The sequence below is a fragment of the Pipistrellus hanaki genome (assembly GCF_964339955.1).
Source record: "Pipistrellus hanaki genome assembly, chromosome: 4".
In the NCBI taxonomy this organism is placed as follows: domain Eukaryota; kingdom Metazoa; phylum Chordata; class Mammalia; order Chiroptera; family Vespertilionidae; genus Pipistrellus; species Pipistrellus hanaki.
In genome coordinates, this window is record NC_140506.1 from 58,274,739 (window position 1) to 59,428,171 (window position 1,153,433).

At 40.8% G+C, this 1,153,433-nt stretch overlaps 8 protein-coding genes, 4 long non-coding RNA genes and 2 pseudogenes across 20 annotated transcripts in view; 8 read left to right on the forward strand and 6 right to left on the reverse strand.

Moving 5' to 3' along the window:
• The window catches only part of LOC311622107, a 69,561-nt gene extending 40,084 nt beyond the window's left edge, over positions 1-29,477 (reverse strand). The window contains exon 1 of the long non-coding RNA XR_014794952.1: positions 29,225-29,477. This is a non-coding gene — a long non-coding RNA (uncharacterized lncRNA). The remainder of the gene's footprint in view (positions 1-29,224) is intronic.
• Positions 29,478-90,895: 61,418 nt separating this feature from the next.
• On the forward strand, positions 90,896-92,717 carry LOC311622102. Its single transcript, XR_014794944.1, has 3 exons — positions 90,896-91,395; positions 91,862-91,928; positions 92,349-92,717. It is a non-coding gene; the product is annotated as an uncharacterized lncRNA (long non-coding RNA).
• Positions 92,718-93,864: 1,147 nt separating this feature from the next.
• Positions 93,865-288,079, reverse strand: EPB41L4A (erythrocyte membrane protein band 4.1 like 4A). Its single transcript, XM_084882830.1, has 23 exons — positions 287,963-288,079; positions 216,118-216,222; positions 191,239-191,290; positions 187,283-187,361; positions 177,431-177,528; positions 176,163-176,283; positions 173,075-173,162; positions 170,382-170,470; positions 169,715-169,778; positions 156,315-156,406; positions 154,850-154,927; positions 149,917-150,038; positions 130,781-130,871; positions 128,247-128,330; positions 127,153-127,263; positions 119,477-119,524; positions 117,944-118,021; positions 107,322-107,441; positions 98,876-98,923; positions 98,262-98,330; positions 96,912-97,022; positions 95,836-95,917; positions 93,865-94,469 (listed from the first exon to the last, which is right to left on the reverse strand). Exons 1-23 carry the CDS (start codon positions 288,059-288,061, stop codon positions 94,341-94,343), a joined length of 2,058 nt encoding a protein of 685 aa, XP_084738956.1. The 5' UTR covers positions 288,062-288,079; the 3' UTR covers positions 93,865-94,340.
• LOC311622101 (uncharacterized protein) lies at positions 287,997-426,345 on the forward strand. Its single transcript, XM_084882864.1, has 4 exons — positions 287,997-288,768; positions 326,584-326,687; positions 359,168-359,311; positions 426,083-426,345. The coding sequence occupies exons 1-2, from the start codon at positions 288,155-288,157 to the stop codon at positions 326,591-326,593; spliced, it is 624 nt and encodes a 207-aa protein (XP_084738990.1). The 5' UTR covers positions 287,997-288,154; the 3' UTR covers positions 326,594-326,687; positions 359,168-359,311; positions 426,083-426,345.
• Positions 426,346-431,126: 4,781 nt separating this feature from the next.
• Positions 431,127-523,570, forward strand: APC (APC regulator of WNT signaling pathway). Its single transcript, XM_084882812.1, is given in 18 exon segments — positions 431,127-431,402; positions 431,404-431,478; positions 431,481-431,504; positions 469,375-469,459; positions 471,537-471,738; positions 476,161-476,269; positions 478,629-478,742; positions 485,968-486,051; positions 492,425-492,529; positions 497,076-497,174; positions 500,005-500,383; positions 502,123-502,218; positions 503,490-503,543; positions 507,087-507,226; positions 507,775-507,852; positions 508,131-508,247; positions 514,276-514,490; positions 516,157-523,570. Coding segments are annotated over 18 exon segments (8,613 nt in total). The 5' UTR covers positions 431,127-431,336; the 3' UTR covers positions 522,728-523,570.
• A 5,691-nt stretch (positions 523,571-529,261) lies between these two features.
• Positions 529,262-534,831, forward strand: SRP19 (signal recognition particle 19). The gene is made up of 5 exons (XM_084882844.1): positions 529,262-529,408; positions 530,272-530,347; positions 532,038-532,109; positions 532,200-532,311; positions 534,299-534,831. Exons 1-5 carry the CDS (start codon positions 529,368-529,370, stop codon positions 534,430-534,432), a joined length of 435 nt encoding a protein of 144 aa, XP_084738970.1. The 5' UTR covers positions 529,262-529,367; the 3' UTR covers positions 534,433-534,831.
• Positions 534,832-535,568: 737 nt separating this feature from the next.
• LOC311622106 lies at positions 535,569-538,510 on the reverse strand. The gene is made up of 2 exons (XR_014794951.1): positions 535,639-538,510; positions 535,569-535,598 (listed from the first exon to the last, which is right to left on the reverse strand). It is a non-coding gene; the product is annotated as an uncharacterized lncRNA (long non-coding RNA).
• Positions 538,511-538,869: 359 nt separating this feature from the next.
• LOC311622105 lies at positions 538,870-543,858 on the forward strand. Its single transcript, XR_014794950.1, has 2 exons — positions 538,870-540,325; positions 540,529-543,858. It is a non-coding gene; the product is annotated as an uncharacterized lncRNA (long non-coding RNA).
• On the reverse strand, positions 542,769-573,048 carry REEP5 (receptor accessory protein 5). 2 transcript variants are annotated; one of them, XR_014794943.1, is made up of 6 exons: positions 572,832-573,048; positions 572,007-572,100; positions 556,987-557,125; positions 548,224-548,392; positions 543,787-544,996; positions 542,769-543,738 (listed from the first exon to the last, which is right to left on the reverse strand). XR_014794943.1 is itself a non-coding variant. In XM_084882860.1 (5 exons), exons 1-5 carry the CDS (start codon positions 572,947-572,949, stop codon positions 544,947-544,949), a joined length of 570 nt encoding a protein of 189 aa, XP_084738986.1. In that variant the 5' UTR covers positions 572,950-573,048; the 3' UTR covers positions 542,769-544,946. The 2 variants fall into 2 exon arrangements, 1 of the variants encoding a protein (XP_084738986.1); XM_084882860.1 differs by having other exon boundaries at positions 542,769-544,996.
• Positions 573,049-607,100: 34,052 nt separating this feature from the next.
• Positions 607,101-645,891, forward strand: DCP2 (decapping mRNA 2). 2 transcript variants are annotated; one of them, XR_014794940.1, is made up of 12 exons: positions 607,101-607,474; positions 614,313-614,464; positions 619,616-619,743; positions 620,138-620,236; positions 625,861-626,013; positions 626,119-626,231; positions 626,356-626,463; positions 629,381-629,516; positions 636,831-636,941; positions 637,592-637,643; positions 639,574-645,394; positions 645,430-645,891. XR_014794940.1 is itself a non-coding variant. In XM_084882840.1 (11 exons), exons 1-11 carry the CDS (start codon positions 607,422-607,424, stop codon positions 639,735-639,737), a joined length of 1,269 nt encoding a protein of 422 aa, XP_084738966.1. In that variant the 5' UTR covers positions 607,101-607,421; the 3' UTR covers positions 639,738-645,891. The 2 variants fall into 2 exon arrangements, 1 of the variants encoding a protein (XP_084738966.1); XM_084882840.1 differs by having other exon boundaries at positions 639,574-645,891.
• Positions 645,892-650,685: 4,794 nt separating this feature from the next.
• On the reverse strand, positions 650,686-877,857 carry MCC (MCC regulator of WNT signaling pathway). 3 transcript variants are annotated; one of them, XM_084882827.1, is made up of 17 exons: positions 877,223-877,857; positions 738,925-739,038; positions 725,274-725,416; positions 715,375-715,517; positions 701,524-701,687; positions 699,086-699,292; positions 685,377-685,523; positions 684,308-684,397; positions 683,073-683,221; positions 678,466-678,606; positions 676,238-676,341; positions 673,440-673,623; positions 667,632-667,866; positions 665,557-665,763; positions 662,473-662,573; positions 655,167-655,289; positions 650,686-653,802 (listed from the first exon to the last, which is right to left on the reverse strand). In XM_084882827.1, the coding sequence occupies exons 1-17, from the start codon at positions 877,277-877,279 to the stop codon at positions 653,622-653,624; spliced, it is 2,490 nt and encodes an 829-aa protein (XP_084738953.1). In that variant the 5' UTR covers positions 877,280-877,857; the 3' UTR covers positions 650,686-653,621. The 3 variants fall into 3 exon arrangements, with proteins under 3 accessions (XP_084738953.1, XP_084738955.1, XP_084738954.1); XM_084882829.1 differs by lacking the exon at positions 877,223-877,857 and adding an exon at positions 876,504-876,627; XM_084882828.1 differs by lacking the exon at positions 877,223-877,857 and adding an exon at positions 762,418-762,558.
• Positions 784,402-784,835, forward strand: LOC311621791 (ubiquitin-conjugating enzyme E2 variant 2-like; annotated as a pseudogene). The gene has a single exon. The product of its transcript is annotated as a ubiquitin-conjugating enzyme E2 variant 2-like (transcript).
• A 32,747-nt stretch (positions 877,858-910,604) lies between the features above and the next one.
• Positions 910,605-1,005,350, reverse strand: LOC311621028 (annotated as a pseudogene). The gene is made up of 7 exons: positions 1,005,215-1,005,350; positions 1,000,149-1,000,246; positions 992,340-992,950; positions 938,153-938,400; positions 916,284-916,501; positions 913,459-913,544; positions 910,605-911,785 (listed from the first exon to the last, which is right to left on the reverse strand). The product of its transcript is annotated as an uncharacterized misc_RNA (transcript).
• A 16-nt stretch (positions 1,005,351-1,005,366) lies between these two features.
• YTHDC2 (YTH N6-methyladenosine RNA binding protein C2) lies at positions 1,005,367-1,075,259 on the forward strand. 3 transcript variants are annotated; one of them, XM_084881058.1, is made up of 29 exons: positions 1,005,367-1,005,779; positions 1,006,965-1,007,055; positions 1,010,477-1,010,673; positions 1,012,341-1,012,540; positions 1,017,579-1,017,745; positions 1,019,588-1,019,690; positions 1,020,536-1,020,692; positions 1,023,992-1,024,099; positions 1,027,126-1,027,274; positions 1,030,818-1,030,953; positions 1,034,628-1,034,754; positions 1,035,199-1,035,264; positions 1,037,416-1,037,594; positions 1,037,838-1,037,934; positions 1,038,015-1,038,102; positions 1,038,189-1,038,269; positions 1,040,373-1,040,455; positions 1,043,010-1,043,115; positions 1,044,803-1,044,922; positions 1,045,222-1,045,494; positions 1,050,496-1,050,622; positions 1,051,743-1,051,948; positions 1,052,547-1,052,742; positions 1,056,938-1,057,047; positions 1,058,317-1,058,609; positions 1,068,505-1,068,676; positions 1,071,096-1,071,299; positions 1,072,059-1,072,241; positions 1,073,468-1,075,259. In XM_084881058.1, the coding sequence occupies exons 1-29, from the start codon at positions 1,005,524-1,005,526 to the stop codon at positions 1,073,546-1,073,548; spliced, it is 4,356 nt and encodes a 1,451-aa protein (XP_084737184.1). In that variant the 5' UTR covers positions 1,005,367-1,005,523; the 3' UTR covers positions 1,073,549-1,075,259. The 3 variants fall into 3 exon arrangements, with proteins under 3 accessions (XP_084737184.1, XP_084737182.1, XP_084737183.1); XM_084881056.1 differs by having other exon boundaries at positions 1,005,397-1,005,779; positions 1,056,941-1,057,047; XM_084881057.1 differs by lacking the exon at positions 1,071,096-1,071,299 and having other exon boundaries at positions 1,005,397-1,005,779.
• The last annotated feature ends 78,174 nt before the right edge of the window (positions 1,075,260-1,153,433 follow it).

Here is a 1,153,433-nt window from a genome sequence, read left to right on the forward strand (position 1 = left end):
TCAATATGCTAAGTGTCTGTTCAACCAATCAAAGTGTAATATGCTAATGATATGCTAAGGATGCTCAACTACTCACTATGACGTGCACTGACCACCAGGGGACAGACGCTTTGACCAACAGGTTAGTTTGCTGCTGGGGTCCAGCCTATCAAGACTGAGCAAGACAAGCCAGATACACCCTGGAGCCTTCCATTGGTCCCTCCTGAGCTGGCCAACCCCCAGCATCCCTCCCTAGCCCCTATTGTGCACCAATGGTGTCCCTCAGCTGGACCGCACCCTCTTGCAATCCCAGACCCTTTGGGGGATGTCAGAGAGTCAGTTTCACCCCTATCCCACAAGCCAGGCCAAGGGACCCCACTGGTACACAAATTCATGCACCAAACCTCTAGTATGTAATATAAATGCCTACAGATTGTCAAGGCAATTACTGACCATTATTCAAGATTGTTATGATCACAGAAGTCGATGATTATTGAAATCCCTTTCTAGATCTGTATTACCAAAACCTGTACCTTAGTTTTACAGTTAATAGTTTTCTACAAAAAGGATATTAAAAGTGATATATAACTACAGTATATGTAGCTGGACTTATATGTACCTACTGATTAATATGATTTCATGTAAAACATTCTTATATACGCCACTCAGGCTCACCATGGTACGTACCTGGAGAACCTGCTTCAATCCACCCTATTTGCTGACACCAGGGCAACGTTCCTAAATCCTACAGCTCACCATGTGTTATTTCTCACCTCAGAAATCTTCATGGGCCCTCCTGCCTGCAGAACTAAGTCTGAACTCCTCAGAGCCATCCTAGAGCAGGGGTGATATGAACCCACAGCTTTCCTCCAGGAAGATAAGCTCCCAGTTCTCCCTTAAAGAATCTGACCCAGTGTGGCTTCGTTTGGTGGAGGTCTCCTAATTTCCTTCCTCCACTCCCAAATGTATTCTATTACTCTCATTTTAGGTTTCATCATAATTTTTCTAATATCATTACCACAGTATTTTTTTATTTTTTATTTTTTTGCCCTGCCTTGCATTAGAGTTCACAAGTTTTTTTCCTCCAATAACCTGGAGATGGTGATACAGGTGGAAAGTACAAACTTTAGTTGTCCTACATGTATCTAATGTCAACACACCTATAAGCCAACGATTTGGTTGCACCTATGAAAGGTATTAAACTGTCAGAGTGTGGAATCTAAGAAAGTGATATTTTATGTTAAAAATATTAATATACAAGGAAGAATATGCTTGGTTTCTTAGAAGTACAGATAAAGAGCTATATTTACTCCATATACAGATAAAATGTGAGATTCCATGTCTAACTTTGTTTCACTTGAGGTTCCCTAGCAACATTTTTCTACAATAAAAAATAGAAACAAAGAACAAAAGTGTCAGGCTTGTCAAAAATGTGGCAAACTATTTTAAATTTTAGTCTTTGCTCTTTATTTAACTATAGTGTAAACTGGCTATTTTCTCAAAAAAAATTAAATGTGATATTGTATTTATAACTATTTCTACACAATAAAGACTCTTCCAATAACAAGGACAAAAAAGAACATGATATTGTTTAAAAACTCCTAACAGATGTCTGTGGACATCAAATCCACTTCTGAAAATGCCACAGTGAGGTGCACATTAACCATGTTTCCAGTTCCAGACAATTTCAAATGCAAGCTCTCAAATAACAAGATGCTGGAGAGAGAGGTCAAACTGACTACTCATTACTTATAAGATGTGACCAGATAATTTTTAATAGTTTTGGCCACTTAACAATAATAAAAATATAATCATAAATCTCAGAACAAATATATACTAGTACAGGATGAATACAAAATTTAGCCCTTGGCAAAAGGCCAATAAATATGTCAATCTAACTTAAAGTTTATCAGGAAATTAGCTCCTGCCCCTTTTTCTTTTGATAATTTACATACATCATTCTCTAAATCAAGATAAAATAAATGTTACATTTTTTTCCTAATGGAATCAATAGCCTACTCCTATATTGTGTTGAGAGCACTCAATGTGTCTTCAACTTAAAGAGAAGGAAAATATATATGTCATACCGGCATCGTAATATATATAAACAAGATCATAGATACGTAAAGGATGAAGTAGGATTGCTGGGTCTCCTCTCCCTCCCCCGGACACACAGTCCTTAGGAGCAGATTCCTAGGCTTATGTTTAGGGTTCTCATACAGACCAAGCTTTTGTTTTTGTTTCCTTGGGTCAAGTAAATATTCTTTAGTTTCAAAAGAAATTCAGAAACATCGAGGTCGTGATTTTTATTAGCTTCTAAAATTAGAGCCAGTATCTTCACCACATCTTCCATGGGCCTTTAATCAGTTTTTAATCACATTCACCCCATGTACCAGGCACTGTAATCAAAATTTCCCTCTAACTTATTGGACCTGAGAGGAGTATAATCTTTTGAAAATTCCAACACATACTTAGCCGAACAAAGAGATTTTCTTGGAGCCAACATTTATTTTAGCCCTCTTTTCTGATTAGAAAATGAAAATGAAAAATATTTAACCATTAGGTGTATCAGAGAAATCTACTGCAGTCTGAACCTCCCAGGGGAAGTGCTGTCAGCTGGGCAGGACCCACAGAAACTAATGGCAATGAGGCTCAGTGTAGCCACAATGGATGATAGATACTAATAACACTGAGTTGTACACGGTTCAACTGCTGCACCGTTTTTCTTCCCAGTTAACACTGAGAAAAGTTAGGAGTGTTTAAAGGAGGCGAGAGGAAGGTAACCAAAGCACACCGGAGGGAGTCAGAGGGTGGACATGAACTGTGGTGGAGCAAGGCAGTCACAATTTTGATGGGTCTACATCATCGTATGAGAGCATAATGAGAAATAAATTCAAACAGGAAAGAAAGGAGAGAGTCTTCACATATCTGAGAGTGCTTCGATGATAATAAAAATAACACGAACACAAATGCTTCCAACTTGATTCGTGTGAGGAATATGAGTGTCCTTTCGCCCACACCTTTTCTTTCCGAATTCTCACAGCAGCTCTATGAGGTAAGAACATTTATTTAGTTTCACACCCCCTAATACATTCGACTACAGGAATGGCATACCCTCTCTCTTGGTGGCTCTCTGCATAGAATTGGTATTCTCTATCTTTATTCTTTTTGTTGTTGTTTTTTCCCCTTTGGTTTGTTTGTTTTGTGTTCTCTATCTTTAAATATGCAAGCAGAGCAATGGATTCAAACATCTACAGCTTGAATAAGGTCTGCTATGATTTTATTGATCTGACAAAATTAAGAATTGTTGATTTCCTATGGGATTCTGACCCTATTGCTAAGTGCTTGTGTCATGTACCTTATTGCAGAAGCTGCTTCTTTACTTATGTGACTTGTGATGATGTGATTAGCAAAAGACACTCTTTCTTAATATTAAATTTAATAGAACTTAAAGGAAACTCCGAGGGCTTCTCTCCTAATATGACTATTCTATAGTGTTATGTGATGAACCTTTAATTTTAATTTAATGAAATCCACATAAATTAGCTGCAATTTGACTGCAAAATTCTTCATCCTATTTGTGAAATGTAAGCCTTCAAATATCAATTAGTGGTTCAGAAATGCATGATAACAGTTTCTAAGAGAGTTAGATATAAAAAAAAATATATATTGTACCTCTTTTGTTAGTTTATCATCTAGGACAAGTTTAGTCTCAAGTAAAGCAGAAACCACGAATATTATTATTGTGGCCTGGGTCTGGCCACATGAGACAATCTGACCTAAGAAAGAGCACACTGAGTCAGCACTGTGGTTTAGAACAAAGAGTAATGAATCCATTTGGAGCTCATGTCCATGGAGCCGGGCCCCCCGTGGACCAACCAGCTAATGGAGTTGAGTCATCAGTATCTAGGGGCTAAGCATTTCCCAATAAGGAGCTTTTAGAATACACATTCCCACACCACACCCTGGATTTAATAAAGCTACATCTCTTGGAATGGGGCCCATGGATCTGCACTTTCCAAAAGCTTCCCAGGTAATTGGATAATCAGTGATTTTTTTCTCAATTGGAGAGCAGAAATTCCATTAGGATATAGCCATATAACCTGAAGATTCAAAAACTTCGGGTGAAGGGGAATTCCTCTCTCTTTTTTCAAATCTTTCATTTTCTATGTTCTCTTTTTCTGAAATTCCTATTAAGTGTTTATTTAACATTATGGATTAAAATTCTCGTTTATTTTTTCCATTACTTTATCTTTTTTTCTCCAGTTCTTAAAATATTTTATTGTCCAGAATACTAATTCAGCCATCCATGTCCCTTCTGTTTTCATTCCTTGCATTTGATTTTTTTGTTACTTTGCTAATAAGTCTTTTAATTTCTAGAATCAATTTGTATTCTCAAATTACTCATCTTCATAGGAGTCTCTCTTTCCTCTTTATCCCCTCCACTGTCTTTGTTTTTCTTTTAATGAATAGCTTGGCTCTCTCTAAAGATATTTTAAGTGTTTTTTATTAAGCTTTCATCCATCTCTTGAATTATTTTCTTTATAAACTTGTATCAATGATTCCATTAGTTCATCTGGTTCCTTCTGTTGGTTTTCATCAACTGTCTGGTGACATGTAATTGTCCTTTCACAGTTGCCCTGGGCAACATGTCCTGATGTCCCACAAGGCCTCAGCTTTCTTAAAAAAGGCTGCTTTTAGTTTTAACATAAATGGTATAGGTGAGTCAACAGGACAACACCACTTATGGCTCCCTGGGCATGGACTGGCAGACAGGATAGGTACCCATTGCCCCTACCTCTTGCCAACTTGAGAAAATGAGTACTTGGTAGAGGAGCACTTCAGAGCTTGCACCTCTGTGGCAGAGCAGACTGTCCCCCCCATGCCTGTATGGGTCTCACTCAAGTCCCCACATGATCTGCTCTTCTTCTCAGTCAGACCTCTAAAGGACTAATTCTGGCAATACTTTTCAGGCTGATCCTGACACTGAACCCCACTTGTGCCTGTCATGTCATACAGTGGGGAGGAGAAAGGACTGAACCAGTCTTTTGCTCAGATATCAGCTCCTGTTGAGTTATTCTGATGGCTAGTTCTCCAACTCCCTCTCCTCTAGTGTAGGTCACTCTCAGCTGGGAGGTTTTACAGATTGCATTCTAATTTGCAAAAAATTCTCATAATGTTCTGCCTGCCAATGACATTCTTCCTCCTTTTACAACATTGCTCTGAAATATATATATATATTAGAGGCCAGGGGCATGAGATTCATGCACTGTGTGTGTGTGTGTGGAGGTGTGGGGGGTAGGGGTGGTCCCTCAGCCCAGCCTGTGACTTCTTGTAGTCCTGCAGTCCGGGATCCCTCTCGCAGTCCAGGGCTCTCACAGTCCAGGACCCCTTACTTCTTACCACTTGCCTGCAGGGGAGGTGGGAGAGACTCCCACCACCGCCGCTGTGTTCATGCGTTCACCAGCAATGACTCTGGTTTCTGGCTGAGTGACACTCCCTTATAGGAGCGCACTGACCACCAGGGGGCAGCTCCTGCATTGAGCATCTGCTCCCTGGTGGTCAGTGTGTGTCAGGGCAACCGGTTGTTCTGCCATTTGGTTGATTTGCATATTAGAGTTTTATTTTATAGGATACAGGATGGGGCAAAAGTAGATTTATAGTTGTGAATACACAATTTATTCTATTATTTATTAATTACTAGAAGCCGATGCATGAAGATTCATGCAAGAGTGGGCCTTCCTTTCCCTGGCTGTCAGCACCACCTTTCCGCTCCAGCCCTCGAGCCACCTTCTTGCCTTCCCACACTTACTAGAGGCCCTGAGCGGCTGGGGCAGCGTGAAATGCCTGCGTCATCAAAGTGTCCTGCCCCAACCCCGACCACCTAGTGCCTGCATATGCAAATTAACCTGCCATCTTTGTTGGGTTAATTTGCATACTCCTGATTGGCTGGTGGGCATCATGAAAGTACGGTCAATTAGCATGTTACTCTCTTATTAGGTAGACTGCATTATTTTCCATATGAACAACTGTAAACTACTTTTGCCCCACCTAATTTTCCCAATATATAGATAGATATAGATAAATAGATGAGATATAGATATAGATATAGATATAAATATAGATATAGATATAGATATAGATATAGATATAGATAAAAGTATAATACACTAATTAGACTGGATTTCCTTCCAGACTAAGCTGGGGCTGCAGCCAGAGGATCAAGGCAGCTTCTGCGATTGTGAGGAAGGAAGCAAGGCAGCCATCGTGGCTGCCAAGGCCTACTCTTGCACGAATTTCATGCACTGGAGGGGGGTTCCAGTTTTCTGCCCTCTCACAGTCCAGGAGCTCTCAGAGGCAGGAGGCAACCCAGCAATCAGGGGAAGGCGACATTCCCATCACACCTCTGCTGCTGCCACTGCTGGCAGTGCAAGCCTCAACCGGCCCTGGGCGGCTGGGCAGCTGCCATCCGAGGCTTGCCTGCACCTCGGGCCCACCCTGGGCAGCTGAGAAGCTAACATCCAAGACTTGCCTGTGCCTTGGGCTGGCCCTGGGCAGCCGGGAGGCTGAGGGACTGGGGACTCTGGAGGTAGGCCTGTGGCAAGGCCGGGCCTGCCTGGGGGTGGGCCTGGCCTTTCCACACACCTGCCACCCCAGCGGGGCTGAGGGGACTGGCACCACCATCTTTGGGACAATGTGAGGGTCAATTAGCATATTTCCTTTTTATTAGATAGGATATATATATTTTTTCAATCACATGAGGGATTCAGGAGAAGGGGAAATTTAGATTTGTATTCAGTCCAATCTCGACCTGCAATAACTTCTCTTAGATTCCTGCCATATTAAACCACTGACACATTCAACCACAAGAAAGTACAAACACAAATATTAAACCACATCCCTCCTAAAATACATAAAAGACCATTAACAAACCACAAAATTCAAAGGCTAAAGATGTCTGTTTCTTAATGAAAGCATAAATAGATGACTTGTATTTATAGCCATTCTATTTTTTTATTTTCATTCTTTTTAAAGCAGTTCTGTATGGCAAGGTATTTTCTTTGGTGAAGAGGAAGATTGATTACCAGGGTTGGTAAAACATACCATTCGACTACATAAAACAGTTTCTAACATTTTCAAAAATGTTAGTCTCGGAGAAACCTAAAGTGCATCTATCATCATGGCCTATTGTGTCACATAAGAATATAACAGGAATGATGCCTCAAAGATATTATGAAATCTATGTTAACCCTCAGTCTCTTAGAATGCTATAGATATAACTTCTGCAGTTACTAGATATACAAGGAAACTGTTTCTTACCAAACCCAAGAACCACTGGCAGAGGATCATAACCTCCTGTTAATCCACATACCTGCTTTTCCCTTGGAGACTGCATTCTGAAATCACATGATTTGCTATTTGTAAATGTCACTCAGGCAGTTACTATTTGTCATCAGCCCAAAATGAGGAATCAGCATCACTCATAAGTTATACCAAATTCTATGTATTCACTGCAACATTACTCATAAGTGTACTTTTCATCCAGTTGTGATACAGACTCAAAGCTTAGGCCTTAGAATCTCCTTATCCTATATCAAATTCACATTTGGAAAGTAAATAGGGCACAAACATGACCTATGTATGACAAGAACTTTTCTGCCATGCACTCATCCATTCAAATCGATCTTAAGGTGAAAAGAGTATCTATAGTAAGTGATAAGTTGTCCAAATTGCACAGAGCAACAAACAAAATAAACCAGTGGGCCAAAAGACTATGAAGTAAGTTGAAAGCATTTCTAAACACCAGGAAATGGGCATAGAGCTATATTGGTAGTGCCAAAAAATGTGATTCTTTTCCCTGTGAATTTATAGGCAATCGTAAATTATCCACGTCATAAGTTCCCCACCCCAAACTATGAATTAATAGCAAGCCACCCGCTACTAAAGTAGGAAAGAAAGAATCTGAAGAAAGCTAATGCTCATGCTAGTGGCAGTTCCTATAGTATATGTGCAATGCAGGTCAAACCAGCCTTGGGTTCCAGAGAGCCAGGGATCTAGTAGCATGAAAACGATACGTACATCACATGCAAAGACAATCGACTTCATTTTGATGGCTTAAGTTTAAAATATTTTTCTGGTGAAGACTGTGTGTGCCATGCCATGCTGAGTTTGGAAAAAGAAACAATTATGTTAAAACTTTTTATTTGTGTATGAAATGTATTGGACAAATAAATCTAAACATGTGTGAAGAGTTTCAGGCAGGAAAGTCTGAGGAATAAAGGATCTGTGCTATATTAGCTTGCTATGCTGCCTTCCTTCTGCATCTGTCCGTGTCCAAATTTCCTCTTATAAGGACACAGGCATCGGATTAGGGCCCACCCTAATGGGCTTAACTTAATAACCTCTATGAAGATGCTATCTCCAAATATGGTCACATTCTGAGGGACTGGTAGTTAGGACTTCACCATATGAATTTTTGAAGGGACCCAATTCATCACATAGCACATCTATATATGTGTTTTTTTTTAAGAGCCACAGTGAATAGAGAGGAAAGTCATATCACTTAATTCCAAATAAGTTCACCAGAGACCATACAATTGAATTAAATGCTAAGCTCAAGCAAGAGCCCACAGTAGATGAAGGAAGGAACTCAAGATATTCTTTTTTTGTTTTGTTTTGTTTTGTTTAAGAACATACTTTATTGTTTATTTATCCCCCCCCCCCCCCGCTTTGGAGTTTGTTTTTGTTTTTTGTTTTTTTGGGGTTTTTTTGTTTTGTTTTTTTATCACCAAGTATAAATTCTCAGAAAGTCTTTTTCTTAAAAACTTCTCTTCCTGGATGAACTTTTTATGGGATGGATAAATATCCTTACAGATTTATGCTATTCTAAATAAACATTTCTGTACTCTTAAAAATAAAAAACAACTGTGGTACATTTACACAATGGAATACTACTCTGCTGTAAAAAAGTAGGAATTTTTTTTTTTTAACATTGCCCCCCCTCTCCCATACATACCCTCCCTCCCCAGAGTTTTTTGTTCATTGGTTGTATTTATATGCCTGTATACAAGTCCTTCAGTTGACTAGAAGAGAAGCAATCACAACTGAAAGGAGACCCATTGGTCTTTACTAATTCATACTAACAATAATATCCAAAGGCATAGGTCCATCAACAAATTAGAAAAACACTTTAATTGCAAGTGCACATATAATCTAGGATTATTTAAGATGAGGTCAAAGTTAATAATGTATGAGGCTCCTTTACTGGAAAACATGATTATTTGTGGTGTTATTATAATATGTGATATCAATAATATTGGCTATCCTAGCCCCTCCCCCCCCCTTTTTTTTTCATTTTTCTGGTATCTCTATAGAGGTTGATGTTCATTATTCATTAGGAATATGAGTAACATGAAATTTCCAGGCTTTTTTTACCCTTATTAAAAAGTCAGACAGATCTGACAAGATATGAGTGAGAACTGGCCTATCATTTCATGCTAACATCTTTCATTTCTAATCTTTCACCCAGAAACACTCATGCATCCTATCTAATAAAAAAGTAATATGCAAATTGACCGTCACTCTAAGACACAAGATGGCTGCCCCCATGTGGACACAAGATGGCTACCACAAGATGGCCTGCAGGGGAGGGCAGTTGTGGGCAGATAGTAGTGACCAGGCCAGCAGAGGAGGGCAGCTGGGGGTGACCAGGCCAGCAAAGGAGGGCAGTTGGGGCAGACAAGGCCAGCAAGGGAAGGCAGTTGGGGTGGGACCCAGACCTATAGGGGAGGACAGTTGGGGGGACCAGGCCTGCAGGGGAGGGCAGTTGGAAGGGATGAGGCCTGCAGGGGAGGGTAGTTATGGGTGATCAGACCAACATGGAGGGCAGTTAGGGGCAATTGGGCTGGTCAGGGAGCAGTTAGGTGTCAATCAGGCTGGCTGGGGAATTGTTAGGGGGTGATTAGGCTGGCAGGAAGAAGCGGTTAGGGGCAATCAGGCAGAGGCAGGTGAGCAGTTTAGAACCAGCAGTCCTGGATTGTAAGAGGGATGTCCAACTGCCTGTTTAGGCCTGACCCCACTGGGATTGGGCCTAAACAAGTGGTTGGACATCCCTCAAGGGGTCCCATATTGGAAAGGATGCAGGCTGGGCTGAGGGACAACCCCCTTCCCCTGTGTACAAATTTCGTGCACCAGGCTTCTAGTTCAAAATAAAAATCTAAAGCAAATTCATTTCAATAGGGCTTTTTACTTTAACTTAATAGTCTCCCCTCTGGAACTCATGAGGTGTTTGAAAATGCCACTAAACAGTCTAGGTTGAAAGAAGTCAAAATCATTGATGTTTCTTGGAAAATACATATCTCTCCCTTCTGACTTTCAATCACAGGTTCAAAACCCTATGTGGTGATGCTAGGTTGCGAATGATTTATCTTGGGATGTGACCTGTTTTAGCTCTTATGCCGGTTACTCACTGAACACATCTCTTTTATTAATCCTTGTACCTATTGCTATCAATCAACACTGGGGCTAAAAAGCTTTCCCAACTGTCAGAAATAAACATAGTGTTTTTCTGTAGGTTCAGAGGAAGGAAAAAAAGAGATGAGGGCATTGGATATTTGGCTTAGAAAACTAAGTATTTTTTAAATTTGTCTTTTAAAATTTGGAGCCTATTTTAACTTTCATTGTCCCTATTCAGATTCTAGGAAACATAAATTGTCTATCCAAGCCTTTTCAGTTTTCTGGAATCCATATAAAGGTTGATTTTCATTATTAGGACAAGATTGTTGGTGTTTGTTTTTGTTGTTTCTTGTGTGTTTGCTTGTTTGTTTGAAGGAATTTCACTTACAATTCATTGTGTGTGTTTTTCCTTCTGAAAAGCCCTCTGCCTCTGCATATCATAGTTTATAACTAGAATTACTTTGAATCTTCTCTTTAACTGGGAAGAGATGTGGACTTGGCCCCTTCAAAATAGAGACAAAACACAAACTTGCTAATGAAACCCTCCTTTTGGTACATATCCTAGAAAAATCTTCACCCATGTACTCAGAGAGATAAAAATACTTATGAGAAATTGTTTGAAGTAACAATACTAGTAAATAGGGAACCTATGTCTGTTGATGAAGGAGTAGTGAGTGAATAAACAATGGGAAATCAGATCAATAGACTACTATACAGCAGTTACAAACTGTTAAAAGGATGAGGCATTTACCAGTTCTCTGTGTTTGTTTTGCTTTGTTTTTGGTTATCCAGCCTGAAGAACCACTTCTTATTTGAAGGGTATTCTCCTTTCACGAAATAGGAATACTTCCCCATCCCCTTATGTGCTCCCTGGCTGGGCCCAGAAAAAATATTATTTATGCTAAAGCCTTTGGGTAGTTATTGAAAGAGATACCAGGATTTAGAACATTTAAAAGCAAGTATTAGAATAGTGCCTAATGTATAATAAGTGCTCAGTAAATGTTAGCTATTCTTATTACCATCTAAACAGAAATTTACAACATTAACTGGGATAACTTTCCACTAGGGAATGTGACATTCAAACTTTTTTTTTTTTACTAATACACTGTGGCTATGAGCTAACACTAATTTCTAGGCACCCAGAATATCACTGTAGTCTGCTGATCAGAATGAGGGTACAGGGGATTCAGGTTAAAAGTAGAATGTTGACAGCCTCTTAAATGGGTCTTACAGTAGCCTGGATCAATTATGTGGTTATTTGAAATTATAAATTTAAGAGCTGAGGAACTGATATCCTTAATCAATCATAGAGCCCATCATAGTAACTTCCTAATTCACAGAGCAAAAATATAGGGGTAAGGAACAAATGCATTATTCGGTAACACTTCTCCCTACCATAATATTCAACCAAAATCCATACTGCAATTCTGAGGACTGGCCAACATGGTAGGTAACATTAGTGAAATTTTGAAATATATGAGTGGTGACTTCTATTCTAATTGTCATTTATTTTCCCAGCTTGGTTGGTCAAAGAAAGAGACGAATGGCTGCAGGAGAGTCACAGATGGTGAACATAATCCGTGAAGTAAAGATGTTCTCAAAAGCAGTCAATTATTTAGAAGTGGATTTAAGAATAGAGTTTGAGCAGTTCTGAAAATTCAAGTAAATTGAAAAGAAGATTGCTATACTTATTTCAGTCCAATTGCAAAGCTGCTCTATGGCTAAGCTGGGTCTTGGAAGCCACTGCCATCAAACTGTGACTACCCTGGTCCATCTGTCAAATCCATCCCTCTCAAGAGATGGAGGCATTGCATATCCCTGGACTAGTGCCACTGCACATTGAGTTTATTTAAAGCTCCGTTGTTCTAAGTCCAGGATCACAAAGAAACTCTAATTCCCAAGTTGTTTAACTTTGTGGGGGAAACGGACTGATGATACAAATTTTATTCCTGAAGTCATTGTTTTTTCCACAGTTTCTAACCAAGATGAAGCTTCTCAGAGACATTTGTCTACAAAGAACTGTGTTGACCATGCTCTCACATGTACTCTCAGATACTCCCAGGCCACAAAGTAGTTATATTTTCCTTTGTGAATAAGAGCATTATCATTCTTGTGTCTACCTCAGTCATGCAAGTATTTTGGTAAGCATGAGTCAGATTCTCGGGGCCTAGTCACTCCTGGGAAATACAAGCCATCTTCAAAAGATGACCAAATTTAGCTGGCTTCTCTTCTAGATGACACTGCATACAAGAGGACATGTCTACTTGGAACATCTTTTAATTTGTTTCATTTTCTTTCTTTCTCTCTAGCTTCTGGTAACATTCATTCTTATACCTGAACTCCCATTTTTATTCCTTCATCCCTAGTGCATGGTAATTCACTTTCCAGCTACTCTTCCATCCCAAGATTCCCTTCCTCCTCTCCCCAGGTTTTCACTAAAGGTTCCAGAACGCTTTTCTGGAAACCTACTGTTTCCAGAGACCAGGGTCCTATGTTAAACCTAAGCCAGGGCTCAATTTTCCTTTCTCTATCCAATTTTGTCTATAAACAATTGAACCTTGATGTCCACATAACTAGAAAACTGGCTTCTTTATGAATTCGTGGGATTAATTTTTTCCCCAGAGATACATATATTTATTGGTGGCTTACCTAAGCACTCCCTGTATTTGCTGTTGCCCAAACCTGCTGCCAAAGCCAATACCCTTTATTTCCTAAGTTTTACTTAAATATACAAATATGGATTAAATAAAGCAGTGTTTTCTGCTGACCTGTCAAAAAGTCAGTCCCACAAAATGATTAAACTTTTCTCAAGTCCCCTTTCAAACAAATACTGGGCTGCCCAGAGATTTATCTTGGCAAAACTTGTACACAGAAAACTTAGGATATGCTGGGTAAAAACCCCATCATTAATCCTCAAAGTTGTGACTAAGTTTACTTGGCATTCACCTTTGGCCTTTGGCCAGACATGTAGAAACTTTCTTGGTGACAAATTAGAACTAAGGAGAGTTGAATATTTAGGAGAGAAAGAGAAAAATAGATGGTGGGAAGGATAGGGAAAGTGAAATAGAAAAACATAAATAAGAAATATGTCCCTTTGGTCTTATGCATCAGCATCAAATCCTAAATATGGGTTAAAATTTGTTTTCAATTGTGTTATTTTATAATTGGTTTGATGAGAGTGAATTCCCAAAGTGGTCTTGTTATGCCCCAAGATTTAACAAATCTCTTTTTTTATGAAAAAGCATAGAACTTTTAAAAATTGTTTTAAAAATCATTAATTCTCCATTTCATATTAGCTGAATCCTAATTGAGTAAATGCCTCAACTAAAATAAAAAGATGTGTTAGAGTTCCCATACAGGTTCATATTTTTAATCTATTTAAAAACCAAGTAATTATATCATCTAAGAGTAGGTTTAGATTTATTGCATTTTGGAAAGTCACTTTTCTCAAAGCTACATGGATCTTATGCTACAGCAGTTAGTAGACAATTACATTTATTTTTATATGGTTTGGTCTGCTTGGAAGATGTCCCATTATAAAAATAGGCTTCCATTAAGTAATCACTTTTGTAGGGTATACCTTATAACATAATAGTAGATACATATGAACTTGTCCTTATACACCTGAAATAAAATTAATAAACATATAGGAAGTTTCACTTTTCAGGCCTCCTTAACAGGAAAATTTAGTTTTAGATCAATAAACTAGAAATTTAAAAGATACATACAACACACAACACAACACACAACACACACACACACACGAAAACAATAATGATGATGTAATGTACACCTTTAGAAGCCACTTAGCTCATTTTACAAATTAGAAAAATGAGGTTAAAAAAGTTATAAATTATATTTACACACCAATAATGAACCATCAGAATGGGAAACTAAGAAAACAATCCCATTTACAACTGTATCAAAGAAATACTCAGCCATGAAAAAGAATGAAATATTAACATTTGTGACAGTATGGATGGGCCTAGAGGTTATTATGCTGAATGAAATAAGTTAGTCAGAGAAAGACTAATACCATATGATTTCACTTATATGTGGACTCTAAAGAAAAATATAAATGAACAACAACAACAAAACAGAAGCTGACTGATAGATACAGAGAACAGAAAGATGGTTGCCAGAGGGGAGGGGAATTGGGGAACTGGGTGAAAAGGTGAAAGGATTGAGAAGTACAGATTGGTAGTTACAAAATAGTTAGGGAAGTAAAGTACAGCATAGGAAAGATAGCCAATAATCTATACTAATAAAAGGGTAATATGCTAATTAGACCGGGTCAACTGGACATCTTCCAGACTGCCAACTTCCTTCCAGACAAAGCCACAGTGGTGGAGGCAGAGGCAGTTAGGGGCGATCAGGCTGGCAGGGGAGGGTAATTAGCGGGCGACCAGGTAGGCGGGAGGCAGTTAGGGGGCAATCAGGTCAGCAAGCAAAGGCAGTTAGTGGCGATGAGGCAAGTAGGTAGAGTGGTTAGGGGTGATCAGGCAAGTCAGCAGGGGATCAGTTAGAGGACAACCAGGCAGGCAGGGGGACAGTTAGAGTGCGGCCAGGCCAGTAGGGGAGCAGTTAGGGGAGGACCAAGCCAGCAGGGGGGCAGTTAGGGGATGGCCAGGCTGGCAGGGGGGCCATTAGGGGGCAACCAGGCCAGCAGGGGGGCAATTAGGGGGTGACCAGGCCAGCAGAGGGGAAGCTAGAGGGTGACCAGGCCAACAAGTTAGGGGGTGATCAGGCTGGCAAGCAGAGGCAGTTAGGAGCCATCAGGCAGGCAGATAGAGTGGTTAGGGGTGATCAGGCAGGCAAGCAGGTGAGCAGTTAGAAGCCAGTGGTCTCCAACATAACCTGAAAACCTACTGTATTGAGTGTAAAATAACTGAAAAAAATATTATTTTTTTAATTTAAAAAAGAGTTATAAATTAGAATACATCTGATTATAAAATAGTAAAAATCTTTTTGTCCACTTCTTTTAAAAATTACTCTCAAAAAAACATAGACAACAAAAAACAAATAAAAACTTTAACTTCAGTGCCACTAGGAGATCTTTTTTTTTTTTTTAAAGATCTCTTTTCTTTTTTTTTAAATATATATTTTATTGATTTTTTAGAGAGAGGAAGGGAGAAAGATAGAGAGCTAGAAACGTCAATGAGAGAGAAATATCGACCAGCTGCCTCTTGCACACCCCCTACCGGGGATGTGCCCGCAACCAATGTACATGCCCTTGACCAGAATCGAACCTGGGACCTTTCAGTCCGCAGACCGATGCTCTACCACTGAGCCAAACCGGTTTTGGCTAGGAGATCTTTATAACCCTGAACCAAAAATATAAAAGCAGAGACTAGATAGAAAAATGATAAATGACTTAATAGACAGCAGAAAAAATAAATCTATAACAGCATGACACAAATGAGAAGCAAGCCATTCGGATCCTCAGAAACCTGGAAAGTCTCTGGAAAGGGAGGCCGCAGCCATTATGGAAGCCAACTGAAATCCTGTATGTGGAGTGGTGAGAACTTCAGGTCTCCACCTCTGTTATCAAGTAACATGCACTGGGTGAGAAATCCTCTCCTTTCTGCTACACAGAAGATGTACTAAGTCTGAGCTGCTAGGAGAAGCCCAAAGAGAAAGCCTTTTCAAATTTTAGAGGGATGCAGCACCAAGATTAAAAGGGTGATTTAGTTCTGACTATATCAATAAATTGGATCTAGCAATGCTCAAATAAGAAATACCCTGGGTTTTTCATGAGCCAATCAGTTCCCTTTCTTGCTTAAACTAGTTTGGTTTGGGTTTGTTTGTTTTTTATCATTTGGACTAAAAAACCTTGATTAATACAATGATGCATTTGTATGTAAGCATATTCAAGATTAAACTTTATGATATAATATAGTGTCCTTTCTTAGATCAAGTAGGCTAACCTCCCCCTCCCAGCTCACACATCAAACTAGTCTTCCAGCACAAATATACATCACTTTAATAATACAGCCTAAAAGTTCTTTTGAATCTATTTCCCCAACACCAAGCATACTTAAGAGTGTAAATGCTCAATAAATGTTTATTGAAGGATTTGAAAAATGACAGGCTGAATAAATGAATGAATAATGCAGATCCTTGACCTTGTCTAACATCAATCCATGCAATAGAGATTCTCTGTATAAGATAATCATTAATCCTAATTTAATGATTTCCAGGAATCTTGGAAACTCCCAGTGTTCTTCAGAGGAAAGAAAAATATTCAATTAGCTTTATCTAATGCAAATAGACTGTACCTACAATATTCATATTGCTTATTAGACATTGGAATAAAAGCAAGTTAAATTGGTGTGGTTCTCTATCACCTTGGAACTCATCAGCTAATATGGACAATGTACAGGGAGAACTTCAAAGGATATGAATATATAACGATATGTACATAGGTAAGCATAATTGCTTTTTTAAAAATTCCTCACTACACTGAATCCCTTCACAATCCTTAGAATTCTCCTCTAAATATACACCAGTTTTCTGTTAATAATAATTGAAGCCACTTGTTAAGCAATTAGCCTGTACCATGAATTGTGTGCTAATATAATATATATATATATTATAGTAATATATATAGTAATATATATATTACTATAATTTGAACTCTGTATCTCCTATTAGTTACAATAGAAGATAATTTATATGAGAGTTTAAATACTATAAGCATTTAAATAATAACTAACTCATTCTTTAAAAAGGGATTTTCATGATCACCCAGTTTTAGTACCACTTACATTAATAACGAAAGATCACTTTGCTACAATATGCTGTGCTAAGAGATGGTGTGACCTCCGAGGCTGCGAGCGACAGGCAGGTGTTGACAGAATGGACAAAGAATGGTTGGAAAGTGATCCTGACGAGACTCTCTGGTGCTATAAAAATTTCATAAATCTCACAAAACAAAATTTATTCACTGGTGAGCACAAGTTATTTCAGGTGTATAGGTTAGGAGAAGCCTTGAAAATGAAAGATGGCGTAAGCAGAGGCCTCCCCCTGACCCTCCTGCCTGAATTCTTCCAAAGGCCTATTGTGTCTTCCTCTCCTGTGGCTGCTATAGGAGCAGCAAATCCTAATGATTAGAGAGCTTCCCAAACCTCTTCCTGCAAGTTAGGAGCAAAGTTCATGTTCTTAAAATAAATTTTGTGCTTCAACAATTACTACATGCTTTTATTTGTACCATTTTCTAGGAAATGAGTATAGTTTATAAATTCTGATTTTGCAGCAAAAATTTGGTAGGCAAAATATATATGTTTACATCATTAAATACATCTAAGTATTTAATCTAAGTTATGTGGTATGTGTTTTCTTTGAGGTAAACAAATATTTTCATTCAATGCAAAAATTCACAGATATGCAATAAATGCTTTACGTGATTTACATGACATTTAAGTTTTAAAAAAAAAGATTTTATAAGACATTTATGCACTTTAAATTTACTTATTTTCTTACCATATTTGACATCTCATAGTATACAGCAAAAGTGTCAGGCTAAAATATCTTTTATAAGTCACAGTCCTCTTTTGAAGTTAAGGTATCTAAAGTATGAAACATTACTCTGGAATGGGTCAGGCTCTGACAGTAAACAATCTTTTACAGCAGGCATAAATAACCAAACTCTATAGTTGGGGAAACGGGGGCTCAGAAAGTTTAAATAACTTGCCCAAGTCAAGCAGTCAGCTGTGTCAAGATTCAAATCTTTGTCTCTTTCACCCTGACGGGTTTGGCTCTGTGAATAGAGTGTTGGCCTGTGGACTGAAGGGTCCTGGGTTTGATTCCAGTCAAAGGCATGTACCTTGGTTGTGGGCACATCACCAGTAGAGGATGTGCAGGAGGCAGCTGATTGATGTTTCTCTCTCATCAATGTTTCTGATTCTCTATCCCTCTCCCTTCCTCTCTGTAAAAAAAAAAAAAAAAAAAAAAAAAAAAAAAAAAAAAAAAAAAAATCAATAAAATATATTTAAAAAAATAAAATCTTTGTCTGTCTGATTTCAAAGAGCAATGTGATATATTATTCAGAGTAATAACCAAAGGAAATGCAATATGATTGGTCTGGCATAGCCCATATGGATACAATGTACAGTAGGGTCCTCGGGTTACATCGGAAATCCGTTTGATTTTCACGGTAAATCGGAACCCCACCTACATAAGCACCTAACATCACTTACATGGAGCACATAAACAGTAGTAATAAAGTGAAACAATGAAAAAAAAATGAAAAGAATAACAATTCCTGATCTTTACTTTTGATGAATAAATAATAAACATAAAGTACATACGTACATATGTCGAAATGATGAAACTTCTTTATAATAAATAAATGGGAGATGGCGATGTAACCACAAAATGATGTACACTGAGTCCGACATAACCCAAGGACTGTATGTATTATACTAGACTAGAGGCCCAGTGCACAAATTCATGCACCTTGAAAGGAACTATGGTCCACAAGACTGCAGTGGGCACAGGGGCAGGTCTCGGCCCATCCTCCATGCCTCCCCATCTCCTCTCTGCCAACATCCCTGCTCCTGCCACCACTGCTCCCACACGGATGGTGTCAGCCCTGCTGGCACCCACTGGTGGCATGGAGCGATTGGGGCCAGTGCCAGCAGTGGATGCAAGCAGGGCCAGCGCCTTCAGGGAGTGTGAGCAGGGGGTGCTGCCCCGATCGCCTCTCAGGAGCAGGGGGAGGTGGAGACACCCTCAGGGCCAGCAGCCACCCCTGGCACCCATTGTCAGTGCTGGGTGATCAGGACTGGCACCGGGCATTGACAGCGGGTGGGAGTGGGGCCAGCACCGGCACTGGGTGTGAGCGGTGGCTCTGGCACCAACAGCAGGTGCAAGCAAGGCTGTCGCCAGCAGTGAGTGCAAGAGGCAGTTGCCAGCCCCAATTGCCCCTCAGGATCAGGGGGAGGGGGAGAAGCCCTGAGCTATAAAAGCACAAGGCCAGAGATGGGCAAGGGAATGCTTATAATTATAACCATAAAAATAGGCTTGGTGATGTGGCAATAGAGAATACCAAGGTTGAAACAACAAATGCTGGTTGGTAGGATCAAGGGAGGGGAGATATTAAACTTTGTCATTTTAGTCAAAGCCACTTTTTCAACCTCTCTTTCTAAATTTTAATTCTGTTATTAATTCTATTACTTCTTTTTGTGTGTCAAATGAAAGTAACGATAAATATGGCGTTAAGTCACTCATTTCTTCACCTATTCAAAAAAAAAATATTTATCAATGGATACTAAAGATGCCGTGGGATTAAAAGGCAAATAAGATTGGTCTCTGACCTCAAGAATTTCACAGCCTTGCAAAGGAAACAGACAGGTCAATAAGGAGTCATAGAGCAAGGTATAGGGACCATGAGAAACTACTCCAGCAGCACAGAAGAGAGACTTCTGAGATAACTGGAGGTGACATTAGGAGGGGCTTCTGAGCAGGGTTTTGAAAACCAAATAGAAAATAGAAAAGAGCCTTCCATGACTCATTCAAATTATAAATCTAGAGGGTGGCAGCATACCCCTAAAGATCACCTGCTAAATTATATCATTTCACTAAGTGTTCAGCTGAACCAGACATTCATTTTACACAGCTCTGTTTTCTCCATCTTGTTCATGATGTCATCTTGAGCAGCTACTTCAAATGCCTGGAATCAAAATGCTCTATTAGGTTCCTCTGACCTCCCCATGTAGGATAACTAGCTGAGGAAGAAGTTAGTTTGCATTTGTTCCTAGAAAATTCAATCAGACCCTCATAATCTGTCACTGACTTTTTTCCTAAATGCTAACAATCCACTTGTTTAATAGTCTGTTTAAGGTTTTGCCATTAATTTACTACATCATACTCATCCATCTGTTACTTGTCTGTTTATAGAGGATGAAATCAGGTTGGGAATCAATACCTCCTTTGGAAAATGTTTTAAGGAGATGATAGTGTTTGAGAACCACTTTTATGCTAAGAAAACTGAGGAGAGAAAGGACTGCCTACGACAAAGGTTGAAGATAGATAAGGCAAGATAAATGGAAGAAAAAGAAAACTTTGGCCTGAAGAAATGGAGTGTTATTTAAGAAGTTTGCATTCAATTCATGAAGGGGAGGAATCCAGGTCAGCCTGGGTAAAGTCCTAGAAGTCAAAGATTATGTCTTGGTTCCGACATCTGGTGAAGGGCTCTCTTAGAGCTTGAGATAAAAAGCAGACTTAACTGGAGAAAAACTTGGAAACCACTGTTAAATGAAACAAAGGAAATTATTTTCTATGACATCAGCTGGACTCTGCCAAATCCCAATTTGCCAATGTTTACAATTAAGAACTTGAATACACAAAAGTCTTGATTCCACAGCACTTCAGTAAGGCTGCCAAGAATCTGGAATAACTCCTTCAAGGAAAAGGGGAAAAAATCAAATGGACGACAGAAAGAATCATAGCTCAACCCACATAACAGAGGGTTAAAGAAATTGTATCAAGTGGGTCAGCGTAGGCCTATTTGATAATCAAGCCACTAATTGCTTTTTCTTCCCTTAATTGTAAATGTTTAATCCCATGTGTTGTTTTATTTGATTGCCTTAGTGCCTACATTATTTTTTCAATCTTAAAATCAAAATACCACTTAATGCCACTTTACCAAAGCTAAAAATACTGCATGGTCAAGGATGAGGGATGGTCAAGAAAGAGAGTTCCTTTGATCGTTTTTGAGTTAAATATCAGTTTTCAAAAGAAGTTATGTTTAAACGGAGTATCTGATGAGCAGAAAATCCAATATTCTTTGTTCAGTTTTGCAGGGGAAATAGGAAATAAAACCTAGAAATCCTGAAATTGCCCAAATTAAAACAATCTGATTAAATTTCTTCTCAACTTAACATTAGGAACAATCTATTATTATTCCAAGACTAGCCAGCCCTGAAAAACAAATGTGTTTTCTTTAGAAAAGTCAGCTAAGGCAAGTAGCACAATATGCCAATTGTTGCAGTTTAGAAATATCATTAAAATACTCTTTCCAGTTCAGCAACAACAAAAAAAAATTTTTTTAACCAGTATTAATTTCAAAATAGCAACTCAACGATAAAATTATATAGTGGATACTTCATGGTGGGTATTGTCCTCTCTATTGTTATATATGCTCTCAACAGTCAACCATATTAAAAAAGCAAGGAATTTTGAAAACTAAGCTACATGAATAGTTCAGATTGAAATTAAATATATACAACGTTAATCTGACATATTTAATAGTGAATAATTATTATTATGCTACACAGAAATTACATATAATGGACAATTTATTTATCGAAACTAGTATTTTAAACACTTTTTTTCTCTTAATTTCTCAGTGCCTACTGTCACTGTTTCTTGCTGGTGTTCATCGTTTTATGGTAGACTTTCATTCTTATCATTGTATACAGACAAGTTAAAACAAGATTTTAGACTTGTCACTTCAAATTCAGGCTCAAGTCTCTAGTCTGAGAAACTGTGGGCCCTCCAGTGCGTAGCCCACCCATTGTTACCACAGGCCTTCAAATGCCAGACTACTCTTACCTCAGGACTCTTAGACGTATGACACCTGAAGAACCAAGGGAATGAAAATGTAGGTTACAAGTCTGTGGAGGAACTAGTGCGGTGGCAAGTGCGTGCTGGGAGCAGTGCACAGTGACAGGTGGGAGAGCAGGTCAGTCCACCCGGCTTGATGAAAAGGGGAGAGCAAGGCTCCAGAGAGGGAGCAGACATGGGTGTAAAGGCTGCACCCTGATACCTTCAGAGGAAACAGTGACCTGTCCTGTTGTCATTTGGCTCTACTTTCTCCCTGACATTCAGCCCCAATATCACCAGATGCCTTCAAAAGAAGGGATAGTTTATCTCCACATTATTTCACCTTTTTTTTTTTTTTTTTAATCTTGAGCACTGCCTAGCACCAGGATTTAACATAATGCCCCACATGCTGTAGGAACTCAATGAATAGTTACTGAATACAATAATTTTACTCACTTGGAAAGAAACTGCTCAGCATTAGGTGTACATTGCTCACTATAATCAGGCCACTGACTGGTTGACCAATTAGCCATAGAGAACTAAGTTGTTGTTCCAGAAGCAGTCCAGGCATCAGGGGCAGAGCAGGAGGAACATGTGCCCAAGCCCAGTCCCGGATTGTTCATCCGGTGTTCTAGGTACAAAACAGGTAGAAATCAATTTACTGTCTTAAATCTACATTTTGTCTTAAGTAACTGTGAATTTGATCCTAATAGCAGATGCCTGCTAGACATTAAGGCAGACAGTTACTATACTACCTTGGTTTTCTCATATTTAAGAAGATGAACCAAAGGACTTATATGCATGCATATGGGCAAAACAATGGACACTGACAGGGGTGAGTGGGGGAGGGGGGAGTGAGAGCATGTGGGTTGGGGTGGCCAGGGAGTGGTCAATGAGGGGAAAAGGAGACTTTAAACAATAAGGATCTTAAATTAAAAAAGAAGAAGGGCCTTATTCATTTCACTAAATTTTTTAAGTGGGTCCGCCCTACAAAGAATCATGCTAGTCATGTGAATGGAGAGGAAAGATGACAGTGTTGCACCCCCTATTTGCTTCAGGAGCTGAGACCATCCTAAACAGGTAGGTGTCTTTCCTCCTCTAAATGGGCACAAGAAGGGTATTTAGGAACATCTCTTAATAAAAATGTTAACCACATAGTTCTTCACTTCCACTTTCTTTTCTTTAAATCTCTTTGGGTTTAGCAAGGACACCAGTGAAATGCTTTACATTCCCTAGAGTTAGAAAGCTTTTTTATTTCTAATCTAAACCCTGCCTGCTATAGCTTTAATCCCTTTCCTCTTATTCTATTCTTAAGGAAGACAGAGAAAAACCATTCATCTTCCTCTATATAATAGACCTTCATGTATTAAAGATTTCAGTCTTTATTTCTCCAGGTTACATTATGCCAATTCCTTTCATTTCACTCATATATCTTATTTTCTCAAGCTTTTAAGTTAATTTCATTTTACTCCTCTTGGACTCTAAGGATAATGAAATAGTCAAGCAGCCCCTTTCAGATTCTAATTGGGTAATAAACCTTCAGGGAAGGAAGTATTTTTAAATCTCAAATCAGAATTTCACATGATCTAGGATATAAATATTTTTGGAGAACAGGAGGAAGTTGGAAAGCACATGCAACATTGGCACAGAAAGCATGGGAAGAAGTGGGAAAGTACCATTTGGGTGCTATTATTTTATAAAAGAAAACTAAGTCATGTGTCACAGCAAATAAGGAAAAGATGCAAGATTAAAGTCACAATTAAAACAACCAGCTGCTGATTCCTGGTTTTCTACCAAATTGCTGTCAAGTGACAAAGATCTCTGATCATAGTAATCTAGACTGAACTTTTTAAAAAATCACATTATCACAGCTTAATTGGGCAGTGGGAATTCACAATATACTGTTTTCATATTAGTTTTTCTGGAAAGTCTTCTAGTTTTCTTCTCTTTCCTTTCCAATTACATTCTGCAAAAGAGCTCCTCTGCACTGATATATTCAGGAAAACATCTGAACTTGTTAATTTACTAGAGCTCTTACGATACCATGTATATGAAATATTAATTAGCATGTATATGAAATATTAATTGCCTAAATTCCATATCTGATGAATACATAAATAAAGTGTGGCATAATCATTCGATGGAATATTATTCAGCTACATAAATGAGTGAAGTACTGATACATGCTACATACCACAGATGAACTTTGAAAATATTAACTGAAAGAAGACAGACACAGAAATCCACATGTTATATGATTTCATTTATATGAAATGTCCAGCATAGGCATTTCCATAGAGAGAGAAGACAGATTTGTGGTTGCCAGAGGCTTTGGTGAACAGGGATAAGGAGTAGCTGCTTATTGGGGACAGCATCTCGTTTGAGATGACAAAACAGTACTGGAACTAGAGAACCGTGATAGTTGCAAAACACTATGAATGTACTTAATGCCCCCAAATTACATATTTTAAAATGGTTAATATGGTAAGTTTTATGTTATGTGTATTTTACTACAATAAAGAAAATATTACTGTATTTTCGGAGACTGTATGTATTAACACAAAACAAGGCAGAGCTAGAGGTAGGATACAAGAGGCCACTCCAGCAAGTTGGTAATCAGCCATTTGAATATTTATTGAGAGCTTGCTGTGAGCAGCATACTGGCCTGGGTTCTGAGACACAGCAGCCAATAGAGGCAAATGTGGCCTCTACCCTGGTACAGCAATTGCCTGCAGCATCCCTTCTTCCATTTCTTCTCTTCTACCAGATACACTTATTTTTAGAGGTAAAATAAGAGAAACAAATAATGACTGGACTCTATTGATCCACCAAATATACCTATATATTTGAAAACAAAACAACTAAAAATGAAGCAAACAGCTGCTTAAACACATTAAAGTTCATCTTTGGTCCTAAATAAAGTTAACCTCAGGTTCTAAATAAGGACCTTACAGGATGCATGAAAACAAGAAGGGATAGTATATAGTGTATCTGCACGTGATATTACAGACAGGGATCCTCTCTATCTTACATACCCTTTATCATAAAGACTAAAACACACACGATAGTTTGGATTACTGTTCAATAATCACTCACTCTCTCTTCCCTTCCCCACCCCTCCCTGAGTAAGGTGTATTCCCCTGCCACACGGATTCAGGGCTTGGCCAATGGAACCTTAGAGGATAATGGAGGTGGAGGTCTTAAATGAGTCTGAAAGCACTTGTGCTTCTGTTCTCTGCCATAGGAATATGCTCTGAGCAGACACTGGTCTGAGGACAGTGGAAAGCACATAAAGCAGATATAACCTCAACTAGCAACCTGTAGAAGAGATTCCCAAATGTTCTAGACTGGATGAAACTGTCAAATATAGAGCATGGGACATGAGAAACATGTCATGCTGTAAAACAATTAAGTTTTTTTTTTAGAATATTTTAGTGTAACATTATTATGGTAACGGTGATAATACAACACATACATTGAAATAAATTCACTCAGAATTGTCCCACAATGAGACAATACTTAAACAGTTAAAAACAGCTAACTATCAATAATAAAGTAGCTATTTCTCTCCATGTTTTCTTATTCAGTTATACATTTAGTATTAAAAATTATCAACTGTGTAAAATGAAAATTTAAAGTTTGTAATCTAACTTTTATCTATTAGTATAACTGGTAAAATTGGCAAGGATCTTAAGATTTCTTAACTGGGATGGTAAGGAATATAGAAACTATAACATTTGCTGCATATATGCTGATATAATGAGGTTCCAATAAACATCTTGATGAAAGCAAATTAATCACTAATTTACACTTTCTTTTTGCAAATTAGCAAGATTGGGTTTAAATGAAATGAAAAATGTACTTAAGTATGCTATCAAAGCAGGATCTCTGGTGGCATGGTTTCAGACATTTCTGTTACTAATTTCCATGTTTTCAGGGCCCAGGAAGGGCTCATAAAACAATGTCACCTTTTTTGTTTTTGTTGTTGTTAATCTTCATTTGAGGATATTTTTCCCATTTATTTTTAGAAAGAGTGGAAGGGACGGAGAGAGACAGAGAAACATCAATGTGAGATGCATCAATTGGTTGCCTCCTGCATGCGCCCTGACTGGGGCAGGGGATTGAGCCTGCAACTGAGCTACATGCCCTTGACTGGAATTGAACCCAGGACCCTTCGGTCCATGGACCAATGCTCTAACCCCCGAACCAAACTAGTTAGGGCCAATGTCACCTTTTTTTGTAAAATTTTCCTATGAAATATTCAAGTTTATAGGGAAACATTTGGAACATTCGAAAAACCTTATGTTTTTCTAGAAAGAAAATTGGAAACAATACATACATAAAATATAGTGACTATTAAGATATTTATGAGCCGAAACTGATTTGGCTCAGTGGATAGGATTCACCATAAAGTCCTTTAAACAGATAGCAAAAATGCATTTGCTAAAATTTAATTTTTTATGAAATCTGGTTTTAAAATATTTGATTCTTGGTTTTTTAAATTTTCAATAAAGTAAAAATTTATAGTTATTTCATTAACATAATAGCACATATAATACAATAGCTAGCATAATGCCAAATGTTGAAACTCTATAAGTATCAAAGTAAGAAGCAGGATGAGAAGATGCCTAGTAGTACCAGTGTAGCTCACCTTGCTCTGGAAGGATCAAAACAGAGCACCTCATATTTTAGAAGTATCAAAAAAAGAAGGCAATGTTATTCCTGTTTATAGACATATGACTATCTCTATTGAAAATCAAAGGTAAACAATTGAGAAAGTACTAGAAGAAAACAAAGTATTCAGCTGGATGCAAAATAAATATACAAAAATCAATATCTTTCTATGTTACTATAAAAGTAGAAAAATATATCGATAATTGGAACAAAAAGTACAAAACACCCTGGGGAAATTTTAACCAGAAGAATATAGTTGCTATAAGAAAGAATATAAAACTTTACTGAAAGACATAAAAGAAGACTTGAAAAACTAGTTTCATTTCATTTTTGGATGGGAAGACTCGATAGTATAAAAGTATGTTTTTCATTAAATTAATCTATAAATTCAATGTCATAAAAATCAATATCCCTGCCTTACTTTGAAAGTTGGGTCCTTAATTGGAGCAAGGGAAAGTGAAAGGCCTCTTAAATATTCAAATATATTAAGGCTACAATAATGAAATATTCAGGATCAGCACAGAAATAGTCAGAATTAATGCAACTAAATTGACCCAAATGTATAGAAATGAATGTGCCATTTGGTAGATGATATTCCAAACCAGTGGAGGGAAAAATGAACTACTGCAATGAACAAGCCTTTTTGAAAAAAAGATAAATATTTGGAAAAATAATTAAACTAAATCCATGCTTTAGATCTTATTACAAAATAAATTCCATAAGAATTAAAAAGTTATATACAAAGGCAAAAAATAATTTTATAAAGAAATTAAAGAAACAATGGTAAACATTTTTATATACTTAAAATGCAGGAGGAATTTCTAACTAAGCATGATATGAAACCTAGAAGCAATAAAATAAATTATGGATAGATAGGTTCCCATAAAAATGTAAAAGTTCTGCAAGGCAAAAGATAGAATAAAGAAAACAGAAGCAATCAGGGAAAAGTATGGACAATACACAGAAAAGACAAAAATCTAGTATGTCTAATAAGTATTAACATATATATATATTAAAATCAGTATTTTAAAAATCAAATAACCCAATACGGGGGGAAATGTACATATATTGGCAACCCATAGAAAAAATACTATGTGGCAATCAACTTATGAAAAGAAGCTAAACCAAAAAATTATAAATTTAAATTAAAACAGGATTACCAAAGATTAATGATGGATGCTAGCCAGTATTGAAAATTATCTAGAGAGATGTAGCTTAATAAAAACTTTATTTGGCCAAGCAACTAATAGCATATTGATTGACAAAATATTTATTAGAAATCCACTAAAAATTTAAAAGGTCAGAACCTCTGACCGAGCAATATCACAAGTACTAATTTAGAGAATAGAATCAGAAGAGGTGTAGGGGGATGAGAATGAGGGAGACAGGGAAGAGGAATAAGAAGAGGAGTAGGAAGGGGAGGAAAAAGATAAAGAGGGGGAAGAGGAAGAAGGGAAGGAATGGGAGAAAGCCTAAGAAGGAAGGGAGTGGGAGGAGAATTCCACAAAAATTTTTAAATAAACTTGAAGAATATACACAAACTGTTAGTTATTTCTGGAGGGTAGTGAGATAATAGGGGAATGTCGCCTTACTGTAAATATTTGTACAGCGTATAATTTTTAATAACAAGAATATATTACTTTTGACATAATCAAATATTTTAAAGTAAAATGAAAATGCAAGCAAGCTTAGAAAGAGAGCACTTCTTCTTAGTTGATTTCTTTGCCACCTTTTCTCTGCTGAGTGAATATCTAGAGCCCGTACAGGAAAAACTTCTGATTTCCATCCTAATAGTTGTGACCATTTCATCCCCTCTGTTCCTGCACTGCAAACAGAGGAGTAAGAAATGGTCTCCATCAAAGCTTCACCCCTTAACACCCAACACTGACACTATCTCCCCAAAGAGCTCAGATTGTTGATTTTAAGAGCCATTAGGCAAGAAATGTTGGAAAGCTAGCACTGAGTTATATAAATAATGATCAGAAAGGAATGCAAATGATTGTGCTTTGCCAAGTCAGCAATCTAAGAATCCTGTTGGGGAAGGAACAGAAAGTTGTTTATATCAAGATTGTTTTTGATGTTTCCAATAAATCTGAAAATCAAAGAACTTGCTTGGACAGGCCTGCTCCTTATTAATACTTTGGAAACGTCTTATCAGCAAAAGGCCTCCTAGGAGTTGTTATCCTTGCTCTGCAGAGTGAAGAGGAGGGTTTTCACTTTTGAATGAAAATTTTTGCTCTTTCCTAGCATTGGTTCAGTAGCATAAAAATTCAGTTTAGTGTTGACTTCTATATAATAAACAATATATACCTGTTCATTTGTATGCTTCTACATATTTATATATTCACAGATAAAAATGAAAGAAACCTGAAAAATATATGTTAGTAACTAATTCTCCCAATCAATATATAAGTTATTGAAAAACAATTATGTCAAGGTTCCCTGCAGAATTATTTTCTCCCCACTGATAAGCATAGAGATGACTCCAGAAACTGAAATCCAATACCAAACTAGCTTCAGTGACTTGGAAATCGTTTAGGAATGTGTGTGTTGGATGGACATTGCATACCTTGGGTGTCCCTGAGTGTCCTCCATGAAGAAAGGCAACAGCTTGCTTCATTACTCCCTTTTCATCTTCTGGATGACATCTCTCATAGACAACTGTAATTCACAGTCACTTCAAGTCAAACCTCATTTATGCATTTAGAAGAAAGTAGTCTTTGTCTTTTGTAGTCTGCTTCAAGATTGATCTTTAAGTGAAGTATGGGATCATTTAGACAGGTCAAAAATGCAAAATGAGGGGTCGTCTCTGAGTAAAACTCCACCACAGCTGACCTGGGAAAGAAAGAAATATTGGTACCAGGTGTTCAAGGGTTAACATTAGAGGCAGATCATGGCTGAGTATCATCAGAGAATGTACAAACGAGAAAGGATGTTAATTCAAAAGATGTCTTGAATTCATTCAATTTAGGACAAAAACATACCGTGGTGGACATTATCAGTGCTAATATTCAGGTCTTCCTCCTGCACACAGAAGACTGCGCCTCCAGGCACACTTGTGATTGGGCTGGGCCTAATGCTAATTCCAGTCAGTTTTATGAGTGGAAGTGCTGAATGCCTGTTCCCGGCAAAAATATTTAATTGCTGGCATGAGACCCTACAGAACTCTCCACTTGCTGTTTTGATCATACAAACACATTATAAAATGGCAGTGTCATGAGATGATGGTGGTGTTGTTTTTTTTGTTTGTTTGTTTTGATTAAACCTCACCCATGGATATATTTTTCCATTAATTTTTTTTAGAGAGTGAAAGTAAGGGAGAGAGAGGGAGGAGGAGAGAGAGAGAAAGAGAAATATCAGTGTGAGAGAAACACATCGATTGGTTACCGCCTACATGCTCCCTGACTGGGGCCGGGGATTGAACTTGCAACCCAGGCACATGCCCTTAACGAGGAAAGGAACAGTCAATCCTGTTCCTGCATGGCCCAACACTCTAACCACTGAGTGCACTAACCAGGGCTGGTGGTTCATTATTCATTCTTGGTCTCTGAATGACTGTGAAGGGCAGAGATCTCATTGGTGTAGTCTTGTGTTAAGCCAATAAGATTTGAGTGATCTGTTATAATTACAAAATCCAATCTGTTCTCACTAACACATATGCTTGATCATGATATAGATAAAAGATCTTTTTAGTGCCACCATTATGGACAGCAAAGATGAGTTGGGGCTTAGTATTATAATTTCAAATATAGAATAAAGTTTATGACATAGTTAGCTATGCACATAAATAAGCATAGAAATAAATAGGTGGATAAAAATAATTTTATAGATAATTTACATAAACTAATAATTAGGTTTTTCAATTTGCCTTTCATTTTCAAATACCTGTAACTTTATTTACTTCTCTAGCCTTGGCCAACTAATTAGTTATATTTAAATGAACTCTGATTAAAAACTAGAATGTATAGTTTAAAAGATTTACAATATATATGTATACTATTGTAACTGGGATAATCACCTTTTTACTCATATATCTTGGAAATTTGGGGTTAATGTGTAGATAGAGCTTTTAACCCCCTCTGATAAAAATAGAATAAAACTGAGTTTGTTCTAAAGCAAGCATGTCAAACTCAAAGACTAACACGGGCCAAATAAACAAGGTTTAAGTTTATGTGGGCTGCAAAGAAACAAAAGCTTCAATTTTCATAGAAACGTAGGTTTATTTCAATGGAGACATGCTGAATACAGAGGGCTGAAATAAATGAGTAATCATTAACATAAAATAGAACATTTTAATAAAAATTAATATTTTTTCTTGAACATTAACTTAACAGACACTGAAAATCTACACAAATTAACAAGTGTAATGAAAATAAACCTGTTTTTCTTGTTCTCTGAGAGCAAAATATTTCCTGATGCACACACCAAACAAGTCAGTCCAAGACTAATGTGACGTGGCAATTGGCTGCTAAAATATTCACTGCTAGTATTAGTGGAGAAAAATGGTGCACCTGTGCATAAGGCAAGTAAGGGAAATGAATGCAACACTATTATAGTAATCAGTCATTAGCAAACGTTGTAGTTTGTTATTAATAATTATGTATAACAGGATATTGTAAAAAGTAAGTTACAAAATTTTTGTTAAAACGTTTCTTACATTCTGTTATATTGTCTGGGTCACAAAAATATTTGTTGTGGGCCACATGTGGCCCATGGGCCGAGAGTTTGACATGTTTGTTCTAAATGAAACAAGATCTCAAGTGCATCTTTCCTGTTGCCTAGAAATCTCAGCTTAGATGTCTAAGCTAAAAACACTGGGTGCAAAGAGAATAACTATCTAGCCGGGCCATTGTGGCTCAGTGGTTGAGCGTCAACCCAATAACCAGGAGGTCACTGTTTGATTCCGGTCAGGGCACCTGTCTGGGTTATGGGCTCGATCTCCAATATGGGGCATGACGGAGGCAGCTAATCAATGATTCTCTCTCATCTTTGAGTTTCTATCTTTCTCCTCTCCCTTCCTTTCTGAAATTAACTTTTAGAAAGAGAGCAAGAACTATCTAAATTAAGCTGTCACATCACTTACACTGAACTCACCATCACACTGGCTCTATTCCCACCTATCGCCCACTGATGCCCCACCTTCCTTCCATTGACAATGAAAGAGGGTGAGAACAATGGGAGAGGGCACTAGCCAGATCAAGAGGTTCCAAGGGCTCCCCACAGGTCTGCAGCAGATAATGGGGAAAGGAAATCTTAGGAAAACCTGATTATTTTCCCTGGAACTAGGGCTCACAGAGCTTGGTTTACAACTCTCTCCTGATACCAATTGGCCCTGACTAAGGGTGAGAGAGCCCCTGGTGGAAGCGGGCACATAACCAATGGCAGGCAAAGAGCCCTGCCTGCAGGGAGCCAGCTCCACCAGGGCCTGGACCTGAGGGGAAACCTGAAAGCATCAGCAGGGAAAACCACCTGCATCAGAGAGCTGCTGGTGGGAAGTTCTCTTCGGTGAAGCTTCTTCCTCTCAGCAGAGTGGCCTGTGAGAGGAAGAGCACTTGGGTAGCTGCCATGTAGGAACAGCAACACCAGCTTGGTCGGATTAGACTTATTCCTCCTCCTGCTTCACCATCCTGGGCTACCTGGCACTTTAGGAAGACGAAGAGAAGCTTAGTGCAAAAATTTCCCCCTGCTTCAGTGTATCTTCTAGTGAAGAATAGTTCGCATAGGCAGTCTCGGAGCTAAAGAAAATGTGGCCTTGATTTAATGTCCACTCTTCTTTCCACGACAGGAGCAGATAGTTGCAACAGAATTACAGAACAGAGTAGATTTTACTCACTATCCACTGGAAGTCCCAAATTATGTGATTCATAGCAATAGTTACCGGGCTGTTTCAAAAATATTCATTTTCTCTGTTTAAAGCTGTCAGAATCAAACTGTTGGGTTGCAGCCTGATATAAAATTAACTTTCAAGCCTACCTCTACTGCCAAGAGTAAAAACTTAGAACCATAAAATTGGATGGTTTACTATGCTATAGTTAACTTTACAGTTAGCATTATTAGTTTTCTTCTAAGGAAGAGCACAGTATTAGATGTGGGACATATTGCTCAGTGCCATGCAGTCACAGAGAAACCTATTTGCAGACGTTACTGAAATTGTACCAGCTGGAAAGGAGGAACAAATAATTATATACACAGGTACACAGATTACACGAGTCAAAAAAAAAAAATGAAGCAGACAGGACAATGACCATCCGGGTTTTCTTAGGCAGCACAGAATGTGGTACTTGTACATCTTAGTTATGATGGTACTGAAACCTACAAAGACATCCTCAGTCATCACCTCGGCCCTTTATTTTAACTACAAGGAAAGGTTATGTTCTACTCTGTGTCAGTAAGAAATGGATTTTGTTTTCTATTTTCAAGGTTCTGTTTTAATTAAGAAATTCTACTCCATGGAATTCTTTAATCTTTAGAAATCAATTTTATAACCAAATCTGTGTTCCTTCTACCCTTTGGCTGAAGTTTTTAAGAAAATGTACTCTGTAGCCAACTTCTTTTATCCCTTTGCTATGTTAAGATATATAAGGGGTTGGCAAAAATAGGTTTATATCTCTCCATATGGAAAATAATACAATAATTAATAAATCATAATACAAGAATAAACTCTGTGTCTTGCATACTCACAACTATAAATCTATTTTTGTCACCCCATAGATACATACATACTTCTGCCATTATGGAATTGGTTTTCAAGGTAGGCAATGGGGAAAGTGAAGTATTATGAAAGGACCTTAAGGCAGCAAGAAACTTTTTTAAATATATTTTATTGATTTTTTACAGAGAGGAAGGGAGAGGGATAAGAGTTAGAAACATCGATGAGAGAGAAACATCGATCAGCTGCCTTGTGCACAATCCCTACTGGGTATGTGCCCGCAACCAAGGTACATGCCCTTGACCGGAATTGAACCTGCGACCCTGAAGTCTGTAGGTCGACGTTCTATCCACTGAGCCAAGCCAGCTAGGGCAAGAAACTTATTTCTTCAACACTCCTAACTTCCTGGAGTTTGCTTACGTATTATCCATTTCTTTCCTCCTCATGATGATTAATTGTTAAACCATTAAAATAAAGTAAAAATTCTGTGTTCTTTCTTTGTTTACAGAAAGCAAAGGAATACTGGAAGAACTGCATCTGAATCCTCAACCAGAATCATATCATTGAAAGAGAAAACACACACACACACACACACACACACACACACACACACAGAGGAAACATGTCACAGCACCACTGAACAAGGAAGGATTCCAGGGTTGGTTAAAAAAGGAGACCTTCAAGAGAGAACTCCAGAGCCCTAGGACCACACATGGGGCCAGATTGGAATGAACGAGGAGAACGTCACACCATAGCAATTAACTCATACACAATCTAAAAGGTGCTTGTTCCGCCTCCCCTTTTGCAGATAGTGTGGATGGATTTGCATTTAGGTAAAGCATCATGCCACAGTAAGCATACCCAACCCAGTAAGGTCATGTTATAGTACACAGTATGTTTCTAATTGATTTTCTCTTGAAGGACATATGGCCAGACTAATTCTCCTTCCCGGAGTTCAGCAGAGAATGTCCCATCATTTATTCTTCTCTGGTGCTGTGGGCCTATGAAGCCAGATCCAAAAGCTCCCTTACACTAAGGGGCTAAAGTGATTCTACATGACTTGGTGTTTCAAACAGTCTCAAATCTAAGGACAATGAATACCAGAATTAGAGAGTGGATGGGATAAATGACAGCTGCCTGAGATGTCACATAGAGAAGTTCCCTCCTAAAGGAAGCCTTTTTTTAAGAAGAAAATCTTACCATTTGGACATCATGGATGGACCTAGAGAATATGATGAAGTCAGACAAAGAAAGACAAACAGCACATGATTTCATTTATGTGTGGAATCTAAAGAACAAAATAAATGAATGAACAAACAAAACAGAAACAGACTCATGGATACAGAGAACAAACTGATGATTGCCAGAGGGGTGGGGGCTGGAGAGACTTAGGTGATAGAGCTGAAGGGATTAAAAAGTACAGATAGGTAGTTACAAAACAGTCATAGGGATGGAAAGTACAGCATAGGGAAAAGAGTCAATAATATTGTAATAACTATGTATGGTGCCAAGTGGATATTGGAAATATCAGGGGGAACACTTTGTAAAGTATGTGATTGTCTAACCACTATCTGTACACCTGAAACTAATACAGAATAATATTGAATGTAAACTATAATTGAAAAATAAAATTTTAAATAAAATAAAGGAAGCTTTAAAAAAAATAATAACTCTCCCGAAAGCAAGCTGTGAGTGGGGAAAGGGAAAAAAAGATTTGTGTACTTTGCCTATATGGAAAATCTTCTGAAAACTTCAACAAAATGGCCACATAATCCTCCATAAACACTGCCAATTTTTAAAGTAATGGTTGCTCCTTCCAACCCAATCTCAGAAGCAACAAAGAGTATAGTACTGCAAGGAATAATTCAGCAATCCATAAAAACAATTCTGCTTTATGAAAGTAGGTGATACTCATGTACCACAAGAAATAAGGAATCATTCTCTATTTCTGAAGCATTTATGGCTCATGGGTTAGTATTTATACTAACCTGGATTACTCCCCTGTTTAATTTTAAGTGACAGTGTTACCTAAATTTAGGCCTCTTTTATTCTTTGTTATTTTTTTCTTATGCACGTTCGCTCCTGGGACATTAATACTGCAGCACAGAAACACACATGCTGGTGATTATATTTTCCTTCCTATGTGTTTCTTCTTTGTTGTTCTTTGTTGTGGATTAATGCTTATGATCTTTGTCATGAAACACAAGTAAATCAGATTTTCTGTTCATGGAAACATAACAAGAATTTTGGAAATGTTGTCATCAATCCCACATGTTCTGTTTACTTAGATTCATAAAGCTGGAAGGGAATCTCAATAAATGGAACTTATATGGTCTGATATTATTTACTAATTTTCCAGAAGGGCAGCTTGCCTGAGCAAATGGGTAATTTCTCTTAGACCCCTAGAGTCTTAAGTGATAAGATTAAACCCACTTTTGTGTACGAGAATGCACTGTTTTCAGATAAAGGGAATTCTGATGTCACCTTTGTGAAGACACAAGGCAGATACCACAGAACGCCTTAAACAATTCCGGTATCAATAGAGATAGATGACACCAGGATTCCTAAAAGCCTAAAAACATCTACAAAGCTGTGAAAGTAGAACTTCATTGTTTCCTAAGTTACTAGTGATACAATATGCAACATGAAATATATAATATTCTGAGTGTCTGTTTTTTGCATGGTGGATCTACATGAGGTGAACCTGCTGGGAAGTTACTCTTCCAGCAGGGAATTCATTTATTTGGTCTCCCCAATAGTGCTTGCTTTAGGAAACTGAAAAGGCTGTCATTTGGGCCACTGGCTGCTGCTCAAGTGTCCATATTAAAACATCCCAAATAGGTGGTGGTTCTGATTGTTAAAAACCCTTCAGAAACTGGACTCTCATAACCTTCTCATTGTACTAAAATGCTTCTCTCATACGAATTTGCTCTTTAGATTACTACCAAACTTACTATAGTCAGAGTGGGCCTCCTCCTGGTGGCAGAGAGACTTGATTAATGATAATGAATTGACAATGCATGGCAGGAAGCAGGAGATGGCCGTAGAAAATAAAGAGAAATACTGGGGCATGGTACACAGCAGTGGCTCTAAGACAGTAGCCTGCAGCAGAATCACCTAGAGGGCTCCTTAAACAGATTGCTGGACCCACCTCTGGTATTTCTAAATCAGTAAAGTCTGTTGTAATTCAACGCCTAAAAGTCTGCACTTCTGAAAATTTCCCAATGAGGCTGACCATATTTTGAGAATGGCTAGCCATGGTATTTGCTCCTGCAAAGCCCTAGCTCCCCAAGACACAGGGATATCCTATTCATTGAGTGGCCAGATTATGATGATCTCTGAACACATAATAATCTGGCCACTCAGTATACATATTAGAGGCCTGGTGCGTGAATTCGTGCATGGGTGAGGTCTGGTCAACTTGGCCAAGGGGAGGGTACATGGGAGGTTGGCTGGCCTGCCTGCTGGTTGAACTCCTGGTTGAGGGGACAATATGCATATTAGCCTTTTATTATATAGAATATTATATAGGATATACACTGAATGTCCAGATTATTATGCATTCAGAGAGGATAATAATCTGGCCACTCAGTATATAATAAAAGCCTAATATGCAAATTGACCGGATGGCAGAATGACTGGTGGAGCAACCAGTCACTATGATGCACACTGACCACTAGGGGACAGAAGCTCAATGCAGGAGCTGCCCCCAGCTCCCAGGCCAGCCAAGGCAGGTGCCAATGGGGATGGGGGTGGGGTTGCCCAACCACCCCACCAGTCACCCCACAGATAGGCCCTGATCACTGGCCAGGCCTAGTGCCCTACCTGTGCATAAATATCATGCACCTGGCCTCTGGTTTAAAATATAAAAACAGAAAAAGCTTAGGAAAAATGTTTGCTTTCAGGTCTCTAAGAAACATTTTTTTACATGCCATAGGATTACCTGTAACCATTCATTTCCCTAATGATGAAGCTAATTGCTCTGATCCAAAAAGACCCCAAAAATGCCTAAACCAGTTTGGCTCAGTGGTAGAGCGTTGGTCTGTGGACTGAAAGGTCCCAGGTTTGATTCCGGTCAGGGGTATGTACGTTGGTTGCGAGCACATCCCCGGTAGGTGGTGTGCAAGAGGCAGCTTGTCGATGTTTCTCTCTCATTGACTTTTCTAGCTCTCTATCTCTCTCCCTTCCTCTCTGCAAAAAAAATCAATAAAATATATATTATTAAAAAAAAAAAAAAAAAAGACCCCAAAAGGTTACAGCCTAGACTGGAGGGCTATTTCCCTAGATATTTACATTTCAAAGAAGAAATAGCCCAGAACTTGGAGACATCTCTTGGTAGTACAAGCCAAGACACACACATATTCTGGCTCCTGGACAGGTTTTATTTATAAACTGAAGGGCTGGAGTAAGGATTCATGCCCATTATGTTTCCAAGGAGACCTTTACTGGAGGAGAGAAGGAAAGCTGCCTCCTTCCCCATTACAAGCAGAGAAAAGTCATTGTCCTGCCTCTCACCTATGGAGTGTCCAGCCACTCAAGTAGGACATCTGGCCTGACTTTCAGCACATCGCCCGAGAGGTGGATTCTGAAGCAATGAGTGACTATGTGCTTAAGAAATCCCTCTCTTATCTAAAATACTTTGGGTATGCTTTTGAGATAGAATTAATAAAAACTGATATTTAAAAACCCAACAGCCTCCAACATTAAATCAGCTCTACTGTGATTAAGATGTTTAGCATCTCCTGAAAAGAGTCAGAACTGCACCCAATTCATTCTGTAAAAGGAATACTACAAAATTTTATCCAAATGATTTCTACCTGGTGGCAAAAAAAAAAAGTATCCCCAAATGTTGCAGTTTATTGCCTTTTGAGCCATTAACCAGTTTCCGATCTAACTTAATCTCATTCTAACATCCTTTTATTAAACTTCCTATAAATGCTCAAGTTTCTCAAAATGCTCTTGGAATCAGCCTACCATCCTGCTGGTTCCTTCATTATTTGATGAGTTGAGTGAAAGTGTTGATAGGGATTTATATTTGTGCAAGTTCCACCTTTTGAAAATTGTATTTACAGAAGGGTCCAACAACCATCACTCCAACAGAGCCCATAGCAACTGGGTTAGCCCCTGCTCTGTGCTGCTGTTGAATCTCTACTACCTACTCATTGAAGCTCAATGTCTCCTCTTGACAAAAAAGGACTCAGCCTGCTAAGCAAGCAGCAGAGTCTGCCTTCTACCCTATTTCCCCGAAAAGAAGACAGTGTCTTATATTAATTTTTTCTCCCAAAGTTGTGCTAGGTCTTATTTCCAGGGGATGTCTTATCTTTCCATGCGCTAGGTCTTATTTTCGGAGGATGTCTTATTTTCAGGGAAACACGGTAATATCAATGTGCACTCCACCATGCTCAAAGTGGGTGGAAGCTTTAACCCTTATATCTGCTCTTTGGCAAAAAGACCTCCTAGAACTTCTAGGTAGCACAACCCCATGTGCCACTGGACAGTCACACAAAATTCCATCCAAATGTCACCTCTGGGGTTATACAATGTGGGTGGCTCAGGGTGGACCCCACTAGGTCTTATCCAGGGAAGACAGGAAGGATCGTTAAAACGTCTTTGTATTTTATCCATACTCTATAAGCTTGTGATTGTAGAACTACACACTCATCCAGATGAAAAAGAACCTACTCTATCTAGGTCCACATCTGGAATTATATGACTAGTGAAGAAAGAGATTGTGGTAGGCTGCTTAAATGTGTATAATGAGTCTCAGTCTTTTCCATTTGTCTGACTTTTATGCAGAAAGTCCTTCCCTTCTCTATGTAGGTAAATGTATTTATTCACTTCTTGATTCTCAAGCACAGAGGCCCACAAAGACAGGGCAGGCTCAGCTTCCTACTTATTCTTTGTCCAAGCACTTAAGCCTCAGAAGCAAATTCTGCTTCTTCAATCCAGCTGTATATATGGTTTGTAGCTTTTTTGTTTTGTTTTTGTTTTGTTTTGTTTTGTTTTATTTTATTTTGTTTGTGTGTGTTTTTGTAGTTTAACATTATCTGGTAGGAATGATTTGCTGAATTATTGTTGAGTGTGAAGCCATTGAGACCTAAATAATATCTCTCTCAAACACACACACACACACACACACACACACACACACACATCTGTAAACTTAAGATCTTTCTGGAACAAAGCAGAGAGTAGAAGAGAGAAACTGAATTCTTGAAGTCCAGTATTTAGTACTCTAGTCACCTGTTAACTTATGCCTTCATGATTCCACATATTATTCATCTGTGATCTCCCCTACCCTGTATTTTCCAGTTTTTCTTTCCTACTTTTATCATGAGCACTTAATAAGCATATCTAATATTCAAGAAATGCCATTAAGCCATTCTTAATATTAGGTCAATATTGTCAAGAAACTGAGACATATTGGTTAAGGGAGCTATTAGTTTGCAGGAAGTGGTTTGTGAATTAGTAGCAAGTAATTTGTATATTCGTGTCTCTGTGCAGCAAAAGTAAGATTTATTAGTGCAGAATATGTTTCTGATTATGTTTTAAACTTTCACTGACCACCAGCATCATATGAAGTACCAGAAGCAACAGCATTAGACCTCATTACAGCCCAGAGGGCATGCTGCCAAGAATGGCCATTTTCTTGCTTCTATCAAACATAATTCTATTTATTTGGCTTACCCTGTCAATTTAGGCTTTATTTGTCATCTCTTACTAATCATTAGTTTTATAAACCTACATCTATCACCTAAAAGTCTAGTCATATGAAGAAAAGAAAAATCTAATTTGTAGAAAATATCTGAGTCCAGATTGTGTTATAAATTCTGAGATTGATTTCTGTAATAATGTATCCGAAAAATTTGAGTAATAGTCTTTTTACAGGTTTTAATGTTGCAAATTCTAGCTGTTAAACTTTTAGATTTAATTCTTGATACATCCATGAATTCAAGGAGTTTGGAAATTATTCCTTAACCTGAATTCCTTATTAATGCATTATCATCCCTTGTAGTGTGATTGTGATTACTTGGATAAGGGCAAGGACAGGGTGAAGGTGATTCTCTCCTCTGAAAAAGAGGACCAGGGTGGAACGGTGTTTTACATTTCACGAGTGCTACCTACATGTTCGCTGACTGTGAAAGGAAGACATCCCTGCCAGGCGAGCCTCCAGCACCCAGCCTCAGAATGCCTCCCCTGTGTGCTGCTCCGGATCTCGCTTTCCCTGACCCCTGCTCCTGTCAGCTTCCTATCACCTTTGACTCAATGCAGACAGCGCACATGGAAAGCATCACTAGCATCAACCATGGGGAGAGAGGGAGAAGCAGCAATCCCTCATCTTTTTATTTAAACTGCATGAGAGCTCATAGGACAATCATATAGGAAGAAATCCTACAGCTCAAATGGACAGCTGCAGAAGTCCCTACACAAAGGCAATGGTGAAAATTGTGAACTATAATCCGCCCCTCCATACCCACTCCCAACCTACTGAGAGTCCAAACTCTCCCAGGTTTGAGGGTTGGATCAAAATTTCATGCTTGTCATTAGCTATTTCTAAATACCCCAGAGAAGTTACAGCCATTTGGATGGTGCTTCCTTAAGTGACTGAAATCTAGAAACAACTTCCTTCCCTCACCCCAGCCTGGGGGAGGCACACTAAAGCATCAGAAGAATGCATATTCTCGCAGAATTTCCATTCTCCCCGCCTTGCCTCATCTTTGTGGCAGTTTCATTGAAAAGCTTCTGGTGATGCCTGGCATACAGACCACATGCATTTACCCCATGAAACCCCACTAAAGTGACAAGGAAAGATTTTTTTTTTTTTAAATGTCTGTATTAGTTTCCTGAAGCTGTTATTTATTGTTATAAATGACCATAAACTTGATGACTTAAAATAAATTAACTCTCTCAAAATTCTAGAGTCTAGAAATTTGAAATCACTATCACTGGGCAGAAATCAAGATGTCAGCAGGGCCTCTGGAGACACTAAAAAAGGCGGCTCCTTGCCTTGTCCAGTGCCTGGTGATTGCTAGCATTCCTTGAGGGAAAGGTTCATATTTGCTTCTCCTCTCCCATCTGTAAGGAACCTCTCTCTGCCTCCCTCTTATGATTGCAACGGGGCACACCTGGGTATCCAGGTGACTCTTCTGTCTTGAGATCATTAGCCTAGTCACACCTGCGCAGTCTGTGCCGCTTAGGGCAGTGTTTCCCAACCTTCTCTCATGATGAGAATCACCTGGTGGAGTTGTTAAAACACAGATTCCCGAATCCCAACTAAGAAGTGCTAAACTAGAATTTTTGGGAACATATAGGTAAAATTGTATACTTAACTAGTGCTCTAACACAGATGTTATATACAGAGCACTAAGTTAGGTATGCAATTTTTTCTCAAAAATTCTAGTTTAGCACTTCTTAGTTGGGATTCGGGAATCTGTGTTTTAACAACTCCACCAGGTGATTCTCATCATGAGAGAAGGTTGGGAAACACTGGCTTAGGGAACACTCGATTAGGGCATGGACATCTGGGGGTGGGCCATTATTCCGTCTACCACATGCCTGTGAAGATCTGAGGAGAAGAATCAACAGCATCTAAGAAAGCGTAACTTTTTAGAAGATTAAAGTAGATAGAGAAGTGAGGACAGACCAGAAAAAGAGAATACCAACAAAAAGTGAACTGTGCATCTACCTAGTTTTCCCTCTCCCAACTGACAGGCAAACAGAGATGATTCTCTGGAGAAATAAAATCAGAAAAGCCTAACAGTCGTGGGCTTAAGTGAAATGGAAGAGAGGACGGTGACCAGCAATGCAATTAGGAGATGAGCTCAAAAGGACTTGCAAGTCCCTTCATCTGACCCAATCCCAAAATGCCATCACATGCCCCAAAGTCAGGGATTGAGGGATTCCTCTTGGCAAGAAAATGAACAATTTCAGAAAAATGCACCTACAAATAGTAAGATTTGAGGGCATCCCAGTGAAAAGAACTGCTCTTCCCCTTAGCCCTCTAGTAACAGTTCTCAAAGTTTTGGGTCTCAATACTTTCTTAAACTCATAAAAATTGTTGGAGACTCCAAAGATCTCTTGTTCATGCAAGCTGTAGTTATTAAATGTTATCATTTTAGAAACTTTTTTAAATGTTATTATTTTTTTTCAAAATAAGCCCATTTCATAACATAAATAAACGTACTTTTTAAATTTTATTTTTTAAATTAATTTCTTTATTGATTAAGGTATCACATATTTGTCCTCAACCCCCATTCCAATCCCCCACCCCACCCCACTCAGGCCCCCACTCCCCTATTGTCCTTGACCACTGGTTAGGCTCATATGTGCACATAAGTCCTTTGGTTGATCTCTCCCTTTTATCTCAACCCTCCCTTTGAGGTCCAACAGTCTGACCCATGGCTCCTTATCTCTGGGTCTGTTTTTGTTCATCAGTCTGTGTTGTTCACGATTTCCCCTAGATGAGTGAGATCATGTCCTACTGATAAATAACATACTTTTATAGAAAATATATTATCAAAAACAAAAAAGTTTTAGTAGAAGGGTGGTATATTTGGCAACCTCTTTAATGTCTGTCAAAATAAAATACATTTGGGCTCTCATATCTGCTTCTGCATTTCACCTGTTGCAACACATTGTTTTGGTTGAAGTATATGAAGAAAATGCAGCCTCACATTAATATATAATTGCAAAAAGAAAGATTGTTTTAATAGCCTTTTCAGATAATAGTAGTTAAAACTATACCACTGAAAGGGGGGATTCGGAAGATAGAAAATGGTAAAGGGGTTCACGTATATGGTGACAGAAAAAGATTTGACTTTGGGTGGTGAACAAACAATGTAATACACGGATGATATACTATAGAATTGTGCGCTTGAAACCAGTGAACTTTTTGAACTCTATCTTACAATTTTAATGTATCTTTCTTTTACCCATGTATGATTTTGTAGCATCGTGCAGTTTATCATTTGGGAAATCTTTGCTCACTGGTTTATACAAATTATTCAATTATTGAGGTTTCATTATACAATATCAAAAAAAATTACATTTGTTAACATTACCATTAACCTCATCAGAATATCCTATCTATAATAATAAAAGTGTAATATGCTAATTAGACTGATGTCCTTCCAGACGACCTTCTGGACAAAGCCACAGCGGCAGGAGGGAAAGCAGAGGTGACCATGGCAGATGGGGACCAAGCCCCTTGCACAAATTTTGTGCATCAGGCTAAGTATATTCTGGGAAACTGTCAAGTTCCCAGTGGCCAAAACAAGGTTTCCAAAGTTCTGATTTGTCTTGAAAGCTTGAATTTTATCATTGACACTAAATATTGACAGTTGTTTTTCTTAAAGTGACAGGTTCACTTTATTCATTTTTAAAACAATGTCAGTCAAATACCCAAGTTTAAATAATATAGTTGTCATTATTTCAAGTAAAAATGGTTTCTGTGAAAAAAATATGGTCAACTCTCAATTCAAACTAGTGTTTTCCTTAAGATAGTCATTGTATTACAGTATGCAGCAAAACTGCTGTAGGCAGTTTTCTCATCAAAATATTAAAAGATATGTACTCAATTTCTAAGTTTTACTGCTTCACCAAGGTCAACCTTCAGTGAAACCAACATATTTTTTGAAATATATTTTTATTGGTTTCAGAGAGGAAGTGAGAGGGAGGGAGAGATAGAAACATCCATGATGAGAGAAAATCACTGATCAGCTGCCTCCTGCATATCCCCTACTGAGGATCGAGTGTACAACCCAGGCATGTTCCCTTCACTGGAATTGAACCCAGGACCCTTCAGTCCACAGGCTGATACTCTAGCCACTGAGCCAAACCAGCTAGGATCCAACATATTTTTTACAACAGTGTGTAGTGCCCCTTCCTTTGTTCATGGCAAAGTCTTCAGCAGTTTAATCCATCAATATGTTATACGATCAGTCTAAATGTTAACAGTGAAAAGGCAAATAATATCTGGTATTAATACAAAAATAGTTCTAAGCTTGTGAAACCCTGCAAGATTCTCTGAGATCTCAAGTGTCCTGGAATAACACTTTGAGAAGCACTGCCCTATAATAAAATAAAAAACCCTGTCTTCATGGTCTGAAAATCCATTGTGCATTTAGTCCCTTAAAAAAATGAAGCTAATTAAGAATTACCTTTGCGTTGGGGGTTTCCAACATCACCCTCAGGTTTAATGATCCATTATAAGGACTCACAAGACTAGAAAAGGTGATGTACTCATGGGTATATTTTACTACAGTAAAAGGACACAGATTAACCAAGAGAAAAGGTACATGGAACGAAGTCCAAGAAAAAACAATGTATTTCCCCTCTATGTGTCCCCTTTCAGTACAGTCACAGAGAGATGCATTTAATTCTCCCGGCAATAACATATGACATAAATAAACTATTGCCAACACGGGAAGCTCTCCTGAGCCTTGGTGTCCAGGGTTGTTATTGGAGGTCAGTCAGGGAGACAAGCAGGACCTTTATGACTAACCTTGGCTACTCAGTTTTCAGCAACTCTCTCCAGAGCAAAACCAGGCTTTCATCATAAATTATACTGTCAGCATAAACTATGAGATCACACTGGTATAGTGTAGCCCAAAGCCTCAGGCATACAAAATCAACCTTATCAGGCAGAATATTCCAAGGGCTCAGAATTTATCTTCCAGGATCAGCCAAGGGCCAGTCCTAAAGAAGCCTTTCTATGAAATGTGCAGGATTTAGGAACCCAGGCCTGCCAAGTTAACTCTTTTATGCTAAACCTGCCTCCTACCTAAAATAAAAAGATAAAGAAAAACAGCTGTTCAAAACCATAGAGATAGAAACAAAGCAAAAGCAGAGAAAACTTCAAATAAATGATAAACAATATCTTCAGTGAGATAAGAATAGATACTGAATTCATAAAATACGAGGAATGATCCGAGGAAAAGAAACCATCATAAATCATCCAAAACAAAAAATCCATCAAATGGTTGAAAGTTAAAACAGAAAACATCACCAAGAAAATAAAACAAACAAACAAACAAAAAAAAAAAACTACAGAATCATAAATATGATAAAGAAAGTTAAAAAAAAAAAACCTCTAGATTTTATCTGGGATAACCAATGAATAACAGGAGTACTTAAAATGAGAGAACAGGGAGGTTGGTGGGGAGAAATAGTTCAGAAAACTAATACAAGATATTTTCCCTGAACTGAAAGAAAAAGTCTATTTTTGAAAGTCAACAAAGTGACTAGAGCAATAAAGAAATATGCATCATTACAAAATTTCAAAATGCCAAGGATAATGAGAAGATCCTAAAAGCTTCCAGAGAGAGAAAGTCTGCCAATACAAAAGAATGAGAGTGTGAGTGGCATCAGATTGCACATCAGCAACACTAAAAGCAAAAAGACAGAGGAGTAATGCTGCAAAACCTAAGGAAAAAATATTTTTTCTATTTAAAATTCTGTCCCAAACCAAAATACTTTTATCAAATGCAAAGATAAAATTGAGACAGTTTAGACACAAAAGGTTTTTTTTAAAACACAAATGTCCCACACACCCTTTTATGGGATATGCTTCAGCAAACAAGTCCGTCAAAAAAAAAGAAATTCATGCATTCCAGGCTCCAACAAAGTAGCTCCAACAAAGGAAGGTAAGAGTGTCAAAGAAAAGTCCAGAATGACCCCAAATATCACTGTTTCCATTACAACTAGATGGCCATACAACCACTGTTCGTTGCTGGGGAAAAAACAGTTTACGCAGATTGGTCACAAACCCTCCTTTAACTCTCAGTAATGTCCAGATTTGACAATAAATTAATGGCCACTTCAACTATAAGCCATTGTATCAGACAGCTTAACTAAATTATGCTATAGTAACAAGTGACCCTAACAACAACAACATGAATGGGATTCCCACTCACCTTCACCATGAGTGTCTCTTCTCTGCATCTTCATGATAGGATCAAGGCTGAAGGAGTAGCCTCCTTGCTGGGAAAGGAATGATGGAAGAACCATTATTATGGTCCTGAAGTCCCTTCTCAGACGTAACACACATCACTTCCATTCACATGGTATTGGCCAAATCTGACACCACTGAGTTTAGAATCAAAAATCTCCTATAGTGTGAGACCAGTAAAAAGAGAATCAGTTCGGGTTGGTGGAAATAATTGTTTTTGATTAGTAATTTATCTTACCACAGGTATTTACAATTATTTGGTTTAAAAACTCTACATGTTTCCTTTAATCAAAATAAAACTGACTTTAAACAAGCAATTCATGAAAAGCCCTGATTCTTGTCTAGAGAGCGGTCACTTAGCTAGCCGTACACTAAATCATGGCATAACCTCTCAATGTAGAGCGAATGTTGTTCCAGGGGAGTTAGAAGTAGCACCAGTGTTCTCAGAGAGAACAGTTCAGACCACTGGGAAAGACTCTACTCACTGGTTACTTTCCACCGCATAGGCATAAACTTCCATCACAGCCATGTGGTGATAAATTGTCCTAAGTTGGCTTATTTGTTTGCTCCTTCACTTAGCACAGATGAACACTGAAAACCCGAACTGTCTACAAGGAGCTCTAAATCTTGTTCAGGATACAGATCTGAAAATACTGGTAATACAATGGGATGTATACTATCATGTTTTTAACAAAGTACTTTGTGAGCACTTTGGGTTGACTTTGTTCACTCATCTGTATCTCCCTATCCCCCTTCCTGCTATGGCCTAGTTGACATATTTAGAAATATTTGTTGATTTTTAAATTATATGGCATTTTTATAAAGCAGTTAAATATCCAAATATTCTACAGTGACACACTTTTATTTAAGTCCCATGCTAAATAATCATCTCATTTTATCTGCCTAGACCATCTTTCTCTAGATTGACAGCTATTATCTGTAGCACAAAGGAGAAGACAAATAACACAGACACATTATTGTAGAAGATGTCATTTCCCAAAGAAAATCCAATTCCAATTAGACCCATTTACACAAGAATTCTGATTAAGGGAACCTAAAATTTCATAATTATAAAAACCCCAATTACCAGCTAACAAGTAAACATTTAGTGATAAGAAAATACATCAACAACATGGAGTGAAAATATAGAGCATCTTAAATCAAGGCAAAAGGTGGACCAGAAGTACCAGAGTAGAAGAAATCAGATTTACAGTGATGACATCTCCCTAAAGACCCTCCTTATTAGTCTGTGCACTAAGTCACTGAGTAATAATTGGGTTCTAGGTTAAATTAATCTAGGTTAAATATTCCTCTCTCTGCAATACAGCTCTTCCATCTTTCTCTTAACCTCTATTCAATGCTTGTGATTGACCAAGGCTGATATTTCTAGGAGTCAAGATAGATCTCAGGCACCATCTCCATAAACTGGGGGAGAAAGTGCTTCCTTCTTTTTCCCAAAGCTAACATCACTTCAGTGTAAAGAAAAGGGGTGGGGGGCTGTATGCAAAAATCTCCTGAGGGTTGTTCTTATTACCCACTGGGAATAGCTCTAAGTCCTTTTTATGCAGGATCTCATCTTATCTTCTCAAGCCACCCATGGGAACTTTTTCATCTACATTTAACAATGAAAAAATTGTGTCCCAGGTAGATTAACATTTTGCCCAAGGTCACATTACTAATAACTGGTGGAGCTAGGATTTGCACCAAGGCAGACCTGAGAGCCCATACCCTTCATCATGTACCATACTGCCTTAATGGCAGCAAATATGGAAGAGAATGTAGTGATGGAAATTGCAGCAGAGAAAATATCTTGAATATGTACCAATGCAACATTCAATCTACAGATAGATACCAAGGAACTAGTTAGAAACTCCTGTTCTGTTATGTGGAACATCCACCTTTCCTCTCAAACAATGCCAGCTAGAACAACAACTGATCAAATGGGTTGAACAGAGGAAGAAATTAATAAATTTTACTTGAGTCAATTAACTCAACAATCTCAACAAGAACCAATCTAAAATATCCTAAAAGCTAAAATGTTTTTGTAGCTAGTTCATAGAGCTAGTATAACAATCTGATTTATAGTCAACAATTTGTTATATGTTGGGGGGGGAGGGTGTATCATACATAGTCACTATATCTCATGCATAGTCACTATAAATTAATAATAGTATGAATTTTAGGCAAAAGCATTGTGGGAGATAACAGTGTTACCCCTTAACTGGTAAGTATTTATTTTTAATACATATCATTTCTGTTCAAGTTATAATTTGAGCAACACATGCTAGCAAATGTTAAAACAATAATTGTCTTATCTGATTAGTAATAATATTTTGGAGAATCAAATTTTTATTTTTATTTTTAATCTATTATCATTAAGAAGACATAACACAATTATAATATTTAAAATTCATTTTTAGCAAATATAATCAAGAGATTTGTATTTCAAATATTATATACAATCCAAATTACTAAACCCACTTGTATTTATTCTTAAAAAAAATTTTAAAAAAAAGAAAAAGAGGTCAATTTCTAATTTCACAGAACATTGTGTGTACTTTGAAAGTATTGATTTTGCCTCTGACAGAGTTATTTCATTCCATTAGAAAATTATGGCTTAGAGGTTATTAAAAACATAACAGAATATTACATGTGCATGATTGAATTTATTATTGAGCTTTCTCAATTGCATTCCCTCTAGATTTCCACTTTGCTTTATGTGGACTTCTAGACATGCCATTTTACAAAGTACAAATTTTGATAAGAAATGTCAAGAAGAATTTTCAGAATCATTATTCATTGGTATATTTCAAATTATCTTATTTGCATATTCTAGAAATTAAAATAAATACAACTGAGAATTTTTTCCTATGTTCATGAATCTATTCATGGAAGTATTCTAACTAGATAGTAGATGGCAAAATTCTTCAATGTTTACCTTGATTAGCAAGTATAAGTACCTCTAAGTTATTTTTATTTTCCAAATTAAATTAAAAATGGAAACTTTTCTTTTTAGATGTTGTATTATCCTATCCCAAACATATTACATGGCATTCTTTAGAACAGGCAAAATGGAATAGTGAAAGGAAGTCTTGGGAAACTCAATTATTCTTGGTCTGCTTAAATCTGGAAAAAGAAAACCAGGGAGAAGTTAAGAACATCATATGGGATAATTTATGTACACTTTTAAGCTATAGAGCACTATGAAAACTCAAAATCTTTTTTAATCTGAAATGTTGACATATTTTTCCTTTTTTCAGCATCAAAAAGACAAAGCATAACCCATTAGAATTTTAGATGTGAATAGAATCTAAATGTTTTAGTCCTTCAAAAAAAAAAAAAAAAGTGGTGTGTGTATATAGTATTGATGCCAGAAATGAAGTTTCTATTATTTTACTCACTTTTTACTTCATATACTCATTTTTATAATATTTCTATATTATATTTTTATATTGTTTTTATATTGGCTCTTTCTTAATACGCATATTTCTTTTTTCTCTCTCTCTTTTTTTTAAGATTCTTGTATGTTCCTTGACCTGGGATCGAACCCAAAGCATTGGTGTATTGGGACAATGCTCTAACCAACTGAGCTACCCAGTCATGGCCAATACACACATTTCTTCACTGACTATGTCAGCCACTTCCTTGCTGATTTGAACATTTTTATAAAAGTGTAACAAAAAAACACTTAAGGGTTTTTAATGGGGAAATGACATGCCCAATTTATGTTTTTAAAAGGATCGTCCACTGTATGAAGAATGGATCAGAAGTATGCACGAGCAGATGCCAGGAGACATGTAGTATGGAAATGACATAGCTAGGATTAAGCATGACAGAGCTGCTTCTACCTGGTCCTGCTACTGCAAGGTTGCACATCATAAAGAGGTTTCCTATCCTCCATTTATTTCCACCTTGGATTCAATTATTGGCTCAACTTCTCTAACTTTTTAAAAAATATATTTTGCTGAAACCGGTTTGGCTCAGTGGATAGAGCATCAGTCTGCGGACTGAAAGGTCTCAGGTTCGATTCCGGTCAAGGGCATGTACTTTGGTTGCGGGCACACCCCCAGTAGGAGGTGTGCAAGATGCAGCTGATTGATGTCTCTCTCTCATCAATGTTTCTAATTCTCTCTCCCTCTCTCTTCCTCTCTGTAAAAAATCAATAAAATATATTTTTTTAAAATAAAAATAAATAAAAAATATATTTTATTTCAGAGAGGAAGGGAGAGAGAAATAGAAACATCAATGATGAAAGAGAATCATTGATCCACTGCCTCCAGTAATCCCCTCCAAGTGGGCATCGAGCCTGAAACCCTGGCAGGTACCCTGACTGGGAATTGAACACTGACCTCCTGGTTCATAGCTTGATGATCAATCACTGAGCAATACCAGCTGAGCTCAACTTCTCTAACTTTCTTTGGGAAAGAAGTTGCATTATTAAGAACTATCCTCTGTTTAGAACATGTTGACTAGAACAAAGTCACCTTTGATTGCTAATATATTTGAGAAGAGACATACTAACAATTAAACACTAAACATTCATATGTCTTTTGTTTTTGTTTTTTTTAAGAAGAATGAAAAATGTGAAAATAAGAAAATAAACAACTTGATTTAAAAATGGGCCAAAAAACTTAACAGACACTTTATACCAAAGAAGATATACATATAAAAATATGCCCCATATTACAGATCAACAGGGAAATGCAAATTAAAATGAGACACTACTACACATCTAATAGAATGGCCAAAATCCAGAACATTGATAACACCAAATGCTGGTGAGGATGTGGTGCAACAGGAATGCTCATATGTTTCTAGTGAGAAGGTAAAACACCACTCTGGAAGACAGCCTGGCTATTTCTTATAAAACTAAACATACTTTTACCATATGATCCAGCAACCATACTCCTTAGTGTTTATCCAAAGGAGTTGAAAACTATGTCCACACAAAGGACTGCATGCAGATGTTTGTAGGAGCTTTATTCAGAATTGCCAAAACTTGGAAGGATCCAAGATGTCCTTGTGATATATTTAGACAATGGAATATTACTTAGTGCTGAGAGAGAAAGAGAGAAAAAAAGAGAGCATAAGCTACTGAGCCATAAAAAAGGACATGGAGAAAACTTAAATGTATATTATTAAATGAAATAAAACAATCTGAGAAGACTACATATTGTATGATATAAACTACATGACATTCTGGAAAAGGCAAAACTATGGAGACAATAAAAATATCAGTGATTAGAGAGAAATGGTGGTGTAGAGAACAGGCAAAAAACAGAGGACTTTTAGGGCAGTAAATATAACCCTGTATGATATTATAACAATAGATATATGTCATTATATATTTGTCCAAAGCCATGTAATGTACTATACCAATAATGAACCCTAAGGTAAACTATGAATTTGGGTGATTATGATGTGCCAATGCAGGTTCATCCTTAGTAAAAAAAAATATACCACTCTGGTGAATGATATTGCTAATGAGGAAGCTATGCATGTGTGGGCAGCAGGTACATAGGAAATCTCTGCATGTTTCTCTCAATTTTGTTGTAAACCTAAAACTACTCTTAAAAATAGAGTTTTTAATAAGAAGTAGTAATAATAAAAGGCTGTAATAATAAAAAGGCTGTAATAATTACTATTTTTTAATAAAAACTAGTAATAATAAAAGACTGTAAAAACTAATAATAATAAAAGGCTTAGAAACCTCTAAGCTTGTTGTCCCCTTGGGTTGCCTTAAGTGTTTTTGTACCCAAATATAAAGCAAACTATTGCGAACCCAGAAGATAGCAACCCTTCCTAACTTTTATCTTCAAAAACTTAAACTCATTAAAGGGAATACTGGGTCATTTCAGAAAAAGAGACCAGGCAGGTAGGGGCTTTGAGACTGGAGAGGAAGAAGTAAGAGTGCTTCTCTTGAAAAGCTGAGGATCCATAGCTAATGTCCACACAAAGGTACCCACACACCCTCTCCCCAAAAGATGACAAGTGCAAAACCGGTTTGGCTCAGTGGTAGAACGTCGGTCTGCGGACTGAAAGGTCCCAGGTTCGATTCTGGTCAGGGACATGTACGTTGGTTGCGGGCACATTCCCCAGTAGGAGGTGTGCAAGAGGCAGCTGGTCGATGTTTCTCTCTCATCGACGTTTCTAGCTCTCTATCTCTCTCCCTTCCTCTCTGTAAAAAAAATCAATAAAATATATTTTTTTAAATGCAAAAGATGACAAGCCCTCTGATGTGTCTTAAAGGTGATCTGTAGAAGAGTGATGGGCATAGAATACTAAGAATCATATCAAAGGACACCTTAGGGAAAGATCTCGTGTGCAGTCTTGGAACAGAAGTGACAATGCTGCTAAGTGGCTTAGGAAATGAACAGACAAAACTAAAGATTGATGAATGTACTGTTCTGACTGTGGAGGACTCTTAAAACCTTTGGGTGATCAGGGTGTTGGGGAAAGAGCCTTAGTAATGGATGAGATTGAATTTCTTGGCAGTCTACCAGGATAAGAGCTTGTAGAATAAATACTAAATTTTTATGGTAACAATAATTGGTAGAAAAATTTCCTATATTTATGCCTCCTTTTTCAGCCCAAGTTTAGATGACCAGACAGAACTCTTCCAGAAAACCACTAATCAATGTTATCAATTTAAGAAAGGTCTTCTATAAAACCACCAAGACATTTGATGCAGAGATCACAGTAGAAATATGTCTTGTGTATACTTTGAAGCGAATAAAGTATAATAAATTGCTCTCAGTTACACATAAAATCCAATCACTTTTTCTCACTCACCGTGGAACAAAATGAAAAAGGAATAAAATATAACAATGTCAGGCTTTAGCCAGTTTTTCTCAGTGGATAGAGCATCAACCTGCAATCTGAAAGGTCTCAGATTCGATTCCGGTCAAGGGTACTGCCCAGATTGTAGGCTCTATCCCCAATGGGGGACTTGCAGGAGACAGCCGATCCATGATTTTTTCTCATCATGGATATTTCTATCTCTCTTCCCTCTTCCTTCTCTGAAATCAATAAAAGTATATATATTTTTTAAAATGTCAGGCCTCCACTTCTAAAAGCATCTTGCAAATAGTACCTGGTAAAGATATAATGTACACTTACTAAACAAAGAGTCACCCTAATTGAATGCAGTTAACCCACAATGCAACTATGATTCAAGTATGTTTTTCTCCTTCTTTTGAATACAAAACTTAAGAAGTCTCCTGGGTCAATCTCATTGAAATATAACGTTAGAAGCAAATTAGTTTAAAGTGTTTTAAGAGTGTTCAAAGTGTTTTCTAGATTCACTTTTTTAAAAAACTATAAATATCTACTCTCTCTTATACTTCCTGGATCTCTCTTCCATTTTCTTGAATCTATTACTTCCTGTTTTTACTTAAAATTTTTTCACTTGAGTATAAACTTTAAGATGTAAACAGTAGCCGAAACCGGTTTGGCTCAGTGATAGAGCGTCGGCCTGTGGACTGAAAGGTCCCAGGTTCGATTCCGGTCAAGGGCATATACGTTGGGTTGTGGGCACATCCCCAGTAGGGGGTGTGTAAGAGGCAGCTGGTCTATGTTTCTCTCTAATCGACGTTTCTAGCTCTCTATCTCTCTCCCTTCCTCTCTGTAAAAAATCAATAAAATATATATATTTTTTAAAAAGATGTAAACAGTAAGCTTTGAAAAATATTTTTCTTTTTATACAATAAGGCAACTTCACTGCAGGTGCGCTGCCCAAACTCACCTCCTCCACCCCTAACCCCACTCCCACAGTGAAGAAATTCTCCCACAACTTTACCTTGAATTGCTCCTTCATTGAAAGAAGAGTACATGAGGATTTAACATATTTTAAGTCCCCTCAAAAAGGAATTAATTATATCTGTGATGAATTAATACATATACAGTATATACCATCTCTGGTTTCCACAGAACCACTAACCCAATCTCACAAATTCCAACGTCACAGAGCATTTCTCTTGACTTGATACCAACCACTTGTTAGAGGGGAAAATTGCAACACACAATTATAAGTTAGACTGATGGATAACCATGGACTGTCCCTGGAAAGAAAATAAAGAACATTCCTTACTCCATGAGGAAGACACAAATCCCCTAAGTTTTAGGATTGGATTTTTTTTTTTTTTTTTTTTTACAACTTTGAATACTAATTAGCTTCTGAAAGCCTAGTAAGGTAGACTCCTCGGCAGGATAATCGCAGTCACCAAAAGAAAGAGTGTAAAAAGCATTAATTGCTTAAAATGGTGCAGTTGTCCTCAGAAACTGCATGGATCACAAAGCAGTAGAGAATGTAGAACACAAGTTAAACTAGTAACCAAAAGACATGTCCTAGTACCACTGTAACTAAGACCCTAGGGTCTCTTCTGACTTCCAATCTGTAGAATGGGCATAATACCTCCAAATCTTTCTATCACACAGGCACATGACAAAATAGATATACAGACATATTCAAGGCCTTGTTCTTATTCGCATTGAAGGCTCAGGTCCACTCTTTAGTTCATTAGTAATAAATCGGTTTAGGTTGCAAACAGGCTATTTCTTTTTTTCTTTTTTCTTTTTTAATCCTTACCTGAGGATATTTTTTTCTATTGATTTTTAGAGAGACCGAGAAGGAGGGAGAGAGGGAGGGAGAAGAAAGAAAGGGAGGGATGAGAGAGTGAAAGAAAGAACTATCAATGTGAGAAACACATTGATTGGCTGCCTTCTGCACATATCCTGACCTGGGCTAGGTTGGGGCCTGCAACCCAGGTGCATGCCCTTGACCAGGAATTGAACCCAGATCCTTTGGTCCATGGGCCAAAGCTCCAATCACCAAGCCAAACCAATCAGGGCACAAAGAGGTTACATTTTGAGTTATTAAAGAAATCATACAAGGCATTCAAACCCTATCCTTGATTAAATGATATGTTTTTGTTAACTTCAGAGAGGAAGGGAGAGGGAGAGAGAGATAGAAACATCAATGATGATTGCTGCATCCTGCATGCCCCACACTTGAGAATCAAGCCCACAACTTGGACATGTGCCCTGACCAGGAATCGAACCATGACCTCTTGGTTCATAGGTCAACACTCAACCTCTGATCCACTCTGGCTGGGCTTCAATGACTTTTTTACACACATTTTACCAACTAGAATCATAAAATCACAAATTGCCTTTCATTTTCCACTGCAATTATATAAAAATCTACCCTGAAACCTTTCATTAGGATGTAATCATATTTCAAGAAGTATATATGTACAAGTATTTCCTAGCTCAGTCTCTAAGAGGGCCTCGAGTCGATAACACATCAGTAGCAATGAGCATATCTGGCACCCGTATCTTGATTTCTAAATACTATTCTTCACTCAAAGGAATGGGGTTCTTGGGATAAATAGTTGATTCAGAGACTGGAGTAGAAAAAATACAAGATAAACTTAGAAAATCTTGTTATTTCAGAAAGTAAGTAAAAAGTGCTCAAAAATATAATAAAAATTAGAACAGTTTGAGCATTAAAATAAGTAATGTAATTACCATGTTATAATCCATTGAATAAAATAAGAATAGCATTTCATGTTGAAATAAAGAAAAGGAGGGAGAGAAGGGAAGGGGGGAAAAAACTTTTTGACAATGGAATGCCAACTATTAACAGAGAAAAATGATGCTAGAAAAATCCCAAATCTTTTAAGCATAGTAATAATAATAATAGCAATAATTGATGGGTGCAAGAAAAGCCAGTTCTCTTCCTTTCTCCCTGGATTTAGAAGAGGAAGAATGCAATCCTGGGAGTAGTCGGAAGTCATATTGAAACACTGTGTGGTATCTCAACAGCCTTTTCAGCTCTCAACCTTGAGATAAGGATGAAAACAAAAAGACAGAATAGGAAAATGGACACATGATGCCTTTTTGAGTTGGTGAATCAAACCAACCTTAAGTCTGCCCTAACTTAGGACTTCCAGTCACATAAGTCATTGAATTGGCTGTATTTCTTACCTCAATCCTTCAAGCAAAGCAAAGTTTAAGTATGTCTTTTTACAAATTTCGTTTCTATGGCATAATTCAATAGATTCACTCTACGATCTAGTCAACATCACTACATAGACACTAGATTTTTCAAGCTTCAATCTCATTATTTGTTAGATGGTTTTGAACATACGAAACCACAAGTCCATGAAAATACAAAATGCAAATACTGAAATGGCCATAAATCTCTGAGATAAGATTACCTACTTAATGACAGCAAAAGTGACTGTGTCAAAATATGATTCTAAGTAGTGTCCCTAAATTCCAGTAACATAGACAAAGATCCCCTCCTTTTTCCCCAATGAAGATTCTCCTACAGAAATACACACCAAAAATATATATAAATGTGGATTTGAAGTTGAAAGGAGGTCATTCCAGAGGGGTGTTTGTGTGTGTGTGTGTGTGTGTGTGTGTGTGTATGTGTGTGTTGCTTTAGTGAGGAAGAGAATAGGAAGTTTATCAGTGGTATTCAGATATTGTCCAATAGTTAGAATCTGCTCTGAAATGGCCTCATAACTTCACCTCCTATGTTTTTCCTTCTTTTTATCTCTCATCTCTTATTCTTTTGTACTGTATTTTCCCCCTTTAATCTATGATGCTCTTTGAATTATTTCACAGTTTTCATAATTTTCTTTGAAGATTTTGGTCCTTGGAGCACATGGATTCTTTCAATGCCAATTAATAAATATGTCATCAGCACAAATTATCCTTCTTGGCTTAATAAAAAGACAACAGAATATGAGAATGATCTAACTGGGAATTCAGAATCATTGAAAAATGGAAGAACAAATAAATCATGAAAATTATTTATATATAAAGCCTAAAATCCTGACTCAGATAATCTGCTGCTAATAAATTAATTTATTGTATAAATTTAACCAGCAAGAGATATATCTCAAAAAAGAAAAGAAGGAAGGAAGGAAGGAAGGAAGGAAGGAAGGAAGGAAGGAAGGAAGGAAGGAAGGAAGGAAGGAAAGAAGGGAAGAAAGGAGGAAGGGAGGGAGGAAGGGAGGGAGGAGGATAGATGGCAGGTTAGCCTTTACATTTTAAAAACACATTTTTCTTTCAATACCAACAAAGAGAAAATTCTTACCCCATTCTTTTGATTAGCTTATTCTGTTAAAAAAAAAACAAAGTAGGCCATGTTTTGAACAACTTTAAGTGGAAAGTTTCTCTAGATAAAGAAATTAACCCCCAAAATAAGAATTTGCTGGCTTTTATATTGATTTTTGTCCTGTTTTTGCCTTTCTCCCTTAGTCTTTTATTTTTTTTACAGTTACATTAAATGTTATTACTTTCTTAGCACTCAGGATAGTTTCAATATTTTTCACCACAGATTTTTTTTTTCATTTTATTTTTTAATTAAATGTATTGGGGTAATGTGAGTTAATAAGTTATATGGGTTTCAAGCGTACAGTTCTATGATGTTGCATTGTGTGCCACTCTTTGTCTTTAAAAGCTCTTATTTCCAAACTCAGCTCAAAAGAAACTAAAGAACAATAAAAAAACTATCTCATTGTATATTTACTAAAATATGTTGAATTATGTTCAAGCAAAACACAACTTCACATTTTTAATACAAACTTTATGATTTCAAGAAGCATGGAAAATGTACATTTGATTTCATTAAACTCAATAAAAATATATGGAGATCCCAAAATACTTGAAGTAATCTGCTACATTGAATGCTAGTATATTTACCTTTATTAACAGATCTCTGAAATAAAAGAATTGATGATTAAACTAATCAACATAGCCTTTGATTTTCTCATCTATAAAACAAGGTAGCTAGGTTAAGATTGTTCCTTTGCTAAAAAAAGAAAAAGAAAGAAAGAAAGAAAGAAAGAAAGAAAGAAAGAAAGAAAGAAAGAAAGAAAGAAAGAAAAAAAGAAAAGAAAACCACACTTGACTAACATTACCTATCTTCTCATTTTTAGGTAAGCAATGATACTGCTACAGCCTGCAATGTGGATGGTAAACATCACACATATTTTATGAATTCTGAAAAATAAGGGTTTCAGTAGTGGCATAATTTTGAATCTTCCAAACACCTTCAAAAAAAAAAAAAATGAAAGAGGGGGAGGGAGTGGAAAAGGGAGAGAGAAAGGAAGGGTGAGGGGGCAGCTAAATAGCAAGACCCAAACGACTGACAATACTTACAGCAAAAGTAGATGACAAGATGTTCCCATAAAGCCCAAAGGGAAAGCATGTGAGGACGAGTCACCAACATCCACAAGAGACATGCATGTTACCAGCATCTGGGTGGGGAGGAGTAGGAGGTAGTAACAGAGTAGATGGGGAATCTGAGAATGGAAAAGTCCTCCAAAAAGCCAATTAACATTCATTGGAAAGCACTGCAACCCAATTTGAGCATGGAGGCCGAAACTGGCAAAGCTTTTAAATCTAAAACAAGTGGAGAGAAAGAAGTACCTGGTAAACTTTGAAGAGAGATCTTTTGAACTTTCAGAAGTGATCAGCTAGAGCTGTCTTCCAAAAAAGAGCCCCCCTGGTAAGAAAAGGCTGTGAGCAGATCAAATTGGACAGGACAGTGACAATATAGTATTATATTAATTTTAACATATAGGAATAAACAAACCCTGATGATCTAAAATACAACATGGAATTTCCTTTTCGCTGGCTCCTTGGGCCCCGCTTCTGTAAATTGGTGGTAATAGAATTTCACCTGCTTTATAAGTACTAGCACTTTTTGAGATGGATAAAATGTTATCTCTAACAGTGGTGTGCCACAGAAATAGAAAACAAACACATCAAATAAATAAATAAAAAACCTCTAATTTTTTCATTGTTGGGTGAAATGTGGTGGGGTTTTTTTGTGCCAAATATCAGCCCACAAAAACAACAGGATTGAGTCTGAAGTTCTTAAAGCAACAATTTTGATGTAACTGAATTACTATGGGTATTTTAGATATCTTTAGTGAACTTTCCTGCCAACTCTAAGGAATACCCAATGCTGTCGATGGCTAATAAATTTTAGCTTGATTTTTCTCCCATAAGTAATACCTCAGGAAATACAGTTCAAACGCTAGCAAAAAAATAAATTATAAATAATTATGTGTTTGTAAATTATATAAATCTCTGGCCTTGTTCATATCCCCTTTGTAAATTAATCAAACATTGAGGTGACTACCTAATGTAGCCTAAATACAATGCCACACTTTTCTCATTACCCTCACTAATTTCCTTTACTTACCTTTAGGAATATAAAATAAACAAGAAAAATAACCCAGAAAATAATCTCCAGTAATTTTGTTTTCCTGAGTAGAAAAGAAGCTGGATGGCATTAAATGTAACAAGACAAAAAGTGAAAACCTGTTAAGGATTTGGTGATTGTGTCTGATTTGGGCTACACTTTGGCTTAATTTGCTCATCCTGGCTTTAACACTGAAGAAAGCAAGCAGAAGAAAGATCAGATTCTTTCATTCTCTTTGGACCAGCTTTAGGCAAGCAATTTTAATATAGCCCCATTGGCAGAATAGAAATTATTTTCCTGGGCCTATGATTATGCAATCAAATTTGGAATAAATGCAAACTAACCATGTTAAAAAGGTATAGCTTCTATGAAATGAAAGTGTGCTTATTTTTTAACCACTGTTTGCAACCTAATGGAATTCACTGGAGCAAATGTTAAGCAGTAGGTTTGAAATAGCAGTTTATTTTCAGAAATGCATTTCATGCAAATTTTCAAAACTACATTTCAAATAAAGCACATCAGACTTATTAAATTATCTTCATGATAACTAGAACAAGGAAACCCTGGAAGTGAATTTCATTTCCTTCTACTTCTCTCCATCTCATAGTCTTTCCTTTCACTCTTACTGACAAGCTCTCAAAGCCCCACTGTTCCTTCTCCGTAGGGTGGTAATTGCCATATGAAGTAGGATTTCTGAATTAAATATAAGAGGCGTTACAAATGCCAGGGCCAAGCTTATAGTGTGGCAGTGGCCAGGATCTGCACTTTTATTTTTTACTAGAGGCCCGATGCATAAAATTTACGCATGTGGGGGAGGGGGTTCCCTCAGCCCAGCCTGCACCCTCTCCAATCCAGGGCCCTTGGGGGATGTCCAATCCCAGGGATCGGGCCTAAACCAGCAGTCGGACATCCCTCTCACAATCCTGGACCACTAGCTCCTAATTGCTCATCTGCCTGCCTGCCTGGTCACCCCTAACTGCCCTCCCTGCCAACCTGGTTGCTCCTAACTGACCCTCCACGCTGGCCTGGTTATCCCTCACTACCCCCCCTGACAGCCTGGTCACCCCCAACTGCTTCCCTTGCTGGCCTGGTCACCCCTAACTGTCGCTCATGCCAGCCTGCTTGCCCCCAACCAGCCTAGTCATCCCTCACTGCCCCCCGTGCCAGACTAATCGCCCCCAACAACTCCCTCTGCCAGCCTGGTCATCTCTTACTGCCCCCTCTGCCCTGCCAGCCTGGTTGCCCCAACTGCCCTCCTGCCGATTTCGTCTCCCCTCACTGCCCCCTCTGCGGGCCTGGTTGCCCACAAGTGGACCCCTCTGCCGACCTGGTCACCCCTCACAGCCCATCACCAGCCTGGTCGCCCCATGCAGCCTGCTTGTTCAGTCATTTGGTTGTCCCTTACTAACCCCCCTGCCGGCCTAACTGTAGGCAGCCATCTTGTGAGGGTGTGAAGTTTAATTTGCATATTACTTCTTTATTATATAGATTTAGAGGCCTGATGCATGAAAATTCATGCAAGAATGGGCCTTCCTTCCCCTGGCTGCTGGCACCGCCTTCACTCTGGCTGGAGCCACCTTTTCACTCCAGCCCGAAGCTGCCTTTCCACTTTTCCATGCTGCCCAGAGACCCCAAGCAGCTGGAGTACTGCAGAACACCTGTGTCCCGCCCCACCCACAACCCACATATGCAAATTAACCCACCATCTTTGTTGGGTTGATTTGCATACTCATTCCTGATTGGCTGGTGGGTGTCGCAAAGGTATGGTCAATTAGCACATTACGCTTTTATTAGGTAGATTAATTTTTTAAATATATCTTTATTGTTGGGAGTATTACAGATGTCCCCCATTTTTCCCCATTGCTCCCTCCATCCTGTTCCCCCCCACCACCCATTTTTTTTCCCCAGTGGCTTTTCTCTACCTCAGAGCCAGAAATTCTCATAGCTTCCACTCTTTGAGCAAGGAAGTAGAGACTCTTGCCTAATTATCAATATTATGTAAGAGAAATCGCATAGCAAGATTTAAGTGGAAGGGAAAAGAATAAACATTAATGGGAGACTGGGAAACCCAAGCTAACTAAAGTGGAAATTCATCTCCAGTACACTTGTATGGGTGAAATTAAGTAGATATAAGGAAAACTGGAACCTTGGTGAATAAGTAGCATGGTGAGTAATAGTTGCTCGCTTACTGGGAAAAATAAATCTCCCTACTGGAGGAGAAATCCAAAGCCTTGAGGCAAAGCAGATTCAGGAGATACAAGGAGAGCTAGGCACCAATCAGAGATAGGGCAGAGGAGTTTTGCCCTGGGCATCTTAAAGGCATCACGCAACCTCCAGGTTGAAGAAATGTATATATAATCAGCTTTGTACTCAAATATTTGGAGATCAGGGCATGGAAGTGAAGTGGAATTGTACAGTCAGCTGGCACCAATAGTCTGTAGCTTCAGAGAGAAAATAGGACTAGCGATTTAAGATTAAAGAATTATCCATAGTGAGTTGATGGTGGAGTGTGAAGAGGAGATATCATCAGCAATATATATTAATGCACTCCGAACCATTCTGGACATTGGCTACCAGCTACTCGATGCTACTTTGCGGCGGAGTGCGTTGAAATAACTCAATTCCCCGTAATCACTAATAAACTGCAATGTCCCCTGAGAGGGGACATCCGAGTGATATGCTAGAATTCCGATGTCCCCTGAGAGGGGACAGCGGAGTGCAAATGGTTAAAGGAAGAAGGACAGAGGACATTGCTATGAAGAACACAAGTAGGCACTGAGCTAGGAAAGGGGCAAGAGAAGGATTTGAGGATGAAAAATAGAAGCCAGAACAAACAGTGTAGATAATTAAAGGAAAGAAAGAATTTCAAGGGGGAAAAATGTGTAGGCAGCAGTATCAACAGCCAGAGAGAAATGAGTGGAATAGGACTATTAAATAATGCTAGGTAGAGCAACGTGGAAGCATTGATGAACATTCACTGTGTTTGGCTCGATCAATAGTAGGAGGGATAGACTATGTGTGAGAAGAAGATGAAGCACGAAACAAAAGTCACTCAGTGGCCATGAAAGGAAATAGAGAATCAAATGATAGGTCAAGGAAGGAGCAATGTCAAGTGAAGATTTTTCTTAAGAGAATACTCAAAAGAGAAACTAGATCTATCTCCTCCTCTAGCTCTGAAGATGGTGAAAATGAGCATATGTGGGCAAGAAGTGTTTTGACCAAAGATCCCTCCAGAAAAAGAACAGAGAAAATTAACTCCACCTCTAAGGTAACAGATGTTGGCTCCTCTTCTAGACAGATTTGTTCAGGAATGAAGGATGGTTCTCCAAATACTCCCCACTCCATTCCACCCCACCCCACTCCCATACTGGAGACACTGTTGGTTTCTAGCAGTTTCCCACCCACGGTTTCACCCTTTCCTGCACAAAGCCTGGTGGTAAGACCCAGTCCCCTTCCTGTTTTCAGCTGAACCATCTATTTGCCTATAAATCAGGGATTCTTAATTTCTGCACTAACATCACAAGGAACCCAGTAATTTTTGGTGGGGTGGAGGTGGGGGTGGGGGTTCCCCTGCATTATGGAATGATTGGCTCCCTGGCCTCTCCCCACTAGATGTCAGTATCATGCTCTCCTACAGTCCTAACAATAAAAAATATCTCCAGATATTGCCAAATGTTCTTACAAGGCAAATACCTTACCCCCACACCGAGCATCACCACCGTAGACACTTTTGGCCCCTGAGTCTCCCTAAAGGCCAATACAGACACCCTCTCCCACCCTGTTTCTCTCAGACTGCCTGTTTCTGAAACAAAGGAATGGCACTTTTCCCTTTTCAATAATATATCACTACAGGTAAAAACTGAAAAAGGCTTAATAAATATAATCCTGACAACATCTGTTTCAAGAATGCTAACATCGTGGCCATGCCCCCAGATTCCAGAGAAGCACGAAGGTATTGAGAGCTGAAATTCCCATGCCCCTTTTCTGGGCTTTTTTCTTAGTTAAACGTGGGATGTGGCTGCATCCAGTTATGGGGAGACTGGACCCCAGACCCATTGCTTGATTCATAGTCCTGCTGAATACAGACATAGATTGCACAGCCATTAGATCTGGTAGGTTGGCTTCTTTATTTCATTGTCAGGTTTTGGCTCCATGGTCATGCCTTTTTGCCAAAAATCAGTGAAGTTTATGTGCAGTTTGTTCTTATCCTGCAGGGCCCCTCACACCTAACCTTGAAATAGACAGATTTACCCAGATTTCATTTACTGACCTTGCACCATAGAGATTTATGGTTCTGAGCCTGAGACCTTAACCTTTTCCTGGCCCCTCCAGTGGGGAATAGCACCTCCCATTCCACCCTAAGGCTCCCTCCTTGTCTGCCAGGCTGCCTTACAGGAACCTGAACTCACTCCTTTAGTCCTAGAGGTATACAGCCCTCTTCCCAGTCCCATTCTTCCCTTATTTGCCTAGAATATATTTTTATTGGATTACTATAGGCTCAGTGCATGAAATTCACACATGGGGAGGAAGGATTCCCTAAGCCCAGCCTGCACCCTCTCTAATCCAGGGCCCTTGGGGGATGTCTGACTGCCGGTTTAGGCCTGATCCCGGGAATCAAGCCTAAACTGGCAGTTGGACATCTCTCTCACAATCCTGGACCTCTGGCTCCTAATCTCTCACCTACCTGCCTGCCTGGTCACCCATAACTGTCCCCCCCCCCCCAGCTGGCCTGATAGCCCCTCATTGCCTCTGCATGCCTGCCTGATCGTTCCTAACTGTCCCCCTCTGCCAGCCAGGTTGCCCCCAACTCTCCCCTCCCTGCTGGCCTGGTCACTCCTAACTGATCCCCCCACCAGCCTGGTCACCCCCAACTCCTCCCTCCCCGCCCTCAGCTGGCCTGATTAGCCCAAGCAGCCTGCTGTTCAGTCATTTGGTTGTCCCTCACTAACCCCCCTGCCAGCCTGGTTGCCCCACACAGCCTGCTCATTCAGTCTTTTTGTCATCCCTCACTAACCCCCCCTGGTAGTAGGCACACATCTTGTGAGGGTCTATTTGCATATGACCTCTTTATTATATAGGATTAAGATTAGTTTGAGATGTTAGACTTCAAAAAATTCTTCTCACAGTCCAAGCAGCACTGTGGGTCTTTAACTCATTTGAAGGCAAGAGATGACAAATATACCTGAGTCCAATAAATTATTAATAAACCAGAGGCCCAATGCACAAAATTCGTGCAGGGGTTCAACCCTCGCAGCCATGGCAGCTTGCCTCGGCTCTCGTCCAAAAGGTCATCTGGTTTAATTAGCATATTACACTTTTAATATTATAGACTAGAGGTCCATTGCATGAATATTTGTGCAATAGGCCTTCCTTCGCTGGCTGCCAGCACCAGTTTTCCTCTGGCACCTGGAACCCAGGCCTTTGCTCTGGCCACGACCTTCTGTCTTCACTCTGGCTGGAGCCTTCAGTGTTCACTCAGGCCAGAGCCTTCAGTCTTCTCTGCTCCAGCCAGAGTGCCACTCCTGTAGCTCCCTCTTGCCTTGCTCTCCCCCTCATAGCAATCATCCCACTCTGCCTGCCACGCCATGCCTGCATATACAAATTAATCTGCCATCTTTGTTGGGTTAATTTGCATGCTCACTCCAGATTGGCTGGTGGGTGCTGCAGATGTATGGTCAATTTGCATATTTCTCTTTTATTAGTGTAGATTCTGATGGATTACACTAACTTTGCCTACTTTTCAAAAGCCTCTCTGAGTCATTCTTTATGTCCTTTAACTCATCCCTCTGAAAAAGCAGTTCTTTATCAGGCTAAACCATTTACACAGGTGCAAAACTAACTGGTAATTTACTTGATTTAGAGATATATACATTCCTGATCTTCTGACCAGTAACGGCATTAAAAGCACTTGCTTCTACACTGACTTTTTCTTTTTGAAAATGTAAACGCGTATATCTTTGGAATCCTCTCTTTGAATGGCTTAATTGGTTGAAATATAAAGTGAAATTGATTGGCCCTACCAAAAGGAAATAAGTATGATATCAGTCTCTTCCTCATGTTTCTATCATCTTGAGGATGTTACTGTTTGTCAAAAGCAGTCTCTCCTTAGCAACACTCTCTAATTGCCTCTCACTCGGTTCAATCAACATGCCTGTAAATATTTTGTTTTCAGCCCTCTACCTTCACATAAGTACCCAGAAGGATAAATGCCTATTTTCCAACCACTTTCTGGCTAATTCGTTTAGTATATGCTCCAAAACATAAGCAGACACTCTCCAAATCCTACAATTTCTCCTCTCAAAGCATATAGCCTAACTGTTCTAGCATGTGCCTAACTTGCTTTAAAAAAAAAAAAAAAGAAAAGAAAAAGGAAAGAAAGAAAGAAAGAAAGAAAGAAAGAAAGAAAGAAAGAAAGAAAGAAGAAAAGAAGGCCCAAAAATGTCAATACAAGAGTCTAGGAAATCCATCATTTTACCAATGACTGAGAATGCACACATACAATGAGCCTAGCCCCTTCCTTGAGCAAAGACTTTTAAGAATTTGAAGAATGTACACACCAAACTGATGTACTCATGCCATGGGTAAAACTGACAAGAGAGAGGCTTTAGATTATTTTATTCCCTAACCTACAAGATAAATTATCATTCCCAACCATTATATTTGTTCCATTATTGAAAACTCAATAAATAACAGTATCTATAACTCTTGGTTCGTACCCAAACTTTTTATTTAACTGAACTAGGAAGGTTGATTAAAATTACATTTGGTGTTATAATTTAAGAACAAGTGAGATAACACCTCTAAGAATACATATACATCCACTTTTTTGAGTCATTTGGAAGGATTATAGAAATAAATGAAATTCATAATAAAAACAGTTCAAGTGAGAATGGAACTGTGGGTGTGTGGGGAGTAGAAGAGAGCAAGCGATAAATTGGGAAAGGAGAAGAGCATCTCTTTTTAGGCCCAGAAAATAACATAGGAAACTGGGGAACAGTGTAGGAAGGGTTTTCTCCTATTTCTTTCCTCCCACAGGAAATCACTAATACTTTCTGAGAAAAGGGATAAGCTGTCCAGTTTTTACCCATTAGTGAAATAGCAATTTCCAGACTTAAGCATATTAGTGAGCACTGCCCTTTATAACAGCTCCAGAAATTTCTGCTTAGAAAGAAAACACTCGACAATGATCCCCATTGTTTCTAAAGTAGACTCACCCTGTTTTAAATGCAACTCCAAAAATGGTACTTCTAAAGAACAGTGAGCAGATTAATATAGAGAATTCTGAGACCCTGCTAAAAACACTCCAGTGCAAAGGAATTTTTACCCAGAACCAACTGAAGCAAAATGGGCAGCATGCAGAAATGTATGCTTTTTCAAGAGCATTTTGAACTTGAATATGTAACATGCCAGCCTTTTTGAGAACCTTTGGTAGAACCCACTGAGTGTAGCTATTCTGTGCTCCCTTTTTCCCCTTTTCCCCTCTTCCGAATGTGACCACTAGAAACAGATTCAGCTCATAACAGATCTGTTCTGGCAACCTTAAATCCTGAGCTACAATTTAAAAGGCCATGGAGGAAGAGGCTGAGATATATCCCTTCCACCCTTTCTTCCCCCATTCAGGGCCTTACTCCTTGGGCTATCTCCAGAATTAGCCTGTAAACCCCATGATCAGAGCATACAGGCATAGGTTTGATGTGGTAAAACCCCAGACTGACTCCCAAGCCAATTTCCACCTCTTTAATTTAACTACTTCCCCAAAGTCATTTTCCCTAGGTCATGATGAACAAACATTGAGATCTCTAGTTCCATCACCACTTCTCATTTAAAGGAGGAAATGATGGAATTAAAAGTCAAAAGCTATTTGCAGAGTTTCTGATCTCATCTGTCCTGGAGTAGTATGTGATTCTTTATGTACAATAGTTCTGTTTTTCATAACAACGTCAAAGAAGCAGGTTCTAATCTGTTTGACTATTTTGGAATTACTATATAACCTTTTATCATTATTTAGGGATCTCTTCTTACATTTAAATATGCAAAAACACTAGAAAAATTACATTGTTGACTCCCATGAAATAGCATACATTCAATACAATATCATGCTGAAATTTAGGGATTTGTGTGTCAGTTTCTACCATATGTGTATGTGTTGTAGCCTTAATGAAAACACCCCTACATGATTAAAAAGAATATCTAATTTTTGTTACCATCTTGTATGCAAGGCTCTAGGATCTCTTTCCTGTTTCTGTTTTAGGATCTCTACTTCCCACACTTGCTAACTCAGTTTGCATCATTTTTCTTATGTGCGTGGGGTATGAGTCCTACCAGGTTAGCATTCTGACAGCTAGAAGACTAATCACTATGTAACACATCCATACTTTTCTTGCCTCATAATTAAGATCCGTATTTTTGAGATTCATGGAACCTCAAGACCCCTCAAATGCCAAGTAACATTAAATATCTCTGTGTTCTTCTTTCCCAATGTTATGGGCTGAATTGTGTGTGTCCCCCAAATTCATATATTTAAGTCCTAACCCCCCATACCTATATTTGTGACTATATTTGGAGATAGGATTCTTACAGAGGTCATTGGTTAAAATGAGATCATTAAGGTGAGCCCTAATTCATATGACTAATGTCCTTATTGGGAGAGGAAATTTGGACACTGACACATACAGAGGAAAGATGATGTGAAGACAAAGAGAGAGAGTCATCAACAGAGGCCTAGAACAGATCCTTTCCTCGTGGCCCTCAGAAGGAACCAATCCTGCAGACACCCTAATCTCGGACTTTTAGTCTCCAGGCCTGTAAGAAAATAAATTTATGTTGCTTAAGCCACTCAGACTGGGGTACCTTGTTATGGCAGCCCTTACAAACAAAAGCGCTTACCAGAGGAGGAGAGCGCAGGAAGTCTTAAGATGCCAAAAAGGACAGATTGTAAAACAGCAGGAAATGGGGAAGTTCATTAAGATGACAAGTGGGAGCCAACAGGTTACATAAGAGTACAACTGTTATGCACTCCCCATAAAGGAAAGGATTAATTTTAGCTCCTGCTGGACCGTGCAAAAAGTGTTGATTAAAAAAAATTACCTCTTCTACACCAGGTTTAAAAAAAAAAAAAAAAAAGACCACTGAGACATATGAAGATAGAAAATAGTAAAGAGAAACCTGCCATATTGAAAGTATATTAGTGTATTCAGTTAAAATAAGTAGTCCTAACATTTGAATATATAAGGTACAATACAAAGATGTAAGCCTTTCAAGCTACACCTTGGCAAATTCTAGGATTCCTTTATAATGCTGGGGGAAAAAGTCTCACTTACTGGCTTACTCACTAGAAAATGGTAGTAAAAACAGTCCTTAAGATAATTGTAGCACAGTGCAATTTAGGTTGATAAGAAATAGATAGTAATTAAATTTATAGTATCACTGATAATGGATTTTCCCAATATACTTCTTTAATACCTATAAATTTCCTTCTAATAAACACTGATATATAAGTGGCAAATTGAAACAAGTCATTAAGCAGTTGTGATCCACTAGTTACTCATTGTAAAACAGAAAAATATATGTTATAAAAACACAAATATCTGAAAAAACAAGATTGAACTTTTTTATGATAGAAGCCGTCAGAAATGGCACAATCAAAGAGCATACAGTATGTAAGTGACTATTTTTGCTCTGATCATCCTCATTGCATCATCCTGCTCACGAAGGGAGAGAAATGCACCATGCAATGTTTCACAACAAGAAAGCCTTTTTCTGTCTTTCATGTCATAGAGAAGATTGAACTCTCTTCACTGCACATTGTGCTTTTGTCTTAAATGTTAAGACAGAAAAACCCTCCCCTTGCTTTTTTATCCATGAGCCAGAATATTGAGTTGATTACCCTGCAAGCACACCCTTTGCCAAGGTTTACCATTATTTTTCATTAGTTTCAATTCTAGAGGGAAGGAGATAGAGCCTATATAGATGATGGATGGGGTTAAGGCCCAAGGACTAACACAGTTGTGTAAGTAGCTACTGCTGGGTGATCTATGGACACATTGGAGTAATACGTGCTAAAAGTGAGGAGGCAGCATGGAGCAGTTGGCATGACCACATGCAGCCTAAATTACATCATTCATTTAATAGGTCTAACATATGGCAGTTATTATTATTATCTCCACAACAAATGTAAGACTAACCAACATTCTGATCGAAAAGCAGCTTCCATTCTTAATTTTTTAATAAAAGGCCTCTGTCCAAGATGCTGCCAATTCCAACACAATAATCACATACTAGTATATTTCTAAATGTAATAATAATATGGACTTTGACAAGAAATTAACTGTTCCACAGGATAATATATAAAGCATTAAATTTTCTTGCTTTTGTCTTTTACAAATTTTTAAAGGAGCTGAATAGGGATCCATTTGGGTAATTAATGATTTTTAAGTAGCAACTGAATTCTGTAATATATATCAGCTCATAATTATTTTCAGAATAAAAGATACAAATGCTCTATTTTGAATTTGACCTTTGTTTAAAGCAGGTGAAACATTATCTTCAATTATGTCATTTTCCAATTAATCTCATTTTTTTTTGTGTTGCAAAACACATAGGGGAAAGCTCCAGTGATGTTTTGGAGACCTAATTTTGCCCTTGTTCTACACAGTTTTCAAAGAGTTACCTAATCAGGAAAAAAGAGAGAGAGTAAATGAGCAAGATACAACCACTTTTGCTGCATAATCTTTGGAAATTGTCTTTGTCATACTTACATGTAAAAAAAACCACTCCTCTACCAGCTCTTCTGGTGAGCTACCTTAAAATTCCAGGTCCCCTGAGAACACCCCAGAAGGAAAGGGCTAGGATTGATAGATAAATACAAAACAACTTTGCACCAAAATACAAACAGGGACCCAAAAGTGAGTTCATTCCTCATTGCCCACCTCTGAATTCTATGCTTCATCTATGTGCAATTCTCCCTCATCCCTATAATTTAATTCCATCCAGCTGACTTCTCCTTCCCATCCTACCTCCTTTTTACCAATTGTCTAAAGATTTATAATGCACCCTACAGAATATCATTCTTCTACCCAGAAATATCCAACATTTTAAACTTTTTTAAGGATGTTATTTCTCTACCCAATATCCATTTACCTTTTTCCAAATGGCATTACCCCCATTTTTCTCTGGGAAACCAACTTCTTCCCCATTCTGTCCAAGTGCTTAGAGTGGAGTTAACTCAACTCCTTTCTCCAGGAGTGTGCTAGAAGTAAAGGGCAATCCAACAAAGAATTACATTCTATCTATAAAACAATATAGTAACGTACACTCTTTGTGTTAATGATGAGTTTAGAATGGACATGTGAGCCCATCAGAGCCAATGAGATACAAGGAGCTATTCTGGAATGTATAAACCTTTGTGTTCTTTTTTTTTTTTTTTTTTTTTTTAATCTTTTGTCCTTTGTAGCAAGCCTTTAAGCTCCTCTGAGCCTTATTATTGTTCCAGTACCTAGTATCAGAGTGAGACAAGAGAGGTATCAGGGCCTCAAACAGAGTTTGACCTTGTGGTTCATCAAGGCAGCTGGGCACCAACAGCTTCACATAGATGCCTGTGTCCTAGCATGGTATATATGCACAAAACACTCTTATATCCTCTAGCCTGACATAGAAGGAAAGGCAAGAGAGCTATCTGACCCGGAAGGGGCCATGAAGACTGCTCAGTGTAAAGAACTGAGAGGATATTAGGACAGGTGTGAGAAGATTCAGTCTAGAGATGCCAGTATGAGAAGCTGTCTGCAGCTTCAAGGCCCTGGTGCACAGGAATATAGGCATCGCACAGCCATTCCTATCGCTGCATTCAGGCCCCAGGGCTTGGAGACCCCCTTTGAGGCTCAACTGGTTCCCCTTCTTCCTCCTCAACCCAAGAAATCTTGCTCTAATCGTGGGGGAAGCCCAGTTCTCTTCCTCCCGCTTCTAAATATTTTAGCCATTCCCAAAATACTCTTAGCTCCCGGAGGACTGCAGGTTTTGGAACACAACTCTGAAGAGGATCTTCCTACACTGTCACTTCCCTTCCCTGAGGTGCTGAGCTCAAACCTGACCATCTGCTCCAATGGAGACCGGAGAGAAGTGCCAAAATAAATATACTAATTAATCTCAAAGATATTATTCAATCATATTCTCCTCCTGAATTAAATATTTGCATCCCTGCAAAGAAAATGTACTCTATACTCAGGTATTACTCCTCATCCTTCCCTTCCACATTTTGCCATGAGGGCACTGAGGCCCAGAGAGCTGAAGTATTCACAGTTACTTCAAAAGGATAGAGCAGTAGTAAAGAACATAAACTGAATCAACTACCAGAGTTAAGTCCTGGCTCCACTACTGACTAGTTATGTGCCCTCAGCCAAGTTCCTTCCTCTCCATGGCCTCTACCCTGTTTCCCCGAAAATAAGACAGTGTCTTATATTAATTTTTGCTCCCAAAGATGCGCTAGATCTTATTTTCAGGGGATGTCTTATTTTTCCATGCGCTAGGTCTTATTTTCGGAGGATGTCTTATTTTTGGGGAAACACGGTATCTTTTCCTCTATAAAATGAGTAGCATTATAATAGTATCTGCCTCACAGAGGTGTTGTGATGAAATGTGAGAGTATTTAGAACCTCAAGCAGTAGCTAGCACACAGTGAATGTTCTATGTATTATTGGTTTTTATTTGTCCAAAAACATGAGCCAACTATTAGCAGAGCTGGTGCTCGCTCCTCTCATTGGGCCATCAACACATTGCCTGGACAATAGCAAACAGTCAATATACCAGAATGTTTATTGGATGAGTACAGATGTGTCCACAGGGCAGAAACTCACACGTGTAGGAAATTCAGTGACAATAATGGTGAATCAAGTAGGTCCTTGCTAAAATAATTATTTACTTAGGAAAATATTCAGAATAGATTTCTAAGTATTCCACAAATTTGGTACCAATGGTGTTAAATATATATACATATAACTTAAGTATAAAACAATGTAGAAATCTTAGGCATCAAAATATTAACACTATGGCTGGCCAGTGTTGCTCAGTGGTTGGACGTTGACTCATGAACCAGGAGATCATAGTTCGATTCCTGGTCAGGGAACATGCTCAGGTTAGGGCTTGATTCTCAGTAGGGGGCATGCAAAAGGCAGTTGATCAATGATTTTCTCTCATCATTGATGTTTCCATCTCTATCCCTCTCCCTTCCTCTCTGAAATCATAAATTTTCTAAATGTTAACATTATGATATATATAATTTGGAGTAGCTTTTGTTGTTTTCTTTTGGGCTTTTCTTCATTTTCAAGTGTTCTGCAGGGACATGCACTTTTTTTAATTAAACAAAAAAAACAATTTTACTTCAAAGTTGATGGACCTAATTTAAAGACAAGTTGAATACAAATGGAAGAATTATTGGTATTATCCTTTTTCAGTAATTCTTCATAATTCCCCAATTTTATAATGCAATTTTTATTGAATTCAATGTGAATAACTCAGGATTATAAAAGTAATTACATTTAGGTTCATTTATATTGACTAATTGTCCCACTTCGGCTCACATGACACCTGGTGGAAGTGGTGGCTGGGCCTAAATGGCCTATAAGTGCACAGGTGCTATCACCCATAGATGCCTCACCCATATTCCCCACTACATATGTTAACATTAGGCGAAGGTGGGTGAAGCATATATGGAACTTGCTATGCTCTCTTTGCAAATTTCCTATACGTATTAAATTAATCCAAAACACAAAGTGCATTTAAAAAGTTGACATATTTAAACAAAGTTGGCTTATGATATAAAATTCAGAGATTGAAACAATTAAAAAGCATCCACAGATATTCTTTTGAAGACAGCAAAGTTGGTGGCAGTGATTACCTATACGTTTGAGAAAAAAAAGAAAGAAAGAAAGAAAGAAAGAAAGAAAGAAAAAAAGAAAGAAAGAAAAAAAAACAATAATAACACTTATATTAATAACAGTACTTTAGAAGAAACTTGGATTACATTTTGTTTTTGTAAACGTGTCTAATGCCTTCAACCAGAACTTGGAGGTGAGGAATGTGAAATTGCTTTCATATTTGGTTACTTTTCCTCTCCTTTTTAATTACAGATTTAGAAGGTCGGTGAATCACTGCAAAAAAAAAAATATTATTCAGATTCAACAACCCTTTGATTTTCTTTGAGTACTTGCCATGTCACAGTAAAATTCCAAATGCTACAAAATTTGCTCTAATTTATTCAATGCTTTGAACAAATGTAAGATAAATTATCCCAATGGCTGTTTCTTCCTCTGTATTTATCAACAAAGGCATTCCTGCTGCTAAACCTGTGATTTAAAAGCTTAAAATGATTATGTGGAATTTCCCTAGCTACATTTTTTTAAGGGGGAGAGGGAATCTCCTTTCTGAGATACATTCCTATCTAATGGACATGATCTATTTTAATTTCCTTAGGTTATTTTCCTTAATATTATAAAATGGGATCTATTATCTCAAATGGCTCATGCTAAAAGTGATTTAGATTTATACAGACTTTGCACTTGTATGGTTAGAACTCTGCACATGTTTGGTGTAGGGGAAAGGGTTTGCAGTCAGATGACAGTCAGATAACAGGCAGAATATCATAGACATGGAATACAAGAGTGTCAGGTGCCATAGCCCTGGGACAGCTTTGCCGGCTGGCCAAACTTTTCTGACTGAGGCAGAATGGTCACTCTCTTTCTAAAGTCATCCAGTGCCAGAAGGAAAAGAGGCCATTGATCCTCCATTCCAAGGTTTTCTGCGATTTTCAACACACAATGCACAAACCTTCTTAAAATCACTCATGTAGAAAGCTCACCAGGGAGAGTGTGATCCTTGTATCATTCCCTCTGAGGAGAACACCCCACAGTTCTCATACCCAACTTTCCCTGATCCTAAAATCAGAACCTATTCTGGTGTTTAAAGTGGCATATTTACCAAGGAAAGTAATTAGAAGGTGGCTAGTGGGGCAAGACTGGGCGAGACAGGCAGGACAATACCCTGGAGCCAACCTCCCAGAGTCCCTCCCCAGCCGACCACACGTAGGGTGGCTCCTCAGTTCAAAGAGCATCTGCAGAGTGAGAGGGGTCCCTCTGGCAGGTGGGATCCCTTGGCCTGGCCTGCAGGGATCGGGCCAAAACTGGCTTTCTGACATCCCCCAAGGGGTCCCAGATTGCGAAAGGGTGGTTCTCGAGTGACACACCCTAGAATTGGGCTCCCTCCTCTCTGGTTCCAGGGTGCGTCACCCAAGAATTGCCGCTGTCAAGTCACCACAGCTCAGCAGCTCCTGCATTGAGCATTTGCCCCTGGTGGCCAGTGCACGTCATACCTACCAGCTGGTAGAACTGTGTTGCTTAGCCTTTTATATATATACTAGAGGCCTGGTGTACAACATTTGTGCACTGGGGGGGGAGGGGGGACTTCAGTCTGGCCTGCACCCTCTTGCAGTCTGGGATCCCTCGGGAGATGTCCTGCACTCACCAGCCATGAGCCTGGCTTCTGGCTGAGCAGTGCTCCCCTGTGGGAGGCACTGACCACCAGGGGGCAGCTCCTGCATTGATCATCTACCCCCTGGTGGTCAGTGTGCGTCATAGTGACTGCTTAATTGGTCATTCAATCAACTGGTCGTAATGGTCACTTTGGCTTTTATATATATATAGATGGATGTAATGAAAAGAAAGAGAAGCTATCAGACACTATGATCTTGAAAAACTAAGCATCACCTCTTCTCTAATAGCCTGCTTCACTTGCTAATCCACAGATGTCCTCCTACTTGCCTCCTGTTTCATTTAAAACATCTGAAGACACACACAACACACACCCACGGCCTTTTCTCATGCCTATTCCCAAATGCGAGTTCCAGTCATCCCATCTCAGACCGAATCATCTCTGAGATGTTCCCAAGTGTTCATTTCTACATGCCTGGTGTTACCTTCTAAAAGAGGCTTTTATTTCTGTTCCTGGCAGTTGTCTCCTTCTGTTTTCTATCATCTGTTTCTTTCTATAACCTCCTAACATTCCTTTCCTCACAGTAACCATGCATTTTAATCACTGAATTTTGTGAGGTAAAGTCTATGTGACCAGCCCTCATACCAACATCCTTACATTTTTTGTGTTAGGGCTGTTCTAGAGGAACAGGTGTAACACTTAGATTTTAGGCTAAGCATGCAAAGAAGCTGTGAACTAGGTTATTTTAGCAGAGGCACACCCGGGGTATCTGAGACTTCAGTGCAGTTCCAGGCTCTGTGTGCAATTTCTCTGCTCCCCACATTCACTTCTTCCCTAAATCTTTGGGAAGAGCTACCTCTGAACTATGCATAGGGCCTTTCACTCCAGGCTTTAAGATTCTTTAATTCAAAAAACTGCCATTGTCACTACTTAGCATCCTACAGGATTGAGGTCCACTGTCTCTTTCTTCTGTTTGTTGACAACCTTCTTTCCAGTTTACAGCTCTCACCATCTTCCAGCTTCCCATTTGCATGAACACTCTGCTCCACCTCTACCTCTAAAGTATAATTTAAGAATTTACTATACACAAGTTTTCTTATCTATTCTCCTGAAGTAACATCTGGTGTTTCAAATCTAGCTGTGATGCAAGATGACAATATGAACTTCATTTTGTTGTGGGTATGAATATGAATAAAAATGCTTATAAGCAAAACTCAAGAATAACCTATTCATAGAAAGTTAAAACCTTTATTATACTAAAGAACTCTTCATAATAACGTAGAAGTCATTCAAAAGTGATCTAAGAATTGGAATTTAGGAATTAATTATGTCGTGACATCTGGACTGCATAGATCAGTCAGCAAAACTAGAGAGAAATGTTGAAAGAGAAAATCATGACCACCAAAGTCTTTCCTCTGTTTATCATCTAAGAAACAGCTTCTCAGTCTTATAACGATATAGAATCATTAGTAACAAATGTGGTAAGTTTTGGTAACTCTCTGAGACAGGCCAGTAAGCCTGGACAAGTGGAATAGGGAAACTGAGACAGATAGTTAAACAGTGGTTGAGTGTTGACCAATGAACCAGGAGATCTCGGTTTGATTCCTGATCAGGGCACATGCCCGGGGTGCAGGCTCGGGGGCGTGCAGGAGGCAGCTAATCAATGATTCTCTCTCATCACTGATGTTTCTGTATCTTTCTCCCTTCCTCTCTGAAATCAATAAAAAATATATATTTAAAAAAGAAGAAGAGGAAATGTGCTGGTTTGCAAAAATAAGACTACTAGAACCCTAGAATAGAGTAAATTATGCTATTGCCACCCTCCAATTCATTACAGGTCCAGTTGCCCCTCATTGTCACTGGACTTGGAGTCCATGGTCCGGTAAGGCAGAAAACAAACTGCCCCCAGAAACGGAGTTCAGGGTTCTTTGCTTACTTCCCTTTCCCTAATCACCCTACATAACACGCTTATACGGAACACATAATATGGAGAGCCCTGGGAACATAAAAGAAATTAAACTGATAGACTTTTTTTTTAAGGAAAGGCACTTTATTATAGATACTTGACTTGCCATTGCCTGACCAACATACAAATACTCTCACTGCATTCTAGCAGGGTTTTTGGTGTTCTGGATACTGAGATTTTAGAGGCTTAAGTTGCGTTGGCTGAATTTATACCTAAGCTTTAAAGATGAAGTCTCTTGTGAGTTGAATCACAGGATTGTGGAGATAAAAGAAAACTTTGTGATCATTTAAATCTAACTTGGATGAAAATAGCAAAGACATTTCAAGTTTTAGGCTTTGGGGCCATGGGTGCTGCAAGTGCTGCTACAGCTGTTGCAGTTCAGTGTGTAATACAGAAGCTGTGGGTATAAACAGGCACTCCAACCACACTGCTGGATCTGGAGACCCTTTATTCAGTATCACTGCAGACTGAATGTCTCACAAAAGTTAAAACTAATAAATATACAAGCTAGCATAACTTATAACAAACTTATTGCTTAAGAGATAATCCAGAAATTAGGCATTCCAGCAGAGAATAGAACAGATTTAAATGTATGCTACCCACTCATTATGTCTACTGTATGACATTGTAATCAGTGTCTTATTTTTATTTTAACTGAAATGCACACCTTGCTGTATAATTTTAAATACCTAAGCTGGTTAAAGGACTGTTTTGATTGTTGCCAACTCTTCCCAGGGCAGGTCAGAGACTCTAACTGGAATTTACAGATAATCACATTACCTTTGATGTGTTATAAAAGACCTAAAATTCAAGGACAAACTAAGACTATTTTTGTTGCATATATGAGTAAGAAAAGGCAGAACTGTCTCATGAATTCCAAGAGGTTGGAGGAATTCTTTAATATTTAATTGATCATCCATTTTACCTCCTTAAATTTAGTTTGCCTGTGACTTTTTTAATCTGTAAAAATCACATGTAGACTGAATCAGCAGAACATGGGCAAGACTTAAAATACATGTGCTCAAAATGTCATATCTTACTAAAGCTTGTCTGTATAAAATTTATCGGAGAGGGACACAAAAGATAACCTTAATATCATATTTAGGTACAAAACATAATCAGTATGCCAATAGAAAGAAAACATCGAAGTTTAGTTAATTAAATCTTTTCTAGAAAAAAAATCTGGCTATAAATATTTATAAATACTAAATTTATATATAGACTCTGTGTGTGTGTTTGCGCATGCACATGTGCCAAATCTTGATTATGAAGAAAATGGAAATGATACTACAGGCCTACAGGGGGAGAAACTTGGGACCAAAGAGGCAGGGAGACCTGCCACTGGCACTGTCCTTTGGTGACAAAGCCGCATCTACAATCCCTCCTTCCATGGCTCTGGCATTCACTCATAGCTGAAGCCAGTCTATCTACCCATTGAGCTGGTCTGCACAGGATGTAAGTGGAAAGAAGTTTTATTCTCTCTGCCCTTTTAAGTAGCAACAATAGTCATACTTGAGTATTTTTTAGGTCTTTTATTATTATTATTACTTGAGCATTTTAAATTGCCTTTTGTGTAATGGTAAGATATGTACACATATAATACCTTAATAAAAATAAATAAATAAATGAATGAATAAATAAATAAATAAATAACTTGCCTTTTGTTTACTGTCAAAATTACAAAATATTATCCAATTTAAATTGGCTCTCCTGAACTATCTCCCTGATGTGCAGGCAGGGCTGTGGAGTTAGGTGCTTCTTCCATTCTTGTTCCACCTCTGCCCATGATCATACAGTGAATCAGCAGCAGAAGTAGGATTTTAATCTCTTCTCATTGGCCTCCAGCCATGGCCTGTTCATAGCCTCCTCCCTCAGCCCCTGGTTGCTGGCAGTGCACCCATGCAGGCAACCCTGCTGGGCAATGACCCTGTAAGATGGCCCACTTCTGGTCCAGGGGAGGGGAGATGCATGCTTCTGCTCTGTTCCTTCTATGTGGGTAGAGACTGTTACCACCATAGCCCTCTCTCTCCTTTGAGCTACCACCAGACAGGCATGGCTCCAGCCACAGTCTCTCTTAGTGGGTATCACCATCCTTGAGTCTCCCAAACACCAGGGCATACACATCAAGTTCTCCCAGCCATTCCCATGGGAGGGCGGGTATCTCATAGCACACCGATGACTGTCACTGTCTTTACCATCTCTTTAACTTCCAACCCCAGAGGCAAGCAATGATTGGTTGTCTAATCATTTCAAACGAACTACTTAGGTAATCTCTTTCAAATTTAGAAGTCCTTGGTACCTATTGTGTTTATCTTGGCACTGGGGCTTTGACCATATCTCTTAGACAATAGGAATAAAGGTCACATTTAGCCCATCCAGTGTGGCTTGGGGGTTGAGCATCAACCTATGAACCAGGTTCTCTCCCGAGTCAGGACACATGCCTGGGATGGGGGCTCCATCCTCAGCTGATCAATGATTCTCATCATTGATGTTTCTCTCTCTCCCTATCTCTCTTCCTCTCTGAAACCAATAAAAATATATCTTTGTAAAAAAGAATTACTTACAATACATAAATAAAAGTCACATTTCAAATCCTGGTACTGCCTCTGCTAAGTAAAAACACTGAAACCGAAAAAATAAAAGCCTAATAGGATTCTTGGGATAAATTAATATTGAGAGATTTTTCAAAAATATATTTTCTTAAGAATTCCTGATAGCTTTATAATGGATTAATACAATAACCATAAACTTTCAGAATCAGAAGGACTGTTAAATTCATTCGAGTATTTATCAGTTGAGAAGACGTTTCCAAGTTTTTAGCTGCCCATGCTTGAACAACCTAGCGATGGAAAAATCACCATCTCCTGAAACAGTTTGTTCCCATCTGGGATTGCTTCCACAATCAGGAAGTCATTATATGAAACTCAAAACTGTCTTTTTAAGGCTTTCACACCCCTGATCTTAATTTGATCCCTTGGGATCACACAGAACAAGTCTAATCCCTCTCTCACGTGAAAGACTTCCAAATATGTGAAGCCCACATCTTCTGATTCTGCCTTTTCTAATACCGATTCCTTCAGCTTCTATTGCTCTTGCTGTCATGCTTGTCTCCTTCCTGAAACAGTCCCCATGCTCTACTTGAGGTTGAGCACTGAGAATTAAGAGAGGGTGGTCCAATGGCCCAAGCAGTAAAGTGACACCTCCACACTTTTTGATTACCGTATTTTCCGGTGTATAAGACGACCCCCTAATTTTACAGTTAAAACATAGGTTTAGGCCTATATTCACTGTATAAGATTACCCCCTACTTCCGAGGCAACACCAGTTCTTTTTTTAATAGACCGCCTCTCTGACTCTGGCCAATCTGAGCAGGCTTTTTACTAGAACACAGTGTAGCTTCAGGTACAGAACATGTATAATTTACATGCATAAAAAGCCTGCTTGGATTGGCTGAGTTAGAGAGGCGGTCTATTATAAAAAGAACTGGTGTTGCCTCGGAAGTGGGGGGTAGTCTTATACAGCGAATATAGGCCTAAACCTATGTTTTAACTGTAAAATTAGGGGGTCGTCTTATACGCCAGAAAATATGGTAATGAAATCCTAGTTAACATTTACTCTGCTGATAGCCATGGTACACAGCTGATTTATACCTATATTCACTGCCAACAACATACTCTAAGTCTTTTCCAGATGTGCCACAGCTAAGATATGACTTCCCCTGTACATATGCTATTGATTTTAGGATGTAAGCAGTGGCCTTTATATATGTTCTTTTTTTAAAAACATCAAACTTCTGAGACCAAGTTTAACTAGCCTAAGACTTTAGAACTCTGATTGGACCATTTAATGTACTCTATTTAATGTCATATCGTCTCAAGTCTTATAAGAGTGTCTTCAACATCTTCATCCACATCACCAATAAAAAGGATCAAAGAAAAAAGAATGAAGACATTTCTAGAACATCTCTTCATTTGATATCAACCAATTAAATAGCATCCCCTTGGTAGCTATTCTAGTAGTTATCAATAGGCATAATGACACTTACATCTCAGTCAGCCAGAGGTGTAGTACGAGTCTTGGCCAGATGCTTTGTTCAAATTCAGATTTCAAGGTTCTCCACCCTTTCCAGCTCCAGAAGTCTGGACACCTTGTTAAAAAAAAAAAAATTAAAAAGCAACATTTGCTGTGATGGCTGTTAAACCCTGACTTCTCATGAATAAGTGATGTTACTCCTTAGGACTCACTAGTCATTGACTTGATAGTACTTTGCAGAACTGAGACCAAGTTCACAATTACAAACCAGAGTGTTTTGAAATTATTTCTCTCCTTTTTTGAAAGTTTAAAGGGTCGGAATTCTCAAACGTCTCCTGTCTTTTAGCCCTTCTTGGGCTCTTCATGTTTTCTCAGATCCTTGAGAGAGGCTCTGTGTGCTCAATTTCAAGTTCCCTCAGTTCTAGGGAATTAATGTATTCAGCTGAGAGACTTCAAATCTCTCATGGAGCTGCTGAGAATTCTCTCTGAGTAGTTAAAACAAATATAACACTAATACAACTAAAGTCACTCATTAGAAACCCAGGATTTGGGTTTCGTGCTGTTGAGCTGTTCTGTGCCGCCAGGAGCACTTGTCTCACTCAACGTCCTCCAACACCGTCTGCTCCTCCAAAGAAAGGCTCCAGCACCATGTGAACGAGATCAGTTGCTGATATGGAAACAGATGTTTCTAAAAGTACCAATGGAAATGTATGGACATGAAACACATGCCACATATATTTAAGTCATAAAAATAAAAAGTTATATTTTTTATCTAGCAACTAGTTATTTGCAATCAAGTCATACCTGACTTTAAAAAATTAAGACAGATTTAGCTGTCTAGTCCACAAAAGAAGTGTCTATTTATCATTCATCCCTTACAGCTATGTATATGTCCTGGTACGCTGGCTCCTTACTAAAGCACCCAGCATTATTTTCCTGATTGGTAGGGCATATAATTCTGGAGGCACAGATGTTTCATTCCTGTCTGACTGGAATATCTAAGATGTTGTTTTGGGTTATTCCCAGTAACATATTAAAACAGGTCTTTCCTAGGCAAGATTTCACACACACACACACACACACACACACACACACACACACACATCAAAGCCTCACCTCTGAAAAATTAATACAAAACCAGGTCTAAAAAAATACCAATGGAGATGGGGTGATTCTACTCATACATGGCTCTTCAAATGCTAATTTCATTCCAGTTTAAGTAACTGAATGCCCTTCCAGAAACTACAAGGGTTTTATGCTTAGCTTCCACTGCCATCTGGTGGTTGTACTAACATCAAACAAGGAATTTCTTGAATTAGCATTCATTTAGCAGTCTCTGCAGTATCATAATATTGACAAGTCAATACTTCATAAGATCTCTAAAATGGTGGTGCAGAAGAGATTTTATATAAAGTCTTTGTTAACCACGACAAACCACATATCATTCAAACACATCGCTTATATATGAACACATTAAGTATAATTATTAGTAAATCCATAATGAAAAATTTATAAGAAAAAAATTAAACCAAATCACACCCCAAAATAAGAACAAAATTAAAGAGATAAGGCCACTCTAAACATAAGCCTGCCTTGTTTTAGTAAAACAACAAACAACGTATAAATATCAGAAATACAAATTGAAAATTTAGGGGTCAAATCATATTATTACCAATGTGTTAGAAAAAATATTTTTCACAAAATTTCTTAAGTATTAATTTTTCTTGGTATGTTTTAGCAATTATGTTTCTCTTTTGAGAAATGCCTTTTTGTCTTTGGTTGTACTGGGTTATCAGTGTTCAAATGAATTAACATGAATATTTTATTATTAAGGATTATATTTGTTATAATTACATTTATTATATAATTTTGGACAATTGATACATGGAATTTCTCTGAATTAAAAACAGAAAAGGTGCCGAAACCAGTTTGGCTCAGTGGTAGAGCGTCGGTCTGTGGACTGAAGGGTACCGGGTTCGATTCCGGTCAGGGGCATGTACATTGGTTGCGGGCACATCCCCGGTAAGGGGTGTGCAATAGGCAGCTGGTCGATGTTTCTCTCTCATCGACGTTTCTAGCTCTCTATCTCTCTCCCTACCTCTCTGTAAAAAATCAATAAAATAAATTTTTTTAAAAAAAAACAAAACAAAAAAACAGAAAAGGTTAGCCCTGGCTGGTTTGTCTCAGTGGATAGTGTCAGCCTACCCGGGTTTGATCCCAGTCAAGGACATATGCCTGGATTGCGGACTCAATCTCCAGTAGGAGGCGTTCAGGAGGCAACAGATCAATGACCATCCCTCATCATTGATGTTTCTATCTCTCTCTCCCTCTCCTTTCCTCTCTGAAATCAATAAAAATAAAAATAAATTTAAAGACAGGAAAGTTTTAAGTTTTGGCAAATCAAGGCTATTAATTTTTTCCTTACTCCTTTCACTTTTTTGTTTTTTGAATAAATTTAGTTATTATTTTGAAAGGTAATACTTTCTTATAGTAAAAAGAAAAGTCTCTTTACTACCTCATCATTTATTATAACCAGTTTCTTGCCACTTTCCAGAAAGAGCCATTAAGTTTAGTAAGCTCTTTCCTCAATCAAAGAAATATTTTTACCGAGCCTTTCTATCATTTAATTTTGTTCCCATTTAATTCTTTAAACTACATAGTTCTTTACTTTATATCAAGTAAAACTCTTTTTCCAATATGGCATGTACTCTTGCCAGCAACATGTATGAGTTACGCCCTCCGATCTCTGATTTGGGAGGTTTGCTTTAAGACATATTAAGACTATACATATAGAGCTAGCCGGTTTGGTGGATAGAGTGTAGGCCTACGGACCAAAGGGTCCGGGTTGGATTTGATTCTGGTCAAGAGCACATACTTTGGTTGCAGGCTCCTCCCTGGCCCAGGCCCTGGTCAGGTTTCCAGCAGGAGGCAATCAATTGATGTGTCTCTTTCACATCGATGTTTCTATCTTTCCCTTTCTCTCCCACTCTCCCTAAAAATCATTGAGAAAATATACTCAGGTGAGGATTAACTAAAAAAAAAAAAAAAAAGACAACATATAATAAGAACCATTTATGAGATGTATTTTCCACTGCATTGCTAGCTGAATGCCTATGCCAGTGGTCAGCTAACCGCAGCTCACGAGCCTCATGTGGCTCTTTGGTCCCTTGAGTGTGACTCTTCCACAAAATACCACATGCAGGCGCACACATACAGTGCGATTGAAACTTCGTGGCCCATGCGCAGAAGTCAGTTTTTGGCCTGGGTGAGCCTATTTTGAAGAAGTGGCATTAGAACACTCAAGAGGCCAAAGAGCTACATGTGGCTCTTCTTATCAATTTCTTCCAAATGAACTTCAGAATAATTTTGTTAGGTTCCTAAAGAATTGGACTACGTCACTTTAAGAAAAGAACTTTTTGAGAATTACTCTAAGTCATAAATTATTTTGGGAAGAATCATTACCTTTATACAGAGATTGTTAGTAGAAAGAGCAGGATTAGTGATAAGCCCTGCCAAGTTCTTAAACTGGTGGTTTTTTAAGTAACAAAATGATGGAAAAACTCAAAGGCTGTTTTGTGCTTGCAGTGTGGCAGGAGAGATATGCAGAGAAATCCCATAATTCAGAATAATTAAGAATGCTGGATAAAATATTTTAAAATATCATTCTAAATGCATTACTGAATTGGTTGAAAAATTGGAGAAGACCTCAAAGGCCACAAATAAAAGATAGCATGAGTCCAAAGCAAGCTCTGACATTGGCGGGGACACCTTCCTATCCCTGCTGACTCAGCGCACAGGCTGCATGGGGCCCTGTAGGAGTTAGGAGATAAGACATGAGGCCTGAGCAAGGTAGAACTAATGACCTGGGTATAAAGTTATATATTTCCCCTGAAGGTCACATCCTCACAGAAGTGATTGCAGGTGAAGGGGGTAGCATCACCCTATAGAGAAAAACAGTGGAGATAATTAGCCTGCGTACTCTTATGAAGAAGGATAAAACAGGGGGAAAAGGTTTTCCTTGAAAATTACAAACGTAAGTCCCTCATGTAGGAAAGGTACGTCCTATCCTATGTGGAGTAGATAGGACGGCTGACAGTGTTCCCAGGGCAGTGGTACGCCAAGTGTCCGGGTATAATAAATTTACACCTTTGTAGGGGAGCAGACCCAAATGGTTACAACAATTTAATTTCCAAAGAGCATATGCTCACTTCGTTTGCTGGCCAGGCCTAGGGATCGCACCCATGCACAAATTTCTGTACCAGGTCTCTAGTCCTATATAATAAAGAGATGATAATCAAATTAAACCTCACACCCTCACAAGATGGCTGCCTATAACGAGGCCTGCAGGGGAGTTAGTGAGGGACAACCAAACAACTGAACAAGCAGGCTGCATGGGGCAACCAGGCCAGTGGAGGGGCCATGAGGGGTGACCAGGCCGGCAGAGGGGGCTGGGGGGACAGTTGGGGGCAATTAGGCTGGCAGGGGGGCCAGTGAGGGGCAACTAGGCTGGCGGGGGGGGGGGGGGGTAATGCAGTTGGGGGCAACCAGGCCAGCAGGGCTGGGCAGTTAGGGGCCATCTGGCTAGCATGCAGTCAGTGAGGGGTGATCAGGCCAGCAGGCAGGTGAGAGATTAGGAGCCAGCTGTTCAGGATTGTGAGAGGAATGGCCAACTGCCTGACTGCCAGTTTAGGGATTGGGCCTACACCGGCAGTCGAACATCTTCTGAGGGGTCCCGGATTGGAGAGGGTGTAGGCTGGGATGAGGGGACCTCCCTCTCTTCCCTGTGCACAAATTTCATGCACTATGCCTGTAAATATATGTATGTATGTGTATATATATATATATATATATATATATATATGAAATAAGAGAGGATAAATAACAAAGAGACAAAAGATATCACAAGTAACCTACATCTTTGAAAAAGAAACAAAGAGAAATCCTAGAAAAAGTAATTTCCAATAATGGACATTAAAAACTCAGTGTCAGGGTCTGGTTCAAGACGGCAACATAAGAAGTTCCTTCCATGACACCAAATCTGCAGCTACATATGAAACTATTCCCTCTGATACCTGAATGACCCTACACACTGGGCAAATAAGAAAAAAAAACACACATCAAAATAGGTAGGAGACAGAGAGAAACAATCCCATATAAGCCTCACTCCCCGTATAACAACATACAGCCAGAAGGGTTCTCACAATTACAAGCTTCTCCCTGAAAAATAAAAATTATAGACCTCAGAAGATTAAGAGAGTAAGTGGATGCTGCACGGACACATTCCCAGGAACAAAGTGGTATTACAATGAAAATACAGAAAAACTTCCTGAATAAATCAATGGAAAACTCTCAGGAGAGAACCCTGATATCCGAAGACTGAACGTGGAGACCACATAGAGACTGGTAGGAAGGAAGGAGGCACAAAAGGGCTGGCCTGGCACCCACAGACAGCAACTGAAGTCAGGTGTGGGGGATTGCCGCTAAGAACTCTGGGATCTAATCCCCAAGCTGGGCCCCCCAGCAGAGAGCATCAAAACGGAGGAGAGCCCTAACAGGTTTGGCTCAGTGGATAGAGTGTTGGCCTGCTGACTCAAGGGTCCCAGGTTTGATTCTGGTCAGGGGCATGTACCTTGGTTGCGGGCACATCCCCAGTAGGGGCCGTGTAGGAGGCAGCTGATAGATGTTTCTCTCTCATTAATTCTCTATCTCTCTCCCTTCCTCTCTGTAAAAAACAAACAAACAAAAAAAACACAATAAAATATATTTTTTAAAAAGAAAAACTAAGGACAGTACCCACATAGCATCTAACTGTGAGAAGCAGTGGGGTGCTGTCTGCTAGGGAGGAACAGCTGAAAATTCAGGCATCCTCTTAAAGGGCCAAGGGCCAACTGCACAGAATTTCCTGTGGAGCCATCTTGTGCTCTGGCAGAGGGAGGGTGGACTGGAGCTGTGAGAGCAGAACCCTCATTTCTTTAGAGGCAGAAAAGACATTTAATAAAAGTCAACATTCACCGATGATTTTAAAATTTTTCTTTTAAACTTAGCAAACCAGAAATATAAATAGAAGAAAACTTCCCTAACTCAATAAACAATAACAAAGGCGTAAAAAATGTCAGACACACATGCTGAAACTTTTAAGAGCATTCCTTTAAAATCAAGACACAGATGTCTATTACTATCACTATATTCAACATTGTTTTAGAGGTCCTATTCTGTACATTCTCACAGAAAGACACACATATAGGTGTAAGAATTGGAAAGGAATAAATAAAGCTTCTACGGATGATGCAGTTATTTAAGGTGAAAAAACCCTTAAAATCTACAAATTGTTTTAAGTTATAAAAAGTAATCACATTATTTAATATCAGCTGGATATTAAATTGGATCCCTAGCACCCACCATAAATAAAAGACAACCCCACATGAATTAAGTACTTAAAATGAAGTAAATATGCATTGCTTCTCTGCAAAATGTTACTTATGATCCTAATGAGACTATTGGAGTGGGACAAGGAGTTAGGTAAGAAAACACTCACTTCTCAATGTTGGGGAACCACTGGGGAACCATGAATCTCCACATCTTACAGAATGTATTAGTTTTCTCTCACCGCCATAACAAAATAACACAAACTGAGCTGCTTAAAACAATACCAGTTTAGCCCAGACTTTGTGGTTTAGTAGTTGAGCATCAACCTATGAACCAAGAGGTCACTGGTTCCATTCCTAGCAGGGCACGTGCCCAGACTGTGGGCTTGATCCCCAGTAGGGGTGTGCAAGAGGCAGCCAATCAATGCTTCTCTCTCATTGATGTGCCTGTCTCTCTATCCCTCTCTCTCTAAAATCAATAAAAACATATAAAAAGCAAACGAACAAAAAGCCCACACATTCATTATCTTGGTTCTCTAGGTCAGAAGTCTGCCATGAGTCTCACTGGGCTAAAATCCAAGTTCTTTTCTGGAGACTCTAGAGGAGAATCTACTTGTGTGCTCATTTAGGTTGTTGGCAGAATCCAGTTCCATGCATTTGTACAAATGAAAACCCTGTTTCCTTTCTGGCTGTCAAGGGCCATTCCCAGAAGAGGAGGATGTTGGTATTTTTTTGTTTCGAATTCTTCCTTCATCTTCAATGCTAGCAAGTAAGGTTATGTCCCTCTCCTGCTTTCTCTTCTGCCACATCTCTTAAGTCTTCTGCCTTCCCCTTCCATTTTTATCTCCTCATAACATGGTCCCTAATATTAATCACATCTGCAATTCACCTCTTAACCATGTAATGGAACATGTTCACAGATTCTGGGATTAGGGTGTGGACATCTTTGGGGAACCATTAATCTGCCTAACATATTGGGAAACTGAGGTTGTTCCATGTTTGCACTAATACTGTATGAAGCTTGGACATCCTTATATATTGCCCCCTCCCCAGCAAAGGTGGAAAGGAGACTAGGCAGAAAATATCCCATATCTTTTCCCCTTGTCTTTCTGCTTGCCTTTGCTGAATTATTGAGTTTTCCTTATCAGGATGGGTGAGGCTGAAGCAGACAGGAAGATGAAGAATTTAGAACTGGGTTCCTGACACCAACCCTAATCCAATAATTGGAACACGTGCTTCCCCCTGTTCTTGAATCACCAGAGTTTAGGGAGGATATATAAAGGGGAGAACAAAAAAGAGTAAGGTGGGAGCAAAGATGTCAAGCCATTAAAAACAAAACAAAACAAAACAAAAACAAAAAACACTAAAAAAAATACCCAGCATATTCACTCCTTCCTTAAGAACTCAAGAAGTTTCCATACCTGGGTGGTGGTAAACAAGAGGAAGAATCTAACTCATGAGAGTCATTTATTGGATGTCACTATGTACTTCACAGTGGTAGATGATTCCACAAACCTTTCTTAACTCTTTAAACTAACCTATGTGGTACGTGAGTATAGTTATTAGCCTGCAGATGAGGAACCGTGGGCTCAGAGAGGTGCTCATTTACCAAAGGGAACAAGCATCAGAGACGGATCTAATCCTAGGTCAGCTGATTGCTCCAGCTCAAGGACATGTCCCCTCCTTGTCTTCTCAAGCAAGAAGGCAACATTAAGGTTTGTTATAATCTCCACACTGTACCCTTAAGAATCTTTAAATGACCCTCTTGGAGGTGTTATCCTTCTTTCTCCCGAGTGATTTCCTAATGAAGGTCTTATCGAGTTATTTACCTTGTGATCATTATACGTTTACATCTTCTGTGAGCTGTCCCCAAGTTGATGTTGTTTCAGGCTAGCCATTGGGTGCTTACTACTAGACTATGGGACTGAATTTTCTTTCTTTAAACAACGAAAGGTGCTGGAATGTGATCTCTGAAAGCGTCTTTGCTGGGTCTTACAGGAGCAAGGACACCAGTTATTACCATGCAGCCTGTCCCACTGTAGTCTCTATCCCTTCAGTGAGTTATGGTTATCAGCAAAAAGCCAGTAAATGACCTTCACTTTGTGTTTGTGGTAATAATTGATCAATTCTAAAATTTCAGCATAAAATCCTAACTCTGTACCACAGATACAATGGTGCTTCTGCCTCTATCTTCTGCTGCATCTCAGGCCACTTGTACTCCTCTGGATGCTCCAGCCACACTGGCCAAGGCCTGCTTCTGAGCCCTTAAAATGTGACCAATGGAAATGAGATGTGCCAGGCCCTAGCCGCTTTGGCCCAGTGGATAGAGCATTGGCCTGTGGATTGAAGGGTCCGTCCCAGGTTTGATTCCACACATGCCTGAGTTGCAGGTTCAATCCCCAATAGGGGGCGTGCAGGAGACAACTGATCAATGATTCATCTCTCATCTTTGATGGTTCCATCTCTCTCTCCCTCTCCCTTCTTCTCTAAAATCAATAAAAATATATTTTTTTTAAAAAAAAAGAAAGAAATGAGATGTGCTGGGAATATAAACTACACACCAGCCTTCTACAACTTGGTAAAAATAAATGAATGAAAAATATATCACGAATTTTATAGTAACTACATGTTGAAATAGTATTTAGCCCGTGTTGAGTAACTATTGAAGTTAATGTTTCTTTTTACTTTTGTATGTAAAATTTCCACCATTTAAAATTACATTTGTGGCCAAAACCGGTTTGGCTCAGTGGATAGAGCATGGGCCTGTGGACTGAAAAGTCCCAGGTTCGATTCCGGTCGAGGGCATGTGCCTTGGTTGCGGGCACAGCCCCAGTAGGGAGTGTGCAAGAAGCAACTGATCAATGATTCTCATCAATGTTTCTATCACTCTTCCTCTCTGTAAAAAATCAAGAAAATATATATATTTTTTTAAAATTACATCTGTGGTTTGTAGGACAGCACTGCTCTATCACCTCGCCCTCCTTTGCGCGCACCACTGTCCAGGCTCCCACTACGGGGACAGGCAGCATCCACGTGTTACCTGTCCAGCGTCCTTCTCGCCCCACTAGCATGTAAGACACAAGCTGTTCCTGTCTCCTTCCACCGGATCCCCAGGCATTTAGGACACAGTCATACTGAAGCTCAGTAAGGACTTAGTAAACATGTACTTTTTATGAATGACCTTACTCTTCCTCAGCTGGACACGTGAGCTCTGTCTGTTCTCCCCAGAACACGAGGTCTCCAGTCCTCTGGGCCACACGCGCAGCTCCGCGCTGTCCCTGCGCGCCCGGCACTGGGAGGAGCGGTGCGCCCACCCTCCACGCCTCCTTCCCCGCGGAAAGCAGGGGGCAGGCACAGCAAAGGGGGCGCAGAAGGGCCCCTTCCGCCTTGGAGACCCGCCCCCTTGTCAATCACGGCGCACTTCTCCCTCCAGCCACACGGCGGCGTCTCGCGAGCGCTCGGTGGCCGATGGTACAGCCGCCCCCCCCCGCCCTGCGGACAGTGGATCCTCCCACAGCCCGTCCCCCCCCCCGCGCCCTGCGGACAGTGGATCCTCCCAGCGGTAGAAAAGCATTGTGGGAAGGCTGCGCGGCCTTTCTGGTCTCCGCGCTCCAGGTGGTGCTCGGGTGCGCGTGCGGCTCCTGCATGGCGGGGCGCGGCGTGTGCGGCCGCTTGGTCGCTGTCGGCCGGGGCGGCATCCGGGACCCTGAGCCCGCTGTCCCCGGCCGATCCCGCGCCCCGAATACGTGGACCGCAGCGCCTGGGTCTGAGTCCGGCCACGTTCCACGCGGGACCCCAGGAGGGCCCGGAGCCGACTTGGGTCTGCGTCCCCACGCGGGGAAATGGGGAGATGGGTTTGAGTGCATTTGAGCTTATTGATCATCGACTGTGTGCCGGGAGTTTTTAATATCAGCGAAGTTTTTTTTTTTTTGTGAAAGGGAATGGCCTCACGGAAGCTCACCCCTGCCGCGCGTGAAGTCCGCCAACATGCAAGTGCGGGTTAAGGTTCAGGTCTGACCGCCGCGTCCCGGGGCAGACCCCGCGGAAGTCGGATGAGAATCGCCGACTTGGCAGGTGAGTTTCCATGTTATTGTTAAAAAAAAAAAAAAGCCCGTTGAGTTGAAGTTCTAAGTGTTTAAAACTCTTAGAACACTTTGTATTTCAGGGCGTTTTGTTGTGTTTTTGTTTTTTTTTTCCAATACCCTGTTGTATTTTGAGTTAAGAGGATTTATAGCTGGATTATGAACAGTTCTTCCCAGCGGGTTCATTTAGGACCCAGCCGTCTTAATGTAGCAACTGTGATAATGTAGCCTTTGTGTTGCCCATTCACTTTTGGAAACTAGTGAATGTGGTGTCAAAAAAGGCGCAAACTACACACTTTGCAGCCCTTTTCCTGCCCTTGAACTTGATGTCTTTGGTGGAAGAGCTGTGTAAGTAACAGTTTATACTTTAATTTGTTTGCACGTTGTTTTGCCATCATGAAGTGTAGAGTTTCTCATAACCAGTTTTTGTTTTGTTTTTTTTACTACTTTTTGTTTAGGGGAAAGATGGACATTTGAAGCATAGACTGCTGCTACCTGAATACCCGGGAGCACAAGTGACCCAAGGTAAGGTGATGTAGAAGTTCTGTAATCTAGTATTAAGATGCTTTGCTTGTATATGGTAATTATTTGGATTTCAAGATTTGCTTGTTAATATCCACCTATTAAAATAACTCACCAGTGGAGTATTTTGCAGGCAATATAAATAGTTCTGATAAAAAGGTTAAAATATTTTTTAAAATAAAAGCAGTTCTTTGTAATGGGAATCTTAGCACCTTTCTATACTGGGGAGTTTTGTGGTTATTAGTATAAATTGGGTATTAATGGCTTATTAGTATTAGTACTGCACATCTGTAATTAACAAGGTGAAGTTAACGGTAAAATCTAACTCCAGAAACTCGGTACAGAACCAGGCATTGAGAGTTTGTTCAAGATCTATACATGTAAATAACTTGCTTGTAAAATTTGGTTTTGTTTTTCTTTTAGGATGCCCTTGGTGAAGAATTTGAAAACTTTATTTTCACAGGAGTTGCCCAGATCACTTAAAATTTTCAAGAGTGTTGAGGAAGACCAGAATTGTCTTTGGACAGTTCATAAATACTCATTTAACACAATGGGCCTGTGAATAAATATTTAAGAATGTTTCTTGGGCCGAAACCAGTTTGGCTTAGTGGATAGAGCATCGGCCTGCAGACTGGAAGGTCCCGGGTTCAATTCTGGTCAAGAGCGTGTACCTTGCTTGCTGGCACATCCCCGGTAAGGTAAGGGGTGTGCGGGAGGCAGCTGGTCGATGTTTCTCATCGACATTTCTAACTATCACTCTCCCTCTCTGTAAAAAAATCAATAAAATATATTTTAAAAATAAATATGCTTCTTGGAGGTTTTTGTACTATGACTGCCGGAAAGCAGCCTTCTCTCAGAGTTTTGGTGCTGTATAGGAAAGGCTTATGTTGGGCCTGAGGAAAAGTGCTTTCGTCCAGTGTCTCATGAACAAAACTAGACTAGTTGGTTTGTTTTGGGTATGGATATGCTTTTATGTTGTCACTGCATTAATTTACTATATTGTAAATGTCAAATGGGCATATCCTCTGCAGAAAAATATAAATGTGTTTGTGAATTGAGAAAAATTATCGAAGGCACTATACCAGGAGCTGGGAATACTATGAGCAAAATAGTCCCTTTAGAAGATTCCAAAAGAAGAAAGGAAATGTCACCAGAAATGTAGAACTTCCTTTGTGAGGCAAATCCCATGGAAAGTAGAATTGGACCACGTTGGGAAACCTAAGAAGGGAGTTGGGACTAAGGGTAGGTGGCAATTTTGCAAGGCCTTGAGCTTGAAAAAGTATGACCAGAAGTGTATTTGTGAGGGTTATTGCCCCTTTCCCTCTTTAGTTCCCTGATTTAGACAAGGAGTACATAATGAGGTATCTTAGATGTCCATTATGAGAGCTTGGACTATTATAAGTTGAGGTTGAATAGCTAAGCTGCCAGAACCGAATTTGCAAGGATACAAGTGGGCCAATTGGAGTCTACTTAAGTCTAGATCAGATGACCACCTTGGGTCAATGTGGCAAAAATAGTAAAGGGATAATTGGGCTACAGAGAGCAAAGGTGACAGGACTTGGTAATTGATTGCTAAGTGTGTAGATAAGTACAGTAATGAAGGTCCTAAATCTAACTGGGGGGCAGCATTTTAAACCAGTTGGTCTTTAGGAAGAACACTAGCTTGTTAGAGCTCCAGAAATAAGTCATGGGCATAAAACTACCTGGGGTAGGGTGTAAGAGGTAAGGTAAAATGGCTTGCATTAGTGTGTTTATTTTCATATAAAGTACATTGCTTGGGGGGAGGGGGCGTTCTGAAAGAGTCTTTGGGGAGAGTCAGCCAGGCAGAATGAAGGGACCATTTGAGGTTGAGGGTGGTCACGAATAGACCCACATATCTTTTTTTTTTTTTTTTTTCCCCTAAAATGGAGACAAGGACATTAGAAGTTAAAAGCAATGCTTTCAAACAAAACTTTGTATTTGTAAATAACCAGTGGAACTTAATGCCACAAAATACAGCATTACAAAGGACATTTATATGAGTAAAAATATCTACAGGGAAAGTGATGTGGCCTCAGGTATCTGCACAGGTGGAGGTCCACCTCGAGGGGGAGAGCTCTTCATCCCACTTACTATTGCACAGCTGGCCAGCTTCGGTCCAGGAGTCCAGAAACATCTGGTTTGGGTTGATATGGCATGAGTTTTTACAGGACTATCCTTCCAGTTACCACACACACACACACACAAAAGGCTCTTCAGCACAAATACACTGTAGTTAAGCCTTTTAAAAGGAGCAACAGACTCAAATTATTTTCTTCTGAAGAAACGTGGAGGTCCAAGATACTTGAATAATTACAATTCACAGTTTCAAAGTAAAGGCAGTACACACACCCTTCCCACCCCTCTGAATCTCCCATCCCAAGCCTTTCACTGGGATCAAGTCTCCATCTTGAGGCGTGAAGCTTGGATCGTTTTTATTGTTTTTGCTATGTGTTTTCCGGCCAGGTTGCTTGTAGATGTCTGAGATTTTTCTTCAATCAGGCTATCTTTAGACCCATTTCTCCTCTGGAAGAAAAATAGTAAGACTCAAGAAAATACAGTCAAGTTAATTAACTCATACATCAGAAATGTTTTCTTACATTTAAAACCTCTTCCACTCCCCAACAAGTGTTGATCCTAACAGTGCTTTCCAATAAACTTCCTCCAATTGAACCTCCATCTCAGAATCTGTTTCTAGGGAACCTAACCTAAATTAGCACAGGTCTCTTCTGTTCTTCAAGACATTGGCAAAAACGAATCTGAACAAACGAAGGGCAATGCATGATGAATCAGCTTAAGTCATGGTTCCTAGGCTGTAGGTGAACCCCAAGAAAATATATACAAAACGGTGTATGTGCTTGCATGCATTTTTATGGGGGAGAGAGAGACGGTAGTTACATTGGCTTCTCAAAGAGATTCACAATCCAAAAGACTGCAAACAATCGGCTGTCACTGATCCATCATAAACATCGACTTTGTTTTTAGAATGGTTGAACCAGATATAAATCCACACAATGATCTTATACAGCCTGCATTTTTTTCTATTTTATTAAAATATACACCATGGCCGAAACCGGTTTGGCTCAGTGGTAGAGCGTCGGTCTGCGGACTGAAAGATCCCAGGTTCAATTCTGGTCAGGGGCATGTACGTTTGTTGCGGGCACATCCCCGGTAGGGGGTGTGCAAGAGGCAGCTGGTCAATGTTTCTCTCTCCCTTCCTCTCTGTAAAAAATCAATAAAATATATTTAAAAAAATAAAAATAAAAATAAAATAAAATATACACCATGAAAGGTGGTATCAAACACTTTGCTGAAATGCTTGCTACAGTGCTCCCTTGACATATCTAATTCAGCTGAGTGTTACTAGTAAATTGATTTTGTTAAGGCAGCTAGATTCTGTACTATGTCCTTGAATTCCCCTTTAACCACATTTTTAAAACATTTCCAGAAAAGTAATTTTCTTTGATGGAGAAGACAGAAATAAAACAGGACCTGAATAATTTTCATCTGCCATTAGTTAATAATAGAACATCTGCCCCCTGCGAGTCTGCTACAGGTTTCTCTGGCTCAAAAATGAAGGCATTGATTTTTCATTCTGGCTCTAAACAATCTTAACAATCCTTGTTATCCTTGGCTTTGCCCCAAGCCTCAGGTCATTTTAGACCTTGCACTATCTCTAGCTCTTGCTCCTGAATAACTCTTCCCAGGTTGGGCCTAGTCTTGATCATTCACTCCCTCCCCTGCCTCTTTCCATGTTTGTACATGTTCTTTTAAAACACAGACTCTCAGAGTGAAGCTAAAGATTCACTTTCCCACCTTCCAACAGAAATTTCAGGAAAGGTGCTTCTCAAAACTGCCACCAGTAAAATACCTTAAAACTATTGTCACCAACCTGATGAACTGTGGAGCCAGCAGAGCCCTGTGCATCGGAAGAGCGGGTCACGGGAAGTGGAGGTACAAGATCCGTTTTTGAACTGCAGAGAGGGAGTTTTAGAATTAGAGTCTGACAATCACAATTCTAATTGAAAAAGGGCTACACCGTAGAACACATGTTTTATATATCTTTGTATTCCATCAGAGTGCTTCGCGTAGAGAGGTGTTGAATAAATGTCTCTAAATTAAGTTGGACAGGTTAAGTAATTTGCCCCAAATCAAAGCAAATAAATAGAAGAACCAATAATAAAACATAAGTCCCATTCCCATGTGCTGTTCTGACATGTTGTATAAACGGCTTTTTGATTTGTCTTTAAAGAAACATTTATTAACCATTTGTACTTTTTTAAATAAACATATGGTATTATTGACAGCCATTACCTACATTTTACAAACAAAACAAAAATGTAAGTAAAACCTGGCCTCTACCTCTATTGGGCTAGCCTATCTCCCAATTTATTAATGTTTATCAAAGTTTTGAGCCTTATATCAGAGTTTATCGGTTAACATTCCTACCCAGCAATACAAAATACATGAATTTCTATGATTATAGTACTTTTACAAATGGATATATAATGATTTTATTAGCATAATCATTCAAAATATAGCACCTATTGTGTTAAGCAAGATAATGGTCACTTTTTTCACAAGAAAAAAAAATAACACAAAGAAATAAACTGTAATATGCTATTTGCTGTAGTAAAAGAAAAGACAACTACCATCAGATCAAAAACAAAACACTTCTTATGCCAACTTCTCTCAAATATGGCTTCATCATTCACAACAGAGTAGCTTATGCATTTTTTTCTAAGTGGCATGAATCAGTACGGTCTAGATCTGCACTGTCCAATAGGGTAGGCACTAGCCAGCCACACGTAGCTATGTACATTAATAAAAATTAATGATTATTCAATGCTTAGTTTCTCGGCCACAGGAGCCACATTTCACATAGTGGACAGCCACAGATACAGAACATTTCTAGGATCAAAAGAAGCTCTGTTTGACTGTGCTGCTGTACTCGGCTTGTCTGCTTACTTCACTTCCGACAGGACGGACCGCTCTCCATCGGAACACTGAGACCGGCGGTACTGGCGGTAACTTCGCGGCGAATGAGAATGTCTGATGCGGATCGGGTCACCTTGAGTCCTGAACAAGAAATCCAAAAAACATGGCAATACACACACAAGTTAGAACAGGATAATTCCTTAATAATGACTGGAGAGCTTAAAAAAAAATCAACCCTTCTGGGTTGGAAAATCCTAAGTGTCTTAAATTTCACAAGTTAACAATAGAAAACTACTCCCTCAACTATACATGAAAATGAAACTCTTTATAGTATTTGTGTGTATATTATTTTTAACCACTAAATTCTAATGAAATTATTCCCTACAGTTGAATTCTCTCCAGTAGGTAGTGTGGAAGAAAAAAAAAATCTGCAATGCAGACAAAATGACATTCCTACCAGAAAAAGTTGGTCATTGTCTAGCTTCTTAATTAGTCTGTTGTTAAAATTCAAACTTTGGCCCAAAGACAATGGGGTTGAGGGATGGAGGTGGAAGGGTGTGCACCAACCTGCAATTTGACTGGAGTGGGGAGGATACATGTGTTACAAAAGGGAAATAAAGCAGTGAAGTAGGTGACTCTCTCAAACCATTACAGCAGGGCAGAGGACTGAGTACATAGGCCATCTGCCGCCGCATCCTACCCCGGTGCTGATGAGGGAGCCCCTGTGCTTTCACGAGGCACATTCAACCTGCTCGTTCTGCGACAGGGATTGGACTGGGCTTAAATGACAGGGCTTTGTGGTCCACATCGTTCTCTTGGTGTTAAATAACGAATAAAAAGAATCTCTGTTACCAATCAACGAATACCTCAATAAGTGAATATATTTTAAAACTAACACCAGTCATCAAAAGTCCCTTTGTACCTTCCGCACACAAATAGTCAGTTAATAGGGGATAATAGCCGAAACTGATTTGGCTCAGTGGATAGAGTGTCAGCCTGCGGACTGAAAGGTCCCGGTTTCGATTCCGGTCTGGGGCATGTACCTTGGTTGCGGGCACATCCCCAGTAGGGGGTGTGCAAAAGGCAGCTGCTGATCGATGATTCTCTCTCATCGATGTTTCTAACTCTCTATCCCTCTCTCTTCCTCTCTGTAAAAAAATCAATAAAAATATATTAATAAAAAAAATAGGGGATAATAGTGATTGTACAGAAGGGAAATGATTAGCTTTATTATTTATTACACCCTTTCTTCCTCTTTCCCTGTGGTTCTTAATTTTAGTTACAATGTAAAGACAAATTTAAGCACTGCACGGAGAGTAAGAATGTCACTTCGAAGTACTAATGAAACTTGTGTGAGAAGACTTCCAGAGACATACTCACTCCACTTTGGTGTACGGGATCTCTTTTAATTGTTCTTCTGACAATCCAGACGGGTCCACAAGTTCCTTCCTAGACGGCAGAGAGCAAGGAAATTCAAGTTGTGAGGACGGTGTAAATACCAACACCTTTCACAACGGTCCCAAAACACAGTGTTAGCAAACCGAATGGGAATATAAGGCAGGACCAATGATATAAAAACTACAGCGTGCTCAAGGAAAAATGGGAGGTAAACCTTTTCTATAGCTCTTCTACTACCTTCCGATTTATCTATAGCCGATGTAGCTGGCTCTCCAGCCACTCTTCATTTCCCTGCAAAATTCTGCCTCTCTCCCCTGTAGCAGGAGTCTTTTTTTTCCCTTCCGAACCTGTTTTCCTTGGTATTTATTTGGTCTGTCTGAGCACCAGTTACAGGCCAGCCTAAGGGGCCTCAGGAGAAGAGATGTCAGGCTGCCTGGGCAGGAAGGCACCACCTCTGTGAATTTCCTGTTCCACCTAATGACTGTAAGGAAGACTGTCTGACAGGCTTCAGCCCGAGGCTGTCTCTCAGTGTCGGCAGCTGCCTTAAAACTACTTGGGTTTTAATACAAGGAGCGGGGGAGGGAAACGGTACTCACTGAATATGCTTCCATAACTCTTCTTTTGCTTGGACATCAGGGCTTCTCCTATAAATGAGAAAACACCGCTCATCTCTGCAAACGTGCTTCCTCTAACAGCCCCACAGCTAACTTGAGCAGAGCTACAACATCCACAGCTTTCAGACGGGGAAGCTTTATGTGCCAGCTGAGACAAAAAGGGAAGACTGAGCAGGGAGAGCTAATGAAAGACGCCAGAGTCATGTATCTGCCAGCACCACTGAAGAAAAATCACACTGAAACCAGCTATAACCAGGGCTTCGTTTGATGACAGAGCTCGGAACTGCAAGGGCGAACGCACACACCCTCTGGTGGTGATGTTACAATGAAGAAGAATTTGAGGCTTCTATTTCTGTTCCTGTTCCCTCTAGCTGTTTCTTTCCTTTTTCTTTCTTTCTTTTTTAATACTCACTGAGGATTGATTCCAGAGAAACAGGGAGAGAGGCAGCCATGGAGGGAGGGAAACATCGACATGAGAGAAAAACATCCATTGGTCGCCTCCTACATGTGCCCCGACTGGGAAGTGAATCAGCCACCCAGGTTCATGCCCTGACAGGGAATCCAACCCAAGACCCTTCGGTACACAGAATGACACGCCAACCAACTGAACCACGCTGACCAGGGCCCCTCTAGCTATTTCTAAGTGAATGCAAGAGAAGAATGCCTGACTGTCGATATGAAAGAATCCCAAGATGATTTGTGATAACCCAGTAAAAACAGCAACCACAAGAGGAAAGGAAACGGCAGACTGTGTGCCACTGATGCATCTCTCATGTTCTACGAGATGATGAGTTTGTGGACCACACCGTGGGTCCATAAATGCTGTCGCCCTCCGCAGGCCTTTCCCCATTCCTATGGACAGACCCACAAATCTTCTGCAAGAATGACTTGAGCCGAAAGTAGTTACACCACTACCTTTAACTTCCCAGAATGCAAAATTCCAAGTCAGCATTTCGTGTTCACACTCCCAGAACAGCAAGGAATATTACAAATATATTATCCCTGCAACTGCTTCCATGGAATGTCTCCTTCCTCGTTGGGAAAATGATTACCTTTCATCAGTCCTTTCAAGAGAACGGAGATCTAATAATGGGTCCAAAGAAAGGACCCAAACCCTAACAATTAAAAGGCCTGGAGTTAAGCAAAGCCACTGATACACGCTGCCCTGTGGAATTTTATATTCATAATCTGTATCAGCATTTTGGAGCTCAATATCACTTTCAACATATAATATCATCATAGTTTTCATTTTTCTCAGTTAATAAGGGCACCACAAGGCATTCTGGTAAGGTTTTCTGAGCCCCCAGAATACAATAAGCTATTTTCTAGCAATTGAATTGACTAAGCCGTTTTTACCTTTGTAGAAAAAATAATAATAATTATCTGATTGTAAAGACCTTTCCGTTAACTCAAAAGGAGTTAAAACAAGTATGATTAGGGGGGAGGGGATGGCCTCAGACATTACAACATGATATTAATAGATGTTGTTATAAGAATAAGATTATATGCTTAAAAATACCTAAAGAAATGCTTCATTGGCAGGAATTCCTGTATGGAATCCACCTTTCCTACATGTGGCTGGCCCGATTCAATAGACAATATTTTAACCCACAAAGGATGCTGCAGGGAGGGGCACATGTTAAAAAGCACTAACAGTGGGTATTTCTGAGTGTTGGAATTGCAGGAATTTTATTTTCTTATTTATATTCATTTTCTCTGATTTTGTTTTTTTAGTCAAGAGAATTTCTTACCTTAATTATCAGAAGAGAAAAAAAGATTTTTTCATGTTTTTTAAAAACAAAAAAAAAACAACAAACAAACTACTATTGCTGCAATTTCCACGGAAAATGCCTTTCACTCCCATCTCCGAAGAATGAGCAGAAATGTTACTAGTATCTTAACCTGAATGAGAATTCAGTCTTTCTAGCCATGAACAATTGGTCATAAACGATTCAGGAATTTAGTCTATATGTTTAAGTTCTATAGCACAATAATAGTTATATGTTTAACTAAACTTAGTACTGAAATGCCTAGCAATTTCAAGGCAGGGAAAAGCTCCAAAGCTAAGAAAAGAAAATCTTCTAATTTCCTCTAATTTCTAGACCACCTGTGATTTAACAAATGTAAACATATGCTAATGAGGAATGCATTATTTTTATGCTTGCATCTGCACACATTAATCAACAATTTAGGATGAATTCATGATCAGCAGCTCAACAGCTTTTTGTGCATTTAGAAAGTTGGGAAATTTTAAGTCATTTTTCTTAATTGAAAGGCCCTTGATTATACAGATGTTTTGCTTGAACTCTGAAAATACAGTAAGTTCCTGAGGAAATAGAACCCTGAGGATACAGCATATATAAAAAATGTACATGCCATCTCACATTAAATTTTCTTCTAAAGTTTCATTCATCCACACATCAGAGCAATAGCCTAATTTAAGTTAATATTCATTTTTTCAGAGAAATTAGTTGAATGAGACATCATTCAGAAATATTTTCCTTCTTCTAAAACCTAAAATAATAATGCTTCATAATTTACAAAAGACTTAAACCATTGCCTATATAGCCTTCTTCTACATTCCCCAGATACTGAATTATATTATCTTGAGAATATTATAATATATAATAATCTATATTTTGTGTACTATAGTGCACTAAAAATAATAAACATTTGACTTTTTATTTTTGTGCTCTTACTACTGATCACTGCTCAAAAAGGAAGCTTAGAGAAGCAAATATGTTACTAAGAAAACTATAAGTTCACAAAACATTGTTATTTAAAGAATTTAAAGCACTTAATAAATATCTCAGTAAATCCTCATCATATCCCTGAATGGCCAGCATAGTTATGAGCAGATGTCTTAATCTTCCCCTCCTTTCCTCTCCCTGCTCAGAATGAAAGAATGATTGGGAAAGCCACAAAACCAAGCACCCGGCTACCGAAAAGTGCTCTGGAGCCACTCCCAGGGCCTTCACGCTAAATCTTCATCTAAGGCACCCGGCTTCTGTTTCGTGTTTAACTGGGACCATCACTTCACCCTGACAACCTCATCTTCCACATTATCCATTTTTCAATGGAAAACAGTAAGGCATTATTGCCACCAGAGGGAGCCTGAGGCTTCTCGCACACACCAGTTGAACCTAGAAGAACTGTTTTAGCTGGAATGCCTCTTCCAAATATCCCAATAAGAGAGGTTCACCCATGTTGAAAAGTGGTTTCACCCAGGTTTTCTAATAATAAGTAAACATGAATGTCACATCAATGCGGCTAAAAAATGTATTAGATGGAACTATGCTTCTCAATGTTTTACTAGATAAGATCCAACCATATTCAAGGGTAAATAGTTTTAGGAGAGAAAGGTTTTGTATTTTATACAGCTGTATGTCTCTGGTATTTAATAATGAATACAATCTTCAACCTTCTTGCTTTTCATTGGGGATTAAAAGAAACAGAATGAATAAGTCATATGTGAGTGATGTATCATAACATTCTAAACTCTCAATAAATTCCTCCATATAGGCAATTTATAGACACTACAGTAGGAATATAAGGAGAAAATAGTCCTCTCCTTACCCATGGGGGATATATCTCATGATCCCCAATGGATACCTAAAACTGTGGATAGTATGGAACCCTATAAATAATGTTTTTCCTGCACATACATATGTATGATAGTTTAATTTATAAATCAAGCACAGTAAGATATTAGCAATCTACACTAATAAAACAGATAATTGGTAAATGACAATTGTAAATGTACAATTCAATACCATTAAAACTATTAGATATTTAAAATTAAATTTAACAAAATAAGTGCAATAACTGTATTGAAAACTATGAAACATTGCTAAGAGAAGTTAAAGGCAAATAAGTGGATGGGTAAAACATTAATTTTCTCAAAGCTGATCTATAGATTCAACATAATCCTAATCTACACTCTATTGTCTTTTTCTGGGTGAAAACAAATAAGTTGATTAAAAATTTACACAGAATTGCAAAGGATCTAACATAGCTAAAAGAACCTTGAAAACAGGGACAAAGCTGGAGAATTTACACTACTTGATTCTAGTCTTATTGTAAAGCTAGTCTTATTGTGGTGGCTTAGGGATAGACAAATAGATCAATGAAACAAAATTGGCCCATATATAAACAGCCAAATTGATTTTCAACTAATGCCCTAAGGCATTTCAGTGAATGATACTGAAATAACCTGATAAACACCTTGGGAAAACTTCTAAATATCTACCTCTACCTCATACATACAGAAAATTTAATTCTAGATGAATCATATATCTAGATATAAGAACAAAATACATAAAGCTGCTAGGAAAAGATATGAAAATCGTGTAGTATGGGCAAATATTCCTTAAGATGCCAAAAGTCTTAAACTAGAAATTTTAAAAATGACATAGTGATCTTCATCAAAATTTAAAATTTATGCTCATCATTTAAAAAGGGATAAAATAAGGTGATGGTATTCAGAAGTGCATATTGTTAGTTGCAAATAGGCCTGGGATATAAGGTAAAGCATAGGAATACACTTAACAATATTATAATGACTATAGTATCAGGTGGGCACTTGAATTATCTGAGCAAACTTTGTAACTTATATGAATATCTATCTGCTGTGCTGGACACCTGAAACTAATGCAAAATTGTGTTGAATGGGAAAATAAGTAAATAAATAAGTAATCTGGAAAAAAATGAGTACAGTAAAAACAACAAAAAAAAGGTTAAGAACATGAAAAAGCAAATCACAGCCAGGAGAGAGTATTCAGAATAATACATATATCCACAATATAGAAAAAACCCTAAAAATAAATTATTAAAAAAAATTGAACACCATAATTAAAAATGGGCAAAAATGTATGGCCCTAGTCGGTTTTGCTCAGTGGTTAGAGAGTCAGCCCGTGGACTGAGGGGTCCAGATTCTATTCCGGTCAAGGGCACGTGTCCGGGTTGCAGGCTCAATCCCCAGTAAAAGGTGTACAGGAGGCAGACAGTCAATTATTCTCTTTCATTGATGTTTTTATCTCTCTCTCCCTCTCCCTTCCTCTCTGAAATCAATAAAAATATATTTTAAAAATTATGAATAACCAACAAGCACAGGAAAATGTGGTTGACATCATTAGGCAACAGAAAAATGCTAATTAAAACCACAATGTGCCAAAACGTTTGGCTCAGTGGATAGAGCGTCGGCCTGCAGACTGAAAGGTTCCGGGTTTGATTCCGGTCAAGGGCATGTATCTTGGTTGCAGGCATATCCCCAGTAGGGGATGTGCAAGAGGCAGCTGATTAATGATTCTCTCTCATCGATGTTTCTAATTCTCTATCCTTCTCTCTTTCTCTCTCTAGAAAATCAATAAAATATATTAAAAAAACAAACAAAAAATCCACAATGTGATCCCACTTCAAACCTACTAGACAAGCTACAATTAACAAGACAGAGCAAAACCAGCTATTGGCAAATAGCTCAGAACTGGAACACTCATACATTGCTAATGGGGGTATAAAATGATACAAACTTTCTGGAAATCATTTTGGTAGTCTCTTATAAAATTAAATATGCAAATATACTCTAACCCAGAAATTCCACTCCCAGATATTTACCCAAGCAGATATTTACCCAAGGTAAAATAAAACACACCCCACAGATACACTTGTAAGGAATGTCTATAGCAACTTTTAACACATTGTCCATAACAGTTTTTAACACAATAGCAAAAACTGGCAACGATCCAAATGTCTATCAAGAGGAGAATGGCTAAAGAAATCATGGTACATTCATATAATGGACTAGTACTTAAAATTTTTAAATAAGCACTGATAGACACAACATGCAAAAACACTGAGTGAAAAAAGGCAGATTTTAAAAGAGCATATGTTGTATAATTACATTTATATGAAGTTCAATAAGAGAGAAACAATGACTCTATGGTGATAGAAACCAGAATAGTTGCCTATGGAGCATGGGGACTGACTGGAAGGAACACGAGGGAACTTTTAAATTCTATATTTTGATTGGTAAGATGGATACACTATGTAAGTATTTGTCAAAATTCATTGAATTGTACACTTAAGATGAGAGCATTTCATTGTATGCAAATTTTACCTCAAATTACCCTCAGTTAAAAAAAAATGTGCATTCCTTACTCTGTAAAATAAATCTCAGGTCACTCCATTAAAATTATTAAATTACCAGGCCCATGTACAAATATTTGCCAATAATACTTCTGGATTAAAATAACTATAAGATTCAACAACAATGAAATGTTCTACTTATCAATTGTATTTATAAATAGATTATTTATTTAATATTGCCTTTAGTAATGGATTTTGACTTCCTAAAAATCTATCTATAGAATTTTTCCTAATTTTATTTTCCTTTTCCCTTTTTTTTTATTATGCAAGATTTACTATTTATATTTAATTGGATTGAGTCCTTTAGAAATGATTAGAAAACTAAACGTTGTTTTAAGATTTAATATAAAGTCACCAAGCTCTGTGTATTATAAGTCCCTCATAGAAAATCCTGCATGGACAGATTAAAAGCATGGTTACAAAAGATTTACCCAGGACTATGCTGAGTCTTGCTCTTGGGTTTCTGTGCTTTTTTGTTAAGCTATATTCAGTGATATATATATATATATATATATATATATATATATATATACTTTATTGATATTTTTTACAGAGAGTAAGGGAGAGGGATAGAGAGTTAGAGACATCGATGAGCCCTGACTGGTTTGTCTCAGTGGATAGAGAGTTGGCCTGCGGATTGAAGTTCAATTCTGATCAAGGGCAGGTAACTAGGTTGTGGGCACATCCCCAGAAGGGCGTGTGCAGGAGGCAGCTGATCGATGTTTCTCTCTCATTGATGTTTCTAGCTCTCTATTCCCCTCTCCCTTCCTCTTTGTAAAAAAATTAATAAAATATATATTTTTTTAAAAGAAAAGAAACATCAATCAGCTGTCTCCTGGATATCTCCTACTGGGGATGTCCCCGCAACCAAGGTACATGCACTTGACTGGAATCAAACCTGGGACCCTTTAATAGTAGTCCGCAGAACTGTTTAGTTCGCAGGCCGACGCTCTAGCCACTGAGCCAAACCGGTTAGGGCTTCAGTGAGGTCTTGATTCATCTACATCTCTTTTTAAATGAAATTGCAAAGAGATAGTATCCAGGACAAAGGAAGCTTTTTATTAGTTTCTGCTTTAAATTGAACATTTTAATTAGGTTTCTGAACAAAAACATTATGGCATAATGAAAAAATCTATAGGAGTGTACAGCAGGTCCTTGAATAACATCCTTTCCTTATAATGTTGATGAGGTGCTGTAGGAACTTAACTTTTTACATCAATTAGCCTGTGATAAAGCTGATTTTTGGTGAAAGTCACATTGATGATATTAAGTGAAGACCTACTATAACACTGCTTAGCATTCTTGCAAATTTCCTATTACAAAAGAAACACACATCACTCCTTCTGAGGTACGACAAATAAATAAATATATATTTTGGGTAAAAAGCAAGCATCTAAGACTGAGGAGCATCCCTTGGAGTCACCCTGCGGAGTCCTCCCCAGCCTCTGTTGACCTGAGCTGGAATCCTTCTGCCTGGCTCCCTCAGAGCTCCCACCCACCTACACAGTCTGTCTCCAAATCCACTCCCCAGCAGCCCTCCACCACCCTGTGATTCTATTGTACTTCCTCCTTCCTCTAGTGAGCAACACCACACACCAAGTCCTAGGTCACAAAGGGATATCAAAAGGTGTGCTTTGGGAAGTGGAGGGGTGCTGGAGAGTCTACATCTGGCCAATAAGCACCTTAATATCAAATATATAAACTTCACCAGCTCAAAAGAAAATTAATTTGGGGGTCTGGCAATCTCATCATAATGGGGTAATTGTGCTCACACATGGCATTGCCTAGCAACAGAAGGAGCAGGCAAATTCCAGCATTGGGGTGTAATGAATCACTCCCTGACTACTGCTCACAAATGGTAATTTGATGGGAAGATATTCATATCTCGTTCAACCTGGAACAAGACTTGAGAGAATTCTGCAGACTCCAACTGAGAGAAGCAGCAGGTATTTCACCAGCAGACAGGCTCCAGAACAAAGGAGACAGTTCCTGTTTATTCAGTTGAATATATGCTTTTGTTTAGAAACAAAAACACAACTTTGATGGCCTTGTTTTTTTTTAATGATACTTTGGATTGGCTTTGCTCCAACTTCCACAGCTTCAGATATAGTTAATGAATGTCACAAATACGAGGAGGTCAATATGAAATATAAACAATGGGATAATCAAGGTTGAACCAAATCACTTTAGAAGGCTTGAAAGAGACAGCCCACTCTGCCCTAGAAGCCACATGCTGCTTCAAGCTCAGCGCTATCTAATCAAGGCATAGAAAGAGTGCACGTACGAGCGAGATCTGTGTCTGGATCGCCTGTTGTTGGGGTCCGCCTGGTTTTTTTCCTTTTGTCTCCTTAATACAGCTTCCCACTGAGGCGCTGAATCAACCATATCGTTCTCCTGCCGTATTCTGAAAAGAAAAGACCATTCATCTAAAGTTAATGTCCACACATGTGGTGCTTTGTGTTTTGGTTCATCCTAAACTGACTCATAAGTGATATTTAGAAATGAGCAAGTTACTTAAAAGTGATTAAGAAAAATGAACTTATTTAAGAAGAAGCAATTGCATTATTATTAACTCCAAGTTAAGAATGTATTGAATGGATTAGAACATAAGTATATATGTATTTATGTATAAATATTATAATATATAATATGTATTTACTTGTATATCTGTATTTACTTATGAATATATTATAATATTTATACATAAATATGTAAGCATGTATTAATTATTTTCAGACTTCTACTTTTGGCTTAAAATTTTCTTAGAGAACGATATGTCAAGCAAAAAGATATTTAAGATTTTTTAAAAATTTACTTTGCAACTAATTCAATATTATATTAGTTTGGGGTGTAGAGCAGAGTGGTTAGACATTTATATAACTTATGAAGTGATCCTGCCATAAATCTAGTACCCATCTGACATATAACATATTCAAGTTCTGACTAAAGAGTGGTGTGTGCTATAGAGACAATTTTAAACATGAAAGAAAATCATTTTTTAAAATATGCTATCCAAAGCAGTAATAAACAATTTTATGTTAAAATGCTCTTTTTAAAAAAATCATACTAATTGTCAAGGTTTTCATAGTTAATAGTTTCCAGATATAATTCCCATTGTTTAAGACAGAAAACTGTAAGTGCAACGAAGTTAAATGTGGTGGCAGCATGCCTTCGCTGCTGGGCGGGCACAGAGCATTCAGGCTATGGCTGCTCACAGGCCCAAGAGGGGCGAGCACTCAAGTGACCAGGGGCCAAGCAGGATGTGTAAATGAGGGACCAGAAAATACAGAGCAAATCCGAAGCGGGAGGGAACTGGGGAGCACAGGCCCCCGCTATGTGAGATGATAGGACAATGATACCAGATTTTTTATTTTTAAAGAAAGGTAATCCACAAATCTGAATGTTTAAAGTGAACTCTTCCCAGTTTTAGGTAATGGCAAGCAATTCTGTATGTTCAGGTACCACATGGACCTAACAAAACCCATCCATGGATCACGCTGAAGAAGTTCTGGATGTTCACCATATCGCCTTTTTAGCAACAAGGTGAGGTGCTGTAGGAGAGAAGTTAAGTGAGTGCATAATTAAAGCAAGTGCTTAATTAATGTGCAAATACTGTCTGGGATGCACTGCAACGCTGTGAAGCCGTGAGTATTCCTTGCAAAAATTAAGCACCTGTTATTTGAATATTTAACTTTTAATTTATGTAAATCCTCAGGAAACTGTTCCGGTGTGTTCATTTCACGCACTGAGACTCCCAGGGTGTGGGAGAGAGGCACCAAATTGCAAGGAAAATCATCCCAGTACTGGGACTGGATGAGCATAAACGCTCCAGAGCCAAAATGAAGTGAACAGGTAAGTTTGGAGTCATCTCTCTCGCTAAACAGATGTCTTCTGGTTGCCCTGTGACAGCACTAAATATAGGCTGTGGTGTGGATACATGGATTTGCTTATAAATGCATATCAGTAGATGGATAGTAAATATTCATTTCACATATAACTTAGAGGCAATGTAAGGCAAATTCAAGTAAAAACAAAACGAACAACACAGTTCCTTCTGAGGAAGAAACTGTTTAAGTGTCTCTAGATTAAGGAGGAACTGTGTTAAGTGAAAAATTACCCGTAACACACTTCAAACCCTTGGACTGTATATATTTCCTTGCTAAAGCTTTCCATTCTAACAGGCTATTTGAAAATTAACAGGATACAGTCATGGTATGTTTCACAGATTCCCTCTCTCATGGCCTGAACAGAGGAAATTAAAATCCAACATATACTGCGATGGATCTCAACGTTACAGTATTTGAAGAAAAATAAGAGTAAGTAAACTGCTTGAGGACATAATTATTAACCATTGTTTGAAACACTCCAATTTGAAAATGCTATGTGCTTGTATATATGTGTGTGTGTGTGTGTATATACGCATACATACACGTATTTTTCACAGCCAGAACCTACATATCAAACCATTTATAGTTTTTGCGACCGTCTGATGGGGGAGCAGAGCTGGACTGAGGGATTCAAAGTTAGATGGAGACAGTCCATGGGGAAACAGCGGCTGGCAAAGACGTATCTCCTTTCCCCCAGGCACCCACACCTCACAGTGCCCAGGGAAAGACATCAAGCCCAGGTCTCATAAGCATAACCAATGGACAAAAAACTCTGGGAGGGAGGGCATGTATGGGAGTAGGGGTGGGGTGGGGATTGGTAAGGTATGTACACAGATAATACCTGAATTAAAAAATAAATAAATAAATAAATAAATAAAAATAAAAACCCCTTGTCTCCTAACTCCTAATCCTCAAGCTTTCATTCTGAACAATATGGCTGCATAGTCATGGGCAGGACTAAATTTCACAATGTCAGTGTTTGTTTTATTAGGAAATCAGCATCTTTATTTCTGAGAGGTTAAGCCTTATGAGCAAGGCTGAGGCCAGACTTGGGCAAACAGATTTTTCCCTGAGGCTAGACATTTAAAAGGAAGCACAATGAGTGTATGTTCTTTTCTTCCTTTCTTTCTTTCCTTTTATTTTCTTTCTTTCTTTCTTTCTTTCTTTCTTTCTTTCTTTCTTTCTTTCTTCCTTTTCTTTCCTTTTCTTTCTTTTCTCTCTCCTTCCTTCCTTCCTTCCTTTTCTTTCTTTTTTTCTTTCTTCCTTCCTCTTTTTCTTTTTCATTTATTTTTTTATTTTATTGTGCATTCTTTATTGTCTACCTTCATTCTAAGCCTTTACCTTGATGAAGAAAATGAAAGCTCCTGAAACATGAGCCCACAGAGTCCCTGAACCTTGCTACTAAGAAGAACTACAGCGGAAGAAATGTCATACTATGGCATGTACCTTTTACTCTTCTAAAAGTCTAACACAAGGGCAGTGAAACCCTGGCAATAAATATTCTTGTGACCCACATGTTTAAAAGACAGATGCCCTCTACTGGTGACACTGCTTCATAAATATTCGAACATGCTGCATTAAAAATGTAAGGCTCATTGAAGAGTCACAACAGAAGCACATTTTCCTGAGTAATGGTGGCGTGGCTGCCTTAGTCTGTAATGAAGTTTGAAATTACACCCTTACAAAAGGCTTCCAGTTAATGGTGCCTCATTACAAGAATGAAAGTGTCATTTCGCCCATCAATGAACTGTTCCAGAAAATACAGGTGCTGCATGGAAAGGAAAATCTTAGGACTAAAAGCAAGAATACTATACCATCCAGTCCTTAAGAGGCAGAAGTTAACTATCTTGTTTATGCATGAGTGAATAACTAAATATTTAAATGTAAAGGCAGTTCCTATAATGCACTTGTAAGTCTCATCCATCCTTAGGTGTGGGTTACACAAGTGTTGGTTTTGCTCCTTTTGTGTGTGTGTGTGTGTGTGTGTGTGTGTGTGTGTGTGTGTGTGTCAGAGAGAGAGAGAGAGAGAGAGAGAGAGAGAGGAAGAAGAGAAAAATATTGATGTGAGAGCAAAAAATGGATGGGCTACCTCCAGCACACCTCCCACCAGGGATTGAGCCCACAATCTGGGCATGGGCCCTGACCAGCAATCGAACTAGCAACCTTTTAGTGCCTGGGACAACCCCCAACCAACTGAGCCACACTAGTCAGGGCTTTCCTGCTATATTTTAATTATGATGTAGGGATTTACATTAAAAAAAAAAAGTACCTGCCCTAACCGGTTTGGCCCAGTGGATAGAGTGTTAGCCTGTGAACTGAAGGGTCCCAGGTTCGATTCCAGTCAAGGGCATGTATCTTGGTGGCAGGCACATCTCCAGAAGGGAGTGTGCAGGAGGCAGCTGATTGATGTTTCTCTCTCATCGATGTTTCTAACTCTCTATCCCTCTCCCTTCCTCTCTGTAAAAAATCAATAAAATATATTTTTTCAAAAAAGAAAAACAGTACCTTTTAAAAAGTCAAAATGTGCTCTTACATGGGTCAGGAATATACTAAGAGGAAGGGGTCAATGGAAGAAAAAAAAAAGTGGGGATACCTGTAATACTTTTAACAACAAAAATAAAATAAAAAATTAAATGTCAAGGGGGGGGGGAAAAGACCATTATAATTTTCACTGGGAAAATACTAAATTTCAAATGTTGCTCTTTCCTTCCTGTATCCTCAGATGCAATAACTCTAAATTTATCATATTATACCTCGTTTCTTATCTAAAACTATACAGAGTTAATAGTTGGGGTAGGGAGCCTTATGATGAGGCTTTTGTTTTTTTAATGTATACAGAAAAAGTTTGCTTCAAAATAGAACAAATTTCAATGACATTTCAGGACAGAAGAATTCTAATATTTTTCCCCCCACGTCTCACCAAATTTCAACACCCTGCTCTTCCAGAAATGCATGCAGTTTAGATTATAAGTGTATGTGACACTTAATTAAAGTCTGCAAAAGGTTTGAAGATGAAATGCCATATAATCGTTTGATAGCAAAAATGAAGATAATGACTATTCCTAGTGTCTTCTTTCCTGTCTGCCCAATTATAGCTCTGCCTCTTCTGCAGAATTCTTCACATTAAATGAATTCTTATACAAACTCTCATGGGCTTTACTTTGCTCTCCACCTTCACCCGGGTGGTTTTGTTCCTAATAGGACCATCTTTTACACCAGTTCTAATTCACTACTCATTCACTGAAATAAAGACCACATTTAATGCTGGAGCTGAGAAATCTCACAAAGCGAATGTATAATGAAGCTCCAAGAATATTTGAGCAATACACAGCGCTCTGCCTGGTCCCCGCTCTGTCATTATCTGGGCAAATTGCTTAACTTCTTTGGTCAGGTCTCAGTTTTTCATCTACCTAATTATTGCAAAGATCCTGTGTAGCTTTAAACTCTATTTTTCTCTATTTGTGTTTTACTTCAAACCAATCAGACACATTGAGACAAATCTCTACTCTTCATCTATGGCACAGCTTTCCAGACAATTGCTTCATATGACCACCCCATCGCTGATATTAAGTCTGCGGGTCCCAGCTGATGGTAGCCTTGTGTTTCTCAACAACTGCACTCATTTTCGAATCACCTGCTATAAACCAACATTCTTTTTCTTTTATTTTCAGTTTTTCTTCCCTAGGGAAATTTATGTTGGTTCCAGGCATCTGCCGACCTACTCCCTTAAGACCAGCAAGCAAAAAATTCATTTGCTTTGCCCAACTTTCCCCCATCGTCAATAAATTATTCTTATTTGCTCTTAAAGATGCTTCTGTCTCTTCCGCTTATTCCTTATGCTCTCCCTGCAAAATGGGATGCCTTTTGGTGCAATTTCTCTTTCAAGCTCTCCTCCTGCTTTCCTAATTTTTCAACCTGCTTTGCCCTCGCTGGGTAATCAGACGCCGTTCTTCAGCAGCTGCAGCTTTGCACCTCCAGTCATCGCTTGTCAACTTTGATTATGCTCTGGAAGCCCTAATTCATCCATATCAACTGTCTACATTTTAAAATGACTTATTAGAGAGGAAGTCAGAAACCCTTGCGGTCTGTAGCATGGCAAACACTGCTTCCATTGGCTCTGTATGAACGGCTCTCCCCGTGCCCACTCTTTCTACCTGGTCTGCAGCCTCTACCTAAATCAGAAACAGGGCAGGAGAGAAGGTTAGCAAAGACACAGTTACCTCTTTTCAGGCTATCTGGAAGAGATGCCCCACTGGTTTAAGCTTGTTATCATCCAAAACACATTTTTGTTTTGTTTTGTTTTTCCCTTCAGGCATAGAAACAATAAAGTTCTTTTTTTAACCCTCAACAAAATCCTACCAGCATTATGCCCTATGCAGATGCAATGTCCCTGTTAGTTGCAGTGCCACAGAAGACAATTTCTTCTTCTCCCCCCCCCCCTTTTTTTTTTAAGGAAAATAATACAAAAGACCTGGTGGAACATATTTAAAAGATTTAAAACCATCTTAATCCATTATTCAGATACAGATTCTAAAAGAGATCTAAAGGGCAGGAAGAAACTAACAACATTTGTGGCAGGAAAAACTCATGTTAGAAACACAAATTTTTTGTTAAAGGGAGCTGGGCCCTGGCTTATGGATACAAGAGGGACTTCAGACAGCAGGGAGCAGTGCTGACTGCTCTCACTCACCTACAGTGCCTGCCTGTGCAGGGCACTTCCTCCTCCTCAGAGCACACCTATTATCTCCGGATGTTTACAAACCTCTTGTGAGGTATCATTCCACTTTGCATATGAGATTCAGAGGGTAAGGTAACCAGCTCCTAGCCACCGAGTTCTTCAAAGCCGGGTCAGATTTACAGCACAGGCTCCCTGATTCTTTGTTCTGTGCTCTACTGCACCCGTGTGTACACACATGTGCCCACCCACAGCCTCACATACAAAACTAATGACTTTGTCATGCAAATATCCCAGGATAAAAATTAGGGAAAGGGCCAAATGGTCTCCTGTTACCAATTTACTCTAGTCCTGCTCTTACTCCAGACTTCTCATTTCTTTTCTTCTTCTATTTTAAAATCCCCACCCAAGGATATGTTTTTAATTGATTTTTTTTTTTTTTAAGAGAGAGAAAGGGAGAAAGAAACATCCATGTGAGAGAGAAACATCAGTGGGTTGCCTACAATAAGCACCCCAACCAGGGATTGAACCCACAATCTAGGTATGTGCCCTGACTGGGAATGGAACCCACCACCTTTCTGGTGTACAGGATGGTGCTCTAACCACCTGAACCACCCGGCCAGGCCATCTTTTACTGTCAGAATCTTCACCAAGCTCGGGAGTTACTTCCACTTGTATGCTTATGCAAAAAACACCAAGCCCCTGCCCCTCCACCCCCTCCAAATCTCCCACTTCAAAATCCTAAAAGCCTAGCCACACATCAAAGCTAATGAGTGGGTAATCCACAGATTCTCCCTGGTGGATGCTCCAAGGATGCTGATTCTCATCAATAGCACAGAGCATGTTTTGCAGACTGGTTTCTTTGAATGTGAAGGAGATCTTCTTAAACTCAAGGTGTCTTCAGGGAAGGCTGGTTTGTGAAAGGTTTCCCTCTAGTAAATGTACTTCCTGGGTTCTCCTTCAATATACAGCCTGGTCAAGTCCAGAGCACAACCCAGGCACTCCAACCTCTAGAGACCAGATGGCTGATCCTTCTGATCTTTGGTACAAGACTCAAAATTCTAACGAGCGCACATGAATACGACGGGGCTGAATTTTGAGACCTTGCTGCAGGAAGCAGAGCATCCGCATGTTCGAGGCAGCTTGCCCCACGCTAGGGTTACCGGAGTCCTTCGGTAAAAGCACAGAGGACTCTGTGGAGAGCCTGGCTGGGTCACACTGCTTCTGGGCTAAAGAAGGGCAGACGAAGTAGAAGAGATATATCCTCCCCCCAAAACAGAGTCTTCTGCACAAATAGGAAGTCAGGAGAGGACCCTCCGTCACAGATAGAAGGCCCATTAGGACCGTAGTTTAAATATTCAGACCTACGCATCCTGATGTGGAAGGAGTGGGTCCTGGCAAAATGTAAAAGGCTAATAACGGGACAGAGGGTGAGAGGGTGCACGGCATGATGTGTACGTGGCCCCCGGAGGCAGCCATGCTTGCAGCTTCTCCTGCACACCCGGGCACACCCGCCGTCCCCGGCTGCACGGGAATCTGCAGGAGTGGGGATTGCAACCTTGCCCACTTTTTTCCTGTGCCCCCTGAGATCCAGACACTAGACCTCATCTTTGACAGACACAGGCAACTTATGAAACCCCGGGGCAACATTTCGGCAGGTAAAATGAGTCTGAAAGCTTCCATGTCAGTGTGTTTTGAAAGCGATTTCTCATTAACAGCCTTACAAAGCACATGGGCATTTAAACACTCAGGACCACCTCCATTCTAAAATACACTATGTACACAAGACAAAGGATTCCAACCTAGAAAGCTGTGCAGGGGGCGGGGTGGAGTGAGGTGGGAGAGAAAGTCTTGAGGGAGCAAACACCTATAAGGAATACTGGAGACGTTTCAAGTAGATCAGTAAGGAGCTATTTAAGGATTTGCTGGCAACCCTTCAATAGTGTTTCATTTTGAACAGCAAATGTCACCATGAGTGCTTTTGGCCCCAAAAGACACTGTTTTTAAACAGGCCACCTTCTGAGAAGTTGAGACTATAGCATCTACGAGCACAATTTAATATATACCAAGCAAAAGAGAAATAAATTTAAGGCTTGATCAGTAAGTACAACTGTGTGTGTGTGTGTGGGGGGGGGGGGGAATATTTTGCTTTGTTTTGTGTTGTTTGTGAAGGCTGTAAATTTTAGAGCAGGAAGAGGGGACCTCAGGGAGAGCTGCCCTCCACACTTGGGCTTTTACAGAAGAAACTGGATCGTTTCCTTGAGAAGAGTGTTATAACACACTGAGATCTCACCTCTGTGTAGTGTGATTCCAGCCCCCAAGAAGGCTCCACAGAGAAAGCTCTAAGAAAATGGTCTGCGCTCACAATGCTGTCTGGGCTATTGTTGCATGGCTTTGTAGTCAGAGAGGAAGGCTGATTCAGTGTGTGCCAAGCATGAGTACTAAAGAAGACCTTGGAGATTATCTCATCCAACTTCCTCATTTTACAGAAGATAAAAAGACGACCCAGAAAAGCAAAAACAACCAGGCCAGAGTTCCACACCAGGTGAGAATGGGTGTCTAACAGCAGCACTACTGACATATTTTGGGGGCCAGATACTTCTTTGTTGTAGGGGGCAGTCTGCACATTGTAGGATATTTAGCAGTATCCTGGTCTATAGCAATCCCCTCGCCCAATTATGACAATCAAAAGTGTCTCAAAACACGGCCAAATATCCTCAGGGAGCAGAGGGGAGGGCAAAATTATCCCCAGTTGAGAACCACTGGGTTAGAAACTGGTACAGCAGCAACCAAATCCCTCTCACTCCCAAGCTGGCACTATGAGAACACTTGTTTTCAAATAATTATTTTGCTACCAGGGAGAACTGATTAATGCATTAAGCCATCACTAATGCTGATTACATGTCAAATGATGTTATTAAGAAGCTCTTAAAAAATGAGTTCTAAATGTATGAATGAACTGCATTTCCCCATCTAATTGTATGTGCCTGATATAAATAGAAACACATATTTGTATGGACATCTGCATGAGGCTGAAACTATGGAATCTGTACAACAATGAAGCCCTCATTTTTAGTTGGGCAAAATATAGTAACGTCATGTTATAAGATACCCAGGGACACCCAGCCGGTATGGCTCAGTGGTTGAGCATCAACCCATGAACCAAAAGGTTACCGGCTCGATTCCAGGTCAGGCCATATGCCCAGGTTGCAGGCTCATTTCTCAGGGTAGGGCGATCAATTATTCTGTCTCATTGATGTTTCTATCTCTTTCTCCCTCTCCCTTGCTCTCTAAAATCAATTTAAAAAAATTAAAATTAAAAATATATATATACAGTGGTGCCTCACACAACGAACTTAATTCGTTCCAGGAGCAAGCTTGTTATGTGAAAAGTTCGTTATGTGAAAATCATTTTCCCATAACAATACATGTTAAAAAAATAATTCGTTCTGTAGCATAAAATATGCTAAGATGACATAAAAAAATATGCTAAGATGACATATTTTTATTTATATACATCTAAAAACATAATTTTTTTTTTTAAAAAAACACATTTTTTTAATTTTAAGACAAAGTAGAGTCTACTGAATCTTGCACTTCTTCATCCATTTTCTGCTTTTTGGCCGATGGTTTCATGAAAAACCTGTCCAAAGTTCGCTGTGTGAGGCGTTCGTTATGCGAGGCACCACTGTGTGTGTGTGTATATATATATATATATATATATATATATATATATATATATATATATTTTTTTTTTTAATTTTTTTTTTAAATACTTCAGGAAGAAACCCCTCTATTCACAGTAAAATTTCTTACTACCCTTAGACAAATTCACTACATGTTGTACCTAAATATAGATCACCTTTGTTTTTACTTAACAAGAAGGAACCTCATTGTCAAATTGTTGTTTTTTTTAAAAATATATTTTATTGATTTTTCACAGAGAGGAAGAGAGAGGGATAGAGAGCTAGAAACATCGATGAGAGAGAATCATCGATCAGCTGCCTCCTGCACAACCCCCGGGATTGGGGATATGCCCGCAACCAAGGTACATGCCCTTGACCGGAATCGAACCCAGGACCCCTCAGTCCACAGGCCGACGCCCTATCCACTGAGCCAAACGGTTTTGGCCAAATTGTTTAATTATCTTATTATACTAGCAAAGGTAAGAAACTCAGTTCGAAGCGCTGAGGTTTCCTAAAAGACAGCTTCAAAATAGTGCCAGATGGCTTCTTCAACATGGAGGAGACAATCGGCTTAAAAATGCATAGGACACCCAGCTTTTACCACCAACCTCAGCCTCTGCTTTGGCAGTCCGAGATAGCTACAATATTCCAGCATTACCTGTTCCTCTTTTTCCGGTGTTCTCTGTTAGAATTCTCTGATTCACTACCACTGCTTGTGTTACAGCGCGAGCGGGACCTGAAGACAAAATAAGAGCAAATGACATTTAAGACAAATGGAAAATTTTTTTTTTTTTTTTCTTCATTTTGGCCTTTAATTCCTATAAATATAGACCAAATAATGCATTGAGATACAGTTGCATGGGCAAGAAGTTCAGAAACAAGTAAGGAAGACAGAAAAGGACATACATAGTGAATGAATCAATCTCTAGTATAAACTAATTAGGGGCCCATTGCAGGAAGATTCCTGCAATAGGGCTTCCTGCTGTGGTCTCTGCCACCCTGCCTATTTCCCTCCCTTCTCCCCTGCCCCGCCTCCTTCCCTTCCTTCTCCCCCGCCTGCCTGCTTCCCTCCATTCTCCACCACCCTGCTTGCTTGCTTCTCCTCAGTTTTGCTCCCTTCTGCAGTGCTTGGCTTTTTTATTTATTTATTTATTTATTTTTTTTAATATATTTTATTGATTTTTTTATTTTTGCCCCCCACCCTCCCTCCCACACATCCCCTCCCTCCCCAGAGTTTTGTGTCCATTGGTTATACTTATATGCATGTATAAAAGTCCTTCGGTTGATCTATTATCTCCCCCAGATCTTCCTCCCCTCCCCGCTGTAATTAATTCTGTAATAAAATTACTAACCCAAACATAAGTAGCACCCTCCCCCTGTCGGTGTCTCTATTCAGTCAGACATCTGAATGAGTCTAAAGAAGTGTGATTAGATTAAGGCCGATATCACTCTGCTCCCAGAAAAGACCAAAAAACCAAGCACTTGCAACAGAAATCTGACATAAAGCTATAAGCCCCTGTGCTAAACCAAACCTCCACCCTTCATTGAGAGAGGCAAAGTTTATTTCCTCTCCCCTTGAACTGGTGCTAGTCCTGGGGCTGATTTTACCAACAGAATGAGGAGGAAGGGAAACTCAGGCAGTTCCAGGATTAGCCCTTAACAGGCTGGTAGCTCCTGATTCCTCCCAGCCACCAGAGTTCCTGGAGAGAGGCCCCAGGCCTCCAGCCCTTCTGCCAGGCACCAGACAGAAATAACCCAACTTCAGCCACCATCCAACTACAGCTTTGTCTGAGACTAGCAAAGCTAACTAGAAAAACTTCCTGTTCACTCAACAGAATTATAAAAGAGGTATAGGTGATTGTTATTGCTTTAAATACACCAAGTTTTAGAATAGCTTTCATGTAGCAGCAGATAACTGAGACAGCTCCTCTGAGATACACAGCTCCTCTGAGGAGCAGAAACAAGAGGAATTGCTAAGGGTGCTACAGAATGGAAGACCGAGAACCAGCCAACACCCACTTAAAGTTAAAGAACACATTGACGGCACTCTTAAAGCAGCCACTAATAAAACAAACACGGAAGCCCCCCCCTCTGGCCTCAGTTCTGAGCTCTGCTAATCTGCTGATCTTTCCTCCTTCTCCCAGATCCTCCTTTCCATTTCATTTTTTGTTGATGTTGTTTGTTTGTTTACCTCCTCCTTTGCTTTAGATCTGAGTCTTCACCACTGTTATGGGCTTTCCTACGGAAAACAAATAAATGAAGACATTAAGGAAAATAGAAAATTATCAGTTGACTAAGGAAAGCACATCAAAATGAGTTTCACTTCGCTTAATGTATATGCTGCATATTCATTCATTATCAAACATTTGAATCACACACATATGTCCATCCCTACAATAGGTCCCAGAAACAGACTACCCATTGGCTTCAAGAAACCAGCAACCTAGTGGGGGCTGTAAATAGTCTGCAAATAAAAATGCACAACATGTCTGTTAAATTCCATTCATCCAGTGATGTAGTCAGTCTGAAGTGTCAAGGTCTGCAATCCACCAAGCCAAATCCTGCCATCATCCGACATCCGCTCTCTCCTGGATGCCCTTCCCAACACCCTGGCTTCCAAGTGCCCTTGACCTTTTCTCTAATAATCTCTTCACAATAACTCAGCACCCACATCCTGGTCACACTTGGACTTTATCCTCTGTAAGCACCTCTAATCACTGCTCTCAGACCACAATCCCCTCTGCACCACCCGCCCCCCTTACCACTTCTATTTACTTTCAAACAGCTTCGGTGAGGTATCCTGCTTAAAATGTGAGGACTCTGGAGCCAGACAACCTGAATATGAATCCCATCTCCTTCACTGATGAGTTTTGATTTAAATTATTTCTCTATTTAGTGCCTCCCTTTTAACAGAACCTCCCACAAAGGGTTGTTATTAAGATAAAATGAATTAATACATTTAAAGTGTATAGTAGGATCTAGCCCAATGTGTACACTCAATGATTGTTAGTTGTTATTACTGCTCATTCAGCTACTTCCATTCTTCCTTTCTTTGACCTCAATAGAATTATTTGCCTATTGACTGTGTGACTATCCATCAGCTCTTCACTCCTTCATTCTCTCTCTGACTCAGCTTAGATTTCTTTTCTTTTTTTAAATATATTTTATTGATTTTTTACAGAGGAAGGGAGAGAGATAGAGAGATAGAAACATCGATGAGAGAGAAACATCGACCAGCTGCCTCTTGCACACCCCCTACCAGGGATGTGCCCGCAACCAATGTACATGCCCTTGACCGGAATCGAACCTGGGACCTTTCATTTCGCAGACTGACGCTCTACCACTGAGCCAAACCCGTTTCGGCTCAGCTTAGATTTCTATCATTTCAATAATATGCATGCCAATACTGAAAACTTCCTGTCAGTCTTTTTGGCAAGACCCCAATCAACTATCCAGGTTCTCTGGACTACACCAAAACAGCTGGCTGACCAGTGCTGGAGAGAGTTACACAAAAGAGCCCATTAGTTACACTACAAGTCCATGTTCATGAACCTCAAGTGGATCCACAACATAGCCCAGCAATGGTGCTGCCATTCTGTGATCTAAGTGCTCTGTTTCTGCAAAGCATTCAAGAGCCATATCTGCCCTGACCACAGTACAAAAAATCCCACATTGAAAATAATCTTCCTTCAGCATTTTGAAGGTGATGCTTCATCCTCTTTTTTCTGATATTGCTGTTAAGCAGCCCAAGACCAGAATTCCTTTTTGTCACCATTTATTCATGGACTTTTCTTTTCTCTTCCATATTCCTCCCCTACTCCCAAATGTTAAAAAAAAAAATTCTCTCTAAATCTATTATGTTTTAAAGTTTTGTGATAATGGATCTTGGTATGGATCTAATTTTCCAATCTATTATATCAAATGCTCAGCAGGTCCTCCATAAAGTAAGATAATTCAGTTCTGAAATACTTTCTTGTACAACTTCTTTAATACTTCCCTCTTCTGAATTTCTTAAGGTTTTTTGCCCTAGAAATTTCATTAGTCAAATGTTTGATATCCAGGTTGGATAATTTTTTATCTTTATTTATATATCTGTGCTTTGTTTTCGCTCTACTCTGGTACTCTGGGGAAGATTTCCTTCACTTTATCTTCTAAACCTTCTATTGATTATTTTAGAAATTCTGTCACATTAAAGTCTAAGAACTCTTATTCACTCTTTCTTTTTGATATCAGTTTCATTTTCCAAAGGATAACAATTATACTTTCATAAAAAACTTTCTGTTTCTTGCCGGAACCGGTTTGGCTCAGTGGATAGAGCGTCGGCTTGGGGACTGAGGGGTCCCGGGTTCGATTCCGGTCAGGGGCATGTACCTTGGTTGCGGGCACGTCCCCAGTGGGGGGTGTGCAAGAGGCAGCTGATCGATGACTCTCTCTCATCGATGTTTCTAGCTCTGTATCTCTCTCCCTTCCTCTCTGTACAAAATCAATAAAATATATTAAAAAAAAACAAAAAACTTTCTGTTTCTTATATTATATTGACTCTATTTCCTATGGGTGCTCCTGCACTCCCCTCCCCTCCACCACACACACACACAAACACACACACACACACACACACACACACACACACACACACCCCTCTTAACTGTTTCTGTCTCTGTCTTTCCAAACAGAAATTATCCTCAAATGCTGGGTGATAATGACTCTCTCAAGCATTGTGTACTAAAGCTCTGGGTGGAGAACATGCTAACGGATGGGTTCACTGTCATGTGGAACAAAGTAATGTGGGTAATCTCAGCCATTTCCTTGCAAAATCCTTGGGAAGTTTCTATCTGCAGATCTTTTCTCTTGTATCTATCCTTTCTCATGCCTGGAAGACACAAGCCTGGCTTCTAGCATTCTGGGAATGAAGAGAGAAGGGAGCCATTTAGTAAGCAGACTTTCACTCTCTTGATTTTTTCCATGGCCACAAATTCACTGTGTCTTTTACCAACTTAATACTCCTCTTCAACTATGCCAAATAAATGTCAGAGTTTCTCACAGGTCTGTCATTGGCTTGGTCTCTGCATTCCATCTATACTATCTATCTAGACAGCCTCCTCTGTATTTCGTATTTCAATTATCATTTTTAAGAAATGTATATTTTAGTCAAGACATCTAACCCACATCCAACAGTCCATGTAAATCCTGCACTTGGACTTCTCAAAGGAACCACAAATTCCACATACCCAAACCCCCAAAATTGTCCCTTTCAGCATGCAGTGTCCTGGTGGTTCTTATTCCAATGCATCATGCTTTAATCCATGAAACTGCACAAGCCTGGTCTTCATTCTTGACATCTTTCACTCCTTCACCCTCATGCTGATCCTGCCAGCACTACTGATTCTACCTCTGGATGGGTTTCGAAACCACCAACTTTCTTGTCCACATCACCAGGCTGGCTCATGCTCCATTCTCTTTGGCCAGGATTCATATGATGGCCTGCTGCCTGGCCTCTCTGTTTCTACAGCTATTCCCTTCCACGTCTTTCCCACAGAGCAGTAAGGACCACCTTTACACAACACAGATATGATCTTGTTATCATCCTTTCTGAAAACTACTGGTCTAATGACCAAAATCCTCAACAAAGCTCAGGTGTCTCTCCAGGCTCATTTCTAGCACTTTTCTGTTCACGCTCAATGCATGAGCAACACTGGCCTTTATCCTTTTCATGAATGCCCCCCTCTCCATTCTATCCCAAGGCCTCAGCATATACTAGGCCCTCTTCCTCTTTGTTTGCTTTTATCTGATCCCAGCTCCAGCATCCAGCCTCAGGAACCCTTCCAAACTCTTAAACTCAACAACACAGCAAAACTTCCCCTAATAGTGCGGGTTATACGTGTGTTTGGATGACAAATGTTTATCAAGCAGTTATTCCTAGAACAGATGTACTTTTCTATATGCATTTTTCAATAAAAAAGTTTTTAAATTTCCCTAAGCATAACTCCCCCTTGAAGAACATATAATAGTCATAACTGCACACGTATTTGTAATTTGTATGTTTCTTCCCTAACAAATGATAAACTCCCAAAGGTCAGAGACTTTCTCTAATGCTGTTTAATACAGTGCCTGGCATAAAGTAGGTACTCTAAACATTTTTAATATAAAGGTGAATGGCTGTAAAAATAAATTGTACTGCCAGAAAGCACGCTGGTTTTCTTTTTCTAAAGTAGGAATGTTTAAACACACAGGCATTAGGGTCTCCATGAACCTTGACATATAAAGTTTGTATGTGTATTCAATAATACAGCCTTTTCCCCCTAGGGAATGAATCCAACATTGCATCAGATTCTCAGAGTTCTAGCACCCAAAAAGGCTGAAACCAATGTTCTAGACTCTGCCAGAATTTGACAGCTGTACTCATCTAATGACAAATGACTGGCAAAATGTGAAATTGTGACATCTTTTGCAAAACATGTTACCCTGGTGTCCATTACAAAAGAGAATTTCCTATTATTAAATTTAAGTCCTTGAGATTCTTCCATGCTGATGACAAATCTCAGTTTTAAATGTCAGAGTTAATCCATGTCTGTAGGGATTTGTGCCCAGGGGCAAGGTAAATATATGTGAAGATAAAACGAGACTAACAAGGACAGGGACATTTAAAGGGCATTTATAGTGAAAAAACAACAACGAAGAATGAGCTTTGGCTCAGTCATGCTGACACGAAGCAATGGCTGGTCTCCTCCAAACACAACATGCTGAATACAAGATCTTTTAGGTGACATAGAACCAGACAGAAGGCTTTATGGTGCTCAGACTGAATCCCAATGGTCTTTCCCACGGATGGAGCCTATGAAAGGGTAACCACACACCACAATTGCTTCTCTGTGTTTCATTGGAAGCCAACAGAAAATGTATCTCAGCACAGAGTCATTAATCTGGATTTGAGAATGTATATGCTCCAAACTATTTCAAGCATTTAGTTTGAAAAGAAATGTAAAGTTTGGTGCATTTTAGCAAAACTTGGTAAGTTCATTTTTGAACATATTAAAATCAAAATGGCCATTTGCTCAGCATGTGCAATTCTTTTAATGTAGGAAATGACCAAGTACACTAATAATTAGGAATGAAAAACCGTAAAAACTTACCTAATAATAATCAGATGATGCCAAATTCTTAATATATTTAGTGAAACCCACTATCCCCATCCCTCAGCCACATATATACATAAATGTATTTTAAAAGTATTTCCCAGGGGTGGTGTCATGTTTTTTAGTTGTCTGAATTGAACCAATCCTTGGTGGGGAAGTAGGGGAGAAAAATCTTTCCTCCTGCCTTACTGAAATGATGGTCCATTATCCTGGCCTTTTCCAGATGTACAGCCCTGGATCCAAATCCCAGATGTGTTACAAAGGACAGTTCCTGCCATCTCCCAGAGCCACTCTTCTTCTCTGTAGAAGTGAGATGATAATGCCGGGCCAGGGCCTGTCCACTGGTACTCAGCCCTATCCCAGCCCATCTATAATCTTCCCTGTAGTGCCAACACTAGACAGCTGACAACTGCATTTTCTTGGACTGTTTTGCCAGCAGGGTTCCACTTAGAGACACTCAGGTGAGATCTGAAGGCAGGGGGGAAGGGGAGGCAATTGTGCTTCTGGCAGTATTGTAGCACCCACCCATGCACTCCTGAGAAGTGGGGTTCCACAACATCAGCTATGGTGGTGGCACCTCCGAGTGGCAGCCAGCAATGCCAGCAGCCAGAACAGGCTCCTGGGAGCCTGGTCAAAGGCAGAAGCAGCTCTGCATCTCTGGGGAACAGCCCCTTGTCTCCTTTCATTCCTCCAGCCCAGGGAGAGGACAGCATTCAGACCTCAGAGCTGTGCCATGTCTCTGCCTTTTCGTTCCTTTAATCCTACTCATATTTGTGCACCAAAATTCCCTGCGTTAATCCCTCTCTGCTGAAAATGTCTCGTGACAGAATGATACAAATGCCCATTTCTGAACGGTTATTATAAAGGTAAAGTGAGCTAATATACAGCAAGCAAACTGCTCAGGACTTAGAACATGAAGAATGCCAATAGTATTCCATTATTCTATCTAATCACTGTTGGTCATGATATCTCTCCCCCTTTTCAGCCCTACTAGGTGAGGGTGACAGAGACCTTTCTCAGCTTAACCATCAAAAGATTTCAGTGAAGTTGGACCTGGTTGGAGAAAGCTGGGGAATACAGTCTGGAAAACCTGCAGAAGTTGAAGGAATGAGACAGGGATGGACCCACAGGTTAAGTATAAACAGGGTTGAGAAGACAGAAGGGCCTCTGCTTTCCAGACCCACCATGTATATAAAAGAAATGCTGATGGTTATCTGAGACCGTGACCTGAATGTCTCATAATTATAAAAGTCACTCATAAAATACCACTTACATAGGTACCCAGGGCAAAACACAGTCCCATCACATAGGAATGAAGTGGATTTCCCCAGGGAGTCATTTCTTAGGTCTTCCTCTCCTGGACCTGCCCCACTGCCCACCCTGCTTTGCAAAAAGAGTCCTAAACATCTAGATACAGACGTTTATAAAAAAATTAAATATCAAAACAACAAGGCGTACCATCTCACACCTGTCAGAATGGCCAACATCAACAAATCAATAAATGACAAGTGTTGGCGAGGTTGCGGAGAAAAAGGAACCCTTGTGCACTGCTGGTGGGAATGCAGACTGGTGCAACCACTGTGGAGAACAGTATGGAGCTTCCTCAAAAAACTGAAAATGGAACTCCCATTTGACCCAGTAATCCCACTCCTAGGAATATATCTCAAGAAGCTAGAAACACCAATCAGAAAGGATATATGCACCCCTATGTTCATAGCAGCACAATTTACAATTGCTAGGATTTGGAAACAGCCTAGGTGTCCATCAGCAGAGGATTGGATCAAAAAACTATGGTACAGCTACACAATGGAATATTATGCTGCCATAAAAAAGAAGGAATTCTCATTTGCAGCAACCTGGATGGAATTGGACAACATCATGCTGAGTGAAATAAGCCAGTCAATGAAAGAGAAACACCACATGACCTAACTCATTTATGGATAATAAAGAACATTATAAACTGATGAACCAAAAGATAGATATAGAGACAGTAAAGCAACAAGCAGACCATCAAATTACAGCGGGGAGGGTAGGGAGATCTGAGGAAGATAAGGGATCAACCGAAGGACTTGTATGCATGCATATAAGTACAACCAATGACACAAAACTCTGGGGAGGGAAGGCATGTATAGGAGGGGTGGGGCAATGGTATATGTACAGAGATAATAATTTAATAAAAAAATTTTTAAAAATAAAATAAAATAAAAATTAAATAGCACACACATTACGTGTAACCACCCAGTCTAACCAGCTGGGCAACACAATGCATTTTCTCTGCACTTTGAAAGGAGTTTTAATCACATTTATACAACATCAGCCTGAGAGCAGAGGACACAGCTTCATTTGAAATTAATCTATAACATAATGTAGTCTTCTCAGGTTGAAACATTTAATGTCTATGTACTAATGTATGTCATTGACATAACATGTTACATAATTTATTACACATTCTATATAATATGTATTATTAAAGTATATCATACATGTATTTTTCAACTTATCAGTCTTAAGTACAATTCAGAAAGCAAGTTCCTGTTAATATTTTTGAAATTATGCTCTGAAACTCTGGCTGTTTAAGAGAAATGCTCCAGGACCCCTGGCCTATTTTATTTATCTCAGAAAATTCAGGCTTTCTGCTATCCTGAGGAAACAAACAGTCTTGATATCATGAGAATAACCTGTGATATAAACGTGACTGGGACCAAAAGTTAAACCAGGGGCTGTGCTAGCCTACCTTCTCCTCGTTGGCTGGACAGAATCGTCGCTCCCACAGGAGGGGTTCCGGCGGCGTGCACAGGGAAACTTGGGGGACTTGGTGCGGTCATGGGGAGAGTTGTAGAGTCCGCTAGGGGGAGAGAGGAGTGGTCGGTAATCCCTGGAAGCCCTGGGGGAGCAAGCACCCTAACCCCAGACCCCAGTGGTCCTAGGGAGTGGTCATGACTGCACAGTTGGTACTTGCAAGGGAATACTAGACCATGAGCAAATGATCTTTTTGCTGACAAGATATACTGGCAGAAAAGAGGGGTAAAATCTGGTAAAACAAATCATAGAGGTCATTATTTTGCAGGAATGGATTTTTTCCTGGTGGCCTTCAACAGTGAGAAATGAACAGACACAAAGGACAGCAATACTTACAACAATGGATTGCATTTATGATGAGCCTACCACCTGCCAGGCGCTGACCGAGCTCAAAAGGTTGTACTCGTTATCTTAGGGAATAGTCATATTAACCCTAAGCACCAAAGTACAATTATTAGGCCCATTAAAAAAAATAATAATAATCAGAGAAATACAGAATATTTCCTCCATGTAGCTGGAAAGTACAGAACTAGGATTTGAACCCCTCGATGGTCACACCCAAACCCATCGTCACGATGAGTCCAGCAAGTATGTCGCTGCTTTGATAGTTATGAATCAAAGAAACTAAATATATATCTTTAGGAGGGAAGGTCTTCTAGACTCATTATTCATCAGCTACCGTTTTCAGCTCAAGTTTTTACAAGAACTGTGAAATTGGAGGAAGTATCATTAATATATTTCCTTTAGAGTTTTCCAAAATACATCATCTCACTCTAAACCGTCACGAAGACCTTCCAAGGAGTTTCTGAATAGACACTGGTTTCCTCTCTGTCTTTCCAGGAGCAAGTTCCAGGATGGGACACATCCTGTTGATCTCTACTTCAGCAGCTCACGCTGACGTGGGAATCTGACTGCCTGGTCCAGAGCTAGTCCTGACCGCCACAAAGCAGGTGGGTTCTAGTCTTTGACAGAGTCAACTGCTGACCCCTTCCCTATTGTCCTCCCTGAGAAAAACAAAGATCCCCTTACCTCTGGGGGCCATTTTCTTCCCACGGCGCATGAGGTTTGCTTCTTTGGATATCAGGACTATTTTCATTCTTTGCTTTCTTAAAGCTTTAATTTAAAAATAGAAGTGTGAAAAACAAAGTAACTAGAAAATAAAAGGAAGTTAACTCACACACTATTTCTTCAGTAAAATTATTTAACAAGCGTTTAAAAACGTGTGTTTATTCATACCCATGACTCATTCCAAAAAGAATAGGAAGTGGCTGCCTAAAAAAAAAATACATGTCTGCAGCAAGGACTTTTGCGTCTTTCCCCCTCTTTTTCTTTCTGGTTTTACTGCTCTAAGCGAATGGGAGCCCGGCCATCCATTGTTAAGAAACTCTCAAGAGAGTCCACCTGCAGGACAGGGAGCTGAGGCAGCCAGGCTGGTAGGGGACCCCAGGCTCTGGGTGTGGGTCTGAATCTGTGCAGGGCAGTCGGCTCTGAGCAGGTTCAGGCTGCCCCCACTGACCTTTCCCTGCCCTCCGCTTCCGCCTTCCTTGGCATCATCCTTCCAAATCAGAATGACTTTCAATGCTATTTCCTGACCGAGTGTCATCTTTCTGCCCTAAGAATGTAAATATATCTGAGTTGTTATTCTATCCCAACAAATTGTTTTAGAAACACGGGGGAAACACCAGGAAGGGACGTCTTAGAAGCCTTCGTCACCATTGGGGGGGGGGGGGGGAAGAGGAGTGGTGGGGGAGTGGGGGAGGCGAGAGTGCCTCCTCTCACTTCCCGGGAGTCTCAGCTTCCAAAAGAGAGAGTTTCTGAACTCATGCACTTTAACCTGGCTCTCTGAGGAATCCTCTACATACTGTCTTCAAATGTGGTCATCTCAGGGTTCTTTATAGCAGCCAAGAAAAAAGGAGAGGGAAAAAACCTGACAAGGTCATTTCAAAAAGTGAGAATAAACTTGCACCCTGGGATATTATAACCACGCAGGAATATAAATCTAAAAATATATTTGACGAAAGCACATCACTCATAGTATTAGTAGGTAGTAAGTAGGTTTTATATAGGAAGGATGTGTTCTTTTTGGAAAGGTTAAAAACCTTTGGAAGATCAAATTTTCAAAGTAAAAGCTTCCTTTTGAAATGAGGCAAAGTAATAAATATGCTAGATGTTTAAGACAGCAGTGGGATACACGCGTGTTTAATAAGTCAGGGGAAAGGGCGAGATGAGACGAGGGAGACTGAGAAAGGGAGCAGCGAGATGAAGGGGGAATTGGGAGAGGAGGCGGAAGTTAAAGAACAATGACATCCTGGGTGGTGAATTAACTACATTCACTCCCTAAACTATTTCTCCTCTAAAGCTTGAGTGGGAGAATTCTGGCAGTCCTTTAGGTATCTGTCCTTGGCAGGAATGCAATTACAAAGGGGATTGAACTGCTTCTATACATTCTAAAAAGCTTGGGATCTGAATTTCATGGAAGATTACTGATCTTCTGTTAGACTTCCCACCGCACACCCTGTACATACAGATTAAGCTGACTCTGTCCACAGCTGTGAGGCTGATTAAGGGAAGCACAGTAAGCTAAAGCGTCTGCAAGGGCAAAGAGCTTGTCATTCCAAAGCAAGAATCTGTAGGGAAAGTTTAGAAACTAAGCAAAGGAAATGAAATAAAAACTCGGGGGGAGTGGGGGGGTGGGGAGAAACCATTGCAACTCTGAGGAATCCTCATAACTTGGAATTATTTTGCTGGAAATTATAGACAAGCAGTCACAATACGACTGAATGAAGATCCCCTTATTCACTAACAAAGATGGAGCAGGTGACCTCAGAAGTCTTTCCAGGTCACGCGTTTCTGACAGCTTGGACCTCTCCGAGATGTGTGGGCAGCTGTCTCCAGAGAGAAAGCGAGGGGCTGAGCGCTGCTCAGTGTACGTCTGAAACTCTGTCCCCCGAACATCATTGGAGATGGGGAAAAAGGACACTGAAATGGCGTGTTAGAGAACAAGACTGATCGTTCAGGGAAACAGTCCATGTAAGATGGCGAAAGAAGGTTTTTCCACTGGGAAATGCTGCTGGGGAAATGGACGTGAGGACCATGACCACGCTTCATACATATGCAATCACTGCCTTCTGCAGCCCCTTGCCTCTAAACGCTCTAAGCCCGCTTCCCGGGGCCACAGCCCAGTGCACCGCCGTAATGAACACAGTACATTAAACATGAATATCATCCCCTTTATTTCACAGGTCCGTCCGAGTTAGTCCATCACATGGTGCCATTTAAAAGAAAAATCACATGGACTTTTCACTCTGCTGCCGACAACGCCGACCCCCGATTACCTCTGAGAGCGGCAGTGTGCTGTGACAGCAGGGTTTCCTTCAAACGAGGCAGGAGGGTCCTGAGGGGGCATAACTCACTGGCATTTTAAAATATGCTTTGGCCCCAGACTATTTTGATGGACAGGACTACTGAATTACCACAGTGAAGGGATTCGTCACCTTGCTCTCAGGAAAATTCATCTCTGTGACAATATACAGTGTTAACATTCCTTCGGGTAATGGACTGACCTTTTTATTGGCGAAGGCGCAATAATTTTAGTTGTTCCTTCATTTTCTCCATTCTCCGTGTTTGCAGTTACCCGGTTTATGCTGTTTGATCCTAGGAGCAAAGAAAGAGAAGACGTCAAGACGGGAGAGAGAAGGACAAAGTGATCAGGAAAACACAAAGAAGCAAAAGAGTTACTTTAAAATGCAATTTTAGGGCTGCCATGGCACATTGTGCTGATAAATTACAATTCCAAATAAATAATAAATCAACCAATAAATCTGAGGTGCTATTTTATGGATGAAAAAAAAATCAACCCTCAATCCTCAACATATCCATGTCCTATGGGGTCTAGACCCTGACACCTCTCCAAAATGGGACCTTTTGCCATTAAAGAGTTAACGCCCTGCATCCTTTTGACTGTTAAAAATAAGATTCTAAGATCCTTAGTGCTATACCTTGAAATATATAAAGTAAAAATTGATGAATACATTGTAAAGAAGTTACATTTGTTGGCATGCCATGATAGCTCCCAATCTAAAACACACAACACATTTTTAAACTGAAAATATGAAAATATCCCAACTCATTAAATAAATGGCAAAAATATAGTATTGATGTGATCTGTATCACTCACTCACATACACTCACACACAAAAATGTTTTCAAATATGTTTGTTCAAATATCCTAAAAGCCTAAAACTTAACTCTGTAAAAAGCTTCTACTCCACGAATTTGCATATATGCTAGGTGGGCCAGCAGAGGGAGCCTCCAGCAGATGTGATGGAAATCAGGATTCAAATGGAGCTAAGTGAAAGGGCTAAGCCCGTTAGGAAGTCTGGACCCCATTCTCAGGACAGAGGCTGATAAGCCTGCAGTGACACGCACCTCACTGGGTGGTGCAGGGGAAACCAGAGAAGGAATGCCGGAGTCCTTGCTCAGGAAACTCTGTGCCATACAGGTGTGTCCACCTCAGAGAGGCATCTTGTAGGGGGACAACCACAGTTGGATAATAAGGGTCAGCACCACTAGCCACAAGTGGTTCTCAAGTCATGAGATGAATCTGTAATGCTAATAAGGGCTAATATTTATTGAGCACGTACTACTTGCTATTCCAAGCACTTCATGTCTCTTTATTCATGTAATCCTCAAAATAATCAAGTAAGTAAATATTAATATTATCCCAAGGCCAAATAAGCTGTGGGCCTTTCCCAAGGTCCCACAGCTTATTTGGGGGTGGGGGTGGGGGAGTGGAGAAGGGCTCTTTGAAACCCAGCAGTGTGGCCCCTAAAACAGCTCCCCACCACACGGCCTTCCATGTATGCTCTGCACCCCACCCTCAGGTAGTTAAAACTTCCTTCTAAAAAAAGGGTCCACTAGGAGACAGACTCTCTAGAAAACAAGTGGAAAGAATGTCCAATGAAGAGAACATCCTATCACCAACGAAGAGGAGAGTTTTTTCCCTCCAGGGCAACTGAGACCGGAAGACCACACTGAGCATGCCCACCCCAGGTGGCAATTCCTTACCGAGCAGTTTGTAGGCACACGGGTGGACCACCCATCAGGAAAGGCAAACATAATGAATAACCCCAGCAAAACAGGCAACCAACAGTGGTTTCAAATAAAGAGGTCCAAAAACTACTATCCTAAGGAATTTGACATGAACTCAACACGTGATGTTGGTTCCTATTTTGTAAGCCTGAAACGGGAAGGTGAGCCTGAAGATTAGTCATAATTTTCACATGCACAGCATAAACGAGTTAAGCTATTGTTAGTAATACATCCTAAGTCATGGTTCTTTATATTGAGAACAGTGGACTACTAACAACAAATCTGTTTATTCATATTCCCCTACTCTACAAGTCTGTGAAATGGACAATCTTGGGTTTTAAAAGCCTTATGAGGAAAATAGACTTACAGAGGGAATGCTATTTTTAAGCAATAACTTACTGGGAGCACTTATGAAGTATCCATTCATATAACAGTCAGATGCAAAATAAAAATTATTCTTTTCTATTCAGCAGTATAGGTTTCTTAAAAATCCTTAATTAGGTGATGCTTACGTTACTAAAGATGCATTTAAAAGTAATAACTATACTCTTAACACTGTATTTTAATCATCTTCCTAATTAAGTTAAATTAGTGAGATTCCCCCCATACCACCATTTAAATAGAGAGCTAAGCAATTCAGTAAGGCTAGGCTGTGTCTTGGTTACTGGAATATGAAAGGGTGGGAAATATAGGTTATGCATTATTTCAGTTCACTGACATCCATTGCCAACTTTTTCTCCCCTCATCATACCACCTCCAGAACCATCCCTTCCATGTTAGCTCAGGTTCTTGGGCTACAGAGAAGATGTGATCTGACAAGCCCTAAACACTGAAGGGCTCATGTCTTCATGCATTATTGGCCACAGACTAGTTACATTTCAAAGAGGAAAAGGAGAAGCCATGTATTAACTAAAATGACTAATAACAATGGAATTTAAGCTATTCCAGGAGATATTTTGAGGCTGAGGCAATCTTTTTCCCTCCATTCCTTTTTCATTGTAAATTATAACTGACCACTGACAAGAATGTATCACACATATATGAACAGTTTAATAAGCTATTATAAAGTGAATGGCTGCTTAATCACTGCCCACCTCCAGAAATATAACAATGAGCAATTTTCCTACACTCACAAACCACTCCCTTTGGGGCAACTACTTCTTTTAGATAAAGTCAGAGTCAGTTTCTATCTAAAATACCTAGAAGCAGAAAGCATTGTTTTCATTTCATAAAATATGCATAACAGACACAATAAAATTATTACTTTTAAAATTTTAATAAAAGTTAATAAGGCTTCAATCTTTTCATTGAGGTACAATTCACATATAACATTATGTTAACAACATACGGTTTCCATATTTGTATACACTGTGAAATGATCACGTCTGGTTAACATCCGTCACCACACATAATGACAATTTTTCTTTCTTGTGATGAGAACTTTTAAAATCTACTCTCTTAACAACTTTAAAATATGCAATAAAGTATTGGTAACTATGGTCACCATGCTGTACATTACGTCCCCATGACTTACTTTTTTTTTTTTAATTGATTTTTTTTACAGAGAGGAAGAGAGAGGGATAGAGAGTTAGAAACATCGATGAGAGAGAAACATCGATCAGCTGCCTTCTGCACACCTCCTACTGGGGATGTCCCTGCAACCAAGGTACATGCCCTTGACCGAAATCGAACCTGGGACCTTTCAGACCGCAGGCCCACCCTCTATCCACTGAGCCAAACCAGTTAGGGCAGACTTATGTATTTTATAAGGCCTCAAAGTCACAATAAAACAAAGGACACGCCACTGTGCCCTCTCTCCCATGACTGACAGCACAGTAGTAAGTTTTCAATGAAGGTCCATTATTGTAAAGATTGGTTTTTTTTTGTTTCTGCTATTTTTTCCACTAGAAGGGGAAATTTCAGGATAAGTATGTTATGTTTAAAAAGTGTCAAAAGATGAAGAAAAAAACCCCAAACCTAAAGGTGGTAGCATGGGAAATGCAGGACAAGAAGACACGCAGGACAAGGGGACATGTGCCCATCCTGCAGGAGAGGCTACTTTCGGTGTGGCCTTGTGCTGCAGTGCACTGCTCTTGTGAATGATAGTCACAGATGGTCTATAACCAAGATCCGTTATCGACATACGATTATCAAAGCTCCTTAGAAAATCTGTGTTTTATTTTAGATAAAATGAAATAGCAACTGTAGCAAGGCCGTTTGGAATTAGTCAGGAGCGTACGATTCATTTTATATATCGTTCACATTAAAAACACAAAGGACTTCATTTCAAGAGGCTGCTCCTATTGGGAAGAATACGTTTATCAGGGGACTGTTATAGTTAATTAAGGAGGAAAATCTAGCTCAGGAACTGTGATCATTTTTGTGTCTGGACTGTTATCACCACAACTTCCTAGGGGCCCACACAATTCCCTACAGTTGTGAAGACACTGCAACGCCAGTGTCCAATGTTCCAGGGTCTCTTGTTTGTTCATTTTTTCACACCCTAAATGCAAATGCTTCCAACCCATGTGCATCGTACCACTACCAGGCTTTTGTGTGGTTTGGCCCAGCTCACATTTGACCTTGGCCTTCGGGTCAGGAAGAGGAGCTGACAGAAGCAGATCAACTCTCCCAGGGTCTATTATTATAGCTTGATCTGGGGGCAGTTCTCAAAAGTCATCTCTGTGATGTCAAGATTTGGTGATGAATATACATGGATTTTCAATTATAAAACCACTTTGCATTTATATAGTTATAAGTCTCACAAAATGTATAGCCCAGTTTGACACATGTCAACCTAAATTAAATCTTTGATGCTATCTAAATGCTGCCACTGATTTTAATTTACAAAGTGGATATGGAGGGAAAATATGTGACATTTAAATTAAATAAATTTATATTTGCAAGTAAGAATGCCTTATTTTGTTACATGGGGAAAAGGACAATTAGCCAATAAGAAAAGCAAGATTATAAATAATTTCATTTGCAGAACTCTACAATATGATACATTTGTAAATTTTATCTTACTTAATCACATATCTTCTCTTCTTTAAACTTAAAAAGAAAACAAACAAACAAACAAAAACCAAACCCTCTATTATCTGATGCTTGAAACAAGTAACAAACAGCCAGGACAATTACAGCGGTTCCCAATAAAACAGATGGTTATGTTTCAGTTAAGCCAATCTGATTTGATGTTATCTAACCCAGTACAACTTCTCAGAAAAAAATTTGATATTCATGAATTAAGAATGAGCTAATAAATGGAAATATATTTTAGCTCTATTTCTCACACCGACAGTACAAAGTCACTTTGCCTTGGTTTCAACTGACTTTAGACTGAGTTTTATAGAAAAAAAATGGCATATGGTATAGCAAATTTAAACTAATATTTTTCTAACACTACAAATTATGATCAAAAGGAAAATCTTCAAGAAAATCTTACATATATATATATATATATATATATATATATATATATATCCCTATCATCATGAACTTGGCAGAACACTTATTAATTTAGGTAAACCAAATTGAATTTCCAAATGCACAATTTGAAAAATAGAGGTGTTTCTGAATCCAACATCTTTCTTTAAAGTTCAAATGCCTGACATCGGCCCACTCATCTAAAAGAGAGCCAGATCCCCTGCTTCAATTTAGAGTTTCTGCATTCAACATCTCAAGGGTGGTATTTAAGCATGGTTACCTCTTTACCACAAGTACACAGACCTTTAAGACACTGGTTTAGCTACATGTCAAGTACAAGATCAAACAAGGCTTTCTGCTAAAAAGCTGGAGGGTGGATTATAAAGAATGGGTGTGGATGAGAAAGATGCTGGGGAAATCTGTCTATGCATGAACAACCCTTCCCTGGTTGGTCTGCTTCCAGTTTCTTCTTCCCTGACCCAGCACTCTCCTGGATCCCTCTGCTTTCCTTGTGACCAAAATGATCAACTCAGGAGTGTAAGCCAGGTGAAAATAAAGGCACTGGGTCCTCTGCCCCTCCACCTGTGCGGCAGAAGCGCACACTGAGGGACAGGGGGTCACAGACAGCCTTCCCTGGGGGGCCAGAATGCCAGGTTCAAAGACAAGAAAGGCACTTCTGAGGCTGGGAAGGCATCGGCTCACTCCTTTAAGGCCCTAAGAGTAGAATGAAAGGGTTCTACTATCTGAAAAACTTGTAGCCTGTGTCCACCTGTGAATGCTGGAGCGGATGCCAGATGTGATAACAGAAGAGGGACATGCATCTTTCCTTCCAGCCCTCTTAGGCCCGATGACAACACCCATTTGTGAGTGGTTGGCTGGGATCAGGAGGTGTGGCAAATCAGTTGGACACCAAGTTTTTCTTCCTGTGATATGAGGACTTGGCGTGAAGGGAGAGAGTTGAGTAAACACTCATACCCTATCCTGGTAGAATTCTTTGCTCTCCCCCAAACCCTCCATAAGATTGTCCCCATTTCAGACACCGATGGAAAGTCCACGGCGTTATCTATGCTTCTGGCCAACTGGCTTCTGGTCAACGTTATCTACCCTGTTTCCCCAAAAATAAGACAGTGTTTTATATTAATTTTTGCTCCCAAAGATGCGCTAGGTCTTATTTTCAGAGGATGTCTTATTTTTCCATGAAGAAGAATACGTACACATTTATTGTTAAATGAAAATAAAGGAAATTTATTACCTGTATACGGTACAGTAGTACGGAAGTTGTCAACACAAACCAGACAAACTGTGAATCCTACAGTATCAAGAATTTACTCTTTTTTCAATGACAATCATGTCATCATCTTCTGGAACATCATCATAACAATCCAATTCCTGAATTTTCTGGTGAATTTCTTGTGACTCCATTTCTTTCAGAATCAGTGGACCAAATCTCTCATGTTTAGCCTGTGGGGGCCTTATTTTCAGGGGATGCCTTATATTTCACTCAGAAGGAAACCTGTAAGTAGGTCTTATTTTCGGGGAAACACGGTATGCTTCTGGTCAATAAGTCAGAGGTTCCCCTGACCCCCTCCCCAAGTTTGATTAATGTGCTAGGGCAGCTCACAGTCCGCAGGAAGACAGTTTACTTCCTAGATGGCTGGTTTATTACAGGATGTCACTGAGGAACAGTTGGACGGAAGAGATGCAACAGGGCATGGTCAACAGGACAGGGCACAGCCTCAGCTCCGAGGGCACCACTCTTCCTGCATTGCCACGTGTTCACCACCCCCAGGGCCCTGTCCTTTCGGGTTTCATGGAGGCTTCAGTACAGAAGCTGATTAAATCCCCAGCCATTAGTACTTGGTTCAGCCTCCTGCCCCTCCCCCCTTCCCTGGAAATCACAGAAAGTCCTGCCTCCCTGATCACACAGTTAGTTCCCAGGCAGCCACTCCCATCCTGCAGGCTTTCCAAAAGTCAACTAACCACATAACCTCCTTTGTGGCTAAAAGGAATTTGTCATGAATTACAAAAGTCACTCCTTTCACCTTCACAGCTCTTATCAGGGAAATTCCAAGGGTTTTAGTAGCTTTGTGTCAGGTACCAGGATTAAGACCAAACACAGATTTCTTATTATAAATCACAATGTCACGGGTCTAAAGCAAAAGAGGCGTTCAATGAATTTTTGTTGAATGAGAAGGAAAGGGGAGAAAAAATGATACTCCTGGCAACTCACTAAACTATGATAGGCCTTTAGCATTGTTTGCTTTTCTAATTCCATTCTATGTATGGAATGCTACACACTCCTAAGAAGAGTGAGAACATTAACTTTTTAGAGAAAAATCTAACCAGAGTTGCCACAATTAATAAGTCTTTTTCAGGATGGAAATAAACATCCTCTTTAAGGCAGAAGAGAAGAGTGTTGATGAAGGAAAGCATCCTTGAACAAACATTCACCTGCCGTGCTGCACCTAAGGCTCCTTGCAATTAATACTGTTGCTTTTCCGTAAATGAGCAGAAAGGAACTGTCTGCTCAAGCATACCTGCAGAAACAAGCAGATCTAGCAGAGTAAACAAATCTCACAATAATGAGAAAACCAGAGGATGGGTATTTTCAAATAATTCTAGGCCTTTCACCTTTAAAAAAATATATATATATTTATTGATTTCAGAGAGGAAGGGAGGAGAGAGAGATAGAAACATCAATGATGAGAGAGAATCCTACTGGGGATCAAGCCCACAACCCAGGCATGTGTCCTTGAGAAAAATCGAACCTGGGACCCTTCAGTCCACAGGATGATGCTCTATCCACTGAGCCAAACCGGCTAGGGCAGCCTTTCACCTTTTTATCTTCCATTAGCTTTCCAAACATGTTTCTTCTGAAGACCTGGGTTTGAGCCCTGGCGCTGTTCTTACTAGCTGTGTAACCTTGAATAAGTATTTAATGTTTCCCAGCTTCAGTTTCCTTAGGAGTGAAATGAGAATACCATCCACCTTCCTCATGGGCTTCCCAAAAGGATTCCCTGTTTAGGTGCAAGGAAAGTAGTTTAACTTAGGGATTGCTCTTAAAGACACAGGAGGACCTCAGACTAGAAGTCATAGCTACCTGGGTCTTCTCCCCATTCTCCTCTCGTGCTGCATGGTCCTTTAGTGTTTGTCGCAGTTAGTCTATTCTTAGCAAACCAGCTTCTGATAATAGCATCCCTAAAAGGCACAGCTCTCTCCAACTAAGGGGCTCATCCTCTGGGCTCCAATTCCAGCTTCTCTGGGTGTTTTCCTCCCAGGATCAGCATAGTGCATTGTTCAAAGTGCCAACCCAAAGTACGTACTCCACAATGAAAGTAATTCCCTCCTCTCTCCCTTGTTTCACCGCCTCTCCCTACACCTACAAAGTGACCTGAACCCCAGGAACTAGAGTTTTCACATTGATACCAATAAGTAAGGAAGGCAGAACCACAGAAATTAATCCCAAATTTCTTAATGTCTGAAGGAAGTGCTGGCAGAGGAATTACCACCATGAAACCTGAATATGAAAACAAAGGTGTTGAATCCTCACATGCCATCTGCCTCAGAGATCTATCTCAAAAGAGAGACTGCAACAGGTGATGGGCAAACCCTCGAACCCCTGTCTATAAAGAAGAAAGAGGGGTGAGAAGGCAGGGAAATTTGCCTAAATGGTTAGAAAAAATCAAGGCAGCCAAGACCAGTTTGGCTCAATGGATAGAGTGTCGGACCGCGGACTGAAAGGTCCCGGGTTCGATTCTGGTCAAGGGCATGTACCTTGGTTGCAGGCATATCCCCAGTAGGGGGTGTGCAAGAGGCAGCTGATCGATGACTCTCTCTCATCGATGTTTCTGACTCTCTATCTCTCTCCCTTCCTCTCTGTACAAAATCAATAAAATATATTTATTAAAAAAAAAGAAAAGAAAAAATCAAGGCAGAACCTTGATTTTCTGGCAGAATTATGAAGGCAGGGTGGAGTCAATTCCGAAAGTTACTCAAATTTACCAGGATCTACGGTTATTGTGGCACAGAAGTCAAAGGCGAAGACACAGACACACAAAACCAACCTGAGAGCCCTCTTTTTATCCGTTTCCAGCAAGACAGCACTGATGACTGACTATGAATTTAACCAAAGAGGAAAAAACCCAGATGCACCTGGTTAATTTGGACTATAAGAACAATTTGAAAAGCTGCATTGATGCAAAGGTTGTCGCAGTTAATTTCATTCAATGTGCCAATAAGAGTGTCACTTGAACTTTGAGTTTTAAAGAACCTGCTTTACTTTTGTATGCAAAAAATATTGTATATTTCCAAGGACAAAAATGCATTTTGTAATCTGGGAAGATATTTTTTTTTACAAGTCTATAAGACTTCTGAAGTGATGATTTTTTTTAATAAAAAGCAAAATAATAAAAGCTTTCCAAAATTATGTCTACTCAAATCTTGTTTCCTTGCACCGTGCCACATGCAAAGACTTACATAATCTGCCCAGAAGCAATTTGAGACTCCTCAGCTGGAATCCTTACCGTCAGGGTGAAGAGAAAGCAGAATCACAGATTTATTTGCACCACATCTCAGTAGATTATACATCTATGCATATCCTCCCATTTCAGACTTTTGTCTTCTTATATAACGGGAGTGTATTATATGCTGCTACACTTTTTTTTTTTCCTTGCTTATACTCTATACTGAAAATCATTCCATACCACATGTACACATTTATCATGGTATTTCTTCTTGTTGACATTGTGCACTTTAATTGATCTGAGTTCAAATTCCAGCTCTGGGGCCCTGGACAAATGCCAGCCTCTGTCTTTTCACCTGTACATGGAAAGGCATGGCATCTTCTGCAGAAGTGAGTGAGATACTATCTGTGAAATGCCCAGCACAGTGCGAGGCACGCAGGGATGCTCAGTAACTGTTAGTTATCAGCATTCTTCCCACTGTGGAGCTCCTCGGGGACCTGGCCTTGCAGGGCACACATTGTGGGGTCGTAGAGTCAACTGACACAAATGCAAATGTTTGGGTAGTTTGCCATCTTTGTGGTGACAAACACAGCAACAGGTCTGTTCATGCTGGGGAAGTGAGGTTAGGATTTAACTTGTGAAATCCCTGACCTGGAGCCCTAGCTTCTGTTTACTCCTCCATTCAATAGCCCTGCTTCCCCTCTCCAAGCCCTTTCAGCCCCGCCCTGCCTTTGTCTGTGTTTCCATTGTCTGTTCACAGGAAAAATGCAGACCCAGCAGCTAATGACTTCCGATGGGGCAAACCACCTTACCTAGAAGAAGGAATGATTAACTTTGTGAGCTTTTACACTATCACGCAATCGCATCATTATTAGGAGCGCCCTGTGAGGAGTTCATTGTTTCCCTTCACAGCCACAGGCTAGCCCCATGGGACTAAAGAGAAGTGAGCAGGAGCATGGTGGAGTGAGGGGGTGGGTGGTGTGTGGAAATCAGAGAAAACGGTGGACTAAAGGCTATCCTGAGAAGCAGTCACCCTCTGGGCTGCTAAGATCACCTGCCAGCAGCTGCCCTTGGGGGCTCGGAGATCTGCCAGCAGAGCATAGATACAGAGGGTACTCTGACCTGCTCACTTTCCTCATATCTTGCTTATAACGAAACTTCTAAAATGAAGCAGAGGCACTCATTTTCCTTGTGGTGCCCCATTCTCTGTACTTGAATGACTCTCTCCACCCAGAGCTCTCTAAAGGTCCTATCGACGCCATATATCACATTATCCTTTGTATGTTGGGCTGATACTATATGGTAAATATAATTCCAAGACTGACAGGTGGCCTCAGAGACTGGCCTACACTGTGTAAAAGAAGGCTGGCTTCTTCTCAGTTGAGGAGAAGGAAATTAAAGGGTCCCAAGCCTCTGCATGTGGTAAGCACCATATTCTGCCCATTTCAGACACTATTCTCCTGACATCTACCGTGAGCAAGGCTCATATCCTCACTTGACAGATGTGAAAACGGAGGCTTAGGCTGGTTAGGTGACTTCATAATCCACAGTTAGGACACGGACTCTAGGCTGAGCAGGGATTTATCACATGTAGCTCACCAGAGCACACTGCATTGATCTGACATGCCAATCTCTTCCCACGTAGCTTGCCTTTTGTCTGCCTTAAAAACATGTTTAAAAATATATTTCCGAATGCCACAAGCCAAGGTGAGCTTCTGCTGACATCACCCATACCACAAGGTACCAATTTGAAGTGGTGCTCAATATGATTATTACTTTCTTGACATTATGATTTCTCGGCAGCCCAGAGCTTACACTAACTACATCAAGTAAAACTTCACCACATCAAAGCATTTCTGTCTCTCCTGCTTTTGGCTGTACCCCCGGTCATGCAGAGGGTCGGCTACCCACATGTGAGTCATTGCCCATAGGGTCCAGAGCTGTGTGGCACCATCATCCCCTGGCAGAGCATCATCCCCTGGCAGAGAACCCACAGCGACCCCCAGGCTCGTGGTACAGCATTCACACTGCAGAGGCGGTCCGCAACCCTCAGGAATGTTCCGCTTAGCATACAGAGACTTTCTTTAAAAGGAAATTAACTGCCCATACTTAAAATTCTGGTCAGTTTACATAAATACCCAAATCCTTGCTTCCCTTAAAACACTGGAGGACACCAGGTCCACGGCCTGCACAGAAACAGGGGTGTGGCCTGAGCAGAGCTGTCTGCTTGCAGACCAGCACCAACCATCCTCATCGGAGTCATTCTCGCGACCCCACAGACATGGTATTTCAGCACCTGCCTCATATTCCAAGTGAGAATGCCAAAATGTCTCCCGACTTCGCTTTTCTGAAGGCAACTATTCACCAGTGTGATGTTTTAAGAACGTAAAACGCTGCGTCACATAAGCATAGCATTGCTTATCCATGGCAAACAGCTTCACCCATCACTTTTCTTACACCTAATGATGAACTATAGCCAAATGGTATGTCCTTACTGCTCACTTATAGCAGAGACTCTCCTCTGATAAGAACCCACATGAGTTGCCCAGACCTTGTCAGAGAAAGGGCTGTACAAATATGCACTTTCTTTTCTGTCATCTCATCTCACCTTGGGCTTTCCCCCAAACTCCTAAAAAGCCATTTAGAGGTGGAGGAGTCTCTTCACTGAGGGTCACACTGAGCTGCGAGTACCTTCAGGGGCGTCTTTAGGAATCAACAACATGGCAGAATACATCAAGATCAAAATCAAGAACCACTGGACTGCTCCTTCTGACAGCTGCTTCCCCAACCAGCCCAGCCCAGGAACTGTTGGCAGAACTATTGGACTCCCACTCCTGTGAGAAGGCAATGACTGCTAAAGGGGTTGATGTCTCCGTGTGTGAATGGTACCGGCGTTTGTACAGATGTCTGTGCCCTATATCCTGGAACAAGGGAGAGAAAGAAACATGAACTGCTGCCTCCTGCATGCCCCCTACTAGGGATTGAGCCTGCACACCAGGCATGTTCCCTGACTGGAATGGAACTGGTGAACTTTTGGTGAATGGGACTATGCTCAACCAACTAAGCCACACTGGCCAGGGCTAATTTTACTGATTGTTTTGAGGGTGAGGGCTGGGAGAATCAATTTGCTGTTCCACTTATTTATACATACATGGGTTGCTTGTTGTATGTGCCCTGACTGGAGATTAAACTTGCAACCTTGGCGTATAGGGACGATGCTCTAACCAACTGAGCTACCAGGCCAAGGCTACTATATCCTCTTTTTTTTAAAAAAGAATTTATGTGTTGCTTTTTTTTTTTTTTTTTAAAGAAGCCATTTAGATTTGCAAGAATTCTCTGGCCGCCTGCCCTGGTGCTGAACTCCTAGGCTGGGTGCAGGGCTCCGGGTTCTGGAATGTACTTCCTCATCGTGGTGCCAAGGTCTAACCTTGGCGGATTCTAAACACAATAGCAGGGCATTCCTGATTGAGAGGTGAAACAAAGGGTTTTTTAATTTGCAGAGAACTGAGCGGGCAGGTTGAGGAGAGCAGTCATCAAGTCTGAGTTTCACTTCAGAAGAAAGAATGTCCTCTAGAGTTACAAGTCAAGCACTAGAAATTAACGATATAAACTAACAAAATGCAAAAGTCTCCTTTCTAGCACAACTGGCTTTTTATTATAAATAAATGTTAAATGAGAGGTGAGAATGTATGCCAATAACTCCTGAAGCTGTAGTTCTAAAATTTTATTTTAGAGAGAAAAACAGCAGAACGCAATCGATGCAAATTAACAGCTAGATTTATTACAGCTAAAAGAAATCTATCTTCTATTTAAACCATAACCCTTTGTTCACCAAATACAGTACAATCTAATAAAGAAACTTTTCTATGTCTTGAAATCTGCTCTCTACTTTTTTAATTGTCAAAACTATTATAAAAAGGAGAAAACTATTATTTATTTCCTGCTCAGCTACCCATGAATGAGTCCCAGGAATAGGGGCTGCTCTAAAGCTCACACAGTGTGAAAGGATGAATGGACAGGGAAGGAGGGGCTGCCTACGGGGTGGGGAAGGGAACAGAGGCCTTAGGGGAAGGGGACAGTGACCTAATGACCCGCAGGCCAATTCCTCACAGCATTTCACCCCCTCACTCCCGCTCCTTCCTTCCACAGGAAAGTCTTACAGGGGGACTGGGAGCAGGGTGTCTGTAGACAGGCTTAATCCTAAACATCATTCATTTGCTTTAGGTAATATTCCAATATAAATAGCTAATGATTGAATAATTAGACCTACAACTTTATAGGTTCTTCTGTTTTATTTTGTCTTAAGTCAAATTCCCTTTCCAATCTCACCTTCACTGAGACAATTGCTTTGCTACAACTGGTCTTTGGTCACACAACAGCTATTTCTGGTTAATAGGTGTGGACCCTGAGAAAGAAGATACCGACTAAGAAGGGCTTCAGGTGGTTAACGGGGCTCAGATTTTTATTTTTTTATTTTATTTTTATCTTTAAAAATATATTTTATTGATTTTTCACAGAGAGGAAGAGAGAGGGATAGAGAGTTAGAAACATCAATGAGAGAGAATCATCGATCAGCTGCCTCTTGCACACCCCCCCCCCCCCACTGGGGATGTGCCCGCAACCAAGGTACATGCCCTCGACCAGAATCGAACCCGGGACCTTTCAGTCCGCAGGCCAACGCTCCATCCACTGAGCCAAACCGGTCCTGGCGGAGCTGATTTTTAAAACAGAGCCCAGCAGCCTTTTCTACATGTGGGTCTCTCATGCGAACCGCACTTCAGGGAGAAGCCTGTGCTGAACTGCTATCTGTACTGTGTTTCTGCCATCTGAGTCAGCCCTTGTCAAGGAGTTCCTGGAATTGTGTTTCAACCATTAGGACTGAGGCTCCCCCACCTACTGACCCCCGCCCCGTCCAATAGAGCTGCACAGCTCCGTCCCTATCAGTACCGTCACTGATCCATCAGAGCGGCTCCATTCTGACCCATCAGGACATTTTTCGCGGATTTGGAGTCCTCATTTGCATGAGTACAAACCAGTCAGGGACCAGAGATTTCTCTGTATAAGTCAAGTTCCCTCCGGCTTGGAAAAGGCACTTTCCCTTTTCACTGAAGACTAGAGACTGCATTTCCCAGGCTGGAGCTGAAACACCTGACGAAGGTATCTTACTGGACCCGGGCAGAGCGGGGCAGACAGGGTGAGAGCCACCTCGGAGATGTGCTGTTTTACAGCCAAGCTGTTTCACAAGTGAGCTATAACACTACTGAGCTATTCCATAGCCATGCTGTATCATAATGGAGCTGTTTTCAGTTTCTTTCTCCACTGAACCCCAAATTGGGGATTCCTGTGAGCACTGAGTTGGCACCAACAACCACTGGTTGGCAAGCCTAAGCTGAGGAGGCTCACCAAAGAACCCTTTTCTTCTCTCCCCTTTCCCCCATTTTCCCCCCGCCTCCCCCCACGCCACAGTATCCCAGATTCACACACAGCTGCCCACCCTCATGGGGCCGGGTGGGCTGGGACAAGGAGCACAGTAGTGACTGACATAGTAGAAGACAAGAAGGCCCCCTTCAGATATTCTGCTCCAAGTTAGAACCCAACCATGACCTGAGGAGTAAGAGATGGCTGAGTTTGGGTCTCTGCCAGCAGGATTCAAATGAGGCTCAAAGCAGACTACATGTGAATTAGAGGAAAGAGAAAATGTGACATTTAAAGAGACAGAATTACAATCCATCCTTCACAACATCTTTCATATATACGTGACAGCAACCATAACACTGCATCACTGACATCTGCTAAGTGATCCATCCACACCCAGACAATCACACACTGTCAAGGGAAGGCTCTCTCTAGGTCCCCAAAACACATCACGGTTTTGCAGAACACAGGCCTGCAAAGTTAGGCTGGAAGTAATTCAATTCAAAGTGAAATATATGCACAGAAAAGTCTTAGTTTTTAAACACAGCATTATTTAATCCTCTTTTAAAGATGACAATACACCATTGTTTAAGGAGCCTGCTCCGCACCCTTGTGGCCTCTTCAGGGTGAACCAGGCCACAGCCACTGGGACCCCAGGGGCCGGTGGGGCTCCCCATGGGTTCCTGCAGGAGCCAGTCTGCAGGCTGGCCAAGAAAGAGTGCACTGCCTGCCGGCTTTCATGTGGTGCCACTGGCAGCCCAGAGGCCCATGCTGCACCCCAGCCCGTGGCATCTGGCTGTGCTCACCACATCTCCGCAGGGGGACTTGGCACCGTGACTTAGGCAGAGAGGGGTGCACAGGAGCCTGCAGTCCAGGTGCTACCCCAGGCCCAGAGGTCACCTGGGACCTGCCCTTCCATGCCAGACACTCGTGCTTTGATCGCCGGCCAGGCCTAGGGACTACACCTGTGCACAAATTTCATGCACCAGGCCTCTAATATATAATAAACTAGCATGGATGCTTAAAGGTATTACTATAAGAACATTCACTTTAGTTACATTTATAGTCTCCCAAATTTGAAATAGCCTCAATATCCAAGAACTAAAGATTGGCTGAATAAATTATGTCAAGTCCATTATACATCTATGCAGGAGAAATATACAGCTCTTAAAATGGGGCTGTAGAAGAACATTAAAAAACTTATTAGAACATATCCATTGTATACTAGATAAGAAAAGAAAGTTGTAAAATATTACTATATAATTTTTGCAGAAAAGATATACAAATGACTAGAGGCTATACAATATAGTGTTTGTACTAGGAGAATAGAATTGAATATAACATTTTTTTTTCTTTTATAGATGGGAAGGTTCCAAGTTTCCCAAATTTTCAAAAGCAAGAATGTATTTTTATAATAATAAAAGCATACATGTGTTCCGGTTTTAAAAGATCCACCTGAAGCTGAGAGGCTGTCCTAGAGGACCTGGGCCATGCGTTAGCCACATTCTTTTTTCTTCTTCTTCTTCTTCTTTTTTTTTTTTTTTTAAATATATTTTATTGATTTTTTACAGAGAGGGAGAGAGAGAGAAAGCGTTAGAAACATCAATCAGCTGCCTCCTGCACACTCCCCACTGGGGATGTGCCCGCAACCAAGGTACGTGTCCTTGACGGGAATCGAAGCCGGGACCTTTCAGTCCACAGGCTGACGCTCTATCCACTGAGCCAAACCGGTTTCAGCAGCCACATCCTTATTCCCTACAAAAGAGGGAGTGTGGTTAATAGGACACATGGAGGTGGGACTTGAGGTGGAAGGTAGATGTGAGGGCTCAATACAGTCCCAGGCTGCTCTGCGAAAATTGCATTTCACTGGATTTGCATAAGCCATGAGAAAACCCAAACCCCTTGTCCCTAAATTAATCAGCTTCTAGAATGTGGGCTTCCAAAAAGAGCAAGCAAGAAAGCAAGAAAGGAAAGTAGAAAGGAAAGGAGGGAGGGAGGGAAAAGGAAGGGAGGAAGGAAAGAAGGGTGGGTTACAATGGCAGATATTTCTACAAGAACATACGAGAAGAGAAGAAGCAACCTGCACAGGTTTATAAAAAAGCATGTGTGATGCTTCCTGCATCTTAACAGAAATGAAATGTTGATTTAAAAACCAGGAAATGGTTTTTTATATTCTCAGTCGGTCTCGGAATAATTTCATGAGGCATGGCATTTCGGAAATAGCACAAGATTTTAAAGTTTGCTTCTGATTATACCACACTGGACTTGATCTAAATGGGATTTAAGGCTGCTCGTAAACAAAAGTAAATACAAAAGATGAAGATAAAGACATTAAATATTAAGGTTATAATTTTTGTCCTAAGCTATGTACTTATTAAGTAATCTTGGCCAAATTACCTTTTTAAATTGCAGTTTGCTCATCACCCAAATGGGGATAATGATAATACTTATGTGGCAAAGTAATCTGTTGTAAAATTAAATCATGTCTAATTTTTGCCACTGTAGACCCATCAGAAAGAATTTCATTTCCTCCCAACCTAGGCCCAAGGAAGGGGCCTACAATCAGATTTAATTTGGCTTTAGAAACAAGGAGTCATGTGACATTCTCACAACCAACAGCAGTGGAGAAAATTCAAACACTTTCTTCATATCCCTGGCATGAGAGTTAAATGAAACAATGGAGATCATATGCTATATTAATTGCCATGCAATGTTCGGAGGTTAATTACTGTTAGTAAAAATTCCATTGACTTGCCCAACCAGTGTTCCTCAGGAGTTGAGCGTCAACCTATGAATGAGGAGGTCACTGTTCGATTCCCAAACAGGGCACATGTCTGGGTTGTGGGTTGCAGGCTCAATGCCCATTAGGGGGCATGTAGGAAGTAGCTAATCAATGATTCTCTCTTATCATTAACATTTCTATCTCTCTCTCTCTCCCTCTCCCTCTCCCTTCCTGTCTGAAATCAATAAAAACATTTAAAAAGATGCCATTCACTTCACACAATGCTATACAGCAAAATGATGCAGGAGACCTGGATTTTCATCCCAGCCCCACCCCACCTAGCAGCTGAGCCATGTCTCCCTGCTCTGCAAAATGGGCACATACTCTGGGTCTTGCCCTACCTCACAGGGTTATTGTGAGGCCCAAGTGAGAAAATATATGTGCAAAGTCTGAGGAGAGTGTCAGACAAAGGTGATCTATAAACAAGCCACAACCAAAGTCGGTAAAAGGCTATGAGCTCTGAACACCAAACATGGATTAAAACTGATTGATTAGGTGGTTTCATTAAAATAGTCTATATTAAAAGCAAATAATATGCCCTAACCGGTTTGGCTCAGTGGATAGAGCGTCGGCCTTCGGACTGAAAGGTCCCAGGTTTGATTCCGGTCAAGGGCATGTACCTGGGTTGCGGGTACATTCCCAATAGGGGGTGTGCAGGAGGCAGCTGATCAATGATTCTCTCTCATTGATGTTTCTAACTATCTATCCCTCTTCCTTCCTCTCTGTAAAAAATCAATAAAATATATATTTTAAAAAATAATAATATTAGTCATCCAAATGTCCATCAATAGTAAAATGGATAAACAAAATTGTCATAAAAAGAATAGTCACAGCACAAAAAAATGAATACATTTAGTATATACCAGACATAACATTTATAGAAAGAAGCAAGACAAAAAAAAAAGAGACCGTGAGTCATTCACCTAATGTTAAAAATAGACAAAATAAGTCAGTTTGCTCAGAGAAACCTACATAAGCAGTAAAATTCTAACAAACAGTAAGGAAATAATTATCACAAAGTCAGATTTTTTTTTTTTTACTCTTTGGGAAAGAAAGGGGATGGTAAAGATGTGAACAGACAAATAGGAGGGACTTCATGGCTTGAAGGCTATGTTAATTTTTTTTTGTGTATATGCATATATATGTATATTTTATACATTTTTCTATATGTACATTATTTTTCACAATAAAAAACAATAACAACAAATCTACCAAATTTTGTATAAATTGCATATGTATATAAAAAAGGTGTTTTTTTTCTAAAAGTTTGCCAATCTCAGAAAATTATTCAATTGAGACTTTAATCTCTTTGAAAAGAAAGTATAATTACATTAGGCAGGCTAAGGTGACTCAAGTTGACTACTTGTGTACTTTTTAATAATTTCTAACTTCTAAGATATTTTCAGGGTCAAATTAAAAATTCAGTATTAACAATAAAAGAACTATTGGGCTCTAGTCACCACCAGAGCATATCTTACACCATCAGCCTAAAAGGAAATGCATGTTTACATCAATGACTTACCAGCTGGCTGTGTCTGTGCTATTCTCTTAGGATAAGTCTTGCTTCGGCTTCTTGCCACATTCTGGTCTGGCCGGGGAAGTTGAATAGAAAGATCTCGACTCATTTGCAATGCTGTCCTGCCACTTGAAAATGCAATATTTTTGATTAATACAAGTAAAACCACACAGTCACAAAATTAAACAACAGCTCATTCAGAATATCTGCAAAGTATTTCCAGAATATCTGGAAAGAAAAAACACACACTCACAGGAGCTGTAAGCATACATGTGTTCCCAACTGAGTCACACTGCAATATTAACCAAGGAAGTAGTATTAAATTCCAATGGGAAACATGTAAGTTAGATGGAAGGAATATGTTTCTGGAGAAGAAACAGGAAATGGGGGGGGGGGTAATTAAAGGAGGACTAAGGTTTAGATTAAACAAAATGATGGGCTAGCAATAGAGAATTTTGATTGCCTTCCAACTGTACAACTAAAAGTTGGGCTGAATTACGTAAGGGCAATGACTCTATATGCATCAGCATCACCCCATGTTAGACTCACATGGCAAGTTGTACAGCACCCCGTCAGGACCACTGTGTGGTCTACTCTCCGCCCTGCCATGGCACAATCAACCTTTTATTATGCTCGCCTCGCCTGCACTAGATCAGGTGCCCAGGAAGATTTAAAACAGCCTGAAACCCCACGCACAGGGCTGCTTTCCTGGAGTTCTGTGAGGATTCAGGAGGTTGAGCTTTCTCTGGGGATCGACTAATCTCTGGGAAATGTGTAAATTCATTCGCTGGATTTCAGTGAACATTCATCCTACTAAGAATTCACCCCACGGCTGCTGAATTTGAGCCAATGAATGACCCTGGCTTTCATCTAAATATGTTAAGTGAAAATTTCACTTAGGTACAAGGAAAATATCATTAGGGACAAGGAAAAATGCATTTCTATTTATCTAGCTTAATTCATCTCAAGAAGGTCCAGAAAGCCTTTTAATGGCCCCAAATCCTACTTGTCCTACATTTACAGAACAAATATCTCCCAAATGAAACTTATAAAGCAAAATTTACCTCCTACATACTTCTGTGAAAGTTTTCCCTCCCCATTAACGCATCTACCTTTATTAGATTTTTTTTTTAATGCTTAAAACAACCATAACAAGAAGCTTATCATCAGGCTAATTGGGGACACAACTTGATAAGAGCTACCATGAATGAAGATGCCAGGGTCCAATACTTCATGAGTACTGGGGTAGAGAGGGAAGCAAATTGTGGCAGGTTAATAAAACTATGGTCCAGAACCACACACCGATCTGCCACCGGCAGTATAGGACCCAGGACTAGAACAAATTCCCTGACCTCCAGCTGGTCAGCATGGCACAGCCGGGCAGTGGGAGAACATTAAGCCATTGTTCTGCAATTGCAAGCATAGCTCTGTCTCAACTGTATGGTCTTAACAGGTTATTTTTTAAATCTCCCAGAGCCTTATTTTCAACATTGATAATATATGTCAAATTGTTCTTCCTATTTCCTAGCAGAAATATTATTGTGCAGAATTCTTACTATTTCCTTGTAGCAGACAGTATTTGATAAATGGTGGCAGAGATTTATTCCCATGATCACCTACTTCCTTCCTCCTCACACTCTGTCATGTACACTCCCATTCTATGCTGAGTGGCCCTGCAGCCCCTAAAGGGGCGGGGGGGGGGGGGGGGGGGGAGGGGTAGAGGAAAGAGAACAAGAACAGAGACACCTGGGTTCAAATCCTAGCTTTGCCACTTACTGGTAAAGGCCTTTAGGTTCAGTTAGTTTACTTTGGGGTTTGAGACTCAAATTTCTCATCTGTATAAATGAAGAGATACCTCCTTTGGCAGGCCACTGAGCCCGTCCCATATTTATTTTATGGGATTAAATAAAGTGACACCTGTGCAAGCACCCGACACAAAGAAGGCTCTCGTGAGTATTTTTTCTCTTTCAGGCTTTAAGAAATGTGCAGCCCTAGCCGGTGTGGCTCAGTTGGTTGAGCATCATCTCATGCAACAAAAGGTTGCCGATTAGAGTCCCAGTCAGGGTACATGCCCAGGTTGTGGGTTTAATCCCAGGTTGGGGTATGTGCTGGAGGCAACCAATTAATGTATCTCTCTTTCTCCTCCTTTCCTTCTCTCTTCCTCTTTCTTTAAAATCAATAAATAGCCAAAACCGGTTTGGCTCAGTGGATAGAGCGTCGGCCTGCGGACTGAAAGGTCCCGGGTTCGATTCCGGTCAAGGGCATGTACATTGCTTGCGGGCACATCCCTGGTAGGGGGTGTGCAGGAGGCAGCTGGTCGATGTTTCTCTCTCATCGACGTTTCTAGCTCTCTATCTCTCTCCCTTCCTCTCTGTAAAAAATCAATAAAATATATTTAAAAAAATAAATAAATAAAAAAAATAAAATCAATAAATACATACAAAAAAAAAAAAAAAGGAAAGAAAAGAAAAGAAAAGAAAAAAGAAACGAAGAAAGTTCATGAGATTTAAGTCCTACAAGAAGGTCATCTGGGTCCCCAGGGGTGTTTCTCAGGCCCAATTCTCATTCCTGGAATATACATAAATTCTACAGAACTTATTCATCAAAACAAGGAGCCAAAACCGGTTTGGCTCAGTGGTAGAGCGTCGGTCTGCGGACTGAAAGGTCTCAGGTTCGATTCTGGTCAGGGGCATGTACGTTGGTTGTGGGCACATCCCCCATAGGGGGTGTGCAAGAGGCAGCTGGTCGATGTTTCTTTCTCATCGACATTTCTAGCTCTCTATCTCTCTCCCTTCCTCTCTGTAAAAAACAAAACAAAAATAAACAAGGAGTCCCCTACTAACTTAACAACAGGTAAAGGCAAAGTTAATTTCTAAGGGGCCCAGAGAAAGAAATATAAGTGTATAACAAAATATTTTAATCAAAGATTCGATCAAGTTCTGTTTCAGATTATTGGTCTCTGATAATGAAACAAAAGAATCAGATTGTTTGATTTCAGCTCAGATTTCCCCACAAAATCTGGAATTTTGATTGACTGTCACACATCACTAAAAATGTGTAATATTTCCCCCTTGCTAAGTAATGACTCATTTTTCTAAAAAAAAAAAAAAAAAAAAAAAAGAAATCTCATTGACATTCAGCAACCACGAGATGCAGGAAAGGGATGAAGACTAGAACTCTGTCTTCTTACACCACATACACCTACAGACGTATCACTGTAAATGTCTACACATAATTATGCACATAAATGCAGACACACCTGCATTCACACCCTGCAGCACTTGCAATGCTTTTCTATCCCTCATGCCCTCAAAGCCTGCCGGATAAAGGAAGGGGCTGTGCTTCCAGAGCACTGCCTTCATTCCACGAGAACATCTCAAAAGAGAAGCAGGCATATGATGTTTGTTAAAGGCTGGGATTTTGCCTCCTTTGACAATTAACAATTCACATGCTGGTGACTACCCAGCAGTCTGAGACCCATCCCTGCCCATGACTAGCTCCGGGCAGTGGGATGAAACACATTTCTTCCAGGGATGGTGTAACATTAGTGCTTCCTACAGACAGAGATGGAGATTTGGGTTTCATTAAAACTGACAAGGCAGTTAAGACCAGCCACCAAATTAGAACAGATTTAGCAGAGCTTCCAATTCTGCAAAGGTTACCTTTAATTACTTTCTTGGAAGAAATGATATTTAATATGCAAAATCCAATAATAATAATTCCCAGTAGCCACAACATTTGCATTTCAATAAATTTGAGAAATCAGGTATTAGTAGTAAATTTGTGGAAACTAACTACAGCATATGTTAAGCAACATAATTGCAATTTTAATAATAGGAACACAGAGATAGAGTTACACATTTTCTCTATAACCCTTGACATGTTTTATGCTCTAAATGGAAAAACAGCCCAAATGGTGACTATTGGCTGTTCACCTCAACATAAGTAGGTACTCTTCCCTTAAATTCCTGATAATTGTATCACTGTCTAAGAAAGAACCTTGATAAGCAAAAGGTTCTATTTTTAGTTATCAGTGAATAGCAAGTACCAAGAACATTTATAACTTAATTACTTAGGTTTTATAGGTCGTCATCAACTGGGCCTGCATTAGAAGGCAGTTGGGGGGAGCCAGGCCAGAAAGGGAGGGCAGTTGGGGGGAAGGGGAACAGGCCTGCAGTAGAGGATAGTTGGGGGGTAACAGGCCTGCAGGGGAGGACAGTTGTGGAAGATCAGGCCACCAGGGAAGGCAGTTAGGGATAACTGGGATAGCAGAGGAGGGCAGTTGGGGGAGACCAGGCCAGCAGGGGAGGTCAGTTGCGGGGCACCAGGACAGCAGGGGAGGGCAGTTGAGAGGACCAGGACAGCAGGAGAGAGCAATTGGGGGGATCAGGTCTGCAGGGGAGAGCAGTTGTGGGGGTGGATCAGGCCTGCAGGGGAGAGCAGTTGTGGGGGTGGACCAGACCTGCAGGAAAGGGCAGTTAGGAGCAATCAGGCCTGCCGGGGAGCAGTTAGGTGTTGATCAGGCTGGCAAGGGAGTGGTTAGGGGGTGATCAGGCTGGCAGGCAGAAGCAGTTAGGGGGTAATCAGGCAGAGGCAGGTGAGCAGTTGGGAGCCAGCAGTCCTGGATTGTGAAAGGGCAGTCGGACATCCCTCAAAGGGTCCCAGATTGGAAAGTGTGTAGGCTGGACTGAGGAACACTCCCTCCCCCCACCCCCACTCCCCTGCCGTGCATGAATTTCATGCTCCGGGCCTCTAGTTAAATATAATTAAACCTGGAAAATAATTTTTGTCAAAAAAGTTTAATGAACTATTATGCTAATAAAATTCATTGGCACTGTACAAAATTTTTAAAAAATTTAATGTGCATGTATGTGAACAGCTGAATTAAATATTTATGTATTTACATACACACACCCCAAGAAAAAAAAATGACATTTACCTATACCGGTGCTTATAACTCATGGATCCAAACTTGCTGAGTTTTCTTGACAATGAATTTGATTCATTCTCCGGCATTCTAATGAATTTTTAAAATAAAATTAAATTAAGACTCAGAAATACTTTTGCAACAGTTGAGCAAAAGCTATGTAGAAAATATAATCATGCAGCACTTTAACAGCTAGTCAAAATATCTTATTTGTTCTACACATTTGCAAGAAATAATTATCAGTTATTACAAGCTAACTGTTGAAAAACAAACATACTCTAGGAATTTATATATTTATATAATGTTGAAATACTCATACTTTCGGAAGACATCATTGCCCTCAGACGCTTTAGTTGTGAATCAAATTACTTTTTCTGCTTAAATGATTTTGGGAACTTTGTCACTAGGTTGATTTACCCAAGCCAAGGTCCTCACAGCAGTTAATTAATCGTATCTGAGGAGTGGGTCAGTCTCCCTTGTACTATAGTCCAGCACTTCCCACTCCAGGGTACCTTCAACAGACACCTCCACGGGGAGCTGTTCGACCTAGCCCCCTGACCGAGAGGTAATGTCTCATGCTTTCTAGGAAACATCCCTGCCAGAATACAAGCTCAGTGAAGGACACTGGTCATCTTGTAAGAATACGCCTCCAATATCATGCTATTTGGGGAAATAGTTCCATGCAAATCAAATAGGAATAAGGGGAAGAATAAATCCAGTTTTAAATTTAAAAACAAATATAACTGAATGTATTACCTGATTAAATTTAGTGTTATCTTTACACCATAAAGATGTGAAATAACAGAAAGTATCCCAAAGTCCAACAGTCAATTCTCCATCCCTACTTAATCTTCCAGGAGCACAGGATGCAACAGAGTAGCCAGCTCCAGCCCTATTCAACATGACATTTTCCTCCCTCATCTTCCATTTCCTTACACACTTTCCAGGTTACTCCTTCTCATAACCCATGGCTGGCTCTTCCAGGTCTCTCAATGCTGGCAGGGTCCCACAGCCCAGTCCTTGGCTTCCTGCTTCTGTCTCTTCACTTTTCTCAGAGGTGACCTCATCCAGTCAGCTTTGCTTAAAATACTAAATCTTCATGGCCAACCTAGGTCTTTCCAGTAAGCTTTATACTTCCAACGTCTCCATTTAGATGACTAACAGGCATTTCAAATTTAGTATGTCCATAGCAGAACATTTACTTTCCATGAATACCAAAGCTGTACTTTTTACACAAACAAACAAAAATTGTCCTTGGCCTTTTCTTATAATGTGAGCAAAGAAGATAACTATGCGTGCATGTATGTGTGTATGCATGTCTGTGCATATATATATATATCTATTTCTATTAATGTGATCAAGAGAATTAGGTGACTGAATAAATTAAATTTCTACTTGTAGATAGAACAGAATTCTTGTTATAAAAACAAATGCAATTTTCATTAGAGCAATCAACAAAACTTCCACATTAACATACCTAAAAAATGTATGATGTTCTACACTACACTTCCAAAGATGCTTGCAAGCAGTTTTACTCCGAGCTTCAAAAAAGAATGAAGTTTCATTGCACTGAGAGAGAAACAAAGAGAGAGAACGTGAATCACTGACCATACATTCTTCAGGTGACAGCCACAGGTAACAAAAATTCAAGTCAACAGTCAAATTATTAACACATAAAACAAAGAATGATTATCTCTCTGTAACTATTTTTGGAGGGTTGCTTTAAATCTCAATTAATTAAAATTACAAAATATAAGTCCATGTAAACCTTAGTGCCATCACCTACTTCTACTAGTCTATCACCCATGACCATGGATAATCGGGGTGATGGCACTGAAGTACCATAAACTTGTCGACCCCAAATGGGCACCAAAAACAGGAAAAACACTGACCCTGGGCAAATCAACTCCCAATAAAAAAGATGCTCACAAGTCCATTCTTAACTGTATTTATTTTTTTAATGACTGAATAGGAAATCAAGCAAAATACAGCAACATAAGTAGCAAAATAATAAACCATAAACTCTGTGAAGTTATATAATTGCCAACTTAGTTTTAAATAAAAACCAAGCTCATGTCTCAAATGCAGAAATGCCCCTGGAATGAGGTTCTATGGATTCATAAACAAAATCCTCAATGTGGAGGAATAATTAAAATGGCCCCCACTACTTTTAATAAGGACAGAACATTCATATGCATAACATTTCTCCCAAGTCCATCTGGAATGAGGCTCAACTTAGAGTTTATTTGAAAAAGTGAAAGGGTGTGATTAAAAAACAAAAAAACAAAAAAACCCAGAGCTAATATTTGCATGTTACAGCAAGGCAACCTGGAACTCCAAATCCTCGTGAGATGGAGGGACAATTTAGGACAATTCCCAGGTTTCTGGCTTGGATGCTCTAAGTACTAAAATACAGCAAGTGGGGAAAATGGGAATCTGGGTGGTGAGGGAATGGACAAGAAGTTCAGGCTATTTTGATTTTGAGGTGCCCATGGAATTGAGAACTAAACATGCCTCGTGGGCCAGTCAACATGCAGGCGTAGAGCTGAGGAGTAAGGTCGCATCTGCTGACATAGATGATTGCACCAAAACGTTAAAAAAATAAAATAAAATAAAATAAAATAAAATAAAATAAAATAAAATAAAAAACCCTGCTCAGAACAATGGTACAGAGTGAATAAAGGTGGAGTCACAGCAGAGAAGAGAGAGATCAAAATGGAGACCAGGAGGCAATGGCCAGGGAGGCTGGGAACAGAGAGCAAGCCCATGACCCAGAAAGGTCAAACAAGGTTTCAGAGGAAGTCATTGCATTTCACAGTAAGAAATCTTCGGTGACATTCATGAAAGGGGTAGGGAGCACAAAATTAGAGACGAGGCAGAAAAGTCAATGAATTCAGAAAGTGTTTTTCTCAAAGGTAAAAGAAACTGAGGGGAGGGATGGGAAGCCAAGCATCCTGCTAGGAGAAGGGATGCTTAGAGGGACTTTTTTTATTTTATTTTATTTTTTATCCTTTTCCTTTTCTTTTTTTGAATATAAAATATAAATATTCATGGTACAAATGCCAAAGGTTCCCAAAGTAGATACACAATGATAACAAAATCTCTCTCCTACCACTGGCCCCAATTCCCCTCCCAAGAGGCAACGACTATTAAGAGTTTCTTATATAACAGGTGGGTGTTTTTGAGGTCACTAGATTATCCAAAAATACAATGTACAAGGCGTGTATTTTAAAAAATAAATTAGCATGTGATTGCACTGTTACCAGATTAAATGATTCAGATAAAGCGAGTACAGGACAAACGCGACCCTCCCCACCCCACCTCCTCAGAATCTGCACCCCCTTGTCCCAGGGCCTTTCAATAACTGGCAGGACTGACTGAGCACCACCAGCGACAAGAAGTGGTGGCGGGGGTGACTGCTGTGTGACACAGCACTGTACCCTGTCAGCAAGGGCAGCCACAAACGAGGAAGCCCTTACGTACCTGTATCAAATGTCCAAAAAGTTACTTAATTACATCTAATCCAAATTTTCAAAAGTGAAGGAGAAACCAAAGAGCATTCCATCTTAAAAACAAAGCAAATCTCCTCACATTTTTCATGGACTGATTTTCGCTTCATTCTTCACAGAAACGTTTGTATTCTCCTGCTTCTCAAATAGACACCTGGTCATAGGATAGCTAATTTTTAATGTGTTTTTAAAACTACCATTACTTCATGAAAGGATAAAAGGTATTAAAGATCCAGCCAGAATTGGATTTTCTCAAGTTTTCTTGGGTACAAATATGCAAAAGGAACAAAAGAGCCTCCCACAGGCCTCCTAATTGCTGCTGCCATGTACAAATGACAAGTATAAACTCATCCTCCACTTACATAGGGCTTTCACACAGCTGCCTGCTCTTTATCCCATTGTAATCCAAATACTACAAGGGTGGTAAATAACAAAAAAGAGAGCCAGGGGTTCTGAATAAATCCTGCGTATTTTTGCCACTTACAGCAACTGCTGGTATGAACCTAACTGATGGAACATTGCAAACACCCCTTTCTTCCTACTGCTCCCGCACCTACAAACCTTTCCCAGAGACAACTAGCACCTCCCCATTCATTCAAAAAGGTGATGAGCTGCTTAATTAGTTCATTCCAACCGGCCGCTAAAATACTTTATACCCAAGCTTGCAATGGTTGTTTTTGACAGAATTAGTCAAACACCTTCATAGCTTTTGTCACTTTACACCAGAAGCAAAACTACGGTCTGAATCTACTTTTCTTTTTATTGTATGAACTGCCCAAGCTTAAATCACCTGTGACTCAGATATCATGTAGGGCTTCACCGTGCTATGGATCTCTAGGTAAACTTGGCTCAAACCCCCAATTCTGTCATGTGTTAAGAATTCAGGACCTGTATTCTATCAATGAGCTCCAACCTAATTATCTCTGGTCTTCTCAGTCTCTTTTCTCATCTTTGCTGGCTATGTTTCTCTTTGCAATCTTGAAAAAAATAAATCTACTTTAGCCTGGCTTCTGCTAAGTGCATTGAGATTACTGATAGGTTTGTGGAGGGGCTCACACTGCAAGCTACACAGCCACCTGCACTCCCGGGGCTGGACCAAGCTCCGCGGCCTCTCCCTAGCCCAACCCTCCTTGCCATGCGCAGCCCACACTCCAGCCAGCTCTTCTGTTCTTAGGAAGCAGCACAACTGGACAGTCTGCCTCCCCCCGCCTTTTAGAATTATGGAGATAAACAATCCTCAATCCTCAATAATTCTCAAATTGCTATATATTTGCCCACCTCCAAGGTCACTAGAAGTAACCTCAGGTGCAGTGCATATGTCAGATACCTAGGAGTAAACTACATTAGTGCTGCTAACAACAGTAAGATGCAGTTGTTACATACATTCTATCAAGGCCCACAGCAAAGGGGCTGCATCAGTGAATCCTAGAATCAAGAGGCTAAGGAGAAGTGTGAGGATTACTAGGCTCAAGTATTGTGGGATTCTTTTTGCTGTTAATCTTCACCTGAAGATATTTTTTCCATTGATTTTTTTTAATTTAGAGAGAGTGCAAGGAGGGGGAAGGAAGGAAGGAGAGAGAGAGGAAGAGGGAAAGGGAGAGGGAGAGGGAGAGAGAGAGACAGGGAGAGAGAGAGAGAGAGAGAGAGAGAGAGAGAGAGAGAGAGAGAGAGAGAGAGAGAGAGGGAGAGAAAGAGAGAGAGAGAGAGAGAGAGAGAGAGAGAGAGAGAGAGAGAGAGAGAGATTACAAAATGAGAGAGAGATTACAAAACATCAATCGGTTGCCTTTCTCACATGCCCTGACCCGGTTGGAGATCAAGCCTACAACCCAGGTAGGTGCCCTTGACCAGGTATTGAACCCTCGACCCTTTGTTCTTCGGGCTGATGCTCTAACCATTAAACAAAACAGGCCACGGCAGATTCTTTCTTTTTTTATTTTTTTTAAATTTATTTTTATTAATTTCAGAGAGGAAGGGAGAGGAAGAGGCGGTATGGCCTTGATAGTATGTATGTAACAACTGCATCTTACTGTTATTAGCAGCACTAACGTAGTTTACTCCTCGGTATCTGACCTATGCATATCATTGATCATCAGCTGAGAATCATTGATCAGCTGAGAATCATTGATCAGCTGCCTCCTACACGCCCCCTACTGGGGTTCAAGCCCTTGACCAGAATCAAATCTAGCACCTTTCAGTCTGCAGGCTGATGATGCTCTATCTACTGAACCAAACCAACTAGGGCCAGATTCTTTTTTTTAAATATTCAAGATCCACAAGATTTATATGTACTTGACAATTGTTAATTTATTTTAGGGACTGGAGGGAAAAAACAAAACCATCAGAGGGCTGATGGCAAATGACTGAAATGACTACTAATAAAGCAAAGAAAAGCAAGGGTGGAAGTGAAATGATTATTTTATTCTTTAACTGAAAGGAGACACCAAAAAGTTACCACAAAATTTTAAGTGTTTTGAGAAATTTTATCTTTAAAAATGGTGAAGTTGAATAGCTGCATTAAAAAAATGAATTATTTGTGCATGAGAGAACACAATAGTTCCCACTGCTCTCTCTTCTAGGCATCCCAACCCAGAGCAAGAATTCAGAGTGAGCCCTGCAACAAAAATAAAAAGTACCAATCTTGTTATTATTTGGAATGAGATGTTAGAAGGGAATTTTAAAGCACTGAGTAAAATAATATCTTACTCAACTTTTTTCTTTACATTGTGCTCCCTAAAGAGTGTTTCTTACAACATTAGTACCTTGTAATATTGGCGGAAGGAAGGAAGGAAGGAAGGAAGGAAGGAAGGAAGGAAGGAAGGAAGGAAGGGAGGGAGGGAGGGAGGGAGAGAGGGAGGGAGGGAGGAAGGGAGGAAAGAAAGAAGGAAGGAGAACATTATGGTCAAGTAAGTTTGGAAAACAATGGGTTAAATATTCAGTTCATTTTTTTTTTAATTTATTGGGTGACACTGGTGAGTAACATTATATAAGTTTCAACTCTACAGTTTTATAATACATCATGTATCTGTATACTGCGTTATGTGCTCATCACCCAAAGTCTAGTCTTCCTCCATCATGATAAATTCAACCCCCTTTACCCTCTTTCTTTTCCCTCCACCTCCTTCCCCTTTGGTAACCACCATTCTGTTTCTGAGTCTATGAGTTTGTTTTGTTTGTTCACTTGTTGCTTTCTGTTTTATATCCCACATCTGAATGAAATCATATGGTTCTTGTCATTTTCCATCTGACTTATTTCACTTAACAGGATGCTCTCAAGATCCATCCATGTTATCACAAATGGCAGTATTTCACCCTATTCAGATCCTTAACATGCTAATGTATCCTATGAATCTCCAAGAGCAGGTAAGGTAGTTGGCATTTCCCTGATTTATATAAACAAAGAACTTTTTTTTAAGGAAGTGTTTTTTTTAGGTATTTTGGTTTAAAAAGTATTATGCCACACAAGCACCTTTACACACACACACACAGCAGTTGTTGTTTTTTTAATTCTTTCTGAAATGCATGCAATATGGTTTGAATTAAAAATAATTGTGCATTTCAGCAAAGCACTCAGAGAATAAAATTAATTTCCATTCCTGCATATATGTTATAATTTACAATAAAAGAACAAAAATGGCAAAAAATATTCCAGTACTCTTTTTTCAGCTGTTTGGGTTATATTCCAAAATATATACCTAAACGTGAAAAGCCTTTTTACTTCTTTTACATAGAAGTAAGTTTATTGCTTGATAAATAATTGTATATAACTCTAAGTTCATAAAAACATAAACTATAGAGTTGAAAAGGATATGTTAAATTGTGCTGCTTCTTTTTCTTTCTCCAAAATTAAAAATATATATATATGAGCCAAACCATTAGAAAATATTTATACCATGTTTCAGTAAACTTTGAAAACTATTATGTTGACCTCATTCTGCTTCCTATTTGAAAAAAATTCAGATACCAACTCAAAATTCCAGATGGTTTGCTTTTGTTATTATTGTTTTGACTTTATCTTTTCCTCATCTGCTCTTTTGAGAAACTTTAGCATTTACTAAAATGTCAACATTTTTCTCTTGCAGATTTAATTTTTAACGATAATTGTTTATTCCTAGACTTAAGTTTTTAAATAACAAATGTTACTTAAGCTTGTTGAAATGAGGCATATCTAGTAAGATCTACTGATATTCTAAAATAAATAAATAAATATAGCACAATTTAAAAATTCCTTCCAGGCCTGGCTGGTGTGCTCAGTAGTTGAGCATCAACCCATGCACCAAGAGGTCACCAGTTTGAGTCCCAGTCAGGGCACGTGGCTGGGTTTGGAGTTTGATTTCCAGCAGAGGGTATGCATGAAGCAACAAATCAATGTTGATGTTTCTATCTCTCATTAATGTTTCTACCTCTCCCTCTCCCTCCCTCTGTGTACAAGCACGTTCATATGAGCACATATGTATGTATGTATTTACATCCGTATGTATGTGTATATGCATACATACACTCCCTACCTTTGTCCACTGAAAGGACCAAGAAACAAAGTTGCCCCAGTAGCAAGGAACACATCTAACATCCAGATCTTGAGCTAAAAGGAACCAGGACTCTCTGGAGAAGTGATTAATCAGAAGGTGGATGTGAGGTATGTACAAGAGGCACCTGAAATACCATGTTGTTCCACAGTGAAAAAAGTGACCAAAAAAATGACAGGGGCAGGTCAAGAGAGCACAAAAGCCAGATTCAAAGGGCTTGCACTCACTCAATCATTGGGTACTGTAATACATTGTAAACCACCGGGGGAAAAAAAAAAAAAAAAAAAAAAAAAACCACCCAGAAATTAATAAGTCCACGCCAATAACTAATTGATAAGTAAATAAGGGTGACTCTTGTTTACAGTAGAATGCCAAGGGCTGACCTATAAGTATGGAGGGAGTGGGAGAGCGAGAAAAATCAGCATTTTGCAAGCATCACAATCAGCAATCTGATCAGGCAAGAAGCCTCCATGAATGCTAGAGCTGTAGGGACATTTTGAAGGGGAGCAGGGTATCTGCATTGAATTAAAGTATTTCCCCACAAATTACTTATTAAGTTGGAAAGGAGAAAACAAAACAGTAATTATACAGTTGAAAATCGGGTGGTCACATTTAACCAACAGAAGACAGATGGTCATCATGCACCTCTAGTTGTACCCTGAGAGGAACAAACCTCACCCGTGCAGCTTTCCAGCTGAGAACACAGGAACAGTCTAATAACAGGAAACAACAGGTGAATATGAAATGAGATAAAACAGTATTCTTCAAAAATGTCAGTGTCATAAAGAACAAAAATGTTCTAGATTTATCACTATGCTGAATACCTGCAATTAATACAAAATAATACTGAGTATAAGCTACAATTGAAATAAATTTTAATTAAATAAATACAGTAAGTGGGAGCAGTGTGGGAGAAGTGTTTCCTATTAAAGGAGGCTAATTAGGTTCTATCCTGGAAGGGGAAAACGCTATTAAGGACATTACTAGGTCATTGGAAAGGGAAAGTAGATGATAGGAGCATTATAGCAACATAATCTTTTTTAAGTTGATAAATGTACTGTGGTCATTTTAGTGACCATCTCTATTCCCTTTTTTAATGTTTTAAAATATATTTTTACTGATTTCAAAGAGGGGGAGAGGGAGAGAGAGAGAGAAACATCAATGATGAGAGAGAATCATTGATTGGCTACCTCCTACACATACCCTATTAGGGTTGGAGCCTGCAACCCGGGCATGTGCCCTGACTGGGAACCTAACCAAGACCTCCTGGTGCATAGGTTGATGCTCAACCATTAAGCCACACCAGCCGGGCTGATCCCTGTTTTTAGGAAATACATACATAAGTATTTAGAGACAAATAACATGTGAAACTTATTCTTGTTTGATTTCAGAGAGGAAGAGAGAGAGAGAAACACCAATGACGAGTGAGAATAATTGATCGGCTACCTCCTGCACACACTTTTTAAAGTGGGGGCCAGATCACGGTCCCTCAGAGAGCTGGAGGGCAGGACTATATGAACTACTAATTCCTACTGTAACACCTCGGCTGCGCTCACTGCCCAAAAAACCTGGCGGGCCGGATCAGACTCCTCTGCGGGCCGCATGTGGCCCGCGGGCCGCAGTTTGAAGACCCCTGCACGGGGAATTGAGCCCACAACCCAGGCAACCTGGGCATGTGCCCTGACTGGCATCAAACCCAGGGCCCTGCACTCTGAAGGCCGATGCTCTATCCACTGAGCCAAACCGGCTAAGGCTGAAACTTATTCTTAAATCATTCAGAAAAAGTGTATGTGTGTGTGTGTGTGTGTGTGTGTGTGTGTAGATCACACACACAAAAAAGTAAAATAAAATGCTAGCAATAAGTGAATGTAACAACAGGTGGCCATGTTTTTGTAATATTTTGCAGATTTTTGTAAATTTGGAATTGTTTTCAAATAAAAAAACCTTAAAAAAAATCTATAGTTTCACTTAAAACGTGGAAGGAACTCTAGTTTACATAAGTGAGGCGTCTTGGACTTGTTGACGCACAGTGACAGCTCCTGGCCATCCTCACTTCCCCTGCGCTCCTCTCAGAGAGGCCGAGAGCTCGGCCAAGCGGGTCTAATTACTCCCGGCCAGAGCTGCCAGGAACCTTTTGGTTCTACATCCTGTCACACTGGGTAAGTTTAGCTGAGGTTAGTTTCATGATGCATTATACATAAAAGTAACCTGAGTAGCATTTCTTTTTTCTTTTTTCTTTTTTTTCATTTATTCAACAAATATGTGTAGTACAAGCCAACTTCTGGGCCTACTGCTGGGGACTGCACTTTCTCCCTGTTGATGATCCAAAAGTATTTTTCACAAAAGCATTCAATCTGCTACTAATCAGAAACAACTTTACCTCCCAAAGACCTCCCAAATCTGCCCCCTTCTCTCCATCCTTGTGTTGACTTTCCTCTCATCATCTCCCCTTGATCAGTGGGCTTCTCTGCCTCTGTTCAATTCAGTCAAGAGCATGTACCTTGGTTCAGGCTCCATCCCTGGCCCTGGTTTGGACATGTGTGGGAGGCAACCAACCAAGGTGTCTCTTTCACATCGATGTTTCTTTCTCTCTGTCTCTCCCCCTCCCTTCCACTCTCTCTGAAAATCAATGGAGAAAATATCCTCGGTGAGAGTAAGGACTAACAACAACAACAAAAGTAGAACGAGACCGTGTCACGGGCACAGGGTGACACTAGGAACATCTTCTATCCGAAGGGCATTGCTGTCTTTTGGGAACTGGATCTATGAATTTGGCCCTAACAGAACTGAACATGCTGAGTTTAGTCTCTGGCGGAACCAGCCAACCAGAAAACCAGCAGAATAAGCATTTCAGCCATTTTTCAAGCTGACTATGATTACTGTTTCAGGTGATGGGTTTCAGGGGACTTTTCTATATAATCCATGATTACAGAGAGGCCTCCATAATAATCAACTTAATTCTACCATTATGCAAATCACTGCCTCACAGGGAGAGGAGCCCTGGTGGAGAAAGAAGACTCCACAAAGCAAGAATGCTCAGGAAACGAACTGCTTGGGTTAAATTACTGTGCTGTTTAAGTTTTTTCAGTTTCCTTTGATTCGAGCCTGAGTTATGCGACCTGCTTTGCCACCGTCCTAAAGATCACTGACACCAGGCTTCACAACCCAGGAGCGTGCAGCAGGGTCTCAGGTCGCACCCGTTTCTTCTCGCAGCTGCAGAAGGGACAGGCACTAAGTATGTAAAAAACCAGGTCAGCCCAGCTGGTGTGGCTCAGCGGTGGAGCATCGACCTAGAAACCTGGAGGTCATGGGTTCGATTTCTGGTTAGGGCACATGCCCAGGGTGCGAGCTCAATCCCCAGTAGGGGATGTGCAGGAGACAGCCAATCCATGATGTTCCTCGCCCATTGATGATTCTCTCTCTCTATTATTTTCCCTTCCTCTCTCTAAAAACCAATAAGACATTTTTTTTTTTTAAACCACAGGTTATTCCATGGAGACAGCCAGTAGAAAAATAACGTATCAACTTTGTTGTTATTCTCTGCTAATTATGAAGAAATCTAAGAAGTGGAATGTTTAAATTAGCTGTGACTTTACCAGTTAGTTATCCCAGGCAGTAGAAGAATTTTAAGGCTCTGTAATCTATCTATACAATAAAAGGGTAATATGCTAATTAGGGCAGAGTCTTCTGGATGACCTTCCAGAAAAAGCTGCAGGGGCTACGAAGGGCCCAGACTCAGGGGTCGGCAATGGCAGCAGCAGCAGAGTAATGGGGGTGGTGCCTTCACCTGATCCGCCAGGTCACCTCCCACAAAGGGAGGCCAGACTGTGGCTTAGGCCAGGAGCCAAGGCAGAGGCAATTAGGGGCAATCAGGCAGGCAAGCAGGTGAGCCGTTAGGAGCCAGCAGTCTAGATTGTGAGAGGGATGTCCGACTGCCAGTTTAGGCAGTTGGACATCCCCCAGGGGGACCCAGACTGGAGACGGTACAGGCTAGGCTGAGGGACCCTCATCCCCCATGCATAAATTTCACGCACTGAGCCTCTAGTCTAGGGGTGTCGAACTCAATCAGAGAAGGGGCCAAAATCTAAAATCCAGCCTAAATCGCAGGCCGAATGGTTTACTGAACAGTCATAAACTGACAATGTCATAAACTGACAGCGGAGTGCAGTGATGACAGCGCGGTGCGGGCCACATTGCAAGGCCTGGCGGGCTGGATTTGGCCCGCGGGCCTTGTGTTTGACACATGTGCTCTAGTCTATATATATATATATAAAAGGCTAAGTGATTGACCATATGTCCATCTGACTGTCTGACCAGCCTATACATTTGACACACACTGGCAATTTAAAAATAAATGTTGACTCACACATGCGTGATACATATAAAGCTCTGAAGTATTAACAGGATCTGCGAAAGGAGAGGTTGGTCTGATACCAAGAATTGATTTGTCCCCATCTGACACTGGCCTCCCATTTAAATTAATTTGAAGTCAGTTTCCTGTGATGCCAGCATTTGTTATGAATATTAATAAATCACAAGGATGAACTCTAAACAGAGTAGGAATATTCCTACCTAAATCCATTTTTGGACATGATCAGTTATAGATTGCTTTCTCTCAAGTTTGAAGAGTGTATGTTGTTAAAGTTGTAAATACTTCATCACAAGGGAAATTAGTCAAGCATGCTGAAAGTGTTTTTACTCTTAATGTCTTATACAGGGAGATATTAGAATAAGTAATTAATTTATCGGTCATTGTTTTTATCAATGTTGTTTTTATATTATGTCTTTGTTGTTGTTATAGCATGTTATTATTGTTTATTAATCAATTTATGTATTATTTTCATAAACATTTTACTACTTTTCTTTCATCTCTGACACTTCTATTATAGAGAAAGGGCAATTAGTGATATTAAAATATTTATTCTAATTAATTTCCTTTCAATGTGCATGAACCCATGCACTGGGCCAGTAGTAATAGCATAAAAGTATTTCAGCAAATGACCTCACTCACAAAAATAACTTAGATATAAAGAAAAAATGACTTTGAATAATAGTAATGCTTCCATGTAAAGTCATCATTTTATCATCATATTCCTATTAAAAATTTAAAACATTATTTTCAATGCCCTGACCAGATGTACACCTTGCATTGTCATGTGAAACCAGTGGCAAGATAGAAAAGTAGATAACTCTACTATCTAAATTAATTATTCTATTTTTTGGATGATTTTAATTCAATCTTATATATTAGCACATTTAAGACTGATATGTCTAATCAGGAGTTGAAAACTGGATTTTCTTCAAACTAGACTGTTAAAAGAACTACTCTGAGGTTTTTGGATTTTTTCTTTCTCCTTCCTCCCTCTCACTCCCTCCCTCCCTTCCTTCTCCTCACCCAATGATATTTTCCCATTGATTTTTAGAGAGAGAAGAAGGGAGAGGGAGAGACAGACAGAGAGAGAAACATCGATGTGAGAGAAGCATATCAATGGTTGCCTCCCACACATGCCCTGACCAGGGCTGAAAGCCTGCAACCGAGGTATGTGACCTTGGCCAGAATCGAACCTGGGACCTTCCAGTTCGCAGGCCAATCTCTATCCATTGAGCCAAACTGGCTAGGGCTGGACTATTATTTCTTTAAAAATCTGGGATTTACTCCTCATTACAAGTTAAAATTCATTTCAAAATTCAATTTTAATCTCATCAATAACGGCAGCATGTTACACAGTGAAAGGAAGGATCACTGTATTTTTCTAAGAAAGGAACTGATTAGTAATATCAGGTTTTTTAATTTGGTGGCACTTAATCTCAGTAGATCAGCTCATTGATTATTCAATGGATATTTACTGAGCACCTGCTACCTGTGAGGTATCACGTTCTAGCTGTAGTTACAGCCACACTTTTCCTGTGTCTCAACTTGCAAATGCATAAGCACAGATTTTATTAACCTCCTTTTTTACAACAAATATCTCAACAATTCCATGCCATTCACTTTGAACTTGGCGCTGCATAAAGTTAGTATTGAAGAGAGAGAAGGGTGGATTATGCGACATCATATTCTCACTCATTTATCCCATAGCAGTACTAGCACTTCAGGGAGCATTATTTTCACAGGTGGATTAAAAGCAAGTTTTAATATCCTTGCCTTCTTTTGCCCAGTTTTCTAAAAGCTACCTGTCCAGGCATGAAGGCACCCCCAGGTTCTGACAGATACTGTGTCCCTTACCCACACAATCCTTAGGACACAGCCACGCTGCGGGGGGAGGACCAGCACTTTTGCACCCTCGCCTTACATTCTCCTTTGAAAGCATTCAGAATTTCCCATCCGATTTATCTGCCACACCCAACTAAGGAAACAGCAGAAGTGTGATTCTGCACCCTTCTGATTACATGAATCTTCGCAGATAGCACCGAAGAGCAAATTACACTAATAAAGACAATCACCTGCTATTCTCTTTTCTGCTCTAGGAAGGTTCGTTTCCCTTTGCTAAAACCAAAGTGACATTTCTCCTTTACCAACTCATTCGCTTCTACCCTGCCCCTCCTCGAGCAGCTGTGCACTTAAGTCCAGTAACCAAGTTCCATGGTTTTGCTGCTGAAGAAAACACAGCAGTCGTACTTCACAATGTCTTTGCAGTTATCAATGAGGAGACGAAATCCACCTTCTCAGCTAAGCTACCGTGTTTCCCCGAAAATAAGACATCCTCCGAAATAAGACCTAGTGCATGGAAAGATAAGACATCCCCTGAAAATAAGACCTAGCGCAACTTTGGGAGAAAAAATTAATATAAGACACTGTCTTATTTTCAGGGAACTGTCTAATTTTGTGCCAAATACAAACTTACATCTTTTCCCAGTACTCGGAGTTCAAACTGCATCTCCTTGAAGTGAATCTTTGTAATTCGAGGCCTGAAAAGAAAAAAAAAAAGCAAAAGATGGTGGTGGAGGTGGTGCTATTTTTCAGAAGTAACCTTTCAGAAGTTCAGTGGGAAAAAGATTGGTTCATACTGCTTCCCTCATATACTACTACGATCATTGTAGAGTTCTCTGTATACCCTTCCGCTCTAGACCTCCCTAAACCAAACTCCATTCTCATTCTGTGCTTCTCCGGTACATGCACACAAGCTTGGATTCCCCGGCCCCAACAGTGCTGCCTTCCCAGACCCAGAGAATCCTTGGTCCCTATCACACCTTCCCACCTAGTTAGAACTCAGAGTAGTCCTGAGAACCCAGCCCAGCAGCGCACACTGGAACTCGTAGGGAATCCTATTACACACAGCTTCCACAGACAAGAGTCTAGAATCACAGAGAAAATTTCTCTGAAATTTACAGAGAAAATATTATACTGATATGCATGGGGAGGAGCTTTCTAGCCAATTTCACTCATATTTGTCAACTACTAGAAATGTAACTGTTTTCTTCTCCCAGCCCTTTCACTGCCACACAAGTCCCATAAACCCAAAACATACAGTGTATAACCTGAATACCAACTCCGCCACAGTTGATACTTACCAGAAATACTTCCCCACTTGCTTTTTATTCTTGTAGACAACAACACCAACTGGAGTTAATCCTAAGAAGTACTCAGATTTGTTTTCCCCCTGCAAAAACAAACATATGCCTATAACTATACATGTATTCATTTAAACGCACCCTATCAAACTGTAATTGGCCATTCAAACATAATTTGTCAGGTTGATATTGGATCTAGTTTTTGAAAGTCATCAGCTTAGAAAGCTAGCTAAGCTATGATGGTAGCTAACTTGCTGCTCATTGTTTTCAAAGTTTTAAAGACATTTTTTCTAGTGCATTCAGACTTGCAACTTCAGTTCATTAAAAGAACCTGGACTACTAATCAGGCTTCTGATTGACGCACCCCATTGTTTAACCCTGAACATTAACTAGAATCCCCCATGCAGCTTGAAATGCTGATGCCTAGGTTATTACCTAAACCAGTTAAATCAGAATCTGCAATGAAGGGGCCCAGGTATCAAAAACACAAAAATGTTCCAGGTGATCCTCCTGTGCAGCCAAGGACTAAGAACCACTGGCTTCTACCAATGGTCCCTTACCCGGGGCTCACTGATTTACTTTCTGATGTGAACAGTCATGAGACCTTGTTCCCCACCACCCTCTCCAGAAAGTTCAAAAAGTGACCTGCAGGCATACTGCTAGATTTTCTGAGGTCACTATCACGCTCCTTCCCACCAACACCTGTGACTTTAAGACTGCTCAAAATTTTAAAATACAGTCTCTTCTATAAAGACTAGAGACCCTTAATTTCTAGGCGATGACAAATCTCAATGAAGAAAATGGGATTCTGCCGAAACCGGTTTGGCTCAATGGATAGAGCGTCGGCTTGGAGACTGAAAAATCCCTGGTTCGATTCCGGTCAAGGGCATGTACCTTGGTTGCGGGCATATCCCCAGTAGGGGGTGTGCAAGAGGCAGCTGATCGATGACTCTTTCTCATCGATGTTTCTAACCCTCTATCTCTCTCCCTTCCTCTCTGTACAAAATTAATAAAAATATATTTTAAAAAAAGAAAAGAAAATGGGATTCTGAAATGAAAAAGTTGCAGAGTGGGTGCCAAAAACATACATAGAACTGTCTGTTTATGTTCATCTTATTTCTACTCTGAGGTCAAATAACAGATTGCAAAGTCATAGTCCAAGGAACATTAGTCAACTAATAAATTTTGAAAGAATACCAACTGTTGCCCACTTTCAGTTTTAAAAATTCAATCTTAAAGGAATGTATGGAAGAGTCTAAAGAATCCACTTTATTGACCATAAATTCCTACTGCCCACAAACATTGTGACTTAGGATAAGCATTACAAAAACACACAAGTGTTTTGCAAAAGATTCTCTTTTTACACTTTTCCTATGAAATACATTTTTAAAACTGAAAACCTAACAAGATTAGTGTAGAAGCGTTCATGAAGGACAATTGTATAGAGCATTTAATTATCTAATGAGATTGAAATTTAATATATCAGGGAACTACTACTTCCCCCCAGATGTAACCTTTATTAATGTAACCTTTATAGTAATGGTAATATATATTCAGGGACACATCTAACTCTTTACAAACTCTGAAAATCAAAAGACACATTACAAAATAAATGCATGACTAAGTTATTGCATCACAGTAAATTTTATCAGGGTTCCTTAAAAATTGAGTTCCCTAATCCAACTGACAAACACTCTGCCTTTTACAATCTTTAGCAATTCATTTCCTGTAAAGGTACATGGCTCATTTTCTCAAATAATCAAATTTGACTATTGCTAACTAAACTCATAAAATGAAAGTCAATCACATTTCAATCTCACTGGCCTAGAATAGCCAATTGATAACCTTAGAGAAGTGGTTCAAAGGTTAAGATCGGATCCAGAACATTCACCACAGATTCAGTATAATTGCTCAGTGGCTATATTCAACAAGTTTTCATCAGTTACTAAAGAAAATCTGCAAATGTATTTCTAATAATCCAGTGGCAAAAACTATAATAGATGCCTGACCAGGGTGGCTAAGTGGTAGAGCATCAACCTATGAACTAGATCACTGTTTGATTCCTGATCAGGGCACATGCCCGGGTTGTGAGCTCAATACCCAGCGGGGGATATGCAAAAGGCAACCAAGCAATGATTCTCTCTCATCACTGATGTTTCTTTCTCTCTCTCTCCCTCTTCCTTCTTCTCTGAAATCAATAAAAATACATTTTTAAAAAACTACAATAGGCAGTAACTATAATATTGACAGAACCCACAGATGCAAAAAAAACCCACAAATAGTTGTAGCTGTACTGTTGTCTAATGCCTACTTTAAGTAATTTTATTAATGTTTTTCAGCCGTTAAACCTATTTTTTGAAAAACCCTCCTGTTTTCTGCCTAATACAATCAACTACAGACCAATTTTAAATTGTTTTGACGTTTAGCTAAGCCCCTTGGAACTGTTTTCCAGATTGTGTTTTCAAGCCCAGTTAATTGTTTTCTACACATGGAAATATAATCACAGACTTCTATGCAAAACTCATTAGGATTTAATCCACACAAGAGATCATCTGTGTTTGAAAAGCACAGATGAAAAAGCATCATCTGCTTTCTACACAACAGGATTGCAACTTTCCTTCGGGAGTTTCGGTGGCACTTTAAGAAAAATGTCATCAGATTTAAATATTTTGTGTTAATTAAATGTTACTCACATAGACGGGATGGAGGTCAACGCCGTACATCTCCAGGGACTTTGCAGTCCTCAAGTAATTCAGCTCTGCTTCAGAAGGAGCCTGACCCCTGAACCCAGCACAAAAACAAAGAGTTACTCTATGACAGCCACAACACAGGGAATGAAACCATGTTCGCCAAGTTCCCCGGAAAAAGAAGTAACCCTTTGTGCTAGTGCAAACCCAAGTCTTTGTACTGCAAGAAGCCCCTTGCCTTCTGGATGACAAAAGTGCACGCCCCTGGAACAAGGTGACACTTGTGTCAAGTTGACTTCATTTACTGAGTCCATTTTTGTTCATTATAGCCAGTCCCAACGTCCTAGCATCTATGAAAAATTCTCCGTTTCTGAAACCCTGAGAGATTAGTAAGAACACAAGCACTCAAATTAAGAAAGAATACCCTGACAAAAAGTATAAAGTCTCCATGCACCAGCAGCTCTCCACCAGGAGCAGGAGTGGTAAGAGCAGTGGTGGGTAGCAAGAAGAGAATGGGCTCTCCACCACCCAACTGGGGTCTCAGCACCACCTCCTGAGCACAGCAGTTTGGTATTTAGAAATTGTAAAAAATACTAATCATTGTCTTAATTCAAAGGATAGAATCATTCCCCAAATCTTTATTGGTGATAATATACAGAAAATAGCATTCATTTTTAATGAGGGTGAGAATTGGCCAAGAATCTCCATGCATGCGTGGAAATGGTGTGTGTGTGTGTGTGTGTGTGTGTGTGTGTGTGTGTGTGTAAGAGAGAGATATTTTTTATGGCTAACAAAAGGAGCTGTAAATTTTTAAAAATTAAGAAATTCTTTTGATGCAGCTATGGTACCCTGGAAAACCCAGTCATAAACCATACTTTTCAAATCTATGAAGACCGCGACCACTCATCAAAAATCAGACACAACAAAGCTACCAAACTTTGATCAAGCTTTCTTCTCTTAGAAATAACAGTCACACTGTCAACATCATTGCATAAGATATGTAAGGCCCTTCACTCAAAGCTCCTTGATAATTTCAAAAAAATACCTGTACTTTGAAACGCCTCATAGAATTAGTATTCTCAGAACATGCCACACACCCTGCCCTTCACAATGTTGTTACAGGCACTGTTGTTACGAGCACCCACTTCAGCAAAACCGTAAAGTGAAGGACTCTATAATCAGCTGGAGAGCATTCTGGTGCATGCTAATACCAGACAGAGAGCCTGGTTTCCCTGATTGCAATTCAGCAATTGACTTCTCTGCTCCTCACTGAAAAAGATCCTTTAGGCAAACATTTTTTGTTGACCAGATTAATTCTGCATCCCCCCCCCCCTTCCCTATAATACATTTAAAAACAAGCAAATTCAAGAGGGAATGTTACATAAGAGGCAATAAAGCAAAGTTAATCAGTATAGAGGATTTAACCAAAATAACTATAATTAAATTATGACTTCAATGCTACAGGCCATTACTTGAAAATCCTACCAGGGACTCGGGTATATTCTCAGAGGTTCATGTAGTTTTAACATAATACCCTCCAAGGCTCCACACTGGTGTCATCATGATTTTCAGATTCATTGCTATAGACTGAATAGGACTTTGCTTATAACTGTGAAGAATTTACATACTTATGACTTAGCAGATCCAGAATACATTAAAGCTTTTGTGGTTATAAATTATATTTACAGTTTAAAAAAAATCTCCCAAGGTTCTGGTGACTGAAAAAGTAGAAGACTGTGAAATACAGTATATACAGCATGACTCCATTTATGTAAAATCGTACACAAACCTATACAGAATACATTTTCTCTATGGGAAATTATTCATAGAGAGAGGTCTAAAAGGCCATTAACAAAAAAAATATCTTGACTGTCCTTATACTTTATAAATTCTTTGAATTTCTATGAGCTTCTTAGTGTTATAAGCAGTTAAAACTTGAAAAAGAAAAAGAATACTAGAATGTTCCAGGCAAAAGTGAAGAACTTATCATTCTAGAAATTCATTGAGCCTGCCAATGGCAAAGAATGGTGGTTGATGTAATATAAAATGTTATTTTTCCTGATTTATTGAGATATAATTAACTGATATTGTGTATGTTTAAGGTGTACTGTGTGTTTGATACATTTTTTAAAAATGTATTTTTTATTGATTTCAAACAGGAAGGGAGAGGGAGAAAAATAGAAACATCAATGATGAGAGAATTATTTTTTTTTGTAATTTCTATTTTTTCTTTCTTTTAAAAAATTTTTTTTTTATTGATTATGGTCTCACATAAATGTCCTTATTCCCCCATTCCCATCCCAAACCCCTCCCTAGATATGCCTCCCCCATCTCCCCCCCCGCGCCCCCCCCCCCCCCCCCCCCCCCCGTTGTCAATGGCCACTGGCTAGGCCCATATGTATGCACACAAGTCCTTTGGTTGATCTTTTCCCCTTAACCCCATCCCCCCTTATTTTCCCTCTGAGGTTTGAGAGTCTGATCGCTGGTTCTCTTTCTCTGGGTCTGTTTGTGTTGTTCATTATTTCCTCTAGATGTGTGAGATCAGCATAACCATTATGGCTTGTTGCAGTTTAGGCTCTTACAAAGGATGAGAGAATTATTGATCACTGCCTCCTGCATGCCCCTACTGGGGATCAAGCCCTCAACTCGGGCATGTGCCCTGACCAGGAATCGAACAGTGACCTCCTGGTTCACAGGTTGATGCTAAACCACTGAGCAATGCTGGCCGAGTTATTTGGTACAGTTTTATATTTCAAAATGATGGCCACCATAGCTTAGCTAACATCTCCATCTTATCACCATTTCTTTTTTGTGGCGAGACCTACATTGAAGATCTACTCTCTTTGCTACTTTCAAGTATATGGATGGACCCCGAGGGCATTATGTTAAGTAAAATAAATCAGAGAAAAATAAGCATGGTATCTCTTGTATGCAAAATCCAAAAAAGCCAATCTCATAGAAACAGAGACTGGAACAGTGGCTCCCAGGCTGGTAATCAGGTTGGGGGACATGGGGAAGACACTGATCAAAGATGACTAATGTTTGAGAACCTAATGCACAGCTTGTTAATTATAGTTAATAACGTGATTCTTACATTAGAGTTTTATGAATTCTTTCTATGGCTTCTTCAAGTTCTTCCTTCTGATCAGGAACAAACCGGTATTCTGACACATATCCTGCAGTATGCTTATATGGGTCATAATCTCCAAGTTCAGCTAAAAAAGGAAAACAATTATATATTTTTTTTCATTTTAGGAAAATATTCTCCTCCAGGATACAGGAATACACATATGGCTGTCATGCTTAAACATGTTCTTCAAATGCCTTATTAATAATTCACATATATGTAAATAGTTTTAGTAAAAAATAACTCAGATGAGCATATATCTGAATGGTATTAAAAAAAATACCTTATCCTAAAAACATATGTCCTGGGTTTTTGCTTTCTGAAAGACTATAATTATTTTCATTCCAATTATTCTTATCATTTAAATGAAAAAAAGTTATAAACAATTTAGAGTACAGACATTGGAAATATTAGAAGTGAATAACAGCCACGACCCCAATATATCCTCTCAGACAATGACACCAAGAAATAGAGCGTGTGATTCAAAACGTATTTGCCACACATAATGGTCATGAAAATATAATACAATGCTGCACATAACCCCATTACAGTTTATACAAAGAAACAAAATGCAACCAGAAAGCTTAGTATATTATGCTTATAAAAAAATCCTCTTCCTTACATTAATAATGCGCCTTACAAACCCAACCAAGTTCCTCTATGCGACATTATTCCTAGGATACTTTTTCTAGGCTGTGTCTAATCTGCAAAGGCCATTCGAAGGCAGGGAACATGCTGTTCCGTCGCCCCCATCCTCAGCTTGTCTCAAAAATGACAATGCGATCTGGAAATGCCCCCAGGGGAGCAAATACCGAAGCCACGAGCTGAAGTGCAGTGAGCGCCCAGCGTGTGCCACCCTCTGAACTGGCCTGGCGCCTGACAGTGTAGGGTCTTCACGACAGCTGCCTGGAAGCAGCGTGGTCTCTGAGACACAACCGCTCCGGGGACAAGGAGCTCAGGTGGAACGGAGAGGAGAACAGATTTTCAGACCGTCCACTTCATCAAGAATCAATGCTGTGCCTGCGACCAAACCCGCACGGGACCCACCACTAGGAAATGTACAGCTGGCTTCATGTTGACGCTTCCGAAGGGACCTGATTAAAACCTGATTCTGACTAAATTCCATTTTTCCCCCCAGTAGAACATCTTGATAAGAAACATTTTAGCATATAAACAGAAAAATTCAAACATTGTCCTCAAAATCTCTGCAGCAAATGCACGTCAGTGGAACCTACACTGCACGGCATATGCTCCCAGCTGAGCAGCGGTGCTGGCCGGGCAGGGCAGCCGGCCCTGAAGGACATCTTGCTTCACCTGCAGGAAAAACTGGTATCTGAAAGAGAAGTGGAAAACGAGATTAATGGTATCGTCCACTACCCAGACCTGCAGCTTCAGAGCCTGACTAAGGAAAATAAAATGCTTCCTGGTTTTTGGTATGAAGGGGGCTGCTGAGTGAGCAGACTGTAAGCACCCTCTGTGGGGGCAATGCAGGGAAGAGACTAAAAGAGAAGGTGCTCCACATAAACTGGCTGGACTGCGTCCCATCCCAGCCCCACAGGTGGCTGCCTGACCTCTCTAACAGCCACCTCCTCACCTGGAAAACTCAGGGAGGGAAGGAGCTATACCTCACACGCTGATGTGGAGGTTCCAGGTAAGCTACTGTTACATTGTCATTACCGCCAAGGCCACTGCTATGATAACATGCTCCTAATGGGAGGAACAAATCGCAAGGACCCAGCCCTGATGACGTGTTATCTACAGAGAGTAAAATCATCCATGCAGGACAAAAGGTCACGATAGTGTCGTTCCATCAATCCTCCCGCTAATTAATGCCCTGCCCATTACCTGCAGTTTTGCTCCTTCCATTTGCCTAAAGAAAACCTGTTATCATAATAATGCCACCCATCTTTCTAAACACTGTAAATCTAGTAACTCATTCCAAGTGTTTTACATACAATAATGTATGTAAGACTTTAAAATCAAATCAGGACTATTATCACGTCCATTTTGCAGATGAAGAAACTAACAACACAAAGAGATGAAGTAACTTGTCCAAGGTCTCACAAGAGCTAAGGAGCAGAGCCAGACCTGGATTCCAGGGCACCTGACCCTAGATATCTCTTAATGAGGGTGCCAGGCAACTCTGGCTAGCTTCCCACCCTCCACCTACCCACCCTCCTTTCAGGCTTTCTGCCAGTGGGTTGAGAAAGGTTTATGAATCCATACAATGAGTCATCAACCCAAGCCCCAGCCACCATCTCTCTCCCTGTCTCTATCTCTATCAGATACACACACACACACACACACACACACACACACACATGAGGCTGTCCTTTGTGACTTATCTTTCTTTGCAACATGTCATAGGGAAAGGGCAGAAAAAAAAGCAAAGAATAAATTCTAAAAATCAGTTGTGATAAATTTCTCTTTTCCAAATGCTCACCACCAAAGCCCTTAGTGAGGATATCCAAATGTTAGCCGCTACTCGTATTATTTCTAGAAGACTGATATCCACTTGGTGCCCACAGGCTGAAGTGAAAACATGCTTCCCAGCCTGTGCTTTTCCACTGCCAATAAATGGCACCACAGTTCTCCAGACACCCAAGTAAGAGAAACCTAGGAACAATGTGTAAGCCCTGGCACCCACATTCCATCTCTAAACCTGCTGTTCTGGGAACGTGTATACTTCTCTCCATCTCCTACTCCAAGTCATTACCCACTGGATTTCTAAAACCTTCATGTTCTGCCATCATTCACACTAATCTCCCTTCCAAACCACCTTCCCATGAGGTAAATAGGATCAGGTCTCTCCCTTGTTTAAAAAAACAAACAAAAACAACCCTAAATTCTTCAGGATTAAGATCAAGATCCTCAAGATAGCTTGTTAAGACCTCTGCTTACTTCCTGAGCCAAATCTCTTGCCATTGACCACTGACTTCCCGTCACCACCACTCCCGGTCATTCACATTTTCCAGCTCCTCTTAGTTACTTTCCACTCCCTGAATGCTTGGCCACCAAATCCACTTTGTTGTAGTCCTCTGGGCTCCTCTTGAAGAGGAGTAAAGTGATATTAGCAGAAACTAAATGCAAAAGCTTATCACTAAAGAGACATTTCACTAGAATTACAGTGGTGCCTCACACAACGAACTTAATTCGTTCCAGGAGCAAGTTTGTTATGCGAAAAGTTCGTTATGTGAAACGCGTTTTCCCATAACAATACATGTTAAAAAAAAATAATTCGTTCTGTAGCATAAAATATGCTAAGATGACATAAAAAAAGATAAATTTTTTGTTATTATTTTTATTTTTGTTATTATTTTTATTTAGATACATCTAAAAACATAATTTTTTTTAAAAAAAAACACACATTTTTTTAATTTTAAGACAGACTAAGTAGAGTCTACCGAATCTTGCACATCTTCATCCATTTTCTGCTTTTTGGCCGATGGTTTCATGAAAAACCTGTCCAAAGTCGTTTGTTTAACGACTTGAGTTTAACTTAAAAGGACGACTGCCGTGATACGTGCGTGATTTAATTCGTAATGAAGAACGATTGCCGCGATACGTGCTTAAGTTAAGCGCAGTGACTAACGACTGCCTGCAGTGCCTGCGCGGAAGGATGCAATACATCGGCAGCGATCGTGGAAGCTCGGGCGAAGCAGTCGTGGAAGCTCGGGCAAAGCGGTCGTGGAAGCTCGGGCGACTTCGTTGTGTGAAACAAAGTTCGTTGTATGAATCATGAAATGAAGTTCGTTGTGTGCAGCGTTCTCTGTGCGAGGCGTTCTTTATGCGAGGCACCACTGTACTACTGCTTGCTAGAAGCTTGCATTTAGCTACACTCTCTTTCTCTATTGTTACCTTGGAATTTATTTTCCTGAAGTGTATTTTTTTTTTTTTTAGAAAATGGGTCACAGATGAATATTTGTCTTGCTGTATTAAGACATTTATAACATCTGACTGAATAGTCAAATCCTTTGCCAAATACAGAAACTGAGAGATCTGCTCCCATAAGAGTTTGCTTCAAAGAGAAAGGAAAAGAGAAACAGAGGGAGGTGAACAACAAAGGCGCAGCTGGAACAGAGAAAGACAAACAGATACAAAGGACAGGAACCATAACCCATTGTTAATTCTACTCCCACTCTGGAGGGCTCAGCACACAGTAGCTACTCAATAAAGAACTGCTGTCTTGATGGATGGCTATATGAATGAACAGATGGATGCATGGAAATGGAAAAAAAAAACACACAAAACTGAACATTCTTTGCTGCCTCTGAGAAATTCATGAAGAAAAAGAAAAAAAGGACATCTGTTCAAACTTCTCTAGATAACATGACTTTCAAAGACACTAGAAATCTTTAAGTTGTTGCATAAAAAATCCAATAAAATCAAGGAAGACAAGTAAACTATTTTTAATTAGAAACTTGATTAATCTTTAAGATAGCAAGCATTATGTTAGTTTTATATAAGACAAATTTACGACACAGTAAATTCTATTTTTATATGCCAAACAAACACTATATAGTGGTCCTATTTGTAATTAACTGTATACAAATCATTTTGTCCATTTTATGGACTTAGAGTACACCAAATATTTTACTTAAATTGCAGATTTAGAGTAGCTGGGCCTTTTCATCTGTCATTCTTTATTTTCTTTCTTTTTTTTTTAAATTGATGTTAGAGGAAAGGAGGAAGGGAGAAAGAGAGAAACATCAACTTGTTCTACTTATTTATGCATTCATTAGTTGATTTTTGTATGTTCCCTGACCAGGATCAAACCCACGACCTTGGCATATTGAAATGAAGTTCTAGTTCACTGAGCTACCCAGTCAGGGCTCTTAATCATTCTGATTAAGGCTATGAATGGTTACTTGAGTCATTTTTAATTTCCAGTTTTAGGGTGAATCTACATTCTAGTTTACCTAGGACAGTTCTATTATAGTTGTGCCTATTATACATGCCTAAGTATTAATCTCCTAGTCATTCTGCATGTCAGGGTTTGAACAATAAAGTATATTGTGACTCTAGTTGTATTTTACCCCTATTGGGGGGAAAAAAGATGCTGACTAAAAATGATCCACTTAATAAGGAAGCTTTCCAGAACACATTCAGATGCAAAGCAGAGCTACATAAAGCAACCACTGGCCATCTTTTTGTGTAAATTACCACACTGGTGTGCATGCACTATCTACCAAGCTAGACGTGGGCTCTGGGGAAGAAGTGCTCCACCTTCCCTTACTGCATCACTACAAGCAGTTCAGCACAAGAGAAGGGCTGAAATACTGGCCTCACAGTTTCCTGTGGATCTGCTGTTCAATAAAGACAGCTGAATTGATACCAACGATGTTCGAACCATGAACAATTTAGCACGTATCAGAGGCGAGAAGAATGGGCAAAGAAGGTTTGCTCAGAGAAAGGGCAGAGAGACCCTGTTCTTTCAGGAGCCCAGACAGAAGGTTCTCCTGAAAGACAGCCAGGAATGCTCACACCAAACAGCCCGAGGAGCACCTGACCTGAGGCCCTGGTGAGGAATCTGAAAGGCGTGGGGACAAGCAGAAGTCTGATTTTTGGGTACCAGCTAAACGTGACCTTGAAGGAGAGTCCTATCCACACAGAAGCAGGATTGGATTCTGCACCACAGAGAGGGAACACAGCCCGGGACAGCAACTGAATCACTTTGGATTAACTTCAATGCAAGGGACAGAGGGAAATGGTTCAATAATAGCATAATATTAAACACTGTGGAGGAAATAGGATGTATAGCTTAAGAAGAAAAATAGTAGAGGAAGCAACCACTAATTCTCAAGAGAAAGGGACAAAGAAGTTCTGGAGTAACACTTTAGTCTCGGAGGTTTAAAACTGATGGTAAAAATACTGGAAAAGTAGCAATAGTATCACCTTACATTTGTATAATCCACTAAAGTTCACAAATTTCTTTGGTATCCAACTGGAAATCAATCCTCCCTTCAACTCTGATGAACTAAGGACCACTATCTTCACGAGGAGACAGGGATTCTGGAAGTGGACATGTAACTGAAGGTCACTCAGCTACCAAAGAAGCTGAAACAAGCGAATCTCCACAACGTGAAGAATATGAACCACCAAAGTAGTAATGATAATTACCAAGCTTAATGTCAATCCCCAGAAAATACTAAAAAATATTATAAAACAGAAACCCGTTTTCAAAAGCTAAAAAGTGTTAATTATGAACCAGTCATTTGGAACTAACATTATTTTCTTTTTGTAGAAATAGTTGTTAGATCCTTAAAAGTTCAGGCAAATTTCAATGGCATCACAGATAGCATTGTCAGCAAAGCAATGCAGTCTGTCTGTCCTTTCTCCTCGGACTGATACCCTATCTCTCTTTGGTCCCTACTGAATCTCCTTGGTACTCAGTGCACTGGAACACGATGCTTCAAGCAATTACTGAATGAAGGTAAATGAGCGAGTGAATTCTGTCTTTTCATACAAATTCAGGAAATGTAGGCTAGAGGCAATAGTAGAATAATTCATAGTTAAATGAACAACTACATCCAGGAAGTTCTCTTTAGTGGATTGATTTTAACCTGAAAGACCTGTCTCAGGGCTCCAGTTGGTCTTTTCCTCCCTAGTTTTGTAATCAATAATTTGAAAATTATTATTATTGTTTTCATTTAAGCTAACTGTGCCATCTACTTAGATTTTTGCATTATAAGCACTTTGCATGTATTGTCATATATTCCTCCAATATCTTTTTGAAGATATAGTTTAATTCCATTTTACAGATGAAAATCCTATATAATAAAAGGCTAATATGCAAATAGACTGAATGGTAGAACAACCAAACAACTGGTCACTATGACGTGCGCTGAACACCAGGGGGCGTGCGTGGAAAATGGTGGCCATTGGCCATGGCAGGATGGTGGAGCAGATGAGTAGGGGTGCCAGACCAAGGTAGGGCGCTGGTTGCTGTCATCAGGGCAAGCCTCTGGTGGTTACTAAAAATTCTTTGCTCCTGCACTCCCCAGTCCCCCTCCACCCCCCTAGTGCTTGCACCTGCTGCTGGCACCAGCCCCTCTCGCACCCACTGCAGGCACCCAGTGCCAGCCCCAATCGCTTGGCACCATCAGCAAGTGCGGGCAGTGGCTACTGGCCCCAATCGCTACTCAGGGCTTCTCCAACTCCCCCTGCTCCTGAGGGGTGATCAGGGCCAGCAGCTGCCTCTCACACCCACTGCCAGTGACAGCCCTGTTCACACCCGTTGCTGGCACCAGAGCCGCAGCTCACACCCACTGCCAGTGCCAGTCCCACTAGCACCCGCAGCCAGCGCCCAGAACTGGTCCCGATTTTTTGGCACCGTCAGTGAGTCTGAGCGGCAGCTGCCAGCCCCAATCACCCCTGAAGCCTTCTCCACCTCCCCCTGCTCCTGAGGGGCAATCGGGGTAGCAGCTGCCACTTACACACACTGAAGGCTCCAGGCTCCAATCACTCCATGCCATCAGCAGGAGCGAGTGAGGCTGGCATTATCAACAGGAGCGAGTGTGGCTGGCATTGTCAGCACATGGGAGCAGCAGCAGTGGGAACAGGGCTGCCAGCAGACAGGGGACCAGGGGCTGCCATGGGAGGGGCCAGGTGGGGGTGTGGAGGATGGGCCGAGACTCACCCTGTGCCCACCATAGCCTCATGGCCCACAGTTCCTTTCAAGGTGCACAAATTCGTGCAGAGGGCCCCTAGTACAGATTATATTGTAGTAATAAAAAGGTTAGGTAAGCTTCTCAAGATTACACAACCAGTGAGTAGCAAAGCAAGGAAGCAGACCTCAGCCTTTCTAATTCCAACGCCCATCTCCTTAACCCATACTGCATTATGCTCACCAAATGTCCAGAGGGCTCAGAGCTATGAATGACATAGAATACACGGAAGGCTGTCATAATATTTTGAATTAGAATTGAAGATAAGTTTAACAGATATCATGAGGACACGAATTACTTTAAGGACTGACAGGAGGGGAGAGATTATACTATTCTGCATAGACCTAGGAAGGAAACCTAGTTCCAGGCACTTGTTACCGAGTTTCCCATTGCTTTGCAAAGAGTAAGGTTTCCTATCTTTAAAATATTTATAAAGAAGCAGGCTGGCATACCAGGGATGTTCTATAAAGGTGAAGGTTAGGATATATGACCTTGGAGCCCCCCAACTTTGTTTATATCAGCACACGTTTTTGAGCACATTAACAGGTACTCCCAGTTTATATGATTCTTTCCCTTACATTTCTCATGGTCTGGAACCTTACTTTCCTATGTATCCCACTCACCTTTAGCTTTTTGTTCTCTAAATACAACATCCTTCTGGAATACTACCTAGTATAAGCATATATGTACATAAGGAGATTCAATGCAGCACTATCTATAATCTTTAAAAAGGAAACAAGCTGGAGAGCGCACCACAAGGCACGGCCAAATAAATTGTGTAATACCATGCAGGAGTAAAACGAATGGATTCCATAGTGCAAGACATCTGAACAATAGGTAGGAAACAATGATTACCAAAAAATGTGGAAGAATTGGTATGCTTACCACAGTTTTATTTTTCATATAAAAAATTATAAACAACCTAAGAGCCAATACAGAGGAGGCCAGAATTTTTTCAAAAGAATTGAAGCAAGATAAAGGTTCAATTTGAAAAGGTGGCCTAAGTAGACTCATCTTTTAATAACATGTACTGGAGCCAAAACCAGTTTGGCTCAGTGGATAGAGCGTCAGCCTGTGGACTGAAAGGTCCCAGGTTCGATTCCAGTCAAGGGCATGTACCTTGGTTGCGGGCACATCCCCAGTAGGGGGTGTGCAAGAGGCAGCTGATCGATGATTCTCTCTCACTGATGTTTCTAACTCTCTATCCTTCTCTCTTCCTCTCTGTAAAAATCAATAAAATATATTAAAATAATTTTAAAAAATAACGTATACTGGAGAATTTTGTTTTTTTTGTTTCAGTTTTTTCTTTTGCCAAAATTATCTCATGCAATCCACTCCTTTTAAAAAGTCCATTTGGCCTACCAACTGAAATTAACATATTCATGCAAATCATTGACTTTATCTTCAGGACACACTGAGAATAAGTGCACAGTAATATCACACTAAATACACATTTAATTTACCTAAATTCAACTATATGTTTTTAGCATTAAAAAGAAATTATAAATTGTGGCATTAGATGTAAGCCAATTATATCATTTGGTTCTTAACTATATTATCTGGTCTAATACTTGAGGAAAAGCAGGTGGCACTGAATTATTTGTGGGTTTGTACATAACACAAATCTATGTATTCTGTTAATGAGCTGTTAGGAAATGTCTGGTCATCATTACTATCTGGTGAACAGATGGGACGTAATGCATTATAAGACACTGTTCTCCCTTCCCCTCCCCTGCCTTCTTAACATTAAATCACTTATCTTTTGGAACCTAACCCTCATGTAAGATGGAACTCCAATAAGCTGCAGAACTAGGAGAAAATGAAATAATAAATGCTAACATTTATCAGGCACTTACTATGAGGAAAACACAACAAACTACAGTTGACCCTAGAGCAGCATATGGATTTGTGGAGCTGATGCCCCATGCAGTTGAAAATTCATACATAAGTTTTGGCTCCCTCAAAACTTAATTATTAACAATCTACTGTTGATTAGAAGCCTTAAACAGTCAATACATATTCTATAACTTAAGTTATATCCAATAACTTAAACAGTCAAGACATATTCTGTAAGTTACATGTGTTATATTGTATTCTTACAATAAAGCAAGAGAAAAGAAAATATTACTAAGAAAATCATAAGGAAAAAAGAATACATTTACAGCATTTATTGAAAAAAAGTCTACATACAAGTGGACCCACTCAGTTCAAACCAATGTTGTTCACGGGTTAACTGTGTAAGAGTTTCACATACGCTATTTATTCTATTGAATGCTTACAAAAACATTATGAGACAGATACATCTCTAATTCTCCAGTCAAAGAAACTAAGGCACAGAGAGGTTACTGACAACCTCAAAATGAAGGACTTCTCTTATATTTTCATAAAACGCTGTTTCCTTACAAGTCCCTAATGAATTACAGACATAAATGTGCTTTTATATCACTTGGACTCAGTTTCCCCATGAGCCCACAACTCAGAAATCCTTCTGGGCTGTAAGACTATTCATAAAATTCTTGTTACTACAACCCCACTCTTCAGCATCTCCCAACACACTGGCCCTTCTCCCACAGAGGTGTGCTCACAGAAAGCTGAATGGACAGGCCTGCTTTCCACATGCTCACTCACAACGTGGTGATAGACAACGTGAACGCAGACATTAGCTCAGTACTAAAAAAGAGGCCTAATTACAGCACTTCAGAGTATAACAGAAAATACCCCATTAAATCACTCTTTTGTGTGCAGTTTAGAATCAACACAAAACAAAGCCTAAAGAAAAAGATGAAATGTGCAATTTAGTCACAGGTGGAATAGTGAAAATATCACAGGACTGCCTGCTCTTCATAAACCACTTTCAAACACTAGCATGAGCTATTTTAACAACAGAATCAACACCAATTGAAAATTCTGCCTTAACTGAAATAAAACATTTGATGACAAAGGTGAAGTAATACATTATAAAACACTAAAAACACCTTTTTCATTTCCTACAGAGATATAAGTGAAATCCCCAGACAGCTGACATTTAAGCTATAACCAATTAAAAAGAAATAACTGGCTCTTCAACTTTATATTTACATATACAAACTGAGCATCAAAATATTTCCCTTTACCCAGTTCAAACGGCTACTTTTATGACTTCAGAGGCTGACTGCGTCCTTCACAAGAATGATACAGAAATATCCCATCGCAGCAGATGCAAAATCTATCATTGTGTCACCCAGGTGCATACCATTGTTCATACACATCTATCATCAGACATGGATCTGCCTCACGCAATGCTGGTTTAAATTTAACTCTCGCGGGAGATGCATTACAGAACGCAGGTAGACATGCATCCAAATGGTTAGCTCCATTTTTTAAATAAAGCCTTTGTATATACATACATGTACTGTTCAAAAGCAAAGTCAAATACTGTACCTGGTTATTTCTTCTTTAAGCTTACATGGATCTTCAGCATAGAATTTAATACCAAAATACAAAGTATATGGAGGTCCAGCTAAAATAAATAGAAATTAATTAGATTTAACATTATAAATTAGGTAAAGTAGTAGTGTAATATTATACAACTATTAAGAATTATATTTCCAAAAATATTTATAAGCAATTTACTAAATAAGGGGTTAAAATCCAAAATATGAGAAACTCATACAATTCAATAGCAAAAAAACAAAACAAAACAAAAGCAATTAAAAAAAAAAAAAGGGCAAAGCACCTAAATAGACATACAAATGGCCAACAGATACATGAAAAGGTTCTTAACATCGTTACCCACCAGGGAAATGCAAATCAAAACCACAACGAGGCATCCCCTTACACCTATAAGAATAGCTATTATCAGCTGAAACTGGTTTGGCTCAATGGATAGAGCGTCGGCTTGGGGACTGTAGGGGTCCCGGGTTCGATTCCGGTCAAGGGCATGTACCTTGGTTGCGGGCATATCCCCAGTAGGGGGTGTGCAAGAGGCAGCTGATCGATGACTCTCATTGATGTTTCTAACTCTCTATCTCTCTCCCTTCCTATCTGTACAAAATCAATAAAATATATTTAAAAAAAAAAAAAGAATAGCTATTATCAAAAAGACAACTGTTGGTAGGAATGTAAAAAAACAAACAAAAAAACACACAACAAAAGTGTTGGTGAGAATGTAAATTGGTACTGCCATTATAAAAAATAGTATGGAAGTTCCTCAAGAAATTAAAAATAAAGCTACCATAACCCACTAAAATAACAAACAAAAAAACACACAACAAAAGTGTTGGTGAGAATGTAAATTGGTACTGCCATTATAAAAAATAGTATGGAAGTTCCTCAAGAAATTAAAAATAAAGCTACCATATCCCACTACTGGGCATTTATCCAAAAGAAATGAAAGACAGATCTTAAAGAGATAGTTACATTCCCATGTTCATTGCAACATTAGTCAGAATAGCTAAGATATGTAAGCAATCGGAGTGTCCATAAATGAAACAATAGATAAATAAAATGTGGTACACCCACACCCACACACAATGGAATATTATTCAGCCAAAGAAAAGAAGGAAAGACTCCAATTTGAGATAACATGAATGAAACTTGAGAATTATGTTTGGTGAAATAAGCCAGACACAACAAACAAATACTACCTGATTTCACTTATATGTGGAATCTAAAAGAGTCCCACACAATATAAAATAATATTGAATGTGAACTGTAACTGAAAATAAAATTTTAAAAAGTTAAAAAATATATAAAATAAAATAGTCATGCACATAGATGCAGAGGTAGAATGGTGGTTGCCAGAGCCTGGAGGAGGTGAATGAGCAGATGTTGGTCAAGAACATGAAGTTTCTTGAGATGATTGAGCTCTGGGAATCTAATGCACAACCTGGTGATATTAGTTATTGATAGTGTGTTGTATAATAGAAATATGCTAAGAGGATAAAACTTAAAATTTCTCACACACACACAGATAACTATAAAGAGGTAATGTATGTATGCATATATCTAAACCTAAACATCAAGTCATATACCTCAAATATACAATTTTTACATGTCACAGCTATCTCAATAAAGTTATTTAAAAGTTATACTCACCAAGAATTTCTAAAGACACAAGGAAATACAAAATGAATTAGGTACACAGAAGACAACCAAGACTACAGCCCCACTCCTCTCCCTCATCCTGGGTAGGCACTCCTTATGCTAGACCTTTAAAAACTCAATTCTAAAAGAAATTTGGTTGTAATGTTTCACCATTAGAGTTGATCCATATGTTTGATTTCTACGTTTAGTTAACCACTGTGCTTCTGACAAGCACACCCCTCTCCCTGAATATAGGTGTTGGGGAGGAACAGACTATTAAATATTAAATATTTAGAAGAGCCAGGAAGTCCACCCTCTGCTGATCCATCTTTGTCAATCAAGCCCTGAGTTACTGAGCAGATGGGTCGGCCTGTGCCTGCAGGCCACTGGGGCTGGTGTCTGGGGGCAGGAAGAGCACAGATGCTGCTGAGACTGTGCACAAAGGGAGAAGGTCTCGTCCCGAGTCCAGAGCTGCTTTTACCCTCTGGAACATGACAGATGACACCCTCCTGACCAACCAGCCACTTCACACGTGTTTGGTGATGAGCGATTTTGCAGAAGTTTGAAAACTACACAATTGGAAACGTTTGGTTTGGGCTAATTTTCTTAAAGGACTGATAGCCCCCTTACACATAAAAATGGTGTGTGTTATAAATATAAGGCATCATTCCCATTTGATTGCATTGGGTAAAGTACAAAAATGTTTCCTAAACATGTGATTCTCAACAGCCACCTGGTAATGCACACAAGGCAGCTGAAGCTCCAAGGAGGGAAGCAACTTGCCTAAGATCATAGGGATCACAAACTAAGAATCAAGTTTGCTCCTAGCGTTCAGTGCTTTCTGGCCACTATACCATACAGCCTCTCGGGAAAGAAATTATAATAACTATAGAATAAGCAAAATCTTTCATAAACATCACTGCTTTATAGATCAATCAAAGGCCATGGAAATGGACATTTCTGGAGCAAGGCTGTCTAAGACTGACTATAAGAAATAGGTGCTTATGAAGCAAATTCCCAAGTTACTATAATCTTGAATCCATGTCTTCCCACAATCTACTTTTAAGAAACCCTTATGCAAAGTAAGTCAATATTGTTTCACTTTAGCAAAAAATACAGAAGCCAGAAGCTGGGAATCCTCTAATCTACCCTTTGAAGACTAATTTCAAGACCTTTAATGGTAATAAAAAGTCCCCCAGCCCGGCGGGTGTGGCTTAGTAGTTGAGTGAACCAGGAGGTCACAGTTCAATTCTGGGTCAGGGCACATGCCTGGGTTGCAGGCTCGATCTCCAGTAGGGTGTGTGCAGGAGGCAGCCAATCGATGATTCTCTCTCATCATTAATGTTTCTCTTTTCCTCTCCCTTCCTCTCTCTGAAGTCAATAAAAACATACATATATTTTAAAAAGTCTCCCATTAACACAGAATTTAATAAATCAAGACTTACCCATGAGAATCCTGGTGACTAGCAAGTATTCTGTCATTTTTATAGCTATTTTTTCTGACTGATAGATATCATACATATTGAAGATGTGAGAGACACTCTCCTCCATTAATTATCAAACTATCTCATGAGATAAAAAATAAAGATTATGTATCCTTCAGTTAAATGATCTTTCTGCAATAGTAATATCAACGTTTTATTCTTTTTTAAATATATTTTTATCGATTTCAGAGAGGAAAGGAGAGGGGGAAAGAGAGAGAGAGTGAAATATCAATGATGAGTGAGAATCATTGATCAGCCTCCTGCACGCCCCCTACTGGGGATCAAGCCTGCAGCCTGGGCATGTGCCCTGAGGATGAATGGAACCTGGGACCCTTAGGTTGCAGGAGGACGCTCTAGCCACTGAACCAAACCGGCTAGGGTAAGGGCATTTCTTAATTACTGACTCAGCAAAGTGAATGGTATGACAAAGCCTACTCTAACTCAAGAAATACAAGTACTTTAATAGGTTAAATATTCACTTTTTTCCAAATCAGAGCCTCTCTGCCTTTTTTATTTTAAGGTGAAAATTTAAAGACAAGCAACTAGAAAATTAACTAAAGTCACTAGCAGGAATACACCAAGCAAATTCAATACTAAGATCCACTCAGTCTTTATCAACTGGAATTTCATCAGAGTTTGTGGAGACCCAGCAATAAACACACACCCATTTCCATATTCTGGCACCTGAGAACTCATACTCATCCCCACAGTACTGGAGCCTATTTCAGTCCCCAACTAACCACAGGCATGATATCATTCTCAAGGCATCCCTTAACAAGGGTAAAATTAAATACCTACTAAAAATATAAAAATAAATTAAATACCTACTGTTGATCAGTTCTTTGTGTTCAGCAAGGGTTTTTGCAGGATCCAGCCAATACTGTGTGAGGAATAAAAGGGATAATTATAAGAATTAGTTGCTTTTCATTAGCCTTTACTTCAAAAACATTCAAAAATGTTATTTTAAATGACATTTAAATACTAAGGAAAGCATTTAATTTATTATCTACACACACAAACATACATAAGAGCTTTCTGTGGCTACAAAATTAAAAGAAAACTATGTCAATGTCAGAGAGCAGCAGAGAGGAGGAACAGTACCTGCTGGGCTCTTAGTTGCATTCTAGCGCTGACTGCAATATCAAGTTGCCCGTGAATGCATCTTACTGCTTTGGGTGGCAAAACAATGGCCATGGAGAATGCCACCCGTCTCTTACCAAAGTCCCCATCACAGCTCCCCCTACAGTTAAGGATGTCTCCCCCTAAAACTTCCTCATCCTCTTCATTTCCAGTCCCGTCTCTTACAGGAGCTGCTGCTAGATGGAAGAAAGAAAGCTAGCAAGTAAAATCAAATCCTGCTGAGGTGACCAGGAGAGGTGGCTCAGTGCAGTGGCTGAAGGTCTGTGTCCCAGGATCGATCCAGGTGGATTCTGCCCTGACTCTCCCCTCGTCATCACCATGGCACTAGGAGCAAGGTACTGGACCGTCTCTGAACCTTCCTCATAGGCTTGCTGAGATGATTAAATAAGTTAATTCATGGACAGTCTTCAGAATAGTCCCTGTTTCATACTAAGTTTGCAACATATGCTAGTGATATGATGATGAATGAGGTCATTCTTAACCAGCCTATGGTACTTGCTTAATTAAATTAATTCAAATTAATCTTTAATGAGCAGACTCTTAGACAGTGATGGGAGAATTTTTGGCCTAGGCCTCCCCCTTGTAAAATAAAATCACTGGGAGAAAAAGGAACACGCCTCCAGCCCCATCTCTGCACCTGCAGGAAGAGCAAGCAGACGCACAGAGGAGGGGACATCTGGGTTCCCCTAGAAATACACACTGGAAGACTCTCCTCAGCTATTCCTGCCAAATATTGGAATCCAGAGGGCCTAGCTAACCAGTTTCCATTCTCTTACGTTTCTGAATGATTAAGGGTCAATTTTCACAGCAGGAGGGTAGGAGCTGGTCCGCCCTGAGCCACTGAGTTCACAGCACGCGTGTTCACCTGTTGAAAACATTCCCTTCCCACTCCCCCGACACTCCTGGGTCAGGAACCAAGGGTCCAAAGGGGATCCAAAAGAACCCTCCTGCCCAGGCCCCTCGTCTCTGCCCCTCTGCTTGCTCTGCTACAGAACAGTAACAGTAACTATAAACATGAATTATAACTTTATGTGCAATCCCCTTACCTTTTAGTCCTAATTTCATTTAATATGATAATAATTAATCATACTACTAGTAAATATGTGACATAATCATTTTAATATAACATTTTATTACAGGACTAAAATGTACTCATATATATATGTATAATCTTCACTATTTGCACTCACAGAGTAGTTTAAAATTTTCAACTTTTAAAAAAGTGAATACCTATACTTATAATGCAATGTTTAATATTCTGCTTCTTACCAGTTCTTGATTGTTGAAAGTCTAAAATCACTCACTTTTAAAATAAAATTTAAAAAGATATTTGAAGTAGAGGCTATAATTAATGAGTTGCTTTTGGAGCCCACAGTGACCAAAGATGTGGCTCTAGTGTTAAAATAATCATTCATATGAAAACACTGATTCGTACAAGTAGAGAAAATCAACCCAATGTTAAGCTGTGTGTTGGACACAGAGCAGACCTGTTCCCCTAAGTACATAAAGCTACAAACACTTCTCATGGAACGAAAACAATAGGCGGGTGGACTGTTTCTTGCCGCTGATGTTAAGTAAAAAGGTTTGACTACCCCTGGATTTTTCAAAGGAGATAAAAGCAATGAAAACACACACAACTAACCACTTTTAAACACTTGCCTTCAGTACCATGAGGAATAAATTTCTGTTGTTGAAAAAAATAATAAAATAAACACTTGCATTAGACTTCTATTGCTGCTGTAGCAAAGTATCAGAAACTTAGAAGCTTACAGCAATACCCATTCATGGTCTCCAAGTTCTGAGATAAGGTAGTTTCTCACAAGACCAAAATCAAGATGTCAGCTGGGGTGCCGGAGGGTTATCTGGTGAGGGGACCCTATCCATAGGAGCCCTTCAGGGAGGGGACTTGGAGTTGAGCCATTAGAGGCTCTCCATTCCCCCCCTAGTGTCAAGGAAGCATACTATTAAACCTCTCCTCACACTTACTAGTACACATGAGGACTCGGCGAGCGTTTGGGGCTAGAAAGAGGGAAGGGAAGGGGCCTCTGGTCCGATTACTCCATCTAATCTCACCTTGAAACTGGTAAGAACAGAAATTGGACAAAAGCTTCTCATCTCCCCTTCTAACATCATCATTCCAAGAAAACAAATTTTACAGATTCCTAAAACCAACTTTTTTTTTTTTGCCTCCAAAATGTTTTTCGGTCATTAAAAAGCCAGGTAACTAAAACAAAAAGAAAACTTAACTAATTGTAACAGGAAAGACTAAAAATGTTCATATTACTAATAAGCTATACACTTTAAAAATAAATCCCTTTCCTTGAGAGCAAACTGATTTGTGAAGTGAAATGTATAATGAAGGTTCTGAGAAAATTACAATTTTGAAGCAAAAAAAAAAAAAGGTCAAAACTCAGTAAAAGATGTTTGATCAGCTTCACTGCACATTAGCTATGCTGAGCATCAACCCCGCACTCATCCTGCACAAATCTCATTTGATCCCAATGAAAACCCAGGGTTATAGAGGTCGGACGATGATAAATGCTCCAGAACAGAACTAATAAACATAAGCCACCAGGTTTCATAAGCTAACGTCTTAACATGTAAAACCCACTTACGCTCAACCAAGAGGAAGAAAATGACCTTGAAACCAAAGCAGCCATACTATGACCACATTTGTCACTGCTCATTATCAACAAGCAATCAGACATAGCACATCTGGTCACCACGAAATACATCAGGCAGTTATTCTATAACCAATGAGAAAAAGGGGCATAAGAATTTTCCAATGAACAGAGTATCCCAATTTTAACAACTATATCCAGGGTATCCACCTATACATCCAGAAAGGATGTCAGCTCTGAAACTGTGCATCATTCATTCATTCAATTAACATTCCTGGAACACTATAGTTAGTGCTCTCTGTATGTGATGTCAGACTTTGTCCTGGGTGGTGTGGGAAAACAAAAATGATGAAGACCTAGGCCTAACATTGAGGCACCCAAACCTAGCAGGAGACAGGGACCCAGAATTACAATCCAATGCTGTAGTGAGATAATAACACATATAAAATGAGATAAAATTATGTACAAAGGAAATTACCTCTGCAGGGTGAGTGTAGGAAGTGTCACTGAAGAGGGAACCTTTGAACAGTGTGTTTATAAATAAATAAAAACTTGCCCAAAGTACAGAAATGGAGGAAAACAGAGCCTTAAATGTTTATACAAATTATGTCTACCAGCTCAACTGCTCTTAAAGCAAATGGGTTCGTTTCTAACTGACAACACAGAATGCAACACTGCAGGTCCTTAATAGTCAAGTGCTGTCCTGAAATCAGTGCTGCAAACAGCTAACAAATACTCAGCTAAGAAATCAGTGTTTGTGCAGGACTTCCAGAAAGAGAAATGGTCCATTGGGTCCTGTCTGTCCAGGGCAGTGGGAAAGGGAGGAGCAGAAAGCTGAGCACAATGCACTGTGCACTATGCTACAGAATGGCTTCTCTGAACTGCACTTTGGTATGAAGCCGTTGTACCCACAGAACCAGAACATGGTCCTATCCTCTTTAACAGGATACTGAGTTTGCTTTTCAGGGACAACAGACCAAAACCACAAGTTATGAAGCTGACACATGCTCAGAGGTGAACTGACCTCCAGCTGCATCCAGAACCAGGCTTGTGCCATCCCTGCTGCACAGAACCAAAGAACCAGGACATAATGGGAACTTGAGCACCAGAACCCTTTCAGAAGCAGAGGGTCCCTGGTCCAGGAAGATCCTGTGTTGATGCCCCTTACTACAAATGGCCAAGGTCCAAGGTCCTCCAATGAAAACTTGCCCCACCAGCACTGCTGCACACCCGTTCCCCTAACTCCTTACAAACTCTCCTGCAACTCTGGGTCAGGGAGTTCAGGTTTTTGTTTTTTCTTTTTTTCTTTTTCATTTCTCTAACCCTATCCCTAAAGGAGTTCAGGGTTTTAAGCAGTAGCTTTCCATTCTCCTGGATGGCACTATTCATCAATAAAATAACCAATCTTCCGCCATTGCAATTCTCAGTGTTTAGAGTTTGGCTCTGCTAGCTCTGGGTAGACAAATTCTTTCTGTTCGGTGACATGGTCTTGCCTACCAGGCAGTCAGAAGGAAAGAGAGCCCTATCTCTCCCAATCTCTTACAACATTCAATCTCTCAATCAATCACTCTTCTTCTTTCCTTTCCTCATTGCTCTCTCTCCAATCTCAAATTTATATGCAGCTAGATTGGATCCTGTTTTGTAGGAAGATAACATAACAATGAACAGACACAACCCTGATCTCTCATCTTGATTTCTAGTTGGTTTCCTAGCAAAGGAGAACGTTAACAGACCCCAATCCTGATACCCAATCACTGAGAGTCCAGACGACAGCCCTCCTGGCTCAGATGCCTTGCGAGGGTACAAGAGGCCACCTAGTAAGTGGTCTTAACTCTTCAGTCTTGTCAGTCTTAATGGCATTTATGTAATTTGGGGAGAATGACAGATGGGCACATGTTCCTTCTTTTTCTCTGACAGTCTTGGCTAAACACCCTGAGCTTGTTTCATTCACCTTGGCTAATAATGTCTCAATTTCATCAATATTCTAGGTAACAGGACAGAATTAGATCTTAAAATTCTAACAATGTCCAGTAAATCAATATCCTAACCTTCAAAAATTCACTATATCAAAACAACCCCTTGATCTAAGGGAGTATAAAAAGGGATGACCATCCATAAGGAACAATGGAGCCACAAAGATGATATTACTATTCATTCTAGGACTCAACAGATTTTGCACATATGTTCCAAGAAACCCCGGACTGTGGTGACAGCTATTAGTGCTTTCCCAGTGCTCCTGTAGACAGATCTCAGGCACTCTAAGAATCATTAACAGGATGTGGTTTTAATCTGCTCCTTGGTAGGAATCACAGAAGCTTTGGGATCTCAGGTAAAGTCACCATCACAGAGCCCTCACAGCAGGGGTGAAAACAAGGGCCTGTCATTGCACCATCGACAGTGAAGGGGGTGGGGATTGTAATTAGGCCTCCATTTCAGCAAAACTGGATTCCACTGAATCACTGTAGGCACATCTGGCTCCTAATGAAGTGTCACTGGCCCCACTTCTCACTCATGGACCCTGGCACCACTCTAAGAGTTACGGAGATAATAATAACAATAGCTAGTAGTTATTAAATACTCATTTTATTTACTCCTTTAACTCTCTTAACAAGTCTAATGACGTGGGAACTACTATAATTACCATTCTACAAAGGATGAAATGGAAACAGAGGTATTGAAAGAACCTGCAGAAAAATACAGAACAGCAGATCCAAGGATGAGACACCCGCGCCCCCCCCCCCCCCATGTTAATCTTGGGCCAAGCCACCCTCTAGAGTACTGACTGAATAGGAATGCATAACCTCAATGTCAAGGTTCTTACATACAACTACCAGCCCCTCTTTTCTCAGCTCACTCCTTTCTCATGTTCTGATTCCAACAGGACATGAAATTCCAGGGTCCTACTCTCTTTTCACAGTCCTCCTTCCTGCATCTTATTTCACACAGGTTCCCCATCTTCATGCAAGCCCTCACTTCCTATCTATTCCTTATAGTCATTCACTGGCAGATTACCTTGCACAATCTTCCCTCTACAACCACTAGGAAAAGCATATCAACTCTGCCCTCGCAGGCCAGCACCAGAGAGGCTGACAGAAGCTGGAGACTCCAACTGCACAGCCATAGATGGGTTCCATTTAAATTTGTTATCAATAATCTAAGGGGTCCCAGGACCCCACCACACTTTATTCTTGCACTTGCCTGGGTGACTCCTTACCGGCTCCCCACCCTTAGCTGATGATCCTGATAATGTCTTTGAGAAAACTGAAGCCATCAGAAGAGAACATGCATGCCTTCTCAGCAAATCTACCAACCTCTCTGTACCTGGGCTGAGGTCCTGTCTTCTCTATTTCTATGCACAAACTGACCACGCTCCACTTAAGCCCATCACTTATCTATTCAGAAATGGCTCTAGCAAATTCCCGCTCTCCTTCCAGCACCAAAGTTTTTCTTTTGTAGAATCACTCCTAGGAGAATACAAGACTTTTTCCCTTCCATATTAAAAAAAAATAAAATAAAAACACATTTTAACCCCTATATCTGCTTATTTCACTTCTATAATCTGGGGTACATAAAGCCATTGTTTTATACTTTGTCTCCTCTCCTCCCTCTTAAATACTTTAGAGCTATCTTGCAATGACCCCCACGGTGGCTAAATTTAATGACAGATTCAGAGTCTTCACCCACTTTCTTGAAATACATTTGTTACCATTTCTAGAACATCTAGCTTCTACTCACAACTCACTGGCCACACCTTCACAATCTCCTTTGCTGGCTGCTCATTATCTCCCAGGAAAGGCCAGATCACCCTAAACTCACACCTTACATCAAGGCTTGAAATACCACTTATACAACTCCCAAATGCACAGCCAGACCAGAAATGTCCCTGAATCCAACTGCCTACATGACAGCTCCATTTAAATGCCTATGAGAGCTCAATCTTTGTACATTCAAAAGGGAAATGAGGATTCTACTCCCTTCTAGAAAAACCTGTTCTCCGGCAGTCTTCCCCATCTCAGTAAATGGATAACACTCTTCCATTGGCGCCAGTCAAAACCTCTTTATCATCTATCTCTTCCATTCACCTGCAAGAGCTGCTGGCTCTGTGCTAGAAATAGAAACGGAATTCTTATCACTGTTAGGGTCTAAGAAGCAATCACCATTCACCTGGATTGCCTTTTTTCTTTTTTCTTTTTAAGTGAATCATAGTTTATTTTTCAGAAAGCACATCTGGCAGTTTGGGCCTACACTTTTGGCCCTCACAAGGCTGGGGACCAAGAATAGACTACTCTGAGCCACTGTCAGGCCATCCACTGACAAGCAGAACTTGGGGTGTTAACCGCACAAAAAGTAACAAAACTGAAGTGATGGCTTTCTCTCACAAACTTAGAAAGGCAGCGGTCCAAGCTATAAAAGTCCAGGAGCATCGCTCGCCTGGATGTCTTAAGCAATTCCTTTAATCCTGCTTCTACCTTAGTAATTAGAGGAATTCTTCAAAACGCAGGTCAAATCAGTTTACTCTTCTGTTCAACATCCTCCAGTGGTTTCCCTCCTCACTGAAGGTAAAATTCAAAGTCCTATGATGGTCTACAAGGCCTACATAATCTGGCCCCACTCCCTTCATTCTCCACTGTGTATTTTAGGAAGGAGACAGCAGAAAGGACACAGAAAAGAATGTTTGTGGAAGCCCTAGGCCCCTCAAGGAGAGGGTGGGGAGGGCCTAAAGGAAAGCAAAGAGAAACCGGTTACAAGGAGGAAGAAAGAGGACCTTAGTATGGAAAGGCAGATATTTAGCTGTGAGGTATAATGAAGTGGATGATCCAGATAAGATTGCAGGCAGACTTATAAAGTACAGATTGGCTTCTTCGCTGCCTATAATGAAAGAGATAAGCTTTAAAAAAGAAAAGAAGGAGGAGGAGGGAGAAGAAGTAGAGGAGGATCAGGAGGAGGAGGAGGAGGAGGAGAACTGCTAAATATAAATGCCAGGACTTACTGGGCTTGAAATAGAAGTTTCTCATCCCTAGACTTACCAGAAGACAAATGGTGCTACAATTAAGAAGTGACTTCTGGGCAAAGACTGAATAAAGGATGCTCAGGAAAACATGACTGTAAATGTAAAACTCTTTATTAAGTCCTCAAAAAAATCTACTATGATGCCTCAGACCCTTTCAAATGAACGAAAGGTCTTCTAAGGATCTGTAAGGCTATTGTTCCCCAATAGCCCTACAAGGAATCGAAGTTATTATGAATAAAAAGAGAGTTTTTCAGAAAGAAAACTCACAGGGTGATCTGATCATAAATTCCTAACTTTGCAGGCCATGGTGGTAGTCTTGCCCCAGACATATAACTTTTTTAGCAAAAGGTTTATTGTTGCCTTAAGCAAGCCCTATCCACTGTTCTAGGTCATCTACATTAAGGCATCTTTGAAATGCCAATGTAATCCTCTTTTTCAGACCCCAGTAGATGGAATCACCCTCAAGGGAGCACATAATCTTGACTTTATCTATACCTTGCTTTCTTCCTCCTTCATGTAATCTCCCTTAAATTACCTCCTTAATTTCAAATGCATAAAAGAAACTGCAAAACTATCATGCTAGGGAGCATCTGAGCTCTTGCTTCCCAGCAATTGTCATCAGTTTGGCTCAAATGAAATCTTATGGCACAGCCGGTGTGGCTCAGTGGTTGAGCACTAACCTATGAACCAGGAGGTGACAGTTCGATTCCCAGTCAGGGCACATGCCAGGTTTTCTTCTATCGCATGCTACACTACCTCTTAGTAGAGAACGATATTCTAAACAGCATCCAGTCACAGCAGAACAGTAAGAATTTCCTATTTCTATAATTCCTTATAAGCCTACACATTTCCAAACTAACTTCCTAACATTTTAGTAAAGCTTTTTCCTTTTTTAAATACCAGAGAGGTTTTTCTCACCACTCAATGGAAGCAGCCTTCTAGTCTGGCACTCGATCTTATATAATTTTCAAAGCACCGATCACTGTCTGATACCAGAACACATATTTAGTCTGTCTTTCCCTGGAATAGAAACTCCTTGAGACATGGACCTTGTCTCTTGTTGACCACACTACAGAGTTTTAAACAAGCAATGTGCAAGAGGGAAAAAGGAGAAACAATTGTAATAATCTCAGCAATAAAGATTTATTTAAAAAATAATAATAATAATGAAATGCCCCCAGTAAACATCCTTGATAAAACCTCCTTCAGTCTAAAACACTGATAAATATGTTACGTAGCAAGAAAAATTGAGCTTCCATATGTCATCAAAGGGCCTACTTTTGTTAACTCAAAGTTCACAGTTCAAAAGGTAAAGTAACTCCCACCGTCCACCCCTCCACATTACCCCTAAAAGCACCTGCCCAACTTTGAACAATTCCTGAAGCCCCTCTCTTACTGGGACAGGTCATAGAAGAGATAGATAAACTAGTCACCTTAGCTTTTAGTGCTTGCAACATATTGAAAATTTTATAAAATTCAAGACTACTGGCACAACCCAATCAAACTCTTTTTATATTCATGGAGAAAAATCCTCTTAAGATTCATTACAATGTTAAATAAAGGTCAACTCAGAGGTTTGTATCAAACCTCTAGATTAAAATAAAAAAGACTAGTTTCCTATGATAAGACAATGTCCAGAATCATTAACCCTAAAAACTGTTGTGGGGGTCAAACCCTGGGTTCAAAAATAAGACCACTGGAGGCTGATTAATTAATTAAAAAAAGCAGGCAAGGATTTATTGAACTGGCCAGGACAGCCGCGAGAGCACCACACGCAGAGGTCTCCACACGACTGCACCGTTTCAGGGGTAGGCAATTCCTTTTAAAGGTTTAAACTGCAAGAATTTTCCTTTTGTTCCTAAATCCTAAAGACTAAATTCTAAAGACTGGGGACAGCCCGCAGGGTTGGTTCCCAGTCACATCCTGCTGGACGTTGGAATGTGGCCCTATCTTGCGATAGCCGATAACACAGAAGCAGAGCTCAGCGGTTAGTCTCTAAAGGTTATCTACAGTTTCTATCCCCGAAGCTCCTGAGTCAGTGGGAACCATTCTCCTGTGGTCCTGGTCCCAAGCAAGGGAAAATTGCCTCAGCCTCCAGGTCTTCACCTGGAAGCTGAGGTAAGTACCCTGTGTTTTAATCAGATGCAGGGGCCAGACTTAGCAGGGTTAAAATTCAAACAGCAGTTTTTTACCAAAGTATGGTTGCCACTATATTTCAAAAACCACTGCTGTCTTAGCCATTCCATCCATTGTCTGAAATGCCATTCTTCATATCTCATTCTGATTTAATCAGGGAGGACAGTCTCATAAAATGTTCATAGTTAAGGGAACATTAACATTAAGCAATATTCCTGTCATACACTTACACAGCTAAGGTGTGGGTCACAGAAATTATTGACAAGAAGAATGCCTAGCATACCTAGCACATAATCTTGACTTTCCTATATCTTGCTTTCTTCCTCCTTCACGTAATCTTTCTTAAATCCCTCTGAAAGATAACAATTCCTGACCTTTACTTGTGGTAAATAAATAATAAAAAACATAAAGCACATATGTGCATACGTTGAAATGATAGAACTTTTTTTTAAATAAATAGATAAATGGGAGATGGCGACGTAACCACAAAACAACATTAAGTCAAGTCCGAAGTAACCTGAGGACTGCCTGTATATAAAAAAAGAATATCATACTTCTTTCTATAATCCCTTACAATCCCACACATTTCCATCCTAACTTGCTAATATCTCAGTAAAGCTTTTTTCTTTTTTAAATATAGGTCAAATCTCAAAACAAGTAAAAATAAAAATAAAGATAAATAAATAAATAAATAAATAAATAAATAAATAAATAAATCTGGTTTAGATGAACTGAAAAGGCCTTTCGTAAGAGAAATAAGGCAGTACCTTATTTTCCGGCGTATAAAACGACCCCCTAATTTTTACAGTTAAAACATAGGTTTAGGCCTATATTCGCTGTATAAGACTACCCCCCCACTTCCGAGGCAACACCAGTTCTTTTTTTAATAGACCGCCTCTCTGACTCTGGCCAATTTGAGCAGGCTTTTTACTAGAACACAGTGTCATCTAATACGCCGGAAAATACGGTAAACTAAAAGACCACCAGGGCAAGGACACAGCAGACAGACATGGAAAGGAGAAGGGAGGAGGTGCTCTTGTCACTGTCTCCAGCCTCACCTCCACCTGGCCTGGCCCACACTGCCTCGGTAGAGTTCTTTCCTTCACTAGTACTATGAGTCCCTTAGTGGGAGGTCACAGAAGGTGGTAATAGAGTGAAGAACCAGACACAATCCCTCCCCTCAAGGAATTCCAATCAAGTGGGGGATATTACTTAACAGGCAAATACAATGCAGAATTTGCAATATGTGATGGAAGAAAGCCTAGGGCCTTTCTGGGGACTGCGGGAAAACTTCAGGAAAGAGACAGACATCTCAACTGAGTGGTGAGAATAGGATTTAACCAGTTAAAAAAGAAGGGAAGATAACAAGAAGGGTGTCCAGGTAGGAGGAGCACATACGTCCCTCTGAGGCACTACACATAAGGAGTCAGATAGTTAGGGATAGCCATCATGTGCCTGGAGTGTGGGTTTGGGAGGAGCATAGTTGAGGGCTGAGAAGAGTTCCATTGCAAAAGCAGGAGTAACCAAGGCCACACATCCTGAAGGACCTTGGAGTCTACTTTAAGGAATTTGGATTTTCCCTTAGGGATCCATTAAAGATTTTTAAGCCACAGAGGAGTCATCAGAGAAATTGCCTTTCTTTATTTTTTTAGAAATTGCCTTTCCGAAAGAAAATTACAACTGCGGTGGGGAAAACATCAGGGGGAACAAGAGCAAAGACCAGTCAGAAAGCTATTACAGAAAGCCACGTTCATGTGCTGGCACCAAAACGAGAAGTCAGAGATGGAGACTGAGTCTAGAGAGGTTAGTGAGTTACCACGGTCCTGTTTACAACTGCTGTCCAGCTCGGTTACATACAGTGGCCCTTTCACCCTCAAAAGTATCCTGGGCTGGGTGGTGAATTATGCAGTCACTCCAGTTATTAAGAAGTAGTACTGACAGGACTCGGTGACTGGTTAGCTCTGAGGGGGAAGAGATGGCTGCGTTAGAAATGACACCCTAGTCTGAGCAAGTGGGATGACGGCGGCATTCTCTCAGGTATTCAAACCAATGTGCATGCCCCTCAGTGATATAGTTCCTTCATATGGACTCCAAGGTTCTTCATAGAGGTCCTTCATATGGACTATAAGGTCCTTCAAGCTGAGGCTCTGAGAAGTAAGGGGTACCCTTCAGGAAGTTCATGAAGGGTACGCAGGCCACAAATGGTCTTCAGGGACTTACCTCTCAGAGCCTCAGCTTCCATGCATAGTCTTCCCTAAAACTGACCTGAGAATAGCACTGAGTTAAGATGCCAGTTCTCCTTTCCACTGCAGACCCTGTCAACAATCCACCTTCCCCAATTTAAAGGAGAAAAGCACACCTCGCCCATTTTAATCTCTCTATGGCACATTCCAGGGAGCAGAAACATAGGAACCTTTTAAAACACCAATGTTAGCAAAGTTGCCTTTGATAAAGACACCATAAATCATGTCTTTTCCTACTTAAACGTATTTCTGATAAGGGGATAGATAGCAACATGGTGTTTTGGCCCATAGTTGGGTTGTTTTGAATTCAGATGTATTACACAGTAGGCAGCGGAGGGAGTGATGATTTTCATGTCACGATCTTGTAACTTCCATCTTCCCGCTACAATCAAAATATACGCAGCTCAGGAGGAAGAATCCCATAAGAATAAAACAAATCAAAGCCTCTCTCATCTAAGTGACAAAACAAAGCACTGTGCCTTCTCTGTCTAACCATCTCAGAAATACAATTCCAAAGTGAAATACTTTTTTGCTGAACACATGTTGACATTTTTATTTAAATTGACAAATGACAGAAAAGCAAGCTGGTTTGGCTGACTAGTTTAATGACTGATTTTGCCAAAGAGTTATATGTTGGACACATTCCATAAAGTGAATGAACTAATTCTGCAGCTCCAAAATCTGATGAATATAAAGTACATAATTAGATAAAAGCACTTTATCAAACATCTTGTATTGGCAAATGTACATTCAAGTTAACAATTTTTAATTTTCCAATCCTTTCCAATTAAATTGGATTAAATCACATGCCCTTAAGTGGAAGAGGAAAAAAAGCATAATTCTCTTTTGATCAATCTTGGTAAAGCATTTTTAAACATATTTCCCAGAAATTGTGAAACTGAATTGCCATCATGATTAACAAATCATTTGCAAGTCAGGCAAGTTTTGAGTTCATTGCTTTCAAGTAAGTAAATTGAAGGAGGGACTCAAGTGGGCTGAGAAATCACTTCTGTCAGGAGCATAATAAGGAAAGAGGTGAAGGGAGGGATCAGAAGGTAAAAGCTTCCAGTTATAAAATAAATAAGTCATGGGTTTGTAATGTATAGCATGGTGACTATAGCTAACAATGTTGTAGCACATATTTAAAAGTAGCTAAGAGCCGAAACCGGTTTGGCTCAGTGGTAGAGCGTCGGTCTGCAGACTGAAGGGTCCTGGGTTCAATTCCGGTCAAGGGCATGTACCTTGGTTGCGGGCACATCCCCAGTAGGGGGTGTGCAAGAGCAGCCGATGGATATTCTCTCTCATTGATGTTTCTAACTCTCTATCCCTCTCTCTTCCTCTCTGAAAATAATCAATAAAATATATTTTTAAAAATAATAATAAACTAAAAAATAAAAGTAGCTAAGAGAGTATACTTTAAAAGTTCTCATTACCAAAAAACATATATGTGGTGATGGATGCTAACTAAATTGATGTGGTGATCTTTTTACAGTGTATACAAATATGAAATCATTATGGTGTACATCTGAAAGTAACAAAAATGTTGAACTAGTCGGTCAATTGCACCTCAGTAAAATAAAATAAAGATTTAGAGGGAAGATGAGAGCTACATTTCATTTGAGTTACCTGATAGATTATTAAAGAATCCTTTTAGATGACAAATCAAAGTGAATTTTTGGTATATAACTCAGAAGGAGTTGAAGAAATTGCATGTTCTTCCTTTATCATACTCCTTCCTTTCCTATTTGCCTATTTAAGTAAATTAGGTTACCCATAAAAATATAGGAATAAAATTGTTGTTCAATAGTTTTTATTTAAATTCTGGAAAATCACTGCTCTCAAGGACATAAGAAAACGAGCAGGTCTCGAGGGGAAGATGATGATTTCTGTTTGAATACATTGTGTTTGAGTACCTGAGGGACATCCAAATACAGAATAAGAATGAACACTTACATCGCATGATCACACAATTAAAAGCACTAGTCTGCATGTTTTACATAGACTTATTTAACCCTCAGCTACCACTCTTGAGTTGGTACTTCTACTATCCCAACTTATAAATGGGGAAACCAAGGCACAGAGAAGTTAGAAGACTCTTCCATTGCCACACAGCTATCCCATATACTACAGAATATGTGAATCCAGATGCCTACACTCAGAGTCTGTATTCTTACAAAGTATAATCCTCTTGGGATGTCAAAAGATTTTCAAAGGTTCCCTTTGCCTGACAGTCCTCCCAGGCTGCTGCACTGTTTATGATGCTCTTCATAAAGTCCAAGGGCTGCTGAAGAAATCCTTTCTGCTTCTTGATCTTTGCCCTCTGTTCCCCTACCAAAGACATCTCAGGGGGAAAAAAAAAAAATTCAAATTACAACAACCCAGCATGACAAACTTCCTTTCTTCCCTTGCAAGAGGACTCACGTTATGATTCACACACATCTCATCAGCTACTATGGGTGTTTGCCAAAATACGAAATTACAGAAAGTAAAATCTCATGTCGCAAAATACAATGAATCAAGATGCAAAGAGCCGAAACCGGTTTGGCTCAGTGGTAGAGCGTCGGTCTGCGGACTGAAAGGTCCCAGGTTCGATTCCGGTCAAGGGCATGTATATTGGTTGCGGACACATCCCTGATAGGGGGTGTGCAAGAGGCAGCTGGTCGATGTTTCTCTCTCATCGACGTTTTTAGCTCTCTATCCCTCTCTCCTCCTCTCTGTAAAAAAATCAATAAAATATATTTAAAAAAAAAAAAAAAGATGCAAAGAACACCATTACTCATGACAAAGCCAGCCTGCTAGTGCTCCAGGGATGAGGCTCACTTTTGCTCAAGAGCATTTGGAGCAGAGAGGAAGATACAAATATATATACAGTTCAGCTTATATTTTTAAAGGAAATTATTTCAGAGACAAATAGTGCCAGGTGAGATAGTATTAAATGTGCAAGCCTGTACCCAATTGGAGCATAAGAGAATCAAGAATAAAATCCTATGAATATCAACATTTTATGAAACAGGCAGAGGAGGTCACCTCTGGAGGAGAAACCAAGATGGCGGAATAGATAAACACTGGAACTTGCTGCCTCACACAACATCTTCAAAACTACAACTAAAAGACAGAACGGACATCATCCAGAACCACAGGAAGACTGGCTGAGTGGAAATTCCACAACTAGAAGGAAAGAGAAAAGCACACTGAGAGGAGGTGCGGAAGGCAGACGTACAGAGGAGCGTGCATGCGGAGAGGACTGGCAACTGAGTATACAGCTGGCTTTTTCAATCCGCAGGGAGAGTTCCTGACTGCTCTGAACTCCAATTCCGGGCGAGACTCTGAGAACCCAGACTCATGCGGGGAGAAACTGGACTCTCTGGCATCAGGCGGAACTCGAGGGCAGCTTTCTCTCAGAGGTGCTTGCAGTGATTACCAAGGGACATTGAGACTGGGGGCCTCTTAGGGCAGGACTGATGGGAAGCCATTGATGTTTTATCCGCCCTGAGACTACCTCATCCAAGCTGTGTGCAGAGGCTTTTGCATATGAATGGCCTTATCTTCTTCTTCTTCTTCTTCTTCTTCTTCTTCTTCTTCTTCTTCTTCTTCTTCTTCTTCTTCTTCTTCTTCTTTTAGGTTCTTTATTTTTTATTTATTTCAAATTTAATAAAACTTTATTGCTCAGATTATTACAATTGTTTCTCCTTTTCCTCTCTCCTAGCTCCCTTCCACCCAGTTCCCACCCCACCCTCTGCCCTTACCTCCTCCAGCCCCCATTGTCCTCATCCATAGGTGTACGATTTTAATCCAGTCTCTTCTTGCACAGCCTGGTCTTCTGAAATCTAAACTTATCTAACAAGCTGCAGCTGAGTCGGAGAGACCTAGAACATCCAAAAGAAAGCCCAAGGCCCCATAACAACTTACATTGCTTCACAAATGTGCCTTATCTGGGCATCTCCAAAACCCAAACAAAGAAGAGGAATCTGCAGATCTCTCCATAGCTCCTGCTGGGTGGCCTCAGGCAGAAGCTAAATTAGCACCTCCTTGGAGATCCAAGAGCCAGTGTACACAGGGATCACAGTAGGGCCATCCAGATTACAACTCCTCAGATCCATAAGAGACACACTCAGAGGACAGACTCAGTGAGCACCAAAGCCCCATTGAAGCAAGTCTTGCCTCATGAGGGTGTCCCAAGCACAGAAGTGCTCCCATCATAGACACAGCTGATCCTCACAGCCAATTGGCCTGGAGGTCAATTCCTCCCAGTGATAACAACAACAATCAAGGCTTAACTACAACAAGACTGTGCACACAGCCCACAAAGGGGTATAGCAAGAGTATCCACCTCGGGTAACTGGGGAGGCTGAGCCACTGGGCCCTAGAAGACACCTAGCACACAAAGCCACTCTATCAACCCAGGGAAGCAGCCAAAATGTGGAGACAAAGAAACAGGTCACATATGAAAGAAATGGAGGAAAACAAACTACTGGATATAGAGTTCAAAGCCACAGTTATAAGGTTTTTCAAAAATTTTCTAGAAAAGGCCGATAAATTTAGTGAGACCCTTGAGGATATGAAAAAGGTCCAACTAGAAATTAAGCATACACTGACTGAAATAAAGAATAATATACAGAGATCCAAAAGCAGACTAGAGGATCATAAGAATTAAGTAAAAGATTTGAAGTACAAAGAAGCAAAAATCACCCAACCAGGAAAAAAAGAAAAAAAGAAAAAAGAATAAAAAAATATGAAGATAGTATAAAAGGCCTCTGGGACAACTTCAAGCGTACCAACATCCGAATTATGGGGGAACCAGAAGAGAGAGAGTAAGATACTGAAAACCTATTTGAAGAAATAATGACAGAAAACTTCCCCTACCCGGGGAAAGAAATAAACTGACAAGTCCAAGAAGTGCACAGAACCCCAAACAAAAGGAATCCAAAGAGGACCACACCAAGACACATCATAATTAAAATGCCAAGAGCAAAACACAAAGAGAGAATGTTAAAAGCAGCAAGAAAAAAACTGCTAATTACCTATAAGAGAGCACCCATACAATTGTCAGCTGGTTTCTCAACAGAAACTATGCAGGCCAGAGTGGCAAGAAATACTCAAAGTGATGAACAGCAAGAACCTACAACCAAGATTACTCTAACAGTTATCATTCAGAATTGAAGGTCAGATAAAGAGCTTCACAGATAAGAAAAAGCTAAAGGAGCTCATCACCACCAAACAAGTATTATATGAAATGCTGAAAGGTATTTTTAAGAAGAGGAAGAAGAAAAAGGTAAAGATAAAAGTTATGAACAACAAATACATATCTATCAACAAGTGAATCTAAAAATCATGTGAATAAAAAATCTGATGTACAGAATAAACTGGTGAATATAATAGAATCAGGAGCATAGAAAGGGAGTGGACTGACAATACTCTGGGGGGGAGGGGAGGGTTGCCGTAAGAGACTGGACAAAAATCATACAGCTATAGATGAGGACAATGGGGGGGGGGGGGAGTGGGTAAGGGCATGGGGTGGCATGGGAGCCAGGTGGAGGGAAGCTATTAGGGGGAAAAAAGAGCAAAAATTGTAATAATCTGAACAATAAAGATTTATTAAGGGGTCATAAAAAAAAAAAAGAAAAGAAACAGGCAGAGAAGTGATTATAAGGAAGATTGAATCAGAATAACCAGAAGAAAACTTGAAAAGAGGCAAATAAGGAGAATGTATTGTCATTAGAGCAGAATGAGAAGATTTCAAAGATTGAATTATTAGGGTCAATGTAACAGGAAAGGTAAGAGCTAAAAGTGTCACTAGGATTTAGCAACTAGAGGCCTGAGGGCAGTTTCAGTGGCATGATAGGCATCAAAGTTGAGCTGTGAGAAGTTCGGGAATGAATGGGGTTTGAGAAGTGGAGGCAATGAATTTAAAGGAGGCTTTCTCTTGTGACCAGAGTCATAGGGCCATAGACAGAGGAGGGCATGGGAGTCAGGGAAGGTGGTTTTAAATGGAAGAGATTTAGACATTCCTAAACCCTGATGGAAATAGAGAGACAGAGGGTTAGAGATAAGAAATAAGAGGTGAGCCCAGCCAGTGTGACTTGGCTGAGCATCATCCCATACACCAAGAGGTCATGGGTTGGACTGCCGATCAGGACACATGCCCAGGTTGTGGGCTCCATCTAGGTTGTGGGCAGGAGGCAGCCCATCGATGTTACCCTCTCATCGATGTTTCTATCTCTCCCTGTCCCTTCCTCTCTCTCTAAAATTAATAAAAACATTTAAAAAATATATTGCTATTCTGAAAGGATTGAGTCAGGCAGAAACCCAAATAGTGTTCTGATTGGGAGGCAAAGACAAGGGTTACTTATGAGAAAGTGAAGGGAAACAAGTACAATTATATCAATGAAGGAAGGTATTTTTCTCTAAGTAAAGCTAAGCTAACATAGTTACATGAACTCTAAAGAATGTTTTTAATTTTCAGCCCATTAGTCATAATATCTGCTTTCTTGTTGTTTTTATGAACAGGTGTTTGAGGTATAATGCTGCGTTAGGCCCAAAGGTTATTTTGTCCAGTTTTAACATTCCTGCGGTCTGAAGAGTAAGACATGCCAAGGTACTTCCTCTGGGATGGTAGTCCAACCCAACTAACTCCTTTGAAAGTGGCTGCATTTTCCCCCCCCACAGTCTTGGTGACAATCCTCGGGGAGAAAGGGGTGTGGGGATGCCGGAAGAGACTGGACAAAAATAAGAAGAGTTCATTAGAGGAAGGGCTACATGCTTGCTCGCTGGACTGATTGGTATCTACATGTGTCCCTCCCTGTTGATTGCTGAAGTCACAGGGCAGGAGGTGCAGCAGCCTGATTCTGAGAGCCAGGTTGCATTCCATTCTGTATTCTGAGAAAAGCCATAATTATGTAGAACTCCTGCCTCTGAAGGAGTAAACTGTAAAGGAGCCTCAATCGTTAACACTAAAACAAGACATGATTATAACTCCTCATTCTAAAAACTGAAGGAGTATAGGATATCACATTTATCCCTATTACTGCTTTCAATATCAACAAAACTCATCTTCTAAGATCTCCAAAGGTGTTAAAGAGTCTAGAGTTTGATTTTTCTCTCTTCTTTTTGGCAGACTGTTTTCTTTCCTCTACACCTTAAAAAAGAAAATATCACCAGCAATATCTTCTTCCATCCTAGTTTCAATAGGAAAAGCCTTCTACAATGTTTAACACCTTATAATCTATAAAAAACTTTTACAACTTCTCTATTTTGGACCTACAACAATCCTGAGAGCTGGGAGAAGGAAGGCACTATTATTCTCAAGACTCAGAAAAATTAAACTGACTTGACCGTTCATTAGGAAGAGGTACAGGACTCAGACCGAGCTTGTGACTTTGAAGGCAGTTATTTGTTCCACCACATCACACTCTACTTATAATAAACTTCCAAACACCCAAAAAGGCGGCTCACGTGCATTGCAGCCTCAAAGCATCTCAATTCACCCAGTTCTTAAAAGTGAAGAAGTAATTTCAATTCTCTGCCTATCATGAACAGATATTCTCTCTCTCTCTCTCTCTCTCTCTCTCTCTCTCTCTCTCTCTCTCTCTCTCTCATAATGAGGAAGCTAAATAATTTTGAAGCAGCAATTAATATTGCTCACAGACACCTGGAGATGTACACACAGGCCTAATCACAGAAATGCTGAGAATCTGCAGAGGGATATATGCCCTCATTATCCAGGGTGACGTGGTAAACCCAACAAGAAAGCCTTCATATGTCCGCTGAGCACACAATGGAAATGCTTTCCACTGTAACCATGCCAATTAGTTTCTTTTTGCTGCTGTAAGAAATTTATTATCTTACAATTCCAAAGGACAGAAGTCCAAGATGGTCTCACTTGGGGCAACACACTGTCCCGCATAAAATTCCTACGTTGAAACCCTAATCCCGATGTGATGGCATTTGGAAGTTGGTCCTTTAGGAGGTACTGAGGTCAGGAAAGTAGAGCCCATAAGAAAAGGCCAGAGAGCTAATTAGCTCTCCTTTTACCATGTCAAGTTACAAGAAGTCAGTTGTCTGCAGCCTGGAAGAGGACTCACACCAGAACCCAACCATGCTGGCCCCAAACTCAGACTTCCAGCCTCCAGACTTAATCCCAGAGAAAGGAGTGTTTCTTGTTTATGTCACCCAGTCTATGGCAAGTTGCTATAGCAGCCCAAACTGACTAAGAGCACTGGGCTACAATCAAAGTGTAGACAGGGCGTTGTTCCTGGGAAAATCCATTTCCTCGCCTTTTCCAGCTTCCTGACACCACCTGCATTCCCTGGACCAAGGCCCCTTCCAGCAAATGCATGACTCTGACCTCTGCTTTTGTTCTCCCATCTCCTCCTCTCTGACTCTCCTGCCTCCCTCTTTCATGTGTAAGAACATTTGGAATTATACTGATCTCAGAAAATTCCTAACTTAACAACACATGCAAAGCCCCTTTAAAGTGACATGTACACAGGTGCTAGGAATTAGGACACAAAGCATAGAGAGAGCTGGTACCCATTTAAAGTAAAGATATTCCAAGTATTCCTGGCCTGGTAGCTCCATTGGTTAGAGCCTCAACCCGATACACCAACGTTGCTGGTTCAATCTGGTCAGGGTACATACAAGAAGCAACCCATGAATGCATAAATAAGTGGAACAATAAATTGATGTTTCTCTCTCTCTTTCATCAGTAAATAAATAAATAAATTTTTAAACATGCAGCAAACTGAGCTGTTGGGCTCATACATGGTGAGAACAAAACGGAGTTTCTGCTGAGCTAGCGATTAAGCTAGTGTTAGCCAGTGACAGCCAGTCCTAGAATGAACTGGAGAGAACAAGCTACTCTGGAAGTCCTACTGCTCTGATTAATGGCCAGCACTTTACAAGAATTTTAAACATGACAACTAAGTGGCAGGACCATTAGGAAAATCTGGATCTCTCTGACTCCTTATGTGTGTTCTTAAAATCCCCATGACAGACTGCCTCACATCCACCTTAAATCGAGGCTGGAAATTTTCTCTATGTCAAACCAAGGCCCTGATATAACAGAGCCGCATCCCCCACTCAGACCAGCTGGATAAATAAAGAACCTGATGACAGAGGCCAGCACAGAACAGAAAGTAGGCTCAATGCCCAGGCTAAATGCTTTCACATTTGTCTATAGGAAAAGGAACTGCAAGTATGTGAACTTCATGGTGCATCTTGAAGAGATTGCTTTCTAAAAGAAAGCTCGGGTTAACACATGCAGCTCAGTGTTGATTCGGTCTCAATAAATGTGTCTTCGTGAAGAACTCCTTTTATTTTCTTGAGATCCTCTTACAGACCCTACCTGAGAAGTAAAGTTAAGACATGGTGCCCAGGATGTTCTAAATCAAGTCAACTGTACTCCTTAGGGAAAAGTTTGCCTTAACAAAGTTTATGTCTGTCTAGCTGTTTCTCTTTACACACAGGTAACACCTAAATCAATGTATCTGCTACATTATCTTCCCAGTTATCTATATTATAAAAGGCCAGTGGCCACAATGCCATAATGACCAAAGGACCCATCACCATGAATCATGGAGCACCTCTCAGTCCCTCCCCCGCAGCCCACAGGCTCCAATCGCAGCAAAGCTGGAGGCAAGCAGAAAGCTTGCCTGAGCTTTTTTCTTCAGAGAAATCCTTAAGTCTGACTCAGTCCCCGTGAGAAGTGAGTTGGGAATGGATTCGTATGTTCCCACCTGCACGTACTCAGCCCTCCAGAACTGTGTGCTCTTATTTTCACGCCTTCCCACAACTAAAAGGAACATCAGACAACCAGACAGTGAATGTGCAAAGACGATACATGTTTACAAATCACCTCTGTTGCATCTGAGTTCACCAGAAAAAAATTTCAAGAGGTAAAAAACCATTTTTTTCACGTGATTTACACTCCTGGTCAAAAAAATTACTTACAAGCGTTCCCTCTCTAATTGTGTAATTTATTTTCTCCTAAAACATGTAACACAAATACTATCACAAATGACAAACTTCAGGAGTAAAAGTAAGAAAAAAAAAAAAAAACCCACACTTTTTTTATCTTAATAAAAGCCCTGGAAAACTTTAACTAAACTATCAATACTAACTGCTCATTCATTTTGTAGACACAGGCCATTGTTTGAAATTCTCTAGCTTTTCACATTTTTTCACCTTTGGAAAGGGGAGGTCGGGGGGAGAAAAGGCAGATAAGGTCTATATAATTTTATCAAGACAGTCTTTCCAGGCAAGGTCTGACATACGAGATAAGATCAGAAAACTGTATTTTATTTTTCTGCTAGGAAAAATTTTATTTTAAAAATATGAATGTCATGCAAGATATCTTCTTCAGCCTTCAATCTAATCTTTCAGTATAGGTTTATAGTTCTGCTATAGGAACATACGGCCTGTATGTGACAGAATTCAGTGAACTCTGAATATGCTATTCCCTTTCTTTGAAGTGTGCATTCATGACTGCTTGCTTTTAGAAAGTCATTCCTTTCTGTGGAAAGCTAACCAACACACCCAATTTTTTATTCCTATTTTGTGAAATACCCCTATGAAACAGAACAAGTTATGGAATCAGCTCAAAAAAAAAAAATAATAATCACAACTTATCACCATCAATAACATTCCATTTGCCTGCCTCCTCTCACCCTAGCACATTCCTGGGACTTGGGAGGGAAACACCACCCAACAAGCATGTTCCTCACTGAATAGACCCCAGATGAGCAAGTGGAGGCTGCAAGAACTGAATGAAAAAGAGGAAAACTTCATTCGAACAGGAGGAAAGCAGCATGAAAAACAAAAGGTAGGTCAAATGGGGTATTTTTAAGGTGAGCATAAGCATTTTGCATTTGTTTCTATCTGAGGGTAATATCTTTCTTAGACTAAAACAAAAGTCACTAATAAATATCCTTTTGTATCTCTAAATCATGACCGCCAAAGTCTTTCCTCTGTTTAACAGCATCTGAGCCTTATACTACATGTAGAACCAATTCTAACCAATGTGATGAGTTTCTGTAACTCTCTGAGACAGGCCAGTAAGCCAGAACAAAGAATAGAGAAAGTGAGGCAGATAGTTAAACAGTGGTTGAGCTGAGCACTGACCCATGAACCAGGAGGTCACGATTCGATTCCATCAGGGCACATGCCTGGGTTGTGGGCTTAGTCCCTGTAGGGGGCAGGCAGGAGGCAGCCGATCAATGATTCTCTCTCATCATTAATGTTTTTCTCTCTCTCTTCCTCTCCCTTCCTCTCTGAAATATATATATGTGTGTGTGTGTGTGTGTGTGTGTGTGTGTGTGTGTGTGTGTATGTGTGTGTTTAAATATATATGTGGGGGGTTTTTTTTGGTTTTGTTTTTTTAAAGAAAGAAACAGCAGTTTGGAGCCACCTAGTAAATCCTATCTTTTCTAAACCAGGGATGCTTGAGAATAAATGGTTTGCACTTCTCTCCAACTAGAGGGTAAATAGTTTAAATCACCCTACTCAGGGAGACAGCAGAAATCCAGTTATCATCATTTGCCAACCACACCCAAAAAGAAGTTAAGACAATAAACCGCATTTTGGTACATCAGCATAAAGCCGATGAATATTCTATTGAGATCCTCCTCTAAAACTACCCCTAAATACCCAGCCTTTAAAACCTCTCAAAGCAAAGGTCCAGCATGCACTCTTTCTCCCAGAAGCACATTTCCTAAATGCTTAGGGACCTCACAGGCTTACAACCAGGGCAGCAGCAGGCAGTGGCAGTTCACCCCAGGCAAACCTCCTGAAAGTGCCCCCACAGCCCCCTTTTCTGTGACTTCTTACTGAGCCAAAGCAGCCCAGCCTAGGCTCATTTCCCCAGCCCTTCCTTGTGTGCCGGTCCCCAGCTTTAATACACATCTTCTAAAATTCACCTGGATTCATGCTGTGGAATTTCTCCTGCACAAAGTCCAGAACCCACACACTACCGGCCGGCCCTAGGCAGACTCATTCAGGACCAGGTCCCCTTTCTGGTAACATGACCATCATCCAACAGCCAGAAGACATTCTGAGTTAAACCCTTGTGAACAACTGGTATTAGACACCAAAAACTTGGTTCCTTTTATTACTCATAATCCATCAAGCTCATGAATGCATACCCTTACTTATTTTACAATTTCTCGTCCAACTCCTGAAACTTAGTCACCTTTTCACACTGTATATATTTCTTCTCTTTAACCATTCGCTTTCTCAAAAGGCAATAATATGTCACTTCAATAGACCAGCCAGTTGCCTCCTTAACAGCACAAATGAAAAGTACTCTTGATATGGTTGCAAAAGTGGAAAACAGGTAAGCATCTGTGAGGAGGAAGGCTATCATATGAGTTGTGAATCCTGCAACTCTACAGACTTCTTTTGGGAAATGCAGAGAAATTAGCAAGGAAAACATGGTTAAGGATTTCATTTATAAGTCATTTTCATTTACAAGGACCCTAACTACCTAAAACCACACAGGAAAGGCCAGAGATAGAGGGAAAGTTAAAACCAGAAACATTTAATACAAAGTCATTGTACTCACTGTCTGGTGGCTTCTGTCACAGTAACGCAGCCCAAAATAATCAATCTCCACGAGGTTTATGTGACGGAATACATGGTCAAGGACAACGGAACCTCTCGTTGACTTCTGCAAAAATAATTCACAGATTTATTTTTATATTTAACAAGGTGTTTTGTTATTCTCAGTGGGATACAGTTAGTCCTCATCTTTTATTAGCTTCACTCACAACAGGAACAATTTTATTAACCTACAGTTCCCACTATAAGTTTTGCCTCAGTTACAAAGAAAAAAAAGGGGGGGAAGGGGGATTTTAAGTAATGTGTATGACAGGAATTGCCTTGGAAAACAATCATAAAATTGTGGTGGGTATTAAATTAATATAAATGTACTTTCTTGTGGTATTGTGAATTATCTTCAGAACAAAATTCTTTTAATAATGAATCATTTATATAAAGAGCATCTAACAAATTCATTAAAAAAACACTTATTTTGGTTAAAATCCCACAACTCTTTCACTTTAAAAAGCAATTTTCACCTACAGTGTTACTCTCACAACCAATACAGAAGATATATACTAGTAAGATTTAAATAACAATAGCCAAAGCTTTTATTTTCAACCCTCAACTAATAATCCCATAGATTAAAGATGTCCAAGTTAATGTTCTGAAAGGCCCTAGTAAAAATATTTTACGGTATCTTCCTATCTAATAAAGAGGGAATATGCTAATTGACCCTCATGCTGTCTCAAAGATGGTGGCACCCACAGCCAATAAGGAATATGCTAATTAACTTCCTTGCCCTAAAAGATGGCAGCACCTACGGCCAATAAGGAGGGAATATGCTAAATGATTTCCATGCCCTCAAAAATGGCGGTGCCCAGGCCTCTCAGCCCCCAGCCACTCCATGTGCCTGCCTCTGGAGTCCCCCAGTTCCCTCAGCTCCCCAGTTACCCAGTGCCAACCTGAGGTGCAAGCAAGCCTTGATGGTGGCTGTCCAGCCTCCCAGGGCCACAGGAGCCTCCGATAACCAGGGCCGGCCAAGGCTTGCACAGAGGGATGATGGGATGTCACCTTCCCCAATTGCCAGGTGGCCACCCACCCCTGAGGGCTCCCGGACTGTGAGAGGGTGCAGACGGGGCTGAGGGACTCCTCCCCCTCCAGTACATAAATTTTCATGCACCGGGCCTCTATTTTGTATATAAGCAAAAACAAAGGGAACATTCCCTTTGGCTGCTTTGTAAACGCTGACACCTATCTAAAAATCTAATCTCTCTTCTCCCTTTCCTATTACATATGCAAATTCTTTAAATTAAGATTCTTATCATCTGATTTAACAGCAGACACCAACCTTTCAGACCTCACGGACCACCAGTGATCCATGGACCATCGGCTGGCAATTGCTGAGTAGATTAAATACCAATTATTCACAAATAAGAGATAAACATTTAATCAGCAAGCACTATCCATATACCACATTAATCTTGACAATAATCCATTTTGATGGTACACATACAGATATGGACGTTTCCTTTCTTTTGCCCAATCACTGGCAGATATAACAGGATAGTAAACAAACCAACAGAAAAGCCCCCAAGAAGTCACATATTATGTTAAAGAAGTAGGGCTTTGTCCAGTTGCATTTTCCCTCAGAGACTTCAGGTTGCATACTCACTCCCATAGGGTGAGTACTCAATATTGCAGATTTAGAAAATGAATGTCTAACATAAGGGAAATGTTTTGATTAAATGTATAAAAAAAAATAGGTAATAAACGCACACTGGGAGAAAATAATTCTTATTTCAAATCCCATAGATATTTTGTTTTCCTCTAACTTATGTTGGGTAAACTTAACAGGTCCCTTTTTAAAACCCATTAGATTTATAATAAAAAAGAACTTCTATGATGGATCTTTAGGTTGTTGGCATAATAACAGTGCTACATCTAATAAACATGTCTTTGTGCTCATGTGCCTATGCCTTCAGCTAGGGTAAAAATCTGGAAATTACTCATTTGAAGGATATGCATACTTAAAATTACAATGGGCACTGCCAAAAAGACCATTACAATTCATTCAATGAAAGTGTGTTTTCCCACACCCTTGCCAACATTTGCATTGAACAAAATTTTTCCAATTTGATTGAGCAATATGGGAGAGAGGGTAATTGCTCTATCATATATGTGCTTACTAATTAATTGCATTTCCTACCATTTAGGTTAGGCATTCTCTAACCCAAATTTAATGAGCAAATTCTATTAAGTATTTGTAATACAATCTTAATTAGTATATTTAGCTCTTGACTCTGTCTGGAAGTTATTTTTGTGCTTGTGATAAAGGCCTAAATTTGTCTCAAAATGGATAGACAACTGCACCATCTTTCACCCAGGAAGGCCATAATTTCTTTGGATTTGAAACAACTTTATCATCTATTAAATGAAACCTCATTCAATTCCATGAATTATTCCTAGACCAATCCTCTATGACCATAATGGGTTTAATTTAATTTGCTGATTCTTTTTCCAAAATTATCTTTGCCAATTCTTAGGCATTTTTTCTACTAAAGGAAGTTTAGAACCAGCTTGCCAATTTGATAAACAATTCTGTTGGAAATTTGATGAATAAAATTTAATTGACAGAATGGGGGGTGATATCTTGTTGGTTTTCTTTTATATCCTTCAAGGAAGGTTTATGCTTTTTTTTTCATGTAGGTCTTATGAAATTCTACTTGGATTATGTGGCAGGCAGAATTTATAAAGTGGCCCCTACCAATTCTTGAGCCAGTTTTCCAGCATTTTTGAAACAGTAAACATAAATAGCCAGGCAATCCTTCCTTGCCCTGTGAGAGCAGTGACCATGTAAGTTTGAGCCCAATAACCAAACCAGGGTCCCAAGTAAAAATCTTGAGTAAGAGTATAGGAAATTTAAAGGGTATACTATAAATATCATCATGAATACAGTTTATCATAGGGATGTGAGTGCATCCAGCAGAACTCTTGGTAGCAAACAATAAAAGTTGACTCTGAATTTACTGGAAAGACACTGGGCGCCTTGCACTTCTATAAGATCACCTGGATGGTTGCTTGGGTCTTCGCCTAATCCCAGTACATACACTGCCACTAAATTTGGAGCAATTTTTAATCTACCATTACTTCCTTCCATTGTTCTGCCCATGTTTTGGAGTATGGTTTTCACCTTCAGTTGTTTCACATTTGCTCTTTGCCTCAAAAAATGTTTTTAATAGTTTCTGGCCGACTGAAATCGGCCTTTCCTATTTTCCAGGGTCTGCTTTGTAAAATACACACATATCTTTCCTGTTACTTCAAAATATTTCTGGAAGGCTGGCATATGAGGCGAGTGTTCCATCTTGATCTAATCTCCTTGGGTTCTTTCTCCGATCAGGCACAGACAGGAAGACACAGAGTAACTAGAATAGATAGAGCCACTCCAACCTACTTCTCCTATCCCAGGTAGGTAAAGGAATGCTTCATAAACAAAAGGAGAGTGAATTATCCTTTAACATATAGCACTGAAATAGGGGCAGATTTAAAAATTATATATAAATATGTATATATATTTAAGTCTGTGCCATTTCACTGCTATAATTATATGTTATATTATATATAATTTACATATAAATAAATTTATAAATCAACTTATATAAATCAATTTATATGTGTGTGTATATACGTATATATGTATATATATACACACACATATAAATATATATATCAAGGTTGTCTTTATGAAAAATATTTTATGCTTCTACTTCCACAAAAAAAAAAAAAGTTAGCTTTTTCATGCAGTCTACTTGTAAAGTACAAAAAAGACATAATACTCTACTCATGAAGAACATACAGAAAAGCAAACTTAAAAAAACCAGTTTAGTAGTTTGGAAAGTATATAGAAATTGCAAAAATGTCATGCATTGGAGAAATCACCATTTTCCAAATTATCATTCCAAAAATACCAGAACATAGTCTGTCGATACTCTGCAAACAGTTTTGCATTTATATAGAATCTGGTGCTGAAAATTCTTTACAAATATCACCCTTCAGCATATTTGTTACCCTGTACAGAGAAACCACAAGGGAAGCATGTAGCATTATGCCATGACTCCAGAGCTGACCTATGAGGAAACAGGGTGTCTCATGATGCCCTGAACAGCTGTCTGTATTATAGGTGTGTCTAACACACCTGGAGCATAGCCAGGTGAACCTCAGAAATACTATGGTTCTGTCAATACTTCAAGCACACATGAATGTGACAAGCGCTTAATTCTCATCTGTCATCCTGTCACATGACAGAACTCAGAAAGCATGGATGCCAGCAGTAAATTAGCTACCAGATAGGGGCTACCCCGCACACCACCAGCTCACAGTTCCGCCAGTCCTGCACTAACGGACCCCTCCTGGAATTCTCTGTTTGAATTTCATTACAATGCTTTCTGCTGCTACACGTATGAACAATTTCATTCTTCATGTGGGTTCCTCATAGAAACTACCTCCGGGCTATCTTTGGCAGTTCGAGTTGAAATTCTTCATGTTAAAAAGAAGTGACACTTGAATAAAAAAATTAAGAACCAACAGGGAACTGGCATAAGTGCCAAAGAACACACTAGAAACATCCTGGGTAAGAAACAGGACAGTTTGGGGATTTATTACTAGAGAAAAGAACAAGTACCATCAAGGATATTATAAAAGAAAGAAGACTTCATTCATTCAAATATTTATTGATTGCCTATTAATGCCAGCAAATGATATACATATAAAAAAAAAAAAAGTATACTAATAAAAAGGCGAGAAGAGAGCAAGAAGCGGCCAGAAGGCAATACAGAGAGCTTCTATGGTGGAAGCATTGATTGGCCCATCAGAACCCTAAAGGAGCCCTGGGGCCAGAGTGACTAAAACTTCTAAGAAACTTCTAGAAAGTGAGACAGGGAAGGAGGTGGTTTTCAACAGCTTTGTGTGTGTGTGTGTGTGTGTGTGTGTGTGTGTATACATCTGACTAGCTAGCATGCATGTTTTACTTGCATAAAAATATTTTTAAAAAGCGAAAGTATGCCAAGTGGAAACTAGTCATTACCTTTTTTGGCTCATGGAGGTAGTTGTTTTGTGGATCAGGTTCGTGCCCTAAGAGGGTTGTTAAGTAAATGAAAGTTGCACAGAGACAAAATGGGATTACGGTGTTGAGCTGTCAATTTGTTGACTGTGTTTACATAGAAACAATTCACACCCCTCATTTCCCCCACAAAACGTTACTCTAAGATTTTTTAACCTGAATTCTTCCTGAGCCCTTTGGGCAGCAGACCTCACTAGGACACACAGACCGCCAAATTCCATGTGGAGCCTATGTGCCCCATCTCTCACACCTGAGGCCCAGGCTTCATTTCTAAGTCAGATGGTTCCCGTCCTTCGAGGATTAAGGAAATCTTGTCTCGTAACTTTACTTCTTTCAGTGCTTGGCAAAAGAAAGACATGAATATGATTGCATTTAGTGCTATTCCAGGTCTTTCTGTCCATTTCTAGGGGCAATTCTACCCAAATGAGGGCTTTCTAAGATGCTACAAGATAAAACACAACTGTAACCAGAGCACTTAGTAGCATGCCCCAGGATTTTCTGAAGGAAGAATTTTTAAACTGTATACAACACATAATGGACCTCCACTAACCAGATGTGAGAGTGGAGGGACAACACAAATATCAGGAAAGGAATTCAGGAGGCCACACTGGGCCTTGGGTTGTCTCTACTGTTCTCTTTACCTAGAGTATCTTCCCTCCTCTCTGTCACCATCAAAACCACACCAGCCCTTCAAGACCCAGTTCTGATGTCACCTTCTCCATAAAGCTGGCCCATTCCCCTAAACCTCACTATGACCTCTGCCTTCATTGAACCTACAAAGTGTTTCATTTTTGCTTATCTCCAAGACTTACACAAGTCTGTCTTTATTAAAGCCATTTTCTTTATTTGGTTAATTCTCACCCAAGGATCCCCCCCAGCCCCCCATTGGTTTATAGAGAGAATGGAAGACAGGGAGTGAGGGAAGAGAGAGAAACACTGATGTGAGAGAGACATCAATTGGGTGCCCTCTGCACGTGCCCTAACCAGGGCTAGGGAATCGAATCTTCAACCAAGGTACATGCCCTTGACCAAGAATCAAACCCTGGACCCTTTGATGCTCGGGCTGGTGCTCTATCCATTGAGCAACACCATCCAGGGCAAAGCTATTTTCTATTTCTCTTAACTTTTCAAATATTTAGACATTTTGAAAGCAAGAACTGAGCTACACACCACTTCCTTTTCAGCCAGTCAATAATTTACACACAGATTAATGTGAAGGGCCAACAAACAAGAAGAAAGATGCAATACTGGAAATATGGTGGCCTATGAATTAAACCACATGTGTCAAACACAAGGCCCGCGGGCCAAATCCAGCCCGCCAGGCCTTGCAATGTGGCCCGCACCGCGCTGTCATCACTGCACTCCGCTGTCAGTTTATGACATTGTCAGTTTATGACTGTTCAGTAAACCATTCGGCCCGCGATTTAGGCTGGATTTTAGATTTTGGCCCCTTCTCTGATTGAGTTCGACACCCCTAAATTAAACCTTCTTCCTGCCTCTTTATGAAGATGTCCATTTTTCTTGAGCAATCATACCTACAGAAGCAAAAAGAAAGCTGTGTACATTCAGTTATCTTGACCTCAGTATTTATCTGATTTAAAGCTACTTAAGTTTACTCTCAATTGTTTTCTTTCAGTATCATATAATTCCAACAAATTCAGACTCTAAAGGTAGTGTAAGAATAAGTAGCTTAGCTGAGACCGGTTTGGCTCAGTGGATAGAGCATCGGCCTGTGAACTGAAAGGTCCCGGGTTTGATTCCGGTCAAGGGCATGTACCTTGATTTCGGACACATCCCTGGTAGGGGGTGTGCAAGAGGCAGCTGATTGATGATTCTCTCTCATCGATGTTTCTGACTCTCTATCCCTCTCTCTTCTTCTCTGTGAAAAATCAATAAAATATGTTAAAAAAAAAAAAAAAGAATAAGTAGCTTATAGTTGAAACTTATAAGATATCAAAAAAATAAAGGGGTCCAAGATTAAATTTTTAAGTGTAAATCTTACAGAAATATGCAGTTTCCTTCATGTAACCAAATAAATCTGACAGGAATTTGGTTTTCTGTCATCAGGAAAATAAGGGAGATTAGATATGAAACATTTAAGGAGAAAATAAAAAGAAAGCAACTGACTTTTTATTTTATAACTCCATTCAGAAACACTTCACTTAAATGTTACGCTATATGAATTTACTTTTCAAATGAGAGCAAATAAATGCCTGTGACAGTGGGTTGTGAATTATGTGCCACTTAAATCTCAGCCAACAGAGATAGATTACTTTCATCACTGACATATTAGCAACATTCTGGAAAGAACAGGAATGCAAGAGGCTTATAATCTTAAAGACTCCCAAATAGGGCAAGCTTATTAGAAAATACCACCAGTGAGACTTTCAACCAGAACAAAGAATTCTTCTTCAAATGAATAATAACACCTTTGCTGATTAACGTGACACTACAAACCAGAAAGGCAGGTTTTTACCAGCTGCACAGAATAACTATTACATTTAGGACAAACCCTTCCCAAAGTTTACTTCCTCACCAAGGGGAAATGAACCCTTCAAAAAGTATTTACTGTTATGCCTTTCAACTCACCATATTTTTATTTACCAGTTTAACCTATTAGATTCCAAGTTCTCTGGGAAAATATAAATCATATGATTTATTTTATTTTTTATTTATTTATTTATTTATTTATTTATTTATTTATTTATTTATCTTTTTTTTAGCTCAGGCTCATCAGGATAAGGTAAAGCAGAAACGTGGAGACATTTCTCAGGCACCAATGGTAATTGCTTCTCAGGCCAAGTATTGATAACCACCATCTGATGGGTGTGTTTTTTTCTCCCCATTACAGTTTACATTCAATATTTCTCTGTATTAGTTTCAGATGTACAGCACAGTGGTGGTTAAACAAGCACGTACTTTACAGAGTGGTTTGCCCCCGATATTTCAAGTACACACATGGCCTCATACAAAGTTATTACAATATTACTGACTATATTCCCTATGCTGCAATTTACATCTCTGTGACTGTTCTGTGACTACCAATGTGTGCTCCTTAATCCCTTCACTTTTTTCACCCAGCCTCCAAACTCCTCTCCTCTGTCAACCGTCAGTCTGTTCTCTGTATGTGTCTGTTTCTATTTTGTTTGTTCCTTTATTTTGTTCTTTAGATCCCACAGATAAGTGAAATCACATGGTGTTGTCTTCCTATGTCTGACTTATTTCACTGAACACAGGTCCGTCTGTGCTGTCGCAAAAGGTAAGATTTCATTCTTTTTTTATAGCTGAGTAGTATTCCATTGTATATGTGTACCACACTTTTTTATCCACTCATCTATTGATGGGAACTTGAGTTGTTTCCATATCCTGGCTATCTATATATATAAAGAGGTAATATGCTAATTGGTTCAACAGGCTGCGCACACACACAGGAGCTGGTGGGCGGGGACAGGGGCAGGGACTTGCACCCCAAGGAAATGAGGCTGCCACTGGGGGTGCCCCCTTCCTCTCCCCCGCCCCCCACCAGCTGCGCCAGACCCACCACGCTGCCCAGCCGGGAGGTGGCATCAGGACGGGGGGGGGGGGGGGGCAGGGCATCAGCGGAGAGCTCTCAGCACTCCTGCACAGAGGTCTGAAGGCGCTGAGAGGAAGGGAGAGCAGGTGGGCATTTAGGGGGTTTACGCCAGGAGGAGAGAGAAGATAGGCAGTTAGGGGATCAGACAAAGAGGGGAGAGCAGTTAGGGGAATCAAGCTGGCAGGGGAGAGCAGTTAGGCAGTTAGGGGGATCAGGCCAGGAGGGGAGAGCAGTTAGAGGCATCAGGCAGGCAGTGGTTCTAGATTGTGAGAGGGATCCCAGATTGGAGAGAGTGCAGGCCAGGATGAAAAATCCTTCCCCCCCCCCCCGCCCCCCCCCCACACACAAATTTCATGCACCAGGCCTCTAGTTGTTAATAATGCTGCAATGAACATGGGGGTGTATATATTCTTTTACACCTGAATTAGTGTTTCAGGTTTCTTACATTATATTCCCAGAAGCAAAATCATTGGGTCATAAGAGTGTTCCATTTTAAATTGTTTGCGGTAACACCATACTGCTTTTCACAGTGGCTGTACTAACCTGTATTCCCATCAAGAGTACAAGGATTCCCTTTACTCCAAATCCTCACTTGTTGTCTGTTGATTTATTGATGATAGCCATTCTGATAGGTGTGAGGTGGTACCTCATTGTGCTTTTAATTAGCATTTCTCTGATGATTACTAATGTTGAGCAACTTTTCATATGTCAATTGGTCATGTGTATGTCCTCTTTGGAGAAGTGTCTATTCAAATCTGCCCACTTTTCAAATAGGTTGTTTGTTGTTCTGGTGTTACTGAGTTCTTCATAAATTTGGGGTATTGACCCTTTATCAGATGTATCATTGGTGAATACTTGTAGCATCTGATGGTTTTTTACTAAGAGTTACCTTCACTATTATTTTTTTTTAAGAGTTACCTTCACTATTAAGGGAAAAGGTTTTAAAGAAAGTCCTTAAGCCCTAGCTGGTTTGGCTCAGCGGATAGAGTGTGGGCCTGTGGACTGAAGGGTCCTGGGTTCGATTCCGGTCAAGGGCACATGCCCAGTTTGTGGGCTCGATCCCCAGAATGGGGCATGCAGGAGGCAGTCGTTCAATGATGCTCTCTCATCATTGATGGTTCACTCTCTATCTTCCTCACCCTTCCTTTCTGAAATCAATAAAAAAATACATATTTTTTAAAAAGCCTTCAGTCATAAAAAGAGTAAAATGTGTTTATTTTTCAAGGTGCTGCTTATATTTCTCATATACAAAAGTTTGTTCATACAAATTAACTTTTCTCCGACCTTATCTAATGTTTCCGCTATCTATTGCTAGGTAACAAATCACCTCAAAACTTAGGTGCTTAAAGCAACAACTAAAATTTGCTCCTGACTGCAGTTTGGGCAGGGCTTGGGAGAAATGACTCAGTATCTGCTCTATCTGATGCTGGTTAGAGAGATTCACAGGGGCTCGAGCACCCATGGTGGCTTCACTAACATACTGACATCTCACGTGAAGCGAGTGGACATTTTCATAACCACAACCTTTCTTTAAATTTTTAAAGTAAAAATAAAAGTGTTGATACATCCTGAAAAATGAAATATTGAGAATTTATTAATAATCCTGCTTTATTCAGGACATTTAAATGCTTATATCTTTAAAGCTCATGACCCTTATAGAGCAGAAGAACATGTGTTAAGGATTTGTGTTTTACAAACATAATTCCTCATTTGAGGTATAACTATTTGAACATTAACCTTAATGATAAAAAGACTTTATTTCAAAACTCTAAATTATTATGTTTAATAAATTCAGGGGAGAAACAACAAACATTCTATTTTATATGGAAGGTTTAAGGCAAAGTTTTAAAAATCCATTCATCTTCTACTCATAATTTTTTCAAGGTGTGGTACAGCACTAATGGCTGCACATGTTGTTACTCTCTTCCCATCAAGAGGTCTAATCCCCTTTCAGGGCACATGCCCAGGTTGTGGGTTGCAGACTTGTTGCCCAATGTAAGGCATGCAGGAGGCAGCCGATCAACGCTTCTCTCTCATCACTGATGTTTCTATCTCTCTCTCCCCCTTCCTTCCTCTCTGAAATTAATTTTATATATATATATATATATATATATATATATATATATATATATATATATTTAAAGTCATAGAAAAAATAAACCCTTATATGTAAGAGGTTTTAAATGAGGGAGACCAAGATTAATAACCAAACAAAATGTCTAAGAAAAAGACAAAAGAAAATAAGGACAGAAAGGCAACAGGGACTTTCAAGGAGATACTTACTATTAGAACACAAAAAAAGCTTTCCAAAACCAAATGGCATGATTTCTGAAATTAAAATCTCAATAGACAAAGTGGAAAGGGCATTGTCACTACTGAAAGCTACCTACTGAAAGTTCAAAGAAACATCACAGGGGCAAATATCAGAGACATAGAAGACAGGATGAGGAGACAGGAGATGCAGAAAACAGGCTTTCCTGAAAGAGAAACACTAATGAATGGAGAAAAAAATAATTAGAAGGGAAAGAGGAGACAAACAAAAGAAAACCTCCCTGAGCTGAAAGAAGGGATAATTCTCTGACTGAAAGGGCCCAAAGCAAGCTGAGGCAGCATTAGCTAAGCTAAAAAGGACACATGCCTGGGCTTGTAAAATATTTAAACTGGGATGGGAAATCATTGCAACCACATATCTTCCTATTGCATTAACATGACTTTATTATTCAACTGTCCGCATTAATCTGACTTTACTATTTCAGGAAGCTTTTATCCAGCAAGATGAAGTCACAGATAATTTTATTTTTGGTTTCAGGAACTTTCCAAAAACCCATTTATCTGAACAATGGACAGCTAGGCTAATCCTTATTAAATTCCCCTTACTCAGCCCATCAGTCTTAAATTATTTCATCAGAAACTTTCTCTAATTCCATGTCCTTACACTGAACAACCTGCCTCATACCAGACCCTAATAAACCTCATAAATTCCCCATCTCTGCCCTCCCTCCTCTGCAAAGCTCTGCCAATGTCATGGTCTTCTTTATGGCAGGGGGCAATAAATGTGACTTTGCTTCATCTACAGGTTATTATGCAGTCAGCAGTCAGAGTCTCTAAAGATTAAAAGGAAATCATATAGATATTCAAACAAATAGAACAGAGAGCCTATAGAGGAAAAAGAATCAGCTAAGCATCAGATTTCTCAACTGCAACACTGGAAAAGAGAACAAATGTTCAACAATGGCAACCAAGAGAAGAAGCCCAACCAAGATTCCTTACCGTGTCAGGGAAGACCAAAAAAACCCCAAACAACCTTTTACAACATTCAAGGACTAAGAAACTGTTCAACCAATAAACCCAATCTGAGGACATCTTGAAAGATGCACTCTAGACAGTAATCTGAAGATGTGGAAAACAAAAAAGAGAGGAAAAAGGGGCCCAAAGTAACAGGATGAAGATAATATGACTAGGAACTTCTAATTTACAACTTAAATATTTATTAACAGACACGTAACACAAATAAAAAGAAAACATAATAAACAAGAACAAGAAATTCTAACCTGTGTAGGTAAAACCTAAAATGGGGGAATATTTATTATTTAACTTTAATGTGTTAATTCAGAATTTTTTTAAAAATATATTTTATTGATTTTGTACAGAGAGGAAGGGAGAGAGATAGAGAGCTAGAAACATCGATGAGAGAGAGTCATCGATCAGCTGCCTCTTGCACACCCCCCACCGGGGATATGCCCGCAGCCAAGGTACATGCCCTTGACCGGAATCGAACCCAGGTCCCTTCAGTCCCCAAGCCGACGCTCTATCCATTGAGCCAAACCGGTCTCGGCTAATTCAGAATTTTTATTTATAGCTGCTCTGATGGGATCCAGTGGGAAAGTATCGTTTAACAGGACAGAAAAGGAAAGAACGCCCATGTTCATGAGATGGGTGGGGAACGGATGAGAAATCTGACCATGTAGCAAAAGAAGGGAAAAGAGTGAATGTTAACAAAAAAGTACAATAAATGATAAGTTTAAAAAAATAGATGTGTGAACGAAAATAGGGGTTCTGTAGAAAGTAACCTCCAGCGTAAAATGATCATAAATTCCTAACTGGACAGCTCAAGGTAGGTAGTCCATATAAATATAAATCTTTATATTTATAAATATAAATCTTTAGTAAAAGGTTTAATTTTTGCTGGAAGCAGCCATGTCCATTGTTTCTGTGCACTCAGGCAAACACAACTTTGAAATAAGCCTTAACCACTCTCAAGAGAGCACATGATCTTGTTAACTAGCCTGTAATCCAATCCTCACCTTGCTTTCTCCACGTAATCTTCCTTACACTCCCTCTTTAATTTCAAATGCATAAAAGAAGCTGGAAAACTGCTATTCTCCAGAGCATTTGAGATCTTGCTCCCCAGCATATGTCATCAGTTAGGCTTAACTAAACTCTTATAAAAATTCTCTACAGGTCTGGACATTCTTAGATCTACAGATGGAAAGAATAAAAACAAATACAGCATTTATGATGATAAATGTGAGTGGTAAAAGAGCTCAACAATCTTTCTGAAAAGTAATCAGAGAGTAGCTCTCACAGATACCCTTAGAACTTGCTATCGTACTTCAAGGAATCTATTTTATGGAAATAAAATCACCCACTATACAGCCAAGGGTGTTTATTGAAGCATTATTTGAGACTGGCAAAATAAAATCCCCCAGTTTACATGGCCATCAATAGAAGATTTCTTGAATAAATGACAGCCATCCTAACTTAGAACTGGATAAATGTGCATTGGGCTGAACTAATGCCCAAAAGCAGAATCGTGTTTTAAATGGGTGATGAGGAATTACAGCATGTTTCACTTTTGCAATTTCAATTTCAAATTTTATATTTCAAAAATATTCAAAGGGGGAGAGGGGTGGAAAGGAAGGAAGGAAAGAGAAAGTGGTGGGGAGGTCATTCCATGCCAGAAGGTCATCAGAGATTACTGTTCAGAGGCAGCTGAGGGTGAGTCAGGGACCTGGGCTTCATCCAGCTCTGCTCCTGACTCACTCTGCAAACTCAGGTGATCTGCCTACACACTCAAGGCCCCAGTTTTTTCATTTGTGAAATGGGATAACAACTAAATAAAGGTCCTCTCCAGCTCTGGCAATCAATGACTATGTAAAAACAAAACCATAGACTGAATCTTTTGGAAACCTTCTCTAACTGCTTTTCTCAGTGAAAATTAACTTACCCAGGAACTGGTTGAGTGCCCACAACCACTTCTTCCTCCCTCCCTTCCTTTCTTCCTTCCTTCCTTCCCTTCCTTCCCTTCCTCCCTCCTTTCCTGAAGGCATGCCCAATCCCACGCCCAAAAGGAAGTCCACCTGAAGGCCATCAATACACCTGCCAGACGTACACACAGCCACAGCACAAACACTGTTCACTGGAGCCCCTCTGTCAAACAAGGCTCTTCCAGTTTCATAGAAAAGGCAATAAACCCCACCCCAGGGTATTACCAGTTAAGCAGTAATTGAAAATAATTTTAAGCAGAAAATATTTCTTTGCATCTCAAATTTATGGGATGACATAAAAAGGGAGAACTACTATTAGAACACAAGTTACAAGCTCTCTGAGCTCATCATGCTTCTGAAGACAAGCTTGTTCCAGCGCCCTGCTATTTCATATTTCTATTCCTTACTTCAGCACTCCTACAGAGGATGTGATGTGTAGGTGTTTATGGCACAAAAGGTGATTGGTGTTCTCAACTCACTCACTCTCCTTTGCTAAGACTTCTACTTACTTTATTCCGTTCCCTTCTCCACTTTTAAGAATCAACCAAATGATTATTACACACCTACACCATGTCAGTTCTACATTCAGCCAAAAATCTTCAGAGGCAACAGAGCACCAACAGTCACTAAAAAAGCAATTACTTATTCATTCTACAAACATGCATGGAGCATGTACCATACACTATGCTAGAGACTTTCAATACTTCACTTAACCCTCATGACAATTGTGTCTGAAAAAGCAAGAGCAGCCTCAATTTTACAAATGGGGTAACTAACGATTGGGGAGGTCAGCTGAGTGACTTGTCCGAGTCATGGAACCGGGAAGTGTTGAAGCCCAGATGTGTGCCCTGGGCTCCCACACTCAACATCCTCCTGAACATGATGTTAAGATTCAGAAGAGCAGAGACTCCTGACTAGAATAATTAGAAAAGCCTTCCTTAAAGAAAAAGAAATTCATGCCCAGGCCAGTGTGGCTCTGTCTAGTACACCAATAGATCACAGGTGATTCCCAGGTTGTGAGCTCCATCCCCAATAGTGGGCATGCAGAAGGCAGTTGGTGGTGTTTCTCTCTCATCTATGTTTCTCTCTCTCCTTCTCCCTTCCTCTCTCTCTAAAGTCAATAAAAATATATTTTTTAAAAAGAAATTCAAGCCGAAACCGGTTTGGCTCAGTGGATAGAGCGTCAGTCTGCGGACTGAAAGGTCCCGGGTTCGATTCCAGTCAAGGGCATGTACCTGGGTTGCGGGCACATCCCCAGTAGAGGGTGTGCAAGAGGCAGCTGATCCATGATTCTCTCTCATCAATGTTTCTAACTCTCTATCCCTCTCTCTTCCTCTCTGTAAAATATCAATAAAATATAAATAAAATTTAAAAAAAGAAATTCAAGATATTAAGTAGTCAACACAGTTTTTATAAAGGAGTTCTCCATGTTTAAATTCAATTATTCTAAGAAATGAATATCTTCTAAAGCTACTTTTAAGGATATATCAAAATATGTACCTACTCAATAAGCTTTTTTTTTTTCTGTTGTAACAAAATTGCAGACTACAAACTTTAGTTACAGAATCTCCTTAAATATAGCAAACGATCAATGACTGCTCTTGAATCACAGAAAGACAAGAAAGGAAAAGATGGTAAGCAAGCACTGAATTCATAGTGGGTTTGGTTGTCAAGTCAATCCACTCTTTTTTTTTCTTCTTTCTTTTTCTTTTATGAGTTTATTTGAGCCAGGGAGCAAGATATCAAATGCTCCCCAGTCAATCTATTCTTCATGTGCACTGCAGTCCTACATATTTTCATTACATGCTGTCTCCATCAATTTATTTTGTTCTGGTTCATATCTTCATTTTATATCTCTCTAACATTTGGGCAAGTTATAGTCCTTTGAAAGATGGTGTAAAATATTGGGAGATGGAGAGAATCTATCAATCATAATAATCTTAGTTGAATATAACTTTCCCAAAGAAATAACCTTGTGAATACAGAGTTGTAGTCCTGAGCAGAAAAGGGTTGTATATCAGATAACATTAAAAAATAGTTATCTAGCCCTAACCGGTTTGGCTCAGTGGAGAGAATGTTGGTCTCGGGATTGAAGGGTCCCAGGTTTGATTCTGGTGAAGGGCATGTACAATACTTTGGTTGCAGGCCCATCCCCAGTAGGGGGTGTGCAGGAGGCAGCTGATCGATGTTTCTCTCATCGATGTTTCTAGCTCTCTATCCTTCTCCCTTCCTCTCTGAAATCAATAAGAAATTAAAATGTTATTCAGGTTAACATCTTATAAACAACAGTATTCCCTTTAAAAGTTGCAACAAAATCAAATTTTAATCATACAAATTACCATTGACTTATTTTTTTCTGAAAATTTTATATATATTCATTAATCCTCAAGTATAATAGTTAAGTACCAAATAAAACTTCTTAATTCCTTGGATTTTTTTTGTGTATGTGAAATAGTTAATATATTAGAAGAAGACACAAATGTACCATAATAATTTATTATTTAAAGTCTATACAAAGAATAATTTTTAGAATGTGAATCACCAACTCCTAAATTACAGGCTTTGAAAACACAACTTTCCTTGGCACTTATTAATAACAAATTTCACCCAGTTTCTTTAGTCCTTTAGGGAGTTTAACCAGAATGTACATTAAATGTTGACAAAGGGCAAGAAGTAAAGTCTTTGTTTCAAAGCAACTTGAACAGTATGCATTTAACCAGCTCCTGCCCTTGGAGAGCTGTGCAGTCTGCTACAGTCATCACTAGCCACATGTGGCTACTGAGTCCCTGAAATCTAGCTGGTCCAAAGTAAGATGTGCTGTAAATGTAAAATACACACAGCACGTTAAAAAACAGTAATTTTATACTGACTACCTGCTGAAATAATATTTTAGATATATTGGATTAAATAAAATGTTATCCAAAAAAATTTTTTTTTTTAATGTGGCTACTAGAAAATTAAAAATTAACCTATGTGGCTCAGTTGGTCAGAGCATCATCCCAATATGCCAAGGTTGTGGGTTCAATCCCTAGTCAGGGCACATACAAGAAGCAACCAATGAATGCATACATAAGTGGAATTGCAAATCGATGTTTCACACTCACTCTTGTTCTCTCTCTCTCTCAAAAAAAAAAAATCAATATTAAAAAAAAACGTTTAATTACCTATGTGGTTCACATTATGCTTCTTCTGGATAGCATTATATTAGTAAGCCTTTCTTGCTAAAGAACACACTGCTGATAGCTGGATGCATGGGCTGGAGAAAGGGTTCTGATAGCCCTGATTACTAATTCTTTTATGATCTAACCGCCATATCTAGTCCTGGCTCTGCTCTTAGCTAGCTGTGACCTCGAATTCCCACTTAACCCCTCTGGCCCTAAATCCTCAGCTGTAAACCTAGAGAACGTTTACTACCGAGGCATCATTTTAAACAGTGAAGACACTGAGACCACATTTCCTGCCTCTGGCTCACGGGTTCACTGCTCTTTTCCATGCCCAGCTGCACCACACCCCCTTCCTGAGTTTATCTTGTCAGTGTCCCCACAATACAACGCTAATCCGAGGGACTACGCTGAGAATCTCTTTACAGGAAAAGGAGTGTGGGTAAATCTGAGCAAACCCACCTCACTGTGGGGGAAACACATCAGCACCCCGCCCACTGCTCCGCTGAAGATAACAGGACTTCCCTGGGAGTTGCTTGCAGTATCAAAGGGAGAGAGTGCTGGGCATCATCACAGCCCAGACCAGGCTATGTGACCTGCGGCAGGTCTGCTGAATCCCATTCCAACTCCATTTCCTTATTTGCAAAATGCATTAATACCACCTGCCTAGCCCACAGCGCAGGCTGGCTTGGAAGATCAAATAAAACATACCTGGCAGCTCCCTTTAAATGCACAAAGCACCGCGAACATGGCTAGGGCGCATTCCTAACATAAAATGTTCGTCAGCTCACAATCACAGCATATTTTGCACTAACCAGGCTCTGCAGCACTGGAAGATAACAAAAGGGCACATTTTGACAGTTTGCTAAAAACATTTATATTTTAGGGGTGGAAATAGGAGTATTTGTAGACCTTACATATTTTAAGTTTATTAAAAAATAGCAAGATGCAGAATAATAAACTGTTTACATTCATTCTACATTTACTATGCACCAGGCACTGTTGTTCCACATTCTTAACATTATCGGGTTCAATCAGAACCACCTCTGTTACAGATGAGGAAACTGAGGCAGAAAGTGACTAGCCCAAGGCCTTACACATAAACCCAGCCTCATGGTTGCAACTGTGCTGTCCTGCCTCCAATGCACATAGTCTCTTTGGGTCTGTGCAAAGATATATGCTAACACATACATATTTTATACAAATTTGGAAGACAGTAAGCAGTGATTAACTTCAGAGAGAGCAGTTAGCAGGATGGGGTGTGGGCTCCCCAGGGTTTCAGTGGGCTGGCATATCCTGCTTCCCACTGGGGTGTCAAACCAAAGAAACACTGGGCATCTGGGGCCAGAGCATGCTAGGGCCCACTGATGGGACAGGACCCTCCTGCTGCACCCGGTGGAGTCTGATCAGAGCCACGCTGTCAGACTCCTCTGGCACTGGGCCAGCAAGTACAGAGAGTGGAGTTGGGAAGCAAGGAGTCTCTGCCCCAGGAGCACACCCAGCCGTCCCAAGTAACGTTGGCAATGGCAGCTGGGGAGCTACTAACTCGGGCAGGATATGCTAGGCACCCACTCCTGGCTGCACCATCAAAATACTGATCCCTCCGCCCCTCCTGTGCTGCTCAGGAGATTGCCCAGGGCAGCCAGGCATCAGAATCACAGTATTTTTATTAAGGAACAGGACTGCCACTAAGAAGGCTCCCCTCCTCCCCTTCTTCCCCCGCCTCCTCATCCTCGGCCTAAAACAGCTGAGCCAGAAATGGAAACTGAAGGAAGCTAAGGAATCTTGGTCAATGGGAGCGTGAAGGAAAGCAGAGGGCATAGTGACCTCCACCTCTGTTGTAGGTACAACATTAAGGAAGTCCTGCTTCCGAAGTTCCAATTCCAAAATTTTAAGAAGGGGAGAACAGTAAAAAACTGTCCCTTTTTTTTTTAATTTTTTTTTTTTTTTTTTTTAGTTCTCCATTCCAAACTCATCAACTTTTCTTTTCTACTCTTTCTCCACTCTTGCTGAAACACAGCCTTAGGCATGATACTTCTGTGGGTTGTTTTTTTTTTCTTTTTCTTTTTTTTTTTTTTTTTAAATAATTATCTGTCTTTGGGACCACTCAGGACCTTGACTCCTCTTTCTCTTGGTCACCGTCCACTTCAGAGTGTGGAAAAAAAAAAAATCTCCCATGAAATAAGTGCTTAGTAGTTTTCATTTGTAATAAAATTCTGTGCTGAGAGGCATGGCACTGATGCTCCCAGATGGTACCCAACCCTCCCTCAGGTCCCTCTTCCACTCCCCAGTGTAGGCACATCTGTCTTTTTCCATCCCAGTTTTGGTTTTTTCTTTTCCCTCTTCCTTTGTGCATTCTTTCCTTCCTAAGTCTTATATAGGATTGATAACCTCAAGTTATACTTTATGCCCCACTTACGGTAACCTCTGTTATTCTGAGCACAGTAAAAAATTAGGAGTTGAAAAGATACACAGATGTGGTAGAACTATGCCTTTTTATAAAACTCACCATGCTTTCCTAAAAGCATGTTGTTATTTCTGTAGTTTTGCTTTTGCTCTTTGCTTAGCTACTGACAGATAGTCAAAGGCTTTCTTCTTGTATAGTTTTAAACACAACACAACATAGACATCAAGAGGTTAGTGTCTCAGGTTCTTCAGAGGCTCAGATCACACAGCATGTGGTGCCAGGAGGACAGAGAGGTGGTGGTGTTGATATTTAATTTTTCTCTCAATTCTGTAGAGTCCCCATTGCCTGTACATGCTAAGAATACTGACATCACTAGGAGCCACTGTGCTGACCAAAAGCTTCACAAGTGTAGGGCTGTCTTATTCTCCAACAGGTTAAAATGGAAGCACCCCATCCATTTGATTGGAATGGAGCGTATGGGTTTGGGAACAAGCCTCTGGCTAAGGAACTGCATTCCTGAGCAGGTTTCATTTCTCAGGCAAGACCCCCTAATTCCTCCTGGCCCTGCCGGCCCTCCCCCCTAGAAAATGTATTGCGAAGAGGGGAGATGCCAAGAAGGGGAAATGGTAGGAATGTGCATGTCAATGCTGCTGACCCTACCAGCCAATTAGGAGAGGCACGGCTGGTCTCTGTAGGAAGCCACAACCAGCCTCCGATGGAGGGATAATGGTTGTGACACCAAGCCCCGGGAGATGGGGTGCTGATGAATATTAAACAAACACACACACAGAGAGACAAAGTAGAGACAATCCTGATGCCCTGTCTGCAGATCCTATTCTTGGAAATGGGGAGCTTGGCCACAAAAGAAGACTACATCTCCCCCAGATGGCTCAACTTCTGCTGGTCCTCCTTTCTCTCCCCACACTGTCCTCCACATACACATTTGTATGCTTGTATGAGACAGTCAGACATTTTCTCTTTCTCAATCTGACTGCTACCTACTGACAGCAGATCTGATGCCACTTTTTCCAGGACACATGTCACCTGCTCTCCTTTTGCATAAATGCTTCTTTGGCAACCTGGCTGTCTGCCAGGGCCTCTGATTAGCCAGGAGGGATATCACATTGAATTATTCTATGTTCACACTCGATGTTGTAACCATGAGTTTCCCCTGTAAATATACAGAAACAGCTTGCTCAGCACCCACTTCAAGTCACCTCAGAGAAAGCAATGCACAACTGAGTTTAAGAAAATGAAAACTAAAAGATGAGAGCTAGGGTGTTTAACAGACACCCACTGAGCAAAAAGTTAAACATCAGTCTTTGTTAGAGAAAATGATAGAAAAAAAACACACACAAAAAAAACCACATTTGTAACAAACAACTTTAGGAAACCTATTACCAAGAATGGGATCAATCTCACCCTGAAGATCATTTTAATTCCATTAAGTTAATGTAGCACAAGAATGAGCACTCTGTCAGAGCACAGAAGCTAGGCGGCCTTGCATTGATTGGGCACAAGGAGCCCAGAGCACGGGAGACCTCATTAGGACTTGGCCAAAGCTCTGCACAGCGTACATGAGGGCCGGAGAGAGAGCCTCAGCAATGAAAGGCAAAAATCCAAAGGCACCTCCTTTAGAGTCTGGACCTACCTAAGCTCCAAACATCTATTGTCTTTGAACGGGAAGAATTAATCTATTGTCTTTGAACAGAAACATAGATTTATAGGCTGAAAATATCACTTATTACTACCTTTTTTTTAAAAAATCTTGTATTATTTTTTGGTGGGTCAATACAATCAAAACAAGGTTTTGAAAATGAGGAATAATGATTAAATCACTCAAATAGGAGTGGGTGCTTCTATGTTCAACTCCACAATCCAGCCAGGACCACAAATTGGCATTTTCCAGGTGGTTCGTTTAACCCAGCTGGCCAGACATTGTGACAATTGGGACAAGATTTCTGAACACAAATCTGTCCATGGCTTTCCATTTCCATCACCTCTCCACCCATTCCAGCCATCTAGACTACTGCAACTGCCTCCTAATTGGACACAGTAATTAGGGTACTTTAAGATATAAACTTGACCTTGACACCTAGTTGTTTAAAGTTCTTCAATGGCATCCCTAGATCATACAGACAAAAAAAAAAAAAAAAAAACTTCCTTCACTTTGATCTCCAAGCCTGCCTGCCTTCCATAATCTTGCCCTGATCAGTCAGTCACACCTAGTGTTTCTCTCCCCTCACCCTAAAAGTGGAACCACATTGGACTTCTTTCCATTGATCCTTTATCTAGAAACAACACTCTCCCCACTCTTTCTTAACCTATCAGGAACCACCCTTCAGTGTCCTCAAAGTTGCATTTCCTATATTCCAGGGAAGGAGAGGCTCCCTGAAGGAAATGAATCCTATTGAATGAGGAGGATTTGGATGATGCAAAGAAAAGGGAAGGCCCTCCTGGGTAAGAGCAAAACATGAAGGAAGACACAGTAGGTGAATAGAGAGCAGACAAACACTGGCAGTTCAAAGAGCTAAGGAAAACCCGGGGACCACACATTTTAAGTTAATTTTAAGACTGAAAATGGATGGGAGTGGTGTAGTGGAAATCTTTGCATAATACTAGCAGAACGAGAATTTTGATTAGAATTTTCTCAACAACAGTAATGTAATAAGAAGATAAGTAACCAAAACACAAACCAAAGGGCATTTGTCAGTTATCTAGGGAAGTGAGATCATAGTGTCTGTCATAGTGTCTGTCATTTTACAAAATGCAAATCAAAAAGGGGTGTGACTCTCTCTACACTGTACATATTCCCATGTTTGTCAATAGAGCTGCTCACCAAATAGGACAGACTCCTTATCCCTGTTTGGTTACTAGTAAACGGGGCCTTGTGATTAGGGTTTACCACTGAGTTGGCCCAGAATTCAAGACCAGGACCTCTAGGCAGGGTGGGGGAGGCAACAGCACATAAAGGAAATGACTGAAAGGTCGACAGGTTGTGTCACTGAAGCACCTGAAGGCCTGAAAGTTAGAAAGGAAAAGATTTTAGTTGCCAGAATAATGAGCAGGTGGTAGCTTTCAGAGTTGACAAATAACCTAGAGGTGGTTGGGGTCAACTGCATCGCTTTCAACTTCTTCCTGATTAGGTCTACACACAATTTCTGATTTCTCTGGAGCAAAAGCATCTTTTCATTAGAGGCTTCGTTTTTAGGCTGTTCACGTACCTTGCTCCTCTCTTTCTGAGCAATGGAAGACAATAAATAGTACCTGTCTGTCGTTACTACATGGAGCCACTGAGAACGGAAACACGAAGCTAGCTCTCTTTGCCTGGAAGTAACATGCATTGTTAATATCCCTAAATATTTGTCTTTCAAATCTGTCATGAGCAGATTTTGTGATTCAAGAACATCTGATCATTAACACTGATAATGCATGTATACTGAGAATTTTCACTCATATATAAATGAAATTTTACCAACATTTCCTCTTTAATAACTTTCTAAGATATCTAGGTATAATTAAATCTCTCTTAAAAATCCTATAATCTGATCTTTACAGAGGCCAAACCCAACTGTCAGCGTTACCACAATTGGGGCTTAGTCTGTGTTCCTCTATTGTAACCTCCATCTGTACCACATTTTCTCAGTCAACTAATGTTTTCTGAGGGTCTTTCTATATGCCAGGCATTGTGTTAGGCATTGCTTTAATATAACAGCAATGCCACTAATAATGCTAAAATGTATTGAGCACTTACAATGTGCAGGTTGTTTTAAGTGCTTCCATGCAGTATCTCAGTTATCACCAGAGCCCTGCCCGTGGGGCTGGTGATACTATCTTCTTTCACGGATGAGGAAACACAGGCTCAGAGAAACAGTCATTTACCTACGGTCACAGCAATAAGTTGTGGTTCAGCATAACTCCTGAGTTCATATTCCCCACTACACTATATACTAAGATCTCAATATCAAGAAAAGATCCTTTGCCCTCAAGAATGTTAAAATATCTAAGAAGTGATAAAAGCATGTAAACAGATAGCCCTAGATGACCCACAGGGTAGAAGAAGTACCAGGAAGAAGGTGCTGTGAGAATTGGGAGGAAAAAGTGGACTCTCCTAATTGGAGCGATTGGGGCAGGCTTCCTTCTGTGGGCCATGCCTGGCCAGTGAAGGTCAGGAGCAGGCATTCCTGGAGGGCGGAATGGCAGGAGACAAGGCACAAGTGCAGGAAGGCATAGCGCTTACGAAACAAAAGAGGAGTCTGCTTGGCTGAGTGTGTCCTAAATCCATCACCTCATCTCCATCCCTTCAGACTCAGTACCTCATCCTTCCTCCCACCTACATGCTGCCTAGCACCCTCCACACAATCACCTGTCACCTTTTCTGAAACACTAGCAGACAGTGCTCCTCTCCCCAAAAGGCGGCCCATGCATAAAGTCAACATCCTTTGGCATGACGTTCAAAGCCGACTTTACCACACGGCTCATTGAACCTGTTCTACAGCCAGACCAAACCTCTGACTTTCCCCAATCAGATTGTCCTCTCTCACACCTCCAGACCCCACACACACTACCTCCTCGCTCTGGAAAGCCCTTCCTCCCTTGTCTGCTGGGGAGCCCTGCCCTTGGCAGTTGTCCCAGAGTCCCTGCCTGCCCTCTCCTCGGATCACTCCAGCCAGCCTGGCCTCTCTCAACAAACTCAACACAGGGCCATGCCAGGAGCACTGTACCTGTGTTCCCTCCACCTGGAAGGCTCTTCCATCATGAATCCCATGGTTTTTTCCCCACTTTCTTCCCATTCACAGGCTTCTTCTACCAGTCTACGTATGAAAGAACACACACATGCCCCAGCCTTCCTCATTCCCTTCACATGGATTTATTTTCTTTGTAGCATGCATCATAACTTCACACACACACACACACACACACACACACACACACACTTTTTATTGTGTATGGTAACGGCTTGCCTCACTCTCACAACAAACTACAGTGTGTGGGCCAAATCTGCCTGCCACCTGATCCTTGACTATAACACCATTGTCTCACACGGTGTCTATGGCAGAATCAGATAGCTGTGACAGAGGCCTTCTGACCCACAGAGCCTAAAATATTTCCCATCTGACCCTTTATAGAATAAGTTTACCTGCCCACTGCTCTGTAATGTCAAGCAACCTTCCCATCTTTCCTGTTGTGCTCAGTTTGCCTCCAGGCCTACCAGTGCAATACCCAAAATGCAGTGGGCTCTCAGACCATTGGCTACTTGCAAGAAAGTCAGAGGCAGGGGGAAGGTGTGAATGGAAAGGAGCAAATGGATGCAGGAGATGCTAGAGAGAAAAATCAACAAGCCTGGTGACTCGGGGAAAGTGCCAGTGAAGAGAGGAGGAATCACACAACAGAAGCATCACAAATGTGGCTTTGTTCCTTGGTCAAAGCCTGGGAGTCTCACCCTCAAGCCATAAATACAAATTCTGCATCAGGGCTAGCTATCTTCCCACCGATGGGTTTAAAAGAAATGTGTCAGGTGCCTGGACAAGGTCAGTCAATGCCTGACAGTACAGCCCACATTAATAAACTGGCTCATTATTATGGGACTAAAATAAATGTCAGATAGTCAAAGTTGTGGCAAGCACAGATAGCATGCTTAAATATGCCATGAACAGGGTAGCAAACATATTTCAACAAATTTATAAATTAAAAAATTTAAATGCATAGCACATTGAGCAGCAAATAGAAAAACTTATATCTGATGGAGAAGGTCCTATAATGATAGCAAATCTCACTCTCTGGGAGAAAACTAGGGTCCAGAATGGTTACACGCCATGCTAAGTGGCCCAGCTGGTTAAGAGGAAGAGGCTGGAACAGAACCCAGAGCTCTTGACGAGGGACCCAGGGCTCTTCCCACAGATGTGTGCTCACAGCAACATGGAAGTCAGAAGGGAGGTCCTACAGACTTCAAGCACTTGCAGAGAAGTGTTGGGGACAGAGCAGGGTTGCACAGGGCTAATGGAACAAAGCAATAAAACAAGGAACTACCCAATTAGGAACTCCAATCAGGATTTCTGGCCTTTATTTAACGTGACCTTTCTGTAGCATCGTGGTTCTCAAACTTTAGGGTGCATCACAACTGGTAATCTTATTAAACCAGATGACTGCCCCTGTCCTCCCGCCCTGAGTTACTGATTGTTGGTCGGGGGCAGGCCTAAGAATCTTCATTTTAACAAGTTCCCAGGTGATGTTGCTGCTGCTGGTCCGGAGATCCTATTTAGACAGCAAGCCCAAAACATTCACCCAGCCCTAATATCACCTTAAATATTGTGCATAGGTTAAGAACCCACTGACACATGCCCGAGGGCCTTCACACCTACTGCTCACTCTGTGGGGAATTTTCTTTCTCTCCATCACATAGCCGCATGGTGTGCGCCCTTACTTCATTCTGGTTTCTGATCCATGTTAGCTTCTCTGAAAGGCTTTCTCCAACCACTGGTCTGAAATAGCAATTCTACCCACACTCCTTTTACCCCCTTCATCCCACTTTATTTTTCTTCTTATATTCTGATGGGAATGTACATGGGAAATGTACATTTACTGTACATTTCCTTTTTTACTGTTTAAGTGGTCTCCTCCCATCAGAATATAAGCTTAATGATAATGGATTTTGTTTTAGTTCACTACTCTGTCCCTTTAGTCTGACACAGATTACTCAATAAATTTTAGTTGAATTTGTCAAATGAGTCCTTACCAAGTTCCCAAAAATCCCACATATAATTCATTGTGTTTAATTATAATACAACTAGAGGCCTAATGCATGAAATTCGTGAACTGGTAGGGTCCCTAGTGCCTGCCCTCCTTTCCCTCAGCTGGCTCCACCCCCTGGTTGAACTCCCGGACAACCTCCCCGGTAGAGGGAACAGTTTGAATACTACGCTTTTATTATATAGGATTAATCTTCCAACCTGAAACTAATACAAATGTTGTTTACCTCTCACACACCAGTTCTTAATGGAATAAGTTTACAGAAACATACGTGTGTGTGTGTGTGTGTGTGTGTGTGTGTACAAGCACAAACTCACAAATATAGCACTGATGGTCCAGAAAATTACTTTAATAGAAGAAGTTATCAAATGTAGCTTTAAAGTTTCTGATGCTTTAGCTGTCAACTGAAATATCAATACTAGGATTCCCTAATATCTATTTCATAACATCACAAATAAGAAAAGCAGGTAAAGCTTTTTAATATAAATATCTTTATTGATAGCTCACATCCAACAATATAAAAGAAGTAATCTTAAATGTTAAGAGATATATTAGTCATCTTTAACTACTAAATGCCTTGAAAAACAGGATACTATAAATATAGAGCCCTGTATCCAAAAATAAAAAAATACTGGAAAATATTTTTGTGCAGAAATCCAAAATTCTATGTATAAACTTAGCTTATGTGAAGATAATATGTAAGCAAATTAAAAATGGGGGAAGTCCTTTAAATATCTACAATTAAAATCAAACACAAACTATTTCATCTTATAGGATGAACCAAAATAATTCATGAAACTCTATGCAAAATTATCTGCAATTGGAAGCTGTTTAACTTTCAGAGAAGTACATTCTTGGGAGACACCTATAAATTGTTTTAAAATACCGTCTTCCCCCCTCCCCTTTTAAAACCAATAAACATAACCTTGGGCTAGGATTAAAAAATGATAAGAAGAAAAGAAGGAACCCTTTTCATTAAACACTACTTCATTAAAGACACTGAGCAACCAAGAAAAACACTGCTCACGTTGTACAATAAGACAACCATGCTTACAGGATACAGTACGTTTCCCAACTGGCTTACCAATTTCCTTTCCTTCCCTCTCTTTGTTCCTTCCCCCTATTCTTTCTCCTCTCTCTTTTTTTATTGAATTATAGACCTACAAAATACACTTATCTTATCACTGGCCTTTTCTGATAACCTTTAAAAGCATTTACTGCCATGTGTTTATAGCAACTGTGCCCCATGCAGTGGGGTGGGTTTCAGATGCCAGGTAGTCCTGAGTAGGTGGGCTGGCAGTGGATTTTATGGGGTTGCAATAGCACCAGGCACATTTTCCAGATCAGCCAGGCCAATTCCCCATGGAATTTAATCCAGTAACAAGTGAAAGGAACTAGAGCTGGGCTGCCTACTGTCCCTTGGTGAGCTGAGCTACAGCACAAACAGCTGGTGGGAGCCGCGGGCCCCATGGCCACCTGGGCTGAAGGAGTTAGGAGGCTACGTCCGAAGGGGTGGTCCTAATGAGAGAGCATACAAAGTAGGGAAACTGCAGTGCACGCAGACACTCAGGGATTTGTAGTGAGCTGCTACACTTCACACATATTCACTCCCGAGAGCACACTTCAGCAGTCTGTTCTGTCAACACAAACAAATCTCTCCTGACCCAGAAGAGGAAAATAACCTAGAAACTGCACAAGGCACTTTGGACAGAGCAGTTTCTTAGAGGATTTCTATAAAGTTTAAGTGACTTTAGATAAAAATGTCATATTCAGCATGTGGCCTGTAGGAATAGCTTCTGTTTTAAAGCAACTGACATTCGAAGCACAAATGTGAATCTTGGGATAGTAGGCAGTTGACTTTACAGACAAATAAACACGTTCCATAACAGGCTTTTACATGAAGGATTCTCAAGTGCTTTCAAGCACTAACTGATTCCATTCTCCCAAGAGTCCTAGAAAATAACTTGGTAAAATTACATTCTTAATTTCAAACACGTCCAGGCTGCCAACAAGAATTTCTCTTCTCCAATTTTTAAGAGTTAATCTAGTATAGAGGCCATAAAAAAAATACATTATTTTTAAAAAAAAAGAATTCAGACTCTGCCTGCCTGGACTGAATCTTAATTCTAATTCTTACTAGCCATTTGACATTGGAAAAGTCACCTGGCCAGTCTAGAAGACGGGAATTAGGAACAGCATCCACACTTTGTGATGAAACACTTAGCTATGTTGTCACTGCCATCGCCACCATCATCATCGTTTCAGGAAAGGCTGGGAGCTCAGGTTCTGGAGGCAGACCTGCTATGAACCCAGAACTGCTCTGAATTGAACCCTCACCAAATCATCTATAATCACATTTGTGAAATAAGTGGAAATGTGGATGTGAAAGGATATTTTATAATATTAAGGAACAACTATTAAACTTTTGGCACAAAATATGATTATGCTTTCTAATAATGAGCATTTATCTTCCAAAACTGTGTCCTCCAATACCAGAGCCACTAGCCACATATGGCTATTTAACTTTAAATTGCTTAAAATTAAATAAAAGTGAAATTTTAGTTCCTTGATCTCACTGGCCACATTCTAAGTGGCGAATAGCTACAGGTGGCTATGGTTACAGATATCGACTCTTTCTGTCAATGCAGAAAATTCTGTTGGACAGCACTAGGCTGGAGACTCACACCTAATGAAACATTTGCAGATGAAATGATATATGACGACTGGGATTTGCTTCCAAATAAAATAGGAAGGGGAGAAGTGAATGAAGGTATGAGTGAGGCAAAACTGGTTCATGGTTATTGCAGAAGGAATGGGGCATGAGGGTTCATTAAACTATTCTGTCTGGTCAGTTTTATGAGTTAACACAGCTAGGCTATAGTCTTCAGTTATTCCAGATGTTGTTGTGAAGGTGTTTTGTGATTTGATTAATGTCTATAATTAGTTTACTTTAAGGAAGATGACTTATCCTAAGCAATCCAAGGAGGTCTGATTGAATGAGTTGCAAGGCCATAGGAGTGGTACGGATGTCTTCTATATGAAGCAATTCTGCCTGTGGACAGCAGCTTAGCTCACATCCAGGAGGTCCAGCTGGCCCCTCCTGATGGCCCACCCTGTGGGTTTCGTATTGGCTTTGCCAGCTTCCGCATAACTTAATTCCTTGCAATATATATTTAATGACACTAATGTATCTTGAGCATTTCCAAATGTCATTAAATATGCTTTAAATATAATATTTAATAGCCATATTCTATTCATTATGCAAATGTACTACCTTGTTCTCATGAAAAATGTAATCCCCAGAAGCTTGTAAACTGTATCATGGCAGGTATCTCCCACACTACAAAAATGTACAAGACTATCAACACTTTATTATGTTTTTATCTTATAGTCATAATCTAAAATACCCCAAAATAAATTTTATTTAAAAAAAAAAACAAACCTTGCAAATCATCATTTCCCTGTTCCATGAGTCACATGAAGTTTAAAAGATGTTTTTTTTTTTTTGTTTTTTTTTACTGATTTTTAGAGAGAGAGGAAGGGAGAGGGAGAGAAACATTGATGTGAGAGTGAAACATCCACCAGCTGCCTCCTACGCACTCCTACCAGGGATTGAACCTGAAATCCTGGCACGTGCCCTGACTGAGAATCTAACCAGCAACTTTTCAGTGCATGGGATGATGCCCAACCAACTGAGCCACACTAGCCAGGGCTCAACTGCTGGAGGCTAAGTCCAGCCGGGCATAATAAATGTGAGAAGTTCATCAGAAGGCTGATGGGCATTTTCGGCAGGGCTGAAGATCTGCATTTTATTGCCTGCTGCCAGACAGCCGAAGGCTATTCCCCTAACCTGATAATCCTTTATTGTTTACCAAACCTTACCTTTGATATGTATCTCTGCTTTGCTAAAGGAAAAAAAACGTGGGAATAAAACGCCCTGGGTTCAGAGATTTGGAGAGTCTACTTCACTAGAAAGTGGAGCTTCCCCTGCTCCCCCATGCCTTCCAAATTTATATTTTATGTCTAGTTTATCTATTTACACACAGCCCTTCTCCAGATTCCTGAACCCTTAATGCAGAAAGACCCTAGCACTCAACATTAAGTTTTAGCCACAGAAACTCTAAGACATGGCCTGAGATATCTAAATGAAAAGCTACATGTATATAAATTTTTAAATCCCCAGTGGCCTTTACAGCTTTCTAAACATCAAGAAGGAGGATTTGAGGGTGAGTGCCTCTTGTTTGTCATTTTGACTGTTAAAGTCTGAATAGCTAACTGTTTATCTGACCCTAACCCCAGACCACAAAATTGGGCATACCAATAGTGTCCTGAGCCACAACATGGGTAGAACCACTAAGATCTACAAATAGTTTTATGGGGAAACACTAAGTAAATAGCAAAGCAACTGAAAGCTACAATTACCTAGTATCACCTGGCCACAAAAGGGGGCTGGCATAACCAGAAGATGGTTGGATACACACACACACACACACACACACACACACACACACACACCAGCATTTTCAAAATATAATCTATTTAAGAGAATCCATTAAGTCAAAACTGTGTTTATAATCATACTAGGACATTATTTGCCTTTTCACTGTTGACATTTACACTGATGGCGGATAAAGAGATGAGGAACATGCAAAAGAAATCGGTTGAATTTTTAAAAGCTGAAGGACATCCTGGCAATTCCCTAAATAATGTGCATAATTCACATCAGCTTATTAAAATGCAGAATTTAGGCAAGTAATAACATTTTAATAACAGATTTTTTAGTACCTACCAATCCATTTCCTACAGGCATGACTTTCCAAGCACCTTGGAGCCATTACATGGGTTCAGATAAGAACGTGTGGTTGCTGGGTTCATATAAAACATGCTCTTGGCCCTTCATGCAGCTTTTAATTATTCATTCTACAAGTGGTTTCTCTTCTTCCTCTCTTTTGCTGCCTGACCTTTGTGCATCATTTAGAACATAACTGAATACTTGTGTAAAGAGCAATGACAGAAAGCCTTAAGCTAGCAGAAATTTAGAGGAAAGATCATGTCTAAGAAGCTGAGCACCCAAAGCCCATTGTTTCAGTCTCAAATCAGAGGGGAGCACATAAAGGAGTAACCTCTTCCTCCCATTGCTCCAGTGCTCAGAAGAGAAAGCCATCCAGCCACAGGTGCCCTATCTCGAACCCTCCAACCTCCGGCTTGCTGCCAGAGGATCTTCCCCATGCCCAATCGTCACACTTCTAACACAAACCTGAAAGACTCCCCCCTACTTTCCACATCTGCACCAGTTAGCCTGGCATTTGAGGCCCTCTGTTTTGGGGCTCAGCTTGACCTTCCATGTTTATCTCCCAATGTGCCCGTATATCCATCAAACTGAATACACAACATAAGCCAACACATGTCACACTTCTTACCACTTTTACTCATGTCACTCCCTCCAATGGACTGTCCCATCTTCACTCTATCTCTGCCTGGTCAAATCCTTATCCCTCCCTTCAAAGTCCTCTTCAAGTTATCTATAAGGTTTCATGAAACCTTTGTCCATTTATCATATTGATTTAGAATTAAATGGTATACATATATCAATATTATTTTCCTATTCACTTACAACTGCTACAAAAGCCATGCCTTTCACATTTTGTTTCTCTTTGTATATCTCTAAGAACATGGTGCTCATCATTGCTAAATAAATTAACCATTTCGAGATATCAGTAATAATGTAACCAACTCCTAATTTATAAAAAATCTTTTTAAAAAAATATTAGTTAAAAACACAGTAGGTTTGAATGTATCTTGGCTCCAGACAGAAGCTAAAACATCTGGGAAGTCCCATGAGTCACTGCAGGGGAAGCAGGAAGTCAGCTAGAGGAGGCAGGCCTGGGAGGGGGGCCGAGTTCAAGGCAAATCTGCAGAGTGAGACAGTTTTGATGAGTGACGTGACAGTGATACTAATGAGGCACTCAGGTGTTTGTGGAGAGAGAAAATGTACCTCAACAGTGAGGCCCGAACATCTATTAGGGATTCCATCTGTCCATTCAGCAGCACATGTGCAAATGGAAAATGTGTTTCAAGGTATCCCCAAACAAGTTATTTATTCCCAGTACAGAATCACACTAGCACCTCACCCCATTCCATGATGCTTTGAAGCACAATATTCACATCAAATGCCAGGATTTACGGTGAGGATTTTTAAATGCAGGAGTTGCAAGACAAGGTCCAAATCCTCATGAATAGATGCACTTGAGTATAATGAGAACTGTGGGGAGACAGGAGGAGCATGCAGAGGATTCTGGGAATTAATGAGAGCAAAGAGGAGAACCAGAGAGAGAGAGATGTCATGGACCCAACAAAGTAGAAAGTTTCAGGAAAGCAGGAGTGGTAACAACACTGCAGAGCATTAATCTGGCACTTAGAGGTCATTAGTGATGAGAAGGGATAGTTTCATGAGATTGGCAGGTGTGGGAGTCAGAGTGAAAGAGGTGAAGTATTGAAGTCTGTCAAAACAGAAAAGGGGAATAAGGACATCATCCTATAGAAATGCACAATCAAGAAAACACGGTTTTTATTTACACACACACACACACACACACACACACACACACACACACACACATTGATGCTTGTCAATGCACTCCACCAAATGGAATAATCTATTTCTACAGGGGATGAAGTAATAAATTCCTATGTAGACTATTCTTTCAAGACATTCCAAAAATAAGGGAATGATAAAGGAAAAGGGTAACCTAGAAGCACAAGAGCATTGAGAGAGGTGGGAAATGTTTGTTTTGAAAAGTCAGGTTTATTGTAGTCAGGTGATTCATGAAGTTTGGCCTCCTCCATCTCACAGTGGGTCCAATAATCCATGGACCCACCCTATGGTTATTTTACAATCCTGAATGTATTATTAGTAAGCATACTCGACCCCTGATAGAATTACCACAATGGCTCTCTGGTGGAGTATAGGCTATTATGATAGGAATGACCAAGTGAAAGATCCTGAACATCCCCTTGCCAAAAGGATAATAAGCCAGAAGAAATACCACATCCATGGGAAAACTGGAGAGATTCATATACTTATGTCAAAAACTTGAAATTTTCAAGGGTTGCAATTCCTGTTACACTAGTGTTGAATTTACCTCTTTGGTCTGTGCAGAAGTAGATAGATCGTGGAGAATGGCTATGGACTATCATAAACCAATTGAGGCAGTAGCTCCAATGTGACTAATTTACCAAATGAATTACCTTTTCTGGAGCAAATCTAGCTAGCTCCTGACACCTGATATGAAGCTGCTAATCTGGAAAATGCTTTATCCATACACAAGAAAGACAAGAAGCCATTTACTTCAAGTCAAGGCTAAGAGTACACTTTCACATTCCTACCTATAGGGCTATAACAACTCTCCTTCTTTACCATAATTACAGAGATTTGCTTGTCTTCACTTCCTATAGATCAAACTGGTTCACACATGGATTACACCATACTGACTGGACCTGATGAACAGGAAGTAATAAATCCCTTAGATGTCCTAGTAATAAGCATACACGCTTAATGATGAAAAAAAAAGAAAATAACATAAAAATTCAAGGGCTACAATCTCAGTACAGTTTCTGGGATCCAGTCTGAAACATGTTGGAATGTCCACTTCAGAGTGAAATGCAAGATGCTGGACTCTGAATTGCTTATTACTGAAAAAGAGACACAGCACTTCATGTCACAGCTGTGTCTGCTGGGACATTTTCTCTTCCCAGAGTATTATTTCAGGAATGCTCTTTTTTTTTTTTTTTTGGAGGTGTTTGCATTTTTGTTTGTTTGTTTTTAAGTTTTGTTTTTTGTTAATCCTCACCCGAAGACCTTTTTTCCACTGATATTCAGAGAGAATGGAAGGGAAGGGGAGAGACAGAGAGAAACATCAATGTGAAAGAGATGCATCGATTGGTTGCCTCCCACCCCAGCCTCAAGCTACCATGCCCTTGACTGGAATCAAACCTGGGCCCCTTCAGTCTATAGGCTGACACTCTATCCACTGAGTCAAACCAGCTAGGGTGGGCCTCTATGCATTTTAAAGATAATACAGACCACAGTTCAACATGTTCTGACTTTTTTTTACTAGTTGTTATAGCCCTATAGGCAGGAATGTGAAAGTGTACTCTTAGACCACTGGTGTTGAGAAGAGTTCATAGCAAGAGATGGTTATGGAGTATGTCTGATCTGCAGCACAAACTGCTATGCTACTTGGGTCTTAGAACACAGTTGATCCAATTTGTAGAATCCACTAGAATCTAGAGGATCACAGCACAGACGTCTAGGGTTCTGAAACAAAGCCAAATCCCCTTTTGCAGATAACTGTGCTTTTAAGAATTGACTCCTGACTTGTAACTAGGCTTTGGCAGAGCCTGATTAAAGAATATCAAGTGACTGTGTGAACTGAGCTGCCCAAAATGACTTAAATGTTATCTGACCCTCCAAGCCAGAAGGTTGGGCCTAGATAGAAGCAATCAATCATCAAAAGGTAAAGGTATACAAGCACGGGCTAAAGCAGGTCAACAAGGCACAGAAATTACACAAGCAGAGAGGCTCAAACACCTGGAACACCTGCTCCTCACTTATCAAACCTATAGCTGCATGGAGAGTTCCTTGTGACCAGTTGAGTGAGAAGGAAACTTGGGCCTGGTTTAGAGATGGTTTTCATGATATCAGGCACACAGCAAACAGCCTTACACCTCCAAAAAAAAAAAAAAAAAAGAGCATTCCTGAAATAATACTCTGGGAAGAGAAAATGTCCCAGCAGACACAGCTGTGACCAGTACATCTTCTTGTTCACTTTATCTACATTGAGAAATGGCTAACCTTATGAATCTATAGTGAGTCATAGGCAAAGACTAATGGTTAACCTGGATGGTCAAGGACTTGGAGGGGGGAAAAAAAATAGTATTGGAAGAGAGAGCAAGGAGGTCTAGGGAAGAAGTATATAGATGGACCCTTGAGAAAGAGCAGTGTGTAAAACACACTTTGTCCCATTGAATGTACACCACAGGGCCTCTCAGTGATCAAGTGAACAAATTAAATGTCATCCTCTTTCTCCAGCCACCCCACAGCTTCCTCAATAGACCAAGTAGAAGTGGCCTCGGTGGCAGTAGAGAGGCTATGCATGGACTCAGCAAGGACTTCTCACACGACTAACACAGCTCCTCCCAACAATGAGCACCTACCCTGCCAACAGTGCCCTAAACAGCCATTCCCCTGAGGGATCGGATGGCCACTTGGTGACAGATGAATTACACTGGATCCTTTCCATCAAGGAGGAGACGTATGTATGTTATATACCCATACACACACACATACGTGTACACCCATGTAATTTATTTTTCTTTACTCCTTTTTCTATCTTTTTCAGTAAGAATTGATCATGGTGCTTAATTTTATCATTTAATTTCTAGGTTATAATATATTCCTATGGAATTGTGAATAAACTGGAAGAGATAATTCACCCAGAGACAGGTATTATAACTGTCACCCAGCAATGAAATTCTTAATCTGAGATACTGAAGTAAGTACATGGGTAATTAGGAGAACTAAAATCTCCTTGTAATCACATAGGAAAAAAAAGTCACCCATTAGAATAGCAAAAAATTTAAAAGACTGGTAATACTAAGTGTTGGTAAGTATATGGAGCAATTCTCATGTATTGCTAGTGGAATGTAAGTTGGTATATCCACTTTGGGAAAACCATTTCATAGTACCATTTAAAGCTAATCATACACCTACCCTATGACACTAATTTTACTTCTAGCTATATAGATATAAGAGAAATGAGTGCATATTTCCACCAAAAAAATGTATGAGCATGAGTGTTTAGAATAGCTTTATATATAAAAGCTAAATACTATCCATCAATAGCACAATAGATAAATTGTATTATAATCAAACAATGGAATACCACAAAGAAACGGGGGGGGGGGGGGGGGGGAAACTTCTGCCACAGGCAATAACATGAAAAATACCAAAGTAATGCTCAGTAAAAGAAGCCAGACACAAAAGAGTACACATTTTATTATTCCATTTATACAATGTCATAAACAGGCCAAATTAATGTACAGTCCTAAGAGTGGTTTATCTCTGAGCAGGTGAGTGGGGGGGAAAGGGGAATACTGTTTGAAAAGGGACACAAGGGAGTCTCTTTGGTACTGAAAATGTTCTGTATCTTGATCTGGATGGTATTTACACAATCATATCTATAAGTAAAAATTCATCCAGCTATGTATTTAAGATCTGTGTACTTTGCTAGATATTAGACCTCAAAATTGTTTTTAAAAGATTTATGTGTATACATGTATTACTTAAAGAAGCCAGAGAGTTTCCTTCCAGGTTCTCTAATGGGTCCAACAAAGACAGAGTGAACACCAGAGATGAGTAATTCATCACATTTTCAGTTGAGTACGTGCTTAGAGAAATTGCCATCTTGCTACACAGCCAGAGGCAGCCAATTATCTAAGACAGCTAATTTAAAAGCTTTCACTTCCTTATGCTCTCTAATCTTAATATGGTTGGAATAACTATTATTGATTGAATAACAATTATTGGATTTGAAACAACTCACTTGCTGCTTCTGTTTCAGGGGTAAGTAGGAAAAAATGTCTTTGAAAGCCTTAATAAGTTTATTTTAAATGTACATCATATATATCATACACCACTTTAAAGTTATCCTTACTATGATATAGCTACAATATTTTTGTAGCTTTTAAGTCTCTTATTAATCTTATTACTCAATTATTATCTTTACAGATATGAGAAGTAAACTTTCAGAACAGATTGGCCTTTTAATAAAAAATAATAACTGCCCTAGTGAAGATGATATATCATAGCAAGGATAACATCATGTTTCACATCCCAAAATATCTATTTGAACTCTATAATTACTTATTACATTTTAAAAACTTTTATCCAGACTACAGGTTCAATAGACATCCAATAAATTTGTAAAAGTAAGTATCAGAGAAAATAAGAAAATTATTCTAAAAATGTTTTAATATGTTGAAAAATTTTTCTTCTTTCTCGCTAAGCCAACCAATCAAGGAAAACTGTTTTAAAGTATTGGGCTTGTTGGCAATACCAAACCAAATGGGTTAGTCTACCATTAGACTAAGGATCCTATTTCAGAATTATAAAACAAACTGACCATTAATTTTAAAAGTCAACCAAAACTTGACCTCAATTTAACCATTAGTATCAATTCCACAAAGGTTAATGTTGACACATCTAAAAATGAAACCTTTAAGAACAACTGATAAGTCTTCAGCACTCAACTAATGTTCTCTAAAGTAAGCATTAACAATGGTCTTTGTCCCTCTCTTCAATACATTGTCATCCTCAAGGCAACTCATCATTTTTGAAACAATAAATACAGTATAAATGATATTAAGTCTGAGGGCTCACTCCAAATCTCAGCTAATGGCTTATTATATTTTCTAACGTAGATGACTTTATCTATATCTTGGATTATTCTTATAGTCTTAAAATTTAAACATTAAGTTTCCTGGCCAAAAGAAAATTACATAACACATTCAGCAATTTCTAGTAAAAGTGCATGTCAGTGTTTTCGCCTATTTCACTCAGATAGTCTCTTCACCTCTGACACCATTTATGCTGAATTTGCATGTAAATTTTTGGTAGTGTATTTGTCCTTTTTTTGTAAGTTGTCTCTAATTGTTTTTAGAAAATGAAAAGTGTGATCAATCAGGTCCCAGCAGAAAACAGAATGACTGAGGAGAATGTATTCAAGGAGCTGTCAGCCAAGGTGTGGGGAGAGGAACCAACCCAACACAGTGCAGTTCCTTGGCATTGGCAACCACGAGGAGCTACTCTCACCACGTTTGTAAGAGTGAGTGGAGGAAGGCACTGCTAGAACCCAGAGGGAAACAGTGAATGGGAAAGGGCCGCCTGACCAGAGGATGAATGAACAGGCATTCCTACCTCACTCCCTTCCCTCCTTCCTCGGCTACTTTGGCCTTTCCACTGGCCAAAACCAAAGAGACCAGAAGGCAAAGAAGTTGATGTCAATATAAGGGTCCATGTCCCAGGGCACAGAGCAGAAGGGATCAGGATGGAAAATGGATTTGTACAGGCAGATGACAGGTAGGCAGTTCTCAGGAAGAAAGGCAAGCCAAGCTCACATACTTCATGTAGCTACTTGCATTTTGCTATTTGTTCATGTGTTTTATTTTGTACTGTAAGCTCTTTGAAGGCAGGGATTTACAGAAACAATCTTAGGCCCCACACAAACCTCCCAGTAGGCACTTAAGGTATATTCCTGAACAAGGGACAAAACAGGCCATCTGTTTACAGGTCTGATGCAGGGAAAGCTCACACAGGCACACCTTTGCGCCTGACCCTAAAGAGCCCTCAGAAACAGACACCGATGAGGCTAATCTTTCCACATTAGAGAGAGGGCCAAAACAGACCAAGGTTCCAAGACTTCTATCAACAGCCAGACTGATCACTCAGCTCCGCCTGACACCCTCATGTCAATACAGGACAGAATTTGCTCATGATTCTAACAAGTAAGATCCTAACCACTGGATCATCTTGCCCAACACTTCATAAGCTCCAGTGCTGAACCCTCAATCTTGATAGATTGAGACCAAAATAAAACTTCATTTACATTTCACTCCATTTCTTAAAAAAAAAAAAAAAAAAATTCTGTTACTTAAGAGACTATAAAACCTCTTGTCTCTGAGACTTTAATGAAGCACTAGTGCTTCTATGTTTATATAAACACAGGATTTATCTTCCCTTATCAACCACCACTTGCATAAGTCTCCCTGGAAAAGGCCCTCAGACCTCAGCCCCACCCTGCCCTGCCCTCCCCTCCTGCCTCATGCTCCAGGCTTCTCTATGGAGCTACCATTCCACATTCCCCAGATGGCAGGGTTCCAGGAGCAGCTCCTTCCAGGACATGGAAATGCCTCCCTGTTTCCTCTGACCTTCTCCCAGAGGAGCACTGTACTGGCAACACAGTAAGCGCTAAACAAATTCGTGACCTAAATGTACTATGTGCAGATACCTTGCATTTAGTAAAAACACCAATTCTTCTTTTCAGAAATACAATGAGAATATAAAAGGTTGAAGTACCACAGGAATGACATTTACATTTCATTATGATTGTGCTGTCAATAAAGTCCCAAGTACCTGTTTAAAAAGAAAACCATGAACTTCCTACTCCATCAAACAAAAAACACCAAATACTATCCCCCAGAATTGAATCTTTGCAGCGGTATGGCAATGAACTTACCAGGAATACAAAGCAAATGACTTAATACTGTTATTTCTAAAATTAGGAGATGGTCAACAATTATACTTAACTTATCAAAAGAGCTCTGTACAGAAACTTCTTTGAGGGAAAAAGAGCTCATAAAACTATGGCATAGGCTGGCACTGTTTGGGGGCTCAGCCTATCTGGTTTTCCGTATGACTGAATAAAGTGATAATTCCTTTAAAAACGTATGGCATAAAATAATTTGAAAGCAGCAAAGAAATAATATTTTTGTAGTTTTTAAGTCTTTTATTAATCTTACTAGAGTCCTGGTGCACAAAATTCATGCACCGGATGGTGGTGGGGTGTCCCTAAGCCCAACCTGCACCCTCTCCAATCTGGGACCCCTTAAGGGGTGTCTGACTGCCGGCAGTCAGACATTCCTCTCACAATCCAGAACTACTTGCTCCCAACCCCTTGTCTGCCTGCCAGCCTGATCACCCCACCCCCTAACCACGCCCCTGACAACCTGATGGATGCCTAACTGCTCACCTATTGGCCCAATCGCTTCCAACTGCCCATCCCTGCCAGCCCAGTCACCCCCAACTGCCCTCATCTACAGGCCCAGTTACCCCCAACTACCCTATCCTGCTGGCCTTGTTGCCTCCAACTGCCCTCCCCTGCTGGCCTGGTCACCCCAACTGCCCTCCCCTGCAGGCCTTGTCCTGCCAACTGTCCTCCCCTGCAGGCCTGGTGGTCCCCAACTACCCTCCCCTGCTGGCCTGATTACCCACAACTACCCTCCCCTACCAGCCATCTTGTGGCGGCCATCTTTGACCACATGGGGCCAGCCATCTTGTGCGAGGGTGTGAGGGTCAATTTCCATTTACCTCTTTATTATATAGGATTACTCAATTATTATCTTTATATATATGAGAAGTATTTCAACAGATTGGCCTTTTAATGAAAAGTCTTCATACATATATCATCTCTTTGCCTCTTCCTGTAAAAGAGTCTGATTCCTCCTCACCTTGCGTCTTAAGAGCATGAATTGTCTCTTGCTTGAGGCCATTCCTTATAAAGTGTCGTTGATACCACTCCCTCCCACCTCCTATGATACCTGCTCCATCTGCTTTCCTCTCTCCTCCTCTATCACCTTCTTGTCCCCACTGGCTTGCTCTTTCTTTCCAGATAATATATATACACCTTAGTCACTCAACTATTAATAACTAACACAAACCTCCCTGGCCCCTACATAAGTCCCTACAGCTACCACTCCATTGTTTTTGTTCTCACTTGAGCCTGTGGTGTGCTAGCTTCCTGCATCTCTACTTCCTGTTCCCTCCCTTTCTTGAGCAGAGGCCTGATACCACCATTCAACTGCACCTGTCTCCCAAAGGACGCCCATTTCTTGCACATGCCAAACTCACTCAGCCTATGTCTTCCTGACCTGCTCTACCATGTTTGATACCACTGACCTCTCCTTCCCATGGCTACTATGAGGCTAGATTTTCTTTTCTGGTTGTTCTGGTCTCTCTGACCATTCTGCTTACTCAGCATTTCTCTGCCCATGCCTCAACGCTGCTGTCCCTAATGGTTCTATTTCATTACTGCCTCTGCCTTTCTCTCAGCCTTCTCACTCCTGTCTCCAATTCTCTTGCATTCCTCTGTTCCTTTGTCCCCATTCTCTCTCTCTCCCCGCCCTCCTTGGAGCAGACAGTGGGAGCAGACTACCACAGTCCTAGCTCTCATCTTTCACTGAAGGCTCCTGAGTCTCTTCTCCAGCTGCAGATGTCTGTTTTGAAGGCTGCTTGCCATCCAGTGTTTTAGACTCAACATGCCCCAACATACCCTGGTCACCATTAGTCTCTCAGGCCAGCAATCTGAAGAGTCATCCTAATCTCTTCCTCCATTTCCAACATCCAGTCATCACCCAATTGTTCAAGTCTTATCTCCTAAATATTTAAAAAATACATCCCTTCCCTTCCATACAGATTTCCAAGCACTAGTTCAAGATTTTATTATCTCTCCTAACAGAGCTTCCTGTTTCTAGTGCAAGCCTCCTTAATTTTCCTACCCTTCACAGCCCTGTAAAATCTACTGAAAATACAAATGTCTATCATCAGCCTAGTCAAAACCTTTAAAGAATCTTTCCATTAATTCAAAGTAGAACAAAAAAGTTCTCCCCTTCCAGGCCCCGTCAACTTCTGCAATAGAATGCCCCACCTATTCTCTATTGGTCTTCATTCTCTAATAATACAGAATTGATTAGTGTCACCTTCATGCATTTCCCCCATGCCATTTCCCCTCCCCATAGCTGGCCCCACTTCTGATCTGCCCCACACACACCAATCGAGGGCAGAGCCAGCTGGCCCACCACCCACAGCCCCTCCCCGTGGCTGGTCCCACCCCCAAATAGCCCCCCACCCCAATCGGGGGCAAGCCCACCGGCCAATCGCCTGCATCCCCTCCACCTCAAAAGACCTGGCCCAGATTGGGCCCCAATTAGGGCAGGCCAGCTGACCAACCTCCACTCCTGATCGGAGCTAGGCCAGCCAGACCCCTCCAGTGCATGAATTCATGCACTAGGCCTCTAGTAGCTACATAATCAGAACTAGGCACGGCATTTCTTTTCTTTTCTTTTTTTTTCTTTTAAGAGAGGAAAGGGGCCGAACCGGTTTGGCTCAATGGATAGAGCATCAGTCTGGGACTGAAAGGTCCCAGGTTCGATTCCGGCCAAGGGCATGTACATTGGTTGCGGGCACACCTCCATTAGGGGGTGTGCAAGAGGCAGCTGGTCGTTTCTAGCTCTCTATCTCTCTCCTTTCCTCTCTGTGGAAAAATCAATAAAAAATATTTAAAAGAGAGAGAGAGAGAGAGAGAGAGAGAGAGAGAGAGAGAGAGAGAGAGAGAGAAAAGGGAAGGAGAGAGAGAGATCAATCGGTTGTCTCCCACACATGCCAAGACCAGGGACTGAACCCAAAACTTAGGTATGTGCCCTGAGTAGGAACTGAAACCACCATCTTTTGGTGTATGGGATGATGCTCCAACCAAGCCACATAAAGCCAAGGCTAGACATGATATTTCTTTCTTTTTTCTTTCTTTTTTTTTTAAATATATTTTATTGATATTTTACAGAGAGGAAGGGAGAGAGATAGAGAGCTAGAAATGTTAATGAGAGAGAAACATTGACCAGCTGCCTCTTGCACACCCCCTACCGGGGATGTGCCCGCAACCAATGTACATGCCCTTGACGGAAATCGAACCCGGGACCTTTCAGTCCGCAGACCGATGCTCTACCACTGAGCGAAACTGGTTTCGGCGACATGGTATTTCTTTAATGAATGAATAAATGTGTGTATTTAGGAGTTTATTTGTAATAGCCATAATTTGTGTGACTTTATTTTCACAAGCTGAATTTTTATTAAATGATAACTTATGACAAAATGATCCTAGTTTAATGTCAAGAAATATGGCTCATGAAATGATGGCCACAAAAAGCTAAATTCATTCATTCATATGTGTTTCACTGCTTGAGAGGCAATGCCTCATAGTACTCACTTGTATCTACATGGCACTGAATACACACCACTTACAAAGTTGGGGCTCAATTAACACTTATTCATAATGAGCACCGTGTGCTATGCTGGGTATTTTCCCCATTCACTTATTTAATATTTACAAAACCCTTATGAGCGTTGTTTTATCTCCATTCATATCTGAAGGAATATGGAGGAAGTACAAACCTGCCGCTGGAAGTTGCTAGGAGACGACAAAATGCTGTCAGGGAGGTGGGGCAGCTTATCATCCTGGGAGCTGCAGCCTTTCTGGTGGAACACGGTGACATGGGCATGGACCCAGAGGCCTACTGTAGCCTGAAGCAAAAGCCACTGACTCCTGGGAAAGGCCTCCCAGCTCTGCATTAGTCTCTGATGAGCACCCAAGGGTGCCACTCTGCAGGGCACTGACCTGCTTCTGCTGCTTCCCAGCTCTGGGCTCCAGGTCTGCAGAGCTGTGCTCCCCTGCAGCGCTCCTGTGCTCCCGCTCTTACTCATTTCTGTGTCTATACGCAACCTGCAACTTTTCCCTCTTTCAGGAATCACTGCAGTTTTCATCCGTCCATGGCTTTCTATATCTTTCTTGAATATTAAGGATATTTTTTTCTTTAAAAAATATTTTTTGTCATTTTCACAGCATTTTTCAGCATATGAATAGCAATAGATGTGCTCATTTCCCATAGTCACAAAATGTTCTAATAAAATCAGACATTATGATTGATAGCTAAATATATTTGATTAAGATAAAATAAAAATATTTATGAATTTCTAGATAAAGGTTGATTTTTTTTTCAAGCTACAAATCATCAACTTAAAAAATCAAGTTTTGCTAAAAAAATAAAATGAAAATCGGTTTTACTCCAAAAGTTTATAAGTTCATTGTTATAGAACACAGATTTTTTTTTTCTGCCAGAAATAATTTTATTCATTCATTTAACACCTATCATGAACTAAGAAATGTTTTAAGTGATGGACATACTGTAGGACATAAAACAGACAAGGTCCCTATCTATTACATTTCTGCAATTCAGGAAAACTGTATTATAAACAATGCATATTGCACGTGTATTTTCATATTAAGACTTACAGACACCCTGGCATTTTAAGCACTTTAAATGCCATTATTTTAAAATACAACAAAAGCCTTGTTAATTAACAAAGGTAATTTTCATTTGCGGCATGTGTGAGTGGTGTCCAAGCTATGTGGCTGGTTAAGATTGCACAGATTCCCCCATCTCTGCAAGAACAAACCCGGCAGGCCAAGTACCTGACACCTGCAGGGCGGCCTCAGGCTCTGGAACCGGTCCCGCTTCTCTCAGGCCTTAGACTGTAGCCTGAACCCAGTCACAGCCAGATGGTTTCCTCCTGAGCACGTCCTCGCTGCACCTGCACTTCCCTGCTAGAGCTACTCTGGGCCCAAGGACAGAGAGTGGGACTCGCTCAGAGAGAGGAGACTGCAGGTGGCTCTTTATTGTGCCTGCTTGCTAGTAAGTCACTGTAACCCTGCATTAAGACCAGACTGACCCAGCCGGCATGGCTCAGTGGTTGAGTGCTGACCTAGGAACCAAGAGGTCATGGTTCTCTCTCATCATCGATGTTTTTATCTCTCTCTCCCTCTCCCTTCCTCTCTGAAATAAATAAAACTGTAGTTTTTAAAAAAAGGTCAGAAATTGTTTTTACTGTCATCAGCTGGGAACAAGAGAGTGTAGGAAGGAATGTATAGCACCTACCTATCTATATCTATATTCTAGAGGCTACCAATACTGACCAAAAGAATCCAACAATGCTGGAAGATCAGACTGGTTTTAAATCTTGTAAAAGATTTAAATAAGCCAGTAAAAAAATTCATAACTATTGATCATGATAGTTATTGCAAGGAAATAAGCAGAGAGTCAAGGAAAGCCCTTTCAGGAGGGGATGTCTACATTGAGCGCGCACTAGTCATGTGAAAAGAAATTTTTGTAATGTTTTAATGGATACAAAATGCACCCAGGGCAGGCACACTAAGTGCAAAGGCCCTAAAGCAGGAAAGTGGAGGATACACTGGAGAAAGGAAAGCCCTTGAGTGGCTGAAGATGCCTCACGAAGAAGGTCAGAAACAGATGGAACTGGAAAGAATGGGAAAGAACCAGATCATATCTCAGGCATCTTAGAAGTCATGGTGGGCTATGGTAAAAAGTTTGGATTTATTCAAAGTGTAACGGAAGCTGCTAAAGAATTTTTAAGAAGCTGCCTGGCTCCAAATCCACATGTAATACAATTCACTCTAGTTACCATGCAGAGAAATGAACTGTAGTAATTTCTTTTCACATAGATGCAAAGTTTGCAGGAACTGGGTGCATTTTGTATCCATTAAAACATTACAAATAGCTAATTCATTCGTTGTTATATTCCATGTTCTGTTTTACAGCTTTCAGTGTATTAACTCATGACATCTCCATAAAAATCTCACCCCCTCTTTAAAGAAGGGAGAACTGAGATACAGAAAGTTAACTCATGTGCCTGGCTAGCAAGGGGCGGAAGCAGGATCAGAACCCTTGCAGTCTGCCCACCGTCCCCACACTTCCATATGCTCTCAGCCTCATGAGCTGTGTTGTTTCTGCAGACCAGCTTCAAAGTCATGTGTTTCAGGGATAAAATGAAACCCACTGCAGTCAACCACCACCGAAAGGTCCACGGCTCAATTTAAAGATAGTATCCAACTTTGATATTTTAACGGAGGGATGCTGATGGGAAGGGTTTATAGGGCTTCTGTTCTATAGGTGCCGGAATTACGTGAGTTTGCTTTCATCAAGCTTTGGATCGCTTCCATAAAACCAAATGTGAAGAGAAAATATTCATTTTTCAATGACTAAACGGTAAAGGAGAGCCACTCGTGCACACACTTGTCAGTTCTGCAAGAGCGCACCCCTGCAGGGGAGAAAGCACCTATCTTCTGTGAGAATGTCCCACAAAGAGAGTCATTAGTGTGGGAAGGAGTGCTCAATTTACAGAGAAATGGCATTCTTCAAATGTCAGAAGCATCCCCGTGGAATAAACAGGTCCCCAACAAGTCTATTAACTGGCGTTACAAACCATGGCCGCAGAGAACAGAGCTCAGCGATGCTGACAGTGATTGGGAGTGAAAACAAAAGGGCTGAGAAAGTTCTCATTATCCCACAGCTCCCTGGTTTAACCTTCTAAGAATGAACAGAAGTGTTTCCTGCATTGCAAATTCCAGAGCCATGGGACTCTCATCACCCTGAGCTCCAGACCAAAAATAAAAAGCGAAGAAATATCAGTATTCAGCGGGATGAGTGCTTTGACAGTTGAAGATGATGAAAGACGGTAAACTCTTTTAGGTAAAACTGTTTCATACTATAAAACATCACATTATCCAGTCACCTAGGTTACATAACAATAAGAGTTATAAACATCACTCAGAGACAGCAGTATTTTGCCTCCCGGGCCTTCCTGGTGCATCTCAAAACAGTTCCACCGAACTCACCCCAGTGGGAGAGACCTGGGTTGTGGCTCACCATGAATAGGAGCTTTCTCTAGAATCCCACCTGTTTATCTTTTCCTTTAAGAATGCACACAAGTTTTACATTCTATTCTACAAAAGATCTGTTTTGACTTTTAGGCCTTTTTGTTGTTGTTGTTGGCAAGGAAATCTGACACATGATTTTTGTATCTGGCACTCCAGGAAGATGGGCCACGTTTATCCTGTGGCTAGTCACATCTCGACCTCACTGAAGAATGGAAATATGCAAAACTCTGAGTCTGAGACCAAGACTTTTAAAAATGTAGGAATCCATAATGTGATATCCAGCATCCAGGTTCTCTATGTCTGCAGAGTACTGTCTCTCAACTCCAGCTGCGCATTAACACTTACCTGGGAAGCTTTTAAAAAATACCTGCCTAAGCTCCACTCCCGGCCAACTGAATCAAAATCCCAGGGTGGAGGAAGAGATTGCTGTGATATAGCTCCAATGTATGACTTTAATGGGCAGAGAGGGTTGAGAACCACTGCAGAGAGGATGCTAAAGAAATGTTAAGGCCCCAGAGTGATGGTGGAACATGGAAGCCGTCTCAAGTGACAACTCTCCCCTTCCCCTTGCTGGAGTAGTGTCAAAAACAAAAGTTTTAGATGAGATCCAGAGTCTCGTAATAGAGTACAAAAATGGCTAAATTTTTATCAAAAACCACCCATCATACCAAGAACCAGGAAGATCTCAAACTGAATGCAAAAATACAATCAACAGATTCCAACATCAAGATGACAGATGTTTTAGAATTGACAGAAACTTGAACACAGCCATGATAAAAAATTATTCAAGTTGCTATTAGAAATAAGCTAGATGAACTGGGGGAAATGCCGGCATGTTCCTCAGGCCCTTCAAGCAGGTTCATTGCTGGGACAGACAGGACTGTGCAGGTCTGGGCTGGTGCAGGTTGGGTAATCTGTTTGGTAGAAGGATCCCACGGGACACTCAGCTGTATGCTGGCCTGTGGTGTCCTGGTGCCTGTTCACTGTGATTTGCCTCTGGTTTGGTGGATTTCATTTGACTTTCTGAAAGACTGTGAACCCTGAGAATCCCTAGAGGGGAGCTACATTGTGGGGGCAGATTGACAATGGCTGTGTCTCCAAGGAGTTAGGTTAAAAAGAAGGGGCAAGATGACTGAGTCCAAAGGTTGGCTTTGACTAGACATGGAATGCATTAATCAAAGCAAAAACTGAGAGATTTCATCAAAATTAATCATTTCTGTCTGCAAAATGTTCTGTAAAAAGGATAAAAAGCACAACATATAAACTGAGAAAATATTTGCACACTACGTATTCAAACAAAGGACTAGTATGTAGGCTATATCAAGAATTCTCGTGGAAAAAAATTAACTGACAAAATCAAAATAGAGGCGTGGATACAGGGAACAGACTGACAGCTGGGGGAGGGGGAGACTGGATTGGATGAAAGAAGATCAAAGAGCATATACGTATGCGTAGCCCATAGACAACAGTGTGGTGATAGGCAGAGGGAAGGGGGGCAGGGACTGGGTGGAGGTGGGCAAAGGAGGGAATATCTGTAATAGTATCAACAATAAAAATAAAGTTAAAAAAATAAAACTCTCAGAACGCAACAGTAGAAAAACAATCCATTTAGAACATCAGCAGAGACACTTCATCAACGAGGCTACACAGATAGCAAATAAGTACATGAAAATATTCCACATAATTAGCCATTGGGGAAATGCAAATTAAAACTACAATGAGATATCACTACATGCCTGACAAAATAGCTATAATAAAAAGTAAAATAAATAAATAGTGGCTGAGGAGCTGCAAAGAAACTGAATCATTCATACATTGATGGTGGGACTATAACATGTTATAGCCACTTTGGAAAACAGTTTTTCAGCTTCTTAAAAAAAAAAAAAAAACTAAACATGAAACTGCTAATTGCACTCTTCAGTATTTATCCTAGGGAGATAAAAAAAAAAAAATTCATACATAAAACGTATGTGTGAGTATCTGTAGCAGCTTTATTCAGAAAGCCAAAAACTAGACAATCCAGATGTCCTTCAGCAGTTGAGCAAGTAACCATGCTGGATGCAGTTTGTCCACAGCACAGGATATCGCTCAGGAATAAATACTGACATATGCAAAACCTGGCTGAGTCTCCAGAGAATTATGCTAGTGAGAAAAGCCAATTCAAAAGATATGATTCCACGGATACAACATTCTTGAAATAAAACTACAGATTAGTGGATGCCAGTTTAAGCAGAGGTGAAGAGGCAGAGAAGTGGGCGCAGCTATAAAAGGGAGCTCTGAGGAATCCTTCAGGTGATGGAAATGCTCTGTATCTTGGCCCTCCAGGAAGTGCATCAAGGTCAATATCCTGTTGTGACGCTGTGTTAACGTTTTGCAAGAAGGTACCTTTGAGGAAAAACAGTTACAGGGGCATGGGATCTCTATTAATGCTTAAAACTACATGTGAATTTATCTCTAAATAAAAGTTTAATTAAACAAAAAAGGCTACTGGCTCACTGAACATGAACCCTGACCGAAGCACTAAGGAAACAGCAACTGCGTGGATGTGACCTTTACGTGTGCTCCGGATCTTTATTTACTGGCCATTTTTAGCTCTAGCATTTCATCCATGATTCATGAGTTCCGGCAACCTAACTAATTTTATTCAATGAAGAAGAGGCACTCTGCTGCCTTGCCAAGACCAATTATTTCCCTGGTGACACTCAGTAAAATATGAGCTATCACGCCTAGGACATGCCACAGCCTAGAGTGACCACTTTCTACGCTGTTATTTGCTTTGCTTTGTTATGGTCTGGCTCTTCAGAGAAAGATGCTAAGTGTTTAAATGTCCCTCTGCCTGGTACCACAACCATTCCAGTGCTGTCTTTCAGACTAATATTCTCATATGAACTGGGGGGGGATCACTATGAGCTCCTAACCCATTTTTCATATTACAACAAATCCAATTTTCAGATTTTGGGGAAAACAAAATGGAACATTACTCTACAGTGTATTAAGGACAAGAAAACATTTGATGTGACTCAATACACTCTTGGAAAATTCTGAATCTACAATTACCAAGTCCAAAAACAAAAGGAAAAAATTGTAATCTTCACTTTCTATCAACAAGTACAATCCTTAACATGTCCCCAGACATAAGAATCCCTGTAACTCATTATGAAATTCATTTCAATATGGAAAGATGCAAACTCATCTGAACTGAAAGCTCTCCAGAGGGGAAAATCTCATTCTGATATTTTACAACATTCGTTTGTCAAGCCACGTCACTTTCGGCATCACATCTTGGTAAAAATTATGTCGGTTTCCTCTCATGATTGTAGAAATTGATCTATACAAAACCATGGTCACTCCTAAGCATGCCGGGTTGTCTGGGTCAAAGAGCATACAGCATTTAACTTATGCAAATTGAACTAGATGAACTTGAGAAAAAGAGAGAGAGAGAGAGAGAGAGAGAGAGAGAGAGAGAGAGAGAGAGAGAGAGAGAGAGAGATATCTTCCACAGGACTTTCCCATTCCCTCAGTCTAGGGTCCTGGGTGCTTCTCTTAGGTGGGCTACCATACACTGAGCCTGAACCTCATATTTAAGTGTGTTCTTTTTGCACAACCCAAAGCCTCTCAACACAAGCCTCCTTTGTTGTCCAATGCTCAACTGAACATACAGTAACTGTTCCAAATCAAGAGGAAACGCGGGCTAGGTTTAACGGCTGGTAGAACAGCTCCATGGCGGAGCCTTCCTAAAGGGTTTGGGGGGAGGGGTTTTAAAGTCTAATTTTGGCCAATACTATATTTTTGCATCAGTGAATCAATGTGGAAACCATTCTACCATGATGTGCTCCCTGTAAATCCTATTTATTCTTCTGTGGATTGGGTGTGTGCAGGAATGTACAGGTGCACAGGAGTGTACAAGTGCGTGTGCATGAACTTCTGGGCTAGCACCGAATCAATGCTTCCTAATCGTCTCTGCTGACACTGTCTTGGAGGGACAGACAACAGGGGAAGCCAAAGCAGCCCACCGGTTTTCAGTGGGCTTTAAGTGAGGCACAGTGACATGCACATATCCCCTCACACACCTGGAATCTTACTCTTAAAATTAATAATGAGAAAAGTTTGAGCATTTCCTCGCATGAAATAAAGCTATTAAACAGCAGTGCCAAAATATTTTCTCTACATAGAATTCTTTCACTACGAAACAATCCTTATATTCCACAAGTGAAGTTTGAAAAAAGAATGAAGGTCTAAAGTCATCTTTTGTAAGGACAAGTTTTGATGAAATACAAGTGAGGAAGACAAAGGCCAGACTGGAGGCTGAAGAAATGCCAGGAAGAGGCGTGTGGCCGGAGCTGGGACCAGGACAACACACTCAACCATACCGAGAATCTGTCCATCACTGAGAATAAGAGAAACATGGAAATGTTCACATGTATAATCACTCCTTTTTCACCTATAATGAGAGGACGAGGCCTAAACAGCAGCAAACTTCACGGGAAGATCATCTACTCTTAGATGAACTACCCAGCCATTCTTAAAAACTATAGGCAGCATTTCCCATACTAACTTGAGAGAGGCAATGATCTCAGGCTCACCCAAAGGCACAATACATTCATTTAAGATGAGAGTCATCAAGATAACTACTTAATGGATCCGGTCCAAATCTAGAGCCAATCACTTTTTGCCAAAGTATGATTAGTCACTGTAATTCTATTAGACCTAAGAAAGGCAATTGGAGCTGCCTTTGGCTCAAAGCACTGACCTAGTTGAATTTAAGAAGAATCTATTAAGGAAAATAAAAGCCATACAATTTCTCTATTTTTATGAGCTTAAGTAGAGCACAAAATTTAGAGTCAAAATGGAATGTACTCTTCTGAGCAGAGTGATCACTGTGACCCAAAGGAGAATTACTATGTAATCAAAAGTGTCATCCCCACTAGAGAGCACAGCCTTAGTCTCAGAATACAGTGCAGGAGCCAGGCACCAGACAGGAGTAGCTAAGAGGGTCTCAACATGAATCTATGCTACAAAATCCTGAGCGGGAAAAACACACACAGATACACTAAGAAGTGACTGAAAACTAAGGACCAGTAAGAAAATTGTACAAAAGTATCTACTTATCTATATTTAAACATATATAACGCCTCCTCTCCCCTACTTATTCAATAAAATCATAATTCCATTAAAATAATGTTTCTCTTTTTTTTAAAATATATTTTATTATTTTTTTACAGAGAGGAAGGGAGAGGGATAGAAAGTCAGAAACATTGACCAACTGCCTCCTGCCTTCACCGGGGATGTGCCTGCAACCAAAGTACAATACATGCCCTTGACCGGAATCGAACCTGGGACCCTTCAGTCCGCAGGCCGATGCTCTAACCATTGAGATAAACTGGTTCTGGCTACAAAGATGATTTTGTTCTGAAATGAATTGTCAGTAAAATTTTCATTTAGAGCCTGAGAACCTTCAGCCATGGGCAAATTTCTGCAAGAGCCTAATACAAATGGCAAGTGGGAGTAGAAGGTATGTACTTTTTTCTGAAAGACAGTTTTGCCATCTGCATATTCAAACTAAGGAAGAACCATTAACCTATGTAAACACTGATTGAAATGCCTTTATTTATTTATTTATTTTAAGGCAAAAGAAAAGTCATAATGAGATTTTGCTGGGTCTGGAGACATTTCAGCATGGACAATAAGTAAACTTTTCTTTGGCCCTCAATATATGCTGGGGAAAATAATACAAAGAGCTGCCCCATCCATTTGCGAGGGCAGTATCTATGAAATTTCCTCTGTGGTCAGTCTTGATCATTGCATAACCCCTGACCCCTCAACCCATCGAGGCTTCCCACCTTTAGGAAATAGCACATATGATTCCTGAATAGGGTTTCAGCTTTATCTTTTATACAGAGCTGGGGAAGTCCTTATCAGCAGAGGCCACCCTTCTCTAAACCCTGCCAGGTTCTCCATACACAGTCTACAGCTTGAGTGTGTGACCTGTCCTGGCCAATGGGGCCTTCAGGAAAGAAAATCTGACAGGGATGTGGTGCTTTTGAGAGAAACACTCCTCTCTAATAAAAAGAGACATAACCAGCCCTATCTTGATTTGGCTTGGTGGATAGAGTGTTGATCTGTGGACTGAAAGGTCCTGGGTTCGATTCCAGTCAGGGGCATATGCCCAGGTTGCGGGCTCGATCCCCAGTGTTGGGGGGTGCAGAAGGCAGCCAATCAATGATTCTCTCTCATCCTTGATGTTTCAATCTCTCCCTCCCTCCCCTTTCCTCTCCGAAATAAATAAAAATACGTATATTTTTTAAAAAGAGACATAACCAGTATCAGTCAGGACCTCAGTAAGAAACATATAGTGAACTCAACTTGGTTAATTTGAGAAACGTCTAATAAAGGTATTATTAAGTCTGAGGATACAGAAAACCATGAGAGAGAGTGCAGAATCCCAGAATTGGTAACAAGCTTTTATCTACCCCCACAGTTTTGGCAACTATGACAAAAAAAAACAACAAGAAACTCACAGGAAAGGCAATCCAGAACCCTATGCTGCTGATCCCTGAAACAACCATGAACTGCCAACCTCCAGACTTGTTATTCTGGGAGAAAAATAAACCACATTACCTAAAGCCAAAAACAGCCAATTACAAATCCCACTGACCAGTCTCTGTCTTTTCATTCACTGAAAGTATCTCCTCATTGATATTAAAAGAATTAAATTATAGTCTAAGTGAGAGAGGGGTGGCAGCCTCAAATCCAGAAGATCTTGAGAGAGACTCCAATAGACTAAAGGACACAAAAAACAAATCTCAGAAGATGGAAACAGAAATGGGTAATATCCAACCTCACCAATGAAAATTGTAAGTGGTTTGTATTTCTCAAATCTTCAAGTATATATCACTCAGAGATGATGAGGTTCCAATCTCACAAGCTCCTGGTAAATGTTCAAATTGGTAGAATTTGTGAAAATAATATGGGCAAAATGTACTGATTTCTTTGCAACTAGGACCTTATTTCTATTTCCCTCTAAGCTTTACTGTCTGAAATATGTAAGTTGTGAGCTCATTGTTTATTAATTAATTGTTTAATATGGCTTATTAGCTCTATCAATTTCACATATTTTTAGGTAGCTTAATAAAAAAATTCCACCCTAGTGTTTCATATTTTTAAAAAGCATAATGGGCCCAGCCAGTGTGTCTCAGTGGTTGAGCACTGACCTATGAACCAAAAGGCCATAGTTCAACTCCAAGTCAGGGCACATGCCCAGTAGGGGGTCTCTGTCATCATTGATGTTTCTATCTCTCGCTCCCTCTTCCTTCCTCTCTGAAATCAATTTTTAAAAAAAAGTTTTTAAGCATAATGAAATGAAGCAATGTCTTGCACTCTCTCAGTCTGATGGTCATGTCTTTAATACCCACATCTGCTTGCACTAAGATCTGATAAAGGCTCTATCACCCACTAAGGAGCATCATATGTTAAATCCTAGAAATGTACAGTGAATAAACAGCCTCTGTAGTACTGGTCTCATAAACCCAGCCCATAAAATTGCTCAGATCTCACATAAAATGTCATTACAGCAAATTACTCCTTTCTGATCCTAAATTATTTCCAATGGGATATCAAACCTTCAGTAATAAATGTTATTAGCTTAAAAATTAATAACGTTGATTTTGATAGATTTTAAAAGGCTTCCACATCTACAGTAATTATTTTAAGGAAGACAGAGACTCTTGAGTTCATCTATATCCCCCAATATTGATTTAAAAGGATGCTCAGGGAATGGGGTTTTCTGGGTAATTGAATTTTCCAGGTTGTTTTAATCCAATAAATGATGATTACTTTTAACAATCTGTCAGGCTCTGATCTGCAAGAGATGTAAGAGATTGGACTGAGCACTAACTTCAAAATATACTGTAGAAATAAAGTTTTCAAATGAATCTGATATCAACTTTCTTTTTTATCCTATATTTAAGGATCATACATATACACACATCTCAAAGTTAAGGTTATAGTTTCCAGTTCTTTGATTGGATAGTAAAGAAAAATACTATAGATGTGAGAGCAGAAGACAGTAACTGGAGAGGCTCAATGGGAACAACAAGTGATTCTCCTTCAAAAGCAATTGAAGTTAAGGGAAAATCAACATACTGGAAAGTAGTCAATCAGTTCCCTTCTGCTACCTCACACGACATAGTTCACCATTGACAGAGCCTTCCAGTGGGTCCCTGCTTTAGCTGAAAAGACTATGAAAAGCCCTGGCTGGTGCAGCTTCAGTGTTGGATGTCATTCCATGCACCAAAGGGTTGTGAATTTTATTTCCAGTCGGGACACATGCCCTGGTCTCAGGTTCAGTCCCTGGTGGGTGGCATGAAGAAAGCAGTGATCAATGTTTCACTCTCCAGTCAATGTTTCTCTCTCTCCCCCTCTCCCTTTCTCTCTCTCTAAAAATCAATTTTAAAAATATTTTTTGCCCTACTTAACCGGTTTGGTTCAGTGGCTAGAGTGTCAGCCTGTGGACTCAAGGGTCCCAGGTTCAATTCCCATCAAGGGTATGTACCTTGGTTGCGGGCACATTCCCAGTAGGGGGTGTGCAGGAGGCAGCTGATCGATGTTTCTCGCTCACCAATGTTTCTAACTCTCTATCTCCTCCCTTCCTCTCTGTAAAATAATAATAATAATAATAATAATAATAATAATAAAAAAATAAAATAAAATATATATTTTTTAAATCTTTTTAAAAGAACTATGAAAAGACAAACATGTGGGAAAAAGTGCCAACTGCCACCTGGATATCTTTAGTGTGTGTGTCCACCAGGATAGCCCCCAAAATAATGGGCCTCACATTTGATACAAAAGCCAAGTGCTCAGAGGGGAGAGCTCCCTTCACACCAGGATAATGACGGCCTAAAAGCACCAAGATTCTGCCAAAATGTAGCCATCCAGACACCGGGAGGACAGAGGCCTTGGGAAGAAGACCTGAGGCTGTCCGCCTGCCTTTCAGCCCCATCAGCACGTGTCCTTAAGGGTCCTGCACGGCTCAGGGGAAAGCTCTGAATCTGAGACCCTCAATGGCCTGGCCACTCAGACTGCCTGATAGCTCTGCTCAGTCTCCCTTGGAGACTGTCACGGCTGCTAGCTGCTAACGGCTGCTCCAGCTTCCATCGGGGATTAAAGCAGCTGCATGGACCCCTGGTGCCTGACGCTGACACATCCAGCACAGGGGCCCTCCCTGAAACCATCCAGATGACTCTCCCAACAGGACACCCCAGCTTCCAGCAGGGCCCCAAAGCCTTCTTGCCATGTTCAGTATCTCAAAAGTAAAGAACTAACACTATACAGGGGTCCTCAAACTTTTTAAAGTGGGGGCCAGATCACGGTCCCTCAGAGAGCTGGAGGGCCGGACTATATGAACTACTAATTCCTACTGTAACACCTCGGCTGCGCTTACTGCCCAAAAAACCTGGTGGGCAGGATCAGACTCCCCTGGGGGCTGCATGTGGCCCGCAGGCCGTAGTTTGAAGACCCCTGCTATAAAACAAGTGTCAGACCGCCTGGAATAGACTATTCATAGAGTTACTTACCGAGTAGCAGTATTTTTTTTAATTATGTTAAATAATTTGCAAGTTTTCCTTTGAATTGCAAAATAATATTTATCACCAAGTCTTCCAAAGTGCAGATTTAGAAAGTTTCCACATTGTCAAATATGCATTATCTGTAAATGACACTGTATATGAAACGGCTGGAGTCCATCTTCCACAGGGCACCGTGGTTGGACCCAGGAAAAGAGAGCAGGCTGGTGAAATCCTGCTGGTGAGGGGCCTGAAGAGCCATGGCGACCAGCCCCTTTCAGCTCCCTGCTACTGCTCTCAGATGTAAACACACACTTAAGAGTAAATTATTGGTTTGTGGGCCGCTGAAGCAGTTGGTTCTTAAATTAATTTAATGAGCTGTGAACTTACCCTAAAGTAACTTCTTATCCCTGGAGAGAACTAAGACACAAATGTCTGAGGCTTAGCTGGAGGATCAGAGCACAGAGTGGAGGAAAAATAATTTAAAAGCAAAGCTCTAAGAGTTTCTAATATGAGAAACTGATTTTGGTCAAAATTTTTATTTCCCTGTATTAGGATGGTTTTGTATGGGCATTTTTAAAGCACTTTTAAAAACAAATGGACTTTGTAAAACTGAATAGGCACGTATATGTATTACCTGATTTGATGCTTTCAATAATGCTAGGATTAGTCGTAAGACTGTGTCAGTTGGCCTCATCTCTGCATCCAAGGCCCAGGGCCTAACACCTGGAAGGCTCTCAAAGTCTATTTGTTTAATGAGTGACTGTCTCAAATGCCCTTCCTGTCTGCTTTTTCCTTCACTCCACAGTTGAAGCCCAGCTCTCCTCACCTGACCATTAATGGCAGGTTCTAGGCTCCCCTTGCTCAACCTACAGTGCTAACTGCCAGTTACCTTAATAAAATACCACCAGGACTCTCCTCTGCTTAGACTCAACACACACCAGGTCATAACTCCTCTTCCTGGTTGTCAAGTCCTCCCCTTATGGGATGACACCAACCGGTACAATGTGATTTTCCCCTCCGCCTCCAGGTTCAGCCAGTTTCTTCCTGTCCCAGGATTTCCATTGGGCAACCTCCTCACTTTCTGGATATCTCAAAATCCACTAATTCTTTTTTTAAAATATATTTTTACTGATTTAAGAGGGGAAGAGAGATAGAAACATCAATGATAAGAGAGAATCATTGATTGGCTTCCCCCTGCACAGCCCACACTGAGGATCGAGCCCACAACATGGGCATGTGCCCTGACTGGGAATTGAACCGTGATCTCCTGGTTCATAGGTCAACACTCAACCACTCAACCACCATGGTCGGGCAAGTCCACTTCATCTTCAAAGTCAAATTCAAAAGGCTCTTCTCCATGAGACCCTCACCTCTCACACTTCAGTATCACACTTCCAGTCCTACTCTAAATTTAACTGTTCTATAATTTCATTTATGTTCACTTTGCATTCCCCATAACAAGCTGACTACAGTGGAGAAGAAAGAAAAGGCATTAACATTGACTGAACACCACTGGGTGTCAGGCATGACATGAGATGTAAACCATCTGAGTGAATAGTAAGCACTGTTAAAACATCCACTGGATTGACTGGCTTACATTTTCTTACTGCCAACCGTTTAATTACATATGGTCTTACCCCACGAAGTAGTTTTAAAGAAGAAAATAAAATAAAATAATTGGAGTAATTAAAAAATCAAAATGCTCCTGAATCTGAGAAAGAACAAATAGTTTCCTTCCCTACCAAATCAATTTATTCAAGTAGTTGAAAAGAGAAAATGTAATTGCTTTTTTTCTGGACGCTGTTTACTCTATGAGGGGGCACTGAACAAGCCACAGTAATCTGTGAAGCCTGAGGAATGAGAAGTTGATTGTGGCTCCAGACTAGATAAAGTCTTGAGGTTTGAGGACTAGCCCCTGTCACCACAGCCACTGTAGATACAACCCGTGAGACTTCCAGAGCTAGAAGGCAGCTCAGCTATTTATCCTAATGTTTAAATGCTTGTATCAAACACTTAACATGTTCACTACCCAGGTGTGAAAAATCCTTTCCTCAGTTAAGAACTCCAAGCTCCTTGGTAGAAGGAAACTATTTTTCAGTCAAGGTTGACTGGTTAATTTTGAAGAATTTGTTAATGTTGCTCCTGCATACACTGACACCACCAGAATCAAACAATAGCAAATATACATGAGGACTGCATGTTCTTTATTCTCACCCCAAAAGTTGTCATTTATGGGGAAGAGTAAAATCTATGAGTATAAAAAACACAGGTGTTTCTACATATTTGGGTTCTTACTGACTCTACTCCTTTTCTCAGCCTGCAATAGGAATCTAACAAAATCTAAAACAAGAAACAAGCAGTGTTAATGAATCTTCTTCCTTAGAGAAAAGATTAGCCAAATGAGAGCCTAACTCTTTGACAAATGTACCCAGTGAGACACAAAATACCCCAGTCAATTTAAGCCATTTCTGCTCATCACTTTTGGTTGAACATGCTTAGAAAACTAACAGCTTGGCATGTCTAATAAGCCATGGATTCCACTCAGAAAAGGAGAATTTATTAAACGTGGGAAGAAATGGTGCATTTTGCCGAAACCGGTTTGGCTCAGTGGTAGAGCGTCGGTCTTTGGACTGAAAGGTCCCAGGTTCGATTCCGGTCAGGGGCATGTACATTGGTTGCGGGCACATCCCCGGTGGGAGGGTGTGCAGGAGGCGGCTGGTCGATGTTTCTCTCTCATTGACGTTTCTGGCTCTCTATCTCTCTCCCTTCCTCTCTGTAAAAAATCAATAAAATATATATATTTTTTTTAAATGGTGCATTTTTTTTGTCACTTCGCCACCCTAACATCAAGCAGAAAACACAAGATTATCTACCCATTTGAGAACAAAGGTGATAACACACTGGTAAAACCAAAACAGAGGTGTGCCTGTCTTCTGCTTTGTGCTGAAAATCACAGCGGTCTTTGTTGGGAATATGGCTTTGGTCAATACAGCAGTGACAGCAGCAAGTGAAAAAGTGCAGGGAAGACCCAGCAAACTGTGAGTGATTTAACACAAAAATCACCACCCTCTCTCCCCCTGGGGGTAAAAAACATCCCCACCTCCCCGTGTTGTTTTCAACTTTTCAATGACCCTAGATGGGAAGCACTGCAAAACACAAATCCACTTACAATGAAACTTTTCAATAAAATAATGCCTTAAGTAAAGCAAGGCACCAGTATATCTTGTTAAATATACAGACCTGTTCTCAGTTGCCCCTATTTTAACATATTAAGAAAATGTTGTTTCGGGACAAAAATACTCATCTTTTATTGTAAAAACAGTATTTAAAAGGGAGATCATGGTTTCCTGGAGAGCAGTCAGTCATGTAGTATTTACTCTGAAACACAACTCACCACACAACTGATCCCAAATGTGAAAATGACATTTAAATGTTAGGTCACTTAGCTTTCTCCTACACACACACACATACTCACCACACACACATACACACACACACACACACACTCACCACACACACTCTCTCTCTCTCTCTCTCACACACACACACACACACACACACACACACACATTCACACTCACACTCACAGTGTAGCATTTTCAAGTAGAAGGAAAACTCAAGAATTTTTTAACCTGAAAACAAACAAGAAGCCCAAGTTTCTTCACATCACTCACAAAGGAAATGTGTGACCTGAGGAGCCTGATGGGCTGTCAGCCTGGGGTCTGGTTTCCTTTACAGCCGTGCTCTTTGGGAGTCCCCATCATGCCTGTGTCAATACTGATGTTTCCATGGCACCGTCACAGCCTGCTCTCCCGGGTGAGGCAATGGCTTCAAGGCAGTCTAAGGGAAAGTTCTTCAGGGTTTGTGGGACAAAGCAGCTAGGAGATAATGATTTATTAAAGATCTCTTGAGACTCAAAACAAGGCTCTTCTGATTCTTACAAAGACTACATCACAATAAACTCAGTGTCTTCATCACTAAAATTAACAGAAAATTTGCAAATCTTCATTTGTTTTACTCATAATTTACTCCTACACGGAATTTTAATGAGTAAATTCTCCCAGTTCCTCAAATCTAAGCTTCCTTTTAAAAAAAATATATCTTCATCAAGTGACCAAGATTATCTAGATTGAACTTAGCTTTTTATGCTTGAACAGGCAAGCTACAACCATACCACCAGAAATGAAAAGGGATTTATTCTCAGCTATGACCTCTAAATTTTTGAAGAGCTGTAAATAAAGGCTGACATAATTTTTTTTAAAAGCAGATTTCAGCAAGGTGATGTGGCATATATACCATTCATTGCACGGTATCTCTGGCCAGGACTACACATTAATATTCATGCAGCTCATCAACTGTATATCCGCAATAAGTGGGGATAAATAGAGTCTCTTAGTAGCCTTATGCCAGGTTATAACAGATTTTGTCCCAGTATTAGTTATCTATGGTTATGTGGCAGGTTATATCCAAACTTAGCAGCTTAAAGGAACAAACCAGGTCCTGTGCGTCTGGGATCCAGGAGCGGCTTAACTGGAGGATTCTGGTTCAGGTCTCTAAGGAGGTTTCACTTAAGCTATGCCCAGGTCATCTGGGGATGGTGAGGCTAGTTAAGAGTCTCTATTTACCCCCACGTATTGTGGATATACAGTTGATGAGCTGCATGAATACTAATATGCTTGTTTTAGGAAGTACCAACCCGAGTCCTGGCCAGAGATACTGTGTAATGAGTGGTATATATACCACATCACCTTGCTGGAATCTGAAAAATTCTGAATCTTAGAACACACCTGGCCCCAGGAGTTTCAGATAAGGGACTGAGAACCTGTGTTCGGTTTTCCTAAAACACGTTTCCTAATTAAGGATTTCTTTTCAGAATTTTTGTAGCTCTCAGGATTTCCACAATAAAACCAAATACTTGATATAAATTGTCTTGTATTGTACTCTGTTTTATAACTAACCTTTCCACTTAAAAATTAAACTTCTTACAAATAAGAAATTTCCCCTCTTTTTCATCACCCCCACAGGAACTTGGATATTCCCACAACACAACAAGCTCTGAATAAATTATTGTAGAATTGAGTTCACAAATCCATACCTCCAATTACAGATACATTGCCCTGGCCTAGAGCCCCATTAAACCCTCACACGCAAAACCTATTTATTATCAAATAATTGCCCTAGAACATGATGTAAACACAGAGTGCATCTGAAAGAAAAAGAAGCTGGCTCTCTGAGGAATTCTGGAAGTTTTGCACATCTTCCAGTGCCTGTGTAAACAGTAGCAGAAGCACGAAATAATCAGTATCAGAGGAAAAGATCTATTGGCCTCCTGATGACTGGCCCCGTCTGAATCCTTTCAAGGAAAGAGCAATTTTGCCTTTCTGCTTTCTTTTTTCGCACCCTCCCCAGAGCAATAAAAAGGGTCACTAATCAGTTTTTAATTTTCTTTCCTGGAGAGAGATTTAGGATGGAGTTGTAAGAATTCAGATATGGACTTTACAAAATAAAGACCATGGAAAAACCGAGTGATATAAGCTCTGAAGCTATATCAATACGCATTTTCAAAAAATTAAAATGCAATGCGATAAACATTGTTCTGAAAAGAAGTTCCACATAGGCCAACTCTTTTCTAAATTAGAGGAAAATAAGTAAATAAGTAAAAAGATTCCCTGACCCAAAAGGAACTCTCCTTCATATAATCTACCTAGAAAGAATTCTACAAATACAAATGCCAAGACTGCAGAAAATAATCAGATCGGGTCAGGTCATAGGCCTATAAAGACTTGATTTAAGAGGAGCAGTTGGGAGGGAACAGGAAGAGGTTGGGAGCCTGGGAGGAGATGGGATTAGCAGTAAACCTAAATGATTTTCAACAAATTCTGACCTCTCCCTCTCTAATCAGCTCTCAGCCTTCCTCCCTGGCATGCTGCAAAGAAACTGAAGGTGGGTAAGCACTGAGAAAATGATCGGGTGGGAAACCAAGAGCCAGGGTTCTATTCTAGAATCACGTGCTGGGCTCTGGCCCACCACTGCCTCTCACTGGGTCCCCGTTCCCTCATCAGGAGAATGGGAGAATTAGACGATTCCGATGCCAGGTCGAACTTTCTGTTACAAGTGAAATCCAATTGGTTGTAATTTATGTCTTCTCTTCCACCTTCTCCCCCTGTGTCTGATGCATTCTCAGGCAGCATCATGGGACTGAAATGACTAAAGGCCATGTGACCATGCATGGGTCTGGTGCAGAGAATCAGACAACTGAACTATCAGGCAAAAAAATGAGTGGCTGGCAAGAAAAAGCCATGGCAAGTAGACACTAGTTTGTGTGGAAGATTTTGTAATGCTATGGCACTAATGGGATTTTCTTCACAGAGGGGAAATGTACTGCCTGTAGCCTGAACATCGAGCGGCGTTTTCAGGTGTTTAAATGAATACCACAGACGTTTAGAATGTACAATGCAGACAAAGCTGTAAAGCTTCTATTATATCAGCTTCAGGACCACTAAGAATTGCTACAACTTCCCTCAGTCATAGGGAATGTTAGTCCAATCCCATAAAGCCGTCATTGTCACGTAGGCTTTGGAAATCCTGGAAGTTCATGGTTGAAAGGAAGTCACGAAGGGTGGGGGAGGGTGTATGTGCTTAGAACTAAATTATTTTCCTACAAGGAAAACACTCTATAGGGAAATCTCTAGCAATTTCTCAATGCTTCAAGGTAGCAGATTTCTAACATGCTACCTGGGTGGGGAATCTTTTTTCTGTCAAGAACCATTTGAATATTTATAACATCATTCTCAGGCCATACAAAATTTATCAACTTAAAAATTAGCCTGCTGTTTGGTCAAACATTTAATTAACTCACCCCTAGTGCTTTGGCAGAGCCAGACCAAGTGATTTTATGGGCCTTCTATGGTCCTTGGGCCAGATGTTCCCACCCCTGTGCTACACCTTCACCTATCCAAACTGTTATTCATAAAACATATACAAATATACTTTTTCTAGTCCTCCACCAAGAAATTTACTGAAAGAGTCTACAAGAACCAAAGGCAAATCATTTCCACAATGTAATTAGCAACACTCAAAGCTTATATAGAAAAGTTTTTTAAAATCCAAATATTCAAGGTTTCAAGCTACCAAAGCAATAACAGCAGCATATCTAAAATTCACTGAGCACCACCGTATGCCTGGCACTGGTTCTTAAGGATTGAGCAGTGGGTAAAACAGACAATGGTTGCTGGCAAGGACCATTTGGATATTTATAACATCATTCCCGGGCCATACAAAATTATCAACTTAAAAATTAGCCTGCTATCAATATATTTAAGTTTCTCAAAATACTAAATGTTAAACCTGTTTTAACTGGGAGCGCTTTCTCTGCTGAATCACACACACATACCCAGTACTAAGGAACTAGTAAACATAAACAAGAGGCATAAAGATAGGCATGGAGTAGAACTGAAAGACCAGAAATGAACTTTATTGTCAACTGGCTTTTAATAAGGGTATCAAGACAATACAATGGGGAGAAAATGGTCCTTTCAACAAATGAGCTGAGACAACTGGCTATCCACATGGAAAAGAATGTCAAATGGGCCATAGACCTAAATGTGAGAGCAAGCACCATAAAACTCTCAGAAAAAAAACAACACAGGAGTGCATGTCACTATGAATATCAAGCCACCATGCTCCATCATTTCTAACAGCCACTCATGCCCCTCAGAGAGCCAGCCTCTACCTGGGCAGGGGTGAGAGATCAGACACCCCAAAACTTGAATTTAGGACAAATTTATTAGCAAATAATAGACCATGCATAATAATAGCTACTTTTTATTGGGCACCTTTTATCCTATGTGCCTAAATTCTTTTATCAAATTCTTACGATCATCCTATGAGGCAGGTATCATGCTCCTCGATTAATAAGTGAAGAAAGGGGAGCTAGTTCCAAGAGGAGTCATTGGACTAATCACAATGACTGCATGGCAGATGATTTAAACGCAGGACCGGGGTAGCGGGACAGGAGAGACTGGACGTGATCACACAGCACCCCGGTTCGGAGGCTGGTTTAGGAGTGAAGTGTGAGGGCCTGGGCTGAAGTGGGAGCAGTGAGGATGATAGAGAAAAACCAGTTTTGACAAGTGACAATTAAGGCAGCAGAGGCTCCCACCTGCTTCTCAAACACAGCTCTAACTGGAGGGCAAGATGGGACCTGGATGGTTTAAACACTCATATGGTCTCAGTGGGCTGGCTCAGGAACCCACCTGACCCTCTCTCCTATCACACCATATGGAAAACTGTATGCTAAACAAGGCCCTTTCTCACCAACTCCTGGGAATTTTGTGCATGGCATTACGACTGTGCTTTCTCCTGTACACGTTGTTTCTCAACAATCTCCTTTTGCATGTGGTTTCCTCTTCGGTCTCGGTTCGCTGATTCCTGCCCTACCAACCGACCTTTTGGTTGTCTCCGTGGGGGCTAGCACTCAGCACCTCTCGGTTTTCCTCGCCTGCCACCATCTCTCTTGTTCTTCCTCCCTTTAGGCATGTCAACCTCCTTAAAAACAAACTGCTCATGCGTTTGCAAGCCCTGCCAGGCCCTTTCATGTCTTCAGTGATTATTAGAAATTCCTTGGCAAGAGTGCTCAGTTACAGAGAAATTGATTATTAACAATAGGCAGCATTAAAGAAGAGTGGCTGTTCCACTTTAAAAAACAAAACAAAACAGGAAATACACACATGGCTGAGAGGGCACAGAAATGCAATCCCCATTTTTGAAGATGATACAGACTCTCTGAACTGTAGTTACAGGCTTTTTGAGTCACAAGCTAAACTAGCGTCTCCTGATCTAAAAACACCTAGTCCCTTCCTACACAAGTAATCATAGATACCTAGTCAATCTTAATTTGGAGCATTAGAAGAAACCTGATGAGGCAGAAGCAAATAGCAGGTGTACTCATTACAACCCAAGGCAGGCTGACCCGGAGTCTTACTTAAGGGCTTTACTTGTGGCTAAAATATTGGAGACAAAGCTTGGCCAAAGCAATCAATCTCAGAGACGCTAGAGGGGCCATGGCAAATCTTATATCTGACCTGCCACGTTTATAGGAGGCCTGCAGAAAAATACACTGTGTATCAGAATGAAAAACTTATCATTTGTCATAAAAAACCAATATTTAATTTATTGACACTGGTGTGTTGTTTTTTTTGTTGTTGTTTTTTTATTAAGCCTTAGAGCAGTGTCAAAAGAGGTTTATGGAGCTTCAAGAATAAAATGGGTGATACAGCAAAATTAAAAATTACACCAAGGGTCCCTGGTTGTGTAAACCCACACTGCAAAACCAACAGACGCTTTCGCAGACGGTTCATAGAGTAGGAGACAAGGAAGAAAAGCAACTGAAGTATAAGAATCTGTTCTCCATTCTTGAAATAGGCCCTTCTTCCAAAAGACTCTCAAGTTGTAAGGGGCAAGTTATATTTTCCAAAAGGAGAGAAAAAGAAAGACTCGTAGCTACCTCCACAATACAAAAACGGTGTGCCTCGTGTTTTTTGAAACAGCTGCTCGTCAGCGTTTCCATGTGTTACATGCACCATCCATGGCACCATTTCATTTTCTACCCAATATCAATATAAAAACTAGAGTATCTTGGCATCAGATTTTTTTCACAGTGAGATTCACGTAGTTCTGGGATCTTTTCTAGTAAAAATGTAATGATCCTCATTATACAGAAGATTTTCAATATGGCCTTTTCCAACTGCTACACTCCAATCATTCCTCTGTTCAAATGATAGCTAAGAAGCTGCTATCACATGAGGCATGCACTCTGGTTGCTGCGGATCCCAGGTAGGGGCTCGCAGGCTGCTGGAGGAGACAGATGTGCACAGATATAATGCCTGCAGTGTGATAAGTGCTGTAACAGGATGTGCGTGAAGCACTGACAAGCGCTTAACTCTGCCTGGTCAGGTAGTGTTGAAGGCTTTCTAGCAGATGGGACACATGATTGAAGTGTCAAAAGGATGAGTTCAGAAGAGTGTGTGCTTAGGGAAAGGCAAAAGGGTACCCCACTCAGTGGGAACCCCATGCATAAAAGCATGGGAGAGTCTGATATGTTTGGGAGACCAGGCAGTGCCACATGTGAAGGTCATTTGGGTAGGCAAAGCTACATCAGGTAGGGTGCTAACATAAACCATGAAGTTTAAACTTTATCTGTAGAAGAAACGAGTCACTAAAAGAAGGAGGAGGAAGGGATGAAGAAAGCATCATTTTACAGTTGGAGAGACTGAGATTCGGAGAAGATAAATGTCTTTCTTAAAGTCCCACAGCTAGTAAGTAATTGGAGGGGTGAAAATTTAAACCCAGCTGGTCTGATTCCAGAGCCCATGCTTTTAATCACATCATATTGCTCCTAATATTAGATTAAGCAAATTAAAGACACTGACATATATTGTTTTCACTGACATATTATAAGGTACATGTCTACACTCCAGGCCAGCAGGGGCTCCCTGATCACCCCCCCTAGTCGCCCTGCAGAGGGAGGCAACCAGTGGCAGTGGTGGGGGCGGGGCTGGCGAGGAGGCGGTGGCAGGTTGGCCAAAGGCAGTGCCAATGGGGTACCCCAATTGCCCCACCAGTCACCCCACAGATCGGCCCTAATCACTGGCTAAGCCTAGGGACCCTACCCGTGCACAAATTTCATGCAGCAAGCCTCTAGTATCTCAATAAAGTCTTTAAAAAGTTAAAGGAAATTTCTATCTTGCTATTATATTGGTTTCATTTAGTCAAATAGTCTGAGATGAAAATGAGCATTTCAATAGTTGCTATATTACCACTCAGAGGACTAAAATTTTACTGAAATGAAAATACCAATCTAGGTCATATTTGCACCAGCAATTTTCAAAACTAAATTTATAATCAAACCTTGTGATTTCCCCTGCCCCTGAAAATCTTTGCTAATCAAATGGCAATCTATAAAGGTAGTCTGAGCCACAAAAAGTTTTGCTTCTAAAGAGAACAGGAAGCTCTCTACCTCCACCAGGACAATGAAGAACACAACAAAAGTTTCCCTAAACCACATGTGTCAAACACAAGGCCCGCGGGCCAAATCCAGCCCGCCAGGCCTTGCAATGTGGCCCGCACCGCACTGTCATCACTGCACTCCGCTGTCAGTTTATGACATTGTCAGTTTATGACTGTTCAGTAAACCATTCGGCCCGCGATTTAGGCTGGATTTTAGATTTTGGCCCCTTCTCTGATTGAGTTCGACACCCCTACCCTAAACAAACATTACTCTAAAAACCAAGAGACCAACCATAGCAGAAATTCCTAAGTTGAGTAAACAACAGAGATGGCAGCAGAGAACAAACAGCTAAAAGCTATTGTGGGGCTCAACGCACAACCATAACTTCCAGTTTATATAAACCTGGGTTTTAAATCTTGGATAGGACTCAAACTACAAGTTGCATGAAAAAGACTTCCTGTTTTCAAGGTGAGATTACCTCTAATGCAAGTTAAGAAGGCAGGTTTCTACATAACATTGGTCTAAATGCAAAGATATGTTTTATTTTTCTGATTTTAAAATTTTTCAATTACAGTTGACACAGAATATTTTATTAACCTCAGGGGTACAACATAGTGATTAGACATTTATATAACGAAGTAAGTGCCCCAATTAAGTCTAGTACCCATCTGACACCATATACTAGTACAATTATTATAGTAGTATTGACTGTATTCCCTATGCTGCACTTTACATCCCGTAACTGTTTTTTATAATTAGAAATTTGATTTGTTTAAAAATATTTTTTTTATTGGAAGAGAGGAAGGGAGAAATAGAAACATCAATGATGAGAATCATTGATTGGCTGCCTCCTGCATGCTCCTTACTGGGGATGGAGCCCACAACCTGGGCATGTCTTTGACCAGAATCAAACCATGACCTCCTGGTTATTAGGTCAACTCTCCACCACTGAGCCATGCAGAATGGGCTGATTATATTATATTTTGTTTTGTTTTGTTTTTTGTTAATCCTCATCTGAGGATATTTTTCTATTGATTTTTAGGGAGAGTAGAAGAAAGAGGGAAAGACAGAGAAAAACATCAATGTGAGAGAAACACATTGATTGGTTGCCTCCTCCATGAACTCCAACCATAGCCTGGGCCAGGGAGAAGCCTGCAACCAGGATACTTGCCCTTGACTGGAATCTAACCTGGGACACTTTGGTCCACAGACCAATGATCTATCCACTGAGCCACACTGCCTAGGGCAAGGGCTGATTATTTTTTAATTAAAAAAAAGAAAACACTTCCTACTTAAATTCTTAACATAAAGATATGTAACTACTGTCTTCAAACTGAATTGCTTTCCATGGGGACAAACAACAATTTTTTCCTAAAGTTGATGAAATCTTTGATCTAAATTGCAGAAAATCACTTCATAACCAACTTTGTAATTTGACACTTAGGTCCAAAGGGTGTTTTTCAAAATAGTACACAATGAAAAAAAAAAGCTTTATAAAGCTTCTCTCACACTCCTACTTAAATTAATCCTTTTTAACTCATAAGAAATTATCATAAGAGTAATACAAACAAATTCTTAAGTAACTATCAGGAATCAGTAAAACTCCTTCCATTAGGGATGAAGTTTGTGAATATAATTTTAATGCAAAATTAGCTATCTTATTTCATTTGAGATAGAATGGACAGAGGGTCATCTCAAATTAATTATTAGGAAACTAGAGGCCCGGTGCACTGGCCTGCGGGGATCAGCCGAAACTGGCTCTCCGACATTCCCCAAGGGGTCCTGGATTAAAAGAGGGTGCAGGCCAGGCCAAGGGACCCCACTAGTGCATGATCAGGACCACATAGGGACCGTGGGAGGGCTCCAGGGCATGTCCAGCCCATCTAGCCCAGGCCTGATCAGCCAGACCGCAGCAGCAAGCTAACCTACAGATCAGAATATCTGCCCCCTGGTGGTCAGTGCATGTCATAATGACCAGTCAAATGAATGGTCAAACACAGCATATTAGGCTTTTATTATATAGGATACTTTTGAAAAATAAAAAGATTTTTTCTATTAATTTTAGGGGGAAAATAGGCTAATTGACGTATGCTTCACTTTGACTTTAATTAGTGATAATCAAAATTATCGATTGTACTATAGTAGGAGGAGACCACTATAATAGCAACTATTATACTATTAACTTTAAAGCAATTGTTGACTATTTCACTTATGAACTAAAGAGTTTTAAAATGCCAGGTATGTACAGGATAATAATATACAAACTATACATATATCCATTCAATATTTGAATACCTTCTACATTCAGGAAGCTGGTCATTTTGCCCCTTTTTCTTGTAAAAGAATGACACCTAAGTAGATAGGTGCTTAAGACATGCATTTTATGATAGCATTAGTGGCCTGGTGCACGGAATTTGTGCAAATTAAAAGGGAATTAATTAGAGGAAATATTTTAATATTGTTATTTGCCCTTTCTCCATAATAGAAGTGTCATTGATAAAAGAAAATTAGCAAAATATATATGAAAATCTCCCTCTTGTCAGAATCTGGGGCATGCCATGGGACCCAGAGTCAAGTCCCCACCCACCAGTGTGCACCTCGAAATCATGCGAGACCCAGAACTGGCTGGCCCCACCCCTGTCCAGCCCCACAGGTCCCCCTGCCCCTGGCGTGAGGGCATGAGAGTACAAGGGTATGATGACCATTTGCATAGTAGCTCTTTATTATATAGGATGGTAGTTACAGATAACGTGGTTAACTTCAGCAGACATCTGTGTTACACATATGGCCATCAAAATAATTGTGGCATGCTTTTGTGACACCAAAAGAGGCCAAGCCTGTTGCAAAATGATTACTTTCAACAAAAACCTGCTTAAATTATTGTTTATTTAAATGGCATCTATCCAACATTACAGCATTATAAAGTTGCTATTGCATTTGAATCACTCACCAATCTTTAACCTATTTATAAAGCAAGGTAAACACCATTAGGTTATAAAAAGTAATTATGGACCAGTGTTTCTTTGAAAAAATTATTCTATTTGATCCCAAGTCTTGACTGTTCTCTTGACAGAATAATGTACATGCTCCACAGCTGACAGGGGTACGCACGCTTTCATGATTAAACAGAAAGCTCACGCTCCAGATGACTTTAGACTTTGCACTTCAGAAAGATTTCTTTGTTGTTTCAGCATCAGATCATTTGTTATCTTTTTCCAATTGTTTCTGTCCCCAAGCCAAAGAGAATCTATGTATTATTAAAAATACATAGACTTGTCATTTCTGACTATTCTATTTGTACAGTACACCAAAGAATGTCACATAATCTTACAACGCAAGTTCTTTTCCTGATTTCATTTGGGGAGAGGAGGCGTTTCAGAACATAAAGAAAAGTTGATAATATAAAATGAATATCTCCCCCTCCCCCAAAGTATTTTATTGACTTTTGCTAATTATAATTAACTGGGAACACCATATTCAAAACAATCTTCTAAAGGAAAGGGTTAACTTTATCTTGTGGCTTTCAGGGGTCATTTTTGCCCCTTTTTCTTGTAAAAGAGTGACACCTGGGAATTGAGAATTCTGTACACCAAGAATAGTCATATCACAGCTGAAGCTTCTAGCAAGGAGCAGTACTGGAAAGCACATAAAGCTATGTAAAAACCGAATCGCATAAGGAAATGCCCAGGACCAACGCCATGAGGATTCCCTGCTGAGATGACAAGACTAGGAAAGGACACTTGCCAGCCTGAATCCGATTTCTCAGACGCCCAGCTCTAAGGGAGCCGCTTCCCTCCACCAGACTGGCTGCTGAGTTATCTAAAATGCCTGCCACCTAAAAGTGAAGGAGAAAAGAAAACAAAACAACCCGCTCCCAATTCCCACCACCTCTTAGTAGTAACGTCCTCCTCCTCCCTCGTTGCTAGGGCAAAAGGAGGGAGCGCAGAAGCCTCCTCCGTCAGGTTGTCAATAAGAGCCCGGCAAAATGAAGGAAGTGGATCTCTGCCATCTCCCAGGCTTTTTGTTTGGGCTCCCTAGGTTAACAGTACTCACTGCACTTGAACGACCTACAAACAGAAGCCGTTATGACCGAGTCGCCCTGAGAAAATGTGGACTTATATGTGGGGAGCCAGCCAGCTGGCTTGCGGAAAGGGAAATGATTTTCTGTCCCAACGTAGCCATGCCCAACGACGCGGCCAGGCAACACAATCACAACCGCCCAAGAAAACGTGTTTCAGCGCATGAACTCTTTTTTACTTCCCCCAAGGATCCTATCAAGAAAAGGCAGAGGGAGATGGAGCCATAGGCAGTCCATACATTCAATGCTGCGACTCCCTGGGAGCTGCAGGGGAGGGGGGACCCCGGAGATGCTCTGGAGGAGGCCAGGGTTGAGAAGGTTCCTGGCCTCCGATGCAGGACCGTGGGTTGCAGCTGAGAGTTGGTGCGTGGGCTATCTTTTGAGACATCAAACTTACTTTCCTTTAGGAGGGGACTCTAAGTTCACCCACAACTGCCACGTCCGCCCTCTACCTGCGCGCAGGGGTGCGGGAGGGGGAAGGGGGGGCAGCTGGGGCTCCTTCCCACCGCGCGGAGACCCGGCACCCCTCCCAAAGCGGGGGACCCCCTACCTCCCCCCGACTGCCAAACCCCCGAACACGCGCCCTTCCTGTGCCTACCTTGATGCCCTGCTGCTGGGTGGTGAGGGTTAACTTGGACTCATCCAGGAGCAAAACTTCGCAGTAAAATTCCTCGGGCACCGCGCAGAAGCAGCCCATGTCGGCGGCGGCGGCGGTGTCCAGCCGGGCGAGAGAGCTGCGACCCAAGCGCGCAGCCGCCCCCTCCTCCCCTCAATCAAGCCCGAGGCGTTAATGCATTGTCCGCGCCGGGGCCAGGGCAGCAGGAACGGCTGTCGGCGAGGTCCGGGGCGGGGGGCTCAGAGGGCGGAAAAGCCCGGAGATCAGCGCCCGGGAGCAGCCGGGGCAGCGCCTGCGGACCTGGGTGCGGAGCGCGGCGGCGGCGCGCCCCGGCACATCCTGCGGCTGCGGCTCCTCCGAAGGCCGGGACGCCGCGCCCCCTCCCGCCGCAGTCCTGGGGAACGCAGAAGTCTCCCGGCAATTGGGGGGCCGGCGGTAAGGTACGGGAGGGACGAGAGCTCGAGGCCCTCCCCAGACTTGGATGCTCCTGGGAGCTCTAAAGACCCCTCCGCCCGCGCACCACCGGAGCGCGGCCGGGGCGCATCGACCTCCTTCTCCTCCCAGCCTGCGGAGCCCCCAGAGGGCGCGCCCTTCCAGCTCCGATCCCCACCCCGCAGGTCCCAGTCCGGTCCGGTCCGCCGACGGGGAGCGCTGGGCTGTTCCTTTGTGTCACGGGCACCCACGACGTCCCGGCAACAACACTGCAAGGATCATCCCTTCCCGGTCCGCGGGCACCCAGGAGCCAGGAGGCGGTCGGAACGGGCAGCGGGTTCCTACCGAGACCAGCGGTGAGTAGAGGTCAGCCCGTCGCGCAGGGTGGCTTCAGGGCGGGGAGCCCCGAGCTCATCGCGGAGGACCGTGTAGAAGGGCCAAGTTCAAGCTCTCCCTTCGAGAATCCCCGGATCCGCGGCGGGGGGCAGCTTCCCCGGGAGTTTCAGAGGAAGGACTTGCCTCAGGGCCCCGGGGCTGGGAATGCGGCGGGCGGGCGGGGGTGCGCCCTGGGGCGCCAGGCCCCGGCGGCTCCGGGGAAAGTTCTCACCGGCGCTCGAGGTGCGGCTGCCCCGGCGGGAGCAGCCGAGGGACGGCTGGGTCCGCCCCGGCGTCCGCAGAAGGACCTCTGGAAGAGCCAAGCGAGGGCCGATCCGCCGGCCGGGGGCGCCCCTTCTGGGCGGGGTCTCGGCGAGGGGCGGAGGGCGGAGCGGAGGTAGGCGAATGGCGAGGTGCCCACAGGTCCGCCAGGCGATCAGCGCCCGGCGCCGGAGCCACGAGGCCGCCCGGAGCCTCGGCCCCTCGCGCAGCGTCCGTTTCCCGGGGAGACGGGGAGGCGGGCTCCGGGGGGGGGGGGGGCGCATTCCTGCGCGGACCCTGGCTCTCCGCGCCCTGGCCCCACGCCCTCCGCGCGGACGGCGTGTCCGGAACTGGCGGGCACGACAGCGCTGAGGCTGCAGTGACCCCTGGTGGGTCCTCGGGTTCGTGCACGGACAGCCCGGCCGAGCAGCCTCCCAGCAGGTGCAATCCGTGCGCTCCCGCTGGGAACCCGCGTGGAGTTCATTAACGCGCGTCCTCGTGGTTCCTGGAGACGCGCGGGAGGACACGGAGCCGCTTTGAGGGCAGGCCTCCCAGAAAACTCTGTAATTTCGTATTAGGAAGTGCAAGAGCTTTGGCATCAGACATAGTTTTGAGTTCCAAGCTTAGGTAACCAAAGCTCAAAAAATAAAATTGCTTAAAATGCCTTAAAAATAGTACCTTACACATAAACTAATGACAATTTTAAAGCTGGCAACGGCAGCGCGGTAGAACGGAAATGAACAATTTGTGACTTGGGAGGGAGTTTCCTTCCATAGTGATCTGCCACAAAGATCCGTCTGTGGGAAGCCCTTTTCCCTGCTATAGTAGCTCCATCTAAACATGAAGAGCACAACCCCCCAGAGGGCGATGCAAATCTGCCATGTTTGGTATGAACTTTACGAAAAGCTGAGAATCAAACCGATTTGATCTCCCAGGCTTTCTGTGAAATGGAAGCAGGTTTTGAGTTTCTAAGCAAATTTCTCTGTTCAACTTCGGGTTGTATTGCCCAAGTTTTGCCTGACGTGAGCTAACACCTTATTTATTCTGGGTTTAGCATCTTTGCTTGTGGGGGCTTTTCTTTTCTGTAATATAATACTGGCACAAATTGCCAAAGGGATTGAAAATTTTCATAGCCGATTTTCATTCATTATTATAATATTCAGTAGAGCTTCCTTAGTTTGCAAAAGCAAAAGATAGGGCCAGGTGTAATCGTTTATTTCCCAGTTTTAGGTCTTGTTGCCACGTGTTTTATGTCCTCTGATTCTGGAGGGTTTTGTTTTACCTTTAATGGTGATGGAAAGGCTGGGGCTTGGGGGTGAGGCTGCAGTTCTGTTCCAGGCTTCTCACAATGAAGAGTACAACGCCATGAAGCCCTGTACAGATGACAAACTTTTCTTAGTGAGGCATTTTCTTTTCCATTTCTTTATCAGGGATAGAGAAAAGAAAAAGAAAAATCCATTTAACACAAAATTGGAGTTTCCTAGAGATAATGGGAAGATTCCATGGCTAAAATAATAACAATGTTAATGAGCCATTGATATATACAATAAATTGCATATATTTATAGTAAAATTTGACACATTTTGATCTATGTATACACTCATTAAACCATCACCAAAATTAAGCTGGTGAATATATCCTTCAACCATAAAATTTCCTTCTGTAACTTATGAAAACTTCCTCCTGCTCCTCGCCACACCTCACCTTCCAGATAACCCCCAATCTGCTTTTTGTCACTCGATTTTCTGTATTAACTAGAATGTTATCAAATGGAATCATGCTGTCAACTTTTTTTTTTTTTTGAGGGGGGGGGGGTCTGGTTTGTTTTGCTCAGCATAATTATTTTGAGATTTATCCATGTTGTGGATATCAATCGTTTATCCATTTGAATTGCTCAGTAGTATCTATCTATATAAAAGCCTACCTGGCCATCACAACTGAACAGGCTGCACGGGGTGACCCGGCTGGTAGGCGGGTTAGTGAAGGGCAACCAAATGACTGAGCAGCAGGCTGTGTGGGGCGACCAGGCTGGTGGGGTGGGGAGGGTGGTGGGGAGGCAGCTGGGGGCAACCAGGCTGATGGGGGGGAGCGGAGAGATAATTGGGGGTGACCAGGCCAGCAGGGGGGGGGGCAGTTAGGGGTGAACAGGAAGGCAGGCAGGCAGGCAGGTGAGCAATTAAGAGCCAGCAGTCCAGGATTGTGAGAGGGATGTCCAACTGCAGCCTAAACCAGCAGTCGGACATCCCCCAAGGGGTCCCTGATTGGAGAGGGTGCAGGCTGGGCTGAGGGGACCCCCCAGCCCCTTGCATGAATTTCATGCACCGAGCCTCTAGTTCATTTATATGTACCTACAACAATTGTTTACCCATTTATTTGTGTACTAGTAATTTCCAATTTTTCACTATTACAAATATTATAAGTATTACAAATCTTGCTCTGAGGATTGTACTAGTAAGCTCAGTTGCCATAACAAAACACCTTAGGCTAGATGGCTTTAACAACAGACACTTATTTTCTCACAATTTTGGATGCTGCAAGTCCAAGATCAGATGCCAGCATAGTCACTTTCTGGTGAAACCTCTCTTCCTGGCTTATAGGTGGATGCCAGCCCACTGTGTCTGCTTCTTTGTTGGGAAGTGTGGGGGGAAACACAAGTTCTGTGATTCTTATTCTTCTTCTTCACAGAGAGGAAGGGAGAGGGATAGAGAATTAGTAACATCGATGAGAGAGAAACATCAAACAGCTGCCTCCTGCATATCTCCTACTGGGAATGTACCCGCAACCCAGGTACATGTCCTTGACTGGAATCAAACCTGGGACCTTTCAGTCCGAAGGCCGACGCTCTATTCACTGAGCCAAGCCAGTTAGGCGGTGTTTCTTCTTATAAAGACACTAAACCTTTTGTATCAAGATCCCACCCTTATCACTTCATTTAATCTTAATTATTTCCTTATAGGCCCCATCTCCAAATACAGACACATTGGGGGCTAGAGATTCAAACTATAAATTTGGCGGGGACACAGCTCAGTCTATAACAAGGATCCATGTCTTTGTATAAACATTTTACTTCTTTTGAAATTAAAAAAAAAAAAGAGTGGAATAATTGGGTTAGAAGATATACAAATGGAAAATAAGCACAGGAGAAGATGCTCAACATCATTAGTGATTAGGGAAATTCGTATTAAAATCACCATAAGAGACACCTGCAGATCTAGTAGAATGGCCACCATACCAAGCTCCCGCACCTCCATACCAAGTGTTGGTGAGAATGAGGGAAAGTTTGTGTTTGCATACACTGCTGGTGGGAATGAAAATGGTACGACCACTTTGGATAACACTTTGACACTTTCTTTAAAAGTTGAACATATAAACATATATCTTCCACAGAGTTTTGGAGAAAGACTTTTTCTGACTATGCAGAGAAATAAATTGACAAGATATTCAAACACACCCCACTGCCCCTACCCCTAGAAAAATCATACAGTTTTCCAACATGTGCATAACATAATACAGTCTCTTTAAAGCCTGTGTCAAAACCTTTGATCTCTTTTCAGAGATTTTTTTTATAAAAATATTTTCTTTGGTTAAGATGACATTTTGTCATAATAAGCCTATGTAGATGAGTCAAATGACAAACAAACTGAGAGTAGATACAATTTTATGGAAATATGTAGACCATCTGTGAAGGACTATAGGAATTCTCAGCCTGGAAAAAAAGCAATTTGATTTCACATAAAACAGGCCCCCGTCCATTGCTGAAACATGCATTTCACATCGCCAGATACAGAATTCTGTGTAAAGCACTATATTCTGTTTAGGAAGATGTCTTTAAACAATCCATGTCTTCCGTCTTTTTTTTTTTTTTTTTTTTTTTTTTTACTTTTTGTATTTTCCAAACTTCAGAAAGTTAACTGTAATTTGAAACAGGAAAGAATGCCATGAAAACATTGACAATAAAATAAGTAAACAATTGAATTACTTAAACACCGAGGGCAATGCAGAAGAATCACTTGGAAGACTTGTTAAGACACAGATCACTAGCCCCAACCCCAGAGTTTTGACCTGGAATGGGGCCTGGGAATTTGCATTCCTAACAAGTCCCCAGATGATGCTTATGCTGCTGATTTGGGATCCACACTTTGAGAAGCATTGCTCTAGAGATTATATTTCAAAAATAATAATAAAGGTTGTCCCTAATTTTTACCTATGAATAATTTTTAAAGGGGGAGGTGCATTTTTTACTAGTAGCCTCCCCATTAAGCCACCTCATCCATCATTGTATCATTAATGCCTGTCTAGAAAGTGTATTGAAAACTCTGCCAAGCAGATTACATCAAAAAGAGTCGTTTTTAAAGGGAAATATTCTTGCATCAGAAAGAGTAGTTTTTAAAGGGAAATATTCCTAGTTTAGTTTCATCATACTCCTGCCTAGTCTCTTCAGACACCTCACTTGGTTTTCTTTCTAATATAGTATGTGCCCGGGCACATCCAGTTTTTAAGACCATCCTGCCTTCTGACTCACTTCATATATATGTCATTAACCAGCTCTCCTAAGTATTGAAGCCTCAGATCCCATTTATTGAAGTACCTCCAGGGTATTGCCCACATTTCAAAGGAAGTCGTCTCTCAGGCAGCAACATAAGCTGCTTCTTCATTCTTGTGATCTCTATGCAAATGTTGTTGGGAATTTACTGAGAATTCTTATTTGTATACCTTGTTGGTGAATGAATTGGTATAGATTGTATTTCGTGTACATGTCTTGGAACTATGACTTTGAAATGCTCTAGTATTCCCTTCTCTGGTCAAATGCAAGCTAGCAAAAATTAGTTCAGAGGAGCTAGTTGGTAAGTCTAGCAGTCCTTTGGGAGATATTTTTAAAATTTTAAAACAAATTAACATCTCCTGCCTATTGGATTGAGAGAGATTCCAAAGATTGGTGAGAGTGGGTGAAATGAGTATTTTGATACATTGTTGGTGGAACTGTAGATGGATTCAGGCTTTCTGGAGTGCAAACTGTCATGCATACGATAATTTAAGTATTGACCCTGGGAATTCAAAATCTAGGAATTTACCCTTATCAAATAATAGCCACAGATGTATGTGAAAAGATACTGTAGTATGTTTAGAATATTAAAACTTTTGAAACCATCCAAGTGCCCAGTTAGAGCGAGTTGTTGCATTAATTCTAGTCTGTGTATCTAGTGGAAGAGTCAGCAGCTGTTAAAAAAGATGAGGTGGATGTATATGCACAGCATGGGAAGTTATCCCAGGTAAGCAGTGAGATTTAAAAAAAAAAAAAAGAGCAGTTTACATAATCGTCCGAATAAAAAGGCCCATTTTAATTTGTTTTTAAAAGGAAGCTTGAACTTTTTACAACGAGCAAGAATGAATTAAAAATGAAAACAGATTTTCGTATTAAGCAAAAGAAGACTGTCACGTTTCTGCCTGATGAAATTGACCTCAGTTTAAAAATGGATTCCTTTTCTAGGCTCTAACCTGGCTTCTACCATATTTTACCTGGTTCCCCATCAAAGAATGAGGAAGTTAGCCTCGTTTATCCTGCAGTTATTTAGATTTTAAGTCAGACTAGCCCTGGGACCTGCAAGAAGTCCCGTCACCTCTCCGGGCCTTCCTTGCACGCTAGTCTGTTCAATCCGAGACGTGGGATGCGTATTGGAATGCCTCTGGATCTTCGTGGCCAGCATGCTGCTTTCTCATCCCTTTCTTCTGGAAACAATACATTGCTCTTCCTTTTGAAGTGACCTTCCAGGGAAAGAGCAACCCGGTGTAACATTTGGCAAAGAAACATCTGGAGTGCATGACCTCTTGACTCACACCCAGCCTGCTGATACTGACCTTAAGAAGTTGCCAGGAGAGAAACTGAAAACAGTCATGTTATGGGTGGTTGGTGGACAGGACTAGAATGGAGACATTTTACTGTATTCCTTTTTGTACAAATAGAATTTTACATACTGATATTCTGTACACCTCCCACCTGCTGCCCTATTTTCATCTCAGTATGTCCCAGCGACTGCTCAGGTGTCCACTTTGCTCTGCCTCTTCCAGAGAGAAACAAGCCCACAACCCAGGCTTGTGCCCTGATCAGGAACTGAACTGGTGACCTCTCAGTGCATGGAACCATGCTCAGTCAACTGAGCTACATCGGCCAGGGCAGTAGTGTATAAGTATGCTTAGTCTGGGTTGTAGATGGGAGGAGTATATAGCCAACTATAATCAAATTACTGTATGACATTGAATCTAAGATGCTACCAATTACATTAATAACTTATTGTATTTACCACTAAGAAAGTAATAAAACTGCTAATGAATTGAAGACACCATCAATTATAGGAGGTGCCCCAATTTCAGAAATATTTTCTTGAAAATTGAAGAAGTGTGGTGTTAATTAGGATCATGTTTATACTACTTTTTTCAGCTAAAATAATTGACTTAACATTACTAATGTCTCCATATTTATACCATGTTCACTGGCAAATATAAGTGAAGTTCACAGGTACAGAAGTCTTCATGTAACATGGATATAAGAAAGAATCCATGTTGTCCTAGCTGGTTTGGCTCAGTGGATAGAATGTCAACCTGAGTACTGAAGAGTCCCAGGTTCAATTCTGATCAAGGGCACATATCTTGGTTACAGGCTCCCGGCTTAGTGGGAGTTGGGGGGCGGGGGGGGGGGGGGAATGTGGGAGGAGGCAACCAATCAATGTGTCTCTCACACATCAGTGTGTCTCTCTGTCTCGCCCTCTCCCTCCCACTCTCTCTAAAAATCAATGGGAAAAATAGCCTCAGATAAGGATTTAAAAAAAGAAAAAAAAGAAAGAAAGAATTCATATATATAATTTTGTAAATCAAATATCAGATGCTTTCAAAAACCCAACTGAAACCAACCTTTAAAATAGACTTGATTGCCTTCTACCAATTTCAAGCAGCATGCAGAACTGATGCTGACTCTCTGTGCCCCTTCACCTCCGCCACTTCCCTGTATTGGTCTTGAACTTAGCCTGGCTTCCCTTGAAGCAATCAGATGCTGGAGTTGTTCCAGGACTCACATCTGCTGTCCACACCACACAGAGCAAGGGGAGCCAACGGGTCTAACTTTCTTGGTTGGGGGCTCAGGATTCCCTCTGATGGGCCAGCCTGAGTCCCGGCAGTTCAGTGGAGCCATTAGGAACACAGATTCCAGAGCCAAGCATGTGAGCTCAGAATCCAACCCGGCTCACGGTTTCCCAGCTTTGCACCTCAGAGCAGCATAGATGGGGTACTATCATAGCACCTTTTTCATGCTGCTGTTGTGAGGATTAAATGGATGAACGCAGTGCTTACAACAGTGCCTGGGGCTTCGAAAATGCTATGAAAACGTTGTTGTTAATGAGGATGGTGTGATTCATCCCTGAAGTAATCACTGAGGCTAGAGGGAGACTGTACTGAATGGCTTAGCCTAAAAAGGCACCTCCAGAGGTCCAGACAGAACTTGCTTCTTTGGAATCCCATGGCATCCCCATATAGGGGCGCTGGGAAGAAAGAACTAGGTAATTAAGGCATAGAAAGCAGGTAGGAGTAACCAGCAAATGTCCACTACACAAGTCATGGCTTAAATGCACAGGGTTGTTTGACAAATTATGTTCTAAAATGAAGACCATGTGTCCAAGGTAAATAATCATCCTAAGCCTTATATGGTTGTCAGACACGTATTTTTCATATTATCAAGTGTCCATGTTACATAAATTATACATTTTAAAATACTCCTGAGACTCTTCTTTCCTCACATAATTTCTACTCAGCCAGTGCTTGGTGACTGTCCACTGCATACCCAGCTCAGAGATGAACACAGCAGACCTGCTCTCTGCCCCCATGGAGTCTTATAGAATGGTAGTTCTTAGCAAGCGTTCATCTCCCTTTATCTAGATCACAGTTTATAAAATAAAGGCATAAATAGGACCCTAGAAGGTCACTATGTGATCTGGGGGTTGATTAGATTATTGTTTGTGCTGCAGTGTTGTGATGAGGAGTGTCTTTTATGTGTCTCTCTGCCCTATTAGATTATGAGCTGCTTGAAGGCAGAGGCAGGACCCTGTCCCGTTTTTTCTCTGTAGCACCTAAGACAATGCCTGGCAAATCACAGCTTTTAACTAATTAATTTAATCAAAACTTCAGAAAAGGAAGGTGCATGGCTGGAATGGGTAAGAATTAGAAAGAGGCAGTTCCTGAATATTATCCAAACAATACTTTTAAGTTTGCAACTAAGGATAACAAAGTTTATGCTCCCATTATCTACATATCAAAGCAAAATGTGGCATACAATCTACCTCTGAAACGAAACCCCAATTTTTAGCTGAGGGTTTTCCCCATATTTCTTGGTCAGTACGGATGGCTGTGTGGCTCAGACCTGGCTCATGAGATGTGTTAAGTATTAAATGGTACTTCCTGAGAGTCTTTTAAGCATCAAACAGACTGTCAAATTACATCGGGAAGGTTAGGGAGAGGTGGGGGAGATAAGAGATCAACCGAAAGACTTGTATGCATGCATATAAGCATAACCAATGGATGCAAAACACTGGGAGGTGATGGCATGTATGGGAGTGGGAGGGGGGTGCAATGATAAGATATGTACACATATAATACTTTAATTAAAAAATAGAAAGAAAAAAAAAAAGAAGGAAAGAGACATGCAACATCTCCATCCTCCCTCCTTGCACCTGGGATGTGGATGCCATGGCTGGAGCACAAACAGCCACCTAAAGACAGCAGCAGGGCAACTGTAACCACTGTGGCTAGAGGGAGACAGTACTGAATGCAGCCTGTATCCCGCAAGCTTGGCAGCACCACCAGGATGGGAGCCTGTCTCTGGGCTTCGTCATGTCCACCTGTCCAAACCCGTTGTTTGTGTTTGGGGTTTCTTTGGTTTTTGTTTATAGGCAATTAAATGTAATCTTGACTGAAACCCACACACATCTATATATGTAAGACAGCAAGTAACCAAATAAACAACCTACTTAAAAAAAAAATCTAGTTTTATTGATTTTATTAGAAAGAGAGTGGAAGGGAGAGGGAGAGAGAAACACTGATGTGACAGCCTACATTTTTTTAAGGACCACTTGTTTATGTTTTATATGCTACTCCTTAGAAATAAGTATGGTCTATTATTGAATGAAAATATTTAACTTGTCAGATTCTGGGTATCTTTAAAAGGAGTACATTTATTTTAAGATTGAATAGCAGCAATTTTGTATGATCCAATCTACCTTCTAGATTTGTATTTTATTTTTTTAATATGTTTTTATTGATTTTTAGAGAGGGAGGAAGGGAGATGGTTAGAGAGATAGAAACATCGATGAGAGAGAAATATCATCAATTGGCGACTTCCTGCACATCACCTACCAGGCTTGACTGGGACTCAAACTGGTGACCTCTTGGTTCATGGGTCATCACTCAACCATTGAGCCACACCAGCCTGGCTCGTTTTTTGTTTAACTTGTAACTTAGAGTTCTTAATTCAGAAAGAACTAGGAAGGAAGAAGGGATTTCTTGCCCTGCAGAAGTCCAATTGGCCACCTCCAATAGCAACCTGTCCTGTCCTTGCCCCTCCTTTGGCCTCTCTGGGCTTGGGAAACAGGAGCAGGAACAGAAAACAAAGGTGGCGTGAGGAGGATACAACAGGGTGACTTGTCTCTCAGAAGTTGTCATCATTAGGTTTTTAAAGCCCACAGCCCCTTTCTCCAGGCCCTGTTATACAAGTAACCCACTGCAGCTTGTAAACCCTGTGAGAACGGCAGGACCAGTCTTATCCTCCTGTGAGGCTGAGAAAACGGGGGCTCAGAGAGGTGACCAGGCTTTCCCAGAAAGTGATGTTTGGGGGGAGGGGCTTTGTTCCACTAGGGCCGTGGTTGGCAAACTGCATCTCACAAGCCACACGCGGCTCTTTGGCCCCTTGAGAGTGGCTCTTCCACAAAATTCCACGGCCTGGGTGAGCCTATTTTGAAGAAATGGCGTTACAATAAGTTTAAGTTTTAAAAATTTGGCTCTCAAAAGGAATTTCGATCGTTGTACCATTTGGCTCTGTTGACTAATGAGTTTGCTGACCACTGCACTAGGGCATGCTATGTACTAGTATATATAGCTTTCCACATACTCATGGATCTGACCCAATAGAGTAATTTTTCCTTTCTTAAGTAAAGGTGAGGTAAAACAAAGATATGCTAATCCTCTTCAGTCTGGTTTAACAAGGACTCCTACGGGACCATCTGAGGTTAGACAATCAATATTCATTCTGTTCTTCCTTTCTTCTCTTTCTTTTTCTTTTGGATTTCAGATTTTGCAAGCTGTCTTTGGAGGGAGAGCTGGGGAAAGGGGAGGATTAAGGCACACACAGGAGAGCCTCATTGATATTTCAGTCTCTCTCTCCCTACTGTACTCTTGAAAGACCACGGCCCCTGCTTGCTGGGCCAGGAGACCCCTGACTGATTGAACCTGCCAGCACACTTCAGCTGGCTCCCTAGCAAACATATGGTGTCAGGGTCAATATTTACCTTCATTTAATGCATGCAGTGCTTCATCTATTTATTTATTTATTCAGCAGGCAATTAGGCTCCACAGAGCAAAATCCCTTTGTTCTCCTTATGGATTACTGAATATCAGAGCTGTGGAAAACAAATTTCAGACAAAACCATCCAGCCTTTAGTTTACATACAGTTGTTGCTCCTCTGAGAGAAAAAAAAAGAATAGACACACAAATATATTTTGGGATTATAGTATTATGTGTAACACATAATATATATATTTGAAAATACATTATTAATAATATACATATTACTTGAGAAACATGTATTCTTTCTAATTTAGGCATACATCATGTCAATGTGTTGGTATTTTTGCTACTTTTGAGAGGCTTTTATGAACAGAAAGGATTTGGGGGGATTTTTTTTTTTAAACTATTAGTAATGTCTTGAAGTGAAAAAGTAAAATTCTAGGTCTTTCTTGAGACTTTAGTTCACTTACAAATCTTATTCTGTTCAGAAAACTAACAAATTTTAATAATCACTTTTTTTAACAATCACTTTTAAGAAATCTTTGATTACTGTGTTAAATTAATATACAAACTTAGTTAATTAGAAAATACCTTCACACATTTTAAATTGCATTTATAAAATTTGTTGCCATCTTAAGTATTTCAATTATCTAAAGAACAAGCAAAACCTTTTTAAGAACCCAACTTACTCTTATAAATAGATGTTAAGCTTATTTTGAACGTTTTAAGATTTCTAATCCTGTTTTTGAACTCAGTAAGATATTCTTAAATTTTCCAACTTATAGTCACAAGTTTAAATTCATTATTCCATTATACATTCATATTGGAAACAAGGCTACTTGGTTATCCAATAGGCTCTATTTTCTTAAGTATTATAAATATTGTATATGAAGTACCAAATATGCACAGGTCACTTAACAAAAAGTTATTTATTCCACCCTTATCTGTGTGGCTCAGTTAGTTGGAGCATCATTCTGCACACCAAAAGGTCAAAGGTTCAATTCCTGGTCAGGGTACATACCCAGGGCGTGGATTCAAATCCCAGTCGGGGTGCATTTGGGAGGCAACCGATCGATGTTTCTCTTTGTCTCTCTCTCTCTCTCCCTGCCTCCCTCTTTCTCTAAAATCAATTTTTTAAACAATTGAAAACATTCTTGATACCCTGTGTTTGCCTCTATACTTAATTCTAAGTCTTCCTGAGACTAAAAAGTACTTAAAAACTAAAGGAGATAATGTCATCCCAAATAATTTTGGGGTTACTGTCTCAACAAGCTAATATGTCTTTGAGATCACAGATATTAAATGAGATGTGAGGATTAGAAATATGCAGCTCCATCTTCCTCCCAGGCCCTGTGGTCAGGCCCAGCCCCTTCCTGCAGTCACTCTGTCAACTCCACTCTCCTGGCCACACAGGGTGGTGGATGGGCTCAAATCTTTTATCCCTCTTCGGCTGTCCCACCCTGCTACTTCAGAAAGTTCCTCCCCCTCCTTTAATTCATAAACTATCCAATTAATCACCAGGTTCTTCCTATTTCATCTACAGCCTCTGAAATGTCTCAGGTCTGCCCCACCTCTCTTTCCCCACAGCTGTTGCTGAATTCAGGCTTCATCATTCCTCTTGCTAAGATTGGTCAGTAGCCCCCACCAGTCTCGGTTATTCCAGGGCCTTCACCTTCAATCATAACAACTCCACCGTTGCCATCTGCTAACACCTGCATGCCAGGCAGCAAAGCAAGATGCTTCCCTCTGTTATCCCCTTGACTTTCACCAGATTTCTACCTAAGATGAATTATTAGCCTTGTTTTGAGATGAATAAATTGAAACACAAAAAGGTTAAATAACTTTTTCAAAATCACACAGCTAATGGGGAGATAAATCAGGACTTAAACCCAGTGCTTAGGAGTTCTCACAATAATGTTATCTCCCTTCTTCGCCTATAACATTCCCTACTATTTTTTAAAACTGTATTTATGGATCTCTTTCTCTGAGAAGACTGCCCCACTCCTGACCCTGGTCTGATTGAGGTATCTCTGCCTTGGTTTTCCATAGTATTTGCTACATTCCTTTATCAGAGCACTAAGCACACTTTACTATAAATGATGCACTTACATTTCTTTATCTTTCCAGCATAGAGGAAAATGTCTGACACACTGATAAATAAATGGGGCTGGGATGGGGATGGAAGGAAGCAAGCAAATATCTCCTCGTTGAGACTCAAGCACAGATTCAGAGACGAAAAGACTCCAACATTTACTATCCCAGTGACCTTGGGCAAGTCATTTAACCTCTCTGATTTATCTCAACGATTAAAGAATAACAATTCCTCTTGCTGGGCTGTTGTAAGAATAGAATTAAAAAGTGTGCCCATCAGCAGATGAGTGGATTAAAAAACTGTGGTACATCTACACAATGGAATACTATGCTGCGGTAAAAAAGGAGTTCTTACCATTTGCAACAGCATGGATGGAACCGGAGAGCATTATGCTAAGTGAAATAAGTCAGTCAGAGAAAGATAAATATCACGTGATCTTACTCATTTATGGAATATAATGAACAACACAAGCTGATGAACAAAAACAGATCCAGAGACAGAGAAACATCGATCAGACCGTCAAACCTCAGAAGGAAGGTGGGGGTAAGTGGGAGAGATCAACCAAAGGACTTGTATGTATGCATATAGGCCTAACCAATGGACACAGACAACAGGGTGTGAGGGCATGAATGGGAGGGATGGGGGGGGGGGGGCCTAATGGGGAGTTGAGGACACATATGTAATAACTTAAAGAAATTTTTAAAAAAAGAATAGAATTAAAATATACAAAAACTATTAGGCATACTGCTTGACACATGAACAATAAGTAATAGCTGCCATTATGATATTGCTATGATTATTGACCACAAAAGAAGGTGTTGTTTCTGAGTAGGTGATGTGAATGAGATATATAAAAATAGAGTGTTTTTACAGAGGGGAGGGGGGATTGGAGGTGAAAAAGGTGAAGGGATTAAGAAGTAAAGATTGGTAGTTACAAGTAGTCATGGGGATTTAAAGTACAGCATAGGGAATATAGTCAATAATATCGTAATGACTATGTATGGTGCCAAGTGGGCTCTGGAATTATCAGGGAGATCACTTTATAAATTATATAATTGTCTAATCACTATGCTGTGCCCCTGAAATGAATGCAAATAATATTGAATATAAACTGAAACAATAAAATTAAAAGGCAATGGTTTGTTTTTGTTTTTGTTTTTGTTTTGGGGGGGTGGGTAAGTAGAGTGTCTTGCAGGCAAGAGCCTGGCCTCTTTTGGGAACCAACAATAAATCAGTGATTTCAGAATTTCCTTCCTGTCTCCAGACTGCTTCCTTTCAATATAATCCAAGAATGCCATAAGTCTCCTCTTACCCATGGTTCATTTTCATTGAAACCCATAGACATTTACTGAGTCCCCACTGTGTGCCAAATACAGAGTCTTGTGGAAGATGCATTATGGAGGACAGGCTTCTGCCCTTTTGTTCTCCCAGGGAACAAACTAACACTCGCTCAGTGTGGACAGGAGTAAGGGCCATTGCTGGCCCCAGTGGAGCAACCAAAAGTGAAATCAGATGGGTAATTTACCAGCCCAGGGCAAGTTTGGGTTGTTGAAAGCCCAAAGCAGCTACAGTGTGAAATACTGAGATTGTGGACCAAGCTAGAGAGCTCTTAACACATAAACTTTCCGTGACTGGGTACCTTGGATTAATGTAACTAAATCAAAGCCCTCCGATAAACCTAGATTCTGCTGCTCCGTACAATGGCTTCTGTGTAGAGCAGGAATCAGACTATGACAGAATTTGAATCTCTGTTCCACTTTGCCCTTCATCAGAGTCTCATAGCTGAACATGGCACTTGGGACTTTCTTCTGCCGAGCCAGGTCAGTACATTTTATCTAGGTGATTGCCTGTATTGTATGATTTAACAGGCCCAGAAGACACAAATTCCGAAAGCTCTCCATCTCCCAGAAATTTCCCCAGCACTAATACACTCCTTTGGGTTAGCAGCTGACTCCAGGAAAATCCATGTGAAGTTGGCTTTCTTGTATATATTGGCATGATCTAGTTAATAATGAGATGAAAGTGCAGAATAAGCAAAACTGAATACCAACTGTGTGGCAGTCACAGGCTAGCGGCTGGGACACAGAATGAAGAGGATGCAGGCCCTGCCCTCCAATGGCTCAGAGCTTAGTGCCTGGAGACTGGATGCCTGCTGCACTGCCGGAGGGAGGGGGCTGCATAGGGCCTGGCATGGAGAATTCTAACCTACCAGGGTAGCATGAGGTCCCAGACCAAAAAGGCAAGAGGAAGACAAATATAATATAAACTAGGGGCCCAGTGCACGAATTCATGCACCTTGAAAGGAACTGTGGGCCACAAGGCTGTGGTGAGCACAGGGGCAGGGTCTAGGCCTATCTTCCATGCTCACCCAGCCCCTCCTAGCCACAGCCCCTGTTTCCCTATCTGCCCACAGCCCTGCTCCTGCGGCCACCGCTGCTCCCACACACTAACAGTGCTGGCCCCACTCACACCCTCTGACAGTGAGTGATTGGGACCATTGTTGGGCACTGGCAGGTGCAAGCAGTGGCTCTGGCGTTGGCTGCAGGTGTGAGCACTGGGCAGGACCATGGTGTGTGGGAGCAAAGAATTTTCGGTAACCACCAGAAGCTTGACCCGATGACAGTGACCAGCACCCAGCCTTGATCTGGCACCCCCACTCACCTGCTCCACGGTCCCACTGCAGTTGATGCCTGCTATGTTCCTGCTCTGCTGCCTGCTGCTGATGCCCGCCATATTTCATGCACGCCCCCTGGTGGTCAGTGCACGTCATAGTGACTGGTTCTGTTCTGCCATTTGGTCTATTTGCATATAAGGGTTTTATATAGAGAGATTTTAGCTGCTTTATAGTTGACCTAAGACAGCCTTGTTTCCTGGACTTCTCCAGTCCGCTCTCACCTCCGCCTCTGCCTCCTACAGCATCTGCAGTTGGCCATCCCAGTGTCGAGCATTCACTTAGGTGGCCTGTCCACTTCACATGCTGAGTGACTGGATGGTACCCACTCCTCTCAGGCCTGCTGCCCCAATGTCAGGCCCTCATTTTCTTCACAGCCAGGCCCCTCATCTCCCTGCCTCCAGCCCATGCAGACAGAGCCTCCTTCTGCAGCACAAAATCTGATCTTCATCACCTTCTAGGTATGTAGCTCCCCAGAACATACACAGCTCTGGTCCTGTACACTTGCCCAGACAAACCCCCATGCACTCCTGAGTTAAAGCCATAGCAGGGTTTATGTGCCTTTATTTTTAATAGAATCCACCAGATTTCTTTTCCCAAAGTTGTAGCAACTATTTCTGCCCATTCTCACTTGCCCTTTTTTAACTTTGCAACCCTGCTGTATGAAACATACCGTCTCATTTTTATTTGGGTTTGGTTTTTTTCTTTATTAGAGAGAAAGAGAAGGAGGGAGAAAATGGGGAGGGAAAAGGGGGAGAGAGGAAGACAGGGAAGGAGAGAAAGAGAGAAGGAAGAGAGAGAGAGGGCAGAGAGAAAGGGGGTCTCTCATGTTTAGATGGGTGTTTTTCCCTGACCTCTAGCCAAGCTGAGCATTTTTTAAGATATTTTTTGGTTATTAGGAGTTCCTCCTCTATAATTTGCCTGTTCGTAATCCTTGCTAAATTTTCAATGAGAGTGTTTTTTCTTTTCTTGTTAATTTATAAAAGCTCTTTGTGATACTAACATTTTGATTTTCTAATAGACATAATAGTTAAAACTTACTGAGTGCTTTTATCCACCAGACACCGTTTTCCCAGTCAATCTTAGGTCTTTTGATTTTGTTCACGCTCTATTTTCCTAAATATAAACGAGTAAGTGTACAATGAATAATGGGTAAATGAATGGGTGAGTGAATTGAATGAATCAAATGTGTACATTTTATCTGCTCCCAAAGGCTGGCTTTTGGGCAGGGGCTATTTCATCCCAGGAGTCCTCTATCTTCTCTGGTTCTCCTTCATCTCCTTTCCCTGCTCCTTCCAACCACCACTCTCTGCCTCTTGATGGGCCCGGTATAAACACATCAGAGACACTTAAATGCTTTCAGAAGGAAGAGAGTGCCTTTCTCTCCCTTAAGTGCTGGGCTGTGGAGAAGAACTCAGGAAACGCTCAGGCGAAGTGAGTGCAGGAAATGCTTCTTGTTTCATGAATTGTAAGGGGGGAGCAGTTACTACTTACCTGAAGTGATATGCCGAGCACATAGGGACATAAAAGACCTTGGCAATGAGGCAACTAACTTTTTAGTGTTATTTCTTTAATATACTGTATCCTTCTGGGAAGAGTTTAGAATCCTCTCTGGTTTACTTACGAAGCACCAACCAGGCTGCACGCAGAACTCGAGGGAGAATTTTGCATTGTTCCAATTTACACAAAAAGGAGCAGAATCGAAGGCAACTGGGCGAAGTAGATTGACAGATCCAGAGAGGTTTCATCCCCAGAGCATGGACTGGATGATTTTCTTTTAATTTTAGATGTGTTTTGCATTTGGATTTATACCCAGTGTAATTCAAGATTAAAATATTCCCTCAAGATCCCCACTTCTGCTGAGACTACAAAACAACCCCAACTGCTCCTTTCTTGCATTTTCCCCACCCTGGTTTTCCTTTAATAGTCCATTCTTTTAATGACTCATAAATTAAAGTCAGAGCATTTGGGACGCTTTGTGTGTTACGTGCAGATAAAATACTTAAGTGTTTCATTTGGAATCCAACATCGTTTCCTGAGGAAATTACTGAAATCACAGAATTGTTGAATAAGCTTATCAGGTGGCAGGCAAAAGTCAACTTTTTCTTTTTCTTTCTTTTTTTAAACAGAGAATCCAAAGCAGCTTTACCTTATGCAAATGGAAAGGCCTCAGTCTAGAAGTCACTTAGGTCAGGCCCAAATATCATTGCCGACCGATGTATGCAATCAGAAAACAATGATTTCAATAAAAAATGAGCAGGACCAGGTTCTGCAACCTTAATAACTCCAGAAGCCAAATCCCTGGAGATGAACTCATGACATCTGGGTTTCACCTGTCTCCTGGCTGGAAGCAGAGGTCCAGGCAAAATGATCAAAACACTGGTCCATAACATATTCTAGCCTGAGGGTGATCGTTGACATCAGACTCGGGTGAACCCTGAGAGGGATCAATGCATTCATTATTTAATGAATATTTACAGAGCACTTACTCTCATGTATCATTCTACCAGCAATACACTAGGTCCTCGTGGTGGGGGGACAATCTCTGTTCCCAATCTAGCAGGGGGAGTCAAGTCAGATGCCCTCAGAAGCCAGACAGGTAACATGCAGGCGGCAGGCCAGGTGGGAAGTGGGCATTGGAGTGGACGGAAGAGTGGAGGCTCCGTATAAGAGGCTGCCTGTCTTCTGCTCCATTGGTTACTTCCAGAAGGGAACGTGAGGGAACTCAGAATAGCCACATTTTCCCCAGCTTCCAAATCCCAATTTTATTGTGAAATGTCTGTCTTTTACAAATTGGCAACTAATTACAATTCTTTAATAATAATAATAATAAAAAATCATTGTGTCCATAAAGCAGAACATGACTGCAAGGCCAAATTTGACCCAAATTTGCCGGGGTGCAACCTCTGACATAGACCATCCATTAGAATTTAAAAACATGGGCAATGAATTTCACAAAATGTTGCCATTTCCTTATCCTCTCCCCTCAACTTTTAAAAAATTTCAGATAACACAACGGAATACTACACTGTTATAAAAACAAAAAAAAGAAGGAATTCTTACCATTTGCAGCAGCACGGATGGACCTGGAGAGCATTGTGCTAAGTGAAATAAGTCAGGCAGTGAAAGAAAAATACCACATGATCTCACTCATTTTTGAAAAATAAAGAACATTATAACCTGATGAACAAAAAGATAGATACAGAGGCAGTAAAGCATTGAACAGACTGTCAAATTACAGCGGAGAGGTTGGGGAGTGTTGGGGTTATGGGGAAAGATCAACCAAAGGACTTGTATGCATGTATATAAGCACAACCAATGGACACAAGACACTGGGAGGGCGGGGGGAGAGGGGGAGGATAGGTGACAGGGGTAGGGGAGGCTGAGGGAAAGTCAATGGGGGGAAAAAGGAGATATATGTACTACTATATGTAATACTTTAAACAATAAAATAAAAAATTTTTAAAATGACAGCAGCCAACACAACCAAAAAAAAAAAAAAATCAGCTGTATGGGACAGCTACGTTTAAAATAACTGACATAAAATAAGCTTCTTTAAATGGTTGGAATATGACAATGGAAATCTCTCCCTGCCCCATCCCCCCACCACCGCTTGGAGTATCTAAGATTTCCTATGCAATGACTGAAAATATAGGAAACTTTCTAATCAGGTGTCCTTGCCACCCACCTATCATTGGCACTCTGTTGTGGGGTTCCTCCCCCCAACTCCTCGGTTGTCTCAAGATCTACATGCTACCCCTTTGCATATTCTGAAACTCCTGGCCCTGTGAATCCTCACTCACTTTTACAAAGAAGGTAACCTTTCCATGTGTTTTGGGGATTGCCACCTTCTCTCACTCCACTCCCAGGAAGTCTCCTTGCTGGTTCCACCCCGCCAGAGTGTTGCACCGACCCCAGCAGCAGTGCCAGCCCTGCATCCTGCTGCTGTGCTCAAATTAGGAAAAGGAGCCTTGACTCGAGGCACCTCACCAACACGTGGAAGATTGTCAGAAGATTGTATGACTCCGTTATGATCTCCGTTATGGATGGGCTCCCTTAGAGTCCTGTCGTACACAACCTAACCAAGAAGGGATGGCCCAGTTCCCCTTGCCTGAGGGGCACGCTCTCCCCAATCCATCTTCAGATTCCTTCTCTTTTGGCGCTTTCTAAATTCATGGCCCTTGGTTTTCAACTTCCTGCTTTCGAAATTAATCAACCAGTCATAATAAAAGACCTGAACTAGGTGCTCCCCTACGCACCCCCCAGGTCTTGATCTGATAAAAGACTGACAGTCACTTGTGCTTTGGGAGAGGGGTGCTTTGAACAATCTGGAACGGAGAGGGATAAGCGATAGCATGTGGCAGCTTTCCAGGGATTCCAAAAAGGAGACTGAAAATTAACTTCCATAACTGCAACTAGTGTAATCTACCCAAAGATACCTTTTTTCATTTGCTTTGTTTTTGTATTGTATATACATTGTTTTCCGAAGTTTGGATTCTAGTGCTTTTAGGACTTTAACCACTCCTTTTAATTCTTATGTACTGTGTGACTTAAGAAATAGATTCTGCTCTTAAGACGAAGACTTAAATGAATTTGTTTCATTTTCATGTAATATAACTCCAGCATGAACAGTACAGAGCTAGGATGACAGATCCATGGTGTGGCGGACCTGGGCCTTCTCTATGATGTTGATCAACAAACCTAAAGCATCATTGTCCTCATCTGAGTGGTCCAAGACGACTGACCACCACCTTGTACAGGTTCCTGCAGACGAGAAAGGGGGACGTGAGGGAGAGGGTGTGCCCATTCTCCATCATGGCACAACCCAGCAGTTACATTTATTATTTCTGCTCATAATTCATTGGCCAGATCTGAATCACATGGTGTCTTGGTCTGCTCAAGCTGCTATAACAAAACCTGGTGGTGCCAATAACAGAAATTTAGTTCTCACATTTCCAGAGGTTGGGAAACCCAAGATCAAAATGCTGGTTGAGGTAGTTGTGATGAGAGCTCTCCTTGGCATGCGGGTGCTGCCTTCTCCCTATGTCCTCATATGGCAAGGAGAGAGAGAGAGATTTCTTCTTAGAAGGCTATAGTCCTATGGGATTGGAGCCAATCCTTATGAACTCATTTAACCTTAATTACTCCCTATAAACCCTATATCCAGAAGTAGTCACATAGGATGGAGGGGTTAGGTTTCAACATATGAGTTGGGGGGCATACAATTCAGTCCATGACACATGGTCTCATCCGGTTGCAAGGGAGCCTGGGAAGTGTAGTATATATTCTGAGCAGGATTCTATTACTAATATTGAAGGTCCACTAGTAACTCAAGTTTTACCTGCCCTGTTCTTCTAGGTATTTCCTTTGGCAACACTATTTTAGTGTCTTTGTTATTTTATTGGCAGTTTTTTAAAGCTCAGTAACAGTCATATCTATATTCAGAAATAAATTCATTATAAGGACCAACATAAATGCCACAAATGAATGTTGATTTAGCATCTCAGAGAGCAGAAGTGACCGGCAAGCTAATGCTAATTATAGAAAACCATTTTAATTTAATAAGGCTCTATAAAGCAAGGGAAGAGTGCCATCGTTTGTTTTTCTGCTAGTGACTGGCTCAGCTCTGCTCTGCAGCACTGTAACCTGACAGGAGCACGGCAGTGCTCAGACTCCTCAGTTGCCTCTGATAGCCGACCACATCCTGCAAAATCAAAATCGGATTTTAAAAATATGCAAACTAAGGTCAAACAGCCCCACATCTGAGACTTAATGGCTAATCTGTTCAGACAGCTGCTTCTTGGCCATTAAATTACAAGGTGACTGAGTTCATTAAGATTTTCACACACAACTAACTCCTCAAATTGTATGCCATACTTTTCTAAGACTTCCACGGGCAAAGCTAGTCAGATGAGCTGTGGTTAGAGCAGAAAGAGCCAATCTGTCGCCGTTTGTTTTCCAGTAGACAAAGAGACATTATTTTCAGGTTGATTAAAACTGGTCACCGAAGCCAAATTCCAGAATGAGATCATGAATATCAGTCACTGTGGGGTTTATTGTCAAAGGCAACTGGGGGAAAAGTCCAGTGTTTGGGGTTTTTTTTGTTTGTTTGTTTCATTTTGTTTTTTTGCTCAAAGACATATTGCCAACAATTCAATTTAGACATTAGAATTGTTACTTTATTCACATTATCCTGCACACAAATATGATGAAGTCAAATGCAGGACATACTAAGGGCAGCAACTGTATGCCAAGAAGAGAGCTCTCGCTAAAACCAAATCAACCAGCATCTTAATCTTGGACTTCCCAGCCTCTGGAAATGTGAGAAATAAATTTCTGTTATTTGCACCACCCAGTTTTGTTACAGCAGCTTGCACAGACTAAGACACCATATAATTAAGTTGTGGTCTTAAATACTAACCATATATTTAGAGATTATTTAATATACTAGTATACACATCATTGGGTCAGATCAGGCATTGTTTATTATTATTGCTATTCTCTTTTCTCTGACAATTGGAACTTATTTGTATTAAAAAACTACATTTCTAAGCAAGGTAATATGGAGCATGCTTCATTTTGCTCATACAATTTATATTATTTTCTTATTAAACTAGAGGCCTAGTGCACGAAATTCATACATGGGGGAGGGGGGGGTGTCCCTCAGCCCAGCCTACACTCTCTCGCAGTCCGGAGCCTTTGGGGGATGTCCGTATGCCAGTTTAGGCCCGCTCCCTACCTGGAAAGCTTTTAATCCCTCCTTCCCTGGTACTCCTACTCTACTGATCCTTCCCTTCTAAAATTTAACTTTTCCTAGACCTCTGCCCCAATTATATAAGCAACTCAGGATGGCTGGTACTTAGTACACACTTATCATAAACCAGTAGGGGGTGCGGACTGGGCCTAAGCCAGTAGACGGACATCCCTCTAGCAGTGTGGAACCCCTTGCTCCTTACCACCTGCCTGCTTGTGCTCCTTACTGCTCAGTTCGCTGCTCCTTAGTGCTGTGGAGGCGGGAGAGGCTCCCTCCACTGCCACTGTGTTCGCCAGCCATGAACCCGGCTTCTAGATGAGTGGTGCTTCCCCTGTGGGAGTGCACTGACCAGCAGGGGGCAGCTCCTGCATTGAACATCTGCCCCCTGGTGGTCAGTGCACATCATAACCACCAGTCATTCCACTGTTTGGTCGATTTGTATATTAGGCTTTTATTATATAGGGTATGAGATCATTTAAATGTGTTAACTTTACTACTCAAATTGTTTCTTTTATAGTATATGCTACTTTATTTCAACAGAACTGTCTAGCCAATGAATTAAAATTATTGTGATTTCTTAACACAACTCTGAGTATTGAACTGTAAGCATATTAGAATAAAATGGCAACAATAAGAAAATGGCTATACTAAATGGCATATTAGAATAAAATGGCAACAATAAGAAAATGGCTATACTAACAAGTGAGGTTTCCTTACTGCAAAATACTTTTAAAGACAATTTGTCCTTAATATAGTACATATAATATAAAAATAAGAAACCAATAAGCTAGTATTGTTTGAACAGTAAACGTAAGTCATTTAGCACAAAATAATTTGTTAAAACCAGAAGGTGAAGACTCACAGAATAAATTGTTAATTTGTGAGCTCTTGATGAAAAACATGTCATCAGCTTTAGAATAAATTGCCTTTTCTAACCAGAAAGGCCCTGAAATTCACAGAGCAAACAATTACTTTCAATTATAATTAATAAGAACTAATTACCCCTTAAATTCTAAATAAAATAATTATGAGACTTAAAGGAGTTTAACTGGTTCTTGGAATATAACCAAAGGAAGTAAGCTTTACAAAGTTCTAAATACATGCTTTGTTATTTATAACAGAAAGTGATTGTAACCTAAATATCTTTTTATAGAGGGTAGTTACAAAGTAATTTAAAACTGCACTCAAAAGAATATGAAATAACATGGAAAATAGTTGATAGTTAAGTATAAAAAGCAATTCCTTAGGTTTACCCACCCCCACCCAAAGGAATGAATTAATTTGGTGGTAAAATAATTTTGGTTGTCATTGACTGAAACTATGAAAAAGATCCACATTTGATGCTTCCACTTTATTGCTGTCTTTTTTTTTTTTTTTTTTTTTTTTTTTTTTTTTTTTTAATTCCAGAGATAGGAAGAGGGAGGGAGAGAGAAACATCCATGTGAGACAGAAACATCTATTGTTTGCCTCTCTTACACACCCTGATGAGGGATCAAACCCCCCATCTGGTTATATGCCCTGACCAATAATCAAACCTGTGACCCTTCAGGGCATGGATGACGCTGTAACCAGGCTGCAAGAGGGCCTGCAAGAGGGCACTCTGCAAAGAGGGAACCCAGGCTGCAAGAGGGCACTCTGCAAAGTTGCTGTCGTACAGGGTGTGGAACACAAATGCAAGTGTGCAGTAAACCAGATTCGGTCCAACAATGCCCCAGCAACAACATAACCCAAGCCGAACGTGGAATTGTGTGGCCTGGTGAGGAATCTGGCTCCTCCTCTCTGGTTCCAGGGTGCGTCACCCGAGAACCACAGCTGCTAAGTCTCCACAGCTCAGCAACTCCTGCATTGAGTGTCTGTTCCCTGGTGGTCAGTGCACATCATAGGTACCAGGTGGCCGGATGGTCACTTAGCCTTTTATATATATATATAGATTGTTTGACGTGGTGAAATCTGAAGAGCTGCATTTGAAAGAGGATGGATATTACCCAGCAAATCTGGACTTGGAGCTGGTTGAGGCATATAGAAGACACATGTTGTAACTCCCCTTGCAGTGTTTGCTTGTTGGTGTCCACTGTCGGTGAGGTCCACTCAGAAGCCCACTGAAGTCCTGGCCAAAAGTGCTGCCTCCCCCCAACAGCTGCAAATCAACAGCCGTGCTGCCCTCTTCTGAGTCCTTGTGTTCTGAAAACCTGCTGTGGTCTGTCCCTAACTGGGGAGAAGGTGCCTCCTCCTCACCTGGGAACAGAAGCAGCACTGTCTACATCCTCACGTCCCACAGTGTTACAGAGTTTCTTAACTTCAGGGTCCGCCTGCAGTCACTCTCTCCATAGACACCATCCCAAGTCTGTACAGCTGGCCAAGGAGACATCACTGAGACTCTACTATATTTCCCCACGTCTCCCTCCCTCTGGGACCTGGGCACCCTGCCTCTCTCCTTTTTTAACCAACAAAGCCAGGCAAAGCCTCTGGCAGGCCTGCCCTACCAGTTCAGCAAACAAGCCTGGTCCTGCCTGAATCCCGGTATGAGTCTTTGCAGAAAGGAGACTGACCTGAGCATTTGAATAGTCTACTTAAGAAAAGTATCTCAGATCTTGGAATGATTGAACAGAAAGCCAAAAATACTTGTCACTGGCTTTCCATTTGGTTTTAAGGCAATCCATTGGAATTGAGCAGAGACAGTAAGGGGAAATTTACTTATTAAAGAGTGAGGGGTATTGTGCATAACAGTAAAACAGAAATGATAACGATAGGGCAGCCAGTAGTTCCTTTTCTCTCTGTCCTCCTTCCCTCGACAGTAAGCTGAAGGTAGGGAAATGTTGATAAACACCTCATGTAGCAATATGTTTACGGATACGTCTCCTAGGACAAAGGAACCTAAAGAGAAATTAAACAAATGGACTACATCAAAATAAAAAGTTTCTTCACAGCAAAAGAAACCACCATCAAAATGAAAAGGAAACCCATTGTATGGGAGAACATATTTGCCAATGATATATCTAACCAGGTTAATATCTAAAATATATAAAGTACTCATACAACTCAACAAAAGGAGGACACAATCCAATTAAAAAATGGGAAGAAAACCTGAATAGACATTTCTCCAAAGAGGACATACAGACATATGAAAAAATGCTCAAAGTCACTAATCATCAGAGAAATGCAAATTAAAACCACAATGAGTTATCACCTCACACCTGTCAGAATGTTTATCATCAAAAAGTCAACAAACAAGTGCTGGCAAGGATGTGAGAAAAAAGAACACTAGTTCACTGCTGGTAGGAATGCAGATTGGTGCAGCCACTATAGAAAACAGTATGGAGTGTCCTCAGAAAATTAACTTCTGTTTGACCCAGCAATCCCACTTATGGAAATATATCCAAAAAATCCCAAAACACCAATCAGAAAGAATATATGCACCCCTATGTTCATAGCAGTGTCATTTACAATGACTAAGAGTTGGAAACAGCCCAAGTAGATGAATGGATAAAAAGGCTGTGGGACATTTACACTATGGAATATTATGCAGGTGTAAAAAAAAAAGGGGGGGGGGGATCTCTTCTTTTTTGGGACTGTATGGATGGACCTGGAAAATATTATGCTAAGTGGAATAAGCCAAATTGAGAAAGACAAATGTCACATGATCTCACTTATTTGTGGAAACTAAGGAACAAAATGAATTGACCACCAAAATAAGACCCAAAGCATGGAGGCATGGAATAGACTGGCACATCTCAATATGGGTTTGGGGGGATGAGAAGAGATAAACCGAAGAACGTATATATACTTTCTAGAGGCCCAGTGCATGGAAGAAATTTGTGCACTCGGCGGGGGTGGGGGTGGAGATGGAGGTGGGGGGACTCAGCCCGGCCTGCAACCTCTTATAGTCCAGGAACCTTTGGGGGATGTCTGACTGATGGCTTAGGCCTACTCCCTGTGGGGAGTAAGCCTAGGCCAGCAGTTGGGCATCCTTAGTACTGCCACGGAGGCACAAGAGGCTCCTGCTACCACTGCTGCACTTGCCAGCCATGAGGCCAGCTTCTGGCTGAGCGGTGCTCCCCCTGTGGGAGTACACGGACCACCAGGGGGCAGCTCCTGCATTGAGTGCCCCCTTGTGGTCAATGCATGTCATAGCGACCAGTAGTTCCACAGTTTGGTTGATTTGCATATTAACCTTTTATTATATAGGATATGCATAGTTCATGGACATGGGCAATAGGGTAGTGAAGACGTAGAGGGGTGGGTAGGGGCTTGGAGGAGGTGGGAGGGAAAGGGGAGGAGAAATGGGAGATATCTATAATACTATCAACAATCAAAATATACGTTTAAAAAAGAATGCAATGAATGAGGTGAATTACAATATATACCATTTAAATTTATGGGTGGTTTCAGAAATGAGTGAGAGACAGGCATACTATGACTTCTACTTTACAACCGGGGAGAGTAAAGTCCAGGGAGGTTAAGTGACTTGGCCATGGTCAAACAACTAAAAAGCAGCAGATCTGGGATTTGAACTCAGAGCCTGGCTCCAAAGTCTGGACTCAACTTCACCCACAGTTTCTCAGGGAAGTATATGGAAATACTTGGACTTCAAGCAGGTTCAGCCATAGCACATGTATTGGGAACCTCAGATCTTAAATTTTGAAACAACATAGTGTCCTATAATTTCTCACTGTTAAGTAGAGACCATTTTGAAGCTAGGAAACAAACTTAGATCTCTTGAAAACTGCAGGATTCTATGACTCTTAGAAACTAGCCACTACGTACAGGCTGAGTTAGTTTCTCCCTTCTCTGTGTTTCCAACACTATGAGCACACACACACACCCATTAGAGCTTTTATTGCAGTGTTGTAATTGTTTTTTATGTGTCTGTCTGCTGGCCTGTGAGCTCTTCAAAGAAAAAAAAAATGTCTTACTCATCTTCATTAATGCTATATAATATGGAACATTTAATGAGGGGTCAATTAATATCTAATCTATATACATTCATCTAATATATCAATTTAGCCATCTATATAGCTAGCCACAATGTAGGTGAACTTCTTTTGGGATTATTGTCATTAGCCATTACATATTTAGAACCCATTAGTATTTTTACTCTTATCAGTATTGAGACAAACATTGATATTTAATATAGACATACACAGAAATCTAAAAGCTAAGCAACAATAAATCCTATATAATAAAAAGCTAATATGCTAATTAGACCAGACAGCAGAACGACCTTCTGGAACAACCAGTGGGTGGGGGGCAGGCCCATAGGGCCGCGACGCAGCCAGGTCTGAGAGAGCCGAGGCAGCCGGGACTGTGAGGGCTGAGCCCCTTGCACGAATTTTGTGCATTGGACCGCTAGTAAAAAATAACAATAAACAAGAAAAAAAAATTGGTTTCCCTAAATAGAGCAATTGGGGCCAGCACCATCAGCAGGTGCAAGTAGCAACTGCTACCCCAATCACCTCTCAGGAGCAGGGGGAGGTGGAGAAGACCTCAGGGCAATTGGGGCCAGCAGCCACCACGCACACCTGCTGGAAGCACCAAGGAATCAAGACTGGTGCCAGGCACCAGCAATGGGTGCGAGTAGCAGCTCCAGTGCCAGCTGTAGGCGCAAGCAGGGTCAGTGTTAGTAGTGGATGCAAGTGGGGCCAGATCCGGCAGCAGGTGCAAGCAGCAACTGCTGGCCCCGATTGCCCCTCAGGAGCAGGGGGAGGTGGAGAAACCCTGAGGGGCAATCCCCTCAGGGTTTCTCCACCTCCCCCTGCTCCTGAGGGGCAATCGGGGCCAGCAGCTGCTGCTTGCACCCACTGACAACACTGAGTGATCAGGGTCAGTGCTGGGTGCCAGCAGCAGGTGTGAGCACTGGGTGGGACTAGGGTTCGCAGGAGCAAAGAATTTTCAGTAACCTCCAGAGGCTCATCCCAATGACAGTGACTGTCACCCTGCCTTGGTCTGGTGCCCCCACTCACCTGCTCCACCACCCCACTGTGGCCAGCACCTGCCCTGTTCTGTGAGTGCCCCCTGGTGGTCAGTGCACATCATAGTGACTGGGTCGTTTGGTTGTTCAGTTGTTTGGTTATTCCCCATTTGGTCTATTTGCATATTAGGGTTTTATATAGATAGATAGATAGTTGTAGATTTGTATGTATTTGATAGAGATACCCTTTAACCAATTTTCTCCCAATGGTAATATCATACAGAACTATATATAACATAATATCACAACCAGGACATTAATATTGATACAGTCAAGATACAAAACACTTCCATTATTTCTGTGAGCACAAGAATTCCTCAAGTTACCTTTTACAGATATACCTGTTTCCTCCTGATACCACTGCCTCCAAAATCTCTGGCAACCAATCATCTATAATCCACTTCTATCAATATGTCATGTCAATGGAATCATATAATATACAACAACTTGGGATTGGCTTTTTTCACTGAGCATAATTCTCTGGAGATTCATCCAAGTTCTTGTGGATAAATGGTTTCTTTCTTTCTTTTTTTTTAATTTTATTTTTTTATTGCTGAGTAGTATTCCTTGGTGGATTATCACAGTTTGTTTAACTAGTCACCTGTTGAAGGACACTTGGGTTGTATCCAGTTTGGGATTATTATGTATAAAGTTGCTATAAACATTCATGCACAAGTATTTTTTTTTTTTTTTTGGTGAAAGTTCATTTCATTTCTTTGGGATAAATATCCAGAAGTTTGACTACTTAGTTGTATGATTGCTGCACATTTAGTTTTTTTTGAGGAAGTGTCTAATTGTTTTTCAGAGTATCTGTACTTACCATTCTCATCAATAGTATATGAGTGATATTTTTCCTCATCCTCACCAGCATTTGGTGTTGTCACTATTATTCATGTTAGCCATTCTAGTAGGTAGGTAGTATTATCTCATTGTAGTTTTAACTTGAATTTCTTTAATGGCTAATGATGTTGTAAATTTTTTCATATGCTCTCTTGCCACTTGTGTATCATTTGATGGAAATTCTTTTCATGTCTTTGCTGATGTTCTAAATGGCCCATTTGCTTTTTCACTTTTGTGTTTGAGATTTCGTTCTGTGTTCTAAATACTAGTGCTTTGTTCCTGATAGTGATTTGGGGTCACTATCTAAAATAAATACTCCCTTTGAAGGATAGATAAGGTCACATGCAGGACATTTAATGTAACACTTAGAGCTTGGAGATGAAGAGAGCTGGTCTAGTACCACTTGACTTCCAGCCAGAAAAATGGTCACCACAGTGGTAGATCAATTAATGACAGTTCCATTCATCACAGGTTAGATGTTTTCATGACTCATTTCTGACATCCTTGCTGTAGGTAGGCAGCAGACAACAGTGTCAGGGTCTCCCAGGGGACCATTGGAGACCAGCATCTGTAGTGGCAGTGAGAGGGCCAGGACCTCAAGTTCACCAAAGGAGACAGCTCCCAGCTGGGGAAACCCTGACCATTCAGGTGGGGCTTTCAGAGCCTAACACCAAAAAGCCTGGTCATTAAATAACTAAGAAAGAATAGACATGATCCTTTGAAATAGAGGTGTCCTGGTTCAGGGTTTATTTTTGGTCTCCTACAACTGACCAATCGATTTCTCTACCTTTTTTTCTTTGTTTTTGTTTGTTTGTTTGTTTGTTTTGTTTTGTTTTGTTTTGTTTTTTACATCCAGTAGGCAGGATAGTCTGCTCCAAAACAAACCCAAAATAACTGAGTGATCTGACATATCAGATGATAAAAGAGATTCTGCTAACAAAACAAACCAAAAAGAGGCGTCGCTAGATTGGAGGCTGTTATCTCAATCTTGTTTCAATCAAAGTGTCCTTGATTTTGCTTTGAATTTTCAGTTTCTTTTATTGGAGTTTTTGAAAAAGGAAGAGGAAAAATAAAGAATAGGCTTGTGGGAGGTGTGTTGAGAAAGCTGCCAGTTCTCTGCATCCCGGAGACTCCAACAAGGTAGGGCCCTGAGGCCTAGAGCAAGAAAGGTAAGGAAGGACAATGAGGGTTTTCTAAGATCGCTCATTAATAGCTTGGCTAAAGGAGAGAAACCTCTAAATGTAACAAAGAACTGCCTCAGGAAGTATTAAAAATTCAATTAGGCACACATGCTCAAAAAATAAAGGCAATAATCTATTGTTCTTCACCCATTTTTTTTTTTTTTTTTTTTTTTTGGGCAGTGTAAGATGTGCAAATTAGAAGGTAGCAGAGGAAATTATCAAGATCCCTCTTTCAACACCAATCCTGTGCCAAAACATTGCTCTTGACTTATGCTTTTCTGGATATCTCAGGATTAAATTCAACTTAAAGCCCATTTTTTACTTTGTACCTGAAGGTATCATTCAAGTATTAGAACTTTAACTTACTGAAACATGTTAAGAGGGGAAAAATAAGAACAATGACAATTTTTACTGAAAATTACCAGTACTGATGATTTTAATGGTTAAATGGAAAAGATGGGAACAAGAAATCTGTCTGATTTAATAAATGTACTCTCTCTTCAGTAAAAGCAGAATGAAACACATTCAACCAGGAGAACAGCTGACAGGAGCTGACAGTACCTGAGTTACATTTACTGACCCAGAGGGCAGTGGCCACATTCATCCCAGCCAGAATTCTTAATATAATAGAAAGCAATTTATGGTTATCAATTAGAACTATTGGCCATTCAGGAGAAATTAAAATTGACCAGTAGATTCACAATAGCTACTGTGTTTAACTTTCAAAATATATCTATAAGGAGATCACTAATGTGTGCCATTAAAATGACAGACTAAGCTATATTCGATGTGATTTATTTTCCAGCCCCTTGCTTGATTGATTGCAGTCCGTACAGTCACATCATTTGTCATACATTTTAGCAAAAGTACTAATTTATTTTTTTGTCAAGAAAAAATTTAAGTGCACAATAGCCTGGAGCTGAAGAGGCTAATCAGTTTTACAGATCAAAGTGATACCTTGTAAAGCTAAATAGCATGTGCCTCCGCAGCCAAATTGTATCAGCTCCTGCAGTGCGAGAGAACATTGCTGGCCTGCATGGTACTTCATCTGAGCTCTAGGCAAATCACTTCAACTAGGATCTATGGTTTGTAATAACGAAGAGAAGTCAAGCATATACAAAATGGAATGTGTGTCTCAAGAACACGCCTCTGGCATTTAATCCACAAAATTATCCCATAGACACTTTCTTTGCTCCTCTCAGTAGATGCTTTTGGAACACATCAATATGATTTGTGGGTATTTGAATCCATTCAGGAAATGCCAGAAAATGCCTTGATTACTTATAGATATTTTCCTTGCCTCTGAAGTGAGGAAGATTACACTCACCAAAATGAAATAAGATTTGTCAGATAAATTAGACCCTTCTCTGCTGCTGTGTTCTGTGGCCCCAGAGCCATCTGCTCGGGCCCTAGTTTTGTGCCACACCACTCTAGTTTTGGCATCAACTTACTTGCAATTGTTTGCCTCTCCAGATCACTGCTCTGCAAAAACCAGTGGATGCCTGTAGCCTGCTTTTTAGGACCAGTGGTTATGTGGTATAGGAGTATCCTAGGATGTCTAAAGCTGTCAGATCAGGACTCAGAGCATGATTCTGTTTTCTAGGCCCTGGCTCCTGACCCTGGTTCAAGTAAGATTCCATTCCCAAAAAGAGAGTGTCCAAACAACTGGGTTGAATCAAGAAGCAAATCCCAGACCTCTGGCCCATCACCTCCAGAGGGACATCCATTGTTTGTGCAACCACAGATTCCTGTATATGACTTTCAGTTTGCACTTACTTTTGCCAGTTGTATTGATGCATAATTGACATAAAATGAACCTCACATATTGGAACTATAAAATTTGATAAATTTAGTCTGACATACCTACCTGTGAAACTGTTTCTATAATCAAGATCATAAGCACATCGCCGCATCCTCTAGCCCCACCTTTCTCCATAGGCAACCACTGATCTGCTTTCTGTCACTGTAGATTATTTTGCATTTTCTAGAATTCTATGCACATGGAATTTTACAGTCTATACGTTTTAATCTGGCCTCTTCATTCAGTATAATTACTTTGAGATTCATTCACATTGTAGTATATATCAATAATCCATTTCTTTTTATTCTTGAGTAGTATTCTATTGTATGGATGTACCACAATTTGTTTATGTAGTCACCTGCTGATAAACATTGGGATTGTCTCAGTTTGGAACTATATGGTGTGACTATTCATATACCACTCTTTTTTATGGATTTTGCTTTCATTTCTTTTGAGTAAATACCTAGGAGTGGGATGGCTGGATTATACGATGGTATATATTTTAAGATTTTAAGAAACTGCCACTATTTTCCAAGGTGGTTATACCATTTTACATTCCTACCTTTGAAGTATATGAGTTCCAATTCCTTCACATTTGGTAGGATCAATGAATCTGTTCCTATGGCTGCTGAAACAAATTACCATGAACTTGATGACTTAAAGCAACAGAATGTATTCTTTCACAATTCTAGAGGCTGGAAGTCCAAAGTCGGTATCACTGGGCTGAACTCAAGGTGTTAGTGAGGCCACACTCCTTCTGGAGGCTCTAAGGATTATCTGTTCCTTGCCTCTTCCAGCTTCTGGTAGTTGCAGGCATTCCTTGATTTGTGGCCTCGTCATTCCAATCTCTGCTTCTGTGGTTACATGGTCTCCTCTTCTGTCTGCGAAATCTCCCTCTGCCTCTCTCATAAAAACGCTTGTGATGGTAGCATTTAGGGTCCACCTGGATAATCTCCTTATCTCAAGATCCTTAACTCATCATCTCTTCAAAGATAACCACCACCACCCTTCCCACTTTCACACACACTTTTTTTTTTTTTTGGCCATGTAAGGTAACAGCCTCAGGTTCTGTGGATTAGTACGTGGAAATCTTCAGACAGTGGGCATTTCTAACAGGTTTGTAGTGGAATCACATTATGGTTTTAATTTGCATTTCCCTAATGGCTAGCGATGTTGAGCATCTTTTCATGGTTTATTTATACCTGTATATCTTCTTTGGTTCAAATCTTTGCCCATTTTTAAATTGGATTATTTGTGTGGTTGTGTATGGTTGTTGTTTTTTTTTTTGTTTGAGAGTTCTTTATATATTCTGCATGCATATTCTTTATCAGATATATAATCTGTAGCATTTCTTCCAGGTTGTGGCTTGTCTTTCGTTCTCTTAGCAGTGGCTTCATTAATAGTATTTTTTATTTGTATCATGAGCCACTCTTTTTAGAAATCTCCCTCTGCCTCTCTAATAAAAACTTTCTACACTGAGCCAGCTTAAGGGCATGAACTGTAAGTTACTTCCTCTATGTCTTCAGCACCCAGTACAATGCTTGATACATAGGAAATCTTTATTTAATATTTATTTTTCTTCTCCTCTCTTCACTACTCTTTCTTTTCATAAGGTCATGCTTAAAGAGCAAAATTTGTCATATTAACATAATTTCAGTGTAGAATACATAGTATGTAACTTATTTTATTTTTTATGGAGATACAATTCGCAAGGCATAAAACTTGCTCTTTTAAAGTGTACAGTTTAGTGATTGTTAGTGCAGTATAATATTGGATCATTGTCACCACTTTCTAATTCCAGAGCATTTCATCACCCCAAAAAGAACTCCATATCCATTAGAAGTCACACTCTGTTTCCTGTGGCTCCCCTTCCCCGTCCCTGACAACCACTAATCTACTTTCTTTCTCTACATGTAGCCTATTTCAGACATTTAATGTAAATGAAGTCCTGTGATCTGCCATCTGCAAGCTGAAGACCCAAGAACACCAGTGGTGTAGTTCAATCCAAGCACATAGGCCCGAGAACCAGGGGAATCAATGGTACAGTTCTCACTGGAAGGGCAGGAGAAGATCATTGTTTTAGTTCATGCAGTCAGGCAAGAAAGCAAAGTCTCCCTTCCTTCACCTTCCTGTTCTTTTCAGGCCCTCTGTGGATTAGATGAGGCCCACGTATATTGAGAAGGGCACTCTGCTTTACTCAGTCTACCAATTCAAATGCCATTCTCACCTGGGAACACATCCAGAAATAAATAGTTAGCCAAAGATCTAGGAAGCCCATGATGCAGTCAAGTTGATACATAAAATTAACCTTCATAAAGATCATCGATGTTGTATCATGAATTGATACATCATTCCTTGTTAAATAATACTTCATTATACAAAAATACCACACTTTGTTTATTCATTCCTCAGTTGATGGACATTTAGGTTGTTTCAACTTTTTATCTACTATTTATAATAATGCTACAAACATTTGCTTTAACATATGATTTTAATTCTCTGAGTATATACCTAGAAATTAAATGTTGAAGTCATATAGTAATACTGTGTTAAACATTTGAAGAACTTCATACTGTTTTTGAAAGCATCTGTACTATTTTATATTACCACCAACAATGCTTCAGGGTTCCAATTTCTCCACATTCTCTCCAACATTTACTATTACCTGTCTTTTTTATTATGGCCATCCTAATGGGCAGGAAATGGTTTTGATTTGCATTTCCCTAGTGACTAATCAATGAATAGCTGATTTAAAGTCTTTGTCTAGTGGTTTCAACATCTGGGTCTTCCCAAGGATAGTTCCAATTAATTGCCCCCCCCCACCACCACCACCATGTATATGCACCATACTTTCTCATTTCTTTGCACATCTTGTAATTTTTTGTTGCAAACTGGACATTTAAATATCAAATTTTGACAACTATGGAAATCAGATTTTCCCCTTTCCAGGGTTTGTTGATGTTCCTGTTTGTTATTATTTGTTTGTTTTAGCAACTTTTCTGAATAATATATTGTATGTTCTTTGTCATGTGTGTCTGCTGAAGTCTCTGCTCAATTAGCTTAGTGGTCAGGTAACAATTGGGCAAAGATCTCCTTAAATGCGTGGAAGCTGTAAGTCTCCCAGTCTTTGCCAAGGGGCTCTGTATGTGTGTTGAGTCATGCCTTCAACACTACATCAGAAAGTTTAAAACTCTGCCTTAGCCTTCACTTTCTACTTACACGGATCCTCAAGGTCATCCAGGTATGAGAGCTTAGGGCATTCCCAGGTCTTTGCTTACCATGTATGCAAAATGTCGTGGGCATATATAACCTATGCATGCATTTGATCATCTAGATTCCTAGGAATATGTCAGAGCTTTTCAAAGCCCTTTTGGACATCTTATTCTCCATCTTTTTCTTTTCAGCCTTTGGCTAGCCTACTGCTATCCCAACTTTCTCTATCACTTCTAGCAGCCACAAAGTTAAACAATTGACACTAATTGTTTTGACAAACACCCCTGAGGAAAAGGCTTTCCCCACTAGATTAGCTCCACTCTGAGTCATCCTATGTAATAAAAGCCTAATATGCTAAGTTTCTGACCATTGGTTCTACCATTTGACCAGTTGCTTTAATGTACACTGACTAAATAGGAGGGCAGATGCTCCAACCGGTAGATTAGCTTGTTGCTGGGGTTTGGCCAATCGAGACTGGGTGAGACAGGCCAGACCTGCCCTGGAGCCCTCCTGTAGTCCCTGCCCGACCTCAGTCGTGCACCTGTGGGGTACCTTGGCCTGGCCTGCACCCTCTCGCAATACAGGACCCCTTGGGGGATGTCAGAGAGCCAGTTTTAGCCTGATCCCCGCAGGCCAGGCCAATGGATGAATCCATGCATTGGGCCTCTACTATCAAATAAAGATAGCCTTGCAAATGTGGTCTTACAGGGAACCACCAGACAAGTCAAAGTGTGGTAATTCTCTGGAAATGAGGCTTGGAAGGAGGTTGCTCCATTCTGCAACCGACAGTGGCTGCTGTATTTCCCATTTTCAACATGATTACAAGTTGTCGGTTTTCAAGGTTACCATGGAGCTAGAGAGAGTACATGAGAATCTCCAAGTTAAAATGCTACAAATCTCACTCCTTTTTACTGAGATTTAGTCGTTGTTGTTGTGTTGTTTTTCAATTAACACTACCCAGATTACTGGAAGCATTTGGTTAATATCTAGAGTTCTGAAATAGTTAACTCTAATGATGTTTGCCAGTTTTATTACTTTTATGAGAATTTTTCTACTCTGCCATTTTCTCTCCACTATACTTTAAGGAGACACATTTTGCCTCTTAAATGGTGTGTTCATTACCATATTTTTGCATTGCTAACGTACTCATTCTTGAGACTCAGCTCAGGGGTCACTTCCTTGAGCAATGGAACACTTTCTAAAAATTAAATCTGACACAGAGCTAATTAAGTGAATCAAATGCTATCTCAGCTGCTCTTGTTCAATGAATGAGTGAGAATTGGATCCATGCCAGATCAGCAATCACTTTTCCCAGTTCCCCACTACTTCTCACAATAGCCCTTGAAGCACTGTCTCTGAGAGCCTGAGGCTCTACAGATCATAGCATGTAACACCAAACTAGAAGAATGCTTAGTGAAATTTTTAAAAAGCAGATTCAAGTAGTAGGCAGTCAATTGGGCTAGATAACATCTAGATCGCTTGTACCCAGAAATTATATGTTTTCTTGAATGAAAAGGCTGAAAAATTACTCTGATGGTTCACTAACAAGGCCATAATACTTTTAGAAAGTTATAGAAATGTATAAAATATCGATATATTTCCCCAAAATAATAGCCATTGCATATTAGAAATATGAATAAAATAAAATAAAAGCATCAGGTTGCTGGAGAGCAAAATAAAGGATTTGTGAACGGTGACATATCTTTGCAGCTATGAGTGTGCTGTAAGTTCCCCTTATGTCTTATCTAGAAGTGACTGCAGATCTATAACAGATGGGTATTTTCAATTATTTCTAAGAGGCCCAATAGTCTAAAAAAAAAAGCACTTAATATAACCATATGGGGTTTTGGTTGTTTATTTTTGTAAAACTGGCAATTTTTACCATTCTCTGATTCAAGGAGAGTATTCAACAACAACAAGAAATTGTTGCTCCCAGGTAACTGAAATATAAGACAAAATTTCTTCTTAAATCTCTCACGAGTACTTCTGGCCAAGCTCTTGAGTGCATCTTTTATGTCTACTTTGAAGCTCTCTCTTCCCACTTTCATGTTATCAAAATTGTCATTGAAATTTACTTTAGGAAAGAAAAGAAACTACAGTCATATTTTTTCCTGTCTGAACACAGACCAAGTGCCTGCAGGTCTTTACCAGGAGAAATGACGCTTTCTCAGTGAGCTCTCCTTCATCCTCACCTCACATGGCTGGCCCACCTCTACCAACTAAGCAGCATGCATGCCCTCCCCACTCAGCTGACCCTCTTCCTTTGCTTCATCTTTTCAGGTTTGGATTATATCTAGGACTTTTAAATGTCCTTCAAATCTTAGACTTGATCCACTGACAGTGGGGCATGTTCAATTCAAAATTCAATGCCCTCACCTCATTCCTTTGGGAGAAAAGACTCACTTTTTTCTTATCTTACTGTTGTTGATTTTGTTTTCAATCCATCTCTGTATTTTCCACTTTACCTCACAGAGCACCTTGAACATAAAAGGAATTCAATGAATGTCTACTGAATGGATGGATTCCTTCCATGAAGAAAGGAGCCAAGAGAATGACTAATGAAGGTAATTAGCCAGGTAATTAAAAAACATTTTTTCTAATATTTGGAAATTGCACCAAGAGTTTTTGTTAATTATACAGATAATTACTTTAATATACCACATTGCTCTCCTTCTAGTGTGGGACCCTTTTGTAAGGCTATATTTATATACACTTACAGCCTTACAAAAGTAGATAGCCCCAGTTGGATTTAAAATCTAAACAAAACTTTATTCATAGAAAAAATATAAATGAATATAAAAGATACTATTACCAGTATTATTTCTTGGACCAAGGAAAGGGAATTGATAGATCAGTGGGGTCAGTGGACTTACACTTTTTACTATACATGTTTCTACCTTGTTTTAATTTTTTTATGTGTGAGTATTGCTTTTCAATATTAATTTTCAAGATTACATAAACTAAACAGGAAATTAAGCATAGGCAGTGTCATCTTGAGCTGTTGAGCTTGCATCCTTCACTGATTCATAGTAGGGTATGTAAAATCAAATGCTCCAGGGCACAGGCAGGTCATGTAAGGAAGCAAATTGTACTGCAGATGGACTGTGACAAAAAAAAAGTGCAAGCCCAGCCAGTATGGCTCAGTGGTTGAGCATTGACCTATGAACCAGAGGTCATGGTTCAATTCCTAGTCAGAGCATATGCCCGGGTTGCAGGCTTGATCCCCAGTGTGGGTTGTACAGGAGGCAGCCAATTTGACCAATGATTCTCTCTCAGTATTGATGTTTCTATCTCTCTCTTCCTCTCCCTTCCTCTCTGAAATTATATATATATATATATATATATATATATATATATATATATATATTATATAATTTATAATATATAAATTATATATATATATTTTTAAAGTGCATGTCCTGTCTAAGTGGCCAGGTACTATCTCATTCTGGCCAAATGTGCAGGAATGTCCTGTCCTTTCAGATCACCCAATTGTAAAAGCAGTTAAAAGTCTGGAGATTGTGTAGTGAAATTTCTAGATTTTTAAAATGAAAGCAATTGATTTAAAGTCAAACATGTCTATGGCTCAAATCCAACCTGAGCATCACTAGTGTATAAACTCTGACTTAAGCAGCAATCTAGAGTACCTTGTTTCTTTTTTTTAATTTTTTTTAATATTTCAAGAAACCAGCTTACTTCTTGCCTGTTTTTCTCCTAGCCAAAATACCAGTCAATATTTCATAACCCACAAAGGGCCTCAGGTATACCCATGATGACTCAGCAGTAGGACCCAGAAACTGTCAAGCCTCTGCAAACTTGTAAACTGATTCCCAGTCAGCTCAGCCTTCGGGGCCAGGCACAGGGATGTTGGGCATAGTAGCAGTGTTTCTTGAGAAGGCTGTGGAGGCCAAGAATTGAATGCAGTTAACAGGAAATAGTCAATTGGTGTCAGAGAGCAATCTTCAAATCCCTAGAGTTGTAGCCAATTAGATTATAAAGTCTAAAATAGTTATGAAGGCCAAATGTAGGATATACCTAATGTGATGTTTGGATATGAGCAGGGGTCAAGTCAAGTAGAAAACATTTGTTTAATCCAACATAAGAAATATACATGGCATAATATATAAGAATATATACATAATATATAAAAACATTATATATTTTATGTTGATATACACATACATACAGATATATAGGTAAGGAGATAAATGGAGTCCCTCCCAACTTCAGGCCTAGCATTCAAGATTGAGCCATAAAGGAGTCAGAATCGCCCAATGGAGTCTTACTTTCCAGTTAAATCATTTGTAACTCTATTCAATAAACACCACAAAGACAGTGCAGTTACCTGGCAATTAAATTCTGTCAAAACCCTTGCTTGGCTAAGGTATCATGCCAAGTAGTATTTTCCCCTTCCACATGATATATCTGCCATGCCCCTTACCAGCATTCACCATTGAAAACTTAGCTGAAAAATAAGAAATAAATGAACATTATCCAAAAAAGTCCTCAAAGCATCCAAAATCACCCTCACAAAGCCAGGCCGTAGGAATCACAAGGCTGGTGACAGGGCACCTCTCCCTCCACACAGCACACGTTGCCCTACCTGGCACACAGCACCAAGCTGATGGGCTCTCTGGTTCTTCATTAAAGTGATTTGGAAGCAGCAAATAAACACAACACGGTCCCTTGTAGGCCCTTCATTAATTTATCAAATGATAAATGTGACTAGTGGAAGCAAAACTCAGCTAAAACTGTCAGTCAGCCGCCTGACAAGAACAGAGAAGACATACACCCTGAAGAGGTGACACAGATTTAAAATAACATCTCGGTTTGAAGACGCAAGGATAGGAATAAAGCTCTGGAGAGCATCAATCCGTATGCACAACAAAGCTCCCACTCATCCTGGTTGCCAGGGGCCACTCAGAGCCAGGATGCTGAGTTCCACTGCTCTCAAGTGGTTGGGTGAACTTAGACAAGTAGCTTAACTTAACTTGGGTTTCCTCATCTAAAAATAAGAAATCTATGTGCCTCAGAGGGTTGTGAGGAGTCAGAGTTAGCACTTGTAAAGTAAATCTTACAAGGGTTCCAGTTACATAAAAAATACTCTATAAGATTGACTATGGATAAGAATACCGTTATCATCATGAAAAAGAGTAGATTATGCTCAGTATCATCTAATAAGGCAGGAAGTAAATAACAAATGTAGGAAAGACCTTCTCCCAAAATTATTAAAACAAAGCATTTGGACTTGCAGAGTGCTAATTTGTTAGCTACAAAGAAAATTCATGTGAAATACTTCCCTGATGAGCACGTCAGCACAGCTCAACACAGTGTTCTGTGGAGCCAGAAGCAGATTGCCTTACTTGAGTCTCAGCTCTGTCAGCTACTAGTAAAACTGTGTATGGGTCCTCTCATCTGTAAAATTAACATAAAGTACAATTGGTATTAGAACTACATTAGGATTTTTGTGGGCCCTATATACATTTGCCTTCATGGGCCCCTTCTTCCATAAAATAATATTGAAAATTAACTACACTGGTATAAAGACAAATACAGTCCAGGCTGAATTCTTTATTATATAGTCATTGTTTTTATACTAATTTTTTCTCCCGACTTTAAAGAAATTAAAACTTGTTTTTTCCCAGGCACCATGCCTCCTGGATAAGTCAGCCCTGATTGTGATGAGTACTCCGTTAATTAGTGTTTGTAAGGCACCTGGAGCAGTGCCTGACACCACAGTAAGCACTATAGGGGCGTTTGTTAAATAAATAAAAGTGTCAGGTGTCAGACAAGCCAGATGTTACTTCCTTCCAAGCATGCTCCCTGCTTCCCCTGCCAGCTGATAAGCAGCTTCTGTTTTAAAGTATAGTTAAAAACTTTCCTCTCTCTAAGCTGTAGTTAGCAGTAGTAACTCTGAGCCTATAAAGGTCCAGAGGAATAAATTAAGAGCACAAATGGTGTTTAATTAAATTCCATCTTGTTAAAAAAATAAGCAGAGGGCTGAGCATTGTTTGCACCTCTTCCCAACTCAGCACAGCTTCAGAGGTGCTGATCAAGACGTGCTGGGGAGATTGTGGCATTCCAAGTGGGGATAATTTGCTTCCTGATTCCTGCTTTTATGAGCAGGAGCAATAGCCCATATCAGTATCCCCATATATCTCTGAACGCCTAATAATCTGGCCACTCAGTGTATATCATATATAATAATAGGCAAATATGCAAATTGTCCCCTCATCCAGTTCAACCAGTAAGCAAGCCGGCCAACTGCCCATGTCCCCTCCCCCTGGCCAAGCTAGCCAGAATCTACCCATGCACAAATTGATGCACCTGGCCTATAATATATATATATATATATATATATATATATATATATATATATATATATATATTAGATTAGATTATTATGCGTTCAGAGATCATAATAATCTGGCCACTCAGTGTAGATATCTGAAGATGCCAAACTTAAGAGAGAAAGTAAAAGGTGTTTTTCTTTCTCCCCTGCAGATTATAATACATTAAAAAAAAAAAAAAAGGTTTTAACATATGGTAGTCAGTCTTTTCAATAGTTACATTCACATTAAATGCAGATAACTTAATTTTCATTATGGTAATTTTTTCCTTCATATAGGGAGGCTAAAAGACAAATTCAGCGTCAGGTAAATGTGTAACTGCCTTTATCCCCCTCTCAAGGACTAACATGGGCTTAGAACATAGTCAACACTGTTCAACCTCATTTTTGGCCAATGAGTCAGATGGACTCCCACCCAGGAATAAACAAGATTGAAGCACCAGCCACTATTTAAACTTGGATTTAGATTACCCTAGCCATGCATACATCTTGATTTCCACTTCCTTGTCTTCCTCTCCTCTCCCCTGCTTCAAACCTGTGTCTCATTGCCTAGCTGTGGCCTTTATATTTGCTCTTCACCCGTGGATTTGCTATTCACCCTTACCCCCCACTGTGCTCAAGCATCAGGCCAGCCCACGCCTTGCACCGTCATTAGCTATCCCTCTCACCAGTGTTGGCTACTTGTGTGGGGCCCAGTGCAAAGTGCAAATGTGGAAAAAGCAGAAGAAAAAGTTTTCTTCCTTCTTTACTTTTTCAATTTATCTTTATTGTTGAAAGATTATGGATGTCCCTTTTGTTTGTGTTATATGTTCCCCCGCATCCCCGCATTAACCTCTTCCACCCTGTACTCACCCATCCCAGGCCTTCACCACTATATTGTCTCTGTCCATGGGTTATGCATATCTATATATATAAAAGCCTAAGCAACCATCTGGACCATCCGACTGGTAGCTATGATGCACACTGACCACCAGGAGGCAGATGCTCAATGCAGGAGCTGCCAACCTGCGATGACTTGGCAGCTGTGGTTCTCAGGTGATGCACCCGGAACCAGAGAGGAGGGAGCCTGATTCTGGGGTGCATCACCCGAGAACTGCTCTCTTGCAATCTGGGACCCCTTGGGGGATGTCAGAGAGCCGGTTTCGGCCTGATCCCCAAAGGCTAGGTCGAGGGACCCCACCAGTGCATGAATCTGTGCACCGGGCCTCTAGAATGCATATAAATTCCCTGGTTAATCACTCCCTTTCTCCTCCCACCCCCGCTTTCCCTCTGAAATTCGTCAGTCTGTTCCATGCTTCTTTGTCTCTGTTTCTATTTTGTTCATCAGTTTATTTTGTTCATTAGATTCCACATGTGAGTGAGTGAGATCATGTGATACTTATCTTTTTCTGACTTGCTTATTTTGTGGTATCTCTCTTGACTAGTCATGGTGTTTCACATTTGCTATTTGGTGTTGCTTGAGGATAATTGAGGGACCAGTGAGACTCAGTCTCACAACTCAACAGGAGACACGTGTGCAGTATGAGCATGCCTGGATCCAGCCCTTCCTTCCATACCCAGGCTCACCAGTGGCCCAGGGCACCAGTGGGTGCTGGAGGGCACAGGGGAGCTGGGGGCTGAGAAGCAGGAAGCAGGAGCTGGTGAAAAGCAAGACTGCTTCTGAGTTGAGGCCTCAAGTCCGTGGTTTATGCTCCACTGTCCCATCTGACTTCACTTATTAAACACAAACTCAAAAATAACATTATTAAACATTTCAAAATGTTAATCACAGAGCATTCCACTTCAAGCATGGGATTTTTCTGAGCTGAGGGCCCTTTGCCACTGCACTACATACATGCTCATGAAGCATGAGCCCTGCCTGCCACCATTGAGTTCTTACTCCATGCCCAGGACCTCATAGTCTGATCCCCACAGGCCTCTCAGCCAGTGCCCTGGTCTTCTGTGAGGGAATCTGGTCCAGACAAAAATGATGTCAACTCAAGACCCGAATTCCAAAATTCAGTCAAGTCATTCCTGTGCCTCTTGCTTTACTCTGTATGTCTGGCTTTCCTGGATCCACGTCCTCAGCATGAACGAGCACCTCCACAGAGGATGTGATGAGCTGCACTTTTCTCATGCTGGTTTCTGCTTCCCTTTCCAGAAGCATTACCAAGTGTCTGAGCTCCTAAGAGGAGTGTTGGACCAGATCCCAATACATGCATAAAACTAACAGGATACACTTCATCCAAGACCCTTTTCTTTTTGTCCCTCCTTACCTTTCTCAAGCTCCATCCTCTTACTCATATTTCAAGTGAGACTGTGTTGAATACAGGGAGTCACTGTTTATTATTAAAAGAGGCATTCTGACCCAGCCATGACAAGATAGACAATCAAACAAATCCCACTGTAACGCTCTCAAAATGATCAGATAGTGTGTATAGATTTTATAGGCACCAGCCATGTGCTTCTGGCTGCCAGCACCCAGATTAAATTTCTCTGCTACCAGTAAGTATCGGAGAGATCTTGTGCCAGTTCTCTGGAGAAATTAAAACAAGATGTACTCAGATATACCATATTTATTTCAGATGAATTGATAGTTGCTTTAGCTGGAGCATTTTTTAAAAAAATCTATTAGGCTCAAAAGAGTTGGAGTTTAAATATGAACAGTAAGGTTGTCCGTAGCTAATGCAGTCCCTGCCTTATCCTTTTATCAGTCATATCATATGATATTGTATCACTTGTCACTTCATACCATAGTTTTAAAATGAAAAAGACCTTAAAATCATCTCACCTACTCATTTCATTTTACAGATGAGGAAACAGACCCAGAGATTTAAGCCCAGGGTCACACACAGGGGACCAGGTCATTTTGAGAGCAGAATTGGAACTGACTTCTGACCTCCTGCCTGCCCTGTCCTTATTCTACAGCACAATGACGCAAAGAAATCTGAAAAAAAATACAGGAAATGTCATTTGGATGTTTATATAAAAAATTTAAAAAAAAAACAAAAAAACCTACAAACTAGAGAACTCATTTAAACGTGGCAACACAAAAAACATCATTGCTCTTATTTTATTAAATAGCACTTGCACATTTACATATATGCATACTTACAAATGAATCACTCTTAGCATTTGAGCTTATCTAAAATCTTGCTTGTTGGTTCCTTTTAAAATGTGATACTTTTATGGGGCCAGTGAAAGCCTGGTGTAACTTTTGATAACCATGTACTCAGTTTACTTTCTCTAAGTATGACTTTGGCAGAAATGACCAAAATAAGGTTGGGTTTAATTCACATCAACTCTGTTGTGTTAAACGTTAAAGAAGGGGTTAGGTAATGGCCATAGTGATGGGCGTTGCTGACTGAGACGTGGCCTGGGGTGCAGGCACAGTGGGCTGCCTCATCCTGGCCCAGTGGCTATGCCCAAGAGAAAGAGGTGACTCCTGTTCCAGGCCCACAATACCTGTTCTGGCTGAACCACCAAGGAGAAGGATGCCAATGGGATGCAGCCGTGATGAAGTCTGGAGAGGTCTGGAACGCCATCGCCCATGATGTTCAGCAGGAAGAAATTCCTCTGTGGCTTATAAGCCTCCCAGTTTCCAGCAGAGGAAGCTCTTCCTGCTCTGAGGAGCCTTTGTCAGCAGAGAGGCCCTGGAGGGGGGTATCCATGAGAGGACTGTTTGCAGGGAAAAAAAGAAAAGCAAGAAGCACAAAGAACACCCAGTTAGGGCAAAAGGTTCAGAGTACCCTGTGGTGTTTGGCCTCCTTTGTTTGCCTGAGGACATAGCGAATGCCCCCCTCATGTGAAGGCCTGCCTGCCTGCCTGACCTGTCATTGACACGGATGTCTTTTGGACCAGTGTGTATGGAAGATAGTACATGCCAGATGCCTGTCTATCTTACTATGTTTCCCATCACCCAGAAGCAGCTGGCCCAATAGAATGATAGGATGGCCCATTGAAAACTAAGTGGCAGTGCCCAAAAAGACAATATCCTGAAAGCATGGGGTTCTGCCTTACAGGAGACAGCATATGCTTACATCAGTAACCAATGTTTGGGGCTCTTTCCTCCATAGTCAGCATGCAGGGTCCAGGCATCAATGGGTGGATAAGGGAATGGCTCCTCTCACGATTACATCTACTAACCTTCTTGCAAATTGTTACATCCCACCCCTGCAACAGTGATCTATACTGGTTTTAAGGGAAGAATAATTCATTTTAGGTACATACCAATGTTTTCATTGAAACAGCCACCTGGTCATTTGGGGGCCCTCATGTTCCTTAACCAACAGGTAAAGAAGAAGTTTGCTCAACAGGCTGGGATGATTTATTCTGATCACCAAGAACCAATTGTATTGCTATTTAAAAAAATGAAGGTAGGCCGAAACCGGTTTGGCTCCATGGATGGAGTGTCAGTCTGTGGACTGAGGGGTCCCAGATTCGACTCCAGTCAGGGGCATGTAAATTAGTTGCGGGCATATCCCCAGTGGGGGGTGTGCAGGAGGCAGCTGGTCGATGTTTCTAGCTCTCTGTCCCTCTTCCTTCCTCTCTGTGGAAAATCAATAAAATATATATATTTTTTAAATGAAGGTAGGATCACAGAACTTGGGGGATTCTCTGGGGGCACTTCCATGGCCAATAGCAAAAGCTAATAGAAAACTTCAGCAACCTAAAAAAAATTCAGAACAGCTGAGGATTCAGACACTTCTGAATTCATTCTAACATTCATTCAGGAATGAATATTTGGGCTTCCTCACCACGTAAAGAACTAGCTCAGGCTCTGACTGAGAGCACAGAAAACTTGGAATAGGACAGTTACAGGATGTGTGCCTGGGTATGTGTGTTTAAAGCGGGGTAAAATTTTCTGAAAAGACTGGATGGTAAATATTTTAGGCTTTGCGGGCCATATGATCTTTGTTGCAAGTACTTACCTCTGCCATTGTAGCCTGAAAGCAGCCATAGATATTTTGTAAATGTTTTAATAAACTTTTATTTTAAAATTTGGATTTGACCCATGGGTTGGAGTTTGTTGACCCCTAGTTTACACTAATTTTGTATTTCTTCTTCTTGCCCTCACTATTTTACATAAGATGATGTAGTCTTTCAGTAATAGAAAGCTGTGATGGGATTTTGAACCCGAGAGCAACTAAGATAACTGGAAGCTGAATGATATGACTGTCTCCCGGAGGTACAGTGACTGCTGAGGGCTGCTGGGACGTTGAGATACAGTGCAATGAAGAATGTCTTTAATTGTGTAAAGGAAGTTGCACTTTGTCAGGCAGCAGCCTGAAGTTGTTTTCTGTGCATGGAAGTCCACAGGGAAGCAAGGTGACTGTGGATGCTGAGTAGCCAAATGAGTAAGACAGTTAAGTAATTGTTTCCCAGCATCAAACACACCCTTTCATACTGCTCTGTGATTCTGAGGCTGGGAAACTGCAACTGGATCCCTGAGAGGCTTTGCCAATAGCTGGCTCTAGAGGGAGACTTCAGGGCTGGAGGAAGAAGGGAGTGCTCCTCCCGGGTACCTTTTCTTCCCTTTGTCTTACTGTTCTTGTTGGCACCATCCTAGGAACGGATTTCACTCCAGCAGCAGCAGCAGGTTGTTCTGGTAGCAACATTTGATTCTGGTTTGCATTTTCCTAACACTCGCAAAAACAGCACCATGACTTCTGGGGACCCCATTACCAGCAATCAGTTACCCTCCTCAGAGGTCTGGTCTCCCCCCACAGGAGCTGCCTTCAAGCTCTGAGACAGCAGTACAGCTGAGCAGCGACTTTTCTCGGGGGTCTGAGTTTCAGCTTGGCAGGGCCTCTTTTCAAGCTCCAAACCTTTCCAATCTCCAACTCTTCCACCCACTCCCCAGTTCTAGGGTGGTAGCTGCTTCCTAGGATTGCTACTGTCTTAGTATTTCCCTTTTGAAAAGACATTTCATTTCTGCACTACAGAGACATGAAATAGGTAAATAACTGAACCAAGGCCACACATTGAGTATAAGACAGGGACAGGGCTTAAACCCAGGTCGTTCCAGTTGCAAAGCCCTTGCTCTTTTAGACACGACACAGTTGTTCAGGGTGAAGGCAGATCTAGTCCACTGCTCTCTGGCCTCCTCCAGCAAAAAGACTGGTGTTCAAGCCAGGTGAGCTATGTGAGTGTGTGGGCGAGCACAGCTGGCAGCTTGAAGAGAATATGTGACACTGGACCCAAGTTAGTTCTATTCCAAGCACTCAAGGAGCCTGCAGACATGATCAGTGATACTGCAGTAATCTCCAGAAAGCCATGGAGCGCTGCCAGAACACTGGAGACTGTTAAAGATGTTTCCCTTATCTAAAGTAGACATACAGTTATTTACATTGACATTAATCTCCAGCAGAAATCTAGGATGTCCTTGTAAAACTGTTTCCCAAGAACAAGCATATGAAATAATAACTAGAACTCATTTACTTACATCAAGTCCACTGTGATATGCTGAGGAGTGGATTCGGATCACAAGTTTGGTTGAAAATATGCTTGTTTGGCGATAAGGGCGAGGTTTGGGGCAGTGCTGCTGCCTGGGCCAGATCCAGCAGACAGATTTCAAAAGGAAGAGCTGACTCTTCATCATCACTGAAAACCTATGGTAGAAGGAGGCCCAAAGGATGAGGCCACCAACGTCATCCTGAGGAATGACGCTGAGGCAGACCTGGGGATCTAACTAGAGACTGAGATCAAGCTAGCAAGCCCCGCAGCCAAGCACTACTTCCTAAGGGAGGACCTCCAGGTTTCCAAGTGGCTTGTCTGCCCAACAATGGAGATGGAGATGGCGACTGTTGTGGTCATTTATTGGTTTTGTCTCCGGATTCATTCCTCCTCCTCTGGCAGCAGTTCCTTGATCTTTCTCTGCAGGAACAACCTTTGCTTCATTGGCTACATTCTATGAGGACATCAAGAAGTTCCATGCCACCTAGCATGGGGTCGGCATGGGACCCAAGCTGGGCCATTCTTGAATCTTGGTCAGAGTGTGCCAAAGGCTGAAAACAAAAGCAGCACCTTGAAAAAATACTGTCCTTTAGTTCCTGCTATTTAGTCCCCAAAGCTGCCTCTTACTCTGCTTTCTCCAGACCTGATTCTTCTCCTCTTCCTTCAATTTTCTGAACTGCCCAATTTCGCTCAAATAGATCCATTTTTGTCCAGGGATTTTGTTCATTCATTCGCTTACTTGCATCCAAGGAATCCTCCGTAATAACACAAGCTGTGTTAGTACAGGAAAATCTAAGGGTTTTCAAACTTTACAGGACTCTCATATATTGGAAAAAGTCTGTGTTCATGTTCTGTATTGTTTCTGATCACACATACCCCCAGGAGAGGTCCGGGGAAGCAGGCTGAAACTTCTGTGTGTTCAGGCATTTTCCTCATCACTACATTCAAAATTCCCAGCACAGTGCCTGGCAAAGTAGGTACTAAATAAATATCAACTGCAAGAGTAAATGGAAATAGAGAAAGAACGTTCCAACCATTAATTAAGTTATGGAACTGCTACATTGTTAGGTAGTGAGCTCCTTGTCACTGAAGAGGTTTAAATAGAGCCTACATCACTCAGGATGACAAAAAAAAAAAAAAAAGATTCATGCATTGAGTAGGTGGTTTCCAAAAAACATTCCAATTCTTGCTTTGTAATTTCATATTTATTTATATTTGCTCTTGGAAAATATTTTGTAAAGTGAGAATGGAAGACTGTATACATTAAGATAATATATAGAGCACAGACTAAACGGTTAGAGCAAAAGGTATATAATAATTTTTTAAGGTCAGGAGAACATTTCTGCACATGTCCATTTAAAAAGCCAGCAAAAGCTGTAGCAGGAGATGGAAACCATTGCTGGACTTGCTTGCAATGACCTACACTTGATCTATTTTTAGTCTCAAGGAACGTGAAATAAGAAAATGGATAGTTTGGTTGCCATGGTTATTTCCATCCACTGGCTTATCTCACCACCCATTTCCCATCATTACTAATAACCCAGTTTCCCAGAGCGGTATCTTAGGAGACTATAACCCAGGCTCTTTATAAAGTGGTTTCCCCTGGTGCCGCCCTCATCAGGCCACTTCCCACAGTTCCCCTCCGTTCTGCCCATTGTTATCATATGGCTCGGGGGTGAGAAATGCCCAGCTTAAGGCCACCACAACCTTTCAGTGCAGGTGAGTCTTGTGCGTGGTCACAACCAATTAGGGGTCTGAATGGCTCGTGTGTTCCTGAACCTTGAGAAATACATCTTTCCCTGTGCTGCCAGGGCGAAACGCAGCTGAGGTGGTAGTACTCTTTTCTATCATGTTGATTTCCCTTATTTTAGAAGTAGCACACATTGACAGGGGAGGCAGGTGGAATTTTAAAAAACACAGTCTGGAGAATATGCTTCCTTGTGAAACTGAGCTAGCCAGCTGTCGTATTGCTGTGGGTTTCTCTAGTAGCCAACAAGGACGGTATCTCGACTTTAGGCAGACGCCCAGGAGATGGAAGGAATCGCCTGGAGCTTCTGCAGAGACATTATTTGTGGGGAATGAGCCCCCTTGGTAAATCCTGGGCTGTATCACAGCAGATTGTGGAAGCTGGATTTTCTATAGACTCCCAATTTTTTAAAAAGGTTCTGCTGGTGTCACACATCTGAACACTAGGTGGCAACCTTGCCTTTTGTGTCACTAGTCAAAGCCATTTTATAAAATCATAATGAGGGAGATAAACCATCAAATCTAACTCTTTCTCTCGCAGTTTTGATATTGGCATCCTGATATAACAGCCAACGTCCATCCTGAAAGTCAGGCCTAAACCAGAGGAGCGTTAAATGTATGATTAGCCTTTTTTTTTTTTTTTTTTTTTTTTTTTTTGCAGTACAATATTCATTTGTATGCCTGCAGGCTCACAATTGTTACACTTCCCACGCCTCCCTGGGTGTGGACATTTGCGGATTAAATGCATGTTCCAGGAACAGGGATGCTCTGTGGTGAGGAAGGGACAAGGTCCTTGCTTTTGGAGAGCTTGTATTGAAGCGGAAGAGGCAGACACTAGTAAATAAAAATAATTTTAGATTGTAATTGCAATGAAAAAAAATGAGGACATAATGTACTAGAAACGGAGCGTGAGGGAAGGGGAGGTAGGTGGTCAGGAAAGACCTCTGAGGAGCTGGTATGTGGCCCGAAACCCAAATGAGGAGAAGGAGCCAGCAGGGCCCAGAGCGGGGAGGGGCGGGGCGGGGGAGTGGTTCAGGTGGACGACAGAGCACTTTGCGCAGTCGCCCCGGATGGGGACAAGCTATGGGTGTTCAAAAATAGAAAGAGGCTAGTGTGGCTGGAGCATGGGAGGGGAGGGAAGAGCAGGGCTACATGGGGCTGGAAAATCACCAGGGGTCAGACCGCATAAGGACAGTTGGCCAAGGAAGGGGACAGGCTGTTCTCCAAGCTCAGTAGAAAGCGCTGGGGGAAGAGTAAGAAGGGCAAAGGGACCAAGGAGGATGCATCACGCTCCTGACAGCACTCACAGCGGACTGACTAGAAAAATGGCAGATTTTGTAGGCACGGCTCCCACCTAGGGCCCCCCACCCCAGCACAGACCTCAGAGGCACAGCACGCCCCAGTGAAGCATCCTTTCGAGTACGGATCTCTGCAGCACCCATCCATTTTCCTCTGAGAACGTATTTTAACCCACAGACCTTCTTTATGCCAGAAAGAGAAACAAAAGAGGATTTTCCCCCGTTGATATGTACACATCAAGTCGAGTTTCTAGGACACCCGAGTTCTGCATGGCTCTCTTTGCCTGGCACCTAACCACAAAGCTTTGCGATAAATCGTGGTGGGAGCAAGTTGATAGGAGATGGCCTATTTAGTGCACTGATAGGCACTAAATGGGCCCATGCTCCAGACACACTAGCTTCTTTCTATTTTTTATTTTAGTCAGAAGACAAGCATTCTAAAACAGATGCTGCCTTGCTCAGCGAAGCCCAAGACTTTCCTTATGATACAGCCACATCCAGGCTTGTGTATGGGCTACTTTACCCGCTGAACTTCAAGGCATGGCACTGGGCAGAGACTTGGGAGGCTGTGAGTAGAATGGGGTGGGAGGAGGCTCTGCCCCAGCCATATAAAACCAAGTCAAGGTGCAGGACTGTGTTTTCCTGTCCACACGTGCAGACACACACAGCATTAAGCTGCCCTTTTATCAAGTTTCCCCACCTCCTGAGGTTGCTCTGGGTCAGAGTCATCAACAGAGAAGCTGGCCCATGTAAGTAACATAAATGAGGAGTCATATCTAGTGGGGACACGCCCCAACAAAAGGAAACAGCCATTCCCAGCTCCAGGCAACTGTAGTCATGCAAGAATGTGGGTCCTAATATCATCAGATTTTCTCATTTTTTCTAGAAAAACTAGAAATCCAGATTTTTAAAATATAATTAAAAATTCCTTGATGGCCAAATAAATCCTGTCTATGGGTCTTACATGGTCTTGTGGGTGACCCATTTGTAAACTCCACTTTAGTCATTTATTCACTTTCTGATATTTACTATGAAAATTTTTTGCATCGAAAAGTTGAAATAATTTTACAATGGACACTCTGCATACCTAGATTCTATTTGCTTTATCATATATCTAAACAGCTACTTATTTTAATCAAATTTTAACTGTATGGACATTTGAAGGGCAGGAAAGAGGAAAGGAGAAAGGGAGACCTGTAGAGGCGACTCTAGTCCAGCAATTTCAGCCTTTTTCATCTCATGGCACACAAACTAAAATTCTGAGGCACACAAAAAAAATGTTACATTTTTTGCCAATCTGAAAATAAAGTAATTTTGGTTACAGAAAATAATAATAATAGTAATTACCTACCTTTTTTGCTCCAAAGTGACTTTTTTAAAAAGCAGATACTGATACTTATATATAAGGATTTCTGGTACCAAGAATTATCAGATGCAACCTTATTATGTGATGTGACCAATAAGACACAACACAATTATATGACAGGGCATTCACACCTGACAGCTATCATTGTCTTGGCTGTTAGTCAGGTATTGTGTGTTTTAAAAATTCTTGTGGCACCAGTTGAAAATCACTGCTGTAGTCTAGTAACTCCTTTCTTAAAATTCAACTTTAGAGGAAGGGGAAAAGGTAAATTGCTAATTTACGGGTATAAATTTTTAGCTGTGCAAAATAACAAGTTCTAGAGATTTTTCTCTACAGCATTTTACCTATAGATAGCAATACGGTATCATACACTTAAAAATCTGTTAGGAGGGTAGATAGGTCTCATGAATGTGTTCTTACCATAATAAAAATGAGTATCAATAATAATACATGTTTTAAAGTTTTAACCTCTTTCAGCCGAAACCGGTTTGGCTCAATAGATAGACGTGGGCCTGCGGACTGAAAGGTCCCAGGTTCAATTCCGATGAAGGGCAAGTACCTTGGTTGCGGGCACATCCCCAGTAGAGGGTGTGCAAGAGGCAGCTGATCGATGATTCTCTCTCATCGATATTTCTAACTCTCTATCCCTCTCTCTTCCTCTCTGTAAAAAAAATCAATAAAATATATATTTTTAAAAAATTTTAACCTCTTTCATTTGCACAGTTTTCTATTTGGCCATGATTTAAAAATGGACCTTAGATTACCTTATACACCATAAACTCACACAATGTTATATGTCAATTATATCTCTATTTTTAAGCCTTAGGTCCAACTGATGACTCAGGGGTTGAACATCCATCTGTAAACCAGGTGGTCACGATTCAATTCCAGGTCAGGGCACACGGGGTTTTGGGCTCAATCCCTGGTAGGGGGCAAGAGGCAGTCGATCAATGATTTTGTCTCATCATTGATGTTTCTCTCTCTCTCTCTCTCTCTCTCTCTCTCTCTCTTCCCCCCCCCCCCCCGCCCTTCTCCCTTTGTCTATAAAATCAATAAAAATAAGTGGTTTTTTTTTAATTAACCTTAGGAGTTAGAGACTTCAACGTGCTGGTGAGCAGGTCAGCAATGGGCAGAGTCAACCTGCCTCTCACATGACATCCCAGGGAGTGAGCCCTTGGTGCTCAGAGTTTTGTGGAGGAGAGAGCATCCTTCTCCCATCTCCTTGGCCACAGTCAGAACCTCTGACAACTCAGAAGTGAGGCCTGGAAGTCTGGGCAGATCCACGGGCTGTGGATTACCTCTCTCTGCCCTTCATTTTGTCAGAAAGGGCCAGCTGCAGACCATGGGATCCCTGCCAGCAAGCGAGTGTGCAGTTAGAGAGGTTACGCGCTCAGAGTCCCCGTGAGCAGGGCCTCTTGGCACATGGGATGCTCATTTTGTGCAGGAGGTTAGAGCCGAAAGCCTGGGCTGTGAAAGCTGATTATTTTAATTAAGCCCCATGAGACCTGATGCAGAACACTTTTCGGAGGTTGAAAATAGCTTTCCTCGGGGTTCCCACATGTGCCCTGGGACCTGGGGAGGGTATTTAAATCCTGACAGCCGCTCTCGTGTTGGTTTGTTTGGGGAGATGGATCAGCAGCTTGCTCTTGTCCTCTGTGGCGACTGAGGAGCACCTAGGGACCGAAGGGGGAGAAAGCTTTTATACCGACTGCTGTTCCCCACTGCTTTCCACTGAGCTTAAAGGAAATTACATTCCCCATGCTGTAGCAGCGTATCATTAAGGGATGGTAATCGCCATGGTAACCAAGGATAGTCTGCTACAAGCAAATGGAAAAAGAAAGAAGAGCATAGGGCCAGGGCTTGCTACACTCACATTAGCTCAAAACGCTAGGCTTCTAAGTAATATAGAAAGGAATAGTTTTCTAAACGGACAGCTGGACCGAATTTTAGAACCGTTAGATTGTAGGAGTGAAAGAAGACTTACGGAACGACCAAGGGCTGTACAGAATACATTCAGGGTCAGCTGATCAAGTAAATAATCGGGCCGGGGATACCGGGGAGATGGGGTGGTGGGGGTTCTGCAGAACCAGATCCAGGCTCTGGGGGAAGTGGCAACAACTTCTGCAGCTGCAGCTAATTGTAGCCACGGGAGAGGCCAGCGTGTGTGTTAGATGGTGTCATTTCCAGAGAAAGCTGCGGATGCAGGTTTTTATGTGCAGTAACCCAGTGTTGACTACGAATTGAAACTCACTTCAGGCAGATCAGTAAGATGCATCTGTGAACCCCCCGTTTACGTTGATGCACCAACAATGGAGAGGGTGAAAGGATTGTGCTTTAAGAAATTTGGGGAATTACATCACTAGTGTGTAGAGCTACCTTTGTCTTCCCAGAAGGAAGTCTGTTCTTTTGAAGTTCTGCTGGTTTCCGGTTACTAGCATTTCATCTGAGAGGCTTATGCTTACACACGGTCCATAATTCTCTTTCATTTTGATATCTTTGACAGGTTTTTGTCATCGAAAGTATTCTACATTACAAAATAATTTTGAGGCTTTGCTCCTCTCCTCTACACTTCCGATGGTTTTAAATAGTGCGGGGGTTGTCTACTCTTAAAGACTTGGTTGACACACTTTTAACATTTCTAAATCCCATGGCCCTTACCAAGTGTGGCCCCCACTCTTTCCACTGACCAGTTCTGTGTTCTGGAGGAGAGTCCCTATCCTTCATGTTCTCCTCCCCAGCGTAGGTTCTCTGCTTCTTTGACAAGAAACACCTTTTATCTCCTCCCCACCTCCACCCCCACCCCCGTAATCCAGTGTCTCAATCCTGATGCCTGAAAACCCCATGTCTCCCTCAGAGTGCCTCCTAAGTGGCCAAGGTGCCTTCAAGAAACTAGAGCCCTGTGTGAGAGCCCAGGGTGGCCGAGGTGTGAATGTGGCTCAGATTCACTTAGGCTACCAGCTACCCCTTTCATCCTGCTTAGTTGCACTTTTAAAAATTATTTTTTCATTGATTTCAGAGAGGAAGGGAGGAGAAAGAAAGAGAAACATCAGTGATGAGAGATACTCACTGACTGGCTACCTCATGCACTCCCCCTACTGGGATCGACTCCATACCCACTTACTTTTTCTGACTGCAAATCAAACCGTAACCTCCTGCTTCATAGGTCGATGCTCAACCACTGAGCCACACTGGCTGGGCTCTTGTTACATTTAATCACTGGTCTGTAGCATTCACTAGAGCCTTGTGTATTAAGTGTGGCTCTTCTAGGCCAGCATGGAGATTTCTTTTCTTTCTCTCTTCCTTCGTCAATTCTTATTCTCTTCACTTTACCTTTCCTTTTTCTCTCTTTTTTAGTCCTTTCCTCCTGGTAATGGCAGAGGTGTGCATAGATTAGGTTGCAAGAGCAGGAGACATCTTGGTCTATCTTTGTTTAGCTCACATTCTGGATTCTAGCTTTTCACCAACATTATAATAAAACCAAGACCATTGTACAGTGTCTCCAAGCCAAATGGGCAATGAAACAGATAATTTAATCTTTTCCACATCCTTTACATAGATGAAATCACTATCAAAATGAACTCCAGCTGAGTGGAAGATCTTTGTACCAAATACTCCATTTCTTCACCAGGATGCCATCAAGCTAACCTTGGAGCCCAAGAGTTTTCCTGACCCAGTGGATATTTGTAGTGATATGGTCCAGAGAAGGGAAGTTCTAAGGCTTGGGCACATGCATGTTAAAATGGGCAGATGGACAATCCCATGCCCCAAAGGCAAGTGCTAGAAGTAGCCCTTCCCTAGAGATCTTACTGTCAAGAGGAAGAATGTGCATGGCCTTGTCGAGGCTGGTTCTTTCCAAGAATCAGACAAAACTGTGCCATCCATTTCCTGGGATTTTGGCACCCAACTCGCTATACCTTCTTCCTGAAGCCTATCATCCTAGATAAGTTTGGGGCAGTATTATAACCAAGGAATGAAAATTGCTGGTAATTCTCACAGTAATAAACACGAACAGGTGGTTGAGCAGCAGGCTCTTAAATACTATGCACAACAAGAGAGGAAAGAGAAAAGATAAAACATTTGCACTTGCAAAAATAGCCTGCCTTTAATAACAACTTCACACTGTAAATGCAAATGATATGTTCAACTCCGTGGGGCGATGGCATGATATTGCCATAGTTATTTGGTAGGACAATAAAACAATGTCAGCACGATCCCTGCTGGGCACTTGCATGCTACTTAACACTTTCAAAGGCTCTGACAGGCCACAATTCACTGTCAGGCTTTTCAGGGGCTTTCTCTGGCCCCTCTGTGCTTTGGAAGTATGTAAATAACTTCTCTACGCATATGGCTTACTGCAGTAGCTAGCTTGATTTATATTCTTAACTGGCAGTTTTTAAAGGTGCTATAACCATGTAGGAATTCAAATTTTGGACTAGTTAGCAGCCAAGAGATGAGTGGTCCTTCGCTTGAGACTCTACCATCTAGTTATGGAAAACAAATATTCATTTCTCTTTCTGGTTTTAACTTTTCTGTGCCAACATCCCCTGTTAAGGAAGTCCTGGAGAATATAACATCTTTAATCAGGTTTTAGAGATGTCAGCACCAACTTTGTCAATAACAACAACAACAAAAAGTATGGGCCTGGAACATTTTTATCTATGCCTCCTTCCCCACAAAATTTACTGGCCAAATTTGTGAAAGCAGTCAGTCCCATAAATGACCTATTGTACCTTTTTATTGGCTCAAGTCATGTATTTCCTTTGAGAATGATACTCCACACTCCCTTGCATTCTTTTTCATGGTTTATTACTATCTTCTTTCTCTAGCTCCTGACAAATATTCTTTGCTTAACCAAACTTTAGTCAGTCTCCTGAACCTCGCCCATCCGTGTACTTGGTCATGAAATCTAGTTTTAGAAAGAACCCTGCTAGGTCAGTTTAGCAAGCATCCTTCCTCCTCCATATCTGATCAGGTTCCTCACCCTCCACTGCCTTCCAGGTGATGTCTGTGGCAACAATCCCCCTCGCTTCTGACGTTTCCCCTTAGTAACTTGCCACACACTCATCCCACCACCCTGCTCCATGGCGATAAATTCCCACTTGTCCATGCTGCATTCTGAATTGAGCCCAATTCTACACTGAGGTACCTTTCCCTATGGCATTAGTCCTGAATATAATATTTTTAAAGCTTTACCTACTGTCCAGCTCTGGTTTTTCTTTGATAGTTAAACAATACAGTCATATATTTATTGCTCACTCCTAGGAAAATTGCTTTAATTAAAAACAGATACCTACAGACCTGGCCAGTGTGGCTTGGTTGGTTGGCATGTCATCCCATACACCAAAGGTTTTGGGTGTGATTCCCGGTTAGGGCACATACCCAGGTTTCAGGTTCGAACCCTGTCAGGGTGTGTGCAAGAGGCAACCGATCGATGTCTGTCTGTCTGTCTATCTCTCTCTGTGTCTCCCTCTCTCTAAATCAATTTTAAAAATCTTTAAAAACAAAACAAAAATAAATACCTATGGACAAGTTAGAAGAAATAAACTTTCAACCTTATGCTGAAAAGAGCATAAAAACATAAATATTTAAATTAATGCGCTACATACATACAAAGCATGTGCTAGGCATAGGACTACCATGATTCTTGCCTTTAAAGACCTCACAGCCTCTCTAGGCGGGGGGAAATGTAGATGTAGAATAACATATAATTGTACTTAGGAGAGAAAGGATGGTTAGATAGGTAGGTAGGGAGGGAAGGAAGGAACCCAGGGATTTGAGCCCAGTATGCAAAGCTCAGTAAGCACAGCCGAATGCACAAATGCATGCGTGAATAAGGGGATCTTGGGAAGGAGCACAGCCATTGATCTCAAAACTATGACAGTCCTGAGAAGCTGGCCTAAAGGGCGACATCTGACAGAGAGCAGTGGCCGGACTAGTGAGATGGGAAAGGTGAATGACAGGTCTTAGAACGCCAACTGCATTTCTCACTGGGAGGAAGCTTTTGTCCATGAGAAAAATTTCAGTAGAAAAAGATCAGAACTGGAATGGACATTAGAGAACATCTACTTCAATCCTGAGAGGTTACAAAGATGGACCCAAGCTCTAGATTCTGTGTCCAGAGGTGCCCTCCCACCCCACCCCCAGTCAGTGCTATCACAGCCAAGGCCTCAGGCCACCATGAGTAAGGAAAAGAAGAAACAGAGAGAAAAAGGAAGGGGTAAATAGGAAGAAAAGCAAGCGAGCAGGCAGGGTGGCCGGCCTGTGAACCCCGGCTTCAGCCTTGGCCCGCGTTTGGCTTATTCCTTAGCATCTTGCTGGAAGGGAAACTCTCTTGAGCCCAGTTCCCATCAGAGTAAAGGAGTGGCTTTTCACAGCCTGCTACACAGGAACAAGCCTGCCTTCAGTCGCTCGTGGGGAGGAAGGGCTTTTGTGGGATTTCAGCCGCGTTGTTGGTCCTTTCTTCCCCCACTTCACCAGGGCAATTGGTTGCAAGTTTCCAACCCAGCCCTTCAGACTCTTACGGGAAATTCCAAGAGACTAATTAGTCTAGCTGCGGAGTCTGTGGCAGCTCCGGTCTGAAGCTGTCCTTTGGATGCTAAAGGCACCCGCGGGGCGCCTGGGCCTCCCTCCTAGGCTTTCCCTGCAGGGACCCGGAGACCTGGGGGAGGGGCTTCCCCACAGGCAACAAGAAGGACCCTCGATGTGTTTGCCCCAGCCTCCTCCTACGCCAGGTGTCCTGAATTAAATATTCTTCCTATGGAAGAGGAGGTTTTAACCCATTGGTTCTTAAACAAATTTTAGGGTGTGTCACCATTAGTGTAGGGTTTGCTAAAATGCAGATTGCTGGGCCCACCCCCAGGTTCTGATTGGCAGGTTCAGGAGGAAGTCTGCATTTGCCTATCCAACCAGATCCCTGGTTGTGTGCACTGAAGCAGGAATTGGTTCTTGCTTTTGTTTTGTTTCTCCCTGAAAACAAGTTCTCTGCCTATACCTCCAAATTGCTAAGAATTCCTAAATCAGGAACCAGACCTCGTTTGTTTGTTTTCCTGCAAACAAGTTTTTCTCTGCCCTCTTATACCAGAAAACTGCCCTTTGCCCTTCTCCTTGGGAACGTATCCATTCCGTTGGTTAATTACCGCTCAATCTACTAATCACCACAGCAGTTTTCTTTCTGGCTTCACGAGACAATTCTCATTTTATTTCCTGCCTCTCTTATCTAGACCAGAATCTTATTTATAATCTCCAGGCCCAGATATGCGTGTAATAGAAACAATAGAACAATGCAGCCCAGAGAACAAAGACAGTGTTCTTTCCTAAGAAAAGGGAGCTGTAGTTGGAAGCTTATCCGAGCTTCCCATACGAAATGGAGCTGCTTGTACGTACGCGGAGTGATGGTACTTTTCCTGCTCGCATTCTAATAGGCTCTGCTCGTGAGGAAATGTTCTCCCCGGAGAGGGTTAGGAATTGGTGCCAGAATTAATTAAGGAATAAAGGTGAGTGAATCTTTTTCTCCATTGAATAGATTCTATGCCACGAGGCCTTGCTTGCTCTCTAGTCATACCAGACAAGATGTAGTGTGAGTTTCCCCCCTGGTGCCCTGAGCCTTCCTGCATAAAATGCCAGGGCAAGGCCTTTTCGCTGGTGGAAGGGGTGGGTAAATCCACAAACTCCACTCCTAATGACTTTTCACACATTGGAGTACTGAAGAGGCCAAGCAGCTCCCTGGGCAATATTCCCGAGCTCCTGAGAGGACACCATTAGAAGCCGTTTTTGGAGGTGGCCATCTGGAGCCCCCAGATGGATGGCCTGGGGTGGAGGCAGACAGGGACGGAGTCCACTCTGCATGTTACCGGACACCAAAAGCGACAGCTTATTTGCAGGTGGCGTGGAGCAACAGAGCAGATGCTAAACAGCGGTGAAATGTAGGCTGAACATGGATGAGAATATCTCCAAGAGAGAAATGACAGAGGGTTGTGGAGAATTGTGATGAATAGACATGAATATTTGGAGGGACCATTCAGCATGAGGGAAATGCTGCCAACTGAGAGTGAAAGTGACTTGTCGACTCTGTGCGACATGTTGAATAGACTTGTTAGGGTACTACCTAAACTCCACCATTCTGGGTACAACCCATTCTATGGGTTGGAATATTTCACCTAAACCTTGAGCATTCTCTAAGATTCCATGCTGTTCTGGACTGGCTCCCAGCCATGACATTTTGCGACAAATTGTACTGCCCCTCTTTTCCACAGTAAGGTATTTGAGGCTGGGCTTACACAAAAATGACCAAAATAAAATCACTAAATAAAATCACTAGTGAAAAGTATAACACTTCCCAACTCTGAAGTCAGTATTTACAGACTCCATCTTTTATTTGTGTCTTCATTTTTTTTTGCCCAGGAGTATCACCTCATACCTAACTCTGTTGTTTCTTTCTTACCATGTTCTTGTAGAAATCCAGACTTCAGCCTGGAAGGCAAGTCCAGGAGGGCAGGAACTCTGACTGCTTTGTTCACAACCATATACTCAATGCCTAGTGCCTGCCTGGCATAGTATGTGCTCAATAAACATTTGTTGAATGACTAAAGAAAGGGAGGAGGCGCTGGAAAAGAAAAAGTGGATCTGGCCTGCAGCTCCTTTCACTGGGGCCATCACTTTGGATGATGCACCTGAAAATCTAAAGGAATTGCTGAAATAAGTCACCTTCATACCTTTCCCACCTGTAAAATAGAGATGATTGTGCCTGTCTTGCAGTGGGTGTTGTACGGATTAAAGAAACACATGTAAGGTATTCAGCTCTGCATCTGATGCAAAGTAGGAGCTCAGTAAATTATAATTATTGCTATTGGTTTGTTTATTCACTATATTCAATCATCCTGCTGTTCTTTTAACTTTAGCCAAGGACATCCCTAGAAAACTAGGCCTAGGTTAATCCATATGGCTTGCAATTTCGTGTTTTTAAACTCAGCAATATACTTCATTGTTCATAGTTTTCTTTTCCCAATTGGAAAGATGCCCAAAAGCAAATAACCAGTCACATATAGATTAGACAGCAATTCCCAACCATTGCGAAAATACTCTGATAATGCATTTAGCATGCCATCGATTGAATGCTGGATTTTCCAAGCAGACTCTGGGCCTTCAGTATCAAGAAGATTATATTTGCCATCTACTCTCTCTGGCTGTACTGTAGTGAGGATTACTGAATTGATATGTACTAGTATTAAGTGCTTTGACCTGCAGGAAAGAAAAGGTGTCATAGAAACACAAAGAGTGGTAAATGCCAAAAAATTGCTTTGAGGCTTTACAAAGAAATCATAAGGAAATAGTAAATTATATTTTCCATCAATAATTCAGCTCCCTTATGGTTTTTCATGCAAGGATGAGCGCATATACAAATTTGAGAATGGTCCTAAAATTTATAAATTTGTTCCTATTTAAACTTTAAACATCTCAAAGCTAATTAGTGCTTAGATTTTGTTAAGTTCTAAGGAAAACACTTCATACATATGTTGGATCCCTCACAACACAAAGATTCATCAAATATTTTATGTGATTGCGTTTATGATCAAGGCAAAATGCCTTAATTAAATAATTAGCCTTGAGGAGAGAAATGAACACAGAAGTCCAACTATTGAATTTAACTCTTCCTCGCAATGACAACCAATCGTCATTCCGTCTGCAGTTGGATAGTATAGTTATACAGAGCATAGGAATTACACACGATCCTCTGAAATGCACAATGGCAGAAACAAAAACCTAGGGTAAAGTATGAACTTGAACATGACGTATCAGAATGATGATTAGACTAGGTGCAAAGAAACCTGGTTTTGATTCAGGCTGCCACTCACAGAGAACTGTGCGACTGAGAAGAAAGCACCGTCACCTTTCTGGGCCTCTGTTTCCTCCATTACAGATAAGGAAAGCTGGATTACATGATTTCCAAAGGCCCTTCCAGTGCTTACATTTTCCAAGCCTTTGTTGAAGAATTTCTCCCTTTCGGTTCTTATTTTGGAAGCCACTTGTCTGTCACATAGCATTGCTGCCAGCAGCTTACAAGGTAGGTCTGCCGGTGCAGGAGAGGCATCTGCCTGATCTAGTTTTATTTACTGCGGCAGCATTTCAGCACATCCTCTGTGCTTTCGGCAGGAAGCAGCCAGGCAGCAAAACTGCTCTCGCAGAAAACAAATCCAGCTGCAGGGCATCTTCGAAATGCTCCCTGTGTGTTTTTAGATTTAGCCTACTATTAAATTTTTAAAACGCAATTTAGAGCTACAGTGTACCATCTTCTGTTACAAAAATGAATCCACATTTCTGGGTTTGGGGTGCAGGGGAGGGTAGGAGGGAAGGAGAATGCTCAGAGAGAGAAGACATTTTAGAATGTGGAGCGTGATTTGCCTTCGATTCCTCCTGTCCAAGCACTCATCACCTGTGCCTCATTCAAGGGCTTGAGTCTCATTCTTCCCACAATTCAGCCGATTCCCAACTGCAGGTTACAAGAGAGGATTGGAGCTGGGCCAGCCTAACCTGCAAGCAGAAAGGGTGGCTTGGGTGAGAGGTGTGATCTGAAAAGCTGTGGGTTGGTATTGGCAGGAGGGTGGAAGTGGTGGACAGAAAGGATATCTGAGCAGGAGGGGCAGAGTACAAAGCCACGGAGGAAGGGAGAACCTGGTGTTTGGCTCATGCAATTAGTTTTCAGTGGCTTTGTGTTTAATGGAAGGAAAGCAAGAGATAAGATGGAGAAGTAGGTATCAAACTCGCATGAGGCCCACAACGAATATTTTTGTGACCCAGCCAATATAACGGTATGTAAGAAACGATTTAATAAAAATTTTGTAACAATTTTTACAATATCCTGTTATACATGCTTATAATAACGAACTACAAAGTTCAGTAATGACTGTTTACTATAATCCGGTTGCATTCATTTCCCTTAACCGCCTTACGCTCAGACACATTTCTCACCACTAATACACATTTCTCACTACTAATACTATATTTTAGCAGCCATTTGCCACGTCATTAGTCTTGGACTGACTTGCTTGGCGTGCACAAGAGGAAATATTTCACTTTCGGAGAACAAGAAAAATAGGTTTATTTGCATTAAGTTATTAATTTGTGCAGTTATTCAGTGTTTGGTAAGTTAATATTCAAGGGAAATATTAATTTTTATTAAAATGTTCTATTATTTTATATTAACAATTACTCATTTTAGCCCTTTGTGTTCAGCATGTCTCTATCAAAAGCTACGTTTCTATGAAAATTGAAGCTTTTTTTTTTTTTTTTTTTTTTTTTTGCGGCCCACATAAACTTAAACCTTGTTTATTTGGCCATGTTAGCCTTTGAGTTTGACATGCTTGCTGCAGAGTCTGGTTAGACTTGTCATGCTGTCCAGACCCCTGTTCCAGGACTGAAGGACTCACTCTATAGCTGCTACTCACCCAAGGTCACTCCTCTTCTCCAGGGGTTATCCACACCCATTGACTTGTCCATGGTAGAACATTGGGCAGGTATCAGAGCTCCCAAGAGCATTTCCTGCATGCTAATCTGCAACTCAGATTTTGCTTCTCAGATCTGCAACACTATGCTGGAAAGTACACCAGCATAGTACTTTGATGGTACACCATTGGCAATTGTGAGACATTGAGAAGTTGTCAACGAAGTTAACCCTGATTAGATTTGCAATTTTTTAAAACATATTTTTATTGATTTCAGAGAGGAAGAGAGAGGGAAAGAGAAATAGAAACATCAGTGATGAGAGAGAATCATTGATCAGCTGCCTCCTGCATGACCCCTATTTGGGATCGAGCCTGCAACCTGGACATGTACCCTCAACTGGGATTGAACCTGGGACCTTCAGTCCATAGGCGGATGCTCTATCCACTGAGGCAAACCAGCTAGGGCTAGATTTGTAATTTTAAAAGATTGTCCTTTGGCAGTATTTAGAGGGTGTATTGAAGTGGGCAAATCCAGAGGAATAGTGTCACATTGGAAATGACCTTGATGCAATGTAGCTTCCAAACCAGGAGAGCTATTCCAGGAGCAGGGCTCTCCCTCAGAGCAGACGAGCTCACAGTGCAAATTAAAATTAAAATGTTCAATCACCAGTCCAAAATACGTGGTGAGAACAAGGGGAAGGGATCGGGTGCAAGCAGGTGAAAGGACCATGCTAGCTGAGTGGTGTTCATATGTCCTCCTGACCCCATCTCCACCCACATCAGCCATTCCTTCCGATGGTGTGGTTATGATGATCTAATTTGACACTTGAGCAAGGGGCAACAGAAGGAAGGTATCTGAGACCAAAAATACACTTCTCTATCGAAGGGGCACAGGGTAAGTACACCTGGCCACAGCTGTAGTCTCCCAAATAACCCACTGTCCAGCGACAAGGTTTGTCTGCAATTGGCAGAGTACCTGTGGGGCCAGAAAGGAATCATAAGCATATTGGGTGTCACCGTGGGGTGACTGATTAGTGGAGACATATCGCCGTCAGCCAGTGAAAGCAATCGTCCCTCTCTACCTGTAAGCAACTCTTGTTGGCTATATCATATTTTCTATTCCTTCTCTGTATCCTCTGCATGTCTCCCAGATTGATAACTTACTATTTGTAACACATCTTGTGAATTCTACCTGTCTCACATATGCTGCTTGTTTAATCATTTCCTGTACTTAATACATGCTGTGAGTTTTGCTTATACATATCTCACAAGCTCTTCCTTTACTTCCTACCAGTGCTTCATACTTCCTAAGAATTACATCCATCCTTTTTGTATTGTCTTTTATAGCAGAATTGAATGTTCCCAAATACTAAAGCAAAAGCACATAACAAATAGAAACCATTTTGGAGGGTATTTTTGTGTAGTTTTGTTGTTGTTGTTGTTTTTAAGTGAAGGCTATAAGGAATGCGGTTTTGAATTAGGGAGGAGGCTGTAGAGATTCAAGAATGATGCCATGAGGTGAACGGAGCAGAAATGATTGATTACATGTAGTAGGTGAATATGATGGGCAATGTTGGTCGGCAGATCCAACATCCATTTTAGCCCCCTTCTCCCTCCCAGTGTAGAGGCTAGAAAATTTATATAAATACTCATTAGCAGCCTCTCTTGTTCCAGGGGGTTGGGGAGAGGATGGCCAAGGCCACAGTTCTAGCTATGCACCCAGTGATTTAAATATGAAAGTGCTTGGGGTAATTCTATGGCCAGTGTGGCTCAGTTAATTGTGCATTGTCCTGTGCACCAGTTTGATTCCTGGTCAGGGTACATACCCAGATTGCGGGTTCGATCCCTGGAGTGTGTATGGGAGGTAACCGATTGATGTTTCTCTTTCTCTCTTCCCCCTCTCCCTTCCTCTCTCTAAAATCAATTTTAAAAAATACTTAAAATAATAATAAAAAGAACAGATAAAGCCAGAGACATCCCTCCATCTTCTTCCTGCCTTAAACAAGGAAGTGACACTTAGAGCTGTGACAACCATTGTCACCTACCATCATGGGAGAAGCCACTATGCTAAGAATGGCAGAGTGGAAACTTCGGAAGAGCCTCAGGCTTGATGATGTGTTTGAGCTGCTGCTTCAGTTCTGGATTGCCAGCCTCCAGACCTATTATGGGAGAGAAATGAATCCTGTTGTGAAACCACCTGGAACTGGAATTTCTGCTGCTTACAGCCCAATTCATCCTAAATTCTCATCAAAAAGACAAGAGGAAGCCCGATAACATAATCCAACAGCCATCCCTTGAGGCAAAGGTCACTGTGAAATACGGCCTTTATTTTAGGTGACCATGTGCCCAACTAAAAATTGAAAAATCTCTTCCTAATATAAGAGGACAGCTGGCGGTATTTTCCATAGGAGGATCCAAGCTGCTGGTGCTCAGCAGTACAGATTCACGTTTCTTGTCCTCCCGGGCTCCCTAGCATCTCACAATTACAAACAAACTCAGACTGGTTAGACTAGAATCTTGAGATGGCAAATGTGGGGTGCTGGCACGGCCATGGCAAACTCAGCCCCAGGGCCCCTATGTGCCTAGCCAGCTCAGCCAGGATCAGTGACCCTGAGTGGGGGCAATCAAGGATTAGGAAAGACAGACAAGAGAAGGAAAGCTGGGACTCAGTGGGACACCGCTTCCCTGATAGGGACTCAGCAGTGCCAATGCCCACAAGCCTTGTCTTTATTTTATAGCCAGTTGCCCCAAGGCAAAGTACAATAAGTCACGTGGTCAAGATGTTTACAACGTTCTCATGAGTTTTGACCCTACTCCATTACATGCACCTGATCAAGCTTTGTTTACTAGCAGCCTGTATCACTTAGGCACGTGGGGCCACGTGTTCGGACCCCAGGTTCAAACTTAACAACTATAGCTGTTGGCTATAATTGTGCTGGGAGGCTCTGCCCTTCAAGCTGGGACTTGCATGAGGCCATGAGAGGACTGTGCCCTCTCATTAGTCCAAGGCTTGAACCTGTCCAAACACTGTAGCCGCACCCCACAGGTAGATCCCAGCCTCCACATTCTTAAGAGCTTCGTGGTTTATTCTAATGAGCAGCCAGGGTTGAGAAGCTTGCTTTTAATGAATATATCTATTTTAGGAAAACCTCTATTTTTATCCACTTCCTCCTTCTAAGATTTACATATTTTGAATTCAGTTATCTGGATCTGTGAACCAAGGTGGGGAATACCAGACATTAGATACTTAGAGACTTCTGTTTCCCCTACCCTATAGACTAATTGTGATGCAATAGATCTTGAATGCAAACTACAGACCCATGCTTTCTAGAGCATCAAGAGAGAGCCTGTTGAGTGACATATAGCCATTCTGCTTCATTTTTCTGTCAAGTGTCACCAGTACTCCTGCCTACATAGCAAGGAGACATAATCCTACTGCTCTCCTATCTGCAAATTTTTCTGCAGCCTAGAATCCTCTTTTTAACCTGAGCTTTTTTTTTTTTTTTTTCTTCCAGAGTAGAAAATGTTTCTACTCTTGCTTTTTATCAGAGGCCTTTTCTGCTGTCTCAGTTCAGCCTTATCTTTGTAGGGGTTATAATATATCTGGCCACAAAACTTGGCTATCTAAAATCCTGTATTTCCCATAACTGACTCCAATTTCTATTTTGAGTCCCTATTCTACCTGCTGGCAGAACTGGAAGCAAGTCAATTCCAGGTGAATGCAGTCCATTCAGGGTTTTTCTCCCTCCCCATTTGCCCCTGAGAGTTTGGAGGGGACTATTGGAACATCTGGACATGGAGAGGGCTCATATGGTCCTTGGTTGTCATCTGTCCATGCTGGCATCCTCTGCCATGCCTTGCTCCTAGAAGTCACCAATTGTCAGCATCTCTCCCCGCTGGCACCCACGGAGGCAGCTGAGTTCCCATCTGGCCTTTGATATAAGGACAGTGCTGACATCTGCTCTTGGGCCCTCTCTTCCCAATGCAAAGCATCCCCTAATCTGCCAGGACTCCTTGAGAGAGTCCTGAGCCTGTCTCACACAAGTGTGGATGCATTGCTGGACACTCCAGGCTGTGGGAGACTCAGGACCACTTACCTGCAATGCTGAGATTTCTTATTCCACCAGCCCTACTCCCCGCCCCCCTCCCCCCCCCCACACACACACACACTCACACTCCCTATCCCCTCACACACAAGAGCAAAGGGGGAGACAGTCTCAGACCTTGATCACTTTCCTGGGATTCCCTGGGAAGACAAAGCAGACCCTCTCAGCCCACAAGCCCCACATTCCCATCAACCCAGAAAGAGGCCAACTCAGGGCCACCCCTTAGAGACACACAGCAGCCTTTCCCCTCTTCTCCCTTATTCCCCATTCACAGAATCTTCACCGATCAGAGCATACAGGAAAAAATGCCGGCTCACTGGGTGGGTACAGAGCAGGGGCAAACAATAAGCTTTTAACATATAATCAATAACTTTAATTAAATTTTAATGCACAAAATGTATTTAAAATACATTAACATGTCAAAAATATTACTCTATTTTTTTCCAAATGGAAACTTTTTTATTTCAAGAAAAACGATCTTAAATAAAATAATACATGCAATTAACAATACCTCACAAAAAATATTTTAAATATAATATTACATTTGGTAAACACCAATTATTCAAGAAAAATGATCTTATATGATAATATTTTATGCAATAAACATTAATATTTCGAGGAAAAAAGGATTTTAAGTATAATAATAGTTCCAAAACTACTAATATAGTATGATATCACAAACATTATAGGAAATATTAAAAATATTATTCTATCACATCTCCTTGTCAGAACCTCAGAAATCTGCCTTCAATTCCCTCATTATCATCAAGAAAAAAAACATTAAAAATTGGACACAATTTGTTACTATAATAGCCAATATTTATTAAGGCTTTTTATATACCAACCACAGTTTTAAGTTCCTTACATTTATTACCTTGTTTAACCCTGGTGCGGTAGGCACCATTGATTACCCCATTTTATAAATGAGGAAATTGAGAGTTGTTGCTTGCACAGGTTCTGAATCTCTGTACTATCTTTTATGGACCCTGTGAATTACAGACCTGACCAGGTTTTTCTCTTGGTCATGGCTACTAGAAAGCTTAGCAATACAAAGTGTATACGTGTATCAGTATAAGTTTTGGAGTGTCCTTATTCCTGGCTGTTATATATCCCTACATTTGTATTCTTTATTATTTTTTTATTCCCTAATTAAATTCCCTTCCCATATTTTATATATCAGGTAAGTTGCCACATAGCCTGTCAGAAGAAGGCATTACATGCACCTCCTCAGATTCTCACGGCCTCATCTGTCTCCCAAAGCTGCTTGCTCTGCCTTGATCACCACTATGACATGGGCCCTGTACAGACTCCCCTGAGGCCTACCCCTCATGTCTCTCCTTCCTCCCAACATTTCTAAACGCAAATGAAGTGCCAGAGGGACCAAGAGATACAAGCAGGAATAGCAGTGCGTTGACTCTCTCTACGGTGCCTTTAACCAATGGACCATAGGAGATGGCAGGAAGACAGCCGATAAATATGCTCTCTGTGCCTTTGTTCAATGGGTCATTTCAAGGCACAGATTTTCTGAACAGATTCTCCAGAAAGTCACCAATTGGAGTATCAATGTGCTCAGTCAATCCCCGGTACATCTTCAAATCTTGTGAAGTAACAAGCTTGGTATTTGCTGAAATACTGTCCGTCAGTGGGTGGTTGTGAGGGTAACTTCCAGGAAAAGGTGGGTCACTTCAGCTGAAGGCAATTCTCCAGAGAAGAGGGCAGCTCTTAGAAGGGTGAGCCATTAGCAGCCAACACAGTGTCTGGGGAAATGGTGCTCTGACCAATCAAATATTCACCACAGGAGATAAAAAAAAACAAGTGTATTACTTGGAAATAGATAGAAATTTTAAATATCAAGGGTCAGGTAGGCATTTGAAAAATCTATAACTCAGAGAAGGGGGTCTGAACTGGATATATATATATATATATATATATATATATATATATATATATGGTAGTGGTCAGTATTTAGATGGTATTTTTTAAATCATGTGATATTTCTACTGATATGCTAGAAAAAGCTCTAGCATAGTGAAGTAAAAAAGAAGCTGCAGAATAGTGTTTATAATACAGTTTTTTGCACACAAAAAAGAGGAAAACAAAGAACACACACATACCACAGGAAACATTTGCATTTACAAAAGAAACACTGGAAGAATACACAAGGAACTAATAAAAGTGCTCATCTGAAAGGTAATGGGGTAGAGGTGGGTATGGAGAGGGATAGGCATGAGACTTCTTAAAGTATTTTTATATCATTTCCATTTTCTAAGTTACTGCCTGTTACAAAAATAAATCCTGTTTTAAATTTTCTTTTAAAGAAAGAAAGCCATGTAGAGAGCTGAAGTCTTCTAAGAAGAAAGAAAGAAGGAGAGAAGAGGCCCCAGACCCAAGGCCTAAAGAAGATGGACATTTAGAATTTTGGAGGAAAGACCAACAAGAAGAGAAGAAGCAGAAGGTAAGAGGTAAGCGGAGAAAATCAGGAATGAGTGGTGTTGGGATTCCTTTCACGGAAGCAGTGGTTTGTTGTGAGCTGTGGTGGAACCACTGGGGGCCTTATTTAGCCACAATGGGAGAATTTACACTGTGGGGGGAAGGGAATGGATACAATCAGGGCTTCTCCAGCTGGGAGCCACTTTGCCAGCACACTACTTAATGGAATCAGGAGAAGGAAAATTCTGAGAATGCCACCAAAAGACCATATGAAACAAGGACAGAAAAATATCTGTCATTCCTAGGGTTCTCAACACGGAGGTCGCTGATGAATCAACTAGAGCAGTTTCAGTGGAGAGGGGGGCATGGGAGCAAATGTAAAAGAAAAGGGTGAGTGAGAGGTGAGGAGGCGAGGGCACTAAGTAGAGACCACTCTTCCAATGAAGCATCCATCTTATATAGAAACTGCTGTTTGAAATTTTAACCCTGCTATTTTGGCTTCTGTAAATGCTTGCTTGCTTAAATAATAAGGAAAATAAGGCCATAAACCTTCCTCAGATGAAGTTATCAGTGCTGGCGCCAGGCCAAGCCTTTGGTTGAGGCCTCAAAGCCCCAGCACATAGGGCTCTTTAAGAACTTGCAAAGGGGGACCGGAAACACCCCATATTAGGGAGACAAAGAAGGTAAAAACATGTAAATAGGGAAAGTTCCTTCACGTTGGGCCTGAATTTGAAATACAGTTTTCTCTCGGCCCATGTGTAACAATAAAGTGTTACTCCATCTCTCTAAGCATTGCTTGGTTCTTCTCCGGTCTTCGGTAACACCAATACGTTTTGCTGTGAAGCAGAGACATAAAATCAAGGAGTTGCTGATTTGGGATCAAGGGAGAGGAATGTATGTTTTAAGACCAGTAATATTAAAGCCCATATATGTCTACTGATAAGATTGTCCAAACGAGAAAGAGTGAGAGAAAAAAATCTTGAAAAGAGAGGGACATGTCCAGAGCACACAGAGAGGGACTCTCATTTCTTCCATTAGAGGAAGAAGTTTATGAATCTCCATTTGTGATGGAAAGGTGCCCAGATTCACAAGGCCCTGCCATCTCCCTGCCAATGGAAGTTCATTGCCAACACCTTGACATTGATCTTAAGACAAAGTGCACACATGTACCTTTTCTGGAGACGTGTAACCAATTAATAAATACGTTTCTAGATATCCTCCATGTCTCAAAGGAAGCTGGAGTACACTCCTAAAAACCCAGGACTCCAGCCATGGAAAGAAGGGAACCTGCTGAAGTGTCTCAATATTCTAGGCAAATGCCCCAAAAAGGTTGTGGGTATTACGTGCCAGAATTTCACTGTCTGCCACTTCTAGACTATACTTGAGTTAAAGTGCTAATGTTTGATTAATGTGTTCTCGCTTTTAGTAGCTCAGCTAAAAGCACAGCTTCTAGTGAGCAGACAGTACATTAAATCAAAACATTAAAGAGACTAAAAGTGCTCCAGAGACTGCTTAGAATGAGAAGGAGAAGGATTAGAAGATGGAGGTGATGATTACCTTAATTGTTTTTGAAAAGGAAAGGACTGATCTTTCACTCAGAGGGAGGTGCTCCAGTCTTGGTAGCAGTTTTCCACCATCTTCTGGTTGTTTTGTAACTATGGAGGCCAGTGTCTTTGGTGAATCACAATTGAATAGGGTCCTTGCTATGCTAACTGGGTGTTCATAGAGTTACGTTAATGAAATGCAGAGGCCTTTGGACAAAATGCCTAGCACCCTACCTGTGATGAATAGCAATTATCCGTTTTATTATTCTCTTTAAAAATATTTTTTATTGTTGATAGTATTTTCTCTATTTTATTATTCTTATTAATATTATTTAATCATTCGTTTCTGAAAATTCTGCTGTTCCTATGTTATTACCTGAATGTTGTGATCACAAGTAAATCGTTCCATGAAGGAAAAATTCCTATTTGCAATTCTGCTGGATTTTAAAATTTCTATTTAAATGAAGATCTGTCTATGAACATTGTAGCCAGAACAAGGACTTTTGTAATTGTATCTGAGCAATTGGCAGCTTCTTGTAGTTCAGGTGGGGTTTAAGTGCATCTTCAGAGTTTCAAACTAATGTTTGGGACTCAGCGACCTTAGTCTTAATAGCAATATATTGCTAGAAAAGATTTACTTCACCTTGTTTGGGTTGGTTTCAGAGGACAAGCTCCTTAGAAGCAAAATCTGAGATGGGGATTGTTGTGTAAGCAATTTATTGACAGAATGAGAGTTTTTTTCTCAGGAAAAACCTATAAGAGAGTGAGGGAAGCTAAATAAGGAAGGGAAATAGGTAGAAAAGGATGCGGTTTCCCAAGGTGGCCTGCCTAAGCCTGACCTCAGGGGGCGCTCTAGAGCATGAGTTGTACGTACCACAGTTTGTTCTGCCTTGAGTCAAGGGGCTGAGCTGTTATACCACCCCTACCCTCAGCCATTGGCCACAGGCCACTCTCCTGGAGAGGGGATCATGACCTTCCTGTCTCCCGGGACTCTCACTGACTTCAGGGCAGGTGCCCAAAGAAAGGGGGAGCTGTGAGCTGCTATTAGCAGTCAACACCCGCAGTGAATGTGGGGGATTGGCAGGGACTGGGAGCCACCGCCTAGTAAAAGAGAGTGTGGGTGGGACAGTGATAGCACGGCCTCAAACAGCAAATGACTGTGGTGATTCCAATCCCGACCTTTATCCAGGAGCAGATTCAGCAAGGAGTGCGGGCTTCCTTCAGCCGCGCCATTTGGATCCCTGCTGGCAGTTCTTGAATGTTCAATGGTATATTTCCCTCAGGGATGAAAGCAGAACTTCCAAGTGTTACCGACTTACCTGAGAACTAGAATTAGAGATGTCCAGCCCACAGTTTACTGCTTCTGTTCCCTTATTTGATGGTTGTTAAATATTTTTTTAGGGCATTCCAAGTAGCACATAACATATCAAGGGCACCAATCTTATTCTAGAAATGCTTACATTTTACAACAATTGATGCCGTTAGGAATTGTCCATAAATATGAAATGAAAAGGATGACATCATTATTATGAGTCTAGCTGCCTTTTTGAGGTCAGTCTCACAGGGGCAAAGCTGTGGTTTGGATGAGTAATATGACAAAAGTCACAAGGCAGTTTGCTTGGCACATTATGTTATATTGTCAGGAGAAAAAATAAGTACATTGTGTGCTCTATGTGGTCTGTGACCAAAGGTTAATTCAGTCGCCCATTCTCGGAGGTGAGCCGATGAGCTTCAGATGAGCAAAGAAACAAATCAATATCTGCTTCCGAGGCATGTTAACCACAGTGCGACTCCTTGCAGATTTCAATGCTTTTGTTCTGTCTGCTACTGAAAATGCTTTTTCACGGCATGGATTTCATGACCCAAAAGCTGAGTAGAGTAGTGCCCTAAGGTCAAGTTCCTCTGTCAGGATCAATGCTCCCGGCCAGTAGGACTAGCGCACTGCGTGGAACCGCAGAACCTGAGTTGCAGAGCCTGGGCCACCTAAAGGGTTGCTGAGTGGTGGGATTTCCTGGAAGGACGCAGTACACCCATGAAGACAAAGAAACCTGGGGCAGAGTGCAGAGGTGAACTTGGGGTCCAGAAGAGAGATGGCTTTGTCCTATGACTACTAAAAATAATTATCTCCGCAAGACAGGAACAAGGTGGGCCCCAGAGAGAACAAATGTGAGAAATGTGAGTGGGTGCCTAAAGAAATGACCGCAGTCATCCCAGGAAAGCATTTGGGAGGCAAGAGCTGTATCACGTAGGTACCCGGAAACTCCCACCTCTGCAAAGGAGGAAATGAGGCTGACTAAGCTGGAAGGCATATTGGATTTCCCCCTCATCTTCCGAATGCCTGGCACTTAGTAAGAGCTTACTAAGACATGTTTAATGAATGATTGTTCTGTAGGCCAATTGGTTTTAACATTCACATTTAAACAAAAGGTATTAACTAGACACAGTGCTTGAAAGGATAGCTTTGTGAGAAATGCTAAGTTTATAAATCAACTCAAGAAGCCTTTAGGTTTCTCAATTCCCAACCCCTTTATAAGATTCCATGAGGAAATCTTGTTTCCTGGCTTCTTTACAGCCCCAAATTTCTTAGAACAGTTTTTTGTAGGTCATTGTAGCAGCTGTCGGAGTACCACATCTCTGAAAATAGCCATGTGGTAAATGCTGTGGCCCAGGAGTAAGCATCACAACCTCCTGAGGATCTTCTTAAAATACAGCTTTCTAAAATCACCCTAGATCAGGGGTCGGCAAACTCATTAGTCAACAGAGCCAAATATCAACAGTACAACGATTGAAATTTCTTTTGAGAGCCGAAAACCTGACTTCTGCGCATAGGCCATGAAGTTTCAGTGGCTCTGTATGTGTGCGTCCACACGTGATATTTTGTGGAAGAGCCACATTCAAGGGCCAAAGAGCTGCTTGTGGCTCATGGACCACAGTTTGCCGACCACTGCCCTAGATTATTAGTAATGAGGTCTGGGGTGGAACTTTAAAATCTCATTCATAATAAACACTCCAATAGTTCTGATGTGGACATGTATCAGTAGTGTATTGCCACAATAATAGTGTACCACAAACCATCCAAATCTCAGTGTCAGACAGCAATAAGCACTCACTCACTCACACATCAGCAGGTAAACTGAGTACAGCTTATCTAGGCTGGAGTAGGCTTCAACCTATTGGTCCAGATCTGCTCCGCATGCTTCTCATCCTCCCTGAACTAACATCTACCTAAGGCAGGTTCTTCTCATGGAGAAAAGTAAAAATGTGAGATGGCAAACCCTACCACCCAAGCAGATGCCACGCCTCTGCTCACACCTTGTCTGCTAATATCCCATTGGCCAAAGGGAGAAACATGAGAGAGACAAAAGTCAATGGAAGGGAAATATCCCATGTTCATGGAATCCTGATGAGGGAAGTAAATATTTGCCGATAATGTAATTCATCGCAAAGTAGTACAAAGACTTTGTACTTTGAAAAGCACTAGAGTCTCTTGAACCAATCTAGGGAAGGTGAATGTAAGGTCAATTTTTTATTTAATTAGCTACTCAACAAATATTTATGAGTGACTATCAAATGCCAGGCAGACAGGTAATGAGTCATTGTTTATCTGAAAAGAGTCCAGTCCAAAGGCAGATAAGCACATAGATAATCACAAGGCAATGTGCCGGTTACTATGTAACAGAAGCAACAGAGAGTTATCTTAAAAATCTAAAATTGACCTGAAAAGCAAAATGTAATGTTCTCTGTGAGCCAGCAATTATTTTTTTTTAATCCTTAAAATATGGGAGACATACAGAAACAGATTGTAAGATAACATCAGTTCCCAGATTGCTCTCTGGAGAAGACTGCTGCAAATGATGGGATGTTTCAGGCTCACAGGTTTAGACTTGAGCGCGAGAGGAGACTAGGGAGACCATCAGCATAGCAACTAGCAGAATTCTCAGAGATGATTGTCATTGGCCCAGACAGAGGCATACACCCACCCCTGAACCACTCCTGTGACACTAATTGGCCCAATATGGGTCATAGCCCACTTCCTGAATGGATAAGTTCAGGTGATCAGCCACATTAACAGAGTGGAAGGAGGTTTTTCCCAAAAGAAAATCACTGTGCTGGCAAAAAAAAAAAAAAAAAAAAAAATTATTTTTATACTGACATAGAATTACCTTCAAGATATATTGTTGGATAAAATAAGGAAATTGCCCTAACCAGTTTGGCTAAGTGGATAGAGCGTCGGCCTGAGCATCAGCCTGCGGACTGAAGGGTCCCAGGTTCCATCCTAGTCAAGGGCATATACCTTGTTTGCGGGCAGATCCCCAGTAGGGGGTGTGCAGGAGTCAGCTGATTGATGTTTCTCTCTCATCAATGTTTCTAACTCTCTCTCCTTCTCCCTTCCTCTCTGTAAAAAAATCAATAAAATATATTTTTTAAAAATTAAAAAATTGAAGAATATTTTATATGTGTATTTATGTGAGTAAATTTTATATTTCTCTATGTAGCTTTGTATATCTAAAAGCATGGAAATATGATACACAACAAAGTCCTGAAGATAGTCGGCAGTTAACTTGGGGAGGAGACTGGGATCTGACGAGATATAATAGAAAGGAACTTAGATTTTTAAATTTTATTTTATTTTTTAATATTTGAGGCTGGCTGACTCTCTCCTCTCACTAGAAATCCCAGGAGATCACAGATTTGGGTTGTCTTGCTCATTACTCTATCCCTAGAGCTTTAAAGAGTGGCTGGCACATTTTTAGGAGGTGTTTAGTAAATATTTATATAATGAACCGATGAAGAGCATACACAGAGGAATGAAGGTGTGAAAACTATGGGCCAATTAGGAATTTCAAATCTTTTGGCATGACCAGAGTTCTTGGTACAAAAGAAGTAGTGGCAGAAGCTGAAGCTGTAAGTAGGCAGGAGTCCATTCATGAGCAATGCCAGGGGACAGCATTACTTACTGGGTAACAGATGTTGGGCAGGTGAGAGTCAGGATAGGGTTTGCCTTTTAGAAAGGTTATGCCTCCATTTGAAGGATGGAATGGAGCAAAACAGGATGGAGAACTAATTGCCAGACAAAACAATTGGTTGTCAGAGGCCAGCTCAGAGAAATGAATCCTGAAATAAGGGCAGTAAGGATAAGGAGATAATGGATTTGAGAGCTATACAGGCCTTGTTGACCGATAGATTGGGGGGAGGAAGGGGAGGGAGGGTTTTAAAGTGACTCCCAGGTGTCTGGATGGTACCATGCACCTAGAGACAGGATCTGTGAAAAGGCCAGGCCAGTGTGACTAAGTGGTTAAGCATCGACCTATGAACCAGGAATGATTCAATTCCCAGCCAAGGCACATGCCAGTCAGCCTGTCTCTTTGTATTTCAATCCCTAATGGGGGGCATGCAGGAGGCAGCTGATCAATGATTCTCTCTCATCATTGATATTTCTGTCTCTCCCTCTCCTTTCCTCTCTGAAATCAATAAAGATATTTCTTTAAAAAATAAAATAAAATAAAATAGAGTGTTAAGAAGAAGAAGAAGAAGAAGAAGAAGAAGAAGAAGAAGAAGAAGAAGAAGAAGAAGAAGTAGTAGTAGTAGTAGTTGTGGCTGAAGGTTCTGAGTTCCGCTTCAGACATGTTGATTTCCAGCGTACTGAGGAGCATCGAGGTAAAGATGTCCAACAGAACACCTGGGGCCTGTACTGAGGTCTCCCTTTTCTTCTCTCGGAGAGAGTTTCAGTATTTCCTTAAACATTTGTAAAGGGAACCAATCCTCAGACAATGGTGTCTAAGTGCTTGTTCACTTAACAAAGGAGGGGCAGCCCCCCAGAAGTGGTTTTGTCCCAAGACCCAGGATTTTAACTCACTTCGCTCTCTCGATGTTACCCTTTTGTTTCATTAGCCAGAATAACATGAATTACGCCATTTGTCACAAGAAAAGAGATTGAAAAATGTACCCTTGGAGAGTTAAAAACAGAAGGTACACAGAGGTGTTTGTGGACATAGGTTAGTTTCCATTTACTGGAATTATCTGGCCAGGGTAACTGGGGGAGAGACCAGAGAACTCACAGTCCCCTCAACTGAGGTTCCCTTTTGGCCAGAACCTCAGCTCTTGGCTCTGATATCCAGAGCACCCCTTTCTTTCACTCGCTTGTACAACATTCTCTTTCATCTGTTTCAAGGCTCTGAGTTTGCAGTCCTGATAAATGGTGAGAATGGGGATGAATGGCCAGACACCTCGAGGGCAATGACATCCTGATCCCCAGGGAACCAAGTTCTGCACCTGGCATGGCAGTGCAGAGAGCAGAGGAGTACAAAAAAAAGAGCCTTTTACCCTGGATTCTCTTTCCTCACTCTGAAAAGGTGAAGCCTGGGATGAGAACTTTCCTCTCCCACAACAAAAGCTGAAAACTTAAACCCACCTTGTGCCTAACCACCAGCCTCTCTGGAAAACCTTTCCCTCTTTGTCTCTTTGTATTTCACAGCTATGGGGACTGGGTTGTTCAAAGGAATACCTGACCTTGTTTGTTAGATGAGACACAGAAAATGCTGACCATGACCTCCTTTATTTGCTCTGGCTGCTAACCTGGCAGAACTGTAGAGTATCAGATGCTTCAGCAGCTTTAGTCCGGCCGGGGGTGTAGAATAATGAGTGCATAGAGCTCCTTCTTATAGGCGCTGACTTCCCTCTGGAGGAAGGGTGGGAGGCCATTAGGTGGGAAGGACTAAGCACAAAAAGAAGCTAGATGTAGGCCTGCTGGGGACAAAGGCCAGTCTCAGCTAATGCTGTTGGACCTGCTGGGACTGTTTCCACTCAGGACGGGTTTTCTGCTTTGTTAGGTTGCCTGGGTCCTGCCACTGATTTTGTAGGAGGGAGACAGTAAGCCCATAAGGCCAGTGGCAGTATCACATGTATCTCCAGGTCGTAGCTCAGAACCTAGATATACAGAGGCAGAGATTAGGAGGAGGGTATCTTTTGCAAATGTAGAAGGTATATAGTTTTTACTCTCAATTTGCGGAAGAAAAACCTAGGTTTGGAGAGGTTAAAAGACTGGTTTAAAACACAAAGCTAGTCAATAGCAGTGTCTCCCTGCATCCTGTGGACGTGTGCTGCCTTGTGCGGGGTATGGCAGCCTGGAGCAGAGCTGCGATCTCAGCTACGGTGATGGAGACGCTGGGTATTCCATGCCTGAGGATGTTCGACAGTGTCATAGAGATCTCTCTCACTTGCCCCTCACCTGTGAGTTGAGCACCTGTGAACTGGCTCTGCAGCCTCCTGTGGCCTCTAGAGATATTCCCAGATGACATTGAGAAGAGAAGGTGTCAGTGCAGAAGAAGGCTCGGGAAGAGCGCTGTGGAGAGCGCAGGATTGAGATGGAAGAGAACAAGAAACTGAGCAATTACCCAAAAGTCCGCATTCCCCTGGAGAATCTACAGCAGTTTCCTGCCTTCAGTTCCTATACTTGATCCTCTGATTCTGCTTTGGGTCCCACCAGCACTGAGGGCCATGGGGCTTTCTCCATGTCTCCTCTTAGCAGAAGTCCAGGTTCCCAAGCAGACTTTCTGCTGACCCCTGTGCCACCCGCTGTGAGCCAGGTCAGTCCTTCATTCTGCATTGGGAGCATGGAGAAAGACTCTCCCTTCCCTCCGTTTGCCCAGAGGCTAGAGTTGGCAAAGCAAAAGCAGGTGTGTGGCCCAAAACTGATCCAAAGAAAGATGAGAACAGCTTAGTCCCTCCTGCCACTGTGGGCAGTGATGGGGAGAGTGATAACCGTGTTCCTGTGCCCACTTTCCAAAATTCCTTCAGCCACGCTATTGAAGCAGCCTTCATGAAACTGGACCCGCCCACTACTTCAGATGCCCTCTCTGAAGAGAAAGGAGGAAAGAAAATAAAAGAATAGAAACAGAAGCTCCTGTTCAGCACCCCAGTTGTCCACACCAAGTGATACTACTGGCCCAGGCTACCTTCTCCATCTGGTTTTCTTTTTTCCGTGCTTTTGTTTTGCTGCTGTAATTTTTAAGTATCTGGGTTTGAACAGATTAGTTCAAACTCAGATAATTAATTCAAGATTTTAAATACAGTGTATTTTCCAGCTTCCTGTCTTTACATCAAAATAAAGTATTGATACTCATAAGAGGGGGGGGAAAAAAAAGCAATATCTCAGGTGGGTACCTTTTCAGATAAGCAACTGAATACAATTCTGTCATATTTAATAAAAAAGGTCGTTTATTGGAAGGATGTTGGGATATGGAGATGTTGGGAATCTAGAAATCCAAATCAGAAAAGGGACTGGAGTAAGGCGCCAAGTACAGATTACATATAGGAAACTAGAAGGGAGAAAACTTAAAACAGTTTCAAACCAGATTTTGTGCTTTCTTGAATGGCAGATAAGTTTTCTGGGCTGTTTTTAACAGGATTGGGTGCTTCTTAACCCAAAATTATATCTTAACTAGAGGCCCAGCGCACAAAATCGTGCACGGGTAGAGTCCCTAAGCCTAGCCTGTGATCGAGGCCATCTTCTGCCACTTGCTGGTTTCCAGTCCTGCCCTGCCACCACCCACCCCAGTTCCAGCGGTTCCCTGTTTGCCATCCAGTGATCCGGAGCCTGCGGACCAGGAGGAGGGGCCAAGAGGTCTGCCGTCCGCTGCGGCCACCCACCCCAGTTCCTCATGGTTCCCCCATTGGCCATCCAGCGATCGGGGAGGCATTGTGGGCTGGGGGAGGAACCGAGAGGTGGTCAATGCACCTCATAGCAACTGTTTCATTGGTTGTTCTGGTTGTCATGCGGTTATGGTTGCTGGACTTTTATTATATAGGATTCCGTAGGCCTGGCAGATCTCTCTATGTATTCTGAAGTTTATCTCTAGAAGACCTTTGGAACATATGATTGAATGTCAGCCCCCATTGGTGTCCCCCATCCTGAGCAAACTCTCAGGGTTGGTCCCAAGAGCTTTGCTTTTCAATGCTTCTCACGTCTCTGTTTATGATAGTGGAAAAGTCATTGCTTCTTAAAGTGGATGCTTTTGATAAAGAGATTCATTCTTTCTTTTTTTCCACCTCTGAAATCAGGATGTATTTAAAAAGCAACCGTTTGTCCTAGTTTAATTGGTAGCACTTTTTTCTTCATTGGATATTTATTTTTAAAAAATGGTACTTACATTCAATGGCACTTTAAGTTCAATGAAATATGATATATTTATTTTCCTCCCATTTTTCACTGGCTAAATTTTATTCACACTCATTTAAAAGAACTGGCTGTTGGCATTGTATGTAGGTATTAGTGTTGAACTCTGGCAGAATGCTAACAACCATACAGAATCATGATGGAACTGGCCCCTCTCTGTCATCATTATTTTATAATTAGAAATACAGCTCTTCTGTTGAACAGAAGAGGTTTTGTAACCATGCAACCATCTCCCCAGTGGTAACATCCAGGGCCTGCCCCCAATGAAATGTTTCGTCTGTGTTTCAAAGCTTTTAAAGAGTATGTGAAAGAAACATTCATTCAGGATGAATTGCCTTGGCATATGCTTTTGGGCTGTTCTTATTTTATGCACACTTCCTTGGTCCATCATTAGATAATTTTATTTGCAAAAGCGAAATGCAGTAAAATTTCCCTCTACATCCTTTCTCCATTTCTCATCCTTATCCTCTAACAGGATTTCCTTGTCTTGTTATCACCATTCATCAGGAAGATGAATATGAAATGAAATCTACCCTTCAGCAATGTTAGCTGCCGAAGAAACAAAGGCATTAAGTAAGACTAAAGAACAGGAGATGAATAGTGGTGAAGGTTAAGCAACTGTGAATTTCCAGGAAATATTTATGAGCTGATTTAAATACTAATGAGATGGTAGTCAGCAGCAAGAAGACTAAAATACAGGAGCGCAAAGTCTCAGCTGGCCTGTGGGTTGTCTTCTATCTACACAAGCTGTAGAGAAGAGCAGCCACATTTTAAGCCTCCTGCTAAACAGACATTTTAAAATGCTAAGCGAGAAATTGACATTTTCCCTCTGATTTCGGCGTTTTATTTCTACCACAGAAATGGATTTTGCCAATCCATTTGAATCCCATGCTGAAAGAGGAATCTAAGGCCTCTTCAACCAAACCTTTCATCTAAGTGATTACCCTTTCAGGACTCTTTTAATTTCCCTTCCTGCTCCCTTTAAGAATCCACCAAATTGCCTCTCCTTGCAAGTTCCTATGCAGCAGCATGAATGGCGTCTCTAGAGAGTAGTACCAGGTCATTTATCTAAAAATGTCTCCTGTCCCAGCCTGACTACAGAAAATACTTCAGCAACCTATGGGTTAGAAAAGATAAAAACACTTGGAATTACCATAAAACAAATTTAACTTCCAAAGAGCTTTTTACATATATTGCCTTGAGCCTGACAATCTGCTGACTTGATCCAAAATAAACAACTGGCTTTGGCATGTCTAAATCATATTTCAGAGTTTCACACAAAGAATTCTGTTAGGGCTTATTCAGCAGGGATTTGGTGTGTGTGTAGGCGGGGAGGGGAGATATTGTTCCTAACCTGAAAATGCTAGGAGAAAAACAGGAGGAGCAACCCACAGAGTCTCTGGAAAACTGGGGAGCTGGATATCCCAAAAGTCAGAGAGCAGAGAGTTAGATCACATGACCAGAAGCCTTACACACATTATATTACCCCTACGACAAGGATAAGGAGAGTAAGACTCTCACCTCTGGTGCAAGATATAAACCAGCACTGAATAATCAAGATAAACACGATTTCATGCAATATTTTTAAAAATAAAAATCAATGCCAAAAGCTATAATGAACAAAAATCACACAATTTTAAATAAAAATAGGATCCAACAATGCCTTACCAAGCCACAGGGAAGCCTGAGGCAAAAGAAAAATGTGCGCCCCTATATACATATTTTTATGTTTTTTTAAATGTTTTTCCTCAGAAATAGATTTTTTAATATATTACTGATAAGTTTGTTTCCATTAATCCAGGAAGGTAAAATTATAAAAAATTCTATTTGAGGTATAAGTCAAATGTTTAAACTTAATATTATGTTGTAAATTATCATACATCTACTTTTTCCTTTTTTAAAAAAATATTTTTTTATCAATTTCAGAGAGGAAAGGAGAGTGAGAGAGACAGAAACATCAATGATGAGAGAGAATCATTGATCAGCTGCCTCCTGCATGCCCTATCCTTGGTGTCAAACCTGCAACCTGGGCATGTGCCCGGAAGAGGAATTGAACCGTGACCTCCTGGTTCCTAGGTCTACGCTCAACCCCTGAGCCACACAAGCTAGTCTGCTTTTTCCCTTTTTAATATTTTCTCACTACATGATCATTCTGGTCAGAACTCTGCTGCTATAGGATTGCACAGAGCTACCCCAGAAGACGTACATGTTAAAGACAGAATGAGAGGTTGAGAAACCAATGTGAAGGCAATGTTAAGACCTCTCACCAAGGTTGTTCTGTATGTTTGCCATCTGTATTTTACTTTATGCGCAACACTTATGGACCACTGTATTAGGAGCCTACAATCAACAGACAACCCATCGTTCATTACTTAACAATGAAGAAAATTCACTTCATAGAACAAGAAGTCTGAAGGAAAGCTGGCCTCAAAGTTGTTAACTCAACATTTCAATGACACCAACCAGGATCAGATTCTTTTCAAGGTGCAAACCCAGTGGGTGGCTTCCTCTTTGGCTGGCTCCTCTCACAGGGAGAAAGTGGCTGCCTCAGTTCCTGGAGTCCCATGCCAACCTGACAATGCCTCACAGATAAATTTTTCCATTTACTTATGTATCTTGTAACTGTATTTATCAGAATTTATGTTTTTTTTTTGTTTTTTTAAATATATTTTATTGATTTTTTACAGAGAGGAAAGGAGAGGGACAGAGAGTTAGAAACATCTATGAGAGAGAAACATCGATCAGCTGCCTCCTGCACACCCACCTCCACACACACTGGGGATGTGCCCCAAACCAAGGTAATGCCCTTGACTGGAATCAAACCTGGGACCTTTCAGTTCGAAGGCCAACACTCTATCCACTGAGCCAAACCGGTTTCGGCAGAACGTTTTTTAATGGTTAGATAATACATTATTATATGCACACATGATAATTTATTTGTCATTTCCCCCATATCCCCCAACATTTAGGTTGTTTATACTATAGCTGTTGTTGGAACAAGCAATGTTCGGTAAATAACTTGGCCTACTTTTGTCATAATATCAAAAAAACTAATTGCTAGGAAATTTAAAATTTGGTTGATAGAGTCAAATTGCCTCCAAAAGGGTTTTATCATGTTCTCTTTTCAAAAAGTATGCGAAAATATGCCGAAACCGGTTTGGCTCAGTGGTAGAGCGTCAGTCTGCGGACTGAAGGGTCCCAGGTTCGATTTCGGTCAAGGGCATGTACATTGGTTGGGGGCACATCCCCAGTAGGGGGTGTGCAAGAGGCAGCTGGTTGATGTTTCTCTCTCATCGACGTTTCTAGCTCTCTATCCCTCTCTCCTCTTCGCTGTAAAAAATCAATAAAATATATTTAAAAAAAAAAAAAGTATGCGAAAATACTCCTTTTCTCAATCTCTCACCAATATTGATTTTGAAACTTTTAAAACTTGCCCATAGGGGGGGAAAAGTATTCTTTTAATTAGCATTTACTTAATTATGAGGATGAGCATGTTTTTATATGTATATAGGAATTTGTACTTCTTTTCCTATGAACTAGTTTGGTTTTGTGGAGTCAAATGAAGCCATCTTTTCTATGATGATTCCAGGGTTCAGAGTTGTGTTTTGAAAGGCTCCTCACTTGTACATACACACACACCTTTAGTCTCTCAGAGGTCTATATTTAAATCTTTAAATGTTTAAATCCTTTTAGTCTCTCGTATATCTTTAAATGTTTAAATCTTTAATCCATCCAGACTTAAAAGATGGGAGAAGGTTGGTATATCCTGAGAGGTAACATTGTAACTTAATTTTTCCAACTGTTCCTGAACATCCTATAACTTCTTTTTTTATTTGATTTATAAAATTTATTATAAATTCCCATAGACAATAGGTTTTGTCCATTCTGTTTTATTCATCTGAATATTTCTTCTCACCTAATACTACATCATTGAAGTCACTATAGCTTCATAGTGGATTTTTCATCTGATAAGGCTGATTTATTCACTCCACCCTCCACATCCCCTCCTCCCACCCCCTGCCTCATAACCTATTTTTCTTTTTCCCCCAGTTATTTCGGCACATTAATTTTCCAGGTGACCATAGAGGTTAATTTGAGGGAAATGACATTTTTATAATACCAAGTCTTTCTGACTGAATCCAGTGTCGCATGAAATCACATGAAGTCACTGGATAATTACCTAGAGAATCCGAGTCTAGATCCTTGTGGACACTTCTGGCTGGATTAGTTGTGTGAGTCATCTGAATCGATGGCATAACCGTGCGGTTCTCCCCTTTATCGTGGACACATGAGAATTACATGGGTATCAGGAAAACCTGGCCCAGAGCAAAAACCAAATAGTCCTTCCATATTCTTCAGAAATGTTTTAATAGAAAAATTAATCATTCACATCCTGTCCACAGTGTGAGGGGAGCTCCAACCACAATCAATACCACTGCTCATGTGTGCTGGAGGCTGCGTATGTCTTGGGTGTAGAATTCCTGGCCCGTGGCCATAACCAATACAGGAATAAATGCCATTTAATTCCACCCAGCTGTTCCTGGAGCCTTCCATGGGTGGGTCTGTTGGCGAGTGGGGGGATAGGAGGAGGGGAGGGAGAGAGAGGGTGGTTCATTCGATTCATAAGAAAAAAATGTGCCCCTCCATTGCTTGGCACAGGGCCAGGTTTGCTAGGACTTTCCAAACACACTGCTGTGGGGAAGAGCCCTGAGGGCTGTTCCCGTCACAGACCTACCAGCCTGAAGTGTTCAGTGGGGGGCTCTGCCCATGTGCTGCACTGCTCTAAGCGTGTACTTCGTTTCACACCGAAAAACCAGTGCTTTGTGTTAGTGTAAGGTCTTCCTAACACATGAGGTCAAGAACACATCTGTACTTAAATAGATGGGGTGGTGAAAGTGACTAAAAGGAATCACACCTTACATGGTATTAATGGTGATGCTAATCTATGTAAATTAGTGTCATGGAAGAGAATGTAATGTTCTTAATCCAAAAATGTAAACCTTCTTTTGCTTGACAGTAGGTTGCCAAAATGATGCGTGGTAGATGCGTGGGTAGCTGCCAAAAAAAGCAATCTCAGGTCCTGCAAAGAGTAGTTACTTCCCACTTCCCATCATATAATTTCAGTGTTATAGTTCAAAATTGTCCTTCTTACCTTGAATAATCAAATACGTGCAAGGGCCCTTGTGTGGTGTTCTTTTGTTGTTCTGTTTTGCTTTGATGCTTCCCAAGATGATCTTAGAGGGTTTAGAAATTGTGCACCGTATTCAAGGTTATACAAAGAAAGCTTGGGACCGCTGCAAACCAAAGGCTTCCTGCATTTTTGCCTCAGGTGGACAAAAGCTATATGGGAATATTAATAGAAGGAAAGAGAAGGAATCCTTATTGAGAACCCACTTGATGCCAGGTGCATATTTGGTCATAGTTTATTCCCACCACACCCTGCTTTGAGAACTGTCTCCCTGTTTAAATTAGCTGTATGCATTTTAACCCATTTGTCAAACTCTTAACATGTTCTTATGACTGTTTCTACTGACAAACAAGGTCTCAGAGTGTCGAGGCAGGTGGTGGCTTCCAATTTCTAGTCTCCAGCCTTAAGGGTGTGGAAAGGCTGATGTGTTCCCTGTGATGGAGCTTCTGGTCCCTAGATCCCCTACAGGAGTGTGCTCTTAAACTCAGTATTGCCAGTGGCTGCAGTTGGTCCTTGCTCCTTTGTCCTTCCAATGGTTTTAGATTTATCTATTGGCCTGTATTAAATTCTGTCTACTTAAAATATCTATAGTTGTTCTCTTTCCTTCACGAAACCCTTAAAAGTTTAGTGAAGGACTTTTTAAAAGTTTCCTAAGGTCCTCTGAATATTTATATTTTATTTAAATTAAAAACAAAACTAAATTTATAGTGGTATATAAAGTACTGGCATAGGATATATATGCTGATTATGAACTACTCACAAGAAAGAAAGAAATTAATTTAGTATATTTAACTCATTTCCTTATAAGCTAGTTTGGATCTAGAATAATTAGAAGGCATACAAATAATAGCTTCCCTTTATTGCACATTTACAATCAGTACACCATGTAATCCTTATAGAAACTCCACTTTGCAGAGGAGAAATCCAAGGTTTAGAGAAGTTAAGAAACTTTTGTTTAACAGCATTGTAGTAGACAGAATATTGCTTCCCAAAGATGTCTGCGTCTTAATCCCCTGAACCGTGAATATGTTACCTTATATGCAAAAGAGGCTTTGTAGTATGATTCAGTTAAGGATATTGAAATGAGGGGATTATCCTGGATCACCCAGGTGGGTCTACAGCAGTGATTCCCAAAGTGGTCTATATCGACCCCCAGGGGTCTATGACAACCTGCAAGGGGTCTACGTCAGCGAAAAAAAAATTTGGGGGTCCATGAAATGAAAATGGGGGTCCACGATAGTGGATCTCAACATACACTGATAGTACCTATTTACTTACATCATATTATCTTATAATATAAAAACATATAAATTATTTATAAAAGTACCTATGAAGTAAAAAATTTATTATATATGTTTATAAAATTGTGTAAGTTGTAGGATAAAAACCTGCACATAATGATATACCAGTATCATCTTGTTACAAGTATACGCGCAGTAAACATTCTTGCCAATTTTTGTCTCAAAGCTTCGCGAACTTGCACCGACTTGTTCAATTTGTCACTCTATAAATATGAATGTGAGAAAAATACGTTCATTCGTTTCCTGAATCTTGAATAGGAAAGTGCTGAGAAAATATTTTAAAAAATATAAACTGGTAGTTTATCATACAAATTATAGTGAATCAGTGTTATTTTGTTTGAGAATGCCGGAGAAAAGTAGGTACATTATTTTTTATTAAATTTTAACACTAAACTTCACTACAGTTAGAAATTTACAAAAAAATCAATATCAGGTAAGTAGGGGGTCTACCCAAAACCGAAAAACATGGCAAGGGGTCTACGGCACAAACAAGTTTGGGAACCTCTGGTCTACAGTAATCACAGGAGTCTTGATAAGAGGGAGGCAGGAGGGCCAGAGGAGGAGATGGAGGTATGAAGACCAAATCAGAGGTCAGAGAGAGACAGAGAGGGATTTGAAGATGCCATGCTGCTGGCTTTAAGGATGGAGGATGGAGCCATGAACCAAGGAATGTAGGTGGCCTCTGAAGCTGAAAAAAACAAGAGAACAGATTCTTTCCTAGAGCCTCCGAAGGGAATACAGTTTTACGGAACTATTTTAGACTTTTGACCTTCAGAGATATAAAAGAATAAATTGTGTGGTTTTAAACCACTAAATTTGAGATAAGTTGTTACACAGCAGCAATAGGAAATGAATGCAAAGATTTATTTAATATTTATTGAGATCCTATCATGCAGTGCGGGGATGTACAGTCCTAACAAAACTATGCACTTTGCTGATATTCCAGCTTGCATTCTTGCCTTGAGTTAAGCAGAATCAGAACCCAACCCCAGGCTCATCCGTCTCGCTAGCCAATGCTCTTTGCACTACACTCTGCTTGCTACCCCCACCACGCCAAGCTCGGGGCAGATGCTCAGGCCTGTGCCCCTTTTTATTCTAATAAAATGACCTAATGCATCTTATTCCTAACTGGATGCTGATAAATTAACACAAGGCATCTTACCTCATTTGTTGGGACCTAGAACATTCTCTTCCTTCTGAGGGCCATTGTGGTTGTTTTCTGCAAAGAAAGTCCTTCACTCTAAAAATATTTCTAGACCTTTAGTTTTCTCAGGATTTTTCCTGCACATGGGGTGCTTGTTAAGACATCCAGCTACCAGAATTCTAATCCCATGAGTCTGGGCGGGGTCTAATGGGGGCACTTTCACACCCCAGCTGATTCTGAGACAGGCTCACTAGAGAGTTCAATTGAGAAATACTCTTTTATATAAAACTAGAGGCCTGGTGCATGAAATGCATGCACTCGGGGCAGGGGCGGGGGGTGAGGGGTGTCTCACAGTGTCAAGATCCCGCTGGCACCCGCGGGACCCCTGGCCTCCCTGCATGTAGCTGTGGGACCCACCTCCATGCCATGCAGGCAGCGTCCAGTCCCTGCCCACTCAGGCAGCCACCTGGCGATGGGTTGTTATGGCGTGAGGGCGTCACGACCACATAGGCTTTTATCATATAGGATCATAGATGAATCCTTGTTTCTGAGTCCTCAGAGACTGTACTTCCAACATTCCAATTGCCTTAGTTCTTCTAGCAGGGGTTAGTGCAGACGTTCTTTTCCTGACTACACATGTTTTGCGATGGCATTAGAAAATAACTGCATGCCACAATGACTAATAATAGGGATCGTGTTATTCTGTATCTTCTTTGTGGTACAGTAATGCTTCTAGAGTCATTTCTCATTTTAATATTATTGTAATATCAATAACATTTAATATTACTACTGATCCCATTACTTTTTTCAAGTCATGTTGAAATAGTCAACTCAGTTCAATGTCTTTAGGCATACTCTAGTAGGATTGGATTTTTTTAAAATGTAATTTAAATTCAGTTACAGATTGTTTAACTGAAATAGCCACTTACTGGTTTGTGGTTTAAGAAATTCCTTCTAAGTATCAGCTCAGAAGCCAACTTCACTCCACTAAAAACAACAGATTCTACAGTCTTCCTTTATATATTTACATTATTTCATTGAACCAGAGAATTGTATTGCTGCAAAGAGCACCCTAGAAATTATCGAACCCAGTCCCATCATTTTGCAAATGAGGTTTAAAAGAGGGAAGTGACTTGCCCAAAGTTATACAAGTAGTTAAAGGACTAGCTTTCCTGACTCCTGGTCTATTCAGATGCCAAGTCACCATAATTTTATTTATAAATACTCTCAAGGCACTTTCATTGCTTCTAAGATGAGTCCCTTTTTGTGGATAATCTAGAGAAGATAAATTTTAAATGTTTTGTTTTGCTAGTCTTCTCTTTAAGAAGAGACCTCATCTGTGTTGACCCCAACTTTTCCCCTTAGTTCTTCATTATTCAAAACATGACCACTAAGGAATTAGAAAAAAAAAAATGTTGTGGATTTCTACTTTGTGAGCCTCATCCTGATATCTCTCCTATTCAAACAACTTTTGGGGGATCTGAGTGAAACCTGCGGCATTGCTAACTTCACTGTGTTTTAATGCTCCATTGAGCACATCATATCCAGCTCTAACCCCACATCCTCTCTGCTCAGCCACTATAAAATAGCTTCATACATTTGACTCACGTCAAGGTCTTTGAACAGTTGTTAGGGCAGGAAACTTAACACCCCAGAATAGGGACAGCAGAGGTGGTGATAGAACAGCTGGGGACATTGTGCTATGGACACGAGCAGACATGGTATGGGTCCAACTCTCAAGTTACCGCCGCTCTGATTTGGATCCAGGAGCAAAGGCCTAGAACAGTGAACAAATTCACTGAGATTCAGGGAGAAACCCGGAGACACCCATCCCCCATCTAATGGGTATAAACAAATGGCTCCTGAGTTCTTCCTCTTTGCTAAATTCTAGCCTGATTATCCTGCCCCTGCCATTGAAGAACCACGAGTAGAGCAGTGCTGACAACCTGGATACCGGCTTTTATACGTCGACTGAATACCAAAAGGGTGGAGGGAGTTCTTTTCCTATCAGAAGAGAAAGGAGGAGGGACGTGAGGAGGGGCACAGGGCGCACAGCACGGCTCATACTGATCTGACTTCACCTTTGTCCTGACAAAGACACGTGCCTAAAACAGTCATACAGGACTTCTGGTTTCAGCTGCGACACGTAAAACAAACATACTCGGAGATTATCCTGACATGATGCAGAGCAGGAAATTGCAGTGGGGGATGGAGGTTGCTCATTGTGTCTCTTGGCAGCAGGGCTGACAACAGTCAGAGGTGGAGGTAATAATTTTGTGGGAGAGGCTTAAGATAAGTGTTGTGTGTTTTTACATGTCTTTTACAGACTCGCAGTTCAGGCACGTGAAAAATCGTGTTGGCCCTTACATTTATTGTTGCCTTGACTTCCAGCCCATCGGGGACAAAGTAGTCTTGTTTGGAAAAATTAGTTCAATGTCTTTTTCTCCCTCCAGAACACAGATTTCATTTGTAACAAGTCATTCATTCACTTATTTATTCTTTCAACAAATAATTATTTCCTATGTCCTGGCACTTGCTAGGTGCCCGGGATATGGTGGTGATTATAGCTGCTTTCATAAACTTAAGATCCTGTGGGGGAAGCATACTAACGAGTAAGTCATGACGATAAAGGGTGTTAAGTGCTACAATAAAGGGAGTAAAGGGATGGATGGTGAAACACCAATCTTGTCTGCTTATGTCCCAATAAAATAAGGGAGGGGATAAAAGATAGTCTACCTCTGAGGCTGGCATGAGGATCAGATAAGATGATGTTGCTAAATGCTTTAAGTTCAATGCCTCTGTAGTTATACTTCCTCTCAAATACCCTACTGGAATAATTAAATGCTACCGAGAAAGACTTAGGAGAATATCCCTCTTATTTTGAGAGACCAGGCTCTGGTTCCAAAGGATACAAGGGGCTGGCCAGACATCCTCCACCACACGCTAAGCAAAGAGTCTGCACCGGCCTTGGTGAATGAGATACTCCCTGAGAAAGCCCTGCTCCACTAGATATAGATGCTCCAGAGCAACCAGCCAAGGCAAGGCACCAGAAAGGCAATGTCCTTCAGGTCTCTGCTCACCGGGAACTCCCCGCCCCACCTCCACCATCCTGGCTTCTTGCCTTTCACTCAGCACTTCTCATGATTCTAATCTTAAATTTGCGTGGTCGTTTGGTATCTCCATCCCCTCGGATAGACAGTGTGCTACCGTAGGACAGAGCCCAGCACTGTCTTGCTCACCACTGTTTGCTACAGCCCCAGCCCAGGACGGGTGAAGGGTGCTGCACAGTTGGCCTTGCCCGAATGAAGGTCGGAATGTGTTACTTGGACTTGTGTTCCCTTTGGAAAGTCTCACTTGCTAGCTGAACAATAGCTTCCACTTGAGATTTCTCCATAATGAAACCCCTACAAGACTATTCCCAGGAGGGAGTGCAAGCAGGTGTGTGTGTTGAGGGGGGGGGGGGGGGGAGGATCATCAGAAGTGAACGCTCCAATGGGAAGGGTCAGGACAGTCACCCAGGGACCCATTCAAGTGCCGAGAGTGGGAAATTCTAGAAAGAGTCTCCCAGCCCACCTCTGGCTGGAAAACATTTCCAGAAATGAGGGAGACACATCCTTTTGAAAACAAGGCGTGCGATGATGCCCTGTAGTGTCTGGAGAGGCCGCTGGGCTCAGCACCTTTAGGTGAGGAGATCCCTTCTTGAGGGGCCTTGCCAGAGTCTCCAGTGAGTCCTTCAGAGAAACAGTAAATACAGACCCTTAGAATCTGGTGTCTGTGTTTTATGTCCTGGTTGTAAGCAGCCGTCTAATGGAAAGGGGGGAAATGGAAATAGGTTCTGAGTATGTGTGTTTTTCCCCTGGTGACTGCTGACTCTCACAGTGGCTGTAAATTCCAAAATCCAAACACAAGGAGCCCCTGTCAGGCAGCAGTGACCCAGCACTTTGGACTCCACTCAATGTCCACATGAAGAATATCCTGGGGAAAGAGCAGTTAAGGCAGAGTAGTGGTAAAAAGAACCATCATTCTCTCAATTTTCATCAAAATATAGCTCCCAAAGGTGAAAGCACAATAAGCTAATTAGACATTTTGACCTCCAAAAAGAAATCTGAAGATCAGTATTAACTATGCTACACAAACTCAGTACCACCAATGACACAGATATTCTGGGCTGCTGTACCACATCATTATTTTGGAATTTTGAGAGTTTCAATGTTTCCTATTATGGCATGAAGGGAGAATAGAGAAATAGAAACTCATGTGTACTTTTGTCGGTAAGAAACTGTATATTCTGTACATTGTAAAAATATAGTGTCAAAATCGCCTGCAGATAATCTAGAGAGTCTGATAAATAGCGAAGAACATTGGAGCCTTTGCTTCAGATCATCGTTCCAGAAAGAAGGAGCCGGCTGAAGGGAATTTGAGGTGAGCCAACTGGCTCCCAGATGTTTCTGCCAAGCTGGAGGAGCGGCAGCGGGGTCACTGACAAATGAGTTCTTCAGGAGACAGTTGCCCAATGAGAAACTGCTACTGAAGGGGAAATGATGGTGATTTAGAGGCACAGTGATTTAGGGAAAGGGGCACTGAACCAGGAGAAATAAAGTTAAAATTAGAACAGGTTGGGGAAAGTTTAAAGGCAAACTTCCTTTTCAAACTTCTAATGAGAAACTAAGATGACTATCGTGTCAGCAAGATTCACTCACTCAAGAATATAAGATTCTACTTCACCTTCCCCCTGAAAGAGGCAAGGCAGTCAGCCTCTGCCCAGCACACTTTAAGCAAGAGGCCAGGTCTGTGTTATACCATGTGAAGCCCCATGGCATTTTCCTTCACAGCACTACATAGGAGTTATCATTTGAAATTTGTACATGTGGTTGTTTGATGAAGGTCACTCTCCCGCATTAAGCTACTAGTTTCCCAAGACAAAATATTGTCTTTTTGTTTTTGCTAACCATTTCTTAGTCTAACACAAGGCCTGACACATAGGAGACACCCATTTATTAAGTAAATGAATGAATGTGTCTTAATTATCCTTCCCCCTTTTCTCTTCTTTTCTTCTTCCTTTCCTACTCAGTCTTTTATTAAAAAAAAAAAAAAGTTTTAAATCTTTATTGTTGAGAGTATTACAGATGTCCCTCTCCCCCCTCCCCTGTTGTCTTCCTCCTCCCAGTTCTTCTCCTAGTCAACCCCCCCTCCTTCACCTTCACCACCCCTATTGTCTGTGTCCATAGGTAAATCTTATTTTCATATGACTTTTTGGTTAATCTCTTCCCCCCTTCCCTTTGAGATTTGCCAATCTGTTCCATGTTTCCATGCCTCTGGTTCTATTTGATTTATCTGCTTATTTTGTTCATTAGATTCCTTGTATGTTTATTTTGATTTTTAGATTCCAATCAGTATTTTCTTATTCCCTTCTATTTTATTTCATTTTCAAATCAAAACCAAAATTCATCTCAACTCTTCTTCCACCCATTGTGTTCTTTGGGTCAACGGCTCTACATAAAGCCAGGGGTAACCTCCTTTACCTCCAAACTACTCATGTGTACAGTCCATAGAGGAATCTATGTACAGTCCCCTAAACCAGCAATCCCTGGGAGCAGTAGGATGTGCATTGGTTCAGAGCACAGACTGCAGCCAACTGTTTGGACTGAACTGTACTTGGGTGATTTCCTAAATGTGTGGTCCTACGGGAGTTGCTTAATCTTTCCAAGTTTTAGTTTCCTCAACTGTAAAATGAGGATAATCATGAAATCAATCACGTCAATGGGTTATATTAATAGTGATTAAATGACTGCAAGTAAGACACTTGAGACTATGTCTGATACCTAGAGAACACTTTGAAGAATCAGTTATTGTCTCAATGACCACAAAGCCTAAATGTGGACATTATTGCAATTGATTCACAATTTATACCCCAAAACTAGACACCCCTTTCCTCTGCTGCCTGTCACTTCCCCAGCTCTTAGGGCTGCAGGAATGTCTGCTCTGGATTAGGGGACTGGCTTGTGGCAGTGGTGGTGGTGGCGGGAGAGGGGGGAAAAAGGGGGTATAGTTGAAAGTGGAAACAACACAGTGAGAATCAGCGCTCAATAGCCAATTGTTAGTCCAGAGCAGAGATTTCTTTGTCTCTATTCTTCACTTTCAGGCCACATGGCCTGAGGCACTGCCCCGGGTCTCCGGGGAGGCAGTCTGTGCCTAGGAAACGCAGCATCCTTCCAAGAGCGCTCCTCTCTTCCAGCGGCCTTTCCAAAACACCAGCAGGAGTCATGTGGTTGGATTCCTGTGTCACTGGAAAAAGGAATGCTTTATAACTTTACTCCGAGCATCCAAATCCTTCTCTTCAAATCTGGGGCGAGGTGAGGTTTCTGTGACAAGGCAGCTCAGCCGGCAGAAATGGTTGGGGCCTTGGCAGGGAGAAGAGGTGAGAAGCAGCCCAGAGCAGCTGGGAGGCAGAGTCACTCACCAGCCACTGCTTAGAAGGGAGGCTTTTTGAGAGAAATAACGAAGGGAGAATGCACTGTCAACATTTCTGCATTTTGCTCTTCAGATAACCGAAGAAATCAGGATGACAGGCAGAGTCCCCGACTGGGTAAATGCAGCTCTTTGCAAACCAGATTAGAGGGTTAGGAGAGTGGGGGAAATATGGAGGAGCCATGCTAGACGCACTTCTATTCCTGGGGATGTGGGAAGAGGAAGGGGAGAGGCAGAGCTCCAGCACGTCTCCAAATGGACAGCCCCCGAGGCTTGAAACTGGACAGATGGATGGGACCAGCAGTGTACACAAATCCACTTCCCAGCTTTCTGGCCAAGGGTTGTGATTGTAGAGATGGAAACTGATTTGTCAGGGACCCCAGGGGGTGCTCAGCTCAGAAGGCAGGAAGCAGAAGTGGTGGGAAAGGGTGAATGAGGCAGATTGGTGGCCTGTGTGCAGAATTATACCGGGAATAGAAAGCAGCAATGGCTTTGCATTCTAGGCCAAGTTTGGGGGCTGCTGCCAGGGGGCTGTGCCAGAAAGCAGGGACAGAAGGGCAAGGGCTTCCCAAAGCTGTGTGTCTGGGCTCACGAACCCCAGAGCAGGGAGTCTTGAGGATTTTTCTTGTATTTGCTGGGTGCAATCAAGCTTACTAGTATGAGACACAAGTCTGAGCTGTTGGGTTCATTGTCTTGAGAAGTCTACGAATGAATTCTTGGACCAGGGAAACGTAAGGAAAGGGAAGTGAAGTTTATTACAGCAAAAGTAATGAAGCTCTCAGCATGCAAGAGGGGTCCTGAAAAGGTTGCCCCAGAAGCACATGAGTGTAGGGGTTTATATTTCCTGCTCTTGCCTTCTATTGGCTCTTTAAAAAAAAAAAACAAAAACAAAAAAAACAGTCAATCTCCTTTTGTCCTCTTATCCTTGGTTTTAGTTCCTGCTCTTGGGTTCAGGGACAAGGGCTGCTTTATGAGTGACTGGTACATTCTGCCTGTCTTGCTCACATCCTGACCATCTGGCTCATCTCTTCTTTATCTACCATCTTCCCTCCCAGCGTCCCTTACCCTAAACTGCCTGATCCCATTTAACTCCTCAGGCCTTACACAATTACAGAACATCCTTTTTCACAATTGAACACACGGCAGGAATTCTGTTTCCTTAAGGTTGACTCAAAATTTCCAGTTTGTGGGAAATGAAGAAAAGGGGAGAGCTTATCATCACTTTTCCACCAGGTTTCTGTCGTCTGCGTCTGATTTCAAAAACACTTACATAATTCTCACCTTTGAAATTAGCCTGATTTAAAAGCCCTTGCTGATGTTATTTTTTCAACTTTCCACTTAGATAAAACTTTTTCACCAGTGCTTGTCTAATGAAAGAGGCAGGAGATCTAATTGGGAACCTTTTCTTAATAGTTATCCCCGCTGAAACTGGTTTGGCTCAGTGGATGGACCATCGGCCTGCGGACTGAAGGGTCCCAGGTTCGATTCTGGTCAAGGGCATGTACCTTGGTTTCAGATACATCCTCGGGGGTGGGGGGGGGGGCGGTTTGCAGGAGGCTGCTGACCAATGTTTCTCTCTCATCGATGTTTCTAGTTCTCTATCCCTCTCCCTTCCTCTCTGTAAAAAATCAATAAAATATTTTAAAAATAGTTATTTCTCTTCAGAGGAAAGAGAAAACACTTGAAACACTGGAAATTTTAACATTGGATTTATGTTTCCAAAACTGCAAAATAATTAGGACTCCAGTACAAAAATTCTTGGGAGGGACCCTTACCCTTTATGTAAGTGGAAAAATAAATTGATTTCTAAAAGAGAAGCTTTGATTTCCATGGTATTCCTAGGTGCTACCAATATTACTTTAATACTGGTGTTAGTGCTCCAGCGCTACTCACTGTCGGTAGTCAATACTACTGCTGCTATCACTGTTAAAGTTATTTTTTTAATTGTTGTGCAAATACTCTAAAGCCCTGCTTACTTCAACAACCATGTGTAGGGCTTCTTTATTTTCCAGGCCAAAACCTCTCATTTTACTACTGCATTACATTGCCATAGCATTTTCCAGTCCACAATGCATTTATATTTTTAAAAAATATATTTTTATTGATTTCAGAGAGGAAGAGAAAGGGTAGAAAGAGAGCTAGAAACATCAATGATGAGATAGAATGATTGATTGGCTGCCTCCTTCATGTCCCCTACTGGGTTATCAAGCCGACAAACACACCAAGACAGGGCTTGATTCATAGTAGAAGCCCTGCAAATATATGTGCCCTTGACTGGAATGGAACCCAGGACCCTTCAGTCCTCAGGCTGATGCTCTATCCACTGCGCCAAACCAGTTAGGACCACAATGCTTTTAGATATATAATAGTATCTCACATCATTCCTCAGAATGATCTTCTGAGTCTGACAAAGCAAGTATTATGAATTTTGCTTTGTTTTTAACTTATGAATTTCTTGAAAAACACATTCTTTGTCTCCATTCTCATAATTTTGGTAACAAATTCAAGTAGAAGGGCATAAATTGAAAGTTAACCCTCTCTTAACCTATCCCCACCCCAGTCTCCTTCTAAGAAATGACTGTGGAGAATTTCTCTATGTTCTTTTAGAAATTTTATGCCCATACTAGTACACTTCAATGTGTGCTCTTAAAAAAGAAACTCACGTACAGGAGAAGGCTCTTTCCTGTTTTGTGTCTTGGTTTTTTTTTGTTGTTGTTTGTTTGTTTGTTTGTTTTTCTATTAACCATGTATCTTGGAGATCTTTAATAAGAATATATTTATTTCAGATTTTGCTCAACCTCATTCTTTAACAGTCTATATAACTGGTTCTCTAGTGATGGGATTTAGGTTATGTCCAGTTTTTTCTGTTACAATGCTACAATGAGCACTATTAGCAAAAAGTTATATCATGGGATGTGTACTTGATGCTTTTCATGTATATGAAGTCAGCTAATCCTCACAACTCTCCAATAACACAGAAAGTATCATTACTCCATTATAGAGATGAGAAGGTAGACAGAGAGATGTTAAGTAATTTGTCGAAAGTCACACAGCTGGTAAGTGGTGGAGCACAGACTTGAATATAGACAGTCTGGCCCCAGGACCCAACCTCTTACCCAGACACACTGCACTGTATTGCTGGGTTTTCCATTTGTGATGAGATCTGGGAAGCCAGGAAACACTTTATCACTGGGGAATCTGAGACCAGAAAGGTTCGTGCCCACTGCTGTCTAGCTGCCTAGCAGTGGAATGGGATTAGAAACCAGAGCTCTGAATTCCTAGACCCTTGCTTATTCCCTTCCTCTTGGTGCCTTCAGAATGTTGTCTCTTCAAATTCCCGAGAACTTCTGAACACTCTAGATGTAACCGGAGTGTCTGCATTGAGAGTGGTTTAGGAAAAGTGATTCGGAGACATGGGGCCATCATGAATGAGTTTGTTTCTCAGGGTCTAACCCTCGGATCCTGCACTAGCACCTACTGTAGTTGAAGCAAGTGTTACTACAGAATATCTTTCGTGTAAAAATGTACTTCCTGAGTTTCCAATGTAAAGATATATTATGCCACATTTTATTCAATGTTACCACTCGTTTTGGGCCATTACCGCAAAGAAAAATGTATTGAAGCATGGATGTTTAGACTAAACAATGTACGCCCAATTTAATCCTCCATGTCTACTCATCTACCACAGAGAAAGTGGCGTGGGACCATGTCTAGCCTGGCTGGGAGATTGCATAGCTGCACTCTGTATCTGAAACCATCTTCCCATGTGCTGGGCAGCACTTGAGAGTTGTGAGCAAAGCTATTTTCAAGCACCCCTTGAATTGAAATAGTTCAAGAATCTCCCTTAGAGCTGCATACCTCCCTGGCCCTGGCCCCACTTGATTATGAATGTTTTAGATTAAAAGGTTGGAAGGCTCCAGAGAACCATCTAGTCCAGCCTTCATAAACCCCTTGAGTGCTTTATTATCTGCCAATCATCTAGCCACTTATAAGTTCCTGAGACTGCCATGACCACCCTCTGAAAGCAGGTACTATGTCTTTACACTTTTAAAAAAATATATTTTATCGATTTTTACAGAGAGGAAGGGAGAGAGATAGAGAGCTAGAAACATTGATGAGAGAGAAACATCGACCAGCTGCCTCTTGCACACCCCCTACCAGGGATGTGCCCACAACCAATGTACATGCCCCTGACCGGAATCGAACCCGGGACCTTTCAGTCTGCAGACCAACGCTCTACCACTGAGCCAAACCAGTTTCGGCGTCTTTACACTTTTTACATTCCCTTCACCAAGACAGGGCTTGACCCATAGTGGAAGCTCTGCAAATATTTGTTGAATCCTTCCCTGTTTGTTTGTTGACCCAAAATTTCCCCCCTGTATTGTACCAGCTGTTGCTTAGGGAACCTGAGCTCTTCCAAGGTTGATGGAAAACCAGGTCCCTGCCTTTGCTGCCAGAAGAAAGACTTGAGACTGGTTCCTGTGCTACATACTTAGGTTTATAACTTTATCTTCATTCATTCATCAATTGTGCACCTACAAAAGAGGCTGAGTTACTACATGTGGATGACAGACAGCATGAACAGACATATACAGATATAATCACAAATCCAATGAGAGACTATACTAGGCACATATATGCCATGTATATTCTACTTTACTATGAGAGAGACTACCCAAAAGATGTAGTTGAGACCATTTCTTCTGTGAAGAAATGACATTAAAGCTGAAAGCGAAAGGACAGGCAGGATGCAGTAACAAGCAGAGTAGGGGGGAAGAGAAGGCCAACAGAGGGAACAGCCTGTACAAAGTCACCAATTCAAGAAAAAAGCTTGGAGTGGGAGATACGTCTGATGGCCCACATTATATCCCCTCAGCCCTCCTCTGTTTCAGCCTTAGCTGTGGTGGATGGTCCCTATGAGCTCAAACTCACCTCTAGCTGACAGCCACCCACCTCAAGCATCTGAGCATCTTGCTGCTTTCTCTGATAATGCCTCAGTGCAGTGTGTAAGTGCAGGGGTTTTAACACCACCCTGTCAGGCAACCCTCAACCATAGGGGACAGGAGCTGATTGATAAATGCCCCAGCCTCTCCTCTCTTAGGGTCATCTCTCTAAGAGGCAGTTTGTTTTCTTCTCAGGAGGTTGCAGCAAAATAGAGCCCCATTGCCCAGAACAGCGATCTCAAAAATGCACTCCTATTCTTTCTCCCCCTTCTTTTCTCACTCTTCTCATGCCTTCACTGCTTCTCAATCACCCCTCCCCTCTTACACCTATGTCATTTTTAAGGGAACTCAAATCTAGGATACATACATATTAGAAAAAAAGTCTGAAAGGAATGAGCAAGGAAAAAAGGAAAGCGAAATGAGGTTGGGATTGTAGGTTGGCGACAGACTACGCAGAGTTGTGAGCCAGAAAGAGAATGTCATTCTACATGCCTGTGGGTAGAGACTGAGTTACAGTAGATGAGCAATGCAGGAGGCTCTAACCGTAGTCCAGGCAACAAGATGGAGGCTTGCACTGTGGTGTTAGCAGCAGTGAGGAAAAGAGAGGGACAGGTTGAGATATTTTAAAAGTAGAATGGTCCACACTTGCTAATGGATTGAGTTAGAGAAAGGAAGGGATCAAAGATCCCTTGGCTTGAGCAAATGGGTGGATGGTAGTAATATTTAACTGAGAACAGATATACAGAGGAAGGAACAAAATTGGGCAGGAAAATCAAGAGTATAAATTTGTTCTTCTAATATCTGAGAAGTCTCTGTGACATCCAAGTACACTTAGATGTGAGTCAGGCGCTCAAAGCAGTGGCCAGACTATAGATCTGGGGGTCAAATGTGGTATTTAAACCAAGGGACTGGATGAATCCACATAAAGAGATCAAAGAGTGAGAGAAGAAAAGAGGGCGTGTGGTGGAACCCTGGGGAACTCTAACGTTTGGACAGTAGATAGGGAAAGAATAGGTAGCAAATGAAATTACAAGGAGCCACCAGAACTATGGGAGGCTTGTGGTACCACACAATCCAAGATGGGAGAGTGATTTGCTTCAGCAGCAGGGGCTGTGTCTTTTTTGTACAGGTATCCCAAATGCCCAGAATTGCAACTGGTACATAATATAATAAAACATCCCATAAATACTTGTTAAGTGATTAAAAGAATTAATGAATTGTTTGTTTCCTGCCTGTTGTCTCTCCTTGTTCTAATTTATGTTACATATCTGGTGCCATGGTAACCTTCCTATTATAACAGATAACTTACATCTTTCCTTCCTAAATCTACCAATGGCACATCATAAGATAACAAAATCCAGCCTCTTCAATTTAGAATTCCAGATGCTTGGCAATCTGGTCCCTACTCTGCATACACCCCAGTTCTACTTGCTGTTTTGTAAGTGTCTCCTATGCTTTGCAAATCCTGGATATTGATTCAAACCTGAATAGTCAACCTGGAGCGACGTCATTTTGTTTCCCTCTCTTGTATTCTCCTATCAACCTCCAACCCCTTCTCTAAGCAGAAGGTCAAATCCCATCTTCTCTATGAAAACATTTCCATATTTCCCCTCTGCCTGAGCATCATTAATCTCTCCCCTCCTCTACTTCTAATTATCTAATTATAATATGCATTGCTATTTGCTTTATATTAGCGGGGGTGTTACCCACTAGGTCATGAGCTCCTAGATGATAAGGCCCCCACAACACCTAGTGCATGCTTGGTAAATGTTCCAAATTGAGAACCTTTTCATGAGAAGCCCTAAGTTTCAGGTTGACTTCTATTCCAGGCTTAGCTGCTTATAACCTTGGGCAGGTCCCTTAACCTCTGTTGACCTCATCTCTAAAATAAGATTAATCATATTAGGGTTGCTGTGAAAATTAATTATTTATTATTTTGAAAGTGCCTTGAGATCTTAGAGATTGGCATTTCTATTTTTGTGGCATCTTTCTCGCTAGAGATTGCAACTCTTTTTAAAGAAACACGCAGAGGAGAGGCATAGACTATTCAAAGAACAGTTGCTTTCTTCAGAACCTGAAATAATTACATCTTCTATTTCAGACAAGGTCATTCTTTAGCCTTGTACTAAATGATGGAAGCTTTAAAAAAAAAAACCTGCCTTTCTTACCAGTGACTTTAAAGTGATTACAGTATTTATGCTGAATTATAAAAAGATGAGTAAGGATTCTATCATGCAGAGAATAGGTTTCCCTGAGGGGAGAAATAAATGCATAAAACATTTAAAACATACTAGATGTAAATGACCTTTACAGTAACAAGTCTCCTGGTCAAGCCTACGAGTAGAAACACTTCCTTGAGGGATTTGTTTATTTCAAGACACTCAAAACATAAGTCAAGTCAAGGGCAAAGGGAGGAAAGTCACTGATAGAATACCTCATGTTTCGTATACCTTCACTCAGTCTTCACTACGTTCCCATGAGATACTCAGGCAGGTCTTTCTCAGCCTGTTCTGTGGGTGAGGAAATTCCAAGCCAGTGCGATTGTGCAACTTGTCCAAGGCCACTCTATATACTTCATGGAGCCAGGACTCAACTACTTTGACTCAAGTCCAGGGCTCCTCCCACTCACCTCACTAGTGCTCTGAGCACTGTGCAAAGAACACCAAGGCTGCTTGAAGATAAGACAGGAGAGCAAGGAGGACGGGGACTTCAGAGAGCTTCCTAAGCTGCTTTGAGTCTTTCTTCTCAATAGGTCCCTTAGCTCCTCTGCACAAGGATCCCCTTTTCCCAGACGCTAGTGCTCCCTCAGTGTGTACTAGTAGGTGAGCTTTATTCTGCTGCCCCCTTCCCCTCAGTCAGGGCTTCCCTCCCATCCCAGGCTTCTATCAACTGGCTGCTGCATGGAAGTAACTAGAAAGCACTGAGCAGAAGAGTGTTAATGGTATCAGAACCCAACGCTTCCAGCACACAAGGGATAGCATCTATGGGATCTCAAGTTTGCATCCAGAGCTGCTTCCCTGTGGTTCTCTGAAGAGAGGAGTGGTACCCAGACATGAAGGGACACCCTTGAAGAATGTCCATAAAGCAAACAAATCTCCTAACTTTGCTTCCCCTCTGTCCAATCCCTCTCCTGAGAGCAGAAGTGAGTGAACTAAAGAAGGAGCTTAGCCTCTGAGTCTGGAGAGGTGCTTCCATCTTAAAGATGGAAAGGCAGTCAGTTCCTGTAGCTTGTTCTCTCTCTCTGCTGCACTCCCTCAGCACATTTACAGCTCTGGCAACATTCCTCACCTTGGACCTTGGGTTATAGTTATCTATAGACAAGTCTCATCTCCCCTATTGAATCATAAGCTTATTGAAAACGGAAAATATTTACTATTGTGGTAGCAATAGTGGGAAGCATTAATTATTGAATATTAAACTGGGTGGTAGGTAGGTCCTAAGCACTTCATGTATCGGGTGGAATGAATCTTTACAACAGCCTTAGGAAGCTGTGTCCTTGGCTTCTTTCAATGATGTTCCTAACTTGTGGCCCTGGTAATCTTTGGAAAACATCATCCAATTTCTTCAATTCAGACTTTGGGGGGCCCACCCATTGTCACCTGACCCAGCCTGGATACACTGACAAACCATATTCTAGGACAGCAGTTGCCAACCTTTCAGACCTCACAGACACTTGTGTTGGGGATACGGCCAAGAACAAAATAAACAACATTCCCTACACTCATGGAACTTACATTCAGGAGAAGGGAGATAGATTTTTTTTTTTTTTTAAGGTATAAAATGAAGAAACAAAACCTAAACCCTAGCCTTCTCCAAGGTCACTTCTATTCAAGCACCAAAAATCAGGGCTGGAGTCCTCTGTGTAAAGATCTATGGACTCTGGCCTGACATCCATCCCCACCCCCCTCTCTCCGCTTGCCAGGGGGGGAAAAGGACTTTGCTGACCCCAGTGCTACAACCTGACATAAATGATCAGTGTTCAGCAGTTTGCAGGGCAGATGGAAACAGTTTGACATTGCCCTGCTACTGGCCCTTCTCCAAGTGCAATTCCTTCCGGAGATAGCCACGTTTTTAAAGGTAACCACATGCACATCTGTAATGTAACCTGTGGTGCTTATTATGGTATTTAATGAATGGGGTGTAACAGACCAGGGTTTTATGGAGAGAGCTAATAAGCAGGCCTACTTATGTTTTCATCATAAGACTGCTTGCTCCACAGCCTGCTTTGCTGCCCTCTGTTCAGTCATCCCCACACTCAGAGAGCCACCCAGGAGGTGGAGGCAGGCTGTGTCCTTCACTAGGAGCCAAAGGTGACAGCAGGCTCTGCTCCTGAGATGCCACCTGGTTGGTCTGATGTTTAAACTGAGACTTACCACTCTTCATTTTTAAGAAGTTTTATTACCGTGATTTCTATTATTTATTTATTTTTATTTTTATTTTATTTTTATTTTTGAGAGGGGGAGAGAGAGAGAGAGAGAGAGAGAGAGAGAGAGAGAGAGTCTAATCTGGAGATTTTAATATCAAGAGAGAAGGAAAGCAGGCTACCGCAAAATGGGGCTGAGCAGGACAGGGAAAGGAACGGAGGGCAAGTTTTTTTCACCCACACAAGCGAAGTCTGAGCCCAGAAGCCTCCCTGCAGCCAGAAGGAAAGAACGGTCTCTTTCTCCTTCACATCCCCGGCTCCATTTACTTTTTAAAATTCTGCAGCTTGGTATGTTTACAGAAATTCACCTGGGCATACATAGTTAGACTTCTTTCTTCCGGAAAGGTTTTTATTTTACAGTTTCATGAAGTAGACCTATAATGTCTTAGTCTAAAGGAAATAACTGCTTGAATGTCTTTAGTTCTAATCTTTGTCCACATACACACATACTTTTCACACAAATCTTATCATTGGGCATGTATAACTTTGCATTCCACATTTCTATCTCATGTTTCACTGGAGGCATTTTTACAAGTGATCAACTATGGCTTGGGGCCCTATTCTCTAGTTCCTACATTTCAAAATAATAGATTTTGATTTTAAAGTGATTTTAAGGTATAAAAACCGAGTTGTAAGAGTTGCTTCAAATGGGACATCTGCTTTATTTAGTTTCTAGGTTAAGAAACTCTGGCCTCATGATGTCATAATCTCCTTACTCACCTTCTGCCTTTTGCTCCATGTCCTTCATGCAGTCGTTCTAAAAATCAAATGCCGATATAGACTTTATAGGGGAAAACTATTTCTGAAGAGATTTCAAACAGAGAAAATTGAGACTGTGACTCAGTGATACAGAAGAACAATCATTTCTAATCCGCTTGAACCACAGGGAGAGACAGAAGCGATGTTGGTGACTGGGAGAATTGACAATCAGAATTCAAGAGGATTTTTAGAAGCAGATGAGAAAATGAAGAGGTTCTTGGAGATAGCATCAAAGCCTCCTCTTGCCTACAACTTGTCAAAGTACCTCTGTTGATTAAGGGCCCGACAGATAATAATGTGAAGGGGAAGGACATACTGAACAAATTACTTCTTTACTCTTGCTTAGGAAATAAAAATGATAAATGATGCTCTAGGTCTCCTGTGGCTCCTGTATAATGGAAAGGATTAAAAAGCTAAATTTAATACATGCTCATGACAAAAGAATTAATAGAAAAGTTGTTGTTTATGTGGTGAATTTAAATTGTCTATTAAAAGAGAGAGAGAGAGAGAGAGAGAGAGAGAGAGAGAGAGAGAGACAGAGAGAGCGCCAAAACTGGTTTGGCTCAGTGGATAGAGCATTGGTCTGTGGATTGAAAGGTCCCAGGTTCGATTCCAGTCAAGGGCATGTACATTGGTTGCGGGCACATCCCCAGTGGTGGGGGGGTGGGGGAGGGGTGCAGGAGGCAGCTGGTCGATGTTTCTAGCTCTCACCGATGTTTCTAGCTCTCTATCCCTCTCCCTTCCTCTCTGTAAAAAGAAAAATCAATAAAATATACTTTAAAAGAAAAAGAGCAAAAGTAGTTTAAAAGCCAACCCCAAATATACCAAAAAGAACCAAACTGGAAAATTGAAAAACCTAATGCAATTGTAATGGTTACCTATTGTGGCTTAACAAATCACCCAAAAACTTAGTAGCTTCAAACAAACATTTATTTTCACAGTGTTGGGAGTCAAGAATCTAGGAGCAGCAGCTTAACTGAGTGGCTCTGGCTCAAGACTTTCCATTTCAAAACTTGACAGGGGCAGGAAGATCTTCTTTCAAATACAGCCATGTGGCTGTGGTCCGCAGGCTGTAGTCCCTCGGTAACTATTCACAGAATCATTGTGTGGATCTCTCCCTCGGCTGGTGAGTGTCCTCACCATAGGGTAGCTTGCTTACCTCAGAGTGAATAACAGAGAGAGAGAGAGAGAGAAAGAGAGAGAGAGAGAGAGAGAGAGAGAGAGAGAGAGAGAGAGAGAGAGAGAGAGAAAATGTCTTACATGACCTAGTCACATATCTTCACTTCTACCATATTCTACTGATTAGAAGACAGTCACCAAGTACAGCCCACACTCAAAGGGTGGGGAATTCGCCTGTGTTTTAGAGGAAGCAAGTCAACCAGATGTGTGGATACATTGAACCACAGTACATTAAGCTTTTAAAACAGTGGGGAGTGGGATATATGGAGGGATGGGGAGAGGCACCAGCTTTTAGAAAGAACAGAGAAGCTAGATACACAGCTCAGCTCCTAACCTCACTGCTACCCCCAGAAACTGCAGACGACAGTCAACAAAATCCCAAGAATTCTCGCCTTGGGATTCCCAGATTTGGAGAGAAAGATATGGAGTGAGTATGCGTATCTCTTTCATCTTCTGGCTGAGGAACAGTGGGAATGGATGGAGAGAAACGGAGCAAGGATGCTGACTCTTTGGGAAGCATACAGGGCTCCAGAATTCCAGGTTGAATTAGGGAAACAATCCAAAACCCAAATGTATCTGCCAGCACTGCTGGGGCTCCACCCACACTCCCTCAACACTCACAGTTACCATGTTTGCCTTCAGGCTTCCAAGAGCAAGCATCTAGAACTCTCTGAGGGTTTTGGTGTGTGTGTGTGTGTGTGTGTGTGTGTGTGTGTGTGTGCGCGCGCTACCAACAGAGCCACTTCGCTTCTCGTGAGGCAGGCAGAAATATGGGGAGTTAATGCCTTCTCCAAGCAAAGCTCAGCCACTGACTGACAACAGGTGGGATGAATACCCATTTCCTCCATCTCTGTTACGTGTTCTATACTGTCTCCTGGAGTTCCCTGGTGGGACTGAGTTCTGTTGTCCACACAAATACTTCGCAGCACACCCTACCCTGCTTCTTTCCCTTTCCTTCCCTTCCCTTCCTCACTTTTCACTCTTCTACCACTGCTTTCTGAGATTACTTTCCAAACAAAATACTTTCCCTCATTTCCTTGTCTCAGCTTCTGCTTCTGTGGAAACCCAACCAATTTATCACTGAAATGAATGAAATACACACCCACATGAGGAGTATGAATCCTGGCATAAAACAATTAACAAAATCCCAGAAGAGAGAGTAGAGCCCAGGTAGTATCAAAGATAACATACTCATCATAATAGTTTGATCCCATGTTTATAAAAGAACCCTCTCTTACTCTCTCCTTCCAGCCATGCAGCCAATCAGTCATCTACCCGCCTCTGTTCACCTATCTATAGACACGTATAGAAAGATGTCTAAAATCATTCCCTTCTAATGTTAAGTTTAATTGTCTCTAGATGGTATGACTTGAGGTGTTTTTAACATTTATGCTTGTCCTTTTCCACAGTGGATACATTCTTTATAGTAAGCATGTGCCATTTTAATAAAAGCAACAGTGACTTTTTTCTTTAAAAATCAAAGATGCCAGAAAGGGTCAATGGGGAACAAAGGGGATATCTGTAACACTTTCAACAACAAAGACAAATTTAAAAAGAAAGAGAGAGAAAAAGCAGAGATGAGAAACAAATATGCCAACAGGTAAATAAGGGTAGTTCATTCTAGAACGTGAATATAGATGTCTATAATTTTCTTTTATGACTTTTTGTGTTTTTGGTGAAAGTCTATTTTCTCTGCCTCATCCCTATCAAATTAGTAAGTAATGAGTTTTTAAACTGAAAATACACTATGTTGATGAAAGACAGCAAAATAGATTTACATATTATAAAGCAGGTAGGAGGATACTTTAAAGCAGTGAATTCGTAAATTGACAAAACCTTTCAGGAAGGTAAATTAACAAAATAAATCAGAGACCTTAAAGATATCTATGCTTTGATCCATTAATTCTGCTATATATTTAGCCTAAGGCAGTTTCCCAAAGCCTGATCTGAGCATCATAATCAACTGGGCCTCTCCAAAGATGTCTGAATCAATATCTCACTCAGACTGAGATCTGGGAATTCTGCTTTAATAAGTTCTCTTGATAATTCTTATATACATTAAAGCTTAAGTCCTACTGGCCAAAGCAAATGAGAGATTTATTCATTGATGCTTATTGAGTCCCTACTAAGAATCAGGCTGTATTCTTAGCCATAGTAACACAGAAAAAGTCCTTGTGTTCATGGAACATATTTTTTTTACTCAAAAATTGTATATAAATATATTCATTGCAGTATTATTTATGATAAAGAAAAACAGGAAGTAAAGGAAATATCCAATGATATTTTAAAGAATGGCAGGAGAAGCTGTTCACCAGGTGTTGTCAAATGAAAATGGTTATACACTGACAGATCTCAGAGGGGAGATGGGTGGGGGATGGAAAGAGATTAACCAAAGAACTTTTATACATATATGCATAACCTGTGGACACAGACAGGTATGGTAAAGGCCTAGGGTAAGGTGGGGGCTGAGTGGAGAGTGGTAAAGGGGAAAAAATGGTGAATATCTGTAATGCCCTCAACAATTAATAAGTAAAGAGATAAATAAATAAATAAATAAATAGTTCAATCCCCTCTTTAAAATATACATATGCACTGATAAAAAGATTAAAGGGAAATATACACATAAAAATGCTAATTTGGTTATCTCTGAAAAACATGATTATAGAATATTTTTTATTTCTTTATACTTTTTGTGTTTTCTAATTTCCTGTAATAAACATGAATTCCTGTTTAAAAGAAAATACAATGTTTTTAAAAGTATATTTAAACACCAGATAAAATTAGAAACTTCCAATGCGAGGTCTCTCTTTTAAAATGTTTCAAGTTAACAATATCAGTACACAGTTTTATAATATTTATGAACTAAACCTTAGAACTTTATAAAAATTAAATTTATTGGGGTTAATAAAATTATATAGGTTTCAGGTGTACAAGTCTATAATACATCATCTGTATATTGTATTTTGTGTTCACCACCCCATGCCAAATCTCTTTCCATCTCCACTTACTCCCTTTTACCCACTTCCACCTCTCCCCACCCTTCTTCCCTCTTACAATCACCATACTTTTATCTATGTCTGTGAGTTTTTTGTTTTTTTTCTTTGCTTAACCCCTTCACTGTTAGGAAATCTTACCTTTTGAGACAGCATGGATAAACTTCAGAACTTTTGATTCCATTTTGGGAGCTGTTCATTTTCTATTTTAGTCTTAAGGAGATGCGCTTTCAAGTTCTCTGTGAAAGGTGTTTGACCGGCAGGTGAACCATAGTGCTTTCCAACTCCAACAAGGGGAGAGGTCAGTATTCTTCACTTTCTCTTAAATTCTTCATCTTTATTAATTTTTCTTAATTTCAAATATAATACATAATTGTCATGTAAAAATATTACAGAGCTATAGAATTAGAAAACTTGATATATAATAATACCGGCTTTCCCCCATCACTAAGAAAACCACCAAAAATGGATTTGGTTATATTCTTTAGATTATTTTTCCATACGTTTTACTAATTTCCCATGACATTTTCCAGAGACCCACTTTATCTTTGTAATGGCTGTATATATTACATTGAATGGACATATGTTGATTTATTTAAAGAATTCCTCTCATGCAATCTTTTTACATTATATTTCATAACTAACTATTGTTGGCATGTAAGAAAGATATGTATTTGGCATGCTTATAGCTACACCTGGCTTCCTTACTTATATTTCTTATTGGGCCTTATTGTTTCTCCTTCGATTGTCTTAAATTTCCTATTTCTAGGAAGACAGTCTTTTTAATTAGAAATCATTTTTTCCTTCTCAATACTTCTTATCCTGTTTCTTCCTATTGTCTGATGCTTTGGTTAAGACTTCCAAAAGAGTGATCAATATCACCAAGCATGGTCATCTGTGTAATTTAGGTAAAAATTGATCTTTTGCATTCTGGTATTATTGAGAGAATTAAGTTATATAATTAACCTGTGTAAAATGTGACTCTTTTCAAGCACCACATTGCCTTCTCTTAACCTGACAACACACCTTGCAGAAAGAATGTTCAAGGTGGACATTTTCCACTGCAGACTGCAGACAGAATGTGGAGGTGATGGATGCAATTTTGTTGATGGTCCAAATTTGCAGTTTCCAGCTTCAGACATGGTCCTGTTCGATTCCCAGTTTCCTATTTCTGCCACCTTCTATCACAGGAAAAGAAAAAGAATTAGAAACCCTCAGGTACTGCTGTTTTCATACCTGCCCTCTTCACAGACAACTCTACTCCCAGCTGGATGCTGGTAACTTAGGAAGGTAGAGCTGCTGCATAAAGTCTTACTTGGATACCTCGTGTCTCTCCAGGTCTTGTTTGGAGGGAAACTTAACCTAAACACTTTGGTAGAATTACTAATATTATTAAGCTTACCTATAAAGTTGCTTTAAATTGAGTGAGGTAATGGTTAATTTAAAAAATTATTTCCAATGAACCTAAAAATCATGCTAGAAAACTGGAATTATTATGGCTTTGGAGGAGGGGAAGAGGAAGCAAAGATTGAGGTCAGCATAATTCTGTCAATAACCAAGTTGAAAAGTTAGAAAGTTATGCTGTTTTTACTTAGTCTCATCTTGTTCTCAGTAATTGCTTCCTTTCAACCATAAAGTTGTTTAGTGTAGGAGAGATATTCCAACACTTCTCTTTATATTCACTGCTGCAAGATCCCATTTTAGCATAATTACAGTCTTGGAGTTGCAGAGACAGGCTCGCTCTATCTAGCTATGCAGCTGGCTTTCTCAAATGACAATAGGATGCTCACCAGCTTAGCAACAGCCAAGGCTGTGAGCCAGGGAGAGGCCCTGATGCTGAAATTTTGCCCTTGCTTTGTCTGTATTTCCTTCATGAAAATGAGGAAATGGTTTAGAATTTTTAAAAGCACCAAGTTTTTATTATTATTATTATTATTATTATTATTATTATTATTATTCTCCTAAGACTTTTAAAAGGGACACACTGGGCTTCAAATGCAGATTTCAGAATCCCAAATCAGATAATTAATTTTTACATCTTGAACTGACACTACTGAGCAAAAACAACAACAAAAAGAAAAATGAATTTTGCAGTTTTTTTCTTCTCTTTATTCTTCTTCTATACCTTTTTCCTAACCTAAGTCTAAATTTGCCTGACTCCTTTACCTGCAGGGTGATTCCAGATTGAGCTTGACAACTTGCTACAGCTTTTTTTTTTTTTTTTTTTTTTTGATTTGAAATAATAACTGTTTGAGCTCAACCCTCATTTACCTACTCAGAGACTTTTACTTACATCTGCACCAATTCCCCTGCTTCTCAGTGTCTTCTATCCAGCCAACCAAATGTATTTCCTCCTACCTCCAAATCCTATATAATCTTCCTTCATACAAATTTTTGCATCAAACCCCCTTTCTGTTTATCACAACCTTAGTTTAGATCTTTATATCCCTTTTCTGAATTATTATAAAAGCCCCCTAAATGTTCCATCTACTTCTAGGATCTCTTTGCCCAAACTCTTTTTAAAGGTTTCTTATAACACCATTCAAAAAGAGATAGACAAAAAAGACTTCTGAACCATTCATTGTGTCAGGTGCCAAAACTGACACTTGGAATACATAAATGAAAGACACTTTCACGAATAGACTTTCTTCTCTGGACAAACTGATGTCTTTCCTGGCTCTAGGACAGGTTCCATGTATCAGTGGTTCTCAGATGGGATGGGAGTTATTTTGCCCTCCAGGGGACTTTTGAAATGTCTGGAGACATTTTTAATTGTCCCAACTTTGAGTGAAGGGGAGTTACTGTCATCTAGTGTGTAGAGGCCAGGGATTCTGCTAAACATTATACAATCTGCAGGACAGTTCCCCACAACAAAAATAGTACACTATAAAATGTCAATAGTGCCTAGGCTGAGAAACTCTGCACATGTTAATAGTTAATTTAGGAATTGCCCCTTCAGTTCAGTGCTTCCCATTTTCCCAAAGCCTGCTTCAACTCCACCTCTCCCAGTTCTCTCTCCAAACTTTTAACGCTCTTTTGGTCTGGCCACGCTCAGTGGGTATATAAGCATCATTTTCCTTTGGAGATAGTTCTCTGTGTCCCATGTGCCTTAGCTTGTCAGGATATTGCTGCAAGTCACTGGGCCCACGTTCTACTTTACTATCTATATCACCAAACACAGAGTCCTGAATATATTAGACAATTAGTAAGTAGTTGTAACTAAAAAGATAAACCCATCAGCCCAGAAATAGACAGTGGAAGTGGTCAGAGGAGAATCCGCTGTGGAGTAAAGATTAGGGCAGTTAATTTTCAACAATCTCATTAAGAGCAAAGCTAAGAGAAATGAGAATATGAAAAAAGGAACAAGGACCTCAAGATGTACTGCCTCATATAGGAAGGTTGTGCACTTAATCAGATTTTATTTTGGTAAAATATATGTAAGAAAACTTCTCATTTTAACTATTTTCAATGCATATTTCTGTGATACTAAATGCTTTCATATTGTTGCACAACTCTCACCACCAACAAACTCCAGAACTCTTTGCATTTTGTGAAACTCCATACTCATCTACACTAATAAAAGAGAAATATGCAGATTGACCATACCTCTGCAACACCCATCAGCCAATCAGGAGTGAGTATACAAATCAACCCAACAAAGCTGGTGGGTCAATTTGCATACACAAGCACAAAGCAGCTGGGCGGACTGGCTGCCTTCTGTGAGGGGGAGGGCGGGAAGTGGAGGGAACTACAGGAGCAGAGCTCCACCCGGAGCAAGGACTTGCAAGCTCCTGGGTGGCCAGGAGCAAAGCCATGGGAAGGAAGGCCTATTCTTACATGAATCTTCATGCAATGGTCCTCTAGTTAAACAATAACTCTCCATCCTCTGCTTTCCCCCCAAACTCTGACAGCCATAATTCTATTTTCTGTCTCTATAAATTTGACTGTCTGGGAACCTCATCATATCAGAAGAATCATATAATAATGTCTTTCATAACTGGCTTATTTCACTTAGCTTAATCAAAGTTCATCCATGTTGTAGCATGTGTCAGAATTCCCCTTTTTCCAATGTATCTATATACCACATGAGTTTTAGCATGGATTTTTTTCTATTTATGCAAATAAAGTTGTTGGAATTTTTATAGAGATTGCATTGAATCTTTTTAGATCACTTTCAGTAGTATGGACATCTCAATGATGTTACAAATTCTATTCCCTGAACACTAGATGTCTTTACATGTACTTATTATGTCATCTTTAATTTCTTTCAGCAACATTTTATAGTTTCACTGGACACGTCAAATAAATTCTTCTTTAAAAGGAGTTTTTTCAAACAAAATAATAACAGTATTAGAAATTTTTAACTAGAAATTATTCATCCCAAATCTTATTTCTCAACAAATCATTTGGTCTCATTTCCCCCATGTCTTCTTCTAGTCTTATCTACATATATTTATATAATTTCAGTCATTAGATGAATCAAATTATGAGCATTGATTTCTATACTTATTAGTAAACCCTACTCATTTTCCATATTGTCACACAATCACTTTAGCAGATTCTGAGGGTGCTATACCAATACTGGGCTCTACCTGGGATGGGGAAAAACAGCTGTGGCCTGGGCTTTCTCTAACTCCAACTCTAAAATGCATCATTTAACATTTGGAATCCATCCTGAAAGACAAGATTCCCAAAGCACCAAGAACATTTATTTGCTACACTTATCACCGTGGATGACTGAAATATTTATATCCATCTGTAACTTTCAGTTACTCAGTTTTCAATAGCTATGAAACTGAATAAAATGCAAATAGGTGTTTTTATATGTTAAGAGCCATTTTAGCAATGTTTTATCACCTTTCTTGAGATGAAAAACTAAGCTGATAGTGTTGAGTGTTGAGTTGAGAGTTATGAACAGGTTTGGGAAGACTTGCCATGCCAGTGTTTATAACCAGACTAGGTTGCATGCCTCTCCAGTGAGAGCAGTCTGTCTCCTAGAATTATGTCTCTCTTCAAGTCGTTAGAAGCAACCTGTACGTACTTGACTGCATCTGTGAAAGCCCATAGTTTCCCTTTCCTTTTGTAAGATTTATGCCATTTCTTGGATGACGCTAAGGACTGATAAAATGTAAACATGAGTCTTGGATTCTTTCTTTCTCCAGCTACCACTACCTTTTTTTTTTTCTTTCTTAATTTAGGGATCAGGTATTGCTAATCAGACTTACTAAAGATATTATGGGCAAAAAATTCTACCAAGTATTTTTTTCCTTCTCCTCATTTTTTTCCCCATCATCATCATCACCATTATAGTTTTTTACTCCTATTTTAAAACTATATAAATGTCTTAAACACATTTTTCTACTGCCACCACTTTCTTGGGGTTCGAGAATTAAAATATGCCACACTCACTATGTTCCTTTTAATTAACTTCTAATGTTTGTTTTCCTACTCAATTTAAAATGGAATCTTTTTTTATACTAGAATATATTTTGACAGTCTTGGATTAAAACTTTTTTAGGGTGGAGGTGGACGGGGGAGCTCAGTGAGGGGAAAGGAGACATATGTAATACTGTATGTAATACTTTAAACAATAAAAAATACGTTTTTTTAAAAAAAACATTTTTTTAACTCCCAGAGACGAGCCCTGGAAGGTCTGAGACCTTACTTAAGATGTTAAAATAACAAATACCTCACTGAACTTCAACTGGAGAACTAGTTAGTTTAACTTTTTAAGCTGGTTGTCCATGGTGGGCTGCTTCTATCTGTGGGGCACACTCACCTTCTGTAGCGTGCAGAAGGCACACATTTTAGCCAGTCACTTTCAACAGACACCAGGGAAGTAGACATCTCCATTAGGCAGTGTCAGAGAAGATAAATGTGTCTAAGTTACTTGCCAAAAATGCTTAGTGAGCATCAGAGAGATGGGTTCTGCCTTCCAAATTATTAACCAGACTATTCAGAAGTATTGAAACATTCATTTTTCATTGCAAATTATTAACCAGAAGCCAAAGACAGCTGTCTTCTTGTGACGCCCCATGGTAACGCCCACAGGAACTTTTCCCACCCATTAAAAAGGTATAAAAGAATGCTCATCACTACCTCCCGGCCATCTAGGACGTGACTGAGGATTTTATGCAGAGAAACCCATGGATCCTGGAAGGTCAGCTATCTTTAGATGAATTTGTTTCAGTAATATAAACTTGTCTGTTTTTCTTTGTGTAAAAATAATGAAATAAGTGATCACGGTATATATATAATATACCACTCAGCCTATATTATATATTATATAGGCTGAGTGGCCAGATTATTATGATCTCTGAATGCATAATAATCTGGCCACTCAGTGTTTGTGTTTGTGTGTGTGTGTGTGTTTGTGTGTGTGTATTAGTGGCCCGGTGCATGAATTCGTGCATGGGTGGGGTCTGGCAGCCTGGCTAGGGGGAGGCGACATAGGCAGTTCGCCAGCCTGCCTTCTGGTCGAACTCCTGGTCAAGGGGACAATTTGCATATTAGCTTTTTATTATATAGGATATACACTGAGTGGCCAGATTATTATGCGTTCAGATATCATTATAATCTGGCCACTCAGTGTATATCAATGTATCACAATCTGAATGATACATCTTTCTGAGAGGCAGGACCTGGTTTAAGTCATGATATATTGAAAATGCTGCATTTTTTTTTTTTTTTTTTTTAGTCTAGAAAAAGTCTAATGAAGAAGTCAACCATCTTTAAGGAACTGTATTTAAAAATGAGGGCCTAGGACTATCTGCATCAGAATTATCTGCTTAAAAAAAAAAATCCAATTTCAGCTCTACCCTTTTGGCTCAGTGGATAGAGAGTATCAGCCTGAGGACTAAAGGGTAACAAGTTTTGATTGCACTCAAGGGCACATGCCCAGATTATGGGCATGACCCCAATAGGGTGCATGCAGGAGACAGCCAATCAATGACTCTCTCTTATCATTGATGTTTCATTCTCTCTTTCCCTCTCCCTTCCACTCTGAAATCTGATTTTAAAAAAATAATCATAAACATGTTTTTAGCAAACACCCCAAGCGATTCTGATGTCAATGGCCCCAACATCTCTCATCTAAGAAGTACTGTCCTGGGGAGCCAGCAGGGCACCCCATAAAGCCCCCCTTGAGGAACTGATTTCTCTTTTTCCCTTTGGCAGAAGGAATTCAGCATTTATACTGATGAATTATCTCACTCTGCAGAACTACTCATAGAGAAGAATTAAGAGAAGTTATCGTGGCATCTGTCAACTTCATCTTTTCTCACTCTGGTATTTCTTCAATTTTTCTCCATAATGAACCTTGTGCTCCAGCTGTGGGCCTTAGACATTCTCATTTACTTTTATGTAGTTCACTCAGAGAGCTATCCACCATAACCACTATATTTAGGGAATAAATCAATTATCAAATGATTATTCCTTGATTAGTATCTAATAGTGAGTGACTAGAATTCTAGCTAGAATTTTTTCCTTTTGATTATTAGAACATTTGGAAGAGAAAGCATACAATAGAAGGTATAGGAAAATATAGGAGGTATAGGAGCATTCTCTGTTTGACACCATTTCTTAGGAAACTTGTATAAAGGGCCTCTAGTAGGGGTGTAAAATTCACATTCATAAATTATGAACACCTGAATAAAAAGAAAGACATACCATGTTCCTAGATAGGAAGATCGAACATCATAAAGATATTAAATCTTTCTAAGTTAATTTATAAGTTTGACACTGGAATTTTTTTAAATTGGATAACCTGATTCTAAATTTTATAGGTAAAAACAATAATGCAGGAAGTTCCAAGGAAATTCTGGAAAAGAAGGGAATAAATGGCTATTAATTCCACCAGATGTTTGATATTGTAAAGCCTCAACAATTTTTTTAATCTTCTCCTGAAAATGATATGTTTATTTATTTTTTAAAAAATATATTTTATTGATTTTTTACAGAGAGGAAGAGAGGGATAGAGAGCTAGAAACATCGATGAGAGAGAATCATCGATCAGCTGCCTCTTGCACACCCCCCACTGGAGATGTGCCCGGAACCAAGGTACATGCTCTTGACCGGAATCAAACCCGGGACCTTTCAGTCCCCAGGCTGACGCTCTATCCACTGAGCCAAACTGGTCTTGGCTATATGTTTATTTTTTTTTAAATATGTTTTTATTTATTTTAGAAACAGAGTAAGGGAGGAGAGAATAGAAACATTAATGAGAGAGAAACATCAGTAGGCTGCCTCCTGCACGAGCCTAGACTGGCAGTTGAACCTGCATCCTAGGCTTGTACGCTGACCAGGAATCAAACCTGCAACCTTTTAGAGTATGGGATGATGCTCCAACCAACTAAGCCACCCAGCCAAAGCCTCAATAATTTTTAAAAAGTATATTCTAGCACACACATAGACAGATTACCTGAGTAGAATATAAGCTCAGAAATGAGCTTACACACATACAAGAATTTAGTGTAAAACAAAGTTGTCATCTAGAATCAATGGGGGAAAGAAGAACTATTTTTTTTTTTTAACTGGTGATGGGGTAACAGCATGGCCATCTGGAAAAAATAGAAGTAGAACTGTGAGGAGTCTGGGATTTTATCCTCTTGCAAGCTAACAAGTTAGCCTGCTAGGATTTCATAAATGCTCTCAGAAGATTTGAAGATTCCTGGATCAGAGACAAAAGACTGTATTACTCATGCACAGCAGGAAACATGAGCTCCATAATTACATTGGTTCCCTTGCTCCCTAAGTGCCCCCGGGGTAATGCAAAGGTTGGTCCAGGTGGATGGTGCACACACAGCGGGTTGTGCACAGTTGAAGTATGATCTTAGGAAACCCTCCATCTTATAAGAAGACTGCTAGAAAACCTGGCACAGAAAGAAACATTATTTTTACTATACTGGACAGAAAACAAATCTGCCCTTTGACCCATTGTCTCCCATGGCTGACCACTATGCAAATTTCCTTGAAAAGATAGTTCAGAACAAAAGTCATCAGAAGATGCATAAAAAACATGAGTACTCCATGGAGAATTAACTGTCAACATACCTTTACCTTTATATCAGGATAAATTCCAAATGAATCAAAGAATTAAATCTTTATCAAAGAAAAGTAAGTAATAACAGAACCATAAGGAGAGATAAAAAAAAAAATCCTTAGAATGGCAAAGACTTTTTTATATCACAAAAAAATATCATGACATAATTTTTAAGTGCTTGCTAAAATCACCATAAACAAAGTCAAGGAACACACTTGGAAAAATAAAATTTGCAACCCATATCAGTAACAAAGACCAATTAACCTCATATAGCTAAGTGAAATACCAAATAAAATGCTAAGTGAAAAACCAAAGCCCAAAGAAAAAAAGTGGGGAAAGGAGATCCAGAAAAAATTCATAAAGTGACTCTTAAGTATATGAAATATTTTTCTTTTTACTCACGATAAAAGGGGGAATAAGTCAATTAAAAATTACAGTGACTATATTTCTCACCTATTAGATTGGGAAAACCACAAAAATGTTATAATATACTATGTTGGTGGTATGGAGAAATGGGCACTTTCACATGTTTCTAGGAAGAAGATAAATTGAGACAATCTCTATGAAGAGGAATTTGGCAATATTCTCAATATTACAAATGTACATATTCGTTGTCCTAACAATTCTGTTTCTAGGAACTTACAGATATAATTTTCTTATTATTTGTAACAGTTTTCAGAAAACACACAATAATATATAAACAATATTCATTGCAGCATTGTTAGAAATAGAAAACTATTAGAAATAACACATTTCACTCTGGGGAGGGGGGCTATAAATGGGAGGGGGGGAATGGTAAGATATGTACACAGATAATAATTTAATAAAATAAAAAAAATTAAAAAAAGAAATAACACATTTCTACCAACAGGGGATTTATTAAATTATGCTGCAATGATTTATTAAATAGATTATGACACAATACTCTACAACCATAAAAAAGGATTAGGATGCTCTATGTGCAGATATGGAAAAAATTTCTAATAAATAAAGTATTTTTAAAGTTGATACAGGAGAGTATGTGTTATCTGTTGCTTTCTGTTTTTAAAAAGGGAGCATAAATTTATGTTTGACTATTTTTATATAAAATGCCTCTGGAAAGATACATGAGAAACTAATAATAGTTAGTGCCTTTGGGAAGGGGGACTGGGTGTCTGGGAAATAATGTCTTTCCACTGTACAACTCCATCAGTCCGCAAATAATAGAACTCTCTAGCTAGTTTAAATAGAACCTGTAAGACAAACTCACTGGAAGGGCTAGAAAAGCAGACTCTAGAACAGGCCCCCAAAACAACTCCCAGAAAAACACCAAAAGTTCAAGAGAACTGCTGCCTCTTTAAATTGGGGTGCAGGGAGTAGAGGAAAGAAATTTGCTGACTTAACTTCTGATTCATCCAACCTAGTTTCATTTCAGTGATCAGAGGCAAGTCAGAGCCACAGATGTTGGCTGGAGGAAAACTTTACCTTAGCTCCAATCCAGGAATCAGCCGATACCATTCTCATGAGCACGATGGAGGACTTCCATGCCATTTCTCTCCCCACATAACTTATTTCCAAACTCATATTTTATGAAAATATATCTGATTGGTATACCTCATTCATATCTGGAACCCTAGTTTCCAGGATATATTTAAGTGTAGGTTTTGCTTTTCAGCCTGCACCATATAGGAAGTTGGAGCACATGCTAACAATCCCATCTATTGGATTTACTACTATGTTACTTTAAAATTTTTTGAACCATGAGAATTATTAACTATCGTTTTTAACAAATTAAGTTAAAAAATTAAAAGCTTGTTAATTCTGGCTTGTAAGGGCTTTATTCATAATCACAAAATAAAAACAATCCCAAAACATTTGTTTTAAAAAGAATGAAAACAACCCAGATGTCCCTATATTAGTCTGTTCCGACTGCTGTAACAAAAATACCACAGACCGAGTGGCTTAAACAACAGACATTTATATTGTCACAGTTCTGGTGGCTGGGAAGTTCAAGATTAAGGTGGCAACCAATTCAGTTTCTGGTGAGAACACTCTTCTTGACTTGAAGGTGGCCATCTTCTTTCTGTGTGCTCACATGGTCTGTCCTCAACGCGTGTGCTCAGAGAGTGAGCTCTGGTGTCTCTTCCTCTTTGTAACAAGGCACCAGCCCTATCAGGTAGGGCCCACCCTTATGATCTCATTTAACTTTACCTCCTAAAGGCCCTATCTCCAAATACAGTTAGGGTTGGGTTAGGGTTTCAATATAGGAAATTTAGGGGGCACACAATGTAGTCCATTGCAGTCCCTTAACTGCAGAATGAATAAACAGAGTCTGATACATCCATGCAACAAAATACTCAACAATAGAAAGGGGCAAATTATTGAAACATAAAAAAGTGAGTGAATCTCAAATGCATTCTGCTATGTGACTAAATCCAGATTGAAAAGTCATTATACCGTATGAACTCATTTATAGGATGTTCCAGAAAAGGCAAACGTATAGCTGCAGAAAACAGATCAGTGTTGCTAAGGAATAGAGAAGGGTTTGACACAAAGGGATGTGGAGGAATTTTTTGGTGTGATACAATTATTTCATATCTTCATTGTGGCAGTGGTTACATAACTGCATTTGTATATCAACACTTGCAAAACTGTATACTAATTTATGGTATCTAAATTAAAATTTTAAATAAAAGAACACCTATTCTATTCTATTCTATACTTTATCAGCTAGTTATAAGGTAATAATGTCTATTAATAGTTCTTCCCTACCAAGGGTTTCTTATTTTTACTTTTTTAATATATCAGAGCCTACCAGGAAAAGATAACTAAAGCAATGAATCTCAACAAAAGTTTTAGGGAAAGATTTTTTTTTTCTTAGAGTAAGGATGTCCTTTGTGTAAACCCATAAGCAGAAAGTCACTTACTGAGCCTCCAAACCACCAACTAATATCGTTGCTAGCCAGGGTAAAGGAGGAATCTTTGGAAACAGCCCTGTTCTTTCTTCCTTGCAGCCAGCTTTCTAAAAGAATGGACGAAGCCATCAAAGGGAATCGAGAACACAACCCAACCTGCATTGTCCTGTAGCGACACCTGCCCAGGGGAGGAAAGCTAGGGTTTCATAACCCTCCCCTCCCCTCTCTCTACTTTCCTGCCGTCTGCCCAGGGTCCACACAGCAGCCTAATATCATTTCTACCATGTTTTACCACCAACAAAAGAAAAACAAACTCATGAGCCACGCCCTTTGTTACAGCAACATCAGGGATTTCTTTAAGCCCCACCAAGCAGGAAGTTAACAGATGAAAGCCACAGTAGCGAATGGAACGTCCCATAGAGAAAACAAGTAGCGTGGCCTGGATAGGCTCTCCATATGATATGATTTGAAATCTGTTTAAAGTGTTTTTATGGAATCATCAGACTAGAAATCACCAGAGTGGAAAGGACAACCTGTCCGTGATGAGAACAAAAACTATTTTGCTTCAAAATAATATCAACCACCCCATTCCTCACCACTTAGATTCCTCTCATCAATCCCCCCGATAGCCAGCTTTGCACACTGTGGAAAGGTGGGCGCCACGTCTGTTATCCACACTTTTCCAAGCTGGAGATTTAGTCTGAAGAGTAGGCAGCGGTGGGCATGGGGATGCACGGGTGGCACTGCTCCTGGAGGAACTGTGAGCCTGCATTCTACCCTCAGGAGCTGAGCCTCCAGCTCTTCCTGTGGGTCTGAGCGTTGTGTACGTTGGGTGTGGCTGCCCTGGAAGAAAGCATGACCACTGTCAAGAATGTATCTGCAAGACTGCTGGGACTTGCCAAAACCGGTTTGGCTCAGTGGATAGAGCGTCAGTCTGTGGACTGAAAGATCCCAGGTTCACTTCTGGTCAAGGGTATGTAACTTGGTTGCGGGCACATCCCTAGTGGGGGATGTGCAAGAGGCAGCTGATCGATGATTCTCTCTCATCGATGTTTCTAACTCTCTATCCCTCTCTCTTCCTCTCTGTAAAAAAAAAAAAAAATAATAATAATAATAATTATTATATATATATATATATATATATATATATATATATATATATATATATATATATATAAAACTGTTGGGACTCGACTTAGCTGTACATGCTCGTTGCTTCATTTCTGCAGCCTCAGAGAGCAGCTCCGAACCGCCGTTGTCAGGCCTGGACTGCCCAAGGATACCCTCGGAAAATCGACTCCTTCCCACCCCTCTCAGCCAGTCACTCATCCCTATTTTTAGGATTCCCTAGCAACTGAAAAGTGTGTTATTCCATAACTAATACTTTGCATTCCTGAGTTCATTGCTACACATCATCCCTCTCCCTTCCTCAAAATGTATCTTATCTTCACGCAAATTCTCTCCCCCAAATGCATGTCACATTGTTACTGCCACTTCCCCAGGGACAGGAAAAGCACATTCATCAGAATCTGCCCTGGATAACTCCCGGATTCAGGAAATTCATCCTAGGTCCGCCCTAAACTCCTTCTAATGAAATTGAATCCTATTTCTATCTCCCCACCTTCACCAGAGATGAGGAATAGCAGATCAGCATTCTCTTTATGTGCTTTCATTTTACTTTATTAGAAACCAGACATGCACAATTGTTAAAAGCAATTATTTGCTTTTGAAAAGGCCGCAGGACAAGAGAGCTGCACCTGCCTCACCATGGCCCCAGGACAGGAGGAAGTGGAGGGAGAATTCCAGGCCTAAGGAATTCTGCCATTTTTGTTGTAAATCATAGACACATTTGTGCTACTGTTGTAAGATGTTACAAGATAATGGAGTGGGGGGAAATCTCTGTCTTTTTCAACTCAGCATAATTTTGAGTCATTCAGTCTTGGCAGGTCTAGTTTTCACCCATCATTCCCTCTTACTAACAGCTTGCTCCTATTCTCAGCTTGGTGAGAATGTTTGTGTGATATATTTTGGGAAAATCAACTAGAGCCCTTGAAGATACAAATGAAGAAACTAATTTTATAGTTATTTAAGATCATGCTAACCTTAAAAAACTAATCTTCCACCATAAAAAATAATTTTAAATGTATCATATTTATTATGAACCTTTTTTTTTTCTGATGAGGAAATGACAATATGTTTCTTTTTACCATTGGACTTGACAATAGCCAGTTCTTTTTTTTTTTTTTTTTTTTTAATATATTTTACTGATTTTTCACAGAGAGGAAGAGAGAGGGATCAAGAGTTTGAAACATCGATGAGAGAGAGACATCGATCAGCTGCCTCCTGCACATGCCCCACCGGGGATGTGCCCGCAACCACAGTACATGCCCTTGACCAGAATCAAACCCGGGACCCTTCAGTCCGCAGGCTAATGCTCCATCCACTGAGCCAAACCAGCCTCAGCAATAGCCAGTTTCAACCAACACCAGTGTACTTTCAAGTTGGACAATGTGGGTTTTAGATTACTGATACAGAACCTCTACTTCTGCTTTTCTGTGGGACCTGGTTCGCTCCACTGAAGAACTCATTGAAGACCTTCTTTGAGCCAGGCCCTTCATTTTCTTGCCAACTATCTGAAGCTCTGTCCAGTGCAAATCATTCTAGTACTTAATGGAATGACAAGATGGGAATGTGAGTAATTGGCATTAGCATGTTCTCTGTGGGACCATGACTTCTAAACTTTTTTATATAGATTAGAATATACTTTGGTTTGGCATTAACCTCAGCCAAATAAGCCAAGATAGAAAATTAATGGAGGTAGAAGAGGGCATAGAGGGGATAAATGGCGATGGAAATTAAATTAAATAATTAAATTAACAGCAACAAAGAAAATGAAAGATACTGTGGGATTCTGGGTAAGTCAGGGGCACTGATTGGTTCAAAAAGCCTCTTTTCCTGGACTATTACATGCCACTTAACAATCCAATGGAATGTTCACTATTATGACCATTATACCAAGATGAAGGTATGTGCAGATTTAACACTTCTACAATTTTACCATCAGAATCTGCCTTTTAGATACTATCATCTGCTCTCAGTGAATGGTTAAGGTCAGGATTAAATGTCTTCTAACAGCTTCATCCATATTAATATACTTTTCCCCCAAAGAATTATTTTAATTCTCAACCACACATACCAAGTGATGTACATAATTTGTATTGTTATCTAAAATAAGCCAAAAAGACCACTTTTGTATCAGCCAGCTGTATGTTGGAACAAAAGTATAATTTCGAAAAAATTATTTAGACTGCCTCAATTTTCAGATTCGCTTTGCTCTTCTGATGCTCTGGTAGTTGTAGCCAAATGCTGCTCTGGAAGATGCCATCCAGAGGGTCCTCTGGTTCCTCAGAGGTCTTTGGTCCCCTCATTCCTTGGGAAAGCTTTCAGCCGAGCAGCTAGAGGCCAAGCTGGGAGCTGCCCTCCTCTCTGCAAGCTTTTTAGTCCATCAGAGAACTAGCAACTCTCCTTGGTTTCAGAAAGCACAGAGAAACTCCATGCTTTCCAGGGCTGTTTTTCCTAACTTCTGGGCATCAGGACTTGCTAGTTCTAAGTAATGTAGCCCTCACCCCATTTTCCCTCCCCTGCTCCTGTCTGCCTCCCACCAGCAGGAGCAAATAGTTGGCGTCACATGTCTCCAGACCCAGCCAGGAACAAATTAAATCCTGGTACCCAAAGGGGCCATTTTGTTCTCTTACTAAGGGCAAGTCCAGCATTTTCTTTGTTTAACACCTGAAAGACCGGATTGTAATAGGGATGGTAATACAGCTAGAGATAGCACCTGGGAGTAGTTCCTTATGGGGCGATTGTGCCAAAAGGTTCTACTTCATTCTATGCAGCACCTATGAGCTAGTTTGTGAAAGAAGGTTTTGGCCCCAAGCACATTTCTTCAAAGTAAAGTAGGAAAGTTAGGTAAATATTATGCAAGTTACTTTGAAGCTAGTACTCTATATTCCCTTCGCTATCTGTTTAATAACTGTTTTAAAATATCATGTTTTGAAGGGAGCTTTGTTTTTCTCAGCTCTTCTCTCCTCCCCCCCACCCCCACCCCCCCCATCTGCCACATTTTGTAACAAAGCCATAATCTGGTGTTTATGAGATTAGTTGCTGTGGAAGTTCACCCAAGGCTCTGCTCGGTGCTTCCCGGAGATGGCCTGGGTCAGTAACCAGGCTTGAAGCAGAAGTACTAAACTATAGTAAGCAATTGAAAAAGTAGAGCATTTCATAAATAGAACCCATTTTAGAGTTAATATGCACTCATCTTTGTACTCGTATATTGCTTAGTTGCAGGTGCATTCTAAAAGCTTAGGCCAAAGCAAATTCTGTTTGAAAAGACCTATCGCCGAGGAAATGAAATTGCATGCAAACGAAGAGATGAGGCTATTGAATTTTAAAGTGACCTTCCTGGCATGTCCCAGCATAAAGTGTTTTTAGAAAAATAATTGACCTCCACAAGATTAGCGAGGGGTGTGTGTGTGTGTGTGTGTGTGTGTGTGTGTGTGTGTGTGTTGGGGGCGTGAGGAATTAGTGTGGGTGGAATGACAGAGCTCTGTAATATACTAGTAAGACACTTCTATCTTAAATAATAATTTTCTTAAAGCCTTTTATTCCTGCCACTAGAGTGAAAGGAAAGACGGCCTTTCTTTCTCAGCAGCTCCCGGCCTTCCCCCATTTACTCAACCACCCCCTCCCAGTTCCCACTTGTGTCCTGGGACGCTACACTGTCACTGCCCTCCTCGGCAGACCACGTACGCCCTGTTGGACTTTCCCACAGGTAAGGTGAGAAGGGACTTGGACCAGAGGAGACTTCTCATTGGCCATAATGTGAGCTTTGACTAATGGAAAAGGAGGACACTGGATGAAGGAGGAACGTCTCTGACAGCATGCTTGCTGGGGTGAATGCTTGCACAGCTTTCCCCCATCGTCCTGGTTATCTCCTTCCTGCTTGGCATCACCAGCTTTACTCAGTGCCGCATTCCTGTTCCTTGATTTTGCACGCTGCCTCTTAGCTGCTCTTTGCCACTTTGTCCTCTCACTGATCAAAGGGAAGGGGAAAGCAGCGTATTGTTTGAGAGATTTGGCCTGGATTATTTAGGAAATGCTTATATTTTCAAGTCCCTCTTCTTATCTCCCGGTTTTCCTCAGTGCGCTTCCTGAAGTAAGCTCCTGTCTTCCAACGTATTATTTACAGGCTGGCACTTAGCATACCATGGGTGCATAATAAATGTTATTATATTTGGTCACATAAAGGTAATTAACGGGGTGGATAATGTGCCCTGGCCTCTGAAGAAGCTGCGTCGCCATTGGGCCACTGTCAGCTGGGAGAAGCTGAAGAGGTCTCTGATGCTGAGGATGAAATGTGCCCACAGGCTCCAAGCGCGAAAGACAGAACCCATAGACACTGCCCATACTGTTTTACTGAGCTCACCTCTGAGTCATACTGCTGTCCACCGGGGTCATGATTTAAGGGAGAATATGATAGTGTAATGGATTTAAAACTCACCATCTAGCACTCCAGCAGGAAAAGAGATGTTTTAACTCGTTTCCCTGTAATGGAATTGAACTTGACTCTAAGCACCCATTTAAAAAATGTTTTTATTACTGACGTTAGAGACAGAGGAAGGGAGAGGGAGAGAAGCGTCTGTGTGAAAAGGTAACACACCCCATTACCTATCAAGCCCCAAACCTGAGCATGTGCTCAAACCAGCTATCAGTGCATGGGATGATGCTCAACCAGCTGAGCCACGCCCGCTGGGCTCAAACCCCATTTTTAATGATGGGGGAAACTCAGCCTTGTCATTTTTTTAAAAAAATATATTTTATTGATTTTGTACAGAGAGGAAGGGAGGAAGATAGAGAGTTAGAAACATCGATGAGAGAGAGTCATCGATCAGCTGCCTCCTGCACACCCCCCACTGGGGATATGCCCGCAACCAAGGTACATGCCCTTGACCGGAATCGAACCCAGGACCCTTCAGTCCCCAAGCCGACACTCTATCCATTGAGCCAAACCGGTCTCGGCCAGTCTTGTCATTTTTTCAAGGTAACTGTATCATGGCATTTTCAGAGTTAGTCTCTTGGAGTAAATATTCAGTCCAATTAAAGATTTAAACTCGACCCATTTAAAGCTCAAATTCAATATCAGAGCTGTTCTCCACTCTCAAGGGCTCTCCTCTTCTCTTCCCCTCAGGAGGTATGTGGGTGCAGGGGAAGAAGGAAGAATCTTCTTGAGCCCCACATGCCTCTGTCCCTGCTGTAGCTGAAGGTTTTGCAGCTGAATAATGTGTGTCTTTTTTAATATATATTAAAATATATATATATATATTTTTTTTTTTTTAAAGAAATAAAGGGAGAGAGAGAGAGAGTTAGAAACATCGATGAGAGGGAAACATCGATCAGATGCCTCCTGCACACCCCCTTCTGGGGATGTGCCCAAAACCAAGGTACATGCCCTTGACCGGAATCGAACCTGGGACCTTTCAGTCCGCAGGCCGACGCTCTATCGACTGAGCCAAACCGGTTTTGGCGTGTGTGTCTTAATATAATAAAGGCCCACCACTCCCACCCCCTTCAGCTCCTCCTAGCCCAAGTGAAGCTTGGACACACAACCGCATCTTGATCCGTTGGGCAGCACACCTTAGAGCCTGTGCTATCGGTCACCTTGGCCCAAGGCAAGACAACCACTGCTGGGGCCTATGGGAGAGCTCCCTGTTCAGGCACTGTCTCCAGCCTTCTCACCGCTTAACTCACCACACCTGTCATTTCTGCTCGGCGCTCAAAGGGCACTCTGCTCCAGGGTTTCCAAGCTTAGTTAGGGGTCTCTATGTATTTCAGTGGTGAAAAGCGAGAGGCGTCTGAAGCTGTCCTCGGGGTAAGGTAGAAGTTTACCAGGGAGCAGCATAAATATTCTCAGCTAAACTTTTATGCTGTCTTCATCTCCTTCTGAGTTCCTTTCCTTGGCTTTTACCTCTTTTCTATGCTTTGCAGATATTTTAGAAGATATATTACCACAATCCACTCTTTATTTCAAAAGCAAGTAGCTTTGTAAATACTCCAAGGAAAGGCAGCACATAAGTTTTAAGAGCAACCTTGCAAATAAAATGAAAAATCAAATGGTAATCAAGTATTATATTTTAAAATACGATTCTCATTCTTAGGAATAATAGCTGAAATCCGAATTCTGACACGATTCTTAGTGGAATCTAGTATTTTCTTAGTTAAGCTTGCAGATTACTTTGCAGCTTCCAGTTCTATCATTTTCTGCCAGCATCTGATGCCTCATGCAACTTCCTTCTTGCAGGCCTCAGCTTCTTTTCTGTGGGTAAAGGGATAGCAATAGATAATTCCAGCACCTCTAACACATCGGTTCCCTAGCAACTTCTCCAGGAGGTGCTCCTAAGAGTAAGAAGCTATGAGCTGGGAACTAGGCCAAGGTGCTCTTGGTGTGTCTGGGTGGGATCTTCCAGGGACACTGAGGCCTGGCAGACACCTTTTCCAATGCAGTGAATAAGCTGGCTATGCTGGAGGCATACAGGCTGTGGTCTGGAAGGCCCTCACGTGTCACTGAGAGCCATGTTCCCTGGGGATGGTGTCCTGGAACAGCCACTTTTACTCAACTTGGATTTCTCTGGGGACTTCTTTGGACTCCCCAAAGCTGGAGGCACAGAACACCTAGTGCTTCCTCCGCTGCCACCTCCACCCCCCTCAGTACTGGGGATGCTATACAGAGAAACAAGTTAAATGTCACACTTCCTACAGGGCACAGGTAGATGGAATGGGGTAAGAACCCAGTCAGAAGAGACTGGGGGACCCATGCCAGCTCAGCTTCACTAATAAAGAGGTGGTTTTTCTAAAGGGAAATGAGAAAGACTCTAGAAGGCAGTGAATGTAGGCACAAAAAAGTTTTTTTTGTCCCTTTTCAGGAACATGGAGAGAGGTCCTAAGTTGCCTCCTATAGAGACATAAGAAAAGAGGCACACACTCACTGCTTTGCATCTCAAAAGGATATCTGAAGGTCTCCAAGTGAGAAAGCAGGAATAAAGGCCAGGACAAATGAGAAATCAAAACATAGGCCTCTTGACCTGTTCTACTGGTGAGGGATATTGGTAAGACCAACTCTGCCTCATCAGGCAAGGACTAAAGACCCCAGGGACCCTGGTATCCAGAACTCAGGACTGTCCTTATTGCCCTAAAAACCAACAATGCTTCCCTCTCCTTCCAGAGCTGACTCTCCTGCCCTGAGTAAGCATTCCTGGAAGGTGACTCGACCCATTTACCAATTCCTGTTGCTCACTTCCCCTTTTGTATAATCCCCTGGACTTTGAGTCACAGAGTTGTTAGTGCTTTACATTTCTCCCTTTTCTACCCCCGTCCTTCTTGATAGGGACACTGGAAGAAGCACAATAAAATCCCCACATATATGTTCTTTAAAAAAAAAAAAAAAAGCCACTCTAAATAATTATGAGGTAGAAATCACAAATGTGTGGGTTCAGAATGAATAAAAATGTCAGCTACTCCAGTGTTATGCAAATAGATACTTCATGCAGAGATTCAAAAAGTACTGTAATGTCAAATAACAGAGCTGCTGATGTGCTCTGAAAAAGCTGAGTTAGATGACACAAGAAGTGTTCCTCATGTTGGCAAAGATTCTGACAAAGGTACATGTGAAGAACTTGATGAAACTATGTCATGATATGCGACAGAAAAAAAGCAACACTCTTAAATGTGTATATTATTTTAAATAATATGGGATTTTTATAATTACTAATTATAGCAAAGTTTTTAAAAAGAGACATTGACTGCCTTACTATATCTCTAGAAGTGTATATTATATTCAAGTTGGCTTAAAACAATTTAAAATGTTTTTATTATTTTATTTTTTGAATGAGGGGTCTCATTTAAAAATAATTTATATCCAGATTGCCTTATATTCAGACATATAAGGAATATAGTGAGTAGGGTAGCTAGTAATCAGCCAAACACTTACCACCTCGAGTTCAAGGTAGAGTAAGCCTCAGCCTGAGACTTCCTGTAAGCTTTCTGCTTCAGAAATTTATTAAACACTGGATGTCTGTGGTTCTCTGAGTTACACCTTTCCTCCCCAGAAAAGAGTAGTTCATAGCCCTGACATAGAAGGCCTTATTTTAAAATCCTAACATAACCCATATTTATACACATGATGAATTGATTTTCAAAACAGGTTAAAAGACAATTCAATAAAGAAAGAATAGTTTCTTCAATAAATGGTGCTGGAACAACTGGGATTTATATACAAAGAAGAAGAAAAGAAGAAGAAGAAGCTGCTCAAGCTCAACCTTTATCTTATACCATATGCAAAAATTAATACTAAAATAGATCATAGGCATAAATTTACAACCTATAATTATAAAACTTCTAAAAGAAATCATAGGAGGAAGTTTTTTGGTATTGTGTTAGGCAAGATTTTTTAGATACAGCAAAAAAATGATTCATTATAATTAAAACAACTGATAGTTGGGATTTCACCAAAATATTAAAACTTCTCTTCAAAAGACACTGCTAAAATAAAAATATAAGCTACAGACTGAGAAAAATATTTGTAAAGTACATATTCTTTAAAGATGTGTATCCACATATATAAAAAGCTTTCTAAACTCAATAACAATAAAATAAAAAACACACCTGTGAGGCCTAAATCTGGAACAATGAGAACACTAAAGGTTGACAAGATGTGGACTAACAGTAACTCTCATTCATTGCTGGTGAGAATGCAAAATGGTACCGCCACTTTGAAAGACAGTTTGGCACTTTCTTACAAAACTAAACAAACCCATTCAATTCAACAATCATTCAATTCAGCAATCATATTCTGTATTTACTCAAAGGAGTTGAAAACTTATGTCCACACAAAACCCTACACACAGATGCTTATAGCAGCTTTATTCATAATTTCCAAAACTTGGCAGCAACCAAGATGCACTTCAAGAGGTGAATGGATAAGTAAACTGTGTTATGTCCAGACAATGCAATACTATTTTAAAAAGAAATGAGCTATCAAGCCACGAAAAGACATGGAAATTAACTTAAATGCATATTACTAAGTGCAAGAAGTCATACTAAAAAGGCTACAAACATAATGATTCTAACTATATGATATTTTGGAAAACTACAAGACAGAACTTCAGTGGTTGCTGGTGTGGGAATTTAAATAGGCAGAAAACAGGATTTTTAGGGCAGTGAAAATACTCTGTATGATACCATAATGATGGATACATGTCATTAAGTATTTGTCCAAACCCATGGAATGTGTAATACCAAGAGTAAACCCTACAATAAACTATGGACTTTGGATGATTTTGATGTTGCCAATGTAGAGTTATACTTGGTAACAAATGTTATAAGTACCACTCTGGTGCGTGATATTGATAATAAGAGAGGGAAAGGTATATGGGAAATCCCTTGTACCTTCCTCTCAATTTTTTAAATTTTTTTATTTTGTCGTTGTTAATGCTCACCTGAGGATAGTTTTCTGAGAGGTAGAAAGAAAGACAGAGAGAAACACATTGATTGGTTGCCTCCTGTATGAGTCCTGACCAAGGCCTCAGCTGGGGAGGAGCCTGCAACCAAGGAAACGTGGACCCTTTGGTCCACAGACCGACACCCCATCCATCCATTGAGCCAATTGGTTAGGGTCCTTCCTTTCAATTCTGTTGAAAGAGAGAGAGGGAAGGAGGGAGGGAGGGAGGGAGGGAGAGAGAGAGAGAGAGAGAGAGAGAGAGAGAGAGAGAGAGAGAGAGAGGCTTTATATAAATAAACCAACCAATGATTTTTTTTCATAATCACTTTGAATTGATAACAATTCAAGTGTTCTTCAAACAGTGAGTAGGTAGCAAACTGTGGCACTGTATGCTGCAATAAATAGTAATGAGCTACAAGTACCTTGTTTCCCCGAAAATAAGACAGTGTCTTATATTAATTTTTGCTCCCAAAGATGCGCTAGGTCTTATTTTCAGGGGATGTCTTATCTTTCCATGAAGAAGAATACAGTACACATTTATTGTTAAATGAAAATTAAGGAAATTTATCACCTGTATTCGGTACGGTAGTACGGTAGTTGTCAACACAAACCAGACAAACTGTGAATCCTACAGTATCAAGAATTTACTCATTTATTCAATGGCAATCATGTCATCATCTTCTGGAACATCATCATAACAATCCAATTCCTGAATTTCCTGGTGAATTTCTTGTGATTCCATTTCTTTCAGAATCAGTGGACCAAATCTCTCATGTTTAGCCCAGGGGGGGCCTTATTTTCGGGGGATGCCTTATATTTCACTCAGAAGGAAACCTGTAAGTAGGTCTTATTTTCGGAGGATGTCTTATTTTCGGGGAAACACGGTACATGCAACAACATGGGGAATCTCTAACACACAATGCTAAGGGAAAGAACTTAGACTCAAAATCCTGTATACTGTGTTAGTCCTTTGATATGATGTTTTCAGGAAAAATAAAAGAGGAATAGGACTCTAATCAGTGGTTGCAGTGGCTCAAGACAGGGAGAGGGCTGATCACAAACAGGCTTGAGTGAATTTTGAGGGATGTGAAAATGTTCTAGATGGTGGTGGTTACATGACTATATGCATTTGCCAAATTCAAAAAACTGTACTCTAAAATGATAAATTTTACCTCATACGTTATACCTCAATTGTTTAAAATGTTAATGACAGCCGAAACCGGTTTGGCTCAGTGGATAGAGCTTCAGCCTGCGACTGAAATATCCCGGGTTCGATTCCAGTCAAGGGCATGTACCTGGGTCGCGGGCACATCCCCAGTAGAGGGTGTGCAAGAGGCAGCTGATCGATGATTCTCTCTCATCGATGTTTCTCTCTATCCCTCTCCTTTTTTCTCTGTAAAAAGTCAATAAAATATATTTTAAAAAAATAAAAATAAATAAAATGTTAATGACAGAACACAAAAACTTAAAAATACTCTGCATGGGTCATTGCTTATAAGTAGTGCTGGCTCTTAGCTATATTCCATGGGGTCACCAGCTAATCCCAGGCATGTTTGTGATTCCAGAAATCCTGAAGGGATGTGCAATGGTTTATCTCTTTTCTTATAAACAGCTGGTGGGGGATGAGGAAAAAGGCAGAACAAGGTACAAGGCAAGACAGGGAGAATTTTCTCTTACCTGTCCTTTCTTTCTCTTCTATTCTTCCTTGCTTTTCTGCTTTTTCCTTTGAGCTCTTGTTTTTCTTTTACTTCTTTTCCCTATTTGTTTATCAGTTTATGCCTAGCTGAAAGGAATCTGCGGGGTAAAAGCAAGTATTTGCTCTGATCAGTAATGGTTTAGTAAATGATTAGCAACCATCTCTCTGCAACACACACACATAATTGCCAAAACTTGGCAGCAACCAAGATGCACTTCAAGAGGTGTTTCTCTCTCATCTATGTTTTTTACTCTCTATCCCTCTCCCTTCCTCTCTGTAAAAAATACTAGTTTATTTTAAATCTTACTGATATAAAGAGTATGTCACATAGTTTATAAATAATGATAAAACATGCAATGTTCTTTTAGGTGAATTCCATGTAGCCATTTGATTCCCACAGAATGTTTCATTGATTTTTGCTGAACTTTTGTATCTGAGGCCAACTATCATTGTGACAAACAAGTGTAGTTTTGACAAGAATCTTGGCTGATATTTTCATTGATGTTAATGATCACGATGAAAGTGAAACAAGAAATAAATGTGATGGTACTTCACTCATTCATCAAAATTATGAGTGACTTGGATAAATCTTAATCTCATTTTTTGAATACTGGAGAAACATTTCCTTGATCTTTGTATTATTCACAGTGCCACAACTGCAGATATGACATTTAAAAATTTGATCTATAGTATTAACAGTTTTTCCATCACTGAACAATCAACAAAACCATCAATGAAGCACAGATTTGGAGCATTTGTTCATTTCTGTGGTATAAATACTCCTTGCTGTCCAATTTCAAACGACCAAAGTGAACACTGAACACAGAGTTAGGAAGAGATGTCCCCAGGACCCCATCATACAGTAAATATATCCCCCATACAGACACAATAGATAGAAACAACCTCAGGAACAAAGGTAATAGCAACATGTTGTAAAGTGATTAAAAAGCGATGGTTGTATTTATTACCTTTGTTTTGAAAATAATTTCTATAATTATTAGTGTATATCATTTCATTTTTAATAATGACCATGTTTGATAACCAGCTCACAAAACTTCTGAAATGTAACAGTTTGTTCTTTAGTGTATCTTTGAGCTGGCTTGTAGTCCATTATGGAGCCTGGTACAAATCTGTGGACCCCTCCCCCACTGCAAATTCTGGGGCAGCACTGGAAGCATGGGGGGACAGTGGGTGCAAACATATGTTGTTTCCCCGAGCCCCATTACTCTTGACATGCTGCCAGGGCTGCTTAAGCCTTATGGGACATTTCCCTGAACTATTCAGCCTGGATTTTAGGGCTGAATTATCAATGTCATCAGACTAAGCTCTATGTATTAGGAAATGGATGTGGATTTCTGTGGAATAAATGGTTTGGTTTTCTTCATTAAATTTCACTCATTAAAATATTCTGTTAGGTGTTTTGTTTTGTTTTGTTTTGTTTTAAGGAAGATGTATTGTTGATGAAAAAAAATTTGTTATTCTGAAGCTCTTTTTTATTGTTTAAAGCCAAATCTGGAAAGCTATTCATCCAAATGTTAATAATGCTCTTGGACAGTGAAATGTTTTTCCCCTTCTTTTTCTTGCGATTTTCTGTAGCTTCCAAATCATGCAATAAATATATAACTATGGTAATAGGGAAAAAATCGAGACAAACCTTTGGTTACTTGATATTTAAAATTGCACTGGTGCTGTCCTTTAAAGACTAGGAGAATAAATGGCATTTCGGTAAAAGAATGCCCAAGGAAACAGACATTAATTACTATGTTCGGTTTCATTTAAAAGCCAGATGTCCAGGAATTGGATATGGCCAATTATCAATTTCTACCCAGATGGAGTGTTTTCTTTTTTTCTGTCATTAGATGGAAAAGCACAGCATCTCTGGCTGCTTGCTTTATTACATTCAGCCACTTTGGTTGGAAAGCTTTCAAGAATAGGTCGAGCTTAGAAGAAGGGCAGTTTATTCTACCATAAATGAAAGGTTGAAGCTGGTACAAAAGAGAGAAGAATTAAGATGTATGATTGGTAAAGAAAGCTTTTCAAGCTTGCTCTTTGACCAATTCCAGCAGGGTTAGGCATGGAATTCATACCTTCTCATGTCTGCCTTCTTATGTCAGTCTATTGCAATAGAACAAATTACTCTGAGATTTAGCAGCTTTGATCAAGAAATAGCTATTATTGGACATCAGGGAGGTGAGCTTGGTTTACTGGCTGCCTGTGGCTGCCTGTGGCCCAGCGTCTCCCATGCATACCTGGAACAAATCCTACTTGTTTGTGTGTATTTGTAAATATGTTGTTGGATTTGATTTACTAATATTTTGCTAATGATATTTGCACCTAAGCTTAAGAAAGATATTGGCCTTTAGTTTTCTTTTTTATATGATATTTGTCCAGTTTTGGTAGCAGAGTAAATACTACCTTCTAAAATGAGTAGAGAAGTATTCCCTCTTCTGTTCTCTGGAAGAGATTGTATAAAATTGCTGCTAATCCTTCTCAAAATATTTGATAGAATTCTCCCGTGAAACCATCTGGAGATTTATGTTGTCGGAGAATTTTAAGGACAAGTTCAATTTCTCTAATGGCTATAGGACTATTCTATTTCATCGTGGTTGAGCTATGGTAGTGTAATTGGTCCATTTCTTCTAAGTTGTTGAATTTATGAGTATAAAGGTACCTTTGGTAATCCCTTATTCTTCTTCTAACGGCGGTGGGAACTGTAATACTATACTGTTTCGTTACTGACATGGGTGATTTGTGCCTTCTCTCTATTTTGCCAGTATTGTTAGAAGTCTATTAAACAGTTTTTGTTTCACTGTGTGTTTTTTTTTAATTTATCTTTATTGTTGAAAGTATTGTAGATATCTCCCTTTCCCCCATTCACCCCCTCCAACCCCTCACCCATCTCCTTCCAGGCCTTCACCATATTATTGTCTGTGTCCATGGGTTATGCATACATGCTTATTAGTTCTCTGGCCTTTCATTGTTTTTTTTTGTTTGTTTGTTTTGTTTTGTTTTTAGTTGTTTTCTTTTCCCATTTTATTGATTTCTGCTTTCATTATTTCCTTCTTTTTGCTTGCTTTGAATTTATTTTGCTCTTTTTTTTTTTTTCTTTCTAGTTTCTGGTGGTAAGAACTTAAGATTACTGCTTTTCAGCCTGTTCCCCACCTCCAGCCCCCCGCCCCAGCACTGCTCTGGTTGCACTTACACTGAGCTCGCTCTGAGCTCTGAGCTCCTGCTAAGGCAGTGCCTCCTTCTCCTCCCAGCAGCCATCATGATCATCTACGGGGTCCTCGTCAGCCATGATGAGATGTTCTCTGATATCTTCAAGATCCAGAAGATCGCAGACAGGCTGTGCCTGGAGGTAGAGAGGAAGATGGTCAGTAGGACAAAGGCCAACATTGATGACTGACTTATTGGTGAAAATGCCTCTGCTGAAGGCCTGGAAGGCAAAGGCACCAAGAGCACAGTAATCACTGTGTTGACATTGTCATGAATTATCATTTGCAGGAAACCAGCTTGACAAAAGAAGCCTATAAAGAAGTGCATCAAAGATTACATGAAATCAATCAAAGGGAAGCTTGAAGATCAGAGACCAGAGTTCCTTATTGATGAAAATATAAATACAGATGGCATGGCTGCTCTGCTGGACTGCCATGAGGATGGTGAAATCCTCTTTAAGGATGGTTTAGCAATGGAAAAATTTTAACAAATTTGGCAATTTGGATCTATCACCTATCATCATAACTGGCTGCTGTTTTTCATTCAAATGGGACTGATGTTATCTTGAGCTCTTCATTCATTTTTGACCTTGATTTATTTGTAGTAGAGTCATTATTTTTAAGAAAAATCAGGTCATGTAGATTGTCTAAAAATAAAATGCATTTAAACTAAAAAATAAATAAATAAATAAATAAAGATTAGATTACTAATTTGAGAACTTTTGTAATGTAATCTTTCCCTCTTTTCTAATGTAATTGGTTAGTGCATAAATTTCCCTCTTGGCACTACTTTAGCTGCAACCCACAAATTTTGATAGGTTGTTTTTGCATTTTCATTTGCTTTTGTGTATTTTTTTTTTTTAATTTCCTTTGAAGCATCTTCTTGACCAGGTAGTTTTTAAAAGGGTGTTGATTGACAGGTATTTATAGAGATTTTCCTGTTGCTTTTCTCTCATTGATTTCTAATTTAATTCCATAATGATCAGAGAACATATTCTGTATGATTTCAATTCTTTTAAATTAATTAACACTTGTTTTCTAGCCCCGCTTGTGGTTATTTATAGGTGCTTATGGGAGAAAAAAGTACATTCTGCTGCTATGAATGCAGTATTCTATATATGTCAATTAGAACCTGTTGGTTGATTGTGTTGTTCAGGTCTTTATCTTTGCTCATTTCCTGGTTATTAGTTCTAGCTGTTGCTGAGAAGGGGATGTTGAAGTTCTCAATTATAATTTTAGAGATCCATTTTTTATGAAAGATCAATTTTGGAGTCTCCGTTTAAGAGAAAAAAATATAAAATTTGAAAACACATTTAGTTTAAAAGTAAATATTTAAAATGAAAAAAATCACAACAAATTACACATTTTAAAATGCTGACACAAAATTCACAAACATCACAATATCCAAAACATAATATAATGTATTTATTATTTTAATGCCTGGCATACCTCTATAATAGTTTTCCCCTACATATTTTGTCCAGATGTTATTTAATTATCTTTTCATATGACAATAATTTTGTTTTATTATATTTGTATTGACTGAGTAGAAAGATAAGTTACTCTTTCTTAAGTGTGGTTGATCACAAATTTTTTATTACTGGTAGTTTTCTTTTAACCTTGACAACTTGTCATTAGTAATATCAATAACTTGTAATTTTTAAAGATTGTGATAATATTTGGGGAATCTTCTTCAGAAATTGGGTTTAATTTATTTATGAACCGTAAAATTTGGAAGAATTTTTTTACAGACTAGCTTCCAACTCTGTCCATATTTCTGATATTAGGAGCTTAGAATATGTCCATATTACAATACAATCTCTGGCCCTGTACCTTTGTATTATAGTGCTAGGCTATAGGAGTGAGTATTCCTGAAAGCTATTCCAGATTAGCAATAGATACTGCCCACAGAAGTGACTGTGAATCATATAAATATCCTCCCAGCAAATTCAAACTAGTTGTACCTAGAATTCAACTTTCCTTTATCTGGATTCACAAAATGACAGCCCCTGAAATACTACCTGACACCAGGAGAACTGTGACAGTGTGGAAGTCAGAGTAGAAAGAAACAACACCCTTAACCATTTGTGGCTGAAATAGATTATACTTGCAGTTTTTACAAAAACATGTGAACATATCGCTAAGGAACTTTTAGGAGCTTGGAAAGAGCCCATGCAAGTGAGGCCCTTGGAGCTTAACCTTCAAAAATCAAGCCCTTCTGCTGACATTTAATGGGATACAAAGAGAAGGGAAGTAAATGCTTGCTCCTAATTCACCATCTTGAAGCAGAAGTTTCTTAATGACTTAAAAAACAAACATTTATTATGAAAATTTCCAAGCATATACAAAGGTAACAAGAACAGTGTAATGGATATTGATGGTACACATCATCCAGCTTCTAAAATTATCAAACTTTGTTGATCTTGTTTGTTTGGATACTGCCAGTTCAAGACATTGTAAGTACCTATTTTAACTTGTCCAAGCTGAGCAAAATTGAGATATATGAAATCTCTCTCTCTCTCTCTCTCTCTCTCTCTCTCTCTCTCTCTCTCTCTCTCTCCTTTAGAATATTCCTCTTGGCTTTTGGGAAATAGTTCGGCTTCCTAGCTGTTTATCTACATCTCTAACTAGATACTCAGATTCATTTAGATTTAATTAACATTTATTGAGTGCTTGCTAGGTGGTATTCATTTTCACATACACTATTTCATTTAGTCTTCACAACAAGCCTGAGAGATAGATACCATCACCCCCATTTCTGAAGATGAGAAGAGAGATCCAGACACACAACTTGCCTAAGCCTGCACAGATAGAAAGCATAGCTAAAACCCAGGACTTCTAACTCAATTAAACACAATTAAAACTCAGCACTTTAAACACAATTCCAATGTTTTTAGTTTTATCTACAATACATCTGTGTGGTATTTCCCCAGTTCAGAAACCTTCAGTGGCTCACAGTCAATACACAACAAAATAAATAATAAAAGTCCTTACTTCACCATTTTTCTTTCTCTAAAATCCAGTCTTGGTCTCCTTTTGACTTTATCTTCCATTCACAAGATTGCATCTGACCCCTCTTCCTGTGTTTGGGAAATTGTTGCAGAACCTATATCACACCATGGAAATCAAAAGACCACACTCTCATTTTCATGGATTCCTTATCAACTAGGCCTGTGCACTCAAATTTGATACCACTAGTCCCATACATCTAGTGCCACATGTTGAATTATAATATTTTGGATATATTGATTTAAATAACATATAATAAACATTAACTTTACTTTTTTCTTTAATTTTCTTAATGTGGCTACAAGAACATTTAGGATCACATATGTGGCTTGCATTATATTTCTGTTGGACAGCATTGAGCTAGAGTGTTAACATATGACTGGATAGTTCCATCATTTGCCCCCAGGCTTGGGACCAAATGTTAGGGTGGTGAAGTCATAGTGAACCTCCTTCTTCCTACTGAGAGTAGTGACAGTGACAGTGACTGTACCTAGTTTCCAAGGGCAGCAGTGGCATCATCCAGTGCCTACATCAAGTGGTATTGGTGGTCCCAGTTTCGGTGTCTGTATCCAGCAGTGGCTGTAGTGGTGGCTTCTTGGGACCAGGTCCACACCTTATGTTGCGTGTTTCCATTGGAGATCCTGCAGGTATCCAGTATCCTCCTAATCCTCCCAATATCCTTGACCCACAGGTTGTGAACCGCTGCTGTAGAGCCTAAGGCCATCGGAAAACACAGATATTTACATTACGATTCATTACCAAATGAATTCAGTAGCAAAATTACAGTTATGAAGTAGCAATGAAAATAATTTTATGGTTAGGGGTCACCACAACATGAGAAGCTGTATTAAAGGGTCGCGGCATTAGGAAGGTTGAGAACCACTGTCCTAATAGATTCCTTCTTTGCTAAGATTCTTCATGAAGTCTCCCTCATGCACCCCAGTCCACAGTGATCCTTCCTGCTTTTGACATCAATAGTGAATCAAATCCAGACCACACACTTGGCACTTGGCCTGTGCTAGTTATCTTATTATAGGAAAGCGCCTTTCTTCACAACCAGACTGTAAAACTCTCCGTAGCAGGAACCCCACCCTTGGCAAAGTTGTTTCTCAGTAGCTGTCAGGCTGTCTTGGTCACAGCACCTCTGGAGGAGTACTTGCAGTTTTCTTTTTCTTTTTCTTTCTTTTTTTTACTTGTAGTTTTCACTGCAGATCTGCTGTAGGCAGAGCAGCTATCATTGTCCCTGTTCACACAGATGAGGAAACTTGGTCAGTGGGGTCTTATAAGAACCTGGTCTGAGGTCTATAGCTGGTTTGCTGCCAAATTGGGCAGTAGCTTTGATCTCATCACTGTCCACTCCCATCTCTTTCTTTTGTTTCAGGCCCTGCCACACACAGAAGATGGTGTGTTCTAGGACTGTATGTAACAAAGTGTCACACACTGGATGACTTAAAACAATAAACATTTTTTGTATCATAGTTCTGGAGTGAGTCTATAAGTCTGAAATCAAGGTATTGGCAGGGCCATGATCGCTCTGAAACCTATGGGAAAATCCTTGCTTGCCTCTTCCCAAGTTATGGTGGTTTGCTAGCAGTCTCTGGTATTCCTTGGCTTGTAGCTTTGTAACTCCATCTCTGCCTTTGTCATCACATGGCTTTCTCCCTGTGTGTGTCTTTCCTCATATGGCCACTTATATATACCAAAGGCTAATATGCTAAGTGCCCGGTCATTCGACACTTATAGCCTTTTATTGTCTATTCTTTCCCACTAGAATGTTAAGTCTCATGAGCTTATATTTCTTATTGCTATAAATCTAGAGCTTGCATCAATTATCTAGTATATAACGGAAACTCAAAGAATATTATTTGTTCCAGTTCTTTGCCTTCCTAGAGGTAATGCAAGGCAAAGAACTGGTCCATCTGTGAGACAAACGGGGAAGACTTCCTTTAAAAGGGTATGTTCTGAATTAAAACGGGGGAGAGCTACAAAACTGGAATTTAGGGGATTATTCGTTCATCTCCCTCTTCTTCACTAGAATGGGAGCTCCTCCATGCTGGAGCCACCTTTTATGAACCCTTCTACCATCAGCGCCTAGCAGGGGGCCTGGCACATAACAGTAGGCACTGGATAGATGTTTGCAGAAAAAACTGAGTGTGGGGTGCGCGGAAGGAAGGGGCTCTTTGGCGGCGGCGCGATTCAGGAAGGGAGCAGGTCTGGGCAATGGTGCACGAGACCTGAGGGTGAAGCGGGCCCGAAGGGCCAAAGCTCAGTGGCCACCGCGGCTGCGCACTACAGTCCTCTCGGAATGCGCAGGCGCACCGCGCTCGTCCCGCCCCCACCAAGATGGCGGAGGCCCAGTAGCGAGGGGGCGGAGTGCTGCCGCCGGAAACCCGGCCGCTGCTGCGGGGGAGCTGCGGGCGAAGGCCCGGGAACAGCGGGCCGAGGTGGGCGCGATGCTGTTCCCGGGAAGCGCGGTCGGGCACCGGTGAGGAAGGGGAACCACGAACTGTCTTCCCGGGCCCCCGCGTCCCCCTATGTACGCCTCCCGGGGCTCGGGTCCGGAGGCCGCTTTGCCCGCTTCGGGACCACTTTCCACTCTCGGGTTCTGGGGCTCCGGCGGCGGCGGCCGAGGCTGCGAACCGCAGGAGAGGAAGCTCCCGGCGGGTCCGTGCTTCCCCGGCCGCGGGGCGGACGTCTGGCAGGTGAGTGAGGCTGCAGGCGCCGCGGGGTCTCCCTCCCCGGCTCTGCCCCGCCGCGGCGCGGACCCCCCCACCGGCGAGCTCGGCCCGACTCTGCGGCTCCGCGGGCTCCAAACCCTGCCCCTCCCTGCCCCGCGCCCCTCTCCGGCTTCCCGTTGGCCCTGGCTCGGCGGCTCCTCCATCCTCACCCCGCGGGAGGGGGTCCCGGCGCCCTTCGCACCTCGCCGGGCTCCGGTGGGACCCTCTCCCCGACGAGCGGTCCCTCCCGCGTTAGGTGGATGGGTCGCCCGTCCCCACCCTCCCCCCCATCTTCCTCACTTCCACCCTCTGTTTCCTTTAAAAGTTTTTAACTGTCTGGAAAGATTGCCCGATAGCCTGGCATATAGAGTTACAAAAAAAAAAAAAAAAAAAAAAAAAAAGGCTTGCTTCTCCGGAGGCCAGTGAATTTTGTTCCTCTTGATGAGGAAATGAAGCCCCCAGGAGACTGGCATGACTGGAGAGCCTTTGACTCCGTGGCCCATTGAACTCTTGCAGAACAGAGGAATGGTGCCTGTGATGGCAAGTGATTATTCGTCTGAATTAATCTCTTTCTGGCTATCGTAAATCTTTAGCCCCTTCACTTTTGAGGTGGAGCGTAAACTGTCTAGATCTAGTGAAAGAATTGAGAAGTGCTCGTTTTGTGGTTTTTGTTTTTTTAAATGCCCTATGAATGTAAAAGAACATGCAATGGCACAAGAGAGGATAAGGGACTTACTCTTTTATTCATTGTGAGCTTAAGTTACTCACGGAAGAATCCATATTGTACAAGCCTTTTGTTCTATTTAGAAAGGGATAAAATGGAGAAAAGCTTTTTCAGCTTCTCAGATTTCTTGGATTCTCCATTGTGGCTATTACTGAACAACCCTTCTAATTCTTGAGATAGTCTATAAAATTTAGTCCGTGCCAGTATCCGTTCTCCCTCCTTTATTTTTTACTGGGGCAAAGGGGAGTCAATTACTGGTACGAGAAGCTCCTAAATAACCTGGTACGGTGCCGGAGTTAGTAAGTGCAAACTGCAGAATCCTGGTGGTGGTAGCGGAGCAAGTTGTCATGGCTGATCGCCCTGAATCTTTTCCTATGGTTGGACCATTTGTTGAGTCTCAAAATTGTAAACGCGGCACTATAATAAAAATGGTAGCTTGTGCTTTATGATTGCAAAGGGGACCCTTTTTGTTAACATGAAACTGAGCCATATCAGTTTGTTTAAGCTATGCCGGGTGCTTTCAGGTTACTGAGGTACAAACTATCCTTGCCCTTTTGGAATTTGACACCAGAAATCTTTAACATGTGAGTTTTTATAACTGGCTTGACATTATTTGTTTACTTTTCGTTCTGCCTCGCGACACATGGTGTTTTCTCCTTTGCTGTAGATTTTATGACCTCTTAATGAATTTCTCAAATTTAGAGTAGAATTTTTCAGTTGAAAAGAAAGGAGGTTGCCTAAGCCTGTTTGGCTCAGTGGTAGAGCGTCGGTCTGCGGACTGAAAGGTCCCAGGTTCGATTCCGGTCAAGGGCATGTACATTGGTTTTGGGCACATCCCCGGTAGGGGATGTGCAGGAGGCAGCTGGCGATGTTTCTCTCTCATCGACGTTTCTAGCTCTCTACTCTCTCCCCTCCTCTCTGTAAAAAATCAATAAAATATATATTTTTTTTAAAAAGGAGGTTATTTTATGTTTGACTGTATGGGTTATAGTTCATTCATTGGTTTGTTGCTAGACTTCACTTTTCCACAAGCAAGCATTGGATGTTGTTAGAGATGGTTGCCTCTCGATTCCGAAGAGAGAAGTGGACTGCTGAACCCCAATCCATGTCTCGCCGTTGCCTTTGGCAAAATAATTTGAAGCATTGTGTGGAAAGACATTATTAACCCACAAACAATCAAAATCTCTCACTCTTCCACTCTTATGGGACCTATTTTTTGTCTCTCACCCTCTGGTTATGAACCCCTCTGCCTCTCCGCTCATTGAACCAGGATCCCCTGGTGGTCAGTTTTTACTAAGTCCTTACTGATGAGGGGGTTGGAGGTGGGGTTACTTTCTGAAGGTTTACTTTTCCAGTCCTCAATCCTGAATAAGCCTTATTAGACATCCTGAAGAATGCAAGAGACAGTTATATAAGGACATTAGTTTTCAATTTGTGCTCTGCTCTCTGCTCTCTGATGGATAGTTAGTGTTGATTGTGTTCCTTTTTGTCTCATTTCATAAAGGTTTCTAAAGCAAATAACTTGATCTCTTCCTTTACTGAGAGAAATCTCAACCATCTGAGATATACTCCTTCTATTTGCCTTTCTTCCATTTTAGTCTCATTTCTTTACCCATATCTTTGAGGAAGAAATGTCCTTCCTTTTTTTTTCAAGAGCAACCTCTTCTAGATATGTCCATGATCATCCCTCCCCATCTTTCTTTCTCTGGGACTGTCCATTATCATTCCAGTCTCTTCCTCCCTAGCCTACATACATGCTTATAACTTTTTCAGGGCTGCCTAATGCAGTGCTGTGTGCTGCATGGTTCAAGGAAGCTAGTCTGAATCGTGAGCCTACATGCCACTGATTTTTCGTTCTTTAAAGATTCATTTTTTCATCCACTAACCTGATACACTAGAAAGATCATTGACTTTTGAGGCATGTAGATCTGGGTTTTGAAGGCTGTTAAAACCACTTAGTGGCTACATGGCTGGGCAAGTTACTACTCAGACTCTGTTCTTTATCTATAAAGTAGAATGTTATCCTTACCTCACAGGGTTGTAATTAAAGGAGTTTAACACATGTTAAATGTCCATCCAAGTGTTTGGTACATGATGGAGTTCTTAATAAATAAATACGTCAGTCTTTGCACTCTGACCGCCTTTATATTTCAGCACTGATACTGCTATTGAAAAGTCATTTATGACCTCCTAATTCCCAAATCTAATGGCCTTTGCTCAGTCAACCTTGGCTTCCTAGACCATTTCTGAAATATACCCTATAGCACATGTGTCAAACACAAGGCCCGCGGGCCAAATCCAGCCCGCCAGGCCTTGCAATGTGGCCCGCACCGCGCTGTCATCACTGCACTCCGCTGTCAGTTTATGACATTGTCAGTTTATGACTGTTCAGTAAACCATTCGGCCCGCAATTTAGGCTGGATTTTAGATTTTGGCCCCTTCTCTGATTGAGTTCGACACCCCTACCCTATAGGAATGAAATGATCTGATATCTTGGTTCTTCTGCATTGTAGTTCCTAATTATCCTACTTTTGAAAGTTTCTTCACCTTTTCTGAACTGTTTTGACTTTGCTCTTCCCCTTAAATATACCTCTTCCCTGCCCTACATCAGTTAGGATGCAAACTGGGTTTAAAAACAAAAGAAATGGCCGAAACCAGTTTGGCTCGGTGGATGGAGCATTGGCCTGCGGACTGGGGGGTCACAGGTTCGATTCCGGTCAAGGGCATGTGCCTTGGTTACGGGCACATCCCCAGTGGGGGTGTGCAAGAGGCAGCCGATTGATGATTCTCTCTCATTGATGTTTCTGACTCTCTATTCCTCTCTCTTTCTCTCTGTAAAAAATCAATAAAAATGTATTTTAAAAAAATAAATAAAAATTAAAAAATTAAAAAATAAAAACAAAAGAAATGTATTGGCTCACGTAATTGGGAAAAGTACAGATAAAATTGGCTTAAAGAATAGTTTGTTCATAGGCTTATGTCATCAGGGCTGAGATTCCATTTTTTGCTATTCTCTCAGTTTGGTCCACCTGTTTGGACTTCATGCTCAGACAGGCTTCCCTCCTAGGAAAAAGATGGCTATCAGCAATGTTTCTATTATTATAGCTTTCTTTATTTACTTCCAAAGGGAGAGAGAAGGCTTCTCTTCTACACTTTTCCGAGAATTTTTAACTTCTATTGAATAAACGAAGGAGATCATGCTGCCATGTCTGTCACAATATCTTTGTCAGGAGGAATGAAATTATTCTGATTGGCCTAACCAGTGGTTACATTCCATCTAAATGAGGGTAAGGTAGAATTAGAGACCCTTGAGGACAGTATTCTCAAGGGTCTCTATGCTTTTCACTAGGTTCTCTTGGTAATTTTATCTTTTTTTTTTCTTTTTTAATTGATTTTTAGAGAGAGGAGAGGGGGGAGGGAGAGAGAGATGTGAAAGAGAAGCATTGATTGGTATTCTCCCATAAGCACTATGAGCAGGGATCTAACCTGTGCCTTGACCAGGAATTGAATCTGCCACCTTTTTGTGTAGGGGACGATGATGCTCCAACCAACTGAGTCACACCGGCTAGGGCTGTATCATTTTTTTAATGCTATAAATTATCATTTTTGTGTGGCTGATTCTCAGTTCTGTAACTCTGCTTCCCACTTTAACTGCTTGGTATAGTAGATCTCTATCTTACATGTGCCATTGTAAGCTTAAGCCATACCAAATTGAATCAATTCGACTTTCACTCACCTACCCTCACCTAGGTGTGCATGTGTGTATCTGTGTTCCTCTTTCTCCTAATTTCTCTTTTCTAACCACCTTTTCTCTCAGCCACCCAGTCTTGAAACTTTAGTCATCTTGGTTGTTCTCCTACTTTCAATCAGTTGTCAGATCTTAAATACATTTTGTATTAGTTCGGCCCCAGGATTTAAACAGTAGCTCACATTAAAAAAAAAAAAAAAAAAGTCCAGGGTTGGAGGATTTCATGGTTAATCAATTGAACTGTACAATGTTATCAAGAATCCAGGTCCTTTCCATCTTTATCTTTAGTGTGCTGACTTTGTGCACAGGCTTGTCTTCTCATGCTCTTTCTGCTCCCTGTATCAGGTTTTCACACAGCCATCAAAAGCAGGAGGAGCCCTAATTGGTTTGGCTCAGTGGATAGTGTCGGCCTGCAGACTCAGGGGTCCCAGGTTTGATTCCAGTCTAGAGCATGTACCTTGGTTGCAGGCACATCCCCAGTAGGGGGTGTGCAGGAAGCAGCTGATAGATATTTCCCTCTCATCGATGTTTCTAGCTCTCTCCCTCTCCTTTCCTCTCTGTAAAAAATCAATAAAATATATTAAAAAAGCAGGAGGAAGTTTACCCTCCCATCTCTTGATTAGGCAAGTAAGCTGAAAATGATATATCTTTGGAGATCTAATTATTTTTAAAATTATATTATTTTAAATACTATTATATAATTAGAAATTATCTCTAAAAGTTAGCATATCATAAATTTTTATAATTTAAATATTAGGAAATAATTTGCCTAATAAATACCATATTGAGATAAAAATTAAAAAATTTAAAAGTACAGTTTGAAGTAATTACTTTCTATATTTAGGATACATTAAGTTTATAATTATTTGCTTCAGTTCTTGTAATATACCTACTATTAAATAGTCATTAAAAGAAAATTCAGGAAATGCAATGAAAAGTACACATCCATAAGCTCATCATGTAAAAAAAACCAGTATAGTTTTCCACTACTCCCTTCTTCCCACTTCCATTTTCTCTCTTTTTCTGTGCTTAGGCCTTTTTCTCCTCCCTTTTATATGTGTCTACTTTTTTTTTTTTTAACATTAGTTGTATACATTTCCTAGAATATTTTGTAAATCTTATTTTTATTGACTGTATAGTAATCCCATTGAAGGAATTATTTTTAACAAATCCTTGTAGTTGGTTATTTAGTTGTTTCCCATTTTTAAAATCATGTACGCAGTGAACATCTTAGCACATTTTAAATTCTTTTTCCTCTTTATTTTGACCTTTAAGATAGGTTCATTGACAATGGAATTACTGTATTATAGGATACAAACTTTTTAAAAATTGATTTCAGAGAGGGAGAGAGAGAGATCAAAACGTTAATGAATAGAAACATCAATGATGAGAGAGGATCATCGATCAGCCGCCTCCTGCATGCCCCCCACTGGGAGTTGAGCCTGCAACCAGGGCATGTGCCCTTGACTTGAATTGAACCTGGAACCCTTCAGTTCTCAGGCCATCGCTCTATCCACTGAGCCAAACTGGCCAGGGCAGTATACAAACATTTTTAAAGTTCATAAGGCATGTTGTCTGATTGCACAATGTTTTATAGGCCCAATATATGTTAATTGGTTTGAAATGAATCATAATGGAGCAAAAATTAGGACCTACACAATGGCTGCACTTGAGTGATAGACTAGGTCAGCCTTTTTATCATCTCTAAGGATTGCTTCAACATATATTGCAAATAATACATAAAACACATGAAGTCATTACCCGAGTCAAGAAATGGAACACCAACATTCACCATCCCAGTGCTGTTCTCCCTGTCTGATATTGGCTATATGTACAATACATTCTCTTTTCTTTTATCAGTCTCACCAGAGATTAGTAGTCTTTGAAAAGAACCAAATTTTGAATCTTAGTGATTCTTTTCATTGTATGCTTGTTTTCTGTTGTATTGATTCGTGCTCTTTATTTCTTTTACTTTTGGGGCTTACTCTTTTGTTCCTTTGTTAATTTCTTGTAGTTCACTACTGTTCAATATTTTCAACATTTAAATTTTTTTTAATTGAATGTTTTAGGGACATTAGTTCACATTGCTAAACATTTCCCTATTAAGCACTGTTTTAGCTAGTTATAATACTCAAACTTTTATATATCGTGTTTTTATAATTCATGTTATAAAATATTTTCTAATTCTAGTTTCTACTTTGACTTTTGTATTAGTTTGGAAATTTAAATTATATCTCTTAATTTCTAAACATGGAGATTTTCAAGTTATTTTTAAATTTGTTTTGATTTTTAATATTACAGTGTAATCAGAGAACACATTCTATTTTTCAAAGGTCTGTGATTTTAGACCTTTAAAATTTGAGATATGCACTATGTTTCAATGTATTGCCTTTTTTCTCTCTGCGTTTATTGAGTGCAATATTCTATATTCATTAGGTCATGTTTGTTAACCTTGTATTTAAAATATTGAGCATCATTAGTGATCTTTTCTTATATCAATCAGTTATAGAACAGGGTGTTTTAAATCTCCCATCATGATTGTAGATTTGATAATGGATTTTATTATTTTCCCTTGTAGTTCTCTCAACTTTTGCTTTAGATGTTTGAGAGTAAAGTAGTTATTAAAAATGTGTGGTGACTTACCAGTATGAAGTGTTCCTCTTTTATTCTGACAGTGCTTTTTCTATTAAGGGCTGCTTTGTTTGGGATTGATATAACAGTACCAGCTTTCTTTTTATGGTTTGCAATGTATATTTTTCTTCCATTCTTTTGCATCCAACCTTTCTGTATTCTTGTGTTTTAGTTGTGTCTCCTGTGTGACATGGCTGGATTAAAATCTCCCATCTTATTATGAACTTTATATCTGCCCTAATAATTGTTCCCTTTTCTCTCCTTTCTTGCCATTAGATAAGTTGACTATTTTATTGTTCAGATTTATCCCCATTATTATTTGGAAATTATGACCTCTTTTTCTCTTTTACTAGTTATCTGAGAAATTGCAATATGAGTCTTATAAAGTCTGATGTTAATCAATACTTTTATCCTCTTCCCAGATGATTCACTTTAATTTTAATTCTACTTACTCACAGTCCTACTTATATAATGTGCATTTTATTTTTATTATTTTTAAATATATTTTTATAGATTTCAGAGAAGAAGGGAGAGGGAGAGAGAGAAACATCAATGATGAAAGAAAATCATTGATCATCTGCCTCCTGCCACGCCCCCAACTGGGGATCAAGCCCACAAACCAAGCATATACTCCTTCTTGACTGGAAACAAACCCGGGACCCTCCAGTCCCACATGCCGATGCTCTAACCACTTAGCCAAACTGGCTAGGGCTCATTGTGCATTTAATAATTGTTTTATTTTCCCCTCGTTATTGTTACTGTTTTATGCTGTCAATATTTAGTTTAGGTTAATGCAGTGGTCGGCAAACTGTGGCTCTGTTGACTAATGAGTTTGTCGACCACTCGGTTAAAATATGTATTTATCATGTTTTTCTGTTTCCTATGATTTCCCACTTAGGATCATTTTATTTGATCTTGAAGAATTTGAAACATGCCCTTTAGAACTAAATTAGTCTGTTTACCTGAAAACATCTTTACCCCACTTTTGAAGGATATTTTTGCTAGGTATGGAATTCTAGGTTAGGAGTGACTTTAGTTCAGTACATTTTGTGTTGGTGATTACTTTATTTTAACACATTCCATTGCTTTTGAGACCTCAGGTCTTTGTGTCTCTTTTTCCTTTTAAAATTATTTATTATTTTTCTTTGGCTTCTTTTTAAAGATTTTTATATTTGATTTTCTGTTCTATTACTATGCTGTGGTTAGGCATTGGATTCTTTGGGCTTCATGAATGTGTGGATGGGTGTCTTTTGTGAGTCTTGGAAATTTCTTAGCCATTATTTTTTTCAAATATTTCTTTTATTCCATGTTCTTCTGATCTTTTTGGAACTCCAATTTAGTATGTTAGACTGTCTTATTCAAATTTTTACCCCATTTTTTGTTCTTCTTTTTTGTCCTTCTAGTTTTCATTCTGGATAGTTTGGTCTGACCTACCTTAAAATTTCAAAGTGTTTTCACCTAGTTCTACTAATCTGTTGTTAACCCATCCAATAAATTCTTAGGTTATTTTATCTTTTAGTACTATATGTTTATTTGTGTGTTTTTTCTTCATGTCACTTTTTATAGTTTTTAGTTCTAAGCACAAATAGTTAAACTAAGCTGTCTTTTATTCCATTGAATGTAGTGATAATTCCAATATTGTCAAGTCTCTTGGTATGATTCTGTTTTCTGTTGTAGAAGTAATTTAATATATAAGATGAAGTTACTTTTTCTCTAGAGAAGATTTTCATTTGCTATTGCCTGGGAATATAAGATCATCTTGATCCAACTTCAAATTTTTTACTTTTTTAGGCCACCTTCTGGTTCTTCTTACTCTTCTTAGGGTGCCTCTCTTTAGAGTCCCAGCCCAATGCCAAAGGTGTTTTTACTACAGTCCTTATCTTTGGTAGATCCTAAATTTCATCTTTTGTCTCCCAGTCCTGCAAGACAGGCAACAGATCACAAAATTCAGCTTCGTAAGTGCTGCTTCTTTGTTGGAAAACCCACAGAAGGTAAAATCTAAGCTCACCTTTTGGGTTTCAAGACTTGGTGGATTTAAGCTGGTAATTTATTCCTTACTCTTTGGTAGTTACTTGATGTTAAGAAGATTCTTTTAATATTTTGCCTATCTTTTAAAATTGACTTCAGAATGATTGTTCTGGATTTCCTAGTCTGCTATTTCTACAAGTTGAAGTCCAAATATATATATATTTTAACTAACTTGTTCAAAGAGGATTTTAACATTTCTACATTAATCATTCCTTTGTGTTTAAGCTCTTTTTTAGTACAAATGAGATTCCTGGGGAATATAAACATTAATCTGTTTCCTTTTAATACTTACGCATGTGTTATCACATAAATTCCTATTACTTTGCAAAGTCCCAAGGGGAGGGGACAGAGGATATTTTATTTGGCTAGCATAGACATAAATACTTGTAGTACAGGTAGTACATTGGTATAGGAATTGCCAGTGAACAAAGAGGATATAACGTGAACCTTTTTGAAGTGGAGATATGTGAAGAGGGAGGAGAATGCACTAGCCGAGGAGGGACTGAAATCGAATTTGTTCTTTAGTATGTTTGAGTGGAAGCAGGTTGATTTCCAATAATTAATGTGACTGCTGTCTATATGCTATGTGAATGTTGTGTTTTTTAAAGTTGTTTGTATATCTCAGGGACAGAATATCTTTAATCTCTTTACCCACGTGTATTTAAAATATGTGTATAATCCAGAGACAGAGAAGCATTGATCAGACACTCAAACTTCAGAGGGAAAGTAGGGGAGAGGAAGGGGAAGGGGAAGAGATCAACCAAAGGACTTGCATGTATGCATATAAGCCTAACCAATGGACACAGACACCAGGAGAGTGAGGACATGAGTGGAGGGAGGTAGAGGGAGGTCAATGAAGGGATAAGGACATATATGTAATACCTTAATCAATAAAGAAAAAGAAAAATGTATAATTTGCATTTGATTTCTGAGATTAATAGGAGGAAAAGACATAAATAAAGAAATCTTACCTTAGCTCAGTGATTGACAAACTCATTAGTCAGCAGAGCAGCAAACCACGGCTTGAGATCCGCATGTGGCTCTCTAGCTGCAGTTTGCTGACCACTGCCCTGGTTTGGCTCAGTGGATAGAATGTCAGCCTGCGATCTGAAAGGTCCCTAGGTTCAATTCCAGTCAAGGGCATTTGAGTTGTGAGCTTGATCCCCAGTGGGAGACTTGCAGGAGGCAGCCAATCCATGATTCTCTCTCATCATAGATGTTTCTGTCTCTCTCTCCCTTCCTCTCTGAAATCAATAAAAATATATTAATTTTTTTAAAAAGAAATCCTACTGGCACACTAAACTGGAGCAGTCTTTACATAAATTGACATTCTTCTATGGGTAGGGGGTGTAGAAAATTTAATATAACATACCCATTATATTTTTGTTTTAAAGACATTTGACTTTAGTTAATCATACCCATCACTTTGTGACTACATTTATGCATCAACAAAATGCAAAAGCAGTTCTCTTTTAAGAAAACGTAGAATTCTTATATATATCTACTTGGCTCTTTTTTCTCTCAACTAAAAGAAAATAGTAAGTTGAAAATTCTTGTTATTTATAGTTTCTTTACTTCCTTGCTTTGTTAGATTTAAGCAGTTCTTAATTTAGGTTTCCTCACTTACCTTCAGAAAATTGAAGGATGAAATGAATTGACAAAGAATTTTAAAACTGGAAGAGACCCTAGATATCGTTAGGTCTCTCATGTGCTCACCTTTCCTACTTATTTCCCATTTTAAACATGTGAAAACAGAGGCTAAAAAAGAAAATTAAACTGAAAATCCAGCTCTCTCCCTCTTCATAGTTTCCTGAAGTGCTTTTCAGTCATATGATACTAGGGCAAAGTTAGTAGATGATTTATCAGTAACTATTAATACCTGGTAAGTGTTAATGTGTCTTGATTATCCATATAGTCATTACAAATGCAATTACTTTTATACTTCTTAAATTCAATTTGTAAATTTAGTGTTTAACTCTTAAAGTTTGCTATCTATGACTAAATTCAGAGTTCAGTTGATATTGACATTCAACCTCAGCATATGTTCCTGAGTTCCACTGTTACGTTTCCTGAAGATTTTTCACTTCAGTAATATCCCCCATGAAACAGTTCTTGTGTTAGACTAAGTACTTCAGACAGTGGATGAATGATATTGTTCTTCCGTTAACATTTAGCATATTTAGTCCACCCGGTGGGTAGCTGGCTCCAGAGTGAACAGTACAGAAGACCAAGGTGGAAGCCACAATGTCTTTTTGACCTAGTCTCAGAAGTAACACACTTCTTCAATATCTTAATAGTTACACAGGTCAGCTCTAATCAGCATGGGAAATCATTATACAAATGCTGGAATAGCTAATAGATTTAAAGATCATTAAGAATTTCTTAGATATTGGTTGTGGTACCTCCGAACTACATTCTCCACCCTCCAATTTAAATAAGGATTGGATAAGTATTCTTATATTTGGTGTTTGGGGTGATTTCAAGGTGAATTTATGCAAAAGAAGCCCAAGGCCTTCAGAACGCTACACACCTTTTTGTTGTTTATGCACTACTCAGGAAAATGCTTGTTTGATTGCCAAACATTTTGCAGTGATTTATTTTTTATTATGTTTGATGTCTGATGAGAAGAAAACCCACATAAACTGGGAATGTATAAAGATACTAATGCTATCTTACTCTTAAAAATTGTAGGATACATTCTCTAGCTATAACACATTAGTGAGATCTTGGCTCCTTGTTTATAGATGTTGATACTTTAACCTAATTATTGGGGTCCAGTTGTCATTCAGAAATCTTAGTGGAAATGTGTATCTTTCATTTACAAAATAATGAGTTAAAGCTGTAATAAAAAATGTAAGGTGCTGGCATATTCTGCTGGAATAGTATGGAAGAATAAGGTTGCCACTATATGATAAAACTGAGAAAAATATTGCCTATATGATATGTTTGAGGATGATCTTTAGAGGAGTAAGAATGTGAAAGATTTAAATCTGGTAGGAAGGATGCAGAGATTTATAAATCAAATGTCTTAAATAACTCGCACATCCAAGTGAAATATCAGCTAGATAGTTGGATATTTAGAGATGGTCAGGATGGAGATAAAAATTTGAGATTTAGCATCATATAAATGATGTTTAAAGCCTTAGGACTAGGTGAGAAAACATTGAAGAGAGAAAGCAGTCCTAGCACAATCCCTGAGAAACTCCATCTTTTAGAAGACAAATGAAGAGGCAAAACCATTAAAGGGTATTGGAGGATAAAGTAATACCAGGAGAATATGTCATGGAGGCCAAGAGAATATCTGTTTCAGGTAAAAAAAAGTGATGCGCTTTTTTAATATTACTTAAAGTGTTTGTTATACTAAGTTGAAATGCAGTGGAATTTAACCACATAGTAATCATTGGTGATCTGGACAGTTGGATGTCAAGAAATTGTTTAGAATTAAGGTAGGTTAAAGAGTGAGTTAGAGGTGAGAAAATTGAGTCAGTAAGGGAAGGCTACTAGATCAAGAAATTTTGCTGTGAATAGAACAGAGAAATGAGGTCATATCTAGTATGTATGTGTGTGTGTGGGGAGTTTGTAAAGATGACTGACACTGGAGTATGTTTGTGTGTTTATAGAAATGATTCAGTAGAAAAGGAGAAAATGATTATACAGGAGAGAGAGGAGCTAATAAAAGGTGACTTCTTGAAAAGACAAGAGTAGTTGGAACCCATTGCTCAAGTGAGAAGCAAGGGTGTGTTTTTTGTTTGTTTTTCATTTTAATAGGAAGAAAACAGTATAGTCTTGGTGAGGAAATATGAGGGAATTTCTCTCTAATGGAATGCAGTAGACTTCAACTCAAGAGTGTTATAGGTAAGAACATAAATCTATTACAGCTTTGAAGAGAGAAAACCAATATGAAGAAGTTAACTTGGAGACTGGAAAAACAGACTTTCTAAGAAAAACAGTAGTGTCTTCAGGCAGTGTTAAATGTCCTTTTATGTTTATATTTGTGAATTTAAAGTGATACCATCCAGTCCTGTTATCTGATTTCCCCCCTTCCTAAATAATAAAATGTTCTGATGCAGGCATGCAAAGTGAAATAATAGTTCAGTTCAATCAGAATTGGAGTTTTAACAGCGAAATGTAATAGGAGAAAGGAATGAAAGGTTTGATTGATTGAACAGGAATGGTTAATGCTAGCCAAAGGAGGATAACAAAGATGATATTGAAAAATGATGAGAGCATGGAATTCAAGAACGCAGTGAGGTAAAGGAATATTGCATTTGGAGGTAGTTGGGTGAGCTAGAGGGATAAGAGGTATGCTTCCACGATTAGAACTATGGTAATTAAGATTTTTTATTATGATTTTGGAGTTGGGCCCAGCTAGCATGGGTCAGTGGTTAAACATCGACTTATGAACTAGATCACAGTGAACAGACATAAGAAAGAGGAAAAGGAGGGAGATGTAGGGGAGGAGAGTAGGAGTGAGAGCAGGAGCAAGGTTACACAGTCTTATAAACCAAGGTAAGGAAATTTATTCTAGTTCATTGGGAAGTAAGTGAATTGTTTGAAGCTTTTAAGGGTTTGTTTGGGTCTACTCATGATAATCTCCCTATTTTCAAGTCAGCTAATTTATAGCCTTAATTACATCTGCCAAATCTTTTTACTCTGAAATGTAGCATATTCACTAGAATAACACCAGGGCATATTTAACTTAATACAAATTGAATGTATTTAACATACAGGGGCAGTAAAACAGAATTATCTCAGAGTAGCCATTATTGAGTTATTCATAATTTCTGTGATTTCTTTTGGCTTTACTGATGTGCTCACTACCAGACATTACCTTGTATTTGCCATGGCTCCAGACTCTGTTTATCTTTCATTATTTAATTAAGTTAGCATAAAAATATCTCCTGCATTTAAAGAAATTTTGTTATAGTTATGTTTCAGAGAACTCTTTAGTTATTTCACTATAAAAATTTCTGTTAAGAAATATTTATTGTGGACTCCACATAGACATTTTGAAGGCTGTTTGAGTTTTTTGTTTTCACTTTTTCTAATGATTAATAATGCATTAATTCAATAAATATTAATTGAACATCTACTACAGAACCAGGTGCAGCAGTAATCTTCAGGATGATAGTAATGGAACAAGTAACTTTTTAATTTAAAAAAAAATTATCTTTATTGTTGAAACTATTACATATGTCCCCCTTTTTTTTCCCATTGACCCCTTCCATCCCACAGCCGCCCCTCCCAGCCCTTCAACACACTATTGTCTGTGTCCATGGGCTATGCTTCTGTGCATGTAAGTTCCCTGGTTAATCATTCCCCACCACCCTCACCTTCCTTCTGAAATACTTCCATGATTCCATGTCGCCATCCGTTATGCATGTCAGGTTCAGAAGTTTATGTGTTTTTTTAAAGGTGGGTTGTATGTTCATATTTATACATTTACTTTTGAACATTTACTAAAAATAGTCAAGATAATTATAATGAACCACAGATATTTTAAATCAGGGGCATGTTTGTCAATGCCCGTCTTACAATAGCCTTAAAATTCAATTTATTTCTGTCAAAATATTTTTAACCTTACTATATATGTAGTGTGTATGACATTTTTAAGCAGGGATGGCAGGAGCTTTATTCTGAGATATGTAGAAACCTAGTGGCACAAATTAATGCTTGAGTGATCTTTGTTGTGTTCAAATTTGGCCCACTATATTTTGATTGCATACATTTTTTTATTATATATTTTTTTAAAAGCTGACTATATTTTAAAAATGAAATTCAAATCAAAACTTTATGGAATCCCTGAGGAAACTGGTTTGAAAATCTTACTGAATTAACTCAGTTGGCAACATTGTAAAATGAAACATTTTTAGATTGGCTTGCTTTTAGATATGAATCATAGTGATTAATGAAGATGTAATGTTCATAGGTTTCTTTAAAATTTTATCATTTGAATCACTAAGTTCTATAATACATACAGTAAAAACCATAACGAATATTTTGGCTATAAACTGGTTTGCTAAATAATAGTTTGAATCATTGTCTGAGTCAAGAATTATTAAAGATGTTTCTTAGGGTACTGAGACCTTATTTTTAGGAGCTTCTACAAAGTATTCTTTGTTTTGAAGGGTCTTTTTCTCTCCAGAAAGGATAGGGTACATTTTTAGGCTTTATGAGGAATATCTGTTTGAATTTGTCACAAATAGTCAATGACTGTATAAATGGTTAAGTCATGTTCAGTGAATCATGCACTTTGAGTAAGAGGATTTTGAAAGCCTTTTGTAAAATTAAGTCATCCTGACAAATAGGATATTTAAGACAGAATGAAATTGATTCACATGTTTTCTTCATTATAACATGAGTGGAAAGTTTGTCTAAATATATTTATTTAAACTTTTAATATATAATTTTCCTAGTGTCCTAAGTAATATGTGGTCAGTTCATTTGTTAATGCAACAAATATTTAGAGAGTATTTGCTGTATATCAGGCATTATAATAGAGACCAAGAAAAAATATTCAAAACCATAAAGAAAAAGCAAAAATCACTCCATAATTTCAATTCCAAGGATAACTACTATGAACACCTTATATGTATATCTGAGCATTTTGCTGTTTGTCTATTACTTTTCTTACACTTTAAAAAAATTTAAATTCTTTATTGTTTAAAGTATTACATAAGTCTTCTTTTCCCTCCCATTGACCTCTGCCCAGCTGCTCCCACCCCCAGCACATGCCCTCACCCGCCTACTGTCAGTGTCCATTGGTTATGCTCGTATGCATGCATACAAGTTCTTTGGTTTTTCTCTTACCCTTCCCTTGCCTTCCCTTCGGTTGGACTGTCTGTTGGATGCTTCTATGACTGTGACTTTATTTTTGTTCATCAGTTTATGTTGTTCATTATATTCCACAAATAAGTGAGATCATGTGATATTTATCTTTCTCCTACTGGCTATTTCACTTAGTATAATCTCTTCAGTTCCATCCATGCTGTTGCAAATGGTAAGAGTTGCTTCTTTTTTTACAGTAGCGTAGTATTCCATTGTGTAGATGTAACACAGTTTTCTAATCCACTCATCTGCTGATGGGCACTTAGGCTGTTTCCAAATCTTAGCTATTGTAAATTTTGCTGCTATGAACATAGGAGTGCATATATCCTTTCTGATTGTTGTCTCTGGTTCCTTGGGATATATTCCTAGAAGTGGGATTATTGGGTCAAATGGGAGTTCCATTTTTAATTTTTTGAGGAAACTCCATACTGTCTTCCACAATGGCTGCACCAGTCTGCATTCCCACCAGCAGTGCACAAGGGTTCCTTTTTCTCACATCCTTAATAACACTTGTCATTTGTTGATTTGTTGATGATAGCCATGTGAGGTGTCAGATGTGAGGTGGTACATCATTTTTGTTTTGATTTGCACCTCTGGAATGATTAGTGATTTTGAGCATGTTTTCATATATGTCTTCAGCCTTCTGTATGTCCTCTCTTGAAAAGTATCTGTCTAGGTTCTTTGCCCATTTTTTGATTGGATTGTTAATCTTCCTTTTTTTTAAAGTTGTATGAGTTCCCTGAAAATTTTGGAAATTAAAACCTTATTAGAGATAATATTAACAAATATGTTCTCCCATGCAGTGGGCTTTCTTGTTGTTTTATTTGTGGTTTCTTTTGCTGTGCAGAAGCTGTTTATTTTTATGTAGTCCCATTTGTTTATTTTCTCCTTAATTTCCATTGTCCTAGTAGGAGCAGTATCTGTAAAGATATTGCTACTATATATGTCTGATATTTTGCTGCCTATGAATTCTTCTAAGATTTTATGGTTTCCCGTCTTATGATTAAGTCCTGTATACTTTTTGAATTTATTTTTGTGTATGGTATAAGTTGCTGGTCTAGTTTTATTTCTTTTGCATGTATCTGTCCAATTTTCCCAACACCATTTATTAAAGAGACTGTCTTAACTCCATTATATGTTCTTGCCTCCTTTGTCAAATATTAATTGAGCCTAATGGCTTGGGTCAGTGGTCAGCAAACTCATTAGTCAACAGTACAGCAAACCGGGGCTCTCAAGCTTCATGGGGCTCTGAGCTGCAGTTTGCCAACCACTGGCTTGGGTCAATTTCTGGGTTCTCTGTTCTGTTCCTTTGGTCTATGTGTCTGTTCTTGTGCCAGTACCAGACTGTTTTGAGAACAGTGGCTTTGTAATACAGCTTGAAATCTGCTATTGAGATCCCACCTACTTTGTTCTTCTTTTTCAGGATTGCTGCAGCTATTCAGGGTCTTTTTTAAAATTCCATATGAATTTTTGGAGAGCTTGTTCTAGGTCTGTGAAATATGCCGTTGGTATTTTAATGGGAATTGCATTGAATCTATAGATTGCTTTGGGTACTATGGACATTTTAGTGATACTGATTCTACCAAACCATGAACCTGGATAATTCTTTCATTTGTTTATTTCTCCTATCTCTTTTTTCAGTGTCCTGTAATTTTCTGAGTACAGATCTTTTACCTCCTTAGTTCAGTTTATTCCTAGGTATCTTAATTTTTTTGTTGCATTGGTAAATGGGATGTTTTTAAAGTTTCTCTTTCTATGAGTTCATTATTGGTGTATAAAGCAGCCATAGATTTCTGAGTGTTGATTTTTGTATCCTGCTACATTGCTGAATTCATTAAATCTAGTAGTTTTTTGATGGAGTCTTTAAGGTTTTCTCTGTACAATATCATATCATCTGTGAATAATGACAATTTCACTTCTTTTCCAATTTGGATGCCTTCTTTTCTAATTGATGCAATTTTTAATAAATTAAAATTGCTCCAAATATACGTTGTTGCCATAAGAAACATCCAAATCTGTAGAGAATTTTGTGAGTTTATTTGAACCAAACTGATGACAGTTGCTGATAAGCAAAATCTCAGTGGATTGAGAATGGCAGTTTGGCAGCTTATTTTATACACAAGAATGAAAGGAGATGTAAGGAGGGTTACATGAAATCCATTGGTGGTAGATTAAGGATGTGGATGAAAGCAAAGTGGGTGTGGGGGAGGGGAGGTCACTAGGATTGGATAAAAAGGCAAAATAGAGAAACACATACTTCTTTTACATTGATGGTTGCAGGATACTCAATAATTAACATTTATAGCACACAGAGGTGATATGCAGGGGGAGGAAGATAACAATGAGGGGTTCTATGGTCTCATGCTCTGATGGTTGTGACTTGAGGGGTCTAGACTCTGAATTTTCAAAGTTTGTTATCTTAGATGCAAAAAAACAAAATATAGGCTCACATAGGGAAAGCTTGACCTTTGTCAAGGAAGCCATAGGCCTAAGATAAGACTACCGGCCATCACCTGCTTCTAGTGAGGAATTTTTATGTTCAGACTATTCTGTGTGCTTACTTTTGGTCGCCGAGTTTATAAGGCTTACCATGCAGGCCTCCCCTGAGCTTGTGAGCCTTTTTTTCATCCACAGCTGTTTAATAGTTGCTTCTTTTCATGCTATTAATTTGAAAAATTAAGAAAAGATTATAGTAAATATTAAAAAAAGGTTTAGTTTCACTAAAAGACCCTGAAGTTAAGTTCCTTTTAAATTTAAAATAGATCATGAAAATTGGTTTGCTCCTATTTAAATCACATTTTAAATGTTTTAGTATTTGGATTTTTGTATTACTAACTCATAAAATTAGTAATGTAAGCTTTAGTTGGTTAGATTTAAATGAAATACAGAATTTGCATTGAGTGTTCATTTAAATCTCAGATTTCTAGTAGCCAACAGTACTTACAGTGTCAGTGGCTGCTCTAAATATTGCTTCATATATATTACTTTCCCTGTCCCATACTTCTCCTGTTTTTTGTAGAAGAAATTGAAGCACAGCCTTTAAATGACTAAAATCACAGAGCTAATAAGTGGCAGGAGCAAAGATTTAACCCAGCCAAAGCCGGTTTGGCTCAGTGGTAGAGCGTCGGTCTGAGGACTGAAAGGTCCCAGGTTCGATTCCGGTCAAGGGCATGTACATTGGTTGCGGGCACATCCCGGGTAGGGGGTGTGCAAGAGGCAGCTAGCTGATGTTTCTCTTTCATCGACATTTCTAGCTATCTCTCTCCCTTCCTCTCTGTTAAAAGTCAATAAAATATATTTTTTTTAAAAAAAGATTTAACCCAGTGACTCCATGATTTGGCCACGTTGTCATAGCTTTTCTGGTAACTGTATTTTTAATTCAAACATAGTTTGAGTGATTTACCTAACAAATCAGTGATTTGTAATGTGAAATTATTTATTATAATGTATTCTTTTTATCTGTGCTGCAAATATGTAAATCTTAGCGACTGAGATGTAATTTATTACCCACTTCCAGCATCTCATGCTAATCTTTCCACCATGTGGACCTACCCCACCCTATCTATTATGCATGACCGCTTCCTTAAGCTTCCGTGGGTTGCCTGGTGGAGGGGGAGGGGTAGTGAGGGCATACCCCCAAGCCTCAGAGCAGGTTAGGGCTCAGCTGCTTATGCAGCAGGGCGGGACCCTGTGCCCTGCTGCCCAGCGTGGAGTGCGGGCTGCGGGTTGGGAAGCAGAGCGCGATGCAGCTGTGTATTCCGCTGGATGCGGACCAGGGCGCTCCCCATTCCCGTCGGCGACCTACCGATTGGCTGGGCACAGGCACACGTGACCGACATGTGGCTATATTGGCGCATCCAGCCTTGGTGACACTGGAGACGGAATGGAGGTGCTGCTGGGCTCGGAGATGGGGTAGGTGCTTTAGCCACGATGCCCTGGCTTGCTGCAGAGGGAGGGGGAGACTTTTTTCTCGTACTATCTGGACCTGGTGGTTTTTTTCTTGGCACAGGGTCTCCTGCCACATGCCAAGCATGGATGCTGGGGCGTCTCCTCCCCTCCCCCCTTCCACTGCAGCACAGGAGATGGATTTCCTGTGCTTCTGATCCAGGGTTTTTGACAGAAGAGGAAGAAGGGGGGAGGGGTCAGAGTGTTAGGGGAGGCTGGTGAGAAAGAGCTATTTTTGAAGATAGAAGGAGGTTTTGTTTTTATAATGCCTGTTGACAGAGTAGAGTAGAATAACCTAAGGAAATGGGTAGAGGACAACAAAGAATGGGGCATATTCCTGATGAAGAGCAAAAGCTTTAACCCATTGAAAGGCTTCTTTCCTCTCTGGCTAAGGGGACATATGCAGTGGTAGCCAAAAAGGGGGATACAAAGCTGCTGCTAATGGCTGAGCTGAACTAGAGGAAAGGGCTGCTTTGGCAAAGAGGAGGAGGCAGGTATTGCTGAGCTTGAGGGTGGTTTTGGTTGATTGGTGAAATTTGGTCATCAGAAGTGCTTGCTTTTGTAAAACATCTAAGTGAACTAACTCCCTGTAAAGAGGGTGGCAGACAGATACCAGCGTCTTTGTTAGTTACACAGTGCAGTGGTAGTGGCTTTTGCAGATGACTGCAGCAATGCTTTCTCCCTCTTTCAGCGTGAAAGGACAACTGCAGAGGAATAAGAGCCGTGCAGCAGTGCTGGTGGTAGAAGTCCATTACAAGAAGCCATAGTTTCTAATTGTAACCTGAATAGGAGGGGGAAAAAATTGTGTGTGTGTTTTTTTAAGTACGAAAAATATGAGGCTATGAATATTTTAACAGTGGAATGTGTCAGACACTTTGATTCTTACACCTCAAAAGAGATGCTCAATTTTTTTTGCTCTAACATAAGTCTTATGGGAAATCTTTATGTATGAAGCAGTGGACCTTTTTTTTTTTATACTATAGCTTTGTCATTAAGTATATTATTCAAGAATAAATCGCTTTATTATGTCAATTTCTTTGTGAAAAATTATAGTGATACGTTTTTCATAGACTTAATATTTAAGATCTGTACTAAGTAATTTTATATTACTCTTTGGTTGCTTTTAGATATCATTGAATAAAGTCTACAGGCAAACATTTTAAATTATAGTACCATGGCTTTTCTAATAAATGGTATTTCTGTTTAGTGAGTACTCATAACATATGCTCTTGATATAATGTGCTTTCATTGCATTTAAAATTATTTCCCTTTACTTCAATGTCTAAAAACATATTTTGGACTGATAGGGTCTTTTTAAACTGGATTATCTTTATGTAGATTCATGATAGCCAGCCTGCCTCACCTCCCTATTTCCTCAACAAGGTGGCACTGCACTGGCTTTGTAAAGCCCTCCAGGAACAGTGACAGTATCTCTTAAATAGTGCTGACCTAATAGAAAGTCTTGAGAGAACCTATCATTTTGTTTCAGTAATTTTTTTCAAGATAATAAGGACTTGGTCTTGAATAAATAAGACCGTAAACTTTTCAATAATAAATTAAAATAACTTTATTCTTTTTAAAAATATATATTATGGCTTTAAGAATTATTTATTATAGATGTCAGGATTAATAGTACTTAAGATCTCTTTTTAAAATATGATGGAAACTAGCTAGAATTAAAGATGTCACATTAAATCCCAAATGAAATTTAATAGCTAGTACCAGTCAATTCTTTGAACCCTGATTAATATAGTCTTTGAGAGTTTATGATTCTTATTTTTACATAAATTATCTCACTTTACTATTTAAACAGACCAGTGTAGCATTTTTTTTATTTTAAATATTAGACTACTCCTAATAGGTATGTTGTGACTTTATCCAAGGTCATTTATTGTGTAGGAAGTAAGAAACAAATTTTCTACTTTAACTCTATTTTAAATAATGTCTTTACTACATAACATACAAAATAGTATGTAACAAATTATTTGGAAAGCAATATAAATCATTGATAAATCATCAAATGAAGAAGAAACATTAACTTGGTTATAGGTTTTTAACTACGATGTAAGAATGCTTAGTAAAATACCTGGTAGTTAAACAAATGGAGAGGCATTAGTTTTCGTAATGACATTCAAACATCCCCTTGTTAGAGCATCTTATTAATCTTGTGTATACTTATATATAAAACACTCGTTTGAGATTTTTAAAGAATTAAACAAGAAAGAACTGAAATAAGAAAAGTTGATTTTCCCCCTCCCCTTTTAGTATGAAGTTACTGCTTAATATTTAAGACTGAACTGTTGGCTTTATAGGTCTGAAATTATTCACTATTACTTGATATGGCTAGAAATGTGTGATTAAAAAAATCAAAAGTTACAGTCATAAGAATGCCTGTAAACTTAATCAGAACTATTTATTGATGCTTTTCATACATAAATTATTTTGTGGATTTTAAAAATGTTTTTATTGATTTCAGAGCAAAAAAGAGAGAGGGAGAGAGAGAGAAACATCAATGATGAGAATCATCAATCTGCTGCCTCCTGCCTGTCCCTCTGCTAGGGAACTAGCCCGAAACCCAAGCATGTGCTTTGATTTGGAATCCAACCAAGACCTCCTGGTTCATGGGGTTGATACTTAATCACTGAACCACACTGGGAGACTATTTTGTGGACTTTTACAAATTAATTTACCCCTTAAAAATTATTTTTCAGCTTGGCCAGTATTGTTCATTGGTTAGAGCATTGGCCCGGGGACCAAAGGGTCTTTTCAGTTCCCGGTCAAGGACACATACCTGGGTTGCAGGTTCAATCCCTAGCCCTGGTAAGGGTGAAGGTGGGAGGCAACCAATCGAAATGTCTCACATTGATGTTTCTCCCTCCCTCCCTCCCTCCCTCCCTCCCTCCCTCCCTCCCTTCCTCTCTTACACTTCCCTCTCACTCCCTTTCTCCTACTCTCTCTAAAATAAAATTTTAAAAATCAATGGAAAATATCCTCAGGTGATGATTAATTTTAAAAAATAAAGTTTCTATTGATTTTTTTAGAGAGGGCGGGGGAGAGAGAGACAGACAGAAACATCAATATGAGAGACAAAGATTAGTCAGCTGCTTCCCACAGGCACCCCAACAGAGGATTGAACCCACAACCTGGATATATGCCCTGACTGGGAATCAAACCAGTGACCTTTGGTACACAGGACTAAGCCACACTGGCCAGGGCTGGAAATTTTTTAAAAATATTATTTTATTGACTTTAATGATGAAGGGAGAGGGAGAGAGAGAGGAACGTCAATGAAGAGAGAAAATCCTTGATTGGCTGCCTCCTACATGCTTCCCCACTGGGATTGAACTCACAACTTGGGCATGCACCCTTGACTGGAATTGAACCTGGGATCCCTAAGGCCACAGGCCAACGCTCTATCCAATGTGCCAAATCAGCTAGGACTGTGAATTTTTATTTTATCATTTTTATTTATTTTTACTGTTACTGATTTCACATAGTTTAACCAATCTTTTTGTTAAATGTTCTCTTTAATTTTGACCTTCCACCTCCCCCCTCCCTTTTTTTTGTATTACAGTCTGAGTGAAACTTGACATAGTACAAAAGATGGCATGGCATAGGGCATTATGAACTAGGAAAGATGAATGATACTTGAGAAAAGACATTCACTACATATTTGAGTACCTACTAAATGCCTGAACTATGAAAGATTCTGGGGAGTCTTAGCTAACTTCTAAGAAATTTATAATAGAACTACATGAAGTGTTATTTACTAGCTAAATACTGATTACTTTGACTATTCCTAGGTTATTTAAAGGTTTATATCATCTAAAATACTTTCTAATTTAAAGAAATGTGGTGGTTTGCTCTTTGAAACAGATAATTCTGTAAAGTAAATTACTTTTGAAGTATATTAAGTGTCTTGAATGTAAAATGAGAACATTAGTTGAAGTACTTTCTAAGTCTTCTAGTTTTAATAGTCAATATCTGTGGTTCTTGATTTCTCTAGGATCAACTATTAGGTACACCAGCTCTTCTTTTGGTGCAGGAGTAATGTCAGCTATCTACCTACCTACCTACCTACCTACCTATCTATCTATCTATCTATCTATCTATCTATCTATCTATGCCTAATAGCAAAGTGTGCCATGGAGAGTTCAACTGACTGGGAATTTGATTGCTCGCTGTGACGTGTGCTGACCACCAGGGGGTGGCACAGAACGAAGGAAGGCCCCAGCCAGCAGCCAGGGAAGGGAGGCCCTAGCCGGCAGCCAGAAGGCCCTGATCCGCCCTGATCACTGGCCAGACCTAGGGACCCTACCCAGGCACCAGTTTTATGCAGTGGGCCTCTAGTAACTATAATAATTAAAGGATAATATGCTAATTAGATAAAATGCCCTTCCAGACAAAGCCACAGCGGGCAGCAGGTGGAAGCCACTGGCCAAGGCCCTTACACAAATATAATATACTAGAGGCCTGGTGCACAAAATTCATGGGTGGGTAGGGTCCTTTGGCATGGCCTGCGGGGATTGGGACAAAACCGCAGTCCTAACACCGCCTGCTGTTCCTGCCTGCCGCTCCGCTCATCCTGGCACTGCTGCGCTTGCTGCAGGCTCACGCCCAATCAGTCCTGATTGAGAGGCTCACACCACTGCAGCAGAGCTCGCCAGCCGTGAGCCCTGCGTCTGGCACCCGTCCCAAGACGAGTGTTGGGGGCTGAGACGCGATCGGCCCTCCCGGCGGGCAGTGGGACGCCCTTGCCAGCCTTGGATTTGGATCCGTCCTGCTGACGTTCACGTTAGTTGTCTGGAACCACCTGGCGGCTGCTTTTATGTCGTTTCTTCCTTGCAGAGCATCTAGGGAGGGGAAGCGGCTGCGGTGCCCAAGGCCAACTTCCAGGAGGCCGGCGGCACTGTCAGGATCGTGCTGCTGGTCCATCAGTGTCTAGCGGCTAGCCCATTCTTCAGAGATTGGACCTGCAGGACTACTCAGAGAGTGAATGGCTGCCACCAGGCTGGTAGGCCGCTGGGATGGATCGATCAGCTGAGCAGCGCTCCCGCTGTGGGAGTGCACTGACCATCAGGGGGAAGCTCCTAAGTTGAGCATCTGCCCCCTGTGGTCAGTGCATGTCATAGCAACCAGTCATTTGTTCACTTAGGCTTTTATATATAGAGAGAGATATTTTTTTTAATTGTTTTTTTTAGCCCAGGCTAATAGTTCAGTTGGTTGGAGTGTTGTCTGAAAATACCCAAGGTTTTGGGTTTAATCCCAGTCAGGGCACATATAAGAATCAACCAATGAATGTGTAAATAAGTGGAACAACAAACTGATCTCTCTCTCTTCTTCTCTCTCTCTCTCTTTCTCTCTCTCTCTCTCTCTCTCTCTCTCTCAACATTTTGATTGTTTTTTTTTGTAAATCAAATAATGACATAATCAGTCTGTATAAGGTAAGTATTCTCCCCTTTATTCCCAAACCCTCTCCTATTTCCTTAACAAGCACTCATTCAAATGTGCTCTTAAATATGCATTAATTCTTGTGAAATATTTAGTATCATTTTGTGTGGTTTTTTTTACGGTTAATGAGTTTTCTATTGTAAAATGTACATCATAAAATTTACCATCTTGACCATTAAAATACATATATACATATAAATATATCATGTCATTAATACATTCATACTGTTGTGAATGTACCACCATTCATCTCTAAAACTTTTTTGTCTTCCCAAACTGAAACTCTGTACCCATTAAACAATAACTTCTGATTTTTCCCTTCTTCTAGACCAGTGGTTCTCAACCTTTCTAATGCCTCTACCCTTTAATACAGTTCCTCATGTTGTGGTGACCCCAACCATAAAATTATTTTTGTTGCTACTTCATAACTGTAATTTGCTACTGTTATGAATCGTAATGAAAATGTCTGTATTTTCCAATGGTCATACGCGACCCTGCTAGTGGTTCTCAATGCGACCAGTTTGAGAACCACTGCTGTAGAGCCCAAGACCATCAGAATTCATGCTCTGTGCCAGGGGTCTGCAAACTGCCACTGTTTATGTAAACTAAGTTTTACTGGAGCAGGTGATGCCCATGTAACCTAATAATAGAATAATATGCAAATTAAGCATCACTCTGCTACACAAGCCATGCCCACCAGCTAATCGGAGTGGATATGCAAATTAACTCAACAAAGATGGCATTTAATTTACATACATGGAGGGAGGGAGGAGTGAAGACTGAAGACAGCACAGAAGGAAGTGGGAGGGAAAGTGGAAAGCAAGGCGGGCTACCGCTGCTGGAGGGAAGGCACTGGCAGTGTGTGCAAGGTGGGGCGGGGCAAGGTGCGCAGGGCCAGTGCTAGCTGCCATGGAGGCAGCAGCGGTGGGAGGCAGCGGGGGCAGCAGGTGAGGTGAGTCCTGTGGGTGGGGTGGGGCGCACAGCAGTGGTGCTTGCGGCCCCAGAGGCAGCGGCAGCGGCAGAGGCAGCGGCAGCGGCAGAGGCAGCGGCTGGCAGGCGCAGCATTGATGACCGCCCTGCCCCGCCCTGCCCGCCACAGCGGGAGAGGTGGGGGGGCTCAGAGAGGTGGTGGTGGCAGGAGGGAAGCCTGTCGGAAGTCTTGCAGGAATATTCCTGCAACAGGTGCCTAGTTTATTACACATTTGTGACTGCTTTTGTGTGACAGCCACAAAGTCAAGTAGTTGCGACAGAAACCATCTCGCCCACAAAGTCTTATCTATCATCTGAAGCTTATTTATTATCTTGCAGAAAATGTTTGCCAACCCTTGTTCAGGTAATTAGCCATCTTAGAGCTTACCGTCATTTGGGATGGGCTTGAATGGAATCCAGCCAATGTATATAGCCAGTTATAGACTGTAAGAAAAGGAAAAGGGGTTGGGGAGAATATAGTAGACAGGAGACTGAATGTCCCCACTATGGTACCTTAATAGAAAAGAGAATGAGAGGTAGAAGGGAAAATAATAAAAAATGCATACGATTCATTCTGCTTTGAATTAAAACAGGTTTTTTGTATATTGGTTTTTTTATCTGACAACCTTGATAAATTTTCATATTTCTTAAGAATTTTCTGTTTTGTTTTCTGCTTTCCAATCATTACTCTTTCCTTTTTAACCATTGACTGTGCTAATTAGGACTTACAAGATTGTGTTGAGTAAAAGTGGTGCAATAGTAGAGATCTTAATTGTTTTTGGTTTTTAAAAGAATGCCTCATACATTTCACTGTAAATAGTTATTTACTGTAGGTTTTTGGCAATTTCTCTTCTATTTCCACTTTATTAAGAGTTTTTATCTTGAACAGATGACTTTTATTAAATGTTTGGGTTTTTTTTTAATCTATAGATATTATCATAAAGGTTTTTCTCCTTTAATTAAAAAAAATTTTTTTTATTGATTTCAGAGAGAAAGGGAGAGGGAGAGAAGAGAGCTAGGGACTGATGGAAAAGAATCATTGATCAGCTGCCTCCTGCCTGCCCCACACTGGGGACCAAGCCCGCAACGTGGGCACGTACCCTCATCAGGAATCAAACATGGGACCTTACAGACCACAGGCAATGTTCTATCCACTGAGCCAAACCAGCTAGGGCTCTCCTATAATGTTTTAATGCAGTGCATGATACATATAAATGATCTATGTTAAACAATCCTTACATTCCTGGCTGAACTCAGGTTGGCCCTGCTATAGTTTCTTTACTGTATATTATTGTATTCTGTTTTGTGATATATTGTTTAAAATCTTTGTATCAGTATTCATGAATGATACTAGCCTACAATCATTCTTTTTCACACTACCTTTGATTTTATATTGCAATTATATTGGCATTATAAAATGCATTGGGAAGATATATATTTTTAAAAATATATTTTATTGACTTTTTCACAGAGAGGAAGGGAGAGGGATAGGTATAGTCAGAAACATTGATGAGAGAGAATCATCGACCAGCTGCCTCCTGCACACCCCCTACTGGGGATGTGCCCGCAACCAATGTACATGCCCTTGACCGGAATCGAACCTGGGACCTTTCAGTCCGCAGACCGACGCTCTATCCACTGAGCCAAACCGGTTTCGGCTGGGAAGATATTTTAAGTATTTCTATATTTGGAAAGTTTGAATAAAGTTGGTACAAATTGTTTATTAAATTTTGGTAGAAGGTGTCTACAACCATTTGTATCAGTGGAGTTTTGTTTGTATGTTTATTGGTGTTGGGAGGAGAGGAAAAATACTTCCACAATTTTTCAAAAGTTACAGAACTATTAAGGTTTTCTGTTTTTTCTTTAATCCTCCTCCACCTCCCACCTTAGAATTATGTTCATTTTATATGTTTGGGCTCTTCTCTCTAATTATAGGAAGAGTTTTCAACTTTTTGGTTGAATCTTCAACCTCTACAAAAGGGTATACAATAAAAAGGAAGGCTACTTCTCTGCAGATCTCAGATCTGTTTTCTAGAGACAATGTCTGTTGTTGTTTTTTATCCTAACATTTTAAATCTATACAATCCTTTTATTTTTACTAGAACAGGACAGACCATATGCAACATAGTGATCAGCACACTTCTTTTTTTATTTTACTTTTTTGTTGTTCTTTTACATTAATGTCTTCTTTTGAGTGCCAGTACAGTATTCCACTGCATGGTTGCTTCCTACTTATTTAAAAGTAGTTATGCTTTTACACCACATGTGTCAAACACAAGGCCCGCGGGCCAAATCCAGCCCGCCAGGCCTTGCAATGTGGCCCGCACCGCGCTGTCATCACTGCACTCCGCTGTCAGTTTATGACATTGTCAGTTTATGACTGTTCAGTAAACCATTCGGCCCGCGATTTAGGCTGGATTTTAGATTTTGGCCCCTTCTCTGATTGAGTTCAACACCCCTACAAACTTTCCCATTTATTCCCTAAGAACCCATTCTGTTACTCCATTCTAATAACAGCCATCACTTCAGAGAACTCCAATTGACCCTCAATATGCCTTATACTCATTAACAAATCAGTTATTGTTTCTTGCTCCATAACATCCTCCTTGGAAGAGGGTGTATTTAATTTAATTCAATTAATCTTTAATTTAAAAACAAAACTATTTCAATAATTTAGATGTCATCATAATGTTTTTAAATCTCTGGGCTTTTTTACAATTTATCCTAATCTGAGGAATAGATGCAGTTTTCTCCTCTTTCTCATGGTTGTCCCGTTTCCCACAGCCACTTATTTAAAGTCTATCTTTTCACATGTTGTGATGGCTTACCAAATTTACATATATTTACTTCTGGATTTTTAAAATTGTATTTAATGGTAAATCTATTCATATGCCAATATCAGAGCTTTTTTACAACTTTTTCTTTTTAAGTAACTGTGGATTTACAAAGAGTTGGAAAACAGTACAGAGTTCCTATATGCCCTTCACTCAGCTTCCCCTAATGTTAACATCTTACATAATCATAATATAATTATTAAGACTCAGAAGTTAACTTATTAGTAAAATATAATTAACTATATACTGCTTTACTTATAAAGATTTTGTATAGAATTTTTAAATGTGGTAGGTATATTCCTCCTGCTCTCCTATTTTTGCTTGTTAGGTGTGTTTTTTTTAAATATATATTTAGCGGCAGAAAACAAACAAATTTTATATCCTGTTTTCATTGGGACAATATAAAATTTATAAATTAACTTAGGGAGAAATGGCGCCTTACATTTCTGAACCTTCATAAACAAGAACAAAGTATGTCTCTCTTTTTGTTGAAGTCTACTTTAGTATCATTCAGAAGTGTTTTAAAGTTTTTCCTCATACATTTTGGACACTGTTCAATTTATGCCTAAGTATTTTATTACTTTTTAAATTGTAAATGGGATCTTTCCACCTATTCCATCTTCTATCTGATTTCTCTTTGTATATATAAAGGAAACATTTTTTATATTTTGTACTACAGCACATTACTAACTTATCTTATTATAGCAATATTTAGTTGGTTCTTTTGGATATTCCAGGTATATAATTATATCATCTACCAATAGTATTCCTTTCTAATTTTATTCTTTGTGTTGACTAGAAATAGTGTTTTATGATTGATTCTTTTGGTTTTTTCTCTTTCTGTTGGTATTTTTCTCTGAAAAGAACTATCTAAAAGTATTGACAAATACAACTTTTTCCCCCCTTCATTCATTGAGACAAAACAGTAAAAGCTTTCTTCTCCCTTACCCTACTCTTAGGTTAGCATCTTTATAGAAAAACAAATTGGAATATTTGTATATTGCCACCAAAGTGAAAGATTCAGATGTTTTCCCATTTTATAAGTTTTTTTTCCTAAATATTGAGTTACTTGCATTTAAACTGTATTTGGTATGAAATTCTTGTGATTGTATAAAAAGCATTCCAAAGTAAAGTTATGATTGATTTCTCAATTTTTGCATAAAGCAATTTTGAGTTAGGGAAGGATGGCTGCAATATCCTAAAAGAATATAAGGTACACTATTACTCCATGAAACATCTTATTTTTCAGATAAAATTATATGAAACATTTTCTTCCTACAACAGAAGGTACTTTAATGATTGTCTTCTGGAGAGGAAAACAAAGATGATAGAATGTTCTAATTGTCCATCTGAAGGGTTGAATGTTTTCTCCTCTTTTAAAGAGCAGTTTTAATAGTTTCTACTCCTCTGGCTCTTTCTGTGATTGTGTAAGGTAATATCCTCTGTATCTTAGCATACTTATATGTATCCATCTCTGTGTTACTTTTCTTCTTATTTTGTTTTTATTATTTTTGTGCAAAATCGCCTGTTAAAATTTTACTTGAAATAAAAAATTTTAGGGCTTACATTATTAAGTCCTGTCTGATTTCTACCTTTGTCACAGGCTTTTAATGTGCTACCTGTTTCCAGACCTGCTTATTAATGGTAAAATTTTCTCCTTCATTTTTGTGAAATCTCCTCTATCTTTTTCAATTACTTCTTTACCTCTGTCCATTGGTTGGCTGGACAGGGTCTTATAATAGATCAACATTAAGTCTTAATAAGAAAGTTATGTTACATGTCTGTTTTTATAATATAACTTGTATTTACCTAGCACTTTTACTCTTCATCCTGCTTTGTTACGTAATTCTAATATTATCCCTGTAAATTATATTAGAGCAGGTAGTAAATGTCCATTTTACAGTTGGTAAAATGAATTAAAATGAAGCGGCAAAGGTAAACCACAACTAAGCCTAAAATTAAGACTCAAGTTTCCAAATAAAAGTCTGGTGTGCATTCTTTTCAATCATAAAGACTTTTGTGGGTGATTTCCACCTTTCAGGACTTTCTTTCGTCCTCAGGTGACAATAGGTTGTACCAGGTTTATCAGAGATTCTAGCCTTTGGAGAACTGATTAGACCTACGTCCCTTGATTTCCCTTGATCGGGCCTTTTGGTTGGTGAACTCCAATATTGTCATGACTAGCCAGTGTTGTAACCTGTCTGCCTTAGTTTGTATAGTGCATTTTATTACAGAAACATTTTTTTATGTCACGATCTTTAAGTATTGCTTAAGTACAAATTTTGTAATACTTTTTAACTTTTAAAAAATTATGATTGCTCTTGCCGGGTGCTTCAGTGGTTTGGAGCATCATCCTGTATACCATGATCCCTGGTCAGAGAATTCTTCCCTTCTCTCCCCAACCCTCCCCTCCCCTTCTCTCCTCTCCTTCTCTCTCTCTCCTCTCTCCTTCCCTCCCTCCCTGACCTCCCCATCTCACTCTTCCTTTCTCTAAAAAAATCAAAATAAAATATATCCTTTGGTGAGGATTTTTTTTTAAAAAAATCTATGGTAAGCAGGTTTATTTTTTCCAAAGTGAGCTTGGGATTAAACTGAAAAGAGAATCTGGGTCTTCCTAACTTGGTTAGTCTTCATATAACTCTTTGTTTTCTAATATTCTTCATGATAAGAACCTCTTATTACCTGGCTATCTTCTATATATTTTCTTGTCTCTCTTCTTCTTATTACAGTCATATGATTAACTTCAGACTCTGTTTAATTTCTCTTTGACAAGCTATACTCCTAAAATTATTCATTTTTTTTAAGTGTCTTTTGGCCTCAGTCTGAGCTTAGTGGGTTCCAAGACCTGATATGCCATAGCTTGGCCTATTATATTCATCCTTTTGAGTAATTATAATAACTTGATACTAGTCATTCTTATTTATCAATCTTTTATTTTTAAAAAAAAGACTTGAAGTCTCAATCTAACGCTCTCCTTTGTGTCCACTTTGTTAAATGACTGCCGTTTAATGAGGCCTTCTTGAAACTTCAGACCTACTTCTCCATGCATGGTGTTTAAGACTAGCCTTAGTGATGGGATGCACTAGTTAATCTCATTAATCCATTCTGGCTCTAAAATTCTGTGGCTATCGGACAAAATTCAGAAATAAGTTAGTATTGCTAATATAAATAAATTTCTTATCAATAATTATATTTTCTAGGTGTTTTGCCTGTTACGCCAGGTATAATATCTTTAAAATCTTGAAAAAATTCTAACCTGATAAAAATCTCATCCACTCTGAAAAGTCAAATGTATTCAGACACTACACAAGTTCTCTTCTAATTTAGTCCTGTTTGTCTTCAACTAAGACTCCATCGTTTCATCCTCTTAGATGCTACTCTACTTGAACAATATTGTTTTGAGACCTAAACTAAAATATTAACAAAATTCTTCTTATTAAATGTCTCAAGAATTTTGTTTCTTTATCCCTTTCTTTATAAACAAGCAGCCACTATATTTTTAGTAGTGAATTTCAAAATCCTTTTTAACCTTATAGGTCCAAGGGTAGCCAAGGATGGCTGCAGCTTCATATGATCAGTTGTTAAAGCAAGTTGAGGCACTGAAGATGGAGAACTCAAATCTTCGACAAGAGCTAGAAGATAATTCCAATCATCTTACAAAACTGGAAACTGAGGCATCTAATATGAAGGTATTAAGATTGTGACTTTTAATTGTAGTTTATCCATTTTTATTTAGTATTCCCTCTTGTAAACTTGGGTTAGACACTTCACTTACTTAAAAGTATATTTTAAGTTAAGTTGTAATATGTAAACTCTTTTTCTTACAAATGTTAACATTTATACTTTGAAATAAAATGTATTGAATTTACCCAGTGAGTCATATAAAGAAATAAGTATAAAATCTCAGTAACTAGTTATTTTTTAAGTTATTTTTAAGCTTAAGCATCACTCTACTGAGGCTGGATGTTCTATGTAATTCATAGGAACTAGCTTTATTACTTGAGAATATATCTCAATTATTAAATACTAGAGGCCCGGTACATGAAACTCGTGCGCGCACGCGCACGCACCTCTTAGCCCAACCTGCACCCTCTCCAATCTGGGACCCCTTGAGAGATGCTTGACTGCTTGTTTAGGCCCGACTGGCAGTTGGACATCCCTCTCACAATCCAGGACTGCTGGCTCCCAATCGCTCACCTGACTGCCTGTCTGGTTGCCCCTAACTGCTTCTGCCTGCCAGCCTGATCACCCCCTAACCACTCCCCTGATTGACGCCTAACTGCTCCCCTGCCGGCCTGATTGCTCCTAACTGCCCTCCCCTGCCGACCTGGTCACCCCTAACTGTCTTACTATGCAGGCCTGGTTGCCCCCAACTGCCCTCCCCTGCTGGCCTGGTCATCACCAACTACGCTCCCCTGCAGGCCTGGTCCCCCCCAATTGCCCTCTCCTTCAGGCCTGGTCACCCCTAACTGCCCTCCCTTGCAGGCCTAGTTGCCCCCAACTGCCCTCCCCTGCCAGCCATCTTGTGGCCATTTTGTGTCCACATGGGAGCAGCCATCTTGTGTGTTAGAGTGGCGGCCAATTTGCATATTACTCTTTTATTAGATAGGATATAGGCCTAGTGCTCCAATTCCTGCACCAGTGGGGTCCCTCAGCCTAGCCTGCGGGATCGGGCAGAAACTGGCTCTCCGACATCCCCAAGGGATCCTGGATTGTGAGAGGTCTCAGGCCAGGCCAATGGACCCCACCACTGCACAATTGGGGCCGGGGAGAGACATGGGAGGGCTCCAGGGCATGTCTAGCCCATCTCAGTCCCGATTGCCCAGACAGCAGCAAACCAACCTACTAGTCGGAGCATCTGCCCCCTGGTGGTCAGGACATGTCATAGCGACTGGTCAACTGTCTGCCCCCCTGGTGGTCAGTGCTGGTTAGAGTGAGCAGTTGAGTGGCCTTAACATTCATTAATATATTACATTTTGGTTGTTGAACGGCCTCAACTGGGCATGTAGCATATTAGGCTTTTATTATATAGGATAGCTATTTTCCCCAACTCTCTCAATCTTGTTGCCACTTAAATACTGTGTTTATAGACTATCAAGAAAATCAGGTTGCCCATAGCCTTCCTCCCCATCGCTCTCAGATCTTGATGTTACTTAAATGCAGCATTGATAGATTATTAAGAAAATCACGGAGCCTTAATGGGAAGAGTCCTGAATGAAAGTCAGTACCTAGTCCTATTCCTGGTGTTGTCTCAAGTTAAATTGCATCACCTTTGTTCCTCTTCTGGAGTTAATTTTAAGTTGCCAAAGGAAAATACATACATTGCACTACCCTAGAGGAGTTCCATGGTACCTTCAAACTCTAGAATTGATTTGCCAAATAACATGGCAAGCTATGTAACCTCTAAGAAGAGATATAAAATACTCAGTCTGCAATGGGGAAAATATGTTCTAATTTCAAACCAATCAAGGTTAAGACTTACAACTGTTTTAATTTTTAATTAGTGAGGTAGATTTACTTCTCACTGAATTTAATAACTTTATAGAATTGGAATTCATCTATAAAACTGTTACCTCCTTCAAAAAATTTCCCTGCTTTATGTTCTTTCTGCGCCTCTGCTATTTTTAACATCTGGGTTCTTTACCCTATTCTCCTATCTGTTCACTACTCCTATTTCTGATTCATTGTCTATTCTCTTCTGAGTCCTTTTTCTGTACATTTTGAGGTCTTCCTTATTCTTCAAGCTTCTATATATTACTGAACTACTGTTGCTCTTTTATCCTTTATAGTCAATATTCTAACAGTTCAGTTCTTTTACTCATGTGTACTTTTCTATTTGTCTGTGTATAAATCTTTTCTGCTTTAATTGCCTATTTCTGTTCTAAAAACTTTCCCTAGCAACGATAAATCTCCAAGATATCTACCTCAAATCTTTTTGGAAATAAGGAAGACTATAAATAAACGTATGTTCTTACCACAAACTATGGGTGTCCTTAAAAACAGCCAAATTAGTTACCTAATAGGTTAAAAAAGAATAGTTTCATATTTTAACACTGACAGTACAATGTATCTACAATTGTTTTACATGGCATGACAAAAGTTTCAAAGATACAAAATTTAAAATTCCCAACAGGACTACTCTTTCATCTACTTTGGAGGTATATCTTGCAGAGAACTCCTGACTGGCCTATCTGAATGTCTCTTTTATAGTGGATAGCTCTGAGATGTCTTTGAAGTTTTTAACTACTTGAACAAATTCAAAATTCATTTTTAAGAGGCATTTTATCCTACCCTTAGATCCATTTCTACGCTGAAGTGGAATGTCAGAGTAAATGACAAATCAGACCCTTAAATTTCTACAATGGACTATCAGGTTGACAACTTATCCGGTGATATAATATACAACATGAATATTGGCATTTAAGATTTATCTGAATTCAACCATGAATTGATAATTACTCGACATGTGCATCTACAAGACATTCTTGCTAATCTATCCACATATGTCTTTAGGATTGGGCATATGGTATCATAGCAGTTAAAACCTTATAAGGAAATTATTTACGTTTCTCTTCCTTAAGAGACTTTAAGCTATTAAAGAGCAGAAACTGTGACCTGTTTATTTTGTTTTAGAATATTGATTTGTAAAAAGACACTTGGAAACAGTGCCACTCTACGCTGGATTAAAGTTTATCCAAAACAATGGTTATCTCGTGCCCCCCTCCCCCAACCCCAAATCACTTATTAGACTTTGGAATACCTTGTACAATTTTGAATCACGTTTATTAATCATTAAGCTATTTACCCCAAAGAAAGGCAAGGTGTGTCCCTCCAATGAGATCATTTAAGGATGCCTGCAATTTATGCAATAATACCATCTAGTGGCAAAAGAGAATACTTTTTGCTGTTCACATGGCATTGATACAAACTATAAAAATATTTTTGTATAGCACAGCAAAATAGGCATGTAACACTGAACACTGACTGTATATTTGAGAATATTTGAAATTTTTTTTAGGTATAGTGATGGCACTGTGGTTGTGTTTAGAAAGAATCCATGTTTAAATATACGTATTAAAATATTTACAGAAGAAATGATATGATGTCTGAGATTGTTACAAATTTGGGTGGAGGTGGGGAAATGGAGAAAGTAGGTATGGGAATAAATGAAACAAACCATGAGTTGATAATTGTTGAAGCAGGATGTGAAGATAAATGGAAGCTTATTATAATATTTTTTATAATTACGTATATATTTGACATTTCTATAATAAAAATATAATAAAGTATAATAGAGATTTTATTGGATTTAGTTGACCTGGAATCAGATAAATGCAGAAATTGTAATTAAACTTTAATGTCGTATATACTGTATTTTTTTTTTTTTACTCCAGGGCTAATTATGATCATGGTGATTTTCTTCCCCAGGGATACATGTTGATTCTGGGTACAAACTAGTATTTATTATTGCTACAGGCAGAATGATTTCAATGGAGGAAGAAAACTATTGGAGGTCTTGACAAACATGTAGGCAGATGTGAAGTATTGATATTTAGAGGAAATCCAAATGCATGGGTAGATTTCCCCATGGGATATTGGCTGAATTTTTTTGTAGTGAAGGATGCTGGGAATGGACTAGAATGACAGAATGTTAAGCAAAGTCTTGCTATAGAAGAGACAAATAACTTTTACAAGACAGATCTCCTCAAGATGTTTGCCATACTTTGAAGTTTACATAAGTAGGAGGTTAAATACTTAAGCTCGTAGCCTCCAAGGGACAAATCTTTAGGGCTAGGGAATCAGGTGCCACCTGAGAATCAGGCTAAACTGGAAAACAGCATATAAAGGTAAGTGACAGATATTGGAGTTGTGTAGGGTGGGAAACCAAAGACTGGGGAGAAACCTATAATATTTACAGTCTAAATTTGAAAAAGAGTCACATTCAAGGATCTTGACAAATCAAATCAAGAGAAAAATTTAGATGGGGAAGAAATAATGGCATCAAAAGTCAGGAGACAATAAGTATATAGCCACATATCTGCTAAATGTAAATTGTTGTACTAGAAGAATATACTTAAATGTGATATATAAAAGCTTGATTTTTTAGGGCATTAAATAAAACAGCCTATCATAATTGGTTAATTTGATGTTTTTTATAGTCACGTTGGTGCACGCCTAAGAGATACAGATTCTAAATACATAACTGTTGAACCAGCTTCATTGAGGCTTGGCCATTTTCTGATTACTTAAAAGAATTATTCTACTTACTCTCTTAACCTTTTACCTAGAACTAGGAGTCAGTAAATTTCTCTGAACATCAGCATTTGTGATAAAGATGCCCTCTACTCTTGCATAAATTTGCTGCTCACTAGCGTGGTCAACTCTTTGAGTCTCAGTTGACCTATCCAAAAATAAGAATAATCCACCTTGTATTATTTTAAAAGTTAGAGATAATTTATCCATATAGTAACTTTCAAGAGACTACTCATTCTTACTATTATTACAAAATATCACATTGTTGGAATATAATTTGTTGCTCTTAATTCATACTAGGTAATATATGTGGAGTGCTTTCTAGACTTATCTAAAATAATTTTTTATCTACCATACCTAAGTACCAAGATATTTAAAATAATTCTTCAAGAAGATTTTTTAGAATTTTGTCATATTCAGATATTGTGTTGTTGTTTTTTACAGGAAGTACTTAAACAACTACAAGGAAGTATTGAAGATGAAGCTATGACATCTTCTGGACAGATTGATTTATTAGAGCGCCTCAAAGGTACATTTTAAAAAAGTGTTTTAAAATAAATTTTTATGCTTTAGTTGTCAGCTTTAGATATGTATAGCCACATATAACTTCTGTTGATTTGGGTGTTGGTATCAGTATCCTTAGTATAGAAGTTATATATATATATATATATATATATATATATAGAGAGAGAGAGAGAGAGAGAGAGAGAGAGAGAGACAGACAGACAGACAGACAGACAGACAGACAGGAAGGGGGGTAATGTGCAGATTGGGATGCCATAACAGTCATGACCAGTCAGGAGGAGGCTGCATGCGTGCAGATGAGGAGACAGAGACAGCGACAGTGGGGTCTGCCCAAGTTGCCACAGCCGAGGACAAGCCAACCCCGGCCCACCGCAGTCGCTGCAGCCAAGCACAGGCCAGGTGGGAAGAGGGGAGAGGAGAGAGGACCCACCTTTTCTGACCGCTCATTGGCTAAGCTCCCGGTATGCCACTCGCATTGTTCTTGATAACTTGCCTAATAAGAATCCAAGAAGGTGATCTAGGGTTTTTTTACCTCACTCCTGGAGGAAAAAACGAAGGTCTGCTGCTGGAGGGTCTAAGAAATGTCATAGTCTGCCCTAGCTGGTTTGGCTCAGTGGATAGAGCCTTGGCCTGCTGACTGCAGGGTCCGGGTTCGATTCTGATCAAGAGCATGTCCCTAAGTTGCAGGCTCCTCCCAGGTTAGGGCTCATACAGGAAGCAACCAATCGAAGTGTCCCTCTCACATTGATGTTTTTCGGTCTTTCCCTCTCTCTTCCACGTTCTCTAAAAATTAATGGAAAAATATCCTCAGGTGAGGAAACAAAAAAAGAAAGAAAGAAATGTCATATCGTATGAAAGAGACATCTTGAAAATGCCTAAAGAAAGTTGTCATTTTTTCATGGTGAAGGGACTGGAGTCTGTGTTGATGAAAACACCTTGGCGGTTGAGGAGGTTGACAGTGGCAGCAGCAGTGGGGTGATGGGGGTGGTACCTTCCCCTGATCAGCCAGGTTGCCTCCTGCTAGCAGGCCAGACTGTGGCTAAGCCCCCCTCTCCCCGGGATTTCGTGCACCAGGCCTCTAGTTAGGATATAAGTGTTAAAGTAAAAATATGTAAAAAGTCTATTTTCGTGTTATTGTCTCAGTTAAACATTTTACTGGCTTTGAATAAACTATTTTAGATGCCTTCCTTGATCATTTCAATATATTTTTAAGGCTCATTGCTACTCTGCTGGTCATTAACTAGGCCTTTAGAAAACTGTGTACCACAGACTGGGCACATTGCCTCATTTGATGTAGTGTCCTTCTCTGTTCCATCTGGAATACAAATGCTTTATCCTCTGATGTATAAGTTGGTTATAAGCCATTTTTAGCAGAGTTTTAAAAAAATGTCTCATTTTGTTGCTTAAAATTCCAGTGTCAAATGGGGAAAATGCTTAATTAAAACTGAAGCTAGGCAAAGAAATTACCTTTTGTTCCCTAAATGTATTATTGTCTAGCATGAATCTAAGGAAGGATATTTTGTCTAATTTTCCTTTAACAGACTTCTTTTCCTCTGATTCAAGCTAACTTTGGAGAGAAAGTTTAGCCATTCTGTTTCTAAACAATTGTTTATTCAGTCATGTATATTTGTGGTTCCCTCTGTTAGGAATTTGTAAGCTTCTGAAGCAAGAAGTGTGTCCTTTTATTGACTCAATGCTTTAGTACATTGTCCTTTGCAGGCTCTCAGAGAGCCTGCCTAATAGAGGCTTAGCAATTTTCTAATCTTTAGTTTTCAGGATTCTTCTGCGTATTCTCTCTCCTACCTTTACATTTCTCTAGAATGAGGAGTCAGTGAATCTCTGAGCATCAGTATTTATGATAAGGATTTCTTCTCCCTGCATGAATTGACTGCTTAATAGTTACATTAATTTAGTTCTCCTATAGGCTTACTGTAATATATATGCATAAAGTATTTTATAATTATAAAGTGGTTAAAATTGAGAGCTAAATATGAACCTGCGATTTTACTTTTAAAACAATAATATTGAATTAAACTATTTAAAGCAATTATTATATTAAAACTTGTCTCTATTTTATTTAGAGCTTAACTTAGATAGCAGTAATTTCCCTGGAGTAAAACTACGGTCCAAAATGTCCCTCCGTTCTTATGGAAGCCGGGAAGGATCTGTATCCAGTCGTTCAGGGGAGTGCAGTCCTGTTCCTGTGGGTTCATTTCCAAGAAGAGGATTTGTAAATGGAAGCAGAGAAAATACTGGTTATTTAGAAGAACTTGAGAAAGAGAGGTAACCTTTTTTTTTTTTTTTTTTCATTAAATAGCAAACATTTGTATCCCTCAATTTTTGCTATTTTGCATTTTGTAATGCAAGATATGAATTGTGAAGCATGTATGATGGATGACCACTAACATTTAGAGAACATTTTGCATTTATTAACTCAAAGGTAGTATGTGGCTGATTGTCCCTATACGAAATCTAAAAGTTTAAAGGAGGCAATTTCTTGGGATTGTAAGATTTATATTTTGTCACATAAATACACACATTGGGTCCTACACAGGATGGCAATTTCTATGTTAAAATATGTAGCTGATTTTTTAAATTGCATTTCTGTTTATCTTCTGTACTAAAATAACTACTAGATCTACTATAAGGTGACTGCGTTATGGAAGACCTCTTAAAAGTTCCACAAGTAAAACATTTTAATTAATCAATTTCTGTGTCAAAAACATTGCTTGACATATGGAATGAGTTCTGGTCTCACAGCCATTGAATTTTTCCTGCAGTTAAAATCAACACATTACAAATATCAGAATATATAACGTTATCAAAAATTTTATCAAAAATATATGTCTCCTAAAAGGTAAATTCCTCAATGCATGAATGAAATTTTATTATCTTTATATTCCTAAAAATTCTAATAGACATTCAAGAAATGTTAACATTTATAAAAATGTTACAAATTAGCTCTGGAACCTTGGTCAAATCATTAAATTTTGATATTGTTTTCATCTGTAAAATTGGGATATGGTAATACCTTATAGAGTTGTCAAAATCAAATATTAACATATGAAATTATATATCTCACTGAGAAACAAATGACCTTTTATTACTTTCTCTGGTTTTAGGTTTGTCCATCTACAAAAATATGAATAGTCATCTGGACCAGTAGTGTTCACATGAGTCACATCTCTTAAGTTCACATGAGTCTGTTTTGTACCTTGAACCTGGACTGTTTCTGTCTGACAGTCAGAATGTGACAAAATATAAATCTTACAATCCCAAGAAATTGCCTCCTTTAAACTTTTAGATTTCGTATAGGGACAATCAGCCACATACTATCTTTGAGTTAATAAATGCAAAATGTTCTCTAAATGTTAGTGGTCATCCATCATACATGCTTCACAATTCATAGTGTAGGAAATACTATGCTAAAAAGGAAGAAGTTAAGTAGGATCCATGGTCTTTCATCTTTGTCCCCTTTGAGCTCTGTTAAGAGGCAAAGGACATGTGAGCATACTGACTTTCTTGGGAACTTTGCTTCATGTAGGTTAAGTCCTTATTTTATTAACAGACAGAGAGAGAGGAGAGGGTGTTGTGTGTGTAGTTCTGATAGATCTTGTATCCTCTTTGTTCTCACTGTGTTGGAGGGAAGAAAATTGAGACCTTGCTTATGTAACAGTATCTTTATTTTGCTCTCACACTTGATTGATAGTTTGGTAGGACTAGGTTCAAATTCATTTTCCTCTCATTATCAATGTTACTGATGAGAGATTTGATACCAGGCTGATTCTTATATCTTTGTAGGCAACCATTTTTCCTCTTTGTAGCTTTTACAATGCCTTGGTGTGTGTGTGTTTTCTTCATTCATCGTGCAGGATACTAGTGTGCCCTTTTGATCTGAAAATTTGTTTTCTACAGCTTTTGAAAATTCTGTATGTTTTTTCTTTGATTATGCTCTCCCCTATGCTTCTATTCTTTCTTTCTAGAGCTCCCTTAAGTCAGAGATTAATTCTCTCTGCCTCTTTTTTTCTCTTTTTCTGTGTTGCACAAGATAAGTGCTAGTAAGTAGTCAAGCTAGGATTCAAAACCAGGTCAATAGCTCTATAAGCCTTTTGATTCTCAGTTTTCCTGTCTATAGAAGGAGATTTAAAAATCTATAGATTTTTAAAATATATTTTTTATTGATTTTTTATAGAGAGGAAGGGGAGAGAGAGCCAGAAACGTTGATGAGAGAGAAACATCGACCAGCCGCACGTACATGCCCTTGACCGGAATCGAACCCGGGACCTTTCAGTCCGCAGGTTCTATCACTGAGCCAAACCGGTTTCGGCAAAATCTATAGATTTTTTTAAAAAGCCCTTAGCACTATATCTTATATAGAGAGCACTTAATAAATGTTAGCTATTGTCATGTTAGCCATTAATTTAACAAATACTTATTAAATACCTAATAACTTGTGTGCCATACTCTTCTAGGTGATTCTGAATTAGCTTGAGGACTAAGAAGACATGAGGCTTACATGAAGAGGCATTTTTAAAGAAAACTATTGACAATCCTATATAATAAAAACCTATTATGATAAGTGTCCATTCAACTGGTCAGCCATTCAACCAATCAAAGCATAATATGCTAAGGTCACTCAACTACTCACTGTGACATGCACTGACCACCAGGGGGCAGACAGTCAACCATCAACCAGTTGCTATAACATGCACTCACCACTAGGGGTAGACACTCCAACTGGTAGGTTAGTTTGCTGCTGGCGTCCTGCCGAACAAGACTGAGCAATTTGGGTCGAGATGCCCTGGAGCCCTCCCACAACCCCTCCCCGGCCCCAATTGTGCACTGGTGGAATCTCTCAGCCTGCCCTGCTCCCTCGTGCAATCTGGGACCCCTCAGGGTAAAGTGCCGGTTTTGGCCCGATCGCACAGGCCAGGCCAAGGGACCCCAGGGGTGCAAGAATTCATACACCAAGCCTCTAGTCACTATATAAACCATCAGTACACTAAACCCTAAAGACCTACCTGCTTCTGGGTCTAGACCTAGTTTAATTTCTGAGTTTTTAGCACTGCTATGAGTTACAAGGTCAACTACTATCATTTAACCACTTGTTATCATTTTAGTTCAAGACACGATAGCCTTGGCTTTTCCAAAGCATTTTTTTTTTTTTTTTTTTTTTTTTTTTTACAGATTGAGCTTAAACTTTATAGTAAAACTTGTCCTTATTCTCTAACCTCTCCCTTACTCTACCACCATCAGTAACATTTGACCTCTCACTTTACATACCCAGCTCTTATTTCATAAGCCCATTTATTAAAGGGTAATCAGAGTGTCACCACCTATCTATCTCTTCTGCCTACCTAAGTCCTGCTAGGTCCTACTGGTCCTCACCAAGGAAAGCTGAAAAATAGAATCATATCTTATCTTTATGCTAGTTTGGTGCTCAGCTTTTGAAAAGGGTTCAGGCTTTTTACAGTGCTTTCTCCTGCTTCTGTTGTTAGAAAGGGAAGGAAATATGGCTTCTAAGGTTGCTGCATCATAAGAAGGGCTTATTTTCCAATCATGGGTTCCCTCACTATTGAAGTTACCACATCAAAAGTGAAGGCTTGTTTATTTTAAAAATTGCTTCTCAAGTAAAGGGAAGAGAATTTTAGAAAGCATAGAACCTTCCACATATATACATACAGTTTTTTCCAAGAAATTATAATCAAATAGGATTTTAAAGTAATAATATCTGAGTGGGGAGCATTTCTCTGTGTATGAGCAAACTCCAGAAGCCATAATAGAAAATATCCACAAATCTGATTACAATAATATCATGCCCTGGCCAGTTTGATCATGATTACAGCATCAGCCCATGGACCAAAGGGTCATGGGTTCAATTCCTGGTCAAGGGCACATACCTTGGTTGCAGGTTCATCACCAGCCCTGGTCAGGATGTGTGCGGGAGGCAACTAATTGATGTGTCTCTCTCACATAGATGTTTCTTTTTCTCTCTCCCCTTTCCTCCTCCCCCCTTCCCCTCTTTCAAAAACTCAATGGGAAAAAAAATATCCTTAGGTGAGGGTTTAAAAAAAAAAAGAATATAAAAAAGTCTTACATGGCAAACATTGTAAACAACGTTTATGTGACAAACTGACAAATTATATTTACAATCCATATAACTGATGAAGTGTGGTTATTCTTAACTTAGAAGAGGTTCTGTAAGTAAGAAAAAGTCACAGACAAGAAAATACAAATGGCTACTAAAAAATGCTTACCCTCATTCATACTAAAAGAAGTCAAACTAAAACCATAGTAAGACCATTTTTGGAGGAAAAGCAACCTACATTTACAACAATAAAAAAGTTTAATAAAACATTTACATTGGTGAAGATGTAAATATAATGTTGATTAGCATCTTGTTTATACTATAAACCATCATATTATTAGACTGCATGAATGTGAAGACAATGCCTTTGGTGAAATGTAAATATTATAATGTTGATTAGCATCTTGTTTAGCTGAAAACAACCTTTTTAATATTCTACTTTTAATGATTATAACATTGTAAGTCACATCTTCAAAAATCAATGTTTTTCATTTATTCGTTATTAATACTTTAACTTGAAGAGAGAACTTTACAGTAATAGGTAATAAGAATTGCTATTATGTACTGTATATTAGCATTGTGTAACCTTAACCTTTTTTTAAAAAAAAAAAACACAGATCATTACTTCTTGCTGATATTGACAAAGAAGAAAAGGAAAAAGATTGGTATTACGCTCAACTTCAGAATCTCACTAAAAGAATAGATAGTCTTCCTTTAACTGAAAATGTAAGTAGCTTGGCAATATGATTTATTATAGATTTTACTAACTTGATTTTTATTTTATTTATTTAATATATTTTTATTGATTTCAGAGAGGAAGAGAGAGATAGAAACATCAATGATGAGAAGTAATCATTGATTTTCTGCCTCCTGCACACCCCCTACTGGGGACTGAATCCGCAGGCCGACTCTGTATACACTGAGCCAAACTGGCTAGGTTACTAACTTGATTTTTAAAAGTATTTAAATTATATATTAAAAGTGTGAGATAACTACGCTAACTTTAAACTTGAATATATAATAGTTAATGAATTTTTGTTTATAATGATGATAAAACTTCATTGTGCTCAAACAAATATTTATTTTTAAGCCCTGAGTTCCGAAAACCTATTGTTTGAATTCTAAAGGACTCAGAAATTAAGTAGGCAACTGTTGTTGTTTTTATTGTATATTGAGTTGCCAAACATACATTGTAGAAGTGTTTATCACCATCTGTCCATTTTTTTAACGATATTATAGGAATCATGCCAGATAGTTTTTGAAAAAAAATATCTCTGAAGATAATTTGAGTGCTATTTTAATTTATTATAAATGACAATAGCTTTTGACCTGGATCTTAAAACTTTTTGCATGTACTAAAATTTGTTTGTTTTGCAAACAAATATAACTGTGTAAAAAAATCAAAAAGAATTTAATCTTGTCAGCTTCTCCCTCCCTACTTAATTCATGGAGGTGGCACATATAAGCACATTTCTAAGATAAATTAATTTCAACCAAGATTGTAATTCAACTGTTGTTTATAAATATTTTTCTAACTTTTAAAATATTTTAAGAAGATATATTTAAAATATATTTTTCTCTCTTAGCTTAGATTTTTCATTTTTTAATAGTACTTTTGAGGAAACATAATAAACTAAAAGCAAAAATAGAAGAAAAACCTTTTTCTAAAACTTGTAGTTAGCCAGGCTGCCTGAATAGGCATTGTCTGGCAGGAGCTAGAACTAGAAGCTTAAGTGCTCAGTCTTTCAGGGTTTTCAGAGGGAGAGAGAAGATCCTCCTCCCTGACAATGTCCTTAACACCTTTCTGGGAAATAAGGAGACACAAATAGTGAAAGAACAGTTAATGTAGAGTTGTTAGCACTGTAATCTGAGTGTGTATAATGACATTCCGAACAAGGAAGGTTTGGTGGGATTTTTACTCTTACAAACAAAAATACCAAAGTGTAGTTTTGTTCGGCATTCACCTTGAAAATTAAAATATACAAATTTAGAGACCACTGCCTGTGTGTAGTCAGGTTTAGGAAAGGGGTGAGATATATGTGACAATTCAAGAGCAACTGGTTAATATCTGAAACAAAGATCAGTTGTAAAATAATTATTCCTTGATGAATTTATTTAATAATCACATTTACTTGATGGGTTATGTAAGGCATTACTATGGAATAATTGGCAATGTTAGCAATTTCAGTTGCTTGCATTTCATAATTATTTTTAATTTTACGAATTTTGCTTTTACTATTGGGAAGCCAAGTTAAGAACATTTTCATATGGAAATGTGTATCAAGATGTAGACATTGATTTTAAAATATCAGACCTAAAGCATATTATTGCAACATACTGTGTCATGTTCGTCTTTTTTTGTGTAGTGTAGTGGGCAGTGGAGGACGCATCAGTAGAGTTACAGCGGGCTAATTGGTAATTAGAAATGACATTCTTCCATATTGCAGCCCATGATTTAGGTATGCCTGTAGGAATACATTCTTTATAGGAACAGGAAAAGGGTCAGAGCTCCTCTAAGTTAACTGACAATACAATCTGGAATCTTTGGGCTTGTGTTGATTTTGTCCTCACGATTTATGACTATATTACATAAAGCTTTTTCTTGTCCCATTTTCTTCATTTTACAAATGGAATTCTGTTTAGTCTGCATGTATATGGTAATCCTCACCTTAAATTGAGGTACAAACTTGAGGATAATGAACCTCTTTTTTTATTTTTCTATATTGTCCACATTAATATACTAGTTTTTAATAATTAAAAGTAGTACCTCTTCAGTGAAGAAGAATCAGAAGGAAACTAAAGATAGGCTTACTGGACCAATTATATGTATGTTAAATATAATAGTACAATTTAATTAGACATTAGTGCTGATAGGGCAGTAAAAATGTTTCAATTCTGCATTTCATATTAGGGACCCAGACTGAGCCTAGGACCTATAATTTATATTTTAGGACTGCTTGGAGTGAAATACAATTTTCTCATGCACTGTAACATACATATTTATTTTCTTTGTTGGTTTATGTACTTTTTTTCTTAAACACACAAGCGTGAGATATTAACACTTTAATTTTATTTATGGCTTCAGTTTTCCTTACAAACTGATATGACCAGGAGGCAATTGGAATATGAAGCAAGGCAAATCAGAGTTGCAATGGAAGAACAACTAGGAACATGCCAAGATATGGAAAAACGAGCACAGGTAACCAATTTAATAAAGTAAAGCTGGCACAAGCTAAACTATTAATCTATCTTTGACATTATCCTATCTAATAATCTATCTAATAAAAGAGTAATATTCAAATTGACCATCACTCCAACACACAAGATGGCCACCCCCATGTGGACATAAGATGGCCTCCACAAGATGGCCGGCAGAGAAGGGTAGTTTGGGGTGTCCAGGCCTGAAGGGGAGGACAGTTTGGGGGGGACCCAGGCCTGCAAGAGAGGGCAGTTGGAGGGGACCAGGCCTGCAGGGGAGGGCAGTTGGAGGGGACCAGGCCTGCAGGGGAGGGCAATTAGGGGTGACCAGGCTGGCAGGAGAGGGCAGTTAGGAGTGACCAGACCAGCAGGGGGGTAGTTGGGTGGACCAGGCCTTCAGGGGAGGGCAGTTGCAGGCGACCAGGCCTGCAGGATAGGGCAGTTGGGGGTGGCCAGGCTGGCAGGGGAGAGCAGTTAGGGGTGACCAGGCCAGTAAGGGAGGGCAGTTAGGTGTGATCAGGCTGGTAGGGGAGCAGTTAGGTGTCGAACACGGGGTGCTTAGGAGATAATCATGCGGCAGGCAGAAGTGGTTAAGGGCAATTAGGCGGGCAGGTAAGCAGTTGGGAGCCAGCAGTCCTGGATTATGAAAGATGTCCAATGGGATCGGGCCTAAATGGGCAGTTGAACATCTCTTGAGGGGTCCCAGATTGGAGTTGGTGCAGGCTGGGCTGAGGGATACACACACACACACCATGCACGAATTTCATGCACTGGGCCTCTAGTTTCAAAATAAGAATAATATACCATGGCCACTAAACAACATAACCAGTGTTCACATAATTCTGCCTCCATTAGATTTCATTTTCCTGATACTTTTCTGCTTTACCTTAGAATTTTAAGTGGGAAAAGAGTTAGATGCTGTAGCTGATAGCCACCTCCGGTTATCCTTTGAAATTTTACTCACTGTAATCTGAGTGTGTGTAATGACATTCCAAATGCTGCTCTTTAAGTTATACACTAAAAAAAGAAAAAGGATACCCTCATTCGAAGAAGGAAAGAAACATATAAAGAGAACATTGGGAAATAGGAAATGAGTTGGATAGAAAACACTTCCCTATTTCAACCTTCAACTATGTCAGGAGAGAATATTAACTGACTTTGTTATTTGTTAAGCATTTCCATAAATTGAATTTGATATTAAGTTTTTAAGCCCTGAAGAGGCTTTGCTGGTTGCCTTATCTGTTTCAAAGCAAGCATGGAAAATTTAAATTCATATATACATATGAACAAATTTGGAGGAAAAAATTATTTTAAAGATTTTTTTTAGCAAATAAAAGGGAGAACTACATTCATATGTGTAATATAACTGCATTTTTATATTCTGAAAAGTTTATTTCATAGTTTTAAAATCACTAATATAGGACATTTTAATTCCCCAAAGTCTTCATCTTTTATGAGATAGCTTCATAAACATAATGTAACAGTATATGCTATTTGTGCTGGAGTATGGTTGTAGACTAAGGTGATACTTAAATACCAAACCATATATCTTTCATAGTCCAAGCCTGTTAGTTTTACAATGAGACTAGATGCTCAATACATACATATGTTATAATATGTATATATAAGGGGTCCCAGATTGGAGAGGGTGCAGGCCAGCCTGAGAGACACACACAATCCCCACCCCCCCATGCAAGAATTTCGTGTACTGGGCCTCTAGTTTGTATAATAAAAGTTACATTATAAATTTGGGTTGAAATGGTAAGTAATAGTACAATTAGCAACCTATTTAGAAGAAGAAAAATTCAGTTAGATCCTTATTTCATATCTGTCCAAGAAAAATTACAAATGGATTCAGTATCTAAATGTAAAAAATAAATCTAAGTGCCCTCCCCTGCAGACCTGTCACCCCCAGCTGCCCTCCCTTGCCAGGTTGGTCGCCCCTAACTGCCCTCCCTGTTGGCCTGGTTGCCCCTAACTGCCCTCCCCTGCCAGCCTGCACCCTCTCCAATCTGGGACCCCTCAGGGTATGTTCGACTGCCGGACATCCCTCTCACAATCTGGGACCACTGGCTCCTAACTGCTCACCTTCCTGCCTGGCTGATAGCACTTAACTGACCCTTACTGGCCTGGTCACTCCCAACTGCCCCCCTTCAGGCGTAATGGCCTCCAAGTGCCCCCCCACCCACGCGCACCAACCTGATCATCCCCCTCTCCCTCCTCCCCCCGCCAGCCTGGTCACCCCTCACTGCCCCTTGTGCTGGTCTGGTCGCCCCCAACTGTTCCCCCCTGCTGGCCTGGTCGCCCCACACAGCCTGCTGCTCAGTCATTTGGTCGCCCCTCACTAACCCCACTGCTGGCCTAGTCACCCACGCAGCCTGCTCGGTCATCTGTTTGGTTGTCTCCAATGTGATGGTCACTTAGCCTTTTATATATATAGATAATACATATTGATTATATGTTCACATATATCTGCACACAGATACATGCATATTTATTGTGATGACCCACGTCCCAAACCTTGGTTCAAGGTTTGGGCTCTGGAGCAGGGCTGCATGCAAATGACAGAGACAAGAAAAGAAATAATAATTTGGCCGAAACCAGTTTGGCTCAGTGGATAGAGCGTCAGTCTGCAGACTGAAGGGTCCCAGGTTCGATTCCGGTCAAGGGCATGTACATTGGTTGCAGGCATATCCCCAGCAGGGGGTGTGCAGGAGGGAGCTGGTCAATGTTTCTCTCTCATCGATATTTCTAGCTCTCTATCCCTCTTCCTTCCTCTCTGTGGAAAATCAATAAAATATATATTTTTTAAAATAATAATAATAATAGCCGGGACCGGTTTGGCTCAGTGGATAGAGTGTCGGCCTGCGGACTGAAAGGTCCCGGGTTCGATTCCGGGCAAGGGCATGTACCTTGGTTGCGGGCACATCCCCAGTAGGGGGTGTGCAAGAGGCAGCTGATCGATGATTCTCTCTCATTGATGTTTCTAATTCTCTATCCCTCTCTCTTCCTCTCTGTAAAAAATCAATAAAATATATTTAAAAAAAAAAAAATAATAATAATAATAATTTGGAAATTGGGGGGCCAGGCAGGAGCCCAATGCAAGAGAAAGAATTCCACTCATGCTCAGGCCTTTCCATACTTTTATTCAGTTTTGGATACACCTATATCCCTTAGGCAGGCAACTCCAATAACAGACAGTCTTATCAGTAAGGATTTATATGAGACTGTCTGGTCAGGAAATTGCTCCAGCTGCCATTATATCCACTAAACTAGGGTGTCGAACTCAATCAGAGAAGGGGCCAAAATCTAAAATCCAGCCTAAATCGTGGGCCGAATGGTTTACTGAACAGTCATAAACTGACAATGTCATAAACTGACAGCGGAGTGCAATGATGACAGTGCGGTGCGGGCCACATTGCAAGGCCTGGCTGGCTGGATTTGGCCCGCGGGCCTTGTGTTTGACACATTTGCACTAAACAATCAGCTCCTTGTTTACACTTTTCTGATAGTGAAAACAATGGGTAGCTTCCAACAATTTATGTTGTTGACTAAATTTCTCATCATTTATTGGGTATTGACTATTTCCCCATTGATAAGTAATGCCATCTCTGGCATATGCTAAGTTGATTTGTTTCTGGATATTTCTGGACTCTATTCCATTAGTCTATTTTACTTTCTCTATGACTGAACTGATACCACACTTGTTTTATTTTGCTATAGTTTATAAACCTTGGTAGCTAGGAGGGTGAATTCTTCTTATTTTTGTTTGCGAAAATGTGGTTATGCTGTCTGATTACTCTTTCATTTGAAATTTTGTATCATCTTATTTATCTAATTCAAAGAAAAACCTTTTGGACTGTTGATTAGAATTATATTGAATTTATAAATTAATTTGAGAGGAATTTATCTTTATAATATTGAGCTTGCTTCTTGGAAAGGATGGATTCCAGCCAGACCTCCTGGCTTCTAATGTTAAGCCTGTTTACCTACCAGCACTGTGATCTCTGCCTCAGTTTTCTCATCAGTAAAATACAGATAATGATAAACTGTAAAATGTAAGGATTAAGTGATTTAATACTGTCAAAGCACTTAGACGCTTACACATAATAAACACTCAGTAAATACTAGGTATTGGTCTTAATTTTACATCTCTCTATTCATTTATGACTTAAATTATGTCCTTCAATAGAGTTTTATAAGAACTTTAGTCTTCATAAAGTTACTATATATATATATCTTAAAGGTTTATTCCTAGATAGCTTATGGTTTCTAATACTATTGTGAATGATATTTTTTAAATTACATTACTAAATTGCTTTTAAGTAATAAGTATCCAGTAATTTTCCTGAACTCATATTATCTTATTATCTGAAGATTTTTTTAAATTTTCTATATAAATTGTCATAGTATTTGCAAATAATGACAGTTTTCTTCCACTTTTTCCTTTTCTTTTTCCTTTTCTTTGATATAAGAACTCAAATACATCTTTGAATAGGAAGCCGTGATACTGGTCTTCTTTGTCTAGTCTTGTATTAAAGGGGATTCTATAATTTTACCGTTAAGTATTTTGTTTACTAGTACACAAGGTTTCTGATAGATACTCTTTTATCAGGTTAATTTAGTCTCTGTTTCTAATTTGTTGAGGTTATCCTGAATCTATATTGAATTGTATTACTATCATAATTTTTTTAAACCTATTTTTCAGAGTCATACCAACTTCATACACCTGAACAATTAAGCATTTTTTGTTAAACATAATTTCATAAATATTCAAGATTGTCATATAAAAAAAGAAAAATAATACTGACTATTTTTACGTTGAAGAACAGAAACACAAAGGTTGTCATGTCAGAAATCACCTACCTCAGTGGACAATATTTGACTTAAGGACTTAGTGACATACTGGCAATACAGAAATGTAGTGTTATGAAGAGGAATGTTAGATATAATTTTCATTTTCATCCTCTAAATATTAAAAGTTTTAATTTAGGACTTTATTGATAGAGGGGAGCTAATTATATAGAGAAAGGAGAAACCAATAAAATATTACAAAGCTAGTAATTGTGGGTAGTTTGGTTGTTTCTGTAAAACCAGAGAATATTTAGAAGTGATCACTCATCTTTGCAATGTTTTTAGAAAACTACCCAAAGTACAGGCATTTTTCCTTCTTCATGTTTTCATTATGTAAATTAGACTTGGTAAGATTTGTTTATTAGAGAATATTATTTACCTTAAGTTCACTATTTTCAGAATCATGATAGAGAGAACCGGCATAATAGTTGTAGTGTTACAAAGGAAGGAAAAGTAGGATTTTTGTTGTTGAGCACTTTAAGCTTTTCTGTGATTATCATAACATTGGATAATAGCAGCAATGAGCATTTTTACTATGGTAATAAGAAAAGGAGTACATGGCTATTTAAGCAAAACTAGTATATGATCCTGGGTAAGTTTTGTTGATAGGTTTTATAACTATTCTAGAGACCTGGTGCATGAAATTTGTGCCCTTGGTGGGGGGCAGTCCCTCAGCCTGGTCTGCGCCCTCTCGCAGTCCGGGAGCTCTTGGGAGATGTTCAACTGATGGCTTAGCAGTGCCGTAGAGGTGGGAGAGGCTCCCGGCACCACCACTGCACTTGCCAGCTGTGAGCCTGTTTTCTGGACAAGTGGTGCTCCCTCTGTGGGAGCATACTGACCACCAGGGAGCAGCTCCTGCATTGAGCATCTGCCCCCTGGTGGTCAGTGCACATCATAGCAAGCAGTTGAGCAGTCTTAGCATATCATTAGCATATTACACTTTGATTGGTTGAACAGAAGACCAGACACTTAGCATATTATGCTTTTATTATATAGAATATGCTTAAAGCTATTTGTTTAAATACTTTTATTATTTATCTATTAGGTTATCCATGCTCAGAAATCTTTTATTGATGGGGCTTATAATTAAAAATATCTTTGAAAATAATTCCATCTAGCTTCTAACATTTTTTCTCCCATCAAAACAATTACTCTTATTAATATAGTTTTTCATAGCTCAATATTAGAATGTCAACTATAGAATTATTTCAGAAAATGACAACACTGGCAATACTTGTTTTTAAAACCTATATATTTGATCTGTCATAAAGCAATTTAAAAGCAATTTAAAAGCAATTTCAGTTTGCAAGAGTTTTTTTAAATGTAAATGATTTAGTTTTTCCCACTTCCACTAGTATTTTTTAAAATTAAAGCAAAACCTAGCTTTTTCCAAAAGAATTTTTTTTATTATTTTAATTCTGCGTTATTTGATCTGTAGTTACTGTTTTCTGTTCACTAGATGATTTCAGGATAGTGGGTAAGCAAAAGCTTGACCATCATTGTGATCTCAGTGTTGGGAATAAAAATAATGTTTAGCCGCAGTAGATATTTGGGAAAGCTAAGTCTGAAAGTACTACTGATTTATAATAGGACTAACTATGGGGAAGGTTAATCATACTATTTAAATACTGATGTTTATTTAATGTTTATCAATTATTGATTTGTTTTAATAAACATCAGCATTTAAATAGAATGATGCTCTTTCCCTTTACAGGCATACCATGTTTTATATAAATTTATTACATTATATTGACATCTGGATTAATATAATAATATAAAGCATTAAATTTATGTATAATTTTCTTTGTTGAAATATTTTTTGAGAATAGCTTTTACACCAAGTTTTCACATTATATGCATTATACAGTTTGACATATATTTGTACCATTTTGCTAAACAGAAATATAAATCTGTTGTATAAAGTCAGATGTATTGCCCTAGTCAGTTTGGCTCAGTGGATAGAGCAGTGGCCTGCAGACAGAAGGGTCCTGGGTTCGATTCCGGTCAAGGGCATGTACCTCTAGGTTGCAGGCTCAATCCCTGGCCCTGGTCAGGGCGTGTGTGGGAGACAACCCCCACATCAATTTTCCTCCCCACCCCCCACTTCCACTCTCTCTTTAAAAAAAAAAAAAAAGGAAAAATATCCTCAGGTGAGGATTAACAAAAACGTAATAATAATAATAAAGAAGTTAGATGTATTAAAAATCTGAACTGAACCTAAATGTCATCAGTGTGTGAATATAAATATCTAAATTCTACCCTAAGAATTGTCTAGCATAATCCTGAGATATTAAGTGGTAGCTTTAGTATGATTATTTACACTCATGTCTTTAATAAAACTAGATCTAATTTGATCACTTATTTTATTTTAGCGAAGAGTAACCAGAATTCAACAAATAGAGAAGGACATACTTCGTATACGACAGCTTTTACAGTCCCAAGCAACAGAAGCAGAGGTTAGTAAATTGTCTGTATTGTTTGCAGATTTAAATATAGGTAGTTATTCTAAGAAAAGAAAACATACAATTACTATGGCATCATTGAAATATCGATGTTCTAGAGAATTGATATACTTTTTAAGTTTTTTCATTAAATTAAATGATCAAAGTCTTAATTAATTTTATTTCCTTCTAACTTTTAGACAATTAAAAATTTATAGAGTCCTACAGTTAGGGCATAGTTCTTCACAAAACCGCCCCCAATTCAGAAGCCAAGGTACCCAGCTGGTTATAAATTTGGGACTTCCTACCACCCTTTAGGCTTGATAATTCATTAAAATGGCTCCAAACTGAAAGTACATTACAATTAATTTTATTATAAAGGATACAGTCAGGAACAGCCAAATGAAGAACTGCAAAGGGCAAGATCTGGAGAAGTGAAGGATGGAGGATGCAGAGCTTTCATGTTCCTCTCCTCATAAATCTGGACACATAACTCTTCCTGCACATTAGTATATTCATCAACCTGGAAGCTCCACTGAGCTGTGGTGTCCCAATTTTAATTGAGGTTTCATTATATAGGCATGCTTGATTAAATAAGTGGCTACATGATTGAACTCAGTTTCCAGCCCCTTTCTCTCCCTGGAGGTCAGTCTGGCCCAGAGTTTCAATGCTCTAGTAATGTGGTGGTTCTTTCTGGTAACCAGTACCCATCCTGAAGCTTTCTAGGTGCCCTCCTTGAGTCACTCTATTTGCACAATCAAGAATTTCCAAGTGTTTTTTAAGTTCTGTGCCAGAAACAAAGGACAGAGACAAAATATATTTTATATTATACCACACCAGTCTATAAATTTACCTCTAGTCAAACTGTCTATTAAATTTAAAAGTAGAATGTATTTTTTAGATAAGCAAAGTTTCAAAATATGTATTTTTATGTACCATTTTCTGGAAGCTAATAGAAGATACAGTTAAGTTAAATGAAGATGTAAAGCAAGAAAAATGTAAATTTGGGATCCAAGACATAGGGAATACAATACAAGAGAAAGAAATGAAAGACTCCCCAGAATGAAAATTAAGGGAAATTCTAAGACAACTGATAAGAGAAAATAACCAGTCCATATTAGAACAGATGAGAAGATTTCAGGAGAGATTAATCTAAGAAGACTAGATCAGTAGACTACTTAATGTTTTTAAATTTATTGAAAGGAAAGGAAATTGACACAGTAGGAGAGAAATTGATGATGCCATAAATACTTAACATCAGATACACAAAACAAAACCTTTAACGCAGTGAACAGCAAGAAATTGTAAAGGAAACAATCATAGTACAGCAACTGTCAGCCATGATTAGAACTTAATAGTCAAAATAATGTAAATGGTGAAAAATTGACCTAACTATAAAGCAGTATTGGAAGGATAGAGGAACAGGATAAGTATGGTGTTGAGGGTGCAATAATGAGAAATCAATAAGTGGTGCATTCAATTGAAAATTGCAGAACTAGCAAAACAAGCAGGTTACTTAGAGATAGGTAAATGCCCCCATCCCAAAGAAACCCTGGCCGAAACAGGTTTGGCTCAGTGGATAGAGCGTCAGCCTGTGGACTGAAGGGTCCCAGGTTCGATTCCGGTTGAGGGCATATACCTGGGTTGTGGGCACATCCCCAGTAGGGGGTGTGCAAGAGGCAGCTGATCGATGTTTCTAACTCTCTATCCTTCTCTTCCTCTCTGTAAGAAATCAATAATATATATATATATAATTTTTGTTTGTTTGTTTGTTTTTGTTTTTTTTTAAGAAGAAGAAGAAAAAAGAAACCCTGAGAGAGATGAAATGTTTGCCTTAGAAAATAGGAAATAGGTCAGGCAAATGTGAGAGACCTCTGTTTATTCTCGTGAGTCTTTAGAAGTAGTGATTATTTAAACTATTTAAATTTGTAACTATGATAAGAAAACATTTTTAAAAGAGCCAAAGCCATAATTTAGAAGATATTTATGCTCATCATTCTCTGCTCCTTACAACTCATTAATAAGGAAACAGCTGATGGACAAAAGATTTGAATAGACATTGCACCAGAAACACACACACACACACACACACACACACACACACACACACACGAAAATATGCTCAGCATCATTAGTCATTAGGAAAATACAAATCAACCACAATGAGATACCACTTCACATCCATTAGGATGCTTATAATCATAAAGGTAGTAATGAGCATTGTCAAGAATGTGAATAAATACTGTGTTGGTGAGATTGCAAAATGGTACAGCGACTTGGAAGATAGTTTGACCATTCCTCAAAATATTAAACATAGAGATACCATGTGACCCAGTAATTCCACTTCTACGTAGAGATGAAAACATATATCTACACAAAGACTTTAATTTCAATGTTTATGACAGTATTATTCATACTAGTCCAAAAGTAGAAACAATGCAAATGTGTATATACTGCCTGGTGAATGAATACAAATGATACAAATGTGGTATATCCTTATAATGGAATACTATTTGGCAATAAAAAGAGGCAAATTGATGGTACATTCTATGATAGCTACGTAAAGGAAGTCAGACACATAAGTCTACTTATGTGTAAGAAATGTCCAGAAAAGGCAAATTTATACAGAAAATAGTTGCCTGCAGCTTCGGGCAGTAATGAGGATTAACTGAAGATGAGCACAAAGGATCTTACTGGAATGATGAAAATGTTCTAAAAATGGATTATGGTGATGCTGGGTAAATTTAATAAAAATCATAGAATTATACACTCAAAATATGTGAATTTTGTGACATGTAAATACAACAAAAAATTTTTTAGTTCTAAGCTAGAAAACTTTTGGTAAGTTATCCAGCAACAATAGAAATGAGTTAGGATTATTCTTTCATAGGAATCAGAAGTAGCTTCTTTGCCTTCAGAGCTAGCACTAGTTTGGGACAGAGAGTGCAGGCAGGCCTGATACAAAAATCAATGAAAGAACAAAGGAAGTAAATAAGAAAGGAGGAAGAAAAATAAAGGTAGTAAGTGTTAAATGTTAATTTGGCCTCCAGAATCAGGCTGGGGTGTGATCCCAGCTCTGGCTCTATTATTTACTAGGTATCTGACCGAAGGTCAGATATTTATCTTCCCTGTGTATCAGTTTCTTCATTTGTAAAATGAGAGTAATAACTACCTACCTTATAGACTTGGTATGAGAATTAAATAAATTAATAGATAACAAATGTTAAATGCATAGTAAACATTAGATTTTTTTAAGTTTACCATATTCATCATCATCATCCTGCATGCCTGTGTTTCTCTAGAAACCCTTATTCTCCCTCTGTTGGAAATAACTATTTCAACCTCAATCTCCCGCCCTGTAATAATTCACCCCCTCCTTCACAGAGAAAACAGCAGCTTTCATAGGCATTGCCTCTCTTCCTATCAGGAAACATTCTGCCTTCCTTCTTTCTTCCTGCACTTTGGATTCTCAGCATCTGCCTTCTCAGAAACTTTTAACTCTTATCTCTTTTCTCATAAATATTTATCTTCTTTCTCTTCTATGGCACTTTTCCAATGACATTTAAACAGACTCAAATCTTATGTTTAAAAATATAAAATGAAACTTCCTCTATCCCACTACTCCCTGCAACTGTCTTCCTTCATCTGTCCCCTTTGCTCCCTCCTGTCCTTTCTCAATCCCTATTCCAAAGGTATTTCTAGACTCCAAGTCTACATTGCCTCCCCACCATTCACTCTAATGCAAGCCAATGTAATTTCTACTCCCATATTCACTAACATGGACCATCAGTGGCTTTTATATTGTGAATGAAATTGGCATTTTCAATCTTCATCTTGATACTTTTCACATTACTGAATATTTCCTGATGTTTGAAATATTCTTTTCTTGGCATCTATGACAATACTTTTTGTATTTTTTTCCCCCATCTCTTTGGCCTTTAAAGCTCATATTCCTTTATGTGGCATTAATTGTAGGCATTCCTTAAGGCTTATTTCCCTTTTCTGTGTGTTGTCTCTCCCTAAGACCATCTCTTTGGTGCTTAGGGCTTCAGTTACCAGCTATAAAATATTGGCTCTCAAATTCATTTTTCTAGCCCTGAGTTCCAGTCTCCTAAATATATGTGCCTACTCTGCATCTCCACTTAGGTGATGCAAATCTAAAACATAATAAATTATCTCTTCCTAAGTTCTTCTTGCCTCTTCATCTCCTTCAAAAAACCCTTATCCTCCTTAAGTTATTACCTATCTCTGTGATTGACATCATCATTATTCCATTGTGTGAGCTAAGGAACATAAGAGTAATTCTTGACACCAGATCTCTTCCTCTACTCACCGTATCCAATCTATCACCAAATCCTTCAGATTTACCTTTGTCTCCACTTCTTTTATCTCCATCACTGCATGCCTAGTGCAAAGTGCCATCATCTGACATTTACAGTAATATATTAGCCTCCAAACTGATCTCTGTTGCCTATTTTCTTAAACCATTTAAAAATTGACTTTAAAAATAAATTTACATGCAACTTTTCTCATTAATATGCTAGTATTAATTATTTGGGGCAAGAGTGCTATCTGAGAATCACACTAAAATTCAACAAAATCAGTAAGATTATTTTATTATCTTTATGTTCTATTCTTCACACCATGATTTCCTGATGTTTTAGAACAAGCCATGCTTCCTTCCACCTCAGCATGTTATCTTCTACTTACCTAAAAACTTTATCCTCTACCTCTATCATTTTCCCAAAAATTCCTATTCATTCTTTAGATCTCAGTTCAAACACTTCCTAAAAGAGCTCTTCCCCAAACTCCTAGACCATATAACTCTTTCTGTTATATCTACACTAATAAAAGAAAAAGATGTTAATTGGCTGTACCTTCGTGATAGCCACCAGCCAATCAGAAGTGAGCATGCAAATTAACCCAACAAAGCTTGTGGGTTAATTTGCATACACAGGCACCGAGTGGCCTGGGTGGGATGCTTGTGTCGTCACCATGGCAAAAATGCAGGCATTCTGCACCACCCCATTCGCTCTGGGCCTCGGGGCAGCATGGGAAGGTGGAAAGGCGGCTCTGTTCGGAACAAAGCGGCCGGCAGCCCGGGGAAGGAAGCCCATTCTTGCAGGAATCTTCGTGCATCGGGCCTGTAGTATTCTTACAATACCTTGTACCCTTCTTTCAGAGCATATGTCAAAATCTTAACTTCATTGGTATTTCTCTCATTACTTGGTAGTATTCCTGACTGGACTATAACTTCCAAGAGTGCATAGAACAATGTCTGCTTTTACTAGCACTGTATTCCTTATCACATAATGCAGGTAACTAACATAGCAGATGCTCAGTAATTGCTTATACATCAACATCTTCAATGGTGCTACTGTCAAATCGTTGTGGTTTTTATAGGTTTTGGTTCCTTTTGTTTCTAGATTGACTTTGTAAGTCTCTACTTTAGTTGAATTTTATGTGTGATTTTCAGGTGGCACTATTTTTTCTATTTCTGAATTATTGGGGTTATCTTACTTTTAGCCTACATGTAAATAAACTAACTAGTTTATTGATGGAATTAATTTTTGGTCACATTATAAATGGTATAGAAAAGCTTGATGTTTAAAGAGCTTCTAGTGAAGCCATTTTTGTGAGATAATTATCCACTATTTTGTTATATTTTTTAAAGTATAATTTTTATTTTAGAGTACCATTTTCCTAGAACAAACACATTTGTAATTGTTTCTATAAAAGATAATGGGAAACTTTCTTTGATTCTTCAGTGTTATTTTTATAATAAAAAGTGACTGTTTTATACTGAATATAATCTCTCTAAATGATTGCTTTTACTGGATATAATGTCATCTTCATTTCATATAACAGATGATGGTTACATTAGAAAAGGTTTTTAGTTTTACTTAGAATCTAAGAGCTATCTTTGTTTAATATGATTTTTATTAGCATATATATCTATATATTCTACGTACAAGTGTAGTTTCACGGAAGGTATTTATAGCTTAGATAATGTTTAAGTGTTATATTTGCAGCTCTGTTAAATGCCAGAATTATGTGACCTTGCAGAAAAGATCGTTATTTGTTCTAATTGGGTTATATTCCTATTAGTTATGTGAGCACAGCTGGTGGAGGATGGTGTTTCTGAGTGTCAGAAAATCCTTTGTCTCGTGCAGTTCTAATGCTCGAGGGACACAATTCACTTTCCTCTTACTGAAATAGTCCACTGCCAGCCATGCTGGCGGTTATGAAGTCTGAAGTGTAGTTTCATGTCTTTGTAAACCTGTATAATTTATGCATTCAGAGGTTTAAAATAAGAAAGAAAAAAGCTGTGAACTGAAAAAGCAGACACCATTTTTTTTATGTAATGATGTTAACTCCATATTAACAGAGGTCATCTCAGAGCAAGCATGAAGCTGGCCCACATGAAGCTGAGCGGCAGAATGAAGGTCAAGGAGTGGCAGAAATCAACATGGCAACTTCTGGTAGTGGTCAGGTATATAAATTATTATTTTTTTAAATAAGCTACTTAAGTATTTTTTAAATATGGTCCTCAGAATGATCTGTAAATCTTGTTTGTTTCCTTAGTCCTAAATATATATCTTTAGAAGAATTTGGTACCAAAATGCTATCATTTTTCTTTATACATCTAACAATAATGTTTTCAAATTTCTAAGACTGTTTCATAATGTAAATTGTGTGTTTCTATTTTAGTCTAAAATGATTGGTGTGGCTAGAGTTTTTTGAAAAATAAAAATACTAAGTTGCATTTTGGTTATATGTGTGATTTGACCTAGTTATTACTGCTTTCACTGAATAGATTTGCTCTTTCTTTGAGGTATTCATTGCAAAGACATTTTTATGTTTTTAAAAATGATCTTAAGGACTTGCTATAGTTCTTGTTTTCTCTTGTACTTCAAGATTACATAAGTCTAAAAATCCAAGTCTTTTCTTTGAAAAGATTATATTAGTGCTCATAAAACGTAAAGAGATATAGCCTAGTTGTGTTTTAACTATTGTTACATCATTTTTAGAAACATTTTAGAAGTCAGCTTCATTTTTTTGTTGTTGTTAATACAGAACTATTGTCTGTACTGTGCTGCCATTAGTTTTCTATTAATTTTATTGGATGCATTCTAATATGACAGAATTTTCCTTTGGGGTGTTCTGTATGTCCCATATTGTTTCAGTGAATATTTTTATGCTGTAAATGAATGGTTTTTTAAAAATTAGAATTTCACTGAGTTGGTTTTAAAGCAATTTTTCTACTGTTGATATAGAGTCTAGGTTACTTTTGATATTATTTATTTTTAAAAAGAGCATGCTTTTTAGTTCATTAAAATGTAAAGCTTAAAATCTCTCATACTTAAGTATTTAAATTTATTTTACTAAGTTAAAACAAAAAGATACTTCACTTGAGTATTACTAGTTAGCATTGCAACGGAGAAAACTCTGCAATGGATGAATGGTAAATTAGTGCAAAAGAAATTATATTTAAATAGCACATTTGAGTTACTTCTTTGTAATTTAGGGAATTACATGGGAAGCTTATGTGTTTCTACACATAAGTAGAAAGAAAGGAAAAATTCTCGTCAGAAAAAAAATTCTCTGCTTAGGATTAGACTTAACCATTAGTGCTTTGGATCATATTCCAGTTATTATATACTTCAAAGCTCTACCTATCCAATAATCAGGGTATCCATTAAAAAATAATAATTGACACCTTATCATACTTCTTTCATTACTTATTTCATTAGAATTAATCCTAAATAGATTACATTTGATGTAAAAAATGAAAACTGTTGCCCTGCCAGTGTGGCTTCAGTTGAGTGTCGACCCAGGAACCAGAAGGTCACCCACCAGTTCAATTCTCCTTTAGGGCATATGCCCGGTTGGGGGCATGCAGAAGGCAGCTGATCAATGACGTTTCTTTCTCATCAGTGTTTCTGTCTCTCTTTCCCTCTCTCTTCCTCTCTCTCTAAAAATCAAAGGAAAAATATCCTCAGGTGAGGATTTAAAAAGATTTTTAAAGCATGGGCAAAAGACATGAACAGAAATTAAAAGGAATTAGAAATGGCTTGTAAACATGTAGAAAGATTATTAATTTTATTAGTAATGTATAAAAAACTACAACCAAAGTTAGATATTTTTTGAGACCATTGTCTTGGCAAAAGTCAATAACACTTAGTGTTGCTAATGGTTAACTGGCATCCTCATATACTGCCTCTATTTGTGCAAAATGAATAACATTTCTGAAGAACAAATTTTTAATATGTATCTAAATTTATAATGTGCCAACTCTATAGCTCATAATTGCAGCATCTAATATTTTATACTAATGAGGTAATCAGTCAAGAGTATTCACACATGTTTGAAGAGATTCATCATAATATTTATAACAGCAAAAATAGAAATAATCTGAATTTACATTAATAAATAATTAGTTAAATTATCCATCAACTTTGGGTTAGTGGTCAAGTAGCTCTGAAGTAAATCCCACTCCCCTACCAACTAACTAAGAAACAAAACTTTCAACAAGTAAATTCAGAGTTTTGTGTTTCTTCAAAAAAAATTTTATAGATATATATATAGATAGATAGATAGATATAGATATATAAAAGCCTACACAACCAAACAACCAGTCACTATGACGAGCACTGATCACCAGGGGGCAGATTCTCAACGTAGAAGCTGCCCTCTAGTGGTCAGTACACTCCCACAGCGGGAGCACTGCTCAGCTGACCAACCCATCTTAGAGGCCCACCAGCCTGGCAGCAGCCACTCAATCTCCCAGTAGTCCTGCAGGTCCAATCTCCAGAGAATGGGCCAGACACCGACCTGCTGGCAGGATCCCAATAGCGCCACCAAGAAATTGGCCTTGAGAACATAGGCCACTTCCCCTCCCTCGATATTCCACAAGAAACAATATAAAAGCAGCTGCCATGTGGCTCCTGGCAGCTGGCGCAAATGACGGATCCAGATCCCAGGCCAGCAAGGGTGTCCCACCGCCCACCTGGAGGGCCACTTGTGTCCCAGTCCCGTCCCCCCCACAGCCCCTCTCAGGACCCCGAATTCATGCACCAGGCCTCTAGTATGGTAGTTATGAGAATTAAGTGCAGTATGACTTAACATAGTCCCTAGCATATAGCAGGTACTTATTAAAGGTAACATTCTTGTTGTTACTAATAATTAGTAATAGTTGTGTATTTTTTCATTGATTTGAGAAAGAGAGGAAAGGAGAGGGGGAGAGAGAGAAACATTGATTGGTTGCCTCCCATACGCACCCTGAAGGGGGGAGGTTTGAACCTGCAATCTGAGTATGTGCCCTGGCCAGGAATTGAACCACAATCCTTCAGTGCACAGATGATGCTTCCAACCAAGTGAGCCACACCAGCCAGGGCAGTTATTTTTAAAGAAATATATTTTGTGCCAGATACTGTATTAGACTCTGGAAATAGATAATTGAAAAAGACAGTCTCTAGCCTCATGAAACTTACATGGTACATCCGTGCAAATGTTAAAAATGACAAATTATATCTGTTTATATAGAGTCCTAACTTTTATTTTAGCCTTCAGCCTTGCCTTTTTTAGTATACTAGAAGCCTGATGCACGAAGATTTGTGCTAGAATGGGCTTTCCTTTCCCTGGTTGCCTGCACCGCCTTTCCACTCTGGCCCAGCCCCTTTCTGCTCAGGCCCAGGAGCCACCTCTTTCTGCTCCAGTCCCATGTTCCCACACTGCTGAGAGGCCCTGAGAGACCGTGAGTGGGGCAGAACACCTGTATTCTGCCCCCGTCACTTGGAGCCAGTGTATGCAAATTAACCACCATCTTTGTTGGGTTGATTTGCATATCACTCCTGATTGGCTGGTGGTGAGCAGAAGTATGGTCAGTTTATATGTTTGTCTATTATTAGGTAAGACTCTTCATATTATAATCAGAGTGATCCTTCCAAAACACAAATCTGATCATATCACTTATTTGTTTAAACAATTCAGTGGCTACCCACTCTCCATAGAATAGTATGTAAGTTCTTTATATTACCAACTCTTCCAGCAGTATTTCTGTTTACCCTGTTTCTCTCCACTCTCTCAGCTCAACTTTTCCAGTCCTTAAATATGTCCCAAGTCTTCCAAATAATGTTCTCTGTGCCTGGAACTCTCTTCTACTTCGTTCACTTGTATGTGTTTTACTCATCTTTTCCCTTAGTTTTAAATGGCACTTCTTTCAGGATATTTTCCTTGTTCCCACCTCTGTGAAATATATAAAGTTGTTCTCACAGCATTTAATACAATTTGTTGGTTTAATTGTCCACTTGCCTTTTAAAAGTCCTTCTCTAATAGAAGTTTTTAAACAGTCTTCTCTATACTCTGAGCTTCCAGAAAATTTGGACTATACTGAATTTACAGTCTGTTTTGTAGTAATTTGAAACCTTTCATCATTGGAGTTTTCTGTCAATCAATTTATGTTTAACTGAATGTGGTTGCATGTCTTTGGATCTGTAAAAAATATTACTCTTAGAATTTCTTCAGTGTTTGGTTTCTTCCGGAGTGTAGTTTAACTGTCTTTTGCAACAAATCTCCTTTTCTTCAGTTTTTCTCTAAAACTTACCTAATAAATTTATAGGTAAAAACATTCATTTTGAGCAATTATAATGTTCATGCTTGCTTGCTTTTTTTGTTGTTGTTGTTAATCCTCACCTGAGGACACTTTTCCATTGATTTTCAGAGAGAGTAGAAGGGAGGAAGAGAAACATAGAAACATCAATATGTTTATCAATTGGTTGCCTCCCACACATGCCCTGACCCAGGCTGGTGATTGAGCCTGTAACCAAAGTACAGGTACGTGCCCTTGACCAGAATCGAACCCGTGGACCCTTCAGTTCGAGGGCCAGTGCTCTATTTAGGGAGCCAAATTGCCTAGGGCAATGTTCATGCTTTTAATGCTATATTTAGTTGTCTGTCGTAAAGAGTATCTTAACATGAGTTTAGCTATATTTATATACAATCTAAATTACACCATCTATAATTTGCTTAATTTCTAGAGTTCAGCTACACGGATGGATCATGAAACAGCCAGTGTTTTGAGTTCTAGTAGCACACACTCTGCTCCTCGGAGGCTGACAAGTCATCTGGGAACCAAGGTAACAGAAGATTACAAACCTGGTCACTAATACTATGAACACTTCTCTAATATTTGTTAGATTAAGTCAGTAAAAACATTCTTTTTCCTCTTTTAAATAGAGGAGAATTTTGATGCCATCATCATAGTTTCTTAAAGAAATTACATATTTTTATACAAAGGAGCACAAATAAAGGAGGGCCCCCCCCAGCCTTATCCACTTCTCTGCCAGTATCCTGAGCTCTAGTATCACTGGCTTACTTGCTTTCCTGAGCTCTCCCTGTGACTTTATCCTCCACGCATTGCCTTCAGTGGCACGCATCTCCACTGTCTACCCCGTCTCACAGCAGCTCTCAAAGCTTTAGCCAGCCTTCAGAACTCCTCTCAAGCTTGCTTCTTTACAAACCATTTTTTGATTCCCATGGTCCTCTCAACTCCCCATGTAGTCTCTGCCTCGTTTGAGTCACTATAGTGCATGAAACTCTCTTGGAGAACAGAGGCTGTCTTTTATGTATTATGTACTGCATCTAGCACAGAGCATGCAAATAATGAGTGTTTAATAAATATTTATTTAAATAGATGGAACAGTTATTGAAATTGAATGTTATCCATTGCCGATAAGTCAGCTTTTATAGGGTCTCTCAGATGTTAGCAAATATCTTAGGACTTGGGAATAGCATGTTTGAAAAGAAAGTAATTATTACTGTTTTAAAGCCAGAGACTTTAATATTATATTAATAAAGGATGAAATTCTAATATTACTAAATAATTTATTTTTCATTAAATCTAAATTCCATTAATTGTTTTCATAGCATATTCTAGACACTCATTATTTTAATAATACAATGGTTCTTAGGAAAAGCATTACTGAAATAACTAATGTTGATTTAAGAAATGAATTTTGTAGTAGTTATATTGTTAATATAAGACCTAATTCTTTTAATAACTCAAAATAGCTACTACTTGGGACCTTTGTAATGCTAATAACTGTGGTAGGAGTTATATGTATGTTATCTCTAATTTTCTCAAACCCTGTGAGATATTCTTGTTTCTCTCTGTTAAATGAGAAAACATACAAAAGTAATTCAGACAGCTATTGTATAATTAAATTGGAATTCAACCCCAGATCTATCCAATATCAATACATAATTTTTACTATAAAGAAAATCTCTAATATTCAACATTACTGTTGCATGAAAACTGACAGCTATAATAACTTTTTCTTTTGAAGTAATTTATGCATAATACAAGAGCTTCCTACATTTTTGAATGCCAACTACTACCCTATATATGTATTAATTCATTTAATCTTCAAGAGAAAACCCTACTAGGTTAATTCCTTCATTTTGCAACTGAAAAAAAATGGGCTCAGAGAAATCAGATAACTTGTTAGTGTCACACAGCTTACTCATAAGTAGTGGAGCCAGAATTTGGAAGCCCATTTATCCATGATTATATACTGCCTTCCTAAAACTTCCATATTTAAGAGTAGTCTGTGTTTACACATTTAGAGTAGAGTTTCCTACCCTGAGCACTATTGACTGGATAATTATTTGTTGCATTGTAGCCTGCTTAGCAGCATTTCTGGTCTGTACCCACTAGACAACCATAGCACTTCCTCCTGTAGATGTGACAACCAAAAATTTCTCCAAGGCATTGCCAAAAGTTAAGAACCACTGATTTATAGACATGATACGTTCTGTGTATAATACCCTCTACTTTTCTCAACCTTTAAAATGAAGCTGATCATAGTACAAGATAATTGGCCAGTGTAACTCAATTGGTTGGAGCATTGCCCTTACATCAAAAGGAGACAGATTCAGTCCCGGGTTCGATTCCGGTCAAGGGCATGTACCTTGGTTGCGGGCACATCCCCAGTAGGGAGTGTGCAAGAGGCAGCTGATTGATGACTCTCTCTCGCATCGATGTTTCTAACTCTCTATCTCTCTCCCTTCCTCTCTGTACAAAATCAATAAAATATATATATATGAGACAGATTCAATTCCCAGTCAGTGCACATACCCAAGATGCAAGTTCCATTCCCGGGGGAGGGGAGGGGGGAGGTTGTACAGTAGGCAACCAATCAATGTTTCTTTCTCTTTCCCTTCTTTCTAAAATCAATGAAAAACATATCCTTGGGTGAGGATTTTTTTAAAAAGGTAACAGGATACTGTTTCCTTTTTCTAATTTGCTTCTAAGTAAATCCTTAGACTTTGTTGTCAGAGAGATGATGCTTAACAATTGCTTTTTTTAAAAATTGTATGAGAATCCTTGCTTCGTACTCTTTATGTGATCATAGCATTCTTCTTTTTATGACAAAGTAATTTTTATATGTGTAAGGGAGAAATTTTATAATTTTAACAGTACTATTATATATTTTAACAATACTATTATAATCCTATAAAGGTTAGTGATTGCTGAAAACTAGTACTTAGTAAATAATGATTGTTGAAAACTTTTATATTTATTAATTATAGTTTTAGATTAAAAGAAGTAAAACAACATTTTTAATACTCCAAAAATTTTAGATAGACCATCATCCTCACTCTGTGAAATTACTTGATTTTCATTCATCATAATGAATGAATTATCACGAGCTGATCCAAATAAACACAATTTAAGTATGTAAGAACCTACTTTCTCTTTCAGCACTGTATACTACCACTACTATTACTTACTCATATAAACAAATTGGTGATGATTATATAAATTTTGAAATAACATTCATTACTTCATCATGGAAAGAGGTTTTTTATAATGAATTACAATAAATATCCCATTCATCACTTCATAGGTGTTGGCTTTTGGATAATATAGTCATAATTTTGTTTCTAAACTCATTTGGCCCACAGGTGGAAATGGTGTATTCATTGTTGTCAATGCTTGGTACTCATGATAAGGATGATATGTCACGAACTTTGCTAGCTATGTCTAGCTCCCAAGACAGCTGTATATCCATGCGACAGTCTGGATGTCTTCCTCTCCTCATCCAGCTTTTACATGGCAATGACAAAGACTCTGTGTTGTTGGGAAATTCCCGGGGCAGTAAAGAGGCTCGGGCCAGGGCCAGTGCAGCACTTCACAACATCATTCACTCACAGCCTGATGACAAGAGAGGCAGGCGTGAAATCCGAGTCCTTCATCTTTTGGAACAGATACGCGCTTACTGTGAAACCTGTTGGGAGTGGCAGGAAGCCCACGAACAAGGCATGGACCAGGACAAAAATCCAAGTATGTACCTTATAGTGTACATCACAGTGCATGTTACAAAACAAATGAAAACGTTTTTAAAATGAAAACTTTTTTAGTTTGTATGCTGTCTTTATGAATAGGAAGGTGAAATGCATATTAGCCATCTATGCTACTGACATAGTTTAAAGCTTAAGTCTGTTTTAAGTCTAAAATTAAGAAAAATGTAGCAAAGGAAAATGTTATGTAGCAAAGAAAAGGAACAGGAAATCAAGAGAAACATACAGAGTCTTAGCATAATAGATCTAGAAAGAATCTGAGCAATTATATTGCACATCTCTTTTATTTTATAGATGTTCAGAAAAGAAACTTTACATAAGTTTTTTCAGCAATTAGTGACCAAGCCATTATCTTGTACATTTGCATTTCACTCTATACTCAGTAGATACAGAGCTGTTATATCTGTTGTTATTTGATCCTCACAATAACCTTGTGAAGTAGGAAGGAAAGGTATTATCTCCATTTTATAGATGAAGAAACTGAGACTCAGAAAAGCTAAAAGATTTGCCTCTGGCCTCACAGTTAGTAAGCGGAGCCAGATTTCCTGATTCTCAACTCAGTGTGCTTCCTACTGTACCATCCTGCTCCAGGCAATGGGTCCCTGTTGCTGGGGGTGATCAGCCACCCAGCTCTTTGCTCATGAGAGACCCCTGGCCACCAGCCCCTGTCCCTCAGACGCAGGGAACATGGGAGCTGGAACCCTTGGGCACATAACTCATTCCTATAGAAAGAACCAAAATTAGTAAGTATATTAGGTAAGATTTTTCCTTTCACCTGATAAGAAAATACGCACACATGCACACCACAAAGGACTGTTGTATTAACCTATTGATTTGAGAAGCAAGATCCAGGGAGTGATGGTAAAAATGTGACCTGTGAAGCTTTAGCAAATTTTATTTTTAGTTTAGGTAAATTTATTTAAAATATTAAAAATTTCAAGAATAAAAAACACACAGAAGAAACAGTCCTTTATAACCATTTGTCCTAGGCATGAGAACTAATAAGATACTTTACTGGGAGAACATTGACTTTCTAAATTGTTTTCTTTGCTCACAATTAATGACTAGCATTTTGACTCTTGAGAACCTCAAAAAAATTTAAATAGAATGAATTATTATTGCTTCTGAAAATAGACTTGCTTTTAAATTTTATTTTAGGTAACAAGTTTTGAAATCTTGTGTATAATATTAAATGTGGAGGTACATTTTCTTGGATGCCTTTTCTTTAAATTTTTATTATCTAGTATCTGTCAATATAGTAAGTAAACTTTCTCTACTAGATTTATACTAGATTTCTTTACTACATTTGTACACAATGGTGTGATTCTAACCCACACTCATGACAATAGTTTACTTAGAAATTACAAATAAAATTAAACAATTTTATACCAAAATGTTTTTATTCTTTCATATAATAAACATAATTTTAAATTATGTTATAGCAAAAACCTGAAAGAGCAGTTGAATAGTAAAAATTTTTCTAACAGACTTGGTCAAGGGCAGTTGAATAGTTAACATTTTTATGGAACCAAGAAAAGCCTTTTACTCATATTTTCTTTTCCATGTTTATAATATTTATTTTCTACTCAGCAAATGTTTGTTGAACCATTAAACTATGCATTAGGGATATGTTAGTGAGCCCTGTGTAATTTTCAAGTATAATAAGCATCATTTCTTTTGAGAAAACAAAGCATTATGGTTTATGTCAATTTTATTTTTTAGTGCCAGCTCCTGTTGAACATCAGATCTGTCCTGCTGTGTGTGTTCTAATGAAACTTTCGTTTGATGAAGAACATAGACATGCAATGAATGAACTTGGTAAGACAGAAATGTTTCTTAATGCCATAGAAAAATAAAGATTTCATCATTGTTGAAATTGAATATAAGGCCATAACTTATATTACCAGCTGCTTCCTCCTTGTAGCAAATGATAGTCTGATTTTCAGAGGAGAAAAGGTTCTAAATAATAGAAGCTGCTACCCCAAACTAGGATTTTCAAAATCTCAGTTATAGATTGCAAAAATTACTAAATAGGCCACTTCTTGCCCCTATTACCAAGGTAGACTCTATATGACAGCTGGCAGGGAGGGTCATTTGAATTATTTTGAAATGTGGAGCTCCTTCATTGTTCCTGAACTGAGTCACTTCTGATGGACACCAGAAGATACTCATCTACCTTTGTAGTTACCAGTCCTTAACTGGATTTTCACGATAAGCAGCATGGTATCTTTGAAACTGGTTATTATGGAAAAGCGTTATGCTTTAATTTAAATCAGAAACATTCTATTAATTTTGGAAGGATTACACATTTTTAGGTATGTGTTATCACACACACTAATCACACCTGCATTTGTGCACCCCATTTTTTCATGTAACGGTTTTTCTTTGATTTCTAGGTTCATTTTGCACAGGTGATATTTATAAATTGCATCTTGCTGAGCCATCTCATGTGAACTGGATCTCTCTAAGTGGTGCCACAAGCAAGACCGTATACTGGGTTCCCATCTTAGTGTAGCTGTGCCCTGGCTTTTTGTGCTGTTTATGTTACATTGCATTCCAGCCCCCCCTTTGTTTTCCTGTCACCCTCATCATTATCATTCATCATTTATCTTAAAAGTGACAAAGTCATGAGGCTTAAACAGAGAATCTGAACAGCCAAAATGAGTGTTGTCTCCTTCAGAGTCATTACCTCTGGAGGCTATGTACTTCTGACTTCGGGCCTATTCTCCAGCCATGCTTTTCTTCCCACAGGCCCTAGCAGTTGGCCCACCTGAATCTCTCCTTCCCCCACCACCTCCCTCAGCCTCTGTGGAACTGAGTATAATTTTAGGAGTTCTCCCACCTCAGTACAGTCTTGACATTTGTGAAAGTTTTATGTTTGAATGTGTTTGTTTTTTTTTAAATAATAGTAATAATGGGAAGGGGATAAAAATAATAAACAGAAAAATTAATCCAAGCTTAAGCTAATGCCAAGATTTTTCTATAAATGTCCCTGTGTTCCAATGGACTGTAGATTGGGACTGACACAGTAATCATCTGAATTTCAAAGTAAATCGTAGACTCAGTATTTGTTCCTCTTCCTTCTTCAGGTAGGAAGGCTACCCGGGGCATTTCATCACAGGAGCTAGGGCAGGGGCTTTCAGGTGAGGAGCAGGATGGGGCTTCTGGGGGTGTGACTGCTGGGACATAGCACAAAGGATTGCCTTCTCATTCCTAGCCTCTGAATTTGCACTGGAACAAAAGTAGGATGGATCAAGGTTTGTGGATTGTGGAGAAATAGAGTAAGAAAGCATCAAGTATCTGACTATGAAGGATAAGGAGGGGGGGAAAGTCCTCAATAGGTGAAGGGAAATTCCTAAACCCAATCATCTGGAACTGTCATTTTCCATACAAAAAGATTATGCAGCTATCAGGGTCATAGAAGTTTGCACCTATTAAGACTGCAAGTTTTAGACTCAACAGTAGTGATATATTTACTAATTTATTAATTCTTAGCTCTGACCGAGAAACTTTGTTAGGTAGTAAAAATAAAGATTAAGATGTAGTCCTGACTTTCAAGTAATAGTTTATTTGCATTAATGTGTTTCCAAAACCAGATCATAATGACCACTAGTTACTTGTCAAGCCATGTAGGTACTATGGCCCTGTAGTAACCTAGCTTAGTAAAACAATCTCCAAGGGGAACCTAGGAATCATATTTAATAAGTGACTTAGGTATTTCTTCTGATCAAGAAATTTTATGAAACACCAATCTATAGAACATTGATGCTTGGCTCCTAATACTTATTCTAGAATGAGGCATTTCATGCTAATGGTGACTGTCTAAACCGAATTTACACACACACATACACACACACACACACATTTTCTCCTTTCTCTCTCTTTAAAAATTGTATCATCCTTCTATTATCCTTTTTTGGATTAAAGATTCTGTTGAATGTCACTAGAAGCTGTTGGTCCTCTATTACCTATATAATGTTAAGAGATACCACATTGGGTACTATTTGGTTCATATGGGCCCTATTTTCTAACATAGGCACTAAGAAAAATATGGAAGGACATGCTCATTATCTTAGCATTTTTTTCTCAGGGAAACCTTTTTTTCTTCTTTCTAACAATCATGAATTTTCATATTTTTACTTTCCTGAAACATAAAGGGCTCTCTCTTTTATCTGATATCCTAAATTCTATGGAATGTTCTTTTCTCATTAGCCATATTCTTCATGGTTTTGTTCATATCCTTCCTTATTTTTATTTTATTCGGAATCAAATCCTAAGATTTTGTAGTTTTTCCATACAAGAGTACTCAGCTCTTTGCTCATTTAGTGCCTTCTTGGAATCTTTATCACAAATATCACTATACTGGGCAGGATTTAATATAGGCACAAAGCACGCTGTGTTTTGTTTTGGTATTGAGAATCTGCTTTATAATGCTCAACATTTTGGTGATTTCATCAATACACAGGGCCACTGTCTTCAGGTCAACAGTGACACCCCCAACCCTGACCCCTGCCCAAGGTCAATTTCCTGGGCCAGAACTTGCAGTTCTTTTCCTGGCTCCTCTCTTTTTTCCAAGCATCACATGTGGAATTCCTCAGAACTCTCTCCAAGGCTCTCTTCCTGTCTCCTTTCTCCCTAGACAGTGTCTTACACTTCAATTACAATGTTTTTAAATTTACATCTTAATCCGAGTTTTAAATAAATTATCAAATTGGTCATCAATGTCTGTAAAACCTTTACTTGGAAGGTTTTACAGACATTTCTTTCTCAACTGCCACAATTGAAATTTTTATTTCCTCCATCTCCAGATCTCTCTCTCTTCCAGGGTTTCTTTTCTCAGAAAATGGCATTCCAATCAACCCAGTTGCTCAAGCCAGAATCTTGAAAGATATCCATGATTCTGTCCTTCTCGGCTAGTAACTGAGTCTGTAATTCTGCTGCTTCAATATCTCAAATTATTGCTCTTCTTTCATCCCCAGTTCAAACCACCATCATCTCTTATATTCTGCAGTACTTTGTCTTGTCTCCCAACTTCCAGTCATAATCTGTTCTGCACCCTTCAGCCACCACTCTGTAGAGTACATATATTATTTTTTCTTCCCTTACCTGAAGTCCTTCGTGTGATACATAAAGTCTCACATGTTCTGGCCTCTACCCATTTGTAGCCTCATGTAACCTTGATGCTGTATATTTCAGGCCCAGGGATCCTTGCACATGCTATTTCAACTGTCTAAAATGCTTTGTTATTCCTACTCCACCTTTTTAGATACTCCATCATTTAAGTCTCAACTTAAACATTATTTCCTCAGCCCTTTTCTTAATCTCCTCAGTCTAAGTTAAGTCCAGCTGTTCTTTTGCCCTTAGTCCAGCACACCTTAATTAGTTGTTCAGTGTCTGTCTTTGCTGTAATCTATAAGTTCCATATAGACAGTGAACTATTTTGTTCACTCTTATATATACTTTTCCATTATTATGGGTAGTTGGAGGAAAATCTTCCTAAATATGATTTGGATTTTCCTTAACCTAATTCATTTTCACTTATTTATATTCAAACTTACCTGTTACTTCTGCTAATTATAAAAATTTGTGTGAATCTTCCTATACTTAAATCTCCTGGCCTGGAATTCTTGAATCAAGATACAACTTTGCCTGTTTTGTAAACTTGCAGATTCCTCTACATACTGACTCTTCCGGGTTATTTGCAAAATACTAAATGTACAGGTTCTCTCAGATTAATGAACTGACATTTTAGACTTACAGTATCTAAGAATTGTCTGTTTATATTCAGCCTTTCTTTTTGTTTAACCCACTTCTCTGTGACAAAACAATATTCTCATTTCCACAATAATTAATATTGTTGATGAATATTTGAATAGCCGCCATACATTTTTATTTTTGTTCACCCCCTCATTTTGCTTTGCCTTTTGTTTGTTTTGTTTTTACTACCCCTGCCTTTATGTCTTTTCCTTTGCTTTCTCATCATTTTTCTCCTTGCCCTCCTATTTGTTGACCACTGTGGGCATTGTTGAGCATACCCAGTGGTGGGAATCAAGGGGAAAGAAAATAACTAAATCCTAGTATAGTTGGTATTTGACACCTGTGAGTATCAAAGAAAAGTAAACTGTTTAAAAAACATAAAAAAGTAGTTTTATAGAACTTAGTATCAAATTGAACAAATAATTATTTTTCATTTAAAAAATAAGCTTTGCTTCATGCACAGTTTCATTGATAACTTTCAGTATTCCTAAGGATTAATTATTCAGCAAGTAAAAAGTATTAAAGTAATTCAGCAAGTGTATGCAACAATGAAGAGTGTAAAGTCCTAATAATAAAAACAAGTTACCTGTTTACATTCAGGAAGACCTAGTGTTAAAAAATAGCCTTCTCCATCTTTGACAAGATATAGGGTATGTGTGGTAAATAGAGTATAATGCTCATTTCACTTAGAAAGGCAAGAGCTGGAGGGTGGAGAAACTGGCAAAAAAATTGAATAGTTGTCAGTTGTACTTTATAAATGTATTACACAAAAGTCCTATAACATTTTTTGTAGCTTGTAATTCTAAAGACAAATTTAAACCATGTATTCTCATTCTTGAGATTTTTTTCCTAATATTTAAGTTATAAACTTGGTACCAGTTTGCTTTATTTTAGATTATTCTTTTTTTCCTCTTGCCCTTTTAAATTAGGGGGACTACAGGCCATTGCAGAATTATTGCAAGTGGACTGTGAAATGTATGGGCTTACTAATGACCACTACAGTATTACATTAAGACGATATGCTGGAATGGCTTTGACAAACTTGACTTTTGGAGATGTAGCCAACAAGGTATGTTTTAGAAGATCCATTTTTTAATTATCTCAGGTATGATGAGTTAGTTTACTTCAAACAAACTACTTTTCACTGGTTTTCTTTTTATCACTCTCCTCATTAAACACTGACTAATAAAAACCGGTACTTCACATCCCACTGTACATCCTTATTCATTTGGTTGTGTTATGATTAAACAAGAGCAAAAGATAGAACTCAATAGTGGATTTATTTAATCACAAAAAATCTGAAAATCCTCATGACCAGTGTGTTACACACATACTGGTTGTATCCAAATGAGAGGACTTTAAAAACCCTTTGCTTCTCATTTTTTATCATTTATTCACTTTATTTTTCTAATTTGCCAAGAGAAGAACAGATAACAAAGGATTAGGAGAGTATTTGTCTTTCATTTATGTAATCTGATTCTAAATCTTTTATGGATAAAATATTAGCTATAATTAAAGTAGAACTCTTACAACTGTATTTGAAATTTAGTAGTAAAAAATGAAGCACACCTTCAGATTGCCTTGTTACTGACTCTGTTCCATATCTGATTTTTGCAGGCTACCCTATGCTCTATGAAGGGCTGCATGAGAGCACTGGTGGCCCAACTAAAATCTGAAAGTGAGGACTTACAACAGGTACTACTTAGAATTTGAAGTGTTTTTCTAGGATATCAGCTGGTGAATATCCTTAGATTAATTTAAGCTGTGGCTCAGTTTTTAGTATTTCATGTTTAAATTACATTTATACTAACATCAGAATAAAGGAAAATAATTATAGGAATTCCTTTTGACACCATATTAGCATTTAAGAGGAATTCCTTAATGGATTTCTACTCTTCTAGCATTAAAAATAAAAAATGCAGATAGTATAAATCATTTTAATACAAGTATTCTAAACTCGATTCATTTTGCAGGTTATTGCAAGTGTTTTGAGGAATTTGTCTTGGAGAGCAGATGTAAATAGTAAAAAGACATTGCGTGAAGTTGGAAGCGTGAAAGCATTGATGGAATGTGCTTTGGAAGTTAAAAAGGTACTTTTGAAAACATTTAGTATTGTAATACGGATTTCATCCTTAGATATTTTTTGTCACCCTCTCCCACACTGAGATTCCCTAATTCTTGACCTGTTTATCTCACCAGTCCTTAATCTAGACTACTCCAAGCTCCTGAGGTATTGAGATGGAAAAGGTTTTACTGTAGCCTACTGTAAGTTAGACTTTCTCAGACTCACCACTATTGACATGTTGGCCCAGATAATTATTTGGGGGAACTGAACTGTGCTGTGTTAGGATGTTTAGCAATATTCCTAGCCTTTGCTCAGTAGATGTCAGTACACCCTCGCCTCAGTTAGACAGTCAAAAATGTCTTCAGATATTACCAAATGTCCCCCAGAAGGGAGGAAGGACAGAATTGCCCCCAAGTGAGAATCACTGGTATATGTGTTGTCTCTGTTCTCTTAAAACAGGGGTCTTCAAACTACAGCCCGCGGGCCACATGCGGCCCGCAGAGGAGTCTGATCCGGCCCGCCAGGTTTTTTGGGCAGTGAGCGCAGCCGAGGTGTTACAGTAGGAATTAGTAGTTCATATAGTCCGGCCCTCCAGCTCTCTGAGGGACCGTGATCTGGCCCCCACTTTAAAAAGTTTGAGGACCCCTGTCTTAAAATCTCAATCCCCCACCCAAGCTGGTTTGGCTCAGTGGGAGTGTCAGCCCAACGACTGAAGGGTCAAGTTCGATTCCGGTCAAGGGCATGTGTTCCCTGGCTCTGGTAGGAGTACATGCAGGAGGCAACCAGTCAATGTGTCTCTCTCACATCAGTGTTTCTCTCTGTCTCTCCCTCTCCCTTCCACTCTCTCTCAAAATCAATGGGAAAATATCCTCGGGTGAGGGTAAACAAAATAAAAAATCTCAGTCCCCCAAAGTTTTCAAATCTTCATCATCAGCTTAGCAATAAGTGATCAGACTCACTCAAGAGTGAGATATCCTCAAATATTAATTTGTTTGTAAAAGGAAATATGTCCAGGTGGGATATCTATTTCAGAAACTAAACTTTTATTATTATTATTATTATTATTATTATTATTATTAAACTTGAAATTTGAGAAGGACTAAGCAAGTTTTCTTAGCTAATCCAGGTTTCTTTTCACCCAACCAGTCCTCCTACAATCACAGCCTACATTTTCTTTCTTTAAAATTTTCTTTTTAGAAAAGGCAAAAAGTTTTGTTTTTTATTGTTTGTTTATTTATGTATTTTTGCTAAGTTATATTATTTTATACTTGGAAAACCAACTAAAAAATTATTAGAAAACACTGCTGAGTTGGCAGAACACTGGAACTGCCGAAACTGGTTTGGCTCAGTGGATAAAGCGTCGGCCTGCAGACTGAAAGGTCCCAGGTTCAGTTCCGGTCAAGGGCATATTGGTTGCGGGCACATCTGCAGTGTGGGGTGTGCAGGAGGCAGCTGATCGATGATTCTCTCTCATCGATGCTTCTAACTCTCTATTCCTCTCTCTCCCTCTCTGTAAAAAATCAATAAAATACATTTTTAATTAAAAAAAAAAATACTGGTACTAATGCTGCAGAAAAGAAGATCTTTGACCATTAAGCACTTGAAAAGATACTCAACATAATTAATCATTGGGGAGATTGTAAATTAAAACTACAGGGAGATACCATTACACATGGTATATTGGTTAAAATTTAAAGATTTAAAGACCAATGTTGTCAAGGATGTTGAACAGCTGGAATTCTCATGCAGTGCTGATGGGAATATATTATAAAATGATATAACCACTCTATGGAGAACATTTGTCAGTGTATTTAAAGGTTAAACATATAACTACCTTACAACACACTTTTTACTTTTAAACATATACCTACCTTACAACACACTTTTTACTCTTTAAATATTTACAAAAATTTACATTCACACAAAAATTTATACACAGATGTTCAGCAATATTATTTGTAGTAACCAAAAACTAGAACTAAATCTGATGTCTATTAACAGGTGCATTGATAAACAAGCTGTGAAATATCCAAAATGGAATACTATTCGGCTATAAAAAGAATAAACTGAAACATGCAGTAATCTATGATGACAGAAACAGACCAGTAGTTGCCTGAGGTTGGGGTGAATTATAAGAAATTACTAGGAATTAAAGTAAATGTTTATTATCTTGATTGGAGTGATAGATACATCAAAAATGATCAAGTTGCACACTTGAAATGTATGCAGTTTATTATTCTTCAGTTATCCTATATAATAAAGATGTGATATGCAAATTGACCCTTACGAGATGGCTGTCTACAACCAGGACAACAGGGGGTTAGTAAGGGATGACCAAACAACTGAACAAGCAGGCTGCTTGGGCGACCAGGCCAGCAGGGGGGGTTAGTGAGGGATAATCAAAAGACTGAACAGCAGGTTGTGTGGGGCAACCAGGCCGGCAGGGGGGTTAGTGAGAGACATCCAAACAACTGAACAAGCAGGCTGCATGGGGCAGCCAGGCCAGCAGGGAGCAGGGCGCAGTTGGGGGCGACCAAGCCAGCAGGGGTGCCAGTTGGAGGGGGACCAGGCCAGCAGAGAGGTGCAGTTAGGGGTGACCAGGCCAGTGGGGGGTAGTAAGAGTCAACCAGACCGGAAGGGGGGCAGTTAGGGGTGACCAGGCCAGCGGGGGTGGGGGGGGCAATAAGAGTCAACCAGGCCAGCAGGGGGGCAGTTAGGGACAACCAGGCCAGCGGGGGAGGGGGGCTTTAGTTAAGAGTGACCAGGTCGGCAGGAAGGGGGCAGTTGGGGGCAACCTGGCTAGCAGCGGGGGGCAGTTAGGGGAAGTCAGGCCAGCACACAGAGGCAGTGAAGGGTGATCAGGCTGGCAGCGGGGAGGGGCAGTTAGGGCTGTCCAGGCAGGTAGGCAGGCAGGTGAGCGATTAGGAGCAAGTGGTCTAGGATTGTGAGAGGGATGTCCGACTGCCGGTTTAGGCCTGATCCCCAGGATCTGACCTAAACCGGCAGTCAGACATCCCCCAAGGTGTCCCTGATTGGAGAGGGTGCAGGCTGGGCTGAGGGGACCTCCTCTTCATGCACAAATTTTTTATATCAGGCCTCTAGTACTTCAATAAAGTTAAACAAAAAATAGTACTATACACATTTTAAGATTCCTAATTTACCAACCCTGCATGTTTTCAGAAAGATTTAATGATTTATCTGTATTATGAGAACTTGTGTTGCTGCTAAATACTTTATGACTTTATAATCTCTCAAGGACCTTAGAAATCTACATACAAACTGACTGCAGTAATCCAAGCAAGCTAGATTTAAAGACACATCCTTCTGGGGAGCATAAAAGAAGACCATAATTAGTGGAAAGACAAACTCTGTTCTTACAAAGGAAGAGTAGTACTTTAAAGATCATTTCTCCCTAAATTCATATATAAATTTTAAATTCAAGTCCAATCTTGGAAAAACTGGCCTATCAGAAGTTTATAATACCCAATTCTGGTTTGAGCCTGCTTCTGGTTGGTAGCATTATAATTTATTTGTTCCCTCTTTTCTACATTCAGTCAAAATGAACATTTCTCAGGTCATCATCTTTTCCTCATTTTCATTTACTAATGACCAAGAAAATCAGAACTACCTTTCATATTTCCCTTATATTGCATCATTTTAACTCCATTTTGCTGGCTCTTACTCTTCTACACAATAGAACTTTTCCTCAACTTGCAATCTGTGCCCCAAGTGTTACTGTTCACTCAATGTTAAGTGTCTTACTCGCCTTTTATATCTTCTTGACTGGATAGAGAAGAAAGCCTTTTATGTTTCATCTATCTATAGAAAACCCTATATATTTTTTTCTCAAAAATTAAAAAAAATTATTCTAATTCCTGCAGTTTCCATTTTTCCTGTAACAGCCAAGACCCTGAAGTCACTTGCTCCATTTCTTACTGGTGTACCTTCTTCAGTCCCTCCTAATTCTTCTTCTAACAAAATCTAGATTTATACATTAACTTAGGTTTTTCCTACCTATACCTATATTTAATACTTTATTACACTTTTTTTTTAATTCCCTCCCTTTGTTTTTGCCACCTGTAATTTAGCCTCTAACCATTTGTTCTTATTTCCTCTAATTCTAATTGTAAAGCTTCTTTGAAACAAAATCCTCATCCCTCTACAAGTAGTCTGATAGAGAGCAACTTCTATTTTCCTATCTTCAATTATCCCCCTGGGCCAGTTGAAGTTTAAAAGCTCGCTCTAAACGCTTGCTGTTTTTTGTGTGTTTTTTTTCTGTTCTCAGGATACTTTGAATGTTCCCCCTTTATGTCAGTTATAAAATTGAGTTCTTATCTCACATCTTGATTGGTGAAAGCATTTCTTCCCTGCCTGCCTTCTCATAAGTAGTATCTAAAACGATTCCTTGCCTGGCTGGTGTGGTGTAGTGGTTGAGCATCGACCTATGAACCAGGAGGTCACAGTTCAATTCACAGTCAGGGTATATGCCCCATTTGCGGGCTTGATCCCCATTGTGGTACAAGCAAGAGGCAGCCAATCAGTGGTTCTCTTTCATCATTGATGTTTCTATCTCTTCCTCTTCCTTTCTGAAATCAATAAAAAAAAATTTTTTAATATATTTTATTGATTTTTTACAGAGAGGAAGGGAGAGAAATAGAGAGCTAGAAACGTCGATGAGAGAGAAACATCGACCAGTTGCCTCTTGAACATCCCCTACCAAGGATGTGCCCGCAACCAATGTACATGCTCTTGACCGCAATCGAACCTGGGACCTTTCAGTCCGCAGACCGACTCTCTACCGCTGAGCCAAACCGGTTCTGGCCAATAAAAATATTTTTAAAAAATAAAAATAAATAAAACTGTTCCAATAAAAATAATACAGTGGCAATTTCTTAGATTGGCCAAAAACGTTTGCTGTGACATTCAAGACCTTCATTTACCTCTCTAACCTTAATTCCCACTATTCCCCAGAATGGACTTTGATCTCCTCTCTGTCTTTTTCTGTTCTTCAGTTCTTTCTTGCAGATTCCCATTTCCAAGCCTTTCCTCATTCTATTTTCCCTGTCAGAAGAAATTGTCCCTGAGTGTACAGGTCTTCTACTAAGTTGCTCTCCTGCATGAAGTTTTTTATTTGATTAAATTTAGGTGGCAACTATCTTTCCTTTAGAGCACTTAGTTTCATCGAAGTAGGTTTGCATCTTTTTCCCCCCAAACTAAGTTGTTAGCACCTTCAGGCAGGTATCAGTTTGCTATGTTTGTATCTTCTAGAATACCTCTAACTGTGATAATTCAGTAGATTTCTAAGGCATATTTATTCCTTGATTTATTTGTAATAAGAGAAAGACTAGCATCAGGGTCATGGCAGGTTTTGACCAAATGTCCTTAATTATATATACAGAGTGTTTCTGTGGCAATTATAGTTTGAGAGTTTTCTATGATATTGTATACCAGGGAGTTTCTGTTTTGTAATTATAATACTTTGTTTCTTTGGGAATTTTAAGGATTGGAGTTTTCCCAGTGTGCTTTCTTTTTAATAATTTGTATTGTTATTTTTGAATCAACTACATATTTATACATGTGTATGTGTGTTTTATCCAACCAGAATGTTGTATATACTGCACTTCAACTTGCTTTTTTTTTTCATTTAATAATACTTCTTAGATACTTTCTATATCAATATATAGAAGGTTTTTTGTAATTTCTGTAGTTTCTCTTATCCTGATGTTATCTTTTCAGCATGCACATCAATTTTGTTGCTATTATAAGCTCTTTTAAGATATGTGTGTACTGTCCAAACACTTAAAATAAATTTCAGGAAGGTTATTAGTTTAATGCTGTGTTCTGCTTTTATTAATGGGATACCAGTGACTTAAGTTCCTTCCACTCGTTATTTTATGCAAGTTTTTCTAAATGGAAAATTCCTAATAATTTACTAGTGAGGGGTGAGTAGCAGAGAAGGAAAAAAAAATATTTACTCAAAAGAAGTAAACATAGAAGTTATGAGGGACAAATTCCAATTCTACTTAGATGACACATAATTTGTTTCTTAATAGGAATCAACCCTCAAAAGTGTATTGAGTGCCTTATGGAATTTGTCAGCACATTGCACTGAGAATAAAGCTGATATATGTGCTGTAGATGGTGCACTTGCATTTTTGGTTGGCACTCTCACTTACCGGAGCCAGACAAATACTTTAGCCATTATTGAAAGTGGAGGTGGGATATTACGGAATGTGTCCAGCTTGATAGCAACAAATGAGGATCACAGGTAAATACAGAGTTTCATATTACTTTTAATTAGTGTACAATTAAATTCGTGTAGAATTCAATCCCTCAAAAAGACCCATTTGTTTTGTGTGTTTATGCAAGTTCTAAGCCAAATTATATTTATTGTAGGGAAAAAGTAACTTTTAATTTCTAATTTACTCATTAGTAATACAAGTTTATAGTATCACAAAGATGTCTAGAAATGAACAAATGATAGCTAAGAGGTATAATGCATATAGAGAGGAAAAGGTTAAAATCACAAAAAACAAAACCTATAGATATGATCCAGATAATACATTTATTTACATTTTTTTAATTGGTGTCTTACATCAAAACCATATTATTTAGCCAACAGCCACTCATCCAGACTACTAGACCTGTGATACCTAAGAGTGCACCTCAGATACAGAGCACACATTTTCAGAACATGGGTTCTGTATTATGCCAACAAAAATATTTTTCACAGCATATTCATTTTATTCAACATGGTTCTTCTCTCGTTTTTAAACAGATCGTGTAGTACTTTTAGTAAAAAGACCATATGAATATACACGTCTTTTCTTCAATTTTTTTATGTGTAAATTACAAGGCTTATAGCCCTTTCTGCTATGCAAAGTAGTCTTTTTAAATTCAGTAAGCACTGCTGAAAGAAGAACATTTTAAAACTTTGTTATACACCCTTGCCAATCACTTTTAAAGTCCACTAAAGCTAAATATTTTGTCATTAACTTCAGCTTACACTGCATTAAGTACCCTTATAGAGTTGTGGTGAAAAAGTGACTTTTAATTTCTAATTTACTCATTAGTACTACAAGTTTATAGTATCATAAAGATGTCTAGAAATGAACCAAAGTTGATTCTCAACCCTTATATTTATAGTTAATCTTTAAATATTTTGAAAACCTTTCTTTTAATTTTAAAAATAATGTTTCCAGAAAACACTTGTAAGGCAGTATCACAGAATCTAGCCAGAGACAACAATTCCTCTAAAAGTCAGTTTCCTAATCAGGGTGCTTATAGCATGCATGCTCCTTGAATACATAAAGATCTATTGATTGATTAATTTACCACAAAGTCCCTTTCAGCAAGATACACTTATCGTCCTTAAATTGGGAAAATCTGTCACTATGTAAATAAGGTAAATGTACCTGTTCAAGAAAAAATTGAATGAGTTATCAGGTCATATAAGCTATGCAAGATAGATTAAAATGAACATTGAACTGCCCAGCAAGCATGGCTCAGTGGTTGAGCATCAACCTATGAACCAGGAGGTCACATATGGTCAGGGCACATACCCGGGTTGCAGGCTCGATCCCCAGGAGGGTGCAGGAGGCAGCCGACCCATAGTTCTCTCTTATCATGGATGTTTCTCTCTCTCCCTCTCCCTTCTTCTCTGGAATCAATAAAAATGTATTTTTTTTTTTTTTAATGAACATTGTACTTCTTTTAGTCTGACAAAGAAGTACTTTAAAATAATAAACCTCAAATGAACTAACACATAACATAACAAAAGGAGATGTGGAATGCTTGGAATTTATAGTATAAATTGGTACAATTTTATTTTGCCTGTTTTAGTAATTATATTTAGATTTAAATTTGTTTTTTATTTTTTTATTCATTGTTACTACAAACAGTTTCTGACCTTAATTTTGTGGTCTTTATTTCAGGCAAATCCTAAGAGAGAACAACTGTCTGCAAACCTTATTACAACACTTAAAATCTCACAGTTTGACAATAGTCAGTAATGCATGTGGAACCTTGTGGAATCTCTCAGCAAGAAATCCTAAAGACCAGGAGGCATTATGGGACATGGGGGCAGTCAGCATGCTCAAGAACCTCATTCATTCAAAGCACAAAATGATTGCTATGGGAAGTGCTGCAGCTTTAAGGAATCTCATGGCAAATAGACCTGCAAAGTATAAGGATGCCAATATTATGTCTCCTGGTTCAAGCTTGCCATCTCTTCATGTCAGGAAACAAAAAGCTCTGGAAGCAGAATTAGATGCTCAGCACTTATCAGAAACTTTTGACAATATTGACAATTTAAGTCCCAAGACATCTCATCGTGGTAAGCAAAGACACAAGCAAAGTCTCTATGGTGACTATGTTTTTGACACCAATAAACATGATGATAATAGGTCAGACAATTTTAATACTGGAAACATGACTGTCCTATCACCGTATTTAAATACAACAGTGTTGCCCAGCTCCTCTTCATCAAGGGGAAGTTTAGATAGTTCTCGTTCTGAAAAAGATAGAAGTTTGGAGAGAGAACGAGGAATTACCCTAGCTAACTACCACCCAGCAACAGAAAATCCAGGAACCTCTTCAAAACGAGGTTTGCAGATTTCCACCACTGCAGCCCAAATTGCTAAAGTCATGGAAGAGGTATCAGCAATTCACACTTCTCAGGAAGACAGAAGTTCTGGGTCTACCACCGAATTGCATTGTGGGACAGATGAGAGAAATGCACTAAGAAGAAGTTCTACTCACACACATTCAAATACTTACAACTTCACTAAGTCGGAAAATTCAAATAGGACATGTCCTATACCTTATGCCAAATTAGAATATAAGAGATCTTCAAATGATAGTTTAAATAGTGTCAGTAGTAGTGATGGTTATGGTAAAAGAGGGCAAATGAAACCTTCAATTGAATCCTATTCTGAAGATGATGAAAGTAAATGTTGCAGCTATGGTCAATATCCAGCTGACCTAGCCCATAAAATACATAGTGCAAATCATATGGATGATAATGATGGAGAACTAGATACACCAATAAATTATAGTCTTAAGTATTCAGATGAGCAGTTGAACTCTGGAAGGCAAAGTCCTTCACAAAATGAAAGATGGGCAAGACCCAAACATATAATAGAAGATGAAATGAAACACAGTGAACAAAGACAATCAAGGAGTCAAAGCACAACTTATCCCGTATATACTGAGAGCACTGATGATAAACACCTCAAGTTCCAACCACATTTTGGACAGCAAGAATGTGTTTCTCCATATAGGTCAAGAGGAGCTAGTGCTTCAGAAACAAATCGAGTAGGTTCTAATCATGGAATTAATCAAAATGTAAACCAGTCTTTGTGTCAGGAAGATGATTATGAAGATGATAAGCCAACCAACTATAGTGAACGTTACTCTGAGGAAGAGCAGCATGAAGAAGAAGAGAGACCAACAAATTACAGCATAAAATATAATGAAGAAAAACATCATGTGGAGCAGCCTATTGATTATAGTTTAAAATATTCCACAGACATTCCTCCCTCACAGAAACCATCGTTTTCATTCTCAAAGAGTTCATCTGGACAAAGCACTAAAACTGAACACATCTCTACAAGCAGTGAGAATACATCCACACCTTCATCTAATGCCAAGAGGCAGAATCCACTCCATCCAAGCTCAGCACAGAGCAGAAGTGGTCAGACTCAAAAAGCCACCTCTTGTAAAGTTCCCTCTATCAACCAAGAGACCATACAGACTTACTGTGTAGAAGATACCCCAATATGTTTTTCAAGGTGTAGTTCTTTGTCATCTTTGTCATCAGCTGAAGATGAAATGGGATGTGATCAGAGGACACAGGAAACGGATTCTGCTAATACACTACAGGTAGCAGAGATAAAAGAGAACAGTGGAACTAGAGCAACTGAAGTTTCTGTGAATGAAGTTCCAACAGTGTCACAGCACATTAGAACCAAATCCAACAGACTCCCGGCTTCTGGTTTATCTTCAGAATCGGCTAGGCACAAAGCTGTTGAACTTTCTTCAGGGGCCAAATCGCCATCAAAAAGTGGTGCCCAGACACCTAAAAGTCCACCAGAGCACTACGTTCAGGAGACTCCACTCATGTTTAGCAGATGTACGTCTGTCAGTTCACTAGATAGTTTTGAGAGTCGTTCAATTGCCAGTTCTGTTCAGAGTGAACCCTGCAGTGGAATGGTAAGCGGCATTATAAGCCCCAGTGACCTTCCAGATAGCCCTGGACAAACCATGCCACCAAGCAGAAGTAAGACGCCGCCTCCTCCTCCTCTTCCTCAAACAGTGCAAGCTAAACAAGAAGTCCCTAAAAATAAAGTGCCGAATGCTGAAAAGAGAGAGAGCGGACCTAAGCAAGCTGCTGTTAATGCTGCAGTCCAGAGGGTCCAGGTTCTTCCAGATGCTGATACTTTACTACATTTTGCCACAGAAAGTACTCCAGATGGATTTTCTTGTTCATCTAGCCTGAGTGCTCTGAGCCTTGATGAGCCATTTATACAGAAAGATGTGGAATTAAGAATAATGCCTCCAGTTCAGGAAAATGACAATGTGAATGAAACAGAATCTGAGCAGCCTGAAGACTTAAATGAAAACCCGGAAAAAGAGGCTGAAAAACCTGCTGATTCTGAAAAAGATATATTAGATGATTCAGATGATGATGATATTGAAATACTAGAAGAATGTATTATTTCTGCCATGCCAACAAAATCTTCACGCAAAGCCAAAAAGCCAGCCCAGGGTGCTTCAAAATTACCTCCTCCTGTTGCAAGAAAACCAAGTCAACTGCCTGTGTACAAACTTTTACCATCACAAAACAGGATGCAAGCACAAAAGCATGTTAGTTTTACACCAGGAGATGATATGCCACGGGTATATTGCGTAGAAGGGACGCCTATAAACTTTTCCACAGCTACGTCTCTAAGTGATCTAACAATAGAATCCCCTCCGAATGAGTTAACTGCTGTAGAAGGGGTTAGAGCAGGGGCACAAACAGGTGAATTTGAAAAACGAGATACCATTCCTACAGAAGGCAGAAGTATGGATGAGGCTCAAAGAGGAAAAACCTCAGCTGTGACTATACCTGAAGTGGATGACAGTAAAACAGAAGAAGGTGATATTCTTGCAGAATGCATTAATTCTGCCATGCCCAAAGGAAAAAGTCACAAGCCTTTCCGTGTGAAAAAGATAATGGACCAGGTCCAACAAGCATCTATGTCTTCATCTGGAAATAACAAGAATCAATTAGATGGTCAGAAGAAGAAACCTACTTCACCAGTAAAACCTATGCCACAGAATACTGAATATAGGGCACATGTAAAAAAAAATACAGATTCAAAAAATAATTTAAATGCTGAAAGAACTTTTTCAGACAACAAAGATTCAAAGAAACAGAACCTGAAAAATAATTCCAAGGACTTCAATGATAAGCTACCAAACAATGAAGATCGAGTCAGAGGAAGCTTTACTTTTGATTCACCTCATCATTACACACCTATTGAAGGAACTCCATACTGTTTTTCACGAAATGATTCTTTGAGTTCTCTAGATTTTGATGATGATGATGTTGACCTTTCCAGGGAAAAGGCTGAATTAAGGAAGGGAAAAGACAATAAGGAATCAGAAGCTAAAGTTAACAGTCAGACAGAACTAACCACAAGCCAACAATCGGGTAATAAGACACAAACTGTTACAAAGCATCCAATAAATCGAGGACAATCTAATAAACCCATGCTGCAGAAGCAGTCCACTTTTCCTCAGTCATCCAAAGACATACCAGACAGAGGGGCAGCGGCTGATGAAAAATTACAGAATTTTGCTATTGAAAATACTCCAGTTTGTTTTTCTCGAAATTCCTCTCTAAGTTCTCTTAGTGACATTGATCAAGAAAACAACAACAACAAAGAGAGTGAACCTATCAAAGAAACCGTGCCCCCTGCCTCCCAGGGAGAACCAAATAAACCTCAGGCATCGGGTTACGCTCCTAAATCATTTCATGTTGAAGATACCCCAGTTTGTTTCTCAAGAAACAGCTCTCTCAGTTCTCTCAGTATTGACTCTGAAGATGACCTATTGCAGGAATGTATAAGTTCTGCAATGCCAAAAAAGAAGAAGCCCTCAAGGCTCAAAGGTGATAATGAAAAGCATAGTCCCAGAAATATGGGTGGCATATTAGCAGAAGATTTGACACTTGATTTGAAAGATATACAGAGACCAGATTCAGAGCATGGTTTATCCCCTGACTCGGAAAATTTTGATTGGAAAGCCATTCAGGAAGGTGCAAATTCCATAGTAAGCAGTTTACATCAAGCTGCTGCTGCTGCATGTTTATCTAGACAAGCTTCATCTGATTCAGATTCCATTCTTTCACTGAAATCAGGAATCTCTCTGGGGTCACCATTTCATCTTACACCCGATCAAGAGGAAAAACCCTTTACAAGTAATAAAGGCCCACGAATTCTGAAACCTGGCGAGAAAAGTACATTGGAAACTAAAAAGGTAGAATCTGAAAATAAAGGCATCAAAGGAGGGAAAAAAGTTTATAAGAGTTTGATTACGGGAAAGGTTCGATCTAATTCAGAAATTTCAAGCCAATTGAAACAGCCCCTTCAAGCAAATATGCCTTCAATCTCTCGAGGTCGGACAATGATTCACATTCCGGGAGTTCGTAATAGCTCATCAAGTACAAGTCCAGTTTCTAAAAAAGGCCCACCCTTTAAGACTCCAGCCTCCAAGAGCCCTAGTGAAGGTCCGACAGCCACCACTTCTCCTAGAGGAACCAAGCCATCAGTGAAGTCAGAATTAAGCCCTATTACCAGGCAGACATCCCAGCTGGCCGGATCAAATAAAGGGCCTTCCAGATCAGGATCTAGAGATTCCACTCCTTCAAGACCTGCCCAGCAACCCTTAAGTAGACCTATGCAGTCTCCAGGGCGAAACTCAATTTCTCCTGGTAGAAATGGAATAAGTCCTCCTAACAAATTATCTCAACTGCCAAGGACATCATCCCCTAGTACTGCTTCAACTAAGTCCTCGGGTTCTGGGAAAATGTCATACACATCTCCAGGCAGACAGACGAGCCAGCAGAACCTCACAAAACAAACAGGTTTATCCAAGAATGGCAGTAGTATCCCAAGAAGTGAGTCTGCCTCCAAAGGACTGAATCAGATGAGTAATAGCAATGGATCTAATAAAAAAGTAGAACTTTCTAGAATGTCTTCAACTAAATCAAGTGGAAGTGAATCTGATAGGTCAGAGAGACCTGTATTAGTACGCCAGTCAACTTTCATCAAAGAAGCTCCAAGCCCAACCCTAAGGAGAAAATTGGAGGAATCTGCTTCATTTGAATCACTTTCTCCGTCTTCTAGACCAGATTCTCCCACAAGGTCCCAGGCACAGACTCCAGTTTTAAGTCCTTCCCTTCCTGACATGTCTCTTCATTCGTCTGTTCAGTCTGGTGGATGGCGAAAACTTCCCCCTAATCTCAGTCCCACTGTAGATTATAATGATGGAAGACCTGCGAAGCGCCATGATATAGCACGCTCCCATTCTGAAAGTCCTTCCAGACTTCCAATTAATAGGTCAGGAACCTGGAAACGCGAGCACAGCAAACATTCATCATCCCTTCCTCGAGTAAGCACTTGGAGAAGAACTGGCAGTTCATCTTCAATTCTTTCTGCTTCATCAGAATCCAGTGAAAAAGCAAAAAGCGAGGATGAAAAATATGTGAACTGTATTTCAGGAACCAAGCAAACTAAAGAAAACCAAGTATCTATAAAAGGAACATGGAGAAAAATAAAAGAAAGTGAAATTTCTCCCACAAATTGTACTCATATTGCTTCCACAGGTGCTGTAAATGGTGCTGAATCCAAGACTCTGATTTATCAAATGGCACCTGCTGTTTCTAAAACAGAGGATGTTTGGGTGAGAATCGAGGACTGTCCCATTAACAATCCTCGATCTGGAAGATCTCCCACAGGAAATACTCCCCCAGTGATTGACAGTGTTTCAGAAAAGGGAAATCCAAATGCTAAAGATTCTAAAGATAATCAGGGAAAACTGAATGTGGGTAATGGCAGTGGTCCCATACGCACCATGGGTCTGGAAAACTGCCTGAATTCCTTTATTCAGGTAAATGCCCCAGACCAAAAAGGAACTGAGGCAAAGCCGGGGCAAAGTAATCCTGTCCCTGCAGCAGAGACTAATGAAAGTTCCATAGCTGAGCGTACCCCATTTGGTTCTAGCAGCTCAAGCAAACACAGTTCACCTAGTGGGGCTGTAGCTGCCAGAGTGACTCCTTTTAATTACAACCCAAGCCCTAGGAAAAGCAGTGCAGATAGCACTTCAGCCCGGCCATCTCAGATCCCAACGCCAGTGAATAACTCAAAGAAACGAGATTCAAAAACTGACAGCACAGAATCCAGTGGAACTCAAAGTCCCAAGCGCCATTCTGGGTCTTACCTTGTGACGTCTGTTTAGAAGAGCTGAACTAATTAAGCTAAGAAAATTATGTGTTAATTACAATTGCTATGTAGAAAATTTGTTTCAAGTAAAACTTGAAAAGACTGACAAATTTTGTAAATAGGTTTGATTCTTGTTAGAAGGTTTTTGTTCTGGAAGCCATATTTGATAGTATACTTTGTCTTCACTGGTCATATTTTGGGAGGCACTCTTGATAGCTAAGAAGAAAATGGTAAAGCCAAGTATATTTGTACAGTATGTTTTACATGTATTTAAGTAGCATCCCCCCCATCATCGTTTAATTATTGCTTGTCTTAAAATAATGAACAGTACAGATAGAAGATATGATATATTGCTGTTACCAATCATTTCTAGATTATAAACTAACTAAACTTACATCAGGGATAAATTGGTATTTATGCAAAAAAAACCCACCACCACCTTCTGTTTTAGTCCTTGTGAGTCCATCTAACATCATAATCATGTGGCTGTGAAATTCACAGTAATATGGTTCCTGATTAGCAAGTTTACCCAGCCTGCTTTGCTTTACTGCATGAAAGAAACTGATGGTTCAATTAACAGTTCTGTGGTCACATGATGTGCATTAGCTAGCTACAGTGTAACAATTTACACTTTTTGTGCTTAAAAAAAAAAATCTGTGTTATTGTAAAACATTGGATGAAACTATTTTACCTGAACTAGATTTTATCTGAAAGTAGGTAGACTTTTTTTGCTATGCTGTAACTTGTTGTATATTCTGGTATTTGAGGTGAGATGGCTGCTCTTTTATTATGAGACATGAATTTGTCTCAACAGAACATTTCAGAATAAATTATTGCTGTATGTAAACTGTTACTGAAATTGGTATTTGTTTGAAGGGTCTTATTTCACATTTGTATTAATAATTGTCTAAAGGGCCTCTTTTTAAAGCTTATATAATTTTTTTCCTTCAAATTCTATGCATTAAGAGTAAAATTCCTCCTACTGTAATAAAAACTATTGAAGCTGACTGTTGGCATTTAACCATTCCATGCATTGGCACTTACCCATTCCTGAAATTTATTTTTCCTTTATGTGACTAGCACTTCCTAATGTTCCGTATTCATGGAGTTGATTTAAAACAAATTTATTTAATACCAACGTAAATTGCCTAGCACAGACTGGACATTGAACATAACAGGTCCACGTAGAGTATTCCTTTTTTCTTAATAGAATTCTATACTTGAAAACATGTTTATTCTTAGGTATAAGTAGTCTCTTCCAAGCCTGACTTGGAACATAACTGTCTTGTAACTTCATCTTCTCCCTGTTGCTGCTGGGTCTGGAATGAACTTTTTTTTTTTTTTTTAATATTTGTATTGATTTCATCAATGATGAGAAAGAATCATTGATCGGCTGCCTCCTGAACGGCCCCCATTGGGGATCAAGCCAGCAACCCCGGGCATGTGCCCTTGACTGGAATCGAACCTGGGGCTTTTCAGTCTGCAGGCTGATGCTCTATCCACTGAGCCAAACTGCTAGGGCTTATCACTCTGTGTTTTAAGGCAAAAATCCCAGCAACCAAAAATAATCAGCACTTTGCCATTCTCAGAAAATATAACACATGGAACATCAAAGGTAGATGTAATACCATTAGAATATTCAAAAGACTATTTAAAACCAGTGCCTGTTGAGGAAAACTTTGTTTTTGACAGGCAGAGTTGTGGGATAGGTGTCCTAGTGCCTCTTACTAACATGGCAGGGAGAATCCTCTTCATGAAGGAAGGTAAACTGATACATTTATTAATAAAGATCATTTATCTTCCCAGAGTTTGTCCTAAAAGATCAGAGGGTGAGGAGGATAAATAACATTTGTTGAATGAAATTTTATTTTTAAGGAGATTCGTGCATTCTGCATTTGGAGACAGAAAAAGATACTTACAGTGGGGCACTGGGAAAGGGGTGAGGAGGAGTCAGCACATCTATCTTGTGCCCTAGGAATCGCATCATGTAGTTAATTACCCCTTACCTGTGTCTATCACCTACCAGTAATGAGGCTGGTTTTCTAAAATAAAATGCCAGTAAATAGAGTGCTAAAATTAAGGCATTTTACTCCAAAGTCCATATGCTTTTCTCTGCACCACTTTACAAAGACCTTATTTTACCGATCTCTGGACTATATCTACATTTAAATTTTGTCAGATTTTAACTAAATGAAATAGTTGTGAATAACAATACTAATTTATTCTATTTGTATTTTTCTTAGTCTGCCTTACTCAATAGGGATATGTGCATATAGGTCATATTTCTTTCCTCTTCTTTTAGTCCTGATTTTTTATTTTTTCTGATTTATTGCATACCAGGTTTTATAAACCGCTTCGAGTGCTCTTGTGGAAAGAAATGGGATGTAAGCCAATTAAAGTTAAATTTCCCTTTCCAAGTAAGGAGGGGGAAAAATGGTCCTTTTCAAGTAAGGCAAAATATTATCAATGCTGGAAATGAAAAGACGGGTGCCTTCCACATGCCAGAAAACTCAGGAATTCCTATAGGCAACATCTACTGGGAGAAGGACCAGTCCATGTTATCCATTGTGGGGGGAAGTTGTTATCTGAGACCCTCCTGTTAGAGAATTAGTAAAGGGGCAAGTCCCAATTATACTTTTAGAAGTTCACGATGCTGTCCTAACACCAGATATTGCTTGTTACTTAAATGGCATACTGAGCTTAGTTTTAGGATAGTTAATAGTTGTGATGCCTGTTGAGAGAAATATCTAGCTTTGGACAGCAGCAAACCACAACAGCAATGGTTTTCAAGCCAGTGCATTTGAATCACCAGAAGTGCTTATTAAAACAACTGGGCCCATACCCCTATCATTTCTGATTCTGAGTGGGATCCAAGAATTTGCAATTCTCACAGTTCACAGGTGACGGTGCTGGTCTGGAACCACACTTAGAGAGCAACTGCCCTATTACCTTCGGTTCTAGTCATTCTCAACAACTGGACCCTGACAGTTATATCAACAAATAAGCTTTCCTCACCTTTAGGCATGAAAGACTTGAATACTGAGCTATGCAATTTGATATAGCTCATCTCCACTCCCAATAGTGGACACGTTTACCAGACATGAACAAGCAATTTTATAGAAGATGAGTCTGAGGGACCAGCTGCTGTTCCCTTTGAAGCAGTTATTGTGAAGGCAATTTCAGCAAGTATCTCATTTGTATTTGCAATAGTAGAGACTATAAAAAGGGATTATGAAATTATTTCAGGTATAAGGTAAATGAACCTAATTTGTTAATATACAGTGGGAGTGACTAACAATCCATTAACTGTATGGCAAATTAGATTGGTATTTGAGAGTAAACTTTTTTTTTTAAAGATATTTTTTGAGAGTAAACTTTACAAGTTATCTGGGCACTAAAAGGACAGTTAATAAGCGGGAAATAATGAAATAAAAGGTAAGCCATAAGGATCAAATAGTACCATAAGTATAGTAAAAAAAAAAAAAAAAAAAAGACAAATATAGATCATGTTACCACAAGATTAAGTGAAGGGATGAATCTGTTGCTGAGGGTAGAAGCCAGTTGCACTACATTTGAATTTATGTTATCACTGGGTTTCTTTGTATCTAAGGAAAAAAATACGAGTGCCAGAAATGCAAAACCCATTTATTGCCAAGAGCTGAAGAAAGAATTGAGTGGTCAAATCATTAAAATTACTGAACAGAAGTAATTTTTCACAAGTCGTGGTGGCTGAAGTAGAGTATATACATTAGTTTTAATTTTTAATAAGCATATTTTCCTCCTCTTCTGCTGACCTGAAAATACTGCTTTATAGTGTTGAAACCTATGGACTTTGCCTCCTGTAAACAGCAGGTCGTTTGCTTGCCATTCCCCTAACTCTGTTCTGTGGACTATAAAACTATTTTCTGGTTTTTAAAACAATATTCTGGTTTTTGTTAGGCCATCAATACTTCTTTCAACCTGTATGTTTTATGTGTATAATATTGTACTTGGTGCTAAATATACTTTCTTTCCTCTGATATTCAGGATAATTCTTTCTCTATATTTGTGACTATTCGTTCATTTTCTTGAAGTTATGTGATTGTTACTATTTTTAAATTAAAAATACTCATAATGTATACTAATGAAGATGACCATTGAATATAAAGCAACATTGGTGAAACATAACTATGAGAACAATGTCAAACATTACTTGCTCCACCTGCATCACCTTTGGAATCCAAACACTTAGCATCACTAATTGGTCACTGAACCACATACCCAGTCTTGCCCCTGTCATAGGGGAGACTCATCATCAAATGACCAGTTACCAAATGCTTGTATGACCTGGCTTAAAGAAAAGCCTGGGCCAATCGATTTCAAGTAAGAGTCACAAAGACATTTTCTGGTGGTGACTGAAAGCTGGAACTGAAAGATCTTACAGAGTTAAGGCCAAGAGTTATTGTGTATGATTGGCATCCTCAAGCTACAACTAAGGGAAAACCAGCCAGTGAAGAAAGAAGGGTCCAGATATGGGAGAGAGGCAGAGAGCAAGCTCCTGGTTTTATTCAGTCCCTGCCATTTATGAGACCTGGTTTTACCTGTCCTTGTGTTTGGGGGCACTTATGAACTTTTAAACCCTCTTTGCTCCTGAAGTAACTTTGAACTACCAGAAAACCGTATTTAGACACGTTTCAGTGAGTTAATTTCAAATATAAAACGTTCTCTTTCTGTGGGGAGAGAGGAATAGGTTGCCTACAAAAAAAGGGGGTTGGCACCAAATTTCTTCTCTGCCATATTAAATACCAAAAATGAAAAGCAGCAGTAAAACCATATATGCAGCATTTGGAAGGGAATAGAAATGTTAGCTAAGAATTCTGAAGCCAGCCAAACTAGCATTTAATATATCTGAAGTACTATCATTCAGAATTTTATCGTTATCAACAAGACCTTCCCTAGAAGACCAAATATGTTTGTTCATTTAGAGAATATTAAGTAGTCCACAGGGTTTGCATATGGGCCAAAAATTCATTCATAGAATGGGGCGGCTTTGGTCAAGATTCAGGTGCTGCCCCTCACCACCAGAGCCTTCTCAAACACTCTTGCCATAAGTAACATTACATGCGGCACTTGCTTCCTCACACTGCTCACTTCTGGAGCCTTGCTTGGGTGGCCGTGATTGGCAGAGGCTATGTCACATGCTGCATTCATAAAACATGAATTCCCCAAATCTATGAAGAGCATTTCCAAAGAACTGGACAATCAGAACCCGTGACCTATTTCTGCCTCAGTATCCCAAGAATTAAACAGAAAGGCTTTAAGTAAACCATCTGAGCAAAAAAAATTAAACTTGAATAAATGCATAAATAATTGTGGTTGATCTGATAATGAATCTCAATGTGAGTGCCCAAGTAACTCAAAATGAAAAGATGAAATTTGTAATAATTTTTATCTTAAATTCAAGTTACTCCAAACCAATCTGGGAAACAATATTTAGAAGGAAGAGAAGATGTAAAAGCATGCTAAATTTCTAATCTTACATAGGCAGTGTTCAGAGATACTATTTTACTTTAGAAAAATACAAAATCAGTATTTTCATTTAATAGTAACTCCAATGTTAGAAAGAAATAAAACTTCCCATCCAAATCACTAGCCCAAAAATAGCAACTAGGAAATCTTAACCAAGATATCAAAGGACAGGAGAAATGGCAGAGGACTGTATTTCACAAAGAAGCATGAAACGACAGAGTACTACCAAATAATGAGTGGATTGAACATGAAGAGTAAAAGAACCACTCTCAGCTTGAAGTCAAGTTTTTAGAAAACCTAAACAATCCAATTAAATACCATTAGCAAATGCAAAAAAAAAGTACAAAAAGTGTCCTAGCCAGTTTGGCTCAGTGAATAGAACATCAGCCCATGGACTGAAAGGTCCTGGGTTCGATTCCAGTAAAGGGCACATTACCTCACTTGCAGGCTCAATCCCTGGCCCTGGTCAGGGGACATGCAGGAGGCAGCCAATCAATGTGTCTCTCTCACATTGATGTTTCTCTCTGTCACTCCCCGTCCCTTCCACTCTGTCTAAAAATAAATGAAAAATTGTCCTCAGGTGAGGACAATTAAAAAAAAAAAAAAAAAAAGTACAGAACCAGTGGCTGTATTTGCAGATGGGGCCTCTAAAGAACTAATTTAAGGTAAAATAAGATCATAAGAATGAAGGTTTAACACATAGCAATGTGCATAGATCATGTATCATAGAAATGTACACTTGACACCTGTATGATCTTATTAACCAATGTCACCCCAATAATTAAATAAAAAATGAGGGCCTTATCTGATAGGATTCATCTATAGGTGAGCGCGTCTAGCACTCGGTGAGGAATCCCATGTTAGCGACGGCGCATGCGCCCAAAACGCCTCGCTTTGAGGACACTAGGGAAAGCATCGCAGGCGTTTGCGGACGCTCTCGCGAGAGGATAGGGCCCAACGCCACGTCAGGAGCCGGGACTCCGGCGCCGAGCGACAGGTGCCAGAACAAACGGACGGGGAAAGGCCGGGGACGCGAAGGCGTTCCGGAGGGCAGGACTTCCGCCGGAAATGGGGTTGTCTGGGAAATCAGAGCGGCGGCGTTCCGGCGGGTTTGCCGGCGGGTCTCACCCCAGTGGGCGCGGGCGGACATGGCCTGCGCCGCGGCGCGGTCCCCGGCCGACCAGGACAGGTGGGTCCTGAGGCGGGAGGGGCTCGCCGCGAGCCCGCGGAGGTAGCGCCGCTCCCCGGCCTCGAGGAGGCTCCGGGCTGCTCCCCGGCGTCCGCTCCTCCCGGAGGCCCCCGCACCGGGCTCTCCGCAGGGTCCCTGAAATGCCAACCTCCGGTAGCCCGGTAGTTACCTGGTTTGCCCGTGCGCCACCCAAAGCACATTGGGTGCTCCGTGCACATGACATCACCGAACAGAGTAACTACGTGAGAACTCTATTTTTTCCCTATTGCGGCGTCCACGAAGGCTCGTTTGAGTTTTTTAGGTTTATTAATACCTCTAATTCCATACTTTAAAAAAAATTATTTTATTGATTTTTTTTTAACAGAGGAAGGGAGGGGGATAGTTAGAAACATCAATGAGAAACATCGACCAGCTGCCTCCCGCACACACCCTCACTGGGACGTTCCCGCAACCAGGCTACATGCCCTTGACTGGAATCGAACCCTGGACTCTTCAGTCCCCAGGCTTATGCTCTGTCCACTGAGCAAAACCGGTCAGGGCCAACGCCGTACTTTCTATACACGAGAGTGGACCCTCCCCCCCCCACACACACAGGTCCTTGTGGCGGGGACCTGTATCTAAGTGAACAAACAGTCAAGACATTGTTGTTTTAAATATTCTGTAGCAAGTAGGGTTCTTTTCCACTTAAGGTAGTGAGTTAAAGTTTACTTTTTAAGTAAGTTAAGTGAAAGGGAGATAATATAAAGAAAAAAACATGCGACTCATAGTGTGGGTGTACTGGCAGTCACGATAATGAGGGGATGAAGGGGTGAGGTTTTGGGAACACTGCTCCCGTGATACCAGCTGTATTTTTTCTGTGGCAGGTTTGTTTGTATTTACCCTGCTTATTTAAATAACAAGAAGACCATCGCGGAGGGCAGGCGAATCCCCATCAGTAAGGTAAGCAGGCTGGTACCTTGGCCCTTCAGGGGAGAAGGGACTTTGTTGATACCTTTTATTTTCAAAATTGATGTCATTTTATTTTATTTTTTTTAAGAAGCACATTTTGTATTCTAACAACAGGGTCAAGGTAACTTGGTCTGAAGCCTTGACTTTGTTATTCTTGAGTTATTTTGTATCTCACTTTCTGCTTAAATGTGTAAAAGAAAGTCTGTTTTGCTGCCTCTGGATAAAAGAGAAGACACCAAAGCTTTCGTTCAGAATAATGCCTGACTCCCTGCAACAGGCCTCTGGTAGCAAGCTGTCAGATAATTTGGAGAATGATTAAGTTGTTTTGAACTTTATCGATATATATAGCAAGCATACGTACAAAAATCTTAAGTGTCTTAATTTTCACAAAATGAGTGCACATGGGTAATCACCCTAATTTAAAGAAAGAAAACATTACCAGCACCCAGGAAGATTCCTTTATATCCCCTCCCAGTCACTGTCCTCTCCATATATACTCACATACAAGGAGAACCACTGCTGACTTCCAGCACCATAGATTACTTTTGCTTGTTTATGAGTTTTATTTAAAATGCATTACACACTATGACTTTTACATCTGTTTTTCACCGAACTTTAAGCTTATGAGATTTATCCACATTTTTGAGTGAAGTTTAATTCTCATTGCTTTGTAATAGCGTTTCTCAACAGCAGCACCTTTGACATTTTGAGCCAGATAATCCTTTTTTTTTTTAATATATTTTATTGATTTTTTTATTTTTTTTTTTTACAGAGAGGAAGGGAGAGAGATACAGAGTAGAGAGTTAGAAACATCGATGAGAGTCATCGATCAGCTGCCTCGTGCACGCCCCCTACTGGGGATGTGCCTGCAACCAAGGTACATGCCCTTTACCCGAATCGAACCTGGGACCTTTCAGACTGCCGAGGCTCTATCCACTGAGCCAAACCGGTTTTGGCTTGAGCCAGATAATTACCCTGTGTGTTTTAGGTTGTTTAGCATCCCACTAGATGCCAGTGCCCTACGCCATCCTAGTTGTGACAATCAAAAATGTTTCCAAAGCATTGCCAAATGTTGAGTGGATGGGACAGGGGGCAAAATTACCTTAATGACAACCACTGCTATGTAGTATTGCATTGTATGACTATACCATCGATGGATAACTGGGTTGTTTGTAGTTTGGGGCTATTGTAAATAGAGCTGCTGTGAACATTCTTGAATTTGTCTTTAGTGAACATAGTTTCGCATTTTTAAAATATATACTTAAAAGTGCAATTGCATGTCCATAATGAATGCATACTTTTGGCTTTAATAGATAGAACCAAATAATTTTCTAAAGTGGTTGTATCTGTAATAATTATTTAACCAGTATTCACTGAGCACCTACTATGCTCCAAGTATCATGCCAGATGTTGGGGAATATACTGATGAACAAATTAGTCCTTCCACTTGTGAAGTGTATGTTCTCTTGGAGGGGAGATGAACAACACAAGGATTGATCAGTATCATTCCAGGGTTGTTTTTTTGTTTGTTTGTTTGTTTTACGTTGAAACAGCTGGATCTAGTAGAAATGGAAACCTTGGGTTTGATACATGTTTTGATCGAAGTATTTGAAATGATTTACACAGTATTGTAGTACCTACTTAAAGCTAAGCTGTTTAGTGTTTTTTTTTAATTGTTCAGGCTGTTGAAAATCCTACAGCTACAGAGATTCAAGATGTGTGCTCAGCAGTTGGACTTAATGCATTTCTTGAGGTATGATGTGATCCTTCCTTTACTATTTTCCATTCTCATTTCATTGATATAATAACATCTTAAACAAAGCCTGTTTTTCTTTTCTATTAGAAAAACAAAATGTACTCCCGAGAATGGAATCGTGATGCCCAGTACAGGGGCAGAGTCCGGATTCAACTCAAACAGGAAGATGGCAGCCTCTGTCTTACACAGTTCCCATCACGTAAGCTTTTTTAAATAAATGAGTAAAATTTGGGGATAGGTTACTCATTTCTCTACACTGCAAAGAAGTTTCTGATTTTTTGAAAGGTAAAAATAATGTGTGTTCTACAGACTAATTTAGAGAAAGGACTACCACTGATGCAGGGGTAAACAATGCTTCTAACTTTGGAGGCTGGGGTACATTTTTTTGTTTTGTTTTATTTTTTTTTTTATCTTTATTGTTGAGAGTATTACAGATGTCTCTCCCTTTTTACTCTCATTGCCCCCCTCCACCCAATTCCCACCCCACCTCAAGTCTTCCCCATCCTATTGTCTGTGTCCATGGGTTATGCATATCAGTATATAAAATCTGTTACCATCTGCACCCTCTCCTCCCCCCACTCTGAGATTCTTCAGTCTGTTGCATGCTTATTTTGTGGGTCAATTTATTTTTTTTATTACATTAAACATATGAGTGAGATCATGTGATACTTGTCTTTCTCTGAATGCTTATTTCACTTAACATAATACTCTCCAGGTCCATCCATGCTATCTCAAAGAGTAAGAGATCATATATATATAATTTGTTTTTGTTTTGTTTTCAGAGAGGAAGGGAGAAAGAGAGAGGGGGAGAGGGGGAGGGGGAGAGGGAGGGAGGGGGAGGGGGAGAGAGAGAGAGAGAGAGAGAGAGAGAGAGAGAGAGAGAGAGGGAGGGAGAGAGGTGAGGGGGAGAGGGAGGAAGAGGAAGGGGGGGGAGAGAGAGAGAGAGAGAGAAAAACAGAAACATCAATGATGAGAATCATTGGCACCTCCTGGCAACCCCAGCATGTGCTCTGACCATGATCTGGTTCACAGATCAGCACTCAACCACTGAGCCACACCACCCATGCAAGAATCCATCTTTTCTACAGCTGCATAGTATTCCATTGTGTAAATGTACCTACCACAGCTTTTTTTTGGGCACTCGGGCTGTTTACAAATCTTAGTTATTTTAAATAATGCTGCTATGAACATAGGGATGCATACATCCTTTCTGATTGGTGTTTTGGGGTTCTTGGAATATATTTCTAGAAGTGGGCCACGGGCATCAAATGGCAGTTCCACTTTTCATTTTTTAAGGGAACTCCATACTGTTTTCCTTAGTGGCTGCAATGGTTCTAAACTTCTTTAAGTTAAGGACCTATTTGATAATATGATGAAACTTATTAATGGTTTTCTCCAAAAATACTGTTTTGTGAACATTTTGTAAACCTCTGAAAGTCCATCATTGCTCCTAAGTTAAGAGTGTAAAATTATTAAATTGTCAGATGTTCATTGCCATTTTAGATCCTAGAGTTCTTGATGTTTGCTTATAATTTCATTAATCTAAAAAGCCACTTTTAGTGAAAAAAAGCAAGAGATAGTATTACCACTTAGGTAAATTTAAAAACAAAGTAAGAAAATACCTGGTCTTAAGATAGTAGTTAACCTAATGGCAAAAGCAAAGCAAGGGGTAGGGAGTAGGCACAGGAGGTTATGGTAAGAGAAGACTAGCATTATCCCTAGTGTTTTATTTTTATTTTTAATTTTTTAATTTATTTGGGTGAACACTGGTTAACAAAATTATACAGGTTGCAGGTGAACAATTCCACAGTATGTCATCTGTACACTATATTGTGTGTTTCCATGGCTTAAAAGTTATAATGATATGCTGTTTCCAATTTCTTATGTGTAGAAAAGTTCTCCTTGGATTTTCAAGTTAATTACTAGGACCAAGACCCAATTTTTTGTTTTACACTTAAATTTTGATTATATTATTTTAAACATTTCAGCATTGTTCTCAATACTTGCACCACCAAAGGCCCCACTCCTAGTCATTGCCTTTATAGTCATTTTTTGTTTGTTTGTTTAAATCCTTCTCATTTTCTTGATGTGGTGTGATGATTTCTTGAACTTTATGATATTCAAGTTAATGACCTTTTGCATCTTAGTTCATGGATTATATACTAACCTTAATTTCTGGTTCCTAGGTAAGTCAGTAATGTTGTATGCAGCAGAAATGATTCCTAAACTAAAAACAAGGACACAAAAAACAGGAGGTAGTGACCAAACTCTTCAGCAAGGAGAGGGAAGTAAAAAAGGGAAAGGAAAGAAGAAGAAGTGACCTGGCAAGACAATCAAGTCTGACATACTGCTGTAAGAGTCGTGGATGGAGCTTTCTGATTTGTATCTGGGAGGAGCTGAAGCTTTTTGTTTGTATCATTTAACTGAACTATGAACATTTGTGCCTCCCAGCTTTAGCATGAGAGTTGACAATGAAATAAATTTACATAAAAAGTTTGCATCTAGCTCTTATGCAGTATAAAAGAAAATTTTTTTGCCTTTCAATGCAGTTTTTGTGGAAGAAAGAAGCTTATTTTTAAAAGGACAATGGCCTCTGCCATAAGTTACTTGAAATCCTGTATCTGTGCTCTATGTAAAAATGTTCAGATAAATGAGTTTAATAAGATTTAAAACACATATCGTTCACCTTTTAAGCTAATGAAATAAAATTCAAAACTGACTATGTAGTTTTTGCTTATGAATTAATGCCAGTGGAAGAGATAATTTAAAAGAAAAAATGGGAAACCTGGCTGGCATGGCTCAGTGGTTGAATGTCAAACCATGAACCAGGAGGCCCCAGTTTGATTCCTGGTCAGGGCACATACCTGGATAGCAGGCTTGATTCCCCAGTATAGGCCATGGAAGAGGCAGGCAGTCAATGATTCTTTCTCATCGGTGATGTTTCACTCAACCTCTCCCTCTGTAAAAATCAATAAAAATAAAAGAATAAAATGGGTAGTGGGTGTTTAGCATGACCTTAAAAGCAGAAGAAAGTAGTAAATTCCTCTTGGAGGTCTGTGAACAGCCAGTCTATAGATTTTTTTTTTTTAATTTTTAATTGATTTTCTTTTTAGAGAGGAGGAAAGGAAAGAGAAATATTGATGTGACAGAAACATCAATCTGCCACCTTATGCACCCCGATTGGGGATCTAACCCACAGCCTAGTGTGTGCCTTGACCAGGAATCAATCACACAACCTTTTAGTGTATGGGATGACGCTCCAACCAACGGAGCCACCCAGTGAGGCTAGATCATCTTCTTTTAATTAGTTATTGTAATTGAATAGTTCAGTTACTGGTTTTTTGACATGGACAGTCCTGGAGTTTAAGCTTTAGATTTGCTTATTTTGTAAGCTTAAGGACATTGTTTTCATTGAATTCTAAAATTACTTAATGCTTTAGCACCTTGAGATACACATTTTTCAATAAATTAACCCTCTGCACTCCGCTGTCCCCTCTCAGGGGACATTGGAATTCTAGCATATCACTCGGATGTCCCCTCTCAGGGGACATTGCAGTTTATTAGTGATTACGGGGAATTGAGTTATTTCAACGCACGTTTCCGCAAAGTAGCGTCGAGTAGCTGGTAGCCAATGTCCAGAATGGTTCGGAGTGCAAAGGGTTAAATTGGATTGTTAATTCTACCTTTATTGCAAAGCACTGTTTGAATTTTTTGTAAAGTTGAAGAGAATCCCTATCTAGCCTTGTGTTTTTGCCACTGAGACTCTTGGGCGAACTGCCTTCTGTGACTCCCTATGCTTTTGGAAGTGCTGTTAGTCATGTGCTGCCTAATAGTGTTTTAGTCAGTGATGGGCCACATATACAACTGATCCCATAAGATTATAACGGAGCTGAAAATTCCTATCATTCCTATCCCCTAATGACGTAGTAGCTGTTGTAAATTTGGAGCACAACAGGCATTACTTGTGTTTATGTTGATGCTGATGTAAACAAATTTGTACTGCCAGTCACATAGAAATATTGCGCATACAATTATACACAGTACATAATCTCACCTAGCAATAGACAAACATGTAAATTGACCATACCCTTTGCCATGCCACCAGCCAATTAGGAGTGATATGCAAATTAACCCAACAAAGGTGGTGGTTGATTTGCATATACAGACACCAAGTGAAGGGTGGAAAGTTTACATCATTGCCTTGGCAATGACGCAGGCATTCTGCCCCACCCTCAGTCTCAGGGCCTCTGGGCAGCATGGGGGGCGGGGGGAGTTGAAGGCGGTGTCGGGAGTGGAGAGAGCGGAGGCTGCTCTCCGAGTGGAAGGAAGCAGCCTGCTGGGGCCTGAGCAGAAGGGCTGGGCCGGAGTGGAAAGGCAGTGCTGGCAGCCAGGGAAAGGAAAGCCCATTCTAGCATGAATCTTTGTGCATCAGGCTTCTAGTACTTGATGATAACAAATGACTGTTACTGGTTTATGTATTTACTATACTAAACTTTATTACTATTTTAGAATGTACATCTTGTGCTTACTGTGCTTATTGTGGCTCTTGATTACATCATTTGTTTTGTACTTAATTTTGTTCATCTCATGCTGTTTTATACATTTAGTGTAGCCTAAGGGCAAAGTGTTTATAAAATCTACAGTACTGTATAGTCCTGTCCTAGGCCTTCATATTCACTCACCACTTTCTGGATCACTAGAGCAAGTTACAGTTCTACAAAGCTCCAATCATGATAAGTGCCCTATACAGGTGTACCCTTTTTTAGCTTTTATACCATATTTTTACTTTGCCTTTTTCTATGTTTAGGTGTGCTCACTTAGATAAACAAATATTTAATCGTTGTGTTACACTCGCCTACAGTGTTCAGTACAATAACAAGTTTGTAGCCTGGGAACAATATACTATTGAGCCTAGGTATGTATTCTCATGGTTCAGACCTGTGGCACATGTCCATTTTCAGCTGCAAGGCAGGCTGGGAAAGTGGATATATGGTTTTTTTAGTCCTGATAGAGGCAGCCAACAAGAAAGTAGTGGAGAATGGATATTGGGGCAGTTAACAAAATATTTGTCACAGAAAGATGACTGGAGCCCTAGCCAGTTTGGCTCAATGGATAGAGCGTTATCTCATGGACTGAAACATTTTAGGTTTGATTCCTGTCAAGGGCACATGCCTGGGTTATGTCTCCATCCCCAATGGGGAGCGTACAGGAGGCAGCCAATCAAAGATTCTCATCATTGATGTTTCTATCCCTCTCCCTGTCTGAAATCAAAAATATATTTTAAAGAATATATTTTTTAAAGAAAAGGTGACTTTAAAATTATTTTGGCAATAAGTATTGTCAGAAAGATCTCAGAACTATTGCTGTAACATTGTATTGCTCTTCATATTGCAATGAATGCATAATTGAGCTTTTCTTTGCCAATCAAGTGAAAAACAGAATCTTCTCTAATGAGCAAGATTAAGCATTTATTCATATGTCGAAATACCACTTATATTTATTTCAATGAATAATGTTCATATCCTTTGCCTACTTTTAAAGGCTTGTTACCAATATTATATCTGTACATAATTTAAAGAGCCAGCTAGTTTTCATGGTTTTAATTTTAGATATTAACTTCCATCTTAGGAGGATTTAGATTTTCTTCCTTTATCCCACCACATGCGTGTCTGCTTCCTACCTTCCCCCCTATTATAATTTTAATCACTATTCACCGTTTACATTGTTACCATCTATTCCATTTGTAGCTGAGCCGTGTACTAAGGTACTCAAAAGAGTGGTAGGAGGTTCAGCAGCACTGGCCTCCCCTGGGAGCTTGTGAACATGTGGACTCTGGCCCAGCCCCGAATTCAAATCATTTTAACAAGATCCCCAAGTAGTTCTTGTACACACTTAAGATTTGTGTTCTTTTATGACTTATTTTTCAATTTACTATATAGGAATATGGAAATTTAGATAGAGCTAGTGCCTAGCTTTTATCACTATCCCCACACACACATACAATAAGCTACTGTATGTTTATATTTATGAATTTAGCGCACATTACGTTTAAGAAACACTATGCTATGGGTATTTTGTTTTCTGGGCTGCTTATTTTTGTTTATTTGCTTGACTTTCTGAATATCACTGACTCAACCACTAATTATCAGTGTCACGATGTCCTTTCAAAAAGTTTGTTCAAGCCGGGACCGGTTTGGCTCAATGGATAGAGCGTCGGCTTGGGGACTGAAGGGTCCCGGGTTCGATTCAGGTCAAGGGCATGTACCTTGGTTGCGGGCATATCCCCAGTAGGGGGTGTGCAAGAGGCAGCTGATCAATGACTCTCTCTCATCGATGTTTCTAACTATCTCTCTCCCTTCCTCTCTGTATAAAATCAATAAAAAATATATTTAAAAAAAAAAAAAGTTTGTTCAAAACAGCTAGTTTACTTATTTCAGAAAGTTTGTTCAAATCAGGTAGTTTATTATTTTCATATTTTTTTAAAATATATTTTATTGATTTTTTACAGAGAGGAAGGGGAGAGATAGAGAGCTAGAAACGTCAATGAGAGAAAAACATCGACCAGCTGCCTTTTGCACACCCCCTACCGGGGATGTGCCCGCAACCAACGTACATGCCCTTGGCCGGAATCGAACCCGGGACCTTCCAGTCCACAGGCCGACGCTCTACCGCTGAGCCAAACCGGCTTCGGCTTCATATTTTTTTTATCATTTTTTTAATATATTGATTTTTTTACAGAGAGGAAGGGAGAGGGATAAAGAGTTAGAAACATCATCGATGAGAAACATCGATCAGCTGCCTCCTGCACACCCCCTATTGGGGATGTGCCTGCAACCAAGGTACATGTCCTTGACTGGAATCAAACCTGGGACCGTTCAGTCCACAGGCTGATGCTCTATCCACTGAGCCAAACGGGTCAGGGCTATCATTTATTTTTAAAATATATTTTTATTAATTTCAGAGAAAGGAAGGGAGAGGGGGAGAGAGATTGAAACATCAATGATGAGAGAGAATCATTGATTGGCTACCTCCTGCATACCCCCCACTGGGAATTGAGCTCACAACCTGGGCATGTGCCCTTATTATTGAACCCGGAACCCTGCAGTCCACAGGCTGACACTCTATCCACTGAGCTAAACCTGCTATGGCTTAATTTCATCTTTGTAAAGAAATCTATCCTGGAGCCTTTTACATGGCTTTATTCTGCTGGTCACCCAAGACCTAGTGCACAGCTTCACTCTGGGTTCCCTTCCCCATCACTGGAGTGTGACTCCGTTGCTTTGCTGTTTGGGATAGCCTGTATTAGTGCGTCCTGTGTATTCCTCTTTCTTAGGTTCCTTGCATTGTGTAACTCATCTTAGATCTTCCTAGGGAAAAGGCATGGCTGAAAGTGTCATTCTACCCTCCCACTGTTGGGCTGGGTATAGAATTAGCTTTGGAAATCATCTTCAGAAGTTCAAAGGCATTATTTCATGGTCTTCTGACTTCTGTTATAGTTGAAGGGAAATCCAAGCCATTCTAGTTCATGGTTTCTTGTAACCACATTAACTTGTTAAACCTGCAACATCTTGGTGTTCGGAAATGGTGTGCTTCCTGTGGGTGGGTCTTTTTGCCCATTGTGCTGGGTACTAAATGGCCCTTTCAATCTGGAAACTTGTGTTCTCAAATTCTGGGGAAATTTATTGAAAATTTCATTGATTTTTTTCTTCCCTTTCTGATCTATGTTGGACTCCTCTGATTTGAATATTGGACATGATGGACCAGTCCTCATTTTCTTTTTCTTATTTCATTTATTTGCCTATATGTTCTATTTCCTAAAATTCCTCAGCTTTATCTTTCAACCCTTCTATTGAGTTTTTCCACTTTTCTTGTGTTTTTAACTTGCCTAATCTCTTGTCATCTGAATGTTTCCTTTTCCTTTTTCTTTCTTTTTTTATCATTCTGTTATTTCATGGATATAATTTCTTATTTCTCAGAGTGGAAGGTCAAAAAGCTGACTGAAAGTTGAGCACACAAGAAGAGCTGGCATACTGAGTTTCACTAAAGGGGTATCTGGCTGAGCTGTTTTTCTCTTAAGCTGATCTGCTTTCCCAGAGAGGAGTCTACTGAGTTCCTTCCTGGGAGCCTAGGGGAAGGTGGTGGGGTGGGGAAATGGGTCTCAGCTTTGTCACCCAATCCTGTTTTTAACTCAACTTCTGTTCCTCAGCTCTGCTGTATTCCAAAGATCCACTTATTGCAGGGGTCCTCAAACTTTTTAAACTGGGGGCCAGATCACGGTCCCTCAGAGAGCTGGAGGGCCGGACTATATGAACTACTAATTCCTACTGTAACACCTCGGCTGCGCTCACTGCCCAAAAAACCTGGCGGGCAGGATCAGACTCCCCCTGGGGGCTGCATGTGGCCCGCGGGGCCGTAGTTTGAAGACCCCTGAGTCTTATTGTGTGGAGAGGATAAACCTCTAGTCTTTTACTTGAATAGGGATGGGGTAGTTTTTCACTAACCCTCCTTAAATTTTATTTCCTTCCCAACATTAAGATTTCTCTTTACATTTATTTTTAAGTCGGGTGTGACTTCATAATGAAATGTCTATCTCCAGCGAGAGACCAGGTAGGGTAGGCAGCATAATGCCCCTCCCCACAAAGCCTGGGACTGTTACTTCACATAGCAAAGGAGACTTTGCAGGTGTAATTAAGGAGCTGGAGCTGGAGAGAGTACAGGTGTATTTCAGAAACATTGTGGGTTCAGTTCCAGACCTTCATAATAAAGCAGGTATCACAATAAAGCGAGTTGTAATCTTTATGCTGGTGGAGGGTCTTGCCTTCATTTTGTAAAAAACAGACCTGTGAAGCGCAGTAAAGCAGGGAATGCCCGTGTCCTGGACTGTCCAGGTGGGCCCAATGTAATCACAAGGGTCCCTATAAAAGGGAAGCAGAGGCCTAGGATACAAGCCGAGGAACGCGGGCAGTATTGAGGCTGAAAAAAGGCAAGAAAAGGGATTCTCCAGTGTCCAGAAGGGATGCAGTCCTGCCAAGCCATTTTGGATGTCTGACTTCAGAACAGTAAGCTAATGCATTCGTGTTATTTTAAGCCAATATATTTGTGGTAATATGTTACAGCAGTGTAGATATATGCTGGTTCAGGGAGGGCCTGGGTGGTGGCCTTGTAAACTCTAGAGACCTGAAGTTACCATAAAGGAATTTATGGCAAGTAGTCATGTCCTAGGTTAGATTCTTCCCTGGCAAAAGTCAGTCTTTACCCTAACTAAGCCTGCTTGTTGTCTATAATAATATATCATTGGAGTGTCAGGGTAACTTGTAACTTCCCTTTTTTCCAGACGCCTCTGGGCACAACCAATGCACCAGGGCACCTGGACAGAGACCACAAATTCCCTCATTGTTATGTTAATCAGACTGTTGACTATCCTGTACCTTTCTATATAAAAAGAAGCATGTGTCTATCATTTTACTTTTTATCCAATCCCAGAAGTTCGTCCCCCTCCCACCCTGCTTTGGTTTCTCTGGCTACATATTAGATTCACCTGAAGACTTATTGAAGCATACTGGCACCTGGGACTGTCAGTTTCTGGCAGTGGCTTCCCATGCCAGTATTATTATAAAACTCCTTGATTGTAATGTGCAGCCAGGTCTGAAAATCTCTGTAAAGCAAAGTGTAAAGATAGCATTTACCTAACATGTGGTTTTATCTTAAAATGTGGTTCATGAACCGTCATCACCTGGGAACTTGTTGGAAATTTAAACCGTTCAGCCCTGCCCCAGACCTACTGAGTTAGACAAGTTGGGGGTGCGGCCAGCTACCTGTATTTTAATAACCTGCCCCCTATAAGAAAATTTGGTGCACACTTAAGACTGAGAACCACTGTCAAACCAAAGAACCTCCTTATTGCTCTTAATTTCTGAAGTGTGTGTTATATAGAGATGTTATAAGAATATTGTGGTTAGGAGCCAGGAAAACTTTTAGTTAAGGTCATTCTCAAATATATTTACTTTCTTGCCATACTGTATAGAACTGTAATATTTGATGGCTAAGGATCTGAATTGTATGTTATTCTAAACACATACAGATTACCTGAAGACATATAGACATGTACAGGCAGATGTAGGAGACAAAGCTAACACACCCTCCAGCAGTAGATATTTTTAATAAAAGCCTTAAGTTCTAGGTACCGTGTTTCCCCAAAAATAAGATCTAGCGCATGGAAAGATAAGACATCCCCTGAAAATAAGACCTAGCGCAACTTTGGGAGAAAAAGTTAATATAAGACACTGTCTTATTTTTGGGGAAACAGGGTAGCAAAGTACAGAATAATTTGGAGGCACAAAGAAGTGTTTACTTCATCAAAATATGTACAATACACCAACATGTCTTATGAGATGTGTGTAATGCAATATGTAAGAAAGCAGTGGTTTAGATTTCTTTTAAATCTAATATGCATTACTGATAGAAACTTTTTTGGTTGGTATGTTTTCTTTAGGGAAAGTCTAACTGATGAGTAGTAGTCACCAGGACAAAGCATAGGCCAGATAAGGAATAGGATTAATAAACAGTGTTTAGGGTTCATTTATCCATATGCAGATTTTGCATAAATTAGTCTACTTTTTTTTTTAAAGCACTGCAAAATAAAATGAAATGAAACAGTTCAGTGAGACAATGGAATTTTATTTACATCCATATCCATTCCACAGATCACATCTTGAGGACAGGTGGTAATGTAGTGAAAGGCTATGCTCATTTTCTCCAGGCTGTGGGCAGAGACTCTCCAGAGTAGCAGTAATTGTTGATCTGAAACCTTTCAAGGAGAGAAAGAATTGCTGTAGGGATTCTATAACTTTATAATCCCCCAAATACCACTCATGTACAAATAAATGCGTGTCTTCTAGCTAGACACAGGTTCAGTTGGTTTTTCAAATACTCAGCATGGCAGTACATTACTTGGGAAATTAAAGCTGAAACAGAATTATTCAACTCAAAACATCTCCTGTCTTTCACTACGAAAAACAGTAACAATTTCTTCCATAATACACTGTGGGAGAAAGTTATCAAGACAAAAATCTGCATTCAGAATGTTTTTTCTTACAGTTTTTAAACTGGCATTAGCTTGTAAGTAGCTTTAAGCAAGAGTAACTTTTATGCCTTCCATCTTACCTGAAAATATATATACTAGCAATCTGCATGTTCTGTATGCTAGAGGTTGCTAATTTTCATTATTTTGCTATCAAGAAAGACATACTTTTTTTTCAATAGGGAAAGAGATTTAAATATTAAATCTAAGACTTGATTTTCTCCAAATAATGGTTGTTTGCTTTCTAAGTTGTTTAAGATAAATGTAAGATGTCTTATGATTTAATTTTCCCCAGAAAAAAATAAATGCCCTAATTCATAATATTTAGGTAATGGTCTCTTATTTTTGATATCTTTAATATTTTTTACATCATGAGACATCATTATGATCTTATCTAATAGTTACTGAAATGAGAACTATCTTTATTTGCCTTAAAAAGTATTTTACAGCTGGATAGTTAGCCGTGGTAATTTTGTTACACTCTTCAGTCAGTTCAGTCTGATTCAGAAAACCCCTGCGGTATGATTGGGGCAGAGCTCAGTTTCTCTAGCCCAGACAACTATCAGTCTCTGTAAGCTACTTGGCTGATCAAACTATGGAGACACTGATTTCACCTTTTTGTTCTATTCTTAAACTATGTAGTTATATGCAATGTATTAAAACAAAGCATAAAGATGAAGGCATTTAAACATACTACAAATGACTCTGACTTGCAAACTAGGGAGGCCTCATGTGTTTGACCTTAAAGGCCAGGGAAAGAAGGTAAGGCAGTTAGACTTAACCACTGCCATCTACAGATTATATCAAACTTCCTTTCATTTCCCAGAACTGCTCTTAGAGCCTGGTGCCATCATTAGCATATACTGCTAGCTAATGATATAAACAAGAACATACATGTAATCAGAGGCAGGCAAGGCTCCGGGGATCCTTCAAATGGTTTAAAAAAAAGACTCAGAAAATAACAAGGCTGTCCCAACATGTCAGCACTGAAGGATGAAAACAGGGATGATTTCCATTTTAGCATCTCAAAAACAGACAAATCTAGAGCTTATACGCAGATTATCAAAGGCCACAAGACAGTATTACTGGTTCTACAGGGAACTGGGAGCTGCAGGTCACAGGTGTGTGTACATTTATTTCCCCATTTAGCAGCACAGTGACTGCTTTACAAAGCTGTTCCAGTATTCTGCTGCTACGTTAGGAAAACACAGGCCAACCTCCATTCAACCTCATTTATCACTTAAGACCCTTCAGCAGATCACACCAGCACAACAGACCTCCAGCTTTCTGCAGGTGCTCATGAGCATCACGCATGTTACAATCAGCACATTTCCCTACATATACATATACACAACTACATTGAAAGCATTTAATACAAAATTGTACATTACATGAAGTAGAACCTTACAGAGTACAGAGAAAATGCATGCAGAGAGAGCCCATTGAAGTACAAAGCCCGTGGGATATGTCGTTTTTAAGTTTATATTTCCTGTAGGATGGTAACACATTCCCTATCCAGAGGCAAAACATAGTTTCCAAAGTTTTGGATACTGCCCATTGCATTACATTTAAATTAAAATGCTCCCTATGTATATAGACAGTAAAAGCAAAAAAATACTTACACACATTCCATTTTTTAACATATCAAAAATGTTTCCAAGGCAACATTAAAATGATTATACCACAGTCCCCAACACAACATCAAGCTCTAACAGGAAGTGCGGAGGGCAGGAAGGTTCCACCCGGCGGCTGGTTTAGGAGCCCTTCTTCTCATCACCCAGTAAATTCACCGCAGCTTTCTTGGCTGTTAGAAGGAAAGGACATTGTGTCAAAGCTCTTTGCAGTACAGGCTCTGCACGTAACGTAGCTACTGGGTAACAACTGGGAAGACTCAGTTCAGATGAGGACACACTGAGGTTTGTGGCAGGGCTATTAAGAAAGTTTCCAGGAAATGGACAAGAAACAATTTCACGGCACAAATCCTGAGCACTTGAGCAAAGTTCTTGAAGAGAATCTAGCCTGGCCCCCTGGTAGTGAAGTGTCACCTAAGCCCATTGTCCTGTAAGCATCACAAGCTGCAGAGATCCCCTGGGCATATGGCGTTCCTCTGTACAATCAAGAAATTCTCGTTGGTGTATGGGTGCTCACCTGTACAATGTCACTAACTATGTCTCAATGAGATGACAAATAGGTCATCCGCCTATTCTGTGGTGACAGAAATCAGAGAGAGTGATCATTCCCAGTACCCAGACATGACGCCTATTTATACACATTTATAGTCTCTCACGGTGCCACCATTTCTTCCTATGATGGGAAGAGTGTGCCACAAGTCTTTTGAGTTGGAAGCAACAAAGTATTCTGAATGTGGCTGGAGAAAAACAGACACAAATCTCAAGTGAGAGTAATACTGCCTGGCAATCATGATGTTGTTCCGGGCACTCCACTCTCCCAGTCTCAGAACAGCCAGCAAATCAGAGCCATGCTCACGGGTTAACATGCCATCCCCAGCTGCTTTCACAGTACACAACGGGAGAGGTGAGTAACCAGCAGCACAAACATGATGGCCGGCAAAAGTGAAAATATCTGGTCTTTCTCAGGAAAAGTTTGCCGAACCTGGCCCTAGACAACTACTTCATACTTCTATTTCCATTCCTTCCTTCCCTATTCTTTCACTGACCCTTCCTTCTTATTTCACTGAGAAATGTGAAGCCATCAAAAAATTAGTTCCATAAGCTCCCACCTCACCTATCAGCATTTCACCCATAAACCCCGATTTTCTCCTGTTATTATCAACTGTCCCTGCTCCTACGACCAAGCCCTCTGTTTGTACACGAGATCCTATGCCCTCTGGTCTAGTCAAGGACAGACCACCAGCAATTCACCCTCTCACTTTTGCCATCCTCTTGCTCTTTACGGGATCATGCCCATTAATTTTCAAGCATACTTTGTTACTTCCACCTTAGGAAATGGGGGGGAAATCCTCAGGACAGTTCCTTTTTCTAGTTATATCCCAATTCTTCTGTTCCTTTGCAGGCAATTTCTCAAAAACAGTTGTCTACATTCTGTCATGCTTTTCCTCCCATTTCTCTCAAAGCCATTCCAATCTGGATGTTGCTCCTACCACTACATAAATCTGTTTTGTCAAGATCACAGTGCCTTCCTCATTGCTAAATCAATGCTCGGTTTTCAGTCCTTGTCACTTGACCTGTCTGCAGCATGTGACACAATGGATCACTTCTCTGCTTTGAAACAGTTTCTTCACGTGACCCCAACAATATGTCTTGTGGTTTTCTTGCTACCTCAACTGGCCACTCCTTATCAGTCTTCTTGGCTGGTTGCCTCTCATCTTCTCAATCTCTAAACATTGTGGGCCTCAAAGCTCAATTCTTGGTCCTCTTTTTCTAACCACATTAACCCCCTTAGTGATCTCATTCAGTCTAATGCTTACTACGATGTCTATGTGCTGGTGACCCCAAATTCATATCCTCAGCCCAGACATGTCTCTTGATGTCTATATCCAACTTGCTATTTGACTACTCCATGTAGGTACTTAACAGACGTTTCAAAGTCACGTCCAGACTGGATTCCTTATTTCCCCCTCTCAACTTATTATACCTAGTCTTCCCCAGCTCAATGGCAATTATATCCTTCCACCATGTGTTCGGACTCCTTGACTCCTGTCTCATACCCCACAAAATCTGTAGTTCTACATTCGAAATCTATCAAGAATCCAATGACTTACCTCCTACTGCTGCCATTATGAACCAGGCCACCAGCATCATCTCCAGCCAGATTACTACCACAGTGACCTTTTAACTGGACCCTGATTTCTTCCCTGTCTCCCTTCAGTCTAATCTAACAACAGTGGCCAAACGACCCTGTTCAAGCACAGGACGGGTCATGTTGCTCTTCTGTTCAAAATCCCCATCTCACCCAGAAGAAAAGCCAAAGCCTGTACAATAGCCTACAAGGCATTATGTGATCTGTCCTCTGCCAGCCTTATTCCTTTATTTATTTTTTATTGATTTCAGAGAGGAAGGGAGAGAGAGAGGTAAAAACATCAATGATGAGAGAGAATCACTGATTGGCTGCCTCCTGCACACCCCCTACTTGGGGGGGGGGGGGGGGGGGAATCGAGCCCACAACCCCGGGGCATGTGCCCTTGGCCGGAATCGAACCTGGGACCCTTTAGTCTGCAGGCTGATGCTCTATCCACTGAGCCAATCAGATTAGGGTCAGCCTCACTCTTTAACCTCTCTGAACTGTCTCCTACTCTCCCTCTAGGTCATTCTCTTCTGGCTACACTGCTCCCACCTCCAGGCTTTTGCATGTGCTATTCCTTCTGTCTGTAGCATTCTTCTCCATGGTTCCTTCTTTTACTTACCACTTTGATTTCTGATTCAGTACAGCCTTATTGGAGAAGATTTCCTAAGTCACTCTCTTTAAAACTGCAACCTTCCCTTCAGCCCCTAGCACTCCCTGTCTTTTTATCTGCTACATTTTTCTTTTTATTGCCTAACTATACCATATAATTTAGTTTTTAATTTAATTTTCTCTCAGTAAGATTGTAAATCTTCACAAGTTCACTAGTTCATCCTCAGGGCTATGAACATGTTTGGCACATATTAAACACCTCAATAAATACCTACTGAATGAATGAATCAGAATTGAGAGAGGGCATTCTCTGGGACCTGTAGCAAAAGCAATTTGAACAGCATATGAAGCAGTTCCACCTAAAATGAATTAAAGATGTACTTGAATATAAATATATATGATTTTCTGAAATCTGTACCCACCACAGAAAGTCATTTGTCCTAATGTGCTGACTAAATGGTGTATTAAACGTGGCACGGAGGAAGAATCTTGGGAAAAGTAAAGGACAATAGGCAAAGTCTTGGTAGAGAAACCCCCAAGTGACCTTGGTATTTGGCTGGGGAAAGCTAACAGGACAAGAAGGCCAGGAAGACTATTGCTTGAGCCCAGTATACCACCTCCCCTCACATGCTGCACCACACTGTCCCCCAGCCTCACCTTCTTTCGCGAAGGCATCTGCCGTCTCTTTGGCTTTGTCCTTCAAGTCGTTCACCACATTGTCTACCTGGGACTCGTGCTTTAGGAAGATGGGACGGATGATGCGCTTGTAGAGCAGTTCCGCCCCATTGGAAGGGCTCGGGGCCATGCACCACAGCAGGAAGCCACACTGCACAGAATGAGGGAGAGTCAGCATGGGAACAGGAGGGGAGTGGGCACCCCACAACACACTGCCCTCTGCTACGCTGGGGATGGCACTGCCTCTGCTATTTTCTCCAATAGCATTTCCAGAGTTTTCTGCAAGCTACGGGTGGGCTTTTCTTAGACAGGAAAATGTGCCAGATAATGGGCTAGTGAGGAAAAGCTGAGACTGAAAAGAAAGGTCAAACACATCAAGTCCAGCAGCTTCCCTTCCTTCCTAACGTGGACCACTTTTTAGTTACAAAAGCTTTTATTATAACTCTTCAAAATCAATTTTAAAAACAGTACTTATCTGCATGTGGAAAGCCCTGTATGGCTAAGCCTAATACCTATGACGCTTGTTCTCAGTAGGCTTATGTTGGTAAGTTTGTCACATTTGTTAATCCTGATATAGGAAACATACCCTGGCCATTGTTGAAAACTTCCCAGAGTGGAATCTCAGTTTTTAGTAGATTCTAGCCTTCAAGTAATCTTTAAAGTCAAGTGTTTCTCTTCTTTTATCCTGAATGTAGATATTATTCCTAACTCTTTATGGCACACTTTGCCATTAAGATTTAGAAAAAGAAGAAACTGATAATATTTCTGCCCTAAAAACTTTAAAAAACATGAATTGTCAAACTAAATTTATATCTAAAATAATTTTACTGTTTATTCAAATGATAACTCAGCACTTCAAGTAGACCAAGCAGTTTATTCCTCTGTAAGATAATAAGCAAAAACGGGAATATCCACTGTGATATGCTCATTCCCTTAGAAAGTTTAATGAACTGCAAACATTCCGGGTTCTTTTCATCTAAGAGTCTAACACCCAGCCTAGGTGACTGTAAAATAACTAATTTCCTGAGATTCCACATCTGTATTTTTTACTTCTCCTTAATGTAACTACCCCTCAACTTCTTAGGTCACAAACTTAACTATTTAGCTTTAGTCCTTGTTATTCCAAACCAAAGAAGCTGCACTGCTTTTCGAAGATAATATTTTGAACTTAAAATGCACATATTTGTGCCCTAAAGCTTGCTTGTTCAGTACCATGTTGGCTCTAAGAATTTGTATTATATATTGAAGTTCTATTACCCTCAAAATAAATAAAATGTGGCTTCTCAACAGATTACTTTGTGGGGAAATGCACTCATGATTAGAACCTTTATAGACACAAAAGCAGGGGGGAAACTGTCAGATGTGTTACCAGATTGGATTATGAAAAAACAACTATAGTTATGTGCTTCTTACAAGAAACACACCTAATACCAAACCAATTTTAAAAACATAAAGGGCCCGGCTGGTGTGGCTCAGTAGTTGACCATCAACCCATGAACCAAGAGGTCACCAATTTGATTCCCAGGCAGGGCATATGCCTGGGTCGCTCCCCAGTAGGGGGCATGCAGGAGGCAGCTGATCTGATGATGTTTCTCATCAATGCTTCTATCTCTCTTCCTCCATTTCTCTCTAAAAATCAATTTAAAAAACTTTTTTTTTTTTAAAAAAAGAACACTTGCCGAAACCGGTTTGGCTCAGTGGTAGAGCGTCAGTCTGCAGACTGAAAGGTTCCAGGTTTGATTCCGGTCAATGGTATGTACATTGGTTGTGGGCATATCCCCAGTAGGGGATGTGCAAGAGGCAGCTGGTCGATGTTTCTCTCTCATCGACAGTTCTAGCTCTCTATCTCTCTCCCTTCCTCTGTAAAAAATCAATAAAAAATATATTTTAAAAAAAGAACACTTAAAGGGATCATCATCCCTTTATTTGTATTAAACAAACACCAACTCCCACAGAGCTTATATAGTAATAGTACATACTATACATTACTAAAGGCAAAATAAGCAAATAGTCCTAAAGGAAAACACTGACCAAGAAGATGCATCTGAACCGTACGTCTTTGACACATATGTGAACTATATACAGCTTTGTTATCTTAATAACTTTACCATTACACTAGAGGCCCGATGCCTGGAAGTCGGGCAAGAGCAGGCCTGCCTTCCCCCGGCTGCCAGCACCGGCCTCCCCCTGGCACCGGGGACCCAGGCTTCCCTTGCAGCCCCGGCTTCATCCAGGACGTCTGGTCTAATTAGCATGTTATGTTTTATCATTATAGATAATTCTTATTTGTATAGTTATATAATTTATAATTATATATAGCTACATATAACTTCATATATAATAGATCTGAAATATAAAATCCACAATCAGATTTTAACACTTCCATCAGTTATATTTCAAACATACTAGAAATCAGTAAGAATACAGAAGAACACAAAATTTAAAATCTTGATATATATATATGTGTGTGTGTGTGTGTGTGTGTGTGTGTGTGTGTGTGTGTGTGTGTATGTATCCAACAAACAGGGATTCTAAGAGAATTCTATATTCTCTATTATATAGAGAATAGAGAAAGGTCTGGCAAACCTTGTGCATGTCATTCCTTAAGTTTATTTTAACTCAATAAAATAGTTAATTGAAAAAAATGTTAAATCTACCTCATAAAGATTTTGTAGGAAATAAGAAAACTTGAGCACTTGGCACAGTAGGAACTTTGTGACTGTCCCAAGATCACTGTGTCTTCTACCAACATCTATGAAACAGTACAGCTAACTTATTAGCTTTAAGTAAGGTAGGATCAAGTCCCAGAACCAGCATTCACACTTTTTAAACAATAAAGTGATAACTCTCCTTTTCTACCTGAAATGAAATTCAAAGTAATTACACACATAATTACCCAAAAAAAATCAAGCTAGTAATCTTTCCTTATCTGAGGGGATATGTTCCAAACCCCTGTAGGTGCCCAAAACTGTGGACAATACAGAACCCTGCATACACCATGTTTTTCCTGTACAGACATACATATCTTTGATAAAGTTTAATTTATGAATTGGGCACAGTAAGAGATAAACAACAATAAATAGTAGTAAAATAAAACAATTACAACAATTTACTATAATAAAAATGATGTGAATGGCTCTGGGGCCATTATTAAGTAAAATAAAGGTTACTTGAACACAAGCCTTCCTGGGACAGTTGACCTGATAACTGAGCCGGCTACTAAGTGAGTAACAGGCGGGTGGCATATACAGTGTGAATCCTCTGCACAAAGGGATGATTCACATCTCAGGCAGGACACTGAAGGATGGTGGGAGATTTCATCACGCTACTCAGAACGGTGTGTAATTTAAAACTTATAAATTGCTTATTATAGAATTTTCCATTTAATATTTTTGGACCACAGCTGACTGCTGATAACTGAAGCTACAGATAAGGTGGGGGAAACTTAAAAGAAAAAGTACAGTGAAAGTAATTTATAATAAAATTATATATTTCAATATGTAAATCTTAAAGCCAAATTATACTAGGAAAAAAACATAAAATACTCGTAAGTACAATCTATGACTAAACAGCTGCAAACGAAATTTCTTCCATATATTCCCCAAGGTTGAGAATTTCTGGACCTGAGGGATGATACAACTGGCTTTCCACATCAAAGTACTCAACCAAAGCACAATTCACTGCCATCATCTCCAAGTTATGATTTTATAACAGTCCCCCACCCCCACTTCACTCTCCTTCCTGATGCATAACAGGCTTCAGAACCAGTTTACTGAGCACAGCACCAGGAACTGCGGAGCTCAGAGCTGGGAAAGCAAGCGGGGACGCATGGCAGTAGGAAGGGGAGAGCAAAGATCATCCTGGCCCTCTCAGAGCCTCACTGCACATGCATACACAACCACCCCAAACTCCAGTGAGACCGCACACACACACAGGCAGAGCAAGACTTCTGCTACAGGTGCACGCACTGAAGGCCCGTTTCTTGCAGTACGCCTCGGGTCCTCAGCAGATGCGGGCAGCTTCAGGTTTACCGTGTCTTCCCAGCACCAGCTCGCCCCGGGCTTCACCAGCTAGCCTAGTGAATTAGATGTTTTCTAAGCCACACATTGCATTAACCCAAAACAGAGAACTACTGTAAGTGACTGCCTTTTTCACTGGCTTTGCCTCTCTTGTCCTCTGCTTACAGCCTGGTTAATGACAGGCAGAGGGAGCCTGCACACCATCGCTCTAGTTAACATTCTCGGGGGGAAGACCTTTGCTTTTTAATATCCATTCATGTACTGCTGTCTATTGGTTGCTTATGTAGGTAATGCATACATATTCAAGACTCAATGCAATAATTTAAACAAAAGGACGTGAAGGAAAAGTTACATTCTTGACAGAACATCAGAACTGCATGTAGGCATTTTGAAGGGTATGCAGTTATCCAAGGGGATGTACTATGTACTACTGCACACAAAGGTTCCTAACTACAGATAGTCTGTCCCTGATTTATCAATCTGACTTAACAATTTTTCCACCTTATGATGGTGCAAAAAAACGACATTCATTCAGTAGAAACAAGGATAGGCTCAGCTATGTTTGGTAGGTTAGGTGTATTAAATGCATTTCAACTTAACATTTTCCACTTGCAGTGGGTTTATCAGGACGTGACCCCATCAAAAGTAGAGAGGCATCTGTATTTGGAGAGTGTTGTTTTTAGCATCTAACATCCTAGTATATTTGTTACTTATATAGGAGTGCTTTGCTATGTTTTGAAAACCGGTATGGAGTTTACATTGACATTTGTAAATTTTATTTTATTTATTTATTTATTTATTTATTTATTTATAATATATTTTATTGATTTTTTTACACAGAGGAAGGGAGAGATAGTTAGAAACATCCATGAGAGAGAAACATCGATCAGCTGCCTCCTGCATACCTCCTACTGGGGATGTGCCTGCAACCAAGGTATGTGCCCTTGACCGGAATTGGACCTGGGATCTTTAAATCCACAGGCCAGGCTGACTCTATCCACTGAGCCAAACTGGTTTCGGCGACATTAGTAAATTTTAATTCTTACCATTTAAAATTGCAAGAAATAGTATCCTGGCTGGTTTTCCTAAATAGACTATCTGATTTTCAGGAATGGGTTACTGATGTGGAGACAGGTGCCCGTATTATAACCCTGGGGATCAATGTGAAGTGGAAATAGCTCACTGGATTAAGAATCAGGAGAGTTGATATCTACTTTATGACTTTAGGAAAATTAACCTCTCTCAGTTAATTTTCTCTGTAGGATTCTAGCAAAGTCCCAAATTCATGTACTTGAGGAAGCTATATGAGATAATAGTAGCATCACCAAGTCCTATAGTTCATACTGTTGTTGAAAATCTCTGAAATATTATCCTTCTATGTAAATATCAACCCTTCAGCAGTCCAGAAAAGCTGCTTCATCCATCTTTTTTGGATGAATTAAGGCAAGACTACCAGACAGGGCCTGAGAAGTGTGTCTGTATGTCTGCCACCTCTCCAACAGCATTACTTTATGGGCTATTCTCCAGACTGTTAATTTAGTTCTTTTCTGCACCCTCTTGAGACAGAAACATAATTACTACTATCTACTTACATCCTTAGCATTTTCCAGTTCTCAAGTAAAATAACTTCCTTGTATTAAAAATAAAGTTAATTACTGTTCAATTCTCAAGGTGATGACATTCAGCCACCAGCTTTTATAACTCCCTTTTCTTAATCTGTGTAACTATGCCACAGCCCAGGATACCCTGAGCTACACAGCCTGCCCATTCCTTTAGTCAAGCTGTCCTGAGTGGTAGCTCCCGATACTCCCAAGCGCAAACACCAGCCCACTCTTCTTACCTGTGGTTCAGAGTCCGTGCTTTCTTAACAGAACTCTTGGCACTATTAACACTGACACACAGAATCCCTTCATTACAAATTACAATAGGACAGATCACTCTGTGATTCTAATGGTGTCACCATCTAATTTTTCCCTAGAAGAGTTTTAATTCCAAGGCAGGGAGGGATATGCTTAACATACACAGTTTAGGACTAGCCTGGTCAAAAGTGAGAGCTACCGTCAGAAAAATACATATTTTGGCACTGGCCTCCTGATATACTGCAATCACTTCATCAGGAATCTTACATCTCAGGAAGCTTTGCAAGGTGGTCACAGCAATAGTGATGTGCTGGGTGATATGGCTGGTCAGAGTGCAAAAACAAAAGCCCAAAGAGAACATGCCAAGGGGAACATGCTCCATCTTTTTTGCCTCCTACAAAGTTAAGACAAATGTTATGCTCTCTGTCAATGGGTGAAACAGTTCAGGTGACAGTCTGGATCAGACTTAAACTTGACTGAGTTTTTCAACCTTGTTTAAAAAATTAATCTCAAAAATGATTTTAATGACAGTAAAGATGAGGTGCAGATATTTATTTCAGCATTAATTGTAATGGTAAAGCAAACTTAAATGTCTTTCCATTGGGAACCAGGCAAATTATTGTCTATAATGGATAGTCAGCCATCCATTGAATATTGAATAACAAGAGAAAACTCAAGAGTATTGTATTTACTGAAAAAAGTGAGATGCAGAATTATATATCATATATGCCTCAGCAATATATATATGGTTATGACAATAACATGCAGTTTTGTTTGTATTTATGTCATAGACCAATATATTTGCACATTAAAATAAATAGGAAGACTACCCTAAGATGTTAATAGTGGTAGGTTTCCAATGCTTTTTGTGCCTCATCTAAAACATGCTCCCTCTACATGGCTGAAACCGGTTTGGCTCAGTGGTAGAGAGTTGGTCTGCGGACTGAAAGGTCCCAGGTTCAATTCCGGTCAAGGGCATGTACCTTGGTTGCAGGCACATCCCCAGTAGGGGTTGTGCAAGAGGCAGCTGGTCGATATTTCTCTGTCATCGATGTTTCTAGCTCTCTATCTCTCTCCCTTCCTCTCTGTAAAAAATCAATAAAATATATTTTAAAATAAATAAACAAATAAAATAAAACATGCTCCCTCTACACACACATACAACTGACTGTAAGCAGTGAGATGGCAGATACTTTTGTTTTATTCACCAAAGTTTCCCCCAAACCTAGAACAGATCCTGGCACATAGAGGTTCTAAATAAATATCTGCTGAATCAAGAAATGAACATATGCTCTTTTCAAATCAGGGGAAAAGGGATTTTACATTTACTTTTAAACCCTTCTGTACACTAGATGGCCCTAAATAGTATTTACAAAGTCATAATAAAGTGAGGGTGAATGTTTACCTACCCCAAATTATGAAACAAACGCCTGAGGAAGATGGGGACAAGGGAGGCTGCATGTGTGTGCGGGACAAGGGAGGAAAGGGAGCCAGATCCTTATCTTCCAGTGTGAATCAAGAGCTATGTGAAAAATAGAAAAGTTAAAAGGGGGCTAAACAAGAATATTATTTAGCCTGGCTGGTGACTTAGTGGTTGAGTATTGACCTATGAACCAGAAAGTAATGGTTCGATTCCCAGTGAGGCATAGGCCCGATTGCAGGCTCAGTTTCCAGTGGGGGACGTGCAGAAGGCAGCTGACCAATGATTCTCTCTCATTATCGATGTTTCTCTCTCTCTCTCTCTCTTTCTCTCTCTCTCTCTCTCTTTCTCTCTCTCTCTCTCTCCCCCCCCCCCTTCATCTCTGAAATCAATAAAAATATACATTTTTTAAAAAGATTATTTAGAGACAGAGTTAAATGGCAAGATAATCTGCCATAAATGAAGGGACAGGGTTGCTTGTGAAGAAGCAATACAGGGGGCAGAGGAGGCAGAACTGCTGTTCTTCAACTCTCTGACAGAACTATTTGGACCTCTAAACTGTGTGATGTGCAGCTTTTATTAAAACAGTGCTTATCGGTCTGAAGGGAAAGAAGAGAGCTTCTTCATACGGGCTGGCGCACGCCCTCTCGTGTGGGAAGCCTGGCTGAGAACCAGACTACTTACAACCTACCCAACTTACAGGGAGCGGGGCTTCCGCCATGGAAACACTTAAGGATCAATGGAAGATAGCTCGTCCCATTTAGGGAGAAAGAACCACTCTAGCTATTAAAACGCATGAGTTCTTTCTTTCTCATTCACCTCTGGTGCAAATCTGGAGTGGACACAGGTCCCATGGGAACAAGTTTCAACTTCCACTCCTTTCCCCACAGGCTGGGTATCCTCAGCCCAACACAGGTGCTGTCAGGGCTGACCCCAACTAGGGTACCCGCCAACATCCTTAAAATGATTTCCACTGAGAGCCCATTTCCCATCTTCTTTCTCCAAACCTACATAAAAAAAAAGTATTTCTTCTTCCACAAATAAAGACTCCTCCCTGGAATATGTTCACCACTGGGACTAATCTGTGGCCTGTGAAAATTTGCAATGCTTAAAATTAAACATAGACAACACTGCATGCAGATAGGATCTTGGTGAGCAACAGTGTTTGTGATCTGTCATAGTATTTCCATGTTTTACTATCACCTTCATCTTAAACACACAATTGCTATGGCTGTTTCCAAGACAGTATGCAAAAAATATTAGACGTGTTGAATCCTGTCTTTCTATTCATAGGCTCTGAGGCAGAGCCACAGATGTCTAACATTCAAGCATTTATTTGTTCCCATTCTTGTTTATAGGTCCTGAGATGGAGTTTCTTTTAGGGACAGGGGCAAATCAAGTACATATATGGAAGGAGACAGAGCAGTTTAGGGAACTACCCACGTACCTTTAGCATGTAGTAGAAGGGGAACCAGGACAGGAAGAGGTCAGAGAAGAATTCGGCGATGCTGAACACACCATACACTACCCAGTAGGTCAGCCACTGGGTATCATCTTCTTTGTTGGGACTCTCGATGGCTTTAATTCTGAAAGGCAATATAAAAATGAAGTATATCATGTAATAGGATCTCAATGAAACATTTTCAAACATACTTCCACAGACTGCCCTCTACCACCAACTGAGAAATACAGGCAAATGTATCCACTGTGTCACTAACAAGAGCACAACATAAAGGCAGGAAGTAATGTGGAGCTCAGGACAAGTCCTATTTGTTCTAGTGTTCTGGTCACCGAAGAAACCAGTGCCAGCTGAGCCCTGGTCTCTACCCAGGCCCCAGAAGACACTGCCCGTGACTGGGAACCCCAGTAATTCCCACTCCCAGGGGTTCCTGCCGCCAGAGATATATCAAAAATTCTCTCATAATGAGTTCTCGTGTACTTTTAATAACTGAGGTACATCGTGGGTGAATAGGAGTTTTCTGTGCTTTATTTGAGTGTCGTTTATTTATATCTAAAGGGTTTTTAAAGTCATTAGTGTGATAAAATTTTATTTCTTATACATATATCCTGGGCAGAGGGGATGCACAGTCATATTTCACTTAAGGCCTTAATTTTGGGAACTAAAGCAGTCATGAATAAGTAAACACATATCCACATATAAACTGCTAAACATTTCATGAAACTACCCAATAGTTTAAACTCTATTCTATCATTGTTTTTAAGAAATTAGTCAAGATACAGATTCAAAAACAGAAAAGCTACCCTAACGATTCAAGTACAGTGCTTTGAGAAATTAAAAAAAAAAAAAAAAAGTTAAAATAAATGGTTAATTCTTTTTTTTTATCAACAATATGAATTCAAAAGTTTCTACATTAATATACCTGAAACATTATGTGGAAACAGAAATAAACTCAAAATTGAACACACACATTGATCACAACTTTGTAGAAAACCAGGGCAATGAAATACTTATTAAGGTGAAGAGATTTTTCTACTACTGAAGCATTTAATTATTGCTTTAATTTGAAACACAATTTAAAAAAGTCTACATGTCATAACATCATAAACTAGTGAGAACAAGAAAGAACACTGAAGACAGACTCACCCATTCATTTTACAGTTTAGGAACCTGAGACTCAACAAGGTAGACAAGAGCTTAAAACCGGGGGTTCCTGAATGCTGTTTCCTTACATACTTTCTCGTCCAGGTGAGGTGACACAGATGATGCTTCAACAATACATTCTACTGCCTTGTACATATATTGAATCGTATTTCAACTTTTGTATCAGGAGGATGTATCAACTTAGATAACATAAGGAATTCAAGAAATTATAGGATGCACTCTATATACCCTTAAATCATTTCCAGTCCAGCCAAAATGGCAAAGCTAAAGAAGGGAGGTGCAAGGAGCCTTGTAATCATTTAACTCTCACAATAGCCCTATGGAATAGGTGTTATTTTCATTCTTGAGAGGAAGAAACAGGGACATGGCGGGATATGCAGAAGATGGTTGACAACAGTATAGGAGCAGCTCTCAGCTCTAAAAATTCACTGAGTAAAATCAGAAATCACAGGATGTGGAGTTGGAAGATATCTTAGAGATAAACTAGTTTACATTCTACATTTTATAGACAACAAATGGATTCAAGGAGAAAAGGGTGATATTAAGTGAATTTCAACTCAAACTATAAGATTACAGAGGCATGTGTTCATTCATTTTTTAAGGGCAACATGAACTGTTTAAATACATTTCTGGCATATTCATACACTAAAATATTTGAAGTCTTTAAAAAGGATATTGACAGGAAAAAATGTCTAAGATGTAGTGTTGTGTGTAAAAAGGAAATTACTGATTTTGTGTAAACAAAAAGTCTGTGTATGTTTACAGATTAAGAATGGTGTTCAAAATTGTTACAGCTATTTCTGAATATTAGAATTACAAAATTTTAGTGTGTGGTTTTTTTGTTTGTTTTTTACTGTCTTCGAAATGAGCATATACTATTTTTTATAACCAAAGGAAGGAAAAGATTTCTATTTGGGGGAAAAAGAGCACCAGACTTACTATACCTACTTCCTCCTATGCGATTAGAAAACAAACACTAAAGTGAACATCAGACACATTCCTTAATTTCTCTCTTGAGAAAACAGCTCACGTTTTCTTGTTTTGTTATGTTTTTTACAAATAAACTTCTATCACAATGATCAGACACAATCTGTTGTGTTTTAAGCATCCAAAGGTCTTTAATACACTCACACGTTCACATAAAGGCACACAGAGAGAGGAGCCATAAGCCCATCTCATGAAAATAATTCGTCCTAATTTTCTAGTTAAAGGAAACCATATATATATACAGTATATATATATATATATATATATATATATATATATATATATATATATATATATATATATATATATAATTAACTATACTGAACTACGAAATAGCCAGACTTTTTCCTCCATTTCTTCCCAATGCTCATCTGGCTTTATATCATTTCACCATCTTTAGCTTGCAGTTTTGTATTCTGGTTCTACCACTTACTAGGTATATGATATTGGGCAAGTTATTATGGGCTTCAGTTTCCTCATTTTTTCAACTAGGGATGAGAAACCTCTCTGTGTTGTTATGAAGACTAAAGTGGTTAATACATGTAAAGCACTTAGAAAAAAATGACTGGAACAGAGTAAGCATCACTAAGTATTACCTTAGTAATAATTACAATTCTATATAATAAAACCCTAATACGCAAATCAACTGAACAGAGGAATGACCAATAGAACAACCGGTCACTATGACACACACTAACCACCAGGGGGCAGATGCTCAATGGACGTGGTCAGTGCGCTCCCACAGGAGGGAGCGCTGCTCAGCCAGAAGCAGGGCAGATGGATGGCGAGCGCAGCGGCAGTGGTGAAAGCCTCTCTCGCCTCCACTGCAGGCAGGCAGTAGGGAGCGAGGGGTCCTGGACTGCAAGAGGGATGTCCGTGGTGGGGTCCCAGACTGCTAAAAGGTGCAGGCCGGGCTGAGAGACCCCTCCCACCACCACCGGTGCACAAATTTCATGCACGAGGCCTCTAGTATGGTAATAATTTATTATCATCAGGAAACCATAGACTAAAAAGAAATTAGAGTGGTAAGAACACTCCAGTCTTTCCAGCTAAGCAGAGCTGATAAAGGATTAATATCATTGTTAATAGGCTAAAAGGAGATTAGAGAATTACCTATGGATTTCACTTATGCCTCACTCTCCAAATCGCAAATGCTACAGAAAGTAAAGTTAGCTGAAATTCCAAAAATCCTACTAGCAGGTTAATGGGAACAAATTTGATACTTTTTTTCAGGTGGCTGGCCAAAATTCTTACATTGGTATTGAACTGGAACTAATATGTCCAATACCCACTGGCCAGCCTGCATCAGAACACTCAGCCATGTGACTGGTGCAGCTGCCTCCACCCTCACTGACCCAGCAATTGTTCACACCTTCGCTGATGCTTTCTAAAAGCAAGGGCAGGAGCCGAAACCGGTTTGGCTCAGTGGATAGAGTGTTGGCCTGCGGACTGAAGGGTCCCAGGTTCAATTCCGGTCAGGGGCATGTACCTTAGTTGCAGGCACATCCCCAGTAGGGGTGGTGCAGGAGGCAGCTGATTGATGATTCTCTCTCATCGATGTTTCTAACTCTCTATCCCTCTCTCTTCCTCTCTGTAAAAAATCAATAAAATATATATTTTTTTAAATAAATAAATAAATAATAAAAGCGAGGGCAGGAGCCAAGTGCGGCCAAAGGATAGCAGTAAACACGAAGTCCATGTTTATTAACATGTAATAATAGCATTCAGAAGTTTAAGCAATTAACAGATACAAAAACTTATATACTACCCAACTTTTAGCTAATATTTGTATTATAAATATTCTGTTATATCATTAAGAAACTAAAACTAGCAAGTAGAAAAGCAGATATGAGGGGAAAACCACATTTTCTATGTTTTTGAGATATTCCTGTTATAGTTTCAATTACTGATATTTTTTTCTTCCATTGATGACAACTTCAGTTAAGTTCTATCATCGGGATGGATGTTACATTTTCTTATTTCAATGAAGTTATAAATTAAACATTTTTAAAATATATATATTTTCATTGATTTTTTACAGAGAGAAGAGAAAGTTAGAAACATTGATGAGAGAGAAACATTGGTCAGCTGCTTTCTGCATACACCCTACTGGGGATGTGCCCGCAACCAAGGTACATGCCCTTGACCAGAATTGAACCTGGGACCCTTCAGTCCACAGGCCGACGCTCTATCCACTGAGCTAAACCGATTTGTGCATAAATTAAGCATTTTTGACACTATTTTAACTCTTTCAGACCCAAAGGTTATCTCTAGTTATTGGGTATTTCAATACTTTCATTAATGTCATTAAATTGAAAAATGTCAATTTCCGCCAAAACCGGTTTGGCTCAGCGGTAGAGCGTCGGTCTGGGGACTGAAAGGTCCCAGGTTCGATTCCGGTCAAGGGCATGTACGTTGGTTGCGGGCACATCCCCGGTAGGGGGTGTGCAAGAGGCAGCTGGTCAATGTTTCTCTCTCATCAACATTTCTAGCTCTCTATCTCTCTCCCTTCCTCTCTGTAAAAAACCAATAAAATATATTTTTAAAAAAAAGAAAAGAAAAATGTCAATTTCCTACATTAGAACGGTATACTGTATAACTATTAATATTTATGTAGTATACACACATACATATGCAGTGAAGGGTAAGTATAAGATGGATGGCAAATCTGGAAAGTTCACTGAGAAGTTTTACCAGTTTCATTCTATGTCCTGTATTACAAATTATATAATCCTATATAATAAAAATGTAGTATGCAAGTTGTCCCCTCGACCGGGAATTGTCAGGGAGTTCGACCAGGGGGTGGGGCCCCGGCCAGCAGCCGGCATCCATTAAGGATCCTTCCAGTGCACACGAGCACTGGGCCTCTAGTAAATAATAAAATAAATAATGCAGTTAGTAAAAGCCTTTACCAATTAAAAAAAAAAAAAGCTTTGAGATGTGCTGTTCATAAAGAAGAGAAAGGAAACTGTTTGTGGTTAAATACCAAATAGACCAAAGTTCAAGGTAGATCCTTTGATGCTTGAATATGAACTATGTTTATAATCCTTTTTAATACAGCAGACATGTAATTTGACCATCCATAGTGCCCACTATGTACGGGACTGTTTTGGGCTGTTTTTATCAAGAGAATTTGAAGTAGAAATGCCTCATAGCTTATAATGGTTTTCCTACTCCCGTTACCTCTGTTTAGGACTCTGCTATTGTGAATCTTATTTGACACATACAGTGCATCAAGCTGGAAGGAAAAGCATCACATATTTTAAAACAAACACTATGCCAATTAATTTTTTTTCTTCATGGAAAACAAGGTCAGAACCATGGAAGTTCAGTTACCTTGTTTTTCACTGTTGAGTGGGTATGTTGCAAAGCAAGAGAGAGGATCAACAAGCAAGAGAGACAAGTGAAAGAAAACAGAATATACAGTACAACCAAGTTGCTTGTGTACTGTTTTTATATCATGCTTAACCCACCTCATCCCAACACCCACTCCCCAAAAGACATGAGCTAGCTAGTGGCAAATGTGCTTCTGAAAAACATAGCAACTGTCTTCTACTCTTTAATATAGTGTTCTCCTATAGTATAAAATAACCAACTTAATGAAATTCATGATATGCAATAAGCTAAATTCACAGGCAAATACATTTTAAGATGAGTTTGTAAAACATCTCTAATGGAGAGTGAATTACTAAAAAAAAAAAAAAAAAAAAAAAAAAAGCATTCACTAGTCAAAAATTTTAGTTGAATTATTATGACATTATTTATCATCTATCAACCATTTTTTAAATTTTTTTCTTCATTTTTTTTTATTAAGGCATTATATGTGTACATATCTTTCCAATGCCCCCCCATTCCCATATATGCCCTCCTTCCCCAGAGTTCTTTGTCCATTGTTTATGTTTACATACATGCATACAAGTCCTTCCATTGATCTCTTATCTCCCCCATATCTCCCTACCCTCCCCGTTGTAATTTGACAGTCTTTTCGTTTCTTTACTGTCTCTGTATCTATCTTTTTGTTCATCAGTACACCATTTTGTTTTTAATACAAAATGGAAGATTCAGTCACAAATATAAACTGTGGGAATATTGACAGTGAGCAGCCTGGGGAGTCAGGCCTCTCTATTACCAACACTTGGTTTTGCCTCAATAGTCTTGTGACCAGAGTGAAATAACTTCAGTTTGTGATCCTCATTTCCAATCTGTTAAAGTTGGCTACAACACCCGCAGCTCGATCTCCAAGACTTCTCCAAGCTAACATTTTATAACTCAAAACTGAATGCCCTCAAAGGGATGGTTAAAAGGAATTAATGCCTGAAGCAATACAATAAAAGATGCAAATCCTACTGGCACAAAGGGAAGATAATAGCCCTGGTCCATTTGGTTCAGTGAATAGAGCATTGGCTTGAGGACTGAAGGGTCCCAGATTCGATACCAGTCAAGGGCACATACCTGGGTTGCAGGCTTGATTCCCAGTGGGGGGCATGCAGGAAGCAGCCAATCAATGATTCTCACCATTGATGTTTCTATCTCTCTCTCCCTCTCCCTTTCTCTCTGAAATCAATAAAAATATATTTTAAAAAATTGAAGACAATACATTGCCCAGCTGGTGTGGTTCACTGGTTGAGCATTGATCTATGAACCAAAAGGTCAAAGTTCAATTCCGGGTCAGGGCACATGACCAGGTTGTGGGTTCAATCCCCTTAGTGGGGGGCATGTAGGAAGCAGCCAATGGATGATTATCTCCCATCATTGATGTTTCTCTCCTTCTCCCTTCCTCTCTGAAATCAATAAAATATATCTATATCTATATCTATATGTAAAAAGGCAGCTACATAAATGCCATAACAACCTAACAACTGGTCCCTATGGATGCCTACTGTGCCCAGCGAACAGCCTGATCAGGGGATGGGGCTGGTAGCCAACCTCGCAGTCCCTCCCCAGCCAGCCTGGCCCTGATTGGGCCCCAATTTGGGCAGGCCAGCCAGCCAACCTCCCGCCATCTCCACCTCCCAACAGGCCCAGCCCCAACGATTGGGGCTGGGCCAGCTGGACCCTACCCATGCACGAATTCGTGCACTGGGCCTCTAGTATATATATAAAGAAGATATTATCTTTGTCAAGTGTGGTATCATAAAGCTTAACTTCAGTTCAAACACCCTACCTATTCAAAACAACCTAAACTGACCTTCCCCAGACAAAAGAGGGCCATATCAAGATGCAGAGAGCAGTCTAGAGTTACCTCTGTCAGGTAAGTGATCCTCACTAGATCACCTGGCCTGTCTCAGAAGCTGCAGGATATATATAGTGGCCGTGTGACTGAAAGGGACAGATGATAAGCTCTACTCCCAGGAATCAGAAGAGCGAGCAAGTGATAGAATGAAGTCAGGGCAGGTTTCTGTAGCCCCACTTATATATCAGGTGCTCTAAAAAAGTAAATTTCACTAGCAATTTTATATGAATGCTTGTTCCTCAAAATTAAATTGGTAATGTTACTGATAGACACTAAATGCCTCAAAATGAGACTCAAGTATGTATTGACACTTGTTTTAAATACTATATAAGGCCATTAAGTTGAAAACTGAGACCTAATACAAAGTCAGTCCTGAAAAAGAGAAGAACTTCAAGAAGAGGGGGGAAGGTGTTGAAGGCAACTCAGAAGAGCAAACACACCAAATCTCCAGGCTTTCATAAAGAGAGAAAGAGTTCCTTAAAGTGCAGAAGGAACATGCCAGAGCAGGAATGGGATCTCCCTCCACTCCTTGGAGCCCAGAAACTCTGTCATGAATAATTTAAATCATCTTATGTGCTCCTCAAAACTTTCTTTTCCCTATGATACAGGCAAAGAGGCATTTTTTTTTTTAACCAAATGCTGGCTAGAATTATCTAAAAAACTGGCACAGATTGTTTTAATAATATTATATTTTTCTATTTTCTCCACATTCTTCCATCTTAAAATAGTCAGCAATATTAGCAATAACACTAAGTGAAAACACAACCAGTAAAAAGCTGACAAAAGTAAAATGCTGAAATGTTTAAGACTTCAGTTTCGATCCAAGTGCACAGTTGGCCAGAATATCTGTGTTTCCTTCATATGACCCAAGAAAGCAGTGTGGGTAGACACTGCTCTGCTCTGACACAGTGCAGAGAGAAAAACTAGTGTAATAGGAACACAAGCAGCATAGTAAAAAATATATCTTCTTCTCCCCCCCCCCCGCCCAAAAAAAAAAGACAATATACCTGCTCCCAAGTTCTCATGGGTTAAAAGGGAAGAAACATAAGATAATTACAAGTTCTCAAAAGACACAAAACAAACACACCCTTGCTAGTGAGTCTATGAGGAGACTGCAAACCCACATCCTCCAGCACCATTAGGGAAGCCCAGCTCTGCTTCAAATGGCTTGCTTCTGTGAGACAGAAAGTGGTGCAGAACTGTCAGTCATATAGTCACATGGCAACCTGCTCAAACCTCCTCAGGGCAATGAACCTGTTTAGGAGTCTGCCATTGCAAGTCTTAAATAAGCATATTTCACCCATTTCTAACCTGGATTTCCTCACTTTATAATTAGCTAAGATGATGCTGTGGCTTTTACTTGTGGTTACTTGTTAGTACAACTCTTGCAGTTATTTTGTGAGTGTGTGTTGTTTTTGTTTTCCAGTCGTGCACCCCCCCCTTCCCTTTTTTACAATATCTAACCTCACATGGTCATCCCCAAACATCACTTCTTGAGATCTGTTGGCTCCTGACACAAAACTAAAGGCAAGACTGAATTCCCTCAGGAAATCAAAGTTAAAAACATGGACTTTGAAGCCAGACTTCCTGGGTTTAAATACCAGTTGTTAGGCCTTAACCAAATTACTTCTTTCTGTTTCCTCACCTGAAAAACGGGAATAATCATAGTACTTATATTGTAGGGCTGTCATGAGAATTAAATAAGCGATCTTTGTAAAGCACTTAAACAGGGATCCACAAGTGTCTAAGTAATTAAATGCTGCACTGGTGTTCAGGAACCATGCAAAGAGCTAATTGCTGTTACACTCTCTATATTAAAATGGGCTGGTTGAGGACACACAGAAGAGAAACTGACACATAACTGAAGTGGGCATGAGATAGCAAAAGCATGAGCAATCATTACATTATACACACACACCAACACTGCACTCTATACATACTTAATTTTTCAGCCTTGGCACTAAAATATGCCTCAATGTGCTTTCACATTTCTGTGTCATCACTGATGGCTCCAGAACAAACCTGGCCTCGGTGAGAACTTGAGAAACATACTCCACCTCTGTCCCCGGGTCATGTGAAAACTGAGTCAAACTACATGTTTGATCTCTAAGGCCAAACTCTAATAGACCAGGAAGGTGGCAGCCTGATCCTTAAGAAAAATATAAGCCGAAACAGGTTTGGCTCAGTAGATAGAGCGTCGGTCTGTGGACTGAAAGGTCCCAGGTTCGATTCCGGTCAAGGGCATGTACATTGGTTGCAGGCACATCCCCAGTGGGGCTTATGCAGGGGGCAGCTGGTTGATGCTTCTCTTTCATCGATGTTTCTAAAACTCTATCCCTTTCCCTTCCTCTCTGTTAAAAAAAAAAATCAATAAAATGTATTTTTTTTGTTAATAAAGAAAAAAGAAAAATATAAAATGAAAAGAGGAAAATATACTTTCATTGGAATTTTAAAAAGGTTGTTGAGTCGGGACAAAAAGAACACTACCCTCCTTTCCCTTCTCTAAGGAGCAAAAATAAAAATCCTATATAATAAAACCCTAATATGCAAATTGACCGACCAGCAGAACAACCAGTCACTATGGTGTGACACCAGGGTCTGCCTCTGAGAGGGAGGTGACCAGCGTCAGAGATTGGCGAGCACCTGCCCCGCCCCCCACCTCAGGTCCAGCAACCAGCAGTGGAATATACCCTAAGGGCACATCCCCCCCCCCCCCCCCCCCCGCCACGAATTTAGTTCACTGGGCCTCTAGTAGAAAATAAAGTCATTAGACTTTACCTCATCATTCCATTTGAACAAAAAAGCAGGGAGAAGACCAGCACCCACATTCAAGGGCCCCTGAGAGGTTACCTCAGGTCTCAGGTAACAGACTTTCTGTATGAAGGGGGAGCCCAGCACACACTCCTGAGAGGCCCCTCAGGAAGATTCTTGTTTGTGCAATGCCATTAAAAGCAGGGCTGCTTCAGAAACAAAAAGCCACATGTTATGATTCCCTTTATATGAAACTAGAGGCCTGGTGCATGAAATTCATGCACTTGGGGAAGTCCGTCAGCCTGGCCCGAGCCCTTTCACAGTCCAGGAGCCCTTGGGGGGCATCAGGCTGACACGGGCCTAAGCCATCTGTCAGACATCCTTAGTGCTGCTGTAGAGGCGGGAGAGGCTCCTGCCACTGCCGCTGCACTCACCAGCTGTGAGTCGGGCTCCCACCAGCTGTGGGAGCATCTGCCCCCTGGTGGTCAGTGTGTATCATAGTTACCAGTCATTCCGCCATTTGGTCAATTTTGCTTATTAGCCTTTTATTATATAGGATGTCCAGAATTAGACAAATCCAGAGACAGTTAGTAAAATGGTAGTTTCTGGGGACTAGGATGTAAGAGAAAAGGGGAGTGACTGCTGATGGGTGTAGGGTTTCCTTTTGGGGAAATGAAAATGTTTTGGAATCAGATAGTGGTGATGCTTTCAAAATTCTATGAATATACTAACAACTGAATTGTTCACTTTAAAAAGGCTTCATGTGAATTATAGCTCAGCAAAAGGAGCAGGTAAATCTATCTTAATAATGGAGGTTCCTCTTATTATTCTGTAGTCTGCCTTCTCTTATCAGGAATAGAGGAAAGTAAGGAGATTAAGGAAATTCTGTCAACAGCTCTTGATAACGAGGCGGCTAGAATTAAATTTCATGCTGTCTATCCATGAAACGCCTGGTGGCCAAAGAGTGGAAATGTAGAAGATTACAGGCTGAAGTTATGTCCACAGAGAGCGAGGGTCACCTGGAGGAACATGTCGTCCTCCAGGAGCACTGGCCTGCCTTCAGCTGTGTGCCTGCTCCAACATGCCAAGCCCTGACCTGGAGCCAGGTGCACCTGAGCCCACCCACATATTTCCCAAGGCAGTGAGTCATAAGAAAAGCAGGAAGCCAAATGAGCTTTTCCAAAAGCCATTTCTGCACCCTACAGCTAGGCCCAGTGCTGACCATTAGGCACAACCTGTGGACACCTCTGTGATGGCCCAATAAGAGGAAACAGCAGGAGCAAACGCTGACAGGTGACAAAACAAGGGCTAGACATAATTTGGCAAGATCGTCAATTCCTTCTAGAGGTCACAGCAGTCATTTCACGCCCTATTTAAAACCCACCAAGGCTGCCAGAAAACATGCAAACTCCCTAAACAACTTGCAATAAAACACACTTCCTGTAACAGCCTCTGGCCGGGCTAGTGGCACCTGCCCCTCTCGGTCCTTCCTCACTGCTCTTTCCTCTCTCAGCACCCGCTGCCCAGGCCTGGCTCTGCACTTGGCTGGCCCCTTCTCACTCCTCAGGTCTTAACTCAAATAGGATCTCAGACAAATACTGGAGTCCTTCCTTTTATTCTCTGCTGCGGCTCCCTGTTGATTTTCTTTGGGGAGCTGACCACACTCTCTCACTGCTTTACTTTTTACTGTGGTTTATCCTGGTAGTCTGTTCGTTCACAGAGGGTGGAGAGCATATCCACCTTAGTCCCTGGCCAATCTAACCTGCTGCCACAGTGCCTTGCTCGTGGCTGGCATTTGATTTTGGCTAAATAGATGAACTTGTATTTTTAAATGTAAATCTGGCTAGGGAGCCCAGGGAAAATGACAAGAACAGTTAAAGTGAAGGTGATCACAGACCACACTTGAACTAACACTGATTTAGATGCTATTAATACCACCATGTTCAAGGGCTTTCTTTCTGGCAATGATATAATCACATGGGCTAAGTAATGAACAGACTTGAGTAGATGAACAGAACACGGGTTGCCTGAATGCTTATTGACTGGGGGTGGGGTGGGGGGAGGCTGTATGTTTTATTCTGTGCACATAGTCCCAGGTCTCCTTGAAACTCCCTCACAAAGCAGAGACCAGGTAGACTTCTGGGCTATTCCCAGGGTCAGCAGGCCATTCCCTCCACTCCCGCCCCATTCACCCCATCTTCAATAGTATCAAGCACAGGTTACCGCTGTCACTTTTCAACAGGGATTCTCAACATTGACTGCACACTAGGATTCTTAAAAATTATAAAGGATTGAGGATTTTTAAAACCCCCAAACTGAGACCAGAATCTCTGCAGGTGGAAACCAGGCGCCAGTATTTTTTAAGGCTCCTCAGGTAATCCAATGGGCAGTCAGGGCTGAGAACCACTGTTTCAGGGAAAAGTCCAAGTGTCCAGAGGCCAACCTTGACTCAATTCCCATAGTCACAGAATCTTCTATTTATTTTGATGGTAAAAGAGTTGGGTCTTCCAAAAGGAAACATCCTATGAATAAACACTAATCCAAAAATATTCATTATTTCCTGAACTTTTGCTTAAACCATTAAATTCCCTTTACTCAACTTTTAATACCTTTCCAATTCTTATTACGATATACGGCACATTGTCATTTTTGCCTCAGAATATTCAAGTAGAAAACAAAATGTATATACTTGGTGAATGATTATAAAATATATATAAAACCCACTTACCTGATGTACACAGAAATATAACTGTCTCTACCATTTCATAGAATTCTTAGCAAAACACAAAAACTACTTTAAAAATGGCCCCGGTTAGAATTAATCCTCTCCAGGTCAGAGAAGCAGCATGTTCACATTCTGTCCGCATCTTCAGTCACATCCACTTCTACACACCCCCAGATCAACCTATCTATCCCACCTACGGAAGACTTTCATCTTTCTAAAGCCCACAGCAATGATCTCATCAGACCAACACAGGGGTTATGTTTCACATAAGATTATGTATCAAATGGCACTGATGTGGAGGGGAAGGGTTGGATTTTTTTCCCATTCTATTCAGTATTTATGAAAATCCAGATGCTTTGCTAATTCAAACAGTGAGGCAATACTAAGCTGCCACACCCAATTTGTTCTGAATGTGATAAAATCTAGAGCACAAACCTGAAAAATGCTTTAAAAGCTTAAAAAGAAAAAGAGCTCCTGCAAGTAGCCTATACAAACGGAAGAAAAGTAGAGGAGTCTAGTGTACAACTGCATGATTTTGACTGTTACCGCAGACACAGTGATATGCAAGCCATTCTGAATCAGGGCTGTCTACAAACTTGCTACATACACCATATGCCAGCAGATACAGTTAATGGAAAATTCTATTCTTGTACTCTTTCATTGATCTGGAAGCCAAACTAGTTTTTCTGCTTTGCCTTCAGAATCTTTTGGTATCCCATAAAACCTGGAGGTGCTATAGCGGGTAGTGCTGGAGGGGTGAAGCTCTTCTCCACCTGAAGACTGACGATCTCCAAATGCATAAGCAAGCAGTGTCCCATATGTAGCTAGACTCTCTGGAGTGCCAGGACATATACCGGATTAACATAGTAACTATTAGTTAGGTAATTTCAATGTAATATACCAGATTAACAAAGTAACTATCAGTTAGGTAATTTCAATGTAATTGTTCAAATCAAAACTTCTGAGACATATTTCCTCCCTTCCAATGATAGACACAGGTGTAATAATGTGTTATCTGTGCCTTAGCCTCCTAGCTTCCTTTATTTTTGTCCCTGTGGTGAGGAAAATTGTAAAAACCAATTCAATGAAAGTAAAACCCACTAGCTTTCATGGGAAGAGCTGCAGAGTAAAACAAAATTCATTTTGGTGAAGAACAATTACTTGTCAAATGCACAGAAAAATGAAATTGTACAATATTTCAAAATAAACACTGTAAAGTAAAAACAACCTCAACAAATAATAAATTCAGCCCCTCATCTGATAAGATTCATTTGTAATTTAGTTTTAACTGCATAAATTATTTATATAACCAATGAGTTATATTCGAGATACATTTCATAAGGTTTTTATATTAGAGTGTTTCCCAGTTGCTCAAAATAAGTGGCAAGCCTTTTTATTTTATTATTATTTTTTTAAAATTAAATATATCGGAGTAACATTGTTTCATAACATTATATAAGTTTCAGGTGTACAGTTATAGGATATATTATCTGCATACTACAGTGTGTGCTCGCCACCCAAAGTCTAGTCTCCTTCCCTCAACATATATTTGACCCCCCCCACCCCTTTATCTTCTTCATCCTCCTCCTCTCCCATTCCCCTGTGGTAACCACCACACTGTAGTCCATGATTATGAGTTTGTTTGTGCTTTCTATTTTATATCCCACATTAGGAATAAAATCATATGGTTCTTCTGGCAAGCCTTTTTAAAATCAAGACAAAATGCTCCCAGTATCTGAACTCACATTAACTCAGAATTAAGCAAGTCCTAATGGATGGGGTTTTATTGTCTATGTACATGAATATAAAGTGAAACACACATTAAAATGACTCTTAGGGAGAAGGAATCAGCCCTCCCACCAGGAAAGGCAAGAGGACTCTGTTGTAACACTTTCCATGTGTGCACCCATCACCAGGTACACATCCCGTCTGTATAATCTGATGAGATAAACGTTTCGGCTAGTCATCAAGAGATCAAGCATCCAGTTAAGGCTCTGAAATGTGTAACCTTAAGCAGTCAGTGGCTGCCCTGTGTGGTGCTCTGACTGCTCTCTCAGGGAAACTGGGGATCCAGTAACTAGGGCAGCCCTGGATGGGGGAAGGGGAGGAAGGATGGTTGCAGGGGAGAGGAGACAGGGGGTCACTTACGAGACGTAGGCTGGGTAGCCAAATCCTATCAGGTTGCAGAGGAGAGAGGCTCCATAACCGAACATCAGATACAAGGCCAACAGCCCGATGACACCTGCAGACGCGAGGAGAGGAGCGGGTTGAGCAGCAGAGCGGTACTCGGGCCCCACAGCGCCCCCCTCCGCTCTCCCCCTCCCCCCCAACGAAACGCCAGTCTGGGCCGCGCAGGACAAAAACAAACCAGGCGGAGACTGGGCCTGCGCCTTCGCGGGGCTCTGCCTTGGGTCTGGGGCTAACGGGAAACTCCCCACCACCACCACCACCCCAACCTTCGGGCCCATCTCCCGCCCTCCATCCTGCGGCCCCCGACCCCATCCCCCATCCCTTGCGGTCGCACCCCAGCCGGGCAGCCTCGCCCCACAGAGGGTAGGTACCGCCTTCGAGATGCGGAGCTCCTGGGAGGGTCTGGCCCCCGCCGCCCCGTGCCCGCTGCCGGGGGGGTGGGAAGGGGAGGAAGAGGGGGCCCCCATCCGCCACTCGACGCCACAGCGGAGCGCCGCCCGGGGACAGACACGTCAGCGCGGCCCTTCCCTGCGGCCCGCGCCCCGGGCGCCCCGCCACCTGGCCGCGGGCACAGGCCGGCGCCCTCCCTTTCCCCACCCTCCCCCGAAGCGGGGCCGCCCGGGGAGGAGGGATCTCGGACCCCTGGCCTTTCGGGCGGCCCCCGAAGAGGCGGTTCGCCCCCGATCGGTCACCGACATACCCTCCCCGAACCCCCCCTCCCCGGCCGCTTCCCCGGCAGCTGGTGCAGCAGCTGCTCCCGGCCCGACGACACCCCGCACCCACCGAGCGCGATGTAGCTCCGGTTCACGCCGGTCTTGGCCTCGAGCTTGGCCAGCAGGTCGGTCATGCAGTTCTTCTCGTGCAGGAACCGGTCGAACCTCTGTCTCATGGCCGCGGACATGGTGGGGACGGTGGTGCGGCCGCCGGGCTGCTCCTGGTGCGGTTACTGCGACGCGGGCGGCGGCGGCGGCGGCGGGCCGGGCGGAGGGCGTGGTGGGCGGGGCCCCGGGGCGGGCGCGTCTGCGCGGCCCCGCCCCCTGCGCCCCCAGCTCCGCCCACCACGCCCGCCGCCCGCCCCCGCTGGCTCCGCGGCACGCGCCACGCCCTGGGCGGCGGCGGCCACCGGCCCTGCCAGGGGCCCTCCCCGCGGACAGCCGGAGGCCTCGGGGGTGGTGAACAGGGCCATGTCTCCCGTGAGCTCCTCCGCGAACGGCCCTGGCGGGGACGGAGGGTGCAAAGAGGCGGGCGCCCTCACGCTCCCACCTGCAGGGCCGAGCGACTGTGTGGCGGACCTGCTCGCCCTGCAGAGACCTCTTACATCTGAACGTGGCCAGACTGAAAGAGCCCTGAGGGCACACCCGCCTTTCTCTTCGTGGCCGTAGCTTTTCTCAGTGTTTTTGAAAAGACCCTACGAGAACTGTAACACACCCTCCTCTGGGGACCCTTTTCCCCAGAAGGTACTGCACTCCTTAAACCTTCTCACGGTGGACCGGCATTTGCTTTGACGCCTGAAGTCGTGGGGAAACCTCCAGCCCCCTCGGCGGAGACGCTAGACGGGCACTTGCCTACGAGCAAACGTGCGAGAAGGAGGTAACTGCAGTCCTTTGGGCAGGGCCTTACTCTGCTTCCTTGAGAATGTCTTGCTCCAGCGCTCCACCTAACCCAGGCTCAGGTTATCTGTCGCCCATGTTATTTCAGGAGACTCCCTTGGAAAAGATTCTTTCCGACTCCTAGGATCTGCACCCTGCTGCTGGGTGTTCCTCTGCTGCCTTTCCTCATTACAGACCAGGGCGCTGGTGCTTCCGCTGAGCATCCTCTAGCTCCGCACACAAACTGGTGCCCAGCCCTCTCTGTTCGGCACCGCCCCGCGGCCCTTCCTAATGGACTGCGTCACCCACTCTACTGCCTTCCACTTCTGCTAAACAGCTTGCCCACGCCTAACTTGTTCTTTTGCTAACTCTCCTTCCTCTTTTCTTCCCCAGAGCTTCTTAGCTCAGGTCTCTCAGCACTCCCGACACCAGCCAGCCGAATGAGTGGACAAATTAAACCAAATTTTTTTTTTTACAAAATTTAATAGGATTATTGTGACAGCCTCCCTACTGAGCTGTCCCTTTCTGTCTTTTCACATAGGCAGTCCTCAATGTGGCAGCCAACAGGATCTTTTAAAAACGTGGGTCGAGTTGTGTTACCATTTGGGTCTAAAACCCTCCAGTGGCTTCCATCTGCCTAAAGAGTGGCCTCAAGGTCATGGGTGATGTGGTTCATTCCATGTCCTACTGCCTGCCTCCCTGCTGTGCCTCAAACAAGCTGAGCTCCTCCCCCTGCTCCCCCTGAGTCTCCTCCCCTTTCACTTTATTTCTAGCTCAGTGCTTCTCAACCAAGAGTGCTCTTGCACTCCACAAGACATCTGGCAATGTCTGGAGACATCTTTGCATGTCAGACAGATTGTCACGACTGGGGTAGTAGATGGTACCCACTACTAGCATCCAGTGGGTAGTGGACAGGGACGCTAAACAACACACAGAACAGTCCTCCCCTCCCCCCAAATCCCCCTCCAAAGAATTATTCATCCCCAAATGTCATAGTACTGAGGTGGGGAAACCTCTTATCTGAAAAGCTCCAGATAACCACTTAACTGTCTCCTCCCATTCTTCAGGTCTTTGTTCAAATGACACGTCTGTGAGGCCCTCTCTGATCCCAAATTACAAACACTCTTGGTTATTTTTTTCTTGACTGACGTTTGATATGTCCTACTTTTTTAATTGTTTTTCTTTCCCCGCTAGATTATGAGCTCCATGAAGGTAGGAATTGTTGCTTATTTTCTTTACTTCTAAATCTCAAACAACTAGAATAATGACCAGCACTTAATAGGTATTCATTTGTTTAATGAATGAGTATATAATATATATTGTACTACTCAGTATTTTAATTGTTACATGTACTAGTTCATTTAATCCTCACAACTACATGAAGCAGGTACTATCTGTTTTATCCTCATTTAAGGGGGGGAAATGAGGAAATGGGATCTCAGAATTAATAAATGTCAGAGCTAGATTTCAGACCTGGGTCTTTACCCCTCTATTATACTGCTGTTATGATTGAATCATGCTCCCCCCAACCCCCCCCCCCAAAAAAAAAGGTATGTTGGAGTCCTAACCTCAGTACTTCAGAATGGGACTATTTGGATATAGGGTTTTTAAGGTCCTTCGATAGGAAATCAAATCAAAATGAGGCAATTAGGGTGGGCTCTAATTCAAGGTGGGGGAAATTGACACGCATAGAGGGAAGATGTTCTGCAGGCACACAGGTAGAAGCCAGACATCTACAAGCCGAGGGGAGAGGCCTGGAACGGAGTCTTCCCTCACAGCTCCCGATGAAACCCACTCTGCTGACACCTTCATCTTGGACGTCTGGCCTCCCCAACTGAATTTCTGTTATTAGAGCTACCTACTATGTAGTACTTTGGTACAGCAACCCTAGAAAATAATTACAAAAGCCTACCAGAGTAACTGAACTTTGAACTTTTTTAAATATCGCCTTCTGTACATGCCCCAACTGGGCATTGGACCCAGGTATGTGCCCTGATAGGGAATCGAATTTGGAATTTTTTGGTGTATGGAATGACATTCCAACAAACTGAGCCACATTGGCCAAGGCTTTTTTTTTTCTTTTTTTTTTTCAATTACACTTTACATTCAATATTATTTTCAGGTGTAAAGGAGCAGTATCCTTTTAAGGTAGGTCTTCAAATCAGACTAAATTTTTATTTCATACAGTGTCAACATTTGTATTGTATTAACTATGCATGAAGAATTTGGAAATACACTATTCATTTGGATATCTATTTACAAATATTCTTCTCTTCTCAGTTTTCTCCTGAGATCCTAATTTTTTTCTTTCCTCCATCGTTTCCCCTAACACTGGCAGCACAGTAAGGTACGTGTATGAGGCACTGTGTTTGGAACCAGCCCGTATGACTGAAATCCCAGCTGCACCATGTAGCTCTGTGACTTTAGGCAAGTTACTTAAGCTCTGTGAGCCTCTGTTCCTCTTCGGTAAAACGGGGGTAATCACAGGGTTGTCGTAATGATTGAATTAGCTATTTTTTTTTTAAAGTTTTTGGAAGAATGCCTGCTTTAAAAATGTGTTTGTTAAATAACAAGAAAAACACACACAGTGAGATGCTAAAATTGCATAATTCTTGCCTTTAGGAACTTGCAATCAGGGTAGGGAGTGTAGGACTCTTTCTTCATGCAGTCAGTACAAAACTTAGACTCATTCATAGTTGAGAAAAGATGTGCAGAAGATAAGAACTCTTGACTTACGTGTCAGACTACTCACTCACTCTTATTTATGGAGTATATCCCATGTGCCAGACACGGCTAGACCTGGGAACCAGAGGGACCAGGTCTCTGTCTCGAAGGCCATGAGGAAGTCTACCCTGAAGCAGGTTGACTTTGGCAATTCCTGAGAAGGAAGTCAAACCTATGTGGGATGATGCAAATGCTATTACTATAGTACCTCTCATGGGCTAGAGGAGAGATTTCTGCCAGAGGCCCATGATCAGGTCTCGTTAGTTCTCCACAAGCTGTTTCTTCAGATTAACATAATTTCTCAACTACTTGAAGTCATTAACACACGTTTGTTCTAACTCTCACGTATGTTAGATAGAAGATCACTTCATTACCTTTCTCTCCCCACCACACCTCCCCCCACATTTGGCTGAGACGCTGGTTATTATTGAACTTGGCACTGAGGAGGAAGCCAACCTTCTCAATCAAGAGGCCCTCAGCCCCTGGGGACACAGCCCAGTTGACACTTGCCCCTCCCTCTGCTAGAGGAGGCTGATGGCAGCACAGCATCCAAGTGAAAAAGAGGAAAAACAGGTCATTGAAGGAAAATGCAGAGGCTGAGTATAATTTCAGAAAGAGTATTAAAAGAAAGAAAACGTGAAAATCACCCTGCGTCATTGAATTACATTTTGTTTTATTTGGCTTATTCTTAACTCAACTGAAAATATGGACAAAGCATTTTATTATATGTCTCTGTTTATCAAACAGGAAGTTGAATTTTAGAAAATTACTGTTATTTTATTTAGGAAATAAAATAACCTGGGGTTATCCTTTTGTTGAGCAAAGTATTTTATTCTGAAATTCAATATTATATGCCATTGTTAATGCACATAAACATAGAGATTTCCACCAGGTATAACATGCCCTTCATTTCTCTCTCTTCCTCTCTGTAAAAAAAACCAATAGAATATATATTAAAAAAACAAACAAACAAAAAACAAGACACTGTATGTCAGATGTTTGCCACAAGTCTCACTGGGATGAAATCAAGGTGATTTCAGCAGGACTGAAGGCTCAGATGAATATACATATATATTTTTTTTCTTGTTGCTATTCATTTTGGTTTGTTGGCAGAATTGAGGTCCTTGTGGTTGTGGAACTGAAGTCTCCATTTCCTTCCTCATCTTCAAAGTCAGCAGGAGCGGATTGAATCTTTCTCACACTTCGTATTTCTCTTCCTTTTTCTTGTGTTTCATCTCTCAGCCCCATCTGCCTTCCACTTCCATTTTTAAGGTCTCATGTGATTAGATTGAGCACACCAAGATTACCCAAGAAATGGATTAATCATGTCTGCAAAGTCACTTTTGCTATCTGAGGGGACACATTCATAAGTTCCAGATATTAGGGCAGGGCCATTTTTTTTTGGTGGGGGGGATCATTATTCTGCCCACCACACCAGTCTTATGTGGGGGATCCATAACCAGCCTCAAGGTCCCTGAGAGAATGACTATGTTGAGAGCGATCAGCTGGAGTAGTCCTTTCACTCACATTGAGGGCCCAGGACATGGCACCGGCCTACGGCACAGCCTAGGAGCAGATGCTCTGGCTCCATTGGCTGCTAGCTGTGTGATCTTAAGAGAGTTCTCAAACTCTAAAAGTCCTACTTTCCTTCGCCTATCAAATGAAAATAATGTTGGTTGAAAAGTCTACAGACTGAATGTGTCTTCTCCAAATTCATATGTTGAATCTAAACCCTACATGACATTCTTTGAAGATGGGTCTTTTGGGGGATAATTACCGGTAGGTCATAAGAATAGAGTCCTCATGAGTGGGATTAGAGCCCTTATAAAAATGCCCCAGAGAGCTCTCTTTCCATCATGAATGGCCCTCACCAGATACTGCATCTACCAGTACCTTTATCTTGGACTTCCCAGCCTCCAGAACTGCAAGAAATACATGTTTGTTGTTTTAGCCACACAAGTCTGTGATGTTTTTGCTATAGCAGCCCAAGTAGACTAACATACTGCCTCATAGGGTTGTTGGGAAAATGATATACTCCATCTTTGTAGAGTGCCTAGCCTCATGGAGTGCTGATGAAGTTTTAGCTCATCTGAAAGACATATATAAGTGAAATACACAATCAAAAAGTTCCTCCTTCTTGTTTGGCTCATTTGATTCCAGAATTTGGTATATATGAAAATAAAAATACTAAAAGAAATAATAGAACATTTTATCTGTAATTTGACTATGGGAAAGAGAAAGGAAAATGAAAATGTATACTGAGCACTTATTTTATGTTAAACAATTTGTTTGCATAAAGGATCTGAGAACATATTTTAATGGGGTGAGGGCACCACGTGCCTGAGGATTACCAATGCGACTAGTCAGTTCCTTTATTACAGTTGACAGCACTTGATGTCTTTCCCCAGGCACAAAGTAATAAAACAAATTTGTTCATTTCCTAATTTCGTCTAGGACCTTTTGCCTAATCTGCGGCCAAATAGATCCTCCAGGCCTGTACAAATGGGGACCAGGAACTGACCTAACAATACACGTTAGGTCAAGTTCAGCTCTTCTCTGACATTCAGCTGGTTGGCTTACGCAGCTCCTTATTGATTAGCAGTCTCCACGTGCTTTCCCTCTTTTCTTTGTGTCTGTCTTTCAGCCTTTTTCGGATGGATTTTGGCCCAAGGTCATCCAACTCTTGGAAGTTGATCATGCCATAACCACACTGGATGACTCAAGGACAAGCCTCTTTCTTTGCATACAGAAATGACTTGTTTTATTGTGAGTCTGCCAGGCAGGTTGGAGAGAATGACTTGATAATGTAGCCGTTTGCTTATTACCTAAGATGGACTCTAAAATTGATTCTGATTAGTTATTGGGGGGGTTAAAATAAGATTGGGGGGGGGGGAACAGGCTTGATTTTTTTCACACCTTTGTTTCTAATAACTGTTTATTTCTTGGCCACTATAACAAAACTCTCTGCTAAAAGTGAGAATTTGCTACTCTAAAAGAAATTCTTTTTTTTCTGTCTCCAAAAAGCAACTGTATGTGTATATCAACCTAAAAAACTTTTTTTAAAAAAAATGTATACTTTATTGATTTTTTTTTCCCAGAGAGAGGGGGAGAGAGAGAGAGAGAGAGAAGAGAGAGAGAGAGAGAGAGAGAGAGAGAGAGAGAGAGAGAGAGAGAGAGAGAAACATCATCGACCGCTGCCTCCCGCACATACCCCAATCAGAGAGCAAGGATCGAGCCCGCAGTCTAGGTATGTGCCCTGACACGGAATCAAACTGGTGACTTTTAGGTGCAAGGGGTGACACTCAACCAGGGCTCAACTTAGGAAGCTTTACAAAATTAACTGAAAGGCACAAGTGTTGATACTTTTGCTCATTCTTATATTATACAAACAGTATGAACTTAGAAGCACCAGTCATCATAACTGTAACTTCTAATTTTGTATAATAGAAAGTGAATTTATGTTTAACACATGCACCTAGTTAATACCACATGTATACTTGATATATTTATAACTACACACAGTGGCACATAAAATGGATTAAAAGAGGAATCTTTATTTCTAGATTCTTTGAGAATGTGATTACTTATAACTTGTGTCTTTAACATGTAAGAGGGCCTTAGATTGCTTGATAGCCAATGCCATGACTTGGATTAGATGCAAATATCCTAAATAAGCCACAAGGTGAAGCTTTAAGTTAGCTTTTAGTGTATAATTAAGTGGAGAATATGCCTATTATCTTGACAAATTAAAACTGAAAAATAACAGGTTTAATTTCAGAATAATACTTTTGAAGTAAATTATTTTTAATAATTACCTCAAATCACTTTACCCATTGTATTAATTCAAAGGAGAATAAAGAAAAAAATTATCTTGCACTGGTGACAGTATCACTAGCCTTCTGAAAATGAGAATAAAAACCTTTGACAAATTAAATGACTGGGAAGTAGAATAAATAAGGCCCAAGCTTTATGGATGTCACAGTAGATGGTCATGGCAACATTTGATATCTATAATTGAGAGTTCAAAAAAACAAACAAACAACCTTTAGTATCTTAATCCAATATTTATATTATTTTATCACTGGAAAGAAAACTGTTATCAATTTTTAAAAACTACTCAATTTGACTATCAGATGATATCATATGATATAATTTATTGTCTCTTTACCAGACACCCTTTACTCTGCTAGCAGAAAATTCTTTTCAACTCTATTAGCTTTCTTTTACTTTTCCCCAGATCTAATAGGAGTCATCATTTTGCTGCATTAGGCAATAAATTCATAAATACAAACAGTGGAAAAAAACTAAACATTGAGGAAAAATCCACTGTTTATCCCTCATCTCCAGTTTCCCAATACTTCCTCAGGGGATCGATTGTGACATGATCAGACCAATGAGGAGTGAGAGGGATAGCTAAGGCCAAACATCTGAAGATAATACTGTCTTCTTATTCTATAAGAAAACATTTAAATTTGTAAAAATAGACAACTTATTGTTTTACCTTAATGCAAAATATGTTAGCAGTTAGCAATTGTTTGTTATACTAGTCAACTGACACCTGTTAACAATTATTTCCTGGCATCCCATCCTCCCTGAATAATTCTGAGTAAAGGGAACCAGAATAGTAGAGTAGAGGTCATCCCAGAATAGCCCTGAGACTGCAGCTCTAGGCAGAACAACCCACAGGCAAAGCTATGAGGCCAGCAGTTTTCCTGTTTTACACACCCCTATACAAGTGGCTGTGATATGCTAAACATTAAAAGATGAACAAGATTCACTTCCTGCCCAAATAAATTTATAAATTTTAGCGTCCTTCTCCTGACTTCCCCCCCCCCCCACCTCCCACCTTTAAACATCCCATATATCCAGTATCCTGGTACTCCTGGTTCTCTGCTCTTTTAATTCTCTTCCTCTTACTAAAAAAAAATCTTCCTAATTAGCTACCAATACATGTTGTCAAGAAAGTGATCATTAAATCATACTAACATGTGAAAGACTGTAATGGCTTAATTCATAGTATTCTACTACCTTTCTGAGAGGTATTTGCATTTTAAGAAAAAGGAATCCCTTAATCTAAAGCAATGAAATTAATGGTAGAACTCTAGGCACTCGTGAAGCAATAGTGGAAACTTTCCCCCAAGTATATGTACAGTCCAAGGATTTGCTACACATGGATAAGGCTAAGCCTGACTTTGAATTCTGAATGCTTGGTTCAATTTTAGAGAATGAGCCCTAGTAAATCAAGTCGACCATGTTTGTGTGTGAGTGTGTCAGTATAATTAAACCAAAATCTTTCAGGTAGTAGGACACATTTCTCCTTTAGTCTGTAATTAAAGAAAAGTTTTCTTGGGTTTTAAAGTTTACTCTCTTACTCACTTATTAATTCAATACATGTGTTGAATTAATGCCAATCATACTGTTAATAAAAACTAAACATTTCTATTGGCATTAATAACACAAAACATGGATATATTTGCAGAAAACTATATAATTCAACTGAGGAACCTAACAGACTTGGGTCATATTCAGTATTATGGACATGTTAGTTCTCCCCAAATGTACCCATAAATTTAATACAATCCTGACATTTGGGATTTGATAAAATGATTCTGAATTTCACCAATAAGAATAAATATACAAAAATAAATAGTAACATTCCAAAAAAGAAAGTATGAGGAGAGCTTTCCTTACTAGGTATATAACTTCAGTAATTAAAACCATGGGTCCTGGTGCAAGAATGGACAATTCAGAGAAATAAAACAATATATGGACAGACACCGATATGTATGTGAGTAATGTGAAAAAATTGAAGGAAACTATAAAAACAAAAACAAAAAGCAAAATAAATAGGAATCTAAAAGGCAAAAAGCAAATCTGGAAAAAGATTACATATATATATATATATATATATATATATATATATATATATATATATACACACACACACACACACACACACACACACACACTAGAAGCCCAGTGCATAAAAATTCATGCACTAGAAGGGGGGTCTCTCAGCGCAACCTGCCCCCTCTCACAGTCCAGGAGCACTCAGGGATAGGAGGCAACCTGGTGATCAGGGGAAGGTGATGCCACATCACACCTCTGCTGCTGCCACTGCTGGCAGTGCAAGCCTTGGCCAGCCCTGGTTACCTGATTCTCAGGTTGCCCTGGGCAGCTGGGCAGCCACCATCCGAGGCTCGCCAGCCCTGGGAGCCTGGGGGGCTGAGGGGTCTGGGGACTCTGGAGGCAGGTGCCTTGTTGTGTGCCTGCCACCCCGGGGGGGCTGAGGGAACTGGACACCACCATCTTGTGGCTGTGGGCATCACCATCTTTGAGGGCAGGGCAGTCAATTAGCATATTCCCTTTTTATTGGCTGTGGGTGCTGCCATCTTTAAGGATGGGGCAGACAATTAGCATATTCCCTCATTATTGGCTTGGGCACCACCATCTTTGTGATGACATGAGGGTCAATTAGCATATTCCCTCTTTTTTTCCGATAGGATATATCTCAGACAGGGTTAATAACTTTATATAAATAGTTATTTTTCTTTTTTCTATTATTTTACTTTTTTCCAATTGTTAGGAACAGAAAGAATATTGAAAACTAATTCTAATTATAAGAAATATTAATCGCCAAAACCGGTTTGGCTCAGTGGTAGAGCATCAGTCTGTGGACTGAAAGGTCCCAGGTTCGATTCCGGTCAAGGGCATGTACATTGGTTGTGGGCACGTCCCCAGTAGGGGGTGTGCAAGAGGCAGCTGGTCGATGTTTCTCTCTCATCGACGTTTCTAGCTCTCTATCTCTCTCCCTTCCTCTCTGTAAAAAATCAATAAAATATATTTTTTAAAAGTTAAAAAAAAGAAATATTAATCATGCTCTGTTACCGTGATGGTTCTGTTCTGATTGGAGAAAGCACATTCTAACCTCTCTGGGAGCTGTATGCCCTGGGACATGGGAGCTAGCATTGGAATGCAGTCCATCCTCCTTTCCTGAGTACTGCCTGTCATTATGGAAAGATTTACAACCTTGTGGGCGAAACAATCTAGTCCAGGAGACACCTGCTCTTTACAACCCCAAACCTGTAATCTGGTTCTGGGGTGCCCGGAGGCACCCACCTTCTGTAACTCCTCCTCCCAGCCCACTTTCCCATACCTCTAATTCCTACTTTTCCACATAATCTTTGTCCTTCTATCCAGTATAAGCAGCTGGATTATGGTGGGGCAGAGCAGGTTTTTGTGGATGACCTGCTGTTCTCCCCCTTCTGCCAGCACTATTGGAATATATGATTCAACCCTATCTCTGCTTAATTGGCTGAAATAGTGACAGGCAACCTGTACCCCTTGGTTGTCCGGTACACAATTACAGCTGACATTTAATTTTATATTAGTTTCAGGTGTACCGAATGGTGGAAAATTTATATAGTTTACATGATCCTCTGATAAGTCTAGTATCCTTTTGGTGCCATACAAAGTTATTAGAATATTATTGTCTAAATCCCCTATGATATACTTTACATCCCTGTGACTATTCTGTAATTCCCAATTAGTACTTCTAAATGCCTTTATCTTTTTCACCCAGCCTCCTAACCTCTGGCAACCATCGTTTGTTCTCTGAATCTATGAGTCTGTTTCTGTTTTGTTTGTTCATTTATTTTGTTTTTTTAGATTTCACATATAAGTGAAATCATATGGTAGTTGTCTTTGTCTGAGCTATTTCAATTAACATAATATCTTCTAGATCCATCCATGCTGTGCAAATGGTAAGGTTTCATTATTTTTTATTATCAAGTAATATTCCATTGTGTATACTTACCACCACTTCTTTATCCATTCCTCTATCAATGGACACTTAAGTTGCTTCCATATGTAAGCTATTGTAAATATCTTTTTGAATTAGTATTTTGGATTGACTGGGATAAAGACTCAGAAATGGAATTGCTGAGTCATAAGTTAATTCTATTTAAAAAATTTTTGAGGAACGTCCATACTGTTTTCCATAGTAGCTACACCAATTTGCAATCCCACCAACAGTGTACAGAAGTTTCCTTTTCTCCTTGTCATCACCAATACTTATTGTACTATGTTGATTTATTGGTGATAACCATTCTGATGGGTGTGAGGTGATCTGGTGGTTTTAATTTGCATTTCTCTGATGATTGAGCATCTTTTCATATTTTATAGCACCTGTCCTCTTTGGAGAAATGTATATTCAGGTCCCCTACACATTTTTAAATTCATTTTTTTTTTATTTTCGGGTGTTAAGTTGTATGAATTCTTTACAAATTTTGGATATTAACCCCTTATCAGATGTGTCATTGGCAAATGTGTTCTTCCATTTAGTAGATTGTCTTTTTGTTTTGTTGATGGTTTCCTTTGTGATGCAAAACTGTTTAGTTTACTGTATGTAGTCTCATTTTTTTTTGATTGTTTTGTTTTGATTCCCTTGCGTAAGGAGCTATATCAGAAAAAATAAACCTAAGAAAATGTCAGAGAGTTTATTGCCTATGTTTTCTCCTAAGAGTTTTATGGTTTAGGATGTTCTTTTTGAGTATTTAATTTTGAGCTTATTCTTGTATATGGTGCAAAAAAAGTGGTCTAGTTTCATTTTTTTGCATGTATCTGTTCAGTTTTCCCAACTCCATTTATTAATAGACTGTCTTTACACATTGTATAGCTTTTCCCTCTTAGTCATAGATTAATTGAACATATAGGCCTCTGTTTATTTCGGGGCTCTCTGATCTGTTTTATGCCAGTACCAGGATAGTTTTGTTTGTTTGTTTGTTTGTTTGTTTGTTTGTTAATCCTCTCTGGAGGATATTGATTTTCAGATACAGTGAGAGTGGGGGAAAGGAGGAGGGGAGAGAGAGAGAGAGAGAGAAAGAGAGAGAGAGAGAGAGAGAGAGAGAGAGAGAGAGAGAGAGAGAGAGAGAGAGAGATGACATCCATTGGTTATCTCCTACATGAGCCCCGACAGGCTGGGGTGGAATCTGCAAACCAGGTACATTCCCCTGACTGGAATCTAATTCTCGACCCTTCAGTTCGAGGGCTGTTCTCTATGCACTGAGCAAAACCGGCTACGGCACTTTTTTATATTACATTTACTAGTATAAGCAGGATAAAATCTGGTTAAAAAAAATTATATCACTAAAAAACATGTGAGACAGCATTTGGCTTAGGTCTTACTGTCAAATGGTGGATTATTGCTCCTATGATTTTTTGTCCTTTCACAGTCTGCAAATTAAGGTTAATATACTATATCTTTGTAACTCACAATATGAACTATACTATCAATATAATTATTATATAATGTATATATAATGTATAACTATATACTTAAAGTGAATTGTGACTACATTTAGATGAGATTAAGCTTAACTTTTTGTGGTTTTATTGACTTAGATGGTTATTTCTGATTAATGTAGCAACATCAGGACAAACTGAAGCTGCTGCAAGAGGAAGAGATTAAAAACCACAATCATTTGTTGCCTTTTTTGTTATTATTGTAGATGGTGAGATTGATTTTCTTTTTGCATGCAGAGAAGCGAGCTATAAATGAACCTTCCAAGGTGAGCAGAGGGAGAGTGCCCTTCCACACCGCCTTCTGCATTCTCTGGCTTGCACTCGGTCATGCTGCCTGGCCTCAGGAGAAGGCCCTGGCATGTCCAATCAGTCTTGGCCAGATTGGGGCGTTTGCTTGCATACCTTCACAGCCCCTCCATGCTCTTTCTCCTCTGGGAATGTATACGTGTCCACTCTTACCCTCATTTTCCTTATGAAATCTGCTCTCAGAAATGTTGTCCTAAAGTGTCACTTTGGCCCAAGGTGCAGTTAGGGAACAGACGTAAGGCAAAGTGGGGACTGGAATGGCCAAGTCTGGGAGGTCTGTGGAACTTGACCTCAGATCAGCTGAAGGGGAAAGCTCCCCTATCTCTACATCGATGAATATACTCTCTCTGAAGTTATATCACCTAGGTTTTATCTCTAAACCCTATAGTTTAACTTACTTTAAAAAATATAGAAATCTTTTTTAAAAAAATACATTTTTTATTCATTTTTCACAGAGAGGAAGAGAGAGGGATAGAGAGTTAGAAACATCAAAGAGAGAGAAACATCGATCAGCTACCTCTTATACACCCCTAATTGGGGGTGTGCCCACAACCAAGGTACATGCCCTTGACTGGAATCGAACCTGGGACCTTTATTCACTGAACCAAACCAGTTTCGGCTAGACATCTTTTAAGTGTCTTCCAATTTTTCAAGTGCCCCTCTGTTCTCCTCTTGCCCTATCTTTTTCTTTACAATTTTTAATTTGACTTGTAGAGTTTCCCACATCTAGATTTTTATTTTTGTTTTTTTGGTTAATTCTCGACCAAGGATATTTTTCCCATTGATTTTTAGAGAGTCAAAGGGAGCGGGGAGAGACAGACATGATGTAAGAGAGACACATTGATTGGTTGCCTCCTGCATGTGCCCCAACCAGGGTCAGGGACTGAGCCTGCAACTGAGGTATGAGTATATGAATAAGAACACCTCTTGCAGCAATTTTTTTTTTGAACCTGGGAAAAAATGGAAGTAACTTAAATGTGCATCAACAGGAAAATGGGCTTACTGAAATGCAATTCTAGATAGTTAATAAATGACCTAGAGTTACCATATTAGTATGAGATAAATTAAAAACACGTATTGTAAAGAGGAGAAAAAGGACATCACAGAATGATAAGTAGAATATGATAACGTGTAAAATGTAAAACATGCATGTACAGCAATAGCACAGGTCATTTATAGATATATATTATGGTAAAAATAGGAAAAATACATGGAAATGATCTGCAACATTTATAGAGTGATTTTCCGAGAAAGATGCTTCCAATACTTTAGAAATAAAAGTGATGACTAATAGGGTTAGTACCATATCCTATCAATCTACTTTAGAATATAGGTAGGCTTACTTATGTGAAATTTATAAAGTCTAAGAAAAAAGTCTGTAGCTACTAGAATGGCACATGAAGGTGTCTGCTGTCAGTTTTCAGAATAGCTGCAGTTTTTATCATCAAAGCAATAATCTATATTCCCTGGGAAACCTGGCAAATGGGAACCACATGTTAGTTTTACCCGAGTTGTCCTTCACTTCATTTGTGGTTTATAAATAGTACACTCATGTTAAGTCAGGTTTGCATGGCTTTGGTCAAATTAATTAGTCAACAGTTGCACCTTTATTGAGTGTCATATCTGCAAGGCCCTGTAGAAAATTTAAAATAAATATAAAATATTTCCCCATACTCAGCCTTAAATTTAATTCTAGAGACAAGACAAACAGAGAATAATACAAAACCAAGTGTGGACTGACTTGTATGCCATGTGTTATAAATGTAGAAAAGCTGGAGATCAGGATGAGCTCTGATAGCAGTTGATAAAGCTGCTGTGAAGTGAAATCTGAGCTGGGTTTTCCTCTGGTGCAGAGATGGGATTTCAAAGCAAGACTTTTCTTAGTTTGTGCTCCTGTTCCAGATGTGAGGAAGCTTTGTTTCCATCAACCATTGGCGCTGGATTGAAAAGCAGCTCAGCTCATAAACACTGGTTTAGTAGGGAAGGTTGGGGTTCTATTAGTGTTCAGCTCTTTCCCTAACCCAGGTCTCTACTAGGTTGAAAACTGAAATGAGAGTAAGGATCAGGCCATCCCTCCTTCTGTGCCCCTCAAAGTTTGATATTACTTATGGCAAGTAGTAGAATCCCATTCAAACATGCAAAAGTAAAAATAAGAGCTTATTGAACACATACTGAGGTTTAGTGGATATGAATAGCCAGGATTCAAAGGGCCTGTGAATTAGGAAGTTAAGCTTGAAGTCTGTTCTCCAAATCTCTCCCATCTCTTGCTTCCCTTTCTGTCCGGAATTGTGTGGCTTCCTTTCTTCATGCCTCTTGAACTTATCTCAAAACAGCAGCCCTGTGCTATCAAAACTTGACATACACATTAAAAGAGTATAGGCTTAGAAATATTTTTAAATTATAAAATATAGTTATCTCTGGGTAGGTGGATGAGTAGATGAAACTGGAATTCTAGGGTAGAAAAGAAACTTTTACTTACCTTTGGGAACCCTTTTATTCCATTTGAATTCTCCAGGGATAGTCAATGTTGTTTTTAGACACAAAACTTTGAGGCAGTGTGTCTGGCAGTTGTAGATAAAATTAACAAAGATGAATATTAAAAACTTAGCAACAGCTAAGATGCAATAATTGGCTAATAACTGCTATGGCGGGTGGCAGTAGAAGTGAATGCAGGAGAGGGTGCTCATACATTACATTTGGAGCAGTCCATTGGGAAAACAATCTGGCAGTTAGTTTTAAAAGAAAAAATATGCATATGTTTGCCCCAGTAATCTCACCCCCAGGAGTCCTTAGAAATAAAGACACTAGTACATAAGAACAAGCATAAAAGACCTTTTTTGCAGCATTTTCTGTAGTGATAAAAAATTGGAACCAAAGTGTATGCCCACCAATAGAGAAATAATTGACTAAATGGCCATGTCATATATTATTAAGCAACATGGACTACTACATATTTTAAAAAATGAGTGAGCTCTCTATCAATTGACTTGGAGAGATTTCCAAGATGTATTTTTACAAAAAGAGGAAATGCAGAGAGTTTTATTTTGTAAAACAGGGAAGAGTTAATCCCCATGCATTATATGTTTACCTAATTAAGATAGCCGAGAGAAGGTTTACAGGGACACACAGAGGTTTTTAATTTGCTCAAAATAAAGGAAAGGGGGTTACTGGGGAGAAGAGAAGAGAGCGGAGGTCAGCGAGATGGAGACAGAAGAAGGACAATGGAAGCAAGCAATGAGAAGCCTAGCACCAGAGCAGAGTGGGCTGATGCTTTGCAAGTAAAACTTTACATTTCTGAAAACTAACATACAAACTAACATGTTTTTGTATAGCTTTAAAATATATATATATATTGTTGATTTTTTACAGAGAGGAAGGGAGAGAGATAGAGAGCTAGAAATGTCGATGAGAGAGAAACATCAACTAGCTGCCTCTTGCACACCCCCTACTGGGGATGTCTTGCACACCCCCTACTGGGGATGTGCCCGCAACCCAGGTACGTGCCCTGGACCGGAATCGAACCTGGGACCTTTCAGTCCGCAGACGGACGCTCTACCACTGAGCCAAACCGGTTTCGGCCGTTTTTGTATAGCTTTTATGGAGCTCTGGTGGCATGGGTGTTTTACCTAAATTAGAGAAGCATGCTATACATGCCAAGTTTAGCAATGCAGATTCTCTTCTGTAGAAAATTAAATAAATAAACAGACTTTAATGTAGACAATGAAACAAGGCCAAAACAGCAGTGTTTTTTTTTTTTGAAACCTGGCAGTCTGTGTGCTGGTTATTATTTGCCATTCTTTCCCAAATAAATAACTTCTAAAGCAATGGGACTCAAAAGCCAGAGTTAGATAATTTAAAAAAAAAAAAAAAAAAAAAAAAAGATTTTAGAGAGAGAGGAAGAGAGAAACATCGATTGGTTGCCTCCTGCACATGTCCCAGGGCTTGAACCTGCAAGCTGGGTATGTGTCCTGACGAGGAATTGAACCTGAGACCCTCAGTGCTTGGGGTGCTCCACTCAACTGAGCCACACCAGTTTGAGGTAGATAATCTTTAAGACTTATATAATTTTGGAAACTGCAAATTTATGGTTCACTTACCCAACTGTTATAAAAATAAAGCTATCTATGGCCAAATGTAAGGAAAGTAATAATTTATTTTTGCATATTAATAATATTATGGCTTGGGCTTCTTAAGCATAAAAATTGCAAACATCATGTATCCCCAGAGTAAGTCCTTCATTGATTTGCATGAATTTTTTATATTGAAAGTTGGGAAAATTCACTTTTAGAAGTCTTTTAGAAGTAAAAACAATTAACTTCATTTAAGTAGTAAAATAGAGGGCATTTAATCTTTGCATAAAAAAAGAGAAATCTCAAAAAAAAAAAAAAAGAGAGAGAGAAATCTCTCAAAACTGTCCATATGAGCAATGAAATTTAGTGTAGTAATGCTCTTCATGGACATTTGCATTATTTGAGGGAAAAAACTTTAGGACGAATGAATAATATTCTTAAATGGTATTTCCAACATTAATGAAAATCTGGATTTGGTCCGTAGCGGGAGCAGGCGAAACACTAGAACCAAGAGAAGTGGGCCCTCACCCAGCGCCACTTCTCAGAGCCCCCGCCAACAAAGGCCAGAAGCAGATTAGAACAATTACCAAAACCTCTTCAAACATAACCTGATCTTTTATTACTACTGTGTTTCCCCGAAAATAAGACATCCTCCAAAAATAAGACCTACTTACAGGTTTCCTTCTGAGTGAAATATAAGGCATCCCCCCCGAAAATAAGGCCCCCCTAGGCTAAACATGAAGAGATTTGGTCCACTGATTCTGAAAGAAATGGAGTCACAAGAAATTCACCAGGAAATTCAGGAATTGGATTGTTATGATGATGTTCCAGAAGATGATGACATGATTGCCATTGAATAAATGAGTAAATTCTTGATATTGTAGGATTCACAGTTTGTCTGGTTTGTGTTGACAACTACTGTACTACCGTACCGCATACAGGTAATAAATTTCCTTTATTTTCATTTAACAATAAATGTGTACTGTATTCTTCTTCATGGAAAAATAAGACATCCCCTGAAAATAAGACCTAGCACGTCTTTGGGAACAAAAATTAATATAAGACACTGTCTTATTTTTGGGGAAACAGGGTATGTCTCTGACTCAGACAGTGTAGCCCCTCACCAACAACCCCCTTTCCCATTCCACACCCCTCCCCCACATTCTGGTTCTGCTTAGGGGCCATCCAAACCTGGGGCTGGGACTTGGCCTCCTGGGTGCTCTTTGACTTTCCACTCACTCTCTCAAATGACTCTGACCTGGAACCCCCCTTCTCCTCTGCAGGGCCTTGCATCAGCCCTAATATGCTGATGGAAAGCTCCATGGCATGCAAATCTATAACCTTCAGGTTGCTTGGACAGTTGAATTGACATGAAACCTAAGTGAAGTGATTTTTGAAGGTTAAAGGTCCTCCTTGGAGGCAGAGCCAAGAAGATGGTCAGTCTGGCTGCTTAGTGTGTCTCCAGTCTATGGGAATTGGTGAGGCTGTGCCAAATTCTACATCTCAATTCTCTTCCAGGCTTTCCTCTATGTCTTGCTAACTCATTGTTTTTCTAGAGGTGTGACTAATGTTAGCCCACTGTCTGATTCAGCTCTTCCCACTTGGACTTATGAGACAGTTTTCTGCAGATATCATATTTCATTCATGATAAATTGATTTTGTTAGTGTAATTGGAGTGCTCTCAAGTTCTTCAGGTGTCAGAGGTCATTCTTGTTTAGGGCCAAAGTAGTGGGGCCTAAGCTCCCATCTCCAGCCCAAGGTCACCCTCTTGTTTTGGCTGCTGCTCCACTCCTGCCAATCATCTGTTACTCTCTTACATTTTTTTTTCATGTCACTCTTCTTTCCCAATAACCATACACTCAAGATGTAGATATAGACCACTTACTTGATTTCCCAAGTACAAGACCAGACTTAGTGTATTAGTCAGGATTCAGGATTGCAAGAGGCAGACAAGATGGTGTTAAAGAGTAACAACACCATCAGTAAAAGAGAAAGTTCTGGCTAAGATAATGAAAAACCCAAGAGCTATCCATGGTTTAATGCTCCGTGGGATTCCAGGGCTCAAACAGTACGATCAGAACTGTTGGTTTTTATTTTCATCTCTTATTCCGTTCCTCTTTTTGGCTTTGTTCTCAGGCAGGTTGTTGGAGTGACAAAGCACAGGATCTCCCGGCTATGTTCTTAGCACTAGCAGGCTAAGCAGAAAAAGGCAATTCTGTCCCAATAAGTCCAGCAAATATCCTAGCATTGGCTCTTTTGAGCCTGGCTCGGGTTCCTAGCTTATCCCTTAAATAATCATTGTGACAAATGTTCTAAGAGTTGGGGGATAGGGTGAAGGGGTTGGAGGCGAGGAATTAAACCCACCCAGATGCATGGATGAGAATGAGGAAGGAGTACTCCTGCAGGAAAATAGCTTCATGTTACCAGAGGAAAAATGGATGCTGAGAAGTAAAAGAGAGAGGAAGAGGGAGAGGGAGCATACCTTGGTTTAGGCTCCTCCCTGGCCCCGGCCCTGATCTGGGCTTGTGTAGGAGTCAACCAATCGATGTTTCTCTCACATCAATGTTTCTCTGTCTTTCCTTCTCTCATCCACTCTCTCTAAAAAATCAATAGAAAAATATCCGTGGGTGAGAGTTTAAAAAAAAAAAAAGGAATAAACTACTAATGCAACAACATGGAATACTCTATAAAAAGCATAATGCTAGCCCTGGCCAGTATTACTCAGTGGTTAGAGCATGGTCCCAAGCACCACAAAGAGTCAAAGAGTCCTGGGTTTGATTCCCAGTCATAGGCACGAACCTAAATTGCAGGTTTGATCCCAAACCCCAAATGTGGGAGGCAACCAATTGATGTCTGTCTCTCTCTCTCTCTCTCTCTCTCTCTCTCTCTCTCTCTCTCTCTCTCTCTCCTTCCCATCCATCTCCTTCCCTCCTCCCCTCCACTCTCTCTAAAAATAAAAATAAAAAAAAATAAAAAAAATCAGTGGGAAAATATTCTTGGGTTAGGATTAACAAAAAGACAAAAGAGAGAAAGGCCTGGCTGGTGTGGCTCAATGGTTGAGCATCAACCTATAAACCAGGAAATGATAGTACAATTCCTGTTCAGGACACATACCTGGGTTGTGGGCTTGATCCCCAGTAGAGAGCATGCAGGAGGCAGCCAATCAATGATTCTATTCTATCATTGATATTTCTATCTTTCCCTCTCCCTTCTTCTCTAAAATCAATAAAATATATTTCTAAATTTTTTTTTAAATTAAAGGAGAGGAAGTTCTTTCTTCCTGCTCTTTCTCCCATTAACATTATAATCCCCTTTCAGCTTCACTCAAAGGAAGATAAAATTTTGCACCATTTCACAGAGCTATTTACCTTCTAATTTTTTCAAACCCTCAGTTTGTAATTGTTTCAGGCTCTTTATTTTATTCTAGAGGCCTAGTGCATGGATTCATGCACCAGTGGGGTTCCTCGGCCTGGCTTGAGCACTCTTGCAATCCGGGACTCCTTGAGGGATATTGGACTGCCAGTTTTGGCCCAATCCCCACAGGCCAGGCTGAGGGACTCCACTGGTGCACAAATTCATGCACCGGGCCTCTATTATGCATATAAGATTTTGGTTAATCTCTTCCCACCCTCCCTCCTCCTCCCTTCCCTTAAGATTCATCAGTCTGTTCCATGTTTCCATGCCTGTGAGTAGAGCCTCTGGTGGTCAGTGCATGTCATAGCTACCGGTTAAATGGTTGTGGGCATATCCCCAGTGGGGGCTGTGCAGGAGGTAGCTGATTGATCTTTCTCTTTCATCGATGTTTCCAATTCTCCCTCTCCCTTCCTTTCTGTAAAAAAAAAAATCAATAAAATATATATTTTTAAAAAGATCCTGAAACAAGTTTCATTTTCCTGATTTGCCCCTCATAGAAATGATGGTTGTTTAAACTAGATTAGATCTTTTTTATTTGGGTCTGAGAGCTTCATTTGTTCCCTTTCAATTGCCTCCTCCCATTCTGGGCAAAACTCAATAAAGCATGGGAGTTAGACGAGACAGAAGAGCAGAAAGGGGAGGGCAAGCCTTAACCAGTTTGATTCAGTGGATAGAGCATCAGCCTGTGGACCAAAGGGTCCCAGGTTCAATTCTGGTCAAGGGTATGTACCTTAGTTGTGGACACATCCCCAGTGGGGAGTGTGTAGGAGGCAGCTGATGGATATTTCTCATCAATGTTTCTAACTCTCCATCCCTCTCCCCTTCTCTCTGTAAAAAATTAATAAAATACATTTAAAAGAAAGAAAGAAAGAAAGAAAAGGAAGAAAGGAAGGAAGAAAGGGGAGGGCAAAAGCCCTAGCTGGTTTGGCTCAGTGGATAGAATACTGGCCTGCAGACCAAAGGGTCCCGGGTCCGATACCAGTCAAGGGCACATTCCTCCGTTGCCTGGTTGGACTCCTGCAGTAGGCAACCAATCAATGTGTTTCCCTCACATCAGCATTTCTCTCTGTCTTTTCCTCTCTCTTACACTCTCTCTGTCAAATAACAGCAGGGAGGCTGGGGAGATCTGGGGGAGATAAGAGATCAACTGAAGGACTTGTATACATGCATATAAGTACAACCAATGGACACAAAACTCTGGGGAGGAAGGGTATGTACGGGGGGGGGAGCATTGGTATATGTACAAAAATAATAACTTAATAAAATATATAAAAAAAATAAAATAAAATAAAAATCAATGGGGAAAAAAAGAAAATGTCAATATTCTAGTGTTTCATCATCTTAGCTTATTAGGCTTTTATTATATAGGATGTTTATATTTAATATAGTTATATATTTTGTATATTTATAGTATTTTCTGAGGCCTGGTGCACAGATTTGTGTGCATTGAAAGGAAATTAATTAGAAGGTGGCCGGTGGGGAGGGACTGGACAAGAAGGGCTAGACATAACCCTGGAGCACTCCCCCTCCCCCTCCAGCAGGTGGGATCTTTCAGCCTGGCCTGTGGGGATCAGGCTGAAACTGGCTCTCCAACATCCCTGAGGGGTCCCAGATTGCAAGAGGGCGATTCTCGGGTGATGCACCCTGAAATTGGGCTCCCTCCTCCTTGGTTCCGGGTGCATCACCCAATAACTGCAGCTCCAAGTTACCACAGCTTGGCAACTACTGCGTTGAGCATCTGCCTTCTTGTGGTCATTACGCATCATAACTACTGGTCAGACAGTCAAACGGTCGGATTGTTGGACGGTCACTTAGGCTTTTATATATATAGATTTTTTTATATTACATAATATATTGAATATATTTGTAAAATATATTACATACATTTACATAACATATCTAATACACACACAGAGCAAGTGAGCTCTGCGTTAATTAGTATTCTTTGGTTAAAGTAACAAAAACTCATCTGAGCTAGAAGGAGTTCATCTTTTCCAATAAATTTCTAAGCAGAGATTCACTCTTTTATTAAGATTCACTCTTAATTCACACTTACTCATATTAAGACTTTTCACCTCATCACCTCCTCCTCAGTAACCTCAGCACATATTTGATGATAACATGCTCATTTGCCTATTTTTTAGTCAGCAAATGTGTATAGAGTAGCTACCATATGTCAAAGATACTTTAAGTACTGGGGATTCAGTGAATAACATAGAAGAGATTCCTGCTTTCTTGTAACTTTAGTATAGTGGGAACGAGGAAAAAAATGATAGAAAAAATTTCAAATTGAGGAAGCACAGTATGAAGGAAACAAAGGAATTGATAGCTAGTAACAGTAGAGACTCTTTAGATAGAATGGTCAGGGGAGGATTTCTGATGAGGTGATGTTTAAGCTGCACACAAAGGAAAAAACGAGGGAATTATGGGAGTTGGTGGGCAGTATTCCAGGATGAGGGAATGGTATGCAGAAAGGGCTTGGAGTATTGATGAATTGGACGAAGACTAGAGTGGCTAGAAGGAGAGATGAAGATGGGACACAGAATGAAGGTAGAGAGATAGGCAGGTGCCCCATCATATATTAGGCCATGGCAGGCAAATTGGATTTTACTCTAAGGGACATGAAAATTTTCAAGCAGGAGAGTAATGTGATCAAATTTATGTTTTATGACAATCACTTTTGATGCAATGTGGAGGATAGATAAAAATGTGGTTACGAGTGATAGACAGGAGACCAGTTAGTAGCTTATTGAGTAGTCCAAGGGAAAGATGAAGTGACTTGGTCTAAGATGGCTTGAGGCAAATTGAAGTAAAGAAGATATATGTTTTAGATCAAGCATGTCAAACTCAAAGGCTAATAAGGACCAAAGAAACAAGGTTTAAGTTTATGTAGGCCACAAAAAAAACAAAAGCTTCAGTTTTCATAGAAATATAGGTTTATTTTGATAGAGACATGTTGAATACAAAGGGCGGAAATAAATGAGTAATTATTAACATAAAATAATAGAACATTTTAATAAAAATTAATATTTTTTTTAACATTAACTTACCAGACACTGGAAAACTGCACAAATTAATAAGTGTAACTCAAATAAACCTATTTTTTCTTGTTCTCAGAAAGTGAAATATTTCCTGTTGCGCACACCAAACAAGTCAGACCAAGACTAATGACCTGGCAATCAGCTGCTAAAATATTCCTGCTAGTATCAGTGGAGAAAAATGGTGCGCCTTCGCATAAGGTGGGTAAGGGAAATAAAGGCAACATGATTATAGTAATCAGTTATTAGGAACGTTGTAGTTAGTTATTAATAATTATGTATAACTGGATGTTGTAAAAATTAAGTTACAAAATTTTATTAAAACGTTTCTTACATACTGTTACATTGGCTGGGCCAATATTTGTTGTGGGCCGCATGCAGCTCGCAGGCTGCGAGTTTGATATGCTTTTTTTTTTTTTTTTTTTTTAGATCTTACATGTTTTAAAGGTAGACTGGACAAGACTCACTGATGGATTGGACATGGTAATGTGTGAGAAAGACAGGAATCTTAGCTTTACTTAAGGTTCACTGGGTGGCTAGTGGACATATCAGTTGGAATGATTTGGGCCTGAGTAACAGAAATCTTTGGTTGAAACACAAAGAAACGAATGGGTTCCTGTAAGTTCAGAGGTAAGACAGGCTTCAGGGTTCACTTAGCACCAGTAGTTCTGGAGAAGTCTGGCTCCTGGTTAAACACCCAGGTGTGACTGTTGGGGCCTAACTGTAGGCAATTACAAAATTTACCTGGCATGCCTCTTGGGGATTAACTGCTTTTCCTTAGCTTAGCAGACTTGGTGCACAGCCAGTGCACTGCATTCTCTGAAGGGCTTTGCAGTCAAGGACTTGGGCCTCTCTGACTCATATGCTTCATATACTTGCATTCCTACCTCCAGGGCCTTTAATCCTAGGTCTCTTAATCAGAGACCTTTGGCTGAGGTCTTTAGGCTCCTCTGCTGATCCCTTATTACAGGGGGAGGAGTACTTTTCTGCTCCTAGCCTTTCCTCCTCGGCCCTCCCTCCCCGGGTCCATCAAAATGCTGGAGCCTTTGTTCTGTGAGATGACCTCCAGAGGCAGGTATATCTAATTCAACTGAAACCTTGACTGGTGACCTGTTCCACGGGGGAAATGGAGGGAGTGTGCTTTGTCTGGTTTTAACCTTTTGTTCATGCCACCTTAGTGATTATAATAAAAGCTTAAGGCTTTCTCATCTTTGGCTTGCCGATAATCTGCTATACTGACACCTGACGACTCTTTTTTTCTTTTTATTGAATGTCATTGGGTCAGTTTTACGGGCAGAAATAGACTATTGGGGACTACCGTGTTTCCCCGAAAATAGGACATCCTCCGAAAATAAGACCTACTTACAGGTTTCCTTCTGAGTGAAATATAAGGCATCCCCCCGAAAATAAGCCTTCCCCCCCTCCCCCCGGGCTAACCATGAGAGATTTGGTCCACTGATTCTGAAAGAAATGGAGTCACAAGAAATTCACCAGGAAATTCAGGAATTGGTTTGTTATGATGATGTTCCAGAAGATGATGACATGATTGTCATTGAATAAATGAGTAAATTCTTGATACTGTAGGATTCACAGTTTGTCTGGTTTGTGTTGACAACTACCATACTACCGTACCATATACAGGTAATAAATTTCCTTTATTTTCATTTAACAATAAATGTGTACCATATTCTTCTTCATGGAAAAATAAGACATCCCCTGAAAATAAGACCTAGTGCATCTTTGGGAGAAAAAATTAATATAAGACACTGTCTTATTTTCGGGGAAACAGGATAGCTATTAGTTATAAGAAATATTAATCATGCTCTGTGAACCGTGATTGCTTTGTTCTTACTAAAGAAAGCATTCTAACCTGGCTGGGAGTTTGCACGTGGGACCTGGGGGCTCACCTGAAAATTTGGCCCATACTCCCCATCCGGGAGCTGCCTATTATCAGGGAAAGATGAACAACCTTATTGCAGAAAATGGAGGCGCCAGCCCTTTGCAAAACCCCAGCTTTTTGTACTCCCCACCCCCAGCCCTTTTCAGACCCTCAGCCCACATTGTCTGTAAACTGTAACCATTTTGCATATCCATTCTTATTCCTTTTGCCTATTTCCTCATGTAATATTTGTCCTTCTACCCAATATAAGCAACTGACTTATAGAGGGAGGTGGGGAGAGCAGATTTTGTGGATGACCTCTGCTCTCCCACACTGCAGGCAGTATTGGAATAAATGCTCATATATGATTCAACTCTGTCTCTGCTGAATTGGCCGGAGTAGTGACAGGCAGCCTGTCACCTTGGTTGTATAAGTGATTAAAGGCTTAAGGCTTTCTAATCGTTGGCTTGCTGGTTTAATCAGCTCTGCTGACATCTGACAGCTCTCTCTCTCTCTCTCTGTTTATTGAATGTCAGCAGGTCAGGATATGATGATGTCTGAACTACTGGGACATCTCCCCATCATCCTGAGGATAAAGGTAATAGGTGGAGTAGCGCAAAGATGAAAGATTTGTAGAGAAATAGAGCCAGAGCTGTCAGGAGTTCAGCTGGGCTGGGAGAGGCCATTTAGCATGTTAACATTTTTTTTTTTTTAGAATTCCATGGCAACTTGGAATTGTTGTGCTAGAAAAAACAAACAAACAAAATCCAACTGAGGAAATTTGGTAATCTAATTAGCTTTATTAAGTGACTCACAAATTGAGTAACATGCCAACTAGCAACTACTACGGTGCTTGAGGGACTGTACAAAATGGAAGGATTTTATAGGAAGAAGGATAGAGCAAGGGAGCTGTTGAGAACAGGAAGGATTGTCTATGGCCATACCACCCTGAACGTGCCTGATCTCGGAAGCTAAGCAGTGTTGGCCTGGTTAGTACTTGGATGGGAGAATAGGAAGGATTATTCTCAGGGCTTGACATCTTTTCTTTGGGGGAAAAAAAGGAAAGGGTTATCATCCCACAGATTGCCTCTTCTTTCTATAGGGGTTGGAGAGGGCCCCTGTGACAGATTTCCTTACTGATGCTTGGCCAGAAAATTCCACACTGATTGGTTAAAATTACATTTCTGGGAAAAGTTGAAACTGAAATTAGACCCGCTATTAAATCTAGATTTGGTATCATGGGCTTTTAATGCCAGTGATGCTATTTTAGGCTCATGTTTTCTTCCTTTAACAATTGTGAGAATTATGATATTTGAAAATAATTTTATACTAATCTATACTATAACTAGAGGCCCGGTGCATGAAATTTGTGCATGGGGTAGAGGAGTGTCCCTCAGCCCAGCCTGCACCCTATCCATTCTGGGACACCTCGAGGGTTGTTAAACTGCCTGTTTAGACACTGTCCCAACAGGTCTAAATGAGCAATTGGACATCCCTCTCACAATCCAAGACTGCTGGCTCCCAACTTCTTGCCTACTTGCCTTCCTGATTGCCCCTAACTGCTTCTGCCTGCCAGCCTGATCACCCTAACCACTTTCATGCCATCCTGATTGATGTCTAACTGCTCCCCTGCCAGCCTGTTTGCCCCCAACTTCCCTCCTCTGCCAGCCTGGTCATCCCTAACTGCTCTCCCCTGCAGGGTTGATCACCTCCAACAGCCCTCCCTTGCAGACCCGGTCCCTCTCAATTGCCCTTCCCTGCTGGCCATCTTGTGGTGGCCATATTGTGTCCACATGGGGGCAGGATCTTTGACCAAATGGGGGCAGCCATATTGTGTTTTGGAGTGATGGTCAATCTGCATATTACTCTTTTATTAGATAGGATAGAGGCCTGGTGAATGGGTGGGGGTCAGCTGGTTTGCCCTGAAGGGTGTCCCGGATCAGGGTGGGGATGCCCTTGGGGTGTGAGGTGGTCTGCGCCAGGGGCCTGTGGTGGTTTGCAGGTCAGCCACTCCCCCTGGCAACCCAAGCAGATCTGGAATTTATTTACCTTCTACAATTGAAACTTTGTAGCCTGGAATGGAGCCAAGCCTCCTGCTCGCTCTGTGGCCATTAGCCATTTCTATTGGGACTTATGTCTCTTCTATAATTGAAACTTTGTAGCCTTGAGTAGAGGTCTAGGTAGGCCAGGGTGTGTGGAAAGCTTGGCTTCCATTGTTGCTGGGGAAACCCAAGCCTCTCTCAACTGCTCTCTGTGGCTGCAGCCATTTTGGCTGGGGTTAATTTACATATTTGCTCTGATTGGCTGGTGGGCATGGCTTGAGCGGCGTGATGGTTAATTTGCATATTACTAATTTATAAGGTAGGATATGCTATGTAGATATTAGTAATTATTATTGTCTCATTATCCCTAAAGCAAAATTTCTGCTATGAGTTTAGAAGAACTGAATTCTAGTCCTGGCTCCATTACATGCAGTGATTTAATCATTTAATCTTTATAATTTACTTAATATTTTTAAAAAAATATATTTTATTGATCTTTTACAGAGAGGAAGGGAAAGAGATAGAAAGTTAGAAACACCGATGAGAGAGAAACATGGGTCAGCTGCCTCCTGCACACCCCCTACTGGGGATGTGCCCACAACCAAGGTACATGCCCTTGACTGGGACCCTTCAGTTGGCAGGCCAATGCTCTATCCACTGAGCCAAACCAGTTAGAGCAAGTTACTTAATCTTTATAAGCCTCATTAATTGATCTGCCTATCCCATATAGTTATAGACTAAATGAAATAGCATATTTTAGAACTCTAAAGGTGTTAAACAAAATCATTTTAACTTCCACGGCTGAAAGTCTTTTTTATTTATCAATTTATTTATTTATTTATTTATTTATTTAATATATTTTATTGATTTTTTACAGAGAGGAAGAGAGAGGGATACAGAGTTAGAAACATCGATGAGAGAGAATCATCAATCAGCTGCCTCCTGCACACCCCCTACCGGGGATGTGCCCGCAACCCATGTACATGCCCTTGACCGGAATCGAACCCGGGACCTTTCAGTCCCCAAGCCGACGCTCTATCCATTGAGCTAAACTGGTCTTGGCTGAAAGTCTTTTTTAAAAGGAAGGATTTACTCTGGCTGGGTGGCTCAGTTGGTTGAACATTGTCCATGCACCAAAGGGTTGCAGGATTGATTCTGGTCAGGGCACTTGCCTGGGTTGCAGGCTTGATCCCCAGCAGGGGGTGTATAGGAGGCAGCTGACCCATATCTCTTTCCCTTCCTTCCTCCCTCTCCCCTCCCTCTACCTCTTCCTTTCCCTCTCCCTTCCCCTCTCTCTAAAAGCAATAAATAAGCATATTTTTATTTTTTAAAAGGGAAGAATTTATTAGGCCATTCTTAGAAAAAAAAAAAAGAAGAAGAAGAAGACCAGTTTTGGACCACAGTGTCTAAACCACCAGCAGCATGGTTAGGCAGGAAGGATAACAGGTCCTTTGTTCCAGAGTTTGCACCTGTTTTTATACATCAGATAGGGGTGAGAAAGAGGTAAGCCATTCTGAGAAGATTTCCATTAGCTATAAACAAAGAGGATGGGAGGAGGTGAATGGGGCTAGTTCTGGGACAGATGCAGAGTCCACAAGGAAGAAGTGTCCAGTCCTATGGACTGGCTGTGGACAGCAGGCAGGAAAGTTTATGTGTGAATAAGAAGCAGAGGTTTCTGGAGTTCTTTGGTGCCTGACTATCCTCTCCTTTGGATAATTGGAGAAATAGACACCTGGAAAAGAATCCAAAATCCCAACAGATATACAGGAATGTGAGCAATCTTTGCTGTCAGAGCTGGTCCACAGCCAATAGCAGGCTACCTGTCCTGTCTTTTTCTCACTCTCTGGCTGCTGTCGTTTTAAGTTAGAACATCTCAAAATTGTTTTCTTGTCGAAGGCTTTGATCAACCCAACCATTTAAAACTCGTGTCAGCATTATAATTTAAGAAGCCTAGCATCTCCTTTTCCCTCATCTCCAAACCCCCATTTCTCTGCCTTTGCCACCTGGGGCCTGTGGACAGTTGGGTTTGAGCGAGGCCTTGGGTTCTATGGACTCCGTTCTCAGAGGACTGCTATGAGGGCTGCTCTATGTGCACTGGCCCAGCTCTAGAAATGTGTGTGTGAGGAAGCAGGGGTGGGGTGAGGAAGAGGCAGAAAAGTAGCTTGGACGGTGCTTGCTCCTAGCCATCTCTGGGACTCTTTGTCGGGGATATGGGTTTAGCAATATGTGACAGTTTGAGGACTTCCTGGCCCCTAAGAGCTCAAAAAGGAGTTGTATAGCTGTCCCTGGGCTGGGAGACTACAGAGAGATAGGAAGCAGGAAGGGGAACTTGGTAATCGGCTTGTTTGTTCACCATTAGCCCCTGGGAGGTAAACACCTCTTTGCTTTGCACTGTTGTTTCACTGCCATCCTTCAGAGAACTAAGAACCAGACTTGAGCTCCAAGTGGACAATTAAGAAAACCTCAAAGGTGCCTCCCAGACAGAGAAAAGAATTTCAGTTAGGACAGATAGAATGTGCCCCCAGCAAACTAGGACTAGGGAAGAGGATCACCAATGCATCACACCATGCTGTCTGAACGTCCAACTGCCAGTAAGTATCTGCATTTCTTTTCCTGAGGGCTTTTTCTGGACCCAGAGCCTGCCTTGCTGCACATCTGGCAGGCTGGGGTGCAGGCCCCAGGGGCCGCCCTCAAATAGTGGCAGATGGAAGTTAGTGTATAAAACTCCATCTTCACTGAAACCAGTTTGGCTCAGTGGTTAGAGCATCAGCCTGCAGACTAAAAGGTCCCGGGTTCGATTCTGGTCAAGGGCATGTACCTTGGTTGTGGGCACATCCCCAGTAGGGGGTGTGCAAGAGGTAGCTGGTTGATGTCTCTCTCTCATCGATGTTTCTAACTTTCTATCGCTCTCCCTTCCTCTCTGTAAAAAAATCAATAAAATATATTTTAAAAAAATAAAATAAAACTCCATCTTCCTCACTCCTTGAGTGGGAAAACTCTAAGGTGTCTTTTATTCTGTCCTCCAAAGTTCTCCAGCAGGATGAGCGCTAGTTACAGTGCTAACTTCCCTAATAATAATTCTTTTATTGGCTTTCTTCCCTTCCTTGACTCACTTTCCTGTTTGCTACCAAACTTTCCCAGGATCACCTCCCACATAAACTACTTGTACTCAAATTCTTGTCTCGGGGCCTACTTCTTAGGCCCAAATAAATTTGTACTGTGACAAGAAGGACTGAATAAAGCAAAGGGATATTCCAGCCTGTGCTCCCCGACTTGACTCCCAAAATACTTCAAGGTTGGCCTGTGGAAACAAAAAAGGGGTATGTAATAAGACTGACAAGCTCAGGGGGCTTCCTGGCAGGCCTGACATGCTCAGTAACCGCAAGTAACCACACAAGATGGTCTGATCACAAATTCCTAACTAGACAGATTATAGCAGGTAAACACTTCCCAAAGGTCAATCTTTACCTTAAGCAAGCTTTGCCCATTGTTCTTATACATCTAAGATAACATTCCTTTAAAATGTCAGAGTAATTTTCTTTTTCTATCCCTCGAAGACACAACCAAGGGCACCAAAGCACAAAACCCACAGAATCCCTCATTGTTATCTTGTTCCCAAATACCATCTCTGTGCTGTAAATGTTAATCACTAACTATCCTGTACCCATCAATGTAAAAGAAGTACATGTTTCTCTATTTTGCCTTTTATCCAGTTGTAGAGGTTTCCCTGCTATACATCTACTGTTACGGAATTCACCAGCTGACTGAAAAATACACAGGACTACTTGGAGGTCCAGAATAAACCCATTTATTTTCATACTAGAGGCCTGGTGCATGAAATTTCATAGACTGGAGGGGGGAGGGTCCCTCAGCCCGGCCTGCCCCCTTCACAGTCCGGTAGCCCTCAGTGGGGGAGGTGCCCCTGTGATCAGGGCAGGGAAAACAGCGCCCCCCATTACACCTCTGCTGCTGCCATTGTCGGCAGCGCAAGCCTCGGCCTGCCCTGGTTACCTGAGCCTCAGACAGCCCTACGTGGCTGGGCAGTTCTCCAAATCCTGAGTAAGCCAATATGGAGGAAGCTTTCTCTTTATACCCTTTGGTTTCTTTGTTTTCTATGTGTTTCCTAACTACCAGGCTTTTGTGGTGGGCTTCCATAGACCCTTCTGAGTCAGTTAGAATGGGGAAGTTAGATTGTACCTAAATGCCTGCTCTGGGTGGTACCGGTGACCTACCCTCTAGCTAAGCTGTTACATTCTTTGTTTATGGCCCCTTTATAAATTGGGAGTAATTAGGAAAACAGGTCCAGACCAGATTGTGGAGAAAGGGGCAGTGACTTAATTATAGGCTGTCAAGAATGTACATCAAGTTACTAGCACAGATTGCTAGCCTCCCCCCAAATGTCTTCTTTTCCCCATCACTACAACCAATGGATTTTATGCACCTTCTTTACTTATTCTCCTGTTGTGGGTTCGAACCGTGGAGTCAAAATAAGACCACTGGAGGCTGCTAATTGATTTAAAAAAGCAGGCAAGGATTTATTGAACTGGCCAGGACGGCCACGGAGCACCACACACAGGTGGAGTCCATACTCACGACTGCACCATTTCAGGTGTAGGCAGTCCTTTTAAAGGTCTAAACCGCAAAAATTTTCCTTTGTTCTAAATTCTAAATTATGAATGTTGGGAATAGCCAACAAGGTCGTTCCAAGCCACATCCTGCTGGACACTGGAATGTGGACCTATCTTCAAAAAAGCAGATAGTACAGAAGCAGATCTGAGCAAAGTTAATCTCTAAAGGTTATCTGCAGTTTCAACTCCTGGGGCTACTGAGTCAATGGGAATCAATCTCCTATGGTTCTGGTCCATGGCATAGGAAAATTACCTTTGTGAGTTTTCAGGTCTCAATCTGGAAGCTGAGATTGAGACCTGAAACAATAACTACACTATTGTTTAAGCAAGTAAGTGAGTGCAGAAGCCAGAAGAGCAGGGTTAAAATTCAAACAGCAGTTTTTACCCAGGTATGGTTGCTACCATACTTCACTCCCTTAATTCTAATATATAAAATAAGCTGAAAAAACTGCCATTCTCAGGAGCACTTAAGATCTTGCTCACTAGCTATGTTCCCAGTTTGGCTCAAATAAAGTCATAGAAATTATCTACAGATTTGGACATTTCTTATGTTAACACCTGAAAGGATTTTCTGTTTAGGGAATTTAACCGGTGGGAAATAATGACCTACAGATACTGATGTCATGTGTTCTCAGCTTAGTCAGATCATCCTATAGTGAAACTCTTAGGAAACTAGTTCCTCCTACATGCTGGGAGCTTCCAATCACCTTTTATAGTACTTCAGTTTTTAGTTCCCTACCTTTAATTATGAACGAATACAAGAATACTTCAAAGATATTCTGGTTTTGGTTTCAGACCACTGCAATAAAGGGAATATTGTAATAAAGTGAGGCATAATCTCTTTTCTGGTGAGGATAGTCTTGTCTTCAATTTGTAAAAATATGCAACACCTGTGAATCGCAATAAAACAAAGTGCAATAAAAGAAAATAAAGTATACCTTATTTTATAGTTGAGTACCACCAGAAAATTTCTAACATGATAGATGGAGATCAAATTATTAGCAAAATTCCAGCTGAGAGGAATATTGGTACTATTTAGGAAGAAGAAAACTTTTAAAATGTAATAATATCTTCACAAGGATAAGAAATCTATGAAGCAAGGCTATGATGCTACAATAGAGAGATCTGAAAAATAAAAGAATTCTAGAAAAGTAAAAACTCTACTATAGTATAGGTGGCTAGGAGATAAATTTAAGAAATTCTCCAACAAGTAGGAGAAGGACAAATATGGAAAACAGGAGAGTAAGATAAATGGCAATGGGACTCTAGAATAGATGTTAACAGTTTGGGTTTGATCATAGATAGTAACCTTTTTATATTTGAACAAAAAAAACAAAACTTGGGCAAGAATGGAGGCAGAGGTGCTTGGCTAGGCAGCTCTTGCACTCGTGAGGAGAAATGCGAATCTGATGTGCACGTGGGCATTTTGACAGAAATGAACAGAAAGGATGGGAGATTAAACAGTGGAACTGACTCAACTAGAGACCTAGCAGGTGTAGGTGGGCCTGTGGGTCTGATGTAAAAAGAGGAGGTGGTATCTCAGATGAATTTGAGTCAATTAAGAAAGAGGAGGAATGAATAATTAAGCAAGATGAGGAATGAATGAGGAGACTAGCAGATTGGAGTGCTGCGTATAGAGGTAGAATGCAGATTCCTGGGCTCAGGTTCACTGTGTGTCCCACACTGGGATAAAGTCCTTGACTTCACCTTCGGAGCTTGGTGCCCGAACAGGGTCAGAGGTGAACTACCACGAAACTGGTGGGGGCAGCGGTGAGTGTGTGTGCAGGGTATCTGATGAGAGGAGTGTGAATGCACACTCCCGCAGAGCTCACAGTCCCTGCGGGGCCCGCCCTCTCCAGGTACAGCCCGCTCTCAATCAGGAAGGCGTGCGGACCACGCCCAAGCCCCGCAGATAGCCTCTGGCCCCGGGGGAAGCCCCGAGCCCTGGACTTCCTGGTAGTGCAAAGCTGCTCGGTGCGCATGCGCGTACCCACCCCCAGCTCAGTCTGAGGCGGCGGGAAGTAGGCTTTCTGAGGAGCAACTGAGCAGCAATTGAGCAGCTCGAGACGACGGATCAATAAGCAAACGTCTCATTGGCTTACGCGCGCAGGCTCCCCATTGTCCAGCTTCCCATTGGACCGTTCAAGTAGGACCGGGGCGTGGCTCCAGGGGCTCCGCCCCCCGCCTCGGCCCAGCCTCGGGGGTCTCGGGCTGAAGGCGCCGGACGGAAGTGAGCGGGTGTCGCCCCTTCCCCCGCTCTGGTTCCCGTGAGCGCCGCCGCCGCGCCGCCCGCTCTCCGGCCAGCCGGAGCCTCCGAGCCGTCCCCTCGTCCCCGGCCGCGCGGAGCCGGGATGCACTGCTTCTGCGGTGGGTCCTCATCATGGAGACGAAGCGGGTGGAGATTCCCGGCGGCGTCCTGGATGATCTCTGCAGGTACCGCGGCGCCCGCGCCGTCCCGGCCCGCTTCGTCCTCTCGCTGGTTTTCTCGGGTTCGAGGCCCGCGGAGGCCTCCCGCCCGCCCGCCCACAGCCGGGCCCCCGCTTTCCGGTCCCGCCGTGGAGCCCTTTCCCTGGGGGACCCCCCCCCCCCCCCCGGACGACACCACCCCTCTTTTTCCGCCACAGCCTCGGCCTCCCTAGATCTCACCCCCCTCCACCCCCCGGCGCGGAGCCCCGGAATGTCCTCCTTTTCTCAGTTCCCCAGGAGCTTGGGTCGGTAGCGGTTTGGGCTGTTCTACCCCCACCCCCACCCCCCCTTCTCGGGCCCCTGTTTTTTCCCGCCCCTTCCTTCCCCCTCCCGCCGTCTCTGCCGAGAGACCCCGAGGCTTTAAACCTTAGAGTCCCGGCTCCCGGACCTCCGCAGGGAGCAGTTTTCAAACGTACCCTTTTCCCTGCTACATTGTTCTGCAAACTGCTATAAAGAATCACTCTTGTTCCCCCGAAACTTACAGTGGGAAGAGGAAAACAATGGCTAGAGTTGGTTTTCTTTTTCACCCCTTACTTATCCTTCAAGGAAGTTCTCGACTTCAGGGTTTTAACTCCCCGCGTACTTGTACCAGAGCAATGCCTTGCATGCTTCCCTTTTGTCAGCTGTGATTTCAGAGAGCCAAACGTGTAACATAAACTTAAAAATATACATACCCTACCCCCCCCTCCCCGAAGTGAAAATTTTGGTGCAGTACTACCCCGAGTTGTGACCAGGTGTAAGGGGGCTGTGAACTATTTTAAATTGCAAGTGAGTTAAAGCTCCGACAAAATACCTGTTTCATTATAGTTACTGTATTTGTGTCTACAAGTCTGCCTTTTAGGAGTTGTCTCGCATTCACACTTCTTTTTTAAGTAGGAAAGAACTAAGATTTATGAGGTTACTACGAGGTGCCAGGTACTGAGTCCTCCCGTAACATTTTATTTAATCCCCCAAACAACCCTACTTTGTAGGTGCATTTATTTCCATTTTCACCTGATAGACTCAGGAGGTTGTAATTTACCCAAGCTCATGTTCATCCTATTTCAGAAAATCAAGATTTGAAATAGGCCTTTTTCTTTACGGTGCTTGTGTTGTTTTTTTCTACACCAGGTAGATGTAATAGAAAATCAGATACAGCATTTTAAGCCTCACAAAAGAAAGGCACATGTAATTAATAGAATAATTTTGCAACTAATGAATACTGTCGCTGTATTTCTGTGGCAATGGTATGATTATGATAGATTTGGATGTAGTCCCAAATTTTGTAAGAAAAGGAAAACAACACACATTTGGTGTCTGTCTGTATGGATAAATGACTAGAAGAACATGTTCCATTTATTTCCCATTCCCTTCAGCTTCTCTCCTGATGAGCCTAAAATTAAAAAAAAAAGGTAATATTTACATTTCATTTTGTAACCTTAGATGTCTGTTATACTTTTTACTATTGGTTGATTGCAAAAGCTGAACAGTAATAAATAGCATTTGAAAAACATGTGCATGTTTTTCCACAGTTAAGGCAATTCTACAGTGGCTAGGGTCTTGTTTCTTTTCTGTCAGGAAACCTTGTTTTGTTTCTTTTCCATCAGTCATGTGACCTTGATAAGGCTCTTTTGATTGTCCAAATGCATTTTCCTTTCTTACATTTTACAGATTGATCAAAATGATGCTGCCTTTTAGATTTTTTCCTCTTTTTTCCCCTTTAGTTTTTTTTCCTTGATTCCTTCTACCGTGTTTCCCCGAAAATAAGACATCCTCCGAAAATAAGACCTAGCACTTGGAAAAATAAGATATCCCCTGAAAATAAGACCTAGCGCATCTTTGGGAGCAAAAATTAATATAAGACACTGTCTTATTTTCGGGGAAACGGGGTAGCTATTCTTGTGTCTTTCTGTTTTAATTTTGGTGTTTTGCTTCATATTTGAACTGATTCTTTTTTTTTTTTTTTAAATATATTTTATTGATTTTTTACAGAGAGGAAGAGGGAGGAATGGAGAGTTAGAAACATTAATGAGAGAGAAACATCGATCAGCTGCCTCCTGCACATCTCCTGCTGGGGATGTGCCCTCAACCAAGGTACGTGCTCTTGACCTTCAGTCCGCAGGCCGATGCTCTATCCATTGAGCCAAACAGGTTAGGGCTGATTCTTTTGTATTGGGTCGGCAACTAAGTACTTGCGGATTTTTAAAAAAATTTTTTCATGGAACTAAATAACTTTATTCTGTAATGTATTGCCCATTTTGATCAATGACATTTTGCCATCTTTCAGGCAGCATCATAATCCCACGTTCAAAAAACTTCTGGTTTTTATTAGCAAAAAACTGAATCAGGTACGATTTGACATCATCATCATTATTGAAATTTTTACCATTCAAGGAGTTTTGTAAAGATCGAAACAAAAAGTAATCAGATGGTGCAAGGTCAGGACTATATGGTGGATGTGGCAAAACATCCCAACCAAGCTCCATTAATTTTTGCCGAGTGACCAAAGATGTGTGTGGCCTTGCATTGTCATGATGGAATACAACACCTTTTCGATTTGTCAATTCGGGCCGCTTTTCTTCAACTGCATTGTTTAATTTCGTTAGTTGTTTAATGTAGACACCAGAATTGATCGTTCGGTTGGGTGGTAAGAGTTCAAAGTAGACAATTCCTTTGTAATCCCACCAAACTGATAACAAAACCTTCTTTTGATGAATATCAGCTTTTGATGTTGTTTGAGTTGGTTCACCTGGCCTGCTCCATGATCTTTTCCGCTTGATATTGTTGTAAACAACCCATTTTTCATCGCCAATTATCAGTCGTTTTAAAAATGGATCATTTTCATTACGTTTCTTTAGCAAATCGCAGCTGCTAATGCGTTGCGTTAACTGTGATTCTTTCAGTTCGTGAGGAACCCATGTATCGAGTTTTTGAACATAGCCAAGTTGTTTTAAGTGATTTTCAATGCATGTATGTGATACATGAAGCTTCTCTGCAATCTCACATGTTGTACTGTGACAGTCCGAATTGATTATTGCTTTGATTAGGGCGTCATCAACTTCAACTGGACAACCAGAGCGTTTTTCATCTTTGAGTGAAAAATCACCAGAACGAAATTTGGCAAACCAATTTTGACACTGCCGTTCTTTTAAGGCTTCGTCACCATAAACAGCACATAACTTTTTATGAGCTTGCGATACGTTTTTCCCTTTGCGGAAATAAAAAAGCAAAATATGACGAAAATGTTCCTTTTGATTTTCCATTTTTCAACGAACGCCAAACGAAAACTACAAAACAGATCAAAAAACTTTTTGTACTGATTAACAGCTGAATAGCCAACTATCAAATAACAAAATGTGTTTTACATTTGTACTACGTCTGCAAACCTAAAAATTCAACTGAAGCCATATATGTGTGGAACCCGCAATTACTTAGTTGCCGACCCAATATATATTTACCCCTCTCACCCAGTACCTCCAAGGTTTTATTTATTTTATTTTTCAATTACAGTTTTACATTCAATATTACTATGTATTAGTTTCAAATGTACAGCATAGTGGTTAGACAGTTATGTACATATCCAAAGTTTTTAGCTCTCCTTCCACCTTCTCCCATCTGCTCCTTTATTATATCCTCAGTCACATCCTCAATCATACAGAAGTCCTTTTTCCTCCAGCGTTCCCCTCTTGGAGACTTCCACTCTCCTAGTCCAATCTGGACTGGTTCACTTGCCATACAGCTAGTGTTCTAAAATTCCCTTCTATCGCTCTCCCTGGTTGTCCCTATTTTCTCTAGAATCTCATGTTTTATGCTTTCTTGGTTTTCATTCTTATTTTGCTGGTGCACATTGTAATTTCCTTTGAGGGAGGTCATTAGGAAGTAACCTAATAACCTATGATTAAAATGTTTCCCCTTTCACACTTCATGTTCCCACCAGGTCCAGGGTTAGGTGCTAGGGGTTAGGTTAGGTTTAGGGTAACAAGGTTTTAGGAAACCAGCTTTTAAATTTATTTAATTTTTTCTTTGGCACGGCCCAGGTTTTCCTTATATGTTGAGTGATTCTTGGTTGCCTTTTCATATTTATGGTAAGATGAGATAGTAGAGGGGAGGCTTCTGTTAATGTGAGTAGATAGAAAGCTGACTCTTATCCTGGAGGGCTCTTGAGAACCAGGTGTGTGAGTTTTGCTTTGGGGTGCCAATACCCAAACCTATCTGCTAAAGTTACAAAGCAGCCTCTGGTGTTCCCTATTTTCCAATCCTTTGCAGGAAAAACTTCTGAAAAGGAGTAAAAGTGGTATAAACGCTACATAAATAGAACTTGCTGTCCTCTTCCTCCTGCCCCCTTTTTGTCCTATTTCTTATGCTCATCCTTCTGCTTACCTTCCTTCACTTGGGCCTTTCTTTTCTGGGTTGGGATTGGATTTCTCTTTGTCTTTAGGCATTTTCTTACTACAGTGGTCGGCAAACTCATTAGTCAATAGAACCAAATATCAACAGTACGATTAAAATTTATTTTGAGAGCCAAAATTTTTAAACTTAAACTATAAAGGTAGGTACATTCTTATTCACTTAATTAGGATACTCCTAAGCTGGCCTTTGCTAGAAATCAAGGGGCCAAAGAGCTGCATGTGGCTTGGGATCCATGGTTTGCTGACCCCACTGGGTTAGGATCTCCTAGAAGTTTGTTGAAGTGGGAATTTCTAGTTAAAGATAGTAGATTGAACACAAACATCTCACTAAAACAGTAAAGTTTAAAAAAAATACATATTTGATTTCAGAGAGGAAGGGAGAGTGAGAATGAGATAGAAACATCAATGATGAGAGAGAACCATTGATTGGCTGCCTCCTGCACACCCCCTACTGGGGATTGAGCCCACAACCTGGTCATGTGCCCTCATCAGGAATTGAGCCATGACCTCCTGGTTCATAGGTCAAAGCTCAACTTCTGAGCCACATAGGCTGGGCTGTTTTGTTTTTTAAATGTGTAAATCCACAAGGAAAGTAAGAATGGGTGAAGAGGTGAGCAACAACCTTTGGAAATGATAAAGCAAAAGGGAAAGTGGTATATGACTTAGCAGACCTGATAGATCAGAATGCGAGACTACTATAGTAGTGCCAGTCTACTGAAAAATGGTAGAAGTGAATTTATATATCTTGTATACATACTGACAGCCCTCTGCCCCTTTCCGCCAGCTCAGCTCCCAGAATATGACAGCTTGGCCTTTACCTTCCAGGTAAGAGATTGGAAGGTTCTTCTCCAGGCATCTGACTAGCCCCATAAGGAAAGACCCAAAGATAGTGACTGACATTGGAAGCTCCTCAGTGAAAGTTTGAACTAGGTTCTGCAGATGAGGCTCTTTGGGATGTGTGTAGTCTATTAAAGAACAACAGAGTATTGATTTCTGTAGTATTTTTTTTGTAATACTTTAAATGTGAAGGTTAAGCATCTGTGATCTTTTTTGTTTGATTGTATGAATACATTTGCATATGTTCTTAGAATATGTTACTAGACATGGGAGAAAATCCTAGTGAAGGTTTTCTTGTTCACCTTTAATTCATTGTTACTGAGCCTTTAGTTTATCCCTATATTTGTGCATAGAATGTAAATGGCCTCTTAAAAAAAATAAATCAGCTGTTTTTTCCATACTCATCTTCTCTATAGTAATTTCCCCAAATTTTGCTTTCTTGATCAGCACTTCATTCTTGGTCCCTTTTCTCTGGTGATGGGTCAGTGATGAAGCAGTTAAATATGTGAAAACTAGAGGCCCAGTGCACGAAATTTATGCACAGGGGCTGGGGGGTGTCCCTCCGTCCAGCCTGCACCCTCTCCAATCTGGAATCCCTTGAGGGATGTCCGACTGCCCATTTAGACCCGATTGAGCCTAAACAGGCAGTCAGACATCCCTCTCACAAGCCAGAACTGCTGACTCCCAACTGCTTGCCTGCCTGATCACCCACTAACCATTCCCATGCCAGCCTGATTGATGTCTAACTGCTCCTCTTCCAGTCTGTTTGCCCCCAACTCCCCTCCTCTGCTGACCTGGTCACCCCTAACTGCTCTCCCCTGCAGGGTTGCTATCTCCAACTGCCCTCCCTTGCAGGCCTAGTCCCTCCCAACTGCCCTCCCTTGCAGGCCTGGTGCCTCCTAACTGCCCTCCCTTGCTGGCCATCTTGTGGCAGTCATATTGTGTTCACATAGGGCAGGATCTTTGACCATACGGGGGCAGCCATATTGTGTGTTGGAGTGATGGTCAATCTGCATATTACTCTTTAATTAAATAGGATAGAGGCCTGGTGCATGGGTGGGGGCCAGCTGGTTTGACATGAAGGGTGTCCCGGATCAGGGTAGCGGTTACCTTGGGGCGATGGGCAGCCTGAGCGAGGGGTCTTTGGTAGTTTGCAGGCTGGCCACGCCCCCCTGGTGAGCCAAGCGGAGGCCCTGGTATCTGGAATTTATTTACCTTCTATAATTGAAACTTTGTAGCCTAGAGCAGAGCCAAGCCTCCCTGCTCTGTGGCCGGCAGCCATTTCTGTTTGGATTTGTTTACCTTCTATAATTGAAACTTTGTAGCCTGGAGTGGAGGCTGAGGTCTGCAAGGGCAGGGGGAAAGCTTGGCTTCTTCTGTTGCCTGGGAAACCCAAGCCTCCTTCCTGCTCTCTGTGGCTGTAGCCATCTTGGTTGGGTTTATTTGCATATTCACTCTGGCTGGTGGGCTTGGCTGGTGGGTGTAGTGGAGTGATGGTTAATTTGCATATCATTCTTTTGTTAGGCAGTATAAATCATTTTGGCTTGTACATAATTTGTATATGTTTTTGTTTTTGACAGCCGATTTATTTTGCATATTCCCAGCGAGGAAAGAGACAATGCTATCCGAGTATGTTTTCAGATTGAACTTGCCCATTGGTTTTACTTGGATTTCTACATGCAGAACACACCAGGATTACCTCAGTGTGGGATAAGAGACTTTGCTAAAGCTGATATCCTTTTTATTACGATAATGATTGTCTTTATTTTAGTAAAATATTTAGCACAAGTTTTATTTTGCTTGTCCTTCAGAATTATCTATTTGATAAAACGTATTTGGTTTCAAAAATTGTCAAATATAAATAGTAGAGACATTCAGTCATGTTCTTACTATGTAGAAGACCCCTTGAAATGCACACTAATGATTACAAGTAAATTTTATTAATATTTTTTTTCTAAAATGGTTATCCTAGTTTTAGAAATCTGTGTTAGTGTCTTCTACTTCCTCTTTTGTGTGTGTGTGTGTGTTTATGTGTATGTGTGTTATGTTCTTTTTGCTGTCTGATTTAACCAGGCAACCTTTTTTTTTTTTTTTTTTTTTTTTTTTTTTTTTTTTAAAATATATATTTTATTGATTTTTTACAGAGAGGAAGGGAGAGAGATAGAGAGCTAGAAACATTGATGAGAGAGAAACATCGACCAGCTGCCTCTTGCACACCCCCCACCGGGGATGTGCCCGCAACCAAGGTACATGCCCTTCACCGGAATCGAACCCGGGACCTTTCAGTCCGCAGACCGATGCTCCACCACTGAGCCAAACCGGCTTCGGCTAACCAGGCAATCTTTAATCAGATTACTATCTGTATGGGATAGAAATTCTTAAATAATTATTAAGTACAATGTTCAAAGCAATGTTTTTGGTTATGTGGCAACTTAGCAAAGAAGTCCTTGCCTTTGAAGAAGCATTTTTTTTTTTTTTCAGTTAAGATAGAAGCTTATCATAATTTATTAGTTACAAGAATTATATGACTAAGGTTATAAAAGAAGCTGTGTCATGAGGCAAAAAATAGTGAATTGCTAGTTGTCCTGATATTAAAGGTTTTTAGAATTTTGAAAAAGGGTTAGAAAGATTTTAGACAATTTTATGTTTTTAAGGGAGTTTAGGATTTTTTAAATAGCTTGGAACGGGGAATATATCCCAGGAAAAGAAAATGGATTGAGCAAAGTTGGTGAGTTGGAATGAAATGAGGTATATATATTGGAAGTAAATTTTTATTTTTATTTTATTTTATTGTTTTTTCATTGATTTCAGAGAGTAAGGGAGAGGGAGAGATAGAAACATCAGTGATGAGAGAGAATCATTGATTGGCTGCCTTCAGCACATCCCCTATTAGGGATTGAATCTGCAACCCTGACATGTGCCCTTGACTGGAATTGAACCTGGGACCTTTTAGTCCGTAGGCCTGCTCTATATCCATTGAGCCAAACCAGCTAGATTGGAAATAAATTTTTATTGAGCAGAGGGTTCTTATGGGATAATAGTGGCCCAGTGCACAGATTCATGCACATTGAAAGGAAATTAATTAGAATAGCAGTTGCCAACCTTTCGGACCTTGTAGACCACCAGTGGTTCGAGGACCATAGGTTGGTGACTGCTGCTCCAAACATTTTCTTAAACCAGTGGTCATCAACCTTTCAGACCTCACAGACCACCGAATTAGAATTTGGCCTGTGGAGTGGGACTGGGTGAGAGGGGCCATTCACACCCTGGAGTCAACTTCCCACAGTCCCTCCCCAGGCATCATGGCTCAAAGGGCATCTGTAGAGTGAGATGGGGGTCCCTCCAGCAGGTGCTGTCTGGGGACTGAAGGGACCCAGGTTCGATTCCAGTCAAGGGCATGTCCATTGGTTGCGGGCACATCCTTGGTGGGGGGTGTGCAAGAGGCAGCTGATCGATGTATCTCTCTCATTGATGTTTCTAGCTCTTTATTCCTCTCTGAAAAATCAAAAAAAAATATTTAAAAAGAAAAAAAAAAAAAAGAAAGAAAACAGAAACCTGGCTGGTATGGCTCAGTGGTTGAGCATTGATCCATGTACCAAGAGGTCAGCAGTTTGATTCCCAGTCAGGGCATATGCCTGGTGGGGAGACATGCAGGAGGCAGTTGATGGATTTTTTTTTTCATAGATGTTTCTAGCTCTCCCTCTTCCTCTCTGTAAAAATTAATAAAAATTAAAAAAAATCTAAAAAGATGCAAACAGAATCTGGAGGTTTTCATAGAGGACTTGAGGACTCTTAAGAATATATCTTTGGTTTGAGAAATAGTATAAGTTGTCATTTCCCCATTAACTCTTTTCAGAATAACTGTTATAATGATGAGGCATTTGACAGCATGGAATATTGAAAGCCTGAGCATATACTGGATGGGTTAAAAGTACGTTTACAATTGTTTTTTTTTTTTTTTTAAAATATATTTTATTGATTTTGTACAGAGAGGAAGGGAGAGAGATAGAGTTAGAAACATCGATGAGAGAGAGTCATCGATCAGTTGCCTCTTGCACACCTCCTACCTACTGGGGATATGCCCGCAATCAAGGTACATGCCCTTGACCGGAATCGAACCCGGGATCCTTCAGTCCCCAAGCCAACGCTCTATCCATTGAGCCAAACTGGTCTCGGCCGTTTACAATTGTTTATATGGAAAATCTATATATATAAAAGCCTAAGTGTCCGTCTAACCATTGACTGGTACCTATGATGCTCACAGGCCTCCAGGGGCCGACGCTTAATGCAGGAGCTGCCGTGATGCACACTGGCCATTAAACAGGAATGACACCACGGGCCTGGCTTTGACAAACCAACACTTGGCTTCCCCCAAGTGGGATCTAAGTCATGCCACTACCCTTGAGTGGCAGCCCACCAAATTGCGGCCAATGTTGCCAAGACCCCCATGGCTCTAAATGCCCACAGCCCAGCCCAGCCCGAAAACGGCCTCTGTGGGTGTTGGGTAATGACATCACATAGCAATGCCCGGCTTCCTCTTCTTAGTGACTGTCTGCCTTGGAGTGTCTTCAGCCCAGGAACACAACTTGCTTTATAACCAGGTGCAAACATTTTATACTTTAACCAAATGTCTGTGAAGTGTTTTCACATTCCTCATTTGATCCTCACAGAAGTCCTGGAGTAGGTAGATAGGAGACTCGGTAGAATCCTGTTTTCATTAGCCAGGAAACAGATTTAGAAAGTTTAGAAACTTGACCAGACTGAAAAGAAGTAAGAAGTGGTGGACCTTGAAAATGACTTCAGGTTTTCTCACTGCACAGAATATAGTCAAACACTGTTGCAGTTAAATATTTTACCCTTTGTTCTCCCTGAGTGATCTACAATAATAATCTGCTTTGTGATGATATTTACTGCTGTGATGCTGACAATTACCTGAAAGAGAAGTTGGGGTGCTTCACTGGGCTGGAAAAAGTTTAGCTAAATCAGAAAGCAGGTCTAATTAATCAAGTTTGTGTGATATATATATATATATATGTATACACACACACACACACACACACACATATATATATATATATACCAAAATCACAATTGACAATGACAGATTGAAACACGTGTGCAATTGGCACTAGCGAGAGCTTTCTATGTTATAAACTTAATAAGTTTGCTTAATTGACTTGTGCATGTGAGTTACATATAAAGCTCTCGCTAGTGCCAGTTGCACATGTGTTTCAATCTGTCATTGTCGATTGTGAATTTGGTTGACACTTCTATTGTGGAGAAAGGGTGAGTAGTGATATTAATATATTCTTTTTAAAAAAATATATTTTATTGATTTTTTACAGAGAGGAAGAGAGAGGGATAGAGAGTGAGAAACATCGACGAGAGAGAAACATCAATCAGCTGCCTCCTGCACACCCCCTACTGGGGATGTACCCGCAACCAAGGTACATGCCCTTGACCGGAATCTAATCTGGGACCCTTGAGTCCGCAGGCCGACGCTCTATCCACTGAGCCAAACCGGTTTCGGCTAAAATATTTATTCTAATTAATTTCCTTTTAATGTGCACGAATCCATGCACCGGGACACTAGTAATACAATCCTAATATATAAAAAGCCAGGGGCTGTTCAGACAGATGACTGAATGCAGGCTGTGTGGGCTGACCAGGCCAGCAGTGGGATTAATGAGGAATGACCAAATGACAGAGCAGGCTGCGTGGGGCAACCAGGCCAGCAGGGGGGTTAGTGAGGGACTACCAAATGACTGAACAGGCTGTGTGGGGTGACCAAGCCAGCAGGGGGGCCTGTTGGGGATGACCAGACAGGCTGGGGACCCGGGACGGGGGGGGGGGGGGGGGGGGCGGGCGGGGTGTGTGTGTGTGTGTGTGTGTGTGTGTGTGTGTGTGTGTGTGTGTGTGTGTGTGTGGACCAGCAGTGAGGTGTGGCCAGGCCGGCAGGGCACCAGGGTGGGCAGTTAGGGGTGATCAGGCAGGCAGGCAGGCAGATGAGTAGTTAGGTGCCAGTGGTTCTGGACTGTGAGAGGGATGTCCGGCAGTTGGACATCCCCTGAGGGGTCCTGGATTGGAGAGGGTGCAGGCTGGGCTGAGGTGACCCCCCTTTTCCATTGCATGAATTTCGTGCACCAGGCCTGTAGTAATTAATAACTAAAAAATAAACTCTGTTTTGTGTACTCACAATTGTAAACCTGCTTTTCCCCTTCCTGTACTGTGCAAGTTTGTTTTTACTTTAAAAAACAAAAATTATTTTTCTCTGCCCAGTTTTTGGGAGGGGGCATGTTCAGTTTCTTTTGAAATAGGCTACATTTTAATACCCATATTTACTTTTCTCTATTATTCTTAGTAAGTCTTGTCTTAAAAAATGTTTTTAATTGTAAAAGCAATACATGCAAATGGTAAAGAAACACAGTATGTAGAGTGGTATACTTCATCCCTAGTTCTACTTCCACAGTTAGCCACTTTAACTTATTCTGACAGTTTCTACCTCTTACCAGTATGTATACTGTACTTGTTTCTTGCTATTCACTTCAGTGTCTGTTGACTCCTGATATGATGAATTTGACTCACTTAATGAGAAGTATTTGAGGTGTTCACATGTTCCTGAACTTATTTATGTTCACTTAGGGATCCAGGACTATGAGTAACCAAAGCTTACTTAATTAGTATCTAGGCTAAATGCACAAGTTAACAATGACGTATTCAAGAGAAAACAAATGTGAAAAAAGCAAGAGGGTTAAACTTAAGTGAGGCGAACATTTGAGTAATTTCATAGAAAATACACAGTTGATTTAAGTAGGTCTCTATCTGAATATATGTGCTCAGGCTGTATTAGGGAAGAAAGTAACTTCCTTAACATTATGTATACTCTTCAGTCATTGTCCATTTTTGCTGCCTCAAGGCGAAGATGTGGAAAAAGTTTTGGATGAATGGAAGGAGTATAAAATGGGAGTACCAACATATGGTGCAATTATTCTTGATGAGACACTTGAAAATGTGAGTAATAAAATGAAAGATTTTTAGTGGAAAAAAAATAGAATTTCTACAAATGTTTGAAATTAAGGTTTTTAAAAATACATTAGAGTTTTAGTGCTGAAAGGTCAAATTTTGTGAATTTTGTCTGCATTCTGTCTTAATATTTTATACTTGTTACAGTATGGCTTATTGCAGAATGCCCTTTCATTGTTGAAGGAATACTTTAAAATGGGCAGAATACCTTTCTTCACTCATTCTAGTAGTATATCCAGAGTCATGAGAGATAAAGCAAGTACTGTATCAAATTATTGGTGATTAACAGTTACCTGAAGGAAGGAGAAAAACACGTTTGACTTTTAGAAAGAAATGTGGGAAAGCAAGACAAGTTTTATTTCTATCTCTGCTTGTTTTGTAGGTACTACTGGTTCAGGGATACCTAGCAAAATCAGGCTGGGGATTTCCAAAAGGAAAAGTAAATAAAGAAGAAGCTCCTCATGATTGTGCTGCTAGAGAGGTGAGTTACAACTTTTGCTTCTTTTGGTCACATCTCTCTGCCATTTATTCTTCCCTTATTTATTTCTATTTTCTTCATTGTCTATTATCTCTAACTCTTATGGGGAGGGATAGCATTTCTTCTTACCTTTCCTTTTAGAATTGGATTTGCAATTAGTAAAATATTTTGGTTAAATTTATCTTTTTTTTTTTTTTTTTTTTTTTAATCTTGGCTTTCAGACAAGGCACAATTTGAGCTTTTCTAAGAAATTGACAATTGTTCAAAACCCACTCTAGCTTCCCACTACCTAAAGGATAATAATTCTTTAAGTATTGATACTCCCTTCCTTACTGCAACACAAAACTTAGCCTTCCTAAATTTGTTTTTATTTACAATCAAAAGGATTTATTGTTTGTCCCTTGAATTTGACTGGTTTGTCTCAGCCTTAAACTTTTGCTTATATTTTTCCTACTGAAACTTCTCTCTTCTTCCCGGCTTTTCAAGTCCTATCTACGTACCTTTCTAGACCCAGCTCAATTTATCCTCTTTTTTTTTTTCTTTCGTTCTGAAGTACTGTCACCAACTAGTTCTATACCCAGAAACTGACCTTTTTATTTGTAAGATGAGGTTTAGCATGGATAGTTTCTAAAGTTTATTCTTTCTTAAAATTTTCTTTTTAAATCTAATTAGTCAGCTCTATCTCACAGTAGTCTCTGAACTGTAATAGCACTTGTCTTTATCTTTTGCTTGGCATTAATTATGTAGTACCTTGTGATAGATTGTGTACTCTGTTCTTATTTATCAATTCCTTAGTGTTTATCATCATTACTATTTTTGACTCAGTATTTTCCTTTTAAAAAAATATATTTTATTGATTTTTTACAGAGAGGAAGGGAGAGGGATAGATAGCTAGAAACATCAATGAGAGAGAAACATCGATCAGCTGCTTCCTGCACACACCCTACTGGGGATGTGCCCGCAACCAAAGTACATGCCTTTGACCGGAATAGAACCTGGGACCTTTCAGTCTGCAGGTTGATGTTCTATCCACTGAACCAAATTGGTTTTGGCATAACTTGTAATTTTTAAGTGTATCTATTTTCTAATAAAATTTACCTTTTTGATTTGGATCAATATGAAATTTTGTTTTAGAGTTTTTGTTTTGCTCTGAGAAACCGTAGTTCCTTAAATTCATGGAAAAATTATTTTACTTTGATAATAAGAATTTATCTTAACTTCTCTCTTTTTTGATCTTCATAACATCCTGATAGAGGACCTTGTCAGAAAAGGCTTGAGTTTAATTTATATAAAATTTTGGATTAGAATTAAAACAATTTTTTTATGAGTTTACTTGAGCTCAAACTGAGAGATGCTGGGAAAAAGATCTCAAATGCTCCCTGGATTAGAATTTTTAAAGGCAAGTTTTTGACTTGTATTCCTGGTTTTTAAATGACCACCATCGTCATAAAGAGAGAGATTTTGGTATTAAGGTAGAGTATTGCTCTATTAGTCTACATAGGCTGTCACAACAAAATACCACAGATTGGGTGACTTAAAGAGCAGAAATTCTTGTTCTGAGTTTGGAAAGTCCAAGATCAAGGTACCTGATTATTGGATTCCTGGTGAGAGCTCTTCCTGGCTTGCAGCTGGCAGCCTTCTCACTGTATGTTCATAAGGCCTTTCCTGATGCCAGAAAGAGAGGAACTAGTGTCTCTTCCTTTTCTTATAAGAACATTACCCTTATTAATCCCACCCATATGACTTCTTTTAACCTTTATCACCTCACAGGCCCTATCTCCAAATACGTGACTATGTTGGGGGCTTGGATTTAAGCATAAGAATTTGAAGGAACACAGACAGTTCAGTGTATAGCAGTTGCCATTTTTGAGGGATGAAAGTGTTCAACTAGTTCTACAGTTGCAGTTTGTCATTCTGCTGCTGGGTGGTGCTGTAGTATAAGATAAGCAGCACTGTTTAAGAGGAGGAACCACCAGTGTTCAGTCTCAAATGAAAATTAGATTGCTATCCATTCTTAATAGGAGTTTATATTAATATCACATTGTTCCTTTTATTTTCACCTTATTAACATACAAAGAGAGGTTTTATCTTAATTTTCAGCTGCCATTCATTATACTTAGGCTGATGTCTTAAGCACCTTTTCTCTAGCTTTTAAGTTATGCTGTTTTACCATGGATGATTAGCCTTATTAAGTTGCTAGTATTTTAATTTGCTTATTATTGCATTTTATTTTGGTTTATTATAATTTTATTAACATTATTTCACTATATATTGCCTGTTCTCAAGATCACCTGATGTTTCACCACAACTAACCATAAAGGGTGTGTATATGGACTGAGCGTAAAGAAGCAGGGGCAAGTTGGCTTCTCAGGGAGAAGGTTTTTTGTTTGTTTTTTAAATTGATTTCAGAGAAAGAAACCTATTTTGTTGTTCCACTAATGTAGTGGTCCTCAACTTCGGCTCTCGAGCGACATGCGGCTTTTTGGCCCCTTGAGTTTTTAGCAAAGGCCAACTTAGTGTACCCTAATTAAGTTAATAACAATGTACCTACCTATATAGATTTAAGTTTAAAAAATTTGGCTCTCAAAATAAATTTCAATCGTTGTACTGTTGATATTTGGTTCTGTTGACTAATGAGTTTTCCGACCACTGCACTAATGCATTCATTGATTGATTGTTGAATGTGCCCTGACCAAGAATCAAACTTACAACATGTCATATGGGGATGATGCTCTATCTAATCTACTGAGCTTACCCAACCACGGTCAGGGAGAAGGTTTTGAATGATTGTTGATAGAAAGCTAAGATTTGTCTTACTTAGTAATTTCCAATGTTCTCTTTTGACCTTTTGGTTCACCTTTGTTGTTGTTTTTCTGATCACTTTTATTCAGTGAAGTAGATTTATGACAAAAATGAAAAATACTTTCTAGATATTGTTGAAAGAATATATTAGGATAACCTCACTATTTTTGTTGTTAGTTGTGGTGAAACATCAGGTGATCTTGAGAACAGGCAAGGGATACGCGGCAGTTGTAGTTTTTTTTTTTTTTTTTTTTTTTTTTTTTAAATATATTTTATTGCTTTTCCACAGAGAGAAAGGCTCGGTGGATAGAGTGTCGGTCTGCAGACTGAAAGGTCCCGGGTTCGATTCTGGTCAGGGGCATGTACCTTGGTTGCAGGCTCTTCCCTGGCAGGAGGTGTGCAGGAGGCAGCTGGTCGATGTTTCTCTTTCATCGACGTTTCTAGCTCTCTATCCCTCTTCTTTCCTCTCTGTGGAAAATCAATAAAATATATTAAAAAAAAAAAAAAGGTGGTAGGTTCAGTTCCTGGTCAGGGCACATACCGAGGTTGTAGGTTCGATCCCCAGTCGGGGTATGTGTGGGAGGCAACTGATGAGTCAATCTTTTTCCCTCTCTCGCCCCTCTATCCCCCCTCCCCCCTTTTTCTGGGGGCATATCTGTCTGTTTCCCCCCCTCCCCCCCCTTTCTCTATATCTCCCTTTCTCCTTCTTTCCTCTTTTCTTCTTCCCTCCACTTTCTTTCAAATCAGTATCTTTTTTTTTTTTTTTTTCGTGTGTGTGATTCAAAAATTTTCTCAGTAAATACTGCCCTGACCAGAAATCGAACCTACAACCTTTGGTATATGGGACAGTGCTCCAACCAGCTGAGCCATCCAGCCAAGACAATCAATACGTATTTTCCCCCTACAGTTTAGCATATTTAGGAGTGTATAGAAATTGTAATAGAAATGAGTTAGGTGTCCTGGAGGAATTTAAATTGACAGTCACAGACTTCACATGCCTGAGAGAAGTATAGATGTTCCCGATTGAGGAAGATAGGAAGATGTACATGAACTGACAAGGAGGGAAGAGATAAAAAGATTGGGTAGGAAGTGCCTCCATACGCTTACCTTGTAAGAGATTCAGACCTGTGCACATGTTTTAATGTCTCTGTTCCATTGGTTGAGGAGATGCTAAATATAGAGGGAAGGGGAGGAACTCCAGCATAAAAGATCCACAGTGATTTTTAGCTGCTGAGAGTCCAGAGTTGTTTTGATTTTGAGGGTGAAGTGGGTAAGGACATTGTCAGAGTAATATAATTGTTACTTGAAGGAGAACTTTAAGGCTAGAAGAGACAAAAAAATAAGTGTTTTTTGTTTTTGTTTTAAACAGAAGCCCAGTATTTAATCAGATTAAGCATGGCTTCTTTGGTTGCTGAAAAGGTGAGAGGGTTAGATGTAACATTAATTTCTGAGATTTACCTTCTTTCAGTTCATCCTTCCCCAGCCTTTGAGGCCTTCCTGAGAAAAGGCAATCTTAGAACCATTAACCCAGCTCCCCAGTTTTCAGTTCTTTTGCATTTATATTCTACCCTCACCCAGTTGGTTGTAGCTGTACTTTTGAAATCTGTCCAAAATGTTAGTATTCACAATTCAGTTTTCATGTTTGAAAAAGTTTTATTTACATAAGACATTTAAAATCTGTAGTTTGGTATATATGTCGATTCATGGATCCTGTATCTCACAGAACTCAGAAAACCATTTTACTTACAAAGCACTGATTGATTAGAAAAGAATATAACTCAGGAACAGCGAGATGTACGAGATGCATCGGGCAAGGGATGGGGAAAGGACGTGGAGTTTCCATGCCTTCTAGAGCAGCATTCTCCAAATCTCCTCGTGATCAAAAACCTTCAGGTTCTTGAAATCTGTTCTCTTGGGTTTCTGTGGAGGCTTTGTGACTCTGGTATGGCCTATTAAATCATTGGCCATAGGTAATGAGCCCAGTCTCAGCCTCTCTTCCCTCCCCGGAGGGTTCCAACCCTCTGCTCACTTCGTTGGTTCTCCTGGGAACCAAGGCTCCATCCTTCCCAGGGGATTTAAAAAACTTCATTGCCCTCGCTGGTTTGGCTCAGTGGATAGAGCAAAATGGCCTGCCAACTGAAGGGTCCCAGGTTCGATTCTGGCTTAAGGGCACATGCTTTGGTTGCAAGCTTGATCCCCAGTAAATAGGGGTCGTGCAGGAGGCAGCCGATCAATGATTCTCTCAAATCATTGATGTTTCTCTCTCTCTAACCCTCTCCTTTCCTCTCTGAAATAAATAAAAATATTTTTAAAAATCACTTCATTAACATAACAAAAGATACTTTTGATGCTTTTATCACTAGGAAATTCCAAGGGTTCTAGGAACTGTGCACCAGAAAGAAGACCAAGTAAAAATATATTTATTATTGTAAATATGACTTCCTGCCTAGTGCTTTCATGCTTTTAATTGCCTGGATATACATGAATTTTCACCTTTGAAATAAGCAAATTTTAATAAATTGGAAGTCTGATAGCAAAAATTGAAAATTATTGCCCTAGCTGGTTTAGCTCAGTGGATAGAGCGTCTGCCTCTGGACTCAAGGGTCCCAGGTTCGATTCCAGTCAAGGGCCTGCCTGTACCTTGGTTGCAGGTACATACTCAGTAGGGACTGTGCAGGAGGTAGCTGATTGATGTTTTTCTCTCATTGATGTTTCTAACTCTTTATCCCTCTCCCTTCCTCTCTGTAAATCAAAAAAACAAATAACTAAAGTACATATATATATAAAAAAAATTGAAAATTATCATCCAAATTTTTTATTTCCAGGTTTTTGAAGAAACTGGTTTTGATATCAAAGATTATATTTGTAAGGATGATTACATTGAACTTCGAATAAATGACCAGCTTGCTCGTTTGTACATCATTCCAGGAATTCCAAAAGACACAAAATTTAACCCGAAAACTAGAAGAGAAATTCGGGTATGGAATTGAAAATACTTTCAGATTGCTGGGTGAAGTAGGAAATTGGTTTCAGAAACTCTGATAATCATTAACTAAGTGAATTATTTTTTTCTTGTGTTTCAGAACATTGAATGGTTCTCCATAGAGAAATTGCCCTGTCATAGAAATGATATGACCCCAAAATCCAAACTTGGTTTGGCTCCTAACAAATTTTTTATGGCTATTCCCTTTATCAGGTATGTTCATATTTCTTGAAATTAAAAAACAAAACAAAACAAAAAAACAACTACCTTCATAATTCTGATACTCAGTTTCTTCATATAGTCTAGTTTTAAAAGTGAATTCTTAATGTTTCCATAGACCATTAAGGGACTGGCTTTCTCGAAGATTTGGAGATTCCTCAGACAGTGACAATGGATTTTCCTCAACTAGTAGCACACCAGCTAAACCTACTGTGGAAAAATTGAGGTAAAGAAATATATTAAAAAAAAAAAAAAATATATATATATATATATATATATATATATATTCATAGGATTCTGACTTTCTTATATTTTTTAATACAGTAGCATTTTGCTTCTAAAGTTTGTAGAGATGTTGGACTCCTTTATAGGAGGTACTTTGTTACTGGGTTTTTAAAATGTTTCTGAGATGAAAGGGAAGGAACTTTTGGCACATTAAAAAAAGTATACAAAGAGGGTACCAACTCTTGAGATGACTCGATCGAAGAAGAGGAAAAGAGAAATCATCTGTGTGTGTGATTATACTGTTACTTCTCTGTTCTCATATTCTACTTTATTTTTATTTTTTATTTATTTATTTATTTTTAAATATATTTTATTGACTTTTTACAGAGAGGAAGAGAGGGATAGAGAGTTAGAAACATCAATGAGAGAGAATCATCGATCAGCTGCCTCTTGCACACCCCCTACTGGGGATGTGTCCGCAACCAAGGTACATGCCCTTGACCGGAATGGAACCCGGGACCTTTCAGTCCGCGGTCCGACGCTCTATCCATTGAGCCAAACCGGTTTCAGCCATATTCTACTTTATTTTTAAATATATATTTTATTGATTTTTTTATAGAAAGGAAGGGAGAAGGATAAAGTTAGAAACATCAGTGAGAGAGAAACATCGATCAGCTGCCTCTTGCACACTCCCTACTCAGTATGTGCCTGCAACCAAGGTACATGCCCTTGACTGGAATCGAACCAGGGACCCTTGAGTCCACAGGTTGACGCTCTATCCACTGAGTCATACTGGTTAGAGCTCTCATATTCTACTTTAGAAATACTTGAGTTTCTGAAGACAGTTGAATGGAACATATATTAAGGTCTGTTTCTTGTGTAGCAGAAGTGAAGGATGCTCATGTATTACTTGTTGAGAAAGAACTGAAGACTTGGGTGAAGACTTTGTTTGCCTTGTACTATAAAGAGTGACTATTAATGGTTATAAACTACAAGAACTTTTTTTTTTGTTGGAACTTAATAATATATAAGTCATAATTAGAGAGTAGGCTGAGTAATTTTGTTCAATAAGCATATATATTTGTAGTCAATTTGTTAGAACTTTGCCTATGTTAAGAGAGTTGTTTTTACATTTTCTTTAATTTAGATGTTCTGTTTTTAATCCCAGAACTTCAAAAATTAAAAATAGAAGGAAACCACATTAGCAGTGAATATTTTTTAAATACATAGAGAATATTCCATTTTATTTGGGTTTTATAAGGACAGGCGCTTGAACTAAATGTAAATATCATTTTTACCTATCAGAAACTGATTATTATAATCAAATTATATACCACTAGGTATAAGTGAAACAGTTAAAAAGTGTAAAGTAAGCAAGAATGCAGCCAGTTTTGAAAGATACAAGATACTGTTGAAAAGTTATAAAGTAATGAGTGGGAAAAAAATATTGACCGTTTATGTTTGGAAAATCTGTATGAGATGACAACCATACCTTTTAGGCTTAGGGTTTATGGTGTTGGAGAGTAGAATAAAGAGATAATAAACCAACGATTTTAATCACATTTCAGGTTTCTTTGGGAGGGAAGTACGTGTTTTTAGCATAATCTAATGTCTGTGATAATGTATTGAAGTATCTGAATTTTGTCTAAAAGAGTTGAGAGTCTAAAATTTTATTTATTTATTTTTAAAGATCATGGTTTATTTTATTTTATTTTATTTTTAAAATATATTTTCATTGACTTTTTGGCGAGGAAGGAAGAGAGAAAGAACATCAATGATGAGAGAGAATCATTGATCGGCTGCCTCTTGCATGCCCCTTGCTGGGGATTGAGCCCATAACCTGGGCATACTCCCTTGACTGGAATTGAATACAGGACCCTTCAGTCCACAGATTGATGCTCTATTCATTGTGCCAAACCGGCTAGGGCAATAATGTAATTTTTAAGTGAGAAAGAGGAAGAATTCCAAAATATTCAGAAACAATCCTACTGTATAATATGGTTCTTTGGATTAGTGACTGTGTTGTATTATACATGGGAGTGTATTATAGAACGAGATTTATTTATTCCAAACTATTGTGTGAGTGCAATCTTCCATAATGAAATTCTTTTGCATAAAAATTTATGACTAGGTCTTTATTTAATTTGCTCAGCCTTTGTCTTGGGCCCCTTAATATTTTGCTTTGGATTATAGCTTAATTTTTCTTTTTTTTTCTTTCTTTTTTAAAAAAAATTTATTGATTTTTTACAGAGAGGAAGGGAGAGAGATAGAGAGCCAGAAACGTCGATGAGAGAGAAACATCGACCAGTTGCCTCTTGCACACCCCCTACCGGTGATGTGCCCGCAACCAAGGTACATGCCCTTGACTGGAATCGAACCCGGGACCCTTCAGTTTGCAGACCGACGCTCTACCACTGAGCCAAACCGGTTTCGGCAGGATTATAGCTTAATTTTTCATATCCTGTTCCAACATAGAAGTGGGCCATAATTGACCTTTGTAGAATCAAACTGTATACTTTAAACATGCCAGTAAGAATATGAGTAGTCTGTCCTATTAAGACAGAAAGTCTATTTACATTAGTTTCAAGTAAATTTAGGCAGAATTGTTTTCACATTTTTAAATGTATAACCACTCATAGGGAAGAGATGGTATGAATAGTTCAGAAAAGTTTAGGATTAAAAATAACGGATTATTCATTCAAATACTCTTCTGCATGCTGGTGAAATAGACAAAGCAGACTTACACTCCAAAAGTGGGAGATAGTCAATAAGAAAGTAAAATTTGTAGTCTATAAGATAAATTATCAAAGTGGTAAAAGAGCTATAAGAGAAAATTTTCTGATGTGATTTTTATTTTTTTTTATTTTTAAAATTTTTATTTTATTTTCTATTTTTTTATTTTTTAAATCTTGGTATAGTCGAACCAAATTCCGCCACAGTCAGCAGTTATTTCCAGAAGGTTCCCCAGGTGACCAGTGGGTAAAGCACAGGCAACCCCTCCAGCAAAAGCCATATAATAATCATTCTGAAATGTCTGACCTTCTAAAAGCAAAGGTAAGTGATATACATTTAAAGATTTTCATAACTTTAGGTCATTTGACTTTGAAACCTATCTGAGTTGAGGAATCACTAATTAATAGTTTTAGAGCTATGAATTGTTGATGAAAGAATCCTGTGTTCCTAATTTGTGATTTGAAGTTGGCCTAAGGCTCCTTAACTTTTATACCATGGTTATAAATTCAATAAGTGAAAGGATTAACATCTGACTTTGTTATATATGCTATCAGCGAAAAGTTCCTTACTGTGTTGTATTTTAGTCTATGATTATACGACAGTTTATTCTACTCTTTAAAATTTTTATTTTTCAATTGCAGTCGACATGCAATATAATATTAATTTCAGGTATAAAACAGTGATTATAAATTTATATAACTTACAAAGCGATCACCCTAAGTCTAGTACTCATAACACACCATCTATGGTTATTACAATATTACTAGAGGCCTGATGCATGAAATTTATGCAAGAGTAGGCCTTTCTTTTTCTGGTTGCCGGCACCAGTTTCCCTTGCAGCCCTGGCTTCGTTCGGAAGGTCATCAGAAGCATATTTGGAAGGATGTCCTGTCTAATTAGCATATTATGCTTTTATTATTATAGATTGACTGTATTCCCTATGCTGTACTTTATATCTCTGTGACTCTTTTGTAACTGCCAATTTGAACTTAACCCTTTTACCTTTTCCCAACAAATTGTACGCCTCTTGCTGGGCATATTCCCTTGACTGGAATTGAATTTGTTTTTCATCTGGCAACCATCAGTTTGTTCTCTGTGTTTGTGAATTTGTTTCTATTTTATTTTTTTAATTTACTTTGTTTTTTAGAGGGCTGATTAATATTTCATTTATATACTACCGTGTTTCCCCGAAAATAAGACATCCTCCGAAAATAAGACCCAGAGCATGGAAAGATAAGACATCCCCTGAAAATAAGACCTAGCGCAACTTTGGGAGAAAAAATTAATATAAGACAGTCTTATTTTCAGGGAAACAGGGTAGTAAGTAATACCTTTTCTTTATCCATTTATCTATCAGTAGACATTTAGGTTGCTTCCACATCTTAGCTATTGTAAATAGTGCTGTATATATCTTTTTGAATTAGTGCCTGGGATTTTTTTGTAGATAAATATTCAGAAGTGGGATTGCTTGGCCATATGGTAGTTCTATTTTTAATTTTTTTGTTGTTGTTAAAATATTTTTATTGATTTCATAGAGGAAGGGAGAGGGGGAGAAAGATATAGAAATATCAGTGATGAGAGAGAATCATTGATTGGCTGCATGCTGCATGCCTTACACTGGAGATCAAGCCTGCAACGTGGGTATATGTCCTGATCAGAAATCGAACCATGACCACCTGATTCATATAGGTCAACACTCAACCACAGAGTCATGCCAACTGGGCTATTTTGAATTTTTTTAGGAACCTCTACTGTTTATATAGTGGCTGCACTAACTTGTAATCTCAACAACAGTGTTCAAGGGCTCCCTTTTCTCCACATCTTACCCAACACTTGTTTCTTTATTGATAGTAGCCATTCTGACAGGTGTGAGGTGATATCTCGTAGTGGTTTTAATTTGCATTTCCTTGATGATTACTGATGTTGAGCATCTTTTCATGTCCGTTGGACATCTGTATGGTCTCATTGGAGAAATGTCTATTCTGGTCCTCTGCCCATTTAAAAAAAAAGTTATTTATTGATTTGAGAGAAAGAGGAAGAGAGAAAGAAATATCATTTTATTGTCCTACTTTCTTAGGCATTCATTGGTTGATTCTTGTATGTGCCCTGACCAGGGATCGAACCTGCAACCTTGATGGATCAAGAGGACACTTTAACCAACTGAGTCACCCAGCCAGGGCCTCTCTCATTTTTTACATCAGATTGTTTATTGTTTTTTTTTTTTTTTTTTTTTTTTTTTTTTTTTTTTTTTTGTGTGTGTGTGTGTGTGTGTGTGTGTGTGTGTGTTATATGAGTTTCTTAGGTATTTTGGATATTAACTGGTTATCAGATTTATCATTGGCAAATAATCTTCTCCCATTCAGTAGGTTACCTTTTTGTTTTGTTGATGGTTTCCTGAGCTGTCAGAAAAACTCTTTAATTTGATGTAGTCCCTCCCATTTGTTTACTTTTTCTGTTTTCCTTCCCTGAGGAGACATATTTAAAAATATATTAGCAAGAGTAATATGAAAGAGTTGCCTACTGATTTTTCTAGGAGTTTTATGGTTTTTTTTTTTTTTGTGGAAGGGTCTTATATTGAAATCTTTAATCCATTTTGAGTTTATTCTTATATATGGTGTAAGAAAATTATCAGTTTCTGTGACATGAGTCTGTTTAGTGCTTTTTAAAAAATATATATATCTTTATTGATTTTAGAGAGGAAGGGAGAGGGAAAGAGATAGAAATATCAGTGATGAGAGAGAATCATTGATTGACTGCCTCCCGCACGTCCCTCAATGGGGATCAAGCCCGTAACCCAGGCATGTGCCCTTGACCAAAATCGAACCTGGGACCCTTCAGTCCACAGGCTCTATCCACTGAGCCAAACCAGCCAGGGCAAGTCTGTTTAGTTTTCACAGCACCATTTATTAAAGAGAACTGTCTTTGCCCCATTGTATATTTTTACCTCCTTTGTCATAGATTAATTGATTATATAGGTGTGGGCTTATTTGTTTTATTGATCTATGTGTCTGTTTTTATGCCAGTATAATGCAGTTTTGATTACTACAGCCTTATAGTTTGAATCTAGGTCGCATGATTTTGTTCTTATCAAGATTGCTTTGGCTATTCAGTGTGTTTTTTGGTTATATATACATTTTTGGATTATTTGTTACAGTTCTGTGAAAAACGCCATTGGTATTTTGATATGGATTGCTTTGAATCAATTGATTGTTTTGAGTAGTATGGACATTTTAATGATGTTAATTCTTCCTGTTCATGAGCACTGTATATGCCTCAATTTCTTTCTATCTTCAATTTCTTCTATGACATTATTTTCTGGGCACAGGTGTTTTACCATCTTGTTTAAGTTTATTCCCGAGTACTTTTTTTTTTTCTAATTGGATTGTTTGTCTGTTTTTTAAATTATTTTTCCGATAGTTCGTTATTGGTGTATAAAACTGCAACTAATTTCTGAATATTAATTTTGTATCCTGCTACTTTATTGAATTCATTTTCAATTCTAATAGCCTAATAGCATTTTAGTAGATTCTTTAGAGTCCTTTATATCATGTCATATGCAAGTAATAACAATTTTACTTCTTTTCAATTTGGATGCTTTTTATTATTTTTTCTTGTGATTGCTGTGGCTAGGACTTTTAAAATTGTATTGAATAGAAGTGTACTGAAAGTAGAGATCCCTGTCTTGTTCCTGATCTTAAGAGAAATTTTAGCTTTACCATTGCATATGGTGTGTACTGTGGGTTATGGTACATACGGTCTTTATTATGTTGAGATGTATTTCCTCTGTTCACATTTTGCATAGAATTTTTATAGTAAAAGGATGGTGAATTTTGTGAAATGCTTTTCTGCAACTTTTATATATGATTTTTATCCTTTTGTTTATGTGGTGTATTATGTTAATTAATATTGAACCAACCCTGTATCCCAGAAATAAATTCCACTTGATCATGCTGTAAGATCTTTTTAATGTATTGCTGGATTTGGCTTGCTAATATTGTGTTGAGGATTTTAGCATCTGTGTTTATCAGGAAGATTGGCTTGTCATTTTTTGGGGTAATATCTTTGTTTTTGTAATCTGGGCAATGCTGGCCTCATCAATTTTTTGGACTAGTTTGAAAAGGAGAGGTTTTAAATCTTTGACTGTTTGGTAAAATTCATCTGTGAAGCTATCTGATCCAGGACTTTTGTTTGTTGGGAGTTTTTTTATTATTATTTTTTAAATTAATGATTTGATTTCATTAGTAGTTATTGGTCTGTTCAGATTTTGTTTCCTTTTGATTGAGTCTTAGAAGATTGTATCTTTTAGGAATTTATTCTTTTCTTCAAGGATGTGCAGTTTGCCATATAATTGTTTGCAGTGTTTTCTTATAATAGTTTGTATTTCAGTGTTCACATTGTCACTTCTCTTTTATATCTGACTAGAGGCCCAGTGCACGAATTCATGCAACAGTGGGGTCCCTCAGCCTGGCCTGCGGGATTGGGCCAAAACTGGCTCTCCAACATCCCCTGAGGGGTCCTGGATTGTGAGAGGGTGCAGGCCAAGCCGAGGGACCCCACCAGTGCACAATCGGAGCCAGGGAAGGACTGCAGGAGAGCTCCAGGGCGTGTCTGGCTCATCTTACTCAGTCCTGATTGGCCTGACTCCAGCACCAAGCTTACCTACCAGTTGGAGCATCTGTACCCTGATGACCAGTGCACGTTATAGGGAGCGATTGAGTGGCCTAACCATATCATTAGCATATTATGCTTAGATTGGTTGAATGGCCGACTGGTCGACCAGACACTTAGCGTATTAGGCTTTTATTATATAGGATTTTATTTATTTTGTTCCTCTTTGTTTTTGTGATGAGTTTGGTTACAGGTTTATTAAATTTATTTTCAGCTCTTACATTCATTGATCTTTTGAATTTTTTAAAAAACTTTTAAAGTATTACAAATAGTAGTACATGTGTCTCCTTTTTTCTCCCATTGACCTTCCCCCATCCTCCCCTACCTCCTGGCACATGCCCTCAACCCATTCCCCCAATGTCTTGTGCCCATCGGTTATGCTTATATGCATGCATACAAGTTCTTGGGTTGATCTCTTACTCCCACTCCCAAACGCTCCCCAGCCTTCCTCTGTAATTTGACAGTCTGTTCAATGCTTTTCTGCCTCTGTATCTATTGTTTTGTTCATCAGGTTATACTATTCTTTATTATCCATAAATGAGTGAGATCATGTGGTATTTTTCTTTCACTGCCTGGCTTATTTCACTTAGCATAAGCTCTTCAGTTCCATCAATGCTTTTGCAAATGGTAAGAATTTCTTCTTTTTTACAGCAGGGTAGTATTCCATTGTGTAGATAGATGTAACATAGTTTTCTAATTCACTCGTCTGCTGATGGGCATTTAGGCTGTGTCCAAGTCTTAGCTATTGTAAATTGTGCTGCTATGAACATAGGAGTGCATATATCCTTTCTGATTGATGTTTCTGTTTTCTTGGGATATATTCCTAGAAGTGGTATTACTGGGTCAAATGGGAGTTTCATTTTAAAATTTTTGAAGAAACTCCATACTGTTTTCCACAATAGTTGCCCCAATCTGCATTCCCACCAGCAGTGAAGAAGGGTTTGTTTTTCTCCGCATCCTCTCCAGTACTTGTCATTTGTTGATTTGTTGATGATACGCATTCTGACAGGTGTGAGGCGGTACCTCATTGTTTTGATTTGCATCTCTCAGATGATTAGTGATTTTGAGCATGTTTTCATGTGTCTCTTGGCTTCTGAATGTTCTCTTTCAAAAAGTGTCTATTTAGGTCCTTTACCCATTTTTGATTGGGTTGTTTATCTTTTATTAGGTTGTAATAGTTCTCTGTAAATGTTGGAAATTAAACCTTTATCGGAGATAACATTGGCAAATAAGTCTTCCCATGCAGCAGTGGGCTTTCTTGTTGTTTGTTGGTTTCTTTTGCTGTGTAGAAGCTTTTTATTTTGATGCACTCCCATTTGTTTATTTTTTCTTGTCCTAGGATCTGTGTCTGTAAAGATATTGGTACGATATATGTGCAGTTTTGCTGCCTATCAAGTCTTGTAGGATTTTTATGGTTTCTCATCTAACATTCAAGTCCTTTACTCATTTTTAGTTTGTTTTTGTGTATGGTGGTTTAGTTTCATTTTTTTTTTTTTTTTTTTGCATGTATCTAAAATTTCCTAGCACCATTTATTAAAGAGGTTGTTTTGATTTTGTTGTATATGCTCTTGCCTCCTTTGTCAAATATTAATTGAGTATAATGGCTTGGATCAATTTCTGGGTTCTCTATTCTGTTCCATTGGTCTACATGTCTGCTCTTGTGCCAGTATCAGGCAGTTTTGAGAAGTTTGGTTATACAGTTTGATGTCTGGTATTGTGATCCCTCCAACTTTGTTCTTCTTTCTCAGGATAGCTGTGGCTATTTGGGGTCTTTTTTATTCCAGATGAATTTTTGAAGAGTTTGTTCTAGATCTTTGAAATATGCCCTTGGTATTTTAATAGATATTGCATTGAATCTATAGATTGTGTTAGGTAGTATGGACCAGCTGCCTCCTGACTCCCCCTATGGGAATGTGCCCACAACCAAGGTACATGCCCTTGACCAGAATCAAACCTGGGACCCTTCAGTCCACAGGCCGATGCTCTATCCACTGAGCCACACCAGTTAGGGCCCAGATAACTTTTTTTTTTTTTTTTAATATATTTTATTGATTTTGTACAGAGAGGAAGGGAGAGAGATAGAAAGCTAGAAACATCGATGAGAGAGAGTCATCGATCAGCTGCCTCCTGCACACCCCCCACTGGGGATATGCCCACAACCAAGGTACATGCCCTTGACCGGAATCGAGCCCGGGTCCCTTCAGTCCCCAAGCCGACGCTCTATCCATTGAGCCAAACCGGTCTCAGCAGATAACTTTTTTTTGAAAGTCACACAAACTTGTCCCTCTACCCCCATTATTTGCTTTTCTTTAAAAAATAGTTTTTATCTATTGATTTGAGTGGGGGGGGGAGAGGGGCAGAGAGATATTTAGATAGAAATATCTGTTGCTCCACCAACTTAATGCATTCATTGGTGGTTTCCTATATGCACTCTAATTGGGATTGAACCTTGGTGCTTTGGGACAATGCTCCAACCAACGGAGCTACCTGGCCAGGGCTCTCTCCCATTGTTTATTCATGCATTGGAAACAAAATCTGTAAGCAGAAATGAAATAAGGTAAGAGGTGTGGGAAGGTTCCTAGGGACCTTGCTTTGTGACACATTGTAATAATAATAGATTGGACGATCTTTCAGACGAAGCCTGGGCTGCGAGGGAAGCCCGGGTTCCGGGTACCTGCTGGCAGCTGGAGAGAAGCCACCCTGGGTCCTGGGTGCCAGAGGGAAGTTGGTGCGGCAGCTGAGGGAAGGAAGGTCTACTCTTGCATGAATTTTGTGCATTGGGCCTCTATTCTTCTATAAGAAAATATACTGATATGGTATGATTTCCCCAATGTTTTAGGAAGATTTATTTGGAGGAGGGGGTTGCTTTGCTAAACTCTGATTTAACCAGCTTATCAAATTCATATGGTATATTTGTCCATTACATAATACTATTGGTTTACATTTTATTTCTTATTGTAAATACAGAATCAAAGTATGAAGGGAAATGGCAGAAAACAGTATCAAGACTCACCTAATCAAAAGAAAAGAACAAATGGGGTCCACAGCCAGCCAGCTAAGCAGCATAATTCCTTGATGGTAAGAGTTTCAGTTATTTCATGCTAATAAGGGAGTTCACTCTTTTTACAAGTGGGGCAAGGCATTATCAAGGCACATTGAATTGATAAAAGAATTCATTTTATGGAGTGAAATTGTGTAGTTTGCCCACAAAAAGTTCTTACCTTAAAAGGAATTTAAAGAATGTTTATTCCTTTACGCTTTTTAATAATGAAAAACTGGAAACTATATAATAATCTAAGAAAACAATATTAAATGCAGTGTTGTAGCCCTAGCCGGTTTGGGTCGAGTGTTGGCCTTCGGACTGAACAGTCCTGGGTTCAGTTTTGGCCAAGGGCACATGCCTGGGTTTCAGGCTCAATCCCTAGTGTGGGGTATGTATGCAGGAGGCAGCCAAACAATGATTCTCTTTCATCATTGATGTTTCTCTTTTTCTATCCCTCTTCCTTCTTCTCTGAAATAAATAAAAATATATTAAAAAAAATAAATGCAGTATTGTAGATCTATGTCATAGACTATTATGTAGTTATTAAAAATGATGGTATAGATTTGTATTTAGTGAAAAAGAAATATGTTCAGAGTATATTACATTTTGAAAGTAGGTATCATTTATAATAAGTGAAATAACTAGAAATGGTATATTTTATATGTTTATGTTTTTTTTTTAATAGAAATTTGAAAAAAGACTTCATCCACGAAAACTTCAAGATAATTTTGAAACAGGCAAGTTATTTTCTTTTTAAAGCTTTTTCCTCATGGAATTTGGTTTTGGCCTAACCTTGATTTTACTGGAGTGTGTGATAAACCATAATGGATAAACAGAGAGAGTTGCACGTGTCTGTAGAAAGAGTTTATATGGTCAAGTACATTATATATGAAACTGGCTAAAATGAATTTATTTACATGATTAATATGAAATTATTTGCCCTTTCAGTGTGCTATTTATTTTGTGAATGTCAAAACTGTGTGCTGTGCATGAATATTATAGGTAAATAATAGCTTAAGGTTTAGAGAGGGAATAGAATCAAATATTGTAAAGATGAGGAGGCCTCATTCTATGTATTATATAGAATGTATGTAATGGGTACACAGACATTTTCCCACTTTTGGAGGTAGAGATCAACTTTTTAAGCTGGTATTAAGGATGACTTATTAAAATGACATTTAGAACTTCTCCACCTTCAATTATGATGAAGAGTAGGTGTGTGATTTGACTTGGAAATTAATGTTGATGAATGTAGTAAGCTCTTTGGTAATACTGATGTAGTTGGGATATACAGCAGGCTGTTTTCTTCTTAGGTGCTATTTTGAATTTAATGAAATTCCCTATTTAATAGGCATTTGTTCATCTAACTAGAGGCCCATTGCATGATATTTGTGCAAGAATAGGCCCCTGGCTTCACTACCAGCTTTCCTGGAGCCAGCAATTCTCTGTTCCTATCAGGAGCTGGCAAGTCCCCAGCTCCCTGGCCGCCTGCGATCCGGCCGGCAAGTCCCCGCTCCCCGGCCAGCTGAAGCCAGCAAGTCCTCACTTCTGTCTGGAGCCACAACTCCAGTAGCTCCATCCGCTGCCCTCATTCCCCTCATAGCAGGCTTCACACCGCTCTGCGCCTGCATAAGCAAATTAATCTCCATCTTTGTTGGGTTAATTTGCATACTCTGATCAGCTGTGGGTATAGAAGAGTGATGGTTAATTTGCATGTTTCTCTTTTATTAGGTAAGATTAAAAGATCTTAACAAATGAAAAACATAATCCTATTTTTGAGTATTGTCTATGATTTAAGCAAGATAAATTTTTAAAGAGATGCTTTAACCATATTTTGGAAAATTAAGGTTAACTACGAAGAAGCAGAAACTATCATTAGTTTAGTATAGGGTAGGAATCCTCTTCATGGGATTTTTCTGGCCATCTTGGCTGGTGGAATCATGTAAGCTGTGGTTTAATCAACAAGATTTCAGAAATAAATTATTTCACAAAATTTTGAAAAAGTCTATGTTCAGGAATATTAAAGAAGGAGCACTATAACTTTGTAGCCTTAGCTTAGTTGGGCATCATATGGATGTATACAATTTTGAGTCATCTTGAGAAGGAAGTATAAAAGAAATCTTGTCCTGGGAAACCTCATTTCAGAGTTTTCATCTTGGCTTCTTACTGTCTGTTCCAAACGTTTTCCTAGTCAGGCTCCTGCTCTACTTTAGAAAACTACCCCAAACCCTGATAATAAATCAGTGCTTTGTTGTACTGTGGTTTTGAAAAGTTGGGTTTTTCTTTAGGTTGTATATTCCCTGAAGATTGGTAAGCTCCAAATAAAGCTTTAGCTTGATTTTTCTATAATTAAAATCTTTACAAACTGTATGTTGTAATTTTAATCTTACAGTGCTTACATTTTTATTTCTGTCAAGAAGCTCCCACTATTTTGACACTGAATATGAATATTGGAGGTTAAAAACAGGTATGCCCAGTTTTGAAAATAAAGGCTGAGGTTAAGATTTTGAAAGTTTGTGTGGAAATAAGCAATAACAGGTAATACTCAGAGTGTGGGAGATATAAAGGAATTTATCATCATGTACAGTATATTTTTAACAAAACGTGAAGGGAAGTATTTTATTTCTTACACATTACTGAGCTTATTTCTTTTGTATTTTAACACAGATGCTGCATATGACTTACCTTGCTCTGGTGAAGACCAGTTGTTAGAACATGCTGAGGGACAGACTGTGGCATGTAATGGACATTGCAAGTTTCCCTTTTCATCCAGAGCTTTTTTGAGCTTCAAGTTTGACCATAATGCTATAATGAAAATCTTGGACCTTTGAGGCAGCAGATGTGTTGTGGAAGTTCCAAGAGCCAGAGACCTGTTGCATTTGAGTGGGTGTCTCTCTGAGCCTTACCTTTCTCAGGTGTTTTAAAGAAATGCAGGAAGGCAATGACGTTTCTGAGGAGATGGTTTTCCGTGTAAGAGAGAGAAAAGAAAGAAACATGAGTTTGGACTAAATGCAGTTTTATAAACTTTTATACAGGTGTACCTTTTCAGTGTTTGGCTAATGAATTTAAGTTACTTTTTATGAGGGCATTTTTTTCTATGATTGAGGTGTGTTTTTTTTTATATTCTGATCAAGAAAATAGTATTTGAGTTTTCATTAAGTAAATGGAAATGCTATATCTACTCACTTTAGTTTCCTTATATTGAAATTTTAAAAGAAACAAGGTATATAATTTGTTAGACATAAAAGCTGAAATATGGAAGTCAAGATTGCAGGTCATCTTTGGTTTCATTTTGTGAATTTCTTTACTTCTAACCACTTAGGTTCTTTAATCCTCCTCTGCTGGAAATTTAGTTGCAAGTTTTTTAGAGCCAGCATCTCCTATCTAATGTTCATGTTCAAAATGAACGCTCTTAGCCCTTCATTTAAGGACCCAGTTCTCAGCCTGGAGAGGACTGGGTTGTTGGGTGGGGAGTTGCTGCTCGCTCTAACCTGTGAGGCTGCCAGAGAGTGGGTAGCAAGAGAGCATGGAGGCTGGGACGCAGCAGCTGCCTTTGTTAGGTCTTCATCCTGATGCAACTCTTCAAGTGTTATACCATTATTTTGTTCTTGTGAAGATATACTCTATATAACGGTTGTGTAAATAAGTATGGAACACTGACATTATTAGGTTTTACATTGCATCTCAGTGTTGATCTCTGAAAACAGATGTTATATTTGGTTCCAATTTGCAGTAGTAAGAGACTGACTTGCTTTTATTAGCATGCTGAAGCCCCTGTGTGATGGAGTGAGAATGGAAGGGGTGTGCAGTGTACCCAAGTACAGGTAAAGCCTCTCTCTGGGGGAAGATCAGAACGTGAAATTAACATACATAACTCACTTCTAGGAATGTATTTTGCATCTTCAGGATTTGTACTTCCAAATAAGGATGGTAGTGCCCATTTTAAGAATTTCAGCTATAATTAAGGACAATCACCAGGGCTTTAACGGGGCTTCAGTGTTTGGGCTATTTCTGACCTCAATGATGGTAATTCTTTGTGGGGGGTGGAGTTGTGGGAGCATATACGTGTGTGTGCATCTGTCATGTGGGTTTTAAAAATCGTTTTTACATGTGGTATCCACAAAATATATCTCTGCTTGTAAATTTTATCATAGAAATCTTTATTCTGTATAGGTAGCCTATTTAATAGGGGTTCATGTAACCAATGGGACTTTCAAAAGAAATGCTATTGTAAGGAATTTACTTGGTATTACTTTGCTTTAGCTGTTAAATGGCTTGATTTTAAAGGAGAAATTATATTTATTAATGAAAGTTACCCTCTTGGTGCTAAGCAGGAGAATTCACAATTGCAGCATTGTGTTTAGCATAAAGTTATTTACAATTCTGCATCTTTTAATGTGACACATTTGTGAATCCTTCTGTGACTTCTTAAAAAACATGTTTTATGATTGTGTTTGGAAGTTCTTACTCTTCTTTCCAGAAATACAACTGCTTTGCTTGGGTCTCCTTGAGCCATATTTATAGTTGGTCCCAGCATTCCAGATTTCTGTTCAGTTATTAAGGGAGTGAAACTTCGTTTTCCTGGTAGTTAAATCATTTTCACTCATTTACTGTCATCTGGAAGCCATTTAATTTTTAGTGTTTTTTCTTTTTAAGTGAGTGCTATATACCATGGTCAGTCTGGTGCCTAGATTTGGATATTTTTTTAGCTCTCAATACTAAAGCAAAAGAGATTAGAGTAATCAGAAGTGTATCTAGTAATGTTGAGCCTTTTAAGAACCAACACATTCTCTCTTTTCAGTGATGGTGGTTTAACCATAGCTCAACGTTACTGCTATTGTACTGCTTCACTCGTGCACTGTGGAGCAAAATAGGTATTGTGGGGATGGTATTTTGATAATTTGAGGCTTTTAGCTATCTTGAGTTTGAGATTAAAAAAATGTTAAAAGATGTGAGTAAAGTTTGTGATGTGATTAAACTATGCAGAAAATGTGTAAGTTGGATGTATCTGCTTTATGTACATCTGCTATACTTATTCCCTCAAACCTGTGTATTAGTTTCTCAGTGTTCAGGTTTCCTTGAGAAAGGCCATGCTTAGCACAGAACTAGATTTCTCTTTTGAGAAATGATAGCATGGCCTGAAGAAATCAAGTGATAAAGAAGTGTGCTGAATATGCAATAACTTCTGTGTGCTGCATTTTAAGCTATATAAGAGTAGTTTTGTTAGCTTCATATTATGTTTATGTTTTTGAATCCTCTTTTTAAATGTTATTATGTTCCAACTTTATATGTTTGAAGGTTCAGTGCACTGTGAATCTTTTATTTTTTAAATTTTGTAGGTGCTTTTATATATAACTGTAATGATTGGTAAGATGTTAAATGAATTGTTTTTGTACTTAACTGTTGTAATCCAAAAGATAGGATATGGTTTATACGTTTTTATTAAGAAATAGCAAGTTAATGGTTTTATGATTTCAGATAGTGATGCTCTTCTGAGACATGAACATTTGAAGATTTCTGAGAACCTAATAGGATTCTTTTATGAGCATAAGTGAAATTTGATTGAAGATATTTGAAAATTAAGTTGGATTTTCCTACTAATATAGAAGGCAAGTCTTTGTTGTCAAAGGAACTGTGTTCCCTGTTTGCTGCTTTAAGCTTTGGAGATCCTTATTTTTCTATTAAATGCCAGTTAGTACAGATATTGAAGATATGTAGCAAAATTGATTTTATGCTATAAGATTGGGTTGGTAGTTTGTCTTCTAGTAATTTGTTCAATAGTCCTCATTTATCTGTAGCTTTGCTTTCTGTGGTTTTAGTTACCTATAAGCTACTGCGGTCTGAAAATTATAAGCGGAAAATTCCAGAAATAGACAACTTCAAGTTTTAAATTGTGTTGTTCTAATTTGCATGATGAAATCTCATGTTGTCCTGCTTCTTCCAGCCAGGGACTTGAATCATCCCTTTGTTTAGGACCATGCTGTATATGTTCCTGCTGCCCATTATTCAGTTAGTAGCCATCAGATTCACTTTCATGGTATCACAGTGCTTGTGTGTTCAAGTGACCCTTATCCTATATAATAAAAAGCCTAATATGCCAAGTGTCTGGTCATCTGGTCGGCCGTTTAACCAATCAAAGTGTAATATGCTAATGATATGCTAAGGCCTCTGAACTGCTTGCTCTGATGTGCACTGACCACCAGGCGCAGACACTGACCAGTAGGTTAGCTTGCTGCTGGGGTCCAACTGATCTGGATTGAACGAGATGGGCATCTGTGGTTTCAAGCATCCACTGGGGATTTTGGAATGCATCTCTGTGGGTAAGTGGGGGCTACTGTAATATCACCTGAAAAGAACTCAAATGTAAGTGAATAGCATCCTTCCAAAGGGATTAAATTCTTCTATAAAACTTAATATATTGTGGTGGTCTTTAGAAATATTCAGGTCTGAGTGCATGTTTTCATCTAAAAACATTTCATTACCTTTTCTCTCATTTAACTTTTTTTTTTTTCTGTGTGTGTGTCCAGTAGGTAGTTAATTTGAACAGTAAGGAACAAAGTCAGTTATAAAGTCAGCCAAGTAATTTTTCTTATTACTGATAAGAAAATCTCTTGTGTTTTTTTTTTGTTTTGTTTTGTTTTGTTTTTAAATATCTTTGTATGGTTGGACTTTCCTTTGCCTGCTCAGAGATTTTGTTTTGATTGACATCTGTTGTGTGTCAATGACTCTCTGAGGCAGTATTTCCTTTTTATATTAATCACTAGGAGCCCAGCTCGAAAAATCGTGCAGCCCCCACTTAGCCACCTACCATCCTGCCTTGACATCCAAACCTCTTCCCGCAGAGCTCCAGCGTGCCTGGCCCAGCCCCCTTTCCCCTCTGGCCTCTCGCCGCTTCAAGTCCCACCCTCAGTCCCTCGAGTTGCCTCGGGCTGGTCCTGCCTCCTCCTGGTGCCTGCCAGGTTGAGCCCCCTGTCTCTGGAGCATGTGATAGGTTTTTAAAGTGTTATGACGTCCCGACCATTAGCATATTGGCTCTTTATTATTATGATAGATATAAGGTCAGATTCATTAATATTTTTCTGATTGGAGAAAAATAAGTGTTACCTAGTAATTTTGACTTGGATTATCTTCTAGCCTAGAGAAAAGGGCTCATGTATAGCTGTAACTAATGATAAATAAGACAAACTCTTATTTTGTCTGATGGTATCAATATACTTTTAAGTACTTACCTGTCTCTAGGTAAACAGTTGTTAGTAAAACAAGTTTTGTTAAACTTTATTCCTGATAGCTTAGTAAAGCCTAGCTAGAGCTCTTCATTTTGTATTCTGTCCTAAGACTGTAAAGTGCTTTTGTATAGTTGCCAAACATTTTAAAAGTGAGATTATGATGGGCTTTCTCAGTCCCTTTTTTCCTGGAATTGAGTTACTCTTAAAGTCTGTACATCATGGCCAGGAAAGGGTCTGTCCATGCTTTCAAAGTAGAGTTCTGGATTGAAGTTTTAAAAATATGACAGGTTATTATTTTAGAATAAAAATGCCCTAAAAGAAGAAGATAAGTTTAGTTGCTGGGCAGAGAGAGTGTCAAGAAAAAAATTTAGAGGAGATAAATCAGTTCTTGAGTGCTTTATGATGTATTACACTAGAACTGTGAGCACTGCTTACCCAAGCAGAGTCTTAATATTATGTGGCCATTACCAGGTGTTTTCTAGCTCTGGATAGTTCATTTATCCTATGTCAGTTGCCAAGCAATCCAGGAAATCTGAAGTAAATTTCCTCACTTTAAAGATCAGTATTTGGGTGTCTGGTCCTTCCTTTGCTGACACTGCAAGTCCAGCCATACTGAAGTGCCCTGCTTTCTCACAGTAGCTTAACCCAGAGCACACACAGCGGTAGTCAGTCATGTCATAGTCTCTCAATGCAGAAGGCATACATTTGTCTTGTATGGTGATCCATTCCTTCCCATTGAGTTGCCTTGTGACTAACAGCATTTGCCATTGAAATAGTAGTCTATATTTGGTTAGGGAAAACAGTAAAGCTAGCTCTCGCGCATGGGAGTAGACTTGAAGGGCTGGCTTTCATGAACTTAGTGGCTCAGAGTTTAACATAAAGTACAAAGAAGTATAAAAAAAAAAACTATAATAAAGAATGGAAGTCTTATATCTTGAGAAATGGGTCCCCAGATTAATAATTTTGTCAGTTAAAAGATTCCATTTGTCTTTGGTCTTCTGTGGTTAGCAGAGAGGCTGGTATGCTGGGATAGCAGCTTGAAAGAAAAATGTAAAAGGCACTCACCTTGATAAGGTGCTTGTATTGACACTGTAATGCTGGTCAGGTGCTCCGGGGAAAGGGATTCAATATAGAAACCAATTGCCCTTGTTCATAATTTTGTTCCATATGGACCCTGTTCTTAGTAGACTTTCAGTCCAGTGGGGGAAGAATAAGGCCCTGAACATAGATATGTTGCTTTTTTGGTAGGAGGATTCTTGCAGGTGTTGTTGCTTTTTTGGTAGGAGGATTCTTGCAGGTGTTTGGGTGTTGTTTAGTTACTGGCTTCTATCTGTTGTCCACTTTAAGACGTGTTTTTTAATTCTTTTTCTTGGTGTGACTAGCCAGGAAGAGGCCATTGAATCCCTCTCCCTACTCCCCCCACTCTTATATTGTAGGAGAGTTTTTTAAAAATTTTTATTTGTGCTGCATACTTACGATGAATCCGCACTCTGGGCATTTGTAAGCAGCGATGTCTTGCTTTTGAGAGTTGATCTCACTATGGTCCTTGAGCAGTAAGCACATGGGAGGGTGTAGAAACCAGTGCTATTTTAAGTCTCGATATATGTGGCTGTCAAATTGGGTTGGGAATAAAGAAAACATCTATGCGTTTCTAGGGTAAAAGGAGCAGTGTTCTGCTAGTCCTCAGTCTTTTAGAGGTCTTAGTTAATATTCCTAGGCAGTAAACTTTTTTTTTTTTTTTTTTTTTTTTAGATATTTTTTTAAGGACTTTTAAAAAACATATACTTTGCTGGAACCGGTTTGGCTCAGTGGATAGAGCGTCGGCCTGCGGACTGAAAGGTCCCGGGTTCGATTCCGGGCATGTACCTTGGTTGTGGGCACATCCCCAGTGGGAGGTGTGCAAGAGGCAGCTGATAGATGACTCTCATCGATGTTTCTAATTCTCTATCCCTCTCTCTTCCTCTCTGTAAAAAATCAATAAAATATATTAAAAAAAGAAAGAAATGTAAACAATGATGAACTACAGAAAGTACTTTATTAAAATAAATAAATAAAAAAAAATATATACTTTTATTGATTTCAGAGAGAAAGGGAGAGATAGAAACATCAATGATGAGACTCTGATCGGCTGCCTCCTGCACACCCCCTACTGAGGATCGAGCCCACAACCCAGGCATGTGCACTTGACCGGAATCGAACCTGGGACCCTTCACTCTGCAGGTTGATGCTCTACCCACTTAGCTAAACTGGCTAGGTAGCTGTAGACTTTTTAAGGTAGAATTTAACAATTTAATCTGTTTTTAATTAATTGAATCTGAGGTCCTAAAGCAGTCTATAGCTACGATGTATGGAATGAAACATTTGCGGCACAAATCCACATTTAGTCATTTCTCAAGCTTTAAGTAGTTAGCTAGTTCTTTGTAAAATTATATCTTGGCTTATGCTTTTGTGATATTTAGGAATAGACTATACATGGCAGCAAATGGAAGCAAAGGTTTGCAATGGTGAATGAAATGGAGAGAGGCAGTAACTCTTCCTCAGCAGTTTGGCTAGATGTGCTGATACAGTGAGTAGCTGTGGACTGGCGCTCTCTGTGTACTTTACCTAGGATATGTATGGATGGAAAGGCACAGAGCACATCTCCCCACTGTCCTAGGGCACCACGATCTTTATGTTCATTTTGGCTTTGTGTTTGTATCTTGCACAAGTATCTTTTAGTTTCAAATGCAAGTGTCCAAAGAACTGTGTCTTTAATGTTACTTATTGTGTATATTTCACTTTGGAGTTAGGACAGGAGGCAGCTAACCTGACTTCTATTTGATAAATATTACAAACTTTCTTCAATAACAAACAGGGAAGGAAAATAAAAGTCATGAACTATTTTACATACATATATTTGTGTATATACATAATACATATATATTTCCTTATAATTGTTTTTGAACTTTGCTTATTGACTTAATACCTTATAAAATTCTTTGGTAGGTACTGACTCATACAAGTCAGATTGTTGATTTTACTTGTTGGCTTTAATTAAAATTTCAAACAATTTTATTTCAGAATAAAATGATTAATCAAATGGAATTATAATTCATGTATTAGCTAACTTAAGTGAAATCTATGTATCTTTCATCTAAGCAAAATAAGGGCATACTCTTTAGTTTGGATGGGAAAGGGAGTTAAGAATTCACTTCTTTTTACTCTCTATTTCTAAAGCAAGATATGAACAAGTGTTTTTTATGCTGTGAGGACTAGATATTATTCATGGAAAATATGTAGTCCTAAAATAACTTCCTTGGGAATAGTTTTTGTCTGAAAAAGGTGAAGACATTTATGCTGAGCCATGTTAAACAATTTTATTTGGAACTTTAAAAGCTGGCAAAAAAAATTGATGAAATGGTCTAAGTATATGATATTCAATTGAGAAAACTGTACTTTAGGATAAATGTGATAACTAAATAGATTTGTAAATGTTATTCAATAATCAGTTGTTTTATGTGAAGTTTAACATTTAAATTTTGCCTTAATAGCATCATTTCATTACTCTATCTTAGGGCATTTTAATGTTTGCAGAAAGACTATGTAAGTAAACTTTACATTAAGAGTTATTCTGTCTGTAGTAGTAATGAAATTCTTGGTGCTTGTTTGGTTAATTGTCAAACATTCAGGGAGAGCAGAATACCTGTTGGGTTCACCATGTAGTTATATCAGTTGATACTTTAGAATGGATTTATTACATCCTGGTTGAACCAGTAGCTTTGTCTCCTTTCCTTAGTGTAAATGACTGTTTTTCATTTATATTGGGTGTAACTATCATAAATGAAGACTCAAGTTTATGAACTGGGAGTTTAAATGTTTGAGGATTACTGCACTTCCAAAGTTGACTAGAAATGCCAGCTGTACTCTCCACTGAGATAATGAACAAATTCCTTTGTGTTATGTATGATGTTCTTTTTGAAAGCGTTTTGATGTAACACCAATTTAGAAATTACAGCATACAATTTGAATAATGGAAGGTTTTCTTTGTAATTAAAAAAATTTTTTTTAGTTGATTGCTCAAATACTGGCTTTCTGTAAAAACATTATCATGTTAAATTTTGACTGTAGTGCAATACTAATAAATTTGCTGCTTGGCAGTTCTACTTACTACCTTTTAATTTGCTTTCTGCTATTACTTGTTATAGGTTCCATGTTGCTCATATTATGGTTGCATCTCTTTGGACCGATAAGTATAAGATAAAGGTATGTTTATCTGATAGGAAGAAATATTAAACTGTAGAGTGTCTCTGCAATGAAAATAAAGAACTGGTATGTATTTTCTATCTTAAAACAATTAGTTTGGTTGTTGAGTATGAGTTAGATACATAATCTCGCAATTCTTGAATTGTTCTATAATCATGTTTTTAATACTTGACAGTCCTTGGACCTCAGGGAAGAAATATATTCTCTTCTATAGATCTCAATATTTTTATTTTAGTTAGAATATTGAGAGTGACCAAGGTATTACACTCTTGTCAGAGGTACTTTGTGTTGAGATAGTGAGAAATGACATATTACAAAGCTGGTTGCCATCCTTTCTTGTAGTCATGTATGACTTCCTTGTATTTCCAATTCTTGATTATATTCCCCTGTATTTCCAATTCTTGATTATATTCCCCGTTTCAGTGATGTTTTAAAAGGAAAAGAAAATCCGTTAATAACTTCGCATTCATATTAAACTTGAACAGGCTGCCAAATAGAAATTTGGTGATAAATGAGGTTTCTTTTTAACCTAACTATAGTCTGTCTTCTAGTCCTGCTTTGACTAGGGCTGTGATTTAGTGTGAACCCCCACAGATCTGATATTTACATGTTAGACAAACAGTATTATGAAAGGACAGTCTTTCCCTTTAATGAACACAGTTCCAGTACATCTTGGAATTAGAAATATTTATTCAGAATATAAGATGTTTGTAAAATATTATAAATGTCTCTTTATAAATAAATGGAGATTTTAAAAAACAATTATATATCAAAGAACACAAAGTAGCTATTTTACATCCGCTAATAAAATGAAAGGCATCTATTGTAGAAACATTTAAAGCATAGAAATGAATAATCTACAAGGTATAGAACAAGGCTAAGTAGCAACTATAAAATGAGACTTTTAGTACAAACAGTAGAACAATACTGACAGTCACATGTGCTTTAATAACTGATAGTACATTCAAGCAGGTTTTTCTAATAGTTCAAGTGGTTTAAAAGTAGCACATTTTCAAATAGGAAACAAATCTCATGCAAAGTAAGTCTTGACAATGTCTAAAAACTTATCAGAAGTAGTAAGAAAGGAACATGTTTCATTAGCAAAGCAGATTATTAGGGTCCTTTTCTTTTTTCACTTGGCAGTCCTAACTTGAACACTATAAGTGAGTACCAGAGTTCTACAAACAGAACATTTTCCACATGGATTTAATTTGCAGAAAGTGCAAAAGTGAATGTAGACCAGGAACAACTACACATGTCATCAGTATGAATATGGGGGAATTTTGTATATAGCTTGTTCTATTCTGTTGAGCTGATATTTCAGATGATTATTGGATCAGTGATTTTGTATCTACCTACTATGGAAAAATCAAGTACTGTTGGTGAAGTCTATGGTTATCCAGTAGTATTTGTTGTTATGGAGCAGAAAGATTTCTTGTCAAGGTCACATGCAAAATCTTAACTAAAAATGTAATTGTCGTCTATATGTGGAACTAGCTTCCTTTATACAAGATTTAGCAAAACAGCTGCTATTCAAACTTGTACCATTTTCTAGTTTTATCAGTGATAATTCTAATTCCAGTTAAATGCTTTAGGCTAACTTTTATATCTGTTAGTGACTACAAATGTAGTCAGGCAGGAAGTAACTAAGTGTGTGAAGCAGGAGGAACTGCAAAAAGTGGCATGTTCAAGGCTAACTTCAGCCTGGCCTGTGGACACACGGAGTTTCAATGATCTAGAATAGGATTTGGGTAAACTTGAGTGAGAATTGGGAGTGCAGGAAAGGCATAATTTTTGTTTTGTAACAAGTTTTGTCTCTTACAAAATAGTGCCAGCTTCTGAGCACTAGTAAGTTTGTAAGCCTCAGTGAAAGGTGGCAGTTGTATTATTTCTTGACAAGACATTCTCTAGATAAAATGAAAAATAATTACATATGATTTTTTAGTGTCACCTACTATAGAAAATACAAAAATTGTTATTTATGTCTGCCCACCCCAAATAAAAACTTGCCAATATAATGACTATGCCCTCAATGCAAAACTTAATCATCAGAGACCTTGCTCCCCTTTTGGCCTCTAGAAACTAACTATATTTGCTGCATCAAGAAATAGATGCAGCTGTAAACTTAGTGAACATGATGAAATTTTCACTTTAAATAGTTCATGGATGAGCCATACTCCTAGTTATGCATTTTGCACGTCACTCTGGGGTTCCTGCAAAGTACTGCTCAGAGGAGAACTCAGAAGGGCATGCACCTCAAAGGAGAATTGAGCAATTATGTTTAACTGGTACTTAATTTTTTTTATTGACATATTGACATATTTCCAGTTTCAAGCACTGGATATTAACTTCAGAAAGCTGACATGCCAGCAGATGAGAGTGAGTATGAAACAGTTAATTAGCTGCATTGGCAATGCTGAGACACTTTGTAATTCCTCTGGAGCTCGAGGGCATGATGAGTAAATATCTGTCATCAGACAGCTGACAGTCATAAATAACTTTTGGTGAAAGTTTCAAAAAGCAATCTTACCACGGTGTGTGGCATGCCAGTTTTGGTAGCTGGAGCACTTGGAGCTTGGCAGACATGAGATATCGTTAGTAGGCCCACTTAGACGTTGATGGTACTACAGTAGAATTCTCTTACTGATTTTTGCCTCCATTCAGCAGCGGGCAGGAACTGCACTCAAGAAAACTGAAATGGGTCTTTTCTTCCCATGCCCACTGCTCTAAGGGACAAAGACTGAACCCTGAACAGAGAAGTTAACTGCCTAAAAGGGGTAAGAAACCACTGGGAGAAAACAGTTAAAAATACGAAGATTTTTGTTTGTTTTTTTTAATATCTCATACAAGTTAGAATTAAGAACATTGTTTTACCTCTGATGGAGATGTTAATATAAACCAGCTTCTATTTAGGAAGAATTCAGCTTATAAAAAAGGAAAATTACCCAGGCACCTGCAATCACTTAATGATCAATTCAGTTTTAGTAGGCCCCACAATTAGCATAACCAAGTGCCTGTTGGTTCATCTTCAATGAGGAGTATTTGAAAAATACCAGGAAAGGAAATCAACTATTTAATGATACTTTTATAAATGTGTAGAATAAAAAAGCTAACAGTTTCACTGGGGAACAGTTTCACCCACTCAACACATATTTAAAAAGTATTATATTGAAGTATAAACTCAGAATGAGGCCAGGTAGTTTCAGTAATACAGGGGCTCTTAATGGAAGAGCTAAGACCTTCTGGTCTGGAGGGGTTACATGAACTAACCCTACAAGGGTGGGTTCTCTGTTTTAACTTGGAATGAGAATGGTAGGCCAGCTGATAGGACTTTATTCCTGTGTCAGAAAGCCATGAATGCATGCCCCATTTGCTTAGAGGAGGACATTCCCCTAGGCCAGTGGTCGGCAAATTCATTAGTTAGTCAACAGAGCCAAATATCAACAGTACAATTGAAATTTCTTTTGAGAGCCAAGTTTTTTAAACTTAAACCTCTCTTCTAACGCCACTTCTTCAAAATAGACTCACCCAGGCCGTGGTATTTTGTGGAAGAGCCGCATGTGTCTCATGAGCCATGGTTTGCTGACCACTGCCCTAAGCAAGCTGGAAAAATGGAGAAAACTGATTTTTGGAAATACTTTTCAGCCAAAACATTTTCCTTGTGACATGAAAATTTACCCAAAGAGTAAAAATTGATTTTAAAAAATCACACGAACCAGCAGGCACTTTCTAAGTGACCTAAGCACCCACAAGCTGGTTCTTCCAGACCGATTCCAGTTGACTTTTTTTTTTTTTTTTGAAGATTGGGCAGCCTCACTGCTTACCTGAGAAAGTTGGTTGCTTTTGGGATAAAACTCTGCCCTCCAAGGTTGTGGCTACAGTGTCCTTGTCCATTGTGCCGAAGGCTGAGGACTTGGATTCATGCTCTCTGAAAACATTTAGCTTGGGGACGTAATTACCTGTCATAAGCAAAACTGTGGCATTGGGGTGGACATTAGGTACTATAGAATAAATGGCAAGTGGTCCTTGAAAATAAAATGTCTCTGTAGGGCAACTATAGAAAGTGAAAGGGTGAAGGTTACAATAGGAAAGGAATTATGAATTTAAGATGGAAACCCTTCCTGAAAGAATTCAGGTACTTTGGTCCTGCCCTGCCACCATCTTGTTGAGATTTTACCTGTTTAAGCACCATATGCTAACCATCACCACGTCTCCGCGGAGAAAAGGAGGCCTCAAGGACCATTCCCTCACCCCTGCCCTTCATAGCCTTGGGAGCAGAGTCGAACTGGCAGGTCAGTAGAAATCTCTTAAATGGGTGGGATCAGCCTGCGAAACTATCTGCTCAGGGTCCTGGCTCTTTACAGAAATTAGAGGCAGGTCCAGAGCTACATATAATTTGTGGATGAACTTTGATTCATGCAAATAGCAATTATGTAATGCTCTGGGGTAGGTGGAAAGTACTAAAAATGTTCCTCTGCTCTGAAAAAAATTAGATACAATTTTAGTTGCAATACACGTATCAACAGGATTCTGTCAGCGCCAAGCCTTGGCTATTGATAAGGCTCCACTTGGTAGGGGCAATACCAAAGTCGGAAGAGAGCCGAAGGCAATTTCATTCTTCCATACAGAATTGTTCAGGCACAGGCCTGTGCCTGCTTTACCTATAACTTCATATCTGGGACTGAAACAGCTATCTGCCTTTTTCCTGTAATCTGCCTCCCAGAGCATCTCTGAGTGGCAACCTAACCTGTATCTTAGACACGTGGGACTTGAAAACCAAAGCCTTCAGTAAGCAAATCTAGATATGAAGGCCCCCCCCATTCCCCTGGAGGAGAACGAAAGGAGAAATCGGGATACCAGAGATGAGGTCACTGCCAAACCGAAGGAAAGGGTGGAAAATCCAATAAGACAAATGCCTGGGACACCACTGACGCAGGAAAGGTGGGAGCATGACAAAGCCAGTGCTGGAAGCAACAGCAAGGCCTGCTGAGCGTGGCACAGCGGGTATTTACATGCGGTCCATGGGCCGGGAGTAGAGGAGCAGGATCCTCGGGATGTGGTCTGTACAGTGTCACCAGGGACACTCACCTCCAGGGCTGAGTTCACGGTGCTCCGTTGTCCTAGTGCTGACCTACCTGCCAATCTCCTTAATTTTCCCAACAGGTACTCTGTCACCTGGAGCCTTTCTCTCTCCGGTGACCTGCTATAATTTAGCTTCCAGGACTTTGGTGCCCGAGTGCCAAGTAGTTAAAGAGAAGTTTCATTGGTGTGAGGCCTGGAGTTCTCCTCCTCTAGCAGAGCTATTCTTTGCTTGAGCATCCTTACTTGGGTCTCATGTCTCTCCACCATGGCCATCATCTGAGACTCCAGCTTCTTGAGTTTGTTTTGATGCTTCTTCTTTGCTTTCTCATAGGCAGCCACCAGGTTGCTATGTGGGAGCAGAAGGGAATGAGATTGAAGATTCACCTGAGATAGCACTGAGATAGACACACACACTCTTGTCCACTGGGTAGCCAGGTCCAGTCAGCACTGCTCCGAAGAACAGATCACTCAGCCTCTCAGTAAGAATCTGAAGTCAAGTGGTTAGTATTTCAACGCTCATGGCCATGCATCTCTTGGTTTAACCATGACACATTCAGCTCAGCTGCTAGAGGCTTGTCACTAATGCATTAGCAGAGATTTAAACCAACAATCCAAACTAGCCACATCCAAAATAAGCAGAAAGAACACGGTCAAGTGTTCACTACAGGAAAGAGTGCCTCACTGTAGTGTAGACCTCTTAGCTCACCTGGGACGAGGGCAGAGTGGCTGGACAACTTCCTGTTATTCTGTGGACTGGTGGGATTCAGAGCACTCAGGCCAGAAAGCTAACGCCAGCCAGACAAGAGTAAAATACAGGCCCCTGTGAACTGTCCCCGCTGGGAGCCCATGAAGAGAGGACAGGTTGAGCCCGGGGCTAGGTAAGTCCTGGTGCCCTCTGCCTCCAAAGCAGCACCCCATGTACATTCAGATTCGCCTGAGCCTTTTTTGGGGAGGGAGGTGTGTGAGGTCCTGTATTTTCTCCCTACAGTGGAGGCTGATTTCCTTGATCTATTTCAAAACAAACTGTTGCCAGGAGAAGCAGTTGTGAGGTTCTAGCTGTCTTCTATTAAAACCAGCTACTAGCAATGTATAAATTGTAAAAACAGTACTATTCTATTTTTTTGTAAAATAAGTTACAGTTTAAATAAAGGTCGTGTGTGTTACAGGTAAATAATGTATATTTTTAAGTAAATGAATAAAAACTTGAAAAAAATTGTGTTTTTGTTTCTAAAATGAAAAACGTCATTAGATAAATACAAGGACAAAGCTCTTTGAAGTCCTCGGTTTTTTATGAGTATAAAGGGGTCCTGAGCCCAAAAAGTTTGAGACTGCTGTCTCAGAGCAACGCTTCCTAAAATGTTCCCACCAGACAGTAAATGTTACTCAAATAAAAGGTCTGGCGCCAATTTTGTTTGGAAAACATTGGCATAAACACAAATAGGTTTTTAAAAAATTGCATGCCTTCCCAGAACTTGACTGTATGGAGTAAGAAGGGAAAGACCACACACTCTGTGCGGCATGTCCCAGACTCTTGGCTCAAGGCCGTGCCTTTACCCAGCACTTCTCAGGTTTCTGTGGGCGGTGGGACGTTGTGCCATAGGGAAGACCAGGCTCTAAGAGGGCAGGCAAGGACTTTCCATTCTCAAGTGTGGCTCCCAGTAATTATGGAACCATCCTCCCTGGTGTGAGTTCACAAGCAAGGGGGCTTACCTGTTGGCTCTCTTCAGGTCATTCACAAACTCCGCTGATTGCTGGTGGCGGATTTCACTGCTCTTGGTGAGTCTTTCCAAGGCACTCACCAACTCCTGAACTCTGGACTTCAACTTCTTTTCTCTGTCATGGAGAGAGCATGGCAAGAGTAACTTGAGATGATGATGGAGTGGCTACTACCCTGGCAGTGTTTAGCCTGCCAAGTCAAGAGGTGGTACGAAAAGGAAGATAGTACTAGAGGGTGCAAGAGTTCCCTTTCCCCTCACTGCAGCCTCCAACCTCCCTCTGCACTCCTGAAGGCCGGTGTGAGCCTGCTTCCTTTAATGATAAGTCCCTTCCAGATGGAGAAACTGAGCTAATCTAGAAATTCCCTGTCCCAGTCTCTACACCCTTCTTTTTCCAAGTGTCCTAAGCATAACCTGAACCTTTCGGATTCAAGAACAGAAACCTCTGCTCTGGGCAGCCTGCCATGGACAAATCCTGACTCATTGAAATCAACATGATCCTACCTTGTAAAACAAAGGTGGATTAGAATTAGTGTTACTCTCATTTCAAAGGTCCTTGTTTCCCTTGAAAGTGTTTAGATTATGTTTGCACTTTCATTGGACTCCCCATCTAAGTTAACTGCCTCTGTTAGCGTCATTGCATGGTGTCACACTTCACACCTGCTATGACTTGGTTTATCTATTTGAACTCCACAGGCTCCCCACTGACATGCAGGCCCTGGGATTTCAAGGATCTCACTTGGTTTGGTTCCCCATGTGTCCCCAGTACTGAGCACCACACGGGGGTGGGAGGGTGAGCAGTTTCTCAGCGACAATGGTTAAAACCCCCTCAGAACAAAGGTATTGGTTCCCTGGAACAAACCAAGAAACCAGAATTTATGGAAGAAAGTCCTACAAAGATCACTGAGTGTGAGGAATGTGAATTAGCACGATCATTTTGGAATGCAACTTGGCAGTATCTAGCAAAATGGAAAATGAACACATTCCTTGGCTAAGCAACTTGATTTCTAGGATTTTTTTTCTTAAAAAGAGGTAGTGTAGGCGCTGAAAGAAAAGATCACAGCTGTATTCACTTAAGCATCCTATATAATAAAGCCTAATATGCTAAGTGTCTAGTTGGCCATTCAGCCAATCAAAGCATAATATGCTAATGATATGTTAAGGCTGCTCAACCACTTGCTATGACGTGCACTGACCACTAGGGGGTAGATGCTCTGACTGGTAGGTTAACTTGCTGCTGGGGTCCAGCCGATGGGGACTGAGCAAGACAGGTTAGACATACCTTGAGCCCTCCCACTGTCCCTCCTTGGCTGGCCAACCTCTCCTGTCTCCCTGGACCTGATGGTACACTGTTGGGGTCCCTCAGCCTGGCCTGTGCCCTTATAATCTGGGACCCCTTGAGGGATGTTGGAGAGCGGTTTTGGCCCAATCCCACAGGCCAGGCCAAGAGACCTCACTGGTGCACTAATTCATTCACTGGGCCTCTAGTTTGCTATAACAGTTTAGAGGGGTGGGTAGCCAGGTTAGGGTATGTCTACCATTCTGCAACCTAAAAAAGTGCAGATCGAAATGCATTAGCATGGTGTCTGATAAATTGTCAAGTAAAAAGGAAGAGTTCTATTGGATGCCATTTTTGCAGAAACACTAAAAATCTGATATACTAATAGATCAGAAGGCTAAACACCACTCAGCAAAGGTTAATGCACATAAAAGGGATGACAGAAGGCTTTCATAGTCTACTCGTGCATTGCTTAGAATTTTTACAACTTGTGCTTTTGTCAAGTATGTGAGCTCTCTGCTTCCTGTAGGAGGGGCAGGGAGGTGACCTGGGGGGAGGACTCAGGAATCTTCTGTTCCTGCCTCCAGCCAGTCAAGCTTCCCAAACAGTTAACAGAGGAATTGCAACACCAAACCCCCGGCCTGCTTTGTGAGGGAGGTTGAAGGGGAAAGATCTTTCAAAGCAAAGCCTAGCCACCAGCCCCTCCTTGTTCCCCAGGGAGGCCTCCCTACCACCAAGGATCCCCGCAGAGTCTTGCAGCAAAGTGGGTCCCACCTGCTGGGGAAGGTGGGTTTCTCGGGCCCTAGCAGCCACCAGGGAAATTGGTTGCAATTCCTACAGGAATCTGAGAGTGGCACTATTTCCTACCAGAAGGGTGACCGGTGTGTAGGAAGGATGTCTGTCTCCTTCCTTCCCTCCTTTACTGTTCTCCTTAGCCTTCTCGCAAGGCTGAGGAAGGGTAGAAGAACACAAATGACCTCCCCCCTCCCATTTCCCTCTGTCTAAATAATTAAAATAATTTTTTAAAAATAGAAAAGTGTTATTTCTCCTGCATTTTGTTACTGTTTTCCTTTCCATTCTAATAATGCAATAGTGCAAATGAAAAAAAAAATTATGACAATTAAAAATGTCCCCATGAACTCAATAAATTCACAACAAAAAACTCTGCTAAGAGCAATACCCTCCCCCCATTCATATCCCTGCCCCACCCCGCATACAGGGAGAATACGGGACCCCCAACAAAACAAAGGGCTTCCTTCCCTGGTGCCCAGGTCGCTGAGACACCAGAACCCAGCGAGGCCCTCACAGACCCTGCCCAACAGGGTGGGGGAGGGGAGCCATTGCCAGGAGCTGAGAACTGCCTAGAAGAGCTCCCTAGGCCTCAGGGATGGGAGGGAACTGCTCTTATGAACTACAGGACAGTAGGATGCCAGTTATTTAAAGATACAAAGGCAGGCTCACCCTCATGTTTGAACCTCAAATGCGGGCTACTCTGTTTTCCTCTGAGTGAGGCAGGAGCCTGCAGTAAAAGTCCTGTCCCCGTTGCTGCTCATTTGGACGGAAACAAACACTAAACTACTGAGACAGAACAGCTCCAGACCCACAGACATGTGGTGAGTCCAAAATGGGATGTGCAGAAAATACAAAATCCACTCTGGGATTTGAAGATTTAATATGGAAAAAAAAAAAAAAAAGACTAAAATATTGCAATAGTTTAAAAAATACTGATTACATGTTGAAGTGGTAGTATTTTGGATATACTGGGCTGTTATTAAAGCTGACTTCACCATTTTCTTAGCGTGGCTATTGGAAAACTCACAATGACACCCGTCCAGAGTGGCTGGGAGTGACTTACTAAGCTCCAGAGCACCGTTGACAGTTACAGTCCTGGGCGGGTCCCTGGATTCCGATGCAGTAGGTTTGGGCTGAGATCTAGGAATTGCAGCTTAATCAGTGCCCTTGATGATTCTTATTATCAGGCACAGCTGGGAAACTGGATGGGCCTGTGGATGGGCTGCATGTGGTCCTGGAACTCAGTCTAGAGGCATGACCACACGCACGGGCACACTTTCCACAGCGTGAAGTCCGGCCTTCCTCGGATTCTCTGAGACAACCCAAGGAGGAGCCAGAAGCCTGCTGGTCCCAAGTCGCTTTGGAGCCTCAACCATTCACGTCCAGTTCTGTCCGGTTTCTAGCTGAAATCTGCTTGGCCTTCAGCTAAGGAAGAATTTGTTGAGTTTGTCCAGATAAGGTAACAACCCCCAAAAGAGCACTTCCAAGGCTCCACAAAGCTGAGAAAGTAAAAATTAAACCCTGCAGGCACATTTGCTCCCTCGATAGTAACGCATTCATAAACCGTTTTCTCGAATGCCCAGGACTGTGTCATCCCGTCCTCACCTCCCTGCGTCCTTACTCCCAGGAGTGCAGGCACGCACGACACACGCTGTATCACCATGTACAGACAGTCCCGGACCACACTGTTACCAGGCGCACCCACGTGGATTTCAGTTACAGGTGTTCCCGCGCCACCAAAAATGAAGGTTATTTCTGGTCACAAAAGGTCCTATGAATCTTACTCTAACCTAGGGGTGTCGAACTCAATCAGAGAAGGGGCCAAAATCTAAAATCCAGCCTAAATCGCGGGCCGAATGGTTTACTGAACAGTCATAAACTGACAATGTCATAAACTGACAGCGGAGTGCAGTGATGACAGCGCGGTGTGGGCCACATTGCAAGGCCTGGTGGGCTGGATTTGGCCCGCGGGCCTTGTGTTTGACACATGTGCTCTAACCACACAGCCAGGGAGTGCTTTTCTCTCTTTTTAGTTGAAACATGGTTTTAGGCAGTGGCACATACACAGAGCGTGCGAGGCAGACTCCTGGTGGCAGTTTGCAGGTGAGGAGAAAAACCAGGTGACCTGCCAGGGAAGTGAGCTGGGCAGGAGACCCAGCCACGCAGGCTCTGCCATTGTGCCAGGGGAGCCGGGAGCGGAGCTCTGAGCAATCAGGGAAGGGGTGGCACTCTCCCTGAAATAAAAGGCCAGCCGCTCTCCTTTAATCACAAAGTCCAAACGAGCAGCAGGGGGAGTGGCCAGGGCCAGAGCCTGGGCTTGATGAGGTAGTGAGTGGCTCTGCAGCCACCAGGAACCCCTCCGAGTCGCTGTAATCAGAGCAGACCGCAGGGAGTCACAGCCATGCCGCCACAGGCCTGCAGTTCCTCAGCAATTGCTCATTACGTGGCATTAGTCACTGAGCGGATTGTCTGCGTGGGCAGTTCCTCTCTTCCTCACCTTCCTGGTGCCCGTGAACCCCGCGGGGCTCCGTCTCCACCGAAACTGCTCACAAGTGACCGATGATCTTGGCGCTGCCACACCCCAAGTCTCCACTGTCCTGAGCTCTCAGCACAGCTTTCCTCCGGAGTGCCTGGGTTTTGCCTGTGTCGCTGCAGTTCCCCAGGCTCCTGCACTGACTCCTTGCTCTCGGCTCCAACCCTCAGTACTCAGCGTATTGAAGACTTGGGCTTGGACCCTATTTTGTAGCATCCTGTTTCTCCTCCCCGTTCCCATTTATTTTTCTAAAAACATCCCAGACACCTCTACATCTTTATCTCTGGACTTGCCTTTTCGACATCTCTACTTCACAGGCATCTTCAATGTAACATGTCTAAGGCGGGACTTCGGAGATGCTCGCCGAAACCATCCTTCCTCCCTTGCTAGCAAACGGCAACACCCTTCGCCCACCTGCTGACACCTGTCTTGAGTCAGCCGTCGCTCCTCCCTTTGCCCGGACCTCCTCATCCACTCAATGGCAAACCCCACCTACCAAAACTCCATTCACGCCACAGCCGCCCCGGGGCCATCACTTCTCACCGAGTGACCACAGAGCCTACCACTAGTTGCTTGCTGCCCCTTTGCACTCTGGTCTGGCTTTCCCAGAGCACCCAGAACTTTTTAATATGACAGCTGCCCTTCCGTGCCTTCTGCCTGCAGTTGGGATGAAGTCTATGGTCTTTGATCTATAAGGTCCTATATGACCCTACCTCCTGCCTTACCCAGGTTTTGGCATCCTCTCCCCCTTGCATGCCGGAATGCCGTCAATTCCTAACACACTGAGCTGTTTCTCTCTGCTGGGAATGTATTTCCTCCGTTCAGCTGCTCTTCTTCCTCATGTCATCTCCGAGAGGCCCACCCACCTAAGCAAATGTCTCAGAGTCATAACGTCAGAGCCCCTTGTCATTGCTTCCAAACTATTCATTGTGATCTATTATTTAATATTTTGGAAACAAACTCAAGAGGAAGATACAAATAAGTGGAATCGTATAACATGCTCACACACGGCGTGATGATGTCTTGAATCTGGATGCCCGGAGCCCACAGATTCCTTTTTTACGAAAGAAATGTTTCCCTCAACTGACTCCAACCACTAGCTCAGTGGTTTAATTCCTTCAAAGAGGGTGTTAGTTTCCACTTGATTTTAAAAATAAAAACATCCTCAAGCCTTCGTTATCCCTCAGGTGTCTGTGTTATATAAACTCATGAAATGATTATTCCACTTTTTGAGCTCCATTTACCACATAATCATGTTACTGCTCGTTTCCCTGTAGCCCTGTGGGTTCTGTCTTGGCTCCATCTAACTGGGTCCTGATTAGAAGAAATCCATGCTAACCAGCTTAAGGCTGGTTACTGGAAACCCGTTGTGCTGACCGATGTCTGTATGGCGTCAGCAGAACCTGCACCCTCCTGTGCCCGCAAATGCCTCTGAGGTCTGGGAAATGTAAGAAATGAAGGGGCTTAGCGTACGGACACCATATCTGCACGGCCCCCCGTGGGAAGCAGGCAGTGGGTCTGCCCCCCATGCTGCTGGCACAGGGAGCCGCCGATGGGCTGAGAGAGTTCTCCCGGGAAGCTTCTCTCTCCACCTCAAGCCAAGCAGTTCCAATGGAACCGCATGGCCAGAGGCACTGGCAGCATAAAACCAGGGCTGGTGCACGTTGCAAGGAAAGACGGAAGGCACGGTGAGTGGGGGGTAATGAAGTTCCCACGAGGCAGCCCTCCTGCCGCCCACTGTAGGCCTGGAGGCCACGCTGTGAACAACAGCCCGCTGGGCCGGGACAGCAGGCTGTGCCCTGTAGCCGTCCCTCCCTGTTGCCCCAAACCCCAGAAAGGATGGGAAATGTGTTTTTAAAAAATCCCCAAACATGTTAGAAAGGCGTGTTCTCTGTATACCAGAGAGGACAAGCAGCCATAGGAAAAAAGGCAAGGAAGATACATTCTCCTTGGAAAAGGAAACCGCACGCAGATGGCGAACAGAGAGCGGCGCTGGCAGCAGGACGGCGGGGGGCAAGGACTGGGGTCAGAGGTGCCGCCCAAGGAGCTGCTCGGGCCCCCGAGGACGTGAGCTTGTGAACCAACCCCAAGCGAGTCCCCGAACTCAGCTCCCAGGAGAAGGTGCTGTGCGGAGACGGTCAGCACAGCAGGTGGAGCAGCCTTTAGCACCAGCACAGCCATCTCCTGGGCGAGGACCGCACGGCGCTGGGGAGGTGACAGACGTCGTCACCAGAACGCCCAGCGCTGACCTAACGGGCCTCTGACGGGAAGCAGCGGCCAGGCGGAGGCAGCATTTCTGCCGAAGCTGCACACGGGCCAACATGCCTGTGTCCACCGTCACCACTGTCACCGTCCTGAAGGTTCCCGCCACGGCAACAACACAACAGAGAAGCAGGGACGGGACGCTCTCCCTTCGCAGGCGAAGCCTGCACGCTCGTCTGCCACTCCCCCTCTGCGAGGCCGGGGCCCACGTGGCTCTCCGTCTCACCGGCAGGGACGGACAGAGGGAGGCCCCTCACCACCGGGACGGCAGGCTTCGTCCCCGAAATAAAGCTCAGCTTGTGAGCCAAACCCCACAGTGACAGAGCGGGAGCTCTGCCTTCCTGAGCCCGGATGCTGGCCTGAGCAGCAAGAGAGAGAGGATAGGGCTCCGCTCCCAGAACCAGCTGCTTGTAGGGGTCCCGGGCAGGTGCTTACCGGCGGATGGCGCTGGCGAACTCTGCGGCCAGCTCGCTGTCGCTGTACGTGGTCCTGAGCTCGGCCAGGGAGAGAGCCGGGGACGCAGCGTCAGCACACTCCTGAGAACAGCAAGGAGTGCCTCTTAGTCCCGGAGCCAACGAGAGGCGACAATTCTGCCCTCGGTGGCCCTGACCTCCGACCTCCGACCCCTCCCCGTGGGCTCCCTGGGAGCCACACACATCTCCTCTCCCTGACTCATCACGATGACCCTGAGGTAGGTGCCGACATGATCCTCGTGCTACCCAGGAGGGAACGAAGGCCGAGGTCACACTGCCCCCAGTCTCCAGCCATGACAGGGAGGACTGAGGATCCAAACCCAGGCTGGGGGCTGCCGATCAGGGCTCTTCACCACTGAGCCAGCCTCTCCTCCTCAGGGAGACAAGTGGGGGGCAGCAGGTGAGAATCCTCCCCCAGCCTCACTTCTCCTGTCTTCTCCACCGTGAGGGGCTTCAGCGAGGGCAGTGCCATCACCTCGGAAACCCAGAGAGGAGGGCACCCTCCCAGGTGGTAGCATTAGACCGGGTCACAGGCATCTCCAAGCCAAACGGACTCCCACGTCCCACCCTGAGCCACACTGCTCCTCCAGCAGCATCACACCCGCCCGCGGGCTCTGACAGAGGCCTGGGGAGGGCGCTCCTCTGATGGCTGGCTCCGCAGACCGTTACTGAGCACCTCACAGCCCAGGCTGGAGAGGAAAACACTGAGCGCTGCAGCTGCTCGAGTGCCCAGTGTAAGCAGGGACATGGCGGTGGGATGCGAATTTGGTGCTGGAAATCCAGACGATGGGAGGGCACTGTGTCTCCCTCAGCCCTCGGATACAGAAATGCCACCACACCCAGGGGTCCCCTCCCTCTGCCTGGCACTCCTCCTGCACGGCTCTCCCTCTCTCCTCTCCCTCTCGCTGTCCTGCAGACCCAGCCCCCCACCTCCCCACCAGCCATGGACGCTGGGAGGTCCCAGCAGCCTCCCCTTTTGTATATCAGCTCCTGATGATGTGAACATCTCCTAAGCCTCCTAAAGACCAGGGCAGCTTTGTCTCGCCCCAGGCCTCTCCCGGAACATGCGCGGGGGCATTAGTTGCAGAGAGACAGGAAGTGCAGAGACCTGATGCGACGTGGGTGAGACTTGGTTCCAGCTTGTTGTCGGAGGGGAGTCTTAAAACAGGGACCCTGTCCTACGGAGCGAGAGTGCATGTCCTGGACACACATCGGTCTTGCCACCTGTTTTTATAAGGCCCGCAGGCTAAGAATTGTTTTTAAAATCATGCAGAAAGATTTAGAAAGCATTTTGTGATGTGTAGAATTTGTACGAAATTCACATTTCAGTGTCCGTAAGTGAAGTGTTATCAGAACTCTGCCACACTGGTTGGTGCCCACAGTCTCTGCCTCCGCACTGCCGTTCATTCCTCATTGGCCGCATTAGGAGGTGCAGCCGAGTCTGTAGGGCTCAAACACCCTATCAACAGGGGTCGGCAAACTCATTAGTCAACAGAGCCAAATATCAACAGTACAACGATTGAAATTTCTTTTGAGAGCCAATTTTTTAAAACTTAAATTTCCTCTAACACCACTTCTTCAAAATAGACTCGCCCAGGCCGTGGTATTTTGTGGAAAAGCCAGACTCAAGGGGCCAAAGAGCCACATGTGGCTCGTGAGCTGTGGTTTGCCGACCACGGCCCTAACAGATTGGCTCTGACTCCTTACAGTTCTCCAACCCTGGCACTGGAAAGTCTGCTTCATCCACCAACGACAAGGAAAATGAATAGCCCAGAAGGGAGATTTTATTGAAACCGTAAATGGTTCCAATATTTGAAGGACAAGAGAATCAGCTTACTCTAATTTCATTACCTGAACAACCCAAGATACTTTTCTAAGGCTCCTTACTCTAATGTTAAAAAAAATAAAAATAAAAAATCATCTGGCCTTTTCCATCAAAGAGACTTCTGTGCTTTGAAGCCATTCCACAAAACAGTGCTTCCCTGAGTCAAAATACCGGGGAGGAGGGAGAAGGCTCCGAGGGCTTCCGGCCGGACCCCAGAGCCGTTCCCACCACACCCTGAGGGCTCACAACTGGGGCTCTGTCCCTGGGCTCTGTCCCCAGGTGACTGCTAATAGCCCGGGCTGCACAGAGAGTCACCGGGGAGGCCTGGAACAGGAAACCGCCCCCCGCTGGGACTGCACCATAAAACAGCTCCCGCAGGCCCTGCCCGAAAGCAAGGCGACCTGCCCCAAGCCCATGGGGTGTCACCCCCCGAGCAAACCCTCCAGCGACTCCTCACTGTCCTGGGAGAGCACAGCGGCCGGGCCTGCAGCCAACGTGTCCATCCCCCTCCCCTCCGGGCACTCCATCGCCTGGCGCGGACTTGCTCTCCCCCCACCCTCTCCATCCCACTCTCCACAGGGAGGCTGCTGGGATTTCAGCCCAGGAAACTGGTCCCGACCCCACACCCGATGCTGCGTCTGGGCTGCGGCCTCCTGGGAGCGATCCTGGCACTCGGGACATCTTGTCACTGTGCTAGGATCCTCTATTTGCCTCTAAGTGTTCCCCCCTGGAGTATAAACCTGGAACTGCCCCCAGCGCCTGGCCAGGACCAAGTCACAATTTGTCAAACGAATGGATAACTGAGGCGGCTGGGGTCCCGGCAGAGCTGGCCCCGCTGGAGCCACGTTATGGACGTCCTGGCTCCCGAGGAGGGAGGAAGGGCAGAGGGCAGCTGTGGCCCTTGGTGTAGCCGCTCCAAAGTCTTCGCTGTTTAGGGGTGACAGTTCACTGCCACACGGCACCCCCAAGTGGCTTCTGTCCCAGGAGCACGACCCGCCCTCTAACCCCCCAACATGTGGGCTGTGGGAAGCCACTGCTCCTTAGACCAGCAGTCAGCATGTGCCCATGAGTCTTGGGCCCGAAACAAAGCGAGGGCAAGAGCAGGTAGCATTCACTAGGCAGCTAGAATGGCTGGCAGGTGCTATGCCAATAAGGAGAGTGCGTGGGCAGTGAGTGGTGGGAGGCGGGTGGGAAGTGAGGCCCCCAGCCCGCTGGGCCTACCTTGCCGGACTTGTCCTTGCCGCCGCTGCTGGTGGAGCTGAGGGACCGCATGCGCTGCTCCTTGTGCTCCTCCACCTCGGACTTGAGGTGCTCGATGTGCACCAGGTAGGCCTGCTCCTGGGCCTCCCGAGTGCTCAGCTTCAGCTCCAGGGCCTTCTTCTCCTTCTCCAGCAGGTAGAGCTGGGCCTTCAGCTCCGCCATCTCCTCCTGCCGAGGACACAGAGCGGGGAGGCAGGTGAGCGAGGAGGTCTGCGGCTACCAGCTATTCCCTGGGGGACAAGAGCGGGGAGGGGACGGACAGCTGTCCCAGGGCGCGTGCAGGGCTGCCCTGCAGACAAGCCCCGCGCTGCCCCCTGTGGGCCAGAACTGAGATGCGTGAACAGAAGACCCAGGCAAGCAGGTCTGTCACCCTGAGGAGAAACGCTCTAAGCTGCTGTCCCTGCACCTGCCCAGGGCTCCGCTGCCTGGGCGGGAGCCAGTCTTCCAGTGTGGGCAGACGAAGTGTCGTCGGACAGAGAGGGTATACAGGAGGGTCGCCCACACAGGGTAGGGTCGCCCACACAGAGTAAGGTCTGCGTTGCCCTTTTCCGAGGCACCATCCACATATTTGCTCACCCCTGAGGGCAACCTTGGCGCCCAGGACCTGAGTCAGACAGGAAGGGATATCGCCCCCAGAGGAAAGCAACAGAAACAGAGTCCCTCACAGGTGACTCACTGAGGAGTGACTTCTCCAAGTGTCTTAGAGAACCCAGCGCAGAGTTTTTGGGGAGAATAAGTGCGACTCCAAAAGGGGACAGTGCGGTGCTGGGACCAAGAGCCCGGCCACAATGGTAATCAGCCGTGTTTGGTGGGCACGCAGCACCGTTCAGATGCTCATTCAAAGTACGTCATTTAACCCTTCCAACCTCAGTATGAGTCTCTCCATTTACGGATGGGATGATGAGGCACATAGAGGGAGGACCCCCACAGGGTGCACTGTGGGCCAGAGCGTGAAGCCAGACCATCTGCTCAGAACCCAGGCTCCTGGCCACGAAGCTCCAGCCCATGCCCACCACCACATGACCCCAGGCTCCCAGCTGCCTCTGTGACCTTACGTAAGGGGCGTCTTGCAGGGCTGAGTCACTGCCTTCACAGGGATTCGCCATGGTCACTGACTTGAGTCACCTCCGAGTCGCCCTCACCAGAGGTGACAAGCCGCCGGCCTGGTGTGCTGCCTGGACACACCAGCCCCGGGGGAAACCAGAGGGCAGCCATCACAGCGTGCGACACCCAGGACCGGGGCCATCAGACACGGAGGAGGCCATGTGCTCAGCGACTACTCAAGAGGAGATGCCAAACCTTTCCTAAGATGAGACACGAGACCAGAACAAAGGGTTTTCACACACGGAGCCCTTCCTTTGCCCAAAGCAGCAGGACCTGAAAGGCCTGGGAGCTCCGCACACTGAGCTAACGCGGACAGTCAGGTCCGCACACACGTGATGGCCGCTTGGAAGAAGGAAAGGCGGGCGCCAGCAGCGGGAGAGGAAAGGCCTGCAGGGACAGGTAAGGCGGCCGCTGTGCGGGCAACGGAGGCTCAGCCCGGATGGGGCCGGGACCTGGGCAGAGCCAGGACGGAGACCTGACGTGCCAGGACTCAGAGGGCGGCCTAGAATCGGAGACGAGGAAGTTCCCTTTCCAGAGACGTGGCCGGGAAACTGGCCATTGCTCTGGCTCCGGGTGTTGTGATCTGAGCAGCGTCCAAACGGCTCCCATCCAAGTTCCGCCCCTGGCCTTGCCCTGCTCGCTGGCCTCAGAGGCTGCTCCAGCCTGCAGGGGTCCGAGGTGGCTTCTCCTGGGGAACCAGGAGACCAGCTCACCCCTCCAGGAACACGCCGGCCCCGAGAGGGAGCCCCTGGCGCTGGAGCTGTCTGCCCTTATCTACAACGAGGCACGGAGTTCCCTGGGGAGAGGCTTCTGAGCAGGAACGGCGACTCCACCTCCTCAGCTGACCTGTCTCAGGGGCCTTTCTCTCCTCCTCCCGATGACAGTGGAGTCAACGGGAGCCGAGTTCTCGAACCCGCCCCCGCCCCCCATACCTTCATGGCCATCAGCTCCTGCATCAGCACCGCATTCTCCAGGTCCAGCCGCTGGCTGTCTCCCCGGGGCTTGACGTCGTAGCTGAGAGGGTCGATGTGGATGCTCTCCAGCTCCAGCATGGTCAGCTTCACCGCCGCCCGGTCGTTCTTGAGCTGCTGGATGTAGTCCTTCAGCCTCTGCTCGTCCTCCTTCGTGAACTCCGTGTCGCAGCTGCTGGCCGTGGAGCTGGTCGTGCTGAGAAGACAGACAAGGAGAAGCCATCGCATTTCCAAGTCATCGCTCCCGGGCGCTTTCTCCTCGCTCTCCTCCACACCCCGTCTCCCCAACAATATGTAGATGGCAGTCCGGGCGGGAAAAGGCATAGTAAACTGGTACCCCCTTTTAGGAAATGAATGTAAAGAATAACAGAAATATTCACACCCCTTAGCCTAACAGCGCAGGCCCTAGGAGTGAAATCTAAGGAAGCAATTCCACAAACGCAACGAGATACACACAAGCAAAAGTGTTTCATGGAATAGAGGGCTCAGCCAGGCGGGGAGGGCTTTTGTTTTGCCATCTCTGCGAAGGGTTTCCTGTCAGAGAGGAAGGGAAGGAGAAAAGAACAGAAGAGCTCCCGCACAGATCCTACATCCCCCCTCTCCCCCAACCCTCTCCTCGCTTGTCAGAAGCTGGGAGCTTTACAAGGCTTTTACCCGGGGAAAGTTGAATTTCAAGATAAGTGCCCCAGCCCCGCACCCCCTCCGGCTCCCCCCTCTCCCTTCCAGGACGCCAGCGGGAGCAGACCAGGCGAGGTTAATGACAATCCTGCGCTGTGCCCTGAATGCTGCACCGCGGAATATGATTATGACGATGGCGGGAGGGAGGCTGCTGGCATTTCTCCGGCCTCCTGCAGACAAAGGCTGCCGGCCTCCGAGGGCTGGCTGCCGGCGCTGGTTAAGTCATCCATTAACTCTCCGCCCGAACGCTGGGTGATCTCCGTAGTTAAGAGGGAATAAATCACTCTGCAGGGCGGGGGGCGGTCCGTGATCTCCGAGAGGAAAGGGCTGAGAGGAAGACCCAGCCGCCTAAGCATGGGGAGCGGCTCAGTGTTGTGTTTTGCTTTGGTTTGCGAGGAGCTGGGCCAGGTCAGGGGGGCGTCCTCTCTGAGATGCTCTGCTGGCGCCTGTTGTGCTGGCTTCGCCCTGAGGCCGGCCCTGCACCCGGTGCCCTGCGGCCGGGGGCCCTGCGTGGACCAGGCTGGGCACGCGGCCCTTCTGCCTGCCTGGCCAAGCAGGACGTGGGTGTGGGTGGGTTCGAGCCGCTGTAGATTTCAATGGTCCTCTCTGCTCCTCTCGACCATGTCTCATCCTTGTGCCCAAGACTAAACTCCCTGGCCTGCTTTTAAGAAGAAAAATCATTTTTGGGGGCTTCCTTGGCTTGTCTTGGCCTGGAACACCAGGGATGTGCTTTTCCTGAAGTTTTATCACTTTACCGGCCCCACGTGAGGAGCAGCTTGTTTCCCGAAGGAAAGTGCCACGAGACTGGCCTTCTGTGTTGCTAAACACTCAAACTGCATTTGGAGGAAGGGGGTGACCCAGTGACGTGTGGCCACATCAGCCACTCCTAAGTGGTTCTGGTCTTCCGAGAAGGCTGGACCTTGTCAACTGCTTGTGTCTTTTGTGTTCTCTCTCTCTCTCTCTCTCTCTCTCTCTCTCTCTCTCTCTCTCTCTCTCTCTCTCCAATTCTTGGTCACAAAGGACTAAAAGCACTAAGCACCATCCAAACTGTGTTCGCAACCCAAGCGTGTGCCCTTGATCAGAATTGAACCCGTGACCCTTGAGTCCTCAGGCCGACGCTCTATACACTGAGCCAAACTGCCTAGGGCTGTAATCCCTGGTGTTATTTTTACAATGAGCATTTAATTATTTTGAAATCAGGAAGTTAGGTCTCAAAGGAAAAAAAAAAAAAAGCATTTCAGGCGTCTACCTCGTTTTCCTAGGACCTAACAGATAAGTGAGCAGGTGTCTGAGCAGGAGCGTGGTGGGGAATGGGTCTGAGCGGGACTCGGGGATTTCCAAACACTTCCGAGCACGACCCCAAAGCTTCCAGTGACCTCTTCCGAGACTTGGATGTTTCTCAGAAACACGTAAGGGTGACGATGACGGCAGCCAGGTCTGGTCCGGCTCTTATTCCCTGTAGTTTGCTGCTGATGGTGGCACGGGCCTGTCCTAACCGGAGAGTTGCTTCAGTCCCGTTCACCCTTTCAGTGGGCATGATTCCCGTCCCCAAGGAGCCTTCATCTTAATCCAGGCGAGCTCAGAGGGCGGGGGCTGGGCATCCTGAGCTCCGCTGCCCTCCATTTCAGTTTCGGGGCATGCCCCGTGTGGTCAGCCAGGCGGCACCCTGGCTCCCGCAGTGCCCAGGGCTCACCACAAGGCTGCGATCCCCATTCTCACACGGCTCACCATGGTCCCCCACCTGACAGGGGGACAAAAGGGACTCAATTCTAGTCTCCGCGAGAGGCCTGCTGAGGCTTATTCTGTCTTAGGCACACGTTCTTTTACAGATTGAGATAGATGACTGTGCTTCTACCAAAGGAACTGAAATTGTGAAGCTTGACAGAAAGGGTGGGCTTCAGAATCCCCACTCCCAGCAGTTGAGTCCCTCTGCCTTTCTGCTGTGATAATGTTGACAAAGTGCTCCAGGCAACCAACAGAACCTCGTTACTGTCCATTAAGACGATGACACTTTGGGATGAGGCCAGGGCTCTTTCCCGGAGTAAAACAGCAGCGTCCCTGGGTTCCTGCCAACAGTCAAGGGATGGGCTAGCTGCCACTTTAAAAAAATATATATTTTTATTGATTTCAGGAAGGGAGAGGGAGGGAGAGAGAGAAGCATCAATGATGAAAATCATCGATCAGTTGCCTCCTGCACACGCCCTCCTGGGGATCGAGCCCGCAAACCTGTGCCCCGACTAGGAATCGAACCATGACCTCCTGGTTTATATGTCAATGCTCAACCACTGAGCCACGCTGGTCATTACTCTTCTGCTCCTTTCCAAAACCATGACCCTCTTGCCATCAGGAGCTGTCATGTGCTGCCAGGCAGGCCCAGTACTCAGCATTCCTTTCCTGAGACCCCCCCTGAGGAGCAGCTGACGGGTCCTCTGATTGGACTTCTCTACGCCAGTGGTTACGGTGGGGAGTGGGAATGTATGGAGCCACATGAAGCCCCAACCCAGAAAGGCCCTTTTCTTCCTTCCTTCCATAAACTGGACACGAGAGGATGTCTGAACTAGAATTGCCAGATTTACAAACAAAATGAATGATCAGATAGAAGGGCTTGGTGGTGACTGAGCCCATGTTCAGCATAAAGGTAGTCCAGTTGTGTGATGACCTGAGAATGTGGGGTGCATATGACAACCGTGTGTGCGGTTCTCCTGTGTCCCCTCTGAGCTGCTCTGACTTGGGTGAGTGTGGTAAGGCGAACCTTTAGGAAGAGCAGAGTGAGATCTGAGCTGAAGTCCTCCGTCCTTAGCTGGGAAGACCCACTGGTGATGGAAACTAGTTGGAGGGCCATTCTTCGGGGAGCTCACCCTCAGAAACAGGGGCTGTGTGCTGAATTGATCTTGACCTCTGAGATGTGTGATCTAAAAGTAAGTGTCTGTGTGAAAACTGCCTCAGAATCAAGGCTCATCCATGTCCCAGCATTTCTAACAGATTTTCAGAACCAGGATTTCCACCAAATGAATGGTGAGAGTTCCCATTCCTGACTCCCAATTTGTCTCTGATTTGGATTAAAACGACGAAATTATTTTTGGGGTTGGGAGGTGTGAGCAAAAACCTGAGCTGCTGGTACAGCATGCATTTCCTGTCAACCCAATTCTTAGGCTCACTAATTCAACAGCAAGATCGCTGACAAGATGAGAACTACATTCTACTCTAAATGAACGCGGGAACTATGGATTGCACACATCTGGAAAAGCCATTAAGAAGATCATCTGCTTTCTGCGTTCAGACAGAAGAATCTGGTTTTCAGAAAGAAATAAATTATAATCTGAGCTTCCCTGAATAAGACAATTGTTGGTGGGTTGAGAGAAAATGAGTGTCCTGTGCTGGTGGGCACCTGGCCAAGTGCCTTGCTGGGGATGTGCCCTTTCCCGAGGCACCGGGGCCGGGACAGGTGAATGGATGCCCCGGGGTAGGTGACTGTCCTGCCATGGGAAAGAGTCGGAAACAGCGAGTTACTCTCGGGCATCACGGAAACATCAGTATTTCTCCTTAGGCTCTTGAGAGTCAATCTATCCTCAGGTGGTTCTAGTCACTTGATCTGCAAGTACACACTGGGTTTTTGTGCGTGTGTTTTTTGTTTTTTTTTAAATACTCTTATTGATTTCAGAGAGGAAGGGAAAGGGAGAGCGTCAGAATCACCAATGATGAGAGAAAATCATTGATCTGCTGCCTCCTGCACCTCTCTCCTCCTCCCCTGGGGATTGAGCCCAGAATCAGAAATTGAACTGTGACTTCCTGGTTCATAAGTCGACGCTCAACCACAGAGCCTCATCGGCAGGACCACGCTGTGTTTTGATGTTCTGAGGTCCAACCTGGTAGAGTGGTAACAACACGCGCTTGCTGCTGAAGTCCCGTTCTGAGCCCCGATTTCCCTCTTGGCTACCGGCCCTGTGACCTTGTCTGGGCAAGTCGCTTACACGTCTCTAAGCCCAGGTTTTTCCATCTGTGAAGATGGGGGTACGATACCCCTCTTGTCTTCCCAGATTTAGTTATCACGTAAGAATTCCTAACAAACCCTAACTGGTTTGGCTCAGTGGACGGAGCGTCGGCCTGCGGACTGAAGGGTCCCAGGTTCGATTCCGGTCAGGGGCATGTGCCTTGGTTGCGGACACATCCCCAGTGGGAGGTGTGCCGGAGGCAGCTGATCGATGTTTCTCTCTCATCGATGTTTCTGGCCTCTCCCTTCCTTGCTATAAAAAAAATCAATAAAATATATTAAAAAAAAAAAAAAAGGATTCCTAACAAAGCACTTCCTAGACTGAGAGTTGGCAAGGAGAGGGAAGGCATTCATGTTTTTAGGGCTTCGGTGGCAAGCAAGGAGAAGATCACTAGAAAAGGCTTCATTCCGAAGTTCCATGGACGCCCCACCCCTCATCCAGAAGAACCCAGAAGCCCCGGCAGGCTATGCGTGGCAGGTCTCCCTGCTGTCCGCCTCATCTTTTTCAAGTTCTCACTTGAGTTTTCTAGATGCACAGACCTGCACTCAGGCTCCTGACCAAGCATCCATTAAGCACGTGCTATGGCGATGGCGTCACCCCGAGACAAGAGGTGAGGCCGCGAGGCCGCTCTTCCCGAGAGGAGCTCACGGAGGACAGAGACTGGGGAGGAAGGGAGGGGGCAGGGCCTGGACACCGTGCAGAGGTCCAGGCCTCAGGCGATTAGGGCTTATTTGCAACAAACAGCTGTCCCAAATGCTCCTGGGAAATCATCACTATAAAGAAAATGGAAAACAGAAAAGCAAGACGAAACAGGAGAAAGAGCCCTGACAGGAAGGCCGGTGCGGGTGCCGGCCCTGCCACCTTTTTTTTTGAACAAATCACCCCTTCTCTCTGGCCTGCACTTCCCACAGCGAGAAGGCCCTTTCTGACCTCCCACTCTGACTCCCCTTGGAGGGAGCAGGCTGCATGCGGGAGAGAATCTGCCCTCCCGCACTCTCTCCCTCCCCTTCCGCCCCCCAAGCCTGGCCACCGAGTGCCATGCTCAGCGAGCAGATGACACACGGACACACGGACACGCCCCTCCCGGAGCCCGGCGTACCTGGTGTGGCTGTTGGAGGACAGGCTCTCCCAGGGCTGCACGCTGCAGCCGGCCACGGCGAAGGCGCCCCCGCAGCTGCCGTCCAGCTTCATGAGCAGGGCCTTGGCCGCGTTCTCCGCCGTCTTCCTGCAGTCGTGGGCTCGCTTCAGCATCTGAGTGATGTTCTCGTCCCCCGACTGGTCTCCTGAGAGAAGCCCACGGATCAGTCAGCACAGGCCTGGGCACGACAGGCTGGGGACACGTCTGGGGACCAGCCCTCACTCCTCAGGGCCGCGGCGGCAGGGTGGGGAGGTTGCCCGGACCCGGCTCTGCCACTCGGGAGCCAGGTAACTGGGCTGGAGCAAGAGGTCAGGAGTAGAGGCCACCAGCACGGAGTCAGGAAGTGCTCTGCCCAGGAGAATACTGTACAGTTGCCCTAGCCGGTTTGGGGGCTACATTCAGCTCACAGACACAGGTGTCCTGGGTTCGACTCCAGTCAAGGGCATGCACCTTGGTTGCATGCTCAGTTCCATCCCCGGCCCTGGTCAGGGTGCATGTGGGAGGTAACCAATCGATGTGTCTCTCTCACACTGATGTTTCCCTTCCACTCCTTCTAGAATTCAATGGAAAAACATGGCTGGTATGGTATAGTGGTTGAGCACTGACTCATGAATCATGAAAGTCACAGTTCAATTCCTGGTCAAGACACATGCCTGGGTTTCAGGCTCAATCCCCAATAGGAGCTTGTAGGAAGCAGCTGATCAATGGTTTTCTCCCATCATTGTTGTTTCTGTCCCTTTTTCCTTCTCCCTTCCCCTCTCTGAAATCAATAAAAAACATTTAAAAACAACCACCACAAAACCTGTCCTGCCCTGGCCAGTGTGGGTCGGTGGTTAGACTGACTGCTAGAAAGGACTCGGACTCCGCCCGTGGAGAGCGGGGAGCAGATGCGGGCATGCACATCCGCAGGGTAAGGTGCCCGGGCCCCCTCGGGCCATTTCTGACCACCTTTGTGCCTCTCTTCTCCCAAAATAACGTGTTTCCCAGCTCCTACCAAGTCACGCGGAAGCGCGGATGTAAGCCCAATGAAAGGTATCAGTCAAGGACAAAACGGTTTAAAACATCCCTCTGACACAAACGGAAACAAGATGATTGATCCCCCCCCCCCTTTTATTGATCGGTTTTCTTAATACATATATTAAAAAAAAAAAAAAAAAAAACCTTGACAGGAGGCCAAGATCATTTTAGGATCTGTTTAATATGAGGAATAACGTTTTACGGTTCAGTTAAAAGACCCTGAAAAATGAGGTTTCTAATGGAAATGCTGGCAGAGTTTCTAGTTCTGGGCTGAGACGGTAATACTATTTAAAAAAAAAAGAAACAGCAGAGAGAGGCGTGGAGGACCGCCGCCCGTGCAGACCGAGGCCTGCTGCCGCGCTGCGTAAAGGGAAGCAGGAAATGAACACCAGGGTGCTTCCTTTCCTTCAGCCCGCTCAGGTTCCTGCCCACGTCAAAACCCAAGGAGGGAAACCATGTGGGTGTTCCCTGCAAAAGCTGCACCCAGAACCAGGGAGGGACCTGGCGGGCGGGGACACTCCATTCCAGAGGTGCCCGGGGCGACCTTTGCGAGGCCGGTCCCGGAAGGACAAGCCCCGATGGGGTTCCCGTAGATCAGGGGTCCTCAAACTTTTTAAAGTGGAGGCCAGATCACGGTCCCTCAGAGAGCTGGAGGGCCGGACTATATGAACTACTAATTCCTACTGTAACACCTCGGCTGCGCTCACTGCCCAAAAAACCTGGCGGGCCGGATCAGACTCCTTTGCGGGCCGCATGTGGCCCGCGGGCCGTAGTTTGAAGACCCCTGCCGTAGGTGAAGCTCGGCCTGCCCACCCCGCCCGTCGCCGGCGACCCGGACACGCAGCTTTCTGTCCCCTTGCTGTTACTGCTCTGAAGCTGCTCCATCATAGAGTGTGGGCTCCAGCCTCGGTGCTGCGGGGGGACCCTTTTTCCCGACCTCTCCTGCTGCCCACGCACCAGTTCTACTGCAGACAGTGGTTTCAGCCAATGCTGCTCATTAGGATGCCTCGCTGTGACTTTTTCTATTAAACTCCTACTAGTGACTCACACGGAGGACAGGAGTGGGGGCAGTGCAGGCCTGGAGGGGCAAAGAGGCTGAGGGGACAAGGGCCCTGGGGCGGGAGGGAGGCGGGCATACACCTGTGCTCCCCCTCGGGGCAGGGCCGGGCCGGGCATTAGCGTTCTGAGAGTGACAGCACAGCGTGGGGAACCATCTTCTGTGCTCCGGAGACACCCGGGGACAGGTGGGGGGAACTCATGCTTCAGACAAGACTCCCCATGGAATAGACCGGGAGAAAGGGCACAGCCACAGAGGCCGCGGTGGGCAGAGGCGGCGTGGGCAGTGGAGGGCCCTCAGCCTCAGCTCCACCAGGAGGCTGTGGAGATGCCCGCCCCTTTCATCATGAACCTGGGCCTCCGCTCCGGCTGGGCCTCCTGTCAGCCCAGGAATGTTTCCTGAGAGGGGTTGTTTAACTCGTCTGCAATTGTTTCCACTCCAGTTCCCGCTGCATCCAACTAAACAACTCACTCAGTCACGAGGAAAAAAACGAAAAACACACTTGACAAGCAAATTTCAAATGTGTGTGCATGTGCGTGTGCGTGTGTGTGTGCGTGTGTGTGTGTGTGTCAGGGGGCGGGGGTAAGGGCTGCTCCAATGCCAGCGGCTGAGAGAGGGGCAGTGGGGCAGAAGAGGTGGGGGGGGGGGGGGACGAGGGAGAGGGGCGGGGTCGGGCCACACTCACCAGGGGAGGAGCCCACGCCTGCCGCCCGGAACTGCCCCAGGATGAGGCTCTGCTCGGTCTCGGCCAGCGCCAGGAGGAGTTCGTAGGCTTCTATGCACTGCTCGCTGAAACAGAGCAGGGCATCTCAGCTTGGGCTGCGGGTGTCCGTCCTCCCACTCCCCCCAACTTCCCCCCCACACACACACCTCCCGGCTCCAGCCCTGCTCTCGGCCCCGCGTCCTGTCCGCGAGGGAACACCCTGGACGGAGCCCAGGTGTGCCCTGCTACGCTGTGCCTGCCTTTAACTGTAAACCAGGATCCAGAAAAAGACAAGAAACGATGCCTGTGGGAGAGGCCAGGTGGCTGCCTTGGGGTGATCCACCGAGAGGGAAAGGTGACCCAACCCGTAGGGGGGTGTCCACACCCCGTTCGGTCCGGTAACACGGGCACCGGGTGGACGGCCCCCAGGACCACGGAGAAGACCCTGAGTCAGAGCCACCTAGCTAAGTCACTGCCAGATTCCTGACCCTAAAAGCGGTGACATAGTAACAGTTATAGAATAATAGACAGCTAAGGTTATGCCCCAGAAAGGAGACTATTTTGACCTAGTTCTGCACTATTCCGTACAGTAGCCACCAGCCACATGTGGCTATGGAAGAGAAACACGAAACAAAAAGTAAGCTGGGTGACATGAAAAACCCAGCTCCTGGGTGGCAGCAGCCATATTTCACGTTGCACAGTCACATGTGCCTCCCAGTTCTACAGATACTTGTAAAATCGTCTCATGAAATATAAATTCTCTGACAAGAGTATGAGTTTGGATCTCTAAAAGAAAAAACCATTAGTCTCTTGTCTTTCTGCCCATTATCATGGGCACACCTGGTAGAGGATCAAAAAGTGACCCCTTCTCATTGCCCCTGGTGACCCCCTGGTGGCCCCCCAGGGAGCCACAGCCACAGGCCGCGGAGCACGTGGTCAGCGCCGGGTGATCTGGGACAAGATGCCCGCGGAAGTCCACCCCTAAGCAGGTAACTGAAGAGCGTCTCCACGCTGAGTAGGGGGAATACTGCTTAACTCAACAGACCCTCTGTTTTCTGATGACCCCGCCTTTCGTCTTCCTTCGCGAGCGATAGGAAAGGGCCCCATCAGGAGCCCTGGGTGCTGGCACCCCTCCTTCCCGGGTAGAGAACGGGGGTGGGGGGAGAGGGGGGTGGAAGGCAGCCTGTGGGGCGGAGGGGCCTGGTTCGGCCTTAGCCACACGGGGCTCCCGGTTTGCTCCGGTGTGCCTGTGAGCGAGTGCGCCTGCTCTCTTGTATATCTTCATTTGATTTTGTTTCCTGAAGGAACAACCTTTCTTAAAACAATATTGAACTTTTTAGAGGATGCCAAGAGTAAGATGCAATCGCTACGCTGGGAACCTGGCAACTATGCTTAGGTGGTGAGACTAATAAAATAACCTGTGAAGACAATGATAGGCATTCCTTGGTAGCTACTAAAAGCAGCCCTTTAAAAGTAGATCAATTCCAAAGCCGATGAGGCTTAAAAGAGGTGGTACGTTCCTACGCTACTTGCTCATCAGTGACTGCGTCGGAGTTTATTCAGACTGGCTTGCTTTTATGGGAAAAACGGGCAGCACTCTCCTGAGGAGCCATGAAAATATTCTTGTCCTTTGACCTGCCATTCCTGCTCCAGGTACTTTATCCCCAGGAAAAGGTTAAAAAGGATGAAGATATTATGTGCGTGAAATTGTTCACCGTAGAATTATTTTCAACGTCAAAGTCTGAGCAAGTCTTTCAGAAAAACACACACACACACAAAAACAGTCCATAAACCTGATGCAGGGATACGGCCCACATACACAGAGGCTCCTAAGCAACATTACACAACGGTGGCTAACACGTTGGAGAAATGGAATGCACTAGATTCACAACAACGTAAAATATGCACGGCCATGCATACACACCGAAAGGAACAGCAAATGAATATGTAACGCGAAGACTGATATTTTGATTGACGTGACTTGAGAGAAATAACAGCTAGGTTGAATGTGCTGGCAGACACACACTTCCTTACTAACACCACACCCATGACTCTTGCTTCCTGAGTGGCGACAGGGTGCTCATGGATTTTCAATGTGTATCGCATGAGTACTTGCTGGTGCATCCCCCTCGGTGTCCTCGGAAAGCCCGCTTTCCTCTTCACGCAGAAGGCCCCTACGCCTGTGACAGCGGCCCTCCCTCCGGTCCCACCTGTACTGCAGGGCCAGCCGCAGGGCCGTGGCGTTGGACTCGTATTTGCCCACCAGCATGCTCATCCTCTCCGCGTTGCTTTTGCATTCTTCCAGGGTGATGGTCAGGAGGTCATTTTGCGATTTGAGGTGTTCGATGCGGCTGCAAAGGAAGGAAAACCTCTTTCACAATTTCACATGAGGACCACAATGAATTTGCCAACATTTCAGGCGCCTAATCTGGCTTCAGGCTGGAAATGCAGGTTAGAAGGTGAGCCCGTCAGATGTTTTAGCAAATGCAACTGACAGGAAGTGAATGGAGGAAGTGACTGTAGGTGGAAGGGCCACTGGGTGAGTTAGAAATGAGAATAAGCGCCCAGGTATTTCCCACCCAGCCTTCCACCATGTACCGGGAAAGGAGCTGACGGCGTGGCCTCAGGCCCTCGGAGGGCATGGCTAGTCTACTTCGATAAACCACTTTCCACGAGGACAGATGAAAACAGCATCACAGTTACAGCGGCCACACACCGAGCCCCTGCTCAGTAACCCTCTCCATTGCCTTTTGCATTAAGTATTATTATCTCCACTTCTCAGAGGAGGACATGGAGGCACAGAAAAGGTAAGTACCTTGTCCTGGAGTTTGACCCCAGATCCTGTGCTCTTAATCGCTAGCTACAGAGCAGAAGCAGAAGGTGAGTTAGTGAGAGAGAGAGACCGCCCGGCAGGCCTCGCCGGGAAGAGGACCGGGAACTGCGGAGCGTGTCCACGGCTCCTTCCCGGTCGACATCCTGCAGCTGCTGACTCCCAGCAGGACCAGCAGCGGGGACACTGGGCTTCACAGAAACCAGAGCGACACGCTCAGCGCAGATGAGCTTATGACGAAATCAGAAAAGCATAAGCCTCCAGCTCCTCCATGTTCTGTCCCAGGCCAGACACCAGCCCTCTTTCCCCCGGGACACACCCTTTTGTAGTGCTCTGACCTCCACCTCCTAGAGGCAGAGGGTGTCACTCACAACATGCAAGCGACTCTTGACATGTGAAGGGGCTTGAGAATCCATCTTACAACCACATATCTGAGCACAGAACACAGAGACACTCACCCCCATGGGAGATGCCTGGTGAACACTGAGACAGCGTGAGGCTGAGGCGGCTCCAGGTCAGTGCGATGTAAGGTGTTGCAAGAACATCCTTGTCTGTCCTTGCTCACACTGAGACCTCCTGCCACAGTCCCTACTTTCTCACTACCCGTCAGCTTGCTTCTGCACACATTTGGTCCCCATGAATCAGAGGAAACTGTTTCCCAGCTCCCGGACCTCCGGGCGGTCAGAGCCGTCTTAGGGGCCTTCTCCAGGAACACCCGAGTGGCCGCTCCTTCCTCTTACAATGTTCTCCTTCGCGTGGGCCATGACAGGTCTCTGCTGGGTTCTCCCCTGCCTTAAAGGCTGTTTCTTCTGTCTCCTTTGCTGGCTCCTGTTGTCTATAAAAGCTGTGAGTGTTGGCATTTCCTCAGGACTCAGTCCCCGACCCCCTCCGCTGTCAACACTGTCCCCCTGGGGGTGCTGTTTGTCCCATCCTATGGCTCTCACAGGCATCTGTGTCCCCACAGCGCCCACACTCTCTCCTGTTTACGGGTTTTTCTGTTTGGTTATCACAGGGACCTCTTGATTTTCCCCAAACCGTGTCCTCCCTCAGCTCAGTCAATGCCTCCATCGTCTACCCAACTACACAGGTGAGCTACCTGAGGACCTCTGAGACCATCCCTTTCTCTCAGATCCAAATCTAAATCAAACACCCTTCCCCTTGATTCTACCAGTAAACAAATACTGCCCCCGCCCCTTCTCCGTTTCGGCCACATGGGCCCACTGCAGACTCTCTCTGCTTCTGCTCCAGTCCCACCCTTTCCATCCCTCACACCTGAGTAATCCTTCGAAATTTAGATCAGATCAGATCTGTTCTCCCTGCTACGTGACACCCTCAAACGGCGTTCACTGACTCTTTGGATAAGGAGTAAACTTTGTCCTACCCCGTCCTGCCTAGTCTGCCTCCTCCTCTCACTCACTCACTCTATTTTAGCTCCATTGGCCTCTGGACATGTCCTCATCATGCCAACCTCGCGGCTGATTCAGCTGGCCCATCAGACACTTCTCACTTTGCCACATGGGTGCCCCCTTTTCCTCTTAGAATCGCAACTTAAACATTGCCTCTTCGGAGATGCCTTCCCTGGCCACCTATCAAAAATCAGTTCAGACTTGGAGCTTCTTATGATCTTATTCATTTGCTTTTTGTCTAGATCCCTAGCAGGGACCATGTCCGTTTTACTTTCTTTTGCATGCCAAGTAGCTTTGCACATAGTGGTTTTCACGAGGAAACACTTTTGAGGAGTATGACTCTCCCTGCCAACACACAAAAGTAAAGGCCGTCATTTTTTGGAGTGAAATGGGCCTCCAACGTTGCCACACGTAGCTAAATAACAGACGTGAGGGCATGCTGTTATGTTACTTTTAAGAACTCCCACGTTAGAGCTGCAGCTACGGCTGCAGAGAGGACAATGGAGGCGACGTCAAAGGGCAGGGCTTGGTGTCAGACCAGGCTAACTCGTAGCTCTGGGACGGGAAGCCTGTGTTTCCTCATTTGCAAAACGGGGCCATTCCGCCCTCCCAGGCGGTGACTAAGTGGTTGTCTGTGAGCGCCCGCCCTTTGTAAACCGTTAACACCACAACGATGTGAGCTACGGCACCAAGTATTTCCTCCTCCTTTGGTCTCTTCTAGGTGCACCTCACTGAAGAGAAAGGAGCCTCCCTCCAGCTCAACTGCAAAGCAGGCTTGTTAAATCCCAGAATCTGCAGAGAGGAGGTCCTCACTAAAACCAGGGCCCCCGAGGCAGCTGACTCCATTAAATTGCAAAGGGCACATCTGCTTCCATTTTTAAGCACCCCCCGGGCCTGGGGTGCGCAGAGGGCGGCTTCTTCCCTGGTACAAGGTAATCATCAGGACTGCCACCCGTAAGTATTTTGGATTTAATACGGAAACCATTTAATTTCAAGATTTAAAATGACCTAGATTTGCCACATTTCCTTCGTTCCCAAGCTCTATCTTAAACAGCTTCGAGTCAGGGAGGACTCACACGGTAATTCAATTTATTCAGGTTTGCCACACGCAAGGGGAATGCTATTAAGCAACGGTGGAAGGGAAGGGCCAGCGCATTTCTTGCCGGTTAGTTCATAAGCCTTTCCAGTTCTCCCTGTGCCCTCCCCCTGAAGACTGGGCGGCCGAGGCAGCCACATCACACATCGCGGGTGAGACTCGACAGTCCATTCTGCCACCACGGGGCTGACTCTGAGTCAGTGTGGTTACCATGGTCTGGCTCTGGTCCTCTGCCTTTTTTTTTAAGAAGCTCTTGCTCATTGCTGGAAGGACACAGGAGCCAGTCTTTTTGCCCAGAGGCAGGAGAGCAAACTCAACCTACCTCTGTTGTGAGACTTGGGAGAAATCCATAAAACTGGGTACATGACAAACTGTTCTAAGTAAGACAGAATATACGCACCGAGGATTGTGCACATTAGCAAAAACCATAAATAAAATTAGGCAACCCTCAGAACAGGGAGGCTCAGACCAGCACGCCCTGTGAGCCGCAGGAGTGCTTCTATCCGATTGCCATGGCTGGCTCCTGGTGCCTCCCGGGGTCTCTGGGATGCTGACTCAACATTCCAGAACTTTCTCAGTGGTTCTCGGAAGCACAGGACTGCATGCTTGGTGGCCATGTTGTCATTCTGACCTATTTGTCACCCTGAATGAACTGCTCCGGGAATTACAACATAATTTCCAACGGACAGTGCCAAATGAAAAGGCCGGCCCCTCATTCATAAATTAAGAATTTAAAACAGTCCAGCAGGCATGGCTCAGTGGTTGAGCATTGACTTATGACCATGGTTTGATTCCTGATCAGGGCACATGTCCAAGTTGTGAGCTTGACCTCCAGTGTGGGGCCTGCAGGAGGCAGCCAATAAATGATTTGGTCTCATCATTGATGTTTCTCTCTCCCTCTCCCTCTCCCTCTCCCTCTCCCTCTCACCCTTCCCCTCTGAAATCAATTAAAAAAAAAAATATATATATATATATATGTAAAAAGCCAGCAACCAGAATGCCGTAAATAACACCATTTGGGGATGGGGCTGGCCCGCAGCCAACCTCCCATGACCCCTTCCCCGGGTGCTGACCCCTGATCGGCCTCTCTTCCCCATTTGGGGGCGGGGCCAGCGGGGCCACTACAGTCCCTCCCTCTGGCTGGCCTGGTTTTGACAGGGCGGGTGGCCAGCCAACCTCCGACCATCTCCTCCTCCTCCCAACAGGCCCAGCCCCAATCATTGGACCTCACCCCACCTGTGCACTGGGCCTCTGGTTATATAAAGAATTTAAAACAGTGAGAGCAGAGCAGTAAAGCAAGTGTGGAGTCCTTCCGAGTACGAGGCTCCGCACATTCGAGTCTCAGGCCTCCCGCCTGAGAAGCATTCTACCCACCAGCCTGGCAGCATCGCAGCGCCACAATACACAAGCCCACTTTAGTCCATCTTTGGGAAGGGGAAGGAGGGCAGCTCCCACCACCACGCAAGCATACACGTTTCCCTTTACCTGTTCAACCGCTCGGTTTCCACCTCGAACTCTCTGATTTTGCTTTCGGAGATGGCAGATCCGTGTGAGTAGAGCGTCTGGAAGATCTCTTGGATGTTGGAGCAGTCCTGAAGGGAGTGGGCCAGGTGCTCCGCCACGCTGCTGGATACCTGTACAGGGAGCACGAGTCCCCGTTGGGACGGTGTCACTGCAGGAACACTGACCCCGGGCATGCTGTGCGTGCAAAATTACTTAAAGCTTCTCTTCCTGAGGACCAGGCCCCAGGAGATGGTTACCCTGATCTTTCCCATTTTTTATGTAATTCTAGTGCAGAAAGCTAACTACGCGCTGTGCAAGCAATACAGAAACAGGGCCAAAATACAGCTGTATCCTTCAAATGCATGCTGCTGGGGACAATGCCTCCTGAGAGTCCCCAACGTGTTGGATATTGAGCAGAGTGTGGACCCTCCTCCCCCTTCCTGAACCGCTGCCACGCCAGGCCCTTGTCCCTGGCTGCTATAGCCACGGAGAGTGGCTGACTCCTTTAATTTCATAATTTAAATGTGGCACGGAATCTGGATGCATGCAAATTTTGCTCAGCGTAGAATCCTAAATGAGGGCCTTAAAAGTGCCATTCAGGCTCTCTCCACCCCTGAGGACCAAACAGCTGGCTCTCCTAACCCCATCCCCAATCCTAAAAGGTATCCCTGGGGGAACCTAAACCGCTGCCTTCCCACCATCCCTCAGCCTAGCCCTGGGTGCTGGCAGGCTCTACCAATGAGCACTCGGGCCCTGGGCGAGAGGGTCCTGGTCTGCCAGGGGCGCTGGGAGAGAGGGTCCTGGTCTGCCAGAGCGCTGGGCTTCACGTCACAGGCAACGTTTGTCCCGCTGGAGAGGGCACCGCCCTCCAAGGAGGGGTGCCAAAGGCGAAGCTCTTTCAGGGCTCCCGGCTCAGCCTCGGGGGAGCAGGCGGACAGAAAGCAAACAGTCCTAGACTTTCACGGACAGCCCCAGCAATGAGACTGAAATGATTTCTTTCTGAACAGTTTGAAGTCAAGGAAAAAAAAGTCTCCCTTAAAGCTGGAGAAGTAATTCCCCACGTGGATTTTAATCTGACTCTGGGAGGAAATCGTAATTACCATTATAATTAACCGGCCCCCTGGAAGTGAACTTGGGAAGTCCCTCCGTGACCTCGAAGCCACTGTCTGAGCAGCTCCACTGGGAGCTTTCTGGCCCCGCTGCTCAGGGACACTCACCCCGATGCTGCTGATTTCTGAGCCCAGGACGGGCCGATCAGACGAGGAGGACTCGGACCTGGTCTTGGATAGCTTCACCCTCTCAGCAATCTTAAAAAAGCAAAAACAACAAACCATCAAAAAAAAGGACACGCCATTCCCTAGATAAACCGTTCACACTGTTTACATCAGCCCACTGGTTAACCATGGCAACTGCACCGATTCATATCTTAAAAACAATCCACTTGTCCGATTTTTCTACCATCCATTTAACCCAGGGTTTTCAACCCCAGCTCCGCTGGCCTTTGGGGTCGGGTGCTCTTGGTGGTGGGGGCTGTCCTATGCGCTGTAGGATGTTTAGCAGCATCCCTGGCTTCTAGCCGCAGATACCAGTAGCACTCCAGTGGTGACTCCAAATTTATCTCCAATAACTGCCAACTAACTGTCTCTTGGGGGACAAAATCACTTGTCATTGCGAATCACTGTTTTGACCTAAAGTATTCAACTTGATGGCTGAGAGCTGACCTTCTTGTGGAGACTGGCTGGCTACCGGGGAAGGGGACGGGGACAGTTTGAACCATCTCTCTGGGATGGACTCCACATAGGAGCCTGGAGCTGTGGCAGAGAGTGGGAGGGGCTACTTCTCGCAGCGACCGTGGCCGCCCATCCTAACCTATTTTCCTGCTGGCAGCGCGGGCAGTCCGATGAGTGGGGAGACCGTGGTTCATCATGTAGGGTCCCCTCTTGGGCTGGACCTTAGTCCTCTCGAGCACCCTCCATCCCATCCCCCTCCTTAGTGTTGTAGAACTGGACAAAACGTCTCCCTCTCCACAGGGACCTGCCAGTGGTGACATGCTCCAGCTGGCTGGCTAATGGGAGCTGGAGTCCAGGCTGCAGCTCAGAGAGACTTAAAACTGCCAGCGGGTTATCTCCCTGCAGCTCCAGCGTGGGAGGCCTGAGTGGGGACCCTGGGGAAGGCCCTGGGCGTCTGAGCTCATCGCACGCCTGCACAGCGACCTCCTTGGTAGAGGCTGGGAAACACTGTTTTGACCTCAAGTGCCCAACGGGATGGCCGCCCCCAGAAGCTCACCTTGGCGATGGGGATGTCATTGCTGCTGCTGCTCGTGCTCAGCTCCCCGGTGCTGGGGTTCACGGGGCGGTTGGTGGAAGTGAGGCGGCCGGGGCTGGAGGGCCCTGTGGCCTGCACGCTCTGCAGTCGGGTCTGAAGCTCCCGCACCTGAAATAAAAAAAAAATTAAAAAAAAAAAAAATAAATAATGCCTTTAGACACAGCGGGTGGATTCCCTGGCCAGATGGTGGATGTAGGACACTGATCTACATTATGGGATCACCTTCACTAACAAGTTAAGTTGGTAGAGTCCACATTCATGTCACTGGTGTCACTGTGTTCTTTTAAAAATATATATATATAATTGGCTTTATGTTCTCTCTCTTTTTAAGGGGTCACTGTATTCCTCACTAGACCTGCCATGGCCATCATCTGTGTTCCACAGGCAGGAGGTGGGCATGCTGTCGAAGGCACCGGGAGCGTCTGGCAGAGGTGCGGCGATCCTCTCTAAGGGAGTCTGCTCCTGTGTGCCTGACGCTGTGCCGGGCACCGCAGCCAAGGAGCCAGGACGGCATCTCCACTCCCACGGAGCCCAGAGCTCAGAGGAGGGAGACTAATGGGTTCCACACTGTGCACACTGCGGGCTTTACACGTCTGACCCAAAGCGGCGCGGGAGGCAGAGAAGGGGAGGTAGGCCTCCATCTGAGAGGATCAGGGACGGGTTCTGAGGGAGCGGTACGCAGCAGCCTGACGGGCGGAGCGGGGGGCGCGGGTGAGTGGGCTGGGGAACAGCTTACACACGAGCACAGGCATCATGCTGACGTGCTGCGTGTGAAGAACCGCAGGCGGAAGAGAGATGCGAACTGGTAAGGCCGCGCGGCTAAGGAGGAGACAGAGGTGGCACCTTCAAGACGGGCTCATCCCTGGGGCAGTGGGAAGGAATATCCAAATAGTGCTTTTGTATAAAAATGAGCAACAGGGCCCTCTGCAGGATACTTAGAACACACTTTGACCTGCACAGAATGTACAATGTGTTCAAATCCTGCTTCTCTGTGACAAGTCAGTGAAGACGGTAGAGATTGGTCTCTCAGATGACCTGGAGCACAGCTTTGTCGCTGTGCACAGCGTCCATCTTAAAGGGCAAACGGACTGCAGCACCCACAGGCCCTTGCAAAAGGGTGACAGGCTCTAGCAAACGGGCCGCAGGCCCTGCTGGGAACAATTAGCACCAGGATCTCTAAGGCAGGGCTTTCCAAACGTGTAGGCGCACCAGATGTCCAGGGCTGTTGAAAACCCGCATCCCCCTGGGGGTTCTGACCGAGCAGATGCGGACAAGGCCCAGGAGCCCGCACTCCCAACAAGCTCCAGGAGGTCCGACGCCCCCGGGAAGGGGCCCACATCCTCAGCAGCACCGACCGGAAGAACTTCCAGGGCCGTAAGCCCGTTAGTCCCAGCGGCAGGAGGAGCAGAATCTGACCCTGCGGCCCTGGCGCCACACCCTGCGAGGCAAACGCTTCTCTAAAAGCAGCTGAAAAGCTTTCCTGTTATGTACTTTGGATGTCTCCATCCTGCTAAATTGGGAGCCAAAAGTAATTGAAATTTCAATAATTTATCAGCACGTTAGAAGCCAAATGGGAACCTTCCCTGGGAGCAAAGGGCACTCGACAGTGACACGCCAGACACAGGGCTGACCTCAAGAGAGTTAAAAACGGGAGAACACACGCCTGTCAAAGCTGAGGGTGTTGCTGGTGAGAGATCCAGGGCTCGTTACGGAACGTGCCCTGCAAACCACGAACGGGTGTAGTGTGGATGCCTCGTTACACGCTACGGCGAAGGGAGCGGGCCTGCTCCCCCCTCAGGCCTGCTCCCTGGCACCAGGGAAGCCTCCCTGATGAAGGCCATGGATCTCACTTTCTACTGTGGAAGTCCAAGAGGCCCTGAAAAGTAACCCTGTTAACGCCGCTCCACAACCGCAGAACATCCGAGTCCCTCACGGCACCATCAGTGATCTGTGCCAAGAACCCCGATGGGCCCGCCCATCTTGCTTTTTAAAAAACACAAACTGTCCTGGGCAATTCATAAAAACCTCATTAAAACTTCCCATGTTTCAAAAAAACGTTTCTCCTTCTTATCACTAAAGCAAAACCTGTTCACTGTGGAGATTTAGGTGACACCGAAAAGACAGAAACAGAGAAAGCACCAGGCTCTTTCTTACTCTACAGGACATTTCCCCGTGTCCTTTTCCACGGCAAAGGAGTGCTCAGGCATTCATGCTTAAAGTAACCCTGTGTCTACATATCCATTTTCATTTAAAAGCTTTGGACCCGAAGAATGTCTTTGAAAACTAAAGGATGATAAACATGTTTATTCTGGTCTACGCTTTATTACTTAATGATCATTGTTATGCATTGAAAGAAATGGAGTCGAAGGGTGTGGGAGTTAAACAGCCTTCTCTCCTCTTGATTTGGGCTTGGGAGGGTGTGAGGGTGTGTGTGTGTGTGTGTGTGTGTGTGTGTGTGTGTGTGTTAATTTCAATGCACAGAAATGAAGGAACGGACTGGAATGAGAAGATGGAGGTGAGTCAAGGGCTGTACGGACAGTTCAGGTGAGAAGTGATGAGAACTCAGTGACATGGGAGTGACCATGGCAAGTCCACCCTACATCTGCCCACCAGGAGTTCCGAAAGCGATGGCAATGTTCCGACCGCACTGCCCATCACGGTCACACGTGGTACTGAGTTCCGGCCATGTGCCTGTGTACCTCTGGGAGCAAGGGCAGAGACCTCCCTGGCTACTGTTCCACTTAGACTTCAAGGGAGGCATACCCACCCTCACCCCCACCTTGGCACCAGGGCTGTGGCTTCAGCATTGAGCAGTTATGCACTAGCACCAGAGAATCCACCAGCATGCTGCCATGGACAGAGGTCAGCAGTGGGTCACCTCTGCGCACTAGATGTTTAGCTCAACCTGGGGCATTTGATGGAACTGAAGCTGGAAGCTGGTGGCAAGCTGAAAAGATTAAAAATTGATTTGTATGGGAGGGGGAAAAAACAAAAACAAAACTGAGTTTGCGATTGTATTCTATTTTCATCACCTTAAATTCAAATTTAAATTGCAGCCAGTAGCTACTCTATTAGCCATTGCACTTCTAGAACTATTCAAGGAAATAAAAAACAAAAGAAAACAACACTCAAATTTGTGGTGGGGTGACTAAGTGGACATGGTACTACTTGGTGCAATGGGGACAACTTGAGGAGAAGTTACTTTTTCAGAGAGAAAGATGCCAGCTTTGGACACGTTGAATTTGAAGAAGTACCAGGTATTCAGTCAACAACTAGGAATGTAATCTGGAGAAAGAAGGTCAGAACTGAATGCAGAGCTTCGGAATCTTGTTGTGGGGAGGCGGCCCAGGGAAGAGGTTCGGCAGAGGGTGGGGGGGAGAGGGAGGAGAGAGCCTACGTAGCTTGTTGGGTGGAAGGGTCAGTGGAGGACAGTGATGGGGGGCACGCCTCCTCCGGGAGAGAAAGCAGAGGTAAGGATGGGCAATAAGAAGGTGAGTCTGAGGACTGGAGAATGAGGACGGGAGACAGGAGGTTTCTGTTTTTCTGAGAGAAAGGATTAAGGCCCCTCTGCTGGGAGTTGGGGAGGGAATAGCAGATGTCAGAAAAGAAGAGGAAAGCTGACCCAGGTCCAAAAATGAAAAAGGGGGGGAGGGGAAAGCTTAGACAGCACCGAGAACTCAGCTGAGCGCTTCCATTCAAGACAGTAGACTGAGCACATGCATTGTTTCCTTCCAACTCTGGAGGCCTCAGGACAATGACAGGAAGGAGTAAAAAACGACTAAACCATACAGTGAAAAGAATACGCTTCAGCATTAGTAGAAACAAGATTTGAGCACATTCCTTAAAGCTAAACTGGAAGGAAGAGTCTGATGAAAGAAACAGAGCGGAAAAAGCCAGACTCTCTAAGATATACAAGGGGAGGGGGCCAGTGTACAGGAGAAGGCTGGCAGGGTCCGACTCTCCCTTTGGCAGGTACCACAGGGGACGAGGATGAGAAGTGGGCTGAAAGCAGGGGGAGCAACTCTGTGTACAGAACAAATGAAAATGTCCAGCATGTGACAGCCCAGCTAAAATAAACAGGCACTCCTCCTATTAAAATTGCATGGAAATGCTGCCATAAAAAGGAACAATAAGAAAGAAATCCACTGCCAAGTTTAAAAGAAAGGCAATAAAATCTCCAGATGCCAGAAGTGAAGTGAAAAATAAGGCTAGAGGTTAGGGGGGGAAGGAAGGAGGCGGTGTGGGGGTAGGGGGAATTAGGGTGGGAGGGAGAGCCATGGGAACTGAGGCCAGGCGTGGACTGCTCATGTCAGGAGGGGCGGGGCATGAAGAGTTGGCCCCTGCCCATCAGGCTATTTGAGCTGATCCTCCACATAAAGCCGGGAGCCTTCCTGCCCCACCATCTGTGGACAGGGGATTCAGTGCTGACCTGGAAGCCAGAGAGAAAGCCTAGAACGGCGCAGAGAGCCAACCATATACATTAAAATCCCAGGCCCATGACACACTTGGATGTGAAGCCGACATATATATCATCTGCATATTGCTGGCTCCAATCTTACAAGGCCTGGGTTTGGCCAGGCCACGCACTGCCTTGAGACCTAAACTGTAAACCATCCAATAGCATGAGGGAACGGGAGACGTAAGCTTCTCATGACGGGGAGCTCAGGACCAGGAAGCTGTGGCCATGGAGGTGTGGTGGCAGAGGAAGGAGGATGGAACAAGAGCCAGCAATCTCACTGAGGAGATGAACTCACCTCAGGAGAGATGAAAATAACGGAGACAGTGAGCTATATCTCAGTAAACACGATTACGATCTTTAGTAAGATGAAAGGAATTTCCATAAAGATTAAGAAACTATGACATAAAAATAGGCAGATATCCAACAAAAATAGGCAGAGGAGAAAAAAAGCCAGCAGAAGAGGTAACCAATGCAATGAAATCAGTGTACTGGTTAAACTCTAGGTTGGATTACATTGAAGAGAGAATTAGTGAACTGGATCATAGAGCAGAGATTAACTCAGAACACAGCATGGGGAGCTAAAAAGATACAAAATATGCAAACATTGATGAGAGAGGTAGATGACTGCGGAGGCTCCTAAGTACTTTTAAAGGCGTTCCAGAGGACGAGAACATGGGAGATAACAGAGAAACAGGATCTGAAAAATAGATGAGTTTTCCAGAAGCAGAGTCTGAGGTCTTGAGACTGACTTACTGCATCAGTGCTAAGCAGGGGAGGCGGTTTGTAGATTCACCGGGCAGGAGGAGCAGGAGTCAGGACAGCCCAGCAACCATCTGACTGAGCACATCTGAGCCCAAGTGAGACCTGCCCATTGCCCACAAACACGGGAGCCCACCACAGCTCACGTTACCTCTTCATCTCCACGGCACAACTGCTCACGAAGCCCCTTTAGAGTAACCGGAACTATTTCCGAAGAAGACCTGGAAGAATCCTAGTTCTGAGGGGTTTTTACCCGTATCTCACTTAAAACTTCCTCAAACTACAGCGAGGAGGGGTGACAGGTTTTACCAGTAATGCTCTCCTGGGCTCAACTCAAGATCAGTAAAACACACGCCCAAAAAGCTTCTCTTCTATGAAACAAACTGCCTGCCTCTACTTTGTGTCTCCAAATGCAGGAAGATGGACCCATGAAGCCCTCAGGAATCTGGCACCACATGCTGTACCTAACAGGACGTTTTCTGACTTCGGGCCTGTGTGGAGGCAGGAAAGAGAATGGGGAAAACGGGTGAAGAGAACCTAGGAAAGAAGTTCAAACAGCAGAACAGTAACAAACGCATCCCACAGTCAAGTTACCAGATCTCAAATGTTGGTGCTAGGGATTGACATCCGTGTAGACCAGGACAAGAGAACAAAACTTCTGTGGGCCTGAGTTTTCTCATCTCTAAAAAGAATATAATAATAGTAACCATCTGGTAGAGTTCTAGCGCAGGTTAAATGAGAAGTGCATAAACCACTGCATTATCAATAACAAATGCTAAAAATTACGCTCAGTGCTATAATGTAGGCTTTAAGTCCTGCTTTGTCTTCAGAGGTTTCTGTTTTTATTCTGGGAGGGGGTATGTTTAACCTATAAATGCTCAAAGACTGTTAACTCTATCAATATTAACAGACTCTTAACAATAAACTCGTATCAAGATTGCATTGGAATAAAAAAGACTGCATTGGAAAGAGGTACCTGTGAAACTGCTCTCCTTCTGGGGGAGCCTGCGAAGTGCTGCCCATGCCAGGCAAAGCCTCCGTGCCTCTCTGCAGAGCCCCAGGTGCCCATGTCCTGCAGATCCCAGTAAAGCTCACCCCTCGCTATCCTTCCTCCTCCAACTCAGGGGACCCTGTGAGTGGGCAGCACAGGGTCTTTCAGATGCAGGGTTCATCGCTGCCACATGCTGGGCCCCAGGAGGAGCAGGCCACGTGTGAGTAGAAGAACTCAAAGAGCTGTGGATCTCTCCGTTTCCCTCCATTTGCAGGGAGAGGGCCGTGGCCCACGTCCAGTGCGTGACTGAAGGGCACCTCTTATTTTCCCTGTTCTGAGCACTTGCTGGGATCACAAGGGAGGGTGTGCTGGGTCCCTATCCCCACTCAGCGATTCAGCGGCTCATGAAGGGCCTGGAAGATGTCCTTTGAAAGAGCTTCCCAATGATTCTGACACACATGCTGAGAACAACCCCAAGACGGGCGAGTGAAGTAGCCTCTTACTCATGTCCAAGTCTCTCTGATGTCACACTCAAGTAAATAAAAAATAAGTCAGCTGTGATAAGAACATTTACTACTGCTCAACAAGTATCTACCTGTCCCCCACCCCATTTCTCGGTCCCTCTATGGCTAACGTGGAGCACCTGCCTAATTCTGTCCAACAGGCTATGAGAGGAAGAATTTAGTGCAGGACGAGTCCATTTAAGTGATGTTTTAGGGGATGGGTTGCCATCAGCCTGTGTTCCTGAGTGAATATATAGGGCAGAGCTGCGCCCCCGTGCCCACACCTGCACTGGACATGCAATGCAAGAAACAAGCTCTTCTGGTGTGCCATTCCCCTGAACTTTGGGGGTTCATTTGTTACTGCTGTACAACCTCTGCTTATCACCACCAACAAACCAGCCATACAAAGGAAGAGCCACCCGAGGACCCCACATCAGGTTGGAAGTAGAGCACTGGAGCCAGACCCCCTCCTCTCAGCCCCTCCTACTTGGCCTGCTCAGGTCCAGAAGTGTTCAAACAGGGTTTTTTACAAATCTTCTTATAAATTTAAACTTAGCTAATATTAGTATCCTCTCCCTTGTAATATAAAGAAACTCCAAAGAAGAGACGGGACAAATAAGATATGAACGAAGTTCCACCAAGGACAAAAGAGAAGAGTGTGTTTACATATAAACATCAAATTGTTAAAGCCAGAAGGTAGAGACCACTGTCCATAATTCATACTTTTTTTTTTTTTAATTTAATTTGAAAATTAAAAATGAAAAATATGCCAGTATTTTCACTGCCTAGATTTAGCCTCTCAATATTTTGGCATTGTAGCTTCCCTTTTATTTCCATGTTTAAACTTCTGTATAATAAAAATTATACAACTAAAATAATAAATTCATTTAAAAAAGAAACTAGTGCCGAAACTGGTTTGGCTCAGTGGATAGAGTGTCAGCCTGTGGACTGAGGGGTCCCGGGTTCAATTCCTGTCAAGGGCATGTACCTTGGTTGCGGGCACATCCCCTGTGGGGGGTGTGCAGGAGGTGGCTGATCAATGTTTCTCTCTCATCGATGTTTCTAGCTCTCTAACCCTCTCCCTTCCTCTCCGTAAAAAATCAATAAAAAATATATTAAAAAAAAAATAAAGAGACCAGTACACTAGAAAAGTTCAAGTAACCTCTGACTTACTACATCCTGTAACTCCTTATGACTATTATTATGAGACCTGGTGTATGTTGCTCTGGTCTATTTTAAATATTTTTACATACATATATACTGTATATAGTTAATTTACACAAGGTCATGGTAAATACGAAGTATGGTTTCAAAGTCCTGCTTTATCTGTATGCAGACACTGTGGTCAAGAAAAGTGCCACTAAAGGGAAGGCAGACATGGAAGAGTTCAGATGGGACCTAAGGCCAAATAAGGTGAAACAAAGATGAGTCTTTATCTGACCTGCACGAGGCCACACAATTTCACTTCCAGACATCTCTCCACTGTCACTGACTTTCAGTTAAAAATATCAAAGAGTACTGACTTAGCCTCTACCAGCAGTTGGCAAACTGCGGCTCGCGAGCCACATGCGGCTCTTTGGCCCCTTGAGTGTGGCTCTTCCACAAAATACCACGGCCTGGGCGAGTCTATGTTGAAGAAGTGGCATTAGAAGAAGTTAAAAAAATTTGGCTCTCAAAAGAAATTTCAAAATTCAAATGCTGATATTTGGCTCTGTTGACTAATGAGTTTGCCAACCACTGGCCTATATCTATATCTATAACTGAAGGAAACAATTCAAAGTGAAAGGCTGCTTCAGAGACAGACCATGCTCTGGGCGCCTTAGTATGATACCTAAACCTTATTTCCCGGTAGGGATGGGCAGCCTAATACTAAATATGTTACGAATGAACTAATTAGTAGAAAGAAGTACATAATGAAATACATGATCAACCATTAAGGTAATTACTCTTTCTAAGCAGGCCCATTGGTTTAATTTGGATTCCCCTTTTCAACTCCTTCAAGCGTGACCATTGATCGACCAGTGCCCTTGGAGATAACGTGGGTACACACTGAAGGTGGATTTGATTTAGTGTTTAGAACCAGCTCAGTATTTGGAAACTGGAACCAATGGATTCATAACTAATGGCTCTGGGGGAGGACCTTGGGGACACAGAAGAGGATGCTCTGTACATTACCATGGTCAGCGAGTTCACGGGACAAATGCTAGACAACACCCCACCCCAACAAATCTCTGTGATACCTCCTGTATGAAATGATTACGGGCAGACACGGGAGCTCTGTCATCATCACAGACTTAAAGGTGGCCCAAAGGATAGAGGCCTGATCTCCCTGACAGAGAAGGAGCTGCATGTTGAGCTCCCCCACATGGCCAATGGTTCCATCAGTCACACCTACAGAATGGAACGCCGATAAAAACTTTAAATACTGACGTTTGGATGAACCTCCCTGGTTGGCAATGCTCTGAGTGTGGTCACAAGTCCCAGCCAAGAGGAGGAAAGGCCATCCAGGACTCCACAGGGAGAGGACCACGGGGAGCTTTGCGTTTACCCCTTTCAGACCTCACGGAAGCATCTCTCACTTTGGCAGGTTCTGATTTGTATCTTGCCATAAAACTAATCATAATTAAAAAAAAAAAATGGCCGAAAGAAATACATGAGAGGATTGTTACTTTGCAAAGCTAAAGGGGTAAATGGGCCCTGAGGGTGACAGTGCATGCAGGAAATGTCTCTCCTGCCCAGAGGCCTTCCTTTCATGCTTCCGTTCCCACCACCACCCCACACGAGGCTGCATCACCAGAAACTTGGGGCCACTTTCTGTTAAGGAGGCCAGGTGAGAAGGAAGGAAACGGTACTGCAGCATTCTGAAAGATTACCTGGCCTTTTTCCGGCCAAGGAGCCAAATGGCAGCTATGTAAAAACCTGGCTTTTAGATTATACAACTGATTAAATGCTGAATCCTTAAGAAGTGAATTTTCTTTACTAAAAAAATACTTTTCTATTATTTCCAAGCAAAACAAAAGTTTGCTTGAAGGTTTTTCAATTGACAAAAGTCACACAATTTAATGTAAAATACAAAACACAGAGTGTCTATCATTAATAAATTCCATGTCTCTATGCTTCCACCCCCAAACCCCCCCAAAGAAATACCACCTGGACTTTGGAGTCCTCGTTTATATTTTAAAAGACTTTAGCTGAACAGGGTGATCATTTTATTATATGGGTCCTATAAACACAGAACAATGAAATCCCTTCATAAATTTAACACTGCATTTAAGAACCAAGAGTGATTGGATTAGAAAAGAGACACTTGTTACCATCTTAACATCGATAGAAATACTGCCTACCTCCTACCGAGGCAAGCTAATTAACTAACATTCATAGTCTTAAGGTCATTTTGAGGGAGGGTGCACAAAATTGAGAGGGAAACTTCAAATTAGGACAACTTTTATTTGATTCGAAACAGTGTGTCCTCTCGTCTCTTGAATTTACACTGTGGTGATGACCAGAGAATCCAAGCAGAAGCCAGACCTGAGGGGTGAGGGCAGCCCAGGAGAGGTGATGGAATTCCTTCCCAGACATGTTAAAAATACCCAGGTGGGCACAGGATGCAGGGAATAAACTCTGCTCCCACCAACCAATGCCACGAACTTGCAGAACTTTAGGAAGAATTTGAATAAAATCTCAGAAAGAACTTTTTTGGCCCACTTTTTAAGTTTATAATTCAGTGGGTCACATAAGCCTGTGGTCACATCCAGTTTGCTTTACCAAACGATCATTTTGGAACACGGCAGGTGACCTAAAGGATTAGGTAAAAAATGTAAATGGTGTGGGTGGAGGAGCCGGACCTGCCACCACAGGTCCTTCCAATAAGGCACCCTCTGTGTACACCCTCCCGACCACTGGACATACACCATCGTAACGAGCTGTTTACCTGCCTGTCTCCCCAAAACCCCCAAGCTGGGGACTGTTTCCTGTTCGCCACTGTGACCCCTCTGCCAGGAGACAACCAGTCACATTTACAAAATGAATAAACAAATGAATGAAGAGCAAAGTGCTTCCTTTTGAGAGTAATTAATTCTATCTCACCTAAATTAAGTCTGTTTCGTTAAGTGTGAGGAAATGAATGGGTATTATTACTGAGCATACAGATATAAATGATTATCTCATTTAATAATGAGCTGGGACCAGTAATAAAAATTGCCTGCTGTCTGCTCTGCCAAGCAGCTCTATCTGTTAACTAACATTAAGGATGTAATTTAATTAAATCTTGAACAAGCTCAGAAAATCTACTGAGAGCACTTTGTTTAATTACAGTCAGGGGCCAAGCACCAATCCTATTGATCTGGTCAGTTCAAATTCTATACAATCAATGTGGGTAGTGAAGGAAAAAAAAAGTGGCCTCAACTGCTTTCCAGGCAACTTTGATGAACTGTGGATTGGGAAGTGCCATGAAGGCAGCATGGACCATGTGGAATCACAAAGAGGGCACTCCACAGAGCTGCACATGATGGAGAACAGAAGACAACCAACCACAAGAAACAGACTCCTCCTCGGGGAAATGATATATAATGAGTGGTGGTGGGTGGAAGTCGTCCAGCATTAAAGGATAGTAAACTGGCAAAGGCATCTAGCAAATTCTGTGAGACCCACAACTGTCTTGAAATAAAGGGAGATAGATCCAATCCATGGGTATGTATACAAATTCCTGAGGACTTTTCCAGTTGAGGAAAAGGTACAAGTCCCTTGACACATTTTTATTTGGAGGTAATTGAAATATAAATTAAATACATTTAGTATAAAACCATATTAAAAGACAGAAACACACACACACACACACACACACACACACACAAACCAACCCACAGTCACTGCAAAACTTAAATTACCGTTTCAATATGATCAGAAGCAAGGTTAGTGCATTATGAGTATTAACTAATTTCCTTGCATTGGGTATTAGCATTATCCCCACTTCACGGCAGAGTAAACCATGGCACAGAGAATTCGGTAACTTGCCACAGACTCATGGTGACTTGGGTGTGACCCGAGGTGGTCAGGTTCCAGACCTGGCACAGAGCATCCAAAGGATGCGGTTCTTAATACTAACCTCCAGAGTTGGAGACAATACTTGAAAATGGGGACCAGCTTTTTATCTTCTGCTGGTCACAATCCAGGGCTCTCCTGTGCTTTAGTAACTCAAGTTAGAGGAGGACATTTATTCTAAACCACAATGTGTAATTACACCCGGGACCCCCATTTCCTTCACAAAACACGCACCATCAGAATGCACATGCTAAGAGCAAGCACACCTAATTAGGGCATTAGTCACGATCATCAGGGAGCTCAGCCCAGGAAATTACAGGTGGTGGGGGCCTTCGCACGCAGGAAATGTCATCAGCTGGCCCAGATAAAGCCTTGCTGACGGGGATGATTTACACCTGCTGATGCAAGGATGAAGAATGGCATCTGATACAGCTGGGTACTGGAAACAAGCTTATTATGCACATGAGTTCAGACAAAACGATGTTCAGATCTGAGCGGCAGGGAGGCTGGCCTTTTAATTATAACATTAGCCACAAGTGAGGAAAAGAGCTGATAACGTTGAAAAATAGCAATTCCTTCCATACGCAAACGTACATGTGGATTAGAAACAGAATGAGCTACACATGCTGACCTTTTGGAAGAACAAGGTATTTCCAAGATGTTCTTTAGAAGGAAGGGGGGGAGAGAGAACAATGACTACAGATCTTTTTCTCCCTCTCTAATTCAATTCCATCTGTGTGCAAAATTTCCAGTTAGAGCAGAACTAGAAAGCAAACTTCTACTATCGCCAAGATTGAGAGAGTAAACGGTCTGGTAATTCAAAGTGGAGTTCAGAGGGAATTGCTTCTGATTGAAGAATTCCTTGCTTCACCCCCAGTCGATTCACAGATCAAATTCACAGCCAAACAAAGTAGTATTTGTGGGTTCCTGAGGAAAAAAAACCCTCCATCTTTGGAAAATTGAGTGCTTTTAACAATTCTGCCAAACATTTCTATCCTAAAACACCAGCGTCTTTAGTAATGGATATATTTCCTACACAGAGTGATTAGCAAACTGCTTCAGGTCATAGAGCCATGGGTACATGGGGGTGAATACCAGGAGTCACACACACACATACTTAACACATATACACATACACAAAACACATATAGACACAGCTATACATACATATGATTATTTTAACCTACATAAGTCTGCACTAAAAGAGTTGACATTTCTCATTAGATTCACTGATAAGTGAGAGCAACTGCTATAAATTTAAAGAATGTTAGAAAAGACTGCAAAGGGGGAAAATTCTATATATTTTTGCAAATTATAAAATAGTATTAATTTATTTTAAAAGAAGAACATTTTAATGGAGCTGGGGAAGATGTGCACACCCAGGAGAATGGGTTGAGAATCACTGATATAATTTTTTTCTATTAAAAAAAATAACATTTTATTGATTTTCACAGAGAGGAAGGGAGAGGGAGAGAGAGTTAGAAACATCGATGAGAGAGAAACATCGACCAGCTGCCTCATGCACACCCCCTACTGGGGATGTGTCCGTAACCAAGGTACATGTCCTTGGCTGGAATCGAACCCGGGACCCTTCAGTCTGCAGGCCAATGCTTTATCCACTGAGGCAAACCGGCTAGAGCCACTGATATAATTTTACCATCCAGTAAGATTTGCAATCCTGGAGAATAGTGTTTTTTTAAAAAAATCTCTTCGCCACACCTCAGCGGTTTTAAATTATTTTCATTTTAAGAATCTTTTTTTTTTTAAAAAAAAGAAAAACTGACTTCATAACCAGAAAGGGATACTGATTCCAAAAGCTATAAATGCCCCAGAATTCCTGGGACTGCCCCGGGCCCTGCCCGCTGGCCTCTCTGGCCCGCACCCCGGGAAGAGGCTCAGGCCGGGGCGGTGTGCTCACCCTCCTCCGGAGCCGGTCCCGCTCCTCCCGGATGGCGTTCATGGTGGCCTTGGTCCGGTTGAGCTCCTCCTCTTTGCTGCACAGCATGGCGGTCAGGCTCTCGTTCTCTTCCCGCAGCCCGGCCAGCTCCTTCTCCCAGCGAGACCGCTCCTCAGCCAGGTTGGGATACAGGTCCCGGCCAAGGACCCCCTCGATCTCCTCGACGGTCTAGAACACAGAGCCACAAAAACAAGCCAGGTGAGCGACGGGGAGAACGCGGAGGGGAGGAACACAGGCTGGACGGAGCGAGTGTCCACAGAGGAAGGAGGGGGTTCCACAGCCTCCTCCTCACTGTAAAGTGTCATCCTGACCAGTGACACCCCCCAAATCCTCCTCTCCCTACTTTCAAACCAGACTCTGTTGCTTGCTTGGGTCCTAGTCTGTGTTACCCAGCAGTCCCGGGAGTAAGAAAAACACAGTCCCAGATCCAGAGGCAGAGAAGCATCGATCAGACTGCCAGACCTCAGAGGGAAGCTAGGGGACGGTGGGCGAAAGGGGAGAGATCAACCAAAGGACTTGTATGCATGCATATAAGCCTAACCAATGGACATGAACACCACGGGGGTGAGGACATGAGTGGGGGGATAGGGGTGGGGAGGTCAATGGAGGGATCAGGACACACATGTAATATCTTAATCAATAAAGAAATAAAAAAAGAAAAAAGAAAAACACAGTTCCTCCCTGGTGCTAACTGTCCACAATGTTTATCTCCTTCGTCGCGTTCCAGAGCTGGTGACTACGCACCAGCACACGGCAAGCCAGTGAGTGAGCCCGACAATGCAGACGTGAAGTTGCCAACTGCACACAAAACCTAGCTCGCCGTTTCCTGAATCACAGGCCTCCCTTTCCAACTCGGCCACTGGAGGCCACGTCGCCGTTCCCAGCGTCAGTGTCACCGCAGAACTGAGAGGGTGTGAATGAGGTTCAGTCCCAGGATGCCCAAGCCGAAAATAAACCCGTGACACAGAACCGAGGACGCTCGTGGTGGAGGTTTCTAAGACAGCAGGGATTTAACTAATGAATAAGACAGCTGTGAGCTACGAAGAGCAGGATCTTAATAGCACTTGGAGAGTTTTTAAATAATCCATTTAAAACACAGTCTTAATGGAGAAGGAACGTGCAGAAAATGGGGGGGGGGGGTAAGGAAGAGCTCATTGTGGTGGCTTTCAGAAACCATTCATTCACATTTCTTGTTGTTTGGAAAAAGAAGCAGAAGCCAAGTGGCATGAGAGAGGAGAGAGAATTCCCAAGTCAGAGTAGAAGGCAGTGAAGAGAGGTGATGAGAAACAGGTCTCGGAGACAAAACAAAACAACAACAAAAGGGGAGGTCTCCCAATGGCACTGCCACTTCCCCTGCGGTGTGCACTGTCCTCCCTCTCAGCTCTGAGGCCTGCTCTGTCCCTGGCTGGCTGGCAGAAGTCCTTGGCTTCTCCTTCCCTCTCAAAGCTGAGGCTGGGGCCAGGACCCAAGTTGACATTAAGATTAAATATGGGGCCTGGGAGACGCCAGACAAAGAAACAACAGTGGTTGCTCCTCCAAACCACATCGCTGATATATTAATAATTGAGACGAATAAAGATGGAGAACCAGCTGTGTGATAAATATGAATCACGGTTCACCTTGAGATACCACTGCTCTTTTGTAAGATCCAGGGTTGCTGTTGATAGACACTTGGGCCTGGAGTGCTAAGACTTTTTTTGTTCTTCCTTCAAGTAACACATCACGTTGTCCCTTCCCACAGGCCCCTCTCTGGCTTTTCAGAATCAGTCACTATGCCTAGGTCACCAAGCGAGGGTGAAGTAACAGAAAGACCCCAGAGGCCCAGTATCAACAAGACTTGACGTCCCCATTGTTCGTGATGAGTCTGTGCAGATGCAGCAGATCCCTCTCCTCTCACTCTCCTTTGGAGGGAAGATGAACGGATGGGAAAGCCGTGGCTGGGGCCGAACACCATGTGCTCAGGGTGCATGGCTCAGGGAGGCCTGGGACTTCCCCCTGGTTAGCCCCGTGAACGGATAACTCCCGAAATAATATTCTAGAGGCCACAGAGCGTTAATAAAACCTCCAAGATAATCGCTGGGCTACATGTCAAACCATACTAAAAGGAGGTGGTTCAATACGGGCAAGTCTGAGCGTTTCCAAAAAAACTGTCATTTTTGCTACAAAGCCAGTGATCCTGACTGCGGACATAATGATTTTTTCCGAATGAAATTCAGCCTGACAAAAACGTACAGGGCTCAGTCCGGCTTCTCGCTGGTGGCCCAATCCGTGAGTACGGCTTCCTCAGAAACACTCACTCCTAACAGGTGTCTGAGAAAACCACACTCCATAGAGAGGCATCTGGTCATTTCCGCCCTGTGACCGCCGCCGAGAGCCACGCGGAGGGCGGGCGGGTTTACCTTAATGGCCAGGTCGCAGTGCTCGCTGGCCGTGGTGAGCTGCTCGATGTGCCGGTCCACCTCGGCCACGGACAGGCTGCAGCTGCTCTTCTTCCTGCAGCAGACGACGTTCTCCAGCCCCGTCAGCACCCGCTGCAGCTCCGAGTTCAGGTCGCTGCAGGTATCTGCGAGGGAACGGGGGCAGAATGAGCGGGGCAGGCGGGCAGGCAGCGGATGCTCTTCATTTCGTTCACCTTGGAAAACCCGTTCAAGTAAAATGAAATGGCAGCAGAGCTTGAAATGTCAAAGTTTGACTCTGGGCAGCTGAATCCCAGCCTGCTAGCATCCTAAGGCTTGGAGACAGCGTAGAACCTTTCCTAAGGGGTTGCATTCACGGTCCTTTTCTACTTAGCCACGCCAAGTGGATCCTCCGGTCTTCCACGGAGGGCAGCCCCAACCTGAGGCTCTTTAATAAGAACGAAGAAGTGTCAGAGAGGCTGGCGGGGCCCCCTAAGCCATCTGGCCTACCTTCTTGCTCAGCCATTCAGACAAACACCGGCTCCAGAAAAAGGGGCAGCAAACACGGATATCATAACATTACTGAACAAACAAAACAAAACCCCCAAGAGTGAGCAGACACACTGGGTATTTTAAAACATGGGAACAGTTCTTGCCCTCAATGAGCTTACAATCGGGACACGTGGCTGCCCGGCCACGGTTCCCTGCTCGGAGCCCCACAGGAGGACAAAGTGGATAAGCTGCAGGAGCGAGTACTCTGGGTCCCCTGACTGAGTGTGGTCACACAGCACCAACCACTCACCACCAGGCACCCCCAGCACCAGCGCTGCTCAGCCCGGGCTGGGATGCTCTCGTTCAGAGTCTGTGGCGTATTCTTCTACACACAGACTCAGAATCAATGCTCAGTTCCTTCCGTGGCCTGCAGCCCCCTGCACAGTCTGGCCCCCTTCTGGAGACAGGACTGTCGGCACTAAAGGCTGAGGCAGTTGGAGTCTCTACAAAAAGGTGAGAGGTGTATGTTATGGAATCAGAAGAACAACAGAGGCTGAGACAAGGGACTCAGGGGGTTCGAGGGCGAACAAAAGGTGTCTCGTGTATCAATCAAAATCGCAATGAGTTATCACCTCACTCATCAGGGTGGACCCTATATTCAAACAGAAAACAGCAAGTGTTGGCAGGGCTGTGGAGAAGTCAGAACCCTGTGCCCTGCTGGTGGGAGTATAAAACGGTGCCACCGCTGTGAAAGGCAGGGTGGCAGTTACTCAAAGATTAAAAACAGAACTCCCATAGTATGCAGCAACCCCATTTCTGAGTACGTACCCAAAAGAATGGGAAGGAGAAATGAAAAAGACACGTGTACACCCTTGTTTATAGCAGCAGTGTTCACAACCGCCAAAAGGTGGAAAGATCCCAAATGCTCATGGATGGCCGGACAAACAAAATGTGGCCTAGGCCTGCCACGGGGTGTTCCTCAGCCTCCCAAAGGAAGGTCACCCAGACAGGCTGCGGCCCAAGTGAAACAAGCCCGTCACAAAAGGACCGATACTGTAGGACCCCACTTCCCTGCGGTGCTCAGGGCAGGCAACTTCAGAGGCAGAAAGTAGGATACAGGTCACAGGGGCTGTGAGAGGGAGGCAATGTGGCTTAATGGGTACAGGGTTTGGGAGGATGAGAACGTTCTAGAAACGGATAATAGCGATGGGTGCACAAGTCTGTGAACATACTTATCACCACTGAGCTGCACACCTGCCGTGGGACGCTGAGCAGACCCCTGGCTGTGCTGTGCTTTACACTGGAAAGGTAACGGCTCGGCTCCATGCCCATGAGACAAAGAGGAAGCCCTCGGTGTCAAATATGCTTTCTCCCAATGGAGGTTCTTAAATCTTCCCACAGAAGAACGTGAGGTTGTGTAGAGCGGACCAGGGGGGAAACACAGCGATGAGGGCCAGGGAAAGGCTGAGGAAGCCAACAAAGTGAACAGCTGTTGGGCTGACCACTCTGCTTAACAATCACAGGAGCATCCTGGCAGCCAGAGGAACAGTGAGTGATCGATCCCCTGTCCGGGAGGAGGAAGCATCCCAGTGTCACAAGGGAGACCATGTTTTCAGCAATAGATGCTACAAGAACTCAGGAACGCGGACTTCATGTGTGGCACGAAGCGATGTGATGGCCAGCCTCCTCGGCCGGTTTCACCACACATATGCAGATTTCAAAGGCTTTCTTCGTCTACAAGCCCTCAATTAAGATTAAGCTGCCGACCATTAAAGCACAATGCAAAGGGAATCCTGGGAAGGACTAAGCTGACAGTCTTGGCACGCCGCCTTCCAGTTGTTTAATTGGCTGCGAAGATGAAAGGGCGCGCACAGGAGGATAAATGGGACGGACGTCTCCCTTCGACCCAGGCATGCAGATGAGCCACCTGCAGCAAAGATGTTTCGAGTGGAGGGCAGGGTTTGATAGCTGGCAGCCTTTTTTTTTTTTTTTTTTTAAAAAAAAAAAACAATTTTTAAATTAATTGTCAACATTTAAAAGCCATTAGAAGTTAGTATGACTCTTCTTGTAAAACGAGAAGGTCTGGCCACACTGGGCCCCGCTTGGCACACAACAATCTGCAGCATAGCCAGCCGCCGGCCCCCTGGGCTTGGCATGGCCACGGTGCCCATGGCTCTGCCACCTCCCGGGCCTGCCCGCTGCCCACCTCCCGGGCCTGCCCCTGCTGTCCTTTCTAAAGGTAACGTTCCCAGCTAGCCTTGTGCAGCCGCTGCAGAAAAGACAGCTCAGGTTACATTCTTCTGGGGAACCCAGAGCCTTAGGCTTTCCTGTTGCCGTTGGAGGGAAGATGCAAGGACTTGGGAAATGCACTTGGCTATGAAAACGAAGCCGACCCGGCTTTCTTGCTCACTTAAACACACACTGGTGGGCTGGTTTCCTTCTTTTCCTCTCAGCATCAACTAAGCCTACCCTGGAGTTGCACACAATAAACTATACCAGAATTGGTTCATTTTTTTTTCCTTTAAAGACTTTTAATTTATTTTTATTGATTTCAGAGAGGAAGGGAGAGGGAGAGAAAGAGATAGAAACATCAATGTTAAGAGAGAATCATTGATTGGCTGCCTCCTGCACGCCCTTTACTGGGGATCAAGCCCACAACCCGGGCATGAGTCCTTGACTGAAATCAAACCTGGGACCCATCAGTCCGCAGGACAACGCTCTATCCACTGAGCCAAACCAGCTAGGGCAGTTGGTTCATTTTGAATAATTTTCAAAGGCTGCCTGGTTTGTTTGTTTTTTGAACCCCCTGTGAAATCCCTAATCCAAATAAAAACACAGCTAAATGGGCTAGGTGTTAGAAACCTTCCCCTGCTCCACCTAATTCTGCGCAGACTTTACAAGAATAAATCTGCTCCAAAATGCGGCAGCAGCTCCAAAACATAGGGCCTCCTAGGCTCGGCATTCACTTCACAGCTCATGGCCATGTACCTGCCTCATCAGGAAGTCCCTCGTTCTCCTCTTCAGAGTGGCTCTTTTAAAGATTTGCTTTGAAGCCTTCTCTTCCAAGAAGCCTTCCCTGATTACCTATAGTCTCATACTCACTACTTCCACTAGCAGTGTTTCCCAAAGTGTAGTAGTACGTGTACTCCCAGGGTTATGGGAAGAGTTTGGTGGGGGTATGTGTTGCACCGGAGTTTGGTGGGGATATGCACTGCACCGTGCTTAGCTGCGCCTAATTCTACATTCTCATGAGTACGAGGGGTACTCAGCGTTACGAAAATTATAGAAGGGGTCCACATATGTCAAACGTTTGGGAAACACGGCACTAGGGCATCGCATTCCCTGTAATTACTTATTAACTGACATGATGACCCGACCAAGCCCAGCCGTGGGGAGCAGTGAGCCTTCATGGGTCCACGTGTGCTGAGACACACAGCGCTGGGCATGGAGTGGCACTCAGGAGAGGCCACATGAGCTGAATGTGTGAGATAAATAAAAGGCTTTCTGTAAGTCAACTTTTAAAAGTATCACGTTTTTGTTAGCTTGCTCATGACCAAGTATCATGGAATCTAAAACATAGCATGTGGCACACCACACCCGGCTAAAACGCTTTCAATGAAGGTGGATGCTCCAGGCGGAGGCCCTTCCCGGGAAGTTAGAGGGAGCAGGCACAGTGCACTTAGCCGGTCTGGGAAAGGGACGTGGCTGGAGGCCTGCTGTGAACGGTCCTCACGCCTGACCTGTGTGGGGAGCAGCAGGTCACGCCGTGACCGTGACCCCCACCGCCTTCTGAGGGCCGACACGTGCCCCCCACCTCTGTTCTGACCGGGCACACAGCATGCCTGACAGAGCAAGCCAAGGGGAGGAGAGAGCTGCGGAGCCTTTCAGCTTCAACGCAGACGTTCTGCTAGGAGGCAGGTCTGCTCTCTTAGGGATGTAACAGCTCCGAGCCTGTGGTGGCTCTAAGTCTATTCCCAGGACGACGGGTGCTTTCCTTTCCTCCGCGTGCAGCCTGGCCCTCCCTGACTCCAGCGAGAAAAAAGCGAAACAACACAGGAAATGGTAGAATAGCCAACGTCCAGGTCTGAACACAAGACGATGGAAAGGTCTGAGAGGAAAGGAGGAAGGGAGTATCCATGGAGGTGACCCTGGGTGATGTGCAAGCGTCTGTGTCTACCGAAGACCAGAGGGTCAGCAAGGTGTCAGTACGGTTTAAAACCACCTCAACATCACCAACAGTGAGCAAACTGACATATGGCCCTCCTGCGCCTTACTGTGTGTGTGTTTTTTAGGTGATGGATGTTAACTATAATAAATTCATTGTGGTAATCATTTTATAATTATGCTGTACACCTTAAACTTAAGTGTTGTATGTCAATTATATCTCAATAACACTGGAAGAAAAAAGAGAGGAAGGCATAAGTGGGTAGGGATTCTAAACAGGAATGGTACAGGGGTCAGGGAAGGGGGACAGTACTGAGTGAGAGTCCAGTCAGGCCCTCAGCTCCGGGAGAGGTGAGGAATGGAGCTGAATATGGGGAGAGAGAGAGAGAAAGGGGGAAGAAATTTCTCTAAGAGCTTTTTCTAAAAGGCTTTTACTTATTACAGAAAATGAATGTTCATTCTATAAATAAAATTCTAAACAGACAAGTTCCAAAGAAGCAACTAAAAATGATCCATAATCCTCCAACCTCATTTTAAGCTCTTAGAATTTTATTTTCTATATCTTTTCCCACAATACATAGATCATGCTCTACATAATATTTTTATTGTGTGTTTTTCCCCCACAAATATTTCTTAAATTATTAATTTTATGACTACTAACATTTCATTCTTTGGAAACACCATCATTTTTTTGGCATATCACAGACATATTTCCCTTAAATTCCTAGACATGAAATAAATGGGTCAAAAGATTATGAATATTGGCATATATTATCCTGTTGCTGGGAAACTATTATACATTTCCATTTGTGAATTGCACAACTTTCTTTCAAATGACTGGGGGGGCGGGGTGGGGAATTGAGTGTTGTGCACAATCAAATGTGGCACAATGTTAACAATTGGTGAATCTGGGCAAAGGATTTGGGGGGCTCGCTGATCTTTTATGTAAGTTTGAAGTTTTTCAAAAGTAAAACGCTGAGGAGAAAACAAATACCTCAACATTCAAGGCAAGACTATGCTCAAGTCTAGTTTAACTCAGGGACCACTACGACGATCAGCTCCTCAATGCGGCTAGAGAACAGGACTGTCTCCTGAGAGCGTCAGGCCACACCCAAATCTCCCCAAGCCTGTGCTCAGGCCAGGACGATGGTGCCAAGAGGAGGGAGCCGCCACCCCGCCAGGCCCCCACCTCACCGGGAAGAGGAACCTATTCCATTTCTTTCCCCCCAAAAATGAGGCTGCATTTTCACCACGTCTATTTCAGCCAGATCCTATGGGTCTGAGATCTGTTTTCGTCTTTGCTGTTGTCCCTCTGCAGCTCTGACAGTTTGTCTCTCGACAACACTAAACTTGGTCTTAAATACGGTGACGGCGTAAGAAAGGTAACTTAGCATCAACTGTCGGAAAACTGTCCTTCGGCCAAAAGACCCCGGTGGCCGGCTGCGTCTTCAGGGCCCCTGGCTCTGAGCTGCCCCAGCGCCCCACCCGCCCACCCGGCCTCTGGCGTGTAAAAGTCCTGGCAGTGGCTTCTGCAGGGCAAGGCTCCAACGACACATATGTAGAAAAGTTCAAGTTCACACTTAATCATTTTACTTATTTGCCTCCTCATCACCCCAACTGGCACAGCCTGGAGGATATGAGGAAACCTCTGTAGGCACGGAAGGGTGCAGTTTGGCAACCTATGGAGAGCCCTGACGACCATTCCGAGCCCGTGCCTCTGGGAAGTGATCCTGAGGGAACAGGGGCAGAGTTAGAGGGGTCCCCCAGCCCACTCACTGCGCCTCCAAGCCCTCGGACGTCTTGGCCTCACCGCTGACAGTTCTCCCAAAGCTCTCTAACCTCTGGGCCAAATTTGCCTCTCAGGGTCTGCATCTCCCATCTCAACTCCAAGCCCCTTTCCAGGCAGCCCCCTCCGGCCCCCGAGAGCCAGCAGCACGGAGCACTGAGGCCGGCGGCAGCAGTAGGAGGAGGCGTGTGCTTCGGGCACCACCTGTGCCGGTAACCTCCCTCCTCACTCACACACGCCCTCCTCCATGGCTGGAGGCAGGGACACGAGGGAGGCCCCAGGCCCTGTGTCACTGCGGACTGACCCGGCGTTCAGAGGCTCGCCTCAAAGCCAGCACCCCCTTTTTAGGAAACTTACGTTGAGTTTCAGACACCCAGAAAGTAATCCTGCCTGAGAAGGCACGGTCTGACTAGAAAACAAAGACTGCTTGCCGTATCTTAGAAAAGGAGGCCTCGAATGCCAGCGATGGGAGCTCATTTTGAACAAACGCCTTTCCATGTCTCTTACCCCCCAGGCCTCTTGTAGGGACTGAGCGCTACCAAACGGTTGAATTCGAGGGGGATATTCCACGGAGACACGAGGTGGAGCCGAACAATGACCTTTCCTGCCCTCCAGTTGGGTTACGCTCCCAGGAAGCTCTGGAAAGACCTTAGGTGGACTCCTCAGCTGCTCGGCCCGTGACCCTGCACAGGCGGCCTCACCGGGCCAGGCTCAGATCCCCGGAGGAAGCACCAGAGAGCCTCCGGTGAGCGGTGTCAGGGGGGACCGACCCTGCGGGCCCCCGGGAGGAGGTAAGCTGCATATGTGTCGTTGGAGCCTTGCCCTGCAGAAGCCACTGCCAGGACTTTTACACGCCAGAGGCTGGGGTGGTGGGTGGGGCTGGGAATTCTGGGGGGCGCTGGGGCAGCTTAGAGCCAGGGGTCTGAAGACGTAGCCGACCACAGGGGTTCTTTTGGCTGTAGGACAGTTTTCCAACAGTTGATGCTAAGTTATCTTTCTTACGCCTTCACCATACTTAGGACCAAGTTTAGTGCTGTAGAGAGACAACCCGTAACAGTACGGGGAAGAGAAAACAGGCGACAGAGGGCCCGGCTGGGGTGTGATTCCCAGTCTATCTCACCTTTGCCACTTGTGAACTGGTTCCTCAAAGCTCCAGAATCAGATCACAGACGACCCGATTCTCATTTAAAAATCGGTTGCTGGAGGATGACCGACCCCCTCGCCACCCCGCTCTAACGAGGGCCGCGTTTTCTCCGTGACCGCGCTCTCGGGGCTGCAGGAGGCGTGCTTGGGGGAAGGCAGGGCCGTCTTTCCCTTCTCCCCACCGGGCGTGGCTGCTTGACACTTTGGAACATTTTTCCCCCCAAAGCCATTAAGCCTCATCGCCATTAGAGCCAGGAAAAATCTGGCTTTAAAGTTAAAACATATTTCACAGTCAGAGCTGTGCCAAAGAGCCAGGTTTCATGTGTAAATTCTTCCTTGGTTGTCCTCCAAAAACTACTCATAAGGAGGAAATCTCTATCTGAACGATCACACCAGCAAGCAAGCTTCCTTTCCTCCCTGCGGGCATGAAGAGTTCAGCACTGCCAGAGCCCAGAAGTCATTTCTCACCTACACCCAGCGGAGATCTCAAAACAGGGGAGCAGGACCCTCCCCCGGCTGTGCACAAAGACCCCGGATCAGGGCTTTTGCTAGTTTTACAAACAACGGCTCCTGGCCAGCTTGGCTGTCCCACGGACAGAGTTGGGAAAACAGCCTGCTAGAGAGGACACCACACACGTGCAAACACGCATGATGCCATGAGCCACGTGTGCACATCTGTGCTCTGCTCTGTTGAGACACCCCGGTGCGCTTGGTGTAAGAGTGTTGTTTCTACGATGGAGATCTGCAAAACCCCGATCGACAGCAAACAGCCTGCGATGAGCCAGGTGCTGGGATCACACAGCCGCTCCCTACACACCCTCTCAGCACCAGACCTCAAAGGGCTGCAGCAGGCCCAGCGCACCAGCCACAGGCACGGCCCGCTGTGTAAGCAGAGGCGTGTCACAGCAAAGCCATCTGCAAAAACACAGCAGCAACAGCGGCTGAGCTGGACGGCCGTGGGTGGGTGGCTTACCCCTCTGCACTCTGTCTTCCCGACTTTACAGGTCGGGAGAGTCCCGAGGCCTCCTTCATGTCTGAGGATGCCTGCAAACGCTTGGCACAGCATGAGTGAGCAAAGGACATTAGCTGCTACATCCAACTTCTCTTCTAATGAGCTGGTCAGATTAAGAAAATAAAAATCCCCAGCAGTTCCTACCTTTGTTTTTGTCCATTTAATTACCTTTATTTTCCAAATAACTGTGCACCCAGGTTTGACTAGAGGTAACGTGATGTATTTTAAGATGCGCTGTGGCCTTACCATGACTGCTCAGGGAAGTCAAACACTTTCCAAATTTCTGGCTTACACCCCTCCGCACCCCCATCCTGCCGTCCCCAGGCCCTGAGGGCAGTGCCTAGGTGCCAGCTTACTGAAAAAACATCCTTAGCTCCGATGGGTGTGGTTTAAAACAACAAAAGAAAAGTGCCTTTTCAGTGATGGGTACAGGTTTGACTTACTCTTAAATGGAGATCAGCACAGATATCAAGGCAAACTGCATATAAAATCCAGCTCAAGGAAACCTCCGGGCTGCTAATGCATGTTTGCAGATATAGCAACCATAATGAAATGGCCACTTTTTAATGATTTCCTATAATGGTGTTTATATATGGAAGCTTTTTCCCCTAACTGAAGCAATTTAACTGGAAAATGGCAGAGGAGTAAGAGGAGGCAGGCGTCCAGCTCCGAGGAACACGCAGGCACTGTGCTCTGCTGCAGCCTTAACGAGCCTCCCTGCCGTCCCCAGGGCCTTCCCTCCTCGGGGAGCCGGCAGGTGTGGGCCCGGTGCCCACTGCCCTCTCCTCTGCCTCCTGCTCTTCGCCTGCGTTGCCCCTCCTTCACCCAGTTTGAATGTACATTAAGGGCGACTCGCTCTCCAGTGCTCCCATCCCAGGGAGTCACCGGGGGCCTCTTCACCCTCTGCTGGGGTTCTGACCCCACTGCTGGCCATTCCCTGTTTTCCTGTCTGCATCCCCCAAAGAATCCTGAGCTCCAAGATGGCATTCACTGCTACTCCACTCCGTGGCTGCCTACTGAGTGCGGGCACTGTTATGTTGGTGAACAGGACAGCTGCCCACAGGGAGCTGCAGTCCAGCAGGAGAGACTGTGATAAAGGCTGGTGATAGGGAACGAAATCAATGCAGACACGTGACATCACCAGGCGGCACGGAGCGAGGGAGGCTGGTCAGAACTGAGGGTCAGTGAGGAAGGCCAGTGAGGTCAGAGGCTAAAAGGAAAACAGGGATACTGGGAAAGATGAGGTTTGAAATTTGAATAAGTTACCCCACTCCAACCAAGTTTCTTACTCAAATAAGGTTGGGAAATGGAGAATAAAGGCACTTACATGGGCTGGGTGTCATTATGACAGGACTTCTCAGGGTCTGTCCCTCCTTCCCCTCATGAGAGAGCCTGGGGATGCCCAGGTTCTGGGGGCCTGTAGGTCATGGTAAGGAGTCGGGATGTCACTCTGGGTGTGAGGAATTGGAGCATGGGAGTACAGCCACCTGATGGCAGGGTCTGTCTTATATCCCCAGCCCCTAGCAGTTCCCCGTGACTTCCTGAATGCATAAATGCCCCCTGTTGTGGACAGAGAACGTATACAGGCACTGGGCAGACAGGGTTCCTTCTCCCAGGAAGGAACCAGCCATAATGAACATATACGCTGAGTGGCCAGATCATGATGATCTCTGAACGCATAATAATCTGGCCTGGTGCATGAGTTCGTGCATGGGTGGGATCTGGCCAGCCTGACCAGGGGGAGGGGACACAGGTGGTTGGCCAGCCTGCCTGCTGGTTGAACTCCTGGTTGAGAGGACAATTTGCATATTAGCCTTTTATTATATAGGCTATACACTGAGTGGCCAGATTATTATGTGTTCAGAGATCATAGTAATCTGGCCAATTGGTGTATTTTTTTTTTTTAATAAGGGGAAGGAGGGACAGATGCTCTCTCATGTCAGGAACCTGAGGAGGCCCATCGAACAGATGCCCAGCCCCTGTAAGTGGCTTTCTTCCTCCATTTCCCAACCTTATTTAATTAAGACGCTTTGTTGGAATGGGCCATTCATTTTATTTCATAGAATAAAATCACAGAATGTAGGAACTTCCATAGTAATTGGGAACTTTTTGGCTGCTTGCACTTGTCTGTCTGCCTAAGGCTGGAAGACAGAGTCCAGAGTGGAGGGCCTCTAGGGTTTAGAGATTATGAGCTGGTATAACTTAGCATGGAGGACTTGGGCCCATGGGAGGGGCCAGGGTCTGGGTTAGGTTTGAGGGAGACAGTTTAGGCCTGAAGCCAAGACCCCGGATCTGAAGAGGTGTCCCAGCTCCTCATTTCTGCCTGGCTCAGCTGGGATCAGCTCTCAGTGACCCTGATGTAGCTCAATTGGTCTCATTTGGCTGTAGCAGCAACTCAGCCTGCTGACCCTTTCTTCCTAACTGAGCCTTCTCTGTCCCACTGGCTTCCGGACACCACGCTCCTCATTGCCTTCACATAGCTTGCTTGATTGACTGCTTGGTACTTGGTTGGCTGCTTCAGTCATTCACTTAAAGAAGTATCTCTGAACACATTCGAAGTGCCAGGCCCTGTGGTGGGGCTCTGGAGATACTCGAGTAGATAAAACAAACATGCTTCTGCCCAGTGGAGATTAGTGGGAGAGTCAGTCAAGCAAAGAAATACAAATATATTATTTAACATTGCAATGTGATATGGGAATCAGATGGGGACAGCGTCAGCACAGGGACTTGCTCATGAGATGCTTTTGAAGGATGTGCAATTAAACCCAGACCAAAACGGGGAGAGCCCGTCCCTGCCAATGAGCTCAGCCGGGGGCCCCCCAATGCTGTCTGCAGGCGCTCTTACTCTTCATTCCTCGCATAGAGTTCCATTGCCTCAGTGACTGTCTGTAAACAGCCTGATGCCTCCTAGCTGCTTTCTTTAGCCCACACCTCTCCTCCCGGCTTCTTATGTATATCACTGCCTACTGCCTTCACAAACATCTCCACCCAGATTATCTCCAGACGCCTTCAATTTATGTCCAACCAAAACACATGATCTCTAATCACCCTACCCTGCCCCCAAACAAAACAAGACAAAATTGAAAGCAAAACCACTTGGTCCTTTCTTCTTTTTTTTTTTTTTAATAAAGATTTAAAAAATATATATATTTTATTGATTTTTTACAGAGAGGAAGGAAGAGAGAGAGAGCTTGAAACGTCGATGAGAAAGAAACATCGACCAGCTGCCTCTTGCACACCCCCTACTGGGGATGTGCCCGCAACCAACGTACATGCCCCTGACTGGAACCGAACCTGGGACCTTTCAGTCCACAGACCGACGCTCTACCACTGAGCCAAACCAGTTTCGGCACCTGGTCCTTTCTTCTATGCTCTTCTATTGGTGACTGGCCCCACTGTTCATCCACTGCTTAATCCAGACACATATGCATGGGACATCGCCACCTACATACTGCCTTCACCCTCCATTCCCAATCCTTCAGCCAGATCGTGCCATTTTATACCTTTTCTATACCAGTCTGCTTTTTTACATCTCACATGCCACCACCAGAAATCCCAGCAACAATTTTGCCCACTTACACTTTTTTAATAGCTTCCCAGTTGGCCTCCCTAATTCACTTTTTTTTTTTAAAAGTATATTTAATTGATTCTTTACAGAGAGGAAGGGAGAGATAGTTAGAAACATTGATGAGAGAGAAACATCGATCAGCTGTCTTCTGCACACCCCCTACTGGGGATGTGCCCGCAACCAAGGTACATTCCCTTGACCTGGGGCCCTTGAGTCCCCAGGCCGACGCTCTATCCACTGAGCCAAACCAGCTTCTGCCCCAATTCACTCTTGATTCACTGATTCTTTCTTCTTAGTTCAGAATGACACACTCAAAATGCAAATCTTCTTTTCCCCTCCCTCCCATGATTAAAATCTTTCCACTGGTTTTTGTGGATCTTTGAAGAAAGATCAAACTCTAACACAGTCTACAAAATCTTGCATGATCTGACTCCTGCCGGCCTCTCCAGCCTCCATCTCACACCTCTGTGCCCTTCACACATGAAAATCCTTTTTTCACCTCCTAGAAAGCATCTGTCCCTGCCCCCTGAATGCCATCTTCTCTTTTATCTACTTATCTTCCAGATCTCATTCAAATGAAGCTATCCTGAAAACCCTAAACTTAACCCAATTCCTTTGATACATTCTCATGGTACCAAGTTCTTTAATGTTGTAGTACTTATAGATGTTCGTAATAAAACATAAATGTGTAATATTTGATTCAAGTGTCTCCAATGAAAGTTTAAGTTCTATGAACACTGCAGCACACTTACTCCTCCTTTTCTTGGTTCTTCTCCCATCTCTCCCCTACGTGTGAACATTTCCCAAGATGGGCTCTCCTCCCTATTTTGACTCTCCACCCTTTTGACCAAAGGGATCTGCTTACTTCATAGCTTCAAAGCCTTTATCCTCAACCGCAATCTCTCCAAAGAGTCAGTTAGGCATCTCCCAAGTAGTCCAGTGGTTTTGCAACATTTTGATTGCAACCAACATTTGGAACATTTCATAGGGCAACTTACTACATATACAGGTAACACATAATTTTCATGAAACAATACTGTCATTCTATTTTCCCTCCATTTTATTTCATTTAAAAATATTTTATTTTTCATATAATTCCAGAACCCACTAATGGGTCATGACCTGCAGTTTAAAAACACATCATACGAACACACAGGACCATATATTTCCACATGAACATTTCTCTGCAACCTCAAACATAATATATCTATTTCCCAACACATTTCTCAATCAAACTTCTTTCTGAGGAATATGATCATTCTCTGAGTCACTCAAGATCAACATCTTAGAGTCATTTTGGACCCTCCTTACCCAACAGTTGCTTTTGGTTCTTCCACTGTAATGTGTCACCACCACCCATTCTAGCCTTTCCATTCCTTCTATCCTAATTCTGATTGTTATTGCAACTTGGAGCACTCCAGCAGCCATTATAACTGGTTTTCTCCTACCAGGATTTTCAAATAGAGGTGACATATGTTTGAATCACAAACATCAGGGCAGAAAGTGAATTCAACTCTTCGGTTCCATTTTGACAAACACAGTAGTAGGTAAGGGACTCAAATGGATGTGCCTTCATCTACTCACCAAACTCCTTAATTAACATAATTAAATTTCACGCCAGGCTGCCTCACATTCCTATAAATCCCTATGATAAAAACCAGGCTCTGGCTTTGTGGCAGGCAGACTCACCCATGTCGGCAGTGACCATGGTGGACTGGTTCTCAGGGATGGAGACAGAGGTCTGGTCTTGGTCCATGCTCCGAGAGTCCTCGTTGACCTCTTGTTGACTCTGGCTGAGTTCTGATCGAAGTTCTGAGTACTCATCTTCCTCCCTGAGAAAAAAGGAGAGTTGGCTACCACTTACAGGGATATGAGACAAATTCCTACAGAATATGCCCTTTAAGGACAAGAAAAAAGACATTCAGGGAGAAAAGAGATAGATATCATCTCCCATAACTCCCTTCCCCCGGGGGCCCCTTGGAACAGGGTTTCTTCAGGCCAAATAGATGGTCCCATCTATGGTGGGTCTATGAAACTGAAAGGTTGCCGTGTCCACATACACACCCATATAGCTAAGAGATCCATCCATCAGCCTACTAGAAACTTTTCCCCTTCAAAGATCTCCTGAGGAAATTAGATTTCTTCATCCCCTCAAATTCCAAGGTGAAAAGAACCAGCGCTGATGCTACAGTGAACAAAATAATTAAGACTCTGGACAGAAACAGTGTTCTGTTGCCTGGAGGGTCCCAATGGCAGGCCTCCTTCCTGGAAGAGGACATGAAGAGGTACTGGGGCCAGAGCTACTAGAAAGCCAGCACCTCACCCATGCAGAACAAAATGAATGCTTTGAGGGGCACGTGGATCAGCATGTCTAAAAAAATGCCACTCTTAATTTCCCCAAAGAAAGTAGATAGAGATAGAGCTTAGGAAAAGAGGAAGGAGTGGGGAGAAGAGTGGAAACAATGAGTGAGAGAATTCCACTCAATGGTCTATTTCCTTCCGTTTGCTAACCGGAAGACAATATTTACATGCAGCTATGTTTCATTAGCACAAGAACATCCACCCTTCCCAGCCCTTCATGGATCCCTCGACCTTTGGTTTCTGAATTAATTATGAGCAAGCTGAGAAAATTTAAAGTTGTAGTATATATTTCAAGGCACACCCATATTTCCTCTCCACACCACCCTCATCACTGTATACACACTGGACACAGATATGGAGAGAGCAAAGTTAACTCTCTTTGAAGCATTTATTTTGCAAGTGAGCTAGAAGAGAAAATTGTCAGTGGATTTAATTATGACGTTAGAAAGGTCACAGGTGTCTCAGGCTGACATGCATTTTAAGTTTGTGACGTGTGTGTGTGTGCGTGTGTGTGTGTGTGTGTGTGTGTGTGTGTGTGTGCGCGCATTCATATGCACAGAAAGTCTACAGTCCTGAGTTTGGGGCAGACCAAGATGGTCAGTGGTAATCATCTCTGGAACTTGGAGAAGAGGAAACTGCCTTTTTAAGCTGAGAGACAAATCTACAAATTAAAGAAACATGAAGATCTTTTCCAGACTTCTTGTTCTTTCAACAAATCACATCCTCCCAGGGAAGGACTTCAGCTGAGCCCCTGCTCCTACGGTAGTCTTAATAAAAGCCACCCGAATCTAGATTAATGTTAAACAGATGTAGGCCCCTCCCACCTCCCTGCCAATGTGCAAAATATGAAATAGAATGGGTGTGGTGAAGGCAAAAAGAAATAGGTTAATGCTCTATGACTAAATTAATTATTAGACACCTGCAAAACTAACAATAATTAGGAATACAACAATTAAAAAGTACTCTTAAGTTTGATGTAGTTGATAATTGTGTCCTGATATATGAGCTTTCTTTTCTTTTTTAAACTGTTTTTTTGTTTTGTTTTAGAGAAACAGAAAGGGGGGGGAGAGGGAGGGAGAGAGAGAGAGAAGGGAAAAGAGAGAAGAGAGAGAAAGGAGAGAGAAGAGAGCGCGCGAGAGAGAGAGCGCGCGCGAGAGAGCACGCTCAATGTGAGAATGAAACATTTATCAGCTGCTTCCCATATGTCCTCGCCCTTCCCCTTCCTCCACCCCCCTCCTGGCCACAACCTGGGCACGTGTCCAGACTGGGGATCAAACCAGCCCTTTGGTGCATAGGACGATGTCCAGCCAACTGTGCCACACTGGCCGGGGCTTAGCTCTCCTTTCAATCAGCACTTAAACTTCCGATTTCCATTAACAGGAGATTTTGTGTATGATGAATAAATTACCTTTGTTGCATGTCCAATGTAATCAGCTTGGCTGAGACTGTTTTACAGCTAAGAAAGCCAGGTAAATGCTGCTGCTGTATCTGTGGTATAAATGGCACATGCAAAGTCTTTAAAAGCCACCTTACACCATCCTGGCTTGGCAGGTTCCGAAACATGTAGCGTCTGCCAAATCTTTTGCTTTGTAAGGAATTACTTCTAGAGATTATTAGGATGAACTTTATAAAGGAGTGCACAGGGCAGGGGTGTGAAGGTGAATACGTGGAGGCTTGGAGAGGAGTAAGTGGTTTGGTGTAGCTGAAACCAAAATGGAGTGCAGGGTGGAAACATGAGGCTGGCGGGGTGGTTCACTCAGGCCACTTGTTGATAAAAAAAAAAAATTATTGTAGTGACGGTGTCAAATAATCAGGGTTAGATGGCAGAGATAAAGATAAAATGTGTGAGGCCTAGGGATTCAGGTTCCCAGTAAACATTGCCAAGATTTTGCATGGAACAGATAACATAAGCAGAGGGAAGCGCCGAAGGTGTGTATTCTTGACCCCACAGGGGGGGTCTGAGCATGAAGGGTTCTTCCTTAGCTCTATATATTAAAGGCTAATATGCAAAGTGTCCCCTCAGGAGTTCAACCGGGAGATCGGGAGTTCAATCGCTCGCTATGATGTGTGCTGACCACCAGGGAGCGGCGCAGAACGAAGAAAAGCCCTGGCCAGCAGCGGGAAGGCCCTGATCAGCCCTGATCGCTGGCCAGGCCTAGGGACCTATGTGTGCATGAATTCTGTGCACTGGGCCTCTAGTAGTAATTATACTGCATCTCACACTACAAAAAAGGTTGCCCTGTGAGAAGAGCGGGCAGTGTTCTGTGTCACAGAGAATGCAGTATAGGAAGGTTAAACCAAGCCTAAACATCAGAAAGGGTGCAACGCGGTTGTTTCTCCCACTGACTTTGGTAGAAGAAATCATGAGTTGCCTATTCTGACCTAAACATTGTCTTGGGCATCGCTCCTGAAAAAAGGCTGGAGTCCGGGGCAGGGAAGTGACAGTCAATTTGGGGTTGCAGCATCTGTAGGAGACTGAGGCTAGGGGTTTTCCCTCCACTGTGTTATTGAGGGGAGTTGATCCATCAAGAGCAACAGAACAGGAAGCCAAGTACACTCCAGCAGCCCAAGGCAGTTTAACAAAGGCAAAAATATGAGGTGTGTTTTCAGGGCTGTTTTGTGCAGCAGTGAGTCACCAAGCTGGTAAAGACGTTTAGCTGCTGACACAGCATCAGCATCTCAAAGGGACTTTATTGTTTACTTCTGTTGTGGATATAGTAACTCTTGGCGAGGGATAACTTACTGCTTTGGGGGGAAAACGCCTCCCCAAAGAACACCAACTGTTAGTGTGGCCATGAAGCTTGATAAACTGATCAATGTTGATAATTACACACTATTGTGGTAGTTTCATAATTATGGAATTGCAAAGTTCTCAAGAACAAAGGATCATCTCACAGGATTCAAAATGTACATTATTTAATTCACTGTTTACAAGCACTTGTGAAGTGCTTCCCGGCTTTTCTATTTAGAGTTACAGTAATTGGTGCTTGCTACTAGCTTAAACAACGAAGGGAAAAACGCTTCTAAGGAGGCAGGCATTAGGTTGCACACACACCTGGGTAGCTTGCCGTGGCAGAAATGTCACAGGCTGGCCAACTGGAAGGGATCTTAGAGACCATCTAAGCCAGGACCAATACCTTTGTTTTAGAAAAAAGACAACCGAGGCTTTAAGAGGCTAAGCAACTTACCCAAGATGATGCTATTAGTGAGTATCACAGCCTAACTCCTAAATGTAGTATCAACAAAACAATACTCAAGTATGGGAGCCTAAAGAAAACAACTTTTTTTCCTGTAATTATTTAAAAATAATTTAAAAAATTGATTTGTGAGAGAGAGACACACACACACACACACACACACACAGAGAAACACTAACTTGTTGCTCCACTCACCCTACACTCATTAGAAGACTCCTATATGTGCTCTGACCAGGGATCGACCCTGCAACCTTGACACAACAGGATGATGCTCTTCTAACCAACTAAGCTATTTGGCCAAGGCTGTTGCAGTTATTTTTAAAGATTCCTTCTCTTTAATGGCCAGGGGTAAAATGATCTAATCAGAAAAGGGGAAAAAGTCAATGAAAGTACAATTCTTATCATGCTTTCCAGACCTCAAGCTAAAGTACTGTGGACTCAGCAGCATTTGATAAAAATATTACTTCATTAGCAAAGTCCATATCTATTTAATCTGGGGGAGTGCATTCATGCCTTGTCGCTTGGAGTAATTTTGAACAAGACCCATATGGACATCTGCCTGTCTTGGCAACTGTCAGTCACCTATGTCCTTCCTAACCACATTCTGTTTTTGTTTTTGTTTTTACAATTAAAAGTGTACTGCCCTGAATAGCCCATCATTCTTTTAAAGAACAAATATTTTTAAATATAAGGAGAAAATGTAATCCTTTCTGTTCTCTAATAAGATTCTGTATCAGGAAATAAGTGAAGTCCTGATTCTTTAATTCTACCTCTTCTAATGTTTTAATACAGCACAGAGAAGGCTCAGACTCATCTTTGGATCCTTTAATCAATAACTGAACAAATGAGATTTTGAAAGACTGGCCATCCTTGCCATCAACAAATACCAGTTTTAACAAGATCTGATATAGGATTGATATTCAAGAACTTCTAAATATGTATGTCAACCACCCAGGAAGACAGGGAGAGAGAAATCTATCTTATTTTTCTGGATTGTTATTTCAGTATATTTTACTTGTTAGCCCAGAAATTAATCAAAACAATATGTTTTGCTGGGAGATAAAGAGGCTTTGTTTACACAGTTCGAGATGGAGAAATGTGAAGCTAGACAGACAGACACAGTGCACAGGTCAATGTGTGGGCTGAAAGATCAGAAGGAAGGCCAGGTTCATGGTACAGGCCTGAGATCTCAGAGATGGAATTATGTTAGAGAGGGAAACTTTGGGTAGTATTTCATTCCCCAAACAAGGAACGTTTTGCAGACAAGGAAGCAGAATGGTTAAGTGCCAATGCCAGGTGATACAGATAGGATGGGTCAGTGTTCTCTGGCCTACGGTCATTCAGGATGAAAGGGGTGAGGGACAGAGCCCAGGGTAAGAGCCAAAGTTGAGGATGGATCTCAGGAACAGAAGAGAAGACCCAAGACCTATAGGGTCCTAGAGCTTCCAGAAAGAACACACCAGGAAGGAAAGAAGATTTAAGGTCAAATGCTGCAGAAAAGGACCAGTAACAAGCAAAAGTCATGGATTTTTTTCGTTAAGAAATCACCGGTGATTTTTTTTTTTTTTTTTTTTAAGTGTCTTAGCTCAGGTTACTGTAACAAAATACCATAGGCTGGCTAGCTCAAACAACAGGAATTAATTTTCTTAGATTTCTAGAGACTAGAAATCCAAGCCAAAGTGCCAGCATGGCCAGTTTCTGGTCAGGGCTCTCTTCCTGGCTTGCAGTTGGCTGTCTTCTCATTGTGCCTACACATGGCAGGAAGGGGTGGGGTTGAGGGAAGGGAGGGATGAAGTGAGGGTGAGTTTGTGTTCTCTAGTGTCTCTTCTTATAACTTTGCTCAATATCCCAACAAGTAGGCCCCATCCTCATGACCTCATCTAAACTGAATTATCTCCCAAAGGCCTCATCTCTAAATACCATCACATAAAGGGTTAGGACTGTAATATATGAATTTTGGTGGGGACACAATTCAGTCCATAGCTACAGGAGTTTCGGCAAACCGTGAGGATCAGAAGCCAGACAGCAGAGGGCTGGTGAGCATGTGGGGAATGCAGCAGAAAACATGGCTGCTCATGAGAGTTGCTAGTGAAAGGTTGATGCTCTTATGAGTAGCTTTTGGAAAAAGAAAATAATCTTAGGAAATAAGATATCTCATGTTTAATTTTCTTTGACACCTCCTTCCCCAGATCCAAAGTGAGCTACTGATGTATTTTTCCCTTCCCCCCATCCCATTACTAGGATATAAGTCAGATGAGCATTTATAAAAGCTACTCATGAGATACCGTTAAGTGAAAAAGCACACATTACAAAACAGTGTGGGCTATATGACCCGATTTGTTTAAAACATTCACAAATCAAATTCCTTTAGAAGGCCACATATACCAAATGTCATTGTTTATTCCTGGAGATGGGAGTAGGAAGTATTGGGCAAGGTTCAGCTAGGAACACAAACTACACTGAATGTTTCAAGTAAAAAGGATTTGACTTAGGTGGTTTTGTGCTAGCAAAACCAGGGCAGGGCTGGAGAAGGGAAGGGTGGACGGGGGCCACCAGGAGCTGCCAGGTTTGCCATCACAGCTGTGGTCCTCTCTAAGGTCAGGAAACGGCTGCTGCCTTCACACCTGCCCAGAGCTCCAGGTCTGACCAGTCAATGCAGGACCTCATGTCACCAAAGCCTGTATATCAGCTGCCACCATCATGGCCTGAGGGACAGTGGCTTCCACCTCCCTTTTTGTCTTCCAAACCCATGCCAAGTGCATCTCATTGGCAGAGCTGAAACTGTATTCAGGACCTAGTAATTAAGAGAGTCTGGGAAGTAGTCCTCAGGACCCAATCTCTGATTCTGGGAAGTGTAGAGTAAGGTGGTGGGAATTGTACCAGGTGCCAGACAATGTTCATGGTAGTCTACTCTCTTTGGTTACAAGACAACCAGATACACTCCCTTACACTTAAATTTTACAATTGCAATATCAATGGACACCAATCCTCATTCAAAATGGGGATTGTAACCATCCCTCATTCAAAATGGGGGACCCAAAGTCCCATCAGGTATTGCATCCATTGTTAAGTGATCATTCCTCTTCTAGTTCAATGTTAAATTCATCTAAATATCATGTAACCTAATTATTAAACTATAAATTTCACCAACTTATTTGTAACTGGTCACGAGGCTAAGTTGGTATTTATAACTTCTTTCTTCCAAGTTGTTCTAATATACTAGCTTTTACCACTGGGCAATTTCTAGGAGGTAACTTAGAGCAGTGGTCAGCAAACTCATTAGTCAACAGAGCCAAATATCAATAGTACAACGATTGAAATTTCTTTTGAGAGCCAAATTTTTTAAACTTAAACTTCTTCTAACGCCACTTCTTCAAAATAGACTCGCCCAGGCCGTGGTATTTTGGCCCCACTCAATGGGCCAAAGAGCCGCATGTGGCCTGCAAGCCGCAGTTTGCCGACCACGGACCTAGGGAAACCCTTGGGTTCCAAACATAGTCCTCCCTGCCCCATGATACAGCAACAATCCAATTTCCTTTTGATAGTTAGGACCACTCACCCCATCCAGTACAGAAACTCTCTTCATTGCCAAGGGCCTGGCGGCAGTCCATGGAACCACTGTTATAGTCTTTGATGGAGGCATAGTTTCCTTGGGTACTAAGACTTCTATAACTTTTAAAAGTGGGTTTCTGAGTACATAAATGAGAGGAGCCATTCCACCATTTGCAACCCCCCATCTCCACACCAAAAAAAGAAAAGAAAAGAAAAAAAGCAGCACCAAATACTGTTGCTTATTGGGAGCATTTACTGTATCTCTAGGGCACTGAAAACTGTTTACCTCCCAAATGGTGCAGTTAGGTCTATCATGGTAGGAATTCAGGTCATAATGTACTTGTCACCTGACCTTCCGCTATGGACTGCATTGTGCCCTCCGCCACCCCTGCCCTTCATATGTTGCAGCCTAACCTTCCATGTAATGGTATTTGGAGGTGGGATTTTTGGAAGATAATTAGGTTTGATGAAGTTCTGAGGTGGAGGCTTCAGAATGGGACTTTTTGCTTCAGCCCTCTCCCTGCCAGGTGAGGACACAGTGAGGCCACCTTTTCCAAACGAGGAAGAGAGTCCTCAATGGGAACTGAAGTGGCTGGCACCTTAATCTTGTCCTTCCCAAGCTCCAGAATGGTGAGAAATAAATCCCACAGTTGGTTAGGCCACCCAATCTGTAGTATTTTGTTACAGCAGCCTGAGCTGACTAATAATATACCTTTGTAAATCCCCACTCTGACTGCTTAAGTGTGGATATATCATAGTTTACATAAACTATTCCCTTATTAATAATTTTCAGCTTTTCCAATAATTCCCTAAGTCAGACCCAGACTGAAGTGAAGGCAAGCCTGTAAGGTGCCAGCACTGTACGTGACTATAATGATAATCAAATCTCTAGACCCTGGCTATGCTAGGGTTAGCGTTCGTCCAAGTGTCTGGCTGCTACTGTACTGAACCTATCATAGAATCTCAGGACCTGAGGGCGAACCAATTTCCTGGTGTGCTGGGGGCTGGGGCGGTGCCTTGGCCACGGGAGTTCAGCGGACAAGAAGAGCCTTGTCTTACTGGCCCTCCTGCCCGCGTGTCTTCCAGCCCTTCAGGGAGGCCCCGCAAGCAGGGGTCAGCTCATTTACATAATGAAAACTGGCAGAGTTTAATGTGACATCTGCACAGATGCAATTTTCCTTCAAATAAGAGGCACTCATAAATGTTTACGGCCTAGAAGCTCAACTGTATGTTCGCATGGAACAGTTTGGCCACTATATTCAATTTAAACATCTGAAATTGCATTTTCCAGGTGATGTGGGATGCATTTTTTTCACAACTCACTGAGCCCATTTGCCTTCATCTTCAAGTGTTGAAAGTGCAACATGTTTTAATGAGAATTACACATCTGCCAATTTACTCTGTCAGCCTCCTTTAAATCCGCTATAATCGTTTCTCTGGGCTGAAAATTCCTCTCTGCTCAGGCACTGCTAACCTGCAATCACTCCGAAGGCCAGGATACAATTTAAAAGTCTGGAGTTCTAAATTAGAATATGAAATTTATTGTGTGGCTCCAGTTCAGTGTCAAGTTTTCCACGATTTTGCCCAGGAAACACAGGCCCATCAGGGCCCTCATCAAGCAGCCCTGTCATTACTCCGACTCCCAAGAGTTGGAACAAAATACATCCCAAGTTTCTTCTAATGCAGGACTTTGAGGGGAAGAGTTTAAAGTAGCTGCCTCTAAAACTCTTGTAAATGAGGCTTGTGCAAACATTCAGCAAACAAAGCTCTCTTTCTCCATAAAGATACGGGCCAACCACTTGCTTTCTTCAGGGCTGTTTCCTGGGCACAGGCAGGAAGACAACAGTTCTCACCCTTGGCTCAGTACATCACTTACAGCAAAACCTCTCCCTTGAACAGCAGGGCAGGCACATGGGCTGTGTGCAGGAGACTCAGGGACCAGCTGATCGACAAGCAAGGAAGAAACAGTCCCTTCATATTAAGCCCCCACTTTTTCACTACTGATGGATCAAATCCTGTCTCCGCCTTAGGAGTCTACAAGAGGCTAAGCCAGTGTTGGTAAGTCAACTGGAGGTACGCTCAAAATATTAGATCACCTATAATAGAAGCCTACATTATAAGCCTCATCCTGAAACCTCTCAAAATCCCCACGGAGGCTCACAGTTTACAGACGGAGAGCAGACTTGGTGACTAAAATGCGTGCTAGGGACACTGGTCTCTCAGGAAGAGGGGTTCCACGTGGCACTTGTGATAAGCATCTCACTCAACTTCTGATTCCACGCCCTTATCAATAAACAGAGGATTCCGCCTATCACCCTTAAGAGGAACAGAACAATAAGGGGAAAGTGCGTGGCTAACGGAACAAAGAGAAACTACTGTATCAACTGTAGAAGTCTACATTCACAGGGGTGACTTCAATTCCAAGACCCAGGCTACAGCGCAGAGGGGCAGAGAGAACGCATGCGCGGAGGCTGCTACCGGATGGCGGTGCCCTGCAAACGGTCTATCTTCTTGTTGAGCTCCGCGATGACGCTGTGCAGCTCCGTGATGCGCTCCTCGTAGCGCAGCGTCGTCCGCTCCTGGACATCCTCATGCTCTCTCAGGAGGTGGGACTGCTCACACTGGAATCAAGAGAACAAGAGAGAAAGGGCGATGAGTTGACATACCTATAGGCTAGTGATTCTAAGCTGTGTAGCCTCAATTCATCACAGCTTCAACAACGAGCATGCCCAAGATAAAACACACGCCTGCTCACTAACCAGCAATCCCGAGAGACACAGCGAAGTGCAATTTTACAACGTAAACATCTGCATCCTGGCCTCTCTCCCACCCATTCTCTCTTTGGGGGAAGATCCCCTTGCCACCGCACATAACCCTCGTAGGACTAGCCAAGCCTCCTCTTTTCCTTAGCCAAGAAGTGGGGAAGGGGCCCAAGCTGGGTCCTTCGGATGCCTTCTTTGGGAATTTGAATCTTAAGTGAATGGACCGAGGGTGCGTGAAGTCGATTCACCTGACTGAGGGCCCTGAAGAGACTGTCCCTTCGCTCCTGGTCCGTATATCTCCAGAGCTTCCTTCCCAAGCTCCTTTATGGCTGTTTAGGCTCCCATTTACCCATTCCTTCCTTTTTTGCTGAAGTCTGTTGGGTTCTGTTTCAGTGACTTTTCAACCAAAGAATCCCGAGTGATATGACACCATTTCTTATTTGGCTGGCTCTCTGCAGGCCAGAGTGGAAACTCCTGGGAGGCAGGGACTAGAAGTTTTTGTGAACTAGCCCTGCACCTGGCACACGGCCTGGTCACCGAGGATGACCAGGAAGTGTCATGGAATGAATAAACCACCGTGTGTTACGCTGTCATGAAGGATGCTTTGCAGAAACAATGACAAAAGAGGCTGAGGAGCTTCCCTTGCTCAGCATTTGATAAACTAAGAGGCAGCAGATGCTATAAAAAAGCATTTTTGTTGCCAGAGTTTAAATCCTAAGGAATCTGTTCACCTCTTTCATTTCTCTCCCTATTCAGAACCCCACACCAGTCACTGTGCATTTAATCTCATTTACACAATAATAAAACACTCGTCAGGGATGGAACAAGGAGTCTAGCTTATGTTCCTGTCTACTGTGTTCAGCCCTGATTAATTTCCTGTCCAGTAGAGGAATTTTTATTTCATTTTCAGCAAAAAGCCAAGAGCCATGGGTACTTGCCCACTGTGCACTTGTGGGGCTGGTGACAGACAGGCAGGGTAAGACTTCTCATCCATGCCTTCAATGTCCTCTCTCTTCCCTAAACCTGCTGGGGTCCCCCTGGTGTGATGCAGAAGCCCCTGGACAGGGATAAAAAGCCTTCAAAGACAAGTGGGACACTGCACTAAGCCTATCCCAATAATGAAGCACAGGTGCTCAGCACAGGAGTCTGATGTATACATTGGTATAGAGCGTGGACCCTGAACAATGGCTTGATCAGTACTAATGTGGAAACATCCTGAGGGCTGCTCAGGGTTCCAGAAACAAGATCAGATGCAGCCAGGTTGATGAATGCTTTCTTACAGGTTTTTGTGAGACAGTTACTCTCTGAGAAATTGTGATATGACTTTTGTGCTTAGAGACAGCCTGAAACATCCAGTAACATCCATTCAAACTCAAACACTTTGGAACTAAGTGGAAGCTCCGAGTGAAGCTTTCCTAAGCAGGCGACCCTGCTAGAGGTTCTCACAGGTTGAGAACCGCTGCTGTAGAGCCCAAGGTATCGGAAAACACAGATATTTACATTACAATTCATTAACAGTAGCAAAATTACAGTTATGAGGTAGCAACAAAAATAATTTTATGGTTGGAGGTCACCACAACATGAAGAACTGCATTAGAAAGGTTGAAAACCACTGTTACAGATGAACAGGCCATTAAGGAAGACAGGAAATTATAAAACCCACTTAAAAATGGAGAGGTGCAAGTGTTTATATAAGAAAAAAGCATATGACCAATTGGTAATCACCAAGACAACTCTCCGCATCCCTACTGACTGTTAGGAGCTGCCCCAAAGGTAAGACCCCATGGGGCTGCCCAGGTTGTGCCATCATTACCCCTGGCTCTAACTGCAAAGCCGGCCAGGAAGGTGTCATTATGAACAAGAGACAACAGGAAGCCTGATGATTCAGTCAGATGGAAAAGTGCCTATGGCTAAACGAATAAAAAAAAGACTTATATTGTATACCTGGAACTAAGGGGTTCATTTGGGAGTAACAAGACTATATTGGGGGACATTTCTTAGCTGATGGCAAAGATATCTCCTTTACATTTCTATAGTTTACCAAAATTATGCGTTTAAAAGTGGTAGAAAGCCTCTGCAATTCTATGCTTCCTCTAAAATGAACAGGTATGTTTTGATTTCCCATTGATATCTAAGATACTGTGCTAGGTGCCCTGGTTGGGGCGGGGAGGACGGGGGTGGGGGGAGTCACTATGATATCTACTCTAAAGGGAACGGTGGTCACACCTTCTCTACTGAACAATAAAACCGTGGACCCAAGTGAGGGTGGGAGTAGAAGAGATGGTGGAATGGTACCTGAGGATTTCTTTCCCCATGAAAAGAGAATACTGGGAAATCATTATCAAAACTCCTGGCCTGTATGTGGATGAATGATTGAGAAGACTTTATTTAAGGTTTCACCTGTATAAATCAACATCCCTGAGAGGTACCTCATTAAAAACCTCCCCATTCTGTGCACACTCACTGTACAGGGCCAAAGGCACTTGAAATGCTGATCTCAACGTTAGTGAGAATCCCCTGGGCTTTCCAGGCCGGGGAGCAGGGGAGGCAGAGCCCCTCCCGCAGGGCAGCGGCGCGGGAAGAAACAAGTCATCACCTGCAGGAGCCAAAGAGCCCAACAAAACACCCTTGTCAGGCCTCCCCTTACACTGCACAGGAGCCAACCCGAGGAATGTGGCACTTCAGTGCAGGAGGAGGAGACGAGGGGGCGGGACCTGGGACAGACAAAGCCGCTCTGTGCACGCTGGGTGCCTTCCTGCCCTGGCAACCTCCCACTCGGGCAGGATGGGCCTGGTAAAGCGAGACCTGATTCTGTCATCACTCTCTAGTCCTGTTACTAATCGGGGCCTCTCACCACCCCGAGTTTCCAAACCTGTGAGAACACTTTAACCTGGGATTGCGGGTATTCGGTTGGACGAGGACAGAGGCTAGGTCACGCGCGATCCCACAACTCCACATAAGGTCACCTGTGGCAGGTATCCCAGTAAAGCCTCATTCAAGAAGATCATTCAATGAAGACAGCTATAGAGGAAAAAAGGGTATTACCTCTATGATTACCACTTAACATGTGCATGGTTTTTAAGTTGAAATTTAAGTATGTTATAGACATTTTTTAAAAAATGATGAGACATCCATTCCGTGCATGGAACAGAATAACAGATCTCAGGGTGGGGTGGTGGGGACAGAGAGAGATTAACCAAAGAACATCTATACATAACCCATGGACACAGACAACAGCAAGGGGAAGGCCTGGGGTTGGACGGGGGCTGGGTAGAGGTGGGGCACAAAGGAAGAAAGTGAGAGATACCTGTAGTACTGTTAATAATAAATAAAAATAAAAAATCAATTCTTTCATAATCTATTAACTCAATCCTTTTCACATGGTGCTCATTTCTATCCAGCATTTTCTTATGTGGGGTGTAGGATGTGTAAGTATCAGCAACCCTGTAACAGCCAGCAGGGCCTTCACCAAGATGGGTTTACCTCCACCCGTGCACATAGTCAGATTACACTTCCCTTGAAACTTGATATGGCCATGTGACTTGTTTTAACCAATGAGGTGTTAGTGAACATATATCATTTTTAAAAATATATATATTTTATTGATTTTTTACAGAGAGGAAGGGAGAGAGAGATAGAGAGCTAGAAACGTCAATGAGAGAGAAACATCGACCAGCTGCCTCTTGCACACCCCTTACCGGGGATGTGCCCGCAACCAAGGTACATGCCCTTGACCAGAATCAAACCCGGGACCCTTCAATCCGCAGACCGATGCTCTACCGCTGAGCCAAACCGGTTTTGGCTATACATCATTTTTTATTCAAAGCCTTTAAGAGCTGGTGTGGGATTTGCCCCATTCCCTTCCCCAGACCATGGCTGCCTTGGCCCGGGCAATATAGCACAGTCTCCCTTTAGACCCAATGAGCTCCCAGCAAGAAGAAACTCACCTTCAGTATTTTAAGCCACTAAAAATTTGGGATTGTTTGTTAGTATCGCATATTCTGATGATGCAACTATTTTGTAGAAGAAAATGGACTGTCAAGTGGCCAATTTATTTATAACTAGTGGCCCAGTGCATGGATTCATACACATTGAAAGGAATTAATTAGAAGAAAATATTTTAATATTGCTACTCACCATTTCTCTATAATAGAAGTGTCAACCAAATTCAGGATCGACAATGACAGATGGAAACACATGTGCAATTGGTGCCTGCAACAGCTTTATATGTATTGCCCATGCATGAGTAAACTTGGCCTTTTATAGATCTAGAACAAACTTGCTTAATTAGACCTGCTTTCTGATTTAGCTAAACCTTTTCCAGCCCAGCGAAGCACCCCAACTTCTCTTCCAGGTAATTGTCAGCACCACAGCAGTAAATATCAACATGAAGCATATTATTGTTGTAGATCATACAGGGAGAACAAAGGGTGAAATATTTAACTGCAGCAGTGTTTGACTATATTCTGCGCAGTAAGAAAACCTGAAGTCATTTTCAAGGCCCACCATTTCTTACTTCTCTTTAGTTGGGTCAAGTTTCTGAACTTTCTAAATCTCCGTTTTCTGGCTAATGAAAAGAAAATAAAATTCCACTGAGTCTCCTTCTCCAGAACTTCTGTGAGGATTAAATGAGATGAGGCACGGGAAAACACTTCACAGACATTTGGCTACAGTGTAAAGTGTTCCTGGGCTGAAGAAACTGCAAGAAGGCTAGTCATTGCTAGGGAGAGGAAGCCGGGTGTTGCTATGTGACATCATTACGTGGATGGAGGGAAGGACACTCAGCATATTAGCCTTAAAAAAAAATTATATATATATATATATATATATATATATATATATATATATATATATATATATGGTAACAAGCAGAAACCATGTGAAAACCGCTCTCCTTCCTGTTTATGGCATCAAGCAGTTGCAGCTTCAAGCTTTGTAGCCACAATCTTTTCCTCCCTACTCCCTCTCAGCCCCCTAACTTGCCTCCTCTTTACAATCTGCCTGAAGATCTCAAGTGTCAGCACAGGGATCCCAGCTTGTTTCCTGCTCTGAATCGCTGCAGGTGAACCTCAGGAAATAGTGGATAGTATGCTTACAACCAGCAGTTCTCTTCTCAAATCCCTGGGCGCACCCAAACAGCAAAGTAGACAAGGGAGGAGGTAATAAAATGGGGGAACTCCAAGTCCCTCCAGTTTCCACCAAGCCAGCCTCAGCTGCCCACCTGAATCAATTATTCAGTGACAACTTTCCTGACAAGGAGTAATGGCAGCTTCTTTTAGCAAATTTTACAAGGGAGGGATTATTTTCTTCTAACCATATGGAACTATCCCATACAATTTCAGCTGAACAAAATTAAGAAATGATTTCAAATGACACATTACTACTTTTTTTTTTTTTTTTTTGGGGGGGGGGTTATTGGTAATGGCATCCAGGGTTCTCCCTCCTACCAGCCCATATTTCATTGTTGACTGATCCTATAGCACAGCCAAGCCAGAGAGCCCATGGCTGCAGCGTCTTGCCTGCCATTGAGTTTCTGGAGGTCAGTATTGTCAGGATTGTGGATTTCTCCTGCAACTACAGACTTCCAATTTGAAAGGCAAAGAACAAAAAGGCTAAGATTAGATATGATGAAATGTTGTTTTGCTGTATGTCACTGGGAGTCAATACATATGCCCTAAGCCCTTTCTCTAGGTTCCAGCTCTCCCATCATGATGATAAAGCAAATAAAAATCTACAAAAATACAGTGTTTAGCCACACAAATTGATAAAACTGCCTAAAAGCAAAATGTTTCATAAAAATAAGCAACCAACAAGCAATTATACAACCACCAAGAATAAAACCCTTTAGGCTCATCACTTCTCTGGGTGCAACCAGGGAGAGAGCAGTGAGTCAGCCTTGAGACAGGCTGGCCTGAGAGCTGAGCCCTCGTTGGAAAAACCCTGTGCATTGTGGTGATGCCAAGGAGCTTTATGGTTTTGTTAATGTTCTTCACTGGGTTTTATCTTATTCCACAGAGGCCACAAATCTTTAATCATCACATTAGTCTCAGCTGTCAAACCTGAGAGCGTTATGAGCTCGGTTCTTGAAAAATGCAACGCCATCATTAGTTTGTTAACCCTCTCCACCATGCTCTGGAGGGGGGTCAGTACCGCTTCCTTGTAAAATATGCTAAGAAGTAATGCTACTTTCTCAGGGTCACATCGGATTGATCACAGCTAACAGCTCACCCCCATTTTCAGTCCTTGCCCAGATTCTCCTGAGGGAAGGTGGGAGGAACCAAGCCAACTGAACAGAGGCCCAGCTCAAACTGAAACACCATCAATGAGCAAAACAGCTGGAGCAGTTAACCAAGGAAGAGCATAAACAAAAGAGGAGTGGAATGGGGGTGGGGTGGGGATCCTGACAAAGAGAATGCATGTCTATGTCTCATATAAAAAAAAAAAAGAGAGAAAACACTCTCTCCATTACATTTAACAGAAACAGTTTTATATATTTTTCCTAAAAGTCAAGAAATAGAAAACTCCAAAGACTTGCTTTCCAAAGAGCTTAGAAATAGAAGGTGTTTCTTATTGCTACTGATAAATTCAAAGGAGGTTGTCTGAAATATCTCCTCTGTAGTAGGTAAAAAAAATACAATAAGTTAAAGGAATGATCAGTACTAAATAAATATCAGATATGCTGAAAGCATGATTGATTCCGTGCTATATACAAGAATGATCTTTGCCAGTTTCCCACAAGGCTGCTCCCCATGGGACTACCGTATGTTGGCCAAAATGCATGCACTTGTCGGTATACCTGTCTTATTTGGGAGGGTAAGGATGTTTAAACAAATTATCCTGTGCCCCATTCCCATTCCCTTCCAGATCTCCTCTAGATGCTAAGGGCCACCTGGGCAGCTTAAGAGACAATACAGGATTAATGCAGCTGTGGGTTTCCATAAAACCTGGATTCAAGTCCTGACTCCTGATACTTTCTGAATACATAATCTTGGGCAAGATATTAACCCTTTGCACTCCGAACCATTCTGGACATTGGCTACCAGCTACTCGACGCTACTTTGTGGCAGACACATGTGTTGAATTAACTCAATTCCCCGTAATTACTAATAAACTGCAATATCCCCCCTGAGAGGGGACATCCAAGTGATATGCTAGAATTCCGATGTCCCTTGAGACGGGACAGCGGAGTGCAAAGGGTTAAAATTCCCTACACCTCAATTTCCTCATTTGCAAAATGGGAATGTTTAATAGTATTTATGCCAGAGGTCATTATGAGAGTTCATATAAAACATGTGGAATGTCTGGCATAGAGATAAAGAAATGTGATAATTGTCGCTGTTGATACAAGCTAATAGTGATGAATCAAACCCCCCAGAAAGCTGCAATGAATAGACTCGAAGATGCTCCAATGAGTCTGTGTCTCCTTGTATTCAACCTTTGGGTGATACCCTCTCATTGAATCTGGGCAGGACCTGTGGCTTGCTGCTAACAAAATGCTCAAAGGTGATGGGATGTCACTCCAATAATTGCATTTTATTATATAAGACTCTGTCTTGTGAGCAGACTTATTCTAGAATTTTTCTCTGCATTGTTGACTTTGAGGAAGCAAGCTACCGCAAATAACACAATCACAAAGAAACAAATTCTGCCAATGAAATGAATGAGTTTGGAGGCAGACTCCTCCCCAGTCGACCCTCCAGATGAGCATTCAGCTCTGCCCAACACCTTGAGTGAAACTTGCAGAGGACCCAGCAAAACCATGCCCGGGCTCCCAAAGCATAGAGACTGTGAGATAACAAATGTGTGTTGTTTTAGGCCAGTAAGTGACAATTTATTACACCGCAGTGGAAAACTAACACAGAAGTGCTTTGTCTTCCTTATCATATTGGTTCTGGGCTCCTTTACGCAGCCCTCTTCCTTTTTCATCACTACTCTCAAAACTCTACTGACTGGTTGAATCCATGATCATGGATTAAACCTTTTCTTCAGCCAGTTCCAGTGTCACCATTAATAATTACTCAACAGATGCTAAAGCTTGTTTTTATTATTTCAAAAGAACACACCCAAGATTTAAATTTTACATTTTCGGTTTAATCGTAGCTCTGTAACATTTAGAGAGCTGGTAAAACTTACTAAAGCCTTGGAGCATACATTTATACACGAACCTGTACTTCCAAAACCTGGTAAAGCCTCATTCTCACATAAATCATTTAGCAAGGCACATAGCACAGAAAGCATGGCACAGAAATGACAGAAAGTCATTTCATTGTTCTTATTTTTTCTTGCACAAATCTCACCTTTATAAAAGGTATGAGACTGGCAAGTCTGGCTTTTTTTTTTCTTTTTTTTCCCCCCATGCTCTCTTTCCTGGGCCCTAGTATCTGAACTGGGAACACATATCCAGTGAAAGGAACAGAGAGTAATTTTTCAGTATATTTAGTGTAAGAATGCAAACAAGCAAAAGTTAATTGGTGGCACTATGATGTGACTACTGTCATTAGGAGAAAAACCAACCATCAGAAACTATTCCATGAGAATGTCCTGACCACAGGTAAGTCAGAAGGGAGATGAATCAGTCCTTGACACAGCCCAGGAAAAGTTGTCCATTGCCTTCTAACCATCCTCTACTCAAGCTGCTGTGTCTTTTTAGGCTTATATTTTCAGAAATACCTTCCTGGTCACCTTTTAAAATCCAAGACGGTAGTACATGACAGCTTCCAATTAAAAGCATTCATAATTTATTTTCCTTTTTAAAAATAAATCTCATTGGAAAAACAATTAACAACAGCTGACTTTGCAGGGTTGTAAAGTAGAAAACAGTCACTTAACACCATTGTTATATTTTCCCCTTTCTCAAAATACTCCTTATGAAATAAAAGTATAAAGAGGTTTTAATTCACCAGAGCCCACCACTGGAGAGCTCTCTCTCCAGTTGATTTTCTATAACATTTTTTTTACTTTTATAATCAAAAGGAAAATATTTGAAGTAAAGTTTCTATCTAAGTGAAAACTGAAAATTTCTGTCTGTTACAACATCCCATGTGAGAAAAGGACACTGGTGGCCCTGACTGGCTCTGGTCTAAGCAAGTCATTACCTTGGGTAAATAAGCCTGTCAAATGTGGACATAGATGATCTTAAGTACAAAGGGTCTTTCCTCCCGACTCCAACAGCCTATGATTATGAGACAGAAGGTTTCAAAACTTTCCACAGGTCATTCTAGACTGATGACTGTGGCAGCCTGGTTTTTCAATCTCTCCAAATTCCCACATCAAAACTGACAGAGCACCTACATAGCACAACCAACCACTTAGAAACAAGGTACCCCCTTAAGCAACAGAACACAAGCAGGTAGAGACACCACCATTCACAAGACCCGAGTGGTGTCTGTGTGGGCAGAAGCAGATGGAAGTCTGAGAACTGGAAGAGCCCAAAATAACCAAATCAGCATACACAGGAAACTGAGAGGAGAACAGTGGCTAAAGCCAGGAGGAGCTTTTGCCTGAGCCTAGAGTGAGTGAGTAAGGGACCCACAGTAAGATCTGCAGGGGCTAAAGCAGCTGATCTGAAAGGGCTAAACTTTCAAGTTGTCCTCTGCAAACTTTCAAGACTGATCCCAGGTTTCCTCTCCAGGAGGAAAAATTGCAGGGAGTGGGTCAAAATCGAACAGAATGGGGGTAACGGAGGCAAAGGAAAGAACAGATCCAGGTAGAAGTAGGTAAGGGGAACAGAGCCAGGAAGTTATCAGAAAGCAGGCTGCCACATTGTGGATTACATGACAGCAGAAGACTTAGCTCTATGGACTTAAGAAAAGAAAAAAAAAGCCATAATAAATCCTGCCTCCTAAAAGTTCAAGGAAGCTATTTTTTCACATAAAAATGAAACACAAAAGTACTGAGGTCAAATTCCATACAAAGGTTATAAGAAAGAAGAAGAGGGGGGAAAAAAGAGCAGAATAACATCCCTATAAACCATGAAAGCATGCCACAAAATAGATGAGAGGGAGAAAAAGCCCAATATAATAGCTTACTATTTCAAAATAAGTTAAGAGATTTTCAGGAAATAAAATTACACAAGACACAAAAGAACATAATTCAAAATCAGAAAAACTCAGAAGGTAATAGAACAGAGAAAAAACAGAAATAAGAAAAAATACATTTCAGAAATAAAGACTAAACTAGGAGAAACACACGTGGGAATAAACAATATATAATACCCCAAGAGAAAGAGAAGGTGGAGAATAGGAAGAACAAAGTAAAAAGAGAGAAAGATATAAAGGATTTGACAGATACTTAACACAGGCAAAGAAAACCTCACATACAAATAATAAGCATCCTTGAAGAATGAAAAATCAGAGTAAGGGAACTGAACTAATATTAAACATTAAAAAAAATTATTTTTAAAACCTTACCAGATATTAAAAACATTTATTTTAAAATATAATCAAAATAATGCACAGCAAACCTGAGAATATCTAACCAGAACAATTAAGATTACGAATTGCTCTAGTACAATTACTGGACTTAAATAAAAAGAAATGAAATAAAATGCTATGGACATCTAGAATAAGTAAATGTCTTGTGAGGGAAAAGAAAGTTGTATTATAATTATCGACTTTGAGAGCAATGCTGTCTGCCAAAAGAGAATTAAAAAAACATATTCAAGTAAAGAAAAGATGAGCCAAGGGCTTTCTATTCAGCAAAAATGCCTTTCAAGTATGAAGGGCACCGACACACTGTTATTAGCAAGCAAGGACTCGGAGAAGATTATTTTAATGAGTCCTCCCCGAGGAATCTAAAAGCAGAGGAGTGACATCGACCTGGTCAACATGAAACTTATAGTTCCTTGTTGAGGACTGAAAGGGAGGGAGGACAGGCTGCAATGGCCATCGTCAGGAGTGTGGATGCAGTACAATGGCAAAAAATTGGGGAAATGAGGAGAGCATAATGACAACATTTTAAAAAATACTTCTCAGTAATTATATTTTTTATGGGCATGCTAATATTATCCTGAGCCTGTTTGTATATAATATGGAATAAAACAAATAAGTAATTATGAAATATTCTAATTCCTCTGTAACTTTAAGAACCAGGATTCTAAGTATGAAAAGAAAGAAAGATAAAATACAGAAGAAGCTAAATAAAAGTACTCTGTAGTCTTCTTTGAGTAACTCAGCAAGGTCAATGGTTCAGGGCTGGTGTGGGGCTGCCTGATTCTCAATGAAAGAAGTAAGGGTAAGGCAGAACTAAATTAACTTTTACCTTTGGAAAATATGGAAGTTGAATAGGGCAATTCATTTCCCCCCAATTTGAATAGGTGCAATTAGCATAACTCCTATGGTATTTTATCTTAAAATTTATTTATATATATAAAATTTACAAACCGTATTTTCCGGCGTATAAGACGACTTTTTTGAAAAAAAGTCAACTGAAAATCAGGGGCAAAAGACCAAAATTGCACAAAAATTACCTGCTGATCTTGACGGCAAAGTAAGTCTTTTCTTTGAAGTGGGGGGTAGTCTTATATAGCGAATATAGGCCTAAACCTATGTTTTAACTGTAAAATTAGGGGGTTCTTATACGCCAGAAAATACGGTATAAATGAATTTTAAGATAAAATACCATAGGAGTTATGCTAATATATATATATATTATATAAAATTTCTATTATATAATTTCCTGGCTGTCTGTAAAAACAAGAACCAATCTAGAAGCAACAAACACCCTTAGCACCCACATTGTGGTCTTGAAATACCATTTTCCTTGAGTGAAATGAGGGCTACTTGGAGAATGGTTTATTCCAAGTTTGGGGCAAAAAATGTACGAGGTGAACCTGGAACAACTATTAGGCTCATGTCAAAAGACTCCGAAACCAAGTTGAAGAGGTTCTTACTGTAATTTGAGTTTCTGCAAGGAAAATAATTATAATGAATTGAAACCCAAATATGTTTAAATCTATAAATTCATAACAATATTTGAAAAAATAATTAGGTACTTTCAGTAAATCATAGTTAATTAATTCATTACCTTGAAAAATGTTAAGTAAATTAAAAGAATAAAGCATTAATTCTGCTTTTCCTCTAGGAACTATATCATTGTTTTAATAAATCATACATGATGGACATTGTCTCTTGAAAGCAGTTAGTAAACAAGAAAGAATAACTAAAAAAGAAATGGTCAGAACTAAAATATAATGATTTATAAATCCTCATGAATCAATGAACTTAGGCACTGAGTGTGAATAGCTGCTAACATTACTGAAAGCAAGACAACCAGACATTATATGCTGCCCAGTGAAAAAACAAGTGCCCTCTAAAGCCATGCCAAGGGTCTGGACATGATCTGACTGAGCCTCTGCAGCCAGCTAATTTGCAGGAGAAACAGGGGACAGAGGCACGTGTGGGGCTGCACTGAGTGTGCAATCATCAGCATCCAGATTGTGGGCAACCATAGGTCAAGTGGCTGATTTTTAACAGATTAATTATAAGGCAAACAAAGAACAGAGGAAAAACATGAAGATGAAGAGATTCAATGGAAACAGTTTTTAAATGGATTAAGACTAAACTCTACTGTCTATAGACTTCAGTGGAAAACTGTAAAGAAACAGAAAATCTATAATAATAAAAGGGTAATATACTAATTAGACCAGATGTCTTCCAGACGTCATTCTGGATGTCCTTCCTGACGAAGCCAGGGCCGGAGGGAAGCCAGCCTGGGTCCCGGGTGCCTGATGATGGCTGGAGGAGGGAAACCTGGGTCCCAGGTGCTGGAGGGAAGCCACTGCTGGCAGCTGGGGGAAGGAAGGCCTACTCTTGCATGAATTTTCGCGCATCAGGCCTCGAGTATGATTATAAAAAGTCATGGTAGGAGTCACCTTGGTGGGAGGGAAAGTGGAATTGGATGACTGGCAAGTGCTATTTCTTGGCCTGGACAGTGGTTATGAGCATGTTTGCTCATCCTGTATAACAAAAGGCTAATATGCAAATCGACCGAACAGTGGAACGACCAGTCACTATGATGTATACTGACTACCAGGGGGCAAACGCTCAATGCAGGAGCTGCCCCCCTGGTGGTCAGTGCGCTCCCACAGGGGGAGCACCTCTCAGCCAGAAGCTGGGTTTTACAGCTGGGGAGTGCAGCAGTGGTGGCGGGAGCCTCTCCTGCCTCCACAGCAGCACTAAGCCAGCAGCCGGACATCCCCTGAGGGCTCCCAGACTGTGGGAGGGCGCAGGCTGGGCTGAGGGCCCTCCCTGAGTGCATGAATTTTGTGCGCTGGGCTTCTAGTTAACCTATAATTTGTTTTGTGGGAATGTCTATACCTACATTTTATCCCACAATAAAAAGAGTTAAAAGTCTTTCCGGTCCCTTACCTGTGCCTTGGCCAATTTCTTTTCCAGAAGGTCCCGTTCCCGCTCTGTTTGCTGCAGCCGTTTATTAAGCTCCACTATGTCTCCCTTGAGTGATGCCAGGGCTGCCAAGTGGAGCTGCGGTGACAGAAAGAAAGAAGCACAAGGTTAGAGCCTTCAGCAGAAACTCATTTCCTTCCTTTCCTTCCCTGTAATTAGTGTGATCATATACCAGTAAAAAATGTTCCATCTCCAACGGGATGCTTCGGGGCTTATTAATCTCAGGGGACACCAGACATAAATCAGATGTCTTACAGGAAGCTGGGTTGTAGGACCGCCCTAAATGTAACAGGAGAAAACTGTTGTATGCGGGCAGTGAGACCCAATTTTGGAAGGTCCAGTCAGGATGGAGAGCAAAGCTTCTCATTTTAGGGGCTTCCCCTGAGTTCCACAGCAAGGATGATATTAAGAGCTGGTGTGGGGCTGCCTGATTTTCAACATGAGAAGGATAAGGCGGAACAGAATTAGCTTCTACTTTTGGAAAAAACATGCATATGCTGAATTGGGCAATTCAAATGTTTGTTGCAACTCAATCACCCACATTGCTCTGCAAACAGCAGATAGACCAAAGAGCTGAGTTAAAAAAAAAAAGTAATTTAATTTAATAATTTTTTCCATCACTATTTATCACCTCTATGCCCTCTTCCACCTCCACCCATCCCTCCCTCCCCTGGGGCTGAGTTTTAATAAAAAAAAATAGGAGAGCTCATTTCTTCAGATGGCCTCCTCCTACAGTTGCCTGTTGGTTTTTTGCCAGCTCATTCCTCCTCCGTGTCCCCCAGCCGGACTAGACTGACCAGATGCTTTTGCACTGGCAGGTCCTCTCAGAGGAGCAGCAACCAGACTCTGATAAATTATGCTATGAGCAGGCCAACCAAGAATCCATCCAGATACCTTTCCCTGGCCAATTCGCTCAGGTTAACCGGAGCCAGAAAGAATATCCTTCGCCAGAGGAACAAGCGGCACCGAGCACTGCCAGGATCTCAGGTGCTCGACGTTCAAGTTCTGAACACCGAGCTCCAGCTGCAGGTGCACCTGCCACGCACCTGCCTGCTCGGGCTTCCAGGGCCAATGGCCGGGACCAGCCCTGAGATCCATTCCAAACACTAATCCCGGAGCAATGCCACCTTTCAACCTTTGCCGAGTCCCCACTTCTCATCTGTCTGCATCAATTCCAGGTGGAGTTCAGCCCATTCCCTAGATCAGTTCCATGTTACATTTGGGTGACTGACTACAATCAACAAACCCTCCTTCTTTAGATTTTTTTTTTTTGTGTGTGTGTATGTGTGTGTGTTTTGTAGCTTTGCCAACAGGGACTTAAAGTAAGGAGTGAACAAATAAATGTGATCTTTAAAAATGGACGCAGTACAACAGTACATAGTTCAACTCTGAAGATTTTAATTTCAGGTTTAGTAAAATGCCCTTTTCTGCAGCTGGCACCATCTACACTGCATGCTGTTGGCTAGCAGGCTTTGGGGAGGGGGTGGTGTTATGAGAGAGGGAGAAAGAAATACAGGGCAGACACTGGAACTTCAAAACAGTAGTTTCTGTTAGACTGTAACAGCAATGAAAGTGACTTCACCTAATTGCATCGGGGCTGCAAACCAATAGATCAATAGCCGACGTGAAATCAGGAATGTTTGAAGTTAAGGAAATGTCAGGCCATCTGGCGGCATTTGCCTTCTCATGGAGGGCTAGGGCCGCCCCGAAAGGTCACTGAGGGTTTCACACACGAGGTTCTGTCTGATGAATTCTCAGCACAAATGCCACAGTGTTCCCATTGTGCAATCTTTCTGAGGCTGTTCTGCTTCCCGTACAGTGGAGTGGAACACAATCCACTCCCTTTGCAACTGGGGCGACCCTCCGCCCATGAACTGTCAATCTGAGGATTTTCCTCCAGCGTCAGACACTGCACCCCGGTGCTGTTATGCCAGGTCTTGGGAGAAGGTTTTCCACATCACTTCTGGCGAGAAGGATAAACTACACAGAGAGCTGAGATGTTCTTTCAGAAATAAAGGAGTGGGAACGAGGCCTGGACTGTGTCAGCCTTTTCCTCCTTTAAAACATCTCCTCTCTGACTTCTGGGGAAGGGTTGCAGGAAGGGGCTGGGGGAGGATTAGGGAAAAAAGATGCCAGAGGAGGCTGTACACGCCTTTGTGAACTGGGCCAGATGGGGAGACACTGGAGGAGCTATTTCCATCACAGTGCACAGCAGCGGGCACCCAGGATGGGTCACTGCCATGGAGGAGAGAGAGCACTGCTCTCCAGATTGGCAGGAAGATCCATAGGATGAGCATCTGGGGCAGGTCCCTTCACCTCCCTGATGGAAGGGGCCTGTCCATAGAGTGAGAGTAGACCAGTGGTTCCTCACCTTCCTCAGGTCACAGATTCCTTAAAAATCTCATTAATGGGAAGGACCTTTCTTCGACAAGAGTAAAAATTGGGGGTTCGTGCATGTGTTCCACCTAATTATGGTGATAACACACTCTGGAAATATTCATGGACCCCAAATTAAGAAACATCTGGATTTGATGCCAGCTCCGCAATCCCGCATTAACTGTTGTAGACGGTCTCATATGCCGTAACACCAACGTCTAGTGAGGAAAAGGCCTTGGTTCTTGACCTCTCCCACTTCCACATCTGCAGGCGAGTGTCTGAAACCCAGAGGTAACTAGCTTCCTCAAGGTCCCAGGGATAAGTTAACATCAGAATCAAGGCCACCAGTGCCCTTTCCTCACTATATGATGATGTGAAAGTAATTTTCAGGGTTTTTCTATGAGAATAAAATTTTTACTTTAAATATTTCCCTCTAATTATTAAAAATATGAAAATGTAATAAAAAAAATAAACCAGAAAGATGACACTCTAAAGTTTAGTGGTGGCCTCTGGGTAGTTTCAAACTATTTTTGGATGCTTAATTATTTTCAAAAGAGAAAGAGGCTTTTGTATTAAGCAAAAGGGTTGTGATTGTGTTTTCTGCACATACAAGCTGTAGCGGAAAAATTGAAAAGGGTTATGTTCCTTCCTTGCTGTATCTTCCTCCCCACCCACCAGCTTTTCTGATAGAAGGTAAAACTTTAAAAATGAGGTAGAATACACACATGTCCCTAATGTTATTGCCAATTACTCAGCAGAAGCCATAACTACAGAGGATGGGAGAGATGGGGGGAAAAGTTGGCTCAGAAGTCACAAGACCTGTTGCTTGGAATCGAGCTGACGGGCCCCTCGTTTACCACCTGGTGAGTGGACACAGATAAGTTAAGTTCCCACCACAAGGTTGCTCCCCACTCCCTGTGAATCTCAGGTCAGCAGCTGTCCTGGTCCCACCTTGCCAATAATTCGGCAATCAAAAGCTGACTAGCCTCTCCTCTCCCCCTCCCCTTCCTTTTGGGTCTCATCCGCTCATCCTGCCAGAGCTGGTGGTATCTCTGCAAATTCATAAGCTAGAGAGGGTGGGCGGTGGTACAAGTAGTATGATGGGGACCTGTGTAATGTCAAGATAGGCATTAAAACATAAGTATAAAGTTCTTTCTGGGTAATTTTTAAAAGCAGTGAAAGTGGATTTAAATATCAGGAAAGATAAATTTACCAAAATTGACAATATCTATAATAAGAAAATTACATATGGTATATCATTTGGGGGGATGTAGTTACCTATATTTTGGTTTCTGAAATGACCTCCAACTTGAGTTAGAGCTTCAGACATATGAACTATGAAGTACCATTACATGAAGCTGTTTCATTAACCAAAGAGGAAGAAAATATATCACATTTGGAGTCAGGGCTCTTCTCCTTCCCAACACACATCTCTCTTCGTGCTCAGGAACAAGACCTTGATTTTTAATTGGTTATACAGCAGTTCAGCTACAATGTCCCAGTTTTCAGCCTCCCTTGCAGTTGGAGCTAGATATGGACATGTGACAAAGCACTGGCCAATAAGATGTAAGCAGAACATTATGTGGGAGTTCTGGGAAAATGTTTTTGAAGGAGGGCCTGCCCTTTTTCTCTTCCTTGCTTGGTATATTAATGTGATGGATGGAGCAGCCATCTTGCTTCATAAAGATGAGGTCACCTTCCGGGGAGCCGAAAGGTGCCTGATTCCCTAACTGTTTTGTAGAGCCAGCCTGTCGTCTTTGGACTGCCTAACTCCAGACGTCTTCAACAGGACACGAGAAACAGACCTCTGTTGTATAGACCAGTGGTCGGCAAACTCATTGGACAACAGAGCCAAATAGCAACAGTACAACCATCGAAATTTCTTTTGAGAGCCAATTTTTTAAACTTAAACTTCTTCTAATGCCACTTCTTCAAAATAGACTCACCCAGGCCGTGGTATTTTGTGGAAGAGCCACACAAAAGGGGCCAAAGAGCAGCATGTGGATTGCGAGCCGCAGTTTGCCGACCACGGGTATAGACCAATATTATGTTGAGGTACTCTGGCAAATGAAGTTGATTTAATCCTCATTTATAAGGAATCAGATAAGCCTGGGCTCAAATCTCATTTATGCCACTTAGTGGTGGGTTGTCTTTGGACAGTTTATTTAATTGCTTTGTTACAGGGCTGCTATAAAGTCAAATGAGACAGCATCCACAGAGGGACCAGCATGGTGTTGGGACCAGGTGAGTGTTCCTCTTTTCCAACCGTGTTTTAGGTCAACAGTCTTCTCAGACTAAGCCCCACCCAGGGAGTGAGAGGAACATTCAGATGAGTATGTAACACAGTCCTGTCTGAGAGTCCCTTCCTTCCTGGTGGGTATCACACGGGCCCCAGAGGCGGGAGCTGCTGTGCTGGTTTCTACTGAAGTTCTAAGGCTTATCTTAAGGAGATGATGGGCAAGGCTCTCCATTCTCTGTGAAATTTTAATCCGAGGTCTAAGCAAGGTTGGGATAGGACCGTGACATATTCTATACAAATTGGAGACCAGTGCATGAAGGGTATAAATCCGTGCTCACCTCATGTCTAGAGACAGAAGCACTAATTCCCTGGCTGTTTTCAGCCCTGCTTCATAATTCCAGGTTCCAAACAACCTGGAAATTGGGCTGCAAGATAACTGTCAAAATGGTCGTTATTTTTGGATGAAACATTACTTGTCTAATATTTCATTGTTCAAGGCCCTGACAGATAGTGTCAGCTGCGTGGGCCCAGGTGAGAAGCCAGCAGTGCCTTTCTGATGGCCTCTCCCGTCGGCTCCTCCTGGGCCACGGACACAGACGTCTTTCCTATAACACATTAGCCATGAGACAAAGGGCTTCACACTTTTTAAGCTGCCCCTCTAAGCCAGCGGCTCAGGGACTCTGGTTAGCTCTCGAGAGCATCACTGTGTATTGTCGGTGATAATGTGCTCCCCCACCTCACTCTACCAGCAGCAAGAACAGCAAACACGTGCTGGCAGTCCTGTTCGCTTGGCACTCTCCCGTGCATCACCCCATGGGATCTTCACCTTTAACCCCACAGCTCCGCAGTCTGCAGGGAAGCCAAGAATCCCAGTTCGCTGAGGCCCCAAGTCCTTTCCCCCAGGATCACAGTTGGTGACTGGGACCCAGGACCTGAATTGAGGCTGTCAAACTCTAAGTCCACCAGTTTGCTCGTCTTTCTGAGGCTTTGGTCTGCTCTTTAACAGCCGTCAGTGGGACCACTGGCTTCCACAGCCACAGCTGAGACAGAGGAACGGGTTCACCCCGAGTCTCCACAGGGCGCCGGGGTGTGATGGCTGAGCCCGCCTTCCCGCGCTCTTGGCAGACAAGCTCAGCCAGGGCAAGGGGTGCCCGTTCTCTTTCTTTCTCCTCCACCTGACCTGGCTACCTGAATGGCACTCCCGTGAGCCATGCCATTCTCTATTGGGGAACCTCTGTTTCCGCCCAGCCAAACGATGACCACTCTGTCCTGAACCAGCCTCTTGCCCTCCAGGTACAGGGGATACACAATGTTGCTCATGCTTGAGTGGTGACAATGGGTAGTGCCAACTTCTTTCACCACGTGAACTGTTCTCTTTGTTAAAGGCGAAGAAACAAATGCAACTGAACTTTACCAAACACATACTCTTGGCAGGTTCTACGCTAAGTGCTTCCTCCTCTTTACCAGATCCCATCAGCTGAAGAGCCCGGCAGAAGAAAGGCAGTGTCAAAACCCCGTGCCAGCCTCTCGGAACATTTTGAGGATTCTAGTCAACTCCGTAGTAATAATAAAAACCACAACATTAATAGTGACCACTGGCTTAATGTTTAATGGGTACCGGGCGCTTGGGCTAACTGTCTCATGTAATCCTCACCACAATGCTGGGAAGATAGGTATAATTACCTCCTGACAAATGAGGAAACCGAGACCCAGAGGATGAATAGGAGATCAGCCAGAAAGCAGAAAACTAATAAACAGTAGAATAAATATTAACATACACATACTCCGTGCTCTAATCTCTGCTGTGTGCTCACTAGCACTTCCAACTCAACATGTCACAGCTCTCCCATGCTTGTAGGGTGTGTGTGCGAGGGCATGTACGTGGGAAGGACGAAGGATGAGGGGTGGGAGGTCGGCTGTGGGCACCGGCAGGGGTGGGGAAAAGCAGGGTATGGAGGGAGGGAGCAGGGAGAGCCTCCCGTAGCAGGGATGAAGCTGGGGCTTGGCAGTTAGCTTAGCTCAGTGTGTATCTGGGACGTTCTCTTCAATTTCCTGTGCTTTTTCATCCTTTTAAGAAGGGTTTGTACCCAATGGCCCCACCCTGAGTTTTGTCCTTTGCATACTTTCTTTGCCCACTGGCCCCGGAAAGGGTCTGCGGAAGCTCATCGCACGAGGAAGCTTTGCCATGTACAACTGATCAAAGTTCTTCCCCCTGGAACTGAAAGCACACGACAATCTTACACCATCTTATCACCGCAGAAGAAATCCGAGAACGTCTAGTCCACTTCCCTCGCTGTAAAGACATGAAACAGACCCAGAGAAACAAAGCTCATCACATTCCGGTTTCCTCTGCCCCGTTCACAGGCTCCCCCTCTCCCATATGGCACCCGGGAGCTCCGGGGAGCGAGTGACTGTAGACATCCAGCCTCGTCCTTGGAAAGAGCCACAGGCATCTGCACACGAGAAAACAGCCTCACTCAGCTTCCTCTCCAAGGCTCCCGCCAGCCCAGAGGCTCTCACTCAGACACACAAGAACAAAATCCCTGGCAAAAGGGGAGCGCTCCCTGCCAGATGGACACAACCAGGCCTGTCCGACGGCTTCCAGGACTGGACATTCCTATTTGCTGCCAGAAGTCCTGCTGGGGGCACCTGCTGGGTAGTATTTCAAGAAAGGCTGCTCATAACCTTGAAACCTGAAACTCATTAAATATCATCCACGAGATTGCTCACTGCGCGCAAACCACTCTTTGCAGCCCTAGACCAGCTCCGAAAGCAGCAGCTTTTGTCTTTTCCTTTGCCAGTGATTACAGTGAGAGCTCAGCTCTCCCCGATGTACTCTGTGAACCTCCGCTAAGTTCAGTTGTTGAAAGCAGCATTCTAGGGTTCCTTCAAGTGGGTGGGGTCCCTGTAAGAAAAATGGACCCCATCCAAGGGGGCCTGATATGGGGGATGGTGCCAATGTGATCACAAAGCAGCCACACCACCAGCCCTAGGGCCCGCCTGAAGCCGCTCTTTCCTTGCCTCAAGTAAATGGCTGGGAGATGACTCCCAAGGAAGGCGGTGACTCTCAAGGATGGGAGGCACCAAGACTGGCTGTTGTGGGATTTGCAGATAACCCTCAATCCCACCCCATCTGCTCCTCTAAAAATAAGTCTGGCTCAATGGTTTGGAGTCAACCTATGAACTAGGAGGTCATGGTTCAGTTCCCAGTCAGGGCACATGCCTGGGTTACGGGCTCAATCCCCAGAAGGGAGCATGTAGGAGGCAGCTGATCAATAATTCTCTCTCATCACTGATGGTTCTCTCTCTCTCTCTCTTCCACTTTTTATTCCTCTCTGAAATCAATAAAAAATGTGTATATATTAAAAAATAAAATAAAAAACAAATCACATAAATTTACTGGAAATAATAATGGCTAGCACATGAGTGCTAGCTGCTATACAAAGCATGTAACACTTTCTCAATCATTATTCACATAGCCTTATGAACTGGCTACTATTCAACCCCAATTCAAAGAGGTAGGAATTGAAGCTTAGAAGTTCAGTAAACTTAAAAGCTTAGAAGTTCAGTAAGTGGCAGAGCTAGAACGAAAGCCTGGGTACATCTAACCCCTGAGCTGGTTCATAACCACTATGCCTCATGCTTTGCAGCAGAATATCATAGCACTTCCCAGGTCCTTGCAGATGCCTGTGAAACCGCTGAGAAGGTAAGGTTTCAGAGGTTCCTTTTACAAGAGAGAAAAGCAGAAATGCAAAATTAGAATGGGGGTGGGGGGAATGGTATTATTTAAAACTTCCAATATTTTTGAGAAATAGAAGACCATTCAGCTGCTATCAGATCCAGGAAGGAATCAAAGAAAAATTAATCTCCAGCTACTTACATAACCTCTGAGGGAAAGTTAAAGAGGAAAATGTCACAGTGGAGGTGAAAAAGCTCTTAATTTTACTAATTAAACTACATGGGAGGAAAGCTCACTTTAGTTAATAGATCCTAAAGAAATAAAAACATCTAAATAGGAGAATATTATATATATTTAAAATTTTACTATACAAATATTATAATACAATAGTTGCCAATAGGAATAAATAACTTGGTATTTTCCACTAACAAATAACTTCATGAGTTAATTCCAAGGGAAACCAGAATTACATGTGCATACAAGGTTATTTGTAGAGGAACACAGGCAAAATAAAGACACTGCCATAAACCGGCAGCCTCCACTTACATTTCAAGGTGGGCTGCATTCTAATGACACATCATGAAGGAGACGAAGATGTAACAATTAAATCCTGCTAATCAGAGGACATGAATATTTCAGCGTGCACTAACTACTGATGTGATCCCCGAGGCAGCCACTCCCACAGAGAGTGACATGAACAGGAGTAAAGAGCTCCTGACAAGGCCTGCATTGTTCATAAATTTTTATATTGATCCAATTCAGCACGTATTGAGTTCCTCATTCTAGAGAAACAAAGTACCTATAATGGTGAAATAGTCAATAAACTCCGCAGATTAGGAAAGGCCATAGTATTTTACGGCAATGGTTTTGAAAAGAGCCCCATCTCCCCTCCTTTTTTTAAACTGAATTGAGAACAATGTTTTTTTCTTTGGGAAAATGACTGAAAATTTAGATTTGAGTGTGTGCGTGTATACACAGATATATATATATATATATATATATATATATATATATATATATATATATATATATAAATTTACATGTATGAACATATACATATAAACTTTATATAAAAACTCAAGGCACACATGTTCAGACTTTCCATTAGACTTAGAGCATAGCATATAGCCAAGTTGTTGCTGACGGAGACACTCCATACAATCGTTAAATGCACTGTCAACTTTTAAAAGATACTTTAACACGCGCTATTTCATTTAAAGAAAGTCACTTTAAATGCTCGATGCCATAAACAAGCTCCCGTTTCGGCGAGGGCACAGGCAGGCGGAGCTTCTCCGTCCTCACGGCACCCCTGGCTGGTAATGGCGTCCGAAGCACCAGGACAGGTAGGAGGGACACATTTCCAGTCTGCTCGCCGTCCTCTCCCGTCAGAGCCCTGCAGGCTGCTTCAGAGAACAGTGTGTTTAAACAGAAGGAACGACCTGAACCTTCTCTCCTTTCCAAACCACCTAAACCAGCCAGTGCTAATCCCCAGCGGGATCATCGTCTTCCCAGAAGAGGGAGAGAGGCTGCGAGAGGGAGTGCAGGGAGAAGGACAACGGGGGTGGGGTGTGTGTGTGTGTGTGTGTGTGTGTGTGTGTGTGTGTGTCTTTAGTTAAGGACATAGGTTTTATCACTGTCACAAAACAGAAACACAAATCCCAGTCCCGAGTATCAGTTTAGCCTTGGCGATGTAGTTAAAATTTTTACCAGCCTCGCCGAAACTGGTTTGGCTCAGTTGGATAGAGCATCGGTCTGTGGACTGAAAGGTCCCAGGTTCGATTCCGGTCAAGGGCATGTACCTTGGTTGTGGGCACATCCCCAGTGGGGGGTGTGCAAGAGGCAGCTGATCAATGATTCTCTCTCATTGATGTTTCTAACTCTCTATCCCTCTCTCTGTAAAAAAGTCAATAAAATATATTTAAAAAAATTTTTTTCCCTAGCCTCAGTTCACTTGCCTTGTAATACGGGAATGATAACGGGAACGGAGTTGTGAAGACTAAATGAACATACTGCAGGTAAATCCCTTACCCACCAGACTGCCTGGCAGGATGTGGGCCACTGTGACCACTACCGTCCTCATTACGACGATCACCACGCCCTGCTCTGTGCTTGCTGCAAAGTGTCGAGGTAACATTGGGCCCTGAAAGAGTAATGGGTGACTATGCTCTCTCCTTGTTTACAGAAACCCTGATTAAGCAATCAGGAGAATGACTCATCACACCGAGGCCCGGACCACATTCATCACAGTAATCTACGCTTTGCCTTCCAACATGTGCAATTGAATCAGCTGCTCCCTGCCTGCACCCGGCTGGGCCTGCAGGTAAGTAAGCAGGCAAACACATTGATCCTCAGCAGCCTGAGACCTGGAGTAGCCTCAGACCCAGCTGCAACCCTATCCCCAGCTTACATACCATGAGGTAAGAGAGGATCGAGAGCCAAGTGGGACATGTACAGTGATCCCAAAACCAGTTAACATAAAAGTGTATCTAAAGTGGTAATGCTTACTATACGCAAGGATCTGCACAAAGACTTGTTCATAATAAAAAAATGATTAGTCGGGCAAATTGCACGATATGCATCATACGCCATGTTGTCAACAAAACAGAACGATATGTAGCAGCTTAACATAGGGATCCTAATTTCCCAGATGAACACTCACTCCCTCCTCAGTTCCTTCAGGCCAGTTTGCTTTCCCCTCATTCCCACCAACCAACCACCTGGAACAAGTTTTCCTCCCCCGAAACCCCCCTTCTCTATCCTCTTACTCTTTATATTTTATAACACTTATTACTACTTGACAATATATTATACAGGTTTCTGGTTGATTCATTCCCCCACAAGTCTGTGAGCTCCAAGAAGGCAGGCGTGTCAAGAAACTGGGAAAATAGCCAGCGAACAAGATGAACTGTGCCTGGCACATGGTTGAACTTCAGACACTATTTGCGGAATGGATAAATTTAGAAGATTAGAGAAAATTCAGATAAAAGAACTTACACGATCCTTACCCCACCCAATAGAGATCACATCACTAGCAAAGGTGTCAGACATTTTTCTCGTGTACATATACTTAACGTAGCATATGGGAAACAATATGTTTAATATAGTACTCTCTTCTATGCTGCAAACTCACCAAACAATTCACTGTATCATGAGCATCTGATCTAAGCCATCAGATCTCTACAACAACCCCCTGCCGTCCAGTGGCCCTGCGAGAACGCCCATGTCCCTTTGGATGAGCGCGAGCTGCCTGTGTGCCAGGGGCCACGCGATCGCCTCCCGGGGGTTTCCACTGGCTTCTCACAAAGCAAGACGGGCGCTGTTATGACCTCATTTCGCAGATAAAGGAACTGAGGCAGAGTTAAGTTTTTCTAGGATCTGAAACCCCTGACTCGCCATCTGACCCACCCCATGCGCCATCACCGCATCTCCTTCGCCGTGGGTATCCAGGGCCACGCGTTTGCAGATCACAGAGCTGGCGTGGGCCACGGGAGGGAATCGGAGAAGCTAGGATTGCCCATCTGGATGCCGCCCAGCAGCAGATGGTGCACAGCACACAGCTCACACGGGAGAGGCACCGGCACCTGGAGGGAGTCTCAGTGAGGCCCCGGGGCGGTGCGCCCGAGGGCAGAAGCTTCGGCAGGTGAAGGGCCAGAGGAGCTCTGTGGCCAAGCAGACCCACAGAGACCCCGGACCTGCAAGCGAGCCCTCCTCTCCCCAAAGCCGGTGTGCCCCGTCCCCCGGTGAGCACCAGCCTGCCGGGGCCGGTGAGACCTCACAGTCCCCTGCCAAACCCCAAGCAAGTCAGGGCAGCGAGGAAAGCTGTAACCAAGCCGGCGGCCACAGACTAGAACGGAACACTGCGGCCGAGGCCAGCGTGATAGCAGCCCGGCTCTTTCCCGCGAGGAGCCGCGTCTCTCCCCCGGGTTTCCTGCCGCTTTGCCTCCAGAAACCACAACCCAGTGTAACTCAGGCAGGTGCCTAACAGCTCAGCGTTATTTCCACGAACAGAGCCCCCTGCCCCTGTCCCTCTAAGGAACACGTTCTATCACACATGCCTTGGCAGTTTTCTCTCGTATAACGTGATCTATTCCCCTCTGCTGCCCCCTCCATCTCACAGGCTAATCCTGAAATTAATGAAGTACGGGGGGGGGGGTGGGGGGGGTGGGGACGGGGGGGATGGGAGATGTGTCGTGGCAGAACTCACTGACCGCAGAAGGGGAGCCCAGGACAACAGGAGGTGGCCACTCGCCTGCTGCCCTGGGACTCTTCCCTCACACCCTCTTCCCTCGGAGGGCAGCGGCGGGAAGGGTAAAGAGGAGGCCGCACCGGCGGGCTGAGGGAAGGAATGCTCCTCTGGGTGCGTGTTTGATCGGCTGCTTCAGGCTTTCTCTAAAATGGAAGGAGCTCCCCTGGGGAGGCACCATCTTCCAGCTCGTACGTGTGGCTCCCGACAGACACACGCGTGGCCCCAGGCAGGGCCCACGGCTGCGCGTTGCTCGGGCAGGTGGGCAGCTTTGGGGCGATCCCCAGCAGCGGTGGAGGTGCACTGCTCCCTTCCACCATACAGGTTCATGTGCACATTAAATGGCTCCTGGGCTTGTAAGGGCGGGCAGAGACTCTCATCTTCCCAAAGCCACCAAGTCAGGCCGCATCCTTAGTTCAAACATAACACAGCAAGAGAGGTGACAGCTAATGCTCGAGTCGCTTGCAATGCCCCTCCTCGCCCCCCGCCCCAACACTCCTTTTCTCTACCTCCTTGTAGACACACCACTGGAACGCAAACAGAAAAATTCCCTAAAGCCGTCTTAGCTTGTTTCCTGAAAGCAGAAAGGCAGGGAGCAGAAAATGTCTTAAAGATTTCTGTCAAAGAGTAAACCATTTCCAACAAAGAGATGTCAAAGGAAAGCCTAAATTTACCAGCGACTAGAAATACTGCAGCCTCAACAATACAGAAACCCAAATTCCCCCAGACTGTGTGTGAAAGCTAAGCTTCACTGCTGAAGAGGTCGTTTCTGCCAATCACCAGGCACAGAGGCAAATGCCGAGGCAGAAAGCGGCGGCGGCATTCAGATGCAGCTTCCGCAGAGGCCGAGTTGCCCTGTGAGGTCGAAATTCTGAAATGCTAATGATGGAGCAGTGCCGGTGATGTTATAGTTTAAATGCAAGTGCCGTTCTGAGATGGGTTAGCAGGATTCTGCGACCCAAAGACTCTGTGAGATAGTCTTCCCATCATTTTCAATCCAGAGCACCATTTATCAAAAAGACGGAGCTTCTTTCTGGGCTCCCAGAAAAAATACCACTAAAGCGGAATGGGATGAGCTCGCTCCAAGGTGGGAAGTGGCGACAGGCACACGACGTGCTCTCACAGGAGGGCAGCCGCCCGGGTCCATGGCTGACGCTGCAGGAGGAGGATTCAGGTTTGCTGTCCCCGTCGCCCCTGACAGTGATGGCTTGTTGGGTCTCAGCAGGTGCAGCGCAGGCTGTGGGATTCCCCTCTAAAAGGCCTTTTAAGACAGGGCCGAGTCTCCTCTCTCCGGGATGATGTGGCTGCAGCCCTGTCCGAGTGTTTAGTCTGTGGCCTCTGGGCATCATTCCAGCCTGAAGATTATTCCCTCATTTTACCAACAGATGCACTGGAGCAAAAAGGGTGAGTCAACCCCCAGAGCGGTTACGGGGCGAAGAAAAGCAGAGGTTGTGTATGTCAAGGGAAGCGCGGGCACCTCAAAGTAAGCTTTTGCTTATTTATTTTCTGTTTCTGTTTGTAAACCCTGGCAATAGCGGTTCCTGACAGAGGAACACCGACAGGAGCGCAGGATGTGCACACTTTATTCCCTGTCGCTGTGGCCTGAGCCATGAGCCATGGCATTCACACGCCTGCGGGGCGAGGGCAACCCAGAAAATGGTTGTAAGAGAACCGGGCATTTATTTAAAGTGATAGCGGCCTACAGGAGTGGCTCCTCTCCCAACTAACAGGCTGGAGCAGTGATTTCCAGCCTTTTTAAATTCATAGCACACAAAAGTCTAATTATTAAAATTCTGACCAAAAAAAATTTTTTTTCCCCAAATTCACACTGGATAGCTATTGTGTTGTCTGTTGTCATTTTAAATTTTTTATTTGACAAAAGAGGTCGGTTCCCATGACTCGATCTTTTTGTCAGGTACTGCACGTTTTAAAAACTCGTGAGGCACAGCAGTTGGAACTGCTGGGCTGGAATGCAAAAGGTAAAAGATCGGTTCCATGGGCAGGGGAACAGATCTAAACTTTCTTTGAAAACCGTCCTTCCAGGGGCTGAGAAATCTGATCTGCAACCACCAACTTCCTCTTTCGATTGCCACCTTAAAAGAAATCAAAGTTATTCAAGATTTGCCAACTGTCTCAAAATTTTAAAAATCAAAAAATGTATCCTCCATCATTCCAGATACTATATTCTGTTGGGCAGTGGATTTATGTTCACGAAGAAAAAGTAGAAACATACATCACTTCCTGGGGAAAACAGAGAGCCAGAAAGTATCCTTGTAGGTAAAGCCACAAGGTTATGCTGAACTTTTTCAGTCATTTCACATAACTGACGCAACATTAAACCACGGCATGTCACAGCAAGGCGAGCGCAGCTTATACACTATTCATCTTGCATCAGTATGGCAGCCAGAGAGCCGTGAGGAATGGGTAACTGAAATGTGGAGTGTTAAAAATTTTGCTGAAAATGTTTTTTTTTTCCTCCTAATAAGCTCCAGATGTTAAGAGCACCTCCATATCCATTTAGACCAGTGCTTACATGATCTGTTCTCTGAAATGCCCTTGCATTTCTTCCTCCCACTGCATTTTATGGACAAAAGTACAGTTACTGACGTTTTTTTTTTTTTAACAAAACTTTAAAAAAAAAGATTAGCTCTGCCCCATAAGTCAAATGATTCCCATAGAGGTGGGTTAATAGTGTATACGGAATGATAAATTTATGCCATGAAAGGTGATAATGTGAAGCAGAACTCCCCTATGGTGAGTTCAAATTCCAGACTATGCCATATGCACAAAACTTGCAGTTTATGGAATCCTGGGTCTCCAAGTTTGAATAGCAGGTGCAGGCCAGGGCAAGCCATGCTTTTGCGCTGCCTTTATGTTTTTATTAAGCCCACCCGGTGGGTGGTGGTGGCAGAAAGAGGACAAATAGATCGGTGGGTGAGTGGGGTTGGGGAGCTGGCAGGGCAAGAGGCTTGTGGCAAGGCTAATTCCAGGACTGCACTCTGCCCCTTACAGTCTGTAGTGCGGAGAGCCCCTGGATTCGGGCTAGATCGGCAGCAACATCTTAGGCAGGCGTCAGGCCCGTAATATCCACTACTGCTCCTGCAGGCATCCAACAGAAGCAACCAATCGGTGTAAAGACTGCGTTGGCTAACCAGACAGAGCTTTAAGACAAGCCCCCCATGTCTCTCCCTTCCTGGAGTATCTTCCCAAATAGAAATATTGGAACGGCCATTGGCCCAGATGCCTGCCCTTGACCTGGGGAGAGGGGAAGAGCAGACACTGACCTGCATCACTCTTACTGTTTTGTGGTTAAGAAGGAAGAGGAAAAAATCAAAGGTCAGAGGAAATGGTATGCTGCATGCATGGAGGCAGCCATTAATTCTGAAGGAAGCCAAGAAACCAAGAAGAAAAAGAAAAAGAGAAGATAATTAAAGAAATTAGCATTATAGGTTTAAAAAAACCCAAGAACAACCATGGACTCTTTGAAAGACTTCTCCTTGCAGGACCATTTCTGTATTTAAAACGTGTCGAAGCCTTCACCTTGCATCATCTCCTGTAATGATATCCCCACACCCTCCCCACCCAGCACTGTCAGGAGCACTCAAGCTTAGATAATTGGGTGGAGCTGAGCTGTGGCATGAGAAATAGCTGCCGGTTGTTCTGGCAAAAGAATGCCCTTATTCAGACTCGGTCAAACGGCTCAGGTGCAGAGCCAAGGGGTTAATGTTCAAGTTCAGAAACTCGTTGCCGGTCACCGTCTGGCCCTGGGGAGACACAAGGGTGGTTTCTTAAAATGCATCGACTTGCCCTCTTCCCCATGACAGGCCACCTTTTGAACTGGGGTGGGATGACCTGGGAGGAGAACAGAGCGCTCTGCCGCCAGGCGCTGCGGTGAGGGTGGGGGACAATCAGAGGGCTGTCTTGAAAACAAAATGCCTCGTAACAGTAGCTAGTCAGGCAGCAAGAGGCAATTCAGACAAGGGCACTCCTTGGGAGATCAGCATCAACGATATGTTTTTATTCTGCTCCAGCATTTATGCATTGCCCAACTTCACTTCGGGGAAGTAAAGTTCTTTCTTCTGGGCACGGCAAGGACGTGATACCTCAGCCACAACCTCTATGTAGAATTAGATGGATGCCCCACGTTTCAACTCCTATGTAAAACTCTTAGGATTTTTGATAAGATGCACAAGTGACTTTATTATTATTATTATTTTTTTTGAAAGGACAAGACCATCAGTAGGTCTGGTGTTCATGGAAAGAAAGTAACAAATGTGTCTATATTAAAGTGTTTTTTTTCCTTTCTTTCCAGCAATTCCTTCTTTTAAACAAGGGCAAGTAGAGCCGTAGGAGGTACCTGGTTCCATTATTTCTTTTATCCTTTTCTTCAATGGACTCCATGTCTATCCCGTGGCAGAAACAAATAGCCTTCTCTTGTGGAATTGGGCACTACCCCATGTTCCCACCTCTCGGGCATGAAGCCACATTTCTGAAAATTTCTGACAAACCACCTCCACAGGAATGATGGGAAGCTCGGCTGCTTTTGTGTGTGTGCCTGAAATGAAAGTACCTCAGGCCCATTCTCTGCATGCCCCCACCCACTCCTGCTTCTTTATCTTTTCTGTGGAAGTTTACATCTACCCTACTCACTTCCCAGGGATACTGGGGAAATGGGGAAATGTTTAGATAAGTGCCCTATGTTACAAGCACTATAAACATGCTATTTTCAAGATATGATAACAGTTCAAGGTGGTACTTACTTTTACAGCTCTCCTTACTTGAGTCCTTATAACTGTGTGTTAATCTCTAACACACTTTATTATGTTTACAAAGTTTGACGAAAAGTCACATTACGGACTGTGTTTTCTTAGCTAATGGGGCCAACAACGCAGTATGAGCAAGGACCTCTGAGTGTTCTGCTCCCACCCAGAAGCCCCGAGGAGCTGACCTTTAAGGACAAGACTTGGAATTGGAGGGTCAGGACCACATATTGACAAATCACTCCCAATATCTTTACACGAGTGAGAGTCTCCCAAAGTAAAGAGTGAATGTTTGGCTCCCAATATCAGGATTTCTGCACCCTGAACTTAGACTCCTCCCAAGTGCTGGGGTGAGTGTCTCAAACTTTGGTTTCAAATATGCTGGATGCCCTTGTGAACCGTTTCTGTTTTTCAGGGGTGTTTGGCCATGACCTCATCAAATCACAGAACATGAATTCCTAGAAACTCACTCAGATGACCTTCAACACAAAACCTCTAACACATTACTGTGCATGTCAACAAGGAAGTTCCTGAGACAGGTTCTGCAGAGCATAACTGCAGCAGGGCACAAGGGGCACTGCTTAGAAGATCAGCATAACCGATATGTTTTTATTCCATCACACAGGGAACAGTTTTCTTGACTCTGATGACTAAAGATTACAAGAAGCAGCACAGACTACAGAGCTGTCCTGTCACTCTGGAACCCATTAGCCCACATTAGAACCCATTCCCAATGTACTAAGCTCAGTCTGGCAATCAGCTGACAAGGGCAAAAATGCACAGATAAGCAACAGGTGCAAACCTAATCAACTCAGAAAACACTGTTGGGGGCTCTGTGTTCCATTATCATTTCACAGTGGTTACCGGGCAACCTCCACGGAAAAAGGCAGTGATAGCGAAGGAATTCTCCAGAAAGTGTGGGGTTTCAAGGCGCAGATAGCTTCAGAGACATCTGCTTGTCACACCAGGAAGCCCAGACACTGTTCTAGGAAGCCTCACCGAACAAAGGCTCTCTCCCTTCCCTGCCTCTGGAACCCACCTCCCATCAGTTGAACTTCTTAATCTACAAAAAGTAAAAGGGAAAGCTATCCAAATGCTGGCTGACCGCCTTCAGGCTCTGCGGGAGCCTTGGGAAAGAAAAGAGTATTTAGGATAGGGAATCTGTAAAAAGACACATGGGACATTTTTCTCCACTAGACACATACCAGTGGACAGTTCATACAAAATGAACATAATTCAACTAAAAAAATCCAGGAACCTGGCTCAATACTGATGACCAAGGGCCACTTAAAAATGAGACAGGATTTAGAGCTGACTGGCACAGCTTCTGTCCAGGTGACCACAAAACCACCAGAATCAACATCTCAGGAGTCAAAAATGCTTCTTTAAAGTTATTTCACAGTCTGGGTAAGGTTATGGAGGTTATTGCACTACTTAGCTCCTTGGGCAATTCACCTGGATATGGAATGTGCTTCATTTTCTCTCACACAGTACGTGATCAGCTACTTCCTACAGCCTTATCGCTGAGGATTATTTACTTCCCATGTACATCTCTTCCCCTGCTAACTAGCCTTGTTTGAATAAAAAGGGGAAGGGCTGCCATGACCAGTGTGGCTCAGTAGTAGAGCATCATCTGGTGCACAGAGGGTTGTAGGTTCGATTACTGATCAAGGGCACATACCTGGGTTGCAGGTTCACCCTGAATGCAGGAGACCACCAATTGATGTGTCTCTCTCACATCGATGTTTTCCTCTCTCTCCCCGTCCCTTGCTCCCCCACCCTAAAAAAAAAGGGGGGGGGGAGGACAAATATAAGATTTTGCTCTTTCCCCACACCTTTTAAATATTGACAAAACCAGGCTAGAAGACAGAAGACCCCATCTATGGCCATCTGTCCATCTTAATATAATTACCTATGTGCTGGATGTACCATAATTTGACCAACAACCAATTACTGGATATATAACCAGTTTTCTTTGTTGTATGATGCTGCAATGAAGAACAATAGGAAAAATTCCTGAAAGTGGAATTATTTGGCTAAAGCTTCTGAGTGAGAGATGGCCTCCCCACCCCCATAAACTATTGTAGCATATACTTCTGGCAGCCATATCTGTTTTGCTTTATTCTCAACAACTATAGATATATCATTTAAATATTTTTTGCCCATATGGTTCCAAGATGACTTTTAGTTTTCATTTCCTTGATTATTTAAGGTTAACTTTTTTTCATAAATCTATTGGACATGTGACTTTATTTTTAAATCGTCTGTTCATGTTCTTTGCCCATTTTGACAGGATGCTGACTTCTTAGTGTTTGATGTGTATTACAGATATTAACCTTTCCCCATATGTACTGCAAATATTCTTTCCCAGTTGGCTGTTCACTTTTTAATTTATATAGTGTATCCTGACATCAATGCTTTATATTCTCATGTTGTCTCAATAAATATTTTCCTTTATAGATCTTTCCCTCTGCTTCTTGTTTAAAAAGTCCTTTTCCATTCAGATCAGATAGTTATCTACATTTCCTTCATTGTGATTTTTAAAAAATGTAGCCATCTTTACTAATTTGGAATTCCATTGCATACATAAATTACATATCTAAGTTTGCTATTTTTATTTACTATTATCCTATTACTACTGAATAATTAAACCCTTTCTACTGTTTTTATTTGTAGCCATTACCATGTTGCTAAATCATTTTTATTACTTTAACTTATTAGAATGTTTAATGTTGCATAAGTATAAAATCTCCCTTTTGCTTTTTCAAAAATATTTAATCTATTTGTTCATTGATAACAGAGAATTATGAAGATTTTAAAAAATCTCGTAGGGTTTTGGGTTAGAACAATCCATATTTTTTTCTGTTTTTCCAGGAATGTCAGGCTACACACCATTCTTAGTGCCTACTATTCTGAGCACTGAGTAGAAATAACCACTTCCTCTGTGCCCTTTCGTCACAGGTGAAGCACCTGCAGGGCAGAGGTTAGAACAATATTAAACTTCCCCCCCCAGTCAGAGTAGTCATGTATAAGACTGAATCCCATGTAATAACATGGACAATATGTTTAATCAACTGTAATGTTCTTGGTAGTAGATCTCCTTAACCTAAACTCAACTTTAAGGACAAGCACCATGTCTATTTTGCTCCTCCATCTATTAGATTCCCAACAGCCAGCACTGTGCAAGAACTGAATGAATTAAAACAAAGTGACCTTAAATATCTAACTTAGGGTCTATAACTCAAAATAGCTAACATAGCATTGTAACTCTGCACTTGGTATGTGTAAACTGAGCAAAGGTGTATAGTGGATTTATAGGCTATTGCATCCAACTATGGCCCATGGCATAACCAACTCCAAAGATGGAGACCTTCCTTACTGCAATACCAAAACAGAGGGCAAGAGAAAGTGGAGGGTCACATTGGGATAGATTAATATGAACTAAAAGGAGCAGATTTTTCATGCTTGGGAAACTACAGAAATTTACTAGAGTGAGGTCCTTTTATATCATTGCCATGGAGGAGTACAGAGGTCAGCAAACTACTTTAAAAAGTCCCAGACTCACCCGGCCAGGTGACTCAATTGGTTGAGTGTTGCCCCATACACCAAAAAAGTTGCGGGTTCAATTCCAAGTCTGGGCACATACCTAGATTGCAAGTTCAATTCCTGGTCTGGGTGTGTACAGGAGGGAAAAGATCAATGTTTCTCTCTCCCTTCCTTTCTCTCCAAAATCACTAAAAGAAATATCCTTGGGTGAGGATTTAAAAAAAAAAAAAATCATAGATCCAGTCAGTACTAAGAGAGATTTAGGTTAAAGAGCAATGGCCCAGGACAGGGCTGGGTAGAGAGAGAACATCAAAATTATGGCCTGAATCAGTGTTTCTGACTAGTCTTCTTTCCAAAACCTTGCTAAAGGGACCCAACTAGTAAAAATCAATCTGCTGGTAGAACCTAGAAGCAATGAGTGAATCATGCCCCAATCAATTCCTGGTAAGGATCACCTCCTTTACTTCTGACACTTAGGGAGCACCTCTTTTGATCTAACAATTTACAAGTTTTAAGATATATTTACAAAGAAATTTGTTGTAGCATTATAATAATGACAAAAAGTAAACAAAACAAATGAAATGCCTATCTACGGGGGGGGGGGGGGGGGATGGATAAACTGTGCCATGTCCACATTTTGCAGCTGTGAAAAAGAGTAAGACCTATTGGACACATTAGCAAGAAAATCATACTATATTAAGTTTTAAAAAAGAATTAAGATTAGTCTGAATTATATTTCCATAAAAAATTTTTACCTGAATATTTGTGTATTTTACATGAGCATAAATGGGTATTAAAGAATAAACACCAAATTTTGTCATGGGTTTAGTAGGGAGACAAGTATATGTGAGAACGGGTCCGAGTTGGCTTTTCCAGGGTATACTTCTGTGTCAGCTGGTGACAATGGGCATGCAAGTTTCTGTTCTTGAAAGGAGAGGCTAACAACTTCTTGAAAATAAACAGATGTGTCAACAAATTTGGGGGGGGGGGGGAAAGGATATTAACAATGCAAATGTAAAATTATCTCAGAATGATCAGAAGTAGAACAAACAAAATAATGAGCCTCATTAGAACATACTTGAGACCGTCAAACTTTGATGACTCAAAGCTGGAAAGAGGTACTATAATTAGTTTTCCATTGATTTCAGGGACTTATTTATCCGGCTTATCTCAAGACAGAGCTAACAGACCAAATGGTTTTGAAAGGTCCTAAACAGTTCTCAACATTTGGGCATATTCCAGGAAGACTAAGTTAATTCAGCTATTCACAGAGTGGCACATTTGACAGGAAAAATGCAAATCAGATTACTGTAGCTGGTGTTCGATTAGCCACTCAAACTGGAGGGGGAACAGTGGCAGATAAGTAGAGATGCTGCTGCAGCTGCTGGCATTTATTTGGCTTTTGAAAGCTTTGTTCGACTTGCTCAGGAAAATATTTAGAAGGTTGTATGGGGTTTGTATGAGATTTTCAGTGGAGTACACCCGGGGCTAAATTAAAGACCAACCAATGATATTCCTTATAATATACTCTAAAATACAGTCAACTCTAAGGAAGAAATAAAATCACTCCCAGTCAACTATCCCTAGAGTACTTTTTATAAATATTTTCAACCTTAAGGTCATAACCAATAAATGAATCTAGAAATAAATTTAGTGTGTTGTGATCACCATGGATATAGATTTCCAAATTGTCTGAAATCCACTGCGTCACATACTCCCTATTTTTTCTTGCCCCGATTCCTCCACCTCCTACTCCCAACCAGCAGGAGCAAATCACTTTCTTTCAAGTCTGCACAGCCACATCCTGTGTTGATTTGCAAGAAGCAGATTTTGCCATTAAAAAAGTCAAGTTCAAGTGACCATTCAACAATGTCAGAGACAATTATTTTCTTCAGCTCTCAAAAAGTGTCTGTTATAATGGGTACGTTTGTTGTAATGGGCTCTGCCTTTGGATTTCTCCCCGAGACACAGTTCCTAAAGTCCCTTTTCTTGCACATTAAGTCACCACGTAGGAAGCAGGGGGGAGGACTACAGGAAAGCTATAACACTGGGGTCAGGCTGGGTTCCCAAGGGTTTCATGGACAGCCCAGCACCAGCAGCTGGGCTGTCCATGAAGAACAAAGAGGACACGCGCCCGGAGTGCAACCGCTAGGAAACCCTTCCCTCGGAAGAGTGACGTTTGGCAGCTGTGCTGCTGGCACTTGGAATTCCGAAGACGACTGTTGCCAGCAGAATCCTCAGGGTAAACACATTTACTACTGAAGCTCTTGCATGTGTCTCCCACACAGAAGTATGACACTGATCTCAAATCCAACAGACGTGGGTGACAGCTCTCTTGTGCTCAAGACATGTTCAGCTGCCCACCAGACCTCTCTGTACCCAAAGGGACACACTCACCACACCCCAAACTCAACCTGCTTCTTCCCTTACCAGCCAACACCCCCTCCCCACCCCCCACCCACACATCCATCATGCTGTCTACCGTCTCCTTCAACCAAAAGAACAAATAAGTGCCAAGAGCCGGGTTCCACAGGCCCACTTGCCTAAACCTGAGACTCTTTTGAATTTTTCCTCCCTAATCCTCATAATTACTGTTAATTTCTGTTGATCTTACCTCATCCATCCCTCTGGAAACTGTCCACTCTCCCCCAGGCCTGCCATATATTCTAGCTCAGGATACCACTGCTCCCCTGGATTGCGACAACAGTGTTTTAACTGATTTTCCTCCTCTCACCTTCTCTCCACACTGGTCTCTGAAGCCAGCCCAACACTCCAAAGTGCAATGCTGAGTGAATCACTTTCTCGCTAAAAGATAATTAAAAATAAACAGCAACCCTTCAATAGCCATTGAATAGACTCCACCCTCAGGTAGAGTCCAAATTTCTTAATGTGGCCTAAGAACTGTTCCCCTCCCCAAAGCTTTCATTTCTGGCCACACTGAACCAATTGCAGTTCTCCAGATAAAGCATGCCCGCCCCCTGCCCGCCCTCTCCTCCCCATGCCACTGAACTCCACATCTCACTCAGGTGACCTCTAGAAAGATTCTTTGGGCCCTGGTGGGCACCACTCCCATGTTCCCTTTCTCAATGCTATCACAGCATCTGCCAAAGTACTCATGGCTTCATTTCTTGGGCCTCCACCACTGTGTCTGTAAGTGCCTTGAGGAGCAGGATTATGCCTCACTGGTTTATAACACCCAGCAATGCTCTTGCCACAATGTAAGTACTGAATACATGTATGTTAAAGATTTACATGAATCGATTTTTCTGTTTGGGGCAATGGAAACTATAGGAAAAGTGAAGCCAAACACTGAAGGTCATTGTGTGATTTGCACAATTATGCAATGTGGACACTCAGCAGTGGTTAGGAAACCATAAAACCTGGAGGTATGGAAGGATGGAAAACCTGGAGCTAGCGGGTCATGCAAGGACTCTCAGCCACACAATAGAAAAATAAAAGGAAGCATTCAAATCATTATAAAAGTCTGCTTATGATGCTAAACAATGTCAACATTAAGTATATTTTACCTTAAAATCACTTTATATAAAGAAATTAGACAAAAAGAATCACAATTGTAAAAGCTATTACATTTCTCCATGATCCCTTCCAATTTTTATCCACATATACTTGCGTGTTTTTAAACTAGCTATAATAAGAATGTACATATATTGCCAAATTAGCGTTATTCTTTGTAGTTTTCCCAAGTGGCTACACAGTCTTCATATACATAATTTTAATGACTGAGTAAATGCCATGGGAAGCAAATATTGTACATTATAATTTTCTTAATCAAATTTAGGCAGTTTCTAAGTTGTATTAATTTAAATAATGTTTGTAACAGATACATAAATACATGAAATTTCTCTTAAGAAAATCAGAACAGAATTTTTTTTTTCCATTTTAGAGGATTATTTCAGTACCCGAAAGAACCTGAAAAGAATGCATGGCTGGGACACTGTCCACATGAGCAATATTTAAAACCGTGGCTAGTGTCATTACGAAAAAAAGGGCTTACAAATCAAAACCCATGCCTCGTATTCAAAGAGGAATGACCCTGTAGTGATGGGGAAGAACTGAAAAAGAACGATATGCTGCTGAAATAAAGATAAACAGGAATCTACACAGGCCAGGTGCAAGACAGACATGAGAAAAGCAACTGTAGAGTTGCCCTCGGTTCTCAGACGGTTAACTGAGACTCCATACCCTTCAGCTGTCCCTGTTCAGAAACGGGATAGCACAGCGGTGAGTGGACCATCTTGGTATCGGAGGGCACAGCCGCTTTTCTAGGAAGGTGGCTCGGCGCCAGGTTTTAACCTGAACGCCATGACTGCCTGCAGAGGATTTTCACTTTCCCCACTAGCTGGGGGACTAGAAGGAAGGAGAGGAGAAACAAACAAGGGGAGAAGTGGCCATCAGGGCAGAACATCTATGAGGGCCATTTGGGGAACATATCTGCAGGAATAGTAGAATCTATGCCCATGACGACTGGTCACTCAGTCCTACCCCTTCCTCTGCCCCAGCTCTGGCCCTTGCAGTGACAGCTGATTGCAGTCAACAGCCTGCTTCCTTCCTTGGTAAGTTTCTCATAATTAAAATTTGATTCAGCACTCATGTAAATATTATTTTTCACACAACTGTCATCTCCTATCATTCTTTTGCTAACCTCAATAATTTTCCCATTCTACTGCCACTGTCCAAGGGTAATAAAATCCTCCTAGATGCCTTACTCTTAATTAACATGCTGTTTTCTTTCTCTCCTGCCCTAGTAGCACGGACCCTGAGGCCAGTGGAGAGCAATGAGATCTGGTCTCCCTGCAAACACACATTCACACAGATGGATCTCAAGTCAGCGCAGCCCTATTTCTGTTTGCCATTTGTCTTACCAAAACAATTTACAACAATATTTATATATCCTCTAAGAAGCCAGATTACTGTTAAGCCTTGAATTCGGCAGAGCTTAAAAATAAGGAGAAGAAGAAAAAAAGGCCAACAAGTCATATTTCACTGTTAAAAATGCTATCTATTGCATGTGCCCCCTTCTGCTGCCTCTTCCATGCCTCATTCAGTACCCTACAGAGACCCTTTAAGAACACAGTCTGTGCTTTCAGCCATAACTGACATCCCTGTAAATCTATGTAATGTTCAAAAAGTAAATCCTGTGCTCTCTGCTGCCCAAATAGCAACATTAATCTTACGGGCAGTATTACAGAGCACCCTCCTCCCCTCCCTCCATCTGCTTTAAGTAGGGCAAGTATTTTACTCATGTTAATTGTTCTGACAGATGAGGATCAACACTGCTTTAATCCATTTGCAGCCTAGCACTGGGAACATTTGTCTTCTCAGATGCTGTTTCTGGCTGCTGGTAACACGAGAGCTACTTCGGGCAAGGCTGGGTGCTCCTGCGTGGCTTTCCTTTCCTTGTAGGGAAAATCCAAGGGAAATTCTTCCCCAAACTAGTCCAAGGTTGTTTGCTTCCCACTGTGGTTGAGTTTTGATCCTTTTAGAACAATAGGTAGTAGGATTTCAGTAGGTTGAGACAAATGGAATTGATTTCTATTGATTTCTTTTAAAATGTTAGTTATCTCCCCCTTTACCAATTAATCAAATACTAGTTTCTACAAGGCAAAAGGATACAAGTGAATTTAGTAGGACTTTGCTATAAAATTCAACAACCCAATTAGCAACCGTGTGCATTTTGCAAGAATAGGACACCTATTTATGACTCACACTGGAGAGCCGAGGCCTGGGTTCAGGTCCCAGCTCCACCAGTGAGCTCCATGCCCAGCTACCATAGGTACTGCAAGGATCAAATGATTTAGCACTTTTAACACCCAGCCCAATAATGTCCCCAGCCAAGGGCTTTGGGTGTGGTCTACTTAAGCATATATAAATCTTGATTCTGAATTACCCGAAAAAGTAGCTTTTTCGCTTGTGAAACATTCCCTAGCTATTTCTACTCACACCCAAGAACTATAGTCAGAGATGACTTTTCCAGGGAATGGAGAGTGGCCTTCCCTGTGTGAGGAGAGATGCGGCTGTCACACTGTCCTCCCAGCACTATTTCTTCACAAGCTTCTGCTCATCCCCGACCTGTTTTTCAATTTGTCTTTTCCTCTTTTCTAATGCCTCTGTCGCTGGTCTTCTATCTCCTCTTCAATTCCATCCTGTCTCCCATACTTTCAATTTAATAACCTTATACATTGTAAGTGCTCAGTACAGGGCTGCCAGCTCAGAAATTTAATGGAGACAAATACGGAATGATTCAGATTCATGGAATGTGTTGCAGAGAGAACATACTTGGAAAGCGCACTCCTTACCCCCTCATGGGCAGGAGTAACGATCCCCTCCCCCTCGCCCTTTTGCTTTCAGCCTTGTTCAGGCTACATGGGGGAGATGAGAGTAAATGGGCAAGAGAATATTCTCCTTTGCAGCTCTGTCCTCTTCAACTTTCAGGTACGGGTGTGGCCCACATCAGCTGCCTAACAAAAATTACTTTACCTGACATTAGAAATGCTTACTCTGCCAGTCCTTCTTGCCCCAAATGAATATACATTCCCACATACATTAGTATTTCAACAGGGTAAAAAAGATCATTCTTTTATCTATACCAGAGAAAATATTAAATCATTAATGATCAAATATATCTAGATGTGAGATGTTAGGCAATTTTGGTTTTAGTCTTTTCCTGACTTCCTATATTTTACACGATGGGTACGAATTACTTTTCTAATCAGGAAAAAGTATAACTATGTAAAGTCATTTATGTTCTGTCTGTGCCCCATTCAGCAGCCTACTTTGCAAGCCATCATTAACCCTGTTGACAATTTAATCTGAAGTGATCCTGAGTAGCCACCTCTAATTTTGAAGAGCCAAGCTTCCACTTGCCAAATTGATTCCATTCGTGTGGCCGTGCCCTGAAAACCGGCATGCATTCTTCTAAGCTCCAAGTTTTACACCGAGACCAATGAATGTCTCTATGAACCGATGACACCACTAAAGACAGCTTGTTTTAAACCATCCAAGACATATAATACCTTAATATAAAAATAAAATGAAATAAAAATAAAAATAAATAAATAAACCATCCAAGACAGATGATCGAGACCAGCTGTCACCAACCTTTGGGACCTCATGGACCACCGGTGGTCTGTTGGCAAGTGCTGCTCCAAAAGTTTCCTTAAACTACTGGTTGCCAACCTTTCGAACCTCACAGGCCAACAGTGGTCTGCAGTCGGCCAATTGGCGACTGCTGATCTAGACAGTGGCCAAATTTAGAGAATTCCTGATGATAAATTTTGATGGGAAACTTTGATTTCCAAGAAGCAGTTTTCCTGAGCTGCTGTTAATGGAATATGCCGGATGCACACAGGCCTCTTTAGGACCACACGAGGCACATTTCGGACCAGCCCTATGTTTCAGAATATCAAGACCAGCCCTAAAACGTCCTCATAAGAATAGAAAGAAATTTAGCTTGGCTGTTCTCTTATTTTTAATTGTTGAAGTCAATAGTTAAGAAAATAGAAGACAATACACATGAACTCCAAAGACAAAACTGGTAACAGTCAACGAAAGTGCCTTGCGTCTGTAACTATGACAGGAATGTAAATGAGAGAAAATGCGCAGCGGCCTTAGCCATATCCTGACTGTGCACCACCATAGGAGGAGTGGGTCCAATCGTACTTTGTCCTCTGGGCCTCAGATACAGAATGGGAAAAACACCCTCCTCATTCCCCAAGGATTCACAGGAAGCAAGTGTACGAATGAATGGAAATAGTGACAAAGTTGACAAAAATGTGAGGTATTAGGCTTACAGTATTAACCTTGAAAGGCAAACCTCACACCAAAAATGAGTGTCATCACCTGGAGAGTTCCCTTCTTCACAAGTAAAAGTCACAGCTGCAAAACCGAAATCACATTAAAAACAAAAGACAATGAAACGAGCTCCTGGTCACAGTGCTGAGACTGGTTATGTGCCTGCAGCCCCACCATAGATGCTGAGCTCCACCGGGTCCTGGTGCTTACACCAGCCACCAGGCAGGGAGGCTGTGTTCCCCGTCAGCTGTGGCTCATCTGTTCTTTCCTAACTACTGGCCAGAGGCCTGCAGCAGGTATGAGGCAGGGACACGCTGTATTCCATGTCAGCTCCCTGGATCCTGCTGGGAGCGCCCTTGTGTGTTTACAAGATAACAGCTTCTTCTGCACAGGCCTTAGTCCTTAACTATCCATTTAGTTTCTACGCTGGGGGAGTTCCCCTCCATTGAAACGCTTTTAAGGAGGTTTTTATAGGAGAGAAGGCAGTGCGCTCCTTGCCCACATTATGCAGTCTCTTCGTCCCGTTAGCATTTACTGGGTGCTCTCCTCGGCCTTCCGTAGCTTCATGGCGTGCTTCCATTAGAGCGCTCCAGCCGGACCAGGTGGAGAGGGCAGCTAAGTGGGCCCACATCATTTCTGCTAACTACATGGGGAGGGATTCGTTCAAGACATACACACTGGGAACCTGCTGGGCGCCAGGCATTCTGTTGGGCGTGGAAGTAAGAGACTGATAGGACAGCCTCCCGCTTCAAAAGGTAAGAACTCCAAAAGCTATGCGGAGACACGCACATGGAAATATTAAAGCACTTGATACCCACTTTCACCGTCTAACACAAATCACAGTGAGTTTTCTATGCACGTGCCAGAGTCCAGAGTGATGGGGAGCACCTGGATTGACCCATTTCCGGTTTCTAGGACAATGCCTGGCACACAGTTGGCTCCCCTGGTGTGCTTACACAACGAGGAGTGGACAAGGTAGACAACAGAAAGGCGTTCGCCCACTAACCGCGCTGTTAGGGGAAGCTTGAGAAGGGCCACAGTGCAAGCCCCAATCACGTGGCCTGAGAGCACAGGAGAGCTCTGGGCAGGTCCCGCCTGAGTGCCTTAGGAAGATTTTATCGAAGAGAGCACATCTGGGCTAAGCCTAGAGGTAGAATTTCAACAGGCAGAGAGGCTAAGAGATGAGGGGAAGGGGTCCAGGTGGACAGAACAGGTTATGTGACAATATGATGTGGCTTACACTGGGGGCAGCACTGCCAGAAGACAGCCCCGATGCTGGGCTCTGATGGCTCCCCACCTCTCTGCTCCGACTGTCACTAGGCTTAAAAAGGCTAGTGGCTGCTCTCGTAGCCAAAGCAGGTCCCGTGCAGGTCCCTTACACTCCTGAGAGCAAGGCTCTGTTCAACTGAAGACAGGTGTGAAAAGTTTAAGTGGTGTGTGTGTTGGGGGGAAGGAGGGCGGGAGGTGGCTAGACAGAAAAATAGACAGACTTTTCTTTTATAGTGTTTCTCTAAATTCCAATTTAAAAAAATATATATATTATTGATTTTTACAGAGAGGAAGGGAAAGGGATAGAGAGTTAGAAACATCGATGAGAGAGAAATATTAATCAGCTGCCTCCTGCACACCTCCTACTGGGGATGTGCCCACAACCAAGGTACATGCCCTTGACCGGAATCGAACCTGGGACCTTTCAGTCCGCAGGCCGACGCTCTATCCACTGAGCCAAACCGGTTTTGGCAAAAGTTCCAATGCTTTTAATAAATGACTCTTTCCAAACCTATCTCTTCTTTTAGGAAACAGGTTGGAGAAAACCTGTAAAGTCACTCTTTACAATATTCTTTCCTTTCTCCTCAAGAAAGAGTGTAGAGTTATGACCCTTGATTGAAACGTTATGATCTCAGAGCAACCTCTCCATCCTCAGGTGGGAACTGTCACCAAATAGGCCTGGAGGGGCCTTGTATTAGCCTCCTCCAGTGACACCCCAGCCGCAGCTGCATTCAGAGGGCCACTGCTGCCAGCACTGAGCAGGGCTGGGGCCAGAGCTGGTCAGGCACCTGGAGAAGTGTGTGATGGAGAGACCGCAGCCTCAGCGCACCTCCGGAAGCCGGGCTGCCCAGAGGGTGTGAACCATTTGGAAACTGGTGAGGAACGATTTTGGAATTCTCTTATTCCTGGAAAAAGACTCTGGGAGAAGGGAGGTAGAGAGTAAAGTACTAGCTTCCACTTAGCTTCTTCTGCTTCTTGCTGCTCTACTCCTTCCTTTGTCACTCTTCTCTCCCTCCCTCAGACCTTCCTAATTCCCAATTCAAATTTTGAGCTGTGCAAACGGAAGCCCACAGAGGTTGAAGAAAGTCTCCAGTCACAAAGCTGGTGAGTAGGATGAATTCAGATGCTAAACCCCATCTTCACCGCCTCCAAAGCTCGTCAGAGAAGGCGATAGTATTTAATTTTTAGAGCTCTTCAGAAAAACTGTCATTTCTCTATGTCAGAGTTTGCTCTTTCAAGATTGCCTACCCGCTTATTAGTGCCATGGATTTGTTGAAATGAATTTGGATAATATTATGATTTGGCAGGATATCATGGCATAGTTCAGGTCCTTACCACAAAGCTCTGTTTCTATTTAAGATAGTCTAAAAGAGCCTCTGATCTCTGCTACCCACCCTCCCGCCAGCTTAACTAATTTCCCTTAATTACCAGGCAAAACTGAAAGTTTTTGCTTGGACTGGTTAGGAAGACGTTGGAAGAAAAACTAGACCGATTTGTAAAGTCTTATTCTGCTAATTTGTGGACCAGCACATGGCTTTCCTCAATGACAGTTCAGTTTCTATATTCCTAAGGGAACAAAGGTCAACCAAGCTTACTTTTATTAAATATATATATATATATATATATATATATATATATATGGACACAAGTCAGATGAGTAAGTCTGAAACTGCAGAACACACAAGTTCAGTGTAAAACCTTTAGATTTCACTGACAGATCAGGCATACTAGACAGCTGACAGCTTCCACTGCACATCTCCAGTTCCAGAACTATGCTCTGAAATAGACAGGCAGACAACCTTAACTTTACCTGAAGGACTCACTGACATGCATGGTAGTGGGAGAGAAGAAAGGAAAAAGTCACTCTGAGAATCTCTATCCATCCACAAATCCAGATCTCATTTCCTCAAATTTTTCACTGAAGGGCCAAGAGAGAAGAGTTGCAAAAGCACCCCTGGGAGCAATATGATTATGATGGACACACCGTTACACTAACATTGGCCTAAAATGTGGAATAAATGTTAGGCCACAGAAGGCTGATAACCATTCCATGTGGGTAAAAGGGATTGAATTTCTCCAAGTTTGGATCCTGATGGTCTAAGGCAGTGGTTCTCAACCCTTCTGATGCCGCGGCCCTTTAATACAGTTCCTCATGTTGTGGAACTGTATTAAAGGGCCGAGGCATTAGAAAGGTTGAGAACCACTGGTCTAAGGTATCTCCAAGATGAGGCTCCAATTCTCTGAGCAATTAGAGGACAGAGAAGGTGAGGAGGCGGGGGTGGCTGTACGAATGGCAACAGAGCCACTCTGTGCAGTCAAATCTTACAAGTCCTAGAAGGAGACATTCCTCCACAGACCTGAAAACTGTGAGGACAAAAAATAAATGGCTCTGACCAGTGAAGGAGACACCAATGCCCAACCTGAGCTCACACACCTGACCCATAAGAAGGGTTTACCTGCAGAGACCGAATCCCTTGTTTGAAATTCTAATGATCCTGGTTACATGATTCTCAAAGTCCCAGACACGTGATCTCCCAACTTGCAAAAGATTAGAAGCAGCAAATTAAAAGGCTAGAGACAGCTCCACAGAGAACAGTGAGAACCGACAGCTGACAGAAAGGTAAGCAAGACAATAATTATTATTTTAAAAAAACGAACATATTTCAAAACTCAGCGGCAGTCTAGGACCACTGAGAGGGACAGACAAGTTCCGGTTACTCTGGAGTCATTACCATTCGCAAGCACGCTACAATAATTTATCGTACATGCGGGAGAGAAATACGACTTGGTAGCAGGCTGTGTAAAAGAGATTTAGGGATTCTAGTTCGCGAGGAGTTCACTGTGCCGTAGGCATGCCTGTGGCTGCCCCAGGGCTCTGCAGTCTTGGGGTACAGCAGCCGAGGCTGTGTGGGGAGGAAGGAGAGGTCATTCCTGCCCGCCCCACACTGGGCAGATGGGTTCATTTCCGGATTCCTTGTTTTGAGAAGGAAGAGCAAATAAATGTGCACTCAGATGAGAGGCACCAGGACCCTCAGATGTGAAAACAGGTACTACGAGAAAGAGGTCTTTTAAGTGGAGGGCATGTGTGAGGAATGAAAAATGCAATACGCAGGACTGAATGAAGCAGCTGCTGCTGAAGCAGGGAAGGGGTCCCAGGGATTCCCGGGGGAGCACCCACACTTGCACTGCAATTGATTCGCTCAAGCTTACCAGGGATACGGCCACATCTGCACAGGATCCCCGGCTTGGAGGCCCTGCTTCTCAAAGGAGGGGAACTCAGAGTATGGGTGACAGACTGTGTGCCAGGAGGCACTTGAAGCCACAATGTGTATGACTGGGGGTAGGTGGGGTCATATGGCAGCATTGTGTTTGGTTTATACCTCATTTGGAGCTGTTTTATTTATTTATTTATTTATTTATTTATTTATTTTTAAATATATCTTATTGATTTTTTACAGAGAGGAAGGGAGAGGGAGAGAGAGTTAGAAACGTCGATGAGAGAAAAACATTGACCAGCTGCCTCCTGCACACCCCCTACTGGGGATGTGCCCGCAACCAATGTACATGCCCTTGACCAGAATCGAACCTGGGACCTTTCAGTCCGCAGACCTACGCTCTATCCACTGAGCCAAACCAGTTTCGGCATTTGGAACTGTTTTAAATATGAGTGGATTTAACAAGAAAATGTTTTCAGATTTCTTTAAACAACCCGAACCCTGGCAGCCTGGGCCTGCAGCAGGCACGAGGACAAGAAATTAGAAGTGAGGGCAGTTTTCCTGCCTTTGCCATCACCCTCCATGTTAACATCACGATAAAAACGGAACCAGATCAACCTCCTAGCCCACTGCACTGTCCTGCAGTTTCTCATCTTGCCCTATTTCAGGGCAGTGGTTCTCAACCCGCAGCAATTCCACTCCCAAGGGAATGCCTGGCAACGTCTGGAGAGACTTCTGGTTTTCAAAATGGGAGGAGGATCGGGGAGAGGGGAGAGGCTAGGGATGCTGCTAAACACCCACAAAACACAGGGCAAAATACTGCCTGTCCAAAGGAGCAGGCGCTGAGAATCTGCGTTAGGGGGGTGTTTGCAAGTGCCTATGGGATGTAGGCTACTTTGAGGGCCCTCAACATCTGGCCCCAACCAACCATTTCAAAGGCATCTAAACTTTCCCACCTCTTGTCGTTTCCCCTCCATTCCTCACCTGTCCCCTCACTACCAGTCTTGCTTCTGCTCTCCACATAGTCCATTTGGCCACACCATCCCTGAATGCATTAAGGCCACACCCTTCTATCCCTGCTTTCAAGCTCTCTCTCCATATTACCTCCTCCTCGAAGCTGACCCCAAGCTCCCCTTGCCAAAATTAGATTGCTTCCTTGTGTGTTCTCATACTTTAAAAATTAAAGAGCAAAACAAAAGCTGAAACAAAACCCCACCTTGATAATATCGCCAGTATGAAAAGCTTTGTTGTGTGTTGTTCGGTCTTCCTGAACTTACAGCACTGAAATTAAGTCTCACAACAATGCTATTCACAAGACAACAAGGTCACGCATTAATGAGGTGGTTAAAGGCATGGGCTCCGGATCCAGGCGCACTGGGACTTGCACTGTCCCTCATGGGCTCTGTGGTCACGAGAAAGTTAACTCACTTCCTTTTTATGAAGCTGGGTGGGAGTACCCTCGATGGACTGGGTTGCTGTGAGGATCAGAAGACCCCAACGTATTTAGGAGCTTAGATAAGGGAGCCTTTGGGATGATGGGGGTACCTTCAGGGCAAACCCGCTTCTAATACTGCAGCTAGACTGCTGTCTGTGTAGCACAGATGTCCCATTTGCTCAGGGAGGGAGGCAAGACTGGCTTGAGAAGCTCCCTGTGTTTCCCAGAAACAGTGCCACCTGACCCCAGAGGAAGGATCTCTGAGGACCCAACAAGACACTGAGAGTATGCCTATTCCTGAATATAGATGAAGTAAACAGCCACCCACCCAGGCCCATAGCCAAGAGCCTCGTCCCACTTGTCTTCTGTATTCATCTCACTGTGATGCATCCTTAAGTACCATTCCAGGGTTAGCATCATTTGGAGCCTAAGCCGGCTGTGCAGGCCTCACCTCCTGTATGGTAACACACACTTGGCAACTCCAAGCAACCCAGAAGTACCATTTGGTCTAGTAGAGAATGTTGTCAGTAAACACACCAACAAAAGCAAACATGTGCAGCCATGACCCAAACAGAAAAGCCAAACGGACTCTTTCTCAAAGAGGTTATCAAAGATGTGCGCTGCATCACAAGCCAGGCTCCCTGCTGTTTCAGTGCATACTCAGAACAAACCAAAGACTAACCAAACCTGGTGTGTGGCCCTGCTTGAGTGTGATTCCACTATCATTCTAGGGATGGGGAAGTGGGAGCTGGTAAAGCAAGCCATAATGAGCTGCTCTTACTCCTGGGGCTTTGAAAAGGGGCCATGCATCATTTAGAGCAGGGGTCTTCAAACTACGGCCCGCGGGCCACATGCGGCCCGCAGAGGAGTCTGATCCGGCCCGCCAGGTTTTTTGGGCAGTGAGCGCAGCCGAGGTGTTACAGTAGGAATTAGTAGTTCATATAGTCCGGCCCTCCAGCTCTCTGAGGGACCGTAATCTGGCCCCCACTTTAAAAAGTTTGAGGACCCCTGATTTAGAGTGACCTCAGATGGGACCTCAGGCGGGACCTCAGATGGAATTAAAATGACAGGTGTAACTTCTATCAGAGACAGCTTGTCCACACTACATGCAAGCCTGTGGTCATTTCTGGATGCCCCGTTTTCCATTATAAATTCATCGTAGCCATGACTGGGTTGTCCCCTCCTACCAGTGTTGTATCAGAGTGGCTATTGCTTCTCATCCTTGTACAAATGGTGCTGTTAAAGTTTAGCTTTTGATAAATGGGTTGGTGTGAAAATCTTCCTTTCACACTTATTTTCACTAATATTTCAGTGTGATGAGTAATGTGAACTTTTAAGTCAGAATCCTGGCTCTGAACCCTGCCCCTGCCATCTGCTGTTCATGCAATACTGGTAAAGACCCCTGGCTCCACTCAACTTAGGTTCTCTTGTGTATAAAATAGTGGAGATAAAAATAGCATCTTCTTCAGAGGCATTATGATGATTAGATAAAATAGTGTACTTAAAGCACCTAATAAAATATGCCTGGCACATAGCAAGCGCTCAGTAATGTTGGTTGTTATTATCATCATCATCATCATCACCATCATCATTATCATACAAGTGGCAAACGTGAGTTGTTGACTGGATGGATCACTCAGACTTGCTAAAGCAGAGCCAGGACACAAATGCCTCCAAGCCCCACAGTCTATCCATCACTACGCTGGACTGCCTTACATACCCCTTTGTAGTCATGTCGCAGGATAAATCAAAGTGACTGCAAATCCACTGAGCAAACAGGAGGCTCCAAGGCTGGGGGTGTGATCAGGGTCTGATGAAATCATGGCTTAAGCTTTGAAAAGAGAAGTACTTTGGGATCAAGGACACAAATGAGTACTATCAAATTTAACTAGTAAACACTAGCTGCTTACTTTTTATTAGCCACAGTCATAAACAGTCACCCATAAAGAGGCAGCCCTATAACCATCACCACCATCAGCCAAGATCCTTTCTTTGCTGCAGGTTAGCCTATCAAGATCCTGGCCTGTCTGCCCAGCCTGGCCTCCTGGAGCCCACCACACCTCCTCCCAGAGTCTCTGTCAGCATCGTTAAGGTGTTAAAGTGCCTACGAGGTCTCCATATTTCCTGCCTACACAGCTGCTGGAACAATCTTGGCCAAACTATTGTTGTAAAGTGATCTAACCCCACCACTTACGAGAGTCAGCTGACAAGATGCGAGAGAAGCAGTCACCTTCCACTCACATTCGCTAGGCCGTCTAATTGTGAAGCAGACAAGAAGCCACTTGGTCTCCATTTCCGAATGGAGCTAAGAGGCTACAGGAAAGGATGATGAAAGCACTAGGGCGACAGGTACTGCATTTCCAAACCCAGGCTCTCTGACCAACCTAGCCAGGGCAAAGTCGGGTGAAAAGGGAAGGCTACAAAAATGCTCCAAAACTCTTGGAAACTTTAAGTACACTCTTTACGAGGAAAGGAGGAGCTTGGGACACAGAAAAGTGGTTCCGGGTCAAAATAAAGTCCCCAACCCAGGCGGGAAATCGGTTCATGAATCACAGCAAAACTGTGTCAGGCTTGTCAGTGTTCTCTCTCCCTTCAGGTGATAAAACTAAACAGACAAAACAGCAAAACAGGGTGGGGTGGGGCGGAAGGCAGAAGCTGGGACAGTAGGACAGCTAGGTCCTAATGGTTTGAGAACTTAGCATCTAGAGATGCAAAAAAAAAGCTGTGTCGAGGAACCCTGGGGTGGGGGGTGAGGGCAAGAGTAAAAACACCGGTTCCTTTCTCTGGGGCCTGCCTCATTCTGAGAGGCAATGAAAACAGTAAATTGTCCCTCAAGTTCCAGCATGAAAATGTCTCTGGAAAACAAGCCCCATCACATACAAACATCCTTAGGGCCAAACGAAAGGCCCCTAACACGGGAGAGGGAGAGGGAGACGGAACGGAGGCCAGCACTCCATGCCTGCACACGGCAGGTGCGGTCCGGACAGCCGGGTCCCTCCAGATTGTATTAACAGAGTTTTTTGTGTTTTTTTTTTTTTTTTTAAAAAGAGCAGAAATCCTCAAATGCCAAAATTACAATCACCTCCTTTTAGCATTACCCATCACACTGAACTGAAGCTCCCAAATGTCATGGAGCAGAAGGTGGAGGCCATCTCCTTGTCCATGCTCCCGATGTCCCCCATCCAGTCACGACAAGCACCAGAGCTGGGAAGGGTGGCCGCCCCTATCCGCCTGCACAGCCACTTCCCACACGTTCTCCAGGCACCTCGGGTTTCAAGAATTCTTTGCAAGTGTCTGCTCCATTCTCAATCCGCTCATCCCCCCAGTCAGCTCTCTAAACCTCTCGTTTCACGTCAGCCCCAGGCTTTGCTTCTGCCCCTCTCCTCTCCTTTCATCCCTGCAGTGGAACAGGGAATCCCTTTTTTTTTCTTAGCATCTCTCTTCCGGCCCTGGCCCATGTGGGAGCCTTGGTGGTCCTGGTCAAGTTTTCCAGACCACTCTGTGGGGTATGGAAGCCTGTTGGGAGCATGAAGTCCTGGAATTCAGAGGGCACCCACAGCCAGGTTGCCGCCCTCCTGGAGCCAAGGAAGGGTGGGTGGATAGGAGAAAAAGGTGCTGAGGAAAGTGAGGATGACAACCAGGGCGCTCCCTGATCCCATGGAGAGACAGGCAGAGGTTTCCTCCTTATCGCTGGCAGCACCTCTTCTTCTTCTTTTAATATACTTTTATTGATTTTTTACAGAGAGGAAGAGAGAGGGATTGAGAGTTAGAAACATCGATGAGAGAGGATCATCAATCAGCTGCCTCTTGCACACCCCCTACTGGGGATGAGTCCGCAACCAAGGTACATGCTCTTGATTGGAATCGAACCTGGGACCTTTTAGTCTGCAGGCTGATGCTCTAACCACTGAGCCAAACCGGTAACTTCTTGAGCCACACCTCTGTGCACATGGAGGTGAGCGGGAAGGGAGCAAGGGCACGGGGCTGAGGAGGGGGCTACTTTTTTGTTCCTTTTTCATGTGACAGTTAAAGTGACACAACTGAATACAGAACAGCAACTAAAAAGAGCAGCCTGCTGGGGGTCCTGAGTCCCCAGCAGTGCATTTCCACATGACATTGGGCCTCCCGCCATCTCTGCCCACCTTACCTCAGCATCCTCTCACCCCACCCCGGACATGTGCCCTCACCTGAGCGGAACCCAAGGAGCGGTTCTCATCAGGCCAAGTGTTATATCAAGGTGCCCTGGGGAAACCACCTCTGGGAAGAGCAGCCCAGAGGGCTTCTGATTCGGAAAGAACATTCTCTGGGAGACTTTGTTGTCAATGACAATAAACCACGACAGGCAAGTTCCTGGTCTTTCACCAAGAATTTTTTCTTCTTCTCCTGAACATACAATTATATTTTCTCTTCAGAACATTTGTATGTTATGAAAAAAGGCAGAAGATATCACTTACAACCCAACCACTCTCTATAATGTAGCATGTATCCTTTGCATGTAACTCACAAGCTCTGGGCTCTGGGGCCAGATGAAACCCTCGCTCTGACACTAATGGTGTGATGTACCACTCAACAACGTAAGCTTGTACTTCGCTTATTGCAAAAATGAGAGTCACATCACCTTCCCCATGGGTTTGTGAGGAAGAAGAGAAACGACACAGCAAAGAACCCACATGGTCTGAACACGGAAGCCTGTGCTGAGGCCTAGCAGACAACCACTAGCCATGTGTCTCATTCATGTAGGCTCTGCGTTGGTTTCCTACGGCTGCTGGGATACATGACCATACACTTCCTGGCTCAACACAACACTCACTTATCCTGTTACTTTTCTGGAGGTCAGGATCTGAAACGGCGTCACTAGGCTAAAATCCAGGTGTTCGGCAGGGCCCGGCTCCCTCCAAGGCTCCGTGGGAGAATCCGTTTCCTTGCCTTTTCCAGCTTCGGTGGCTGCCAAGATACCTTGGCTCGAGGCCCCTTCTTCCATCTTCAGGGCCAACAACCATGCTCTTCCAAGCCCTCTTTGACTCTGACCCGCTGCTTCCATTATGACATCTCTTTCTTCTGACTTTCCTCTTCCTGCTTCCCTCCTATAAAGAACCTCCTGGTAAAGATGGGGCCACCTGGTAATCCAGGGTTACATTTTCATCTCAAGATGCGTCACTGAATGACATACGAAAGGGAACATATTCACCAAGTCTAGGGATTAGCACCTGGATATCTTTGGGGACAGACATTATTCAGCTAATCAGATGCTCTTACAATATTAAACTATTTGAGAGTGGCAACATGAATTTGTAGGAAACATTTTCTCCAAGTTGTCTAAATTCTTTCCAATAAAAATAACCTATTTGCTGTCAAGTCCTATTGCTTAATTCTTTTGTCATTTCTCCCACTAATTTTAAGCCTAGAGATTCTTTACATATCCAATCAGGTTAGTATTTGTGTACATGTGCATGTATCTGTGTGTATTTTACTCATTGTTACAGATTTGAACAATGTAGAAATACATAGAGGAGTAAATTTTACTTTCCATGGGAAACCACTTAATATCTTGGTTGAGATCCCCTCTCCCAGAGGTTTAGCTCCTCATTCACACACACGGGTACATGTCCATCTGTGTATGGGGCCAATTTGTACAGCTAGGTTTCCAGTCCAACTGGAATTTACTCTAGTGAATGCTATATACCTAGGAATTCCTCCTCTAATTTGTTTCTTTTCAAAAAATAAATAACCAAAGCACCATGTAGGTCATATTCTTCCATGAAAGCATGTTTTGTGGGCTATTCCTTAGTTTCAGTTACCCACACCCTCAGGATCATCTATCTACCTGCGGGTTCTACCTCACGCTTGCAGGCATCACTCACTGCTCACTTGGTGCAAGTCACAGAAAATAGCACTCACTGTGGTAAAATTACCCAGTGTTCAGAGGACTCATTTTGTAAACTCAAGGCCATTAAGTGGCATAAATGTCACATTTCTGGCATTATGGTTGGGGGAAAAAGAAAAATGGTTCTATTTGACAAGTGAATAAATCTGTCTTCAATTTGTCACTAAGAAAATCCAGAAATCCAGCAGGAGTGCATGATGTTAACTTATCTGCCACTCACTCTGGCACCTTCCAGAGCCTTGCAGGACTCTCAGTGCACACAAAACACACGTGAGGGGCTTCTGCGAAACGAATGGGGAGCAGAAGTCCAGCACTGGCCTGTGGAAGAGAAAACAACTTCAAAAGGCCTCCTGCTGCCCCTCTCCTCACTAGGAAGACTTCTGCAATCTTGACTCCTTCATCTACTGTCATTTCTTGAGGATTCGTTGTGAACATGACTATAGCTGCAGTGCAAAAAGCAAACAAAACAAGCCATCTCTAGACTAGCCATCGAATCGACAAAGGAATGAGTGCCCATGTGGCTCTAGGGGCAGGCCTCTCCTCTCTGCTTTCTGTGGCAACGTCAAGGCCAGGCCAGCAGTTCCATCGCTGGGGGCAGTGATGTTCAGCTCTGAGTGAAACCAGGTCATCCGAGCCAAGAAGCACCTATTTCTGACGGTGATTGTGTCACAGGCTTTCCAAGGGCCTGGTGTGAATTAGACTGTCAAAGTGCTCATTAAAGGGAACAGCAGAGGAAGCCAAGTCCAAGATCAAGTGTAGATCACAGTCGCATGTGAGGACCGTAGCATCAATTATTACTCAGCAGCAGCACTCTCAGCAGGACGTGCCCAAAGTCGGGGTTAGCAGTTCTCTCACCATCACGCACCCAGCGCCAAACACCAGGAAGGCAGAGCATCGCTGCCAGCGCTCGCGGGTGGGCAGCAAGCATAACAATGAGGATCCAGCGAGTCTCACTTAGAGAATTAGATATGCAATCTGGTCAGAGCCAGCACCATCAGTCTGACAATTTAGAGCTGCCCCAAACAGGTTTTCCATCTCTTTGTACCACAGGCAGGTTAAGCTTTCTAGCTGTTACCTCACCCCTTCTAATGCACTTTGAATTGCAAGTGAAATTTATCACCCGTCTATGGGCTCTGGGCCTGAGGTCACGGCCCGAGAAGGAAAGAGCCCTTTTCTGACATCATCAGAGCACGCATAGCAGATATGGGCTGCAAGAAAAAGCAGGGTGCAGGGTGCATCTAGGCAAACAGGTCAAGAGCCATTTCTGCCTTTCAACTGTTTGCTGACACAGTTGGAAAAATATTTTATTTCCAAAATCTCTTTTGATCACAATATTCTTCTCAAAAATGTTTGCCAGCGCCCTGCTGCCCACAGTCCCAATGCCACTGTGTGGCCTGAAAGGCCCCTGGCCTGGCTCCTCCTCTCTTTTCAACTCCCTTTGATCCTCCAGGTGTGGGTCAAACTGGTAAAGTCACAGCTGCTTTTTGCTCCCTCTTATGTCACCCACTCTGGGGGGGAGGGGGGACAGGGGTCATTTTCTCCTCCAGATACTGAAATCCTATCATCCTCAAAGAGCTAGGTCTCATTCATGAGACACCCTGCAAGCAGCTCAGGCAGAAGCAGGTGCCCCTCCTTTCGGTTCTTGCACCATTAACCTGGCGCATGTCCTCTTTCACCGCAGTCATCCCCGCACACAAACCAGCTCTCCTACCAGTGAGATACCCACTGGTGATACACGTCAATAGTCCTGTTCTTCATTTCCATCTCCCGTGCCCTCCCCCAGCACCTGGCGCCAGGTCTCAGAAGCAGCACTAACCGGATGAATAACTCTCCTTGTTGACAAACCAGGCTCTACTACCACAGGGGATGCAGTCACAAGCGCCAGTGTCCAGGAGGAGGCCAGGCAGGGGAGATACGAGGGAAGTGGTCTAGGCGAGCATGAGGCAGCGCTGGGGTCCATGTTAAACCGGAGAGGGCACCCCCCCATTGACCACTGGGCATCTGCTTCTCCACACCAGCATTCACTGCCAGGGGAGAATGTGGGACCCATGTTGCTAAATAATTCTGTAAAAAAAAAAAAAGGGATGTTTAAGTGAAATATTTTTATGTGTAAGAGCTACCTGCTAATGTTATTTTTTTAAACAATGCATGGGCAAAAGGAAGCATGTCTGTGGGTTCCAGTTATGAGTTCCGGGCCTGGGATCTAAACCTCCACTGATTTTTTTTTTAAATATATATTTTATTGATTTTTCTTACAGAGAGGAAGGGAGAGAGATAAAGAGCTAGAAACGACAATGAGAGAGAAACACCGACCAGCTGCCTCTTGCACACCCCCTGCCGGGGATGTGCCCGCAACCAATGTACATGCCCTTGACTGGAATCGAACCTGGGACCTTTCAGTCTGCAGACCGACGCTCTACCGCTGAGCCAAACCAGCTTCTGCTTTTTTTTTTTTTTTTTTTTTTAACACTATTCATTAAGGGAGCCGTCCAGCATGTAACATTAAAAATAAAAGCCAGCTCTGCCCTCAGGGAACCTGAATCTTAGTTATGGACATTTCTCGTGGCCAATGGGTCATTGTCAGGAGCTTCCTTCTCATTCCTTCTCTTCCAGCACCAGGAGTCTGAGGGCTCAGACAGCAGGGGACAGAGCCCGTCTCCTGTATTTTCACTCTTACTATTTCCTGGGCCATGCAGGCCGAAACAATTAGCGATGGCATCGAGTAGTGAGAACTCGCTATATAATATCCACTCCGGTACTTTATTTCTTTGATTTAAGAGAAAAATGAAATAAAGTACATTTATTTCATTTCATGCTCATAGCAACCTTATGAGGGCGCACTGCCAGCATCACTTTACAAATGAGGACGAGGAAGAAGGGCGTTGAGTAATCTGCTCAAGGTCACTGAGCAACGGTGAAGCCAGAACTTGAACCCCAGGCCACAGACATCCAGACCCGGGCTCCTCGCTCTGTGCTGTGCTGCCCTCTATGAACCGAGGCTGAGGGAGGGGTGAAGGCAAGTCCCCTGAGGAGAAAAGTAGAGATGTGCCACCCAGTTCTGACGTCTCCGCACGGCTGAGTGGGAGCTGGCGGAAAGGTGCCTGTTCGAAAGGGCGGAGTCCGCTGCTGGCCCTGCCATGAGCCAGCGCCGATTCAGATGAAAGGAAAGTGCGTGCACGATAAGCCCGGCACGAAATAGGTCGCTACCGAGTATAGAAATCACATCACCCGTATAACGTGGTTCGACTCTCAGTACTCACGTCTTTGCTGGTGTAATCATCCCAGTTTGAATGGTTTTAGCATCTTCCCCGCCCAACTTCGTGACAGCAGGGGCTGTTGTTTTATTTCTGTCTCCCCCTGTCACTGAGCACCTAGCGCCCAAGAAGGGCTCAGGTATTTTAAAACGAATGAACCATGGAGAACTTATGTACGTCTAGAGGGGACTTAGCCTTTTAGAAATGTACAGACGTGACAAAACTATCTCTTAAATAAGCAAGAAAACCATTCACACAGGATTCAGAAAGTGACTACCCTGGGTAGTCACACAGTAGGACCACACAGGCTGAGACAAATGCTGTCACATTCTAGTTTCTGTGCTGGGGGTGGGCTCGCAGGTGTGGCTTTGCAGAGATAAAATGGATGGGAGAGGGCCCTGCATGGACAGGCCATGCGTGGGATAGAAACCCAGGACCAGTTAACCCAATGCTGTGCACTGGAGGTCCAAAAGTAAACAATGAATGGAAGCACAGGACTGCAGCACAGGAGTAGGGCCCTTCTCATACAATCCGTGATACAGGCTGTAAACATAAATCGCCAAGTTTCAAAGCAAGGTGGGTAGGGTGTACGCAAGGGGGGGTCCTTAACCTGGGCTACATGCGCCTTGATTAGGACATGCTCAACCCCCTGCAACTGGACCCAGAAGTGAGCATGTGTGTGTTTTCCCAGGGAGGAAGGTTTGCAGCTTTCAGGTTGTTGAGAGAATGCATGATCTACGAGGAGTAAACTTGGGTCAGAGCAGGGAGTGCAGCGGCACCAGCAGGCACGGCATGTCACCAGCAAGTCTCAGGGGAATGGTGAGTGGTGGGAACCTGCTGGGCCACAAATGGCTGAGATAATCACTCCCCCATGTTTGGGGACTTCCTGAAGAAAATGACGAATAGAATAAAAACAGACAGCTCCACAGCCTGCCAAGGCTGGCCTTCCCCTCCCCTTCCCCATCTGCTAATTTACACAGGAACAAGTCACACCGGGAAAACATCCTCAACTTTCTGAGGACAGTCCTGAGACCCCGTGGAGGTATTTTCCTCACGTCCTCTAGGTAAAGGTCATTGATTTTTAAAGGTAATGTGGACATGGATTATAACAACATCCATGACGATGCAAAACAGGGTTCTTATTTGTTTAGGTACAATGTATAGAAGGCACTAGAATGATGACTCCCAACAAGGAGAAAGGACACCCCCAGACCATGGCTGAAAAGCAGTTTTGGAATGGACCATAGTGATCATGTTTTAGCATGAAATTTGGGAAGTAGAGAAAGATACTTAGACAAAATGATGCCTATAGTGGAAGTCAATACATAGGAAAGGTTCCCACAGAGGGATTCCAAACTCAACAGGAAAAAAAAACAAAAGGGAACTGGGCTACCATCATAAATGCATAGACTATGGACAGTAAGCATCATGAACTTGAACTTATGGGAAGATGACCTTGATGGAGAAGTGATATGCAAGAGGAAGGTGTCCAATGGAAGCCAGCTAGCAGCGAGGTGTCAAGGTGACGACTTCACAGTGGAACCAGGTGTGGTGCTGTGGGACCACCTCTCTGCCTGCAGCCACAGATCACACCCCATGCTGGTAAAATGCAGCAGAGGCTACAAGAGCGGGGTGGTGGAAACATAAAATATTTCTTTATGTTGAACCACTAAGCCAACACCAAGGCTTAGTGGTTCAACATAAAGAAATATTTTCGCAGCAGCAGAAGATGGTGGTCTCCAAAGCAGTTAAAGTTCCACGTAACTTTTGCTGTTGGAAGAACTTGAAGAAGGACAAGAAGGAGTAGGCGATGGTGCGGTTAGCTGGGGGCCTGAAGATGATGAAGCTATGACATGTACAAGGTGGACAGGCATGATTATTGGGCCACCAAGGACAAATTATGAAAACAGAATATATAGCCTGCAAGTAGAATGTGGACCTAAATACCCAGAAGCTCCTCCTACAGTTAGATTTGTAACCAAAATTAGTATGAATGAAATAAATAATTCCAGTGGTATGGTAGATGCACAGAGCATACCAGTATTAGCAAAATGGCAAAATTCATATAGCATTCAAGTTTCCCTTCAAGAGCTAAGATGTCTAATGATGTCCAAAGAAAATAGGAAGCCACAGCCACCAGAAAGACAAACATACAACAATTAACTTTAGGGAATCTCAAACTTGTCTTAAATCAACAGCTTTCTACTCATGTTAATGTCTTGATTAAATATCACGATGCAAAATACCCACACACTAAGTAAAAGAATGCTAGCTGATAGATATGACCTGGACATGTGTAAGAATATATTTAATATATATATACACATTATGTTTTCAGGTAAGAGGAGAAAAAATGCAGCACTTTTTTAAGGCACTGTCATTTAAACATAAACCTGGAGTATTCAAAATAGAATTCAGGTTTACAGACAAAAGTATGGTGATTTTTACTAAAAAGTAAAAATCCCAAGAAGGAAAAAGAAATGGCATGCTTTATCCATCTTGCTTAGTGAAAGAGCTTCAATTTAAATTGTCTAAAGTAGCAGGTACAATGAAAATTGTCTCAAATTGTTTTAATTTTTGAAGTGGTGTGGCTGCTGACTACCAGTGTATAAAAAATATGTTCAGAATTGTTTTTATATCTGTATTTATAATAAAAAATGTCATGGGGAAGGTCAATGAATTTCTGTTAAAAGCTGTTTTTGGATGTTATAGGTAAAAGACATGGTAAATATTTGTTTATAGTCTTTGCTTGACAAACCATGCTTTTAAGTTGAAGTAAAATCAGCAAAAAGGAAATAGGTGAATGGATATGTGACTTCTGAGATTAAAGTTAGTCTTAAAATGTAAATAATAAAATGTGGATCATATTCTCAGAAAAAAATAAAAATAAAAGAAATGTACTCACATATCTAACTTGCCAGTTGCATTTAGTCAGGCAGGAGTCTGGGTCTGTATAGCATATTGAATAGCCCCTTACTCATTTCAAATTTATAAAATTTTGGATAAAACTTAATTTAAAACACACACACCAACAAGTCAACCGCATAAGCAAAAGGGTCATCTGACCCTTTTCAGAGATAGAGCAATGAGGGGGCTTAAAGCTAGATGGCATCCCCAGAGCTTTCTGGGTGACACCAGGAGTGAGGTATGAAGACCCCTCAGCTGGTGCTGTGCTCCACAAAACCAGGAGAAGAGAGGACTTTAGTCAAGCTAAATTTCAAATATATTTGCTTTTCCCGAACACTAACCAGACCGTGCGGTAGACAAAGGGCTAACATCCTGCACTGGGTAACGGGCAGGTCATTTAGAGTACGGCAGCTTGAGAGCAAACATTTAAATTCTTAAGTTGAGTCATTACACACAGGGGGGAAAGCTTCCAATTTAGCCTTCTAAAATTAACTTGCTATCATCTATACCTGGATCTGGAATTAGCAATGACCAGCCCAGCCCGGGCCAGCATGGCTCAGTGGTTAAGCATTGACTCATGAACCAGAAGGTCATGGTTTGATTCCCCATCAGGGCACATGCCCAGGTTTTGGGCTCTATCCCCAGTAGCGGGTGTGCAGGAGGCAGCCGATCAATGATTCTCATCATGGATGCTTCTATCTCTCCCTTTCCCTTCTGCAATGAAATCAATATATATATATATATATATATATATATATATATATATATATATATATATATATATATAAAGAAATGATAGGCCCACTGGGATCCAGCAGCCCACCTGTCCGTAACCTACGGCCCCAAGTTAGATGAAGCCCTACCCACGGCTCCTTGGTGGTGACTTATAAAATCCAAGGACCAATTCGCTTTTGTTTTTCTTCCCAATAATAAGTATTGCTAAACAAACTTCCAGCATTTCAGAGCTGATGCAATGACATTCATTCATTCTCCCTCTCCCTCTCCCTTCCCTCCCCTCTCCCTCCCCCCCCTCCTTACCTCCCTCCCACCATTTATTAAAACCGGAAAGAAATTTAAGTCATGTTCTGGAATCAACTTCAACCTTTAATTTTTAGGTGTTCCCTTACTTCAAAGCAAGTAATTTAATTATGCAGGAAGGTTAGTTTAGTAAAGGTTTATTAATGCCCAAGACACACATTCCTTTCTCTTTAAAAGGGGAAAGTCTTATTCTGCTAGAGGGACTGATTAAACCCAGCAAGTTTTTACACTCAAGCTAATTGAGACCAGGGAGCCAGAAATGAAATGATTTCCTGACGGGCCATCCAAGCAGCATGCCATCAGACAGGCTGCAGTCCCTCCAGCCAGGAAGGAGGCGATGGCAGCAAGCAGTGACCTCCCAACCCTGTTTTCTTCATCTTTCCTCCCAGTCCTTATTGGTTGCCAACACAACCAATTAAACAGCAAAGCTCTTTCACACCGACACAGGCTTTCCTTCTTCCCTGACCCCGCACAACCTCTATCCTGTTACTCATTTCCCCTTTCACGGAAGCCACCTAGCATCTGCTGCTGCCTTCCTTGCCGTAGACCTCTCTGAATAAATTGGGTTGAACAGAATTCTGCGTTCAGTTCTGCAAAAGAAAAATAAAGGAGGGATGGGGGAGAAACTCAAAACAACGCAACCCCCATGTTCTGCATAAACGCACATGGAGCTTCGAGAGGAAATGACTTTTTACTAGTTTTTCAAAAAAAAACAAGAGAACTCACCTAGTCCAAGCAGTCACTTTTTATTCTAGATTTGCCAAAATCAATTCGTCAGGATAGATAACCTAGACTGGGGGAGCACTAGCACTCAGAGTTCACTTTAAAAGGTTTTTCCCCAGCCTCCACCAATTTTTGATGCTTTTTTTTTGGACAACACATGTTGGTCTATAGATTCATCTCTTTAGGTCCTTTCTCAGACATTTACTAATAGTTCACTTATTAACATTCATTCAGATAGGTCGTCAGTACATGTGGCGGGGTCACAAAAACACGTATGACATCACCTGGCATGCACGCACGTGTACACACACACACACACACACACACACACCAGTCCTCTAAGGCTGGGAACAAAACTTATGGCAAAGACCATGTGCTCCCTTTTCCTAGAGAAGTGACACAATTTAATAGACTGACTTCTGCCCCAATTCCCCGCCCACCTCAAGTACCCCCTACTTTCCCGCCAGCCCCAATGCAGACAAAAGTTTGCCATTTTTGTACTTTTTTTTTCTAGCGGTAGAGAAGCTTCAGACTAACTCTGAGGCGCCTACAAAAAACAAAACAAAAAAAACCACAGTTACTTTAACATATATTTTTTTCTCACATTAACCATGCCTGCGCATTGACAAGTTTGAATGTGACTTTAAATTATGCCCAATCTAGAGAAATAGCACTTGGCTGCTAGACTAAGTAAGCATACACAATTTCCTCTTTTCCCTTTCAGAGCTTTGAGGCATCAAGTCAAGAAACCTTGGAGTAACCACCCCCTTCCCAGCTTCCCATCTTGGTTGGATACAGAAGCCAACACTGAGGACCAGAGGCCCAAGTGCCCTTATGTCAGCGGGAGGTGGGGGGGGGGGGGGGGAGAGGAGGGCGCCTCCCTCCTCCATGCTCCCGGAATCTGCCCGGGGTTCTCAGCTGGTAGGAGGTGTCTGACTGTGAGACCAGCTTTCCAGGTTCCTACCTCTGTAAGTGCTGCTGTCCTCCGTGCCCAGCATGGAGTAGAGTCAGCCAACCCAGAGGGGTGTGGGTGCGGTGGTGGCAGAGTCCAGGGGTGGGTCTTGCTGACCACCCACCAGCAGCAGCCTTTAAATGAACTCAGTGACTCAGCGGCTCCCCCCTCCCCCACCAGCCTCCCACCTCACTCCTCTCAATTTGCACTGATGGCCATGTGGCAGCATGTTGTCTCCGCTGAGACTAATCCTCTGTCAATAAGAGCTTTCAGCACCGCCCAGACCAGATTACTCTGTCTCACAACCACTCTGCTGACCTCCCCTGGGGGCCAGGGAATACTCCCCCAGCGCACGTACTATTTACAGAAGAGCCCGCATAAGCCGATCGCTTGGTGTGACTATTTCACTTCTAAAGATTGTGGCTTTAACAAAGCAACGCGGCGACCAACGTCCGACCACTCAACCAGGCGCCGTGCAAGCCACTGGGAGGAGAAAACTGCCTGGACTTGACACAGAGGCAGGGATAAAAGCCGTCCCTGGGTTCTCTGAGACACAACCACCACGGCGGAGTACTGTTATTGTGGGCACCACCACCACCACCACCATGTGAAAAGATGACAAAGAGAGGCCACGTGTTAAATGACAGGTTAAGAGGAGCTCGAAAATACCAGATGTGTGAGGTTTTGCTATGAGATTTCTTTGCACAGAGGCAAGGCAAGGCACCACGGTGTTTTATGCTCAGATTTATCCAGACTAAGTAGGATTCGTTTTCTAAGAATGCGAAGACAATAACGAAAATGGCTTCTTAACCAACCCAGCCTAAACTAATTCTTAACTGAGGTAAAGTAACGAGACTTGATGGAAAGTGCCAGGAAGCCGAGCAGCACACAAAGCAATCCCCTCCACCTTCCCAGCTTTCCCAGCAATTTCCACCCCATCCCTAAAGGGCCACCCGCGGGTGCAAGAGAACACGGGCCTCTAGCCACCGAACAGACAACTGCCATACGAAGAATGAGCACAGGGCCTACAAACTGTCAAGGAGATGTAACTGGTGTTCCCAGAGAACACAGGTGCCTGGCGAGAAGGTCTGGAGGTTTTGAAAGAACAGTTTCATTCGCGTTACTCTTAAGAACAAGAATGCTGGGCCACATAAAAAGTCGTCACAAAGGGTTTTCCCAGCACTGGCTGTGAAGCTGTAAAGCCACCTCAACAGAGGAAGCCCTCTGCACACAGCTCTCACCCCTAGGGAAGATCTCTACTTCCTGATCTTGAAAGTTAAGGTGTCAATTCTAAAACTGTGACGATAGCTATTCAAAAAATGCAAACTCTTTTCCTTAGAAATGCATTAAAATGAGAAAATGTGTACCAAATAAAACCTAATTTTTAGTATTAAAATACTTGAAGCTTATTCAAGTCTCTGTTCAAAGCAGGTGGGCAGATCTGAGGGTGCTTCGGAGAACATCAGAGAAAAGGGGGGCTGAGGAGGTTGGGGGGAAGGCGGGCTGTGTGCTGCAGAGACAGCGCGTCAGACAGAAAAACAGGAGGGGAAAACATAGATGCCAAGAACCCAGAAGAAACTAAGAAGATACATTCCAAAGTTGCTTGCTCTCTGCCTCACAATTCTAATTATTACCAGAGGGAAGGATAATTCCAACTACATACCTTTTGCAGTTTGTCAGATATTAGATTTCAGATCCAAGGTGGATTCATGTAGAAGTCTTAGTTTTACATGCTACAATTAACAAATGCTAGCTCTAACTGGTTTGGCTCAGTGGATAGAGCATCGGCCTGCGGACTGAGGGGTCCCAGGTTTGATTCCGGTCAGTGGTGTGTATCTTGGTTGCGGGCACATCCCCAATGGGAGGTGTGTAGGAGGCAGCTGATCGGTGTTTCTCATCGATGTTTCTAACTTTCTATCTCCCTCCCTTCCTCTCTGTAAAAAAAAATCAATAAAAATATATTTTAAAAAATGCTAATATTCAAATACCTAGAATAAAAAGTAGAACTGTCCATAACTTTCCCCCGAAACATGTGACAGGGCTGGAACAGGCAGTCTGGGGCAGGCTTACAGCCTTACAAAGTGGCAGAAATTCCATCATGAGGGCTGCTTCCCACTTGTGGTTGAGGCAGCAGGCAATCCAAATGCTGGTCTGTCTTTTCCATCTCTTGACCTTTCTCCTTCCTCTTGACGATTCTCCTTTCTCCCGACCTTGCCTTTCTAGCATTTTCCTCCGTGAGTTCCTAAACCCTGTGGTGTTCTATGCTGGCGAGATGAAGGCATTGCCTGAAGATTTTCTAGGAAGTGCTGAAACAAAGTCAGCAGCTACAATGAAAAGAGCAGGCCCTCCGGGTCAGGAGAGGTGGGTCTGAGATAGAATAATCAACAACCAGAGGTGTGTGGCAAGGAGGTTAGTGTCTGGGGCTCCCTCTCCTCAGCTGTAACCACAGCATTAACTTGCCCTGCTTGCTTAACGAGGACTGCTGTCAGGTACGTGAGTGTGGCTTCGTGTGGCCTAGATGGTGGACTAAACAGGACGGAGGAAAAGTCCGAGCCCCAGCTTGGCCTTGTCCCTCGTGCGCTTTCCTTCCCCTTCCAGGCTCATTTGTAAAACGTGGATAGTCTGTCCCACTCTGTGTACCTGCCAGGGTCAGCATGAAGCTTAAACATTGCACCTGAAAAGAAGTATTACAAAACCTAAGATGCTATGAGAGAGCTCTTTCTTATCAGTCTCAAACGGCTTTCTATCCAAAGACTGTACGTTTTGAAAGAATATATACAGTTCTAAGGTTGAAAGAAGTCTCCAGAAGCATTTTTACATTGCACTGTTGGAAAAATCTTAATGCTTTAAATAACAGAAATCTAATGGTTTCCAATCCATGGAGCAGAGGTGTGATTGTAGAGAAACAATGGGGTTACCAAAGAGGAGGAACATAACATTCCTCCAAAAGAGGCTCTTGAAGCCAGCACTAGAGGTGTCGATGAGGAACCCAAGTTGAACTTGCACAGACCAGCTTTGGAATCTAGCACATTTCTCTAAGACACCTGAAAACAGGCCGGGGGTAGGGGGAGATGAGGAGGGAGTGCTTCTCTGTTGCTTCAGCCTATGAGGGTCTGCCAGCCCCTTCACCAGCAAGCAAAAGGCGGGATGCTGGCAGCAAACACTGTGTGACCAGTGAAAGCTACGCCACTGGATGACTCAATCCTACAGGATTGCCCCAAACACCTGGTTAGAATGACAGTCACTGGAGCTTAAGAGTCACCCAATCCAAACACTCCCTTCCCAGTGCACCCTCCACCAGCCTGGACTGCTTTTCCCCATCTAACTGGAATTCCTATGGTCTGCTCATTTGCCAGGATGTGTATCCATACCATAAGACTAATTCCTTATCCTTCCCATAGGTCAAGTATTTTCCAAATATTTAAATAGTTCAGGTGCTTTGAGGAAACCTAGCCTTGAACCATTCTGAACCTACAAAACTGTTAAGTTAGGCAATTAATTTATGACTCCTTCTTAACATTTATGTAGTTCCTTGTGGTTTTTATAAGCTCTTTCTCCTTTGATCCTCACAAGAGCTCTGTAATATAGGCAGGGCAGGAATTATTTTCCCAACTTATGCGGTGCTTGAGAGAGGTTGAATGACTTATTCGTACCAGAACTCGAGCTGAAACAGGTCTTCCAACCACAATCTTGGTCCTTCCTTTCCCATTCATTCATAATAAGAACCTATTGTACACCAGGCCTGGTGGTTGAAACTGAGGGGACAACGATGTATAAAACAGAGTTCAGGTTTTCAGGGAGCTGGCATTTGTGTAGAACACACAGAGGTTATAGGGGTTAGAGCGTTAGACTCACATTTGAGACCAGACTCCACTATTTGCCAGTTATACAAGCATGGCAAGCTGTGGGCAAGCCTCTGTGAAGTGCAGTTTCTGTATCTCACTGAATTGCCCTGAGGATTAAATGAGATAACAGATGAAAGATGGTTAGTACCATCGTGGTTTATGGTGAGTGTCCAATAAGTAGTACGTGATTTTATTCACACTGACACAGGATACCGGGTAGAGACATATGAAGGACATACTGGAGCAGGGTCTGGCAACACCCACCCTCAGTTTCCTAGAGCATGGCTCTAATGAAAGGGTTTTTCACACGAAAGGACTCTTGTCATCTGTCCATCCATGTAGTTATCCAGTGCCTACTGTGAGCACAGCACTTTACAAAATGGTTCTCGGCAGGGATCCCTTGAATAAAGGATTTTCCTGAAATATTTAGACCGTGAGCTCATTTATAAAAGTTACACTCGCAGGCTTTTCAGTTATACCTCCTGGGTGAAATGAGGCATATCTGTCGTCCATTCTGATCCTAGCCAGAGGTAACAGCTTAAGAGATACACACCTATAAAAAGAACCTCACCTCAACAAAACAACTTTTTGTTAAGAATACAAACACACACGCCTCCTCCCAAAGGCCACATTAGCGAGGAGGCTGAATGAGGACCCTACTCTCCATGGCAGGGACAAATGAGATTTCAACCATGTTGGCCTTCACCTTTCATTTGAAGGAAAGAATTTACCTGGACAAGCGTGTACTCATGGGCGATATCTGCTTGCCAAAGGTAGCACAGGAAATAATCCCACATGTTCCACTTTATACTATGATTTCAACTTCCTCTCCATTCACACCTTTCAACTCACATGCTCCCGTAAGCCCAAGGAGCTCATGTGGATGAAGCAGAGATGTGGCCTAAATGGACTAGCTTAGGCACTTTCTTCTGGAGAAGAAAAAAAAAAAAAAAGAAAGAAAGAAAAGTAAAAGAAAAAGAAACAAGTTCTCCTGCTAAATATAAAAGGAAAAAAACCCTACACACTAATATACAGGGTGGGGCAAAAAAATAGGTTTCCAGTTGTGAGCAGACTTTATTCTTGGATTATTATTTAATTATTGTATTATTTTCCCATATGAACAACTGTAAACCAACTTTTGCCCCACCCTGTATAATAATTCATTCGCCGGATAGTTTGTTCAGATCAGTCCTTTGTTGGCCAGCTCTTTATGAGAAGGAAGTTGGCATCTACCTGGCCTTTACCTGGACGGACAAGACTAACTCCTTTGTACAGTTTCCTTAATGTAATGCTGAAGGAACTACCATCCTTCAAGAACACTTTATAGCTGGCCTCTTGAATGGCTCTCCCTGTCTTACGCTGCAGCCCTGTATAGAAAAGAAGAAAAAGAAGAAGGAGGAGGAGGAGAAGGAGAAGGAGAAGAAGAAAGACTGAGTGCTCTACACAATGATCGTTGCAAGTTTCTTCAACTAGAACCTTTGAAAAACTGGAAAAAGCACATTTTTCAACCATAAGGAACAAATCCAATTGCTACCATATGAAGTAACACCAACCTTTCAAATTTCCTAGTTCACCTGAAGAAATATAGAGGTTTCCCCCAAAAAGGAAGGGCCACAAAAATGCAGACCTGGGTTTCTTAATGCTCTTGTATATTACAACTCACTCTAAAATTCAGAGGCCTAGCACTGAAGTCAGATCCTGAAGACACTATGTGAGGGGTTGAGATGCGGTATTTGTTATTTCCTATAGTTTTTAATCTCATCCAAAGACAGACACTAAAAATACTTCAAGAAGTGGATTGATACAGACTGCTTCCTAAATTACCTTCCCTAAATATCAGCTCTTCCAACCAGGGTTTATATAGAAGTTGCATATTCGATAGAGCAGGATTATATTCTGTGCCAAGGGTCTGGGTTTTCCTGACAGGCTTGTATATTCCAAGATTGATGTCCTAAGTAATTCATTAATCCAAACTCATTCTGATCTTAGGGAACACTTGACATATTTACCTAAAGTCATAAAGAACAAACTTATCAAAATGCTTTAGAAGTAGTGGAAGTAAGGTTTCAACAATTATTTTCATTCCCAAAATGTTATAGCTCCCAATTGCCATATATCAATGGCTCCCCAATCTGCCACGCTCTGCCTAAGCAATGCAGCAAAACATGAGACTGTGCTTACGGCAACTCCACTGGGTTCCTCCAACCAGAGCCCATAAAGATTGCCAAGGAAAGAGAGAGATGACAGAATGTATGCATTTTGTTGGAGACCTATCCTGATTTCCTTTAGGCTTTGGGTACATGACTACCGTTATAGCTATAATAATTTTACTATAAAGACCCAGTACAGAAATTTCTTCTGGGAAGAGTTTTATATTAAACTGTCAAGCATAAAACAAGGCCGGTTATGTTTTCTTCTCATTCAAGGGCACCACTGCACTCAGGACAGGAAAGGAGCTGCTTTCCAATACTAGCCGGCAGGCAGCTCTGGTACCCACTGACCTTTGGACACCCTCTTCCATTCTGTCCCCGTAGGGAATCATCTACTTTCCAGGGTACCATATTTTGGTCAGGTTCCACATGTGTCTTACCTATTCTTTGGAAAACAAAAACAAAAAAGAAATACTAAGTTTGGAAAAGAAAAAAAAAGGGGGGGGTATGATGGGGTGAGGATTAAGATGAGGTTTATAAATGGACATGTAGAGAGTGTCATTTTGCTTACAAAATGGTGTCCATGCTTCTGTATCTTGGCTATTGGAAATAAAGCTGCAATGAACATAAGGGTGCATATGTCTTTTCGAATTAGCGTTTGGAGTTCCTTTGAATAAATACCCAGAAGGGGAATTGCTGGGTCATATGGTAGTTCTATTTTTAATTTTTTCAGGAAGCTCCAAACTGTTTTTCCACGGTGGCTGCACCTTCCAGGCATCTCTGTCAGCAAGGATAAGATCTGTAAGACACAGTCTCCACCTGACTTAAAGGACGTATGGTTGCATGCTGTTGTTTTCTCCTTTTTTAAAAAAAATATATTTTTATTGATTTTTAGAGAGAAAGAGAGAGGGAGAGAGAGAAACATCAATGATGAGAGCGAATCATTGATTGGCTGCATCCTGCATGCCCCCTACTGGGGATTGAGCCCACAAACCATGACATTGCACCTGACTAAAATCAAACCCAGGACCCTTAGGTCTGCAGGCCGATGCTCTATCCACTGAGCCAAACCAACTAGGGCTGCTGTTTTCTTTTCATTGTAGCCACCACCACTGTGACTACCCTACTACCTTCATAGGCTCTTGCAGCACATATTTTGGCCTCAGTAGAGGATGAATTAGGACAGGAATGTGGACAATGCTGTGGCTGGAAGGAGTGAAGCTTGACATACAATAGGACATTTTCTCCCCCCAGACGAGTGACTCTGACCAGGAATTAGAAGGCCTCTCAAGAAACCTTCCCATAATTTGCCCATATTCTCTCTTCCTCCTCTCCAATTCTCCCTCTTGAATATTTACTCAGTGTTTCATATGTATGGAACGCTGCTAACCTGGATAGGGATAGTTTAGAGAAAATGCATGTGCGACCTCATCTTAAGCCTTGTAGCTTACTCTGGAATACAAGAACATGATGCCACACACCCCTCCTTTACTCAGCACACACATAAGACCAATATTGAGTGAGTCAGCCTATATATTTGATGAACGTATGTCCTCAGAGTCGGTGTGGTTAGGATTCAGAAAGGGGGTAGGGATCAGGAAGACAGTGCAGTGAGGAATTGGAAGGTGGAATTTGCTGAGGTAAAAAGACAGAGGACTCCTGGTAGCACATGGGCATAATTACATAGGCAAAAAAGAAGATCTGACCTGAGCGGACAGAGGAAGAAGAAGAAACCAAAGTTGATTGGTTCCAGGGAGGCTCCCTAAATGAGGACATTAATTGCCAGTAAAGGAAGAGTTATATGAATAACTGGCTTTAAAATAGTCTAGCATAGGCAATAGGATAGAGATGTGTTAATTTATTGTTTTTTTCCTAAGTCTAGTGCTCTAAGGTGTCAGGTGTGTGTGTGTGTGTGTGTGTGTGTGTGTGTGTGTGTGTGTGTTTAAATGTTTTTATTGATTTTAGAGAGGAAGGGAGAGGGGGAGAGAGATAGAAACATCAATGATGAGAGAGGATCATTGAATGAGTCTGCTCTTACGTGTGGAAATATAATTGAGGGACAGACCTACATCCCTTGTCTACCTCAATTGTTGGAGGTTACCGATATCTACCCTAACCCCACTTCATCAAAATCAGCCCAAAGGGCTTAGAGGTCAACGTATGGCATTCACGGAGACATTTACTCGAAACTAACATTTTTTAGAAGCATGGAAAATGGGTGACACATACCTGAAAAATGAAACCACAAACTACAATAGATTTTCATCAAAATCAGAACCTAAACATGAAAAAAAGCCAAGTATCTAGAATTGGTAAAATCATGCAATACATGGTTTTTCTGAGAATGTCCCTAAGAAATTATAAGATTCCAAATGATTATAAAAGAGCACATATTTGCAACTTAGTATTAAGTGCATTTTTACTAAGGTATAGAAATGAAACACAGATGAGTATTTGATAACAAAACCCCATCAGATTTTTCAATAAGAACACATCTGTGCATAAAATTATGCTGGTATATAAAACACACATGTAACCAATCTTTATCAATTCTTATATAGACAACACATACTGTCCAATGCTCAAAGGCAAGAGGCCGCCAATCCCCTTTCTCCGCCAGGCAGCACTTCTTCGTGCTAATCTTAACTCCCGACATGTTTTGAACACGGACATTAGTTGCTGACAGCGACCATGAGACAGAGCTCTAGTACCTGACTCCATGCCAGGCCAGGCCACAGAGGAGGCTCCATACCATTCTTGGAAAGCATTCAACGGCCACATGTAGCCTGATCTAAATTTTTAAAAATCCCACATTGCAGACAGCTTCGCTATAATGTTAGCATCCTTAGTTGTACACACACACACACACACACACACACACACACACACAACCTCCAAAAAAAAAAAAAAAAAAAGTGAGCTTCTAAAGATAGCCACCTTTATTTTACAGTGCCAGTATTCAAACAACATTGATCACTTCCTGCAATGTCATTCTCTCAACTTCCAGCCCCTTCCGCACGCCAAAGAGCCTAGAAGCCGCTCTTCCAAATATTCACACTCACTGTGTGTGCCAGGACACCGTCCCAGGCACAGAACACAGACCCGGACAGACCCCACTCCTGCCTGCCAGGAGCGCAGAGGGACACATTTCTTTGCTTTGCCCAATTTCTAAGGTGTCAGTCCCCGTCTAACCATGGCTTGGGGAGGTGAGGGTGGGAGTAGGGGGAGGCACAACCCAACCCACCTGCTCCAATGCTCTCCTCTACCCTCCCTCCTACGGGCGCTTCCCCTTCCCATCGAAGTCTGATTTTTTTCTTTACCTTTGATTTACTCCAATCGTGCTCATCTTTAATTCCTTCCAAACATGTCTTCTCTGATTGTAGTGTTTCTTCTTCCTTCTGAAGCAAACTTGTTTTCCTTACGTTTTAAAACTCTACCATGCAAGGCTCTCTTTTAGTAGAAATGTTCCTTGACCTGTATTTTAGAATAACCTAGCCAGGCCTATTTTCACAAGCTTATGATAACTGAAATTGCTGAGATCGTGTGCTATGTCACTGCTGTTCCAATTTGCCACTTTCCCCTAGGGTCTCTGTGACTTCCTGACAACCCCACAGCTCCCTGTCCCTCCGCCGAAGGAGGAGGCTCACGGACTGGGAACAAACACGGGAAGAATCAGGAGCTAAGTTTAGCAGGCTAATAAGATATACCATGGGGTATTAAACAGCATGTGAACACCACTCTGAGAGTTCCACAGAGGCTTGGGAGGGAGAGAGAACAAAATCTGATTTATAGAAGCCACGTGAAATGTAAAGCGTCGGGTCTCACAACCGTCATGGCTTTCAGAAAATGTGTGTAATGACCATGGCCTCCAGGCAGTGCATAGCAGTGTCCTAATAAGTAAATAAAATTAGCCATTAAAGGGGAACAAAACATAACCTGAAGAATGTGAGGGCCCTTGAGAACGGAGGACAGGCTAGCTACACTAACGAGCCACCCGGGGTCCTCACAGCCTTCTGCCAAAGCATGTCCCACAGGGAAGAGGGGAGCCGGAGGTCCTTTCAGTACACAAGGGGGAGGGGGGGTGGCAATAACCATGCCCACACGTTCTGAGCCACAAGACTAAAAAGTTAAGGCCAATTTCTCATTCCTGGCACGTGCTCTCTTTCATACACCCTCACAGTGGACGGGCAACTTCCCTTTGTTACCCCATCACTCTCAACGCTCACAATTCTGTAACACACTCGCCAAAAGCTGCTCTGTCAGGAAGAGGACACACCAGCTAATCTTTTGAGGGCTAAAGCATTTCCCAGCAGGGTGCGTCGTCTCTGCACCCCCGCCCCCCCCCCCGCTACCCCCTCCCTAAATCCTCCTCATTCCCAGGCACACAAGGGACCCACGCAGCCAAGTCAGAACTTGTCAGACTGGCATTTTGCAGGGGGATTGTTTCTGGTGTGTCCATTCTCCCAGTCCCCCTCCGCCCCCACCTCCTGTCTTCAATACAAGGCCACACCATGGTAGGAATGCACAAAAGCCCAAAGCCACACACCAAGCAGCTCCTACTCCGACCCTGAGAAGGCCCAGAGTTGCAGCCAAGGCCTAACATGCCCCCTTGCTCATTCCCTCGGGCCTGCTTCCCAAACGCACAAGAGGACAACAGAGCTGAGGACAGGAGACACCACACTCAGTCCTTTCTGCTCAAGGGCCCCTTCTTGTTGCCACAGACACAGAACCCTCGACCTTGTCTGTCCATGTTGCACCCCTACACTGGGTGCTGTGGATACAAGAGCAAATCCTTCAGGAGCTTATAGTCAGACTTGAGAACCTAAGAAGTAAACAGCTGAAATACAATAGGATAGGTGCCGGCACAAAGATGGGATTCCACAGCACGCCAGATCTGTTCCTTGACTCCTCCAGCTTCTTCGTCCCTCCGACCACCGGTGTTATCAATTCCAGCACCTAAATTCTGACTCACTTCTCCAGCTGTGGCTCACTCCTTTCAAGTAATCAGCATCTCCCACCCGTCTAAGATCACGTCAGTTGGCTGACTGTTCTCATTGCTTCTAATCTCATCTCCCTCCAAGCCATGGTCCTACAACTCAGTCGGGAACATCTTTCAAAGTTCTAATCCTGTGCAGTACCGGGCCCCTCTTAACAATATCACCAGCCAGTGCTTCCTCATTGCCATCAGGATAAAGTTGATGTTATAATGCCATTTGTATTCCCTTCTGTTTCCCATGTGCCACCTGCACTGGGTGCAGCCACACTGAAAACCTGGTGGTCCCCCAAATCACCATGCTCAACCCTGCCCAGGGACTGCACACAAACCACTCCTCCCTCTGTCTCTTCACACCTTCCTTGACTAACTGCTCCCAGTCCTTTACGTTTGGGTTTAGCTATATCCTCTGGAAGTCTCTGCTTACCATCCTAATAGGATTAGATACCTCTCTTTAAATTCCTGCTACAAAACTGACTATCCTGTATTATAATTGCTTGGTAGCATAGCTCTTTCCTCTATTAGATGTCAGACAACTCCAGGGACTAGAATGGAACCTTCCATAGAGTAGTAAGGTTGAAATCTATTGCAAATAGGGAATAACAGGACAGACATTCTGATTTGATTCCCTTTACATCTTTGTCCTTTGCATAGTGCCTGATAGAAGCAAATTATTATTATTTTCAATCCTCACCTGAGAATATGTTTTTTTTATTGATTTTAAAAAAGAAAGGGAGGGAGAAGGAAAGAGAGATAGAAACATCAATGAGAGAGAAACACCAATCAGTTGCCTCCTGTATGCACCCTGGGCCGGGGATCAAACCTGCAACCTGGGTATGTGCCCTGTCTGGGAACTGAACCTGGAACTTTTCAGTGTATAGGATGACGCTCCAATCAAATGAGCCACCCTGTCAGGGCCAGGAGGCAAGTAAGTATTGAATGAAGTTATCATTCCTTTTGGAGGCTTCAATGGAAAACTCCATACAGAAAGGGATTATAGGAGTTTTTTGTTTCAATATTCTAACAAATAGATTTTATTTTTACACCAAAAGTCTACATATCTTCAGTTAAGGTTCTATTAAATGCGAATTTACAAAAAGACACAAGGTTAAAAAGTCACGATGAAAGTTAGCTGGGTTTTCTTGAGAAATGAAAGACAAATTCTGCTTCACCACGTTTCAAAAGGAAAAGGCTGAATGTGGTTTCCAGTGCCACCTCCTTGCCTGGGAGAGTCTGGAGCACTCGCTCCTTTCTGACCACCTGCGCTGTCACCCCTGCCCCCAGTCACAAACCCAGCCGCACAGCTGCACACGCAGGTTGGAGGAGATAACCCCCTGCCTCTTCAACAGAGCGGTGGGTCTCAGAGGTCTTTCAGAGGCCGCTCTACGTGTCCCGTCCATCTGCCTGGAGCTAGTACAAGAAAGGAACTGCATTCCTGGCGGCAGGTTTGTCAACTTTCTGGGGGAAAATCTGGCACATCAGTGGGTTCCTTTACAACTTGAGTAGGTGCCCAGTAGCAATTTTTCTCTCAGAGCTCCTTATCTGTGGCCAAATGCATGAGGAGCATCTGAGTTTTGAAGGAAAGAAAATGTCCATTTTAGGATCAGGAAAGTCCTGTTGTCACCACGGTGTCAATGGTTGTCTCTCTGGAGACATACTCAAATGAAAACAAATGCAAAGCCCACCACATCCATCATTGCTGTCAGGGACAGCTCCTGTCTCCCACAATATGGGGCAAAGTACTTCATTCTGGTGCCACAGAAATTTCACTGAGCTGAATTATGACGACAACTGAGCTGTGGACAACTGCTGTCACTGTAACTCAAACAACAATAGACCTGGTGTGTTATCCTGTCTCAGACACTCAGAAGTAAGAACAGTGTGAAACGAATGTTACTAAATGGGATGTTATTAAAATCACCTCATAGCAACCTTGACATTTAAGCCTTACCAAAACTACTGATATTCAAGCATTCTGTCTATGCCCTGGGGATAATACATATCCCAAGACTTTTAATGAGAGGTAACATTTTTCTTCAGTATCAACAACTTCAATATTTTTGGACTACCTAAATATGAATACCTCCCCTTCCCCACAAAAAAACAAACAAAAACCAGCAGTATGCCTGCTGAGCCCCAAACAAGTGGCCAGCATTCTGACTCCATTTAAAAGTGAAAGCAAGCTTTTAAAAACGATGTTTGTGTTTTTCTTCAGAATAAAACATCAAGTATTTCATACACAATCTGTTTAAAATTGAAATAAAACTCCTACCACATGTGCCTCTCACTTCTGAGATTGCCTCAGTTACTATGCCAGGTCACAAAGAAGCCATCATTTTAGTCATTTAACAAATACTTACTAGATGCCTAAAATATACTAGGGAGGGCTGGGATGACTACACTAATCTCCAGGTCGCCACTAACTGCTTTGTTGTTCAGTCAAAACTGTACTTTCCAGACAACTCTTCAGTCAACTCTCCGGTCATATCTTGTTTGATGACAAACTCCGTTCCTTCCCCTATTCCAAGGGTCAGGACACAGGCCCAGGGCCCAATCTGGCCTGCTGCCTGTTTTTGTAAATAAACTTTTATTGGAACCAGCCATGCCCGTTCATTTACATGGCGACTGCAGTGCTTTTATTGCTATAATGGGCAGAGTTAAATATTGTACTTATGACAGAGCCCATATGGCTTGCAACATGTATAACATTTCTATCTGACCCTTTATAGAAAAAGTTTGCTAAGATACTTTTCTCTAAGTTAATGAAAGTATGTGAAACTTTAATCTTTCTTTAAAAGTAAAGGCAGTAGATGGGGACTGGAACAGAGGTACCGAAGCTTTGCACATGTCAAAACATAAAGACAGAGTAATATCAATAAATTTACAAAAAAAAAAAAAAAAGGAAACACACAGATACCCCAGCAGTATATTAAAACATTCGGAGGGACTGGGAATTAAGGGCGGAAAGTGGAGTTTAAAACTAATTAGGGAGAAAGCTGTGCCTTCCACCCATATCCCCAAATGGATACTCCCATTGCATCATGGGACTATGATGGATGGCCAGACCACTGTCATTTATCTTTCGGAGTGAAACCAGAGAGTTCAGGCAGAGCCCACTGAGCATTTCCCATGGAAGAGCTATCCTATCTACTCCCGGGAGAGAAGAGAAATATCGGGAGGTCAGAAAGGACACGGTGTGTGCCCACCACACTGGAATACTCTCCTCCTTCCAACTCAACACAGTTTGAGGGGCTGGGGAAGTAAGGAGCAGATATAAAAAATAGAAATCCCCCAGTATTTTCTGCGGCTTGATCTGCCCCACATTGACCAGACTGTACAAATAGTTTTGCTTAGACAGGAGCCACGGTGCCTGACTGACACCTGGTTCCTAAGAAGCAGCCAGGAGGAGGGCGGGAAGGAGGTGGGGGAGTCCCCTCCCCAGCGACTTGAGATCACCAACCTGACGCTGGCCTGTAAATGCCTCAGCTGTGATAGGTAATGTCTAAATTACAGGCTGGGAAGCTGGATCCATACTCTGGCTTTTATTAATTTTATTCTCTTGCACCTCTAACATTTGAATCTTTTCAGGATTTGCTGGTGCTTCTGTCACTGAACTGAAAGGCTGGGGGATGGGCGGGACAGTGTTCAGGCACAGAGTGAAGGTCAGACAAGGGCAAAGGGCACCATGGGATCTGCTGAGAGCCTCTGCTTTCTCTTCCTTATAACATGCAGTACCATCCACTGGACCAGGAGGGTAGGTGGTTGGTCAGAATACACGGTGCAGCACATTAGGGCTTTCCCCGCTTCTTTCCTGTAAGTCCCACATGAGCAACTAACGAGAAAATGCCTAAAGGTAGACATGAACTTCATAACACCAAAATGTGGATGCATTTCAATTCACACAAGTCAGGAAGTTAAAAAAAAATGCCCTTAAATAGTTAGAAAGCTGTATTTGCACATCATAAATAGAATTCTTTTAGAACATAAATGTCTGCTCAGGCATTTTAAATAACCAAACTTATGACTTACATATGTGTTTAACTGTATCTTTAGTGCAAGTCAAGATATACTCAGGCCAAACGAAACCTCAGTTTTACAATAGATTTTTAGGTACTTTAAAAAAAATTGAAATTAATAATTATCTTTGAAATAGGAGGGGAAACATTGTAAGAGTGGCTTTGGAAATTATTTTAGGACTAAGATTACCCACAGAAATTCTCCATATCATAGATAATACATAATCCATGTGTTGTGTAGTTTTTGGTAAGAAGAAATCCCTGTATAAGACAGAAATGTAGTAAGAGAGCAGTTTTTAATTGTCCTAGGCCTCCTGAGAGTGTTCCCAGGTTTCCCCAAACACTAAGATGTTTGCTGTCAAACCCAGAACAAACTGCCGCAGGATGTTACCTGGCCATTGCTTTTACCTCTGTGGTTGTTTTCACTGTTGGGGGCTGAAGATTTCATTTGAACCGAGTCCTGTTGTGTTAGGAACTATTATTTGGAAGGTGCCGTGGGCAGTCTGTGCACAGGATGGCTTCGGAAACGGCACTCACTCCCAGGCCTTTCCTTGGGGCCTTCAACTCCCCCGCTACCACTTCCAATGGTCAGTCACTAGCATTAAGAATCAGCAAGAAAACTGTGGTACATCTACACAATGGAATACTATGCTGCTGTAAAAAAGAAAGGATTCTTACCATTTGCAACAGCATGGATGGAACTGGAGAGCGTTATGCTAAGTGAAATAAGCCAGTGAAAGAAAAATACCTCATGATCTCACTCATTTATGGATAATACAGGACATTATTAACAAATTGGGGGGGAGGAGAGGAGGAGAACATATGTACTACTATTTGTAATACTTTAAACAATAAAATTAAATTTAAAAAATAAATAAAAAAGAATTAGCAACTAAAAAACAACCCAATGATCAGTTGTTACATTTACTCACAAATGGTTTTTAATACGATGTTTGCATTTTCAAGAGTTTATTTGAAGAAATGTGAGATTAAAACATTCATATCCCACAGAATAGATCATTTCTCACTGTATTAGTCACAGCATATATTGATCATAATTTAAAAATTATTAAAGAGTTCTGACTAGGGAACAGTATAATGAATCACCTTGTAACTATTTTCTCAACTTTTGTACATAGCTGAAATTGTCCATAACAAAGACTTATTTTAAGTCCCAGCAGGCCAGACAGGTACTATCTTAAAGGCTAAACTTCATGTCTCTCAACCATAGTCTAGATACTAGGAGGTTTCTATTTGCTTTGATGATGGTATTGCTCCGTCTTCACGCAGCCCAAACTGGCCTTCAGCACAGTTCCCACCCTTTTCTGCTCTATACTTGAGATGTGCTGGGTACCTGACCCTCCAAGTACAAATACCTGAGGTTCATCACATCTTCCTGATCAATAATTGAAACAAAGCCTACCGCCTGATCAAAAATCCTTCTGCCCATTTCAGTTCACTTGGAGACTCTGAAAATAGCAATACAGGATCCAAAGACTAAGTGACTAATGTCTTTTCCAGCGGAGAAATGCGGAGGTATGTTATAAAGCCTCAGAATCAAGAATCTTTAGTTAGGTTTCCTTAGAATAAGGGTGATTTTCCTCCTTCTCCTGTATTAGGCAGGAAAACAAACTTGGGTAGCAACATGACTTGGAGAAAGCATCTGTACACAGAATTAATCAACAGGAGAGAGAAAAAAGGTGAAACCATTTTTATGTAAAGGTCAACACTGGGACCAGTCTGGATTCTAGAATTATTCCGGTTCAGCTTACCTATAAAAAACAAACTTTGCTTTCATATTCTTTAAGGCCCCACTGGACATAAAGGCTGTATCAGAGCAAACACCAGCTCTATTTTAGTCTTTTCTTCCAGAAACAAACCTATTAATGACAAGAAAGTAAATAGTGGAGTAGCTTAAAAGGAAAGATGGTCCCTGCCAGCATTCACTTGAATAAATGTAGAACCTCCAGTGGCTCCTCACATAACTTCCCAGCCTCCAACTTTATTTGAAAAAGAAATTCACTTCAGGAAATAATTAAGCACCTATTTTAGGCAACGATGTATTCTGGACAATAAACAAGATCAAAGAAATATATATAGGTACTGTCTTTTTCTTTTTGAGATATAATAAGCTGCACAGTATACAATTTACAGTATACAATTAGAGAAGTTTTGACATATATACACACATATATTATGACCACAATCAAGACAGTGAACATATCCATGATTCTCAAAAAGTTCCTCACCTGTACCCACTGCCCCGACCCCAGGCAATCACTGATCTGCTTTCCTTCACTATAGATCAGCTGGAATTTCTATGGTTTCCTATTACCGTATTTTCCAGTGTATAAGATGACCCCCTAATTTTACAGTTAAAACATAGGTTTAGGCCTATATTCGCTGTATAAGATTACCCCCACTTCCGAGGCAACACCAGTTCTTTTTTTTAATAGACCGCCTCTCTGACTCTGGCCAATCCAAGCAGGCTTTTTATGCATGCAAATTATACATGTTCTGTACCCGAAGCTACACTGTGTTCTAGTAAAAAGCCTGCTCAGATTGGCCAGAGTCAGAGAGGCGGTCTATTAAAAAAAGAACTGGTGTTGCCTCGGAAGTGGGGCGTAGTCTTATACAGCGAATATAGGCCTAAACCTATGTTTTAACTGTAAAATTAGGGGGTCGTCTTATACACCGGAAAATACGGTAATAAAATCATATGCACTGTCATTTTTGTCTAGCTTGTTTTACTTAGCATCGAGAAGCATCTGTCCCTCATGAAATGCCCCTAGTTCATTAAGCTCCCTACCCAGTCTGGGTCGTTGGGAGGCATTTGAGTTTGTGGAACTAGGTGTTAGATAAATTCACTCTGGTGGCACTGCCAACCCTGTCACATGGAGATTGGCTGTGGGAACAAGGTAGAAGATGCAGCAAGCCTTTACTAAGGCAGTAGACACAGAAATGAAAGGAGGAGGATTATTTATTTTTTTAAAGTAAGGATTAGATGATGATTCAACAGAAGGAGGAGTCAAGGTGCCTAGCCTAGATAACAGAATGGCGAAGTCACCAAAAAGGTCAAATTTGTTTCTATTACCTGGCTACACTGGAGAGATTTGATATTTCTCCAAGTATTTCATTTCCAGTAAATGCAGCTTGGAGACTGGCACTCCTTCTGAGCATTATTTCCAGGTCTCTGGGCCAAGGACTCTTTTTTTTTTTTTTTTTTACAGAGAGGAAGGGAGATATAGAGTTAAAAACATCTTGCACACCCCCTACTGGGGATATGCCCACAATTAAGGTACATGCCCTTGACCGGAATCAAACCTGGGACCTTTCAGTCCGCAGGCTGATGCTCCATCCACTGAGCCAAACCGGTTTTGGCTGGGCCAAGGACTCCTTCTTCACACGCTCCTTGTACTGCTGTTATAGCAGCCATACATCCCAAGAGCTTACTGCATGCCAGACACTCTTTTAAGTCTTGAACAAATAATAACTCAAGTAATTCAGCAGTTTCTAGAGTTGGTATTGTAAAAATATCTCACTTACAGGTAAGAAAATTGGAGAGGTTAAGCAACTGCCCAAAGTCACACAGCTAATAAGTGATGAAGATGGAATTTGAACCTAGGAAGTATGCCTCCATATAGAACACATAGGTTCTTACACACTTTTGAACGATTTGTAACGGAGAGACTAAAAAACTCAGAGTAAGGCAACTTTAGGCTAATCTGCTAATTATCCCTACATTTACTATCATCCCTTCTTTGATACTGTCTAGCCTAGTGCCGTGGTCAGCAAACTGAGGCTCGAGAGCCACATGCGGCTCTTCCACAAAACAACATGGCCTGGGTGAGTCTATTTTGAAGAAGTGGTATTAGAAGAAGTTTAAGTTTAAAAAATTTGGCTCTCAAAAGGAATTTCAATCGTTGTACTGTTGATATTTGGCTCTGTTGACTAATGAGTTTGCTGACCAATGGCCTAGTGGTTTCCAAAGCTGGCTCATCACTTTCTCCTGGAGGACTGTTTACACGAACAGACCTCAAGTTCCCTCCCTAAAGACTAAGTCTGAAAACCTGGGGATCCTTACTCTGTACTACATCACCAGCTTTGCCTCAACACTCAGACTGGGAACGCTGGGTCTCCCATGGGGGCCCCCTCTCTCTGCCAGCATATTGAATGGCTACGGCGTCTGAGTAACAATATCACAGTTTCTACCTGAAGGCCCTGCAAGTTGGATCAAGTGTCCCATGAATCCCAAAAGACATATCTAATGTTTTCTCACAGGAACACCCTTTAGAACCCTTGTCATCCATCACTTCCCCCTTCGGCCTTCTCTTCTCCTTTTTGCTTTAGGAATAGGGTTCTAAACCATTACATGCAAAGTCCACTTTATTTTCTCCAACCATCTTTAAGTTATCATACATGTTTACTCTCTACTTTTGACTGATTGTCAATTAATTTTCACTTCTGACATTTAGGCTTTAAGCTTCACTGCCATCAGCCTAATATTTAAAACAACAACAACAACAACAACAACAAAAAACCTTAATGATCTAAAAAAGACTTGGAAATATTTATAGCAAATTCTTTTATAGATAAATCAGTTCCCTTCTACCTCCATAACTTTTTCAAATTAAAAAACTTTTTTTTTAGAATGGGATATTGTTTAAGTTTGGCTCACCAATATTTCCTCTTTGCCTCTTAATTTCTTCCTTTCCTCTCCACCCTCTTTTTCGAAGTCTCCTTTTACATAATGAATGCACGCAAACTACTTTTCCTTATGGCTGAATTGGAGGAGCCCCAAACTGAAAATGCATGTTTTCCTTGGAGGAAATAGTCTTATCTGTGAAAATTTTCTAATGGTGGCATAACATTACATTTTTTAAACATCACTGTGGGAAGAACTGAAGCCTTTTGAGGCTCTCAGACTCAGTAAACAGTATGTTTTCTTCTGTGTAAATTCCAAAGTATCACCACTAATCCAAACACCAGCTCGTCAAACAGGAGTAAATGGAGGAAAAAATCTCAGCTGAGATCTATCTGAAAGGTCATCGAAAGGACCTTCCTGAAGTACAAACAATGGGCATGGTTGCTACTACCTTTAAATCTCTTACAGATGCAACGCAGTGAGTCTGAGTCCCCACTCCCTCTCGTGGAAACAAATTCAACCAGGGAATATCAAGTGGCTCCTTAGGAAAAAATTCTGTCAGAGATCAATGACAAGGCTCTAGGCCGAACAAAAGATGCAGGAGTGGTGGCCCTGCTCCGAGTTTGTAGAAAATGAAAAGAGGCTGAAGAATGAGGCCTCATTCACAGCACCAAACAATGGATCTATCTGCCTAGTGCTTTACTGATTTACTAAATAAAGCCTTTCTATGCATTGCCCGATTTGGGGATAACTTCTGAGAGGGAGAGGACAGATTGGCACACAGAGCCAAAGATGCCAACATCAAAAAGCCGGTTATAATCTGAGTTTTGGCCTGAACCCAAGTACTACACTAAACCTTACGTTTTTCCCCCTGCCCTCCACGAAACTAGTGTTATCAATGGATTTCCTTCTAAAACTCTTGCCATGGAGGGATTCTGACTACTCCCAGTCTAACATTCTCAGTTCTAACCCACCCTTGGCTGTCACCATTTAGATTTGCTCTAAGAGCTCAGGACCAGGGTTTCCTTCTTCAACCAGACTTCCTGACCGCTATGCCACGTGTCCCACCTTACTGCTAATGAACTTCTTGGGCTACAAGAGTTACCTCCAGGCATTCACTGAACATTGGGTAAATTTGGGTAAATTCTTCCAGTCCCTTCCTCTGAATACTCACCGTTATCCACCCTCCATTCTGATGAGCACTTCATAACTACAAGCCCTGCTGAGTCCTTCACCTCCTTGATCTTCACATATAATTACAACGGGAAGGCGGGAAATCACAACACAGGGAAGCCATACCAGACACCTCCTCTGTGCCTGGTTTGCTGATATGTGCTGCACAGTCACATGCACATGCTCACTGACTGAGTGCCAGGAAGCATTGAGCAGCACAGAATGTCAGAGCTAGAAAAGATATTAAATGACCACATCGAATGCCTTAATGTTGGATATGAAGGAACTAAGGTTAAAGTGAGGGTGCTAGCAAGCAGCAGAATCTGTGCTAACACAATGAACCTTCCAGGGAAAACAAGAAAAGTTTTATTGCAATACCTAAGAGGGGGCAGGAGAGAAACAAAAATAATGACTCTGAGTCCCTCATAATAAGGGACTAATGTGACTGGAAAGGCAAGAGCCATGAAGGATAAAAACGAGATGTGCTTAAATCTTAGTTTGCAGGCAACAGGAATCCATGAACACTTCTGCACAGGGACACCGATTGATGAAAAGTTTTGGAGAAGGCTGTTCAGGCACCCAGGCATAGAAGAAAACCAGGCTTTCAAAGAATAGCTTTCATTTTCAAATTAAGTTACATGTGTCTAAATGCTACAACATTTGCAAGTAACTAATGATTTAATGGGAGGGTCTAGAGTTATTGAACTACATTTTAGAAGAAACTAGGCTACAACTTAAATACTTTCCACATGCTTATTACAAGCTTTAAATTAAGCTAATTGAACACTTTCTCAAACCAATAATGAGCAATATTCCCTAAAATGTTGAAAGTGCTTATCCCTGGAACGTGAAATTATGAGAATTTAAAATATTAAAATGATCAACTTTATACTGTTTTCTTTTTTGCTGTAAATAATACTTATCATCAGGGGAAAACTTTATGAAATAGACTTGCCTCACACAGGCCCCCATTTAAAGTCTGTCTCTGCTATTATCCAGCTGAGTGACTTGGTTATTTTATCTTAATAATAGTTTTTGCATCTAAAAATGGGGATAGTTGTACTTGTTTTGTGTACTGTTATGAAAAGTTAAGAATATATATTATTTTTTTGTTAGGGATAAAGCAATGTAGTTATGTCAGACATATTTAACAACAGAGCAAATACAAAGTCTGTTTTCATTTTACATTTCAACCAAAGTGATAAGACAACCTATTTCTAAAGGGGACTAAGTAATTTCTTTAGCATTAGGGCACTATATAAAACTTTGAATGATTAACAACATTTGTCCATAATGTTCTAATGCACATTTTAATCTCTATCTGACCTCTAGGGTAACCACTATCTGCAGTGGTTGACTATCCCAATACCACCATAAAAGAATAAATTTAACCCTATCTCCAATGCACCAGAAAAATTAAGCATGCTGAACTTTTATCAAACAATCTGGTGTTAGGTAGTATAAAAGATACCAAAACATTAGGAAAAAAGAGAACATGAAACCTCACCAATAGGAACTATATATAGTTTAGAAAACTGACATCCATTTCCCAAATATTGCATTCCTAAACTGAATCATACTTTATAGCAACTCAAGTTATCTGTATGGTTCCTGCCAGCTAGAGAATGTGGGCCCTAAATGTGACTTCAGCTCTTATTCTATAGCTACGGAGGTTACGTATGTGGTTCATTCATGTAACTAACCTTTGAGCTTTAAGTAAATACAGTTTATAGTCTAACTCCACCCCCACCCCTTTAAAAAAAAATCTTTAAACAGAGGTCAAATTCTACCGTTTTAGTACACAGTAGAACTTAAGGCAAGTCTAGAGGAGACAATACTGGGATAGCTCAAAAATTTTTCATGGGCATATACTACTTCTATAAACGGCAATGGCTCTAAAGTAGGAACTAGATATCTAACACATTCTGTCCCTATCATAAAAGTCAAGTAAAAGGCAGTCTTTTGCCTCTAAGATTGATTACTTTCCATTATTCCCCCCCCCCTTTTTTTTTAGCACCTATTACGAAAATACTTTAGTAAGAGAATCTGTAAGGAAGACTTCTCATCAGCTAAGTATTTGATCCTTCACTCCTGGGTCAACACATCCTTCTGTTCAAAGGCAGGTCTAATCCCACCAAACTCACGTAGAGGTATTAAGTACAATAGAGCTGATGTCAGGCCACTTGTAATTAATTCACTGGCTATTATCATTTAGCCCAGTGAGCCTGGGTTCAATTAAACCCAACAGATTAGAGCAGCAATTTTCAACCTTTTTCATGGAATGGCACAAACTAATTACTAAAATTCTGCCCCACAGCAAATAATATATTTTTTGCCAATCTGGAAAAAAAATGTATAGGTTTGATTCAGTCACACTGGATGGCTAATTTTGTGTTGGCTATTGTCATTTTTAAAATCTGACAACCTAAGGGAAAAGAAATCAGTGCCCCTGACTAAATAATCAGGTATTGCATGTTTTAAAATTCTTGCGACATATATATCACTTGAAAGTCACCGGACTTAGAGAACCTGACCACTCAAGTCCTTGTTAAACAAACAAACAAATTAAAAACTCATTTTCAAATCTAAGATAGCAAAGATCACCTGGGGAAAGCTTTTAAACATTCAGAATAGATATGGAGTGCAATTCAAGGAGTCAGATTCTATAGGTCTGGACGTTGTACTAAAGAAGGAGATAAGAAACAAAGTAAAAGTAAGCCAAAATCTCTCTTCCAGTGATCAGCTATATTTGGGGACCACAGCTGAAGTGAATCTTCCAGGTCTCTGCCAAAATGCCCGACTCAAGGCAGGAATGATGCCAGGACAAAAAGAACCCACCCAGTTCCAGACCTGCCTCCACCAGGATGGTGTTTATCCAGTGGTTGGCAGGACCAGCTGAACAAGGCAGTTTTCCTGGATGCTCAAGGCATCTTCATTTCTCCCCTGAAGAGCCGATCATACTATCTATTCCCTTCAATGTTTTACAGTAACTAGGAGACTTCTTTATCTCTTCTAATGACTGACTCCACTGAAGAAAAGGAGCCTCAATTATTTTCCCCATCAAAATGGGTACAGAACTCCCTATAGCCAAATTTGGGACAATTTGAGTATCAACATGAATGACAATAATGAATTTTAACACACCTCTTATAAAAGAACTCATGAATTCATACTTAAAAAAGATTTTAAAACAAGACAGAAGGGAATGCTTTTTTTACAGAAGAAATTCAACTGATTAATTTAGGAGGAATGATAGGAAAAGCAAGTGGCCAGATGTACAACTATGGTAGTAATTGCCTCAGGGAAGAATCATTGATGGATACTGACACCATTGGGTGAAAGGCTGTTAGAGAACAGGATGACCACATGGTCTCAGAGGAGCTCTTCAGAGACCATTCGCTGCAGAAGGCAGGCAGACATCCTTAGATCGGGGAGATTGGTGGATGCCACCCTAACTTAATGATCCAAACTGGCATCACCAATAATGAAAGAAGATGACACCATGTGCCTACATCACCTGTGTAATACTACTGCTGAAAATATTTTCTCATGATCAGACTTGGGTTACACAGTCAGACAAATCCAAGTTGAAGGACACATCCTGCCAAACATCTGGTCTGGATTCTTAAAAAATGTGAAGTCATGACAGACCATAAAATCTAGGAAACTATGTTTTAGATTAAAGGGACATGGCCAAAAATGCAGCTAATGAAACTTGATTAGATTCTAGATTAAAAAAAAACAAAAAAAAAACAACAACAACCAGTTATTTTGGACATTAAGGAGACAATTAGGGAAATCTAAATATGGACTACAGTAGTCAGTAGTACCCTAACAATATTAAAGTTTTTGAAAATGATACCTACACCACAGATACATAGGAAAATGCCCTTGTTCGTAGAAGATATACTTTAAAGCTTTTTAGGCAAGTGGTTATGATGTCTATAATTAATTTATATGGTTTAGAAAAAAAATTATATAATTCCAGGAATAGTGATTAAACAAAAGAGGCAGAATCTTTGAACCACTAACAGGTATACAAGCACTCATTTTACAATGCCTGCAACTTTTATCAAGGTTTGTAATTTTAAAAAAAAACTATTAACATATACACTTAAAAATTTTTAATGGAAAGAAAATTTAAATGAAATTATTCAGGAGGATAAAGAAAATTACTGAGGACCAACAAAACTATTAAGAGCAGCATAAAATAATGTATTCTTACAACTTTTGCAGGGTGCAAAGTCCATCCATTCTGTAAAATATCTATTGAGAACCTACCAGGTACCCAGCACTATACTTACTGCTAGGAGTACAGCAGTATGCAAAATAACTTTCTGCCTTTATGCAACTTATACTTCAATCAGGGGACAAAAAAATTTAATATATGTATTTAATTTGGGTGACTATATATATTTGTGAGTATACTTAATCCGTGTGTCTCTATATATGTACACACACACACACACACACACACACACGGTGTCCCAAAAATATATACACTTTAAATAATTATAAAGGTTTATTAAAATACATTTCATTTTCAAAATGTAATAGAAACCAGTTGTTAAATTATGTTTACATTTTTGGGGACAACATATATGAAAATACAGATGGTGCTGGGAATGCAGTGTGTGTGTGTTGGGGGGGAGGGGGTGTGTGTAGGGAGAATGTTGCCATATTTATAGGATGGTCCGAAAGGCCTCCTTGATAAAGTGACATTTGCACAAGGATCTGAAAAAAAATCAAGGGAGCAAATCATGTGGCTATTTGAGGAAAGTGCGGCCCTGAGAAAGAAGTTGTTGGCATGCTAGAGGAACAGGTTCCTGGGGCTGGGAGAAATAGGGGTAACTGTAGGTGGTGATGATGGCAGATGATCATCCAGAGCCTTCTGGCTCACTTTTAGGACTTTGCAGCTTTTATAGCGACTGAGATGGAAAGGGGTTTTAAGCACACGAACTAATTTACATTTTTAAAGGATCACTCAACTACTGTGATGGGAACAGACTGCAGAAAGGCAAGGGTGGTTACAAAAGCTTGTAACAAAACAAAACAAAACAAAACATGACACAGGTGGATGGTAACTAGCGATCAGATTCTAGATAGCTGTTGTAGGGAGAGACCATATAACTTGATGACATATTGAAGGTGGGGTCTGAGAAAGAAGATTCAAGGAAAATTCCCAATGTTTTTGGCCTGAGCAAATGGAAGGATAGAGTTGCCTTTTATACCCATGGGAAGACTGAGAAGTTCACAGAGGTTAGCTTTAGCATGTTTAGATTGGGATGCCTATTGAAGTAAGGATGACAAAGAAGCAGTTGAGTATGGACCTGGAATTAGAAGAGGTTTGGCTGGTGAGATGGACTTAGCAGTCAGTGCTCGGATGTTTTTTATAGCCATGAAAACTGGATAGAGCCAGGGAAGGATGGAAGAACCAGCACAGGAGACTAAGACGGGTAACAGCCAAAGTTAGCAGCGTACTGGCCACACTGTGACAACTGAAGCGAGTGCCTACTTGAAATTTCAGAAACCAGAAAAGATGCCGCTTCTTCCTTTAATGAATGTACAAATACCTTGTAAGGATAGATTTAATGTGACTCACAGCAAACAGCAATTATATATTTATAATAATAAAAGCATAATATGCTGTTAGACCAGATGTCCTTCCTTCCAGACAAAGCCACAGCAGGCAGGGCCTAAGCAGAGGCTCCTGGGCAATGGGGGTCTGGGCCAAGGCCCTTGCATGAATTTCGTGCATTGGGCCTCTAGTTAATATATTTCTCCAAGCACCTAGTGTTATACAACATTAGTGATTTCAACTCACACACAAAGAAATTGGCTTAAAAGAACAAACAAACAAACAAGATGAAAAGTTCCCAGGTCATGAAAACTGATCGTTAGAGCAGGAATGGAGAAGGTCCGGCCCACAGGCCATATTAGGCCCATGAAATTATTTGGTCTGGCCCTGTGAAGACAACTGTAGCTGGGACACGAAATTAAAAATTTACTAGCTTTATTTCATTGCAACATAAATTTATATTAAGTGAATTATACTAAGCGAATGGTGTTATAAATATCCAAATGGCTCTTGGCAGAACAAAAGTTCCCCACCCCTGCTTCAGAGGATTACATGACCAACTGAACCTTTCCCAAACCCTCTTATAAAGGTTTGGACACCTACCTCAGGCAGGTCTAGGTAGTAATCGAGAGAAGAGATGCTTGGCAATTACTATATATGTTCTATTTTTACTCCACTGAAATTTTCTTTCCAGCTTATGTGTAGTCATCAAAGGAGAAAGTCTTCACACCACCTCAATAATTCTCAGTCCCCAATTGCGATGTTAAATAGTGGATTCTAAAAATGGCTATAGCATTGTTCAACTACCTAATCATTTTCCCTACTAAATTAGGGCAGTGATTGGATTTTTAAAGAACTAGGATTTTAAAACTCGCTTTCATCATTTAAAAATATCTTCATTAAAAATTCAATTTGAAGACTCTCTTAAGAGAACTAACACATCAATGTCCTTGAAATATGACTCTCAGGTAGTGCGATTTTAGGCAACACTGTGGGAGAGCTCCCATCTCATACATAAACAACACAGAGCGCCACTGTATTTTCTGAAACTAATCAATCTGATATCACAAATGTTAATAAGAGAGCCCCAATCACACTCTCAATGTGACGATAAGTTAATTAAAAATTCTCAATGTGACATTGCCCATCTTACTATTCCTTCTAGCACAGTGAACTGAAAGCTACAGGAACCTGACCTTTCTTCCTTTAAGAGAAGGAATAATTCCATTGATTTTTCAATTTAGCAAAGTTATGCCTCTGATCTAATAAGATCTAATCCATCCAAAGCAGGAAAAAAGCAAGTTAATGCAGCCTAATTTGGAAAAGGGTTACTTTACTCCTTCTCTTCTTTGGAAGCTACACATTAGTGTACTAATCTGCAGATACAAATACAAATACTTGGTGCAACTAGGAGAGAACCCTAGTGTCTGTTTCCACCTCAGGTATATGAACCTGCCATGCGACTGCATCTCCACACTGTGATTTTCTAAAACAAAAAATACAGTTGCGTTGATTTCCTTTTCAAGCAGTTGTGCCATATTCCTACAGAGGACCATTAGTAGATGGACCATTACTTCTCACTTCTTATTCACATACTCCTATGTACTCCCTGCACTTTACAGCAAATTTCTTAATGTGAAGAGCTAAGCCTACCAAACATATTTCCCTAGTTTCAGAAATTCCTGGGATTGCAGAATTTACATATTACAGTCAGAATTTTAAAGTCCTCATTCTAAAAAAACAAGTCCTTTCCTTCAAAACTCTTATCTAATTCCAGAAATGTTTCCTTAGGGTGAAAAAAATTTCTGGTAACAATTACAGAGATTAAATATTTTTCTTTAAAAATTGGAGTATTAAGGTACCATGACACTTCCCTATTTTAATGTTTCTCCCTGAGACTCTAATTTTCTCAGCTTTAGAAATTCCCTAATGTCACACTTCCAACTCTAACTTAATTTAGGAGCTCGGATTGTACTGCATTCTCATCCATTGCCAGAAAATATGCCTCCACATAAAAGCTATTTGGGATGCAAATCCTTAAAAAAGAAGAATCAATTTTTTTAAGTTTTACAAATTAGATATTCTTAACATATTTACTTAAAATATGTTAGTTAACCAGGTCACAACTCAAAGCATTCACATATTCACCACCACGGGACATAGGTGATGTTTTGCCCGTTAGACATGGCTGTTTCCCAGGTTTGCTTTGTTCCTACAGCCAAAAATGCTAATGAGCCCTTTCTCATTAATCCCTTCCCTTCCCCATACCATCTCTGAACTGGAATTTTCTCCTAGAAGGGGATGCTCACACAAATTTTCTTGACAGCCATGAAAGTTACCGGTAATGTCTTTAAGGTAATCATGATTACCAATATGAGTGAGAAAAATATGGGAAATATGTATTGAACTTGGACACAATAAAGAATGGCTTGGGTTTGTAGATGCTCAGTGAGTTTTGGGAGCTGTCACATTTATCTCAGGGCCATGTCACACGTCAATGCTCCTTTTAAACATCCAAGTCATAGTCTCCTTTAGTACATCTCAACTCTCTTTAGCTACACGAGTCACTAGTTTTCATTATATCCAACTATTTATTAACTGACACTACGTTAAATTTTAAGGACCCATGTATCTTTGAACTTAACCCTCTTGTATTCACTGTATAATGGATTAAACTATGGAATACAATCACCCCGATAACTTCATCACCACTTTAGGCACAAAGATTGCACATTATTAACTAGCTTCCACTTTAAAGGAAACTAACACACAAGCAAAAATAAAGTCTATCAGTTCAACCACTGGATTTTCTAAACTCCAGGGGGAAAAGAACCAAAAAGCATAACAGCCTGAGCATATTGAGGGAGGGAACAACGTACTCAGAAACCTTTTCTGCTTTGATTAATAATGTCTGCTTAGTCCATTTAATATGACTGCATTCCATCTCACAAAGCTGAGATGCTGAGCCTCAGTGGGCGAGTAAGGGGCCCAATTGACTTTTGGAGTCAATCTCCTAGAATAGAGGCCTAGTCGCCAGCACACAATAGCAACAGGCTGTGCGAGTCAACATGCCCATACCTTATCCCAAACGCCCCCTTTGCCTCCCTGTTCGGGACTTAAATCGGGACTTACATGCCTGAAAAGCTCCCAACAGTTGAGACTGGAGAATTTGTTGGTTTATTTGGTAGGTTTCTCACATTCACCTTCAAATTCAGATTGATGCATAATTATATACACATATATTCAATGTGTCAACACTTCAGAAAATGTCTAACTCTAATGAAAGGTACTTTGGAAATTAAAGTAAGGAAGAACCTACTTGAACATTAGGAAGAATACAGAACTGCAAATTAAGTATAATTTATATAACACTTATATAAGGCAGGACTTTTATACAGATTATCAGGAAAACCCAGCTTCTTCCCTGTGTTCAGGCTTGGAGTCAGACAGCTTGGGCTTCAAGTGGGGCTCTACCACTCACCATGTGACTTGGGGCAGGTTTCTTAACTTATTATCTGCCTAGGAACAGAATAGATTTTGAGGAGCTAAAGCTTATAGAGTGAGTAATCACTCTCAAGGACATATGATGGTGTGAACCTACGCAAGTACGCCCTTCCAGAACTTTGAAGTGGCCATGCAAGTGAAGAATAGCTATACTGGATCCTGGCTGGGTAGCTCAGTTGATTGGAGTGTTGTCCTGAAATGCCAAGGTTTCAAGTTCGATCCCCAGCTAGGGCATATGCAAGCAGCAACCAATGAATGGATCAAAAAGTGAAACAACAAAATTGATCTCTATCTCTCTCTCTCTTCCCTCCCTCCCTCCCTCCCTCCCTCCCTCCCTCCCTCCCTCTTTCCCTCCTTCCCTCAAGTCAATAAATTAAAACAAAAGAGTAGCTTCACGGTAAATCCATCTCTACACAGTCAAGATACCAAAATTTGCACATGTTCAAATCCCTTCCTTGGCCCTCTGTATCTGCATCCAACATGTATTTAGCATTCTATGAACTTGACTATCACTAATATTAGTGAAATGAAATGAAATGATACAAAAGAGCCAAAACCGGTTTGGCTCAGTGGTAGAGCGTCAGTCTGCGGACTGAAAGGTCCCAGGTTCAATTCCGGTCAAGGGCATGTACCTTGGTTGCGGGCACATCCCAGGTAGGGGGTGTGCAGGAGGCAGCTGGTCAATGATTCTCTCTCATCGACGTTTCTAGCTCTCTATCCCTCTCTCCTCCTCTCTGTAAAAAATCAATAAAATATATATATTAAAAGAGTGACTTTACAGGTTTTCTCCAACCTGTTTCCTAAAAGAAGAGATAGGTTTGGAAAGAGTCATTTATTAAAAGCATTGGAACTTTTGCCAAAACCGGTTTGGCTCAGTGAATAGAGGGTCAGCCTGTGGACTGAAAGGTCCCGGGTTTGATCCCGGTCAAGGGCATATACATTGGTTGCGGGCACATCCCCGGTAGGGGGTGTGCAAGAGGCAGCTGGTTGATGTTTCTCTCTCATCGACGTTTCTAGCTCTCTATCTCTCTCCCTTCCTCTCTGTAAAAAATCAATAAAATATATTTTTTAAAAAAAAGAAATTATACAAAAGAGCAAATGGTATAAGCCCATTCATTTTATCCATTAGGGCAAAGGAAACAGGCTCCTTTGAAATAAATTGTTTTGGGGCCAGATGGAATATTTATTTACAGAGCAAGTTGCCATGAATTGTAAAGGCTGAAAATACCCATATGCAATAGGGAAGAAAATGTTTCCAGAAGGGTTTTGATGTTTTTCTATAAATATTTTAGATAAGTAAACTTAGACCCAAATGCCTCTTAATGGTTCAGACTAGAAGTTCCACAGATTCTCTGAAACCCCAGGTGTTAAAAAGTCCTGTATTTTTCTGAGAGACAATCTAGTCTCTCAGAAATGGGAACAAAACTGCCATTTTTCTGTGATATATAGTTCTAAAGTGATGTGAACTTGCTTGTGTATACATTCTCTTTCCTCTCTCCCTCCCATGAGTCTCCCCTCCATCCCCACTCCAGCCAGATGTTAACAGCATGTCCATCACTTTGGAGAGAAAGGCTGAAACATTTACCATTAAATCACGATTTCTTTGAGAATTAGATCCAAATCCATCCCAAGTCTCTTAAGATATATTTGGCTGCCCCAAATCCCTAGATTATAAGTAATAGTCAACCCTAACTACTATGAAATTTGTCAGACTAACAGATGGGCTGAGGAGGATACTGATTGTCAGAAACAATTCTGCTCATCTGATAATCCCCCACTCCTAAGTAAAAAAGGATTCCCAGGGTGGGGAGACCCCGCAGGGAGGGATAGAGAAACAAAGTGTATATGTTAGAGAAAAAGTTCTTCCACGCTCTACACTGAGTACAAGTATTATTTGGGAGAATGTTCTGAGTCACTTGTCCCTAAAATAGAGTTTAAACATAAAGATCCATTCTGACTCGTACCGAAAGAAAAACAGGCACCCAATATTTGCTGACTAACTGAATTCAGCGGTGCAGACTTACTTTCAGGAACATTGCAATGAAAATGAAATGGCCTAATCATTACTTTGATGATGATAGGCATTTAAACGCATGAAGAAATCCAATATACAAATACTGTCATAATATTGAAAATTACTTTTACATAGAGCTGCCTACTTGGATCCGTGATCACTTTCAACTTTTAGCATACATAAGATGAATTCTTGACACTGACTTGAGTTACTAGAAGTCTGACATCTCATATAAAAAAACACACACATATATTTGAATAAAATCAAGTGTTATAATCCTGCCAAGAAGAGGAAGCCTCTGAGAGCAACAATTCAATTACAAAAATGCAGTTAAGCTTCCCAATTTCTCCCCTTGGGGAGTGTGACTGGGAGCAGTGAGTGTGCATCAGGCCAGGGTAGAGGGACACACAGTAGGACCGGGCCCTGCTTTAGGCTGCCGGGGCAGGCTCTCCTAGATGGGCTTTCTACAAAACCCAGATCCCTGAACCAGAGGTCTCTATCTCTACCCATCGTTTTCAACTTCCCTTCAAAAAGACAGAAAAAGAGAAAGCTACCCTGAGTATAGGTATTATGTATAGAAAACAACGACCCTTAAAATAGGACTCGCCTTCCTGCCCATTTCCTCCAGGAAACTCGCAGCCCCACCCAGCCTTGTACACAACACTCTCCTTCTTCATGGGTCCCGGATACGCAGGCTACAAACAAAGCATGCAGCCACAGGTCCCCTGCAGAAGGATGGACGCTGGAGTTCTAACACTTCAGCCCAGAGATACATGATAGAGACATACATGTCTTATAAAAGGGGCTCAAACCAAGAGCCTGATTCTTGGAATTCCTGAGCCTCTGCCACAGATCAAGGTGGTAACTTCAGTCTTCTAGCTAATTTCCAACCATACTCCTAAAAATGCTCCCTTTAAGTTCTGCTTCTCCTAGCCTGGGCCCCAAAGATTTTCAGTAACTGCTCAGGGGTGAGATGCCTGTTCTTGGAGCTGCCCAAGATGAAAGGTGCCACATAAACTTTAAATTGTTCCACAATAAAAATGAGTGAGCTTTATTGAAAAGCAACAATTCAGGAACAACAGAAAATTCTTCTTTTCCCTTTACGTTTGGGGGTCTTCAAAAGGATGATTTCGGCACACATGAGAAATGACTCAAAGAAAGATTTTCCTCTGAATAGAAATACCAGCTTCCTATTAACTTATGTTCCAATAACCAAGCACATGCATATCCCAAGCTCCTACCCAAAGGGAACTCCAAAGAAATCTAAATCTCATTCAGCTCTGCAAGGGCATTTTCTTCTTCAACCCACTTAATACGCAAAAAGTAAATGATCCTCAGAGGAAAAAAAGTACATTTAAGTGGAATTGAGCACTTGAGAATTAAAAAGATTCAATTGTACCTAAGAGGAGCTAGGTGGGGAGAGCACAATGAAACAGCGAACATGGGTTTTACAGTCTTGCCACTTGAGGGCAGAGAGCCTGGGGACTCTCCTGGTCCCCGTCTTTCCCGTGACAGAACTACACGAGGAGATTCAGAGCTTGGAGGGGCACATCTTCACTTTAGGTATAAAGACATTTCTTTGTCAGGGCCTGATTGCTTCTGCAGAAAAACTATTTTGGTACCAAAACAAACAGACAAAAAACCCCACCCCAGAACTTAGAGAAAACCAAACAATTTTGAGGGGCCTTCAGTTTACTTCAAGGTCATATCTAGTCTATAGTGAGAAAGGAGATAGAGACTAGCAGCCTGAATCTGTTAATCAGTACATTCTTCGTAGCCTAAGATTAAGTCACTGCCCTTTCTTAACAATCTGGTCTTGCAAGACCTATTTTCCTATTTACTCCTAATTTACAATGTGCCATAAACAAAAGAATGCAACAGCTTAGCTAGAGACACTACCCAGAACAGGCATTTACATACAATCTAGCTTCCCCATTCTAACTGACTCAGGAGGGGCTGTGAAGCCCACCACCAAAGCCTGGTAGTTAGAAGACAATGGGGGGGGGCGCAATTATATAATATCTATATCTATCTATCTATCTATCTATCTATCTATCTATCTATCTATCTATATCTCATTGTATTACTTGTTCAGGCTTTGGATCTTTGGATCCCCTGAGCCAGTAGTGCTGCTTAAGTAAGATATCTCCTGAAACCTCCGAGTGCTTGCCTGCTGCCTTTTTGCGCCAATTCCACAACAATAGCTCCCATTTGGCAGAAGCAGAACGAAGTGGAATGTGAACATTCTAAGGACCGGACCTAATTGTGATAACCACAGGACAGCCTCAGGGTCTGCTGGGCCATGTGGGAGTCCAGGGGAAGGCCGTGCTAGTGATGCACCTACTCCCATGCCCTTGGTTTCCTAAGCTACGTGGGCTGACCTCCCCAGGCTCACGTCAGACTCCTGAGTGTCTCAAAGCAGGAGATGGTACGATAGGACTTCTCAGGCTTCTCTGTGCTACACAACCAAGCCATGCACCCAAGAGGGCGTGAGATGGCAGCTCGTAGGTGTGGTGCATTTGATCCTGGGTTGGAAATGCACTGCTCCATTAGTGCATTGACCAAGAAGGACACCAATAATCTGGAATGCGAACTCCAACAAACCCTGGGCATGCGGGTGGCAGATGAGCTTGCAGACTCACAGGGAGGCTTCAGTCTCCGCTGTGTCCCTAACCAGCTGTGTGACTTTGGCAAGTTACTTAATTTGTCTGTGTCTCTCTTCCTCACCTGAAAATAAGGGATGACTATGTCTAAGGTTGTTGAGTATTATAGAAGTGCTTAGGATGACACCAGGCATACAGTTGAGTGCGAAATAGTGTTTGTCCTCATTACTAGTGTCACCAACTACAATGCGATAATTTTCAAGGGAGGCAGGCGCTCTGAGGACCAGCAGAAGAACATTCAGCTAAACACCAAGCTTAAGGCAGAGAGATGAGGAGCTAGGTGAACACTCAGAAGAGAACCCAGGTCCTTCCATGAGCTGATCAGTGTATGTTCAGGGGACAGTGTGGGTGCTGGGCTGGGAGGCTGGGCTAGAATGTGTTCCTGAAGAGCCAATGCCCAAAAGACTCTTTTTTTCTCAACTGAATTTATAATGAAGTTGGGAAGCGTGAATGCGTACATGAAAAGAAATTATACAGTGAAATTAAGTTGTATTCACTCTGACAATCCTTTTTTTAATTGGGAAGGAAAGTGGTAAAGGGGGTTCCTAATGCGCTGAAAGCCCTTGGGGTATTCATTAAATGCCTGCTAATTGACTGAACTTCCCTGTTCAAAGAAAACTTGGAAACTTATGTGCCTTCAGGGAATAATTCTTGGTGTGTACAATTCACTAAATATCTTCCTTTTTAAAAGCACCCACACAACACAGTTTATATTTAGTTAAATAACTGTAATAAATATACTACTGAGCTCACTGAGGCAGAAATGTGAACATTTTTATTTCTACCTTTTAATGGGTATAATTTTGGCCATTGTGTTTAAAGTTAACACCACAGACATTTTGAGTTTCACAGCTCAACGGTATTTTAATATGACTTAGGTATTTTCACTGACATTGTGGGCCACGTGGCAGGGAAATCAGCGTGTCCATGAAACCAGCTATCAACTACTTCTACTGTTAATTTATCTTAATGTTCTTAAAATATTTTTATGTAGACACCTGATAATAAAATGGCAAATTAGGAAAACCGGTGCTTCTAGGGTTAGAAGGGTTATAAAATTACTTAAATAATCTTATTCCCCCCCCCCCCAAAAAAAAATCCAAGTTGACATTTATTGAAATTATTTACATGAAAATAGTAGCTGTCCACCGAGGAGCCAAGGAGGAAAACACAGAGGCTTCGGGTCTAAACTGAGTAAGAAAATAAACACACATTGTATATTAGAGAAAGCATAGCCAACACATGGGTTATAAGGGACTGCCTGAAAAATAAAACTGGGCTTCCTCATGGATCAGTCTCAGTGCTACTATAATTTCTGACTGGTTCAGAAACTTCCAAGGCTCTCAAAGCTATACAGATAGGAGTTTTGATGTGCATTAGCTAGATGCAAAATATTGTGGGCGATTTAATTTCTTCTAAGGCAAGAGCAGTGAAAAACAATCAGCATGTCTCATGCTTGAAGTCCCAGAATTTAATTCTTTTTCAGCAACAGCAGAAGAATAATTTTCATGAATTGAGTACGATGAAAGGTAGGGGTGGGGGTGGGGGCAGGATGGGGGGTGTTAAGGTAAAAACTGAAGTAGAGATTTAGAGAAGGAAGAACGTGTGCTTTGTGGTATTTCCCTCCTTCAACAATAATAGAGAGTTCAAATATTTCTGGCTGTTAAACATATCAGGAAGATATCAAGAATGCAGCTATATTTAGCTTCTCACGTGGCTTAAGCAGCAGTCAAAGCAATACACACTCAGTCTCAGAGTTAAATTCAGAAAGTAGGAGATGCAAGAATTACAAAGCTTTGGGGGTGGAGGCACCTGGGTAGTTCAGAATACAATGGAGTAAAATTATCAACTTGTTTTAAAGCCTATCACCGCCAATTGACGCAGACATTCTCAGGGTATTCATTAAATGCTTTATTCATTAAATAAGGTTGATGTGTTGTTGGCACCTTTAGAAATGACAGGGATTCAGAGTTATCTCTCCCACACCCCAATGTCTGTGCCAAGACACAAGCCCAGCCTCACCAAGGTTCGCCTCAGTCTCAGGTGATGCAATTTGACAACAGGAAAAGACTCCCGGGTCTCAAATTTATAACAAAAATGTAATTCCAATTTTTATAAAATGGTTGTTTAGATCTTAAAACACATTTTCCAACGAAATAGTACAAGAAAAAGGGTTGGGGCATATTTCTAGTCTACTCTGAAAAATCTACTTAAATCCATGTAATTTGAGCCAAAGGTCCAAAGAAAAGGTAATTGCGACAATTCACTAGGGTGTGGGAAGAATATTCATCCACCTGTTTATTTCTCACTTACCCTTTAACATACAGCTTAAATTTTATAGAATACATAACATTAATACAATAGAAAAAAATTAATTTCTAAATATACAGAAGTTGGCAATATAAGCTTTAAAAGCTCAAACTTATTTTTTTAAACAGACAAGATTGGAAATGATTAAACAATGACACCACCATCACTCTTTGCTTGCTACCAAACCATTATTAATAAGATCTCTTTATACAAACACGTTCCATGGTTCAACGGGGATAACTCTGTCACTGGAACATCCCATTACACGGCGGGTCTCTTCCAGAAACACGTGGAGTAATGGGCGTGCGGACCCCAGAACCGGAGCCGAGAGGAAGCAGGGCGACTGCACCTCTCCGGGGCTCTCGTGAAGCAGCGGTCCTTAATCTCCTTCAGTTTAGCTCCCTCTTAATCTGATCGGTGACCTTCCACTCAGACATTTTCAGGTTTGATTGATGTATCTGCTAAAGCCCACTCATGGCGTCCTGGACTATGACCCTAGGAAGCAGAATGAAGGCTCAGCCACAACTAGAAAGGACCTCAGTTGTGAAGTCAAGATGGGAACTGAAGGTCCCATACATCAAAGCGCGGTGCATTTGTGGGAAATTCTCCAGTGGGAGATGGCTTGTGTGGATGCTTATTTTAGTCAACCATGGTGTACACACACTCATTTGTCATACACACATTTCTCATTTGTCAGATTTCCCACAATGAGCTGCCAATTCCTCTCTGGGTGAAATCCAAATATCACAGAAGACAGGTTTCTGGTTCTGTGCCAGGTCCTACCAGTGTCTAATCACTACCTGGTCTCCTATTTCAACTCAGTTTACAGGGGATTGATTTTCCACATAGAGCCCAGGTCAAGCTTTAAGACACAAATCTGATCATTATATCACTTGTGTCCTCCAATGGCTTCATCCTGCCTCCTTTTAAAAGTCCAGATTCGGCTCCTTTCTAGTTTCCTGTTCTGCAAATTAAATCTTCACAAGTCACTGTCCTTTCTGCATACGAAGCAGCGAGTGATGGCGAGTTGTTGTTTCTGCCCACCCTGTTCCTTCTGGGAAAAGCTCCTCTCCTTTCTGTGTGGTTGATGGAGGGCCACTGTTGAAGGGGTGTTGGAGAGTCATAATACCATCTCCCTGGCAGAGGGACTGGTCTGGAGGTGGAACTTGACTCAAGTCAGTCTTCTCTAAGGTCAATACGCACAATTAACAGATGGGGAGAGAGCAGAGCCTGAGTATAATGCCTGGGCCTCAGTCATGGTTCAAGTCATTCCTGGACTTATAGACAAGCTAACTTGAAATAGGTTTTTAAACTTTCAACTGAAATAAATCTAGAATGTAGACTACAGTGCCCTGACCTGCTTATTTATAAGGCTACAGGAGCACATACTTTCAACTCAGTGGGATACAAGTGTACCGCATGATCCATGGTTTTTCATTCTCTAGTTAATGCAGCTTTACTACACGGAGCCCTCCTCTCCTTCCTCTAAAGTGGCTTGTTTAATAGGTCATTGGGACTATTTACAGTGAGGATAGTTTCAGTGGAGTTTGCTCGGATATCACGTTTCCCATTTCCCTCCCTTAGAAAGCCTAATGCTAACTGTAACTGTTTCCAGCCCTCCAGCCTACACTCAGCGGAGAGCAAACTGGGCTGTTTCAGTCACACAGTTCACACACCAGCTGCTGCGGGAGAGCAGATGGGAGTCAGCATTGCAGCCAAGGGGAATCTGTGCTCCGGGAACCAAAGTCTTGGGACCAGAAGAGATGCGAACCGGAGCAGGCACAGTGCTCCCCTTTGCCAAGAAGGCAATGACGTTCCACAGGGTTTTCAGCTCCTATGGGCTTGTGATTCCCTAGGTCCAGATGAAAGACTCGGGAGTGAGAAGGACAGGGCTTTTACGCAAGCTGTTCCCCCCTTCGGCCACATGAAGAGAATCACAGAATGTTTACCCTGAAAGGAGACCAGACCCTTAGTCACCAAATAAGGAACTGGGTCCTACAAGGGGATTAATTAGACTCACAGCACCATGAGAGGACGCTGTGTTCCCCTCTCATGGCACTGCTCATCCAGAACACTGTGCGGCCTCCGGAGCACAAGGGCCAATGTCCTTGGGTTGCCCTGTAAGTTGGTTGAATCAGACACTGAGTAACATCTGTAGGTCATTCAGAAATCATTATAAATATCTTTAATTTCATAGTAATAACGTTATCTGAGTCATATCATACATTGATTATATATATACTTTTGATATGTATGTATAGAAACTCAACTAACTCCAACTTGCAGTCTTTTTTCTTCTGATTGGATAGTCCTATGGTTAAATGGAGTGGAATGACCACACGTTATTCACCTCTCCTTTGCCAAAGCCACCAAAATAATGGCAAAGCAATATATAAATTAAAGAAAGAGATGAGGGCAGTATAGGGACTCATGTACTACCCACTTTGGGTGCTTCAGAATATCATTCTCTCCAATCTCATGAAAAGGAATAGAAAACTTTGTGGAAAATTGAGAAAGCAAAGCTGTGACTTCATAAAACAGTAACAAGTGTCAGGCAAGACCAAGACAAGTGAGTGAGCACCAGGTTACAGGAGTAGATGATAGTGAGAGTTCTCACTCCCCATTCAGACCAGGATCATCAACGAAATCCAGTTCATGTGAGATGCTATTTAGGGAAATTCTTCTGTTTCTATTCAATTACTTACTTTAAAACTTTAAGCCAGAATAACCAGTCAAGCGGTCGGCCAAATTCTGAAGCTAACAACCATGCCTTCTGCATCCTGTGTCTTACAATCAATATATTCTAGAAGCCTAGGACTGGAGTCATCGGCACATATAAATGGAAGGTAAAGAAAATTCTTGTCTTATTAAAAGAAACAATTATTAACTCACATGGCAACAAAGCTTAGGCAGATACAGAACATTCATGAGAGCCAAAAGTTGGTTTCTGATAAATAATTCAATAACTCTCTAGGGGTTGGTAACTGTTTATTCCCTTAATCTTGTTTAAAAACTAGTATTGAGGCCCTTTGACTCCTGAACTAAGTTACCAACTCCCAACCTAGCACTCAAGACCATACCAATGGGCTCAGGGCCCCCAGCCTGGCCCTCCATTTGCCCAGGTTGCAGTATTTCACAACACACACAGCATTTCCCTATCTTCTCTCCTTGCTTCAGACTCTACTACCATCTTCCTCTGCTGCTCCCACCCATCCAACGCTCAACCTACCACCAGATCTGAATTCTATGCATGGAGCTATGCAATGGAGTAGATCACTAAAAACCCAGCAACAGTAAGCAGATAATAGGATCTGATTCCACAGCAGAGCCAAAACATACAAAACTCTGGTTAAGCTGTTTCTTTGGATGGTATATATGGAAATACTATCAAAATAGTCAATATCAAAAAAAAAAATTAATTCTGACAGAGCTGGCTGATCTAGTTAATAAATTTATAAATGTCAACACACCTCTATCACCCCAAATTGTGTATGTAATATGAATATAATTATTGGCCTCAGTTACTGATGTAATTTTAATAATACATGAAATTATCTGTTGATGAGAAATAGATATATAAAAAAAATATATCCACTCTGAAGAAATCTACAAGTAGACTTAACTATGAAAGCCTATGAGAACAACCACAATGTCTTTTGTTTTTTCAATCATCCTATTTTGAGTAAAGAGAGGAAATACTCCAATTTACATAATACTTGATCTAATCTCTGGAACTGGAAGGAGAATGTGTTTGACATCTGCTCTGAAGTGTAACCTATACATTATGAAACGATAGACGACTCAACTTAAAAAAAGAGAAGACCCTTAAGTAGCATCTCTAAATACATTTGGCTACTAGGAATATCTCTTGTGGCTGAGAATTTACTTAGTCTGAAAGATGAAATGTCAGACTCTAAAAGGAAGGAAACAAAATTAGTGTAAATCCATACCCACTCTCTCACTGGAGAAATGATTTCTCTAAGTGGGTTTGCTGAGTTCTACTCTTGGAGGCTGGTAGTAAAGAGAGCTACAGAAGAGGAAGAGATACCTCCCTAAAGTAATTAGGAAAACAATGTTTCACTTTACTACGATCCCTCAAACACCGCGTGTATGTATTGTTATAACACGCCTCAAATAATATGAAGTAAGTCCACCGTGACAACAAATTTGTCAGATAAAATCTGAGTTTCTCCACTCGCTCTACCAGTAAAGCTGCCTACAATATGCAAAAACTTGTATTGATTAGTTCATTGTGGGTTTAAAAAAATCCACATGAACCTATTAGATTACATCATCAGGTAGCTCTTGCTTCTGGAAAGCACATAAAAATACTGTTTTTGTTTTTTTTCATGGAGGTTTCACCCAAAGTCTTTTTTTTTTTTTTTTTTTTTTTTTTTTTTACAGAGAGGAAGGGAGAAGGATAGAGAGCCAGAAACATCCATGAGATTGAAACATTGACCAGCTGCCTTTCACACACCCCCTACTGGGAATATGCCTGCAACTAGGCTACATGCCCTTGACTGGAATCACATCTGGGACCCTTCAGTCCGCAGGTCGACGCTCTATCTACTGAGCCAAACCCAAAGTCTTTTGAAGAGCAACCGAAAAAAAGCCCTGATGTACTGTCTTTATGTTCTCCAAGTCACCTGATTTTTTTCAACCAACTGAACATTTTCTGTTAATCAACATAAATGTTCTGGAGCAGCAATCCAACGGGTCAGAGAGAAGGGTTAGCCGAGTAGAATTCAGAAACAACCAAGGACAGAAGGCCAACGAGAATCGTGCCACCCAGAGTTGGTTTGGAGTCAGTGTAAGAAACAAAACTCTGAGTGATTACTGCTGGGCTCTGCCAGTGCCCTGCAACCTTCCTAGGGGGTGTACAGCTTCTCAATTTCAGTACCACATGTCTGACACAGCCTCCTACTTTAATTTTCACCCCCTCCCCCTAAATGATGGAAAATCCAAGCCACAAAGAACTCCTACTGAGACAGTTTAAAACCCATTCAATCACAGCAACTGCCACTTTGAAAGGGAGAAAGTCACCAGGAGTAAGGGCCAACAATGTAATCAGCATCTAATGGGATCAGAAAGTGTCTGGAAGTCTGGGCTTCACCATGACCCCGAGGCCAAGGAGGACAGTGCTACTTCAGAGGTTCTGAAAAAACACCCCAACACATGTTATAAAGGCTTTGAGATAAGGTCCTAACCAAAAATATATCCCAAAGGGACATGGGGAACAAAGGAATGAGGCTTCAGTGGAAAAGAGAGACATTTGGATTCAGTTATAAAGACGGTTACTAGAAGAGAATTTGATAAACAATGGCAGGACAAGAGCACTCAGCCAGAATTTCAAGACTCTCTTTAACTCAGATCCTAGAGGTTTTCGGGTTCCAGAAACAGTTAAAATATGATTCTACTTGTTGGCTCCTAATCAAAGATTTAATACTATAGGGATTCAGAACAGGCTACCAAAAATGGGCAACTTTGATAGGTGAATTACTTTGAGCCAAAGGCAATCAAGACCCAGCAGCTGGCTCATGAGAAACATTTATTTCCCATTAAATAATTTAAATTAGGAACTTATCCCATAATAAGAGTTATCACCAGAAAAATATTATAATGAGCTTTGTATATGGCTGGGCAAACTTCTAATTAATAAACATCTGCTCTTTTTTTAAAAAAAATATATATTTTATTGATTTTTTTTTTTTACAGAGAGAAACATCAATCAGCTGCCTCCTGCACTTCTGCACAGCTCCTACGGGGGATGTGTCCCCAACCAAGGTACATGCCCTTGACTGGTATCCAACCTGGGACCTTTAAGTCCGCAGGCCAACGCTCTATCCACTGAGCCAAACCAGTTAGGGCACATCTGCTCTTCTTAATGTCTTGCCATGATCTCCCACCCCTCTGAAGTCACAAGACTGGCCTCACCTTATCCAGCTCATATGTACCTCATTTTCCCTTTCTGTCTCTGAGCCTGTTAGACAAACATGAGCAGAGCAAGGATGATCGGCCAGGTACAAACTTACCAGGGCAGAAAGCCCCCGATGCCTTAGCAAGGAGCAAAACTGGGAAACAAGAACCTTGCCTCCAGGATAACCTATCGTCCTCTAGCATGTCACTGGACAGGTGGTTTAGATGCCCTGACCTTGTCCTCCCTACAGATAACATCTAGTCCTTAGTTGTATTTCAGCTCCAGGCCCAGGAAAGCAGCAAAACCAAGCAAGTGACCCCATGGCTGCCTCAGAACCAGCTACATTGACTAATGTCCCCGGGCCTTGGCAATGACTAGTGGAGACCTGGACCCTGAAAGGGCACACCTGGAGAGATGATGAATATTCTATTGAGATGCTCCTCTAAGACCCTACCCCCGCTAAGATTTCCACTAGAGACAGATAAGTAACTCCAGACGAAGAACACAGTGTGCACTCTCCTCCAAGTAGCAGGCCCATGCCATTCCATTCCTGCTCTCCTTCCCCCCACAGGCATCTGTCTCCCAACCTCTAAGAAACCTCATGGGACTTGCAACCAGGGGAGCAATGGGCAGTGGCAGCTAACGCCCTGAAGCTGTCTCCAAGGCCCCCTTTTCCTGACTTCCCAGTGAGCCAGACCAGTCCAGCCTAGACTTTCCTGTTGCTTCTTCTATGCCCTTCCTTGTTGCACTGTCCTAAATATATTTTTGCTGTTATCATAGACTCAATATCCTTTGGCTCAGTGCTGTGCAGCCCTTCCCTTTGGATAGCCCCATCTCCAACACATTTTCCTTATATAACTTCAAATTTTCTTTAATCACCGTCTGGGATGGCTATTTAGTCTGTCCTCACACCACGGACTTTAACCTTTCAGAATCTCTCAAGTGTATGGTGTCTCTGACTGGCTCGTGTATGTGAGGTTCCCATATGTATGTATGTATTAAACTTGGTTATTTTTCTCTTGTTAATCTGTCTTGTGTTGATTTTATTGGACCAGCTGAAAGAAACTTGAGGGTAGAAGAAAGTTTCTTTCTCTCCCACAGTACAACGAGATTCCTCCTTACCCATTGAAATATTTTTTTAAACTCATAAATGAGAAGCCAATTCATTCTTCCAAAAGCAGTATTTCTTGTGACAAGTAGTCTCATCTTGACTTAGAGGTAGAGGATAAAGTAGGGCAGTTATAGACTGTGGAACTGAAAAATCTCCCAGATTGATGGGTGGGTGGGGAAGAAGGGGTGGGTTTCCTTTTTAGAAGAATAGGAAGGCCAACGGACTCTCTGCTAAGTGCCTGCTATTTGTCAATTCAACTAGGAATTTAGAGAAATTAAAGAAGAGGTAGCTAATCCTATTTAGGACACAGAAGCTGAGAGCCAAGTAAATGAATATGAAGAGGAGATACTGTCTTCTGTCTCTAGTTGTGAGCCTTTCATTATTTATTTATTTTTTATTTTTTTGAAAGTTGTCTCCTCGCTTTCTGTGTTTGTGTTTAAGGAAAACCCCTTCCATGTTATTTTGTGAACTCTCTATACTGTCTTATTAAGTTACATATCACTTCTGTAAACCATTTTGCTCTCCTGATTAATCATAGCAGGGGTGGGGAGGCTGCCATGCTGATATTGTTTCCAAATCCAATCAGTCGAATCATTCACATAATATTAGGTTTAGGACTACAAAAATGGTGTCAGCTCCATTGGTATCAGCTCAAAAGCTGTCCTATTTAAGTTTGCAAAAAACTGATGAGAATGTGGATCAGTTGGTTGAGAGTCATCCCATTCACCAAAATGTTGCCGGCTTGATTCTCAGTCAGGGCACATGCCCAGGTTGTGGGTTTGATCCAAGATTGGGGTGTGTGTGGGAAGCCACCAATCTCTTTCTCTACCTCTCCTTTCCTCTCTCTCTAAAGTCAATACAAACATATTTTTTAAAAGTATATTTAATTTATTTTTTACAGAGAGAAAGGGAGAGGAATAGAGTCAGAAGCATCGATGAGAAACATTGATCAGCTGCCTCCTGCACACCTCCTACTGAGGATGTGCCTGTAACCAAGATACATGCACTTGAGTAGAATCGAACCTGGGGTCTTTCAGTGTGCAGGCCAACACTGAGCCAAACCGGTTATGGCCAAACATATTTTTTAAATACTGAGGAAAAGAGATCAGGAGATGTGATAAGGTTTTCTGTGACCTTAAGAGGTAGAAGTGAGAATTTAAACCTAGTTTTCCTCACTCAGTTCACTGTTCACTCCATCATGGAGCCCTTCTTTCTACCTTTGTCCTCAAATGGTTTGGTAAAAAGGAAGGTGCTGGTCATTGGAGATGTAGTCTTAAGACATGATCACTACCCTGGAGCAGGGCACCACTACTGAGGAAGACATGAAAACACATATGACATAACATGGTTAGCTATAGGAATCCAGGAGAGCGGGCCTTTGCCTCGGGAAAGGGCAAGAGAGGAAGGGCTTGCGAAGGTGTTAGCATTTGGTGGAGAAAGAGTAAATCACAGGTGAGGGCCAGGAGGAACCACAAAGAAAGATGTGGAAATGGCTTATGAGATATTACAGAAAACAGAGAACAGTGATGAGAAGGAAGGAGACAAACTATAGAAAGAATTCAATGCCAAGCTAAGGAACTTGGACTTTATTTACCAGATAGCCAGTAAAGATTTCAGTTGGTACAAATAGAAGTTTTAGTAGAAATAAAAGTCATGTGTACAAGGCAGCGTTTTAAGGAAATGCAGTACAAGGTGGACTGAAGAAAGACCGAGAGTCAGGGGAACCTGAGAGGAGACCAGCAGTTCAGGTATGAGATAGTGGGGACAGGTGAACAGAGGAAGGAGGACAATGTAAGAAAGAAAGAAAGGCCAATGAGATTTGGCCATCAACTGGATATAAGGCAGGAAAGAGAGACGCAGGAATCAAAGAAGGCTCCTAATCTTCAGGTACGAATACAGGAGGGTGAAGTCTCTGTGACCAGAGAGGGGAATGACAGAAACACTCTAACAGGGTGAGCAGGGGAGGATGTAGTCACCTTCAAAGACAGGTCAAACCCTGGAGAATGTGAATCAGAATAAGCACAACACTCAGTTTATCACACGTTACTGTTGCCTCAATGCCAGGGTGTATATAAAATAAATTTATATCTAAGTTAAATACATATGTGAAGACTGTGTAAGAAAGGATCTTGCTGCTTTCTGAATTTTCTTAGTGTTGAAAGCCCAGTGAACTTCTAAATGCTAAAAGGGACACAGGTCAAGTTTTCTTGTTTTAATACCTTTACCAAGAAGAGTTCTGAATTGTAAAGCTGTCCTATCCCAAGGTAATAGTGGGGTTCTGGTATAAAAAAAAAAAGACCTCTGCACATTTCAACTCTTTTTGTTTAAATGCCTTGTTGAACACTACACTATACAAGAAAGGAAACGGTGAGCTGATGCAAAGTGGAGCCAAGTCCTCATTGTTTACAATAATTATTCTTGTTTATATACCAATAAAATAGAAATATCAGGAGGTCTGCAGAGAGAAGAGAACAGTAAGACTTTCCTGCTTTACTGAGGACAAGTCAGAAGAAAAGCAATTTCTCAAAGCCCCATCCCCCAGAGTCTAGGCTGTACACTCACTCATTCTTTTCCTTCATAGCTTCCTATGATGACAAAATTTCCTTCCCCATCTCACAAACCCTCACCCTTCACCTACACTCCATCCTATTCTTTCCAGCCTCTTGCTAGCTGCTGTTCCATTCGTTCTTTCCTTTGTATCTTTTCTCCCCTCCTCCTGGCTCAGCCCACAATATGTTCTAGTAGACTGGCTGTATTTCTATGTGTCTGAGGCACAAACAACACACCTGTTACTGCTGGGCTTCAGGGGCAGAAAGCAGAGCTATGCAGAGCAGCATGCTTTATCTCACTTCCTGACCTGCTTGACAAGGACCAAGACACATTTATGACAAGGATGAAGATGGCCTTTAGACTCTTACCACTGTTCTTTACTCAGGTGTCACCATCTTCCCCAATCCTTTGGTGTTGCTATCTGCTAAATGAATCCTCCGTGATTTTTAAAAAATATATTTTATTAATTTTACACAGAGAGGAATTGAGAGGGATAGAGTTAGAAATGTCGACGAGAGAGAAACATCGACCAGCTGCCTCTTGCACACCCCCCACTGGGGATGTGCCTGCAACCAAAGCATGTGCCCTTGACCGTATTCGAACCCGGGACCTTTCAGTCCGCAAGCCAACACTCTATCCACTGAGCCAAACCGGTTTCAGCTGAATCCTCCATGATTCTAAGACTTGCCATCTACTAGTTCTTCAACACCCAGTTTTCAAGAAGGAAAAATAAAAAGGTTAAAGAAAAAAAAATATTGCAGAATTTCAGGACATTTCAACAGAGGAACATCTGAAAGGAGCAGAATGTCCCTGACATTCTGAAACTCAGAGAGAAAAGACTGTCTCCCCATGAAACCCAGTCTTGCTTCCCATGGTGGCTCCAGATACCAATGCATCCAGCAGGAGTTGAGGATGGGCAGTGATGGCCCACCAGGGTCACAAGTTACACTAGGTATTCTGTCATTACCTCAGGGACACAGGAGCTAAGCAAGATCACCAAGGAGACAGTCACTGAGGAGCGTCTCCTTGGGACGAGCATGAAGTACTGCTCCAATGTCAGAGATGGGAACACTGCCTAGAATAGGGGTGTCGAACTCAATCAGAGAAGGGGCCAAAATCTAAAATCCAGCCTAAATCGCGGGCCGAATGGTTTACTGAACAGTCATAAACTGACAATGTCATAAACTGACAGCGGAGTGCAGTGATAACAGTGCGGTGCGGGCCACATTGCAAGGCCTGGCGGGCTGGATTTGGCCCGAGGGCATTGTGTTTGACACATGTGGCCAAGAAGATCAGCAGTTCAACCACCTTCCTTTACACAAAAGGAAAAGGAGACGCAGAGACAATCTGCTCAACATTCACACAGCAAGAGACAGAGCTGGGATTAGAGCCGGTGCTTCCTGAGACATCACCCCAAGCCATTCTGCTACCACAGCACACGGCCTCCCAACATCTGTTTTTACACACCAAGACATGCACCTTTATATACGTTACTTAGGTTACCAGGCTTTCTCTGTGATCGTGTGTTCTTGCTATTGGAATCTTAACATCCATCACAATGTTATGTCACACACTTCCTGAGAAGCGCATGGAACTGTTTATGTAAGCAGTGTGGGGAATTCAGATAAAATATTCAGCGAGGGACTCAACACTGAAGACAAAGACAGCCAACGCTAGAAATGTGGCTTTTTTCTAACGGGCTGGGTTCCAAGCATGTGTAATACCATTCCCTCAACTTCCTATGTTCTGATGACTGGAAATCTTGGGGTTAGTCCAAGGTTGACCTACACACACATAAAGGGAACTCCCGAGGATGGTCTTTCAAAACTACAGACCCCAAAACAGGTAAATTTAGGGCACCTCACTACAATAAACTATTTCAACTGATGCTCTTTATTTCCAACTTTTACGTTGTACATAGGATTTACACTTCTTCCTTACTGACTTAAGCGGCACAGATTTTATCCAGGATTTCTTAGGGCAGTGGTTGGCAAACTCATTAGTCAGCAGAGCCAAATATCAACAGTACAACGATTGAAATTTGTTTTGAGAGCCAAATTTTTTAAACTTAAACTATATAGATAGGTACATTGTTATTAACTTAATTAGGGTACTCTTAAGCTGGCCTTTGCTAAAAATTCAAGGGGCCAAAGAGCCGCATGTGGCTTGCGGGCCACAGTTTGCCGACCACTGTCTTAGGGTATTCCTTCAATAATATAATCAAAACTTTTATTCAGCTCCACTTTCCCCCATGTTAACACAGCACTATTTCCAGATGAAAATAAAGTTATCTGATATCTTTGCTTATGAACCTCAGAAGGAGAATTCCAGTCGTCATCTCACTGCCTTTGTGAACGGTGGAGGGGCTAACCACATCATCAGGAATATTTACATCGGTCTGGCCAAACCAAAGGGATTCTCTTTCATAACTTTTGATCAGTGCTGCCTGCCTTTCTTTTTAAACAAACAAACAAAAAAAAGTTGGTATGCCTAGGTTAGATTTCAACTTTTAGAATTAACATTTCCATATTATCGCATTTGTCTGTGCTTAGAAGTACCATAATGAAGTGTGCTAGGAGGGTGGTCGGCAAACTGCGGCTCGCAAGCCACATGCAGCTCTTTGGCCCCTTGAGTGTGGCTCTTCCACAAAATACCACGTACCCTATTACAACGTACCTACCTATATAGTTTAAGTTTAAAAAATCTGGCTCTCAAAAGAAATTTCAATCGCTGTACTGTTGATATTTGGCTCTGTTGACTAATGAGTTTGCCGACCACTGTGCTAGGAGAATCCTCAAGATGGAGACAGTTTGGAATATTTTACAGGGGGATCTCCATAACTAGGATAACTAATGTAGGACTGCAGGGACATGAATCAAGAGCCAGGGGTGAGTTCACATGCAAACAGGAATTGAGTGTGGGGTCTTAGGCCAAATGGAGAAGGTATAGCCTGTCCCCTGAGGTGGCAACTATTCAGGCTTAGAAAATTACTACAGTGAGAAAGACCATTTCAGTGTAGCAAGAACTTCTTTCTCAAAAGAAGCCATAAGTCCAGGTTTAGGGGGAGGTCTCAATTTTTTAAAATGTTAGCTCAAGTTGAAAATAAAACACTATTTGTGCCCAAACAAATATGCCCATGGGCTAGACTTGGTTGCTGAGTTTCCCATTTGCTACCTCTCTCCACTACAGGAAGAGGGAATAATGCATATTCAATAACTATCGTTAAAATTACTTTAGAATGTTAGTCTCAGAAACCCTCCAGTGTCCTGTGGGAATGTACAAAAGGCAGAGGAACATAGGAGAAACAGAAAACTATTTTTTAAAATGTTTTATTGATTTCTTACAGAGAGGAAAGGAGGGGCATAGAGAGTTAGAAAGATCGATGAGAGAGAAACATCGATCAGCCGCCTCCTGCACACCCCATACTGGGAATGTGCCCGGAATCATACCTGGGACCCTTCAGTCCGCAGGCCAATGCTCTATCCACCAAGCCAAGCCAGCTAGGGCGAAACAGAAAACTATTAATGTTTCATGGACTCAGGGGAAAAATCAAAGCATTCAGATTCTCTGTGAAGTCACTGGTTTTATGCAAATAAAACCCTGCCCTTTGTCCACCACAAAATCAATAGGAGGACTGCTCTCTTTTCACAGCATTCACGCCAGCCACTCTGACATCCTGCCAGCATCTACCCAGTGCCTAGATCCTGTTTATTTCCTTTAGGAAGTCTCTCAAACAAGCACCACACCCCTCATCCCCTTCCAGTTGCCTTACACACACCCATTGCCTAGATCACTGCAGTCACTAGGGCACCTCAGACTCCAGTTTCTCTCTCTTCCTACCTCACTCCAGTCCTAGTTCTACATACAACTACCGAAGTGATTTTTCTTCAATGTGCACATCATAAACTCTACAGAAGTATGTAGGAAACTGCTAATGGTGGTTGTCTCTAGGAGGGGGAGCTGGAGAACTGGGAGCCTGGGTATAAGGAAGCTTATTTTCCCTTGCATTTCTTTTTGTACCCTTTTAATTTCTTTTTTCACCATATGTGTATTACTTTCTCAAAAACTTAAAAAAAAAAAAAGTAATATCCCAGGGCTCCTAGACATCTCCTCATCCTAAGCCATTGAGGCACATCAATGGACTAAAGATTTTTGTGTGACATGACAGCATACCCTATATAATAAAACCCTAATATGCAAATCGACCAAATGGGGGAATGACCAGTCACTATGACGTGCACAGACCACCAGGGGGACAGATGAGCCAGCAGGCAAACATCCCCCAAGGGGTCCCGGACTGTAAGAGGGCGCAGGCTGGGCTGAGTGCCCACCCACCCCTCAGTGCACGAATGTCATGCACCAAGCCTCTAGTTGAGAAATAAATACAATACGCAGAGCTTGGAACACATACAGGGAAGGGCAAGAGCAGAGGTGAAAGTTGGCAGGCACTGAAGAAACTGAAAGGAGTGTCTGTCTGAAGACCTGCCTGCAGATGGTGGCATTGTTTGAGCTCCCCTTCCCTAGCCTATGAGGACAGCAGCTGAGTTGTCCCCTGATCTGAAGTCAGACATCTACTCTCCAAAGAGAGCAAGGGATTTGCCTGGGAAGATCGGTACTCCTAAGTGGGGACCTCTTCTCAGACACTGAGGGAACCTCAGGTTGTATTGCTTGTTTCACCATGACACACCCTAAAGTGGAACCTGGTCTTTAACAAACTACACCCTTGGTTTCAGAACAAACAGCCAACCTTCCCAATGAAGTTTGAAAAGTTCAACAGGGGCAATAGATGTTCTTAAGATGAGGAGAATTAAGTCAGCTACTTATAACAGTCAACCTGGTCTTTCATTTGTGACTATGGTGATAGCTCAGTGGTTGAGCATCGATCTATGAATAGGGAGTTGTGGGTTGCACCCACAACCCAGGCATGTGTCCTGACCATGGACACATGCCTGGGTTGTGGGTGCAATCCCCAGTGTGGTGTGCAGGAGGTGGTTGATCAATAATTCTCTCTTCTTTGATGTTTCTGTTCCTCTCTTCCTCTCCTTTCCTCTCTAAAATCAATAAAAATACATTGGAAGAAAGGAAGGAAGGAAGGAAGGAAGGAAGGAAGGAAGGAAGGAAGGAAGGAAGGAAGGAAGGAAAGAAGGAAGGATAGAAGGAAGGAAGGAAAAAAGAAGGAAGGAAAGAAGGAAGGAATCACAGGAAGAACAAGGCTGTCATGTTCTACCTGTGAAGCAAACAAAAGTGTGCTGTAATCCTAAGCAAATGCCTTTGCATAAAGAGGAAATATGACTTAGATGCTCAGAACATCTCCCTTCAACTAGCCCAGTGGTCTGCAAACCGTGGCTCGTGAGCCACATGCAGCTCTTTGGCCCCTTGAGTGTGACTCTTCCACAAAATACCACGTGCCGATGTGCACATACAGTACAATTGAAACTTCATGGCCCATGCGCAAAAGTTGGTTTTCGGCCTGGGCGTGACTATTTTGAAGAAGTGGTTCTAATGCGGAGCCACACTCAAGAGGCCAAATAGCCGCAGGTGGCTTGCGAGCCGCAGTTTGCCGACCACTGAACTAGCCTATGTTTAGTTGATAATGTCAGATTCCATCTTTATGATCTATTCATTTTTTTGGACACTACTTTAAGAGAGATATTTGAGCCTCTGGATCCAATCAAGAACAAAAGCAAACCATCTCCTTGGATTTTCCCAACCTTGATTTTCTTTGCAACCTGATCACAGTTAGAGCCATGGGCATAGGAGCCACCGGAGTCCTTGTGAAGGTTTTCTTTAAGATGTGAAGCCCAAGACATACTAAAGAGAAAGCCTTGCCTCTTTCCTTTCCCTGTTTTTCCTGCCATTTTGTGACTAACAATGAGAACACCATGTGTTAAGAATGGTGGGGGCAGAGAGGGTCCCAAATGACTTCCCTAAGTGCCTCCATCGGCCTTGGATGGGCTGCCTTCTGGCTTCTTGTTACAAGAGAAAACTAACCCCCTGCTTATTTACAATGTTAGTTGCATTATTTGTTGTTGGGGAACACATTCCTAACTGAAACAAGGAACCAATTTTCCATTTTGAATGAAATCCAGTTTGAGTTGGTTTCTGTCGTCTGCAAGCAATAAAGATCTAATACATATCCGCTTTCTTTACACTTTGCTCCAGAGGAAAAAAGTCACAGTCAAAGGCCATTCTCTTTTTACCTTCTTCCTTAGAAGGATTACAATGTTGGGGAGGGTTCTGCAGAGCTTTCATTCTAATACCTGGCCCCAACCGCAGGCTAATTCCTGTGCTGCATATCAGACACCAGCCTCACAAGACACCACATTGCCCTAGTGGGCCCCAATAAAATGGAGCAGAGGGTTTACAACCACATAAAATACTGTCAGAGTATGAAACGGTGTTATGTAAGCATAGTGACAAAATCATTTAGATCAATCTGGTAATATTTCAAAACATAGCAAATTCTAAAACTCAAGAGAGTTGGTTTGGTTTGAATCAGTCACAACATCACTTTATTCACCAGTAAACTCTTAATTATTTACTGAACAATGGCACAGATAAGCCAAAATATTTGTCTTGAGTAAATTTGTATTACAAACTGGGTGTGTCTGGTGTTTGGGAATTCACCACACCCCAGATAAATTGAATCCAAATGGAAGGTTCTCATTTAAAAGAAATCAGCATATTGTTTAGCTATGCTGACCCTATTTTCTTTAGCAGAATTATTCCTGGTTCTCCCCAGTTTCCATGGAAGAGGCAGCTAAATACCACACTCTAACTGAATCGAATCCTATCCTCATCCTAGCACTGCTTTATTTCATTCATTTAACAATATTAAATGAGCACCTGCAAAATCGTTAGATGATGTGCCAAGAGTGGTGGATATTCTAGAAAAGAAGACCTGCCCTTAAAGGGCTTATGTCTACTATGTCTAGGGGTAAAGTAAGGGTTCAGACAGGGAACAGTCACCAAGTTATTACAACACATTATACTGAGTCCTAAGGAGAAATGAGAGAGAACTGTGGCAATTACAGATCAGGGACTTCAAGGTAGTCAGGAACGGAGTCCTAGGGAATCTAAGGTATAGTTGGGATGGCTTCTCCAGACAGAGGGAACATCATATGCAAAGGCCTTGAGGCAAGAAACAACATGACAGTCAAGGAACTTGAGTTCAAGTTCAAGGAAGTCGTCTACCTGTACATTCAGGTAGACAGTTGTATCATTGGAATTAAGAACTTAGAAGAACACAGGTTTAATGTAAGGTATTCAAACAGGATTCTAGCAGGCAGTTACATTGTTTAAGAGCTGTACGATTACTACAGACACTGCCACTCACTCAACCTGACAACTAGTGTAGCCGCACTTCTGAAAAGAGTCACTGTGGTTTTCAAATCTGGGTTAGTGCCCGATTTTGCTTTATTTCTACACCATACCAGCTTTTTTTTTGCATATGTTGCAGAAAATGCTAGTAAAGCAAAACTCAAGTCATTCTGAGAGCCATTCCTGGATTTCTCCAGGTGTCTAATTTTCAGGAAGTGAGACCTAGCTGAGAGTATCATACTTTCCCATCTTGTGGTACCGAGCAGTTGTGACCATTGACCTCTTTTTGCCATATCCATTCTATCTTGTTGGTGGCGATTACCAGAAGTTTGTGGTATCAAGATACATAGGTAGCTGGGGATTTGTAGGGCTGAGCATGTTCAATTTTAAGGTTCATGGGCTTTTGGCATATACTCCGGGCACCACTTCTAGTCACCCTGGCCCAGCCTGGAGTGTGGGACCAGAGTTCACAGAGCGGTGTCTAGAGCTTGTGGAGAAGGGAAACCTCTCCCATTTGGGGAGGAAAAGAGGGCGGATGAGTAAATGGTACCAGCGCAGAAGCTTGCATAATGGCAACAAGCTGAGAAGTTACAACTCAATGGCTCCCCCTGCAAAGCACAAGGCCAAAGTGTCTGCAGAAACTGAGAGAAGGGATCAGACATGATAACAGAAAAGACAGGGAATAACCACTGTGGTCAAGGATAGAAAGAGTTGTCCAAGGCAGTGTTTTTTCAACAAGCTGGTCGCAAGGGGACCTGAAGTCAATACTTAAAAAAAAAAAAAAAAAAAAAAGTAATAAAAGATCAGAGCACATGGCATAGAGCAAAGGCAATCATTGTTCATCATCAAATGAATATATCATGTTGATGTATGCAGTGAATCATGATGTAAAATGCTCTTTCTGTGGGTGGCATTCAAAATGTCCGGAGGTCAACAGACAAGGACAAACAGAAAGAATCGCTGGGAAGTCCAGGGACTCAGGTGAGATTGGAAACAATCTAATTGTGGTGACACTAATCTACATTATGGTTTGTGCCTCACATCTGGCCTAAGTTACAGAAGGTAATTAAATTGAAAGTCTGTGAAATGCAGTGACTCAAGAAGAGACTGGATATAAAAAGTCATAAAGGAATGTATCTTATCACTTATCCTACTTAATTATGCTAATTAAAACTTTTAAAGTAATTTGACAGTAAATTAAGAAACTGTACTACTCTGCTTGACCACATAATTATGCTTTTTGCTATCCATTAAAATTCTTAAACCAAAAAATCTTTAAGTGATCTATTTAACTTGCAGGATATATTGTGCACTCAGAGTAAAAAAGGTGAAAAGGGTGTTTTATTTTAAAGCCACGCACATCTTTACAATTTACAAAAAGCAAGACAACCCCCCCCCCCCCCGACACACACACACAAAACCCCATTCTTGTTAAATACTCTCTAATAATTGAAGCCAAATAAATTAGCTTAGAAAGCTACTGCGCCACCCTCAGAGGAACCATAAAAGTGACTTCCATTATAGAGAAGTGCATTTATTTCCCTTTCTCAGTCATTTATGAGATGCCCCATTCTTACGGATGAATCCTAACTGAAACAGTCGAGAAATAAGCTTTGCTTTCTTTCTCATTTACCCACAAACCAAATACAGAGATCAAGAATAACCTTCAAAATAATTCAGCCCTGACTTCTAATTCTGTTAGTCAACTGCATGGTTAGAAGACAACTTTTGAAAATACTAACAGTTGTCAGATCACGAACTCCACCCCCAACCCTGAAGTCATTTAACACCCCAAAGTCATTTAACAAACTCATTATCATTTACTAAAGGAAAACAAAATTAACTGGAAAGCATGTTGCTCTTAATATGCTTCAAAAGTCATTTGCAAAGATAGCTGTGAAGCCACTTATTTCTCTGTCTCCAGGAATCAGATTAAAGATGGGAGAAAGGATTAAGTACCTGGCTATTATTTTTCCTTTCAGGATTATTCCAACTCCTAGGATACATTCATCACCACAATAAAATTGAAGCTATCTATATATATAAAAGCCTAAGCAACTGTCTGACCATCTGATAGCCATGACATACAATGACCACCAGGGGGCAGATGCTCAACACATAGGCATGGAAACATGGAATGGAATGATGAATCACAGAGAGAAGGGGAGAGGGGGGAGGGTGGGAAGAAATTAAACAAAGATTTTATATGTATACTAGAGGCCCAGTGCACAGTTTCATGCATCAGTGGCGTCCCTCTGCCTGGCCTGTAGGCATCAGGTCAGGGGCATGGATTTGTACACTGGTGGGGTCCCTTGGACTGGTCTACAAGGGATTGGGCCGAAATGGGCTCTCCAACATCCCCTGAGGGGTCCTGGATTGCGAGAGGGTGTAGGCCAGGCCAAGGCACCACACTGGTGCATGAATCCATGCACCGGGGTCTCTAGTTTTATATGTGTGACAATGTTCTAGGTACCACCAAATGTAATAGTTCACTCAGGTAGATACTTATTTCTAGGTAAAGTCAACTAATTACAAAATGATTCTAGAAAAGACAGAAAAATATGAATAATTTAGTTGATTAGTGAACATTATCTTCCAAGGTGGCTTGAATTCATTACAAAATCAAGAATAAAAATAGGAATCAATAATATTCAACTTTGGAAAAAACAGTTTAGATACAGAAATTCATCTCACCCAATGGTTTTCAATTGTTTTTTATCTCAGGGCAACTTTTATACTCAAATTATTGAGGATCTCAAAGAGCTTTGTTATGTGGTTACATCTACTACTGTTCAGTATATTCAAAATTGAGAAATTTAAAAAATATTTTTAAATATTTTTAAAATTACATATTAACTTAAAACCTTTTATGAGTAGCATATTTTTGAAAAGAAAAATGAAGTGAGAAGAGAGGTATTGTTTTGCATTTGCAAATCTCTTAAATGTCTGGCTTAATGGAAAACAGCAGTCTCATGCCTGCTTCTGTATGCAATCTGTTGTGAAATGTTGTTCAGGTTGACGTGTATGAAGAAAATCTGGCCTCATATAGCTATGTAGTTGGAAAAAGAAGGAATATTCTAATAGCCTGTACAGAGAATTATGGATATTCTTCTTTGGTACTTCCTGAATATTCAACAAGTGGTAGATCTTTCTTTTTAACCACTTGATTAAGATACAACTGACATACAAAAAGCCGGACATATTTAATGTATACCACTTGGTGAGTGTATACAATTTGGTGAAGCCATTTTCTTAAAAGTTCATTGCAATGCGGAATCTGAAACAAACTCTGTATTCTGTTACCTTAAAATACAATAGTCCATCTTGCACTTTGAAAGGATCTTTTATCCATGCATGATTTTTAGAAAATCCTGGTTCACCAAGTTATGCAGATATTCCAAATGCCAACACATTTCTTTAGAAAAGATGAAGAAATCACAAACATTGGCTTTAGCAAAAACATCTTTAAGTATTGGAAAACTGTCAAGCACAGGGCTGTAAAAACAAGTTTTCCAAAATTCCAATTTTAACTTTTCACCTGACAACTCAAATTGTATGACTGGCAACATATACTGTCAGGTGTTTTTCTTGAAGTGATAGGCTTCTCATTTATTTCGGAGTATATATCAAAGCGCTTACGCACTCAAAAAAAAAAGATGTTAGGATACACCCTTATGAAGAATTATATTGTTATTATGCTGTTTATAAATAAGTTAATGGTATGGGGAAAAAATCATGATAAATTTTAAATGGAGTATAAGGGTAAAAAAACGAACAAAAATTGCATATATATTATGTTATCAGCTACACTTTAAAAGTTTGCATATCTTTTCCTGAGGTTTTTCTGTATTAGATAAAGTCATAAAACCAAAACTAAACTTTTTCTTAAGCAGAACATATATATCTATTCCTTTGGAATAGGAAACTTACTAATAGAGGCTCATTTTTATCAAATATTAATAGTGATGGGAAAGCCTGACAAATGTTGTTATCTACCTTCAAGTTAGATTAAAAAAAAAAAGAATTCAACATCACTGAAACAAACAACAATGAATGAAAGACAAGTCCTGTTCTATTCCACTCAAAGGGGGAGGAGGAGCTTTGTCTTTTGGCACAGGAGGTAAAAAGAAGAATGGAGTTTTACACATTCTTTCTCAAAGACTGTGTGGTGTGTTTTTTGGAGACTTTGCAGAACCAATGGGTTTTGTCCAAAACTCAACACATTATTCTAATCAATTTTTTATTACAGAATCCATGCAATGCTGTATAAATCCCAAAAGCTATTTTCAAAGTATGTTTGACAACATCTAATGTTACTAAAGTATACGCAAATCTTCCTGGCTATTAAAAAAAAGTCAAGGGCCTATGCATCCATCTACTCATTTGCTAATAAAGGGCAGGAAAAGAGAATGAGAAAGACTGATTAACCAATTCCTTACCAGTTCAAAAGTATGACACAATAGCTTTTTAAAGTGCAAGGTGCATGCAAAACTAAATGCGTGTTCTGGTAATGTTCCCTGAAACAAAGGTCCCTCTAGGATGCCCTGTCCTTTCATTCTCCTGACTATGAATACAAACGCAACAGATTTCCAGCAAAAGTAATGTCAATTCCGTGACTCTAGTTACATCACTACTTGTACTTTCTCCATCTATCACCTTTGCTATCAGGTAGAGGCTTGAATCAAGGAAAATGCCCGAGGATTGGGTTTCGTGAGAAAGGCTACTAGTTTTTGGTCAGATAATCATTTGTATGTAAGTCATCTCTTCTCACTACAAATTCTTCAGGGATGTGACCATCTTTTATGCCTTTATTTTTTCATTGTCTATCACCATGTGGCCTTTTAAAAGATAGTGCCACATACCAGCAGTTATCATTTACTGAGTACTTATGTGCAAATATTTATACACATCATTGTAATCCCCACGATAGCCTTCAAAGATACAGATGGTTAGGATCTTTTTATAGAAACAAAGAAACGGAAGGAAAAGTGATTGTCCCCACGTAGCTTTTAAGAAACACAACCAGGATCCAAACACGGGTTTGGCACTGAACAAGTGATTCTCATCAGAATCCCTCGGAGGCCTGTTAAAAAAATTCTTGGGCCCACCGCATGACTTTCTGCTTCAGTCGTTCTTGGGTACGGCCACACAATTTGCATTTCTATCGGGTTCCTCCATGATGCTATTACTGCAAGCCAGGGACCACACTTTGAGACTATTCCTCTACATTACCATAGCCAACATGACCTTAAAGAAGATGTAATGCGCATGCAGAAAGCCAACAAAGGCTAACATAGCCACCAGAGTTTATATGGAGCAAAAGTTTAGAATTCTGACACATTTTTTAAAATTCAAATTGAGAAATCCTCTTTCCTACTTGGGCATTTTTCTACTCTCTGTGCCTTTCAAGAACACCTTCAAGCTTCACTTGGCCTCCGGTCATGATCAGGAAGCATACAGAGCAACAGGCACTCTCCCCATCACCTAGGCAGAGAAGAGCCCATGCAGGGGTCCTCAAACTTTTTAAAGTGGGGGCCAGATCACGGTCCCTCAGAGAGCTGGAGGGCCGGACTATATGAACTACTAATTCCTACTGTAACACCTCGGCTGCGCTCACTGCCCAAAAAACCTGGCGGGCCGGATCAGACTCCTCTGCGAGCCGCATGTGGCCCGCGGGCCGTAGTTTGAAGACCCCTGCAGAGAGACCCTAAGTTCACTTCCTCACCTGGGAGAGGGGGGGTGCTGATCTCAAGTTAGGAAAGAAGAAACGAGACTGGCCCAACAACTCAAGTGTCAATGTCTCTTCTAAGCCAATCAATAGCATAGCAATATCTGAGTAAGACCAGCAGACAGCTCTCAACTGACTAGTCAGGGGAGACTGCAGCTAACTCTAAGTGACTGTGATGGAGAGGACCCTGAAAGGGAACAGAAGCTGCAGCCAAATGACAAGGAAATGGAATGAACGAGAGGAGACATGCTCTTAGTACATTAAGTCTGGATCAGATTTTGGCTACCATACCAAAGCATCATAGCTGGGTTACTATTGATTAATCAATAGTGGCCATGATTCACGTGCACAGCCGAACAGCTAGCTATGGGTTCAGTTAACAACCTCTGCCCAGGAGGCTGCAAAATCGGCGCTGTTAAAACATGGCTCTTCCAAGTTGTTTAACACGCTCCCACTGAGAGGCACACATTTTCAGCAACATTTCATTTCTCGGGGTAACATAACTCAAGGACAGGGCAAAAAGACTGCAATAATTTTACTCCAGGGAAGACACTCTGAAAAATAAAAGCTGTAATACAGCTATTACCTAAGGGGTTATCTCCAGGAGCATCTTAATTTTCCTGAGACATTCGTGGGGTGGCAGAAAACAGCTTGACCCTCACATACCAATTCCACACATATCAAGACACAAAACACATCTCAACATGGCAAAAGCAATATGACCAAAGGAAGTAAAAAAGGAAAGGAAGAAAGAAAACCAGTGGGCTTATATTTAAAGGGAAAGAGAAACGAAGGAAAAAGATAACCCTATCAGACTGGGAGCCAAACTTTGCCTCTAAGTCATACATTTTGTTTGGTCTTTTAATTCCTCATTTTACAAGATGTCCTGGGAATAAAAAGAGGTGCCAGGTATTAAGGCTCTTGGGAAACAAAACGTAAGTAATCCTCAGGATGTGATTTTCCACACTTAAGCGAGTTTTATAAGATAAAGAAGCATCAATGGGCTTCTTCCAACCAGCACACTTAATTGACTAAGCTGTGGAGGAACTAGAACCTTCCTACTGCTGGTGGGGAAAGGAAATGGTACAACCTCTTTGGAACACCGTTTGGGCGTTTCTTAAAAAGTTAAAGAAGTGCTTTCCATGGGACCAACTATTCCATTCCCAGGGATTTACCCAAGAGAAATGACTCATAAAAAGGCCACGTCTATAAAAAAGACTACACACAAATGTGAACAGCGAACTTGTTTGCCATGTCCAAGAAATGGAAACAATTCAAATGCCCATCAACAGATGAACAGGTAAATGTGCAGAAGGAAGGAATTATCGATCCATGCATCTTAAAATGAATCTTAAAACCGGCTGAATGAAAGAAGCCAGACCAAAAGTAGTGTAAGACTCTGTTTACATAAAATTCAACAAAATGCAAACTAATCTACAGTAACAGAAAGCAGGTCAGTGATTGCCTAGGGAAGCAGAGAGGAACCGGGAGAAGGGAGAGGCGAGAGGAAGCTTTCCGAGTGGGTATGTTCATGTTCGGTATTATCTTGAGTGTGGGAATGGTTTCCTGGGTACATATTTCAAAACTTCTCAATTTAAACACCTTAGATATATGTAGTTCATTGTTAATTATACCTCAATAAAACATCATAATCAACTATTAAACACAGGGGGGTGTGGATTTCAGCGGCTGGACTACAGATAAGAAAATTAAACTGTTCTTCTAATCTGGGCTTCACATAAAGTATTAGACAATATTCCAAGAGCTTTAATTTCTCTATTTACACTTGGAAACTGCATCTGCTCCCTCTTGCTGTGATGTGGGGAAGCCTCAGTCATGGGTCAAAAACCTAAAAAGACTGTTAAGGTAATTATTAGACCTCAGTTCTAAAACTAGCTGTCTCACCTCCCTCAGCTACAGTGAAAGCACAGGGGTCTGCAAACTACCCCGGAGGCCAAAATCCACCCCACTATGTGAAAGCAACTATGGATGGCTTATAAGCTAAGAACTTGCACACTTTTAAAGGTTGAAAAAGTCAAAAGATTATCTTATGATATGCAAAAATTAGTTTCTGACACTGAAGTTTAAAATTCATATGAAGTTGTACTAGAACATACCTATGCCCATTGTTTCCATGTGTCTATGACTGTGTTTAACTTCTGAGGACAGAGTAGTTGCAACAGAGACCATAGGACCCACAAAAGCATATTTCCTCTCTGGCCCTCACAGAAAATGTGTGCCTACCCCTGCTCTGGGCCCCATTCCTACACCCATGCCTCTAGCATTCTGAGACCTTTAGAAAGTTAATCCTGGAGATAGACACTGCATTGAAAAGCAGGAGAGAGGTTGTTTTATCCCAACCTCATCCCTTTAGCAAACGCTTCTCCCTCTAGTTCAGAGCAAGGCTGTGATGTCACAGGAAGCGCCCCCCTTCAGTGTCTGCAGTCTGGGAAGGGCACAGCAGTTCTCTCCATGGGGCCACGTTTTCAGTAACTCAGCCCACTGCTTACACCTCCTGCACTCCCTCATCACAGGTCCTCAGAGCAGCTGTAAAAATCCCAGGCTGCTTTTAACCGCTATATTACTTAGGTCTCCTTTGGTTACAAGTTCCCTAAACCACTTGGGATAGTTTACGCAGAAAAGTGAACTGTTTTCATTTGTTGCGAGTACACAGGGGTCTCCAGGAGCTTGTGGATGCCATTCAGGGAGGAACATGGGCAGACCTCTTGGCTTTGCCCTTCTTTAAAGATCAACCCTCTTTCCAGTTCACAGGGGGCCAGAGTTTACATCTCCCATTTCAGAAATAACTGGGCGAGGAGTGGGGAACACTCCACTTCCAAATGCCCAGTGGATGGGCCAAGCATGCAGGCCCAAGGTAGCAGCATAATGGAGGTCAGGGTGGTATCACTTTGTCTACCCTAACAAGGAGGGGAGATCAAGCCATGTAAATTTAGGAAAAGAGACAGTTAAGTCTCCTTCCAAAGACAAGTCTAATAAGACTCTTACAGTATAGGGCAGTCAGGCATTTGATTTTAACTTTCATTAAGGCGTAGGTCCCATGGAAACTCCAGGAAATTTTATGGGTTTTTGTTTGCTTGTTTTTAATGTTTTTCCTACATTTCACTTCCTCTAGAAACCTAAAATTAATTACCTACCTACACTGTTGGGTGCCAGCTCAGATGACTACCACCTCCACCTCCCATCTATTATACATTTCTTTCCTCTTGGTTCCCCTTTCCACTCCCCCTTTTACACACACACACACACACACACACACACACACCACACCACACCACACACCACTACCTACCTACCACCTTAAAAAGAATCATGACCTCTTCCCCCCAAAAAACCCATACAGGAAAAAACTCAGGCCAAAGTGTTCACTCTTCTGAAGTGGGGCTTGAGCACTCAGCAACAAGTAATGAGACCATTTGCAAACGTGTTACACAAGATAGCAGGCCTCTTATAAATGCAGCAACATCAGTGCTTGGGAAATTCCCGATGTCTTACATCTGGCTTTATTTTTATTTATTAGGAAGAGGGATGGGCAGCAGAAGGGACAGCACCACTTCCTTAAAGGAGTTTTAAGCTCTGACAGAGTCATTTTGCACACCTTGTTGCATTTCAGGGGATCTTCAACATTCGAGCAAGGGTGTTACCTGCCATGTACAGACAAAGAAAACCCAAGGCTCAACGTGATCAGCGTCAAACTCAAGCCAGCACTTCAGGTAGGGGAATCTTGGCCCAGGATCCTGGTCACAGTTCAAGAGCAGGGTACTTTACTGTTTTGTTCCGCTTTGTACTGTTTTTTAAATAAGGGCCCAAGGTACGGACCAGTGAGCAAGTAGACTGGGGCCAATAATAAATTGGGTCAGGGAAGCTTGCACAGACATGACTTTGCCAACAGTTAGCTAATTAAGAGAACTTAGCGATGATTGCATTATTAGACCATTTCAGCAGAACAGGTTCAGTGCCCCCAGGTATCCCTAGGCATGTCTCTCCTTTTCTCTCTCTCCCTCTCTCTCTCTCTCTCTCTCTCTCTCTCTCTCACACACACACACACACACACACACACACACACTCACTCTCTCACACACACACACACACACTCACACACATGCACGCACACACACACACACACACACGCACACGCACACACACACACACACACACACACCATCACTAGAAATCCCTTCCTCCATCCTTCAGGATGGACCGCCTTCATCAGCTTCCCTTGACCATTGGTCACCATAATGTTGTTTTTCTAAACATTAGGCATCTAGAGTCTGTATGACTCACTTGGTACTTCAATATTGAGAGAAGGCACCTTTGTGTCTGCCTCCCAGTGAGGGCCAAAGGCAGCTCAGGCAGGTGGAGGGCGTTACATCTCCCGTGTCCTCCTCTCCCTGCAGCAGGTCCAGAATACTGTTAACATGCAAAGTGCCCCTAAATTTCTGACTATTATAGAACCATGAGCTACTAGAAATTACAGTTACATTCACCATCTAATATAACACTCCAGAAGCTGTTGGCAAAAGAAAAACTTTTTAGTTTGGAAAGTTGATTTAAAAAAAAAAACAAAAACAACCATCCATTAATCTTTGGTTATCAGAACTAGTCTTAACTGGTTTCTAGAAAGGTTTCAAATACTGGGTTTCAGGGGTGAAAAACAGCTAAGACAGACCAGCTTGGAGAAGCCGATTATACTCAATGGTATCCTGATTGGTTAGTACAGATCACAAGTACAGGAAAATGAACATTGACTGTTGTTTTCTGTAATGATCAGACTTTTCCCCCCCCAAAGATAAGAAGGCAGAGAAGGAGCAAAGGATACTAAAAGGACAAAGGAGGATGGCAGCAAAAATGAGAAACTGAGGGGAGCAGAAAATAGCAGGACGAGAGGGTGGGTGAGCACTTGACAGAGAAGGCGAGGATGCAGAAACAGAAGTGAGGCCAGCTCTGCAGGCTGGAGGGAGACAAAGCACATCACTCTCTGCTTACAAAACCCGGGGAACCCAGCAGGCTAGCTCCTCTCCTAGCGTCAGGGCTCCGAGATCACTCTCCAGGTGGGGACCCGGCCCTTTGACGCCAACAAACTCTGCTTTGAGGAACCAAAAGCCAGATGAACTCTTTGCTATTAGCTTTTTCAAAGAAAACCTGAGGCGTCAAGCATGCTTACATGGTGAGACTCCAATGTCTCCCGTGTGCCTACCGCAGTGAGAACACATCAAAAAAGCACTTCTTCGTATCTTTGGAATAATGTGTGTGTTTTTTCACATCGACACTGAAACTAATTATTAAATTGTGGTAGCTTTGTAAATCTGATTGATGTTACTCAGGGACTCCCACAAACTGTTTGCCATTTATTACACTTGCTAATTAGGAGCTGTAAGGTCTTTATCTTCCTCAACCTACAGTCATATGCCCAGGATGGAGCTTTGCTAAAAGCAGGACTCCTGGCTAATACTGCTAATGAGTTTAGCACTGCCAAAATGTCAATGGTTTTTCATTTGGTCAGAAAGGGCCTAATTTATCTAGTTTGCTGCCCTTGGTAATTTTCATGGAAATGTCAGAGCAGCAATCAGCAGAAGTGAATGGCAATAAAGATGATTACTAGAATGGTAGCAAGAACACCCCACTGATAAGACTGCTTTTATTTTTCTTTCCCCGCTGAAAGATTTAATTCAGCGATAAGGCAATGGACTCCACAGAGCTCAATGCAGCATACCCACCTATTTTGCCTGAAGTACAATTCCACTTTTGAAATTGTGAGACATGAGAAGAAGCTTCACTGTAGAGGGAAGAGAGCATAAGAACACACTTCAGGGGAGAGATAGGAAAATCGGGGCTGTTTAAACAAAACTTGCTTTCGCTCACAACCTGTTTTAGGAAAGGGTACCTGATGGAGCTAGACTCAGATTACTTTTATCACTTTTGCACTAGAAAACTATGCTACGACTTATTCAATATAAAATGAAAGTGGATTCCTTCTTTAGCAATTTCAATTTATCCTTCCTTAAATAAATGTAAGGAGTAACAAATGCAATCATTCTAAGAGTCAGTAATAGATAGCTGGCTGTTTACCTTTAGGTCACGAATGTCCAGATGTCTGAACATAGAAGGCATTCACTTAAGCTAATTGCAATGGAATCGGGGGGAGAAAAGCTTATGCATGTGTGATTTGAGGGCTTGGCCTTTCACTGATAAAATTTCCAATATGACCATGGGAAACATCACATTCATTCAGATTATTATGAAAAAGAATGATACAAAATGAAGAAAGAAAATAAAGTCCCCATCTAGTACCCAATGGGTGACCTCATGAGGAATAAAAATTCTAGGCTCCCAAGACATCATTCTGTGCACTTAACCCACTCTCTCGACTCCCTGTATCCACATAATGGGATACCATAGCCATGCTTCCTGTTTTCTAATGCAAGGCCCATTGTAACTTTTCAGCTTGTATGATGAAGCAGAGAATATGGTAACAAAGCCTCTGCTTAGAAAGTTTTGAGAAAGGGAAATCCCCAAACCAAATCCCATGTGACTTAAGCTACCTCCCTCGGTTTCATGCATGTTATCTTCCCAGCAACCCATTTTGTCTTTGCTCTCTAAATTCTGGGGCCTTGCTCTGCAGGATTAGCTCAGTTGGTTGAGCATTGTTGTCTTATGCACAGAAAGGTTGCTGGTTCAATTTCCAGTCAAGGCACATACCTGGGTTGTGGGTTTAAGCCCTAGTCAGGGAGGCAGCTGATATCTCTCTCTCTCTCTCTCTCTCTCTCTCTCTCTCTCTTTCTCTCTCTCTCTCTCTCTCTCCTTTCTTCTCTCTTCTCTCTTCTCTCTTCTTTCGTCTTTCGTCTTTCGTCTTTCTTCTTTCTGCTCTCTAAGCATGTCCTCAGGTAAGAATCAAAAAAATAAAGGAGACTAAATACTATCAATATAAATGTTAAGTAAAACCTTTGACATTACGATAACTATTTCACTTTACTTCATAAATTTGCCTGCAAAAAAATATACAATGTTGGCATATATGAGTTTAAATTAATCTCTCCTTGATGAAAATGAACAGTTTAAACAACGATAACTGCTTTTAAACAAAAATAACTGCTTGATTAAATTTTATATCAATTAGTCTAGCTTCACTAAGCAATTTGATCAAGTCACTGAGTGTAGCAGTACTACTTAAAATTAGACCTTACATGGTTAAGTATGTTTAAGACAACGGAAGGAAATATTTTTATCTAAGAGGCCTTTATTTATGTTTCTGAGCAAACTCACAAGGTTGTAATGCTGCTGACTGGGCTGCTGTGGATTCCTATGGCCATAAGAAATGCTTTGGTTTTTCTTGACTCAGTTTCCCCATCACTAAAAATGACACAGCTATTATCTTTTCTACTAACTACCCAGAACATGGGATGCACAAATTATTAGTAAATGCTAAGCACTGTATACATGGCGATGGGCTCCAGGCTCAAATTTAAGGCAGATAAAACCCACAGAAAGAAGACTGAACTGATAAAAGAAAAATGTTTCTTACAACCAGCCAGCCTTGCTTTAATTCCTACTGTGAAATTAGAAACAGACCTTGCTATCTACATCAGAGATAACAGGGACCAACCATCCCAGTTTTCTCAGGACTAACAGAGTTTTTACACTGAAATTTCTAAATAAACTGAGACAGTTGGTTACCTTAACAGAAATACAAATGGGCCAAAGCCGGTTTGGCTCAGTGGTAGAGCGTCGGTCTGTGGACTGAAAGGTCCCAGGTTCGATTCTGGTCAAGGGCACGTACATTGGTTGCGGGCACATCCCCAGTAGGGGGTGTGCAAGAGGCAGCTGGTCAATGTTTCTCTCTCATCGACGTTTCTAGCTCTCTATCTCTCTCCCTTCCTCTCTGTAAAAAATCAATAAAATATATTTTTTAAAAAAGAAAGAAATACAAATGGGTAGAATATCTGCATAATCAAAAATGACTGATCAACTTAACAAATATAGTTACTTTAAACTCAATTCTCTGCATTAAAAACTGGAGCTTGACTAGCTTTAGCTTGGCTCTATTTTATCTTTTGCATGATTTCCCCCCCTCCCTCCCCCGTTTCACCAAGGGAAACTGCTACTTATTCTGTGACCTTGGCAAGCTATTTCACCTCTGTCTCAGGCTCCACACCATGCCAGGCACAACAGTAAGCACTCAAATAGGGGCCAGCACTATCATCTCCTTAATACTGTAAGGCGAGTGGTATGATTCTATTTGTTCTGCTAGTCGTTTTTAAATATCAGCCATCATCTCTATAAATACCATGGATTTTCTTTCTTTTTAACAGAAAGAAAGAGCCTACAAGTATAATCAGGTGCTCCGTTAATTCTTACTTTTCCCTGACAGACCTACCTAGAAAATAGAGAAGCAATTTAATTTCTTTCTTCAATTTAAAATCAAGCTCTACCATGCTCATTTTAGCATAACCAAGTGTTAGAAAACTCTTTTAATGATAAAATATCATTATGTCTTTCTCGGTAATTTCTAATTACCAGGATATACTTGTCCACGTTAGATTATGCTCCCCTTTCTACAGCTAACCCAGAAATAGGAATAAGCTTATTAGAATTCTAGCAACACCAGTAACAAAATATAATTAGCTTCTTGGAATTTATGAGCCTACTCTTTCATCAAAATACAGTAATTATTCTTTAAAAATGAATACGATAATGCATGGATTGCAGAGAAACACTTCAGTGAATGGATTAAGGGACATTACTCTCCTATCATATCTGAGTAGGCTCCTTTTACTTTGTTGTCCTGTATTCATTAGAATTTTCAATCTCCAGCTAATAAAACCACTGACTATCAAGTGTGTAGGCAGGCCAGAATCAGAAAAATGTAATAATGCTGATAAGGTGGCTGCTGATTCTTGGGGCTGCTAGCAACAGGGACTGCAGAATGAGGCAAAGAAGGGTTTAGAGAAGTTACTATAACTATTTCACCAATGTGAAAACATTAGTGAAGTAAGAGAGAGGACTATAAGTCCCATGACAATAGAAATGAAATGAAAATAACCTCTTTCTCTTAACCACATTTACAGGGACAGTACCTGAAGGGCCGAGAACGACACTGAACAAATTTTTGGAGTGGAAGGAGAAAAGCAGCATTTCCTCAAAGCAGGAAACTGACTCATTGCCAATTATTGAATCAATGCACAGCTCCTGGTGAACAGTGTAATGCCATGAATGTGAGTCCTCTTCCCCTTCTGGCTAAGTTCCATTGTCAGCTAAGCTACAGCACGTTATGTGAGGGGATCAGAGGTTTCTGACTTGCTCAGGGTTTTCTAAAAGCTGCCTGAAGGGAAAGCCCTGTAGATAGCAATGAGATCTTAGGATGTTTATATAAAGCTGAGAGTCAGGGATTCTGTGCTCTATTCTGAGTCATGCCTTCAATACACAGTCTTCCTCAATTGGATCCTTTGATACTCCCATGCTGTAGTAAGTATTGCAAAGGAGTACATGAGGTAATGGACACTCCCAGCCATAGATGGTACTTACAAGCTAGTAGGGAAGGAAAAACTTAAGCATGAGAAACAGGAGGAGGTCACATTTTAAAGCATTTAGTGTGTGCATGCAGAGACTACATGCAAAAGGATTTTGAGAAAAGAGGGGTGAGGGCAGGCATATGGTGGAGCCAAGCAGAGCCAGCAGGCCCAAGTAAGGGCATTTTCATGACTAAATTGGATTAAGAAATGCAAATAATACTATGCAAATGGCCATGGTAATAAAGATCATCCATAATAATAAACTGGATGATGAAAGAAACAATGAGTAATAACAAGGGTGCATAGGTTAATAAGCCCTTCCTCCAGGAAATATGCTCTGCTCCCTGTTTCCTTCCCAGTTCTGCTGAGCATGTTATGGCAAACTCCACTCCTAACTATGGTGTGTTCTCTGTCACAGTGGCATGCAGAGGACAAGGGGGCTTCACCTCTGCACAGAGAAATACCAGGTTCTCCAGCACACACAAATTGCTGAACATGGTACACTCACTAGTGATATGAAGCAGGGTCAGAGACTTCTAGAAGGCCACTGAAGGCCACAGGGACTTACTTCAGTCATGCTATCAAACAATGTACTTCCTATGATAGTCTCAATGCTTGTCACAATGTGTAGTAGTAATTAGAGCAGAGCATAAATCCGATTCCGGACATTGGAAACTGGTCAGTTCCTTCTTCTACTTTGCTAAGAATGGTGTAATTCTTAGCAGACTAATTTCCTCCTGGAAAAGGGGCAAACCAGTAGAAAAGCATCTTACTAAGCTGGGATCATTTAATTTCAATGAAAGATATTTTGAAAACTAATGACACTGAGGCCAGGTTAGCACACTGAAAGCAATTTGTAATTATCCAATTTGTCCAATTTCTACTATAATCTTTGATAGGCCTAATACTGGGCTATTGGAATCTCCAAGTATAAAGCTGTCCTCAACTAAGTTCCCAAAATCAACATTTTCTGTTTTCATAAATACTCATTTCTGAATGAATGTTACACCTTATGCTTGAGAAAATATATTTGCATTCAACGACATTTCTGGGTAGGAAACCAGGCTCTGACACCTCCTCCTCAACTTGCCTATCTTCCCAGCTTGACTGTCTGTGCCAGAGAATGAGGGGAGGGGATGCAGAAGAAAGGCCAACGTGCAGATGGCTTCGCTCACATGGCCTGCAGCCTTCCCTTCCCTTCCTAAAAGCAGCAAAGACCTAAGACCAACAGAGCAACCAAAGCCTTCAGCTGGTAGGTCATCCAGGATTAATGAGCTCCTTAAAAGAAACAAAACAAAAAACCCCAAGTACCCTGAAGCTACAAGTGGGCCTCCTACATTCTGCTAAAATAAGTTACTCTGGTTCCAGGAGCTAAATTGATTACACAGCATAGTTTGCCCAGCCAGTAGGTTAAATGTTGCTCTAGAATAGCACTTTGGTCTTAAAACATTTTAAATAAAAATTTTAAATAGGGCCTTTAACTGTAGGCTTGTCCTTAGCAACATGCTTCAATTTAGGGATTTCCAAGTAATAATTTTGTTGTTATTTATAGGAAGTCACCATTAAAACAGAGAAATACCAGCAATTCATAATGATGATGCTCTTTAGCCAGAAAACAAAATTCAACAGCCCCTAGGATTGAAAAGGACTCACTGGGCCAAAGGTTTAAGCCTCCCACAATTAGATTTATTCACAGAAAACTATGTGACAATAGACAAACATTAGATCATGCAGAGACAGGTAAGTATCAATGAATATATATATGACAAGGAGTAATACATTATTAGATGTTCAAGTGGAATATCCTTAATAAAACATCATTTAAAATTGGTTTCATTTGGTGGTTTACAAAAAAAAAAAGGGGGGGGGGCAGCTAACTCACCTTCCCCAGCCCACACCCCTCTGGACCAGTGGCCACAGTTATGCTGGCCCCGAAGTGTAACCTGTATAAAACTGTGCAGTAGTCCGATTGGTTGTGGAAACTAATTCCCCACCTTCCTGGTCTCTCTGCCCTCCTTCCCTGGTACCATCTGATACTTGGGCATCATGCCTTCACCACTTTAAAGGCATTCTTAAATAAGCCCAGGGCAGAAGACTAAGCGAGCAGGCCACGATGGAACCACAGATGGTCCCGATTCATTACAGTCTGTGCATCTGGCTTTTTAAACTGACCTTTTTAGTCTTCGGGTTATTTTACAAAGACCACCCCAGGGCTTCCAGGTACCTTGTTTTTTCTTAACATCAGACACTAACTCTGCACAATATACTGCTTAGTTTCTGTATTTACACACATTCTCTTTCCCTCCCCTCATCTGCCAAGACATAACACAAGTTATACGGGTGCATTACTTACATGAACAAAGATTGGAAACCTAAATATTTATCCAATAGTTAATTACATGTTATGGTATATAATATGAACTATCAGAGTTATAAAAATTTAAGTTTTTAAAAATAAAATATACCAAGGAAAACTTGAGAAAAAGTAAGGTATAATACTATAAAACCCAAGTAGGAAATCCTTAAAGGAATATTAAAAACTAAAAGAACATATTGAAATATTAGCTGACAGTAGAAGCTGCAAGATTTTTGGAGGTTTACTCGTTTATTTTCCAAATTCTATATGTATGTGCATTACTTTTTAGGATTACATCCAATCTCCTTACTCCTTTCCCTGCCATTTCTTTAAGGGGGAATCAAAGGTAGAAATGGTTGTGTGATGTGATGAGTCAGTTTTTTCTTTAAAAATTAGAGAACCATGACTTAAAAAGCACAACCTGTGTCAGTTAAATGGCAGACTCTGAGCCATAACTTTTATGTGTATAAAATACACATAAAATGCTAAAGGCAGAGGCTAGGACCTGCACTTGAGTACACACAGTACCATTTGGTTGCTTCACACTGCTCTTTATTTATGTGGTACATCTACTGGGGAGAGGCTGGAAGAGAACATAATATCAGCCATCAACTAATCTGCACTGTGAGTGAACAGCCGTGAAGACCAGGGATTTCCAAATCCCGACCTTTTCCTGAGCCTCATTATTCCATTCCCAACCACACATTTCCACTGAGTTGACTGATAGGCACCTCTAAGTTAGCATGCCCAAATCCAGACATCATTCCCCCAAAACTGGATTTCACATGAAACCTAATCTTACCTACCAGCACAATCCTCTCAGAAGCCTGGACATTAACCTCCATGCCTCTTCGTCCCTATACCTACCAGCTCACCCACCAACCCCAGGTCCTAGCATGCCAGTTCTAGAGATCATGACTAGATGATCCCACAAGGCTGTGGGTATCATGCAAATAGTAGGGACTTCTGGATTCAGAGCCCAGTTTAGATTTGGTTTTGTCAACTATTAAGTGTGTGACCTGGGCAAAACCCTAAATGTACCTGTGCTTCCTTTCCTTCACTATCCAATGCTTTAAAGATAGGACTTGCTCATCCCGTTGAACTACTGCAAGGTTTAAATTAAGGTCATTCACTCACAAGGGAATGCTGAGTGGTCAGTGGGGAATAGCAGCCACTCTGGGAGGACATTCCAAGTCTGCAGGCCTGTACAGTGCATTAAGTGCCATCATGCAGCAATGACTGATGCCATTGAGCACAGGGGAAAGGATGGAATCCAGACCAGAGTGATGTCAGGAAACGTTTTCAGAGGGAAGTGGCACATCACGTAAGTCCTATGAGATGTGCAGGAGGCAGATTAACAACAGTGAATGATGCGGATAATGTACCGGTAGAGGAACAGCAAGTGTGAAGTTCTGAGGTCAAGAGACACAGAGGCATCTTAAAGTGGGTGAGCCGGCTGGAGACCCGATTGTGAGGGTGAGAAGTGAGTAGAGGTGTAGCTGGTGAGTTCAACAGGGACTAAGGGTTTGGGTTCCCTGACATGAAGGGTGGTAAGCAGGGAAATCACATAAAATAAAATAAAATAAAATAAAAATGCATGCAACGTGCTTACACTTTGGACTGCTGCTCTTGAGTACTGTTAACTGCTTTCGTTGTTACCATTCTATAGTCTGGTTTACGCTGTCCAGAAATTTACAGTCCAAAGTCTTTTCTGCTGTCCTCTTATTATTACTATGTTAGAGAAAAATTTAAAATTTTTCTTCCATTTACTTGGTGAATTCAAGGCAAGAATGTAAAGGACAAAGCCCATCAGCCAGGGGGCTCCTCGGGGGTCAGAAGAACAATGAAAAGGTTAATTTCTTATCTAAGTCATAAACCTCAGAACTCTACGCATAACTGATCACGCCAACTTCTCAACACCAACTGCTGTGCTGAGTAGTATTTCTAGGACAGCACACCTCGGCCTCATCATTTCGTGGCATAATGTGTGCCAGTCTTCCCATCCTGCCCAGGTAAGCGCCACTTGTTCGGGGCACTCAGGGACACCGAAAGCATCACTGCTTTGTGGAAAATTAAATTCTACCCCGAGGAATACTGCAGTCATATTCTGAATGAAATCTGCCCAGTAACCTCATTGGAGTCCCTTATTAGCTCCACACAGTAACCTATAAACACTGATATTTGTAAAAACCTAAATTAGTGAAATGAATTACAATCTTTATAATTCCCACTAAATTAAGAATCATTCACTGAGAAAAGCTATTAACATATTTCTGTCCCTTACAAATGATCACCAGTGCTGCACTGCAGGGACTTTGTGAGAAAGGCTGTCTTTTCACATGTAGAGCACATCATATATAAAATCATTCTCCACACCCTTATCCTTAACTCCACATAGTTCTAAACTGGAAAGCACCCTTGATAAGGCAAGGGGCATTATCATGAGTTCTAACAATTTCACTGTAGATTAATCAGTGTCAATGGACAACAGTAATTTCTAAAAGGATGCTTTTGAATATTAGAACTATTATTGGGCATCATTAAACAACCAGTTTTGTTGTACTGAGGCAACCTGTTTTAAAAAGTATAGGTTTAGCCAAAACCGGTTTGGCTCAGTGGATAGAACGTCAGCTTGCAGACTGAAAGATCCTAGGTTCGATTCCAGTCAAGGGCATGTACCTTGGTTGTGGGCATATCCCCGGCGGGGGTGTGCAGGAGGCAGCTGATTGATGATTCTCTCTTATCGATGTTTCTAACCCTCTATCGCTCTCTCTTCCTCTCTGTAAAAAATCATAAAATATATATTTTTTAAAAAGTATAAACTTAGCCTTCGATATGCATAAAGGGAAGGAATACTTGCAAGACAAAATAGAAGTGATTTTGTATCAGATTGCTTCCCTTGAAATATTTCAACAGAACATCAGCATTCCCATCCTTTTCATTTATCGTTTCTAATACAGTAACACACTCTAACTCCAGTTCCTGGAGCTACTCCCACCATTCCCAAGCGGAGAGCCTGCTGCCATACAGCCTCCACTGGGATCGCTTCTCTTGCCCAGAGAACACCCAGAGCCAGGCTTGGCGGCTCCCAGGAGGTCTGCCTGGAAGTAAAGCTCTCCAACCCCTGGGCCCTCTTTGCCTTTAGAAGGAGATGGTGGGGAAGTGGAGCCAGGATCCAACTTCAGGGAGAGGGAATCTGGGGTTTGCCCACGAGTTGGTACAAAAGCTGTTGTCCTTTGCTTCTCCCCACCCCCAAGTTTTAGTCTTACTTTCTTTTCATCATTCTTAACTGACGTGTCTCCTGTCAACCACATTTCAAGAATGTGCTCTGAAAGAAAGCATTTTTCTGGCCACTGACTACCCCCACCAGCTAAGCTTCCGAGACAGAGAAATACAAAAACCGATCACATTATATAGAATGCTGAGGGTTAGTCAGAGGAATGAGTACTATTGTAAGACCGCATGGGGTATGTGGCACTCACTAACTAGGAGGTGAGAAAGACCTTCTGGAGAAGGTGACATGTTGTGGGGCCCAAGATGAGCTGGTGTTACTGTACAAAGGAACAGAAATGTAGGAAAAAGGACTGCAATGAAGAGAGAGAGAGAGAGAGAGAGAGAGAGAGAGAGAGAGAGAGAGAGCGCGCGCGCGCGCGCGAGCGATTGAGATTGTTTGTGTGAGTTTTCCCAAGAGGGCAGGAGGGAGAAGGAGGAGGAATACTAACCACAAGAAAATATTACACAAGACCTGTGCTTCTCCTTTTACCTGCTGAATATTCAAATCGATCTGAGTTGGAGATAGAGATATGTGAGGCAACATCTTAGGGATGGTAGTTAAGCCACTGAGATGAGCTGGGACTTGAAGTTCAAGGGGTCCAAAACTTCACAACCAAAAGTTAAATGCTATAGCCTCAGGTCTATGACTCCTATCTGTTTCCTTCCGGTTGCCCTCAGGGATACAGTCCTCAGCAAAAGACCAAACTAAGAACTTGAAAACACGAGAGGAAATATTCCAGCACTTCCTCCTTCCTACCATTAGAGGAGGGGTAGAGAAGCTTTTTTATGCAAAGGACTGTGTAGATATTTATAACATCATTTGCAATAAGTTGATACAAAATTATCACCTTAAAAATTAGCCTGCTATATCTGGTCAAACGTTTCATTAACTCATCCTAATACCTTGGCAGGGATAGACCAAATGATTTCGTGGGCCCTATACAAGGGCTGGACATTACCCAGCCCTACATTAGACACAGCCTTAATAAAATACCAGAGGCTTTTTACTTTGTAAAAAAACACTCAGCCTGGCCTGAGTGGCTCAGTAATTGAGCATCAACCTATGAACCAGGAGGTCACGGTTCAATACCCGGGCAGGGCACATGCCCAGGATGCAGGCTCTATTCTCAGTGTGGGGCATGCAGGGGACAGTTGATCTCATCATTGATGCTTCTATCTCTCCCTCTCCCTTCCGCTGTGAATAAAAATATATTTTAAAAAACCCGCAAAACTCACACCCTAGCTGGTTTGCTCAGAGGTTAGAGCGTCAGCCTACACAATGAAGGATTTTGGATTTGATTCCAGTCAAGGGCGCATTCCTTGGTGGCAGGCTCGATCCCTGGCCGCAGTTGTGGTGTGTGCAGGAGGCAACCAATCCATGTATCTCTCACATCAATGCTTCTCTCTCTGTCTCTCCTCCTCCCTTCCACTCTAAGAATCAATGGGGAAAAATGTCCTCGGTGGTGAGGATGAATAAAAAACAACCACCACGCAAATACAAAGTTAGCAGTAAGCAGAAACAAGATGTCTCTCACTGCTGTGGGGCACATCCCAAGTCCTCAGGAACCCATTTACCCAGGTTCCGCTCTCGCCTCCAGCTGGCATATCTCCATCCCTCACTGCCACTCCTAAGCAAAGCTCCCAATGGCATTACTGCAGCCTTCTTCCAGTTAACAGACTACAGCTGGTAAGGGAATTCACAAAGTGGTGCATCACTGATAAAATCTTATCTCTGCGAAAGACACAGTTACTCAACACAGGAAACCTCAACACAGAGGTCTTTTCTCTGCAAAATGCACCCCTATTCTGGGCATGGGCCGGGAGGCACCTGCTGTGTCTTCCCTCTCTCATGTTATGGATCAACCAGAATGATCATCCTAAGGTCAGTTTCTGGGCACAAGAAGACCTGAAGATACCACTGCCAGGACAAAACTAGAACAAAATTAATAAAAATAATAAACAAAACTAATAACAATTTAAAAGCAAATTAGAATTGCCAGTTGTTAGCTCATTAACATTCTGGCTCTGCGAATAAAAAATAAATAAACAAACAAACAAATAAATAAATAAATGAAATACCCAATGTTCTCTTTGAAGACTTATCAATATTTGGAAGACTTTTTTCCCAGGGAATGAGCTTTTGGCATTAAGGTCCAGAGAGAAAAACATCAGCAGACTGTGAGTCTCCCAGGATTCCTGATACTGTCTCCATGACATATTTGTCTCCACTTAAGAACTTCCTTTAAATTATTTCAGTGCTCACAACAACAGCTACTAATGTTCAGTTTATAAAGTGCTTCTCTTCTAGTTGGCGCATTCCTTGTAGCAGGTAAGCACTGAAGCAGCAAAACAGCAAGTATTATTATCATAGAAGCGAGAGCTAACCACCGGTATTCACCGGAAACTTCGTAAGCATTACGTAGGCATGTCACTGGTCTTTGCCACGTTCGCCTGGGGTGGATCTTCTTCTTCTCACCATTTTCTAGTAGGGAATGTGCAGTCCAGAAAAGCAACTTTACGAAAACCACCGAGTAAGGATAGTGAAGCCCACAACTTGACCACACATAGTTTTATAGACAGAAACTATAGGAGATGAAACAGAGATGAATCAAGTGACCTGACCCTGTGGTGAAGTTAGTAAAGAAGGTGGCAAAAAAAGCAGAGACCTTTCCTAGTCATTTAACATATTATCCTGACCCTAACATGTCATCATTTCTAGTTGGGGACAGTTTAATGACAAATAAGAAAGATGCCCCATCTTTCACATGTGGCGAATGAAAGGGTTTGAAGGCAGTTTTATCAGCATCAGACACTTGGTTTGGCAGTAATTACATGTGTGTCCATCCACTATTTTCATAAGCAGCTCAGAAGCCCAAATTGAGACAGTCTTGGAAGTCACTCCATCAATCATACCATAGGCACATTACACATATCAGGGCATCGTGAAAAGGGGGGTCATTCCAAACTTAAGTTTACATCTACCATTCTAAGTTGGAAATAAAAACTCCTCCTATTCTGGGGGGTCCAACTCAACAATTCCCTCACCCCTCCTACTAACTATCGCTGCCCTATTAATAATCAGTCCGGGTACAGAAGCCCCTGGACTATCTCATTCCCACACTAGTCTTCTATGGTGCTTACTCTCATCCCAACACTTAATCAGAAGTGCTCCCAATCAAGCATGAAAATAAATTAGATTTTGGTTTAACGGGGATTAGATTCACAGCACCAAGAAATAAAGTAACAGTTATCTAATCTAACAGGCCAGCCTCAGACTTCCTGGCTCCTCTCCACAGGCTCCTCTTGCTAAAGCATGCTCCTAAAATTCCTCTTTACACACTGTGAAATCACAGCACTTCGGTAAAGAAATGTTAACTCTTCAAATGCCATGAACGTAACTCTTAACGCTGGTGCCTAACAGAGCTAGAGATCGGCTGGTCTGTGGGTAAGGAGAGTTGCCGGGTGTCAGCCTGTGACATGCGCACCGGGCCCACGATGCTTCGGGAAGTGATTTAAGGAGCCTCCTGGGCTTGAGCAGAGCCCACTTGTTTTCCTGGAGAAGCAGTTTACTTTCATGCCTCAGTTTACACTCGCTGTCCCTCCATCTAGAAATAGCAAGGGGTAAGTGCCGTGCAAAGCCCCAACCATGGAGAAAATCAGACTCGAACAAAGGCAAAGAGGGGTAGGGAACTGATGATATGTAGAAAGTATGAAGGCAGTACTACACTGCAACAGCAAAATGATCCCAAACAACCCAATTAAGAGATGGGCTAAGGATTTGAATGGACATTTCCCCACAGAACATGTGGCCTACAAGCACATAAAAAGATGCTCAACATCAGTAACCATTAGGGAAAGGCAAAAGAGAAACCTTACACCCATTTAGATGACTATTTAAAAAAAAACAAAAAACAAGTATTGGCAAGGATGAGGAGAAATTGGAACCTTTGTGAATCGCTGGTGAGAATGATGTAAAATGGTGCAGTTGCTATAGAAAACAGTGTAGATTGTTATAAAGAAGTAAATCCCCCCCAAAAAACTGAACAGAATGATCATATGCTCTAGCAATTCCACTTTTGAGTATATACCCCAAAGAAGTGAAAGCAGGGACTCAAACTGATATTTGTAAACCCAAGTTCATAGCAGCGTTATTCACACTATACAAAGGTGGAAGCAACCCAAGTGGCCATCAGCTGATGCCTTAAAAAGACATTCTGACATATACTACATCGAAGAACCCTGAAGTCATTACACTACAGGAAATAAACAGTAATAAATGGACAAATATTGCAGGATTCTACTTATATGAGGTACCTAGATGAGTCAAAATCATAGCGATAGAAAGCATAAATGGTGGTGGCCGGGATCAGGGCAGGGGAAGGCAAATGGAAAGTTAATGCTTAATGGGTACAGAGTTTCAGTGAATACAGAGTCTCAATGGGAAGATGAAAAAGCTGTAGATGGTGGTAATGAAGGTTGCACCACAATGTGAATGTATTTAATGCCATAGACCTGTACACTTATAATGGTAACATGGTGCATTTTATTTATTTATTTATTTTTTAAATATATTTTATTGATTTTTTACAGAGAGGAAGGGAGAGAGATAGAGAGCTAGAAACGTCAATGAGAGAGAAACAGACCAGCTGTCTCTTGCACACCCCCTACCGGGGATGTGCCCGCAACCAAGGTACATGCCCTTGACCGGAATCAAACCCGGGACCTTTCAGTCCACAGACCGACGCTCTACCACTGAGCCAAACTGGTTTTGGCAACATGGTGCATTTTATATTATTTTAAATAAAAAAGGATGAGAAGGTTGACCTAGTCATGCACCATCAGCACATTGAAGCTGGCAAATCCACCAAACAGTAAGCTCATCTCATTTATCTCCAAAAGAAGGCAACTGAGAGGCCCGTAAAAACCTACTGAGAGCAACCACAGTACACTTGAAATCACAGAGCTAAAGACAAATTAGTCCCGTGGTCGGCAAACTGCGGCTTTTGAGTCACATGCGATTCTTTGGCCCCTTGAGTGTGGCTCTTCCACAAAATACCATGCCCTGGGCGAGTCTATTTTGAAGAAGTGGCATTAGAAGAAGTTTAAGTTTAAAAAATTTGGCTCTCAAAAGAAATTTCAATCGCTGTACTGTTGATATTTGGCTCTGTTGACTAATGAGTTTGCCGATCACTAAATTATAATAGTCCAACTGTTTTAATAGTGTGATTGGTGATCATGCCATATGTAGACAAGATTTCCTGAAGAATGAGACTTCCTTCTTTTAAAATGAAACAGAACATTAGATAACACACATTTTAAAGCAAATCCTGTGACACAGAAATGGAGGAAGGTGAGAAAGAAAAGAAAAACATATTCTTGGGAGTTAAAAAGAATGTGAGTTCTACATTCCCCACTCTGCCACTAGCCAGCCTTATTCAGGCCTCAGTTTCCTCATCAGTCATGCAAATCAAGGATAAACTTAATGGCACCCTAAACAGAAGCATCCCTTTTGGGCTGTCTCATGCTGCCCATGCAACTTTCTGGCCATACTAGTAATCTGATTCTCAATAAGCTTTTTGACAGGAAAAAGGAAGTGTCAGCATTTCAGGATTCTTGAAACTGTATTTGTTATAAACCAATGAACTGAATAAAGTTAATAAGAAATAAAAAAAGCCAGTGATTTAAATAATTGAAGGCAACTGGCCCAAGTGAAAGTGGAAAGTAAAACCCATTTTCCTAATTCAGACCCACTTCTGGTCTCCATTATCAGCATCCATCCACCCTGAACTGTCCATCAAGGAAAGGCAGTTTTCAAATCATTCTTGGCTGATGTCCATGCCACTCAGTTCTCTAAACCATTTCTTTTAAGGGGGAAATACACTCAAAACATGCTGAATATGTCAAAAATATAATTATAGTTTATTTTTATGGACTATAACAATTATTTCTGATAGGAGAAAAAGACACAATTTGAAAGTTTGGGAATATGCATCGACTTGAAAGGTGTGGAGCAAAAGGGGAAGCATTTTATGACTGATGACGCTAGCTTCTTTTGAAAATACTTTCTTCAATAGGCTTTTGGGACAAAGCCTTCCAGGACTTCTCTTTGCTAATTCCTCTCCTTGATACCTCTCCTACACTGCCCCACAATAAAAGTATACAGGTTTTAAAAATGCAGGTTATGTTCAAAACACTCCAGAGAAATCCTGAATCTCTTCCACAGCTAATGAGGCTGTAGGTGATGTAGGCAGATCTGTTTTCTCAGACCATCTCTTTTTGTTTCCCTAGTTCGCTATACTCCCAGCCACATCACCTTTGCACCTTGGCCCTGTTCTTCCCTCTGCCTGAAATGATCACCCCCATCTTTGTGTGGCTCTATCCCTCGTTTCATTCAGATCTAAAATCATAGATTCCTGCAGGCAGGTCTTCCCTGATCACTGTAATAGCATCCCTCTCTCCTTCAGTCCCTGTGGGATTTTCTCTCTCAAGCATATATCACCTATGGACACACATCTCATCTGTATTCTCCTAGAATATAAGATCCAATAGAACAGGGACTACGTCCAATTTTGCTTGTCTGTATTCCCAGTCCTAAGAACAGTACCTGTCATACAGAAGGCACACAATATTTGTTGAATAAACAGATTGGCAACAGGGAGTAAGCTGCAGTAATAATGACCAAACTAAATTCCCTCATTGTACACGTTAACAAAAATGTGAAGTGGTCAATCATCAGTCAGTTTCTGACATGGAAATGGGTTTTGGTCCAAACAGGTAACTCTGAAGTTTGTTGATGCCCTCCTATGCACATATTGACAAGATGCTGGCAATACAGTGATGGGCTTTGTTCTGTTCCGTGCCTTCAAAGGTCTCCCAGGGAGGCTGGAGATCATTACTGTCAGTTCTGAACACAGATGAAAGAAAGAACAACTAACTTGGGAGGACAAAGGGGCCTAGGCAGGAGCAAATAGTCATACATGTGCCACATATTCTATGGACAAGTCCATACAACCCATAGGAGACAGGGGCAAGCAGTTACTCCCACCCTTACCATGTAGCCACCCAGAGGACTCCCCTGCTTTCCTAATTGCCAGGCAATCTTCTTGCATGTTGGCATTCTTCCGTTGACACCGGCCTCATTATTATTCCTCACAATCCTGCTGGAGCCCTTAGCTGGCATGCACACAGAGGCTTCGGGAGACTTTCTGCTCTCAGGTGACCAAACACTAAAGCTTGGGCTTAAGATGCATCATTTCCACCTCTGGCCCCAAATGTCCCATCATATATTCCAAGCACTGATCAAACCTCATGACTCAAATTATCTGCTTCAAAACATCCTACCAATCAAAGCGTCAAGTAGCTTTGGTTGCTCAGTTGCAAAGTTAACAAACCTAAAGCTATAGGTTGGGCTTTTGTGTGTGTTTTGTTGTTGTTGTTGTTTGTTCTTTGGTATGGCAGTGGCAGCAACAGGTGCCAATTTTGGATTTCCTCTCTTCCCCCAAATTTTTCAAGGTTTAATCTCTTTGCTTCCCCTTAGCCCCTACAAAGCTTCTCAAGGTTTAATCTCTTTGCCGAGTATAAGAAATATCTTGAAAATTTTGCATAAATTGCTTTACAACCTCAGACACTCCTTACGATAATGCAAACCTCCCCAAAGATGTCCTCTTTCGCATATGTACTAATTGCTATTTTGGTTCAGCAAGAAAAAAAAGAACATTTGCTAGAAAAAGAGGATAGCTCTGTCCTCCCAGTAAATATTTACTCTATAAATTGAACTCTTTATCTGAATCCACATTACTCTCCTGTTTCCTTCAAGAGTGAAAGACACCACTGCTAGGAATCTGGATGTGGTTAGGGGGAGGGAGAGTTCAAGAAAATAATTGCATATAATTTATCTCTGCCATGACATCCCTTTGCTGATGTTAAAAAAAAAATCCATAACTATTATTTATCAGTCTTTTTTGGCTTGTCTGATTCTGTAATCTCACCAACACAAACCTCTTCCCCTGAATCTAGAGATTACTTAAAATGCAATCCTGGTTTTCTGAAATTTGATTCCAGTGATCAAAAACTAAACTTGCAATCTGTGCTCATCAACAGCTTCTTAATTGTGCTCCGAGTGCAGGTTTTACCTTCCAGTTGCAGTCTGACTTTGGAAGAAGCCATCCACGCGACTTGCATTCAATAAATCAGCTTCAGGCAGCTATTCAACAGCACCCTCGAGTTTACCATCTCACACCCTGCTCCAAACAGGTGCCCCCACTTAAAGTTCCGGCACCTCAAATCAGCTAGCCAGTCCTACCTGCTCTTACTATGAAAAGTCTTGGAATCAATTTTAAAACTTCCTGTTTGGACAAAGCACTTCCTCAAAATCTCTTTGCTTTGGGGTCTGTGGCCCTCTCAGTTCCGGATCAGCTGCTGGTCTCTGACTAACCTCTTCTTACACCACATTTCTCCTTTCTCCTGCCCCTTTGACTACCACCTGGTTCCAGACAATCCATCTACTTCCCCTTGCAGCTGGGTTTGACGCAGGGTCTCACCGTCACTTCTCTGTGCTTCCTGGGGACCTGGTTTCCAGCTGCTGCCTTGCCATTCACCCCAGCTGGCTGCCACTTTCATTGGGTTCCCTGGCTTTCTTCCCCAACCCCAGCTCTCTGCAACCCACAGGGACTGCGCCAACTGCAGTAGCAGACTACAGCCCTAACTGCAGGGGTGGGAGAACCCTAATTCTTGTGACAAAGGAAACCTTCTCCTTCTGCACCTTAGATATTGTAGCATTAATCCCTCAGACGCCCCTGAAAGCACACCCTGTGGGACAGAGGTCTCGGTGCCTCTATCTCCCTTGCAGATCTGCTTTAGGGCTCTGCAATGCCTAGAATTTCTCAGCCACTTGAAAGTGACCGTATCTGTTTAATCATATCCATTTCGTTTTTATCAAAAACATTTCTCTGGGTATTGAATAGAAGATACAAGTCAAGTCAAACAGGCTTATTAAATAGATTACTCTCCCCTAGGAACATGTGATCAAAAGCTCAGAGCAGAAACCAGTGAAAGAAACCCTGTACAAATGGTGGACCTGGGCTCAACTCCCAACTCCACCATTTATAGTCTGTATAATCTTGGTAAGTATTTCACGTCTTTATGCCTCAACTTCCGTACCTGTAACATGGGTATAACAGAATGTGCCTCATGGGGTTTTTTTTGACGGTGAAGCATGTCAATGCCTGGGAAATGCTCAAAAAGTGTTAGCTATTACAGACCACTGAATTAATAGTTAAAAGACAAAACAACCAAGATTACGCCAAACATCAGGATTTACAAGACCAGTGTTTTAGACACGATACTGTCAGTTTGTGGCCTCTGGAGTGGATTAAAAATGGTTGCAAATTCTTTATCACATCCCCCTTGGACAGGTGAGATCTATTTATTCACCCTTTGACTCTGGGCTAAGCATGTTCTGACCAGTAGAGCACGGAGAAGTGACCTGGTGCCGGTTCAGCCCTACATTTTAAAAGCACCTTCAGCTTCCACCTCCTGCTTCTTGGAACCCAGCTGCCACCGGGAGAAGAAATCCAGGCAGCCACACGGGCAGGCCCACTTCCAAGAGCACTGAGGTGATCTCGGTCTACAGCCAGCACTGATTGCCAGCCATGTGATTGAGCCAGTTTGGAAGCGGATCTTCCAGTTGCAGTTCACAGGTCTTTCCCCTTGAACTCTGCCCAAATTGCAAAATCAGGAGCAAACAAGATAGTCATTTAAATTTCTAAGTTTGAGGGCAATTTGTGACACAGCCAAAGAGCCTCTTAAATCAATTCTTCAAATTCTATGTTTATAAAAAAAAAAGGGGGGGGGGGAAGAGAAGAGGCAAGGTGTTCATCAAATATTCCTAGAACACCTACTATGTGCAGGACTCTGACAGGTCTTAATACTGCCCTTCTGGTGCTTATCATCTGTGGATAAGACAGACATTGAACACCTCACTGCAATGAAGTGTAATTCTATAGAAACAGAGGAGGGTGAAGAAGTATAACGGAGAGTGGGGATACTAGGTGATCTCACAGGCCCTTCCGACTCTGATTCTGTGTAACTTGACTAAAAAGAGTAAGTACATCTGTGAGATAGCCACTTAGAGATAGTCATACGAGATAATCTATCTAGAGAGCAATTTTCTCCCATATAATCTAACTTCTTAATTAGAATATCAGTGAAGATGTGTGGTTTCAGTAGCTACTCAACAAGTAAATGGTGAAAGCTGGGAGTTGCCTCTGTAGCCTATATTCAGGTGTGGAATAATCTTATGAAAGAGGCTTTGAATAATGTGATGAGGAGAGAGTTAGGGAAATACAATTTCCAGGGCAACTAAGGTTTCAAAATAAATTGTGATGGAAGAATTTTACCTGTTCATTGTTTAATATTTAAAAGGCAAAATTGTAAGTTAATTGCTTCGAACAAAGTATTCTTTGCGTTAGGAAATAATTTTTTTCATTCCTAGTGGTTTCCATGATTGCCAGGAAAGAACTCTTCTCCCCCCCCCCCCCCACTTTCAGGAATTTAAAGAATGTTTAGTTCATTGTGATTTTCAAGATAACTGAGAACAATATAAGAATGCTTACAAAATAAATCCAAAACATCAGAACAACAGCGGTTTCCATTTCAACATTAAATTCATATTTCATGCAGCAATATCATAGGAGCTTTTCTGTTGAGATCTTGCTATTCAGCTACATCTGTGAAAACCTTGAAAATCTCTTTCTTGACTTAGAAGAACAAACTCTTCAAGATAACTCTTTATTTTGCTACTTAAAGGGAGAGCTGCCTATTCGACAAGCAGATCAGGTGGACAGGTATTCTGCAAAGATGAGTAAATTCGAGTCGTACTCTGATAATGCTTCCCAAAGTCTGAATTACTCTAAGGACCAAGAGATGTGATTGTGAAACTGGTCTCACAGGTTTTACCAAGTTAAACAGAATTAACTGCCAACGGAAAACCCATAGAGTTGAGGAAGGAGATTTAAGAGCCTTCCTTGACAAGGTTTGGGAAAATTTAATCTAATGCTGCTGGCAGTGTGTCCAGTCAGCTTCTTGATCTGAGAGGAAGACTGAAAGCCAACCACTTAATTTTCTAAGTACTTTCGATTTGGCTGATATTAAAGCCCTTCCTTAACCCCCCATTAGAAAAAAAAAAAAATCCTTAGAGTCCTTGATAGGGGCAGCTAAGAAAAGAAAAGAAAAAAAGAATAGCCAATTCATGCTTCTCAAATTTTCCTTTTGAATTACCTTTGTTAATGCTAATGACTAGTTTGTTTTGGTTCAAGTGTTCAGACTTGACATAAGCCATTTGTGGTCATGGATAAATAAAAATGCACTGAATGACCATAGGTAGAGGACATTTTACTCTCTCCTATAATCACCTCACAGGATCTTAAACAGCTATTGTTCCAAGTAAAGACACAAGGGGAACACATTCATGAATTTCCTGTTTTCCAGCATCTTAAAGTTCTCACACATGCAAAACACCTCTTGCCCAACACCCAGCCCTCTCAGTCTCCTCTGTGATCCCTCCCCCTCAAGTCTCTCCTCCTCTCTGGTAAGGAAGCTTTCCTGGAGCAGGGCAGGCAGAGGTCAGCCCCTGAATTGTTGACCAAAGCTTGCTGCTCTCGTGAAGATCCAGCAGATTACAACTAGAAATTGATTCAAGTCACCCTTATTTAGGATGTTATGAAGTCAGTGTCAACACTGTCAAAAAGTCAGTGACTCCTATGGCTAGAGGACCCTTGCAGAAGGGATAAGCTCACAAGTCAATGCCAACAAGAAAGGCCTCTTGTTTCAGAATAATGCTGAGCCCTTTGAGTTTTTCCTGCCCCTGAAATGCCTGATGAACATCGGGCTGAATCTGACCCCATGGTGACCTCCGGGCAGTGTAGAGACTCCTGGGCAATAAGAGATAGCATTCAAGGGGCCCCTCAGGGATTTTATTAGCTCTGCTTCCAGATGAGGAGGAGCCAACCATAAAAAAAAGGATGAGGACTTTGCCCCCTCTCCCCCAAGATGTTAAAGCAAAACCAGTGTTTAAGAGAAAAATTACAGTGAAAAGAAGAAACTCTCCTTTACACCAAAGAGAAGAGATTGTGAAACAAGGGTAAAGTGAGAAATACAAATGACTGTATTAGAATCTTCCTGGGTCCATATCATTACTGATCTACAGATATTACAGAACATGGGACTATTGCCCATGACATTTAGGGTCCATAAGGTATGAACAACTCCCCCCCCCCCTTTTCCCCGCCAACCTTTACAATCTGTTGCAATTACTTAATCTGCAGGGAAACTAGGATTGGGGGATGGGAGAGCAACTAAGTCACTAAGAAGGCTCTAAAGAAGGCAAGCAATGAATGAGCAGACACTGAGAAAAAGGAAAGAAAATTTGGTAAAGGATATGGTTGGGGCAGAAACTTGTTTATTGCCTTAGGGACTAAAGGATGCCTTATAATGCTGAAATATTGCTCCAACTAATGCAGAGGTCACAGAGCGCCCTCACAGCTTACAACTGGCCACAGGTTTCTAAGGAGTGGAAAACGAGGCACACGAGACACAGGATGGAGAGTGTTACCTCCCACCTAGGTTTCACAGATTCTCAGTTCATCTAATGTACTCCCTGACCCTGCCAATTCCGTTAAAGTCAACCCAGGCCCCCCCTCTCTTGCTGATTCATTTTGAAACAGAGGTAATTGAACAGCACGTTTCAGGTGAAAGTGTGAAAGCTGCCAGGTAGAAATAAACAATGTGGAGGGCCTGGCTAAGACTCTCTGCAAGGAGTATGCCTTTAGTTTTTTTTTAGTTCTTAAATGACCTTAGTAGATAAATCAAAGGCATTAGTAATGGAGCAGGACCTGGGTTCTTTTTAGATCTAAAACCGCCCCTGCCTTTAAAATTGGCAAAAGTCACTGAGGTCTTCAGGCCTTTCCCTCTGCCTCCGTTTTAAATTAAGCCCTACCCTTTGCATCACCAGTCTTCGTCATCACAAGGGAAAGCAGAGGGATTAGGAAATGCCTCTACTCATTGGACAAACGCCTCAAAATGCTATTCCAAACCCCATCAGGCACAGCATAGCACAGCACAGCAGTAAGACACTTAGAGCGCCAGGAGTTTCCCGTGTACATCCCCTTCCTTCCCCATCACCAGCCCTCTCCCCGAATGAGGATTTAAGCCTTTCATTTTCCCTTCACGGTAAGTAATCTGACATCACTTCTATCTGCCTTCCGGCTGTTTTTACACCGGCCTTCACCCCGCTCCTCCTCCCCCCTTTTCCTTTCTTCAGCCATTCTGAAGAAGCACAGACTATTTATTCTACTTTTGCTCCCAGAAATGGCTCAGGGATGGCGCTAGGAGGAAGTCCTACAGCCACCCAGACTCCTGCTGTAGACACCGGCTCAGACTTTCTTCTGAGCTCCCAGTTCTGTGGGTTTCCCACCACTACTTTTCAGGTATTCAAAACCTTGTGTGTGTGTGTGGGGGGGGTGGGGGGGCAGGCATCTTACCGTTCCCATATTTGCATGCCGTTTGATGTAGCCTTCAATTTCAAATCAAGGTCCCAAACACTGAAGTGGCTATGTTACTGTAAGAGCCAGGAATTGCAAATGCTCTTGCCTCAAAGACTCAGGAGTCCAGTCCCGGGCAGGAAACAAAGTTCTAAGCGGCTTTGATGTGCTCCCTCCCCGCGCCCCTCCCCAGCGCGGACATGCTCCTCCGCCGCCGCGCACAGACCACCTGGCCTGGATGTACCCAAACGCACCGCACCTGGGAGCCCAGGGGTAGATTTCCTAATCCCACGAGCTCCCCGGCCCCACCAAATCAGTTACCGGTGGCTCAAGCGCAGCCGGGGGATCCCCATGCATTTTGTGGATACGGAAAGGAGCGTGTTGTACCTAAACTGGGGGGAACCGGTGGGAAGGGACAGGGGACCCACACCGCGGAGAGTAAACACGCCTCGGCGGGGTGGTGGGGAGAGCTTGCTTCTTTTTCACGCCGCTCGTCTCAGACGGAACACATCAAGCCAGTTCAGGTCATTTCCTGAGTTAGCACGACAAGTTAAAACACGATCCAGAAAATCTATTAATCTTTAATTGCGCTGCCTCCACGCAGGGAGTGCGAGGCGGGTGCGGCATGGGGCTGGGGGAGATTTAAGAAGCTGGAGGTTGGGGGAATGGGGGTTTGGAAAAGCCATTGCCCAGAGCTCCCGACCCCAGCTGCGTCTTACCTCGCTCAGCTCGGCCGAGGAGTCGTTTCCGTATTTCAAGGCAACTCCAGAATTCATGTCTGCACTTTTCAGAGCCGAGCTCCTCCTCCTCCAGGTCTCGGGGCTGCGAGTGAGGCTTCACGGGCTCGGTCTCCACGGCTTTGGACCTTTCTGGCAGATCCCGGTCTAGACAGCCATTTCCACCCGGGACGAGCGGTGCAGTCCTGGCGGAAGGATGCCAACGCGCCGCCGAGGAGGAGCGGAGCGGAGCCGGCGCGGGGCTCACGGGCGCGGCATGGCTGCGGGAGGCCGGGCGGGAGGCGCGCTCGCAGCTGCTGCAGCGGCCGAGCCGGCGCGGGGACCCGCCCGCCCGCGCGCCCACCGCCGGGCCCCGGACAGTGCCACCCGCGGCCGCCGCCTCACCACCCGTGCGGGGTCTCGCCGACCCCCATAACCAGGCTGGCGGGCACCTCCAGGCAAGACACTGCACCCTGGAGCGGAGGCTTCGTCCAGCTCCCGATCACACCCCCGGGGCGGCGGGGGGCGAGGAAGATCCGCTCCGCGGGGGCCGGGCAAGGAGAGGACGCTAGCGAGAGCCCGAGCAAGCGGAGCTGCGCTCCACGCCGGGAAGTTTCCCGTTGGAGCCGTCTGGAGTTGTAAGTGGTTTCTGATTGAACACAGCTGTCTCGCTGCTGGCTGGCTGCGGGACGCGGGGGGAGGCGGGGCCAGAGAGGGAAAAGGGGGGGCGGGGAGAGGGGGGAGCCCGCAGGAGGCCCAGCCCAGACGTGCGTGCGGGGGAAGAGAGCTCTCTAGGACCCAAGTGATTCCGGGCCCCACGGCCAGGAGGGAGAAGAGACACAGGGAAAAAGACGCCTGAGTAATTGTGCAGGAAAAAATAACATACAATAAAACACCTTCCCTCCTGCAAGCCGCTGGGCACGATTCCATAACGACAAGACACACCTGAACCCTGTCTATCAGGCCACGCCGTGCACTTCTCACGGTACATTAAGATTTCACCAGAGTGCAGGGCGGTTATGTCCCCTCCTCTCGTCTAAAGTCAACACGGAGGGTGTAGATTCACTGTCAAGCCCCCTCTGTCGCTCTGCGGGCAGATTGCATTTTCTGGCGTGTCCATAATAAAGATCAAGATGCCCCATCCCTTGAAAGATGTAAGTCAGGCTCAAGTAACCTGTGGTCCCCTACGCCCAGACCGTCCTGAAATATATGACATTCCCATCCTCAACAACCCCCAGACCTTCCTTTGAAATCACTGCGCATCTGAGCAGAGCTAGATTTGTATGTCTGGGGTTTGGAAGTATGAATCAGGAAAGATTTAAGGGCTGTTATATCCAGTGAACTGGAGTCAGAGCTTCCCCTCAGCCTTGAGATAAAAACAAGGCAGGGAGGGGATTTTTCCTCTCCATAAAGGGTAAAGTCCCACTGAACTTGAGATGCACTGAAACATGCCTGATCCTTTAAAACAGCAGGTCTTCGGGATTAACCCGTCTCTTTCTACACAATGGGAACTGTCTCCAACCCCAATGACAGACCTTGGCATTTCCTGAAGCCTTCTATGAAAAAGCCATTGTATTGTACATTTGCAGGTCTTTTTTTTTTCTTCTTCTTCTCCTTCTTCTTCTTCCCCTAAACAGAATGTTTATTTTGCTTTGTAAGAAAGAGCAAAGAGTTTTGCATTTGCATATATCTTTCTTGCCCATCTGCCTTCCTGTTGAGTTCATTCATTGCCAGGCTGGAGACACTACTGGGATGAAGAAGAGTTTGCTGCTTCTTTGGAGTCCTGAGTTCTATCTTCTGGGGCACTGCCAGACTCCAGCACATGGGGAGACATTCTTTTGCATGGGGAAGGGTTGGAAAGCCGCATTATTTTACTTATTCATTCAAACTTGTTGAGAACTGTCTAGGTTAGGGGTGTCGAACTCAATCAGAGAAGGGGCCAAAATCTAAAATCCAGCCTAAATTGCGGGCCGAATGGTTTACTGAACAGTCATAAACTGACAATGTCATAAACTGACAGCGGAGTGCAGTGATGACAGCGCGGTGCGGGCCACATTGCAAGGCCTGGCGGGCTGGATTTGGCCCTCGAGCCGTGTGTTTGACACATGTGGTCTAGGTGCTTGAAGTTGGAGATGGTGAAAGAATATCTATATATGTAAAAGGGTAATAGGCAAAGTGTCCCCATGGGAGTTCTATGCTTGCTATGATGTGTGCTGACCAATGAAGGAAGACCCCAGCCAGCAGCCAGAAGGCCCCAATCATCCCTGATTGCTGGCCAGGCCTAGGGATCCTACTGGTGCATGAATTTTGTGTACCAGACCTCTAGTAAAAATATAAAGAAGATCCAAGCACTAACCTAGTCCATAGTGTTTAACAGCCTGATAAAACTTTACCATATTTTTCCGTGTACAAGGCACGCCCATGTATAAGATGCCCCCCACTTTTCCAACCCCAATTAAGAAATCAATATTTCAAACATTTTGCTGGTTTTCCTCTTACAGTCTTCTTCTTTTTTGGCATCTTAAGGGGTTGTTCTTCCTGTTTTCTCCACTGTCTGATTAAACACTCAGTGGGAGGGGGTCCAAATTGTCTCTCTGCAGCTCTATTTCCATGCTCTTTTGCATAGCTGATTACATTCAATTTGAATTTTGCTGAGTAAGACAATTGCTTATCTGTATTTATCTTTTTATTTTTTGACGTCTTTATGGGCTCAGAACACTCCTGTCCCTATTGCATCTGCAGTTTCCACCTTCACCTCCAATTACCTCGTCAGCTGAGGTCAGTAACAATAAGGCTCCTGATTGGAGAAAGCCTGTTTGACAAGGTATGTGCTGTGCAGCTCCCTCCTTGGCTGACTTCCATGTATAAGACGCCCCTTGATTTCCAGTCTGATGATTTTAGAAAAAAATAGTGTCTTATACATGGAAAAACATGGTAAAGAAAGACATGTCTGTTGTGGCTAAATGGTTGGAGTGTCAGCCCTCGCACTGAAGGGTTGCAGATTCAATTCTGGCCCCAGTCAGGCGAGTGTGGGAAGCAACCGATTAATGTATCTCTGTTTCTCTCCTCCCCCCCCCTCCCACCACCACTCTTTCTCTCTCTCCCTCTCTCTCTCCCCCTTCTTCCTACTTCCATCCCTCCCTTCCATTCTCTCTAAAAAATAAAAATAAAGAATCAATGGAAGAAAAAATATCCTCTGGTTGAGGATCAACTCATACACAAACAAAAAGTAAATAAAAATGAAAATTCTGGACAGAAAATGATACTTGCTATAAATTCAGTACAGATGAAGACATACTGCAGTTCAGAAAAGGAAGTAGGATTTTGGCTGAGCTGGGCTAGAGAAGAGTCTGTTAGAGGAATCTGAGGAGAGGCAGCATGTGAGATGATCTTTGAAGAATGGCCGAACCCAGCAGAAATGGGGAGTAAGAACAAGGTATAGCCGCCGGTGGGACGTGTGAGAGAAAGTGTGGATGGAGACGGGAATGTGTGGGACATTCCATTCTGGGATGGAACCTGGATGAAATGAGTGAGTTGAAGCCAGATCATGCACAGTTTTAAGTGTGAGCCTGAAGAAATGGGACTTCTGATAAGCAATGGAGAGCCACTAGATGTTTTTGAGCACAGAAATAACAGGATCAGAACTGTGCTTTTATACACTCCAGGGAATTTGTATCACACTCATGAGTAGCTAACATGAATTCAAATAGACTAGTGCTGAGAGTTAAACACACACACACACACACACACACACACACACAAAACCTCATATTTTAAAAGAAAATAATTAAGGTGTATTAAGAAACATTTTCATATTAGAGGGCTACTAAAACCAAACAGATGACTTAATCTGATATTCAACAAAAGAAAAGTGATCTGCTCCAAAAGTGGAGGAAAAACTGGCAATGTTAAATTATTAAAAAGCAATATGTCTGTAGATTTTGCTTTATGAGCAATATAAGGCATTTTTTAATGTATATTTTATTGATTTTTTTACAGAGCGGAAGAGCGAGGGACAGAGAGTTAGAAACATCGATGAAAGAGAATCATCGATCAGCTGCCCCCTTCACACCCCCCACTGGGGATGTGTTGGCAACCAAGGTATATGCCCTTGATCGGAATCGAACCTGGGACCCTTCAGTCCGCAGGCTGACGCCCTATCCACTGAGCCAAACCGGTTTTGGCAATATAAGGCATTTTTAAAGAGTAATGCTAACAATAAGAAATTTTCTTCTTAAACAATAGCTTTAATAGTCTGCCACCACAAAAGATGCAATTCCACTACCACCTGGCTGCAGTAAATATGGCAAATTGAAAGTGGGAGATGGCCATGCCAGGTGCACTATACACTAACATACCAACAAGAGGCTACAAAGGCAGTGGGAATGGACAGGAGGGGGCAGATGCTGTGAAAAGAGAGAAAACAGAAATTGTGTGGAAAAAGAACTTAAAAATGACTTGTAGATCTAGAACTTGTTTGAACAAGATTTTGGACAATGTCCTAAAACACCAGGGGGTGAGGGGAGGGGGCGTGGAGGGGGAAGGAGAGAATAGCAGAGAGGAAATGGGCATTCCAGAGAATAAACAGGTTAAGAAGGAAACTATATTTGGGATATCATAAGTTGGAGGTGGCATCCAGATATTGGGCCAGGTCAGAAACTCACCAGCAAGGGAAAACAAGAATCTCACCCGCAGGGCAACCTGTCCTTCCCGAGCATAGTGCTGTCATTCGGTTTGGACGCCTGATCTTTCACGTTGTTGGTCAGGCTGTTTAGACCCTCTGAAATTTCTCTCTAAAGATAACATCTAGGCCTCAGTTACATTTCAGTTCCAAGCCCAGTAAAGCAGCAAAATCAGACATGGCTGCCTCAGGACCAGCTACTTTGACTACTGAGGCATTGAGCAGTCAGTGGAGAACACAACCCTGAAAGAGCACACCTGGAAAGCTGATGAATATTCTATTACGGCCCTCCCCTGAAAACTCCCCTAAGATTTCCACCTGAGAGAGATCAATAACTCAGGACAAAGGACACAGTGTGCACTCTCCCTCCAAGGAGCATGCCTTTGCCATTCCTTTTCTCTCCTTCCCCAACAGGCATCTATCCCCCAACCTCTAAGGGACCCCATGAGACTTGCAATCAGGGGAGCAATGAGAGTGGCAGGTCCTCCTGGGCTAACCCCCTGAACCTGTTTCTCTCCAAGGCCCTGACTTCTCAGTGAGCCAGAACAGCCTGGCCTAGGCTTTCTTATTGCTGTACATTTTTGCTGCTATCTTGGACCCAATACCTTTTGGCTCAGTGCTGTATAGCTCTTTCCTTTGGATATTTCCATCCCTAACCCCTTTTCCTTAAATTCAAATTTTCTTTAATCACCATCTGAGATGGCTATTTAGCCTGCTTGCCACCACTAATTTTAACCTTTCCGAGATGTTCAGCTGAAAAGTTAAAATGGAGCTAATAGAGATAAGTCAGGGCTGAGATAGAGATCAAGTGGAGACTTGGGATTACCCCTATTAGAATAGTAAGTGAGCCTGGCTGGTGTGGCTCAGCAGTTGAGCATAGACCCAAGAACTAAGAGGTCAACCATTGGGTTCACAGTGGGGTATATGCAGGAGGCAACTGATGGATGATGTTCTTCTCTCATTGATGTTTCTATCTCTCCCTTCCTCTCTCTCTCTCTCTAAAAAAAAAAATAATAATAAATAAATAAATAACGTATTTTAAACAAAGAATAATAAATGAAACTGAAATGAGGTAAAGATTTCCAAGGAGTGGATAAAGAAAAGAGAAGTGGTCTGAGGACATTACCTTAAGGAAAGTCTTTTTCATGGAGGCAAAAAAAAGAGGAAATGGTGGTGGGGAAAGCAACTTGCAGAAATGGGAAGCTAACCAGGAGAACTCTTAGTCTGGGAGTCTAAAGGAGATGTTGTCAAGACAGAAGAGGCAACCTCAAAATATGCTATAGAGTGGGCTTGGCAAGGAGGAGAAGCCTGAAGACAGTTAGAAGTCCATTTCAAAGACATTCCTGTCCTTCAAAGGTACATTTCTATAAAACTGAGGAGACAGAATGATGAAGAACTGGGATGATAACTGTACACTACACTTCATAAATTTGATGGTGGCAGGCAATCAGGAGATGGGACAGTTTCTTAGAGTAGGTAAGCAATGTTGAATAGAGGGTAGAATAAGCATATTTGTAGCCTGTGGCTATGGGAAATCCTGGAGACCCAGAGAGAGGAAAGGAAGATGGAACAAAGTTCCTGAAAAGGGAAGGAAGGAAAGGACCAAGGACAAAACCCATGAGATTAGGTTTGCCGAGGGCTGGGAGAAGAGGAGGATTCCAATGCTCCTTCTAGGAGACCAGCAACAGCTGGGACAGCTGGAGAATTTATAGAATAGTCAAAAGAAGGCCTCAGATACACAATAACTAATAGCACTTATTTGGAAAGTTATCATGCATCCTCCGTGTGATTGTGGGGGTTAATAAAGACTGATGATAATTTATAATTAAATGTTAACTTAAGGCAAGGAAGACCAGAAATTGCCTGTCACTGCAAGGAGAATAGAATAGTTGTGATCCCCACCCCTGACACTATTCAAGCATAGGTTAAATGCTGGTGGGACACACCGAAAACCAGTGGCATGTGGAATTTCATACAACAAGGGGGAGTCCGAATCAGTTGTTTTCTAATCTAAGAGTCCATGAAATTAAGGTGTGTGTGTTTTTGTTTTGTTTTGTTTTGTTTTGTTTTGTGTGTTTTTTCTATAACTTAAATATCTTGTGATTTTTTTAACCTCTTAGTCTGGGAATCTCTACTATTAAGAAATCTAAGATATTACTATAGACAAGAATGCAACAGAGTCAATATCCTATGGAGTTCCTCAGTATGTCATCCGAGCACACCAAAGGGGAATGAAGACCCAAGTGAAATTCCAGTATAAGAAAAAGGTCTTAAAATTAGCACTCACCATAGTTTACTAAGTATATAACTGTGCATGCCTCAAATCCCTTCACAGTGTGGCTGCCTCGGCATGATCCCTCCTGAAGAGCTTCTCCAAGCTCTGCTTCTGCAAAGTCTAAGCTCCTATTCCTAAGTATGGGCAGGAAGTGGCAAGAGAATTTATAAAGATCAGGGCCCAGGTCTGGGAGAAGGAGGAAAACCTGCTTTTCTACCTGCAGTATCCTGAGGCCAGGGTCTCCCTCCTTCCTGGGCCTTGTTTTCTCTAAGGCTGATTTCTTTCCTCTTCTGGTCTCTGGGAGAAGAGGAGGCAGTGAGCAGTAGTCCTGGGAAAGAAGTTGCTGTTTGGATGAGTGGGTGGGTCTGTGCACCAATCACATGCTGTAGGTGCCCTGGCATTGCCTTTCTGCTATCAGTGCCAGTCTAGTCCTCTATGTGTGCCTGCTGACCTCAGTGATTTCTACATAGCATGGATTCTATACCAGGTTGCTCTGTATCCTCTACTGGCAATAAATATCTTGGGCAAAGATCCTGACCTCCAAAATTAAGGAAATTGAATCTTTGGGACTGGCTGACCTAAGCCCTCTGTCTCTACTCCTAGGGTATCCAAACCACTCTTGTCTTCCACAGGAGTCCACTGTGCTGAGTCAGGTTGTCCTCCTGCAGCTCCCACAAGGACCCAAACCAAAGTTAGCCCCTTCCATCTTGATTCTCTTAAACTAAACACAGCATTGATACCTCAGACTTTAGGAAGAAAGCAGTCTACTTAAGCTAATTCACACAAAGGTGAAAAATACTCATTACCTTCTCAACCAAGCCCAACGTATTTGCATTGTAAAAAGAGAGTGCTTTGAAACAATGCTAAATTGGTGGGATTTCCTCAAGAAGAAAGTGACATTTCAGGGGAAAGGAGGATTTCAAAATGCAGAGATAGCAGGAAGTCGTAGGCCTCTAAATCCTTGAGGGCCATAAATGTCGGGTAGCTCTCAAAGTATAGACTCAGAAGAATTTCCTGCCCTAAATCTTTAAGTCCACCCCATTCTCCCACCACCCTCTTGAGTCTAGAAATGTTCTTTTTTTCCCTACGCCAACTCCAGTGGCCCTCTGTTCAGCCACCAAACCAGCTCTTCTCTCAATGGCCTGACCATCACAAGCATCATTTGCTCCAGGTACCACAACATAAAGAATTTGGGAAACATTGCACTAGATGATCTTTGTCTTGGTCTCTAATGTCCCCAGACAACAACATTAAAAACTGGAAGAAATCCTGCAATTACCTAGCTCATCCCTGCATCTCATTTATATAGGCAAGATTCAGCAAGTTTAGGTATTCACTCAAAAAAGAAAAGCACTCTGTGTGCAGTTATTGTGTTGTGCCTTAGGATTCAGTTGTGTGTGGAACAGAAACAGAAAAAAAAATCCTTGCTTTCCAGTGCTAGCATGCTTGGTGGGAAATGATTAATAAACAAATAAAGAAGGTAGTTATAAGTTGTGATGGTGCTATAAAAGAATTAAGTAGCAGCTGAGATGAGGGAGAGCAGGCTCCTTAAGTGAAGCTGTCAGAGAAGGCCTTGATGAGTAAATAACATTGCAGCTTGAAGGTCAAGAAGTACCTACTAGGTACTTCTCTGAGCAAGGACAAAGTCTTGGGTTAGAAAAGGGTTTTACCTTTTCCAATAAATTTCAATAAACTTCAAGTTTTATATTTAGTTTAAATTTTAATTAATAGGTAGACAGTGTGATGGAGCATGGTGAAAAAGATGATGGAGGAGCCAGACTATGCGGTGAGTGTGTAGTTCATAGCTTTTATTCTTTGTGCATGGAGGTGCCAAAGGGAAGACTTTAAGCAGGATAGAGATACAATCCAGTTTGTGTTTTTAAAAGGCAAATCTATTCCTATACAAACTTTACCACTAGGTTATGTAAAAGGTAGACAAAAGGAAGTCCCTTCTTTATAGAAGTATTCTTGTGAATAAATGAAGATGGATAGAATATCCCTATTATGCAACTGCTAACAAATTAATGGATTTAGATATAAAGCACAATGGATACTAATATTATTTTAAAAAAAAAAAGACATACAACCAAACACATGACTTCTGATAGAAGAATACAATGCCACTTATGAAGCCATCCTAGCAGTTGTTAACATGAAAGAACATGCAATATTACAGAGATGCAATCAGCAAAACCCAGACTATAACTTTACAGGACAGACAGTCTGGTTTCTTCAACAAATCAATTGCAAGGAGGAGGAAAAAGCAAGTGAAAATGGAAGAGGAATCCCACAGACACATCAACCAATATGTGGTCCTTATTAGGACCTTGATTCAAACAATCTGAGTATAAAAAAATAACGATATTTATGAGACATTCAGAAATATATTTTTTGGATGTCTGATTATATGGAAAACTTACTAATTTTTAAGATGTGTTAATGGCTTTGTGGTTATACTTTAAAAGAGTCTTTACCTTTTATAGATCATATGTTGAAATATTTAGGAGTAAAATGATGTAATATATGGAATTTGTGTCAAAATACTAGAGGAGGCAAGAAATTAGATGTGGTTCTCAATGAATTGATAACTATTAAAGTTGGGTGACAGGTATATGAGAATTCATGCTACTCTGTCCATTTGTACATATTTGAAGATCTTCCTAATAAGAAATAACGAAATAGAGTAATTTTGCTTTTATGCAAAGAGTGGGTGGTAGTGCCATACAAGTGGAGCAGGGAACCCTGTTAATGGTTATAGCAGTAATTTGGTAAGAGAATGCCTATGGCTTGAAACTCAGTGGAAAACATTAATGATGAGAAATGGATAAATTTGAAACATATTTAGATAAAAGTGACCAGAACTTGGTGAATGATTGGATGCAGGTAATAAGACTAAGAGAGGAATCAGAATGACTATCAGTTTGGGGGTTGAAGAACTGGCTGTAGGGAAGGACTGAGTTTGGGAGAATCATTTGGGTTCCATTTTGGGCACGTTAAATTGGAGGCTCTTATTTGATATCCAAGAGGATGTCAATAGAGTCGGATAAATGAGTTTTGGATTCAGGGGCGAGTCAGGCTAGACATATGGATTTGGAAGTCCTCAGCATACAGGTTATAGTTGATGTTGGGAGCCACAAGCACACATGAGGTCACCTAGGGAGAGAGTGAGCACACAAAAAGATGCAGCCCCAGGACTTACCACTGAGAGGCTCAAATATTTCCAGGTTGGGGAGAGGAAAAGAATCAGTAAGGGAGGCCAAGGAAAAGCATTCACTGTCTTGTGGTTAGAGTGTTGGCCTGCACATAGAATGGTCATGGGTTTTATTCACCATCAAGGGCACATATCTGGGATGGGGTTTTCTCCCCACTCCCAGTTGGGATTCATATGGGAAGCAACTAGTCCATCTCTCTCTGTTATCGATGTTTCTCTATCACTCTGCCCCCTTCCCCTCTCTCTTCAAAGCAAAGGGAAAAACATTCTTATGTGAGGATTAACAAAAAAGGAAAAGGAGGAAGAGAATGAAGAGAAGGAGGAGAAAGAGGAGAGGGAGAAGCAGTATTCACTGAGGAAGAAAATAAGTGAAGATATGACATCACAGATGCCAAGAGGGAGTATGTCAAGGACACTGGCAATCTATGTGGAATGCTGCTAGGAGTTTGAAAGGTTGGCAACAAAGCAGTGTCCTTTAGTTCTGGAGATGACCTTGAGAGGAGCAATTTTATTAAATAATGGTGATTGATAGATTAGTGTAAATTGAATAATAACTAAAAAGTGAAAAAACTGAGATTACTTTAGAGAAGCATATTGCCCAAAACTGCTGAACTGTCTGATGAGATCTTGAACCAAAGTCCAATGTCTACTTCTGAGCTTTTTACATTTTACTGCCCTTTCAGTCAAGTTACCTTAGAGTCCCTTCACTGGGATTAGAGACTCTAGTTGTTAGAATAGTGGATTCCTCCCCTAAACTGATAAGTGAAGTCTGTTCCATTATTCTGGGTCTTTACCTTATTGTTTATGAAACTGGATACATTACTTTTAGACCCACTTACTTAGAGCTGTAAAATAGATGGAATGCAGAAGATAATTTGGTTAGTCTGTGTTTAAAATTTGGCAAAAAAAAAAAAAAATGTTTGAAAACTATTTCCAGATTAAATCTCACACAGAATAAACAAAAATTTAGCTTCCTCCAACGGCAAATATGACTCACACATTAAGAAAGCACCCCTGTGGTGTTTGTCTGTCTCATTAATCACATTCATGAACTGCCTCATGCATAGCCTACTCATTCTAATATCCTAAATCATTTGGCGTCAATGCCCCTGACATTATCAGTGGGGAATTCCTAGTTGAAATTCACTAACTTATGCAAGCATACATGATGCTTCAAAAACCTCTTTGTGGTCTGATAAGATATTTTGGAGACCAAAACTGTGTATTTTTGTATTAAATATTCAGAGTCTTTTTCAAAAATCTTTACACATTTGTTCTCTAAATTTCTTTAAACTATATCAAATTATCTTTGGAAATGAAAAATAATCAGTGGAGATTAAGGATTTGGATATGTAAGGGAATTTTTAAAAATAAGTATTAAATCCTCCCAGGAGTACTTGTGTATGGTCAATCTCCTAGAAAGGAAAAAGAAAAAATACATTAAATAGATGCATGAAAATAGAGTAAAATTTGAAAACATGTTTCAATGAGATGAATTCCAAATGCCTGCCACTCTATTTCTGGAGTTCTTTGGGGGGGCTAAAACAGCCTTATCTCACTGCTGTCTTTTAGCTAGAAAATGCTGCAGCAGTTGACCAAAGGAGCAGAGAAAAAATTAATATACTATAATGCCTCATAGACCTAATAACAAAAGAGGCAATTCACCTGACATTGTACCAAGCTGTCAGGAGAAGACAGAAGATCTGAGGCACAGGCTGGGGAAAGCCATCAGCCTAGACTTTGAGTCCATGAAATATCAGTGTACAATTCAGTTTTTAGTATATCCACAGACATATGCAATCATCAAGGAAGAAGTAAATCTCTATTTGTAGATGGTATCACCTCTGGAGAAAGGAAGTCTTATTTCTCCTTCTCCTTTTTATTTTTTTAAATTGATTTTAGAGGAAGATGGGGGAAGGGAGAGAGAGAGAGAGAGAGAGAGAGAGAGAGAGAGAGAGAGAGAGAGAGAGAGAGAGAGAGAGGAGAGAGAGAGAGAACACACATTAATTTGTTATTCTGCTTATTTTTGCATTCATTGGTTAATTCTTTTTAAAAAATATATTTTATTGATTTTTTTACAGAGAGGAAGGGAGAGGGATGTTAGAAACATCGATGAAGGAGAAACATTGATCAGCTGCCTCCTGCACACCTCCTACTAAAGATATGCCCGCAACCAAGGTACATGCCCTTGACTGGAATCGAACCTGGGACCTTTCAGTCTGCAGGCTGACTCTAACCACTGAGCCAAACCGGTCAGGGCCATTGGTTAATTCTTGTATGTGCCCTGATTGGGGATTGAATTTGCAGCCTTGGGCTATTGGGAGGATGCGCTAACCAACTGAGCTACTAGGCTAGGGCAAAGTCTTATTTTTAAAGTGAAGACAGAATCAACGAATACATTTCTTTATTAAAGATACCCAATTACATGGTTCAATTAAACTATCATCATACTCATAGAATTTCTTATAGCGTTTGAAATAGCACCCCTCAACTCCATTACCACTCTAAATATGAAACCCATTTAACGTTCACATTCTCAGCAATGCCAATTCCACTTCCCTTCCCTTCCCTGCTTTTCCCTTCCTTTCTCTTTCCTTCCTGATTGTATTTCACACTCATTGATTGTTTTAGAATTTCATGCTCTAGAATCAACCAAGCTCCAAATTTTGGCTTATTTTTCCAGTTATGAGGAACACGGCTACTTAAAAGCACTATCAGTCTCTTGTTGGTCCTTGAGAACCTTTTATCTGCAATTTATCACTCATGAAAAAGCTTGCATAGACAGTTGTCCAAACTGATAAAAACTACCCTTATTTTTCTCTCATATCCAAAATATTAAGTTTTTCTCCCTTTGTTCACATTGATCATGTTTAATCCTTTTCATTTGGAATTATTTTTCAAACATCTTCCATTACTGGCACCAATGACACAGAGGGAAATAAAAGCAAATCTTAAGATGTACTGAGAGTATTAAGAGATGCTTAAGAGTATTAAGCATAGTCTTTATGCTGAATACAGTTATTTATCTGGTGGGTGCTTGACAACTTATAGGTATTAGGATAAGCCTTATGAGGTTGACATTTCATAAAACATAAATAGTAAATAGCATTAATGTTAAATAGTTCAACTAGATACTAAGTTCTGTGTCACAAAGCTGGTTTAGAAAAGTCAAGGTTGAATTGTTATGTAAATAATCTTAATAGCATTCAGAGAGGTCAAATATTCTTTATATGACCTTTAAAAAAAACGACAGCAGATTGGGGTGATTCAATTATTTCTCATTGTAAAGAACCCAGGCAGTACAAAGCAGACACAAAGTAGACTCTCAAGAGATGCTTCTTCTAATAAGTAGGAGAATCTATTTACATGAGTCATATTCACAATTGGAATACTATAAAGATAACTTGAGAATATTGCTTAAAATCCTTCATAGTATTGCTAACTGAATTAATAATAACAAGTAACAAGAACAAAGGGGAAAATAAACATATAGGCTTCATTGCTAGAAAAGGCAACTACCTATTCTTGTAAGTGAACTCTCCTAAGAGTTGAATATTCTCCTAGATCTCACTTATACTTCTGTTATGATCCAATAAGTTCCAAGAGTGAGAGAAACTATATTTCATAGAGCCTATATGAGCCCTGGCACATCTAATTTGCAATCGCCACTTTTAATTTACATCTGAAAGATGAATGAATGAGCAACTACAGGGATATAAAAGGCAGGGTCACATAAACACAGTACATAATTCTATTGCACCTGATGCTCAACTCTGAACAAATAAACTCCATTATTTGTGCTGGCTTTATATCAAAAGGGGTAAAACGAGTTGCTCTTCTATCTCATGGCAGACATGTAGAATCTGTCAGATAACATAGCATTCAACCCAGCCTACTTACTTGGTTATATATATATATGTAACCAAGTTTTCACTATAATGGCCTTCCTTTTTAATGTAAGCAAAACAAAATGGAAATAACACTGCTTTAGATGCAAAAGTATGGTGATAATGTCTTCTCCGATAAAGCTATTTTAATTAAAGAAACTTTATTAGGTTTCCTGATTCCTACTCAGTATTTAACCACCCAAATTAGATTTGCTTCACTGGCTGACTTCATCAGATTTCACAAAACTGGGAACTGTACAAAAGGAAGAAAAGGTGAGGGTTTTCCTTAAAGTAGGATGCTGAGTTTTGAACACATTCAGATTAAGTGAAGAAACTTGATTAAACCAACAATTCAAGATAATGATGAAATGAATGCTGGAACTCAGCTGCCTGACACGATTTATCATATGAATTGAATTTGCTGTTAGCTAACCCACTTAAAAAAAAAGTGTATTCAAACATCTCCCTTCGGGGAATTGGCCATATGTGGAATTAACAGAGTCTTGGGTCCACAGGAGGCTTGCCTTGCAATTTATGGGTTTGTTGGAAAAGTGAGTTTATTGCATTATATTAAAACAGACATTGGGAGATTTATTGGAACATCTGACATTCTAATGGGCATATCTATTTAACCAAGAGTGCCACCATACAAATAGATACAGGTGTAGCGGCAGTTGTCCTCATGAGGGATAATAGCAAACCGAGATGTGTATGGCCAGATGCTAAAGAAGGTGCTTCAAATAAGGAGGCGAGTGCATGTGGCGATGATAGGGAAAGAGCTGTCATGATGTGCGACGTGGATCTTTCTAACTACGTTCACAACCCTGTAGCAAAACGTTTTCCATAAAACTTTCATTCCACAAATAGAATTTTAAAAATGGGGTGGTAGCATATGGCCATGTAAATTGTAAATGCAATCCACATGTTCTCAACAATGCCAGTGTGGATGGGCTGATGAAGATGCAAATGGGGAAAGGTATACTGGTAAGTTGGCTACCTCACAACACCCAGATGGCCCAGAAATTCTGGATCTATTTTGTGAATGTCAAAAGGAAAAATATGATCAGAATATAATTTCAGCTTTCATAGTCACAGTATTACAGACTTAAGATTTTTATCTAGCTTAAATATCACAAGATGCATCGGGAGACGTCAGTGCTTTATACATCATATACAAAGGACAAACAGGAAGCAAACCAATTATAAAGAGGTGGAGGCCAGATAATTTCCAATTATTGATACCTCACTGTAGGGAGATGGCTCAAGATGGATTTGTTAAGGAAATTATGTGATGAATTCTTAAAGAGGTTAGTTAGCTGGAAAGGAGTTTCATTTTAAGCACAGTCACCCCTCAGTAACCGAATGGGATTGGTTCCAAGATCCTATGGATACCAAACTCGAAGGATGCTCAAGTCCCTTATATAAAGTGGTGTGGTATTTGCATACAATCTATGCAATCCTCCCTTATACTTTAGATCATCTCTAGATTACCTACAATACCTAGTACAATGTAAATGATATGCAAATAGTTGTTATACTGTATTGTTTAGGGAATAATGACAAGAAAAATATTCTGTACATGTTCAGTTCAGACACAACCATGGTAGGCCTAACTACACAGTATACATCAGCAACAATGTAACATTTCCCCCCAGAATATTTTCCACCTGTAGTTGATTGAATCTGTGGATGTGAATGGCTGACTTTATATTTATTGTTTAAAGCACTGTACTACCTACTTTACATATACAGCATCACTGCTACTGCCATTTTTGAGACGAAGAAAGCTCAGAGATGAAATAATTTCCCCAAAGTCACAAAGTCAGTACATGCCCAAATAGATAGTTGAGTTTGAGGTCTAACCCTCCTGATTCCAAAGGCTGTTCTTTTTCTACACTAAGTACCCACCGAGCTGTCTTTCATGTATCACCTTCCTAACCTTTGCTAGACCATGTACTAGCTGTATTGTATCCCACTTAATATTTTCTCTAATTAATAGATTTGTACTTTAAATATTAATTTTAAATGAACAATTTATAAGACTATTATCAATAGGAAATAATTTACTCTTAGTAGAAGGCAACAGTAAAAATAAATCCTAGCTAAAGCTTACCCAGAGCTCTGAACCTGGGGCCTGCCTTTTCCTTATGCGAAAGCCTTGAGAAGATTCAGGAGGTATTCAAGACCTCCATGCACCAAAATGAGGCTCTTTTCTTGATATAAGCAGAAGAACTGAAAAAGGACTGACACAGACTTATTTGATGACTGCACGTGGTACAGGTGGGTGTACCACCTGGAATCACCGTGCCTGCCACCTGGAGCCAGGCTTTGGGAAAGCATGTGCGGCTGGCTGAGCATTTTTCTGTGAGCTGGAGGAAGGGAAGATGAAAGAAAATTGATTAGATTTGATCTTTTCTTCAAATAAAAATTCAACTTGAAAGAAATTAGGTCTCTCTTTCCATCTATGATTCAATTACATTTACTATATGTAACAAATCTGAGACCGAACTCAAATTAAACAGAGGGCCAGCTTCTTAAAGAATTCTGATGTTCAGCAGCTTTCAAGTATGCTGGCTCTAGGACAGGGGTCCTCAAACTTTTTAAAGTGGGGGCCAGATCACGGTCCCTCAGAGAGCTGGAGGGCCAGACTATATGAACTACTAATTCCTACTGTAACACCTCGGCTGCGCTCACTGCCCAAAAAACCTGGCGGGCCGGATCAGACTCCTCTGCGGGTCGCATGTGGCCCGCGGGCCGTAGTTTGAAGACCCCTGCTAGGAACTGCTACTGATAGTTGCCATGCTGCCTGATGAACCACTGCAGGACATCACAATGCAAGCATCGCCAGGCTCCTCCCTCTTACAGAACTTCTTGGAGGAGACAGGCTAGGAGTTCCCGGTATCTTGGAACTTCTGTGTGAACCTAAGACAAAGAGTGGTCATGTCTCAGCATAATTTTGTCCTGGACGTCTCCTTATTTCTCTAAAAAGTATAGGATGAAAGCATGGCCATTGGAGTACCAAGATCATTACCATAAAATACTAAAAAAACAAAACCCACCAACTCCATGTATCAAGAATAATAGCTGAAAGGTATTTGTACATCCTTATGTCAAAAGTACAATATTTTGTTTCCTAATCTTCAATAACTTGACTTATTAGCATATTTAATAATGTATATAAACTTCTGCAAAAATACAAATAATATTTTGACTTTTGGTATGTTTATATCATGAAATACGTCTTCCCAGAAAAGCCCACATTATATGTGAAAATTCAAATCTACTATGTAGTAACACACACACACACACACACACACACACACACAAGCTATTTGTCTCAAGAAAAACAACAACACACATTTAGTAGCAGAAATGGCAATGGAGCCTAAGTGAGGACCACACTGAAAAAGAAACGCAAATTCAGAATCATGTCAGGAAACAGTTTTTCCAATGGTGATAAAATTGTACATGACACAAGACTAAGAAAATTCTCTAGAGTCATTCCAAAAAAGTAAAAAATAAAATAAAAAATAAAAATAAAAAAAAAATTCAACAACAATTTAAATGTCACCTAGTAAAGAAGACTGATAACCTACAAGCCCTCCACTTGTTCCAAATATTTATATTTCTGGACAAATACATGTTTATTTTAGAATTAGGAAAGCATACTGCTTACATCTTAAAAATTTCAGGAGCCAGCAACTAGTTTAATAATTAACAGAGTTTCCTGACTAAACTATTATTTCATAAAAGGTGGTTCCCTCCCATGTTACACCTTCCTCTTTGCAATCAAAGGTGAGGCCCAGTGACTGGCACATGGATACTGTTGAATAAGAACCATAGTTTATTAGTGCATAGGGGAATTTTTGCTCTTAAATATAATAAAGTAGGGCCAGATTTTAGAAATGTGAAGAGAGATGTGACTTACATGTTAATAATTTCACTTCTCTCTAAGGGCTGTCAACTTAGCACTAATGATATTGTCTCAAATATTTAAAATATAATATCCTACCCTCCCCTAGTTGGCACACGATATAAATGGCTTTAGGAAATTCAACTGTTCTAATTTTCTAAAGCTAAATTTTCGTTAAAAAGAAAAAACGCAGGTATGAAATGATATTCCATCACACATGTTTTAGTAGTCATTTTGCTCTGTTTTTGTGAAATATTCTCAGAACAACTGAATCAGCTAAATAAAAAAAAAAAAAAAAAGAAAACATTAACGAGAGTGATAAGCAATTCCACTCTGACCAGGTAGCTCAGTTGGTTAGAGCATCATCCCCTGGGGGTCAGGGCACATACAGGAACCAACCAATGAATGCAGAAATAAGTGGAGCAACAAATCCATGTCTCTGTTTATCTCCCCCCCTCCCTCCCTCCCTCTCTTTCAAATCAAAGCAATTTTCATTTCTATTGAAATATGAAAGTATAGAATTTCTATTTTTTAAAAATATATTTCTATTGACTTAAAAAAGAGAGGAAGGGAGAGGGAGAACGAGAAACATCAATATGAAGGACAGCCTTTAACCAACTGAACCACACAGGCCAGAGCTAGAATTTCTATTTTTAATTTGAAGTCTAGAAACAAGACTAAAATAGCCTTCCCATAGCCTATTTTTTAAAAAAAAAAACAAAACAAAGTTTCTTTGTAAAATAAAACACATACTAAAATTTAAAAAAAAAAACATAAGGAAAATTATTATTCTCAGGGACACATATTTTAATAATCTCAATTTTCAAAACTTGGTTTTTGGAACTAGAAGCAACCGGTTCTTCAAACTGTTTACTAATTTGAGATAAAACCTAAATCAGAGCTCGGCCTCCTGGATGTGAGAGGAACTGCACCAGGCAGGGCAGAGGCCACATGAGGGAACTACTGTGGCGATGTTTTGAGGTTTAGAATGCATAAAAATGATGGGGAACTGAAGAAGTTAAAATTTTAGCTTCAATTATATCATTAATAGGCTTGGTAATTAATGCATGTAGAAAGCTATTGTTTCAGGGACTGGAGTATATAACTGGACCTGCTCTGACTTCAGGAGCTCCAAAAGCAAGTCCACCTTTCTGTCCTAGGATGACTGCAAGGGACCAAGAAGGTATCTGAGCCATTGTCCTCCATGGAGAGAATGTCTGCTGCCCAGGATGTAGATAAAGAGTCACCAGTCAGCAGACGAAGGGATGCTCGAAAAATCACTGGACTGCAGCTTTTATATGATTAACCTTTTCCCCTAAATTCCAAACTCTTTACCTACACTTTTCTTCTCTGTACAAAAAAGGTTGGCTTGAGCCCTCGCTGGTTTTGCTCGGTGATAGAGCATCGGCCTGTGGGCTGAAGAGTCCCAGGTTGTGGGCTCAATCCCCTGAGGGGTGTGCAGGGGGCAACTGATCAATGATTCTCTCTCATCACTGATGTTTCTATCTCTCCCTACCTCTCTGAAATCAATAATATATGTATATATATTTTTATTTTTTTTTATTTTTTTAAAGGGTTGGCTTGAAATGAGATGTAAGACAGTATTTTTAGGGTACATAATCTGCCCATCTCCTCAGGTTGCTGGCCCTCTGAGTAAAGCGCCCATAAAGATTCAATCCTTGCCTCTACTTACTGGTTCTCATAGTGACAGGTTTCAAAAATATCTCCTCAATTAGAAGGACCTCAGTTATAAGAAGATGAGCCATTTTATTCCTGAACTTGACTCTAGAAGAGCAAATGTTCCATTTTTCTGAAGCTCAAAAGACTTCTTTAAATGCAAAGCCCCGGTTCTATACTAAAGAGCAGTGCTTCTCAAACGTTAATGTGCAACTGAATCGAGGCCTTGTTAAAATGCAGGATGTTTTTTTTTTGTTGTTGTTGTTTTTAAAATATATTTTATTGATTTTTTTTACAGAGAGGGAGAGGGATAGAAAGCTAGAAACATGGATGAAAGAGAAACATCGATCAGCTGCCTCCTGCACACCCCCTACTAGGGATGTGCCTGCAACCAAGATACATGCCCTTGACCGGAATTGAACCCAGGACCTTTCAGTCCGCAGGCTGATGCTCTATCCACAGGTTTCGGCAAAATGCAGGTTTTGATTCACTAGGTTTTGGATGATGTTCAGGATTTGCATTTCTAATAAAATCCCAGATAAAGTGGATGCTACTGATTCATGAACCAACTTGAGCGCAAGGATATATACGGCATACATTTGTAGCTTCCCAGACTTTACCATCTAGTAGAGGAAAACTTGTAAGTAAACATGTAACCATAGTAGTTTTCTTTGTCATTCCTACCTACTGATTATCTAATACAACGATAGTATTTATTTTTATTATTTCTCAATTATAATTTCTTTTCATGAATATGTTGACATAAAATGATCCCATAGGAAAATATACAAAAGATAAATATTATGAACAGTTTCACTTAAAAAAGAAAATAAACTATGAAAAAATCAAATTGTACAATATAAGCTTCCCAACTGAAATAATTAAAAGTGTTTCAGTAGTCCTAACCAGATTGGCTCAGTGAATAGAGGGTCAGCCTGTGGACTGAAAGGTCCCGGGTTTGATCCCGGTCAAGGGCATGTACCTTGGTTGCAGACACATCCCCGGTGGAGGGTGTGCAAGAGGCAGCTGATCGATGATCTCTCTCATTGATGTTTCTAACTCTCTATCCCTCTCCCTTCCTCTCTGTAAAAAAATCAATAAAAAAAATATTTTTTTTTAAAAATGTTTCAGTAAACAAAGAAGAAATAAACTCCTCCTACACCCATCCAATTATTCCATTAAAGTTTTTTGGATGAAGTCAACATTAACCAACAGTGTTCATTTTATCTATATTTATATCTCCTGTTTTAAACAACCAGCTGAGTTAAAATACAGGGATTTCTTAGTCATTAAATACATATTTATTGAGTATCAGCAATGTGTTAGGCACTGGGCTGGGTGCAGAGGAAGAGGATGAATGAATGGGCAGAGATAAATAATAAACTCGTAAATAATTCATTGGAAATAGAAACATCCAGCACTACCTGGCCAGGCATGTGAGTGAACCACTCTGGAAACATTCTCCAGCCCCAGCCTTCAGGTGACTGCGGCCCTGGCTGAGGTCTTGATGGTCATCTAATGAGAGACATGAGCCAGACCACCCCGCCTGGCCGTTCTTGGATTACTGAGCCATAGACACTGTGCAAAACAATAAATGTTTGTTGTTGTAAGCCACTAAGGTTTGGGGTGACTTGTTACACAACCATGAACAACGACTACAGAAAGAAGTAGGTGAGAGGTAAGAACACACCTATTTAATGAGGGTGGTCAGGAAAGCCTTCTTTAAGAAGAAGACATTTGCCCAGCCAGTATGGCTCAGTGGTTTAGCATTGACCCATGAACCAACAGGTCTCTGGTTCAATTCCTGGTCTGGGCCTGGGTTGTGGGTTTGATCTCCAGAAAAGGGGCATCAGGAAACATCTGATTGATGTTTCTCTCTCAGTGATGTTTCTATCTCTCCCTCTACCTTCCTCTCTTTTCTAAAGATCAATAAAAACATTTAAAAAGAGAAAAGAAGACATTTAAGTTGAGACAGATAAGTTCAGCCCTGAGTAGAAGGTGGTGTTTTTGGTAGCAAGATGAAGAGTACTCCAGAACAAGGGAACCAAGTGACGGTCCTGAACAGGGTGTGGGGGCAGTGTTGCCAGAGCTTTCCTACAGGAAAGATGAGGTCACAGAGGTGGTCTTAGCCATAGCAGGCATGGCCTCTTGTAGAGTTTAAGTTATTCTCAACACATTGGGAATCCTTTCACGAGTCTTTAGCAGAAGACTAATGTGATGCCCTCTGTTTTAAAAACTTCCATGGGGCTGCAGTATGGGAAAGGAATCCTTATGCCAGGCCTGCTCTCTACTCTTCAGTCCTCCAGAGGCTCAGATAAGCATGATCAGGAAAGGCTTAAAAGTATGAGGAATGGCATGAGTGTGTCATTACTATCACTACCACTGTTGCTGTTATTCTAGACTCAGGGCTGGAGTGGCCTCTGGAGTGCTGCAGGGGAAGAAGCAAGCATTGGGAGACAGCAACAGGCTCTCTGGATTCACAGGGCCTTATGGCCTTTTCCGAGGCAGCCTCCGAACCTCAGTGCTCCCAATCACAAGCAGAGACGGGGGTGTATACGTGCTAACCCTACAATGCTGATGAGGAACAAGAACGAATTTACAGCACAAATATTTACTTTTGGGTACAGGTATGATTTTTAAAAATATATAACTTATTTTGCAGGTAATGTGTATTGCAGAAAATTTTCAAGAGCAAATATGTAAAAGAGAAGAAACTAAAATTACCAGTTACCCCAATTACTTCTAAGATAAGAATTGCTTTCAACTTCCTTTTGGTAAGTATCCTTCTAGTATCCCTATGCCTATATATGAAATATATACTGGTTACAACTAAGATTTTTTTTAAAAAAATTTTCTCCTCCATTATAAAAACCATAAGTGCTTATTTTAGGCTGTTCGAAAATTGCAGAAGGAATTAAAATCTAGCACCAATAATATGACCTCTATCTATTTCTTTCTGAGAATCTAAAGGTAGTGAAACTCACTCCAGTCTGCAGCTGTCACTCTGAGCTGCCATTTTACAAATATTCACTTCCTTAATTTCAGCCTACCTCCTTAGCTCATTAAGAAAGGAAAACAGAAGTTGAGGACTGTTCACTGTATAGAGGATTTGGCATATTTGTATACCTCACTTTGAGATAAATAAGTCATGTGTGGGTGTATAAAGAGACTCAAATTCTGCTATCAACAGCTCTCTGTAATATATTATAAAAACTGTGCTTGAAGAAATGGATAAACTTTGAGTAATTCACACAGTAGGAATGCACAAACTGAATTTTCAACCTCAAAACAAAACCTGTCCAGTGAAGTATATTAAATTCTGGCTATCTGGTTGCCTACATTTCTCCCAATGTATTTTCAATGACCTAAATCCACGTTTGACGTAAAAGTTCGTCCTTTCCTGGACACCAGCCATTCTTATTTTCATATGCTTCCCTGGACTTGCCTGCAAAGTCTGTTGTTGCAATCTCAGGCATCACCCAGAACCACGAGTGCTGAGAGCCCAGAGAAATGCAAATCTCAGTGGTAATCTTGAATATTTTATCCAACAACTAAAAGCCATTTACTTAATGGAAAGTATTTCAATGCATGATGCCATTCCAATCAAGGTTTAATTCATTTGCAGGCAGACTTTCAAGAGCGTGAACCTGCCTTTTGCTTATAAAAGGAGCCACTCCACAGTTAAATTTCACAGGAATTTAAACCATCCATCCACTGCCAACCTGATCTAGGTTTACCCCTCTGATGCTACAGTTACCTCTTTGGATTCATTGGAAACATTTCTAGCCAACAGGTCCAACAGAGATTGATCTTGATGTACCTGGACTCTGGAAAGCCATGGTGGAGGCTGGGCCTGGATTGCATTATAGTAAAGGCAACCTGAGATGACTCTGGGGTATGGGGAACTCGGGGGAAGCAATGATCAAATAGGGTTTCATTTACACCTTTGCTTGTAATTTAGATGTCTTGTCTAGATTAAAGCCATTAGTGGGCACAAATGGAGAAAATGTGTTTGAGTGTGATATGGTTTGAATTTCTAATATCTAACTATGAATCAAAACCAGAGACAAGAGTAATATGGACATACAGAAGAAGCCAGAGAGAACCAAGACTGTTTGGTTAAGGGTTGTATCTGGTTTCATGATAAAGGGGAAGTTAGGACACATAATAGAAATCACTATATATTATTTATGTATAGTCAGGGTGCTATATTAAATTTATAATGAATTTTCTAAGGTTCTCGCCATAGAGTATGGATTCAGTCATTTTCAAGACGCTTTTAGTAATTTCCATAAATTCCCATGGTAATGAACCCCTTCAGGTACTGTTAAACACAAGCTGTCTTAACTGGGGTGGATTACATCAGACTAGAGTAAATAGTCTGTAAATGGTCCTTCTTCTCAGAATTCTGTCTCAGTGAGACCTGTTTCTATAATGAAATGGAAACCTCCTTTCCCCAGAATTTCTTGTAAGAATTTCTTTTTTATTGAATTGATTGGGGTGACATTGGTTAATAAAATTTATAGGTTTCAGATGTACAATTCTATCATATGTCATTGGTATATTGTATTGTGGATATACACCCCAAATAGTCTCTTCACATCACTACTTATCCCCTGTACCCTTTTCTATCCTATCCCCACTTTCCCTCTGGTAACCACCATACTGTTGTCTGTGTCTATGAGTTTGTTTTTTGCTTAATCCCTTCATCCTTTCACCCAGCCCTGAAATCCCCCTCCCCTCTGATAGCTGTCCGTCTGTTACTCTATCTATGAGACTGCCTTTATTTTATTTGTTAGTTTATTTTGTTCATTAGATTCCACATATGAGTGAAATCATATGGTAGTTGTCTTTCTCTGACTGGCTTATTTCACTTAGTATAATGCTCTTCAGGTCTACCCATGCTATTGCAAAAGGTAAGAGTTCCTTTTATTATTATTTTTACGGCCAAGTAGTATTCCATTGTGTAAATGTACCACAGCTTTTTGATCCACTTACCCACTGATGGACACTTGGACTGCTTCCAAATCTTGGCTATTGAAAATAATGAATGCTGCAGTGAACACAGGGGTATACATATTTCAAAGGAATACTTCGCTAAACCACTTAATGTGGAAGTGTGAGATGCTAAGGACATGTCTAGTAGTAAAAGATGGTTTCTACACTACCACATACGCTATTAGGAAAGGAATCTGCATCCCTTCTAAGAAGCAGAAGGAAATAAAGAAGAGTGAACACTGCTGGGAGAAGGGTGTGGACCACAGAGAGAAACGCCTCAGTTATGGGCCAGGGGAGGGTCTCGAGAGGTGGAACTGTCTAATATGGACTCTGATGCTCCTCCTTGCTTAGAAAGAGGTGTATAAGAGTGTTGAGTGCGTGCGCGCGCAGGTGTGTGCATGTGTGTGTATGTGTAGGGAGTGATTTACATCTGATCTCCTCTATGTCCTCATCTTTTACTAAAATCCACATTGATCACCAGTTTATTTGTGAACATAGATTCTTCTGAGTTCCAATTCCAGGTAACAGTGGTGGTGGGGGGGCACGGAGATGGTACAAACCCTGACACTAAAGAGAAGGAGGCATTGACATTTGGGTTATTATAGTGCTACTACTAATAACTACTATATTTTAGAATGGAACAGTATATTGATGTCTGTAAACAAGAAATACAATCTAACAACTAACAAATGATTCTTTTTCCCGATCCTATATAATAAAAGGCAAATATGCAAATAGACCAAATGGTGGGACAAACAACCGGTCGCACTGATATGCGCTGACCACCATGGGTGTGCTGACCACCATGGGTGTGCTGACCACCATGGGTGTGCTGACCACCATTGGGTGGGTGGTGGCAGCAGAGCACAGAACATGGCAGGCATCAGCCACGACGGGATGGTGGAGGTGAGTGGGGGCACCAGATCAAGGTGGGGCCACTGGTTGCTGTCATCAGGTTGAGCCTCTGCTGGTTACTGAAAATCATTTGCTGCCACAGTCCCACCTGGTGCTCGCACCTACTGCAGGTGCCTGGCGCTGGCCCCAATTACTTGGCACCATCAGTGGGTGTGAGCAGCAGCTACAGGCCCTGATCACCCCTTAGGGCTTCTCCACCTCCTCTGATCCTGAGAGGCATCAGGGCAGCAGCTGCTACTTGCACCCGCTAATGGTGTTGACCCCAATTGCTCTGCATGGTCAGCAAGTGGGAGCGGCAGTGAGGGTGGGGGCAAGGGTGGGAGCTGGGCTCCCAGGAGACAGGGGACCAGGGGCTGCAACGGGAGGACCCGGGGGTGGGGCATGGAGGATGGGCTGAGACCTGCCCCTGTGTCCACTACAGTCTCGTGGAGCACAGTTCTTTTCAAAGTTCACGAATTCATAGAAGTATAATTGACACCATAATTCATAGATCTAATAATCCTTTTCTGCCTCAGTCACTGGCAATGTTTACTTCTCCTGGGGTTTCTAATAATCAGTGCCTGCCTGCCCCTGGCCCCCACACTCACAGAGAAACAACTGGCACAAGTGATAGTTTGGGGAGGGGAAGAGAAGGTAAGGGAGGGGCTGGCCATCTAAGGATTCCGTGGCTTTATCTGTGATAGTTGTGCAGATTTTTTGTGAGAGGATTAATAAACTATAAACTAAAAAAAAAAAAAAAGGATTAGGTGAGATGATACAGATAAGGCCCTTCCATCACATCCCAACATACAGTAAACACTTAACAAATGTGACCAATTATTATTAATAGTAATAACAGGAACACATTAGTCCTTCTGCCTGCTTCTGTCTCTAGGGAAGGTGTTGCCATGGCACAAGGACAATTACCTCAAAGACCCAAGAGAGACAGGACTGGGGTGGAGATTACTCCTCTGCCCCCGAAGATCCAACAGAGAATTTAAGGTGGGGCCGACCTCTCTCACTACTAACTCTTTTTTTTCTCCTTTAATTGTGACCGAAGAAAGCCTTCAGCATTCCTGGCAATTAGATTGAGGACTCTCAGTTCCAAATGCATCTTTGATAGATGCCTCTAACTGCATCTAAGTGGTCGGAGCATTTCTCTCAGCATTTAATGCTAATCTTCTCTGTCATCTAGGCATAAATAACTGCACAATCATGTCAGGAGGTCCAACATAAATCCACCAGGGGTTTTAATTACTCTCCAGCGAGTTTGTCTTATACAAAATCAGAGACACAAAATCCCAACCAGTGAGTGTGTGTGTGTCTGCGAGTGTGTGTGTGTGTGTGTGAGTGTGCGTGTTTGTGTGTGTGTGTGTGTGTTTGTGTGTATGAGTGTGTGTGAATGTGTGTGTGAATGTGTGAGTGTGAATGTGTGTGTGAATGTGTGTCTGTGTATGTGAGTGTGTGTGTGTGAGTGTGAATGTGTGTGAATGTGTGTGTGTGAGTGTGTGTGAATGTGTGTGTGAGTGTGAATGTGTGTGTGAATGTTGTGTGTGTGTGTGTGTGTGTGTGTGTGTGTGATAGCTCCAGCCCAGCCATGGAGGAATAAGATCAGAATCCACACCCAGTTCAGGGTGTGACAGCACTGCACCATGTAGGCTTGGTCAGGAGAAGGGATGATCTTATGTTGACATTGCTTGCATCACTGTTTCTTCTTCTAAGGGCACACAAATCTCAGCCTGCTGCAGCCTCACTGTTTCATCCCAGGCAATCTCCCTAATCCTCAAATTCCTAATCTGTAGGGGATCATAAGTGTGCATACGACATAAGGTTGTTGTAAGGATTAAGCAGGTCATCTATGCAAACCACATTTTGTAGTATACAGTAGGTGCTTAATAAATATTAGCAACACCAAGAGAAATGCAGAGGGCGTCCCTATCTCTGCTGCAAAGCACAGGGTGTTAGGAGGGTCCAAGTGTCTTTTCTCCCACTCAGGACTCTTAGCTTCCATCTGTGCCAAAGAGTAAGCATAATGAACAAACTGCTATAGATCTCACAAATTCAAAAACAAACACCTACAAGTTCATTTTACATATAACTTCTATAAATCAAGGCTCAGATAATCCAGTCTCAGAGGGTTATCCATTTCAAAGAAACAGTCCAGCAACCAAAGTAAATCAAATCCCTTATGTAGGTTCCTCAGATTCTATCAAAGGTTGACTCAAATAAAACACTGACATACTTCTTAATGCACCATTGCTTTCCTCTTAAACTCTATTACACTATTTAGCAGCCCTGGAACTTCTCTTCAATGCCCTAGAACTCTGCAAACACAAAGTCTAGTGGGTTCACTGTTTCTCAATCCACTCACCCGCCCCTTCCCCAACTATCTTTTCATTATACAGAGCAGCTGTGCCTTTCTTCTTCATCATTCTTAATTCATAACTTTATTTGCAAATACAAAAATGCAAAGATAAAAAGCCTTACCAAATTAGAAACGTATGTCTCCTATCTCTCCTTTGCCTTGTCTTAAAAAAAAAGAAAGTCATTAAGTTGTTAATAATAGCGAACTCTACTATTAAAGCCACCCCTGAGGTAAATCATTGGAAGGATGGAAAAGAAACGACAAGGAACGATTAGTGCTGCCAAGTAGCTGATCTGTTTTCATAAAATACTTCAGGCATAAATGGTATTAGTGTGATGTGGAGGAGGCTCTGCCCCTCTCCCCTCCCACACACACACAAAGGAGGGCAGAGACGTGCAAAGTGGTAACTGGCAGGTATCTAGATATGGGGCCACTGCCCTCTAGTGTGTACTCTAAAACTTGTAAAATCCCTCTAACCTGGTTAATCCCAAAGACAGTAGAAAACAGAATAAAACATGAACCCCCGTGGAACTATCCAACAGAATCATTTTAAAATAATTTAAATCATTGAGAGAGTGCGATCTAATGACTTCTTCCCACACCTCACTGTCTGTTGGGGCCCACATTCCCATCAGGCCATAAACATTGATTTGTTGTTTCAGTGGCACAGATTGACAAAAGAACAAGAGAGATATTAAACATGTTTAACAACGTGATGTGGCACAGCCACTGGCATTCAGAACAGATGCCCACAAGCTGCCAGCTGGCAGCAGTTCTTAGGGGCACCTCTAGGGCCAGCATTCACACCCCCCCCCTTTAAAAAAATTTTTTTTATTGATTTTGTACAGAGAGGAAGGGAGAGAGATAGAGAGTTAGAAACATCGAAGAGAGAGAGTCATCAATCAGCTGCCTCTTGCATACCCCCTACTTGGCCGGAATTGAACCTAGGACCCTTCAGTCCCCAAGCTGACGCTCTATCCATTGAGCCAAACCGATTTCGGCCAGCATTCACCCCTTAAAGACTGATTCAATTGGAGGCTGCAGGTTCCTGGGAGATAGGATTAGGTACCCAGGAGAAGAGGGGCCTGGTACAGAAGTATGTCAATATTGTGACAACAGTCATGTATACTGCGGTGCTGTGGCTAAACATTAGCTCCAAAGAGGGAGCCAGAGGACATGAGACCAACAACCCAGCACCAGCCGGCACCATGGAAGAGCGACCCAGAGCTGGACAGCAAAGTTCCTAAGGAGAGGGTGCGGGGCCCTCATTTCCCACCAGCAGCGGTTCTTTCTCTAGCCAACAATGAGGCACATGCCCCTAGTCCAGGGCAAGGTCATGGAGGGGTGTCAGGAAACCCACCTTTTAGTCTCAGTTTTCCTGCTTCTCCCTATGTGATGTTAGGCAGACATTTTATGATCTGTGCTTCCATGTCCCCATTTTCTTTTTAAATGGCAAGGTTAGACAAAGGTTTTTTTTAAGGACCCTTTCATCTTTAGGTAGGAATTATTGTCCTTTTTCAAGATCTGGTATTTTCAAATGAATTCTACCTACAAGATTATTCAGCATAATTTTAGAGACTAGCTCATAAAAAGGTGCTCAGTAAATGTCTTGAGGCATGCTTGAGCAATCTCATTCTTCAGAATTTTTAAAGTTTGTATTTCCAAATTCTCCCCCAAACGTATCCACTTGCAAGGAACTCTCAAGATCTGTTTCTGATATTTTAGATGAGGAAAATAGCACCGGTAATCGCTGCTGTTTATTGAGCATCCAGATGCACCAGGCATTGGCGTAGGCCCTTTCTATGCATTGTCTTGTTTAAGTCCCATGACAACCACAGGAGGGATGTATTATTCCTATTTTATGAGAAGAGGCTGAAAAAGTTACGTGACTTGTCCAAAGTCAGACAAAAGAGCAGAAACATAGTGTATGTCTCTAAAATCCATAACCGTAGTTACTCTGCTAGAGGGCTTCACACATGCCACGGTTCCCACTAGTTAATGGAGAAATGTGAAAAGCAAAAATAAATGTGAATTCTTTCATGAAGTTATTTTATTCTCATTTATTTACTAACTGAGAGATACCACCTTGGCTTTTGATTTTTGTCAACATAAAGAACTGGCAAGTTTCAATCTTTTGAAATGTTACTGGTCCATGAAATTGCAATATCTGGGAGCCATTGTTCTCCTGTTGTACAAACATCTGTTGTACAGGTACTACATTCATTGCCAAGATTAAAAGCTTCTGACGAATGACATGTCTGCCTTTTGTAAGTCTGATTGATGATACTTTTATCTCTTCACAATCTGATTAGATTATAGGGGAGAAAGAAGAGGATTCCTCTGACCATCATATAAATTATTCGGTCCTTCCATTTGTGACAGACATGGAGGAAACAGAAGCTTCACAGGGGAAAAAGCAAGAGTAAGCTCAGACTCTGCTAAACAAAAACAGAGAACCTATCCAGAAAATAAACAAACAAATGAAAAAAACTCAATCCTTTAACTAAAGAGCCTGTAGTTTCAGATTTTACACGAATAATAGCAATAATAGTACCAGCAATAATCAATCCTTTGTCTTCATTTTTACAAATGAAGAAAAACTACTGTCAAATTTAAAGTTCTTCCCAAAAAGAGAATTGTGATTTTAGAAGGATGTTAGAACTTAATCTCAAATTTATGACTGAAGAGTATTTTGGAGATTAAAAAGTACTTGTGAAGGCTTTGTAATAACTCAAGTCTTTCTGAAGTTGGGCAAGTGGTAAAACTCAAAAGAAGGTGCTTATCTATCTTACCACTAGCACACACATTTCCTTACTTATTTGCACATATTTTGAATATTCTTCTGTATTGGCTGAAATGGAAGATTTGAATTGTCCCCTGAAGTAATATAACTATGGACTCTGTATCAAATAAAGTTCAATTAATAATGAATGATGTGAATAATTATGATCATATAGATTTGCATGACTAGAGACACTGCAGGCCGATGCTCTATCCACTGAGCCAAACCGGTCAGGGCTATGTCTGTTTTTTTAAATTCACTTACTTTTATTACCATAACTCCTAACTGTCTTTGCTTCCCTTCTTTAAAAATGTAAATCACTTTTGCAACAATAACGACAATACAGTAAATGCAAAATTAAATCAGAAAATGGCTATGTTGAAGCCAGATTGTCCAAAGGATTCTAGGGGAAGCTGGCTTTGAGTAGCAGGTGGCAGACGGCAGACACTGCTACCTTCCCCTGCAGGTCACCCACAGCATCGAAGGAGAAATGAGGCCATGCCACCATTTGAAATGTTCGAAAAAATTCATGGAACAGTGCACTTCCCCAGGGATAGCTGGCATTTAAGATGACTAACAACACAAAGCCAAATGTATGTCTCTCTCTAGCTAACCAAATTTGTTTATTTATTGAAATTCAGCTTTAATCACTTGGAAGTGGCAATTTGGAATACTAAAACTTTTTTTTATCAACACCATATTCTAGAGCCTTCTGTAGCCACTCTGAAAAATGCAGTATTTTGTTTGTACTGTTCCATCTCTATGAAAATATAAAGGGTGATAAGCATGCCCAGAAGAGAGTCTCCCAGAACAATCCGTCTTATCAGGACACCTCCTCCTGACCAAAGGTTACAATATTGTAATCCCAATTTTGACAAATAGTGTAATGATTACAACATCTTAAAATTGCAAAAGGACAAATGGAAAGTTCCCTATATTAAAGCAACTCAGGGATAGATTTAAAAAAAAAATGTTGAAGACCCTTTAAACAAGGGAAGATGGGAGATAAATGATGACTAACTTTTCGTCAACTTTCTGAACTGGTTCAAATACTTTATATCCTGTGCATGACTTCTTTTATGGTATAACTAGAGGCCTGATGCATGAAATTCATGCACGAGCCGGCCTTCCTTCCCCCGGCTGCCAGCACTGGCTTCCCTCTGGCACCGGGGACCTGGGCTTCCCGCTGGCCACTGGCAGGCACCCAGAACCCGAGCTTCCCTTGCAGCCCGGCTTTGTCCAGAAGGTTGTCCAGAAGAGTGTCCAGGCTAACTAGCATACTATGCTTTTATTATTATAGACTGCATTTCATTAACATCAATTAATACTTTTATTAACATAATTTTTTCAAGTTGATAATGAATACTTTAAAAAGACAAGCAGCATGGCTGAAAGGTTCTATCATGAAATTGATATTTTAGAGCCCTGGCCAGGTATCTCAGTTGGTTAAAGCATCCTGATACATCAGGGTTGTAGGTTTGATTCCTAGTCAGGGCACATACAAGAATCAACCAATGAGTGCATAACTAATTGGAACAACAAATCTCTCTCTCTTTTAAATCAATAAATAAAAATTTTAAAAAAGAAACATATTTTGTTCAGAAATTGGTTAGTATTGTAACTATGTTTTATATTTTATAATATTTAAATATGTCACTACTTAGGTTCCATAACATTATAATTTACTAGTGACCCAGTGCACAAAATTCGTGCATGGGGCGGGGCGGGGGGGGGGGTGGAGGGGAGGGAGGGCGTATCCCTCAGCCTGGCCTGCATCCTCTCCAATCTGGGACCCCTTGAGGGATGTCTTACTGCCAGTTTAGGCCCGATCCCACAGGGATCCTAACCGCTCACCCACCTGCCTGCTTGATCACCCCTAACCACACTGCCTACTGGCCTGCTTGCCCCCAATTGCAACCCCCCTTGCCGGCCTGATCACTCCCAACTGCCCACCCCTCCTGGCCTGATCACCCCTAACCTCCTCTGCCTTGGCTCTGCCACCATGGCTTTGTCTGGAAGGACGTCTGGAAGGTCTCATGGTCTAATTAGCATATTACCCTTTTATTAATATAGTTAGGATATGACATACTGCCATAACTATAACATATCTACCAGTATTCTCATAGAGTAATAGGAAGGCATCTAATACATTTCATTGTATATGTTGTAAGTAGTAGCAAATACTATATTTGTAGCAATAATATACACCCTGTGGCTTCCCTTCCTGTTTTAGGAATGGTTCCCCAGTTCTTTGAACGTTTCCTGGCCCCTTAATATGTGTGTGTGTGTGTGTGTGTGTGTGTGTGTGTGTGTATATATATATATTTTTTATTATTTTTTTCTTTGTCATTCAGTGTAACTTTATTTACTGTTTATTGCACATGATTTGAGGCCTTTAATTTCTAACCACCAAAGATTCAAAGGACTACTTTTTCCATGAAGTTTAACATTAACATTAGTGAATTCATGTATTCATGTGTTTTTATTGTAAACATCTGAATTATTCACATTGTCATAGATCCTGAACTCTTAAGTGTGGACCATGCACAGGCTGGCAGCTAGCCAGGAAGCCACTCTGCAAGCAAACAGATACTCTGCATAAGGAGAAAAGTCATAGCACATTTAATGTCCAACCTGAGTCACCTCAGAATGTGACTTTTATTGACTTCTTAATTTATATAGTATCGGGAATGCAACTGCTTGGTTGGTGACAGGTAGACCTGGTTTCAGGAGGATTATTCCTAAAATAATTAAGGAAAGGGGGCTCAATCTTTCTTCTTGGTTGCTTGCTCCTCCCCAACACCTTCATCTTTCTTCTCATCCTCAGCTTCTTGGGCATCTTCTCCTTCATCTTCAAGTCCTTCTTCCTCCTTTGAGTCCTCAAATTCTTCCTTGGCACCTTCTTCTCTTCCTTTCCTTCCTCTTCTTTCCCCTCCTCCTCTTCAGTTTCTCCTTCAGAGGGAGGTTCATCCTTAGATTCCTCGGCTTTTGCAACCTCAATGGTCTCCTCCACCTCGATCTGCTCCTCCTGGACGTGGCTGGTGTATTAAGAAGGGAAGGAGCGAGCGGGCATCAAGTAGGAGCTGGTCTGTAACCATAGGCAGATTGGCCAAAGACCTGGGAACTCTGGGAGTAGCCGCTGGCTATGCTTCCCACACTGGTGAAACTGAGCCTGGTCTACTCACCTTGCAAGAGTTTCCTGTAAGCTGCAATGTTAATGTCCAAAGCCATCTTCACATTGAGGAGGTCCTGGAATTCTTTTAAATATCGTACCATTTCACTCTCTGTAGTTCTCAACTCATTTTCTAATTTGTTGATTGTGTCCTGCATAGTAACATCTGAGTTCTGCTTATCCTCCAGCTCTTGCAGCTGCTTTTCCAGTGCTTTGTTCATGCCCCTGCATGCTTTGATCTCCAAGGTGGCTCTTGGACACCTCGTCCTCGGTGGCGTGCACCGCGTAGGGATTCTTGGCAGTGCTCTCGGTCAGCACGAAGAAGCTGCTCTTGAACCATCCTTCGGCATTCTGCATGTTCTTGGCAGCCAGCTTCTCGTACTGGGTGCAGATGTCCTTGAGCGTGGGGGAGAGGTCGGAGTTGGAGAACACGTCCATCTCCACGGAGACCTGAGCGTACTGGATCTGCACCTGCAGCTAGGCGATCTCCTTTTCGTGCACCTTCTTCAGAAAGGCGATTTCCTCCATCAGGCTGTCGATGTGCTTTTTGAGCTCAGCGCAGGTGAGAGCCACCTCATCTGTAGCTTTGCGGGCTCCCTCAGCCAGCCCTCCGTGTCCTCATTGTTCAGCACCTCTTCCTGGTAGCGCGCCTGCAGGTTGCTCCTAGTCCCTTCCAAGTCCTGGTGCCTCCTAACTGCACACTGCCCTCTCCTTGCCAGGGACGGGGCACGGTGGGACAGGGCACAGGCATCCCATTTTCATTAAAATGTTCAACCTGGGCCGAAACCGGTTTGGCTCAATGGATAGAGCGTCGGCTTGGGGACTGAAGGGTCCCGGGTTCGATTCCGGTCAAGGGCATGTACCTTGGTTGCGGGCATATCCCCAGTAGGGGGTGTGCAAGAGGCAGCTGATCGATGACTCTCTCTCATCGATGTTTCTAACTCTCTATCTCTCTCCCTTCCTCTCTGTACAAAATCAATAAAATATATATATATTTTTTTAAAATGTTCAACCTGGGCCTGCTCCACCGGTGTCCACAGGCTGCCCGGGGGCAGACAGTGATCCTGAAGATGCTGTCTGCCTCCGCCTGCCCAGGGCCCAAACAGGCCCAGACCCTGGGCAGGCAGTGTCTGGCGCTGGCTGCCCACCCCTGCCTGCCTGGGTCCCTGATTGGGGGCCCGGACGTGGGCAGGTGGCATCTGGCTTTAGGCTTGAGCAGGGGGCGGCCTGTCCCTTCGATGACTGGCTGGGAGTTACCTGGGTACCTAGGATATTCTCAGGACTCAGATACATATGCAAATTAACCACAATCTTTGTTGGATTAATTTGCATACTCTGATTGGCTGTGGGCATAGCAGAGGTATGGTCAATTTACATGTTTGTCTATTATTAGGTAAGATACCAGCACCCTCCCCTGAAATACAAATCCTGGGAGAGAAACTTATCAGGGAACAGAGTATATCTTTCCCAATACATCTCTTCTTCGCTAACCTAGTGTCTCACATTGCTTTGCTGATAGCTTTCTGAATAAGGCTCAGTTTGTACCAGCAATTTTATTGCTGCTCTGGGGTGGCCTGGTACTAACTCAACTTAGCCAAGCTGGAACTATGTTTCCCAGAGTTCTATTTCCTGTGTGGTTCTGTATGGCCATGCAAGACCATAGTGAAATTCAAGAGGCGGAAGTTACATTTTTTTATGATCTGAAAGTTGTTGCTTCTCTGTCACTTACCTATGTGGTGAACCAGGCTTGCTCCAACTCTCACCTGGTCTCCTCCTTCAGCTGGACTTTCCAAGTTCAACTCCTATATTCATTAGTGTTTTCTTTACTTCTCAGTAGGCAACCCCCTGCTACTACCGTGTTTCCCCGAAAATAAGACATCCTCCGAAAATGAGACCTAGCGCATGGAAAGATAAGACATCGCCTGAAAATAAGACCTAGTGCAACTTTGGGAGAAAAAATTAATATAAGACACTGTCTTATTTTCGAGGAAACAGGGTAGTTAATGAAATTGTGTTACACTTTCCCAGTGTGAATTACTATGTGCTCTCTGTCTCTGAACTAGTCACTGATAAAATGCCTTTTGCTGTTAAAAAAAAAAAAAAAGAACAAAACTTAATTTTATTAGCTTAGCATTTGCTTTGGAAGGAACATATTTTTAATGCGAGTACTATGTAAGTGAAGACATTGCCCAAGTGTGCAGTTTAGAGAAGTTATTTGCTTTCTTTGGCCACCTATACAGGGCATTTCTCAAGCTGAGCTCCATGGACCTCTGTGAGCAGACCCTGCATCAGCTATTGCTATGAAACCAACCATCCTAAGCACCATGGATAAAACAAAGATCATTTTCTATTTCCCACATTTGACAGGAGGACTCCAACATCACATGACAAATGACAAAAATATAGGAAGGGCGAGGAAGTGTGACTCAAAATGCACTCTCCCACAAAATCCAAAGACAGTATCAAGGATCTGAGAATTTAAACAGAATTAGAGGTTTTTCAAAATTTTCAGTTCGGTGAGATAATTAATGTAATCACCATCACAGGACGTCAGTGCATTTATGGTCTTGTTCTCACCAAGGGATCATCTTAAGTGAGTGTGCACACGTTGTTTGTGGAATTGTAGCTTTAAAAAAACTTATTCGATGTATTCCAATAAACAGTCACCCTCATAGGCTATGGGCTTGTCTTAAGCTTTTCTAGATGCATATACAGAACAGTGTGCAAGCTGTTAGTGTGCAGTTCGTGAGCACTCCTGCCTGAGCTGTGTGCTCGACATTTAAGGGAGTGTTTCTTACACTGGCACCTGCAGAGGCCATCTTGGACAGCTACATCAGTTCCAACGCTTCACCCACAACACACAGAGAACTTGGGGGTGGGAAACTCCGGGGATGAGCTGGCCTCTGACCAGGAGAGATGGGAGTACAAAATGAAATCCAAGAGGTTACTGACGAGGCCAAGAACCAAGCAGCCACACACAGGTAGGAAACAGCCAACTCCTGCTGCTTTCAACAGTAGGCTTCCTGCAGAAAACTGGTGAGCCACAAAACCTGAATCTGTCACAGCAGGTGCTACTAAAGTTTGATCAATGTGTTTTGACCAATGCCAACTCTGATAAAAATAAATCTGATGAAGTGATTCTTGCTATGTAACCCATATTGCTCTGGTGTGTTTGTTTTGACAAAGGCTGAGCTGATATAGTATAAAGTCCAACTCGCTGCAAATTATGTGTACCAGCACAGCCTAAATCCAAGTCTGTGCCCGAGAAAGATGACATGTTTACTGATGCTTGCCTAGTCTCCCGAGCAAGCAGGAAGGCAAGATTAGGATAGATAATGGTTCTCCTTAAACTGAGCAAGAATGTCCTTGAAGGGTGACCAAGTGACAAATAGTGCAATAACGACGGAGGCTTTCACAGATTGTATGAGCCATGGTCATACCCTAGTAGTGACTGTGTGTATGTGCATTTTTAATACATTTTAAATTTTATCATAGTTTTAGATTTACAGAAAAGTTGCAAAAATAGGACAGAAAATTCTCATATACCCCATATCCAGTTTCCCCTATTAATATCTTACATTATCATCATAATAATTTTTTGTTGTTGTTAATCCTCATCGAGGATATTTTTTCCATTGATTTTTTAGAGAGTGTAGAAGAGAGGGGTAGAGACAAAAACAGAAACATCAATGTAAGAGAAACACACCAATTGATCGCCTTTTGCACATGCTCTTGACCAGAATCAAACCCTTGACCCTTCAGTCCAAAGGCTGACATTCTAACCACTGAGAAAACCTGCTAGGGCAGCATCTTATGTTATCTTACCTAATAATAGACAAACATGTAAATTGACCGTATCTCCACCATGCCACCAGCCAATCAAGAGTGATACACAAATTAACCCAACAAAATGGCGGTTAATTTGCATACACAGGTGCCAAGTGGTGGGGCGGGTGGGACACAGGCATTCTGTCCCACCCCCGTTCTCTCAGGGCCTCTGGGCAGCGTGGGAAGTCAGGGCAGAGCCTAAAGAGATGGCTCCTGGGCCTGAGCAGAAAGGGTCTAGGCCAGAGTGGAAAGGCAGTGCCAGCAGCTAGGAAAAGGAAAGCCCATTCTAGCATGAATCTGTGTGCATTGGGATTCTAGTTACGGTATAATTGTCACAATTAATGAACTAATATAGATACATTATTAACTAAAGTCCACAGTTTACTCAGCTTTCCTTAGTTTGTACCTAAAGTCCCCTTCCTAGGCTCCTCTTAGCTGTGACAGTTTCTCTTTCTCAGACTATTCTTGCTTTGGGTGTCCTTGACAGTTTCAAGGAATACTGGTCAGGTATTTTATAGAATGTCCTTTAATTGGGATTTGTCCAATGCTTGTATGTTAATTATTGCTGGAATATGTAGAATTGTTAGTTCCTTCAGACATATCACCAAAAATGTCTGAATCAGAAAATGTTTCTCAAGCACAAAACGTCTGGAAAACCACTGTCTATGTCAAAACAGAGTGTAAATATACACAAGATAAGTGACATTGTCAAGATCTTCCACCATTCAAACTTCAGTGTCAAGAAGCAAGGTAGGCTGGATAGCAATCTCAATTTGTGAACTGTCCACACGTCTCCCCAAATAGCGCAGGCCATCAGCCACCCACCCTCATTCCTCAGAACTAACTCAAAAGGATGACAATAGCTTTTCACCCAGAGTGCCTCATGGTAATGATTCACCCTAAGGTAAAAAGGAAGATTAACCTGAGCAAAATTAAACTCTAAGTTGTATCATAGTTCTTTTACAGACAATATTTTAAAAGTACAAGCAGAAACAATAAGCTTACTGTCCTCTTTGTTTTTCAAATGAGTAAATACCAAATTAGGGAACAGAAAGGATTATGTCCTATTAATTTGTAATTTCTGGTAATACAGACATTCCAGTTGTAGAAAAGCTGTTATTGATATTCTAGTAATTAAATCTGTACAAGTTACCAACCAAAAACACATTAGGGGTCCATTCTGCTCTTAGTAACGAGTAAAGCCACTGACGTAAGTGTTTGGAGCACGTAATGTTATGGGCAATGCTGGAGCCTAAACCATGCTCATTAGGTAAATACGGGAGACAGCACCCAATACGTCCCCTGGAGTTCAACATGAAAACATGTGCACTGGAACACACGCAGGCCTAAAGGTGTGGTCTGTACACCAGAAAGCACTCACTGTGTTGGCCAGTTCTAGGTAGCTTCCTCCCACAGAGTCGCCGACGTGTGGGGCCTGTGCAAGCAGTTTGTGCAGAGCGGCGGCCTGCTGGTGCTCGGAGCTGCTGCCGCTACACTCAAGAAGCTTCTGCAAGGCCGGCTGACTCTGCAGGTCCGGGCTCTGGAGGTCCCTGGCACCCGAGTCGTATTCCCAGCTCTCCCTGACCGCTGACAGGGCACCTAGTAGAGGAAATAAAAAGATGCTGCCTTCAGTAGCCTGTGGGTGGCCAGTGGGCAACCATGTGGAACCTCCTAACACTTCCATGGGCCAGCAAGTCAGAACACATGTGGCACCCAGCCTACATGCTAAGCACTTTTCCTTTCAAAGGAACACATGGGGAGCCCGGAGACGAAAGCAGTTGTAGGCAAAGCATTCAGAGACAGCTACCCAGTGAATATGTGCCACCACAAGCAGCAATGCTTGGCAAAAAAAGCACCGGAGGCCAAGAAAAGGGAATGCAGGTCCGAGCCACATCTATCTGTGATGGACACAGGGTTAGTATATGAGGAGGCTTCTGACCGTGATTCTTTTTTCCATCTGAGAAAGAAAGAAGCAAGTGAAAAGATAGAGAGTTAAGATATGGCATCTTATCATACTTTTCTGGTGTCGATGTCCTCTTACCTGGAAGAAGCTACAGGGAGATAGATTGTATCTGCCAGTTAGGAGTAGCCATGCAGCTGAGCTCTGAGCGATAGGAGGCGAATAGAAGTAGTAAGCATCAGTCCAGGGCTGTTACACCCCCTCGTGTGTGGTTCTCCATGCCCTTGCCTTCAGGCCTTGTTCAGATGGGCCTGGCACCCTGGGACACCATGTACTACAGATGGGGAAGCCACAGGATGGGAGCTGTCAGGGCCCCTGAATTATCTGCTGCATTAGCTTGTGCGTGGCCAATAGGCGACCCACAGGCACCCTGTTTTGACTTTATAGGATTAGGAAAGGGAAATTTCTTTTGTGTTTGGTCCACCATGTATTTTTGGCTTGTTTGTGAGAGCAGTGAGTATTATCTTAAATATTATAGCAGATTGCAACCTAATAAAATATGCTAATAATTATAATACAATGGGGAAAGTACAATACAAAGTCAACAAGTCAACCCTCTTACATACATATTAAAGGCCCAGTGGACAAAATTTGTGCACGAGGGTGGAGTGGGGGGTAGGGGGGGAGGTCCCCTCAGCCCAGCCTGCACCCTCTCCAATCTGGGACCCCTCTGGGGATGTCCAACTGCTGGTTTGGGCCCAATCCTGGGGATCAGGCCTAAACTGGCAGTCAGACATCCTTCTCATAATCCTGGACCGCTGGCTCCTAATTGCTCGCCTGCCTGCCTGCCTGCCTGGTTGCCCCTAACTGCTTCCCCTGCTGGCCTGATCACCCCCAACTGCCCCCCCTGCCGGCCTGGTTGCCCCTCATGGGCCCCCTGCCAGCCTAGTTGCCCCACACAGCCTGCTGTTCAGTCATTTGGTCATCCCTCACTAACCCCCCTGCTGGCCTGGTCATCCCATACAGCCTGCTTGTTCAGCTGTTTGGTCATCCCTCACTAACCCCCCTGCTGGCTTGGTCGTAGGCAGCCATCTTGTGAGAGTGTGATGGTCAATTTGCATATTACCTCTTTATTATATAGAATTAAAGTCTGCCAACTGTATTGCAAGGGTGGGCTTGCTTCCCTTCTGCAAAATGCCAGTCCTTTCTCCCCTGCTTTCTTTTTTCTTTTTTCTTTTCTTTTTTCTTTTTTTTTTTTTAATAGCAGAGATGGAGATTTCTTGAAGAACAAGTACAGACTCCCATGTAGGGATGGGGAAGAGTTTCCTCCCCTGCTCCTTTGAATGATCTTTGCCACCTGCCCAGCGGCCTGACGCTCCCTGTTCTGGTCCCCACAACATGTGGCAAGAAGACTGACTGAGGTCAGAGTTGAACAATGGGCTGAATCACAGATGGCTGTATATCTCACATGTAAGACAAAAGGCACAGGGTTGGGCCTTGGCTGTTATGTTTCACCACAGTATCCTCAGTACCTTGCACATGGTCTGTGACATATCAGGCATTTAATATACATTAACTGAAGGGATTTCTGAATTACCCATGGTTGTACTGTATGTAGGTTTTCACTTCTTAACTGGGACAAAGCAACACGGAGATTAATTTTTAAAATCAAAATAAATTATACACCTGAACTTTTTCCTTATGCAAACAGGGAGCCTCATTTTCAAATAATAAAATGCCACAGTTCTGGAACAGATGAGCCAAGGAGCTTCATTTGAACTTAATATGCTGTAGTAACAGACCTAAACACAGTTTCTGGCAGAATCATGTAATCAGGTTAGCCAAGCTCCATGTTAATCAGCAAGATCAAAAGGCCCTCACACTATTACCCTCACAACTTTGGCTGAAGGTGATGCTGAGGAACTCAGATCTTCTGCTTTGGAGCCAAGTCAACCCTATTAGCATTCATATAAAGAGACCCCAAAGAGGGAAGTGCATTTTTTAAAAATACAGTAGACTGTTCCCATCATTCTCTTTTAATCTGTCTTCATATCATATTTTCCGAATAAAACCCAACATTCCTGAGGCAAAATTTGTCATTTAATTGGGATGATCTCACTGAAAAACATAAAAAATGTATGTCTGGTAATCAACTTCCTTTTGCCTTTTGAAGCATGATGGAACCTGATGTTTCTAGGCTCCCATTCAACCTCTTGTCAATCTCTCTTCGCTCCCTTGCTAACCTCAAAAAAGAAAAAAAGCCCACTGACTTAGGGAGATGGCTGTGCTTTCTTCTCCACAAAATGGACAGCATTGCCATTCTATTGTCCCCATGCTCACTAGGCTCTTTGGTGTCTCTTCTGATTAAGACACTAATCCCATCGTGAGGGCCCCATCATCGTGACCTCATCTAATTACCTCCCAATAGCTCCATCTCCAAATACTACCACAGTGGGGGCTAGCAAGTCAGCATGCACATTTAAGGGGAGACACACACATTCTATTCATAACAACTACTGAGCAGTTATTTTGTAAGCCCATAAGGAAACTGGCTGCGTGGCATCCTTGAAAAACCACAGGCCAAAGCACTCGAGGTCTCTGCACACACAGAATCAACAGAGGCCATCACTTCTGCCACTATCATCCCACTGGATGCTCTGAAGTAAGTGGTAAGGTGTATCCTTTTTTTTTCCCCCCAGTCAAAATATTTAGTGTTTAAAGGTGACAGAGCACGGATTCTAAATGTTTTGCTTATCAAAAGAAGCATAGGAAACATGTGGCATGTTGACATGTTCATAAAACACATTGCTGGGAAAATCCTGCTTTCCGAGAGATGCTGGAATAGAACATCTGCCAAACACTGCTGTGCTGGGTACTTGGCAGCTACCTGCTAGTTTTAATTCCATCTTCAAAGTGCCACCCAGGTTTGGCCTCGAGGTTTATAATTACTGTGCTTATACACCAAAGGCACTATGCCACCTTCCCGTGGGGGCAGGCTCCCTATGAAAATAAGGCAAGCCAAAGCATATAGAAAACCTATACTTCACCTTAAACATGATACCCAACATCTTTTCAAAGGCACCAGGGAGCAGGCACTGTTCTAAGCAGCCTACACATCTTACTTAGTCCTACCTATAACCTATGAATGACTAAATCATTCCCCCCGCGCCCCCCATTTTTATAGGAGGACATTTTCTCTCTTTCAGCTTCATTTTGTAGACATTGCTCATTTGCACAGAATGGTGGTTAAGAGCTGGGGTTTTGCAATCACTCAGATCGCTTGGGGTCAAATCAAGAGTCAGCATGACCAGCTATGTGACCTCAAGCAAGTTATCTTAATCTGAACTTTAGTTTTCTCATCTTTAAAATGGGGACAAGAACATGTACTTCATAAAGATGTTGTGAGAATTAAATAAGATTAAAATTCGTATAATACATTAGACAATGTCTGGCATATGATAAACTCACCAACACATGTTAGTAACTATCACTTGTAGTTATTTGAAGTTCATTTTGGACAACTTAATAGGGAACAAATATCTGAGGGAAATGTACACTCTCTCCCAACTTCTGAGAGTTACCTGGTAAAAGGGCTAATTCTTAAAAAAACAAACTTTTGGCACTTAACCAGTCACTATAATTTCATCAATAGTTTGTAATTAATAATGGTGTTAATGTAAAGGAGATGAAAACAGCCTATTAGGTCAAGACCAAAGTCATGTCTCTCTCAATATGGAATATTCCACCAGTAAGTCAAAGTCTTTGGTTATTGGGTTTGATAGACTTTGCTTCCCTATTCGACTTGGCCAACTCTTATCTCCAGAGGACAAGTGGCCTTCCCTAAACTTGTGGCCAGCACCGTGCTGCACAGCCCAGCAGTAACAGCTGGAGGGGCTCCAGAGCTGAGCAGGTATAAAATCTTCATCAGGCCTGTGCTCTGGCCACCCTAGCCACCCCCCTGTTTTCTCCATCTAGTTCTTTTTTTTCCCATCCTTCATGTGAATGCTGGGGTGTCTCATCATATCACAGGCAGACGGTAATGCAGAGAGCTTAGGGGATCCTGAGACTTGGATTAATAGTATCTTATAATATTGTCTCTATGTAGTGATCATTAATCTTTCATTTGTGTGGATTGTTTAGATAAATTGCCAAATTTATTACCCTCAGTGGCATGACAGAAAATGCTACTTCCAAAACACCAGAAGCAGCTAGTGAATTTAGAACTACCACACCAATAAAAAATTGCATGGGAGAATTTGAACAAATTGGCTGCCAGGTGTCGGCTTTCCCTGTCATAGCGCATTTACTATTTCTAGATAATACTGACATCAACAGAAGCAGCAGTAATTCATTTAGTTCAAAACAGAATCAGCATATGAGTCTTTAGTCATTTTCAGTGCTTGGTACAAAATTCAGGAGCCTAACTCCCACGAGAACCACTAGCTTCTTCCAGCATAAATTACATGGCAAATCTAGATCAATGGTCTTAAAACCTGTAACTGTGGTCACCAGGAAAATTGGGTGGGAAAGGATTTCTCCGGAGGGGTGAGGAGGTGGGGAGGGAAACCCCAAAAGCAAAAGCAATTCAAAGCATGCATCCTATTAAGGGGAGGTAAATAATATTACCTTCCAAGTGATACAAGTCATTTTGTTGGCCTTTGGCAGCTATTTCAGAAAGTGAGCTCATTAGTGTCCTATTCTGAATATATGTCACATGTATCCAATCTAGGGTCAATGTACTGAATTTAATGAAACATCGAGAATAGAGTGGAAGATGTATTTTGAAATGCAACTACTGTTGCTATGTGACAAGAAGAAAAGATGAAAGGCAAATGCATTTTTCTTACTGAAGTGTGCTTATCAACATCATCATCATTAGTGGATGTTGCTTAATAGCCCTTCATAACAAATAAATTCACCAGTCCTTGATGTGTTTAAGCATGGGCTTGAGAACGCCCACTGCAAGATGGTTTAGAGAAAACCGAAAGGACGGCTGGAATAACTAGCCTTTCAAATTCTTCCCCAGCTCGACATTCTATTGTTCTGTTCACCAAATTTAATATAAATGGCAAAGTGTCCTTTGACAGTTAATAATACAGTTAGAAAAGCACAGCTGAGGCAAGCATTTTTTTACTCAAAAAAGTAATTAAAAACAATATTTGGCGGCTATTCTCTTGGCTTGTCTAAACTGGATATATAAAGGCGATAAGCAAGTGGTTTGACTCGGGGCTAAAGAATTCAAAGGAAAGTTTAGGGAAAGTGTTATAAAGAGGAGGCAGTAGAGCAAGGATAGGTTAATTGAGTTTAACCTGAACCTGGGGATGGTTTGGAGTTACGGGGGGTAATGTCCATGGTCCATAAGAGTTTAAGATGAAAAAATAAATAAAAAATCTGTCTCTCTTGGTTAGAAAGGCAGAGACTGAATTTTCAATCAATTTATCTTTCCCCTACAAGGCATACTAATGGGCCATGTATTCAGCAAGTCCTGGGTAGTCCCTAGTTTTTGCGTTCCATAAAGCCAGATTGGATGGGGATAACACTGGTCTGGGCCTGTGTGCTGTGATGAGAAGCACCACACACATTCTTTGGGTGGCATGCCCATAGGGCTCATCACATTTTTGGCTGAAAATGAGCCTAATTAAAATGGAAAATGCCAAGTAGGAAAAATACAAACAAGAATACAAAATGGTTCTAAGCCCAGCTTTTTAGCAAAAAGTAGAACTATATTATCCTTTATTCCTAGAAAGTTGGTATGTTTCATTTACTTTTTTAAATGTGGTGGATTATTTTGATTTCTTAATGTTAAAACAAGCTTGCATTCAAAAGACAAACCCAACATGCTCAAAATATGTGATATTTATGGATTTAGGATTGTACAATTATATAAAATTTCAGCATCTCTAGTCAAAAGTAAAGCTGGCCTCTAAGTTTTCTTTCTTATATTGTCCTTTTCATGTTTTGGTATTAAGGTTATATGTGAGTCTATATAAAACTGGAATTATTTGTTCTTTTTGACTATTAGATAGACTTGCCAGTGAAGCTGTCTGAACCTGACTGTTCTTTGTAGAAAGATTTTAAAAATAAATCTTTTAATTTAATTCTTAGTTACAGAACTATTCAGACTTTATATTCCTTAATGAATCAGTTTTTAATTTATTTTTTAATTATTATTATTTTTTAATCCTCATTTTAAAATATGCTCACCTGAGAATATTTTTCCATTGATTTTCAGAGAGAGTGGGAGAAGGAAAGACAGAGAGAAACATGAACGTGAGAAAAACACAATGATTGGTTGCCTCCTGCATAAGCCCCGATGAGGACCTGGGCAGGGGAGGACACTGCAATCAAGGTATGTGCTATTGACCAGAATCGAACCCGGGACCCTTCGGTCCACAGGCCAATGCTGTGTCCACTGAGCTTAACCGGTTAGGGCTGAATCAGTTTTAGTAAGTTCTATTTTTCTGAAAATGTCCTTATTTCTTCTAAATTTAAAAATACATTGATGGAAAACGCTCGTATTTTCTTTTTATTTATGTTTGCAGCATCTGTAGGGATGTCTCCTTTTCACTCCTGATATTGGTTTTAACAAACCTTGACTTGGCCACCTACTCTGCCAACAACTGTGCAGGCTGGCTTGACTCATTTGCTACTTGTGCAAACGAGAGGCCCCTGGCTGGATGCCTTTCTCCTGATACATGCCATATCTACACACATAGGACCTTCATCTAGCCCAGTGTATACCCAGCCAACAAACATAGATATTGCTTATCAACAGTGTCTAGGTACTCTGCATTAATATGGGGCTGAGACAGTTTGTGATCTTTACTCCCAAACCTCAACCTGGAGAGCCTTTCTGGACTCCATAATTGATTGGATTGCCTGCATGACAATAGAATTTCCCCACTCAGCAATCAATCCTTGCTTTCTGATAATCTTTACTCATTTTCTTTTCTTTTTCTTTTTTTTAAAAATATATTTTATTGACTTTTTACAGAGAGGAAGGGAGAAGGATAGAGAGTTAGAAACATCGATTATAGAGAGTCATCGATCAGCTGCCTCTTGCACACCCCCTACTGTGCCCACAACCAAGGTACATGCCCTTGACCAGAATCGAACCCAGGACCTTTCAGTCCACAGGCCTACGCTCTATCCACTGAGCCAAACCGGTTTTGGCTACTCATTTTCTTTAACAATTATTTGTGCCTTCTCTGTTTTTACTTTAGCATTCTTGCCAGGAAGTCATCAATTTCATATATCTTTTAATTTAATTTTTGTCTTAAAATAATAGGTTTTATTACATTGAAGTCATAAATATTCATTACACAATTAGTAGGGATTTCATTCAGGTATTATATCCTCTGCTGAAAACAGTTTGCAAAAAACCCATTGAGAGTGTTCAAACACTTCACTATAGGTTTTATACAAAGCCTTTTATATGTCCATTATGTCAAGCACAGGAACAGGGAGCAAAAACAATATATATTTTTTATTATATCACAAAAGCATTATTAAAAATAGGCCTATTTAAAAATGGTAAAGGATTAAAGTCACCAGAAAGATATAACAACTTTAAATTTGTATATAACAATAAAAAACATCAAAATACATAGAGTAAAATTGACACCTATGAGAGAAAGAGAAATATACCAATCCACAATCATATGAAAGATATCAGCATATTTCTCATTAAATACCAGAACAAATAGACCAAAAACAAGTAAGATTTGAACAATCCCATTTATAAGCTTGAAATAATGGACATATAAAACTATTTCACTAATTCTTCATTTCTAACTCATTTGTTGTTCATTTTAATTGTTCTTATTTCAATTATTGTACTATAGGCCCTTTGTATGGATTCGTGCACCAATGGGGTCCCTCAGCCTACAATCTGGGACCTCTCAGGGGATGTGGGACTGCAGGAATATGGTCGAAACCGGCAGTCCAACATCCCCCAAGGGATGTATAGTGCGAGAAATGGCAGGAGGCTGGGGAGGAGCCCGGGCTGGGAGCCACTCTGGCTCAGCCCAGCCCTGCTGCACCTGCCACAGCTGCTGCTCAGGAGTGCTGCTTGGAGGTGAGAGAGGCTCGTGCCACCACAACTTCACTTGCTAGCCATGAGCCCGGTGTTTGGTGTCCTTGGTCAGCTGAGCGGCACTCTCGCTGTGGGAGTGCACTGACCACCAGGGGGCAGCTCCTGCATTGAGCAACTGGTCCCTGGTGGTCAGTGGGTGTCATAGCGACTGGTAAACTGGCCATTTGGTCGCTTGGGCTTTTAGATATAGATAGATAGATAGATAGATAGATAGATAGATAGATAGATAGATAGATAGATAGATAGATGTAGATAACAATTCTCATTCGTAGATATTGATTTGGTTGTTTTTCACATCTACTTTTTAATTTTATTTTTTAGCTAGGATTTTCTTTCTGAACACAGTAAATTTAATTACTTTATATTCTGAGTCTGTTAAGTCCAATAAATAAAATCTTCATGGGTTTACTTTTTATATTAATTCTTTAAATATATATATATATATATATATATATATATATATATATATATATTATTGATTTTTTTTACAGAGAGGAAGGGAGAGGGATAGAGAGTTGGAAACATCAATGAGAGAGAAACATCAATCAGCTGCCTCCTACACACCTCCTACTAGGGATGTGCCTGCAACCAAGGTACATGTCCTTGACCGGAATCAAACCTGGGACTTTTCAGTCCGCAGGCAGACACTCTATCCACTGAGCCAAACCGGTTAGGGCTATGTTAATTCTTGCTTATGGTATTTACTGTCCTTACATACTTAGTAATGATAGATACTGAGTCATCTATAATCCCTGGAAAATTATGTGTTGATATTCTTTTAGTACTACTTTACTCATCTCCAAAACAATTTGCCTTAGAATACTCTATGGGTAGTAGATGGGGTAATATACTTCTGATTCAACCTTACATAGAGGGTAGAATCCTCTAATAGTCTAGCTTTTGAATTAGATTAGATTCACACTTGTGCAGTCCATGGAATATGTTTCCTGTTCTCAGGGCCCACACAATCAGATGATCCAAAGTTCAATTTTAGCAGGTTTAGACAATAATCTGAAGGTAAAAGTAGTGTGCTGCTCCTGATTTCTTCATTCATTTAGATTTTACACTCACAAATCTTTACTATTTTGCTGGAAATTCAGTGTCTTAAAATACAACTTAAAAATATAGTTATTTCAATTTTTTAAATTATTTTCAGATAGAAGCTATGTCTTGACATCTAATTATGTTACTTGATATGGAAATCAATATTTTTTCTTTACATTATGACCATGTGAATTATGATGATGTAAACCATATATTCACAAGTGGGAAATGACTGCTCTTCTTTTCTAGACCAATTTTTAGTTTTTCCTGGGACCAATTTTTAGTTTTTCCAATTTTTGTATTTTCATTTGTTTAGCTTTCTATATAAAAAAAATTCTTAGCCAATTATCTAACCTTAAGTTCTTAGCCAATTATCTAACCTTCTCTCAATAATTTAAGGTGCATAAATATCCCATCAAATTTAGTATGAAAATTTTCTCCTGGGACTTTTTTGACCTGCTTATTCTAGTCTAGACTGGTTCCAATGACCATTATGCTTCACTTCTAACCTGTTTCACTCTTTGTTTCATGGTTCCAAGTTTTTCTCTTTCTAGGTTAACCCTTCCTTCCTTCCTTTCTTTCTTTTTCTTTTTCTTTCCTTTTTTTTTTTTTTTTTTTTTTAGATCCAGTAGATTTCTAAGAAATTAGGCATGGGGCCTTAACTGGTTTGGCTCAGTGGATAGAGAGTTGGCCCATGGACTGAAGGTCCTGGGTTCAGTTCCAGTCAAGGGCACGTACCCTGATGTTTCTCCCTCTGTGTCTCTTCTCCTTCCTTCCACTCTCTCTAAAAATCAATGGAAAAGTATCCTTAGGTGAGGATTAACAAACAAACAAAGAAAACCTGAGTGTAAAAAAAAAAAAAAACATAAAAAAAACTAGGCATGGAAATAAATTTTCTGAGTCTTTGCATGCATGAAAATACTTAGTTTTATCCTTACACTTCATTAATAATTTGGTAAGGAATTCTGGTTGGAAATAATTTTTCTTCAGAATTTTGAAGATATTGTTCATTTAAATATCTGTCATTGTAAGAAATCAAAAGCCACTTTGATTCTAAATCTTTTATATTTGTCCTGTTTTGTTTTTCTCTCTGAAAGTTTGAAGAACTTTTTCTTTGTTCCTAGTGTTGTAAAATTTCACAATGATGTGTGTTTTAATGTGAGTCATCTTTTGCCTTTTAAAGCTGGTGAGACTCACTGGTAGTAGGCCCTTTCTATCGAGAAACCCTCCATCCTTCGTTTGGAAGGGAAATATCTTTGACCATTTGTTGATGATTTCTTCCTCTCCGTTTTCTGTTTGTTCTTTCTAGAATGTTTATTATTTAAAGGGGAGACTTCCTGTACCGGCCCTCTAATTTTCTTATCTCTTTTCTCCTAATGTATATTTCTTTGTTTCTTTGCTCCTTTCTGGAGAGTTCCAGTCTGCTCTCAGCCACGTCACCAAATAATTCTGTGAACTGAGAATTATTATTTAACTCTCCATTCTCTCATTTATACTATTTAAAGAGTGAAACTAGATAACATTTAACAGACTCTCTGGACTGTAATCTTGTAATTTAAGGCAAAAAATTTTATCAAAGAACTCTAAATATTAAGTCAGATAAATCAATAAAAACACTATAAATACCAAGCGAGGAGTCTCACATAGTAATTTTAAAAATATTTAAAACTGACAGATATGCATCCATTAAATGATAACTAAATAAATACACAAGGTAATAGATTAAATTCTGCTTCAATTAGAAGCAAAAATGTTTTTCTTGTAGATAGCAAACTTAAATGAATCATCTGGAAAACATGAAATCTTTCCAAACAACCATAAAAATGTAACTGATTTAAACAGTCATTTACTAATGCCCTTTCATTTATGTTCCCCCATGAACTTGCAGTAGTCTTGGAAGAAATAACAAGAAAGCAAAATAAGCCTTTCTGAGCCCTTTGTGATTGTAATGGTGAGTGACAGATTCTCTAGAATGAACAATGGACAATGAAATAGTCTGGCCAAAGTAAACCTTTATCTCAGCCAAGTAATCATTTTTATTCTATGAAAAAAAAACAAAACCTAAAATCATGCCAAGTTGTAGCACTGCCACTGAAATTGGAATGGTTTCAACATCCAATAAAAACAGTGACACTAAATGAATCGCTTCAGTTAAATCATGTGGGAGAGAAAACAGATGAGCAATTTTATTGTGTTATATGTGGTTCAAAAGATACGATCAACACAGGTAATCACTGGCACCCTTCATGCCAGATTGCCACCGAGATAAGCACACCTGGGTTCCCAGGAACTAAAATAAAGTGATTAATGCTACAGGAAAATGGCCAAAATACTATATTTAAAAGGAGCAGCACCAAGTGGCTTAAAACACCAATGAGAGACAAAATCAGTAAGCAAGATGAAACCAGTTTGTACTATTTGTGACATCATTTTACAAGAATTCAGACCATCACAGACCAGTGTGTTGACTTATATGAGATACTAGTCTACATAAGAAACCCAAAATATTTAATATCTCAAAGAGTACTGGAAAAACCATGTACTTGCTTAAGAGTTTAAGAAAAAGAAATATACCTTATTTTTTCCTTCTTACATCATCCTTTAGTTTTTCCTTCTGTAGATGGTTTTGGGTCTTTTGTCTTGATTCATATTCATAGTAATTTCATGAAGTTCTTAAGGGTAATTCCCTATGTATATAACTTATCTACTGCTACATAACAAGAGATCACAAAATTTAGTAACTTAAAACAGAAATGGTTTCTTTGTGATTCTGGTTCACTACTTTTGAATGGGCTCTCCTGGTAAATTCTCATTTGTATCTCATCTAGAATCACCAGTGTGACCTGCAGTCCCCTAGTAGCACAAGCAGGGTTGAAGGGACCAAGATGTGCACACTCATGTGCCTGGAGCCTAGATGCTGGCTGTTGGCTAGGCCTCTCTATGTGGTCTCTCTTGTCATTTGTTAGTCGAGCCCAGACTTTCTTTCATTGTTCCAAGAATGTTCCAAGAGGTAAAGCAAAAAATTGTAAGGTATTTTGAAGCCTAGACTCCAAAACTTGCACAATTCTACTTTCATCAGATTCTGTTGGTCAAAATAAATCACAAAGCCTCCCTAGATTCAAGGGGGAAAATCTCCACCTCTTGATAGGAAAAGCTGAAAAACATTGTGGCCATAATTTTAAGTTAAGCACACTATGGCTTCTCCTTGTTTTGTCAGTTTAGCAGCAAACATCACAGTGAAGGCATCTACTGGATATTAGCTGAAAGGAAATCAATGTCCTGGCACTTTTATTACATCCAGCTTGAGACTATAAATTCGGGATAGGAATAAACTTGAAGGGAAAATTTAATTTTGATCAGATTGACCTACAACTCATTACTTGGACTCATTTTCTTTTTAAAAATTGCCCAGATCCAAACACACATGTTTTATTTCAAAGGAAAAGCTGTACCTCAAAGAAAGAAGCCTATGCTTTGATGGTTGACAATAAATCAACAAATAGTTACAATAGAGACTAGGGTACCAAAAAGTGTTGCTCATTAATACATTCATTTATTGATCAAGTATTCTTCCAGTGCTTGCCATGTGTCAGGCTCTGTGCTATTTGTCAAGGATGTATAATCTAGTAGAGTGGATAGACATACTAATGGGTAATGGTAACACAGTATAGTTCATAATTACAATGACAGTTATACTCATAAAATTCATTTTAAAAATTTACAGTTTGGTTGCGTGAGAAGACACACAACTCACTTAGTTGCTAAACATATTATGTGCACATATCAATTTTATGAAGCATTATTAAAGCCTTTTGAGGATTTCAAGGTTATATATACAAAGAAAAGAAAGAAGGCAAGATTTATAGTACAGGACCATGTGGTGGACATCTGTTCTTTTTGTCTGTCTAGCAACTATTTGCTCTTCGTGTGGTGACATCACCTTGATTCTCTGTCTCCCTTCTTTAAGTCTTAGTCTATATGATAGGGACAGAGACAACTCTACTCCAGTCTTACAGGTGAAATGTGTTACCCAGGCCTGGCCAATCACACCACTGCATTTTTCTGGCCAAAGGGACTTTCTAGGGATAGTTATATGACCCAAGAAGACACAGTGAGAATGATTTCCAGGACTTTTGTGGAACTACGGTGAAGAGAAAAATCACTTTTTTTTTTTTTTTTTTTTTTTTTTTTTGCATTTACTCAACAGAATGAGTATAAATCTGTGGCTGCTAGAGGCCACAACAAGGAGCCTGAGAATAAAGCCACTTCTGAAGGAAGAGCTTAGATATGGAGGGAAGAAGATTGATGGAATTCAAGCCGCTGGATCCACCTATGCTAGATCCAACTGCCTAGACTTCAATATATTCACATTCATGTTCTCTCTCTTTTTCCTTCTCCCTTCCTTCAAACTTATTAATGTTGCCCCCTTTCACCAAAAAAACTGTAACAGTAAAGAAGGAACAAAACTCAAGAAGAAGGTTTGAGGAGTATGTATCAATAAGACCAGTATTATTGAAACTAAGGGTCCCTGTGGGGAAATTATGGGGAACAAAATAAGATAGGATGAGGCCACTAGATGGTAAGGTGTCTTGACATCTAAAAGAGTTCAGAGGTGATATAGTGGAGTCTCTTAAGTAGACAGAGAGAAATAATTAATTTTACCATGAGTACATATTTACTATATTAGAAGTCATAGCAGCATCAACTGAAATCAGTCAGAGAAAAGTTAGGAGGAAATGTAGTAATTTGGAGGAGGATGAAAAGGAGGACCCAGATATGGACAATGGAAGTGCCAATCTGAGAAGCATAGACAGGTAAATAATGGGGATAGAGACTGCTCAAGGACTGGAAAGAAAAGGTTAATAAAAAGAGATACAGGGAGACTAAATTAATTAAAGAACTGACCAAGTCTACCCAAACTAAATCTAAACAACAATCAATCTGAAGAAAATTGCTTGATGGTATTCTCAGTACGCAGTTAAGAAACATACAATAGTGCCTATTACTTACAGATTTTAGAAACCTATTCTAAGTCCCAATTCAGGAGTAGAATAAATTAAATAAACATATTGTTCACACTATGACACAGGGCTTAGAGTATATAAAACAACAACCACAAAAAACAAACTTCCTGAAACCTTCAATTAGGGCTAAAAACTGTTGTGACTTTAGTCTGAATTTATGCTAGCTGGATAGTATTTTTAACAATGACTCATGGCAACTTTATTTAAAAGGCTCTGTGTTAATTATTAATTGCTCATTCAGGGCCCATAGAGGATTTAAGACACTTTTACTTTCTTTATTCACAAGCCAGAACCCTACCTATTAGGGCCAATCCAATTGGATTGAAAAATGCCTTCTTGTCTCACTTAATTTAACCTGTTTTAGGGGTTTAGAAAAGATGTTTACATACAGAGGAAAAAAAAACCAACAATATTTAAGAGTAACATTTATTTTGGGAAATTGGAATGTGGCAGGACTTAGATTTTTGGCTATTAAATAAATGTGGTTTTAATTTTTTTAAAGCAAGATACTAATCCAATAGTCAGAGGGCTGCTTATTTGTTTCTTTAAATCTGCCAAGGAATCAGGGTATCGCCTTACATTTCCTCCCTCAGGCTTGGAGGGTTTTGATCTAACTCCTTGCTTTGAGTTCCTGTTAAGGAAAGCACATGCTATTAGCGGTCTCCGAGAAACCCCAGTACTTTTTATGTTCCTTCTGGACCACAGGGGTATTATCAGAGCAGTAATGAAGGCTGACACGTCAGGTGGGAATATATCTCGAGGAAAGGCCTATAAAGAGGCTTTGAAGATATAGGTTATTGGAAACTGTGCCCACTGTTCTAATCTTAGCATAAATTACATTTAGTTGTATTAATTAGCAGGTTTTAATGTCTGCTGACTTAAATGATGCTTTAAAACTATAGGGATTTGATTCAAATAAGTGCATGGGCTCTCTGAGACCTGGTCAAAGAAAGAAAAACAAGGGCCCCCAAAGATCTGAAAGGCACAGGCTTGTAACAAACTCATTAGGCGAGCTTGAAGGCATACACCAGCTCTCCTTTGGCAATCCCCGTTTTTCTCAATGGTCATCGCTTTGAAGCACTAGCTCTTTCATATAATCCATACATTTGACACACATGTGGAAGTCATGTGTAGAGTTTACAGCTTGGTTGAAGTAAAAGCAAACAAAACCTGTTTATTTAAGAGGCATGTTTTAATAAGGTTCTGTTGGAACTGCTAACATATACATAAATACCTAATACTGTAACTTTTTTAAAACTCTAGAGTCCTAATCACAAAATTTAAAAAAAAAAAAAATTAAATCACAATTTAAAAAATGTAACTTAAAAATTTTAAATTAAAAAATGTTAATCATAAATTTAAACAATTACAAATCATTATATTGAATCTAGGTTGTTTTCCACCAGGAATTTCGGCAATCTATGAAAAACCTTGTAACTATTTTGGTATATTGTCGCTTTGCTATCAAAGAAATCGGCTAATTCTAATAGGAATTGTCCTCTGCCCCTCCTCAAGACCCTAGGGATTATGTGTCTGCAGTTTCTGGGAGTGGCCTCCGAGTGGCAGTGTTCTTTTCAGTTTGTGTCTTGATAATCAAGAAAGTTTTTTCTAAGTAAAAGTTGCAGGGGACTCAAAGAATCATCTATTTCAATAAGCTATTTCTTAGTGGTTTCAACTCCTTAGTAGTAGCTCTGTGGTTTAGAGCAAGTGACAACTTTTCTGAGCCTCAGTGACTATATATATATATATATATATATATATATATATATAGAGAGAGAGAGAGAGAGAGAGAGAGAGAGAGAGATTTTATTCTAAACTTAGAAGGTAACTGGGACTGGTTTGGCTCAATGGATAGAGCGTCGGCTTGGGGACTGAAGGGTCCCGGGTTCGATTCTGGTCAAGGGCATGTACCTTGGTTGCGGGCATATCCCCAGTAGGGGGTGTGCAAGAGGCAGCTGATCAATGACTCTCCCTCATCGATGTTTCTAGCTCTCTATCTCTCTCCCTTCCTCTCTGTATAAAATCAATAAAATATATATTTTAAAAAAAAAGAAGAAGAAGGTAGTGGCAAGGATTAGATAATGTGAATAGGTACTGTGTAGGAACTTTCAAATGCTATCTCCCTAAGTCCTTCCATACCTTATAAAGCAGCTTACCATTCTAACTTTGAGATAAAAAAAAAAAAAAAAACTTAAACCCAGAATAATCAGGAATGTAATTTAAGTACCATGAAAACTCAGTGGTGAACTGGGATTTATGGTTTTAGCATATAATACAAGTAAAATGCCTAATAAATTACCTTGTGTATAGTAAATATTAGCAATTTTTAACCATTTTTATTATTGTTATTGATATAACTGTTAAGTTTTATATAGCTGGTACCTGAAAGACACTGAAATTTTAAAATATTATTTCTATGATGACTTAACATATGTAATACTTTCAACAAGATTTTTAAAAAATAAAAAAGTAAAATAGGTATAAAAATCTATTATGACCTAGTTATTCAGATATCTTAATTTTTTCCCCAACGTATATTTGAACAGAGAATTCAATGCCAGAGGAAATATTTGTAAATAAAAGTTATGGTCAATTAAATTTGAGAAATGCTATATATTTTATTATTATCCTTGAGACTGACAAGAAACAATAACATATACAATCATCTGAGATATCTCACAATAAAGAAAACTATTAATATAGTTTAAACCCAAAGTTTTCAGTGTATTTTACAAAGGAATTCTTTCTTCATATGATATTTATGATCATCCCATAAATTGGTATTCTGTAGAAAACATTTGGGAAAAACGAACCTATTGAAATTCCTCTTCCAAATCGATCATATAATATTTTGAAGGGTCTTCTTTTTCTGCTGATTGAACTCCCTGCTGTGAATGTGCTGTTAAATGTCAGAACTACAATAAAGTCTTTCTGACACTTAACTGTTAAACCTAAGTTTTTCTAACTACAGTACAACATTATTTAAACACCTCTCTCCATAATTGCAGTCACAGCTAAAATATCAACCCTTTCCTGAAACTCCTGCTATAGTAATTCTTAGAGCCCCTTATCTTTTGCACCATAATGGTTTCTTAAGTTTCATTGATGCTAATTTAAGCTTTTTAATTTATCATGTGCTTATGACTCCACAATTAAATGGTGACTTCCTTAGTGTCTGGAGCCATGCATTGAACTTCCATGTATCCCTCCCTAACAAAACGTGAACATGGAGCACTTATCATTCATTCATTCATTCATTCATTCAACAAATATGCACTGAGCTTCCCCCATGTGCCAGGCATTAAGTGCCGAGGTCTACCAGTGCCTGATCAAGATCACCAGTGCAAGATCACTTGTACTCTAGTGGAACGTTTATTGTACTGTAGCAGAGAGATATATTACTTAAGTCTTTAAGTAATTACATCATGTAATGTCAAATAAGAGTTAAGTGGCATGAAGCGATAACAGCATGTGAGAAAGTGACTGAGAAGAGATTGCCTTGGAAAGGACTCTCTAAAGGGGGAATCTGTAAGCTGAACTTAAATAACAGAGAAGAACCAACCACGCCATGAGAAAGTCAGAAAGCAAGTGTTCTAGACCAGAGCAAAGAGCCAGAGCAAAAAGTAGAGGCCAGCTGAATTTTCTAAGAGGAAAAGCAGGAAGGCTAGGGTGGTTAGAGCATGCATAATGAGTCAGAGGGAACACTATGAAATCACGTAGAGTGGTGGGTATGAACCAGATTGCAATAACCAATGTGACCTTGATTTTAGGCGCTATGGAAGTCACTGAACGTTATTGGGGCCATTTATAGGCTGTTTTAGTACTCAAGGCAAGATAAGATGGTGATTTAGACAAAGGTGGTGGCAGGAGAGCAAAGGAAGTGGAGAAATTCTGAATATACCTTGGCAAAAGAGACAACGGGATTTGCTGGCTAGAGCAAACTAGTGGTTGGTGCTATTTCCTAGATAGGGATACCTGGGAGAGGAATGAAGGTTGACAGGTCTGTAGCATATCTAGAAAGATGTGTCAATTTTACCTGATTCTGAAGCTCATGGGAAAGGGCACAGCTAGATCATACATTTGGGAGTCATTGGCACAAAAATAATATTAAAATCACAAGACCACATGAAATCATGTAGGCAGAGAATGTAATCAGAGGCACCTAAAAATATGGAAGTGGCACAGGAGAAGAGTAGTGACAGAGGAAAGAAAGGAGGGAAAGATGGAGGGAGGAAAGGAGAAAGGGGGGGAGAGAGAGAGACAGAGACAGAGACAGAGACAGAGAGACAGAGAGACAGAGAGAGACTGAGACAGAGAGACGGGGGGCGGGGGGGAATCAAAATGGTAGGCAAAAACTAGAAACTCAGGAGAATGTGTTGAGAAGTCCAAAAGAATAAAGTACAGCTGAGTCAAATGCCAAAGATCTAGATGAAGAAGAGGAAACCATCTGGTTGGCCAACTTGGAGACAATAAGGGCATGTTCAATGGAGTGGTGATGACTGAAGATGAGAGGCATAGTTTAAGCAAGAAGGAGAGGTAAGGACTGATAAACATTCAATTTAGACAAACTCTTCAAAAAACTTGCTATGAAGAGCACCAGAGAAGTTGGGCAGTAGTTAGAAGGGACATGAAGTCAAGAGAGGTTTTCTCCTACTCCCCACCCCCAAATGGGAGATACTAAAGTCTGTATAGAGTCAGAAGGAAAGATTAATAATGCAGCAAAGAGAGGGACTAATTTAACACACAAATCTTCAATTATGAAAATTTTAAATGTATTTGATTCATATTAGACTGAATAGGTGGTTATTTTTCAATATAGGAGTTGTAATCGTGACAATTTCCAGGAAACAAAATTGGGTGGTAATAATAATAATAACAATATTAACTAATATGTAGTGCTTATTATGTGCTTTAACATATACACTGAATGGCCAGATTATTATGATCTCTGAATGTATAATAATCTAATATAAATATTAGAGCCTGATATTGTGCATGGGTGGGGTCCAGCCAGCCTGGCCAGGGGTAGGGGACATGAGCGGTAGGCCGGTCTGCCTGCTGGTCAAACTCCTGCTCTAGGGGACAATTTGCATATTAGCCTTTTATTATATAGGATATACACTGAGTGGCCAGATTATTATGTGTTCAGATAAATATATATACATATACACTGGCCACTCGGTGTATATGTATATGTGTGTGTGTATGCTTTATAAATCCATATAAATAGATGCTTTACATACGTGTAAATATATATTTGCTTCCGCAGTCCTCCAAATAACAATAATTGTTCTCATAGCACATTTAATTAGGAAACTGAGATACAGGGAGGTCAAGTAACTTGTCTAGTGTCATGCAGGCTATAAAACCAGGATTCACGAACAACCTGACTCTGAAGCCTAAACTACAGGAAAAACTGGTAAAAGATTTCACATCAACTGGCATTTCCTCAGTTCATGACGTGTTTTATGATTCACCTCTTCTCAGTTACCTCTTCTTTGTCCAAGGGTATATAGTTATAAAAAAGAATAAAAAGGAATTGTTTTTAACCCTTTCCCTATTTGGGGCAATCTTATGAGATGCTCAAACCAATTAGGTGTGGTCAGCAATTTTATCAAACCTGTTGTTTTTAGAATACTTATAGATATATACTTCATATTAAAATAAAATTTTTTTTATATAATGGTTTTTCCCACAAAAGTATTCCTTCTATATATACATTTGATAAACATTTATATATTACTTTAATGGCTATCTGGTATTCAATTATATGCAAAATATATGTGTTTGTGCTTATGTATCTACATAAAAAGTCTATGATCTTGGCAGAAAACTTAGAAAATATAGTTTAGCAAAAAGAACTCCACTCATTCATTCATTTAATAAATGTCCATTTTATGTCATGCTACCATTACAAATCATGCTTTCAAATGCTATTAAAAAGCATGAGGAAAATGCAAAGGGCTATATAGAAAGCATGTCAAAAAATCAATAAAAAACAAATCACTCATATATGAGAGAGAAAGAGAGAAAGGAGAGAAGAGAGGAAGAAATGTAAGCAGTAGTTATTATTTCTAGGTGATGAGATATTAAGGATGATTTTTATTTTCTTCTGCTTGCCTTTTCCTTATTTTCTATAATGAACATGTGTTACTTTAATACTCAGAAAAAAGTCACTTAAAAATGAAATTTTTCTACATATTATCCTGAGAGCACATGCATTACCAAACATCTGATTTGAAGCTAAAATGGAACCCATTAAGACAGTAAGGCATAGGGGATAAGAGGACAGTTTATTATTTTAATTACTCAATAATAATCCTCTAAATTATTCCACTGCCAGGAGCCGTGGACTGACTTCTCAAAAGGTCCACTTCCTCAGGATTGTGTGTGTGTGTGTGTGTGTGTGTGTGTGTATGTTTAGAGCACTACATAGTTATCCATACTAATTAGTATATATTCACAGATGATGGACCATCAACATAGAGTTTGCTTCTTGCCACTAGATCGTCCCAGAAATAGAGATTCAGTAGACACTGTCAAGAGAAAAAAAATCCATAAAGCATAGGTAGAAAATTCAGCCACTTTCCTCTGTCTTGTTCAAGCTACCCTTTAAGATGCCTCTTTTTTTTTTTCTTCTTTTAAACTTTCTATTGTGATAAATTGCAGACATACTACAAAATACCTATTTGATTGCTCAGAAATGTGTACAATAAACTACAAGTTCCTATCACCTAGGTTCAACATTTTTATGAACTTTCTTTCCAATTGCTTATCATGTATTATTAGGAAACCAACAATATTTATGAACAGAAAAATTATAGGAAAAATTTAAAACATTAAACAAAAAAGGAAAGCTTTTTAAAAACCTTACTGCACTAAGCTTTGAAGAAATCCCCCAAATAGTTTCTAAGGTCTGCTAATGCAGCCATCATCTTTCCCACCCAATTTGCCCTTCTTCCCTAAGAGCTATTTGAATACATTCTTATGCTTGGAAAAGGGAAAAACTAAAATAAGAAAAGCAGTAAACGAGGAGCTGTGAAGCTTCAAGAGAGAACAGGGGGAATAGCCAGCACTCATCCAGGGAAGTGCAGCCAAGAGCAGCCCAGGGATAAGCCGGCAGCAGGCTGGCAGGTCACTCACATTGACAACGACACAGAGCCAGCGGAGCACCAGGTTGTACCTACCCAAACTGTTGTCACTGCTCGTGGGCCAGGAAGCAATTCTATCCCTCAGTCGCTTCTTTTTACAGGAGTTGTCTGACTTCTCAGAGAGGCCCACTTCCTCCTTCCTAATTTCTCGAACCAGCTGCATGCGGCATCTTATAAAATCCTGAAAGGAAATCTTCCCATTTTCATCTGCGCCCAGTTGGTTCATGATCTCAGCCACAGACTCTTCCATGTTCAATTGGCGACAGACCATCAACAAGTCATTCCTACAAAAGGTGTTGAACCGAAGAAATGTTGTTTAGGAGAGAGATTTGAAGTGGTGAGTGGAAAAAAAAAAAAAAAGGGGTTTTTTTGAGTCTATTCACCCCAGGCTAAACGTATTTCTAACATTCTGGTAGCTTCTAGAAAAGTGGTAAGTGTGCAAAATGATCTGTTTCACCTGAATTATTCTAGACAAGAACTCTATTATTATTTGGGAGAGTGAGGCAACTTTAAATCTTTTGTTTTCGTTTTTTTCTTCCTGTTTCCACACCCGTCCCTCCTTTTCACCCTTTTGAATTTGACGGAGCACCTGTAGAGTGTAGCACTGTAATCCTACTGTAAGATAAAGTTTCAGAACATAGAAAAGACATTGTTTCTACTCTTGGCTGAGTTTTAAATCTAGTCAAGTTGTAAGAACAAAGATTTTAACAAGATCAGTTTTCAGCTTTCTGGACCAATCAGTTAATTTTAGTGCTTCTTCAAAATATTATTTAATCTTGACTTTCATGACTCAGTGCTCAACTACCTCTGTTTTTTCCTGATTTTCTTTTAATATTTGTCATGCTCCCATAGACAATTAGCAATTCCTTAGACTTAGAGCAGGGATCAAATCCCAAGTGCCTTGCAGGACTGGGACATAATGTAAATGTGTGAAGTAAGTAGATCCTAGACAAGAGGGGTTGATGAAGTCTGTGGTTTGACTAATTGGTATATCCAGCTTCGAGGTCCTCAAATTTAAAAAATAAATAAAAAGAGTTAAAAAGGAACAACAACAAAACACTATGTTGTCCAAGAACATATATCTGGAGGACATCACTGGAACCTGCCACATAAGTCTTGTGTTTTTTCTTTCTCTCTCACTGAACTCTTTGGGGAAACATTTTGTTCATATTTTTTTTTAATGGTAAGTCTCAATAAAGGTCAAAAGATTATGAATTTAAGAGCTGGAAGAGACATTCAAAACTAGTCCATGGTCACTAACTAAGTTAGTGCTCCTGTCTCAACATACCATCAAAGTCCAATCATTGATCTGTGGTAGTGCCATACATCCATACCCTTGTCCTGGGCAAGGGCCAAGGACACTCATGGTAGGTGTGTCCCTCTCTTAACTTTAGAATTGACATACAACTTGCTTTGACCCTTGAGATTTTAGCAGATATGTGTTTACAATAGTTGGGCTTGCCAACCCCCCTGATTCTGCCATTATTACGAGAGGACCAAATCATGGTAGCTATTAACCCATAGCTTGAGCCCCAAAATGAGCCACCTTGACTGACCTGTTGACCTGTAGCCTAAGAAGAGCCACTCTAGCTGACCCCAAAGATGTGTAATCAGGAATAAAATCTTATTGCCTATGCCAATAAAATGTTGTGATTGTTCCCCAGCAGCAGCTAACTGATACACAATTAAAAAATACATTTCTATGTTGTTGTTTTTGCCCTTGCCTGAATACAACTTGTCAGATATTCAGCTTGATTCACCCAAAATTTAGGGAAGATTAAGATTGCTAAAGTATGAACGCACACAGAAAGAAGGGGTTGATGTTCAGATTTTACATTCTAAAATAAGAATGTCTTTGTTATATTTTTAGATATAGTCTAAAAATGAAGCTTGATGAAAGATAAAGAAGTTTTATGAATTCCAGAGATTCACATAAAAAGATGTTAACACTAATGTTTTCTGAATGGTAGGAATATGGTGTTTATATTCTTATTTTTGCCTATCTGTATTTTTGCAACTTCCTACAACATACTACAGTATTTCATAAATTACTAAGTCCTTTTTTTTTTTTGGTATTAAGGATGAGGATAATAATAGGATCTCTCTATAGGTTTGTTCTGAGGATGTATAGCAGTGAACATAATTCCTGACACATATGAAATACTCGGCAAATAGTAGCTATTATTATGATTATTTAGTTGTGGTCTTTAAACACATGGGACAAGAACATAATAAGCCATGAAGAAGAAAAAATTAATGGATGATATTATCTAAACAAGCAAAATACCATATAACAGGCATCTTTAAAAAATTAAGGCTAGGATCCTTCTACTATGATTTTAACACACTAGGTGAGCCAAAGTAATAAATGTCTAAGACTAGCTCAAAGTTGAGTCTAGGGGTTCATTCTTATTCTCTCTCTCTTTCTCTCTCTCTCTCTCTCTCCTCTCTTTTTCTCATAAAATATACTACTAGAAATAGAAATAATAAAGCTTTTGGCATAATGCTTGTATCTGAAAACTGCTTTTGAGCACTGTTGTCAACTTGTAACATATACAGAAAAAATAGCAAAGATAAAACAAGGTCAAGATATAAAGAAGGAATGTTTTAAGTCATCTAATTTATTACAGGATTCTATTTGAAATCTCACAGCTAATGAAATATTAAGATATTCCATTATAAAACCAGAATTTCTGTTACCAACTTCCTCAATATTGTCTATGTGGGAACCTATTTTAACTCTTGTGAATTAATATTCACATTCTTATATTCCACTGCAAATATATACACACAGGTGGCTATTTAAGTTCACATTTAAATTAATTAAAATTAAATACAATTGAAAACACATTCTTCAGTTGCACTAGCTCAATGGCCACATTAAACATTTTATCTTTACTTTTAAATTACAGTTGATGTACAATCTTATATTAGTTTCAGGCCAATGGCCACATTTTGAATGCTCAGTAGCAACATATGGCTGATGGCCACCACACTGCATTGCGCAGAGACAGAACAGCTCTATCATTGCAGAAAGTTCTACTGAAGAGCACTGGGAAAATAAAATAGAGTGCAGCATCCTCAATAAGCTTCAGGGAATAGAATCAGTCAAGCAAGGAAATTGTTACAAATGTCAGTTATTATTTCTAGGTAATAAAGGAATTATAAAACTCGAGGCATTTCCCTCCGATATAGAAAAGCCATTGTATCATAAATCTCTTAGTTTTCTTTGAACCTGATTTTCTAAGATTGAGTTCATCTCCATCCATAGGACACACAAAAACATGCCTACTTTTTAGATTAAGTAAATCTGATCAGATTTAAATTCATATCCAATACACTACCTGTGGACAAAAAAATTCTGGTTGAAAGATTTACTAGATTCAGGGGGTAGGGGAAGGATGTGCCTGTTTCCTAGAGGAAGCACTACCTTTGTCTTCTTGGATTTGAGTTATTGTAATATTAATTCTTTCGGATGTTTAGCCTGAACTTCCTGAGGACTCACTGAAGTAATGAATAGCCAAGATCAGTCACTGACGTGATGGCTTCCCCTTCTCCAGGTGAAATGTCAAGAGTGACTAAAAGCAAACATTCAAGAAGAAATCGTCTGCAAACAAGTACAATATTACTTTTATATATTCTTTAAAAGCTCTTCTATTTTATAACTGTTTCCTAATATTCTTACTCTTTATTCTTTTGGCAATTTCTCCATTTGGACTTTCCTATTAATATTTCAGTGGAAGAAAATATTTTAATGTATTTGACCCCTGGATTATTATTTTTTTTAAATCAGTAAATTAACATTCTATATTAAGCAAGATTCAGCCTATCCTCACAGGGATTTGTAAATACTTCTCAAAAGCAGCCTCAGCCATTTCTAGGAAAAAATAATCAGAGCACTGATGTTTCAGGGGCTGTGCTAAGTGCTTTGGAAATATTATTTCACTCAATCCTCATAATAACTTTAAGATATATTATCTCCACTAGAGGCCTGGTGTATGGGTTCGTGTACCAGGTGGGGTCCCTCAGCCTGACCTGCAGGAATCAGGCCAAAACCGGCTCTCTGTCATCCCCTGAGGGTCCCCAGATTGCGAGAGGGTGGTTCTTGGGTGATGCACCCCAGAATCGGGCTCCCGCCTCTCTAGTTATGGGTGTGTCACCCGAGAACCGCAGCTGCCAAGTCACCACAGCTCAGCAGCTCCTGCGCTGAGCATCTGCCCCCTGGTGGTCAGTGTGTATGATAGCTACCAGCAGGATGGTCGAACGATCACTTAGGCTTTTATATATAGAGATATATTATATAGGCTTTATCAGCTCCTTATAAGAGGGCACCTGTCCCAAGTTCCTGGCACCATGCTTAATTCATAGCAGGTACTTAAATAGGTTGGTGGCTAAATGAATGAACAAAGGGCACCTCTCATAACCCCAGACATAGACATTGCAGAGAGCATTCAGTAAATCTTTACTAATTGAATAAACTAGCAATAACAGTCAGTATGACTAATGGTTAAGTTGTTCTTAATATATAAATGTCCCTCCAAAACCCCACTAAGGCTAAGTAATTGACCCCATTTCCAAAAAATATGTCCAAGACAGTCACATCTGGAAGATGCAGAAAGAGAGGATATTTGGAAAAGACTACTAGATATCAGTTTGGGGGCAATAAAAATGTTTGGAAAGGATGCCACTTTGTAAAAATTTATTTCTAAGTGTATTTCAACAAACCTAGAGAATAGTTAACCTTTCAGATAATTTTAGGTCATATTTTTATGGGTAAATTAGACATAACGACATTATTATAAAAAGAAGAGTGGACCCAAATTTTCACATCAAGGCAAAAAGTTTTATATTACACCATGTATTTAACATATATAAGACTCACAACCTGCAGTGAATGATAAACTTGTAATTCAATTTATTTTTTCCATTTTCAAAGAGGAGTAGCTAAAGGTGGAAGTAGGAGATAAAGCAAAATTTTTCATCAAGTGCTCTTCAACTGAATAACCAATGATAATACCTTTTTTTTTTTTTGGCTAGGCTCCACCTGTGCACTTGATCTCTGGCCTGGGAAATGGAAGTGGCCTGCTCACAGAGCCTGCCACGAGGAGCCTCCAGGCCCAGCCACCCTGGAAGCCTCCTGCCTGTCCCCATTCTTTTCAACTCTGTTCCTTGGTTTCATTCTCGCTCTCATTTAACACCCCTCTCAGTTCTTCTTGCTTCACAAGTCATTTGGCTTTATATGTCTGTCCTTAATCTCCATTCATATCTGCTCAAAATCAGAGATAGTCTCAATATTTATTCTGGATCCTTGGGTCTTCCTTTGGCCTGGACAGAAACTCAAACCTCTCTCAGAGGCTGACACTGTGACGCTAGCAAATTTCCCCCAATTTTATTATTTTTATTCTCTCCGCCTGCATTTAAAAATATTCAGCACACAGGGAATTTTTCCTAAGTGCAAAGACATCATATAAACTTCTTCTAAATATCTCCCAAAGTACTTTAGTTTTAGAATATGGCACTAAAAGAAAAATAATATGGGAGGAAATGCTATTTATTGGTATACCTTTCTTTGAAGAATAAAAACAATGCATTGTTCTTTTCACGAATAATTTTCTTTCTATGCCACTCAGTCTCTCCGATTCTAATTAAAATATCATAACATGAAAGGTAGATGAAGCCGTACAGTCTGATCACAGAAATGAGAAGGGAAAGATTAAATCCCAATATATGCAGCAGCCTGAGGCTAGAAATTTTGTCATTGTGTCTCATTTCCTCAAATGTTACATGGGGATATCAAACATGTCATACTGTGAAAACAAGTGAAGGCAACACTTTTTAAAGCAATGCACATGCCTTAAAATATATTTAAATTAAAATGAAGTTAAAATTAAATCCTTGAAAAAAATCCCTCGATGAAACATATGTATAAAAGCCTAAGTGACCAAATGACTGAACGACAAAAAGCTTGGTTGACCAGTCACGATGAGGCACACTGACCACCAGGGGACAGACGCTCAATGCAGGAGCTGCCTCCTGATGGTCAATGCACTCCCATAGCCAACCTTCCATGGCCAGCCAATCTCCCATGGTCCCTACCCCAAGCTGGCCAGCCCCTATTGGCCCCGATCGGCCCGGATCATCGGTCAGGCCAAGGAATCCTACCCCTGCAGGCATCCCTGCACTGGGCCTCTAGTTGTATATATAAGTGAGCACTGTGAGCGAGGTACTCTGCATATTGAACAAAAAGGGATCTTAATATTTTAGAAGTTTAGAATATAAACTATAGCCCATACTATAAAATAGGAAGCACAGGGAGGAAGATCTACAGGTGGAAAAATCAAAGGGCACTCTGGTTTGTGCCTGGAGCTGTTGTATTATTATAGTAGTTTAGGGAGAAGTGGTAGAGTTCATAAAAAGTTGTTTGGGTAAGTAGGGAAAGAGGAACTGAAGGTGAGGGACAAGAGGAAGTGGCAGAGCTAGAGGGACTGGTGGGAAGCCAGGCCCACAGTGACAGTGTGATGACTGGTGGGAAGCCAGGCCCACAGTGACAGTGTGATGTCGGCTTAGCAGAGATTGTGGCTCAGTGGAGAAGTGATAGCTATATGACACCACCAACATTCAGCTTTAAAGGTAAAAAAAATTCAGTTTATTTATTTAAGGGTGGAAGACTCCCTCCTATAAGTATGTTGACTTTCAAATCAATGCTTCCACATTGCCAAAACCCAGGGACTGAAACATCAGCACCTCCTCAATGCCCTTGGCTATGAGGAAACACACATATATTATATATATATATAAAAGCCTATTGAGGCTGTAAGCAAGGCCCTCAAATGGCTGGGAAGAAAAATAGTGGCACAGAAGTGTTGGAACCTGAGTCCTGGTCACGGACAGAATGTCACCCATGTAACAAAGTGAGCCCAGAGGCTCTGAGCTCTGGCCAAGTTCAGAAAAACACATCCTTCAGTAACAAAGGCCAGGTCTAGGATTTAAAAGCGCATGCCACTCTCAAACCCTGCTGGTGGGTTTATAACCTGTAAACCATCTTCTGCAGTTTGGCAATATTTGTCAAAATAAACATTGCACAGACCATTTGACCCAGGAGTTCCATTTCTAGAAATATGCTGATGTGTGCAAAACAATTAATATTTGGGGTTATTCAATGCAGCACTGTTTGTATTAGCAAAAGATTAGAAGTCATCTAAATATCCACCAGTAAGGTTATGGTTTATCTATACAATGCAGTGAATATAAAACAGCCTTTAAAAAGAATGAAGCAGCTGTATAAAATGATGGCACAATCTCCAAAAATGGGTTAACTTAAAAAGGGCAGTTGCAGATCAGTGTATATATTAGGTGGCCAGATGTGTAAAAGAAGAGGTAGAATATGTGCCCATATGTACTTGACGTACACAGATAATCTCTGGAAGGATGGCTAAAGAACTGTTACCGGGGCTGCCTGTGGGAGGGGACTGTATCTGGAGGACAGGGACAGGACAGAAACTTACTCTGCCATCTACCCTTTTGGGCAAAATTGTAAATTTTGATTCATGTAAACACATAAGGCATTTGAACAAAAGCTACATGCCAGGTCTCCAGTGGCAATCAGAATCCTGGTATTTAAAGCACCGTGCCAGAGAAAAGTTAGCCACGGAGTTTAGCCTTGGCATCCAGAGCCCTGCCAAGAGGAAAGCCAGATGCCTCTTTACAGTGTATCAGCTCACAGGTTATTCCAGTTATTATCTTGTCAAGATTTTTTAGTGGCTTGCAATTCACACTTGGCCTTCAGTTGTCCAAAACTCCTTAGTTCAGTGGTCGGCAAACTCATTAGTCACCAGAGCCAAATATCAGCAGTACAATGATTGAAATTTCTTTTGAGAGCCAAATTTTTTAAACTTAAACTTCTTCTAATGCCACTTCTTCAAAATAGATTCACCCAGGCCATGATATTTTGTGGAAGAGTCACACTCAAGGGGCCAAAGAGCCGCCTGTGGCTCTCGAGCCATAGTTTGCCGACCACGGCTTTAGTTACTCTTATGTAGGTGACTTACATAAATAGGCATCAGAATATAAGACTTTCAAAAAGGATTTAATGACTTGGTAATTACATAAAATTTGAATTCTTTTCCTTCTCCAAACTTTGTAAAGATAAAAAAGTGCTCAAAATCTACCAGGCAATGTGATTTTTAAGGAAAGAATCACGTCAATGTGATTTTTTTAAGGAAAGACTCATACAAAATAGGTTGTGTTTTTTATGAAACCAAAAGATTTTCAATAATAATACAATTTTGAGTATCTAGCCTATGCCTACATATTTTTTTAATGTAACAAGACCATGATTAGTGAACACCAAAGCTGGTGGTACAGGAAGGACTGTGGGGGCTCCGGGAAGGGAAAACCACTATATAATTTTCAGTAAAGGGCGTAATTTTCCCCTTGATGATTCAGAAAATCAAAATGCTCTCCATGGACCATCCTCCTCTAAATAAGTATGTCTCAAAAGCTAGACAATTCAAGGGCTAATTACTCCAAATCGATGTATAAATTAAAAATTCATAGGTTCATTTTAGAAATTACAACCCGGAAATAATTTTACACTTGTTAAAGGCCTTACTTCTTGCCTTCCCCGTCTAATGTACAATTTGTTCTTCCTGAAAAATCATGGTAAAATTAAACACAAACAGTATTTTCTTAATTACAGACAGAGCTTCCCTGCAATTTACATCTCAGAATCCAGCTGTATGCTGTTTTATTTCCTTCCAGCTGAAGGAAAGGAGTTGCTATAATACCTTAAGTTCATCTTGCATGTGGATATCTGATTTTAATAAACCAAGACAGTCACACATTCATTTATAACATTGGAGAATTTCTAAAATTACCCAGATCAGACACATTCTGTTGTGACACAATAAACTCTTGCCTCTGTAAATGCTATGCAGAGTTTCTTCAAGCTGCAACTCTGCTGTCCTCTGCCCTCTCCTCTGAACTAGCAATAAAAAGAATTCTCTGCAATCTTGCTAGTAGTCTATATCTGGACCCACTAGAGAAAGGATAATTCAACCACATTTTTTCAACTTAGTCTAAAAATGTAGCTGACTATTCATTCAGAGTAAGATTTAAAAAAATAATTGTTATTTTATTGGGGGATCATTTTGTGAAATATAGACATGTCTAATCACTATGCTGTATACCTGAAAACAATATAAAATAATAATGAATGTCAACAAGTAGTTGAAAATTTTTAAAAAGAAAATTGCATGAATAAAATTCCAATATGAATTAAAGTTTAACTGAAATCAGTTAAAAATAAATAAATAAATAAATAAATAATAAAATTTAAAACGACATGACAACTAAATGGAGTATGAAATCTTGGATTGGATCCTGAACCAGAAAATGGATCTTAGTGGGACATGGTGATATTTGAATAAGGTCTATAGTTTAGTTGATGGTATTGTGTAGAGTTGATTTTCTATGTTGTTTATTGTACTTATTGCTCTATGGTTAAGATGTAAACATTGGGGAAAGTGGGTTATAAGGGAATTCTTTGTGCCACTTTGCCACTTTCTGTAAGTCTGAAATTATTTTAAAATGAATGGTTATTAAGATAAAAATAATACTTAGGGGTTTTGAATTTAAAAAGAAGAAACATAATTTTTACTCCCAGAAAAGCAAATAAAACATAAATTAAGAACTAAAGAGTACTTTTAAGATTGCAGCCATGCATCTTACATGGAGATGTGCGTGTCACTGCTATTCCACCAGCAGGTTGAAGCAGAGGTCTGCGTGCAGAGAAGCTCAGTGAGGTTTGCATTGATCCATAAGAAGAGCTTCCAGAAATGGGAGCCAGAGCCATCATTAGGTCTGCCTTAAAGGTCCCAGACCTTGAGCCTTTCCCATGCATGTCTTGATAATGTATGATGTTCCTGGCAAAGTGTTACAGTTTAATAGCTGTTGTCTGTATTATTTAATTCTCATAACAATGCTGCAAAATAAGTATTATTATTGTTATTATTATCAGAAATTTACTAAAACCAAACCAAATAGAGGTAGATTTAGAAATTTTTAACTCAAACATGTCTGACTTTTCAAATCTATGTCCATTCCACTATGATAACATAAGCAATAAGACCTAAATATCAATCACAGCAGAATGGTTGAGTAAATACTATTTATCCGCTTAGTGAAGACAGATGGAGAGACTGGGCAACATAAGAAATGCTTATAATAAACTGTTCAAGAGTGAAATGCATAATACAAAAGTGTATCTACAGTGATTACAATCCCAGAATAAGTTAATATAATTATTATTTATTGAGCACATACTTTGTGCTCAAAACTTGACATAATCCTTATGATAAACATGCAAAGACGATATTATTATCCTTTTTGAAGTTGAGGAGACTAAAGACCAGGCAGGTTGAGTAACTTGCTAGCTATAAAGAAGGTGAACTGAGATTTAGTCCAAAACCTACTTGATCTCAAAGGACCTACAAGAAATGTTTAGAAATAAAACATTTTAAGGAGAAGCTGAGTATAGGTATACTATTGACAGTGGGCAAAGTGGAAAGCATTCTTTAGACGCAGAGATACAAATTTCATATGTATAGTATTGCCTGTGTCCCAGTTTTTCTGAGATCCTGCCTGTGCTATTTTCTACATGTGTAACTTTGTTAGTGAACCTCTTTTGATTTCTATAACCTCCACTGCAGGGGTCGTTTTTTATTCAGGATAATGACAGAATGAGCCCAGTGCCTCCCCTTTGGTAGGGCCCACATATTCGATACATTCCACACCATTCAGTTATTCACTCAGCCAAACACTCCTGCAGGCTAAAGAATCTGAGCGCTGCCATCTCTGCTTTCATCTGGTCAAACCCCCTCAGTTTACAGATTACCAAACTAGTGACTAGTTCGAGGCAGAGCTTACAGTCTCCTAACTCCCCGTCCAATGCTCTTTCCAGCTCAAGAGGCGAGGTTGGAGAGGGGAGCACAGGAAAACGAATGAATGTATATTAATACGAACTCCTCACATACTAGTAATCCTAGCAAACAACCTCAGGTTCTCTCAGGGGCAGTGGCTTTCAGACTGCTCATCAGGCCCGAAGAGAGCAAGGGGGCAGGAGACAGAAGATGAAAGGGCTGGCTTGAGGGCAGGTCACGTATAGCATCCCCACCCTGCTTGTCTTTTTTTACATGTTAGACTACAGATTCAGGTTTTATGAAAGTTTTGAATGGAAGTTTTAAGAGCTTAAACGGATGTTCAAAGCTCTCAGTTAGGAAGCGTTAAGGAGTTCAGGACCTGGATCCATTAGGGTCCTCTGGTGGCTTCAGATGGGAAGGCCCCGGAGTAAAACAGGGATTGGGATGCCAATTGCTGGACCCTGTAGTTATCCTTCTCTTCTGCATCCGAGAGTGAAGAACGTGTATTTGTACTTGTTAGGAATGTGGCTAGCTAGAAAAGACATTTCTAAACCTGTGCTCTGATTGTCATTTACAACCCTTCTTAAAATAAGTCCTTTGACCATTCTTAGAGAGAATGAAAATGTATCATGAAATCTAAATCATTAGGATAATTCTTACCAATTGAGATTTGGCAGTTTTTTCATTTAAAAAAAAAAATCAGAATCATTCATGACAATTTATATATCAGATGTGAGAACAGGAATATTTATTGGTCTCTCTCCCTTCCCAACATGTAGATCAGAGGCTCACACATAGCAGGCACTTAGTAAATGTTACCTGAATAAATGACTTTTAACATATTTAACCTTACAGATTTGATGCAATATGTATGTCTTCTCTCTTTTTCACACCTATACCAACACTAAGTATTCTCTTAAAAACAACTTCCAAAACAATAAGAAAAAATAGTATCTTGGTTTTTAATCCATTTATAGTAGAGAGCCATGGTTAGTATATGTATAAATGGCTACAATCTCTATAGGAAAAACTTAGCAATATCTAAAAATTTAAAAATACACATACCCCTTACCTAGCAATTTCACTCTTTGTAATTCTACTGATATATTCCCACATAGGTCAAATAACCTATGTATAAGGATTTCATTGCAGTGTTATTTCATAAAGACAAATGATAGTAAATAATTGAAATGTTTTTAAAGGGGACTAGTAAATGAACTATGGTATATCTACATAATGAAATGTTATGCATCTGTTGAAAAGAATAAGGCCCCAACTTTTCAATATGTTTGAAAATTTTTGTTTAAAAAATGTTAGGGGGATAAAGTGCAAGGCAGCTATATATGTGTTGATATGAAAAAATTTACAAGAATAACTTACAAGGGGAAAAGCAAGTATATAATATTGTGTATAGTATTACATATGTATGTATTATATATATGCATATATATATATATTACATACATGTGTCAGTGTATATGTATACACATTCCCATGTTCATAAACAGCCATTAAAATTGTCCATTAAAAAATGGTAATGGTAGCCAAAACCGGTTTGGCTCAGTGGTAGAGTGTCGGTCTGCGGACTGAAAGGTCCCAGGTTCGATTCCAGTCAAGGGCATGTACCTGGGTTGCAGGCACATCCCCAGTAGGGGGTGTGCAAGAGGCAACTGGTTGATGTTTCTCTCTCATCAACATTTCTAGATCTCTATCTCTCTCCCTTCCTCTCTGTAAAAAATCAATTATATATATATATATATATATATATATATATATATATATATATATTTTTTTTTTTTTTTTTTTTTTTTTTTAATGGTAATGGTAGTTGCCTTTGGGGAAGAGAATGGCGTGGCTGGAGTAGACCACAGGAGGAGAGAATTATACTTTTTATTGCATAATTGTACATGGTTTTGTATTCTAGAATTTTGTACCATGTGCATATACATGTTCCATAATAACTATCCAACTAACTAAATAAACATTTACATTTCATTTCAGTTTAAATATTTTGACAATTAGAAGTTGAACAGCTTTTTGTTTAAATATTGGCCATTTCTATTTCTTATCTTATAGATCATCTTATCATGTTCTTGCATAAAATTTGCACTTCTAAAACTATTGAAATCAAGGGGCATTTTTGGAAAACCTACAATATTTCAAAAACAGAGCTGTGTGTGGGGCTGTGCTACCAGTGGCCATGCTTTCATTTAGGAAAATGCTGTTATGGCTTATACCACTGTTGCCTAAGCAATCAATGATTTCCCTTGGCACCAAATGCAGCAAGGGAAATCTACTGAGGCACAAAACAGCTTCCACATTTGAAAAGCTAGGACCATGACGAATCTGGAGAGGAAGGACTTTTATCTTGGGAATCTAAAAGCCAATAATCATTTCTCTAGGTTTATAATGCTTATGGGACAACATTAAATGTCACACTACAGTGGAATAAGAATCTTCCTAGTGCAACTTATAACAAATACTAGAGGCCGGATGCACGAAATTAGTACAAGAGTAGGCCTTCCTTCCCCTAGCTGCTGACACCGGCTTCCCTCCAGCACCCAGAACCCGGTTTCCCTCCAGCCACTGCAGGCACCTGGAACCAGAGCTTCCCTCTGGTCACTGGGAGGCAGCTGGGACCCAGGCAAAGCCCTGGCTTTGTCTGGAAGGTTGTCCGAAAGGATGTCCAGTCTAATTAGCATATTATGCTTTTATTATTATAGATTACGCTTAAATATTAAATAGTATAAAAGGTTATTGCATGCTGCTTTTATGGGTCATCCCCCCCCCCCCATATATTTTTTAGGTATAGAATTTGAAACTATGTGGTGGTTTTGTAAGGTCTTCTTTTATCCTTTTTTTTTTTTTTTTTTTTTTTTTTTTTAATATAGGCATGATCTTGGTTTTCAAACACCAGGTTTGTCCAGTAGAACCACACTTGAGTAGACAGATTCCTGCTGACCTGTCAACCTTCAGCAATGTGGAATGTCTTCACTGATTAAAACGTTGGTTTGGCCCATACAATGTGGCTCAGTGGTTGAGCGTCAATCCCTAAATAAGGAGATCATGGTTCCATTCTGGTCAGGGCACATACTTGGGTTGGGGGCTTGATCTCTAGTAGGAGGCTTGCAAGAGGAAACCGATAGATGATTCTCTCTCATCATTGATGTTTCTAACTCCCCCTCTCCCTTCCTCTCTCTGAAATCAATAAAAACATACTTAGAAAAATAAATAAATCTTGGTCTGAACAAGTGAGGAAGGATTAAAAATATCCATTTCAGAAGTGTATTGTGAGGATTAAATTATGTAACATGTAAACCTCTTAGCATGGTGCTGTGCACTGGAAATGCACCTAACAAGTTGCAATAACATCATCACCATCATCATCAAGAACATGAATACAAGTATGTGGCCATTTATCAAGCTGAAGGCAAAACAGACACAGAAACCACAAGTGAATCTGCATACCTAATTCTGGGACTATGTGGGTCTTAAAATAAATACTTCCTGACAAGTTGCAGAAAACAGAACAAACCAAAAAGCAGCTATTTTGCATGCTACTTTAAGTAGCACCTCATTACAGAGATTGAACATTTTGCCTCCTATTCACATTCTCACAGAACATCACACAACCAGCCAAAGAAGGATGAATATTTGTAGGAGAACTGAACAATGAAGGACATAAGGGTAAGTGACTAACAAAAATGAATTCACTAGATAACACTTTAAAGGTTTCTCAAAAAGTTAAAAAGGATAAAAGAAGACCTTACAAAACCACCACATAGTTTGGCTCAGTGGATAGAAGGGTCCCGGGTTCGATTCAGGTCATGAGCATGTACCTTGGTTGTGGACACATCCCCAGTGAGGGGTGTGCAGGAGGCGGCAGATCGGTGTTTCTCTCTCATCAATGTTTCTAACTCTCTAACCCTCTCTCTTTCCCTCTGTAAAAAATCAAAAAATATATTTAAAAAAAAAAAAAACCAGAGTGTTACACTTTAAAATGGTAAATTACATGTTATGTAAATTATACATTAATTTAAAAAAAAGAAATTAATTCATTGATTGTTCCAAATATTTAAGATTAGGCCATGTAATTTAGGAGAATGACTTTATGTTGTCTACGGAAGAAAAAAGCAGATGCAACAACAGCACCGAAGACAAGTTAAACACAAACTAGTAATCATTAAAACAGAGAAGAGGGAAAAAATAAATCGGATAAGACTACTTATAAATTTTCTATTATATGAAGATTATACCAAACAACTCAGGAGAAACATTTTTGCCTTATCTCTTGAGCAACTTTATGAAATCTTTTAATTTAACTTCAAGGGATAACAGTTCACACATTATATTGAAGTAAACTTTAATATACAAACCTGACAGCAATTCTTCCCTCAGAGACATGACTAGTGTACTACAAGGTCCCAAAACCAGAGTCTGGAACGAAAACTAGGAATCAGTATGACAGTGGGCCCAGAGGTGGGAGTGCCTTCCACTGCATATGAAGCAGGAGGGATTATTCTATTTTAAGAATATGAGCAGTCTCTTCATGACAGTGATAACCGGGGGGAAGAGCAGCATAACTGGTCTCTATTTTTACCTCCTACATTGATTCCTCCTAGTCCCCCTACTTGCCTTTCCAGGATCTATCAGTCAATTAGCTCTTTTTTGCTCTTTGGAATCAAAGATTCTAAGCACTCACATTAAATCTAACACATTTACATCTTTCTAAAAATACTGACTTTACAGTAGAAGCCAGTCTCTTGAACTTTAGAAATATCTACAACTGGTAGAAATTTTGTATAAGGATTTTAAACATGATTTTTTTCTTCCTGGAATTTCCTGGAACACTTCAACAAACTGCCCTAGTGCTATTGCTCAGGGAAAACCCAACTCTTTAATGTCACAACAATATTAACTGGTTAGAGAATAACATCTCTTATTCACACATATCTTTTCTTACGCCGTATGATTCTAATTATGCACCAATAAATTTTAAGCCCTATCTGCCAACTAGAGAGGATTCAGTTTTTCAAACTGATATGTACAAGATCCTTTACTTTAGTTGGGCCAGATGCTTTGTATATATTGTAAAAATGGCCCAGATTCTTTTTCTGTGACCCTGTCTTACCAATCTTCATTTCATTTCTTCTTTATTTCTGCTTAATAAACACTCAAACAGCTAAGGAACATCTTTGTACTATCTTGCTACCGGCTCCTTTGCCCATTGCCTTTGTTAGTTAATTTCTATTTTTATGAAATCCCATGTAATTTTCAGGCTATGGGGTGTGCTAGTGAATTAACAATGGCCAGATTTGGAGAATTTGCTGATTTCTATGGTATAAATACTCCAGTCACTGCCAATGTCAAATTCTCACTGCCATGTCACTGGCTGTGGGCTTAGAAGAGATGTTCAGTAGCACCCCATGATATATAAGAGATACAAATAACCTTAAGCATAGCTAACTATAAAGCAACTAGAGGCCTGGTACACAAATGTGTGCACGGGTGGGATACAGCCGGCCTGCCCCAATGGGGTCCCATCAGGCCAGGCTATCTTGGGAAAGGGACTCAGGAGATTGGCTGGCTCCACCTTGGATTGGGGTGTGGGAGGCCGACTGGAGGCAGGGCCTGCTGGGAAGAGAGGCCCTAGGTGGTTGGTGGGCCAGCCCTGCCCCTTGGTAGAACTCAGGTCGAACTCCCAGTAGAGGGGACAACTTGCATATTACCCTTTTATTATGTAGGATGCATTTTGAGTATTTATTACCTTTGTTGTTAATATAATTTAATTGTAAGCTTATGTGCTTTAAATTTTTAATAACTGTAATGTTTAAGGTGGCTTCACAAAATTTCTGAAAATTGGCTTTTGTGAGCCAGTCTGAGCCAGCTCTAGCACACCGACTGATTACAGGATATATGAAAAACCTATATGTTACCATCAGTGTGTGGTGGCATGGCCAGGCATGGCCCTGCTTGTGGCAGAGGGCGTGGGCCATCTGAGGAACACTGGGGTCTGGACCTGGGTGAGCCCAGTGGGATACATGAGGTGGAAGAGACAGACTGAGCTGGAAGAACTTGACATGTCAAGAAGCTGCCAGAGGCTCATTTACCTTACCTGTTTCCCTTCAATCCCTCCTGAAATCACCCTAAAAAGAAAAAAGGAATAAAACTATATTTGATCCTCATTCACAGATTCTGTGTGTTTTTTTTATTCTGTATTTTTGAGATTGCCTATTCTCTATATTCATTTGTAACACCAAAATCAATACTCATGATACTTTCACAGTCATTTGTGAACACGCTCAAAGTGGTGAAAAACTTGAGTCTCCTGATGTTCATGCTATCAGCCAAGGCTGAACAGAGTGACGCTGCCTTTTTGTTTCTGCTCTCACACTGCACACAAGTATCCTTCTCGAAGTCTATGTAGTGGCATGTTTTTCTTACTTTTGGGTTGGAATGACCTGACTGCTGATTTGTGGGTGATTTTGCTGTTTAATTGCCTGCAATGCTAAAGTGGGTCTGGCGTTCTAAGCACAAGAAGGCTGTCATGCACCTGATGAAGAAAATCCGTGTGTGGATAAGCCTCGTTCAGGCATGAGCTACAGTGCTGCTTGCCACGAGTTCAATGTTAACAAATCAATAAAGTGTATTAAATAAGGTTTCTTCAAACAGAAACACACATAACACAAAGTTATAGATTGATTAGTTGATAAGGCTCACAAGTACCTACCCCCATATTTCCTTTTGGAGTAATGGTTCAGTATTTACTAACTCAGGGTTTGAAGTGACTTTATGGAACATAATTATTGGAAATAATGAGAATTGATTTTGTAGTAGCAAGAAGAACAGAAGATCAGAACAATTAAATTTTGGAAGTTGCAAGGCAGATGTATGAGTGATTTCACTCACCAGAGTGAAGCAGGACCTTGGTTAGGCTCAGAAACAGGACAAATAAGGCAGCATAGCTCAAAACAAGAGGATACGTGAAGAAGCTGTTAGATCCATATTTTGCATCCCCAAACCAGCAGTCAAGTCTTTTCAACCCAGACAGAAAATTAGAGGTTGATCCCAAACTGATTCTGAATTCCAGGCCACCACTCAGAGGATACGGGTCCTATTCTGAAATTGGGGGATTAAGTGAAAGTCCACTTAATGAATGACAAGACAATTAGCCCCTCCCCTCCATTCAGCTCTGAGAACCTTTACTAAAGCTGGAAGACGGAGGGATGATCCTCTGGAGATACTGCCTGGGCCCAAAAAAACACACTTGTATATACTGAGCACAGGAGGGAGGTTTCACCCAACGAAACAGCCCAGGTCTCTCAGATCATCCCGGTGAAGCCCACTGACCAAGTCCTCCACTGGCTAAATGCACGGACACACACACACACACACACACACACACACACACACCTTCTATCACCTTTGTTGTACCTTACTCTTAAATATGAGGAGACACCCAAAAACAAGTAGATATTTGAACAAAACATCTAACATTAGACAGACATAAAACAAACAAAAAACCCTCAGATGTAATTTTAAAATTTTTTCCTGGAACTGAAAGATGTCTGTTTCCAAAGGATTGGAAAATATAATGGCACCTGTTTTTTCAATAGCAATTTCGAGGGTGCTAGGAGACACTGGACCAATCGCTTCAAATTTCCAAGAAAAAATAATTTCCAACTTCAAAATCTACACCCAAATGATCAAATAAAAGGGCAGAATTAAGATTTCTCAAAACATTGAGCTGTCATGCACCCTTTCTCAGGATTAGAGGAGAAAATCCACCGAAGGGAGGGAGTTCACAGGAAAGGCAGAAACATAGTCAAGTGTTGGCTTTGGTTGCATATAACCAAGGACCAATAAAAAGTGACACAAACATGAAAGTTTAATTCCTTTTATGTAACTAGACATCTGAATATTGATTTAATCAAAAAATTATGACTAAAAGAATGGATAAAGTGCAAGTGTGTGTGTGTGTGTGTGTGTGTGTGTGTGTGTGTGTGTATTTGGGGAGGAGCATTAAATTCACATCTTCCTTTGCAGAAAAATCAATACATAACATCTCCATTTGAAGTAAAATGGAAGAAATAGTGATACAAGCATGTTATAAATTATGGAAGTGAACGAGAAGCAGCAGCTAAAAGTGTTGTGTTACACAGAAAAGAACTGGATGAAGGGACGAGTGGACAGACTGTTTTTCATTATGAATCTTGAATATCTGACTTTTAAGAGCACACACAACAGCTCGTATGTGGTGGTGGTGATGGCAGTGGACTGGTCGATGGAGGCCAGGTGAGCGATCAGATGTCATGGGAGCTGGTAATGCTCTGGAGCCAGAGGCACCATGCAGTGAGTCTGTCAGTAAACCCCAGCCATTAAGCAGAAGTTCCAAGATAGGATTTCCCTCCCTAGAGGGGAGCGAATGAGAACGAGGCAGGACAGGTCCTCCAGGGAGTGAGGGCTGGTAGGTTTCCAAGGCAGGGAGTCAGGCCCAGGAAACAATGCCGTGAGGGGACTTGGGTATCAGAACTGGGACACCAGGCTGGAGCCAGTCCGGCAGCCAATGAGAGCAGATGCCGAGGCTCACAGTGCTTGGAGCTCACTCTTTTCCTCCCTTTTACCTGAGCTGAGCATTAAGATCAGTCTGAGCTTGGAAGATGAGGGCAATGAGGGAAGCAAAACTAGAAACCTTGTCAGCCTAACAAACATGAAGTCAATACCAGCTACCAAATCTGAGAGCGGCAGGTCATTCTCTTCGATGTTTCTTACTCCCCAGATGGGTGCCATAATAGATCCAGAAAGTCTACCCAAGGACTACTTCAATTGTGCTACGTCAACACAGTGAAATAATATGCAGCTAATCAAACAAATGTGGAAAGCTCCTGGAGAAAGCTATTCTTCCCTGATAGAGGTGCCACCATTTCCTACTTCCTTTTCCTAGCTTATTCATACTTAGAACACGGTTACCAGAAAATGCAGCAACACTGGCATGGGCTGACCATGTTGCAACCCCGAGGCAAGAAGCATCCTATGAATGGCAGAATATACAGATGGGAAAAAAAATTATTGTTAGTGCTATTACAGATGTTCCCATTTCCCCCTCCTTCACCCACCTCCACCCAGCCCCAAGTTCCCCTTCCTTCTGGTCATCACCACATTATTGTCTGTGTCTATGGCTTGTGCATATGTTTTTTGTTTAACCCCTTAACCTTCTTTCATCCGGTACCTCCCACATTCTCCCCTCTGACAGCTGTCAGTCTGATCCATGTATCCATGCCTCTGTTCCTATTTTGTTCGTCAGTTCATTTTATTCATTATATTCCTCATATAAGTAAGATCATATGGTGTTTACCTTTTCTGACAGACTTATTTCATTGAGCATGATAATCTCCACAATTCTTGATGCCTGAAATAAAATAACTTAACACATTCCTAACTAATGTGCCTTCCCCATACGAGCTGTTGTGTGTGCTCTTATCAGAGATCACAACTTCTAAGCTTTTAAAAAATATTTCAGAAACTCAAAAGTCATTCCTCTATAATCCACTGGAAGAGGAAAACAAGGTCACTATTTCCCCCAGACTCCTGTTTGGAGTAATAACCTCTCCACAAACAAAATCAACAAAACTCATCCTCAGTTAAAATTGCCTTTGAGACTCTGGAGAACTCAACGTGTGCTTATTTAATCACATATCGCCTCCTCACATCCTAATTGGCATTGCTTCTACCCCTATTGTGCAGATGGGAAGACTGAGGGACACACCTTCCCCAGGTCCAAACATTAGGTCAATGGATTACAAAATATATTTATTGTCCTAAAAAGTTTTCTAAAAAATAGTTTTGAATATATTCCATAAAGAATATTTGCAACCAGATTAAACATTTTAAGCCAATTTAAATGAATTGCTTACTTTAAAAAGCTATAATAAGAGGTTTGTGCCATTTCACTAAAATGCAATTAAAGCAATTAAAAACATTTCCCAAATGCTTATGTGGGCTACTGCTGCTTCAAGCTGCTGCTGTTCAGGACTTGATTGGAGAGTTCCCACTGATTGCTCGAAAAGGGAAAAACATATTGTTGACATTTTGTAAGAAATCAAGTTATTCAATTTAATGGATCAATACAGAAAACAAAACTCTGTTTGCCAAGCAGAATATTTTGCTGTGTTTGTGTTTCCCCTGATGTAAATTTGCTAGCTTTGAATGCTGCTTTTAAACTAACACACACAAATGGCATTTAAGATGGCCTGCTTTATTCATTAAAACAAAGTAGATGTCATTATGGAGTCACTTTGAAAGGTAGTTTGGGCTTTCTTATTTAATTAATCCATTACATTTAACCTTCTAGTATTTTACTGTCTGAAAGTCCTGCAGCCATTATTAACACTCCACAAATATGTTTTGCATTATTAAATTTAAGGATTTAGTACCTAATAAAATTCTCAGCAGGAATATTGTTATTAAATGACTTCATTAAACCTAACCATACTAATAACAGTCAAGTGTTAAGGAACACATACAGCAATGGGCCATATTCCATATTCATAATTCCTCTGCTAATTCTAGCAAACGAACATAGACAATCTCAGAAAACAAAAGTCCAGGAAGGTTACTGCAACCTCACGTACCTTTTGTATAAATCAGCTCCTCCAAAATAAACGTCCAGGCTTGTCTCAACCTTACTTCTCATCACATCATCTATCAGTAATTTTCAATTAAGCGTACAACTGGTTCTAGCTTCTCTTTCCCTTATGCTTGTAATGACATGACTGGAAATATTGTGCACTTTAGTTTTACAATTAATTACTAGTCTTAACTGGCAGCACCCAGCATTTTCAGAGGGCTCCTACATACAAAATATTTAGCCTCTAGCACAAGGATGATCTTGTAACCACAAGAAAAAGTACACACAAATCCCAACTAAAGAAATGTCAACAGATTTTGATGTATAATTAATGGCTCCTTGGCCCCAGCCCTTACCGGTGTAGTGGATGCAGTGATGTGGCACCAGACTGACTTTTGTGGATTGCAGCTGTGAGAAGTGCTACCTGCTGAAGGCTCATGACTGAGTCCCTTTCTGGGAATTACTCTTTGCATAACTGAGCTACCTTTCCCACAGTTATGCCCCTTCCAGAGGCAGCCAACATCTCATGACTGGTTAACATGAGGGTACAAAAACCTGGCCTACTTTCCTCAACTCTTGGATATGCTGAAGGGCTATCTTACTTCCAAAGCTTCTGATGAGATCAGCTGAGACATCTCTTAGAAATGCATCACAGTTCAGCTTCTCCAGCAGCCTAATCCCAGTTCTTTCACTCCTTTTACAGGTGTTGACCCCTAGAGTGCTTCCCCACAAACGTTCTGCATCCGAATCTCCATCTGAGTCTGTTTCCTCGGGAATCTGACATCAAGAGATTCTCATCATCATTGACCCAAACTCAAGAAGAATTTAAGGGAAACCCCATCTACATAGTTTGGCTTTCTGTAAATAAATTAATTAATTTAAACCAAACAAAGTTGAACTTTGTAGATTAAGGGTTCAATTCTTCATAGGTCAAAAAATATTAAAAATAAAATTTAATTATCTTTGAAGCCCCTAGGCTTACTTATCTTAAAACAAGAAAATGGTATCAGACTGAATTGCTTGCCAGCCTAGCTAATAATCTAGTGGTTGGCAAACTCATTAGTCAACAGAGCCAAATATCAACAGTACAATGATTGAAATTTCTTTTGAGTCCCAAATTTTTTAAACTTAACTTAAATTTCTAATGCCACTTCTTCAAAATAGACTCGCCCAGGCCATGGTATTTTGTGGAAGGGTCACACTCAAGGGGCCAAAGAGCCGCATGTGGCTCATGACCCGGGTTTGCTGACCACAAACCTAGACGTATTAGATAGTTAAGTTGGGTCAGAACTTACTGTATATATAATCACCATTATACATAAGTATTGCACTATTTAAAACCTTTATGTATACTTTTTTTTCAATTTTTTTATTAAGGTATTACATGAGTCCATATCTCGCCAGTGCCCCCCCCCACACTCCCATACATGCCCTCACCCCCAAGTCCATTGGTTATGCTTATATGCATGCATACAAGTCCTTCAGTTGATCTCTTACCTCCCTTCCCCTCCCCAGCCTTCCCGTTGTAATTTGACAGTCTGTTCAATACTTCTCTACCTCTGTATCTACGGTATATTTTTGTTCATGAGGTTATAATGTTCTTTATTTTCCACAAATGAGTGAGACCATGTGGTATTTTTCTTTCACTGCCTGACTTATTTCACTGAGCATAGGGAGCATGCTATAGACTGAATTGTGCGCCTCAGTCAAATTAATATGGTGAAACCCTAATCCCCAATGTACAATGGAGACTTTGGGAAGTAATTAGGTTCAATAAAGTCATGAGGGTGGGAAGCTCATCCGACAGGACACTGGCCTTCTAAGAAGAGGAAAAGGGAGACTTTCCTTTCTTTGTCATGTGAGGGCATAGCAAGAAGATGGCCATCTTCAAGCCAGGAAGAGAACTCTCACCAGAAACCAAATCGTCTGGCACCTTGATGGACTTCCCAGCCTCCAGAACTGTGAGAAAATAAATCTCTGTTTTTTAAGCTACTCAGTCTCTAGTACTTTTTTATGGTGAAGATCATTATTAGTCCACCCAAGCTGCCTAATAAAGGAGTGAGGGGATATGTAATATAAGTATACTATAGCACAGTACTAGTCCTCACAAATACATCACTTGTATTCTTTTTAGCTCTACTTGTCTGCTTTTTCTCAAGTTTTCTTCAGCTCCTTTTCTTCCCATTCAGTGTCAGTGCTGTTAACTCAAGAATAACGTACTTTTTTATTTTTTGGCCCTGGCTGGACCAGCTTGACATCGTCCTGTTCAGGATTTCAGAGGCAGCTGAGATGAGTCCTAAAATCTATTCAGAGAGTCCTGAGAGAGTTCCATATTGTAAGGAGCCCTGAGAATTTGGAGATAAGGCAGCTGAGAGATAAATTAGCAAATGAATAAAGAAGCCAACACTGAATGAGGTTATCCACATGTAGAAGTAATATGGCCTGTGGTTAGGGAAACACTAAAACCCAATTTAGGCCATATCTTTGTATACCCATGTATGAAATACAATCATGACAGATGCTGTGTATTTCACGAATTTTGTTAACATGAATTTCAGCTGAGCCAGGTCAACTCTGGCAGAATGATCTAGTTTCAGACCATAAAGTTTCCACTAACTTAAACAAGTAAAGCTCTTCCTGGTCTCCCTTAGTTATTTTAGGGGACTATATGGAAGTACCCTGGGGCTGTAATTAAAGAGGAACCTTGAATGCCAAGATTAAGATGGGCCTTGTTGTATGTGCAGCCAGGGTCCAGTACTGCTAAGGTAGTGACATGAACATAATTATCTGTTGGGAAGATGACTCTGGCATCATATGAAAAAATGCTGAAAGCTAGAGAGAGGAGGATAGTAAAGCCACTGCAGTTGTTTGGGAGGGTTTGAAATGGTCTAGTGAAATTAGAAAGTATGCACATGAGATGCCTGCAAAGAAAGAATCAACATGCCTTTGTGACTTTGTTTGTAGGAGGGCATGGAAAGTTTGGGGGTCTAGTTGACTGCGGGAAGAAGAGAAAAGAGAAGATGACTTGCTCAGTTTAGAGGGCAGTTGGGGCAGAAGAGACAGCAGGAGGAACTGACCATCAAGCAGTTGTAAATAAGGAACATGGGCTCTGGAAAGAAGTTGGGTTACAGGAATAAGCTTCAGGGTTAATGGCGCAGGGCTGATATGTGAAATTATGAAAATGAATATGAACACTGAGAGGAACACATGAAGAGAGAAAAGGAGAAGGACCAGCCAACCCTGTGGAAAGCTGAAATGTGCATGGTAGGAAGAGCTATGGTCTGAGGGAGAAAGGAGCCAGGGGTAAGGAGGAGGAGGAGGGGAACGAAAGGCATCATTAGAGGTACTGTGGTCTCAAAGAGTAGTGAGTGCAACTGTCTGCTAAGGGAGGAAGGGGAGGAGCTTGAGACAGTGAGAGCATTGGGGAAAGCAACCAGGGGATTAAGATGGAGAGTTGAGAAGAGGTGCAGAGAAGACTGACTGAACAGTGGTAAGGACCTACCTAACCAGTTTAAGTTAATGGCTTGTGCTTGCTATGGCTGCCATAATGAAGTACCACAAACAGCTGCTGAAACAAGGGAAATGTATTGTACAGTTCTGGAGCCCAGAAGTCTGAGATCAAGGACTCAGGACCATGTTACCTCTGAAGGCATTAGGAAGGGCTATTCCAGGCACTCTCTGAGCTTCTGGTACTTACTTGGCTTGTGGCAGCATAATCCTACACTATCAATTTTAAGGAGAAGGATCAAGAATACAGAAGAGGTAGAAGTAGAAATAAAATTTCCAAGCACTTATTTTCAAATACTACTAATATAGAATTTGAACAGGAGAGAGAGTGAAATAAGAACATCACAATTGAATAACTTGAGGTTAAGTCAGATCCTATGTCTTCTTGTCTTTCCTCCCATTTTCTCTAGTTTCTATGCTACTTCTGTCGGCTTACTGCTTTAACAATACTTGTCAAGTCTTCTTTAAAAGTTTATCTTTATTGCTGCCTACAATGGCAAACATCCAGTGCTATGTTTACCCTTGGGAATCAAACAGCTACAACAATTTTATTTTAGTCCCAATGTTATTATCTTACAGAGGAAATAGGGAAAGACAAGCAGAGGCAAACACAAGAGAGTCAACCAAGACAGCTTCTTGCAAACTGGGCTTTCTCATCTGTGTGTCCCCTGGCTGCCCTCGGCACAGAGCCTCAACAGTCACGTACTGAATGACTGTCTGTGGCACAGAGAGGGAGAAGTGGGGAAAATGGCTTTATTACTCCCTTATGCTTTCTGGGTTCTGTGTAGTCCAAGGATAAAGACGGTGAGGTATGAGCTATTCACTCAGACAGACAAGTAATTACTGTGGGGTTGTGTAGGAACATCACACCTATATTCCTAAATTGATGGGGTGATTGAATATTTGCATTTGGCAAAAATCTGGACAACAGATGATACACACACACACACACACACACACACACACACACACACACACATTTACAAGACAAAACACTTGGAGATGAAGCCAAAATAGTGCAGCACTCAGATGATATCTGTGTTTGTGCAAAATTCCCTGAGCCTAATTCTAAATTCAACTCTCTGCAGCCGCCCCACTCCCACCTTTTGTTCTCCTTTGATTCTTCAGACACTTTCAGGACAAAGAGCTCCTTATCAGCTTTGCAGGTAATAAAGCTATTCTAGAGCCCTAAGGCTTTTTATTATTGATTAGGTTGCTTCTTCACTCCACATATAAGCTCCTTTAGTGATGGTATCCTAAAAGAAAATTTCAAACTATTAGCATCTCAGTCTTCAGGACAGAGCAAGCTGAACTCTAAGGGGCTGGTAAGGAAAGTAGTTTTTCTACATAGAGTGTAAGGAAGGAGACCTGACTCCTGGTGCCAGGGCTCTGACAGCTCATTTTGTGACCTTAAGCAAGTGACTTGTGTCTCTCCTCTCTTCCCAAAATAAGTTATTTTATTTGCAGGGGAGAAAACAAGTTTCCACCAGAGAGTCTTAAGATCTTTTCCACATCGAACACTTCACGATTCTTTATCTTGTGGTCTCAAGAGCTCCATCTACCATATGGTGAGGCACAAGGGCTGAGGTTGGTTAAGAACACCAGATACGGAGTAGGTAAATCTGGTTTTAAATCTCAGTAGCTCCCTTTTATTAGCAGTTGGCTTAAAAAGTAGGACAATAAGAGCCTGAAGGCCTGGAAAAAAATTCAGTTGAAAGTGAGGAAAGAGAAGGAAGATCTTGGGTAGTTAAAGGTAAAAAATATAGAGACACTGGGATTATTAAAACTATAGTTGTAGATTACTCATTGTATCTCCTATGATGTCCTTCAAGAGTTACTGGATTGAGTTTCTTTGAAGGAATGAAAAAGGAAACAAGACTGGGTCACGTGGGTCCCAAATTTGTTTGGGTTACAACTGCCGAGTCCACATCTAGACCATACAAGGTTGAGGGACAAGTAAGGTGTTTGGCCTTCAAAACAATGCCTGGTTTCATCACCAGTACTCAAAGGCCACCTATCTTCTTCTTTTGTTATTGTTACTAGGGATTCCTGACTCTTGTACTTATTCTAATAAAAAAAAAAAAAGCTCCTCTTGTTCATCAATTAATGGCTCACTTGGTATTATAATTCTCTAGACCAGGGGTCAGCAAACTCATTAGTCAACAGAGCCAAATATCAACAGTACAACGATTGAAATTTCTTTTGAGAGCCAAATTTTTTAAACTTAAACTTCTTCAAAACAGACTCACCCAGGCCGTGGTCTTTTGTGGAAGAGTCACACTCAAGGGGCCAAAGAGCCCCATGTGGCTCGAGAGCCGCAGTTTGCCGACCATGGCTCTAGATTGAAAGCCTTAAATCTCTTTCTAGGTCAGTGATTCCAATGACAATAGTAATAACAAAAATAATAATGTAGAGTGGGATTCATACTGTTTAATGCCATTTATCCACACAATAGCCCTACAAAGAAAGTATTGCTATAGAAAAGGAAGTTCAAAGTAACTTATCCAAGATCAGAGCTAGTGAAAGGCAGGGCTGTATGTTTAACTTACATGGTATAATCAGTTAATCTTAAATCATCCAATGTCTCTGAATGATTACAAATCAGTATTTCAGGTACTGCCCAAGTGCTTTCACTCTCTTCACCATGGAGTATGGTCCCGAGTCTCACTTTCCACCCCCAGTTTCCAGGAAGGCTCAGGCAAGCTTCCTCGTCTCTGAGTCCTGAACTGAGTCGTAGGTATCAGGTCTAGGGAGTTATGGGAATATGATACACTAATCATTTGTAGTAACTGATCTAGTCCTCCCCTCACCTTCCTTTCTTCCACTCTGAATACACCCCTCTCTCTGAGGGTTTGCAGATATCTCTCAGTATTATGATACCACTTTGATTTTTCTACAGCTGAATTTTAAGCTGGAAGAGGTCTTAGAAATATCTAGTCCAATCACTTTCTTTGACACATGAGGAAGTCCACATGTTCAATATAGATATATTTTGACATTATCTTACAGTCATTCCCCAAGGATTAAAAAAAAAAAAGAAAAAAAGAAAAAAGATATGTCTTTAAAAAGAAAAAAAAACCTTGAGATACTATTAAATTGGCTCTAATTCAAATAAACACATCCTCCCCACATTCTCTCTCTCCAGATCAGCTCTCTCAGGGATGGAAGAGGCTGCCTCTGAGACTGTCAACACATGGGGCCTCTATGCTCGTGCCAGGAGTCCAGCCGCGCCGGGAACTGCCACGGGCGGCCCATCGAGGAGAGCATTGAGGGGGAGCATTTTGAGACAGAGGGCCAGCTGCCTCATTCTGGGGCAATCGCTGGAAGAGAGCCAGCAAATAGCTGTGGCTTTGTTGACCTTCTTCAGGAGTCCTATGGGGCTGGAATCTGGCCATTATTTGGGGAGAGTGGAAAAGGGAACAGAAGGAGGAAGGGAAATGAAGACTACCTCGAACAAAATAGAATTGAAAGGTGGATTTTTACCGCCACTGTAAATAAAATAACACATATCACATCTTGCAATAGCCGGTGTCTATCATTTGCCTACTTGCAGCTTCCAAAAGCTTTAACTTAATCTGAGGCTCAGAGCCCTTTCTTTGCGAGATGGAGTGCCTCTCGCATGGGCGGGTGCTGCCCTATTAGGGGTGTCAGTTGGTCTTGGCTCTCCTTTCTTCTCCTTTCTGGTGCCTAACCTTTGAAAGAAGAACATATGTTCGAGAGCTGTGAGTCTTGTAAGGACACATAGCTTGTGAAAATATCATGCTTCCAGGCACAACTGGCTTCACATCAGAAAAATCCTTCCAGGGTAAACATTTTATTTAAATATTAAACTTAACTAAAGCCAGACACAAGAGTTCAGTCTAAACAGCAAAGAAAGGCAGCAACAACCTCAAATGAAGGGGAGTTAATAAATGCTTCCCCAGACAGACAGACAGACCCCACTGACACAGAATGACAGCTGTAGGTCCAAGGACCTCCGAAGTCCTTTATTTTTCAGATTTGCTCCACCGCCCTCAGCTGTGATGCGTACAGACCCCAGCTTTCTAAAAATGTGTCCTTTGTACTTGATAGGAGTAAGTACCCTGTTTCCCATATTAAGGATTTCTTCTTTAATTTTTTCCTTCTGGCATTATAAAATTGTCACTTTAAAGATCGGTACTCTAATGTCCTTTGATTTCAATGCTAACAGTGAAGGAGGAAGTGTCTAAAAACAAAGGGGGAGGCAGGGAAGATCTTTAAAAAAGTCTCCAAAACAACTACACAAATGAAGGCATAATGTTTTATTCTGATCTCGTCAATCCTGTATATGATTTATCCCTAAAGAAATTTATTCCTAATAAAGAAGGCTTGCAATATAGATTCACTTTTTTAATTAATCCATTTTGTGACACATATATTACATGTAACAGGTAATATTAACAACTGTTTATTTGTCTGCTGCTAATGATTTACTCTTAACATTCAACCACTCATCAGTGCTGGCCCAATCTCTAATGGCCACCAGGAAAATCCTGCAGAGGGTCTGCTCGCCTGTTTACTGAGAAAGAAATAGCACAAATGGCTCATGAACTAATCAACTGTGTAATTACTCTCAGGTCAGGGTAGATCCTTACTGGAAGACAATTTGATTTTCCTCAGCACCAGGGATTGAGGTGAGAGGGAATCGGCTAATTGTGAAAGCTTGAGAATAGGACCTATGAGAGAAGCTAAAAAAACCAAATTACTTAACCCGGCAAAGACAAGGCTAAAGAATATTCTAATAAAGACCCTCCTTTTAAGTGAAAAGCAGAAACAATGGTTGGAGCAAGGAAGAAAGAACAAGAATAAAATGAGAGAAATACAGTGAAGTCAAGGATTCAACATTATAATTGAGAACCAAGAGAAGATCATTTCATTCATTCATCCACTCATTCAACAGTGTCTCGGCCAGGCACTGGCTGGATGCTCTCAGCAGCGGCCAGTCAACCACTTTCTTGTGATGATTTCTGTGGGGTCGTATCTAAAGACAAAGGGATAAACTGAGCATCAGCATAACGGAGATTCCTTTCTTCCTTTTTGAGGGAAGCACGCAGGGTGGAGTGAAATGGAAAAGAGCAGTGATTGGGATTGGGACAGGCTGAGCAGAGGTGAGACTGCCCATGAGAGCTCAGCGCCAGGACAATCTGTATGTGGGCTTGGAAGATGGAGGAAGGTAGGAACCAGGCATGAATTTATCTCTTGGGTAACAGTTGTCTAAACTGGTCCTAGCAGTATCTTTAAATCAAGACAAACAATGATTTTAAAACATATGTATTGCCAGATTAGAAACTTTAAAAAATGTAGCCCTCCTGGGATGAAGAAAGGAACGCCTTTGTTTAGACAAGTACACCTAGGTGGTCGCACATGTAGGTAGAATATATGGCTGCATTTGAAGCATGACTTTTTCTATTTTAAAATGTTGAGCCCGGCCACCATGGCTCAGTGGATGAGCTTCGACCTATGAACCAGGAGGTCACAGTTTGATTCCTGGACAGGGCACATGCCCAGGTTTCAGGCTCTACCCCAGTTGGGGGGGGGGGGGGGGGAGGGCGAGAGGAAGGTGGTCATGCAGGAAGTAGCAAATCAATGATACTCTCTCATCATTGATGTTTCTATATCTCTCTCCATCTCCCTTCCTCTCTGAAATCAATAAAAATATATTTTAAAAGTTTATTCTTTCCTTATAAGTTCATTATGTGCATTTTGAAGAATACAATATTTTAGTGGATCTTTTTTTATAGATATGATCTTATAAACTTTGGAGGGTCTTTCTCTATATATACCTGCCCCAAGTCCCTAAGAATAAAAATTCCTTCATTAAATTCTTTCCTTGAGTTACAGTATAAGTTCACAGTTTAAATCAAATATTGGGTGAGAAGAGGTAATATTAAATGCGACCTTGTTGTTAACATGTTGCCTTGAATTTGTTTATTAATTTATCCCTAGAGAACTGCCTCTGGGTACCTGAGGGGCCAGCTCGGGGCTCAGGCTGCTGAGCGTGTCTGGCAGGAGATGAAGATGTATTCTGTGGCTGCTGTGGGTTTAGCTGTGGGCCCGGCCCTGCTGGGGACCTGGAAGCTTGAGACGGTTCTTTTGGCAGCTGTAACTGTCTCTGACTGTTACGGTGCCCCTTAAACCTGGCAGAATCATGAGCGGAGATGTGTGTGAACCCCAGAAGGTAACGCATTTGGGCCAGAACCATTTGCTTATCATAATCCTTATGGGACCCGGCACGCTTTGGAAGCCATTGAACAGATGTTCTCACAGCAGATGCTACATTAAGAAATGCTTGTAATGTAGTTCCGAGTCCCCACTACCCTCTCTACAGCTGATTTTGTATTTCTTTTCATAAGCATTTTAGAATCTGTTCCCCTTAAACAGCTTCCTCCCTCCTCCCCAGCCCACACATACACACATACACACATACATGCCCAAGAAACCCGTTCTCCGGAGGGAGCACTTCTGTGATGCAGCATCAGCATCTTTGAGAACATCTGCACACACACAAACTCCTGAAATGTTTTTTTTAAAAACTTACCTTTCCATTCTAAAAGAGGATGAGTAGCCTTCATTCTTCTTATTAAAATGTATTAACAGAAGGGCCTTATAGGTTGAAATTCATCCTTTCTGAGGAGAGCATCTACCCTCTTTTCTTGTCTTTTCCCTCCCCGTTCTCTCTCTGACCCAGACCCCTTTTGCCTTTTTTATTCCCATGCATTTTTCCTTTTCCACAATTGTCTATTTTTCTTTCCTGCCTATGACACCACTATACAGTTTGCTTCCCTTAAGTGGAATTGAGAGGCAGTAAAATAAGAGTTTCTGCCCGGTAGCATACTCCTGACCACACCTGATGAGATACTTTACCCCAAGACCCTTCCTTTCATCCCTTTTTCAGACCCCTGAGATGAAACCAATTGTCTGTGAAAAGCTGGGAGCAGGTGATAGTGGGGAGCGGGGAGATTATAGAAAGGGGGTATGTCTTTATTATAATAACAATAGCGAATACTTATTAAGTACTTACTGAGTTCCAAACACTGTTCTACATGCTTTATTTGTATGTAAAAGTACATTCTGGAATAATAACTTTCAACTCCATACTTAAAAGCGGAGGAGGGAATATACTAGTATTCCATGTCCAAATTCTTTCCTTTTTTTATGACCTACATAAAGTAATTTAGAGGAGAACTTCTTCTCAACCAACACTGAAATATTTCTATTCTTGGAAGTAATTCAACACATACATACATGTGTACATATCAGACTGTCAAAAAAAAAAAAGGAATAAATATAGAGAAAAATAACACCAAGAAAAATGTTTTAAATGCCCCGACTGAGGTGGTATTTCTTTGCATGGATACCTTCTACAGGAGCCTTCTTTTGCTCTGCACTATAACAAAAAAACCCTAAGGTAAACCAAGTGATTCTTTGGGATGATATAAAGAAAGAATAACAATTCAGCAACTGGCATTTTAAATTTAATGTGTCCAGTACATTTACTTACATTTATCTGACTTGTCCCCATGACAAACCTGTGAAGCAGTTATCATTTGTATAATCCCCATTGTACAGATTAAGAAAAGTGAGTTTGGGAATAGTCAAATAATTTGCTCAAGCCACACCTAGCATTTCAGTTATCTCCTGCTGTGAAACCAACTACCCTGACATGTAGTGGCTTTAAATTCAATTTATAATTATGCATGATTCTGTGGGTTGGCTGGGCAGGTCACCTATTCCACAATGTGTCCACTGGGATCTTGGCTGGGCATAAGACAACAAAGATGGCCTCACGCTCATGTTTGGCTGTAGGTGCTGGTCACTGGCAGGGTGCCTTGGTTCCCCTCCACATGGCCTCTCATCCTCTTAAGTCCTCTCTTCTCATGGTCTCTCTAGTAGGATAGCCTAGACTTCTTTATTTTTATTTTTTTAATTTTATCTTTATTGTATAAAATATTACTGGTATCCCCATTTCTTCCTCCTCCCCACGCATGCCCCGTCCTAAGGCCTCACCACACTATTATTGGCTCAGTCCATGGCTTATGCATATATGCATATAAATTATTTGATTAATTTCTTCCCTCGCCCTTCTTCCCTTTGAGATTCATCGGTGTGTGGCATGCTTCCATGCCTCTGGATCTATTTTGTCCATCAGTTTATTTTGTTCATTAGATTACACATATAAGTGAGATAATGTGAAATTTGTCTTTTTCTACTGGCTTATTTTGTTTAGCATAAGAACCCCAAAACACCAACCAGAAAGAATATATGCATCCCTGCATTCAGAGCAGCATTATTTACAGTAGCTAACATCTAGGAACAGCCCAAGTGCCCATCAGTAGATGAGTAGATAAAAAAGCTGCAGTACATTTACATGATGGAACACTATGCTGCTGTGAAAAAGGATCTATTACCCTTTGAGACAACATGGAGGGACCTGGAGGACAGACTAGACATCTTTACATGGCGATATTTCCCCAAGGGCAAAAATGGAAACTTCCAGGTCATTTCCATTGCATTCTGCTGGTGAAAGAAAGCCATGGCCAACCAGATATGGGGGGGTAGGGGGGGCGGGGAGAGAAATAGATTCAACATGTTGATGGAGAAGCCACATACATGTACAGTAATTGCAAGAATTGTAGGCAGATATATTTGGAGACAATCTACTACACTAAAAGGAGCCTAGTTGGAACTCAGAAAGATCACTGAGAATGCCACTATTCCACTCATTCTTTCATGTTCCATTTTAGGGTATGGTTTCAGTACAGACACATACAAAGTGCAGGAAAATAATTCCCCACTCGCCCTCAGGTGATGTTGGCATTATGTGTTATTTATTTGGAAGGCAGAGATTAATCTAGGCCCATTTATAAATGTGTGTTAATTTAACTTAATTTGTCTAATGCCAATGTTCTCAATAAAGACTTTAAGAACAAAGTATAGCCAAAACCGGTTTGGCTCAGTGGATAGAGCATCAGCCTGCGGACTGAAAGGTCCCAGATTCAATTCCTGTCAAGGGCATGTACCTTAGTTTCGGGCGCATCCCCAGTAGGGGGTGTGCAGGAGGTAGCTGGTCAATGATTTTCTCTTATCGATGTTTCTAACTCTCTATCCCTCTCTCCCTTCCTCTCTGTAAAAAAAAAAAAAAATCAATAAAGTATTTTTTAAAAAGAACAAAGTATAAGGTGACAAAAAAATTGGCTGAATAATGGGTACTTGCTGGTTAAGTTAATGGCAAAGACCCACTGTGGCAGCAGAAACCACGGGTGGAAGGTTGTTTCTATGACTTTCTAGCTTGAAAACACATTTCGTGGTCATCCAGTTAAACCCTCTCCCTTAGACAGAGAAATTTTAGGCAATAAAGACCTCCCATACCTTACTCACCTAACACATCACTTCCCTTGCTCCCTAGAATGTGTGCACCTGTGTGTACATGTGCGTGCAAGTACACACACACACACACACACACACACACACACACAGTCCCACCATTAAAAAATATTACAGGACAGCCATTTAAAATAAGTAAAAATTAAAGTTGACCACCCCTCCCGATTTTCATAAATCTTTTGAAGTAACTAGAGCCCCCACGGAGTGTCACAGTCTAAGCTAGGGGTGTCGAACTCAATCAGAGAAGGGGCCAAAATCTAAAATCCAGCCTAAATCGCGGGCCGAATGGTTTACTGAACAGTCATAAACTGACAATGTCATAAACTGACAGCGGAGTGCAGTGATGACAGCGCGGTGCGGGCCACATTGCAAGGCCTGGCGGGCTGGATTTGGCCCGCGGGCCTTGTGTTTGACACATGTGGTCTAAGCTGTCATCACTAGTGCATCACAAGCAGTCCCCAGGTAGCAGAGGCTGCGACTCTCCACCTTGCTCAGCCAAGGGCAGGTATGATGATTCCCTTCCTGGTTTCGAAACATCATAAACGTATGCCCCCCTCTGTGAAAGCAGGCCTGGTTTATGAGGGACTTTATAGCTGCCTTCCAGTTGCTTTCTGTGTCCCCACAATTAGACTGGATGGGATAACAAGAAGAAGGTCACAGAAGAGATCCCTGGGGCAAGGATGTAGAGATTAATCTAAAAATTATTAAAGTAATAAATATAGAATAAAGAGCATTCTATAAAGAACCCCCTAGTGGTAAACATACAATATAATACACTGCTGCTGTATTATAAACTGTATACCTGAAACCTATATAATTTTACTAGAGGCCCAGTGCATGAAACTTGTGCATAGGTGGGGTCCCTAGACCTGGCCTGCAATCAAGGCTGATCAGGTTCCCCACCTCCCCTGCTCCCTGCCTCCTCCTTCCCTACATGAATTCTTACAGTTTCCCACTCTCTTGCATCCTTTACCTTCTACTTGGAAAACCTGTAACTTGCTCCAAATCATACAGCAAATAAACTAGAATTTAATGTCTGACTCCAGAACTCTACTCTTAAAATGAAAAAGGTTAAATGATGTCATATTCAATATACATAAAATAAAATATGTGACATACATAAATTAAAGAATAATAATTAAAATGATAAATTAAAAATTAACCTGCCACCTAACTTAAAGATAAATCCCCATCTTCACCCCTGGCACAGTACTGCAAGGCTGGCTATGGCTCAGTTATTTGTGGATGTGTTGTTGCACAGGCTGCGTTGTAATGGCTTTGAATGTCAGCATCATGGATGGGACCCCGGAGATCACACCAGGGGAAATTAAGTGCCCTGTGAATTGGGGAGGGACTAAGTCATATTGATTCCAAGATATAAAAATGATGTAATTTGAGGTATAAATGAAGGAGGACTCTTTCATAGGCACGTTGGGTAAAAAAACATTGGTGTGTGAGACCAGGACATTCTTGCTGGTGCGAGTTGCTTGTGTAGGCCAGCATAACAAGACCTCAGGCTATTCCTGGACCTGAGCTGCTAAGCCAATTAAGAGGAATTAGAAAAGAAGGCTTGAGGAGTTACACAAAGAGAGAGTGCCCCAGGCCCTGACCAGCAAGTATCTGGTGTGCTTATTTGCAGATAATGGCAAAACCCACAGCAGCTTGGTTTGTTTAATAAGATCTTGTTGTCAGAGGCTTCCAGCATAAGAATTGACTGGTGGGATCTTCACCTCACCTAGATCAAAGGTTCAGAAGGATGAAAAGGGTTTCACATCAGCTAAAGTGGAACTGACTTTGTGGGAGAGTTATCGATTAGTGGACCTTCATCCTGAGAACAAATATCCCAAATCTGCCAGATACCAGCCTCTCCCAGACAGCTCGCTCAAGAAGATTTGGGCGCCCATCTGGTGTGGCTCAGCCATTTAGCATTGATTCCCGGTCAGGGCACAAGCCTGGGTTGCAGGCTCAATCCCCAGTGTGGGGTGTGCAGGAGGCAGCCAATCAGTGATTCTCTCTCATCATTGATGTTTCTATTTTTTTCTCCCTCTCCTTTCCTCTATGAAATCAATAAAAATATATATGTTTAAAAAAAAGTTGGGGCAAGCTCAAAGATCCAGCATCAGGGCTGAGGGTTCAGTGTGTGTGAGTGTGAGTGTGTGTGTGTGTGTGTGTATGTGTGTGTGTATGTGTGTGTGTGTGTGTGTGTGTGTGTATGTGAAGGCCCCAGAAAAATAAAACTGTTGGGGGAGGGGGGGGATCAGAATCCTATGTTCAAAGAATCTTATCTCAGCTATACATGTGCCGTTATTAACTGGCAGGTTGGGGTGGAGGAGCAGTCCCGCTACCTCAGAAATCTGTGTTGCTGCTAAACTTTCCAACTGTAGCCCAAGGTGATTACTATTTTGAAAGTGGAGAACAGACAAATGTTTCAAATAGAGCTGGATGGAAAAAAACACACACCACAGAATCACTATGGAAAACATACATATGGACCCACATGTGCACCCACACCTTAGCTGTATTCTGTGGTATAGATACATCCTAAGGTGGGGAACTGAGTTATAAACATTGGTTCCATTCATATGATATTCAGGAAAGCTCAGAAAAAAGAAAAGTAACTGAAGCACTAGAGAATAAATAGGTTGCCTAAGAGTCCCTTGCTTGAAAACAGGTATAGTTTTATATATAAACCATTTTAAAAAGTTGGAAGAAAAAAAAAAAACTCCTAAGAATTTGTAGATAAAGTTATTTCTAGCTTTTCTCTATTGCTACAGGTGAACTTTTAGTATATCCTATGTGAAAAGCACCCTCTTTTCATTAGAAATCCTGACAACCTGTGTGGGCAGGAAAGAGAGTCAAGCCTGAGGCACCTGACAAATCCTCTGAGGCATCTTGTCAGTCCTGATACATCAGTGGAAGAGGCACAGAAAGTCTCTATTTGAATGTGACCATTTGTTCTTTTGTCCAACTAATATTTGGATTAACAGAATTTCCTGTTAATTTTCTCATTAGCATTCCCTCCTCTTTCCCTTCTCTTTCCCCTGAAACACACAACACACATACTGTGTCAGTACCTCACACCCAGTTGAACAGAGAACTAGTTTCCAACACTAAGGATTATGATTTCTCCCCATTAAAAGCTGTGGGAAAAGATACAAAACCAATATACAGAAATTTGTTGCATTTCTATACACTTATATAATAATAAACAACCAGAAAGAGAAATCAAACAAACAATTTCATTTATAATGGAACCAAAAAGAACGAAATACTTATGAATAAATTTAACCAACGAGCTGAAAACTATAAGACAATAATGAAAAAAAAATTGAATAAGATACAAATAATTAGAAAGATATTCCATGCTCATGGATTGGGAAAATTAATATTGTTAAAATGTCCATATTACCCAAATCAATCTATAGATTCAATGTAATCTTCCTCAAAATTCCAATGGCACTTTTCACAAAAAGAGAACAAATAATTTTAAAACTTGTATGGGACCATGAAAGACACTAAAAACATTATGCTCCCTGATTTCAAACTATATTAGAAAGCTATAGTAATCAAACAGTAGGGTACTGGTATAAAAACAGAAACATAAATCAATGGAACAGAATAGAGAGCCCAGAAATAAATTTATGCATATATGGTCAATTAATTTATGATAAAGGAAGCAAAAACATATAGTGGGGGAAAGACAGTCTCTTCAATAAATGGTGTGGGAAACTGGATTGCCACATGCAAAAGAATGAATTGGACCACTATCTTACACCATACACAAAAATTAATGCAAAATAGATTTATGACTTACATGTAAGAACCTGAAACCATAAAACTCCTAGAAGAAAATATAGGCAGTAAGCTCCTTGACATTGATCTTGCAATAATTTTTTGGATTTGACATCAGAAAGCAACAAAAGCAAAAATAAACAAGTGGGACTACATCAAATTAAAAAGCTTCTGCAGACTGGTGCAACCACTATGGAGAACAGAATGGAGTTTCCTCAAAAAACTGAAAATGGAACTCCCATTTGACCCAGTAATCCCACTCCTAGGAATATATCCCAAGAAACTAGAAACACCAATCAGAAAGGATATATGCACCCCTATGTTCATAGCAGCACAATCTACAATAGCTAGAATTTGGAAACAGCCTAGGTGCCCATCAGCAGATGATTGGATCAGAAAACTATGGTACATCTACACAATGGAATACTATGCTGCCATAAAAAAGAAGGAATTCTCATCATTTGCAGCAACCTGGATGGAATTGGAGAACATCATGCTGAGTGAAATAAGCCAGTCAATGAAAGAGAGACACCACATGACCTCACTCATTTATAGATAATAAAGAACATTATAAACTGATTAACCAAAAGATAGATATAGAGACGGTAAAGCAACAAGCAGACTGTCAAATTACAGCGGGGAGGGTAGGGAGATCTGGGAGAGATAAGAGATCAACAGAAGGACTTGTATACATGCATATAAGTACAACCAATGGACACAAAACTCTGGGGAGGGAGGGTATGAATGGGAGGGGGGGATGTAAGATATGTATACAGATAATAATTTAATAAAAATAAATAAAAATTTTTAAAAATTAAAAAAATAAAAAGCTTCTGCAGAGCAAAGGAAACCATCAACAAAATGAAAAGGCAACTTACTAAATGGGAGAAAATATTGCAAATCATATATTTGATAAGGGAGTAATATCCAAAATATATAAAGAACTCATACAACTTAAAAGTAACAAAACCCTCAAACAATCCATTAAAAAATTAACAGAGGAGCTGAATAGACATTTTTCTAAAGACATGCAAATAGGCAACAGCTATATGAAAAGATGCTCACCATCACTAATTAGGGAAATGCAAATCAAAACCACAAAGGGTATGATACATCATGAGAATGGCGATTATAAAAAAGACACGAAATAACAAGTGTTGGAAAAAATATGGAGAAAAGAGAACCCTGAGCACAGTTAGAAATGTAAATTTGATGGAGTCACTATGGAAAATAATATGAAAGTTGCTCAAAAAATTATAAATAGAACTACCATATGACCCACAATTCCACTTCTGGGTATTTATCCACAGATAATGAAGACACTATCTCAAAAAGATATCTGTACTCCATGTTCATTACAGCACTATTCACAATAACCAAGATAGAGAAACAACCTAAATATTCACCAATACATAAATGGATAAAGAAAACGTGATATATAAATGACAAGAAGGAAACCTTGCCATTTTAGACAACATAGATGGACCTTGAGGGCATTATGCTAAGTGAAATGAGTCAGATAAAGACTTATACCATATGATCTCACTTTTACATATGGAATCTAAAAAAAAAAAAAAAAAACACTAAACTGAAAACATACTAAGCTCATAGACACAGAGAAGAGGTTGGTGGTTACCAGAGGTGGGGGTGGAGGGTGGGCAAAATGAGTCCAGGAAGTCATGGAAATTTAATGGACAGCAAGGCGACTATTGTTAATAATATTGTATTGCATATTTGAAATTTGCTAAGAGAGTAAATCTTTAACGTTCTCATGACAAGAAAACAAAAATCTGTAGCTCTGTGTGGTGACAGATGTTAATTGGACTTACTGTGCTGACCTAACAGTCCTGTTGTGTACACTGTGTTCGTGGTGCCCAGAGCTGCCGAGAGTAGATCACTTTAAAGCCCCAGCTTCTTCTAAATGCAGCCTGTCATGCCAAAGCAGACTTTTGGAGATAGATGTGGTTTGCTGCCTGATATTTGGAGGCTGCTCTCCAAGCGTGGTCTGTGGACTTGCAGTTTCTGCAACACCTGGTAGCTTATAAGAAATTCAGAGCCTCAGGTTTGATACCCGAACTGCAGAGTCAGAATCTGCAACTTAAGAATATCCCTAAGTGGTTTCAATGCACATTGAAATTTGTGAAGTTTATGGAACTGCTAGTATTTAGTGTTACTGTTTAAGACACACTCATAGTAATTACTACAAACCGAGCACTCTTTAAAAAAACTCTTGAAATAGTAACTAATCTCCTCAGAACAACCCCATTTCCAGTATTATAGTAGATAGATACTTTTACACCCCCATTTCACAGATGAGTAAATCAAGATATTAAAGTATCAAGATCTGGCCTAAGGTCACACATCGAGTATATAGTGAATTTGGGATTAGAACTCCAGAATCCATTCCCTATGTCACAACTCATATTTATTATATGGGACATATAATAAATAATTAAAATAGATATTGGATGGACACTTTGCATGATTAAAAAAAATACCCAAAGGTGTTTAAAACAACAACTGTTCCGGAAGCTACAGATCATACTAGAACGCCCAGAGGGATCCTCTGCCGCAGAAGTAGCATTAATGCAGGAAGGACCACAAGAAGCCATGAGCCATCAGGCAGCAAAGATAAGCAAGAGTGACAACTTACTAAATAGAGGGCATACTACTGAATAAACAAAAATTGCTACACATTAATGATGAACTTATAAACACTGCTAGAAATAAAAGGCAGCCCTGGCCAGGTAGCTTAGTTGATTAGAGGATTGTCATGATATGTCAAGGTTGCGGGTTTGATCCCTGGTCAGAGAGCAGCCAATGAATGCATAAATAAGTGGAACAACAAATCAATGTCTGTTTCTCTCTTTCTCTTTCTCTCTCTCCCCCAATCTTATCTAAGGAAAGAGTAATATGCAAATTAACCATCACTCCATCACAAAGATGGCAGTGCCCAGTCCTCTCAGCTCCACCAGAGTCCCCAGCCCCGAGGTGTGTGGGGAGGGCGAGTAGGCAGTGTGGATGGGTCTCTGGGCCAACGGAGAGCCTCTGGGCAGTGGGTGCGGAGTGGCCAGGCCCTGCAGAGAGCTACTGGTGCATGGATTCCTACGAAGGGCTACTAGTCATTAAATAAATAAATAGAAAGAAATGATGGTAAAGTAAAAAGATTTAACCAACATGCCTAAGAACCTTACCTATTAATGCCCTTGCACCACATTAGAAACTGAGGGAAATAAACAAGATTTAAAAATTGGTACTTTCTTGCTTGACTTGGCAAGTCAGGTCAAAATACTTTAAAGTAGCTGCAGATCACCCACAGAGCTGGGTTTCTGACCTTTTGGAACTAACTGTTCTTGTGGTGATAAAACTTCAACTGAACCAAGCACTCACCAACTTTCTACTTTATCTTCTGGGTCTTGAATCCTTTTAAAACAACTCATAGCACCCTAGCTGGTTTGGCTCAGTGCACAGAGCATCGGCCTGTGGACTCAAGGATCCCGGGTTCAATTCTAGTCAAGGGCACATGCCCCGTGGGGGGCGTGCAGGAGGAAGCCAATCAATGATTCCCTCTTATCATTGATGTTTCTATCTCTCTCTTCCTCTCCCTTCCTCTCTGAAATCAATAAAAAATATATTAAAAAACAACAACAACAAACAAAAGACAAACAAACAAAAAACCCACTTCATAGCTCTGATCTCAAATATTCCAAAGACTTGCGTTTTCCTGGCTGCCTATTTCACAGTCACCAAGACAGTTTTTGACAGAATCACTAGAAAATAGCACCTCAGGCTGCAATATTTTCCTGAGTTTTCCAGAAACGGATTTCACCCTAGTCAAAACGACTCCTTTAACACATCTGTCATGTACAATGCTGACTAGCCATAAGACGAGAACATGTGCATTACTCAGTCCTCAGTCCAGGAGACATGCACCAAGGACAGAGGGCAGTTATATCAGATCTTAATAAGTTTAGAAAAAACCCAACAGTAATTTTCTCTCTAGCAATTCCAGAAAAACCTCAAAATATCTCAGAAAGGGTACTTTTACCAGTGTCCCAATTATGCAAAAATACAACTTTTTGGTTTAATTCTAAGAAGCAAAGAGGACTTCATTGATTCTGTTCACAAATATTTACTAACTACCTACAATGTGCCAGGTTACTGTGCTAGGTCTGCGAACTTAATGGTAAATAAAACAGTCATTGAATAGAAACTGTAATTAAAAATTTTTTTTAATAAAAAATTTTAAAAACCCACATAATCCCTGTCCTCACAGAGCTCATGGTTGAGTGGACCAGAAAGACATTAATAAAGAAATTCCCACAAATGAACATGTCATTGCAAACTCAAATAAATGCTCTGAAGGCCAGGAAGGTGGGAGGGCCAAAGAAGGTTGGAAAATTCAGCAGTTTGAGAACAGCTGGAGATATCCAGTTGCACGGGGATTGGATGGAAACTGACAGCAGAACACGTTGGAGAGTGAAACTGAAAGAAGGCTAGAGGGATTAGTGGACAGAGAGTCGGAAGGAGTGAGAATAAAATGAGCCAGGAGAGGAAGGAGGAGGTGAAACCATGCAGGGCCTTTGTTGGCCAAGTTATGGATTTTGACTCACCTGGAGGGTTATAGCAGGGACAATACGAGCAGATTAGCATTTCAGAAAGATCTCTCTGGCTGGAGTGGAAGACTAGACTTGAAGAGGGCCAGAGGGGACACAAGAGAGTCAGTCAGGAGTATCTGCAGTGGTGGAAAAGAGATGAAAAGAAGTGGGCAGATTTGAGAGAGATTTATTAGATAAGATAAGAGGACCTGGCAATGAAACCAACATGGGAACTGATGGGAAAGGGGATGTCAAGAGTAAAGTCAAGATTTCTTGTGGCTTGTATAAATGGGTATACAGTGGTCATATTCATTAAGACAGCAAGACTATGAGATTACATTTTGTGGTGAGAGAAAATGATTCAATATTGGAATTGTGTAGTTCAAGATGTTTTAGAAATATCTGATGGAAGAAGGTTTATACGCAATTGAATTCATTGGTTTTGCAGGTCTGAGCCTCCAAAGAGAAGTCTGAGCTGGACACTTACAGTGGGAGTCACTGGCATCTGATAACTGAAGCGAAAACATAGATGCCTAGAAAGAATGTATAGGGTTAAAGGAGGGATGGGCAAAAGTTGATGCCTTGAGAAATTCTGACTAATACCGTAGCTAGGTAGAAGAGATGAACCTGCAGGTGAGATTAAAAAAAAAAAAAAAAAAAAAAAAAAAAAGGAGGAGCCAGCCAGGTGGGAGAAAATTAAGAAGATTGTGCGATTATAGGAGCCAGGGAAATCGGAGGCTGTGAGAGGTAGGCGATGGTCAACACAATGGATTGCTGAGTGGCAATACAGGCTTCCACTGAAAATACCCCTTTTATTAACTGACAAAGAGGTCACTAGTGACTTAAGCACTGTTTGAATGGAGTGATAGTTTGAATTGATCTGAGTGACACATGCCAGAATTGAGTTTCTGAGAAGGAAATAGACATAATCAAGCTGAAACCTCTCACTCAATCTAAAAGCCAAAGTCCTTGCGATAATCTATAAGATAATAAAATCTGCTCCCTCCTACTTCATCTGCTTCTTTTCCCTTTCTCACTCCTTATTCTTTGAATGCACCTGCTTCTGCCTTATGACTTGTTTTGTTTTTTTTTTAATATATTTTATTAATTTTTTTACAGAGAGGAAGGGAGAGAGATAGAGAGTTAAAAACATCGATGAGAGAGAGTCATCAATCAGCTGCCTCTTGCACATCCCCTACCGGGGATGTGCCCGAAACCAAGGTACATGCCCTTGACCAGAATCGAACCCAGGACTCTTCTGTCCACAGGCTGACTCGCTATCCACTGAGCCAAACTGGTTTTGGCTGACTTTTGCTTTTGTTGTTCCTTCAATCAGGAACCTGTTCCTCCATATAAATAAATAGTTGCTCCTGAACTCTTCAGGTGTTTGCACAAATGTTATTTTCTCATTGAGCTCTTTCATAACTATACTATTTAATATTAAAATTAACCTGTCACACCTGCACTCACTGTTCCACTCCCTGTTTTATTTGTTGTCTCACCATCTGACAGATCATATTTTGTTTTTGTGCTTAACAATGTATCTCACACCACCCTCCTCCAAAGAATGTCTTGAGAGCAAAAAACTTTGTTGATTTTGTTCACTGATATATTATCAGTGCTTAGAAGAGTCTATCCTATCTAACAAGAGTAATATGCAAATTGACCATCACTCCAAGACACAAGATGGCTGCTCCCATGTGGTCAAAGATGGCTGCCCCCATGTGGACACAAGGTGGCTGCCACAAGATGGCTGGTAGGGGAGGGCAGTTGTGGGCAGTTAGGGGTGACCAGGCCAGCAGGGGAGGGCAGCTAGGGGGGACCAAGCTTGTAGGGGAAGGTAATTGGGGGAGGGGGGGTCAGGCCTGCAGTTGTGGGCAATTGGGGGTGACCAGGCTAGCAGAGGAGAGGAGTTAGGGGAGGACCAGGCCTGCATGGGAGGGCAGTTATGGGTAACCAGGTTGGTAGGGGAGGACAGTTGTGGGGAGACCAGGCCTGCAGGAGAGAGCAGTTGGTGGGGGACCTGGCCTGCAGAAGAAGGCAGTTGGGGGTGGGGGGAAGAACCAGGCCTGCAAGAGAGGACAGTTGTGGGTGATCAGGCAAGCAGAAAGGGCTATTAGGGGTGACTGGGCCAGCAAAGGAGGGCAGTTTGGGGGGAACAGAAATGTAGGGGAGGATAATTAAGGGCAACCAGACTGGGAGGGGAGGGCAGTTAGGGGAAATCGGGCCAGCCGGGGTGCAGTTAGGTATCGATTAGGTTCACAGGGAGTGGTCAGAGAGTGAGCAGGCTGGCAGGCAGAAGCAGTTAGGGGCAATCAGTCCTGGATTGGGAGAGGGATGCCAACTGCCCAATGGGATTGGGCCTAAACGGGTGGGTGGACATCCCTCAAGGGGTCCCAGATTGGAGAGGGTGCAGGCTGGGCTGAGGGACATCCCCCGCTCCATGCACGAATTTCGTGCACTGGGCCTCTAGTTTATTATATAGTAAGCATTCAATAAATGTCTTAAAAAATAAAATATTTGGCCGAAGCCGGTTTGGCTCAGTGGTAGAGCGTCGGTCTGTGGACTGAAAGGTCCCGGGTTCTATTCTGGTCAAGGGCATGTACCTTGGTTGCGGGCACATCCCCGGTGGGGGGTGTGCAGGAGGCAGCTGGTCAATGTTTCTCTCTCATCGTTTCTAGCTCTCTATCTCTCTCCCTTTCTCTCTGTTAAAAATCAATAAAATATATTTTTTTTAAAATAAAATATTTAAACAAATATAATAAATAATCTAATATATACAATCAATGAATTGTATGAATTATAAAAAAGAGGTTTTTTAAAAAAGCTCTTTTTGTGACAGCTAGAAAATTTGTAGAAAAAGATAAGACAAAACAAAAAATAAAGCATAAACTGAGGAAAACTGTAGCAAAACAAAAAGACTTGAATAAATGTAGAAATATATAACAATTCAGTTAGAGATTAAGGAGTTTAGAAAATCTAGAAAGGGGAGGGAGATGACCAGCCTTGACTCCACCCTTTGCTTATAATAAATAAAATACTGTCAACACATTTCTAGAAGAGTGAATACTTTCCCAATTATATTCTCTCACTGATTTTTATCCTATTTATTATAAAATATGTTCAGGTTAAGATTCTAGAATACATAAAATTATCGCAGTAAAACCCTTGCCTAATAACACTAACCTCTAATGTAGAATATTCTATTAGGTTTGTTATTTCTCAGAAAGAAATTCTGAATTTTTATAAGTAAGTAAAAATTTCTGACATTTAAAGGAAATGTAGCCGCATTTTTACAAAAATGCCCTCCTTACTCCCATCTACTTCCTTCATCTCTACCCCAAATTTGTACATGCTGAACTTTTAAACAATAGGCAATAGGTGTCTTAACCAATAGCACTTACCATTTATCTAATAAGATGCCCAGTTAACTCCAACGTCAAGTTTAAGCTCTGTTTTCAAGTATCTTATACATCATTGATGTAAATGTTTAAAAACAACAACACAAAGCTCATCTATCTAGATTCTAGAATTACACAAGAAGCAGTTTCATGACTAAATATTCCACTGAGGGCTACACTTAAACTCAGCCAACAATTGTCATAGAAGACAAAAACATTAATGGTTATTGGTCAATCCAGAAATTGGATCCATTTACATTTTTACTCTGTTAGGTAACAGGGATCCAAATGTTTGAACAATGGTCCAGACAGTCCTTCTGCTTACCCAACAGTTTTTCTTTCATCACTGAGAGCCATCAATAATCAATGTCATGAATTTAGTAATTATTCATTTACATATTTAAACTGATATTTTGAAATGACAATGAGAAGCTGACAATTAACTGTTCTCAAAGGAGATGCCCTTTCTTGTCATATGGTTTCTATTCTGGGACTAGCACTTAAAGAGATTTTCAATTAACTGAACAACAGAGCATCTCCCCAGCTGAGACTTCATTTAGAATGCAAATGCCTTACCTTCTGTACCAATAATTTAAATACCAATCCCATTGATGTTAAGAAGCCAGTTACAAAATCAAAATTCATCCCCACTATAGACCTTGAGTAAATTAAACAGTAAAGAACTTTAAGGCTTTTGAAAAAAATGGTTTCTGTGTTAGCTTGGAAGCATGTAAGGTGGAAAGATCCTCACGTTAAGGGCCACAGACTTGCCCTTCCCCTTAGAGACTATCTTATCTTGACTTTGTGGCTTAAAATAGAGATATTAATTCCTGTTGCAAGCATTACATGACATAATGGAAGGACTAATTGTAAACTCTAAAGCTTCTATAAACATATGCCATTATAACTTTGGACATCCACTAATATGCTGACTCAACGTAAAAAGCTTGTAAAATAAAGATATGGGCTGGGGGAGAAACAAAAATACCCTGGAAAATACCACTAAAAATACATGTGAACAAACTGATCTATAGAATCAATACAATCTCTATCCAAAATCTCATTTGCCTGTTTTGAAAAAATTGACAAGCTTATCTTAGAAGTTGTATGGGAATTCAAGGGTCTAAGAATAGCCAAACAATCTTAACAAAAAAAAAAAAAAAAAAAAAAGAACAAAATCAGAAGATTCACATCTCCTAATTTCAAAAATTCCAACAAGGCAATAACAATCAAGACAGTGTGGTACTGGTATAAGAATTGGCAATATATTGCCGAAACCGGTTTGGCTCAGCGGTAGAGTGTCAGTCGGTCTGTGGACTGAAAGGTCCCAGGTTTGATTCCGCTCAAGGGCATGTACATTGGTTGCAGGCACATCCCCGGTAGGGGGTGGGCAAGAGGCAGCTAATCAATGTTTCTCTCTCATCGACGTTTCTAGCTCTCTATCTCTTTCCCTTTCTCTCTGTAAAAAAAAAATATATATTTTTTAAAAAAACAAAAAACCTCAATTGTTTAAAAAAAAAAGAAAAAAAAAGAATTGGATATATAATATATATATATATCTATCTCAATGGAAAATAACTGAAAGTCCAGAAATAAACTCTCATATTTATGGTAAATTAATTTTTGACAAGAGTGTCAAGAAAATGGAAAAATAATAGTCTTTTCAACACTGTTGTTGGGACAACTGAATATCTATTGTACATGCAAAAGAATAAACTTGGACCCCTTCTTTACACCATTCACAAAAATTTAACTCAAAATGGGTCATAGACCTAAATAAGAACAAGAACTATAAAACCCTTAGAAGAGTACATCTTTGTGACCTTGGGTTAGGCAAAGTCTTCTTGGATATGCTACCAAAACACAATCTATGAAATCTTAGAATTAATGCAATTCCAAAAGCACATTATTGAAAACAACCTAAATGTCCAATAACAGGAGAATATTTAAATAAATAGATAATGGCATATTATAATTGCAAACACACCTTCCAATCTTTTTCTGTGTATTCGTGACAGCTTTATTGAGTTATAACCCATATGCCATAAAATTCAGCCATGTAAGGTGTACAATCCAATGGTTTTTAGTATATTCATAGAGTTGTGCAACTAATACTACAATGAATTTTGAAAGATTGTCCTCATCTCAAAAACAAATCCCCTATTCTTTAACTACCATCCTTCATACCCCACTCCCTCACCCCATTACCTCCAGTCCTAAGCAACCACGAATCTACTTTTATTATCTCCATAATTTATATATTCTAGCCATTTCATATAAATGAAATCATATATTATGTGCTACTTTGTTATTGGCTCTTTTCACTTAGCATAATGCTTTCAAAGTTCATCCATGTGGTTTTAGTACTTCATTCATTTTTCATGATGGCTTAATATTCCATTATGTAGATATACCACATCCTGTTTATTCATTCATCCGTTGAAAGACATTTGGGTTATTTACATCTTTTGAATATTATGAATAATGCTGCTATGAACATTCATGTACAAGTTTGTGTGAGGACATATGTTTCAATTCTTTTGCATATATACCTAGGAGAATTGCTGGGTCATAATGGTAATTCTATGTTTAAGTTGATGAGAAACTGCTAGGCTATTTTCTAAAGTGGCTGCATCATTTCACATTTCTACTAGGAATATAAGAAGGTTCTGGTTTCTCCACATCCTTGTCAACACTTGTAATTATCTAACTTTTTATTACAGCTATCTTACTGGATGTAAAGTGCTGTCTCATTATAGTTTTGATTTGTATTTCCCTAATATCCAATATGTTAAACTCTTTTCAGATCTTTTTAAAATTGGATTACTTATCAAGTTGCAACAGAAGAAACCTTTTTTGGGGGGTGGGGGGTGGGGAATGTTTAACCACTGTGAAAATGCTTATCAGAGAAGAGCTGGCATTTGTCAGCCTCTGGTCCGAGAAAGGGCAAAGCATTCTGCAGCAGTTTCTATCAGGGGAGGACTCTGGATATTCATTTCTTTTTTGCTACTGAGCCCAGACTAGAAAACAACAACTAGCCAGAGGACTGCTAGGTGGGTTTTCCCTGCAGCCCCGCTCCAAAGACCATGGAGCTACCAAATGAGAATGACAAAAGGTGTTTATTTTTTCCAATTGGGCAAGTTTTGGGCCTACATGAATAAATAGCCTGCCCAGCACGTTTTTAAAGAGGCAACAGAAGAGTAAAATAAAGTTGCTCTTGAGTTATATAAAAAAAATTAATTTGGTTACTTATCTTTCTATTAACTTATACAATCTAGCTACAAGTCTCTTATCAAATATATAATTTGCAAATATTTTCTCCCATTCTTTTACTATTTAGATAATTTTTTAAAGTATAAATTTAAAAATTTTTTGATGAGATCCAATTTACCTATTTTTTCTTTTATTGCCTCTGTTTTGATGTCATATATAAGAATCCACTGCCAAATCTAAAGTGACAAAGATTTAACTCTTCCATCTACGTCTTTTATCCACTTTTGAGTTAATTTTTATATAGGAAGAATTGAGGAATATGTTCAACTTCATTCTTTTATATGTGTCTATCCATTTGTCCCAGTACCACTTGTCAAATTGTCTATTCTTTCCTCATTTCACCCTTGATTCTGACACTCTTGTCTTGCTCTGTTGAAAATTGACTCATGGGTTTGTTTCTGGACTCTCAGTTCTATTCATGGATCTATAGACCTATCTTTGCCAGGGTTACACTGTCTTAATAACTATTGCTTTGTAGTAAGTTTTGAAATTGGGAAGTGTGAATCCTCCAACTTCATTCTTCAAATATTTTCAAGATTGTTTTGACAATTTTGGGTCTCTTCGATTTCCATATGAATTTTAGGATCAGATTGTGAATTTCTACAAAAAAATAGCAGCTGGGATTTTGAGAAAGCTGTGTTGAATCTGTAGAACAATTTTTGAGAGTATTGCCATCAAAACAATATTAAGTCTTCCGATACATAAACAGAAGATGGCTTTCTTTTTGTCCAATCATTTCTAATGTACTAGAGCAGTGGTCGGCAAACCGCGGCCCTTGAGCCACATGCGGCTCTTTGGCCCCTTGAATGTGACTCTTCCACAAAATACCACAGCCTGGGCAAGTCTATTTTGAAAAAGTGGCATTATGTGGAAACCAGTTCGGCTCAGTGGATAGAGCGTTGGCCTGCGGACTGAAGGGTCCCAGGTTCGGTTCCGGCCAAGGGCACATGCCTGGGTTGTGGGCTCAATCCCCGTGCAGGAGGCAGCTAATCAATGATTCTCTCATCATTGATGTTTTTATCTCTCTATTCCTCTCCCTTCATCTCTGAAATCAATAAAAATATATTTTAAAAATAAATAAATAAATAAATAAATAGGATCCAAAAATTCAATGCCATAAAACATGAAGTTACAGCTAATGAAATGCACAGAAGAGCCTGCTGCAGTCCCACTGCACAGCCAACTCCTGCCCTGCTCAGGCTGCTGGTGTCTGCTCCAGGTTAAACATCCTGGAGGATGATTGCAGGTCCCTCTGGCAGGCTGGGAATTCCTTGGCAGAAGCAGCTATTCCCGGAATATCCAGTTAGCAGATGCCTTTTTTGTCAGCCTGATGGGGAAGGTTAGGCCAAGAGAATATTGATGATTCAAATCCCTGCCTTTGACTTGCCTCTTCCTGAGATGGCATTCCGTTGACATTTCCCCTCCAGGACTCAGTCTATCTTTCACTCATCCTTTCTCCAAACTTAAGATCTCTAGCCCACTCCTGCTTGAGAATGAGGACCAGGCAAAGAACCAGAGAAAGAACACAGGTGAATGTGGATTGTTTATTACAGTATATGTTATGGTTGATCCTTGCTTACCCAATATCATTCCCTGCTCTTAGTAACAGAACTCTGATTTTGTTTAGGAAGCAACGTGACCAACTGAATTACATGCTTCTTTGAACTCTATTGGAAAAAGGCATGGTAAGGTAATGTTGTTTGACCAATAAGATGTCAATTAAGGGTCTTGAGAAAGCTCTGTTTTAATGATATAGGCAACTCTCATTTCAGCTTCCTTTTATACCTTCCTCCCTAGAATTTGGAGATGAGAGCGGAAATAGAGAAATCATTTGAAGAACATGAGATAACCATGAGGATGGATGCTTTCTGTGAAGGTTGGCGATGTGTTAAGATAGACGGAAGCTGGGCATTGACACCATAGGGAAACAACTGTCCCAGCCTGGATGGATCTCCTCCAGATTTCTAGATGAGAAATCCAACTCTTTATTTTTTATTTTTTATTGTGCTTAGGCTTCTATTATATATAACCAACTAAAAACCTAACCAATAGAGCTGTATACCATGAGTGTAAAGATTGACATCTTTTGAGGAACCTTAGGGTTTTAAGGTTTTAGTGTTGAAAGTGCAACTCTCATTTAATAAAAGAGAATATTCATAGCATTCCTTTACACCTACTCTAAAGTGGCCAGTAAAGGTCATTAAACACGATCAGCACAAAGATGCAGCTTTGCAGAGGGAGTCGTTTAATGCCACTTATCTTCACTTGCTCCATTCCCCAAGCCATCCTATATAATAAAAGGCTAATATGCAAATCAACAGAACAGCAGAACAACCAGTCGCTATAACGTGCACTGATCACCAGGGGGCAGACGCTCAATACAGGAGCTGCCCCCTGGTGGTCAGTGAGCTCCCACAGGGGGAGCACTGCTCAGCCAGAAGCCAGGCTCATGGCTGGTGAGCCCAGCGGCATCCACAGCAGAGCTAAGGAGCCCTCAGGAATATCCAACTGCCAGGGAGTGGGCTATGCTAGCAGTCACACATCCCCCAAGGGGTCTCTGACTGTGAGAGGGCACAGGCTGGGCTGAGGGACCCACCCCCCAGTGCACAAACCTCATGCACTGGCCTCTAGTACCAAATAAACATATATCCCAGGAAAAACTGTACTTGCTGTGTAAACATACTTCTAGAGAAGTTCCTTGGTGCTCCCTTTCAATGAAATTATATCCTTGAAATCCTCCTATATGGGAGTCCTGTCACAGCACACAACTGCCAGGGCAACTCTGCCCACAGTTAAAATTCAGGGTTCATTACCTACAGTTCAGGGCGTACTAGTAAACCTTTCAACTTTGAAGTGGATATATTAAAGTTATGTGCTTCAAGCAATGACACAGTGTTCCCCCACACACACACACTTTTGCTCCAGCAGGTTTCTACTCCAAATCCCCTTTACCACCAGCACCTTACACACAATGCCTTCTCCTCCAACACAAAGCCCTCAAATTATGCTCACAGAATTAATTATCCTTCAGGTAGATGCAGCCACCGTTCAAAATAATAGTATATGTATTTGTATAGGAAGTCTGGATTAGATAAAGCAACATATTAACATGCTAGATTAGGAGGAGAAAATTCTACTAGTTTTCTATATGCACTCTTGCTTATGTGAATTACATTCTTTTTGCTTCCTAACATGAAGAATGTAGATTGTTTTTATTATTGAAAGTGAAATAATAATGATCTTTCAAGTAGGAACACTACCATGACAAATCTAAATTATATGACCTTTATTATTATTATTCTTATCCCAGAACCAAAACAGGAACAGACTTCCAGATAAAAATCTATGTGGGGTCAAACTAGAGTTACATATATTTTTTCATTTCAGAACGGAATCACTTCCATAAAGTTTTCTGATATCTTTTTAATGTTTCCCAGTGAAGCTTTAGAAAAATAATAAAATCCAGCTAAAATGAACATAATCCAATCAAAAGTTCAAAGTAAATTATTGTGGTTTTTTTTAAGTGTTAAATTCTTACATGTCAAATTACCTGTTTCAGATATCTTTAGATTTTTTTTTTTTTTTAAGTTTAATTCCCCATTCTTTTTCTTTACGTAGGGAAGGACAATCAGCAGGAGGCAGCCTGGAATGTTCAGAGCTCTTTAGCATCACCAAGACACCAGTGTAATGCACAAAAGTGTAATATACAGGTGTAATTCACAACTTAGGCCGCCTACTTCCTGGAAGGCAATTCAAATTCCGGCTGGTAAGGTCTTCAGCCCGTTGTTCCAACCTTTCATAGAAGAGTTCGGTGACACATTACGATCGCCCCCTTTACCATCAGTGCCCGACAAGTGATGCAAATCTGGACAGAAGCAATTATTTGCCAAGCCCTGTGGCTAGAAGCGGCAGCCCCGCCCCCGTAGGGGATCTGGAGGCAAACAGGGCAGGGTTGTGCGCGGTGGTGAGGCGAGCCCGGGACACCTCTGGGCGCTCACCTGGCCAGCGCGCGGCGGCGGGTGGGGAGTCGGGTCTAGACTTCAGACTCGCCTCTTACATTTTCCAGTTTGCTCGCCTCTTACATTCTCCAGTTTGCGCCTGAGCGCTTCGTTCCCCTCTCGCTAATAGGTTTCATCAGTACAGGTGGCAAACTCTGGGTTCCCAAGTTTGGAATGTAGAGGCCCTGAAAGTTCTCCGCAGCCTGTGCCACTCTGTCCCCGAGAGCGCATCCCCCTGCTGGTCCGTGCGCCCCTGGGGAGGCTGTCCACCCACAGCCGGGCAGGTCGCTGCCGGTGCCACAGCATCGTGACGCCCAGGCTCCTGCCCGAGGCTGCAGATGCGCCCCTCTGACCTGGGACAGGCGCCCCGACCCCTCACCCCACCACCACCACCATCCCACCCCACATCCTCCAGGCACAGGGTCTCCGAGACTCAGGGGCAGACTCGCACCCCACGGAGCTGCCTCCCCGCGCCCAGACAAAGCCGGAGCTGGGAAAAGTTGGACCCACTGGCTGCTCCTCCAGAAGGCGAGTCCCACGGCCCCTCGGCCTCCGCGCCCGGGCAGGGCGACGCGCTCCCGAGGTCGCAGCCAACTTTTCCCGGGAGCTTCGGCGCAACTTGCTGCGAGTTGGGGCGCGAGAGGGCAGCGCCAAGGGGCTGCTCTGGCCCCGCCGCCCGCCGCGGGCACGCACCGCCCCGAGGTACCTGCTGATGTAGCCGTCCCCGTCGCCGTCGCACGTCTGGAAGAGGCGCCGCATCCGCTCCTCCTCGCCGGTGCTAGACGTGTCGCTGCTGCTGCTGCCGCCGCCGCTGCCACTGCTGCCGCCGCCGCTGGCGCTCCCCGCCGCCGCCGCCATCATGCGCCCGCGCCCGCTCGCGAGGAGGACGCGCCGCCGCCGCCGGAGGATCCGCGAGGCTCCGCCGCCGGCCGCCGCCGCCGGGACCCTGCCTGGCCACGGAGCATGCCCAGTGGCCGCCGAGCGGGCGGGCGGGCGCTCCGGGCGCGGGAGTCCGCCGCTCCGGGTTTTGCCGGGGCTGGGAGGATGGGCGTTCGTGCTGCGATCGTGGGAGCAGGCACCTGAGGGGAGAGGGAGGGGGAAGAAGAGGAAGGGGTTCCCCGGTCTGGGAGCCCCAGGTGGCGACGGGGACGCGAGGGGAGAAGACACACGGGAGGGGCGCCCTTGGGAAGGTGTCAGCTCCGTGCATCCGGCCGCGAAGGGGGGTGGGGGTGGGGCCAGGACACTTGGGGGCGATGAGGGCAGAAGGCCGGTGTTCTCCCCGCAGAACGCTTCCGACAGCCTGTAGTCATGAATTCCCTTTTTCGGGAACAAAATAAACACTACCTTTTATTTTTTTATTTTTATTTATTTATTTATTTATTCCAAACTCAAAGCGGTGCTCCTGGTCCCCACTCTGCAAACTGCGCGGGAGACTGCAGCCCTAGTCTTAAATGAGACTTGGACTGGTTGGTCTTTTTTTATGCGTTTTAAACAACTGTCCAAAAAAAAAAAAAAAAAAAATCTGACCCCTCTTGCCCAGACTGGTCTTCCACCTCAAGTGGGAAAAACCTGCGCTCCTGTGCGGCATTGGGCACACACGGCTGGCCGATTTCTAGAATCGCCTCGCTCTCCTGACCTGGTGTCAGCAGAATTTGCCCCAGCAGCTTTAGCGACCATTATAGATAGTCCCATTTGATCCACACAACAGACCTGAGAGACAGCTTTGTTATTACCAACTTTATGTCTTAGGAAGTAGAGTTGCCTTGGTTATAAAATAAGATAGTATACAATGCACTTGGGACAAACCTGGCACCTACTAGATGCTCAATAAATGTTAACTCTCATTATCCCAATTTATGGATAAGAAAAGAGGCACTGGGATTTGCTTATGGCCCCAGACTCAGGAAGTGTCAAGAGAGAGGCAAGCCCAGGTAGACAGTTTTTAGACAGTACCCTTCCACCTCTGCAGAAAGGAACCCACAATGAACCAATTTGTGGTTTTGTGAATGACTCATTATTCTGTCCCAGACTTTCTGCCAGAGGTCTGTGAAATCCTGTGCTGGTTTGAAAACACATCTGCAGATTCTTTGGTGCACCTCTCATCACCAGGTGGGGCCTGTCGCCTCCCCTGGAAACTGGGCGGGCCTTGGTGACTGTGCTCACTTGTGAGGCCAGGTTAGAAAACACAGTGTAGATTCCACCTGGCTTTTCACCAGAGACACAGGCCTCTGAAGTCCAGAACCGCCTTGATAGAAGTTCACCCACCCTGATGCTGCTTTGCTGGAGAAACCAGGCGTACAGACAGAAAGAAATGCCCAGGGAGCCTCAGCTGTTTGAGTCTTCCCAGCCCAAGAGCTAGATAAGTGAGTGAGTCTTGAGAGGCTGGTAGCCCTGGTGTTGCAACTGCCTGAAAGACCCTAAGCAAAAATTGTCCAGCTGAGCCCAGCCAACCCCCAAAGATCCTATATAATAAAAGGCTAATATGCAAATCGACCAAAGTGCAGAACGACCAGTTGCTATGATGTGCACTGACCACCAGCAGGCAGATGCTCAATGCAGGAGCTGCCCACTGATGGTCAGTGCGCTCCCACAGGGGGAGTGCCACTCAGCCAGAAGCTTGGCTCACAGCTGGGGAGTGCAGTGGTAGTGGTGAAAGCCTCACCTGCCTCCATGGCAGGGCTAAGGATGTCCCACTGCCAGATGTCCAGACCTAAGCCATCAGTCAGACATCCCCTGAGAGCTCCAGGACTGCAAGAGGGTGAAGGCCATCCTGAGGGACTTCCCTCAACCACCCGAGTGCACGAATTCCATGCACCAGGCCTATAGTATAATAATGAAAGGATTATTGCTGTTTTAAGTCACTAAGTTTTGAGGTGTTTTGACATGCAAAATAGGTAACTGGAACATGCCTATATGTCTTGGGGCCCGCTGCCCAGTCATTAAAAAAGTTTCTCTGCACTATTGTCTCTCTCCATCCCATCCACCCGTTCCTACTTTAGGTTTTTGTTTGTTTGTTTGTTTGTTTGTTTTTTCCATTCTGTAAATTCTCAGTATTTCAGGACACATATAGGATGTCATCTTAGAAAAACTCTGTTGGTCTAACCTATATTTGCTTTATAGATGCTTCTAGCACCACAAATATTCTTGTCTATAATGGAAGGACCAGTGACCAAGTTCCTTAAAATAAATAAATATATTAAACCCTTATTTTTCTAATTTTTCATAGAATAAAACTTATTGTCTGAGAAACAGCCAGACAGGTGTTGTCATCCCTCAATTCTTCCTAGAGCATCAATGGTTGGGGATAGGGGGTGGGGAGAAGCATTTTTTCTAAATACAACATGAATGGAGGGTCTGGAAACCCAAAGGATTGTCCAGGATTTGAGTAGATCGCTTCATAACCACACTCGTATATACAGAAAGTGGAATGTAAACCTAAACCGGTTATATCTCAAAGCTAAGAATGCTTTTCTCCTGAGAGAATATGTGCATGATCGCTCCAGAGATTTAAATTGAAACCATCTTGAATTAAATCTGAACACAAAAAGTGGATCTTGACAAATTTCCGTAATAACACTAGCTAAAGCTGGGGTAACTCAGAAATGACTGAACAGATAGGTTCAACCTTTCAGAAAAGAATTTGCTTCTGAGCTGATATGAAGCATATGAAATTTCACCAGAAAGGTTTACTAGGAGAGGGAGAAATTGGTAAGACATTGAAAATAGAGGTGCCATATGAATATAAAGATGATAAATAGAAAGTACGAACTTGAAATGAGAACTATACACATAGCCATAAATCTAGCAGTACTAGTTATATCATAATTCCAAAGATTTTATTTATTGATCTGAGGTTAACACATAGCTAAACATTGTTGTCCTTATCCTCCTTTTTTTCTTCTTCTCTTGGTTATAATAACACTTCATATTTGAAAATCCACTGTATACATTACCAGTTAAAACAAAACAATTGCAGGGTTGTGCAAACTTAATTTTTTGGTTTTTGCCCCTCCAAATTTTGTTTGCCTGAACTAGGACTACATGCTAGACTAGGAGCGCGGACATCTCTGGTGCTCTCTGTCCACTTTTCTCTCTGTTGGTGTTTTTATGAGGTCAGCTAAGTTCCCATGTCTCTCTCTCTCTCTCTCTCTCTCTCTCTCTCTCTCTCTCTCTCTCTCTTTTAATATATTTTATTGATATTTTGCAGAGAGGAAGGGAGAGAGAGATAGAGAGCTAGAAACGTCGATGAGAGAGAAACATCGACCAGCTGCCTCTTGCACACCCCCTACTGGGGAGGTGCCCGCAACCAAGGTACATGCCCTTGACCGGAATTGAACCTGGGACCTTTCAGTCCACAGACCGACGCTCTACCACTGAGCCAAACCAGTTTCAGCAAGTTCCCATGTCTCTTAAGGAGTCCTTCTTCACCTTCCCAGGTCACACTGATCTCCCAGGGCTCTCAACTCACACATTTTGAGAGCAGAATCACGTAATAATGGTGATTTCCCACCTCCTCCAAACAATATCTGTTATTTATTATTAAGTGAGATTATTCCTATTATTGAAAGAAAGCAGTGAGGAAGTATTGGGTAACTCGACTAACTTCTATTAAGCCATTATTGCAAGACAATGAATACCGATTTACATGTTTAAATATTTTACCTTACTTAATACTATCTAGTGGAAGAGCTGATGTTCATGAGCCCATTCCTAAACTTCAAGTGATGTGGGTTACTTGAATTGACACAATCTGATGTGGAATCCCATGTCAATAGGGGAGAAACACTGCAAGAATACTGGCTGATGCCCTGCAAGTAAGAAAGACAAACCCATACTAGCAATAAATACCTAGTGTGAGCATCAATCACTGGCCCTTTCAAAATAGAAGTGGCCCAATGTAGCCAAGTTGCCATCAGGTGGTCAGTAAGGGTTCCTCAAAGAATGGTGCCATCTTGGGTGCCCAGCATTAGTCTCTGTTAATAGCAGGTTGGACATTTGATAGCAGTAACAGCTGATTGTTAAGTTGGTGCCCATGATATTGTGAAGAATATCATGTGAAGAATGAAACTGGTATTCAGTGAAGAAAATGATGAGGCAAAGAAACCCTGAGAGAAGTGCTTCACCCAACATTTTAGGCAATGCCCTTAGGGTAGTGGTTTTCAGATTGCAGACTGCAGTCAACCAGTGGGTTGCAAAATCATTTCAATAGATGGTGACTGGCTTTTTTTTTTTTTTGCTAGAGAAATATAAAGTAAAAATATGGGGATGTATTTAACCTAGTAGTCTTACATTGTTTCAGAAAACTTTTCCATTTGTGCATGTATGTTTTTGTTCTGGAATACTACATATATATATATATATATATATATATATATATATATATATATATATATAGTATGTGTCTACTGCCTTAAGGGGAAGATACTTATAGCAAGAACAATTATCATGACACTCAGCCCACATGTCCTATTTTTTTTTTTTTTTTTTAATGAGGAGTGACTTGAGGCATTTCCCTTAATTCTCTCCACTTCATTTTGGGTGATCAGGATAAACTATATTTTATTTCTCCTTCTCCTATGACCCTTCTCAGTTTCTCAATGGTGCCTGGGTTGGGCCAAGAAAACTTGTCTGCTCCATTTCTTTCTCTTATCAGGCAAAACAGTCAAGAGTGAGCTAGGCTGCTGGGTTCTGGGAAGGGGTTGGAGCAGGGTTCTGATCTTAGATGAATGGGTCCAATAAAGAAATTACTGGAAATATCATTTGGATCCCAAAATCTAAATTGCTAGACAGAAATGTGGAGCCAATATGCAGAGGCAAACAGTATCAGAAACAAGGTGGGAAGAAAGGTTGATTTTGCAGGGTAGAAATTGGGGGAGGAAAGGCTAAAGGGAAGAAATCTCAAAATGAGGAATATTCACAGCAATGCTTCATGAAGTGAAAATGTATAAACTATTTCCTTATCTACCAATCTACCTATTTTAAGTGTGCTCCATAAGAGATGATAGGGGTGTGGGTTACACAGGTGTATCATTTTCAAATTATATATATATATATATATATATATATATATATATATATATATATACATACATATATATATTTGAAATTATATATATATAAATATATATATGCATTTCAGTAGGTATATATTTTACTTAAAAAATGATAGGTCTCTTCTACTATGTGAGAATGCAGGAAGAAGGCACATGCTATGAACCAGGAAGAGGCTCTCACCAGAGAGACCATGCTGGTGCCTTGCTATTGGACTTCCAGTCTTCATAGTTGTGAGAAATAAATTCATGTTTTTGTGTTGTTGTTTTTAAAATATAATTTAAAGTAAGAATGGGAAGTGTCTGGAAGTACAGATGAACGAGGAATGACAGGGTTGAGGCTGGGTAATGGGTACACTGGGATTCATTATACTGTTCTGTTTACATCTTATTTGAAAATATCCATAATATTTTAAAATGCCTTTAACAATCTTCTTTGTTATTAATCCACCCAAGGGCTGACATTATCTTTTTCTCCATAACCTCAAACCAACATGGAAGCAATGAATGGCTACACATTCTTGGCTGCTCCCAACAACCAGGTCCTGAAGTTGAGATAGAGGAAGCTTTCCAGGAGAGACAATCTTCCATTATCTTACGCAGACAATCAGCAGGGATCTAAAAGAGATGGTGGATTTGTGTCTAAAAGATTTATTAAATCCAGCATTTATCCATTGATTTAACAGATTTCTCTAGGAAATCTGTCAGAAGGTCCCTGGAGCCCGTGAAGGTAATAAAAGGCTCGTGCTTGCTAGTTCAGTTTTGCATTGATAATTAAAGAGGCAATAAGACCAGTACCTGCCTGGAAATTGCCTAATGTGAATTATGAATAGAGAAGCTGGGGTAGCAACAGCTGGCATTTCAACATGTGTGGTTTTCTTTAACAGGAAGCCACAAACTAATCTCTGAGGCCCAACACAGCATGAAACCTGTAGAATTGCTTGCTCAGGGCTAAGAATGTAAAGGCTTGATGGTGATGAAATGGTTCCCCTCATCCATCTCCTCATTAACAGGTCCAGCGTGAGGGTGTGTGGCCAGGGGCTGATCTTGATGTCTAATGATATGAGGCAGAACTGCAGCATTGGTGTAAAATAGTATGGTGGAAAGGTATTCTAATCTTGAGTCTTTAAGTAACTGTACAGTATTGGACAATCCACCCAGGCAAGCTATACTTTCATTTCCTCACCTGTAAAATGATCTGGTTGAATTCTAAAGATTCCTTTCATTTCTAAAATTTTATGATTTATTTCCCATTAAGTTCCACTCACCCATTACATTGGCTAATTATTAATAATGCAGAATTTTTCCCCATGCATTACCTAATCCTCAGCAAGAGTCAGTCTTGCAAGCAGAGAGAGTGGTAACTATAATACTGCAATGTGGTGACTTAGAGCATAATGAGATGGAATCTCAAGTTTGCTAACTTCTTTTTTTTTATATATATATTTTATTGGTTTTTTAACAGAGAGGAAGAGAGAGGGATAGAGAGTTAGAAATATCGATGAGAGAGAGTCATCGATCAGCTGCCTTTTGAGCATCCCCTATGTGCCCGCAACTAAGGTACATGCCCTTGACTGGAATCGAACCTGGGACCTTTCAGTCTGCAAGCCGACGCTCTATCCACTGAGCCAAACTAGTTTCAGCAAGTTTGCTAACTTCTTACTAGCTATAGTGTTTCCTGAAATTAGACTAAAAGAGATCTGTGTCTTTGCATTTTGGAGGTTAAGACTCCCTTATTAAAATGGAAATATCCCTGGAAGGCTACTTAATACTTAATACTAATTTAAAACTTTATGGAAATAGTCGATTAGACAGGGCTAATGAGCAGAGAGAAAACGGCTGAAGAAGAATACAAAGGCACCTATGTGAATCCAGTGCACTTCTTGGATTCAACTGCCTTGAGTGATGGATCACATGAGCTTTAACACATAACTCTGAAGTCCCTTATATATCTATTATGAACTGAATGCTTGTATCCCTGCCCCAAATTCACATGTTAAAGCTCTCGCCTCCAGTGTGGTGGTATTTGGAGGTGGGACCTTTGGGAGGTAATTAGGGTTAGATGAAGCTATGAGGGTGGGGCCCTCATGATGGGATTAGTGCCTCATAAGAGGAGCTTGCTCATCTCTTTCTGTACTCACATACACAAAAAGTGGAGGGGGGGGGGGGTGGCGGCATGTGAGTACTAAGCAAGAAAGTGGCTATCTGAAACCAGGAAAAGAGCTCTCACCAGAACCAGTTCCTACTGGATGTTGATTTTGGGGTTTTCCACCTCCTGCACTGTGAGAAAATAAATTTCCAGTTTAAGCTACCTGGTCTGTATATAGTATTGGGTCATGCAGCTTGAGCTGACTAAAACAATATTTTTAAATCCTCCTGATGTTAGCCAAGAGACAATTTGTCAAAATGGACATGAAAGAAGTGTCCCCAAAACATCTGGCAAGGGATTATTCTCAGAGGCTCACCAGGCTGGCCTTTCTGCTGGTGCTGCTGCTCAGGTTGGCTACTTTTGGATGACCTTGACTATTTTTGGATGATGCATCCAAAAAGGTGATCGCAGTTTCTAAAAAACAACAACAATAACAAAAAAGCACTACCACTTCTCTCTTAACCTATCCCATATGTGAAATAGGTTTGCTAACTTGATATGTGTTAGAACTAAAAGACTTTTAATGATTTTTTAAAAAAAACCAGTCAACTTTTTCAAACATGCTCCAAAGTAAAGAGAATGGTACAAAGAAAGCTCGTATATTCATCATCCAGATTCAGTGATTTCCAGGATTTTGCTTGTGAAAATTTTAAAGAAAATTTCAGCAAGAGACAAAGTATATTTACAAAGTACTAGCATGCTATGGGGGAAATAAACTCATTGTTTTGTGGGGTGTATAGAAACTATCAAGCTATTGAAAAATGTACCTAGTCCCTTTTCAACTATATGTAAAGGTAAATTTGGCCTAAGCTTTAAAAACTGGATTCTTTAATAAAATGAAAACATGAAATATTCAGTGGTAAACCTTTTTTTCTTCCAGTAGGTTTTTGATGTTTCCTTCTTTTTGGAGTGGCCCAGGAGGGGATTGCCAGAAGAGGGCTCCCTGAATAGACAGACTCTCCCTCTTCATATCCAACTTCTTTGTAACTGTCCCCTGAGGGAGGAGCCTAGGGATATTTATTGTCCCAACCCTACTGCATCTTCTCAGAGATTCTCATCTGATTCCTTTTACAATCAGTTACATCCTAAAGTGTCATCATTCCTACACTTGATTTTTACAGCCCACTCTTAGCTGACATTTGAACAGCATCATTTCCTTTCAATTCTACAAGGACATATGCCAGCTGACATATTTATATCACTCCAATCTTTAAAACTAGATAGTGGTTCCATGTGCCAGTAAAGTAAATTTCCTCTGTGACTAGACCATAGACTAGATTCACCTTGATCATCGCAGGTCACTGATTTTTTTCCTTGTGTCCTTCAACCTGCCTCTCCATGTTCCCAGTGAGTGGTCCTCGGGGTTGGACATGGTACTTTCTCTTCTACACCACCTCTTTCCTTAGAAAGTTCTCTGTAAGTTCTTTTCCAAATCTCTCTTCCCCTTTTATTGTACCTCTTTAAAATTACATCTACTTAAAACACACACACACACACACACACACACACACACACACACACGACTGCCTGGAAGAGATGATTTTCTTCTCCTCAGCATGAGAACAAGTGTTCCATAAGATACATAATGCATTTGCTGACCTATTGTGTTCACATTTGGGGGGCTGAGATTTAGTGCTTGGGAAGTGGCTTAAGGCAGTGGTTGGCAAACTCATTAGTCAACAGAGCCAAAATATCAACAGTACAACAATTGAAATTTCTTTTGAGAGCCAAATTTTTTAAACTTAAACTCCTTCTAATGTCACTTCTTCAAAATAGACTGGCCCAGGCCGAAAATTGACTTTTGTGCATGGGCCACGAAGTTTCAATCGCACTGTACGTGCGTGACCGCAAATGATATTTTGTGGAAGAGCCACACTCAGGGGCCAAAGAGTTGCATATGGCTCGATAGCTGCAGTTTGCTGACCACTGGTTTAAGGGGTTCCAGGTGGTTTTGAGGCACATCCTATAAAAATATTCCTTTAAATTTTAAATTCTAAGACTTAAGAGATCATGTCTATTTACATTTTTCTCTATAAGTGCTGAATGTATTTAGGGTTTGATGTTTTGGGTAATGATCAGAATATGCATGATGATATGACAGTGGGTAAGAAAAAGAGGAAGAATATTAACTAATTCATAGCATCTCCAGAGAGACTATTTTTATAATTTTTAAGTATAAGCGCTGCCTCACATGAGCCCAGTTGCTGCTGTCTCAACCATTAGTATGATTTATATGTTCACAGCTGTATGTTAAAATCAATGACCTTCATGATGTAGGACCTAAAGCAAAAAAAGATAGCTTTTAGTACCACCTTGTGGCTAACCTCTTAATATGCATTTTAAGCATATCTAAGGTAAGTAGAGACATATACAAAGCTTTAGCAAAATATGCATTTTGATGTATATATAATTATATAGGTAACAATTGGTAGAGTGGGAAGAAATTTTTACACTTTAGGTAGGGGGGATAAATTTCATTTCACAGATTCAGAGATGAAGGACTTAATTTCTCTGTAATTAACTTACACTCATTCAGGAGCCCCCTGGCCCGTCCCTAACTTGTTTCTAAATTCCAGGCCATGTGGGAAGGGGCTTCCAACATCAGTCGCTTTTGAGTCCTTCATTGCTTTTTTTCCAGCTGCAAAACACCTTCAGGTCTGATGTATATCTCTGCCACTTCTAGACCCTTCTTAGACACCCGGGATTCTCTGCTTCTCTACACTGCACTCACAACATTTGCAACAACAAATGAGCTACCTGCTTAGGCACAGCACAGCACCATTCTTCCCTGGGCTGCCCTCTGGTGCTCCACCTGGGAAAGCAGCCATGTCATGCTGTTCTAGGATCTCCCAAATCCTCTGGAGGTTTTGTTAGTCCTCTTCTAGGAGCCCAGGGCTCAGGATCTTTTTTAGCAACTCACTTCGTGTTAGTACATGACTTCTTCCTCTGCTAAGCCTCCTTATTCCTCCTGCCCCCCAGCTACTGGCAACCATTTTTCTAATCTCTACTTCAACAAGTTTGATTTAAATATATATATATATTCCACACATAACTGATTCCATGGTTTCCTTGATCTGGCTTATTTCATTTAGTATAATGCTCTCTAGGTTCATCTATATTGTTGCAAATGACAGGATTTCCTTTTTTTGTAAGGCTGAATAATATTCCATTGCATATATATCACATTTTCTTTATTAATTTATTTGTCATTAGATACTATATTGTTTTCAAACCTTGGCTATTTGAATAATGCTGTAATAAACATGGAAGTACAGATATTTCTTCAAGATAATGGTTTTGTTTCCTTTGGATATGTACACAGGAGTGGGAATGCTGGATCATATAGTAGTTCTGTTTTTTATTTCTTGAGAAACTTCCATACTGTTGTTCTTAGTGGCTGCACCAATTTACATCCCATTATTCATGTGCATGTGGGCCATTTCTATGTCTCCTTTGGAAAAATGTGTATTTAGGTTCTTTGCCCATTTAAAAAAAATTTTTTAATTGTTGACCCTATTGCAGATGTCTCCCATCCATCTCTCCCACCTTTATCCACCTCCACCCTCTCTGCACCCCCATCTCTTGGCCCTCCTCTCACTATTGTCTGTGTCCATGGGTTATTCGTATATGTTCTTTAGCTAATCCCTTTACCTTCCTTTTCCAGTCCCTTTCACCCTCCCTCTCCTCTTACATTTATTTGTCAGTCTGTTCCATGTCTCTGGTTCTAATTTGTTCATCAGTTTATTTTGTTCATTAGATTCCACATATTAATGAGGTCATATGGTATTTGTCTTTCTATGATTTCTTTGCACATTTTATAGCTGGTTTGTTTATCTTATTGAGTTGTATGAGTGTTTTATATTTTTTGGATATAACCCCTTTTGGGATATGTGACTTGCAAATCTTTTCTCCCATTTCATAGGTTGCCTTTTCATTTTGTTTCCTTTGCAGAGCAGAAGTTTTAGTTTGAGGTAGGTCTTCTTGTTTATTTTTGTTGTCTTTGTTTTGTGTGTCAAATAAAAAAAATCATTGTCAAAACCAATGTTAAGGAGCTTATTCCCTAAGCTTTATTCTATAGGTTTTATGATTTCAGGTCTTATGATAATCTTTCTTTGTGTGTGTGTGTTTATGGTATAAAATAAGGTTCGTTTCATTCTTTTGAGTGTGGCTGTCCAATTCTCCTAGCACCATTTATTAATTATAATCCTTCTGTAAAGAAGAGCTGTCTTTTCTCTAATGTATTTATTAATTTAATTATTTATTATATTACTGTGGGCTCATAGCTATTTATGTTACTTTTTGGGTTATAAATCAACACTATTTTAATTTTATTATTCAAATTGTTGCCAAAATAGGTTTGGCTCAGTGGATAGAGCCTCGTCCTGCGGACTGAAGGGTCCCAGGTTCAATTCTGGCTAAGGGCATGTACCTTGATTGTGTGCACATCCCCAAAAGAGGGTGTGCAAGAGGCAGCTGATTGATGTTTCTCTCTCATAGATGTTTCTAACTCTCTATCCCTCTCTCTTCCTCTCTGTAAAAAAATCAATAAAATATATTTAAAAATAAATAAATGATAAGAAAGAGGCATCCAGATGAAGTACTGAGGGAAACTGCCTTTTGCAGGAGGAAACTATGCAATTGGAAAGTTCCTCTGACCATAATGAGCTTGTTAAATATCAATAATGAGCTTCTTAAACATCAAGGTACAGAATGTTGTGCTTTACATAGGTGTGTCATTCACCTGGCTTATATTAAAAAGATAACCCTGGTTGCAGCAGTCTGGAGAATGGATCCCTGGAAAACCAGAATGGAAGCACTTAAAGTAGCTGGGATTAGGTTTATGTGAGTGGAATTGTATACTAGCAAGTGGGAATCATCATCTTCCTTGACCTCCTAAATTAAAGCGTTCCACCTTCCTATTTCGCCATCTCATATGGCACATAAACTATCATTCAGTCATTTACTTGTTGATTGTCTGTTAGTCCCATTTAGGCTATCCAGATGAAATACAGACGCTGTTAAATTTGTATTTCATGTAATGCATATACTTTTTTTTTTTTTTTTAACCAAATGTGTTCCCAAATATTGCGCGGGACGTACATATGCTAAAAAAAATTATTCGGCATCTGAAATAAGAAAAAACAACAAAAAACTCGGCACCCTGTGTTTTTATTTCCTGCATCTGGCAAACTCTACCCCCACTAGAATGTAAACTCCACGACAGCAGGAAACGTGTCTGTTCGGTTCCCCAATATGTATGTAGGACATAGCAGCATCGCGCTTGCAGGGCACACAGGAGCCTACAGGGCTTATTGAATAAATGAAGGAAGGAAGGATTCAACACAATAACGAGTGCCGGAATAGAGGTGTGAGTCAGGGCGCCTTGGTTCCGGGGTGGATGGGGACAGGCGGAGACCAGCTGGGGTTCCCGGGAGCCTTTGAATGAGCCGGGCCGCGGCCCGGGGGCGGGGGCGGCGGGCGCGCCGGGGTCACGTGCGCCGCGGCCCGGCGACGTCATCACGCTCGCCCTCGCGGCCACGCCCCGGGCTTCAGTGGCGCCCGCGCCTCCTCGGCTGTTGTGGCTGCCTGCGGCTTCTTCCCGGCGTCTCCGGCACCGCGCAGGCCGCCCGTGGCGCGGTCCGGCCCCGCAGAGGCCCGCTGTCCTTTACCGGTGACTGTCCGCCCGCCAGGATGGCCGCCTCCCGGCGGGGTGACCTCCGGGCCATGTCCAGGCCGAGCAGTGTCTCCCCACGGCCGCCGGCTCCCGGTGGCGGTGGCGGCGGCGGTGGCGGTGGCGGCGGCGGCGGCGGCGGCGGGGGCGGCCCGGGTCCGTGCGGCCCTGGGGGCGGCGCCCGGGCCAAGGGGCTGAAGGACGTCCGCATAGACGAGGAGGTGAAAATCGCCGTGAATATCGCCCTGGAACGCTTCCGATATGGGGACCAGAAAGGTGAGGCTCCCGGCCGGGACCCCGCCGGCGGCCCCACCTCCCAGCCCCGGCCCCCGGAGCGAAGGGGCTGCCTCCGTGCGGCGCGGGCGGACCGGGCCCAGCGGGGAGCCCCCGGGGGTGGGAAGGGTGGGGGGGGGGCCTCGGGCCGGGCACCCTGCGGAGCGGCGGCGTCCGGGGCGCTCCTGTGGGTGTCGCATCAGGTGGAGAAGTCCGGGTGTTGCTCTGCGGCCGCAGGCGTTTCCTTTCCCGGGGAGAGGCTGTTGGGCAGCTTTGGGCGTGTGAGCGAGGCACCGTGTGGAACTACTGATAAGCCCCTACTTTTTATTTATTTTTTTTTATTTTTAAATTAAGGAAGTTGTACGTGTAAGCCACACAAGAAGAGTAGAAGGAAATAAAAAAAATCAGACACATAAATGCACTGGCAATAGGTAGTGCTTTGGTTAAATCCTAGAAGCATCACGCTCAACACATTAAAAAAAAAAAAATCAAACCTGCTTTGGTCTGTGAAATTTGCACACCTGCTCAGGTTGGAGAACTGCTGGCCTGGCGTCGCGCGGTGCAGACCCAGCAGCTGATCTCTGGGGATGAGGCCAGGATGGTGGGGCTCGCTTGAGTTGGCTGGCCTCAGTAGGGGACCCCTCACTCTGGGGGCTTGCAGTGGGAATGATCTGTACTGAGTGATTCTGAACTCACTGTGAACAGAGGTAACAGCCTCAGCAATGAAAAACAGCAAAATCTGCTTTGAGCTGGTGAAGTATGAAGTCTGCACTGTTTTGAAGGCAAAGAAAATACCTTCAGGTGTTTGATGTCGAGCATTTGTAATTAACCACGAGCGTAATTAACCGTGGAAGGAAATGAACATTTTGTTAATGAAGCAAGTAAGGGCTAAGTTAAAATAGTCAAATATCTTCATTGGTCATCATACCAACGCAAGCTTCTAGCCTAAATAAGTAGAATCTTTGGTGAACCATTAGAATTCTTTGCACACTTGGATTTAATTTTTATTACTGTAATTGTGGTAGACATTCAGTAGCTATTGAATATCTACTTTTCACAGAAAATATAATGTGATTATATGCATACATGATATTTTTTCATATTTTATATCTATGGATGCATATTGAAGCACCTTGAAGGAAAACTACCTGTCCTCACATGGTACTTTGTGTGTTTCTTCCCCTATAGAAATGGAATTTCCTTCATCTTTGACCAGTACGGAACGAGCCTTTATTCATCGATTGAGCCAGTCTCTTGGGTTGGTCTCTAAAAGTAAAGGGTAAGCTGATAGCTTTTCTTATTTAAAGAAAATCATTTACCAAGAAAAGAACAATTATTCTGACTACATTTAAATAGTCAGTACTGTTCTAGATTCACATTCTTAATTATATTGTATGTAGATAAACTGGGCTCTGTAAAAAGTCTGTACCAAACTTAAGCTCTTTCCTTTTCCTTCAATCCCACCTCCCCCCTTTTTATTTTCCCCTAGGGGCAAAAAAAAGTAAACTTTAAGATGATGAAAGACACATCTTGAAAATGCCTAAAGAAAGTTGTCATTTTTTCTTGGTGAAGGGACTGGAGTCCATATTGATGAAAACACCTTAGTGGCTGTGATGACTGGCAGCGGCTCCAGCAGCGGGGTGATGGGGCTGGTGCCTTTCCCTGATCAGCCCAGCGCCTCCCCCAAAAGGAGACCAGGGGAGTGGGCCTAAGCTGTCAGTAGGATATCCCCCGAGGGCTCCCAGTATGTGAGAGGGGGCAGGTTGGACTGAGGGACTCCCCACCTCCAGAGCACAAATTTCATGTACCGGGCCCCTAGTATATGTATATATGAGTAATTTCATAACATTTTTATGCATATGTGCTGTATTAATATTAGGCATTTTAATTATTAGGGAAGTTCAGTCTGACTCATTATTTTAGTGGTGAGCTTATTAAAGAAAGAGTATATTTTACTCACTTTGTAATCCCAGCTTCTAGCACAGTGTCTGGCACACAGTAGGTGCTCAATATATGATGTTTGGTTGAATGAATTAAAAAATGAATTAAAGGTAAAATATAGCAAAAACTTCCTGACATGATTTTTAAGGAAATGAAAGCATCTTGGAGCTGATAGAAATAGAGATTTTAAAATGAATTAGTATGCACTGTCAGAAAATTACAACGATTTACTTTTGATCATATAGCTATTTAGTTGAAAGAGTATTACTAGGTAGCTGAACACAAGCCTCCTAACTCTTGCTCTAGTGCTCACTTCAGCATGCTTCCTGCCTTCTATAGTTAAAATTTTATAAAGTAAATGTCACAGAATAGGAATAAGTGATTGAATCTATGGTAGCTGTGCTGAAGTTTTAGAATGGTCTGTGTACAGAGCATTTCTCTAAAATCCAATAATTCCACTTTATCATGGAGATAACTAAAATTTCTAGATCAGGTTAAATTATTTCATCTTTATGACATCATCACTAAGCATCACTAAGCATATTAAAGAGTAGATGACAGTATAGAAAACTTATAATTCATTGGAGAAGTCCAGAAATTAAAAATCATGGGAAATTGAAAGGCTCATTTTGAAGGCTTAGATGGCTAAAACTATATAGGTTAATCCAGTGTTTTTCAACCTTTTTTGGGCAAAGGCACACTTGTTTCATGAAAAAAATCACGAGGCACACCACCATTAGAAAATGTTAAAAAATTTAACTCTGTGCCTATATTGACTATATATAAAGTAATTCTCTTGAATAGGAATCAAATAAACACAAAGAAAGTATTTTATAATTACTTTATTATGAAATATTAAGTAAACAAAATAGTGAAAAATTATAAAATTCTTGTCTTGTCTGCACCTACGGCACACCAGGCAACATCTCGCGGCACACTAGCGTGGCGCGGAACAGCGGTTGAAAAACGCTGGGTTAATCCCTAGTTACATATCTTTCTTATAGTGAAGATACTGAAACAATTTTAATCTAATGAAAATTAGGAAAATCATACATGTACTTATTGTGTTTGTAGCTATGTTGCTCATTTCTGTGATATGACAGTGCATTAACAAATGATAACACATTTAATCAAATATTTGGAGTAAAATTAAAAAAAAATGATATTTTTGTCCTCACTATAATTATAATAATAGGTTTTATTTATTTAGTGCTTACTCTAACAGATATTGCCCTTTACATGCATTATCTTATTTAATTGTATACATAGTCCTTTAAGGCAGGTACTATTATTATTATTATTATTATTGTTATTACTAGTGGCTTGGTTCATGAAATTCGTGCACATTAAAAGGGAATTAATTAGAGGAAATATTTTAATATTGCTATTTGCCCTTTCTCTATAATAGAAGTGTCAGAATGAAAGAAAATTAGTAAAATGTATATGAAAATCTTCCTCCTTGTCAGAGTCTGGGGTGCGCCATGGGACCCAGAGTCAAGTCCTCGCTTTCCCGTGCCCATCTTGAAATTGCGCAAGACCCAGACCTGGCCACCCTCACCCCCGTCATGCCCTGCTGGGCAGGGTGGTGGTGGTGGTGGTGGTGGTGCAGCCTCAGGTCCCCTGGCACACGCCGGGTGGGGGACGTGGCCTGAGGTCCCTGGCCCGGGATGGAGTTAGGGCCTAAGGTCCACCCTCAAGCCTTGCCGGGTGGGCGAGGGGCACAGCCTCAGGTCCCCCATCCTGGCCCAGCACCATGCAGCCTCAGGTCCCCACTGATTGCTCATTATGGCTCGTTACAGGAATCCTGCCTCCACTGTGGGCGCAACCATCTTGTGTATGGAACCCAGCCTTCACTCTGCGTGCCACCATTTGTGATGGCATGAGGGTCAATTTGCATATAACCTCTTTATTATGTAGGATTATGTTAGGTTCAGAGCTATTAAATAATATACTTATAGTCCCACAGTTCGAAAGTGATAGAGCTGGAATTCAAAACCTTGTCAATGAGTTACTTACTAGTACTACTTTGAACTATATTATAGAAATATATATTATTAAATCATTCAAAAACATTTGAAAATTCCCTGAGTGTTTAACATGGACAGTCCTAGACCAGTTGCAGAAACAAATATACCTACATCAAGTAATTCGAGAACATTTATAAATCAGCATTGCTTTATATATGAAGGCTAGTATCAGAAGCTTTGAAAAAATGTTTTCCCCAGTATGCATTTGAAAATTCTTATCAATAATGTTGACTTATGCTTTTTTGGGGGGTCCAGCCACTAGGGCTCTTAGGTCTTCATGAAAGTGTGAAATTGCCAGCATGCTGTGGAGACATTCAGTGGGATCTGTTAGTCTGGACAGTGAACCATAACTTCTTTATTATTACTTTTAGATTTTGTTCAGATTGTTGTCGTCCTCCCCTCCCCCCAATATGCTTCCCAGCATGCATGAGTTGTTGTCTTACTCCATGAAGTCCGCTAGGACAAACTAACACTTGTGAGTAAGTAAGCCATTTACTTACTGATTTAAAATTGGATTTGCAGTATTTTGAAATTTTAATTAAAAGCGGTCTTGTGGTCACTTTAGCACCTCAGCCCTCTTTAATTGGGTTTTTGGAATTTTCAGCATCTTTTCCCAAATCATTTTTATTTTTTTTCAGTGTTTTGTTTGAGATGTGTTTTCTAGGTAAGCATACATCATATGTGAACAAATTGACTATATAAAGTAAATAAATGATTTTTATTAATATTCAGAAAGGGAGCAAATAGATACCTAACTGTGAAGAAGAAAGATGGATCAGAAACAGCTCATGCAATGATGACCTGTAATTTGACTCATAATACAAAACATGCTGTTAGGAGCTTAATTCAGAGATTTCCAGTCACCAATAAAGAGCGTACTGAACTTCTGCCTAAAACAGAAAGAGGAAATGTGTTTGCAGTTGAAGCTGGTATGTATTTTCTGGGGAGCTTCTATGTTTATCCTATTATTTGATGACTGTTCTTTTTCCATTTTAAACTTATTTTTAAAAACTTAGAAGAAGTAAGATTTCTTAATGTGAATAGCTTATTGAAATGATTAAAACTTATAAAAATTTTGGAATGAAATGCAGTGTTAAGGCATGTCATGAAGTTAGACAAGTTTTCTTAAGTGTCATGGTAATAGCTATCATTTATTGAGCATTTACTCTGTGCTAGGCAATATTAAACTCTCTATATAGGGCCTCATAGAAATTATTGCAAGGTAGGAATTTCCCCTATCTCATAGGTGAATAAGCTGGGGTTCAGAGGAGTTAGTAATTTGTTCAAGGCCATTCAATCAGCCAATAAACTGCAGAGCTGGGATTTGACTACAACGTCTAGACTTCCCTATATTATGCTGCTGTAACATGCTAATAACTGAGATTTGGAATTGAGTTTTAGCTTCTGGTAAGAGACAGGACAGAATGTTCAGTACATTAATTTGTTGAAAGGTAGATAATATATTTAGGTTATAAAATTAAGTTGTAATTTCACTGTTTAAAAAATAACTTCCCTAATGAGAAAATTATTTATTACCTGAAGTGACAGTATATGCATAATTTTCAGTCTATTGGAGTAGGTTTGCAGAATCCAGAAAACACATGGTACTAGATATCAAGGAATTTAAGTTTAAATACATACATGCAAAATATTTTTAATTGTGTGAAGAATGTAAATACATCATGGTGGGTGGTAAGGAGCGAGGGCCTTGGACTGCGAGAGGGATGTATGACTGCCAGCTTAGGCCTGATCCCTAGGGGTCGGGCATAAGCTGGCAGGTGGATATCCCCTAGGGGTCCCAGACTGTGCGAGGGCGCAGGCCAGGCTGCGGGACTTCTCCCCCGCAGTGCACAGATCACATGCACCGGGCCTCTAGTTTACGCGTATTATTCTATTTGGTCACATAATCTTACATGTTTAATTTAAACATATAGAGTATTTTTTTCATGACATGTTTTCACATTGTACTTGGTAAATATAATGCACATTGTTTCCTACTATAATATTTCCTAATTTTCTGTGTCATTGATAGAAATAAGCCTGAAAATCATTTTAAAATATCAAATCATGCTTTATTATTAATGGTTATTGAATGATTGATTTTTGTTTATTTGTAATCATTATGCACCAAAAATACTTTTGAGAAATTTGTTTTCTAAATAATACTGAAATTTGTAACATACTCTCTTAAGAATAATAAGTATAGGAGTACACACTTGAGGCCTTGCTTGCAAACTTTATGTAGGCTGAGTAGAGAAGAAACACTTGAATGAAATTATATTAGAAATTACTTATTTTGGCCGAAACCGGTTTGGCTCAATGGATAGAGCGTCGGCTTGGGGACTGAAGGGTCCCGGGTTCGATTCCGGTCAAGGGCATGTATCTTGGTTGTGGGCATATCCCCAGTGGGGGGTGTGCAAGAGGCAGCTGATCGATGACTCTCTCTCATCGATGTTTCTAACTCTCTATCTCTCTCCCTTCCTCTCTGTACAAAATCAATAAAATATATATATATAAAAAAAGAAATTACTTATTTTGTTTTTAACACATTTTTTAATGTTGATTATAAATTTATTTTTTTAATTTATTTTCAAAGAAAACCGGGAAATGAGCAAGACAAGTGGACGACTCAACAATGGCATACCTCAGATTCCAGTGAAAAGAGGAGAATCCGAATTTGATTCTTTCAGGCAGTCTTTGCCAGTGTTTGAGAAACAAGAAGAAATTGTTAAAATAATTAAAGAAAATAAAGTAGTTTTGATTGTAGGAGAAACTGGGTCTGGAAAGACTACACAGGTTTGTTTCCTTGTTTTTAGCAGAAAGAATATTTTATTTCATGTGACAATTTTATACAGTAAACCCTTGATTTTTCAGACCTTTATTTGACAGTCCTTGGATTTAACAGACAAAATTTCCAGTCCATGTTATATATGAAAATTAACACCCTTTTAATTTAAAAATGCTTTTAAATAAGATTTGCTTATAATTAACAGGTTATTTTTTTGTTATTAATTACTGTTATTTTTAACAAATTTTAACAGGCCATTGTTGGAAAAACTGTAGTAATTTCACTGACATAAATAAATATTACATGTCTACAACCATAGTGTACGTATTTAAGTCCAAGAATTTCTGCTGGTAAACAGTGTTTGGCAAATGATTAGCTTGTGATCAGACTGCATCGCAGGCAGTAACTGGTTCTGTTGTTGTGTAGTGTAACTTTCTGCAGTAGTTTTAATGTGTGCTGGCCTACGTTTGGATGTGCGCTAAACAATCCCCCATCCATGTGCATTTATTTACTCTCAGTGATGGTGAATGCGTGTATTTACTAGACCTACTCAGTATAAATTTAAAATTACTGTAATACATATAGAAACTTTTCTATGAAGTTAAACTTTTCATACATGTTTAATTTTAATTACACAGACATGTCTACATAAATAAAAACAGGTAAATAATTTGTCTATTTAAAAAAATATACATTTTACTGATTTTTTTACAGAGAGGAAGGGAGAGGGAGAGAGTCAGAAACATCGATGAGAGAGAAACACTGATCAACTGCCTCCTGCACACCTCCCACTGGGGATGTGCCTGCAACCAGGGTACATGCCCTTGACTGGAATCAAACCTGGGATCTTTCGGTCCGCAGGCTGATGCTCTATCCACTGTGCCAAACCGGTTAGGGCTAATTCGTTGATTTTTTAACATACACATTCAGAAAGCCTACTTTATTACATAAGAGACTTTCCACTTTAATGGACATCCCCTTGCCTGAATTGGTCCATTATATCAAGGTTTTACTGTATTAAATTTATACTATGTGTATTTAAACAGGCAAAGAAACTTCTGGTTACTTTAATGGTTATTTTAGAAATAAGTTGTTATTGGGAGTACATTTAAAACTTTGTAGAAAGGAAATATTTTCAAGTATTTATTTTTAAACTAGTACATTGCACCTTTATTTAAATGAAAGTGAGGATATGATTTGGCAGCAATAGAAAGAATGTGGATTTTGACTTTCAGTTCAAATTCTACCTTCCTCATTTATTGGGAGTAAACTTTAGGCTGTAAGCAAGAATTTTCATTTGTAAAATGGAACTAATAATAGGTACTATTCAAAGTAAAATTTAGAGAGATATATAAAGTGCCTAATACAGTGATTTTATAAGTAGCAGCTAAATTAAAAGCAATGTTAATAACATGCTAATATAAAATTGACTGTAGAATAAAATTAATATGACAAGTTTAACTTGGATGTTCAGAATCAAAATACTTTATTATCATGAAGTTTCAATCATGGTGAGAGTTTGGAAGTAAGAGTGGTAAAATTATAGGACCTTTTCTTGGTTATGTTCTCTAACATGTTAGGATGTTAAAATAGTGAAATTACTTTGTTTATGATAGAGATTCAGATAGGATAGCTAATATAATTTTATATTCTTTTCTTTTATGGACAAATATATTTATTTTGACAATTGCTTAAGATTTCTTATGGTTATGTTGGTTGGTTTAAAAAACATTCCAGGAATGCAAGGTAGTAGGAGAGGCTGACTATAAACTTTACAAACTATTTATTGGTAAGATTTAACTGTTTTCACATAAGTGTAACTCTTTATCCTTAAAACTTGACACTGTAAAACCAAATAATTGAAAACATAATGAAATTCTTATCTGAAGATAAATATAAGATTTTTCTTCAGCATGAATTTTTTTATGATTAAGTGAAATTCCATGGAGTCTAATCTGTCCAGATGTCTTAGATTGTTATGATTGTTTTAGTATTACTATAAGTTTTGCCAGTGAGTGTTATTTGTAGTGTTTTTAATTTTATGAATAGAGATTGTGAAGACTGGTAAATATAATGAATATATTTTTATTAAAATTCTTTGAATGTCCTTGCTAATAATATTTGTACATTGGAATTATATATGCCTATTTTCACAACTTGGTATATCATTTTACTAGCTATGAAAGGATACTTGAGAAATTAATTTGGAATTAAATATGCCCTTTGTTAATCTGATAGATTTAAACCTGAGACATAGTTGTATCTTGTTTGGGGAATTAAAATAAAATTATTAATATTTCTGGTCTATGAAATATAAATATAACTGAATTTAAAGTTAATATCATTAGCTAGTTTCATCTTGCTTTAGTAGCATTAGGAAGTTAAGTATCTTTTGAATTTTCATGTTAATTATTCATGATTATTATGTAAAATTCAAACACTGAAAAATATTACATAGAAAGTGAAAGATTCCTAATTTTCTTGCCATACTCTGTCCTTGTGTTTTTGTCAGAAATTTGGAATGTATATTTCTCTGTTGTGTTTTTTTGTGTGTATGTGTATGTGTATGTGTATGTGTATGTGTATTTGTATGTGTGTTTTGTTCTATCTATACTAATAATAGAAGAATAGGCAAATTGTCCAGGATGCTGTCATAATAACAGTAACGACTGAACAGCAGGCTGTCTGGGGTGACCAGGCCGGCAGGAGAGTTAGCGAGGGGTGACCAAACGATGAACAGCCGGCTGCATGGGGCGACTAGGTCAGCAGGGGGACTCGTGAGGGGTGACCAAACTACTGAACAGCAGGATGCGTGGGGGTGACCAAGCCAGCAGGAGGAGCAGTTTGGGGCGACCAGGCCTGTAGGAGGGCAGTAAGGAGAGACCAGACCGGCAGGGGCGGAGGCAGTTAGGGGAAACCAGGCCAGCAAGGGAGGCAGTAAGGGGTGATCAGGCTGGCAGGCAAAGGCGGTTAGGGGTGATCAAACTGGCAGGGGGGCAATTAGGGGTGATCAGGCAGGCAGGCAGGTAAGCAGTTAGGAGCCAGCGGTCCTGGGTTGTTAGAGGGATGTTCAAATGCCAGTTTGTCGGACATCCCTGAAGGAGACCCAGGGAGAGGGTGCAGGCTGGGTTGTAGGGGTCCGTCCCCCGTCCGGGCCCCTGCCCCCTCCCCATTTTTAAAAAAATAATTATTTTATCTTAATATCTTTTTATTTATAGTTTCAAAATCCACCTGGAATTTTTCTCATATCAAGGAGAAATCTTACTTTTTCCCTCATGTTAATATCTAGTTCCAATATAATTTTTAATTATATATTTTTTCCCTTAAGATACCACTTTTGATCAAATATTAAGTTTCTATAGTCCATGGGCTAATTTCTAGAAAATTTTTTTAAAAAATATATTTTATTGATTTTTTTACAGAGAGGAGGAGAGAGCGATAGAGAGCTAGAAACGTCGATGAGAGAGAAACATCGACCAGCTACCTCTTGCACACCCCCTACCGGGGATGTGCCCGCAACCAATGTACATGCCCTTGACTGGAATCCAACCTGGGACCTTTCAGTCCGCAGACCGACGCTCTACCACTGAGCCAAACCGGTTTTGGCTAATTTCTAGAATTTTTGTTTTGTATATTTAGTTGTGTTTTTGCACTAAGATCTCACCTTTTGCTTTTTGTAGCTTTATAGTATGTAGAACAATATTCCTCTTCATTATATTTTCTTTTAAAATGTTTCTTAGCTTGTGTACATGCATGCTTCTGGGTAAAGTAGTCGAGTTTAAGAAAATCCCAGAGGCTAAGATGTGTATGAAAAGATGCTCTCACTCAGAGTTAAAGAAATGAAATCTGAACAATTTTATTTTTCAACTATCAGTTTGGCATAAATTTAAAAATGATCGATATACAATGTTTCCATAGGTGTTGGGAAAACAGCATCTTCTGCTTTATTGATAGGAGTATACATTGTTTTAGAGGGAAATTTATAGTTTTTCTGTTCAAAAATATAGTTTTATATTCTCAGACTATAAAAGTATGTGAAGATAGACATTCAGTGCAGCATTGGTAATAGCAAGTAACAACATCAATAATAACAAATCCAAAAAACTGGAAATTACTTACATGAAGTTAAATTATAGCACATCCATAGGATAGGATATACAGTTATTAAAGTGGATTAGGTAATATATATGTTAAGTGAAATCTACAAATTACAAAATTGTGTAAGTAATCAATTTATATGAATAAAAACCAACTTAGATAACACAAATATTCTAAATTGTGTAAACATTTTTTTCCCTGAAAGAGTTCATAAGAAACTTAATGGTAATTATTTATTTATTTTTTTTTGCAGAGGACTATTGGTAGTGGAAGGGGTAGGAAAACTTACTTTTACTTTTGATTATTTCTGGCTTGCTTGAATTTAATTATAGAAAAGTGTCTGCAATCCTAGTATTAAGCTTTTCACTATTAAATACCCCAGTGGAATTTTGATTGTTGTTTCATTGACTTTATAGAATAATTTAAGAGAATTGACATTTTTGTAATATTGATTATTCACCTATAGGAATATATTATTTATTTATATATTCAGATCTTTTATGCTTTTCATTAGTGTTTTAGTAGTCTTTGCATAAACATTAGCTATTTCTTTTTTTATATAGTTGATTATTATAATGTAGATTCATGAATATTTATTTTATATATGGTTTATAATTAATTAGCTTAAATTTTTTTACTCAACTCTTCTAGATTTGGCCATTAAGTACTCCTTCCACTTGGTTCCTGTGTCCTTTTGGCATGACTCCACATCACTTTTTACCACTTCCTTACTTCCTGGCATTGCAAGATGTTTCAAGTTGATCTTGAACAAGATCTTTTTAAATCACATTTTTAGTTGATTATTAGCAATTACATGAAAGTTGTTGATTTTATGATTATTTTATATTTGGAAATGTTACAGAATTTTTTTAATTTTAATAGTGTTTTAGTGGATTTTCTGGGTATATAATTATGTCATTTTATAGCACTTTAAAACTTGTATTTCAGATTCCTCAGTTCCTATTAGATGATTGCTTTAAAAATGGTATTCCTTGCCGAATATTTTGTACTCAACCAAGACGATTAGCAGCTATTGCTGTGGCTGAAAGAGTTGCTGCAGAGAGAAGAGAAAGGATTGGCCAAACAATTGGGTATCAGATACGATTAGAAAGCAGGTAAAGAATTCTTCACTAGCTTATTTCTTATCATTCTTAGAAGAGATAAATTTCTGTGCTTCACTGAATATGAAGAATGTGTTAGTTGAAAAATTAGATGATTTTTCAAGTAGTAATACTTCTATGATAGATCATTAAGGTTATGTCTAAACTTAGTAAGATTTTTAATAAATAGTTGAGAAAGGATTTGGGCCATAGATACATTTCCAAATTTCATAGTTTTATGATCAAGTACAAGTTATTTCACCTCTTTGAATCTCAGTTTTCTCATCTGTAAAATGGGACTAATAAAGGCATTTAGAGTACGTTTATGTGAAATTTATAGTAAGTACTCAATAAATGTTAGTGACTGAATTGAATATTGTTAATATTAGGAGTACTTTCTTTATCAATAGCACTATTTCTGTGCTTTCATAGTTTGGATTTGGTGGTTTAAAAAGCTGATCCCTTTTATGATATGCTTTTGTCCTCAAGCAAAAAGTATAGAGTGGCTCCAAAAAAACTTATGCACACACTGTGAATGATTATAAAGTCAATGTTTATACAGTTTATTTTCAAAAGATTGGTATTTCTATGCCCTCATTTCGTAGATTGTTGCTAGTTTTGTACCATAAACTTTACCTTTATGAATCTCCAGTAAAAAAGTCTAGGCCACTTTAGGGTAAACTTTCTTTGCTCAAAACTTAGTCTGGCTTTACTCATTATCACAAACTAGTTAAACCTGGAAAAGAGTGAAAATTAAGTAGTTATCAGCTGTCAAGTGTTTATACATTTTTGGGGGACATTCTATATTTAAGGTCTTTTAAAAAATCTGTTTATGGCTTTTTAACAAAATAACCATACTGTCTAATAAAGAGGGAATATGCTAATTGACCATCACACCCTCAAAGATGGCAGCGCCCACAGCCACAAAATCGCAGCGCCCAGTTTCCTCAGCCCCGCTGGGGCAGCAGGCATGTGGCAAGGCCAGGCCCACTCCCAGGTGAATCTGGCTGCTCTGTGAGCCTGCCTCTGGAGTCCCCCAGTCCCCCAACCCCCTAGCTGCCCAGGGCCCGCCTCAGGTGCAGGCAAGCCTCCAATGGCCGCTGCCCAGCTGATGCCCAAGGCACAGGCAAGCCTCGGATGGTGGCTTCCCAGCCACCCAGGAATAGCCCAAGGCACAGGCAAGCCTCAGATGGCAAGCTGCTCAGCTGCCCAGGGCTTCCCAAGACTCAGGTAACCAGGGCCTGCCGAGGCTTGCGCTGCCGGCAGTGGTAGCAGCAGAGTTGTAATGGGGGTGTTGCCTTTCCCTGATGACCGCATTGCCTCCAGCCCCTGAGGGCTCCCGGATTGTGAGAGGTGGCAGGCCATGCTGAGTGACCCGCCCCCCCTCCAGTGCATGAATTTTCATGCACCTGGACTCTTGTTTAATTAAAGGCTGTTAGTAATAAAAATTTTGTGAGGTTGTCAGGCATAAAATAAATATTTCACATAAGTTTGCTGATAAATCACAGGATTATATTTTTTACTTTAAAAATATTTTTATTCATTTCAAAGAAGAAGTGAGAGGGAAAGAGGGATAGAAATAATCACTGATGAGAGAGAATCATTGATCAGCTGCCTCCTACATGCCCCCTCCTGGTGATCAAGCCTGCATCCTGGGCATGTGCCTGACTGGGAATCAAACTATGACCTCTTGGTTCATAGGTCGACACTCAACCACTGAGCCACACCAGTCGGACTATATGAGTTACTTAAAGTAACATTTGTTAAAGTACATATGAGACTAGCATTTAATGTGATCATGTTTTAATTACATATAATGCTTGTAATTGTGCATGTTATTTTGATTTTTTTATAAAGGGTTTCTCCAAAGACTCTTCTGACATTTTGCACTAATGGGGTATTGCTTCGAACATTGATGGCAGGAGACAGTACATTGTCAGCTGTGACACATGTTATTGTGGTAAGAATATTGCTGAATTTACCATAAATTTTCATAAAATTTAAATACATAATTACATTTTTAGAATAGGCTATAAGTGAGAACCGATTTGTTTTTGTTTGAACAGGCTATTATAATCAAATTATATTTTATATAATTATTAGAAGTACATATTTTATATTTAAGCTATTCTTATCAGATTTTATGAGAAAATAAAATAAGTAGTTTTTTAAAAAGTGCTTTTTTATGTCTGAAAACGATACATGCATGCATTTACTTAGAGCTTTCTAGAATAGTGAACGTTTTCTTTTCACTGTACGTATGCTTAATCATCTGGTTCCTCTTTTTTTTTTATCAGCCTTAGGGCATACTTTACAGTCATTTAACTTCATGGTGAAGCTGCTAAATTAACTAGCTGCTAATGAAGATAGTAGATGAATTATCACCCTTCTAAAGAGTTATAAGCTGTTATCCTGTTTGTATAAAAACAAGTAGATTGAATTTTATAAACTTGTAATAAGTAGCTTTTGTAAACTTATTAGTTCTGTGTATTCAAACCAATGGATGCACCTGATCCCTGATGCTAACAGATTTTGTATATTATATTAAAAGAACATTAAATCAGACTATACTAATTCAGAGTTTATTTTAGATTGTGTGGTTTTATATTCTGTGAAAAACAACAACCTATATCAGGTTGTTAATATCTATTTCTGAATTGTCCATAATACAAAATTTTCACTAATACCGATTGGCCTTGTCTAAGTCAATTTGAATTAGTGTAAGACCTAGCAGTTCCATAATTGTAAAGACTTAGTCATCTATAATTTTTAACTATTCCATGGTTTTATTTTTGTTTACTGCAGGATGAAGTACATGAAAGAGATCGATTTAGTGATTTTTTACTTACAAAATTAAGAGATTTGTTGCAAAAGCATCCAACTTTGAAACTAATTCTTTCTAGTGCTGCTTTGGATGTAAATCTCTTTATAAGATATTTTGGAAGTTGTCCAGTGATACATAGTAAGTTAAATTATAAGGTTTCTTTTAGCATTTTTACAAAAGAATGCTTTTTGGCATGATTATATTTATTGTAATCAGAATTGGGAAATGTTCTGAAGTAAAAATATCCATTTCTGTTTCCTTTGAGATATGCTTAATTGTTGCTAAATTATTTATCCTTTTCCATATACAACTCTTTGCTATTGTGTTGTGAGGCCAATTCTTTAATATTAAAAGGAAATAGTCTTTATTTTGGCCCTGTATTCCTCTTTAAATTCTGTCCTATAGCTTCCCCTTTATTGCTAGACTCCTTGAAAGAGTAGACTACATTCCCTTGTTTACTTCTCATGTACTTCTGAACATGCTGTCACTTAACTTTTATTCTTGTCCTTTAATCAAGGACAAGGATAAAAAATTATTAAATTTATCCTCAATGATATGGTGCAAACATATATAGGAAAAACTTCACAATTGCTCCTGTCCTCTTGTTATTCTATGTTCTCCTTTCCTGAGATTAATTGATGTTAAAGCTTAGTGTATATCCTTTTTTCACCTTGTCCAGGCTCATATGACATATGCAAATACACATATATATTGAGTTTACAGAATTTGGTTTTACAGAACTGAGCACATACATTATTTTGCAATTTGCTTTATTCATATGACAGTACATAGTGAATAGTTCTTCAGATCAGCAGTCTTGGATGTAGTTCATTATTTTAAGCAGCTGTTTTAATATTTTATAATATGAATGTACAATGATTTATTTAACTATTTATTTTTTGATATTCAGATTAGTTTTAGATTCTCCCTTTCATAAACAATGTTGTAATAAACATATAATACTTATATGTATGTCCTTATATACTGGTGTCCTTATTTCTAAGAATAGGTTCCTGAAAATGTACTTGTTGAGTAAAAAAATTTATTTTTAATTTTAACAGATTTTTCAATTTTAATTTCTTAGAAGTATGAAATTATTTACATTTCTGTAGTGTATAGGGCTGTTTATTTATATATTCTATGCAGTATTGTTTTTGACACTAATTTAATTGCCAAGCCTATGGTTCATATTTTACACAAAAATCTTAAATTTTCTTTAGTATTTTTCATGGTTGCCCCCACCTTTTTTTGGTGTGTGTGTGTGTGTGTGTGTGTGTGAAATGCTCAGATCCCATAATTTATTTGACAAAGCTGCCTTCTGAGACTTAATTACATCACAGTTTGCACTTTCTTTTGTGGTCTCCTTTGTAGGTTTATTTATTTGCATGGTGCTTAAATGTTGGTATTATGATTATCCCCTTTATTTATTTTCTTTTCCTTCTACACCTTCACTTCCTCTTTTCCCTTTGTTTTTCCTCTTCTTTTCTGCTCTCTGCTACACTCTGAGGTACTGGGGATGCACAGTTAGTGTCCCTAGAAGTTCTCGGTGCCCTTCTGCTTTTTAATTTTTATTTACTTATTTAAATTAGTTAAAAAATTTTTTATTGACTTCAGAGAGGAAGGAAGAGGGAGAGAGAGAAAGAAACATCAGTGATGAGAGGGAATCATTGATCGGCTGCCTCTTGCAAGCCCCCCACTGGGGATTGGTCATGCAATCTGGGGCTCCTGTGCCCTTAGCCGGAATCGAACTTGGGACTCTTCAATGTGCGGGCCGATGCTCTGTCCACCAAGTCAAACTGGCTAGGGCTACTTAGTTTTTTAGACTGATGACTCCTGAATATTTATTTCCAACAGACTCTTTTCCCCAATTCAGACTGTTCCCTAGAGCTTTGGTCTTAGATATAAACAGTTTACTTCGAATATGACCCAAACTGAATACTTAATAGTTCTACAAAAATCTTTTATTATGTTGCTTGTTTTGATTAATCCTACCATTGACCTTGTTAACTAAGTCACAAACCTGTATATTTTCCTTCTCAATATTCTTGGATGATAAAGCACATGAAATACATGCATCTGCTAATTGAAATCTAATTTTGGCACCTCACAATTGACATTTCTAAAACTAAATTCTAACTTGTACCAGCTAATTAACCTGTGCCTTTTTTAGTTTTCTTTGTTACATCAAAGAATAATCTCATCATCTATCCAGTTTTGTAAGCCAGAAATCTAAGACCTATGATTGACTTTTCCCTATCATTTCTCCATATCCAATCGAATGATGAATTCTGTATGTTTTACTTTCTGTCTCTAAAGTTTCTTTTTTTCATTTTTACTATCACCAACCTCATTCAAGTTGTTTTCTTTTTTTTATCTGAACTATTGAAATAACTTTTATACTTTTTAAAAAAATATATTTTTATTGATTTTGTACAGAGAAGAAGGGAGAGAGATAGAGTTAGAAACATCGATGAGAGAGAGTCATCGATCAGCTGCCGCTTGCACACCCCCTACTGGGGATATGCCCACAACCAAGGTACATGCCCTTGACCGGAATCGAACCCGGGACCTTTCAGTTCCCAAGCCGATGCTCTATCCATTGAGCCAAACCGGTTTCAGCTGGAATAACTTTTACCTGCCCTGTTCTTTCCACTCTGCTCTCCTTTAAATCCATTCTCCATGGTGCAGTCAGAACGATCTTTTCTGAATTGGAATTCGATGACTTTGAACATTCCCCTGAGCTTAAAACTTTGAATGACCATTACTTTAAGATAAATACCCTTAATAAGACTTATCTATTTCTCTTGCCTCATCTTGAACTACAATCCTCTCAACACTCCCTCTCCTACTATGTTCCAGTTATCTTGAAACTAGTTGGGTCTTTTCATATCATTTCCCACAGTGGGCTCTTTGTATATGCTATATTTCCCCACATAGCTTAGTTATTTTGTTTACCCCTTCTCTTGGTCTTCATTTTCTTTGTGAGGAAGATTTTCTTAACACAGTTAGACCCCCACCCCCATATTACTGGTAGATATTGTCATGACATCTTGTATTTCTCTTTGATAACACTTATCACAACTCTATTTTAAAATTTATATTCTGGATTATTGGACTAATGTCTGTCTCTGCTAGCTTGCAAGCTTCAAGAGATCAGGAGGTAGCTCTGTTTCTGCTTACCATTTGTATTCCTGGTGCCTAGCATGATGGCAAACACATGATAAGTAGAGGGTAAACATTGCAAAAAACAAGCATATGAACAGTTTTCTAAAATAAACATCACAGTTATATTTAAAGGGCAATATCATGAGACTCACTTGACCTATGGAATTGCATTTGGATTTTACACTCAATGTTTGTTAACTTGAGAACCTCATGGTTTTGTGTGAATTATCTCTGAGATGCAATAACTACTTTTAAAAACTTATGTTGTTTAGTACAGGGAAGACCATTTGAAGTAAAGGAAATGTTTCTAGAAGATATTTTAAGAACTACTGGATATACAAATAAAGAAATGTTAAAATATAAAAAGGAAAAACAGCGAGGTAAGCTTTTTTATTTTTTTATCCCCCCCCCCCCCCCCCCCATTGATTTTTAGAGTGGAAGGGAGGGAGGGGGGAAGGCAAGATGAGAGAAGGAGGAAGGGAGAGGGAGAGGGAGAGGGAGAGAAAGAGAGAGAGAGGGGGAGAGAGAGAGAGAGAGAGAGAGAGGAGAGAGAGAGAGAGAGAGAGAGAGAGAGAGAGAGAGAGAGATATCAACATGAGAGACATATGATTGGTTGCCTCCAGCATGTGCCCCGACTGGGACGAGGATCAAACCTGCAACCCTTGTACATGCCCTTGACCAGGAATCGAACCTGAGAATCTTTGGTGCTCAGGCCAGTGCTCTTAACTACTGAGCAAACACTGGCCAGGGTGGGAGGTTAGTTTTTTATCAAACTCATACAAATAGGAAATTACTATTCCTATTGACCTTTTAGAATACTCCAGTATTATACTATGGAAGTACAAGGACAATTGGGAGTGTCTTGTATATAATTGTGTAATATTATATTATTGTAGAATACTGTCCCAAATATACCTTTTACAATATGGTTCATGTCCAGAAGTTATAATCTATAGTGAGGAATTGAAAGTGGATGCCATATGGTGAATACAACAGAAAAGGGGTGGGGGGTGGGGAGAGGTAGGAGAGGGTAAAAGGGGGATAAATGGTGATGGGAAAAGACTTTATTTGGGATGGTGAATACACAATACAGTATACAGATAATGTATTATAGAATTGTACACCTGAAACCTATATAATTTTATTAACCAATGCCAGCCCAATAAATTTAATTTTTAAAAACTTAATTAAAAAGAAAGAGATTTAAACAAAGGAAGAAAGAAAGAAAGAAAGAAAAGAAAAAGGGAATACCAGAATTGAGAAGGTTGTGTGCATCTTTATCAAAGATTTGAATAAAGAAATGTTCAACTACTGCCCTGGCTGGTGTGGCTTGGTTGGCTTGACATTCCATGCACTGAAAGGTTGCAGGTTGTCAGATTGATATCCAGCCAGAATGCGTGCCAGGGTTGCTGGCTAGATCCCCTGTAGGGACATGCAGGAGGCAGCCAGTTGATGTTTTACTCTCACATTAATGTTTCCCTGTCTGTCCCTCCATTTCTCTCTTTCTAAAAATAAATCAAGATATTTTAAGGAAAAGATTTAACCACTGTTTGAAGGGGGAGAAAAGTATGATATGCCACAGCATATCTCAGGACAAGAATAGGGAGCGGGTGGGAGGGAACTCATCTTTGATACACATGTCAAGTTTTTCAAATCTTGATATTGTTATGAATTGCTTCTATTCCTGGATTTTAGCATTATTTGCCTATTAATACATTTCTTATGGCATATCTCAGATTTTGAATTAGGATTAGCCTCTTATTTACCTTCAACTACATTATTGATGATGGAAGATTTGAATTAAAGCTTTGATTCTGTTGTTTTGTCTGTATGATCTTGGATAAATAACTCTGGATTTTCCACTTAATAAAGCTGTTAGTAATACTTATTTCACATCGTAGGGCTAAATCACTAATGTGTAAATTATAAAATCTAGATCTTGAAACTTTTGAACATGAAAGTTGTATAGAACTTATATCTCAAACAACTAGCATGGTGGCAGAAGTTCAGTAAATTGTTTTCTACAAAGCACTATATGAATACCAGTCATTGATTTAAACAGTATTTATTGTATGGCTAAAATACTGTTCTTTGAATTATGGTTATAGAAGTAAACATTTTACTAATAGATAAGGTTTTAAGCAGTTTCATGTGTCCTTATGATTCTGCATAATACATTTCATTAAATGTTAATTAATATTTAAAAATTATTTATGTAAAAGGCTAATATACTAAGTGTTGGACTGACCAGTTACTATGACGCACACTGATCACCAGGGGGCAGATGCTCAATGCAGGAGCTGCTGTGAGAAATGGCACTGCGGCTCTGGCGCCCACAAAGCAACACTTGGCTTCCCCCAAGTGAGACATAGGCCCTGCCACCACCAAATCGCAGCTGTCACTGCCAAGACTCCATGGCGCAAAATGTGGCCCACAGCCCCGCCCAGCCCGGAAGCAGTTGCTGTGGGCATGGGATAATGAAGTCACATAGCAAAGCCTGGCTTCCTCTCCCTAGAGATGTCTGGCCTCCTTGCAGCTTCTTCAGTCCAGGAACACGACTTGCTTTATAGCCAAGTGCAAATATTTTACACTGTAACCAAATGTCTAAGAAGCATTTTCCCATGCCTCATCTCATTTGATGAGGTGAGGTAGATAGGAGACTTGGTGGAATCCTATTTTCTCTTCACTAGCTGGAAAACGAAGATTTAGAAAGGTTAGAAGCTTGACCCAACTGAAAAGAAGTAAGAAATGGTGGACCTTGAAAATGACTTCAGGTTTTCTTACTGCACAGAATATAGTCAAACACTGCTGCAGTGAAATATTTTACCCTTTGTTCTCCCTGCATGATCTACAATAATTATCTGCATTGTATTGGTATTTACTGCTGTGTTGCTAACCATTACCTAAAAGAGAAGTTGGGGTGCTTCATTGGGCTGGGAAAAGTTTAGCTACATGAGAAAGCAGGTCTAATTAAGCAAGTTTATTATATAAAAGGCTACGTTGACTTGCATGTGCAATACAAAGCTCTTGCTGGCGCCAATCGTACACGTGTTTCAATCTGTCATTGTTGATCGTGAATTTGGTTGAGACTTCTATTATAAAGGGTGAAGAGTGATATTAAAATATTCTAATGAATTTCTCTTAAATGTGCACAAATTTGTGTACCAGGCCACTAGTATTTAATAAAGGAAGTAGGCTCTTGTCTTCCTGACATCTGGCTGTGTAAAGATGTTAATGTTTTTGCTCAGGTTTTTCATGTTACTTTAACTGAAAATATGAGTGTAATTTATTTTAAATAAGGCCAACTTTAAAGTATTTTCAGATTCATTATAGTTCTAAAACAAAGGAAAATATTTCACAAAGCAAATAATTTATTCATAAAATCTTTTTTTTATAATTAATTTAGAAGAAAAACAACAAACCACACTTACAGAATGGTATTCAGCTCAAGAGAATACTGTCAAACCTGAATCTCAGAGGCAAAGAACAATTCCAAATGTGACTGAAGAGTATGATTTATTGGATGATGGTGGTGATGCTGTTTTCAGTCAGTTGGTAAGACCTAATTGGTTTCATACTGAGACTTTAAGTAAAAATTTTATAGTTTAAAGAACGTCGTAGGAGTTCATAATATTTTTATGCATTTTTAGTATTATATATGCCTCCTTTCCCCTCAATTAACCCCCCCAGCCACTCCCATGCCCACAGCCCCAACTGCCCCAGTGTCCGTGTCCATTGGTCATGCCAGTATGCACGCATATAAGTCCTTTGGTTGATCTCCCACCCCATTCCCTCCCCTGCCTTCTCTCTCAGGCTGCACAGTCTGTTCAGTGTTTCTTTGCTTCTGGATCTATTTTTGTTCTTCAGTTTTTGTTGTTCATTATAACTCACATATGAGTGAGATCATGTGATATTTATCTTTCTCCAACTGGCTTATTTTTTTCTTTTTTAAAAAAAATATATTTTATTGATTTTTTGCAGAGAGGAAGAGAGAGAGGGATAGAGAGTTAGAAACATCGATGAGAGAGAATCATCGATCAGCTGCATCTTGTACACCCCCTACTGGGCATGTGCCCGCAACCAAGGTACATGCCCTTGCCCGGAATCGAACCCGGGACCTTTCAGTCTGCAGGCCGACGCTCTATCCATTGAGCCAAACCCGTCCCGGCCTCCAACTGGCTTATTTCGCTTAGTATAATTCTCTTCAGGTCCATCCATGCTGTTGCAAATGGTAAAAGTTCCTTTTTTATAGCAGGGTAGTATTTCATTGTATAGATGTACCACAGTTTTTTAATCCACTCATTTGCTGATGGGCACTTCAAAATATCAGACTTATGTTGTAGCAATTTCTTTACTAATACAAGCTCCTAGGGCAATGGAAACTAAGGAGAAAATAAACAAATGGGACTACATTAATATAAAAAGCTGCATAGCAGAAGAAACCATTAACAAAACAGTAAGAAAGCTCACTGCATGGGAGAACATATTTGCCAGTGCTATCTCAGATAAGGGTTTAATCTCCAAAATTTACAGGGAATTTATACAGCTTAACAAAAGGAAGATAATCCAATCAAAAAATGGGCAAAGAATCTAAATAGACACTTTTTGAAAGAGGACAAACAGAAGGCTGAGAGACATATGAAAACATGCTCAAAGTTACTAATCATCTGAGAGATGCAAATCAAAACACCAATGAGGTACCATTTCACACTTGTCAGAATGGCTATCATCAACAAATCAAAAACAACAAGTGCTGGAGAGGATGTGGAGTAAAAGGAACTCTTATGCACTGCTGGTGGGAATGCAGACTGGTGTAGCCACTGTGGAAGACAGTATGGAGTTTCCTCAAAAAATTAAAAAATGGAACTCCCATTTGACCCACTTCAGGGAATATATCCCAAGAAACCAGAAACAACAATCAGAAAGGACATATGCGCCCCTATGTTCATAGCAGCACAATTTATGCATTGTTTTTTGTTTGTTTGTTTGTTTGTTTTTTTAAATTACTGTTTCTTTTGTATTTTATTTTATTTTATTTATTTATTTACTTATTTATTTATTTACTTATTATATATTTTATTGATTTTTCACAGAGAGGAAGAGAGAAGGATAGAGAGTTAGAAACATCGATGAGAGAGAATCATCGATCAGCTGCCTCCTGCGCACCCCCTACTGGGGATGTGCCCGCAACCAAGGTACATGCCCTTGACCGGAATCGAACCCGCGACCTTTCAGTCCGCAGGCCGACGCTCTATCCACTGAGCCAAACTGGTCCCGGCCAATTTATGCATTGTTAAAGTGTGATTTTTTAGTTTATTTTAGGCTTCAACACATTTTTCAGAATGACTTTCTAACACTTTCTTTTTGTAAATAATGCAAAATCTTTTACTGTTTCATTTTAACTTTAAATTATTTCAATATTTTCTCTAAATATTTTGAAGTATATAATTTTGTAGATATTATGCATATGCATTATTATTACTTGCTATTTTGTCATCTCAAACGTTTAAGCGCCTATTAGCTAAATAATATAATACATGCTAACTTAGGAGAAAATTGAGGACAGATAGTTGGTCATAGAGCAAATAATCAATACTGTTATTGTTTCTATCACCAATCAGCTTTGAGACTGTATAAAGTCAATTGCCTAATATAGATAAAACCAAGTTCTCTTATTTTTACAAGTGAATATTTTGTAGAAGCCCTGCCTGGTCATCCATAACTCTTCATCCCATTCCCAAGTGGTGCTTCTCCTTCACTGGGTTCCATGAAGTCTGAAAACCTGAACTAGCTGATTTCCAAGGACCCTTCTGGTCTTTGACTCTGGTTTGGAATTCTTTAAAAGACATTGATGATAATGCAGAATATAGCTGGGAGTATGCACTTTCTATAAAAGGAATTTAATTTACTGTTTTGAGAAGGTATATAATGCATATATGCTGCAGTTTTTTGCCATTATTTAGAGTTATTATATATATATATATATATATATATATATATATACGTTATTTTATTGATTTTGTACAGAGAGGAAGGGAGACAGAGAGTTCGAAACATTTATGAGAGAGAGTCATCGATCAGCTGCCTTTTGCACCCCCCCCACTGGGGATATGCCCGCAACTAAGGTACATGCCCTTGACCGAAATCGAACCCGGGACCCTTCAGTCCCCAAGCCGACGCTCTATCCATTGAGCCAAACCGGTTTCGGCAGAGTTATAATGTATCTAAATGAACTCCACATGAGTTTTGAAATGCTTTTAAAGAATGTTTAAAATTGTTTTTTAATATAGGAAGCATTCATTTGGTTCAATGAATAGCATTTTGATTATTCTTAAGACTGGGTTAGACATTAGCATCACCTAAGGAACTTTTAAAGCCCTTTCATCACAGATTCTAATGTACTTGCTCTGGGGTGGAACCTGGATCAGTATTGAAAAGCTCCATGTGATGGTCCCTCTGGTGTACAGGTGGGAGAGAGAACCACTGGTATACATTTTGCAACATCCTCTCAGAAGCATATTTAGTTAATATTTTGTCCGGGTCATACTACTTTGTTGACAAACATTCTTATTCTCAGATGAAAAATGAATGTAAGAACATATAGTAATGTAAGTGATATGTTTATGATGAGATGAGAAACTTAAGTAAAATTCTATGCTATAGTATTATGTGGTTACCTACCGGGCGTATAAGACGACCCCCTAATTTTACAGTTAAAACACAGGTTTAGGCCTATATTCGCTGTATAAGACTACCCCCCACTTCCGAGGCAACACCAGTTCTTTTTTTAATAGACCGCCTCTCTGACTCTGGCCAATCTGAGCCAGATTAAAAGCCTGCTCAGATTGGCCAGAGTCAGAGAGGCGGTCTATTAAAAAAAGAACTGGTGTTGCCTCGGAAGTGGGGGGTAGTCTTATACAGCGAATATAGGCCTAAACCTGTGTTTTAACTGTAAAATTAGGGGGTCGTCTTATACGCCGGAAAAATACTAGTAGTTTATGTGATCATTATGGTCATCTCATGTTCTTTGCAAGCAAAGATTAAGCTGTTAGGTAATTTATAACCTTTGCTTTTTTTTTTTTTTTTTTTTTTGTAAAGACAGAAAAAGATGTGAATTGCCTTGAACCATGGTTAATAAAGGAAATGGATGCTTGTCTTTCTGATATATGGCTGAATAAAGATGTTGAGGCCTTTGCTCAGATTTTTCACCTTATTTTAACGGAAAATGTTAGTGGTAAGTGTAATTTATTTTAATTTATTACTCAGAATTATGCTGAAAATTTAATCCAAAATGTATGTACTATAATTTTTATTCGCATCCAATAATTTATTCTTTTGTAGTACTTATTTGAAATGCACCTATCAGGATCTTCTTATTAGCATAGTACACTAAATAAATGTTGTGTTAAATCAGTATTCTTAACCTAATTATATTAGAATAGTTTAATGGGATCTGTGAGTGTATGCCAATTATGTACATGCAAAAGTATTTTTATGTTTATGTATTGTACACATACATTCCCACTCCCAGGGGAATGGCTTGGATTTTTAAAACATTTGTGATTTTAAAAGGAGAAGAAAAAAAAGTTAACTTTGCTCTAAATTTTTAAGTAAATGAATGGAGAATTTTAATATATCTTTAGTTATATGAGCTCAAATTCTAATTCACATGTACATGTTGTATGTCATGTGACATGTTTTCACTAGTGAGTTATCGTGATGTTGTTAGTTGATGATAGTGGATATTGGCAATCAGAGATGAGCTTTAGAACCTTGAAGGCTTCTTAGCAAAAGGTAGAATAAAATATCATAAAAAGTCAGTACTGGAAAGGATTTAGATGTTCTTTCACCCAAACTTCTCAGCATTATCCTATATAATAAAAGGTAATATGCAAATTGTCCCCTCCGGAGTTCTATTGACTGGGAGTTTGACTGTTTACTGTGATGTGCCTGTCCACCAAGGGGTGGTGCGGACCAAAGGAGCCCCAGCCAGCAGTGGGCAGCCGGGGGAAGAAAGGCCCCGGATGGCCCTGATCACCGGCCAGACTGAGGGACCCTATTTGTGCACGTATTTGGTGAACTGGGCTGCTGGTTATTATAATAATTACCAGAGGCCTAGTGCATGAAATTTGTGCACTTGGGGTGGGGGGGAATCCCTCACCCTGGCCTGTGCTCTCTTGCAGTTTGGGAGTCCTTGGGGGATGTCTGGCTGACAGTTTAGGCCCACCCAGCTGTCAGTCGGACATCCTTAGTGCTGCTGCGGAGGTGGGAGAGACTCCCACCACCACCGCTGCTTCTTGCCAGTCTTGAGCACACTGACCACTAGGGGGCAGCTCCTGCATTGAGCGTCTGCCCATTGTGCATCATAGCAACTGGCCATTTCTCTGTTCGGTCAGTTTGCATATTAGCCTTTTATTATATAGGACTGGAAGGCTTGGTGCATGAAAATTCATGCACTGCGGGGAAGTCCCTCAGCCCGCCTGCGCCCTCTTACAGTCTGGGAGTCCTCAGGATATGTTCTACTGATAGCTTAGGGGGAGCGGGCCTAAGCCTCAGTCTGGCCTCCCTCTGTGGGAGGCAACCAGATAGGCCCATCAGGGGATAGAGCCAGCCCCACCCCACTGCTCCTCCGATGCCGCTGGTCGCTGCCTCCCCCCATCGCCATTCCCTCCCTCTGCCCGCTGGCATGCGCCTTGCCTGGCTTGGTGCCACCTGCTCGCCGGTTCTCTCTCTCCCCCCCCCCCCCCCCCAACTGGTCATTCCACCATTCGGTCAATTTGCATGTGAAATTGCACAGCCCTGCCTACCTGCCTGCCTCCCCGCCTTAACACCCTAACCTCTATACCCAGAGCTCGAGTGTGCCTGGTCCTGCCCCTGACCCCTCTGGCCTTCTCTGGCTGCTTCAAGCCCCGCCCTTGGTCCCATGAGTTGCCATGGGCTGGTCTTGCCTCTTCCTGGTGCCTCCCTGCTTCCACCCCATCTCTGGAGCAACGTGGTCGCTTTGCCCCATCATTGCACAGGAGGAGAACGTGGAAGCCTTGTGCCTGCTGCAGAGTTTCGAGCGCTACTTCTTGGCGGCACATGAGCTGCACTCCTTCCCCTGGAAGGTGGGTGGTGGGGTGCTCTGAGTGTGAGCAGTGGATGGTAAAGGACTGGTGAGGGGGCCCTATGGGCTCTCACCCTTGCCCTCCCTGCCATGGGATGGTCCTGCCTTCTCCTGGCGCCTCCCTGCTTTTGCCTCATCTCTGGAGCAAGATGGCAGCTCTGCCCTGCCTCGCTTGCAGCCTTCTGCTGATCTGTTGTTACAGCATGAGGGCATCACGACCATTTGCATATTAGCCTTTTATTATATAGAATTATTGATCACTTCCTTCCTGAAACATTTTTTTTTTACATTAACTTCTGATATTCCATACTTGATTTTCCTTCTTCTTATCTCCCTGGATGGAATTACTTGGTTTTCTTGGTAGCTTTATTCTTTTTTTGGACCTATAAATAAGAAATGTCCCAGGCCTCAGTCCTTTGACCTTCCTTATGCTTACCATGGATCTCATTTAATCATAGCTTTATGTATTTATTTAAAATTACTTGTAATTTTATGTCTCCAGTCTTGACCTCCCTCTCTCTCCAATATATCTGATCACTTGACATCTCTAGTTGGATGTCTATCTGATAAAACTGAATTTGCCCCAAACAACTTTTGATTTCTTCTCAATTTGCTCTTTCCTTAGTGTTTCCTAAGTATACATAACCAATTGTAAATCTTTTTGAAAATCCAAGTGCCTGGCCATCTGAGACCATCTGAATTTGAACATAGAGTACTATCATTCATTTACTAGTAGTTGCTAAGTCAACAAAACATAAAATCATCCTTGACTTTATTCTCATACCCCACATACAATCCATTAAAAAATCTTGTTAGTTTTACTTTCTAAATAAATCCAAATCTGACTACATTGCACTTCCCCTCTGCTGCCATCCTAGTATAAGCCAACATTTCTCTCCTGGACTATAGCAGTAGCATATTAACTGCTTCTATTGTTATTTTAGACTCTTCTTCAGAGAACAATCAGATTGATCCTTTCAAAAAGGAAATTAGATCATGCTGCTTCCCTGTTCTCTTACTTTTCCATGGCTGTCAATTACACTTTGAATAAAAATCAAAGACCCTTCCCTGATTTGATCTTTGGTTGCCTTTTTTTATTTCATTTTCTACTACTTTTCCCCTTGTTCACTCTGCTTTAGTTACCCTTACCATCATTCCCATATTTGGGCCTTTGTTTTGTTGTTTCCTGTGTCTGGAACTCTGTTCCCACAGATACTCATAAGGCCCCATATCTATTCCATTTAGCTCTCTATTTAATAGTGACTTTTCAGAGAGGTCTTTTCTTATCATTTCCTTACCCTGCTTTATTATTCTTTGTTGTACAGTTGACTCTTGAACAATGTGGGGTTAGGCGTGCAGTTCCCCATGCAGTTGAAAATTCCACATATACTTTGACTCCCCAAAAACTTAACTACATTTCCACCCTGGCTGGTGTGGCTCAGTTGGTTGGAGTGTTGTCTCAAGTACCAAATGGTCACGTATTCAATCCCTGGTTGGGACACGTATGGGAGGAAGCCCATTAGTATATCTTGGTGAGCTTAAGATAGTTTAATAACTATCTTTTCTTCTCTGAAATTCCAAAGATAGTCCCTATTCCATCCTGTTTATACTAAGGGCATATTAATAACGGATCCTTTGACATGATATGAGTTAAGGGTTATGTAATGAAATTAATCATATAGTTTGGTGAAGTAGCCTAATTCTTCTGATGCTTAATTCTTAATTCTTTCATTTAAATAAAAGTTAAAATGATTCTAAATAATTTGGAAATTTAACACATATTTATCTTTTTCTTATTTTAGTTGATTACAGACATAGTGACACCAGTGCAACAGTTCTGATGGTTGCTGCAGGACGAGGTTTTTCAAGTCAAGTGGAGCAGTTGATTAGTATGGGAGCCAATGTCCATAGCAAAGCATCAAATGGCTGGTAATTTTTATTTTATTTATTTATTTTAAAATATATTTTATTGATTTTTTGCAGAGAGGAAGAGAGAGGGATATCGATGAGAGAGAATCATCGATCAGCTGCCTCCTGCGCACCCCCTACTGGCGATGTGCCCGCAACCAAGGTACATGCCCTTGACCGGAATCGAACCCACGACTTTTCAGTCCGCAGGCCGACGCTCTATCCACTGAGCCAAACCGGTTTCGGCACGGTTGTAATTTTTAACTGCATCTATTCTTTTGTATTTTTGTGTATGTACACATATCTTTTTTGATTTTTCATATTTATCTTTATATTAAAAGCTATTGTGTAATAATTGCTGGTACATCTTTAATAGGTGAATGAAAAATTTTGAGCAATTACTGGTTTTGTAATTGTGAGAACATTATTTCTTTGTCTTAATTTGATACCTTTGAATTTTGGCAGGATGGCTTTAGATTGGGCTAAACACTTTGGGCAGACTGAAGTTGTGGATCTTCTAGAATCTTACAGGTAAAACTTTATACTATGTTTAATTAATCCTAACTGCTTTTTGAAAAACCTGAGCCATGTAAATGATAGAAATTGACAAATTTACAGTCCCTTACTGAGATTGTGTGTGTGTGTGTGTGTGTGTGTGTGTGTGTGTGTTTGTGTGTGATTCTAAGGACTTTCTCTGATTTTTTTTTTTGCGTAGGTTGCTAATAAGATCCACTGTGGTATGATATTTATCTTATTTTTTATTTTATTTTGAAAAAGCAGAAGGGGAATTTCAAATTTAACATAGTAGCTACAAACATGTATTTATTGCTGCATTTTACCTAAACTTCACTAAAATGGTAAGGAAAGGAATATAAAATGTGTAAATTGGCAAAGTTATTTGGCAGATCCAAGTGTTAATTTTAGTATGGTGGGTTTTGTTGTTATTTTAATAATAGCACTCATAACTTGCAATCCTTTTAGTGCTAACATTTTTTTTTCCTTCCAGTTTATGTGTGTTAGTTTTTCAAATAGTACTAACATTTTGAATGTTTCAGACATTCTTTTTTTATTTTTATAAAATATATTTTTATTGATTTCAGAGAGGAAGAGGGAGGGAGAGAAAGATAGAAACATCAATGATGAGAGAGAATCCTTGATCGGCTATCTCCTGCACAACCCACACTGGAGATTGAGCCTGCATATGCCCTTACCAGGAATTGATCCATGACCTCCTGCATCATAGGTTGACGCTCAACCACTGAACCAAGCTGGTTAGATTGTTCAAATATTTTTATGGTGTCAGGTATAGCACACTAGACCAGCGTTTTTCAACCGCTGTTCGAGATGTTGCCTGGTGTGCCGTAGGTGCAGACAAGACAAGAATTTTATAATTTTTCACTATTTTGTTTACTTAATATTTCATAATAAAGTAATTATAAAATACTTTCTTTGTGTTTATTTGATTCCTATTCAAGAGAATTACTTTATATATAGTCAATATAGGCACAGAGTTAAATTTTTTAACATTTTCTAATGGTGGTGTGCCTCGTGATTTTTTTCATGAAACAAGTGTGCCTTTGCCCAAAAAAGGTTGAAAAACACTGCACTAGACACTACAGATTGCCAAGTAAAGTTATTATCTGGGTAATATTTTAATTATCCTGGTTAATTGGGCTTTCTTTTTATTACATATTATGTACCGCAACCAATGTACATGCCCTTGATCGGAATCGAACCTGGGACCTCTCAGTCCGTAGACCAACGCTCTACCACTGAGCCAAACCGGTTTCGGTGGTAACACTGTGTTTAACATTTGAGGAACTGACACATTGTTTAAGTGGTTGAGATGTTTTATATTCCTAATTAGCACTGTGTGAGAGGAAAGTTCCAATTTCTCCACATCTGTAACATTATGTTTTTTAATGAAGTGTTATCTCATTGTGGTTTTTTTTTTTTTTTTTTTCTCAGTGACTATATTATCACTTTATTATTTTGCTACCAGCCTCATTAAAGTTGACTTTTTCCCCAAAAGATTGAATATCTGCCTTTTCAAATGTGATGACCAATAAATATATTTATAATGCACTAATTTACAAAAAGCTAGAGAGATGTGGTTTATTCTCAAGCTATTAATATGTGTACCATTCTCAGACTTATTATTACCATATAAACCAATCATATTCTCTTGATAATATGTAGCACATAACTCTCTGTAAAATGTGCATGTAATTCATATACAATTCTTTTTTTTTTATTAATTTTTTTTTATTTTATTAAATTATTATCTGTGTACATCTCATTGTGGTTTTGATATTTGTTTCTCTAATGACTAAATTACATTTTTTCATGTGCTTTTTGGCCACTTGCCTATTTTCTGTGGAGAAATTTCTTCAGGTTGTGTTTTTTTAAAAAGCACTTATTCAGTAAGGCGACCAGACATCCCGCTTTTGATGAGACAGTCCCGATTTTTAACAATTTGTCCCGCGTCCCGTGGCGTTTTCCAGATTTACTGGGAATAATGTACTTTAAATCAACACATGAATTGTAGCTAGGACATTAAGTATCACTTATCTTTCTTGATGTATATTGAAAATTTGAAGAAGGACATAGTGGGACTCATTGGCCTTAAAGGGTTACTCTTTTTAATTAAAATTGATTTGGCCTCTTTTTTTTTTTTTTTAGTGCTTCATTGGAATTTGGAAATCTAGATGAAAGTTCCCTGGTTCAAACAAATGGAAGTGACCTCAATGCAGAAGATAGAGAGCTCCTGAAAGCTTATCATCATAGTTTTGATGATGAAAAAGTAGACTTGGATTTGATCATGCATCTTCTGTACAATATCTGCCATAGTTGTGATGCTGGTAAGTAAGTGTTGTCTAAAAAATTTGGAACAAAAATCTATACTTTGATTTAAAAATTAATAACTTGTTTGTACAAATTTTTGTGTAATTTCCTTGACAATAATGCATAACCTCTTAAGTATCTTAAGTATTACAGTTTATCAGTACTTGAAGACATTTGATATAGTTCATTTCAGCTAATTCTATTGCTTGGTTCTGGTTTTACAATGAAATTTAAAATTAACAAAATAATTTCTCTCCGAGGTGCAATATTAATTTTTCTGCCTGGATATGATGAAATTGTTGGACTGAGGGATCGCATCCTATATGATGATAAGCGGTTTGCTGACAATACACATAGGTAAAAGCTAAAGCTTTATATTTTTTTATTTAAATAATAGATAGGTACCATAGAATATTTTCTCTTTCAATTGTCAACAGATATCAAGTTTTTATGCTTCATTCAAACATGCAAACATCTGATCAAAAGAAAGTATTAAAAAACCCACCTGCAGGTGTTCGAAAAATAGTAAGCTTCATAAAATTTTCTTTTTTCTATTTTAGTAGTCATTGGTTCTGTTTTCATATTAACTAAAACATAACATCCCATTGCAGATCCTTTCCACCAATATTGCTGAAACCAGTATCACAGTCAATGATGTTGTCTTTGTTATTGATTCTGGTAAGGTGAAAGAGGTATGTATGCTTAAGTTGTATTTTCAACTCAAATGAGAAAGGTTAAGATGCATTTAAGTGCATACTTTCATAAGCAGAATTCACTTTAATGGGAACATTTCTGGTTCTAGATAAATTTAACAGTAAATGTTAATTTCACTAAAGTGAATATTTTACCTTAAACAATTCAGGGTATAGGATCTATCTTGTTATTTTAACAAATTATACAAAAAAGTAGCTTTTGCTCACTAAATACTAGGAAGAAAGTAAAGGGTTTGGCTAGTTACAGTGAAAATTTCATCAAACTGTGGGCATTTGATTACATATTTTCATTCTACATGTAGGAATGGCCCACATCCTTCTTATTTATTATTTTATCTTCAGTGCTTCAAGTATAGTAGGCAGTCAGGAGATACTTAATACAAGGGAACCATGCTAAGAGAAAGCAAACAAAAAACTTTCATTGAAACACTGCCATGTTAATCTTTGACCTATTGTCTATGGCTGCTTTTACACTGTAATAGCAGAATAGTTGCAATAAAGACCCTCTGCAAAGGCTAAATTATTTAGTACCAGCCTCTGCTATAAATAAAAGTCTGTATTTATTTCCTTTTAGTAATGGAATGCTTAGCAACTCTCATTTCACTGAAAGAATTGGAAATGATAAAAGGAATTGATTTGTCAAGGAAATAAATACTATCCATGTTGTAGAAGGCAAATATGTCTGTTCTAGTGGATATAAATGATTGTTTTTAATGTGAAAATTTTGTTAATTACTTTATAATATTTTCGATGTTCATATTCAAGATGTTTCTAGGAATAATCTTGTAGAAAAAATTTTATAAAATTTGGACATTTCATTGTAGTTGGGTACTGTAAAGAAGGGGTACATTTTATTTTTTATAGGAGAATAATTATGAACTAAAGGCCCAGTGCATGACATTTGTGCACTCATGGGGGTCCCTCAGCCCGGCCTGCACACTCTTGCAGTCCAGGAGCCCTTGGGTGATGTCTGACTGATGGACAACCTTAGTGCTGCCACAGAGGCAGGAGAGGTTCTTGCCACCAATGCTGTACTCGCCAGCTGTGAGCAGCCTTCTGGCTGAGCAGTGCTCCCTCTGTGGGAACCCACTGATCACCAGGGGGCAGCTCCTACATTGAGCATCTGACCCCTGGTGGTCAATGTGCATCATAGCGACTGGTCTTTCTGCTGTTCAGTCAATTCGGATATTAGCCTTTTATTATATAGGATATTATCATTAAAAATCTGAATTGTGAGTTAATGAAAATCCAGATTTTATTGCCCTAAAATTATCTAGAGCTCAAGTAGATTTTGAATATCTTAGAAATTAATTTCTCTAGGTGTTATTTATCAAATAAACATGCCAAATGCAACACTTTATTAAAAACTAAATAAGTAGCATCTTTTCTAAAAATCCCACAATTAAACTATTATGAGAAACACATTTGTATTTGTTTTATATAGTTGTATTTTTGAAAGGTATTATTGTCAGTGAATGTTTGAAGTATATTTTAGTCAGGAATGCAGTCTTTAAAAATATTTCTTTACAGTAAATTTTCTTTGAGGAAGTATGCTGTAACATTCTGGATAGGCTAACTACCATAGTAGTTCAGCAGGAAGTAAAGTGGAAGGGATTAAATTTTTTTCACTTTGGGATAGGATTGTTTCAGCTATTGTTATTCTTATTTCTCTGGATCAAGCTTTCTAGAAAGTATTTTTAAAAATGTTTTTTTTCCTGATCATATCTATTCTTCACAATGATGTAAACCTGATGGACAATGATATGAAGAGAATAGATTAGTTCTTTCCCATCTTGATGCCTTATGAGAACTGACTGCTATTATTTAACTGTAGAAGAGAGAAACAAATAGCTCAGCAAGGCACAGAATGAGGAAGTTTTCAGGTCTTCTGAGTTTTTATTCTTTTTCCTTAGAATCTTTGTAGTCAGAAATCTGGGTTACAAAGAAATTAGTACTCTGCTGTAATTATCTAATCACGGGGTGGTGTGAATTAAACTTGGCATATTAAAATATATTATAATGGTTTTGCTATTTCTTAAATGCCTTTTATGTTTTAACATGAAGATGATTTAAATATTACAGAAATCTTTTGATGCATTGAATTTTGTTACAATGTTAAAAATGGTGTGGATTTCCAAAGCTAGTGCCATACAACGAAAGGGCAGGTAATGTATATTTAATGTACATTCAAAAATTGCCTATAAAATGGAAACATATTCATATGTATTACATATTAATGTATATTCCAGTTTCTGTAAAATGTTAAACATTTTCATGTTAGTCTTCATTTTATGTTAATTTTGCAAAGCATACTAATTTAACATTGTTTAAAAAGTATCACATTCAGGTTATGTTAAAATTAAAAATTTTTGCCTGGTATAAACCACATTTATGACATGTAAGAAACTTAAAACAAAAAATAAAAACAAAAATGTCAAACATTTACAATATGGGATGAAGGACTAATTTTTGTATTATACAAAAAAGCTTTTAAAAATTGGTTAATAAAGATCAGCACATTAACTTCACATATGCTGCCTTATAAATATACCAAAATAAATGGAAATTAATGAGGTACTGTTTTTTGCTTATCAGATTGACATTGATGAAAACGTTAACAGTGCATGCAACAGATAATAATAATAATTACAATTGGACTGTCAAAAGTGTGGGCTTATAGGCTTTCATAATTTGCTGATGGGAATGTAAATTGGTGTGATTTCTTCAGAGGGCAGTTTGAAACTGTTTATCCAAATCTACCCTTTCATAGTGGATTCCACTTTTCATAATTTATCCTGAATATACTTGCACATGTGTGCAAAGATGTATGTTTAAGAATGTTTTTCATGCCAAAACCGGTTTGGCTCAGTGGATGGAGCGCTGGCCTGTGGACTGAAGTGTCCCGGGTTCGATTCCGGTCAAGGGCATGTGCCTTGGTTGCGGGCACATTCCCATTAGGGGTGTGCAAGAAGCAGCTGATCGATGATTCTCTCTCATCGATGTTTCTAGCTATCTATCCCTCTCTCTTCCTCTCTGTTAAAAATCAATAAAATGTATTTAAAAAAATGTTTTTCATAGCATTTTTTGTAACAGTTTGGGAACACTGTAATGTCCATCAACAGTTTAAGTGGTTAGATTGCTAAAGCCTCACAGTGGTATACTGTTAAAAGGGAAATGTATAGATGTATGTCTTTTTATGAGGGATGAGTTTTCAGAATATATTAAATGAGAAAAGTAAGGAATGAAACATGTGCCTCATATTCTCTGTACTAGAAAATATATGTATATGTTTGTGTGTGTATATATATATATATATATATATATATATATATATATATATATATATAAATGCATTGTTAAGTCTGAGAGAAACATTGAAAAACAGTTATTGGCTCTGAGAAGAAAGATTTGTGGGGCTCTTCAAGGAAGGAGACTTAGTTTTTATTCTAAGTTTTGTTGTAGTTTGGTCATTTTCGTATATGCTTAGTTTTTCATTTTAAAAAAGATAAGATTAAAAATATATTTTTCAGTAATTATTTGACCAATTTTTTTGAATTTCAACTAACAGGAAAACATATTGACTAGACACTGTTGTTAGTGTTTTGTCAGGGATAAAAATCAGAAATTTTGTAAGTAATCATTGTCATGTTGGGGAGAAGAATTAACTTTTGGTTGTGTTGTGTTTGAGGTGACTGGAAAATCAAGTGGAGCTAAGAGGCTTCTGAAGTATAGGTTAGAATTAGGATAAGGAGATCTATTATAGATGGATAGAAGTTGATGACAGGAGGATAATTAAGATCACCTTGGGGGAGAGGGTAGAATGAGGAGAGCAGAGGGCTGAGATCCAAATTCAGAGGAACATTTAAGGACTGTGCAAAGAGAAATCTCTCAGAGGAGGCTGTATAAGTAAGAAAGCTGATGGGTATACAGTGAGGAAAGTATTCGATAGAGGAAGGAATGGTCCAAACAATGCCAGATTTTGTGATTTGCATCACATTGTTGTAGTTACGTGTGCCATTTTGGACTATGAGCTTTGCGAAGATAGGGATTATTTCTGTATCTTTATAATTAGTATATTCAGCCTTGCCATTAGCTGATATGCCAATTTTGGGTGAAATTAAGAGACTGCTTTTCCTTAAGATATTTTTGTTACTTCCAATAAGTTATACATGTCTTTATGATGATGGGGTAAATAACAGTGGCTTGGAATTGTGTAATTGATAATTTGTACAACTCTCATCAGTGTGTCTGAACTCAGTGCTTGGTATCAGCTCAGTAAAGTTGATTAAACTTAAATTACCATATGTTTATTCATGCTTTACTTTTTTACTCACTTTCATATACAATTCTTTTTTATTTTTACCATTACCCTAGAATGTATACAGTTGGACAAAAGTAGGCTAATAATAATAATTACAATAATAAATAAATAATAATAATACCAGAATAAACTGTGTTTCACTTACTACAACTGTAAACTTACTTTGTCCACCCCTATATATGAGTTAGGTATTATTCATGAATCTCACTTTATAAATGAGATAATAGAGTCCTAGACAAGTGAAGTGCCTTCATAAAGGATAGGTGTCAGAGAAGGAATTCAAACTCAGATGTCCTGATACTGGTTCGTTGTTCTATATCATCTAAATCACATTGGTTGTACAGTTTACTTATTATAGTCTTTATTCCTGAGTCTTAATTTTGTATTTTATTTTAAAGGGCTGGGCGATGTAGACCTGGGATTTGTTTTCGTCTGTTCAGTAGACTCCGATTCCAGAATATGTTGGAATTTCAGACTCCAGAACTTTTGAGAATGCCATTACAGGTAGAAATTTACTTAACTCTAAAAGCCTATCTTTGTGGGTGAAGGAGGAGAAGGGATCATTTCAACTTATGCTGATTGGACTCTTCAATAATCAATGTATAAAACAATTTATAAAACAAAATTATCAAATATAATGGAAGGTGGTTATGTATATAACTAATACTTTTTCATATACAGAAATTTTAATATACAAACCTCCAAAGTTTTAAAAATTACTTGAGTGCACTTAAGTTATGGTATAGTTTATAAGAATAGCATTTGTTTTTGTGCAACATTGTAAGAGTCTGTCAACCATATAGTTTTCACCTTTTATATTTTCAATGAGGATTAGAAAACAAATTATTTGAGGTCCAAAACATCATACCAGCATCTCACTTTAAGATGCTGAGATTACCTTGGTAGATTTGGAACGAAGTTCACTGAGATTTTCTGGCCGTTATTGTTTTCCTTCAGGTTTTTTGACTTTATGGGACACCGACACTGTAGCTCTTAGGGAAAACTATCATGACATTAATTCAATTCTCTGCTGTGCTGAACTAGGTGCTAATACCCAAACCTTTAAAAAGACAGTAGATCATATTTTTGGTAACCACATATCTAGATGACTTCCCTTTTTCTCATGTTCATGTGCCATTTTATGTTCTTAGGATAAAATACAAAATTCTTAACAAATGACTAAATTATTTCTCCTGCTTGTGTCTCCAGTTTTAATTTTTTAATTCTTACCTTTTGTCCTCTCTTCACTCATACCAGTAGTTTTCATTTCCCAAACACATCTTTTAAAAAAATATATTTTATTGACTTTTTACAGAGAGGAAGGGAGAGGGAGAGAGAGTTAGAAACATCAATGAGAAAGAAACATTCATCAGCTGCTGCCTACACACTTCCTACTGGGTGTGTACCCACAACCCAGGTACATGCCCTTGACCGGAATTGAACCTGGGACCCTTGAGTCCACAGAGCGACACTCTATTCACTGAGCCAAACCAGTTAGGGCTCCTAAGCACATCATATTTATATTGATTGTAGGGCCTTCATATGTGCTATTCCCTTTTCTGAGACTCCTTCCCCTTATTTTTTTTTAATAATTAACGCCTACTCAGTCTTTATGTCTTATTTTAAATGTCATTTCCTCAAGAAATTGTTTTTGATTTCAGTGGCTTCCTTTTCCTGCTTCTTCCTAAACTTGATTAATTTACCTCTTCAGCTCCCTGTGTCCTTCATAGCATTTATCACAGTTGTATTTAAGGAGTTAATTATGTAATTATTCTGTTCACATACAATGAATACTTCATGAGAGTGGACACTTGTCTGACAATCTGTCCTCTTCTTTTTCTCCAACTTGCTGCACAGTGCCTAGCACTTAAATATTTGTTGAATAGATACAAGATTCTAGAAGGTAATGTAAAGGAAAAAGAAGATATTTTGGATAGTGACTCTTTAAACTGTGTGAGGAGACATTGTCACTGGTGGCAATGGTAATTTTGATATGAGTTGTTGGAGGGTGTTGATAAAAATTTTGGAACTTAGGGCAAAGTATAAGCCTATGTTTCCTTGAAAGACATTGTTCCCTGTTGTTCAGTTTAGTCAGAGACTCTACTAGTCTTTGTTTGGGAACTGTAGTTCTCATGATTTCTTTAAAAATAAATGTCAATATTTCAAAATTATTTGCTATTTTTATTTGTAGGAACTTTGTTTACATACCAAGCTGTTAGCCCCAGTTAATTGCCCTATTGCGGATTTCCTTATGAAAGCTCCTGAACCTCCACCGGCTTTAATTGTACGGAATGCTGTACAAATGCTTAAGGTTTGTGTCTGACTGGTTTTATTTAACCTATATGAAATCTAAACCAAATGAAAACACATCTTAATTAATTTTATACTTTAAAAATTATCTTAACCATGTACTTTGAATAAATACTGTTGTGGTAGTTATAATAAAACAGTAGCTCATTTTTATATATCTAAAGCAAAATATATTTTTTGTGTGCGATGTGAAGGCAAATCAAAATTTATATTCTCATTTCTTATAGACATTTAGATATGTTGCTTGCTTAAACATAGTTTTTGATTATGTCAAATTCTGTTTTGTATTCTTTTGTTTAGACAATAGATGCAATGGATGCGTGGGAAGATCTCACTGAACTTGGATATCATTTGGCTGACTTGCCAGTAGAGCCACATCTTGGTAAAATGGTCCTGTGCGCTGTTGTCTTAAAGTGCCTGGACCCTATTCTTACAATTGCCTGCACACTAGCCTATCGAGATCCTTTTGTCCTGCCAACCCAGGCCTCTCAAAAACGCGCAGCTATGCTTTGTAGGAAACGTTTCACTGCTGGAACTTTCAGTGATCATATGGCACTTCTCAGAGCATTCCAGGTACGACATTGTTATTTTATTTCTGAAAATGTTGCTGGTTAAACACATTTCTGGAGCAAGTGTGAGAAATTAAAAAAATAGATATATTCCATTAATTTTGTTTCATTATAACATTACATTTTATTAATTTCCCAGAAAAAAAAAAATCTTCCTATTGTTAATGTTAAAATTATCACAGTTTTTCTCTACTTTTTTTTTTTCCATTTTATCTTTGTAGGAATATGTATATTATAAGTGTGTACATATTTATTTTGATTTATACTTATATTTATTTTTATACTCAAGTTTCTTATCTTTCTACTATATCTTTGGCAAGGAATGCTCTAAAATTTTAATTAATAACACTGTATGTTATTGGAAATATATAGAACAAAGCTTGGAAGAAATTATCTTGAATTTAATGTCTTTTTTTTTTTTTTAGAGTACACTTTTTTTTTGTATGATCAAGACACTATGCTAAGAACTTAATTTTTAAAGCAAAATTAAAAAATCACTTAAAACCTATGAAGATAATAGTAGTAAAAAATGAAGAAAGTGCTAAATGGGAAAGGAAAGATAAGGAAAGTGAGACTCTGAAGAAGGGAAATTAGATATAATTTAGAAATTCAGATGCAGGGGAGAATTTGTTATTTCTTCATAAGGTAGACATGTTATTTATCCTTAAATTCTTTTGAATGAAGTCTATGCCTGTACATTAAAAAGCATTTTTTTGTTTATGCAGAAAATACTTTTCTCAAGTATTTCCTTAAAATACATACAATTTACAAAAATATTTATAAGCTTCTTTTGTGTGAGTATTATTAAACAACTAGAGGACTGCGCACGAAATTCATGTATAGGTACAGTCCCTAGGCCTAGCTATCTTCCCTGGCTGCCCGCAGCCGGCCCTGTCCCCCACCAACACCTGTTCCCCGTTTGCCACCAGGGGATCGAGCCTGATGGCTAGGGTAAGGGGTCCCGCCCCCACCATGGGTTGCCTTCTGTCTGTTGGGTGACTGGTGGGGCGGGGGTCTAGGCCTGGTGCTGCCTGTGTCCCCTGCCACCCATTCTCAGTTCCCTGTTTGCCATTGGGCAATTGAAGCCTGTCAGCTGGGGAAAGGGTGGTCAGTGCACTTCATAGTGACTGGTCGAGCGGTCATTCTGGTTGTTCTGCCGTTAGGGTCAATTTGCACATTACCCTTATATAGAATAAAGGCTTGGCACATGGGTTGGGGCTGGCTGCACTGCCCTGATGGGGGCCCCAGATTGGGGTGGGGGTCCCCACTGAGGGGCAGGGCTGGCTGGGGTGAGGGATTGTAGGCATTCTGGTTTCTGGGTGTTCTGATCATCCCGCTATTTTGGTCTCTGGGCTTTTATTATATAGGATGGATAATGCATTGCTCTTAATTGAGTCTATGATACCTTATATTATCACAGATCATTTGAGTGATAATAATTGAGAAAGATTTGGAGAATTCTTGTCTATTCTTTTTTTAATTTTTTAAATTGATTTTTTACAGAGTGGAAGGGAGAGGGATAGAGAGCTAAAAACATCAATGAGAGAGAAACATCGATCAGCTGCCTCCTACACACTCCCTACTGGGTATGTGTCCGCAACCAAGGTACATGCCCTTGACTGGAATCAAACCTGGGACCCTTGAGTCCACAGGCTGACACTATCCACTGAGCTGGGATAGAAAGATTACTGCTTTGACCTATCAGCTATATTTCAAAGCAAAAGAGCCCATTTTAAAAGAGGAGCTATTTTATACTGCACATGGATGGTTTCTAGAAATCCCACTTTCCATCCTCAGAACTGATTAGGAGTTGATACAAAGGTTATTTTTGGAGGAATGGAGGCTTCTTAGATATAAGTGTTCGATATGGCTTAGTTTTAAAGGCTCTATACTTTTGTGAAGGATAATTAGCACCTTTATCTGAAAGGTAAATATTTTTATATAGCTGCTCATTTAGGTTTCCTGATACTTAGCTCTCTCATTGAGATTTTTATAAACTCAAACTTTCTTAGCATTTGAGTATAAATTAACTGATGATAAATGATAAATCACAGTCTTAGATTTTATTTTTTATATTTAAATTTTAAATATTTATTTTTCAAATATATTTTTATTGAAAACAGAGAGAGAAAGGAAGAGGGAGAGAGAGAGATAGAAACATCGATCAGCTGCCTCCTACATACCTCATACTGGGGATTGAGCCTGCAACTTGTGCATGTGTCCTGCCCAGGAATCGAACCAGCCACTTCCTGGTGAATGGGATGATGCTCAACCAACCAAATAACTCCAGCCAGGCATTAAATTATTTACTTTTTTAAAAATGGAGATATAATTGGCATATAAGTTTCAGGTATATGGCATAATGATAAGATATTTGTATATATTGCAGAATGATCATAGTAAATCTAGTTAACATCCATCTTCAAACAGTTATAATTTTTTTCTTTTGTGATGGGATCTTTTAAGATCTACTCTCTAGTCTGTTAATTAGATTTATTCTGAAGATTATTTCACAATACATACAAATATATAATCACTATGTTGTACACCTGAAACTAATATAATGTTACATGTCAAGTATATCTCATTAAAAAAAAGTTTATTTTTAAAAAGTTCTACTCTCATAGCTACTTCCAAATATCCAATACAGTGTTATCAACTATATTACCCATGCTGTACATTTCATCCCCAGTGTTTAAACTTCATTTATAACTGACAGTTTGTGTCTTTGACCACCTTTACCCATTTTGCTCACTGCTGGCAAATATCAGTCTGTTCTCTGCATCTACAATATTTTTTTTTATTTTTATTTTTTATTATTTTTTTTCTGTTTATGTATTTTTATCCCCCCCCCCCACTTTTTTATTTTTTAATAAATTTTTATTGTTCATATTATTACAAATGTTCCTTCCCCCCCCTTCATTGCTCTCCTCCACCAGGTTCCCACCCCACCCTCTGCCCTTTCCCCACCCCCCATTGTCCTCATCCATAGGTGAACAGTTTATGTTCAGTCTCTTCCCACATCCCCCTCTCCCCTTTTCCCCAAGAATCGTCAGTTCACTCCCATTCCATACCTCTGATTCTATTATATTCAACAGTTAATATTGTTCATCAGATTTTTTTTTTAATTTCCTTGGTTTTTAGATTCACTTGTTGATAGTTACGTATTTGTTGTTCATAGTTTTTATCTTTATTTACTTTCTCTTCTGAAAGAACCCCCTTTAGCAATTCATATAATTCTGGTTTGGTGGTGGTGAACTCCTTTAGCTTTTTTTTATTGGTGAAGCTCTTTATCTGGCCTTCGATTTTGAGTGATAGCTTTGCTGGGTAGATTATCTTTGGCTGTAGATTCTTACTGTTCATCACCTTGAATATTTCTTGCCATTCCCGTCTGGCCTGCATCGTTTCTGTTGAGAAATCAGCTGACAATTGTATAGGTGCTCCTTTATAGGTAACTACCTGCTTTGCTCTTGCTGCTTTTAGTATTCTTTCTTTGTCTTTTGCTCTTGGAATTTTAATTATGATGTGTCTTGGTGTGGTCCTCTTTGGATTCCTTTTGTTTGGAGTTCTGTGCGCTTCCTGGACTTGTAAGTCTAATTCTTTCACCAGGTGGGGGAAGTTTTCTGTCACTATTTCTTTCAGTATGTTTTTGATATCTTGCTCTCTCTCATCTTCTGGGACCCCCATAATTCTGATGTTGGTTCGCTTGAAGTTGTCCCAGAGGTTTCTTACATTATCTTCAATTTTCTGGATTCTCTTGCCTTCTTGCTTCTGCGGAGGAATGTCTTCTGGCTCTTTATGTTCCAAATCTTGACTTGATTCTTGCGATCTTCCATTCTGTTTTTAGGACTCTGTATAATATTTTTTATTTCAGACAATGTATTCTTTATTTCTTGTTGATCCCTTATTATTTCTTGTTGATCTCTTATTATTTCTTGTTGATTCCTTATTAATTCTAGTTGGTCCCTTTTCATATCCTCATAGGTCTTATCGACCTTTTCTAGGAAATTCTTGAAAAACCTTATAAGCGTAGATTTGTACTCTATATTCAGTCGCTTTTTGTCCTCCATTTCTTTCGTTTGTGATCTATTTTGATGTCTTGACATTTTCGCAGCTTCCCTGATGGGGCGGGGTTTCAGGGTGGAGCCTACCGCCTTGTCTTCCCTCAGCCCCGCCCTGTGTGGGTCCTGGGTCTCAGTAATTCCCAGGGTCCTTCAGTACTTGCTGCAAGCACCTCTGAGAGAAAGGTGCCCTCGATTTTCGCCTGCTACCAAACAGTCTAGGCTCTCCCCCAATGAGCCCGGAACTGGGGTTCAGTTCAGTTGGAAGTGGAGTTGGAGGTGGCGTTCAGAGCAGTCTGGAGCTTTTGTCTCCTTCCCGCCAGGGCAATCCCGCAGCACAGCCAACAGTCCGTTCTCCACGTGTGCGCCTCCGGGGGTTCTGCCTTTTGCTGCTCCCCCAGGGTTCCGCCTTACAGCCCAGCTCCCTATGGATGAGCCTGGGTCCCTGGGGTCTGGCCTGGAACTGAGGTTCAGAGCAGTCGGAACTGGGGCCCAGCACAGTCCGGAGCTTTTATCTCCTTCCCGCTAGGGAATGCCAGCCAGGCAACTCAGCTGCCCCGCCCTTCCTCTCCGGCTCCCTCCTCTCCGCGCACACTGCGTGTCTCTGTACCTTAGGCTTTTACAGCTCCTCCGCTCTTCCTTCTGGTTTTCTCCTTGCTTCTCGTTGTAGAATTTCCAGTCAGTCGGCTTTCCTGTAGTTCTGGGTAATGTCCATTTTATATTTTAGTTGTATTTTATTAAAATTGTTGTGTGCGGCTGCGGCTAGGTGTTTACCTGTGCAGCCATCTTGGACTCTCTCTACAATATTTTTTTAAAAAATAAAGTCTTAGATTTTATAACATAATTAGAAGAATAAGAATTGACCTTGAGTGGTTAATGTGATTTTCAGTTATTTTGTTGCCTAAGAAGTGTCTGGTACATGTTATATAATTATATTTTTATAGGCATGGCAGAAAGCACGAAGTGATGGGTGGGAGCGAGCCTTTTGTGAAAAGAATTTTCTTTCACAAGCTACCATGGAAATAATCATAGGCATGAGAACTCAATTGCTCGGTCAACTTAGAGCATCAGGTAATATTTTCCTACAAAGAACCTATTTTAGCAACTGAGAGAACCCTGCCTATACCTCGTAGTATTTCTAGTATTAACTGAAGCCATCTTATATTATTTTTATGACATTATCACTTTTTTGTGGTACTCATTACCTGCTTTGTAGACGTCTATGTGACCTCAGCTTTTGTTTGTTGAAAAAACTGACACTGCAGAATTGTCATTGAGAAATGTGTGAATTGGCAGTGAACACTTTATAATGTATTTGTTGGTAAAGATCAGTCTAGATATTACATTTATATTTTATCACTATTAATAAACAGCTCTATGAAATATAAATCATAAAAAATTAACTAGTTTGATACAAATTCTGGCCTTCATATTTTTAAAACATAAAACAAGTAATCACTTGAAGGCATTTTGATTTTTTGAAAAATAGCTATTTTATTTTAGAATTGCTAATTCCTTTTTGAGTAACATAATACATTGAAAAAAATAGAAGAAAACTACCAGAGTCTGGATTTGCAGATGAGCTTACGTGCCAGAGGATTTAAAGTTGTCTCAGATATGGGACAATATGAAGGACTTTTGAAATTATTAGAAGAATGGCTTAGGTTTTCAGCTATGATTTTAGTGTGTTTCAGATAGCAGCTCATGAATAATTTTACTGCAAGAATGTGTAAATTTTTAAAATGTATTTTTATTGACTTCAGAGAGGAAGCAGGAGAAAGAGAGAGAGAAAGAGAAACAGAAGTAATGAGAGAGAATCATTGATCAGCTGCCTCCTGCTCACCCCACACTGGCATGTGCCCTGACTGGGAATTGAACTGTGACCTCTTGGTTCATAGGTCAACGCTCATCCACTGAGCTATGCCAGCCAGGCAAGAAGGTGTAATTTTAAAAAAGTTTCTAAGCCCCCAATGAATCTTCTACTTTCTTTAACCTGAGCAAATGAAACTTCCTTAGAACATTGATTCTACATTTTAAATTAGATTTTATTAATTATTGTGGAATTTGAATATCATTAAACTTACTACATAGGTTCTACAATTTTTTTTTTTAATAAAAAATACACAAATTTAAAAAGTATGTTGTGAATAGGAAAAGTAGGTGTGGTGTTTGTTTTTTTTTCTCTTTCTAGGTTTTGTTAGAGCACGAGGTGGTGGTGACATTCGAGATGTTAACACAAATTCCGAGAACTGGGCTGTCGTTAAAGCTGCATTGGTGGCAGGCATGTATCCTAATTTAGTCCATGTGGACAGAGAGAATTTAGTATTGACAGGGTCAAAGGAGAAAAAAGTACGATTTCATCCCACTTCAGTTCTCAGTCAGCCTCAATATAAAAAGGTAAAACATTTTTAATGCTCTTAGGCCTTGAGGTGAAACTCATCTAATTTAGATGTTTGAAAAAATCAGTGAAAAATGTTCTAAATACTGACCTGCTTTAAGAAATTAATTATATATATGTGTGTGTGTAATTCAGCATTGGAACAAAATTTTGATTGACTCTTAGAGCTGGAAGAGTTAATGTGTTAAGTAATGAGAACTTTTTTATTTTATTATTTTTTTAAATATATTTTATTGATTTTGTACAGAGAGGAAGGGAGAGAGATAGAGAGTTTAGAAACATCGATGAGAGAGTCATCGATCAGCTGCCTCTTGCACATCCCCTACTGAGGATGTGCCCGCAACCAAGGTACATGCCCTTGACCGGAATCGAACCCGGGACCTTTCAGTCCCCAAGCCGATGCTCTATCCATTGAGCCAAACCGGTTTCGGCAGTAATGAGAACTTTTGTACAAACTACATGAACAATGACTTGCTTTAATTTTTGCTTGGGTATACATCACCCATTTTATTTAGGGATGGTTTACAGTTTAAAAGTATTACCAGTAAATTAGGTGATAAACATGGTTAACAAGTTTTAAATTTATTTTCCTAATAGATTCCTCCAGCCAATGGTCAAGCTGCAGCAATTCAGGCACTGCCCACGGATTGGCTTATTTATGATGAAATGACCAGAGCACATAGAATAGCTAACATTAGATGTTGTTCAGCAGTGACACCTGTCACTGTATTGGTATTCTGTGGACCAGCTAGATTGGCAAGTAATGCTCTTCAGGAATCTTCATCCTTTCGAGGTAAATATGTTATGAAGGAAATAAAAATGTATTTGAAATGAAATTTTTTTTCTTTTTACTAAACCAAACAAATTATGAAATTATAAAAAACTTATGTAGTATTAGCTCCCTTTTGATGTAAGACTAATTAGAATATACTAAAGCATACCACTGTTCTTGAAAGGAATTAATATAACTTGATTTGTATGTTTTTTATTAATCTTGCTGATAGGAAGTTTGTTTCTCTCTTCCACTGACTTTAAATGACTAACAAAAATAAAAGGTATTTGTTTAAAGGAAATAATAATAGTTACCCATAATCTTATTACTCTTATGTAGACTTTTAAAAATATTATCTATCTATCTATCTATCTATATATATAATAATTTTATATATATATAATTATTTTACCCATACTATTTTATATTCTGATTTGATTGTATAGAATATAAAAAATGAAATATTTTATATTAATGGCTGCAAAATATTCTATCATATTAAAGTGGTATAATGTACTTAAAATGTTTCTTTACAGTTGGACATCTTGACTATTTCTAATTTTTTGCTATTTGGTGACTCAGCCAATATTTATTGAATAACTACTGTATGTCAGGTATTGTGGTAGGTATTGAGGATGTAACAGACAACAAGATAGACAAGTTATTTCTGTCCTTAGGAGTTTACATGGTTGTGGATGGTAGACAGACAGCAAAAAAGTAAGTGTTTTAATTAGAAATAAAGCAGGCTGCCTTAGGGATGACCTACTTTAGGAAGAAACCCTATACAAATTTCTTTGAGGAGATATCATTTAAGCTGAGACCTAAAGTATATGAAGAAGCTAGCCATGTGAAGATATATAAAATAAATTGGCAAGGGCCAAGATTCTGCACTGAGAAATGATCTAGGAATTGACCTAAAGGTATGTTATTGGAAACACAATAATCAAAGAGAGAGTGGGTAGGATAAGGATTGAGTACTGATGTTTTTCTTAATTTGACCTACAGTTTTATGATTTAAAGCTATTAGCCTTTTTTCTATCATATATAATACCCATTTTTGTTAGTTTTATATATTTTGAGTTCTGTAGTGTTTTTGTATTGTTTTGTTTTTAAAATCCTCACCTGAAGACATGTTTAGAGAGAGAGGAGGGAGAGAGAAAAACTTTGGTTGCTTTCTCTAAGTGTCCTAATTGGGAAGTGAGCCTGAAACCTAGGTATGTGCCCTGACTGGGAATCCATCCGGCAACTTTTAGGGCATACGGCCATGCCCAACCAACTGAGCCACTCTGGCTGTTCTAGTTCTGTGTTTTGACTACTATAGATTCAAATTGAATAGTCTTTTTCTATACTGCTCACTTCAAAGCTGAAAAAGTTTCATGCTTCATGGACCTGATAAGTACTGTTTTGTTTTTCTTCTTTTGCTCTCTTTGATTTTTAAGATAATTTTTTCAACCATGTTGACTGTTTTAAAATGTAGATTTCATGTTTTTCCAAGTGCTTTCCCTCACCTGCACCAAAAGAATCGTTATGTATTGTCTTTTGAAAGCTTACATTGATTTCATATTACATTTGGCATTGTAAAACTCTCTGTATCTTCTGTTCCTTTAAATTTCTGCCTTTATATTATAACATGTTATTCATTAATTTTTTATTTTTTTATTTTTTATTATTACTATTTTTAATTTAATTAATCTTGTTCAGATTATTACATTTGCTCCTCTTTTTTCCCTCATAGCTCTTCTCCACCCGGTTCCCATCCCACCCTCTGCCCTTACCTCCTCCCCACTGTTCTCATCCATAGGTGTACGATTTTTGTCCAGTCTCTTCCTGCACCTCCCACACCCATCCTCCCCAAGAATTGTCAGTCCACTCCCTTTCTATGCCCCTGATCCTATTATATTCACCAGTTTATTCTGTTTATCAGATTTTTTATTCACTTGACTTTTAGATTCACTTGTTGATAGACATGTATTTGTTGTTCATAATTTTTATCTTTACCTTTTTCTTCTTCCTCCTCTTTTTAAAGAATATCTTTCAGCATTTCATATAATACTGGTTTGGTGGTGATGAACTCCTTTAGCTTTTTCTTATTTGTGAAGCACTTTATCCGACCTTCAATTTTGAATGATAGCTTTTCTGGGTAAAGTAATCTTGGTTGTAGGTTCTTGTTATTCATCACTTTGAATATTTCTTGCCATTCCCGTCTGGCCTGCATAGTTTCTGTTGAGAAATCAGCTGACAATTGTATGAATGTTCCCTTGAAGGTAATTAACTATTTTTCTCTTGCTGCTTTTAAGATTCTCTCTTTGTCTTTTGCTCTTGGCATTTAAATTATGATGTGTCTTGGTGTGATCCTCTTTGGATTCCTTTTGTTTGAAGTTCTGTATGCTTCCTGGACTTGTAAGTCTATTTCTTCCACCAGGTGGGGGAAGTTTTCTGTCATTATTTCTTCAAATAGGTTTTCAGTGTCTTGCGCTCTCTCTTCTTTTGGCACCCCCATAATTCAGATGTTGGTATGCTTGAAGTTGTCCCAGGGGTTCCTTACACTATCTTCATATTTTTGAATTCTTTTTTCTTTTTGCTTTGTTGGCTTAGTGTTTTTTGCTTCTTTGTATTTCAAATCTTTGACTTGATTCTTGTGTTCCTCTAGTTTGCTGTTGGGTGTCTGTATAATATTTTTCATTTCATTTAGCGTCTGCTTAATTTCTAGTTGATCCTTTTCCATATCCTCAAGGGTCTCTCTCATATCTTCGAGGGTCTCATTAAATTTATTGACCTTTTCTAGGAAATTCTTTTTTTTTTTATTTTTTTTTTATTGATTTTTTACAGAGAGGAAGGGAGAGAGGGATAGAGAGTTAGAAACATCGATGAGAGAGAATCATCGACCAGCTGCCTCTTGCACACCCCCTACTGGGGATGTGCCCGCAACCAAGGTACATGCCCTTGACCGGAATCGAACCCGCGACCTTTCAGTCCCCAAGCCAACGCTCTATCCATTGAGCCAAACCGGTCTCGGCATCTAGGAAATTCTTGAAAAATCTTATAACCGTGGTTTTGAACTCTATCTCCAGTTGTTAAATTCTAAAGTTGTACCTTTAATTATAATGTTAATTCTTGTTTTAATAAATTATTTTATTCATTAAGACAGAATTGTTCTATTTTTAATGTTTTAAAAATGTGTTGAATATTTTAAATAACTTTTGAGCATTTGTTCATATAATCAGAATTTGTTTCATTTATTGATGATGTGTATATATATTTTTTAATGGAACTGCCATCATATTGTTCCAAGGAGAAACCTTTCTTGGATTAAGAGTAATTTAAAGCAATGCTAATATTTTGCTAGCACTTATTAAAATTGTAATATTTATATTCATTAGTGAGGCTTAGCTACATAGATTTTGTGTGGTGTGTGCATTTGAATATTTAAGTATCTTTAGGTTTTATCAGTTTTAAGGTTAGGTTTAGATTCTCTCATTAAAGGAACTGGCTATTACTTTATCTCTTAAAAGTTTGAGAGACTTGGTGTTCTGGATTTCTTTGTTGTTGTTCTTTAAGGACATCTCGAATTTCTTTCTTAAATAGTCTGAGTTTTTCTATTTCTTATTCTTTAAGTTTTAGTAATTACTTATTCTTTCAATTTGTTTTATAGAAATGAATAATTTTCTTTGAAGGTTTCAAGATTATATAATTATTTTAAGCTTACCACATTTTGTCTAATTTTTACAGTTTTATGTTCAGTTTTATTTTGTAGTTTTGTGTTTTTTTTCTCCCTTTATTAAATTTATCAGAGGATTGCTTATTACATTTTAAGGATCTGGACTGTAGTTTTAACTACTAATAATATTTTGTCTTACCTAATGTATCAAATTTTTGCTTACTATTTTTAATGTTTTATTCCTTTCTTTTTGTTAATTTTCTTTTTCATCTACTTATTATTTAATTTTTTTTGGATTTTTTAATTTCTTGTCTTTTTTGTTTTGTTTTGTTGCCTTGTGATTAGAGATTGTAGTCTTTACAATTCCTTTCCCCCCCTCCTTTTAAATATTGAGATTTAATTTGTGGCCTATGAGGTTTAGAGAACTCCCCACACAAATTGTTAGCATATCAGGAGGATTTGTGTAAATATGGTATGTCAATGTATATTTGCTTATTCTTTTTGCTATAATATAAATGGTAAAAGTGAAAATTTTTCTTTCAATATTTGTTTGGACAGCAGATGGTATTCCTAATGATAGTAGTGATAGTGAAATGGAAGATAGAACTACTGCTAATCTGGCAGCTTTGAAACTTGATGAGTGGCTCAATTTCAAACTAGAACCTGAGGTAAGTGTGATCCAGTTAGTATGATCTGATAAACAATATAATGAAAATTATATCTTTAATAGGTTCTTAGCATTAGAGAATACAATTTCTTTTTCAGTTTTCATAGGGCCTTCAGGGCCAACAGTGGATTTGAAAAACCTGAATGCAGTTCAGTATTTATGCATGGCAATATTTTGAGTATTTCTGTGTATATAAGGAAATACTGAGTATTGGGTACACAAGAAATCCCTTTATTTTAACTATTTCTAAGAGAAAGATTTGAATTCCATTCTCTTTTCACATATCTCTGAATTGGGAAAGAGGAATGGTTTTTTTTTTTTTTTTTTTTTTTTCAAATTAAAATATTTCTTGACAAAGCCTACCCTTAGTTTCATCTCTACTTTTAAAGGCCATTTTATAGCTTTTTGTTTTGTTTTGTTTAGGCAGCTAAGCTGTCACTAGTCAACATGGGCTAGATTTTACTTTTTTAGGATTCTTCCATCATTTGAACTTACTTGAATATCCAATAGCCTGTCACTTCACAGGAATTGTTCTTGCTGAGGCCATTATTGTCCTCCATGTTGTCAAAACCAGCCTGCTGTCCTTGACAAATTTGACCTTTTCTCATTTTTGGCAGTATTGTTCATAACCTTCGTTTTGTAATTTTATCTTTCTCATTTTTCCTCCCCATCCCTGTCCCAACTTACTTTGTCACCAGATACTGTGACATTAATCTTTCTTGATTCTTCTTTCTAGAGAGGCTATTCCTTCTTAAGTTCTTTCACGGACTCTTCTGTATGTGTTTGTGCCTTAAACTTAGATGTTCTCCAATACTTTGTGCTTTGCTCTTTTCACTGTCTCTGCACAGTCCTTAGGGATTACCTGTAACCATTTATGCATTGATAACTACACGTTTATATCTAGCTTAGGCCTTTCTCTGGACCTATGAATCCAGCTGCCTTTTGGACATCATTATATGGATGTTCCACAATCACTAAAATAAAATGAATGGAACTAAATGTATTTTGTATGTTTACTCTGCTTTTGCTTTTCCATATTAATCACACTCTATCACATATTGTCTCTCTCAATAAATTGTTTCATTTGATTTTGTGCCTCAAATATGGGAAAGAAGAAATTTTATTTCATTCTTTCAATAAAAAGAATGAAATTAGTAGTAAATTATATGAAATGTAAAGCTTGTTCTTTGAAAACATTTACAGACCCTTAACTAATAAACAAATAGGTGCTTGCAAGCATATTTGAACTGAGGAAACTATTTTATTATAGGCCGCCAGTTTATTGCTGCAGCTCAGACAGAAGTGGCACAGCTTATTTTTACGCCGAATGAGAGCTCCATCGAAACCGTGGTCTCAAGTTGATGAAGCGACCATTAGAGCAATTATAGCTGCTTTAAGCACTGAAGAACAGTCTGCAGGTTTACAACAACCATCTGGGATTGGCCAAAGGCCAAGACCTATGTCTTCAGAAGAACTTCCTTTGGCATCATCTTGGAGGTCAAATAATAGTAGGAAAAGTTCAGCAGATACTGAATTTCCTGACGAGTCTACTTCTACAGAAAGGTAAATTAATGGCTTGAAACAGGAGACATTTTCTCCAGGAAAAGGAGTTATTTATCATGGAATAATGTGCTTTTATAATATCTAGAAATTATGTTGTTATCATGTAAGGTATATAGAAAGGTCACAAAAAATGGGAATAGATTTTTCCTTTTAAAGCCTCTCTATAAAAGCCTAATGTGCAAATTGTCCCCTTGGGAATTCAACTGGGAGACTGGGAGTTCAGTTGCTTGCTATGATGTGTGCTGACCACCAGGGGGCAGCGCGGAACATGGCAGGCATCAGTAATGCAGCGCTAGCAGAGGGCAGCAGTGGAGGTGCTACCAGCCCTGATTAGCCCCCATGACAGCAGGACCGAGGCGGGATGGTAGAGGTCAGTGGGTGGCGCCAGGCCAAGGCGGGGTGCCAGGCAGGGCTGTGGGGCTGTGAGGCTGGAATGTGACTGGGGCTACCAGTGCGAGATGGGGCTGTACATGCCCTGAAGCCCTCCTGCAGTCCCTTCCAGGCAGGCCAATCTCCCATGGTCCCTCCTTGGCCAGCCAGCCACAATTGTACCTCTGTAGCTGAAAGAAGCTGGAGTCATCACCAGAATATCTCTTAAGACCAACTATTGGCACAACATACCTCTGCAGCTGAAAGCAAGCATCATCATTGACAGAATATGTCTGAAAAACTGTCATCAACAAGTACTATCAGTACTGGTAGGAACTGCCTGTACAGCGAAAATGAAGTAAATGAGGATGCAGTTATTGAACATAGTTGTGGTGGAATGACTATTACATATTAATTCTGCCTATCACTAAATTTCTCCAATGAAAAACCATCTGATGGAAAATTTACTTGATATTGCAGCAAAGGTAAAGTTTGTCCAAATGATATAAATTTTTGAGAATACCGGCATATTTAAAAAAATTAATAATAAACGGAGATCTGACAGTAAAAATGTTACGGAAAATATTTGTTCCATAAATAGTTCTTTTGCTTTTGCTTCAGTGGGTGCAAATATCGCTTCACCATCAGGATATGGGCCATGCTGTTTTAGAATACACGGTCAATTTTATCACCATACTGGAACTTGACTATCCTTCAGATGGTGTTTCTTGGAAGTTTGCTCAACTCTACGTTTTAGACTTGGCCAAAGCAACAAGTAAAAGATTAGCATGCCAGAAAACGAAGGCTGCTCAAAAGATTCATGATCAATATCAACAACCTCATGCATGAAATAAACGAATTGACAAAATCATACAAGATGCTACATGAGGTAGAAAAGGAAGCGCAATCTGAAGCAGCAGCGAAAGATATTGCTCCCACGGAAGTAACAATGGTGATTAAATACGATCGTAACAGTGATCGGGTAGATATAACTCTCCCGTGTAACTGAGGTTGCCATCATATTAAGAAACGAAGATGGAGAATCTCCTTTTGAAAGGGACCTGCTCATTTATTGTAAACCAGATCCCAATAATCCAAATGCCACTAAACTGAAATCAGTATCCTGTTTCCTACTTTATATGCAATGATGCATCCTATTCTTTTTCCACATAGTGGAAAAGGCTGGGGAACAGATATTACATTAAGACTCAGAGATGACAATATAATCAGCAATAATACTGGACAAAATGTAAGGACATGAGGCACACAAATGCAGTATTATGGATTTCATCTCTGTCCAGAACACATTCAATCCTATTTTAAATGCAGGAAAATTAACTCAACAGTATATTGTCGATTCATATGAAAAAAATGGAAGCCAATTGGATAAATTTTATTAAAGCAAACCAATCTAAGTTGAGAGTTGAAAAATATAGTGATTTGATGGATCATCTCACATCTAGATCTGAAAATCACAATGTGCTGATTGGTAAAATGATAATACTTCCATCATCTTTTGAGGGCACTCCCAGAAATATACAACAGCGATATCAGGAAGCTGTGGCAATTGTAATGAAGTATGGCAAGCCCTATATATTCATAATCATGACGTGCAACCCCAAATGGGCAGGTATTACAAATAATTTACAATGCTGGCAAAAAGTTGAAAACAGACCTGACTTGGTAGCCAGTGTCTTTAATATTAAGCTGAAGGCTCTTTTAAATGATAATATAAATTTGATTTATTTGACAAAGCTACAGCTAAAATTCATGTCATCGAATTTCAGAAATGTGGACTGCCTCATGCTCACATATTGATATTAGATAGTGAATTCAAATTACGAATGGAACATGACATTGACTATATAGTTAAGGCAGAAATTCTGAAAGAAGACCAGTGTACTCAACTTTTTCAAATTGTAAAATCAAATATGGTACATGGACCATGTGAATACAAAATCCAATATTAAATATTAAAATACTTCTAATTATTTTCCTCTCAAAGTGTATGAATCCATGCACCAGGCCACTAGTAATTCTTATAAGTTTTAAGATAATATGAAGGATTTCAGGCTACTGAAATATGTGAGTTATTTAATAAGAAAATTTTTTTCCAGGAAAAACTCAAAATGTTTAATTTTAAGAATTCACAAATTTAGGGTCTGTTGAGAAGTTAGAAACATTTTTTATTATACATGTTAGTTAATACATATTAAGTGGCATCTTTCCTAGGTACCCTACAGCAAGAAGTGATAACTATACCCATTTAAAAGAACAACCCACAGGTATTACCTAGATATCAATATTGCTGACTAGTATTCCTACAGAAAAACCATCCATTTATTCAGTGATACATTGAATGCCTGTTGTTCTTGGTGTGAGGGATAGAGCAATGTACAAAACAAAATAGACCTCTTCAGAGAATTTACATTATATTGAGAGGTATATAAGTAAACAAATTTATTGTGACAAAATTTGTTTAAATTTAATCAAATTATTTTATTCTTTCTAGCATTTAGCAATTAGATATGAGATTTTTATTTATTATGTGATTATCAGTAGTTAGAAATCTCTTCTTGAATTATTTATCCAAAAATAAATTATGATATAACTAGAGGCCTGGTGCGTGGATTCATGCACCAGTGGGGTCCCTTGGCCTGGCCTGCAGGGATCAGGCTGAAACTGGCTCTCTGACATCCCTCAAGGGGTCTCGGATTACGAGAGGGCACAGGTCAGGCCAAGGGATCCTACAGGTGCATGATTTGGGCCAGGGAAGGACCATGGGAAGACTGTAGGGTGTGTCTGGCTTGTCTCGCCCAGTCCTGATTTCTGGACCCCAGCAGCAAGCTAACCTGGTCAGAGCGTCTGCCCTCTGGTAATCAGTGCAAGTCATAGTGACTGGTTGAACAGTCGGACACTTAGCATACTAGGTTTTTATTATATAGGATATGATAGTGGTTATAATGAATCATTGGGCATGATTCAGAACTATTTCTTGTAAACACACTTAATAAAATCAAATATGTTTCTTTTTATATTTAGAAAAAATTTTCTTACCTTGTTGATAACAAACACAACATTTTGCCTGTGATGCTAGTTTTGGCAATATTGGTGGAAAGTCTCTAGTAAGAATATGATTTCACTGGTAAAAAACTGAAAATAGAAACAATGGAAATAAAAGATATGTGATGTTCAAGGATCAGATGGGGATTTCATTACCTTCTTTTGATCAGATTTTGCTTATTTCAGTGAAGCATAAAGGCTGTATTAGTTCAGACTTCAATGAAAGAGTAATAATATATATTGGTTTCCAAGTTCTTCAGATATCCAATTTTAGGAATAATTTAGCCAATTGCCAAGAAAACACACATTGTGTGCAGCTGAACCTTATGTAGGCCCTTCTAAACAAAAGAATAGTAAAAAACATATTTTTTACTTAGACATCTACCGCTTTTTTGAAACGATTATTCTAAGAGCTTACTTGACCAGCAAATATTTAGAATGTGCACATACAATTATATAGATATTTCAGTGTGGTCTTATTATTCCTACACCTATCTATAAAAAAACCTGTTAGATTCATAGAGAACTGTGTGTGTATAAATGCTTATGTATTATGTTACCTATATTCACATACTAACAGAGGCACACAGACGTTTTTTTCAATAAAAACTTCCTTTTTCCTTTATAAAGTAATTCATATTCATTTGATAAAATTTGGAAATACAGAAAAAAATCAGAATTATAAAGTGTAATTAGTTAGAGCCTACTTGCCTTATAAATTCATTCCCCCACCTTGTGATACTAGGATCAAGCATTTCCTTTTCATATAAGTTGTAGCCTGACATTTTTCATTCTCTTACCTGTTGCACAATAGGACTTTTTGTAGAATTGATGGATAATGCCTAGAGTTGATGTATCTTGGTGAGGAATAGAATGAGGACTGGTAGGAAGATTTATTTTTGAAGAGAGAAGTTAATCTTTGTGGGATTATTTCTTAGAGAAAAATTATTTATAGTTGAAGTTTTCACTCTAGGATGGCAAGATGTAGATTAAATGTTTTCAATAAAGACACACGTTTTGTCAGTGACTTTTTAATAAATCTTTATTGTTCAGATTATTACAGTTGTTCCTCTTTTTTCTCCTCATAGCTCCCCTCAACCTGGATCCCACCCTCTGCCCTCACCCTCCCACTGCACTGTCCTCATCCATAGGTGTATCATTTTTGTCCAGTCTCTTCCCGCACCCCCCAACACCCCTTTCCCCCTGAGAATTGTCAGTCCACTCCCTTTCTATGCCCCGATCCTATTATATTCACCAGTTTATTCTGTTCATCAGATTTTTTATTCACTTGACTTTTAGATTCACTTGTTGATAGACATGTATTTGTTGTTCATAATTTTTATCTTTACCTTTTCCTTCTTCCTCTTCTTAATACCTTTCAGCATTTCATATAATACTGGTTTGGTGGTGATGAACTCCTTTAGCTTTTTCTTATCTGTGAAGCTCTTTATCTGACCTTCAATTCTGAATGATAGCTTTTCTGGGTAAAGTAATCTTGGTTGTAGGTTCTTGTTATTCACCACTTTGAATATTTCTTGCCATTCCTGTCTGGTCTGCATAGTTTCTGTTGAGAAATCAGCTGACAATTGTATGAGCGTTCCCTTGAAGGTAATTAACTGTTTTTCTCTTGCTGCTTTTAAGATTCTCTCTTTGTCTTTTGCTCTTGGCATTTAAATTATGATGTGTCTTGGTGTGATCCTCTTTGGATTCCTTTTGTTTGAAGTTCTGTATGCTTCCTGGACTTGTAAGTCTATTTCTTTCACCAGGTGGGGCAAGTTTTCTGTCATTATTTCTTCAAATAGGTTTTCAGTGTCTTGCACTCTCTCTTCTTTTGGCACCCCATGATTCAGATGCTGGTATGCTTGAAGTTGTCCCAGAGGTTCCTTACACTATCTTCATATTTTTGGAGATATTTTTGGATTCTTTTTTCTTTTTGCTTTTCCAGTTGGATGTTTTTTGCTTCTTTGTATTTCAGATCTTTGACTTTATTCTTGTTATCCTCTAGTCTTCTGTTAGGTTTCTATATATTTTTCATTTCATTTAGTGTATGCTTAATTTCTAGTTGGTCCTTTTTCATATCCTTTAGGGTCTCACTAAATTTATGGGCCTTTTCTAAAAAATTCTTGAAAAACCTTATAACCATGGTTTTGAACTCTATATCCAGTCGTTTGCTTTCCTCCATTTCTTTCACTTGTGATTGGTGTCTTTTTCTCCGAATGTTGGCTGCTTCCTTGAGTTGATAGAGTGGCTTTGTGTGCAAGGTGTCCTATAGGGCCTAGTGGCTCAGACTCCCCCGTTATCTGAGGTGGATACTCTTGGTGCACCCCTTTGTGGACTGGGTGCACAGTCTTGTTGTAGTCAAGCATTGATTATTGTTGGTGTCACTGGAAGGAATTGACCTCCAGGCCAATTGGCTGTGAGGATCGGTTGTGTCTAGGCTGGGAGAACTTCTGTGCTGGAGACACCCTTATGAGGCAAGACTTGCTTCAGTGGGGCTTTGGTGCTCACTGAGTCTGCCCCTTAAGTGTGTCCTTTATGGATCTGAGGAGTTGTAATCTGGATGGTTCCACTTTGACCCCTGGGTACACTGGCTCTTGGATCTCCAAGGATGTGCTAATTTAGCCTCTGCCTGAGGCCACTGAGCAGGAGCTACATAGAGTTCTACCTATTCCTCTTCTTTGTTTGGGTTTTGGAGGTGCCCAGATGAGGTCCAGCTGTGAAGTAATGCAAGCTGTTATGAAGACTTAGGCCTTCTTTTGGATGTTCTGGGTCTCACTGACTCAGTGCAGTTTGTTAGGTATGTTTAGAATGCAAAGGACCAGGTCATTCATATGCAAAAGCCTCTGTGCTCAGCTTGGATGAGGCGGAGTCTCAGGGTGTAGCAAACAGCTCTGGCTTTGTGGGGTGGGATCTCAGGGCAGAGCATACAGCAATGGCTTCCTGTCAGCCCTGCCCTAAGAGGCCCGTGGGTTTTAGTGTCCTGCAGTAATTGCTGCAAGCACCTCCTAGAGAAAGCTGCCCTTGAGTTTCTCCCACTGCCAGACAGTCCAGTTTCTCTCTGTATGAGTCTGGGTTCCCAGAGCCTCACCCGGAACTGGAGTTCAGGGCAGTCAGGAGCTTTTGTCTCCCTCCCAATTGAGAAAGCCAGAAACATACTCAATTGCCAGTCCTTTCTGCTCGCGCACTTGCCTTCCGCAGCTTCTGTGAGTCTCAGTGTGCTTTTCTCTTTCCTTCTAGTAGTAGAATTTCCACTCAGCCAGCCTTCCTGTGGTTCTGGATGATGTCTGTTTTGTCCTTTAGTTGTAGTTTTGAAATTGTTATGCAAGGCAATAGTTTAGGTGTTTATGTATGTCACCATCTTGTTTTCTCTCTTGTCAGTAAATTTCATTTATTTTTAATATAATAAATATCCTTTGATAAATACAAAAAGAATCACATTTTAATATAAAATAAATAATCACATGCTTATATTTTCTTTTTTAAAAAATCCTCATCTTAGGATATGCTTATTGATTTCTTTTTTGGAGAGAGAGGATGGGGTAGGGGCGGGAGGGGAAGAAAAGAGAGGAAAAGAGAGAAATATAATTGTGATAGAGAACATTGATTGGTTGCCTTAGGTATGTACCCCAACCAGGGATTGAACCTGAAATCTAGGTATGTGCCCCAAGTATATCCATACCTTTTGATATATGAGACAGTGCTCCAACCAACTGAGCCTCACTGACCTGAGCTGCTTATATTTTCAATTAACTCTTCAACTCCACATTTGAAGCTTTGTACATTCTGCACCTCAGTCTTCTTTTTTTTTTTTTAATATATATATTTTATTGATTTTTTACAGAGAGGAAGGGAGAGAGATAGAGAGCTAGAAACGTCGATGAGAGAGAAACATCAACCAGCTGCCTCTTGCACACCCCCTACCGGGGATGTGCCCGCAACCAAGGTACATGCCCTTGACCGGAATCAAACCCAGGACCTTTCAGTCTGCAGACCGACACTCTACCACTGAGCCAAATCGGTTTCGGCATGCACCTCAGTCTTATAATATCCTCCATCCTATAAAGTTTTTACCTAAAAGCATTTTTTGAATTGAAAATATTTAAAAAGAGTTGAAGAAATTATTAAAATAATACAAATGTCCCATCCTAAAGCCAAACCAATGTTTTTTTCTTTCACTTTCAAATGGTAATTTAATGGCAAAAGATTTCCGTAAGAAAAAATGAGCTTTAAATGAGTTCTATATCAGAACTCTTTGTTCCTCCTAAATGAAAATTTACTATGTAGAAAGGCTTATGGGAATACTTTGTTTCTACGTGACTGAAATGTTTTGGAGAAACCAAATAAACATGAGAAAAAAAGCTAAAATAAGGCTCAGAGTAAAAGATCAATTTGAAAACCACAAAAATAGATATTTAATTCTATTAAAAATATTTTTATTTTAATAAGGTTTTGCCTTTATTAAGTTCTGTCAGCTAATTTTCAGGTCAGTTAGGTAGCAAGGTAAGAATGATGGAATTTTAGAAGCTGTAACTGAAAAAGTCATTGAACTTTCGTTTGAGAGGAAAACTTTGAAAAGTTAATTTTTGTACTTCTTATCAAGTTGTTAATGACTCAAATATGCATACATCACATTTTTATTAATATCTTTAAGTTTTGGCTATTTCATTTGTAAAAGAAACAACCCTTCATCTAAGATATTTTTAGAAATGGAATAAATTGTGGGCATAAGCTATTTCAACTTGTCTTGTAGGCAGGACTTGCAAGACTCTATGGAAGCTGTGAATTATTGAACACTTACCCTTTTCTGCTTTAAATTTATTCATTATAAATATTGTGAAACACAGCAAAGTAAATGAAATACTATACTGAACTCCACAGCCCAGATTCAGTAATAACCAAGATTTCACCTACTGGTTGTATGTAGCCAAATATTTTTTTCTTTTGCTTTCTTTTTTTGTTTACATATTTCAAAATAAATATCATACATTCTTTCATTTTATCCTTCCACATTTAACTATGCATCTCTTAATACAACAGGCATTTTTTTCTACATAATCAAAATCCAATTATCAATTTCAATAAAATGATAATTTCCCCAGTTCTCTATAGATTTATTTGAATTAGCATCCAAGGAGGACTTATATTGTACTTGGGCAGTGGTCAGCAAACTCATTAGTCAACAGAGCCAAATATTAACAGTACAACGATTGAAATTTCTTTTGAGAGCCAAATTTTTTAAACTTAAACTTTTTCTAATGCCACTTATTCAAAATAAACTTGCCCAGGCCGTAGTATTTTGTGGAAGAGCCAACTCAAGGGGCCAAAGAGCCACATGTGGCTCGTGAGCAGCAGTTTGCCAACCACAGTACTAGGGTGTTGTGTTTCTTGAGTCTCTTGTGATCAGAGCAATTCCTTTGTTGGCCTATTTGAAGAAACTAGGACAGTGGTATTGTGAGATGTAAAGCATGTCCTTGAATAACATCATTTCATTCAAAGTGTTTTATTATAATGTTGATGAGATGCCATAATAACTTAACTCTTGTTTATGTCAGTTAGCCTATGGTAAAATTGGTCCATTATACATCATTTGGCTTAAAGTCACAGAACTTGTTGATAACACTGAGTACTTATTGTACCACATTCTGGATTTGGCTGTTCATTTCTCCTGGTGTTATTTATTGCTATATGCCTAAGTAGTTCATGTAAACTACTGAACTAGCTCTCAGTGCTGGATTAGATCCAGTATTTGGGTGAGAATATTCTATAGGTGGTGCTGTCACATTTACATTGCACGATTTTAGGAAGTACTTAGTTTATTTTTAAATGTCTGGTTGTTCCACAAATATATACTTTTTAAACTCATAAATTAAGAGACTTGCCCAGGATCATATACCTATTTAGTTGTAAATTTAGTGCGGTCCTAGAAATCTTCTATCCTGACTCTAGTCCAGCATTATTTCCACTTTACCTTACTACAATTTTTAGTATGCTTTTAATATTTATTTTACTAGGCTCTGAGATATGCTGTGGGGGTGGAAAGGAAATGGAGTAGGTAATATTCTTGTAAAGGCTATTGGTTTAGATGTAGTTAAATAATTTTATAATGTTAAAATATATTAAATGTCAATATAAAATGTAATTGTTAAGTTCTCTCCTATACCATCATAAAAGAGGATAGGGATTTTGTAAGGGGAATAATATTTGGATAATTGTTAATATTAAGTTAAAGTCTTTTGTAGATTGTTTTAAAATATATTTTTTGCATATTTGTTTTTGTAAACTGGACCTTAATAGTCTGTTTCTTAACTTCCAAATGTAATGGAAGAATGAAATTCCCTTTAAAAAAGTGTCTTATCAACTATAATGTCTTTGAAAGTGATTTAAAATAGCATCTGCTTTGTATTATGAACTTTATTCAACTTACATATAATGGGTCATCTTTGCTTCTTCCTTCTCACTCAAGAGTATTGATGAAATCTCCATCTCCAGCACTACATCCACCTCAGAAGTACAAAGATAGAGGAATTTTACATCCTAAACGAAGCACTGATGACCGACCAGATCAGGCTTCTGCAAAATCTACAGAAGATTACCCAAGTCCTTGTGTTAGCCCTTCTCCTCCATCTTCAGGAAAGGTAGAGTATCTAAAAGTTGATATAGCAAGGAACACATTTGTAGCATATCGAATATTACATATTTAAAATAAATCACTTATTTTTTAGTTACTAATTGTGGGCTCTGTTCTAGATATATATTGAAACTGGCAAACTTGAGATACCTTGAGTAAATTTTTTGTTTCTTTTGCTTGCCAATTTTTTCTAGTTATTACCATGTTGGTGTCTTTTAAAACTAATAGGTCATTCACTGATGGCATGTAGCTAAGTAGTTCATTATTTCCTTTCTATTTCTTGAGAACTTCTTTTTTTGTTGTTAAAACAAATAATGAGAAGATTATCTTAACTTTGGTTTGTAATTTCAGAATTGAAAAGAATGGTGTTTTTTTATTGTTAATTGATTTTATTAACTCAATGGCTAGGTTATATAAGACAGGATGGATAGGAAGATAGGAAATTTTGATATGGAATTGAGAACTGTGTATCTTTTTAAAAATTTGTAAAATGAATGAATTCTAATGTTTAGAATATATTTAGTTTTACCTTCTTGTGTTGTCAATACCTGAGTAAGTATTTGACTAGGGTTATTTGTTGTACTGCATGTTGTGTTGTGGTGAATCTGCAACATTTTTGTTGTATAGGGTGACATGACATTCAACCGAGTCACTCACCTGGACCCTCTAGTTGTTTTTATTAAGATTTTCTTTTGACCACTTTTTTTTTTTTTTTTTTTTTTAGCAGTTTGATTTTGATATGATTTGGTCTGGTTTTCCTTCTGTTTCTTCTTCATTCTGTGTATTTACAGTTTCCATCAATTTTGGGAAATGTAAGACCACCACTTTTTCACCTTTTTTTTTTGTTTTGTTAATCCTTACTTGAGGGTATTTTTTTCTATTGCTCTTTTAGAGAGAATAGGAGGGAGGGGGAAAGAGAAAAATATTGATGTGAGAAAGGCATATTAATTGGTTGCCTTCCACACATGCCCCAACTCATGTGGAGATTGAACCTGAAACCCAGGTACATGCCCTTGACCAGGAATCGAACCTGCGACCCTTCAGTGCACGGGCTGATATACTGCTGATCAACACTGGCCAGGGCTCTTCACTTATATTTTATATTTCACCTCTCACTTTTCCTTTTTGGGATCCCGGATATACAAATCTAAGGCTACTTGATATTTTCCCACAGGTCACTGATGCTCTGTTTATTATATTTTGTTTATTATCTCTGCTTCATTTGAGATGTTTCTATTGCTCTATCTGTTAGTTCACTGGTATTTTTATTTGTAGTGTCTTATTTACTATACATTCTTTCTAGTGTGCTTTCACTTCAGATACTGTAAGTTCATCTCTAGAACATCCTTTGGGTCTTTAAAAAAATAGCTTCCATTTCTCTTTTCATCATGTTCATGTTTCCTTTACCTTCTTGAAGATAGTAAGCATATTTATCATAACTGCATTAACATTCTTGTTTCCTAATTGCATCATCTCTGAGTTTATTCCTATTGATTAATTTATTTCCAGTTATGGTTCATATTCTTCTGTTTCTTTGCATTCCTTATAATTTGTTTGGCTAATGATTTTTGTTTTATCCTTTAAATAGTGTTAGATATCCTTTTGGTATACAGTTAAGTTAGTGGCAATCAATTTAATCTTTGCAGGATTTGCTAGTAAGCACTGCTTGGGTGGGTCCAGGGCAGTTTTTATCTGGTACGAATTTAGTTCTAATACTTAGGTGTGATGTTTCTGTGGACTAATGACCCATTATTAGTCTAAATTATTTCTATTTTGTTTGGGTGTAACATGACATATTCCCAGCCATATGTGTGAGTGCTCAGAATTATTTGGTCTACTGCTTTTCTTTGGGTCTTTTCCTGGCCTCAGGTCATTTAGTCTCACTGTGTGCAGGTCAGCACTTAACCAAAAACCATGGGAATCCCCCGCAGTTCCCCATGAGCTCACTTTCTGTGTAGCTTTCTTCTGTCTAGTTCACTGCCACGCAATTACTAGTTGCCTTGGTCTGTCTCTGCATTTCAGCAAGACGACTGGCTTCTGCTTGTTTCCTTTCCTTGCACTGTTACCTGGAAACTGTATCCTGGAAATAAGCTGAAGCAATATTTGTTTTGTTTTCAGATTTTGAAGTTTATTAAAATATTTTCTGAAAGTACATTTGGAGTATAAATCAAAGTTTGGTAATCCAGGATCCTTTCTTGATAAGGGATTTTGAATGCTCTGAAACTGAGTACTTGGTTTGGGCTCGTTAATCTCATTTTGATTGAGTCTTGTGTAGGTTTTCAGGAATGAATGACAGAGCTGTTGAATATTTGTTGAATATTTGGTAAAATATTTTGGTTTATATGTTCATGAAGATGTTATTTAATGGAGCCTATTGATTTCGAAAGGTCAAATTACCTTTCAAGAATTTATGCATTCTTTTATAGGGGTCAAAATCTCCTTCACCAAGACCAAACATGCCTATTCGATACTTCATAATGAAGAGTAGCAATTTGAGAAACCTTGAAATTTCTCAACAGAAGGGTATTTGGTCTACAACCCCTAGTAATGAGCGGAAGCTAAATCGAGCCTTTTGGGAAAGCAGCATGGTTTACTTGGTTTTTTCTGTTCAAGGATCTGGACATTTCCAGGTGAGCCATCCTGAAGCAGTAAGGGTTCTTCTGGCTGCAGGTTAGACCATAGAGATAAAAACAACAACAAAAAAACCCTGGCTTTGTATTGCATCGGAATGCAATCTTGTCTGTCTTAGAATGAGAAATACATTACACCTTGTCAAGGGATTGATAAATAGGGACCCTTTGTTTTTGCCTTATCTTACCAGAACCTCTCCAGATAAACAATTTCTGCTTCTGAAGACAACTGTAGATTTAGTATTTCTGGGTAGATTAAAAGTAATGAGAACCTTGAATTTTGATAAAATGTTTATTTAAAAAGGCCAAGGAAGTTAGTATTGACAGTCAAGAAACTGTGTGTGTGTCTTAACTCATACATCTGAATTTATAAAATAATGAATTTGATATTACTATAATTTTTGTAAGTAAAATCATAGAGGTTAGGTTGTATCCATTTATCATGGAATATATGTGGGTTTAGAACTATTGAAACATCATTTAGAAAATATCTGTCATATCTGAAATTATGTTAGAAGGCTGGAACTGATCTTTTCTATAAAATTTACTCATATCTTTTAATGAAAACACTTAAGTAGTTTATTTTTAATTTATCTCTATTGTTGAAAGTATTATGGATGTTCCCCCCTTTTTTGTTAGCTATGTATTATTTCTATATTATATTTTTCCCTTAAAAAAACTCTCATAGCTTTCTCAGATAAATTGAATTCAGACATTTAATATCCTCACTTTCACCTTTCCACCTCATTTTACTCACAGGGATTTTCTAGGATGTCATCTGAGATAGGAAAGGAGAAGAGCCAGGATTGGGGCTCAGCTGGACTAGGAGGAGTATTTAAGGTGGAGTGGATACGAAAAGAAAGTCTTCCCTTTCAGTTTGCACATCATTTACTCAATCCTTGGAATGATAACAAGAAAGTCCAGATAAGCAGAGATGGTCAGGTATACAATGGCATTTAATATTTTTCTTCTACTTTTCTTTTTATTTTGATTTGCTGTTATTTAGTGATTTGTTTGAGGAGCCAAGGTAAGAATATATATCCTATTTTCCACATGCACATGGTGGTGAATAGTGGTTCAGATTTATAAAGAAGCTAGTAAAAACCTTGCAAAATATCTCTTATAGAGCTCATTGCTTTTTTTTAACATTTTGTAAATTTGACGTCTTTCTGTCATTGCATATATAAAATAGTTCTTAAGTTCCTTTTTGGAGACTCCTGTTATCTTCCTAAGATATGATCAAAACCGAGTGTAATCCTGAAGTATTGTAATTTAAAAAAAGTCTAAGGATAACAATAGTATTTAACTCCATTAAGACTTTAACTAATTATGTAATATAAAAAAAATAACCTTTTAATATTTTTGTGGCTTGTTTTACTTCTGTTTTACCTTGTCTTCATGATGTTGCTGACATACATTTTAAACTAGTTAGGGTGATGGGAATTAACATACATATGGACTACTGTGCTAACTGCTTTATATAAGGTAATTTAATTGCATATAATGAATTATTAGCCCAGTTTTATGTAGGATAAAATATATTCAGAGAAATTAGTTTTGCCTAAGGTCACACAGCTAATAATTTATTTGAACCAGTGTGAGTCACTTCAGATTACCACATGAAGAATGGATTCTTTTTAAAAGCACATCTTGTCTTAAGAGGACTGTAAATAACATTCTTTTCAGTTATATAAGAATATTTTTATTTTTATCCTAAATAGTGATTTTTAAAATAAGTCTAATACCTAGGATAAGATTATTATATAGTCATCTAAGTTAGTCTCTTGGAAAAAAACACTGGAAATAATCTAATATGCTATGTTTTATAGTTCAAAATGAATGCTTTTGCTAAATATCCATTAGAAACAAAATTCATTATTTTCAGATTAAAAAAAAAATTCTAGCAGAACTCCATGGAAATCTCTCACCAAGTTATCACACATAGTTGTGATATTTGCAGGTTAACTACAGTCTTAAATTCTGGAGGTCAACTTTATAAATCTTAAAGCAAAGAATTAGAGCAATGTATACCATATAATTTTAGGATGTGCTAGTAGAAAAATAAAATTTAAAGTGTTTTTCTTATATTTTTATCAGTGTAGGTATTGGTGATTTTAAAAACTCAATCCAGTTATTTTAATGTTTATTTTGACTTTTGATTTATCTAGGAACTAGAACCTCAGATTGGGGAACAGTTGCTACAATTATGGGACCGACTTCCATCAGGAGAAAAAACGACAACTGATTGACACTGGGGTTATACCATTTTTGACTTTGAATACTGGCAGTATTTGTGATCATTAAGGATATCTTTCAGATAACTTATCTTTTTATCTTTAAATCTTTCAAGAGCACTTAGTTACAGAATGCACTGACTTCCAAAAATTTAGATGGGCTTTTCTGGTTTAGAGTATTGCTTTAGAACCACAAGAGAAAATGATAATTTTAATAGTGATAACATAGAATGATTATGTAATGTTTATTAATTGTATGTTTCTAATTGAATAAAACATAGTAGTTTCATTATTTGACACAATAGCAGTTATTTTAAATATACTTAATTTGAAGTTGAATATTTCATTTGTTTAAAACGCTGAATTATAATTCATATTGATTATTTTTTTAATGCAAAGTAAGTTTGTTTACTATTGTTGACATTGTTATGGATGCCCCCTATTTAAATTGTTTACTTTTAAGAAAGGTCTGAATATATCAGTACATATGCGCACCATTTTAGGAGAGTCAGCTCTTAAGATTTATGATTAAAAAGCAAATAAGCAAACAACCAGATTAAAAAACGTTTCTTTTAAAAATAGTGTGTGTTAATTAAGGACTATTTATTCTGCCATTTTTAGCCTAAGATATAGTAAGAAAAAAAGGAGGGGTATTCTTTTTCTGCTATTATGTAATGCAGGAAAGTTTGAAGAGAGGCAACATTCCTCCCTGTGATCAGACCGAATTCAGTGCTTCGTTTTCTTCCTGGTTCTGCCTTTTTAACCTGATGGGTGCCATGCCCCATTCTTCCTCCCATATTACTGCATTCACACATCTCTTACATGAGCACAGTAATTATGACCTTTTTGTTTTGTGTAGGGCAACTTGATTTAGACAAGTTAGAAATTTAAAACAACTTATACAAATAGTTTAACAGCTAGTGATAACTTGCTTGCTGTATGTCTTCCAAACTGAAGCTCACAAGCATCACAGTTCTAAATGCCTTCTATTTGTTTTCCAGTACTTTTTATCCTGCTATGTTTTTGTATATGATATCTTCCTTATTTTGCACTTATGGTTTAATAAGTTGGGGTGGTGATGGTGGTGATTTTTTAAAAATAAAACTGTGTTAGCGCCAACTATCTACTTCTTTGCCAATTCAGAATTATTTGGTTTGAACTCTTTACCACCACTATCTATAAAGTTTCCTAAGAAGCTTTTTGAAGGGAAATAGAGGTACAAGTAAAAAAGAAATGTTTTGGTCACTGAGCTCTAAATAGAACAGTTTGGTAGCACGTCTCGTGATACATCTGGGTTATTCCTATATAATAAAACACCAGCAGTAAATAATTTAAGGACAAGAAGAACTCTGAGTCATCTGCTTCTGCATTTGAGAACAAAGAAGTAAAAATTTATAGGCCAACATAAAATCTTGAGAACCTTTCTACTTCCTCTGGGAAAGCATTATATGTTGGTGTATTAGTTTAGAATATCATCAGTGATTTTGGCCTGTAGTTGTAGATATTTGGTTTTTAAAATTTATTTTATACTTTGAGACATACCTATAAATTGAATGTATGTGAATTATGTTCCACTATATGTGTATTACAGTGTTTTTTCCCTATTAGAGCAACTTGTGTTTCTCTAATAATGTTTACATTTTGTTTAGGTGTATATTTAGCAGTTCCTGGTGTTCTAAATTTGGAAGTTTAGGACTTTTGAAAAATAAAACTTGTTTCATTTTTATCTGTTTTCTAATATCTCGCCCCCCATGGAAATGATGACTTTGTTGATATCTAAAATGAGTACAATTTGAATGTAATTAAAATGCCATTTTTGGAAGAGATGAACTTTAAATATACTTATTAGATAAAATTCTATTCAATTATTTATATCTTGTTATTTATGATACTACATTTTAGGACTAAGATAACAGTGATATGCAATATCCCTTGAGATATTAATGAATTTCAAGCACCTTGAAGAATATTATAATGACATTGAAAGTGATGGTTTCATATTAATACAACCTCCTTGAGAAAAAATAACCTTATTATGATGGCATAGAAAAAGATTTCAAGACATAAACATTGCAACTGAACATGTTACAAGTGACCATGCTTCTGGGTCTGAGTGAGCCTCACATCATATAGATCTTCACTGGGCTCCAGAATTCTCCACAACTCCGTTCTACCCAAAGGACCACACACTGTCAGTATGCCCACGGACACTGGATGCAGCTTGTTCTTTCAACCAAATGGGTTATTTCCACTTGGCAGTCTAACATAATCTCAAACTCTGCATATTCAAAATTGAACTGCTATTGCTTCCCCACAGCCTGTTCTACCAAAGCTGTCTGTCCTCTTTTCAATTGATGTCAGTTCCCTTCTTTTGGTGGCTCAGGCCAGAAAACTTGGAGTCATCCTTGATGCTTTTCTTTTTCTCAGCGTTATCAAAGTTTTCTTGGGTCTACTTTCACAATATTTCTAGACTCCAGCTGTTTCTCACTACAAAGTGTCATAACCACTCTGAACTGAGCCACCACTCTGAACTGAGCCACCATCATTCTCACCTGGGTTAGAACGAGCTTCCTAAGATTTCTCTTCTCTCCCTTCTGCCACCAATCTCTTCTCAACAGAAAAATTTTAAAACATTGAGTTAATATTACGGTGCCACTCAAAACCCTGCAGTGGCTCCCCATTTCACTAGAAAGCCAGTCTTCATAATGGCATAAATGCCTTACATGGTCTGGTCCATTATATTTCTGACCTCTACTCATTCCACTTTAGCCACATTGAGCTCTTCACTCTTCTTGCATGTGCCAGCCTCAGAAACTTGTTTTAGCTGTGTACTCTGCCTAAAATGCTCTTCTCAAAATCTATGGCCAACTAATTGTTACCATTAGCGTAAGTTTATTGTAAGGTTTTATTTAAATGTTATTTAACTTTTAGAATTAACATAAATTAACTTTTTAACAAGATGTATAGTACAGCTCTCTGAATTTTAACACATGTACAGATTTACATCTTGACCACAATCCGGATACATTTCAATCACTCCCCCTCATGCTATATCCCTTTGCAGTTATAGCCACCTCTTACCCCTAATCCCTGGCAGCCATTGATCTATTCTCTGACATTCTAGTTTTTGCCTTTTGAGAATATCATATAAATGGAATTATTTTTCAGCATAATGTCTTTGGAATCAATCCAAGTTATTGTGTAAATCAAAGCTCATTTCCAGACTTCTGGTCAAAATGGAGAACAGATAAAACACTATACTTGCCTTCTCCAACACTACATCAAAATTACAACTGAATTATAGAATAACCATCATTGAAAACCACCTGAAGACTAACAACAAAAATCCTGTAAGGATATAAAGAAAAACCATGTTGAGAATGGGTAGCAAGGGTGGAGACGAGAAACGGGCAGGTCCCACTCCACGGTGTAATTAGAAATTGCGAAGGATAGATGAACTGTGAAAGTCTCCCTGAGGAACGAGACCCCAACTCCACACGGAGCTCTCCAATCCAGTGCTCCAGTGCCATGAAGAGTCCCTGTAACATCTGGCTGTGAAAACCAGCAGGGATTACATCCAATTGAGATGAGGGCTGCTGCTGGAGACCTAGGTGCTACATGTCTTAAGCGCCCAAGGGCAGATTTACTTGTTTACAAAGTTACTTGTTCCGGCCTCCAGTACAGGAACAGCAGCTCAAAAGAGTGCCAGGGACAGATGGGGAGGAAGTAAATTGACTAGATTCAGGGCAAAGTCTGGAGGGGCAGGGATCAGGGTGTGGGAGTGCTGGCAAGTGTTTTTTTATCCAGCCCTCCCCTCACTTTGCTGGCCAGGCACAGGTGTGCACCAAATCTGAGCTCTCCATTAACCTGCCTAACCTGTTTGCAACATCAAACACATGGGTACTACCCAACCTGTTCTAGCAGATTCTCCACATGAGCAGCCTGCCTCAGCTCACGCTGTGGACTTTTCTAAATTCTCTGAGGTCCAACCCCCTCTTCTTACCCGCCCTCCCCCCCCCAAACAAACAAACAAACAAACAAAACAAAACCAAACCGCTGGCCTTGGTGTACCCTGTACCTCTTGCTAATTTACCTCAAGCCTGGCGTAAGCTCTGACTGGTCTCAACTTGTATTATAGCCCCTTTCATTAGATAGCCCCAAGTCTGGGATAAGCAGCAGACATTTTTGACTTGGAATGAAGCCTCAAAAAGTGGCAACAAAGATGACAAGTGGCAGCTGGCCTCAGCTAACGTGGTGCCCACCAAAGGCCCTAGTCTGAAACTAGTGGAATCCAGCCCCAGTTCACACAATAGCCTTATCCAAGCACCTCCAAGCCCAGCACAAATGGCAATCAACCACAGCCCACTTTGTAACTCCGAACACACAGTGCCTAACTAGCAATGGTTGACCTTGATCTACATGCTCCCATGAGACTCCAGAACCAACACACCCGCTAGCTGGCTTCAGACCACACCAGAGTACCACCCAATCAGCTCCACAAATGACTCAAAGAGTGGACTTGGCTGGTACTAAAGCTCTGCTAAAGTGACTCCCATCCCACAGGGTCAGCCTCAGCACAACAGCTCATCTGCTGTTAAAATGCCAAAGGTTAAAGTCAGAGAAAATCTTAAAAGCAACAAGAGAAAAGCAGTTATGTACAAAAGAGCTCCCATTGAGACTGTCAGCTGATTTCTCAACAGAAACTTTGCAGGTGAGTAGGGATTGGCATGAAATATTTAAAGTGGTGAAAAGCAAAGACTTACAATACAACCAGGATTGCTCTACCCAGCAAGGCTATCACTTAGAAATGAGAGATACCATTTCCCAGACAAGGAAAATGCTAAAGGATTTATCATCACTAACCAAGTTTTACAAGAAACATTAAAGGGACTCCTTAAAAAAAAAAAAGAAAAAAGAAAAGAAAAGATAAAAAATATGACTAAGAAAATATAGAAGACAAAAATCTTTACTGATAAAGACAAAGCAGTAGGTCAACAACTATAAAGCTAGTGCAAAGGTTAAAAGACAAAAGTAGAAAGATCCTATGTAATTACAACACTAAATTAAGGGATACACACAAAAAGTAAAAAATAAGGGCAAAAAAATGTGGTGGGGTGAATAAAATGTGATTTTAGAATGTATTCAAACTTAAGCAACCATCAACTTATAATAAACTGCTATCAACATAGTTTGAGATATGAAGCACATGGTAACTACAATCCTAAAGTCTAATATAGGATTGTACAAGAAATATACAAATAATAGAGAAAGAAATCCAAAGACGATAGAGCAAAAGAATAAGGAATGGAGAACTAGAAAAACTATCATAAAATAATAAAATGACAATAACTACATATCTGTCAAAAAAATTTTTTTAATGTAAATGAACTAAATGTTCCAATTAAAAGACATAGGTTGTCTGAATAGATTAAAAAAAAACAAACAGACCCACTCATATGCTTCCTACAAGAGACACACTACAGATTAAAAAATAATAAAAAATGAAAGTAAAGGGATAAAAAAAGACATTTGTGCAAACAGAAACAACAAAGCTAGGGTAGCAGTACTCATTTAAGACAAACATTTTCCAGGATAGATAGAAGCCATATCAGGGTATAAAACCAGCCTCAATAAATTTAAGAATGAAATCCTATCAAGCATCATCTCTGACCACAATGGCATGAAACTAGAAATCAATCCCAAGAAGAAACCTGAAAAACACAAACACATGTTGGCTAAATAACATACTACTAAAAATGAAGGGGTTAAGAAGGAGATCAGGGGAGAAATCAAAATATATCTTGAGGAACATTAAGATAAAAACACCATGACCCAGGTCGGTTTTTTGGGGCCTGGAAGATGGCGGTGGGGCCGGTGTGGGGTGAGTGTGTGTGTGTGTGTGTGTGTGTGTGTGTGTGAGCACGTGTGTGAATGGGTGAGTGTGTGGGTGCTGGGTGTAGTGTGCAGCGGCCTGGAGCACCTGCAGCGTCTTCCGGGAAGGGACTTCCGGCGGCGGCTGCGGCTCGGGGCCCAGCTTCTGCGGCTGCTGCCGCTGCTGCCACTGCCCCTCTCCTCGTCAGGTGGGACAGCGTGGTCCCCAGCCGTAAGTCAGGGTCCTGGGCTAGGTGTTGGTCACAGAGGGGCAGTCACTACCCTCGCCTCGGTGCTACTGGAACCGCAAACTGGACAGGAAGTGAGTAAACTGTGGCCAGGCCGCAGGGCTGGGTGCTGGGGGTGGGTGGAGGTGGTGGAGGTGGTGGATCGAGGGGGGTGGAGGGGGTGGAGGAAGATGATGGAGGAGGATGGAGGTAGGTGGAGATAGGTGGTGGTGGAGGAGGAAAGTGGAGGGGGGTGATGGAGGTGGATGGAGGTGATGGAGGTGGATGGAGGTGGGTGGAGGTGGGTGGAGATGGGTGGAGGGAGGTGGGTGGAGATGGGTGAAGGTAGGTGGAGGTAGATGGATGGAGGTGACCGGGACAGCGCTGCTTGCTGGGCACATTGGGAGCTCAGGGCAGGAGTCCCAGGCTGAGACTCGTGGTGGGAGCAGGGTGAGTTCCCTGCCATGTCCCACCTGGGATCTCAGTCTGCAGGAGGGAGCCACGCAGCCGAGCTCAGGGCTAGCAGAAATATTGATAGACACCCCCAACAGTGATCCTGAGGGACCCTTGATTGAGAGGAACTATTGAAGGAGAGCAAAAATGAGACTATAGTGGGGATGGGGCAGGAGGGCCTGCCCACCTCCAGAGCACACTCCCTGGCATGGCTGGTTTTGCCCTGCTCTGCAGTGACCTGAGGCAATGAGGAAAGGCTCTGGGCTGGAAAATTCTGCGCCCCTGTGACTAGGTCAGGCAGCGCCCAGGACGCAGACCTTTGACCTGGTGGGCCCGGGAGGAGGCCCCATGGGGACAGCAGCACTGAAAGAGTGGAGTGCCAAGCAGGCTGATTTATTTGATTGTATTTTCATACACCAATAACAGACTATCAAAAAGAAAAATTAGGAAAACAATCTCATGTATAATTGCATCAAAAACATAAAATAGCCCTGGCTGGCTTGGTGGGTCCATTGTCCTCTATACCAAAAGGTTGCAGGTTTGATTCCTCCAGTCAGGGAACATAACCTAGGTTGCTGGGTTGTCACCCCTACAATTTTGATGTGTGCATAAATCAAAAACGTTGGTGTTACTTAGTTGTAAAAAACACATTCTGACGAAAGCAGTAAAGGGCTTTATTGAGAGGAAGGATGTCCGTCAACAGAACTGATTATTTGAACCAGATATGAGAATTAGAGCCAAGGAAAGGTCGGGCCAATACCTCACCCCTGGCTTCGCTGCCGATGGACATGGTCAATGCTAGATTCTCACTTCTTTCTTCAGTGATTTTCCCGTCTCTCCCATGTCTTCGTCACACCCGCTCAAGAATCAAAGTGTATGGGAGCAAATGACTGGCCACGTAAGTGCCTTCCTGCTAAGGAGCAAGAAGCAGAAGGATCTGGCCTCTTCTGCCATGGAAGGTGGGGCCCCGCCTCCACCAGCCCTAATACAATGAAGTATCATTGCCAATAGGAAGGAGGTTTGGGTTATAGTTAGATATTTTTTTAAAAAGACACAAATCTGCTACAACATCTATTGATTCCTTATGGCTATAAGATCATTTTTTATTTTTCCAGTGGTTGAAATCATGTATACACAGGGGAGGTTGTTAAATTGTGACCCAGGCATACTTTGGGAAAGTTGGGGAAGGCCATATACTCCCTGAGACTGCATGCAGAATTTTGATACATTTGCGTTTTGCATTCCTGGAGGGTGGGTTGGTCTGTAACTTTTGTTCGATTCTCCGAGATGCCCACATTTACAAAAAAGTTAAGAAATGCCACCTGGAATGTTCTACATAATTACTTTCTCCTCGTGAAGTTTCATTTCATTTGTCTGTAGAGTCACTATTTACTACCTTTGGTCCACTAGATGGTACTGTTGTATGCATTTTCAGACCCCAGTCACATCTTATCGATACAGATGAAAAACCATGGTGGTTTAAATGGCAAGTTCTCAAGATCACTTTAGGATTAAAAGTAATCTTGCCGATTACGCACTTCAATCTGAAGAACCCGATGCCCACAAAGTTAAGGGAGGGATTTGACCAGAACCAGGTTTTGGAAAAGCCAAAAGGGAAAGGAACATCTGGACGTGGGGGTCTCCTTCAACCGTACCATAATTTAACGCTGTGCTCTGGCTGCTGAGGGACTGGGGGCGGTATTGGCTGTGGAATTTAGCTTCTTTGGCCCTGAGCTATAATATTTGTATATGTTGGTTACAGTCATGACTTACAGTGTGTTCCTTCTCTCTTGAGGGGTCAGTGGTCATACTCAGGAGGGCTTCAGTTAAGGAGGAGGCTTGTTCAGATCCTTGCTGTGACTGAGTCTCCTGCTCCCTTGCCAGGTCTGCTTTAGACATGTCTTACAAGTATGTGCATTATGTTCTTCCCAGAGCCACTGATAACCCTATAAATGCATTTATGAGAAGTATCAGTGACGTATGATACTGGTGTTTGATTCCTCAGACCAAAAGAGAGAGAAACCTCAAGTCAAATGGGGAAGCCACTCCAGAAAAGTGGCTGCACAGTTCCTCCGTGGCATTTGGTGTTCAGACCCGTAAACCAAGGCCCAAAGAGGCACCATGGTCTGTGCTCAGGACCCACCTCTCTAGAGGATAGTCCTTCCAGATTTCTCCCAAAAAAGAGTCTTGAAGTGCCCAAATCTTCAAAAGATGTGCTGGGTTTGTTTTTGTTTTTTTTTTGCCTCCACTTCTCTGTTCTCTTTGCTCTTTGATCCTTCCCGGTTTGGGCAATATCCCCAGGCACACCTCTCCAAGACAGGAATCAGAGTGCTCTCCATCCACACCCGTTTCCATCTAAGCTACCAATATTGAATCAATAAAGCACCCTTTTATAGAGCAGCCTTTTCATTTGCACTGATAAACATACCTAACTAGGTCTAAAACTTACATTTCAATAAGCCATTGTGAAGGTCAGTATGATGGACATTCTCTGTCCACAGATCCAGTCTCTTTTGTGCCCAGGATGCTAACTTTTATGTCCCCTGACATGCTTCCAGGTGGTTTGGTCAGTGGGAAACACCAGCAAGAGATGGGAAGGGGAGAGGAGACAGAGCTGGAGAAGGTTTCTGTCTGCTGGGTCCCGGGGCAGGTTGGCCCGGTTCTTGATCCTCTGCTGAAGGCCATAGCTCCTGCCTGGCAGCACTTCCTGCAGCCAGGACTGTCTGGTTTCCTGTAACTTCTTATTCCTTCCTTTGCTCCCATGGGGGCTAGGGGTGTTAGTATCTTCCTCTGTGGGGTGCTTCATTCTCCCTTGTAGTTTGACCTGCAGCCTGCCTCCTCCTTTGTGAGCAGACCCTTCTTCAAAATATATTCATTGTTTTTGTCTGTTTCCAACTAAAACCCAGACCCATTCAGCGGCAAACTTCTTGAATTTCCTATATTATGAGTTTCCGATAAACATCTACTAGTTATGATGCTGGATTTAAAATGTGTGTGAGTTTTCAACCTGAAACATGAATGGTCAAGTTTCATTAGATTTAGTTAGAAAACATTTACCGAGTGCCAGGCATGACATGAGCACTTCTGTCTCTATACTATTTGATTATTATCATAACCCTCTAGGTTCAATCAAAGGTTTGTAAGAACAGTAAGTTGATATTGTTCATCACTCCAAGTCAAGTCTCCTCCCATCACCGTTTGTCCCCCCTTGACTCTCTTCTACTTCTCCCCACTCTCCAAGACAATATGTGTTTTTTAAATTTATCTTTATTATTGAAAATATTACAGATATTTTCCCCATTGGCCCTCTCCACCCCACTTTCCCTCCTTCCCCCAGTCCTTCACTGCACTATTGAAAAACAAACAAACAAACAAACAAAAATCCAATAGGTTGAAAGTTTTTAGGCATTTAAAAATAGTTGAACATTGACATTCTTATTGTGAATTTGATTGTGTTTTAAAACATTACTACTAAAGTCCATTGATATTACTAATCATAGTTTCTATGATGAACACCATGATATGTTACCAAGATACATGTTTAGGAAGGAAGAATTTATTGGCGCCATACCGGGTGGACTGCTGGCCTAAAGCACCAAGATGCCAGACCCTTGTGGGAATTATCTGAGTTGGAGAGAACTGCCTTGCCCAAGTCATGCCCCTTTCCCAGGCTGGTTCATCTCCAGTGCTGATTGGTGTTTGGGGTATAAAGGCTTGAGACAGCTTTGAAGAGTTGCTTCTCACTTTCAGAAATCTATCATGAGAATACTCCTTTATGACGTTATCTTTCCCAGAGTTGCACCAAACTTGTGACATTTGATACCAAGGATCGATGCAAGAAAACAGATGCTGGGACAGGATTTTGGATCTGAATTATGTACCTCCTGGTTGAATTTGAGGACTCATTACCAGTGGTAAGTGGAGTGCAGGTAGCCTCTGGCACAGGATAGCAATGCGGTTGTTAAAACTTGTAAGCTTGCTTGAGTTCCATGACTAACTATTCACTGTGAACTGGATGAGAGGGGTCCATGCTGGGTCTGACCTGGGTCATGTAGTTGGCAGGTGGGGCGTAGACAGGGCAGTATGATAGAGATTCAATAGAACCACATGGAGGAGTGTGGGAGTTTTCTAAAGAAAGGAATGATGTGTTCGGTGCCATGGGAGATGCAGTCCTTGTTACCAAGGCCCTTGTCATGGTCTGTAATGCTCTACGTGATCTGGTTTATCTTTCTAAACTTCGTCTCAGTCCACTCCCCCCAACCCTGTCTGCCATGTTTCTAGGCAACACTCAGCTTTCTTGCAGTTCCTTAAATAAGCCAAGCCTCAGGCCTTTGCACCTGTTCTCTCTCTGAGGGGTGGCTTTCCCCTCCTCTCACATGAGCGTCCCCTCATTATATTTGGTCCTCTGCTCACATGTCACTTACTCAGAGAGTTCTTCCCTGACCCCTTCCAGGGTCATTGTATTTGTCTTGCTCTTTACCTAGCTTAACTTTTCTTCATAGAACCAAAGTGCACTTGACATTAAATTATTTTTTGCTTGCTACTTTGAATACGCGCTCATAGAGCAAGAATTGTGCCCTTTTCAGCACTGTATCCGTAATCCTTAGAATAGTGGTTGGCATATACAATAGTAGGTGCTGAGTAATAATTACTGAATTAATGGGGATACAGGGTGGATGGTAAAACAGAGATGCCAAAGTGGGGAAAGGTTAGTTTTGACTGGAGAAAACAATGACAAAGGCTTCATGGAGGATAATGCATTTGAACTGGACGTTGAAGGATGGGTAAAATGGACAGACAGAAATGGAAAAGTTCAGGTAGAGACTTCTGTGGGGAAAGGCACGTTTGTGGGGAAAACACACATATGGGAGTGATTAGTCCATTGTTACAAGAGTTTTGGGGTGGTCTGGTGGCATAGGCCATGTGGTTTTTGGGCTGGTTCATACTTTGGTCCAAGTTCAGTTGATAAGCAGCATCTAACCATGGAGTTTATAATCTGAAAAGTATTGCTGCTGTTTTTCTTTCTTTCAAAAATATTTATTGCTGAGATTATTACAGATGTCACTCTTTTCCCCCATTGCCTCCCTCCACCCAGTTCCCATCCCATATCAGGCCTTTGCCACCCTATTGTCTGTGTCTGTAGGTAATGCTTATATGCATATAAGATCTTTGTTTAAGCTCTGGTGGTTTGTTTCAGTGGACAGAGTTGTGGACTGAAGGATCCCGGGTTCGATTCAAGGGCATGTACCTTGCTTTCAGGTAGGGGGTGTGCAGGAGGCAACTGATCGATGTTTCTAACTCTCTATCTCTCTCCCTTCCTCTCTGTAAAAAACCAATAAAATATATTTTAAAGAAGAGTTAGTTGACTGGAGGTAAAGATTACATTGAAAATCTTTGTTAGTGGGTGATTTCTTTTTCCACTCCCAGGATTTCTAATCTACACAGATTACCAGTTGTTCATTGCCAGTATTTCTTACAGAGTGTAGGTTCTTACAAAGAACATACTGTAAGTTCACAGTAGTCCAAATTCAAGGTATTAATTTATGGCTCTGCTGTGTGCGACTTGGTGGGGAGGGGGTCAGTTTCTTAATGTGCTCAGGTCTTGCCTTTGTAAAATGCATATACTATAATACCTCATAATGTTGTGAGGATTGAACAAGACATCATACAAAACACCTGGTTCAGAGCCTGGCACATAAAGGGCATCCCATTAATATACTGTTGTTTCCTATTCAACCATAAGAGCTCATAAGTGATGAAATATGATGATGCCAAATGGCATGCTTCCTTCACTGAAAAAAATTTTTCCCTCCTAGGTAGTAGCCTACCCATGACATCTGTTACATTACTCTATATTCTTAAAATTAGCATAGCATAGCATTCTTCTGGATATTTTATGGATGGAAATAATTATAAATTTTATTTTTGGTTCACATAATGGCCTCTGAGCATATGGAATTCTCCTAATTCATTGGCAACGAGTTCATAAACTCTGTTGGATCTGCAGCTGTGAACCTACAGTATTCATCCTCTGGGCATTTTTAACAGATTTTTACTTGGTGATAGTTAATAAATTAATAATTGGTGCTAAGAGAATTTAATGTATCATGCCAGGAAAAGCAGAAATAGCAAGTAAGAAATGCATGTTTCTATAAGGTACACACTATTAGAACAAAAGAAAATCTTGAAGGGTGACTTGACCTTGGCCCCCACCCACTTGTGATGGTAGAACGAGTGTCCTTCATTTAAACACCAATTACTGATGCTATGGAAGTTACTATGCTTTATTAGAATAGTGGTATGATGGGAACTTTTGAATTATTAATGATTTGTGCTTAAGTATTAAATTCATACAGTCTACATCTATAGCTTTGTTAAGGAAAAGTGATGCACGTACTGTCTTTGAAAAACTGTTCATGTTGGAAGTCATATTCTACATAATTGCTCTCCTTTAGTAAGAAAGATCTCTTTGTACAGTCTCATCATTATTCTCAATATTTTCCCCACAGTTCAACACAATCGTAGGCATCCAATAGTAAGAATTCAGAATCCATACATTGCTTTTTAAAGAGCTTTCTCAAGTTATTTTGCATTAAATGTGTTGTTACTATTAATTACCATTACTTAATGTCCAGGGATTGGCAGTTTTTGTTTGCCAGAGATCATAGGTTGTAGTGCCCTTGAGAGAAAGAGTTGTGTTCAGAGGGTGAGCTGTCCTAGTAAAAATAGTACCTCTGTCTTCATTAATTTCCTTAGAAAATGGAGAAAGGAGTAAGAAAAGTGCTGGAAGAGAACATTGATTTTGTGCCTTTTCTTTTTTTCAATCTATGATAAACTCCTAAGTGAGATCCAAGGCTGTGTGAAAGGCTAATGTCCCACCGCCTAGCCAACATCTCTCAGAGGAAAGTTAAATCACAATGTCCACAACGGTACCATGCTCACTGTTTGGACTCCCTGCCCCTCTCCACCCCCTGCCCTCATGTGTTCCTGTTTTTGGGTTTCCGGAGTCAGCAAATACCATCACAGTTCACTGAGATGCATATGCCAGGAACGAGGGGTTATTCTTAATCTGGACACACCCCTTTGCTTCAGCTTCCACTACCACAGCTGACCATTTTACTTCTTAGTATCTTTCAAATCGATCGGTGTCTCTCCATCTCCCCTGCCACTGCCCTGAACAAGCCATCAGTATAAATCACCTGGTGCACTGCAGTAGCCATCTAACTGGTCTCTCCATTTCCACTTTTCCCTGCCAATCCACTCTTAAACTCAACAGACCCAATTTAAAACCCAATCTGATCACATCACTGACCTATTTAAAATCTCTGCTCTTTAGGATTTGGCCTGTTTGGCCCAGCCTCTGCTTATCTCTCCAGGCTTGTCTGAACACCTCCTCTTCATTTGCTGTAAACTGTCTTCTTAGAATCCTTCAGCTGTGATGTGCTCCTACCCAGCAGGGCTCCCCCAGTTAACTCTTTCAGATCAGAAGTTACCTCTGGAAAGCCGCCTCAGACACTTCAGGCGTAGTCACATCCCCATTATGTGCTTGTATTGCACCAAGTACTTTCTCCTTGAGTATTTATCACACATATACATTGTGTGATCATTTGTCCATTTTTTTTGTGTGTGTGCAGGAACCCTGTCTATAGGTTTGCTATTGTAGCATGCTGCCTGGGACATTGTAGCCTTTCCCCATTATTTTTACATTAATTCCTTAGCTTCATTCCTGATTCTTTTTTATGTGTCATCTTTAGGGATGTAAGTAAGAGCTGAAGATAGCCATCTTTCCAGGATCAGGAAATTCCTTACTTTTATTCCCTATAATTTTCATAATTAAAATGTTAGTGGCTTTCGGATATTTTATCTTATTGATGTGCCACAATATGAGACATTCATTAAGGTAAGAAAACTAAACTATAGGATTTAGGATCATATATAAGCGATAAAATTATTTTAAAAAAATGAAGTGATTACCATAAAAGTCAGGATAGATATTATCTTTATGGGGAGGGAAGGGATTATAATTTGTAAGGGACTGGTTGGTGTCTTCAGACGTGTAGCAAATTTTTTTGTTTGTGGACATGAGCTACATAACTTGTGGAGCCAGTAAAAATGAAAATGTGGAGTCCTTTGCTTTCAAAATTATTAAAAACCTCAAGACAGTGAGAGCAGCTCACCTAACCAAACATGGCACCCTTTGAATGGTGGGTCTCTGTGTAACTGCACAAGCTGCCTGCCTGTGAAGCCAGCCTTGGTGGGGATGTATGAGTATTCACTCTACAATAATTTGTTAAGCTAGATGTTTATGTTTTATGCATTTTTTTTCTCTGTGTTGCTATGTTTTACAATAAAAGTTTAAAATAATTGAATAAAATGAGATTTCACAAGTAACAAAGGATTAATTAAAACTCTATGATTAACTCGAGGAACTCTCACAGATTAGGAAGAGATAAAAAGGCAGAAAACATAAACAAAAAGTCAAGACATATGAATAGTAGGAGGAACTGTGTTAATATCTGTATAATAAATAGGCTCCACAGGAGAGAAAAAATTAATACAGGAATAAATATTTTAAGAAGTAATAACTGAACATAAAGGTGCATATATTCTTTCAAATTAGTATTTCAGGTTTCTTTGGATATATTCCCAGAAGTGGATGGACATGGAGAGTGTTATGTTAAGTGAAGTAAGCCAGTCAGAGAAAGATAAGTACCATATGATTTCACTTATGTGGAATCTAATAAACAAAAAACCCTAACAAATAAAATAGAAATAGACTTATGATACAAAGAATAGACTGAGAGCTATCAGAAGGGAGGAGGGTTGCGGGACTGGGTGAAAAAGGTGAAGGGGATAAGAAAACACACACACACTACAAAACCTCACAGAACAATAGTATGATGATTACCAGAAGGAAAGGGGGAGAAGGGAGAGGGCATAGGAAAAGGGAGATGCTTAGCCAGATAGGCTGAGTTCTGGGGTCCTCTTATCCTCCCGCACCCTTCAGGGCTGAGGATGCTGCTGCCCCGTATGCATGGCTGAGAAGCATGATCTTCCCAGAGAGAGAAAGGAGGTTTACAAAGGGTGACAATGTGTCTCATATGTCTGGTCCTTTAAATAGGAAATCAGATTCTCAGTACAGTGGTGCCTCACACAACGAACTTAATTTGTTCCAGGAGCAAGCTTGTTATGCGAAGAGTTCGTTATGTGAAAATCGTTTTCCCATAACAATACATGTTAAAAAAAATAATTCGTTCTGTAGCATAAAATATGCTAAGATGACATAAAAAAATATGCTAAGATGACATATTTTTATTTAGATACATCTAAAAACATAATTTTTAAAAAAAACAAAACATTTTTTTAATTTTAAGACAGACTAAGTAGAGTCTACCGAATCTTGCACATCTTCATCCATTTTCTGCTTTTTGGCCGATGGTTTCATGAAAAACCTGTCCAAAGTTCACTGTGCGGGGCGTTCGTTATACGAGGCACCACTGTATTGCATAAGCAAGTGAGAACTTACTATTTTACTAAAGGCCCGGTGCATGAATTAGTGCACCAGTGGGGTCCCTTGGCCTGGCCTGCGGGATCGGACCAAAACCAGCTCCCTGACACCCCCCGAGGGACCTGGATTGCAAGAGGGCATAGGCCAGGCTGAGGAACCCCAGCAGTGCATGATCAGGGCGGGGGAGGGTCATGGGAGGTTGGCCAGCCATGGAGGGACTGCAGGAGGGCTCCAGGGTGTGTCTGGCCCTTCTTGCTCAGTCCTGATTGGCCAGATCCCAGCAGCAAGCTAACCTACCGGTTGGAGCATCTGCCCCCTGGTGGTCAGTGCACATCATAGTGAGTAGTTGAGCAGCCTCAGCATATCATTAGCATATTATGTTTTGATTGGTTGAATGGCTGACTGGATGACTGGACACTTAGCATATTAGGCTTTTATTATATAGGATAGGGAAAACAAGGACGTGATTGTGTGTGTATTTTATCTTATGTGTATATTTTTCATTTTAACAACTTTTAAGTGTGCAGTGCCATGACACTAAGTACATTCATAGTGCTGTGCAACTATTATCACTATCCCTTTCTAGAACTTTATCATTCCTATTGTAGATACCTCATGTAAGTGGAATTCTACAGTATTGTTCTTCTGTTTTAAGCATATTTCACTTAAAATGTCTTCAAGATTCATCAATCGTAGCATGTGTTACAATTTCTTTTTTTTTAAAGCTGAATAGTATTCCATTGTATGTATGTGTGTGTGTGTGTGCGTGTGTGCGTGTGCGTGTGTGTGTGTGTGTGTATGTGTGTGTGTGTGTGTGTATATATATATATATATATATATATATATATATATATATCAGGTTTTGTATCCATTCATCTATCCACACACATTTGGGGTTGTTTCCACCTCTTGGCTACTGTGACTAATTCTACTATGAATGTGAGGATACAAATATTTGTTTGGGAGGTTAGTGTTTTTAATTTGAAAAATTACATGATAGGTATCTATAGTTTGGGGTTGGAGTATTATATATTCTTATTTGGGTTAATGTTTTTGTCATCCTTGATGAGTGTCCCAGCATGAGGGAAAGGAAGACCTTTCCAAACATTTATCCAGGCTAGAAAAATTGGACACAACCTGGTAGTTTGAAGGCAGAGCACCAGTAAATGAATGCTAGTTTGTTTGTTTTTTTCCTTTTTTTTCTGGTGACCAAATCTTTTTCAGGGTAGTATGCTGCCAGTAAACTTTAGTAAGTGAAGGTTCTTTTGATTTTCTAAATCCTAACTGATCTTCTCCACTTTAGCTGCCAGTGTTTTGGGTGGCAGCTCAGGTTAAAGTGCCCAGCAGTTTCTGCCTTGGGCCTGCCTCCAGCCTTTGTTCATTTTACTTCCCTACACTTTGCTGAGAGAATGAGTTGGTGGTGATGGAAGGAAAACAATCAGAAGAACAAAACGGAAACACAGGAAAGTGCTAATTTGAGTGAAAGCCCAGCAGGGAAGTGAAAGTAGAAGGCTACATTTATCAATCTACCTCCCTGCAGAGTTTTTTTTTTGTTTTTTTTGTTTTTTTTGGGTGGTGGTGGTGGTGGGGGGGGAGGGGGTGTTACAAGGCTAGCATGTGATAGAGACCTCCTATGAACTTCAGGCTTTCTGTATATTTTCTACCTGTAGAAGTGATGCTGATTCTCTTGGGTGCACTGTATTCACTTTGCTATCTTCAGGAGAGTTAAGATTGTAGGCATTTGCTTCTGGCTTAGTATTATTGTTGTTGATACTGGGAGGCAGTGTGGTGATAGTTTCTCATTCATGAAAATCCACACCAACCGACTGCACTGCAGAACAGACCATCAGAGTCACAGTAACCATGGTAAACATGCCTTAGAAATGAAAGATACCTGAAGCAAAGATGTTGCTAAAAGATGAAAAGAAGATGAAGAGCACTTTCTGAAATTAATCTAATTATTCCACATAGTTTTAATCTCAGCAGTTAGGAGTTACATATACCTGTTATTAATCAAGAGAAAGGTCCATTTAAAAGCGCATAAGTGGCATAAGTGATAAAAATACCTCCAATGATGAATAGAACATTTTAAAGAAAAAGTAGAAGAAATATTTACGTATAAGTGTCATAGAGAATATGCACACGCCCATAGCTGTCAAATGTGAGTGTAACTGGAGTAGTATTCTTAAAAATATTTGTGTTTTGCACTTTGTCTTTTTTCATGCAGCCTGAGGGATTCATATGGCTGAAGGTGGGGGTGAAGCTATAGGACTGTTACAGTAGAAATGTAAAGAGAAAGAACTAACATTCATTTCTGCTACTTCAAACAGGATTTTACATGAAAGCAACAGGCTTGCCAGAGGGGCTTGAGGAAGAGACAATTTTCTCAAAATTTAAGCAAATCAGAACCAAACAGGGAGGAGTTGGATCTGAGCATCAGACTTCCTTCCATAAAGGACCCTCATCATCTATGATGGCTATCCCATAAGACTTGCCGCCCTAAGGATGGGATGAAATTCTCTTTCCTCAGGGATTGTGGGATTAGTGGGAAGGAGAGAGGAAGAAGAGTTAAGATCGTAGGCATTTGCTATCTTCTCTGGACTAAAATATATTAAATAATCTGGAGGGAACAACAGGATCAAGAAGCCGATTCCCCGATTGTTACGGTATTTTGGTGTTGAGAGTAGGGGATTAACTACTACGAATTACCCCCTAATTAGCGGCAAGGGACACATCAAATTAAACTTGCTGACTCAGTAGTTTTAGGTATAAAGCAGGGGATTGGGGATGCTAAGCTTAGCTTTCTTACTCACCGTTGCTTAATGGTGGCCTAGACAATATTTTCTAGGGAGCTTCCAAAATTCTCTAGGAAGGCACAAAGCTTTGCTAAGAGTCTAGCTGAGTCTTCTGCTTTAGGTTGGGTAGGAGTCAGGGTGGATGGTGATGGAATTGCCATGTGGCTGAAGATCACACAGGGAACAAGCAAGACTTCCAGCGGCCCAATAAATCAGCCAAAGACACCAAAACACAAATCATACCAGGCATCGATTTGTGATGTAAAGGCCGGCAGAGGGAGAAATGACCAATCCTGCGAGGATGGTGGATGTAGAGGTCAGAGAAGCAAGAGGATACTACCCAGATCAGAGACCCCTTTCTCCTCTGCCATGAGTATGCATCTTGGAGGGCAGGGGTGGTGGGCGGGAGAATTCTGAAAGCCTGGCCTTGGTCCCTGCCTGCCAGCCCCCAGTAAAAGTCTAGTACTTCCTGTATGATCAGGCCAGGGGCTCTGCCTCACCATCTTCAAAAGACGTGCTACTCGAAGTGTGCACGCAGACAGACAGATGACTACATTGAGCTAAATGTCCATGTTTTCTCCCTGCTCCTGGTGGGTGAGTGCTTGTGAGCACTAGCAAAAGAATTATAGGCAAGATAAAAAAAATGTACATTTTCTCTCCCCACCTGAGTGAAAGGTGACAAACTTATAGCTCTAATCAATCAATAAAACACTAAAACAAACAAACAAACAATGTAGTATGCCAAATGATAGATACAACAAATTAAGGTCAGAAAACCCTTGTGACAGTTTTTGACATTTTAAAATTCTAGTAATGTATCGAGGAAATGCTATAAACCCTGGGGGTTGGTTGATTCTGACGAGAACGTACTGGGCAGGGAAGAACTATTGTTCCTACGGCCAGTGGGTGTAAAGGTGAGGCTCTGGGCTCAGATCCCGACTCCCCCATCTCCCGCACTGGAGCGCAGGCAGGTTGCTGGACACCCATGTGTCTTCATCTGGAGGGAAGGATCCAACAGCTTCACAGGGTGGCTAGACACATGAGTTAATATATGTAAACTGCGTGTAAGTGTCACACATCTTCACTTTCATAAAAAAATGTGCACGATCAGTGGCCTTGTGTGAAATCATAGACTGGAAGAGACTGCCCAGCAGTAGATAAATCACAGGCCCTGTTGGAGGGTCTTCTCTGCAGGAGCTGTTGGAGTGTCCTGGGTCTTCATACTTGGCAGCAGCTTGATTCTAAATTGGCAGTTCCTTCGGCTGGCAATGAATCATTCTTTTACCTTGTTAGGAAAGAGCAGAGAAAGACCATGATATGAATGGGTCATTACTGAGAAGCCATTGCATTTTATCACATTGAATGCCACTGTCAGAGATCAGATTAGGATCATCAGACATAAAAACCAGCTACAGATTCGCTTAGTATATGTTTTTTAAATGTCACAGTAGAAGCTTATCTCCTGATATGGTAAAATTGCCCCCAATATTTAAGTGTCCTCAATAATTTACTTTGCATTTTTTACTCTCGTATTTGTCTAAATGTTTGAGTAAACAAACTGACATGATATCTTAAAGGTAATGGGTTTTCTCAGATTTTGCTCACGCTATTAAGTAGAAATTCCTTTATTTATAATAAAACCATGTCTCAAACACAAGTTTTGGTTTTGGGATTTTTTTGGGGTGGTTATTTTCTCAGGCAAAGAAATGAGAAAAACAGTGTTTCAACTGTCATGATGCATTTTCATTTATAAAATGATAAAGGGTAGTTTGAACCTGACTGGCGTGGTTTAGTGATTGAACATCGACCTATGAACCAGGAAGTCACTGATTGCTGGTCAGGCACATGCCTGAATTTGGGTTCAATCCCCATTGGGGGGCATGCAGAAGGCAACCAATCATTGATTCTGTCTCATCATTGATGTTTCTATCTCTCCCTCTCCTCTCCCTTCATTTCTGAAGTCAATAAAAATTATATTTAAAAATAAATAAATAAATAAATAAATAAATACAAAATAACTTAACAAAAATGATATAGCTTGAAAGTGACCTGGCAAATGGAATTGATTATTTACAAAAATACAAAAAGCTCCATGCTTTCTACTCCAGTAAAAGCAGATGATTTCTTAAAAATGGTTGCATACTGTCTCTCACTGTGAAATCCAAAGTCCTCTTAGTAGTTAAAGTTTGGGGACTGCTGTCTTAGAAATACTTTCTTGGACAGGTTTTTCTCAGCAAGGCTTCTCTGCTCTTCGGAGGCATGGTTAAGCACAGCACCTAATGTGGATATTGTGGTCCTTGCTGTCCACTAGGAAATTAAGAAAACAAACTAGATGACTAGGAGGTTGTAATCAAGTAGTTATATACCACGTATACTTCCTGAGACGAATGAGCTGAAAAACAAACTGTTTGTTGGCAGACAGTTCTCCCTGTGTCTCTTGCATTTCTGCCTATTTTGTGAGGATAGGCTCTGAGTGACTTTGTTTTGGGCTATTTTTTCAATGATGTTTGTGTAGCAAACAGCCTTGGAAAATACAGACAGTGTCTCCTTCTGGAACAAAGGGTAGGCATGCGTACTGTCCTTGAAGAAGGCTGGGTCCCTGCAGCACTCCACTGTGTGTGCAGGTGCCCCTTGAGTCTCTTTGCATTGCCCTTTGGAAATGGGCTCAAGGAACTGACACAAGAAAATGTAAATACTCTGGCAACTGCTATTGCTGTGAGCAGTCAAGCATTTTAACTCTGACCCAGGAGTTTTATGTCTTCTATCAGGATCCATAAATGGTGGCAGATTGAGGGTAAAAGAGGAGTGGATTTTGAAAGGAAAGCTGAGGTACAATTACCTGGAAAGGAAGGAATGGATGCTGGGCAAATAGAATGAGCAGGCATCTATTACCGTGACATATACTTTAATATCTGGTTCTTTCTGCTACCGATTTTCTTGCTTAGTAACTCTCCTTGTCCAAGTCCTAGTCTTTACTCAAGGCTTAAGCATGTCTCTCCAGCTCAGAAACAGCAATAAACCTCTTAACTCATTTCTAGAAAAAATGCATTATATAAAGTAGTCACTCAATAAGTAATTGTTAATGGATTTGATCTGTGTTTTCCTGTGTCCTTTGGGTATAAAATCTTGGAGAAAGTATGACATCTGGGATTTATTAAAATCTAAATTTTAATAAATTATGTTATACTTTAATATTTACTAATATTAATTATAAAAGTCTTATTAATCTAGTAAGCACATGTTAAAATTAACTATGTTAATAAATAGCTTATTTGTGCCAAGCTTATATTGTGGGGGGAAAATCACTCAGTAGTATAAAAAACATATAAAATAGGTACAAAATCCATCTTTGGTAAATGTAAGTTGTGTTCTTTGGTAAATGTAATATGTTCTGAGCTTTCAGATCATGTAATTACTTTTGGCTGTATCCTTTGTTGATAACTTTAAGGTTTAGTGTGAAAAGAGATGCATACTGGGAAATAATTTTACCGAAAATGTTTGACTAGAATGATGGCAAATTTGGTTAAAAAATTAATAAGAAGAATGGAAAGATGGGTGATGGCTTTAAAATGCAAGGAATAGTTCCCCTATATGTGTGGTTCAAGGTGAACTTCTATTTGCACAAAGAGAAACTAGGCATTTTCCTGAATGCACTAAGTCTTTTTTTTTTTTTTTTTAAATATATTTTATTGATTTTTTACAGAGAGGAAGAGAGAAGGATAGAGAGCTAGAAACATTGATGAGAGAGAATCATCGATCAGCTGCCTCTTGCACACCCCCTACCGGGGACTTGCCCGCAACCAAGTTACATGCCCTTGACTGGAATCGAACTCGGGACCCCTCAGTCCGCAGGCTGACACTCTATCCACTGAGCCAAACCGGTCCCGGCTGAATGCACTAAGTCTTAGCCCCAACGTTATGCCATAATATTCTCTCTAAGATCATGGACCTCATTTGAAAAAATTCCAAAATTAAATATGAAAACTATGAACATCTCTTTTCCATATTCATATCAAGATTCCTTCAGAATGTCATCTCTTCATTCTCTTGGGTTAATATTTTTAGAACTTAAAGGTTTAAATATTTAATCATTTATTTTCAAGAAATACTTTGAAAATGATATATAATTTCAGTGTGTACAAAGCTTTACTCAAAGGAATGAAATCCAAAATGATTTGCCTTTGCCTAGGGCAGAGATGTGTGTACAGAGGCAAATTTGTGGATGTCTAGAGTGAGAGCAGTTCCTAGAAACATGATCAAAGGGAAAACATAACCAAATACCCAATGGTATATTTTGTTTTACTTTTATAAAATGACTTCATTTTTAATAAGACGAACCGCAAGGAAAAGTTAGAGTTTTAATAAACAAGCAGAAAAAGTAAACTGGAGAGTTTTGAACTTGAAGATTAGTAAAAATATACTGAAACAAAGAGCTGCTATGAAAGCAGTGGTTCCCAAGTGTTGTTGCACATCAGAATGACCTGGGGCCTCTTTAAAAACTGCTGATACCTGGTTCTCATTCTTAAATATTGCAATTCAATTGGCATGGGGTGCCACCTGGTAGTTTCAAATATTTTTTTGACACTACCATGCCAAAGAATATTTCTTCAAGAAGATGTTTCATGATCTATGACAGGTTTTAATTACTTAATTATTGTGACTTTAATTACTTGTAGTGACAAGTGGTGGCCTCCCTAAAGGTATGTCCACGTTCTGTGTTACCTTATTTGGAAACAAGGGTCTTTGCAGATGTAATTAAGTTAAGGATCTTGAGCAAGTGGATCATCTTCAATTCTCTGAGTGGCCTCCAAATCCAATGACAAGTGCATTTTTATTGTTGTTGTTGTTAATCATAACCCAAGGATATTTTTTTCATTGATTTTTAGAGAGAGTAGAAGAGAGGGAGTGGGGGAGGAGAGAGAGAAAGAGAGAGAGAGAGAGGAAGAGAAACATAAATGTAAGAAAGACACATAGATTGGTTGCCTCCTGCACATGCACCAATGAGGGCTGGGGATCGATCTGCAACCTAAGTATTCACCTGGAATCAAACCCTTGATCTTTAGGTGCAAGGGACAATGCTTTAATCACTGAGAAACACTGGTCAGGATGACGAGTATCTTTGTAAGAGGGAAGTGGAAGGATATTAGAGAAAAGAGAAGGCTGTGTGACCAGGAGGCAAAGATTCCCCCTTTTTCCTTAGTGGGTTCTTATGGCTAGATTAATAATAAAATTGACATTAGCCCAGATTAAAATGAGGAAAAACAATTTTTATATGTGCTCATAGGAGATAATAAATGATACTCAAAGAAATTGTAGATCTAGACAACTTTTTATGTTTTTTCGATAAATATAAATTTGTGAAGAATTGACAGAACAAAGAAACAGGTTTGGTCTAAACAGAAAGAGTACGTGGATAGTAAATTAGTAAAAAATAACAAGCTTTGTTTACACAGACTTCTAGCTCTGGATTCTTTGACTCTAGAAATGAGGGTGTCTCTCCAAACCCTTTTGGAGCAGAGAGGGTACCTTTCACAGGAGGGATTTATTTCATGTAATCAAGGAGACAAAGGACAGTCAACATGGTAGCTAATTGTAATTAGTTAGTTATTAATAATAGGAAAGGAGCAAAGGGAGAACAGACATTATAGGCATGTCATTTGGGCAGATTCACCAGAAAGCTGCAATTTCATTCTCCCTAGGGCACCATGGCCCATCCCCCCCAGATCACTGAGGGAAGGGGTCCAACAAAGGGGGCATAGATGCACAGTGAAGTTGGGGTGACTAGGGAAGGTGCCAGTCAGTCATACCCGGGAACAGATATCATTGACCAGAAGGGGCATGGCCATTGTAAGCCCCTGAAAATTTGGGAATGCATAACCCCCTAAACAAAGGAATTTCTCTCTTGTTGCTTGTGGGGCTTGCTCATACCTACTTTCTTGCATTTGCCCATGTGGGCTCCACATGCAGTGGATTGATGGGCTGCAGCAGGAAACCTACACTAAGCTAGTCTGATGATGTAATGTACTGCTCCAACATGGAATGGAAACTCTGGATACTGACTCTGATTCTAGTCCAGTGGTCGGCAAACTCATTAGTCAACAGAGCCAAATATCAAGAGTACAATGATTGAAATTTCACAATACACAACCCTCAGAGAGGACTGTCAGGGCTGGCGTCAGACCTGGCCCTTAGGTATGGTCTCACGACCCCCATCCCCACACATGGGGCTTTTTGCAAAGCCCCCGAAAGGTCCGGAAGTCCCACCCATATTTGGGGGACAAAGAAGCCAAAAAGGTATAAAGGAAAAGCTTCCACCAGATTGCTTTGCTCAGTCTTTGAGAAGCAACTCCTCTGAGTCCGCCGGCGTAATGAAGCTGTGCAACTCCATTTCTCTAAGCGTTGCTTGGTTTTTCTCCCTTCTTCTATGACAGTGCTTCATTGTGGTGATAGGGTCAGATGCTAATCACATGGGTCAGACCCAAGGCTGTGGTCAGCAGAATACCATGTATTCATGGACTTAGGCTAGAGTACATGCATCTAGATACATTTTGAAGTTCCTGAGTGCTTGGCTCTGTCTCACAACTAAATTTTACCGATTAGGGGTTCTGATTATAATTCATTCTTATAGAGAGAATATTTATTTCTAGCATTTTAGTCTTGCTGGTCTTCACTAGTAGTACTCAGAATCTATTTTTTGGGCATGAGTTCAGCTTTTTTCTTTTTTTAAAGGTTACATATATAAGTGATCTCATACAGCATTTGCAGCATTTGTCTTCCTCTGTTTGACTTAATTCATTAGCATAATGCCCTTCCGAACCATTCATGTTGTCAAAATTGACAGGATTTCCTTTTTTTCTATGGCTGAAAAGTATGCTCCTTAATGTTTTGAAGGCATAATCCAATTGTCATCAAGCTTTCAGTGTTCTGTGAAGTTATGATGACATTTTGATTCCTCATCCTTTGTATATGTCATTTTTCCTCTCTAGAGGCTTATGCTTGTGTGAACCTATTCTATATGAAAATGCATGTCATTTAGCTATGGGAAATTTTGTTGAATTATTTCTGCAGTAATTTCCTTTTTTATATTGTCTGTCCTTTCTTTAAAATGAAGCTACTTTCAGTTAGAGATTGTATTTTCTAAATCAGTCCTCTAAGTGCCTTTTCTGTCCTAGTTTTCATCTTTTTATGTTTTTGCTCTATTTTCCAGGACATTTCCTCAATTTTATTACTTTCTAACTCTCCACTGATCTTTTTAATTTTGGCTCTCTTATTTTCAATTTCCAAGTTCTCTGTTGCTTAAGCATTTCTTCCTTGTTTCTTGATATCCTAATCTTTTAGGGTCTCAATGGTGTTTTTATAATTTTTTCCCCTATATGGCCTTTCTTTTGTCTTATTTGCTTGTTTTGGTCTTATTTTGCACATTAGAAGCTTTCTCCAAAAAGTTATTCCATTTATAGTGGATTGTCCATTCACCTCTCAGTGCAGTTTTTAACAAACTGGTATAGGCTGTGTGCATGGGTAGGTCTGTCTATTGGTAGTTTCACTGTAGGATGATCCTGGGGGTATTGTGTCATTTATTAGGGCACTCCCAAATATCAGAATTTCCCCCTTAGTTGGTTAGTTTTTCCAGAAAAGCACTCTCCCATCTCCTGCCTGGGTAGGGTGATGTAATTCTACCTCCTAGATTCATGGGTGCTGAATTAGAGTACAGTATAGAGAAGTTCTATAGATCAGTACTAAACTCTTAATACTTTCCTTTTTGTTCATGCCTTCTCTTTGCCTTCTGGTCATTAGGATGTCCCTAAATCCAGGGTCTTCAGAGCAGTGGTTCTGAAATTCTTTGGTCTAAAAAAACCCCTCTACATGATCTTAAACATTTTTGTGATTGTCAAAGAGCATTTTTTTTTTATGTTGGTGATATCAATGGACATTTACCATATTAGAAATTAAAATGGAAATTTAAGACATATTTATTAATTTATTTAAAATAACAATAAGTCAATTGTGTTTTAATATAAACATCACACATTTATGAAAAAATTTCCAAAACCAACAAATTATTTAGTGAGAAGAGGAGCTATCTTTTGTATTTTTGCACCTTCATTTAAGTGTTTAATAGCTTAATAGAAGATAGTTGGATTCTCATAACTCAGGGGTCCTCAAACTTTTTAAAGTGGGGGCCAGATCACGGTCCCTCAGAGAGCTGGAGGGCCGGACTATATGAACTACTAATTCCTACTGTAACACCTCGGCTGCGCTCACTGCCCAAAAAACCTGGCGGGCCGGATCAGACTCCTCTGCGGGCCGCATGTGGCCCGCGGGCCGTAGTTTGAAGACCCCTGTTAACTGTTCTGCATATAGTCTCTGGAACACTCTACTATACACTAATGAGAATAAAAAAGGCAAATATTATTCTGGTATCATTATAAGGTAGTTTTGACCTAGTTGACCCCCTGAAAGTGTCTTGAGGACTCCACACTTTGAGAACTGCTGCTCTACAAAACATACTTCCCTCCTCCTGCTGGGATGAGAATGGGTTGGTGGTCCTTCTGTGCAAGTTAGGAAAACGATCTGGGGTCTAGGCATTTCTTCTTCTTTTTTTAAAAAAATATATTTTATTGATTTTTTTACAGAGAGGAAGAGAGAGGGATAGAGAGTTAGAAACATCGATGAGAGAGAATCATCCATCAGCTGCCTTTGGCACCCCCCCCACTGGGGATGTGCCCACAACCAAGGTACATGCCCTTGACCGGAATCGAACCCAGGACCCTTCATTCCACAGGCTGACGCTCTATCCACTGAGCCAAACCGGTTTCTGCCAGGCATTTCTTATACAAAGGCTCACCCAGTCCTCCTATTCCCAGCATCACTCTCATCCCTGCCCTCTATTCCTTCTCCTTCTGGTGTGTTAAATACCTGAGATTTACTACGGTTCTACAACACTAATTGCCTTGTTTTCATTTGTGCCTCCCTTTACAAACTCTAAATTCTGCTAAGTCAATGTAGTGGTTTAAAAATATATCTAGAAATATTTTTACATTCCTCTAATTTAAAGTTGGTGGTCCTATGTATTCTTTTCTTAAATACGGACTGACCTCAATGACTGGTTGGCCAATTCAATGCAGTAAAACAGTAAGAGAGGATTCCAAAGCTATATCAGAAAAGATGGTACACCTTCTACTTGGTTCTCTTAGGATACTCATTTTTGGACCTTTGAGTTGTTATGTAATAAGGTTTAGACTGCCATGCTCTGAAGAAGACCAGACCAAATAACAAGGACCTTTATATACAGCCTTTCAGCCAGTAGCCCAAACTGGGACACCAGCAAACAGCCAGTGTTAACTCTCAGACACAAAGCCCCCAGTTGTTGAATCCCTCCAACTTTTGAGTCTTCCCGACTTAGATTGCAGACATTATGGTGAAATGGCAAGCTGTTCCTGCCAAGTCCTTTTCAAATTCCTGACTTGCATAATTCATGAGCATAAAAATAGTTGTGTAAAGTTGCTAAGTTTTGGGGTTAGTTTGTTATACAACTGTAGGTAACCAGAGCAGTCAATTACTAATCATTTCTTTGTTCTCCATCTTCTAGAATTTTATTGTCATTACTCATTTATTGTTCTCTTATGTTCTTTTTCTATTTTTTGTTTGGTAACTCCTTTATTTCTTTAATGCTATTTTAGGGATTTTGGCAGGTAGTAAAGAGGAATACATATTCAGTTTGCAATGTTTTGATGGATAACTTTTTCTAGTGTCTTTTATCCCCTTGAAGTACATTTCAAGCTGTTTTTATTTTAAGTGTAGTATGGCTATAAATTAGTATCTCTCTGACTGGGCATGTCTCTGTGCTCATGGAATTTAATTTATTTGATCTATTAAATAAAATAGATAAAGCAGAATGCTTATTGTCAAGCATGCCTGAACTCTAAGGTTGAGGTGTTCTAGGTAAAATATATGTTTCCTCATATCATTGGTACTTGAGGATAGTATATTTTTGAGTTGTACAAGCAGTTATAGAAATATTCAAAATCTCCAACAGAAATAACTACTCTTAACATTTTTTATGCACTGAAATTATGTTCCCTCAAAATTCTTAGGTGAAATTCCTAACCCCCGTGACCTCAGAATGTGGCTGTATTTGGAGATAGGACTTATGAAAAGGTAATTAAGTTAAAATGAGACTTTTAGGGGTGGCCCTGGTACAATCTGATTGGTGTTATTAATAGAAAAGGACAAACAGATACCAGAGAAAAGACCACATGAGAAGGTGGCTATCTGCAAGCCAAGGAGAAAAGTCTCAAAGGAAACCAAACCTGCTGGCACTTTGCTCTTGAACTTCCAGCCTCTATGACGGTAAGAATATAAATTTCTGTTGTTTAAGCCATTTTGCCTGTGGTGTTTTGTTATTAGAGCAGACAATGAAAGTAGCAAATTAATATAAACATTAAGTATTTATATTTTCTCCATTGGTCCCTACACCTGTCAGAGAACAAAGGATCAAATCAAATCAAATCAAATCAAATCAGGTAAAATAAAATCCAGTGGTGCTTGGTGAGCTCTTTAGGTAGACTGAGGTGCCTGGAGGAGATCAGTGTGGAACTATATGCTGGCCATCCAGGTAAGATTGGGCTGATGGTGCTAATGCATCCCATTTGTTCATGTTTCTCCGCCCCCCCCCCCCCCCTCTGTTTAGGGAGAGATAAACATTTAAATGGACTCCCTAAAAGAGAAATATTTGACTTGTTCTAGCTAGCATCTGAGATATTTCCTTTTAATTTTTAATTCCATCAAGATGTTCCTTCTTCGGAACCACTGAGTATACTATTAAGAAATTTAGCACTTCTGAATGAAAAGAATAACAGCAACACAACAGAGACGAATCCAAAGTGTTCAGAGAGAAAGCCCATGGAAGGAAAAGGGTGGGGTGACTTAAGGAGCCCAGATCCTTTCTCTCACAGGGCTCTTCCTTTCACCTTTGAGGTGCCACCACTTCTATGTACAGGGCCCCCTGACAAAAGATCTTCCGTAGCCAACCATGTCAGCACAGTAAACTGTCATCAGTCCTCATCCTCAGATCTAATGTACCACATTGTGAAGCCTTCTCAGCTCAGCCACACCAGTTCCTCTTTAAGCTTTTTCTGGGAGCCATCATTGATGGCTCCAGTAAGGCATCTATCTGTCTCACGTATACTGGCTCATTTCTGTGTGTCTTCAGTTGTCGGCTTCTGTCCTTGCTTGCATCCATAAAGCATGGCTTTTCCTAATGGATTCAAGTGCAAGTTCTAGAATATGTTCTCTGTTTCCTCAATCTGACTGACCTCGAGTCTTCTTTAGGTTGGTGGGCTCTCTCTGCTACATTGAGCCTCCTTAGGGTTGGTTAGAGGAGACTTTTGATGTTCTTTCGAGCCAGGTTGAGTCATGAGAACTCAGTGGAGCTGTCTGCCTTGAGTTCCTTTTGTCTGGTCACCATGTCTGCTCCACCACTGCAGGATGTATGTGTGTGGATTTGAGGATTTCATTTAGAAAACAAAGTTCAGATTTTGTCTGCGCTTACCTCTTCAAACCTATGGTGGCTTTTTTCAGCTGGCAGAGGTCAGAGGCAGTTATTGGTTAAACTTACTATCTCTGGTTTTCTTTCTTTTTTTTTTGTTTAATACCCACCCAAGTATACTTTCCCTTTGATTTCTAGAGAAACTGGAAGGAAAGTGGAGAGACACAGGGGGAGAAACATAAATGCGAGAGTGACACATCGACTGGTTGCCTCCTGCACCTGCCTTGACCGAGGCCAAGGATCAAGCCTGCAACCAATGTATGTGCCCTTGACGGGAATCTAACCTGGGCCCCTTCAGTCCACAGGCCAACACTCTATCCACTGAGCCAAACTGGCTAGGGCATCTCTAATTTTCTTGTTTCTCTTTGAACTGCTCATGTGGCTGACACTGCCTTCTTTGGGGTGGAAAATTCTTGCTGCAAGTAGCCTTCTATGTGTTTCATATTTGGACTTAGAGACACCAAAGCCCATAATTTCGATCCTTTTTTTTCTCAGGGTTGCCTGTGACAATCCTTGTGTCCTTTCACCCCCTGAGATAGTGGGCACAAAGTGCGACTTCTCTTTCTGTCACGTGCGTGCATGTGTGTGTGTGTGTGTGTGTGTGTGTGTGTGTCCTCTTTTTGCTCTTCTATTTTCTCTTTTGGGCTGACTGTAATTCATATATGACAACTGGAACAGCTGTAAGGCATCCTTGGGGATATAAGACAGATTCTAAATATGGTAGGGCTGAAAACTAAGAGGAATCCTGGGTCCTTGATAACTTCACAGAGCAAAATCTCTTAGCCCAGACAGACAGCCCTATGTCTGGATTCTCTTTTGGAGAGAAAATACCTTTTGTACTTAAACAACTAATATTTTTTCTTTATATGTTGCTGAACCTATTTTCTACCCTCATCAATTCAAACTTGAGTCTCTAAGACACAAGGTAAATAGGACATTGTTGCTATTCTTCAGGAGTTCACATGCCAGTAGGGGGGCGGGAACCTGCAGAACTCTTTGGCCAAGATAAAGTAGAAGCACAGAAGAGATGTGCAGAATGCTGCAGGAGTTCTCAGGAGCAGGATATACATGTTTAGCATGGAGCAGAAGTCTCAGGGAAAGGTGGATTTTTGAAGATAAAGGATTTATTTATTTGCCTGGAGACAAGAAGGGAGGGTTTTCTGGGCAGAATGAATTGCATGAGCAAAGGGGACTTTGTGTGGTATCTCTTCAAGAATGCCACACTGTCTAGTTTGGCAATATTCCAGTGTGGAGAAGGGTATTTCAATGTACTTGGCTTTCTTCATAGTCAGTCAAAGCATACAACTTCCTTGGGACCAGAGACATTAAAATTCCTAAAGTTGGAATGCAAATGAGAAGCAAGTGCTAATATTTAGCTTATGAAATTCAAAACAGGATTTAGCACCAAGACAATAAGCTTGAAAGCCAAGTTTTATCTTAAAAGGAGAACAACTTTCTGAATTCCCTTAACAGGCTGAGAATATAGCCTGGAGGCCTCAGATCATAGCATTCTGCTACAGTGTTTAAAAGATTTCCTTGTCTCTTGTGTAGGCCTGGAGGCTTGATGCCCAAGTAGGAGTAAAAAATAAGATAGTATGAAGCTTCCCAATCTGTGAGTTAAAAACATCTTTTCATCATTGGTTTTTAGAAAAGCATTGCATGAGCAGAGGTGGCTATACCTCGTGGCTAGTAGCTATGGATCCTTACTGGTAGCTTCTTGACATGAACTACATGGTCTGGGACTTGAGCAAAATGGAATCAGCACCTTCTCTGGGTTTGGCTTAGGAGATAACTATATTCAGGCAGAGTGTGTTGCTTCCCATTCTGGACACGTGGCCTCTGATGCTGTTGGGAATTGCATTGTGAGTGTGTATGTGGTGGTGGTGATGGTGGTAGTGGTGGTGATGGTGGTGGTGGTATGTGTATGTAATCTTTCAGGATGATCTTGGGAGTACAGGATGCAGCCTGAGGTCCTATGGTCAAGGTTCAGAGTCGGGGAGTCTGCTGGGAGCTCCCGGTAGACTTCATCTTGCTGTTTTTCCATTTGTCAAATACAGTTGACTTTGTGCAGCAGATGTGCCCTTTTATAGCACGCAAGCTCGTGGTGGAGTGCCTGCTAACAATGCACGTGCTGTCTGCGAATTAGCTTTACCATTGGTTGTGAATACTTCATGTGGGGAAAATGTTTGATTGGACTGGAAGTACTTTTGCATTATCACCAAAATTTTAACATTACTTTTGTCCATGAAGGAAAAGAAAGAGCTGATAAATGCTTTATATGTCATATGAGCATTCTAACTTTTGGGTTTTATAAAATTCCAACATGTTGAATGATCATAAAATATTTGGTATAAAAATGGCTTTAAATGTATCACCCATTTGAGAGAATAAAGTTTCTCATCAATGTGATCTCTCCAGAATTTGAAGAGCTCATCATTAAAAACTTGATTAGGAGTTGCTTGTGCCCATATTTGGGATAAAAGCTGATAAAAAAAATTTATGCACATAGGAACAATTTATGAACTTCCCACCAGTTCCAAGATGAACACACACTGTTCCTGGAACAAGAGCCCATCTCCACTCCCTCCAACAACCCAAATTAAAGTCTCTTTTTAATGAAAGTTATAAGTTTTCCTGTTAGGAAATAATCTGGCTCAATGAATATGCTAATTAGAGCTTTAATTTCAGTTCACACTATTTATCTTTTTTCCTCCTAAATTCTAAATATACTAAAATACATTAAGTGCCAAAATGGTGATGAATCCCCTTACATAAAGTAGAGATTGTTTTTTAAAAAGCTGGTATTTGAACATCATAAAAACTCACCCTCCCAGGTCTGCAGAAAGGATTTTCCAAATGTCAGTGGATACATTAATCCTGCTTCCCACATACCGTGGAATAATTATTTTTTTAAAGCTGAAATTATTGGATGATTGTTTGTAATGTGAAGTGCTTTCCCACCATAAATGTGCGTTGTGAAATCCCTGTGGTATACGTCTCTAGTTGGTACTCTCTTGGGTGAAGACAAGTAAATGTGAAAGTAGAGAAGTGGGTGTTGGGAGGCAGCCAGGCCTCTCATTGCTGACGTTAGTGTCTCCGCCTCTCCCACCACCGGTGTGACACTTTTGTTCAGGCTTTCACTTATTGGCTCTTCTGTCTTGCTCTGTTCTCTTTCTCCACGGGATGCAGTATCTCTTGGAACACTCATATTTTACCACATATTGTGTGGGAATCATTTAGTAAATATGCTTTGCAATTTAGAAAATGATTTTTATTGATTTCTTTGGGGGAAAAAGGAGAGAGTCCAGTTAAGATGCTCAAACTTGAATTATATACAGAAAAAGATGTGACTATTACTCATTGAAAATACAACTTCTCTACCATTTTTTGGTTCTAAATGACACCATTTATCAAAATGTTATAAGGAATAGTTGGCTTATGAAAGGTGATTAAGTTAGGAGTGATGGATGCTCAGCTTTTAAATAAAACACATCAGCTCCTTAATGTATCACAGAGTCCTAATGCATGCGTTCCTCCCCTTTTAGCAACCTGCCCATCCCACTGCCTCCTGGGCTTTATTTCGATGGCACAACAGTGCTGCTATTCCAGTGGGGGGTGGAGTCCTCTGTGTACTGGTGATGAGAAACTAAGGAGAAGTTTCACATTGATGACACAATGCTTTTCTTTATTCTGACATTCTTTGATTGTGATAAGGGTTAATATGTTCACTATTTAAGTTAATTACAAACCTTTTTTTTTAACTCTGAAAAAAAGGGAAAACATTAAGGTTTTCTGTGGTAATTGTTCTTTGACTCTGGACATGAGACTTTGGAGAAATTCTCTTTGATAATTGCAATTCACGCACAGGCAGTGGAAACAGCCATCGAAAGCTTTCATAAAGAAGCTAATAGTATAGAGTAATAACTACTTTGCAAGGGCGTTGGGGGAATTAATCAGAGAGGTTCTGTAAAGTGGTTTGGAGACGAAGAGTGCAATATAAATGCTAAGTAGCCATACATTTTTCTGGGAAGAGGTGCAGTAAATGCAATCAGGGCTCTGCTCAAGCTGAGCAGCCCGATGGCCACCTCCGCGCTCATATTTAATGTTGAGAGAGTCACTGGTAAATAATGTTTTCTCCTCTCTCACCACAATGTAAATAATTCCCACAAAACTCAGGGAAAGTAAAGATTTTGAAAACGTTTGCAGCATTGTAAAGAAAAAAGTGTTTCATAGTAGGTGCTCAATAAAAATGTTTTTAATTTTACTTCACCATTGCTTTTTAGGACCCCTGTACTCAGGAGCTTTTGAATTCCTCAAGACAGTACTCGCACTAGATGGCACTATATCACCGTGGAAGGTGATGGTGGTGGTGGTGGTGGTGGTGGTGGTGATGGTGGTGATGGTGGTGGTGCGGTGGTGGTGAGTGAATCTCTCTAGTTTTGTAATTAGTCAAGAATGTAGATAAAGAGAGGTTTAATTTAAGTATTTTTCCTATTCCTTTACTTGATAACAAATCATGACCTTTTTATATTGGAGGAGAGGTGGCAGGGACCTACCATATTATTTTACCTCTGCATAAGGCAACTTCAATTTGCTTTAATTCTCACTTTGAGGGAGAGAATGCCAGGCCACTGCCAGCTCTGCTTCACAGTGTGCGGTGTTGGTAATGGGCTTTGACATTAACTCTGTGTCACAGGAGCAGTCCGAAGGTGACTTGAAATTTGGAGAAAAGAAGGTGCCTGATTGATTCTCACAGTGAGAACATGCTGTCTGGCCTTCTCTGAAAGCTTAATGACTTCTTAATTTTTATTAGAATAAAAGTATTGGTTTTCTCATAGTCCTTGGAGATTCCCATAGTGAATCGAAGTGTTCCTTTGCCCTTTAAAAAAACAGTTTTTAATGATTCAGACTCTTACTATGATTTTAAGAATAATTGAACAGTTAAGCCTTAAGGGGATATATCAGAGAAATTCTAGTAAAAGAGATTACTGGCTTTCAATATAAATAGACTTATCTTTTGGGGACAGAGAATATTTCCCTCGATCTCCCATCATTTGTAGGTGTGGGAGATGTGTTTTATTTTTTATTTATTTATTTTTTAAATATATTTTATTGATTTTGTACAGAGAGGAAGGGAGAGAGATACAGAGTTAGAAACATCGATGAGAGAGAGTCATCGATCAGCTGCCTCTTGCACACCCCCTACTGGGGACGTGCCCGCAACCAAGGTACATGCCCTTGACCGGAATCGAACCCGGGACCCTTCAGTCCCCAAGCCGACGCTCTATCCATTGAGCCAAACCGGTTCCAGCGAGATGTGTTTTATTAATGGTGTTATGATCTATGGTGCTTACAACATTCGAAAGGGGATAACTCCTTTAAAAACCCAGAGAATGAAGGAAACGAGTCCACCCCGAACAGAGGCCTCTGAATGACTGTATGACTATAATGGGATGCATTGTTATATACATGAGCTCATGCCTTATTAAGACCGTCTGGGATTACTCCCGAAGGAAATGGGGAAGAGAAATTTTGGAAAGGAAGCCAGAGAAGCTATTTCAGAGGCTAGAAGTAGCTTGATGCAAGAGAGGGAAAGAGTTTAGGGATGCGGTAACTCCTCAATTCTTACACCGTGCACTGGGACGCCTGAGGGACTGTGCAAACACCCAGGGATGCCTGGGGCATGCCGATCTTTGCAAGACACAGAGCAACATCTGACAAGAGACCAAAGCAGACTACTTCAGAGTTTCAGTACTAGATTGCACTCCAAATTCCTTCAGATGACATCATATATTTGCAAAATTGGCTTTTCAGAGGTTGATGGGATAAAAGGAAGTACTGTTTAAAAATCAGTATGGAATAGTTTGTAGGAAGGCAGTGTCTGATCAGATTACAACGTTCAAGGAGCTGTGCAGTGTCCAAGAGACACAATCTCCTAATTTGTAAGTAGTTGTTGTTATTAAACAATTAAATATAATTATTTTCCCTTTAATTTATGCATATTATTTTTGTGAATGACTACTAAACACTTATGTTAATGGACATAAACACTTTAGTTTTTGGATCTAATCAATACTAAAAGTAACTGGTAGGTATTTATTTTGGCATAGGGGTGCTGTCTTAATAATAAAATAATTAAGACACTAAGAATTTTGAGAACTTCTAGGCTAACACTCTAAGTGCCTCCTTGATTTTCCGTGAGGAGAGGCAGCCAGGCTCCTGCCTCACATGGTCATGGAGGCCCACACTCACCACCACCCCGTCCATCCTCCCCAGCACTCAGCTTCCCCTTCCTTAATCTACTTTTCCATCATGCATATCACTTTTTAAGGCATTACGTAATTTAGTTGTTTATTATTTTTATTGTTCATTCCTCTCACAAAACCAAGTGTCCTCTGGGCAAGGTTCTTTGCTATTTTATTTACTAAACAGTAAATAAAAAGTGTTTAAAAGAGTGCCTGGCACTTAGAGCTTTTTGTAACTCTTTGTTGCATGAATAAAAAATAAGCAGTGGTATCTCATGTCTGGTGTATATATAGGATATACCCAAAAATGTAACCTTCGAATGTTTATAAAGTCAGTGTTTATTAACATACAGTTCATTTTCAAAATTTAAAGAATCCACAGATACGAATAATATTTTTTTTGTCAATGCCTGTTTTCAAACAGATGATGTTCTGGTCCAGGCACTGCTGGTAACACGACGCAATGGAATCGCAAACATCAAGAAACATTTTGTTCGGTATTTGTGCACCCTCAATTCATCGACTTGCTGGTTTTGTATGGTAAACTTTATTTTTCATGTATCCCCATAAAAACTGTCTAGTGGCATTTTAGGCTAAAATTTCTTTGTCCATTTATTATTTCAAATTAGTTAAACTTAAAAAGAAGTGAAAATTTAAATGAGTTATCAGCTGTTAAAGTGTGTATATATTTTTGGGACACCCTATATTTCTTATAAAAAAGTGTACAAAAATTGCACAGATGAAAATATATTAGGACCCCTTTCTTGCTTAGAGGTACTTCTGTGGTTCATATATTGGAAGAATAATTAATTGAGTCACTGTTGTTTTCATTATTATTGCTACTTAATTAAATCCTATGTTTTTGATGTAATAGAATGAGGAAGTGAGTGGATCAAAGATTCTGTTCTTATTTTTCCTAGTTCTCTGTTCTTTAAGATGAACCTACAGCTATACTTACGAATTCTTTTAATTGTCTTACAGTAGAGGTGATTCTGTTTCTGTGAAAGAATCAAAAAGAATTTTCTTAAATGCAGGTGTTTACTTAAATCTTCAGACCTCTCTAAAGTGAAGAAAACCTCCCAGAGATAAGTACTGCACACTCTATACTATAGAGTGAGGGTTGAAATCATTATGACTCAATGAGGGAAGGACATTACTAGACTTGGTTGATTCAAAGAACAAAGGATTCCACATTAATTTCGTATATTCGTTTTCTACACCGAATAACAAGTTACCACAAACCTAGTGGCTTAAAATGAGGCATGTTTATTGTCACAATTAGTGTGGGCTGGGAGTCTGCACAGGCTCCCCGGGCACTCTGCTTAGGCCCTCACAGGGCTGCGATCCAGGTGTTGGCCAGGCTGCACCCTCAGCTGGAGGTGTAATGGGGAAGAAATGCATCCAGACTCACTCAGGTTGTGGGCAGAAACTCACTTTCTTTTGGCTGAGTGACTGAAGACCCTGCTTCGTAGTGGCTATTGGCTGGAGGCCCTCTCCGGTTCTAGAGACCACTTGCAGGCATTTTGTTAGGGGTTTTAAGCTTATTTTTGGAAGTTTAGTTGTTACATTTGTGATTGAATGAATTATGGCCTTTGAATCAATAAAAACATGTTATGTCTAGCAAAGTATATTTAGATATATTTGGATTATAGGACCTGACATGATACATACATTTTCTTACCACAAATATAAAAAAAAATACCTATTAGGAACTCTATGCTTTAACCCTGCTCTTATCTAATTCAAACGGCTTGTCTATTTATTAGTATTGCTAACATAGGGAGTGGAAGGAAGCACTCTTAGTATTACTAGAAGTGGTGAACAGCAGGTGGAGTTACCATGTAGCTAGAACCTATCCCTTGTGAATAAACTCTAACCCTCCCACACTCTCTTTCCTTCCATGCTCTTAGATTTTTCTCAGGAGTGTCATCCATGAAACAGACCCCAGTCCTTGGAAATGTTGGGGGGAGTTTTCATTCACCGACTTAAGAAAAGTTTGGACAAAAATGTGACTATTTATTATGCAAAGTGATATTAAATGCACAGTAAGTAAATATACTTTAATTACTTTGACCATAAACTGTCACCACATATAGTATGCATTTTATTGAATATTGGTAATCAACACCTTTTAAAAAATTAGGATAGAGATTACATTTTGGCATTAGAAAAAAATTCTAAAATAGATTTCTTGCATTAATCTCTACAAATTAGTTCTCCTAATACTACAAATTATGAAATTGAATTATAAAAACAAAATGAAAATACAAAATACTGACTTAAGGAAATTAAACTATCCTTTTAACAATATATATAGTCTCTTTAATAAGAAAAATCAAATGTTATTAATAAATTAACCCATCAAAAGACGTGAGCATTATTTAGAATGGAGTAGGAGAAAAGTCATTTTTGAGGTATTATGAATTAAAATTTCACTGGGGAAAAACATGTACTAGAATATTTTCCTAAGACTCATGAGAATCATAAATCAATAGAAATTGAAGAGTCTCATTCTGCTTTGGTAAAAAAGTACTGTGTGAAGCTTTACCTAGGGATATGAATTTGCATTTATAAAAAGCTATAAACATTTCACTAAAACCCTGTTTTCAATCATCTCACCATTCCATGGGTTTCATTGTACTGTAAGTACACTCTGCCTATGGAAAGCCTATGATAGGTAGTTACCCAACAATATAGTCAGGATTCATCTATTCTAATAAGGAAACAAGCAATTTAAAAATATTTGTTAAGTACTGCCAATGTCCTGGGTGTCATGTAGAACATACATGATTTTTCAACATGGCTTCATAATTCAAGGCGTCATGGCATAGGTTACCTTTGGCTGTCAAAATACAACATTGTACTTATGTGTACAATCATTTTAGAAGAGTATTCTTTTTAATCTCTTAAGGTTTTATAGGTTTGATGTGGACTTTATATCTAAGGACAAATTTTTAAGGACATTTAAGGCAGAGATTTTTATGTGCCCAGAGGGGAGCAGCTTCTTATAAGAGGTCAGTGGCTGCCCTTGACAGGGTTTAATGAGAGATAGGCAGGTGATTGCCCCAGGGCAGTGGTCGGCAAACTCATTAGTCAACAGAGCCAAATATTGAAATTTCTTTTGAGAGCCAAATTTTTTAAACTTAAACTTCTTCTAAAAACCACTTCTTCAAAATCGACTTGCCGAGGCCATCTTATTTTGTGGAAGAGCCACACTCAAGGGGCCAAAGAGCCGCATGTGGCTCGCAAGCCGCAGTTTGCTGACCACAGCTCAGCTGTGCCTTCTCAGCTGACCACACTGAGAAGGCACAGCATCCAGAACAGCTGTGAGACCCACAGCAGTGACTCAGACTTAAGACTCCAGCAGAATCACCTGGAGAGCTTGTTAAAGATGGCAGCCTCCACCCGGTTTTCATCCCACAGGCCTGGTACGGGGCTCTGGGCATCAGAATTTCTCACAAGTTCCTGGTGAATCAAATTGGTGACCACTGAGCCACACCAACTGATGCAATGCGGCTGCTCTGAGGACTACAACCTGAGAAACACTGACCTGCAGGGCCCAGCCACCACCTGGCTTCATTAGAACTAGCAGCTTGCAGAGTGAAGAAAAGGTAAGGACAGCTGGAAGGAACAGCTAATGTGAGAGTGAGTATCCTGAGGCTTGATGTGGGTGCTTTTAGTGAGCCCATGGTTGACACTGACTTTGGGAGCAGTCACTCCTTGGGGAAACAATTCTCACTGTGATTGGGGTCACTGGTTTTGGAGTCAGCCGAGACAGGAGTCTAAATTCCTGCTCCACCTCCCAGTGCCAGAGCAAGCCACTCAACCTCCTTACAGCCACAACCACCTCTCAGTGAGGAATGTCACAGAGGAGGTTCTCAGAAACAAGAGTGGGGCGTGCATTCATCCTTCCAACCGGGAGGAAACCACAATGAATGCAACGCAGCCCATCCTCCCCTTGTCCATTCCCGATACAGGGCAGGGAGCCCGGGTGTGGCTTTACCTCTACCATCTTCCGCTTTCAGCTGGGACTCTTACAAAGACAGATTGACAAGAGAGTTCATTAACACGTGCAGTGCACATCCCGTACAAAGAGTAACTCAGAAGGTGGCTTAGAACTCCTGCTTCTGCAGCATCTTCGACAAAGAACAATAGATTTGCGGAGAAGTGAGAGGACAGAGGAAAGTGATTTTAGGCTTCTGAGGGTGGCAGACTGTCAGGAAACCAGTGGAGTAAGGGCTGTTTGCAGATTGCTCTAGTGCCATCTGTGGGCTGATTAGAGTCTGTCTCCAGTAGAAGCAGAATTTATGTCCTGCCTTTAGGCAGAAGAGAGGGAGGATAGAGAGAGCCTTTCCTGCCTTTGCCACTTCCTAATTGCCTTCAGTTTAAAATATGTTTTTTATGTGTAAGAGACCTACTTTGGGATGACGTATTCTGGTTTCCTTCAGCCGCATAGGCGTTCTGCCTAGAGAGGGGATAACATCAATGGAGACAAAAATAAAGGGATGGTTAGAATTTATTAGTGGTTGCAGTCCTGTCAGTGTCCATCTGCAGTGGTGGCAGTATCCAGGGGTGGCGGCATTGGATCGACTGCTGAAGTTGTCCATGCTGACTTATGGGATGTCTTCCCTATTATTTTTTAAAAATATGTTTTTATTGATTTTTTTAGAAAGGAAGGGAGAGGAATAGAGAGAGAGAAACATAAATGAGAGAGAAACATCACTGATCAGCTGCCGTCTGCACATTCCCTACTAGGGATCCAGTCCATAACCTGGGCATGTGTCCTGACCCGGAATCGAACCAGTGACCTCTTGGTTCCTGGGTTGATGCTCAACCACTGAGCTACACTGACGGGGCTTCTCTAGCCATTCTTACTTAAAAGAGTCTTCCCTAAGCCCCATAAAAAACTCCTTCTCCTCGTCCCTGCTTTAGTTTTCCGTTTAGCATCATCTACCATGCTGTGTATTTTTCTTATTTATTTTTGTCTGACTGTCCATTAGAGGTTCAGCTTCATGACGGAAGAGATTTTGTCTCTTGTTCACTGTTGTATCCTGATGCTCAGAATAATACCTGACATACTTTTAGATCAAGAATTTATAAATCGAATGAACACGCTATGTCTGTGACACTCTCCAGTAAATCCACCCTGAGTCTGAGAAACCTAAAATCTATTTGTTGTTTATAGTTATTAACCCTGGCTAACACAGGCAGCTGTCATTATGAAGATATTTTAGTTCATTTAAAAGGCTTTCACTGTGGCTGGGTAGCTCAGTTGGTTAGAGCATCATCGTGATAAGGCAAGGTTGGAGGGGGTTCAGTCCCCGGTCAGGGCACATACAAAAACCAGTCAAAGAATGCATAAATACATGAGAGAACAAATCACTGTTTATCTCTTCCCCCTTCTCTCTAAAATCAATCAATACATGAAAAACAATCTTTCTATTCATATATTGGGATTGCTACCATACTTTGATTTAGAAAAATTATCAGCTGAGATTGTTCTTTATTAACCAGGATTTGGTGAGATGCCAATATGAAACAGCGTTGTTTCTTGTCTAGATGTTTTTTTCTTTTTGCCATCAAACATGTGCTGTCATAGCTTTTCCTTGCCAATAATATCTTACACAGATCCATCCCATTGCTTCATGGACACGCTGGGCATAAAAGTCCAGTCCAGTTTAATCAGGTTGGAATTTCTGCCTCATGTCCAATAGAGAATTCTCCTCCTCTGGCAGGCTTCTTCATCAGAGAGGCTCTCCATAAGAGAGAACAGCATCCCACTGAGACCCAGCTTTCATTCTCTTGTCTGTCTTTTCTCAATCATTCACCGCCCCTACTCAGGCTCACTGAACCTGGCTGAGCTGGCGGGCACATAAGGCGCTCTGGGTCTGAGTATGCCATGGCCATGTCGGCTCACCACACCCATTAAATGCTAGTAGCATTTCCAGAAATGTCTCCTCTAAACTCTACTCAGTTTGTGAACCGTAACTAGGCCAACAACTCAATAACATATGGGCATTTTAGAATTTCAATCCATTACTTATACAGACTGGTGGGAGTCGTGGGTGAGAGCAGTGTGATTGATAAATTCTGTAGGAATATGCCTGGCAGTTCTCTTTAGAATGTGGGTGTTCTTAGTACTTATTGTCCTCAGCTTTGGGCTTTAGTTGAAATTCTGAGGCAAGAGAAAAAGAGTCTTTCAACATCCTTTTATAAGCTGAGAGAAACATGTCTCCAAATGACAGCATAAGATGTATTATGTCTGGGGGTTTCTTTTACATACTAGTAACTCATTCCCTTCTGGATTGTGAGTTCCTGTCAACCTCAATCAGAAAAGCTGCGCCTTTCCTTTCTTCTTCCTTCAAGTTTTTTATGAAGGAACCCCCATTCTTTGGAACAGTAGAGCTTTAATTTATTTTCTATAAATGCAAATCTTATTAGAAACATTGCAATAATTTTTATGTCTATAATTTTACAGGATCTTAAAAGTGAAACAAGATTAGGTTGCATTTGGTTGAACTATAAAATGGCCATTCATGGATGTTAAAAATGATTGAATACCAGTAATTTTGTGTAATTTAATCTAATAATGTTAGTGAACTCTATACCTAATTTGAATATAACCATGCAGCTTGAGTATAAAGCAGCAATGACTGTGAGGGTGATTGAGACATGTTATTTACAAGAGAGACAGACTCAGATTTTACCCCGGCTTCATGTGATCAGTCTTATCTGAAGAATGGAAGGGATAGGGAGGGAACTAATCCCTTAGTTTTGCAGTATAATATGTTCGGCAGTTACAGAATGTTTTCACACGCATGATCTCATTTGCTCTTCATACCACCCTAAATCCCATGTCACAGAAGTTATGCTCCTTGAATATAACAAAAACTGGTCAGTTTTCACACCATGCATAAACATCTAATCTCTTAATGGGATCGTCAGTTTTAGAGCAGCCATTTTGCTAATATTCGGGAAATTTCCTCAAATGCATTCTCTAATTAAACCTAATATTTAAAATCCCAAACACACAGATATAGTAAGGAAAGTATCAAAGTATCCTTTTCCTCCTTAATGCGTGCTTGAAACAAAAAGAAAGGAGAATATTGATTTTGGGAAGAGAGTGTGGTTCCGGGATATCATATAGTTTTTGGGCTTTGTGACTTGAGGGAGGTCATCAGAGTGGGTTTGAGTTCTTAGCATTGGCTTAAAAAAAAAAAAAAAAGAGATAGTCTTTTGTGGGTAAGAATAAAATATAAATTAGTTAATAATAAAAAAGACTTATTTGTCAGTATCTACAAATAAGGAGGTCTTTATTCTAGGACAGTGGTTGGCAAACTCATTAGTCAATAGAGCCAAATATCATTTGAATTTTGAAATTTCTTTTGAGAGCCAAATTTTTTATTATTTATTTTTATTTTTATTTTATTTTATTTTTTTTAATATATTTTATTGATTTTTTTTTTTTTGCCCCCCACCCTCCCTCCCACACATCCCCTCCCTCCCCAGAGTTTTGTGTCCATTGGTTATACTTATATGCATGTATAAAAGTCCTTCGGTTGATCTATTATCTCCCCCAGATCTTCCTCCCCTCCCCGCTGTAATTTGACAGTCTACTTGTTGATTTACTGTCTCTATATCTATCTTTTGGTTCATCAGTTTATAATGCTCTTTGTTATCCACAAATGAGTGAGGTCATGTGGTGTTTCTCTTTCATTGATTGGCTTATTTCACTCAGCATGATGTTCTCCAGTTCCATCCAGTTTGCTGCAAATGATGAGAATTCCTTAATTTTTATGGCCGCATAGTATTCCATTGTGTAGATGTACCAAAGTTTTTGGATCCAATCATCTGCTGACGGACACTTAGGCTGTTTCCAAATTCTGGCTATTGTAGATTGTGCTGCTATGAACATAGGGGTGCATATATCCTTTCTGATTGGTGTTTCTAGTTTCTTGGGATATATTCCTAGAAGTGGGATTACTGGGTCAAATGGGAGTTCCATTTTCAGTTTTTTGAGGAAACTCCACACTGTTCTCCACAGTGGTTTCACCAGTCTACATTCCCACCAGCAGTGCACGAGGGTTCCTTTTTCTCCGCAACCTCGCCAACACTTGTCGTTTGTTGATTTGTTGATGTTGGCCATTCTGACAGGTGTGAGATGGTACCGCATTGTTGTTTTGATTTGCATCTCTCGGACAATTAGTGACTTTGAGCATGTTTTCATGTGCCTTTTGGCCTTCCTTCTGTCTTCTTTTGAAAATGTTCTATTTAGGTCCATTGCCCATTTTTTAATTGGATTATTTATCTTCCTTTTATTTAGTTGTATAAGCTGTTTGTAGATGTTGGAGATTAAACCTTTATCAGTGGTATCATTTGCAAATATGTTCTCCCACACTGTGGGCTTTCTTGTTGTTTTGTTGATGGTTTCTTTTGCTGTAAAAAAGCTTTTTATTTTGATGTAGTCCCATTTGTTTATTTTCTCTTTAGCTTCCATTGCCCTAGGGGTAGTATCAGTGAAGAAGTTCTTTTGGCATACGTCTGAGATTTTGCTGCCTGTGGATGCTTCTAGTATTTTTATGGTTTCCCGTCTGATGTTTAAGTCCTGTATCCATTTTGAGTTTATTTTTGTGAATGGTGTAAGTTGGTGGTCTAGTTTCATTCTTTTGCATGTGTCTGTCCAATTTTCCCAACACCATTTATTGAAGAAACTGTCTTGACTCCATTGTATATTCGTGCCTCCTTTGTCAAATATTAGTTGAGCATAGTGATTTGGGTTGATATCTGGGTTCTCAATTCGATTCCATTGATCTATATGTCTGTTCTTGTGCCAGTACCAGGCTGTTTTGAGAACAGTGGCTTTGTAATATAGTTTGAAGTCTGGTATTGAGATCCCTCCTACTTTACTCTTCTTTCTCAGGATTGCTGTGGCTATTCGGGGTCTTTTATTGTTCCAAATGAACTTTTGGAGAGTTCTTTCTAGGTCGGTGAAATATGTCGTTGGTATTTTAATGGGGAGTGCATTGAACCTATAGATTGCTTTAGGAAGTATGGACATTTTGATGATGTTGATCCTACCAATCCATGAACATGGTATGTTCTTCCATCTCCTTACATCTTCCTCTATCTCTTTTTTCAGTGTCGTGTAGTTTTCCCCATATAGGTCCTTTACTTCCTTAGTTAAAGTTATTCCTAGGTATCTTAATTTTTTTGGTGCGATGGTAAATGGAATTGCTTTTTTAGTCTCTGTTTCTGCAGTTTCTCTGTTGGTGTATAGAAAAGCCATGGATTTCTTGGCATTAATTTTGTATCCTGCTACATTACCAAATTCATTTATTAAGTCAATTAGTTTTTTAATGGAGTCTTTTGGGTTTTTTATGTACAATATCATGTCATCAGCAAATAAGGATAACTTTACTTCTTCTTTTCCAATTTGGATGCCTTTTATTTCCTCCTCTTGTCTAATTGCAATGGCTAGTACTTCCAGTACTATGTCAAACAGGAGTGGCGAGAGTGGGCATCCCTGTCTTGTTCCTGTTCTTAGAGGGAATGGTTTTAGTTTTTGCCCATTGAGTATAATGTTGGCTGTGGGTTTATCATATATAGCTTTTATTATGTTGAGGTATGATCCTTGTACTCCCACCTTGTTAAGAGTTTTTATCAGAAAAGGGTGTTGGATTTTATCGAATGCTTTTTCTGCATCAATTGATATGACTATATGATTTTTATCTTTCAATTTGTTTATGTGATGTATCACGTTTATTGATTTGCGGATATTGTACCATCCTTGCATTCCTGGAATAAATCCTACTTGGTCGTGGTGTATGATCTTTGTGATGCTCTTCTGGAGTCGATTTGCTAGAATTTTGTTGAGGATTTTAGCATCTATGTTCATGAGGGATATTGGTCTGTAATTCTCTTTCATTGAGTTGTCTTTATCTGGTTTTGGTATTAGGGTGATGCTGGCTTCATAGAAGGAATTTGGAAGTGTTCCTTCCTCTTGGATTTTTTGGAATAGTCTGAGGAGGATAGTTTTTAGTTCTTCCTTGAATGTTTGGTAAAACTCTCCTGTGAAGCCATCTGGCCCTGGGCTTTTGTTTGCTGGAAGCTTTTTGATGACTGTTTCAATTTCTTCCCAAGTCACTGGTTTATTGAGATTTTTAGATTCTTCCTGATTGAGTTTTGGAAGATTATATTTTTCTAGGAATATGTCCATTTCCTCCAGGTTGTTCAGTTTGTTGGAGTAGAGTTGTTCATAGTATTTTGTAACAATCCGTTGTATTTCGGTGGGGTCTGTTGTTATTTCACCTCTTTCATTTCTGATTTTGTTTATTTGGGTCCTCTCTCTTTGTTTCTTGGTTAGTCTGGCTAGAGGTCCATCTATCTTGTTTATCCTTTCAAAGAACCAGCTCTTGGTTTTGTTGATCTTATGTATTGTTTCTTTGGTCTCTATGTCGTTTATCTGTGCTCTGATTTTTGTTATTTCCTTCCTTCTACTTACACTGGGCTTTTCTTGTTGCTCTTTTTCTAACTCTTTGAGTTGTAGAGTTAGATCATTTGTTACACTTTTTTCTAGTTTTTTGCAATAGGCTTGTAAGGATATGAACTTCCCTCTCAAAACTGCTTTTGCTGTGTCCCATAGATTTTGGATTGTTGTGTTTTCATTGTCATTTGTTTCCAGGATGTTTTTAATTTCTTCCTTGATTTCTCTGGTAACCCAGTCCTTGTTTAATAGCATGCTGTTTAGTCTCCATGTGTTTGATTTCTTTGGATTATTTTTATTGTAGTTAATTTCCAGTTTTATGCCATTATGGTCTGAGAAGATGCTTGATATGATTTCTATCTTCTTGAATTTGAAGAGACTTTGCCTATGTCCCAAAATGTGGTCTATCTTTGAGAATGTCCCATGTGCATTTGAGAAGAATGTATATTCTGTGGCTTTGGGGTGGAATGTTCTGAAGATGTCAATTAATTCCATCTGGTCTAGTGAGTCATTTAGGATTGATATTTCTTTGCTGATTTTTTGTTTGGATGATTTGTCGAAGGGTGACAGTGGGGTATTAAAATCTCCTACTATGATTGTATTGCTGTTAATCTCTCCCTTAATGTCCTCCAGCAGTTTTTTTTATGTATTTGGGTGCTCCCGTATTGGGTGCATATATATTTACCAGGGTTATTTCTTCTTGTTTGATTGCTCCCTTTAGTATTATGAAGTGGCCTTCATTGTCTCTTGTTATGTCCTTCACTCTGAGATCTAATTTGTCAGATATAAGTATTGCTACCCCAGCTTTCTTTTCATTTCCATTTGCCTGGAAAACCTTTTTCCATCCCTTCACCCTCAGTCTGTGTGCATCTCTTTTTCTGAGGTGGGTTTCTTGTAGACAGCAGATGTATGGGTCTTGTTTTCTTATCCAATCTGTTACCCTATGTCTTTTGATTGGAGCATTTAAACCATTTACATTTAATGTTATTAATGATAGGTACTCATTTGATGCCATTTTTATTCTATACCCCTGTGTTCCTTCTTCGCTTCCTATTTATTTATTTTTACAGTAGACCTTTGAGCATTTCTTGCATTGCTGGTTTGGTGGAGATAAATTCCTTTAGTCTTTTTTTGTCTGTGAAGCTCCTGATTTCCCCTTCAATTTTGATTGATAGTCTTGCTGGGTACAGTATTCTTGGATTCAGACCCTTTCTTTGCATGACTTTGTATATTTCATCCCATTCCCTTCTGGCCTGATAAGTTTCTGTTGAGAAATCAGTTGTTAGTCTGATGGGGGTTCCTTTATATGTAACTTTCTGTCTCTCTCTGGCTGCTTTTAAGATTCTAACTTTGTCATTGGTGTTTGCCAATTTAATTATAATATGTCTTGGCGTCGGTCTTCTGGGATCCATTTTGCTTGGGACTCTGCGAGCATCTTGGATTTGTGTGGGTTTTTTCTTCTCTATCTCAGGAAAATTTTCTGTCATTATTTCTTGAAATACATTTTCCATGTCTACCTCGGTTTTCTTTCCTTCCGGAACCCCTATTATTCGAATATTGTTTTGTTTTGCATTGTCCCAAAGCTCCCGTAGGCTCTCCTCCTGCTTTTTAATTTTTTTTTCTAGAAGCTGCTCTAATTGGGTATTTTTTTCCATCTTGTCTTCTAGCTCACTGATGCGATCCTCTGCTTCTTCTAGTCTGCTCTTGATGCTATCTATTGAGTTCTTCATAGTAGCGATGTCATTTTTCATTTCATCTTGAGTCATCTTCATTTCCTCTTGGGTTTTTTTCATTTCCTCTTGGGTCTTACTCAAATTGTCAAATTTGTCTTCCATTCTTTTTAGCCATCTTAAGATTGTTACTCTGAATTCTTGCTCTGGTAGGTTGCTTGCCTCTATATCGTTTACTTCCTTTTCTGGTGAAGCCTGCTTTTCTTTCATATGCGGGCTGTTTTTTGGTCTCCCCATGATCTATGATGTCTGGTTGTGTAGTTCTCTCTCTCCTGCTTTGATTTAAAGGCACAAAATACAACACAACCAGGTACAACACACAAGGCACTGAATCGAAATGTGTTTGCGATATTAATAACCACCAATAAGGGTGACTAGAACCCAGCTAACAAAAACATGCAATCAAACAAAAAGCATAGGCAAATCAATCTTATAAAAGAAAAGCATACAACTTCAGTAAAGTTAACATTCAACATACAACTTCAGAGTTAGAGAGTAAGACTGTTTTGTTTTTTTTGTTTTTTTTTTGTTTTTAGGACAACTGCGAGGGAGGTGTGAATGGGTTTGGAGCAGGTAGTTGGAAATTAGATATATACAAGTAGGGTGAAATTTTAGGAGGGGGTAGACAGATGGAATGGGGGAAATCTAGAGCAGGAAAGGGTTAAGATAAACAGGGTATCAAAGGAAAAGATTGGAAAGAGGGTGAGGGCATAAAGGTAGGGTTGAGATAGAATTAAGCGTTGGAGAAAGAAGGATAGATAAAGACTGTAGAACAGTAATCCTGAAATTAAAAAAAAAAAAATATATATATATATATATATATATATATATATAATCAAATGGAATAAAAATAATAAAAATAAACAAAAGAAAATAAGATGAAAAAGGTAAATTAGTAGTAGTAATAATGTTGATTACATATACAATGTAATAATTATCAAGATAAAATCAAGTGAGGAAAAAGAAAAAAAATAGTTTCTTGAGTAAACGTTGCAAATAATGAAAACAAAAGTAAAAAACAAAAATTTAAAAATTAAAAAAAAATAATAATAAAATTTTAAAAATTTAATTAAAATTAGCAGTAATGAAGGTCATTCGCTTCCTCTATTGTTATGATCCAGTCCTGATTTTTAGGCAGGTTTTGCTTTGTTTTTATTACACTAGAGTCAATTTGTGACTTAGCCTCTGGGGGCAGTGTTTCTAGGTTGACTTCCCAGACTCTTAAGCCTCTCCAGCTTTTTTTTTTTTTCCGTCCTCTCTGAAGCTGGAACTATGGAGGGGGGGAAGGGGCAGGTCCGAGCAACTGCAATCTCCCGCAACTCTCCGATATCCCTCCGAGCCGGATCCAAATGTGTTGCTCTTTAGATATCTCCCCTGTTAGGAGCCCCGTCCACTTTCAAGGGTGACAACCGCCCAACAGCGGGGGCTTCTACTTGTAATCACCACCCCTGTCCTCCAGCTTCCGGGAGCGCGCTCTGTGCGCACAGGCTTTTTGTTTTCGCCGCGAGCGCTCTCCACCCTCTCCCCGCGAAATCTGACCTTTTCGCTGAGCAGTGGGGCAATCCTGTGAGGGCAAGTGTTCGCGCCGCTTGGGATCCGCGTTCTGGGGGTCACAGATGCTTGGTGGTCGCTGCGGCTGTGGATATTCAGGCCTCTGACACGATCCTATCTTCCTCTCAAGATGGCGAGGTTTCCCCGTCCAAGCCGGTAGGTAGCTCCGGGCAGGGACACAGCCCGCGTGGGTGCTTCTCTGTGAGGGGCACCTCTGTCAGCAGCCCCCCAGCAGTTTCTTCTAGTGTTCGCTGTCTCCCAGCTTGCCAATAAACACTCACAGCACAAGACCCTCAGTTGCTCTCTCTTTCTGCTTCGGGAGAGGGCTCAGAATCCGCCCATCTATTCTTCCGCCATCTTACCTCCTCCGAGAGCCAAATTTTTTAAACTTAAACTTCTTCTAACGCCACTTCTTCAAAAGAGACTCGCCCAGGCTGTGGTATTTTGTGGAAGAGCCACATTCAAGGGGTCAAAGAGCCGCATGTGGCTCACGGTTTGCCGACCAGTGTTCTACGGCATGCCAACCCATGGAGTTCCTTTGATGTGGATTTTTAAAGAAAAGAAGCTTTTTCATAAAGTGGATTTAACCTTTGCGTCTGTCCAGGTGAATTTGGAAAATATACCCTAGTGAGTAGTAGCCCTTTTATTTATTTATTTTTAATTGAATTTATTGGGGTGACATTGATTAATACAATTATGTAGCTTTCAGGCATACAGTTCTATACTACATTATCTGTATATTGTATTGTATGTTCACCTCAGATTAAGTCTCCTTCCATCTCTATTCCCTTTGTACTTCCTTCTACCTCCCCCACATACTTTTCCCTCTGATAATTACTATACTGTTGTCTGTATTTATGAGTTTCTATTTTTGTTTAATCCCTTCACTTTTGTCACCCAGTCCCCCACCTCCTACTCTCTGACAGCTCTCAGTCTGTTCTGTTTCTATTTTTTTGTTAGTTTATTTTACTCATTAGATTCCACATATAAATAGAATCATATGGTACTTGTCTTTTTCTGACTGGTGTATTTCACTTAACATAATTCTTGGGTCCAATCCTTACCTCTAAAGGGTAAAATTTCCTTCTTATTTTATGGTTGAGTATTATTCCATTGTGTAAATGTACCATAGCTTTTTTATCCAATCATCTACTGATGGACACTTGGGTTGATTCCACAAGTTGGCTATGGTAAATAATGCTGCAACCACCTTCTATATAATACACAAGGATAAATTAAAATTGGATTAAAGACTTAAAATGTCATTCTCAAAACTGTAAAAGCCCTAGAAGAAGACAGGCAGTAAAATCTCAGAAATTTCTTGTAGCAATAATTTTTTCTGATATATCTTCATGAACAAGAGAAACAAAGAAAAAATAAATAAACGAATAGGAGTACATCAAACAAAAAAGTTTTGCACAACAAAGGAAACCACCAACAAAATGAAAAGACAATGTACTGAATGGGAGAACAAACATATTTGCCAATGATATATCTGATAATAGATTAATATCCAAAATTTATAAATAACTTGTACAACTCAACACCAAAAAACCCCCCAAAATCTAATTAAATAATGGACAAAGGACCTGAATAAACATTTCCCCAAAGAGAACATACAGATGGCCAATAGACACGAAACAATGCTCAATGCAATTAATCATCAGAGAAATGCTATTTAAAACCACAATGAAATATAACTTCAGACCTGTCAGAATGACTATCATCAATAAATCAAAGAAGTGTTGTTGAGGATGTGGAGAAAAGGGAACCCTTGTGCACTGTTGGTGGGAATGCAAATTGGTACAGCCACTACGGAAAGAAGTATGGAGTTATCTCATAAAATCAAAAGTGAACCCAGTGATTCCACTTCTGGAAATATATTTGAAGAAACCCAAAACACTTATTCAAAAGTATACCCCTATGTTGCAGTGTTATTACAACTAGAGGCCTGGTGCACGAAATTTGTGCACAGGAGGTGCGGTACCTCAGCCCTGCCTGCACCCTCTTGCAATCTGGGACCCCCCGGGGGATGTCTGACTGTCAGTTTAGACAGTCAGACACCCCTCTCGTAATCTGGGACCTCTGGCTCATAACTGCTCACCTGCCTGCCTGCCTGATTGCCCTTAACCACTCATCTGCCTGCCTAATTGCCCCTAACCACTCTGCCTTGGCCCTGCTGCCTTGGTTTCATCTGGAAGGACATCCAGAATGATGTCTAGAAGGTCATTCAGCTGTCTGGTCTAATTAGCATATTACACTTTTATTATTATAGATAGTACCGTAGTAGCCTTTTTAACTTGAATGCTATGTATTATATTTATTGTAATTGCTTTAGCTACTCCTTTCTTTTCACAGAGAAGAACACATGAGTATTCTGATGCTGGGTCCTTTATTCTTCTTGTCAGGGAAGAAGCCATGACATCATGTTGATCAGATTTACATGAATTCCTTTTTTTTTTTTTTAAATAAATTTTATTGATTTTTTTTTTTTTTTTTTTTTTTTTTTTTTTTACAGAGAGGAAGAGAGAAGGATAGAGAGTCAGAAACATTGATGAGAGAGCATCATCAATCAGCTGCCTCTTGCACACCCCCCACCGGGAATGTGCCCACAACCAAGACACATGCCCTTGACCGGAATCGAACCCAGGACCCTTAAATCTGCAGACTGATGCTCCATCCATGAGCCAAACCGGTTTCGGCTACATGAATTCCTTCTGTTTGCCCTCAGTAATAATTCTTGCTGACCCACCTTACTGACTTCTGGAGAGGAACAGTTCTAAATCTCTAACTCTGCCTCACCCTCACTTCTGCCCTAGTCACTCAGCAGATGACCCTAAAAAGTCCTAAAATATTCTTGGGAGAAAAAGGTCAAGGGACATTGGGCTAGCCAGAGATTTACTTTTATAATAACTTAAAAGAAACAAAAGCATCACATTTAATCAAACACCCCATGGTGTACAGCTGTCTTTTAGATGTGACCTGAGATAATGAATGTGTAAATAGAGTGTTTGGTATAAAGCAAGCAGTTAATAACTGTTTTTATTTGTCTGTCTTTAATAACTTCTGACCAGCAAAGATGGTGTAGAAAAATATTAGGTAACTCAGTTTCAGCAATTGATGACGATGTAATGAGTTACACTGACCTATTGTCCTTGCTTCACTTGGTGTCCCAGGTGGTATAGTGTTTGCCGCTTCCTAAAATGATTGTCTGTTTCACTGCTGCTGTGGTTTCCACTGTTTACTGCGACTGATTGTACAGTTCAACCCCTCTTCTCAAATTCAAGAACTAGCTCATGAGAGCCTTTCCACTTGGTCTAATACAATGTGTGCTCTCCTGTGCATGCTGGGGCCATTTTCAGTGAGAGGTTCATAGTGGCACTAACTCAACAGCAAAGACTGAATTTGTGATAAAAATGAGCTAATATATGCTCAGTGCTTAGCAGGTTTCAGGATACTTCTCATATATTGCTTTATTTTATCCTTACATTAACCCCATGAGTAGACAGTGTTTTTTATCTCTTTTTGTCCATAGAGTTAAATAATATTGTTTGAGAGTATTTTTTTCCTTTTAGAGGAAATGTGTATGTCCACCTTTTAAATGAATTGATAGGGTGGCTAGTCCCAAATGAAATGGCTAACCTTCACTCTTTTAAACACCTTTTTAAAACACTCTTTAGGTAATACTTTGAGAGGTACAATTGCATGTAATTGGGATGGTCTAATTGTATGAGTGCTTTATCATTGATGCTTTGTGCTTTGAACCAGTTTTTTCCAACAGGCTATTCTGCTGCCCCCATTGGAATAATAAAACTTCTTCATGAATGTCACATTAAACACAAAAATTTTTTGGCAACATTATCTGTGATATTGTAATGTTACCACAGGCATTGTGATTTCTTTTTAAAAAATATGTTTTTATTGATTTTTAGAGAGAGGGGAAAGGAGAGGAATAGAGAGATAAAAACATCAGTGAGAGAGAAACGTTATTGATTGGCTGCCTCCTGTATGCCTCCCTACTAGGAATTGAGCCCATAATCTGGGCATGCACCCTGACTAGGAATTGAACCGGTAACCTCTTGGTTTTTGGGTTGACACAAAAACCAAGAGGTTACCCACACAAGCTGGATTGGTATAGTGATTTCTAATCAGCAACTGGTGAAGGGGCTTGTTAAAAATTATCACAGAATCACTTAGTTATTATTGTTTTTTAAAATATTATTTTAAGTCCTGACAAGAAGGGTGGGTACCTGATAAATATTTGTTGAATGAATGAGTGAATAAATTGTCAGAGACATCATTATAGGTTGATTTGAAACTGGCAATCCTTTGCGTTGACCAAACTGAGCCACTGACCAGTTCCTGGATGTTACCTGCACCTTCCTGCCCCCTAGGCCTTTGGGTAATCCATTTTCTCCATCCCGATTGCCCATCCATTGACCTGGGTCAGATGCCATTTTCTTCCTAAAGCCTTTTCAACTTCTTCCATCACCACAGATAGAAAAAACTGTATTTAAAAATGTTCTCATAGCACATTGCTTGTGTCTTTTTAGGTCCTTATCATATTCTTCTTTTATTAAAATAAAGCACATAGCAGCTTTCTTTTTGAATTTAAGTTCTCTGAGAATAGAGTCTGTGTTGTGTCCATCTTCATACCTCAGACATATCTTTTTTGGCCTAGAGTCACATATGCTGGTTTCTCAAGCTTTTTGTTGTTGCTGTTGAATGAAGTCTACAGGGAGCATTCTATATTATAATACTGAATACAATATATTCCCCATCCTTCATAAAACTTTTCAACAAAGATGCTGACTGTTAGGATTGCCATGAGTCCCAAAGGGGTAAAGAATTATGATTTTATTAAGGTCATCTGGATACCAGATGGGCTGAGCACCAAAATGGTGTCTGTATCCAGGGATGGGGAGTCAGATATTTTAAAGGACTCCAGGTGGACTTTTTTTTTTTTTTTTTTTTTTTTTTTTTTTTTTTTTTAGCAGAGCATTCTCTGGGCAGGTCTGGATCCAAGGAAGGTCCGAAGGGGAAGGATAATGGTCTTAGCAAGTGGGATGTGGTCTTAGCAAGTGGAATGTGGTCTTAGCAAGTAGGATGTGGTCTTAGCAAGTGGAATGTGGTCTTAGCAAGTGGAATGTGGTCTTAGCAAGTGGGATGTGGTCTAAGTGAAAGGGAATGTTGGTTGTGAAGTGGCCTAAAGGTCAGTTCCCAGGGGCGGGGTATCGATTAAATTATTTCATCAAACCTATCACTGACAAATAGGAAAAACATTCAGATTTGGCTTCCACAGAAACTTAAAGCCACTGATGAAAATATAAGTAAACAGTAAAATGGACAAGACCCCAAGAGTACTAGATTTTTAAAAGATACCCAGCAGAAAACCTGTTTTAATTAGTTGGGGATGAACAGAATCACTGTAAGTACCATTGACATTTAGTTTAATCTAAAAACCTAGGGAGATAATGTAGCATTTTTCTTCTGACGAGAGCAAAATGTTAATTTTAAAAAATTGTCTAGTTTTTAATACAGCATGTGGAATAGTCTTCGAATTATTTCTATACCTCACAAAGTCAAAATAGCAACAATAAAAATAGCTCTAGAATATTATTTCTATTTCAGGTAATGGAGCTAAAGATAACTGGCAGGGGCTTGGCCTGGGATGGAGGTGGACGGAGCCAAGGTGTGGAATGCGGCAGTTATTCATTCTAGGCAGGTGCCTATTGGGGCTGATTACTTATAGGTGAATCTGCAGTGTGACAGGCAATTCCCCCCATGAAGCCTCAGGCAGTGAGGTTTGATGAGATAGGCATGACACTGCAGATTTCTGAGAGAACCAGGGAAGGAGCCATAAGCAATCCCTTCTCCCAGCCAGCCCTTCCTTGTGTTATTCTTGTAACACATTTTTTTCACAGGGGATTTGCAAAAACACTGCTTCATTTTAAAAGGTGTTATGGTAAATTCCCCAGCAGAAGCTTTCTTCCCTGTAGAGACAAATATCAGAGCCTGCAGAAATCTGGGTTACTGACTTTGAAACCAAATAATTGGGCTGAATGAATGGCCAGGAGTAAAGAGGCTGCACATAAAGGGAATCCCTTCCGACTGCATCTCTCATGCTGGAGGACATTAGGATGAGAGCAGACACAGCCCCGTGGGTTTGGGTTGCCAGGTAACCAGAGTTTCCACAGATTTCCATTTTAACTTTATTTCTGATTCAGGGAAGCCTTTTTTTTTTTTTTTTTTTTTTTTAATTAACATAGAAAGGATTCAAGAACACTCCCCTTCACCCATCCTCATTAAGGTCAAATTAATCACAATTACCTGCTGTTGGATAAAACGTTTCAAATGTCACAATTGTTTTTAAACATTTAGCTGTTAGGAAATTGTTGGGAAACATCAAGATAAAAATCAGAGGGTGGTAATATGCCTGTTTGGTACTCAGGCAGCCCATGAAAAACCTCATGTGGCCTGGGGGGTCTCTGGGTTGGCCAAGCATAAAGCTGCAGCTTCAGCTACCCAGGCTCTTCAGGCTCTTCTGCCCCTTGCTGTGAACTTCCCTGGCCCTGGAAAACACCAGGACTTACTAAGGATTTCCCCAATGGCTTGATTTTTTTTTTTTTAAATGTGGTTCTCTCTCTCCCTCTCTCTCTCTCTCTCTCTCTCTTTCTCTCTCTCTCTCTCTCTCTCTCTCTCTCTCTCAATATATTTTATTAATTTTTTACAGAGAGGAAGGGAGAGAGATAGAGAGCTAGAAACGTCGATGAGAGAGAAACATCGACCAGCTGCCTCTTGCACACCCCCTACCGGGGATGTGCCCGCAACCAAGGTACATGCCCTTGACCGGAATCGAACCTGGGACCCTTCAGTCCGCAGACTGACGCTCTACCACTGAGCCAAACCGGTTTCGGCCAATGGCTTGATTTTTATGTTCTTTAAAAGTTTATTCTTAACCCACGATTTTCTGAAGGAGAAATTAGCTTTTTTATGGGTAACTTAACAATAGAGTAAAACCAAACAGGACAAAGAGAAGGAATTTGAGGATGTAACGCTTAAAGTTTTGTGTTAAGCAATTTTCTTCCCACATGGTGGAAAAGCAGCTAAATCAAATGGCTTTTGAAATTATATGGAGCAAAGGCAAATAAGCCTGCAGGCTCATGGGTGGTCAGCAGTGAGCTCGTTGGGTTGTATGTGGCTGGATATGTGTGTGTACATGTGTGTACAGTGGGGTTTCATTGTGTGTATGTGGTAAAATTATCTGTTTATGAGTATACCCAACAGGAAGCTTACTATAATACTTTGCCCTTTAGGGTGGCGGTCAATATTATGGGGACATTAATATTTTTCCTATAAGCAGACAAGTCCAGGAAATGTCACTGAGAGAAGTTTCTACAGTTTGTTGAGTCTGAAGGGGACTGGAAAGACAAATCTTCAATCCGTATAACAAGATGTTATTTCTTCTTAAACATTTCCATAGAGATGAAATCTGGGAAAAAATAGTATCAGGGGTAATGTAGAGGGGGAAGAGATGTCACAAAAAAACCCCTCCAAAAAATGTCCTGAAGTGGTACTTGGGTGGGGATAGCTGCATTACATAGGGCTCTAGACAAAGGAGCTAATAAGTGATAATTTTGGTTATTTCTATATGTTTATGTGTACTTGTGGGCACAGATATGAATATCCTCATTTTTAGCACGAATGAACACCACTGCATTCTCCTTCACTTCTCTTTTGGAGTCTGGATTTATCAAAATTAGGGAACTAGAGTCACTCCAGTTGGTTCTACTGTAGGAATGTCTGCCTGTGGAATAGTCAGGCTGGAAAGAATATGAACTTTACAGATATAGTATGTCAGCAATAAAGGTGTAACTTATTGAACGGTGAGGGAGAAGGCAGGAGTGGGGAGGAGAGAATCAGGAGAGCCAAACTATGAGCTCCTTTTCTGATAGGAAGAAGTGGAAATGTTGGCCCACGGGGAGTTGAAATGCCAGAACCAGGATTTGCAATCCTGGAGACTACAATGTGGCTTCAAGCAGACGGACCGCACTCGCCCACTTTGATTTCAAGGACCCCAAAGCAAAGACTTGTTGCATTAATGATGAGCTATATGCAGGGGTGGGCAAAGTGGTTTACAGCTGCGATTATGTGAAACAGAGTTTATGCTTCATTATGATTAATTAATCATTGTATTATTTATTATGAACAACCATGAACTTACTTTTGCCCACCCATGTATTCTTCTTCTCATATTTCTCCAGCGTCTCCCAGTCATCTTGATGGCTGTCCTCCACTTTTCCCTCCTGCCTGCCACCCTCTACCTTTCTAAGAGCAAAAGAAAGGGCAAGTGACTCTCATCGCAAGGTGAGTACATTGTCAGTTTAAGTTAAAACGCCCTCTCCCTTTTGGACTCAACTCAGCAGAGAAATGGTTTTATTTAGAGTTTATTCACAATTCCTCAGAAGCCGCAAGTACAACTTCACAGCATGTAAATGTGTGTGCAGGCTGCTAGATCCAGTTATGCTGAGACTCCCAAGGATGCTTTCAAGGCTGTGTCTGCCTGTTCTGCCAGTAATAGCATTTACATCGCAGAATGTTTTTTTGTCTTATTTCTATGTAGTACATTGTTTATGCTACCAAATGCTATTGCAAAAATGGTGTTTACTGTGTAGCAATTTAAGATATCTTGCCCTTTTAAAGGAGTCTCCAGTTTTGATGTAATGTAAGAGTTGTTTAGGAATGAAATCATGTGGCCAGGAGGAAACAGAGAGTTGCAGTATTTTTTTATTTGGTTTGCCTTCATGTCTGGTTTCCTCAGCAGATGCTTTTTTTTTTTTTTTTTTAATATATTTTATTGATTTTTTACAGAGAGGAAGAGAGAGGGATTGAGAGTTAGGAACCTCGATGAGAGAGAATCATCGATCAGCTGCCTCTTGCACATCCCCCACCGGGGATGTGCCCGCAACCAAGGCACATGCCCTTGACCAGAATCAAACCTGGGACCTTTCAGTCCTCAGGTCAATGCTCTACCCACTGAGCAAAACCGGTCTCGGCCTCAGCAGGCTCTCGTTCAAAGTAATCGTGGGGACGGGATGAGGCAGCAGCTGAAGAAAAATGATAATGGGATGCAAGTTGTCCTTGTTCCCTAATGACTTGGAGGAATGCCAGAGAGCTCTTCCCTAATAGACAAGTGATGGCGGAACCAGAAAGCTTTCAGGAGCACTTTTAACCGCGCTCCGTCCTTTTGAAGAAATTACGTCCCATGGGTGCCTAAAAATGGGGAGGAAGCAGCGGGGCACACGGAGCACTTATCTCCTCTATTCCCATGCACACCGTGTGCACTTTGGAAATTGGTTCTACGTGTGCTCTTTCACAGGTGGGAGCGGGTCAGAGCCCTTGGAAGATTCAGGAGGGGGTTGGGAGAAGTTTGAGAATCTATATCCTTAAGGAGCCCAATATTTCTCAAAAATAACAAAGTTGTTGCACCAGAAATTACCACCTTGAAACCCCTTTAGAAAGTAGGGGAGAAGTGTGGGGGGTCAGATGAAACTGTGGAAACAAACTGTTCAAAGGTCATATGAAACTGTGGAAACAAACACATGTGGTCCAACTATTATGCTCCCCGCCAGCTACTGCCCCATGTTTATCTCTGCTTTGCAGAAAAATACTTGAAGGAGTTGCCTGTATTTGCTGTCTCATTCTCTTTTCCCTTCTTATCAGTGCGGCTTTTATTCAAACCACTCTAGTGAAGAAACTCTTACCACACCTATCAAGGTCACCGGTGATTTATACCATGTCAGAATCAATCGCCAGTTCTCTCTCTTTGTCCCAGTTGACCTCTCAGCAGTAATTGACATGGTTGATGACTCTCCCTTGAAATGCTTTCTTCTTTAGGCTTCCGTGACAAAGTAAGCTTGGTTTCCTTCACCTTTTGGGGCCTTCTTCTCTGTCTCATTGCTGGCATATCTCTCTCCTCTGTCAGCCTCTGAAAGTAAGAGCCCTCTGGGACTCAGTATTTGGTCCTTTTTTTAAATCTATATTCCTATCCTACCTGTTCCTACCTAGTCTCATGACTTCAGATGACATCTGTATGTTGGTGAATCCTCAAATTTATGTTCCAGTCTGAATCTCTTTCCTGGGTTCCTCACTTACACATTGAACTCATTATTGGGCATTACTACAGAGATACGCATTTGGGAGATAACTTGCCCAAAACAGAATTATTCACTCCTCTTCTCCAAAGTTGCTCCCCGCCACGGGCCAAGGCACCACACCCCCATCCCAAGTAAATGGCACACCGTCATTTTGGGCTGCAGGATAGGAGTCATCCTGGATTGCATTATTATTTTTATTTCCTATTAAAGTCCCCATAATCTTTCTTTTTTAAAAAAAAATATTTTATTGATTTTTCACAGAGAGGAAGGAAGAGGGATAGAGAGCTAGAAACGTCGATGAGAGAGAAACATTGACCAGCTGCCTCCTGCACACTCCCTACCGGGGATGTGCCCACAACCAATGTACATGCCCTTGACCAGAATCGAACCTGGGACCTTGCAGCCCACAGACCGATGCTCTATCCACTGAGCCAAACCGGTTTCAGCCCTATAATCTCTTTTTGAACTATTTCTCCCTGGCTTTATTTTTCACACCCCCTTTTGTCTTACTGACTGATCTTAAAGCATGAATCAGGACATGTCACCCTTGCTTTAAACCTTCCATTACATTTGGAATAAAATCTAATCTCCTTGACCTGACCCAGAAGGCCTCACATGATTTTGTTCTTTCCTACCTCTGGGAGCTCATCTTTTCCTTTCTTCCTTACTATTTTCCCTACAGCCCACTGGATTTCTTTGACCTTGAGTATGCAAGTTCATTCCAGTATTAGTGCCTTTGCACTAGTTTTTCCTTCCATAGTAATGTTCTTTCCCTAAATCTTTACATGGGTGCTTCCTTCTCATCATACATAATATGAACATAATTGCCTATATTTATCTAGAATTATTAATTAAAAATGAGCTCTTTTATTGATATGTATTTTATTTTTATAACTGTTATAAAGTAGATATCTAATTTATTTTTTCTTACAATGTTTAGCTGATTGTTCTAACACTATTTAACAGACAACTAATTTCTTCATTCATTTAAAGTGCTAATAGTGGACACCCAGCTTGAACTGGCATTTCTTATGAAAGAAACCCAGATCTGGATTTCACAGGTTAGCCAACAAATCCTATGAATTGTGGTCAAGGTTTACATTCAATTGAAAATTCCTCTGCCTCTAAGAAATTTTAATTTTATGTTGGCATCTACAATCTAAGAGAATTAGTGAACAACTATGACTATCTTGTGACCATTATAAGAAATGTCCAAATTAAATATTTGTTAACTTACCTTCTCATCTGTAAAATAATTTTCTAGTCTCTTCAGGTCTAAATCTTGTGATTCTAGGCTTAGACTTTTTAAAAGCATTTTCCTAATTTTTAAATGAACTCTACTCATGTACACTGATTTTCAAGATATTCTATCATTTCCATACTACATTCTTTGCTTTAGGGATTACAGTGTAGAAATTCAACCATTTCTAAGTATGTATATTTTTTTCGGGAAAAGCATTTGTCAACATCAAAGACCAAGTGTTTGTTGTTAGCTTTTTGAGATTCTAAAATTTCCCTCTCATCCATCATTGTTCCCTTAGTATCTCTTTTCAAATATATGACCAGACAAAATCCTGATAATAGTGGGTACCTCGGGAGTATTCTTGAGTTGTGCAAGCTTTACTCTTTTTCTATTATTAATGCTGAAATTTTCTGATCCTTGGAAGCAAAATGGAATGCGGAAATATCAGGTTTGCTCAAGGTCTTTCTTTAAAAATTTTTTTTTTTTCAAATAGCTGTACAGAATCCGTACCTTATTTGGACAATTGCCATATTAATAGGCTCTTAATGCTTTGCAATGTGACTTTGTTCTTGCCCTCTAAGAAAAAGGGCTAAACGTTTCAGATGGAAATAGCAAGCCTATTACATTGTAAGTGTGGTTGGAAAGCAAAATGTCATTTTGATTACTGAAAGCAAGAAAACTGAGCAGAGCATGGCTTCCCTATTTTCAGTGCCAAATAAATAATGTATTTTTTCCCCCAAAGCCTGTATCTTTGGATACAAACCTAGTTTTTGGTAAAAAAAGAGAAAGGCATTTCAACTCTCTTATTGGCCTTTGGATTGTTTCTGTTTTCCACCAATTCTGAAATTGCAGTCAATTAGAAACCAGATTGTGACAGATTGGAACCAGAAGGGAGCTTTATGAATTCAAACAGAGAAATCTGAACAAAAAATGTTTTTAAAGCACTTTGCACATTTTCTCTTTAGAATTATAAGGTACATTAATTTTCTGAGGTAGTTAATTATGAGATGTTTAAAGCTTAGCCATGTGTAAAGTTAATAAAATACATGCTTTATTATGAATCCATATCTATTTTAATAATTTACATTTTCTTACATATTTGGTAGACTAACTAGAATGGGACCTCTTAATCCTGGATTCCCACACCTTCTCCTTGATTCTTTTTTTTAAAAAATATATATTTTATTAATTTTTTACAGAGAGGAAGAGAGAGGGACAGAGAGTTAGAAACATCGATGAGAGAGTCATCGATCAGTTGCACCCTGCACACCCCCTATTGGGGATGTGCCCGCAACCAAGGCACATGCCCTCGACTGGAATCGAACCTGGGACCTTTCAGTCCACAGGCCGACATTCTATCCACTGAGCCAAACTGGCCTTGGCCTCCTTGACTCTTAATTCCTATATTTTTAGACTGTATTCCTTGTTGATGATCTATAATAGCTAAACTTTTTTGAGTATGTCGCATCATCTGGATTTTTCATTCTAAGTTTATGGAGCGAAAGTGATGTTTCTTTTTGTTGTTGGGCAGTTTTTGGTTTTCTGATGGAAGAAACTCCCATTTCAAGATCTTCATTTCAGAAGAGATGTTTCAGGTCCAGTAAGCACCACCTGAGAGAGCAGTGGTCGTGTTTGAAATGTTTAGTGGATAGGGACTTTGGTACATACCTTTGGTGTCTTGCCCAGATCCCCTTTGCTTAGGAAATAAACATCTAGTTCAGACTCTGCTTCTAGAAAATCTGACCTTTGATAGTCGGTACCATCAGAGGGATCATAAGAAGTGGGCTCCAAGGGATTCTGAAGTTGGATTATTGTACTTTCCAGGTGGCTGGCAATGATCCCTATCACTAGCGATAGGTGAGGTACTTTGGTATGTAGCAGTAGCGCAATTGTTAAACCTTTTACTTGTGGTGTACTGGGGTGGGAGATAGGTGGAAGGAGATGCACTGGCTCATATATCTATCCCAGCTCCTATATGAATGCCCTTTCTAGGGTAGAAGAGATTCAATTAACTTGCCACCAAGTGCCTGATTATTGACATATATTTACATTTCATGTCTACTCCATATGTTCATCCACATGCCTATACACAAAATTTCCTTGTCATATACCTTTCAATTTTGCTTATTATAGGCCCCCAACCAATTATGTTCTGCCACTGCTCATGAATCCATATATATCATTACCTTAGGTCACTTTCCCTTCCAGTGGATGCATTTGAGAGGTTTGGGAGCAATCTACACTAATAAAAGGGTAATATGCTAATTTGACTGGACATCTTCAGGACTACCTTCTGGACATCCTTCTGGACAAAGCTGTGGCTGTGAGGGCTGAGGCCAGCCACCAAGGCTGGGAGGGCCCATCGCAGAGACCCAGCCAGGTGGGCAGGGCCTCCCTGTGAGTCGGGATTAATGGCAGAGCCCAGACCGGGTAGGAAATGCCTGCCTCTGCTCTGCCATTTATCCCAGAGCTCCAGCAAGGTGGACAGGGCCTCGGTGTGGGTGGGTATCAGTGGTGAGCCCAGGCCTGGTGGGAAGGGCCTCTCTCTGCTCTGCCATTGATCCCAGAGCCCCAGAAGGGTTGGCAGGACCTCCTTGTAAGCAGGAATTAATGGCGGAGACTAGGCCTAGTGGGAAGGGCTTCCTGTAGGCAGCGATTTATCGATTGATCAAAGAGCCCAGGTAGAAAGGGCCTCCCTCTGCTCTGCCATTGATCACAGAGCCAGGCCTGGTGGGCAGGGCCTCCCTGTGGGCGGGGATTAATGGCAGAGCCCAGACTAGGTGAGAAGGGCCTCCCTCTGCTCTGCCATTGATCCCTGAGGACGGGAATCAATGGGGGCCATCAGGCAGGAGGGCAGTTGGGGACCATCAGGCCAGCAGGTAAGTGGTTAGGTGGAGATCAGGCTGGCAGAGGCGGTTAGGGGTGATCAGGCAAGCAGGCAGGCAAGTGGTTAGGGGTGATCAGGCAAGCAGGCAGGCAAGTGGTTAGGGGTGATCAGGCAAGCAGACAGGTGAGCCAGTGGTCCTGGATTGCAAGATGGGGCCTATACTGGCAGTTGGACATCCCCTGAGGGGTCCCAGATTGAAGAGGGTGCAGGCTGGGCTGAAGGACCCCACAACCCGTGCACAAATTTTGTGCACTGGATCTCTAGTAGTAGTATAAGGATGGAAGTGGGTGTCGTTCATGGTGACCGATCACCAACTCAGATGAAAGTGTGAGACTAGATGGCCTCCTTAGTAGCATTTAAATGCACGACAGAGTTGAAGACCAGCCATACAACTTAATTGTAAAACTGACAGAACTTAGGAAAAGGCTGAATTTTCAGCCTTAGCAAGTCATCTATGACAAAGTCATGTCCTTGTTAGAGAAAGAGTAGGACTATGAGATTTGGGATGGAGATAGTTGGGTAGATGTACTCAAGCACCTGAAATTCCCAGATTCCTTTAACTCTTGGAACTGTAATAGGTTCCCTTGTTGGAAGAGAGTGCTTCTGCTTGCTTTAATACTATGGAGATGCCATTATGACAGAAGTGCCTACAGGACAATACTGGCTGGCCCTCTCAGGATCTTTTCTCATCTCTCTTCCTAGCCACCAGACCAATAACTAGGGTCAAGTCTCAGCATGACCCAACAGGAAAAGGCTAGGTTTGCTCATGGAGGGGAGTTATATGCAAAAGGAGCTGCAGGACCTGTCAAAAACTGGGAGACTATGCCTGGGAGTGAATACTCAGGTGCTTAAGAGAGATGGAACTTAAAGCTGCACAAGAGAGATTTTTAAAAACTATGAGCTATTAATACCCTGGCAAGGACTGTGGAGAGAGTTTTAATATTTTTGTTGGGATGGGTCTTGGAAATTTAGAAAAAATTATATCCCTACTAAATTGGGTAGAGATATTGGAACTGCTGTGGCTGACCAAGGAGGGGTTACAATGAGGCCTGTGATTTCATGGGAGGTCCCTTACAATCAGCTGGTGGGAGGTAGGAAATCTGAGCTTGGTTTATGGATGGGTAGGCCTGTATATTGTTACAAGTGAAATTTTACTGCTATTGCATCTCATCCCCATTTGGGGCGGTGAAGACAGTGGTGTGGGGGAAATATTGCCTATGGGCAGATCTTTGGGCAGTACACTTGGCCATTCACTGGAAAAGGAAGTGGCCTAAGGTAAGGATATACATAGATTTATGAACAGTGCTAGTAGGTAATCAGTTGGGGGCCTGTAATACAAAAGATTGAAAGGTAGGAGACAAGGAAATTTTGTGTAGAGGGATGTGGATGGACATATCGAGTAGACATGAAGTATGAATATCTTTGTATTACATATATACAATAGAAAACATTTGCTGAGGAAGAGTCACTAACCAAGTGGATAGAATGATAGCCAACTGCTATTTTCAGTCACCTCAGAGTTCATGATGGGAGATACAAAAATGATGTATAGACCCATTATCATGGGGTCTCTCCATTTAGGCTTATCTGGATGGTTATGTAAAATATTCTGATGCTGTGCTCCTGATATGTCAATAATTCCTCAAGGTTAAGCAACCAGGCACGTGGTGGCAAGTTGATTAAATTGAATTTCTTCTACCTTGAAAATGGCATTCATCTCGACTGGGATAGAAACATGTTTTGGTTATGGGTTTGCAATGCCTCAGTCAGAAGCACTTAGAGACTCTTTGACTTAGAGAATGTTTGACTTAGAGAATATGGGATCCAAGGACTTAGAGTAGGGGTGTCGAACTCAATCAGAGAAGGGGCCAAAATCTAAAATCCAGCCTAAATCGCGGGCCGAATGGTTTACTGAACAGTCATCAACTGACAATGTCATAAACTGACAGCGGAGTGCAGTGATGACAGCGCGGTGCGGGCCACATTGCAAGGCCTGGCGGGCTGGATTTGGCCCGCGGGCCTTGTGTTTGACACATGTGACTTAGAGAATGTTTGACTCACCAATATGGGATACTGCATAACATCACATAGGACCAAGAGACATACTTTACAGAAAAAGAAGGTGTGGCAGGAGGCATATGACCATGGGATTCACATCATGCCAAAGGTGTCAGTATGGCCTATACTAGTAAGCCACGGAGGGCATTTCCAACAATATTCACAAAAGTGCCACTACATGTTCATAGAATGTAAATCAACAACTAGGTCTGTGGTGTAGAGTCTGGTTTTCACCTCATAACCTCTATGGTGCCTTAGAATTCAGCAAGCAATTAACAGATAATTATTGAATGGGTTTGAATTACTTGATAAATGCTAAGTAATAAAATTACCTTGATTTTTTATTTTGTCTGTTTTACTGTGACCTCCTTAAAAGTTAACTTATCATGATATATCTATGTAATAAAAGCCTAAGTAACCATTATGGCAGAATGACCAGAATGACTGGTTGCTATGATGCACACTGACCACCAGGGGGCAGATGCTCAAAGCAGGAGCCGCCCCCTGGTGGTCAGTGCGCTCCCACAGGGGGAATGATGCTTAGCCAGAAATCAGACTCACAGCTTGCAAGCATCGTGGCAGTGGTGGGAACCTCTCCCGCCTCCATGGCAGCGCTGAGGAGTAGCAAGCTGAGTGGTAAGGAGCAGTGATCAGGAAGGCAGTAAAGAGCAAGGGTTCTAGACTGTGAGAGGGCTCAGGCTGGGCTGAGGGACTCTCCCCTTCTCCCCCCCCCCCCCCCCACTCTGATCAGTGTATGAATTTTGTGCACCAGGACTCTAGTATAATAATAAAGTGCTATATCTGATTAACATAATACAATCCAATTATATGACAGTAATAGAAAAGGAAGACAGTCTTTTCTACAAAGAGCACAATAGATACATGGCTCAATATAAAAACACTTAATTTAAAAAGTGGCTGTGTATGAGTTGCTTGCTTGTAGGCAATTATGATGCTGCTGCTTTGAAATTACATTTTCTTCAACAAGTTAAAATCACTTTCTACACTTAAAATTTTCACAACAGAATGACAAAGGTATTTGACATCCTGGTTCATAGGTCAATGCTGTCCAGGTGAGATTTTTTATATACCGAGAATGTCTATTTGGATTAGGTTCAGCGTTACAAAACTGTAATTGAATTGTCAATATTTACAAAGGTTTTGTTGATATTATTCTGAGAAAGGATAAAAGATAAGAGCTGGGTAGGTGACTCCTAAATGAGAGATGAGTACTAAATTGTGCAGGAAAAAAAAGTGGCATTTGGGAGGCCTGGTGAAGATACAAAAAAGAATGATAAAGCTTCAGCAATAGGTGCTCTTGGGCATAATATATTTGAAACCTCACAGGAGATCCATATGAAAAAGCTTCCCCTGGATCCAAGGGGCGAATGTTTAAAACAATTCTTGCATTGAAATGAAGTAAGAGTGAACCATTAAGAAATGATAGATGTGCCCAATTGTAGTTTATATCTGAAAGATCCCTGAATTGTAACAAAGTAGAGTGTGTAATTTCTTTCTTTCTTTATTTATTTTTTAAAATAAATCTTTATTGTTCATATTATTACAAATGTTCCTCTTCCCCCCCCCCTCCATTGCTCTCCTCCACCAGGTTCCCACCCCACCCTCTGCCCTTTCCCCACCTCCCATTGTCCTCATCCATAGGTGCACAGTTTATGTTCAGTCTCTTCCCACATCCCCCTTTCCCCTTTTCCCCAAGAAATGTCAGTTCACTCCCCTTCTATACCTCTGATTCTATTATATTCAACAGTTAATATTGTTCATCAGTTGTTGTTTTTTTAATTTTCTTGGTTTTTAGATTCACTTGTTGATAGTTATGTATTTGTTGTTCATAGTTTTTATCTTTATTTACTTTCTCTTCTGAAAGAACCCCCTTCAGCAATTCATATAATTCTGGTTTGGTGGTGAACTCCTTTAGCTTTTTTAAAATTTTTATTAGTGAAGCTCTTTATCTGGCCTTCGATTCTGAGTGATAGCTTTTCTGGGTAGATTATTTTTGGCTGTAGGTTCTTACTATTCATCACCTTGAATATTTCTTGCCATTCCCGTCTGGCCTGCATGGCTTCTGTTGAGAAATCAGCTAACAATTGTATAGGTGCTCCTTTATAGGTAACTACCTGCTTTGCTCTTGCTGCTTTTAATATTCTCTCTTTGTCTTTTGCTCTTGGAATTTTAATTATGATTTGTCTTGGTGTGGTCTTCTTTGGATTCCTTTTGTTTGGAGTTCTGTGCGCTTCCTGGACTTGTAAGTCTAATTCTTTCACCAGGTGGGGGAAGTTTTCTGTCACTATTTCTTTCAGTATGTTTTCGATATCTTGCTCTCTCTCATCTTCTGGGACCCCCATAATTCTGATGTTGGTTCACTTGAAGTTGTCCCAGAGGTTTCTTACATTATCTTCAATTTTCTGGATTCTCTTGCCTTCTAGCTTCTGCGGAGGAGTGTCTTCTGGCTCTTTATGTTCCAAATCTTTGACTTGATTATTGCGATCTTCCATTCTGTTTTTAGGACTCTGTATAATATTTTTTATTTCAGACAATGTATTCTTTATTTCTTGTTGATCCCTTATTATTTCTTGTTGATTCCTTATTAATTCTAGTTGATCCCTTTTTATATCCTCATAGGTTTTATCGACCTTTTCTAGGAAATTCTTGAAAAACCTTATAAGCGTAGATTTGAACTCTATATCCAGTTGCTTTTTGTCCTCCATTTCTTTCGTTTCTGATCTATTTTCTTGTCTCAGCATTTTCGCAGCTTCCCTGAGTTGGTAACCTTAAAAGTCTCTGTGTTCTGTTTGGATGGTGCTGGGTTTCAGGGTGGAGCCTACAGCCTTGGCTTCTGTCAGCCCCGCCCTATGAGGCTCCTGAGTCTCAGTATTCCCCAGGGCCTTCAGTACTCGCTGCAAGCACCTCTGAGAGAAAGGTGCCCTCGATTTTCGCCTGCTACCAAACAGTCTAGCCTCTCCCCCAATGAGCCCGTAACTGGGGTTCAGTGCAGTTGGAAGTGGAGTTGGAGGTGGTGTTCAGAGCAGTCTGGAGCTTTTGTCTCCTTCCCGCCAGGGCAATCCCGTGGCACAGCCAACCGTCCCTTCTCTGCGTGCAATGTGCGCACCTCCGGGACCTCCTTTCGCCACTCCCCTGGGGTTTCACCTTACAGCCCAGCTCCCTCTGTATGAGCCTGGGTCCCCGGGGACTGGCCTAGAACTGGGGTTCAGAGCAGTCAGAACTGGGGCCCAGCACAGTCCAGAGCCTTTGTCTCCTTCCCGCTAGGGCAATCTGGCAGCAGAGTCAACAGTCCGTCCTCTGTGCGCAATGTGCGCGCCTCCAGGGGCTCTGCCTTTCGCCGCTCCCCTGGGATTCTGCCTCACAGCCCAGGCTCCCTCTGTTTGAGCCTGGGTCCCCAGAGTCTGGCCTAGAACTGGGGATCAGCGCTTTCAGGTCTGGGGTTCAGCACAGTCGGAGCTTTTATCTCCTTCCCGCTAGGGAATGCCAGCCAGGCACTCAACCTCCCCTCCTCTCTGGCTCTGTCCTCTCCGCGCACGCAGCGTGTCTCCATACCTTAGGCTTTTACAGCTCCTCTGCTCTTCCTTCTGGTTTTCTCCTTGCTTCTCGTTGTAGAATTTCCAGTCAGTCGAGGAGTTCTGGGTAATGTCCATTTTATATTTTAGTTGTATCTTATTGAAATTGTTGTGTGCGGCTGTGGCTAGGTGTTTACCTGTGCAGCCATCTTGGATTCTTCTAGAGTGTGTAATTTAAATAGCTGATGCTATAGGCTTTACCACTGACTACTAGAGCATATAGGGAAAAGTGGAAGGGGGAAAATGCTATGGATTACAGCTAAGCCATCCTCGGATGAGTAATTTCTGTGCTATAGCAGTCAGAAGATACCAACTTTGCAAATTCCATGAAGAATTGAAGGTTAATCATGTAAAGAAGTAGCAGGAATTTCCTGATACCTCTATGTTACTTCACGAATCTATTGATTCTACACTATAATTGGCAGCCAATGATTTTGACTAGAGCCTCAGACATTTTCTTTCTATCGCAGGTCACAATTTTCAAGTTGGCTTGTGGAAACAGAAGGTAAGGAGAAGGGTAGGGTGCATATGAAAAACTTTACACCCACAATGAGCACTGTTTTGTGGAGATCCTTCTGTCTGAGTGTAATGCTGCACTGTGATTTGATATATGTTTCTATTATAAAAAGGTCTAATATCATAATAGCATGATCAATCTTATTTTCAAGGGATTGATATTCCTGAAGAGAGTAAGAGTGGTTCCAAACACCTGAATAATATATCTTTTGAAGATTTGCAAATGTGAACATCAAAGAGAAGAACGTAGAATTTAGCTATCATTTTATAACTGAATCTATTATAAGAGTATACTGATTAATTTGTGCTCATGTGTGGAAACAAAATCTAAGCTATGGAGAAGTGTATATGTTCTGTTTCTTTTAAAATGAATTAGCAGGAAAGGTCCTGGGGACAGACCCCAGGACAGGTGTAAGGGTAAAGACCAGTAAACGTACAAATACCTGCATAGGCGTTGTCAGTGCTCTCCCAAGCCTCATCAGGGTCAATTCCATTTACCTGTTCATGTCCTCCTAGTGCTTTCCCTCTGGAAGGTCTGGCCTCAAGCTGCTGGAGGTGGCTTTGCCATAGTGCAGGGAAAGCAGGGAGTGCCCAGAACCAGCCTTAACCAGTGATAGAGACCTGTGAGGCAATAAATACTCATCTTCCTTATGGGATAATGGCTTAGTCTGTCTCCCGTGGGATTGAGCTAGAGCTGCATTCTCTAAGGCACATTGTCAAACACACGGCCCGCGGGCCAAACCCAGCCCGCCAGGCCTTGCAATGTGGCCCGCACCGCGCTGTCATCACTGCACTCCGCTGTCAGTTTATGACATTGTCAGTTTATGACTGTTCAGTAAACCATTCGGCCCGCAATTTAGGCTGGATTTTAGATTTTGGCCCCTTCTCTGATTGAGTTCGACACCCCTACTCTAAGGCTTGTCTTGAAATCCCAATCTTGTGTGGCTTCCTTTCTTCTGCTTTCCCCTCCCCTGACTGTTTGTTCCTAAGAATACTTCCTAATAAATGAGTTCACACAAATTGGCATCTTAGGGTCTGCATTTGGAGAAACCAACCTCAGAAATTTACCAGTTGGAGTTAGAACTGGAGGGACATAGAATGGCAGATTGTGGTACTGTAATTCTTAATATATTTTCATTTTCTGGCTACTTTAATCACCATTCCTGCTTCTGTTTTCTATAAAAATTGCTCAGTAGTCCTCTGTAGGTTTTTAATGTAGGTATGCCTTGTTAAAAATTCATAGTATATTTAAGTACATCTTCAATTTTGTGTATTAGTGAACTATTTGCTAAGAAGTAAGAGTTATTTTTATGCTTGGGAAGGGAATTCCTCCTTAGCATTCAGATTCATGCATCTGCCTGAAAAACAAATTACTTCCTATAACGATTTATTTCAGTGGGTTGGAAGAACAGTAAAAATAGATCTGGATAAATCTATAGATGAACGAGGGAGAAGGAAAAATGAGAGATGGGGGAAGGCTGCTAATATTTATTGAGATGCTACCATGTACAAGACCTGTTATGTAATCTGAAGAATGAGAGGTTAAGGAACTTGGCTCAAGGCCACACAGTTAGTGAATAGTAAGCCAGGAATTTAAGCCAGAACAGATCAGGAAAGAAACGAGTAAAGTTAAGCTCCATTATGGTTTAATTCTTACATGGTGTGCTAGCATATTTTGCTTCCATTATCTTCATGCAAGCACACGTCTTCTTGGGTTAGCTGGCCCATTTCCACCCACTCTCACAGCCAAGGGCCTACATCAGGATTCAGTGGCCTGTTGCCTCCTGTTCTGCTGACTCCCTTATGTATGGGAGGGCCAGCACCAACTCTTTTTTTGTGTGTTTTGTGGTTTGTCTTTGTTCCCAGAACACAGCTGTGACTCCCCAATTACTTTTCCCATACTCGGATAATTTTATTATGGTTTTATGGACTCTTCATAATTTGAAGGAAAGTCCTCCTTTTGCCAGTTTCTGTCGTTGCTCATTTGCTTTAGCACATACTTTTGGCTTAGGAGGATAAGCCAATTTGCTTGTGAGCCAGGCATGCTCCAGACTTAGGCCTTGGACACCCTCTTTCCGCCTGACTCTGAGGGAGAAGGTGGGCAGACCCATGTGTCCTTCTGAGATGTCCACCAGGCCCCAGCACTTGAGTTCAGATGAGTGTCTCTGGTATCTGCATTTGGACCTTCTCTGTATTTTCCTGTTGTGAATATTTATATGTTGCTTTCATTTATCCTCCTCAGACCTTCCCATCAGTTGGTCAAACCTCCAATTTTCTTGTAGATTTCTGCTATTTTGATAATTTGTATTGATTTTAAGTGAAATATCAGAGAGTTCAGAGCTTACAGCTAGAAGCAACTTTATTTATTTATTTATTTTCAAGGGACTTGTATGCATGCATATAAATATAATGAATGGACACAGACATGGGGCCTGGGGTGAGGGCATGAGTGGGTGGATATGGGGCAATGGGGGGATAAGGATGTATATGTAATACCTTAATCAATAAAGAAAAGAAAATAGAAGTAACTTTAGAAGTCATCTATTCCAATCATCTCAATTTAATTTAATTTGTCCAATTCATGATATAAATCTTTTCATAATTATAAAGTTTTATAAGTTTTAGTTCAGGAAACTTTGTAGACAGAAAAGAAAATATGAACAGATCACATGTGATACAACTGTCTAACAATAATTGCTGCTAATATTTTGATTTACATATTTAAAAGAAAAACTGTTTATGTCTGCCATTTAAAAATATAGTATAAATATTTATTTCCTTCATATATGTTTTCTTTCAAGATACTTAAATATATAATAAATAAGTGGATATTAATTGTTAAAAATTCTAACAATGTAGGTAAATTACATTTTTTCCTTGACCCTTTATTATTTCTGTTTACCTCCCAATCTATTTTGTACTTAGACATAGACACTACCCCCTCACACCACTCCTCCCCACCTTATCCCCATCTGATCTAAAGGTGGTAACCTCATTATTACTAACCTCTAACCTCATTATTACTAATCTCATTGTACTTGTCCCCTGTGCTTTCCCTATTCCAGGGACACAAATTTCAGTTTCTCAAACTCTTCTCAAATTACTTGAGTTGAGCCATTTGTTTTCTGTCAGAATCCTGACTTACATGGATAGATGTCTAGCATATTTATTAAGTACACAATACAAGTTTCAGACCAGCACACAGATAAGGATGTAATTAATGTTTATATATATATATATATATATATATATATATATATATATATACACACACACACACACACACACACACACACACACACATGTATATAAATACATAAAAATAGATATGAAAGGATTCACATTAAGTTGATAATGGTGACTAGTGTCCCATGTAATGCAGAGTATTTCTTAACTTGCATGCTTCTGAATTTGTTAAGGATTTGTTACTGATGGGACTTAGAACTTTAAAAAAATATATATTTTTATTGATTTCATAGAGGAAGGGAGAGGGAGAGAGAAACATCAATGATGAGAGAGAATCATTGATCAGCTGCCTCCTGCACACCCCACACTGGTGATCGAGCCCGCAACTGGTCACCTGACCAAGAATCAAACCATGACCTCCTGGTTCATAGGCCAATGATCAACCTATGAGCCATGCCAGCTGGGAGGGACTTAGAATTCTTTAATGTATTTAATGTATTTATATCTGTCTGTGTTCCCTCTTTTTTGAATTGTCTTGGTTGTTCATATCCTTTGGCTATGATTTTAAAGATTCATTTTTTTTCATTTATCTCTAAGAATTCTTTATATAGTTTATGTTATCCTAAAGTTTTATTCTATTTGGTTTAGTAACACTGTTTCCTTGGGTTTTAGGTTGTGTTTCTACTTGAGACCTCTCAGTTATGGTGTTGATGTTAGGCATTGTTCATTTGTGCTCATCTAATTAAGATTCTCTCTTCACTCCTTTGCAAATGTGTCATCCTATCTGCAGTGAATGAGTTCTATCCCAATGGGTAGAATATACCAGTAGCTATTTGCCCAGGAACGCATTGCCTCTGGTTTTCCAGAGTGCTGCCAGTCACTTGGGGCACAGTTTTCATGTGTTCCACCTCATTGTTCTATCTGGGGGCGGATGTCTTTGCCCCAAAGGTAGGCATGGAGAGGTTGGTGAGGGGCAGGCTACCTGGTTGCTCCTGCTGTAGGCTCCTACCTGGCCACACTACAGCTACCCAGATACCCTTCCCCTCTCTGTCCTGCTTCTCTGAGCTAGGTGTTCCCTGGAGTCACATCTGTCTTCCACAGCTATTCCTTTTTTGTATGTACTGTGGGCCAATCCCATCTGCCTTTGTCTTTCAGAGAGCCCTCAGAATTTTATGTGCCCAAGAATACCCCTTCTTTTTTTTAGGGCTCTTAGAGAATTCAAATGTATTTAAAAAAAAATTTAATCTGACATTATCAGAGAGTTTCAGCCAGAGGAAGAAGGCCGAAGCATGAACTAGCCAAGAGGTCGCCAAACTTTTTCTGTACAGGGACAGTAGGAAGTATCTGAGTCTTTGCATGCCAGATGGTTTCTGTCATAGCTACTCAACTCTGCCTTTGTAGTACAGACGCAGCCATAGATGATAAGTGATAAATGGACGGGGCTGTGTTCCAATCAACCTGAGTTATAAAACAGGCATTGGACAGGATTTGCAACGCTCATTTGCAAAAACCTGGCCTAGATGCCTTCTACCGTTTGCAATAAACGAAGAATCTAAGGCCTAGAGGAAGTAGAGAGATGTGCCCAAAGCTACTCAAGTAGTGAGTGGAAGAACTAGATTGATTACCTCGTGTGCTTACTCATTTGTGAGCTTTTATCCACTTTGTTCTTTTTGCAGCATTAAAGAGACTCCTAAACATAATCTAAGTTCCCCCAGAGCCTTGGAAACAAGGAAATTACTTTCAACTTTTTTTATTTTTGGTCTGTGATTGGAAGGCAGTGCAGGCCAAGTCCCTTAACTCTGGAGCTTTGGGAAATCAGAGAGCCGAGGGGTTGGTTGGATTGTTGGCTTTAGGACTGGGGCCTATGGTCACATTCCAGACTTTCCTTTTATGAGCTGTAGAGAAATTTGGCAGGATAGATGGAGCATAAAGTATATGAGCTCTTCAGAGACAAGGCTCGAACTGAACCATAAATATTATTCCTCAGTTTTAGTCAGTGTGGTCCATTAGGGATAGAATTTTATATCATAGTGCAAGCCGTTCCTCTTTTTGTCTAGCTTTGGGGCAACAGTAAAGGGATTAAGCTTGCAGTTTGGATTGAGGGATGCGTCTGTATTCTGCCACTTACCAGCTGTGTGACCTTGGAAAAAAATTACTAAAACTCCTAATTTGTCATTCGATGCATCCTAAAATGAGAATTATAATGCTCATAGCATGGGGCTGTTTTGAAGACTGAGATACTGTATAAGAAAATAATTTATACATTGAAAAGAACTGTAACAATGTAAGTTAGTAGTATATGGATTGAGACTTGAAGCCCAGATACAAACAACAAATTGATGTGATTGCTGTGATTTGTGATTTGAAATGCAGGAAATGAGAAGGTATAATGGAAACAATACACTAGAAATATGTTAATAAGCAAGCCTCTCTGACATTTCGTAGAAACTAAATATTATGTATATTTCTGTTTAAAATTTATTGTTCCCAGGGGCTTTATTTCAAATTAGTGTTTCTACTTTCAATCTTCTTACAATTATCCAGGAGAATAAATGAAATCATTTCTCCACTGGGGGTGATTAAATGAAGTGTCCCATTTAAGCAGCCACCTGTATAAAATACAGTAATGTTTTAGATCTGAGGAATGCAATAGTGAGCTGAATTTCACCTGTTTGTTTAATAAAGTTATTCATCATGTGCCTTTATTCATCCTATCTAATAAAGAGGAAATATGCAAAATGACATCACACGGTCACAAAGATGGCAGTGCCCATAGCCACAAGATGGTGGTACACAGTCCCCTCTGCCCCGCCAGAGTCCCCAGTCCTTTCAGCCCCACCAGGGGGGCAGGTGGCAGGTGTGCAGGGCAGCTGGACCCACCCCCAGTCCCTCAGCTGCCCAGGGCTGGTTGAGGCTTGTGCTGCTGGCAGTGGCAGCAGCAGAAGTGTGATGGGGGCATTGCCTTCCCCTGATTGCTGGGTTGCCTCCCACCCATGAGGGCTCCTAGACTGTAAGAGAGGGCAGGCTGGGCTGAGGGATCCCCCCTCTGTTGCATGAATTTTCATGCACCTGGCCTCTAGTTCAAAATAAGATAGTAGGACATCATGGTGAGAGGTGGCCTCTGGACCTAGATTACCTGGCTTGAATTCTGGCTTTGACATTTACCAGCTATGTTACGCTCTCTGCTTCTCACTTTCTTCATGAAATTGAGATAATCATAATCAATCCAATTTTTTTATTGCTTGTTTTAAGAAGTAATGTGTTTGTGCATATAAAATATTTAGAAGAGTGCTTGGCATACAGTTCACTAAGTATCAGATATTATTGCTTATTGCTATCACTATGCTAAGCATGGTGCTAAGGCTCTAAGAGACCTGATCCAGGTGTTAAGGGAGCAAAATGAATTGCTCTGGCATTTTAGAATTTTGTACTCTGAGTGATATGGGGAGAACTGGAAGTGTTGTAGAGGCAAAACAGGGACATGTTTAAAAATGAAACAGTTGATTAATTTTAAGAAAAACTCAACAAGCCTTCAAAACCTGATTTGCATTTACTTTTATGGCTAAGGAAACCCAAACTGCATAAGTAATTAGTGGTAAAGCCTTGTTTTGATCTAAAAATATCTGTCTTCCGCTGGTAGGCTGAGGTCATTACCAGGCCTGTTCCATGGAAATATCTGGCAGTCCAAATAGATAGTGAGAAATATAATACGGCAATAGCCATTGTTATATAAAACTCCTATTGCTGTATTATGTGACTGATGTGCAGTGACACATTTTGGAACCAAATCTGTGATATTAGCTCACTTGACACATGGTAATAAGTTGGATACAAATGCTGAAGTGTCCTACTTATCTCCAGTGCAAGCTCCAAGCTCTAAAATCGGACAGAAGATGGTGAATCTATAGTTACTGGCTCCTTTGGATGTGAGGAGTGGATCCCTCTGTTCATGCATGCTGCAGAGAAGACTAAAACTCAGCTGCACCTTCTTGAGGATTAAGGGAGGTTTAGGGGAATTGCATCTTTACACACTATCACAAATCCCTTGGTCTTGCAGGTATTCTTGCATCATTTGCTTGGTTGTCCAGTGGTAAAACACAGTGAAAAGAATGATGCTCAAGTTCAAGTCATTGTTTTCACTTTTTGCAAACTGAACCATCTTTGGGCTGGCCTGTCTCTTATTTTAGTGCCTCATATTGCTCTGTTACTGAGCTCAGACCTTCCCAAGACTCTCCACAAAGACGTGATTTTCACCACCAGCAGAGTCCAGAAGGATCACCTCACTGTGGGGAAGTGGAATTGACTCTGCAAAAAACCTGACACTCTCCACAGTAAACTTTCTTTTTGGAGCTTTCTCTGTGGGCCATTCTTAATAATCTGATAATGTTGTCCATGAACTTGGGTCCAATTATAAAGAGATCAAGTACATTTTTTTTCTAAAATATTTATAAATTAAGGGAGGTTCAGCTTCCAGTTATGACAGGATGAAGATGATGGCAATTCCTCTCTGCAAAAGCAAGTGCAAAAATAGGTAAAATTGTAAAAAAACAATCATTTAAGGGCATTAGAAATCTACTAAAGGCAGATAATAAAGTCAGAAGAATTTATCCTTAAAAACGAAAGAATATTAGGTAAGAACAGCAAGCTTATATGACCTTCTTGTCCGAGTCTCTTCTCATACCCCTAAGGATACCAGATAAACTGCAGGATGTCTAGTTATGTTTGAATTTGAGATAAATAGCAAATAATTTTTAGGATAAGTATGTCCCAAATATTGCATGGGATATACTCATACTAAAAATTCACTCATTATTCACTTGAATTTCAAATTTAACTGGAAATCCTATATTAGTACATTTGGATAAATCAGGCAGCCAAATTAGTACATTTGGATAAATCAGACAGGATAAATCTCTGTCTACCCCTGCCCTCTACCCCAATAGCTGAATCAGCAAAGCATGTGCGGCTGGATGAGAAAACCAGTAGCTTTGTTGTCAGAGGGGATGGATAGGATTTGAAGTGGGAAATAGGGGTGAAAACCCATGGCCTTGTCTGCTAAAAGTGATTAACTTGGTTGGGAACAGGAAAAATCACCTGCTTTACTAACCTGAGGTTTTATTCTTGTTGGGATAAGTTTCAGGCCAGCCAGAAACTTAACAGAGAGATGCCTGAAATGAGATCATCTTTTCAAACATCCCTAGCTGAGTGGAAAACTACACAGATTCTTGGATGAGTCTTGAGAGAGCTAAGGGGAAAATAAATGCCAAAGATGATCTAAGTGATTGAAAATTTGAATTCATTCCCAGACTACATACTTATCAATCAGCAGAAGGTGTAAGATTTATGGTCTTAAGATGTTTGCATCCAATCTCGATTCAAAATATTGATTGACCATTAAGTTGTGTAGACACAGGGGAAACCACGAAGAAGCTGGGTTAAAAAACAAAAACAAAAGTTAAGTCTGTCCAGAGACATCAGTGACTGCCTACTATAGGGGAGACAGATGTTAAAGTTTATGTCAAGCAAGTTACAAAGAAAAGAAAAATATTTTTTCCCCAGAAAAATAAAGCAGAATTAGAATTGTTAAAATGTATTATCTAAAATGTTCAGTTCTCAACCAAAAATTGTGAGATATACAAGAAAATTGGGAAATGTGATCAATATTCAGGAATAAAAGCAGTTAATAGAAACTGACTCTACATTGGGCCCAAAGTATCTTTTATAAAAATGTCAAAAAATTTATGTTTAATTATTCTTTTAAAAGCAAGCAATGACAGGTAATAAGAAATCTCAATAGATAAATGAAAATAATTAAAAATGAAGACAAAAGACAGTCCAGCATTGAAAAA

Coding starts and splice junctions, on each gene's coding strand:
- LOC311622101 (XM_084882864.1), top strand. CDS start 288,155: ATGCATTGTCCGCGCCGGGGCCAGGGCAGCAGGAACGGCTGTCGGCGA.
- DCP2 (XM_084882840.1), top strand. CDS start 607,422: ATGGAGACGAAGCGGGTGGAGATTCCCGGCGGCGTCCTGGATGATCTC. Junction 607,475..614,312: donor GTCCTGGATGATCTCTGCAG/GTACCGCGGCGC, acceptor TGTTTTTGACAG/CCGATTTATTTTGCATATTC. Junction 629,517..636,830: donor CTGACCTTCTAAAAGCAAAG/GTAAGTGATATA, acceptor TTGTAAATACAG/AATCAAAGTATGAAGGGAAA.
- REEP5 (XM_084882860.1), bottom strand. CDS start 572,949: ATGTCCGCGGCCATGAGACAGAGGTTCGACCGGTTCCTGCACGAGAAG. Junction 557,126..572,006: donor GGCTACCCAGCCTACGTCTC/GTAAGTGACCCC, acceptor ATTGCCTTTCAG/AATTAAAGCCATCGAGAGTC. Junction 544,997..548,223: donor AGATGCCTTCGCGAAAGAAG/GTGAGGCTGGGG, acceptor TCCTTCTAACAG/CCAAGAAAGCTGCGGTGAAT.
- EPB41L4A (XM_084882830.1), bottom strand. CDS start 288,061: ATGGGCTGCTTCTGCGCGGTGCCCGAGGAATTTTACTGCGAAGTTTTG. Junction 127,264..128,246: donor GAAGAAAATGGCCCCCAGAG/GTAAGGGGATCT, acceptor CTCTCCCCCTAG/CGGACTCTACAACTCTCCCC. Junction 98,331..98,875: donor GAGTTATGGAAGCATATTCA/GTGAGTACCGTT, acceptor TCTGCCGTCTAG/GAAGGAACTTGTGGACCCGT.
- SRP19 (XM_084882844.1), top strand. CDS start 529,368: ATGGCCTGCGCCGCGGCGCGGTCCCCGGCCGACCAGGACAG. Junction 529,409..530,271: donor TCCCCGGCCGACCAGGACAG/GTGGGTCCTGAG, acceptor TTTCTGTGGCAG/GTTTGTTTGTATTTACCCTG. Junction 532,110..532,199: donor GACTTAATGCATTTCTTGAG/GTATGATGTGAT, acceptor CTTTTCTATTAG/AAAAACAAAATGTACTCCCG.
- YTHDC2 (XM_084881058.1), top strand. CDS start 1,005,524: ATGGCCGCCTCCCGGCGGGGTGACCTCCGGGCCATGTCCAGGCCGAGC. Junction 1,010,674..1,012,340: donor TGTGTTTGCAGTTGAAGCTG/GTATGTATTTTC, acceptor TTATTTTCAAAG/AAAACCGGGAAATGAGCAAG. Junction 1,043,116..1,044,802: donor TTTTGAGAATGCCATTACAG/GTAGAAATTTAC, acceptor TTTTATTTGTAG/GAACTTTGTTTACATACCAA.
- MCC (XM_084882827.1), bottom strand. CDS start 877,279: ATGAATTCTGGAGTTGCCTTGAAATACGGAAACGACTCCTCGGCCGAG. Junction 667,867..673,439: donor TCCTCCAACAGCCACACCAG/GTACGCCGGGCT, acceptor CTGTCTTCTCAG/CACGACCAGCTCCACGGCCA. Junction 653,803..655,166: donor GACCTGAAGAGAGCCAACAG/GTAAGCCCCCTT, acceptor GCTCCCACATAG/CAACCTGGTGGCTGCCTATG.